This window comes from Ovis aries, chromosome 19, assembly GCF_016772045.2.
Source record: "Ovis aries strain OAR_USU_Benz2616 breed Rambouillet chromosome 19, ARS-UI_Ramb_v3.0, whole genome shotgun sequence".
Taxonomy (NCBI): Eukaryota; Metazoa; Chordata; class Mammalia; order Artiodactyla; family Bovidae; genus Ovis; species Ovis aries.
The window spans coordinates 2,580,541-3,733,973 of NC_056072.1; the positions used below are offsets into that span (position 1 = coordinate 2,580,541).

Below are 1,153,433 nucleotides of genomic sequence, written 5' to 3' on the forward strand. Positions count from 1 at the left end.
ATATCCTGTTTTTTCCATGACTGTTAGGAAACTTAAAACTTGAATTCATGACTGATGTAACTTTTAACTTGGATTTTCTAGTTTATTTTTTCACCATCTCTCCAAAAGTCACTGCCTTTGCTGTCATCAGTTCTCATTTAAATGACTACAGTCATTACTAGCCACTGTCCCAACCTCCTCTACTTCTAATTCTTACTCCACACTGCTCTGGAGTGATTTTTCCAAAACCCAGATGTGGTGATCTAACACGCAAAAATGATCTCTCTGATGGTTCAGAGCTTTCCACAGTCCCCTTCAAGGTCACCTCCAAGCATTCAAGCTACAATTTAAGTTAGGTAAATATGCTTATATAAAATTATAATTTGTAATACTTCAAAAACATTGATAGAAAAAGAAAATGTCTAAAGGGCAGGTAAAGAATATATGGTTCTAGACTCTTATTTATGACTAGATATTTTTTAGTAATGTACATATAGAAGCATATAAAACTGATGTGTATAGAACCTGGAATGCTCTCACTTATTCAACAAATGAGAGATGTCTGGGTATGGACCTTGAATTGGTGACTCACTGGCCAAATTCAGCCATTAGGCAGGCTTACCTTCTTATGGGCAGCATTTTATTTTAAGTTTATTTTTAGATGGACCACTTTTAAAGTCTTTATTGAATATGTTACATTGCTGCCTCCATTTTATGTTTTGGTTTTTTGGTGGTGAGGCATGTGGACACCAGGGCTCAAACCTGCACCCACTACGTTGGAAGTCAGCGTCTTAACCACGGGACCACCCGGAAGTCCCTGGACAGCATTTTAGCATCGCATCTTGAGTCCTTTTACATAGACATCTACTGACAGCTGTACTACACCTGACTACTCACAGTCCACCACATTTATTTCAGTGACTGCAAGACCCCAGGGGGGTTAGAACTTATCATTCTTGGCAGAAAGTTAAAAGGGCCACAGGAGGTGTTCAAATGGGGCCCTTCTCATCATAACTGAGTTTGTCTCCCCAGCACTAGTGCGCTGTCTTCTTCTCATATCCCTTCCAGGTTTCACTCTAAATGTGCCTGAAATTCCAGAGGAAAGGACTGTTTTCCTACCAGCCTAAATAAGAAGTAAACAAAGTAATAAATCCATAGGTAAAGTAGTGAGACAACATTCCTGATCAGGTGGCATTTAAACCGAGACTTGAAGCTGGAGGAGTGAGCCAGGCAAAGCACCAAAGTCTATTCTAAGAGAAGAAACAGCAAGTGCCAAGGGCCTGCAGCAAAGAGGCTGATGCGTTAGATCAGCTTGACGGAGGCTCAGTCAGAAAGAGAAAGAATGACTGTGATGTTGGCAACATTGCCAGCGTTTGGAATATAAAGCACCTCTAGACCCCAGTAAGGAGTCTGGGTTTTATTTAACAAGTCGTAAGACTGGAAGAAACACAAGCTGGAATCCAGATTGCCAGGAGAAATATCAATGACCTCAGATATCCAGATGACACCACCCTTATGGCAGAAAGTGAAGAGGAACTGAAAAGCCTCTTGATGAAAATGAAAGTGGAGAGTGAGAAAGTTGGCTTAAAGCTCAACATTCAGAAAACGAAGATCATGGTATCTAGTCCCATCACTTCATGGGAAATAGATGGGAAATAGTGGAAACAGTATCAGACTTTATTTTTGGGGGATTCCAAAATCACTGCAGATGGTGACTGCAGCCATGAAATTAAAAGATGCTTACTCCTTGGAAGAAAAGTTATGACCAACCTAGACAGCATATTCAAAAGCAGAGACATTACTTTGCTGACTAAGGTCCATCTAGTCAAGGCTATGGTTTTTCCTGTGGTCATGTATGGATGTGAGAGTTGGACTGTGAAGAAGGCTGAGCGCTGAAGAATTGATGCTTTTGATCTGTGGTGTTGGAGAAGACTCTTGCGAGTCCCTTGGACTGCAAGGAGATCCAACCAGTCCATTCTGAAGGAGATCAGCCTTGGGATTTCTTTGGAAGGAATGATGCTAAAGCTGAAACTCCAGTACTTTGGCCAACTCATGCAAAGAGTTGACTCACTGGAAAAGACTGTGATGCTGGGAGGGATTGAGGGCAGGAGGAGAAGGGGACGATGGAGGATGAGATGGCTGGATGGCATCACTGACTCCATGGACGTGAGTCTGAGTGAACTCCGGGAGTTGGTGATGGACAGGGAGGCCTGGCGTGCTGCGATTCATGGGGTCATAAAGAGTTGGACATGACTGAGTGACTCAACTGAACTGAACTGAACTGAAGAACCCTTTCAAAGTTTTGAGTAGGAGATGCTGTATATGATCCTAGTTTTGACCACTGCCCGAGAATAATTACTGGGGAGCCAAGGGAAGAAGCTGAGAGCATTGCTAGGAGGCTGCTGCCTCACACAAGGTGAGGGATGCTGGGTGTTAGACCAGGTGCAGTGGTGGGGGTGGACAAAGTGAGTGGATGAACGTGATACAAGTTTGGAGGATGAACTGACAGGAATTGCTGCTTGGCTGGTGGTGAAGGCACTAGAGAAGGAGTATTCAAGGATGACCCCCAAGTTTAAGGAGTTATTAACTGAGCAGGTGATGGTACCGTTTTCCAGGAAAGGCAGGGGGTGGGGGAGTGGGACATGAATTAAGTCACATGGTGGTAGTGGGGGAAGGGAGAGCCTGACTCCTTCTGCAATTGTCTGCTGTGAAACCCACTGGTCACTCACAGACATGGGATTCAGAGGAGAAGCTCCTCCCTGGAGACAGGTCAGCCTTGGCTAAAGACGAAAGGTCGAGACTCAGGGTGCGGACAGAAAAGAGAAGGAGGAACACAACTGAAGATCAGTGACCTGCAATAAGGAGCTGGAGTCAAGCAGGAAGAGTCAGAGAAAGAGCCCATTTCCTTGGGCTCCAAGATCACTGCGGATGGCGACTGCAGCCATAAAATTAAAAGATGTTTTCTTCTTGGAAGGAAAGTTACAGCAAACCTAGACAGTGTATTGCTTCCCAGGTGGTGCTCGTGGTAAAGAACCTGCCTGCCAATGCAGGAGATGTAAGAGATGCTGTTCGATCCCTGGATTGGGAAGATCCCCTGGAGGAGTGCAGGGCAACCTACTCCAGTAATCTTGCTTGGAGAACCCCATGGACCGAGGAGCCTGGTGGGTTACTGTGCGTAGGGTTGCAAAGAATTGGACATGACTGAGGCAACTTAGAAAACAGAAAGTTTATTAAAAAGCAGAGACATCACTTTGCCAGGAAAGGTCCATATAGTCAAAGCTATTGTTTTTCCAGTAGTTGTGTATGGATGTGAGAATTTGACCATAAAGATGGCTGAGCACTAAAGAACTGATGCTTTTGAATTGTGGTGCTGGAGAAGACTCTTGGGAGTCCCTTGGACTGCAAGGAGATCACACCAGTCAATCCTAAAGGAAATCAACCCTGAATATTCGTTACAAGGACTGATGCTGAAGCTTAAGCTCTAATACTTTGGTCACCTGATACGAAGAACAAGTTCATTGGGAAAAAAAACCCCTGATGCTGGGTAAGATTGAAGGCCAAAGGAGAAGGCAGCAGCAGAGGATGAGATGGTTGGAAAGCATCAATGGATGACTCAATGGATATGAATTTGAGCAAACTCCGGGAGACAGTGAAGGACAGGAAAACCTAGAGTGCTATAGCCCATGGGGTCACAAAGAGTCATACATGACTTAGCAACGGAACAACAACAACAGCCAAGGAAAATGTCTTGAGGAGGAACGGCTGGCCTGGAAGAAAGACCACAGGGAGAGTGTGACATCACCAGAGCCACACAGGAAGAAGGCATCGTCACCCCGGTGAATGATGCTCAGAGGACAAGGAAGGTAAAGGTGGGAAAACAGCCATGGAGCATCACCAAGTGTGGGTCCTCGGTGCCTCGAACAGAACAGCTTTGGTGAGTGGCAGCATGGAAGCCAGACGGAACGAGGCTGAAGAGAACATGTGGGGAGAAGATGCTGACGATGGATGAAGCAAGAACCTGAGCTGCTCGGTAAGCAGCTCTGCACGTCTGCTGTGAGCTCCCCGGATAGCCTAGAGAAGCACGAGGTAGCGCAGCGAGAGTTTATCTACTTTCAGCACCTCTTTCCAGTTGAGAAAGTCACCGTTTTCCCTGGTTGAGTCACTGCTGGTGTTTTTCAACCATCTTACTCTTGCCAGAGACAGTTTTCCAATGTGGCTGTCATTCTGCTCGTCCATGTACTTCAGGGCCCAGGGTTATATCAAGATGGTATGTTGGCGTCTGTATAAGTTTAATTGATTTAAAACTTGGGCTTGGTAAGAGAGTCTCTCGAGATATAACACCTGCCTTCTCCTGGCAGGCTTGAGGCAGGGAAACAAATCATACACAGCAAATATCATTTACACCATCCTAACACGTTCATAGCGCACTCACAAAATCCTAAGAAAGGGATGGAGAATGCACATGGGACAGAGAAGCTCATAAAATGGGAAATATATCATCGTTTTAAGAATGGACAATCTTTGTAATACATCAGCAAGCTAAATGACAAACCCACAGGCACCATGACAGTTCCAAGCCCGGCCACTAAAGACCAAAAAGTAGGCGGTGGCCCAATTTCTGGACATTTCTGCCTCTTCCCCCACACAGTTGGCATAATCCTCCCATTCATCAGCCTATGAAATTACTCGGCCCATAAAAACTAACCACACCGTACTTCCAGGCTGTTCTCAGCTTCTGAGATGGCCCACTCTCTTTCTGTGGAATACGTTTCTCTCTATTGCTCACTTTTAATTTGAAGAGATAACAGTGTTTGGAATTTTAAGATCTAGAACTAAAATGAGTTATGTACCTCTCAACATGAAAAAAAAAATTAATGGTATTTTGTAGTCATCAGTATTTAGGCAGAAGTTCTCTGATAATTATGAAAGAACTGTGTATCTCACCACAGTTGTAGACTTTTAATCATCACTTATGTCCTCATATTAGGAATTCTGGGCCCAACCAGAACACTGCAATTTAACCCCAAGCATAAAGTGTGTGTGTTAGCTACTCAGTCATGTCTGACTCTACGAGACCCCATGGACTGTAGCCCACCAGGCTCCTCCGTCCATTGGATTCTCCAGGCAAGAATACTGGAGTGGGTTGCCATTTCCTTCTCCAGGGGATCTTCCCAAACCAGGGATCAAACCCAGGTCTCCTGCAGACTCATTACCATTTGAGCCACTAAGGAAGCATAAATTAAGTCCATCTTAAGCTAAGAGAAAGACCTTGTGTCTTGAGCCTCTAGTGGTTGCAGTGTAGAATTGTAGAAACTTACACTAGAAGGCTTCCCTGTTGGCTCAGAGGTTAAAAGCATCTGCCTGCAACGCGGGAGACCTGGTGGTGGAGAATCCCATGGACGGAGGAGCCTGGTGGGCTACAGTCCACAGGGTCGCAAAGAGTGAGACACGACTGAGCGACTTCACTTTCACACTAGAAGGAAACCCAGACTTCATGTTCCCACCTAAAGAACAGAGATCCTTTTAATCCTGCTTGAAAACTGCGTTGATGGTGCACTCACCATCAAAGCCAACACCATTTTGAAACAGATCTAACAGAAACTTAACTATGATTTCAATTCTGTTCTCATCACAGATATCACAACACTCAAACATGCAAAGGAAGCAAAAAAAAAGTCTCTCCATTAAAATGCTCTCTCTTCAAGGCAAATAACAATAGCAACTAAGTGTTGTTTTCTTGTTGAATATTCACAATGTGTGCCTGTGATCATTGTTTTACATGTTTTATCCCATTTAATATTCATGGCTCTGGTCTGAGGTGGCCAGCTCTGTGTGTCTTCATCTCTCCTGCCCCAGAGGATAGCAAACCAGATGTTTTTTTTCCCACCCTCTCTTGCAGCGAGAGAATTGTTTTGGCCAAGGAGACACAGGAAAATCTGCCCAGGGGGTCCTTGGAAGATACTTCCTCTTTCTTGAAGGGAGATGGGCAGTTTGGGGGATTTTCTTTCTCTTATTCTCCCACCTGCTCTCACTGCTCCAAGCTTGAAGCTTGAACTGCAAAATGTGAGAATGAGACATCTGGAACCACTGTTGCCATTTCAAGTCAAGGAGGGCCAGAGGACCTGCACACCTCTGGTCAGGAAGCTCCTGGGGTCTACAGCCATACCACCAGGAACGCGGCCAATCTTGTCTGATCTTCGAAGCTAAGCAGGGTCCGGCCTGATCAGTACTGCGGGGTAGCCCAAGAACCACTCACCTTCACCGGCAGGTTTTTCCTGCATGAACAGGCAATACCTCCATGGACTGAGCCCAGGTTAGCTGGCTCTTCAGTCACCTGAAGCACGGTCATCCTGACTGGTGAGTGTACCGGGTTATTAGCCTCAAATTTCACAAATGACTTGAAACAGACAGGAAGATGAAAATCCATCCTGAGAGATATCCCAGAGAGCAGAGGGCAGAACCCTGACTCAGAATGATAGGGAACAAAAACTTCTCCTCTTCCAGTTCCCTGAATCAAAATTTTCAGGTTCTGCCTTATGCTAAACAGAGAGATTATCAGCTTATTCTCTGTTTCTCTCCTTTGAGATTCTTGGGACTTACCTGGTGGTCCAGTGATTAGGACTCTGAGCTTCTACTGCAAGGGTTCCGGTTTGATCCCTGGTTAGAGAACTAAGATCCCACATGCTGCATGATACTACCAAAAAAAAAAAAAAAAAAAAAAACTTTGTCTTTTTGGGATCTTGGAGCAAGTACAGCCTTTCCATAACGTGACTAGTATAGACATCAGTCATCACATTTGGAACACATCCATGAATGCAGGCTGGAATTCCATGAGCTTCTACTTGCTCTCATGTTGACTCGTGTTAAGATTTATTATTTCTCCAACTTTCCTCTGACTTTCCAACATCTAGATAATGACTGATTTTAGACAATTAAAAGAGTCATGGAAGAAGTATCTCCTTTCATCATTTGCTTTCATATGTACACGTGGGATAATGTAGAATTCTTTTTCCAGCTTTATTAAGATACAGTTGACATATAACACTCTATACAGTGTTTATATGTATACAAGTTTAATACGCACATATATATATATATATATTGCAAAATGATTACAGCAATAAGGGTCATTAATTCCTCCATCTAGTCACACAATTACTATTTCTTTTTCGTGGTGAGAACATTTAAGAACACCTCTGAGCAACTTTGAAGTACATAATTCTGTGTGAACTATAGCCATGAGGCAGTACATTAGTTGCCCAGAGCTCATTCATCTCATAACTGAAAGTATCCACCCCTGAGCAACATCTCTCATTTCTCTCACATCCTCATTTCTCCCTCATACCCTTGACAGCCATCATTCTGCTCTTTATTTCTATGATTCAGCTTTTTAGAAAAAAAAATTTAATGTAATTTTGATTTTATATTTGCATATGGGGCTTCCCTGTTGGTTCAGTGGTAAAAAAAAAAGTCTGCTTGTAATGCAGGAGCCACAGGCAACATGGGTTTGATCCTTAGTTTGGGAAGATCCCCTGGAGAAGGGAACAAACCACTCCAGTGTTCTTGTGAGAATCTGTTGGACAGAGGAGCCTTGCAGGCTACAGTCCATGGGGTCGCAGAGTTGGACACGGCAGAGCAACCAACACTTTGACACACTTTTCAGTGCCCTAGGACAGGGCATGGTGGGGTGAGGCATCAAAACTGAAGTGACTTAGCACGCACAGTTGATTTACAATGTGTTAGTTTCAGATGTGCAGCAAATTGATTCAATTATACATATACATGAATCTATTCTTTCTCAGATTCTTTTGCGTAGAAGTTATTACGGAATATTACACACAGTTCCCTGGATGATTCAGGTTCTTTATTTTCCACATATAAATGAGAGCATTTAATATTTGTTTTTCTCTCTCTGACTTTTTCACTTACTGCAGTGCCCTCAAGGATCATCCATGTTGTCACAAAGGGCAACATGGATGCCTTTTGTGTGTGTGTATGAATATAAGGATCTTCCTTGACTTATAATGGGGTTATGTCCTGATCAACCCATAGTAAGTTGAAAATATCTTAAGTGCATATCAAAAATGCACCATTTACCACAACACTCAGTCTAACCAGTTATTTTTGGGCCCCATAACTGCTAATGTGCCCAGAACACATACGACATAGGAATAAATACTGTGATTAGAACTGAGAGCTGTGTTGGAGCCAGTGACCAGGTGGAGGAAGAGAAGAGAAAAATCAAGATCTGTTGTAGTTACAGATTCCCACTGATCAGTCAGTCTTAGCTCCTTCCCAGGAGGGGAGAAAAGAAGGATTTATTTCTAGACAAGCCTTTTGAGTGTTTTCCCAATACCCAAATGTTTTCCTGATTCCCACTGTTCACATAAGAATCAAAATTAGTCTCTAAGGTCTGGATTTTCTGTTTCCCATAACGCATTACTTCTAAAATCTAATCTTAGAGAATTTCTCTAGATCTCCATGCATACCTAATCACCCTGACATTAGCCATGGACTCAGTTCTTTACCTTGGATTTCAGAAGAAACTGTAAGTGTGAAGCCATTTACATTTAAAGCCTATTTATCTCTTTATCTGCAGCTGGCCATAGTTGTGGTGTGTGGCGCATCTTCACCACAGCACGCAGGCTTCTCTCTAATTGTAGCTCAAGGACTCAGAGCTGGTGAGCTCAGTAGTTGCGGCACACGGGCTTAGTTGCCCCGTAGCATGTGGGATCTTAGTTCCCCCATCAGGGATCAGACCCACCTCCCCTCCATTGGAAGTGTGGAGCCTTAACCAATGTACCAGCAGAGAAGTCACTAGGCTTCCTTTTTCAATCTGTCCTCATTAAAAACCTAACAACTTCTGTGCCATTAAAGTCTGGAAGCATCACCAGTGTTTCAAAGGATGACCTGGTGGGAAACAGGAGTTCCAGGGCTTCATGATAATGTTTCTTGATAATTTGGGTTTTTGTATTCCTTCTTAGGCAGTCTCAATGTCCTGGAAAAGAGTGCCCTAAGGATTTTTATATAATCATGACACAATAAATGTGGTCAAGATGTTAGGCTAACTAGTATTGGTGCATTTTTGACAAACTGAACCTGAAAGAGGATTCCTTGTCAGTCAGCTAGGCTATTTTCTGTGCTTACTAATGATTGCAGGAGTCCTTGGTGTGAATTCTGAGGGTAAGATTAGAAATGTGGCTATAGTTGTTTTAACCAGGCACTGTTGTGTTGCGTCAATGATGTCTATGTATTTTATCTTCAAATCCTCACAAAAAAAGGGGGTCCATATACTTATTTATTAGCTTATTTACTTCATACAACTTACACTTTGAAAGTATATAACCGATACTCTTCCCGATTTGAATCCAAAAGTTTGTTATTTGTTTGTTTGCTTATTCTTTAAACAGGGAGTTTGACTTTTTTTAAAAAATTCGATATTAAATAATTTGCAGTTATTTTCTTGGACCGGGTTTTGTTTTGCTTTAAATTTATTTTTTATCATATAGTACATACAAATAATTATAGTTATCAAAGATTTTTGTTCAGCAAAACAAATGAAAATCTCTAAAATGATTGAAGAATAGATCATTTTTCTGATTGATGAGGACTGCTTAAGTTTTATATTAACATTGTCCAATAAAGGTTTTTGAGATGACAGGCATATTATCTTCTGATACCATTCAATAGGGTGACCACCGGCCCCTGTGGATACTAAATACTTGAATATGGCTGAGGAACTTAAGTTTTCATCTTATTTAGTTTAAATTAACTTAAATTTTAATTTAATGCCTACAAGTGGCTAGTGGCCATTGTATTGGGCAGTGCAAATTTAGGCAGTAAATAACTTAAGAAGCCAAACCCAGACTCCAGGCCAGATAGATAGCTGTTTTCAATATGGCAGGAGATTCAGTATTTTCTTACTCATAAATAATTAATGCTACTCCCAAATACTCTCCTCAACATTTCTATGGTGTTGTGGAGATTATTTTTTGCTGGAAGTTCTATATGTCATCTGTCTACAGAAAATGTCAAGAGTGCTCCAATGAAATATCCAGTTTTTTTTAAGAGCTTTCAGGAAAAAAAAAAAAAAAACTACCAGAACGGATGACAAATGGCCCCACCAAAGAATGAATGAATTCTCCTACTGTATAAATACATTAAGTCTTAGAAACAATATGCTAAAAATAACTTTTTAGCTTGAGAATAATTAATATTCAGTCCTCTTACAGCAGTTACTGAAACAAATCTTTGTCCTCTGAGGCCCCTCCATATTCACTGTCATGAAAACGTGTAAACTTGGATACAGAAGAAATGTTGTTTGTTCTAATCTTATTGCTAAGGGGCATTTCCTCTATAGCATCCTAGTCACTGGGACACAGGATGAAAAAAAAGGAAAAACAACACAGCTCCATCACCAGCTTAAAGAAGAGACTGTTTCTATGGAGTCTGAGCCTTATGCTGACGCATCCTGAGCAGGCTTCAGAGTTCAAAGTACCTGGGTGTCACGATGAGTCTTTGCTGAGTAAGCCATCATAATTCCTGTTTCTGGAACAAAGCACTAAGGAAGCCTGGGTGAAAGCTGAGATCCACATGACGTGTATCAGCTCTCTCCATGGGGTTAAGAGCAGAGGGAGTTTTTCCCAGGTTCACTTCTGTGCAAACCGCTGTTGAGAAGTAAACCAGAATGATGTCCGGCTGGGATATCCATCAGATTACGAGCTCCATGCTTGGAGGGGTGTGAAAAATTACTAAAAAAGAGCCATTTCCTATTTGAAATAGGGAAAGTGAATCCTCTGATAAGATTTGTTGTTGGTTAGTCGCTAAGTCATGTCTGACTCTTCTTTGAACCCATGGACTGTAGCCTGCCAGGCTCCTCTGTCCATGGGATTTTCCAGACAGGAATACTGGAGTGGGTCATCATTTCCTTCTCCAGGGACCTTCACAACCCAGGGATTAAACCTGCGTCTCCTGAATTGCAGGTGGATTCTTTACCACTGAGTCACCAGGAAAGCCCCTGATAAGATTACAGCCGTGGAATACAAGCTATGTTTACTATTCTTCAGTAAAAAAAAAAACAAACTGTAATCACACTTGTTTACCATGATCATTTCTGACACAGGGGTAAATAAAATGCCCAGTTTCCCTTTTTGCATTGCCAGTGCTGGTAGAGATTGCTTTGATTTGAGTCTATGTAGTGCATGTGTTTGGAGAAGGAAATGGCAAACCACTCCAATATTCTTGCTTGGAGAATCCCAGGGACAGAGGAGCATGGTGGGCTGCCGTCTATGGGGTCGCACAGAGTCGGAAGCGACTGAAGCGACTTGGCAGCAGCAGTGCATGTGTTAACGCTGAAAAGTGGAATCATTGTTACTTTCTGCAACTGAGAATATGACCAAATACCTAAATGTTGGTTCCATTTTTTTTTAACTATTATTCTATTGTGAAGAATAATGATTGATCTAAAAAAGATTTATGTCTACATCCCAGAAAAATACGGCCTAAGCTTGGTTCCCTTCGCATGTATGCGATGTATAAATCAAACGCTAGTGAGCCCAAGTGTTCTTTATGTACTGAAGGGTACTAATGACTTTAATAAGAGCAAAATGTTGTGCTTAAAGCAAACTGATTAACCTTGACAACAGAAGTGTAGACAAGAGTCTAATGAATATTAATTTTTCTTCTTTCCTGCATTAGCTGTAGCTGTTGACTGATTAGCTCTGACACCTACATGATCAAATTAACAAGCATACTTGTAAGATGTTTTCTATTGTTTATAACAGGAACAATATTCCTGAACTTTCCTGGGTTGTTAGTAGCAAGTTGTCGTGATTCCTTAAGAAATTGATTGGATTACCTTTTAAACAATCCTAGATATTACTCCTATTGTAGAAGATGCCTATTTTGGAAGGAGTGCATCTAGTTCCAGTCATTTATAATGGGATTTCAGAGGCTAAACCTAAATGTAAGAGTGATTCCATTATTAGACTTTCACATGAGCTGGATTACTCACCAGCAGCACTGAGGCAGGGGCGGGCGGGACGGGGCCAGAGCTGCCATATTGAACTAAGTGCCACTTCCCAGTGTGGCCTTGCCATCTGTATCATGACATCAAAGGAGAGAGGCAGGAGCAGATGGCGCCAATGGCACACAAGAGCAAAAGTCACACCCACAGCATGCACTGAGTAATGAAACTGAGGGGACGCAGGGCAGAGAGCAGAAGGAAATTAAGGGAGGGTCGTGGCGGAGGCACTCAGCCCCCACCATCACTGAGAGAGCACCGTCCCAGGGCTCCAACCCCTGTTGGGGGACATGCTCTCCCACCAGCCCCAGCATCCTTAGCTGGTGATTTCAGGGGCATAGCACCTGACCCAATGCAGACCCACCTTGCCCAGAATTTGAACTAAGTAAAAAGAGATCTTCTTTCTCCAAGCATGATGAGAAGCCCAAGGTGAGAAACTGTGAACTGTCAAGAAGTGATGTCTCCAGCCACGGGGAGGAAACTAACCCACAGTCAGGGAGGATGACAAATCCTATAACACGAAGCGAGAAACAAGGAAGAAGATGCTTGAGGTTGAGTCTCAGAGGACAAAAGTCTCTGAAATGGAAGAGAGGACAGTCTGACTTTACTGTCCCTAATTATGCAAGTAAAGGTACAAACTTTGACTTATCATTGTAGAAGTGTATAAAGAGCATGGTACCCAGCCTTGGCAGCAACAGTCAAGACTGACCAGAGCAGCCCTGAGATCATTTGCTTTTTCCAACCGAAAGCTGCGGAAGAAACAGGGCAGTTTTACAGTCAGTCACTTTCTCCATTTGAGAAACCATTTCACTTCGACCCAACAATTCCTGCCCCTCTCTACTTTCACTCCATCCACAAGCATCCTTAAGATGCTCAAAATGTTTCCTTCTCTTAATCCTCTTATCTCTAGTGCGAGCCAGAACTCACTCATAAATTTATCCTTAGAGATCACAGCACTGGGAAGGTTGGGTTCTTTGCTGTGAGTCTAATCTGGGTCATCCCTGCAGAGGGGGTTGGAGCTGGGGAGATGGTGAGCAGGGGGATGTTCAGCGAATCCACGTTGGCTAATGGGTTTTATAGTCATGATGATATTGGTTCCTTACAAATTTTCTAATTGAAGGATAATTGCTTTACAATGTTGCATTGCTTTCTGCCATACAACAATCAGCCATAAATACACATATGTCCCCTCTCTTCTTGGCCTCCCTCCCACCCCTCCCATTCCACCCTTCTAGGTCATCACAGAGGAGTGAACTGAGCTACGCAGCAGTTTTCCGCCAGCTAGCTATTTCACACAGGGTAGGGTATATATGTCAGTGCTACTCTCTCAGTTCACCCCACCCCCCCGGCCCCGGCCCATGTCCACAGATTCATTCTCCATGTCTGTGTCTCTATTCCTGCCCTAGAAATAAATTCAGTTATGATGATATTGCAATGATAATATATCATTTGCTACTAAATACTTTACATATATTCATTTGTCTCCTTCTGGCCACAACCCTAGGAATCAAGCACTGAAATTATCACTATGTTTCAGATGAGGAAGCTGAAGCACAGGAAGATTAATTTACTCACAGTCACACAACTAGTAATTGGCAGATCCTAGATGGTAACCAGGTAATCTTGCCAGGTCTGTGCCATTGATCAATATACCGTACTATGTCTGATAGGAAAAAATGTGGCTCATGTATTGATTGTGCTATGAAAACTAAACTAGTAAATACTTGAAATTTTAAGTTTGGGGAAGTATACATCAAAATATTAAGAGTGAGAGTCAATCTTAAAATATTGGGGACAATTTTCATTGTGTTTATTTAATATTTGATTATTATTTTCAAAAAGACATGCCTTGTTTTTCAATTGAAAAGTCACTAGTTTTCAAGGTTACAGAGTTCAGACTGTTCTGTGGGACTCCCCCGTGGTCACAAGGGAATGTTCCAGAAAGCATGCAGTAGCTTCTTTCCGACTGGTAACTAGGTGGAACCATTCTGTGGCAATCGGCAGCAAGAGTCCACCTTTGCAGAGACGTGTCCATCATGTTTTCCACAGTCCCGACACATGTTGTAACCCAGGTCTCCCGCATTGCTAGCGGACTCTTTACCAGGTGAGCCACAAGGGAAGCCCTGAGCAGATGCGTGCTATACCAAATCAGTGGGACGATGGGTGCAACAGGGCTGATTTGTAAGCGACATCTGAGTGACAGTGCAGAATGAGGGCCAGGAGAAATTCCTCATAGTGTGGTGAGTACAGTACTTGTCATTTTTGTCTGGGCACTGTCATACCCGAGGAGTGCCAGTATGGAAGGGCAGCACTAATACCGATGAAAAGAACGCGAGATGGGGCTGGCCGGCTGGGGCGTGAGAGGAGGGGGCAGTTTACCCCATTAGAAACGATTCTACCTCAACTTCTCTTTTTTCCTGTTATTTGACTGAAGTATAGTTAATTTATCATGTTGTGTTAGTTTGGGGCATACAGCAAAATAATTCATTATATTAATACATATGCACAGATCCATTCCTTTTTAGATTCTTGACCCATATAGGTCATTATAGAATATTGAGTAGAATTCCCTGAGCTATACAGTAGGTCCTTGTTAATTATTTTATAAATAGCAGTGTGTGTATGTTACTCCCAAGCTCCTAATTTTTCCCTTCCCCTGATATTTCCCTTTTCATAACCATAAGTTTATTTTTGAAACCTGTTTCTGTTTTGTAAATAAGTGCATTTATATCATTTTCAAAATTAGATTCCACATATGATTGATATCATACAACATTTGTCTTTCTAACTTCACTTGGTGTGATCATCTCCAGGTCCATCCACGTTGCTGCAAATGGCGTTATTTCACTCTTTTTGATTGCTGAGGAGTACGTGTCTCACATCTTCTTTATCCATCCATCTGTTGATGGATACCTAGCTTGCTTCCATTGTAAGCAGTGCTGCAATGAACATTTGGGATGCATGTATCTTTCTGAATTACAGTTTTCCTCCTGGATATATCCCCAGCAGTATCCCAACTATTCCTTAAAATAGCAGGACCTTGTGCCTGCCATTTCATTTAATTTTGGCTTTTAGTTTTCTTGTACATAGATGACCATTTAAAGTTATAATATTCCATAATTACACACTAGTTTAGTTGGTCAAGTCTATAGGATTTATTTTTATACTTGGATTAAAAGTGACATTTCCTGATCACTCAACAACTGAAATTTCCCACCTTTTGGACAGACATACAACACTCCCACAGGGAAACAGGCATTATAGCTATTTAAGTGTTTCTATATCAAAATGAAAGTCAAATATACACAGGCAAAAAGTCAGGGCTTGTGGTGAGAGTGGCTGCGAAACATGAGACATTTAGGCTTTGTGTCAAGAGCCCAGTAGATGCGTGCCTTCAGCTCCCACAGTGAAAGCAGTTCCAATAGCGACAGCTTCAAGTCCACACTTTCTGACATGGGTTCTAGCAGAAAAGAAGACAGACAGGTACAAAAATTAATTTCTGCCTGGAGATAGTTCATTCGGGAATGAGATGGCCTGTTTCCAAAGAGTTTCTCTCTCTCTCTAAACAGAGCACTTCAAGTAAAAGGAATCAGTTCTCAAAACTTGCAGGATGGGCAAGTGGGCACAAGGAAACTCCTGGGGTTGCTGGAGATGTTCTAGTTCTTGATTATGGTTGTGGTTACATGGGTTCACACATTTGTATATGTTTGTCAAAACACTGAACCATATAATTAAATTTGATACTTTTTACTGTATGTTGAATTTTAAAAAACTTCATGGGGACACATTGTCAGTATACTCAAAAGGATTCTTTCTCACTTTCTTGAGCTAAAGATAACTTTTAAAAAATTACAAAATACTGAATTTAAAATATGCTTACCTCTCAACTTAAAAATTCATTTAGAGAAATGATCCTACAAGAAAATCCTAAATGATGAGAACTAAAACTAATGTTCAGCTTGTTGACCTCAAAGCTGCTGACAACAGGGAACAAGAGGACACAGATAAAGGCTTGGCCTTGGAGGACGGGCCAGCTAAGTGCCTGACTCTGAGCTGAGGATGTTAGCGCAGAGCCCAGCTCTGCTGTTCAGTAGTTGGGATTTCAGAATGCAAGTTTCTTAACCCATCTTGCCTTAGTTTCCCCATTTCCAAAATGAAGTTTATAATGACACTTACCTCATAGGGTAGTCATGAGGATTATTATGTTTTTAATTAATTTTTATTGGAGTATAGTTGCTTTACAATATTTTGTTAGTTTCTGTGTACAGCAAAGGGAATCAGACATTCACTTTGTTTCCATATACATCCTCTTTTTTGGATTTCCTTTCCATTTAGGTCACCGCAGAGCGCTGAGTAGAGCGGCCTGTGCTGAATGAATTGGGATTGACATAGACACACTATTGACACGATGCATAAAATAGACAGGGGCCTCCCTGGTGGCTCATCGGTGAAGAATCCACCTGCAATGCAGGAGACATGGGTTTGATCCCTGGATCAGGAAGATCCCCTGGAGCAGGGCATGGCAACCCACTCAGGTATTCTTGCCTGAAGAACCCCAGGGACAGAGGAGCCTGGCGGGCTACAGTCGACAGAGTCACAAAGAGTCGGATAAAACTGAAGTGACTTAGCACATGTGCACATAAAATAGATAGCTAGTGACGACATCATGAGGTTCATAAAATGGTACCTGGCATATAACACATGCTGAAAATATAATTAACCGAAAGAAGTGCTTCTCTTCAGGTTACCAGAGTTCTAGCCTAACAGTTATGATTTTATACCAAATGTACTGAATTTTAATGATAAAAGTAACTATTTTTATAAGAGTTGCAACTTAAGACCTGGAGGACTTTCTCCTATAGCCTTCTAAGCACAATCCTCTTTAGAATAGTGTTTATACTACGCTACCTTTCTAAAAGATAAGCTATATAAAAGTATGTGTGATCTTTTAAATGGAACAATAAACCAAAATAAAAATAAACAGTTATGTATAAAGGGAAGGAAGACACAAGGTGAAAATGAAAGAGATGGAATCCCCACTTACCTGAGTGCAATCAGTTTCACAGTTTGTCTTTGATTGCATGGAAATCTTTTATGTTAAAAGAAAACCAAATTAGCCCAAAAGTGGTTGTCAATTTTGTGTGCTCATTTTACTGGGCTAAGGGATTCCCCGCTAGATGGTTCAGCATCCCTTCCAGGTGTGTCTGTGACGGTGTTTGTGAATGAGACTAGCATTTGAGTTGGTGGCTGGTCTGAACCAGATTCTTTACCTCCTTGGTGCAGGTGGACGTCAGGCAGTCTACCGAGGGCCGGAGAACAAGAGGCGGAGGGAGGGCGAGTTCACTGTCAGTCTGAGCTGAGCGTCCACTGTCTTCTGCCCCCAGCAGCGATCCTGGTCCACAGGCCTTCAGACTCAGATGGGACTTCTGCCATCTGTCTCTTCAGGACTTTGGACTGAGAATGAGCTACACCTCAGCATTCCTGGTCTCCAGCTTGCAGATGGCATAGCATGAGACTTCTCAGCCTCCCTAATCACGGAGCCAATTCCTATAATAAATCTCTTCTTGAAAAGGAAAGTGTTGGTTGCTCAGTCATGTCCGACTCTTTGCGACCCAGTGGACTGTAGTGCGACCCCCAGACTCCTGTCTGTGGAATTCTCCAGGCAAGAAAACTGGAGTGGGTAGCCATTGCCTTCTCCAGCAGATTTTCCTGACCCAGGGATCAAACCTATAATCTCCCACATTGCAGGGAGATTCTTTACCATCTGAGCCACCAGAGAAGCCCAATAAATCTCCTCATATATCAACAGATATTCTCATGGTTCTGTTTCTCTGGAGAACCCTAATATATCAGATTTCCTTTGAATCCCTAAAAATAAAAGCCAAATGAAACATAATTGTTTCACATAATTCACATAATTATAGCACATCTAAAAGGACCTAAGATAATAACAGATAGACCTTACTTTCTTAAGACCAGTAGTGTAGAGAGAGAACTGTAAACACCTAGGAGATAAATAAACATGTCTCTTAAATCGTGTTTTCCAAACTTCAGATCATGACCTAGTAGGAGCTGTAAAATCAGTGTAGTAGATGAAAAGCAGCACTTTTAAAATGAAACACTAGATTTGAATAGAAAATGGGATATTTGTACTTACCAAGGGCAAGTGCCAGAACACAAAACTTGTGTGCGTATGAGTTTGTGTGTATACAGGGCCCAACACAGTCCATACTGCAGGTCACGATACAAATAGGTTTGAAAAGCTCTTCTTTACACAACCCTCCTGAAGTGACTCATCTCAGTTGTGATTCTGAGATCACTGTAAGGTGGAGAGGAGAAAGATGCTGGGCTGTTGGATAAAAGCAGTGCGTGCTAAGTTGCTTCAGTCATTTCTGACCCTGCGACCCTATAGACTGTAGCCCACCAGGCTCCTCTGTCCATGGCATTCTCCAGGCAAGAATACTAGAGTGGTTTGCCATTTCCTTCTCCAGGGGATCTTTCCAAGCCAGGGATCGAACACATGTCTCCTGCAGCTCCTGCACTGAAAGTGAATTTTTTCTTTACCGCTGAGCCACCAGGGAAGCTCCAAATAAAATCAGAGCTGAATCAACCATCCTTAGGTACGTGATAGGAAACTGATGCCATTCTGGTTCTACCTGAAGTTAATCCCGCTAGCTGGAGAAGGCAATGGTACCCCATTCCAGTACTCTTGCCTGGAAAATCCCATGGACAGAGGAGCCTGGTAGGTTGCAGTGCATGGGGTTGCGAAGAGTCAGACACAACTGAACTACTTCACTTTCACTTTTCACTTTCACTTTTCACTTTTCACTTTCATGCATTGGAGAAGGAAATGGCAACCCACTCCAGTGTTCTTGCCTGGAGAATCCCAGGGACAGGGGAGCCTGGTGGGCTGCCGTCTATAGGGTCGCACAGAGTCAGACACGACTGAAGAGACTTAGCAGTAGCAGCACCAGCCTCTCTTCAAAAAATGCTACCAAGGAGATCAGGCAGCTGAACCGCCATCTGTCTGAAGCTGCACCATGGCCTGGTGAAAGCTGCTGAGTTCTGCTCCTTCAAGCTCAATTTGTCTAAGCCACAAAGCTGGAGTTGGAGTAGGCGTGCCTCTGCAGAATGACATGCCAGAATGTAGTGAGCTGGGTGCTATCCGGACTAACCCTCTGTTGCTTCTTCCTCTGTACTCTCAGAGTGCTCTCCTTACAGAACACCTCAACTCTGGCCACAGATGTGCAGGGACCTGGTGACCTGGCGACCTGGTTCTGACTTTCTAAAGGGGCAGCCAGCACCCAGCTTGGGTTATCTATGGGAATGAGATCCCAGTGTTTTCAGTTCTCCCCAACTGTCAAGAGACCCAGAAATCCAGATTTTTGTGTAAAATGGCTTGTCTTTAAATATTGGCAACACAGTTTTAAAAATTTAATCATGGGCCAAAAATACGGTCCACATTTGCCCTCCTTGCTCCTGGTTTGCCTCTTTTCAACTAAATCAGGTTTTTTGTTTGCTTGTTCTTGTTTTTTGTTTTGTTTTGTCAAGGAATGGGGAAAGATGGGAATTTGCAGTTGGTAGATGCAAACTATTGCATTTAGAATGGATGAACAAGGTCCCACCGTACAGCTGCTGATGCTACTGCTGTTAGTCACTCAGTCGCGTCCAACTCTTTGCCACCTCATAGACTGTACTCTTACCTGGAAAATCCCATGGACAGAGGAGCCTGGTAAGCTGTAATCCATGGGGTCGCTAAAAGTCGGACACGACTGACTTCACTTTCACTTTTCACTTGCATGCATTGGAGAAGGAAATGGCAGCCCACTCCAGTGCTCTTGCCTGCAGATTCCCAGGGACGGGGGAGCCTAGCGGGCTGCCGTCTATGGAGTCGACTGAAGTGACTCAGCAGCAGCAGCAGCAGCAGACTGTAGCCTGCCAGGCTCCTTTGTCCATGGGATTTCCCAGGCAAGAATATTGGAGTGGGTTGCCATTTCCTTCTCCAGGGGATCTTCTCAACCCAGGGATCGAACTCGTGTCTCTTGCTTGTCAGGATTCTTTACCACTGAGTCACCTGGGAAGCCCTCTTTATAGCATTGGTAGCTATATCCTATCTTCTGGGATAAACCATAATGGGAAAGAACATTTTGAAAAACAAATGTATATACGTGTAAAACTGAGTCTCTTTTGCTGTTCAACTGAGATTGACGCAACACTGTAAATCAACTCTATGTCAATAAAAAATAATATAATAAAATGAAAAGCTTTTGTAATATTAAACACAGAGAAATGGGAAAAGAATTTGAGAAACTTCCCTGGTGGTCCAGTGGTTAAGACTTAGTACTCCTGATCCCTGGTGAGGGAACTAGGATCCCACATGCCACATGGGGTGGTAAAGCAAAAAAAAAAAAAAAAAAGGAGAGAGAATTTGAGAAAGCAGAGATATATGTGTATGTAGAACTGAATTACTTTGCTGTATACCTGAAACTAATACAACATTGTAAATCAACTCTACTCCAATATAAAATAAAAATGAAATAAGAAATCCTTATCTTTAAATGAATTTTATGTACAAGTCCAATAAATAAAACTACCACCAGTGAAAATGCTCCTCTTTGAGGGGTGGGCAAGGCCAGAGCTGTTTCTATCTGTCTCTCAGTCTCTCTAGCTCTGCTCTCATGAGCCCCTGGCTCTAGAAAAGAGAGAAACCACACATCTATTAAGTAAACACCAAAAGTATGGTCTTTTTGAGTAGAATTCTTTTTCTTTTTGTTTAAATCAGCAATTTGCCAGCAGGTGCCATTCCTCTTTGTTTGTGTTAGTTGCTCTGTCGTGCCTGACTCTTTGCAACCCATGGACTGCAGCCTGCCAGGCTCCTCTATCCATGGGATTCTCCAGGCAAGAATCCTGGAGTAGATTGCCATTCCCTTCTTCAGGGGATCTTCCTGACCCAGGGATCAAACATGGGTCTCCTGCATTGCAGGCAGACTCTTTACCATCTGAGCCACCTGGGAAGCCCTCATTAGTCCTTGAGGCCATTCTTATATTGTAACATTAAAATTATATCGTTAACATAGAGATATCATTAACATATGGAAAGATGTTTGTCTTTTTAAAATTTTTATCGATGTTGGTGCGTAAGGGAATACATAGATCATTTTTAAGTGAGCAAGATAAAATTATTTAGGTGCAAGTTATAAGTGAAAATTTCTAGATTCAACCCTGTTGCAAGCCATTTTAAGGTAGAACTGACACTTTCAATATCCATTCTTATGTTGCCATTTAGATTGAGAAAACCACTTAAAATCCAAGGGCCACCTCAAAATCCTATAAGCTTCCCATAGAGCAACTTGGAATTTCTTCTGGAATAAGGTGGGTATAAACAAAAGGACCTTTGCCAATAAAGGTCCATCTAGTCAAAGCTATGGTTTTTCCAGTGGTCATGTATGGATGTGAGAGTTGGACTATAAAGAAAGCTGAGCACTGAAGAATTGATGGTTTTGAACTGTGGTGTTGGAGAAAACTCTTGAGAGTCCCTTGGACTGCAAGGAGATCCAACCAGTCCATCCCAAAGGAAATCAGTCCTGAATATTCATTAGAAGGACTGATGCTGAAGCTGAAACTCCAATACTTTGGCCAGCTGATGTGAAGAACTGACTCACTGGAAAAGACCCTGATGCTGGGAAAGATTGAAGGCAGAGAAGAAGGGGATGACAGAGGATGAGATAGCTGGATGTCATCACTGACTCAATGGACATGAGTTTGAGTAAGCTCCGGGAGTTGGTGATGGACAGGGAAGCCTGGCATGCTGCAGTCCATAGGGTCGCAAAGAATCAGACACGACTGAGCAACTGAATTGAACTGAACTGAAACAAAAAGTACAGAGATAGCACCTGACTATGGAAACAAAAGCTGTTAGTAGATCACTTGATATTGAAAAAAGTAAAATTTTTCATAATTAAGTTCCCATTATAGTGAAGGAAGCAGGACACTGAGCTTCACAGTCAAAAGCTCAGTGTTAATTGATCATGAGGTAGGGTTGGAATCCAGCCTTTTCTATTCTGAGGCTCTGTTTTGTATTTTTCCCTTCCACTATGCAAATAACACATGATCTTAAAGGTGTTCATAAAAAACATTTCTGGTATCTGATTTAAGATATGTCAACAAAAGCAATACAGACTGCATATTTTGCTACTGGGGCTTCCCAGGTGGTTCAGTGGGTAAAGAATTCACCTGCAATGCAAGAGACTCAGGAGACACAGGTTCAATCCCTGGGTCAGGAAGATCCCCTGAAGGAGGACATGGCAACCCACTCCAGTATTCTTGCCTGGAGAATCCGCATGGACAGAGGAGCCTGGTGGGCTACAGTCCTTGGGGTCACAAAGAGTAGGACATGACTGAAGCGACTGAGCCCCCCACATTTTGCTACTAAATAGATTTTATTTTAAACATATTTTTCATATTACTTTTGTATAAAATCAGTTGACAGCCTTTGATGGAGGTAGACCAGACTGCTCAATATAAGTATAGTGAACAAAACATTCTAAAATGGGGGTTATTCACTAAATTTCAAATGTTTAACCTGCTTTTCATCCACTCAATAGTGTCAGATGTGGAATTTGATGTACATAGAAATGTTATTTGTATCGATCATTCTATCACATTATATATTCCACACTATTTATTGCAGAACTATTTTTTTTATCTGCTTTCCAGAGTATAAACCCCCTCCAAGAAAAAGCAGATTTTGAACAGAGATAATCTACCCATATTTTCTGTTTCTTTTCTTGCCTCCTGCCCGCAAATCCTTTTTGTGTGTGTGTGCGTGCGCGTGTGTGTGCTAACTTCTATTGAACTTCTGACCTTGGGTAAAGATTCAGCTTTGCATGAATATTTGAAAATGACTTTTGCTGATTTAGCTGCTAAATGCATATGATAGAAGTCCAGCTTACCTTGGGGGCTCTGGGGGGTTTTAACTCACCGGTGCCAGAAAGCAGACCAGTCTGGAGAGATCAGCTAATGTCTCCCAGCTGTGCAGGGAAAGTGTGAACAGCTCTGTCACAAGTGCTGCCTTTTTCTCTTGTCTCCCAGACAGTACTTTCCATGCAAACCATCACTTCTCATTTGCTCTTTGGACATTGGTGCCAGAAATTGCTGCTTTATTGCCCACGGAGAAGCTGAGTGGGGAGTGTGGGGCCAGTCTGGAAGTTTCCCCAGCACAAAGAAAGTTTCAGGCTCAGGCTTGGTCCTGGAGCAGACACACAGGAGGCTGACAGAAAATATATATTCACAACTTTGGCCTAGAGGTTGGTGGTAGACCAGTAGGTAATACAAGGAGAAATGGCCTTTTCTGGAGGGATTCTTTCCAGGTGAGAAAGTGACATGTCCTCGCTTGGCCCAGGAGCAAGCTAGCATTTCTTGGCCAATTCCCAAAGCAGGTTTGTCAGAAGGCAGAAACAATAGGCAACAAAAGCCTCAGCAATAAATAGTACATTTTAGCAACAAGGCAGTGATTCTCAACCTTAAAGTTGTATAGGAAAGCAGGTATTGGGGATTCCCCTGGTGGCCCAGTGGCTCAATCCCCGGTCAGGCAACCAAGATCCCACATGCCTTGCAGCCAAAAAACCGAAACAAAACAATTTTGGAACAAATTCAACGCAATACAAGACTTTAAAAAACAAAGCAAACAAAACAAAACCCTAGAAGCCTGGATTAAAAAAAAAAGAAGCATGTATTGAATGGCTGTCTGCACTCAGCAAATATGCAGCAAACACTGTGTCACTGGCCACCCCGCTCACCCGCTCCCAGCCGTTCCCTCCACCAAGCAGAGCCTTACTATGGTCTTGTCTACCTTCCTGACTGTAAAGACAGAGAAACGGAGACTTTGACCCCTGTGAGCCTAGGTCTCTCTGTTAGTATAATGAGATCATAGTGTTGTATGCTTTTTCAAGCTTTGTTAGGACCGTGATCTTAAAATTTGTTTTCTTGACACATTTCCTTTAAATGCCAGGTCATGGTGGTTTGTGTCTCCATCTGTTTGATCTCAGCAATCCAGGTGCCGACTAGATTCCCTTCCACCTCCTGAGAAGTGCCCAGACCCTCCAGAGATGTTGGTTGTCAGTCAACTTTCTCCCAGACCGCAGACCAGAGACCCATCTATTACTGTTCTCTTCTTGCCAGTTTTGGGCCAGTTTCCTGCGTGCATCTGCACTCCCCTGGACCACAGTATTTTTTTTGAAAGGTTATCCACAGATAAACTTCTTTCTGTTTTTTTTAATTACTGGAGTATAACTGCTTTACAGGGCTTCCCTGTAAAGATAAATGGCCTAGAAGATAAAGCATCTGCCTGCAATTCAGGAGACCCAGTTTCAGTCCCTGGGTAGGAAGATCTCCTGCAGAAGGGAATGGCAACCCACTCCAGTATTCTTGCCTGGAGAATTCCATGGACAGAGGAGCCTGACCAGCTACAGTCCACGGGGTCACAAAGAGTCAGACATGACTGAGCGACTAACACACAATTGCTTTACAATGTTAGCTTCTCCTGTACAAAAAGTGAATCAGCTATATATATACACATATATTCCCTCCTTCTTGGACCTTCCTCCCCCCGCTGCTGAATCCCACCCCCTAGGTCATCATCACAGAGCACCAAGCTGAGCTCCTTCGGCTCCCCACTACCGATTTTACATATGGCAGCGAATATATGTCAATCTCAAGCTCCTAATTCGCCCCACTCTCCACTTCCCCCTCTCCCAGCTCAGATCCACGTGTCCATTCTCTGGGTTTGCATCTCGAGTCCTGTCCTATAAACAGGCTCATCTGCGCCATTTTTCTAGATTCCACAAATGTTTGTTAATATATATTCATTTTTCTCTTTCTGACTTAACTTCATTCTGTATGGCAGACTCTAGGTCCACCCACATCTCTACAAATGACCCAGTTTTGTTCCTTTTATGGCTGAGTAATATTCCATTGTATATATCAATATGTACCAAATCTTCTTTATCCATTTATCTGTCATTGAAAATTTCGGTTGTTTCCAAGCTTAACACTGTAACTTGTAGTGAGAATTTTCTAAGGTCTTGAGGACAGTGCAGTGCCAACTGCTGCAGAATGCCACTGTGATTCTTTCAGTCCCGTGAGTCCCTGAGTCCATGTGTCTCTCCTGATGCCTCTATGTTTAGCAGCTTAGCATCTCGGCTTGCTTTTAATGTGGTCATGATTATGGGACTATTCAAGAGACTGGTTTAGCTGCCCCAAAGTGAGTCTTAAACACACTTAACAGTACCCCATACTTTCATTCTATTTGTTTCCCATGGCAGCTGTAAGAGATTACTGCAAACCTGGTGGTGCAGAACAACAGGGATTTATTCCCTCAGGTTCTGGAGGCCAGAAATCCAGAACAGTATCCCTGGGCAGAAACCAAGGTGCCAGCAGGGCACTGCTCCCTCTGGAGGCTCAGGGGAGAACTGCTCCCAGTGAACACTAGGATCCTTGGCTTGCGGCAACATCCCTCCACTCTGCCTCGGAGGTCACATTGCCTCCTGCTCTTCTGTGTGTCAAATCTCCCTCGATCTCTAAGATTTCCACACTGATTCCAATGTCTGTTTTTATTCCACACTGCTGAGCACCTCTCTGTTACCAGGGGGTCCTGTAATTGAACTCAACTCTGACACCAGCTATCTGGAAGGCGTGTTAGATACTACAGGTCGAGGGCCCAGTCCTGCAGGATGGCTGTTCTCCCCCTTCCCCAAAGTCTTGTTAACTGAAAGTCCAAGTTGCCACCAGCACTTCTGATGAACCCCCTCCTTGGGTCTGATTAACTTGCTAGAGCAGCTCACAGAATTCAAAGAAACATTGTACTTACTGGATAACCCATTTATTGTGGAAAGATAGAGCTCAGAAAGAGACAGATAGAAGACACACCGGTCAGGTCTGTGGGGAGGAGCCCAGAGGCTTATTAAGTCACTCATTAACACAACAAAAGACACCTTGATGGCTCTCATCACAGGAAATTCGCAGAGCTTTAGGAGCTCCCTGCCAGGAACAGGATTAAGATAAAATATTATTTCCTATAATAAATTACAATATCACAACTTCTCCATCTTATTTGAATACTTTTTGTGTCATTTAGGATCTATCTCAGGATCCTCAGCTTAATCCCATCTGCAAAGGTTCTTTTCCAATAAGGTGACTTTCACAGGTTCTAAGTATTAGGACCTTATATCTTCGAGGCCATTATTCTGTCTACCTCAGTAACCTTTGCTGCTATTTGTCCAATAGTTCCAATCTGTCTGGAGAAGGAAATGGCAACCCACTCCAGTATTCTTGCCTGGAAAATCCCATGGACAGAGGAGCCTGGTAGGTTACAGTCCATGGGGTCGCTAAAAGTCAGACACGACTGAGCAACCTCACTTCACTTCACTTCACTTCCAATCTGTAGTCTTCTGCACAATGGCTTGACTTCCTCTGGTTGGGCAGGGGTGTCACCAACGAGTGAGAGTAACTCATGTCACTTCTAGGCTAGACCATTAAACTACTGTGCAAGGCCTCCAGAGCGCCAGGCCCTCTGCTGTGAGCCCAGCAATTTTTGGAATGATGGGTATCAAACCAGGTTACAAGCAGAGAACCTGGCTGAACTGTGATGACAAGGAGGAGCAAGGAATATACCTCTGCTGTTAAAAGTCACCAGATTCAGGTATTTTGGTTTTGATTTTCAGCAATATAACTTTTTAAAATTGGAGTATAGTTATAAACATAAATTCACAATACTGTGCTAGTTTCAGGGATACAACATAGCGATTCCGTTATGTGTGTACATACATATATTTCAGATTAGTTTCCATATAGGCTATTACAAGATGCTGACTATAGTCCCTATGCTCTACAGTAAATCCTTATTGATTATCTACTGTATGTATACTAGTGTGTATCCGTTAATCTGAAATTCCTAATTTATCCTCCACTCCTCCCTGTCCTCTTTGGTAACCATAAGTTTTAGAAAAGGCAGAGGAACCAGAGATCAAATTGCCAACATCCACTGGATCATGGGAAAAGCAAGAGAGTTCCAGAAAAACATCTATTTCTGCTTTATTGACTATGCCAAAGCCTTTGACTGTGTGGATCACAATAAACTGTGGAAAATTCTGAAAGAGATGGGAATACCAGACCACCTGACCTGCCTTATGAGAAACCTATATGCAGGTCAGGAAGCAACAGTTAGAACTGGACATGGAACAACAGACTGGTTCCAAATAGGAAAAGGAGTACATCAAGGCTGTATATTGTCACCCTGCTTATTTAACTTCTGTGCATAGTACATCATGAGAAACGCTGGGCTGGAAGAAGCACAAGCTGGAATCCAGATTGCCAGGAGAAATAGCAATAACCTCAGATATGCAGATGACACCACCCTTATGGCAGAAAGTGAAGAACAACTAAAAAGCCTCTTGATGAAAGTGAAAGAGGAGAGCGAAAAAGTTGGCTTAAAGCTCAACATTCAGAGAACGAAGATCATGGCATCTGGTCCCATCACTTCATGGGAAATAGATGGGGAAACAGTGGAAACAGTGTCAGACCTTATTTTGGGGGGCTCCAAAATCACTGCAGATGGTGATTGGAGCCATGAAATTAAAAGACTCTTACTCCTTGGAAGAAAAGTTATGACCAACCTAGATAGTATATTCAAAAGCAGAGACATTACTTTGCCAACAAAGGTCCATCTAGTCAAGACTATGGTTTTTCCTGTGGTCATGTATGGATGTGAGAGTTGGACTGTGAAGAATGCTGAGCGCTGAAGAATTGATGCTTTTGAACTGTGATGTTGGAGAAGACTCTTGAGAGTCCCTTGGATTGCAAGAAAATCCAACCAGCCTATTCTAAAGGAGATGGGTCCTGGGTGTTCTTTGGAAGGAATGATGCTAAAACTGAAACTCCAGTACTTAGGCCACCTCATGTGAAGAGTTGATTCATTGGAAAAGACTCCGATACTGGGAGGGATTGGGGGCAGGAGGAAAAGGGGACGACAGAGGATGAGATGGCTGGATGGCATCACTGACTCGATGGACTAGAGTTTGAATGAACTCCAGGAGTTGGTGTAGACAGGGGGGCCTGGTGTGCTGCGATTCATGGGGTTGCAAAGAGTGGGACACGACTGAGCCACTGAACTGAACTGAACCATAAGTTTGTTTTCTATGTGAGTCTGATTCTATTTTGTATGTAGATTTATTTGTATTTTTTTTATATTCCACATACAGGTTATATCAAATGATATTTGTCTTTCTGTGTCTGACTTACTTCACTCAGTATAATATGCCTAAGCTCATCTATGTTGCTGCAAAAGGCATTATTTCATTCTTTTATGGCTGAATAGTATTCCATTGAGTGTACATATATATACACTTAAGAAGATGTGTGTATATACACACACATAGCACATCTTCTTAAGGCAGCTGTTTGTTGATGGGCATTTATGTCGTTTCCATGTCTTGGCTATTGTGATTAGTGCTGCCATTGTGTCTTTTCAGATTAGAGCCTTTCCTCTTTTCCAGATACATACCCAGAAGAGAAACTGATACAGAGCAGGACTCTATGGTCCTTCCCTGCCATGCCCTTCACCAGTCTTTTGTATGTAGAAAAACTTCAGCCAAAGAATAAATTTAGTCAGAGAGGTGAGAAAATGCAGAAGCAAAGAAAAACAGTCCCAATAAGACTAAATAGTAATAGTAAATCCCACGGACAGAGGAGCCTGGTAGTTTGCAGTCCATGGGGTGGCAAAGAGTTGGACACGACTGTGCGACTTCACTTTCCCTTTTCACTTTCATGTATTGGAGAAGGAAATGGCAACCCACTCCAGCGTTCTTGCCTGGAGAATCCCAGGGACGGGGGAGACGTCTATGGAGTCGCAAAGAGTCAGACACGGCTAAAGCGACTTAGCAGCAGTCATTAAGCATAGTGAAGGACATTTAGTTCTTTTTCAGAGGCTACAGATAATATTCTGAGCCATATCTTGTGAGCTGTCTTGTAGAGACTAAAACCTTCCCCAGGTGGAAGAAATTAACTCCATGATGATCAGACTGTAGCCATTACATAAGCTCCCACAATTCTGAGAACTGGCCTCAAAAAAATGGGAAAAAACTGACCCTGGTGCTGAACATGGACTGTACTGAAAAGAATCAGAATGACACCGGTCAGATAACTGATGACCAGTTTCACGATGACTGTCAAGCCTACTGTGCTGTGACATGTCACCCCTCCCTCCACTTATAGAAGCTCTTGCCCACTGCTTGCCAGCAGGGGGAGGAAGGAGTTGGCGTTTGGACAGGTGTCCTCCCACCCCCTTGGTTACCAACCTTTGAAAAGAAGCAAACTTTCCTTTCCACCAGCCTTGCCTCTTTGTTGGCTTTTGAGCTGTGAGCACCTGGACCCACTTTCAATAACAGATTTTTGCTCCAAGACGAAGCTGCGTTTCTCGCGGTATCTCGCGGTTCCCGACGTTTTCCCAAGTGGAGCCACCGCCATGATGACCCCTGGAAGCCTGCGAGAAGCATATTGCTCCTGGCTTCCTGGCCGCAAGAGGGGACGTGAGGGCCATTCCTAGCAGCTGCCAAAGCTTTGTTTCTGGGTTCCTCCCTGTTTCTGCCCTGCTCAGCACTGGTGGCCATGGTGTTCTTTTCTTGGGGGAGTGGAAAGACGCCTCTGGACGAGCGGACAGTAAGTCCACCAGTGTGCATCCGGCTAACTCCTCTTGTGAGCATCAAGTGTGCTGTTTGGCCATTTTTGCCAGTTGGTTCTGACGTGTGTCTGCCATCAAGGCCCATTTGTGTTGACAACTGTTTGTCTGGGACTCCATATGGGTCCTCTGGAGGCTTTGTGACAGTTCTGTCTTCGGGTGTGTGAGTGTGTATTCCATTTGTGGGATTGGTATTCTTGCTGCCTTTTGTAAAATGAGGAATTCATGTTCAGCTCAGAAAAAATTAAGCTATGAAACCATGACTAAAAAAAAAGAAGGGTGACTTTTTGCCCCTGTATTATTTAGGCTCTGGAGGAAAATGGCTAAGATGAAACTTTCAAAACTCCAAAACTGATTCCCTCTGCATATGCAATTAAAGAAAGTTAGGTTGATAAAATATTGCTTTTAGAATTCTGACCCTGAGAGAACAGAAATATGACTAAGAGAAAGCTTGAAGTTAACTCTTATCATGTCCTTAAAATGCAAACAACCCACTTTGTGGAGACTTCAGATTTGGGTTAATAAGTAAAACTACAAGCCAAGAAAACAAAAAAGAGGAAAGAGGGCTAGGTTTATTAAACACATCTTGTACCATAAAAGAGATATTGTGTTATGGAAAATATATATTTCTTAGAGTTTATGAAATATGTTCTTAAGTTTGCCAGTCAGAAAGTTCTGGTATAACCATTCTGGAAACCATTCCATTCTGGAAGCCATTACTTATTTCTTGGTTTTGTTAAGGTTTTCAAGTGTTAAAAATTGTAATATGTAAAAATGACAAGGGAAGCATTTCACTGTGTAAAGAAAGTAGGAAATGTGCTGCCAGCAAGAGACGTTATAAAGACTAGAGACTTTTGTTGAGAAAAAAAATAAAGAATAATCTTGTCCTGGGGCTGGTTGCTTATGTGTATGAAAATAAGGGATAAATTAATATGGATCCAAAAAGTGATAAAATATTTGTGAAAAAGGAACTTTGAGAAAAAACTCTGTGCATTGTCAGAATTAAGATTAGATTGAATTTAATTAGGTCAGTAAATGAATTTTGTTATTAACAGAAATGATGCAAGACAATTTTGTTTTCTCTCTCTGATAAGAGAACAAAAGTTCTCCTGGAATATTGAGCTGCTTTTGATAAGACTGTAAGATTGTTTCTCTAGCTAACTTTGAGTTTTCCAGAGGGCCCCTGAGTCATCTCAGAAAAAAAAAAATTAGTAAAAAAATTTTTTTACTCTAATGAAAAGACGTTATTGTTTTCCTTTTGACTCCAATGTTCAGGATAAAGAAATTGTCTAGTGAAATTGTCAGAGTATAACTACTTATAATGTGTATCACTGCTGGCTTTATGTTTATGGCTTAAAGCACATTTCAGAGCTGACCGTGCTTTGCATGTAGCCCCCTCCCTCTGCCTATAAGAGCTCTTGCTCACTGATCATCAGTGGTTGGGGGTTCAGCCTTTGGACAGAACTCCACCCACCACCAGTTGTCAGCCTCTGAAATAAATCTAACTTTCCTTTCCACCATCCTTGCCTCTTTATTGACTTTTGAATGGTGAGCAGCAAGACCCACTTTTGGTGACACAAGTATGTAGTTATTTCTTGGGTGTCCCCTCTTAGTTTGCACTCCACTCAGTTGTGGCACTTGTCAGCTTTAATGAGGAAAGCTAAAATGATGAAAACCTAACTTTGCTTTTCATATTAACACAAAGTATATTTAGCACAACTTTTAGATTCACTCACCTTTCCAGAAATGTATCTATCAGGTAAATCCATGGAAGATTGCCCTTTGTTTTGATCATAATTTTACAAAGACATGTTCTCCATTTTGAAATATCATGCTCCTAACCACAAAGTTGGTTCTGATGTTTCAATACCAGACAGTCAGCTTTGTAGCTCTCAAACTGGTGTGGATTCTAATTGAAGTAAACATGTGGCTCTTTCATCATAAACTACTTTCTTTTTCTCTCTCCTTTATTTATAGGTAGGGTTTCTTGGTTTGTTGTTGTTGTTGTTTGTAACCAATGAGTATCAGGAGCCTGATATTCATCTTTGTGGCACTGCGTCTGGGAGGGTTGTGAACCACTGTTTAGGACAGTGCAGGTTCTCAGGATTGCAATGAGATTGTAATTATAATGATAGTTAGCATTTGTCAGGGCTTCCCTGATTGCTCAGTTGGTAAATAATCACCTGGAGTGCAGGAGACTCTGGTTCGATTCCTGGGTCGGGAAGATCTGCTGGAGAAGGCATAGGCTACCCACTCCAGTATTCTTGGTCTTCCTTCATGGCTCAGCTGGGAAAGAATCTGCCTGCAATGCAGGAGCCCTGGGTTCAGTCCTTGGGTTGGAAAGATATCCTGGAGAAGGGAATAGCTGCCTACTCCAGTGTTCTGGCCTGGAGAATTCCATGGACTGTATAGTCCATGGGGTCACAAAGAGTCAGATACCACTGAGCAACCATTTACTAGATTGTTTTCCATACACCAAAGCAGTATGCTAATCACTTTGCAAATATCTTCTGATTTTATTTTCACAAATATTTCAGATAGGCAAATTTTTTATCTCCAGTTTTACAAATGAGTTAAGTGAGCCTACAAAAGTAGTTTGGCCAGTACCGATAGTAAATGCGGTTGGCACTCCATACCTGCAGATGCAGAATGTGGGGGTGTAGAACCTGCCAGTGCAGAAGGCAGACTTCAGTGAGCCATTTTATATGAGGGGCCTGAACGTCCACTAATTTGGGTATCCACAGGGGTCCTGATTTCAGTATTGACCATCTGGTGATGTCCATGTGTAGAGTCTTCTCTTGTGTTGTTGGAAGAGGGTGTTTGTGGCAAACCACTCAATATCACAGTTATCCAAGTCTATGCCCCAACCAGTAACACTGAAGAAACTGAAGTTGAATGGTTTTATGAAGACCTACAAGACCTTGTAGAACTAACACCCAAAAAAGATATCCTTTTCATTATAGGGGACTGGAATGCAGAAGTAGGAAGTTAAGAAACACCTGGAGTAACAGGCAAATTTGGCCTTGGAATGCAGAATGAAGCAGGGCAAAGACTAATAGAGTTTTGCCAAGAAAATGCACTGGTCATAGCAAACACCCTCTTCCAACAACACAAGAGAAGACTCTACACATGGACATCAGCAGATGGTCAACACCGAAATCAGATTGATTATATTCTTTGCAGCCAAAGATGGAGAAGCTCTATACAGTCAACAAAAACAAGACCAGGAGCTGACTGTGGCTCAGATCATGAACTCTTTATTGCCAAATTCAGACTTAAATTGAAGAAAGTAGGGCAAACCGCTAGACCATTCAGGTATGACCTAAATCAAATCCCTTCTGATTATACAGTGGAAGTGAGAAATAGATTTAAGGGTCTAGATCTGATAGATAGAGTGCCTGATGAACTATGGAATGAGGTTTGTAACACTGTACAGGAGACAGGGATCAAGACCATCCCCATGGAAAAGAAATGCAAAAAAGCAAAATGGCTGTCTGGGGAGGCCTTACAAATAGCTGTGAAAAGAAGAGACACGAAAAGCAAAGGAGAAAAGGAAAGATATAAGCATCTGAATGCAGAGTTCCAAAGAATAGTAAGAAGAGATAAGAAAGCCTCCTTCAGTGATCAATGCAAAGAAATAGAGGAAAACAAAAGAATGGGAAAGACTAGAGATCTCTTCAAGAAAATTAGAGATACCAAGGGAATATTTCATGCAAAGATGGGCTCGATAAAGGACAGAAATGATATGGACCTAACAGAAGCAGAAGATATTAAGAAGAGGTGGCAAGAATACATGGAAGAACTGTACAAAAAAGATCTTCATGACCCAGATAATCATCATGATGTGATCACTAATCTAGAGCCAGACATCTTGGAATGTGAAGTCAAGTGGGCCTTAGAAAGCATCACTACGAACAAAGCTAGTGGAGGTGATGGAATTCCAGTTGAGCTGTTTCAAATCCTGAAAGATGATGCTGTGAAAGTGCTGCACTCAATATGCCAGCAAGTTTGGAAAACTCAGCAGTGGCCACAGGACTGGAAAAGGTCAGTTTTCATTCCAATCCCAAAGTAAGGCAATGCCAAAGAATGCTCAAACTACCACACAATTGCACTCACCTCACATGCTAGTAAAGTAATGCTCAAAATTCTCCAAGCCAGACTTCAGCAATACGTGAACCAATGTTCAAGCTGGTTTTAGAAAAGGCAGAGGAACCAGAGATCAAATTGCCAACATCCACTGGATCATGGAAAAAGCAAGAGAGTTCCAGAAAAACATCTATTTCTGCTTTATTGACTATGCCAAAGCCTTTGACTGTGTGGATCACAATAAACTGTGGAAAATTCTAAAAGAGATGGGAATACCAGACCACCTGACCTGTCTCTTGAGAAATCTGTATGCAAGTCACTCAGCAACAGTTAGAACTGGACATGGAACAACAGACTGGTTCCAAATAGGAAAAGGAGTACATCAAGGCTGTATATTGTCACCCTGCTTATTTAACTTATATGCAGAGTACATTATGAGAAATGCTGGGCTGGAAAAAGCACAAGCTGGAATGAAGATTGCCAGGAGAAATATCAATAACCTCAGATATGCAGATGACACCACCCTTATGGAAGAAAGTGAAGAGGAACTAAAAAGCCTCTTGATGAAAGTGAAAGAGGAGAGTGAAAAAGTTGGCTTAAAGCTCAACATTCAGAAAACGAAGATCATGGCATCTGGTCCCATCACTTCATGGGTAATAGATGGGGAAACAGTGGAAACAGTGTCAGACTTTATTTTTTGGGGCTCCAAAATCACTGCAGATGGTGACTACAGCCATGAAATTAAAAGACCCTTACTCCTTGGAAGAAAAGTTATAACCAACCTAGATAGTATATTCAAAAGCAGAGACATTACTTTGCCGACTAAGGTCCGCCTCATCAAGGCTATGGTTTTTCCTGTGGTCATGTATGGATGTGAGAGTTGGACTGTGAAGAAGGCTGAGCGCCAAAGAATTGATGCGTTTGAACTGTGGTGTTGGAGAAGACTCTTGAGAGTCCCTTGGACTGCAAGGAGATCCAACCAGTCCATTCTGAAGGAGATCAACCCTGGGATTTCTTTGGAAGGAATGATGCTAAAGCTGAAGCTCCAGTACTTTGGCCACCTCATGCGAAGAGTTGACTCATTGGAAAAGACTCTGATGCTGGGAGAGATTGGGGGCAGGAGGAGAAGGGGACGACAGAGGATGAGATGGCTGGATGGCGTCACGGACTCGATGGACGTGAGTCTGAGTGAACTCTGGGAGATGGAGATGGACAGGGAGGCCTGGCATGCTGCGATTCATGGGGTTGCAAAGAGTCGGATACGACTGAGCGACTGAACTGAACTGAACTGAACAGGGGTCCTGCCGATACAGAGGGAGGACAGTAACAGCATCGTTTGAATACCAATCTGCTTGGTCTCAGAGTCGGGCTGCTTCTGCCCAGGTAAACCACTGATTTAGAAAAGATTCCTGCACTGGCTGGGGGAACAACCAAAGGCAGGCAGGTCATATTCTGTATATCTGAATCATTATTGCTTCCAATACAGCAAAACGAGTCTCCCAATTTCCGGAGAGGAGGCAAGGCTCAAACATATCAGAAAAGACAGAACGAAGAGCTTTATAGAGTTAACAACTTCAACTATATCTACCGCTTATTCCATTTGAGCAGTGAAAATGCTACGAAAGTCTCCAAGGTCAACATATCCTCTGTTCAGCTTTTCTTCATGAGCAACTTCATATATTCATGCAAAACCTTTGACCTCTAAGAAGCCAGCAGCATTGATAATTATATCTCAAAAATAATTCTTTATGTGGTACCCACTCTATAATGGATTCAGAGACATGAATAAAACATCTTAATTTTCAAGTATTTCTTTTTAAATTAATATTTGAAAGAAAAAAATGTCTTGTAAAGAAAGGAGATTTTTGTCAGGCGTGCAGCTCTTGCATAGAAGGATAGAGTTTTCATGGCCTGTCTTGTTAAAAATGTTCTAGTACCCATCTGATGCACACTTATTTATGGATTTTAGACTAAAAGCTCTTTTTTGCCAGTTTTCTTCACAAGCACTTATCTCGACATCCTCATTAGGTGATTTTTCTCTTTTCTTTTTTGTTGAGGCCTAGCCATGCCCTTGGTACTCTCTTTTGTTCCTTACTGCAAAAGGAATGGTTTTAAAGCCTCCCTCTCCAACAGTCCCACCTTTTTTTTTCCCCCTTTGTAATTAGCCTTATTTGAGGACCAGAGAAGCAAAAGACTGGAAAGAAATAAAAAAACTGTTGAACAAAAGACGACGTTCTTTGCCCCAACCATATGCTGTATAGTTCGTGTGCAACCTGGGTCAGATGACTCACATGTATGCCTTTAAAATGGAAAGAGAATGAAAAAAGAAAGAACAAGAAAAAGCACTGACTTTCTCAGCAGCCACATTGGCATAAACAGCCTGGGAGTAAATGTCACGGTGAAGGAGAATAATACATCCTTACCTTCGCTGCAGAAGTAACTCACTTTAAAACCAAAGAACGTGATGAAACTACATACCTGGTCACAATGCTTGCAGTCAGTCATTTGAAATCCCTTAATATTAATTTTCTTTACTTGAAAGGAGAGAAACACTTTTCTTTTTTTAAAACTCCTGGCATCTTTTCTCATTCGAGCCCCATGAAAATGGACTTGTTCGCTAGTTCCTTGAAAATAGGTTCATAAAAACAATTTCAATGCAGTGGTGATCAATGAAACATTTTTCCTGCCTTCTCTTTTCTTATATCATTAGTTAAGAGAACCAATGGATGTATGCTTTCTCTGTCTCTAGAAGTAAAACTCTAGCTTTCAAAATATTAAAATTCATAAATGCCACTGGCTGTTGAGCCTGGAATAATGTTATTTCTTAAAACAAAAAGTTTTTTGTACTAATAGATTTCAGAAAAAAGACCATCAAAGGCAGTTTTAATGAGGCAAATGTTACAGTGTATGAAGACTCAGGGTTCCAAAGATGCAGCTCTCAAGAAACCAACTTGTCTTCCTCCCTACTCCACCCTCTACAATAAACACCTTAAGTTCATCAGAATATAGGCTTTGATTTTTTGTTTGTTTGTGTTCCGTTTTCATTGGGCAAGTACCAACAGGAATGCAGAGAACACTCTATCTGACAGTTTTTTTTTTATTGGAATATAATTGCCTTACAATGTCATGTTAGTTTCTGCTGTACAGCAGCACGGATCAGCCATATGTATACGTATATGCCCCTCGTCTTGCACCTCCCTCTCACCCTTTCATTCCACCCATCCGTGTCATCACCGAGCACTGAGCTGAGCTCTGTGTGCTGTACAGCAGCTTCCCCCTAGCTAGCTATTGTACAGTGATAGTGTATAAACATCACAGCTACTCTCTCAGTTCACCTCACCCTCTCCTTCCCACCCTGTGTGCACAAGCCCATTCCCTGTGACCTGTGTCTCTATCCCTGCCCCACAAGTAGGTTCATCAGTACCATTTTCTAGATTCCACGTGTACCCTGATGTTCATATCAGCACTGTCTGCAATAGCCCAGAACATAGAAGCAACTTAGATGTCCATCAACAGCTGAATGGATAAAGAAGTGGTACATATACACAATGGAATATTACTCGGGCATAGAAAGGAATGAAGTTGAGTCCATTGTAGTGATGTAGTTGAATCTAGGCCATGTCATACAGGGTGAAGTAAGTCAGAAAGAAGAAAAAAATATTGTATATTAAATGCATGTATATGGAACCTACCTGAAAATTTAAGGAGAGTTAGGGGAGTACAATACAGTTGACCACCCCCCATCACAGGAGCTGGGGGTGCCAACCCTCCACATAGTCAAAACCTGAGTATAACTTACTATCCTCAGTTCCCTGGTATCCTTGGAGTCTGCACTGTAGTATTTAGTACTGAAAACAATCTGTATGTAAATGGACCCGTGCAGCTCAAATTGTGTTATTCAAGGACCAGCTTTGTTTGTAAAGGTGTGAAAGGGGTTTAGTAAAATCATCAACACACAGTATTGGTAACCACGGTCATCCTTGGGACTGAAACAGCAAATGGAAAAAACCATTATCCAAACCTATGAAATACTCTGGCTTTTTGAAGAGCCTTGCAGCCAGCCCAGAATTGCCTGGCAATGCAGAGGTGAGAGGAGCCCACACCCTGCCCTGCCCACTTCCTGCCCCTGATTTTCCGCAGGGGCTGCCCGTAAGCTACGCCAGTGGGAAACCAGAGTGGGGAGGAAGCTGTCAGTGCCATCTTGGTGCAGAGCCAGGGGACAGTGAGGCAGGAGGGCACAGGGAAGCAATCTCAGATAAGCACCTTTCTCTCTCCACTTTTTGCTGCAAGAGACAGGCATCCCTTCCCCATGAACTTTCTTTTCCTTCTACAAGAAATCAGTTACATGGAATTTTTTTAAATGTGAACCATTTTTTAAAAGTCTTTATCGAATTTGCTACAATATTGCTTCTGTTTTATCTTTTGGTTTTTTGCCTTCAAGGCATGTGGGATCTTAGCGCCCCAACCAGGGATGGAACCAGCACTCCTTGCTTTGGAAGGCAGTGTCTTAATCACTGGACGGCCAGAGAAGTCCTTCGTGGAACTCTTTTAAAGAAACAATTCTAAACAGCAAACTTGGTCCTGTTAATTCTGTTAATAGACCTCAAAGAGTTCTATACCTGAAGAAAGATCACTGTACCTTCTTCACCTGCTGCTGAGCAGAAAGTAATTAATGAATGTGGTCATTTCACTCAGCAAATATTCACTGAGTACTAAGCCAGTGCACAGCAGCCCACCCCATGAGAACCATAGACGACCCCAAGTCAGATGAGGACCCATCACCAGTGCATCTCCGGATCCCTGGCATCCATTTCTGCTTTCTCCTCCAGCACGTACTCAGGCACAAGTGGGTAACCACGACCCAGGCCTTCCATCAGCACATTCTTGTCTTCTACTCTGTGTCACAGTCTCAGGACAGATCAGCTACTGAAGATAGACCAGTAAGAGTCTTGTTTGGGACTGTTTTGCCAGATTTAACAAAAAAGAGATGCTCTTTCAGAAGGAATTTTTCAGTGAAAAGGATGTGAACAAAAGCTTATGAGAAGGAAGAGGCCCTGCTGAGAAAAGCAGAGCTCAGGAGAGAAGCAGGTGGAGTCCCTGGACTGCCATGTCTGAAGCCTTCTGGACTCGGGGTCCTGAGGTAATGCTTGTCTTGTTTTGCTTAAGCTGCGTTTGTATCTCTTACAACAGGATGAGTCTTGACTCATACGTTATCCTCAAGAAGTTTGTGTGTAACAGGGAAGATTGGTGTGTAAATAAAACACTAAATATAAAGTTAGAAATAATATGTTTAAAAGGTAAAGACTTCAGGGGACCCAGGTTTACTTACAGAAGTAATTATCTGAACAATCAAGGAAATTAAGATGCCATTTGAATTGGGCCCTGCGTCACAGATAAAATGGGACTTGTTGGTTTTTAGGGATGAGCACATAGAGAGCCAAACAGAGATATATGAAAGGATATACTCCAGTACACTTCCAAATGTTATCCATGATAATTCCTTGGAGTTGGAATTGGGATTGAGCTTCCCAGACAGCACTATTGGTTAAGAACCTGCCTGCCAATGCAGGAGACATAACAGACTCAGGTTCAATCCCTGGGTCAGGAAGATCCGCTGGAGAAGAGCATAGCAACCCACTCCAGTCTTCCTGCCTGGAGAATCCCATGGACAGCGGAGCCTCATGGGCTACAGTACGTGGGGTCACAAAGAGTCAGACACAACCGAAATGACTTAACATGCAAGCACGGGATTAGAACGGAAAAGGTTTATTTTTAATTGCTTGGTTTGGGCTACAATTTTTATTTTCTCTTTTGTATTCTTTAAATTTGTTACAGCTAATGCGCTACTTCTGTAGTTTTCTTAAAGAGAAAAAGTATTCAGAAATCTCCTTTAGTTCACCGTACAGACCTGTGAGCAGCTGCAATAAACCACCTGTTGACTGTGATCTGCCGAAACAACATGCTGAGGAAGGGGGACAGGTAAGCAGAAATAGATCAGGAATATGAATTATGGCAGGACAATGTATTGTAATGACTTTTTAAATAGCTTTAAATGTGATGAGATACTTTCATCATTTCTTCCTCCACCAAATGCGATTTGTCCTAGGCCAAATGCAAGTGTGATGTTGGTAGTAATTAAAATTTAATCTGTTTTCACACACACACACACACACACACACACACACACACACACACACACACAAGACCTACCAGATGGATGTTTCTCTGCTTTTGTTGACTGAGTAGCAACCAGAATGGAATGATGAGCAAGAAGAGGAGGAGGATGTAGTCCATCATGCATGGGAAACACATCACGTGTTCAGGAGTCCTCCAAATTGTCAAGCAAGGAAACTGACCCTTACCCTGGGTCAGGTTACAAGCATGTGAAAGTGAAAGTCGCTCAGTCATGTCCGACTCTGCAAGTCCATGGAATTTTCTAGGCCAGAATACTGGAGTGGGTAGCCTTTCCCCTCGCCAGGGGATTTCCCCCAGTCCAGGGATCGAATCCAGGTCTCCCGCACTGCAGGCAGTTTCTTTACCAGCTGAGCCACAAGGGAAGCCCCGGAATACTGGAGTAGGTGGCCTATCCCTTCTCCAGTGCATCTTCCCAACCCAGGAATCGAACTGGGGTCTCCTGAAGTACAGGCAGATTCTTTACCAACTGAGCTATCAGGGAAGGCCTGATAACAAGCATGTAGGGGCTGAGATCTGACTCATGCCATCCTGGTCCAGGGCTCCTAATACACGGCTTCTCCACGGGAACCATGATGGACGGTCTCTGTATATACAAACATCCTTAAAGAATTAGAAGCCCTAGCCTGACTACAAATAAGAAAGTGAGAAGTAAAAGTTCCCACTATTTCACACCCATCCTCCACGATCATCTGGTGTACAGCTGGCAGAGGTCAGGGGGTACATGTACGCCCATAATCTTGACTTCAGCATCAGACTAATTCAGAGATACTCAGGACATCTAGCTTGCTTCTGGGACCGTGTTTCTGCTGCCCTGTGCCAGGCAGGACGTGATCTACCAGTATTCTAATGCTGAAATGAGACAGCTCAAGCAACAGCTGATTGCGCTCCATGAGAGCTGCTAAAATCCGACAGCAGATGTAGTCACCAGTTTTGACCATAATGATGGCAATAAGGAGACTTTCTGTTCAAGGGACAAGAGAGCAGATACCTGGCAGCAGGCACTGGAAAAAAGGCAAGACAGTTTTAAACAAGTACCGCATGTGGTGACTCATTAGATGTTGAGAGCTAATAAGAGGCTGCAGGTTTTTAGCTTAGCACTAATGCTGTGGGCAGCAGGATCTCGTAACCTCTAGAAATTGAAGATGAATCAGGAGGTGGTGATAAATCCGGTGCTGATGCCCGGTGTGTAGCACTGTTATATTTTTAGGATAAAGGCAAAGAGGTAAAAATCCAAGAGAGTGTGGCGTGAAGCAGCTATGCTGAGAGATCTGATGCTTGTGTATTCGTCATTCGCTGAGCAAGTGCAGTGCCCCGGGCAGCATCTAGGTACAATTGGCCAGATAAAGATTACCCAGTGTGGTGGGTGCTGGCGTCACAGGAATGCAGGACACGATGAGGCTGTGGCTTAGAGAAATGAAAGAATTCCAGTGGAGTTGCCAGCCCAGGACAAGAAGGAAGGTGTGATAATGAAAGAGGAAGGGGAGTTCCACCAGGAGGGACTATAAGAAGGACTAGAGCTGGCAGGAGCTGGATGGTTAGTGAGGATGGAGAGGCAGATGGGCCCAGATCCTTATGCTCCATCCAAAAGCATCTCTGTTCTTCCAGACAGGAGAGTTATTTGCATAGCTGCCATTTCTAAAAGGCAGCCCACTAAGCAACATGTGTGTTTTGAGAAACTGCTACCAGTCATGCAAGCTTGTCATTGGTGGAGGAATTCGGACAGTGGACCCACAGAAGAAGAAACATGCCAGCTGCTGGGGAGGAGATGAAGGAGGCTGTGATGGAAGTGGGTGAGTGAAGGATGGGGATGCAGAGCCCTGGACATCCACCATGGCCGCTCTTGTGGAGGGAATATTTGAATTGAGGTCTCAGCAGTGGCAGGCTTCCCAGGAGGCACTAGTGGTAAGAACCCACCTGCCAGTGCAGGAGATGTAAGAGACACAGGGTCAGTCCCTGGGTTGGGAAGATCCCCTGGAGTAGGAAATGACAACCCACTCCAATATTCTCCCAGTGTTATCCTGGCGGGCTACAGTCCATGGCGCCACAAAGAGTCAGATGTGACTGAGTGTGCACACACACACTCAGCAGTAAGAAGGGAGGCCTGTGAAGGTCGGGAGAAGCATTCCAAGCAGAAGGACAGCCAACTCCTTGAGACAGAAACCAGCTTGCATGTGTTCACCACCCAGGAACGAGGCCCATGTGGCCAAGTGGAAGGTTGGAGGGAGGTTTGAGGGCTATGATGTGGGAGAGGTGAGGAAGACCAAGGGAAACTTGAAGGAAGAGGACCAGATGTCCAGGTTGGCCCCAAGTAAACCCAGTTACCACTCTGGAGCCCAGTGTACCAGTAGTAACACCCTCCCTCCCTCTCTAAGGCTTATGGAGTAGGGCAGGGAGGCGAGATTTGCCATTCAGATGACTTTGTTTATAGTCCCTTACGATGTGAAAATGCCTCCTACCGTAGTTGGCACTTACAGCTGGCTTCAGTGAAACTCAAACAGAAGACTACTATCAATGGACTTCCCTGGCTGTCCAGGGGTTAAGACTCTGCACTTCCAGTGCAGGGGGTGAGGGTTCAATCCCTGGTGGGGGAACTAAGATCCCACATGCCACAGGGTGCAGCCAGAAAAAAAAAAAAGAAGAAGAAGACTATCAGATAAGGAGGCAGGAGACTGAGATTAAGAACAACACGACTTCAGAGCAAGACAGAGGCAGATATGAGTCCTGACCCTCTATGTGCTTCATGAACTCAGGTAAATTACTTAGCTTTTCTAAGCCTCTGGTTTATCATATGCAAAGTAGAAACAATAATAACCACCTGGGTGCCTTTAAAGCATTATGAGCAAGGAATGCAAAGCATTGCTTGGTGCAGAGTATTTCAATATCATAAACATAAACAATGCATGCATGCTAAGTCGCTCAGTCGTGTCCAACTCTTTGTGACCCTATGGACTGTAGCTCTCCAGGCTCCTCTGTCCATGGGATTCTCCAGGAAGAATACTGAAGCAGGTTGCCATGCCCTCCTCTAGGGGATCTTCCCAACCCCAGGGACTGAACCCATATCTCATACATCTGCATTGGCAGGTAGATTCTTTACCACTAGCACCACCTGGGAAACCCCAATACAGTCTCTTTAACACCATTTCAAAAAACCAATACTACCTGACAGATTTTCAAATCATTGTCAACGTCACTTTTTCTACTTTGCATTGAACCTCTGCTGAAAACAATACATTCTCCCCCCAGAGTCACACACTTGATATGCGCATGAAATTTTGCAGAAACATTTATTGAATGGGGGCGCTGAATAATTTTTGAGAAGCTATTGAAGGATTCCTTTTTTTTTAAGTCACTTCTTCTGTTAAATATGTATTATTTGGTTGTGTCAGGTCTTAGCGGTGGCTTTCGGGCTCTCCAGTTGGGGGCTCGGGCTTCAGAGCGTACTGGGCTTTGTTGCTCGATGGCATGCGGGGGTCTTAGTCCCTCACCAGGGATCAAAGCCGAGTTCCCTATGTTGAAAAATAGATTCTTAACCAGTGTACCACCAGGAAGTCCCAAAGACTCCTTTTAAAACAGAAATTGAGCTGAATCACAGAACTGTAATTCATCTTCTCCCCCACCAACACCCCCAGCCCTGGTATCCCAAATTTCCTGGCAAGGTGCCCTAATCTCCCCTCTGAGGCTCACACGCCTTCTCTAACACTGGTCTAACCAGCCTCACTAAACAAACAGGTCCTAACTGGTCATCAGTCACAGCAAGGGAGGGGTTACACAGCTTCACAAAAGAAAATCACTGAAGAAAATTATTGAAAGTTATTGAACGTGTATGATCTCACAGTTCTGGAGGTTAGAAGTTCTGGATCAAGGTCTGAGTAGGGGTGGTTCTTTCCGAGGGAGAACTTGCTCCCAGCCTGCCTCCCGGCTTCACAAAAGAAAATCACTGAAGAAAATTATTGATAGTTATTGAACGTGTATGATCTCACAGTTCTGGAGGCCAGAAGTTCCGGATCAAGGTCCGAGTAGGGGTGGTTCTTTCCCAGGGAGAACTCGCTCCCAGCCTGCCCCCCGGCTGCCGGCGCCTCTCTGGCATTGCGTGGGTGCCAGATGCAGGCTTACCTCCTGCGCCTTCGTCTCCACGTTTCTGTGGCCTTCCTGCTGTGGGGCTGTCCCTTCACCTCTTACTTTTACAAGAACACCAGTTCTATTGGAGTAGGGGCTCACCCGCTCCAGGATGACCTCATTTTACCCTAACAAGTCCACCACAACAACCGTATTTCCAAGTAAGGTTACATTCTGAGGTGCTGGGGTTAGGAAAGCAACCTATAAATATGGGGGCGACACAATTCAACCCATCACAACACTGAAATGAATCTCCTTGTTTCACAGTTATTTATGCCCTCTCCAGAAGGATATTCCATTTGAGCTTTTCTAGTTTAGAAAAATGTGAAAGAGTAACTTCCTCAACTTGATAAAGAATATCTATTTAAAAATCTATAGCTAATAGCCAGTTCAAAAATATACTTCCTGGTGGAAAAACTCTTAAGTTTTCCCACTAAGATCAGGTACAAGATAAGGATGCTCCCGCTTACCACTCCAACGTTGTATTGAAAATTCTAACCAATGCAATAAGACATAAAACAGTATATATGTGTGTGTATATATAAAGGATATATATAACACACATACATAGACAGAATGAAAAATGAAACTCTTTTGTTTGAAGATGATATGACTGACAGTGTAAAAATCCAAAAGAGTCAACAAAAACCTATAGGAACCAATAAGTGATAATAGGTTGAAGAATACAAGATTAATATGCAAAACCAATCACTTTCCTATATACCAGCAAAAAACAGGTGGAATTGGAAATTAAAAACACAGCACCATTATATTAACATCCCCCAAAATGAAATACTTTGGTATAAATCTAACAACATATGTACATGAGATATATGAGAAAAATTATAAAACTCTGATGAACAAAATCAAAGGAAAGCTGAATAAATGGAAAGATGTTTCAAGTTGGTGGATAAGACGACTTAATGTTATTAAGGTATCAGTTCTTTCCAACTTGATCTATAGAATCAGTGCAATCCTGGTCAAAATCCCAGCTCGTTATTTTGGGAATATTGACAAATTGGTTACAAAATTTATATGGAGAGGCAAAACATTCAGAATAACCAATATAATATTGAAAGACAAAATACTGTGGAAAGGAGAAAATAAAAAAAGGTGAGTCATGACCCAAAGGAAAATAAGAAAGAAAGACAAAAATGTTGGAGTATCAAACCTACCCATCTTCAAGTCTTATTTTAAAGCTACAGTGATCAAGACAGTGTGGTATTGATGAAAGAACAAGACAACTAGATCAATGAAACAGAATAGAGAGCTCAGAAATAGACCCATATAAATATAGCCAAGTAATCTTTGACACCTCAAGGCAAATAGATGGGGGAACAATGGAAACAGTGACAGACTTTATTTTGGGGGGCTCCAAAATCACTGCAGATGGTGACTGCAACAATGAAATTAAAAGACGCTGCTTGGAAGAAAAGCTATGGCCAACTTAGACAGCATGCTAAAAAAAACAAAGACTGCTTTGCCAACAGAGGTCCAACTAGTCAAAGCTATGGTTTTTCCAGTACTCATGTATGGCTATGAGAGTTGGACTATAAAGAAAGCTGAGCACCAAAGAATTGATGCTTTTGAACTGTGGTGTTGGAGAAGACTCTTGAGAGTCCCTTGGACTGCAACCAGTCCATCCTAAAGGAAATCAGTCCTAAATATTCACTGGAAGGACTGATGCTGAAGCTGAAACTCCAATACTCTGACCACCTGATGTGAAGAACTGACTCATTTGAAAAGACCCTGATGCTGGGAAAGATTGAAGGCAGGAGGAAAAGGCGATGACAGAGGATGAGATGGCTGGATGGCATCACCAACGATGGATATGTGTTGAGTAGGCTCCGGGAGTTGGTAATGGACAGGAAAACCTGGTGTGCTGCAGTCCACGGGGTTGCAAAGAGTCGGACATGACTGAGAGACTGAACTGAATCTTTGAGAGGAGAGCAAAGGCAATATACGCTAAAGATACTCTTTCAACAGATAGTGGTGGAACAACTGGACTTCCACAGGTAAAAAATAAACATAAAAAAGTGAAATTAGAAACAGACCTTACCCTTTCACAAAAATTAATTCAAATCAGGGATCATAGACCTAAATGTGAAATGCAAACCTATAAAACTTCTAGATTATATAACAGAAAATCTCGATGACCTTGGGTATGAAAATGACTTTTCAGATAGCAGCAAATAAATAATTGGTAAGTTAGACATCATTACAACTAAAAGATTTGCTCTGTGAAACATGTTTTCAAGAGAACAGAAACACAAGCTACAGACTGGGAGAAAATATTTGCAAAACCCAACTGTCACCCAAAATATACAAACAACTCTCAAGCCTCACAGTAAGAAGAAAACAGCCTGATTTTAAAACTGGACCCATAAACCTTAACAGACTCCTCACCAAAGAAGATATATAGATGACAAGTTAGCATATGAAAAGATGCTCCATATCATATGTTGTCATGGAAATGCAAGTTAAAACTATGAGCTACTACTATACAGTTATTAAAATAGCAAAATCCAGAATACTGACAACACCAAATGCTGGTGAGGATATAGAGCAACAGGAGCTCTCATTCATAGCTGGAAAATGAAAACTGGAAAAGCCATTCTTGAAGACATTTGTACAGTTTCTTACAAGAATAAGTATACTCTGAAACAAGTAAGCAATTATGCTTAGTATTTACCCAAAGGAGTTGAAATTAAAACCTGCACGTGGATATTTATAGTAGCTTAATGCATAATTGTTAAAAACTGGAAACAATCAAGATGTCCTTCAGGGGGTGAATGGATAAACAAACTGTGGTTCACCCATACAATGGAACATCATTCAGGAATAAAAAGAAATGAGCTATCAAACCATGAAAGGCCATGGAGAAACCATAAATGCATGTTACTAAGTGAAAGAAATTTTAAAAGGATATATATTGCATGATTTCAACTGTACAGTGTTCTGGAAAAGGCAAAACTATGGAAATAGTGAAAAGACTGGTGGTTGCCAGAGACTGGTTGAGGATGAAGAGATGAGCAGTAAAAGTACTTTGGGTACCATGATGAATACATCACGGTCCAAACCGGTAGAATGTATAACACAAGAGTGAGTGGTAAGGTAAACTATGGACTTGGGGTGACTATAACATACCACACCCCCCCAACCCCCGCTCTGCCCCAGAGTGGCAGGGTTGGGGCAGGGGGGTGGAACTTGATAATGGGGGAGGTTTTGTTTGTGTGGGGTCAGAGGTATACAGGAAATCTCTACCTTCCCCTAAAATTTGCTGTGAACTTTAAACTGCTCTAAAAGTATCATCTTAATTTTTAAAAACTGAGTCTTTGAAAAAGTTCTTATAGCTACTTGTCATTCCTGTTTAAAAAGATATTTCGTTTGAAACCATTATGCCTTGTTAAAAAAATATATACAGCATTATACAAAAGAATTAAAAATGGAAAAGCATCTGATGCAGGCCTCCCCACAGGCCCACCCCTGCCACCACTTGCTCTCCAAGTTGACATCTGGGTCTCAAGGGTAATCAGGAACACGGAATTCCTTCCAAAAATCTCTGCGGCTCAGTAGGAACAACTGTTCCTGTTTATAAGGCACATGGTTTGATGAAGATTACATTTATTTTAGATTAGACTGGGGGCTGGCCCTGTGGTTCCAAAAGTCTAAGAATGAAATTACAAATTTAAACAGCTAGTGTTAGCGGCGCAGCCAGCCCTGCCCTGGAGCAGATGCTGTCAGCGCCCCTCCCACATCCGGTGGGCACCGGTTCTACCGGAAGCAGCCACAACTCCCAGCCAGAGGGCCTCCCCAGCATAGGCTGGAAGTGGGGGGCAGCAGCGGGGGTGAGCACCCCTTGGAGGAACCCCCAGCACAGCCTGGTGGGGTAACTCTGAGAAGTAACCAAATCCACCCCAGCATCCCTAGCCTGGTGAACTTCACCGCCCATTCTTGTAACTTGACCTACAATGTGCCCTTTATTAGCGACCTGCCCTTCTTTTTCTCACTTCCCTTCTTCCCCAGTGTTTCCTGGTTCCTTCTCCCAACTTATACAGTGCTTTAGGATCTATTGCTGGGGTAACTTAACTAAGACCACTGTTTTCCCAACACTTACTCCCTTCCTGCTTGTTGATGAGAGGTCCATTTTCCTGGAGTTCCCAACTTTAAGTTCAAGTTCAAAGAGTTCAAGGGAGGTGGTCTCTCCCAAGCCCCAAGAAAGGGACTCTGGTTGGTGTAGACCCAGTGCAGGGCTCTGTTTCTCCTACATAAATAGGTGGTTCAGTGAAGACACTGCGGTGGTGGTGGGGAAGTGGGGGGGAGGTCGGGGGAAGAGCCCTTATCAGATCACACCCAGAGCTGCTCTGCCTCTGGAGTTCTTATTCTGGGAAATATTGATAATTCCTGCCATTTAAAGTAATTGAGTCAGGGTTTATTGTTACTCCAGGCAAAAAGCAATCTACTTAGTACATTTTAATGACTAGAGAATACAAAAGCCACAACCCTTAGAGCGTCAAGAAATTAGATGTGTCCGCTAGAACATGAAAAGGCAAAAAGATATGATACTGAAAAATGAATGCCCCAGGTTGATAGGTGCCCAATATGCAACTGGAGAAGAGTGGACAAATAACTCCAGAAACAATGAAGGGATGGAGCCAAAGTGAAAACGATGCCCAATTGTGGATGTGACCAGTGATGGAAGTAAAGAAAAATATTGAATAGGAACCTGGAATGTTAGGTCCATGAATCAAGGTAAATTGGAAGTGATCAAACAGGAGATGGCAAGAGTGAGCATCAACATTTTAGGATTCATTGAACTAAAATAAACTGGAATGGGCGAGTTTAACTCAGATGACAATTATATCTACTACTGTGGGCAAGAATCCCTTAGAAGAAATGGAGTAGCCATCATAATCAACAAAAGAGCCCAAAATGCAGTTCAGTTCAGTTGAGTCACTCAGTCGTGTCTGACTGTTTGCGACCCCATAAATCGCAGCACACCAGGCCTCCCTGTCCATCACCAACTCCCGGAGTTCACTCAAACTCACGTCCATTGAGTTGGTGATGCCATCCAGCCATCTCATCCTCGGTCGTCCCCTTTTCCTCCTGCCCCCAATCCCTCCCAGCATCGGAGTCTTTTCCAATGAATCAACTCTTCACATGAGGTGGCCAAAGTACTGGAGTTTCAGCTTTAGCATCATTCCTTCCAAAGAAATCCCAGGGCTGATCTCCTTTAGAATGGACTGGTTGGATCTCCTTGCAGTCCAAGGGACTCTCAAGAGTCTTCTCCAACACCACAGATCAAAAGCATCAATTCTTCGGCGCTCAGCTTTCTTCGCAGTCCAACTCTCACATCCGTACATGACTGCTAGCAAAACCATAGCCTTGACTAGACGGACCTTTGTTGACAAAGCAATGTCTCTGCTTTTGAATATGCTATCTAGGTTGGTCATAACTTTTCTTCCAAGAAGTAAACATCTTTTAATTTCATGGCTGCCGTCACCATCTGCAGTGATTTTGGAGCCCCAAAAAAATAAAGTCTGATATTGTTTCCACTGTTTCCCCATCTATTTCTTATGAAAGTGATGGGGCCAGAGGCCATGATCTTCGTTTTCTGAATGTTGACCTTTAAGCCAACTTTTTCACTCTCCTCTTTCACTTTCATCAAGAGGCTTTTTAGTTCCTCTTCACTTTCTGCCATAAGGGTGGTGTTTGGATGCAATCTCAAAAATGACAGAATGATATTTGTTCTTTTCCAAGGCAAATCATTCAATATCACAGTAATCCAAGTCTATGCCCCAACCAGTAACGCTGAAGAAGCTGAAGTTAAATGGTTCTATGAAGATCTACAAAACCTTCTAGAACTAAAACCTGAAAAAGTTGTCCTTTCCATCGTAGGGGACTGGAATGCAAAAGTAGGAAGTCAAGAGGTACCTGGAGTAACAGGCAAATTTGGCCTTGGAGTAGAAAATGGAGCAGGATAAAGGCTAACAGAGTTTTGTCAAGAGAATGCACTGGTCATAGCAAACACCCTCTTCCAACAACACAAGAGAAGAAACTACACATGAGCATCACTAGATGGTCAACACCAAAATCAGACTGATCATATTCTTTGCAGCCAAAGATGGAGACGCTCTATACAGTCAGCAAAAAATAAGACCAGGAGCTGACTGTGGCTCAGATCATGAACTTCTTATTGCCAAATTCAGACTCAAATTGAAGAAAGTAAGGAAAACCACTAGACCATTCATGTATGACCTAAATCAAATCCCTTATGATTATACAGTGGAAGTGACAAATAGATTCAAGGCATTAGATCTGATAGACTGCCTGAAGAACTATGGACAGAGGTTTGTGACATTGTACAGGAGGCAGGGATCAAGACCATTCCCAAGAAAAAGAAATGCAAAGAAACAAAATAGTTGTCTGATGAGGGCTTACAAATAGCTGAGAAAAGAAGAGAAGCTAAAGGCAAAGGAGGAAAGGAAAGATATACCAATTTGAGTGCAGAGCTCCAAGAATAGGAAGAAGAGGTAAGAAAGCCTTCTTCAGTGATCAATGCAAAGAAATGGAGGAAAATAGGAGAGTAAAGACTAGAGATGGCTTCAAGAAAATTAGAGATACCAAGGGAATATTTCGTGCAAAGATGGGTACAATAAAGGACAGAAATGGTATGGACCTAATGGAAACAGAAGATATTAAGAAGAGGTGGCAAGAATACACAGAAGAACTGTACAAAAAAGATCTTCACAACCCAGATAACCATGATGGTGTGATCACTCACCTAGAGCCAGACATCCTGGAATGAGAAGTCAAGTGAGCCTTAGGAAGCATCACTAGGAACAAAGCTAGTGGAGGTGATGGAATTCCAGTTGAGCTATTTCAAATCCTGAAAGATGATGCTGTGAAAGTGCTGCACTCAATATGCCAGCAAATTTGGAAAACTCAGCAGTGGCCACAGGACTGGAAAAGGTCAGTTTTCATTCCAATCCCAAAGAAAGGCAGTGCCAAAGAATGTTCAAACTACCACACAATTACACTCATCTCACATGCTAGCAAAGTAATGCTCAAAATTCTCCAAGCCAATCTTCAACAGTACATGAACCATGAACTTCCAGATGTTCAAGCTGGATTTAGAAAAGGCAGAGGAACCAGAGATCAAATTGCCAACATCCATTGGATCATCAAAAAAGCAAGAGAGTTCTAGAAAAGAATCTACTGCTTTATGACTACGCCAAAGCCTTTGACTGTGTGAATCACAACAAACTGTGGAAAATTCTTCAAGAGATGGGAACACCAGACCACCTGACCTGCCTCCTGAGAAATATGTATGCAGGTCAAGAAGCAGCAGTTAGGACCACACATGGGACAACAGACTGGCACCAATGTGGGAGATGAGTACGTCAAGGCTGTATATTGTCACCCTGCTTATTTAACTTCTGTGCAGAGTACATCAGGCGAAATGCCTGGCTGGCTGAAGCATTTCCTTTCCAGAAGTAAAGGAAAATAAGTATAAACATAGAGTACAGTTGTTTTTTCAATGAGCTTTCTGTAAATGGACAGAGCAGAATCAGGCATCAACTAGAGGGAGAAGTGGAGTCACGATGGGAAAATGGCAGGGCATGTTTTTATAATGATGAAAAAACATCGAATTCAGAGGGAAGCTCTGATGACACAGAGGAGAGAGGAGAAAATTGTTAGAGTGATACCTTGGGGTAGATGAGAGAGGTCTTAGTCATTCTGTGTGTGTTTCAGTGTATTTCATAGATACTGAGAGTGTTAAGTTTGAGATCCACACAGCAGGGGCCATATTCTCTGGGTACTTTCTGTCCAGTGGGTGTTTGCAGCTTCTTCCTCAAAGCAGGAGGCTTTTCTCTGGCCAGAAGAGAAGATTCGCCCCCCCTCCAAATGTTGGTCTTCTCTCCCTCAAGCACCCTCAGGCAACAGTGGATGAAAGTCTGTACCCTGGATCCTTCTCCCTCTGGGAGAGGACAGTCCTGGGGAGGTTCTGTGCCATCCAAGAGCTCCACGGGGGCTGGGCCCAGTCCCCCAGCAGAAGTCTGCTCTTTACCTCCTGCAGCCATGAAATTAAAAGACGCTTACTCCTTGGAAAAAAAGTTATGACCAACCTAGATAATATATTCAAAAGCAGAGACATTACTTTGCCAACTAAGGTCCGTCTAGTCAAGACTATGGTTTTCCCAGTGGTCATGTATGGATGTGAGAGTTGGACTGTGAAGAAGGCTGAGTGCCGAAGAATTGATGCTTCTGAACTGTGGTGTTGGAGAAGACTCTTGAGAGTCCCTTGGACTGCAAGGAGATCCAACCAGTCCATTCTGAAGGAGATCAGCCCTGCGATTTCTTTGGAAGGAATGATGCTAAAGCTGAAACTCCAGTACTTTGGCCACCTCATGTGAAGAGTTGACTCACTGGAAAAGACTCTGATGCTGGGAGGGATTGGGGGCAGGAGGAGAAGGGGACGACCGAGGATGAGATGGCTGGATGGCATCACGGACTCGATGGACGTGAGTTTGAGTGAACTCCGGGAGATGGTGATGGACAGGGAGACCTGGCGTGCTGCCATTCATGGGGTCGCAAAGAGTCGGACATGACTGAGCGACTGAACTATAACTATAACTATATACTGGCTGATTGCTCTCCCCGCTTCACTTCACTTCCTGGAATCACTTCCCAGATAAGCTACTTATACCCAAGTCCTTGTTCCAGTGTCTATTCTGGGGAAACTCAACCCAGAATAGTGTAAATTCAATCAGTGTTAGACACCTGGTGGTGGGAAAGACTGAGGGCACGAAGAGAAGGGAGCAACAGAGGATGAGATGGTTGGGTGGCATCACTGACTCAATGGACATGAGTTTGAGCGAATTCCAGGAGATAGTGAAGGACTGGGAAGCCTGGTGTGCTGCAGTCCATGAGGTCGCAGAGTCAAACCTGACTTAGCAACCAGACCACAACAAGCCCCACTTACTAGTCAGTAGTACGCTGCTTCTTACAAGCTGTATAGAAAAGTTGTCATCCTGAAGTAACTTCTAACAATGGCTCTGTGACTTAGCAGATTTCAACTGAGCGCATACTGCAGCCCGGAGGCATGTTGATCTTGACCCAAATGGCCCGTGCCCATGCTTGAGTGCCGCTCTCTGTCACATCGGTGTGACAGCACTAAATGTCTAGCTTGGGTAAGTGGCCCCTGTCCTTTGACAATACTTCCTGGGTCCAGCATTCTGCTCACCACAATTTTCAGCTGCATCAAGGGAAGCCTAAGATGTCTCCGAATTCCCAGAGATTTTCAAACTGTGCTTCATCTGTTCTGTGATGCACTCAGTCTGTCTTGTCCCTTTGAACTGGATTCACCAGGGACATGATTAGATAGCCACTTTGCTTGCTTTTTTGTTGCTTCTGGTGCTTCCTCATCCTCTACCCGCCCCAGCTCAAACTCATCTTTCATGTAAAAAATCCCACAGAGTGCAGTAAATTAGAAAGAGAAAAGCAAATCCTGTATATCTACACATATATGTGGAATATAGGAAAAGGTTATAGAGTATCTTAATTACAAAGCAGAAATAGAGAGCAAACATATGGACACCAAGAGGGGAAGATGGGGTGGGAAAGAACTGGGAATTGGGATTGACACATACATTCTATTATATACAAAATGGGTAACTAATGAGCACAGAGCTTCCCTGGTAGCTCAGTCAGTAAAGAATCTCCCTGCAATGCAGGAGACCAGAGTTCAGTCCCTGGGTCAGAAAGATCCCCAGGAGAAGGAAATGGCAACCACTCCAGTATTCTTGCCTGGAGGATCCTATGGACAGAGCCTGGCGGGCTAAAGTCCGTGGAGTCACAAGAGTCGGCCACGACTGACTAAACCACCACAAAGAGAACCTACTGCACAGCCCAGGGAGCTCTGCTCAGTGCTCTGAGGTACCTGAAAGGGAAGGAAATCCAGAAAAGCGGGATATATGCATATATATATAGCTGACTCACTTTGCTGTTCAGCAGAAAGCAACACAATAGTGTAAAGCAACCATACACCAATAACAAGTTTAAAAAATCCCCCAGAAACAAGTTACTATAGTATAAATCCTTACAGATCCATAAGATTTTACTTTCATTGTTAGAGAATAACTGCTAATATTTACATATTATTTCTTATGTGCCCCAAATTGTTATAAATGAGTTATATGTTTTTTCTTTCTTTCCATCAACTCTGTGTTGCAGATTCTAATATTATCTCCATTTTACCAGATTAAATTATTAAGATTTTTAGTTGGTACATTTGAGTTCCACAGTACTTGAGGGCTAAAAACAACCTTGGAAGTTCATTTAGGTGATCTCTTCTTGGCAAATAGAGATGTTTTCAAGAGTTCCAGGATAATCATAGACCCTGTGAAGCAGTTTACAAATGCTGTGAAGAGATGCTGCTCCCCACCCCCAGATCCATATACTGAAGCCCTCATCTGTGGGGGTGATGGAGTTTGGAGGTGATTAGGTTTGGGTGAGACATGAGGTCCTATAGGAAGAGACAAGAGAACTCGTCTTGTTCTGCCTTCACCACGTGAGGACACAGCAAGAAGATGATCATCTGAAAGCCAGGGAGAGGCCTCCCAGGAGCCAGACTGGCTGACACCTTGACCTTGCCTCCCCAGCCTCCAGGACTCTGAGAAATAAACATCTGTGGTTCCAGCCACCCAGTTTCTGGTATTCTGTTACAAGCATCCTGAGCTGGCTAAGGTGACAGGTGTCTGCAGGGCCCAGTGTGGCCTGTGTCTCCGGTCCAATCTCAAAGCAGGTCCCCGCCCCGCAACTGTGACACTCTGGTCTCAGCACTTCATTCTGTTTCTGCCATGAGACAAGCTCCCTCTATGTCTGGGTTTCCATAAATTCAGCTCTCTCGGTCTCACACTCCCTGGTAGACAAAATGGTGGCCCCAAAGATGTCCATGTCGTAATCCCCAAAGCCTGCCAATACGTTACATGATGTCACAAAGGGACGTTGTAAGTGTGACTAAGGAGGCTGAGACAGGAAGCATATCTGGATTATCTGGGTGGTCCAATGTGATCACAAGTGTCTTTGTAACAAGAATGCAAGGGGTTCTGAGTCAGAGGGAAGGAGAGCTAACCTCAGAAGCAGAGCTCAGAGCAATGTCATTAATCACACTGCCTGGAGAAGTCCAGGAGTCAAGGCCTGTGGTGGCGGCTAGAATCTGGAAGATGCCACCCTTCCCTTAAACAGGTTCTGTCCCAGAGCCTCCAGCAGGAATGAAGTCTTGCCGACCCATTTCAGGCTTCTGAACCCCAAAGCTGTAAGATAATGAATAGTGTTCATTTATGCCACTGCTTGTGGTGATTTGTTACAGCAGCAAGGAGAAACCAATATTGTCTTCCACATACTTCTCTAAGTCTTGCTGATCCTTCAGACTTTCAGTCCATGTTTCTTCCTCAGGGAAGGGAATGTCATTTGCATTACCACCTCAACCGCAAACTCATCAAAGAAATGCCTCTGTTGCATTTTCACAGTATCTCATGCTTTTCCTTCACAACCCTCGGCTCTGTTAGGTTATTGGATTAACAGCTGTGTAACCCCTAGATTCCAACTTCCATGGAGGCAGAATCGATGTTATTTTATTCCCACCATAATGTTCCCAGCATTTCACACCAGAATACCACCAACATTCAAAAAAATAATTGTTTAATGAATGAATAAATGAAGAAACTAATTCATATGGGGCATGAAAATGATTTGATAGCTCTAAAAGAGACATGAACTTGTTAGACCTCCAAATAAAAAAATCAATATTATTTATAAGGCAACCTAATACTCTATGAGTTTTATTCTCATATTAAAAAGCATCAGAAATAGTTGCTGGTTAATGAAAACCTGGAGGCTCATTTTTATCTCATTTTCATTCTTCTGCTTCTAAGTCATGTCTTTTTCTTATTTCCACCAGTTGAGATATAAACTATCTTGAAAAAAAAAGTTGGCTCTCAAGTTGCTTTTATTACTGTATTAGTCAAGATAATCCTTACTGTGGTGTAGGGGCAAACCTCTGAATTTCAGTGGCTTTCAGCACAGATCAAATTATTTCTCATTCTTGCCAAGTCATCTTCCATTTAATGATTCAAGAATTTGGGCTCCCTTCATCATGTGATGCCGCTGCTTCTGCCTGGACCTCCGAGCTTTGTGCAGAACAAAGCAGGGGCCACTCACAAGTCTGTGCTACCTTGGCCCACAGGTGGCACACATCACTTCCATTCATAAGCCACTGATCTAAACTTGTCATGTGGGCCTGACCCAGCAGCAAAGGAGTCTGGGAGATGTAAGGGGCAAGGGCAATATTTGGTGAGTATTATCCACAAGGGCGATCAATGTTTTTGGCAAAGATTCATTATTTTATACACTATAAGTAAATTAAAATATTGATCCCCAAATCATATTTAAGTATACTTAAAAGTTTCAGGCCTTCAACAAAGCAAGCAATACAGTGACTCATTTCATAAAGAGTTTTTTTGTGAATAATTACTTCAAATGGGTCCCTTTCAAATGAAGGCAGGCACGGTTATGTTGACTTTTCCTGAGGGGGTGTCCTCCTAGGTGTGCTGGGCCATCTTGCTCCCAAGTTCACACCCAGTGACATCACAATGGGAGCTTGAATTTGACCACAGTGGGTTTGTCCATACCACAGCAGTTAGCAAATGCTACAACTTAGCACACTTTTGTTTTTCAAAGAAGCAGTTGTTACACATTTACCAGCACACCACTGTACGCACTGGCAATTAAAATGATTGACTGGTTCCAGAAATCAGATTGTAACATAGTTTTAAAACTAATGAGTTAAATAATTTTAAAGGCAAATCATCTTTTTGGCCCAGTGGGTCTGTGCTCAGCCCCCATGCACATGCTCAGGGCTGGTGATGCCATACAGGTAATTGCAAAAGGCTCCAGTGAGTCAGGAAAACAAAGGTCTCCTAGGTTCTGCCACTAATCCCTTATGAGTTCTTAGCCAAGTCACTCAGTCTCTCTCAGTTACAAAAAATAAACTCAGAATGGACTAAAGACCTAAATGTAAGACTGGACTCTATAAAATTCTTGGAGAAAAGCATAGGAAGAGCACTCTTTCACAATAATCACAGCAAAAATCTTTTTTGACCCACCCCCTAGAATAATAGAAATAAAAATAAACAAATGAGACTTAATGAAACTTAAAAGCTTTTGCACAGCAAAGAAAACCATAAACAAGACAAAAAGCCCTCAGGAAAAAATACTTGCAAAAAGATGATTCATCTCCAAAATACACAAACAACTCATACAGCTCAATATAAAAAAAGAAAAAAAACAATCAAAAAACGGGTGGAAGATCTAAATAGATGTTTCTGCAAAGAAGACATATTAATGGCCAAGAGGCACATAAAAAGATGCTCAACATCACTAACTATCAGAGAAATGCAAATCAAAACTACAGTGAGGTATCACCTAACACTGGTCAGAATGGCCACCATCAAAAAAATCTACAAACAATAAATGCTGGAGAGGGTGTGGAGAAAAAGGAACCCTCTTGTACTGTTGGTGGCATGTAAATTAAAGCAGCCACTGTGAACGCAGTATGCTTGCCTGCTAAGTTGCTTCAATCATGTCTGACTCTCTGCGACCCCATGGACTTCCAGTTTGCCAGGCTTCTCTGTCCATGGGATTCTTTCAGCAAGAATACTGTAGTCACTTGCCCTGCCCTCCTCCAGGGGATCTTCCTAGCCCATGGATTGAACCCCCATTTCCTGTAGCTCCCGCACTACAGATAGATTCTTTACTACTGGGGAAGCCCAGAGACCAGTGTGATGATTCCTTAAAAAAACTAGGAATAAATCTATCATATGACCAAGCAATCCCACTACTTCTCATATACTGAGAAAACAAAAAGTTAAAAAACACATGCACCCAGTGTTCACTGCAGCACTGTTTACAATAGCCAGGCTGTGGAAGCAAGCTAAATGCCTATCAGCTAAGGAATGGATAAAACAAGATGTGGTACATATATATGATAGAATATTACTCAGCCATGAAAAGGAAATAAATTGAGCCACTTGTAGAGATGTGGATGGAGCTAGAGTCTGTCATACAGAGTAAAGTAAGTCAGAAAGAGAAAAACAAGTACTGTATATTAATGCATATATGTGGAACCTAGAAAAATGGTACAGATGTTCACAAGGCAGAAACAGAGGCCCAGACATAGAGAATAAACGTGGACACCAAGGTGAGGTGAGGGGGTGAGAAGAATTGGGAGGTTGATGTTGACATATATACTCTATGTGTATAAAAAAGAAAACTAATGACAGACTACCCTGATGGTCCATCGGTAAAGAATCTGTCTACTAATGCAGGGGACACAGGTGCTATCCCTGGTCTGGAAAGATCCTTCATGCTGCTGGTCAGCCAAGCCTGTGCACCACACTGCTAAGCCCACGTGCTGCAAGTGCTTAAGCCTGTGCTTATCCTGGAGCCAATGCTCTGCAACAAGAGAAGCCGCTGCAATGAAAAGCCCACACTCTGCACAACCAGAGTAAGCCAGCCCACAGCAGCGAAGACCCAGCGCGGCCAAAAATAAACAATTAAAAAGATGAAGAGTTTGAAAAAAACTAGCACGAACCTACCGTATAGCACAGGGAACTCTATTCAGTGCTCTGTGGTGACGTAAATGGGAAGAAAATGCAAAACAGAGGAGATATGTGTAAACAGGTAGCTGATTCACTTTGCTATATAACAGAAACTAGCAAAGCATTGTAAAGCAACTATACTTCAATTTAAATAAATAAGCATATGTATGAAAGAATGGTGCTCTGTCGCTATAAAATAAGTAAAAAATTTACATTGCAAGCTTTATGTTGAGACTTAAACTACAGCTGCAGAATTTACTTTCTTTTTAGATCGTACTCTTATATTGGCTTTTGTTCTATAATTTATTGCTGCGTGTGCTGTGCTATGCTAAGTCACTTCAGTCACGTCCGACTCTTTATGACCCCATGGGCGGTAGCCCAACCAGGCTCCTCTGTCCATGGGGCTTTCCAGGCAAGAATACTGGAGTGGGTTGCCATGCCCTCCTCAAGTGGCACCCTAAAACTCAGTAACGGAAAACATAAGCTGGCTTACTATGCATCACAATTTCCTGGGTCAGACATTCAGGCACACGGGATCAGGAGTGCTGCTGGGTGCTATTCAAGATTGCTGAGATTACCCGGAAGCTTCAAGATGGCTTCACTTATCTTGGTGCCTTAGGAGCAGTGGAAAGGCTGGGCTCACCTTGGCTCCTCTCTTGCTCTGCATCAAGGTCATCATGGCGACCGAGGATGTTCAGAAACCAAAGCCAGTCCCTTGAAAGATCCGCAACTGGCAGGGTGTCACTAGTAGCAACCTCTGCTTATCAAAGCAGTCACAGTCCCATCCACATTCAGTGGGGACAGTGTCAGAAATGTGTGGCCACTGATAATTTTCCATGAAAATCAAGAAATATCTTAAATACCCCTAGACCCTCTATAACTTTGGTCTCCTTCAAATACACCACTCCCACCACCAATAGCAGAGAGATCAAATCTCTCTTAAATTCTCATGACATTATGCCTTGCCCCTATGTAAACCTTGCAATATTCAACACAGTCTCAATATAGAATAGTTATACAAAAATATGTTAATTTTATCAATACGTTAAAAACTGTCTCTCTACAAAATAGATAATTTGTATATGTAAACCTTTTCATTTGTTCTTCTAATAAAGAATCTCTTCCCTGATAAATCTTCAAAGATATTTATATATACATATAATTTACATATATATAAAATTTATATATATTATTATATATGTGTAACATTGATGCTTTTGAACTGTGGTGTTGGAGAAGACTTTTGAGAGTCCCTTGGACTGCAAGGAGATCCAACCAGTCCATTCTGAAGGAGATCAGCCCTGGGATTTCTTTTGGAAGGAATGATGCTAAAGCTGAAACTCCAGTACTTTGGCCACCTCATGAGAAGAGTTGACCCATTGGAAAAGACTCTGATGCTGGGAGGGATTGGGGGCAGGAGGAGAAGGGGACGACCAAGGATGAGATGGCTGGATGGCATCACTGACTCGATGGACATGAGTCTGAGTGAACTCCGGGAGTTGGTGATGGACAGGGAGGCCTGGCGTGCTGCGATTCATGGGGTCACAAAGAGTCAGACACGACTGAGCGACTGAACTGAACTGAACTGAACATATAAAATTTTGATTTATATAACTTTCTCTTTTGTGTGTGTGTCTGTGTGTGTGTATATATATATGTATATATAAAGAGAGAGAGATTTATTATAAGATATTGGCTCATGCAATTACGGATGCTGAGAAGTCCCACTATTGGCCATCTACAAGCTAGAGGTCCAGGAAAGCTGTTGATGTAGTTCAAAGATTTGAGAGTCAGACAGCTGGTGGTGTAGACTTCAATCTGGGCCTGAACGTCTGAAATCAAGGGCAAGAGAAGATCAGTGTTGCAGCCCAAGCAAGCCAGCCCAGCTAACTCAAACGTCTTCCACATTTTCACAATTCCCTGGATGATGCCAACTTACTTTGGGGAGGGTTTTCTGCTTTATTTAGATCACCATCAACTGTTAAACTCTTCTAAAAACACTCTCACAGACACACCCAGAAACAGTGTTTAACCAGCTATCTGGGCTCTCTAGGCATTTAATGGGTCCAGTCAGATGACACAAAATTAACCACCAATGCTAGTAAATTTATTACTTTATTTAAGTGATAGTAAAGAAAATTTAAAAGACTATGCCCATTGTCAGGAAGCATTTGACAGGAGGCTTCCTGTGTACTGTTTTGGATCTGTCATGAATCCTCTGTTCCTTATTAATTCCTGAATATTCAGGAATTAAGAGGAGTGGAAAACCACTCCCAGGGTTGAGGAATGCATGCATTTCCTTCGTTAGTTTTTCCATACAGTGATAAGTAACTATTTACGACCCTCTTCCTTTTTAGGAACCATACGGTAAAAGTGATTATTTACAGCCCTCTCTCTTTGATATGGATTGCCTTATGTTTCCTTGATAATTTGTAAGTCTGGACTTTTGATCTTTATCTTTGCTGAATATACCCACACTATGTTGAATAAAACACCCTTGTTCCATCAGAGCTTGGGTCCCCGTGTCTTTCTTTCTTTCTCTCTCTCTCTCTTTCTCGGGCTAATTCTTCACAGCGCAGAAGCCCGCTGAGCTCACTTTCTTGCCCTGGCTTGCAAGACCCTCGAAAGAGGGCGCCCTGTGCCTACGTGAAGCAGTGCAAGCCCCGTGTCAAGGGCTTTATTGGTTTTCTGCATAAACCAAGGAATATCAGCCTCTCTCTCTCTCTCTTTCACTTTCTAATCTTCAACTCCGGACCACCAGGTTCTGGTCCATTAAAGGACTTCAACAAGTGGCACCCAGAGCAGGGGCCTGGTACACGTGGCAGATTCAGACAGAGTGACTCAAGCGCCTATTGAGGTCAGTAAGTGCTAAGACATGGGTCAAAAGGCTACAAAGCCCCATGACTTTTCTACTTTACTTCATCACTTATTTAAAGTTCAGGGACTTTCAGTTTCACGCCAGCAAATAGAAGCTTGCCTTCAGACAGTGGTTGAATGTAACCCTTGGTTCCCTGATGAAGGTAGTTTTGATTTAGAAATTTGGCCCCGGGACAAAGAGAATGTTGAACAAGCCACCAGACAGGGAAAAAATATTCCGATAGATTTCTGGCCCCTTGGGCTCTCATTAAAGCTGTGATTCTGCCATTTCAAGGTAATTCTAGCCCTCCTGATATTCAGCAACAGGCAGAACACTTTTTACATGAATATGAATTAGATGATGAAACCTTACAAATGGCCCAATTAGAACAACATAAAATATTTCAGAATTTTCCTACAAGCCCTGCCCCAGTTGCTCCAAGCGCTCCTCCCCTGCCAGCGGGCACAAATCCCAAAGTCTCTCCCTTGCTAGAACCTAATGATTCTGGCAACGACTCCCCTAAGACACATTTTGACATTAAAACCAACAACACCTTTCTGAATAACACTGATAAGTTTTTACCACATACTCTTAATTGTAAGAATTTGCTACCTACTCACTCTCCTTCATGACAGAGGTTCTCCGAATTGCTGGTTTTGCAATCACAAGTCTCTGAAGCCGATGGTTTCTCTGCCTTTCCAGTTTTTAGAAATCCTGATGCTCAAGGGCACATAATACCTCAATATGAGGGTATTAACTTGTATTGCGTGCAACAAATTTAAAAAGCTATAACTATGAAAGCCCACATTCACCTTTTACTAAAGTACTTCTAAATTCTATAACATCCTCTATTGGTAATTTTATTCCCTATGACTGGCGATCTTTAATAAAAGCTCTCTTTAAACCAGGAGAATATCTTCAGTGGATAATGTGGTTTCATGATATAGCCAGAGATCATGCTAACAGAAATGCTCGAGCTGGCGCTCCCCAAAATCAAATTACTTTTGAGATGCTAACGGGTACAGGACAATTTGACGCTATAGAAGCTCAAACACAGTGCCCTCTTTTGTTACATGAACAATTAAAAACAGTGGCCCCTGAAGCTTGGGATCAAATCACTCCTCAAAGGGAGCCTACAGGTAGCTACCCTAAAATAAAAAACGTATGCTGATTTTTTAGCTAGATTAGAAACTGCTACTTCCTGTACTGTAATTGGAGAAGAAGCCAAAAGGCAACTAGAGAAATTACTTGCTTATGAAAATGCAAATCAGGAATGTCAAAAGACCATAGCTCCAATTCGTGAGACAGGGACTATTATTGATTATTTGAAGGCTTGTTGCAATCTAGGATCAGAAACTCAAAAGATGCAAATGCTAGCTGAAACAATGGTTGCAGCCTTAAGAAAGAGAAATGAAGGATATTTTACATGTGGAGATAAGAACCATTTAAAAAGGGACTGCCCTAAGAGAGCTAATAAAAAACCTCCAAAAATCTGCCTTTGCTGCCGTAGAGGAATGCATTGGGCTGAAGATCGTAAATCTAAATTTGACGTTGAAGGGAAACCTATTTCGGGAAACTCCAAGCAGGGGACCCCTCAGGTCCCCTTCAACAAAAACCAGGGGCAAATTCCATCTTCTCCCTCAAACCCTCAACATCCGGCAATGCTGCTATCGAAACCAGCCCTAAATGAGTTTCTCCTTTACCCTCAAGCAGTCCCCTCTAGAATACCTACCAGACTTTTTGGATCCCTGCCCCCACAAACCTTCGGTCTTTTACTTGGCCAATCTAGTTTGACTTCTAAAGGAATTACTGTTCATCCTGGAGTAATTGATTCAGATTATAAAAGAGAAATTCAAACTATGATGTTATCTCAGATTTTATGGCAATTCAAAAAGGGGGATAAAACTGCTCAATTACATTTTTTACCTTACATTTCTATTAACTCCTCTAATGAATTACGGATGGGCGGATTCGGCAGTACAGATCAAAAACAGTCCTTTTGGACAACATTAGTATCTGAATTTGCCCAACCAACTATAAATATCAAAATTAATGGTAAAAGATTTTCTGGTCTCCTTGACACTGGATCTGATATTACTATTATTTCCAAACATTCATGGCCCAAATCCTGGCCTGTACAAAAAATTTCTTGACAAATTGCAGGGATTTCTCAAACAAAAGTACAAGAGGTTTATCAGAGTACTCAAATTTATCCATGTGAGGAACCAGAAGGCCAACCTGCAACATTAAGACCTTCTGTGATAGATGCACCCCTTAATCTAATAGGAAGGGAGATACTTATGCAATGGAAAACTCAGATATACATTCACATTTTTCCTAGGGGCCACTGCTCATTGAACAAACAATACAATTATTAAAATAACTTGGAAGAATGATGAGCCTACTTGGACAGAGAAGTGACCCCTCACAAAAGAGAAATTACAGACTACTAAGACTGAGCGACTTCGCTTTCACTTTTCACTCTCATGCATTGGAGAAGGAAATGGCAACCCACTCCAGTGTTCTTGCCTGGAGAATCCCAGGGGCGGGGGAGCCTGGTGGGCTGCCATCTATGGGGTCACACAGAGTCAGACACAACTGAAGTGACTTAGCAGCAGCAGCAGCAAGGAACTTATAGACACACAACTAGAATTAAAGCATATTGAGGAGTCTTGTTCTCCTTGGAACTCTCTTGTTTTTGTCATAAAAAAGAAATCTAACAAATGGCATCTCCTGACAGACCTCAGAAAAGTTAATGCATCTATGAAACTTATGGGTGCCTTACAACAAGAAATCCCATCACCTACCACTATTCCTCAAAATTAGTATATTATTAGTATTGATTTACACGATTGCCTTTTTAATATACCTTTACACCACGAGAGATTCATTTTCTCTCTCCCTTACCCTAATCATATCTGACCTCATAAACGGTACCAGTGGGCTGTACTGCCACAGGGGATGATGAATTCTCCCACCATGTGTCAGTCCTATGTAGCTAAAGCCCTTGAGCCTGTGAGAAAGCAATTTCCTAACTTTCTTGTTATTCACTATATGGATGATATATTGTTTTCGGCTCCATCTGTCTTAGAAACTCAACACGTTTAATATAGCTCAACTATGCTTAAAAAACTCTGGATTAATCATTGCCCCTGAAAAAATTCAAACCTCTACACCTTACCATTACTTGGGGTTTGTTGTTAATAGACAATGTATTACTCCCCCAACTAACTCATACTAATAAATTATCAACCTTAAATGATTTTCAAGAGCACTTAGGTGATATAAATTGGATTAGGTCTCCTTTAGGCATTGCTAATTATCAACTGAATAACATATTTAATACTTTAAAAGGAGATCCTGATTTAAATAGCCCTCGTTCACTTTCTCAAGAGGCAAAAGAGGAACTCTATTTTGTGCAAAATAAATTACAAAAACAAGTTCTTACTTGCATCAAACTAGATTTACCTCTAGAATTATTTATACTCCCCTCTCTTCATTCTCCCACAGGACTTCTTGCCCAACAAGAACACCATCCAGTAGAATGGATCTATACAGTTTTAGGGGAATAAAGTCACTTACACCCTACCTTGATTTAATTGCTCTAATCATTATCGATGGAAGAAATAGGATTAAAACTCTAATTGGCTCTGATCCTCATAAAATTGTAATCAGTTCAGTTCAGTTCAGTCACTAAGTCATTCGGACTCTTTGTGACCCCATGAATTGCAGCTCGCCAGGCCTCCCTGTCCATCACCAAATCCCAGAGCTTACTCAAACTCATGTCCATCGAGTCAGTGATGCCATCCAGCCATCTCATCCTCTGCCGTCCCCTTCTCCTCCTGCCCCCAATCCCTCCCAGCATCACAGTCTTTTCCAATGAGTCAACTCTTTGCACGAGGTGGCCAAAGTACTGGAGTTTCAGCTTTAGTATCATTCCTTCCAAAGAAATCCCAGGGCTGATCTCCTTCAGAATGGACTGGTTGGACCTCCTTGCAATCCAAGGGACTCTCAAGAGTCCTCTCCAACACCACAGTTCAAAAGCATCAACTCTTCAGCACTCAGCTTTCTTTATAGTCCAACTCTCACATCCATACACGACTACTGGAAAAACCATAGTCTTGACTGGACGGACCTTTGTTGGCAAAGAAATGTCTCTGCTTTTGAATATGCTGTCTAGGTTGGTCATAACTTTCCTTCCAAGGAGTAAGTGTCTTTTAATTTCATGGCTGCAATCATCATCTGCAGTGATTTTGGAGCCCCCCAAAATAAAGTCTGACACTGTTTCCACTGTTTCCCCATCTATTTCCCATGAAGTGATGGGACCAGATGCCATGATCTTCGTTTTCTGAATGTTGAGCTTTACCTATCAATAAATCTCAATTTGAGAACACATTACAAACTTCTACCGATTTCCCAATAGCTTTTCTGGAATATTTTGGAGAAATTTCATTTCATTATCCTTCTGGTAAGCTGTGAAATTTCTTCAAAAATACTAAATTTATTATTTCTCGAATTATCAGCTCACAGCCTATATCACAAGCTGAAGTTTTTTATATATATAGATGGGACTAAAAGCACCAAAGAATTGATGCGTTTGAACTGTGGTGTTGGAGAAGACTCTTAAGAGTCCCGTGGACTGCAAGGAGGTCCAACCAGTCCATTCTAAAGGAGATCAGTCCTGGGTGGTCTTTGGAACGAATGATGCTAAAGCTGAAACTCCAGTACTTTGGCCACCTCATGTGAAGAGTTGACTCATTGGAAAAGACTGTGATGCTGGGAGGGATTGGGAGCAGGAGGAGAAGGGGACGACAGAGGATGAGATGGCTGGATGGCATCACTGACTAGATGGGTGTGAGTCTGAGTGAACTCTGGGATTTGGTGATGGACAGGGAGGCCTGGTGTGCTGCGATTCATGGGGTCACAAAGAGTTGGACATGACTGAGCGACTGGACTGAACTGAACTGGAAAATGCCAAAGCTTCATTCTAGTCTCTTAAGGAATATAAAGTCTTTTATACTAAATTTCATTCTGCTCAACAAAATGAACTATGTGCTCTTATTCAAGTTATTTGCCTACATCCTTACCCCAATAATATAGTCTCTGACTCTATATATTCAGTTTTTGTATTAAAAATAAATAGAAACGTTCACCATAAACTCCAATCAACCTATTATTCAACAACACTTTTTTGAACTACAATCTGTTGTTAGAAACTGCAATTCTCCCATTTACATTACACATATTCAAGCACATTCTTGCCTTCCCGGCCCCATGACTCATGATAATGAGCAGGCTGATAAACTGGTTTCCTTTGCTACTCCGGAGGAACAGCATGCTCTGTTGCATAACAATGCTGACTCCCTACACCAGCTATGGAAAATCCCATACTGCCAGGCTAAAGAAATTATTAGTAATTGCTCTCCTTGTAGATCCCTACATCTTCGACCCATCACACAAGGTATTAATCCTCGCGGTTTGCAACCTAATGAACTATGGCAAATGGATGTAACTCATTGCCCTGAACTTTCTCCATTTTCTTTCTTGCATGTCTGTATCGACACTAATTCTTCTTTGATTTGGGCCATTCCTCTTCACGGTGAGGCTACACAACATGTTATAACTCACTTATTAGCTTGTTTTGCTGCAATGGGAACTCCTACTTCTATAAAAACAGACAATGGTCCTGCTTATATTTCTAGACAGTTTAAACATTTTTTGCAATCTTTTTCTATTAAACATATTACAGGTATTCCTTATAATCCACAGGCACAAGACATAGTCGAATAAGCGCATCACACACTAAAGTTGCAAATAAAAAAATTTAAAAAGGGGGAATACACAGGAACACTACTGTCTTCCTTATCTAAAGCAGACTTTACTAGATTCCAACATAAGATATTTTCTAAACCTATAACTATTGTTAATACAGCTTTATTTGTTTTAATTTTTTTAAACTTACCACAGGGAGATATCTTAACAAGAGCAGAAAGGCATTTCGAGGAATTGAAGGACACTTCTCTTCCTCTGCCCATATGGCACCAAGACGGGTTAACGAAACAATGGAAATCTGGGAAACTAATCTTACAGGGAAAGGGATATGCTTGTATTTCCCCAGATGGATCCAGCAAACTCACATGGCTTCCTCTTGAGAAGGTTCGACCCAAGGGGGCCCCCGGCCTTCAAAATAGAGATGAAACAATAATAACCCCAGGAGGAAGAAATTCCAATATGGGCCACGGTGGCTCTAAAGATCTCCAGGAAGCACCACCCTCGGCAGCATCAACCTTATGATCTCCCCACTTGGGGACAAATAAAAATCCTTACTGATAAAGCTGAAAATCTAGTCTTTCAACAGGGAATGCCTCGGAGCCCTGAATACATTTTCCTGGCAATGCTCACTTTGCTTGCTTGTGCCTCCCCCATTCGAGCTCTAACTAATCATACTTACTGGGCTTACATACCCAAACCCCCTCTACTACAGGTGGTCGAATGGACGGAGAGAGGACCAATCGTTTCAACTAATGACTCTATACATGTGCTTTTCCCTGAAGCATTAAAGGGCCCTCACACCCTGAAGAAGAAGGAAAACTAATTAATATTTCTCTGGGTTGTGAAGTCCTTCCTTTGCCCATGGGCCCAGCAGAATTATGCATAAACATTAGCCGACAAACTTGGGGTTTTGCCCTGCCTCCCAGAAAGGATTTTTGGACGTTGTTTGGATTATTTACTGCCCTTTCCTTGTCTGTGAACCATGTTGATACTGAGACTTTAGGGAAAGAGTTAGGGAAAGAACAAAGAACATTATGCAAAGGGTTTACTTATAAGAACTTTACGTATACTCCTGTTCACTGGGACAAATGTCAAGCCAAATCAGGAAAATTAATGCCTGTGGCTAATCACACGATTGTCGATTGGGGACCCCATGGTATGTAGTTATCTAACTGCTCAGATGATGTTAACAGCACTGTGTGTGACTATGCTACTCAAGTGGCATGGAAGATTAATGACACTGCGATGGAGCATTACCACGACAAAGGACTTCTTGGGTGGCTTGACAGTGGATTAGCTCCCACCTCATCCTAGGATCATCCTTGATAAACAGAGTGGGCCTGAACAATGGGACATTTGGAAACTTGCTGCGAGCATCCAAGAACTTGGGACTTGTACCGGACATTTCACAGGGACCAGTCGTAGTCATAGTAACTATTTCTTTCGCTATAATCAATCATATTTTATACAGGCCTGTGTCCCACTTCCTTTTGTTATAGCCATAGAAAATTTGCAATTTAATAAAACTTTATGTCCTGCAACTTGTTATTAATTGCAAACTATATAGTTGTCTTAAATCCTCTGTTTCTTTAAGAAATTATTCCCTTTTGATTCTTTGATATCAATGTAATTTGTGGTTACCAATAAGTCACTGTGGTTCCCAACTACCCTGGGAAGACAGTCCCATGGCTGGACTTGCTTCCAGATTACTTACTAAACTGCTCCAATGATCTAAACGATTTGTTGGATGGCTGATTCTTGGCATTTTAGGGTTAATAGCTATTTGCACCACTGCTGCTGTTGCCGGCACTGCTTTACATACCTCAATTCAAATGCATAATTTTATCCAAAATTGCACTGAAGATGCTCATAATATGTGGGCTACTCAGGCTCAGGTAGATGAGGATATTCAAGAGGAAATACAGGAACTAAAAACAGCCATCAATGGATCAGAGATCAATTAATAGATTTGCAAAAACAAATGATACTAAAATGTGATTGGAATTCTACTCCATTTTGTGTTACTCTTGTTCATTTTAATCATAATGCCTACAACTGGGAACAAATCAAATTTCATTTACAAAACATACATGATAATTCCTCTCTGAATGTACAATTACTGCAAAAGGAAATCTTTGAAACCTTTTCTAAATGTCTGCCTTCTTCCACTAACTTGGAAACTTTAGCTCAACAACTAGCTGATCAATTATCTGGGCTAGACCCACGAGGATGGTTTCAAAGTATTACCCACAGCATCGGGTCTGGAACTGTAACTTTGGTGATTGTCTTGGTAATTATATTTGTTGTTTATCATTGCCTTTCTATAAGATTGGTTAATACTAAACAAACTCAATTGGGCAGGACCTTTTATATAAATATGATAAAATAGGGGGGATTGTCAGGAAGCGTTTAACAGGAGGCTTCCTGTGTGCTGTTTTGGATCTGTCATGAATCCTCTGTTCCTTATTAATTCCTGAATATTCAGGAATTAAGAGGAGTGCCAAACCGCTCCCAGGGCTGAGGAATGCATGCATTTCCTTCGTTAGTTTTTCCATACGGTGATAAGTAACTATTTATGACCCTCTTCCTTTTTATGAACCATATGGTAAAAGTGATTATTTACAACCCTCTCTCTTTGATATGGATTGCCTTATGTTTCCTTGGTAATTTGTAAGTCTGGACTTTTGATTTTGTTGAATATACCCACACTATGTTGAATAAAACACCCTTGTTCCATCAGAGCTTGGGTCCCCGTGTCTTTCTTTCTTTCTCTCTCTCTTTCTTTCTCTCTCTCTCAGGCTAATTCTTTGGAGCGCAGAAGCCCGCTGAGCTCACTTTCTTGCCCGGGCTTGCAAGACCCTCGCGAGAGAGTGCCTTGTGCCTACGTGAAGCAGTGCAGGCCCCGTGTCAAGGGCTTTATTGGTTTTCTGCATAAACCTCTTTCTCTCTCTCTCTTTTACATTCTTATCGTTGACTCCGGACCACCAGGTTCCAGTCCATTAAAGGACCTCAACAGCCCATGACCTTGCCAATAAAATTGACAATATTGAACTTTAAATACATCTCTATTACAAAATACCATGAACAAAGTTCAAAGAGAAGTGACAGTTTGGAGAAAACATATATAGACACATATGTAAATACAACATGGATCAATATCCAAACTATACAGAGCATTTCTACAAATCAGTAAAGATAAACCACATGAGGAGAGAATAGGAAAGAAATATAAGCAAGCCTTCTACAGAAATGAAAACACGAATGACTAAGAGAAGATGCTAAGTGAAGAAGTGAAGTCGCTCAGTCGTGTCAGACTCTTGGTGACCCCGTGGACTATAGCCTACCAAGCTCCTCCATCCATGGGATTTTCCAGGCAAGAGTACTGCAGTGGGTTGCCATTTCCTTCTCCAGGGGATCTTCCCAACCCAGGGATCGAATCCATATCTCCCACATTATAGGCAGATGCTTTACCATCTGAGCCTCCAGGGAAGTCCTGTTGGGGAAGTAGGGTTTCTTCTTGTGGTTTTAATGTTCATTTTCCAATATGTTTAAAGTATCTTTTCAAATGCTTATGGATGATTTGTTTATCCTTATTTGAAAAGATGCTAAAGCTCACTAGTAATCAGAGAATTTCAAATTACAATCAATTAAAGAGCATTCTTCACCTATATATCAGATTGATATAATTTTAAAACCTGACAATATCAAGTGTCAGTGATAATGTGAAGAAGGAGAACTGAAATCCCTACAGACATTCTGAGGCCAACTCAGCAGAATATATTGAAATTAAAAAAAAAAAAAACGCATGCCTCTGTGACCCAGTAATTCCACTTTCATTAACCTCCTTTTCTCCCATGCAAAATGAAGCATTTTTTTTCACTTAGTGAAAGAGTATTTTGTAACTCACATAACTGACAAAGATTGCACCCACAATATATAAGTAAACCTTTCAAATCATTAAGAAAAAGAAAGGCAACCCAATAAAAATATGCAGAAGACAACTGAACAGCATTTCACAAATAAGGATAAATAATCCATAAGCATATGAATAGATACTTTAAAGATATTGGAAAATAAACATTAAAACCACAAGAAGATAACCCTATTTCCTCAACAGAAAACCAGAAATAAAACTGACCCAAAATGTAATAATACCAGTGGTTGGAAAGACTGTGGAACAAAAAGTACTCTCATAAACCAAAAGGAATCATTTTGATATCATAAAAATTATTGACAAAGTCACATGTTTTTCCTCATCTTTTATCAGTTAAATAAAATTAAATACTATCACAAATAAAATTTGCCATCAGTTAAATACAATTTTTTGTTAGTTAAATAGTATTTTACCAGTTGAATTCCAGTCATAACCTAAAATATTTGGTAGACAATTATTGCTTTTAATGCATTAATAAATGTATATGTTTTGTGTAATTATTATATAAGGAACTACATTTAAAGTTACAAGAGTTATATACCATTATTGATAAGCATGAAAAAATAGAAACAACCAAAACAGTTATTAATAATGGAGGTGCTAAGCAAAATGTGCATGCGTGTGTGCTGAAGTCACTTCAGACATTTCCACCTCTTTGTGACCCTGTGGACTATAGCCTGTCAGGCTCCTCTGTCTTTGGGATTCTCCAGGCAAGAGCTCTGGAGTGGGTTGCCATGCCCTCCTCCAGGGGATCTTCCTGATTCAGGGATCGAACCTGGACCAATTATGTCTCCTGCACTGGCAGGCAGGTTCCTTACTTTATTAAAAGCATGGGGGTAGATTTGTGTGTATTCACATGAACAGGTCTCCAGATAAAGCTGCAGAGTGAAAAAGAACAAGGTAGAACTTTATCTGCATGGAAGACTAAGTTAAATGAATATGCAAAGCAATAGTATAAGTTGTTATGAATTCATAGGTAATGACACAGAAACACAAAGAATACGGTCTGGAAGCACGTTTTCAGAGCTGCTCACAGGGGCAACCCAGAGAGTGTTGAGGGTGGGACAGAAAGCAAAGCATGATGCAAAGAGCTGCAGTCCCACTTGTAACATTTTAATTTTGATCATGAAAATATATTTTTGTAAAAAGCAAAAACAATTTTTGAAATAAACCACAAAATTTTTTACTTCAAAAACTTTGAAGAGATAAATTACAATGAGTGCGACCTCCTTGGTGACCCAGTGGTTAAGACTTCACGTTTCAATGCAGGGAGCGTGGGTTCTACCCCTGGCTGGGAAGCTAAGATCCCACTACATGCCTAGGGGTCAAAAATCCAAAAGATGAAACAGAAGCAATATTGTAACGAATTCAGTAAAGACTTTTAAAAAAAGATAAATTACCATTATTAATAAGATGAGATACCCACATCATACTTTTAAGTGAACAAAATAAACTTTAGGTCATTATGTCCAGTACAACTTCATGTGGGTAAAGAGAAAAAGAAAACGCACATACATGGAAAATACATGGAAAGGGAAAAACCCCTGTAAATTGACTGTGATTACTTTGTGAGGAAGGGGAGAAACATGTTTCTGCATGGTTTCAGTGTTTGTAATGAGTGTACATTCTTCTCACAATTAAAGATCTAATTTAAAAAGTTAATCAGGGTTGGCCTACATGATTATGAAACATCCTAAATTTCACACCTTAACCATGGCCTATTTCCAATCTCACTTTTGTTTAAAAGGTGGAAACATTTTTATCTAAGAGATTGGCTTAAAGTTCACACATTAAGTCAACAGAGGAAAGCCTCCTTTCATGCAATTACTCTTGTCTAGGGTTAACAAAAATGTCCCAAAAGGGACACATTGTGTTTTATTATCATCATTGGTTTGTGGTTCTTGGGGCAAAGGGTTTTGAACTAAATAATGTGGACCAAATTTTAGGCAAGAATTTGTTGATTCAAACCAAATTATGTATGAGAACTGGAAGACAGTGTACTCATTGTTCAATGACATTTTTTTATTAATGGAGGGATATGTGTATAAGTGGATACTGTTACCGTCCCACACCTTTGTGTACAAAAAACAAAGGTTTTGCAAAAAGTGTCTGCTTTGATGGTGTCAACAGACATGGTAGGGAGAGCTTCCGCCTTCAGTCGCTTCCTGTCTGCCGCTTTTCTGCTAGCTGTCGGGTTTAAATTTGGAACAAGCAAGAAGCAGTGAGTTTATCTCAAGCTAAGGAGGAAAAAAGGGAAGAACGAAGCCAGACTACCCATCACAAAACAAAACATGATTTCATGTACAAGCTAACATAACTTCTCCTAATAATAAAAGCTATTATGCTATAAGGGGAGGTAATTCACACAATGACAGCGAGAGCCATGAGCGATATGGCTCTGGTGGCATGCGAACTGTTAGACTGTGATTCGAAGACGGATTTGGGAACAACTGACCCTGAAAGGCTGTAAAATAAAAATGATGAAAAGTGATGAATTCCAAAATCAGGATAGTTCTGTTCAGTTCAGTCGCTCAGTCGTGTGCGACTCTTTGCCACCCCATGAATCGCAGCACGCCAGGCCTCCCTGTCCACCACCAACTCCCGGAGTTCACTCAGACTCGCATCCATCGAGTCAGTGGTGCCATCCAGCCATCTCATCCTCTGTCATCCCCTTCTCCTCCTGCCCCCAATCCCTCCCAGGATAAGTCAAAGTGAAATGCCAAGAGCAAAATTAATATAAGACCCTCCAGAGAGAAAGATGAAGAATGAAATAATATTCTAACAGAAAACAAGAAGTGCAATAGCACTGATTAGTATAAAGATTCACTGATACTAAAATGAAGTTCCTTCTTCACTAATATTTGAAGGAAAGGAATAAACAGATGCCCTATTAAACCTTACTGATGACTGGCCCAGAGAGCAGTGCGCTGCGAAAAGGACTCTCTCATTGCATGCGTGTTTACTGCCCCTGGTATGCCCCTCCCAGGTATGCTTAGTCACTCAATCGTGTCCACCTCTTTGAGACTCTATGGACTGTAGCCCTCCAGGCTCCACTGTCCATGGAATCCCCTGGCAGGAATACTGGAGTGGGTTGCCATTTCCTCCTCCAGGGGATCTTCCTGACCCAGGGATCAAACCTAGGTCTCCCTCATTGCAAGCAGATTCTTTACCATCTGAGCCACCAGGAAAGCCCAGATCTCCCAGAACAGAACCAATTTACTTAGCTTTAATTGTAATATAATTGCCACAGTAAAAATGCACAAACCTTAATTGTATAGCACAATTTTTACATTTGTATCCAGCCATGTAACCATTACCCAGATCAAGCTTTAGACTATTCCATCACCTTAGAAGATTTTCTCATGACCTTTCCCAGGCAATTCCTCTTTCCCTGGAGGAAGCCAGCCTCTCCTACAACTCCTATCACCATAGCTTAATTTGCATGTTCTTGACCTTAATATGGGCTTCCCAGGTGGCACTAGTGGTAAAGAACCCACCCACCAATGCAGATAGACGTGGAAGACGCAGGTTCAGTCCCTAGATCAGGAAGATCCCCTGGAGGAGGACATGGCAACCCACTCCAGTGTTGTTGCCTGGAGAATCTCGTGGACAGAGGAGATCAGTGGGCTACAGTCCATAGGGTTGCAAAGAGTTGGCCACAGCTGAAGCGACTTGGCATGAACTTAATATATAGAGATGGAATAATACAGTATATAGTTACATAATCAGTAGAAGGAGCCAGTTAGCACTTTCTGCATTCTGCCTAGAAATCTCCATAGTCAAGCCCATGACTATTTCAAGTACCCTTTCTATTTTCCAAGTCTCCATAGGCAACAAAATTGCCCAACTGTGAGCCAATACACAAAAGGATCCCTTCTTCCCCACATTTAAATAGCACTTCCTTTGCGGTCGTAGGAGTCCTCAGCAGTGGCCTCTTGAGGAGTTTGAATTTACATTTATAATACTCTTTTCTTGAATATTTATTTACTTATTTGGCTGCATTGGGTTTTTGTTGTGTCGTGAGAAACTCTAGTTGTGTGGAGAGGGCTCCAGAGCACACAGGCTTCAGGAGTTGTGGCACTTGGGCTTAGTTGCTCTGCAGCATGTGGGATCTTAGTTTCCCAGCCTGGGATCAAACCCGTGTCCCCTGCATTACAAGGAAGATTCTTAACCACTGGACCACAGGGAAGTTCCACATTTATAATATTCTTGAACCACTATCAGCCTCCAGCCACTGCCCATCCTCAAACCAATGTCACATATTTAAGATTTGGTTTATGGAGCACCCCCTTTCCAGGTACTATTTGCACCAAATTGTAATGGCTTCAAACAATAGTCAGTTCAGTTCAGTTCAGTCGCTCAGTCGTGTCCGACTCTTTGCAACCCCATAAATCGCAGCACGCCAAGCCTCCCTGTCCATCATCAACTCCCGGAGTTCACTCAAACTCATGTCGAGTCGGTGATGCCATCCAGCCATCTCATCCTCTGTCAGCTCCTTCTCCTCCTGCCCTCAATCCCTCCCAGCATCAGAGTCTTTTCCAGTGAGTCAACTCTTCGCATGAGGTGGCCAAAGTACTGGAGTTTCAGCTTTAGCATCATTCCTTCCAAAGTACACCCAGGGCTGATCTCCTTCAGAATGGACTCAGTTGGTCGGGCATTGGGCGGGGCTCTCCAGAATGATTCTTCTGCTCCCTGTGACACTGGCTGAGGTCACTCAGTGGTATTCAGTTGTGGCAAGTGGGTTGGTTTGTAGGGTCCAAGACAACCTCACTGGGTGTCTGAAGCATTCTAGTGGAATGGCTGGAAGTCTGGGCTTAACTGCAGGGCCCACACAGGATTTCTCTAGCATGATCTCAGGACATCAAACTTCTGAGACAGCACATCAGCATTCCCAGAAAGTGTGTCCCATTACACTTTGGCTTCAAAACAATAGTCAGTTCAGTTCAGAAGCTTACATTAAGCTTCTTCTGACCTGACCTTGAAGTCACACAATGTGCCATTTCTGCCCATTCTAACAGCTCTGAGTAAGTGATAGGACCTGGGAGTAAACAAGAGGTATGGTTCACTGTGGGATCCTCTTTGGAGACTTGGTAGCATATATGGAACAAAAGTAAGATGTCGCTTGAAGACTAAGGAGAATCGTCATAATGTCACTGTTCCTTATTCAACTAGCAAATAAGCATGCTCTATTTTTTAGCTGTTATGTGTCTTCTCTGTGTTTGTAGTCTTAAGTCATTATTTAACATTTCTGTATTTTATTTGCCATACTTGTTATACTTCATAAATTGTTGTGATGCTTTAATTGAGATTATTAAGTGCTTGGGGCTTCTTTCTGGTGGCTCAGTGGTAAAAGAATCCATCTGCAATGCAGGCGATGCCGGTTCAATCCCTGGGTCGAGAAGATTGCCTAGAGAAGGAAATGGCAGCCCACTTCAGTATTCTTGCCTGGAGAATCCATAGACAGAGGAGTCTGGTGGGCTACAGTCCATGGGGTTGCAAGAATCGGACATGACTTGGCAACTAAACCACCGTAAAATACTTAGCTGAGTGTCGAGTAGATAGTAAATATTAAGCATAATATTATAAATCTTTAATGTTAATAGTCTCTGCTCTTATAAGAATCCTACTGCAAAGGAATTATTTATAACAAATAGTAAACACATACACACAAAAACTAATGATCTATTAGCCACGGTGATTTTATTTTATTGTTGAACCTCAGATATCTATAAATCCTTTTTGTTCCATGCCACACAGCTTGCAGGATATTAGTTCCCTGACTAGGAATTGAATCCAGGCCCTTAGCAGTGAAAACACCCTGTCCTGACAACTGGAGTGCCAGGGAATTCCCTATGCATCCAATTTTTAAATGCCGAGCAGAAAAATGGAAGGGCATTGACACATGTCAATACTGACTTCCACTCCTAAATCTCTAGGTGGCTCTGTTATATCTTAAGATGATTCTGGAGCGTGTCCCCAAAGCTAGGAATGATGAGGCATGTATTGTCTTCCACAAGAAACTCTCTTGCTTAGATTGCTCCAAAGAATGAGAGAGGTCACCTGTTTCACGTCCCAGAGCATCATTCTGTCTCAGAACCAACTCTGAGTTTCAGACAGACTTCAGAGCTATATTTTTTCCCCCAAATTAGAGGGCCTGTAGACATTAAGGCTGGCAAATACATGGCTCTAGTGAACACATTTGGAGTTGGTGAAAACATTCAGAATCCTAAACGTGAAGATCTGAGGTTCCCCATACTCCAAACTCCCCCCGCTTTCAACCTGCTTGTGTTTTCTTTCTGTTAGGTCTGGGCTGCAGCAGGGTTGATATAAGTCCCCGAGGGCCCAGCGCTCTCCCTCTTCGGAAGGCAGGCCCAGCGAAGATGATGCTGACTTTGCTGGAATCTCATTTACAAGAACAGGTTTCTGGCCTTGGTCACATCTCACTTTCTTCTTTTCAACCGATTTTCTCCCAAATATTGCTGTTGGAAGGTTGCCAAATCGTCGGTGATGCTGCCAGAGCTGAACTTAGACGTTGCCTGGTTGACTCAGGCCTCCAAGAAGGTCAAAATCAGCTTGAGAACGAGAGTCTCCTGTATCTAAGTGGGGCCATGGTGATAAATGATGGCCATTCTGATTCACACAATGGCAACTGCATTGGTGTGGGGTTGGGAACTTAGATCAGGGAGGAAGAATGAAATATAAAATTAACCATCCCACTTGTAGTGATGCAACATGGAATGCTACTAGTAGGCTGGTTAGAAATATTGGAATATTATGCTACTTCATCCAAAGCCAACCAATGATATTTGGTTTTTAACTCATTTTCCTGCTACCTCAAACCCTCATGGCTTGACATTTGTTTGCATGGTATCATAAACAAGCCACGAAAGAAGTAATTGGAGCTCTGTATTTGTAGCAAAAGTGAAAGTCACTCAGCCGTGTCCAACTGTTCGTGATCCCATGGACTATGCAGTCCATGGAATTCTCTAGGCCAGAATACTGGAGTGGGTAGCCCTTCCCTTCTCCAGGAGATCTTCCCAACCCAGGGATTGAACCCAGGTCTCCCACATTGCAGGCAGATTCTTTACCAGCTGAGCCACCAGGGAAGCCCCAGAATACTGGAGTGGGTAGCCTATCCCTTCTCCAGCAGATCTTGCAGACCGAGGAGTCGAACGAGGGTCTCCTGCATTGCAGGCAGATTCTTTACCAACTGAGCCACGAGAGAAATGCACAGACACTTGAACAAAGCTGCTGATCCGAGGTCTGCAGGCTCATCTGAGTGTCCACACAGAGCAGGCCTGGGACATGGTTTCGCCCACTCTTTGGAAGAAAGAAGAAAGCACAGGGGATGTAAGAGGCAGCTTCTGAATGAGGAAAGTAATTTTGTGTTCATTTTCAGTGCTTGGGTTTTTATAACGTTTTTAGGTTATTTATGATCAATTGTACCACTTTAGCACAGGGGCTAAAGCTAAGACTGCTCCAGGACTGACGAGCATTCCCTCTCATGATGGGTTAAAATTTGAACATATATTTACTCCATAAAGAATGAGGTGGAGTGTTTCTGGTGTTTCAGTGGTTAAGAATCTACCTTCCAGTGCATAGTACACAGGCTCAGTCCCTGTGTCCACCATGATATCTACAGGTCAAGACTAACAGCTCAATAGGAGAGAAAAATCAAGGCCCCAAAGAGACGGGGAGCCAGACTTTAGGTTGACAGATCTCATGATTAGGGTCAGAAAGCAGCAGTAAAATCAACTATCATAATTATAATCATGGTTATTATTATTAGTTTAAGTTATTCCAATTCCAATTCCAAAAAAAGCAATGCCAAAGAATCCTCAAACTACTGCACAATTGCACTCATCTCACGCGCTAGCTAAATAATGCACAAAATTCTCCAAGCAAGGCTTCAACAATACGTGAACCGTGAACTTCCAGATGTTTAAGCTGGTTTATAGAAAAGGCAGAGGAACCAGAGATCAAATTGCCAACAACCACTGGATCATGGATAAAGTAAGAGAGTTCCAGAAAAACATCTATTTCTGCTTTACTGACTATGCCAAAGCCTTTGACTGTGTGGATGACAACAAACTGGAAAATTCTTCAAGAGATGGGAATACCAGACCGCCTGACCTGTCTCTTGAGAAATCTGTATGCAGGTCAGGAAGCAACAGTTAGAACTGGACATGGAACAACAGACTGATTCCAAATAGGAAAAGGAGTGCGTCAAGGCTGTATATTGTCACCCTGCTTATTTAACTTATATGCAGAGAGAACACCATGAGAAATGTTGGACTGGATGAAGCACACGCTGGAATCAAGTTTGCAAGGAGAAATATCAATAACCTCAGATATGCAGATGACACCACCCTTTTGGCAGAAAGTGAAGAACTAAAGAGTCTCTTGATGAAAGTGAAACAGGAGAGTGAAAAAGTTGGTTTAGGGCTCAACATTCAGAAAACGAAGATCATGGCATCTGGTCCCATCACTTCATGACAAATATATGGGGAAATAGTGGAAACAGTGTCAGACTTTATTTTTCTGGGCTCCAAAATCACTGCAAATGGTGATTGCAGCCATGAAATTAAAAGACATTACTCCTTGGAAGGAAAGTTATGACCAACCTAGACAGCATATTAAAAAACAGAGACATTACTTTGCCGACTAAGGTCCATCTAGTCAAGGCTATGGTTTTTCCAGTGGTCATGTATGGATGTGAGAGTTGGACTGTGAAGAAAGCTGAGTGCCGAAGAATTGATGCTTTTGAACCGTGGTGTTGGAGAAGACTCTTGAGAGTCCCTTGGACTGCAAGGAGATCCAACTAGTCCATTATGAAGGAAATCAGTCCTGACTGTTTATTGGAAGGACTGAAGTTGAAGCTGAAACTCCAGTACTTTGGCCACCTGATGTAGACAGCTGACTCATTTGAAGAGACCCTGATGCTGGGAAAGACTGAAGGCAGGAGGAGAAGGGGATGACAGAGGATGAGATTGCTGGATGGCATCACTGACTCGATGAACATGAGTTGACTGAACTGAACTGAACCAGAGGGCTCAGAAGGCTCAATTTCAGAGGACACATCTAAAATTTCCATTTTTGTCTTACTGAAGTTACAACCATCGTTAAAATCTGATAAACAGTTCTGTTCCCTTTTCTAATTCCACGAAAGACTAATTCATGTATAAAAAGCTCTACTCCATTCACTCCTTTGTAAAGAAATAGATGCATCAATCCACTCTTGTTACACACAGAAGATCGATTGTTTTATGAAACAAAATTAAAAGTGTAAATGCGGTTAACATTTTACAGATATGTCAATTGAAAGTATGTCTTGAACTCATTTGACCAAGTATTTTTTTCCGTTTTTTGAAATCACACCTGTTTCAAGACATGCACTCTCTTCCTCTATCTGGTAAGCACAAGGTGTGGGAACTTGTGCAATAGATAATTAATCTCTATTGCTATCTATAGTTTCATAGTTAACACTGTCTTAGCAGAAGTGTGAAAACACATTCACACCTTTGAAAATGGATGATTAGCTAATCAAATGACAATATGAATGTTAGACAGAATTACAGAAATGACGGCAAGGCAGAGCTATTTATGATTGCAACCTTCTATTTCATTTTGAAGGGTGGATTGTGCAGTATAATCTGTGCTCCTCAAACATCTAAACAGATTCTCAACTTTTTAATTGCATGACTCCTCAAAAAAGAAGGAAGAAAGTTGCAGATTCTTCCCTAATTAGGCATTTTTTCAGTTTTACAGAGAAATAATTGACATATATCACTGTATAAGTTTGGGGTTTCCCTGTAGCTCAGACAGTAAAGATTCTGCCTGCAATGGAGGAGAGCTAGGTTTGATTCCTCGGAGAAGGCAATGGCAACCCACTCCAGTACTCTTGCCTGGAAAATCCCATGGACAGAGGAGCCTGGTAGGCTGCAGTCCATGGGGTTGCTAAGAGTCAGATGTGACGGGGCGACTTCACTTTCAGTTTTCACTTTCATGCACTGGAGAAGGAAATGGCAACCCACTCCAGTGTTCTAGCTTGGAGAATCCCAGGGATAGGGGAGCCTGGTGGGCTGCCGTCTATGGGGTCGCACAGAGTTGGGCACAACTGAAGCGACATAGCAGCAGCAGCAGCAGATTTGATTCCTGGGTCAGGAAGATCTCCTGGAGAAGGGAATGGCAACCCACTCCAGTATTCTTGCCTGGAGAATCCCACGGACAGAGGAGCCTGGTGGGCTACAGACTGTGGGGTCCCAAAGGGTCAGAGACGACTGAGTGACTAACACAACAGGATGGTTTACATATATTGATTTACATATATTGTGATGACCACAATAGGCTCAGCTTAACATCCAACATCCATCTTCTCATATAGATATAATAAAAGAAAGGGAAAAAAATTCTCCTCGTGATGTGAATTCTTAGGATTTACTCTAGACAGTTTTCCCATATGTCATACAGCAGTGTAGCTTAATCATCATGTTGTATATTACGTCCCTAGTACTCACTTATCTTGTAACTGGAGGTTTGCAGATTTGACCACATTTATCCAATTCTCTCTCCTCTCACCCTCCACCTATGAAATCCACAAGTCTGATTCCTTTGCTATAATTTTGTTTCATTGGGTTGTTTTTAGGTTTCCCATATAGGTAAGATCATATAGTACTTGTCTTTTTCTTACTTATTTCACCTAGTCTGATGTCTTCAAGTTCTGTCTGTGTTTCTGTGAATGGTAACATTTCTTCATTTTTAATAAATGAATAAAATTCGATTGCAAATATATGTCTGCTGCTGCTGCTGCTGCTGCTTCTGCTGCTGCTGCTGCTGTTAAGTCGCTTTAGTCGTGTCCAACTCTGTGCGACCCCATAGAAGGCAGCCCACCAGGCTCCTCTGTCCCTGGGATTCTCCAGGCAAGAACACTGGAGTGGGGTGCCATTTCCTTCTCCAATGCATGAAAGTAAAAAGTGAAAGTGAAGTCCCTCAGTCATGTCTGACTCTTAGCCTACCAAGCTCCTCCGTCCATGAGATTTTCCATTGCCTTCTCTGAAATATATGTCACAACATCTTTATCCATTAATCCATCGATAAATACTTGGGTGGCTTCCATGTCTTGGCTATTGTAAATAATGTGGCTATGAATATGGAGATTCAGATATCTTTCTGAGTTATTGCTTTCATTCCTTTTGGATATATTCTCAAGGTAGAATTGCTGATCCTATGGTTCATTTCAGTTCAGTTGCTCAGTCATGTCCGACTCTTTGCGACCCCATGAACCACAGCATCCCAGGCCTCCCTGTCCATCACCAACTCCCAGAGTCCACCCAAACCCATGTCTATCGAGTTGGTGATGCAATCCAACCATCTCATCCTCTGTCATCCCCTTCTCCTCCTGCCCTCAATCTCTCTCGGCATCAGAGTCTTTTCAAATGAGTCAGCTCTTTGCACCAGGTGGCCAAAGTAGCTGAAACTCCATTTCAGCTTCAACATCAGTCCTTTCAAAGAACACCCAAGACTGATCGCCTTTAGGATGGACTGGTTGGATCTCTTTGCAGTCCAAAGGACTCTCAAGAGTCTTCTCCAACACCACAGTACAAATCCATCAATTCTTCAGCGCTCAGATTTCTTCACAGTCCAACTCTCACATCCATACATGACCACTGGGAAAACCATAGCCTTGACTAGACGGACCTTTGTTGGCAAAGTAATGTCTCTGTTTTTTAATATGCTGTCTAGGTTGGTCATAACTTTCCTTCCAAGGAGTATCTTTTAATTTCATGGCTGCAATCACCATTTGCAGTGATTTTGGAGCCCAGAAAAATAAAGTCTGACACTGTTTCCACTGTTTCCCCATATATTTGTCATGAAGTGATGGGACCGGATGCCATGATCTTCGTTTTCTGAATGTTGAGCCTTAAACCAACTTTTTCACACTCTTGTTTCACTTTCATCAAGAGACTCTTTAGTTCTTCACTTTCTGCTATAAGGGTGGTGTCATCTGCATATTTGAGGTTATTGATATTTCTCCTTGCAAACTTGAGTCCAGCTTGTGCTTCTTCCAGCCCAGCATTTCTCATGAAATCCACAAGACTAGTCCGTCTAGTCAAGGCTATGGTTTTTCCAGTGGTGATGTATGCATATAAGTTAAATAAGCAGGGTGACATACTCCTTTTCCTATTTGGAACCAGTCTGTTGTTTCATGTCCAGTTCTAACTCTTGTTTCCTCACCTGCATACAGGTTTCTCAAGAGGCAGGTCAAGTGGGCTGGTATTCCCACCTCTTTCAGAATTTTCCATGGTTTATTGTGATCCACACAGTCAAAGGCTTTGGCATTGTTGATAAAGCAGAAATAGATGTTTTTCTGGAACTCTCTTGCTGTTTCAATAATCCAGTGGATGTTGGCAATTTGATCTCTGGTTCCTCTGCCTTTTCTATAAACTAGCTTGAACACCTGGAAGTTCACAGTTCACGTACTGCTGATTCCTGGCTTGGAGAATTTTGAGCATTACTTTACTAGCATGTGAGATGATTGCAATTGTGTGGTAGTTTGAGCATTCTTTGGCATTGTCTTCCTTTGGGATTGGAATGAAAACTGACCTTTTCCAGTCCTGTGGCCACTGCTGAGTGTTCCAAATTTGTTGGCATATTGAGTGCAGCACTATCACAGCATCATCTTTCAGGATTTAAAAAAGCTCAACTGGAATTCCATCACCTCCACTAGCTTTGTTCATAGTGATGCTTCCTAAGGCCCACTTGACTTCACATTCCAGGATGTCTGGCTCTAGGTGAGTGATCACACCATCATGATTATCTGGGTCATGAAGATCTTCATGCTCAGCATATGACATTGGGGATAATTGAATAATCACATATAAAGTAATAAAATGAAGATTTTATTTTAACAGATTAAACTTAACACCACTCACAAAAATTAGCTTGAAATGCATCAAAGACTTGAGTGTAAGATGTGAAACCATAAAACTCTTGGAAGAAAACAAAGATAAACCCCCTTGACATGGGTTTTGGTTATGAGTTTTTCGATTTGACACCTAAAGAACAAGCAACAAGATAGAAAATAAACAAGTGCAACTACGTCAAAGTAAAAGGCTTCTCAGGCAAAAGAAACCATTGAAAAAATGAAAAAGCAGCTTATAGAATGGGGAAAAGATATCTGCAAAGCATATATCTGATAGTGTTAATATGCAAAATATTAATATATGAAGGACATAGAACTCCACAGCAAAACACCCAAATGACCCAGTTTAAAAAATGGACAAAGAAACTGAATAGACATTTCTCCAAAGAAGATACACAAAAGGTCATCAGGCAATTTATGAAAAGATGTTTAATGTCACTAGTCATTAGAAAAAAAGCAAGTTAAAGCCACAGTGAGATAGTTCCTTATGCCTGTAAGAATGGCTGTCATCAAAAATACAAGTGGTAACAAATGCTGATGTGAAAGTGGAGAGAACCTCGTACACTGTTGTTGGGAATGTAAAGTTGATACAGCCAACATGGCAAAACGTGGAGGATCTTGAAAAAATCAAAAGCAGAGCTACCATAAGCATTTTAAAATACAAGAGATTAAGAAGATTAGCTATAGTTCAGGATCATAAGCAAGAAGAGCCAAGGAAGGAGAAGCACCTTTGAGTGAATAGTCAGTTATTTTTCTCCTGCAGACTTGGTCATTTCTATTTAAAATGCAGACTAATCTGAATAAGCAATTCAACATCCAGTCTACCTCAGCAATTTTTTTTTGATAGTCAGATGAATAGAAATCCAAATTGAGAGATAGGTTTCATGACTTCTTTGTTTTGGTAATTTTCTAAGTGTATCTGTGTGTTCTCTTTAAGAAATGATAATTGGGAAAAGGCTGTAACACTTTAGGAGGAATATGGATCTAATAATTGACACTCTAAGACCAGTGTTTCATGTTCACCATAGTAAAAGCCTCTAGATAAAAAGTATTTATCTATATTTACATTTAAAGCCAAAGTGCATATTTGGGGCACATAACACTTACTGATTCATAGTGTGGTGTTCGAAAGACACATTAACCCTCCGCAAATGCCTTGAAATCCAGCTGCATGACCCCACCCAAATTAGCCAAGTGCTGTATGATAAGTAGACATCCTTTTCTACAGAATCAATGCTAAACAGTAAATGATGAGACAAGAGTTATTATGAAAGTTTCATTTTCATAGAAACACTTCATTTTTTCAATTTATCTTATTGAAGTACAGTTGACTTACAATTTTATGTTAATTTCTGCTGTACAGCAAAGTGACTCAGTTAGTCATATATGTGTTCTGTTTCATCTTCTTTCCCATTATGAGAAAATAGTGAATATAGTTCCCTGTGCTGTGCAGTAGGACCTTGTTATCTATCCATCCTATATTTAATAGTTTGTGTCTGCTCATCACAAATACCCAGTCCTTCTCTCCTGCACCTTAATCTCACATTTAAAATGTCAGTTTCTCTCAGAAACTTTTCTGGGCTGCCCACCTCCAGCTTCACTCCAAGTGGGGCTGGATCAGGCAGCCCTCCTGCGCACGTACAACCCAGTCCCCATAAGGCCCCACCACCTCTCGAGAGCATCGTGATCATTAAAAACTCACTTGCAGACATAAGCATCTTGAAAGCTACAAGCAATGTTTTATTCAGCCTGGATCATCAACACCTGTGTTGATGCCCAGGGTATTAATGAGAGACTCAACAGAAATGAGAGAATTTACACTCACAAGCAAATCCTGACCTTTAACATGATTTCTTTAGCCAACAATCAGCTTACACTGTGGCTACACAAACCAGGAATGCCTGTCATAAATGGACGGTTCTAGGCTGGACTTTCTCCATTGGGCAATCACATAAGATCTACCAACCCCTCTGAAGTCCTGTATTTCTTCCCACTGCTTTGCTGTAAGGACTACAGGAGCCAGACTCATCTATGGGCCATGAACAGAGTTGAGACACCTCATTTGTACAGCGAGGGGCTTCAGTGGGCTGTTCTCCAGTTGTAAATAACTCAGTGAAGTTCTTTCCCTTTCCTTTTTTTTTTTTTTTGATATTTTCAATTTGAGTCCTTGACTATCTTATCAAAATGATGAAAAAATTTGATAGATCTCCATCAGTTTTTTGCTTGTTTTTTAGTAGATCAGGTGTTGAAGAGAAGGTGGACAGTAAAATGAAACTGAAGCTTTCAGATCACTGTGGACTTCATGAAAATTAGTCTTTGTTATCCTCTTTTAAAACAAATAACTATCAGTGTCATACCTATAAGAAATGTGATTGAATTTGTGATGAAAAACTGCATCTTAGAATTCTCTGATGATTTTCTTCAATATGTCACATTAGTATGTTGATGTGTTTTTTTTAATCCCCACATGTTCAATAAATGATTAAATTCATTTTTAAAAAACATGTAAATAAGATGATGAAAAATTAAAAGCACAAAAAGCTGTTAAAGGAGAGGAGAATAACAGATGTATCAGGGACCTGGGAATGAGTTAATTTTTCAGACTTAGCAATTAAAATACTGCAAGTTTCCTGGCAGCTAAGACATGATGGGAAATTCACCAGGCAACTTAACTCTGGTCTCATAAAAGAATACCTACAGACTTGTTCTTTCCTAAACAGACTCTTTTTCCATTCTGACTAAGCCATAGACAAAATTTAACAAAAATATTATGCAAATCTCAATATACTTTGTATCTTCTGAGTCATTGCCACAGTGTTAATTTAGAGTGTTAATATAGAGCTTCAGGTAAACGGTGAGTTTGTGTCACAGGACTCATTAAATCTTATGATCCTGAGACAATAGAAATAAATAGAAATAAATGCAAGTTTATTTTCTTCTTAATCAACAGATTAAACATAATATCCAAACATTAATAGATATCAATGAGCAAGCATTTACTAGTAGAATGTATCACAGTAAAAACCATTTTCTAAACTGACCTGTAATAAATGTCTTTTGACCTTTTTCCGCTTATTAAATATAATATAAAGAAAGTTGAGAACCGAAGAATTGATGCTCCCAAACTGTGCTGTTGGAGAAGACTCTTGAGAGTCCCTTGGACTGCAAGGAGATCCAACCAGTCAATCCTAAAGGAAATCAGTCCTGAATATTCATTGGAAGAAATGATGCTGAAGCTGAAATTCCAATCCTTTGGTTACCTCATGTGAAGAACTGACTCACTGGAAAAGACACTGATGTTGGGAAAGATTGAAGGTGGGAGAAGAAGAGGACAATAGAGGATGAGATGGTTGGATGGCATCACCAACCCGATAGACATGAGTTTGAGTAAACTCTGGGAGTTGATGATGGACAGGGAGACCCGGCGTGCTGCAATCCATGGGTTTGCAAAGAGTCGGATACAACTGAGTGACTGAACTGAATTTATTACATCTGGTGATTGTAAAGGGGTTACATATTGTATTTTCTACTTATAGCATTTTATAATAAAGATAAACGTAAATTGATGAAAATACAAACATTGAAGGATTTTTTTTAATGATCTTTGTATGAATGAAGAAAAAACCGGAAAATTGCCAGTTCTCAATGTTCAAATTACAGGGGAAGTGGCAAAAAGTGTTAATCAGGGGTGATCTCTAGAACACCTGTGGTACTTTGAATCTATGGAGTCAAACTGGGTCTCTAAAGAGGGGGTTTTAATCATAAGAAAGTGTCTTACACAGAAAACAAAGTATCTCAGAATGGTTTAAGACAGAAAATAAATGATCTCAGAATGTTTAACCCTTTCTTTAAAGAGCAACTCCTTTTCTGAAATCCCCTATAAATAAAATAATCTGAGGCCCCAGAGGGACAGAGTTAAGTGGGAAGGAGTCGGTTTATAAACTCAGATCAGGCCAGAGGTAGGCCTAGTGATTTGGAAATTATCCTGTGGAAAATCTAGGGTCATTAAACAGGTTGCAGGAAGCAGTGACGTGATGAGATAGAAGATGGTTTCACAAGGTACCATGTAGTTGCGGTGCACAGAATGACTGAGAAGAAAGCCTCCAGGTCTGAAGTAGCTGGGAGGATACAGAAATAGTGTGGGTAGGAAGGGGCATGGGTCTGCACAAAGACGTTGACTGTGAAGAAAGAAAGACTCATGGTTTTACACAACGTAATTTGGATTTAGGGAGTGAAATGCAGAACACTGGTTCAAAAGGACAGGTTGAGTTCTGAGAACATTGGTTGAAATAGGAATGACAGAAGGTAAGCCTTTCCTAAGGTGCTGAGTTAGTAGTATTTATAAGACATCAAGACTGTTCTGTAGAGAGCTGAGGATGCAAGCCTGAAACTTGAGAAATTAGAACTCAAGTGATGTTTGGGAACCCTCCACAAAAAATGCACCAGTTGCATCCCTTAGAATGGATCAGTTTCCTAAGAGGAAGGCCACAGTGAAGGTTAGAGCTCTCAGATTGAACATAATGGGAAAGCCAAAGATTTAAAAATGGTAGGGGATTAGTCAAAGAACCAAAAAAGAGCAGAATTCATTGGAGAAGTAGGTGAGGATAGTATCAGTCTTATTCTGAGAAAAGCTTTCTAAAAGAACAGATGGGTGTTGGAGTGTGGGCAATAGTGTTGGATGCTTCAGAGAGGTTGAAATTGCCACACATTTTTGTGGAAGCAAAACTCTAATCATTTCCTATTTGTCTCATCCCCTGATGGTGAACCACCTCTTAGGGAACATGATTCTATTGTGCATGGTGGAAAATACACCTCCATCACGGTCAGAACTCCAGGGTCAGAACTCCCCTGCTCCCCTGGAATAGCCTTTCTGGAATACCTGGTGCGGCTAATTGGGTACTTATGAGTTTTGACATTCTTCTCTGACCACTACAAGAGCAACTCACTCTCTTGCAGAGTCAGTTCCTAGGTAGGTTGATAAGAAGTTCAGGGTCCCCAAGGAGGACAAAGGGGTCCAGAGCCCTCAAGAAAGAGAAAGGGGTCGGGGCTCTTAAGGAGAGAAGGACAAGTGCTCTTTCTACATTGCTTTGTCTTAGTCAATGTAACAGTGTGTCTTGCTCGTGGACATGTTTCTCCTTCACAAAACCTTCTGACTAATCTTGTTATCTTAAGACAAATATTGTGGGAGAAGGTCTGGTCAGACCTTTCTGTTGTTAGTTCTAATCTTGTTAATTTGAGAGCTATGTTGTGGGAGTGGGTCTGGTAGAAGTATATAAGGCCTTGATTAAACTAGTGAGTCGGGGCACTCTCTGTCCCCCTTCTCGTGTCTATGTCAGAGCTTTCTCTGTCCCTTTACATACTTAAGAAAAAAACAAAACTCTCCTACACGAAAGCTCTTGAGTGTTTGAGTCTGGTCCCTGGTCCCAAGGCTAAAATCTTTTTCTTTGGAGATCACAAATCAGACACTGTTCAATGTAAGCTATCATTGCCCAGAAAATATGATGACTTATGGCCATTTCTATTTCCTAAGAGTAAACTCTTTTATGCCCAAGGTATTTCTGGGATTCAGAGAGTGTTAAAGTATTATTGTAGGATGCTTCAGTTCAGTTCAGTCACTCAGTTGTATGTGACTCTTAGCAACCCCATAGACTGCAGCATGCCAGGCCTTTCTGTCCATCACCAACTCCTGGAGTTTACTCAAACTCATGTCCATCAAGTCAGTGACACCATCCAACCATCTCATCCTCTGTCATCCCCTCCTCAACTTGCCTTCAATCTTTCCCAGCATCAGGGTCTTTTCCAGTGAGTCAGTTTTTCGCATCAGGTGGCCAAAGTATTGGAGTTTTAGGTTCAGCATCAGTCCTGTCAATGAACACCCAAGACTGATCTCCTTTAGGATAGACTCCTAAAGGTTGGCTCTCCCTGCAGTCCAAGGCACTCTCAGGAGTCTTCTCCAATACCACAGTTCAGAAGCATCAGTTCTTAGACGCTCAGCTTTTATAGTTCACCTCTCACATCCATGCATGACTACTGGAAAAACCATAGAATTGACTTGATGGGCTTTTGTTGGCAAAGTAATGTCTCTGCTTTTTAATAAGCTGTCTAGGTTGGTTATAACTTTTCCTCCAAGCAGCAAGTGTCTTTTAATTTCATGGCTGCAATCACCATCTGCAGTGATTTTTGAGTCCAAAATAAATAAATAAATAAATAAATCATAAAGTCAGGCATTGTTTTCACTCTTTCCCCATCTGTTTGCCATGAAGTAATGGGACCAGATGCTATGATCTCAGTTTTCCAAATATTGAGTTTTAAGCCAACTTTTTCACTCTCCTGTTTCACTTTCATCAAGAGACTCTTAAGTTCTTCTTCACTTTCTGCCATAAGGGTGGTGTTATCTGCATAGCTGAGGTTATTGATATTTCTCCTGGCAAACTTGATTCCAGCTTGTGCTTCATCCAGTCCAGCATTTCTCATGAGGTACTCTCTATATAAGTTAAGTAAGCAGGGTGACAATATACAGCCTTGACATACTCCTTTCCCGATTTGGAACCAGTCTGTTGTTCCATGTCCAGTTCTAACTGTTGCTTCTTGAACTGCATACAGATTTCCCATAAGGCAGGTAAGGTGGTCTGGTATTCTCAGCTCTTGAAGAATTTTCCACAGTTTGTTGTGATCCACATAGTCAAAGGCTTTGGTGTTGTCAATAAAGCAGAAGTAGATGTTTTTCTGGAACTCTCTTGCTTTTTTGATGATCCAGTGGTTATTGGCAATTTGATCTCTGGTTCCTCTGCCTTTATGAAATCCAGCTTGAACATCTAGAAGTTCACAGTTCATGTACTGTTGAAGCCTTGCTTGGAGAATTTTGAGCATTACTTTGCTAGCATGTGAGATGAGTGCAATTGTGCGGTAGTTTGAACATTCTTTGGAGTTGCCTTTCTTTGGGATTGGAATGAAAACTGACCTTTTCCAGTCCTGTGGCCACCGCTGAGTTTTCCAAATTTGCTGGCATATTCAGTGCAACATTTTCACAGCATCATCTTTTAGAATTTGAAAAAGCTCAACTGGAATTCCATCACCTCCACTAGCTTTGTTCGTAGTGATGCTTCCTATAGCCCACTTGACTTCACATTCGAGGATGTCTGGCTCTAGGTGAGTGATCACACCATCATGATTATCTGGGTCATGAAGATCTTTTTTGTTTGATTCTTCTGTGTATTCTTGCCACCTCTTCTTAATATCTTCTGCTTCTGTTAGGTCCATACCATTTCTGTCCTTTACTGTGACCATTTTTGCATGAAAAGTGCCCTTGGTGTCTCTAATTTGTTTGAGGAGATCTCTAATCTCTATTGTAGAACATCTAACATCTACTGACCACCAATTACACACCGCACATTGGCTAGTATTTCCATAATGGTTTCTTTATGTAATGTTGACAATACTGCACATTGGATGCTATTGGGAATTATTGTTTCTCATATTTCAGAGTAGCCTCCCAAGGTTGTTTTATACTCCTTGAAATGCAAGGCATTATCTCCATTTCTTTGAAACTGAAAAAAATGGTCTACTCTTGGCCCAAGAGATCAAAGAATGAAAGTCAGAAAAGCATCAACACTAGAGAATAATGCTAATCAGGCCATATATCACCCATTGTTCTTGTTTGTTACCAATAATTATTTGAAACTACAAATTATATGAAATTTCATCTAGTTGCAATAAAAACTGACCTCTTTATGTAGTACCATAATTTCTGAGAGTAAGGAATGTTTTTTGCTGTTAATTCCGTTGTCCCGGTTAAAACTTTTAATTTGAAATTTGACAGAGTGGCTTAGCTGTCATCTCTTGCATCTAGTTTACAAAAGTTCACAGTTTCCTGTTTTAAACCTATTTAACTTATGGGAGAAATATACGATAATTTATACTTAAACCCAACCTACAAAACAAAACGAATCTACAAATTCAAGAAGTTGTTTTTGATCCTGAGAGTCAACAGGGTATGCACTTTTTCATGATTAATATTTCCTATAATTGGGGTTATATGTACTTCCAGTATAATTAACGAAGAGTTGGGTCATTCACATCTTCTGAAAATCTAGCTTATGTTGCCCTCTTAGTGGTAAATTGAAGAGACTGTCATTAGCAATATTTCATACATAGGTTGTGATTGACTATTTTTTAAAATTTTTCAGCCCAGAGTTGTCCCCCTTTTATGATTTCTGAGTGTAATAAGAACTAGTTTGAAGAAGAAGTATAGTAGATGATGTCAAAGCCTTTGTCCCAGGCAAACTCCTGAGTTAAAGAATGAATAGAACAATGAGTTGCGAAATGGTTAAATAATGACTGAAGATCAGTGGAAAGCATTGACGGGTGAGCACTAGGGCAAAGGGTCGTAGGAGAGGGAGATCAATCAGGATTATAGTCGCTGGAAGCGCCTTTTGTCTAGGACTGTAGCCGGGTTCAAGGAGCCAAAAACCAGATTAAGGAAAGTGAACTCTTCTGGCAGCAAGTAGAGGCAAGCAAGGAGACAGCTGGAGAACCTAGTCTGAACTTCAAGAAGGAAGTGTGTGAGCCAGAGAGACTGCTGGAGGGAGCCCCAGCCACAAGCACGACTTTTATTTTATTTAAAATTTTTAATTTTCATTTCGCTGCTCTGGGTCTTCAATGCTGCAGACAGGCTTTTTCTGACTGCAGTGAGCAAGGGCTGCTGTCTAGCTGCAGGGCCTTTTCTTGTGGAGCACGAGCTCTGAAGAGCAGGCTCAGTGGCTGTGGCACTTGGGCTTAGTTGCCCCACAACAGGTGGAATCTTCCCTGACCAGAGGTTGACCATATGTCCTCTGCACTGGCAGACAGGCTCCCAACCACTGGACCACGAGCAAAGTCCTATAGCCTTCATTTTTAAATGCAAATAATGAGAATCGCCCCCTCATCATTTATTTATTCAGCAATTATTTATTGAGCACATGCCAGCTACTAAACAAAAAATGCTATGCTCAGAGGCTACAATAGATATTAAAAACAGGGTCCTTCACATTTTGGACCTTATGATGCACAGAGGGGTGGGCAATAATGAGTGAATTGCACATATTTGTGTTGACTTGCAATTACGATGAGTGCTTCTGCTTTGCCTTAAAGAAAGATGCCTCACCCCGCCATGCCCTGTCCCAGCGTAGTGAAAAGTGTGTGAAAATGTAAGTCGCTCAGTCATGTCCGACTCTTTGCGATCCCATGGACTGTAGCCTGCCAGGCTCCTCTGTCCACGGAATTGTTGAGGCAAGAAGACTGGAGTGGGTTGCCATTCCCTTTTCCAGGAGGTCTTCCTGACCCAGGGATCGAACCCGTGTCTCCTCATTGCTGGCTGGATTCTTTACTAGCAAAGTTTGGTCCATGCAAAAGGAGCCTGTCCCTCCAATTCAAGACAATCCAGAAGGGCCATCCCAGCTCAGACCTCATGGAGTTGGTTAAGTCCTTGTTATGCCTACACATGCTAGTAAAGTAATGCTCAAAATTCTCCAAGCCAGGCTTCAGCAATATATGAACCATGAACTCCCTGACGTTCAAGCTGGTTTTAGAAAAGGCAGGGGAACCAGAGATCAAATTGCCAACATCTGCTGGATCATGGAAAAAGCAAGAGAGTTCCAGAAAAACATCTATTTCTGCTTTATTGACTATGCCAAAGCCTTTGACTGTGTGGATCACAATAAACTGCGGAAAATTCTGAAAGAGATGGGAATACCAGAACACCTGACCTGCCTCTTGAGAAATCTGTATGCAGGTCAGGAAGCAACAGTTAGAACTGGACATGGAACAACAGACTGGTTCCAAATAGGAAAAGGAGTACGTCAAGCTGTATATTGTCACCCTGCTTATTTAACTTATATGCAGAGTACATCATGAGAAACGCTGGGCTGGAAGAAACACAAGGTGGAATCAAGATTGCCAGGAGAAATATCAATCATCTCAGATATGCAGATGACACCACCCTTATGACAGAAAGTGAAGAGGAACTAAAAAGCCTCTTGATGAAAGTGAAAGAGGAGAGCGAAAAAGTTGGCCTAAAGCTCAACATTCAGAAAACGAAGATCATGGCATCCAGTCCCATCACTTCATGGGAAATAGATGGGGAAACAGTGGAAACAGTGTCAGACTTTATTTTTTTGGCCTCCAAAATCACTGCAGATGGTGACTGCAGCCATGAAATTAAAAGACGCTTACTCCTTGGAAGAAAAGTTATGACCACCTAGATAATATATTCAAAAGCAGAGACATTACTTTGCCAGCTAAGGTCCATCTAGTCAAGGCTATGGTTTTTCCTGTGGTCATGTATGGATGTGAGAGTTGGACTGTGAAGAAGGCTTAGCGCCGAAGAATTGATGCTTTTGAACTGTGATGTTGGAGAAGACTCTTGAGAGTCCCTTAGACTGCAAGGAGATCCAACCAGTCCATTCTGAAGGAGATCAGCCCTGGGATTTTTTTTGGAAGGAATGATGCTAAAGCTGAAGCTCCAGTACTTTGGCCACCTCATGCAAAGAGTTGACTCATTGGAAAAGACTGTGATGCTGGGAGGGATTGGGGGCAGGAGGAGAAGGGGACGACCGAGGATGAGATGAGTGGATGGCATCACGGACTCGATGGACGTGAGTCTCAGTGAACTCTGGGAGATGGTGATGAACAGGGAGGCCTGGCATGCTGCGATTCATGGGGTCGCAAATAGTCGGACACGACTGAGCGACTGAATTGAACTAAACTGAACTGATGCCTACACATCAGCTCAGTTTTCCCCTCTGCCTAAATCTGTTTCTTTCTCTTCTGCTCCCAAAGTAATGACCACCAGAGCACTCCTGTGTGCTAATCTCCACCTCAGAAATTGCTTCCCAGGGACTCCAGCCATAGGAACAGGTTGTATAAGATAAACATAAACATGCTCTGAAAGCTGGGATTCTTTAGCTGAACCCAGAAAGTGGCGATGAGCTCCTCCGCTCACCCGCCTGGTCACACACTAGGAGACAGCGGGCGTAGAACCAGGATGGACGGCTGATGACCCTGCTCACTGACCTGACATGGACCACTCACAGATCTTGTCTTGAGCTTTCAGGAAGTCCAGTGTTCAAAAGTGCTGAGACATGGCCTGAAATTGGAAGAAATGAAAACATCATTTGCCCCTTTCAAGTTACTGATCCAGAGCTTGAGTCTGTTGAAAATAAGAAGACTATGACAGTTTCAGAAATATAGTAACACACAACTTTTAAATGTGAAAGAATATGGATAATTCATAGTAAAAAGCCTATTAAGGATACATGTATTTATTATTGTTAATGAGAGTCAATAAGTTGTAACAGTATACCTGTTTGTAACAATTTAGCAAATATATATATTTAAAATGACTATACCTATTGTTGACAATTTATCCATAGCAATTGGCACAATAATTCCACTTCTTTCTAGAAATTATCCTTCAGAAATAAACAGAGCTAGCGATGAAAGCTGTATTTTTAGAGTGTTTATCTCAGTGTTAATTTTAGAAGAAAAATGAGAAACAACCTAAACCCTTGACACTAGATAAGCAGTGAAGTAAGAGTACTCTTGCCTGGAAAATCCCATGGACGGAGGAGCCTGGTGGGCTGCAGTCCATGGGGTTGCGAAGAGTCGGACATGACATTAGCGACTTCACTTTGACTTTTTCACTTTCATGCATTGGAGAAGGAAATGGCAACCCACTCCAGTGTTCTTGCCTGGAGAATCCCAGGGACGGGGGAGCCTGGTGGGCTGCCGTCTATGGGGTCGCACAGGGTCGGACACGACTGAAGCGACTTAGCAGCAGCAGCAGCAGCAAAGGATGGTCTGCATGCTCAAGAGACAGTGATCAAAAATTCACCTACCAGTGCAGGAGACACATGGGACACTGGGTTCCATCCCTGGGTTGGGAAGATCCCCCAGAGCAGGAAATGGCAAACTACTCTAGTATTCCTGCCTGGAGAATCCCGCGGACAGAGGAGCCAGGTGGGCTATAGTCCATGAGGTCACAAAGAGTTGGACACAACTGAGCGTGCGCACACACACACTCACGCACACACACACATACATTCAGGTCACAACAGGAAGGAGCAGGCAGAGCGGGCTAATGACAGTAGTCTGGTTTATCTGCCTGGATTTTCATGCATTTCTGGTGCATTTTGCAGGGAGGGAGAATTTGATGGTTTGGGAGAGGGTGACAGATGTTCATACCGCAGCAGAGAAGTTAAGAACGTAAACTCAGGGACTTTCCTGATGGTCCACTGGTTAAGAATCTGCCTTGCAACACAGAGGATTTGGGTTTGATCCCTGGTCGGGGAACTAAGATCCCATATGCCTGGGGCAACTAAGCCCACCTGAGACGACTAGAAAGCCCCTGAGCCACATGGAACGACCCCACGCGACATGATGAAAATCCCCTGTGCCACGACCAAGACCTGCTGCAGCCAAGTAAATAAGTATTTAATGAAGAATATTTTCTAAAAGAAGAATATTTAATATTTAGTAAACTCTGGGTCAGATTTCCATGGGTTCCCATTCAGTTCTGCTGCTTTACAATCTTATTCTGTGGGCAGTGAGGGAACCAATGCTGGCTTCTGTATTAATTAGGACGATGAACTTGAATTAGCTTTAAAAAACAGTAGGAAGCAATCAGCAAGTGCTTTTGTAGCCTAGTGAAAAAGTGAAAGTGAAAGGCGCTCAATCATGTCCAACTCTTTGTGACCCCATGGACTACAGAGTCCGAATTCTCTAGGCCAGACTGCTGGAGTGGGTAGCCTATTTTTCCAGTGGATCTTCCCGACCAGGAATCAAACCAGGGTCTCCTGCATTGCAGGTGGAGTCTTTACCAACTGAGCTCTCAGGGAAGCCCTTTCCTAGCCTAGGTCACATGGAAGTGGATTGTCTTGGAGTGTAATCCTAGGAGCAGGAGTGAGAGGGAAGAATGGGGCTGGGAAGGATAATACATGGACCCACACTACAGGTCACCGGGGCTGGATCCTTCAGGGCCTTTAGAACTGTCTGCCCAGGAAATAGAAAGCAGGACGTATTCACACACTAGATCCCACCGCTCTCGATCAAGCTGGCCCCCAAGCACTAACTCCTCCTGCACGTGAGGTGGTGTGCGTGACAGCTGAGGGAGCTCTCGGGTACCCACTCCAAGGTGTCAAAGGAGCACATGAGTCACACCTGGTGCACTTGGGTTGCTCCTACGTGGTGATGGTTGAAACCTACAAAGCACTGGTGGCCGCATGTAGGGGATAGGGCTCAGAGGGACACCAGACATGCCCCATACATGAGACTTTGGTGACTCAAAGAAGAGCGAGGCCCCAGAAAGGCAGGAATAGAGCTGAACCTCAATGAAACTAACCAGAAGTTCCAGTCCACCTGGACCTTCTTATTTTCAAATATCTCATTGGCTGAAGAGACATCACTTTTTCTCTGCATGATAGAAAACTTGTAGACGTCTGTTAATGACGTCTACATTGTGCATCTTACAATTTCATCCTCAGAAAATAAACTGATAGAATTAGACCCACATCTAAAATGTCCCAGGGCAAAGCATCATTGACCTACTTAAGGTCAGGACATGAAAGTGAAAGTGTTAGTTGCTCAGTCGTGTCCAGCTCTTTGCGACCCCATGGGCTGTAGCCCATCAGGCTCCTCCGTCCATGGGATTCTCCAGGCAAGAATACTGGAGTGGGTTGCCGTTTTCTTCTCCAGGGGATCTTCCTAACCCAGGGATCAAACCTGGGTCTCCCACATTGCAGGCAGATTATTTACCACCTGGGCCATAAAGTCCTCAAAATTCAAACGAATTTCTCCCTCCTGCAGGCTCCCACATCATCTTCTCTCATGTTGGACTGTAATAATTTGTTTACGTGTTTGTCTCTCTCCCTCTGGACTTCAGAGTTCCTTGAGGGTAGGGACTTCATCTTCTTTCTGTTTGTTTTCCCAGGACCCAGCACAGTACATGGCACATAGCAGGTCCTCCAGTTTGGGAGAGAAGCAGATAATGAATTCAGCAAGTTTGGCCTCTGAAAGGCTAACAAGGCACAGACATTTGGTGTAGGTCACTAAGGTTCTCACTGCTTATTCCTTGGAAATAAGCCAAGGATCCTAGAGATGTTTCCATGCAACTAACTAGGATGCCACTGATATTTCAGGTTCACAGGACAACAAAAAGCTCTACTCTTTTTTGTTTGTCAAGTTTGTCAGCTCCTGTAAAAATTTCTATGGAGGAGGATAGCATCTGTGGGAGATCGAGGTACGAGATTTCCAGCGTAAGTCAAGTTGTAGTGTTATCTTTATTATGATCTTTATTATCATCATTTCTTTTAGGAAGAAGAGTCTCTGACCCCAGAGAAAATTGTGGTCCGTCTCATAGGAGGCCACCTGAAAACCAGTACGGAGTAAAAACAAAACATAAAACACAGAAAGCCTTCTGCAGAGGTGAGAGGTGATTTTTTCACACTTTTTTTTCTCACCTGATAAGTGATAGGGCACACTGTTAAATCTCCTTTGAAGGGTGTTTCACATAATCTTGATTTAAACATACCATTACCTAGATTTCAGTCTGGAAGGCAGGGTAGCTCTGAGCTACTCTATCAAAACACACACACACACACACACACACACACACACACACACACACACAAACAAAAACCAGAATATAGTGCAATAATAAAGAACAGTTTAAAAAAAACTACTTTTCATAGTAACAACCACTAGAATTTGGGCACAGCCTACTTTGTGCCAGAAAGCATCAGTGACATTTGATACAGGTCATCTAATGCTCACATCAGTCATGTGCAGATGGTGTCACTGAGAAAACTGAGACTCAGGAGAAGAATTATTTATTAAATGGAGATTAGATGTAGGAGGGGAGACAGGTAGGTCTTTTCAGCATATGAATGAGTCTCCCAGCTTTCAAGGTGAACAAGAGCCAGATATGAAAGACTTCACATTGTATTATGTTGTTTATTAAAATTCAAAAGGGTGTCCCTGGTGCTAAATTGGTAAAGAAACTGCCTGTTATGCAGGAGACACGCGTTTGATCCCTGGTCAGGAAGATCCCCTGAAGAAGGAAATGGCAACCCACTCCAGTATTCTTGCCTGGGAAATCCCATGGACAGGGGGAGCCTGGTGGGCTATCTATAGTCCACGGGTCTCAAAGAGTCAGACATGACTTAGTGACTAAGCAACAACAACAGAGTTCAGAAGCAGGCAAAACTAATAAATCCTCTAGAAGTCATGAGAGTAGTTACCTTTGTGGGGTGGGTTTGGATACGAAGGGTTATCAGGGAACCCTCTAGATGACTACAAGTGTTTTATATCTTGACTTGGACGGTAGTTCAAAAGCATGGACACATGTTAAAAAGCCATTCATCTGCACAAATACCTGTGCCCTTTTCTATATATAAGGTGTACCTCTTAAAAAGTTAAAAAGAGAAGGGGAAAGGGATTAGAGTTCAGCTCTGTTTAGTTCCAAAGGCTCTCTTTTTCTACTACACACTATTTCCACAATGTTTCAAAAGTTTATGTTCAACATAGACTGTGGGATATTGCACAGAAAAGTCTCACAGATACTTTAATAAACTATTGCAAATAAGCTTATGCGACAGAAATTGCAGAGTACAGGAGTGGTTGAGATAGGATAATACAGCATCTAGGACTGGTTTATAAAGAGTTTTGTGAGCCTTGTTCAAGGAAAGTGTTTTATTTATACGGGGAACCTCTGAGGTATTTGATATGACAAGCTTTATGATCACATTGCCATTGTTGGTGAGATGGATGAGAGACGATGGATGGAAGGATGCGGGAAAGGTCAGGCAGCAGAGAGTGGGGTGGAAAGCTATTGTCATTGTCTCTGTCATTGGACTGAGAATGGCAATGGAGTGGTTTAGAAGAAACAAACATCTGCTTAGTGGACATGGTGAGCGACTGGATATGGGCAATGAAGTTTCCCGATGGCTCAGCGGTAAAGAATCCTCCTGCAATGCAGGAGACACAGGAGACATGGGTTGGATCTGTGGCTTGGGAACATCCCCTGGAGGAAGGGCATGGCAACCCACTCCAATATTCTTGCCTGGAGAATTCCACGGACAGAGGAGCCTGGTGGGCTACAGTCCCTCGAGTGGCAGAGTCGGTCATGACCGAAGCAACTGAACAAAACACACAACACAAAGATGAAGGGTGGACAGGAGCTCTGATAAGACTTGGAGGGCTAATTCCAAGTAAAGGGGGCTCTACTCACCTAGAGCCAGACATCCTGGGATGTGAAGTCAAGTGGGCCTTAAAAAGCATCAGTACAAACAAAACTAGGGGAGGTGATGGAATTCTAGCTGAGCTATTTCAAATCCTAAAGATGATGCTGTGAAAGTGCTGCACTCAATATGCCAACAAGTTTGGAAAACTCAGCAGTGGCCACAGGACTGGAAAAGGTCAGTTTTCATTCCAATCCCAAAGAAAGGCAAAGCCAAAGAATGTCCAAACTACCACACAACTGCACTCATTTCACATGCCAGCAAAGTAACACTCAAAACCCTTCAAGTTACGCTTCAAAAGGACGTGAACCGAGAACTTCCAGATGTACAAGCTGGATTTAGAAAAGGCAGAGGAACCAGAGATCATATTGCCAATATCTGCTGGATCATAGGAAAAGCTAAAGAATTCCAGTAAAACATCTACTTCTGTTTCATTGACTGTGTAGATCACAACAAACTGTGGAAAATTCTCAAAGAGATGGGAATACCACCTTAACCACCTCCCGTGAAACCTGTATGCAGATCAAGAAGCAACAGTTAGAACTGGACATGGAACAACGGACTGGTTCCAAATTGGGATGGAAGTAGACAAAGCTGTATATTATCATCCTGCTTATTAAATTTATATGCAGAGTACATCATAAGAAACGCTGGGCTGGATGAAGCACAAGCTGGAATCCAGATTGCCAGGAGAAATAGCAATAACCTCAGATATGCAGATGACACCACCCTTATGGCAGAAAGTGAAGAGGAACTAAAGAGCCTCTTGATGAAAGTGAAAGAGGAGAGTGAAAAAGTTGGCTTAAAACTCAGCATTCAAAAAATGAAGATAATGGCATCCAGTCACATCACTGCATGGCAAATAGAGGGGAAAACAGTGGAAACAGTGACAGACTTTATTTTGGGGGGGCTCCAAAATCACTGTGGATGGTGACTGCAGCGATGAAATTAAAAGATGCTTGCTCCTTGGAAGAAAAGGTATAAAAACCTAGAGGGCATATTAAAAAGCAGAGACATCGCTTGGTTGACAAAGGTCTGTATGGTCAAAGCTATGATTTTTCCAGTAGTCATGTATGGATGTGAGAGCTGGACAATAAAAAAGGCTTGAGAATTGATATCTTCGAACTGTGGTATTAGAAAAGACTCTTGGATAGCAAGGAGATCAAACCAGTCAATTCAAAGGAAATCAACCTGAATATTCACTGAAAGGACTTTTGCTGAAACTGAAGCTCCAGTACCTTGGCCACCTCATGCGACGAGCCAACACACTGGAAAAGACTCTGATGCTGGGAAAGACTGAAGGCAGGAGAAGGGGACAACAGTATGAGATGGTAGGATGGCATCACTGATTCAATGGACATGAGTTTGAACAAGTTTCAGGAGATGGTGAAGGTCAGGGAAGCCTGGCATGCTGCAGTCCATGGGGTCACAAAGAGCTGGACACGGCTGAGCCACTGAACACCAACAGTGACAAGTAACCATCAGGGAAACCGGGGCAACGTGCAGTCCTCTGGGCAGAGACCGGCGCGCGACAGCTTGTCGAGGCTCCAGGCGAGTAACGTGGGGTTCAGGGAAGAGCTAGAATGTTGTCATGGGCTTAATAGTGTATCCCCAATTCACATGTTGAAGTCCTGACCCCCAGGACCTCAGAATGTGACTTTATTTGGAGATAGGGTCTTTTAAAAGGTAATTAAGTTAAAGGAAGTTCTGGTCTTCTGATAAGAAAAGGAAACGTGGACACACACACACACACACACACACACACTGCGAGAAGACCGTGCGGAGAGACGGGGGAAGACAGCATCAAGACGCTTGGATGAGCAGCCCGGAAGACCTGCTGAAACCTGGGACGCTGATCCTGCACTTCTTGCTTCCAGTTGTAAGAATACAAGCGTCTGTGGTTTAAGCCACCCCGCATGTGGTACTTTGTAATGGCAACCCTAGCAAACAAGCACAGATGTCATCCTGGACTTCGGGCCATTTAAATCACAGAAGGCACAGCCATGAGCACCGGGGGCTAAATCACAGTTCAGAAAGCAGGCAGGGCTTCTAGCCAAGAAGTGGTTCCAAAGTCCATCTACTGGTAGGGGTGGGGCTGTTAATATTCCCCTGAATTTAATTGTTGTTGGTACAAAGACTGGGCAGAGCAGAGCCACAGGTGGATTAAAGGTACGGTCTTTCATGGAAACAACCTAAATGTCCATCAGCAGATGAATGGAAAAAGAAGTGGTACGTATACACAGTGGAATATTACTCAGCCATTCAAAACAAACAATGCCATTTGCAGCCACATGGATGGACCAAGAGATAGATTATCATATTAAGCGAAGCAAGTCAGAATGTCACACGATATCACTAATATGTGGAGTCTAAAATACGACACAAACAAACATATCTACAAAACAGAACAGACTCACAGAAAGAACAGACTTGTGGGTGCCAAGAGGGAGAGGGTTGGGGGAGGAATAGAGTGGGAGGCTGGGGTTAGCAAATTAGAACTATTATACATAGGGTGGATACACAGCAAGGTCCTGCTGTATCCGTCCATGGGATTCTCCGGGCAAGAATACTGGAGTAGGTTGCCATTCCCTTCTCCAGGCGATCTTCCCGCCCCAGGGATTGAACCTGGGTCTACTGCTTTGCAGGAAGATTCTTTACCATTTGAGCCACCAGGTAAGCCATTATATAGCACAGGAAACTATATTCAATATCCTATGATAAATCATAATGGAAATGAATATAAATAAAGAAAATATGCATATATATGTATAACTGAATCACTTCACTGTACAGCAGAAATCAACACCACATTGTAAATCAACTATACTTCAATAAAAAGTAAATCACACACACAAAAAAGGTTGAGTATTTAATTTCAATGCTAGGCAGAGGTAGAAGCAAGCTGGGACTGACTAAGCATTTCAGTTTCAAAAAATAATGGGATATCAACTCTGAGCAAAAAGGAATGCTAGATCCAGTGAGAACTGACTTGACAAACAAAATATTTCTTTACATTTGCACATTCTTTGGATACTAGACCAAAAAACAAGCATATGGGGGCTTCCCTGGTGGTCCAGTGGTTAAGGATCTGCCTGCCAACACAGGAGATGCGGGTTCAATCCCTGGAACGTGGAGGACTCCATATACTGTGGGGCAACCAAGCCCGGGTGCCACAACCCCTGAGCCCGCCCACCACAGAGCCTGTGCTCTGCAACAAGAGAAGCCACGTGATGAGAAGGCCCTGCACAACCAAGAGAGCAGTCCCCACTAGCTGCAACTAGAGAGAGCTTGCGTAGCAAAAAAGACTCAGCACAGCCAAAAAAACCCCAAAACCCCAAATAAATATGCATAGCATACCTACACACGCATTCCGTCTACATACTACACATCTCACATGCTCTGTCGTGGGTCAGCCTGTCTTTGCTCCCTGGGGTCCTCCATCTTCCTCCTAACTTCCTCTCTGTCTCAGTACTTCTCCCTAAAAATGAGGGTCAAGGGCAGATCACTTGAAGCATAAATCATCATGACTGTCTCACTGGTGCGTACACACCTAGAAATCCTTCTTGACTCCTTTGTGTTAAATACAATGGGAAGTCTCGATCCTCCCTTTATAATTACTCTGACTCACCCTTTCTTGGTACATTTCACATATTCCAGTTTCAGTTATCATCTGATTCTGCCTCAACAGTTGCAATAGCCTCCTGACTCTTCTGCTCACCTCTTGGCTCTCTAAATCTGTCCTACAGAAAATCTTTGAAAAACACTACTTTGACCACAATGCCATTTTCTATTGTACTTGTTAGCCTTCAGCTGCTTATAGCAACACATTCAGCACCCCTCAGACTAATGCTTAAGGCTTTGGGAACCTGTTTTTTTTTTTTCCCCAGTCTTATTTATAACCATCCTTGCTTCCCCACATTCACTGAGGTGGTTTCAGGCATCGCCCACCCCCATGCCCACAGTGCAGTCATGAGCATCCCTGCGCTTCTGCTCCTGCGTGTCTCTCCCTTCCCCCTCTTTCCCATGTCCCACTGTCCTTCAAGAACATCTCGAAACCCAGAGGTGTCTGCTCCTTCTCTTAGCATGACAAGCCTTCTTCTCTGCTTACCTGTGCTACCCATCTTTCAAAGTCAACCTAAATTTATCCTCATCTTTGACATCTTTCCTAACCACCCCGACACTCAGTCCTTGGTGACAGCAACTGTGGGGCCGTTAGGGTCTGATGTCTGAACCCCAGTGATCACTGGGGATGACAGCTGCAGCTCATTCCCAGGACGATGGGCCCTCCTCCCTCTTTTACTCCTGGGGCAGCAAGCCCCTCAGCCCCCAATTGTGTGTTCATAGTGTGATTGCTTATGAAATTTCTTCTGTTTTGAATTGCCAATTACATTTCTATGATTTAACTTAAAAAAAAAAAAAATGACTTCTCTTTCCCAGGCAGATTGTAAAGACTTTGTCCCCAAACGACCTAGTTTCATTTGAGGGAGGAGATGGAATATACTGTCTGGTACCAGGCAGTGAGGTGCTGTTCTTGCCAGTACTTCTCACAGTGTAATGGTCCAGCTGCCTGTCTGTTTTTTTTAAAGTCACTCACAGTCGTGTCCGACTCTTTGTGACTCCATGGACTGTAGCCCACCAGGCTTCTCCGTCCATGGGATTTTCCAAGCAAGAATACTGGAGTGGGTTGCCATTTCCTTCTCCAGGAGATCTTCCCGACCCAGGTGTTGAACCTGGGTCTCCCGCATTGTAGGCAGACACTATACCGTCTGAGGCACCAGGGAAGTCCTACAAGCCTTATATTGTCCAGCTTTAAGACCTAAGAAAGAGCCTGGAGTTGGCAACAGAGACTTCAATGGTTTAATGGACAGGGGGATCTTACACGTCTGAAAAAGGGCCCTGGACCAATGTCCTACTGTCTGGACAGTGGGCAGGATGTGGTGGCAGTCTTCACTCCCCAGAGACAGGGGGATATTGTCAGTTCTAGAAATAATGGATGTCAAGCTGGCACTTGGTTACCATGGAAACTAGCAGAAGGGCATGCCCCTCACCATTCCCTGGATTAGAACAATTACAAGCTGGGGCAGGAGCGAGTACATAGGAAAGTCAGAGTAGCTACAGGTGAAGCTGGTTCTGGTTGGGCAGGGGATATACAGAGCAAGAGAACAGTCACTTTTCATGGCCTGACCATACACTGTTTTATGGGGCACACAAAAACCAGGACTTTACAGATATTCTTGCTTCAGTTCAGTTCAGTTCAGTTCAGTCACTCAGCTGTGTCCGACTCTTTGCGACCCCATGAATTGCAGCACGCCAGACCTCCCTGTCCATCACCAACTCCCGGAGTTCACTCAAACTCACATCCATTGAGTTGGTGATGCCATCCAGCCATCTTATCCTCTGTCGTCCCCTTCTCCTCCTGCCCCCAATCCCTCCCAGCATCAGAGTCTTTTATGAGTCAACTCTTCTCATGAGGTGGCCAAAGTATTGGAGTTTCAGCTTCAGTATCAGTCCTGCCAATGAACACCCAGGACTGATCTCCTTCAGAATGGACTGGTTGGATCTCCTTGCAGTCCAAAGGGACTCTCGAGTCTTCTCCAACACCACAGTTCAAAAGCATCAATTCTTCGGTGCTCAGCCTTCTTCACAGTCCAACTCTCACATCCACACATGACCACTGGAAAACCAGAGCCTTGACTAGTTGGACCTTTGTTGGCAAAGTATAACATCTCTGCTTTTCAATATGCTGTCTAGGTTGGTCATAACTTTCCTTCCAAGGAGTAAGCGTCTTTTAATGTCATGGCTGCAATCACCATCTGTAGTGATTTTGGAGCCCCCCCAAAATAAAGTTTGATACTGTTCTTGCTTAAGATAAGGCTAAAGTAGGGAGTGTCCATTTAAGGTATTTTTCAAATTGTTTATTTAAATAAAAAATTAATAATGGTTCAAGTGATAGTTATGGCAAAAACTATGGAAGTGGTACACGAATGACTGCAAGAGTGTTAGATGGTATATTTATTTCTCACAACAACTTTGCAAATTAGAAGCAAAAGTCCGGAGAAACGTTGGGACTTAGCCAACCTAGAAAGCGAATGGGTCATGAAACAGGATTCGGGTGACAGTACCTACACGTCTCTGACTAATGCTCTCCAAGGTTCCCCCTTTACCAGAATGCATTTTTTTTATATATATAAGGAATTTTTCGTTCAACTGCTGACGTGTTTGACTGACTCATATTTTTTTTACCCCACCTCATCTCCTCAAAAATATTTACTTCCTAAATTAAATCCTTCCCCTCTAGAATGAATTTGGTGTGTTTTAAAACACACTTATAAAACATACAGGGAACAGGGCCCGATTTCCTGCCTGGCTGAGTGAAACAGTAATTCTCCAGCTTGGCACCTCACCCTGCAGCTGTGATAAGGACCGTTATGCCCAAATAGGCCCTTAAACGGAAGACCTGCTGAGCTGAGACCCACTTTCCCAGCCCTGTTCCACCGCGTCAGCTTCTCTGCCAACTGACCAGGCGGAAGCAGCAGCAGGGGAGGAGGGCCTGCAGGTAGGTGGGGAGGGAATCGTTTTTTTTTTTTTGAAAGCCTTAAATCCCTCACAGGGAAGCAGCAGCTGCTCCTTGTTTTTCCAACATCTGTCCCATCTGTCCCCCTCCGCACCTTCGGGGGCTTGAGCTAGTTACACGCAAGCATAAGAAGGGGGCCTTTCTGAAGGCTGCTTGGTGAATGGGTATGGGCATCATTGCTACCGCGAAAGTTTCTACTGGGAAGGGGGCAATTGGGGTTCTTGAGGACGGTGGCTATCACCTTCCTTCATTTTTCTCACACACTTAACAGCTTCAATCGACAGAGTGGGGATTTGTAGCATCATCCAAGGGTATCATTTCACAGGACAGAAGTGTCCCTTGCGCCCATTTCCTACTTGTAACCTCTAGGAGAGGCACAGGCTTCCGATGGGGGCGGGACGGGAGAAAGATGCTGCATATAGCACAAAGTTGCTGCACCGCCTGGAAGAACTGCTCGCCGCATTTAGCAGCGCACTGCTCTCACCGGCTTCTTCACCAACACTGTGCTTTTTCAGAATTAGAGATTTCATTTTTATCCAGTTATTTCCCCCTAGTATTCAGAACCAAGGCTAGAACCTGGCAGGCCTGACACAGACACTTCTGAAGGAACGAACGTTAACGAAGTGCAAACAAAGGAGCAGGCTGGCTTCTCAGGTTCGAAGGCAGGAGAGAGGAGAGAGGCTTGGGATTGAATGGAGTCTTCAGGGCTGTGGATCCGCGCCCGCAACCTCACGGACGCAGGCGGGCAGCCGGCGCACAAGCTCGCGCCCGGTCCAGGCGGCCACGCCCGCTCCCGGGGCTTCCCTCGGGCGAGTCCCTCCGCTCGGGTCACGCGGCTGGGGACGGGTCGGGAGTGCGCAGGCGCGGCGGGCGGCGGAAGTCGCGGCCGGGAAGTAGGAGGCGTCGCAGCCGCCGCGCTTTGCGCCGGGCGCCGCGCTCCTCCTCTCGCCCCCGTGGGCCGCCCCGCCCCGCCTCCCCTGCGGCCCCGCCCCACCCACTCTCGCGGGCGGCCGCGCGGCTGCCGCCTCCCGCGCGTGGACATGGCGCTCGACCCCGCAGGTAAGGCGCGGGAGGCGGGGGCGCGGAGCCGGGGGGCGTGCAGGGGGCGGGGCGGGCTGGGAGGCGCGACGCCGAGGCCGCCCCGCCCTCCCGCGTCCCGGCCCGCGGGCGCCCGGCGCCGGGGCGGGGGCGGCGGTCCGACGGGGCGTGCGGGCGAGCGGCTTCCTAGCGCCTGCCGCCTCGCCGCCTTTCTCTTTGGGCCCTTGGGGTCGCAGGCTCCTTTAAGTAGCTGCGGTCCGAGTTGAACGCGCTGACCGGGGCGGGGGTCGTTCCGCTGGAAAGTGTCCCCAGAGAGCCGGTCGCTCCCCGTGACTTCGCGGTACCCGGCGCGAGGATGCTCGCTGCACGGCGGGGGACGCTGAGGGGCTTTGGGACATGCCCTTCGTATCAATATTATACTCAAGGCGTTGGGAGGAGGACTGGCTTCCAGCCTTTGGAGAGCCAGAAGGGAGACAGCCTCTGTAGGCCCGAGGAGAAAGAAGTGGACGAGTCTCGTGGCTGGGGACTCAGAGACCCCTATGCCCAGGCCTCATGGAGTAAACAGATACTTGTTGCGGATTCACGGTCTCTTCTAGGCCCTGGGAAACTGGTCTATAGGACAGAAAGACCCTTACTCTGTCTAGAGCTTGTATTCTAGGGGTGCAAGAAAAGACATCACCGACCCCCTCACCCCCACCCCCCCCACACGAACTTTTACAGATAGTGGTAAACGTTATAAGGAAGGTAAGCGGTGTCAGAGGTAGATGGTAAAGAGAGGACCACTTTAGGTGGCAGGTTCGTGTGAGTTGGCATCTCCAGGACCAGCGGAGGCTGTCCTGGAAAGAGGGAAGGAACCAGTGTGCTAGGCGCTCCGAGGTGCAAGTACTTCAACTCTTGGGTTGGACTGCGGTCCGGAGCATGGAGGAGGTGCTGGGAAAGTAGATAGAACCTACATGTTGCAGTGCCGAAAGGCCCTGATAAGTGCGCGTTTGGACTTTTCTTGATGTTAACAAAAACCTGTGGAGGCTTTTAAAGACGGCATACCTTTATCGCTCTGGGAGCCTTGTAGAGGGACCAGGAGTGGAAGGTTAAGACACACTGGCAGCGGTTCAGGCCAAATGTGTTGGTATATGTTGGCCTGGGATAGTATTAGGGAAAAAATGGGGAGAAATACAAAGCTTCAGAAGATGTTTTGGAGGAGAAATTGACAGGACTCGCTGTTTCATTGAGCAAAAGGGAGACACAGGGAATTCCTAGGCTCTGCAACTGGATAACTGGTGATGGTCAGATCTAACAACACGCTAACCATTTGAAACTCAGACAAGAGCAGGCTCGGAAGCAAGATTGGAATGGAAAGTTAGAGAGCGGACTCAGCTAGTAGGACTATTTTTGAAAATTTTCTTTGTTTAGACTCCAGAATACAAATATAGTGAGGTCCGCTCTTTTAAAGTTAATTTGTGTTTGGTTCATGGATTGAAGCATAGAGTCTTGTTTTGATATTTGTTTTGCTTCTTACAGTACACAGTGGTATGTTTCTTGCTAAATGAGTAGTATGCCAAATGATGTAGGAACATCTATTTTCCCATTGGTTTATGTTAGATTTTTAAAAATCTTTATACAAGTTTGATCTGCATTTGGCAGCAGCCTTTAAACTGACTTTGTAGGGTCCATTTTTCTCAAAGAACTCTGAACCCAACAATGCATACTTACTCTTAAATGTAGTTTTATTTAAGCAATTTCCCTTTTTGTTAACGTTGAGGTAGTAACACTCTCTGAAGCTTATCAGCCATAATTCTGGCCACTATTTTCTCTTACTATTTGAATGCAGAGAGAAAAAGCTAGAGAGTGCAAAACACTCAGAGAAGGTGACTGAGGAGAGAGGGAAATTAAAAAAAAAATACTAGTAGCCATTTGCACTAGCAGATGTTTACCCTGCCCAAGCCTCTGGTGATTTAAAATAGTCCACGGGGAGTTCTAACCTGCAGAGGATTGCCAGGGCTCTGTACTCACCCGGGCTTATTGACTTGACCTTCAGCTTTGTTTTCTTAGCAGCCAGGGAAGTTTGCCTTGCATCTTTAGCCCTAAGTAGGGCCTTTGATAATGCAGTAATGACTCAAGAAATACGCAGTATAGGTCATTCTCCTATGAAAGGACTTAAGAAGTTGAAGTATACAGTATGTATATTGTATGTACTGTATATATTTAAGAATCCAGTCAAACTGAGGTGATTGAAATTTTAGAGGTTGTTTATTGATCATCTGTAGAAACGGTGTTACAAGTGACACTCGTTTGTTTTTTTTTAAAGATCTTATAAACATTGTATTGAGCAAAAAGGGAAATCACCAAATCAAATCTATAGCACAACACATTTATGTAGATTACAAGCCATGCACACGAACAGCACAATCTGTTTTCTGAGGATGTGTGTGCTTAGTGATGCCTGACCAGATGGACTGTAGCTCAAGTGGTACTTGTTAAAGTAGGGTTTCCAGAAAGATAAAACGATTACTTACGGTAATACAAAGTGGATATCTGTTAAAGATTTTCTCCAACTCAGTAGTGAGGGAGCCAGTAAAATGTAAAAACTACTCGAAAAACATTGAAATGGTAGATACATAGAAAATGTCATAGATGGTTGGCTTAGGTAAAAGCTGATTAATTTCAGTAGGGCTATGAACTTGGGGGGTTATCTTTCCACTGGTTAGAAATTATTTCTGTCTCGACTGGACAGAGTTCTAGAATTTAACCTCTGCCCCTAACAAGTTGTAAACTGGCCCAGTCACGGGAAGCCCAGCCCAATGCTGTCCTGAAAGGACACCCGTGAAGCCTTCGCTGCTTCCAGAGTTCAGAGAAATCATCTGACGTAATTTGTCCAAGGTGGCGACTCTCAGGAACCTGGGCCTGAGAAGTTTCTTACTTTTCCTAATAACTAGGAGAAGAGTTCTTTCTGCCCCATTGTTCTTCTACTCTTTCCCCTTTGAGCTGGGTAGGGGGTTTCCCTTCCCATCTGTTGCCTGGTCCGCAGCGGGCAGCACAGGTGACGTTTCTTTAAGCGCATGCGTGGCCTTTTGTGGCTCCCTCCATGGGTGTTTTCTTCCAGAAACCTACTCGGGAGGAATGGGTAGTGAGCAGGCTCAGGGTGGGAAGTGGGGTCAGGAATTTCATGACATGCCATGAGTACAGGTTTCGAGTGTATGTATCCTGGGAGGATGGCATCTTGGCAACTCTGGGAATACTTAGGTTGCAGGGGTTCTTTCAGTGGTTCCCATGGAGCTGGAGGTAGATGGGCTGTGGGTATACCAGCGCTCGGTCACTGGAAAAGGCCACTCTTGGAGTTAGACAGCTAAACAGGTTGGGAGAATCTGTTTCTGTTTCCTGAGCATTGTGTGATTAATATGTAAAAAAAAAGAAAAAATACTATAATGTAGTTGATTAGAAATTTTTTTATTTTTTAACTGCTTCTGTGTTTTTACAGTATCCTGTTAGATACAAATTATATTCATGGTTCAGGGGTAAACGTCTGACTTCCACGTTTTATAAATTTTTAAGGTCAAAGCATGTTTGCACTACTACAAAATACATTGTTTTTGTTTGCCTCATTTGATTAATTTAACAACCTGAAATTGTTTTCCGAAATTGAAAAGCCCTGGCATGAGCAGGGAGCACAAGGGAGAGAGAAGCTTTGAGGCCACAGCGGTGCGTGTGTGGAGGCCCCGGGGTTTGGGCTGTGGGTCACAAAATGGCTCTTAAACCCATTTGTGGGGGTTGGATTTCATCCAGGAACAGCAGAGAGACACTGTGAGTGCTTAGGGAAGGGAGTGACAGTAGAATTCCTCTTCATTGTGCATTGCTCTGACTTTTGATCAGATGGGGATCGAGATCTCAGCTGAGCCCTCTGCATCGAGGTGTCAGACTTGGAGGCACGGGAGAGGTCTGTTGCTAGTGGGTGGTTCTAACTTTGACCACCCAGCCAGTGTCTTTCCTGTGTCTTCCTCTCCTGAAATCAATAAGCACTCTGTGGGCTTCACAAGTGGCTCAGTGGTCAAGAATCTGCTCACAGTGCAGGAGTCACAGGAGACAAGGGTTCGATCCCAGGGTGGGGAAGATCCCCTGGAGGAGGGCATGGCAACCCACTCCAGTCTTCTTGCCTGGAGAATCCCCATACAGAGGAGCCTGGTGGGCGACAGTCCATGGGGTCGCAGAGCCAGACACGACTGAAGTGACTTAGCATGGCATGGTGCGGGGAGACCACTGACGGCTATGTGGGTGTTCATTCCTCATCAGAAAACTCGTTTTGATGGAGCCTCTGTTGATGATTTTTGCCGGATTCAGTCTTCCTGTGATGGTTGCAGAATGATTTTCTGCCTCCAACATTCTTTCCGCTTAGATGGTTATCTCTCCTTTAGACAGTTGTTGACAGTTTGCTTTAAACGACGAAACACTTTGTTTCTTATTGATATTATTGGCATGGATTCAGGAATTTGTTTTCTCAATGGTGTTATCGTTTGTCACTAAATATTTCAGTGCTCACATTTTCTCAGATTTGGCCACCTAGAGTTCCTTCACCACCTAGAGTTCCTTCACCACCTAGAGTTCCTTCACCACCTAGAGTTCCTTCAGACCTGCTTCTGGGTCCTTGTGACGTGCTCCCATCTTTTTTTGAGCGTTTCCTTCACTTTTCACACAGAAAGTCCTGGCCCCTCTAGGACCTCCCCGGCCCAGCCATAGGATTACTCTTGTTTCGGACAAGCCCTGGTTCCTTTATTTGGGTGGTCTTGGAGCACAATATGTAGGAAAATCCCGTGGATGGAGGAGCCTGGTAGTCTGTAGTCCATGGGGTCGCTAAGAGTCGGACACGACTGAGCGACTTCACTTTCACTTTTCATTTTCATGCACTGGAGAAGGAAATGGCACCCCACTCCAGTGTTCTTGCCTGGAGAATCCCAAGGACGGGGGAGCCCGGTGGGCTGCCGTCCGTGGGGTCGCACAGAGTTGGACACGACTGAAGCCACTTAGCAGCAGCAGCAGCAGGGCATCACCTGAGTTTTTCATGTGCAGGGATTGATTCTTGGAGTGCAGACCTCCGGGAGAGAGAAGGGAGTAGCAGCTGAATGGAGGAGGCTGAGAAAGGGTGTAGTATGGGGGCTTGTCTTTGTCTGAAGCAAAGGAATCGGGCTTTGTGACCCCCTGTCAGCCCTTGTCCACTGCAGGAGGAGGGAGAGGGGCCTGGAGAAGGAAAAATACCAGGTGCTACCACCCTCGGCCCAGGTGGGGTGCTGGGAAGGTTGCAGGCTGGGTGAGCAGGCTCTCTCCCCTCCATCTCGGCTACAGGGAGAGACACCAGAAGTTCAGTTTCGTTCAGTCGCTCAGTCATGTCTGAGTCTTTGCGACCCCATGGACTGCAGCACGCCAGGCCTCCCTGTCCATCGCCAACTCCTGGAGGTTACTCAAACTCATGTCCTTTGAGTCGGTGATGCCATCGAACCATCTCATCCTCTGTCGTCCCCTTCTCCTCCCACCTTCAATCTTTCCCAGCATCAGGGTCTTTTACAGTGAGTCAGTTCTTCGCATCAGGTGGCCAAAGTATTCGAGTTTCAGCTTCAGCATCAGTCCTTCCAATGAATATTCAGGACTGATCTCCTTTAGGATGGATTGGTTGGATCTTCTTGCAGTCTCAGGGAGTCTCACGAGTCTTCTCCAACACCACAGTTCAAAAGCATCAATTGTTCGGTGCTCAGCTTTCTTTATAGTCCAACCCTCACATTCATACATGACTCCTGGAAAAGCCATGGCTCTGACTAGACGAACCTTTGTTGGCAAAGTAATGTTTCTGCTTTTTAATAAGCTGTCTAGGTTGGTCATAACTTTTCTTGCAAGGAGCAAGCATCTTTTAAAATCATGGCTGCAGTCACCATCTTCAGTGATTTTGAAGCCCCCCAAAATAAAGTCTGTCACTGTTTCCACTGTTTCCCCATCTATTTGCCATGAAGTGATAGGATCAGATGCCACAATCTTAGTTTTCTAAATCTTGAGTTTTAAGCCAACTTTTTCACTCTCCTCTTTCACTTTCATCGAGAGGCTCTTTGATTCTTCTTCACTTTCTGCCATAAGAGTGGTGTCATCTGCACATCTGAGGTTATTGGTATTTCTCCTGCAGTCTTGATTCCAGCTTGTGCGTCATCCAGTCCAGCGTTTCTCATGATGTACTCTGCATATAAGTTAAATAAGCAGGGTGACATACAGCCTTGATCTACTCCTTTCCTGATTTGGAACCAGTTTGTTGTTCCAGCCTATAAATAACTGATCTGAGACTGTTAGGAATGTTAGTATGTGCAGTGAATCAGGTGGGCAAGTGAGGTAGGAAGGAGGACCCCTGTGCGTATATGAAAATACACGTGTGTGCTGTGTCCAGGAGTGTCATGGGGTTGTGATAAAGAAATGTAGGGAACACTGGCCTGAGATATACTTTGTTGTTTAGTTGCAAAGTTGTGTCTGACTCTTTGGCAACCCCATGGACAGTGGCTTCTCTATCCGTAGGATAACAGATGCCAAATTGTGCGCGCTCTCTCTTTTTTCCCCTTTTTGCCTCTAGGCCTTTGACATGCTATTCCTTCTCTTTGGACTGTTTCCCTTTCTGTTCCACCCTCACATCTAAGTCTTACTCTTTTTTGAAATCAGTTTCATAGAAGGCCTTCCTTGATGTCACTGCCTCTGGTCTTTATTTTATTTTAATATTGTAACAAAAATAATTTTAATATATGGACTATTAAAAACCACCAAAATGTCAAATAACCAGTGTGTGGAGTTTCTTTCATGCTAGATCTAGAATTTTTTCTTTGAGAAATAAAATGAAAGCTACATGTATCAAATAATTTGAGAGATGAGGGAAGATCGGATGTGAAGGAATATTCACTTCTGTGGTGAAGAGTGTCTTTCATCTGGTTCTGTGTCTTTAGCTTTATTAGCATAGGGGGAGGATGGGCCAGTTAATTACATCTAGATGGTAGGAGATTCTCCACTAGCCCGAGCAGGCTCTGCACTGTTATGCAAACAGCACCGAATTGAATTTGGGAATGAGTAGGACTGAGTGTTTCAGACTTTGCTAGTAACCTCAGGCCCTTCAGGAATTCTGAATGGCATATTCTGAGATTTGAGGATGACAGGGAGGGGGAGTAAGATGTATCAGATGCTAAGGCCGCTTCAAGCCTTAAACTTGGGTGTGCTTCATTTCTTGTGCAGGTGGGCTCAAGGGGTTCTAGACTCAGCACAGAAAGCTCATGTTTCGTTGACTGGATTAGTATGGTTATTTGTCTCTAGGCACGTTATTGATGCTCAAGCTGAAGTTCCAATACTTTGGCCACCTGATGGGAAGAACTGACTCACTGGAAAAGACCCTGATGCTGGAAAAGAGGAGGAGAAGGGGGCGACAGAGAAGAGATAGTTGGATGGCATCACCTACTCGGTGCACATGTGTTTGAGCGAGCTTTGGGAGTTGGTGATGGACAGGGAGGCCTGGCGTGCTGTAGTCCATCGGGTCGCAAAGAGTTGGACATGACTGAGCAACTGAACTGAACTGAGGGGTGTTATTACCTTATTTGTAGAAATCTCCTAGACTTGATATAAGTGGGCCACACAAAATGTGCCCAAATGAAAACATTGATTCCTAAGTTAACCTTATCCCCGCATCAGCCAGCTCCTTTTACACTTTTACATTTTTAAGTAAAGAGATTGAGGGAAAACATTTTTAAGAACAATCCTGTGCTGTGTTTTTGCTGGAGAACTCTTACTGGTTTTCCATATTTTAATTAAGTGTGTGTTCGTCACTCAGTTGTGTCCGACTCTTTGTGACCCCCATGGACTGTGGCCCGCCAGGCTCCTCTGTCCATGGGATTCTCCAGGCAAGAATAATTCTCCAGGCAAAAGGGTAGTGATTTCCTTCTCCAGAGGATCTTCCCGACTTAGGGATTGGACCTGGGTCACCTGTAGTGCAGGCTTTTTTACCATCTGGGCCACCAGGGAAGCCCTAAGCATGACTAATTGAAAGACGATTTTAAATGTTTATGTTGCAGAACAGGGCACATCAATGTATCTGCAATCCCCAGCCTGATAATTGGTAGATAGTGGGCACCTAATAAATGTTTCTTAACAGAATGAATATCACATGAATAAATATATTTTTTCAACTATTTGTTAGTATAATGATTATCAAATAGGAAATTTTATACATACGTGTCATTTATTACATAGTTTACTGAATTTTTACCATATACGAGGAGTAGGAGGGAATTATGGAGGGTAACGAGATGTGGTCTCAGACCTTATTATAGTTGTATTTCTTGCAGTGGTTCTTAATCTAGAATCTAATATAATTATCTGGGAAGCTTTTAAAAATACCAGTTCCTGGATGTTACCCAGCATGTCTGATTTAACTGGTCTGGAGTGGGGCCCAGACATCAGGTGTGGTTGTTAGATGCAGCCAGAATTGACAACTTCTGTTACCAAATCCTATCTCCATCCTCTCGGGTTGCCATAATAACATTCTCTAGACTGGGTGGCTTAAACAATAAACGTTTATTTTCTTGCAGTTTGGAAGACTGGCAGCCTGAGATCAAGGTGCTGGCCGATTCAGCTGCTGTTTTTTCCCATTCTTAGCAGGGCCACCTGTCTGATTAGGGCCCTCCCATGTTGCTAAGACTTCTCTCAAACTTGTGTGCTGAGGAGACTCAGATGTTGGCCTCAGCTCCTAGGCTGAACTCAGTAGATCGGCCCCTGAAAACTTCTGTATTGAGACAAAGGAAAGGATCTGTCAGAAAGCAGCATCTATTATCCTGGCGCGGCAGCAAGGCAGAGGACAGGTAGTGGAAATCCTGCAATCTGAAAAGCAGACTGAGAGATGTCAAAACCTTCCGGTTGGAATGGGGCAGACATTCTATGATGGGCACATTCTAAGCCAGGCTCTTCCCTGGTGACTCAGGTGATGAAGAATCTGCCTGCAGTACAGGATACCTGGGTTCAGTCCCTGGGTCAGGATGATCCTGTGGAGGAGGCACTGGCGACCCGGTCCAGTATTCTTGCCTGGAGAATTCCATGGACAGAGGAGCCTGGCCGCCTACAGTCCATGGGATCACAAAGAGTTGGACACGACGGGGTGACTGACACACTTTCATACTCATAACGTACATACATGTCGACTCATTTACCCGTAATCACCTCCAGCTAGAGTCATTTCGAGCTTAGGGCTTCCTGAATCCTCCGGTGGTGGGAATGCAGTTTGGTCCTTGGCGACCACTGATCAAGAGAAGGCAGTTTCTGCAGGAAGTGTGCTACTCTGGGTTCTAAGTCCCCGTGTGATCAGAGCCACAGTGTCTGGGCGTGAAACGCCTTGGGCTTAGTGGAAGGAGAAACCGCTTTCGGGTGCTGGGCTTAGGGAGCACTTTGGGTGGTGGTGAGTGAGTAAGCCTTGATAAAGGAAATGAAGGGTGGGAGATGGAGGATAAAGGCAGCAGACAGGCGGAGTCTGACTGACGGCTTGCTCGCTGCCCGGCGCTGCAGGATCGATCTGTGCTCTCTGAGCCTCGGGTTCAGAACCCCCGCCCCTGCCTGTGATGGTGTCCGTAAGACGATCCCTTCACCTCCACTTCGTCCTTCTTTCTGTAAGATCTAAGCTGATTGTCTGATGGATTGATTGATTTTTAGCCAAGGAGAAGAATATAACCGCTGGGATGGCAGAATAAGGATTTAAACAATAGAAATTTTAAGTTGAACTTCTGATCCTGGTGGGACTTTGGAATTAATAACAGATTCTGGAAAACATGGGTCAAGTAGATTTGGTGATAGAGAGCAGCACTGAGAACACAGCATAAAAAGTGCCAGTTTAAAGATAGAGTCTGGGGGATCGCCTGGGCAGGAACGGGAGTGGAGCTTGCTTTGGGAGTGTTTATTCGGCTTTTAGCGTTACCATTGTTCAGAGTATTTTCAAGACTTTTAGAATTTGCCTTCAGCCTCTACAGTACATTTATCTTAATATCTTATTATCTTAATATTCTCATTTTGGTCAATTTTTGTTTTGAAGGTGAACTTGAATTTCAGCCGCAGTTAGCCAGAGGCAGTCTGATGAAGGGAGTAGATGACCCTCCTTGGGGAACACTGCTCCCCAAGAAGGTTGCATTGTAATTTTAACTCAGCCTGGCTCTAAAGGCCACCCTGAGAACGATGTCGTGAGTCTCTGCAAATGAACCAATTTCATTGCTTCTTATGGCTGAGTGATACTCCTTTGTATGTGTGTACCACGTCTTCCTTACCCGTTTGTCTTTCAGTAGACATCTAGGTTGCTGCCATGTCCCGGTTGTTGTAAACAGTGTTGCGGTGAAGGACCTAGAGGCTGTCATTCAGAGTGAAGTAAGTCAGAAAGAGAAAAACAAATACCGTTTATTAATGTGTGTGTGTGGAATCTAGAAAAATGGTACAGATGACCCTATTTGCAGGGCAGGAATTGAGATGCAGACATGAGGGATGGATGTGTGGCCCCATTTGTGTGTGTGTGTCTCAGCTGCTCAGTCGTATCTGACTCTTTGCAACCTCATGGACTGTAGCCTTCCATCCAGGCTTCTCTGTCCATGGGTTCTCCAGACAAGAATACTGGAGTGGGTTGCCATTTCCTCCTCCAGGTGATCTTCCCAACCCAGGGATCGAACCCATGTCTCTGGCCTTGGCAGGCATATTCTTTACCTCTGCACCACCTGAGAAGTCACAGGGAGGTGAAGGGTGGGGACAGATTGAGAGATTAGCATTGGCATATATATGGTTAGTGGGAAGCCGCTGTATGGCTCAGCTTGATGCTCTGTGATGACCTAGAGGGGTGGGATGAGGGGTAGCAGGAAGGTTTAGGAAGGAGGGGATGTCTGTATGCTTACGCCTGATTCACGCTCTTGTACAGCAGAAACTGACACAGCATTGTAAAGCACTTATATCCCCATTTTAAAACGTGTGAATGATTCGAGCAAGCACTGAATCTTTGAAATAAGTGAATAAGCTCTCAATATAAAAATAATTTCCCTGCTCTATTATCAAAATGGTCCATGTTTTTTGTTAAATTTTACGAACTGTTGAGAGAAGGAGAAGGACCGGGAGAGCTTGGACAGCCAGAAGCCACCGAGGAGCACTCGTCGGTGTGGGGGTAGCCCGCCGTGTCCGACGGGCGTCGGAGGGAAGGCACGTGAGTGAGGGGTGTGTTGCGGGGAAGTCCAGGCGTGCTGCCGTGTATTCCTCTCTCAAATGTCTGCTTACGTAGACGTGTCTCCTGTAGTAACATGACTGATTTCCTAGTAGCTGTCCATGGGAAATTGTGCCCATAGCAAAACACAGCCTTGAGGTTTTACCAAATAAAGTAACTGTGAAGCCTCATCACTGCAGGCATTACGGTCACAGCGGAGGTCGCAGCGCTTCTTTAAAACGGGCTGGTCGTCTTGCGTAAGCCAATCTCCTAATTCGGTATGCTTTGAGACGGGCTGTCCCTTCCTGGCCTCATCTCGGTTAAAACGACGTGGGTGGCAGAGGAAGTTTTCACACCTCGCAATCTGCAGAATCTGAGGTCCAAGAAATAGGTGCTTTTGGGAACCGGGCACATGTGGTGTAAACGCAGTGGTTACTGCCAGTGGGAGCTGATAGCACAGAGGAGCTCAGATGTGGCGCAGCGATGGTGGCACGCTGGCCTGTGTGACCCAGAAGCTGAGCAGAAACAGGCACTTCTGCCTCATTGATGTGCTTTCCGGGTCTTGTGAGTTCGAGACTGTAAAAAGTTCTTTGGTCACCGACTGACCTAATATTTGATGTTTACTCCCCGCAAAGGTACTTTTTCAGCCAGCTGACAAATCAGTCCTTTTGCCTTTTCTAAAATAGTTTTCTTCATGGTTGGAATCATTGAGCTTCCTTTCTGATCAAGAAATGTGAACTGTGAAGTTTTGAATTTTGCTTGTTCAAAACGATGCTTCTGAAACCAACATTCTTCTTGTCCAAGAGTTCCTGCAGGCTTCACCAGGGCTTTGGAAGCTCTGGGACCTAGTTTACTGAAGTCCCCTGAAATAGACCACTGTCCTAGGGGAGGGGTTGGGTCATGGAAGAACTTTGGAACCTGCCCCTGGGTTATTCCCCTCTGCTAGAGTCTCCACATTTTTCTGTGCAAAATGGAATCCAGGTACTGAACCTGAGGGGCGCTTAGAAGACTGAAGGGCATTCCTGGCCTTTGTCTGGAGGTTTCGTAGCCAGAGGCAGCTGGACTGTTGGGAGGAGAATCTTTCCTACTCTGTAGTTTCCTTTTTGTTTTGTCGATTCAAGTGTTGCTTAAAGGAAAGAGGACGGGACACAGGCCTGCCTGTCTTTGTCTTCCCGGTCTTGGTCCCCGGCCTCCCATGCCTTCCTCATCTTAGGCACTCACTGTAGAAGAGGGTGTGAGTGAGCTGGAGGGGGCAAGGAGGTCTGGTTGGGGCAGGAGTGTCTTGAGCACTGAGACCAGGGTCCTTGCGGGCTCCAGTGTGAAGCGCACAGGGTGAAGGGGCCTTTGGCCAGCCCCGGTCCTGCTGAGTGGTGTGCAGCGCCATCTACCTGGGGCCCTTCCATACAGAAGACGGACCCGAAGGAGAAACTGTTGCTAATAAGAGCACCTTTGCACGTTTCCTACAAGCGATTGTCTGGTTTTTCCTACAGAGTAAACACCGTCATGGTAATGTCTACAGGAACAAATGGGCAACTAGGAGGTTCCAAAAAACAAAAAAGTGTCATTATCTAAATGATAGCAATTACATTAGTTGTGTTAGAACGTTTTCAGTGTTGAAAGGCGCTCCTTGCCCTGCTGGGGTCGCCTTCCTGGGGGAAGCTTCTGTGATGCTGAGTTGTGTCACTGCTGTCTGTGGATTCAGGGCAAGCACTGCTGTCGCTGGTTTTGTGTGATCCCGGGCGGCTGTGTGGCAGGAACACGTGAGCCCCAGAGCAGAGTCTGCACTAACAAAGTTAGCCAGTGAAGAAGGTAGAAACTGACTTGTAGGTGGTGATAGAATGTCGAGGAGTTAGAGCTTTGAAAATTTGCCCTGGTGGTGTTACCCTGATTCTTCATTTCAATATAAATCCATGTGACTGTAGAGTAGCAAATTCTCAAAATTTGATTTTTTTTTTTTTGCCAGCTTTGATGCAGATGTATAACATCTATGTAGCGTATTGACACTGAATCACCCTGTAATTTTGTGAATAAAAAGTGCCATATCTATATTTGTAGTATCAAAGGAAACTTTGAAATATGTACATATGTACAGAATCACAATTAATTGAAAGTTGACTTTTAATGATTAGTATGCTACCAAGTGTTAGCAGAATTTATATATATATATATATATTTTTTTTTAAGCTTTTTTTTTTGTTTGACTGCTCAGCATGCAGGATCATAGTTCCCCAACCAGAGCTAGAACCTGTGTCTCCTGCAGTGTAAGCAGAATCTTAAGCACTGGTCTCCCAGAGATTTAACACCAAGAGTGCGGAAAATCGAAATCAACATTCGCATGATTCATATGATTTTCTTTGCCTTAGGAGGTTTTAGATGAATGATCAGAAGGACTTCTTAACAACACATTTAAAAAATGTTTCAGGAACACTGCAGGTTGTGGAGAGAAAGGGTAGATTCCTGAGGACGCGTTGGAGATAAGCCGTCTGGTTATAGGTGTGTGAGTGAAGGGAGGAGCTCAGATGCTGAAGCCGATTGTGTAGGCTAGGTCGGCACGTCACAGTTTCTCCTCATCTCTTCAGTAGTTGCACTGTTAATTGTGCGTGCGTGTGTGCACGCTCAGTTGTGTCCAACTCTCTCATGACCCCACAGACTGCAGCCCACCAGACTCCTCCGTCCATGGAATTTTCCAGGCAAGAATACTGGAGCAGGTTGCTGTTTCCTCCTCCAGGGGAATCTTCCGTGTAAACCCATGTCTCCTGCATTGCGGGTGGATTCTTTACCCTGATGACTGTGGTTTGCACTACAGACAAGGAGAAAGAAGTGTGTGGAGATGGCTCCAGTTTTATTGATTTTCTTCCAAGTAGTTCCCAGCTCTCCACTCACACGGTGTCTTGTCGTAGGAATCTCATATTCAGTTTGTCGAGTCAGAACTGCCCTCCCCGCTGGACTTCGTCTCCCTGCCTTGGTGAGCGGTCACCTCATTTCACTGTGAGACGAAACCCTGGGAGCCCGCCTTGCCGCATCCTGGCCCCTCTGTCCGCGCAGCCCCGCCACGCCTCCAAGGCTGCCCTCTCAGTCCTCCCCTCTCTCCACCCATACTCGGCAGTTCCTTCTGTGGGCTAGTGTTCTTTCTATCACCTTACAGCGGCTCTGGCGAAACTAAGGAAGATGAGAAGGCATGAATCAGTAGTGTCGGTCAGACTTCGACCGTCTATGGCCTGGGCAGAATCTGGTAAGGCTGGTAGGCTGTGAATGGTTAGTAATATTTTCAAAGGGTTGTTTGGAAAAAAAAAAAACAAGGAGCATGCATGACAGAGGTGGTGTGTAGCCCACACAGCTTGAAATATTTACGTTCTGGTTCTTAGCAGAAAGTTTGTTGACCCGCTGGCAGGCAGTAAAAACTGGGATAAAGGTATAAGTGCAGTAAAGAGGAAAAAGTCACGTGAACATTTCCATATCGTTATTTTGAACTTGTAGATGGAATGGATAGTTACCTTGAAAAATACCAACTTACTGAAAACTGCAGTTGACTCAAGAATGAATAAAAAACCTTCAGAAAATTTGATCAATAGATGAAAGTCTTTCTACGACTACCTAGATAGCATATTGAAAAGCAGAGACATTACTTTGCCAACAAAGGTCCGTCTAGTCAAGGCTATGGTTTTTCCAGTGGTCATGTGTGATATGAGAGTTGGACTGTGAAGAAGGCTGAGTGCCGAAGAATTGATGCTTTTGAACTGTGGTGTTGGAGAAGACTCTTGAGAGTCCCTTGGACTGCAAGGAGGTCCAACCAGTCCATTCTGAAGGAGATCAGCCCTGGGATTGCTTTGGAAGGAATGATGCTGAAGCTGAAGCTCCAGTACTTTGGCCACCTCATGTGAAGAGTTGACTCATTGGAAAAGACTCTGATGCTGGGAGGGATTGGGGGCAGGAGGAGAAGGGGACGACTGAGGATGAGATGGCTGGATGGCATCACGGACTCGATGGACGTGAGTCTGAGTGAACTCCGGGAGTTGGTGATGGACAGGGAGGCCTGGCGTGCTGCGATTCATGGGGTCACAAAGAGTCGGACATGACTGAGCGACTGAACTGAACTGAACTGAACTGATGACTACCTTGGGGCTTTCCTTGGTGGCGTAGAGGGTAAAGAATCTGCCTGCAATGCAGGAGACCTGGGTTCGATCCCTGGGTCAGGAAGATCGGCTGGAGAAGTGAACGGCCACCTACTCCAGTATTCTTGCCTGTAGAATCCCATGGAGAGAGGAGCATGGTGGCCTATGGTCGATGAGGTCACTAAGTGTCAGGCACAACTGAGCGACTAACCCTTTCCAGTGCACACATACTCACAAAACCTGACTAAACCTGGCACACACATATACACACAGTTCAGTTCATTTGCTCAGTTCTGTCCAACGCTTTGCTGCCCCATGGACTGCAGCACACCAGGCTTCCCTGTCCATCACCAACTCCTGGAGCTTGCTCAAGCTCATGTCCTTCGAGTCACTGATGCCATCCAACCATCTCACCCTCTGTTGTCCCTTCTCCTCCTGTCCTCAGTCTTTCCCAGCATCAGGGTCTTTACCAATGAGTTGGCTCTTCGCATCAGGTGGCCAAAGTATTGGAGTTTCAGCTTCAGCATCAGTCCTTCCAATGAATATTCGGGACTGATTTCCTTTAGGATTGACTAGCTTGATTTTCTCAAAGAGTCGGACACAACTGAGTGACTGAACTGAACTGAGCTTGATTTTCTTGCAGTCCAAGAAAGTCAAGAGTCTTTTCCAACACCGCAGTTGGACTTGCAAAGAGTCGGACATGACTGAGAGACTTTTACTTCAGTTTGATCAATGATTTAACTCTAACTGGATCTCAAAAATGTCAAGAGCTACTTCAGCAACTGAGCAACTTTACTTTCTTTTCTTTCTTCTTAAAGTCAACTGATTATAGCCTTCAATCACATCTACAAAATACCTTCACAGCAAGAGCTGGATTAGTGTTTGTTTGAGTAACTGGGGACTAGCACCTAGCCAAATTGGCCATACAGCTGACCATCACAGGTGGTTTCTGTCAGATTTTTCACAGAACTGATAATAATGTTTATCTTGTACAGTGTTTCAGAGAATACAAAGAAAAGTCCCTAATTTATTGTTTAAATCATATAACTTTGATACCAGAACAACACAAAGGTAAGAGAGGAAAGTCATGGGCAGGTCTCAAAATCAAGATAACTGCAAAAAGTCTAAACAGAACTGGATTCCCCAAGGTGCAGGTGCTGCTGGCTGCTGCTCAGTGTTCTTCTGAAAGGTGTTGACAGTAAGAATTAAAAAATGAAAATGCAGAGCTGTCCTTATGCTTGTCTGCATGGAAATCGGAACAGAATCTGTTGGCAGAGGATTAGAGTTAGAGTTCAGTCAAGTTGTGTTGGGTTTCCGTGGTGGCTCCGATGATAATCTGCCTACAGTGTGGGAGACCTGGGTTTGATCTCTGAGTCAGGAAGATCCCCTGGAGAAGGGAATGGCAGTCCACTCCAGTATTCTTTCCTGGAGAATTTGATGGACAGAGGAGCCTGGCAGTGTACAGTCCATGGGGTTGCAAGGAGTCAGACACGACTGAGCCACGAACACTTTTACTTTCAAGGTTGCATTGATTCACTCAAGCCTGTGTGTGTGTGTGTGTGTGTGTGTGTGTGTGTGCTCACTTGTGTCTTTGTGACCCCAAGGACTGTAGCCCAGCAGGCTCCTCTCTGTGTGGGATTTCCCAGGCAGGAATACTGGGGTGGGTTGCTATTTCCTCCTCTAAGGGATCTTCCTGACCTGGGGATCGAATCCGCGCCTCTTACTCCTCCTGCATTGGGCTGGCAGGCAGGTTCTTTACCACTAGCACCACCCGGGAAGCCTACATACCAGCAATAAATAATTACGTTTTTTGTAAACAGATACCTTTACCAACAGAAATGAGTCTAATGAAAGATGGACAGTATCTTGAAGGATTCTTTTTAAACAAATGTTTTTACTTTTGCTATCTGAATAATGCTGTCCTAATAAAATGCAGTGGGTCCAGCCAGCTGCCACTGTGTAATACCATACTACCTGTGTGTTGGGAAAAGTCTCCTTGTGAGTGGACCTTCACAGGGCAAACCCATGCTGTTCACAGGTCAACTGTGTTGGTTTGAGAGTTTAAATATGAACATTTATGGTGTAAACTTCCTTATAAGCCCTGCTTCAGCTTTGTCTTACACGTTTTGATATGTTGTGCTTTCATTTTCATGCAGGTCAGTGTCTTCTTTTAATTCCTCTTCTGCCTTATGAATTATTTAGCAGCAGGGTGTTGTTTAATTTCCAGGTATCAGGAGATTTTCCTGCTATCTTTCTTTTATTACTGTCTGGTTGACTCCATTCCATTTGGTTTTTCTGTAGTGTTTTTGAATGCATTTCTTTGTCTTTTTTTAGTGGTGGTTCTGAAGATTACCTTATGCATACGTAGCTTATCACAGTCTAGTAGGATCAACATTTTATCTTTCAAATAGAACGTAGATATCTTACTGCCAACGTTGCTTTGTCCTGTTCCCTTTACAGTGAAGTCGTCCTTTATAGTGCCTCTCTGTATACTGAGAATGCTATATTTTTTGCTTCTGTCAAAAATAAATCTTAAAACTAAAGAATAAAATAGCTTACTGTGTTTACCCTTTCTGTTGCCCTTTCTTCATTCCTGTTATTCTGAGCTTCCTTTTGTTAGTGTTTCCTTCCTGTATGAATAACTTCCTCCAGCCCTTCTTTTAGAATAGGTCTGCTGGCAGGAAATTACCATAGCTTCTTTTCATGTGAGTTGTCTTTGTCTTCATTCCTGAAGAATATTTTCACTGGTTATAGAATTCTTGATTGACAGTGCTTTTCTTTTAGTACTTGAAAATACTATGCCACTTCCTTCTGGCTTCTTTGGTTTCTGATGAGAAATGCTTTGTCTTTTGAATTTTTGTTCCCCTGTATTTCTGATACTTTGATGATTTTTCTTTCTCGTTTTCAGAAGTATAAGTGTGGTTTGTCTGGGGGGTGTATTTCTTTGGGTTTTCAACTGTTGTATTGGATTGATAGGGTTCTGTCTTTTCACTAATTTGGAAAACTTCCAGTCATTGTTTCTTCAAATATTTTTCCAGCCTTGCAATTGTTCTTTCCTTTTTATGAGACTGTGGTAAAATCAATGTTAATTTTTTTTTTTTTTTGTTCTTCCAGGTTCTTGAGCCTTAGTTCATTTTTTAAAAAGCCATTTTCTATTTTATAGCTTGGGGAATTATTGAATTATCTTCTGGTCCTCTGACTTTTATGTCATTTCCATTAGATTTTTGTATGTTAATGTTGTGTCTGGAAACCTTGCTAAACTCACTTACTAGCTTTAGTAACTTTTTATAGATTCCATTGGATTTTCTATATAGACGATCATATGACCTTCAATTAACTATGGTTTTATTTCTTTCTTTTCAATCTAGAAGCCTTTTATTTTTCTTGCCTAATTACACTGACTAAAACACCCAGTGTAACGCTTAATAGAAGTGGTAAGAGCAGCCTTCTTTGGCTCACTCCATTTTAGGAGAGCCATTCAGTACTTCAGCATTAAATGCAATGTCAGCCGTGTGTTTTTCCTATAAATGCCATTTATCATGTTGAGGAAGTTCCCTTCGTTTCCTACTTTATGGAGGTTTAAATTAGGATTGGATATTGGATTTTTGTCAAATATGTTTTCTGTGTCTGTTGTGATAACCATGTTTTTTAATATGATGAATTACAATTTTTCATTTTTTGAATATTAAATAAATCTTGCAGTCCTGGGATAAACCCCACCTGGTCATGAAGTATTATCCTTCTTATAATTGCTGGATTCAGTTTGCTCATCTTTGTTAAGATTTTTACATTAGTATTCATGATGGCATATTGGGCTGTAGGTTTCTTACAATGTCTTTGTCTGATTTTGGTATCACGGTAATGCTGGCTTCAGAGTAGTTTTCTGAAGGAGTTTATGTGGAATTGATATTATTCTTTAAGTGTTTGATCACATTCACTAGTAAGGGCTCTCTGGATCTGGAATTCTTTTGTGAAAAAACTTTTGATTACAGATTCAATTTCTTTAATAGGTATGGGGCTATACTGATGATATGTCCTTATGAGTTGCTGCTGCTGGTGCTGCTGAGTCGCTTCAGTCGTGTCCGACTCTGTGCGACCCCATAGACGGCAGCCCACCAGGCTCCCCCGTCCCTGGGATTCTCCAGGCAAGAACACTGGAGTGGGTTGCCATTTCCTTCTCCAATGCATGAAAGTGAAAAGTGAAAGTAAAGTCGCTCAGTCGTGCCGACTCTTGGTTTGGTCATTTGTGTTTTTCAAGTGATTTGTCTACTTCATCTTTGTTGTCAAATTTATTGGCCTACATTTACAAGTTAAATACATTATTATTATATAAAAGGTGTATCATTTCTGATGTTTGTGACCTCTCTTTTCCTGGCTAGGTTGTTTATCAATTTTGATAATCTTTTCAAAGAACCAGTTTTGGTTTCATTGCTTTTTCCCATCATTTTGCTTGTTTGATCATTTTATTTTCCATTTCACTGATTTATGGTTTGATCTTTATTATTTCTTTTCTGGTGTTTCTTTGATTCTTTTTCCGATTTCTCAAGGCAGGAGCTTAAGTCATTGATTTAAAGACCATCCTTTTTCCAGTGTAGACTTTCAGTGCAACAAGTTTCTCTATCAGTACTGTTTTAGTGCATCACACAAATTTTGATATGTTACGTTTTCTTTCATTTACAAAAACTTTCTAATTTCCCTTTTCATTTCTGCTTAGACCCATGGATTATTTAGAAGTGTGTTGTTTAGTTTCCAGAGGCTTGGAGATTTTCAAGAGATCTTTCTGTTACTGATTTCTACCTTAATCACACTGGTGTTAGGACACATACTTTGTATGATTTGAATTCTCTTACTTAGATTTGTTTCATAGCCCATTCTGTAGTTTATCTTGCTAAATATTCAGCTGTTATTGAGTGGAATATTCTATAAATGTTACTTGGGTCAAGTTAGTTGTTGATGTTACAGGTTTATTTAACATGTAGATTTAAATGTGTGTTTTCTAATATGCTTCACATTTGTACATCACAGATTCGTTTCTGTTGATCAAAGTATGTTCTCTATTACTTCTTGGGGCCAATTTTGTTTTACGAAGAAGGTTACGCCACTATCTTCCATCTGTCAAGCTCTGTGTGATGTAGCCCTGTCTCTGCTGGGTATAGGCTGAGCTGAAATCCACAGAAGGTAGCAGAAATGTGGCTGACGGCCCCCACGACAGGCTCGGAGAGAAGGCTGCTCTGTTTTCCCTTGGTTTTCTTGGGCTGCTTGCTTCTGCTCATCACCTCCCTGCTGTGTCCTGTGGAGGTGATTTGGTTTCTCTTCCTCATTGAACCTGCCCTCAGTCTTCCTAGCCCACGTGTCAAGATATATATGTGAGGAAAGAAGTCTTGGAGTAAACCCTCCAGGCCCAGCTTTTGTGGGTTTTGAAGTCAAAGCCTGTGGCTGGAGTCTCCCAGGTGAGCGCCATACACAGAGGCAGAGAAGAATCAGTTCTGCTCCACCTACCTGAACGCCTGCCTGCGGGCTCCCTGTGCACCCAGAAGGGTGTTTGTTCTGTATTCACATTGGATTAGCAGCTTGGTGGGTCTCACTGTTACAAAGATCATTTCTTTTTCAGTAAGATTGAAAGAGATAAGCTTTACAGTTCCTACATATCTGAAAATACATATTTTCCTCCCATTTTTAAAGTCTTCATTGAATTTGTTACAGTATTGCTTCTGTTGCATGCTTTGGTATTTTGGTCACACAGCATGTAGGGTCTTAGCTCCCCAACCAGGGATCGAACTCTCATCTTTCACATTGGAAGGCAATGTCTTAACCACTGGACCACCAAAGAGCCTCGAAGTTATTTCACCATCATTTTCTTGCATCCACATCTTGCTTATGAAACATGATGTGAATCTGGTTCTTGTTTCTCTGTGTGTGGGGAGATGTTTTTTTTTCCTTTTGAAGCTTTTAGAATTTTTGAGCTTCAGACTTTCATCAGTTAGGTGATCTATGATTTGTTTTTGTCTGAGGGCTCATATATTTTTATTTGCCTCAGTACATTGATTATATTTATTTGAAAGTCTTATTTCCTGTACTCTTGAACTGTCTTCGGAGTTGTTTACTTCTTGATTCATTGTGGTGGGCTTCTCCCTTTCACTGTGTTGTCCTTATCAAATTTAGGTGATTCTTGGCTGTTTGGTTGTTGCTGATTTTATTTGCTTTTTGAGATGATGCCCCCTTACCGTAACTGCAAATGCTGTATCACTTCATAGCTACATCCAGAGGATGCTGGGGACCAGGAAAGGTTTAGGAGTTCCTGGTCTTAAGTGTCACTGGATACATACTGAGAAACTTCCTCATCTTTTGGAGATAAGTGCCTGTATTTGCTTATTTTACCCAGTCTGAAGGCAGCAAGAGTGACCTACTTTGACTCCTGCTGTGGTTATTTCGACCACTGATACTTTCTCTAGGGACGTCTCCTCTCTGTTTCTGTTGCTTCAGAGTGTGGGGCATGCTTCCCGCTTTTGGCATCCGTTTTTTCCTGGGAAAAAACTCTGAGGATAAGATTGCCTCCTTTAATCTGATCCCATCCACCTTTTGCCTTTTGGAATTTCTGATCATGTGGATGCCGGGAGAATACTTACCTCTTTGGGTTTTAGGGCTCTCTGGGAATTTGAGGAGCATGCTGGGGGGAGTCTGGAGCAGGAGCCCAGGCCTCCGTGTTCATCTGACTATGGTAGTTGTGTTTGAGACACACAGAAACTTCCTGTGCTTGGTTTTCCTTTGCCAAGGTAGTTCTACTTTTTCTTCTTCTGCCAGCTCTTTCTTAAGGTACTCATTGTTAGCTGGAGAAACTACTTATATATGTCTCTTAATCTTGGATCTCTTCATCTATCCTTGAGTCTCAGTGTTGATAAAAATTCTCTTCTTATGGATTATATGAATTAAAAAATGATACTGCTTTAGTCTATGACTTTAATTGTGTCAAGACTACATGGAATATGTCACCAAATAAAAGTGTTACAGTGTAGTTTGCAGAAAGTTTTAGGAAGATGTTACCTATATCCCTCATGTTTTTTTCTGCTGTATTTAAAACAATGTTTAATGATTTTCAGTGACTTAATTACAGCTTCATGAGGTTATAGAAGAGTTACTTTTTAGTACATTTGCATAGGCTTTTATTTTAAATAAACCAGTGCTTATTTTTCACCTAAACAGGTTGTTTACTTGAGACTTTATTAAATGAAGATTTTTTTTTTTTCAGAGCAGCATCTCAGACACGTCGAAAAAGATGTTTTGATCCCTAAAATAATGAGAGAAAAGGCCCGAGAGAGATGTTCTGAACAAGTTCAAGGTAAGATTCAAATATTCATATAAAGATCAAATATGTTTTTTATAATATGATCTGAATTTAATCCTTAGCCTCAGAATGAAATAGTCAGTGAATTAATATGTATGAATTGGTTCTCACCCTTTCACTAAGATACCAGTATTTCAGCTTTCAGAACTTACAGGCGGCATTCATTTACAATTTAAAAATATTCTCCCAAATTCCCAGGAAAGAACATTTTTTTCCCCCAGATGTACAGTTATAGAGAAAAAACTTGCAGTTGTAGTTTGGAGAAACAAGTTATTCTGGTGATTTTAATAGGGAAGGAAGAAATGTCAAATGTAATGTATACCTGTGTCTCCTCTATCAACATATTAATACAGGAATAAATTCTGAGGTGATTTCTTTGGCATCGTTGCTGTTATTGAATTATGAATGGAATCGCAGTGGTAAATACAGTGAATCTTTTTAAAAATTTTTCTAAATTTTGCAATTCTAAGTGGAAGGTATTTATGTAAATGCATGTACTAGGCACCCACATATGCCTGTGTTTGGAAAATAGTTTTTACCATGAAGTATTCCTGTATTCTATAAATCTAGAGATATATTGTTGATTAACATGCAATATTATGGTGAAGAATATAAACAAAGGCATGGAAGGTGGAACCTGAGGCCTTAAATGATGGGTAATTAGAAAAGCAGATGGCAGTATTACTGTGGAAATGTCCTGTAATAGCAGTCTACCTCTTGGAATGGCCACGTCAGAGAAGCAGTGGCAAAATCTTGCAGACGCGGACTTTCCCCCGGCTGCAAGGTTCCCCTCTCCCGCTGGCCTTTGATGAGGGACCATAGTTACGCCAGGGGATGCTGACTGACTGCAGTTCCGCTCACGTGTGTCAGCAGGAAGCCAGGCTGTATGAACTGTCATCTGGGGACTATGTCAGGAGCATTTGGGAGTCAGGCACATTCTTGTCCCTTAGATGCTGTCTCCTTAGAGAATAACCTCTGGGACTGATGGATAAAGACAATGAAAGAGTAGTTCCTCAGAATCAACACTGTGCGATGATCATTTCTTTTTCTTAAATGACTTATTATGAGCTATTCCCATTTTAAATCCATCTATAAACTAGGTTTGAGTTAAATCCATCTGTAAATAAGTGTATTAATAAATTATTAGCAATTTATCAGCATCATTTGGTGGTCTTGCTTTCATTGTGAATTAGTTGTCTAACTGGAGCCCCTTCCCTCCCCCTACCCCCAGATTCAGGAGAAGTTGCTCTGTTGGCACCTGCAGTGCGATTCAGCACACACTTGGCGGTGGGCCGTCATGCCCATGGTCTCAAGAAGTAATCTTCCATCCGCCTCACAGAACTTTTGAAAATACAGATCCTGATTCTGGTGATGGAGGAGAAAACTTAAAAATGGATAGTAAAATTATAGGGTTAATTTTTTACTACCAGGAAAATTATTTACTTATTACTGAATGTATTGGTTCAAAATTATAAACATTAGTTGTACTTATTCTGTTTTGTGGGTCTGCCCTGGTATTCAACTGGTGAAGAGTTTGCCTGCAGTTCAGGAGACCCCGGTTTGATCCCTGGGTCAGGAAGATCCCCTGGAGCAGGGCATGCAACCTACTCTTGTGTTCTTGCCTGGAGAGCCCCATGGACAGAGGAGCCTGGCAGGTCCCACTTCATGGGATTGCAAAGAATCAGACAGGACTGAGTGACTTTATTCTTTTGTAACATTCTTCACGTTATTCTCTTTTGTAACACGTTATTCTGATGCTTAGATGAAAGAAAGCTAAGCAACTCAGTTACAGACTGTTTACTCTCATGATTCAGATGAAAATGCAAAATGGTCGAGTTTGGGTTTCAGAACTACCTTTGCTTTGCTCTTGGACAATGAAACTTTGTTTTTGGACTTTGAAATGAAAGAACTAGAGTATAACTTTAAAAGGTTTATTTGTGTTACGCACCTACTACTTTGTAATGGTACAGAAAAAATATTTAATTTTGCTTCTTTATCAAAACTTAAGTTGCTTACAGTGTTAATGTTAAGGTTTTCTTTCTTTTTTTATTTAATATACTTAAAATCCTTTAAGTATAAGGATTTTAAGACTGAAAGCACCTTGAAATTTGAGGTTCATTTGAGTTATTTCAATGCATTTATCCCTAATAGAACATGTTATAACAAATGATCTCTGAGTATTTGGACTTTTATAATACTATATTGATTTTTTTTTTCCTTTTAGGCCATATGGTCCAAAACGGTATTTTAGAATCTAAAATTGATTATTTTATTAAGAATGATCTTGCTGTTTAACCAGGTGAATTAGGAGAGCACATACACTGGCATTGCTCAGGCAGGAGCAAAACAGCTCTATTTAAACTGAGCAAAAAGGCACAGTGTAGAATCAGGAGACTCCCATTGTGGTTTATTTACTATATATAGCCTTTGTTTTATTGCGTAATTATAGGATTCTGTATAAAAGCACTATGCATCCTAATTGTATAGTTCTCAGATAAAGATACAGGAATTCTAATAAATGATCTGACTTTCTGCTGAATGCCTGAAACATGATTATGTCAGAAAGCTTTTCTGTTTGATATATTTTTTTTTCCCTATGTCATTTCAACCCGGCTGATCATAAGAATTGGGTCAGGCTGCCAGCAACTTAGGTTTGTGAAGGGAATGGAACAGCTTTTCCAGTGACAAAGAGAAATGAAATCACTTTCAATGAAAAAAAAAGAGATGCCTCATTATAGTCAGCAACAGCAGTTATTGACAGCTACACTTCCTATTAACAAGGAGCATTTAACTAAGAGTTTGGCTGTTGGATCTTTGGACTTGATCTAATTTGCCAGCATTAATTAGTTTCTTTTGAGCACAGACACTTGGTGCTCACAGCTATAGATTTGCAGGGCTAATTAGGATAGAAAATTGAACAGAATGGGGTAAGGCATTAACCTTCAACCATTACCAGCTGGGACACTGATAAAGACCACAGGGTCCAAATGCTCCTATTGATGTGAAGAGCACCCTAATGAATATCAATTTCAGCCAGGTTGCTATATTCTTACTAGTTCTCTCTTCGTTATAAGTTTTACCCCGCTTTCCCGACCCTTCATTATCTGTGTCTGCACTACTGGGTTTTACTCTACGCAAGCTCAGTCTGTGTTGCACACTTCACCTTCTGTTTAAACACAATTAAAATCTGTCTTAAGTAGTGGATAATGTTTAGAATGGTCCATGGCTACATCCCCTATTGCTTCTAAAATTTGACTTTTGCCTATAATTACATGATTCTGATTCTACAGTTCATTATTTATAAAGTCATGGTAACTTCACCATTGCCATGTAATGAAAATTATAACCTGAAACAAGAAAATCTCAGCTTTGGGGTAATAATTAAGCAGTATTTGTATTAAACTGGGGTCAACCTGAGAATCTTTATCTTTGTGAAATAGATACACTTCTTTGTTTCTTTTTGAAGAGAAAAAGAATGCACATCACCTTTTCCCTTAGAACTTAGTTTTGATTCGATGAGTAAAGATGGCTTGACTTGATGATTAAATACAGAATTGAGAATCCCAGTCTTACTATTATCATTTCACAAGATGATAGACTCTATTGGTAGAGCATACATCAAAAGAAAGGCATTTGCACAGTTCATTTAAATAGAGAAACTCAGCTTTATAATGTTCTTCTTTTGCCAGTAGCAAAGCATGAGAAGCAGTGAACAGAACCACTGAAATAAATGAACAAAGCAACGGTGAGGGCTAAGTGTGCTGGAGATGAACAGAAGGAAAGCTCCTGAATGGCTAGTCTCTGCCTGTCTCCCCACTGTGCCCCCACCTCCCAAAGGCCAAAACAGAAATCCCCTTCTACCAAGTGTGGTGGTCGAATCACTGCTTTTTCTTGAATCTGCGATGTACCAGCTTGTGGTGTCTTCAGTTCAGTTCAGTTCAGTTCAGTTGCTCAGTCGTGTCCAGCTCTTTGCGACCCTATGAATTGCAGCACCCCAGGCCTCCCTGTCCATCACCATCTCCCGAAGTTCATTCAGACTCACATCCATCAAGTCCGTGATGCCATCCAGCCATCTCATCCTCGGTCGTCCCCTTCTCCTCCTGCCCGTAATCCCTCCCAGCATCAGAGCCTTTTCCAGTGAGTCAACTCTTCGCATGAGGTGGCCAAAGTACTGGAGCTTCAGCTTTAGCATCATTCCTTCCAAAGAAATCCCAGGGCTGATCTCCTTCAGAATGGACTGGTTGGATCTCCTTGCAGTCCAAGGGACTCTCAAGAGTCTCTCCAACACCACAGTTCAAAAACATCAATTCTTCGGCACTCAGCCTTCTTCACAGTCCAACTCTCACATCCATACATGACCACTGGAAAAATCATAGCCTTGACTAGACAGACCTTTGTTGGCAAAGTAATGTCTCTGCTTTTGACTATGCTACCTAGGTTGCTCATAACTTTTCTTCCAAGGAGTAAGCGTCTTTTAATTTAATGGCTGCAGTCACCATCAGTGATTTTGGAGCCCCAAAAAATAAAAAGTCTGACACTGTTTCCACTGTTTCCCCATCTATTTCCCATGAAGTGATGGGGCCAGATGCCATGATCTTTGTTTTCTGAATGTTGAGCTTTAAGCCAACTTTTTCACTCTCCTCTTTCACTTTTGTCAAGAGGCTTTTTAGTTCCTCTTCACTTTCTGCCATAAGGGTGGTGTCATCTGCATATCTGAGGTTATTGATATTTCTCCCGGCAATCTTGATTCCAGCTTGTGCTTCCTCCAGCCCAGCGTTTCTCATGATGAACTCTGCATAGAAGTTAAATAAGCAGGGTGACAAATATACAGCCTTGACATGTCTTAGGAGGATGGTTTGATGACCTCTGGGAGTTACTTTTCCCTGTGTGACTTTTTCCACACATTTGACTCTTCACTAATTTCATGATTTATATTTTCTATGTTAGTAATATTTTTAAGAATATTATTTGTCATATATATTGGTAAAGTATACATTCTGTTATTTTTTTTAGAATAGAGCCTTCATAAGAAGAAGAGTCACTGAATTGCTATGTGTTATAAAAATTCATTGTATTTCTTTGCTCTTTTGAAATGCATAATTAGCATTTTATAATAATGTCTCTGTTGACTAAGGAAGTTTGCCTTAAAAATAGTGTGTGCGTGTGCTAAGTTGCTTCAGTCATGTCTGACTCTTTGTGATTTTGTAGACTGTAGCCCACCAGGCTCCTCTGTCCATGGGATTCTCCAGCAAGAATACTGGAGTGGTAGCCATGCCCTCCTCCAGGGGACCTCCCTACCCAGGGGCCAAGCCTGTGTCTCTTATGTCTCCTGCACTGGCAGGCGGGCTTTTCTAGCGCCACCTGGGAAGCGAGAACCTTGTCTTGCTTTTGCCGTGACAGATCAGGACCAGTAAAGGACCTTGACTCAGTGGTGGCCTGGCGCTCTCGTTACCCTGGATATACTCTCCTCCTCTCTGACTCTCTTCATCCCTTGCACCTTCTGTTCCAGTATTTCAGTGTTTCTTTTGTCAGTGTTTTTTTGTGGCTGTCTTTTTCATCTGTTGGCCAATAGGTAGCATTGGTTCTAAGGGAATTGTAACAAGTTTAAGGGCATGGGTTTTTTATTTGACACATCACAGAACTGTTGTTAAATAACACAGAACCTTGATAAAAATGCCTGTCCTTCTTATCAGTCACATACAACTGAAATATGTTGCATTTTACTAAATTCCAAAGGTAGATGAATTAACAAAAGAAGAACTTCAAATTAAGAATGCTTAGGATATCCTTCAGGGACTTTGCAGGCAGAGAACTATCAAGGCATCATTAAAACTGATCGGAGGGCTACAGACTATAAATGGCCAAAGTAATCAGTCTTTCCAACTCTGTTACTTGAACCTGCCCCAGGTTGCCTACTGGTTGTTGAATTGTACCTGCATTATCGCATGACGTTTCTGCCATGTAACTGGTTCACCAGTGTTGACTCATGCTGAAACGGAGATGCAGCTCACCTTCAGACAGGCTTGGGTCAATTAGGAGGACGAGACATAAAAATCGTCATGTGTGGTGACTGTCTGTCATGTTTGAGAGTATGTTATGTGGTCTAAGGAGCATAAAGGGATTTAAGGCCCAAGTCCTCTCTTTCGGACCTTCCCTGGGGGTGTCAGGTTCCTGAGACCACCCTGGGCTTAGTACTTTCCTGCAAAGACTCATTGTCCTCAGCGCGCAGTCATGCTCACAGCTACGGTTTATTATAGCAAAACCAGCCGAGGGGAAAGGCACGTGGGGTGAAGGTTAGAGGAGACCAGGCGCAAGCTTCCTCGAGGTCTTACTCAGTAGAGTCAGTCAACTTGAGCGTTAACTCTTCTGTGGTCCAGTTGTGGGCACATGTGAAGTGTTGTCTCTGGGGAGACTCACCAGAGGCTCAGGGAGTTGGTGATATGGCAGTTTCTGCATAGCGTGTACTGAACTTTCAGACTCCCAGAAGGAAAGCAGGTGTGGAGCGCAAACCACACGCCTTACCCCGACGGTCAGAGCGCAGGGAGCCGCTCTTACCAGTTAGGGAATAGTGCGAGTGCTCCCCAAATCCAGGTTCTGACCCAACTCAGGGTCAGCCTTGGAAGCACTGCTTTCTAAGCAGCACAGTGTCAGGCCTGCCACGGTAACTCTTTCTTGCACACGGACACAGTAAAGTTATTATGTTTAATAACTGTGTTACGGTTATTTTTTGGTCATACCATGCGGCGTGTGGGATCTTTAGTTCCCTAGCCGTGGATGGAAACCACACCCCCTGCTGTGGAAGCGAAGAGTCTTAACCACTGGGCCACCAGACAAGTCCCTGTATTTAGTGACTTTCTGTGTGTGTGTGTGTGTGTGTGTGTTAGTCGCTCAGTCGTGCCCGACTCTGCGACCCCATGGACTGCAATCCACCAGGTTCCCCTGTCCATGAGATTTTCCAGGCAAGGATACTGGAGTGGGTTGCCATAATACTTAAATAATCATGTTTAACTACAGTTATTATGTGTGCCTGTTGGGCCTGATGCCATGCCAGTGGCTTCATGGGTAGTAGACCTCTGTCAGTCACAAATCCAGCTGAATGCTTTTTAAAACAAGTGAGCACAGTGTTTGATGATCATGACTCATTGACTGAGTGGTTCTTGGTCACACTCATTAATTCACACTTCTCTTGTTGGACTCATGATTGTCTTGACTTATGATGGTTTCTGAATAATGGCAATTTTATAATATAATTATGTATACTTGGAAATCAGTACTGTGGAATAATATGGCCAGTTCTTATTTCACAAAGAAAGGTTCAGTGTATTTGTTTTAGGAGTTAAGCTAAATCTTTGAATGACTCAGTTAGCAGGGAATATTGTTAGGGCAGATGAATTTAGTATTTTTTTCTTTTTCTTTTGGATGCACCCTGCAACATGTAGCATATTAGCTTCCCTACAGGGATCAAACCTGCACCTGCTCAGTGGAAGGGGAGATTCCTAACCACTGGATCACCAGTGAAGTGCTGAATTTAGTATTTTAACAACTGATTATTCAACTTATCTCCAAAAGTTTAAGAGTGAAAAGTCTACATTTTGAACACAAAGCCAAAAAATTACATTGCTTGGAACTTAGAAATATTGTTAAAATGAGTAAATATTATTAATATAAACTATGAGTTATAGCTGTTTCTATCAGTACCTCATTAACAAGTTTGTGGTATTTTCCTAGATTTCTTGGCTGTTCAACTTTCAGATATTTTGCCATAATAGACTTAAATCCTATCATCTTATGTGCAGTTAATCCAGACTTAACTGTAGTCTTTAAACTGTTCCATGCCTTGTTTATAAAATCCGAATATGAGATCACACTTCGTTGAAGCTACCTGATGACTTTGAGTTGTGATTGCGATTCTTTCCAGATAATCAGGGACTGATACTCACAGCCAGTTATATTTTGGCTAGATACATTCTCATAGGAATCTTACATGTCCGTGGAAAAATTTTTGGCTTGTACAAAACTCTGGAATATGTTAAATTGATAGATGTAGAACTATTTAAAATATAACCAGGTTTTTGGGGGGATGGTCTAGAATTTGCAGCCCATCCTAAAGGAAATCAGTCCTGAATATTCAGCTGAAGCTGAAATTCCAATTCTTTGGCCACATGATGCAAAGAACTGGCTCATTTGAAAAGACACTGATGCTGGGAAAGATTGAGGGCAGAGGAGAAGGGGACGACAGAGAATGAGATGGTTGGATGGCATCACTGACTGGAAGGACATGAGTTTGAGTAAACTCCGGGAGTTGGTGATGGACAGGGAGGCCTAGCGTGCTGCAGTCCATGGGGTTGCAAAGAGTTGGACACGACCGAGTGACTGAACTGAACTGAACTGATAATATATAAAACAGATAAACACAGTACTTTTTGGTTTTATTACAAGTTATTAATTTCATTACATTTAAGGAGTCAATATGTGAAAACAGTGTTGTGGTATTTCCATGAAGCAAATCTGAACTCAGATGTTATGGAGTACAGTTGCAGCCTAGTGGGTATTTCCCAGTTCATTTTTATGGTTCACTCTTTTGTGGGATGCAAATGTAGACTAAATCCTAAATCACATAAAGAAGAAGTTCTAAATAGAAATGATTTCTTATAATTTACACAAAGAATTGTTCAATTAAGTAGATATAATAGAAGTTTTGTTCTGAGGCTCAGAAATAAGTTTATCTGGCATCATATTTTAATATATTGTCTCCAAAGTGTTATGTACTATTTGCATATATTTTAGTGTTTGTCAACTTTTACATGACTAAGATATATTTTTACAAAGCAAAACAGAATTTTCAGATGCCCTTTAGCACTTGAATGGGCCCTTAGGTTTATATGGAACATAGTCATTCAAAAGTATTTACTGAGTATTTCCGACGTGCTCCTCACCGTTATATGAACGGTCAATAAAACAGACGAAAATATTTACGCTTATAATTCTTAGATTTCAGTGAAGGAACGTGATGAATACCTTAAGTTATTGTAAGAAAATATAAGTGATCTAGAGAGTAATGAAGTTGGGTTAGAGCAGTGAGGATGCCCATGTTAGATGAGGCTGCAGTTTTTTGTAGGTGGTCCGTTGTAGGTTGCACCAAGAAGGTGACATTTGGACAGAATTCTTGTAGGAGGTAAAAAGGTGAGACATACAGACATCTCTGGAAGGAGCATTGTGAACAGAGCACATGGGAAGAGGCAGACGCAGTGGGTGTGACTGGCATGTTGGTGGGGGTGCTAGAAAGGTCCTTGTGGTTAGGGTGGGAAGTGAGAGTTCAGGAGGGTGACGAGTGAGTGCAGGATCAGGGTCTTGAGAGCACCGAGGAGCCAAATGAAAGGATGTGATGACTTAGAGCAGTGGCGGGAAGGTGGGTCTGATACACGAAGCGCGGCACCGCTCCCTGCTGCATTCGGAGTAGATGGGTCAGGGCGAGGGCTAAGCGGGGGCCGGGTGACGGATGTGCGCGTGATGGTCCAGCTGACGAGGTGGTGGAGCAGCGGGTGGTACCAGTGAGCAGACCTGGGGTGTCTTTGCAGACAGGGTTGAGAGAGACCTGTGGTTAACAGAGATGGGAAACCTGCATGTCGAGAAGTTTTATGATTTTATTTCAGCTTCTGGCGATTTGAAGCCACTATATTGGACAGTGGTGAAAGTTCATCACTCTTCTCAAGGGAAATGAATATTTACCCAGTTGTGGTGGGTCTGGATGTTTCTAATGTTTTGTGTAAGTTCTTTTAGTATATGTTTGACACATGGTGTTGACTTAGTGATAAAAACTGACACTTTTATTGCCTGGTTTTAAGATGCCACCTGGACCACTTTCCTTCCAGAGTGAATCGTGACTGCACGGATGTGTTTACTCAGCACACTGTCTGTAGCACTGCTGGCTGGGTACCTGGACTCATGCCATAGTGAAGAAGCTGAATTGGCCATTCGTGTCACATGACATGTTGCCAAGGGTAGCGATTATGGCTCCTCTGTGCTGACTCTAGTAGTTTGTAAGTGTGCCCAGCATGGTGGTGCTGTGGGTGCCGGGAGTGGTGGGTTTTTTAGGTGATCAAACGCTTTGTCTGGTGCTTGTCCTTTCAGCCTACATGCTAAATCTATTTGTAGTTACTGCTTTTTAGTTCTGGATCGTGTTTGCTATGCTGTATACTGTTTATCTCAGACTTCACCTAGATTGAAAAGTTATTTTCTTCCAAGAGTGTAAGTAATTTTTATTATTCACTTCATTTTGTGCACTTCCAATGCTGTTTTCTGTAACACTCTTTTTGGGGGGTATAGCCCTATGTATGTAAAGTATAGACCATTTATTTACTCATTAAAAATGCAGTCATACTTACATGGTGTAGTAGTTTGGATTATGTGTTGAACTTAAATGTTTTATTTTTATAATTTATAATTAGTATCTACTTTTTGATGTTTAGTTTTTACTAAAATTGAAAGTCTTCTTGATTTTCATTACCCTAGTAATCTTATGAAAAATACACTCAAAATATTATGTGCTAATTAATGGTTGATTTTAGGAAGGATTGTTAGCAAATCTGAACATGTTTATTTATCATGCTAATTTTAAAAAAGCATGATGTAAAATTGTGTACATAGTTAAAGCCTAATTATAACAAAATGATAGATGCATATAGAAAAAAATACATTCAAAGTTTAATAAGTATCTGGAAATGAGGGAAGGAAGAAGGTGGATTGTAAGTTATTTCTTTTCCTATGTGTAGTTTTTTTTCATATTTTCCAAAGCTTTATGTTTTTACATTACTTTCTTGAAATAAACTTATGCCCTGTGTGTGCAAATTATAAGTATGTAGCTTGATGACGTATGATGTAGTAAGCATGCCTGTGTCACCACTGTTGAAGCCAAGAGACAGACGCGACCAGAAGTCACTTTCTCTGTCTTTCCTCCCAGTCACTGTCCTTTTCCTCTTCCCAGAAGGGAGCACAGATCAGGTTGCATGTGTTTTAGTGTAAATGGAGTCGTATGGTAAGTGTTCTTTTGCGCCTCGCTTCTTTCACTAAACTTTGAGAGACTCGCCCGTGTTCTTGCGTGTAGTGACAGTCCTTCGCTTTCGCTGTCATGCGGGACCGTGATGTGAATGTGCTGTTCCTTGATTCTGCTGTGGTAGAGATTTAGGTCGTTCTTGGTTTTATGCAGATAACTCTCCTATAAACATTTTTGTTCACTTTCTTTGGTACTTGTGTACATGTATTTCTATTATTTATATACTTAGTAATGGGATTTCTGGGCCCTATAATGTACATGATAGACTTCCAAATAACTGGGTGCACATACACTAAACTTTTATTTATTTTTTATTTTTATTTTACTTTACTGTATTGGTTTTGCCATACATCAACATGAATCCGCCATGAGTGTACACATGTTCCCCATCCTGAACCCCCCCTCCCACCTCCCTCCCTGTACCATCTCTCTGGGTCATCCCCGTGCACCAGCCCCAAGCATCCTATATCCTGCATCAAACCTAGACTGGCGATTCGTTTCTTATATGATATTATACATGTTTCAGTGCCATTCTCCCAAATCATCCCACCCTCTCCCTCTCCCACAGAGTCCAAAAGACTGTTCTTTACATCTGTGTCTCTTCTGCTGTCTCCCGTACAGGGTTATCGTTACCATCTTTCTACATTCCATATATATGTGTTAGTATACTGTATTGGTGTTTTTCCTTCTGGCTTACTTCACTCTGTATAATCGGCTCCAGTTTCATCCATCTCATTAGAACTGATTCAAATGTATTCTTTTTAATGGCTGAGTAATACTCCACTGTGTATATGTACCACAGCTTTCTTATCCATTCATCTGCTGATGGACATCTAGGTTGCTTCCATGTCCTGGCTATTATAAACAGTGCTATGATGAACATTGGGGTACACGTGTCTCTTTCAGTTCTGGTTTCCTCGGTGTGTATGCCCAACGGTGGGATTTCTGGGTCATAAGGCTGTTCTATTTGCAGTTTTTTAAGGAATCTCCACACTGTTCTCCATAGTGGCTGTACTAGTTTGCATTCCCACCAACAGTGTAAGAGGGTTCCCTTTTCTCCACACCCTCTCCAGCATTTATTGCTTGTAGAGAACAGCTAACACCTATCCTACTCAAACTCTTCCAGAAATTGCAGAGGAAGGTAAACTTCCAAACTCATTCTACGAGGCCACCATCATCCTAATACCAAAACCTGACAAAGGTGCCACAAAAAAAGAAAACTACAGGCCAATATCACTGATGAACATAGATGCAGAAATCCTTAACAAAATTCTAGCAAACAGAATCCAACAACATATTAAAAAGATCATACATCATGACCAAGTGGGCTTTTCCCCAGGGATGCAAGGATTCTTCAGTATCTGCAAATCAATCAGTGTAATTCACCACATTAACAAATTGAAAAATAAAAGCCATATGATTATCTCAATAGATGCAGAGAAAGCCTTTGACAAAATTCAACATCCATTTATGAGAAAAACTCTCCAGAAAGCAGGAATGGAAGGAACATACCTCAACATAATAAAAGCTATATATGACAAACCCACAGCAAACATTATCCTCAATGGTGAAAAATTGAAAGCATTTCCCCTAAAGTTAGGAACAAAACAAGGGTGCCCACTTTCACCACTACTATTCAACATAGTTCTGGAAGTTTTGGCCACAGCAATTAGGGCAGAAAAAGAAATAAAAGGAATCCAAATTGGAAAAGAAGAAGTAAAACTCTCACTGTTTGCAGATGACATGATCCTCTACATAGAAAACCCTAAAGACTCCACCAGAAAATTACTAGTGGTGTTGGAGAAGACTCTTGAGAGTCCCTTGGACTGCAAGGAGATCCAACCAATCCATTCTGAAGGAGATCAGCCCTGGGATTTCTTTGGAAGAAATGATGCTAAAGCTGAAACTCCAGTACTTTGGCCACCTCATGCAAAGAGTTGACTTATTGGGAAAGACTCTGATGCTGGGAGGGATTGGGGGCGGGAGGAGAAGGGAACGACAGAGGATGAGATGGCTGGATGGCATCACGGACGCGATGGATGTGAGTCTGAGTGAACTCTGGGAGTTGGTGATGGACAGGGAGGCCTGGCATGCTGCGATTCATGAGGTCGCAAAGAGTTGGACATGGCTGAGCAACTGAACTGAACTGAATCAATGAATATAGTAAAGTTTCAGGGTATAAAATCAACACACAGAAATCCCTTGCATTCCTGTACACTAATAATGAGAAAGTAGCAAAAGACATTAAGGAAACAATTCCATTCACCATTGCAATGAAAATAATAAAATACTTAGGAATATATCTATCTAAAGAAACTAAAGACCTATATATAGAAAACTATAAAACACTGGTGAAAGAAATCAAAGAGGACACTAATAGATGGAGAAATATACCATGTTCATGGATTGGAAGAATCAATATAGTGAAAATGAGTATACTACCCAAAGCAATCTACAGATTTAATGCAATCCCTATCAAGCTACCAGTGGTATTTTTCATAGAGCTAGAATAAATAATTTCACAATTTGTGTGGAAATAGTAAAAAACCTCGAATAGCCAAAGCAATCTTGAGAAAGAAGAATGGAACTGGAGGAATCAACCTGCCTGACCTCAGGCTCTACTACAAAGCCACAGTCATCAAGACAGTATGGTACTGGCACAAAGACAGAAATATAGATCAATGGAAGAAAATAGAAAACCCAGAGATAAATCCATACACCTATGGACACCTTATCTTTGACAAAGGAGGCAAGAATATACAATGGATTAAAGACAATCTCTTTAAACAAGGGGTGCTGGGAAAACTGGTCAACCACTTGTAAAAGAATGAAACTAGAACACTTTCTAACACCATACACAAAAATAAACTCAAAATGGATTAAAGATCTAAACGTAAGACCATAAACTATAAAACTCCTAGAGGAGAACATAGGCAAAACACTCTCTGACAGAAATCACAGCAGGATCCTCTATGACCCACCTCCCAGAATACTGGAAATATACCCAACTTTTAAAAACAATTTATGAAGAAATATGGGAGGAAGAGGGTGGATTATGGGTGGTTTTTAAGTTTTCATAGGTTGTTCTCCATAATGAACATATATTTCTTAAAAAATAAACCTATAAAAACTTACCATATATTTTATAATACAGTAAAGCTATAAATATATAGAGTTAATTTTTCTTTATGTTCTATAAATGTATAGAAAAACCATAAACTAGGAAAATATTTCTAACATATGTGACAAATATTTGATATCCTTAGTATATAAAGATGTACTGTCCATGAAGAATCAGTGAATATCCAGGTGAAAAAAAGCAAAGGACACAAAGTTTCTTTCTGATAGATATAAATTTCTGATAAAGTACATATTATTAAACATATTCTCACTTTCAGTGGGTTAATTGAAAACTACACCCAGTATGTAATTTGTGAACTTGATATGATTTAAAAATTCACAATGGAGACTTTTTGCTTCTGGCCTGGCCTAGTAGCTCTATCACACACATCCTTCTGTAGAAAACAATATAAACTGTGAACAAAATTTAAAGAGGACCCCCTGAAGGCCTTGAAGGATAAACAAGAACAGATGGAATTCAAAGGGGAGTCACGCGTTGATGTTTGACTGAGGGGAGGCTGCTGCTGCTGCTAAGTCGCTTCAGTCATGTCTGACTCTGTGCGACCCCATAGACGGCAGCCCACCAGGCTCCCCAGTCCCTGGGATTCTCCAGGCAAGAACACTGGAGTGGGTTGCCATTTCCTTCTCCAGTGCATGAAAGTGAAAAGTGAAAGTGAAGTCGCTCAGTCATGTCCGACTCTTAGCGACCCCATGGACTGCAGCCTACCAGGCTCCTCCATCCATGGGATTTTCCAGGCAAGAGTACTGGAGTGGGTTGCCATTGCCTTCTCCGGAGGGGAGGCTGAGACTGACCAAAACAAAAACACATTGGTCTTACTGATTTGAAGAACCAAACACAGGGTTTGGTATACCTGCAAGCCCTGAAAAGTTTGTGTTTGTACGTTGAGGAGAGGGGAGGAGTATAAATCCCAAGGATTGAGCCAGAGAAGAGGAGCTTCATACTCTGCGCATGAGCTACGGTTAGTCCTGAACTTCATGTGGGGGGGGGCATTCCAAGCAGCTCAGTTAAGGCTAAAAGAACTGAGCCAAAATTCGAGCTCTACTCAATGTACATTATTGGGGAGACAGGCTTCTGCAGTTTGAGTTCAGTGAAGAAAATTGATTATTTAAAGGAAAAAGGGAAAAAAAAAATCTTGAGAGAGACAGAACAGGATCCACACTTTTTACATGATATCATTCACAGTATTCATGATCAATGTGAAACTGTTCAGTGTACACAGAAACAGGAAAATATGACGGATTCTTAAAAAAACCAGCAGAGGCGAACTCTAGGATTACTAAAATGTTGGAATTAGCAGACAAGGATAATGGAAAATATGGTTGCAATGAATAAAAAGAAAATCTTAACAGAATCTGAAACAAGAAAGACCCAAATCAAAATTCTAGAATGGAAATATCTGGTATAGAAAACCGTAGAATAAAAGTGGCAGAAGGAGTGATGAATACAGCGGTAGATCAGTAGAAATATTCAATCTTAAGAACAGAGAAAAGAAGATTAAACATGATGAACAGAATCTCAGGGACCTGTAGGAACATAAGGATGATATCCTTTCATAGGAATCGCCTACTTACCAGAATGACTACAGTGAGAACACAGACAGCATTCACTAAACACAGACCTGCCCACTGACGCAGCAATGGTGCCCAGAAGAAATGAAACACCTTTCATCCCTGTACAGTTAATACATGCAGTAGCTCATTCAGATAGCCCCAAACTGAAAACAACCCAGGTAGCTCTCAAAAGGAGAAAGGGTAGACTCTGGAGTACTTATGCAGTGGAGACTGTTCAACAGTAAAATGGAACATACTAGTGTTATGCACAGTAGCATAGACGAATCTCAAACTGTCATTCTGAATGGAATATAAATACGAGAGTACACACTCTTTAAAAATACTGTGTACTAGAACAGGCAGCATTTGTATGCTGTCTGGAACAAGTCCCACTAATATAAAAAAATGAGCAAAGGACACAAAATTTCTTTCCAATTAATCACATATAAATTTCTGATAAAGTACATATTCAGTTCACTCGCTTAGTCGTGTCCGACTCTTTGCGACCCCATGGACTGCAGCATGCCAGGCTTCCCTGTCCATCACTAACTCCTGGAGCTTACTCAAACTCATGTCCATCGAGTTGGTGTTGCCATCCAACCGTCTCATCCTCTGTCATCCCCTTCTCCTTCCGCCTTCAGTCTTTCCCAGCATCAGGGGCTTTTCCAATCAGTCAGTTCTTCACATCAGGTGGCCAAAGTATTGGAGTTTCAGGTTCAGCATCAATGCTTCCAATGAATATTGAGGACTGATTTCCTTTAAGATGGCCTGGTTTGATCTCCTTGCAGTCCAAGGGACTCTCAAGAGTCTTTTCCAATACCACAGTTCAAAAGCATCAGTTCTTCGGTGCTCAGCTTTCTTAATAGTCTAACTCTCACATCCATACATGACTATAGGAAAAACTGTAGCTTTGACTAGATGGACCTTTGTCAGCAAAGTAATGTCTCTACTTTTTAATATGCTGTCTATGTTGGTCATAGCTTTTCTTCCAAGGAGCAAGCATCTTTTAATTTCGTGGCTGCAGTCACCATCTGCAGTGATTTTGGAGCCCGCCAAAATAAAGTCTGTCACTGTTTCCTCTGTTTCCTCATCTGTTTGCCATGAAGTGATGGGACCAGATGCCATGATCTTCGTTTTCTAAATGTGGAGTTTTAAGCCAAGTTTTTTACTCTCCTTTTTCACTTTCATCAACAGGCTCTTTAGTTCTTTGCTTTTTGCCATAAGGGTGGTGTCATCTGCATCTATTTGAGATTATTGCTATTTCTCCCGGTAATCTTGATTCCAGCTTGTGCTTCATCCAGCCCGGCATTTTGCATGATGTAGCCTGCATATAAGTTAAATAAGCAGGGTGACAATATACAGCCTTGATGTACTGCTTTCCCAATTTGGAACCATTCTGTTGTTCCATGTCTCGTTCTAACTGTTGCTTCTTGGCCTGCATACAGATTTCTCAGAGGGCAGATAAGGTGGTCCGGTGTTCCCATCTCTTGAAGAATTTTCTACAGATTGTAGTGATTCACACAGTAAAAGGCTTTGGTGTAGTCAATAAAGCAGAAGTAGATGTTTTTCTGGAACTCTCTTGCTTTTTTTAATGATCCAGTGGATGTTGGCAATTTGATCTCTGGTTCCTCCTTTTCTAAATCCAGCTTGAACATCTGGAAGTACTGTTGAAGCCTTGCTTGGAGAATTTTGAGCATTACTTTGCTAGCATGTGAGATGAGTGCAATTGTGCGGTAGTTTGAGCATTCTTTGGCATTGCCTTTCTTTGGAATTGGAATGAAAACTGACCTTGTCTAGTCCTGTGGCCACTGTTGAGTTTTCCAAATTTGCTGGCATATTGAGTGCAGCACTTTCTCAGCATCATCTTTCAGGATTTGAAAAAGCTCAACTGGAATTCCATCACCTCCACTAGCTTTGTTTGTAGTGATGCTTTCTAAGGCCCATTTGACTTCGGACTCCAGGATGTCTAGCTCTAGGTGAGTGATCACACCATCATGATTATCTGGGTCATGAAGATCTTTTTTGTATAGTTTTTCTGTGTATTTTTGCCACCTTTTCTTCATATCTTCTGCTTCTGTTAGGTCCATACCATTTCTGTCCTTTATCTTGTCCTTTTATACTAATAGCTGAGAAGAGAGAAGCTAAAGGCAAAGGAGATAGCAAAAGATAATACCCATTTGAATGCAGAGTTCTGAAGAATAGCAAGGGGAGAGGGATAAGAAAGCCTTCCTCAGTGACCAGTGCAAAGAAATAGAGGAAAACAATGGAATGCTAAAGACTAGAGATCTCGTCAAGAAAATTAGAGATACCAAGGGAAAACTTCATGCAAAGACGGGCACAGTAAAGTACATATTATTAACCATATTATTAAGTATGCTCTCACTTTGAGTGTGTTAATTGCAAACCACACCCAGTATGTAACTAATAAACTTGATATGACTTCCAAATTCATAACACAGACCTAACTGCTAGGGGACAGGTTCTGATTAGCAAGTGACATTAAAGCAACATTCTGGAGTGATTTTTAATGTTTTGTGCTTTGATTTGTATTGCACAGGTGTGTGCTTTTGTTGAGTACTGTATTTAAGATTTACTTATTTCACTATATATACATGTCATCTACTAAGAAAAATATAGAACTCTGATCATGCTCATCATGAAGTATGTGGTAAGAAAATGTATATGAGATATAACGTCGGTGAGGCTTTGGAGAAGCAGTTTCTACACTGCTGACTTAGAATATAGATCAGCATGATGTCAGCAAAAGAGTTGGTAAATATTTAAAAAAAATTAACAAAGATTCCTAAATATGGCTTCTCCACGTGTGTGAAAGCAATGATCAGAGATGTGCCATAGCGTTGGGTGTAATATGAAAGTCTGTCAAAAAGTTTGACGTCAAGAGTTGATTGGTTATAAAGATTATGTTATCAGAAGTGATGATATACATATTGTGATCTTGTGATCGTGATGATTCATTTTCGATATGAGAGATTGGCATACTATGTAATTTTCATCCAGGGTTGCTGGTCTGCAGTGGTCAGCTCCTGCCCTGTGCCTGTCTCTCTCACTGGAGCACAGCTGTGCCCATTTTCTTAGGTATTACCTGTGGCCCCTGTCACGCTGCTGTAGTAGATTGGAGTAGTTGCAGCAGAGACAGTACTGCTCACAGAGCCTAAAATATTTACCGTAAACTTCTTTGCCGAAAAAATTTCCTGATCCCTTGTTTGCGTGCATGCATGCAATTGTGTCCAGCTCTCTTTGACCTCAGGGACTGTAGCCCGCTAGGCTCCTCTGTCCATGGGATCATCCTCAGCAAGAACAGTGGAGTGGGTTGCCATTTGCTGCTCCAGGAGAGTCTTCCCAACCCAGGGATTGAACCGGCATCTCCTGCACTGAGAGATGGATTCTTTACCACTGTGTCACCTTGGAAGTACAATCCCTAGTTTTATTAGATAAAATTTTAAAAAATATAGAAGGCCTGGCCAAAAGTAACTAATTAATAAGCACAACACTGCGTGCATAAGTGTGACTGAGACCAAGTTGGTCTTTATCCTTACAGAGGTTAAGTATGGAAGGTGGGAGTTAGAAAATAAATGCTTAAACCGAAGTTATGACTAATGGTATGGAGAGAGAGCGCTGTGAAGACATGTTAACAGAAGTTGTTTCTAAGTAGTGGGCATATTGGTGATTTTTAAAATTTGTCCTTTTTCAGAGTTTTCTAGGTTTCTGTTAATTTGTCAATTATTTTTGTTTGGAGGGAAGTAAAGAAGATTGAGTCGATAACCAGACATTTGCTGCTTCAGAAATTTTTTAAACTTCAAGAAAATATTGCTCCTGATTTAAAGAATTTTAACAGCAATCTTATAAAATATTTGTTGAGTGCCTGTCACTTGGGCAGCATAGTGAGACGTGCTGAAGAGACTGGAAGTGAGACTTGCCTTAAGGACCTCTAGCCTGGCTGAGTGGCGGCCCAGGCACATGTTGAATAGAATTCTGCAGTTACAGTTTACAGTGAAATTGTGTGGATTAGTTTGGAAAAGCCCACGAGTACTGCTGTAGTCGGAGGAGCCTCAGTGAAGACTGTGGCCTGGCACTGGTCCGGAGTCACAGCTCCGGACTTAGGTGGGGCAGGACTTGGGTGGGGCAGGCCGGCTGGAAAGGCCCCTCAGGTCCCCATACTCAGGACTGAGGCAGGGAGCTGAGAAAGGCCTGGTGTGTCCCTGAAACAGTAAGGAGACTGACCTTGGGAGAGCAGGGGTACTCTGGGGAGGCTGATGGTAGATCAGAAGTGGGAATTGAGCCGAGCCTGACTTTGTAGCACCTTCAACACCTCAGGCAGAAGTGTAGACTTGGGTTCTAGTAAGAAATCAGAAGCATCCAAAGTGGCTCCTCCCCCTTCCACTGTCTTCCTCTCTCCCTTCCCAGGAGACTTTATCCAACGAGAAGTAGAGGACTAATTCTGCAACAGAATGCAAGACAAGCTGACAGGCTTCTAAAGTTTGCCTTTCTTCATTCTTTTGCAGCAAGAAGCTGTTTTCCATTCAAGTGACCATAGTGTGTGTTGCCAGAGCCTGGGGTCACCCCTGGGCCGCCCTGTTGCCCATCTGCGGTGGCAGGACCCCTTTTTGGTGTGTGTGAGGGGGGCGTTACTACGGCACAGGCTTCTGCACAGTCTCTTCCTCCTTCAGGTGTCCTTAGACTTGTATTATTCGTTATCTTTTCTAGAGAAATCGAGTCATCACATTTGTCAGATTTTAACATCTAATATTTTTAAGTCCCCAGAGCTAAAGAAAAACCTTCTGTGGCCTAAGAATGGCTAAATAGCTAAAGAGTTTATCCTTTTATTGAGTAGCAATTGACTTCTACTTACGTAATCCGAAAGTTCATATTGCCACATTGCCAGTCTGCCTTTCTGTGTGTGTATGTAATCAACATCCATAGTTTTATTCTGTACTGGAATATCATATACAAGTCCTTACTTTCAAAATGCATAAGTGCATAGTCTGTTTATATTGAGTTTTTTAATCCCGTTGATTCTGCATCATAACCTTATAACTGGTTTTAGTGATGACCAGACTCAAAACACAGCACCAGTTTAACCCTGAATTTATGGTGTTAGACACCTTTCCTACTTTCCGTGTTAACTGTGAATGTCTGGGTGCTCTGTGGCTGTAGCTGTTCTTAGTCTTCATGTGTCACATTTCCTGAACCTTAATTTCCTTTGGTTCCGTCATGGAGGCTCAGCCCCAAATTACGTAGACAAGCCTTCCGCTTCTTTTCTAGAGTCTCAAAGATTCTTGGTAAACTCCTCTTAGGAAATGATAAATCCAAGTATTTTTTCGCAGTCTTCATTCTCAACCCCATTTTATCCTGTAGCTTGCACGATTACCCCTCTCCCTCTTTCCCATTAGGAAAATCGCTCCCCTCGTGGCACGCAAACTTCCCCATCCACGGTGGCCTTTCCTCTGTGTTCCATCAGCACGATCTTTGATTTGTCAGATTTCAGATCTTGACTCTGATCTCCGTGAGCAGAGATTGATTTGTGGTCGTCTTAGATCTCTGAGTTCACAGGATGATGTCATGTGAGTGATTAGCTTACAGTTTTAGGGAGGACATTAGCTCTGACATGAAGCTGTGGTCCTTACCCAGCCTGTGCCTAGCTGCTCGGTCCTCCCCACCCTGGTGGTGCTCCCCGTGCACAGAGATGCGGAGACACCCTCGATGCCCTGTTCGAGAGGAAGGCCCTGCATCATGACATGTTTACACTCAAAAACTGTCTACAGATGGAATTACAGTGTTGTTCTAGTTAGCGAGTATGTATTATAGAGTATATATACAAGCATGAGAATTGGTCCTTTAAAATCTTAATTTGGATTAAAGAACATACACATACGTGACTGATCGAGTTACTGCTCTAATCCTGCACATCAGCCAGGGAAATTCTCAGCTCACTTTTGTTATGCTGCTGCTGCTGCTGCTGCTGCTGCTGCTGCTGCTGCTCCTAAGTTGCTTCACTCCTGTCCGACTCTGTGCGACCCCATAGACGGCAGCCCACCAGGCTCCCCCATCCCTGGGATTCTCCAGGCAAGAACACTGGAGTGGGTTGCCATTTCCTTCTCCAGTGCATGAAAGTGAAAAGTCAAAGTGAAGTCGTGTCTGACTCTTTGCGGCCCCATGGACTGTAGCCCACCAGGCTCCTCCGTCCACGGGATTTTCCAGGCAAGAGTGCTGTTTGTTATGTTACTCTCCTCATGTATGTATATTAGACTCATATATGCCCCGTTTTTGTGTTTCACTAAAAAAAAGGCTGAGTCAAAGATACCACTGTTAAGTGTATAGGTTAGTGTCCTTGATAGCTAATACACTTTTCACATTGGTATACAATAACTCTTTTTTTCCGTGCCAGTATCTTGAGTGGGCCTGTTTGAATATCAAGACTTCTGCCTCACTGATGCAGACTCAGCTGAGATGGGCAGGCAGGAAACCCCTTGATGCTTTTGATCTTAAAGGAGCATTGGTTTCCCTGTAGTGGGCTATGCAGGACCTTTTTAGGGCTGTCACTGCTTTGGATTCTTCACCTTTCTTCCCTGTACATTTTAACATACCATCTAATGAATGTGAAGTTATGCAGAGCATTTATATTAAACAGACTTGTTAAGTATGTCTTTCCTATCTGCTGCATGGTTCCTGCTGAGAGTGTTAATATTCAAATATCCATCTATGATGTCAGTTATTCAGGAAGATGCCTAATAAGAATGTACCATATTCTTCATCTTCGAATTATCACTGTTCAAGAATATATTCCATAATGATATTTTTCAGCAGTGGAATAGCTCCATGTTCTTCTGTTTCCTTTCTGTTTTAAAGGAAAAGTTCCAAGGTTTAAGGAAACAGGTCATGGCATCTATAAACTGGTTGGGAACTGAAGTATATTATGAAATAAAAAATGAAGCTGAGTTGCCCTCTAGGGGTTCAGTTTTAACACAGCACATGTGGAAACAAGGTAATGAGATCTTGTGGGGTGGGAAGCTCTGTTCATTTTCTGTGGAGTGTGACCAGTCAAAGCAAGCTGACTTTGTAATTAAAAATGAGAACATCCCAATTTTGTAACCTACAGGCAGTTTAATTGAACCTCCTTTTTGGGATTTCTTGGTTGGTTTTAACAGCTAGAGCATGTGTGCCAGAATAATCCAACCATCAACGTGTTTTCAAGAATCCGACCCACGAATTCTTTTCTGATGCTTCTCTGTGACCTCAGTGTTGCCTCACTAGCTTGCCAGTCAGCTGCCTCCCCTCTGCTGCTCAAGCCAGCAGAGACCTCAGCGAAGCGGGCTCCTCGTGACTCTCAGAGCGCTCAGGCTGCGGTGGTGGGCTTCCAGTGGCGTCTGTGTGGACTGGGTCTTCTGGCCTGGATGGGGTCCAGCTTGGCATCAGTTAAGGCCGAGTTGTTCTCTTCAGACTCTGTCTCTGACACAAAGTGCTCTACCTCGTAATCATAGAATCGGGCTCTTTACCATTCAGTCACCAAGTCACGTCCAGCTCTTCTATGACCCCACAGACTGTAGCCCACCAGGCTCCTTTGTCCATGGATTCTCCAGGCAAGTGTACTGGAGTGGTTGCCGTTCCCTTCTCTGGGGGATCTTCCTGATCCAGGATCGAACCCACATCTCCTGCACGTCTCCTACGTTGCAGGCAGATTCTTACTGCCGAGCTGCAAGGGAAGTCCCTTACTGTTTAGTAAGAGGGAGCAATTTGTTCCCCATTACTGAAAATGTTAACTGAACTTGGGCTTGAAAGTGAAAGTCGCTCAGTCGTGTCCAACTCTTTGTGACTCCATGGACTGTAGCCTGCCAGGCTCCTCGGTCTGTGGAATCCTCCAGGCCAAAATACTGGAGTGTGTAGCTGTTCCCTTTTCCATGGGATCTTCCCAACTCAGGTATCGAACCCAGGTCTCCTGCATCACACGTGGATTCTTTACCTCTGAGCCACTAGGGAAGCCCAGAAATACTGGGGTGGTAGCCTACCCCTTCTCCAGCAGATCGTCCTGACCCAGAAATCGAACTGATGTCTCGTGCATTGCAAGAGGATTTTTTACCAGCTGAGCTACCAGCACTTGAGTAAATGGCAAATATGGGGTTTGTGTGCAGATATTTAAATGTTTTGTGTGTTTCAGCACATTTCTATATCAAATGTAAAAATTCAGATGGTTATTGACATATTTTTAATAGGTTAGTATGTAGTGTATGTATGTGTATATGTTTTAATAATGCTCTTTGTTATTTCCTTTGAGGGGTGCTATAAAACTTTACTCCTTTTAATATATATTTTCATTTCTGGAGTTGTATTGAGCTTTTCCATTCTTTTTCTCATGGTTATGGAAAAACCTTGATTATTAATTGTCAGAACCTGTTTTTTATCATTAGTTTGTACTTTTAAAATTCAGGTTTTACTTAAGCGCTTTAATACCTGAAACTCACTGGATTTTGATATATATGGTGTAGATTTGTGCTGTCTAGCCTGGTAGTCACTAGTCACAGAAGCGACTTCATTCTTCTTAGCACTATCCAAACTCGCAGTGCTCACTGGCTCCATGTGGCCTGTGGCTGCCATGTTGGATAATCCAGTCACTAATCATCTCTGCCACTGCAGAAGGCTTTTTTGGACAGCAGTGGTGTAGACATACGAATCATCCTTGTCAGCGTATTTTTAAAAACATCTTAATACTGGTAGTTTCCTGTGTAAAATGAATTGAAATTTGTAAACATTATATGCTTTTGTATTTTCTTCTCTTTTAGCAAAAGAATATTTTGGAAATAACTGTAATTGAAACTCATCACATATGGAATAGTTTTACATATCTATATATTTAAAGATCAGCCTATATTTCTGATTAGAAGCTAAATGATATCAACTGTTATAGTAAAAAGTATATATTTTTGAAATATGTAAATATATCTCCTTTATCTCCATCTTGTGGTGGAAATATATGTAAATCCTGTTGTTAAGAATGTTGTTAAATGATGTTCATTTACATTGACTTTCTCTGCTCTTTCCCATTACTGTAAATGAAGTGTTTTTTAACAAAATTTTAGGTCTTATTCCAGGAGCCAACTAAAAATAATTTTAGATTTTATAATCACTATAAAGGGGGAAATATAGAACTACAAGCCATTTGAGTATGTTGGAATATTAAAACAAGGAATGCAAACATTTCAGTCATGCTTGAGAGAAAAACACATCTGACAGCTTTAGCTTCTTACTTGGAGATACAGTTTGTTGTTGTTAAAGAGGATTATGGTAAATATGTTTCTGTGATAAATCTATGAAGTTTCATAAATTGTCTCTTGCTGACACAATGTTTTTAGTAAATAATTTTTAGTTTTTATAGTTTCTAGTTTTTGAATGTACTCGCCTTTTTGAAGAGAACTTCAAAAAGTTATAAAGTTATTTTTGGAAGTAAATTTTAAAATGGGCATTAAAATAATTTGTAAACTATCACATTCTACATAAAGGCACAAAATTATCTTCTTAAATTCTAATATGTAATATCAAAGATTTAAGAACATACTTCAAATCAGATTTATTAGAATCAGATTTATTTAAAATTTAAAAAATTAAAATACTTTTTAAAAATTTTCTTAAAGATTTTTAACAGATTGTATTTAACTTAATATTTTGGTTTTTATAATCTTTTAGCTTGGTAAGTTTTTTTTAGTTGACTAATATAATTTACAAAGTAGTATTAATTTAGAGTTTAGTTTTTATATGGAAAAGTCTATGAATGCTGTAGGAATTCTGAAAGAATATTTTAGTTACATTCCAAGAGCTTAGGGAGAATTTTATGCAGCAGATAGACTTTTTAGCTAGGTTAGATTTAGATTAACTTTTTTAAAACATATCCATTTATGTTATCAATAATTAGGGAAGAAATAGCCTAAAAATGGGCAACATCTCAATTACCTATTTAGAAGATATCCTGAATAGGAGTTAGAACATGAAAGCTGTATATAATGTAAGTTATCTGTGGGACAGTGAAGAGAAATCAGCCTAAAAATAAGCCTAATTATAAGACTAGTTTAGGACCCTGTTTTGGTGCTTCTTGAAAGCCTAGCAAAAAAAGCCTAGACCTAATATAATAGAAAACAGAGATTTCCCTGCAGCTAAGTTTTATTTAGGGAAATTCTGGGATCTTAGAAGTTTGCATTAGATGGATGTTTTGAGGTTACTGGTCCCAGTTCAGGAATCTTTCCAACTATATATGAGAGCTTCCATTTTTGATACCTCTGCCCCAGTTCAGACTTTGATTATTTACGCCCTCCTATATCTGATTGTTAGTCTTTTAGAAAACACCATTCTTGAAATAAAAATTATAAATACTATATTAAACTATAAAATTAATATAATTATATAAAATTATGAGTTATATGAATTTATATAAGAAATATAGAAAATATGAAATCTCTTCCACAAAATTATCCTGAATGTCAACATTCACACATACAGATCTCTCTCTGTGATTAAGGTATTACTTAAAATACATCATATTTTAAAACTGAATTTAGTAAACCAGAACTAAACTAAACTGAAAGATTTGCTGACATTCAGGTAAAATATTTTGATTAAAAAGTGTATTACTTCTAAGTTTGCCTCAAATCTTAAGGTTATATTAAAGCCATTAACAAACTTGAGCCATTGGGTCTTTTTTAATTTCGTGATCTAGTTTGGCACAGTATTGAAATGTTACACTCCCCCTGCATCCTGTCTCTTTGGGTCCCAGTCTTCGTCAGTTGTATTTTCACATGGTCACAGTGTATAATACTTCTTTTCTGTAACTGAAAAGTTCAGTGCTCACCACATCTCCTCATTCCGTTTCTTGGTTTCTGTTCATGGGCTAGATTTCATTGTCACGTAGCTTATTTGAGAGGAATCTTTGGATCCTAGAGTCCTTACTGTCCGTCATGTTTGGAAGTGACCGCTTGTTGCCTTACATGAGATAGAGGGTGGGTATAAATGATGGTGTTCTTTTCCTCAGAACTTGGGGCGTGTTGCATTCGTGATGCGTGACCCTGGATGTTGCTGTGGGAAGGCAGAGGCCATCCTGACTTCCATCCCCTCCTCACCTCGCACCCAGCTTGCGCAGATGATCCGATTTTTCTGCTTGGATAGTAGAAACATTCTTCCTTTATCTCTGCGTTTGGCATCTTGGGTGTTGATTAGTCTGTATCAGTTCTTTCTATACCGTGTCCATTAATTTGTAGATTCAATTCTTCATCTCAGAAAACGTTTCTTAAATTGTCATTGAAAATGTCTTTTTTCTTTGCCTTTTTTGAATCCTCTGCTCAAAGATGCCAGTCGTCCTGGGAACTTGGACATGGGATTAACTCTTGGTGTCATTTTGGCTGCGTCACAAATCCCCCAAACAGAGTGGTCCCCCAGCAGCGCACACTGGCCGTCTCACAGTGTCTGCGGGTCAGCACTGCACACGGCTGCCTCAGTCTCTCACGGGTGGCAGGGGTCTCAGCTCACCTGCAGCCTCGACTCGCGGTGGGGGGGGGGGGTCTGCCAACAGCGCCCCAGCTGCTCGCCGCCTTCCTGGTCGCGGGAGCCGCTTCCACGGGCGGTTTTCCTCAAAGCACGCGAGCTGGGAAGGCAGCTGTGTGTGCAGAGGGGAGAAGTCGTGATCCTTTCTCAGGGCGCGCCCTCTACCTGGAAGACGGTGGCTGGTTCAGGCTGCCCTCCAGGCCTGGGCCCCAGGGGGCTGGCATCTGCCAGGCCTCCTTAGAACCTGCCTCCTACAGTAACTGCCCGCCACGCCTTGGCCTTCTCTACCCCTGTGTGACCTTTTTGTTTTCCTCTGAATTTACCATGATTATCCAACTCATTTCTATTAAAATCCCCCACTTGAATTTTAGCTGTGTCTACTCTGTTATTTATTAGCACTATAATGAATTTGTCTTGGTCTTCAGTTTATATTTTTATCTCCTCCTTCATCTCACTCTGTTTTATCAGCCATTCCTCGAAGTCTGGCTTTCTTGAGCTTAGGTTTTTGTGAAGTTCCTATGTAGTTTGACATCCGAGGTGAATCTTCTTTTCCTTCGGGCGAGTCTGCAGAGTTGCCCTGCTGCTTCTCTGAGAAGCTGTGGGTTGATGCTAGCACTCTCGCCACCTTTTTCTGACGTCTCTTGTCCCTTGTGGGGGCCTGGAGGCAGGCCGGGCAGTACCTTGTTCCCGTCTGATAGCTTTCAGGGCCGCGTCCTCTTTCCTGTGGGGTGGCCTTTGGGGGCCACTCTGTTAAGTTTGGAGCTTGGGTGGGGAGCAGCAGCCCTGGGGGTCTTCTTCCCCTGTTGGGTCCTCTGCAGGGGCTGGAGGCTTTTGTTCTAGATGCTCTATTTTGCTTTTGCTTTTTCCTGACGATTTCTGTGTGTGCCTTGTCTGCTTCTCTTGAGGTTAAGGGGCTGGCAGTGGAGATTCCAGGACTTTCTCAGCTCTTTCTCTGTGAAGCAAGAATGGGATCTGAGCTTCGTTTTGCCAGAACCTTCTCTTTCTTTCCTTACTGCTCCTTTGTAAAGTGTGTAAGACCAGAGATACACCTTTTTCTTGTATTGTGAGAGCTAGCCAATGTTTCCTTTTCTTAAACTCCTTTTCGTTTATTTTTCTGAACAAGCAGAGCAGGAGTTCATACTCCTCCTGGTTGAGAACTCCTGGAAGGCAGCAGAGGCAGAATGCACTCACCCAGGGAACAGGTGTTGCTACAGACCAGCTCTCTGGCCTCTTGAGTGAGTTCTCTCAGCACCTTTCTCCTTCCTGTAGATTCAAGAGGTAGATTTAGAGACTTCACGTGAGCTTGAAATATCCTGCCATTTTTACCCAGGACCGTCCTCAGTATCTGTTGCTTGAATTGTTTTCTTAGTCTGTAGACTGGCTTTCCCTGTCTGGAAGATTTCCTTTCCTTCCCCTTTCCTAACTTCACCCTGCGTGTAACTGCTCGGTAGAGCTTGCTGAGGTGCACAGTCTGGTCCATGTCGTTCCCGCTGCCTCTAGGGTCCAGGCTATACTCTTAGGTTCAGCATCTTCCAGGATGTCCCTTGAACTTCCCAGGTGGCTCTAGTGGTAAGGAACCTGTCTGCCAGTGCAGGAGATGTAAGAGATGTGGGTTCGATCCCTGAGTTGGGGAGATCTCCTGGAGGAGGAAATGCAACCCACTCCAGTATTCTTGCCTGGAGTGTCCCATGGATAGAAGAGCCTGGCAGGCTACAGTCCATGGGGTCACAAAGAGTCAGACATGACTGAAGTGACTTAACACACGCAAGGTGTCACTTTACTCTGCCTTGCTAGTCACAGTCTGTCTCTCTTTCTTGAGCTTCAGCTCTGGCTAAATTAAACGTTTTCAGTTTCCCATTGGTTTCCCCAGTGGCTCAGTGTTGAGGAATCCATCTGCAGTGCGGGAGATACAGGAGATATGGGTTCAGTCTCTGTGTCTGGAAGATTCACTGGAGGACGGCATGGCAACCCGCTCCAGTCCTCTTGCCTGGGGAATCCCATGGACAGCGGAGCCTGGCAGGCTACGTCCCAAGGGTTGCAAAGAGTCAGACGCCTGAGACGACTGAGCATGCATACCCCAGGTGGGTTTCCAGGATGTAGCTAGACCATAACATGGCTTGTGCATCGCTTGTGGTTTCTGACATCCAGGTTCCTGCTCCCTTTCTCTAGGAACGCGATGATTTGTCCAGAACCATCTCAGACAAGAGCACAGAGAGACCGTGAGCTGCCGCTGCGATCGTGACACTGACGTCCTGTTGTTTTTTATATTATCAGAGCATATTGACTTTATAGTCAGTCTCTTCTAAAGGTTTTTTTTTTTAATGTAATAAATGCAGAAATTTGCATTTATTCCTGAGAATTTCACCTTTAATCAAAGGAGACTTTAGCAGGACTTGGTGATTGAAGAGGTCACTGAGGAGAAGCATGATGATGCCAGGGAAAGTTTGGTTTTAGATGATTTGCTAGAAGCAGAGAACCTGGATGCCTTAGGTCTGAGGTCAGTGGTTGTGAGAGATCCCGGAAGATACCCGGCGTTCAGCAGAAGGTTTTCAGTCTCAGGTTTCTAATTACATTACAGCAAAACATACATGTTTTCAAAGTATTCTTATTTTTTTAATATATATTTTTAGATTTTTTTTTAATGTGGACCTTTTTTAAAGTCTTTATTGAATTTGTCACAGTATTTCTTCTGTTGTTTGTGTTTTGTGTTTTTTTGGCTATGAGACATGTGGAATCTTAGCTGACCAGGAAGCAAACCCATACCCTCTAAATTGGAAGGTGGAGTCTTAACCATGGGACTGCCAGGGAAGTCCCCAAAGTATTTTTTTTAACTTAAAATCTTGTTTTGAGTTCTGTAAAGTCCTTGTTCATTTTCTTCCTAAGACCTTCCTAAGATATTTTACTGTGTGATTAAATTAGAACTGTATTGATTTCAAATAAAGGAAGAGGATAATTATTTTTTTAAGAACTTATTTTGATAAGGGGTTAAAGTATGTGTATACAAAAGTACTTATTGCCACAGTTTTTAATAGCGAAGATTATGAGCAATCTAAGTGTCCAGACATATGCCCATATGTCTGTATAAGTAGATTAAATAAATGTTTTTATATCTAAAATAACAAAATAATTCCAATTTTCATGAAATGAAATAAAATATTGTTGCCGACATCTTTTTTTAAAAATGGGCTAAAATGTAAGGTTATTATTTTTTTAAACCTTCATGATAGGCATGCACAGTGAGAAAGGGCTGCTCCAGAGCCCTCTGTTTACCATAACATGATGTATGCCTGGAGTGGTTCCTGTCTGTGGGGTAGTTACATAAATGAATTCCATCAACAAAGTTATAGAACTGGCACTACAATTTTGAGAGCCTCATCAAGTATTCCAGTTCCAGTTCAGTTGATCAGTCGCGTCTGACTCTTTGCGACCCCATAAATCACAGCACGCCAGGCCTCCTTGTCCATCACCAACTCCTGAAGTTTACTCAAACTCATGTCCATCAAGTTGGTGATGCCATCAACCATCTCATCCTCTGTCATCCTCTTCTGCTCCCACCTTCAATCTTTGCCAGCATCAGGGTCTTTTCAAGTGAGTCAGTTCTTCGCATCAGGTGGCCAAAGTATTAGAGTTTTCAGCTTGAGCATCAGTCCTTCCAATGAATATTCAGGATTGATTTCCTTTAGAATTGATTGGTTTGATCTCCTTGCAGTCCAAGGGAGTCTCCCGAGTCTTCTCCATACCACAGTTCAAAAGCATCAGTTCTTCGGTGCTCAGCTTGCTTTATAGTCCAGCTGTCACATCCATACATGACTACTGGAAAAACCGTAGCTTTGACTAGACAGACCTTTGTCAGCAAAGTAATGTCTCTGTTTTTTAATATGCTGTCTATGTTGGTCATAGCTTTTCTTCCAAGTGGCAAGCTTCTTTTAATTTCATGGCTGCAGTCGCCATCTGCAGTGATTTTGGAGCCCCCAAAAATAAAGTCTGTCACTATTCTCATTGTTTCCCCATCTATTTGACATGAAGCGGTGGGACCAGATGCCATGATCTTCGTTTTCTAAATGTTGAGTTTTAAGCCAAGTTTTTCACTCTCCTCTTTTACTTTCATCCAGAGGCTCTTCAGTTTTTCTTTGCTTTCTGCCATAAGGGTGGTGTTATCTGCATAGCTGAGGTTATTGATATTTCTCCTGGCAATCTTGATTCCAGCTTGTGCTTCATCCAGTCCAGCATTTCTCATGATGTACTCTGCATAGAAATTAAATAAGCAGGGTGACAATATACAGCCTTGACGTACTCCTTTCCCAATTTGGAACCAGTCTGTTGTTCCGTGTCCAATTCTAATTGTTGCTTCTTGACCTGCATACAGATTTCTCAGGAGGCAGGTCAGGTAGTCAGTCTAGTATTCCCATCAAAAAGTAAAAATTACATTAAAAAAGAAAAAGAAACTAAAGTATTTGTATTATGCTGCCATTGTGTATACAAATAATATTATTGATTCCTTACTTTAAGTTTTCCCTCCAGATTCTCAGCAGGTCCGACCTCAGCAGCCCTGCAAAAAATAGGACCCACTGCATCTACCCTCCCGTAATCCCCTTACCTCTCTCTGCTTTTTTCTTATAATTGTGCCCACGTTCTGACCCACCTTACAATATTGTATTTCTTGTCTGGTTCTTTTGAGGACAGGGAGCCTGGTTTGTTTTACTGTCTTATTCCAAGTGCCTAGAGTAGGTACATATAGAAATGTTAGGTATTTAACAGAAGGATAAAGTTGGAATATATTGTTTCAGTTGTTTTCCTACTGTTGTGGAGGATAAGAATGAGCATGTACTAGGCCAGTGGCTTTCAAAATTTTTTTTCACCAGGCTGAACGTAAGAAATATACTTTAAAGTCAACCTAGTGTCTACATAAATAAATAGGCACTTTTGTATGTATGTATGTGTTTATATGGATGAAGTGTATGATATCTGCTATTTCCTCTTCTCTTTCATTTTAAAAAACAGGTGTTATTTGCCATCTGGTAAATTTTCATGATCCATTAAAGGGTTCAGACTGCAGTTTGTACTGGGCAATAGATAAACCAAGAAACTTTTTTATATAAGTAGTACCTAGTTTTCCCTTTGTTTTATGTGACTGTTTAAAAATGTTTTGTTTTCATCTCAAACTGATCTTTGAGAGTATTTTTCTTGGGTTTCTGCATTAGGTGCTGTTTTGAGAAACTGATTCTTACAAATAACTGGATACATTATTTAGTAAAAATGTACTTAATTTGTAATTTGTGCAGTTCCTCTCAAGTGTGTGTGTTTTTTTAAGTTTGGATTCATTTCTTTTTGAAGGAGGAAGAGAGGCAGTAGTTGGGAGACAGAAATGCAACTGCAGTGGAGTGAAAGGCATCCATTGATTAATTTTGAGATCTGAATCACTCAGTACCAAGTGGATTGGGAACAGATTGTTAGAAATCTGAATTCCTATCTCCCCCAGCTGTTCTAGGATTTAACAGGCCAGGAATTATGCATATATTCAGTTAGCTAGAATGTGACAGATATGCCCCATGAAAAATGTAACGTGGAGACTCCTTTAAATGGTTGATCGATTACGTTTGAAACCATGTAATATTTTACACTAGAACCAGAAGACTCAGGAAATAACTCTGACGTTTAAAAATATGATGATTCTCTAGTTTTAAAGTTTGTACATTTTGAGAAGGCTCTTTTTAGCTTAATGTTAGCAAAGCAGCTGCTGTTTGAATTTACTTTGTAAAACACTGAATTATTCATTTCCATAAACAAAATTTCCTTAGTAATTATTTAGCATTAATTTATTTCTCTTTATTTCAATCAACCCTGTTGACATTCTATTTTAAAATTAAAACTATTCTTTGTGGAGTCTAACGAACATGACTGACAGCTACTTTCTCTGCTTTCTTCTGTTTCCTATGAGAGAAAATTTCCAAATCCTTTTTTATTTTTCTACTTAGAATATTTTATATTTTAATTTAATTTTTATTGTTTATTTTTATTATTTTCATGAAAGTTACTAATAAGGTACAGGTCAGAAGTAAAATTCTTATTTAGCATTGTTTTTTGTAAAGTGGCTTCTTAAGACCAAGCCTGATGTGTTTGACTTGTTAAATTTTACTCATGTTATGCATGAGTATAACAAACAGTATTGTACTGGATTCTGAAAACGTGGATTATTTTAGATAATTATTCACTTCAGCAGTTGTACTCACAGACTGACTAACAGGCAATTCAGCAGGAGAGGAAAGGTCAAGAATGTAGTTTTCATTTCTTGGGACTCCTCCGTCTATCTTTGCAAACGGGGGGCCAGCCCTTTGAATGTCCTGCTTCCTCTGTGGCCGTGGGGAACCCCCTGCACCTTACTGTAGGCTGCACACTTGCCCCCGGGGGGCATTGCCGCCTTGTGATGTTTGCTCTATTTTCCCATAATTGCTATTCAGTTTTCTGTGTCATTGCTCTGCTGCTCCGTTGGAAGCTTCAGGAGGGCAGCAAACACACTACTTTTTAGGTTACTAAACGTCTGATAATGTCACAGAGGTGGGATGAAGTGGTGCAGTGGTAAAGAATCTACCTGTCAAGGCAGGAGATGCAGGAGACATGAATTCGATCGCTGGGTCAGGAAGATCCCCTGGAATAGGAAATGGCTACCTACTCTAGTAATCTTGATTGGGAAATCCCATGGACAGAGAGCCTGGTGGGCTGTAGCCCATGGGCTGCAGAGCTGACATGACTGAGCAGCTGAGCACACACACACGGTGTCACAGAGGAGGAAAAGAGCCTCCTTATTTGTGTTGTAGAGTAGCATCCCTCTCAGGGAAGCACCGCTCTTGACTCGGGTGCATCTCAGAGCTCACGGTCAGGGAGGTTCAGCAGCCCACACGGCATCCCCCCCAGTGAGGACTGGAAGGAAACGCAGACTCAGTGAAGAGTGCACTTTGATTCTCTGTCGTTGATTCCTAGGAGTATTCTCCATCCGTCCCAGCCTTGTAGGACTGTGAAAAGGCTGAGGCCTGTGGAGTAGGAGGTCGAGGAGTTAGAGATGGGAACACCTCCATTGCATTCCTCTGCTTCTAGGGCGGGGATGCTAATTTGGCATCTGTAGGAGGCTTCTGCTTTAGAGGTTGTCTAGTGAGTGATGGTAGGACTCCAGGGGATTGCCGCATGTGTGTGTTTACTCTGACCTGTCCGTGAGAGCCTTTCAAGCCGGTGACACAGACTATCAGCCTTCAGCCAGAAGCCACTGTGCGGGCACAGGTGGTGTGTATTTCGTGTTTCCTCTGCATGGTGTCTTAGAAACAAAGTTAAATGAGCTACTTAAAATTGTGAGATTTTACATAAAACGTAAATTCCAGCTTAAAAAGAAGCATGAATCCGTGGGTCTGGCAATGCTCTTTCCATTCCTGCAAGGCAGACAGTATCTGGGATAAAGCAACAGCTCGACCTTTAAACCTGGGGCACGTACACTGGCTCAGCAGTCTCAGTGCTTGCACTGTGATTCCTATATACATGTGAAATATTTTATATTATAAATACACTATTTTATACATGTATACTGTGTAATATGTATGTACTGCTTATATTAGTTATTTCTCTGAAAATACATTTCAGTTATAAGAAAATCAAACAGATGTCTGTATGGTTCAAGAAAAATAGGAAAGAGTCTTCCATGAAAGTCAAGAATATTCTTTGAGCCTGCCGTGCAAATGGCATGTCGCATAGGTAGCCCCAGCTTCAAAGTCTACAAGTTTCTGGAGAATGGCATATCTTATAAATTCTGGCTTTCATGCCCCTAGTTTGGGTCTCTAAGTAACTTCTTTGGCTGTTTCTCATGGGATATGAATTTTGGAAATCTACATTTCTAGGTTAATTTACTTAATTTTTTGGTTCTTCACATTCTTTTCTGGGACATGATAGGTAAGAAATGAGAAAAGGTGCACCCAAGGTAAGTAACACGTATGAATTATTCAGTATATAGGAATAACCTCTATTGTGAGGCTTAAAAATAATAGATAATAAATAAATGGTTCATATATTTTATGTAAAATACATCTTTATAATAGACTATTTTACATATTATATATAATAATATATATAATGAGCAATATTTGGCATGCATTAAATACTCTAGATTGTATTATTATTTTCAGTTCTAATAACTAGTACATTTAACAGTGATTTTGCTTTCTTAAATGTATTGTTTAAAGTTTGACATTTTTCTGTCATTTTCATATGAGTTGGTTGCATTTGCTAACAAGACAAACAATACTTCTGTTCAGTCGACCCAGTGAGTAATTTGACTTTCCCCTTCTCTGTCTTGGATCTGAAGAGTGCTCAGGAGTGAGAAAGGAGGGAGGTGTGTTTCATCTTCTCTTTAGAAGTGTAGGTTACGAGCGTGTAAGCGTTCTGTCACTTTAGGATTCACTAATTTCTATCCTGCTCAGTACGTCCAGCTCTTTTTGGAAGAGTCAAACAGTGATTTGATTGTTTCTAGGTGTGTGCGTGCTTTGTGGAGTGGTGATCACAGAAGGAGGATGGCTTGAACAAAACTGTTTCTTTTCTTTGGCTACCTCGTAAATACCTGCGCCTGAAACAAGACCCCTCCAAGAGCAGTCAGTCTGTAATAAAGCACATTCCTAACTACTTGAGCTGACAAATAGTGAAGTTTGTTTTAAAAAAGTCACGTTTATTTTATGTCAATTTTCTATTTGCCCTGAATAAGATATATTTAATTACTTTATTCCATCTCCGTGTTCAGATTAATCAGATTCTGACTACATATTGGTGCTCAAATTAGAATAATTCTTTAATCAACTGTGTCATCCCTGCCATGGTAGACTAGAATGGAAAAGCTACTCTAGGCATACTGAAGACGTGTGCATTTTATTTTCTATTGTAATTTAAAAGTAAAATCAGAAATATTGATTTCTACTTGACTGGAGAGATGATTTAGTTTGAATATCAGTCTGATCTTAATCAGGTGAGAATTAATTGAGTTGGAGGTATTAGATATTCAGTGATGTTAAGTGAACCATGGTCAATCTAGAGAGAAGCTTTCTTTTGTACTATGTTAGAATTATCAAATAGCCTATGCACCACCGTGTAAAATCATCTTTTCATGTTCATCTTTCTTGTCTCATTAAATGCACCACTAAATTCATTCTGTACCCTGTCTAATCTTTAAAGTAGCAAGCTAATAAACCACAATTTAATAGAAAATTAAAAGCATAATAATTTTGTCATAAAATGCTATTGTGGTCAGAATTTTCTAGTGATATATTTTCTAGTACCTAATTTTAAAAACCAAGGGATAAAACCTCTGTTTTTCAAGTATACCTGGAACTTAAAAAAATTAGTTTTACTTTTTCTCTAATATTCAACACTGCAAGAATCAAGTGAACAATACAGAATGATTTTAATGTTTATTGCCAGAAATAGAGTATGTAGCATTATATTGGTCCACCACACGGCATGGGCTTTTTATTTATTTTAAGAGTGTGATAGCAATATCATAAGTGTTGTGAAAATATAAATGGTGAGATAACACCTCCATAGGACTTGCCCTTAAGTAGTAAAATTGTAAAGTCTTTAAATAACCTGCAGCCTGAACGGAAAGGATGGATTTGCCTTGTTAACTAGGGACACTACACTTATTAAATGTCTAATTAAATTTAGCATCACATGTCTTCTGTTCTCTTTTTTTTTTTCCCTCTTTAAAACCGAGAATTGGGACCAGTTTATGAGCAAGGGAGCACGCGTTATCAGTGTTGGGTTTCTTCCATTTTGGCAGTTGGTGTGACCGTGTTAAATTAAAAGAAAGCCAGGAGTCTGGGTTTTGACGGTGTCTTTTTACCTTGGGTTAGGGCTCCATGTGGCATTGGTGGGGTGGGAATCGTAGGATCTCTGCAGCTCTGTAATTTGTGAAAAGGAATGCCCAACATTTTTATTTGAGAACAGTCAGCATTTAATGAAATGAAGCCATCCAGGCAGAAGTGTCCATTGACTGTGAAGGTAGGGTGTTCTGTTGCAAGAAAGACAGGTCCCTGCCCTATTGTCACTAACGGGCAGTTCCGAGGAAATGGAAGAGGATTGTTTAAAAAAAAAAAATTGAGAGAGATGACCTCTCACTCTGCTTCAAAGCCGGACCTCCTCTCTCCCCCTCCTCCATACAAAGGTATTACTTTATTCACTTTCCTTTTTTAAAACTGCATTTTGTAAGCTTGGCACAGGGACAGACTGCCACAGCACAATAGAAACCTGCTTCTTCCCCCCGCCGCCCCAGACTCCCAAGTTCTCTCCTGAGGCCGAGACGGCTCCCCGCCCCTTCCTGGCCCCCAGCCCTTCTCTCCTGTCTGCACAGGGGTGTGTGTGTGTCCTTGCTTCTTCTGCCTCCCCCAGACTCCAGGCTTTCTCGTGAGACGCGACGGCCACCCGCCCCTTCCTGGCCCCCAGCCCTTCTCTCCTGTCTGCACAGGGGTGTGTGTGTGTCCTTGCTGTTTCCACTTTGGGTCTTGGAGATCGTCCCCAGCTGTGCACTTTCTTCAGTGGCCGGATAGAGCTTTGTGGTTTAGTATTTCTGCTTAGGCTGTTGGTGTGACTCTGTCAGATTAAAAGAAAGCTGCTAAGTGGCTTTGGACAGTGCCAAGGCTATTTTTTACCTACATAAAGACATTTTTTGCTTCAGCTAAGAGAAGACAGGATGAGGAATAGCTTGTGATACACCATTCTCTTAATGATTCTCTACAAATGACTTCTGTCATAAGAAAGGTGTAGTCATAGTTATTTTTGTATTTGAATTGTCCCGTGTTTGGATATGAAGAACATAACTGTCTTTTTGAATGCTGTCTCTTGAAGGGAAATGCCAAACTGTGTCAACTCCTCTTTTGGAGCAAAGCAAGGTGTCCGATACATAAGAAAAGTTGACAGACCAGTAGATTAGAAAGAGGGTGAGCAGGTTTTGTCCACAGCCTGGAAACCACATCCGGCGAGGAGGGAGCCATGTTCATGCTGGTTCTCACCAGGAGGAGGCGCAGCAGGACTGTTACTGCCAGCGGAGTTTGACGGGGGCTGGCAGGACCCTGAACTCTGGTTTCTTCCAGTCTCAAACCTCCCCCACGCCCCTCAGCACACAGGCACGCACACGCCCAGATGCACACACCTCCCCCTCGCCCACAGTGGAACTGGCTCCCTTGTTCTGTTCCCACAAGGTTTGCACAGTGAGGTGAACCGGGCCTTTCTGAATTGGGGAAGGGTCTAGGGTTTGGGTTAGTGGCGTCTAAGTCCTTCCTTCTCTGGCCGTTTCCACCCGAGGAGTTGAGAACAAGGTCCTTTCCTGGCCCCTCGTGAGTGGTGGTGAGTGGTCTCCGCTGGCCCGCAGAACAGACTGAAGCCACCTGCACGAGCGGGAAGGTGCAGCAGGCTGGCTTGCTGCCTGTGTTGCTTACAGTGTTGACCCTGCCTCTTAACAGGGGATGCTCAGAAACACGGTGCCTTTGTTGGATGCTCTGATGGGCACGCGTTCATGAACGGATCTTTTAACTTTAGAGGCTGGGGCGGGGGGTGGGGGCCGACATGTGCGGCGTGAACCAGGTTGACTCACGTAGCATTTCTCTGGCTTTGTCACTGTCTAAGTCCTCCCCCTCTGTCACTGCTAGTGATACTCACGGATTCTCCTGCTTGGGGAGGCTGATGGCCTCTCTTGTGTGCGTCTCATTTGGGAGATGGGGTGAGTTGGTGCTCTCCTTAGCCACAGCTCAGCTATGCTGACGTCTCCCTTTCCTATTCTGAAGGCTCTTAGAACCCCAGGTACAGAACTTAGCAGTTTCTTGTAAACTGCTTGGAAAAGCCACTTTGTAATGTGTAAAATCTGTATTTTAAATATTTGAATATATTTTATAGGCATTCTGGAAAAGGAGGTATGGAGCCAGAGGGCAAGGTATCTGGCATCATTTTATTGTAGATGACTGCTCAGGAGCAGAGCATCAGAGCGCTAAGCTGTAGCTTTTCTTCCCCAGGAAGTGGGGACCGGAAGGACTGAGCTGTCCCACCAGCTTCCTGGGCCCAGTGGTGACCCTGTGTGTGGTGACGGGCGGGGCTCACGGCTCTGCTGTGACCATGAGGTCTTTTGCCCAGTGTGGAGGAGTCTCCTCTGTTTTCACTGTGAAGAAGAGTCAGTGGGATTCCATAAGAGTTATGGAGTTTTTCAGGAACTAAAGGCCTGGTTCCAGGCTAGTCCTTGCCACACTGTCCGTCTTGGAAATGCATGATGTCACCTACTGAAAGCTCGGTGTCCTTGTCTGGCAAGTGAAGATGATGATAGTGCTTATCTGTTAGGTTTTTGTAAAATTCAAGTGAGCTAATGAAGTGCTCATCGTGTCTGGTACCTAGTAAATACCCAGTATATGTCAGTGGCCATTATTAATTTGATTTTGTTGCTGTTATCATTAATATCTTTAAATACCTTGCAAGAAAAAATTATGAAATCACATAGGAAAATGGAAAAACAAAAACTCCACCTGAAATAAGATAGTTTATTCTAATGGTATAGATCCTGCTGATCAGTTAATGTATTGTTAGCCTTTGTTAGAAATCATCTCTGTTCTAAGAGCTACATGCTAAGGGCTCCTCGTCAGAATCCCAGTTTGTGCCCATTGAGCCTCATTCCAGTACATGGAGAGGAGCAGTCTGAGGCTCTCACCACCAGCCTCCTGTCTACATCTGACCTGAAGTGCAGGGAACGAAACACACTCAGGGCCACCTCTTTCACTATGGAAGCCACTGCACACACGTCACTCTTCACCTTAATTAATTCCAAAGACACGTTCAGCTCCTCAGTGGCATCCAGCCACATTTCGCATGCTCGGTCGTCCTTCATGGCTCCTGGTGGCACTGTCGGAAAGTGCAGAGAACATCTCTATCGCTGCAGAATGTCTCACTGGACCAGAGAAAATAGCATGAACTATATTTATAATTTTAAACTATAGTAAAGTAAAACTCGCTTAGTCGTGTCCAACTCTTTGCGACCCCATGGACTATACAGCCCATGGAATTCTCCAGGCCAGAATACTGGAGTGGTAGCCTTTTCCTTCTCCTTAAACTGTAGTAGCCATGTATTTTTTAATGTGACATTAGTTTTGAAAGGTAAGCTTAATTTTAATGTTATATTTATTTATGTATTAAATAAATAGTATCTATCTTATTAGGGCTTCCCTTATGGCTCAAGCAGTAAAGAATCTGCCTGCAATGTGGGAAACCTGGGTTCAGTCCCTGGGCTGGGAACGTCCCCTGGAGGAGGGCGTGGCAACCGACTCCAGTATTCTTTCCTAGAGAATCCCCATGGACAGAGAAGCCTGTCAGGCTACAGTCCATGGGGTCACAGAGTCAGACACGACTGAGCCACAGCACAGCACAGCACATCTATCTTATTAGCATGCAATCATGTAAAAACTGTGAACAAGATAGTTACATTTTTCATCCTCAGTTCAGTTCAGTTCAGTTGCCCAGCCATGTCCAACTCTTTGCGACCCCATGAACTGCAGCAAGCCAGGCCTCCCTGTCCATCACCAATTCCCGGAATTTACCCAAACTCATGTGCATCAAGACGGTGATGCCATCCAGCCATCTCATCGTCTGTCATCCCCTTCTCCTCCTGCCCCCAGTCCCTCCCAGCATCAGGGTCTTTTCCAGTGAGTCAGCTCTTCACATTAGATGGCCAAGTGTTGGAGTTTCAGCTTCAGCATCAGTCCTTCCAATGAACACCCAGGACTGATCTCCTTTAGGATGGACTGGTTGGACCTCCTTGCAGTCCAAGGGACTCTCAAGAGTCTTCTCCAGCACCACAGTTCAAACGCATCAATTCTTAGGCGCTCAGCTTTCTTCACAGTCCAACTCTCACATCCATACATGACCAGTGGAAAACCATAGCCTTGACTAGACAGGCCTTTGGTGGCAAAGTAATGTCTCTGCTTTTGAATATGCTGTCTAGGTTGGTCATAACTTTCCTTCCAAGGAGTAAGCGTCTTTTAATTTCATGGCTGCAGTCACCATCTGCAGTGATTTTGGAGCCCAAAAATAAAATCTGACACTGTTTCCCCATCTATTTGTCATGAGGTGATGGGACCGGATGCCATAATCTTCCTTTTCTGAATGTTGAGCTTTCAGCCAACTTTTTCACTCTCCTCTTTCACTTTCATCAAGAGGCTTTTTAGTTCCTCTTCACTTCTGCCATAAGGGTGGTGTCATCTGCATATCTGAGGTTATTGATATTTCTCCTGGCAATCTTGATTCCAGCTTGTGCTTCTTCCATGGATGGAGGTTTGTGACATTGTACAGGAGACAGGGATCAAGACCATCCCCATAGATAAGAAAGCAAAATGGCTGTCTGAGGAGGCCTTTCAAATAGCTGTGAAAAGAAGAGAAGCGAAAAGCAAAGGAGAAAAGGAAAGATATATCCATTTGAATGCAGAGTTCCAAAGAATAGCAAGGAGAGATAAGAAAGCCTTCCTCAGGGATCAATGCAAGGAAATAGAGGAAAACAACAGAATGGGAAGGACTAGATATCTCTTCAAGAAAATTAGAGATACAAGGGAACATTTCATGCAAAGATGGGCTCAATAAAGGACAGAAATGGTATGGACCTAACAGAAGCAGAAAATATTAAGAAGAGGTGGCAAAAATACACAGAAGAACTGTACAAAAAGATCTTCACAACCCAGATAATCACGATGGTGTGATCACTCACCTAGAGCCAGACATCCTGGAATGTGAAGTCAAGTGGGCCTTAGAAAGCATCACCACAAACAAAGCTGGTGAAGTTTAGTTGAGCTATTTCAAATCCTGAAAGATGATGCTGTGAAAGTGCTGCACTCAATATGCCAGCAAATTTGGAAAACTCAGCAGTGGCCACAGGACTGGAAAAGGTCAGTTTTCATTCCAATCCCAAAGAAAGGCAATGCCAAAGAATGCTCAAACTACTGCACAATTGCACTCATCTCACATGCTAGTAAAGTAATGCTCAAAATTCTCCAAGCCAGGCTTCAGCAATACATGAACCGTGAACTCCCTGATGTTCAAGCTGGTTTTAGAAAAGGCAGAGGAACCAGAGATCAAATTGCCAACATCTGCTGGATCATGGAAAAAGCAAGAGAGTTCCAGAAAAACATCTATTTCTGCCTTATTGACTATGCTAAACAAAGCCTTTGACTGTGTGGATCACAATAAACTGTGGAAAATTTTGAAAGAGATGGGAATACCTGACCTGCCTCTGAGAAACCTATATGCAGGTCAGGAAGCAACAGTTAGAACTGGACATGGAACAACAGACTGGTTTCAAATAGGAAAAGCAGTACGTCAAGGCTGTATATTGTCACCCTGCTTATTTTTCCTCCTAAGCTCCCACAATTCAGAGTTTTGTTTTTTTTTTTTTTAAGATGCTTTTCAAGTGTCTGTTGAATTTGTTACAATGTTGCTTCTGTGTTTTGGTTCTGGCCACAGGGCATGTGGCATCTTAGCTCCCCAAACCAGCTTAACCCTTGAACCCCCAGGGGAGCCCCTCCAGTGTGCGTTTTGTACTCACAGTACAGGAAAGGGAGAAAGCTGGCCTAAAGCTCAACATTCAGAAAACGAAGATCATGGCGTCTGGTCCCATCACTTCATGACAAATAGATGGGGAAACAGTGGAAACAGTGTCAGACTTTATTTTGGGAGGCTCCAAAATCACCGCAGATGATGATTGCAGCCCTGACATTAAAAGACGCTTACTCCTTGGAAGGAAAGTTATGACCAACCTAGATAGTGTATTCAAAAGCAGAGACATTACTTTGCTGACTAAGGTCCGTCTAGTCAAGGCTATGGTTTTTCCTGTGGTCATGTATGGATGTGAGAGTTGGACTGTGAAGACGGCTAAGCGCTGAAGAATTGATGCTTTTGAACTGTGGTGTTGGAGAAGACTCTTGAGAGTCCCTTGGACTACAAGGAGATCCAACCAGTCCATTCTGAAGGAGATCAGCCCTGGGATTTCTTTGGAAGGAATGATGCTAAAGCTGAAACTCCAGTACTTTGGCCACCTCATGAGAAGAGTTGACTCACTGGAAAAGACTCTGATGCTGGGAGGGATTAGGGGCAGGAGGAGAAGGGGACGACAGAGGATGAGATGGCTGGATGGCATCACTGACTTGATGGACATGAGTCTAAATGAACTCCGGGAGATGCTGATGAACAGGGAGGCCTGGTGTGCTGCGATTCATGGGGTCGCAAAGAGTCGGACACGACTGAGCGACTGAATTGAACTGAATTCCTCCCAAGTCCCCACCTCCTAATATCATCACGTGGTGGGTTAGTGGTGGGGGTGGGGGCAGTAGGGTTTCAACACACAGATTTTGTGGGGATACAGATATCCTGTTATAAGGCACCCTATTATTTTGTTTTGGTCTGGTGTCCTCTTTCCATTGTTCAAGCCGCCAAGGTGACATCTCTCTGTCCCCACTCCCATCATCACCTCTCTCTCTCCATCTGTGCCTCCCTTCTCCCTTTCTCAGGACCCTGGTGATTCCTTTGGGCCCCGCAGGATAATCCAGGATAATCTCCTTATTTGGTTGTAGCTGATTAGTAACTGTAATTCCCCTTTGCCATATAACCTGACACATTCATTGGGTTCTGGGAGGAGGATTTGGAAATCTGTGGGGTCTATTATTCTACCTAACATAATCAGGAAGTGAAAAAAAAAATCTCTGATCTTAACTGTGTTCAAGGAAAGCAAACATCAAAAAGACTCCTTTTCTATATTGATAAATGATGATGTAATATGCCAGATGACCAGTAAGAAAACTGATAACATGGTGGTTATTTCACTGTTGCATCGCTCTTCTAGCTGCTTCCCGGCTTCCCTGGTGGCGCAGAGGTTAAAGCGTCTGCCTGGAATGTGGGAGACCCGAGTTCGATCCCTGGATTGGGAAGATCTCCTGGAGAAGGAAATGGCAACCCACTCCAGTACTCTTGCCTAGAGAATCCATGGATGGAGGAGCCTGGTGGGCTACAGTCCATGGGGTTGCAAAGAGTCAGACACGACCGAGCGATTTTACTTTCTTTCTAGCTGATTCCATCATTGTGTTTTCTTATTTTAGTCAGTTGAAAATAATTGATGAGTCATGATGAAGGAAGTCCTAGGATGATCTAGTAAGACGTTTCGAAACGTAGGAAAAAGATCATTGAGTCTATCTTGTGTCTTATCTTTACTCAGAGTTCTAGTGAGTCTATATGATAATTGCAAGATAGAAATGAGTTTTATTATATTACAAAGTATCTGTTTTCTTTGTTTTTTTTGGAAGGCCTCAGAAAAAATGAAAATCAAAATATCTTTAAAATAGTTAGAACTACTCTAAGAAACTCAGAAATTAAAATTGGGTCCAGTGGACCCTGGTCTCTACTCAGAGGGTCAGCCTCTTGGTCCCCTTACCTTCTGTGAGGCCCCAAGGTCCTCCCGTCTTTCAGGCTCCCCTGTTTCCACTGACCCTTAAATATTGGCCCAATGGTTACGTGGGCCCTCTTTATTTTTCCTTATTTTTCATAAGTGACTGCTGCCACACCAGTGTCTTCGACATGCCTCAGCCCCGTAGAGCTGAGGGTTTTCTGGACAGTCCACTTGGGTGTTTCACGCCTCCTCCCAGCTAGATGTGTCTGAAACATGCGCTGAACTTTTCCCCCGTCATGTGCGTTCCTTTCCTTGTGTCTCTGAGACATCAGACCGCGCCGGCTGCGCCCAGCGGAGGTGTCGGCATCATCCTGGACTCCCCGTCTGTCACCCTGTGGCTTGATGGTGTCCCCCTGTCCGTCACGGCTCCCTGGTAGCTGTCTGCGCCTCTGCAGAGCCACTGCCTGCTTCTTGCCCCCTTGCTGTCTCTCAGTCTGAGTCCTGTGCTCAGTTCTCAGTTCTCCTGTTTCCCTGTTATCCCCACCTCTGCCTGCTTCCAGCTCTTGTAGTTCTCTACAGAAGAAAGTCTGATCGTGCCGTTCCGCTGTGTGGAGCCCTTCTGAGGGCTTCCACTGCCTCAGGAGGAGCCCGATGTGGAACGCCGCCGGTGGTCGTCGCTGGCACACGCCCGTCCCCAAGTGCCATTTTTATGAGCCTGTGTATAAGTACTGAAAGAATACGTGAAAACAAAACTTTAATCAGTTAATACCTGTGAAAGCCTGTGCTAACTCATTGGCTAGTGCCAGGAGCACAGTAAACAGAAGTGTTAGCTATCGCTGTTGTTACTGTTATGAGGCAGGAATGTAAGTGACTTTTTCATTTTCATTCTACTCTGATAATTTAAGAAATAGATGACATAAGATTAACATACACATACTACTGTATGCAAGATAGATAACTAGAAAGGACCTGCTTGCTGTGTTGCACAGGGAACTCTTCTCAGTACTCTGTAATGACATTTGTGGGAGAAGAATGCTGGGGTCCAGCCCCGGTGGATCCAGGGTGATTTGAAGGTGGGGACGGAGTCGGCGTCCTTGGAAATAACTTATTTAATTACAGATAGAGAGGGATTAGAAAATTAGCAGAGAAAAAGCGGCTGAATAACTTGGTTTACATGGGATACCAATAAAATTCCAAGACAAGAAATTTGCACCATCTACGTTGGGCCACTGGCGCCACTTGAATATCGGAAGGTGCCCCTCCTTGGGCTCCTTCTCGCATGGGCCTGAAAGCCGGGACAAGTAAGTAGACATGGCGAGCACCCACGCTCCAGATGGGAATTCAGCCAGAGAAACGGGGAGCAAGAAAGAACTACATGTCTTTCCGGAAGCTGATCTCGATTTCTTTATTTTGGGGTTTGCTTATATACCTTTTGTTACACATAGGGATGAATACAGAGTCACACGGGGTCAGCAGTCCTGACCTTTATCAAAATCAGGTGCTTTACATAAAAAAAAAAGATCTTAGGGGTTTTACATCATCTTCTGGCCATGAGGCCTGCTGACATTTTATGACTCTTTCTTTCTGATAACCAAAAACTTACTTTTTCCAAGGGTGTTTTTTCTTAAACCAGGCACCACCCTCCAAATAAAGTTGCATTCCTATAGGGTGAGGGTGTAGTGAGTTACAGTCAAGAAAGGAATTTATTTAACCCAAGGTTAACATGATTAGTCTTAAAGGTTAATACTTATTTCTCCTATATGCTTAAAGGTTAATACTTATTTCTTCTATATGCTAGTTATTTTCATCATAAGGGCAGGGAATATGGAGATTTAGCAGCAAACATCAGCCCAACAAATGAAAATCCTTTCACCAATGTTCCCTTTAAGATCTGTTTAGTCTTAAGATAGTGATAAAGTTACATTTTTACATAGCAAGGACACAGTGATTTATAACAAAGTACAGTGATCTATTACAGAAGAGAAAATTCATTAACTCAAAAAGTCTAGTATTGCTAACCTTAAAAACTACTATATTTCCTTTTCTATATTCCAAATACATTGGTTAATATATTCTCAGGTGCCTAAGGATATGGAGGCCTGGCGGCAATCATTGACTCAACAATGAGAAAATCCCTATGCTAATTAAGAGTCTCAAAATACTCCAAACTCTCTGTGCTGTTTATGGTTGAGAGGTAGTAAACAATCATGTTGGTAGTGGCAGGAGTATGGATAATTCTGTCACACAAGCTAGTTTGCCAGCAGAGAGGTTTGACCTGAGACACCCTTGTCCCACCCAGGGCAGGGAATTAGCAGCAATTATTGGCACAACAAATGAAAAACCCTTCACCAATATAATTCCTAACTAACCCACTATACTGACAATTTCCCAAAAGAATTTGCCTTTAGTAAGCCTAAAACATCTCGTGCCTCTCAAGTTGGGAGGCTGTAAACAGTCACATGTGGCTGGAGGAACCTTTACAGGTGGGCTAGATAACCTTCAGAGGAATTCATAAGTTGGAACACTCTTGTCACGCCCAGGAATTTTTATTGACTTGGAGCTGCACGTTTACTCCTTCTGAGAGAACCAGTGGGGAACAGCCCCCCGTAAAGTCAGAGGTGTAGGCGAGAGCACGAAACAGTAAAGTAGATAGACTCTGATTTTGGGGGCAGATGCTCGGGAACAGGGGGTTTCCTGAGGCTTGATCACGCCTTTGCGTATGCCAAGCCTCCTTCCTCATGACCTTTGCTGTGGGTGGAGTTCCTCACGCTGGCCCCCAGCATCAGAATCCGGAAGAGAGCGGGTGTGCGTGTACAGATGACTGGCTGCTGCACACCTGAGGCTAACGCAACGCTATTCATCAGCTATACGCCAACATAAAGTAAAAACTAGAAGAGGGACAGATCCATGAAGTGATCTCAGCTGGGTCCTCTCCTAAACGTTGGCGTGATGGCATGCTTTGGTGATTTCCCCGTCTGCACTGCTTTTGACTCACCTTTGGAAACGGAAACGTTTTGAAGGCGTGAGTGCCTTAAGAAGTCACTGTTTCGGTGACTGATGCTCGTGAAAGATGAGGTGGCTTCTGCGTGTTATGTTTTCCACTGAGTGATTAATTTTATGGATCTCTCGAAAAATTGTCTCTGAAATTTTGGTGGTGTCAGAATGTTTTCCGGCAGATCATTTATCCATCGTTTCAAGTACATATCTGTTTTTATTTTTATCTAATTTTCTATAAGGAAGCAGTTTTATGCTTAAGATTTCCTGTTGTGCAGTTGATGAAATGTTTTGAATTGAGGGTGATTTAAAAATCTGCTTGCTACATTTCTTCAGTAAGCAAGACCTCCTAAATGTCTTTCTTTTCGATTAAATTGAAGTTCCAGATTTAAAAGCGAGACCATCAAGATGGTGGTTTAGTCACAGAACTATTACACAGAACTTACATGTTAAAAATTCTAAATTACATTGGTACCTAAACAGAGCTCTGCTTTTTATAATGCTGGAAACAAAATAGGTACTTTATTAAGTACTTCACCGATTGAGGAAATAAAAGTACTAGAAAGTTAGAAATAAGTGGTATTTCTAAAGATCGTTGTGTAAAAATTCATAAGCTCAGGATTGTTTGCTGCTGCTGCTGCTAAGTCACTTCGGTCGTGTCCAACCCTGTGTGACCCCATAGATGGCAACCCACCAGGCTCCCCCGTCCCTGGGATTCTCCAGGCAAGAGTACTGGAGTGGGTTGCCATTTCTCTCCAATGCATGAAAGTGAAAAGTGAAAGTGAAGTCGCTCAGTCGTGTCTGACTCTTGGCGACCCCGTGGACTGCAGCCAGCAGGCTCCCGCGTCCCTGGGAGTCTCCAGGTTTAGGAAACAGAAATTGTTGGAATTATAGAAGGAGTGGTTCTAGCCAGAAATGCGAAGTGCTGGAATTGCTCCTTTTAGTCTGGTGTGTTTTAAATTGTTATCTCGCACTGAATGCTGTAGTCCTACCTGGATGACTGTGTCTGCACAATTGCATGTTGCTTGAAACTGATGAAGTGTGGGTCAGTCTTCCTGCTCCCGTGCACACTTTGTTGCTCATCTTCGGCTTAATCAGGAAATCTAATTGTGGCGGTTATTTAAATATTAACATATATTCCAAAGTTCATAAATTAAATGAGTAAAAAGCAATGAATTCCAAACCATTTCTTTCTCTTACTGCTTTCATATGGAGTTTCCCTAAGTTTTTTCTTATATAAACTGGAAATTATGTATTCTTGTACTTAAATACAGTATGATTATTTTGCCCATTATCTTAGACTGCAGTTGGGAGAAGACTTTATCTCTGTTTTCCCTAGCTTCACTTGGTGAAAATTTTATCATGCTCACAGAATATGTTTACCAATAGTTTATTTTATATGATATTCAGTGGTTTCTTTCAGAGAGAGGAGGGTTTACAAAAGAAAGAATTTCATGTCCTTTATATTTTAAAGAAAAAAAGTCTTGAATGCTGTCTTTAAGCCCAAACTTCTTTAAAGTTTGGGATAACTTTTAATCATCTCTCTACTCTCACTCTGTACTGATATTTATTTGCATTATATTAAGGTATATGTTAGTGAATGACAGTTCATTTTCGTAGTGGTTAAAGGTGAATATTTATTTACAGGTGTACAAACTTTTTAACACTTAATATTGAGAGACAGAAGTGATTTAAATTGGGCTTGTTTCAGAATACCATTGCAGAAATCAGCTGGCGACATCACCATTATATGAATGTTTGCTACTGTGGTTTGAAAGAAGGATCCTCATTAAAATCTTATTGCTAAACAAGTGACAGAAACCTTACAAACAGCTTGAGGCTTCGGGCCAGTCACAGTTACTCCCGAAGAGATCTGGACAAGTGTGAAGATGCAGAGACTGTGCCTTCATGCCCATCAGAATGCCACTTCCCTACTTGAGGACATTTCTAGTCACGTTGGGGAAAACAGAGCTTAACAGAAGTCAGTGCCTGAGCATTCGCTTGTGAATTTGTCACGTGTCAGAGTACTGAGTGTTGAATTCAGAAAGTGTACTGTTGCTAGGAGCCCTTGCGTTCGTGTTTTCTGGAAAGGGACTGGGGTTTGGTCAGCTCGCACGTGCTTATGAGGGGAGGTCCCTGATGCTCATGCGCTTTCTGTGGACGCCATCTTCCGAGGGAGCCAGTCCAGGCCTCTGAATGACAGTGGGGCTGCGAGGAGCCAGCCCCCGGCCCGTCACCACCATTCACCACCTCTGGGTTAACTTTGCGTCCACGCTTCCTTTGAGGGTAGCTCATGCTTTCATTCATGCTTAGGATTGTAGCCCTTGCCTCTGGAAAGGCAAGTCTTCCCATCAGGCGGTGTGGAGAGCAGTTAACGTGTTAGGATGCTAATGACTTCGAGAGTGCAGGCTAGTGGACGTTTCAGTGGGCTTGCTCCCTTCAGGACCTCCGATGAGAATGAACTAATCCTGCATTTGCTTTGCCTTTTTTAAAAAGAGGAATGTTTTTTCCCTTTTTTGAGAAAACAATAGTTTGACTTGTTTATTTTCGGCTGTGCAGGGCCTTCGCTGCGTGCAGGCTTTTCTGTAGCTCTGGTGAGCGGGGGCTCCTGTCTGGTTGCGGTGTGTGGGCTCCTCACTGCGTGGCCTCTCTCGTTGCGGAACACGGGCTCTGGGGCACCCGGGCTTCAGTAGAGGTGGCCCGCAGGCTCTAGAGCACGGGCTCACAGCAGTTGCGTTGCACAAGGCTTAATTGCTCCGCGGCATGTGAGATCCTCCCAGCTCAAGCATCAAAGTCGTGTCTCCTGCGCTGGCAGGCGGTTTCTTTTCCACTGAGTCACCAGGGAAGCCCCTGCTTTGCCTTTTTGCGTCGCAGAGGACACAGGAAGTCCCCTTTGCTCTGATTTGGCCACATGCACAGCTCATCGGCACAGGGATCACAAGAGTGTGTGTTGAGTGTAAAAGATGCCTGATTCAGTTCAGGACTCAGAGGAAACGGTGGCATCCTGAGACTGGTGAACAGCTAGTTCACGGAGCCTGTGACCCGCACTGGAGTATCCCTGCCCCGTGGCTGTGACCAGACGTGCCCTCCGTCTGGAGTCAGGCCCCTCCTGCACCAGCAGGCCTGGTTTCTGCCCGCCCACAGCCTGCAGACTGCGCTGATGCTGCAGACAGACGGACGTCCGTGCCCGAGGCCTCTCGGTCCAGCACAGCCCCTCGAATTTTCTGTGCATTTACAGATGTCAGTCGTTTTCAGTTTGCTTGTGGTTTAAAGCCACTTTTGTTACACATTATGTGTCTTCATGGGGACTCCTGAGGTTACCTGCTTGTTTTAAGATGATTATAAATCATATTCCTTAGTAGCTGGAAGGGTAAGAGAATCCTGATAATTTTATACTAAATGATGATACAAGCTTCTTGGTGAGGGTGGTGTCGTATTTTAAAGTCTGACATGGACATGGCTGGTTACAGATGGGAGGAGTCCGAGGCTGGGCCTAGAGACCCCCGGGGAGGGGAGGGACTGAGACAGCTGGGGAGAGTCGCTGCTAGAGCAGGGGCGCCCCACGCCCGTCCCAAGGAGGACCTGAGGAGCAAGCGGGTCCGCCCCAGCGCAGGCCAGGTAGAGCAGCGGGCTGCTGTGGCTGGACTCCGGCACCAGGGTTCTCTGGGTTGGGGCCCCTGAGAAGGCAGGACCCCGAGGGGGCCAGTATGATTTGAGGGGCACACTAGCAGAATGGAAATGTGATAGAAAGCCATTTGGGTTCTGGGTCACCTCAGAGTTGGCTCAGGAATGAGATGGGAGCCCTGGGATCAAAGTAAAGGGCCATGGCAGGCTCTCTGGAGGAAGCGGGGTTGAAGGATGCCATCAGTAGCCTCAGAGAGCGGACCCCAGGAGGGGCTGTGTCCGATACATCCCCCTTCACTCTCCCTACTTCTCTCTTCCGGAATATACTCTTTCATTTTAAAAAATTGGGAGTATAGTTGACTTACAATGTTGTGTTAATTTCTGCTGTTCAGCAAAGTGACTCCGTTTTATATAAGTTTATGGGTGTATATATATGTGTGTTTGTGTGTGTGTGTGTGTATATATATATATGTTTATGGGTTTCCCTGGTGGCTCAGTGGCAAAGAACCTGCCTGCAATGCAAGAGACACAGGAGACGCGGGTTTGATCCCTGCGTCAGGAAGACCCCCTGGAGGAGGGCATGGCGACCCACTCCAGTGTTACTGCCTAGAGAGTCCCATGCACAGAGGAGCCTGGCAGGCTAGTCCGTGGGGTTGCAAAGAGTCAGACACGACTGAAGTGACTGAGCGCGCACACGTGTATGTGTGTGCTCTTTTTAAAATACTCTCTTCCATGACGGTTTATCACAGGACATTGACCATAGTTCCCCGTGCTGCACAGCGCGACCTTGTTCATCCATGGAGTACATGCTTCCTCTCTCTAGACAGACCTTGGAGATGCTGTGGTTTGGTTCCAGACCAATGCAAAACACTCAGTGTCACAGTAGAGCAAGTCACATGCCGTCTTTGGCTTCCCAGCGCATATAAAAGCTATATCCACACTGCATTGTAGTCTACGAAGTGTGTAATAGCATTATGTCTAAAAAAACCACTGTACATGCTTTCAGTAAGGATACTTTATTGCTGAAAAATGCGAACGCTCCTCTGAGCCCTGATCCTTGAGCGAGTCGTAATCTTTTTGCAGGAAGAGGGTCTTACCTTGATATTGGTGGCTGCTGACTGACCAGGGTGGGGTTGCTGAAGGTTGAGGTGGATTTCTTAGAATAAGAGAGCAATAATAAAGTTTGCTGCATAGGACTCCTCCTTTTAGGAACGATTTCTTTTCTGCCTGCAGTGTGCCAGTTGGTGGCATTTGATTTGGTGGAGAATTTTCAAAACTGGAGTCAGTCCTCTCAAACCCTGCTGCTGCTGCTTTATCAACTAAATTTCTGTAATATTCTAACGCTCTATTGTCATTTCAGCAAGGTTATAGCATCTTCACCAGGAATAGACTCCGTTTCAGGACACCACAGTCATTGTTCATTCTTAAGAAGCGACTTCCCTGGTCAAGTGTGATCAGGAGACGAAGTAGTCCATCCCGTCTTCAGGCTCCACCTCTGATTCTAGCTCGCCTGCTTTGTGTCTGCAGTTACAGCAGTAACTGCAGGGATCAAAGATCCCTGATCACAGGTCACCATAGCAATTGTAATACTGAAAGAGTTTGAAATACTGCGAGAATTACCACAGTATGACACGGAGACGTGGATGCAAAGCAGCGAAGTGAAGCCGGTTAGAAATCCTGCTTCGCCTCCGCGTTCCGTGTATCACGTGAAGCGAGCTCCTTCTTCACCTCAGGGGTCCCCTCCCTCCTTCAGACCTACCACCTTCTGTTCACGTTCACGTCTTCTGTGGAACACGTACTGTGTGTGTGCCAAGCACAATCTAGGCCATAGATGTTAAATGAACGAAGATTTTAGAGCCGCTTAAACTTATAGAGATGTAATTACAGATGAGTTTTTCTCTTCCAAATTTTTTATTTCAGATTTCACTAAGTGTTGCAAGGATTCTGGAGTCCTTATGGTAGTAAAATGCCGGAAAGAAAATTCTGCGCTGAAAGACTGTCTGACCTCTTAGTAAGTAGCTGCCTTGGCGTTTGTGTTCCTGCGTGTATGCGTGTATGTGTGTATGCGTGTATGTGTGTATGATGTGTATGCGTGTATGCGTGTATGATGTGTATGCGTGTATGATGTGTATGCGTGTATGCGTGTATGTGTGTATGCGTGTATGCGTGTATGCGTGTATGATGTGTTGGAGGCGAGAGTGTGTCATCTAACTCGCTTTGTGTCATGTATTCTGGACTTCTCCCCACCAGAGTCGTCCTGTTGTTGGCTGAGTCTGAAATTTTAATTTGGTAAGGATGCTTCTAAGACAAGTGGTACAACATATTTTTGAAGGGTCTTTTCAAGTTATGTGTGTTTGTCAGCATTTTATCTGATTAAAATATTAGTCAGCCATAAAAATACATGATTTTTTATAGGATTAATAAATGCCTTTTCATGAACAGCTTAATCCATCGAATATATTATGCTTATCTTTTAATGAAAAGGTAATTTTACCAGCCTTAGGATCTTTTGGATGAAGATGTTTAACTTCTAGGAGAGTTGTAATAAACAAAGGAAACAAAGGTATATTTAGATTTCTGAAGTTAAATTACTTTAAAAAATAGTTCTTAAATGTGTTCAGTGATCCTTCATTGTAGTTTGTTGAGTCTTAAAGTACAAATGTGTGGAGTTCTTTGAATGCAGGTGCTTTCTGCTCATCTGCCCAGACTTCATCATCACCCACGTTACTGACAGGTGGCGTGGCGGGTGCAGTGCTTTCTTGAGTAGGGAGCTGTCTGTGAGATCAGACAGCTGTGAGGTCAGACAGATCAGTACCTTCTGTACTCGGCTCCCCTGGCCTGCGAGCATCTATGTCAGATACTTCTTAGATGATTACATAAAAAGAAAGTGGTGATTATCTGAATCTTAAATTGTTTTCTTTTTGGATAACGAGTACACATGGACCGCACACATGGACTTAGGCACTCTTTTAGAATACTGATTATCTGCATTCATAGATAAGGAGACATAGTCCAAGTCCACGCCTTTTCTCAAGTTGATAATAAATAAAAATAGTTCTGATAGCTGCTCTTTTTGATGAGCCCAGACCTGCCCTGAGCATGTAACTGTGGAGAAATCAGACTTCGGGTCCCTAGAGCCCCCAGGAGACACTGGTACGTGAGCCTCTTGCACGTCTGTGTGGCTGAGGTTGTTAGCTTCCCCGTGCACCTGGTCCGTGGCTTTCGACACCTCAGTTTCAGGCCCCATTGTGCCTGTTACTCTTAGTTGGGACAGGGTGGCCCTGAAGCTGGGAGCAGGACTGTGGGGAGGGCAGCAGGCTGGTCTCCCGGGCCCCCCAAGGTTTAGCTCTCCTGTGCCCTGGGCAGGGTCCTTGCGCTCCAGCAGGAGATTATTCCTCACAGGGAAACACGTCACTCCAGTGCTGGGCATGTATCGATGCCAGGTACTCAGGAGATGTTGGCTCTTGTTAAAAGTTCGTCTGTGGCCTTTTCATGAAGGTGGCGCCGAAGGCGAAGAAGGAAGCCCCTGCCCCTCCTAAAGCTGAAGCCAAAGCAAAAGCTTTGAAGGCCAAGAAAGCAGTGTTGAAAGGTGTCCACAGCCACAAGAAAAAGAAGATCCGGACGTCACCCACCTTCCGGCGGCCCAAAACGCTGCGGCTCAGGAGGCAGCCCAAATATCCTCGGGAGAGCGCCCCTAGGAGACACAAACTTGACCACTATGCTATCATCAAATCCCCCCTCACCACCGAGTCAGCCATGAAGAAAGTGGAAGACAGCAACACACTGGCGTTCACTGTGGGCGTCAAGGCCAACAAACACCAAATCAAACAGGCTGTGAACAAGCTCTGTGACACTGACGTGGCCAAGGTCAGTACTCTGATCAGGCCTGATGGAGAGAAGAAGGCGTATGTTCGACTGCCTCCTGACTATGATGCTTTGGATGTTGCCAACAAAATTGGGATCATCTAAACTGAGTCCAGCTGGCTAATTTCAAATATAAAAGTTTTCACTATAAAAAAAAGTTCGTCTGTGTTATTTTCAGCTTTTGCTATGTGAATATTAATCATTGGAATATCCCGCCGTCTCTTACCCTTGAGAAGGGGAAGAGAGGTCCTAGACCATCTGGGGGGCTGGGGGTTTGGGGGAGCCTGCTGCTGCTTGGAAGAGAGAGGAGCAGAGGGGAAACCGAGAGGAGGGACGGGAATGTGGGAAGGGAATGAGAGCTGCTGAGGGAGAATTCTGCTTGACAAGTCTCCACCAGGTGGCTCAGTGGTCAAGAACCCGTCTGCCAGTGCAGGCGATCTCAACCTGCCAGTGAGATGCGGGTTTGATCCCTGGGTCGGAAAGATCCCCTGGAGGAGGAAATGGCAACCCACTCGTGTTCTTGCCTGGAGAATCCCTTGGACAGAGGAGCCTGGAAGGCTGTGGTCCCTAGGGTCACAAAGAGTCGGATACGGTTAAAACGACTCAGCACTAGCACAAGTCTCAGCGTACTTGAAGAAATACTGTGTTTTCGTCTTTGCACAAGAGGCACCTTGGCTCTGCCTCCTGTGGACACTTTGTGAGTGGAAGCACTACCTTCTGGCGTCTCTGCCCGGTGACACGGGAAGCAGCGATGGTCGTATTCTTCCATTTCTCCCTATCTCATCTCACTCATCCCTCAGTGACCATGTCTGGCTTCTGCCCTCACCCCCTGGAACTGTTTCCAAAGGTTCCAGCATCTGTCTTTTCCATTCTTTCTCTGTTACTAGACCCCCATTTGATTCTGTCTCCCCGGTGTCTCTGCCTACTTCTTCTCCACCCTTTCCTCCTTAACCTCTTCCTGAAAGCTACTTCCCCAGGGTCTCCTCTCCATCTTCCGTGTGAGAAAGCTCAGTGTGCACCCGTGGAACTCCGTGCTTCCTGTGGGTCACGGCATTCCTCTGCTTCCTCCTGCAGGTCCCTTACTGAACTCAGCTCCTCTGAGTCCTGCCTCGTGTCTTGGGCAGTTCTGATCGTCTGGGATCTAGGATCTTACTGATTGCATTTCCCCAGTCTCTCCCAGCTCCACTGCGTCCTTTTCACCAGAAAGTTGACTCCTTTAGATCACTGGGCCTTGTCATTTCCTGTCTGGATTACTGGAGTAGTTTATTTATTGGGCATTCAGCCTCTAACCTTGCTGGCCCCTGGCCCCCCTTGGCCTGTGTGTGCTCCACAGGCCACACACACTCTACACTGAGATTCATCCGAGGCCCCGAGCTGATCTCCCAGCTGCTGTTAACAGTGCCCGGCAGGACAGATTGGGCTTCTCCACACATCTCCGCTTCCCTCCTCTGTGGATTCTTCCTTGAGGGCCTTCTGTGGGGATTTCTGTTGGTCCTTCAGAATGCAGCTCACACGTCTCCCCGGCGGCTCCCCGTTCTCCTCTTCACCCTGTCTCTCCCTGGTGCCCTGGGCCACGGCATGCTGTGCATGTCATTGTGATGTCTGTGCACACGGGCCCCTGAGCACAGGGGCCCTGCTCCCCACTGTCCTCCCCCGGGACATCGCTATTCAAGAAAGAACCGTTAGTTTTTTTTTTTCCCTTTCATTTGGTAGCCTCACCTTTACAATGAATTTATGACTATGACTAAAAACCCTGCTTGTAAAGATTGTGCTTGATGAACTAACTGGGTGTCTGAATTTATCATTAAAGCAGGCTTATCTTACATGCTTGCAAAGTGATTTGCTTTAAAAGAATTTTTTCCTTCTCGCAGCTATAAAGATCCAGCCTTTTATGAAGAATGCAAAATGGAATACCTGAAGGAAAGGGAGGAATTCAGAAGAACTGGAATTCCTACCAAGAAAAGGCTACAGAAGCTTCCCACAAGTATGTAGGCAGATATTCAAGATGATGCTCAGGAACGCCAGTGTTCATGGACATCAGTCACCTGAAATAATGGACTCAGGGAAGTGTGTTTCCTTTATCCTTAATTATGGAAATAACTTTATCTGAAATAAAGATGTTTTTTTAACCTCAAAGTTATTGACTGATAAGAGCAAGCAGGGGCCTGGGACATGGTTTGCCTGGTCATAATGGATTTTAAATAGATGGTCTCACAACTATAAATCTCTAACAGTGACACTGAATTTTAGGTTTCCACATGAATATTACTCGTCAAGGTATAGACTGATCATGGAGCCAGAAGTAACTAAAGGGGAGCAGGAGTGGACAGTCTCCAGAGGAGTTCGTGACTGGGCAGCGTAGCAGGGCGGTCATGAGCCCAGCTTGACCATTTTATCAGTCACTAAGCAGCTGTGGATGCAAGTAGTCTCCATAGTTACAAAGACTGCGGATGTGAGGATTAACTGTGTGTTGCAGCTGAGCAGAATATGCAGGACGTCGTCTAGGATGAGGTAGATGCACTTCAGTAATTTGGTAGAAGGGTTATTTGGAAACAGGTAAGTGCTTGTACATCAGTCAGTTCCACTTACATCTCTTTTTTTTTTTTACTTGGCTGCATCGGGTCTCGACTGCAGTGTGTGGGCTCCTTCATTGTGGGGCACGCCCTCTAGTTGCGGTGCCCGGGCCCAGCTGCTGCAGCACTCAGGCTTAGCTGCCCTGTGCCGTGTGGGATCTTAGTGCCCCTGTCGCAGGCAGGGAGGGTTCTAACCAGTGACCAGCAGGGAAGTCCCTGCTTACATCTTTAATAGGAAATTTCCTAAAATGTATTAACATTCCGTGACCTGACCTGTTAATTCTGCCACTGAAAATATTTGAATGTTTTTAAAAGTCTTCTTTATAAGGATGAATGACCATTTTGTAACATAGTAATAAGAGTAAAAATTTTCTGTCCCTGTACAGTAATTTGGTTGCAGGCTGAGCTTTTATATTAAAAGTTGCTTTTTTTTCATACAAGCTGTTAACTCTTCATCATAGCCACTGCAACTAGTTTCCAGGTACTTTATATGTATTTACATAATGTATATATTTTTATTTTATATGCACTTACATAGTTCTTATTAAAATCACAAATAGAAATTCCTGCCTAAGATTTAACTTAGGCCCCAGTCCCATGAAACAGAATGAACAAGACTATAATCTTTTTGGTTTTTGGCTAAAATATCTGGTTTGTAATCTGTATATTCCAGATACAAGGAAACTTTTCCCCTACAGCTAATTACAACTTACAGCAGCTTGGTAAGTGACACTTTTGTTAAGTGTAATTGAGACATTTTCCTTTTCTACATGGTCCCTCTAGAAATTGGAAACTCTTAGGTGCCCCGCACCAGCACCTTTATCAGCTAAGGAGCAGGAATCTCTTAAGTATTTTGGGGGCCTCAGAAAGAGGGACTCGCCCACGTGTGTAGGTATCGCACTTGGGTACGGATGGAAGGTGGGAGACCAGGGCGGCAGACAGCAGTGCGGGGGTAAGCGAGCCCACGCGCCGCTGGGGGCCGTTTCTGTTGAGCAGTCGGATGACTTACATGAACAAAGGGAAGATACTTTGATAAGCTACATACAGCCTGTGGCTATTCTGTAGGGGCCAGCTTCATTTTTATGTGGACAGTTCATCTGTGCGGATGTTGCATCCTTTCTGCTACTGGACAGACTGGCTTACAGAGTGTAAACACGTCCCCTGTGGGAAACGCGTGCCCGGCCGCTGGCCCCCCGGCCGCTGGCCGCTGGCCCCTGCCACGCATGCTCCCTGCCTCGGCCCGTCGCGCAATGCCCCCTGACCCTGGCTCTCCTGGGCGGATGCAGGCCGCTGGTCGTGTGAGCTGTCTTCTCCAGAGGGCGCTTCTGGATGAGAACGCTGCTCTGTTCCCTAGGACTCGGCCCTTCGGTGGTTGAGGTCTGAACTCTTCCCCCTCTGCCCCTCTGGTTTTCAGGGAGTCACATCCCTGCTCTGCTTACAAATTAGGTTCCTTTCTAGCAGAACTTCAGTTTCCTTTCAGAGAAGATGTAACTTCTGTTTTAGGTAATGAGGGGATAAAGAGGCTTTTCTGGTTATCAATGTTCTTTTCAGTCTTGAGTTATGGAAGTGCTGAACTGGGTTAGCCTTATAAAAACCTGGAGACTACGGACTTCCCTGGTGGTGCAAAGGTTAAGACTTTGCCTTCCAATGCAGGAGCTGTGATCCAATATGCTTTGAGGCCGAAAAACCCCAGACATAGAACAAACGATGTTGTAACAGACTTTAAAAATGGGAAGAAAAAAAAAAAAACCTGGAGATTAAAGACATTTTCAAGTCTTTGATGCACTTGAATCATCCTAACCATCCCCCAACCCTATTCATGGAATAACTGGCTTCTATGAAACCAGTCCCTGGTGCCAAAAATATTGGGGACCACTGCTGTGGAGTAAGTTCCAGCTAGTGGGACATAAGTCAACAAAATTTTCCATTTCAAATAAGCTACAGATGGGCCATTCTCTCATTTCTCTTTGAATCTTCCCATTAACAGGAATGATCATTAAGGGTGCATTTAAAAAATTATGACTGGGGAAATGTTGGGGGGTTAATTTCCCCTACAGTTTTACATCATTTGTTTAGCACTTTGAAGTGTCAGGAACATCAACCATGGACTTTCTAGCATACCTGTCTGACAGCTACCTTACTGTTCAGATGCAAAAGCACTGTCTCTTTGAAAGTTGATATAACAGGATGTCCTGTTAACAACTAATAATTAGCACCTGACCCTGAAATATTTAGGCAAGGACAGTATTTCACATCTACTTCAAACAAAAATAAGTAAACAATGTCTTGGCATTGTTCAAACCATTAATCAAGCCATTATGTCACATGACTCATTTTAAGCAACATTCCCAATCTTGCTTTTGAAACAGGCAAACCAGTAAGCTACCCCGAGAGATTAGATACAATGTGCAGCCTACGGGAGTTTCTGCTGCTTTGTTATTACACAGGTAGTTGCTTCCCTCAGCTGAAGCCTGGAGCCTCCTATTAGTTTTATGCATATTGGGTTTTGTTCTATTACTTGGCAGGAGACCCTACTCCCCTGAGTCAGCTGTGTTCGTCTTGTTCATTGGTCAGAATAAATTCCAGCATCTGACACCAACTCTATTAATCACAGACAAGCCTGAATAAGTGAGGAAGATAACAGAAATATCTGGCGAATGGGGAACACTGTTTATATATGGATGCTATTCAGTTAGTGTGCAAGAGATCTGAAATATTATTTTTGAGTCCAAGGTGTTTGAAACTGTCAAAAAGGATAAAAGCCTTCTGACATCAAACGCTTAATCTCAGGCAAAAGATGTAGGAACTGAGACAGTTATTACTAACATTCTTAATATTATCACCCTGAAATATACAGAGGAATTTCCAGATGAAGTCATCATTACCATTAGAGATCGAACCCACATCTCCTGTGGATCCTACCTGTGTGGGCAGGTGGACTCTTGGCCACAGAGCCACCTGGGTGGTGGTGGTGGTTCAGTTGCTAAGCCACGTCCAGCTCTTCATGACCCTGTGGACTGCAGCCACGCCCGTCTTCCCTGTCCTTCACTGTCTCCGGAATTTGCTCAGACTCACGCCCACTGGGTGGGTGACATTGTCGTATCCTACCATCTCACCCTCCGTCGCCCCTGCCCCTGCTCTCACCACCTGGGGAGCACCACCGTGACATCAATGCAGCACAGAACTGGGTTTCTAGAATCAAAATTCGTTAATTAAAAACCATGTTCTCAGTAAGCAAATCACTAACACTTCAAAATAAGTTCTAATCAATGAATAGGCTGCTCTGCCTTCATGGTGGGTGTAGACCCTTTGAAGCAAACAGCTTTAGTTACATACCCAGCGGAATTTTCACTATATGCTGAAGGTCAGACGGACGCCGGCATGACGCTGTTCCCACTTCTACCTGGATAATGTACATGACTCTAAGTTTAATTCATACAACATACAGTTTTTCAACTGTTTCATCATTTTTTTCAGTTAAGACTTGAGGGATGTATTAATACCAGGACAGAGTTGGCTGCAATGAGGTAATTTCAAGTCTTAAAATCCAGATGGCAACTTCAAATTTTATCAACACTGTGATTAAAAAATGATTTTAATCTTAAACTTTGAGACACAATAGCACATATAGAGTAAACCAGCTACTATTGTTCCACTGTAATACTTTTCTTATCTGTACACATTAAAAGGTCAGCAGCAATGTAATCTATTCACATTTCCATCTGTTCCTTTATGCAGCTTACTATGACTCTTCTCTGATATAATGGTTTCCTTTTTTATTCCTATGTTAGGCATTTCATACGCTTTGTAAAACCATGTCTGCAAACTTTCAGTTCCATTCTCAATGTGAAAGGCAGAAACTGACAATTATCAAAGGTAGAATTGTGATTTTGAAATACCATAAGTTTATTAATTTATTAAGTACTAACACATATTTGATTCTTAGCCAGAATACGGAGCTGGAGGGTGTTCTTCCACACTGAAAAATCAACTACATAGTATGGTGCATCATGTGCAAATGTAAATACTGAAAACTCCAGAAGTTTAATCACAATCTGCTTTGTCTGCTAATGATTTTCCCAGAAAACCACTGAGGAGAACGCCATGAATCTCTTCAGAATTAATGTTTATAATGGCAGTTTTGATTATGTTGATCCAAGTAATGCAGTGGTGGCAAGTTGGGCAAAGGCAAAGGTTTACTTTTCATTTCCCCAAATGTCGTCTCACTTGATTTAGGAGGGCTTGGGAATACCCAGGAATTATCTTCCAGGGAATTTCTGCTGTAAGAGTTGTGTTCCTGAAAGTTTGTGCCATCGTGAGGAATGGATCGCTCGTGATCTGTCCACGACTGGAGAGCTGCCTTCTCCGATAAAACCTTTGCGTCTCCTGGTAAGGGGGAAGGCGTGGTATGGCAGAGAGTTCTGCCATTTGGTGAGAGGGGGGCATGTCTTCTGTGAGCTGCAGTAAAATTCGACAAGTGCAGTTTTGTGCTGTCTTTACCCAGGTCTTCCATGCATCCCGCTGGGGCGCAAGCTGCAAAGAAAACACAGGCTAAGCATCAGCTGTCTGGCAGTTACAATCATAAAATAGCACACATTGGTTAATCTGGTTGACTCCAGAACTGGAAATGGACGTTGCCAAGTCAGTGCAATTGCTGCGGCCCTGGGACTTGAGGGATGACAGACGCTCTCAGTTCAAATTTACCTCTTGGTAAATAGCTGATCTCTCGTCTGCAAAAATGGACACTGTAATCCTGCCTTGCCTGAATCACAGTGAAGAAATTACTATTTTAAAAAGCTGGAAGGTGGTCCAAAAGTAAATCTTCCCAGGAACGATTATGTTGTGAATTGTTGAGACCTAAGTGAAGTTTATATATGTTAAAAGGCTTTTATGAATAAAAGTTTAAAAGCTATAATAAAATCATCTTTTTTCTTGTAAATGTTAAATTCTGCTATGGTCACAATATAGTTCATGTTTAAAAAAAAGGCAGAAAAAGATGTATTTAGTAACGTGTCATGGCTTAGAACACCGACCACAGATGGCACAGAGCCAGCGGGCGCCCGCTCCCTCTACCTTCACCTGCCCGGGAAGCGGAGACGAAGCTCACCCTGAGCCCAAGAGGGACACCATGTGCAATCAATGCCTGACTCGTTTTAAAGAAGAAAGAAACTGAACCACATGATATGGTAAGCTCGCTACTGCCCTTTCTCATGGGAGGTGGCAGTGCTCAGCTTCTGGACTGTGGTGACATGTGGCTCTAGAGGAAAGGTGACTGCGGCTCATCGTGTCCGCTCTGCAGAACCTGAGCTCTGTGGAGGAGAGTGGTGGCCCCAGGCCTGGCACTGTTCTTGGAAATGCGCTAGAAACTTAACAGTCCAGCTCAGAAGGGACACGACAGTGAGCCATTTCCAAACAAGAGGACAGCACTTCTCCTTTATTACTTTTTGGAAGTTCTACTTAGAAGAGTTACAGGAAAACTCACTGAAAAATTACTCTCTGAGTCTCTCTCAAGAGAAGTGCCATTTCTACCACCAACTTAAAGTCGTCTCCTGTGTGACCCTGGCCGCTGGAAAATCAACACAGAATGAATCAATAGGTTGGGGCCTGCCAAAGCACCCTGTTACTCTGCTGATCTGTAAGTAACTAACCTTAGAAAAGGAAAGGAATTCTGAGCTGCTTTCCTGTCCCATCCTGTCCCGCTGTCCCCCACCCCACAGTAACCATTCCAGAGAACAAGTCATAAAATAATTCTCTTCTGCCCTCTTTAGAACAATCTGAGGTGCAAATGATAGTTTTAAATTAATGATTTTTTAAAAAATATAGTTACTCTCGTGCCTTGAAAGTTTAGGACATTCAAATTTACATCAACAACTACAACTACTACGTAATGAAAGGTACAAACGCACTTCTTCTTCTCTGAGGTAGGAACAGTAGCTTTGGCCAAGCACCCACTACCAGTTAACACAAAACTAAAAGGCTTAGTCAGCTAAGCAGTTAAATATGAAAAAGCAATGAAAATTTTTGTTTGGTTAGAAGGGCTAAATGAAAAGCATCTAGTCTCCATTCGAAATTATCCTTTATGGAGAGAAAAATTAAGTTTACAAAAATGGAAATAACCAAATAAGCAATTAGAGCTATCCTTTTGAAAACAATGTAAAGAGCTAGGTCTTTGGCATATTTTGAAGCACTGGAATGAAAATAGCTTTTGGTGTCTTGCTGTCTGTTTTTTTTTTTTTTAAAATATATGAAGTAGTTGTGGTAAAAGGTCAACTAGAGCAAACTTAACACCTCAGCCTTGAACACATAAGCAACACTTGGCTGAGAAAAAAGCCACAAGGGGAAAAGAATACAGTACTGAAGAAACACATCAGCAACACCTTTATGTGTGAAGCTGACCAGTACGAGGCTGGAGACAGAGCAGAGAATGGGAGGCTGTGAACACACTACATATACTTGGGCTTATCAAACTCATTTGATAAGATTTCGATAAGATACGATCAAGAGCTGCTCTTCGGGTAGTTTGGCTGGAATCCGCGGTTTCCGGCAAACACTGACTTGCCTTTCTTGATTGCAGTTGGGGTTTTCAGCTTTCTCAGTAGTTCGGCTTGTACTTGAGTCACCAGATGCAAGTTAGACATTTCTCTCTTCAGTTCCCAGTATGTACTTTGCATATTGTCACTGAAATACAGGGTTTTATTTTTTAATGGTTGTTATTCTATATGGACAGAAGGGAAAAACTTTAACATATAAATGAACTTACCTGCATTTCTGCTCAAATTAGTTTTGAAATAACAAAACTTCCCCATTAAATATTAGTTGAAATATTTAATTAGAGCATTATAGAACAAATGAAAAAATCTTATTCACAATAATAATGACCTAAATTTTATCAATGAACTGAACTGTGTTAAACAGAATGGTAATATAAAAAGTATTTTAAACAAATTTAATAGTTCTCAGCATTCAGATTTTATGATAGCCTACAAGGTGCAGTGGTGTTAATATATTTAATAGTAAGGACTATGTTCTTCACTTGCAAGTCTGATCAAGAATTCAGTGATGTTCATTCATGTATGGATTTTATTAATATATTTATCTTTTAATTGTTTTGATGTTGTGAATGCTGTTACCAACTGCTGAGTGTATACCCACGCCCACATTAAAATACAGTCTGGGTCTCATGCGTTCCCTTCTCTCATGTCTGACTGGGCTGTCGCAGCCTGCTGGCTCTAAACCAACGTGATGTGACAGGACGAGATACGAGGGGCTGCTGAGTCCTGGCCAGAGAGGAGGAGCTGCAGAGGGTCTTGGGAACGACAAGGGCTGCACAGGCCCCGCTCCTGCCATTGGGAACATTTCCTTCAGTTACCTGGGAGGCCATAAATCAGTTATCTTAAGCCTAATTTTATTGAGTTTTATCTTCCACGATGCATTCTTATTTGGATAGTCATTTTTTTTAGCTTCTTAGTTGCCAACTAAATAAACTGAAATCCTCAACGCATATTCTTGCTTTGCTGCGCGAGAATACATAAAATGTTAACTGTAAGAACAGCTGATCTCATATTGTTCAAACAAGCACTACTGCCTCTTAAAGATATTAGTGTAATTTCAGTAATACAATCAAATTAAACAAACGTCACTTCAGGTGCAATTTTTGTCTAGCTATAAACAAAAACCTCTGAGCAAACTTCAAGGATAACACTCTTGATACCTAAATCTAATATCCTAACTATGAAAACAACAGCTATAATAAAAAAACAGTTATTTTAATTATGTAAGGCTACATACCTTTTTGGTCAAAATATTCCCATTCCATTCAGACTATAATTCTTTCAATAGAAGCAGGAGAATAAACTTTACATTGCTTTTGAGAATAATCTACTTACTTGTTTTAATCTGTTGTAAACATCGTTTGATAACCAGTAGTCTATTTTTGCAGGTTTTTGACAGGTGTGAGAGAATCACAGAAACTAGTGAGCCGCCTCTGCGCCAGCAGTCAGCATCTGAGCTGTGTGCCTGCCGCTCTGCGTGTCTCACACAGGCACTGTCTTAAGTGTGAAGAGTCGTGGGTTCCTGGCTGCAATTCTGGGCATCACTGTGCTTCCCCAAAAGAGTTACTCAAGTTACACAGCAGCTAAGTGTGTGTCAACACTGTACATGTGCTAATCCATGCATCACGACATGAACCATACAGCTTACAAACAGCATTTATTATTGACGTGCGATGGTAAATCAGTATCTGACTTGGAGAAAAGCAAATACAGTACTCAAGACAATGTGTGGATACTGGAGTATCTGATATCTCATCATTCAACACAGCTACTTGAATAAAGTAAAAGAGAAACAGAAATAACAGGTGTTGGGGCAGCTCTAATACACATTTTCCAATTCAATTTAGTGACTGCTTATAAATTAGGTTAAACTAGAAACTAGGTCACCAAGTTTAACATACATCTATTAATCTTTTTCTTTTGCCTTGTATGGCACCTGAACTGAAAACTACAGATAGAAAAATCTAATTGTTACGAAGTGTAAGCTCTCCCTCTTGTGGATAGCAAAGTAATGGCAGTCACTTTACGCTTTACAGTTAATATTAAAGTCTTCAAAGTGTGTTGCAAAATCCTAATGATAGAGTTGTCTATAAAGAACTCATAAAAACGACCTTAACAATGAGATGCAACACCCAAGTATCCCAAACGAGAGCTGTAAATAACAAAGCAGAAGCGACAGGAGGGTAACGGTTGGGCAGGTCCCACATGCTAGACAGGCAGCTCACCCGCCCTCACCCCAGCCTGGTGGCCGGGCTCGCCGGATGGGGCTTGCTGGGCAGGGCGGCCTCGGGGCTCGCTGAAGCGGGGGCGGGAGAGCTTCCCGACTCCAACAAGCTGCTGTGCAAAGGGCCTCTAGTGACCCAGTCCCGTGACTGACTGCCACCATTTTAGGGTCACATTTGCACACCATCCTCAGCTTCAGCTTCATCACACTGACTGCTGACACAACCTTCTTGGTCCCACACCGAGAGGTATGTGATTCCACACCATAATGAAGCCTGCCTTATCCACATCTTAAGGCGGGGGCGGATGTCCAGCTTACATGGTAAAAACTGTAAAAGCTCAGTTTTCTTAACTGACACTGTCCATTCAGCTCTTTAATACTGAAATGAATGTGCCTTCTACAAGAAAAATCTTTTTACTTCGTCCTATTTTTCTTTAGCTTTTGAAAATTTACTGAACTATCAGATTCCCCAGAGGAATTAAAATGAAAGTACGAGACCGCCTCAGCCAAGAACTCAGGACTTAGGAAAGTATGTTTTGACGACTGATTTCCTCCAACGAGCTTCTTTCAAATATTAGTTGTAAGGCACAACAGGCAATCATTTTACCCTGCAACCCACACTCTGGTATGTTCTATTCTGTTTTATTCCCTATTTTTAAAATGCTTAACTCATAAAACTTCACGATCACTAAGGCAACACAGCACAGTGTGAAAAACACCAACATATCCCCTATTCTGGAAACCAAGAATGTGCATTTGAAGTGACCCCACCCCTAGATCTGGCTTCAGAACTGAGGGCGATAACCTAGGTAACCCCAGCCAGCACTCTGGCAGGGCAGTGGCCAAGTTTCTGGCAGGTAGGGCAGCTACTGTCGAATGACACGTGCACAGCGAGGCCCATAAAAAGGCCTCCAGTAATTCAGAGACTCACTCAGGAACAGTACTGGATCACCTCGCTCACCCCACAGCACGATGAGGAAACGCAAAAACAAGAGGCGCTCCAAAAAGGTGTCTTCCAAATGACTGGGAAATAACCCTTAGAAATGCCTGAACTGGTGGCTAATGGCTTTACGGAAACATGCCATGTACTTCTCTCTCCTAATATAGTAGACTTAATTTATCATCTGAATTATTCCATTTAAAAGTGGATGATGTAACTTGCAAAGATTAATAAAACAGGACTATAAACTGGACATAGGTATAAATGATAAATTGAAGGAAAAAACAAGACACAGTTAAGAATGAGACTACATAAAATTTTATGCATGATATTAAGTTTACCAAAGGTAAGTCACAGATCTGGTTATTAATTTTCTAGCTGCTTAACCAGAAGACGGAAAAGTGGTCAGTTCCGCAATCCACACTGCTACGGGTTTGCAAAAAAACACAAACATGCTTGGGCATGGGGAGCCATTAGGACTCGCTTCAATCATACAGTGCTTTAACACAGAAAAACTCTTAGACTGAACTTAATTCTAAAATCTGTTTCTCTCAGTTGATATCCCCGGAGTTACTACTGAGCTTTAGAAAACTCAAAACAGTACTCTGAAGCCACAATTATACAGTTCTATGGCCTCAGAAGTCAGACTCACCTCCTGCGGCTGCCTCCCTCGTCCAAAGCCTGCACAGAGCCTTCTGTCTTGTCAGTGCTACGGTGCCTTCAAACACACATCTTTTTGGTGGGTGGGGGGCAGCTTTTCCCGTTATTCTCAAAAAAGTGACCCCCATTATGTAACACTGCCCATGAACGGATACAGAAGCCTGTTCTATACCATGTGCTTCTAAGAAAGTATTTACATAAGCCCCTTTACTTGACCTACTCTGATTCTAACATGCCTCTTTCCAAAAAATGGTTTAGGAAGGCTTATAAAAATGACAAATACAATAACTTAATAAGGGGAAACCTAGGTTGACAGGAAAAATGGTAAGTTTGACACAGAAGACAAGGACAGTGTACTAGGCGCATGTCTTAGAAAGGAAACGCTTCCTGGCTGTGAGTGTAGGCAGAGGTGGAAGGCATCAAGTGGAGGCATGGCAGGGCTGAGCAGCTTCCAGCCTCCGAGGCCTACAGTACTGCCGGCCCCACACCTGCAGAGGGGCGGCCCTGCATCTGGAGAGGGGCCACATGGGCTTTCATTCAGCTGTTTTCCCAACTGAGCGTTTCTCTCCACTGGGTGTTTGACAGGAGGAATAGGTATGAGATCATTCAGTAAACTTTGGAAGCCAAACTCTCCAACAACGAAGGCAAATGTGTGTGCCTCACTGGGCGGAGTGGCCATGAAGAGAGAGGGGACGCTAACACAGCACAAACATCATCAGGGAAGACAAGGCACTTACGTTACTGGAACGAAAATGACACGTGTACTTAAGAAACAAAGGCCTAAAGTGACATACATACGCCCTGACAGCTACTTTTAGTCTTACCCCAAGAAGATGGCTCTCTTAAAATTCATGTCACATCAAAGACTGAGGCTGTCCAAGTCTGGCCCTAAAACAAAGTGATACTGCCAGATATGGGAATGCAGTCTCCACGTAAAACTCAGAATTTATGACAGAATACTCCTACACAGCTAGCTCCCTGAGACTCTGTCTAAAACAGTGCTGAATGCTCAAAACTTTATCTAAGGCATCATAGTAATATGCATCTTTCTACTGCTCAAGTTCAAGCCCATTGTTAAGGAAGAGTTAAATATTTTCATAAATACACAGTGATCAGAGGTTTCATGCAGCACTCAAACAGTGTCAACCTGTTTTAAGGTTAAATCATAACAAAAGCACCTAACACAGTGGCCAACAGAACAAGAAGGCGTCACTTCTGAATGCTGAAGAACGTTCATACCTTGAAACGCTCACTCTCTGCAGATCTCTGCAGTTCAGATTGTCTTCCAGAGATGGATCCTGTCGTTGTTTAAAAAACAGTTCAAAAGTTGTAATCATTACCTTCTATTTATTCTCAGTACTTTACTACTCTACATATGCTTCAGCTTTTACAGAATACATCTGTAACCGTAGATCTTATATTCAATGTTAATAAAGCAACTCCAAATCTGCCAGGTATTTCTAAATCATTTCTAATTATTTAAAGTCATTAATGCTTTAATTTTCTTTTAAAAATACATCTGCTTTCACATAAAAGACCTTTCAGTCATACAAAATATATTTCTAAAGACACTAACCTGAAATCTATACTCAAAAAATAGTAACATTTATCAAATTACTGTTTGTTCAAGGTATAGCTCAGTGAATTCCATCAGAAAATGGAAGTTTGTTGGTATTTCACTTTTGGTATTATTACAAAAAAGTACTCAAATTTAACAGGTTACTGTTTAAATGATCAGCATAAATGTCCTCTTTCCATAATAAAATGATAGGGAAAGGATTTTATATAAAGTCCTTATATACCTTCAAGTTTTAGCAACTTAGGTTATAGATGACAAAAAGAACCTAGTATTTAAAAGTGTACTCAATACATTTAAGATAATTCTATAACACACTCTTTGCAATGCATTTCAATTTGAGGTCTAGAACAAATAGAAATGACTCGCACAGGCACCCATTCTATTAGCGGAAGTGGCCAGTATAAACAGAGAATAAAACTTCATTTTACCATTTCTTGTATCATTTAATGATATAAGTGGAACACTAAAAAGCACAAAAGGAATTCATGAGTCCTCTGAATCTGGGAGTGTAAATCATCAAACTGTATTATAGAAATTAAAGTATCTTTGGATCTGACTGTTCAGAAAATAGCAACTAAACGCTGCAAATGATTTAGCTGCATCTCAAGGAGCCCTACGGAACAGGGACACAGAACTGGTCCCTGGGTCAGAGGAAGTCTGACCACGAGTAAAGGACAGAACCTTGGACCTTTTCCTTTCCATTTCCTCACAGGAAATGAAGGAATCAGATCAAGTCACTTTTAGTTTCTCTGTATAATTAATTAAATTAATTAAAAATACATGTTTTACTTACAGTATTAATTACAGTATACTTATTTGTTTAGTTGCCAAGTTGTGTCTCTTATACATATACGCATAATGGAAACCTTGTTTTTTAAAACCAATTAAACACCAAACACCAAGCAGTTTGGGTTGGTAAAGTATTTCTCCAGCTATCACCTAACAATTCAGAGAAGTCTATTGTAAAGTAACAAAAAGCACAAAGGAACTGTCTCTAACATGCAAAGACCCTGTCCTGGCCAGTTCTTAGCTGCCGTGTCCTAAAAGCAGTGCGAGATCTGCTTCTCAGCTCCTGCCATCTGACGTTTGAAGCTTCGCATGAACAGGCTCAGAGCTACAAAGTCCTGGGAAGCACTGTTCCCGTTAAACAGGTTCTTGCACTTCAGGGCTGCTCAGAACCTGCAATCCGCACAGCAAACAGGGATTCTGATGTGGTGGTTGTGCCAGCCACCACAGACGTCTGTGCCAACTCCATTCGACCAGGGTTCCCTACACTTTGGCCCTAGTGTCTCCTTCTCAAAGGTCCCACTGTTCTGAATACAAATGGCTTGAAAACCAGAGGATACAAAAAGTAAAAAAGGCCCACAGTGGAACTGACCCTGAAACCCTGACCCCATTAATATCAAACACTATCTACCAAGCTTACGAAGTACTTAAAAAAAGAGCCCACCAAAGCCCCACTATTCTTTCATGGAGGATGTTATTTCATACTTCAGAGATGTTACTGTTTCACAGGAAGTACCACCTTAAAAAATTTTAAGTATGGCTGCAGAAGATTTAAGATTATTCATATGAACATAAATTTCTCTCGTTGGCTTGCTGACTCCCACATTCAAGAGGACTCTGACAGCAACACCTTTGAACAGGACTGAAATGTACACATCCCACAATATCAAGATTTAAACTTGGAACCCTTGATAAATTTCCACTCCATCTCTCCCTGATTCACCTTTGGTTGTGAACACTGTTTACTTTAAACTTCCCTTCCCCTAGCCATTCTAATGAAGGAGGGATCTTAAATTCCTTCTTCAAAACATAAAAATTCCTCCATCATCTCACCTTAAACTCTTAAAGTTTTAGAGTCTGAGATTCAATTTCATCAGCAGTAAGACAAGTGATTTCTAATGTTTCTTCTATGTTTAAAAGACTTTAAAAATCTTTCTATGATTTGTAAAAGAAGAATTAAGCTAAAAGCAAATTTAATCCCCTAGCGCCACCTAGTGGAAAGCATTAAACAGTAAGAATTTAACTGTGTATCACTGGTACACAGACACGCCCCTTACACCGACAGACCCCTCCAGTGTTGCTTTCCTGGATTAACCTAACTGCATTTTTTGGAAACACATTTACTTATTGAATAAACTATGTGCTAGACACCATGCTGCTTTACATACTGCCTAACTTAACTTTCATAAAAAGAGGCTAGTTAGTGTCAAGTTACAACAGTTAACTTTGCTAATGGCACAATTAATAAGCAATACAACGATTAAGAACCAAGTTTTTATGACTCTATGGTACTGCTTTCCACTCTATAAGGAGATATCTATTATTTATTAAAGCTAGTGAATTATTTGAAGTAGAATGTATATGCTGACAATTGTAATTCAGAGCTTCAAGGTGCCAATCTTTTCTTGCAAGCACATCTTTTTAAAAGAAGTAGTGACTGGGCTTGTGGGACAAGATGCCGGAGCTGCTGAAAGGAACTGTGTATGTGGTCACAGGTGCAAAGCTAGGAAAACAATTTCAGATGTCAAGTAGGAAAAAGCTTTCTTTTGGTTCTAACTGGAGTTGAGAGTAATTTTTATAGGGGGTATTTCCCCTTTATCAGGCCTGGGGGCTGCAAATTAGGTTCTCCCTGTCCAGTGCAGAGGAATTCACTGGGTGAAGGCCAAGGCAGGATGCTGTATTATTCTTACTGCCTATCTCCTTCTTAACCAGTGGTCACTTTCAGTAAAGACCACAGTACAGAAGAGGGGCCTGTCAGCTCATCTAAGGACACGTGGGGCTTGGGGCAGAGCGCCGGCGGGCGCCCAGGCAACGTGGGGGAAGCTCTTCTCTCAGGCAGTGGCTGCCCAGGAGAGCCCAGGGTGGGGCCCCAGCTACTCAGGAGTGCTGGGTGCTCTGATGGGCAGAAAGGCTGACCCTGAGGAACAGCTGTCCAAGAGGCTACCTTAGATTGCAATATATGAGAGTACAGAATGCACGTAACTGCCACTGAACTCCAGGGAGCAGCCAACTTCCTGTCTCCCGTAAGAGCTGGTTTAAGCTCGGCGTCTGAAGCACTGCTCTCACCCTGCCTTGCTTCTCTGTCACTCTTCCTTTCTACCCTCAGCCCTTTCTGCCGTGTCGTCTGGAAACACATATCCAAGCTTTTCAAAACTCAGTGCAAAGTCGTCCCTCGGTGTCCATGGCAGCCTGGTTCCAAAATTCGCAGCAGGGACCAAAACGACTTGGACGCTCAAGTCCCACGTTCGCCCCTGCACGTCTTCAGGTCAGTGTCCATGGACTCAACCCACCACCGGCGGCCTGCTCGGCAGCCGCCTCCGGTGGCCTGATCCACACATGCGCAACCTGCAGGCGGACCGAAGACTCACTGCATATTCCTCGGGAAAATCTCTGTGGAAGTGGACCTCCGCTGGTCACACTCACACCGTCCAGGGCTCACTGTAATAGCAGACAGACCCTGAATGATCTGAGAGGCAACCTGTGTTGCAGTGGATGACTTCAGGCTAAACACACCTTAGCAGCTCAGCAGGGTTTTCTGTTTTGCTTTCCCTGCCCCTAATTCTTGAATTCTCAGCTATCTGCTGAAAACTAAAGTTGCTTCGAAAGTATTAGACTTCTGAGAATTAGTGGATGCTCAAAAGTTTTAATAATTCTAAAAATCAAGTCTCTTGTATGTCTAAATTAATCAAAGTATTAAGTTAAATAAAATGGAAAACTTAAAACTTGAGTTCTCTTTGAACTTTACAGAGGAAAAAATGACTTAAGGAGATTGAAAGAAAGGAAGCTGAAAGAACAACTTTAATTAACAAGGTTTTTAAAAAATTAGCTTTTAAACAACAAAAGCATGTAATTCTGGAATTATGATAAAAGTATACAGTTACCAAATTTTAGCAAAAACGATTAAAGGGGAAGATAAAGGTGAATCTTCACAGAATATAATTCTCTAAGTAGCTACAATTTACATTGCCTCTGTGATCTGACACCTAGTTATAAACCCCACACAGGATGCACACAGCACACCAGGTTTCTCGAGTCAGTGACTCGGTAGTACCGTTTGTCTGGCTTTCTGCAGCTCTATTTTGAGATCTCTACATTCTTTCCTCATCAGTTCCAGTTCCTGTTCCAAACCATGGATCTTCAGGTCGTAGCTTAACTTTTCCACCTCCCAGTTTGATGAAGGGGGATTTAAATTTCTTATCACTACAAAAAGGATGGACATTAAAATTGTTATTTCTGACTTCTACATGGGCTGCAGTTCAAAAAAAAAATTATGTTAGTAAAATGGAGGTAAAAGAAAAACCAATATAAAACATCTACAATTAAAATGTTTTTGAAAGACAGTAAGTACTTTCAAGTGTCTATGCTAAGATATTAGCAATCTTATTTTATACAATAGCATGTATTCATCACCCCTATTCCTGATTTTCTGTTTAAACAGCTAATTTGTCAACCTGAAACTTTAAAATATACAGCACATATCAAGCATACGCTGAAATGACAGATCAATTACATATATATGTGAAGGTTAAGACATTGATTAAGAATGAAATGACGTGAGTAAGCTGAGGCTCACTCAGCTAGTCATCCCATCCAGTCCTTGCAGAGAGGATAAAGTTTGACCATCAGGCCTACAGCATGACTTCTGAACAATTTCATTCATAAACATTCTACTGTACAAATGCAACACCACTGGACACGGACTAGCCCTTATCTGTATTAAGGGATGCCCTTAATAAGGAACCCTTACCCTTATTAAGGAACTAAAGACTTAGTTCCTTAGACTCTGTCCATAGAAAAAGGCCTGCTCACTTGCCATGAGAGATCCCCCCTCAACCTCCCGTCAGGCCTCTTAGAGGCCGCGTCTTGAGCTGTCCCCTCAGAGCCTGCTTGCATGGGGGCAGGCTAGTACCCAACCCCAATCCTAACTTCTCAGCATAGCATCTCAGCTGCACATTTTAACAACCTTCAGACACTGGATTAAAACAAACAAAACAGCAGCTGTAACTACTCAATGACAGGGTGCCCAGCGTGGGCAAGAGGCTTTACAGAATATGGGACTGCATTCCTCTCTTCACCTACTTCATCACAAACCAGCCCCAAATCAACCGCCAAATTTTCTCTAGGAAAAGTGCAATTTACACCTCAGGAGAAGTTAAGAAGGATTTGATAGTCGGTAAAAGCAGAACACAGAAATTAACATAAGCCCTCAAATTAAAAAGTCAGTCCTTAGCACACAGACATAGAAAACTGATCATGGATATAACACATGCATGGGAAATCGTATTGATTGCGGTAGAATATTTAAACAAATAAGTGGCCTACCCTGCTGAGTTTCCACCTCTGTCCTCAGCTGGAGGAGTTCTACTTCTTTAGATTGTAGCTGTTCATTCAACACTTTCAAAGATTCAGAGTTGTCTTTATTCTAGTTAAGTAGGGAAAATGCCACATTACAGTCAATAAAATCTAAAGATCGGTATTATGTTATATATTCATTTCCAGGCAGATTTGAAAAAATAGATTCCAGCCTCTTAAAAGCAAGGTGGGAAACTGAATGCAGTTTTCACCAATCTCTTTTCCTAACTTAGGACATTTTTTCACTGGCTTAAAAAAGAAAAGAAAACAATGATAAACTCTGAGTCACAATTTTTCAAAATAAGTTAGTGGTGTTAGATATACTTAAGACCTAAGCATCATTACAAACTGACTACTTATTTTGTAAAGAAGTAAGTAACAAATATTCCTATTAAAAATTTTTCTGCTTTTGCCTTGAGCACACGAATTTTTTGTCTAATAAATGTAAATATCTCTAATTTCTAACTTTAAACCTCCTGAAAGAGAAAACTCATTTGCAACATACAAATTCCACTCTTTACAGGCCAACCTACCATTCTGTCCAGTTTGTTTTTCAGATTATCCCTATCAATGCAGACCTCTCGGTACGCGTGATAGGCTTTGTTTACTTGTTCCCGTCCCACAGAGCTTGTTTCTTCATCCTTTCGAGCTCCTATAAGCTAAAGGCATAAAATCAGAAGGTGAAGCTTAAGAGGATGCTTGACATGAGCGAATAAGTCCGTCTTCTGGTGGCTCTGCAGCTCACTTTAATTACACTAATGCAGGGAAGAAAGCCTGAACCACAACCACAATTAAGTGGCCACCCCACTTCTGCACATTTACGCTTAGTGATCAAGAAAGTCAAAAGCACAGAATAGCTATCTTAAAAATCTTCTTTTATGCTTTTCCTTAATCAGTATCTTATGCTTTGCTGTATCTTTTATAATAATTCATCATACTAAAACAGTACATCATTCTTTCATGGAGCTTCTCTGTTTTCCAAGCTAGAACACACTATTTATTTTCCATCATCGGAAAAGTGAGTATCAATTTAGTGTGTACTTGACACTTTAAGGAATAGAAGTGTTAGTTCATTAAGTGCTGTATTAATGCAGAACAAATTATTAGGACTGTTGATCACAAAGTACAGAAATATTTCCAATATTACTTACCACATTTTTCTATTGACTTTTAAAATAAACCTAACTACAAACTCTAAAATGTTATCTTGTTTCATTCTATCCCAGTATGTCACAAATTTATTTAATAGTCATTAAAGAAAATTCATATGAATACTAAGAAATCAATTATTTTTACAAGCGAGTCCTCCTTTTCTTACTTCCTGCAAATGAGTCCGTCTCTACCAAACTCCACCCTCAAGTCTGTACAGCTAGATCATTCCTTCTCATTCTGTGGAAGCTGCTGTCTGAACACAGTACACGGAAGAGCTGAGGATCATAAAGCATGATCCAAAGAAACAGGAACTCAGTTAAACTTTAGAAGTACATGGATAGCATGAGGAAGACTTCGCAACACATTAGCAAAGCAGATGAGGATTTATAATTGAGTCAGCTACCTGGCTTATGTATTCTGTAACATTTAGGATATACAGTTTCTGCATGAGAAAGGTATAAACAGAGGACACTAATTCATCAGTTAAACACATTCTTATTAACATGTGTTTGAGAATAAAAGAGAATGCTGAGGTAAAGATGTCAGTCCTGGTGAAATTTCAGTCCTGACAAAATCACTACTAAACATATTGGAACAATGTTCCAGGAACTTCTTCCTTTCTTGATCTATAATTTTTTGCACAGGTTTAAACATCCTGAATGAAATACACACAGCTAGGAAGGTAAGGCAATCTGAAAGAGGGAAGAAAAACATTTGAGCTTTAACCCCTTCATGTTGCTAGAGCGTCTTCTGCACACATTCACTAAGCATTACGATGCGTGAGACACGGAAGGCCAAGTAAATGTTCAGGGTTTTGAGATTTGCAGTGACTTATCTTTGGAAATTTGGTACACTCATGCAAGACAGAGCAGACAAATATTAAAATTTCAAATACTTTGAATTATTAAGTCGTAAACACAATGAAGGTGATAGACAAATTACCTTTTCTTCCAAAATTCTGATTCTTTTTTTTAAGAAAGAGTTCTCTTTCTCTGAATCCTTAAGTCTTTTTTTAATGTCTTCATATGCAGTGACGAGGGCAAAATGTGAGGCAACAGATTCATCTCCTGAATATATTGAGACTGGAGTCACTGGGTCTCTCCTGTGGGCTTTTTCATGATTCAGAATACAAATATCATCTTCCACCAGTGCATCCATGACAGCTGTTTAAAAATAAAGACATAAAATAGAAATGTCTGACTGAATAAATAAGCAGAAAAAAGCATATTGAGAGAATAATGCAAACACTGCTGAAACGTTTAAAAACTCCCATTTCTTTTCTCTTACTGAAACACAGGTGATGCATATATAAGTTTCAGGTGTACAACATAGTGATTCCCGATTTTAAAGGTTGTATTCCATCTACAGTCATAATGCATTGGCTGTATTTCCTGTGTTGTATGATATATCCTTTCAGGTCATTTATTTTATATACAGTAGTCTGGATCTCCAGATTCCCCACGTAAGCGACACCATACAGACTGTCTTTCTCTGACTTAATTCACTAAGCATAATACCCTCCTAGTTCATCCATGTTGTTGCAAATGGAAAAATCTCCTTCTTTCCTATGGCTGAGTTGTATCCCATTGTCCACACTCACCATATCTTTTTTCTCCACTGATCAGTCAATGGACACAGGTTACTCCCATATCTTGACTATTGCAAAAAGCGCTGCTATGAACAGTGAGGTGCATGTTATCTTTCTTCATTAGTGTTTTTACCTTTTTTGGATATATACTCAAGAGTGGACTTGCTGGTTCATATGGTAATTCTATTGTTCCTTTTTTGAGAAAGCTTCATACTCTTTCCCACAGTGGTGGCACCGATTTACATTCCGACCAATTTGTGGTCTTTTTGATGACAACCACTCTGACAGATGTCAGAATTATAGTCTCATTCTATCCCACTGTAGTTTGAATTTGCATTTCTCTAATTAACGATGCTGACCACCTTTCCCCATGTCTGTTGGCCATCTGTATATCTTCTTCAGAAAACTGTCTATTCAGGTCTTCTGTCCATTGTAAAATAAGGTTGTTTTTTGATGCTGAGTTGTGTTATTCTGGATGTCATCATTATTGATTTTATCATTTGCAAGTATTTTCTCCCATTCAGTACACTGTCTTTTCATCTTGTGAATGATTTCCCTTGCTGTGAAATTAAGGCCCACGTGTTAACTTTTGCTTTTGTTTCCTTTGCTTTAGGAGACAGATCCAAAAAAAAAAAAACAATTGCTATGATCTATGTCTAAGAGCATCCTGCCTGTTTTCTTCTTTTATAGTTTCAGGTCTTACACTCAGGCCTCTAATCTGCTTTATGTTTTGGATAAGATGTTCCAGAATGTTGTAACTTCACTCTTTTACATGCACTGTCCACTTTTCTTAGCACCGCTGACTGAAGACACTGTCTTTTCTCCACTGTACAGTTTATTAAAATTTTTTTTTACTGAAGGGTTGATTTGCACATGTTCTGTTAGTTTCAGCTATACAACTAAATGATCGAGTTTGTAAAGTTTGTTTTGCTTTATTTCAGACAACATGAAAATTAAGGAAAGGGTGTGTGTGTTTCTGGGTCTGTTCTATCATAATGTATTTGCTTTTCTGATTTTATAACCGAAGGCTTCCAATTACTCCCAAGTAAAGTCAGAGTTTGACATGTCCAGTGATTTGTTTATACCAAGGATTATAGGAAAGTTAGGCAAAAATAAATGTGTTTTACTACAAGTCTGAGTAGGTGAAAGCTACTATTCAATCATTCTTCACCAAGACCAATTTAAAAACTTCTAACCATGTAGGACAACTCCTATTCTTAAGTTAGATTCTTTCTCAGTTTATCGAAAAAGTTAAGGGCTAGGACCTGCTATATCCCCCCAAAGTGGTAGATCCTCATGACCATAATTAACTCCTGCTGTTTCCAGCGCAAACTGCACTTTCTCCTACTGATGGATAAAGAGGTAGTTTTCTTTCCCTGAGGGGTTTACTTTCTCCTCTCTGGATTCAACTCTATTCTGAAATAACAGTAAACATCATTCCGATCACACTGCTAGTAGCTGAAATCCTCATTTCCTGTCCAAAAAGAAATACGATACTGTCCACCTCAAGTGTCCATGTGCACTTCCGTCTAAGACTCTGTCACACGCGCATTCTGCCTTAAAAGAGGAACAGCAGATAAGAGAACCGGCCAGGTAAGTGACGGGCTGAGGTCTAGCGTGAGGAGAGGTGAACTGTGCTCATCTTAGATGTCTGATACACATAATATCTTAAGAGCCAACTAAATGGACAGGATTTATTCAACTGGAGTATTTTTTTCCCCGCTAAAGGAGTAGGTCAAATTGCTCTACAGAGTTGAAACAGATGGTGTCCCAGTTTGTGCACCTTGAAGATCCGAGCCTTTATGCCTTTGCTCTGCACAAAGTTCTAACTAGATCAGTGGTGTGATTTCCTACGCACGCATTTTTATCACGAAATAATCCTTTACTTAGCAAGGAAAACTCAGTGTGGGAGATAGCTGTGTGGTAAAATAGTTATTATGCCATAAAGGGAAGTAATATATTTCCAACAATACAGAATGCCATAGCGACTGAGAGGTGGGGAGGGGGAGGAGTTTCAAAGGTCATAGGAAATATCAAATGACTCTCAACCATGCATTCTAAGGCGAAGAGGGTGGTTATGTTTACTGTACTTACAGTACTTAAACTTTAACCGTTTGCTGCCAGCAGTGGTAACAAGGTCAAAGGCTTGAACCAGTATGGGGAGAAGGGATGATGAGGAGACTAATAGGAGATGAGACTGGAAAAGCAGAATAGAAACCACTGAAAATGGTCCTTTATAATACAGTGACTATAGGATTTGATCCTTATTCCGTGGAATTTAAGAAAAACCTGGGTATGAGTCAAGAATGTGAAAAACACATATACAACCACTATAAAACATATTCACACTCAAACGAACTACTGAGTACTGCACAAAGGAGTTCACAAATGCTATCCCAATTAATTCTCATGATTACCTATGAGGTAGGAAAATCCTGTTGGACCCATTTCACATCTGGGAAAACTGGGGCCCATAAAGATTATGAAATTGAACCAAGATGAGCGAGAAATAGCCAAGCACAGCAAAGAGAAAATTCACTAGTGTCACGCATCAAGCCTACTGTTCCAGTGACTGCCACTCAAATTTATTATGAATGAAAATGAAAGATTCGATTCCTATCCTTGCAAAAATAAATATAAGATCAAGTAAGTATTAGAAACATTAATGCTTATCGTGTGACTCCATACACACCCAATTTCTAGAGAGTAAAAGCTGCAGGGCCAGGGAAAAATGAGATCTTAGAAAGACACCAAATAATACAAGGCAGGTATCCCACTGTATTTATCCCCATACTGAAAGGAAAACTGCTTGCAAAGTAACAAAATAGGCCATGTGTGACCTTTGGCTTTATTGCTTATGCAAGCACCCTTCCTCGACCTCATTGCAACAGAGAAGTAAAAGGGAGCTTCAGCAGTCCACTCACAGTAAAGTCAGATTCAGTTTTATGTTCTTTGTGATGTAAAAAGCATTTGTGATATTCACAAATATCCAAAGTATTGGCCTGGGAAAATCTGATTTTCTGGATAAAGGGTAAAAGCCTAACTGGCTATTATAAACTTAACAAACTAGACTAAGGCAGCTTTAACATTTGTCAAATTTTACCGTATACTGTAATCTAAGTTTATTTACCATAACTTAAATTATCTTAAAATAACAAACCTGTGTTTATTTTCATCTTTAAAAAGTGAGTGCCATGAGCAGGATATCATTATCAAAGATAAGAAAGATCAACCAAAAAGACTGTCTTGTATAAGAATATTCTAAACAAACTGAGCTGACCTAGAGTAGTGTTTGCAAAGTGACGAATGGACAACTACCTTAGAATCATTTGGGGTTCTCTTCAAAATTACTGATCGCCAGCCTCTAATACAGGTCTGTGCAAATCAGAATGTTGGAGTAAAAACCGTTAAGCTGGATTGTCAGTCATCAGTCCTCGTAATTTTAAGTTTCATTCCAATTTAAGGAATATACTCTGTGGTATTAAACAATGAAACTCCCAAGAATGACTAAAAGGAGCTTTGGTCACCCAGTTCGAATGTGGAGGCGGCGGCATCTCCACACCACCAACTGCCAGTGCTCTGGACACCAGCTGGGGGCCCCACAACTCACCTCAGACACTGTTTACTGGACACGGCATCAGATTCCTCAGGGAAAGGGCTCAGCCCCACGGTCCCTGCCCCCACTTCAGAAGCCAATGGCAAGCCCAGGTTGCTACCTGTACTTCTGAGGGACCAGCTGCAAACCAGAGGTTCCAATGGTTCCCTCCAGTTCAGGATGCCAGTCACCAAGTCCAGACTGTTACTTGTGCATCTGACCAACTGGCTATAAAGCAGAGGTTCTCATGACCTTCTTATATTTGATTACTCAAACCCATTTACTCACTTGGTTACTATTAAAAGATATGGCCCAACAGCAGATGTGGAGACAGACAGGGTGAGGTGCTGAACAAAGGAGCCTCTGCCCTTGTAGAGTCGGCGGCCAGCACCGGGCACTGAAAACATTCTGGTTCACCCACCTGGAAGCTCTCTGACCCTCTCGTCTTTAGGTTTTTAATAGAGGCCTCATTACATAAGCACAACTGACTGAAATCACTGGAAATTGACTCAGCCTCTCTGACACCCACCTCAATAGCCCAGGTCAGGGGGACTAAAAGCGCTAATCTGCTAATCAGCTGGTGAGATCCTCTGGCAAACAGCCCCCATCGTTAGATGGTTTCCAAAAGTCACCTCACTAACATAAATCCAGGCAAGGGGGAAGGTCTGCTCTGCTTAAGGAGACGTGGATGAAGACCAAATGTACGTGTGAAATATACTTTGGTCATCTGAGTGACTATACGTGCATTTCTTACAAATCACAGCATCGCCAATGTTAACGGAGAAAGATGGAGACAACCTGCCAGAGGAGGCGGCAGAAAAGAGAGCAGTAGTTTCTAAAGACTACAGGAGAGACATAAAGGGAAAAAATGCAAGCATTACTCTTCAGAATTATTTCAGGAGACCTTGACTTTCAGTCTTGACTACAGTCAACACCAAGAGGATCCTCAGTTGAGATATGCTATATATAATGAGGTGAGAGACTGGAAAAAATAGAATTGTCTCCTGACACCAGATTAGTCTTTTTTCCAGAAAGATATTATTATCCTGTCATATTTAATCACCCTAATATTTACTATTTATTGATCGCTAACCATATGCCACGTACAAGTGTTTCCCCATAGTAGGAAAGCAGAATTTGCCACCAAAATACGTCTCTTTGGTCATTTCCTAAGAAACTGCAGAAGCGGGGGAAGAACTATGAAAACCAAAGAGTAGCTACCCTTTAGTAAGAAGCATCTACATTTCTGTGGGAAATCTCCATCTGTAAGGCTGCTGGCCTCTCTCTTTGCCCGTCCTCTCTCGGTGAGGGCTTTGGGTGCTCTGTCGAGTTACTCAGTTCTCCTGGGTCTCTCCCGTGTATACATGTGTTATTAAATTTTTGTTTGATTTTCTCCTGTTAAACTACCTCGTGTCAATTTAATCCTTAGATCAGCCAGAGAAACCTGGAAGGTGTTAAGGCAAGACGAGAAAAATTTAAACAAGAACGTTTCTTCAGCCTCTCCAGATTGCCTCCCTTCCCTGTGCATGTGTATTAGCCAGGCCTCTTAGGAGAGAACGTCCTTCCTGAATGTTCCTAGGGGCCCCCATGACCCACGACCTACCACTCACTTGGCATCTGCAGATTTAGGCTGTATGCTGCTGCTAAGTCGCTTCAGTCGTGTCCGACTCTGTGCGACCCCATGGACTGCAGCCCACCAGGCTCCTCTGTCCATGGGATTTTCCAGGCAAGAGTACTGGAGTGGGGTGCCACTGCCTTTTCCTTAGACTGTATATAAACTGTCAATAATATATCACTTAAAATATAACCTTTTGTTTCAAAAACGTGATCATACTCTGACCTCTAAAAGGTGGAGCAGTCCTCAAAACGTTCTGAAAGAATGTCTCCCGGTACAAACTCCAAGTTGGCTCAAATAACATTTTCCATTTCTTTCTCAGATAGACTTATTCATCTTTTCATTGACATGCGTATCTTACCACCAGCGAGTCTACCTTGACCCAGTGCTCAGAACCAGCACAGGCTCCCTGAGCCCCACCAGCTCAGGTGTTCTGGTGAGTTCTCCTGATATATGGGTTTCGTTACTTTTAAGTGATGATCTTAAAAATTTTATTCAAGGTGCTTTACCTTATTAAGTCTGAAGGATGACCGTGAATTTCCTAGGCAGGGGACTTACGTTTTTTGTCAGATTTAAATTTTAAAAACAAGTCAAATATGGTCTGACCGAACTTTTGCTAGTGAGAGAATGAATGAATCCCGCTCTGAAGAAGGGTCGCCTGCTCCTAAGAACCTAGTGGAAGTATCTGAGGACCAACCCTCATGACGCTGCAGCCCTATGAGGTAACCCACCACAACCATTAAGTAAGTACAGCTCTTCCAAGGGTGCACCCTGCATAGTCCCTTCGTCTCGTGCTTGATGCCAAAAACTTGGCCTCTGTGAACTGGTGCCAAATCAAATCTCGGAGACAGGGTTCTGGGTGAAGAATGGGGTTAGCCGAAAAGTAAGTTTGGGTTTTTTCCACAGCCTCTTACAGGAAAATCTAAAGGAACCTCTCAGCCAACCCAACAGAGCAGGACAGCTTTACTGCTTTGTCAGGGAAAAGGGCACAGGAGGCTCCTGCCCTGAAAGCTGTCTCCCAACCGAGGATTTAAGGAGGCACTTAGTTCAAGGGCAGAGCTGCTGGTAAGATTAGGGAGTGTGCAGGGCCTGTAGTCCACTAATCTGGTCTCAGGCAATCTTGCTGAGATTCTCTTTAATGTAGCCTCAGGTGGTCTTTCTCTGGTATGAAGAATGCTGCCATCTTAAAGAACTTAAAGACATTGTTACTTGCCCCTGAGGTGGAACCAGGACCCTGCTCCAAGCCTGCACTACTATTTCTTGGTTGCCCATCCCCTGTCTTTAAGTCCATTCCCTTCCGGGACCATTGCATTAGCAACAGTTCAGAATCTGCCCTTTGGGACTCACAACAAAGGCTGGAGTCAAGAAAGCCTTCCTGCCCGGGAGCCCCACAAAGATCTGTTTCACCCTGAGCACTCTCAGAGGAGACACTGCAGGAGGGAAAAACCGAGAAATGTTAAGAGTGGAACTGGTCCAAGGATAAACAGCACACGTCTCATCCACAGTCCCATCCTTACAGAGCTCTTCAGAGCATGTCTCATATCTGCACCAAAGCACCAAACTGATAATGGGGAACCTCACCTTAAAGACCAAACAGCTCCCAGACAGACTGCCATCTATAGGAGTACAGCTGGGTTCAGACAGCTCACAAGGGCTTCCTTAATTAGGGAATAAAGGAATCCTGGCCGTAACAGCCCACATGGGGCTCTTTTCTGGCATTCCAAACCTGATCTTTGCACGCACAGTTAGAGAGGCCAGCAGAAGGTTAATTCTTACCTTGTCAGTTTGTTGCCTGGAACCCTGCCTGCAAGGTCTACTGTAAACAAGGGTGGTAGAGTTATTCTCATTTCGAGAGAGATCAAATTAAGATGGTGCAGCAGAAGCACGTGTGCTCATCTTCTCCTCCAAAAGCACCGAAATCACAACTGGCAGCTGAACAACCATCAACAGACTGACACTGGCACCCACCAACGAACGACACCCCGTGTCCAAAGACAAAGGAGAAGCCACAACAAGACAGTGGCGGGGAGCGGGGGGCACAATCACGATAAAATCAAATTCCACACTTGCCAGATGGGTGACCTACAAACTGGAGAACAATAATAACAAAGACGTTCTCCCACTCTTAGAAAGATCTGGAGCCCTGTGTCAGGCTCCCCAGCCTGGGGATCCAGCAAAGGAACGTCCACCACAACCTGGCACTTGCCAAGAGCATTTTCCAGCGAGTGAGCAACAACAAGGGCATCTGGCATCTGCCTCTGCGGAGGCTGAAGCCTGTGCTGCTGCAGCTGCTGGCCTGCGACACCCCTTGAATTCAGGGTGGAGAGTGGGGCCCTCTGCGCTCCAGGAAAACTGGTCTTTAGATACTTATTTTCAGGAACTTATTTCATGATCCCAAGGGATCCTTATATCTCTTCATATCTAGAAAAGCACTCAATCCCTTTGTGGTGACATTAGCTCCTTATATAAAGTGAGGGCTTGATTGCACTGAACTCCCCTTTCACCAAAATCTTCTATATTGACTTTCCTCCACTGCCTCTAACTTTCTCAGAGCTCCCTGAGGTGCTGTCTCCCGGGCTGTAGTCCTCACTCTGCCCCAATTACAACTTACCTCGGAACTCTCATGCTTTGCATCTTTTTAGTCAACAGGGACTCGGAATCTCAGGGAATTTGACTTTGAAGGCCAGCAGGATTTGATTTCATGACTTCCAAAGGCCAGGTGGAAACAGACACTCCCCTCTTGGAGGGCACAAACAAAATCTTGCATGCACCAGGACCCAGGGGGAAGGAGACTGAACCAGACCTACCTGCTAGTGTTGGAGGGTCTCTTGTGAAGGTGTGAGTCAGCAGTGCCTGCCACAGGGACAGGGGAACTGGCAGCAGCAGTCCCAGGAGGTGCCCCTTGGCAAGTGAGACCTCTTGGAGGTCACCACTGAGCGTATCATAGAGCTCATCACCTCAGGCTGAACAACCAACAGGAGGGAGCACAGCCCCACCCATCAGCAGATCCTGGATTAAGGTTTCACAGAGCATCAGTTCAGTTCAGCCACTCAGTCGTGTCTGACTCTTTGCGACCCCATGAATTGCAGCACACCAGGCCTCCCTGTCCATCACCAACTCCCGGAGTTCACTCACACTCACGTCCATTGCGTCAGTGATGCCATCCAGCCATCTCATCCTCTGCCGTCCCCTTCTCCTCCTGCCCCCAATCCCTCCCAGCATCAGAGTCTTCTCCAATGAGTCAGCTCTTCGCATGAGGGGGCCAAAGTATTGGAGTTTCAGCTTTAGCATCAGTCCTTCCAAAGAACACCCAGGACTGATCTCCTTTAGAATGGACTGGTTGGATCTCCTTGCAGTCCAAGAGACTCTCAAGAGTCTTCTCCAACACCACAGTTTAAAAGCATCAATTTCTCGGCGCTCAGCTTTCTTCACAGTCCAGCTCTCACATCCATACACGACCACTGGAAAACCATAGCCTTGACTAGACAGACCTTTGTTGGCAAAGTAATGTCTCTGCTTTTCAACTTGCTATAAGCGTGCCGAGATTTCCCCAGCAGGCCCTCCCATCAGCCTCATCCACCAGGGGGCAGACAGAAGCAAGAAGACCTGTAGTCCCACAGGTTCCAGACTGAACACTACAACCACAGAACAACTGAAATGAAAAGGCAGAGGGTTAACTCCCAGAAGAAAGAACAGGACAAACTTCCACAAAAAGAACTAAATGAAGTGGAGCTAGGCAACCTTCCAGAAAAAGAATTCTAAAATAACAATAGTGAAGATGACCCAGGGTCTCAGAAAAAGAAAGGAGAAGACGCAAGAAATGTTTACCAAAGACCTAGAAGAACGGAAGAACAAACAGAGATGAACAATACATTAGAAGGGATCAGCAGCAGAACACCTGAGGCAGCGGAACGGTGAGTGACCCGGAAGACAGAATGGTGGAAACCGCTGCTGCGAAACACAATATTGAAAAAAGAATGGGGAAAAAAACCCAATGAAGACAGCCTACGAGTCCTCCGGGACAACATTAAATGCAACAACCTTCACATTATAGGGGTCCCAGAAGGGGAGGAGAGGGAGGGAGAAAGGACCTGAGAACATATATGAAGAGATAATAGCTGAAAACTTCTCTAATATGGGAAAGGAAAAAGTCAACCAAGCTCAGGAAGCGCAGAGAGTTCCAGGCAAGATAAACCCAAGGAGGACCACACATAGTAATCAAACCGACAGAAATTATAGACAAAGATAAAATCTTAGAAGAAACAAGGGAAACAACAAATAGCATACAACGGAACTCTCGTAAGGTTTTCAGCTGATTTCTCAACAGACACTCTTCAAGCCAGAAGGGAATGGCATGATATATTTAAAGTGATAAAAGTGAAGAACTTAAAGCCATGAATACTCTACCCAGCAAGATGCTTGTTCAAATTTGACAGAGAAATGAAAAGATTTTCAGACAAGCAAAAGTTAACGAGAATTCAGCACCACCAAACAACCTTTACAACAAATGCTAAAGGAACTTCTCTAGGCAGGAAACACAAGAGAAGGAAGAGACCTGCGAAGAATAAACTCCAAACAATTAAGAAAATGGTAATAGGATCATATAGGTCAATAATTACCTTAAATGTAAATGGATTAAATGTACCAAAGACACACACTGGGCTGTGTGGATGAAAACATATGCACGTATGTACTTCCACTTACATCACTCTACTTAACCCCTCAAATTGTAATTATTTTATACTCTTAGGTTAATCATGCTTCCCTTATGGTTGGCAATTTTATTTTTTGTGAAAACTGATAAACATCTTTTACTATTGTGATTATATATTGTTCATTTTAATACCACTGTATCATGACTGCTCAACAGAAAATAATAGAATTCTGTATCATAAAGCTACCATTTTAATAGAAAAACCTATAATCACTTTTTAAAATCTGGATGCACATTAGCATAATGTTGGAATTTTTTGAAAAATACAGGTGCCTAGGTATTGTTTTTCCTCCAAAGCTCTAGGTATGACTCTAATGAGCAGCCATGTTTACAAACAACAGGACTATATGATGATCTTTATTTCTAGTTCTTTCCAGTGTGTTTCACTTTTTCTATTTCATATTCAGTGCTCCCATTTCATTTAGTTTATATTTTCCAATTTCTCCATCTTTTTTTGTTATTCTTCTTTCTCAAGCCTTTATCAAGTGTAGCAGAAAAGCTTTTGCATACCTATATACATACCTATATATACAGTATAATATATATACTTCAGAAAACTTATGAATTTCTGCTTAGCTAAAAAATTTATGATATTTTTATTTCACTTGTTTGACCAAGTATGAATAGAATGATAGATTTGTAACTATATTCATTTGAAACTTTGATAATAGTTCCATTTATTCTGGCATCTAGTATTACTGCTAAAAGTCTAGAATGCTTATTATTTTAGTGATTTTTAAAAAAGTATTTGAATGAGGCTTGAAACTTCTAATCCAATTCTGATAATATCAAGAAATACTACGTCATTAAAAAAAAAAAGACTATTAACTAAAGCGCAGATTCTATTCAAACCCCACAAAACTTTATGCTTGTGTCCATTATTGCTTTCCCGCCTTAGTCAAGAGCCCACAATGCACTCAGCTGCACTGAGCACCTTCAGCGGCATGCCACAAACTCCGATAAATTCTCTTTTCCTTTTTATTGTTATAAATATTTTCTAGTTTTCCTTGTTATGGCTTCTTAGATACATCCATCATTTAAAAGTGGACATCTAATTTCCACATACATGAGGTTTTTAAAGTATCTTTCATATCAATTTCTCATTTAAATACTTTATTCTCTGCAATCACCCTCTGTTCAGTCTTTTAACCTTCTCAAGGCTTTCAATGGCTGAGTCAAAGATTTCTCTTGGAAAATGTCACACTGTACTTGAAAACATGTGGGTTATTTTAAAATATCTTTTGATATTCATCTCTAACATAATTCCACGTGATAAGAGAACAGACTCTATGATTTCAAAATCTAGACGACGACATTTTGCACCTTGTTTTATGTCCCTGGCTATGTGCCAGTGTCTCCTGGGAACCTGAACAGAATTTGTATAAAACCTGTATAAATCTTAATTATGCTGAATTGGTTCATAGGGCTTTTTAGGTCTACTATATCCTTGTACTTTTCTGTCTACTCATTCTATTAAGTTTTGAGAGTTTCACACTGAAATTCCAACTAAAAATCTTAGTTTAGTTACTTAAAAAATAATTGTAATATAAAGTGGAACTATATGTAACTTTGTTTTGTATTTTCCAAATCTCCCATAAATGTGTTATCATACTTTCACAATTTAAAAAATAAAAAATGTAAATAAAAGTTTTTCTTATTTCTAAAATTGAATTATAGCAGGAGAAAATATTTGTAGGGCTAGCTCCTGCTGCTGCTGCTAAGTCGCGTCAGTCGTGTCCGACTCTGTGCGACCCCATAGACATCAGCCCACCAGGCTCCACTGTCCCTGGGATTCTCCAGGCAAGAATACTGGAGTGGGTTGCCATTTCCTTCTCCAATGCATGAAAGAGAAAAGCAAAAGTGAAGTCGCTCAGTTGTGTCTGACTCTTAGTGATCCCATGGGCTGCAGCCTACCAGGCTCCTCCGTCCATGGATTTCCCAGGCAAGAGTACTGGAGTGGGGTGCCATCGCCTTCTCCGTAAAGAAGGCTACCATCTACCATCTAAGAGATGCACGAACCTCAGGTATTTTGGGGACCTCAAAGAGGAATTCACCCAAATCTACAGATATCGTAGGAAGAATCCGTGGCAACGTCTTGGTGTAACTTATCTGGCCTTGCTGCTGCTAAGTGGCTTCAGTCGTGTCTGACTCTGTGCAACCCCATAGATGGCAGCCCACCAGGCTCCCCCGTCCCTGGGATTCTCCAGGTAAGAACACTGGAGTGGGTTGCCATTTCCTTCTCCAATGGGTGAAAGTGAAACGTGAAAGTGAAGTCGCTCAGTCGTGCCCGACTCTTCGCGACCCCATGGACTGCAGCCCACCAGGCTCCTCCGTCCATGGGATTCTCCAGGCAAGACTACTGGAGTGGGGTGCCACTGCCTTCTCCTCTCTGACCTTGAGAGGCCTTTCGAAGGTTTAATCTAAGATTCCTTACAAAAGTTCCAATACAGCCTACTTATAAGAGGCTGTGTGGTCAACTGGGCTCCCCAGGTGGCTCGCTGGCAAAGAGTTCACCTGATATTGCAGGAGAGGTGCGTTCGATCCCTGGGTCAGGAAATTCCCTGGCAAATGAAATGGCAATTCACTCGAGTGTTCTTGCCTGGGAAATCCCAAGGACAGAGGAGCCTGGCAGGCTACAGTCCAGGGGGTTACAAAGAGTCAGACACCTCTGAGCAACTGAGCATGTGGTCAATTAACCATACAATAAGTCTTATTAACTACAATAAGTCTTAATTTGGCTATATTTGGTTGTTACAAAGGTAATTTCACAGAGAAAAAGATGCATCAGTAGATATTTAAATTCTAGTTTTGTTATTTGAGGGTGTTTTTTTTTATATTCACTGTCTAAGACTCACTTCTTAAATGGCTTCTCGTTATATTACTGTAAAATTGAATCAAATTATTAAAACAACACTCTATGTTTGTTTCTAAAGCCTATCACAATAATCTATTTTTGAATGAAGATCTCACCATGACTTGCAACCAAGGGATTATGCACACTGGAAAAGACATCAACAAAAGACTCTTTACAGCTATGCAGGACAGGGCCCACAGCAGGCCTCCACTCCTGAATGGACTGTAACTCCTGTTTCTGACACCTGACTTTGACTAACTAGGATCAGCACCACCAGACCAGGATGAAAAAACGACACCTGGAGTAGAGAGCTGACCCACACAGCCAGACCAAGCCTGCATACGATTACTTTGACAACTGCTCACACTTTTGCTTATAAACCCAATGTATTTCTTCCTCGGGCTCAATCATTTGCAAGTTTCAAAAATCAAGCCAAACAAACCATAGGTTTGTGGACTTATGTCCAATATTCCTAGGTTTCCTTCGTGGATTTCTCCTCTCCAAGGCTCTAACTGCTGCTAAGTCACTTCAGTCGTGTCTGACTCTGTGCGACCCCATAGACAGCAGCCCACCAGGCTCCGCCAGAACAAGGCAAGAACACTGGAGTGGGTTGCCATTTCCTTCTCCAATGCATGAAAGTGAAAAGTGAAAGTGAAGTCGCTCAGTTGTGTCCGACTCTTTGCGACTCCATGGACTGCAGCCTACCAGGCTCCTCCGTCTATGGGATTTTCCAGGCAAGAGTACTGGAGTTGGTTGCCATTGCCTTCTCCAAGGCTCTAACTGGATGGCCCTTATTTTATTTTAGAAGTAACTCTAATACTATACATAGTACCCACTACTTCTAATGCCACTACGTGGGACCTTCTTACCTGGCCAGTTAATGACACCTGTTCTGAACCTGGCCATAATCACTCTTTTCCACTAGATGCTAAGTACTGGGTAGCTCCTAATGAACCTAATGGAGTTACAGAACACGTGTATGGCCCCAGCTCTCTCCAGGCTGGTTAGAACGCTCACAATTGGTTTCCTCTGGCCTGAAGGTCGTCTATGGATAGCCTTTGGAAACAAACCTCCCAATTTGCCTTTAATGCTTATATTCTCCAGTACTCTTGCCTGGAAAATCCCATGGACGGAGGAGCCTGGTAGGCTGCAGTCCATGGGGTTGTGAAGAGTCAGACATGACTGAGCGACTTCATGTTCACTTTTCACTTTCATGCGCTGGAGAAGGAAATGGCAACCCAGTCCAGTGTTCTTGCCTGGAGAATCCCAGGGACAGAGGAGCCTGGTGGGCTTGCCATCTATGGGGTAGCACAGAGTCGGACACGACTGAAGTGACTTAGCAGCAGCAGCAGCAGCAGCGGGGTTTCTATCAGTTTTCCAACAGTAAGACCATTTAGCCAAGATATTTGTTAACCCATCTTATAATATATTTGAAGAGTCAAATTTGTTCCCAGTTTAGAAACCATACTATGAAAACGCTTTACTTTAGGAGGATCTTGGCTTAAACATTTACTACTGGTACTGTTACTTCTATTGTCAATTCCCGCCCCTCCAATTTGTCGCCATGTAGCATGGCAGGCAGGACCCTGGTTTCCTGGCCAGGAATCCGACGCTGCAGTGGAAGCTAGGGCACTAACCACTGGACTGCCGGGAAAGTCCTCCTACTGTCCGTTCTGACCACACAGATAGCTGTCTACAGACTAGTGAACACGCAAGATGCAGATGCACGGCAGAACGTCTACAGACTAGTGAACACGCACGATGCAGATGCACGGCAGAACGTCTACAGACTAGTGAACACGCACGATGCAGATGCACGGCAGAACGTCTACAGACTAGTGAACACGCACGATGCAGATGCACGGCAGAACGTCTACAGACTAGTGAACACGCACGATGCAGATGCACGGCAGAACCGGCCAAGTCCTATCAGACACTGGAACTGACCAGCAGTCCTCGCCAGACACCTTACTGGTACAACTCCTTAAAATCAGCTATTAAGACCCACAACCAAAGGACATGATGGACCTAGGGCATGTAAGCAACTGCCCTGGCATCAGGGAACCAAATATTTGATCACCAAATGCTATCAAAAAATTAATGATCGTGGGGGGGGGGAACTGATGAAATAACATTCATATTTTATGACAAGATGAGAAAAATTTAAACATAAAATTTTTTTCTACCCTTTTGAGCCTCCTCCCTTCCTTTAATGTGTGTTGCGGATTTGCATTAACCAGAACTCCTTAGGAAATAACTTCCTTCTTAATCTTGTAAAAGGCCACAATGACCCATGACCACTTATTCACTTTGTACATTTAGATCTGGACTATGTGAACTGTCAGTACTATGTCATTTGACATATAATCCTCTGTCTCAAAAACTTATAGAACTATGCTTTGACCTCTCAGAGCTTTCTGAAAGACTGTCTCTTGGACTGCAATCCCTAGTGGGGTCGAATAATATTAGGACAGAGCAATGTTTCTTCTGTATATACATTTTCCTATTTCTCAAGTAGGTACCATTATTCTAATATATAAACAAATCTTAGAAAAATTAAATACCTTACTTACACCTTCACAAAGAATCAGCAGCAAAGGTCAAATGTGAACCCAAATAAACCATCTTCCAAATGTGTGCTCTTAATACCACATTCTGAGAGGCAACACAAAATGGATTCTTATTTTCCCAGTAAGAATCTGGACAAGGCAGAACTCAGTGGTAGGAAAAACACTGGCCTGAGATTCTGAAGCCCAGACTCAAAGATCTGGCACCTTGATTATTGATTAGTTTATCTATCCAGATCTAAGTTTTCCCACTATTTGTGGGAAAATGCCGGGGTTGAACAGTATCACTCAGATGTTGCCTTTCTGTATTGTGAAAACAAAGTGTTAATGCAAACATGGTATAGCAACCTAAAACAATCCAGTTTTATTATGAATTGAGTAAAAGATATACTACACATAATACGTCATGTCATCACCAAACTTGACCGGAAAGGTATCATCACACAAACGAGCACACAGAGGCTTAAAGAAGTGAGGTAAATTTGTCTATAATCACCTGGCAGTCAGTATAAGAGAGCTAAGGTTTGAGTCAAGGCCTATTTAATAGGCTCTTTCCTCAACTTCGCATTGCCTCCTGAAGTGAATCTTCTCTAGAATTTTCATCATCTTTCTAATTCTCAAAAGCCAGACTATCCCTACTTCATAAAATCCATTCATAAGATCAGTCAATATACTACAAAACAAGAATTAAGTCTTACCGAGGAAAACCAATACTTCTTTTTCTATTTTTAACACAAGAATTAAGGGAAGGAATGGTCTAACTAGCTTATAAAGAAGGGATCATTGAGTGCCTTTTTTCAAGATCCTATCACTCAACCTGAGGATGAGATGATTGGATGGCATCATCGACTCAAGGGACATAAGTTTGAGCAACCTCCCGGAGATGGTGAAGGACAGGGAAGCCTGGCATGCTGCAGTCGATGGGGTGGCAAAGAGTCAGACACGACTGAGCGCCTATAACAATCACCACCACTTAATCTATGCACCTCAGCACTCAAAGACCCTACAATCCAGCGAAAGCCCAAAAACGTTCTCGACATCAGATATACAGTAGGAAAAACCCCATTATCATTTTTTATAACCGCTTTAGTTAAGAAATCAGTTTGTATGGCCAAGGAATCATAAGATTCTTTCTGGGTTAACATAGGTGTGAAAGGCAGTCTACTTCTTTTCTTTCCTTTCATAAAGTATAATACATCTCAACACAACTGAGCATAATGCTCTCGTAGTGATAAGACAACTGTATTTTAATCCAGAATACATGTACAAAAGAAAAAACATTGTTTCACTGATTTCATTACTTCAAGGATTATAAAGTACTTCATAACATCATTTTATTTGATAATCATGACAACATTCTGTGTTGGCATGTCAGGCAGTGTGCTTTGACTTTTAAGGGAACTAGCTCATTTGCTCGGAGAAGGAAATGGCACCCCACTCCAGTACTCCTGCCTGGAAAATCTCATGGACTGAGGAGCCTGGAAGGCTGCAGCCCATGGGGTCACTGAGGGTCGGACAGGACTGAGCGACTTCACTTTTTACTTTCATGCACTGGAGAAGGAAATGGCAACCCACTCCAGTGTTCTTGCCTGGAGAATCCCAGGGATGGCGGAGCCTGGTGGGCTGCCATCTATGGGGTCGCACAGAGTCGGACACGACTGAAGTGACTTAGCAGCAGCAGCAGCAGCAGCAGCAGCCAGTAATGAAAAATGGCTAGCTGACTCTACAGCCAGCAAACTCCAGGAAACTGCTTTGATGCCTTGGAGAGGAAGCATTATTCCCATTTCAGAGATAGGGAAAATGGACAGAGTTGGTTTCTCACCCAGTGTCAAGCGAGTAAGTAGAAAATTCAGCACTCAGATTTTGAGTTAATGTTCTCACTTAATCCGGTGCATTTCCCATTTCACTATGTCTCTTTAACATTAAAACCTTACCTTTGTTTACAACTTCCCATTTTACAAACAACATCGCAATAAAATTTAACAAACCTGGGAAGGATGCACCATTCCCCCACAGGTTGGCGAATTAGATATGACAACTCTAGAAAAATGGAACGTAAACCATGCCTTGAGATCTTGCTCAAGCCAATTTAAAACTCCAAAACATAAAAAGGCAAACGTCTTTTAGGTTTAAGAGGCATGGATCAATTTCAGTACTAGTAGGTCACAGACTTTGATCATCTCAGCGTATCTCTAACACATGCTGGACCAATCAGTTTTCATCTGTATTTCAGTTTCTGTGTTCTCTTTCACTTTCGAATATCTGAGTTCCCTGTCAGTAGGCATGAGGGACTCAATCTACCTGGCATGTGGCAGTCACTCAACAAATGATGGAAAACCATCCTGGGTATATAGGTTAGACACTGGAGAACCAACGACTACGGACTCTTTCTTAGTCCTGAGTAATGTAATGTACATCGCCAAGGCAAGACCATCCAAGCCACACGTCCCCCTCTTTGGTTTCCAATTTAAATGCGGTGTCGCTGGATGGCATAAAACTGAAGGGGCCCCTGTCAGCAGAGAACCGGCAGAAAGACCAATACTCGGGAGAGGCGAGAACCAAGCGGGCCTGGCCCGGCTCGCGCGAGGGGACGAGATTCAGGATGCCAGCATCCCTGGTGGGCACCCGAGATGCCCAGCGGCTGGGTACCCCCGCCAAGGTTTGGAGAAACGACCCGTCTCTTTCCATAAGCGCCGACAGCGGAGGGTGGTCCCACCATCCGCACCCTCTGCAGGACCAAAGCGGCTACTCACCCAGAACACTGGCTCCGTGGGGCCGCCCCCAGGGCCGCCGAGTTTCGATTCCCGTGTTTGGAAACGGACGGAAAACAAACCGGGGGCCAGGGGTCACCGCGGGCTTCCGGTTTCCTCGAAGACACAGCCGCTTCCCTGACGAATGCAGCTGCTCCGGGGACGCCGCGGAGGGACTCCCATTTCTCCTGCCTCGGCGGTGCCGGGGCCGGCGCGGCCGGCTAGTGGGCTGCGGCCCGGAGGCTCTGGAAGGTGGGCCGGGCCGAGGCCGAGGGCCGAGCCGCTGCCGAAGAAGACCGGTTACCCGGCCTCGTCAGCGCCCGCCCGGGCGGCGCGCCGCGCAGGGGAAACGCCGCAAAAGGGCCGGCGGGAGGGCGGGCGCCGCGCGCCGGAAACGCGGCCTCCGGGTTGTCCGCAGCTCGGAGCCAGGGCCAAGCGGGCAAACCGGAAGTGAGGCCCGAGGGAGCACCGAGGGCGTTCGCTAAGCCGGTGCCGGGGCGGGGTCGGAGGGGGCCGTGTACTACGTGTCCCGTGAGCGTCCGCGGCGAGGTGGGCGGGGCCGCCGCGGCCGCGCGTCCCGTGAGCCTCTGCGGCGCGGTGGGCGAGGCGACGCGGGAAGCGGAGGCGCTGTCGGGTAAGACTCCGGCTGCGGCGACCGCGGTTGGGCGGTTGGCCGCCTTCTGCGTCGTGTGTTTCCTTGAGCGTCCGCTTGGGGGTCCCCGAGCGTCGTGTCGTGTGTTGGCTCCGCAGGGTAACGCTCTTTGGGGTTTCCGGCGCTCGCCTGGCCCTGGCCCGGAACGAGGAACCTGTAGCAGTGTGCTCCTGTTGAGGAGTTTTTAACGCCGCGCCTGGTTTCGGGGCGTTGCTCCGGATACCCTAATTGTTGGGCACGCGGCTCTTATTAACAGTGAGGAAGCTGTTAACTTCGGGATGTACTCTGCTGCGCTAGGGTTGTTTGTAGAACATGGACACGTGTGCTCCGTCGCTGAGTCGTGTCCGAGTCTTTGCGACCCCACGGACGGTAGCCCGTCAGACTCCTCTGTCCGTGGAATTTTCCAGGCAAGAATATTGGAGCGGGTCGCTCTATCCTTCTGCAGGGAATCTTGATGACCTAGGGATCGAATACCTAGGAAACGCTACCTCCGAAGCGTTTATAAACATACTTGTTACAAAATGGCCATTTTGAGCTGAGTTCCACACTCTTGACACAAGTCACTTTTTCAAAGGTCTTGTTTACAGGCTGTGGTAAATGAAAACAGATATCCCAAGAGATTCTCCCCCAGCTTTCCCCACCTCTTCCCGTTATCTCGCCAAGGTCCTGATGTTCTCCATCAGGAGTTGCCCTTGAAAGCCCCAGAGTGAGGACTAGCTTCAGCGAGGTTCCGTTTGCCCTGGGGTAAAATAGGTTTCAGAGCCATATCTGAAGAAAGAATACGGCCCTTGGCACAACTCCTGACTGTGGCTCAGCCTACTTCTCTGGTTTTTAAACAATCTTGACTCTTTAGAGATGCTTCAGATCTTCGGTTTAATTAGGCAATATGTTAAAACAGTAAAGAAAATAGTGCTGTTGTGTTTTGTTCTTTTTTAATGGGAGGTATGTATTTCTAAGCTGTGCAGAGTAGATACTGTTAGAGGGAAGCGAATGTGTCTTTTAAGAAAAAAATATTAAGTGTATTTTGGGTTAGTGATTTAAATTTTGTACTATTAAAACCATACCATCCTAGGGATCATGTTTACTGTGTCTCTGTCCTGTGTTTTGTGACTGTTGTGTATGTGTGGCTCTTCAGTGTTAGCAGAATGGAATTAAGATGTCAGAACCTATAAGCTGAAATTGCAGTGTCTCTTCATATATCAGTTTCAGTGTCATTTCATCAGTATTGTCTTAAAACCATTTTTTCTTCCCATCCCCCACATCCATCACATGTTCACGTCTAGAGCCCTAGGGTAAGGGAATGGTTTCAGTGGCAGAGATATAAAGCAGATTCAAAGATACTACCAAAAATGAAAAATCTGCTGTCTGGGCCTACATAGTCTGTTTTGCCTCTTTCTTCCCACACCTCATCACTCACCCTGCGCCGCGCCCCCATCCCCCACCCCAGACCTCCCCTCAGAATCAAAGTTCATGACTTCTGTTACACTGTGTGTATCTGAGACTGTGTGTATCCCTGAAACAGCATTCCTCAGACTGGGCATCATGTAACCCAGACCCTTAACCTTGTAAAGTACATGACGGCTTTCAGGGGGTTATGTGCTTAGTCATTCAGTCATGTCTAACTCTTTGTCACCAGGCTCCTCTGTCCATGGGGATTCTCCAGGCAAGAATACTGAAGAGGGTTGCCATGCCCTCCTCCAGGGGATCTTCCCCAACCCAGGGATCGAACCCATGCCTCCTGCATTCCAGGCAGGTTCTTTACCGTCTGAGCCACCAGGGAAGCCCACATGATAGCTTTAAGGGTATTAATTTTCAGGTTGTTAAATTGCATGTTTCTTCCCGAAAATTGATCTGTGTCCGACTGTGCCTGAGCTCGGACACCTCTCCCCTTTCCTTTTCAGTAACTGTCCCTCTCCCAGTCTACAATTAAAGTAGAACCTTTAATCTGACCTAAATCTGTTTAGAAAGTAAGTGATTCTAATAACTGGATAGCTAATTGTTTCCTAAGAATAGTAATTTCCAGTGGTTTTCAAAAATGTTACCAAAGGGCACAGTTGTCTGCTGATTAAGAATAATTTTATGTGTCTGACGCAGGATGCAGCATGCTTGGGGCTGGTGCATGGGGATGACCCAGAAAGATGTTATGGGAAGGGAGGTGGGAGGGGGGTTCATGTTTGGGAATGCATGTAAGAATTAAAGATTTTAAAATTTAAAAAATAAAAAAAAAAAAAATAAAAAAAATAAAAATAAAACAAAGAATAATTTTATGGCATATTCCTATGTGATTTTTGGTCCATAGTTTAGTAGTTCAGAAGAGTGATTATTGATATAACCAGGAATCCTTCTGCTTCTAAATATTCGGAATGGAAGAATACAAAATGTCAGGCTAGGATCAGCTTGAACCCTGTTTCTCTTTAGCGACAAATAATATGATTCTGAAATGAATGACTTCATTGGAGGGAGGAGGAGCTATCCAATTCTAAACGAGATGCATGTCCAATAAAAGCTGACTTAGGATATTTTATAATGATCATAATTTGAACTGTTTCTCATTTGATAAGTACTGCTCTAGTAAGTTAATATAACAATCCTGATGACAGTCCTTAAATTTATGTTCTCAGGAATTTTTAAATATACTGTTTTATGTAGGGAAATATGACTAATTTAAAGTATTTGCAAGCACTGAAATGTGTTAGGATAAGCTTATGTTGGGGAAGTGATACAAAAATATGAACTCAGGGAGAAAAGGAACAAGATCAATTTCCTAACTGTAGGAGATCTTGTTCATGTGCTTTTCAAATGGGTTGATAATAGATATCAAATTATTATGGCAATTACATTCTACTTATAAAAAAAGATATATCCTTCTGTCTCTAGCAGCTAGCCTTGTTCTGAACAGACAGTGTGTACTTCATAATAACTTTTTGACCTGAAGTGCTTTATAATCAGGAGGAATTAGCTTCTGACAGCTTTCATTTTAAAAAAATAAACATGAATGTCATAATTATAAATGCAGTGATTTTTTCTTGGAAACATATGTAGGTGAAGAAAAATTTAATAATCTTAGGAAGTCTTTGATGTAAGGAGTAGGGAGAAGAAATACGAGAAGAGCTAACAGGAGAACAGCAGCAGAGGCCCCAGGATGGGGTTGGTAGATTGTACAAAGGAGGAAAAAAGATCCAGTAGGGGGAATTCTGTACTTATTAAATGAAGTAAGAGCAACCCTTCTCTGAAGCTTGAGACTTAGACTCTTACTATCTGAGATATGAATTCATTAGTTTATTCAATACTTGGTGTTAGTTACTCAGTCATATCCGACTCTTTGTGACCCATGGACTGTACCCCTCCAGGCTCCTCTGTCCATGGAATTCTCCATGCAGGAACACTGGAGTGAGTAGCCATTTCCTTCTCCAGGGGATCTTCCTGACCCAGGGATTGAACCTGGTCTTCTGAATTGCAGGCAAATTTTTGGAGGCAAGTTCTTTATCATCTGAGCCACCAGGGAAGCCCATTCAATACTTAACAAATATTTATTCACAGCATGCTGTGTGTCATTGTTTTAGGCACTGAGATGAAACAGGCAAAGTAGCTTTTTAATTTATCACAGAGAAATCAGTCACATAGACAAGAGCTATGAGAATTTAACATGACAAGAAATTCCCTCCCATTGAGTTTTGTCATGACAGTTTTTTTAAGTGTCTATGAAGAAAATAATTTTCTTTCCCTTTTTTAAAATGGAAAGAGAGGAAGAAATAATCCTGTTTTGTGACTTGCACATATACACTATGAAAATTAGAAAGATAAAGTGAGTTTTTCAGAGGAAAGATTTTTATAAAACTACCAAATAACAGAGAAAGGATGACATTTTTAAGCTTCAGTAAGATCTATAGAAAGATAGATTTTTCATAATCTATTTTTTTTCAGATAGATTATGCACAAAAAAGAGGGAACATTTCCAAACCCATTTCACAATCCATGATATAAAAGTGAAATCATTGATTTTTTTAATAGTTGCAAAATTAAGAACAGTTTCCTACTGTAGATTTTCAGTTGTCTATGAATAGTTTATTATTAAAAGTCCAAAAACAAAATGATGAGTGTTTTTTCATTCACTTTCATTTTGTCATTTTCTCTTGAGAGCTATTTTATGTCCTTCCCTTTGACTTTTATAGCTCCTTCCCTCTCATCCTATAGTCAGGCTGTTCAGCTGACTTTGTAGATTTTGCCTTTCACCTCATCTTTTGGATCTGTTTCATAGTCTCTACTGTGCCACAGTTTCCCATCTGTTTATTATAATAGTTTCTTCTAATTCTTTCTTTCTTTTTAGCTTCCAGGTCATTCTTTACAGGATAGCTAAATGATCTTTTAAAAATGTAAATCTTACCATTACTTTTCTCCTCTTAAACTCCTGAAATGACTCCTTTGCATGTTTTAAAAGTCCGTTTGTAATGTAGCTCAGCCTGTTTTACCATCAACTTCTATAAGCACTACCAGCTCAGACATTATTGGATATCTTTACTCCTTTATAAAGTTTTCATTCAGTTGACCCTGATTATAATTTTAGAATGTTTTCTTTCTTAGATCATCATTTGACATTCTTGTAAATTTAAAATATCTCTGATGGGAACTCCAGAAAAACTCTTCAACATTAGCTTGAGAATTATGCTTCTACTTTTTACTTGTTCTAAAATGCTATCACATTTAAAAGAGGAACTTGTATCTTCAGATAATGGATATCAGCCTCAGAACATACAAAGCAGAACTGGACAGAACTAGGAGACATGCCCCCAATACTGGAAGATGCTTCCATTTAACATGCTCCCCTCACTAGCAATAAAAAGATACATTAAGGAAATAGACAATTGGAATAAAATTATTAGCATCACACTTATTAGGATGGCTATTATCAGAAATAAAACCAAAATGGAAAATATTCCTCTTAAAATTAATATGGAATCCCAAGGGACCTTAAGTAGCCAAAACAATCTTGAGAAAGAACAAAGCTATTTGCTGACCTCAAAACATATTACAAAGCTGTAGAATTAAAACATTATGGTACTGGCATCAAGACATACATATAGCCCTGTTCAGTTCAGTTCAGTTCAGTCCCTCAGTCGTGTCCAACTCTTTGCGACTCCATGAATCACAGCACGCCAGGCCTCCCTGTCCATCACCAACTACTGGAGTTCACTCAGACTCACATCCATCGAGTCAGTGATGCCATCCAGCCATCTCATCCTCTGTTGTCCCCTTTTCCTCCTGCCCCCAATCCCTCCTAGCATCAGAGTCTTTTCCAATGAGTCAACTCTTCACATGAGGTGGCCCAAGTACTGAAGTTTCAGCATCATTCTCTCCAAAGAAATCCCAGGACTGATCTCCTTCAGAATGGACTGGTTGGATCTCCTTGCAGTCCAAGGGACTCTCAAGAGTCTTCTCCAACACCACAGTTCAAAAGGATCAATTCTTTGGCGCTCAGCTTTCTTCACAGTCCAACTCTCACATCCATACATGACCATAGGAAAAGCCATAGCCTTGACTAAATGGATCTTTGTTGGCAAAGTAATATCTCTGCTTTTCAATATGGTATCTAGGTTGGTCATAACTTTCCTTCTAAGAAGTAAGTGTCTTTTAATTTCATGGCTGCAGTCACCATCTGCAGTGATTTTGGAGCCCAAAAACATAAAGTTTGACACTGTTTCCACTGTTTCCCCATCTATTTCCCATGAAGTGATGGGACCAGATGCCATGATTTTCGTTTTCTGAATGTTGAGCTTTAAGCCAGCTTTTCCACTCTCCTCTTTCACTTTCATCAAGAGGCTTTTTCCTCTTCATTTTCTGCCATAAGGGTGGTATCATCTGGATATCTGAGGTTATTGATATTTCTCCTGGCAATCGTGATTCCAGCTTGTGCTTCCTCCAGCCCAGCGTTTCTCATGATGTACTCTGCATAGAAGTTAAATAAGCAGGGTGACAATATACAGCCTTGACGTACTCCTTTTCCTATTTGGAACCAGTCTGTTGTTCCATGTCCAGTTCTAACTGTTGCTTCCTGACCTGCATATAGGTTTCTCAAGAGGCAGGTCAGGTGGTCTGGTATTCCCATCTCTTTCATAATTTTCCACAGTTTATTGTGATCCACGCAGTCAAAGGCTTTGACATAGTCAATAAAGCAGAAATAGATGTTTTTCTGGAACTTTCTTGCTTTTTCCATGATCCAGTGGATGTTGGCAATTTGATCTCTGGTTTGTCTGCCTTTTCTAAAACCAGCTTGAACATCTGGGAGTTCACTGTTCGCGTATTGCTGAAGCCTAGTTTGGAGAATTTTGAGCATTACTTTACTAGCATTTGAGATGACTGCAATTATGCAGTAGTTTGAGCATTCTTTGGCATTGCATTTCTTTGGGATCCTGTGGAATAGAATAAAGGGTACAAAAAATCCTCACATATATGGCCAGCTGATTTCCAACAGATAAGCAACAAATATCCAACAGATATCCTTCACAGATATGGCCAGCTGATTTTCAACAAATGTTGTTGGAAAGACTGAATATCCATTTACAAAATAATGAAGTTGGACTCTATCTGACAACATAAAAATTAAATCAAAATGGGTCAAAGGCCTAAATTTAACAGCTAAAACTATAACACTCTTAGAAGAAAAACAGGGAAGAGCTTCATGATACTAGATTTGGCAGTTTCTTGGATGTGACACCAAAAACACAGGCAACAAAACAAAAAAATAGGTGAAGTTCTCTAAATCAGTCGCTAATAAAATATTTAAAAATCATTGTCTAATGACTCCAATATTGAATACTATGGTCTTTACTTTGAATTTCATTAGAATTGTCTGTATTCGTAAATAAAGTATAATTTTAAGTTCAAAACTAAAATCATGCCTATGCTTAAATAGTGTAGACATTTAATTATACGGGGAAATGTTCAGAATATATTGTTAAGGAAGCAAATTGTTGAGTTCCGTTTGAGATTACAGATTGACTTATTATATCTTTTCCTTCCATTAAGATTAGAATTAAAGAGTAAAAACTACACACATAACAGAAAGAGTTGGGGAGACATCAGAGGACAAAGTATTTCAACAAATATTCTGAGAAACTTGGTTTGAATCTGTCATGAATTGAAGTGGAGCCCAGGAAGCTTTAGCACAGAATATACTGGACAAGGACCGCCGTGGAAATAGGAATCACTCCTCCCTGAAAGATCATGATGAGGCTCTGAAAGTCCTAAATGAAAGACGGAGGATGAATATAACATTTTTGGAAGTCTTTCGTGAAGCTTCTTTGCTTCCTTATACTTCCTGTTTCATCATGCAGAAAGACAAGCTGTCCAGGCTTTCCTCTCAGGACAAAGAAGGAGAGGACTGATCCTCTCCAAAGAAATTGAAAAGGAAATTAGAGAAAACGATAAAAACCTTTGTGTTTCTTTCCAGAATAATTTCAACTTATTTCTGTTCTCAGTGTTTCATGCTTACTTTGCAGTTTTAGATGTGATATGTGTAGAAGCATAGTCTTAGTTTTGCATTATGCAATTTAAATTTAACACCACATTCTCACTTAAAAACTCTTTATTGATGTATTTGTTAGTATTTGCATAGTGACTTTTGAAACATTATTTATGTAGTTACTCACTAGAACCCTGGGCTTCCCTTGTGGCTCTGCTGGTAAAGAATCCACCTGCAATGTGGGAGACCTCGGTTCTATCTCTGGATTGGGAAGATCCCCTGGAGAAGGAAAAGGATACCCACTCCAGTTTTCTGGCTTGGAGAATTCCAATTGGAATTCCTGTAAATTCCAGTTTACATTGGAGAGAAGATTAAGATTAAACGCATTTTAAAGTCTGGTGGTGGTTTAGTCACTAAGTCGTGTCTGACTCTTGCGACTCCATGGACCCTAGCCTGCTAGGCTCCTCTGTCCATGGAATTATCCAGGCAAGAATACTGGAGTGGGTTGCTGTTTCCTTCTCCAGGGGATCTTCCTGACCCAGGAATCGAACCCAGGTCTCATGCATTGCAGGCAGATTCTTTACCAACTGAGCTATGAGGGAAGCCTGGCATTTTAAAGTCTGTATGCAAACTAAACAATCATTTATTGAGTTGAGTGCTTGAGAAAAATCATGAATGAAAGACAAAACAGAGTGCTCTCATTTCGCATTGGTTTCTGTGCACTTTAATTTTCTTACCTAACTATAAATATTACTCATTTAAAAGCAGTCTAGAAAGAGAGTCAAACATTTATTATATTTAATGTACTAACTCTGAAATGTGTTTTTTCATATGCTGTTTCATTTCAACATTAAAACCATCCTGTGAATTCAGTATTATTATTATCAGCATGTACAAATGATAAAATGATAGCCAAATTATTTAACTGACTTGCCTTGATTTTAAAATCTCATAGAAAATGGAGTCAGAATTTAAATGGAGAGCTACAAATGACATGCAGCTGATACACACAGCCATCCTAGTTTTTAAATAATTTGAATATCAGTACTGTGAAGGGCAGACCTAACTCTAAAGTTCATACTATTTTCTTTATTTTATAATATAAATATGCTTCCAGTGCTTCTCTTTGGTATTTCATTAAATGCTAGGGATACGGTGGTTGACAAGATAGAATGACGGGCCACAGGATTGTCCTTGTCTTGTAGAGCACTTCATTTACCTGTTCAGTGGAGTGTGTTAAGTGGCATGGAGTAGAGCAGAGACTCCTAGGGGCACATAATAGTGGCCTGACTCTACTTGATAATTTTTTCAGATTGGCTTAAAATCACCTCTTTGCAGTATCCTGACACCGCCTACCTGGAAGTCTTAGGTGTGCCCTGTATGCTTCCAAATCATTCAGTATTGGTTTCATGATAGTACTTAATGTTATTTAAGGAGAAGAATCTTATTTTTCCCTTAGCATTATGACTGGCTCATATCAAATCCTCAAGAAGTATTTTAGAAGAAAATAGAATTGAGATCTGAAATGGCAGCAAGGAAGTAAGAAAGCAGTTTTGGATAAGCTTTTAGGTATTCAGGTGAGAAATGGCAAAGATAATCCTTGTAAAGTAAGAGGAAAGTTTATCTTTTGAGAATGAAGAGGTTGGTCTGAGACTGAGAAAAGTTTAGGATAATCACTAAAGAATTGCAAGAGGAAAGAGATAATATGTAAAATGGATAGCCTTAAAGGTGTACTGAGGGCTCATCTGAGACTGGAGTCTGAGTTTGTAGTGTTACCAATATGCATGACTGTGTAATTTCCACCAAGAAGTCACCTCCTCCAACATAATATATATCGCTATCATACCATTCTGTGTTGCTCTTTATCGCTTATCATTATCTGACATTTATTTATTGGTTTGCCTTTATGTGCTGTCTGTGTCCCCTCTTACTGGAATGTTAACGCACGTGTGCTGTATCTGTTTTAATTCACTGGTGTTGCCCAGGCATCTAGAACTTTCGTGCAACACATGACGTGTACACGGTAAATATCTGGTTTAAAAAAATGAGTGAAGGAACAAATTAATACGTAGTAGAAATACTGTCCTTATTGCTATATTTAAATAAAATCAGATTTTTTTCCCCCAAAGGAATATGTCTTTGTAGGTTAAGGGGAATTTTCTTGAACTCGGAATATGGCTTGACACTTCTTACATACATTATAATTACATTCCTAAGGATTAAAATTATTGAATTCTTTATTATCTTCATTTTCTAAGGTTACTCTAAAATAGATGGGGAAACAGTGGAAACAGTTTCAGACTTTATTTTGGGGGGCTCCAAAATCACTGCAGATGGTAACTACAGCCATGAAATTAAAAGATGCTTACTCCTTGGAAGAAAAGTTATGACCAACCTAGATAGCATATTGAAAAACGAGACATTACTTTGCCAACAAAGGTCCGTCTAGTCAAGGCTATGGTTTTGCCAGTGGTCATGTATGGATGTGAGAGTTGGACTGTGAAGAAAGCTGAGTGCTGAAGAATTGATGCTTTTGAACTGTGGTGTTGGACAAGACTCTTGAGAGTCCCTTGGACTGCAAGGAGATCCAATCAGTCCGTTCTAAAAGAGATCACTCCTGGGTGTTCTCTGGAAGGACTGATGCTGAAGCTGAACCTCCAGTACTTTGGCCACCTCATGTGAAGAATTGACTCATTGGAAAAGACTCTGATGCTAGGAGGGATTGGGGGCAGGAGGAAAAGGGGACGACAGAGGATGAGATGGCTGGATGGCATCACTGACTCGATGGACGTGAGTGTGAGTGAACTCCAGGAGTTGGTGATGGACAGGGAGGTCTGTCGTGCTGCAATTCATGGGGTTGCAAAGAGTTGGACACGACTGAGTGACTGAACTGAACTCTAAAATTATCTATTATTGTGAATTCCTTGGTGGTCCAGTGTTTGGGACTCCGCATGTTCACTGCCAAGAGGCGTGGGTTTGATCCCAGGTCAGGGAACTAAGATCCCGCATATCATAGTGGGACCAAAAAATTAATATTTAAAATAAAATAAAATTAGCCATTTTGGGCATATTACCTGATACAGCTTTACAGTTTTAAAACTTACAAGTCTATAAAACATTTTTACAATTAATCTTTGCAACAAGAAGTTACAACTTAGCAAAAACTAAGATTTAGGTACACAAGTGCATAAATAAAGAGTGTAGATTGAAATCATTTTTATTGAAAATTTATATTTGGAAACTTGTTTTCATATTTTAAAAGTTCAGAGTTTTCAATAACTGATTTTAACTGAAAGACTTGTTATTATGAACAGAATATACAGGAAAATATTATTAAACCTGATAAATTAGTAGTATTCAAAATTTTCTGTAGTTAGTCAACATTTCAGAGAAGGCAGTGGCACCCCACTCCAGTACTCTTGCCTGAAAAATCCCATGGATGGAGGAGCCTGGTGGGCTGTAGCCCGTGGGGTCGCTAAGAGTCGAACACAACTGAGTGACTTCATTTTCTCTTTTCACTTGCATGCATTGGAGAAGGAAATGGCAACCCACTCCAGTGTTCTTGCCTGGAGAATCCCAGGGACAGGGGAGCCTGGTGGGCTGCCGTCTGTGGGGTCGCACAGAGTCGGACACGACTGAAGCGACTTAGCAGCAGCAGCAGCAGTCACCATTTTGATATATGTTGATCTGATACCAAGTATGTTTTTAAAAAATGTTTATCTCAAGAATAAATAGTGTTATGTTGCTAAAATATCTTTGAGAAATATCTTTTAAATGTTAATTTTGTTCTTTTACATTATGTTAGCCCTGAATAGACCACAGTGGATACTTGTTTTACAGTATGAGAACTGAAGCAAGAAGTCATTGTTACCTTGCAGAAGCCCAGCAAATATTAATATCAGAGGTTACAAGTGATTTATAATGAGTAGACAGAATTGCAAATATGGTATCTGCAAGTAATGAGGAGTGACCTGTATAGTTACATGAAACTATAATTTTAAAACTTGAATTAAAAATGTTTGGAAGCTAGAGGGAAAAACTGCTCATATTATTATTACCATAATATTTTTATTTTCTATATTTTCTTCCAGTTTTTGTCTCTGGTATATATATTTTCAAATATTGCATGGATACCTACTCTTTTCGTCTTCTACCCAGTTTACCTCTGCAGATCTTCTTCCTCCACTGTCTTTTGTCTGGAGCAGTGTCTACCCCTTGCTCCGGTGGTACGTACGTGACCTCTGCCTGAAAATTAGCACATGATGCTCACCAGCTCTAGTCACGGACGTTGGGAGAGACACATGCCCACGTAGCATCAGTGTGATGCCATGGAGCGTTTGTGGACTTCTGGGGAAGCACACGTGCTGTCACGCTGGCCTTGAACTTGCTGCCCGCTTCCTCACATGGCACCTAATGCTTAACCTAGAGCAGAAGCAGGCAAAGCAGAGAGACTAAGGGAAAACAAATCCTGATGAAATCCGTTAATCCTGAATTTGTTTATTTTTACAAGAATTGTACAGTAAGATGTTTTTGATGTACATACATTGATACATTGTGAAGTGATTACTACAGTCACGTTTATCAACACATCCATCATCTCCCATAGTTGCTGTATGTGTGTGGTAAAAACACTTAAGATTTAATCTCTTAAAAGACAAATATTTTATATTATCATTTATATGCAGAATCTATAAAAATAAAACAAATTAATGTAGCAAAACAGAAGCAAACTCACAGATACAGAGAACAAACTGGTGGTTACCAGTGGGGAGAAGGATCAGGGAGGAGCAAGATAGGCATATTAGATTAACAGGTACAAACTGCTATTTATAAAATAAATCAGCTGCAAGGATATATTGCATAGCACTGGGAATATAGCCAATATTTTATAATAACTCGAAGTGGAGTATATAAAAATATTAAACCACTATGTTGTACACCTGAAACTAATATTGTAAATCAACTGTAATCTAATAAAAGTAAAATTAAAATATAGGAGGATTAAAAAGACAAAAAGAATTCTCTGTAAAAAAAAAAATATATATTTAGCTTCTATCTGGTATTCTGAGATTGTGAACAGTGCTTCTATCTTCGTTTTTTTAGAAAAAGGTTTACTGTCTTTTCAGATCTCAGCAGCAGTATTGTTGACTGTAGTCACCACCCTGTACTGTAAGGTCTAGAACTTAGTCATGCTGCATAACTGAAACTTTGTGCCCTTTGTGGAACAGAACCACGTTTCCTCTCCCCACCCCCACCTCTGGTAACCACAATTCTCTCCGCTTCTGAGTTTGACTCTTTTCAGACTAAGCAAAGGGAGGGATTGGGGGCAGGAGGAGAAGGGGACGACTGAGGATGAGATGGCTGGATGGCATCACAGACTCAATGGACATGAGCCTGAGTGAACTCCGGGAGATGGTGATGGACAGGGAGGCCTGGCGTGCTGCGATTCATGGGGTCGCAAAGAGTCGGACACGACTGAGTGACTGAACTGAACTGAAGATCATATGGTATTTTCTTTCTATACCTGACTGACTTCATTCAGCCCAGTGCCTTTCTGGGTTCACCTATGTTGTCACATAGGACAAGATTTCCTTTTAAGACTGAATAATAATTTGTATATATATATGTGTGTGTATATCACTATTTCTTTATCAATTCATCAATCAGTAGACACCTAGGTTTTCTGTTTCTTGGTTATTGTGAATAATGCTGCGATGAACATGGGAGTGCAGATGCCTCAGTGTTTTTGTTTCCTTTGGATATATATCTAGAAGTGGGATTGTTGGATCATATCATAATTCTATGTTTAAGTTTTTGAAGAACCTTCGTAATGTTTCCACAATGGCTAGACCATGCACATATACGCTGACAGTGTACAAGGATAATCTTTTCCTCCATCCTTGTCCATGCTTGATTTGCATTTCCCTGAGCATTTTTTCACACTCTTGCTGGCTGTTTGTATGTCTTCTTTGAGAAAATGTCTATTTGGTCCTTTGCCCATTTCTTGATTGGATTATTTGGTTTTTTCCTTTTGAGTTTTAGGAATTCCTTATATATTTTGGATATTAACCCCTTATCAGATACGAAAATTTTCTCTTCTTCAGGTTGCCTTTTCACTCTGCTGTTTCCTTTGCTATGCAGAGCCTTTTAGTTGGATGCATTTCTACTTGTCTGTTTTTGCTTTTATTGCCTGTGTTTTTGGTATCAGATCCATGAAATCATTCCCAAGACCAGTGTCATGAAGCTTTCCCCCTGTTTTCTTCTACATTTTAAGCCTTTAATTCATTTTGAGTTAATTTTTGTGTACTTTGTAAGATAATTGATACTGAGTTTCCAAGCCTCACTTATTGAAGAGATTGTCCTTTCCTCATTATCTGTTCTTGATGCCCTTGTTGAAGATTAGTTGACCATATATGTGTGGATTTATTTCTCTGTTCTGTTCAGTTCAGTTGGTCTGTATGTATTTCTTCAATCAAACAGCATAATCTTTTGGTTACTGTAGCTTTGTAACATTGTAATGTATTTTTGAAATCAGAAGCTGTGATGCCTTCAACTTGTTCTTTCTCAAGATTGCTTTCTGTATTTGGGATCTTTTGTGGTTCCATAGAAATTTTATAATTTTTTCCCTGTGTTTGGGAAAAATACTATAGGGATTTGATAGCAATTGCATTGAATCTATAGCTCACTTTGCATAGTATGGACATTTTAACAATATTCTTCCAATCCATGAACACTGGATATCTTTTCATTTACCTGTATCATCTTCAGTTTTTTTCACCAGTGGTTTTTACAGTTTTTTATATTCATTTATTTATTTAAATAAAAAAGTAAATTTGTTTTGGCTTTTAGTTGTGGGTTATTTGATCTTTGTTTCAGCATCCAGCATGTTTGAGTTGTGTTATGCGGGATCTCGCTCCCTGACCAGGGGTCATACCTGGGCCCGCTACGCTAGGAGCACAGAATCTTAGCCACTGGACCACCAGGGAAGTCCCTGCCTCAGGATTTTATAGTTTTCATTTAACTGATCTTTCACCTACTTGGTCAGATTTATCTGTAAGTATTTTATTATTTTTGGTGCTATTATAAATGAGATAGTTTTCTTGATTTCCTTTTGGGGTAGCTCATTGTTGGTGTAAAGAAATGCTGATTTTGCTGTGTTGATTTAGTTCTGAATTTAGCTGTGCCTCGTGTCGTCTGACATACTTCCTCTTTTGACATATGAACCAATAGTTTTTTCTTTCCTTTTTAATTTTAATTTTTTGGCTTAAGCCTTCACTTGCAACAAAATGAATTGGAGCTAATACAATGTAGTTTCAGTCAGCTTTATATGCATTTAGAATATTGCTTTTAACCTTGTAATGTTTTATTTGGATATATAAATATAAAATTCACACTTTAAAAAATATATATCAATCTCAATACAACAATCATCAAAGGTAGGACTGTTTTGTTTTTTTTTTTTTAATTGGTGTTTTGGCTGCACACCATGGCTTGTGGGATCTTTGTAAACTTGGGCCCACGGCAGTGAAAGCACCAAGTCCTGACCAGGACCACCAGGGATTTCCTTGTTGCTGTTCGGTCACTCAGTCATGTCCGGCTCTTTGCGACCCCGTCCTTCACCATCTCCTGCAGCTTGCCCAAACTCACGCCCATTGAATCGGCGGTGCCATCCAGCCACCTTGACCTCTGTCGTTCCTTTCTTTTCGTGCCGTCAATCTTTCCAGCATCAGGGTCTTTTCTAAGTGAGTCAGCTCTTCTCATCAGATAGCCAGAGTATTGAAGCTTTAGCTTCATCAGTAGCCCTTCCAATGAATATTCAGGGTTGACTTCCTTTAGGATTGACTGGTTTGATCTCCTTGCAGTCCAAGGGACTCTCAGGAGTCTCCAGCACCACAGTTTGAAAGTATCAGTTCTTTGGCACTCAGCCTTCTTTATGGTTCAACTCTCACATCCATACATGACTACTGGAAAAACCATAGCTTTGACTGTATGGACCTTTGTTGTCAAAATGATGTCTGTGCTTTTTAATACACTGTCTAGGTTGGTCATAGGTTTTCTTCTAAGGAGCAAGCATTTTTTAATTTCATGGCTGAAGTTACCATCTGCAGTGATTCCCTACACACTTTAATATATTTGTTAATAATTTGCATTTTAAAAAATTAAATGTATCAACTTCAAATATATTTAAGTCTCTGTTTTTTAAAAAAAAATACTTCTTATTTGACTTCGCTGTGTCTTAGTTGTGGCATGCAGGGTCTTCAGTCTTTGCTGCAGCATGCAAGGTCTTTTTGTCGTAGCATGCACACTCTTCAGCTGTGGCATGTGGGACCTAGTGCCCTGACCAGGGATTGAATCCAGGTCCCCCGCATTGGGAGTGTGGAGTCTTAGCCACTGGACCACCAGAGGAGTCCCTAGACCTTTTAGACTCTTACTGCAATATAAGTCTTTTCACAACTGTTCCATTTCATTTTTCAGAGTTCGTTTGCCTACTAGAATGCTCAGTGTTTGAAAATACAAGAAAACTGTCTCTTTAAATCTTTTTTTCTTTGATAATATATCTAGTCAAACTACAAGTAAATGCTTTTGTTGACATGTTTGTGCTGCTCTCTGCTTTCTGAAATTCAGCAACTTTTACTTTAGTCGTGTCAGGATAAAAGCTGTGAGCCTTTTTTATATGTCACATTTTCTTTTTGGCTTACCAAAAATAGTTTATATTAAAAAATCAGTTATGAATTATTGCAGTTCATTATATAATAGTAGGCTGTTGCTACTATAGACTTTGAAATAATTGGTGTCTCATTTTAACAATTTAAGAAAAAGTTATAGTTTTGAACATAAAGACTATTCAGTTCTTATAGAACAATATAATAATTTAAAATGTAGTAACACTAATTATGGCTATAAATAATTAGAATACTAGTTAAATCATACCTAAAATTGTAAAGAAGTATTTTAAAACTGCATATTGTATTGTATTCTTGTTTTATCTATTAATCTTTCTATTTCTCTTAACTTATTCACCATATCTTATGAACATATTAACAAGACATATATTCTAACAATATATTGGCTATGACATTAAGTATTTAAAGTTAAGACTCACAAACATTAAATAGCCACATTACTAGTAAAGTTTCAATTCAGTTCAGTCACTCAGTTGTGTCTGACTCTTTGCAACCCCATGGACTGCAGCATGCCAGGCCTCCCTGTCCATCACCAACTAGTAAGGTCTAGCCCACTGTAACTTTTTATTAGTCAAAACTATTTTAAAATTTGTGTCTTTCATGCCAAGTTTCTATAATTGTACAAAATACTTGATAAGCATATTTCAGGTATATTCTGCATATAAGAGCAGAAGGCTCCATGACAGCTTGACACTGTGACCACGTTACCCAGAGTTTTGAAAAATATAGCTTGGGAAGTATAATTTAAGGCAGATGAACAGTTCCGTTTTCATCAAAAGAGGCTTAAGTTTGGAGACAATAGGTTTGTTCTGGTATATCTTCACATTAACCTCGCCTGTGAGCTAAGCTTAAGTCTTTGTGTATGTTTGTTATGTGCTTGTGATTGATCCTAGATGAAAACAATAATTGAATTCATGGAAACATTTCCAAATTAGGGTCATTAGCTAAGGTGGAGAGGCAGAAGAGTATGTTTTCAATAGAGAAATTGTCTAGATGAACAGGAAAGTATACTTAAAGGCAACTATGGTAGAATTATAGAGAAGTATTGAGTATCCTTTTAAGGTTTGTAATCACAGAATTTAAAATCAAATCCATCTACTCTGATACCAAAATCAAACATGCAAAGAATAGACCATTATTGCTTACAAATGTAGAGACAAAAATCCTTCACAAAATACTAGCAAACCAAGTCCAGCAACATATAAAAAATACCAAACATGATGATTAAAGAAATTTGTCTCGGGAATTTAAAGTTAGTTTAACATCTGAAAATTAATTAGTATAGTGTACCATATCAGTAAAAGAAAACCACATGATCATCTCATCAGTCAGTTCAGTTCAGTCGCTCAGTCGTGTCTGACTCCCCTGTCCATCACCAACTGCCAGAGTCTACCCAAACTCATGTCCATTGAGTCAGTGATGCCATCCAATCATCTCATCCAATAGATGCAGAAAAAGCATTTATGTCAATGTATGGCAAAACCAATACAGTATTGTAAAGTAAAATAAAGTAAAAATTAAAAAAAATTAAATTAAAAAAAAAGCATTTAACAAAATCTAACACATTTTCCTGATTTAAAAACAAATTTCAACAAACTAGGAATAGAAAGGAACTCCCTCAATCAGAAAGGGCATTTGCACAAAACTCATAGACAACACTACACTTTATGATGAAAGAATGGGTGTTTCCTCTGAAATAAGCAACAAAGCAAGATGCTCACTCTTCCCAGTTCTAACATTATAGTCAAGGTTCTAACCAGGGCAGTTAGGCAAGAAAATGAAATTAAAAGCATCCAGGTTGTAAAGGGAAAGGTAAAATTTTCTGTGTTTGTAGATGATTTGATAAATAGAAAATCCTAAGGAATCCAGTAAAAACTATTAGAGCTAATAAGCCAGTTCAACAGGGTTGTCAGATAGAGGATCAATATACAAGGGTATATACTTGATCAATATACAAGTGTACACTAGCAAACAGCAATCCAAATGTGAAATTAAGGAAATTCTATCTACAATAGTATGAAAAGAATATAATACTTAGGAATAATTTCTACAAGAAGTGCAGAGCCTATATTCTGCAAGTTATAAAACATTGTTGAGGAAGACCTAAATAAATGGAAAGATTTCTCATGTTCATCGATTGTAATACTTGATATTGTTAAGATGACAATACTCCCTCAATTGATCTACAGATACAATGCAATCCCTGTCAAACCTTCCATTGACTTCTTTGTAAAAGAAAGCTTCCAGATTTCATATGGAAGTTGAGGGACTCAGAAGAGCCAGACAATCTTGAAAAAGAACAAAGGTGGAAGACTCACACTTCCATTTTCAAAAAAAAAAAAAATTGCTAGAAAATTGTAGTAATCAGGACGGTTCTATTCCATAATGTATTCTTCCGATCATACGGCACTCTGATGGTATATTCTTATGTTAATGCTGTAAGAATGGAATACATCAGTGGACTAGAATGGTGTGTCCAGAAATAAACCCTTAGAGTTAGACTTAACTGATTTTCAACAAGGATGCCAAGACAGTTTAATGGGAAAACAGTTTTCAACATAGGTTATACTGGGACAGATGGATAGCCACATGCAAAGAATCAGGTTGAACATCTTTGTAATATTTTAAAAGATTAAATTAAAATGGATCATAGGGCTTAAATATAAAAGTTAAAACTATTAAATTCTTAGAAGAAAATACAGGAGTAAATTTTCCTGACTTCGACTTGGGCAAAACCTTCTTATGTTGACTTCAAAGTCATAGGTAACAAAAGAAAAAACAGAAAAATTGACTTCATCAAATTTAAAACCTCTTGTGCTGCTATCAAGAACGTGAAAAGACAACACACAGAATAAGAGAAATATTTTCAAATATTTTTGAAAAGATATAACGGTCTTGTATCTAAAATATATCTTAAAAATTAATAATAAAAAGCAAGTAATCCAATTTTAAACATTGGCAGAGGACATTTCCGTAAAGGTGATATAGCAGTGGCCAAAAAGACATGTAGATATTCAACATTAGCTATAAGAAAAACAAAACTGAAATGAGAAAACACTTCTCACCTTCTAGATGGCTGCAATAAAAAAGACAGCAAGTGTTGGTGAGGACGTGAAGTGGGAACCCTCATACAGTCACTGCTGGGAATGTGAAATGGTGCAGCCACTCAAGAAGACACTTGGACAGTGCCTCAGAATGTTCAACGTAGAGTCAGCCTATGAACAGGCTGTTAAAGTGCTGCACTCAATATGCCAGCAAATCTGGAAAACTCAACAGTGGCCACAGGACTGGAAAAGGTCCATTTTTATTCCAATCCCAAAGAAAGGCAATGCCAAAAAATGTTCAAATTACCGTACAATTGCACTCATTTCACATGCTAGCAAGGTTATGCTCAAAATCTGTCAAGCTAGGCTTCAGCAGTATATGAATCAAGAATTTCCAGATGTATAAGCTGGATTTAGAAAAGGTAGAGGAACCAGAGATGAAATTGCCAACATTCACTGGATCATAGAGAAAGCAAGCAATTCCAGAAAAACATATGCTGCTGCTTCACTGACAATGCTAAACCCTTTGACTGTGGATCACAACAAACTGGAAAATTCTTAAAGAGATGGGAATATCCAACCACCTCTCCTGCCTCCTGCAAAACCTGTGTGCAGGACAAGGAGCAACAGTTAGTACTGGACGTGGAACAACAGACTGGTTCACAATTGGGAATGGAGTACATCAAGGCTGTATATTGTCACCCTGCTTATTTAACTTATGTGCAGAGTACATCATGTGAAATGCCGGGCTGAATGAATCACAAGCTGGAATCAAGATTGCCAAAGGAAATATCAACAACCTCAGATATGCAAATACTACTACTTTAATGGCAGAAAGTGAAGAGGAACTAAAGAACCTCTTGGTGACAGTGGAAGGGGAGAGTGAAAAAGTTGGCTTAAAACTTGACATTCAAAAAACTAAGATCATGGCATCTTAGTCATGGCAAACAGATAGAGAAAAAGTAGAAACAGTGACAGTATATCTTCTTGGGCTCCAAAATCACTGTAGACAGTGACTGCAGCCATGAAATTAAAAGATGCTTGCTTCTTGGAAGAAAGCTATGAAAAACCTAGATGGTATTAAAAAGCAGAGACATCACTGTACTGACAGAGGCCTGTATAGTCAAAGTCATGGTTTTTCCAGTAATCGTATATGGATGTGAGAGTTGGACCATAAGGAAGGCTGAGTGCCAAAGAATTGATGCTTTTGAATTGTGCTGGAGAAGACTCTTGAGAGTCCCTTGGACATGAAGGAGATCAAACCAATCAATCCTAAAGGATATCAAGCCTGAATATTCATTAGAAGGACTGATGCTGATGCTGAAGCTCCAATCCTTTGGCCACCTGATTCAAAGAGCTGATTCACTGGAAAAGACCCTGATGCCAGAAAAGACTGAGAACAAGAGGAGAAGGGGGCAACAGAGGATAAGATGGTCGGATGGCATCACTGACTCAATGGACATGAATTTGAGCAAACTCAGGGTGATAGTGAAGGACAGGGAAGCCTGGCATGCTGCAGTTCACTGGGTCCCAGAGAGCTGGACACTTCTTGGCGACTGAACAACAACAATGACCAAGCTATTTCACTTCAAGTACATACCCAGGAGACAGCCACTTCCTTCTGGCTTATCTTGACCAGCCACTTCCTTACTTCATTCCCTTTCTTCTGCTGTAATCTTTCAAATATAATCTTAAAACACCTCCATGCTTTTTCTTCTACAAGGAGTGTTCTCAGCTCCTCCAGGTCTGCCTTGTTAGCTATCTGCTAAAGTTCCCAGGAGCAAATGAAAACTGAGAAATAGAAACTGTGGAGGGGAAGATAACTGTATGTTTAATCTCTGTGTCTTTATATGCATGTCCCGTGGAGTGTTCAGAATGCACTTATATACTAAACGTTCTTTAGCACCTTGCACTGCCAGTTTACGTCCCCCACAGCCATGGATTCTGCCCCTTCCTTGGGGTTTTGGAGCTTTGCTGTGTGCTGCTTCTTTGTTAAAAGAAAAACCAAAAAAGTAGTCTGATGGAGAACTATGGGAGACAGTCATCCTAGATAAGGCGGTTGAGGAGGGAGGGCCTGGATGTGGGCCGGGGGATGGCCTAGTGTACATGTCACACCGCAGGAGTGTTACTGAGGACGGAGATGGAATGGCAGCTTTCGGAAGACTATTTCTAGAAACAAAGATGTTGAAGTTTCACAAGCCAAGGGTGTACTGCACTACAGAAGGCTGCTATGTTTGCAGAGCTAGGTTCTCTGGTTCTCACTTGAGTAGAAGTAAATGCTAAAAGGACTTCTAGAGCTATCTGCAGTTCCAGGAGACTCCTTCAGAGCAGGTTTGCAGTGGTGGAGTGCTGCTTGTGAAAAGACAGGAAAAGCTGCCAGTGGGATGAAAAACCAAACTGTAGAGTCATGTGATAGATATCAGCGCAGGCCGTTCTGAGCTGTGTTGAGGCCAAAGTGTAAGCTCTGTCTAGAAAGGGATGCAGAAGCCATGGGATGACTAAACTGCAAGGAGAATCCCAGTGTCACAATTCTGGTGCCTGCAGTCCCCTCTCAAGTGCTTCTCCAGCCCAGGCTTTTGTTCGTTACCACTCAGATGATGGCCCTCATGCAAAGATGGTTTCTGGTTTTAACAAGACAACTGTCTTTCATTTTTCAGCCTCACATGTTGGGAAAGGCAGGGAATATGTTGTGGGTTTATCTTTAAAGGCATTTGGGAAAGTCCTCCTTAACACACATCTGTTTAAGCCTCACTGCAACAGTGAGAAAGCGGTTTCTGAGAAGCTGGAGGAGCAGGGCCAGACCACCACCCTTTTCCACTGAGGAGCGATGGCTGAGGCTTACAGAAAATGATGAACAAAAAACTGTCTCAGTTTTGGAAAAACAGAAGTGGCTGTGTATGTTTTCTGGGTCTGTCATGACAAAGTACTAAAGATAATGCCTTAAACAACAGAAACGTATTTTCTCATGGTTCTGGAGGCCGGAAGTCTGAAATCAAGGTGTCCCAGGGTTGGCCCCTTCTGAGATCCTTTCGGTCAGGTTCTCTTCCTTGGCTTCTAGCTCTTTGTCTTCTCTCTGTGTCTTAATACGGGTCTGTGCTTGTCTGTGTCCAGCTTGCCTCTTCTGATAGGGATACCAGTCAGACGATTAAGACTCACCCTGATGACTTCTTGTAAATTTAATTACCTCTTTAAGGACCTTATCTCTTTTATTCTGAGATAACTGAAGTTTAGGACTTCAACATATATATTGGGGGTGGGGGGAACAGTTTAGGCCCTAGTAGTGCCTGTCCTGTTTTTGATTTGTATACTTGCTATTCTACCAAAAAATCGTTTCTAGAATGATAATAGATGATTCTTCTTTTTTTCCATTTCCACAAACTCTGAAGCTGGTACCAAGTTTACTAAGAGAAAAAGGTATACATAGTGTTTAAGATAGTATTTCCTAGGAAAGCTGAGTGTAGCTATAAAGCCCTCTTACAACTTTAAATCCCCTCTACTGAATGATATTAGGGACATTTCAGAGATTATGGCTAATTATGGAGTTTTATACTTCTATATTGGAGAAGGCAATGGCACCCAGTCCAGTAGTCTTGCCTGGAAAATCCGATGGACAGAGGAGCCTGGTGGGCTGCAGTCCATGGGGTTGCTAAGAGTCGGACACGACTGAGCGACTTCACTTTCACTTTTCACTTTCATGCATTGGAGAAGGAAATGGCAACCCACTCCAGTGTTCTTGCCTGGAGAATCCCAGGGATGGGGGAGCCCGGTGGGCTGCCGTCTCCGGGGTCGCACAGAGTTGGACACAACTGAAGCGACTTAGCAGCAGCAGCATCCTTCTATATTGAGTAGCAGTGACTGAGGCATTTTTCAAAGATGATTGCTTTCCCTCATAGTAATAAATTTGTAATAATTCCATAGTCATATCACTAGAAATATTTGTTAACAATTTTTGAATTCTAGTTTTGCCAAGGTTCTGATCACTAAAAATTTTACCACTGAAATATTAATCAGGCCACACTAAGCTTTCCAGTGTAAATACCTCGAAGGAGAAAATTATTCCTATATTATGCAAAGAGGTGACTTGACTATCTGTATTGCGTCCTGTGTCGCCTCCCTCTGTGTTAATATTTAATAAGGTGTTTAATTTAGATGAGATTTCTAAAGCAAAACCAAAGCTCCTCTTGGGGATAACTCACATCATTTAAGATAAGGAGTGCTATATGAACAGTATCAAAGCATCATCACCTAGTAGTTAATGTATTCTATTGAAATGTTGCACTATATGAGCAGATAAGATATGCAGGTCTTCACGATGGCACAGAACACAGGCTACTGCTGCGTGGAGTGCGTTCCTCAGAGGGCTCACCATGTATGTCTGTAGTTGCCTTTTGTTTGGATTGTGTGACTTATGATTTCACTGCAAACTTGGACAGTTTAGGTTTACCTCTGGATTTAGTTGACTCTAAGGTATTTATGTGTGTAGGGTGGGCATTTGGCTTGTTTTACCACAATAAACTGTGGAAAATTCTGAAAGAGACGGGAATACCAGACCACCTGACCTGCCTCTTGAGAAATCTGTATGCAGATCAGGAAGCAACAGTTAGAACTGGACATGGAACAACAGACTGGTTCCAAATAGGAAAAGGAGTGCGTCAAGGCTGTATATTGTCACCCTGCTTATTTAACTTATATACAGAGTACATCATGAGAAACGCTGGACTGGAAGAAACACAAGCTGGAATCAAGATTGCTGGGAGAAATATCAATCACCTCAGATATTCAGATGATACCACCCTTATGGCAGAAGTGAAGAGGAACTCAAAAGCCTCTTGATGAAAGTGAAAGTGGTGAGTGAAAAAGTTGGCTTAAAGCTCAACATTCAGAAAACGAAAATCATGGCATCCGGTCCCATCACTTCATGGGAAATAGATGGGGAAACAGTGGAAACATTGCCAGACTTTATTTTTTGGGGCTCCAAAATCCCTGCAGATGGTGATTGCAGCTATGAAATTAAAAGATGCTAACTCCTTGGAAGAAAAGTTATGTCCAACCTAGATAGCATATTCAAAAGCAGAGACATTACTTTGCCAACAAAGGTCCGTCTAGTCAAGGCTATGGTTTTCCATTGGTCATGTATGGATGTGAGAGTTGGACTGTGAAGAAGGCTGAGTGCTGAAGAATTGATGCTTTTGAAGTGTGGTGTTGGAGAAGACTCTTCAGAGTCCCTTGGACTGCAAGGAGATCCAACCAGTCCATTCTGAAGGAGATCAGCCCTGGGATTTCTTTGGAAGGAATGATGCTAAAGCTGAAACTCCAGTACTTGGGCCACCTCATGCAAAGAGTTGACTCATTGGAAAAGACTCTGATGCTGGGAGGGATTGAGGGCAGGAGAAGAAGGGGACGACAGAGGATGAGATGGCTGGATGGCACCACTGACTCGATGGACGTGAGTCTGAGTGAACTCCGGGAGTTGGTGATGGACAAGGAGGCCTGTCTTGCTGCGATTCATGGGGTCGCAAAGAGTCAGACACGACTGAGCGACTGAACTGAACTGAACCTATTAAGATTTTATTTTCATTTTATATTAAAGAAAAATTCTACTAAAAGAAAAAAGATATGCATTAATACCGAGTGGACTGGTTTGGGGATCGATTTTAGTCAGGATTTCTAAACATTCAGATGAATCCTGAAAGTCTAGCTCTTCAATTCTAAAATCTTCATTAAAAGTCTCTCATTTGCGCTCAAGCAAAAGTATCTCACTGCTGCTTTTCTAAAAGTTCAAGGACAAAAAGTCTCCAGTTCAGGCTTTTTCTAATGAGGGAAGAACATTTTGCATACCTTATAAAAATGTGACTCAGTGCTTAATTTTAAAACTGGATTTAAAATTTAGTATAAATAATAATAAGCAGTGAGCCATTTATGGATGTACTATAATTTTATAATTACTAGTCTAAAAATTTGGTACTTATTCCTTCTGGAAAAACCTAGATGCTACATGTCACAATGTACACAAACTACATGGTGAGGTGGATGGACTCTCCCATAACCTTTGAGATATAGTGTACAAATCTCAAGGGATTTCCTGGTGGCTCAGACGGTAAAGAATTTCCCCGCAATGTGGGAGACCTGTATTCGATCCCTGGGTTGGAGAGATCCTCTGGAGAAGGAAATGTCAACCTACTCCAGTGTTCTTGCCTGGAGAATTCCATGAATAGAGGAGCCTGGTGGCCTACAGTTCATGAGGTCACAAAGAGTAGGACTCGACTGAGTGACTAACACCACACTTCCATATACAAATCTTAGCCATTATTCTCTCTCTCTCGAGTCATATTTGAGTTTTATTTTTTATACTTTGGTCTTGGTCTTGGTAGAATATAATTGAATGTGGATCATCTCAAGTTTCATATTTATTATTAGATCCAATCACAGTCTTTTCTCTTTCCCCTTCTTGTAGAATGCACTATATATTATATATGGTCATACAGTTTGTAATATTAGAAATCAAAAATCTGTTTTGTGCTTTTTATGTTGTTAGATCCTGACACTCAAACTTTTACTAGGATATCGAATTAATTTAGTCTTATTACAAAGTTTTAATAATAATATAAACAGAAAAGCAATCTTGAGGCTTCCCTGCTTTCATGAAGCTCTTCTACCAAGTACACTCACTTTTTATTGTGTATAGTCTGAATATTAATCCCTGTGTCTATGTATTGAAAATATTCAACTTTGTCTTTTTCTTGCTTTTCAACTTATTTCATGGTCTTAATTTTTTTTAAAGTTTTATTTACACGGAATATTTAATCTTTACATTTTCAAAAGTCTTTCTTTTATGACTTTTTTGTGTTCTGCATACAAATGCATTCTTATTTCAATTCTGTATGTTTGATACTTTTTACCTTACTGTTTAGTCAGCCCAGAATTTGTTTTAGTAAATGATGCTGGGTTGGGATTGAATTTTATTTTCTGCTGTAAAAATCGTGAATGGATGTTGAATTTCTCACTTGTTTGGGGGAGGTAAATGTGAAGATGATCATAATGGCTTTCCTTTTCTAATCTGTAATGTGACATCTCATGCAAACAATGTGAGTAGCCCAGCAGCCCACGTGTCAGAAGCTGGGTCAGTATTACTAGAGAGCCCTCACAAGGATGGAGTCAGTAATTTAATGGTGAGCCTCTCTTGCCTCATTTCACTCTGAAGCAGAATATAGCACAATCTATTCAGTCCATAGGGCAACTTATCTTTATAGAGCCTTTGACCATTGAACTGGGGAGCTTCTAATGAATAATTAAAGAAACACATGATTTGCCCCGGCATGATCAGGGAGCAGGATACAGTAGTAATAAAATGTGGCAGAACTGTGGTTCTAGCACTGTTCTGACAGCATGGCATTGAGGGTGGTTGGGACATCTAAGACAAGTGGTTACAGTTGTGAGACGCTGCAAGTTCGCAGCAGGACCACCATGCTTGACTCACAGGTGGCCACGCCAGCATACAGGTTGGGCCAGCAGCGTCCCCTTCCCTGGCCCGTGGTGTCCGCATGTTGTGGTTGATCAGGATTGATTGTTTTGGGCTCTTGGCTCTAGCCAGTATCCATGGAGCTTTGTATGATGCCACAGTGAGGGAAGTCAGGTTGGAGGGTAACAGTGTTGGACTAATTAACTATGACTTCTTACTGCCAGTTTAGCCATGATCCCTTTTTCTCTTAATATTCTAATACATCCGACTTACTTTTCAGATCTGATCTGCTTTAGCTAGGATATTTAAAATCTACTTTCCTGAATGAGATTAACATAGATTTTTCTTTTTTATACTCTATCTGACGTTTAAACTTTTCTTTTATGTTAAATATGTACAAGATATCCTCTAGGAACTTTTAAATTTTTCTATAGTTTACAAGTATGTTTCTAATATGGTTTATTTCTGAATTTTCTCCTTTTAAAGACCCAGCTTTTGTTTTACTGATTATTGTGGACAGAATGTTTTTGTGCTCCTAAATTCATATGGTGAAGCCCTAATCTCCAGCTGTGTTTGGAGATCAGGCCTCTAAGGATAGTAGTTAGGGTGAGGGACTTGATCTTATAGGATTGATTGCTTATCAGAAGAGACGCCAGAAAGCTTGCTGTCTCTGGTCATGGGCCAGAGAAAGGCTGTGGGAGAGAAAACACAGTGAGAAGGTAGCCGGTCACAAGCCGGGAGGGCTCTTGCCAGAAACCAGGGAAGCTAGAACCTCGTGTTGGACTTCTAGCCACCAAAGCTGTAAGAAAGTCAGCTTGTCTTCTGTTGTTTTAAGACTGCTGTTTAAGTCACCAGTCTATTCATTGTTTGTTTTAATGGCAGCCTACAGTGATCATAACCAACTCTATTGGTTATTTATGTGCTTCTTTTTCACTTGTTTGTCTCCTAGCTTATTCATTTGTCTTATACATCATTTTTAAACTTTGGGTTGCATTCTGTGAAAAACTCGTGGCTCAATCTTGTAGTTTACTGATTTTTATTTGACCATTTTAATAGTATATCATTTGATTTTTTTAATTTCAGTGGTCAAACTTTAAATTTCCATGATACTCTGTTATCCTTTTAAATAATGAATATCGTTTCATATCTTTCTGAAGTTAGTGGCTATTCTAAAATGCCATCCTATTTAGTTTATTAAACGTGTGTTTTGTACGTAATGAATTATTTGTTTTGTTGGGTTTGTATCCTCTCTTTCAGTTTTGGACTTTCTCTTTGCTCTCATTGAATGCTCGGCTATAGACTTGAGATTCTTTATGAATTCTTGGTTCACTTTAGCTTTTCTCCAAATGTGAAAGAGTGGCTGACACACAGCTCCTGGGTGAGGTGAGCCGGCCGCTGCTTCTGGACGGTGACCTCGTGAAGCTCCTGTTTCCCTCTTCAGTCCTGGGATTGCCTGTCTCCACTCTGCCTGACAGTAGACATCTCTGTTGCTTAAAGCCTAACCTGAGCAGAGGTGACCCTGACTGCTGTACTTGCGTTCATTATCTTAGCACACCCTTGAACCAGCCTACATCTTTGTGGGAGGTTTTTTTTTTCTGTGGGTGTCTTGGGCTGTGGTGTCCTCCTCTTCATTCCGTGTATTTTTTTTTTTTTTCATTCCATGTATTTTCTTTCTTGAAAGGATTTCTTATAGTTTCTGGAGACCTGAAGATAGTGCTTGCTTATTACTATTATTATATCCTTAAGGGGATATGGAGATCAGTTCAGTTCAGTCGCTCCGTCGTGTCTAAGTCTTTGTGACCTCATGGACTTGCAATAGGCCAGGCCTCCCTGTCCATCACCAAATCCCAGAGCTTCCTCAAACTCATGTCCATCAAGTTGGTGATGCCATCAGGTGGCTAAAGTATTGGAGCTTCAGCTTCAGCATCAGTCCTTTCAATGAATATTCAGGACTGATTTCCTTTAGGGTTGTCTGGTTTGATTTCCTTGCAGTCCAAGGGACTCTCAAGAGTCTCCTCCAATACCACAGTTCAAAAGCATCAGTTCTTCAGTGCTTAGCCTTCTTTAGGGTCCAACTCTCGTATCCATACATGACTGTTGGAAAAACTATAGCTTTGACTATATGGACCTTTGTAGGCAGTGTAATGTCTCTGCTTTTTAATATGCTATTCAGGTTGGTCATAGCTTTTCTTCCAAGGAGCAAGTGTCTTTTAATTTCATGGCTGCAGTCACCATCTGCAGTGATTTTGGAGCCAAAGGAAATAAAGCCTGTCACTGTTTCCATTGTTTCTCCACCTATTTGTCATGAAGTGATGAGCCCAGATGCCATGATTTTAGTTTTCTGAATGTTGAGTTTTAAGCCAGCTTTTTCACTCTCTTCTTTCACTATCATCAAGAGGCTTTTTAGTTCCTCTTCACTTTCTGCTATAAAGGTGGTGTCATCTGTATATCTGAGGTTATTGATATTTCTCCTGGCAATTTTGATTCCACCTTGTGCTTCATCCAGCCTGGCATTTTGCATGATGTGCTCTGCATATAATTTAAATAAGCAAGGTGACAAAATACAGCCTTGATGTGCTCCTTTCCCAGTTTGGACCCAATCTGTTGTTCCATATCCGGTTCTAACTATTGCTTCTTGACCTGCATACAGATTTCTCAGGAGGCAGGTAAGGTGATCTGGAGATAAAACCTTCTTTAATTTCCAAGACCTTTGGGGTGGCATGAGAAAGCTTTGGCTTGTATTCAGTTGCCCATCTTGAACCGGTCTCTAAAAAGGCTATATTTTAGAAATTGGTTTATTTTGATTTAATTTCTGACTTACAGAAAAGTTTCAGAAACAGAAGAAAGAATTTCCAGTTGCTTTACACCCAACTTCCTAAATATTCTCAATGTTAACATTTGAAAGTAATGATTCTGGAAAATATATAATTCAACATATATTTGAGAATCATTTAAGTAAGTCATAGTGATATTACTGAAAATTGCAGATTAGGGAACTTTAAAAAGATCTATTCCTCCACTGAAGCAATGATTAAACTGGGGGGAAAATACTGTCAAAATTAGCTCTTTTGGATCTCTGGAGTCTAATTTTGGAATCTGATAAAAACTTGATAATACCCAGAAGATTGCTTACTAAAGAAAGCAGCTGCTATATTTCATTAAGTGAGCTACCTTCCCATGTGTTAGGGTAATTTCTGAGTAATACAACCAACAGAGTGTGTGTGCATGTGTGTATACACAGAGAGAAATTTATTTTTAAGGAACTGGCTCATATGATTGTGGTGTCTTAATAAGTCCAAAATGTGACGGGGTAGGCCAGCAGGCTAGAGACTCAGGAAAGAGTTGCATTTCAAGTCCAAAGGCAGTTAGTTCTGCTACCAAATTCCTTATTGCTTAGGAGAGGTCAGGTTTTTTTTTTCTATTAATGCCTTTGAGTGATTAAATGAGACCTGTCCACATTGTGAAGGGTAATTTGCTTTATTCAGAACCTATCAATTTAAAGGTTAATCTCATCTAGAAAAAAATCACCTTCACACAGCAACATCTAGAATAATACTTGGCCAGATATCTAGGTACCCTGACCCAGCCAAGCTGACACAGAAGACGAACAATGGTTAGTTTCAACACCCACCTGCTATCGCCCATTCAGCTCATAGGTGGCCGTGGGAATGGCAGCTCACATGTGCCGCGTGTTAGTGTCATGCTGTTGACGACACACAGCAGAGAGTACAATCTTTACAAAAACTTGCAGATGCAGTCTTTCAACCACTTGATACTTGAGTATGCTGTTTCCAAAAACGGACCTATTTTTATTCTTACATGACTGTAATGTAGTTACCCAAATCATCAATTTAACTTTGAAGAAATACTATTTCTATGTGGATACATTTTAAAGGCTCTTGTTATAGGTTCAAAATTTCCTTCCCAAGGTTTCTACCGGTTTGTATTTTTGTCAGTAGTATGTGAGCATTTCAAATAATTCTTTACAGTGTTAGAATTGTAGACTTACGTAGTTTTAAGCTTTGTAGACTGATACACAGTGTCTTCAGATTCATCCCAGTAAAATCCTATCTCTTTTGTTACTATAGTCCTCACCTTCCTTATCTATATTTTGGATTTTCTTCATGGAATTTTCCTAAGAATAAAAAAGAAAAAGTTTACAATTCTGGAAGTGTTGGGGGAACTTCCAGACTTGACTGTCCCTGCCACAAAAGCACTTTTATTACTATAACTGTTCTTTATTACATATACTTATTTTTAATTTATCTTTACAACCTCTCATAGAATATAATTTTACAGATAAAATTATGGGGTTAAATGTCTTTCCCAGTTATACAACTGTGTGCACTCCTCTTAGACTGCCTGACTTCAGAGCTGATAACATTGGAATTATATTGGGCTGCTTAGGTGGGAAGGACAGTGAAACACTCTGAACATTTGCCAAAGAGAATTCATATCTGGTATATTTAATTGTCTTGAAGACAGTGATCAAAGCATCTCTCATGAAAGATGACAGAAGGTATCAGACTTCTATCATTAGGCTCCAGATGGGGATTGAAGGTGATAAAGAATGTTGGATGTTAAAATTGGGCAAAAAAAAAATTCAACAGATAAGAGAATAATGCTTGGTGTATTCAGATGTATCTGTAGGAAATCTCTGACCAACAACAACCAGTTTGCTGAATAACCAGTTCTCTCCTTTTCCTGTGAAACTAACAGCTGCCCCATGCAGATGAATTGTTTGCTTATTGTTATTTTAATAAAACTTTTCTGTTCTCTCAAAAAAAAATTGGGCAAGAAATACAGCTTTTAGACTAATATGATTGCCAAATCAAAGGAGATTGTGTGTGAGCTGGAGACAGAATAAACACTGAAAACCAACACATACTGCAAAACTTATAAAGTTTAGCAAGTCTTCAGAGCTGACAAGATTGAACACAGATATGATGAAAGGGGGGCTGCTGAAATTTGACTCTGATATATGGTTAAATACAGGAGAGGAGCTGGTAATTCATCAAGGGGGAATAGAAGACTTTTGAGGAATAACAGCCAGAACGGCTCAATTAAGAAATAAGGGAGACTGGTCCACAGCAGAGGAGCAGAAGCACGTGTGCTCATCTTCTCCTGCAGGAGCACCAAAGTCGCAGCTAGCTGTTGACCAGCCGTGGGCGGCTGGATGCCGGAACCGCCAAAAAGAGAAACCCCATGTCCAGAGAAAACGGAGAAGCTGCAGCAGGACAGGAAGGCGAAATCACGATAGAGTCAGACCCCATACCCGCTGGGATTTCCTGGTGGCTCAGATGGTAAGGTATCTGCTTGCAGCACGGGAAACCTGGGTTTGATCTCTGGATCAGGAAGATCTCCTGGAGAAGGGAACAAATGGTTACCCACTCCAGTATTCTTGCCCAGAGAATCCCATGGACACAGGAGCCTGGCAGGCTACGGTCCATGGGGTTGCTAAGAGCTGGACACGACTGAGCGACTTCAGTTTCATTTTCATACCCACTGATGGGCAACCCACAAACTGGAGAACAATAAGACTAAAGAAGTTCTCCCCCTGTTGTAAAGGTTCTGAGCCTCGCATCAGACTTCCAAGCTTCGGGATCCAACAAAGAGAGGTTAGGAATCCCCAGGGAATGTGACTCTGAAGACTAGTGGCATTTAATTACAGGACTTCCACAGAACTGGGGAAAGCAGAGACTTTACTCTTAGAGAGCACAAATAAAATCTTGTGCACACCAGGACACAGGAGAAAGGAGCACTGACCCCACCATAAACTGAACCAGACCTACCTGCTAGTGTTGGAGGGTCTCCTGTGGAGGTGTGGGTTGGCAATGGCTTGCCACAGGGATGGAGTCACTGGCAGCAGCAGTCTGGGAGCTGCCCCTTAGCATAAGCTGTCTTGGAGGTTGCCATTAGTCCAACCATAGAACGTGTAGACTCCAGGGCTGTGTTCCCTCAGGCCAGACAACTAACAGGGAGGAAGGGAAGCCCCATCCATCAGCAGATAACCAAATTAAAACTTCACTGAGCAAGGCCCTGCCCACTAGAGCAAGACCTAGGTTTTCAACCAGAGGTCCCCTCCATCAGAAAACTTATACAGGCCTCATGCCTCCTCCACCAGAGGGCAGACAGAAGAAGCAGAAGAACCATGATTCCACAGCTGCTAGAATGAAAACCACATCACAGAAAGTTATTCAAAACGAACAGCCAGAAGTGGAGATAAACAACTTTCTAGAAAAAGAATGCAAAATAATGATAGTGAAGATGATCCAGGATCTCAGAAGAATGGAAAAGATGCAAGAAACGTTTGCTAAAGACCTAGAAGAGCAGAAGAACAGAGATGAGCATTTCACTAGAAGGAATCAATAGAATAACTGAGGTGGAAGAATGGATGAGTGACTTGGAAGATAGGATGGAGGAAATCATTGCCACAAAACAGAATACTGAAAAAAGAATGAAAAAAAAATGAAGACAGCCTAAGAGACCTCTGGGACATTAAATGCACTGACATTCACATTATATGGGTCCCAGAAGGAGAAGAGAGAGAAAGGACCCGAGAAAGTATTTGAAGAGATAGTAGCTGAAAACTTCCCTAAATTAGGAAAGGAAATAGTTAACCAAGTCCAGGAAGCACAGCGAGCCCCAGGCAGGATAAACTCAAGGAGGAACACACCAACACACACAGTAAACCAACTGACAAACATAAAATGTTAAAAGCAGCAAGGGAAAAACACAAGGGAACTCCTATCAGGTTATCAACTGATTTCTTAACAGAAACTCTACGAGCCATAAGGGAATGGCACGATATATTCAAAGTGATGAAAGGGAAGAACCTACAACAAGGAATACCCTACCCAGCAAGACTCTCATTCAGATTTGACAGAGAAATCAAAAGCTTTCCAGACAAGCTAAAGTTAAGAGAATTCAGCACCACCAAACCACCTTTACAACTAATGCTAAAGGAACTTCTCTAGGCAGGAAACAGAGAGAAGGGAAAGATTTATAGAAAATAAACCCAAAATGATTAAGAAGATGGTAATAGAATCATACATATTGATATTTGTCTTAAATGTAAAAGGATTAAATCCATCAGCCAAAAGACATAGCCTGGCTAAGTGGATGAAAACATGTGCATGTATGTTACCACATCACTTCTACTTACCATGTCATTCTACCCCTCATTATATATGATTATTTTATGTTGTTAGATTAATCCTGTTCCCGTTACGGCTTACAATTGTAATTATCTTGTTTTTTGGACTGGCTATTGCTTGTTAAAACTGACAACATATTTTACTGTTGTGATAATGTAATTACTATTCATTTGATACCATGTATCATGATTGGTTAACAGAAAATAATGGAATATCACAAAAATTACCATTTAATAGAAAAACTTGTAATCACTTCTCAAAATCCAGATGCATGTTAGAATTATCTTGGAACTTTTTGAAAAATAAAAATGCCCAGATACTGTTTTCTCTCTCCAAAGCTTCAAATATGATCCTTAAGAGCAGCCATGTTTAAAAACAGCTGGGCTGTATGATGATCTTTCAGCTTTATCCAGTTTGCTTTACTTTTTCTATCCATGGTCAGTGCTCCCATTTCATTTAGTTTATGTTTTCTAATTTCTCTGTCTCTTTTCTTTGTTGTTCTTTCTCAAGCCTTTATCAAGTGTAGTAGAAAAGCTTTTATATGCATACGGGGTCGCTAAGAGTCAGACACGACTGAGTGACTTCACTGTCACTTTTCACTTTCATGCATTGGAGAAGGAAATGGCAACCCACTCCAGTGTTCTTGCCTGGAGAGTCCCAGGGACGGGCGAGCCTGGTGGGCTGCCGTCTATGGGGTCGCACAGAGTCAGACACGACTGAAGCGACTTAGCAGCAGCAGCAGCAGCAGCAGCATGTGTTATATATATGTATAGTATGTATAATATACACATTTTAGAAAATATATGAATTTTTGCCTAGATAAAAAATTTGTGACATTTTGATTCCACTTGTTCGACTGAGTGTGAATAGAATGCTAGATTTCTCATTTATATTCACTTAAAACTTTGATATAGGTCCATTTATTCTGGCATCTAATATTACTGCTAAAAATCAAGAAAGCATATAAGCTTAGTGATTTTTTAAAAATTTTGATGAGCCTTGAAACTTTTAATCCAATTCTGAGACTATAAAGAAATACTGTGTTGCAAAAAAAGAAATAAGAAATTAATATGTGATCAGTATGATTAACTAAAGTATACATATTGTTCAAATATCACACAATTTTATGCTAGTACCCATTATTTGTTTCCATGCATTGTATTTAGTTGCTTTATCTTCATGCACCAAGTTCTGATAAATTCTTTTTTTTATTCTGTTGTTAATATTTTCTAATTTTCCTTGTGATGACTTAGATACATCCATCATTTAAAAATGAACATTTAATTTCCAAATACATGAGGTTTTTGAAGTATATCTGATATTAATTTTTCATTTAAATTCATTCTTCTCTGAAATCACCCTCTGTGTTTTTCTAGTCTTCTAACTTTATTGAGGCTTTCAGTGGCTAAGTCAAAGATCTCTCTTGTTGAATGTCACATTGCACTTGAAAATATGTGGGTTATTTTCAGATATCATTTAATATTGATTTCTAATATAATTCTACAGTACTGAGAATAGACTTTGTATGAGTTCAATACCTTTAGACCAAGAAATTTTTGCACCTTGTTTTATGTCCCTGGGTATGTTCCAGAGCTAACACCTACCCCCCTCCAAAAAAAAACAATGTCCTTTTCATTATAGGGGACTGGAATGCAAAAGTAGGAAATGAAGAGATACCTGGAGTAGCAGGCAAATATGGCCTTGTAGTACAGAATGAAGCAAGGCAAAGGCTAACAAGAGTATTGCCAAGAGAACGCACTGGTCAGCAAACACCCTCTTCCAAAAACACAAGGGAAGACTCTAAACATGGACATTGACCAGATGGTCAATACCAAAATCAGATTGATTATATTCTTTGCAGCCAAAGATGGAGAAGCTCTATACAGTCAGCAAAAACAAGACTGGGAGCTGACTGTGGCTCAGATCATGAACACCTTATTGCCAGATTCAGACTTAAAAGTAGGGAAAAAAGTAGGGACTTGAAAAAAGTAGGGAAAGCCACTAGACCATTCAGGTATGACCTAAATCAAATCCCTTACGATTATACAATGAAAGTGACAAATAGATTCAAGGGATTAGATCTGATAGAGTACCTGAAGAACTATGGACAGAGGGTTGTGACGTTGTACAAGAGGCAGTGATCAAGGCCATCCCCAAGAAAAAGAAATGCAAAACACCAAAATGGGTTTCTGCAGAGGCCTTACAAATAGTTGAGAAAAGAAGAGAAGGTAAAGGCAAAGGGGAAAAGGAAAGATATACCCATCTGAATGCAGAGTTCCAGAGAGCAAGGAGAGATAAGAAAGCCTTCCTCAGTGATAAATGCAAAGAGATGGAGGAAGACAATAGAATGGGAAAGACTAGAGATCTCTTCAAGAAAATTGAGATACCAAGGGAACATTTCATGCAAAGATGGACACAATGAAGGACAGAAATGGTATGGACCTAACAGAAGCAGAAGATATTAAGAAGAGGTGGCAAGAATACACAGAAGAACTGTACAAAAATGATCTTCATGACCCAGATAATCACAATGGTGTGATCACTCACCTACAACCAGACATCCTGGAATGTAAAGTCAAGTGGTTAGTGGAGGTGATGGATTTCCAGTTGAGCTATTTCAAATCCTAAAAGATGATGCTGTGAAAGTGCTGCACTCAATATGCCAGCAAATTTGGAAAACTCAGCAGTGGCTACAGGATTGGAAAAGGTCAGTTTTCATTCCAGTCCCAAAGAAAGGCAATGCCAAAGAATGTTCAGACTGCTGCACAATTGCACTCATCTTACACTCTAGTGAAGTAATGCTCAAAATCCTCCAAGCCAGGCTTCAACAGTAAATGAACCGTGAACTTCAAGTGTTCAGCTGGATTTCAAAAAGACAGAGGAACCAGAAATTAAATTGCCAACACTCGTTGGATCATCAAAATAGCAGGAGAGTTCCAAAAAAACGTCTGCTTTATTGACTATGCCAAAGCCTTTGATTGTGTGGGTCACAACAAACTGTGGAAAATTGTTAAGGAAATGGGAATACCAGACCACCTTACCTGCCTCCTGAGAAGTCTGTATGCAGGTCAAGAAGCAACAGTTAGAACCAAACATGGAACAACAGACTAATTCCAAATCAGGAAAGGAGTACATCAAGGTTGTATATTGTCACCCTGCTTATTAACTTATATGCAGAGTACATCATGCAAAATGCTGGGCTGGATGAAGCACAGGCTGGAATCAAGATTGCCGGGAGAAATATCAATAACCTCAGATATGCAGATAACACCACCCTTATGGCAGAAAGCAAAGAAAAACTGAAGAGCCTCGTGATGAAAGTGAAAGAGGAGAGTGAAAAAGTTGGCTTAAAGTTCAACATTCAGAAAACTAAGATCATGGCATCTGGTCCCATTACTTCATGGCAAATAGATGAGGAAACAATGGGAACAGTGACAGACTTTATTTTTTGAACTCCAGAATCACTGCAGATGGTGACTGCAGCCATGAAATTAAAAGACACTTGCTCCTTAGAAGAAACGCTGTGACCAACCCAGACAGCATATTATAAAGCAGAGACATTACTTTGCCTGCAAATGTCCATCTAATAAAAGCTATGGTTTTTCCAATAGTCATGTATGGATGTGAGAGTTGGACTGTAAAGGAAGCTGAGTGCCAAAGAATTGATGCTTTTGAACTGTGGTGTTGGAGAAGACTCTTGAGAGTCCCTTAGACTGCAAGGAGATCAAACCAGTCCATCCTAATGGAAATCAGTCCTGAATATTCATTGGAAGGACTGATGCTGAAGCTGAAGCTCCAGTAGTTGGGCCACCTGATGCAAAGAACTGACTCATTTGAAAAGATCGTGATGCTGGGAAAGATTGAAGGCAGGAGGAGAAGGGGACAACAGAGGATAAGACAGTTGGATGGCATCACCGACTCAATGGATATGAGTTTGAGCAAGCTCTGGGAGTTGGTGATGGACAGGGAAGCCTGGCAATGCTGCAGTCTATGGGGTCACAAAGGGTCAGACTGACTCAGTGACTGAACTGAACTGAACTGAATTTCGAGTATCTCCTGGTTTATAGTCTGTGGGGACTTGAATAGAATTTGTATCCTACTGTTGTGTGAAAATTATATAAATCTTAATTATGTTGAATTGATTCATAATGCTTTTTAAGGTCTACTATATCCTTCTATTTTTCTGTCTATTCTATTACTTTTTGAGAGTTTTATATTGAAACTCCCAACTAAAAATTCATAATTTATCTGCTTAAAAAATAATTATATGGTGAAACTCTGTTTAACTTTGTTCTGTATTTTCCAAATCTCCTCTAAATGTGTTGTCATACTTTCATAGTTTTAAAAATAAAGAAGAAAAAATACGAAAGCCCAACAATTTTGTAGAGATCATCCAGTCCTACTTCTTTCCCTTATAGTTGAAAACACTGAGTGCTCTTGAGATTATAAATGTAGGAAGTTGCATGGTGATAGAAACTGCATTTTTTGACTCCTAAGTTCTGATGTTTTTTTTTACTTTCTCGAATACTATGAAATTTTAATCTATAATATAAAAATTATCTTATTTTCACTTTAAATTCTCTTTGGAAGTAAGCAGATTTGGTATTGTAGTCATACAGTCATTGTTTACAAGCGATATATCAGGACTTCCCTGGTAGTACAATGGAAAAGAGTCACCCTCCCAATGCAGGGGAAACGGGTTTGGTCTCTTATCTGGGAAGATTCCACATGATGCGAAGCAACTAAGCCCGTGCACCGCAACTGCAGAAGCCCTCACACCCTAGAGCCTGTATGCCACACTGATGAGCCCACAAGCTGCAACTCCTGAAGCCCAAGTGCCTAGAGCTTGTGCTCAGCAACGAGATGCTACCACAGCGAAAAGTCTGCACCGCAGCCAAGAGTAGCCCCGCTCACCACAACTAAAGAAATCCCCCGTGAAGCAACGAAACCCATTGCAGCCGTTAATTGATCAAAAGAGGAGGTATCATCTAGAAATGGACATGACGAAAATTGAAATTATAATGTTGAAATACCCCAAGTATAAAGATAGTGGTGTAGGTAGTTACTTTGCTCAAACTCAGAAGAGTTGCATCATCTGGGTTAGTCTGTATTTAAAATGTATGTGCTTTCTATAACAACAGTGTTGGAGAGCAAAATAATAATGACAACTTTTTTGTTTGGAGGAGCAGTCATTTTTCTCAGTCACATACAAACAATAAAAGCAATTTCTATTATAAGTAGCCATTTGTCTTCATTCCTATTCTGTATGTATTTATTCACACTGTCTCATTAAATTCTGAGATTATTCAGAACTCCTTGGATATGTTGTAATTTTACCATCTGGGATACATCAGTCATAAAATACATATACATTGTAATAAAAACTGATGCTTCATAAGAATTCATATTGGCTATACTCCATATCTAAGACCTTTGTTCTGTTGAACAATGAAACTGTAATATTTCAGTTCAAAAAAAAATTGATCTTGTTTTCTAATTTTTTTCAGACTCTGCTTTAACACTAAAGTAACGTTCATGGAATGTAGAAATCTTTGGAGAATTTATGTAAAATCCATGTTATTTATTTAGCTCATGAGTTTCACTTTAATGCTACAAATATCTATAATAACTGTACTATATTAAGTTATTTAGAACAGTTTGGCAGGGTTCTACAGACCTTGGTGGTCTTATTAAATTCTATATAACTAGTAATACGTTGTGGTGTATTGTGATAGATAAAAAATTACTCACTAGCCCCTTTCTCATCTGTTAATATATTTAACTTGTTCCAGATGCTCCACAAATACAGAGAAGAAATAGAGAAAAATTAGGGAAGTTATATGAATGCTTCCTGCATGCAAAATATTATTTGAATATTGGGGGATCAACAGACAGAAAACAATGTTTCCAATATCAAATCATTTTTTACTGAAGATTCAAAATAATATCCCTGTCCTTGGAGAGGATACAATCAAGTGGTGGGAATTAGGTAGTAAACATCATTGTAATATGTCACACAATATTGTAAAACCAGAAGTTAAGAGGATGTGAATGTCAAGCAGGAGAAATTGCAACTGGTTGAGGACTTCCAAGACGACTTCTTGAAAGGCATGGTGTTTGAGGTGGGTCTTGAAAGTAGGCAGTTTACAGGTTATTCTACAGTAAGGAGGATACATGAGCAAAGATAAAGAGAATACATTGGATATTTTGGGGGAATAACATAATGTAAATTGATATTGTTTGGAAGGATGAATAGTGATGCTTGCTAGCTACCATTTAATGAACACCTGCATGCTGTACTTCTTGCCACGTACCCTGCATGCATCATTTTATAGAACTTTCTGAATACTTTATGAGGTACTGCTAGTATTATTCCCACTTTCCGGATGAAAAGATATGAAATGATTCACTGAAGGTCATACAGCTATTAAATTGATGTTTTTATATCTTAGTCTAAGTCTGACTGGTAATAAAATTCATAATCTTAAGTATTTCACTATAGAGTTACATTGTGGAAAATTAAAAGTGGGGACATTATTTCCAACTGTTAGCAGTAGCAAACTATACATCTTCTGGCAAAAGTACCAATTATTGTGAGTTTCTAAGATTAATCTCTTATTGATGAGTTGAAATAATTAATATGGGGAAAGAGAGAGTAGACAAATTGGTTAGTAGGCTATTTCAGTTCAGTTCAGTCACTCAGTCGTGTCCGACTCTTTGCAACCCCATGAATCGCAGCACACCAGGCCTCCCTGTCTATCACCAACTCCCAGAGTTTACCCAAACTCATGTCCATCAAGTCGGTGATGCCATCCGGCCTACTCATCCTCTGTCGTCCCCCTCTCCTCCTGCCCCCAATCCCTCCCAGCTTCAGAGTCTTTTCCAGTGAGTCAACTCTTCGCATGAGGTGGCCAAAGTACTGGAGTTTCAGCTTTAGCATCATTCCTTCCAGTGAACACCCAGGACTGATCTCCTTTAGGATGGGCTGGTTGGATCTCCTTGCAGTCCAAGAGACTCTCAAGGGTCTTCTCCAACACCACAGTTCAGAAGCATCAATTCTGCGGCTCTCAGTTTTCTACACAGTCCAACTCTCACATCCGTACATGACCACTGGAAAACCATAGCCTTGACTATGTGGACCTTTGTTGGCAAAGTAATGCTTCTGCTTTTGAATATGCTATCTAGGTTGGTCATAACTTTCCTTCCAAGGAGTAAGTGTCTTTTAATTTCATGGCTGCAATCACCATCTGCAGTGATTTTGGAACCCCCAAAATAAAGTCTGCCACAGTTTCCACTGTTTCCCCATCTATTTGCCATGAAGTGATGGGACCGGATGCCATGATCTTAGTTTTCTGAATGTTGAGAAAGTTTAAGCCAACTCTTTCACTCTCCTCTTTCACTTTCATCAAGAGGCTTTTATTTCCTCTTCACTTTCTGCCATAAGGTGGTGTCATCTGCATATCTGAGGTTATTGATATTTCTCCTGGCAATCTTGATTTCATCTTGGGCTTCTTCCAGCCCAGTGTTTCTCATGATGCACTGTGCATAGAAGTTAAATAAGCAGGGTGACAATATATAGCCTTGACATATTCCTTTTCCTATTTGGAACCAGTCTGTTGTTCCATGTCCAGTTCTAACTTGCTTTCTGACCTACATACAGGTTTTTCAAGAGGCAGGTCAGGTGGTCTGGTATTCCCATCTCTTTCAGAATTTTGCACAGTTTATTGTGATCCACACAGTCAAAAGGCTTTGTCATAGTCAATAAAGCAGAAATAGATGTTTTTTGGAACTCTCCTGCTTTTTCGATCCAGTGGATGTTGGCAATTTGATCTCTGGTTCCTCTGCCTTTTCTAAAACCAGCTTGAACATCTGGAAGTTCATGGTTCACATATTGCTGAAACTTGGCTTGGAGAATTTTGAGCATTACTTTACTAGCATGTGAGATGAGTGCAGTTGTGTGGTAGTTTGAGCATTCTTTGGCATTGCCTTTCTTTGAGATTGGAATGCCAATGTAGGCTATTTAGAGCACTCTAAATGAATTGGTGAGGAACTGAGCTGTGTTTGTAGCCGTAAGATTAGAAAGGGGGAAACAAAACACACTAACACTTATTTAATGACCAGCCTTGATAGCATATTGAAAAGCAGAGACATTACTTTGCCAACAAAGGTCCGTCTAGTCAAGGCTATGGTTTTTCCTGTGGTCATGCATGGATGTGAGAGTTGGACTGTGAAGAAGGCTGAGCACCGAAGAATTGATGCTTTTGAAGTGTGGTGTTGGAGAAGACTCTTGAGAGTCCCTTGGACTGCAAGGAGATCCAACCAGTCCATTCTGAAGGAGATCAACCCTGGCATTTCTTTGGAAGGAATGATGCTACAGCTGAAACTCCAGTACTTTGGCCACCTCATGAGAAGAGTTGATTCATTGGAAAAGACTCTGATGCTGGGAGGGATTGGGGGCAGAAGAAGAAGGGGACGACAGAGGATGAGATGGCTGGATGGCATCGCTGACTCGATGGACGCGAGTCTGAGTGAACTCTGGGAGTTAGTGATGGACAGGGAGGCCTGTCTTGCTGTGATTCATGGGGTCGCAAAGAGTCAGACACGACTGAGTGACTGAACTGAACTGAGCTTGGTTATTAACTCCACTTTTCATCCATATATCCAAATGGATGTCTAAGATTATGTGCCACTGTCTTCCCTTACCGCTAAGATCCCTCCCCTTGCTTTCAAAACATTTAAAAAAATGTTTGACTGATTATTGCTATAGACTGAATGGTTGTGTCCCCCCCTCCAAAACATGACGATAACAGGAGGTGTTAGCATGGTATTGGGGAGGTGATAATATAGTGAAGGCAGAGCTCTCATGAATGGAATTAATTCACTTGTAAAAAGAGAACCCCCAAAGTACCTTGCCCATTCCTCGAAATGAGGTTACAATAGAAGGCAGCCATTTATGAACCAGCAGTGGGTGCTTTCTAGATACCAGATATATCAGTGCCTTGATCTTGGATTTCTCAGCCTCCATATCTGTGAGAAATAAATTTCTGTTTATAAGTCACCTGGACTGGTAATTTTGTTACAGCAGTCCAAACAAAGACAGAAATGGTACTGAGAAAAGGGTACTGCTGTAATAAATACCTAAAAATGTGGAAATGGCTTTGAAATTGGGTAAAAGGTAGAGGCTGGTAGAGTTTTGAGATTCATTCTAGAAAAAGCCTGTGCTGTGCTAAGTCGCTTCAGTCATGTCTGACTCTTCGTGACCCTATGATCATAATCCACCAGCCTCCTTTGTCCATGGAATTCTCTAGGCAAGAATACTGGAGTGAGTTGCCGTGCCCTCCTCCAGAGAGAAAATGTCTGCATTGCCAGAAATGAATGGATTGTTAAGGGCAACTGTGATGTGAGCCCAGAAAGAAAACTTGAGAACTGTAGAGAAAGCTTCAGTCTTCTTGGAGAATATCCAAGTAATTTTGAACAGAATTTTGGTAGAAACGTGGACAGTAAAGGGGGCATTCTGATGAGGTCTCAGATGGAAATGAGGAGCATGTTATTGTACAATGGAGAAAAGATGGTCCTTGTGATACAGTGGCAAAAACTTGGCTGATTGGTGTTCATATGTAGTGTTTCAGGAAAGGTAGAATTTGTGAGTAATGTAAGTGAATATGTAGCTGAGGAAATATCTAAGCAAGTCTTTGCAGGTACAGCTTAGCCTCGTTTAACTAAGTGAAATAATAAGTTCCTTTATCTCCGTTGCACTGTGGAGCTGTGGGCCAGGGCCACCATCATGAAGCTGACCAGTAAAGCCCAGCTGAGCCACAGGCACTTGACTCTTAACCTGTGAGAGCTACTGTGTGGGCTGCCTTCAAAGCCATATGGGGACAAGACCAGCTATATCCTATAGGGCCCAACCCCTACCTGGCGAAACTATGCAGTTACCTGCCCTAGTAGGTCTGGAAGGGGTCCACAGTCCCGGTGTGCCTGGGGGAGACCATAGAGCCAAATGTTATTCTCCAGAGTTAATGTTCAGGCTTGCTCGGAACCTTTCATTCCTTTCTTTCTTATCTTTCCCTTTGGAAAGGGAATGTCTGTCCTGTGCCTGGCCTGCTACTGTATTTTGGAAGCAGAGAACACATTTAATTTCACAGGTTCACAGATGGAGAGAAATTTGCCTCAAGATGAATCCTGCATTCAGTGTCACCCATGTCTGATTTAGGTGATATTTAGATGAGACTTCGGACTTCAGATTTTTTGGGTTGATGCTGGAAGCAGTTAAAACTTCTGGGAATGGAATAAATGTATTTTTCATGTGAGAGGAATGTGAATTTTGGGGCCAGAGATGGGGTGCTATAGACTGAATATTTGTGTCACTTCAAATTCATATTGAAACCTAATCCTCAACGTGATGTTATTAGAAGGTAGATGCAGTGGGTGGTGATTAAATCATAAAGACAGAGCCTTTGTGAATGGGGATTAGTATCCTTATAAAAGAGGTTCCAGAGTGATAGTACTCTTGTTATCCCTAGAGCAGTGGTTAACTAATTTGAAAATTAAAAAGTGGTAGAGTTGTCTGACTGAAAATTGAGTGTCTGTAACCATTCATAACTATTGCATTAAATGAATGAATGAATAAACTAATAGCCCAAACATGACTGCCTAATTATTTTTTACTCAACTATTATTTTTTTTTAATTTTAATTTTTACTTTATTTTACTTTACAATACTGTATTAGTTTTGCCATACATTGACATGAATCCACCATGGGTGTACATGAGTTCCCAATCCTGAACTCCCCTCCCACCTCCCACCCCATATCATCTCTCCGGATCATCCCCGTGCACCAGCCCCAAGGATCTTGTATCCTGTATTGAACATAGACTGGCGATTCATTTCTTACATGATAGTATACATGTTTCAATGCCATTCTCCCAAATCATCCCACCCTCTCCCTCTCCCTCAGAGTCCAAAAGTCCGTTCTATACATCTGTGTCTCTTTTGCTGTCTCGCATACAGGGTTATCATTACCATCTTTCTAAATTCTGTATATATGTGTTACTATACTGTATTGGTGTTTTTCTTTCTGGCTTACTTCACTCTGTATAATCGGCTCCAGTTTCATCCATCTCATTAGAACTGATTCAACTGTATTCTTTTTAATGGCTGAGTAATACTCCATTCATCTGCTGTACCCCAGTGTTCATTGCAGCACTGTTTATTATAGCCAGGACATGACTGCCTAATTTTGAATAGACATTCAATGTTTTCTATTTTCCAAAATGTAATTTTAAAATTTTCTTTTGAATTATCTAGCATAGTATATTAGCTAAGTTATGAAATAAAAAGTTGAAAACAGAAGTTGAGTAAGGCAAGTATACTCAGCACAGCTCTGCATTTGTCATCATCTCTTTAAACTGAAGTGTGGACGCCTGTCTCTATGACTTTATAGGGCATCCCGCAGACTCCAGCACTCTCACCACAGTTTCTTTCTCCTCTTCATTTGTACCCTCTGTGCACATAGTAATCATGTTCTACTTTCTTTTATATTCTTTATTAGGTTGGTGAAAAAGTAATGTGGTATTGAAACATGAATTTTAAATCATTAAAACTAGGCTCAAACACATCTTAATTCATCAAAATAGGAACCATTACATTCAACATGGTTTTGCCAACAAGAAATGTTTGCTTATTCTTGTAGCATAAAAATCCATGCTTTGGTATTCCATGAACTCTTGGAAAGCATTTTCTGCCTCCTGCTGATTATGGAACATTTCCCCTGCAAAATGTCAAGATGCTTGAAGAAGTGGTAGTCGCTTGGTGAGAGGTGAGGTGAATGTGACAGATGAGGCAAAACTTTGTAGCCCAACTTGTTCAACTTTTGGAGTGTTGGTCGTGCTATGTGTGACTGGGTGTTGTCATGCAGAAAAATTGGGCCCATTCTATCCACCAATGCCAGCTGCAATCATTGCAGTTTTTGATGCATTTCACCAGTTTGCTGAGCATACTTCCCAGATGTAATGGTTTTGCCTGAATTAAGAAAGCTATAGTGGATCAAATCGGCAGATCGCCAAACAGTGACCATGACCTTTGTTTTGGTGCAAGTTTGGCTTTGAAAAGTGCTTTGGAGCTGCTTCTTGGTCCAGCCACTGAGCTAATCATTGCTGATTTTCATATAAAATCCACTTTTCATTACTCGTCACAATCCAATCAAGAAATGGTTCATTGTTGCTACGTGGAGTAAAAGAAGATAACACTTCAAAATGACGAGTTTTCTTTATCATCAGCTCACGAGACACCCACTTATCAAGCTTTTTCACCTTTCCAATTTGCTTCAAATGCTGGATGACCATAGAATGGTTGATGCTGAGTTCTTTGGCAACTTCTCATATAGTTGTAAGAGGATCAGTTTTGATGATCCTCTCAACTGGTCATTGTCAGCTTCCAGTGGCCGGCCCCTGCACTCTTTCATCTTCACGGCTCTCATTTGCTCTGCAAAACTTCTCGAATCACCACTGCAGAGTCTGTTTGTTAGCAGTTCCTAGGCCAGGTGTGTTGTTGATGTTGCAAATTGTCTCTGTAACATATTGTTTATGACCCATTTTGAACTCAATAAGAAAATCACTCGAATTTGCTTTTTGTCTAACATCGTTTCCTTAGTCTAAAATGAACATAAAATAAACATCAAGTAATAAGTCATTATCAAAAAAAAGCAATAAACGAGCATTAAAGTGATGTATAACGTAATCACATTTATTTAAGAATATATTCCAGTATCAAACAGCAAAATTCAGCAATCCAAAACTGCAGATTACTTTTGCATCAGCCTAAATACTTTATTTGTATTTTTAGTATTCTCTTCAATATGCTGTTTCTTTGTAGAAACATATTTTAGTATTCATTTATTTATTTACTTTTGGCTGAGCTGGGTCTTCATTGCTTCGCGTGGGCTTTCTATAGTTTCAGACAGTGGGGGCTGCTCTCTAGTTGCTGTGTGCAGGCTTCTCATTGCAGTGGCTTCTGTTGTTGCAGAGCATGGGCTGTAGGGCACGGGGCTCCAGTAGTTGCTGCATGTGATCTAAGTTGTTGCAGCTTTCAGGCTCCGGAGCACAGGTTTAGTAGTTGTGGCCCAAGGGCTTCGTTGCCCCGCAACATGTGGGATCTTCCCAGACCAGGGATCAAACTGGTGTCATTGCAAGGTGATTCTCAACCACTGGATCACTAGGAAAGCCCTGTAGAAATATTTTAAAGTAACTTCACTTTGTGAGGAAAATTCTGGATAATACAATCTGTATATGTGTTTTAACTAGTTAAATATAGCTGATGTGGCAATAATTTTGAAAACCAACCAAATGCTGGAGAAAAGGTAACAGAAATAATGAGAATCTGGTTTGAAAAGAGTATTTCATAACCTGTATTATACATTCTATTAGCCTGGATAAACTATCAAATCTAAAATACCAAGAGGTTTAAGTTTGACACAATTGAAAATGAGTATCACTACTTAAATAATAATGACATTTTCTTGGTATTAATTTATCTTCTCAGTATTATGCACTGACTTCCTAAGAAAATCTGAAAACTTTATCTACCATTTAAAAGTAATCTTTTAATCCCCTTAACATTTTATAATAGGCTATCATAATGGATTTTCCTAAGCTTTCCACTGATGCAGTGTAGTGAACTTAGAGTGCTTTTTCCAGTGGTTCTAGGATGGACAGAATCCTAGGCAATTGAGTGATAGTAATATCATTCTCTGCTTTCTTTTATACCTCTTAACTTTCGTTATTTGTTACTAGTATTCTCTTCAATATGCTCGCTCTTTGTACGAATATTTTAAAGTGACTTCACTCTGTGAGGAATAATCTAGATGATACAGCCTGTAGATCTGTTTAGCTAGTTAAAAATAACTGCAGTATGGTAAAAGTAAATGGATCACTGAAGGGCACCAGATACTTTACATGTGGTACCTCCCATCTTTCCAGCAGGAGGCCTTACATCCCATTTAGAACATATGACCTGCTTTTATATGGTCTGAGTGAGGGTTCTAGTATCAATTTGATATTAAATACTAAGAAATCCTATTTTTCTTATTAAATAATAAATCGAAGGTTCTTGAATGAACTTGTAATGGATTATCTCACTGTTTGTAGAACTGTTCCCCAACTCCTTACCCTTGGCTTAGTTGTCCCAATACCTGCTTTAGACTTATGAGTCTCCCTCATCTCTCTTCATATTTGAGCTTGGGGTTGGTAGGCCTTTACCCAGTGACCAGTATTATCTCCTCCTACTGTTACCAAATTGCAAGTCCGTGTGCCTGATACACAGTGAGGCCCATCAATACTAAAACATTAGAGTTTGGAACAGAGAAAGATTTATTACAGATTTATACAAAGAGATGGGTGGCTCATGCCCTAAGAACCCCAAAGTTACTGAAAACTTTCAGCAAACCCCTTTAAAAGCAAAAGGTGGGGGAGGGGCATGGTTTGTTGTTGCAAACTTTTTGGTGTCAAATCCTTTGCTATTGAGATCAGGTCATGGTGAGGTAACAGTCAGGTAATGGTATTCTTGTGAGTCTCTACCAGACAACTTTTATTCTCGGTCCTGACAAAAAAGGGCAGGGTCTTAAGGTACAACTTTCATCCTCCAAGGTCCCAATCCTGGCTAAGAGAAGGTGGATCGCAGTTGGCAGCTCCTGTAGGGCCAGGTCCCCACATCCTGCCAAGCTGCCATTGCTGAGGGAGCCAGGTGCCCAACTGAGCTGGTCTCCAATCTCCTCAGGCCACCCAAATGGGGAAGACTGGGTCTCGGAGAGTGCGACCCAGGCAGGAAGTCGCAGAGACAGGAAGGGAGAGTGGTTCACTGCTGCCTCAAGGACTGGGGCAAGGCTAGTGGGGGGCCTTAGTGAGGGCGCTGGAGCCCTGCAGGATGTAGTCTCCAGTCTCTTCCCTGGGCACTCCACCTCACCTGCTGGCCCAAGGCTAGGTGAGCTGGAGGCCTCCAGGAGAAGGGCTGAATCTGCCTCTTACCTCACTCTCCACCTCACGACCCCCCCAACCCTGTTGTCTAAATCCCCTCACTAACTCATTATTTTAACAGTTGGTTGCTTGTGGGCAGGGCGCACCGCTGCACTGTTCAGTGGCTGAGCGAACCCATAACAGTCGCTCATTGACAGTTGTTGAGTGGGTGGAGCCCGCTGAGGCCTTGACTAATAGATGAACAGGACACATTGCCTGGTAACAGGATACGAAGTAAAGGTGCACAGCAGTGGCTGCTGTGCTAAGGACTGAGGTCACTGCACTCTGTTACAACAAGTTAGAGATATTACTATTACTGTTTAAAATTTCCTGGAGCTCATTAAAAGTAAAGAAAACAAAATACAAAGGACGTCACCAAGACAGCAGAGTGAATACAAGGCATCAGACTTTTCTTCCTCCCACAGATGCACTGAATGAGCAGCTCCACACAGATCAGTTCCTTTGGAAGGAAATCTAGAAACTAGTTTAGTTCCTCCTGTGGATTCCCTGGTGGCTTAGAGGTTAAAGCATCCGCCTGGAATGAGGGAGACCCGGGTTCGATCCCTGGGTCAGGAAGATCCCCTAGAGAAGGAAAATGGCAACCCACTCCAGGACTCTTGCCTGGAGAATCCCATGGAGGGAGGAGCCTGGTTGGCTACAGTCCATGGGGGTCGCAAAGAGGCGGACACGACTGAGGGACTTCACTTCACTTCACTTCACTTAGTCCTCCTGCACATTGAGGTGACTGAGGAAATAACTACACTGAAATGAGTAGGAAAAGCTAAGATACATTCATGCCATAAACCTTTGGTTTAACCGCGGAGGAACCCAGCAGTTTCTCCCTGAGAAACAGATGGTTTGGACCACACAGCTAGTTCCTCAGCTTTTATGGCTGCTACCCAAGGGACCAGCTCCTAGATCACCTAGCTCTGAGAGCCAATGGGAATCAGCAATTTTGCATCCACCAGGACCGTGTTAAGCAAACAGGTGGTTTTAAACAAAAGTGCAAACACTTAACTTTGGCTGTACCCTTGGACTCAACACAGAGGGACCAGAATAAAACACAAAATAACCATTTTATCCGTGGAAGGAATTTAACTGCATACTTTTCTAGTTGCTGCCCAAGAATTGGGCTTCTAACCAGCTTGCATCTGGAAGCTGATTGTCCTCTTCCAGGAGCCTGAAAGGGCTTGTGAGCACTTTCCTCTCCCTCTCTCCAGTTATAAAAGTGAGTGTCCAGCTTTTTTCTGAAAGGAGCTCGTCTGTGCATCTAGCACCCCAACTTTTATGACTGCCACTCAAGGGACTGGCTCCCAAGTCACCTAGCTTAGAGAACCAAAAGGGTTTGGCATTCACAGTCCCCTTCCACCATAGAAAACAAGTAAGCAATTTCTAACAGATGTGTAAGCACGTCCTGCCAGGCTTATCACAGAGAGAGCAGGCAAAAACACAAGTCTCAGTTTTCCCTAGAAGGGATTTGACTATATACTTTTTCAGCTGCTGCCTAATGGTTCTGATTAATCTGCATCTGGGAGCTAATGAGGCACATAATTAGTAGTAGTTCTGTGAGATCCTGAATGGACATGTAGAAACTGGGGTGAGGCGAGAGAAGGCAGAAGATCAGACAGAAGAAAGGATCAGTGAGCTTGCAGACAGTTCACTGGAGATCATACAGCCAGGGGAGCGAAAAGAACAGAAAAAGTGAAGACAGGGAGTGGAGTAATATATAGAAAGTTCTAAAAGAACTGATGAAAGAAAGAAAACTGCCAGTCAAAAATAGTGTTTCTGGCAAAGTTGTTCTTCAGAATTGGTGGAGAAATAGAGATATTGTTAAAAGGTGAAGGAATTCATCACCACTAAACCTGCCTTACAAGAAATGCTAAAGGAATTCTTCAAGCTGAAATGAAAGGATGCTAATTAGGAATATGAAAATATAAAAGTGTAAAACTCACTGATACAGGTAAATATAAAGTTGCATTAAAAATAATATATGATAGTATTATGTAAATCACATATAGCTGTGGTATAAAGGTAAAAAGACAAAAGTATTGAAAATCTCTGTAGATACAATAATTTGGGGCCTTCCGTAATAGCTCAGGTGGTAAATAATCTGCCTGCAATGAAAGAGATCCCGGTTAGGCTACCCACTCCAGTATTCTTGGGCTTCCCTGGTGGCTCAGCTGGTGAAGAATCCTCCTGCAATGTGGGAGATCTGGGTTCAATCCCTGGGTTGGGAAGATCCCCTGGGGAAGGGAATAGCTACTCACTCCAGTATTTTAGCCTGGAAAATTCAATTGACTGTATACTCCATGGGGTAGCAAAGAGTCAGACACTTAAATGATTTTTATTGGACACATAATATGCAAAGGTGTAAATTGTGACATCAGAACATAAAAGGTGGGGACAGAGAGTAAACATGAGGAGCTTTTGTATGTTATTGAAGTTATCAGCTTAAAATGAAGTATTATAATTGTGGATGTTTTAGGCAAGTCTCAAAGCAAAACCCTTTGGTAGATATGCAAAAGATAATGCAAAAGAAATCCAGGTATACCACTATAGAAGAAGCAAAAGATCTATAAAACACTTAGGAAAAAATTAACAAAGGGGCAATAATAAGTTTTTACTTGTTAAAAATTACTCCAGATGTAAATGGACTAATTCTCTAATCATAGACTGAAAATGAAGGGAAGGAAAAAGATATTCCACACGAATGAAAACCAAAAGAGACCCAGAAATAGCTATTCTTATATAAAACAGAATAGAAGTAAAAAATATAAAAAGTGTCAGGGTTGCTATACAGTGATAAAGAGGTCAATTCATCAAGAGAATATAATAACTAAAAATATTTATGCACCCAGTATTGGAGCATCTAAATATATAAAGCAAATATCTGAAGAGAGAAATGGACAGCAGTACCACTATAATTAAAATTGAAATTAAAAGATGCATGCTCCTTGAAAGAACAGCTGTGACAAACCTAGACAGTGTATTAAAAAGCACAGATATCACTTTGCTGACAAAGGTCCATATAGCCAAGGCTGTGGTTTTTCCAGTAGTCTTGTCTGGATGTGAGAGCTGGACCATAAGGAAGGCTGAGTGCTGAGGAATTAATATTTTTGAACAACAACAATAATAGGGGATTTCATTACCTGACTTTGAACAATGAATAGATCATCCAGACAGGAAATCAGTAAGAAAACTTTAGACTTATATTATGCTTTAGATGAGACTTCCGCAGATGTATACAGAACATTCTATCTAACAGCAGCAGAATGCACATCCTTCTCAGATGTACATGGAGCATTTTTCAGGATATATCATATTCCAATACTATCAGGCATCTTTTCTGACCATAATGGTGTGAAACTAGAAATCAATAACAGGGGAAAAACTGGAAAATTGACAAATACGTAGAGATTAAACAACATGCTCCTGAAAAACCAGTTGGTCAAAGAAGAAATAAGAAACCTGAAAATGTCATGAGACAAAATGAAATACAACATACTAAAATTATGGGATATTGTAAAAACAATTCTAAGGGGGAAGTTTATAATGATAAATGTTTACATTAAGAAGAAAGACCTCACGCAAACTAACTTTACACTAGAAGGAACTAGAAAAAAGAAGAGCTACTAAGCCTAAATTTAGTTGGAGGAGGAAATAACAGAAATCACAAATAAATGAAAGATTAAAAAAATAATAGAAAAAGATCAGTGAAAGTAAGAGTTGGTTTCTTGATAAAAGACACAAAACTTTAGCTAGACCAGCAGGAAAAAAAAAAAAAAAAGACTCAAAATCATAAGAGAAAGAGAATTTATAGCTGAGCCACAGAAACACAAAGGATCCTAAGAGACTATGACAAAAAATTAGATGCTAACAAATTGAATAATTTAGAAGAATGGATAAATTCCTTGAAGCATATAACCTCCCAAGACTGAATCAGAATGAAATAGATTGGAACAGATAACAACAACAAGTAAGGTGATTGAGTCAGTAATCTAAAATTCTCCCAACAGAAAAGTTCAGAACCAGATGACTTTATTGGTAAGTTCTATCAAAAATTTAAGAGTAATTAGTGGGAATTCCTTCTCAACCTCTTTCAAAAAATTGAAGAGAACAACTCCAAATACATTTTACAAAGCCAGCATTAACTTGATACCAGCATCATAAAAGAACACCACTAGAAAAGAGAACATCAGACTAGTATACCCAATGAACATATGTGCAAAAATCCTCAATTTTCTAGCAGACAATTGAGCACATAGAAAGTATCATACACCAGGAGCAAGTAGAATTTATTCATATGATGCATGGATGGTTTAACACTTTCAAATGAATAATCATGATACACCCCAGTGAAGGGAAAGGTAATCAAATATTGCCATCTGAGTAGATGGAGAGAAAGCATTTGACAAAAGTTAATATCTCTTGATGATGAAAACTCTTGACAGATTGGATGTGGAAGGATTATATTTCAATAAAATGATGACCGTATGTAACAAGCTCACAGGTAACATCATGCTCGCTAGTGAAAAACTTAAAGCTTTCATCTAAGATCAGCAACAAGACCAGGGTGCCCACTCACGCCACTGTTATTCAACGTGGTACTAGAGTTTCTAGCCAGGACAGTCAGGCAAGAAAGAGAAATAAAAAACGTCCATATCTGAAAGGAAGAAGTAAAATTTTCTCTGTTTGTAGAATACATGATCTCATATATAGAAAACCCTGAGGACTCCACTAAAAAATTGTTGAAACTAATAAATGAGCTCAAAGTTGTAAGACACAAAACCAACCAACAGAAGTGAGTTGCATTTCTATACACTGACAACAAAGTAGCTGAAAAAGAAATGAAAATAATTAATTTACAGTTGTGTCCAAAAAACGCTTAGTAATGAAGTTAATCAAAGAGGTAAAAGATCTATAAACTGAAAACTGTAAAACATAGATGAAAGAAACAAGGCAAAAATAAGTGGAAAGATATCCCATATTCATAGATTCAGTTCAGTTCAGTCGCTCAGTCGTGTCCGACTCTTTGCGACCCCATGAATCGCAACACGCCAAGCCTCCCTGTCCATCACCAACTCCCGGAGTTCACTCAGACTCACGTTCATTGAGTTGGTGATGTCATCCAGCCATCTCATCCTCGGTCGTCCCCTTCTCCTCCTACCCCCAGTCTCTCCCAGCATCAGAGTCTTTTCCAATGAGTCAACTCTTCTCATGAGGTGGCCAGAGTACTGGAGTTTCAGCTTTAGCATCATTCCTTCCAAAGAAATCCCAGGGTTGATCTCCTTCGGAATGGACTGGTTGGATCTCCTTGCAGTTCAAGGGACTCTCAAGAGTCTTCTCCAACACCACAGTTCAAAGCATCAATTCTTTGGTGCTCAGCCTTCTTAACAGTCCAACTCTCACATCCATACATAACTACTGGAAAAACCATAGCCTTGACTAGACGGCCCTTAGTCGGCAGAAGAATTTATATTGTTAAAATGTCCATACAACCCAAAGTAATCTACAGATTCCGTTCAATCCCTATCAAAATTCCAGTGATATTTTCACAGAAATAGAAAAAATTCTAAAATTTGTATGTAACCACAAAACTCCAAATAGCTAAGCAATCTTGAACAAGAAGAGAAAACTTGGAGGTTTTCTACTTCCTGATTTCAAACTATTTTACAAAATTGTAGTAATCAAAGGGGTATGGTATCAGCATTAAAAACAGACACAGATCAGTGGAACAGAATACATAGCCCAGAAATAAACCCAGGTATATAGAGGTCAACCAGTTTTAAACAAAGGTACTGAATAGGGAAAAGATAGTCCCTTCATTAAATTGTCTTGGAAAACTAGGTGTTCATATGCAAAAGAATGAAATTGGATCCTTAATTTAAACTGTACACAAAAATAAACTTGAAATTTATTTTTGGATTAAAGACCAAAACCAAACTGTAAAATTCCTAGAAGGAAACTTAGAGGAAAAGTTTCTTGAGATTGATTTTATCAGTGATTCTTTGGATCTGACACCAAAAGCATAGGCAACAAAAGTGAAAATAAAGTGAGTGAGTGAAGTCGCTCAGTCGTGTCCGAGTCTTTGCCACCCCGTGGACTGTAACCTACCAGGCTCCTCCGTCCATGGATTTTCCAGGCAAGAATACTGGAGTGGGTTGCCATTTCCCTCTCCAGGGGATCTTCCCGACCCAGGGATTGAGCCCGGGTCTCCCGCCTTGCAGGCAAACACTTTAACCTCTGAGCCACCAGGGAAGCCCAAAAATAAAGTAGGACTACATTAAATTAAGCTGTTTCTTTGTAGCAAGAGACAATTAGTTAAATGAAAAGTAGCCTACAGAATGGGAGAAAATAAACATTTTACAAAGTGATTAATATCCAAAATATATAAGGAACTCATACAGCTGACACAATCAAAACGTTTAAATCTTAAAATAGGCCATTTTTCTAAAGAAGCAATATGGCCATTGGTTATATGAAAAGATGCTTCACATCAGTAATCATCAGGGAAAAGCAAATCAAAATCACAGTTAGTTAGCACTTGACACCTTTTAGGATGGCTGTTATCAGAAAGTCAAAAGATAATAGAGATTGATGAGGATGTGAATACCCTGGAAACTTGTAGATGGGAATACAAAATGCTGCTGGTGCCATGGAAAACAATAAAGAGGTCTCCTCAAAAAATTAAAAATAGAACTACCATATGATTCAGCTACCCCACTTCTGGGTATTTATCTAAGGTAACTGAAATCAGGATCTCCGAGACATACTAGTACTCCCATGTTTATAGCAGTACTATTTACAGTAGCCGAGATATGGAAACAACCTGCGTGTTAATCGATGGACAAATAAAGAAGACATTCAGTGGAATGCTCTTCAGCCCTAAATGAGGAGAATGTTCTGCAACCTGCAACAACATGGATCAACCTGGGGGACATTCTGCCAAGTGAAATAAGCCAATCACAGAAAGACAAATACTGTATGATTCCACTTATATCTGAAATAATCAAGTTCATATAATCAAAGAGTGGAGTGATTTCCATGGGTGAGGAAAATGGTGAAGTAGGGAGTTCTAAATTAGCAGGCATGAAATTTTAAGTAAGAAAGATGAGTAAATGATAGACGTCTGCTATACAACATTCTACCCATAGTCAGCCATACTCTTTAAATGCACTTTAACATTATTAAAAGGGTAGATCTCGTATTAAGAGTACTTGCCAAAATATAGTAAAATTAATAAAGTTTAAAAAATTTAAAATGAAGCATCAACTCAAAAAGAGAAAGATAAGCTCAACAAAGAATGCCCAAAGAAAATGTAAAGAATAAAGTACAGCTATTAAGGTGCAAGAGGAGAGTGAAAAACATTCAAAAAACCATATCATGGCATCTGGTTCCATCATTTCATGGCAGATAGATGGGGAAACAATGGAAACAGTGACAGACTTTATTTTCTTTGTCTCCAAAATCACTGCAGATGGTGACTGCAGTCGTGAAATTAAAAGATACTTGCTCCTTGAAAGAAAACCTATGACCAACCTAGACAGCATATTAAAAAGCAGAGACATACTTTGCCAATAAGGTCCATCTAGTCAAAACTATGGTTTTTCCAGTAGTCATGTATGGATGTGAGAGTTGAACCATAAAGAAGGCTGAGTGCCAAAGAATAGATGCTTTTGAACTGTGGTGCTGGAGAAGACTCTTGAGAGTCCTTGGACTGAAAGGAGATCAAACCAGACTGTCCTAAAGGAAATCAGTCCTGAATATTCATTGGAAGGACTGATGCTGAACCTGAAACTCCAATACTTTGGCCGCCTGATGGGAAGAACTGACTTACTGGAAAAGACCCTGATTGTGGGAAAGACTGAAGGCAGGAGGAGGAAGGGACGACAGAGGATGAGATGGTTTGATGGCATCACCAACTCAATGGACATGAGTTTTTGCAAGCTCTGGGAGTTGGTGACGGACAGGGAAGACAGGGAAGAGTCTGACACTACTGAACCACTGAACTTGGTTAGTGATGTTGGATAGTGGATAGTGATAGCGGATAGTGATAGATTATCCATACTTGGATAGTGATATTCAGTGTGTGTGTGCTCAGTCATGTCAGACTCTTTGCGACCCTGTAGACTGTAGCCTGCCAGGCTCCTCTGTCCATGGAATTTTCCAAGCAAGAATACTGGAGTGGGTTACCGTTTCCTACTCCAGGGTATCTTCCCAACCCAATGATCGATCCCCCGTCTCTTGCATCTCTTTTGTCTCCTGCATTGGCAGCAGATTCTTTACCACTGAGCCACCTAGGAAGCCCCAGTGGTGGTCTACTAATTTATCAATGTAGTATATGCAAGTCTTTTTCTAAAAATAGGTTTGTATTTCAAAGTAAGTTACTAGTAATTAGTTTTACTTATATTTTACCTGTATTAATTATTAATTATTTTAATATACACATAACTTATTATTAAAGCTGGCAGTTAGAGACTTATATAATTCTAATGTCTTGAATTAATAGTGAATAAAATCACTTGAATTAACAATAAAAGGCAAAATAATAAGCAAAATATTCCTTTAATTTTTTAAAAATTTCACATATTCATATAGTGAAATACCTTGCTACCTTTGGTTTTCTTCAGAGTTAGAAAGGGATCGGGTCTACACTGTACACATCATATACCCAAGAGGCAATACTACCTAGTGGATAAGATCGCAGAATTAGGGAACTGCCTGACTTTAAATCCCAACTATATCATGTACTACTAGCTCTAGGACCTTAAACAAATTACTTGACTTTTCTTAGCTTTCATTTTCTCTCTGAAAATGGTCACACTGAGGTTGTTGGGAAGGCTATATAAGTGGTGTGCATTGGATAGTATCTGGCCCAGAGTAAGATTTTACCTCTTATTATAGAGGCTTAGCAGTAAAGAATCTGTGTGCGATACAGGAGATGCAGGTTCAATCCCTAGGTCAGGAAGATTCCCCTGGAAAAGGAAATAGCAACTCATTCTACTATTCATGCCTGGGAAATCCCATGGGCAGAGGAGCATGGCAGGCTACAGTCCATGGGGTTGCGAAGAGTCAGACACGATTTAGCGGCTAAACCACAACAATAACAACAATGGCAAAAGTACTGGGTATCTATTAGATGTATATTGAGTAGTAGTAGAAAAGATACTGTAGCTAACCTGTACCCCTTTTCTGCTCCATCATACTTTCCTTATTTTTAATTTGGGAGCATATTATGACCAGAATGACTGAGGCTTCTCTTTTCTTCCTTTGTCTCTGGGTGGGTGGAAACACGACATGTTCAACATTTACAGAGAAGAGGCGGGCAAACAAGGTGTAAAAGAGCTACTTCTCGGATTTTGGCCTGGGACTGCTCTCCTTATCCCCTGACATCTTTATTCTGTTACTTTCTAGGTTAAATGCGCTTACGGAAAAAGGAAAATTTGATAGTAAGATAATAGAATGTTGTAATATGGCAATGGATTCCTCAGCGGAGAACAACATGTATATAAACGAAGTGTGGGTTCAATGTGAGAATGAAAGTTGTTTGAAATGGAGACGGTTATCAAATGAGGATAAAGCCAAAGTCAATCACAGTGAACCATGGTACTGCTTCATGAACACTGACTCAAAGTACAATAAGTGCTCTGTTTCTGAAGAAGACTTTCCTGAAGAGTCTCAGCTTTATCAAAGTGGGTATAAGATCATCTACTCACAGCTGCCTCTTGGAAGCCTGGTTTTGGTAAAATTACAGAATTGGCCAAGGTAAGATTTTTGTTGGTGTTTTCTAGTAAACTTTTGAGGTATAGTCTTGCTAAGTTTATTAACTTTTCAAAACTTTTCACACAATCAACTTCCTTGTTGTTGTCTAAGTTATTTATTGTTTTCTGATCTCATTGTTATTCTTGCCCTGACTTGTTTGGGTTTAATTCTTCTTTGTCTAGTTTCTTAAATTGGAGACTTAGATAACTGATTCATATCTGTTTTTCTTCCAGATATGGGCAATTAAAGCTATAAATTTCTCTTTAAGCACTGCTTTAGGTATATCCCACAAATTTTAATATGTTTTGTTTTATTACTATTCAGTTTGTGATTTTTTCTTTGAAGTGAGTTATTAGAATTTGTGTTTTAAAATGACCAAATACGGGATTTAAAAAATATTGTTTTTGAGTTCTAATTTAAATCTCTTGTAGTCTGTTTCATTGAATCTTGTTTTATGGCCCAATGTGGCCTATCTTGAAAAAAATTTACATTCTTTAATTATTGCCTAGATGCTTAAAAGATCTTTTTTCTTTTAATTTTTATACATTTACTATTTTATAGCTCAGTGTTTCCCATTCTGGGTTGATTTCTCTAGTATCCAACACACATTTTCAGTATGCAGTTTCAAGTCTTTTCATCTCGATTATGTTTTTCTTAAATTATAGCCAGTTTATTCTGTTTCATTGCTTTGATTGTATGTTTGGATCCCTGTAGTTCTGATGGTGAATCTTCTCTGGTGAGCTTTGGTATTACTTTTTCTTCAGGAGTTTTCATCTTTAAAATTTACGTATTTTCCCTTTCCATATGTTATTTTTCTGAAGGAGTTTCCAGTTCTTGTGTTTTTCTAGTTCAGTCTTTATTGAAAATTTTAAAATTTCTTTCAAGAGTTTTGCCCCTTCTCTTTTCATATTTTCCTTTTCTCCCATCACCTTGTTTTCATTTATATTCAGCTATTCGCCATGAAAAATATTAGATGTTTGCTTTCCTAGGGAGACTGTGATGGGCAACACAACACAGAACACACACGAGAGGCTTCAAGCCAATCCCGAGATGCGTGCTCTTGCTTTATCACTTCCTGTTACTGGCCGAATTGTGGTTCCCTCAAAGGTTATGTGTTAAATCTCTAACCTCAGAATGAGAGTGTATTTGGAATGAGAGCCTTTAAAGAGATGGTTAAGTTAAAAGAGGCTCTCATCCAGGCTGACTGGTGTTCCTGTAAGAAGAGAAACTTCGAGCACACAGTAGACTACCAGGGCCGTGTGCAGAGCATAGCCCATGAGAAGATAGCATCTGCAACCCCGGGAGAGGCCTCCAGGAAAACCAGCCCAGCTGATACCTTGATCTGTGACTTCTAGCCTTTAAGACTGTGGGAGAATAAATTTCTGTTTGTGAGCTACCCAGTCTGTGATATTTTTCTATAGCAGCCTTAGCAAACCAATATACTTAATATCTTTCCAGATGTGGAAATCTCTCAAATATGTACCTTTTGTTACTGAGAGTTTTTCTAGGGATCAAATGTGAAATATTGTTTAAAAATACATATATGTTAATTGATATGCACATATAGTAGTTGATATATAATTATACATATATAATTGTTGTTGTTGTTTAGTTGCTAAGTCATGTCCAACTCTTTGGGACCCCATGGACTGTAGCCTACCAGGGTCCTATGTCCATGGGATTTTCCAGTCAGCAATACTCAAGTGGGTTGCCATTTCATTCTCCAGGGGATCTTCCTGACCCAGAGACTGAATCTGCATCTCTTGCATTGGCAGGCAAGTTTTTTTACCACTACGTCACAAGGGGGCTTTAAGAGGAACTAGAGTTACTAGAGCAAGAACAAATGTTTTTAAAGGCGTGAATATGAGCACTTATTTTTGAAGTTACTTATGAAGGTATTTGTAGTCCAATGCTATTTTTCATATCTCTAACATTTTGAAAGCAGAGCATTTATATTTACTAATGGAAATTCTGAAGGTTCAGTAATTCTAATTCAAGAAATGGATTTGAATCTTGTCACTGTGTCTGACATATTACATTAGAAATTTGATTAGGAATTTCTTTTGCAGTTTTGTGCTTATAACTGAGGGTTAGAGTTTGAAATACGAATGAAGCATGTTTTACTCCAGTCCCTAAATTACCTCTAATCTGTGATTAAGACCATCAGAATGCTGCAAAATACAGCTGTACCTACCTTCTTGCTTACTGGAAAGAGTGAAATACATTTTGCTATGTAATCACATAAATTCTTCTTTATAAACTAACTACAAATGAACACAGACTTAAAGTACAGACTAAGAAACTCAAATCTATTGCTTTATTGCTTATTCAGTACCACAAATACATAAAAAGATGATAACAGGATAAACTGCAGTAGTAGAATATAAAACTGAATTAACTTACTAAAAACAGCCAACCATCAGTTCTTAATTAAGAAATACACATACTGAAATTTCAAATGGGAAGACCAGTCAACTGGCTACAGAGACACTTGGCAGTGTAGCATTGTGTGTTAATTGTTAGCCTTTGCCCTTACCGTTAACTGAAGGGTCAGAACTCAATCTTATCAATGTCTTGGAGTTATTCTTTCTCAGAAGAGTTCATACTCTCCTATAAAGCTAAGAAAGCTAAAGAGCAATTGATACAGAATCAAGAAATACCTGCTTAATCACTGTATAATAAAAGCAAATAATAGTTAAGAGAACATCACTTTCTTTGTCTGTGGTCAAGCTCCATGAAAAATCTGATTGTAATAGTCCTATTTGTTGCCACATCATAAAATAACACACACTTATAAAAATACTTATGCAGTCTCTTTCCTCTGAGTTATGCCCATTTGAGTTTGAGGATGGGGCTGTTTTCGCTGCTAGGAACAGAAAACCATAATGTTTAAGGAGTCTTAGAGCAAAGAAATTAAAGGTAAAAAAGAACTTCATATCTCAGTATAGGAAAGTACAATGTCAAGCAGAAGCTAGGCATTTTACACAGATATTTTGCAAAGATTTCTCATAAATATGAAAATTAAAGAAAATACATTTGCATTCTAAATACTATGGGCTAAACAGTTCAACTCCGTCTGTAAGTTAGCAAGCCAATCCAGTGTTGCTTTTTAGATATAGTGTATATATTTAGGGCTTCCCAGGTGGCGCTGGTGGTAAAGAACCTGCCTGCCAGTGCAGTAGATGTGAGAAACCTGAGCTTGATCCCTGGGCTGGGAAGATCCCCTGAAGGAGGGCACAGCAGCCCACTCCAGTATTCTTGCCTGGAGAACCCCACGGACAGAGGAGCCTGGTGGGCTGCCTGCAGTCCTCAGAGTCTGACATGACTGAAGTAACCTAGCACACACACACATGTATTCGTTCACAAATCAGATCTCTACTACATCTTTTTATTAATAGTATTATAAAATATTATTTCTTATTTGCATACTTACATACTTTTGTATGTAAATATGTGTATGTATGTGTAGAGATGAGAAACTCCCTTTTCCCATTGGTCCCCGGTGTTAGGTACAGCAAAGAGATTTCTTGGCAAATATAATAGTAATTTAGTGATGAGTCCAACTCATCCATTTTGTTTCCTATAGATTAAGGATGAAGCTCAAGTAAAATTTGCTGTCTCCTTAAACATCCAGACTACAGTTTGAAAAATGTATTTGTTTCTCCTCATTGGTTATAAATATATGGCAGCCGATATCATGCTTAAGCTTCAACTTCTGTTGCAGGCAGTAGCTATCTTAGATCATTTCCACTGGATAAGCAAAGTATAAAACATCAGTTTCTTTGTGATATATTTTCTGTTCTTTTGAAATTTCTTGTGCTGCCTAAGTTTCCCACTTCCTGCTGCAAGTGGATTTCAATGCCCAATGTCTGTTTGACCTTGCTGTGTTTGTATATTTTACCTCCCACCGCCCACAGGCTCTGAGATTGACTGTACATTTTTCCTTGTAATTCTGATATCCTTCCCTTGGGTTGTTGACTCTTCCTTTCCCTGTCCACCTTTCAGCCCCGACACAGCACTTCAGAATTTCTTCTCAATATGAACATGAAAAGTCAGGAAGTAGAATTGCACAGTGCACGATCAGCGTTGACAGTTTTGGAACTCAGATTGAGGTCAGAGTGAGGGTGAAACTGGACATCAGCTTCTTTCTTCAGTTACAGCAAATCAGAGCAGATGATGGATGTAGCAGCTGGAGAGAAGTAATCAGGTTTTCTACATCTATTGCCTCTGCTCAGCTTTCCCTGCCGTTTGGTACATTCTGTTTTAGCTGAGATATGCAAACTTGGAGTCAGATAATTCCTTTGCATCACCTGAAAGTGCCCAAGTTATTTGGGCATTTGATAATGCTTTTCATAATTCATCTTTAAATCAGTGTGCAGTATTTTCTGTAATGTATTTCAAATAATGAGCAGAAGCTTTTCTGTTGGCATCTAATTCTTTTTAAAAGTCATCTCTTTATATTTTATAGAGTAATTAAATTGAATACTCTTGGACCCAATAGGTTTTACTTAAAAAATAGTATCAGAGTTTGTGTCAGAAAAGTAGCAGCTCATCTAATACATAAAAACTACCAAATATTTATTTTTTAATATAAATTTATTTATTTTAATTGGAGGCTAATTACTTTACAATATTGTGTTGGTTTTGACAAACATCAACATGAATCCACCACGGGTGTACACGTGTTCCCCATCCTGAACCCCCCTCCCACCTCCTTCCCCATACATCCCTCTGGGTCATCCCTTCTTTCATGTGTTAAATATCAGAAATCCATTTTCTGAGACTGTTTTAAATTGAATGGAGTAGGTACTGCTTATAATTTGGTATTGGGTTGGTAATAATCCTTTTTAAAATTTCAGTGAGGTGCAAATCACCTAATATTAAACATGAACCCCTTATGTTTTATAAAGAGTTTAAACAAATAGAATGTAACAATCACAGTTGGGTTACTTTTAAAATAGTTATTGATCATGTCGAAGGACCCACTTGTTCCTTGATTACTTGTAAGTTGGGTATCTCCATTGCAGCTACCACTCAGTCATTTGTGTACCTGTTGAAGTCTTCTTTTGAGTGGACTCCTTCAGAAATGTAGATTTCTAAAATAGGTTTAAAATATAAATTGAACTCAAGTTTCTCTCTTAAGCACAGTCCAGTACGAGTTGCCAAATAACAGTAAGATGCTGTGATGTGAGCCTAGTGACAATCAGATGGTCCTCTTCATTTAGGTTCTGAACTCTCACTTGACTTTCCATTATCATTTCCACTTCTTCCCAAGTATTCGACTTTTTTGGATGTCAGGTTGTTGGACTTAGTTTTCCATTCTCTGTCGTCTCCACGTGTTCTCAGTCATGTCCGAATCTTTGCAACCCTGTTGGCTGTAGCCCGCCAGGCTTCTCCGTCCATGGGATTTCCCAGGCAAGAATACTGGAGTCGGTTGCTATTTCCTTCTCCAAGGGATCTTCCCAACCTGGGAATCAAACCCACATCTCCTGCATTGTGGGCAGAAGATTCTTTACCACTTGAGCTATCCAGGCCCTTTCATTCTCTAGCCCTTATTTTCTCACAATTCCAGGGGCTAGAACTCTGAGGTCAGGGTGTCAGCAGGGTGATTTCTTCTGAGGCTTCTCTTGGCTTGTGGAAGAGTCTCTCTTTTTGTCTTCTTGTGGTCTGTCCTCTGTGTGTGTCTAGATCCTAACCTTCTTTTTTATAAGGAAACTAGTCATGTTGGATTAGGGCCTGCCTTTTAACTTGGTTACTAGACCTTATCTCTAAATACAGTCACATTCTGAGATACTGGGAGTCAGGACTTTGACATATGAATTTGGGTTGGTGAAAGGGAAAGTCAGGTCGCTCAGTCATGTCTGACTCTTTGTGACCCCATGGACTGTAGCCCACCAGGCTTCTTCGTCAGTGGGATTTTTCAGGCAAGAATACTGGAGTGGGTTGCCGTTTGGGTTGGTAGGATGACATAATTCAGTCCATAATGATGGTACTTTATAATATTTTAATTTGCCAAAACCCCAAAATGTGTAAAGTGTATGTTCCTTTGAACTTTGAAACAGCGCGGTGAGGACCCAGAGTGACAGTAAGGCCTAGTTACCTGCTAGAGGCCTCATGTCTGGTACAAGGCAGACCAAGATACTGGGCCTTCTAACTTGAACTTCACTGCCTCTCTCTCTCTGCAGTACTGCAGACTGAAGTAGAACTTGATCATCATCCAGATTTTTGTATGCTTGGCTGTATTAGCCATGCATATTTTGAATCTTGATCTGTAAAGTTTAGTCAGATTGCTACTGTGCATCCCTAGTCACAGGCTTCCCCAGTGTCTCAGCAGTGCAGAATCCGCCTGTAATTCAGGAGCCACAGGAGACATGGGTTCGATCCCTGAGTTGGGAAGGTACCTTGAAGGGAAAGGCTACACATTCCAGTATTCTTGCCTAGAGAATTCCTGGGACAGAGGAGCCTGGCGAGCTACAGTCCATGGGGTCGCAAAGAATCAGACACAACTGAAGTGACTGAGCTCACACACGTGCATTCCTTAATCACAGCTTGCTGATCTTCCTTCTTCATTCTCTGAGCAGTAGGTCAGAGTCTTCTGTGATTGTAAGAAGGCTAAAACTTAGTGGATGTATATGCTGTTTTTGCCAAGTGGGAAACTGAAACATATCAAGGAATTTCTGAAGGTTGTGTCATGAAAGAATGCACCCCTAGAGATTTGTTTTTAGTGAAGGATAAATGTTATTCGCAGTCTTCCCTGGTGGTTCAGATGGTAAAGAATCCACCTGCAATGTGGGAGACATCGGTTTGATCCCTGGGTTGGGAAGATCCCCTGGAGAAGGGAATGGCTGCTCACTCTAGTATCTGCAGTATTGAGGATGCTGCGGTTCCATTCGGTCACTGCCAATGGAACATATGTGGTGGGGAGGATAACTGCTGCGGTGGGAGGCTAAAAGCAGAACTGCTGCTCTTGTTTCTGCTTTTCCCAAAGTCACTACAATGTCCAGTGTCAGCACCCGAGTCACCAGTCCCCTTTGGCATCCTGGTTCATGGATTGCCAGCTCTCTCCTACCAAGTCAGTGGGTTACCATTTTAGTAGTTGATCATTACAATTTGTGAGAGTTGATTCAAGCCTGCCGTGAATCTGATGACTCTTTTTCTCTTAACTTTACTGTTAGCAGTGCCAAAATGTCTCTTACAAACCCTGGAAATCATTCTTTTGTCTCATGATTCTTTCTTCTCACATCTTATGAATATCTTCAGTATGTGACTGTTTCAAAACTTTCTATATTTACAGAGATACAACTGATTACTTGTATCAATTGAATATTCTACTTAAAATACTGAAGTATGAATATATTTAAAATTTGTAAAAGTTATTAAAATTCAAAGAAGGAAGTTTGACAGATGATTTTGATAGATGTATTAATGTCTGCCCTTTTTAAAACAAGAAAATAATTAAAAATATTTTATTTTGAAAGTTGGCCAGGGATACTTTGCCCTGACCCTTTTAAAGGGAAGTATGTGACCTATGACCTGGATGGAGATGTTGAACAATATCATGTAGAATTCCTGGGCGATCCACATTCGAGATCATGGATAGATGCGGCATTTGTTGGACATTATAGTATCACATTAAAGGTAGGTACAGTCATGTCAAAACTGTATTCTTCTGCTTGTTTTTAATGATGACTATTTTCTCTCATATCCTAAAAGGTATATAGTTCTTTACTTTTATGTTTATATGAACGAAATAGTATGTACTATTTGTTTAAACTCAAATATTGGTATTTTTAAAACAGCCTTTTCAAAGAAAGTATGAATATAAAAATAGCCATGAGGTAGTTTTAAATTTTATTTCTCTAATGGCTATATAGTATAAATCAACAGAGCGCTCTCCATAATTGCCTTTTGAAACAGTTTTAAGATTATCATTTGATAATTTTTCAGTTCTCCTGAGAAAACTCTTAAGTTATAGCCCTAGCTCACAGGAAGGATTAATTATGGAATGCAACCAGATTTTTTCAAATTTCAAACAGAATATTTCATTATACTAACTCCTTCAGTATTTTTTTATTCTTTTAAAACTGTTTAAATCACAGTCTATAATTAATGAATAGACTGAACTCTCAAGTTGATGAGAGTAAGTGAATTGAACCTATTTTCATGGGTTTGGTTTAGTTGTTATAAATTAATTTAATTATCCATATCTGTATTCTAATACTGAAACTTTTCATCTGTAAACTATGCTTTCATTAGAAATCTGATTAAAAAGTAGATATCAAAAGTGTGAATGCCTTTGACTCAATTTGGATGTTCCTATTATAGAGTGAGAAGTATATATATATTCAGATATGCATAAAAATGTATGTACATTTAAGACATGCCATTTAGTCCACAGTATAAGTAAACCTGTGGAAATTTGAGGTACTTGCTGATGGACTTTACTGAATCTCTGACCATACTGTATCTTTGTTCCATTCAGCTTGAAAGCAGTGGGTAGGGAAGGCTGATTCAGTAGAAATGTTTGTGTGGAATAACACCACGTGCATTCCTTTTTGGTGGCTGTGAGCCAGTCGTGTTGGTATGAGGCACCTCTCGGCTCACTTGTTGCCTGGGCACTTCTGCTGACACCCTCAGGAGACAGAGGGGAATGTTCTCCCTCTCTGCCCCTCCCCTTTTCTAAAAGATACAGAAGCCTTCCAGCTTCTCATGGAGCAGACCTTAGAGTCCCAAATGTTTGACAAGTGTGATAAAGAGCAGAACATTCTTCAAAAATTATATTTAAACATATGTAAAAAATCAAAGTGTAGACAGAAAACAACAAAATTCTGTAAAGCAGCTAACCTTCATTAAAAAATGAATAAATTTTTAAAAATCAATGTGTATTTTTAGTTGTCTAAACTAGTGTTACTCTCAGGATTTGAGTTCTGTCAGGATAAATTAAAGTAGTCTGATTCCAGTGAGCATACCGTTGGCCCCTGGGACAAGGGAAAAATCTGCTACAAAACAAAACTAAACTCAAGAATAAGAACCCATAATAAGGTCTGAAAACATTAAAGCAAACTTAGAAAATTTTGCAAATACCAGGAATTCAGGGTGCTTAAATTAAACAGGTTCCTAGAGCAAGAATGAGGACAGAAAAAACGCAGCATTTGTTCCATGTCTCTGGTGCCTGGGTGAGTAACTGCCTGGGCACCCATGGACTCTGGGGAGGCGCCTGCCTCTGCTGTGACTCACAGTACCTACCTATAGTCTCTTATCTCTTACTCGCTTCTTGTTTGTGTCTTCTTCTTCCTGTCCTTTCTTGGAGCTGATAAAAGGAGAATGCTTTCTTCTGTGAGTCTCTTCTCTCAAGACTGAAAGTTTCGTTTCCCTTTACCTCAGTTGGCACACGCCCGGCTGTCCTGCTGGGCTCAGATCCCCTACTGCTGGCTACCTAAGGATCTCCACTTGCCAGGAAGGAGACTCACAGATGACTGACACTTCATTATTCCAGTGAAAAATCAGGGAGCAGAAGAGAAAGAGGTCAGCTCAGGAAATGGTGACAACCATGAAAGGAAAATGGTCAAAAGTCATCCGTATAAGAAATCATTTCAAAATGAATAATGTTAAACTACGTAATACCCAGGGGTGACTGAGATATCCCTGTCCCTTGGAGATGGAGATAGTACTGACTCCAACCTGCACTTCAGTTGCCTAGACTTTCCAGGAATTTAATGCATTATGTCCTCTCTTCACTGGGGCTCCTTCCTCCCCAGATGGTATCTCTGCACTGCACTACATTGATCCAGATACTAAATTCACACTTGTGCCCCCATAAAAATACCACTTACATGAAAATAACATGTATTCAACAATATAGGCCTTCTTCAGGATTTTTGTAGAAGAGATGGAGAACGGTAGCACATTACACGTAACCATCTCAGCTCCTTTTCTAAAAGCAGACAAACAGTGATAAGCATGAGTAGCTCTCGTTGCCCAAACCGACTACAGCTTGCTTCATATATTATTTCAACATTAGTTTCTCCTTATTTGTATCAGCTTAGTTTAACAAGTGATTAAATACTATTTCAGAGTTTTCACTGACTGCAGATTGTATCTATTTTGTGTTTTATGGTGGGAGAGAAATAAACTCTTCTATAAAGATACTATATGCATTTATGAGAAAATAAAATATTTTTTCATTTTAGATTCTGAAAATGTTAACTATTCTCCTTTACTTCATGTTTGTCTAGGCTTTTGCATTTTTTTTTTTTGGTAGTCACTAGAAAGTTGCTATGTTTATGGGACCACTGACATTAATTCCATTGTTGAAAGCGCAGCAGAGCTCTGTCACTGTGAACGAATATGTGTATGAATGTGTGGCTGGTGAACTTTCCCCACTAAATAAAACTGCTCGTCGATGCACTGCGATATATCTTAGAAGAAAGTTGGGGCCACATTTAGATTCTGTGTTTGTAACTTATGTTAGTTTACTCATATAGTTTATTTTTTCATTTACTAGAAAATCAGTAATCTAAAGATAGGTGAAATCCTCTCCCCCCTTTTAAAAAAAAACAGTGATTCCCTTATGGTATATATTCGGAATACATGTCACTCTGGTAATTACTCAGAGAATATAGACATGACATGTGCTAGATGACTGTCAGAGGTAATGCGTGGAGTACAGTTCATTCCTCAATCAGCACAAACGGTTTTTCTTTTATATTTAGTAGGTCCATGTCTGCAGAACCCATTATTTGCAAACTTATTCTTTTGCTCGACAGACTGCATGCCTTAGTTTAGCATTTCTTAAGCGTGGCTTTGCATTAGAAGGCTTTATAGAGTGATGACAGCAGCCAAACACAGCGGTGCTAGCACTGTATCCTACTGGGTCACTTAACTCAGAAGCTCCTGGGTTAAGGCCAGGGCCCTCAGATGGATCTGATGTGCGTCTCAGAGGGAGACAGAGAGAGAAGCACTGACCAAGTTTTCTCAACGTGAGACAGCAGAGTTTTGTTGGTTTATTTCTGTGTGCACGCTCAGTCATTCAGTCGTGTCTGACTCTGTGACCCCATGGACTATGGCCCTTCAGGCTCCTCTGTCCGTGGGATTTTCCAAGCAAGAATATTAGAGTGGGCTGCCATTTCTTCCTCCAGGAGATCTTCTTGACTTAGGGATCGAACCTGCATCTCCTACTTCTCCGGCATTGGCTGGTTTCTTTACCCCTGAGCCACCTGAGAAGTCCTTGCTAGTGCAGTGATGTAACTGTGGTCAGGGCTCACAGGGCGCCTTTCTCCTACTTCCTTTGTTGGTCTTTCACTGTGGTTTTCCTGGAGGTGATGCTGACTGCATCACCTGTCTAACCCAGAAATGAGAGTTTTTCTGAACAAAGCTTTAAAGTCATACTGGTTACTCAACACTATACATAATTTATAGACATTACTGATAAAACTGATGTATAATTTAAGTGTAATATTTATAGCATGTTTTAGTTGATCATCTATCTTATAGGTTATTACTGGACATAAATAATGTACTCTTACCAATGCCTGCCTGGATTACACTTTTCTGGTTATTTATACTGCCAAGAAAATGTAAGTGTTGCACTGCTGGTGCTGGGAGGCTCTTGTGGTAAAATTTAGCTTTTTTCGTCCATGATGTGAGTGGGTTTTTTGGCCATGTATTTCAACAGTCTGCTGTCTTCTCTGTGGAGGGTATACCTGTAGATGTGCAAGCACTTCTTTGGGTACTAGATGTCATTTGGGTATTTGCCCATTGTAATGTGGGGCTGCCTGTGTTTTGCAGACAGATGAAGAGGGAGCAATGCAGTATTGTTAAACGTGTGCTCTGCAACTCCTAGAATTTTGCTTCCTGATTGGGGTAGTCATTAATACTGTTCACCAAAATGTTCCAGGTTTCTGCCTCCCTGTTATAAAGTAGAGATGCAGTCTGATACTCTTGTGCAGGGTGAGGCCAAAGAGTTATGAGTGAGTGAGGAATATCTGAGCACATGGCTGTGTCCAGTGCAACATCCTATGGACTTCTGTCTTGTGGCTCCATGACTGATAACGTTTGAAAGTTTGGTTTGCTGCTCTCTCAGCCTGGATCCCTGGACTACTCTCAGCAAAGGCCTCCACTGCCAGCAAATAACAGATGTGCAGTGTGAAGAAGAAATAAACTGGCCTTATGTTAAGTCCCTAGGATTATTCCGGCAGATACACTGATGATAGCAGAGAGGGTGTTACAGTTCTTTGTAACCTGTATCTTTAGAAGAAGCATTCCTGAAGCTTCAGTACTCCTCAGAATAGGGCCAGATGACTGAGGTCACATTACTCTTAATTTCTCCCAGTCTGTAAATAGAAATAACACAACCTATAGTAATTTAGGGGGTTCACCAATGACTCAGTGGTAAAGAATCCACCTGCAGTGAAGGAGCTTCAGGAAACGCGAGTTTGATCCCTGGGTTGGGAAGATCCCCAGGTGGAGAGCTTGGCCACCCACTCCATTGTTCTTGCCTGGAGAATCCCATGGACAGAAGAGGCTAGTGGGCTACAGTTCATAGGGTTGCAAAGAGTCAGTCACAGCCGTAACAACTTAGCACATATAGTAATTTATCAAATACTTTGGTTTCTTTTCTGTATTATGATAAACATATGGATAGAAATTACCAACAGTCATGATGCACTGACTGTAAATTTGGTCCAGTAAATATCCTCCAGTGGAGGGCTCTGATGGTCAACATGTACTGCAATGACTCTAAAAATTAAACAGGCCCCTAGATAGCAGTCATGGATTTGAACCCATACCATAGGTCAGGGATTGGGTGGATCCTTTTATAATAATATAATGGAACAATATATAATGTGTATATATAAGACATTTATATATACATATTATAATAAAGTACTACATTTGTTATAATAAATGTAGTATTTAAAGGCTCACGGGAACCCCGTGAAGCAGGCATCATCACTGTTGGTATATGGCAGGAACTGAGTCAGGCTGTGTGTCTAACCCAAGGCCAGACAGCTGCTAGGTGATAGAGCAGTGACTAGTGCCAGTGTGTCTAACCCCAAAGTCCATTCTTCTGGTTTATGCCTTACCAGCAGCTTGCATACGCCTAAGCATCAGCCTAATTTATTGTTGAATGTTTTCCACATTGCACCTAATAAACGAGGAACATTTTCACCTTTTAACCCTAATGTGCATGTTGAATGATGGCAGTTTCTGGTCGACTTATCTTTTTATTTGCTGCTGGATGTTCCCCTTTGCAGGACTAGTGGCCAAGCGGAACTCTGTTTTCAGATTACCGTTGTGATAGTCATTTGACATGTCTAGATTAGCATCTATTTGAGCAAGTGTTGTGCTTCTAAGATGTTATTAGGATTCAAACTCTAAGAATGTAGTCTTTAAAAAGGATTAGCAAATTAGTTTATAACTAGATCATCAGGCAGCATTTTGCTCTTAGAGCAATGAAGTAAAACAGGATACGAACTTATTTAGCTTGCTCTCTGTGGAAAGCCACATTTGCCAGAAAAAGAGGTGTGCATATGTGCGTGTGTTTCTGCACCATGTTCCTGTTGGCAGATGAGCTGTGCAGCCACCAAACTCTCCGCACATTTTTATCATTCTGATTCCATATTTAGTATAAAATATGTTGTAATTTTAGTATTATTGGATTAAGATTTTTGTTTGTTTGCTTGTTTTCTAAGCATCCTTTAGTTTTTGACCTGAAGAAAGTTTAAGGGAATTAGAACATGTTTTTATAACTGTGAATTATTTGTAAATAATCTGCCAAGAAAACTCATAGAAATGTATTAGGAGAATGAAGTTGTCATAGTGATTAAAAGGCAAGCTCTTGAGCCAAGTCCTTTGGGTTTGAAGGTTGGCTGTCTGCTTACTAGATATCTGTCCTGAAGCAAGTCATTTACCTTTTACGAGTCCCACACACCTCACCTTAAAATGGAAGTTATAATAGTAGATGCTTCATAGAGTTGTTATAGGGTTAGCTGAGGTTACATGTGTAAAGCACTTAGCATGGTGCTTGTCATATAGTAGGCTTTTAATAAACATTAGTTCATACTGTCATTGGAAGTACAGGTGAAATACAAGTTACATTATTTATTTCCTCTTCCTGGAAACCCACATCTACAGGAGAAAAATTTACCAAGAACAGTAAGGTGGAGAAAAATATCTTTTCTTCTGACTAAGATTTTATGTAAAAAATAACATGATTTTAGTGTTTTTTATCAGCTAATATGGTCCTCCCCAAAATTGAGGGAGATAGGAAGAGGCCTGGCGTGCTGCAATTCAGGGGGTCGCAAAGAATCAGACACGACTGAGCAACTGAACTGAACTGAACTGAGGGCGAAGTGATCATGTTATTCTTTGATTTTTCAGCACGACTGGAAGTGGTCGTTGCTGTGGTGCTTTTCTACTTTAGTGTGAATAAAAGCGGTGAGACTTCTTGAGAGCTGGAGATAGGTTAGAGCCTTCTTAATCTGACTTCTTGGTGAATGAATTGTCCCCAGTATCAGCAATGCCTCAAGAATACTTTAGTTTTATTTGATGGAATTTGGAAGGAGACTAGAAAATATTATCTCTTATGTTCTTTGCAACTGAATAAAACCCGTTTTTTTTTTTTCCTATATCTCTGTTCTGTCTCTTTGATTCAGTCATATTTGTATATGCTGACTTTGCTGCTCCAAATAAACTCTTGAATTCATTTCTGTCATCTCTCAACTTCATCTCTTATGAATTTAGAGAGCTGTGAACTTGTACTGAAGTTAAAAGTCCAAATCCACATAATATGACCAACTTTACTCAGTTGATAAAGGAAGGAACAGGTGGGCTACCTTTCCCATCATCAAATGCAGGAAAAATGTATTAAGCGACAGCCAGATTTCTCACGTTCCTTAGCAGACAGCAAGAATCTTTCCTAAGGAATTCTCAGCTTTCGAGAAGTGCTTATTTTCTGTTAAAGAAACCAGAGTCAGATTATTGTTTTTAAACCAAAATATAAGGCTCACTGAATTGTCTTCAAGGTAGTTTAATCCCTTATGAGTAATTTAATCCCTTATGAAATAAAGCTGCCGTATAATGAGATGTCTCTGTTGAGGTTGTTAAGTTAGTAAACAGTTGCACAGTAACTTTTTGATGCATTCTTCCATCAAGGAATGGTGATGTCCAAAACTCAAAACCATGTAACTGAAAGTCTACAGTTTATATATTAACTTCTCTTTTCTTTAATTTTTCCACTTTAAAAAAAAGTATCTTCTGACCAATTACTGGGAACAGTTTGTATCTCAGGCAAAACCCCCTAAACAGTACAGATTAAACTAACTTTGAAAATAAATTCCAGAATTACCACTTGCTTCCCATTTTGTTCCGCACACAGTATATGAGCTGATTGTGTCACATATTTAACCATCCTCTTCTCCTGGCTGTCCCACCTGCTTGTGTGATTCTATTTTTAAATAGAATCTGAGCATCTGTCTGTAATAAATACAACATTTGTTTTCCCACAAACACATATTCCCTAAAAAACAAGCAAATGTGGAGTAGAAAACAGCAGCCAAGAATGTTAACTCTTTTAGGCCTAGGTCTTGAGATCCTTTAAGCCAAGCCTGACTGTTTTAGGTATCAGAGCAAATGAACACATGACTGATTTAAACCCTTTCTCCTTCTTGTATTTAACATCCCAGCCTCAGCAGGCAGCCTGGCCAGAACCCTGGGAGATAGTGGCCCTGGAGATTTCACAGACCTTAAAAGTGATCAGTTGACCCAACACTCACTTCCTGTGGTTTGTTTATCGATATATTGCTACTACTTCACTATCATTTTTATTGTTGTAATACTGGAGTGGGTTACTGTTTCCTTCTTCAGGGGATCCTTCTGATCAAGGGATCAAAGCCGCGACTCCTGCTTGGCAGGAGGACCCTACCACTGAGCCACCTGGGGTGCCCCATTATCAGTTTAGCAGTGAAATGTGTATATGCCCACCTGCTATGGACTTAGGGATACATTCAGTTTTGTGGATTAAAAATTCTACAGCTTGAGATAAAAGTATGTGAGATGCTTTAACTTGTACATGATAAATAAAATTAAGGTTTTTATTTTTTAATTGTGATGAAATACATGTAATGTAAAATTTACCGTTTTAACTGTGTATCTAGTGGTGATTTAAGTTTGTAACTACTGATTAATAATCCTAGAAAAAAATTTTCCTAAGCAATGTAAATATGACCCGATACAGAAAATGCCAGATGGTAGTTTCCTATCATTTTCAACACAATTTATTTCTTATGATAATGACCTTCAAGCTCTTCATAACATCATCTTTGAGGTTTGTGCAGTGATATCACCTTCTAGTGAAATATCATTTTATAGTCATTGAGCCCATGAATTCTGGAGCCAGATTGCCTGTGTGTGAATGCCAGCTCTTTCACTCACTGGCTCTATGAACTTGGGCAGTGTCTAAACTCAGTGCCTCAGTTCCCTTATGTGTAAAATGAGAAAAGTACCTACCTTGCAAGCAATTGGGAAGTTTAGGAAAAAAAAAAACAAAACAACAACTTTGTGAAGTGCTTCAGACTACACCTGACACTTGGTACTACATGAGCAGCACTGGCTAAATCAGTGGATAGAAACACCAATGGGCTCATTAACAGTAGAACTGCTCTGGACCTAAAGTACACAGTCAACCCCTCCCTGTTGTCGATAACAGTTTCTGTCTTGTTTTCTTGGACTGCAGAGGCTGTATGATAAATGTTTACATTCTGATCACTTATGACATTGATAACCAACATTTGAAAAATGCTTTACAATTTATAAAGTACCTTTTACGTATGCTGTCTCATGGGATTTTCGTTTATTGTTAAGAAAGTTGGGTCTCAGGTTAGGTGACTTGCCTGAAGTCACAGAGCAGCAGAACTAGGACTCAAGCCCAGGTCTTCCGACTGCAAGTTCCAGATTTTTACATTATATGACAGCCTGCTTGGTTTACTTTGGACCATCTGTTTCTAATCTTTATAAGCATACCAAATTCGTAATAAGCTATCACCTATAAACTGGAAAATCACAAAGCCCTCCTTATTGGTCTCCTGTTGTTAATTCAGCCGACTTGATTAATTAACTTAATCTTTAGCCAGGGCTTTTCAAAGTTGGACAAAGATGTGACAGCTCTCTTCACCTTTAGTGCACTGATTCTTTTGGTCCTCTGCATGGCTGTCACTAAAACTTAGGGTTTATTTCATTCCCTTGTAATCTTAGAAGTAATTTGTTATTATTAATACAAACTTTGGTATCCTGATACCAGGGTATTTTTTTGTTGTTGTGTGTTTGTTTTACTCTAGTTTTGTTTGCCAAACTTGCTCATCATCACATTCTCCTATAGAGTTCTTTAAAAGTATATATTCCTGAGGGATTTCCTTGGTGGTCCAGTGATTAAGAATCAGCCTTCCAATGCTGAGGTCACAGGTTTATTAGTTCCCTCGGTCAGGGAACTAAGACCCCAAAGGCTGTGGAGCTGCTAAGCGTCCATGCTGCAGCTACTGAGCCATGCTGTCTAGATCCTTAGGCGCCTGAACAGGAGAAGCTTGCAAGCTGCAGCGAAGACCCAGTGTAGTCTATATATGTACTCCTGAACCTGCATCCTGGGGAGTGTCTATAGCAGGTTATCCCCCCATACGTTATGCTCTGCTTTACTATAATTAGCTAAAGAAGAGAGATATAAAAGCATGTGTTGTTTTTATCGTGTTTACCTTGTGGAATTTAAGTCTTCTCAGGTGGCATAGTGGTGAAGAGTCTGTCTGCCAATGCAGGAGATGCAAGAGGTGCAGGTTCAATCCCTGGGTCAGAATATCCCCTGGGATAGGAAATGGCAACCCACTCCAGTATTCTTTCCTGGAAAATCCCGTGGAGAGAGGAACCTGGTGTGCTTTATTCATGTGTTTATGAGTCCATGTGCCAAAGAAGCAAGGCAGATCTTTAGCAAAACTGTGATATTGGATCCCCCTGTCCCTTTAAATAGTTTCTCTCTTGGTGGTGACTGATTTTTTCATTGCTGTGGTAGCTGGAGGCCTCTTTCTTTCTCTCTTCTCTCCAAATCTGGTCTACACATTAAATGACAGAAGTATTCACTGTATGAAAAGGGATGTCAGCCCAGGTAACAGACCAGCCTGACATGTTAGTCTGTGTGTGGATGTATGCGCATGCGCTCAGTCAGTCAGCTGTGTCCGACTGTAGCCCGCCAGGCTCCTCTGCCCACAGGATGTCCCAGGCAGGAATGCTGGGGTGGGTTGCCATTTCCTACTGCAGGGCAGCTTCCTGACCTAGGGATTGAACTCACGTCTCTTGTGTCTTCTGCATTGGCTGGTGAATTCTTTACCACTGCGCCACCGGGGAAGCCCCAGAATGTTAGACTAGGGTTCCTTTTAAAACAACACACAGTGGTTGTTTATCCATCTTGTTAGGAAAAAACCTTAGATATTCAAAATACTTAGAAAACACATGTTAAAGTCTAGATGAATGAAGAGCTTAGCTGGTAGCCCGTGGTTTTCCTAATTTGTCCATTGGGGCTATTTTACCTAAAGCTGCTTGACTTCCTTCCCCTCCCCCTCCCCAAAGTTCAGGGCCTGCTCAGGCATGTGTCAAACCAAGTAATGGAATCACCTTAAAGGTTTGACTGTCACATTTTCTTATTCTTTCCTTTCTGCCTAATTTCTCCCCTAATACTCATTGCCTTCTTGGTATTATCTTTGAAGTTGATGTAAGGGATCAGACTAAACAGAGCTGGAACTTTTTTGGGGGAAGGGAGGTCAACTGGCTCATACTTTTAGGTTTTTTTGGATGTGGGAGACCTAAGTTATTTTGATCTTAAAATCTGGCTGAGTTAGAGTAAGCAAATTCCTATTTATGATTTCGAAACCATTATTGCTTCCAGGGCTCAATAATTTGAATGAGCTGTCTAAACCATCCAGAACCTGTATTAAAGATGTCAGGTAAGAGAGGAGGCAGGTGTTACAAAGCCCAGGCATGTGAGGTGGACAAAGGTTCCTGTGACTATCTTCTAGTTGGCATCAGAGGAATGAGAATGTTCTTACTGTTAAGATTGCTGGTTGCTGTTGCAGAAATCCAATTTAAGGAAGACAAGATGTCCTTATGATTAACTTCCTACTGAACTCCTTTAAGTGAAAACAGTAGCTTTGGCCTGATAGGAAATAGATGTTGCACCACGGGTTGAGTCAGTGAGGTACACTGGAGTTTGAGTGTATAAACAGCAACAGTCAACAGAAGTCCTTAGGCAGAGGACTTTACTAGGTGGCGGTGTTGGTCCCCAAACATTTAGGAGAGATGCATGTCAAAGGAAAATTATTTTGTACTTCTTTAGGTTATAAAGTCTATGACTTATCCCCTCATGCTTCTAAAGACATATTATAACTTAAAGTAATAAAATAGTAAGGTAGTGGTCAGTATTTAAAGCTGCTTCAATGAATTTATAAAATCCAATACAACAGTCTCAGTACTTAGGATTCCAGTTTTCCAGATTTTTAATATATTCTCAACACTGTGTCTGAAAGATAAATTTTATAGATTATAAATACTTATATTTACAGCTAACTTTTATTAATATCATCAAAATTTGAATCGACAGTATTGGATAGTAGCTACTATGTGGTATCTATAGGATTTTAGTGAGGCTCTGCTATCCTCTCAAATAGGTCATATTAAGAAGATTTGCTTGAACTTAATTTTAAAATTAGGCACTATGTTTTTGCATAACACTTAAAGTACTTGAAATTAGACACACTGTTTTTTCAAGAAAAAATGATATTAATATCATAGGATAAATCAGTGGTTCATAAAATACTGTACAGATCTGAATTCTTACAAGAAAATGAAGTTTAACATCATCTTAGAAGTAATATCAGGGACTTTCCTAGTAGTACAGTGGTGAAAACTTCGAGCTTTCGATGCAGGAACTGCAGGTTCAATGCTTGGTCAGAGAGCTAAGATCCCACATGCTGGGCAGTGCAACCAATAAATAAATAAATAAACTTTTAAAAAGAAGTAATATCACCATATTATAATGCCAGATAGTCGTCATGTTCATACATTTTTCTTTTACTGTCCTAGGGATAATCACATAATTCAGGATTAAAATGTATCAACCTTTTATTTTCATCCCCAATTTTCTGTGTGGGCTCTGCTCATACCACCATAAACAAAAAATATCTATTTATGATACTCAAAATATTTACTGAGCTCCTATTACTTGCACTGATTCTAGGCTCAGAATTCATCGAAAACAGACAAAATTTAAATGCTGTCATGTGACTTAAATTAGTGGAGTGAGACATGCAGTTAACATATTTTTTAAAGAAAGATACATTGTGTTAGCTGTTGATGAGTGCCATGGGGAGAAATTAAGGGAGGGGAGTAGACAGGCAGAATGAAGGAGCAGGGTGCCCAGCCAGGGGGGAGAGTAAAGACCACCTGGAGAATCCTGCACTAGGAGATCCTTCGCCACAGCCAACCAGATAGCAGGTTGGTGATAATTCTTGTTTCGGTTATATTTTTCCCTTTAATTTATTCCAGAAAGTGGTCATATTTCTTTTATTTTCATCTCTCAGGGATGTTTTCTGTTGGGATCAAAAGCAGAGCTGACCTGTCTTCTTGACCTGAGCTCCCTAAATCGGCATGGGGCAGGCAAGAGCATGCAGGCAGAGAAAATTCTTTCAGACCTGGAAGATGACAAGGGTCCGCCATTGCCCTGGGGAATGGAGTACCTCACAAAAGAAGAGCGCAAGGTGCGCTGGGAGGCTGATTGTTTCCAGCCTCAGAAAGGACCCTTTGGTCTGGGCCTGAAGAAGTTGTGATTACCTGACTTCGAGGGATTTGAATAGAGATGTTATTCATGGAAGCCTTATGGGTTGAGGAGTAATAATCTCTCCTCACTCTTCAGGCACCGTCTTTCCCTCCCAATTTATAGGAACCTAGGGAAAGAAAGCGGTGGCCCCAAAATGAGCAAGATCAAATTTCTTATCCTTGTTGGACAAGGACTGGCACATTCAATTTTATTTAGCAAAAATAAGGTCATGTGACATTGCGCACACATTCAAGTTTGAGAAGTGAGATTTATCCTGCTACAACCCCAAGTGATTATTGAGTTGTCCAGAAAATTCATAGAGTTTTTCCCATAAGAGAGAGTATGGAAAGAGAATATGGAAAAACCCAAATGAACTTTTTGGCCAACCTAATATCTTGATTAATTTTTATGGGGAGAAGCAATCTTAAATACAAAACAACAGAAGATATGAATTTCTGCCTGACTGCAGATTTCTCTTCACTGGCCTTATTGGGTGGACAGACACATAGATATTCTTTGCTTTGGATGTGCTACTTCGTGTTAGTATATAGTGATAGCACGCATCTTTCCCAGAGAGCCAGAAGTTACTTGGAACAAGACCATATGGGCCAGTAGTTAGTTTCAGATGTAACAGCAGAGGGTGATTTTATTATACATGTATCTGTTCTTTTTCAAATTCTTTTCCCATTTAGGTTATTACAGAGTATTGAGCAGAGTTCCCTGTGCTATACAGTAGGTCTTTGTTGATTGTTTTAAATACAGCATTGTGTTCATGTCAATCTCAAACTCCCAACCTGTCCCTCCCCTTTCTCTACCCAGTAACCATAAATTCATTCTCAAAGTCTTTGAGTCAGTTCCTGTTTTGTGAATAAGTTCACACCACTCTTTCTGATTCTTCATATAGGTGGTATCATGTGTGTGTCTGTATTGGACTTACTTCACTTAGTATGATCCTCTCCGGGTCCATCCGTGCTGTTGTGCATGGCATAGCTTTTAATAGCTGAGTAGTGTTCCATTATATGTATGTACTACATCTTCTTTATCATTAAAAAGAACTTAAAAAACCCCCTACAGTTGACCCATGAAAAACTTGAGAGTCAGGGACATCAACCCTCTGCAGTTGAAAATCTACCTGTAATTTCCCAGTGATCATTGACTGAAGTGACTTAGCACACACGCATGCACCATGAGCATCAGAGTTCACCAGTTCTGCACCCACAGACTCAACCAACCTTGGGTCGTGTAGTATAGCAGGACCTATTGAATGAAAACTCTACATAAAAATGCGATTGCAAAGTTCAAACCTGTGCTGTTCAAGGGTCAATTTCTAAAAGTTGTAGGAAAATAAAACGTGGAAGAGGGATCGGATGTGTGTCTCCTGAGTCTCCTGCCTTGCAGGCGGATTCTATACCGCTGAGCCATAAAGAATTTAGGGTAAGCCCAGATATGGGAGAGGGAGTTGGGCCTATGAAATATTGAATTATAATAACTCTCCAGTAGTTAAAGGAGCTTGATTTTAACAGTTACTTGATAGATTAATAGAAAAATATAAAGTTCAAAAGTACTTGAAAATACTTAATGGTAAGGTTGTATTCAAGTAGTTTTTTAAGGTTGTTATTGTTTAATAAATTATATATGTACAGATGGCTAACTACTTGGGAAAAAATGAAGTAGAGGCTATATTTCACACCTTACATTTAAATTAGTTCTAGAAGGATGAAAAATTTAAATGAAAAAAAAAATACAATTATACTAACACATAAACTAAAAATAGGAGAAGATATTTGTAGTACATATAGCAAAGGAATACTTCTTTAACACATAAAAATCTCTTACAAATCAATGAGAAGGCAGCCAATATACATATTAACACAAGATTTGAACAGTTATTCCATAGAAAAGAACTGGCTTTCAGCCTGTAATATGGAATGAAATAAGTCGGAGAAAGACAAATATCAAATATTAACACCTGTCTGTAGGAGTACATCAAGGCTATATATTGTCACCCTGCTTATTTAACTGATATGCAGAGTACATCATAAGAAAAAACGCTGGGCTGGAAGAAACACAAGCTGGAATCAAGATTGCTGGGAGAAATCTCAGTAACCTCAGATATGCAGATGACACCACCCTTATGGTAGAAAGTGAAGAGGAACTCAAAAGCCTCTTGATGAAAGTGAAAGAGGAGAGTGAAAAAGTTGGCTTAAAGCTCAACATTCAGAAAATGAAGATCATGGCATCTGGTCCCATCACTTCATGGGAAATAGATGGGGAAACAGTGGAAACAGTGTCAGGCTTTATTTTTTTGGCCTCCAAAATCACTGCAGATGGTGACTGCAGCCATGAAATTAAAAGACGCTTACTCCTTGGAAGAAAAGGTATGACCAACCTAGATAGCATATTCAAAATCAGAGATATTACTTTGCTGACTAAGGTCCATCTAGTCAAGGCTATGGTTTTTCCTGTGGTCATGTATGGATGTGAGAGTTGGACTGTGAAGAAGGTTGAGCGCTGGAGAATTGATGCCTTTGAACTGTGCTGTTGGAGAGGACTCTTGAGAGTCCCTTGGACTGCAAGGAGATCCAACCAGTCCATTCTGAAGGAGATCAGCCCTGGGATTTCTTTGGAAGGAATGATGCTAAAGCTGAAACTCTAGTACTTTGGCCACCTCATGCGAAGAGTTGACTCATTGGAAAAGACTCTGATGCTGGGAGGGATTGGGGGCAGGAGGAGAAGGGGATGACAGAGGATGAGATGGCTGGATGGCATCACGGACTCAATGGACGTGAGTGTGAGTGAACTCCGGGAGTTGGTGATGGACAGGGAGGCCTGGCGTGCTGCGATTCATGGGATCGCAGAGTCGGACACGACTGAGCCACTGAACTGAACTGATGGAATCTAGAAGGACAGTACTGATGATCCTACTCGTGGGGCAGCAAAGGAGAGAGACATAAAGAACAGACTTTTGAACACAGTGAGAGAAGAAAAGGGTGGGACGGTTTGAGAAAATAGCACTGAAATGCATGCATTACTGTATGTGAAATGGATCGCCAGTGGGAGATTTAGTGTATGATGCAGATAACCCAAAGCCCCTGCCCTGTGACAGCCTCAGGGGGTGGGATGGGCAGGGAGGTGGGAGGGGGATTCAAGAGGGAGGGGACATATGTATACTTATGGTTGATTCATGTTGATGTATGGCAAAACCCATCATAATATTATAAAGTAATTATCCTTCAGTTAAAATTTTAAAAAAGGAAACATATGAAAAACTGATGAATAAGGTCTGAGAGTCTAATGTGTAATGTGGTGACTATCGTTACTAATAACATTGCTGTGTTATATACTTCACAGTTGCTGAGAGCAGATCTTAAATGTTCTCACCATACACACAGATAAAGGCTATTATGTGAGTTGATGATATATGTTAACAAACCCTACATGGTAATATATATATATATATATATATCTCAAATCATTGTGTAGTGCTCCTTAAATTTATACAGTTATTTGTCAATTATGTATCAATAAAACTGGAAAAATGTGAAAAATTACTCAAAGAATTTTAGAAGTGCAAATTCTAATAGAAAGGAAATACCATTTTTTCCTTAAAAATATTGGCAGAGCTCTGAGTTTGGTAACAAGAGTATTCTCCAGAGTGTGACAAAGCATACTGTCCATGGCATTGTAAATTGTGATCACCTCATTCAAGAGTTATTTCACAATAGCTCCAAACTTTAACTTAAGTTCAATGTCTTAGAAATTTATGCTTCAGTACACGTTAACATGGGTAAGGAGACGTATGGACAAAATGTTTCATTGCAGCATTGTTTCATCTTGCAGAATATTGGAAAAAACCTAAATGTCCATCACAAGCGCATTTGTAAAATAAATAATGGTACACGTATGCTGCCTATTTGTGTATGCATGCATCTATTTCCTCATTCCCTTGGTTTTTATTCTAATTTCTTGGCTTTGAATATGGTGTATGTGTATGTTTCCTCCATTTTCTCTGCAGTTCAGTTCTCTCTACTGAATTCCCTTACGAGAGTGCGCCTCAGGTGTTGTAGTGTGTATTCAAAAGGTGTGAACTCTTGATCTCCACACCACCCCTATCTCACTTCTTTGACAGCTCCCGTATCTCAGTGGGTAGCAAATTCCACCCTCTGCTTACCTGGTCCCAGAGCCTTAGAGTCATCCTCTCTATCTCTCATAGCCAATTTCCAGTTGGTTAAGAAGTTAATGATTTTTGGTCTACCTCCAGATTACACCTGGAATCCTACCGCTTTTCAGCACAGTGGCTGCTGTGACCTGGACTGTACCACCATCGTGTCTTGCCTGGATGATTGTAGCAGCCAGTCATCCACTCTACACTTGCTTTTGTGGTCTGTTCTCATTACAGCAAGCAGGATGATGGATTGTTTTGAAGCATTCAGTCAAAACAAATTTTTCTGCTCAGAACTGTGCAGTGACTCCCTTTACACTCAGAGTAAAAGCCAGGAACTCACTGCAGAGTTCCTACAGTGGCCTGCAAGGCCCTCCATGACCTGGTCCCTGTTAATTCTTCAGACATCATACTCAGTTACTCATTTCTTTCTCATTCACTGATAACCAGCTTCCCTTCCTTGGTGCCTCTTGAGTACACTTGTATTCTCCTGTGTTAGAGCGTCTTTTCTCCGCCCGCAGTACTCTTTCTCAGGATATCTCCGGTAGCTGCTCGACCTCCTTCAGATCCTTCCTTAAATGTCACTTTTTCAATGACAGCTATCCTGAACCACTTTATTGCCTCACCTTTTCTTTATTACAGAATATTTGCTGCCTCTTAAAGTAGAGCCTTTATGTATTTGTTAAGCTTAATTCACTGGTTAGATTGTAAGCTTCATCTTTTTTGTTCAGTGATAGATCCTGAGAGTCTGAAATACATAGTATAAATCTATAAATAAAGAAATCTGCAAGATATGAATAGAAAAACTCAAAGTATATAGCTATTAATAGCATTCTGTAAAAATAGCTATTTAAGTGATGTAAACGCTTGTATGTGGATACAGTGTCTCTCGAAGACTGTGAAAGACACTCGTAATTTGGGGTGCCTTCGGGAGAAAAGGTACCAGGGGTGGACAGGGAGGCACATTCTATGCTTTTAGAATCGCTTCTTCAATCAAAGAACGAACTAATTGAAAATACATTGCATATCTGAGCCTTATTCTGAAATTCAAAATTCTTTGTACAGCAAGAGTTTGAGTTCTTTTCAGTTCAGTTCAGTTCAGTTCAGTCGCTCAGTCGTGTCCAACTCTTTGCGACTCCATGAATTGCAGCACGCAAGGCCTCCCTGTCCGTCACCAACTCCCGGAGTTCACTCAGACTCATGTCCATCGAGTCCGTGATGCCATCCAGCCATCTCATCCTCTGTCATCCCTTTCTCCTCCTGCCCCCAATCCCTCCCAGCATCAAAGTCTTTCCAGTGAGTCAACTCTTCGCATGAGGTGGCCAAAGTACTGGAGTTTCAGCTTTAGCATCATTCCTTCCAAAGAAATCCCAGGGCTGATCTCCTTCAGAATGGACTGGTTGGATCTCCTTGAAGTCCAAGGGACTCTCAATCTTCTCCAACACCACAGTACAAAAGCATCAATTCTTCGGCACTCAGCCTTCTTCACAGTCCAACTCTCACATCCATACATGACCAGTGGAAAAACCATAGCCTTGACTAGACGGACCTTAGTCGGCAAAGTAATGTCCCTATTTGAATATGCTATCTAGGTTGGTCATAACTTTTCTTCCAAGGAGTGAGCGTCTTTTAATTTCATGGCTGCAGTCACCATCTGCAGTGATTTTGGAGGCCAAAAAAATGAAGTCTGACACTGTTTCCCCATCTATTTCCCATGAAGTGATGGGACCGGATGCCATGATCTTCATTTTCTGAATGTTGAGCTTTAAGCCAGCTTTTTCACTCACCACTTTCACTTTCATCAAGAGGCTTTTGAGTTCCTCTTCACTTTCTGTCATAAGGGTGGTGTCATCTGCATATCTGAGGTTATTGATATTTCTCCCAGCAATCTGGGTTCCAGGTTGTGTTTCTTCCAGTCCAGCGTTTCTCATGATGTGCTCTGCATATCAGTTAAATAAGCAGGGTGACAATATACAGCCTTGACGTACTCCTTTTCCTATTTGGAACCAGTCAGTTGTTCCATGTCCAGTTCTAACTGTTGCTTCCTGTCCTGCATATAGGTTTCTCAAGAGGCAGGTCAGGTGGTCTGGTATTCCCATTTCTTTCAGAATTTTCCGCAGTTGATTGTGATCCACACAGTCAAAGGCTTTGGCATAGTCAGTACAGCAGAAATAGATGTTTTCCTGGAACTCTCTTGCTCTTTCCATGATCCAGCAGATGTTGGCAATTTGATCTTTGGTTCCTCTGCCTTTTCTAAAACCAGCTTGAACATCAGGAAGTTCACGGTTCACGTATTGCTGAAACCTGGCTTGGAGAATTTTGAGCATTACTTTACTAGCATGTGAGATGAGTGCAATTGTGTGGTAGTTTGAGCATCCTTTGGCATTGCCTTTCTTTGGGATTGGAATGAAAAGTGACCTTTTCCAGTCCTGTGGCCACTGCTGAGTTTTCCAAATTTGCTGGCATATTGAGTGCAGCACTTTCACAGCATCATCTTTCAGAATTTGAAATAGCTCAACTGGATTTCCATCACCTCCACTAGCTTTGTTCGTAGTGATGCTTCCTAAGGCCCACTTGACTTCACATTCCAGGATGTCTGGCTCTAGATGAGTGATCACATCATCGTGATGATCTGGGTCGTGAAGATCTTTTTTGTACAGTTCTTCTGTGTATTCTTGCTACCTCTTCTTAATATCTTCTGCTTCTATTAGGTCCATACCATTTCTGTCCTTTATCGAGCCCATCTTTGCATGAAATGTTCCCTTGGTATCTCTAATTTTCTTGAAGAGATCTTTAGTCTTTCCCATTCTGTTGTTTTCCTCCATTTCTTTGCATTGATCCCTGAAGAAGCCTTTCTTATCTCTTCTTGCTCTTCTGTGGAACTCTGCATTCAGATGCTTATATCTTTCCTTTTCTCCTTTGCTTTTCGCCTCTCTTCTTTTCACAGCTATTTGTAAGGCCTCCCCAGACAGCCATTTTGCTTTTTTTGCATTTCTTTTCCATGGGGATGGTCTTGATCCCTGTCTCCTGTACAATGTCACGAACCTCATTCCGTAGTTCATCAGGCACTCTGTCTATCAGATCTAGGCCCTTAAATCTATTTTTCACTTCCACTGTATAATCATAAGAGGAAGGGATTTCATTTAGGTCATACCTGAATGGTCTAGCGATTTTCCCTACTTTCTTCAATTTGAGTCTGAATTTGGTAATAAGGAGTTCATGATCTGAGCCACAGTCAGCTCCTGGTCTTGTTTTTGCTGATTGTATAGAGCTCCATCTTTGGCTGCAAAGAATATAATCAATCTGATTTTGGTGTTGACCATCTGGTGATGCCCATGCGTAGAGTCTTCTCTTGTGTTGTTGGAAGAGGGTGTTTGCTATGACCAGTGCATTTACTTAGCAAAACTCTATTAGTCTTTGCCCTGCTTCATTCCGCATTCCCAGGCCAAATTTGCCTGTCACCCCAGGTGTTTCTTGACTTCCTACTTTTGCATTCCAGTCCCCTGTAATGAAAAGGACATCTTTTTGGATGTTAGTTCTAAAAGGTCTTGTAGGTCTTCATAGAAGATGTTTAATTGTAATATTACCACTAGGTGGCACATACTTACTGATAAATTCTTAAAGATTCTCAGACACAGGATTAAAAATTTCTTTTTCGCTCTCCAAACTCACCAGGGTTTAATTTTGGAATATTTTGTGTCGGTTTTCCTTAAGAAATTTCCTTAACTTTAGTTGATTAGTGCTGTGACAGCTTCCCAGGTTGTTCAATGGTAAAGAATCCTCCTACAGGATATGGGGGTTCAGTCCTTGGGTCAGGAGATCCCCTGGAGGACGGCGTGGCGACCCACTCTTATATTCTTTGCCCAGATAGTCCCATGGACAGAGGAGCCTGGCGGGCTACAGTGCATGAGGTCCAAAGGGTTGGACATGACTGAGCGACTGAGCACCACACACGTGACAGCTTATAGGTGATTTTTTATTATCTATAAATTATTTTTTAAATCTTTTAAAAATTAATTTTTTGCTGCACTGGGTCTTCCTTGCTTTGCTCCGGCTTTCTATAGTTGTGGTGAGCAAAGGCTACTCTTCGTTGAGTTGTGGGCCTTCTCATTGAGGTGGCTTTTCTTTCTGTGGGGCACAGGCTCTAGGCGCAGGCTTCACTGGTTGTGGCGCACAGGCTCGGTAGTTGCCCTGTATGGGGTTAGTTGCTCTGTGGCAAGTGGAATCCTCCCAAACCAGGGATTGAACCCATTTCCCCTACATTGGCAGGTGGATTCTTATCTACTGCACCCCCAGAAAGTTACCATGATATTGAAAGTCGCCGTCGTGTCCAACTCTTTGAGACCCCATGGACTATACAGTCCATGGAATTCTCTAGGCCAGAATACTCCAGGGAAGCCCAAGAATACTGGAGTGGGTAGCCCATCCCTTCTCCAGCAGATCTTCCAGACCCATAAATTAAACCAGGGTCTCCTGCATTGTCGGCAGATTCTTTACCAACTGAGCTATCAGGGAAGCACCACCAGGGAAGTCCTATAAATGTTGAACTTAGCATCTTTATAACATTTGAGAGGCAAACATGTTTTAAATCTGCAAATGTTATTATAGCTTAGATATTCTTAAATTAGTTTAAATTATCTAATGTTTTTTGAATTGTATCTGTCTTTTCTTTTTTCCTATGAAATAACTTAATAAATGAAATTTAGGTATTCTGTGTACAAAAATCTATTGTTTGATTTACAAAAATAGATTTTTGTTTGATTGTATTTTTTCGCTACTTTTATGCCAAATAGTGTCCAGGACCACATGCAATTTAACACCTGTATTCTTTTTGGTGCTGAAATTTGCAAAAAGAAAATGATGGCATGCATTTTATAAGTTGTAAATTTTTTAAGCATCATAAAAACCTTTTAGGGATAAGCTCTAAAATAACATTGGCAAAATTACTAGGCCATATAATTTTTACAGTCATTTTTAACCTAAAGTTTCTTTTATTCCATTTTTCTTTTCAAATTAAATTTTCCAGCTGTTATTTTTTAAAAAATATTTTGGCTATGCTACATGGCATGTGGGATCTTAGTTCCCAAACCATGATCAAACCCATCCCCCCTGTTTTGGCAGCATGGGGTCTTAACCACTGGACCACCAGGGAAGTCTCTGAAGTTATATTTTTTTAAATTGAATATATATTTAGAAAAAGAACTGTATTCAAGTAAAATAACATGTATTGATCACTTATTATGCCAGAAAACTCTCTCATCTATTATTCCTTTAATACTTACTGAATTTAATACTTATTGTTTCCTTTAATACTTATGGTGATTGCATTAGCCACATTTTATAGGTGAAGAAATTGGGCACAGAAAGTTTCAAAAAATTGTATGAATATGCCAGCTATCTGCTATAACACCAAAACTAGATGTGAGTGGAATTAGTTTTACTACAGTAAGAAACTGTGCCTTTCAATTTTTATTATTACATTACCATTGCCTTGTTACTTAAAGAGGAGTCAAAATTATTCTTATAAAATGTAATAATATTCACTACTTTGTTACACTGGTGGTCTTAACTATCTGTTAACTAAGTCTGAGACAAATCATATTAAAATATCTTAGTGAATTGAGTATCTGACCCTTTTGGCTATTAACATACAAAATTTCTCCAACTTTGCTATATTCTAAAATAAACCAAAAAATAATAATCAAAGTCTAATGTATTATACTGTGGTATTGGAGAAGACTCTTGAGAGTCCCTTGGACTGCCAGGAGATCCAACCAGTCCATTCTGAAGGAGATCAGCCCTGGGATTTCTTTGGAAGGAATGATGCTAAAGCTGAAACTCCAGTACTCTGGCCACGTCATGCGAAGAGTTGACTCATTGGAAAAGACTGTGATGCTGGGAGGGATTGGGGGCAGGAGGAGAAGGGGATAACTGAGGATGAGATGGCTGGATGGCATCACAGACTCGATGGACCTAAGTCTGAGTGAACTCTGGGAGATGGTGACGGACAGGGAGGCCTTGCATGCTGCGATTCATGGGGTCGCAAAGAGTCGGACACGACTGAGCTACTGAACTGAACTGAATGTATTGTACAGTGCTTAGTTTTAGTTCAAACTCAACAGCTGAACCTGTTAAAAAAATACACTTAAAGATGAATCTTACTATTTTTCTGTCTCTCTTTAGCCAGAAAAATGTAAGAAAAATAAGTGGTATAAGAGTGCCCTGCAAGAAGCATACCTCCTCTATGGATGTTCTCATGAGCAACGGCTGGAAAGATGCTACCTATCAAAACAGGGTATGTGCGTTGTTTATTCTTCACCACCACAAAACAAGGATTTATTCAAGAGTGTCTTTCCAAAACATTTTTGCACATTTAAAAATCTCTCTTTCTGTTTCATAGGAAAATAGTATATCTTTGTCCAATGAAAATTTATTCTTATATGGATTAATAGTATTTATTTTTTGCCCTCTGACACTATTTTCCATGACTAAACATGCAGTCCATTTTAAAAAATTAATTTCTGTTGGCGCATAGCTGCTTTACAATGTTGTATTATTTTCTGCTGTGCAGCAGAGTGAATCAGCTGTATATATACATATATTCCTTCTTTTTCAGATTTCTTTCCCATTTAAGTCACCACAGAGGATGGTGAAGAGTCCCCTGTGTTAGGTTCTCATTAGTTGTCTATTTTATGCTCAGTGTCAATAGTGTATATACGTCAGTCCCAATCTCCCAATTCATCCCACTCCAGCATCTCCCCTCGGTAACTATAAATTTGTTTTCTACATCTGTAGTTTCTGTTTCTACTTTGCAAATAAGTTCATCTCTACCGTTTTTCTAAATTCCATGTAAAGTGGTATTATATCAATGTAATATTTGTTTTTCTCTTTCTGACTTACTTCACTCTGTCTTATAATCTCTAGGTCCATCCATGTCTCTGCAAATGTCACTTTTTCATTCCTTTTTGTGGCTGAGTAGTATTCTTTTATCTCTTCTTTATCTATTCCTCTGTTGATGGACATTTAGGTTGTTTCCATGTCTTGGCTCATGTAAATAGTGCTGCAAAGAACACTGAGGCACATGCTTCTTTTCAGATTATAGTTTTCTCTAGATATATGTCCAGGAATGGGATTGCTGGATCATATGGTAGCTCTATTTTTAGTTTTTTAAGGAGCCTCCATCCTGTTCTCCATAGTGGCTGCACCAATTTACATTCCCACCAAAAGTATAGGAGGGTTCCCTTTTTTTTACAACCTCTCCAGCATTTATTATTTGTAAACTTTCTGATGATGGCCATTCTTACCAGTGTGAGGTGATAATTCATGCAATTTGATTTGCATTTCTCTAATAATTAGTTATGTTGAGCATCTTTTCATGTGTTGTTTGGCTTTCTATATATCCTTTTGGAGTAGTGTCTATTTAGTGAGCACTCTATTTAAATGTAGGTGTTTTAATTAATGCTTTTGTCATCTATATTCTTAACCTTTCTACATAGATTCTCTTGTGTATTTCAAAGCATTTATTTCAAAATTAGAAGCTATGGCTTTAAAAATACATTCCTTGAGTGAAACTTTTATTTGGATACGCTATATTATTTTAGAACAAAGTATTTTTCAAAATGTTTAATTTTTAAAAAAATTCAAGGCAGAGATAAAAAGTTATCTTTAACTATTTTAATTAGGTAAAAAAGTATAATATTTCAAAGCATCCTCAAAGTTCTCTTGAATCATAAATATTGTGGTTTATGGGTACCTTTTTAAATGAATTCATAGGGTTTGTAGCAGCTATAATACATTTTTAACTCTAAAAAATTTAATAGTTGCATGGAAATGATTTTTCAATAAATAAATATATTTAAATTTTTTTCTGCTTAGTGATCATAAGGATATATATTTTTTTCTTACAAGGCACCTTCTGATTTTCTCCACCTTAAGTTCTAAAGCAGATTTTTCTAAGGGAGGATCTGGTCTTTTGTGCTTACTGAATTTTAAAGTAAGAGTGATATTTTTTCTCCTGTAGGAAAGTTTAAAACATATATAAAAACATTTTATTTGAGAAAAAGTTTAAATATTAACCTAGCCACCTAAGTTTAGATTTTAAAGCATATAAATAGATTTGAAAAGAATGGAAAAAGAATGATAAGCAAACTCCTGTGGTCAAGACTTTTATTAACACAAATGTGATTTTATTCCTTAAGCTGAAAATATAATGTCTCTGTTTATTAGCAATAAAGGTTGAACTCACTTTATTGTCACAAATACAATTTTGTGCTTTGCATGGGCTATACATTTCTCTGTGTACCCAGAATAAACTGAAATATTTAGTTTTTTCAACATTAATATTTTGTGGTAATGTGGCGTCTTTTACTTTTTGAAAGTTACATTGCAGCCATTCCACGCTGGCAGTAGCCTGGTCTCAGTAAGTTACTCTGCCTTTGCTCTTGCTGTGTGTGCCAGGGAGTCCATGTCTGCATCCTTTGGCATTCTTACGTGTCCAGAGACCTGGAACGGGGTTATTTCTGATTGATTTTGCAGCAGCAAACCATTTTCTTTATGAAAGTCTGATGGTTTTCGCATGCAGAATTTGTATAATTCAGCCTGATTATAGAAAGCCATGTGCCTAAGGACTCTCATTTTGTGCCTGAAGTTTCCCAAATTGACGGGCATGAACAGACTTCTAGGAGTTAAGTCTGTGTCACAGGCTCACTCACTTCATACTCCCTCTTTACTGCCTCCAAAAGAGAATTTAGTCCTGTGCCTGCTTAGCTTCTAGAGTGAATTCGAGGATGTATACAGCTTCTTATGGTAGTCCAAGTAGGTTTGAGAGATAATTAACCATTATTCAAATATTTTACAGAAGGTCAGTTACTTAAAAGGTTAGTTGCTTAGAGGCAAACCGTTTATTTCATTCCAGTAGCTGTGAGGATTTCTCTACTCCCAGTTATATTCCATTGTTTGTGTGTACCACAGTTTATTTATCCACTCACCCACGACTGAGCGACTAAACTGAACTGAACTGACCCATTGAAAACATCCTGGTTGCTTCCAGGTTTTCAGTTCAGTTCAGTCGCTCAGTCGTGTCCGACTCTTTGCGACCCCATGAATCGCAGCACTCCAGGCCTCCCTGTCCATCGCCAGCTCCCAGAGTTTACCCAAACTCATGTCCATCGAGTCCGTGATGCCATCCAGCCATCTCATCCTCTGTCGTCCCCTTCTTCTCCTGCCCCCAGTGCCTCCCAGCATCAAGGTCTTTTCCAGTGAGTGAACTCTTCGCATGAGGTGGCCAAAGTATTTGAGTTTCAGCTTTAGCATCAGTCCTTCCAGTGAACACCCAGGACCTTTAGGATGGACTGGTTGGATCTCCTTGCAGTCCAAGGGACTCTCAAGAGTCTTCTCCAACACCACAGTTCAAAAGCATCAATTCTTTGGCACTCGGCTTTCTTTCTAACCCAAACTTCCCTCTCATATGGTTGTAAATAAAAATGTTAACATCTGTTATAATTCATGATGCATAACCACCTCTACTCATTTGGAACATTTTTATTTTCTACATGAAGCTCCTCTTTTATACTTTAAAAATATGATGTGGATATAGTTCAGAAGAGAAGTAAAGGTCCTTTTAATTATCCAAATCTACATTTCCTGTTAACTGCTTTTCACTCTGTATGTCAGGGTTCTTACATGCAGAGATTTCTGAAGGGAGGAAATTAAACCTTTCTCACTAGGGAGAATTCAGCTCTTAGAAAATAGTAAATGCTGCTGAAGTTGAACACAGACATAGTGTTATTAACAGAGAAATCACTAGTGATTGTTATGTTTTAAAGTGTTACATCAGCGTTTTCCTTTGACATTTGAATTAGAGTGGTTCTGTTGCACTGGGAGACAGTTCTGCAACTTTTGAGTGTAAAAAGTACTTGAACAACAGTTTGGATGTTTCTGTTCCCAATTCATCTCCCTACTGGATGTTTTACTTAAGAATTGCTTACGTTTTGAGAAGAAACGTGAATTCTGTTCTATCATCATTAACTCTCAGTATATGATCAGGGTCTTTTGGATCCAGTTTTAGTCTTTTTGTGCAGTTTAGCTATTTGTACAGATTAGCATTTCATTGTGATTTTTATTATTGTCAGAGGGCTTCAGAAGAACAGGGAAATTTTTTTTTATTCAACAAAGTATGTTCTAAATTGTAACTACTACCAGGTCTCACTGGGCCCTTAAATCTGAAATGCATTGTGGAATTTCAACCATCTTATTTTTCCCTCTCGAAATATTTTGCTATTTTATCATTGCTCATCAATTATTCCCAACTGTTTGAAAGACAAATAATTATTTAAATGGAAGAATGATGAAATTACTTGAAAAGATGAGACAATAGTGAAATATATTACTGACAAACTATTTTTCCTAGTATTACAAGGGTTAAGATCTCTCCCTCACTCTCTAACACACACACACACACACACACACACACACACACACACACACACACACACACCAATTAGCTAAAATGGAAGAGAACATTGTTATCTAAAATCTACCAGACATTGTTTTAGGAACGTTATTTTATGTAGATTATATCATTTAAATCACAGTATGCCAATATATTACTCCTGCTTTATCAGTTAAGAAACTAAAGATCTGAGTGACAGTGTGCAGTATTTTATATTTTACATTGTCTAGTATAGTGACTTATGCCACGTAAATATTCTGTGTGTTTCAGTTAATTATATTAATTTGTTTGGGTACAATGTATATTTCAGATCCATATACTATTTTGCATAAAATCCATATACCTTTATTAAATGTAAAAAAACTGAGCACCTGCTGCATTGAAAAACGGTCCCTGCCTCAAGGCATATCCTGGCCTTGCAGAGTGCTTAGATATGTATCGAAGAAGCTGTTAAGACAAGGAAAAAAATTCTGTGACCTAAGATGACTATGAATTTGCGAAAGAGGTGGGTATTTCTCCTAGCTGAAGAATCATCTGTGGTGGTGGGTCATCTTGTACGTTCATCAGGAGGGAAACATACTCCAGAACGGGTTATTTCAAGCACCAGCTGAACATAGGAAAAAGGGAAATTTACACCTGGCAGCCAGTTGTAGGTATAAATATAATAACCTACTCCTCTAGTTTTCTGTTTTGTGAAAATAATTTTGTACTGCAAAATTTGCTCTTAGATGGCAAGCATTTATTTACTCTTATCCTGTTTGTTTTACATGCTCATTGTGATTATATTCCCATATCGATAAATCTCTTTTGTTCCTTTTTTAATTTTAATTTTAATTGAAGGATAACTGCTTTACCGCTAGTGTTACGTTGGTTTCTACCGTACAGCAACGTGAACCAGCTGTGTGTGTGTGCTTAGTCACTCAGTCGTATTTGACTCTTTGCAACTTCATGGTCTGTAGCCTGCCAGGCTCCTCTGTTCCTGGTATTCTTCAGGCAAGAATACTGGGGTGGGTAGCCATTCCTTTCTCTAGGATGTTTTCCTGACCCAGGGATCGAACCCAGGTCTCCTGCATTGCAGGAGGATTCTTTACTGCTTGAGGCACCAGGGAAGTTCTCAGTTTAGTTCAGTTCTATGTATACACATATCCCCTCCCTTTTGAACCTCCCTCCCACCCCACCTTCTCACCTTTCTAGGTCTTAACAGATCACCAGGCTGAGCTCCCTGTGTCATATAGCACCTTCTCACTGGCTGTGTATTTACCTGTGGTAAAGTATATATTTCAAAGCTACTCTCTCATCTTATCCTTGCCTTCTGCCACTGTGTCCACAAGTCTGTCTCTACATCTCTGTCTCTATTCCTGCCCTGCAAATAGGTTAATCAGTACCATTTTTCTAGATTTCATATGTATGAATTAATATATGACAATTGTTTTTCTCTTTCTGACTTATTTCACACTGTAAAATGGGCTGTAAGTTCATCCACGTCAATTCAACTGACTCAAATTCATTCCTTTTTATGGCTGAGTAATACACCACTGTATATATGTACCACAATTTCTTTATCCGTTCATCTGTTGATGGACATCTAGATTGCTTCCATGTCCTGTCTATTGTTGGTAGTACTGCAATGAACATTGGTACAAGTGCCTTTTTGAATTATTAGTTTTTCAGGGTATATGCCGAGTAGTGGGATTGCTGGGTCATATTGTTGTTGTTGTTGTTGTTGTTCAGGCACTAAGTCCTATTTGACTCTTTGCGACCCCATCGACCACACCACACCAAGCTTCCTTGTCCTTCACTCAGAGCTTGCTCAAACTCATGGCCATTGAGTCGGTGATGCCATCCAACCATCTCATCTTCTGTTGCCCCCTTTTCCTCCTGCCCTCAATCTTTCCTAGCATCAGAGTCTTCACATCAGTTGACCAAAGTATTAGAGGTTCAGCTTCAGCATACGCCCTTCCAATGAATATTCAGGGTTGATTTCTTTTAGGATTGACTGGTTTGTTCTCTTTGAGGTCCATGGGATTCTCATGCGTCTTCTCTAGCACCACAATTCAAAAGCATTATTTCTTTGATGCTCAGCCTTTTTTTATGGTCCAGCTGTCACATTGATACATGACTACTGAAAGAAACATATATTTGACTGTACGGACCTTTGGTAGCAAAGTGATGTCTCTGCTTTTAATACACTGTCTAGGTTTGTCATAGCTTTTCTTCCAAGAAGCAAGTGTCTTTTAATTTCAAAGGTCATATGGTAGCTTCATTCCTAGTTTTCTAAGGAATTTCCATAGTGTTCTCCATAATGGCTGTATCAATTTACATTCCCACCAACAGTGCAAGAAGGTTCTCTTTTCTCCACGTTCTCTCCAGTATTTATTGTTTGTTAGCCATCTGTATGTCTTTTTTGGAGAAATGTCGGTTGAAGTCTTCTGCCCATTTTTTGATTGGGTTGTTTGATTTTCTGATATTGAGCTGCATGAGCTGCTTGTATATTCTGGAATTTAATCCTTTGTCAGTTGCTTCTTTTGCAGTTATTTTCTCCCATTCTGAGGGTTGTCTTTTCATCTTGTTTATAGCTTCTTTACTGTGCAAAAGCTTTTAAGTTTAATTAGGTCCCATTTGTTTATTTCTGTTTTTATTTCCATTATTCTTGGAGGTGAGTCAAAGAGGATCTTTCTGTGATTTATGTCAAAAAGTGTTCTGCCTATGTTTTCTTTTTAAGAGTCTTATAGTTTGTGCTTACATTAGGGTCTTTAATCCATTTTGAGTTTATTTTTGTGTATGGTGTTATGAAGTTTTCTAATTTCATTCTTCTACACATAGCTATCCAGGTTTCCCAGCACCACTTATTGAAAAAGCTATCTTTCCATTGTATATTCTTGCCTGCTTTGTCAAAGATAAGGTGCCCATAGGTGTGTGTTTTATTCTAGGCTTTCTGTCTTGTTCCAGTGATCCATATTTCTGTTTTTGGCCAGTACCATACTATCTTGATTACTATAGCTTTGTTGTGCAGTCTGAAATCAGGAACATCGATTCCTGCAGCTCCATTTTTCTTTCTCAAGATTGCTTTGGCTATTTGGGGTCTTTTGTGTTCTCATACAAATTGTGAAATATTTTATTCTAGTTCTGTGAAAAATGCCATTGGTAATTTGATAGGGGTTGTATTGAGTTTGTAGATTGCTTTGGCTAGTATAGTTATTTTCACAATGTTGATTCTTCCCATCCTAGAATGTGATATATCTCTCCATCTGTTTGTGCCATCTTTAATTTCTTTCATCAGTATCATAGTTTTCTGTATACAGGTCTTTTACAGGTTTTTATCTTAGGAATAAACCTACCTAAGGAGAGAAATTAAGGAAATGATCCCATTCGCCATTGCAACAAACAGAATAAAATACCTGGGAATACTTCTTTAAATTTCAAAGGTAATATGGTAACTTCATTCTTAGTTTTCTAAGGAATTTCCATACTGTTCTCCATAGTGGCTGTATCAGTTTACATTCCCACCAACAGTGCAAGAAGGTTCTCTTTTCTCCACATCCTCTGCAGCATTTATTATTTGTAGATTTTTTGATGATTACCATTCTGACCAATGTGAGGTGATACCTCATCGTAGTTTTGATTTGCGTTTCTCTCATGATGAGTGATGTAGAGCATTTTTTCATGTGTCTTTTAGCCATCTGTCTGTCTTTTTTGGAGAAATGTCAGTTTAGGTCTTCTGCCCATTTTTTGATTGGGTTGTTTGCTTTTCTGATATTGAACTACTTGTGTATACTGGAGATTATTCTTTCATCAGTTGGAATATTCCTGGGTATTTTATTCTGTTTGTTGCAATGACAAATGGGATTGTTTCCTTAATTTCTCTTTCTGATTTTTCATTAGTAGTGTATAGGAATGCAAACAATTTCTGTGTATTAATTTTGTATCCTGAGACTTTACTAAATTCATTGATTAGCTCTAATAATTTTCTGGTGGCAACTTTAGCATTTTCTGTATACATACATTATCTTGTCATCTGTAGACAGAGTTTTACTTCTTTTCCAATCTATATTCCTTTTATTTGTTTTTCTTCTCTGATTGCCATGACTAGGACTTCCAAAACTATGTTGAATAACAGTGGTGAGAGTGCGCCCTCTTACCTTGTTCCTGATCTTAGAGGAAATGCTTTCAGTTTTTCACCATTGGAAATAATGTCTGCTGTGGATTTGTTGTACGTGGCCCTTGTTATGTTGAGGTAGGTTCCTTCTCTGTTCATTTTCTGGAGAGATTTTTTTTTTTTTAACATAAATGGGTATTGAATTTTGTTGAAAGATTTTTCTAAATCTATTAAGACTATCATGTGATTTTTATCTTTTATCAGAAGCCTTTTATCTTTCAAATTGTTAATATGGTATATCCCACTGATTTACATATATTGAAGTATCCTTGCATCCCTTGGATAAACCCCGCTTGATCATGGTGTATGATCCTTTTAACATGTTGTTAGATTCTTTTTGCTACTATATTTTTGGGGATTTTTAGATCTATATTCATTAGTGATATTGGCCTGAAGTTTTCTTTTTTTGTGATTTCCTTGTCTGGTTTTGGTACCAGGGTGATGGTGGCCTTGTAAAATGAGTTTGGGAGTGTTCCATCTGCAGTTTTTGGGAAGAATTTGAACAGGATAGAATTCACCTGTGAAGCCTTCTGGTGCTGGTCTTTTGTTTGTTGGAAGATTTTTGATCAGTTTCATTTTGTGCTTGTCATAGTTTTTGTCATCTCATGCTTTTTTTTTTTTGATGGGTGGGTCTATGTTCCTTTCTTACTAATTGTTTGGCCTGAGGTTTCCAGCAGTGGAGTTTGTGGGCACTGGGGTGAAGTGGGGTCTTGGTGTTCAGATGTGGATCTCTGGGATACCTCATCCTGATTAATATTCCCTGGGGCCTGATACTCTGGGTTAGTCTAGCAGTTTGAAATCAGTGCTCCCACCACAGGAGCTCAGGCCTGTTTCCTGGCCTGTGAGCTAGGATCCTGCAAGATGCAGGGTGCAGCAAAAAAAAAAAAAAAAAAGTAAAAACTAAAGAGCAGATCAATAACAGAGAATAAAATACAAAATAAATTTAAAATACTAACAGATATGTTAGAAAAGATATAAATCTATATGAAACAGGCTCTGGAGGGTAAAAGCAAACTTCAGTAGCAAAGAAGAAAAAAATAATAAAAAATAAAAAGGAGCAGAACAAAACAGAGAATAAAATACAAAATAAATTTAAAATACTAACAGATATGTTAGAAAACATATAAATCTATATGAAACAGGCTCTGGAGGGTAAAAGCAAACTTCAGTAGCAAAGAAGAAAAAAATAAAAAATAAAAAGAAGCAGAACAATAACAGAGAATAAAAATAAAAAGGATTTAGAAAACTAACAGATATATCAGAAAAAATGAGAGTATATATGAAACAACCCCTAGAGGGTAAAACAAGACACCAATGGCAAACAGAGAAAAAAAAAAGTGTGTGTGTGTGTGTGTCTGTGTGTGTGTGTATATATGTTTATGTTTATGTGTATATATATAGTATATATGTTTCAGTTCAGTTCAGTCGCTTAGTCGTGTCTGACTCTTTGCGACCCCATGAATTGCAGCACGCAAGGACCCCCTGTCCATCACCAACTCCCAGAGTTCACTCAGACTCATGTCCATCAAGTCCGTGATGCCATCCAGCCATCTCATCCTCTGTCATCCCCTTCTCCTCCTGCCCCCAATCCCTCCCAACATCAGAGTCTTTTCCAATGAGTCAACTCTTCGCATGAGGTGGCCAAAGTATTGGAGTTTCAGCTTTAGCATCATTCCTTCCAAAGAAATCCCAGGGCTGATCTCCTTCAGAATGGACTGGTTGGATCTCCTTGAAGTCCAAGGGACTCTCAAGAGTCTTCTCCAACACCACAGTTCAAATTCATCAATTCTTCGCACTCAGCTTTCTTCACAGCCCGACCCTCACATCCATACATGACCACTGGAAAAACTATATATAGCCTTGGCTAGACGGACCTTAGTTGGCAAAGTAATGTCTATGCTTCTGAATATGCTATCTAGGTTGGTCATAACTTTTCTTCCAAGGAGTAAGCGTCTTTTAATTTCATGGCTGCCGTCACCATGTGCAGTGATTTTGGAGCCCCCCAAAATAGTCTGACACTGTTTCCACTGTTTCCCATCTATTTCCCATGAAGTGATGGGACCGGATGCCATGATCTTCATTTTCTGAATGCTGAGCTTTAAGCCAACTTTTTCACTCTCTTCTTTCACTTTCATCAAGAGGCTTTTGAGTTCCTCTTCACTTTCTGCCATAAGGGTGGTGTCATCTGTATATCTGAGGTGACTGATATTTCTCCTGGCAATCTTGATTCCAGCTTGTGTTTCTTCCAGTCCAGCATTTCTGATGATGTACTCTGCATATAAGTTAAATAAGCAGGGTGACAATATACCCCTTTGACGTACTCCTTTTCCTATCTGGAACCAGTCTGTTGTTCCATGTCCAGTTCTAACTGTTGCTTCCTGACGTGCATACAGATTTCTCAAGAGGCAGGTCAGGTGGTCTGGTATTCCCATCTCTTGCAGAATTTTCCACACTTTATTGTGATCCACAGAGTCAAAGGCTTTGGCATAGTCAATAAAGCAGAAATAGATGTTTTTCTGGAACGCTCTTGCTTTTCCATGATCCAGCAGATGTTGGCAATTTGATCTTTGGTTCCTCTGCCTTTTCTAAAACCAGCTTGAACATCAGGAAGTTCACGGTTCACGTATTGCTGAAACCTGGCTTGGAGAATTTTGAGCATTACATTACTAGCGTGTGAGATGAGTGCAATTGTGCAGTAGTTTGAGCATTCTTTGGCATTGCCTTTCTTTAGGATTGGAATGAAGACTGAACTTTTCCAGTCCTGTGGCCACTGCTGAGTTTTCCCAATTTGCTGGCATATTGAGTGCAGCACTTTCACAGCATCATCTTTCAGAATTTTAAATAGCTCAACTGGATTTCTATCACCTCCACTAGCTTTGTTCGTAGTGATGCTTTCTAAGGCCCACTTGACTTCACATTCCAGGATGTCTGGCTCTAGATGAGTGATCACACCATCGTGATGATCTGGGTCGTGAAGATCTTTTTTGTGCAATTCCTCTGTATATTCTTGTTACCTCTTCTTAATATCTTCTGCTTCTATTAGGTCCATACCATTTCTGTCCTTTATCGAGCCCATCTTTGCATGAAATGTTCCCTTGGTATCTCTAATTTTCTTGAAGAGATCTCTAGTCTTTCCCATTCTGTTCTTTTCCTCTATTTTTTTGCATTGATCGCTGAGGAAGGCTTTCTTATCTCTTCTTGCTCTTCTCTGGAACTCTGCATTCAGATGCTTATATCTTTCCTTTTCTCCTTTGCTTTTCACCTCTCTTCTTTTCACAGCTATTTGTAAGGCCTCCCCAGACAGCCATTTTGCTTTTTTGCATTTCTTTTCCATGGGGATGGTCTTAATCCCTGTCTCCTATACAATGTCACGAACCTCATTCTATAGTTCATCAGGCACTCTATCAGATCTAGGCCCTTAAATCTATTTCTCACTTCCACTGTATAATCATAGTGATTTGATTTAGGTCATACTTGAATGGTCTAGCGGTTTTCCCTACTTTCTTCAATTTAATCTGAATTTGGTAATAAGGAGTTCGTGATCTGAGCCACAGTCAGCTCCTGGTCTTGTTTTTGCTGACTGTATAGAGCTTCTCCATCTTTGGCTGCAAAGAATATAATCAATCTGATTTTGGTGTTGACCATCTGGTGATGCCCATGTGTAGAGTCTTCTCTTGTGTTGTTGGAAGAGGGTGTTTGCTACGACCAGTGCATTTTCTTGGCAAAACTCTATTAGTCTTTGCCCTGTTTCGTTCCTCATTCCAAGGTGAAATTTGCCTGTTACTCCAGGTGTTTCTTGACTTCCTACTTTTGCATTCCAGTCCCCTGTAATGAAAAGGACATCTTTTTGGGTGTTAGTTCTAGAACGTCTTTTAGGTCTTCATAGAACCGTTCAACTTCAGCTTCTTCAGCATTACTGGTTGGGGCATAGACTTGGATTACTATGATATTGAATGGTTTGCCTTGGAGACGAACAGAGATCATTCTGTCGTTTTTGTGATTGCATCCAAGTACTGCATTTCGGACTCTTTTGTTGACCATGATGGCTACTCCATTTCTTCTGAGGGATTCCTGCCTGCAGTAGTAGATATAATGGTCATCTGAGTTAAATTCACCCATTCCAGTCCATTTTAGTTTGCTGATTCCTAGAATGTCAACGTTCACCCTTGCCATCTCTTGTTTGACCACTTCCAATTTGCCATGATTCATGGACCTGACATTCCAGGTTTTATGCAATATTGCTCTTTACAGCATCGGACCTTGCTTCTATCACCGGTCACATCCACAACTGGGTATTGTTTTTGCTTTGGCTCCATCCCTTTGTTCTTTCTGGAGTTATTTCTCCACTGATCTCCAGTAGCGTGTTTGGCACCTACTGACCTGGGGAGTTCCTCTTTCAGTATCCTATCATTTTGCCTTTTCATTTTTCATTACCACAGTATTAAGGTTTCTAAAACAGATCTATGGATAAATATTTACATAGAATCTATTCAATTATGGAATTCCAGATTGAAAATTTTTTTTAAAAAGATGAGTTTTGCCAATGATTGTTACTAATACACACACATACATATTTTACACATATCAAAATGATCTTTAAATAATTTTCTATACAGTTGACCCTTGAACAACATGAGTTGAAACTGAGCAGGTTCACTTATACACAGATTTCAGCGAATTCACTTAATAAATATATGAAAAATGTGGGGAGATTGGTGACAATTTCAAAAAATTTACAGATGAACTGCATAACCTAAAAAAATTTGAGAAAAGTGTATATCATAAGTGATTAAATTATATGTAGATAGCAGGCTATTTTAATCATTTACTACCATGAAATACACACAAATATGTTATAAAAATTAAAACTTATTAAAATGTACATAGACACAGATTGTATATGGTGCCATTTGTAGCCGGATGAAATGTAAACAAACATAAAAACGCAGTATTAAACCATGATTGCATACAGGTAAGTATTGTGCACACACTGTGCTATGTTAATACTTTCCCAGCTACCTCCTGCTGCTGTCACAGTGAGCACAGATGTAGTGCACACCTGTGCAAATGCTGTGACATGGGTCACCTCTGCACAAGCACTTCATCTCTCCGCTAAAGTTCCGTATCACAATGGAAAGTGTTCTCTTGCAGTTCTCACATATTTTCCATGCAATACCATAAGCCCTGAACAATACCATAGAACCCACGAAGTGCCACTAATGATGCTGAAAGTGCACCCAGGAAATAGGTCATGATGTTCCAAGGAAAAACAGAATTACTTGATACGGACCATAGACTGAGGTCTGCAACTGAAGTTGCCACCATTTCAAGATGGATGAATCCAACCATGGTAAAAAAGTGAAACAAAAGGAAATTTGTGAAGCTATCACTTTAGCTACACTGCTGCTGCTGCTGCTAAGTCACTTCAGTCATGTCCAACTCTGTGCGACCCCATAGACGGCAACCCACCAGGCTCCTCCGTCCATGGGATTCTCCAGGCAGGAGTGCTGGAGCGGAGCGCCATTGCTACACTAGCATGCACCAAAACCTTTCACTTTAGTGCAATGCCCTTTTTACCTTGCATTGAAATTGCAGCCTGAATGTGAGTACAGATTTGCTATCAAAAAGACATACCTTAGACTCTAGTATGATTCAAGAAAAAGTGAGGTTATTAAGTGACAACATAAAGCAAAAGGAAGGTGAGGGATCTGAATTGGAGAATTTACTGCCTGCAAAGGATGATTTGATAATTTTAGAAAGAGATTGGGCTTAAGAAATGTCAAGATAACAAGAGAAGCAGCTTCTGCTGACCAAAAGGCAGGAGATGAGTTTCCAGATGCCATTAAAAAAGTCACTGAGGAGAAGGGATGCCTGCCTAAACAGATTTTTAATGCAGATGAAAGTGTCCTATTTTGGGGAAAAAAAAATACTGCAAAAGATATTTGTTAGTAAAGAAAAGAAGCAAGTACCAGTCAGCACTGAGGGTGTGAAAGTGGTCTGCTTGCCTTCCAAACACGTCTTCTCTTATTCAGTCTCTGAATTGCTGGGAGAAACATCAGTAACCTCAGATATGCAGATGACACCACCCTTATGGCAGAAAATGAAGAGGAACTGAAGAGCCTCATGATGAAGGTGAAAGAGGAGACTGAAAAAGCTGGCTTAAAGCTCAACATTCAGAAAACGAAGATCATGGCATGCAGTCCCATCACTTCATGGCAAATAGATGGGAAAACAGTGGAAACAGTGACAGGCCATATTTGCTTAGGCTCCAAAATCACTACAGATGGTGACTGCAGCCATGAAATTAAAAGATACTTGCTCCTTAGAAGAAAAGCTATGACCAACTGGAACAGAATATTAAGTAGCAGAGACATTACTTTGCCTGCAAAGGTCCTAGTCAAAACTATGGTTTTTCCAGTAGTCTGAATGTGAGAGTTGGACCATAAAGAAAGCTGAGCAGCACTGAATTGATGCTTCTGAACTGTGGTGTTGGAGAAGACTCTTGAGAGTCCCTTGGAAATCAACACTGAATATTCATTGGAAGGACTGATGCTGGAGCTGAAGCTCCATTCCTTTGGCCACATGATGCAAAAACCTGACTCACTGGAAAAGCCCCTGATGCTGGGAAAGATTGAAGGCAGCAGGAGAAGGGGATGACAGAGGATGGCATGGCTGGATGGCATCACCGACTCGATGGACATGAGTTTGAGTAAACTCCAGGAGTTGGTGATGGACAGGGAGGCTTGGTGTGCTGCAGTCCCTGGGGTCACAAAAAGTCGGGCACAACTGGGTGACTGAACTGACCTGAATTCAGTCTGTAGATTAGGGATCATAGGACTTTTAAGGCTCGTTACACATGGAAAGGATTGTCAACACTCTAGAAGAGAACCCTGATAGAACATTGTGAAAGTCTGGAAGGACTGATTACACCATTGAAGATGCCTTTGTTACAGAAAAATCCATGAAGCCCATCAAGCCTGAAATAGTAAATCCCTGCTGGAGAAAACTGAGCAGATGTGTATGACTTCACAGGACTTACAATGGAGCCAGTTGAGGACATCACGAAAGTGGTTGTGGATATGACAAAAAGAGTAGCAGGTAATGAGTTTCCAGACCTTGGAGAAATTCAAGACAGCACACCAGAAGAATTAACAGATAACTGCTTCTGGATCAGGGCCAGATTATGAGGAAGAAGATGTAGAAGAAGCAGTGCCAGAAAACAAACTGGCATCAGACGCTCTGGCAGAAGGCTTCAGATTACTGAAGCCTGGTGTTGGCTTTTTACATCGGGGACTCCTCTATGATACAGGCACTGAAACCGAAGCAAATGGTGGAAGAAGTGTTAGTATCATTTTGGAGAAATGAGAATGCAGAAAAGCCAGACAAAAATGAAGATGCATTTGTATAAAGTGACACCAAGTGAGCCTGTCTATCCTGTCTCCCCTTCCACCTCCTCCACCTCCTCTGCCTCCCATAAGGAAGGCCAACCCTTTCTCTTCCTCCTCCACAGCCTAGTCAAAATGAAGCTAATGAGGATGAAAACCTTTATGATGACCTACTTCTACTCAATGAATAGTGAATAATCCTCATGCCATACAGTCCATAAATGTATTTGTTTTGTATCCTCGTGTGAAAGTCTAATACTTGCAGTGGAGTACTGTATGGCACTCTGTGTCCTCACCATTCATGCCCAGGTATTCATCATGTAGAACATTGTGTGCAAGACCTATATTGAAGTGAATAGACGAGCCTTACATAGGCAAAAGGTGAGTGATAGGTAACACAAATTTAATGATGTGTTAGTTTTCTTACTGTCTTATAACTTTGCTTACAAAGAATTATATTACATACAGTACCTCTCTCTCTAATAATTGGGGAAACTGCATATCAGCCTATCATCACAGGTAAGGGGTTGTAAAAAATATAAGTGTGTCCCATTCTGTCTTATGAATGTGACCATAATATTGTCTGCCATAAAAATGGTATTATGGTTTATCCATTAACGTAGAGGCTGGGCTACCGTGAGCAATCATATCCATTACACTGGGCAGCCATGTTACTGTTTCTTCATGAAACATTAATTTTGTTTTCATATTATCTTTTCATATTTGATGTCTAGTGTTAGTAATACATGTGACATCTACAGTATTTTGTATCATAGAAGACAAAATTGCTATAGGTGGTGACAGACAGATGATTCATCTTAAAAGCAAATCACAAACTTACAGCATTGAGATATATATGCAGTATACTTCTGTGAATATTTTTTCCTTTCATGATTTGCTTAAAGACATTTTCTTTTCTCTGGCTTACTTTGTTGTAAGAATATAGTATATAATACATAATAACATACATGATATGTGTTAGTCAGCTGTTTATATTATCAGTAAGGCTTCCAGTTAACAGTAGGCTACAAGTCATTAAATTTTAGGGGAATCAAAAGTTATATGTGGATTTTTGGCTGCACAAGGGGTTAGCACTCTAAATACCCATGTTGTTCAAGATTAGCTGTACTCTTGTTTGATTAGCCTCTTCACTCTTTCTGCGTCTTTCTTGACGGCACTATTGGCAGCCCCATTCGGGGCTCCGAATGGGGCCCATTGCAAAACCTCAGGCTGTGAAGTGGAGACAGGGCACGCACCTTGATTAAATAAGACGTTGTCTCTTTGAAGTCTTTATTCCTTGTCTGGCATGTAGTAAGATGTGCGTGTAGAAGTAACTGGGATTTAATTCCTGATCCTACATACCCCAGGGCACTCAGGCTGACCGGAGCTTAGAAATGAAATGCACTGGATGCTTGCTGGAGGGCATCCAGCCAGCCAATCAGATTTAGGGGCAGAGGTTTGTCAAATAAGTAGGGGAATCCCTGATGTTACTTTTGGATTACTTTGTTTTATAATCAACTCTGGGAGCTGAGTTTGTTAGCATTTTTATTGAAAGGACCATAGTAGAAAATTCTATGTAATGTTGCATTTACTTGAACAGGAGTGTAGGCACTTTTCTGAAGCAGCCGTTCTTTATTACCTTACAGACAAATCCAAAGCAGCTGGCAAAGTTACTGTGGTGGCCAAGAAAAGGGTAAGATCATGTTTTATTAAATATACAGAAGTTAAATTCAGTCTGATTAATACAATTTTAAAAGAAAATTAATATTCTAAATCAAAATGACATAATTGATTTTTTTATTCTAAGTGTTTGGTTGACACTAGGAATTTAATATTTATATTTAATATTAATGGTTAATATTTTAATTTTTATGGTTAATATTTATGTTGCTTATATCAGTATAATAGAATTTTCAGATATTAGATAATAAAAATTTTAAGTTAAGAAATAAACAATTGCCTTCATTTATACATACTCATATTTTAATATTTCTCATACTGAAATATTTTATGTCGTATGAAATCTTCATAGAAAATTGAAATAATTAAAATTCACAGCTCATTGTGGACTTTACCTTAAAGTTAAGTAGAGAACAACATCAGACATTTGTTTGAATCTTTTTAATGAAAATTTGTAAAGTTAATAGCATTTTAAAGCAATTTTTAAAATTTAATGTCATTCTATACATTGTGTGTGGAGAGATATTTAACTCTACTTACTGTCAAAGCTATGGTTAGAATAGGAGAAGCCTTGACAGTGTTCTAATGTGACAATATTCTCAATAGGACACCACTAAAAAAGAAAAGGAGTCAATGCTTTAAAACAAATTCTTCTGGACAAGTAATGTATTAGTGTCATAAGTAAGTGGACCATGATTAAAAGCAAAGCCTATCCTTGTGGTCCTTCCTGTGTTGAGTGATGGGGCAGGCACAGGGTGAACTCTCAGGAAGTCAAGTGTGACGTGGGGAAATGGGAAAGGCTGATGGGCAGGAGCCTCCACTTGGACAGGCAGTGAGAGGACCATCATTTTCGTGTTCCGTGTATGTATATTTTTATGAGTCCTGTTAAAATCAAATTTTGTTTTTATCCTTTTGCTTTTTGCTCGTAAAAGGAATCTGGACTTTTCACTCTGATAGTGTAGATGCACCTTTGCAAAGAGAAATTCAACATCAGAAGACAAGGTTGCCCTTTAAAAAAGGAATGAACTAGGACTTGTGTGCACGTCTGAAGATTTAGACAGGAGTATGTGAAGTAGTGCAGGGTTGTTTATCGGGATACTATTGTTTGTTTCAGTCTCTACTAGAGGATATTTAGCATAAAAATTTTAAAGGTAATATTAACTACCATTCTTATGTATTGCTTTATTTTTACTAGTGATTTTCAGCAAAGGTGGTATTGTCTCTAGGTCAGTGCTATTCAAAATGTGGCCCACAAACCAGAACTGGTCTGTAAACTATCTATTTATTGGCCTGCAATGAGATAAGAGCAAAAACTGACAGTAACCATTTAGACACTTGCATGGTAATTTTTGTCTGTCAAATGCAATAAAATGGAACTTATATTCTGTATGTTTTAATTTTTTGTTTCATTTTCCCCTAGTGACTTTTTTTTAAATAAATGTATAAATATTGGACAGATTATGGAGTTGGGGAAAGTAACTGGTTTTTTACCACAGGTAGTTTGAGAGACACTGCCCTAAGAGATATTTTAGGAATGTGTGGAGGTGTTTGGGAGAATACAAGACATTCTGCTTCCCTTGTGGCTCAGCTGGTAAAGAATCCACCTGCAATGTGGGAGACCTGGATTCTGTCCCTGGGTTGGGAAGATCCCCTGGAGAAGGGAGAAGTTACCCACTCCAGTATTCTGCGGAGAAGGCAATGGCACCCCACTCCAGTACTCTTGCCTGGAAAATCCCATGGGCGGAGGAGCCTGGTAGGCTGCAGTCCACGGGATCGCAAAGAGTTGGACACGACTAGGTAACTTCACTTTGACTTTTCGCTTTCATGCATTAGAGAAGGAAATGGCAACCCACTCTAGTGTTCTTGCCTGGAGAATCCCAGGGATGGGGGAGCCTGGTGGGCTGCCGTCTATGGGGTGGCACAGAGTCGGACATGACTGAAGTGACTTAGCAGCAGCAGCAGCAGCAGCCAGTATTCTGACCTGGAGAATTTCATGGACTGTATAGTCCAGGGGGTTGCAAAGAGTTGGGCATAACTGAGCAACATTCACTTTCACAAGATGTTCTACTGAGCAAAGATTGAGGGGCAGTAGATATCTTGCAGTGCATCAGACAGGACTGTGTAATGTCTGTCCGACGTTTTGGTGTGACTTTTGAATGTCCTGCTGAACTCAACAAACTACCAATATAATTGCAGAGTGATTTAATATAAAATAATAGTGAAATATTACAAATCAGACCCAAAGCCATGAAATTTCAAAGACTTCTTATGGAGAGGAAAATGGAAATAAACACGTTGTTCTTGAAATTACTGGATAATTTACTTATTTTCTACCATACATACTGAAACATTTTCGGCCGTATATTTACTTGTAAAGGGGATGGAGTCCTGGTCTGTCACCTACCACTGCTATGACCTTCAATTTGGCTGCTTAACTCTCTATGCTCTCAGTTTCCTCCTGTTAAATGGGAAGAATGAAAAAGTCTTATAATATAAAAATTACTCTTGACAATTTATATAAAGTACATAGCACAGCGCTTGGAAAATAGGAAACATTTCATAAATGTTAGCTATTATTGTGGGAATATGGATTTATTTTTACATGTGGTACAATGATAGAATATAAAAAATTGCAGCAGCCTTATAGTGATAAGATTTAGGACGTGCTGCCCCAGAATACAGCACCTTGGTGTATTGAGTGTTCTCAGGTGAAGGAGTTTGTGAAACACCAGGTAGGAAGGACTTTCTGACCTTCCCCTGAAGCAGGTCATAAGGGCCTCATGGGTTGTCTTCCCTGTACGTGGAAGACAGGAGCCTTCTGTCTCCAAAGACAGAGGACACAGAGTCCTCTGAAGCAGGCTCCCCGTGTAGCCCGTGCCCCTTCCTGTCCTGTCACATCCCTGTGACTTTCCACGCCTTATCACACCCAGAGTCACAACCCTGAGGTTGAGTTGCTTCTCTGGGTCTTCATTTCCTGTGGAGGCTCCCCAGTCACATAAAACTTACATTAGATGATTTTGCATGCTTTTCTCTTTTTCTTCTGTCTTTTGTTATAGGGGCCCCAAATGAGAACTTAGAAGGGCGGTGGAAAAAGACATGTTTTCTCCCTGCACTCCTTATCCCAGTACCATTTATACTAATAAATAATCTTTCCCTACTTTCCTGCTTTTCTTTTGTTTTCTTCTCTATAATAGATAGTATGGGGCTTCCCAGGTGGCTCAGTAAAGGATCCGCCTACCAATGCAGGAGACAAGAGTTTGATGCCTGGGTTGAGAAGATCCCCTAGAGAAGGAAATAGCAACCCACTCCAGTATTCTTGCCTGGAGAGTTCCGTGAACCGAGGAGCCTGGTGGACTGTAGTCCACGGGGTTGCAAAGAGCCTGAGGTGACTGAGCAACTGAGCACACATGCTGTGATGTATCGCATACCTTCTTCATGATACAACATGCAGCATTCTGCATGACGGAATATCCATTTCTGTATCTGTTTACATATGTAGTCTTAAAATGAATTCCAAATTGCTGTAATTACTCTCTATCTTTTCTTTAATGTGTGGGTTAGTGATCCTTCATTACTTTACTTTTTCAAAAAGTTTTTTCATAGTTCTTCCTTTCTCAGACTCTATGTATATATGTATATCATGTTGATTTGACATTTAAAAAAGCCTTTTTGTCTGGGGAGGGACTAACCCTCTGAAGGCTAGCCAGTGCTTCAAGATGCACAGGGTACCTCCTTCATATGCACTAACCAATTCCAATTCCACATCTCCCAGCTGTCTTCTTAACATATTCTAAAATACTGAGCCAGCATTGCCCCTGCCCTAAATTATCCCCAGGCCAGGTTCCAGCCAAATGAAGACCCTTCCTCCAGCCCAGAGCATTCTTGAATTATTCAAAGTAGCCAAAGTTCTAAATCCTTTACTCTGTCCTGTCTTGTGGCAAGGGGAAACCCCAATAAAAGCGTAATTTACATCCTGGAATGTGAAGTCAAGTGGGCCTTAGAGAGTATCACAGCGAAAAAAGCTAGTGGAGGTGATGGAATTCCAATCAAGCTATTTCAAATCCTGAAAGATGATGCTGTGAAAGTGCTGCACTCAATATGCCAGCAAATTTGGAAAACTCAGCAGTGGCCACAGGACTGGAAAAGGTCACTTTTCATTCCAAAAGAAAGGCAATGCCAAAGAATGCTCAAACTACCGCATAGTTGCACTCATCTCACATGCTAGTAAAGTAATGCTCAAAATTCTCCAAGCCAGGCTTCAGCAGTACATGAATCGTGAACTTCCAGATGTTCAAGCTGGTCTGAGAAAAGGCAGAGGAACCAGAGATCAAATTGCCAACATCCGCTGGATCATCGAAAAAGCAATAGAGTTCCAGAAAGACATCTATTTCTGCTTTATTGACTATGCCAAAGCCTTTGACTGTGTGGATCACAATAAACTGTGGAAAATTCTGAAAGAGATGGGAATACCAGACCACCTGACCTGCCTCTTGAGAAACCTATATGCACGTCAGGAAGCAACAGTTAGAACTGGACATGGAACAACAGACTGGTTCCAAATAGGAAAAGGAGTATGTCAAGGCTGTATATTGGCATCCTGCTTATTTAACTTATATGCAGAGTACATCATGAGAAACGCTGGGCTGGAAGAAACACAAGCTGGAATCAAGATTGCCGGGAGAAATACCAATCACCTCAGATATGCAGAAGACACCACCCTTATGGCAGAAAGTGAAGAGGAACTCAAAAGCCTCTTGATGAAAGTGAAAGAGGAGAATGAAAAAGTTAGCTTAAAGCTCAACATTGAGAAAATGAAGATCATGGCATCCGGTCCCATCACTTCATGGGAAATAGATGGGGAAACAGTGGAAATAGTGTCAGACTTTATTTTTGGGGGCTCCAAAATCACTGCAAATGGTGATTGCAGCCATGAAATTAAAAGACACTTACTCCTTGAAAGGAAAGTTATGACCAACCTAGATAGCATATTTAAAAGCCAAGACATTACTTTGCCAACAATGGTCTGTCTAGTCAAGGCTATGGTTTTTCCAGTAGTCATGTATGGATGTGAGAGTTGGACTGTGAAGAAGGCTGAGCACCAAAGAATTGATGCTTTTGAGCTGTGGTGTTGGAGAAGACTCTTGAGAGTCCCTTGGACCGCAAGGAGATTCAACCAGTCCATTCTGAAGGAGATCAGCCCTGGGATTTCTTTGGAAGGAATGATACTAAAGCTGAAACTCCAGTACTTCGGCCACCTCATGTAAAGAGTGGAGTCATTGGAAAAGACTCTGATGCTGGGAGGGATTGAGGGCAGAAGGAGAAGGGGACGACCGAGGATGAGATGGCTGGATGGCATCACGGACTCGATGGACACGAGTCTGAGTGAACTCCGGGAGATGGTGACGGACAGGGAGGCCTTGTGTGCTGCGATTCATGGGGTCGCAAAGAGTCGGACACGACTGAGTGACTGAACTGAACTGACTGATAATGAGTGATGTTGAGCATCTTTCATGTTTTTGTTAGCCATCTGTATGTCTTCTTTGGAGAAATGTCTGTTTAGTTCTTTGGCCCATTTTTTGGTTCGGTCGTTTATTTTTCTGGAATTGAGCTACAGGAGTTGCTTGTATAATTTTTAGATTAATTCTTCATCAGTTGCTTCGTTTGCTATTATTTTCTCCCATTCTGAAGGTTATCTTTTCACCTTGCTTATCGTTTCCTTCGTTGTGCAGAAGATTTTAATTTTAATTAGGTCCCATTTGTTTATTTTTGCTTTTATTTTGCTTTTATTTCCTCCTAGAATACTAGGAGGTGGGTCATAGAGAATCCTGCTGTGATTTATGTCAGAGAGTGTTTTGCCTATGTTTTCCTCTAGGAGTTTTATAGTTTCTGGTCTTTCGTTGAGATCTTTAATCCATTTTGAGTTTATTTTTGTGTATGGTGTTAGAAAGTGTTCTAGATTCATTCTTTTACAAGTGGTTGACCAGTTTTCCCAGCACCACTTGTTATAGAGATTGTCTTTAATCCATTATATATTCTTGCCTTCTTCGTCAAGAATAAGGTGTCCATAGGTACATGGATTTATCTCTGGGCTTTCTATTTTGTTCCATTGATCCATATTTCTGTCTTTGTGCCAGTACCATACTGTTACTTGTGTTAATTAATAAGCTTCTTATTAATATAGAATTCATATACAGCACCTCACTGAATTCACTTAGTTTTATATGCATCTTTACACAAGGATAAATATTGTAATTGATCTTTACTGCTGGCTTCTAGCCTCAGGCAAAGAGATATCTCAATAAAGAATGGTAAGAGAGGAATCCCTTGGGAAGAGTCACTGTCAGGCTTCAAAACTCACTTAATTTCCTTTGGATGTTACTTTTTTTCACCTTTCCATAAGCCAGTGTTTCCAAAACTTGAATCAATTCAGATATTCTGTCAAAGTTTGCCATTTTCTATACTGTTAGTTTTTATAGCTTTCTTGCATTTGATTTACCTTTTTTGCAATTTAGTTTTTTTAATTGTTGTAAAACTTAAACACAATGAAATGCACAGACCTTAAGTGTAGAGTTTGATGAATTTTTCTTAAGCATATACACCCATGTAACTACCAGTCCAGATTAAAATAGAAAGCATTTTCATTACTCCCTAAAATTTTCCTAATAAAATTTTGATATAAACATATTCTTTTGATGTTAGTTACATTTTCAAATATAAATAAAATATATATTAATACATAAATTTGTCCATTCATCACTTTAAGTCATCAGTGGAAGTCTTCATAGAGAAAGTTCTTTTTGTGCTAATTTCAGTTTCCCTGAAAAACTCTGAGCCACTCTAAGGCAATGTTATCAAACTTCCTTCCAGGGGAGTGATTTTTAACAAGATATTTTTTAGTAACTTAAAAACTAAGCCTGCCCTTTAGGTTTCAAGCTTTACCTCTTTTATCTTAAATTAAAATCTATAGGAATTCTGTAGGATAACTATTAGTAGAAAGTATTAAAATCAGGCAAAATGGATTAGTCGTTGATATCCAGAACCTTTTATATATTTGTAAGAACAAGGAGTACCCTTGACTTAGTGTACCTCTTTTCTGGTGTGGATGATTCTGTTTGTTTCTTAAATAGAAAAGCCTACTTTCAGACTTGTATATTTGCTTAACCCTTTTTCTGACTTGACTTTCAGTTTATGGATCTGATTTCAGCCAAACTGATCTCCTGGTAGTTTTCTTAAGATGGTTGATGGGAGTGAGAGGAGTGGGGAATAGAGGGTAAGTGGGCATCAGAGTGCATGTAGCAGAGATGAGCACCTCTTTGTTTTTGTTCCCTGGACAGAAGATGACCACTTCCTAGCGGGAGGTACTGTTCTCCAAGAGGGCGGGTTGTCATTTAGCAGGCAGCTTACACAGGGCAGGTTTTCCACCACAGGGCTGTTGGGCGTCTCTTGGTGCCATTTGGGGGTTGCAGGTCCCAGGAGTGCTTTGGGAGGTGGAAGTGGCATGCCCTAAACTAGTGACCTGTCCTGGTGTACTGATTTACCTGAGAAAATTTAAAATCTAGTTATGCAGTAAACAAATTCATCTCTATCAGTAATATCCTCTCAACTTCTAAGAATTGTTTTCATCCTAATTATTTTTTAAAGTCTCATTTTTTAAAATGTCATCATTTATAATAATAGAAGGTTGCCTTAATTTTTCTTTCTCGACATATGATGCCTATTTGAAAATTCACTCAAGATATTAGTTCACTTGGAATTCAGGTTTAGTAATACTTAAAATCCAGTGTCATAGATTCCAGAAATTCAAAACTTTTCAACCATAACTCTCCACATTTTCTATTCTGTAATTTAACTTTGAGCTAGAAAGCAAAAAAAAAAAAAAGAGAGAGAGAGAGAGAGGACTTCTACAAAATGTGATTGCTCTTTTGTTAAGAAACAAAAAGCTGTTCAACTTGAGTCCTACTAATCATATGAAGAACGGGTGTTGTCCTTTGCTATTTGGGACTAAAGGTTGTTATGTAGCTCTCTTCAGTTATATTGATTATATTCATTGCCAGAATAGTTCTTTCTCTTAGCCAGAGACACATCTCCAACATCAAGCTACACACGATGAGTCTGGGTTTCTTCTCACTGTCACCTTCCTCACCCCATTTCATTAAAACCAAAACCAGTATTACTAATCCATAGAAGCATGGTTATTGATATGCAATTGGAGTTTGAATAATGAGTATATTTTATAGATTCTAGCTATTGCCCTAAATATTAAAAATTATCTTTCTATGCCTAATAGAAATAACTACTATTTTCTAATTGGCAAAGGAAAATTGTTATCACTGGAAGAAAATATGCCAGTGAAAATCAGTAAAGTTTACATAGAACTTATTAGAATTAATCTATAATTTGATATAATAATTATAGATTATAATTATAATCTATAATTTGACCTCTGCCCACAGATCTTCAAATTTTACATTTATTTATATGTTGTTTATAGGTCTTTAAAAACCTATAAATGACTACTTTAACATTCTTTAAAATATTACTGATTTGGGGGTGATATTTTTGTTTTTGTTTATGTATTAATGCTTTCCATGCTTAGTCACTCAGTTGTGTCCAACTCTGTGACCCCATGGACTGTAGCCTGAAAGTTCCTCTGTCCATGGGGATTCTCCAGGCAAGAATACTAGAGTGGGTTGCCATGTGCCCCTCCTGGGAATCTTCCCAATTCAGGGATCAAACCCAGGTCTCCCACATTGCAGGCAGATTCTTTACTGTCTGAGCCATCAGGGAAACCAATAAATACTGAAGTGGGTAGCCTGTCCTTTCTCCAGGGGATCTTCCCAACCCAGGGATTGAACCGAAATCTCCTGCATTTACAGGTGGGTTCTTCACCACCTGAGCTACCAGGGAAAGCCCAAATGGAGATGATAATATCAAACTCAAGAAGGTACTGTAATACTGGAATGGGTAACCATTCCCTTCTCCAGGGGATCTTCCCAACCCAGGGATCGAACCCAGGTCTCTCACATTTCAGGCGGATTCTTTACTGTCTGAGCCACCAGGAAAGCCCAAATACTTTCACTTTGCTTCAAAAATAATTTTCTCTGTTATGAAATATGTATTTTAGGTACACATCTTAAATCTGTACTCCCCTACATGCTGGAAGCATGTCACCCAGATCAAACAAAAGGAGTTGTAGCTTCTACATTCTTCTGTGAATCTAGATACAAGAATGTCTTTCATCTCAACCTCTGGAATCCTCAGAGATCTGATGTAAAGACTTGGATGCAGACAAAATATTTTAAAGAATAATCTTTTTTTTAAATTATGCTATTGTACAAAGTCTGTCTGTCCCTGTATAGGAGAAATACAATCTTCTTTTGCATGTTGCTGAGGATAAATGTTCAGAACATTTGACAGTGATCATGGGTCAGAGATTCAGACCAACTATCCTCACTACTCAAGTTGATGGAGGGAAAAATGGTAAAACCACTAATGAAGGTCTCAACATTTGTTCTTTAGTCCAGAAAAAAATGTAATATGGGTCCTGTAATCATTGAATGTTCTCAGAACATCTGCTTTTTAGAATTTAATTGAAATAGGTAAATTCTAGAAAGTATTACTGAGAAACCTTATCTTTTCCCAACATTCCTCTTGCTGAAATTTCTAATGACTTAGAAAAAACTGTATAGAAATAGGAATTGTTTTCAACAGACTTGGATTTTTAGACACTGTCCAATTGCAGGGCAAATAATCTAAGTTACCAGCTTCATTCAGTCAGATTAGCAGCTGACGTAAGTTCTGCTTTCTTCTGATTTCCATAGGACTCTTTCCTCCGTGTTCCTATTAATCCTTCATTTTCTGAAGCTCTCTATAGATATAGTGCAATTTGTTGTTTTTTTTTTTTAAAGAAACTCCCTGAATTGCTATGCTCTACCTGTGGTATAGATAGATGGTCAAAGATTGTTAAAAAAAACAATCAAGTGCAAGACTTGAAAGTTTATCAGTGAAGTATAGAATCATTGGCGTTCCCTGAGGTGTCCGGTACTTCTGTCCTCAACCAGGACTGCGAGGTGTTAACAGCAGACCTTTTCTTGGCTTCTGTCTAAGGTGGTCTAGCAGTCAATTTCTATTTTAGTGGGAAACAGTCTCCCATGAATGCCGAAGAATTGATACTTTTAAACTGTGGTGTTGGAGAAAACTCTTGAGAGTCCCTTGGACTGCAAGGAGATCCAACGAGTCCATCCTAAAGGAAATCAGTCCTGAGCATTCATTGGAAGGACTGATGCTGAAGCTGAAACTCCAATACTTTGGCCACCTGATGCGAAGAACTGACTCATCTGAAAAGACCCTGATGCTGGGAAAGATTGAGGGCAGGAGGAGAAGGGGATGACGGAGGTTGAGATGGTTGGATGGCATCACCGACTCAGTGGACATGAGTTTGAGTAAACTCTGGGAGCTGGCAATGGACAAGGAGACCTGGCATGCTGCAGTCCACGGGGTCTCAAAGAGTCGAACACAACTGAGTGACTGAACTGAACTGAACTGATTCTCCCATGCCTCAGGTCACTGCTTGAGCATACACTCCAGTGTTTTCTCTGGTAAGCTCCTCACGCAAAGAAATCCACAGATCAGTAGTATGAACTTACACATGGCTGAAGAGAGTGCAAGGGACAGCTAGAGGTTGATAAGTCATGTTGCCAGGGACTGGTCTCTGATACTGTCCAAACCTCACAGGAATCTCCTCTGCTGAAGACTGACCTGACTGAAGCATTGGTCATTGGCTGCCATCTATGTAAGAAACACCAGATTTGTAGATGATCTGTTGAAATCATGCTTAAAATAAGGCTAGAAAGTGATCATTTCAACCTTCCCTTCTTTTCAAAGAAGTGTTAAAAACAAATATTCTCTGGGCCCGAAGACTTAACTTTATTATTTGTTCTCCCAAGATACTCAGATTAAGTAATAACCATCATTTACAATGTTTCATGAAACCAGTTTTCATCCTATTCCAAGCATATATTTCCCAGAAGATTTACCAAAGGGGAGTGAGAATATTGGCTTTTCCTTCTATATAATGACTTTTGACAGGAGTTTATGTACATTATTCAAGGTACAGATTCATTCTTCTGTCAAAATAGGCAGCTCTTTAGTGATTATTGACTGACAATTATTCTCAGAAGATTACAAAACATATTTATGTATTCAGTGAACATAAAATGCTGATCAGAATTTTACTCCCTCAGATTTAATACAGCTAACAAACTTGTTCTTCTCACTTAAAGAGATTTTTAATTTTGGGGCTTCCCTGGCCGGCCAGTGGTCACCACTTCATGTTCCCACTGCTCGTTCAATCGCTGATCATGGAACTAAGATCCCACATGCCATGTGGCCAAAAAAAAAAAAAAAAAAGATATTTAATTTAATTTAGATGAGGAAATGGGCAATGTCAAGTCAGTTTTGCAGGTTATATGAATCTGATATAAATACAGTTCTTACAGATTTTCTGACCTTTGCAATTAAAGGCAATTCTATCATTTGCCATTCTAGTTTGCAATCCTAATTATCATTATGTATATATTTTTCTTTTCAATAAATGGCATATATTCTGTATACATACACTTCTTTGTTTCACATCCAAGAAGAAAAGAGTTAATACTTGCTTTGTTTTTGTTAAAATCAATGATCAGTCACTTCCTTCACTCAGTCGTGTCCGACTCTTTGCGACCCCATGAATTGCAGCACGCCAGGCCTCCCGGTCCATCACCAACTCCCGGAGTTCACTCAGACTCACGTCCATCGAGTCCGTGATGCCATCCAGCCATCTCATCCTTATCTAGTAATACATTTGTTTGGAGGGTGCGGGCTAGATCAGTGCCTGGAAAACTTGAGTCACCTGAGAGCTTATTTAAGTACAGATTCTGGGCTCCACTCCAGACTGTCTGATTTGGGATGGGTACACTTGCATTTCTAACAAGCTCTCAGGCATTACTGATTCTGCCGTGTCATGGCTTTAGTTCTGAATAGCATTGGGCTGGACAACATAGGTCAATCAGCTTTGCAACACAGGAGGAGAAGGAGAAGACATGGAGTAGATAAAGTAGATCTTTCATATCTATTTGTAGTGGGCTGGGTGGTAGCCTTCAAAAGATATGTCCCCCGGGAGCCTCAGAATGTGACCTGATTTGGAATAAGGATCTTTGCACATCCTTTGGGTAAGGATTGTGAGATGAACTCATCCTGGTTAATGTGGGCCCTCCATCCAATGACAGGTGTTCTTATAAGAGACACACATCTATCCTTCAGAACAGTAAGAAAATAAATTTTTTGTACTTTACCAAATTTGTGGTAAATTGTTATGGCAGATTTGGAAAATTGATCTATGACCAAAGTCCAACCATATCAAAGTGCCAAGTACCCTCTGTCATATGGTTTAATGAAAAAGGAGAATCCTGACTAGGTGGACAAGTATAACAGTGAAATAGTGACTGCACATCACCTAATTTCTAAGCACTGTTGGACACTTTCTGGCATGTTATTTAATTTAATCTCCCCTCATATGCCTTGAGGTAGTTTTTGGTTTTTAGCATTATTTAACAAAAGAAGACCCTGAAATACAAAAGTCTCATTTAGTTAGAAAATATTTAATAAATATTTTTATTTATTAAAAACAAAGGAAATAAAAATCTCCTTTATGCCAAACTCTTGCTGGATGTTAGAGAGGTCAGTATCTCACTGAAGGTGACCTTGGTGGTAGGTGCCAGGGTCTAGACGAATCCTTCCAGATTCAGTGCCTATCCCCATCCACTGTATGTTGTCAAAGGCAAGAGGAAGAGGCACAGTTCGGTTCAATTTAGTTGCTGTTGTGTCTGACTCTTTGAGACCCCATGGACTGCAGCATGCCAGGCCCCCCGTCCATCACCAGCTCCTGCAGTTTACTCAAACTCATGTCCATCGAGTCAGTGATGCCATCCAACCATCTCATCCTCTGTCGCCCCCTTCTCCTCCTGCCTTCAATCTTTTCCAGCATCAGGTCTTTCCAAATGAGTCAGTTCTTTGCATCGGGTGGCCAAAGTATTGGAGTTTCAGCTTCAGCATCAGTCTTTCCAATGAATGCTCAGGATTACTGTCCTTTAAGATGGACTGGTTCATTCTCCTTGCAGTCCAAGGGACTCTCAAGAGTCTTCTCCAACACCACAGTTCAAAAGCATCAGTTCTTCGGTGCTCAGCTTTCTTTATGGTCCAAATCTCACAGCTATACATGACTACTGGAAAAACCAAAGAGGCACAGGGCATCTGACGAGTGTTAAAGTAGAGAGGAATTTATTATCACCAACACAACTCACCGTCATTTATGGAAGTTGTCTAATAGTATTTCTCTCTACTAATACCTATAAAACACTTTGCACTTTGTTACCTATGATTTTTCCAGTAGTCAATGTGGATGTGACAGTTGGATCATAAAGAAGGTTGAGCACCAATAAACAGATGCTTTTGCATTGTGATGCTGGAGAAGACTCTTGAAAGTCCCTTTGAAAGCAAGGAGATCAAACCAGTCAATCCTAAAGGAAATTAACACTGAATATTCATTGGAAGGACTGATGCTAAAGCTGAAGCTCCAATACTTTGGCTACTTGATGCACAGAACCAATTCATTGGGAAGGACTCTGATGCTGGGAAAGATTGAAGGCAAGATGAGAAGGGGACAACAGGATGAGATGGTTGGATAGCATCACTGACTCAATGGACATGAGTTTGAGCAAACTCTGGGAGATAGCGGAGGACAGAGGAGCCTGGTGTGCTACAGTTCATGAGGTTACAAAGAGTCTGACATGACTTTGCGGCTGAACAACAACCTTGTTACCTGAATTTCATTTCCATTTGTGACCACCCTTTCGCTTCATATTCAAATATGTGTGTAATGTGAGCTGATCTTTAATAGCAAGATAGAAATAAAGTGTTACAATGTCTTTGTGGATGTAGATCACTGATTTAAACAACAGATTTCTATATGCTTTTTTTTTTTTACCATATAAATATGTAAAGCAGTCTTGGAAAAGCTATATGAATATTGTGTGTGAAAGCTGCCCAGTCGTATTGGACTCTGCAGTCACGTGGGCTATATACAGTCCGTGGAATTCTCCAGGCCAGAATACTGGAGTGGGTAGCCATTCCCTTCTCCAGGGGATCTTTCCAACCCAGGAATCGAATCCAGGTCTTCTGCATTGCAGGCAGATTCTTTACTGTCTGAGCCACCAGGGACCTTGAAGTTAAGATCACAAAAAGAAGACCACTTGATCTTTAGTATCATAATAATATGAACTTCCTGAATGTTTCATACAAACTTCTTTTGAGAGATTATTAAGATATAACTTTTTAATGAGAAATAAATTTAATCCCATTTTACCTGTAAATTCTTCATCAGGTTTCTCCTTGTAATTCTGTTTCTCTGTGTATATTTTAAGGCTAAGAGTTTGGTATATACAGGTTAAGGACTGTTATATTTTGATGGTAGATTGTTTCTTTTAGCATTAAGGAATAGCCCTTTTTATCTTTGATTATGCTTTTTGCCTTAACATCTGCTTTTTTCTAACAGTAGTATTGCTACACCAGGTTCCTTTTGTTATTAATCATTAATATATTCTATCTGTCTCCTTTCTTTCAATTTTTCCAAGTCACTGTATTAAAAAATTTTTTTTACCTTCATTCTTGCCAGGAAGGCGTAACTTAATTTTAAACCGTAAAACTCAGTGGTTTTTAATATATTAACAGTTGCACAAGCAATACTACTATCTGATTTTAGAACATTTTTTCATACTACCAAAAGAAAACCTAACATTCGTTAGGAATCACTACTCATTTCCACATCCCCCAGTCCTTGGCTATCACTAATGTACTTCTGTGTTTGTAGGTTTGCCTTTTCTGGGCATTTCAAATAAGTGAAATCATTCAACATGTGGCCTTTTGCGTCTGACTTTTTAAACTTCTTATTTCGCATAATGATCTCAGGATTCATCCGTGTTGTAGTGTGTGTCAGTACTTCATTATTTATAAAAGCTAGATCGTATGTCATTATATGGATAACCAGGCTTCCCCAGTGGCTCACTGGGGAAGAATCTGCCTGCAATTCAGGAGATGCAGGAGATGAAGGTTCAGTCTCTGTCAGGAAGATCCCCTGGAGGAGCACAGGGCAACCCACTCCAGTATTCTTGCCAGGAAGATCCCATGTCCAGAACAGCCTGGAAGGCTGTGGTCCTTGGGGTCACAAAGAGTCAGACGCGACTGAAGTGACTGAGTACACGTGTGGATATACCACATATTAGCTATCCATTAATGGACGCTTAAATCCTTTCTACTTTGGGCTATCATGAATAATGCTGTTATTCACATTTGTAGTTTCATAGTTATGACCAGACACAATCTTTTATGATTCATTTATGTTGGGCATAAACCTAGGAGTGGAATTGCTGGATCATAGGGTAACGCTACACGTAACACACTGAGGAATTATCACACTATTCCACAGTGGCTCTCCCATTCCACATTCCCACCAGCAGTTTATGAGGGTTCCCATTTTCCCACCACCTTCTTGTCCTTGCTGAGACATTAAGGCCCCATCCCAAGCCCCTTTGGCCCTTTTCTGGCACAGATTCCCTGGACGCCTTCCACATGTCAGTTCCTAACATACAGATTTACATTCCACATGTTTCTGGCATTTGAATATTTCTTTCTTTAAAGATCATAAGTGTATTAAAATTTAAAAGTTGTCTTACTTAGTGTTTTTGTATGTTTGTGAAGTGAGGAAGGGAGAGTCTATATAAGGGTAGGCATTTATATAGATCAGTCAGTTGTTCCTGGAAGTTGAGCAGGTGAGTGCAATTACAGCAATTTTTGACTTGGAATTACAGGTGTGTTTACAGCTGGGAGCCAGAGTTTCTCTTCTGGGCTGAATTACTCAGACTGTATGCTGCTGCTGCTGCTGCTGCTGCTGCTGAGTTGCTTCAGTCGTGTCTGACTCTGTGTGACCTCATGGACTGCAGCCTACCAGGCTCCTCCGTCAATGGGATTTTCCAGGCAAAAGTACTGGAGTGGGGTGCCATTGCATTCTCCAACTCAGACTGTACAGGATACATTATTATGCTGAGCTCATCATATCCCATGTGAACTAACACATCTTTTTGTTAACGGTTATTTTACAGGTGCGAATTTCCAAAAATAATGCTGAAAAGAAAAATCCAAAATTTAGAAAAAGGAAAAGGTATGTTTTTTAAATGAAAAATTATTATGATAAAATTAAATTATATATATGGTTTAATTTTTATATGACATTTCCCCTGATTCTTTTTTTTAATATATTTATTTTAATTGGAGGCTAATTACTTTACAATATTGTAGTGGTTTTTGCCATACATTGACATGAACCAGCCATTGGGTGTACAGGTGCTCCCCATCATGAATCCCCCTCCCACCTCCCTTCCCATCCCATCCTTCAGGGATCCTCCTAGTGCACCAGTCCTCAGCACCCTGTCTCATGCATCGAACTTGGACTGGCGATCTGTTTCACGTATGATAATATACATGTTTCAATGCTATTCTCTCAAATCATCCCACCCTCGCCTTCTCTTTGGCTATCTCGCATATAGGGTCATTGTTACCATCTTTCTAAATTCCATATATATGCGTTAATATACAGTATTGGTGTTTTTCTTTCTGACTAACTTCACTCTGTATAATAGGCTGCAGTTTCATCTACCTCATTAGAACTGATTCACATGCATTCTTTTTAACAGCTGAGTAATATTCCATTGTGTATATGTACCACAGCCTTCTTATCTGTTTGTCTGCTGATGGACACTTAGGTTGCTTCCATGTCCTGGCTATTGTAAACAGTGTTGTGATGAACATTGACGTACATGTGTCTCTTTCATTTCTGGTTTCCTCAGGTGTATGCCCAGCAGTGCAATTGCTGGGTCGTGTGGCAGCTCTATTTCCAGTTTTTTGAGGAATCTCCACACTGTTCTCCGTAGTGGCTGTACTAGTTTGCATTCCCATCAACAGTGTAAGAGGGTTCCCTTTTCTCCACACCCTCTCCAGCATTTATTGCTTGTAGACTTTTGGATCACAGGCATTCTGACTGGTGTGAAATGGTACCTCATTGTGGTTCTGGTTTGCATTTCTCTGGTAGTGAGTGATGTTGAGCATCTTTTCATGTGTTTGTTAGCCATCTGTATGTCTCCTTTGAGAACTGTCTGTTTAGTTCTTTGGCCCATTTTTTGATTGGGTCGTTTATTTTTCTGGAATTGAGCTGCAGGAGTTGCTTGTATATTTTTGAGGTTAATTCATTGTCAATTGCTTCATTTGCTATTATTTTCTCCCATTCTAAAGGCCGTCTTTTCACCGTGCTTAGAGTTTCCTTTGTTGTGCAGAAGCTTTTAACTTTAATTAGGCCCCATTTGTTTATTTTTGCTTTTATTTCCAATATTCTGGGAGTTGGGTCACAGAGGATCCTGCTGTGATGTATGTCTGAGAGTGTTTTGCCTAAGTTCTCCTTTAGGAGTTTTATAGTTTCTGGTCTTATGTTTAGATCTTTAATCCATTTTGAGTTTATTTTTGTGTATGGTGTTAGAAAGTGTTCTAGATTCTTTCTTTTACAAGTGGTTGACCAGTTTTCCCAGCACGACTTGTTAAAGAGATTGTCTTTAATCCATTATATATTCTTGCCTCTTTTGTCAAAGATAAGGTGTCCATAGGTGTGTGGATTTAATTGTGGGCTTTCTATTTTGTTCCATTGATCTATTTTTCTGTCTTTATGCCAGTACCGTACTATCTTAGTGACTGTAGCTTTGTAGTATAGTCTGAAGTCAGGCAGGTTAATTCCTCCAGTTCCATTCTTCTTTCTCAAGATTATTTTGGCTATTCTAGTTCAGTTCAGTTGCTCAGTTGTGTCCGACTCTTTGCAACCCCATGAATCGCAGCACGCCAGGCCTCCATGTCCATCACCATCTCCCAGAGTTCACTCAGACTCACGTCCATAGAGTCCGTGATGCCATCCAGCCATCTCATCCTCAGTCGTCCCCTTCTCCTCCTGCCCCCAATCCTGCCCAGCTTCAGAGTCTTTTCCAATGAGTCAACTCTTCACATGAGGTGGCCAAAGTACTGGAGTTTCAGCTTCAGCATCATTCCTTCCAAAGAAATCCCAGGGCTAATCTCCCTTGGAACGGACTGGTTGGATCTCCTTGCAGTCCAAGGGACTCTCAAGAATCTTCTCCAACACCACAGTTCAAAAGCATCAATTCTCTGGCACTCAGCCTTCTTCACAGTCCAACTCTCACATCCATACATGACCACAGGAAAAACCATAGCCTTGACTAGATGGACCTTAGTCGGCAAAGCAATGTCTCTGCTTTTGAATATACTGTCTAGGTTGGTCATAACTTTTCTTCCAAGGAGTAAGCGTCTTTTAATTTCATGGCTGCAGTCACCATCTGCAGTGATGTTGGAGGCCAAAAAAATAAAGTCTGACACTGTTTCTACTGTTTCCCCATCTATTTCCCATGAAGTGATGGGACCAGATACCATGATCTTCGTTTTCTGAATGTTGAGCTTTAAGCCAACTTTTTCGCTCTCCTCTTTCACTTTCATCAAGAGGCTTTTAGCTCCTCTTCACTTTCTGCCATAAGGGTGGTGTCTTCTGCATATCTGAGGTGATTGATATTTCTCCCGGCAATCTTGATTCCAGCTTGTGTTTCTTCCAGTCCAGCGTTTCTCATGATGTACTCTGCATAGAAGTTAAATAAGCAGGGTGACAATATACAGCCTTGACGTACTCCTTTTCCTATTTGGAACCAGTCCATTGTTCCATATCCAGTTCTAACTTTTGCTTCCTGACCTGCATACCGATTTCTCAAGAGGCAGATCAGATGGTCTGGTATTCCCATCTCTTTCAGAATTTTCCACACTTTATTGTGATCCACACAGTCAAAGGCTTTGGCATAGTCAATAAAGCAGAAATAGATGTTTTCTGGAACTCTCTTGCTTTTTCCATGATCCAGTGGATGTTGGCAATTTGATCTCTGGTTCCTCTGTCTTTTCTCAAACCAGCTTGAACATCAGGAAGTTCACGGTTCACATATTGCTGAAGCCTGGCTTGGAGAATTTTGAGCATTACTTTGCTAGCATGTGAGATGAGTGCAATCGTGTGGTAGTTTGAGCATTCTTTGGCATTGCCTTTCTTTTGGAATGAAAAGTGACCTTTTCCAGTCCTGTGGCCACTGCTGAGTTTTCCCAATTTGCTGGCATATTGAGTGCAGCACTTTCACAGCATCATCATTCAGGATTTGAAATAGTTCAACTGGAATTCCATCACCTCCACTAGCTTTGTTCGTAGTGATGCTTTCTAAGGCCCACTTGACTTCACATTCTAAGATGTCTGGCTCTAGATTAGTGATCACATCATCATGATTATCTGGGTCGTGAAGATCTTTTTTGTACAGTTCTTCCGTGTTTTTTATATTTCCATTCAAATTGTGAAATTATTTGTTCTAGTTCTCTGAAAAATACCGTTGGTAGCTTGGTAGGGATTGCATTGAATCTATAGATTGCTTTGAGTAGTATACTCATTTTCACCATATTGATTCTTCCAGTCCATAAATATGGTATATTTCTCCATCTATTTGTGTCCTCTTTGATTCTTTCATCAGTGTTTTATAGTTTTATATATATAGGTCTTTTGTTTCTCTAGGTAGATTTATCCCTAAGTATTCTATTCTTTTCGTTGCAGTGGTGAATGGAATTGTTTCCTTAATTTCTCTTTGTTTTCTCATTGTTAGTGTATAGGAATGCAAGGGATTTCTGTGTGTTGATTTTATATCCTGCAACTTTACTATATTCATTGATTAGCTCTATTAATTTTCTGGTGGAGTATTTAGGGTTTTCTGTGTAGAGGATCATGTCATCTGCAAACAGTGAAAATTTTAGTTCTTCTTTTCCAAACTGGGTTCCTTTTATTTCTTTTTCTTTTCTGATTGCTGTGGCTAAAACTTCCAAAACTACGTTGAATAGTAGTGGTGAGAATGGGCACCCTTGTCTTGTTCCTGACTTTAGGGGAAATGCTTTCAATTTTTCACCATTGAGAATAATGTTTGCTGTGGGTTTATCATATATGGCTTTTATTATGTTGAGGTATGTTCCTTCTATTCCTGCTTTCTGGAGGGTTTTTATCATAAATGGATGTTGAATTTTGTCAAAGTCTTTCTCTGCATCTATTGAGATAATCATATGGTTTTTTTTTTTTTTAGTTTTTTATTTTTTAAATTTTAAAATCTTTAATTCTTACATGCATTCCCAAACATGAACCCCCCTCCCACCTCCCTCCCCATAACATCTTTCTGGGTCATCCCCATGCACCAGCCCCAAGCATGCTGCATCCTGCGTCAGACATAGACTGGCGATTCAATTCACATGATAGTATACATGTTAGAATGTCATTCTCCCAAATCATCCCACCCTCTCCCTCTCCCTCTGAGTCCAAAAGTCCGTTATACACATCTGTGTCTCTTTCCCTGTCTTGCATACAGGGTCGTCATTGCCATCTTCCTAAATTCCATATATATGTGTTAGTATACTGTATTGGTGTTTTTCTTTCTGGCTTACTTCACTCTGTATAATCGGCTCCAGTTACATCCATCTCATCAGAACTGATTCAAATGAATTCTTTTTAACGGCTGAGTAATACTCCATTGTGTATATGTACCACAGCTTGCTTATCCATTCATCTGCTGATGGACATCTAGGTTGTTTCCATGTCCTGGCTATTATAAACAGTGCTGCGATGAACATTGGGGTACATGTGTCTCTTTCAATTCTGGTTTCCTCGGTGTGTATGCCCAGAAGTGGGATTGCTGGGTCATACGGTAGTTTTATTTGCAATTTTTTAAGGAATCTCCACACTGTACTCCATAGTGGCTGTACTAGTTTGCATTCCCACCAACAGTGTAGGAGGGTTCCCTTTTCTCCACACCCTCTCCAGCATTTATTGCTTGCAGATTTTTGGATCGCAGCCATTCTGACTGGTGTGAAGTGATACCTCATTGTGGTTTTGATTTGCATTTCTCTAATAATGAGTGATGTTGAGCATCTTTTCATGTGTTTGTTAGCCATCCGTATGTCTTCTTTGGAGAAATGTCTATTTAGTTCTTTGGCCCATTTTTTGATTGGGTCGTTTATTTTCTGGAGTTGAGCTGCATAAGTTGCTTGTATATTTTTGAGATTAGTTGTTTGTCAGTTGCTTCATTTGCTATTATTTTCTCCCATTCAGAAGGCTGTCTTTTCACCTTGCTTATATTTTCCTTTGTTGTGCAGAAGCTTTTAATTTTAATTAGATCCCATTTGTTTATTTTTGCTTTTATTTCCAGAATTCTGGGAGGTGGATCATAGAGGATCCTGCTGTGATTTATGTCTGAGAGTGTTTTGCCTATGTTCTCCTCTAGGAGTTTTATAGTTTCTGATCTTACATTTAGATCTTTAATCCATTTTGAGTTTATTTTTGTGTGCAGTGTTAGAAAGTGATCTAGTTTCATTCTTTTACAAGTGGTTGACCAGTTTTCCCAGCACCACTTGTTAAAGAGATTATCTTACTCCATTGTATATTCTTGCCTCCTTTGTCAAAGATAAGGTGTCCATATGTGTGTGGATTTATCTCTGGGCTTTCTATTTTGTTCCATTGATCTATATGTCTGTCTTTGTGCCAGTACCACACTGTCTTGATGACTGTGGCTTTGTAGTAGAGCCTAAAGTCAGGCAAGTTGATTCCTCCAGTTCCATTCTTCTTTCTCAAGATTGCTTTGGCTATTCGAGGTTTTTTGTATTTCCATACAAATCTTGAAATTATTTGTTCTAGTTCTGTGAAAAATGTGGCTGGTAGCTTGATAGGGATTGCATTGAATTTGTAAATTGCTTTGGGTAGTATACTCATTTTCACTATATTGATTCTTCCAATCCATGAACATGGTATATTTCTCCATCTATTGGTGTCCTCTTTGATTTCTTTCATCAGTGTTTTATAGTTTTCTATATATAGGTCTTTAGTTTCTTTAGGTAGATATATTCCTAAGTATTTTATTCTTTTTGTTGCAATGGTGAATGGAATTGTTTCCTTAATTTCTTTTCTACTTTCTCATTATTCGTGTATAGGAATGCAAGGGATTTCTGCGTGTTGATTTTATATCCTGCAACTTTACTATATTCATTGATGAGCTCTAGTAATTTTCTGGTGGAGTCTTTAGGGTTTTCCATGTAGAGGATCATGTCATCTGCAAACAGTGAGAGTTTTACTTCTTCTTTTCCAATTTGGATTCCTTTTATTTCTTTTTCTGCTCTGATTGCTGTGGCCAAAACTTCCAGAACTATGTTGAATAGTAGCGGTGAAAGTGGACACCCTTGTCTTGTTCCTGACTTTAGGGAAATGCTTTCAATTTTTCACCATTGAGGATAATGTTTGCTGTGGGTTTGTCATAGATAGCTTTTATTATGTTGAGGTATGTTCCTTCTATTCCTGCTTTCTGGAGAGTTTTTATCATAAATGGATGTTGAATTTTGTCAAAGGCCTTCTCTGCATCTATTGAGATAATCATATGGTTTTTATTTTTCAATTTGTTAATGTGGTGAATTACATTGATTGATTTGCGGGTATTGAAGAATCCTTGCATCCCTGGGATAAAGCCCACTTGGTCATGGTGTATGATCTTTTTAATGTGTTGTTGGATTCTGATTGCTGGAATTTTGTTGAGGATTTTTGCATCTATGTTCATCAGAGATATTGGCCTGTAGTTTTCTTTCTTTGTGACATCTTTGTCAGGTTTTGGTATTAGGGTGATGGTGGCCTCATAGAATGAGTTTGGAAGTTTACCTTCCTCTGCAATTTCTGGAAGAGTTTGAGGAGGATAGGTGTTAGCTCTTCTCGAAATTTTTGGTAGAATTCAGCTGTGAAGCCATCTGGACCTGGGCTTTTGTTTGCTGGAAGATTTCTGATTACAGTATCAATTTCCATGCTTGTGATGGGTCTGTTAAGATTTTCTATTTCTTCCTGGTTCAGTTTTGGAAAATTGTACTTTTCTAAGAATTTGTCCATTTCTTCCACGTTGTCCATTTTATTGGCATACAACTGCTGATAGTAGTCTCTTATGATCCTTTGTATTTCTGTGTTGTCTGTTGTGATCTCTCCATTTTCATTTCTAATTTTATTGATTTGATTTTTCTCTCTTTGCTTCTTGATGAGTCTGGCTAATGGTTTGTCAATTTTATTTATCCTTTCAAAGAACCAGCTTTTGGCTTTGTTGATTTTTGCTATGGTCTCTTTTGTTTCTTTTGCATTTATTTCTGCCCTAATTTTTAAGATTTCTTTCCTTCTACTCACTCTGGGGTTCTCCAACTCTTCCTTTTCTAGTTGCTTTAGTTGTAGAGTTAGGTTATTTATTTGACTTTTTTCTTGTTTCTTGAGGTATGCCTGTATTGCTATGAACTTTCCTCTTAGCACTGCTTTTATAGTGTCCCACAGGTTTTGGGTTGTTGTGTTTTCATTTTCATTAGTTTCTATGCATATTCTGATTTCTTTTTTGATTTATTCTGTGATTTGTTGGTTATTCAGAAGTGTGTTGTTCAACCTCCATATGTTGGAATTTTTAATAGTTTTTCTCCTGTAATTGAGATCTAATCTTAATGCATTATGGTCAGAAAAGATGCTTGGAATGATTTCGATTTTCTTGAATTTATCAAGTTTAGATTTATGGCCCAGGATGTGATCTATCCTGGAGAAGGTTCCATGAGCACTTAAAAAAAAGGTGAAATTCTTTGTTTTGGGGTGAAATGTCTTATAGATATCAATTAGGTCTAACTGATCTAATGTATCATTTAAAGTTTGCGTTTCTTTGTTAATTTTCTGTTTAGTTGATCTGTCCATAGGTGTGAGTGGGGTATTAAAGTCTCCCACTATTATTGTGTTATTGTTGATTTCCCCTTTCATACTTGTTAGCATTTGTCTTACATATTGTGGTGCTCCTATATTGGGTGCATATATATTTATAATTGTTATATCTTCTTCTTGGATTGTTCCTTTGATCATTATGTAGTGGCCTTCTTTGTCTCTTTTCACAGCCTTTGTTTTAAAGTCTATTTTATCGGATATGAGTATTGCCACTCCTGCTTTCTTTTGGTCTCTATTTGCGTGGTATATCTTTTTCCAGCCCTTCACTTTCAGTCTGTATGTGTCCCTTGTTTTGAGGTGGGTCTGTTGTAAGCAGCATATAGAGGGGTCTTGTTTTTGTATCCATTCGGCCAGTCTTTGTCTTTTGGTTGGGGCGTTCAACCCATTTACGTTTAAGGTAATTATTGATAAGTATGATCCCGTTGCCATTTACTTTATTGTTCTGGGTTCGGGTTTATACACCCTTTCGTGTTTCCTGTCTAGAGAATATCCTTTAGAATTTGTTGGAGAGCTGGTTTGGTGTTGCTGAATTCTCTCAGCTTTTGCTTGTCTGTAAAGCTTTTGATTTCTCCTTCGTATTTGAATGAGATCCTTGCTGGGTACAGTAATCTGGGCTGTAGGTTATTGTCTTTCATCACTTTAAGTATGTCTTGCCATTCCCTCCTGGCCTGAAGAGTTTCTATTGACAGATCAGCTGTTATCCTTATGGGAATCCCCTTGTGTGTTATTTGTTGTTTTTCCCTTGCTGCTTTTAATATTTGTTCTTTGTGTTTGATCTTTGTTAATTTGATTAATATGTGTCTTGGGGTGTTTCGCCTTGGGTTTATCCTATTTGGGACTCTCTGTGTTTCTTGGACTTGGGTGATTATTTCCTTCCCCATTTTAGGGAAGTTTTCAACTATTATCTCCTCAAGGATTTTCTCATGATCTTTCTTTCTGTCTTCTTCTTCTGGGACTCCTATAATTCGAATGTTGGAGCGTTTCATATTGTCCTGGAGGTCTCTGAGATTGTCCTCGTTTCTTTTAATTCGTTTTTCTTGTTTCCTCTCTGATTCATTTATTTCTACCATTCTATCTTCTATTTCACTAATCCTATCTTCTGCCTCCGTTATTCTACTATTTGTTGCCTCCAGAGTGTTTCTGATCTCATTTATTGTGTTATTCATTATATTTTGACTCTTTTTATTTCTTCTAGGTCCTTGTTAAACCTTTCTTGCATCTTCTCAATCCTTGTCTCTAGGCTATTTATCTGTGTTTCCATTTTGATTTCAAGATTTTGGATCATTTTCACTATCAATATTCGGAATTCCTTCTCCGGTAGATTCCCTACTTCTTCCTCTTTTGTTTGGTTTGGTGGGCAACTCTCCTGTTCCTTTACCTGCTGAGTATTCCTCTGTCTCTTCATCTTGGTTATATTGCTGCGTTTGGGGTGGCCTTTTTATATTCTGATAATTTGTGGAGTTCTCTTTATTATGGAGCTTCCTCACTTTGGGTGGGGTTCTATCAGTGGCTTGTCAAGGTTTCCTGGTTAGGGAGGCTTGTGTTGGAGTTTTGGTGGGTGGAGCTGGGTTTCTTCTCTCTGGAGTGCAGTGGAGTGACCCGTAATGGGTTATGAGACATCAAAGGTTTTGGGATAATTTTGAGCTGCCTGTATATTGAGGCTCAGGGGAGTGTTCCTGTGTTGCTGGAGAATTTGGGTGGTATGTCTTGTTTTGGAACTTGTTGGCCCTTGGGTGGAGCTTTCAATTTGTTAATGTGGTGCATCACACTGATTGATTTGCAAATGCTGAAGAATCCTTGCATCCCTGGGATAAAGCCCACTTGGTCATGATGTGTGAGCTTTTTAATATGTTGTTGGATTCTGTTTGCTAGAATTTGTTAAGGATTTTTGCATCTATGTTCATCAGTGATATTGGCCTGTAGTTTTCTTTTTTTGTGCTGTCTTTGTCAGGTTTTGGTATTAGGGTGATGGTGGCCTCATAGAATGAGTTTGGAAGTTTACCTTCCTCTTCCCCTGATTCTTGATTCTGTTTCTCTAGAGAACTATGTTTTAAATTTTTAAAAAGAATTAATAATATAAGTAGTAGTCTTAGAAGTATGGAGAAAGTTTTATGTTTGTATAGATATATTGAACTGTTAAGTTTCAAAGATTAATATCATGTGAGCGACCAGAGGAGAAACAGGTTTTAAATTTAAACATAGGTAGTACAAACCAGAAACAAGCTTTTATAATAAGTCACAGATAACAAGTTTCAGTGTTTGTCATTGAACCAACTGTATAGGTTTTTTATTTTTTTTATTGAATGGTAAGCAGTGCTATGTGAAAAGGAGTCCTGCTTAAAGACTGGCTTGATATGATAGTCCTTCTTTTCTTTTTTGTCCTTTTTTTGAAGATGAATAATTGCATTTTATAAAGGACTTTCACTTCCTAATCTCAGTTACCCTTCACAGTAACCCTATCAAATAAATACGAAGTGTATCATAATTATCTCCATTTAAAAGATAAAGAATTTTTGGCTTAAAGAAGTTACGTGACTTTCTTAGGATCTTCTGGTTAGAGAAGATGTGCCTGGAGAAATGTTTTCTGACTGTAAATCAGTAGCACAGTATACCGGGAAAAGCATGGATTTTGCAGTTTGACAGAATTCAGTTCTGTCATGTTCAAGCATTTTCTGATGTTGTCAAATGTTCAATTTCTCAGGGCCTCAGTTTCTTCATAAAATGAGAGTAACAATAACTTAGTAGGTTTTTGGAGGGAGGATTATATGAAATAGGTTATGTAAAGTGCTGGGTAGCTTGTTAGTGCTTCTCACCTAGTGAGAGCTCCAATCAATATTATTATTCTTTGGTTTTTCACTGCCCTGCTTACTGTGTAAAATAACCCCCCAAAAAAGATACTTCAAAGTAAGAAATATATATTCATAATTTACTGTTGCCAGTATTCATGAATGATCATTTAAATATACACGCTTGTTCTTAAAAAGTAAATCTGTCAAATTCTTTTTCCAGGAAAGCTGTTTTAAAATCTTCTTTTGAAAATGTTTGTTCAGATGATGCTTTATCAAAGGAAAACATGGGTATGTGAAGGCCTGTCTTGCTTTTAGTTTTTTTACCTATATTTAATTCCACCAAACGTAATTTTAGTCCTTTGAAGAAAACTAAAGGTACATGTATATGTATATGAGAAACATTAGTGGCATTCTGGTATTAATTTACATACTAGGGCTTTTCCATTGTCTTTATTTTTTTAAATTTTTTAAATTTATTTATGTTTTATTTTTGTTTTTACTTTATTTTACTTTACAATACTGTATTGGTTTTGCCATACATTGACATGAATCCACCACAGGTGTTCATAGTGGGAACTCATGTACATCCATTGTCTTTATATTTCTATCCTCTCAAATTAAATTTTGTCTGGCTTTGTCATATGTTTGATTTCTTTTTTAATAAAGCACTAGCAGTTATAGGAGGAAATACCAACATCAGTACATTTCAGTCTAGAATAATCTATTCCACATTTAGTCAGGGCTGCCAAAGGAGGAGAAGGAAGAAAAGCAGAGCCTGGGGCTCCCAGCTGAACTTGTTGCCGTGGGTGCTAGAGCACTGTAGGGAGAAGGTGGCCTGTAGGGGGAAAGGCTCTTCTTTCAGAAACACTCTACTCTTTCTACATTTTCCTTGGTCTTGAAAAGAGGCACATGCTTGTTTGCAAGGTGGAACTTTGGCAGTCACACAGGGAGGTTTCATAGCAGATTAAACCCAGAGAAGCTGTCAGTCCTCATTTCCTCTCCTGTAGCCACCCCCACATCCTATGGGGCCAAATGTGCCATTTGTACATAGTCTCATAGAATGGAAGGAAGGACAGAGTGGTTATTTTATATCTTCCTTTTCTGTCCTAAACCACTACAGAATTCTGTTGTTCTCTTCTTAGTCTGCTCCTGCTTTCCTGCTGATTAAGGTACCTCCTTTGTTGGCAAGGGAATGCAGCTTTGTTCCTTTGCCTCACATGATCAGCTCACATATTCCTGTAAAAACAAAAGTCATTTTATCCCTAGAGTGAGTTCCCACTAGGTGACCCTGACACCACAGCTGGATCCTCCTCCCCTCCAACTGGCACAGGATCCTTCAGGAGAGATCCTAGGGCACCAGGGATCCGTGGACCAGAAGTGACTGCCTGGTCAGTAGTCTCCCTGCTGCCTGGCTCTGAAAGCCTCAGGAGTTCACTGTCCCAGTGGCTTCACGGGTCTGAGTCTCACTCCTCCAAAGCCACTTGAACTGAAGAGCAGAACCATCTCATCTTCTGTGTTCTCTGTCCACTTCCTGAAAGAGTGGTGCTTTTTCAGTAGTTTGCATCCTCTTCAAATTCTTTATTCACTACTCATATTTCTGTGGCTTCCTTGATCCAGGTCTCTGATGTCTCTCATTTCTTCTTAGCTTAAGTTAGAATCAGTCCTAGATCAAACAACAGAGAAAAATGATAGCATCTGACTCTTGAGTCTCTGCTCCACTTTGAGGCCCTCTTTCTTTACGCTCTGGGTGCTCATGTCTCCCCTGTGTCCTCTGCCCCAGCTGTGATGTGCCCTCCTGGCTTCATGCTCTGCAGTTGCTTCTCTCTCCCTTAGTTCTAGATCCCAGGGAGAGTCAAGTACATGCAACTGCCCTACCTTTTCAGACATCAGTTTCTCCATCTGTAATAAAGAAAATGCAAGAGAAGCTGTCTTATCCAAGAGAGAAAGGACTGTTTCTGGAAAACAACAGAAAAAGTTGAGGAATCGTTAAATAAATGATTAAACTGTATGTTCGTGGGTGTGTAAAGATTTAATCTAATTCTGGGGTGGGAGATAAATTATGAGTTTGGGGTTAACATTTATACACTACGGTATATGAAATAGATAAACAAGGACCTACTGTATAGCACAGGGAACTGTACTCAGTATTTTGTAATTTTTCTAATAATTTATAATGGGAAAGAATCTGAGAAAGAATATGTGTGTGTGTGTGTGTGTGTAACTGAATCACTTTGCTGTACACCTGAAACTAACATAACATTGTAAATTTACTACAATTTTGAAAAATGGTTATAAAAAAGGATTTGATCTAAGAAATAACTATTTGTGGGATATGTCTGTATTTTCTGGGAAATTGCTACCAGGAATATCTTGTATTATGTTTGATTGTCCCTGTAACCCATTTTTTGGTCAGTGTTTAGGGACCAAAAAAATCCATCTATGATGGTGAAATAATAATAGAATAATAATGATGATAATGATAAACGACACCTGTAACAGTTACTGTGTCTTCACTTTTCTAAACATTTCATATGTATTAGTTTAACCCTCACAAGATCTGCATGAGATGAATAGGTATATTTTATTACAATTCCTATGGTATCAGTGGAAAAACAGAGGCAGTTAATAGGTTATATGCCTTTTCTAAGGTCACATAGCTTCTTAAAATTAATCAGTGTTTGCAGCTATTTCCTTGGTTGCTTTAGCAGAAGCTTAAAGCTAAATTTATGGTTTTTCAGTGTGGCTCAGTGGTAAAGAATCCGCCTGCCAATGCAGGAGACGTGATTTGGATCCCTGGGTCAGGAAGATTCCCTGGAGTAGGAAATGGCAACTTACTCCTGTATTCTTGCCTGGAATTTCCCATGGACAGAGGAGGATGACGGGCTGCAGTCCATGGGGTCACAAAGAGTCAGACATGACTGACCACACGTGCAGTCACAGTCACATACAGCACTGCTAGTTGGTCTAAGCATCTTTTTAAAATGTAATCATTGCCCTCCACATCCCCCTTAATGAACAGATTTTTTACTTCTCTTATTTTTAGTCTTTGAGCTTTTGTCACTTGTTTTATTGTATCTGTGTTGTCTGTTGGTAAATACCTCATTTCTCTTTGTGGAGTAGGCAGTCTATAAAAGTTTTAATAAAAGATTAACATATCATCAGTATCAGCTGAGTCACTCAGTTGTGTTTGACTCTTTGCAACCCCATGGACTGCAGCATGCCAGGCTTCCTTATCCATCACCAACTCCTGAAGCTTGCTTAAACTCATGTCAATTGAGTTGGTGATACCATCCAACCATCTCATCCTCTGTCGTTCCCTTCTGCTCCTATATTGACATATAACCCTGGATTAGTTAACAGTCTACTAACATTCATGAGTAATGCAGGGGATGTGTTCATCATCCACCTGGGACAGGTGAGCATGGCAGAGAATGGCTGATACAGAAAAGATCTGGATGCTGTCTGGGTGAGCCAGGCAGGAGGTAAAGGCCTTAGGCCTGGGTTGGGGCAGAAGGCTGATGGAGGAGAAGGCTGCTATCTTGCTGTTGAAGGCAGACTTGGCCTGCCTGGTCTGGGTTGGAAGTTATCTTTATCCTCTGGGCCCTCCTGCCCCCCATGTCTGTTTATTCTAGGTAGGCACTTCTTCTTCATTCACTTGAGCCTGTAGTTCCCTCATCTCTACATTTACATCCTAAGCTGATAGAAGAGGCTTTGTGGTTACTTGAAAACAAATCAAAACCACGTGCTTTTTCCTCCTCTTCACCTTCCCCCTCTAGAAGAATGGCTTCAAAATTTCAACATTGAAATGACCCTGAAAATTTAAGATGCTGTTTTTCAGTGCCAAGTTTGAAGTAACTGAACCAGTGGCCTCTTTATATAAAAGAGGAAATAGCTTCTTTAAACATTAATAGAGAAGTAGAGAATAAAGAAAACTTCGTAAATATATTATACATTGAAGGATTTTTCTAAAATAGTGACTGATTTATTGAGATAAACAGTAAGTTATTTCTTACCAGGAATGAAAAACAGCACTAATTTATTTTATAAAAATTCATTTAAAAAAGCCAGATTCATACTTCAGTGGGAGAGATACCTTTTTTCTTTTTATTTTTTTCTCCCACTTTCTCTGAGTGATAGAGCAGCTGTAATGGTACCACTTTACTCTCGACAACAAATTGAAGCAAGTCAGAAAAACTACCGGATAATCAGGACTGATAGAAGATGATTGGTCATGCAGTCAGCACAGACCTGCATTCTGTCTGTATCTTTGGAGATCATTGACCAATTTTGATAACCTCGTTTGCAGATTACAGTAACTGCAATTTCTGAGAATTATTTTTGGATTCTCTGTGTTTACAGTGTAGGAATACCTTTTAGAAAAGCAACCCTCGTGTTCTGAAAGCAGAATTTGACATCAGTCAAGTTGGTGTTATGAACCCTACTTGATTTACGAAGCCATCCATTACTTTGTCTACCCTTTGATCGAAAGGTAGAATACATGTTTATCCAGGTCACTTGAAAACAGAGAGCCTGCAATGGCACTCGGCAGTGACATTCATTATCATAAATTGACTGTATTTTAGTCTAGCCTTAAAAATATAAGGGCTTCCCTGGTTGCTCAGCTGGTAAAGAATCCAGCTACAATGCGGGAGACCTGGGTTTGATCCCTGGGTTGGGAAGATGCCCTGGAGGAGGGCACAGCAACCCACTCCAGTATCCTTGCCTGGAGAATTTCATGGACAGAGGAGCCTGGCAGGCCACAGTCCATGGAGTCGCAAAGAGCTGGACATGACCAAGCGACTTCAACACACAACTTGGAAATGTAAAGATGTTTGTGTGCCATTTTCCTTCACAGCAGAGCTCAAAATTCGTCTTCTCAACAGTGCATTAAATGTCATTATCAATTTCCATAGACTCAGAATGTAAAATAAGAAAACAACGTCCATGAGTGGGACTGGGGAATTGATGTGAACATAGTCACTGTCTTGTTAAGTGACAAGTTACTAAGTAAGAAATCTGTCACAAAGAGAGCTGACTCTCAACAAAACTGCTTCCATGAAAATGGACTTTCCTGTGGAAAATTCCAATTCAGAAGCCATGGTGTTGCATTCGTGTTTTTTAATCATCTTCAGGTGATTCTTATGCCCCAGATTTGGAATACGGCTGTTCTAGAATGTGACAGCTTATACTCGGTGTTCTTAGGCGTTAGCAGTTACCACAGAGCACAGATCTACATGCTGACAATTCACGTGTCAGTCTTGGTGTTTCGTTTGTGTTGTTTCTGAACACAGGAACTGATTTTGAGGTGTAGAATGGCTTATCAGCAAACCACTTTCAAACTGTTTTGAGAGTTTTCCTCAGAGGAGACCTGAGCCTGGCTGGGTGGAGATGATGACCAGGAAGGCTGGTCTGTGGCTCTTCTCTCAGACCCTTAGCAGGCACAAAATAAACATTTGTCAGTTGAATAAAAGAAAATGATAATAAAAATGGATTTTTTTGAACTGGAATGTTTCACATTAATAATCTCTATTAACCTTATAACATGCCTAATTTATACGGATACCTGTCTGTGTAAACTCACACACAAATGGATGGATGTGTACATCATATTACACAAACCAAAATTAATGTTATTGCTGGGAACACCTTGCTTCCATATTCACTGATAAAATTTTAGCCCTGAAGGGTATGTCCTGCTTGGGTTTCCATGAACTTTCAGCTGCTCTACATCTGTGATGTGGTTTTTGATGACCTGCCAATGTGTAGTGGATGATGGGGTGTATGTCAGATTTGTATAACCAGAGTGGAAGATGATGGGGCGTGTGTCTTTCTCTCTGAGTCATGCTGCCCGTGGAAGACTTTTCAGGGCCCCATCTGTCTGCTGTGCAGGAGCAGGTCACTAGCCTCCTCCCTTGATCTTTACTTCAGAAAGATTCAATATCAATTGAAAATGTTTGTTTTATTTAAATAGGAACTCAGTTGATATTGTTAATCAGCAGTCGGGTCTATAGAGTTATAATAGGTATTTATATCTTTGTTGGGAATATTATCTTGTATCAGCAAGTTCAACAAATTACCAGATATTTTGCTTACTTACATATTTCTGTCACAGTAGCAGAAAAATCGCACAGCCTTTATAAGTATGTGAATTTTTAAAAAAATTAGATTAGGCAGTTAAGATGCATTGATATTTTGATTAAGAATAGACTAGGACTTCCCTGGCAGCTTAGATGGTAAAGAATCTGCCTGCAATGCAGGAGAACTGAATTCAATTCATGCCTGGAGAATTCCATGGACAGAGGAGCCTCGTGAGCTATAGTCCCTGGGGTTGCAAAGAGTCAGACACGACTGAGCAACCAACACTTTCACTTTACATACTCAGCCTGGATTTAGCCTTGACACTTAATTACTTGGCTTCCCCTTTTAAACAGTAGTTTTAATAGTTTATTGCAGGGCTTAACAAATTGTGTGTCACGATTATCAGTTGCTGCTTGTTCTTGTAAATAAAGTTTTATTGGGACACAGCCACTCCCATTTGGTTGAAGGTGGCGCTGTGGTAAAGAATCCGCCTACCAATATAGGAGGCGCAAGAGACACAGGTTCAATCCCTGGGATGGGAAGTTTCCCTGAAGGAGGAAATGGCAATCCACTCCAGTAGCCTTCCCTGGAAAATCCCATGGATAGAGGAGCATGGTGGGCTGCAGTCTGTGGGGTTGCAAAGAGTTGGAAATGACTGAGCATGCACTCACGTACGGTTTGCTTTCTAATAGCAGAGTTGAGTAGTTGTGACGGAGACCATCTGGCCCACAAAGCCTGGAATATTTACTCTCTTGTCCTTCATAGAAAAAAAGTTGCTGACCCCTGGTCTATAAGTAACAACTTAATTTGGTGCCCTTGCCTTCTTATTTTAAAAATACAGATGTACACCCATGGCTGATTCATGTGAATATATGGCAAAAACCACTACAATATTGTAAAGTAATTAGCCTCCACTTAAAATAAATAAGTTAATTTTTTAAATAAATAAAAATAAAAGAATAATTTAGTGTCAGGGATACTTATAGTCTACATATAGCAAGAATGTCACTTACATTTGTCAAGGAATAATTATAAAAGATTCAACTGAAAATCCACAGTAATTTTGTATCAAGCAGAGGCTATAACTGAAAGTTATACAAAATACTTTTTATCTTGTTCAGTTCAGTTCAGTCGCTCAGTCGTGACCCCATGAACTGCAGCATGCCAGGCTTCCCACTCCATCACCAACTCCTGGAGCTTGCTCAAACTCGTGTCCATCAAGTTGGTAATGCCATCCAACCATCTCATCCTCTGTCGTCCCCTTCTCCTCCTACCTCATAACATTTAGAAAATGTCCTCTTTGAGGGTGGTTAAGATTATGAATTAGATAGAATTACTTAAGGTGTAATTTTTTTTTTCACTATATTAACAACATTTCTTTAGTTGTCTCTGAGACAGAATTTTTACTGAAAGAGCTGGAGCAAATGCTTGAGCAAGCCCTGGAGCACACAACCACTCACAAGGAGTCTGAAGAGGAGTGTGGGGAGGAAGTGAAGACAAGAGAAAAGGTAGGATCCATAGTGACCATCAGGCCTGAAGAGCAACCTCAGATCCTTAAATGGCAGAAATTGTTCCCAGATATTCATTTCCATTATATGGGAAGTTCCTTTCACTTCTAAAATGTGAGCCCTTGGTTATCATGAGGTGAACAAGAAACTAGTAGCCTGTGGAGAAATCAGAATGCATCTATCAGTCTTTGAAATATACTTGAGCCAAGGCTGCTGCTGCTGCTGCTAAGTCGCTCCAGTCGTGTCCGACTCTGTGCAACCCCATAGAGGGCAGCCCGCCGGGCTCCCCCGTCCCTGGGATTCTCCAGGCAAGAACACTGGAGTGGGTTGCCGTTTCCTTCTCCAATGCATGAAAGTGAAAAGTGAAAGTGAAGTCGCTCAGTCGTGTCTGACTCTTAGTGACCCCAATGGACTGCAGCCCACCAGGCTCCTCTGTCCATTGGATTTTTCCAGGCAAGAGTACTGGGGCGGGATGCCATTGCCTTCCCTGACTTGAGCCGAGGAGCTGTTTTATTTGGGGTCTTTGGGGCTGGAATGAAGAGGGATAGTGAGACTCACTGACGCCAGGGAGGTACTGATCTTCGCATTCAGGAGAAGCACTAGAGCAAGAGGACCCCTGGAAAGCTGCCCTGCCTGGTCATGCACAGGGCTGACCTCCATGGGGAATTTTTCACCAGATTCTATTTCACCATTCTTAACCAGATTGTCTTTTTTTTTTTCCTTTTGGCCAGCCAAGTTGGGCTGAGAAAGGCCATGTGTGCTTACTGTATTCAATACTTATCAATGACAGCAGAAATTCTAAGTTGGTTGACACATTGCTCAGCACAACAGCAAGCCCAGGTCATTAACACAGAACAGCAGGGTAGCAGGTGTGAAAGAAGTCAGCCGTGAGGCAGACACTTACACACGGTGGTCCAGCTGTTCCCTGTGTAGTTAGGAGGGAAATGGCAGTGAGGAGCCCTGGATCCTTCCAGTTTCATTCCTTTTCTCGTTTCTTGTTTGGCTATCCACTGTGCCTGGAGTCAGGAAGCAGGGGATGGGAGACGGGCTCAGCATACTGTCCTTGTGTCCCCTTCCTGGTCCAGGCAGTGAGGATTCAGGACTGGCTAAGGTTGCCTGTCACTTGCCTCAGAGGGTTGTTAAATGAGGCAAACCAGAAAAAGTGCTTTGCAGAGTGATTGACTCCTAAGACTGGCTATTATTACAGATGAGAATTGGCAGTGGCAGCCTCTGGAGGGAATAGGAGCTAAGAATTCCTCACCTTGTCTCTGTTAGCACATCCTCACTTTGCAAAACTACCCATCCCCAACTCTTCTGTTCTGAGGTGCAGAGAAGGTGGCTTTGTAAATGGACAAGATTGTTCATCCACTTTGGCTGATTTCATTCAGAACTTCAGCAAGAACAAAGATGATTCTTTGGGATTTCTTTGGAAGGAATGATACTGAAGGTGAAACTCCAGTACTTTGGCCACCTTATGTGAAGAGTTGACTCATTGGAAAAGACTGATGCTGGGAGGGATTGGGGGCAGTAGGAGAAAGGGACGACCGAGGATGAGATGGCTGGATGGCATCATGGACTCGATGGACATGAGTCTGAGTGAACTCCGGGACATAGTGATAAACAGGGAGGCCTGGTGTGCTGCGATTCATGGGGTCGCAAAGAGTCGGACACGACTGAGCGACTGAACTGAACTGAAACACTTCCTTGATTAAGTTACAAATCATGAAAATACACAAAATTTGCAGTTGAGATCAAACTGTAAAGGAAAATAAAATTTAAATAAAATTATTGGTAAAAACACTGAGTTGAAAAACATAATTGTTTTCTTGGTCAGCAATCTCAACTTGTTCTTGAATTGCCATGGATTGTGAATAGTATTTCTCTGATTAGAGTCCCTTTTTAAAAAAGCAAAAAAAAAATCTTGTTCTCTCTATAGATCTTACCCCTCATAGAACAAGAGCTATAGATTGGTGACATTTATTGTATACATGTAGTTAATATATAAATTATTCTTTTCTGGCAAATGTGTATTTTGTTTGAGCACCATATGGTTTTGTGCAGTGGTTTTTTTCAGTCTTAGCGGTTTGTCTATTCAAAAATACAGGCAGGTTGATTTTTATAGAAATGTCCTGGAGCTTTTACAGCCACAAAATTGGCTTCTATTTTGCCATTATAACTAGTAACTTGATAGAACAGAAAATTACTTCTGATTTTTATGTCTTAAGGTAAAATACATAGTTTTAATACATCACCAGGCAGGAGCTTGCTCTTTGTTTTAGATTCTTGTAATGTTTTATGCTTTCAAAAGGCATTTAGGAATTATAAAAATTAACTGTTTTAACTTGCTGGCAGGCAGGTGAGTGCTGCCTGCTGACTGGTTCGTAAGCCTCTCTCCACACAGAGCTCTAGAAGCCTGGAATTCATGCCAGGTTGGGGTACTTACTGCCTTGTTCATTTTTAAATGAGGAGAATAGCAATGAGACCAGCTGTCAGAGCTGGAGCAATTTCCAGCTTAAAGGTAAAGAAATGATCACCTAAGGGATTTCTTTTCTCCTTTCTTTTCTTCCTTCCTTCCTTTTTTTTTTTAATTAGTATGAAAAATAAATATGACTTCCAAAGGTAAGATGTATTTTGTTTTTAGAAAGTGGTTAAGTGTTTTGTTAAAGAAAGTGGTCTTTTATAAGCTAACACACCAGAAGAGGATATACCTGATAATTTTGAAGTTTTGAGCGTGTTTATTCTCTGGGCAGATGTTGTTTGAGCTGTTTTCAAAGTTGTGAATGTGATGTTTTCATCATGCATTTCATGTGTGAGGTTTCAAGTTGATTACTCTCAAGCACTTATACCAATGAATTGAGAATAGCAACATGAACAAAAGCATACACACATGGATAATCAAAATCCATTTTTGTTTGTCATTCAAGTACTCAGAGATTGTTTTCCTCAGTAGACTCACCTTTCTAATTATGTTCTTTTTTTTTTTTTTTGGTTTCTTAATCTACTAATTTAATCTTATTAAGGGAAAATTTTTAGGGTACAATTTTATTCAATTGCAAAAGTTAATTTTTTAGTAGTGTTTTCTTTAATTATTTTCATATTTACAAAATTGTACTATTTTTTCTTTTTTAGTTTTTTTATTTTTTAAATTTTAAAATCTTTAATTCTTACATGCATTCCCAAACATGAACCCCCCTCCCACCTCCCTCCCCATAACATCTTTCTGGGTCACCCCCATGCACCAGCCCCAAGCATGCTGCATCCTGCGTCAGACATAGACTGGCGATTCAATTCACATGATAGTATACGTGTTAGAATGTCATTCTCCCAAATCATCCCACCCTCTCCCTCTCCCTCTGAGTCCAAAAGTCTGTTATACACATCTGTGTCTCTTTCCCTGTCTTGCATACAGGGTCGTCATTGCCATCTTCCTAAATTCCATATATATGTGTTAGTATACTGTATTGGTATTTTTCTTTCTGGCTTACTTCACTCTGTATAATCGGCTCCAGTTTCATCCATCTCATCAGAACTGATTCAAATGAATTCTTTTTAACAGCTGAGTAATACTCCATTGTGTATATGTACCACAGCTTTCTTATCCATTCATCTGCTGATGGACGTCTGGGTTGTTTCCATGTCCTGGCTATTCTAATTATGTTCTTAGCTAACATTAACACTGGTTGACATGCCCTGACTTTGAAAAAAATGGAAGGGAATTAATTTCAGACTGTTATAAAATCCACCTAAATAATTCACAAACTAGATAATCCATATACAAATAAGACAGTTTACTGAATACCTCTTTGTATTAAAAGGTACATTTTTGATACATGAAAATAGAAAGTACTTGTATAAATTACATGAGTTTTGTTTTGTTTTGTTTTTTTTCACGTTGTATGCGAAGTTACCTCTGCCTTTAATGAACCTTGAAGTTGTAAATCTCGTGTGTGCGTGTGTATGTTTGCCTTGTTTTCACTTGTGTCCTTTCCAAATAAACCAGCGCATCCACTTACTATCCATAAGGAATGCAGGTGCTTATGAGAAGATGGTCACCGGAAGTGTGACTAAACAGTTTTCACTTGTATTCTCCGTAATGATCAATTTTAAAATAAAAAATTTAGAAAACTTGCAGAATTTTAATTTTAATGATCACATTTTTCCACTTCAAAAAGTTAAAGCTAAAAATGTATGATGTTGAGGGGTAGAGGACTAAGTATTCAGTTACTTTTACACTGACACTTACTGTACGTTATATTTTATGTGGGGATCATTATTTGACCACCAGCATAACAGAACACCTTGTTTAGGAGTTACTGACGGTTTTATGTTTTGTGCAGATAATTAAGCCTTGTCTTCAAGTAAATTTGATGACTTCTGTGGTTATTTTTACAGTTACCTAAATGTGGCCCTGAAGTTCCTGCAGGCAGCTCTCTTGAAAACCACTGTGAAGAGGAATGTCTTATAATTGATGGGCGAAGGTTAAAAGCTGGAGAATGTATTGAAAATATAACTAAGAAGTTTAAAGAAATAGATGCTTTGATGTCTGAATTTTAGGGCATTATAGATATTTCCAAAAGTTAATTATAAAAATCATTTACATCTTTACATTCTCCCAAAGTTTAAACTTAAAAATGTTTTGTGAAACATTTTACCAAAGTTGTTACTTATAATAACTTTCTACTTCGTATTTTGAGAATATCCATTGTTTTGAGAGATAATCAGGTGGTATTTAAATTAATGTAATTTTAGAATCTGAGAACCCTGATATTTATATTTGTAGATTTTTTTCTTGTTTGCCTTAATTTTAAAATAGTTTATGAAACTTACTTCACAAATACATGCTTTATAGTGATTTAATTTAGATCCTTTGTTCAGGTGTGGCTAACTGTTAAAATGACTGCTAATGCTATTATAATTCTTACAAATAATTCAGATCCAGTATTCTTAGAGAATGTATATTTGTAGTAGAAATAAGCTACGGCAAAATAAAAGGAAATAATAAAAAATAATTGTGTAATAGAGTTGGAGCTTTTCTTAAAAAACAAAAATGTTAATTGCCTTATTATTTTGGAAACAGTCATTTCAACCACAGTTCCCAAACTAACTGTTTAGTAGAGTCTGTGAAGGGTCTTTGGAAGATCAGAATCCTGGACCCTTCCCTGCTGAATCAGAATCTCTGGAAGCAAGGATAGGAAATGTAATTTAAAATATAGAGATAAGTTAAACATCTTCACTGTAGAAAAGTCTAAACCATATAGAAAAGTAAAAGGTACATCCTGCAATACCACTCCCCTAACACCCCGCTGGGACTCCTGTTCCTTAGGGGTCCCTGTGAACGCTCTGGTGGGTGTCCTCGACTGGGTCCTTTGCTCATCAGATGGTGTGTGTGCACAGCCACCTCCAGCTCTACACGCTAGCTTTGGCTCCTTCTCCCTGGGGGCAGGGGTGGGAGAAAGGGCATTCCACGCACTTGAAAACCTGGAAACAGAGACCGAAGCTTGAGGAGAGAGGAAGAGGGAGCATCCAGGACTTGCTGGTGATTGAAGTGGCTGGAGTGGCTTGTGATGGGGGAAGGTGAGCATCAGAGCTGAGCCAGGCTTCTCTCCGTCAATAGAGTGGAGGTTGCCATGCAAGGAAAGGTAATAATCTGCAGAGTGCAGGAGACAGTCAATACGTGGAAAATACGCAGCTTATGATGGTGACTGTCGTTGGCTCAGAGCTGCTCTCTTCTGAGCACCCTGCCATCTTCTCCAGTGCCTCAGGGACCAGCATGTCCCTTCCAGCAGAGCCAGTGGTGACACACCTGCTTCTGTGGGCCCTGGGACCAGGGCTTCTGTGTGGTCAGCTGCCTTCTAGGGCAGCCCATACCCTACCTTTAGAGCTAGAGCTTCTTGCTGGGCCAGAGGAAAGCTTTGTAAGGAAATTGTGTCTGCCTCCCAGGGGAAGTTAAACTCTTAAGTACGCTAGTTACACTATACCAAGTTTAATATATGAGATGTAAAGCAATATGGCAGGGCCTTCTGCTCAAGCTTTTGGGTTGGAATAAGAGCCTGTCTTTGTCCAGTTTGAGGAGGCTAACTGCTCCTTTTGGAATGAGTAGGGCCACACCATCCTAGTCTACAGCTTCTGTGAACTTAAGAGAGTCTGCATCCATTGGAAGCTGAGTCCGCAGTTAGATCTGCAGACCCTGGATGGCTGAGCACCAAAGCCAGCTTGTTGCCTGTGTTCCAGGAAGACCTGGCCCATTGGTCCCAAGAAGCTGAATTTATGCAGTGATTTGCATTGGTAAGAGGCTTGCTGCTGTTTAGTTCCTAAGCTAAGTCCTACTCTTTGAGACTCCATGGACTGTAGCCCGCCAGCCTTCTCTGTCCATGGAATTTTCCAGGCACGAATACTGGAGTGGTTTGCCATTTCCTTCTCCAGGGGATCTTCCCAACATAGGAATCAAACCCAAGGCACCTGCTTGGCAGGCAGATTCTTTACTGTGAACCACCTGGGAAGCCCGGTAAGAGGCTTAGCTCTATCTTTATTGGAGACAAACTGTGTACTTTTAATGGATTCATCTCTTTTGCCTCCAGTGCATGTATGTATTTGCAGAAATCTGTAGCGTCTATAGCCTTGGCCTTACTGGCTCTGCAGTGGCAGGCGATGGCCCACAGACAGGTAATGTATCCACTGTAGACCTAGGTGCTGTCATAAACTTTCTAAATCAGTCTAGTTTTTGTAGAAAGAATTGGCAGTTCACTCTTTCTAGAGAAAACTTGCATTCAGGTACCTGAGGTGACCTATGTAAGTGTTCCAGTTAGACCATTCTGCCATCTACTACCTCTATCAAATAGCTGGTAATACTTGTCTCCACCATATACTGGGGCTGACAGGTGGTAGACTTCTGTTCCAGATACTCCCAGACCAGTAGAATTTGCACCTGTGGCCCTTCCAAGGAACAGAGGTAAGATTTTGAAAATTCTCAAAATAATGAAGTCCTGTTCTGTCATTTCTCTCTGTTGGGTCCCAACAGGAGACACAGTACAATTTAAGAATTCTCATATTTCTTTAGGGCTGAACCAATTCTTGATGCCTCTCCATAGAGTTCTAGAAGAGTTGGTCAGTACAGATAAACTTGATCTTAAGGTCCAAGTGGGACGTTTGCCCAAATGGGCAAATCTGAATATTACGATTTTCCCACCTTGTGATTTGTTGCATGGTAAAAACACTCAAAGTGGTGAGCAACATAAAGAGAAAAATTTTGAAAAAATGAGTTGCTTTCAAATTAATATAGGAAGTTACTATAAGCAAGAGACATGCTCAAAACAAAAACCAAACAAAACAGTAAGAGAAAACCAAATGCTGTATACTGATGCATACATGTAGAATCTGAAAAAATTGATGTACATAACCTTACTTACAAAGCAGAAACAGAGACACAGACATAGAGAACAGACATACGGAAAAGAAGGGGCGATGAGCTGGGAGACTGGGTTTGACATATCTACACTATGGATACTATTAATATGGATAAAGCAGATCACTAATGAGAACCTAGTACAGCACAGGGGACTGTATTCACTGGTCTGTGGCGACTAAATGGGGAGGAAATCCAAAAAAGGGGGTGTATATGGATATGTATGGCTGATTCACTTTGCTGCACAGTATAAACTAATGCAACATTGTAAATAACTATACCCCAATAAAAAAAATTGCAAGCAGCAGCCCAGAAGTTGCTACTTAGAAAATAAAACTGTTACCTTCAGCCAATGAAGGCAGGAAAAGATTTTTTTAATTAAGATATAGTGTGGGGAGAAAGGTTTAATCCAGGAAATGGTTGTTGAATTGCATAGCAAGAGAGACAAAGACCAAATTCAGGTGACTTGCCGGAAAACATGGCTTCAGGGCAAAGACCCAAACCGGTGTGGCTGTAACACTGCAAAATATGACAGAGTGACATTTAGTAGATCTTCCAGTTGGACAGAGGCCTGGGTCCACTGCCACAGGATGTACTCAAAGTGCTAGTAATTCAATCTGGACAGAAGCGTGTCTTGGAAAAAAATGTGATTTTCACACATGGAATGAACTGCAGCCGAATACACAGAAAATCCACTAAGTTGTAGAGAAAGTGACGCTATCAAAGTCCTACAAGCCTAAACTAAGAGAAACTGAAATGTTTGAGAGGCAACAAAGACCTCTGAGCCCTCAATTTTTTACAGGTGGGAAGCAAGCAGGGAAAACTTAGCTACCCCAAACAGGTGTAAATTTCAATGTCCTCTTAGGAAGCAACAAGAAACATGAAGACAAAGTATCTCAGAGGACAGAGCATGGACTGGGGGTCTCACCCCTCCCCCTGACCCCACGGTCCCTCCCCTTCCTTGAAACAGAACCAAGAATCAAGAAACATTTCCTGTAATGATGTATCGGGAAACAATCTAAAAGGAATGGCTATATGTACAACTGATTCCTTTTCCTGTACACCTGAAACTAATATAGCGTTGTAAATCAACTGTATTTCAATAAAAAATATATATGTCTGTAAAAAATTTTAAAGCCACTTCCCGCTTCCATGCAGGGAAATTGGCCTACTGTGCCTAGAAGGAGTTCAGGTTTGCTGAAGACCACGTTTCTGCTCTTTGACTGGGAGTGGCTGCTGTGATTATCTGTCCCCATTGCACTGTTGCTTGTTGCATGCGTGAGGGGGGGGGCTGGCCAGTAACTTGCATATTAGTTCCCAGACCCAGTCCACATCTGTGCCGTGTGCTCTTCATGGAGTCCTGATGTCGCGCCTGACGCCACGACTGCGTGAGACTTCTGCGTGCCCTTGGGTGGAGGTGGGGGTGTTTTTCACGTTGAAGGGATATGAATGACGGCCATGGAGGTGGGCAGAAGCTGACTGGGCTATTGGCCCAATTCTTGGTGTCTTCTTGCGTGGCCTCCTTACGGGCAGCATGTACTTCCCTGCCCTGTGACACTAGGCTCGACCTTCTGCTCTTGCTCCATGAAACAGGGCTGAAGGGACGGTGCCAGTTTTTATCAAGGGACAGCCTTTTGAAGCTTTGTGTATTTCTTTTCCTCTTGTGCTTCTGCCATTACCCTGAGAGGAACAGGTCCCCCAGTAAGCCCTCTGGGAGGGGAGAGACCAAAGTGAGGACTCAGACCCAAACATCTGCAGAAGGAAGCAAAGCTGCCCCAGGGGCCCTCGGGAGCCACGGGATAAAGAGTTATTGCTTTCGGCCGCTGAGTTTGGGGTCGTTTGCCACACAGCATTGTTGAGGCCATAGATCTCTGACACTGTTGGCTTCTTGGTCCCAGCAATAATCCCACAGGCCAGCTGTGGTGTCTGCCTCCCAACTGTGCCCACAGCATTTTCTCCTTAGGCGGGAACTACTGTCAAAATAGTCCTGCCTCCTGGGTGGACCCCGGAATCCTGCCCGCGACCTGCTGGCAATGCCCGGACCTGGCCCAGACTGGCCCCTCAACTGGGAGGGCTCAGCCTGCCCCCACACTGCCCATGGTGCTTGTCATAGCCACGCGTTCCGGGAGACAACTCTCTCAGAAGGACAATGCAGATAGTGGAGTGCAGTTTATTACACCACAGGCCCAAGGCAGAGTCTCCTCTTAGCCAAGGACCCCGACCAGTTTTTGTGGAAACCTTATGTACCCTAAGTGTATGCGCCCAAATCCACCTCCCCAAATTCCCTGCAACTAGTCTGAACAAAGGAAAAGAAAGATACAATCAGAGTTAACCTGTGATTTGTATGCCTTAAGCCTAGGTAGTTAACAGTGGACATTTATCAATAGGCCTGTGGTCATACCCCAGTAAGCATAATAGAATGTATGATTCTATTCAGTTACACAGGTTATTAGGGTATTCTTTTAGGCTATGGAGAGTCTAGGTACGAGCCCTAGGGCTTTTCCATCCAGAGGGTCTGGTTTTTCAGGTGGTATGTCTTTTCCATAGATACTGGGCATATAGCTCAAAGTCCACAGTCCGGCCCAAGATGGAGTCCTGCTTTCAACATGAAGCCTGTTCTGTCTGTTTCCTCCTTCATGCTGAATTGTATTGGTTTAATTAAGGAGGCCAGCATAAATATATAGATATTATCAATAAATAGGATACTACCACCACCAACATATCACTAAGGGCTATAAGAGTGAATCACTTATTCCGTGTGAGTAGTTTTAGATGCTACAATAATCCCATAGAGTGGCGATATGCCCATAATGTTGCAGTGTCTCATTTGACAAACATTTCTATGCTTTTTCCCTTGCCTTTGCCCATGTCTTCCTTCTACTTTGGCATTGTGTCACAGGATTGTGAGTAGCAAAATCTGTTTGGGTCCAGATTTTACCTACTAACTTGTCTAAGTCATATAGCCAGTGAGTGGAAAGGGCAGAATTTGAGTACGTTTCTTTCTGGTTCCAGATCCCTTGCCCTAAATTACTGTCTGTATTATTTAATAGCCTGGTTATTAGCTGGGTAGTCGAATGATCATCTAATGTCCTTTTATGTAAAAAGGGGTGGGACTTTCTAAAGCAAAGCATTATTATGAGGAGTAAGTGAAAAATGTTATGTGAAAGTGCTCTGTAAATCAATTTTATCTTTTCTTCTGAAGGAAACCAAATATGTATTTAAGGATATTGCAGTTATAATTATTGAGATTAAATATAACTATACATTTGAAATGATCACTTGTCTTGGTTTTGAATTACTCCATCTGCTAGTCATCAGTATCAGATTTCCTTGTTTCTCTGTTTTAAATTAATCTTTAGCAGCACCGCAATCTTCTCTCTGACGGGTATGTGAACAGTGTCCGTCTTTTAAGAGGCATCTTAACTGTTGAACTTTAGCAATAGGTTTAAATCACCTCGCCTTCCTCACAGACACTCAGCTGAAAACAGAAAAGAGGTGGGGGTGGATCTTAACCCTGAAGGGTAGTAGCAGGATTCTGTGTTCGTGCCTCTCACACAGAGCCCGTGTGTGTTTTATCACATTCCAGCAAGGTGGAATTTGGACTCTGCCTCTGAAATCCTTTTGAGAGCCAGGAGGCTAACCAAAGTATTTGATCAGAATTAGTCTGTTTTAGCAGTGACACTTGCTTATTGTGACAGGTAATTAACATACATACATTTAAATTTTGTGAAACAACCCTCTTGCAATTTACAGAGGAAAAGGAGCCAGCAGGAGAGAAACGTGTGGCTGCGCCCTCCAGTCTGGAGTTTTCCACCTAGGGATGGGGAAGTGGAGACAAATAGAGGAGATCCTTGGAGCAGAAAGTACATGTGAAAACTGAACATCTCAAAGCAGAAAGGAGTTCTCTTCTCAGATAGCTACAAAACCCCTTCTCGTAACGCCTTCCTCCTTCCATGTGTCCCTGAGAAGCTGCACCTCACCGACCCTGAGGTCAGCAGACAGCTTTGGACCTGGGCTGTTCATGGAAGGAGTGTAGCCAAAACTAGGCTACCCTCTTAAACTCCCTTACAAAAAATGGTGTTTTAGTTGCTCAGTCGTGTCTGACTCTTTGCGACCCCATGGTCTGTAGCCTGTCAGGTTCCTCTGTCCATGGGATTTTCCCAGCAAGAATACTCAAGTGGGTTGCCATTTCCTTCTCCAGGGGATCCTCCCCACCCAGGGACTGAACCCGGGTCTTCTGTATTGCAGGCAGATTCTTTACCGTCTGAGCCACAAGGGAAGCCCTTATACCCCATAGGAACTGAATTGCAGAGAAGACCAGTGGCAGTGACACCTCATATTTACACCCACTAGGTCTTGTCCTGAGGGGACTCAGTGCTTTCACCACACAATTGGCTCAGACTCTAGGGCCTCCAGAAGACTACTGTGTCGTCTCTCCACTTCATGCCCAGCTGCCTGCTTGCACCCCATAAGCCCCTGTTCCTGCATAACCTCTGCAGCCGCACTTCCCACTGTGGTTGAAGCTGAGATTGGGGAGGCACAGGAGGGGAGGCTGGCGGGGAATCTGTATCTTGGACAGTGGTTCTAAGTGAGCCGGTGAGCTCTTGGAGCCCTTCACCCCAGGGGCAATGCTGTGCTTCTTCACGGTGGGGGCTGCCCACACCCTCCTGCCCCCCTTGCCCGTGGACTTCCAGGCCTGTCCAGCAGCCGCTGCTGTTGGCTGTGCCAGAGTTGGAGGACACCTGGTCTATGCAAGCCTGACCTTGTCCCGGCAAAGGAGTGCTAGATGGTGAAGGCACAGCAGTGCCTGACGGCAGGTTATATGGAAATCGAGCTCCAGTTTTATGAGGTGGAGCATGTTAAGGCAGAGATTTGAAAGCAAAGGAGGGTGCGATTAATTTTGCCTGCAGGAACAGCCTCCTGGAGAGGGTTCATTCATTCCTCTATTCAGTGCCACAGGCGTTGGTAATGTACTAGAACACGTGGCCCTCTTGCTGGTGCTCGTGCTCCCGACAAGTTGCCTCAGCCTCTCTGAGCCTCACTGTCCTTACCTGAAAACTGGGATACACAATCATGCTAATGATACTAATAGTAATGATGCTAATCTCCTAGATTGTGGAACAGGATAAGATGACCTAAGACCAGCAGAGCACCCAACAAAGTGTCTGGCTTGTTGCATATTATCTAACGATCATTTTTACAGTCTGCTTGGGGGGCAAATCCTAGGAAGTGAAGCCCAATTTGGAAAGTAGAAGGGGGAGAGCTGGAGAGAATGAGAGCCACAGAAAAGGAGAAGAGAGGAGTAGAGCTGAGAAAAGCAGGTGCAGCAGATACTTAACCTGAGTGAGCAGAGGGCAGCAGCAGAGGGGAGAATCCTGGGAGTTAAGGCTGGCCAGGCAGGCTCGCATCTGCTCGAGAAAGGCTTTGTCTGTTACACCAAGGGCAGCACTTTGTTCTACAGGACAACCAGGCTTGGCAACGCCTCCCAGCATCTCCAGGATGAACACAGAAGGGTGCGGGGTGCGGGGTGGGCTTGGGATGTCGACCATTCTGTGATGTGCAGGCATCAGGGGCAGGAAAGGACCCATGGGCGGGCATCGCTGCACCACCCTGTGCTCCGTGTCTGAGCACCTCCCTGCCCCGACGTTCACTCAGGTCGTCAGCTTCCTAAGTGAGTACCTTGGGACTGGCAGCAGGTGGCCTGGGACTGGAAGATTCCGTGTCTCCACTACATCTTGTTAAACTCTCGGCTGCATGGGAATGATGCTCCCCAGCCATGGAGTATTCAGTGACAATGAGTCTCTGGCTGTCAGAAAGGTTACAGGCAGACACAGTTCATTTATCCTCCATGAAAACTTAAGATTGTTTGGTCCCCCACTGTAGTGTATGTTCCAGGAGGGGGATGGTGTGTGTCCTTGGTTACCCTCCCAGACCATGGCACAGTGCCTTGCAGAAGTTAGGACATTGGTTCCTTTTTTATACTGATGTTAAACTTTCTGCCAACCTAGCCTATTCAAAAGTATTCTCTGGCAAGTTCTATACTATACCTTTGGTTTGAACCTGAGCTGGTTGTTGATTTTTCTTCCAACTCCCCTCACGCTCTCCCGGTTGCCTATGGCTACATGAACTCAAGCAGCCAGTGACCTTGAAATGCCAGGAGCAGACTGCAGAGCACGTGGCTGAGTGAGGAAACCTGCAAGGCTAGGGGCGTGGCTGCTTCCTGTTAGTGTCACTGCTGGCCAGAGTTGGCAGGTCTGCCTATGCCAGACTCTGCTGATCTCTCTGGGCTCAGTCAGGATTGGGGGACCAGCTGACCCTCAGGGGAGCTCACACAATCTTGGGGGGAAATGGGGCATCACAGCTCTGCTTCATGCACCAACTTTCATTTGCCAGTGGGCATGGGCTCATGGAGACAGCAGAGGGGCAAGAGCAAGAGTAAGATGGTCATGCCAGAGCTTCCAAACCTCTGTGTGCACCACGCCTGCTAACATCCAGCTGGCCAAGCAAGTCACGCAGACCCGGAGCCACTCAGTGAGCTCAGGGAGGACGCATCTGCTACAGGGGCTCGCGGACAAAGGAGAAAGTCTCAGTAAGGAGATGCAAATCGGGGATTCCCTGGCCGTCCAGAGGTTGGGACGCTGCACTTCCAGGGTACTGAGATCCCGCAAGCCTCATGGCATGGGCAACAAAAAAGAAAAAGCATGTGTAGATGATCTACAGTCCTACCAATTACAGCTACATCATTGCTGACACCTAAAAAATCCTTCCAAGCTCATTTCCAAGTAAGTGTGTACTCTGAAAAGCACATATGTGATAACTATCACACAATTGTTTCCGTTGCTCTTTTATGCTTTTTGTGTACTTAGGTATTTACATGCACACAATGAAATGCTCTCTTGATGGGCATTGAATTTGTTTCCATGTACACAAATATAAGTCATTCTGCCGTGAACATCCTTATCCTCCCATCTTTGGGTCACTTCACACATTTTTATCCTTCCTAGAATAAGAAGTAGTAAGTCAGAGTGTCTGCACTGTTGTTATGCTCTTATGTCTGTGCCTGACTCCACCAAAGGTGTGTGAGAGTCTTTTGCTATGCTGGAGTTTAGTTTTCTTTTTTTTTTTTTCATGTTTTAAAATTTATTTATTTATTATTTTTGAACTTTCAATCCTGTAAGTGTTTGGGGTTTGGTTTCTGCTTGAATTTTATATTACTTGTAATAGTGCATTGGGTTCACGTCTGTCTTAAAGCACATTGACCAAATGACTGTGAGATGGTAGTTTCTCCCTAATTCCTTAGAGAGTGAGGAAAATTTGCGTTAACCTGGGCCTGAAAGTGAGATAAGAATAACAAATCAAGCAATAGACAGGGAGAAGAGAAAACATTAAAAGAATCAGTGGTCGCTTGATTTAGATGTTAATGTCCTTTTGGGCAATCCTTGCTTTGACAAATACCAGTGGAGAACCGTTGGTCTGGAATATGGTTCGATGGCCTAAGAAGTTTAACCCATAAAAACAGGTTACTTTCCCTTGTGGGCAGGGCAAGGGAAGTAGAGGTGCTCTAGAGAACAGGATCAGTTTCTACTGATTCCTTCTCTTAAGACAGTCTTGGGGCTCCCCTTCACATTTTGTAATCATGTTTGGTGGTTTTTTTTATGTTCGATTACTTAACTGATTATGTCCAAAATCCGCCTTTCTTCTGTTAAATTGAAATTGCTTATAAGGAGAGGAAGATGACTATTTTATTCACATGTGAATATGAAACAGAGCAGGACCCTATGGACCTTCGCTGCTATGTCCTCAGCCTACCTTTTGTCTGTGGAAAAGCTTTAGCCAAAGAATAAGTTTAATCAGAGAAACGAGAAAATGCAGAAACAAAGGAAAACAGTCTAAAAAAATTAAATAATAAAAATTCAGTCATTAAGTCAAGGACTTTTAGTTCCTTCTTAAGGACTATAGAAACTCTTCTGAACCATATCCGGGGAGCTGTCTTACAGATACGGAAACGCTCACCAGGTGGAAGAAGTTGACTACATGATGAGCAGACTGTAGCCATTACGGAAGCTGCCACAATTCTGAGAAACGGCCTCAAAAGAAATGGAACAAACTGAGCCTGGAACTGAAGATTAACTGTACTTAAAACAGGTAAGATAACACTGGGCCGTCGACTAATGACCAATTTCAAGATGACTGTCAGAGCTGACTGCTGTTTCTGCACGTGGCTTGCACCCTCACCCTATAAAGACTCTTGGCCACCGATTGATAGCTGGGAGTGGGCCTTTGGACAGGAGTCTGCCCTCCCACCTAGTTTGCCGGCCTTTGAAATAAAGCAAACTTTCTTCCCCAGCAACCTTGCCTCTTTATTGGCGTTTGAGATTTTGCTAACCGATTTGGGCGCCCACGTGAGGCTGAGCTCTCGCGATATCTGGCTCCGCGGGGGGGCAGAGCCGCCACGATGAAGCCTCGCAGGAGAGGCTGTGAGGCGCCGCTGCTCGCGGCTCGCTGGCCAGGAGGGGTTTGAGGCGATATTCCTAACTGCTGCTGAAACCATTTGTTCCGGGGATCCTCCCTGTTTTTTACCCCTGCTTGGCACTGACTGCCAACCTGTGCTTTTCCTTGGTGGAACGGAAAGACACCTCTGGACAAGCTGACCAACTCCAAGACTCAGTAAGTCCGACTGGCGTTGGTGCAGCCGGCTGACTTCTCTTTCTAGCACTAAGTGCCATTTGAGCATTTTTGCCAGTGGGTTCTGATGTGTATCTGCCGTCAAGGCCCATTTGTGCTGGAAAATGTTGGTTTGGGACTCTGCATCCTCTGGTTTTTTGTGACAGGGTTTTGTGACAATTCTGGCTTCTGCTGTGTGTGGTTTCATTTGTATGACTGGTATTTGTGTTGCCTTTTGTAAAGTGGGGAATTCAGGTTCAATTCATTAGAAAAACTTAAGCTGTGACACTATGACTATGAAAAAAGAAAAATGATTTTTTTCAAGCACTGTGTGGCCACCAACATTATTCTTCAGGGCTCCCCTGGTGCTCAGTGGTTAAGAATCTGCCTGGCAGTGTAGGAGACATGGGTTCAGTCCCTGGTCCGGGAAGATCCCATATGGTGTGGGGCAGCTCAGCCGGTGCACCATAGCTACTGAGTGCATGCTGTCTAGAGTCCAGGCTCCACAGGAGAAACCCCTGCAACGAGGAGTCGGTGCTCCACAAGCAGAGAGAGCTCCTGCTCACAGCAGCTAGAGAACAGCCCGGGCACCAGTGAAGAACCAGCACAGCCACTAATAAAGTGAAAGCGTAATTTAAAAATGTTATTCTTCAAGCTCTGGAGAAAACTGGTTAAAGAGAAACTCTTTTGAAAATCCCAAACTGGTTCTTTTTGCATCTGTAGTTAGAGAAAACTAGCTTCATGACATAATACTTCCTTCAAAATTCTAACTCTGAGAGAACAAAAATATACTTACGAGAAAGTCTGAAGTTAACTCTTACCATGTCCTTGAAACAAACAGCCCACTTTGCCTGACACTTCAACCTCAATTAGTAAAACTTCAAGCCAAGGAAGGGAGGAGGGAGAAAAGATTTGAGTTTATTAATAAACACCCATCTTGTTCCACATTAAAGAGAAATTGTGTTACGAGAAAAGTGTAGGTTTTCAGAAGTTACGGAATATGTTCTCAAGTTTGCCAGTCAGAAAATGGTGATATAACAAATAATTCAGTTACTTGTTTTAAGATATTCAGGGGTTAAAAATTGTAATATTAAGAAATGATGAGGGAAGCATTTTAGTGTGTGAAGCAAGTAGGATATGCATTGCTGGCGAGAGAAGAAATAAAGACGAGGTATTTTTGTGGAAAAAAGAACAATACTTTTGTCTTTGGCTGGTTGCTTATGCATAGGGGGAAAAAAGCGACAAATTAATATGGATCCAGAAAATGATTTGTGAAAAAAAAAGAAACTCTGTTAAAAGAATTTTGTATACTCTCAGAATTAAAATGGATTAAATTTAATTAGATAAGTGAATTTTGTCATTAACAGTAAACTGATGCAAGACTGATTTTGGTTTTCTGTCTCTGTTAAGAAAACAGTTTTCCTGGAATATTGAGTTGCTTTTGATAACGGATTGTAGGTTTTTTTCCTCTATGAGTATTCCAGAGGGTCCGTGAGGCATTTCAGAGAAAAATATTAGTAAAAAGTTTTAACTCTAATGAAAAGCTATTGTTTTACTTCTAACTATACTTTTGATTCCAATGTTCAGGATAAAAAAAATTGATAAATCAACTTCTAGTGAACTTGTCATAGAGTGTAATTACTTATGATGTGTATCACTGCTGGCTTTAAGTTTACCAGTTGAAGCACATGTCAGAGCTGACTGTGCTGTCTCTGCATGTAGCTCCCTCCCTCCATCTGTAAAATCTCTTGCCCACATCACACATCGTCACTGTGATGGCATGGCATCAATGCATGTTGTTAGATCACCAGGCCATGTTCTAAAATGCCATGTTAGATCGAGATGTCAAGACCATGGCATGGCTAAGATCTCACATGCCATGGGGCCAAAAGGGTTATGGGAATCAGCCTTTCAACATGAGTCTGTGCACCTACCGCCCCTACCCTCTCTGCCCTGGTTGCTGGCATCCAAAATAAAGCAAGCTTTCCCTTTTTATTAGCTTTCGAGCAGTGAGCAGCCAGACCCCACCTTCAGTAAAAAAATATTTTGTGTATTTGTAATTTCTGTATTTAGTGTCCAGAGAAAAACTGGCTTTCAATGATGATCCTTGCCCTCCTGCATGAAGAATTTAAATTCACTTAAAACCATATGGCTCCAAAGTTTGGACCTTTACACTATGCAGTTTGAGTTCCCTCTTCCCAGAGTCTGGACTCTAGTCATAATCCTGGACCTAGGACAGCCAACAAGGGCTTAATAAATATTATATATAAATATTTAATGAATCATTATTTAATAAATACTTACTGAGTAAGTAAATGGGGTTTATGTTATGAAAACATCTGGAACCTTTGCCCAGATGAGGATTAAACTTGTCATCTAACTAAGCCTTTCCAACTACTAAGTCCAAGCCTTCAAAACAGATCGACTCTAGATGGCTTTCACAGTTCAGTACTCAATCATGCGTGGGCATGGATGCCTCGTTATTGATTCCACATGTGTGTGGTTGCGAGTCTCCAAGGTGATTCTCCCCTCCTGGTATTCGCATGCTTATGTGGATAGGGCTCACCTGTATGACCTTCAGGGAGTCACAAACATGGGGGAAGGTGGCCTCCGAGGCGGGTCAAAAAAGACACTGAGGCTTCCGCTTGGCTCTCTTCTGGGCCACTCGTCTGGGAGAATCCCACCACCGGCCATGAGCCCATTCAGGCAGCTTCCTGGAGAGGTCCACATGGTGAGCAACTGAAGCCTTCTGCCAACAACCAGCTCTTACTTGACAGTGTGTGGCTGAGATCACTTGGAAGTGGCCCTTTAGCCCTAGGCAACCTTCAGATGCCGAGCGCCGGTCAGTGTGTTGGCTGTGACCCCAAGAGACACCATGAACCAGGACCAAGTCACTGACAGATTTGGATCCACAGAAACTGTGTGTGATAATAAATGTTCATTGTTTTAAGTTACTGATATTTGATATGTGACAGGCTTGTCTCACTGAATAGATTATAAGCATCTCAAAGAAAAGAGTAATAGGACTTACCTGGAGTTACAGTGGTTAACACTTCCAATTTCCTGGTCAGGGTGCTAAGATCTCGCATGCCATGGGGCCAAAACAAAACATAATATGGAAGCAATACCATAACAAATTCAATACAGACTTAAAGTGAAAATGGTCCACATCAGAAAAAAAGAGAGAAAAGATCCATGTCTTTTATTTGTCACAGTGACCGGCATGATATTAGGATGATACTAGACAAAGTAAACGATATTACTGCTTCACAATTACCTTCTAGTCAAGTCAACAAGTATTTAATACCCACCAGACACTCTTCTAGGAGCCAAGAAAATCAGTAAACAAAAAGGCATAAATTCTAGTAGATTAAAACATATGTAATAAAACTAAAGTTATGGACCAGGGCAATGAAGATAGGAAGCTAAGAAGAAAAATAGAATGAAGACAAAGGATGCTGTTTTGTATATCTGACTTAGGGTATCAGGAAAGCTTTCTCTGGAGACTTGTGTGTGCATCTGGGAACTACAAGCTCAGATCATCGAGATGGATAGTGGGGCACAGCAAGCATGGCTGAGGCCAAGGTATCTGTTGCAGACTTCGCTAGTCAGTGAGTGAGTGTCTGACGGCCCATCTTCACATTTAAATCTCTCTCTCAGAGGCTTGGACCCCTCTTTCCTTGGTTCTTGAATTTCAACAGGACACTTGATAGTGGTTTATTTTACATAGATCGGCTTATGTAATTGAATCACTATGAAAGCCTGTCAATATGGCTAATGAGTCAAAATAGGCTAATGTTAGTCAGAAGAATAAGAGAGTTCACAGATCACACACTCTTTCATGACTTCTGTAACTTGAAGCTTTCTGACTTCACTGAAGCCATCAGCACCCTCAAATAAGTTATATAGGTAGTAACACAAATATGTCTGTGTGTTTCTGACCCAGAGGGAAATGATCTGCTCAATCAATATACATTTATCAAGACGTAAGTTTTCAGATTGACGTGTAATTAGCTCTCCCAACAGAAGAACAAAATTGTTTTTGAAATGTTCTGTCTGCTGTAGATTTCACCCCTTCTCCCTCTCGCTGGAAGAAACACAGTGACTGGAAGGATCACTGGGTGATGGGTCCTCCCCAGGTAGCAGGGTGATGGTAGTGTCTGTTGTTCAGAGCCAGCTAAGTCAGTCGCTCTCACATCTCAGCTACCTCACTTCAGAGAGACAAGCATGTCCTTATTTAACAAGCTGCCACTCCTCAGAGAGGCGTGATGCCCAACTGCAACTCACATCTGATATTAAAATGTTCAGTCATGGAGCTCCTGCCGTGTAGTGGCGGCAGCTGGCATTCTTCTTTATAAAACTGATTGATTCACTTGCTTTTTACTATTTGCTATCATTGTTTATTATCTGCTCCCTTTTAGCAACATATTCTTGGCAAATTAATTTATTTGTGCTTTAAATTCCTAAATGCCCTTAGAATACCAGAGTGAGTAGCCATTTCCATCTCTTGAGGATCTTCCTGACCCAGGGATCAAACCCGGGTGTCCTGCATTGTGGGTAGATTCTTTACCATCTGAGCCACCAAGGAAGCCTTCACTCTTTGCTTTAATTCTGCAGAGCAAGTTTCACTGAGAGCTTCACATAGAGGAAGTGAGAAGTAGGGTAGAGAGAAAGAATGGAGGAGAGGAAGCCAGAAAGAGACAGAGACAGAAGAACCCCCAAGTGTGTGTGTGCGGTGTGTGGTGTGGTGTTTGGTGTGTGTGGGCGTGTGTGCACTGTGATGTGTGTGGATGTGGTGTGTGGAATGTTTATGTGTCTGTATGTGTGGGGTATGGGCGAGAGACTGGAGAGGTCACCATTGAAATGTAACCAGAAGGAAAAAAGACAACTATTTACAGACTAGGATCTGTTTGTGAAAAGGAAGAAGAGTACTTTTTAAAAATACATATATATATAAAGAAAGTAATTACTGTGTGTTTTTTCTTCTTAAAAATAATAGAGCATTCAAGTTACAAGAGGCAGAATATTAGAGATACATAAGAGGAAATGCTCTTGGTGAATAGGTTATCCAGAAACCCACTACTAAACATCTTTATCAAAGCAAGTTAATTTAAAATATTTGAGGACTAGGCATGAGTTGCATCATGTATAATTAATTTTTCTCATCTCTAAGTGCATCTACTATATATCACAGGTTATAAAAACGAGTTTTTTAGGAATCGCCACAGAATTTTGTATTAGCCTAGTTATACCTAGACAAAAGTATTTTTGAAAAATCTTTCTTTGGTGCATATTTAATTATGATGAAGTATTTATGGAGACATTTGGATATGATAATAATTTACCCCCAAAATTATTTTAAACTTTGATGGAAAGCAAGAAAATAAATTTGGAAATGTAAAGAAATTTCAGTCTTTCTTAAAAATTGTTTTTCATGAGTTATAATATGAATTTGGCATAAATGTAAATATATGCTGAAGTCTGTTCATGTTAGATTGCCCAATCCTAAAAGATATTTGATTTTAGGACATTTTTTCTTTCGGATTGACAGAACCTTTAGAATTTTGTTCAAGTAATAAGAAATTTAAATAGTTATTGCTCATTGAAATGATTGTCTCTTAACAGCAGTTTTAAGAGCATTCAAGGGTACTTTGAAGAAAAAAATTTCAAAAGTCCTTCAAATGTTTAACAAAGTGGTACAACAAACAAACAAAACAAATCTGTAAATCCTTTTAAGTATTTTCTCCCAAGGATTCCTTTCTTTTGAAAACTCTCTATTTCAAAGGAAACTTAATCTGTGTGTTCCTGATTCATTTATACACCTCAGAGTCATTTCAAACACCAACGCATCTTATGAACCTTTCTATAAACCTTTTCAAAGATATTTTTATTTGAACTAGAAAGTCATGTTTTGTTGGCACTAAATGGAGCTTGGGGTACGGGAGAGAAAGTTAGCTCGGAGCCCAAGGGTTCAGGCGACTCTAAACAAGGTCAAGGTCACTCTTCTAGTCTCACATGAGATCGAAGTAAAGAATAGAATGTTCACTGTGTAGAGCATTTGTGAGCCAAAGATTTTTTAAAAGAAATAAAGTTCTCTTGAAGCCTTTAAATATCTAAAGCTCCAAACAAATTCTGCACAAAGTAGAAAATAAGTTGGAGTTGGATTCGATTGGTGTGTGTCTTAGTAATTTTAAAATTTGGAGACAAATATGTTTAAAGCCCATTTTTGCTAGCTTGTGTATTTATGTTGCTGACTGTCTGAGCTGGGGTTTTCCCCAGAATTAGACAAGGTTTGGGCTCGCGTAGTTTATTTGGATGGTGCCTCTAGACAGCACGCCCAGATGGCTGTGGCAGCAGGCCTGTGTGCTGTCAGCGGGTCTCCACAGTGGGCAGCTGGAGCTTGGTTTTGCTGGGGGACTCTGGGAGCCTCTGTGCCCCCAGGGGTGACAAGGCTGGGGCTTTCTGCACCAGTTGTCCTGGCCACTGGTTGAGGACCACTTCTGGGGCTGGTACCCCAGACCCCCGGCCCACCCGGCCCCAGAATGGAATGGATGGTGTGGACCATGGAGATGTGGGCGTGCAGATAGCATCTGTTCCTCTGACACACCTTCTGTTTGTTTCAGAGTAAGTTCACCGTGGGAAATCAAGGAAAGCTTTATTTAGGTCATTTTCCTTCCTTTTTTAAAATTCCATTTGGCCGTGCTCCGCAGTATGTGGGGTCTTAGTTCCCCAATCAGGAATCAAACCCAGGCCCCCTGAATTGGGAGCGCAGAGTCTCAACCACTGAATAATCAGGGAAGTCCCTAAGCCATTTTTCAAGCAGAAGACAGTTTGTGGTTGGTGGAAGTCATTTGAAGGCCTTAATTATGTAGAATTTAAAAACAAAACTCAATGTATATTTACTTTGACACTCCACTGTCCTTTACGTAAGTGATGATGGCTACCGTTTACTATGCTCTTAGTATGTGCTTGGCTCATAGCATAACATGAAATCCTCATGGGCACTCAGCGGGGTGCCTACTTAAAGGTTGTGATGAGGCTTTGCCATGACCTTGTGAAGGGTGCAGAACGCTTGAGATGAGGCTCGAGCACAAGGGAACAGCAGCTGCCTTTCCAGGCAGAATGATCAGCTCCCAGCTTATACCTGGAAGATACCTTTTATAAGAGGATAGAACTGTTCTGTGATCAATGGGTGGTAAACATCTGTGGTAAGGTGAAACAGTGGTTAATAAGAAGTCCCAAGAATGGGTCAATGGGTGCCAGAGATGACAACAGATTCTGGTCTCGTCATCATTTACTTTTCTTGATGCCGACAGTGTATTTGGAACTGAGTGGGTGTTTACTGATCATACAAAGAGGTGGGCTTCTCAGGTGGTACAGTGGCAGAGAATCTGCCTGCCAACGCATGAGATTCAAGAGACGTGGGTCCAATCTGAGTTGGGAAGATCCCCTGGAAAAAGAAATAGCAACCCACTCCATGGATAGAGGAGCTTGGCAGGGTACCATCCATGGGCTGGAAAAAGAGTTGGACACGATCTAATGACTTAAACAACAAGTACACAGAGTTACAGGCTGAAGGAAGATCACTCACTGTGTGTCCCCCAAGGCTCTGCTGCCTGCCCCTGGCTGTTTGTTCCTGATTAGGATGGCTTTATCTGCCCAGAGGAATGGGACTTTCTCTAATTCACACACAGGAGTCACTGAAGTTAACAGTAGCCCTGACTTTCTTAATTCTCCTCTGGCCATAATCCTAATGCTAAGTGCTTTTCTTCAAAATCAGGACAAAATTGGAGATGCCTTTGTGGTTCAAATTATTCAAAGAAACAACTTTAGCTTCTAAGATAGCTTGTAGGCCCCAGCTCTCCTTACGCTTACCTTTTTGTGTTTTTTCTTCTGACTCTCGTGTTTTGGTGCAACCCTGTTTTCCCTCAGAATGTTGCCTCTGCTTATTCCTCAAGTACTTGAGAAATACACTTGAACTTGAGGATACTAATGTATGTTACCTTCAGTTTTACTGTCCATCTCTCACTGTGACCAAGTCTGGTTGCTTACAGCAAAAGGACCTTAACTAATCCATTAGCCTAAGATGTTGTGCAAAGAAACACCAGGATCTCTTTTTGCAGCTCCAGCTGCAAAAGTTTTTTTTTTTTTTTTTTTAAATTTTAAAGAAAACACCAAAGTAGTCTTGGGGTATTAGCAACATGAGGCAATTACAGAATCCGCTGCAATAAATGGCCAAGGTTATGGCACCCGTAAAGTTTAATTTGCATTCTGAATATTGTGATGTGTTCACTGAGAATGCAAAGCAGGCTCCGCAGACGTGAACAGCTAAATTACAGAGCATTTCAGGATGTCTGTGATTCACGCGAAGGAAAGAGGGGGCTTGGTAGTGCAAGGCTGGCCCCCACCTTCAGCTCCTTCAGCAGGACACAAGAGCAGATGGCCCCCGTGGGCTGCTCTTGGGGGAGCCCCGTCACCAGATGGTCGGATGTAAACTGGGCCTGGGTCGCACCACAGCCAAGTGGGTTATCTGGGTCACTTGGGGGGTTTATGTAGAGGGCCAGGAGGCTGATCAGGTTGCTGTGCCTGGAACCCGCTGGCAAGAGGATGGAAATGATTTAGCCAATTGCACCAAGTACGTGTTATTCCAAGTCACCCTCTGAGAAAGCGAGTGGGTGTCACGAAGAGTCTCTGAAATTGGATGAGGGCCTCATTGGCAGAGAAATAAAGCACATAGGATACTGCATTCCCAGATCAACAAGATGTACCGGACTCACGCTCTTACACAGGGGAGGGGGATCTAAGCCCATCGCAATTCCATACGCCTCCCAGAGCATCCCTGGCACATTTGCATTGTTGGGGGCCGTGGAGGGGTGGAGGCCAGGGCCTGACTGATGCTAAGGAGCTTCTCTACCTGACTTTGTGATGGGTTCCTGCTCTTGCCTCCCTACTCCTGGGCACCCTCAATGTGTCAGGGGCCACAGAGCACACTCGAGCGGTGTCCTTCCAAGATGTCTTAGTTCCATGCCTCTTGGCTCTATAATGGCCACAAGCACAGTGGGTATCAGGTTGAGAAAATCAGCCAGAATCATTTTTTAGTGAAACAGGGTGGAGTTTTAGGACTTTAGGGGAGAGCAAGAGTGAGAGTGGCTAGAAGTATTGCAGCCTCCTTTCCTCCCTGGAGACGTGACCCAAGGGCAGCTGAGGCTCCTCAGTTGACTAAGGAGTCCCAAGTGTGGTCCCCGTATCCCTGCATGTAAGTGGGGGCAGGAGAGGGTGGAGAGCAGGGCTCTTCACCTGGGTCTGCAGCTCTGAGCAGCATGACTGGCCATTCACTCCAGAGGGACTGTCCTGGAGCCTTCCACTGATTGCATCACTGAAGGTGAGACCAGGGCACCAGCTTCAGTCCCTAGCAGTTCCTCCATCTCACTGAGACTAAAAATGTCCCCTCACATCTTTAACAAGTGCACTGGCATAACATTATTTTAAAAGAGGATTTTTTAACAGAAAAGAACCAGACTCACAGAGAAGAAACTAGTGGTTACCAGTGGGGAGAGGGAAGTGGGGAGGGGCTAATGTGGGTGGGGACTGGAAGGTGCAAACTAGCATGTGTGGAACCAGCTCTAGGGCTGTGTCCTGCTGCGTGGGGAATACAGCCAGTCTAGGGTTTTGCAGTGGCTGTGGGTAGGGTGTCACCTTTGGGAACTGTGGATCCCTGTGCTGTGTGCCTGCAACTTGTATGGGATTGTGCAGCACCAATACATCAATAATAAATACATACATTAATTAATTATTTTACAAAGAGGACTTTTTTTGGCAGGAATTTTAGTTGTAGGTAACTTCTGTAATAAGGCGGAACACACTGCACTCAAGTCCATACCAACTAGTTGTTCACCCTGTGCTTGAACAAACTGTCACATCATCCCCATTATCTTAGGAAAAGGTTCTAATGTCTTACACCTTAGTTTTCACACCTCAGTGAAGCGGTCACGGGTTGTTCCTTGATCTCTTTCTACCCTGATACGGTTAGGTATTCATGTAGGTTAGGACTGCAGTGGGCTGCACGTAACAGAAGCTGAGCGAAGCTGACCTGAACAAACAGGGCTCTCCTTTCTGTCATGGGTGGAGTGGCTCTGAGATGGGCTGCAGCTCTGAGATGGGCTGCTGCTCTGTCTGGTTTGGGGCCGGGATGGCAGGGGCAGGGATGGGGCAGTGCATGCTGTGCTGTGAAGCTCTTTGTTGTAGCACGTGTCGCATAGTACCAAGGTTACTTTCGAGGCAAGAATAGGGCAGTTACATCTACAACATTTTCTCAGGAAAATAGAGGCTTTTCCAGAAGGTTTCCATCTGCTTTTCAGGTTTTTTGTGTGTTTGTTTTTTATTGGTGGTGTTGCACGCATGCTCAGTCGCTTCAGTCGTCTTCGACTCTTCTGTGACCCTACGGACTGTGGCCCAACAGGCTCCTCTGTCCGTGGGATTCTCCAGGCAAGAACACTGGAGTGGATTGCCACGCCCTTCTCCAGGGGAGCTTCCCCTGGAGACTGAGAGCTTCCCCAGGTTTGGCCCAGGGACTGAACCTGTATCTCCTGAGTCTTCTGCATCGCAAGTAGATCCATTACCTCTGAGCCACTGGGGAAGCCCTTCCATCTGCTTTACACTTATGTCTCGTTGGCTAAGGTGATTGCCCTGTCCCCTTACGGTTCAAGGTTGGCTAGAAAATCTGAAAATGAGACTGTCGTGTTTGACATATTCCAGTAACAGTCCACGTTCTGGGGCTAGGCTTACTCCCCCTCCCCCAAGTATTAGGGTTCTGAATTTTCAGGTAGAACGAAAAAAAAATGAGTGTTGGGGGGCTGCATCACAGGCTATGTTCCTCCAGAGGCTGATCATGAGATAAGGTCACCAGAGCAAAGGGCTTACTTGGGAGGTGATCCTGGGAAGCACTGACAGGAGATGGGCAGGTGAGAAAGTGAAGGCAAGGATGCCAGATGTGCATTAGTGAGCAGGTCAGTACCGCAGGCACTGGGGGCTCAGGACAGCTGAGGATGGCTGTGGACTAGAGTTGCCCCACCCAGGAGTGCAGGGCCACAGAAGCTGGGGCGCTGCTGCTTCCTGTGCCCACACGTCACTGGTGGGGGGCTGCTGACAGGGACAGGGACTGCCTGGCACCTCCAGCCGCCACACGTGCAGACCAAGCACCGCCCTGAGCACACAGATGCTCGTAATCCCAGAAGCCAGGCCCCAGAATGTGGATGGCCAGGGCCAGGGCTGGGGCCTGCCAAAGGACCGCCTGCACCCGCCAGCATGCTCATGAGGCCAAAGGACCGCCCGCAAATGCCACCATGTTCACAAAGCCGAAGGACCGCCCGCGCCCGCCGCCATGCTCACGAGGCCAAAGGACCGCCCACGCCCGCCAGCATGCTCATGAGGTGCTCAAGAACACTTTAATCTGATGAGCATTATTGCGGACCTGCTACTTGCCAAGTACTCTGCAGGATATTTACTAATCGATTTGCTCTCAGATCGACTTCCTTGACACTAACGAAACAAGTGGTGTCTGCACTCAGTTCTTTTATTTTTATTTGATACTGGAGTATAGTTGATTAACAATATTGTGTTAGTTTCAAGTGGACAGCAAAGTGATTCAGGTATTGCTTAGATGTAGAATCTAAAAAAAAAAAATGATACAAATGACTTATTTACAAAACATTGGAAGGACTGATGCTGAAGCTGAAACTCCAATACTTTGGCCACCTGATGCGAAGAGCTGACTCATTGGAAAAGACCCTGATGCTGGGAAAGATTGAAAGCAGGAGGGGAAGGGGACGACAGAGGATGAGATGGTTGGATGGCATCACCGACTCAGTGGACACGGGTTTGAGTGAACTCCGGGAGTTGGTGATGGACAGAGAGGCCTGGAGTGCTGGGGTTCACGGGATCGCAAAGAGTCGGACACGACTGAGCGACTGAACTGAACTGAACTGACTGATTTTAAAACAGAAACAGACTCACAGACTTAGAGAATGAATTTATGGTTACCGGGGTGGGGGGAGCGTGGCAAGAGGGATAGGTTGGGAGATTGGGATGGACAAGCCCACACTGCTGTAGATAAAATAGATTACCAAACCTACTAATAGGACCAAACCTCCCAAATAGGACCTACTGTCCAGCACAGGGAACTCTGCTCCCTACTCGGTCCTCAGATCTTGACACCCTGTAAAGTGCACCTTCCTGGTGGCTGGGACCCTGACCCTCCCTGACTCGACACTGTGTATACTTCCTGTTCCCGTGGTGAAGGACTGGTCTTGGAACACTCTGTCCATGTACATTGTGCAGCTCTTAGGAAACAAGCTGTTTTATTTAATGAAATGTTCAGCGTTTCAGAGTTCTGCTTTGTCCTGAAGAGCAGACATTTACTAAATAGTCCATTAGATGCTTGCAAGGATGAATGCCTCTCTTTCTTATTCTAGAGCAGTGATTTACTGCAGCGAGCTCTCTGGCATTATAACCGTCATTGTTCTTTTCTTAATAATTAAAGTCAGGAAGTGACTATGGTGAATAGAGGTCTTAGCGGCAATCCTCCCTAAGGTGTTGTCCTCAGGCACCCGCATCAGCAGAAGAATGCAGTCAACCCGCCATCCCTGTTGGTTTTACTCTGGGATGAGGGTCTCTGGTGGGCTAACTCTGATGCTGCCGTAGTGACTGTTGTGCTTTCAGGCCCCTTTGCTCCCTCCTCCTGGGTTCACCTCCTGCTCTTGCTCTCAGTGATTGTGGATTCCTGTCCAGCATTCAGCTTGCCCTTCTTCTGCTGTGGCAGGCGTGTGGTTGGGTGGAATGGACCCCCAGCCCAGATCCAGGGCAGGACGGGATTGGCTTACATCACTCAGATTATCACACTTGGTTGGCTGTGGTGATTCATTCCTGGGAGGGTGTGTGACATAATGGAATCTAATCATTGTGGAGCCAGGATGAGGACAGAGATGTTATGGCAGATAAGATGGATCTGGGAGATCAGGAATAAATTAAGCAGTGCCCGCCTGAGTCTGTGCCAGGAAGTTATATTAATGCCAGACATTCTAGTTCCATGGACCAATAAATGCCCTTTGTGTTAAGATAGTGGAGTTGTGTTTTTGTTACTTGCAGCTCAAAACATTTTTACTGAAACTGATAATTCATATTCCTCTCTGGTTTCAGCCCTGAACTGGCTCCACATTTCCCTCCTAATCTTTGTTGTTTCACTGGGTTCCAACTCCAGATTTCCGTCACCTGATACCCACAGCGCAGCCTGCCAAAGGTCTTCTCAAAACGTGACCTATGCTTGACCATGGAAAGGGCTACTCATCCACTCCCTAAGACCTCTTTAAACTCGGCAAATTAAAACATAAGATAATTGTGTCCTGTAATAGTGTCTTTTAATCATATAATTCAAAATGGTTGCCTTATCCTGATTCTGTATACAAACTGTAAGGCCAGAGAATGGTGAAGATAAGTCTTCTATAATTGGTGTTCAGGGTCATTATTTCTCCCACTGCAAACCAAAGTTCATTTATTAATTTATGAATGGCAGATGATTAGATTTGGAACCTGGGAAGCATGATCTTTAGCAAATTATATTTAGTATAGTTCACCTTGCTTTGACCTCCGAGAGAGCAGTTGTCTCCATCCATACAATCCAGCGCATGTCCATGCCTTTGGTACAAGGGCTGTTTTGCCATGCTCTCCACATAACATGAGCGAGGGGCTCCCCTGGCCACAGGAGTGAGTCACCATGATTATGAGCATGGTTTGCATCACGGGAGGGGTTTTAAGAACTGGTGTGCGTTATTCTAGGAGGTTAGGGAACATTTCATTTGGCAATACGGAAAAATAGAACCAATGAATTCCATTGCTTGGACATGGTTAAGTGCAGAGTTGCTTAAAGACAGTGGAAAACAGAGTCTTGGATGTTTGAGGTTTGACACAGAAAATTATACTTAGTTTCATGACAAAGGACTCTAGCCAAGCTTCAGAATGAGCAACACTGTAAACTCAGAGGCAAAAATGTGCCCCATGTTGAAAGTTAGTTGCTCAGTAGTGTGTGACACTTTGTGACCCCATGAACTATAGCCCACCAGGCTCCTCTGTCTGTGGAATTCTCCGTTCAAGAATATTTGAGTGGGTTGCCATTTCCTCCTCTAGGGGATCTCCCCAACCCAGGGATTGAACCCAGGTCTCCTGCTTTGCAGGCAGATTCTTAACCATCTGAGCCACCAGGGAAGCCCCATGTTGAAGGTATGGGTTTTCCTTTTTTCTCCTCAACAGTGAATTTATTGGTTTCCTATATTCAGTGCATAGCTGATGGCACAGCAAGTCAGCTTTGGTTGAAATCTGACAATGGGCACATAGATTTTGCTCCTCCTTTGACCAGCTTTTGAAATCTAGCCTGGTGTCTTCATAGGTGGCCCAAGCGTATTTGTAATTTGCTCAGTGACCTTGAACTCTTAATTTAGAAGAAACAAGTACATCTAATGACTTACCCAGTCCTGTTGGCCATATTTTCTAATTCTGATTTATGATCCAAAGCTTTTCCTTCATTTCTGTGGCCACTTGACTTACTTAGAATCTTGTTTCTGAAACTGCTGTGGTGTGTTAGTTGGTTTCTCTGCCTTTCGGTCTTCCCTTCTCCACAGAGTGGTCATAGAATCTCCTGACTCTTTGAGTTCCAGCGGAAAACACCACCATGCCCCCCGACCGCAGCAGGCATGGCCTAATGTCTGGACGCATTACCTGGCACGGGCGTGCCTTCATGATCTGGATGCAGCCGACCTTGGGGTCCACCCCCTGTCCCTCCTGCGCCTGTGCGGGTGCCTGCATTGTGCCCTGCCACTCTCACCATCCATGCTCGCTGTCCTCTTGGAAAGCACACCCCTCCATGTTATTCTTCCTTGTTAAGGCCTCTCAGCCTTCCTGTGTTGGCCCAGCCGTCACTTCCTCGCTGACCCCCATGTTCCCCCCACATCTTGGGCTGGTGGTCAGCCCCTCAAGTTCCTGGAGGGCTAGACCTGTGCCTTGCATTTTTGTATCTCTGGTATCTTTATTTAGTACCTGGACAGGCCTCAGAAGGTTTTGCAGGATGAATGAATGAAGCCATAAGGTAGATATTACGCTTTGGTCTCCCTCTCAGAGAAGAAGTGAATGAGGCAGGCTCACTGTACTCTCCTGGGGGTTTTGGACTGTGATTGAACAAAAGCGCTGCCCTTGGAAGAAGACTGCTGTTGGCTCTGTAGTGGGTTGCTAATCAAAGTCTAGACTTCTGACTACACAAAAGGCAACACCCTGTGCACTCCTGCCAGTTGGGCACAGTGAGGGTAGGCAGGCCCCTGCAGCTGGCCCAGCCCACACCGACAGGCCACCCAACTTGACACCACATTACACGCACCCTGGACTTTGGGAAGGGCAGGTGGGAGTGGCAGATTGGGGCAGAAGCATCATTTATCGATGGGTCTTAATATCCCTGCACCAGAATCCTCTCTGTGGGATGAAGAGTTTCAAGGGCTCTTTCAAGAATGGGTCCATTAAGATTTTAAATTTTCAATTAAAATGGAGCCTGATTATTCCTCATGTACGTTTATCAATGTGAAAAGTAAGAGCTCGACATATTTTTTTCATTTCACCCCCACAACAACCCAAAGATACAGGAACTATTTTTATGCCCATGTTACAGGTAGGGAAATCAAGGCCCAGAGAAATGTAATAACTGACGTAACTCTCTAAAGGCACACACTTACTGGTGGTGGAGTTAAGATTTGAAATTATATTGTCAGGCGTCAGGGCCTTGTACTCTTAATTAATCACCTCTCTGAAGCTTTGCCACCAGGGAAAGCCATGTGCACGTTTTCAGTTCTTTTTATTGATACTGTGTCAACAAAAGCATATGCAGTTTTAACTATCTAAACAAGCTACTGAGATATGAAGCATCAAATATTTAAAACTGAGAATATGGAATAAAAGTAAATATGTAGGGAAAATATAATTCTTGGAGCTGTACAAAGGCAGGGGTTATGATTCACAATGGTGACAAAACTGAGGTGGGAGAGAAACCAGGCTGAGTTGTCCAAGGTCACAGAGTGGCCAACGTGGAATTGGAGAAGAGCCGTCTCACACTGAAATCCTCCCAGAGCTTCAGCTGCTGGTGGAGCTGAAGTTTGCTGGACGCTGGCAAGTCTCTTATTTAAACTTGTAATGAAAACTAGAGGATCAGTGGGCTTAATGCAGAAATCCTACTTATTACTCAGTATAGGATTAGAGGACAAGGCTGAGTCAATGATTTCTGCCACTGAGAGCCAGTTGCTCTGATATCCAGATGAGCTGCAGAGCACCATGAGATAACTTCGCACACCCGTTATGATGGCTACTCTCCAAAAGACAGAAGACATTAATACCAACTGTTTGCGAGGACGTGGAGAAACTAGAACGCTGTGTGCTGTCCGTGAGGATGTGGCATGGTGCAGCCACCGTGGAAAGCAATCTGGTGGGTCTTCAAAAAATAAGGATTACCATATGATCCGGCAATTCTGCTCCTGGGTGTAGGCCCAGAAGAGCTGAAATCGGGGACTCACGTATTTGTATATGTGTGTTCTGAGCAGCGTTAGCCAAATATCCATCTGCAGATGAATGGAGACACAAAGTGTGGTCTGCACATGCAGCCGAATAGTGTTTATTCTTAAAGTGGTGGGAAATTCAGCACCTGCTACAACACGGATGAAACTTTAGGAAGTTTCAACATGGGTGAAACTTGCACTGCGCTAAGAGAAATACACCATCCGCAGAAGGACACATATTGTGCGGTTCTGCTTACCCGAGGGACCCAGAGTGGCCCGATTCGTACAGAGCAGAGTGGCGACTGTCGGGGCTGGGGAGAGGAGAGCGGGGTCAGTGTTTAGTGGGAACAGAGTTTCAGTTTTGCAAATAAGAGTTCTGGAGATGGATGGGATAAATGTTGGACAGCCATGTGAACGTGCTCAGTGTCAACTGACCTGCGCACATAACTGTGATTCAGGCAGGCAGTTTTGTGGGATGTGCATTGCGCCACAATGGAAAAGGAGCTTTTGAAACCAGCTGGCTCAGTTCCTCAGTCAGGGTCCAGTCGGGAAAGCTGACACCACCCCCGCCTTTCAGATACAAGGGGCTGTGGTAGAAGGTGTCAGCTATGCGGTGGTGACCAGGCTTGCTGAGGCCAGCGGAGGTTGGCAAGGGCAGGAGGCAGGTGCAGTCTGGGCTGCAGGCCCTGGGGGAGGATGTGTTACCTACTCCAGAACTGGGCTACATGGAGGCAGTCAAAGCCCCTGGGAGGAGGTGTGCCCCAGTGGAAGGCTGGGGCTGGGGAGGAGGACAGGCAGAGAGCCCAAAGCCCACCTCCTGCACTGCTTGCTCTCCACAGCCTACCACAGCTTACGCTAAGATGGTGTGTGGGGAGTCCAGACACGTCACCTCCTGTGACGTGGGTAGAGCAGGGGGTATGGCAGACATGGTGAGGAACGCGTGTGAGAGGGAGCCGGCAAAGCTCGAGCACGCACCCCACGTGAAGCATCTTTCCCCATCACTGAAAAAACCCTTCCCATTTCTGTAAAATAAATGTTTAAAATCTCCCTACACTGATTTTCCAACATGACGATGCTCAGAGATGCTGGTTAATCTCAATTACATTAATTCACCTTCTACAGGTTGGACACATTCAAGTAGAGTCCATAGAGAGATATATTTGATCAGAGGGTTGACTTTGGGTGTCATTCAAGGCTTCAGAGACTGTCTCTTGGCAATCAACTTAAAATCATCCTGAGCTGAATGGCAGTCTGTTTCATTTCATTTTGATTTCTGTTTGTAAATGTGAGGCTCACATGGACCACAATTCCTACTATTCCTTCAAACTATTCCTCAAAACTCATACTATTCCATAAGAACTTGATCCCTTTCCCTTTCACTCACCCAAGTCTAGGTCAGTGTGCGTTTTCTTTGCAGCCTCAGCCTCCAAGTTTACTTGGTATCTAACTGTGGAAAATTCTGAAAGAGATGGGAATACAGACCACCTGACCTGCCTCTTGAGAAATCTGTATGCAGGTCAGGAAGCAACAGTTAGAACTGAACATGGAACAACAGACTGGTTCCAAATAGGAAAAGGAGTACGTCAAGGCTGTATATTGTCACCCTGCTTATTTAACTTCTATGCAGAGTACATCATGAGAAACGCTGGACTGGAAGAAACACAAGCTGGAATCAAGATTGCCAGGAGAAATATCAATCACCTCAGATATGCAGATGACACCACCCTTATAGCAGAAAGTGAAGAGGAAGTAAAAAGCCTCTTGATGAAAGTGAAAGAGGAGAGTGAAAAAGTTGGCTTAAAGCTCAACATTCAGAAAATGAAGATCATGGCATCTGTTCCCATCACTCCATGGGAAATAGATGGGGAAACAGTAGAAACAGCATCAGACTTTATTTTGGGGGGCTCCAAAATCCCTGCAGATGATGACTGCAGCCATGAAATTAAAAGACGCTTACTCCTTGGAAGAAAAGTTATGACCAACCTAGATAGTATATTCAAAAGCAGAGACATTACTTTGCCGACTAAGGTCCGTCTAGTCAAGGCTATGGTTTTCCTGTGGTCATGTATGGATGTGAGAGTTGGACTGTGAAGAAGGCTGAGCACCGAAGGATTGATGCTTTTGAACTGTGGTGTTGGAGAAGACTCTTGAGAGTCCCTTGGACTTCAAGGAGATCCAACCAGTCCATTCTGAAGGAGATCAGCCCTGGGATTTCTTTGGAAGGAATGCTGCTAAAGCTGAAACTCTAGTACTTTGGCCACCTGATGCGAAGAGTTGACTCATTGGAAAAGACTCTGATGCTGGGAGGGATTGGGGGCAGGAGGAGAAGGGGACGGCAGAGGATGAGATGGCTGGATGGCATCATGGATTCGATGGACGTGAGTCTGAGTGAACTCCGGGAGATGGGGATGGACTGGGACGCCTGGCGTGCTGCGATTCACGGGGTCGCAAAGAGTTGGACACGACTGAGCGACTGAAATGAACTGAACTGAACTGAATGCGTGTAGTAACTGTGATTTGTCTGTAACTGTAGTAACCGTGTTGATTTGTCTATTTTTTTCTGCATAAGTCTCAAAATTATTTGAGAGCAAAGACAGTATATTATATATGTATCTGGAAGTAAAAGTCAGTCGTGTCTGACTCTTTTCGACCCCATGTACTATACAGTCCATGGAATTCTCCAGGCCAGAATACTTGAGTGGGTAGCCTTTCCCTTCTCCAGGGGATCTTCCCAACCCTTCGGTCCCTGGGTTGGGAAGATTCCCTGGAGGAGGAAATGGCAACCTACTCTGTGTGTGTACCCTATTGAATCTCTACCACTAACTGATGATACCAAGGCAAGGCCAATTCCACATTGTTGAATCCGATCTGACTGTTTGCAACCCCATGGACTATAGCCCACCAGGCTCCTCCGTCCATGGACTTCCCAGGCAAGAATATTGCAGTGGATTGCCGTTTTCTTAATGAAAAGCTCTTTGATAAGTAGGAGAAATACAACCAGGCACCTACCTGTCAGGAGCCAGAAACAGAGGAGGCAAGCTTCAGGTGAGCTGGTCAGTGCTGGTGATGAGGAAGAGCAGAGCTGCTCATGCAAATTATGAAGACCAACTAAGAGCTGGTTTTAACAAAGTGCTTTGTGAATTTTTATTTTGAAAAATTCCAGTAGACAATCAGAACTCTGGAACTGGCTCCAGCAGAGATGTCGGGGCTTAGAGATAAAAGTTTAAATTGATAGGTGGGCTTTGTATAGGAATCCTGAAGCAGCAGCTTGTTTTTCCCACTGACAGCTGCCACAGGGTCTCCACTTGTCCTATAGTCCCTTCTCACATCATTGGCAGCTGGTGTCTCTGCAGCCTCCCCTTGGAGCTGGGGGTGCTTTGTGTTTGCCTGACCAGCGGAACACCACAGGAGTGACACTGTGACCCACTCATAAAGATGCTCTGTGTCCCCCTCCTTCCAGGAGGCTCCTTGCTCTTGGAAGCCGGCCTCCGTGCTGTGAGGAAGCCCAAGCAGCTCCCAGTGAGGTCCCAGTCATGGCCACCGCCCCCGAGCGCCCAGCCAAGCCACGTGACTCATGGTCCGTGGAGCGTCACTGCCGCCTGGCTCTGTGTGCACTGCAGGTGTGAGAGTGACGCAAGCGACTCTTCCCTGTGGGGCACCGAGCTCACTGATCGTGGACATGCACAGGTGTGCGGGAGGACCGTGACGCGAGTCAGGCAGGCCTGGGTGCAAGCTCTTATTCTGCCCCACCTGGGTGCTGCTTTAGTCCTGCTACCCATTCTGTCAGAACCCGAGTTCCCCTGGGCACAACATGAGGCTTATAATGGCTCTGCAGAGAGATGGCAGGGTCATTAAAAGAGATGCCGCCTATTGATGCCTGATGCTCTGCTGGGTCTTTCTGGTGATTGACAGGGATGCCGTTCCCCAAGATAAGGACGTTTTGTGAGCTCTCTGAAGAAAGGTCACATGGAGAACAGGTCTCTTGATGATGGGGAGGGAAAGAAGAGTGAGAAGGACAGTTGTGATGGGACACTCAGAGGACACGGAGGGAACGAAGACCGAGAAGCTTCCTGGGACGTTTGGTGTGAAACACGGGGCAGCTCAGGTCAGAAGCCAGAAAGGCACTGGTTTAGGCAGGGGCCGCACGGGGCCAGTGACCAGTGACATGTAACACAACCGTGCCCACAGAGCAGAGGGCCGGCAGCCTGCGTCCTGAACGAGAAGCCAGAAGCAGCAGTTTGTGCTCATTTAAGGCCTTCATTTCTAAGCTATAGGATATTCTTAAGAGACGTGTGCACTGTGGTAAAGGTGTACATCACCCAGTGAGATTTCAATTTTCTCACTGTGAGTGGTCCTTCTCTTTTCTCTGGAGATACATTAAGCTGAGTATTGCTGGTCATCACCCACACAATACTGGGTTTCCCTGTGAACTCGCTTATTCTGTTTATTGCTGTCTCTGTGGATTGTTTCCCATGTTTCATATTTGCATTTAAATTCCTGATTCCCCAAATGTCTTACCTGATTATTACTGTAGCTGCACATGTTACTTATACTCTGGTTTTGAAACGAAGAGCAACAGTGCAGCTAAAGGACATGATGACTCAGAGACCAACCGCCATGCCTAGAAATGAGGGAAGAGGCTTGCTATTGTAAAAAACTTTTAATTTTATACTGGAGTAGAGTTGATTTACAGCGCTGTGTTAGTTTCAGGTGTGCTGCAAAGTGATTTAGTTATATGAGACTGGCTACTTAATAGGTGAAAATGAACGTGTGTCATTAGAAGCTACAGAGGGATTCCCCATCCCTGGGTTAGTGGATCCAGTCAGTGTGCAGTTAATTGGTCAGAAAATATCTACTGCTGTTATCTCAGAGTCTTTTGGCTGAAAGGGCTTTCCAGTTCCTCAATTCACGAAACATGGAGATGGAGACTCAGACAAGGTCCCTGTGCCAAGTTGCAGTGACTTACCCACTTGCAGTGGTTCAGTGACATTGACACAAACATGACCACGGGAAGTCCACGGTGAAAGCACAGTTTCCAACAGTCTCTTGTCTTACTTTTCTGAAGACTAAATTTTCCAAGATGAGATGCAAAGTCATTCTTAAGCCTTCACGTACAAGGTTTTTAATATTCATTCTCAAACATTTATTTAGTCCTCACCATGTGCAGGGCACTGCATTAGGTGCGTCTTCTAAAATAAGCCATGTGAGGGAATGAAAGATAATTTCTGATTTAAAAAGCCAAATTATGAAAATGTAATATTTATTAGGCACTTGTAAGATAAAAGGCACTTGCTAGAGCATCACCTCTGCCAGCTTTACACCTCCGTGAAATTTCTGGTTTGCTCAAGTTGATATGGGTCTGATGCTAATGCGGACGAGGGCAGGAGTGTAATTCCTGAGAGCCTGGCATGACGAATGTTAATTCTGACCAATCATGTCTAACACTCGGTAAATGAGTTCTACAGTTGAGGGGAGTGGGGCTGGCAGAGCTGATGGTGATCTGGGGACCCCCAGGACCAGTGAGGGACGTAAGAGGCGGGAAGAGGAGCTGTGCAGGGTGGGCTCCCAGAGCTTTCCCACCTGGGCACCTGGCAGTGAGGGGGCCGGGAGACAGGACCTGGAACTGAGAGTGAGGCTGAGTTCATTTAGGGGAATTAACACTTCTTTTCTTCTGAGGGTTCTTTCCAGGCATAGGGAGTTTATAATGCACTCCTGCGGCCTCTACTCTCCTTCTCTCTCTGCTCCAGGAGAGGTGTCTGATTGGGTGGATGTGTCCTGTCTGGTCCAGATATCCGGAAATACTATCAGTTCAGTTCAGTCACTCAGCCATGTCTGACTCCTTGAGACCCCATGGACTGCAGCACGCCAGGCCTCCCTGCCCATCACCAGTTCCTGGAGCTTGCTGAAACTCATATCCATCAAGTCGGTGATGCCATCCAACCATCTCATCCTCTGTCATCCCCTTCTTCTCCTGCCTTCAATCTTTCCCAGGATCAGGGTTTTTTCCAATGAGTCAGTTCTTCGCATCAGGTGGCCAAAGTATTGGAGCTTCAGCTTCTGCATCAGTCTTTCCAATGAATATTCAGGACTGATCTCCTTTAGGATGGACTGGTTGAATCTCCTTGCAGTCCAAGAGACTCTCAAGAGTCTTCTCCAGCACCACAGTTCAAAAGCATCAGTACGATCACCTGCCTACAAACACCAGCTCCCTCCTCCCACCTAGATTCACCAGTAGTAAAGGGGTATTCTGGTGCTGGTCAAGTTTAGAACCAACTCAGCAAAGCTGTCATTCTGTACAAGCGACAGGAAGACACACAGACCCTCTTCTCAGCAGACTTGCCTCCGTATTGCTGGGCCTTTGCTATTAGTTACAATTTTTTTTTTTTTTTTTTTTTCTGCATAGGTCTTCGTTGCAGCATGCAGGCTTTCTCTAGCTGTGGTGTGTGGGTTCTCTAGATGCCGTGCGTGGGCCCTCTGAGTTGCGGTGCATGGCCTGAGTAGTTACCGCACCTGGGTTTCTCTAGTTTCATTGTGGAGGCTTAGTTGCTCTGAAGCATGTGGGGTCTTAGTTCCCCAGTCAGGGATCAAACCTGCATCCCCTGCATCTGAAGGTGGATTCTTAACCACTGGACCAACAGGGAAGTCCCTGGGCCTCTGCTCTTAATACTGCAATCTCCTGGAATGTTTTCAGGTCAAAGTCCCAAATCCCTGGGCTTTCTTATGTTCATAGACGAAACCTGTAAATTTAGCCAAGAAAAATGCGTGTGTTTGGGCAAGTGAAGGATGTAGAATCCTCCGAACATTGCCTAAAACAACAACTGGGGCTTGTGACTTAATTTCAATTCACTATATTGTTAGGCAGGGTCTCTGTGGAGCTATGTGAACACAGGATTTTAGGCCACCAATGAAGGGAGTGAGTATTTTCTTCTTTCATTGTCGCTGTTGCCACTCTCTTCTGAGCTGGATTGATGTGGATAATGAAGAAACTTACCCTCCATTTGTGAAGGCATGGAGAGCCTGGGTGAGGGCAGGGGGCTTATGTGCCTGAATGAGGGTCAGGGTGAGTGCTGAATGGCCAAACTTCCGAAAGCCTGTTGTCTGGAGTCCCCTGGAGTTTCTCTATTTATTGGTTTCGGTTGCTAAGAAGTGACCATCCTCAGCACTGAGGCTGTTGCCCTTGGCTACACGTTTCTTTGTGGCCATAATCTTACATCACATGATACCAGACCAGTAGCTGGCAAGGCAGAGATAATGAAATGTCTTCCTGGTGTTGGCCTCTTGGTATGAGGCAGCTTGTGTTAACTCACTTTCTCAAGCAAAGGGAAGAGCTGACTTTAGTTTAACAACATCCTCCCCCCTGTTAAGTAGGGATTTGCTATTTGTTTTCTGAGATGTGTCAGTTAAAATCATGTCCCCCGAATTATCTCTTTCTTGATCACTGCCCCTTTCATGGGGTTCCTGGGAGCCTGCCTGGAGGTGGTGCTGTTATGAATGTGGGTGGTTGTGCTGATCTTCTCAGCCTGGAGAAAGAAAGGCTGGAGCTGGTGCCTGTTTCAAACTATGTGTATTTTTGTCCCCTCACTGCCCCTCCCATCTCCCTGCCCATTGATTCCACAGATTAGATAGTCACATTCAAGGTAGCTATTGAGTGGATTTGTTTTCCTTTTTTTTAAAAAAAATCTTTTAATGAGTTTGTACAATATTGCTTCTGTCTCATGTCTTGGTTTTTCTGCCTGTGGGGTCTTCGTTTCCTGACTAGATCAAACCCGCACTCCCTGCGTTGGAAAATGAAGTCTTAACCACTGGGCTGCCGGGGACGTCCCTGAGTGCATTTCTAGTTTGAATTTCATTCGCCATCCTCTGGCTCCTTGACTTCTTGAGCCTTCCTTTGTATCTCATCATCCATTGCGAGAGGAATCTTGGTATTTATTTTCAACACAGACACCCTCAGAATTTAAGGAACTTCCTGAGGTGCACCAATAAAATGCTGAGGGAGGGGGTGTCTTTCTGTGTCTTATACCCTGAATCCATTTGCAACTTTTTGTCTCTTTTTCTCAAGGCAGTTCTAAACGCGCCCCATGTCTGCTGCTGTTTGAAAAGGCTGTAAAATTCAAGCTACGTGATTATGAATACTATGAAAAAGGTTTTGACAACTTTTGATGGGATTTAATTCAAGTTAAATTCCTCTCATTCAAAATAATAAGCATAATGTTACTTATTATGCAGATGAGGCAGCGAGGCAGATGTTTGTCATCTCAGCGCATTCACTGGGGATTAATAAGTACACAAGCTGCGGGGTTGGGGGGGAGCCTGGGTTCAACCTGGGAATTTGAAAAAGGGCTGAGGAAGGGTGATGACTCTGGAGCTGCTCTGTCCAGTAAAGGGAGTCGGGACGGGGGGTGGGCAGCAACCACAGGAGGCCATTTACATTTAGAGCAATCAAATGAACTCCAGTGAAAACAGAAAGTTTCCCGGTCACGAGGGCCATCCTGGAGCCACAGTGACCAGTGGCAGCTTATCGAAGAGCACAGACACAGCACATTTCTGTCATTGTTGGAAGTCCTGCTGAACAGCACTGCTGACCACAGGGTTGTTGGAACACCCGGGGATGCTTGCGGATTTCTCTCCTCAACGGGAACTTTACCTGAAAGCTGCTGGGCACATGTGATGATCTGTGAAGAGCCAAGTGGGAAGGAGTTACCATCAGTTTGTAGCTATTGGCGTGCCATCCCCATGGCCCATGGGCTACACTAGAGCTGTGCTTCTCAAACCTGAGATGTGCGGAGGCACCACTTGGAGAGCTCGGAGTGCAGAGACTGACCCGGTTGGGCTGGAGTGGTGCCCGAGAGTCAGCATTCTGATCCATCCCCTGGAGAGATGCTGCCGCCTTGGCCTTGGAAATGGCAGTTGAAGAAGCACAGATCGCCATCACTGATTCCCAGTCCTGGCTGCATGTCATCATCAGCTGGGGTCCAAACACCCCTGAGACCTAGAACTCAACCCCAGAGGTTCTATTTTAACTTGTCTGGAGTGTAATCTAGTCACTGAAGACTTTAAAAAGCTCGCCAACTGATTAAAATTTGAGAACTGTTGATGGAGGCAAAGCAAGTCTATTAGGTCTGAGGACCAGAAACACTGGCCTCATCTGGGAGTTTGTTAGAGATGCAGATTCTTAGGCGCCCATCCTGCTGAGTTCTAATCTGCCTTCCAGGGACATTTGCCTGATAATTTCATGTTCATTACAGGTGAGAACACTGTTCCAGGTAGCCTTTAAAAGTAACCATTTATTGATCTGTGTACATGTGCTTTAAAAAAGTGTTTTTAAAGCAATAAGCTGTTAATTTCTAAAAATATTATGGCATATAATTTAGTCCATTTGCACACCTAATTATTGTAGCTTTGACCGTCATGGCGCAGGCACCAACGGTGGTTTCTGCCTGCATTGTAAAAGAAGGTACCAGTCAATAATACCAGCAGAGTGGACACTGGACTTCCACGTCTGAAGTCAAGAATTAACCAAGTTTTTAAGGACTAAGTTCCACAAGTTTGCATTTAATGGTTATTCAAGGTAAAGTAGAAGTCCCCTTTTAGGTTAGTTCATTTTTTGATTTTAGAAAAGCATACAGTTCTAATTCATTACCAGAGATATACAGCATAGGCTCATTTTTATTTGATGTAATTTTTCATCATGAAACATTCAGGTCTCAGATCCTCGGTGGTGAGGGGAGAGTAAGAAGGGACTGTAATGTCTTGACCAAAACAAAAATGCATCTCATATTGTGTTTTTCTTTCCAAGTGGTATTTTAGAGGAACAGTGCCAAAGAATTATAAAGGAGAAAGGACAGCTATGCTGTGTGTTAGATCAGCGCTTCTCAGACTTGATTGGTAGGGATTGTGGTAAGGATCACTTGAAGAAGTTGTGTTAAAATGTAGACCCTGATGCTGTCAGCCTAGGACCAGGCCCGAGAGCCAGTATTTCAAACAGTACAGGTGGTGGGACGCGGCTTGTCTGTTGATGACATTTTGAGTAACAAAAGACTAGATGACTCTTCAGGACACCTTGTAAATCTCATTTCAGTGATTCAAAAAATCAAGTGGTCTGGTATAAACAATAATAATGGTGATTTTGTTGAAAGTGCTGATTTGCTCACTTGAATCATCCAAAAGAAAGATACCAAAAGGTCAGAATTATTCATAGCTCCATCATTAATGGAAAGCTTGTGGGGAAGTGAAGTCATTTAAGGCAAAAGCAAAATAGTAACATAAATACCTCAGATGACTACCAGGGCAAAATTTTCAAAATGTTGCAAGCTGTCTGCAAGCTTGAAGTAGCAATTTACATGCATAATTAGGTGCAATCAACAGTTTTGAAATGTAATATATTTTCTGAGCCCGTATTTACTTATGACAGACGCAAAAAAAAAAAAAAAAAATCTGTGTCCCCCAAAAAATAGAAGGGCAGAAAAAGGAAAAATATTTACCTTTAACAATGGGAGCCTGTATAAGCACTTGCCTAAATCTGGAACAAATTCAGTCGAAGTATTGTATCTTTGTTTTGATTTGCTCTTCATTGAAGTTCACAAACACATTTTGGAAGTAACAAGCATGGAAGAATAACCACCTTCCAGCCAGTTATTCCAGCTCCTGTTGGAACTGACGTATAAATTTTTATTTCTACAACGTAAAAGGAAAATCTGTCAAATTTAGAACTTTGTTGCACAGAATACCACTGACTTTCTTCCTGCCTTCAGAAGGGGCTTCATTCTTTGAAGATCCTAAATATCTTTTAGAATAATTTATAGAAAAAAGATTAATTAAACTGGCAATTTCTTCTTCCTAAATCAAGATCCTCAGAGGATTGCTCGTGGTGAATTTCTATCAGCTTACTATTTTCAGTAAAACAGGCACTGAGTGTTCCCTATGCCCTAAGGCACTCTGCTAAGCACTTTACACAGATCATCTAATTTACCATTATAAAAATACTATAAGGATTGATTGATTACAATGTACTGGGGAGGAAAGGGAGAGTGACTTCTTTAAAGGCAGAAGCTCTGTATTTTCTTGGCTGGCACATTATCGCATGAGAGGTCATAATGTCACTTACAAAGTATAGCGAATGTCAGACTTAAGCAAGCCCGTGTTATTTTGAACAAACTCCCAATTTAGAAAATGAGCTTGAAATCTAATTTTTCATAATTCTGAAGAAAAAGAATAATTTCACCCCTAAACTTTTCTTTTCAAAAGCACATTCACATTGCATTATCCAGATTGACTGTGTGCACTGATTAAAGGGGCAGTTGGCAACCCACTCCAGTATTCTTGCCTGGAAAATCCCATGGACAGAGGAACATGACAGGCCACAGTCCATGGGGTCGCAAAGAGTCCGACGCGACTGAGCGACTTCACTAGCTTCTATCATATGTAGAGTCAGATGCAGCGGCTGCGCGGAGGGATAAGACATAATATGTCCGTGTGTCACTGCCACTATTTGGACGGTGTGTCTTGAAATTGTCAAAGTTGTCTTTAAGGAATGCAAAGCCGTCACAAACTTTCCAGTTTCAGGAGGCAAGCATAGTCTGTGATACATCATATATGGGGTGGGGGTGGTGGGGGAAGCTAAGCTCCACTTAGAAATGCACGGAGAGTTCATTATCTGCTGATCCATGTGGGGGCATTATGGAACTCAAAGCCCGGAATAATAGCTCTATTTACTATTAAACAGCTTCTTAATAATCCTCTACTTCTCTCCACAGCTTCTGGAAGGTCCCTTCTGCGCATGCAGAGTCGCCTTGGCCTTGGCAGTTCCTGTGGAGTTGTAAACTGCTCCCCAGGACCAGGGAGTGTTAGTGTAGAAGTCCTCCTAATCAGCTGACTGTCGGTGAGCCCCGCTCTAAGAATTCCTAAGAATATCCTTGTCCTCCCCATCCCTCTCTCTAGATTTACAGATGCAGCTCACCGCCCGGCCTGGGGTCCCCGCCCCTCGGCGGATCCCTGCCTGGGGCCGGGCGCCCTTCCAGCGCAGAGGGGTGACTGGAAGCTGGCACCCACGGGGGCACCTGGCGGCCAATGCCCGGCCGCGACCCCTCGCCTCTCTCTCCGCACACCCCCCGCCCCCACTACCCTCCCATCGCCCACCCCTCCGCTGCAGACCTTTACGTGGAACTCAGGCTAGCCGCCAGACTCGCGCCCTCGCCCCGGGCGCGGGACCTCACCCCTTGCGGGTGCCGCCCGCGACCCGGTGGAGGCGAGGGTAGGTGGACTGCCGCCTGGCCTCTGCCACCGCCTGCCTGTCCTCGCCCTCCGGCGCTGAGGGCGGCTTGGGGCCACGGGAGCGCGGGGGTGCTCTGTGCGCGCGGGAGGGGTGACCCTGGGGACAGGCGCGGCCGCGGGAGGGAGCGGGGGAGGGGCCCAGGCCGCTGTGGCGGCGGGGGTCACCCGGGCTTGGGGCGGGGGCCCTGGCCGCCAGCCCCCCGCCGGCTCCCCTCCTCCCAGGGCTCCGCCGTCGCCCGGCACGGGTCGCCAAGCCCTGCCTGCCTCGCCCGGAGAGGGCGGGGTGAGGGGTCGGAGCCTGGGCAGGGCTGGGGGGGGCGGTGGGTTTCACTTACACCTGACCGGCCCCTCTCCCGACAGTTTCGCCAGCGGGTCCCGGAGACGCGATTGTTCTTCCAGTAACTTTGTTCCGAGGCGGAGGGGAGGGGAGACGCCGAGGGGCCCCCGGAGAGGCTGGAAAGCGCCGAGGATCTGGAGGCCGGGCTGGGCGCGCGGCTGGGAGGCGTCGCCACCGCCGGGATGCGCTCGGCTTAGCGGGACTGCCGGGGGCGCCCGAAGGCCACCACTCCGAGGACGCGCAGCCCCCGCTGCTCGCGCTCCCCGGGCCGGCGCTGCCGGTGCCCGAGCCAAGCAGCGAGCAGAGCTGCGGGGCGCGCGGGCGAAGGCTGGCGGGAGGGAGGGCGCGCAAGAGGCGGCCCCTCCTCGGCGAGCCATGCGTGCCGCGGGCAGCTAAGCCGCCGCCGGGCGCCGCTGCCAAGTCTGCGCTCCGCTTTTGTCTTGCCCTCCAGTGAATGGGAAGATGGAGATGGATGTGGAGGGAGTTTCTCCGCGCCCGGAGCCCATCCCCCGCTCCCAGGGGGCTGGAGGAGCCTGCCAGGCGCCGTCACAGCCGCCCCAGCCCCAACCCCAGCCCCCGCCGCTGCCTCCGCAGCATCCGGCTCCGGATGAACCGCTCGGAGAGAGTGCCGGCGGCGCAGAGGACAGCGACGATCCCGAGGCGAGACCCAGCGGCGACAAGGGCGAGAGCAAGGTAGGTCCCCGCGTTGGCGCTGTGACACCTTGTGAACAAAACCAAGACGCTCTGGTAATAGCTGTCACTTTAACCCCTCCACTCCCCACCCCCTCTCTCGTCCAGGTGGGGGTGGCAGTGGGGGTTGCAGATGTGGGGAAGGCGTGAGATGATGTGGGATCGGTGGGTGAGAGTGACTTTCTGACCTGGAAGGCGTGTGCAAAGTCCGTCCTGGTTTCCGTAGTCAAGTGTTTGTGCAGAGAAAAGTCTCCTGGTCCAGGCGATGTGATGCCAGGCAGGGCGCAGCATCCCGGGAGAGCGGGGTTGAGGACCGGTGCTCGCCCACACCGTGTAGCCAAGGCTTGTGCGGATGATCTAGGTCAAAGCGAAGCGTGTTTTCTGGAGCTGCCAAGTGCTTCCGAGACTCCTTGTAGGGAGGTGACATCAACCTAAAGATGACAACGGTGGGAGCAAAGTTTGGCTCTTCTGCAGAAGGGAGAGCTCTGCCTCACCCAGCTCCAAGCTAGAGGTCCTGCTTTGCTCCTCCCCTGGCATCCTCGTGCCTGGGAAGGGCAGGGACCAGGGGCCTGGCGGCAGGTGAGCCCTGGACACCTTTTGTAGCCCTGCTGTGTCATTGTAGACCCGAGGATAGAGGCTACTGACTGTGGAGAGAGGAGATCCTCAGGTAATTGGGTTCCAGGAAGAAATGGCTCAAATGCGTTTCTCTGGTGCTGATGTTTTTTCCTGTTGAAAAAATTGTAAAGGAGAGAAAGTGGCATAGAAAATAATGCCTTGTGGTAACGTTCTTAGAGTGTAGTTCCAGCCTGGTCCCTGAGCAGGGTGTTCTTTCTCCGTGCACACTTGGAGTTGAGTTTTGTGAACGCTGGTGTCGGCCAGTCATGTCTCGGCAAAGTCTGTACATGTGTTTCTTAATACATTTTGAAAGTGGCTGCAAATGTTGGGGGAAAGTTGGTTCAACAAATTAGAATATTGGAACCAAAGAGGAGTCAGTGGAAATACTTTCTAACTGTGGCTCACTTGAGGAAGTGTTCAAGAAAACAGCCCCTGTTCCTGGTGAGAAAAGAACTCAAGTCATAATGTGCTCCTCCTTGGAGATTGCCTGGGCTTCGGTTGCACCTTTCCGAAGGTGTGAGTGGACTAAACAACATCCAAAATATGCTGGGATCACATTGGATGATGCCTCTCTGTACTTGGAGACTGGCTCCCCTTGACAGGGTTTTATTTGCACATCTTCAAAATTTTGTTTTGCATTTGGATTACAGAGCTAAGGCTTGAGATTGTGGTTTATCTAGGAAATTCTATATTGTAACTTAACATGACATTCTCCCAAGGAACTGGCATTTGAACACACTCTAGACTGGGCCAGGGTGATGCGTATAGGAGTTACATTGCTGAACTATGAGGAATTTTAATATTCTAATGTCCTCAGCTTTTCAGTCATATTTGATTCGATGAATATCTAATTCTGTCATGACTGCATATTTACCACATGAAATGACTGTGCTCAGTTTCATGAAATAACGATAACTGAGCAGCGTGTTATCTAATTGAACTGTAAGTCTCTTTTGCAAAATAGATGTGGGCAGTCATTAAAATATACAGCCTGTGTTGCCATTTCCACCTTGCTGGTTCATATGCCCCGAGCATGAGAAATTCCTACCATCAGCAAAAAATCCCTGCTTATTTGTTTCCCTCTGATGCGCCGCGCAAGCTGTATGATGTTCTGCGGGTTGTGGGGAGTGAGGAAGCCCGTGCATGATATATGCTAGAGTAGGTGAAGAGAGGACGGAAAGTGGGTTGATTACATGTCACTAATTAGCATGTGCAGAAATTTGAGTATTCCACTGATGTGACTGACTTTCTGTATGTCTGCAGTTTCTTGTGGTGGAAACAAATACTCTTTTTTTTTTTTTTTTTGCCTCCAGGTGTTTGCCTTAAAAAATCATGTTGCCATCCTTTTCTTTACCCAGAAATCAGCTGAGTTAACCCTTCGCTGTTATCTGCTACCCTCTTTACCAGTCCTTCTAAGATCTGAGGATGGTGGCTGTGTCTCAGACTTTGATAACTAACTCTTTCTGTCTTTGATGTCTACTAAGGCAGGTTATACATTGATTTTTCTTAGCAAATCCTGGTTTCATTAGCGGGAAGCATTTTTGGGTGTCTGATCAAATTATTCTGCTAAGATATAAATGGAAGACAAACTAGGATAAAGTGGAATGTGGTAGCTGCTTGGGGTGAAGCTGGGGAGACAATCACAGTAGGATTTAAACACAGTAATGTACAAATATAATGTATTGGATGGTTATTTTTGCTTCTTGTTTATGAGTGTAATAAATGAATTTTGAATACTGTATTATTTATTTTAAATCTTCCCCCACCCCCAAAGTGCAGGGCATTTATTTCAAGATCCTGGGGCCATGCTTTTATTTTCTCCTGAGTTTACCCCAGTTGTCTTCTTGGAAAAGAAGTCGGAGCTTCATGCCAGACCTGCTTGTCTCCGAAACTGCAGGTTCAGGTCCTGCGTCTTCTGAAAGTCTCTGAAATAGGAAGGAAGGTTAGAAAACTGGATCAGTCAAGGGATTTTTTTGCACCAGAATTCATGACGTGACGGGTGCTTTCTGCTTCTAGAATAACAAGGCCTAATTCCTCTCTAGCAGCTGCTCTTCAGGGAGATGCTGTGGCAGCTGCAGGCTGTGTAGGCTCTGAGTCCATGCATTGGGGAGGACCCTAAATCAGCCAGTCCCCTGGGCTTGAAGGCAGGCTTACCTTGAGCCCTGGAAAAGGCAGTCTCCTCTTCTGGTGATGATGTCCAGAGATAAAGCAGGGGCGCCTGGGGAGAGGTTTCCTCAGTCATCACCTCAAGAACCTCTTCCTCGTGTCTGAAAGGAGTTTCCCTCACCTGGGCAAGCTCTTTTCTTCCAGTCTTGCAGACAAAGATTAAGCAGTCCCTCAGAGTCAGAGACCTCCGGTCTCGACTATGGATGGGACTATTCTCAAAACTTTCTTGCAGAGTTTCCTTAGGCTATCACGTTCCATTCCTTTAGTGGCTTTTAAAACCTTTCTGAAATGCTTTGCTTGTGCTCAGTAACTTTCGGATAGGTATTTCCCAAACTTTGTTTGGAAAAGTTTCTTGAAAATTTCCTTGTATTGAGGACTAACTCCCGGGTTCCTTTCTCTATCCGTGTTACCAAGTTGCTTTCACAAATGTGTGGGTTCTTCCACTGACCCCAGGGGAGTGGTATAAATGATCCTTTCTTGTCTGCTTTGGCTTCATGCATTCCTCTCTCACCTCACTTCTCTCTCTCTCTTCCACACACACAAACCATTTACTGTGATGTTCTGTATAGAAGTGTGTATTTATGGCACTGCTATGAGATATCCTGACCAAACTCTTTTGTGTTCAGCTCTCATTACAGGCTTGGTGTGCAGGAAATGTTATTCTTGTAATTTGGGCTGGAGAGATCCATGCTATTGCTCCCAGTGACACTTCACTGATGGACATAACCCAAGATACTCACCGTCCTGCGTCCCATCAGTGACACTGACCTAAATCGTCAGTCTCACAGCGGATGCTGTGGGGAGTCTGTGATCCAGTCCGTTTTTTAGAGCCTTTTGTTTTGAAATAATTTATAGGAAAGTTGCAAAGATAAGACCAGGAGTTCCCTGTACCAACCTTCCCTAATGTTCATATCCTACTTAATCATGACTTGTATATTACAATAAAGAAATTAACACGACTGCAATACTGTTAACTAATCTCATCCAGTTTTGTTGAACGAAGGTGTAACATGTCGGTGTTTTTCATTCTATCCTCCTAGGACTTGACACTTTTTTTTAACAGTTGAAAGTGTCTTTGAAGGGGTATTTAAGAGCTAGATTTAGCCTCAGGCTAACCGTTTGCCCTGTTCCCGGCAGGGAGGATCAGCTCCTAGAGTCCTAGACTGAGGTCCCTGGGCTCTGCACTGCATTGCCCTGAGCCCTGGGGGAGTTACAACTTTGGCAAAGCTCTTGAGTGATGTGAACTTGTGGGGAGTGATAGTCTGCTTCTCTATTTTGTCCTGAAAAGCATTCCTGCTCCTGGTAAGACAGGGTTTGTCAGTACACAGAGGACAGCAGAGTCTCAAGTGGCAAGTTTAGAAGAGGCAATTGATAAAATCAGGACAGTTCACTCTGATGTTTAACCCCGTGGGTGTTTGCTCCTGGCAAGAAGAGTAGTGGAAGCCTTCTCTTTTCTGCCTTGTGCCCGCCAGGAGAACTCTGATTCCAAGCACAGAAGCAGAAACCTGCCCATATTAGGCAGGATACCACTGTGATCATTGTGGGCTTTCTGATGAAGATTGAAATCACAAAGACCACATTGATCTTGGCTCTGCCTTTCACTAGCTACTAACCTCAGAGAAGATCCTACTTTTTAAACATCTTTTTAAAAAATTTGTATTTATTTTTTTATTTTGGCTGCATTGGGTCTTAAGTTGTGACATGTGGAATCTAGTTCCCTTACCAGGGATGGGACTGTGACCTCTGGCATTGGGAACATGTAGTCTTAGCCACCAGACCACCAGGGAAGCTCTCAATCCTACCCTTTTTAAATCTGTCTCTTCATCTTTAAAATAGGGTAATAATAGTGCCCACACTGATGGTCACTGTATGGGTTAACTGAGATAAAACATGCAAAGTTCTTGATTCAGAGCATCATAGCTACTGATTGCTCAGCAGTTATAATGATGATTATTGTTGCTGTTGTGGTCCATGGATCTGAAGAGAAGGAGTTGGGGCCAAGTCCATCTAGAGTTTTCGGTTTCCCAAAGGGTTGTGGGACTGGAAATGATACAGACACACTGTTCTACAATCACACTAGTTTCTGACTTTGTGGATCTTGAAGTATTCCCCAGTCTTTTCCTGGTGGGCAGGACTCTGGAAAATAATATCCGTTATCCTGTCTTATCAATAGACTGTGAGTCTCTCGTCAGGAAAGCCAAGGAGGACCAGGAGGGATGATCCTGGCTCCAAGCCCAGGTCCCAGGGGTACATGCAAGACAATAATAGAGCAAGTGGGTTGCCTGGCTTTTACTCATTACATTTGTGGTTTCTTAGGAGAAGTAGGTGGCAAATTTTAAGGCTTAAAGAAATAATTGAGATGAAAAGTTGTACCTTTTAGGACTCTTTGATTGCAAGCAACAGAAACTGACTTTAATTTGAGCAAAAAGGTATTTTCTGGTAAGATTGCAAGATAATCAGGGGATCAAAGTAAAATTGATAAAACTGATTTTGGGGAAATCCTGAAGCCAGGGACTCTCAGAAGCTCCGAGTAATAGAGAATGATGAATGGTCTTCTGAGGGCACAGACATAAGAAGAGTAAATTCCAACTTTTTTTGTTCCCTTTCTGTCACTCCGATGAGCAGAATCCATGGAAAGTTGTCTTAACAAGCCTTCCTCAGGTCAGATATCAGCTTCTTGGGGAGAGTGGGTATCCATATAAGAGGTTCTGGCAAATTGTGTCCTTTGGAAGGGGTAGAGTTCATGGGGTAACAATCAAGGTACTGTTACCTGACCCAGAGGAATGGACATGAGGGGCAAGACAACCAGTGTAACTTCTCTTCGGGCAGAGAGTTGTGGGGAGGGAAAGGGGCAGGAAGAGAAGGGAAAAAAAGAGAGAAATAGAGGGAAAGAGAAAAAGAGAGCCAGACAGAGACAGACAGTGAGCTTATCCAAGAACCTGGAATTGTTTTCTGCATTGATTTCCCAAATTCCAATACTTCGGCCAACTGATGCAAAGAACTGACTCATTTTAAAAGACCCTAATGCTGGGAGAGATTGAAGGCAGGAGGAGAAGGGGGGTGACAGAAGATGAGATGGTTGGATGGCACCACCCACTCAATGGACATGAATTTGAGCCAACTCTGGAAGATAGTGAAGGACAGGGAAGCCTGGCCGGCTGCAGTCCATAGGGTCACAAAGAGTTGGACACGACTTAGCGACTGAACAAGAACAATTTGAAAAGAAAATACAGAGAAAATGTTGCAATCTGTTGCTTACATACAGAAAGAGGGGGGCAGAGGACTTGCCCCTTATTCTGATTTGCCATATGAGACCCCCAGAATTAGGAAACTGGATTGCAATGGGTGGCCTCCCATGTTTTTCCAGGTAGAAATTTGAGGCCCATAACAAGTGGCTTGCCCAAGCACAGAGCTGGCACTTGAAGACCCTCTAGTCTAAGACATGGCAATTGCTTCTAAAATTCAGAATCCTCAATTTTCTCCACAAATAAAATGAAATTAATGATGCATTTCCCATCTGCTGAGCAGATAATCTGAGGATGAATGTGATGTAGCCCTGGTGTTTTAAAACGTAGACCTGCCATGGAACTCTCATCTCTACTAGAGTGAATATATTATCGTATTTTCGTCTGCCCTCAAGTTAAAGCAGGTTGGTTTCCTGCTCAAATCCCTACAGCTTTCTCTTTGACTTAGAATCTACGTGTCCCTGTCTCTCTGTCTTCACATCTGGATCTTAGTTCCTGCAGGAGGAGGCACCCTGGACTGTGTGTTTCTCACTCATGTTGGGGAGAGCTGTTCACTCCTGGGCGCACTCTGTTCCAGCACCAGGCCGGGCACACAGTGGGTACCCAGAGAATAGCCGTCTGTGACTCCTGACTGGGCGTGTCCATTCAGCACATCAAGCCCTTCCTTAGATGCTGGGATTGCAAAACTGAAAGAGAGAAAGCCATAGCTGCACGGAGGCAACATACCTGCCCCCAGCCCCTGATGCTCCGAGGAGCTGAGTGTCAGCAGAGAGGCGAGAACAGGACCCTCCGTGACAGGCTGCGTGGAGGGGAGTCTCGGAGAAGCAGCAATGTGGGAGATGTAGGGAGGGTGTCCACTGTCAGAAGGGCTGAGAAAGGGTCAGAAACTCCGCACAGGATCTGCGGAGGCATAGCTAGAGGTGTGTTTCTCATGGAGGCCCGTGATGGCAGCGGAAAGTTGGGATGCCCTCTGGTTAAGAGTGAGTTGAGAGTGCATGCTTGACCCTGTCTCCCTCCCCGAGGCGGGAATTTAATGGATCCATACATTAGAAGGAATCGAGGAGACAGAATTAACTCCAGTTTATTGCTTGACAAGGGCTTCCTTGGTGGCTCAGACGGTAAAGAATCTGCTTGCAGTGTGGGAGGCCTGGATTTGATCCCTGGGTCGGAAAGAATCCCTCTGGAGAAGGGAACAGCTACCACTCCAGTATTCTGGCCTGGAGAATTCCATGGACTCGGACATGACTGAGCAACTTTCACTAAGGAGAGGACATTGCATCGTGGCCTGAATAGAAGACATAGCGCAAGAGCTATTAGTAATAAATGGAATTTATTTTGGAACAGAGTAGCCTTTCTTGGGAAGGAATAGGTAGAGACTTCCCCCAGCGCAGTCCCCAGCCCCCCAGCCTCAGCTCTCAGGTCCGTCCCCTCCTGCCCCGCCCCCTGGCCTTACTGTCTGCACCCTTTGTGGCCCTCTGTGCCCTGGTGCTCGGGGACTGGGCACTGCTGGCATGCACAGGTGGTGGCCTGTGCTCACGGAGGAGGTGCTTTTACTGAGATACCCTTCCTTTTCTCCTGGTGCAGTTTCGGTGCAGTTAAATCGGTGGGAAGGGGGTCCATCTTCTTAGAGTAGGACGTTGTCTTATGCATTTTTAAAGGTTTCTTGAGCCGAGGTAGAAACATTCCTGAGGGCATGGTGGGTGCAGCCACTCTACCGGCTCCTTTTTCACAAGTGAGGCCATTCCACACATCATTAAGATAACGTGTTGCCCTATCTGGGTGGAAGGAGACTGTGAGACACCGACCAGTGAGTGACCTGTTTTCCTGGTTTGCTCTCCCAGTAACTGAAGGCCCAGGTCATGTCCCTTCACCAAAACCGGTGGCAGGTCAGCCCACCCGTCCTTCCCAGGCTTGCATTCTCCCGCCCCAGGTCAGATCCCCTATATTTCACAATCTACTTTTTTTCCTAGAGAAATATGTATTTTTGTAATATTTTTTCTGAAAGTGATCTGGGTTTTGAACATTGGTCTACTTTTGGGTGCCCTGGGTTTGCGTTGCGTGTAGGTTCCCCTAGTTGCCGGAGTCGGCTGTTCTCTGGTTGTGGTGTGCAGGCCTCTCTCGCCATGGAACGCAGTCTCTAGAGCATGCGCGCTTCAGTAGTTGCAGCTCATGGGCTCAGTAGCTGTGGTGCATGAGCTCAGTTGCCACGCAGCCTGTGGAATCTTCCTGGCCCAGCGATCAAACCCATGTCCCTTGCATCGGCAGGCAGATTCTTAACCACTGGACCAGCAGAGAAGTCTTACCTTATAGACAGTAAAATTCACCCTTTTAAAGTGTACAGCTCAATGAGTTTTGACACATTACATCTGTGAGGGGCTTCCCAGGTGGCACTAGTGGTAAAGAACCTACCTGCCAGTGCAGGAGACGCAAGAGACTTGGGTTTGATCCCGGGGTTGGGAAGAGCCCTTGGGGTGGAAAATGCAACCTACTCTAGTATTCTTGCCTAGAAAATTTCATAGACAGAGGAGTCTGGCAGGCTGTAGTCCATGGGGTCAGAAAGAGTCAGACGCGACTGAGCAACTGAGTGCGTATGCATAAACGCACACACACACACACTTATGAAGCCACACACACACACGCACACACACACACACACCCGTGAAGCCACCAACCCCAAACAGGATGTGGAAGGTTTTTGTTGCCCTCAAAGGGTTCCTGTGTGTCTCTCAACAGATAATTCCTTCACGCCACAACATTATGAAAATCATGACATTTTCTGTAATTTCGCATGAAGTCAAATAGTGTGCAGTGTTTTCATCAGGCTTCTTTTGCTTCACAAAACGTATTTGACCGTCACTCACCTTCATGTGTATCAGGGGTTGCTTTTGCTTACCGGGTCTTATTTTGTTGTATGGATGTATATCGTTTATCCATTCACTTGTTGGTGGATATTTGGGTTCTTTACAGAATTTTGGCCTTTATGAATAAAGCTCCTATGATTTTTTTTATGGGCCATTGATTTTCATTTCTCTTGCGTGAATTCCTGGGAGTGAGACTGCTGAGTCGTGCGTTAAGGGTGTTTATAGGAAGCTGCCAATCTCTTCTCACGCGCGGCTGTTCCAAGTGTGCTGAGACCGTGTGTCCCCACCGTCCGGTTGGGATGAGTGAGAGTTCCAGTTGCTTCACATTACTGCCAGCACTTGCCTTTGTCATATCTTCAGTCTCTGCCCTTTCAGTAGCTGTGTAATGACGTCTCGTTGTGGCCTTAGTGGGGATCTCTGTTAACTGATGATGTTGAACAGCTACTGAGCCGATTTGTCATCTGTAGCTTTCTTTGGGGAAAAGTTTGTTCCAATCTTTGGCCTATTTTTTTAAAAAAGTAGGTTGTTTGTATTCTTATTATTGATACAATCTATTGTTTTCACATAGGTTTAGGCTTCAGAAACCCTGGTAGAAATCTGAGGAGCTTACAAAGCAAGGGACATTTTTGAGTTTCTTGAGGGTTGTTGGTGAGCTAACATTTACTGGGCATTTATCCAGTGTCAGTCATAGAGGAGGGTGGGCTCACATCGGGTCATCTCATTCCAGACTCCATAGCAGTCCTGCGAAATAACTGTTATTAGCCCTGAGGTCGCACAGCTAGGACATGGCAGAGGAAGACCTTAAATTTAAGTCTACTGACTCAGTCGTTCCACTTCACCGGGTGTGACTCCAGGCTTTCTCCGCAGTTTTCCGCTAGTTTGCCAGCCCTGTGGGCTTGCACTGCTCTAGATGCTGTAATAGCAGCCCTCGGGTGAAATGACAGTCACCACTGACATGCAAATCAGGACGTTGAGTTGAGGGCAAAAGAGCTCCAGGCTTTCAGTCCTGATAAGTCCTTTCACGTCTGCATCTCCATTGCTGGCCATGTATGGCAGAAATGAAGCCCATATTGTAAAGCAGTTATCCATCAATTAAAAATAAATTTTTAAAAATAGTAAAAAAAAAAAAAAAGTCCTACTCACTTCATAAGGTGGAAGAATGAGTGTTCTCCAGAGATGTGGAAAGTTTGGGATATCCTCTACCTGTCAAGACCCAAGGATGCTTGTCTCTGTCAGCTGTGGACACCCAGGGGGTAGGGCTAACCCCTGGGATATCAGAGCTTATTGCAAACCCCAGTTTTGTTTCTTGGGCAAACCCTGCCAAGGCTCTAGTTTGGATTGTCTTATTAGTAAGGATGATGGAGAAGCCCCCTTACCACACAGCTGAGTGTTGTGAGGATTGAATCAACCAGAACAGACCAACTTGCTCCGTTCCAGGAAACCCTGGGTTCCAACTGAACTGGGATGGTTGGTCACCCCAGTTACACACGCCTTGTAGAGCATGCAGGTCCTGACAGGCTCTTGGAGATGTCACTGTTGAAAGGGCCTTGGGACATCCTCTCCATGGGTATGAAAACGACTAATGGCATTTTGGAAGTAAGGAGGCCTGTGAAGGATTCCAGGTCTCCACATGGGCTGAAACAATAGTTCAAAGCCAGGGTGTGGGTTTGAATTGGATGAACAGCATCACCTTTCTGAGTAAGTGGCTATAGAACTTTTCAGGGCAGCTCCCCAAGGCCTCTAACCAGGAAGTCAATGTGCTTTGGAAAGTGAGCCCAGAGGTCTTCCTGGCTGGAGGACCGAAGGCTCTTTCCAGGTCTGCCTTCTCCAGCAGGAAAGAAAATCACCCCGACAAATGATTTCTAAAAAAACTGCGTGGTTGCAAGGGTTTGTGTCGCAAAGCATCAGACGTGGTGTTTCTCCAAAGGGCCTCAGTAGGAAGGGGCTGCCCTGCTTTGGAAGACCTGGGACTCAGGTGGTGTGCCCCCAGGCCTTGCCTCCGCCCTTCTAGCTGAGCTCTCAGACACTCACGTTTTCTTTGTGCCTCGGGATCCCCAGCTGTGAGGTGGGGATAAGAGTTTTACTTTTCTAAGAACTGTCTGAACTAGAAACTCCAATTTGACAGTACTGGGGCAAAACCTTTTGTAAACTCTTACACAAGTCTGAGTGTGAGTGTGGATGTGTGTGTCTCTGGTTTTGTGGGATAAATGAGTTTCCCCCGTGATTTTCTGGGACCCTATCTATTTAAAGAACTGAGCAAAAAGGTAATCCGTTAGAGTCATAGGTGCTGGGAGTTGGGGTCCCAGGGAGTGTGTGGTCTTCCTCGGGGGGTTCCTCGGGGGGGCATCGGGTGCTCAGGTGACAGGGGTCCTTGGGGCTGGGTTCGGGCTGCAGTGTTCCTCTGGGACATCACCGACTGACCCAGACAGCCTGTCTCCAGACCACTCTGCTTATTCTCTGGATGACGGTAGAGCTGACTGGCCAAGACGCTTCCTGCGGCCGCCTGTCCCCCCACCCCACCCTTCACTTGATTCCTGCTCCTCCTGCAAAGTTCAGCTCAAGGAAGTGCTCTCTTATTACTACCTGTCCTGTTGACCCCATCGGTCAGGTCCCTGCTGATAAGGTATGGACATTCCTTTAGGAAAATTAAAAAAATATATTTATGGAAGTATAGTCGATTGACAATGTTGTGTTAATTCATTATGTGCAGCAGAGTGACTCAGTTATACCTGCTGTGCTTAGTCGCTCAGTTGTATCCAACTCTTTGTGACTCCGTGGACTGTAGCCCGCCAGGCTCCTCTGTCCATGGGATTCTTCAGGCAAGAATGCTGGAGTGGGCTACCATTCCCTTCTCCAGGAGATCTTCCCAACCCAGGGATTGAACCCAGGTCTTCTGCATTGCAGGTGGATTCTGTACTGTCTGAGTCACCAGGTAAGCCCCAGTTATACATATATGTATATATATATATATTTTTTTTTCATAGTCTTCATATTTTTATTATGGCTCATCATAGGATATAAACCATGGCTGGTATACTGTATAGCATAGGGGTATAGTTCCCTGTGCTATACAGTAGGACCTTGTGTATCCGTTTTATATATAACAGTTTGCATCTGCCGATCCCACACTCCAGCGCTCTCTCCCCCTGCCCGCCCCGTCTCCTGGCAGTCACAGTCCACTCTCTGTGTCTGTGACTGTGTGTCTGCTTTGTAGACAGGTTCACCTGAGTTGTATTTTAAACTCCACATTTAAGTGATATGGTACGGTTTTTGTCTTTCTCTGCCTGACTTGCTTCACTCAGGATGGTGGTCTCTAGTTGTGTGCGTAGCTGCCAGGGGCGTCACTTCATTCCTTTTGCTGGCCGAGTATTATTCTATTGTGTAGGCTCCCGCGTCTTCTTTATCCGCTCGTCTGTCAGGCATTTCGTCTGCTTCCATGTCTTGGCTGTTTTGAATAGTGCTGTGAACTTAGGAGGGCATATATCTTTTCAAATCACAGTTTTGTCAGGATATATGCCCCGGAGTGGGATTGCTGGATCACATGGCAACTCTATTTTTAGTTTTTTGAGGAATTGCCATACTGTTGGGTTGGCCAAAAAATTCACTCAGGTTTTCCCGTAACATCTCATGACAATCCTGAATGATTATTATTATTTTTTTTTTTGCCAATCCAGTATTTTGGATGTGCCAGTCCATAGTGGCTATGCCAGTCTGCCTTCCCACCAGTATGTAGGATGGGTCTCTTTACTCCACAAGCCCCTCCAGCTTTCATTATTTGTAGACTTTAAATGGTAGCCATTCTGACTGGTGTGAGGTGGGACCTCATTGTAGGTTTGATTTGTACTTCTAATAATTAGCAATGTTGATCAGACATTCTTAGTTGTATCATTAGCTATTTAATGTAAGCTATGGAGATAGATGAGGCCTGTCTTTTTTATAGCTATTTCTCCAACCCTAACGTAGTATATTCCATAGTACACTTTCTGAATGATGTCAGCCTTGCCTTGGGAGCAGGCACTCAGTAATGGCTAGCTATGGTGGCTGGCAAGATGGAGCTGGTGTGGGCCTTGTCCTGGGCCGACAGCTTTTCTCCAGAAGCCTCCTCATTGTCCCCACCAGACACTCAGTCCTCAACACAGCACCCTCGCCCTTATTTTCTAGGCCTGCATTATCCTATATGGCTGTCATTAGACTACATGTGGCTATTTCCATGTGAATGTAACTAGAATAAAAAATTCAGTTCTTTATCTGTTTAGCACACTTCAAATGCTCAAAAGCACTAAGTCTAATGGCTACACTGTTGGGCAGTGAAGACAGAGGACATTTCTGTCCTTGCAGGAAGATCTACTGAACAGCAGTGTGGTAGAGGATGACTGTGCCTCTTCTGGCCCAGCCTGTTTGACTGAAATCCCTCTGAAATGCCCTGAAAGCACTCTTTCAACAGGGATGCAGATTTTACGTACAACTTCCTGGGGTTTGCTTTAGGTTCTTGGTGAATTGCTTGCAAATTGTTTCTGAGCTACTTATATTGTTGTGTATAGAGGCTGCTCAGAGCCAGATCTCATTCGAAACCTTTGGCTCACGGTTTACAATTTTTACTCAGGTGTTCCAGTAAATCTTGGTATTTGTCCCCGGCCATTATAGAAAACAGTCTCTGGTATGTGGGTCTAAGAGATGGCTTTTCTATTACCCAGGTTCAGAGCCATTATTAGTGGGCACTAACACTTCCTTTTTGCCATTTACTGATGACTGTTCTCACACTGTGGGGTTATTGCAGTGGTACTTGTCAGAATACACAGGCAGAGAAATCCAGTGTCATTACAGAGCTCCTGTGTGCAACAACCATTCAGGGAATAATCTCCAAATTATGTAATGGATTAAGAGTGCTAATCTTTGCTTCCCTTGTGGCTCAGCTGGTAAAGAACCTGCCTGCAATGCGGGAGACCTGGGTTCGATCCCTGGGTTGGGAAGATCCCCTGGAGAAGGGAAAGGCTACCCACTCCAGTATTCTGGCCTGGAGAGTTCCATGAACTGTATAGCTCATGGGGTCGCAAACAGCTGGACATGACTGAGCGACTTTCACTTCACAAGAGTGTGAAGTTCCAAAGTTACACCCTTACAGTGTCCTGTTCTTCTGTCTCACCCAGCAAAATTCCAAGTACATTTTGATTACCAGTGGCTTTAAGGATGGGCAGATAAGGAAAAGAGGACATGAATTTTGAAACTCGGATGAAGGCTACCTTTTTAGCTGCTTTTGCATTGCTGTTTCTTTTTTCATTCTTGAGTGAGAAAAGGGGTCTTTTTGAGGTTGGAGGAAGGACTGGGGAATTGTTTAAAGACTCAAACACGGGGCTTCTGTGCCTTTGTCTAGCACATCCCGGGAATATCAGCAGGAAGTGAGTTGGGAAGTGGCCTCAGAGAGGACTTGGTGCTTCAGCTTCTTGTGAGCTAGGATGACTATTTGAATGAGCCCTGGAAGTGATTTAGAACTCTTCTTTTTTTTAGAACTCTTCTTATTGACACATGCAGTTCGCTGGGAGGCCCCTGGGCTCCACAGTCAGAAGGTGGCAGAGCTAGAAGCAGGGTGAGGATGTGAGTGCTCCCCTCTGTCCAGAGGCCAGTGTGCGAGGACGTAGCTAAGAACAGAAGTGCAGGAAGAAAAAGGCACAGGTCAGTCAGTAATAACAGCACCTTTTTGGAATTTTTAGGTATTACTTAAGCAAGTACTAAAATCACAGAGGTATAGGAGGATTGATACATTTGCCAAAAGTTGGGAGTTGTAGCCAAGGCAACGACAATTGCTTGTTAGCTGTTACCTTCTTCCTCCTGTTTGCACTGACGAAGGGAGACCAGCTCAATCCGGAGGTCTGAGCATTGAGAGGCTCACATCTTACCCCCAGCATGCTGAGGGTGCAAAGATGGGATCGTGGTGGCAGTGATGTCAACAGCTTCAAACCCCTTGGAACCTAACAAGGTGCACAAACGAGGGAAAATCCAGGCACGACTGGGTTTTCAGTGCCTGGAACCTGCTTGCTGTAACCACGGAGACTTCTCGTGCACACCACTCATAGGTATGTAGAATTGCCTGTGCGTTGCTCTAACAAAGGCCCTCAGCTCGGAGTCACAGCCTAAATGCTGGGCTGCCACCTGTCCACTTTTTCTCCTGTTTCCGTTTTCAGACAATTTTGGGATTCCGAGAAACCCCCTCATTCGTGGCGTGGGCCTTGAATTCTGGGATTCCGAGAACCCCCTCATTCGTGGCGTGGGCCTTGAATTCTACAGGGAATGGTCTCTGCATCACTGCCAACATGTCAGATGTCACCTTGCTGGTGTGGATCCCTCTGGTGAGGAGGATAGAGGGAAAGAGAAAAGGAGCTTCCAGAGGGGAAAACGATCCTGAGGACCCAGCATCTCACAGCTGCTGTGATGTTTGAAAATGTCTATGGGATTCTTATTTTGATGCATCAGTTTCCCTGGGGCCTGGAGTGGAGCTCTGTGTCTCTAAGGCATCGAATGTGGAGGCAACAGTGTACTGACCACACAGTTGCCTCTGTTGTTTGGTTGCGTTTTTCCCTTTTCATTTTCTTTTCAGTTGTGTAAGAGACACTGCAAATTATCGAAAGGGCTAACCTTCTGGGCCAGACTAAGTGTCTGTTCAGTGCCAAGTAGGTAAAACAGAGTCGAACAGAAATGATGTTTCAGCTGAGGGTCACGGCGCTCTCTAAAAGACAGCCTGGCTTTCTGCTGATGATTCATCAGAAAAATGAGCCTGGTAATTGAATTGGGGATTTAAAAGGATCGTGAGGAGAACAGCCACATTGGCCTGTTGGCGCTGTCATAAGAAGCTCTGTTAATGTCAGTGTGCAAGGCACCCCTTCTCTGCAGTGGGCTCTCCAGCTAATGCAGGCTGCTAAGTTTTGGCTCTGCTCAGTTACAAGAGACTGTTCCTCACTGCTGCGGAGTCAGGGCAGGCTGGGAAGACCCCGAGCTGAAAGAAGGTCTCTGTAGATGCCTGTGATGCCTTCTCCATGTTGATCAGACTTGGGAGGAAATCTGGGTGCTGCAGTGGAAGATGACAGCCAGAGAAACTAACTTGGAGGAATTTTATGAGCAAAGTGTTCTCCTTTTTAGCACAGTGAGGATGAAAACTGGAGAAGATATGTAGCCACTTTCTCTTAAGAGGGAACAGGTTTGCCGCTCACTGTATGGATAAGTTGGTTTGTATAGGTAAACCAAATCACCATCTTTTGGAAAGTTAAAGGTATAATCTTGGACTTCTCCTGGTGGTCCAGTGGTTAAGAATCTGCCAGTACAGGGGACATGGCTTCAATCCCTGGTCAGGGAAGATTCCACATGCCACTGGGGAACTAGGCTCACAGGCAGCAACTGCTGAAGCCTGTGCACCTAGAGCCCACGCTCCACAACAAGAGAAGCCGCAACAGTGAGCAGCTCAGGCGCCACAGTGAGCAGCTCAGGCGCCACAGTGAGCAGCTCAGGCGCCACAGTGAGCAGCTCAGGCGCCACAATCCCCGCTCACCACAGCTGGAGAAGTCCGAGCCCAGCAATGAAGACCCAGCGTGGCCATCTATCAGTCAGTCACTCAATCATATAAGAATAAGAATAAAGGGCTAACCTTCTCTTAAGGAATGATTCTCAAGCAGGGGCTGTTCTGTCTTCCCTTTGCCCCTGGAATATCCAGCAATACCTGCAGATATTTGTGGTTCTCAGTCAGGGATGGGATGGTCCTGGCATCTTGTGGGTAAAAGCCATGGAGCCTGCTGCGTTTCCTATGACGCCCAGGCCTCCCACAGCTGACAATCATCAGACCTCAAGGGCAGCGGCGCCACGGCTGGAAGCCCTTGGCAGAGAATGTTCTGGATTGGGGGCTGTGCCTTCGCATATGCTTCCTGAGGAGAATGCTTTGAGGGTAAGGTTTAGACAGAGACTGTCTAAGACTTGTCCTTGTTACAGAGTTGTCAGGACCCCCAAATCTGTTAATCCATCCTTTTGTCAGATCTCATTCTAAGCAGCAAGTCTGCTGCAAAGGAGAAAGTTCTTTAAGCCAAAAATTCTAAGCACTGTTTTTGCTGTTAACAAAACTGATACCCATTACGACTCCTTCTGTTGCTTCGAAGGTGGATGATGGGAATTGTCCCCCCTCAAAACAATTTTCTTAGACTGTAACAAAGATCGTCTGTCTCACTGACAACATATATATGCTTCCTGTTTCCAAACCAGTGAATTCAAATCCCATAGCTGTTACACTTGTATTAAATTTTGCTACAAGCATTTTCCTATCTTGTACAGTGTGGATTAATCCATGCTTATGACTTCAAATCAAGAAAAACATTGTATCCCAAATAGTTTACATGGTTTCTTTCTAGAAACACACCAGAAGGCTAAGAACAGTTAACCTTGTAAAGTATTGGTGGTCAGCTAAATAAGTCATGTTGGAAAAAAGACAGTACTTAACCTTATTCAATGGATATGAAAAGTGTTAAAAACTTACAAGCAATCCAGATTCCATTTTTAATTTTGGGAGTGACTGAACTGAACTGAAACACAAGTAAGGAAATTCTTGGTTAACAGGGAAGATTCTGCTGACTTCACTCAAAATCTTGAAAGATTCGATGTATAACATTTGTTACATTGACTTTACTAGGCCAAAAAATTAACTCTCAGTCTGTGTGGGGAAGGGACCCCACCAGTTAATACATTCAGACCCCAGAGTGAGAGGTATGGGGTCGTGCTTTATTTCTGAGGTGGGCAGACTTTTTCTGCAAAGGGCCAGATAGTAAACATCTTTGGCTGGTGAGCTATACAGTCTCTGCCTCAGTCACTCAGTCACACTGTTGTAGTGTGGGAGCTGCTGTAGACAACCTGTAGATAAATGGATGTGGTTGTATTCCAATAAAATTTTGTTCAAAAAAACAAAATTGGCCTCAGACCCTAATGTGCCCACCTTTATGTAACTTACCCCAGGCAGCTTTATCATGGGCAAGTGCAGAGTTCTTGTGATTTTTTAAATTTTTTTTGCAATGATGAGGATTATTTATGGAACAACAGGACCATCTTCAAAGACTCCAGGTGGGGAATCATTGCAGGATGCACTTACGTGCTGGTTTACAGACCATCACCAAGCTAACAGGGAGAGGGTACCCTATATATACTGTGTATTAAGACGTGATGCAGTGTTCATGAAAATGATATCATAGGGTCTGTTAGGTTACTATGAGAATACCAAGTAACTCTTTAATATTTTCTAGATTTCAGGTTTGGTTGGTGAAGAATTTAGATTGGGGAAAAAAAAGAAATCAGCCATTTCAGAGGATTGGTTCCCTGGAATCAGACCAGTGTTGTGTGGTGGCCTGCTGGTCAGAAGGTCATCAGATACTCTGACCTCTGACCCCAGTAGCACCTGATGAGGTCTTGTTCAGCAGGTTCTGGGCCTTCCTGTTGGAGTTTTCCAGTGTAGGGCTCTGTTACTAGGCCTGATATGAGGTCAGAATGAGTGATGGTTCCTGCAAATGGAGAGAGAGAAACGGTTAGGGATCATGCCAGCATGATCAGACTGTGACCCTTCCCACCAGCCTGCCGGTCGCCCGCAGTCAAGAAAGAGAAATCTGCAGGAGATCTGTGGGCAGGCTTGCAGCTGGGATGGGAGAAGGGCCACATGCCGCGAGGAGCTCAAGAATGAAGGTGCCTCGAGCGCATCTCATGGGACATGTGAGGCTCTAAAGACAGAGTCTCAGATTCCCTGCATGAAGTTTCTGCTGTGATCAATTAGCCATGTTTTCTTCAGTTCTAAAAACCAACACACATACACACACATTAACACATACATACACACAAAGAAAGAAGCTTTTACATTTGCCTTTCATACAAACAAGGGTCATATGAAAGAGTTTTACAAGTAAACCCTCTACTGCCCTGATACAAAGTGCCTGTTATATATACAGAACTGATTTCGTCATGGGACTAGGTTGAAGAAAACTCAGTGTAATACTTCTGTGATGTCTGGCATGGCCTACTCCTCTATTTCCAGAAAGCATTAAAAAGAATTAAAGACAGAGAAAGCTTTTCAGCTGCAGTAGAGCCAGCTCTCTATTTATCTGTAAAAGAGGCTAGTGAGCTACTTACCTATTGCTGCATAAAAAAATCACTCGCAAACTTAACAGCTTAACAAACAATACAAACCTCTTATTGCACACAGTTTCCACAGGTCAGGAAGTCAGGCAGCTCATCTGCGTGGTCAGATGTCAACTAGGACTGCAGGGAGAAATGCAGCCGCTGGGTCCGTTTTATCTGGAAGGGGTAGAGGTTGGAGTTGAGGGTGGATTTTGATAGAAAGATAAGCCGCCCTACCCGAGGTCCCAGACTTCAGAACTTGGCTTGCCTATAAACATTCCCATTTTATGAAATCATGCGGATGTGAAATTTTGTGATACAAGTTATTATTGCTTTACTTGATGAGTAAAATTTAAAACAGTGTGAACCCCGTCCCATAGTAAAAATTTTAGCAAGAATGACAATTTCAAGTTTGGGGGCTAAGTGCATTGTAAACTGTTTATGCTGTTGGTAAATGGGATGGGGGTAGGAGGGTACCACTTTGGAAAAACATGAACACCCACTATTCTTTTTCAGGATTATTCTAAAATATGTAAGGTCTTCAAGACACACTTGCTCCTCCCTAGGAAGCAACAAGACACACTCGCCCCTCCCTAGGAAGCAATAAGACACACTCGCCCCTCCCTAGGAAGCAGTCATTCTTGTTTCGCCACCAGTAGTACTCCAACTTGCATACCTAAACCACCTCTTTTGTCCCCAATGTGGACATGGTCATCCTTCAGTTGAGGTACTTCTCAGGCATTGTTGTTGTCATTTCTTCCTATTATACCACTTATCCAGCACTTCCTGGGGCCAGGCATTGACCTGAATGTTTTGCTTCTCTGTTGTCTCATTTAATTATCCTCACAAAATCTTATAAGGTATCACCTCATTTGCCCATTCAGCTAATTGACTTTCAGAGGCTAAGACAGTTTGTGGTGGAACTGAGATTGAAATACATTCTAACCACTATAAAGCCCTCCCCTTTTTTCCGAAGTATGGGGTCCATCAGATTGAGAGCAGTAGAATGAATATCTTTGGCTTTTGGTCTCATATCTCTAGGTTAAATTAAATCATGTGTTTCTTGATTCTTACATCATGCTATGGAGGTGTTTTTCTGCTGCTTTAAAAATCATTCTTAAACCCAGACATGCCTCCTCACTTCTGGACACAGACATTTCCTGTCCTGTAATGCCTTTGCATGCACATAAATGCCCAGCTTTTCTCTGAACATGGGTCTCCTTTGAGATTGAATTCACAAATATTTCAAAGAATGGATCTCTGGACAGTAAGTGACCGTCTTAGTTTTACAGAGGAGAACCCAGTCTCTTGTAACAAAGAGAAGTAGGACTGATAATTCTTGTGAAGGCAGTTTGGAAGGAATGCATCCACGGCCAACTCTATTCTACCCTCCAACACTGACTCCTTGGTCAACTGGTAAATGGGTTCAGCCGATACGGGTTTTCTCATTTGCTGGGCTTACAAACCCACGTCAGTCTTCAACAAGGCCCTCTTCTTGGTCTCGCCTCATTGAATCAGTCTTCAAAAGTGCCAGAAAGAACAAGCTTTTAAATCAGGCCACACTGAGTTGGAATCCTGGCTCAGAAACTCCATGGCTGTGTGCTGGTTGAGAAATTACTTACATTTTCAGTACAGGAGCCTCCACCTCTGCATATAGAAGTGGTGCTACCTAAAGGCTAAATAAAGCAAACAAAAATACTCAGTATAGTGTCAGGAGACTGGTAGATCCCCAGTAGTTATTGCTGCATTAATTTGCTCATAAAAATATCAGTTAGGGATGCAGCAAGCATCAGACAATGTGCAAAATAGCTATTAAGCTAGAGTGGACTTTTCTCGCCTTCTAAGTCTGCAGATTGGTGGCTGTGAGTATTGTTCAGGGGCTCCTGGGGGTCAGGCTGCGGATTCTGTGGTGCTCTGGGCTCTTCCCTCGTGTTGGCGGGATACACTCTGAAGTCCAAGGTGTCACATTCCTGTGCCAGGTGAGAGCAAGAGGAGGTCTCAGCTGCCTCCCGTTACCAGGAAAACAGAAAAATCATGCAGAGTTTCCCCAGCGGTTTTGCCCTGGTGTCTCCTCAGCCAGGGTGTTTCATCCAGCTATTCCTGGCTGTAAGACCAGAGAAGTGACGATCTAGCTTTCCCAGCTGTGACAGAAGACATGGAAAGGACCCACATCGTCTCATTTGGGGACGAGAGCAGCATGGGAGTGAGGGTCTGGGAAGCATAAAGTGGGCGGCGCTGGTGTTGTCGATGCACGGTGGGAGGAAATAACTGCACAGAGCGGGTCTGTGGCTTAGCGATCAGAGGAGACTCAGTGTCTGAGAAAGACGCTGAAGAGCAGCGCTGAGAGCGAAGGGACAGGGGTTTCAGGCAGTAGAAGTGGATGCAGTGAATGATGTTTGGGGCTCGGTGGGCCCCGCGTGGGTTTGTCTGTGGTGGGGCATGATGTCGTTGGTGGCAGTCAAGAGTGTTGAGGCCGGAAAGATCCATTTTAAAGGGCCTTATGCTTGGTAGAAAGCCATTTGGACTTGATCTTGCAGGTGAATCGGTACCAGGTGGCTCTGCTCAGGGAAGAGCGCACTTCGGTGTTGACCTGGAGGGAAGACGTGTCAGCTGCAGGTCACGGATAACGGGGGGTGGGGGTGGGGCCGAGGCCTGGAGGAGGTTAAGAGGAGATGAGAGGCATTCAGGTAGTGAGCCTGGCATCCTGTGTCCTGAGCTGCCTGAAGAGTAACAGACAGGGAAAAGTTTAAAGGAAGCCTGATGTGTCGGCTTGGGTGCTGGTGATGCCGTTGCATAGAGAAGCAGTCCTGGGAAGGAGCAGGCTGGTGGGGAGGGAGTGATGGCTGTGGTTTTAGATACACAGGACTGCATGGGTCAGGACTTCTGGAGGTTGGGTCTCAGTCCGCAGGTCACGAGAGAGTGTGGTGAAGGTACAGGTACAGCGCACTAGCGGAGATCAGCCCAGGGCCACGGACGGAGGTGTGGACCCAGAATGCAGGGGCGGCTTAGACGGGGCAGCCGGGGGGGCGGGGCGTCCCCAGGAGCTTCGGGCTGGGGGACCCACTGGTTCTCCCCCTTCTAACTTCTCATTTGCTCTTTCTCTAATGTGTCCCCCCTTTTGAAAGGTACCCTTATCTAGACCCCTAATTTATTTATTTGTTTGTTTGTATTTATTTTTGATGTGGACCATTTTTAAAGTCTTTATTAAATTTGTCACAACATTATTTCTGTTCTTCTGTTTTGGTTTTCTGGGTGCGAGGCATGTGGGATCTTAGGTCTCTGACCAGGGATCAAACCCACATTCCCTGCACAGGAAGGCAGGGTCCTAACCACTGATCCTCCAGAGGAGTTGCTAGACCCTGATTTATTCATCTAATGTTAATAGATTTATCTAATTTATTCATCTGAACTGTTCTACTTTTCTACTTAGGTTTGTACAAAGTAGCAAGTCATCTTCCTATGAAAGTTTTTCGAATATAAAAGAACTACTAGATTTTTTCTGACTGCTGCTGCTGCTAAGTCACTTCAGTCAGGTCTGACTCTGTGTGACCCCATAGATGGCAGCCTACCAGGTTCCCCCGTCCCTGGGATTCTCCAGGCAAGAACACTGGAGTGGGTTGCCATTTCCTTCTCCAGTGCATGAAAGTGAAAAGTGAAAGGGAAGTCACCCAGTCGTGTCCGACTCTTAGTGACCCCATGGACTGCAGCCCACCAGGCTCCTCTGTCCATGGGATTTTCCCAAAGGCAATATGCTCATTGTAAGAAAAATCAGAACATTCTCATAGGTAAGAACAAGAAGCAAACCCTCATAACCCTACCAACCCAGCAATCACAGCTGCCAGTGTCCTGGGGTGTATTTTTCTAGGCCAGTATTTTTAGACACACACGCACAAACACAGATACAGCGAGACAAACAATGCTCTGCGTGTGCAGTATTGCAGCGTACTTTCTCGAGTAGCGCAGTGTAAAGTATCTCTGTGTTAATGCACGCCCAGCAGCAGCGCTTTTCATGGATGACTGTTCTTCTCAGTGTCCGTCTAAGTGTAAGCAGCTGTTTACTTAATGTTGGACATTGGGTTGCTTCTGGTTTCCCCCTATTATAAACAGGGCTGTGGTGAACTCGCTTGTAGATAAATGTTGGCAGGGAAGTGTTTTTGGTGAAGAATCCACCTGCCAATGTAAGAGATGTGTGTTCAATCCCTCGGTCAGGAAGATTGCCCCAGAAAGGAAATGGCAACCTGCTTCAGTCCTTGCCTCGGAAATCACACACGCACGCACACACGCACGCGTCAGCGTTGGGAAGTGTCTGGGATGAAGGTTAGAAAGGAATGGTTTGTCTCCCCGCACCCTTTGCAGAGCTGTCCTTGACCTCCCCACCCCACAGTGGCATCTTGGAGACCTGACTGTGGATGTCTCCTCCTACATGAAGGACCTCTTTTCTGCACTTGGCCTGTTTTCCTGAGCCAGAGGATTTCCTTGGGAGCCTCCAAGTGGTTTGGAGTGTTGTGAAGGGAGAAACAGAAGCAGAGGTCAAACAGGACAGTGGGGCAAGCTGATGATACGTTTCCAGTAAGGGACCAGTTCATCACTGGAGGAGCATCCATGTCTGCATCAAGGGAAGAGACAGGTGGAATTGCTGAGGTGGGAAAGTTCAGCTCCCTGCCCAAGATCATTTCCTGTTAGTGGAGGCTGTTAAGCTTTGGCTGTGACCCAGCAGTCTTATCTGGAGACCTTCAGCATTTTTAGATTCTCCTTCGGCAGGAGTGGTTAAGTGAGCTCGTGTTAGAATGAGAGGTTCCTCCCAGTGACCTCCAGGCTGTTGATAAGTGTACGAATTCACTCTTCAACCCGAGTGGTCTACTATGAAAGTTTATTGTACGGTGTTCAGGTGATTACCATTTAAAGCCATTTTCTGTGTATATTTGTGTGAATCACTCCATAGAGTAGATTGAAATCTGAAGTTATTTTTCCACTTCAGTTCCTTTGTCCACGAATAGTGCTTCGGTGAGAAAAGACATCAGTGTTGTTGATTGTTGCTACTTTTGTTTTCTTAGAGCTGGGAGCTCTTTCTATCAGTACAAATTCCACTTCTTTATGAAAAATCGGAGAGTCACATGTCACCTGTGTATCCAGGCTTACTCCAAATGACACCGTGGTCTACCTCCTGCAGAAATTGCTTCAGTTCTAATCTATTTCCTCATTTCTTATATTTTGGACTTTCTTTAAATAGATTTTCCTGTTTCCTCTTTCTTTGGGGCTAAATGCCTTAAGGAGAAAGTACAGGCAGACAGCTGAATAATTTTTCCCTCTAAATAAAAGATCACAGAAGATGCCCGAGGAGATCTGGACCCCGGGAAAACTAAAATGAGGGCTTTAATTCAGTCTTCTGGGACTATTTTACATTTTGGGGAGTGGTTTGAGCCTCTTCTTTCTTCCCTTTAAGTATTTTGTCAGTGAGAACTAATTTAATTTTCTAAAGCTACCATAATGGCAGAATGTGATTAATAAATAAAGAATGTAGGGGTTTTGATTCAGGGGAATTTGACTGTATCATATTGGGTTTTTCAGCATGAAGCTTTTATTCAACTGTGGGAAAATATGTAAAAGGAAACCAAGTTCTGCTTTTTGGATTTCATGTGGAAAATATGAACGTATGGAGCTGCCCGCTACCCTCAGTGCTCCCTGATTGTTTTGTAGCCTTGACTGTCTTTCTCCAGCACTGGTATGTGAGTTTGTGGTCATCTCTTCTTGACAGTTAGCAGTAGGCACCAAAGAGCTATACATCCTTCCTTCAAAATATATTGGTTTCACCAGGTAGAGAGCGTTGTGGGCAACACCTAATCAGTTGGAATCAATGCAGAGATGCACAGTGAAGAGAGAAAGCTCCTGGACCCTGGACTTCAGAGACTCATGACTCTGGAACTAGCACAGAGGCTCTGGGCAGCATTTGTCAACCTGGGCTTTGCCCTGCTAGCAGAGGAGCTAGGCTGAGAGGCAAGGCTGCTGACTTTTGATGTACAACCTGCTGCTAATTTAGTGGACTTATTTGTGTAATATAAGCAAAATTTTCTCATATATATGATATAACAGTAGGAATACATGCTCCCTGATTAGACACATTCAAATAAGCGTTTAGTATCGAGCATTATAAATGCTCTGAGTGTAATGAAGTGTCACTTAAAAAAAGATTTGAAATACAGTTGATTTACGATGTTGTGTTATTTTCTGCTGTAGCTCAAAATGACTTATATATATGTACAGGCCTTTTTAAATATTCTTTTTCATTATGGTTTATCATGGAAGTGGAATATAGTTCTCTGTGCTGTACAGTAGGATCTTGTTATTTATCGATTCTATATATAAAGGCTTACGTCTGTTAACCCCGACCTCCTTTTCCACGCATCCCCTAACTACCCCCTGCTTGGCGACCACCGGTGTTCTCTATGTCCCTGGTTCTGTCTCCATTTCATAGGCTCAATTATGTCATGGGTTTTTTAATTGAAGTGTAATTGCTTTACAGTGTTAGTTCTGCAGCCGTATGTATACATATATCCCCTCTCCCTCGTGTCGTGTTTTAGACTCCACATATAAGTGATAGCATGTGGTAACTGTATTTCTCTTTCTGACTTACTCCACTTCGTATGATAATCTCTAGGTCCATCCAGTGTTGCTACAAATGGCCTTGCTTCCTTCTTTATCATGGCTGAGTACTCTCTCACTGTGTACATGCAGCACGTCTTCTTTATCCGTTCCTCTGCTGATGGGCATTTAGGTTGCTTCCGTGTCTTGGCTGTTGTAAACAGTGCTGCAGTGAACACTGGGGTGCATGAAGTTTTTCAAATTTTGGTTTTCTCCAGATATATGCCTATGAGTGGAATTGCAGGATCATATGGTAACTCTATTTGTAATTTTTTTTTTTTAAGAAACCTCCATACTGTTCTCCAAAATGCCTGTACCAGTTTACACTTCCACCAACAGTATTAGAGGGTTCCCTTTTCACTACCCTGTCTCCAGCATTTATTGTTTGTAGATTTCTTGACGATGGCCGTTCTGACTGGTGTGAGGTGATTTCATGTAGTTTTGATTTGAAGCTGCCCTGTTCTTAATAGCTTCCTTGTATCTGAAGGCATCAACTGTTAATCTCGTTTAGTAACTTAGTAAAGGCAAAGGATTAGTAGGATCTCTCTTCTCCATCCCCACCCACACCAGCTAGAGTTAAAGGCTTCGTAACCACCAGTTTCTAACAGGAAAAGTTCCAGGCGTTGCATTGGAGGTAAGTATGACCCTATTAGTAGAAGTGTAGTCTGATAGTCAGAGACTCTAAACTCTCATATGACCAGCTGCTAATTTACTGAATAAGTCTAAGACTTCTCCCTTCATTTTGTAATTTAAAAAATTAATAGGAGTAGATACTTCCAACAGTTCAGTCGCTCAGTCATGTCTGACGTTTTGCAACCCCATGGACTGAAGCACACCAGGTCTCCCTGTCTATCACCAACTCCCGGAACTCATGTCCATCAAGTCAGTGATGCCATCCAACCACCTCATCCCCTGTCATCTCCTTTTCCTCCTGCCCTTAAGCTTTCCCAGCATCAAGGTCTTCATCAATGATTCAGTTCTTCACATCAGGTGGCCAAAGTATTGGAGCTTCAGCATCAGTCCTTCCAATGAATATTCAGGACTGATTTCCTTTAGGATGGACTAGTTGGATCTCCTTGCATTCCAAGGGACTCTCAAGAGTCTTTTCCAACACTGCAGTTCAAAAGCATGAATAGTATGAAAAGGCAAAAAGATACTTCCAAATACAGGCACATTTCAAATAAGCAGCCTGTACTGAGTTATAAAATTTCCCTTTTTCCTGTTCTGACAAGTAAGGAGCTTGGATGTCTTCTCTGCCATCTACATAATAAGAAAAAAGATGGACAAATGGAAAATCAACAACTCCTCTTAGATCCAGCAGAGAACCCAGATCACAGGGCAAACTGCTGCCCCTCAAACAGGAGAGGCAAGCAAACACAGTGTCATAACTTACCTGGAGCAGACGTCTCTGCAGGAACCAGTGCCAGAGTGGGAAAGCCTGACCCATAACTCGGGTGAATCACTGGAGACTCAGTTTGGGCAAGCTTGAGGGTTGAGCCTGGTCTTTGGGGATCCCTGCACTTGCGTTCTACCTCCAGGAGCACCAGGTTCTCACAATGAAGATGGGAGAGAAATCACCATATGCTTCCAACATGGAGAGGGGTAAGGTAACCAGTCTGAAAATATGCCAGAGCGTTCTATTCTTCTTAACAAGGCTGGCTTTCAAGGTAGACTAGCTCACCAGAGCCCAATGGACTGGTGTTTTATCGGAACCTACCTTGAGGAGGCCCCCTCCTGCCATCCTATCTCACCAGAGACAGGTGAGGTGGGGACTGATAAGCATGTGCAAAGGTCACAGCCTGGGGCACAGGCTCAGGGGAGATGCAGTTGCCGGACCCTGTGGACTGCTTCCCCTCCCCCACACTCACCGTCACTAAGGGCCTGCTTACTATACTGGAGTGCCTTTTACCCAGTCCATCATGTCCACCTTTCAACAAAAAAATTACAAGGCATACTATAAGACACTTTGCAGAGCCAGTTTGCAGAGACAGAGTGAGCATCAGAATGAGACTTAAATATGGTGGGGACGTTGGAATGATCAGAGTGAGTAACCCTCTAAGGACTCTAATGAATAACGTAGACAACATGCAAGAACAAATGGGCAATATAAGCAGAAAGATGCAGATTCTAAGAAAGAATTTTAAAAATGCTCTAAATCAGAATCACTGTGACAGAAATACAGAATGACTTTGATGGGCTTATTAGTAAAACTTGCTTAAGCACCTCTAGATGCAGTGAGTGTATTCATATGTCACATTTGAAATTATAAAACAAGCCTGAGCTTTATTGTTTCTATGAAAAATTTTGCTTTTCACCTAAAAATTCCAGTCCTGGCTCTGCTGTACTTTACTCTGACATGTTCAAGGAAGGGGAAAGAGAGTTTGTGGAGAAAGAGAAAGGGAAGAGAACAGTACACAGGGCCTCTGGATGTGGCACACCACTGGAAACTGACCCAGCAAGTTGTCACACAGACATTGTCTGGTGAAAATATTTTCACCTTAATGAAAATGCATTCAGATTTTAGCATGAAGGATGCTGACATTAGCTACAGAATTTGCATACCTAAAATTTGGGAGGTGTGAATATGAAAATTATAGGCAATTAAATGTTTCTAAACACTCACCTGTTTTATTTATGATTTACAGCACTTTTTTGGTCAGCATATTGTATGAGTACTTTATTTTTTCAGAGAAATCTTGCATTTCATGCATTCTTTTTGCTTGATTTTAATTGACAGTAGCCATTAACTGTGGGCCTGGTTTACACAGAGATTGCAAATAAAAAAGGAGAAACAGGGAAAAGAAATACATTAGAAGCATTTTATAATATATCAGGATGTGCAAGGCGCATCTTAAATATCCACTGTTTCATTTTATTATATTGAGATGCATCATCAAAAATACACGTTTGTGCAACTTGCTACTGTTAATCGTATATCCTGGGCATCTTTCTAAGCCATCACGAATAGATTACACTCCTTCTTTACCCATCTTACGGATGTGCGGTCTTGTTCGATCATTGCCCTGTGTATGCCTTCAACTACATATTTGCTTTTGGGTAGAGTGCTTTGGTAAACATAATCCCACAATATATCATTGACAGTCATTCTAGTGTTTCTGTAGAGTAGATTATAAATATGCTATTACAAAAAATCAGGAATTATGGACATTTAATATGTTGATGGTGACTGTCACATTCCCTCCAAGAAGGCTATCCCAGCCTCCTTTGCTCTGCGGGAAATGCGACCATTTCTCACCATTTCTCGCACATTTGCCATCTTGCAGTGTTACCAGCCATTTAAATTTTTGTCAATCCAGTAGGATTTAATTGGTGCCCAGAGGCTTCTGACTCAAAATGGTAGTCTGACGATATGCATCTCACTCTTTTCCCTTCCATTAAAATTACAAAAAAAATTTTTTTGGTTAAAGATTTAAAGTACAAGGAGAACAATGAAGGTACTGTTGGTGGGCAGAACTTTTGCCAAGTGTGTGGAAGGTTGAAAATAGGTGGGGCCGGGGGGGGGGGGTTGGGGATTGGCCTGATGAGGGAAGCTCAGGTAGAAACAGAAATCCAGAGCATCTTCCAGCCTGGAGTCGACATCAGCACCAGGGTGGAGGGGCCATGGAGCAACCACCAGAGCTGTTCACTGTGTAGACAGTGCTGATGGCCCATCCCTTATGAATCCAAACAGCTTGTCGGAGCGGGCTTTGTCCCTGAGCTAAGGCAAAAGGACTTCCCTAAGAAAGTGATCCGTCCTGGGACACACTCCAGTGAGGCTGCTGGAGTCTGTGAGTGAGGTGGGGGTGTGTGTGCAGGAAATCCCCATCTCCACGACAGGCACGATGAGGAAAACAAGACAGGGCCGTGCCCAGGAAGGAAGTGTCTAGCCTGTCTCTGCAGTGGCTGTGCCGTTCCCTGTCTGTGGCATGCCCGTGCCTGGGTGTTTTTGGGGGTGTGTGCCCACTGACACCCTCCATGCTCAACTGTCCCATCTGGAACCTGCACTCAGCCTCTCCTCAAGGCTCAGGTACTGGTAAAAAACTTCTACAGCTTTAAAGAAGATCCACACTGACTCTCCTAAACCATATGCGACTGAAAAATACTGCCTGCCACATAAGTAAACAAAGGATGTGCTGTCACAGTACAGCTGCCCCCAGGGACTCAGGATGGGAGCAGGATGCCTGCCAGCAAGCTATCAGCCACTGCAGCCACCCCCACGGGTGAACCCCAAGGACACTCAGGATGAGAAAGCACAGGACGCTGGTCTGCAGAGCTGAGGTTCATATCGAAGAAATCATTGCAGTGAGTCCAGCCTCTTGCATCTTCCCCCACATAGAGAGGCACTAAGTTCCTTACCTTGTGATGTCTGGTTTTCTTTAATAGTAATCTTTTGATGTTCCAGTTACCTGATCTTTGTTGCAAACACTCCTATATATCCTGGCTCCTTCTTTACCTCTGCGGAGCTGCCCCTTAGAGTAATCTGATATGCTGTGTCCTGGACTTAAGTCCTTAGAATGTCTGCCAAATAAAACATATTTCTCAACTTTTAGGTTGTGCAATTTTTTTTTGTTTTTCAGTCGACATGTAATTCAAAAATAGGAACGGGTAAACAGGTATTTGGTGAAAATCATCAGGAGAAGAACAAGAGCACAAAGATGAACAGAATGACTCATCTAAAGGAAATAGAAATGATTCAAATAACGGAAAACAGTTTACACCAGTGTTCTCAGAGTAAATAGCTTTCATCCAGAAAATGGGCAAGAGTTTCTGAAAATCAAAACATAGATTGCTGATGTTACAGATATCATGGCTAGGTAAGGAGCTGAATGGGACTGAGATGTTTTGAAGACACGGCCTAGGAAACCCCCGACACTGACCAGCGAGGATGACGGGGTTGGGAGACTGGGAAAGAGCACTGAGGCAGGAAGCAGAGGTCTAGACATCCAGCTTGATTCTAACAGAATCCAGAAAAAGAATAAAAGGAAGGGAGAACCTAGCTAAGAAATAATAGACAGAACTTTTCTTTAGTAGAAGAAATACAAGTTCTTAGATGGGGAACGGTTCCAGCAAGTGCCAAGCAGGATGAGGGAAAAGGAAGCCAAACTGCTCGCTTGGTGGACTTGTGTTGTCTGCTCGCTTTTTCCCTCTTGGTAACCAAGAGCTCCTCTGCTGTGTTCTAGAACTGCCCAATTAGTGTTTCTTCAGGGAGCTATGCAGAAACCAAGAGACCGGCTCTTGCCTTTCCTGAGGTTCCCAGCGCTTACAGATTTGTTAATTGTGAAACCAGAAGTGGCTGTTGTGGAGGACCACTTCAACCAGAGAAAATCCAACACATAGGAGACCACCTCTGTGAGATGGGGGGAAAAGACCCAAACTGATAACATTGATAACAGCAGCCCTGTGGCCGTAGCTGATTTTACACTACCCCTTGGGCTTCCTACCAAGTACAGAAGAGTCTGACGAGGGTTTCTGTCTCAAAAGTCATGATAATATAGTTAATATATCCTAAGGGAATTCCGATATTCTGTGGATAGAGAGAGGATCCCAGAAGCTTCTAGAGAGGGGAGGAAGCTAATTATTTACGCAGGCATCTGAATTAGAGTGATATCCTGCCTCTCTCCACAGAAGATAAGGAAGCAGGGTCTTCAGTCTGCAGGGCAAGGGTATCGACTGTGGATGGCAGTTCTCGTTCTCCTGAAGGAAAGAAGTCACTTGAGACACAGAGCGGCTTCAAGCACCAGGAGTTTTATTAAGCAAAGTGAAAGTATGCCCTCGAGAAAAGTAGGCAAGTGGGCTGTCTCAGAACCAGAAGCGGTCCCGCAACTGGGGTAGGGTTGGTTTCTATGAAAACGACAGATACTCTGTTGGTTTTCTGTTCCTGAAATTGATCTAGCAGGCCAAAGCCCAGAAGTCTAACTTTATAGTCTAAAGTCCCTCTCTGTGTTCTACATTATTTGATTGATGAGACTGTTGACAACTGTAAATGTGAATTTATTTTTAAAAAGGCATAGTGAACTCTGGGTTACTCTGAGTCATCTGTTGGGTCCTTGCCTGCCAACTGGTCCTGGCAGTTTGGAAAGCCCATTGGGTTTTTGATATCTGGTTTGGTCCTGATAAGTCTGGAAACTGAGCAGTCCTTAACCACAAAGGGGAGGGTCTCTGGAGGTGTCTGATCACAAGTGTCCAGGTGACAGAGGAAGGATGACCCCTTCCAGGTTGGGGAGGGACCTGCTCATGTCTGACTAGTTACCTAACAAGAGAGTCTTTTGTTGTTGTTATTTTAAATAATTTTCTGCTTTTATTGAGACAATCAAATGATATCTTTTTGGCCACTCCACGAAGCATATGGGATCTTAGTTCCCCAACCAGTGATTGAACCCGCACCTCCTGAGCAGAAGTGTGGAGTCTTAACCAGTGGACCACCAGGGAAGTTCTGAACAGGGGAGGTTTTGAAGCTAGAATTCTATCCTCAGTCACGTTACCAATCTACAAGTATGAAGGCAAAATAAAAATATTGTTGGATGAGTAAAATTTAGTCAGTTCATGAAAAGACTGTAATAAGTATATCAGCAGCATGAATGAGGGCTGAGTCAGGAGAACAGAAGTTGGATAGAAGGCAGAGGCCTGCTGGTGGTGCCTGGAAGCGTCTCCAGTTGGAAGGGATTTATGTTTCACATTTCTTATGTATCGTTCTTGCTTGTTCTGAGTGATACCTGCACATTTATGAAAACGACAGATACTCTGTTGGTTTTCTGTTCCTGAAATTGATCTAGCAGGCCAAAGCCCAGAAGTCTAACTTTATAGTCTAAAGGCAAAATGTGTTTGTTTTATAATGCAGTTGTTGGAACTGGGGGCACAGTGATTGGCTTCAAATAACGATGAGGTGAATATAACTCTTCTGAGCAGAACCTGGCAGAGTTGGCATATGAATGCAACAATGACTGTAAGTGCACTCTAGAAATAGGGTGAAGAATGTAAACTGGTGGGAGTGGAGATTGGTGCAGCCACTATGAAGACCAGAATGGAGGTTCCTCAAAAAATTAAAAAATAGAACTACCATGCAATCCTGGCATATACCCAGACAAAAATTCTAGTTAAAAAAGATATATGCACGCCTGTGTTCACTGGAACACGATTCACAATAGCCAAGACATGGAATCAACCTAAATGTCTATCAATAGATGACTGTATAAAGAAAATTTGGGATATATATATATATGTATATATATATATAATGGAATATTTCTTAGCCATAAAAAGAATGAAATAATGCCCTTTGCAGCAACATGGATGGATGTGGAGATGATCAAACTTAGTGAAACAGATCAGAAGGAGAAAGACAAATACGATATGATACCACTTGTATGTGGAACCTAATCTATGGCGCAGATGAACCTGCCTGTGAAACACAGCCTCAGGGACATGGAGAACAGACTTGTGCTTAACAAAGGGGGAGGGGCTTGGGGAGGGATGGAGTGGGAGCGTAGGGTTATCACGTATAAGCTGTAACATATAGAGTGGATAAACAGCTACTAACTCTATTCAGTGTCCTGTGATAAACCATAATGGAAAAGAATATGAAAAAGAATGTGTATATATATGTGTAACTGAGTCACTTTGCTGTACAACAGAAATTACCACAATGTTGTGAATCAACTCTAGTAAAATTAAGGAAGGGAAATGGGGGAGGAAAGATGGGAGAAGAGCAGTTGGGAGCTTAGTTTTTTCTCAGACAGCACCCTTGGGAGACAGGCTGAGTGGGGCAAGTCGCCTAGCTGCAGCCAGCGTTTGTGCTCCAGGAAAGCGTTCAGTCCATTAGAGCTTCCTTGCTTCTAAGGACAGATGTTACCCAGAACTGAATATGCACTCTCATTGTTGAGGTGGTTCTGGTTAGAAGGTGCATGATTTACTCTCATTTCTGGGAAGGGTAAAAAGATGCCTTTTTAGTGGACTAGTGCTTGTGTCTTACATATTTAAAAAGAAAAGGGAGGGAGAAAACCAAAATGTTCCACTTTTTTATAATTAAAAATCAGTGGGAAAGGCTTGGCCTCATTTCAGAGCAATGAATTTAACTCACAAAATACATAAACAACAGAGGAGAGAAACCAAAAAAAATGCTAATTGATGATTCCAGGATAGAAGTTCAATATCTTTTGGCTATATGGCAAAAGCTTACATTCTCAAGAGTCAACATTTCTAATGAAGTTCAAAGACTACAGGGCAAAAAGAAAATGGACTAGTGAAGACTTTTTAATAATCCACAGTAGCTGGGGAGAAACAAAGATGGTTTTAAGGCTTGACATATGCCATGCTGACTCCACTGGTTGAAGAATGAAAAATTCAGCCTAAATGTTAGATTGTTCTTTCTGCTCCAGAGCAAATAACTTTCTTTAAATGATGTTTTTCTGCTCAACATTCAGTATACAGCTGTAGTTTCAGTTTGGTTCAGTTCAGTCGCTCAGTCGTGTCCTACTTTTTGTGACCCCCTGAATCGTAGCATGCCAGGCCTCCCTGTCCATCACCAACTCCCGGAGTTCACTCAAACTCATGTCCATTGAGTTGGTGATGCCATCCAGCCATCTCATCCTCTGTCATCCCCTTCTTCTCCTGCCCCCAATCCCTCTCAGCATCAGGGTCTTTTCCAATGAGTCGACTCCTCGCATGAGGTGGCCAAAGTATTGGAGTTTCAGCTTCAGCATCAGTCCTTCCAGTGAACACCCAGGACCCATCTCCTTGCAGTCCAAGGGACTCTCAAGAGTCTTCTCCAACACCACAATTCAAAAGCATCAATTCTTCGGCACTCAGCTTTCTTCACAGTCCAACTCTCACATTCATACATGACCACTGGAAAAACCATACCCTTGACTAGACGGACATTTGTTGGCAAAGTAACATCTCTGTTTTTGAATATGTTATCTAAGTTGGTCATAACTTTCCTTCCAAGGAGTAAGCATCTTTTAATTTCATGGTTTCAATTACCATCTGCAGGGATTTTGGAGCCCCCCAAAATAAAGTCTGACACTGTTTCCACTGTTTCCCATCTATTTCCCATGAAGTGATGGCACCAGATGCCATGAGCTTAGTTTTCTGAATGTTGAGCTTTAAGCCAACTTTTTCACTCTCTTTCACTTTCATCAAGAGGCTTTTTAGTTCCTCTTCACTTTCTGCCATAAGGGTGGTGTCATCCGCATATCTGAGGTTATTGCTATTTCTCCTGGCAATCTTGGTTCCAGCTTGTGCTTCATCCAGCTCAGCATTCCTCATGATATACTTTGCATAGAAGTAAAATAAGTAGGGTGACAGTATACGGGCTTGATGTACTCCTTTTCCTATTTGGAACTGTGGTTCCATGTCCAGTTCTAACTGTTGCTTCCTGACCTGCATATAGGTTTCTCAAGAGGCAGGTCAGGTGGTCTGGTATTCCATCTCTTTCAGAATTTTCCACAGTTTATTGTGATCCACACAGTCAAAGGCTTTGCAATAGTCAATACAGCAAAAATAGATGTTTTTCTGGAACTGTCTTGCCTTTTTGATTATCCAGTGGATGTTGGCAATTTGATCTCTGGTTCTTCTGCCTTTTCTAAAACCGGCTTGAACATCAGGAAGTTCACGGTTCATGTATTGCTGAAGCCTGCCTTGGAGAATTTTGAGTATTGCTTTACTAGCATGTGAGAGGAGTGCAATTGTGTGGTAGTGTAAGCATTCTTTGGCATTGCCTTTCTTTGGGATTGGAATGAAAAGTGACCTTTTCCAGTCCTGTGGCCACTGCTGAGTTTTCCCAATTTGCTGGCATATTGAGTGCAGCACTTTCACAGCATCATCTTTCAGGATTTGAAATAGCTCCACTGGAATTCCATCACCTCCACTAGCTTTGTTCATACTTCACATTCCAGGATGTCTGGCTCTAGGTGAGTGATCACACCATCGTGATTATCTGGGTCATGAAGATCTTTTTTGTACAGTTCTTCTGTGTATTCTTGCCACGTCTTCTTAATATCTTCTGCTTCTGTTAGGTCCAGACCATTTCTGTCCTTTATCGAGCCCATCTTTGCATGAAATGTTCCCTTGGTATCTCTAATTGTCTTGAAGAGATCTTTAGTCTTTCCCATTCTGTTATTTTCCTCTATTTCTTTGCGTTGATCCCTGAGGAAAGCTTTCTTATCTCTCCTTGCTAATCTTTGGAACTCTGCATTCAGATGCTTATATCTTTCCTTTTGTCCTTTGCTCTTCACTTCTCTTCTTTTCACAGCTATTTGTAAGCCCTCCCCAGACAGCCATTTTGCTTTTTTGCATTTCTTTTCCATGGGGATGGTCTTGATCCCTGTCTCCTGTACAATGTCACAAACCTCTGTCAGTGTCTGGAAATTCATTATCAGGGAGAGGAAATCTGAAATCTCTAGGACATGAGATGGACTTCACTGCAGGCCACAGTTGGACAAAAGAGAAGGAATGGGGTCCTGTTCGTGTGTGGAACTGGAGATCGTGGAGCTCTGATGCTCAGAGCAGACACTGAGTGTCCCCAGACCCATTGCGGGACCACTGGCTGCCACCTGCAGGTGTGGCTGTGGTTAGATTAATACAGGAGGAAGCAAAACAGAACATGTGCTTGGGGCTGGTGCACGGGGATGACCCAGAGAGGTGTTACGGGGAGGGAGGTGGGAGGGGGTTCATGCTTGGGAACGCATGTACACCCGTGCTGGATTCATGTCAATGTATGGCAAAACCAATACAGTGTTGTAAAATAAAGTAAAGTAAAAATGAAAGAAAAAAAATAAAAAAGAGAATGACTCAGGAACCTACTTCTAGAAAGGAGCTCGTTAAAAAGAAAAAATGCTGAATGGATATAGGAAGGAACATGGGAAGACAGAAAAGCCTTCCTTGCTCCTGTGTGTAATTTTAGTACTGCTGGGGCCGTGATGGTGAATGGGAGCAGAAGCAAAAACATCCTGGAGGTTGGATGAATGATGCCTCCCAGCAGTGCTGGAAACCTGTTAGTGTGTGAGCCCCCAAATGACAGACATATCAACAGGCACATTTGATTTTACACAAGAAGAGTTGGAGTCTATGAGAGAAGGAGCCATCCCCAAAACAATGGCTGACATTTACAGACTCCTTACTCTCTGCCAGGCACTTGTTCAGTGCTTTTTGATGTATCGTCTCGTAATTCTCACTACAGTCTTATGAAGTAGGGGAGGTGGTACAGATGTTACCTTTAAGAGGTTCATCAATTTGCCTGTGATCCCACCAGTAAGAAGCAGACTTGGTGTGTGCTGTCTGCAGACACCACAGACTGAGTAGCGTGAACTATAGACGTTTATGTCTCAGTTCTGGAGCTGAGACGTCCAAGATCAAGGTCCCTAGTGGGGGCTCCATCCTGACTTCTGGACAGCTGCCTTCTTGCTGTGTGCTCACACTACCATCCTCAGTGTGTGCACAAAGGAAGCGGTTTCTCTCTTCCTCTTCATTATAAGGACACTAATCTCCTTACAAGGGCCCCACCCTCATGACCTTGTCCAAATCTAATCACCTCCCACAGGCCCACCACAGTGAGAGTTAGGACTTCAGCACACAGATTTGGGAAACACAAGCACTCAGTCCATTACACTTGGTTTGGAACCCAGACCTTTTGAGCTTAGAGCCATGCCCTGAATGCCTCTGTTACTATTATGTGTTATTGCTGCTGCTGTTATAATAGTATAAGTAAATTTTCCATTCCATAAACAGGAATTTTACCCAGGCAAGGAGGAAGGATCTGTTTCTTTTTCACATCAACAAAATAAACTAATAAATAAAAATTAAAATAAGCCCCGTAATTTCTGAGTACTTAATGAAGCCTAGGTAATGTGCTTTACATGTATCATCTCACTAAATTTTGTTATCCACCTTGGGTTGTATTAAGTAAAATGATTAAGGAGACAAGTCAGCTTCCGACAGGCTGGGTCTCAGTCCCAGCCCTGTTGTTGACTGTCTGGGTGTACTTGGCAAGTCTTTTAATTTCACTGAAACTCAAGTTTCCCATCTGTAAAATGGGAACAGTAAACCACTGTCATTAAGTGGTGATGCTGAAGTTGCGAATCAGGATATGTCTGGAACTACTCACTGCTTAAATGTTAACGTCTAAAATTATTCCAGTTATTCCAGTCTCTAAGTGATTGCTATTACCTCTCTGAGATTCTGGTAACTTCTCTAAGAAGTTAAATAGCTTCAGTATACTAACACATATATATGGAATTTAGGAAGATGGCAATGACGACCCTGTATGCAAGACAGGAAAAAAGACACAGATGTGTATAACTGACTTTTGGACTCAGAGGGAGAGGGAGAGGGTGGGATGATTTGGGAGAATGGCATTCTAACATGTATACTATCATGTAAGAATTGAATCGCCAGTCTATGTCTGACGCAGGATGCAGCATGCTTGGGGCTGGTGCATGGGGATGACCCAGAGAGATGTTATGGGGAGGGAGGTGGGAGGGGGGTTCATGTTTGGGAACGCATGTAAGAATTAAAGATTTTAAAATTTAAAAAATAAAAAACTAAAAAAAAAAAAAAAAAGAAGTTAAATAACTTACCGGGGGAGCAGTACGTCTGTAGTGGAGCTGGGATTTTAATCTCTGTATGTTTCCATCTTTGGTCTTCAGCCTCCACTGTAACACTCTCCCTGGGATTCAGGCTCATGGCTCTGTTTCTAAATGTTCAGGGAGCTTTTCCCCCTAAGTTCAACTTCAGCTTGGACTGTTTGTCAACAGGTTGCCTGGAGTGCCTGGGCAGGTGAAGGTTACGACAATGAATAAATTAGAAAGTTGACACAGTTGCCAGTGACCCATTTTAAAAGACTGAATTCCAAAGCCCTTTGCCTTCAAAGGAAACTGGATTAAGTGGAACTGCCCTGTTTTGCTAAAACAGTCTATTTGAAGGAGCGTGTAGAATATTTTCTTCCTAATGGTGGCTTGTTTGTAAGTGTGTAACTTTAAAGAGGGGAGCAGAGCTTTTAGTTTTATTGACTTTGAAATTAAAGCAGCACAGACAGTGCCATAATCTATATCCAAAGTGCCGAGAAGCATAAAGGCACACATAAGGCGGGTTTTGACTTGGTAGCTTCAGGGGAATCTCTTCGTAAGGTACAATTAAAAGGTGATGTAATGAGCTCATTATAGGTTAACTGTATCACCTTAGGCTTATATTATTTGCACTTAAAAAAATGTTGTGGAAAGCCATGGGCTTTCAGGACCTTGAGCTGTGTAATTGTGTGCATTTAACTCAGAGGAAAAGAATCTAGCTTGTCCAGTAGCAGGGTCCCAGTTTCCAGCCCCAGACCTGCTGAAGAGCTCATTGCAGGAGGGCATGACTTTTGTGAATTTGGCACCTTCTGGACCCACTCCCAGTGGCTCAGCACATCCATTTGTCCGGGCATTGTCTGTTTCTTCTCTGGGCTAGGCTTTCACAGACTCGGACCCTAATATGTAAAACCAGAGCACCAGCTGATGAATGGACGGTGAGCCCCGCCTGTCAGAGGGGTTGAAGCATGCCAACCACCAGCCCACCAAATCCCTGAAGGAGTGGACAGCAAACTGTAGTCAGCTGGTTGCCCAGGAAACTGCACCAGCCAAGATGAATGAACTGCATGATTTAAATATTCAGTTGATTACATCAGTTCCACAAAAGAGTGGGACCTGCCGCCAGGACCGGATACCTTACATGGTGCTTGTGTGGGCGCTGCCTGCTGGGATTGCTCCCTGTGACCCCGCGCTTGCCTCGCTGTACTCCACATTCCCTACAAATGAAAAAGGATGAGTGGATGGCTTAGCAAAGCTGCTGGCCTGTGCGAAGCCCTTGCCATTCGTACTATCCAGGCTTCAGTTGTCCAGGAGCTTGCTTCTTCACAGAAAAGTCATCCTGTTCCTTTAATGTGATCTCACTCATCTCTGGTTTTCAGTTTTACTTGCTGAGGAAAACATTCTCCTCGATTTCTAAGTTCTCGCTGGTTCCAAGTAGAGCAAGCAATGATAATGGGACTTTTTAATTTGTTTTTAAAGATGTCTGTGTAACCCAGTTTCCAATCATTTCAACTCTGTTCATGTTGATAGAGCATACAGCATTTTGCCAATGACTGTAGAAAGGGGCCCTGTGAATGTAAACCATCTGTTTAACTTCCACAACACTGGAGTAGCCTCTGACATTGTGGGGTTGATTTTTCTTTTCCTTAAATATTTGTACGAAGATAAAAACCGTAAACACCGCCTTTCCTTGAGTCTGCCACAAATAGATGTCAGTTTCCTATGGAAGGGAGGATGGGACCAGCTGGCTGCTCCTCCAACGTAAATATCAGGGAACACAGGAGGGGGAGCTTCCCAGGTGGCTCAGTGGTAAAGAATCCTCCTGCCGATGCAGAAGACGCAGGGGACGCAGGTTCGATCACCAGGTCAGGAAGATCCCCTGCAGGAGGGCATGGCAACCCACTCCAGTATCCTTGCCTGGAGAATCCCCGTGGACAGAGGAGCCTGGCTGGCGACAGTCCATGGGGTCGCAGAGAGTCAGACACGACTGAGTCACTGATGAGCAGGCACACACAGTGTGGGGTCAGCTGGCCTTGGTGGCACAGGAACACCGACGCATGGTAACCACACCTGCCTGAGAAGGTCCCCCCATGGGCGCTGTTTAAAGCAGCTGCCTCTTGGCTTTAGCTTTTTATTAGAAAACATCCTTTGCATCTCTCTGTAGAGCTTCTTCCTCTTTTCCCTCGTGGTCTCTGCCTTAGCATCCCTGATCCCCTATTTGGGGTCAGACATTAGCTGGAGAAGCCTGTGATCTCATCTCTTTGAGGAACAGAAAAGCTGTTACCTACCCTGCTGTGGAGTTAGACTCAGAGTTTAGAATTTTAGTTTCCGAACTGTTGGCCATCATTTCCTCGTTTTCATTCAAATCGAGGCGTTTGAGTTTCAAAGGAAATAATTTTCCTGTTATGTGTCTAGACTTCCCAGTGTTTTCCAGGACGTTTCTGGAAACCTGTTATCCTGGATTAGTACAGAGTCAGGCGCCGGTGCCTTGGTATTAAATATCACACAGCTGTATTCCCTTTTTATGAGCTGAAGCTGAGCTGCAAATCATCATGCATGGATTTGGAGAGGATTGTTTCTGATGGGTGGGTTCTGATGACCGGCTTTTTATCTACTTTCCTAGAGTTGGGCTGATCGGATTATGTGTTTTAGGCCTATAAACCTGAATTATAAAGAAGAGAAACGTGTTCTCATTGCCAGCAGTTCTTTGTCGGTGATGGTGTACCTGGGTGAGTTTTTAAGCTATTGAAATATGCCCTGGATGATCAGGAAGGGTGTCTCTTTCTCGAGTCCCTCGGATGCTGATATACATATCTCTAGAAAGAAGTGGAATAGGATGGCCTTGCCAGGGCTGTCTGTAGTCGATGGGACGGCCAGTGCCATCAAATCTCAGCTGCACTGAATGTGATTAGGAGTTGTCACAATACATTTAGCCCTCATCGGTTAGAGAGGGAACTGGGTCAAAGGTCACCTCCACAGCAAAGTGGGCATTTAGTGCTTTGATTGGCACTAATGGTAAATGATAGTTAATGAAAATCATTTATAAACCTTGTCCAAACCAGTGTTTCTCTACTGAAAACGGTGGCCGGCTGCCTCTCGGAAGAGCTGTAATTGCAACACAGTTGGTGCCACAGGGTGGTAATTGGGCTTACAGCTTAATGAACTTCGTGTTGGTGACTCATTTCCCCACAGCTGGACCACCCCCGCCCCGACCCCGCCATGGGCATGCTCCTCCCGCTCAGGTGCCCTCTTCACCTTGCACTTGGAGGTGAAATAGCACCACCTTTGAGATGCTGTCCCCCTTGTGAGGCCTTAGAGTTTTGGATCGTGGTTGACACAGACCCTAATGATGAGAAATAGCCTTTTCAAGTCTACTCGTTGTTTTAAAGGTCATTTAATCTTCACGCAGCAGCTTAATTGAAATTTTACCCTTCTTATACACCTGACATTCATTTTGAGGGGAAAAGATATAGTCATGGTGAATTGATGAGAAATGATTTATTTGGCATTTCTTGTCTTTCCTCAGATTTCCATTTGACTCTTAAATTTTCTACTTAAACACTTCTTTCCCAATAGTGATGGTGAAGTTTCTTCAGGTGAAACCCAGTGTTTGAAGTTTCTTGGGCTGATTCCATGTCATTGGTCAACTGTTGGGAAGCCATGCCTGGCCACTCTTTCTGACTTTCCTTTAAATCATGGTTGACTGAGCTAGACAACTGTTACCTACCTGAAGGATGGTGTTAGAATGAAAACACCTCTGTGGAAGACTCAAAATTCTGAACAATTTATATAGAACAGCCAATAGTAACTAATATTTATTAAATACTTACTATGTGCCAAACCAGGGCCCAGGTCTTGGACATTAATGAACTCATTTAACTTTTGAAAAAATCCTGTAAGGTCCAGAGGGTTGCCCTATGATGCAGATGAGGGAAATGGAAAGTGAATTAACTCACCCAGAGACGGGCATCTGATAAGCTGGGCTGCCCCCACCTGTGTGACTCTGGGCACAAATCAGTGAAAGGCTCCCATTCTTGCGATGGCTTGGCTCCAGGACACAGCATGTATTTCGGCCTCTGCTTGGGTTCCCTGCCAGGAGTCCTTGCATTTCACACAGTCCACGCAGGCTGTGTGGCACCCGGCTGGTGAATGACAGATCTTCTGTGGCAATGGAGCAGTGCTTTCTGAAGGAAATACAATGCAATTTTAACTTTTCTGGTAGCTATGCTTAAAAAGAAACAGGCAAAAACATTTTTAAGAATGCAGTTTATTTAACCTGATAAATCCAAAAATTATTTTAACATGTAATCAGTAGCAACATTATTGAGCTATTTTACATTCTTTGAATTTTTTGTTATCTAATCCTTGAGATCCGCCAAGCATCTGACACTCCTCCTACTTCTAACGTGGACTTGGCCATGGTTTAAGTCCTCAGTGACCACACATGCCTTGTGGTTTGGACAGTGCAGTTCTAGAGTCCCAGTTCATAACCACCTCCCCCTGTATGGGTTCTAAAAGGGTAGACTGAATTCTCTCAGATCATCCTTGATTAAGAAAACCTCACTGGAAACAATCAGGTGGATTAGAAATTCCAAACATGGTTCTGTCTGGCTGCTCTCAGAGTAATTATGAAAGCTTCACTTCTGCATACAAAGGGCACGTCAGCATGATTACTGATATAGCTGCCTTTTGGTGATGCAGAGCCTGAATGTGTATATTAATAGATTATCAAGTTCTGTGGACTATTTAGTTGTCTTTTCACTGTTGTTGCTTCTGTCCTTAGAATTTCAGCCAAGCATGGACAAAGACCTCGAGAGGCAATAAGACCCAAAGAACTTTTAGAAACAGCTTCTTTGTCTGGTTGCGCTGGGTCTTAGCTGCAGCACGTGAGATCTTGGATGCAGCATGCAGACTTCTCAGCACATAAGCTTGGTTGCTCCACGGCATGTGGGATCTTAGTTCCCCTTCTAGGGACCGAATCTATGGCCCCTGTGTTGGAAGGCAGATTCTTAACCACTGGACCGCCAGAGAAGTCCTGCAAACCAAATACATTTTAAACTTCTCATCAGTTCTGGATAAGAGTCATGCAGTCCAGAAGCTTAGAGACATTTGTGGGTGACTGGTTCAAGGCCTTTCAATAATGTTTATGCTCTGCAGAGTTAGACCAAGTTACCAGAGGCACAAAAACACAGGCTGAGCCCAGTTTCTCATCTTCTTATAGTGCCTGCTAGCATGCATTAATGAATTCAATTTAATTTATTTAAGTTTTTCTAAAATAATCCACTTCATTCTTTTTGGTAATAAGGTATGAATCACACTGAATGTCATCAATCTATAACTGGTCGTATCGTTTTGGAGAACATTCAAGGTTCTTTTGAAACTCTCCGGGAAGTGATGACATCACTTGAAAGGGTTTGTAGAGCTTTAATTACCAGCTGATTATGACAATTGCCATCTGGGCAACCTGCCATGTAATTCTGCTTGAGGGGTGTGGTATGGTTTCCTTGGAGCCGGGCAGCAGCTGTGAGTGGTACCGTATTTGGGGAAGAAGACAGGCCCTCTTTAGCTCTGATTTGTCTTAGTTTTCTCATCAGTAACTTCGACGAGTGGCCTCTGCTCTCTGTGATCATCATGGGAACTGCTGACAGCCTGGGTGAAGCAGCCTGCTCTCTCCCTGGCAGAAAGGAGAGGGTCTTTCCTCTCCTCATTTGTCTTTCCTTCTTAGAAGGAAATGGATTAGGTTGGTTGGAGGTTTGGGCTTGAGGTTTTGTGATTATAAAAGTAACTCACACTTGGTCATGGTGTATGATCTTTTTAATGTGTTGTTGGATTCTGATTGCTAGAATTTTGTTAAGGATTTTTGCGTCTATGTTCATCAGTGATACTGGCCTGTAGTTTTCTTTTTTTGTGGCATCTTTGTCAGGTTTTGGTATTAGGGTGATGGTGGCCTCATAGGATGAGTTTGGAAGTTTACCTTCCTCTGCAATTTTCTGGAAGAGTTTGAGTAGGATAGGTGTTAGATCTTCTCTAAATTTTTGGTAGAATTCAGCTGTGAAGCCATCTGGACCTGGGCTTTTGTTTGCTGCAAGAGTTCTGATTACAGTTTCAATTTCTGTGCTTGTGATGGGTCTGTTAAGATTTTCTATTTCTTCCTGGTTCCATTTTGGAAAGTTGTACTTTTCTAAGAATTTGTCCATTTCTTCTAAGTTGTCCATTTTATTGGCATATAATGGCTGATAGTATTCTCTTATGATCCTTTGTATTTCTGTGTTGTCTATTGTAATCTCTCCATTTTCATTTCTAATTTTATTGATTTGATTTTTCTCCCTTTGTTTCTTGATGAGTCTGGCTAATGGTTTGTCAATTTTATTTATCCTCTCAAAGAACCAGCTTTTGGCTTTGTTGATTTTTGCTATCGTCTCTTTTGTTTCTTTTGCATTTATTTCTGCCCTAATTTTTTTTTTAATTTTTATTTTTACTTTATTTTACTTTACAATACTGTATTGGTTTTGCCATACATTGACATGAATCCACCACGGGTGTACATGCATTCCCAAACATGCCCTCCCACCTCCCTCCCCATAACATCTCTCTGGGTCATCCCCGTGCACCAGCCCCAAGCATGCTGTATCCTGCATCAGACATAGACTGTATTTCTGCCCTAATTTTTAAGAGTTATTTCTTTCTACTAACCCTGGGGTTCTCCATTTCTTCCTTTTCTAGTTGCTTTAGGTGTACAGTTAGGTTGTTGATTTGACTTTTTTCTTGTTCTTGAGGTGTGCCTGCATTGCTATGAACCTTCCCCTTAGCACTGCTTTTACAGTGTCCCACAGGTTTTGGGTGGTTATCTTTTCATTTTCATTCATTTCTATGCATATTTTGATTTCTTTTTTGATTTCTTCTGTGATTTGTTGGTTATTCAGCAGCATGTTGTTCATCCACTATATGTTTGAACCATGACCAAATGAGTGGGCTTTATCCCAGGGATGCAAGGATTCTTCAATATCCACAAATCAATCAATGTAATACACCACATTAACAAATTGAAAAATAAAAGCCATATGATTATCTCAATAGATGCAGAGAAAGCCTTTGACAAAATTCAACATTCATTTATGATAAAAACTCTCCAGAAAGCAGGAATAGAAGGAATATTCCTCAACATAATAAAAGCTATATATGACAAACCCACAGAAGACATTATCCTCAACGGTGAAAAATTGTTAAAGCATTTCCCCTAAAGTCAGGAACAAGACAACGGTGCCCATTTTCACCACTACTATTCAACATAGTTTTGGAAGTTCTGGCCACAACAGTCAGAGCAGAAAAAGAAATAAAAGGAATCCAAATTGGAAAAGAAGAAGTAAAACTCTCACTGTTTGCAGATGACATGATCCTCTACATAGAAAACCCTAAAGACTCCACCAGAAAATTACTAGAGCTCATCAATGAATATAGTAAAGGTGCAGGATATAAAATCACCGCACAGAGATTCCTTGCATTCCTGTACACTAATAATGAGAAAATAGAAAGAGAAATTAAAGAAACAATTCCATTCACCATTGCAATGAAAAGAATGAAATACTTAGGAATATATCTACCTAAAGAAACTAAAGACCTATATATAGAAAATTATAAAACACTGGTGAAAGAAATCAAAGAGGACACTAATAGATGGAGAAATATACCATGTTCATGGATCAGAAGAATCAATATAGTGAAAATGAGTATACTACCCAAAGCAATCTATAGATTCAATGCAATCTCTATCAAGCTACCAGCGGTATTTTTCACAGAGCTAGAACAGATAATTTCACAATTTGTATGGAAATACAAAAAACTTCGAATAGCCAAAGCAATCTTGAGAAAGAAGAATGGAACTGGAGGAATCCACCTGCCTGACTTCAGGCTCTACTACAAAGTCACAGTCATCAAGACAGTATGGTGCTGGCACAAAGACAGAAAAATAGATCAGTGGAACAAAATAGAAAGCCCAGAGATAAATCCACATACCTATGGACACCTTATCTTTGACAAAGGAAGCAAGAATATACAATGTAGAAAAGACAATCTCTTTAACAAGTGGTGCTGGGAAAACTGGTCAACCACTTGTAAAAGAATGAAACTAGAATACTTTCTAACACCATACACAAAAATAAACTCAAAATGGATTAAAGATTTAAACATAAGACCAGAAACTATAAAACTCCTAGAGGGGAACATAGGCAAAACACTCTCCGACATAAATCACAGCAGGATCCTCTATGACCCACCTCCCAGAATATTGGAAATAAAAGCAAAAATAAATAAATGGGACCTAATTAAAATCTTCTGCACAACAAAGGAAACTCTAAGCAAGGTGAAAAGACAGCCTTCAGAATGGGAGAAAATAATAGCAAATGAAGCAACTGAGAAAGGACTAATCTCAAAAATATATAAGCAGCTCCTGCAGGTCAAGTCCAGAAAAATAAACGACCCAATCAAAAAATGGGCCAAAGAACTAAACAGACATTTCTCCAAAGAAGACATACAGATGGCTAACAAACACATGAAAAGATGCTCAACATCACTCGTTATCAGAGAAATGCAAATCAAAACCACAATGAGATACCATTTCACGCCAGTCAGAATGACTGCTATCCAAAAGTCTACAAGCAATAAATGCTGGAGAGGGTGTGGAGAAAAGGGAACCCTCTAACACTGTTGGTTGGAATGCAAACTAGTACAGCCACCATGGAGAACAGTGTGGAGATTTCTTAAAAAACTGGGAATAGAACTGCCTATGACCCAGCAATCCTACTGCTGGGCATACACACCAAGGAAACCAGAATTGAAAGAGACACGTGTACCCCAATGTTCATCGCAGCAATGTTTATAATAGCCAGGACATGGAAGCAACCTAGATGTCCATCAGCAGATGAAGGGATAAGAAAGCTGTGGTATATATACACAATGGAGTATTACTCAACCATTAAAAAGAATGCATTTGAATCAGTTCTAATGAGATGGATGAAATTGGAGCCTATTATACAGAGTGAAGTAAGCCAGAAAGAAAAACACCAATACAGTATACTAACACATGTATATGGAGTTGAGAAAGATGGTAATGATAACCCTGTAAGTGAGGCAGCAAAAGAGACACAGATGTATAGAACAGTCTTTTGGACTCTGTGGGAGAGGGAGAGTATGGGATGATTTGGGAGAATGGCATTGAAACATGTATAATATCATATATGAAATGAATCTGCAGACCAGGTTCAATGCATGATACAGGATGCTCGGGGCTGGTGCACTGGGATGACCCAGAGGGATGGTACGGGGAGGGAGGAGGGAGAGGGTTTCAGGATGGGGAACACGTGTACATCTGTGACGGATTCATGTTGATGCATGGCAAAACAAATACAATATTGTAAAGTAATTAACCTCCAATTAAAATAAATAAATTTATATTAAAAAAAGTAACTCACATACATTGCAGCCATCAGCATTAGAGATAGAATGTGTTGGCATATCTCTTTGAGTTGGGTCTACTTGTTTTTTTTTTTCTCTATCAGAATATAGCTATTAACATTTATGGTTTAATGTTAACAAAAATTAACATGACTGCTGGTTGCTCAGTCATGTCTGATTCTTTGCATCCCCATGGAACTGTAGCCTTCCAGGCTCCTCTGTCCGTGGAATTCTCCAGGCAAGAATACTGGAGCAGGTTGCCATGCCCTCCTCCAGAGGATCTTTCTGATCCGGTGATCGAACCTGCCTGACATGTGTCTCCTGCATTGGCAGGAGGATTCTTACCACTGAGCCACCTGGGAAACTGCCAAAACTAGGGCTGCCCTCTTAAACTCCCTGACAAAAAGTGAAAAGTGTTGGTCACTCGGTTGTGTCAGACTCCTTGCGACCCCCTGGACTGTAGCCTGCTAGGCTCCTCTGTCCATGGGATTTTCCAGGCGGGAATACTGGAGTGGGTTTCCATTTCCTTCTCCAGGGGGTCTTCCTGACTCAGGATTGAACGGTGGTCTTCTGCTTTGCAAGCAGATTCTTTACTGTCTGAGCCACCAGGAAAGCCTGTTAGCAAAATCTGTCTTTTAATACTCATGGTCATGATCTTATTATATAGTTTGTGCCATTAGGAACCTAATAGTGTCTTTCCCAGAAAAAAAAAAAAAAAGAATTGAGACGTTACCAGGATAAATGAAGATAAAGGGGACACTAATTAGTAGAATTATTTAGATAAAAAGTAGAACTTTTTGATATCACAGGACTGAGAGATTGCTAAAAATAATCAAGAACAGGTATGCATTGTCTCTGCAAAGTAGTATTAAAAGATACAATGATCCCTTCCTTTCTTCCTTCTTTTGTTTCTTCCCTCCTCCTCTCCCTTTTCTGCTCCTTTTCCCTTCCCTTCCCTCTCTTAACCTTCTTTCATTTGTCTTTCCTTCTTAGAAGGAAATGGGTTAGGTTGGTTGGAGGTTTGGGCTTGAGGTTTTGTGATTATAAAAGTAACTCACAGATCATGGTGATATGTGTGGATCATGGCTATAGGAATATTTTTAGTCAGAAAACCAATTACTCTGAGCCACCATGATCTGGATAATGGGTCCATACCCTACAAATGCCCCTAATTTTGATCATATCTGTTATTGAGCTGGTAGCAACTGTTCGGTTTGGCTACCAATTACCTTTAAAAGAATGCCTCACATCTTAGAGTAAGAGTCAAAGAAATGCAAACACTGAGGTGCAGATGGACACTTCTTCAGTTAAGAAACTTTTCAGTGAGCAACAGATCCCGATCCTGTCCAAGGTAAAGTTTGAAAAGGGCATTTAGGGGCGGGATACTGAATGGACGGCAGAATGGAAGGTAGACTTGAGGGATGATGCTTGGTGACAGGTGAGGAGCAGGCAGGTGCGGGCGTCCAGTGGCAGGGTCTACCTCAATGAGCCGTCATTTACCATTTTGGACCACGTTGCTGAGGTTGAGTCACAGTAAAGTGTGCAGTAGCTCAGCAGTCCCCAGCCTTTCTTGGCACCAGGAGCCAGTTTCGTAGAAGACAGTTTTTCCACGGTTGGAGGTAGGTGATGGTTTGGGAATGATTCAAGTGCAGTAGGGTTTGAGCTCTGTGAGAATCTTAACACTGCTGCTGACCTGACTGGAGGCAGAGCTCAGGCAGGAGTGTGAGCACGATGGGGGGCTGTAAATACAGATGAGGCTTTGCTTGGTCCCTCTCATCCCTGCTGTGCAGGTTGTTTCCTAAAAGGCCGCGTCCCAGGACCGGCTCATGGCCTCAGGGCTGGGAACACCCTGCAATAGCTGAAGCTTGATTACGTGACTGGCTTTTGGGATGAGTTGGGGTGTGCCTGGCTTTGTCATTCTACCAAGATGGAAGAGTACCTCTGGGTGCTCAGTAGCCAAAGTATCTACCGCAGATGCAGTTTTCACTTAGAAACAACAGCTGCTAACAGCTGCTTCCAGTTGTCCTGATTTTCTTTGGATTCTCAATAATCCTGATAGTCTCATTCAGTGTGCTTCCTTCCATGGGGTTGAAACTTCCTCAGTGGCACAGCCAACTGCCAAGTCTCTGGTGCTTTGGTGTTCCAAAGCTTGACCTCCTTATGTTGGGCTATAATCTCAGCAGCTGTTGAACATTTCTCAGTGGAATGGTGATCTTTTTCCTTATAGTGTTTCTGTTCTCTGCCTCTTATATGCCCCCAAAAGCAAGAAGAGAGACAAGAAAGAACAAATTACAGTCATTCCTAGGTATCTGCAGGGCCAGTACTAACCTCCAGGGACCCTGGGTGGGTACTAACATCCAAAGATGCTCAAGTGTCATGTTAAATGGTTAGGTATTTGCATACAACCTATACACATCTGCTTAAATGTGTTAAATCATCTACAGGTTACTTATAACACCTAACATAATGTAAGTGTGATTTAAACAGTTGCTGGTGCACAGCTTAGTCAAGTTTTGCTTTTTGAAACTATCTGGAATTATTCTTTTCAAATATTTTCAATCTGTACTTGGTTGAATCTGCAGATGCAGAACCATTGGGTATGGAGGATGCTGCAGTTTAAGTCTAAATCTGTAAAACAATAAAACATGGTTCATAATGGTCTGTATACACTGTTAATACCTTAATCTTAGCCCTCTTTTCTTATTTTTTGCATTTGACAGTTACCTTTAATACAGACACACATATACATACAGTGACACAATTATAAAACTGGCACTGTTATTCAGTCGCTAAGTCGTGTTCCACTCTTTGAGACCCTATGGACAGCAGCATACCAGGCTTCCCTGTCCTTCACTATCCCCTGGAATTTACCCAAGTTAATGTCTATTGAGTTGGTGATTCTATCCAACCACCTCATCCTCTGTCATCCCCTTCTCCTTCTGCCCTTAATATTTCCCAGCACCAGAGTCTTTTCCAGTCAATCAACTCTTTGCATCAGCTGGCCAAAGTATTGGAGCTTCAGCATCAGTCCTTCCAATGAATATTCAGGGTTGATTTCCTTTAGGATGTACTGGTTGGATCTCCTTGCAGTCTGAGGGACTCCCAAGAGTCCTCTCCAGCACCACAATTTGAAGGCATCAGTTCTTCAGTGCTCAGCTTTATGGTCCAACTCCCACATCCATGCATGACTATTGGAAGAACTATAGCTTTGACTGTAAAGCTGTCATGGAGGTGTTTTTTTTTCTTTCTAGCAACGGAATCTGATTGCTGCCTGTGTAAGTCAGTGCCCATGGCTGGCGTTGCACACGACTGTGCGGTCTGTGGACACGGTGGAGCCCGGCATGGTTTCCCACATGTCATTTTGGCCTGCAGAGATAGCTTTGACATTTCAGTACAGTGTCAATATACTTGATAATTCAGAGAGCACTTTGCATGATGCTAGGCATAAACTAGAAGGTCAGTAAATCTGTGTTGCCAATGGATGGGTAAGGCGCCTTAGAGTATAATTATTCATCCTTCAAGGCAGTGATTGGGCTCCAGTTGGTCACAGGAGCTTTGAAATCCCTTAATGTGGTGAGAGCTGTTCCTTTGTTTCTTTTCCTCTGAAAGAGAGTGCCGTTTTTAGACTCATTTAGCCAGAGCTGTGTGCATAGAAGAGTCTGAGGAGAATATGAGGCAAACCTGTGTCTTCTGACCCTAACCCTAACTCTTCTGACACAGGTTCTGTTACACAGTCAGGTCCAAACAGTACCACCGTCCAAGGGAAACAGGCCAGACCCTCCACTACAGCAGGAATTCTTTTTTTTTTTCTTTTTTTTTTTTAATTTTAGTTTTTTATTTTTTAAATTTTAAAATCTTTAATTCTTACATGCATTCTCAAACATGAACCCCCCTCCCACCTCCCCTCCCCATAACATCTTTCTGGGTCATTCCCATGCACCAGCCCCAAGCATGCTGCATCCTGCGTCAGACATAGACTGGCGATTCAATTCACATGATAGTATACATGTTAGAATGTCATTCTCCCAAATCATCCCACCCTCTCCCTCTCCCTCTGAGTCCAAAAGTCCGTTATACACATCTGTGTCTCTTTCCCTGTCTTGCATACAGGGTCGTCATTGCCATCTTCCTAAATTCCATATATATGTGTTAGTATACTGTATTGGTGTTTTTCTTTCTGGCTTACTTCACTCTGTATAATCGGCTCCAGTTTCATCCATCTCATCAGAACTGATTCAAATGAATTCTTTTTAACGGCTGAGTAATACTCCATTGTGTATATGTACCACAGCTTTCTTATCCATTCATCTGCTGATGGACATCTAGGTTGTTTCCATGTCCTGGCTATTATAAACAGTGCTGCGATGAACATTGGGGTACACGTGTCTCTTTCAATTCTGGTTTCCTCGGTGTGTATGCCCAGCAGTGGGATTGCTGGGTCATAAGGTAGTTCTATTTGCAATTTTTTAAGGAATCTCCACACTGTTCTCCATAGTGGCTGTACTAGTTTGCATTCCCACCAACAGTGTAGGAGGGTTCCCTTTTCTCCACACCCTCTCCAGCATTTATTGCTTGCAGATTTTTGGATCGCAGCCATTCTGACTGGTGTGAAGTGGTACCTCATTGTGGTTTTGACTTGCATTTCTCTAATAATGAGTGATGTTGAGCAACTTTTCATGTGTTTGTTAGCCATCCGTATGTCTTCTTTGGAGAAATGTCTATTTAGTTCTTTGGCCCATTTTTTGATTGGGTCGTTTATTTTTCTGGAATTGAGCTGCATAAGTTGCTTGTATATTTTTGAGATTAGTTGTTTGTCAGTTGCTTCATTTGCTATTATTTTCTCCCATTCAGAAGGCTGTCTTTTCACCTTGCTTATATTTTCCTTTGTTGTGCAGAAGCTTTTAATTTTAATTAGATCCCATTTGTTTATTTTTGCTTTGATTTCCAGAATTCTGGGAGGTGGATCATAGAGGATCCTGCTGTGATTTATGTCTGAGAGTGTTTTGCCTATGTTCTCCTCTAGGAGTTTTATAGTTTCTGATCTTACATTTAGATCTTTAATCCATTTTGAGTTTATTTTTGTGTGCGGTGTTAGAAAGTGATCTAGTTTCATTCTTTTACAAGTGGTTGACCAGTTTTCCCAGCACCACTTGTTAAAGAGATTGTCTTTAATCCATTGTATATTCTTGCCTCCTTTGTCAAAGATAAGGTGTCCATATGTGTGTGGATTTATCTCTGGGCTTTCTATTTTGTTCCATTGATCTATATGTCTGTCTTTGTGCCAGTACCATACTGTCTTGATGACTGTGGCTTTGTAGTAGAGCCTGAAGTCAGGCAAGTTGATTCCTCCAGTTCCATTCTTCTTTCTCAAGATTGCTTTGGCTATTCGAGGTTTTTTGTATTTCCATACAAATCTTGAAATTATTTGTTCTAGTTCTGTGAAAAATGTGGCTGGTAGCTTGATAGGGATTGCATTGAATTTGTAAATTGCTTTGGGTAGTATACTCACTTTCACTATATTGATTCTTCCAATCCATGAACATGGTATATTTCTCCATCTATTAGTGTCCTCTTTGATTTCTTTCATCAGTGTTTTATAGTTTTCTATATATAGGTCTTTAGTTTCTTTAGGTAGATATATTCCTAAGTATTTTATTCTTTTCGTTGCAATGGTGAATGGAATTGTTTCCTTAATTTCTTTTTCTACTTTCTCATTATTCATGTATAGGAATGCAAGGGATTTCTGCGTGTTGATTTTATATCCTGCAACTTTACTATATTCATTGATTAGCTCTAGTAATTTTCTGGTGGAGTCTTTAGGGTTTTCCATGTAGAGGATCATGTCATCTACAGCAGGAATTCTTGCGCACATTCCCAGACTTTGGTTAGGAACTGTGGAGCATTACTGTGGTTTTCTAGTCCATCAGCTGTTTACCTTTCCTCATGATTTTTCTTCAGGAACTCTTGTCCTAATTTTCAGGCAATATTGTGTGAATCCACATCTCCAGAAATGGGTCCCTCATAGGTTCAAGCTAAGAAAATGGAAACTACTAGTGAAAGATACTGATTACTGGAAAACTAACTGCATGGAGGTTATTTTTAATTTTTTAAAATCTATTTTTATTGAAGTGGAGTTGACTTACCATCTTGTGTCAGTTTCAGGTATACAGCAAAGTGATTAATAATTACGATCAATTATTAATATAATTAATATGATAATAAGTGATATAGAATTGTAGTTATATATGATTGTACACATATATAATCTTATATAAATATAATCTTATTAATAGAGAGTCCCTTGGACTGCAAGGAGATCCAGCCAGTCCATCCTAAAGGAGATCAGTCCTGGGTGTTCATTGAAAGGACTGATGCTGAAGCTGAAACTCCGATACTTTGGCCACCTCATGCGAAGAGTTGACTCATTGGCAAAGACCCTGATGCTGGGAGGGATTGGGGGCAGGAGGAGAAGGGGACGACTGAGGATGAGATGGCTGGATGGCATCACCGGCTTGATGGACATGAGTTTGGGTGAACTCCAAGAGTTGGTGATGGACAGGGAGGCCTGGCGTGCTGTTGATTCCTGGGGTCGCAAAGAGTCGGATACGACTGAGCGACTGAACTGAACTGAATCTTTTATATGTATATATAACCTTCTTCAGATTCTTTTCCCATATAGGTTATTATAAGACACTGAGTATAGTTTCCTGTGCTATACAGTAGGACCTTGTTGTTTATCTACTTTATATATAGTGATGTGTATCTGTTAATCCCCAATTCCTAATTTATCCCTCTACCTCACTGTCCCCTTTGGTAATATAGTTTGTTTTTGAAGTCTGTGACTCTGTTTATGTTTTAAAAATAAGTTGATTTTAATCACATTTTTAGATTTCACATATGTGGTATCATACAACATTTGTCTTTCTCTTTCTAACTTCCTTCACTTAGTATGATAATCTCCAAGTCCTGCAAATGGCATTATTTCATTCTTTTTATGGCTGAGTGATATTCCATTGTATATCTGTACCACATCTTTATCCATTCATCTGTTGATGGGCATTTAGGTTGCTTCCATGTCTTGGTTATTGTGAATAGTGCTGCTGTGAACACTGGGGTGAATGTATCTTATCAAATTATGGTTTTATCCACATATATGCCCAGGAGTGGGATTGCTGGATCGTGTGGTAGCTCTATTTTTAGTTTTTAAGGAACATCCAAACTGTTCTCCATAGTGGCTGTTACCAATTTACTTTCCCACCAGCCCTGTAGGAGGGTTCCCTTTTCTTTATGAAGGTTATTTTCATCCCTTGCCCGCAAATGAATCTGGGAGTGCTTTCAGATGCTAATGTTGGAAAACCCAACATGATCAATTCAAGAGGAATGAAGTACATTGGCTCACGTAGGTCAGCACTTCTGGGGCAAGACTGGCTTCAGGCTCGACTGGCTTCAGGCTCAAATTAGAATTGAGTTTCTCCTTATTTCTTGGCTCTGCTTCTAGCGCCTCTGCTCTGTTCTCACAGAGTCTCCCTTCCTGGCCACGGATGGCTGCCAAGTGTGGCCCTGAGCCAGTCAGGAGGAGTGAGCTTCCGTTTTTGGAAGTCCCGGCAGTCTAAGTGGCTGTGCATGGGCCATGTGCCCTTCCCTGGGTGATTCGCTGTGGCCACCGAGCAGATCAGATTAATTGGCTTGGATCTAGGTTGTGTGCCTCATGCCTGGGGTCTGGAGGTGTGTTCACTCCCAGACTACCCAAAGCCTATTCCTATTGGCCCAGTGTACATACAGTATTCTTTTTTTTAAAAAAGATAGTTGTTTTGATTTATTTTTTATTGAAGTATATTTGATATATAATATTGTGCTTGTTTCAGGAAGTATAGCAAAGTGATGTAGCATTTTTTGCAGATTATATTCCATTAAAGGTTATTAGAAGATCATGGGTATAATTCTTTGTGCTATATAGTATATCCTTGTTGCTTATCTATTTTGCATATGGCAGTTTGTACCTCTTAATCTTATACCCTTAATTTGTCCCTCTCTTTTTAATATAAAATATTAAATAGATAAATAAAAGGACATAAGAAAACATGAATGATGGCCATCTCTGGCACTGGTATTGTAAGTGATTTCAGCGTTTTTTCTTTTGTTTTTACTCCTTTTGTGGCTTCTGAATTTTTAGATGTGAGGGTGTAAAATTTTTATAAGTAGAAAAATTATCATAATTGCATTTATACCTGAGTCATAAGAGAACTTTAGAACTACATTCTTTAAGAAAATAATTTAAGATCTTTTTCCTCCTACCTTTTCCTTTGTATATTTTCTTAGAAAATCTTTCTCTGAAATAAGTTAAATATTTGCCTATGCTCTATCATTTATACATTATTTCTTCAGTCTATTTGGAATTTCTTTGGGTCTGTGGTATAAGGTGAGATTCTAATTTGATTTTCTTTTACCAAATTAATGGATTTTTAGACAATGTTGGTTGAAATTTTAATTTCTTCTCCATTGATTTGGAAGGTTTGTTTTCTTGTGCTTCAAAAAAAAAAAAAAAAAAGACATCCTTGCCAAATTTCTGCTAGGCAAATTTTCTGTTCTTAATTTGTCAGCTAACTGCACGTGGGTAATAGAGAGAGAAAGAGAATGTGAAGACTAGGAGAACAGGAAAGAAAGCAAATGCTCCTGTGTGGAGAGCTACATGGTTCTTGGAGGCGCACCATTTGCCAAAGTGAAAGCTCTACAATCATGTGACAGTCCTGCTGTTTTTCTTTCCCAAATCTCGCCTACTGTCACACCTGTTAATGTAGGAAGAGTTGGCTAATCAAGCATGAGAAGTTATTTGCAAGCCCTCTGGAATAATCAGCAAACAGCCCAGCCAAATTCACTTCTTGTCCCACATGGCAAACTTTACAGACAGAGAATATTTCCGAGGGAAATATTCATTATTGTACAAAGTGGCCCTCATTTGTGCATAAACAAGACATTTACTGGAAATGTGTTTTAATCATACATATATTTGCAGAGTACCTGTTTTAATTTTACCAATAAAATTTTATGTTTCAACAACTGTCAGTTGGCACAGGTTTTTATATAGTCTTAAAATGAAAGATTTACATATGATACAGATATGAAATTGTATGAATGATTGAAAAGAAACTTTCCTAGCATCTCCCGTAACAGTGATCCCTGAGAGAAAATTGCAATGAATATATGCTGCTGTTCAGGGAAAATTTTTTAAAGGCATGACTGTCTTTTGGTGAGTTTGTTAAAATCATACATGAATGCATCCCTGAGGTTATTTCAAATTTAGAAGTTCCATGGAAGTCAATGGGAGTCTTGCTTGGGAAAGATTACATTTTCAGAGATAATGATGGATATTTTGCACTCACACAAGTCAAGAATACTGTGATTTTGCCAATAAAAGATTGTAGAATTTTGTATATTTCAAAATCTTATTGCCGCAGCTGCATTCAGACTAGCTTCTAACACAGCTTCCTTTAGCCGCTTCACACGAATATCGGTGCTGCTCCTTTTAAAAGCCCGGCTGCATTCAGTGCCATGTCCCCATCCCTTGGTAGGAGACACAGTTTCCTGAATGGGCTTGAGTTTTCTCTCTTGAGAGTTTTGGACTGAATGAGACCATCTGTGTAGATATGTTTAGCGTTGATTTGGATGTTTTTAGAGTCTCTTTAATTGATAATCTGGTCTCAAGCCTGTTGATTCACAACTTTGTTTCTCTTTTAGGGAACTGTGTTTCCCATGCTAACAAGCAAAATTCCCAATGCCAAATCTCAGAATTCTTTGTAAATTGTATACTTAAAGTCATTTGTCATATTTAGTTTGAGTCTTTGTGATAAAATCAGATGCTGACTCCCCAGAAGAACTGGAAATTTCAGATCTTAGATAAAACACTGGAGTGAATTCATGGTCATGGACTAAGTGGGCTTCATGGTTATGAACCTGAAGATGAGTCAGTGTATAGGGCTGTTAAAATTATTTTATAAATATACCACTCTTCTTTGTTTTGGGGCTTAGCCATGCTACCATGGTTGTTACCTCCATGTTGAATTTTCTTCTTGCTCTCCTATTGTTTCAAGTGGGAACAGTGAAAACACTTTGGATTCTGCTAATTCTCAAATTATTTTTTGTTTGGCATAAGGTGCTATATGCTTATGAAAACAAAGTCACTATATTATAATGAAAGATTGCTTGTTATAAGCACTTAATAAAAATGCCACAAAATGCATTATTTGGGTCAAAATTATTTAATGTATATTAATATATATCTTTTGGAGAAGGAAATGACAACCCACTCCACTATTCTTGCCTGGAGAATCCCATGGACAAAGGAGCTGGGTGGGCTACAGTCCATGGGGTCGCAAAGAGTCAGACACGACTGGGCGACTAACACACACACAATATATATCTCTGCCCGTCAGTAACAACGTTCATTTCTTTGTTTTCTCCTTGTGAGTCAGAATTGTCATAATTTCTGTAACCCCAGTACAATACTCAGGACATTTAAGTACTTGTTATTGGAGCAGCAAGGTGAATAAGAGGGCAATTAAGAGGTGGGACAAAGCACGATAATGAAGGGAGAATCTTTGGGTGGAGAAGGGAAGAAGATGTGATCATTTGGGTGGGAAGATATTTTTCACTCTTAGGATATGTCATGGTTGACTTTGTTTTTAAAGCTATCTGCTACATTTAAAAAGTCTCAAAGGGAGTCATCCATCTGACTGGGTTGATGGGGAAGAGTTGCCACAAATCCAGACTCTTCAGGGGCTGCTGTTATCAGAGACCCCTGAGAGCTGGGGTCAAGGGGCACTGTTTTAGGAAACTCAAGGAGGCAGAGCACTACAGAAAGAAGCTTATTCTAGAACGGAGGCCTGACCTCAGTGACAGGAAGCTTTCCAAAATAATTATACAAGTGAATTTTGCAGAAGCGGTATAAAGAACAAATTCCTATTAATATGGAACTTCAGCTATCTATATATATATTTTTCCTAAATGTCTTAGGCTTGTCATGTTAAGAAGAAACAGGATATGTCCCTAGTACAAAAATGACTATGCCACATTTATTTATATATTAAACTAAATGCAAATCTGCTTTTTTTTTTTTTTTGTTAAAATAAGTATGTATCCTGTACTTGGATCAAGATGGTGGAGTAGGAGGACACAAAGCTCACCTCCCTCCACAAATGCACCAAAAATACATCTACGTGAAGAACAGTTCTCACTGAAAACTAACTGGAGACAGGCAGAGGGACTCCTGCACAACCGAGTCTGTGAAAAGATACACGTGTAATCAGTTAGAAAGGGACAAAGAGCAGTTGGGTCAGGACCTGTGCCCCCAGGAGGGGACTGAGAGGAGAAGGGAGATGATGCAGGTAGAGACCTTCCCTTAGGAGTGAGTGGTTTGAGTCACATATCAGGCATCCCAGTCTTGGGTCTGACACAGGGAAGACGAGCCCCCCTTGGCTGATAGGACTGACAGGAGGGCTGTGGGAAGCCTGAATTCTACTGAGAGGACCCCACAAATGCTGGTTCACTCCTGCAGCAGAATGGAGATGGTGGACTGACCAGAAGGGTGGTTCGCTGGTTTCCTATAGCCACCCTGGTGTGCACCCCGGCCTGAACCAAGTGGGCATTCTTAACTCTGACTCCTTGTCTCACGTCACAGTTCCACACAGGAGCGAGGGCTGCCAGGGAAAGAGTGTGGACATGAGCCGCCATGGTGGCTCAAACCCTCATGGGTGTCTGAGCAGAGAGGGGGCAACCGTTACTGAGGATTTCACGGACAGTGCATCAGAGGTGGATTGCCTCTCTGACTGTGGACACTTTGCCACATCCAGTAGCCTGACCCTCACCCACGCCAGCACCACTCCCCTCTGGGAATGAGAGTAAGGGTGCTGGGAGGGAAAGAGCACACACTTAAAGAGAACTGTGCCAGCTTGCACCCAACCCTCAGGGCTTCTATTCTAGCAATTTGACACCTGCCCCTGCCTTCAGTAGAGTGATGTTGGCTACTGAACACAGGAGATTAAAAGATGCTTGCTCCTTGGAAGAAAAGCTATGACCAACCTAGATAGCATATTTAAAAGCAGAGACATTACTTTGCCAACAAAGGTCCATATAGTCAAACCTGTGGCTTTTCCAGTGGTCATGTACAGATGTGAAAGAAGTGAAAGCTGAGCACTGAAGAATTGATGCTTTTGAATTGTGGTGTTGGAGAAGACTCTTAAGAGTCCCTTGGACTGCAAGGAGATCCAGCCAGTCCATCCTAAAGGAGGTCAGTCCTGAGTATTCATTGGAAGGACTGATGCTGACGCTGAAATGCCAATCCTTTGGCAGCCTGATGTGAAGGACTGACTCATTTGAAAAGACTCTGATCCTGGGAAAGATTGAAAGCAGGAGGAGAAGGAGTTGACAGAGAATGAGATGGTTGGACAGCATCACCAACTTGATGGACATGAGTTTGAGCAAGCTCCAGGTGTTGGTGATAGACAGGGAAGCCTGACTTGCTGCAGTCCGTGGGGTCACAAAGAGTCGGACACAACTGAGTGATTGAACTGAACTGAACACAGAGGAGGCCCTGACTTACACCTGGCTCCAGCCCCTCTGTCTCCAGTTCCACCTGCTACTGAGGTAGGAGCACACCTGATATGACCTGGGTTCACGTTAGATCCAGCCCTCCCACCAAAGTCACTGGGTTCATGCAGACTGCATAGAGATGCTCCCACACAAGGGCATACCTTAACAACCAGAGGCGGTCTGTTTTCCCTCGATTTTATAGAGACAGGGAAAGATAAGCAAATGAGACAGAGGAATTTGCCCCAATTGAAAGGGCAAAAGAAAACTTCTGAATAAACAACTAATGAAACAAAAGCCAACAATTTACTAGCTAAAGAATTCAAAGAATTAATAATAAGGATGCCAACCTAGTTAGGTCAAAGAATAGATGAACACTGTGAGAATATTAGCAAGGAACTAGAAAATATAAAAAAGAGCCAGTCAGAACTGAATAATGCAATAACTAATGAAAAATACACTAGAAGAAGTGAACAGCAAATTAAGTGAAGCAGAAGAATGCATACATGATATGGAAGATAGAATAATGCAAATCACCCAATCAGAACAGCAGAAAGGAAAAAAAAGGAAATTTAAGGATTCTCTAGGGTAGCACTGTATATGCCAACACTCATAGGGAGTCCAGAGGGAGGGGAGAGAGAGAGGAGGTGGAAAATGTATTTAATGAAATTATGACTGAAAAACATCTTAAACCTGAAGAAGGAGATAGACATGCAGTTACAGGAAGTACAGAGAACCCCAGACAAGATGAACCCAAACAGACCCACACCAAGACGCATTATAATTAACACAGCAACAGTTAAAGAGGACTCTAAAGGCAGCAGTAGAAACACAGAGTCGTATACAAGGGAACCCTTACAAAGCTATCAACTGACTTCTTTGCAGAAACCCTGAAGGCCAGAAGGGAGTAGTGATATGATATATTTAAAGTGCTGAAAGGGAAACACTGTCAACCTAGGATACTCTACCCAGCAAGGTTATCACTTAGAATAGAAGGAAAGAGAAAGAACTTCTCAGGCAGGCAAAAAGTGAGAGTTCATCAATGCTAAATAAATCCTAAAAGAAAAACTGAAGGGTCTTCTCTAAGTGGAAAGAAAATGAAAAATCATACCAGTAAAGGAAAAATATATAAACATATATAAAACATTTTATAAATATATATAAAATATTTTATAAATATATAAAAGTATGTAAAGCCTTACTTAAAGAAGCTAATATGAAGTTTAAAAGACAAAAAATATGTAAATCAAGTATAACTAAAATAGTCTGTAAAAGGGTAAACATGAAGATGTAAAACATGACATCAAAAACACAAATTATGTGGGAAGGGAGTAAAAATGTAGATCTTTTGGAATTTGCTTGAACTTAAAGGACTCCCTGTTTAAAACATAGATAAATTTACAGGTCAGCAAACACACAATAGAGATCAAAGAAACCAAGAGCTTTTTTGTTGGAAATATTTTTAAAAGTTGATAAGCCTTTAGCTAGGCTTCTTAAGAGAAAAAAAAAGAGAGACCCAAATAAATAAGAAATAAGAAGAAATTACAATCGATATCACAGAAAGACAATCATCAGAGAATACTGTTAACCATTTTATGCCAACAGATTGTACAGCCCCAAAGAAATGGGAAAATGTCTGGGAAAAAATAACCTTTTAAGACTGAATTAGGAAGAAGTAGGCAACCCGAACAGACCAATCACTAGTAGTGCACTTGTATTATATAATTAAAAAAATAATAATTCTGTCCAAGACCAGTTTCACAGGGGAATTTTACCAAAGATTTAAAGAAGAGCTAATACCTATTCTTCGCAAACTATTCCAAATAATTGAAGAGGGGGGAAAGATTTGTTTTAGGAGACTGCTATCTCCCTGATACCAAAGCCAGACAAAGACACTACAAAAACTAGAGACCAATATCTCTGATGACTATATATGCAAAAATTCCTCAACAAAATATTAGCAAATCAAACTCAACAGTGTATAGAAGGATCATACACCATAATCAAGAAGGATTTTTCTATTCCAGTGATGCAAGGATGGTTCAGTATTCTCAAACCAACCCACATAAGACACCACATCAATAAATGGAAAAATAAAAATCATGTGATTATCTCAAAAGACACAGAAAGAGCGTTTAACAAAATTAAATACTCATCTATGACAAACCCACAGCTAGCGTCATAGTTGGTGGAGAAAAGCTGAAAGCCTTTTTCCTAAAATCTGGAACAAGATGTGGATGCCACAACAGAACAGCATTGCATCGTTAACTTAGGGTCTACAGCTCAGACTTTTCCATCTCTATAGGACAGTGGTGTAACTGGCCAGTGCCATCAGAGGAAAAATCAGGACCTCGAGTGCAGTTTGGAGGAGGCTGTTAGCAGCTTACTGGTCAGACAGGGCTCTGGCATGGACCCACTCAAACAGCCAGCCCTTCTGTGTCAAGTCCTTGTGGGGTCCCAGCAGCATGAAAAAAATGCATGAAAAAAATCAAAAGAATATTGTTATGATATGTGAAAATGACGTGGGACTAACATTTCCGTGTCTGTAGGTAAAGTCTCATTTATATACTTTTGGCCACAGCTGCTTTCTACCCTGAGACAGCAGAACTGAGAGAAACCCTTTGGCCCAAAAAACCTGTAGCATCTACTATCTGACCCATTGTTGAAAAAAAAGACTGATCCCTCACTTTCACCCTAAGATTCCTTGCCCTCTTGTTCTTGTTGAGCATGGCCAATGGGGAGCAGCTGCTGGAGGTCAGGGGCAGAGGAGGGTGGGCTTTGGGGCATTACTCCCTGCCTGTCCCTCCTTGAATCTCTGTGGGTAGGCTGAACCAGCTTCTGAAGGTCACAGCTCCTGCCAGGTGGTCCTCAGAATGCAAAACCCTTTTCTCTTCCAAGAGCCACCATCTGCGCCCCCCTGTCATCCAGGCTTCACACCCTCCTGTCCCTTGGCCTGGGGTCCGTGCCATGCTGCGGTTTCCCACACTCTGCCTCTGCCTGTGGAAGAAGCCCCTTTGGTAACTGACGCTTCAGCTCCCTGATTTGTTTTGTAGTATCTGTCTCCTGCTTGGCCCCAAATGGATAAAACAAAGAAATCAATAGATGGTGAAAATAAAATACTAAAAAGAAAACAGTCAGTTGATAACAGATTGGAGGAGAAGTTTGAATGCTAAGAAGAAGAGAACAAGGAAATGATGCAGGGAAATGCCTTTTTGTGAGGAAGAGTAAGCTGGTGCAAACTTCCTGTGCACCAGTGTTTGCATCACAGAAGGGCCCCTGCAGGCTGACTGGCAGGGATTAAGGTGAGGGGTTTATATGTGGCCTTGTAGACACGTGGTAATGGTTTCATTACAGATGCAACAGGAATGTTTAAACAAGGATGCTGTAATCTAATGTGTGATTTAAAAAAATTACTCTGGCCATTGTTTGGAGAGGGAGTAGTTTGGCAGTGGGTATTGCAGTGATGGGCAGGTCCTCAAACAGAAAACTGTGGCTGAGTGCTGTTCTGGTATCTTCCAGTGGAACTCTGAGGAAGTCACTGGACTCAGGTCTGGTTTGAAGCCATGCTAGAGTTGGCAGGGGAGCCCATGAAGATTGGAATTAGGTTTCATGAAACCTCTGGTGTATCAGCTGGATTTGACACCAAGAGCACATTGCATTTCTTTAGGAGTTAATGTCTCATTTTCTGCATTTTAAACTTTAGAAAGTTTTACAGGTTTAAAAGCTATAATCTACCTTCTCTTCAGACAGTCAAGGATAAACCCTAGTTTGAGGGTATATTTTTCTATCGGGCTTCTAAGAGATTTGAACAGGGAAAATCAGGCATAAGTCTAAGCAGCTTGTGATTGCGCTGTGACTGGCTAATTGCTGTTGACTGTGTTCTCTGTATGGCTCTGGATTGTTCCTTTGGGTTTCTTGGTCCAGGCACCATGGGTAACTTTCATGTTCTATTTGTAGTGTTTCAGCCACATACATTTACGGCCCACATTTTATAAAGGCTGATATTCATTTTCCCTGCCTCCACCTCCCCACCTCTAAACACTCACTCACTCACTCACTCTCTCTCTCTCTCTCTCTCTCTCTCTCAAAACAGTTGTAAAGTCAGATCCTTTCTCCCCTCTTATGATCCCATTCCCAGCGTCCTAGGAGATGTTTTTGGCTGCTCAGAAAATCTTGACAGAACTCTTCAGCCACCTGCCTTTGTGTATTTCGGATTTCCTTTTCTCCCCACTTCTGTGTTTCGTTTAGGTTTGCCTGTTTCCCACGATATATGTGGTTAAGTTCTTTTGGTAGGGGCGGTGCAGAGTTTAAGACAGAACCATAAGCATATGTATGTCATTGATTTATTTAGCAAGCATTTGCTGGCAGGCCCTGTGCAAGTGAGTGGAGAGTCTTTGTCTTCAAGGAACACATGGTGCCCTGGGGAGCTTACGCATCTAAGCCGGTCTTTATAATTCAGTATGGCAAGTGAAATAGAGAGGTGACGGCTATCACAGGAGGAGTGAAGCACAGTGGTTGACAGTCCAGATGCTGGAGCCGGACAGCCTTGGCTCATATCCCAGGCACACTGCTAATTATCTTTGTGTCTCTGGGCAAATTACCTACACAGTTTGTATCTTATTTTCCTTATCAGGGAAAATGAAATGTTGCAAGGGTTAGGAGAGTTAATATGTCCAAACAGCCATAGAGTGCTGGGCATATAGTAAGGGACAACTATTGTATATTGTTATTAAGGGGCTTCCCTGGTGGCTCAGATTGTAAAGAAGCTGCCTGCAATGTGGGAGACCTGGGTTCGATCCCTGGGTTGGGAAGATCCCTTGGAAAAGGGAATGGCTACCGATTCCAGTATTCTTTTCTGGAGAATCCCATGGACAGAGGAGCCCAGCAGGTTGCAGTCCGTGGGGTTGCAGAGAGTTGGGCATGACTGAGTGACTAAGCACACACGCATTGTTAATAATATCCCTCAGAATCCTCAGAGGATTATACTTTGAAAGGAGTATAGAACTTAATTTGGGCTGGTGACCACTTGAAAACTGAAGGATTTTTCAAAGCAGTTAACAGGAAGCCAGTTTCTTGCTCATGAGATTACCTTCAGTAAGTAGAAATACAGCACTTTTAGTTATACTCAGAGATATCCTTGCGAAATGTTTCTACCTTGGCATTCACACTTTCAAGTCAAGCCATCCTTACCTGGCTTGCTGTGTTGCATGAAGACATGAACCGTTTCTGTTTATTAATAGAGCCAGTTGCACTAATTGTAGGGAACATTTTTCATCATGCAAATTTGGACTCTGATGCCTATCACTTTTCTTCTTCTGGGCTTTCTAAGGAAATGGGTGACTGCAAAAGTGGGTCCATTTATTTTAATTCCCATTTTTCAGTGTTGCTCTGTCCAAGGGTAAAATATAGATAGGGCCTGCAGACATGCCTGTGAGTATGAGGTCAAGAATTCATAGGCCTAGCTATCAGTAGCCTTCCCACCCACCAGTAATCTCAACCTTCTGGCATTCTTCTGAAATCATTTCACCTGCTAAGTGCTTGTTGGCACATCCTTCTCCTTGGCACCTTGAGGCACTGTTTTCTGAGATGCCCTTGAATCCTCATTAACTGGCACATATTAACTGCTCAATCATTTTTGAATAAACAAATGAGTAAATGACTTTAGTGTCTGAGTCTGTCATAAAATACATTTAACTTCTACTCACTTAAGCACTGATTTCTCTCTCTGACATAAATTGCACCAATGTTTTCTTAGGTCAGTCTCCCAAAGCAATAAAAATAAAAGCAAAAATAAACAAATGGGACCTAATCAAACTTATAAGCTTTTGCACAGTGAAGAAAACCATAAACAAAATGAAAGGACAACCTATGGACTGGGAGAAAATGTTGCAAATGATACAGCCAACAAGGGCTTAGTCTCCAAAATATACGAACATACAACTCAGTAACAGAAAACCCAACAATCTAGTCAAAAAAGGGGCAGAAGACCTAAATAGACATTTCTCCAAAGAAGACATATAGATGACCAATAAGCATATGAAAAGATATTCAAGATCGCTAATTATTAGAGGAATGCAAATCAAAACTCCAATGAAGTACAACCTCACACTGGTCAGACTGGTCATCATTAAAAAGTCTACAAATCATAAATGTTGGAGAGGGTGTGGAGAAAAGGGAACCTTACCCTGTTGGTGGGAATATAAATTCGTGCAGCCACTCAATAAAACAGTATTGAGGTTCCTCAAAAAACTACAGAGTTACATATGATCCTGCAGTCCCACTCCCAGACAAAACTATAATTCAAAAAGATACATGCAACCCCTATGTGCATAGCAGCACTATTTAGAATTGCCAAGACATGGAAACAACCTAAATGTCAATCAACAGATGAGTGGATAAAGAAGATGTTACAAACATATATACCATGGAATACTACTCAGCCATGAAAAAGAATGAAAGAATGCTATGTGAAGCAAGAAGAATGCAACTGGCGATGGTCGTACTAAGCGAAGTCAGAAAGAGAAAGACAGACACCATATGTGTCACATATGTGTGGAGCCTAAAATAAGACCAAAGTGAACATGTCCACCACACAGAAGCAGACTCACAAACGTAGGGAGCAGACTTGTGACTGCCCAGGGGGAGGAGTGTAGGGGAGGGGTGGATCGGGAGTTCAGGATTAGCGGAGGCAAACTAGTATATATAGGATGGATAAACAACAAGGTCCTACTGTATAGCACAGGGAACTATATTCCACATCCTGTGACTAAACCGTGATGGAAAAGAATATTTATTTGTATAGCTGAGTCACATTGCTGTACAGCAGAAAGAAACACAACTTTGTAAATCAATTTGTACTTCAATGCAATTAAGGAAAAAATTAAGAGGAGCTGACATCTCCCTCTCCTTCCTTTTCCTGTATTTTATTTGTAGACAAGAAACTATAACATCTGATCCCCCGGGCATGACTGCTGAAGACACGGGTGCAGGTTTACTTCTGCGCATCTTGCGTAGATTCGTCCAGACGAGGACGGCTCGGCCCCGAGTTTCAGTCTGACTCACTAAGCCATGGCAGGGAGCTCTGTTTAATCGGAGGTGGGGCTGCCTTTTCTGGCCACTCCCAGTGTCTGTGGCGCTTTTCTCCGCGGTGTGTGAACCCCCAGCAGCCCCTCCCCCCGCCAACAGCTTCCTTGCTCCTCACTTTTCTGCTCAGGGGCCAGTTGTGGGGGGATGCTGTGTCTAACTTGTGAACAGGCACCGCATGGTCTGCTAGTGGCCGTGGTAGTAAATTCAGGATTTCGTCACCCTGTCTGGTGACTACCAACAGCTGACGCAGTGGAAGAAGCACAAATGAGTTCCTTGTCTCATTAGGCCTGTTGTCCCAAATAAGGACCTGTCACAGTACAAATGGCAGCTTCCTCTTCTCACCCACCCCCCAGTGCAGTCTACATTTCAGAGTGGTTGGCTGTTATTTTCAAGTGGCTTCGTAATCATACAGATAACTCATGGCAGTCCTTTCCTCTCTACCAGAATATTAACTTTAAAGCATCTCCTACTAATGATGAATTTATTAGCTCCTACTGTACATAGGTGAGCTGGAAGAAATTGAAAAGTGAAGGCCTCGCATAATCCTGAATTGCCAAGATCTTTCAATTCCTGAGCCATGGAATCTGTTTTGAGAACTGCTGATTAGAAAACACGAAGAGTTTGTTTGTATTTTTTCCCTGTAACTCCGCTTTGGCTTTAGTGACCAATGTCTGGGCTGGAGAGCAGGAGGGTGAACATCGGCCAGGTCCTCGGTCAGCTCCTGCCTCCTCAGGGCCCACCCAGCCTGTGGCCGAGAGCTTCACACAACTATCCTTACTTCTCTTGTGGCTGGTGGTGGGATTTCAAAGCCACTTTTAAAATCCCTTAACACAGGAAGGAAGCTGGCACAATAAAGGATGTGGTGGAGATGAGGACAGGTGGACACTCGCTCCTAAAAGAAGCAATAGCCAGCCCCGCTTGTGGGCTGCTGCTGCTGCTGCTAAGTCGCTTAGTCATGTCCCAACTCTGTGCGACCCCGCAGATGGCAGCCCAGGCTCCTCTGTCCCTGGAATTCTCCAGGAAAGAACACTGGAGTGGGTTGCCATTTCCTTCTCCAATACCTCTGGGGTGTTTCTGGATATTTCAGTATTTTCAGAGGAAACCGGAAGAGCTAGTTTTTGATGTGAAATTTAATGAATTTTTAAATGTTGTCATGTGAAAGTGAAAGTATTAGCTGCTCAGTCGTGTCTGACTCTTTGCAACCCCATGGTCTGAAGCCTACCAGGCTCCTCTGTCCTAGGAATTCCCCAGGCAAGAATGCTGGAGTAGGTAGCCAGGCCCTCCTCCAGGGGAATCTTCCTGACCCAGGAATTGAACTTTTGTCTCCTGCATTGCAGGCAGATTCTTTACTGTCTGAGCCACCAGGGAAGCTCCTAAATGTTGGCTTGAATTCCTTTAAAGAAATATAGGACAAATAAAGCACTTTCACAATGGGATCCAGCTCCCGCTGAGAGTTCCAGACCTCTGGATTACTGGAAGGTGTGCAAGGCAATGACCCAGATCATTGTATCTTACGATAAGTCCCACCAGGCCCTCCACATACGCTCTGTTGGGTGAGTGCAGTCATAGTCCTGGGAGACTGGGAATCATAAGGCTAAGGGTTGATGGAGGGGTCTCTCCCATGAGAAAAGGTGTCATGAGAAAGGACCAGGGATACTTGCTCATAGAACAGAATCCTGGAATCTCTTCCAGGAGCTGGCCCCATGCTGTGCTGTGTGTCACCCCGAACGGCAGAGCAGTGAAGAGTTAACTAGACCCACCCCATGAGGAGGAGGGACCCAGGGTAAGAGGCAGGGTTCTCCAGGGAGACAGGGGCAAGGAGGTGTACATATGTATGCGCATGTGTATGTGTGTGTATACTGAATGTTTTTTATTATTATTTTCTTTTTAAATTTAAATGTATTTATTTTAATTGGAGGCTAATTACTTTACAATATTGTATTTGTTTTGCCATACAGCAACATGAATCTGCCACGGGTGTACACGTGTTCTCCATCCTGAACCGCTCTCCCTCCTCCCTCCCCGTACCGTCCCTCTGGGTCATCTCAGTGCACCAGCCCCGAGCATCCTGTATCATGCATTGAACCTGGACTGGAGATTCATTTCATATATATTATACATGTTTCAATGCCATTCTCCCAAATCATCCCACCCTCTCCCTCTCCCACAGAGTCCAAAGACTGTTCTATACATCTGTGTCTCTTTTGCTGTCTCTCATACAGGGTTATCGTTACCATCTTTCTAAATTCCATATATATGTGTTAGTATACTGTACTGGTGTTTTTCTTTCTGGCTTACTTCGCTCTGTATAATAGGCTCCAGTTTCATCCACCTTATTTAGAACTGACTCAAATGTATTCTTTTTAATGGCTTATACTGAATATTTATGTAACATTTATAAGTACATACATTTGTGCATATGGGAAAGATTATATACACACATGTGTATAAATACACAGATATATGATTTATTTTAAGGAATTGGGTCATGCAGTTGTGGGGCTGGTAAGTGTGAAATTCATAGAGCAGGCCTGCAGGTTGCAAATTCAGGCAGGATTTCTGTGTTACAGTTTTGAGGCAGAATTGATGTCTAGAGAGTCCCCATTTCTGCTCCTAAGTCCTTCAACTGATTGGATGAGGTCCATCTGCATCATGGGGCTTCCCTGGTGGGTCAGATGGTAAAGAATCCACCTACAATGCAGGAGACCCAAGTTCGATCACTGGGTTGGGAAGATCCTCTGGAGAAGGGAATGGCAACCCACTCCAGCATTCTTGCCTGGAGAATTCCTTGGACAAAGGAAGCTGGTGGGCTACAGTTCACGGGGTTGCAAAAAGTTGGACACGACTGGGTGACTAACACATACACATCGAGGGTGATACCCTCTAAGCTCACCACATCTACTTAATACCTCCCCAGCAACACCAAAATACAGTACAGTTTGATTCAATGACTGAGTACGGCGGCTCAGACAAATTGACATATAAAACTGACCATCAGGGCTCCTGGTGCTGGGAGACTGGGGAGCATGAGGGTGGGTGGATATTTCCAGAATTATGGTCTGTAAGCACGGAGCACAGGCCACACACACTTCACAACATGGTATTTGAATGCTGTGTGCTGTGCTCACTCACTCAGTTGTGTCCCACTCTTTTGTGATTCCATGGACTATAGCCCACCACGCTCCTCTGTCCATTGAATTTTCCAGGCAAGAATACTGGAATGGGTTGCCAGGAATCGAACTTGCGTCTCTTGCATCTCCTGCTTTGGCAGGAGCATTCTTTACCACTGTACCACGTGGAAAGCCCTTGAATGCAGTAGGTCACATCTAATCCCAGCCAAAGGAGGAGCAGTCTTACAGGGAATAAAGTTAAAGCTTCAAATCTGCTCACATGCAAGAGTCCTGTCCTTCCAACATACTATACCTCCTTCTGTGTTCGAAACATTGAATTCTTGTTCTTGGTTGTCACTTACTATATGAGCTCCAGATTCCTCAGTACCTGACTTGCTTCAGTCGGCTCTACTACTATTTCTGCGTGCCCTGCAGCCAGCCTCTGTCTTTCTGAGCCTCAGTTGCTCCATTTGTAAGTTGAGCAAAGGAATCCTAACCATCTTCTGGAATCCTTCTCAAGGATAAGAGGCTGTGCCATTGTGAACATACATAAGATTGAAATGCTTTCTCCTAGTTTCTGCTCCTCAAAAATGTTCTAATATTAGTGTCTATTAGCTAAAAACATAGCACCAACTTCCTGTACTTGATAAAACAGGTCATTTAAAGTGTGAGAATGTACAATTCTCCATTTCCAAGGAGCATAAAGAGCTATTTTCATTTCAAACAGCTAGCTTTCCAAATGCCTCATATCGGAAATGCAGGGAACATCGTCTAGCCGTGTCTGCGGTACTCAAAGCCCCTCCCTGGGTGTTGCGGGGCCTGTCCTGGGCTGAGGGTCTCACAGCCTGCATCTCAGCCTGCTCCTTGTGGCAGCAGTGTGGTGCGTGTCAGCATTCCATTTTTCCAGGTGAAGGAACCAAAGCACAGAGAGGTTAGGTTTCACTTACTCCAGGTCACATAAGCAGCACAGTTGAGATTCACACCCTCTGGGGTACTGCTCTGTTAGCTGGGGTCTGGAGGCAGAGAGGAAGCCTGGAACCTTGAGGAGAGTATTTGCTGATGGCAGCAGGGAATTTACCAGGGAGACTCAGGTCCTGAGTCTTCCCTGCTGGGAAGATGAAATCCTCTTCTGCCTCTCAGGGAACCACCTCAGGGCCACTCTGGATGGCTGTGTAGGGTGTGAACTGCCCAAGGCTCTTGATCCTAAGCAAGGGAAGGCTGTTGTCTACAGAGGCCCAGAGAGGAGCCTTTTTTTCCCCACTCACAGGTCATCCTGTAGGGCTGGGGCCCTGGCTGGCCTGCATGGAATTCTCATTCTTTGTAAAAGTCCCTCCCTCACATCATTTAACATGCTCGTCTCTGGTCCTCTCTACACGTTTGAGTCTTGCTGATTTCTTGGGCCATCTGCTTTGTGCAAATCCTTCCAACCTTCGGGCTCACTCTGCAGCTACACTTCATTTGTTCATTCGTCTACACACATGTATGAATTATTTACTGGGCACCCAGAACTGGTCCAGGAGTTAGAGAAATGGGTGAACTCAGAAGTGAGTGAGAAAGAGGCCTCTCCATAGGAAGTTCAAATTCATGGAGGGACGTGAGTGTCAGAAAATGGTCATGATGGTAATAAATTTGTATTGCATGATTTAAGTGTTTGACTTTCATTAATTCATTTGAACCTTCCGGTGATCCTGGAAATGTTGATATGACCATGTCCCCATTATTTATTAAATGTGAGGTTGCTGTAATGATTGCTGTAGGTCAGAGTAGCCATAAACCGGCTGTTTAATAAGGCTCAGTCTAAGAGACATGTGGTAACACACCCAACGCGCTCCATAGTCAATGATGGAGCCAAGGTCCTGCCTAGTGTCGAGCTGTCTGGACGTTCCTGCTCAGAGGAGGGGCTCTGTGTGGAGCATAGGGATGGCTCCACTAAGGTACCCCTGTGCTTATTTCCAGCATCTGACATTTTGAATGAACCTACGTTCCAGGCTTCAGGGCAGAACCTCCGTATCTGCTCACCTCCTGCACCACAGCGCCTGGTATGGGGCTGTGCTCTCAGGATGGACTCCATAAAAAATGTTTGCCTGAGGAGTGCTTTTACTGCGACTGTGTCTAAGTTTTCTGAGAGAGGCGCGTGTGGAAAAAGAGGAGCACAGGGTGTGACGGAACTCCCCTGCAGAGCAGGAATAGAGGCGCAGACACAGAGAGCAGGTTCGTGACTATGGGGGTGGGGGTGAGTTGGGAGAGTGGCACTCACATACACACGCCCGTGTGTAAACTAGAAGCTAGGGGGAGGCAGCTGCCAGCACGGGGGCTCGGCTGAGTGCTCTGCCATGATCTCGAGGGGCGGGATGGGGGCAGTGAGAGGGCACTCCTCCCAAGGGAGGGCATATATGCATACATACAGCTGATTTACATTGTTGTGCAGCCAAAACGGACACAACATTGTCAGTCAGTTATGCTTCCTTTAAAAGATAAGCCGCGCTCTGTGGCCACCTGCAGCGAGGGAGTTGGGAGGGCGGTGGGAGGGGGGTTTCAGGAGGGGAGGACGCAAGTATGCCTGTGGCGGGTTCATGGTGATGTATGGCAGAGGCCATCACAATAGTGTAAAGTAATTATCCTCCGGTTAAAATAAATTACATTTATTACTTTATTAGTTAAATTTATAAATAAATAAAATAAACCCTCCAATTCAATAAATTTTTAAAATAAATGAAAAGATATTAAATTTGAAAAAGTCAAATAAAAGAAGAGTACAGGGTGGGAAATAAAAATTCAGGCTTTAGAAAGAGGGAGAGAAAAAAATTTGACAAGTAACCCAAATAGCTAAAAGTTTCTCTGCTGCTGCTGCTGCTGCGTTGCTTCAGTCGTGTCCGACGCTATGCGACCCCATAGACGGCAGCCCACCAGGCTTCCCCATCCCTGGGATTCTCTAGGCAAGAACACTGGAGTGGGTTGCCATTTCCTTCTCCAATGCATGAAAGTGAAAAGTGAAAGTGAAGTCGCTCAGTTGTGTCCAACTCTTGGCAACCTCATGGACTGCAGCCTACCAGGCTCCTCCGTCCATTGGATTTTCCAGGCAAGAGTACTGGAGTGGGGTGCCATTGCCTTCCCCAAAGTTTCTCTGAATCAATAGTAATTAATAATAACTGATGATGAATATTATAAAAATTTAAACTGAAAGGTTTTGATAGGTGAGGATTAGATGTTTAGCGTATAAAAATCAAGGGAACGTGATTTGTGAAGGAATACAATTTTTTAGCATCTTGAAAAATGCCCCTGAATGATGTAAAGGTCTGAAGGCAAAAGTCTCAGAAGGTGCTTAGGGTCTAAAGTGTATGTTAGAGCTGAAAAAATTATCTAAAAAAAAAAAGAGATGGATAGAGATTAGAGCAAGAGAATCAAGATTTAAATATATTTCCATGGAATAATTTTGGGGCAGTAACCCCTTTATTCACACTTAGTGGCTGTTTTCACCAAACAGAGCACTCTTAGGTGCTTATAATGGAGAATCCATTGATGATATATAGGTACGCTCATTCTAACATAACCTACATCTGCTAATTGTGCAGTGGTTTGTGTTGGTAACAGGATTTTATACTTCTGCCTTCTAGCCTAGTCCTACTTTTCTTGCCAGCTGTGGAAACACAAAGGAATGACTGAAACTTTCTGTAAAATTTATGAGATGGTCTTATTTTTATGATAAAAGACTTACCCTTCAACACACCCTCTGGTAAATTTTACATTTTCCTCAAATTAGGTTAAATCACAGCAGACAACTAAAAAGCATGTCGTTATTCTCTTTAAATTCAATTCTAAGCAAGTTCACTGAGGTTTATGAAGTCCCCAGTGACAGTCTATAATATCCAGACTTTGAAATATCCCATGTGTGGTCAAAATGCTGCAAAATATGTGGTTCTTAAATGTGGGTGGGGTGGTTTGCCCTCGTCCTTGCACGTTTCTGGTGGCCATAGCCGCAGGACTGGAGGCTGCTGGTGGAATGTAGAAGGTAGGGCCTGGGATGCTAGTAAACGTCATATGATGGACAGGAACATTGCCCACAACATGGAGTTAGTGAGCCCAAATGCCACAGTGCCAGGGTGGAGAAGCCTGTCTGTCCTGCTCAGTTCAGTTCAGTTCAGCTCAGTTCAGTCGCTCAGTCGTGTCCAACTCTTTGCGACTCCATGAATCGCAGCACGCCAGGCCTCCCTGTCCATCACCAACTCCCGGAGTTCACTCACACTCACGTCCATCGAGTCCGTGATGCCATCCAGCCATCTCATTCTCTGTCGTCCCCTTTTCCTCCTGTCTCCAGTCCCTCCCAGCATCAGAGTCTTTTCCAATGAGTCAACTCTTCCCATGAGATGGCCAAAATATTGGAGTTTCAGCTTTAGCATCAGTCCTTCCAATGAACACCCAGGGCTGATCTCCATTAGGATGGACTGGTTGGATCTCCTTGCAGTCCAAGGGACTCTCAAGAGTCTTCTCCAACACCACAGTTCGAAAGCGTCAATTCTTCAGTGCTCAGCCTTCTTCACAGTCCAACTCTCACATCCATAACACTGGAACATCTCACAACCACTGGGAAAACCATAGCCTTGACTAGATGGACCTTTGTTGGCAAAATGATATCTCTGCTTTTCAATATGCTGTCTAGGTTAGTCATAACTTTTCTTCCAAGGAATAAGCATCTTTTAATTTCATGGCTGCAATCACCATCTGCAGTGATTTTGGAGCCCCCCAAAATAAAGTCTGACAGTTTCCACTGTTTTCCTATCTATTTCCCATGAAGTGATGGGACTGGATGCCATGATCTTAGTTTTCTGAATGTTGAGCTTTAAGCCAACTTTTTCACTCTCCTCTTTCACTTTCCTCAAGAATCTCTTTAGTTCCTCTTCACTTTCTGCCATAAGAGTGGTGTCATCTACATATTTGAGGTTATTGATATTTCTCCTGGCAATCTTGATTCCAGCTTGTGCTTCTTCCAGCCCAACATTTCTCATGATATATTCTGCATATAAGTTAAATAAGCAGGGTGACAATATACAGCCTTGACGTACTCCTTTTCCTATTTGGAACCGCTCTTTTGTTCCATGTCCAGTTCTAACTGTTGCTTCCTGACGTGCATATAGGTTTCTCAAGAGGCAGTCAGGTGTTCTGATATTCCCATCTCTTTCAGAATTTTCCACAGTTTATTGTGATCCACACAGTCAAAGGCTTTGGCATAGTCAATAAAGCAGAAATGGATGTTTTTCTGGAACTCTCTTGCTTTTTCCATGATCCAGCAGATGTTGGCAATTTGATCTCTGGTTCCTCTGCCTTAACTAAAACCAGCTTGAACATCTGGAAGTTCATGGTTCATGTACTGCTGAAGCCTGGGTTGGAGAATTTTGAGCATTCCTTTACTAGCGTGTGAGATGAGTGCAGTTGTGTGGTAGTTTGAGCATTCTTTGGCATTGCCTTTCTTTGGGATTGGAATGAAAAGTGATCTTTTCTAGTCCTGTGGCCACTGCTGAGTTTTCCAAATTTGCTGGCATATTGAGTGCAGCACTTTCACAGCATCATCTTTCAGGATTTGAAACAGCTCCACTGGAATTCCATCACCTCCACCAGCTTTGTTTGTAGTGATGCTTCCTAAGGCCCACTTGACTTCACATTCCAGGATGTCTGGCTCCAGGTGAGTGATCACACCATCATGATTATCTGGGTTGTGAAGATCTTTTTTGTACAGTTCTTCTGTGTATTCTTGCCACCTCTTCTTAATATCTTCTGCTTCAGTTAGGTCCATACCATTTCTGTCCTTTCTTGAGCCCATCTTTGCATGAAATGTTCCCTTGGTGTCTCTAGTTGTCTTGAAGAGATCTCTAGTCTTTCCCATTCTGTTGTTTTCCTCTATGTCTGTCCTAGATCATTGCAAAAGAAAGTGCTCTGATGGGCAGTGTAAATATATGAGGACTTCAGCATTGAATGGAGGGAGGAATATGTAGAAAAAGGTTAACTTACTGACGCAAGCTGAAACTTGCTTTTGACACGCATGCCTGTGTACCTGTCACCCGGTTGTGTCTCCTTGCGACCCCATGCACTGTGGTTGGTGCGGCTCCTCTGTCCATGCGATTCTCCAGGCAAGAATACTGGAGAGGGTTGCCCTGTCCTCCTCCAGGGGACCTTTCCAACCCAGGGGTCAAACCCACGTCTCCTGCTTGACAGGCAGATTTTTTACCACTGGGTCACCTGTGAAGCTGATAACTGTACATCAGCATGCAAAAAAAAAAAAAAAAAAAACCAAACAAACAAAAAAACCCAATCACTTCCTTTTTATAAACCAAAAAATATAACTCACTTGTTTGAAATCATGTTAGACTTTTGGCCCCAGTTTTTTGATCTCAAGAGTTTCACCTCTATTCTTGGAACGCTATTCTTAGAACTCATGAACAAGAGAGGAACTGGGGACTAGGAAGTTTTAAAGTATGCATATATTTTTTGCCGAGTCAGTAAATGTCTTACGCTTTAGATCTTCATAAAATTCCTAGGAGCCTTTCTGAACAATCCAGTCTGTTTTCTGGACAAGAGGCCTTTGGGAGCAGTTTGCACCTTTTGTTTAAACCTCTCTCTTCATTCTTTCTCACACTGCACTGTCTAGCCTCTAAGAACGCACTTTCTCACGTGTCTCCTCTGCCTGGAGTGCCTTGCTCTCTGTGCGCAGAGAGGCGTGCCCACTGGAAGCATCTTTTTCTTCTCCTGGTAGGTGAGGCTTATACTCTGTAGGGTTCTGGCTCATGATGTATGAGTGTTGAACTTCACCGTGGACGGCCGCGCTCTGCTTTCTGAAGGTGATCAAGGATCATTTGGACATGCCCTTGTTCGGGCCCCTACCACTAGGTTTCTAGCTGTAGTTCTGCCAAGGCCTGCAGCCGGATGCGTGAGTGCAGAAGACACCACCACTGCCCTGCGTCTGGTGCCTGCGTCTGGGGGCCTTGCCCTTCACCATCTTGTCTGTGCTGAGCGTGTTTGGACCAGTGAGGTGGCCCTGGTCAATAGGCTAAGGTGTGGGATGGTCTGCCAAGCCATCCTTCCTGCTGGTTTTTGGAAACTGTTGAATCTGGGATGACTATCACACCCTCTTTCTTTACATTTAATTTTTTATTAGAGTATAACTGATTTACAGTGTTGTGTTAGTCTCAGATATACACCAAGTGAGTCAGTTATATGTATAGATATATCTGTTTTTTTTTAGATTCCTTTGTCCATTAAAACTTCTGCCTGTTAAAAATTTAAGGTCATTTTATGCATATCTGTGCATAGATGGATGTGGATTTTTTTTTTTACCAGAATAAACAGCATAGTGTTATTTAGCTTATTTTACTAAAAATATAGTAATCATTAATTCATATCCTTAGGTGGTTTGGGTAACACTTATTTTGAAACAACAGATCTTTATTAATGTTAATTTTTTAAGCTGTAGCAATGGGTAGGTTCTATTATAATAAAACCTAATGCAGTAGGTTGATTTCATTAATTACTCCAATTCTTCACCTTTGCCTGCATCTACACAATCTTCCATGCAACTTTCTACTTGTCACCCTATCTATACCTAGACTTCTTTTGAAAAAATCAGCTTTATAGAGTTATCATTTATATACAATAAAAGTCACCCATTTAAAAATGAATAGGCTGTTACAGAGTACAGTGTTCTCTGTACGCTGCAGTTCAGTTCAGTTCAGTTGCTCAGTTTTGTCTGTCTCTTTGTGACCCCATGGACTGCAGCATGCCAGGCTTTCCTGTCCATCACCAACTCTTGGAGCTTGCAAAAACTCATGTCCATTGAGTTGGTGATGCCATCCAACCATCTCATCCTCTGTCATCTCCTCCTTCTCCTGCCTTCAGTCTTTCCTAGCATCCCAGGGTCTTTTCAAATGAGTCCTTTGTATTAGAGTTTCAGCTTCAGCATCAGTCCTTCCAATGAATATTCAGGTCTGATTTACTTTGCGATGGACTGGTTGGATCTCCTTGCTGTCCAAGGGACTCTCAAGAGTCTTCTTCAACACCACGGTTCAAAAGCAATTCTTTGGTGCTCAGCTTTCTTTATAGTCCAATTTCACATCCATACATGACTACTGGAAAAGCCATAGCCTTGATTAGATGGACCTTTGTTAACAAAGCAATGTCTCTGATTTTTAATATGCTGTCTCGGTTGGTCATAACTTTTCTTTCAAGAGGCAAGCATCTTTTAATTTCATGGCTGCAGTTACCATCTGCAGGGATTTTGGAGCCCAAAATAAAGTCTGTCACTGTTTCCATTGTTTCCCCATCTATTTGCCATGAGGTGATGGGACCGGATGCCATGATCTTAGTTTTCTGAATGTTGAGCTTTAAGTCAACTTTTTCACACTCCTCTTTCACTTTCATCAAGAGGCTCTTTAGTTCTTCTTCACTTTCTCCCATAAGGGTGGTGTCATCTACATATCTGAGGTTACTGATATTTCTCCCAGCAGTCTAGATTCCAGCTTGCGCTTCATCCACCTCAGCATTTTTCATGATATAGTCTGCATATAAGTTAAATATATGGGGCAATATAGAGCCTTGACGTATATAGAGGATGACAATATACAGCCTTGATGTACTTCTTTCTTGCTGATTATCTCTAATGGTGTGTATACATTAATCCCAACCCACTAATTTATCCCTCCCTCCACTTTCCCCTTTGGTAGCCATAAATTTGTTTCTGTGAGTCTGTTTCCTTTGTCTAAATAAGCTCACTTATTTGATCACTTATGTGATGCTTGTCTTTCTGCCTCACTTACTTCGCGTAGTGTGATCATCTCTAGCTGCATCCGTGTTGCTGCAAATGGCATTGTTTCATTCTTTGTTTATGTCTGGGTAATATTCCACTGTATATATGTACCACATCTTTATCCGTTTATCTGGTGGTGTACTTTCAGGTTGCTTCCCACTCCCTTTTTGATAGATACCGTAACAGTCTTTCTTTGCTGGCAACATGATCTAGCTGTTATTCTGTATTTGCGTCTTTTCCAATGATTCCCTCCTGGTTTATCAAGAATTTCCAAGCACTTGGTCCTCAATACAATCTGATTTTTGCCCCTGTATCAGTTGTGTCACTTGGAGGAAGCCTTTTCATTGACACTTGACCAGATTCTAGCGTGCCTCTTGAGCTTGGGACAGATCCCCTACTGGGACACTTCCAAAACACTTCAAATTTATTATTTCTTTAAAATTTAGGAGGAATATGTGTTTATTCTAGATAAATATTGGACAATACGTATGTAATATAAAGGTTGGAAATTGCTTATAATTTTATACTGCTGCTGCTGCTGCTAAGTCACTTCAGTCATGTCTGACTCTGTGCGACCCCATAGACGGCAGCCCACCAGGCTCCCCCGTCCCTGGGATTCTCCAGGCAAGAACATTGGAGTGGGTTGCCATTTCCTTCTCCAAGGCATGAAAGTGAAAAGTTAGGCACATTGTTTTATGCATGTCTGTGCATAGATGGATTTTTTTTTAAACCAGAATAAACAGCATAGTATTATTCAGTTTATTTTACTTAAAGTATAGTAATCATTAATTCATATCCTTATGTAGTTTGGGTGACATTTATTTTGAAGCAACAGATTATTTATTAATGGCAATTTTTAAAGCTCCAGCAGTGGGTAGGTTCTATTATAATCAAACCTAATACAGTAGGTTGATTTCATTAATTACTCCAATTCTTCACCTTTGCCTGCATCTACAAAATTTTCCATGCAACTTTCCACTTGTCACTCTAATGGGAAGCCCTATCTATACCTAGAGTCCTTTTGAAAAATCAGCTTTATAAAGTTATAATTTATATACAATGAAATTCACTCATTTAAGAATGTATAGCTTATCGGTGTGTTTAATGTACACAGTTGTATAACTACCACCACAGTCAAGATATAGAAATTTTCCATCACTGAAATATACTCTGCCCGTTTGCAGTCAATTTCTTTTGCATTGGGTGGCGTTTTTAATGGCTGCTCACTGTTAACACGTAGCTGGCACACACACATACATTCCCTTACAGTTGCTTTTGTTCTGTGTTCACACCTGTCTCATCTGCCATTTGGATAGGCCCTTAGATGTATGTGCACACCTCTGGTGGCGTATCTCAGAGGATAAAATCTTAGACATGGAAATGTTTAGCAAAAGGCCTTTTGATATGTGTTGCCAACAACCTCCAAAACATGTTTGCCACTTACTTCATTTTCTTATTCTGAACTGCCTAACACTTCTAACCTTCATCTTTCTTTTTTTCCCAATCTTCCTTTCAATCAGGTTTCTTTAAACTCTCAGTATTAAGAAGTAGCAACTATTACAATTTGAAAAGTATTTTAATTGAGAATGACTGCTAAATTTTATCAGGTGCCTTTGGGGCATCTGTTTGTGTTATCATATCATTTCTATCACTTGATTTATGCACCTGAGGGATCCTGTTCATGAGTCATCCTTGCCTTCCTTGCCCTTTGGGTTTCCAAGGCTTCTCCTCATTTGGAGGGTATAGGCCTCCTGTGTGGGAGAAGGGAGGTGCAGCGATGCTCTAGGCTTGGGACTTATGGAAGAGGGACCACGCACTGCATCCTTGCCCCGCTGGCTGTTTGAGAAGCTCATTGTCCCCAGGTTCATTGATGGCACCTGGAGTGTGTTTCCTGATTAAGGATCTATGGCCCGAATGCTGTGGATGGAAGGAGGGATGACTTGATTCCAAGTGGGGTTTCCTGTCTTTCTTGGGACTTCCTTACTCACTTTCTCACTAGAGCCTTGTACTTGAGAGATGCTGGTGATGCATTTTAGCACTTCCTCAAATCCTGGTTACACTGCACCCCTTCCTCAGAAGCTAAGTTCATGGCCAATGTTGCTGTCTTCTTTTAGCTCCAAGGAGATCATTTATGGTACTGGGACTTACCTGTAGCTCAAACGGTAAAGAATCTGCCTGCGAGGCAGGAGACCAGGATTCGATCCCTGGATTGGGACGTTCCTCTGGAGAAGGGAATGGCAACCCACTCCAGTATTCTTGCCTAGAGAATTCCATGGACAGAGGAGCCTGGAGGGCTACAGTCCATGGGCTTGCACAGAGTCACACACGACTGACACACGTGGCTTCAGGCTTATGCTGGAAACGTGGGGCCAGTGCCTGGGTTCAGTGTTGTTGATGATGAGGACGTATCATTCATTGTTGATTTGATTTGATTTTGCTCCTTTTTTGTTGTTGTTGTTATTCATTTATTTTTTATTGAAGTGTAATTGATTCACAGTGTTGTATTAATTGATTTTATTAATTTTCATCAATGATTAGGAGAATGATTTTATAAGCCTATATGTATGTGTGGGACAGCGCAGTACACTTGGATAAAGATATAAGGAAAAAAAATGGTATGTTTCTTGTACAGTCTCAAACATGTATGGGATAATGCAAAAGCCTTAGAAAACTATTTCTGTTGTTAGTGTTTAGAATTCACTGATATGGAGATAAAATTGTAATATATCTGAATGGGGGCTTTCCAGGTGGCACAGTGGTTAAAAATCCACCTTCCAATGCAAGAGATGTGAGTTTGATCCCTGGGGTTGGGGAGATTCCCCTAGGGTAGGAAATGGCAACCCACTGTAGTATTCTTGTCTGAAAAATTCCATGTACAGAAGAGCCTGGGGGGCCATGTTCCATGGGGTCACAGAGTTGGACACGACTGGCCGACTGAGCACCCACACAGTGTATCTGAACAGAGCCATTGGTACATCACAGTGAATGTGCTGTCGTGCTAATCCATACTGGCACTATCTGAAAAAGGTTAATTAAGTTAAATTTAAAAATGATAATTTCTATTTCAATCACTATCTGAGGCTGGATATAATTTTATGAAAACTAGATGTAAATATTACATGATTTACCTTCTTAGAAGTATAAAAAGAATAAAATTGGATGACAGGATTTAGAACTTTCTGTAAACTAGTCTGTGTGCAGTTCTGAATTTTAAGCTGAGTTCATAGTAGAAATTTGGTGTCCATGGTTGACATATATCCAGAGATTTCAATAGTTCTAGGCATCTCCAGAAATCTATGAAAATGTACATGGGAAATCTTGTGAGTGCATGCAGTGAACTTGTAGACACGTGTTCCTTTGTGGTGAAAAAAAATATCATTTGAAACCTATGATGCATTAAACAGTTAAACACAGGAAGCCAAAACCACTGTGATGTAATGAAAAACAAATCTGAGTGTTTGGAACAACTCCCAGCACATCCCAGGCGGTGGAAGTTATCAAACAAGGCGTGATCTGAGGACAGTCTCTGTGGATGTGGGGGAAATAGCTGAATGTTGACAGTGAACACAGGTTTCAACAGTCAGCTTCACTAAAGCCCTTTATTTGCCATAGTCCTCAGGGAATTTGATCACACTTCTGATAATGCTTGTGAATCTGTGTTTCAGAACTGCTCTAAAGGTGAGAAACCATTCACAAAGTACTCATTTTAACTCATAAGCTTTAAGGGGTGTCATAATGGATTGATCGCCTCATTCAAAAAAATACTGAAAAGTGTATATTGATTGAAGTATAAGCAGTGACTGTTTCAAGTTTCTTAAGGTGGTTATCTCACATAATTTCATCCTCTCCAGTGTGATAGTGTGGGAGCCGCAGTTTGAACACCTCCTTTTCTACCTTCGATGAATATATTGCTATAAAGCAGTGTATAAGCCACAAATTGGTTGAATCGGTTTAGATCTATTAGAGGATCTCACTGTGTGAAAGAATCCATTTGGGAAAGACTTCATGGACTGACGTGTCATCTCCTAGTTTATAATGTTTCTGTGTGGATTTCTCAAACTTGTTTAAAATGTGCATTTGTGGTTAACCACTCTGACATCTCTGCATATAAGTTAAATAAGCAGGGTGACAATAAACAGCCTTGACGTACTCCTTTTCCTATTTGGAAGCAGTCTGTTTTTCCATGTCCAGTTCTAATTGTTGCTTCGTGACCTGCATATAGGTTTCTCAAGAGGCAGGTCAGGTGGTCTGGTATTCCCATCTCTTTCAGAATTTTCCACAGTTTATTGTGATCCGCATAGTCAAAGGCTTTGGCATAGTCATAAAGCAGAAATGCTTGTTTAACTTATGCAGAGTACATCATGAAAAACGCTGGGCTGGAAGAAGCACAAGCTGGAGTTAAGATTGCCGGGAGAAATATCAATAACCTCAGATGTGCAGAGGACACCACCCTTATGGCAGAAAGTGAAGAGGAACTAAAGAGCCTTTTGATGAAAGTGAAAGAGGAGAGTGAAAAAGTTGGCTTAAAGCTCAACATTCAGAAAACGAAGATCATGGCATCCGGTCCCATCACTTCATGGGAAATAGATGGGGAAACAGTGGAAACAGTGGCAGGCTTTATTTTGGGGGGCTCCAAAATCACTGCAGATGGTGACTGTAGCCATGAAATTAAAAGATGCTTATTCCTTGGAAGAAAAGTTATGACTAACCTAGATAGCATATTGAAAAGCAGAGATATCACTTTGCCAACAAAGGTCCATCTAGTCAAGGCTATGGTTTTTCCAGTGGTCATGTATGGATGTGAGAGTTGGACTGTAAAGAAAACTGAGCGCCGAAGAATTGATGCTTTTGAACTGTGGTGTTGGAGAAGACTCTTGAGTCCCTTGGACTGCAAGGAGATCCAACCAGTCCATTCTAAAGGAGATCAGTCCTGGGTGTTCATTGGAAGGACTGATGCTGAAGCTGAAACTCCAATACATTGGCCATCTCATGGGAAGAGTTGACTGATTGGAAAAGACTCTGATGCTGGGCAGGATTGGAGACAGGAGGAGAAGGGGACGACAGAGGATGAGATGGCTGGATGGCATCACTGACTCAATGGACATGAGTTTGAGTGAACTCCGGGAGTTGGTGGTGGACAGGGAGGCCTGGCGTGCTGCGATTCAGGGGGTCGCAAAGAGTCGGATATGACTGAGTGACTGAACTGAACTGAACTGAACTGAACTGAACTGAACTCTGACATCATGACATGACTTACCCTTGTAAAGTGAAAGCAAAACTGAACATGGAGTTAGCAGTTTAGGAGAGGGAACAGATTCCTCCCTATGTATTTTATTTTTGTCTGATTTTTTATTTTTTCAAGGTTACATGTAATTTTAAAGTCACTCAGTTGTATAGAACTCATTGTGCAAACAGTAGCCCTCTCCACTCCATTCCCAGACCCCAGAGCAACTGCGTCCATCTTTTGGAGCTGTTTCTTCTGTTTTACCTCTATATTTCCAAAAATCAAGTTTGTACTCCCATTTCTTTTTTAAAATACCACTGAAGTAGAGTTGATTTTCAACATTGTGCTTATTTCAGATAGAACTGAAGCAACTTAGCATGCATGCAAACATGCATATATATATATATATATATACATATATGCGCCTTCTTTTCAAAATATTCTTTTCTGTTATGGCTTATCACAGAATGTTGAATTTAGTTCCCTGTGCTATAGAGTAGGACCTTGTTGTTTATCCATCCTATACATAACAGTTTGCATCTGCTAATCCCAAACTCCCAGTCCTTCCCTTCCCCACTCTCCTCCCCACTGGCGACCACAACTCTGTTCTCTGTGCCTGTGTATCTGTTTCTGGGCACCGATGGGTTTGTGTCACATTCCAGATCCCACATGTAAGTGACATCATACGGTATTTGTCTTTCTCTAACTTACTTCATTTAATATGATCATAGGTCCATCTATGTTGCTGCAAATGGCATTCGTTCTTTCTTTTTATGGCTGAATAGTATTCCATTGTGTGTGTGTGTGTGTGTGTGTGTGTGTGTGTGTGTGTACCACATCTTTATCCATTCATCTTTCGGTATACACTCCCATCTCTTGATATATTTTTTAGTTTTGGGTATTATCGATTGAGGGATTTCCTGTTGGTCCAGTGGCTGAGATTCCGAGCTCCCAATGCAGGGGGCCTGAGTTTGACCCCTGGTCAGGGAACTAGATCCCACATACTGCAACCAAGACCTGTTGCAGCCAAATAAATATATATTTGGACTTCACTGGTGGCTTAGACAATAAAGAATCTTCCGCAATGCAGGAGACTCAGGTTTGCCCTCTGGGGTGGAAAGATCCTCTGGAGAAGGAAATGACAACCCACTCCAGTATTCTTGCCTGGAGAATCCCATGGACAGAGGAGCCTAGAGGGCTACAGTCCATAGGGTCACAAAGAGCCAGGCGTGACTGAGTGACTAACACTTTCATTGTCTGTTGATGTTCTCCCTTGGAAAATAAGGATTTAGCTCTTTCCTTCACGCCAAGTCAGACACTTCCCCTATTACAGGTGTGTCACGATGTTTCTAAGAACCAGTATTTAGCCTTATAATATTTGATTATGTAAGTGTGATAGGATATTAAATTCTGTTTCACCCAAGTTGCTAGGTACCAAAAGACAGAAAATTCTACATCAGCTATAAGACTGAAATGAGTGTCTGCAGACCAGCTGTGCAGGGCAGTGAAGAATAAAATGTTTCCAGGGGATGCTGCAGTGAGAAAGTAAAGATCCAATTAAATGGGAGGATAAAGCCCAGGTTTGATGGCATCTGGACTTCCCTGGTGGCTCAGATGGTATAAAATCTGCTCTCAATGTGGGAGATCTGGGTTTGATCCCTGGGTCAGAAAGATCCCCTGGAGAAGTGAATGGCAACCCACTTCAGTATTCTTGCCTGAAAAATCCCATGGACAGAGGAGCCTGGTGGCCTACAGTCCATGGGGTAGTAAGAAGTTGGACACGACTGGCCGACTTTCACTTTGGTAGGGTTAAGACTGCATAGCTGTGTTCTGTGAACATTTCGGGCTCCAAGAGGTGGGCAGGCCTGGAGCTCTTGTTACTCCTGCCAAGAAAATGCCCTTAGTATATGAGATAAGGTGAAAGCATAAAGGATTTGATGGAGGGAGCCTGGGTGATCTGGTTGTTTTTTGGATTTCAGCCATTTCCTTGTTCTCTGCCTACCAACGTCTTTCATTCATAACCATTGTCCCCCATCCTGAGTCATTTGGGAGCTCATGATAAATCCTCTTGGAGAAGGTTTCCTCACTGCTGAAACATTTCCTCTGGTCTGCTCATTTCTGTTCCTCTCCAGCTTTCAAAATTTAATTATTGTTCTTCTCTTCTTTGGTTTTGTTTGCCTTAAATCTTTTTCTCCTGTTACGATTTGTGGGATTTTGAGCCAGAGTGGGGATTAAAAAACCTATGTGTTCTATAGGCAGTATTAGCTAGAATCTCAAAATTTATTCAAATATAAAAGTGTGTGAAGGCAGTCCATTGGGTGAGAAGGCAAATATGTAATTACTTAACTTTTGTGGAAACAGAAATATTTGAACATTTGTACTTTTCTCTTTTGTTCTGTCTTTGAGCTTGAGCTGGCTGTTTCGTCCTTCCTGAAGGTTGGAGGGAAGCTGAATGATTGTATCCTGAGTGGGCAGCCACCCTCTTCAGTGAAGTCAGTGCTGTCGTAAGCAGTGGTCACCATGAAGTAATATTACATGTTATTCTGGTACAAATTCAGCTGTACCAACTGAGCAGAAGAAGAACTTACAAAAGATGCCCCTTCGCCCCGTGGGGTTCCATGTATGCCCTCCTTCAAAGATTTTTAAAACACAAAGCAAAATGAAACCTAAAAGAATCAATTCTTGGCTTTTGTGCTTTCAAGGAAATAAGTGCAAGAAATTTATAGATGAGTTAAGAGATTCTTCAAGGGTCATTTTGTCTGGGCTTAATTTTTGTTTTAAAATATCATCTTAGGCCTTATTTGTCTACTGTAATCATGTTAGTTTACTACCCAGAACCAAAAGATTGAATGTTTCCTTATTCTGTGGCTGTATGGTATTATGAAAGAAGTTGAGTCTTGTAATTCATACAACCTTGGGTTCAAGTTCTAATTATACCCTAGTGGACAGATGATACAAATTTCCTGAATCTTTGATTTACTTGCCTCTATGGAAATGGCACCCCACTCCAGTATTCCTGCCTGGAGAATCCCAGGGACAGGGGAGCCTGGTGGGCTGCCGTCTATGGGGTCACACGGAGTCAGACACGACTGAAGCAACTTAGCATGCATGCATGCATTGGAAAAGGCAATGGCAACCCCCTCCAGTGTTCTTGCCTGGAGAATCCCAGGGACGGGGAGCCTGGTGGGCTGCTGTCTATGGGATCACACAGAGTCGGATACGACTGAAGCAACTTAGCAGCAGCAGCATGGCATCCTTGGTGGCTCAGGTGGTAAAGAAACCGCCTGCAATGTGGGAGACCTGGGTTTGATCCCTGGGTTGGGGAAGATACCCTGGAGGAGGCCAAGGCAACCCACTCCAGTATTCTTACCTGGAGAATCCTCATGGACAGAGGAGCCTGGCGGGCTCCATGGGATCACAAAGAGTTGGTAACAGCTGAGCGACTAAGCATAGCACAGCACAGGTTGATTACAGTTGGATCTTCCTGACCCAGGGATTGAACCCAGGTCTCCCACATTGCAAGCAGATTCTTTACCATCTGGGCCACCAGGGAAGCCTCTGATTAGAGTCATAAGCCACTTAAGCACTGTGAAGTGCTACAAAAACAGTAGAATCTTAAAAGATTGATTTGTTGGACCTATAGCTGAAAGGTCACTTATTATTTTTCATGGATCATGTATCTCATTATTTTCAGGATTTTGATGTAGGCCCAAGAGTATTAGTTCACGTTTGTTACTTTATATCATTCTAAAGTTTTATAGGTGTTGATTTGTTTAATTCTCAGAAACACTCTGAGTTAGTTACAGTTTATTATCCTTATTTGTTTCAATGAACAACTTTTAAAATATTCATTATTTATTTATTTGGCAGGACTGGGTGGGTCTTAGTTGCAGTATACGGGATTTTTTTTTTTTTTAGTTGCAACATGCAAATTCTTGGTTGGAGCACGTGGGATCTAACTTCCCAACCAGGGATCAAACCCAGGTCCCTTGCATTGGGAGTATAGAGTCTTAGCCACTGGTCCCCTAGGGAAGTCCATGTCATCCTTACTTTATAGATAAGTAAAATGAGGCCCAGAGAGGTTATATAACTTACCCAAGGTCACTACACTGCTAAGATTAGAGCTAGAATTTGAATGCAAAATAATCATGGCATTTCCCAGGCTGATTTAAGGGAAAAGATGAGCTCTACCTTTTTCTTATGGAAAACTGTGGAAAATTTGTACTTACTTCTCATATTAGCATAATGGAAAACTTATAAGAAAGTTCTTCTGGGAAGAATTTGAAATACATAGCTTGCATTCTGGGACTAACTTAAAACTAATTTAGTCAAAGGAGGGATTTATGGGAACTTAAAGAGTGGCTCAGACAGTAAAGAATCTGCCTGCAATGCAGGAGATCTGGGTTTGATCCTGGGGTCGGGAAGATTCCCTGGAGAAGGGAATGACAACCCACTTCAGCATTCCTGCCTGGAGAATCCCATGGACAGAGGAACCTGGCAGACTACAGTCCATGGGGTCCCCAAAAGTTGGATACGACTGAATGACTCTCACTTTCACTTTCGAGGAATGGTTAGCCCCGCAAACTGTCGGAAGGGCAGCCATGCACCTGGGCTCGGGAGCTGCTGGCACCAGGGAACTGGGGCCCACCGGAACTTACCTCCATGCTTCCTTTCTTTGCACATTGACAGTTACGTTTCTGACTGTAGACACGACTCAGTGCAAAAATCACTGCTGTTGGTGACCCAGCTTTAACATTTGTAAGACTTAAGCCATGTGAGAGGACTGATTTTCCTTTCTAGATTCAGTTTTAAAAATCCCAGGAAGGAATTTGAACAGTCATCAGTAGCCTGAGGGTCAAGGCATGAAGAACATAGCTTTTCCTGAGGCATCCTTATAGACTTGGTGTTATGGAGGCAGGTGAGTTAGTTAGGAATGCTTTTGGCTGCAGGTGACAGTAATATAAACTAATGGAGGCTTCGCGCTTACTTTCTATTACAGCAAAAATCTGGAGTTAGGGTTGAAGACAGCGTTAGTGGCCTTCTGTCTTCTCATTCTGTCTTCCCTATATGGGCTTTTCATATTCTTGCTTGTTTTCTCTTCATCATAAGATTGCTGCCAACAAAGTCCAAGGTTCATGTACATATTCAAGACAAGAAGAGATGTGTTTGTGTGATTAGCAGAGTTGCTTCTTTCTCCTATCTCTTTCACCTACTTGGTTAAATTTATTCCTAAATATTTCATTCTATTTGATATTACTATAAATGGGATTGCTTTCTTAATTTCTTTTTCAGATAGCTTGTTTTCAGTGTATAGAAACACAACTGATTTCTATATGTTGATTTTGCATCCTGCAACTTGACTGAGTTTATTAGTTTTAACCAATATTTAGTGGTGTCTTCAGGGTTTTCTATATATGAGATCATGTATTCTACAGCCAAGAGACAATTGTAATTCTTCCTTTCTGAAATGAATACCTTTTTATTTATTTTTCTTGCCTAATTGTTCTGTCTACGACTTTCTCTACCATAGAGAATAGAAATAAAGAGAGCAGGCACCCTGAGATCAAGTTATGATCTTAAAGGAAAAGCTTTGAGCTTTTCACCATTGAGTGTGTTACACGTGGGCCTATCATTACATTTCTTTTATTAAACTGTGGTACAATCCCTTTTTATCTAACTCATTGAGAATTTTTACTACAAAATGATGCTCAATTTTGCCAAACACTTTCTCTGCACCGATTACGATTATGTGATTTTTATCCTTCACTTTGTTAATGTATTGTATCAACATTTATTCATTTGTATATGTTGAAACATCCTTGCATCCCAGGGATAAATCCCATTTGATTATGATATATGATCTTTTGATGTGCTGCTGAAAAGACATTATTAATTAGCTAAAGTAATAGTCATTCCCATCTTTCCATGCTACCCAGACAGGGGTCCATACAGAATTATTCTAGATTCCCCTCGTAACTTAAAGGGGAGGAGTCCTTGATGTCTTGCAAATGAAGGAACAGGATGTCCTCAGATTCCTTGCAGCAGGAACCCACTCATGTGGCACCTACCTTGACTCCCAAAGGGAACAGTGCGTCTACAAAAGGGAGCATGGTGGCATCTCCATCATGAATCCGAAGAGAACCTGGGGGAAGCTTCTGTTGGCAGTTTGTGCCATTTTTGCCGCTGAAGGTCCAGCTGATGCCGGGTCATATCCTCCAGGATGCTGCTGCCGCGGGAGCTACTCCTTTTGCTGGCTGCTTCACTCCCAGAACCTTCACTAACCAGATTCAGACAGCCTACCAGGAGCCAAGACTTCTGGCAGTTACTGATCCCAGGGCTGTCCACCAGCCTCTCACAGAAACCTCCATGTTAGCCTGCCTACCTACTACTGTGTAACTCCGATAGGGAATGCCCTCAGTGGGGCTGATGTGGTGGGTGCTCGCCTGGGAAGTTCTGCACATGTGTGGCACCATCTCTCATGAGCACCCACAGAAGGTCATGCCTGATCTCTGCTTCTACAGAGATCCTGAAGAGATTGAAAGGGAAGAGCAGACGGCAGCTGAGAAGGCAGTGACCGATGAGGAGTTTCAGAGTTAATGCACCGCTCCAGCTCTGAGGTGTACTCAGTCTGAGGTAGCAGATTGGTCTGAAGGCAGGCAGTGCTCTCTGTGCCTGAAGAAAGCAAAATGTTGACAGAAAAACACACACACACACACACAACAAGAAAGCACAAAGAAAGAAAAAGCTATCACATACTCATGGTTTGGAAGAATTAATGTTGTTAAAATGTCCATACTACCCAGAGTGATTTGCAGATTCAACTCAACCCCTATGAAAATTCTAATTGCATTTTTCACAGAAATAGGAAAATGGTTTTAAGATTTATACAGACAGAACCACAAAAATACTCCAAATAGCTAAAGCAATCTTGATTAAGAACAAAGCTGGAGTATCACATGTCCTGATTTCAAACTGTATTAGAGGTCTGTAGTAATCAAGACAGTATGGTACTGTCACAAAAACAGACACATAGATCATGGAAACAGAATCAAGAGCCCAGATGTATACCCATGCAGATACAGTCAACTGACTTTCAACAAAATTATCAGGAGTGCACAATATGAAAAATAATCTCTTCAATAAATAGTGTTGGAAAGCTGAATATCCACAGGTAAAAAAATAAAATTGGACCTTCATTTCACACCATACACAAAAGTCAACTCAAAATGGATTAAAAGACTTAAATGTAGGCTCTGAATTTATAAAACACTTGGAAGAAAACATTGGGGACAATCTCCTCGACATTGGTCTTGGCAATGATTTGTTTAGATGTAACATCCCAAACACAGGCAACAAAAGCAAAAATAAACAAGTGGGACTACATGAAATGGGAATGTTTCTACATAGCAAAAGAATCAGTCAAGATGAAAAGGCAACCTATGGAATGGGTTTGAAACCATGTATCTGATAAAATGTGAATATTACTCTTACACCTAAATAGCAAAAACAAACAAAAACCAAAACTCAATTAAAAAATAGGCAAAGGATGTGATTAGACTTTTCCCAAAGAAGAGATACAGTTGGCTAACAGACACAAAAAAAGGTGCTCAACACCATTACTCATCAAGGAAATACAAATCACACCTTTTAGGATGGCATCTATCAAAAAGACTAGAAATAACAAGTCTTGGCAAGGATAGAAAAAAGAATCCCTTTTGCAGTGTTGATGAGAATGTGAATTGGTACAAGCAGTGTGAATTGGTTACCAATGAGAAACAGTATGGAGGTTCTGCAAAAAAGAATTTTTTTAAAAGAACTGCCATCGGATCAGATCAGTTCAGTCGCTCAGTCATGTCCGATTCTTTGTGACCCCATGAATCGCAGCATGCCAGGCCTCCCTGTCCATCACCAACTCCCGGAGTTCACTCAGACTCACATGCATCGAGTCTGTGATGCCATCCAGCCATCTCGTCCTCAGTCGTCCCCTTCTCCTCCTGCCCCCAATCCCTCCTAGCATCAGAGTCTTTTCCAATGAGTTAGCTCTTCGCATGAGGTGGCCAAAGTACTGGAGCTTCAGCTTTAGCATCATTCCTTCCAAAGAACACCCAGGACTGATCTCCTTAGAATGGACTGGTTGGATCTCCTTGCAGTCCAAGGGACTCTCAATCTTCTCCAACACCGCAGTTCAAAAGCATCAATCCTTCAGTGCTCAGCTTTCTTCGCAGTCCAACTCTCACATCCATACATGACCACTGGAAAACCATAGCCTTGACTAGATGGACCTTAGTTGGCAAAGTAATGTCTCTGATTTTGAATATGCTATCTAGGTTGGTCATAACTTTCCTTCCACGCAGTAAGTGTCTTTTAAATTAAAAGAACTGCCATACAATCTAGCAATTCTACTTCTGGGTCTATATCCAGAGGAAATAAAATCACTACCTCAAAGAAATGTCTGCTCTCACATGTCTATTGCAGCACTGTTGACGGTAGCCAAGATATGGAAACAATGTGTCAGTCGATGGATGAACATATAAAGACAATATGGTATCACACACAGACACACACACAGTGGGATATTGTAGTCTTAGAAGAAAATTTGGAGAAGGAAATGGCAACCTACTCCAGTGTTCTTGCCTGGAGAATCCCATGGACGGGGGAGCCTGGTGGGCTGCCGTCTGTGGGGTCGCACAGAGTTGGACACGACTGAAGTGACTTAGCAGCAGAAGAAAATTGTTCCATTAGTGACAACATGGATGAACCTGGAGGACATTATACCCAGTGAAATAAACCAGCAGAGAAAGACAAACATTGCATGATCTTATAAGTAAAGTTTTACCGAAAAAAGGAAAGAAAGGCCAAAGTCACAGTAACAGAGTAGAATGGTGGTTCCTAGAGGCTGGGGCACAGGGGAGAAATGGTAGACGTTTTGTTGTTATGGAGAAAGAAAGTGGAATGGTGGTTGCCAGTGGCTGGGTGGAGGGGGGTGAGAGTTATTGCTGAATGGGAACAAAATTTCAGTTTTGCAAGATGAAAGGAATCTGGAGATGAATGGTGGTGGTGTTTGTGCAATAATATGAATGTACTTAATACCACTGACATGTACACTTAAAAATGACTGGGAGGGTCCATTGTAAGCAGCAAAAAGAAAAGAAAAAAAAAGGAGAAGAGGTGGGTAAACTTGTCCATTGCCACGAGCCTGAGAAGAAGGGTATTAGGCAGATGTTCCCATAGATGTATAATGTGACCGTAGATATAATCATCCTAATATATAAAAAGTCCTGGGCCTAGACCTGAGCAGCTGTGAACTGGCCTCAGGGAGCTGCCGAGCCCGCTGCTCTTGTCTGCTTCACTGGAGGATTCGAGCCTTTCTGCCTTCAGCCTCCATACCTGTGACTTCTCTGGTTCTTCTGTTCTTTCTTCGGCTGCAAAGATGCAAGAAATTGTATCCTCATGTCAAGGCCCATTTCAGTCTGCCAAGTTCATGGTGCCATCCTGTCCCCTTAAGTTCATACCATGTCTGATTACACAACCATGTTACATCATGTACTACTGGAGACAACTTACATTTTGCTGTTTGACCCTGAAATTTAGCTTTTGACACCAAGGTGTCTGATGACTCTAATCAGACTGTAGCTTTTTGAAATCGAACAACACTTCCTCTATTACTTTGTAAAGATGTAGTAGAAAGCAGGGCACATAATTGGTACTCAATTAACTTATATTGGTTAATTCATCTTTATAAGACTATGTAATTAAAACCCTTTTTTTATCCATGAAGAATAATTTTAATCTCTGGCATGCCTCAACAGTGCTTTAGAAGAAAGAGCAGGGGAAGAATTCCTTTAACGTATAGCTGTCTTGCCAGCTCACTTGTTTTACGGCTTCTATTTAAATGACGTCTTCTTCCTCGAAAACTCTCCTGGTTCATTATTGCACAGGTGATGATAAAGACTATTTTCTCCATTCCACGCTTCTTATAGGTTTGTATTATAGACCAAAGAATGCTATGCTTCTCCTCTGTGCTATTTTGGTCCTGCCTGTTTTTGAAGAATTTTCAGTAATGCCCTGGTTGTCGAATTTTCCTTTCTGTGGAGTCAAGTGGCTATTATGCATGGGCAGAAAGGGAAAGAAAAGAATTTAATGTAAGCACTGCAGCTTTTCAAAAGAAGTCAGGTTCTGCTGCTCGGTGTGAAAGGTGAGACGCTGCAAACAGTGGGACCAGCTAGGGACTCTGTATTTGCTTAGTATTTGATGAATGAAAATGCTGTTTGTACGTGAAGATGATAGAATTTGAAATGGTCCTTTTCTAGCTTCATAATTTTCTTGAGAGTGTGGCTGCATTTTTTGGTCTCAATTTTTCTTCTTTTCATCTTTGATGTCCGGCTGGTATTTTGAGACAAGAGTGTGACTATGGAATTGGATTTGAAGGGCAGCGCTAAATCATTCTCACTTGGTACTTGACCTTCATCCTAAACAGAATAGATTTCATGGGAGAAATCAGGTTGGGAAGATATAATTTAATTCTGCCACGGGTCAAGCAGAAAGGTCAAGTCCCTTTAAGTTCCTCATTGTATGATACTGCCTGGTGAGCTTTCTGAGAAGGCAGTTTTTAGTCCTTGAATCCTTTTGTCCCTGCCCCATAGTTTTTATTTAATTACTTTAATATACAAACGCATTGAAAGTAAGTTTTCCTTCCTAGCATTTCTTTCTGTATCTTTTAGGAAATGGTCAATTTTTCTGTGTTGTGAGTTAACTTGAAAAATGGTATCAATTCTCTATTGGCATGCTGGGAGCAACTACTTAGCATTTCAAACGTAAGGCTGTGATGTCATCATTCAAAACCATTATTGGAAATTGGATTTGTTTGTTTTACTCTCCCTCTGCATCTCAAAACAAGATGACAGGTAGGGACCATTCAGAATTTTCTTCTCTCTCACTCTCCCTAGGGGTTCACAGAACCTCCTGGTGGCGGTTCTACCCAGGAGATCCCAGGTCTGGTCTCTGCCAGCATGTCCCTTCAGGAAGACTGTCTGTTGTCTGGCACTCAGATCTGCCATGTCCACAACACGCTGCTAGTGGTTTGGGTTTTTTTCCCCCCTCTTTTGAAGGAGAAATCTCGTCTCTGATGGGTGGACTTAGTAGCTGTTAAATGAGAATACTGACCTCCTCAAACTCTTGCTTTGCATAGTTTCTCTGTAGACGTAGCCCTCACTGCAGACTCTTCTCATTTCTTTAATTGATGAGTATTATTTTACCCTTTTCTCTGGGCATCATAGCCACATCTTGCACCTTTGCCTTCTGTTGTGCCCCATCTCTGGACGTGTTCATGAGAGAGAGCTCTGAACTACACACCACCTCCTAAGGAGATTTGGGTGTACTGATCTGATCCCTGAGCAGTACCTTTCATGTAAATGGCAGCGTGGTGCTGATCCATTACAGATGTCCAGATGCTGGCCTTGGACTGGGCGATCACTCCGCAAGTTCCGATTTGATGTGTTACCACTCATTTTTCACCCACACTACTCTGTCTGGTTCAAAATGGTTTTTAGCTAACATTTCTCTATCTTGTACGTATTGGTTTGGAATGTTCTAATAACTACTCCCTTCAAATGTGACCTCATTTACTTGGTGGGTAATCTTTTAAAAATATTTATTTATTTGGCTACAACAGTTCTTAGTTACCACCCGTGGGCTCTGCAGCATGCAACTCTTAACTGCTGCATGTGGGATCTGGCTCCTTGACCAGGGATCCAACCTGGGCCCCTGCATCGGGAGCCTGGAGTCTTAGCCCCTGGACTACCAGGGAAGTCATGGTGGGTAGACTTCTTTTGGGGATGATAATGGTCATGGCACCTTCCTTTAAAACTGCAGATTCTGTATCAAGTTCCTTAGTGAATATAAAGATTCACATTTTGGAGGGCTTATGAGCGAGATTTTATTAATTTTCTGGAAGGCCTGGGGTCACAAAAAGCCAGTAAGACTTGATCTGATTCTGGTATACAGTTTTCTTATAACGAAATAATGATGAACTAGGCATCTCTAAAGCATTTCTGGGCATGCGACTATAGATAAAGATTTAAAAAGGACCAGTGAAGGCAGATATGAAAGGCACAGTTCTCTAGTCAGGGCTTCACCATAGATCTCCTGACCCAGATACAACTCAGAGGCTCATACAAGCCAGCAATCTCAACGTTCCACAGACTAACTCAGTTTTTGAGGGCAGGTGCCTGATTCTCTGCTCTCTCCTGTGGCACCTGGCACAATGCTGTGTCCGTGGGAGGCATTCTCAAAAACATGTCAAACGAAGTGATGAGTTCCGAGACAGGGCGGGCAGTAAATGAAGAGCAGTGTGGCTCTTACTGAGCACAGGAGGCAACGTGGCCCACGACACTGAGGTGGGAGGTAGACAGGCTCCAGGCTGGTCAGTTGCAGCTGGTTGACCTCCTGCTGATGCTTTGAGATGGGATACTGACAGGAGCACTGGGACGAGACTGCCTGTGTTCTTGTGGATGTCCCTGCCAGACACGCACAGAGAAGGCCCTCAGCCCAGGGCAAGGGCAAAAGGAGGGAGAGGAGGCCAACTAGGGTCCATGTTGGTTGAGAGATGCACACCCATAGAGATGACTGGCTAGGGGGAAAAACAAACAGAAAATCGCCCCGATATAAACAACCTAAGTTGTCCTTACAGTGCTGAACTCACTCCAAGTTGGCCATGTGATTTTTCACAGGTTCTATGCTTCTAATAAATGATTTTATCTCTTTCACAATCTTGGTGTCTTTGCTGAATTCTTTCTTCAAAGAAGATAAGAGCTGAGGTCCATCTTCCAGCTTTTCACCAGCAGAATCAACGTGGCTTGGACTGAAAGCCAGATCGAGTCCATTCTGACCCTCACTCCCCTGGATTGCAGCTCTACTCTGGCCTCATCCCCACTTGTGGGCCTTGAGCCCTCCCTGTGGTTTCTCTAGGGATGATAGTCTGGTTTGCAAAACTTGAACATCACGTACTGACTTCAAGGTGGAGCAGACTGCTGTCCCATGGTTGTAGGCTACACAGTGTCTTAAATCCATCTTGAAGAAGTAGACGTTTCCAGGTGGTACAGCTATTGCACCTCCCATCTCCATGCTGTTACCTTGCATCACCATGACAACACACATCCCTAATGAGGCAGTTGGTGCCATTGTCAGGGTAGCCCTTAACTACATACTGTGGATATGGATGATTTTACTACTTTTGTCTTGTAACCTTCCTACCAGCTCTATAAGTGGTCGATCTGCTAGTTTTACTTTTGAGATTTGCCTCAAAAATTGAGGTTTGCTTTTACCGATCAGAATTTTTCTTTCATAATTTTCTTACTTTAGTTGTGGTCTTTTCCTTTTCACCTAGATAAATCCGTTTAACATTTCTTATAGAGCTGGCTTAGTTCTGCTGAACTCTTAGCTTTTGCTTTTCTGTAAATTTCTTTATCTGTCCTTCAAATCTGAATGGTAGCCTTACGGAGTATTCTTCTTTTAGTTTATTTTTCCTCTCATCATTTTAAATATATTGTGACATTTCCTTCTGGCCTGCAAAATTTCTGGCAAAGCAACCTGATGATCTTCTAGGAGTTCCCTTGTATGTAACTTGTTGCTTTTCACTTGCTGCTTTTAATATTCTCTTCATCTTTCATTGTGGCTGTTTTAATTATATGCGTCTTCATGTATATCTTTTTTGGTTGATCTTGTTTGGGACTCTCTATGCTTCCTCTATGATTTCTATACCAGATCACCTTACCTGCCTCCTGAGAAATCTGTATGCAGGTAAAGAAGCAATAGTTAGAACCAGACATGGAACAATAGACTGGTTCCAAATAGGAAAAGGAGTATGTCAAGGCTGTATACTGTCACCCTGCTTATTTACCTTATATGCAGAGTACATCATATGAAATGATGGGTTGGATGAATCATTAGCTGGAAGCAAGATTGCCAGGAGAAATACCAATAACCTCAGATATGCAGATGACATCACCCTTATGGCAGAGAGTGAAGAGGAACTAAAGAACCTCTTGATGAAAGTGAAACAGGAGAGTCAAAACACTGGCTTAAAACTCAACATTCATAAAATGAAGATCATGGCATCCAGTCCCATCACTTCATGGCAAATAAATGAGGAAACGATGGAAATAGTGAGAGACTTTAGTTTTTTGGGCTCCAAAATCACTGCAGATGGTGACTGCAGCCATGAAATTAGAAAATGCTTGCTTCTTGTAAGAAAAACTATGATAAACCTAGACAGTATATTCAAAAGCAGAGACATCACTTTGCCGACAAAGGTCTGTCTAATCAAAGCTATGGTTTTTCCAGCAGTCATTTATGGATGTGAGAGTTGGACCATAAAGAAAGCTGAACACTGAAGAATTGATGCTTTTGAACTGTGGTGTTGGAGAAGACTCTTGAGAGTCCCTTGGACACAAGGAGATCCAACCAGTCCATCCTAAAGGAAATCAGTCCTGAATTCATTGGAAGGATTGATGTTGAAGCAGAAGCTCCAATACTTTGGCCACCTGATGCGAAGAGCTGACTCATTTGGAAAAAAAACCCTTATGTTGGGAAAGATTGAAGGCAGGAGGAGAAGGGGATGACAGAGGATGAGATGGTTGGATGGCGTCACCAACTCGATGGATATGAGTTTCAACAAGCTCTGGGAGTTGGTGATGGACAGGGAAGCCTGAGGTGCTACAGTCCGTGGGGTCACAGAGTCGGACATGAGTGAGTGACTGAACTGATACTGATGCTGATGCTTCCTGGACCTGGATGTCTATTTCATTTTCTGAGTTAGGGAAGTTTTCAGCTACTATTGCTTCAAATACATTCTCTGCCCTTTCCTTTCATTTTCTTCTGGGACCCCTATAATACAAAATGTTAGTATGGTTGATGTCTCAGAGATCCTCTTCAACTGTCCTAATTAAAATAAAGAGAGAGAATTTCAATTCAGTTTGGTTAATTTCCATTAGTTTTCTTCTAGTTTGCAGATCCACTCTTCTATTTTATCCAATCTATTATTGTTTTCTTCTAGTGTATTTTTTATTTCAATTTTATTCTTCAGATCTCTTTGCTTCTTCTTTATATTTTATAACCTTTTGTTAAACTTTTGACTGTGTTCATTCATTCTTCTTCCCAAGTTCTTAGAGCATCTCTACAATCTTTACCTTAAATTCTTTATTGGGTAGATTGCTTATCTCCCTTTCACTTAGTTCTTCCTCTAGGGTTTTATGTTGTTTCTTTATTTAGGACATATTCCTTTGTCACCTCATTTTGCCTAATTCTTTGTGTCTAGGTTAGTCACATTTCCCAGTCTTGGAGAAGTAGCCTCATGTAGGATACATTTTGTGGGGATCCAGCAGCAAATGCCCCTCTTGTCATCAGAGTGACGTAATAGAGAGTGACATCTGTGTGGGCTGCACGGGTCCTTCTCTGATGGTGGGCAGCTACTGTAGACATGTGGTAGGTTGCTTGTCCTTGGCTGGTTGGCTGCGAGGCCCTGCCTCCTGTTTTTGCTGTGGAAACTCTTTTCTGCTGGTCTTCAGGTAAGTCCCAACAACAGTTGGCTCTGTAGGTAGGTGTGGTTTTGGGGCCTGAGGGAGGATTCAGGTAAGTCCCAACAACAGTTGCTTTGTAGGTAGGTGTGGTTTTGGGGCCTGAGGGAGGAGGTGAGCTCCGGGACTTCCTGCTCCTCCAATTTTGGCCACTTCTCCTGCATCCCTGATACTGCATTTTAGTCATTCTTCATGTTGGTTGAGATGGGAGAAGGCTGGTGCAGACCCCACATGTGAGGGTGTAAGGCAAAGACCCCAGAGTGACTGAGACACGTGTGGCATTGAGTTGGTGTGAGCACACATTTAAGAATTAATCCCATCATAACATACCCTCACTACCATATGTAAAACAGATAATCAACAAGGACCTCCTGTATAGCACAGGGAACCCTACTCAATATTCTACAATAACCTAAATGAGAAAAGAATCTGGAAAAAGAAAAGATAATGTGTATGTGTAACTGAATCACTTCTCTGTACACCTGAAACTAACAACATTGTAAATCAACTGTACTATAACCTAAAGCAAAAATTAAATTAAAAAAATAAAGTAGCAATAAAGGCTCTGCAAAAGAAAGAGTGAACTCCATTAAACACTGAAGAGGTACAAGAGAGCTGCATGCCAAGTGCATCTACTGACTTCAGTAGAAATTCCAAATGAGAAGGCCTAGGACCTCTGAAATAAGCACAGCCAACACAAACAATGAAAGCAGAGGAAAAGGCGGTCAGGGAAGCACAGGGTAGAGGGAGGGTGGTCCCTCGTGCCTCGAGGCAGAGACTGCTTATGTTCCCTGCACGGCATCTGTGGAACCAGAGCCAGCACCTCACATCCTTTCACGTTGCCCACTTTTGTGGGAAATCCATTTCCGAGAGGAAGCTGTTTTGATCTGTTGAAAAATCACCCTCTAGGCAACTCATCTGGGAATTTTGAGGAGAAAGGCAAAGCTTTCGGGGAGACGTTTTGAAATCCTTTGAGCTGTATATAATTAGTGTGAACTTTCCATGTATATTGACTGTACATTAAGAGCACTCTAAGCAGGAAAGACCTCAAAGACTCAAGTCCATTACAAGAACAAACATGAATTAAGAGTGATATATTTTCCCAGAGAAAAGAACCAGGAGACGCAAAGATGCCAGAGTTGGGACTTTTTTCCTTGTTCATTTGTGGGGGGAAAAGAAAAATGTGCTTTTGGTTGATACCTATTGAAAAGTGTTGAGCATAGCATATTTTTGACATTCATGAATGTTCAGAATAGTGATTGAAAGTGTTTGGGGCGGTGCCTCAGGTCCTACGCCCACTCTCCTCATGGCCTGTTCATCTTTGTTTTTAGCGACAGGGCTGGGGCTTTTTGTGAATGGGGGAAGAATGCGTGAAAGTCGGGAACCATGGTGCAGCCCGGGCGCCTCTGCTTGCGTGGTTTTCTCTGGTGCTCTTCTGGTGTATTTATAGGCATGTGGGATTGCTTTAGTGAAAACCTCAGTTTGTGATTCAAGTCAGTGTACAGAAGGAAATGACTTCCCCCTACGTGTGCACGTGTTTGTTTTCTTCCTGTTTGCACTTGATTTTTATAGCTGCACATTTTGCGTTGGTGGCATTTGGACAAAGGACACAAAGGACATGGCACTGAGAACTATCAGGCCGTGACAACTTAATAACATCTCGGTAGTGTGTCCAGCTTGTATCTACTCAGATTCATTTCAGCATAAATTCATACGTGACTTAGAAAATAAAAATAAGGAACAGCACCATTATACAGCAGACCACTAATTTCAGGCTTCATTTACACACAAGTAATGCTCTACTGTTAAATAAACATTAAAGAGCCTTCTATTATACTCAGTTGTAGTTTAAAAACATTGGTCATATAAAAGCCCAGGCAGTTAATATATTTGTGTTAAATTATATCACTTAATAAAAAGGAGTGTGTGATAAAAGTCAGAATACATTATTGCCCAGTATGGCATTTTGTTACCTTTTTAAAATGTCCCATAGTATTTTGAGATCCTGTACAATGTTTCATGGACATAGTTGCTAAACAGCATGACATTTAAAGCATGTTTGAATCCCGGAAGCCTGCATAGGCTTCTCTCTTACTTTGGTTTCTGTTTTACTATCAGAAACCTGAAGAATAGTGAATACTAATAACAATAAGCTGCCCTTCTTGGAGAGGTATCATTTGCCAGAGTGAGCTGGGGATTTTGTGTGTAATAGCTCTGCTTCTCTTGGCAATATCATTCCCATTGTACAGGTTAGAAGACTGAGGCAGAGAATTTCAGTGATTTAGCGTAGAACTCATAGTGATCGAGAAGGGGCTCATAGTGTAGAACACCTCTAAGCAAACTGTGCTACTAGTGGCATGCCTGACCATTTGAGACCTGGGAGGCTCCTCTTACAGTTGGATAGCTAATTTCCCAAAGATCTACAAAGAGCCATCAAAACCATAAATTGAAGAAGTGGTATCAGTTTGTAAACAGTGATTGAAAAGGGGCTCAAATACAGGCCCATCTGTCTCTAAATTTAAGGCACCTTCTACTCAACCAGTTACATGCGAATCTGGAGTGGGGCCCAGCTATTAATATTCTTTAGAAGATCTTCTTAGAGGTTCTAACATTGGAGCTCTGCACTTATACCATTTTGTCTTTCTTACTTGAGAGCAAGTAAAGAAACCAACTTCGATGCTTTGTTTATTTGAGGATGCAGAGATGCAAACTGGGAAGAGAAAAAGTCATCGTTTCACATTACCTTCAGCTTTCCATTTAAAGTTGCTTTGTTCCTTGTAAGGAGAAGAAGGGTTATATTGCATATGCAGATAAGTCTTTCTGTTTTTGTGTGTACATAGGATGGTTGCCATGCATAATCTCTGTGTCTTTAAGGATAGAAAGTTGTAGAATGGCAGATATATTAATGGAATATTTATATGGAAATGTATGTGTAAATGTTTAGTAAAGCTGTGTCCAGTGATAAAAAAGGGCCAAGGAAAAAGAATTGAAGATACCATTGATGTGATTCACATGTGCTTGTCTGAAATCACTTAGAGTTTGTTATTTTAAAGGCTTAAAATAAGAGTAGTTCAAAAGGGAGGGATTATATGTATACCTATGGCTGATTCATGGTGAGGTTTTACAGAAAACAACAAAATTCTGTAAAGCAATTATCCTTCAATAAAACAATAAATTAATTTTTTAAAACTGGATGAAGATATCACAAGAAAAAAATACCTCATAGGCCAGTAGCTTTTGTGAATAGAAATGTAAAAATCTTCAAGAAAAATACTAGCAAATTGAATCTAGCAATATACCAAAAAAAAAAAAAAAAAAAGACTCTAACACTGTAGCTAAGTAGCATCCCAGTGGAGAAAGGAAGTAGCATCCCTTCTCCAGGGGATCTTCCCAACACAGGGATCGAACCCAGGTCTCCCACATTGCGGGCAGATTCTTTACCAGCCGAGCCACAAGGGAAGCCCAAGAAAACTGGAGTGAGTAGCCTATCCCTTCTCCGGGGGATCTTCCTGACCCAGGAATTGAACCGAGGTCTCCTGCATTGCAGGAAGATTCTTTACCAACTGAGCTATCACGGAAGCACCCCCAGTGGCGCAAGACTGGTTAAATATGTGAAAGCCAATTAATGTGATACACGATATCAGTAGAATAAAGAACAAAAAACGTATGATTGCATCAATAGGGGCAGAAAAAGCATTTGACAAGGTTCAAAAAGTATTTATGATATGAAAAAAAAAAACCCCACTGTTAATTAGGAATAGAAGGGGGATTTTCAACTTGAGCAATATGGTGGAAAAACGTAATCTCCGTAATTACATTAAATGTAAGTGAACCATGCCCTCTAAATAAAAGATAGAGATCATCAGACTAGGGAGAACAGGAGAAGGATAAAGCTATGTATAATCTTTAAGAGATGTGTTTGAAATATAAAACCATAGATAAATTGAAATATGTAAGAACTACAAAAAAATAAACGTCATTGTACTTGACAGTTAAATGTTTAATTTCCAGCTATCTGAGCAGAGATGGTAAAGGCTGTTTTGGAGGGAAATGGGTAAATGGTAGAGACTAAGAAGGAGTTCTTTTCTCATCTTCCGTCTTGCTATTTGAAGTTCAGATCAAATCTTATTGTCTAAGAAACTGGCCTCTCTCAACTGCGTCCAAGATCGTCATTCAAGGTGATTCCCCATCTGGAATGTGTCTCTTCTCTCTGATCCATGTGGTTTTCATAGTAATGGAAAGTCCTTTCCCATTTTTTCCCTGCTGCCCAGCAGGGGAACGCTCTGAATAATGTTGCTTGTATCCCTGCTTAATATTCAATGTGGCTCCATTTCAGAGCCTGTCTACAGATCCCTTCCTCAATTTGTGGTTTTGATGGTTCTTTGCAGATCTTTGGGAAATTAGCCATCCAACTGCAAGAGGAACCTTCCAAGTCTATACAGTCAGTCATGCCACTAGCACAGTTTGCTTCAGTTCAGTTCAGTTCAATCGCTCAGTTGTGTCTGACTCTGCGAACCCCATGGACTGCAGCACGCCAGGCCTCCCTGTCCATCACTGTTACGCCCAGAGTCCGAGTCCCCAAAACTGAGAGAATAAGACGTCTACAGCAATGCAAAAGCATAAAGGGGTTTATTGCTAGCTCGAGTTAGGGCCCAGGTCTCATCCAGCACAGTGGAATCCAACAAGAGCCCCGAGCTCTGAATCACATCTACTTTTATACAGACGGTTCTTTGTTTCTGTAACAGCATAGCTGATTGGTTAAACCGTTTGCGCGTGTGGGACTTTTAAACCTCGCATCCCTATCTGGATTGGCTTGGGTCTGGCGTGGGCGGGGGGGCTACAGGGATTTTTCTGATTGGTCTAGCTACACTGCCTGCCGGAGTTCCCAGTGTCTCAGCTTTCCTAGAGACTAAACCTCAGGCCTAGCCTGCCCCTTAGAGCCTGTCCTGGCTCCAGTTTGGTCCTAACAATCACCAACTCCCAGAGTTTATTCAAACTCATGTCCATTGAGTTGGTGATGCCATCTAACCTTCTCATCCTCTGTCGTCCCCTTTTCCTCCACTTTCAATCTTTCTCAGCATTAGGGTCTTTTCAAATGAGTCAGCTCTTGGCATCAGGTGGCCAAAGTATTGGAGTTTAGCTTCAAAGTCAGTCCTTCCAATGAATATTCAGAACTGATTTCCTTTAGGATTGACTGGTTGGATCTCCTTGCAGTCCTAGGGACTCTCAAGAGTCTTCTCCAACACCACACTTCAAAAGCATCAATTCTTTGGTGCTCAGCTTTCTTCACAGTCCAACTTTCACATCCATACATGACTTCTGGAAAAACCATAACCTTGACTAGACGGACCTTTGTTGTCGAAGTAATGTCTCTGCTTTTTATTGTGCTGTCTAGCTTGGTCATAACTTTTCTTCCCAGGAGTAAGCGTCTTTTAATTTCATGGCTGCAGTCACCACCTGCAGGGACTTTGGAGCCCAAAAAGATAAAGTCTGACACTGTTTCCACTGTTTCCCCATCTATTTCCCATGAAGTGATGGGACCAGATGCCATGATCTTCATTTTCTGAATGTTGAGCTTTCAGCCAACTTTCTCACTCTCCTCTTTCACTTTCATCAAGGGGCTTTTTAGTTCCTCGTCACTTTCTGCCATAGGATGGTGTCATCTGCATGTCTGAGGCTATTGATGTTTCTCCCGGCAATGGTGATTCCAGCTTGTGCTTCTTCCAGTGAGCGTTCCTCATGATGTACTCTGCATGTAAGTTAAATAAGCAGGGTGACAATACACAGCCTTGACGTACTCCTTTTCCTATTTGGAACCAGTCTGTTGTTCCATGTCCAGTTCTAACTTTGCTTCCTGACCTGCATACAGATTTCTCAAGGGGCAGGTCAGGTGGTCTGGTATTCCCATCTCTTTCAGAATTTTCCTCAGTTTATTGTGATCCACACAAAGAGTATAAACATTGACATTTTAGGAATCAGCGAACTAAAATGGACTGGAATGGGTGAATTTAACCCAGATGACCACTATATCTACTACTGTGGGCAAGAATCCCTTAGAAGAAATGGAGTAGCCATAATAGTTAACAGAAGAGTCTGAAATGCAATACTTGAATGCAATCTCAAAAACAACAGAATGATCTCTGTTCATTTCTAAGGGAAACCATTCAATATCACAGTATTCCAAGTCTGTGCCATGATTGGTAATGCTGAAGAAGCTGAAGTTGAACAGTTCTATGAAGACTTATAAGACCTTCTAGAACTAACACCAAAAAGATGTCTTTTTCATTACAAGGGACTGGAATGCAAAACTAGGAAGTCAAGAAACACCTGGAATAGCAGGCAAATTTGACCTTGGAGTACAGGATGAAGCAGGGCAAAGGCTAATAGAGTTTTGCCAAGAGAATGCACTGGTCATAGCAAACACCCTCTTCCAACAACACAAGAGAAGACTCTACACATGGACATCACCAGATGGTCAACACCAAAACCAGATTGATTATATTCTTTGCAGCCAAAGATGGAGAAGCTCTATACAGTCAGCAAAAATAAAACCAGGAACTGGCTGTGGCTCAGATCATGAATTCCATATTGTCAAATTCAGACTTAAATTGAAGAAAGTAGGGAAAAACACTAGACCATTCAGGTATGACCTAAATGAAATCCCTTATGATTATACAATGGAAGTGAGAAATAGATTTAAGGGCCTAGATCTGATAGACAGAGTGCCTGATGAACTATGGAATGAGGTTCATGACATTATACAGGAGACAGGGATCAAGACCATCCCCAAGAAAAAGAAATGCAAAAAAGCAAAATGGCTCTCTGAGGAGGCCTTACAAATAGCTGTGAAAAGAAGAAAAGCAAAAAGCAAAGGAGAAAAGGAAAGATATACCCATTTGAATGCAGAGTTCCAAAGAATAGCAAGGAGGGTTAGGAAAGCCTTCCTCAGTGATCAGTGCAAAGAAATAGAGGAAAACAATAGAATGGGAAAGACTAGAGATCTCTTCAAGAAAATTAGAGATACCAAAGGAACATTTCATGCAATAATGGGCACAATAAAGGACAGAAATGGTATGGACCTAACAGAAGTAGAAGATATTAAGAAGAGGTGGCAAGAATACCCAGAAGAACTGTACAAAAAAGATCTTCATGACCCAGATAACCATGACGGTGTGATCACTCACCTAGAGCCAGACATCCTGGAATGTGAAGTCAAGTGGGCCTTAGGAAGCATCACTATGAACAAAGCTAGTGGAGATGATGCAATTTCAGTTGAGCTATTTCAAATCCTAAAAGACGATGCTGTGAAAGAGCTGCAGTCAATATGCCATCAAATTCGGAAAACTCAGCAGTGGCCTCAGGACTGGAAAAGGTCAGTTTTCATTCCAATCCCAAAGAAAGGCGATGCCAAAGAATGCTCAAACTATCGCACAATTGCACTCATCTCACATGTTAGTAAAGTAATGCTCATAATTCTCCAAGCCAGGCTTCAGCAATACATGAACCATGAAATTCCAGATGTCCAAGCTGGTTTTAGAAAAGGCAGAAGAACCAGAGATCAAATTGCCAACATCTGCTAGATCATCGAAAAATCAAGAGAGTTCCAGAAAAACATCTATTTCTACTTTATTGACTATGCCAAAACCTTTGACTGTGAGGATCAGAGTTTGCTTAGTGGTGCATCAGTTCAGTTCAGTTCAGTTCAGTCCAGTCACTCAGTCGTGTCTGAGTCTTTGCGACCCCATGAATCTCAGCATGCCAGGCCTCCCTGTCCATCACCAACTCCCGGAGTTCACTCAAACTCACGTCCATTGAGTCGGTGATGCTATCCAACCATCTCATCCTCTGTCATACCCTTTTCCTTCTTCCCCCAATCCTTCCCAGCATCAGAGTCTTTTCCAATGAGTCAACTCTTCGCATGAGGTGGCCATTGTATTGGAGTTTCAGCTTTAGCATAATTTCTTCCAAAGAAATCCCAGGGCTGATCTCCTTTAGAACAGACTGGTTGGATCTCCTTGCAGTCCAAGGGACTCTTAAGAGTCTTCTCCAATGCTACAGTTCAAAAGCATCAATTCTTCAGCGCTCAGCTTTCTTCACAGTCCAACTCTCACATCCATACATGACCACTGGAAAAACCATAGCCTTGACTAGATGGCCCTTTGTTGGCAAAGTAATGTCTCTGCTTTTGAATATGCTATCTAGGTTGGTCATAACTTTTCTTCCAAGGAGTAAGTGTCTTTTAATTTCATGGTGGCAATCACCATGTGCAGTGATTTTGAAGCCCCCGAAAATAAAGTCAGACACTATTTCCACTCTTTCCCAATCTATTTCCCATGAAGTGATGGGACCAGATGCATAACTGTATTATAATATTAATCTATTTAGAGTTTAAGGTAGGCTGGTCCTGCAAGTTTCGAGGTAAGGCTAATAGAATTTAATGTGATCATTATCTCTGTTTTCACTATTTTCATTAACTGTTGCTTGTAAGAAGATTCTAAAATGTGTAGTTGTTTTATTGCATATTATTTTTTCTCCATTGAGAAAGGATTAGTGTAATCGTTAATTTGATCTTACAAAGAGTTTCTAAAACTAGGCACAGACACAGATTGGAGTGGATGAACAGGCTTTGTTCTCTGTCCCAGTCCGCTGTAGACTCTACAGAAGTATAAATGTGTGATCATTAGCAGAGCTGGAGCTAGAGACCTGGTAATCAGAGAGGCGTTAGCCTGATGAGTTACAAGCCAATCCAGAGTTGGCATCACTCGCTGAACCAGAACATTCTTTGATTCTCTTAATTTCAGGGTGAATGAAAGTTTCAGGGCTGTGAACAATTTCACATGGTCCTTTATTCACAGCTGAGGATAATACAAAGTATTTGTTTAATCCTCCAAATTGTTTTAGCTTTCTTCTGTAGGTGAGTCTTTTCAATAATTCCAAGGGACCTTTTATATTTTTATTTTTGGTGTCAGAGTTATGGGCTCTTGGAATAAATTTAACCATAATCGAATTGTGAGTTTGACCCATGATGTCCTCGAATGATTTTTTTTTTTTTCTGGCAGGGATATTTCTTCTCTAAACTGTTTAGGAAGAAATAAAGATAAAGCATGAGGGATTCTTATACAAAGAATTTCCAGCAGTATATTTGCAAATATCATTTCTTCTTTCTTAAAGCAAGCATGCTGATATATTGAACAAAAGGGACCATGACGTTTGGCCTTCCCTGCTTAGAATATTCACTATAACATTACTTCCCTGTGGTCCAATAGGAAAGAAAAAGCAATAGAAGAATAATGCTAATGGTTGTTTCCACGTCTTGGCTATTGTAAGTAGTGCTGCAGTGAACACTGGGCTGGATGTATCTTTTGCAATTATGGTTTTCTCCAGATCCATGCCCCATGGTGGAATTGCTGGGTCATATGGTAGTTCTATGTATTTGTTTTTTTTTTTTAAGACTCTCTATGCTGTTCTGATAGTGGCTGTATCAGGTTACATTCTCACCAACAGTGTAGGAGGGTTCCCTTTTCTCCCTACCCTCTCTAGCATTTATTGTTTGTAAACTTTAGGATGATGGCCATTCTGACCATGTAACACGTTATTGTAGTTTTGATTTGCATCTCTGATTAATTAGTGATGCTGGGCGTCTTTTCATGTGCTTGTTGATCACCCGTATGTCTTCTTTAGAGAAACGTCCAGTTACGTCTTCTACCCGTTTTTTGGTTGGGTTATTTATATTTTTTTATATTGAGCTACATGAGCTGTTTGTATGCACAAAGATTAATCCCTTGTTGGAGATTAATTCCTTGTGGGTTGCTTCATTAGCAAATATTTTCTTCCATTCTGAGGGTTGTCTTTTTGTTTTGGTTATTGTTTCCTTTGCTGTACAAAAGCTTATAAGTTTAATTAGATCCTATTTGTTTATTTTTGTTTTTATTTTTATTACTCTAGTAGGTAGATCAGAAAAGATCTTGCTATGATTTATATCAAGGAGAATTTTGCCTATGTTTTCTTCTAAGAGTTTTTTAGTGTCCAGTCTTTAATCCATTTTGCATTTATTTTTGTCTATGGTATTAGAGAGTATTGTAATTTCATTCTTTTACTTGTGGCTGTCCAATTTTCCTAGCAGCTAGTATAATATCTCTTATATGTGGAATCTAGAAAAATGGCACAGGTGAACTTACTGGCACATAAGACATAGAGTCACAGACATAGGGAACAAATTTATATGTGGTTACTGATAGAGGAAGGGTGGTGATGGGACAGACTGGGAGATTGGGGTTGACATATATACATCACCATGTATAAAGCAGATAACTAATGAGAACCTACTGTTTAGCACAGGGAACTCTACTCAATAATTTGTGGTGACCTAAATGGAAAGTAAATCTAAAAAAAAAGTGGCTATGTATATACGTATTCACTTTACTGTAGAGCAGAAAGCGACATTATAAAATAACTGTTCAGTTCAGTGGCTCAGTCCTGTCCGACTCTTTGTGACCCCATGAATGGCAGCATGCCAGGCCTCCCTGTCCATCACCAACTCCCGGAGTTCACTCAGACTCATGTCCATTGAGTCCGTGATGCCATCCAGCCATCTCATCCTCTGCCATCCTCTTCTCCTCCTGCCCCCAATCCCTCCCAGCATCAGAGTCTTTTCCAATGAGTCAACTCTTCACATGAGGTGGCCAAAGTACTGGAGATTCAGCTTTAGCATCATTCCCTCCAAAGAAATCCCAGGGTTGATCTCCTTCAGAATGGACTGGTTGGATCTCCTTGCAGTCCTAGGGACTCTCAAGAGTCTTCTCCAACACCACAGTTCAAATGCATCAATTCTTTGGCGCTCAGCCTTCTTCACAGTCCAACTCTCACATCCATACATGACCACAGGAAAAACCATAGCCTTGACTAGACGGACCTTGGTCGGCAAAGTAATGTCTCTGCTTTTGAATATGCTATCTAGGTTGGTCATAACTTTCCTTCCAAGGAGCAAGCGTCTTTTAATTTCATGGCTGCAGTCACCATCTGCGGTGATTTTGGAGCCCCCCAAAATAAAGTCTGACACCGTTTCCACTGTTTCCCCATCTATTTCCCATGAAATGATGGGACCAGATGCCATGATCTTCGTTTTCTGAATGTTGAGCTTTCAGCCAACTTTCTCACTCTCCTCTTTCACTTTCATCAAGAGGCTTTTAGTTCCTCTTCACTTTCTGCCATAAGGGTGGTGTCATCTGCATATCTGAGGTTATTGATATTTCTCCCAGCAATCTTGATTCCAGCTTGTGTTTCTTCCAGTCCAGTGTTTCTCATGATGTACTTTGCACATAAGTTAAATAAGCAGGGTGACAATATACAGCCTTGACGTACTCCTTTTCCTATTTGGAACCAGTCTGTTGTTCCATGTCCAGTTCTAACTGTTGCTTCCTGACCTGCATATAGGTTTCTCAAGAGGCAGGTCAGGTGGTCTGGTTTTCCCATCTCTTTCAGAATTTTCCACACTTTATTGTGATCCACATAGTCAAAGGCTTTGGCATAGACAATAAAGCAGAAATAGATGTTTTTCTGGAACTCTCTTGCTTTTTCCATGATCCAGCAGGTGTTGGCAATTTGATCTCTGGTTCCTCTGCCTTTTCTAAAACCAGCTTGAACATCAGGGAGTTAGTTCACAGTTCACTTATTGCTGAAGCCTGGCTTGGAGAATTTTGAGCATTACTTTACTAGCATGTGAGATGAGTGCAATTGTGTGGTAGTTTGAGCATTCTTTGGTGTTGCCTTTCTTTGGGATTGGAATGAAAACTGATCTTTTCTAGTCCTGTGGCCACTGCTGAGTTTTCCCAATTTGCTGGCATATTGAGTGCAGCACTTTCACAGCATCATCTTAGCTCTACTGGAATTCCATCATCTCCACTAGCTTTGTTCGTAGTGATGCTTCCTAAGGCCCACTTGACTTCACATTCCAGGATGTCTGGCTCTAGATGAATGATCACATCATCATGATTATCTGGGTCATGAAGATCTTTTTTGTACAGTTCTTCTGGGTATTCTTGCCACCTCTTGTTAATATCTTCTGCTTCTGTTAGGTCCATACCATTTCTATCCTTTATCGAGCCAATCTTTGCATGAAATGTTTCCTTGGTGTCTCTGATTTTCTTGAAGAGATCTCTAGTCTTTCCCATTCTGTTGTTTTCCTTGATTTCTTTGCATTGATCGCTGAAGAAGGCTTTCTTCTCTCTTCTTGCTATTCTTTGAACTCTGCATTCAGATGCTTATATCTTTCCTTTTCTTATTTGCTTTTTGACTCTCTCCTTTTCACAGCTATTTGTAAGGCCTCCGCAGACAGCCATTTTGCTTTTTTGCATTTCTTTTCCATGGGGATGGTCTTGATCCCTGTCTCCTGTACAGTGTCATGAACCTCATTCCATAGTTCATCAGGCACTCCATATATCAGATCTAGGCCCTTAAATCTGTTTCTCACTTCCACTGTATAATCATAAGGAATTTGGTTTAGGTCATACCTGAATGGTCTAGCGGTTTTCCCTACTTTATTCAATTTAATCTGAATTTGGTAATAAGGAGTTCATGATCTGAGCCACAGTCAGCTCCTGGTCTTGTTTTTGTTGACTGTATAGAGCTTCTCCACCTTTGGCTGCAGAGAATATAATCAGTCTGATTTCAGTGTAGACCATCTGGTGATGTCCATGTGTAGTTTTCTCTTGTGTTGTTGGAAGAGGGTGTTTTCTATGACCAGTGTGTTTTCTTGGCAAAACTCTATTAGTCTTTCCCCTGCTTCCTTCTACATTCCAAGGCCAAATTTGCCTGTTACTCCAGGTGTTTCTTGACTTCCTACTTTTGCATTCCAGTCCCCTAGAATGAAAAGGACATCTTTTTGGGGTGTTAGTTCTAAAAGGTCTTGTAGGTCTTCATAAAACCGTTTAACTTCAGCTTCTTCGGCATTACTGGTTGGGGCATAGACTTGGATAACTGTGATATTGAATGGTTTGCCTTGGAGATGAACAGAGATCATTCTGTCGTTTTTTAGATTGCATCCAAGTACTGCATTTTGGACTCTTTTGTTGACCATGATGGCTACTCCATTTCTTCTGAGAGATTCCTGCCTGCAGTAGTAGATATAATGGTCATCTGAGTTCAGTTCACCCACTCCAGTCCATTTTAGTTCGCTGATTCCTAGAACATCGACGTTCACCCTTGCCATCTCTTGTTTGACCACTTCCAATTTGCCTTGATTCATAAACCTGACATTCCAGGTTCCTGTGCAATATTGTTCTTTACAGCATCGGATCTTGCTTCTATCACCAGTCACATGCACAACTGGGTATTGTTTTTGTTTTGGCCCCATCCCTTCATTCTTTCTGGAGTTACTTCTCCACTGATCTCCAGTAGCATATTGGGCACCTAATGACCTGGGGAGTACCTCTTTTGGTACCCTATCATTTTGCCTTTTCATGCTGTTCATGGGGTTCTCAAGGCAAGAATACTGAAGTGGCTTGCCATTCCCTTCTCCAGTGGACCACATTCTGTCAGACCTCTCTACCATGACCCGCCCGTCTTGGGTTGCCCCGCAGGCATGGCTTGGTTTCATTGAGTTAGACAAGGCCGTGGTCCTAGTGTGATTAGATTGACTAGTTTTCTGTGAGTATGGTTTCAGTGTGTATTGTGTAAAATAAGTATACTCCAGTAAAAATTCCCTAAAAACATAGTGCTAAGGAAGTTTCAGGCCCCACGGGCACCAGAGGACGGGGCCATTTGCAGATGAGCCTGGTGGAGGTGAAGGAAAGGTAGTGTGATGGGAGGAAGATGGATCGACCAGAACAGGTAGAAGCAGAAGCTACAGTCAGAGTCTCAGAGACCTACTGGGGACCATTTTATGCTTGGAGACTACTTGACCCCCTGTTCCAGTGTCTTACATTCTCTCACAAGCACAGAGTCTCCAGAAAGCTCATGTGAAACAGAACTTAAGAAGCCAGGTTCATCTTTGAGGTCCCTGTGTCTGCTTTCCATTGGCTTCCCGTGTGCTTCCCACTCGGCCCACTTGATTCCCTTTATATTCTGGGCACGTACAGACATGTGTATTTTTGTAGTGGGCCTGTTCTGTCTATATTTGAGTTTTCAGGAGGGCGTGCCATTTGGAAAAAGTTTTTCTTAGTAATAGCAAAGGGAAAAATGACTTTGTGTTTCAAGTAGGAGACTTGTTTCAGTGACATTTAAAAGACGGATGTTCACCATCGTGGATCTTTCCAGGTTGAAAATCTGGCGTATCTCGAGAAGATGAATGGAATGAAGAGGCTGGTTCATACATTATCTTTGTTTTGCTTCTGGCCAGCAAGGGAGAAATGTTATGATGGCCAGTAGGCTGTCCTGTGCTTGTTTTTAGGTTCATGTAAAGTAGCCAGTATGCAGAACATTAATTGTTGCCTGTGGTCTTTCAGTTCCTGGAGGAAACTAAAAATAGAAGGCAGGGAATGAACAAAACATAGCACAACCCGGCATTTTCTAGCCTTTTCCCCTCATTCTACATCAGAGATCTTTTTTCTGATACCCTAAGACATAAGGATTCCTAGTGTCCTGTTTCTTCCTGATGGATGGGGTTTTCTGGGTACTAGACACCATGTTTCTGCTCAGAGGCTCTCTGAAGTGGGAGCTTAGAGACTGGAAGACAGGACTGATTTGCAAGAGGCAATTCTCTCATGAGGACAGGACTCTGAATTATGATCATTCTTTTCTGATCAGATGAAAGGGTAGGGGACTTCAAGCTAGTCTGTGTTTTGCTTTTGGAAACTGGAAGAAATGAGTTGCTGACAAGTTGGAACCACAGTGACAAGAAGGTGATCATTTGGCTATTGTGTTTAAAAAACAATTTAAAGTTTGGGAAAGTACTTTAGAAGCAGATAAAAGTGTTAGGACCATTTTAAACATTCATTTCATCTCCTTGCCTTAGGCATATTGTAAATACGAATCAGGGAGAGAATATGTAACAGAATGGAATCTTGGAAAATAACAGTGAAATCAGCTCGGACTGGCTCAGACAACAGAGGGGATACCAGCCATGTAACTCTCCCAGGCCAAAGGTAGAGCGGGCTTCAGGTGACACTTGGTCTGGAAGCCGTGGTGTCACGGGGACCTTAACTTTGCTGCATATGGCTATCCTGGGCCGCACACCCACCCTGGTGCTTCCATGCCCTTTGGCCTGGCCTCTCTCAAATGGTTGCAGTGGCTCCAGGCACCCTGTCCTCTCCTGGCCCTGTCCAGAGAGGGCACCTGTGCCCGTGTTTCTTCATTCCTGGATCAGCTTCATTCCCGGATCAGCCCAAGATTCATTCTGATCATCGTGTTCGACTAGCTTAGACCAGATCACAGTTTCCCCAGCAGCAAGAATAAAATCAGCTTTGCTTGCTTTTACTCAGTCCCTTCAGTCATGTCGGGGTCTGCGACCCTATGGACTGTACCCACCAGTTTGCTCTGTCCATGGAATTCTCCAGGCAAGAAAACTGGAGTGGCTTGCCATTTCTTCCTCCAGGAGGTCTTCTTGACCCAGGGGTCAAACTCATGTCCCCTGCACCTCCTGCATTGCAGGCGGATTCTTTACCCACTGAACCACCTAGGAAACCCCAAATCAGCGTCTCCCTATGTAAGGAGAGTGTTGGGGGGCTGAACGGACACTCTGGATGTGTTGCGGATGCGCTGCAGTGAAGGGCCACGTCAGCTTCACAGGCTGAGGAAAGGGGGCTCTGCATTTGCTTCCTTCCATCGGTTCCTGTTTGGACTTGTTTCTACTGATTGTCAACACATCATTATCTATTTAATTCTTGAAGATACACAGGGAAGTCAAATCTTCCACTTCAGAGGACAGCATGGTGTTTCATAGGCAAAATTGTTCATTGTTTTCTTTCTTTCTTCAGTAACTCTTGTTGCAGTTTCATTCCACTTATTTGATAGTCACTGGAAGGGAAGAATGGTTGGCCTCGCCATCCTGTGTGACATCCTTAAGTCTGTTCCTGTTGTTTTACTGACACTTTGAGCAACTTTGCTGTCTGACGTTCACTGAGCGGTAAATGCCCATGTTTTGTTTTTCTGTCTGTGGTCTGTAGCTTACACATTTGAGGCGAGTTTGACTGACTTATCTGAAGTTACACTCTGAGTAACAGGAGAGAGGGGGTATTCATGGTATTAAGGCAGCCCCCAAATTGTAGAAATTGGCAAACTGCAGCTCATGGGCCAAATCCAGCTCACAGCCTGTTTTTGTAAATAAAACTTTATTGGAACACAAGCACATTCATGTATTTGTGTATCGTTGGTGACTTCTTTCACTCCCCTGATTGCAGGACTGAGTTGAGATGGCAGATACTACTTGGCCAGAGAGAGCTAAGACATTCACTCTCTGGCTCTTCAAATAAAAAGTTTCCTGACCCCTGATTTGAATGAGCCACATTCTTCACTTTAAAAACTAGGAACAATTTTCTATCTAGGAGATACATTCACTCTTTCAGTCTTTCGAGGTCTCTAAAAGGGATCAAAGAATGTTGGAGGTAGAAACAGTCGGAACCAATTCATCTCGTTCCAGTCATTCATTCTACAGATGAGAGACCGAGTCTCAGAGACAGCATGTGCCTAAAGCAGACTCCACAGCTCTACAGAGGTGGGCCAGCGTGCCCTTTACTTCCCACACCCAAGTTTGCGTGCTGGGAGAGAATGTAAAACATTGCCTGCCGCAAGAGGGGGACAAGATCTGAAATATTTTGAGGAGAGTTGTTGGAAGGAGTCACGAAGTTCTGCCGCTTACCAGTTTGGGCAAGTTATTTAATTTAGCTAAATCCAGTGAAAGTAACAATAGTACATGCCTCCTGCGGGTGATGTTATGAGTGAGACATCCAGTACAAAGCACACAAGAATAGCTCAATAAATGGAGCCACAGTTACCGTCACCACTGGCATCGTCGTCACCACCACCATCATCATCATTACCATCACCATTCTTACATTATCAAAATCATCATTGCCGTTATCACCCCTGCCATCGCCATCACTACCACCATCGCCATTGTCGTTGCCATCATCAAAGCAGCCACCAGCAGGCTACATTCGTACTCATCCTTGTTTCTTTCTTAGAGGGAGATAGGTCACTCTTTTCTCTAAGGCTCACTGCCTCCGTTGGGAACTGGATCATTTCCTCTCATGCCCCCTCGCGGACTTTGCTCTGCCAGTTACCCCATCTTTCCTGTCTCTTCTATTGTTTTCCTTCCAAAGCACTCGTCTTAAATACTGTCGTAATGACACTGCCGTTCCTACTGCATCTTGACGCAGTATCACATTTCTTTCCATACCTTCAGTGCCCCACGGGTTCTTGTTTCACTGTTTTTACACCTTCAGGTTCTGTTCTCAGTTCAACTCTTCCAAAACTCCTAGCTGGGGTCACAGACAAATCTCTGTACGTTTTTAATCTGTCCCAATCTTACGTAGTCTTAAAACTCTTGACGTTATCCTTCCCGGGAGACTCTATTTCCTTCACTTTTGAACCATGCTCCTAGTTTTGCTTCTCATCCCCTCTCCCAATAAGTCTCTTTTCCAAATTATTCCCTCCCTGTCTGCCTTGTGTCTGCCTTCTTTGTTTCCCAGTTTCTGTACTTAGGAGCTGTCTTTAGTAATTGTATACCGCACTATGACTTCAATAACTGTCTGTTGGCCTGATAACTCTCTGAGTGAAGCACAATTTACAAGCCCAGCCCTCTCCCCTAGCTGCTCTTCTACTCAGTTCTTCCTCCTCTTCCTCAGGCATGTGATGTTCTAATCCCTATACAGAGGATACTTGCTACAAGGGTATCATCCTCCCTGGTGGCTCAGACGGTAAAGAGTCTGCCTGCAATGCAGGAGGCCTGGGTTCGATCCCTGAGTCAGGAAGATCCGGAGAAGAGAATGGCAGCCCACTCCAGTCTTCTTGGCTGGAGAATCTCATGGGACAGAGGAGCCTGACGAGCTACAGTCTATGGGGCTGCAAAGAGTCGAACACAACTGAGCAACTAACGCTTTCAGTTCACTTGTTACAAACCAGGTTCTGTGCTGAGAGCTGTAAAAGCAGGATATCATTTTTTTAAGGACTGATTTCCTTAGTTTTTACCTTTTCCTGTTTTAAGATTTCACCTGGGATACCACATTACATTTGTTAGTCATGTCTCCTTAGGCTCCTCAGAGCTGTGGCGGTTTTTTAGCCCTTCCTTGGTTTGGACACCCTTGAGGAATGCTGGTCAGGTATTCTGTAGAGAGCCCCTCAGGTGGGGCTTGTATGATATTTTCCTCATTTTGGGTTTTGGAGAGGAAGACCACAGAAGCAAATCCCATTCCTCACCTCGCATTGAAGGTGCGTATTATTAGTATGACGTGTTGTTGATGTTAACTTTGGCCACCTGGCTGATGGGGTGTTTGTCAGGATTCTCCACTGTAAAGTCACCCTTTTCCCTCTTTCCATACTGTGCCCTTTGGAAGGAAGTCACTTCTTCATGAGTGGGGTGTTATGCTCCCTCTTCTGGAGCATGAAGTATCTACATAAATTATTTGCAATCTTTCACAAAGGAGATACAGCTTTTCTCTCCTATTTATTATCCAACCATTTAGTTACATCAGTATGGACTCATGGTTACTTATTTTATCTTTGCAACCCCATGGACTATAGCCCACCAGACTACTCTGTCCATGGGATTCTCCAGGCAAAAATACTGGAGTGGGTTGCCATTCTCTTCTCCAGGGGATCTTCCCAACCCAGGGATTGAATCCAGGTCTCCTCCATTGCAGGCAGGCTTTACCGTCTGAGCTACCAGGGAAGCCCCTGGTCATAATCCAATGCTACTTTATTTTGTGCTCAGATTGTTCCAGCTTGCAGTTGGCTCCTGTTGCCCTTTGACACTCGCATGACTGTATGTTTTTAAAAACTCTTTTTGGAGCACCTCCTTAGTTTCTAGTAGTACAAAATGCTCCATGCTCATCTTATATATTTCCTACCACAGTCTTTCATGGCAAATAGATGGGGAAACAGTGGGAACAGTGGCTGACTTTATTTTTTGGAGCCTCCAAAATCACTGCAGATGGTGATTGCAACCATGAAATTAAAAGACACTCTTTGGAAGGAAAATTATGACCAACCTAGACAGCATATTAAAAAGCAGAAACATCACTTTGCCAACAAAGGTCCGTCTAATCAAGGCTATGGTTTTTCCAGTGGTCATGTATGGATGTGAGAGTTGGACTGTGAAGAAAGCTGAGCACTGAAGAATTGATGCTTTTGAACTGTGGTATTGGACAAGGCTCTTGAGAGTCCCTTGGACTACAAGGAGATCCAACCAGTCTATGCTAAAGGAGATCAGTCCTGGGTATTCATTGGAAGGACCGGTGTTGAAGCTGAAACTCCAGTACCTTGGCCACCTGATGTGAAGAGCTGACTCATTTGAAAAGACCCTGATGCTGGGAAAGATTGAGGGCAGGAGGAGAAGGGGATGACAGAGGATGAGATGGCTGGATGGCATCACCGACTCGATGGACATGAGTTTGAGTGAACTCCGGGAGTTGGTGATGGACAGGGAGGCCTGTCTTGCTGCAGTTCATGGGGTCGCAAAGAGTTGGACACAACTGAGCAACCAAACTGAAGTGAACTGAACCACAGTCTTAAAACCAGCCATTTCTCTAAGAAGCAGTGGTTCCTTTTAGTGGAGGATGGTGTTAGAAACCAGTGTCGGGGGGCTGGATGTGATCTTTGCTACTGGGGTCTCATTTCTTTTTTTGTTGGAGTATAGTTGCTTTACAATGTTGCCTTAGTTTCTGCTGAACAGTGAAGTGAATCAGTTGTACGTATGCATATATCCCAGCTGACAGAGCAGGGATGTATGTTTGTATACAAACCCGAGTATACCTAATATTTCTGTGTGTAACTGTTTGTATATAAATTAAACAGAAGTTCACACTGAAGTCTCCGACTGTAATTCCTTCATACGTGGGTCATTTTTGCTTCTCTTGCTGACTAACCTCCTACTTCAACAGTTAGAAACCTGGTCCCACCCTCTGCCCTTCATTTTCTTGATTTTTCAGTGTCCGTAAGGATTCATAGTGCTATCAAAGTTGTTAACCTGTACCCTGTGGGAGCATCATTGTCAGCTCGAGTATAGTGCATATGTGCAGTTGAGTCTTTAGTCTTACAGTTCCCAGCTCTTTCCAAGAAGACTTAGATCAGCACTGCCTTTTCCCGCCTGCAGTGACAATGTTTCAAACATTTGTAAGACAGGTGGATTGCTTCATCACCTTTAGCAGGCCATCCTGGGATCTCCCAACCCACTAAATAGTCTGTTAACGATTTCTATGCGTTAAAGGAACATTATGTGCTGTAAAGTTGTATGGGTTTTGACAAAGGCATAGTGACATGTATCTACTACTACATTCCTGTACAGAGTAGATTTACTAGGATAAAAATTCCTTTGTGCTGTTTCTATTCAATATGCCCTTTCCATCACCCTGGTAACCATATATCTTTTTACTGTCGCCATACTTTTGACTCTTCAAGAATGTCATATAACTTGAGTCTTAGTATGTAGCCTTCTCAGATTGGCTTTTGTTTTTTCATTAATAATACACATTTATCTATGCCTTGATATATATCATTCTATATCTATATATATTCACATATAGATCTATATATATTTCCATCTATGCCTTGAGAGTTTATTTTTTTATTGTTTTATAATATGCCACTGTGTGGATACACCACAGTTTATTCATTCACCTAATAAAGGACATTTTGGTTGCTTGTAGTTCTCTCCAATTCTGAATAAAGATGCTACAAAAATTTTTGTGCAGGTGTTTGTACTTATGGATATAATTTTGAAATCAGGTGAATACCTAGGGGCACAATTGGTGAATCATATAATAAGGCTATATTTAACTTTGTAATGAAATGAAGCAGGGTAAAGGCTAGCAGAGTTTTGCCAAGAGAGCACACTGGTCATAGCAAACACCCTTTTCCAACAACACAAGATATGATTCTACACATGGACATCACCTAATGTTCGATACTGAAATCAGATTGATTACATTCTATGCAGCCAAAGATGGAGAAGCTCTATACAGTTAACAAAAACAAGACCTGAAGCTGACTGTGACTCAGGTCATCAGCTCCTTATTGCAAAATTTAGGCTTAAACTAAAGAAAGTGGGGAAAACCACTGGGCCATCTGTATGACCTAAGTCAAATCCCTTATCATTATGCAGTGGAGGTGATGAATAGATTCAAGGGATTTGATCTGGTAGACAGAGTATTTGAAGAAACTATGGACAGAGGTTTGTTACATTGTACAAGAGGCAGTGACCAAAACCACCACAAAGAAAAAGAAATGCAAGAAGGCAAAGTGGTTGTCTGAGGAGGCTGTGCAAATAGCTGAGGGAAGAAGAGACGGGACAAGCACAGGAGAAAGGAAATGATGTATATACCTGACTGAATGCAGAATTCCAGAGAATAGCAAGGAGAGATAAGAAGGCCTTCTTCAATGAACCATGCAAAGAAATAGAGGAAAACAATAGAATTGTCCAGGGAAAGACTAAAGATCTCCTCAAGAAAATTGGAGATACCAAAGGAATAACTCATGCAAGGACAGGCATGCTAAAAGAGAAATACTATGGACCTAACAGAGGCAGAAGTGATTTAGAAGAGGTGGCAAGAATTCACAGAAGAACTATAATAAAAAAGGTCTTAATGACCAGGGTAACCACAATGATGTGGTCATTCACCTACAGCCAGACATCCTGGAGTGTGAAGTCAAGTGGGCTTTAGAAAACATTACTACCAACAAAGCTAGTGGAGGTGATGGAATTCCAGCTGAGCTATTTCAGATCCTGAAAGACAGTGCTGTTGAAGTGCTGCACTCAGTATGTCAGCAAATTTGGAAAACCCAGCAGTGGCCACAGACTGGAAAAGGTCCGTTTTCATCCTAACCCCAAAGAAGGGCCATGCCAAAGAATGTTCAAACTACTGGGCAATTGTGCTGATTTCCCATGCTAGTAAGGCTATGCTCAAAATCCTTCAAGCTAGGCTTCAGCAGTCCTTGAATTGAGAATTTCCAGATGAATAACTTGGGTTTAGAAAAGGCAGAGGAACCAGAGATCAATTTGCCAACTTTTGACATTTGTTGGATCATAGAGAAAGCAAGTGAATTCCAGTAAAACATCTATTTCTGCTTCATTGACTGTGTGAAAGTCTTTAACTGTGTGGATCATAACAAACTGTGGAAAATTTTTAAACAGACGGGAGTACCAGGCCACCTTACTTGCCTTCTGAGAAACCTGTGTGCAGGTCAAGAAGCAACAGTTAGAACCTTACATGGAACAAATGACTGGTTCAAAACTGCGAAAGGAGTACAAGGCTGTATATTGTCACTCTGCTTATTTAACTTAAATGCAGAGTACATCATGTGAAATGCCAGCTTGGATGAGTTACAGGGTGCAATCAAGATTGCTGGGCAAAATATCAACAACCTCATATAGGCAGATGATACCACTCTAATGACAGAAAATGAAGAGGAACTAAAGAGCCTATTGATGAGGGTAAAGGAGGAGAGTGGAAAAGCTGACTTAAAGCTCAACATCCCCAAAACCAAGATCATGCCATCCGTTCCCATTACTTCCTGGAAAATAGAGGGGAAAAAATGGAAGCAGTGGCAGATACTCTCATCTTGGGCTCCAGAATCACTGCGGATGGTAACTGTAGCCATGAAATTAGAAGACGCTTGCTTCTTGGAAGGAAAGCTAGGAAAAACCAAGACAGGGTGTTAAAAAGGAAAGAAATCACTTTGCCAACAAAGGTCCATGTAGTCAAAGCTATAGCTTTTCCAGTAGTCATGTACGGATGTCAGCGTTATATCAAGGAAGGGCCGAGTGTCAGAGAATTGATGCTTTCAAGCGGTGATGCTGGAGAAGACTCTTGAGAGTCCCTTGGACAGCAAAGAGGTCAAGCCAGTCAACCCTAAGGGAAATCAACCCTGAATACTCATTGGAAGGACTGAGGCTGGAGCTGAAGCTCCAGTACTTTGGCTGCCTGATTCGAAGAGCTGGCTCATTGGCAAAGACCCTGATGCTGGCAAAGACTGAAGGCAAAAGGAGAAGTAGGCAGCAGAGGGTGAGATGGTTGGATAGCATCACCGACTCAATAGAAAAGAACTTCATTTGGCAAACCCCAACAGGGAGAGTGAGCAACAGGGAGACCTGGCATGCTGCAGTCCATGGGGCTGCAGAGTCAGACGTGACTGAACAACTGATCAACAGCAATACATTTGTAAAGAACTGACAAATTGTCAAACTGAGGTTTGACAGAAAAGAACAAAATTCTGTAAAGCAATTACTCTTCAATTGAAAAATAAATTAATTTTTAAAAAGAGATGGAGAAATTGGAGAACAGAAACTAAATGAAATGGGAGTGCTGAATATGAAAAAAAAAATTACTGGCAAACTGTCTTCCAGAGTGGTTGTACCATTTTGCACCCCATCAGCAATGAGAAGAGTTCCTGTTACTCAGCATCCTCACAAGCTATTACTAGTAACAGATTTATGGGTTTTAGTTATTCTGGTAGATATGCAATTGTATCTCAGTTTTTTTAAACCTGTGATCCTTTAAGGATGTGTGATGTGGAGCAACACATTTGCCAACTGTATGTGTTCTTAGGTGAGGTGTCTGTTTAAACCTTTGCCCACTTGTTAAAGTGGGTTGTTCATTTTTAATTGTTGAATTTTAAGAGTTCTTCACATATTTTACATAAAAGACCTTTTCTTTAATATGTATTTTGTAAATAATCTTTCAGTATATAGCTTGTCTTTTCATTCTACTAGCAGCATCTTTGGCAGATAAATTTTTAGTTTTAATAAAGTTAAACTTAGCATTTTTATCTTTCTTGGATCATGCTTTTAAGCTTTCTTCTAAAAGTTTTATAATTTTGCATTTTACACGTAGGTCTAGGATCCATTTTGACTTTATTTTTGGAAACATGTAGGTATGTGTCTGCGTGCCTAGGCCTTTTTTTTTTTTTTTTTTTCTCACACGGATATCCAGTTATCGCAGAGTCGTTTGTTGAAAAGACCACTCTTTCTCCATGTAATCGCCTTTGGCCATTTGCAAAAGCTCAGTGACCGTATTTGTGTGGGTCTTTCTGGACCCTCTGGGCTCTTCCGCGGAACTGTGTCTATACTTTGCTCCCATGCTGTCTCCATTACTGTAGCTTTGTAGTAAACCTTGAAACTGGATGACGTATGAGAGTTTTACAGGGACAGTATCACTCTTAAAATTGTATTTTAAGTAAATTTTTAGTGACGCATAGTATAAATAGAAAAATGCTCAAGTGATACTGTATAGCCTTGTAAATTTTTATAAAATGAATACATTCAGGGTTAGCAGCACCCAAACCAAATCAGCAGCATCTTTTGTGCTTTCTTAGCGCTCCTTCCAGTGACTAACCCTCTGCCCAAGGACGGTCATTATTTTGACTTAACAACATTTGTTAGTTTAGCCTATTTCTCTAGATAATTTAAGTGGAGTCATATAATATGTACTGTTCGGCGTCTGGCGTCCTTTCTCAGTATTATGTTTGTGAGATTCATTCATCTCTTTGTATGTTGTTGTTATTACTTGTGCTTATTACTGTATAGTTTTTCATCATATGAACACCACAATTTATGTATCCATTTTCCTGTGGCTGGAAATCTGTATTATTGAATATTTTCAGTTTTTTGTTATTACACGTAGAAAAACTATGCAGCTCTCCAATGCATCATTCAGAGCCCGTGTGTCCACACTTCTGTTGGATGAATTCCTGAGAGAGAGGCTGCTGCAGCCTAAGACGTATGTGTGTTCAGCACTAACAGATGCTGACAGTCAATTTTCAAAAATGGTGCTGTCAGTTTGTATTCCACACGCAATGTATTGGAGCTCTTGTTCATGCTGTACACATTATAATCCACAAAACAGCTCTCTGACACAGTTACTATTTTATTTTTAGTTTAGAGTTGAATAGATCTGAGTGTTAGATAAGATAAACGACCTGACGAAGATCATGTACCACTGATTTACTCCCAAGGCAGTCTGGCCTTAGAACTCATACGCTTATTAAATTTTGTTTTGTTCTGTTTTTATTGTCTCCTTTATTGTGGTGGACATTGGATTATAACATTATATAAGTTTCATGTGTACAACTTTATATTTCTGATTCTGTATACAGTGTAGAGTCCTCATCACCAAAAATTTTGTTTCCAACCACACCCTGCCCCCAAACTCCTTCCCGTCATAACCGCTACTCTGTTCTTGATATTTACATGTTTGCTTTTATTTGACTTGGTCAGTTCATTTCTGGTGCTTTTGTTTGGTTTCTGGATTCCATGTGTGACTGAAATCACGCAATGCTTGTCTTTGTCTGACGTTCCATCTAGCATGCCACCCTCCCATCCCATCCATGGTGTTGCAGACGGCAAGGTTTCATGTTTGCTGTGGCTGTGTAGTATTCCATTGGGGGTGTGTGTGTGTATACCACATCTTTCCTGTCCATTTCTGTTGGTGGGCACTTAGGTTGCTTCCACATCGTGTGTGTGTGTGTGAGTGTGTGTGTGTGAGTGTGTGTGAGTGTGTGTGTGCGTGTGTGTGAGTGTGCGTGTGTGTGTGTGGGTGCGTGTGTGTGTGTGTGTGTGCACGCACACTCAGGCTTATTTGTGTCCAACTCTTTGTGACCCCATGGGCTGTAGCCAACCAGGTTCCTCTGTCCATGAAATTTTCTAGCAAGAATACTAGAGCAGGTTGCCATTTCCTACTCAAGGGGATCTTCCTGACCCAGGGATTGAACCTGTGACTCCAGTATTTCCTGCATTAGCAGGTGGATTCTTTACCACTAGTGCCACGTGGGAAGTCCAACTGGCTCTTGTGAATAATGTCGCTATGAACATAGGGGTATGCATATCTTTTTCAACCAGTATTGTAGTATTCTTCAGATAAATAACCAGAAGTGGAATAGCTGGAACGTACGGCATTTCTTCTTTTAATTTATCGAGAAATCTTCACACCCTTTTCGAAGGTGGCTGCACCAACTTACATTACCACCAACAGTGCACAAGAGTGCCCTTTGCTCCACATCCTCTCTAACAAGTATTTCTTGCCTTTATGATAATAGCCATTCTAACAGGCATGGTGGTATCTTATTTTGGTTTTGATTTGCACTTTATTGATGATTAGTGATACTGAGCATCTTTTCATGTGACTGTTGGCCATTGTATGTCTTCTTTGGGAAAACATCTGTTCGGTTTCTGTGCTTATTTTTTAAATTGGGTTATTGTCATCATTGTGTTGTATGAGTTCTTCATGTATTTTGAATATTATCCTTTTATCAAGTATATGATTTGAAAATATAGTCTCCCACTCAGTAGGTTGTCTTTTTGTTTGGTTGACTTTCTTTGCTTTGCGGAAGTATTTTAGTTTGATATAGTCCAGATCATTTATTTCTGCTCTTGTTTCCCTTGCCTGGGGAGGTCCAGAAAGGTATTGCTGAGATCGATGTCAAAGAATGTACTGCCTATGTTTTCTTTCAGGAATTTTATGGTTTCAGGTCTTGAACGTAAGACTTTACATTCAAGCCTTTAATCCACTTAGAGTTGGTTTTTGCTGTATGGTGTGAGCCAGTGGTCTGGTCTCATTTTTGGCGTGTGGGTGTCCAGTGTTCTGAACACCATTTATTAAAGAAACTATCATTTCTCCATCATGTGTTCTTTGCTCTTTTGTTGTAAATTAATTGTCCATATATGTGTGGGTTTATTTCTGGGTTCTAGTTGTGTTCCATTGATCCATGTGTCTTTCTACCAATTCCATGCTGTTTTGGTTACTTTATAGTTTTGTAATGTATTTTGAAATCAGGGGAGGTGAAACCTTCAGCTTTGTTATTCTTTGTCAAGATTGCTTTGGCTATTCACGGTCTTTTTGGGTTCCATATAAATTTTAGAATTTTTTGTTCTAATTCTGTGGAAAAGATCTTTTATACTTTGATAGGGATTGCATTGAATCTGTAGATTCTTTTAGGGAACATGGACCTTTTAACAATGTTAATTCTTCCAGTCCATGAGCACAGAGTGTCTTTCCGCTTATTTGTGTTTTCTTCACTTGTTTCGGCATCTTTTCATTTTCTGTGTACAGGTCTCTTACCCCCTTGGTTACATTTATTCTTAGATTTTGTGTGTGTGTGATTATAAATGGGATTGTTCTCTTAATTTCTCTTTCTGTTAGCTCATTGTTAGCCTATAGAAATGCAACAGAATTTTGTGAGTTGGTTTAGTATCCTGTACGTTTATTGTATTCGTTTATCATTTCTAGTAGTTTTCTTTGAGTCTTTAGTGTTTTATACTCATAAAATTGATAAAATTATGTTATTTACAAACAGTGACAGATTTGCTTCTTCCTTTCCAATTTGTATGCCTTTTATTTCTTTTTACAGCCTAATTGCTGAACTCATACATCGTTACTGGATTCGCTTATTTTATTGAAGTATAGTAGCTCAGTGGTAAAGAGACCGTCTGCCAGTGCAGGAGATGTGGGTTTGATCTGGGTTGGGAAGATCCCCTGGGGAAGGAAATGGCAACCCACTCCAGTATTCTTGCCTGGGAAATCCCATGGACAGAAGAGCATGGTGGGTTACAGTCCTTGGGGTCGCAAAGAGTCAGATATGACTTAGCGGCTAAACTACAACAGTAGCTGATTTACAATACTGTGTTAGTTTCAGTGTACAGTAAAGTGATTCAGTTATATAAATATATATGTACACGCATATGTACATTCCTTTTAATATTCTTTTCCATTATGTTTTACCACAGAGTACTGACGGTAGTTCCCTGTGCTGTACAGTAAGATCTTTCTGTTTAATCTATCCTATGTGTAATAATTTGCATCTGCTAACCCTGAACTCCCAGTCCTTCCCTGCCTGCCCCTATTTCCCTCTGGCCACCACAAATCTGTTCTCTATGTCTGTGCAGAGCTTGGATCCTTTTAACCATTGTCCTTTCTCCTCTTCAAGGTTAAGGATGTCGTCATATTCAGATGGTCTTCCACTTTGAAACTTTCAGAGTTTATTAGGTAAAGCTTAATGCCTGCCCACTTCATGCCAGCTTCTACTCTGGCCGATGGGCGGCACTAATAGCAAGGTTAAGACTGTGGGCTTAAAAAAAATGACTTGCGTACAGCTTCCTGGGCTTCCCCAGTGGCTCAGACAGTGCAGAATGTGCCCGCCATGCAAGAGACCCGGGTTCAGTCGCTGGGTGGGCAAGATCCCCTGGAGAAGGGCCTGGCTACCCACTCCAGTATTCTTGCCTGGAGAATTCTATGGATAGAGGAGCCTGGCGGGCTACAGTCCACGGGGTCACAAACTCAGACGCAACTGAGCAGACATGGCAGCTGTTTAGAACGAATCCCTTTATGCTGATCTGAGCTGGTCTGGGAGCTCGCCATCTTTCTCTTCCACCTCACCTGGTTGGACACCCCCTGACCCCGTCCATCCTATTCAAAAATGATTCCCGTATACGCATCCCCTTCTGTTCTCACCGTCCTCTGTGTTCTTGTTATCCTCTCTTTCCATCTCTCTTGTAGCCTAATCTCTAATCACTGGTGGTGATTTATGTATCTACCTTGCCCTGCGGTGTTCTGAACTCCTCAGGGCTGGGACTGGGTCATTCTTACTCTGTATCCTGGAGTCTGACTCAGTATCTGGCCCTGAGAAGGTGCTTCTGGTTTTTTAGTTTGTTTGTTTGGAAGTATTAGATGATATTAAACAAGGAAGTAAGGATAGATGGTAATACGTATTGTAGGGGGTTAGTTTTTGAGCCAGTTGAGCTACAAAGGTAAGATTGAAATGTAGTAAAATATTTTATTGAGGTCTATTACCAAGTCTGTGTTAAAGATTATAGTAAAACCTATATTAAGATAGATGTGAATAAATGATTAATAAGTAAATATATATTTTAAGAGAGAAAAATCAAATCAATGAAATTAGAAATTAAAATGGAGAGATCACAGCAGACAACACAGAAATACAAAGGATCATAAGAGACTACTATCAGCAGTTGTATGCCAATAAAATGGACAACGTGGAAGAAATGGACAAATTCTTAGAAAAGTACAATTTTCCAAAACTGAACCAGGAAGAAATAGAAAATCTTAACAGACCCATCACAAGCACAGAAATTGAAACTGTAATCAGAAATCTTCCAGCAAACAAAAGCCCAGGTCCAGACGGCTTCATAGTTGAATTCTACCAAAAATTTTGAGAAGAGCTAACACCTATCCTACTCAAACTCTTCCAGAAAATTGCAAAGGAAGGTAAACTTCCAAACTCATTCTATGAGGCCACCATCACCCTAATACCAAAACCTGACAAAGATGTCACAAAAAAAGAAAACTACAGGCCAATATCACTGATGAACATAGATGCAAAAATCCTCAACAAAATTCTAGCAATCAGAATCCAACAACACATTAAAAAGATCATACACCATGACCAAGTGGGCTTTATCCCAGGGATGCAAGGATTCTTCAATATCCACAAATCAATCAATGTAATGCACCACATTAACAAATTGAAAAATAAAAACCATATGATTATCTCAATAGATGCAGAGAAGGCCTTTGACAAAATTCAACATCCATTTATGATAAAAAAAAAACTCTCCAGAAAGCAGGAATAGAAGGAACATACCTCAACATAATAAAAGCTATATATGACAAACCCACAGCAAACATTATCCTCAGTGGTGAAAAATTGAAAGCATTTCCCCTAAAGTTAGGAACAAGACAAGGGTGCCCACTTTCACCGCTACTATTCAACATAGTTCTGGAAGTTTTGGCCACAACAGTCAGAGCAGAAAAAGAAATAAAAGGAATCCAAATTGGAAAAGAAGAAGGAAAACTCTCACTGTTTGCAGATGACATGATCCTCTACATGGAAAAGCCTAAGGACTCCACCAGAAAATTACTAGAGCTCATCAATGAATATAGTAAAGTTGCAGGATATAAAATCAACACACAGAAATCCCTTGCATTCCTATACACTAATAATGAGAAAGTAGAAAAAGAAATGAAGGAAACAATTCCATTCACCATTGCAACGAAAAGAATAAAATACCTAGGAATATATCTACCTAAAGAAACTAAAGACCTATATATAGAAAACTATAAAACACTGATGAAAGAAATCAAAGAGGACACTAATAGATGGAGAAATATACCATGTTCATGGATCGGAAGAATCAATATAGTGAAAATGAGTATACTACCCAAAGCAGTTTACGAATTCAATGCAATCCCTATCAAGCTACCAGCCATATTTTTCACAGAACTAGAACAAATAATTTCAAGATTTGTATGGAAATACAAAAAACCTCGAATTGCCAAAGCAGTCTTGAGAAATAAGAATGAAACTGGAGGAATCAACTTGCCTGACTTCAGGCTCTACTACAAAGCCACAGTCATCAAAACAGTATGGTACTGGCACAAAGACAGATATATAGATCAATGGAACAAAATAGAAAGCCCAGAGATAAATCCACACACATATGGTCACCTTATCTTTGACAAAGGAGGCAAGAATATACAATGGAGTAAAGACAATCTCTTTAACAAGTGGTGCTGGGAAAACTGGTCAACCACTTGTAAAGGAATGAAACTAGATCACTTTCTAACACCGCACACAAAAATAAACTCAAAATGGATTAAAGATCTAAATGTAAGATCAGAAACTATAAAACTCCTAGAGGAGAACATAGGCAAAACACTCTCAGACATAAATCACAGCAAGATCCTCTATGATCCACCTCCCAGAATTCTGGAAATAAAAGCAAAAATAAACAAATGGGATCTAATTAAAATTAAAAGCTTCTGCACAACAAAGGAAAATATAAGCAAGGTGAAAAGACAGCCTTCTGAATGGGAGAAAATAATAGCAAATGAAGCAACTGACAAACAACTAATCTCAAAAATATACAAGCAACTTATGCAGCTCAATTCCAGAAAAATAAACGGCCCAATCAAAAAACGGGCCAAAGAACTAAATAGACATTTCTCCAAAGAAGACATATGGATGGCTAACAAACACATGAAAAGTTGCTCAACATCACTCATTATTAGAGAAATGCAAATCAAAACCACAATGAGGTACCACTTCACACCAGTCAGAATGGCTGCGATCCAAAAATCTGCAAGCAATAAATGCTGGAGAGGGTGTGGAGAAAAGGGAACCCTCCTACACTGTTGGTGGGAATGCAAACTAGTACAGCCACTATGGAGAACAGTGTGGAGATTCCTGAAAAAATTGCAAATAGAACTACCTTATGACCCAGGAATCCCACTGCTGGGCATACACACCGAGGAAACCAGAATTGAAAGAGACACATGTACCCCAATGTTCATCGCAGCACTGTTTATAATAGCCAGGACATGGAAACAACCTAGATGTCCATCAGCAGATGAATGGATAAGAAAGCTGTGGTACATATACACAATGGAGTATTACTCAGCCGTTCAAAAGAATTCATTTGAATCAGTTCTGATGAGATGGATGAAACTGGAGCCAATTATACAGAGTGAAGTAAGCCAGAAAGAAAAACACCAATACAGTATACTAACACATATATATGGAATTTAGAAAGATGGCAATGACGACCCTGTATGCAGGACAGCAAAGGAGACACAGATGTGTATAACGGACTTTTGGACTCAGAGGGAGAGGGAGAGGGTGGGATGATTTGGGAGAATGGCATTCTAACATGTATACTATCATGTAAGAATTGAATCGCCAGTCTATGTCTGACGCAGGATACAGCATGCTTGGGGCTGGTGCATAGGGATGACCCAGAGAGATGTTATGGGGAGGGAGGTGGGAGGGGGGTTCATGTTTGGGAACACATGTAAGAATTAAAGATTTTAAAATTATAAAAAAATAAAATAAAATAATAAGTAAATATATATTTTAAAACTTTTATGTTATATTTGAGTATAGCTGATTCGTAATGTTATGATAGTTTCATGTGGATAGCAAAGGGACTCAGCCATACATGTACATGTATCCATTCTCCCCCAAACTCCCCTAAATTAGAAATGTGCTTGTGTTTGAGAAGTGAATGGAGCTTTCCTGGCAGAAACCAGGCAATTCAAAATGACCATGCTTTCCTGTGGTCACATCAGCTCAAAGGACCTCTGATCTGCCCAGTCTGCTCTGAATGGTGGGGCATTGTGCCCTCACCTGTGGGAGAACAGGGCTAGTCTTACAGATCTCTGGCCCAAAGTGTGGCCCGTTGGTGCTTTCTAGCACTCTTTTTCTGTACGATAGGAGATGATCCAAGCTACAAGGTCACTTCCTTTTTCTAGCGTAGTTACCACAGAAGTTTTGGTAGCAGACTGAAGGCATGACTGAAGGCATGTCAATTTACCCTGGTTCAAGTTGAATTGTTGATTGTTGATCATTAAAGATTGGGAATGGGGTAGGTCAGCGTGAGATCAGGCAGAGACAATGTGGACAATGTGAAATACTGTGGACAATGAGAAATAGATTGTTGTGGGCTAGGGTTTTGATTTTAATCACATTGTTTTATATACTTAGAAGTAAAAACATTAAAAATAATAACATTTTAAAAATGCCATTTCCCCTGACCTGGTCTTCCTCCTTCCATATGGTTATGACTTTTCAAGGTTAATGTTGATACTCTCTGTCACCTGGTGGGTCACTGGTTTTGCTTAGGAGCCAGACTGGTGGACTGCTTCTCAGGATTCCCACTTCCTATATCTGGGATTTGAGGTTGAGGTTAGTAACTTAACTACTCAGAGCCTCAGATTTCTCAACATCTATTTCTGCTTTATTGACTATGCCAAAGCCTTTGACTGTGTGGATCACAATAAACTGTGGAAAATTCTGAAAGAGATGGGAATACCAGACCACCTAGCCTGGCTCTTGAGAAATCTGTATGCAGGTCAGGAAGCAACAGTTAGAACTGGACATGGAACAACAGACTGGTTCCAAATAGGAAAAGGAGTCCATCAAGGCTGTCTATTGTCACCCTGATTATTTAACTTACATGCAGAGTACATCATGAGAAATGCTGGACTGGAAGAAACACAAGCTGGAATCAAGATTGCCAGGAGAAATATCAGTAACCTCAGATATGCAGATGACACCACCCTTATGGCAGAAAGTGAAGAGGAACTAAAAAGTCTCTTGATGCAAGTGAAAGAGGAGAGTGAAAAAGTTGGCTTAAAGCTCAACATTCAGAAAACGAAGATCATGGTACCCGGTCCCATCACTCCATGGGAAATAGATGGAGAAACAGTGGAAACAGTGTCAGACTTTATTTTTTTGGCCTCCAAAATCACTGCAGGTGGTGATTGCAGCCATGAAATTAAAAGATGCTTACTCCTTGGAAGAAAAGTTATGACCAACCTAGATAGCATATTCAAAAGTAGAGAGATTACTTTGCTGACTAAGGTGCATCTAGTCAAGGCTATGGCTTTTCCAGTAGTCATGTATGGATGTGAGAGTTGGACTGTGAAGAAGGCTGAGCGCCGAAGAATTGATGCTTTTGAACTGTGGTGTTGGAGAAGACTCTTGAGAGTCCCTAGGACTGCAAGGAGATCCAACCAGTCCATTCTGAAGGAGATCAGTCTTGGGTGTTCTTTGGAAGGAATGATGCTAAAGCTGAAGCTCCAGTACTTTGGCCACCTCATGCGAAGAGTTGACTCATTGGAAAAGACTGTGATGCTGGGAGGGATTGGGGGCAGGAGAAGAAGGGGACGACCGAGGATGAGATGGCTGGATGGCATCACTGACTTGATGGAAGTGAGTCTGAGTGAACTCCGGGAGTTGGTGATGGACAGGGAGGCCTGGCGTGCTATGATTCATGGGGTCGCAAAGAGTCGGACATGACTGAGAGACTGAGCTGAACTGAACTGAAAGTTGATGTAATAAAAGTACCTTCCTCTGATGGTTGTGATGGGGTATAAATGAGTTCATACATATAAAAGCCTTAGAACAGTGGCAGCCCATATTAAGTGTGCTTGGTAAATATTGACATTTTTTAAAAATCATACTGGATGTAGCTATTTTGTAATGCATTGCTACAGTAACTATGAAGAAATTAACTTCTCTGTTTCATGCTGTGGTAGCTTTTATCACTAAGGTGAAAAATGGCTAAATATAAATGGACATATCTAAAACATTTTTTCTACCAGTCTTACTAGATATTTTCTGTGCTGTTTCTGTAATAGACTCCTATACTCCTGATGTGTCATATGATTTCTTATGTTTGTTTTGTATCTTCAAGTTTACAAGTTATTTTAATGTAAAATCTCATTTGAATGAGATATTCTTGCAAGATCCATAGGGCCTGGTTCATATTCATCCTTACATTATTTAAGAGATGAGAAAGTCATGTCTTAAGAGGATTTTCTAGATCTTGAGGCTACTGGGACCACATCCTCCTTGTTAAGTTCCTTGAGTTTGTGGACATTCTGTAAACTGCAACTAGACACATATGTGTCAATTAATAAAATGTGTGTAGATAAAGTAACTTCTATCTAACCACAGAGGTTAGGCATTAAAATTCACATCCCAGGACATCACACTTGAAATAAGGGTAGGCTATAGCAAATCCAAATGAGTTTATGAAAGCTTATAAAATTTTGTGTTCAGTACACTTGGGTAATATTAGTGAGCGTTTACATGTTTTCAGTGGGTAGCCAGGGCAAGCCTCTGTCCTCAATAGTTGTGACAAGTAGCTTGTTTATTTTTGCAGATAGTGTTCATACCCAAGATTGGTTTTCTCCTGTATGTGCTTCACCACCTAAATGTCCAGTGCCTTTTTGGTTTCTGACTCAGAATTATTGATTTCTGCCTTTCTGGGGCCCACATCTGTCAGCCCCCGCAGACACCTTTGTGATTTCTTCCTTTGTTCAGACATGGCCAGAATTCAGTAGAAGGTTCCATTTTACTTCCCCCTCTCTTCCTATAAGAACCCCTTTCCTTTTTTGATATTCCTTTTGCTTCCTATTATCATCCCCAAGCCCTGGGACATCTTTATTAATTTACCTTTGAAAGACTGACTTAGCATATTTTAGAACTAAAACCTTCTCTGTTTCAGAATAAAAGTCTGAGTGCTATGATTTTGTGTAAGATTTCCTTCAGTTCAGTTAAACAAATAGGCATCCAGTTTCTATCTGTGCTCTCGTAGGTCCTCAGGAAAATTCCCATTGAGGGTCTGGACCTTCATGATTGATCTAGATTGATTCTGATTCCATGCCCATCTCATGGGAAGCCTGTGGAAGGAATAAAGTGTAGCTACTGCTTCTTGTTCTCAGTTGAGGTCCCTCCAAGATTTCCGTGTTTCCCCTCTTCACCCAAAGCTGCACACCTGTACTACCACAAGTCTCTTGAGAGAGCTGTGTTTTCATATGAAAAGCACTTTCTAGTTCTTTAGATATATTCTTGTAAGAATGTTGAGAAATCTGTCCTGTCATATTTTCAATTGATTGAAGTCAAGTTGTAGTTTGAGCTGTCCTGAGCCCATGGGTTCTGACCGATGGAAAGTGATGAAACATAAGAACCTCTTTCCCCCTCCTCTAAGATCTAGTGTGGCTTGAATTCAGGCCCTGTTCTCCAGCTGCAGCGAGTGTGGAGAGCTCCCAGATCTCACTCTGTATGCCAACTGCTTACTGCCCAGGGTCGTGATCCATCCCAGCATCCAGTGACTTACCCTCTAGAGCCCAAGTGCCTGGCCCCCTTGCCTCAATTCAGGACAGTCTCTTAAGAGGCATTCAGGCCTCCGCCTCCCCTGGGTATCAGAGGTACATCAGGGGTCAGCCCCTCCCTCTGTCTCATCTTGTTCCTTCCCGTCCCTCCAGGCTGGATCCCGAGAGCACCCACGGTAAGCCTGCACAGACATCTCAGAGTCTGCTTCCCAGGGAACCCAACCTCCCTCCCTCTGTCTCATCTTGTTGCTTCCTGTCCCTCCAGGTGGGATCCCGAGAGCACCCCCGTAAGCCTGCACAGACATCTCAGAGTCTGTTTCCCAGGGAACCCAACCTCAGACAAATAGTCTGCTCATCTGTGCAGTGGGCTAGCTGAAAATTGAGGCAAAATTCCTTAGCACTCATCTGCATTACCAACAAGCCATACTGGCCCAGGGCTGTGCTGAATCTTAAAATCCCACATCTGGCAGTGAGTTGAGGCTGTGCTCACGACCGCAGGGTTGCTTAGCCTGGACCTGCATAAGGAGTCCTGGCAGGATGCGGTTCTTTCACTGATAGCTCTTAGTGAAAATTCCTTTTTGTTATGCTCGAAGGAAATCAAGACTGTTTTGGCCCACAGAGACCCTAAATTGGCAGTCTTGAAACACTGTCCTCCGTGTTGGGAGGTAGGGATATAGCAGTGAGCATGCAAAGTACAACCAGGTCCTGAAGGCAGAGGAAAAGTCCAGACACGCTGTGGGTGGGGTGGCTGCACTGTCCTGTGGGGACACACAGAGAGGAGAGGCTTTAGAGATGTCTGGAGAAGGAAATGGCAACCCACTCCAGTGTTCTTGCCTGGAGAATCCCAGGGATGGCAGAGCCTGGTGGGCTGCCGTCTATGGCGTCGCACAAAGTCGGACACAACTGAAGTGACTTAGCAGCAGCCGCAGCAGCAGCAGCCCTGTGAATGCTGAGACCCAGGGCTTAGACTGGTAAAGGAACCATCGTAAAAGGCAGTGTGGGAACTTGCAGGGAAGGTAGAGGTCTCAAGAAGGGGCTTGGAGAAGAGAGGGGCCCCTGGTGGGTTTGTGTAAATGTCTCTGTGAGGCGGGTGAGGTGAGAGCAAGTGCCAGGAAGGTAAAGCAGGTTGGAGAAACTGACCTGTGCCCTCAGAGAAGTGGAGGGCACCAGTGGGCTTTAGGGAGAGAGTCATGTGACTGCATTTGCTTACTTTGTGGGTTGAATATCTGTAAATTGAATGATGAGCACTTATCATGTAGATTGGGCTTCCCAGGTGGCGCTAGTGGTAAGAACCTGCCTGCCAATGCAGGAGACATGAGAGATGCAGGTTTGATCCCTGGGTTGGAAAGATCCCCTGGAGGAGGGCATGGCAACCCTCTCCAGTATTCTTGCCTGGAGAATCCCACGGACAGAGGATCCTGGTGGGCTACAGTCCGTGGGGTCATAAAGAGTCAGACACGACTGAAGTGACTTAGAATGTATGCACGCTTCATGTAGGTTAGCGTAGTTGTTGACTGATTAACAGAGGAAGTCTGTGCCTCCAAAGTCACCGGAACGAGGGGTTGTTCTCCTCCAGTGTTCCCTGGCTGTGGGAGGCCTGAGTTTAAAGACACAAGTGGATTATGAGAATTCCAAGGTTGGGGCGCGGAGACCACGGAGCTGAAGCAGGTGTGTGTCCACTGCATCTTTGCGCGCCTCTCTCTGTTCTAACTCTGTATGTCCGTTTCTTTACATGATCTTTCACTGCGTCTCTTTGTGTCTCTGGGCAAAGCTGGTACTGAAAGCCTGTGTGTTAAAGAGGTTCCCCTGCAGCCACATTCCCTCAGCCCCCTCAGAGCCGTAGCATAGCCCATCTGGGTCACCTGCCACTCCTGGAGTGACCGAGGTGAGTGACTGTGAGCTCCCCATCTTCATGGGAAGTTGTTTCCCGTCATAGATTATTTTAGGGACTGAATAGAAAGCATCATTTTTTAATTATTATTTTATTCATGTCTAAGGTTCCTTAATTAAAAAGTAATTATATTTTCCCCTAACTAAATATTTGATCTTAAACCCAGCTGAGGTGCTGACATCAATTCTGAACAGAAAGGTTTCCCCAAACTGAAATCTGTGTGGATGCCCTAATCCAAACCCTTCACTGAGTCACTGTTTTTCTGCAGAAACTCATTCCCTTCCAGATTGCTCAATTGTGGGGGAGGAAGTGCAGGCAGCTATTGATCTGTTAAGAACAAATGAGAGAAAATGACCAGAACAAAGAAACTTTAAAGAACAAAATCAAAGAAATCATTTGTCCCCAGCAAACCTCCCACTCTCTCAGGTTTATTTGAGAAAATAATAAAAGGAAAGAACATTGACCGATGGTAAGGTTTGGGGTTTGTTTTTGGATGAAGATATTACTGGAGCTACTGCTTCTTTCCTGATGTTTGCCGTGTGTTTGTTCCATCTCCATTCTATCTGGAGCGAGACGTTGCTTTAACTGGGCAGTTTGGCGTGCCTGATTGATGTTGCTAAGGAGGGGGCCTCTCCTGGTCACTCTGCCCCTCTCCTGCGCTTGGAAGTGTCTCTAATCCCTCTAGTGATTTTGTTCACAGCCTGTGAGCACATCTGCACTGATAGGAGGATTCTGGCTGAGGACATGGAATAGAGTCTTAGCTGGAACGTTTGAGAGCTATTTGAACAGACTGACTCTTAGCTGGGAGATTCTACTACATGCTATTTCACAGTCATTAAATGAAATTTATGTTACATTTTTGTATAAATGAGCAGCACCCAGCATAATGAGTCTTCGGAAAGGGTGTTGGGGGAGAAGAGACCTAGGAGAGGTGGCCGGGCCCCCAGTGTCGGGTGCTGTGGCTGGTGGACCTCAGAGGAGCCCCAGCATCCTCAGCAAAGGTTACATTTGGCGGCCACAGGTGTCCTCGCCACAATGTAACATTCTGCATCCAGGCATCTGGGACCTCCTTTCACAAAATTCTCCCTCTTAACAGTTCAGTTTCCCTCCTAAACTTACCATTAAAGAAGAAAGCACACGCATACGATTGGTGCTTCTTTTGGTGCTTCTTTTTGAATGCAGGCTGTTGGTGCGCTTGGCTGATTTCAGTGGCACAGGAGTTCTGTTTATTCACCTCTGCCAATTTGGCAAGGAACACTCTTTAATACCTAAGAATTTTTCCTGGATACTAACTAGTCTTCATCTCTACCACCACTAGTCTGTTATAAGTCACTGCAGTTTCTTGCCAGGACTATATGGTCACCTCCTAAACTAGTGGTTGCAGGCTTTGATGGAGGACTTGTTAAAACACAGATTGCTGGGCCCCATTGCAGAGTTCCTGGCTTAGTAAGCCTGAATGTGCTAAGCTCCCAGGTGATGCTGGTGACACTGGTCCTCAGACCTCACATTGGGAACCTGTATCCTAAACAGTCTCTTTACCATATCCGGGAGGATGCTGGAGTGGTCTCTTAAAAACTGAGTTAGATGGTGTCACTCCCCTCTTGGTACCAGTTCTCCCCAGACTGGGGGCCCTGCACATTCGGGCTCACAAGGCTGCCGGATGTGGGAGCCTGGCCGTCCCAGCCCCATCCATGCGTCCCTCACCATCCTGCCGTCTCACCTGCCTCCTTCGGTACCTGACCACACTTCCTGTTCTCTCTTGCCTCCGGCTCACACGGTCTCTGCTCGCTCTCCTGGGACCCTTCCTCTTTCTCTTCTATCCTCACCAGCTAGTACCTGTACATCCTTTTGTTTTCAACAACATTGTCACTTCTTCAGAGAAGCCCTGCCTAACTGCACGAGGGTTGTATTCTTGCTTATTCTCTTGCAGAGATTTTTTTTCCCCTTTATAGTATTTAGCAGAATATTTTGTGATACTCATTTGTGTTTCTCGTTTTTGAATGACTGGTATCTTCTCTTTTTGTTTTATTTTAAATTTCTATTTTAATTGAAGGATAATTTCATTTCAGAATGTTGCCTTCTCTTGGTGTGTAAAGTCCATGAAGTAAGGGGCTCTGTCTATTTTGGTATATGCTGAGTCCCTGATACACAGCAGTGCCTGGCAGAGGATAGTCACTTGGTAAACATTTGTTAGATGGATCAGTGGAGGGATGAATGAGTGAAGGAGGTTTTAGAATGCTTGGGGCTTGCTGGGAAAGCTTAGGAGAGCAGGAAAAAGAGTACCTCCCGTGTAGCATTTTTCTAAGGCCTTGTAAACTGGTTTATCTGTCAGTGAACATATTCAAAGTCCATTTTTGAAATTTGTGCTGAGGAGCCAATCAGCACCCCCACCCACTCATCTGCTTGGTGAGATAAGTTCAAGATATGTGTCTGTTAAAACTCCCTTCTCAGGCATTTTGATTCTGGAATTAATAAAGCCATGTCTGTGACATGGGGAGCTGAGCCATACATCCTTGTATTATAGGTCTTTATCCACAGTAAAAGGCTTCCCAGCTGACGCTAGTGGTGAAGAACCCACCTGCCAGTGCAGAAGACATAAGAGACAAGGGTTCAATCCCTGGGTCAGGAAGATCCCCTGGAGGAGGGCATGGCAATGAACTCTAGTATTCTTGCCTCTAGAATCTCATGGACCGAGGAGTCTGGCAGGCTGTGGTCCACAGGGTTGCAATGAATCAGACATGACTGAAGCAACTTAGCACACATTCACAGTAAAGCCAGAGTTTTGAGAATCATGTATTTGGCTCAAAACACCAGGATCCCTTTAGAGATAATTTTGTGGGATGTTAGATGCCTTCCTTTTCGTTTAGCATGACATGTGGGGAAGACAGGAAGCATGGAACCTGAGAAGCCTGTGGGTCTTCCGGAGCTGAACCTGGGTGAGGAAGTTAGGATTTGGCTTTATGTTTATGCCTCCAAATCATCACTCCAAGGCATTCTTTGGCTCTCCCAACAAAGGGTGACCAGGTTAACGCTGGACGATCTTTAGAGTGCTGCTGCAGTTACTCAGTGGAGCAGTGCGGTAGGGTTTAGGGTGACACAGTGAGCCCTGGGAGGTGCAGGATGGCAGGCTCTTTTAGAACCATGTGTGTGTGCCTGTGTGTGCACGCATGCACGTGCGTGAGAGCCTCGAGCGTGTGTATGTAGGTGCTGTGCACACACAGGTACATGAGTGTGAATGTCTGTACATCCGTGTGTATCTAGGTGGTTATCTTTCTGTTTGGGGTGCAGCATCACTCATCATGCCAATATTTCATCACCAATTTCCGTAATTAGCAGTGTTTATTATTACTGATTTTTTAAAAACCTTTCCAGCAATAGCTTCAAGTGGTGACTGGAGAAGGGGCATAGAAAGAGTAGTGGAGAAAACTCATCCAGCACAGTTGTGGGCAGGGATGCTATGAGACGGGAAGAGAGAATCGGAGGCAAGGACCAAAAAGTGAGCAAAGAACTAATTTAAACACTAAGCCTTGGGACTTGCCTGGAGGTCTAGTGGTTAAGACTTTGTTTCCAGTGCAGGGGTTGTGGGTTTGATCCCTGGTTGGGGAGCTAAGATTCCACATGCCTTGCAGCCAAAAAACCGAGACAAAAAACAGAAGCAATATTGTAACAAATTCAGTAAAAACCTTAAAAATGGTCCACATAAAGAAAAAAATAAACACTAGAGCTTTATGAAATGGGCCTATTTGAGGGTGGCTCCAATTCATTCTCCAGGTGTTTTCTGACTTCTTTCATTCATGCAGAGCTCACACCTTTCTAGGGCTCCCCTGGCCCTCCACAGGACTGGACCCCCATCACTACCAAATCGGCACAACCCCACCATCCTCCCAGCAGGTGCCACGGTATTTCCTGTTTGACCCATAGGAACAGAGTCTCACTTTTAGCACTCGTGCATTCGCACGTACACACACACAAGTTATTTTCACGATTAGTTTCTTGAGCCCCCTGGGACATGTCTCCAGGAGGATGGAGACGCAGGAGGACTGTGGAAATGGAGCATTCCTCTCCCCGCCTCTTTTCTAGAGAAGTTTTCACTTGAGAATAAAATTTTAGTTAGACATCCACACTTCCAGGTAAGCTTTTGTTCCCCATTTGTCATTAATTTATAGGGGGAAGGAAAAAAAAATCAATATTCTGCAGTCCTTCTTTCATCCCAAGGAGGTTGAAAGATTTTAGCTGCAAAATGAAGAGATCAGAAGAAAAACAGCTTTATGAAAAAACACCCCCATCTTTACGGTCTCATTTGGAAGAACAGACCCCTCCTGCAAGATTTCTGATCTCCCCTCCAAAGGTGATCACTGTTAATGGGCAACCACGAGGTTGAGAAGCAAGAAGAAGGTTCAAAGAGAAAAGTTCAGACTGCAGTCCTCTGTTCTCTGCAGTCTGGGGGGAAGGAGATCCCAGCTGCCAATGTGGATAATTTGCAAACAATCCATCAGACTTTCTGCTGACCATAAGTGCCTTTTGCCCATCAGACAGCATTGCTACCTGTTGTAATCCAGGCAGCTGGGGGAGGGGGCAAACAGGCCTGCCGTCCCTGGGCTGACTATAAGGGGACTCTCTAGGGGCGCACCTGACTGCTCTGTGTGTGATGATGTAGTCTTAGCACCTTTCCACCAATTGTGGTTTGAGGAACGTGTTTAAAAATTCCTGTTGTTGGAATGCTTGAGCATCAGCCTGAAGTGCTTTTGTTTTGTTCAACAACTGCCACCAATTTGCTCTCTCAAAACCCACTTTCTTATTTCTAATGAAACAATCCCACTTAAAGTTTTTACAAGTCTTGGTGTTATCCCCTTAAACACTTAAAATGTCAATGTCCTATTTAAGTTGTATTTATTCATCCCACCCATCCTTCCTCCTTCTCAACATTCAGCACTCTACAGAGCAGTTGAATACCCACCATCCCGACTGCCAATACTGCTCAGCCCCCAGGAACAGGCTGTCTCCTCCTGTCTCCTGCCCAGTGTCACCAACAAAGGATGAGATGCCTGCATCCGATGCCTGGAGGGTTTGTGGGCTGGGCCCCCGAGGATCAGGTGCTGCTCTGGAGGGGGAAGATTGAGCAGCAGAAGCACTTAGGGAAAACAAGAGACTAATTGAATTGTAAAGCCCTCCTCTCAGCAAGGGTGCAACAGTTTATATAGGAAGGTGTTACTTTGAGTAGCTGAGCATCCATTGTCTTGCTTCTCTTCGTAGTTGGGGGCTCAGTGGGCTCCTGGTGTTAGCTCATCACTGCTCATCCGCAGGACACCAGGTGTGCACAATAGTAAGTTCACTTGTCTTCGGTAGTTTGCTGACTTTCAGTTATCTAAAAACCATGACTTTACACACATTTGAAAACTTTATGAAGTAGTCTTCAAGGTCAGAGAACAGAGTATATTATACTTAACTATGTATTAGCTTTATATCTCACTTTAAGATATTAAACCTAGGGCATATATTCCTCTCCCTGAAAATGTTAGGGTTAGACCTTTAATGTAACTCTCGGGTTGTACAAGCTGCCTGTTAAAACCCAGCTTCCTTCCTCTTCCTTGACCTGTTTGTCTTTCACGGTGGAAGGACAGCTGTGTCTCTGAAACTTTGTCAGCTTTCTACAAAGGAGGGACTTGAAAATGATGGCTACGATTTTTCCAGCGTTAAGCATCTGGTCTTTCCCCATGGAGTTCAAGGCATGTTCTGCATTAAAGAAAAAAAGGAATTTGATTCCTTCAGTGTTCTGTTTTCACTAAGATTGTGTGCTGGTGAGATTGTGTGCTGACAGATTTGGAGATTGTTCCTGTGAATTTAACTCATCTTCTTTTCCCAGCTTAGATGCAAGCTACATGGTTAGGCAAAAATAGGCATTTACCTAATCATTTAAGGATCATTTCTGTCTGTAACAATAGCAGTGACAACAATGGTATTAACTTACTAGGGGGTATATTAACCTTATAATTTTCAGTGTGTGTGTGTGTGTGTGTGTGTGTGTGCACATGTGCTTGTGCGTATTTCACTACTGTGGCTTCTGATATTTTCATAGATTTAGTTGCAAGATGAAGGCTTTTCACTTCTGTGTACTTTGATATTCTATTAACAAACATAAGCCCAAATATTAATTTACATCTGGATTATGCATTTCAGAACATTTAAAATTTTGTTTTCTTTCCATGGAAATGAAAATATAACTGTTAGTCTTCAGAGTATATTTATGCTGTAATGGTTTATTTTTCATCCTAGCAAATAAGTGGCTGGCTTCCTGGGGAAGGCATACTTTGGTGATGAGCATGTTTGACCTGTCATTTTTTAGAAGTCTTTGGGGCATTGCATTTGTTGTTCCTGATGGTGGGTTTGGGGTCTGTGTCCATCCACAGGGAGCTTCCCTGATAGTGCAGTTGGTAAAGAATCTGCCCACAATGCAGGAGACCCGGTTTGATTCCTGGGTCAGGAAGATTCACTGCAGAAGGGATAGGCTACCGCCTCCAGTATTCTAGGACTTCCCCTGTGACTCATCTGGTAAAGAATCCACCTGCAATTTGGGAGACCTGGGTTTGATGCCTGGGTTGGGAAGATCCCTTGGAGAAGGGAAAGGCTACCCACTCCGGTATTCTGGCCTGGAGAATTCCATGGACTGTATAGTCCATGGGATTGCAAAAAGTCAGACACGACTGAGTGACTCACTTTCACTTCCATCACAGAATGAAAGACAGTAGAGATGAGAACATCAGGCTTGGAGCTGGGACACTAGACTCAAGCCCCACAGAATCTTCCTGAGCCTCCCGTCCTCTGCCTGCAGCAATTGTGTGTGTGGTTCTCCCAGGCTCCAGGGTTGCTGTGAGGGACATACTGCGTAACAGATGCAGAAGGGCTGTAAAAGCCAACTGCGCAGTGTGTGCTAATTTGCATCAGTTGCATCCGACTCTTTGCAACCTTGTGGACTGTAGCCCACCGTGCTCCTCTGTCCATGGGGTTCTCTAGACATGAACACTGGAGTGGGTTGCCATTCCCTTTTCCAGGGGATCTTCCAGAATCAGGAATCAAAGTCATGCCTCTTATGTCTCCTGCATTGGTAGGTGGTTCTTTACTGCTAGCACCACCTGGGAAGTCCTTGAAAGCCACTCAGTGGAGCAAAGAAAAGGCAGCAAAAGTAAATGATACTGTGTAGCTCAGGGTAAGCAATTGATGGCCTAAGGGTAAACCAGCTCTCTACTTGCTTTTGTAAATAAAGTTTTGTCAGATGACAGCTGCATTCAGTTATTTATGGATGCTATTCAGTTATTTATCCATGGCTGCTGCTGCTGCTGCTGCTAAGTCACGTCAGTCGTGTCCGACTCTGTGTGACCCCATAGATGGCAGCCCACCAGGCTCCCCTGTCCCTGGGATTCTCCCGGCAAGAACACTGGCGTGGGATGCCATTGCCTTCTCCAGTGCATGAAAGTGCAAAGTGAAAGTGAGGTCGCTCAGTCGTGTCCAACTCTGTGCGACCCCATGGCCTGCAGCACCCCCCAGGCTCCCCCGTCCCTGGGATTCTCCCGGCTAGAGTGCTGGAGTGGGGTCGCCAGTGCCCCCTGCGGATCAGTGGCTGCTTCCATGCGATGGCAGAGCTGACTGTTTGCCACAAAGACCACATGGCCTATAAAGCATAAAATTGTGAACTCTTTCCAGGAAAGTTTGCCAGCCCTTGTTACAGAGCATGCACTGCTTGGTTGGAATTCTCATATACAAGGAGGATGTACACATCCAGTGTGAAGTTTTAGGAGGAAATGTAGTTTATCTGCAGTTGTTGAGGGATGAATTCTTTCATGAAGAATGGCAGCTGATAAAGAAGTAATGACAGAATTAGAAAATCCCCATTTTGACAGTTCCTGTGAAACTACCAACCCAGACAAGGATCATGAATGGATAATAAAGTCTTTATGGAAAGTGTTGGTGGGGAAAAGTATACTCATGCATCGTGAAAACGTGATGCCACAAATTACTTGCTAAATGTAAAAAGAAACATAGTGTTCATAAGGGAGAGATACTGTGATAACTACTTATCCGTGTAGTCAGATTTATCAGTAAAAGTGAGACAGGTGGGTGCGGGGTGCCTCATAAGATGGTGCAAGGCTTTGGAAAACCACCATCTATGAAACCTTCGTGTTGGAGATGCACAAGGTGAAATTAATTATGACATAGATGTGACTTCCAGTTTACAGGAAATACTGAGAATACAGGAACAAGAATGACACAAAGAGTAAGCAACCAGATGAATCTAAAAACCAGCAACATGGCGAGATTCTTCTGGATTATTAGAGATAGGACAACCATATTTAACGTGGGAACCTTGACTGAGTTTGGTGTGAACAAGGAAACCTATAAAAGATGTTAGGAGCAGGTTGGGGCAGTTTGAATCTAGGCTGGACATTGGATATTATGAGATAATTGTTGCTAGTTGGCAATGTGATCATGACATATGATCACATGATGTATGCTAATGTGTTTTGAATTACTTTCAAATGCTTGGGATAAGCACACACACAAACACATACAGAAAACATGGCAATGGGTTAATAATTCAAATCCAGGTGACAGGGCTGTGGGAGTTCATTGTAGTCTTCTTTTAATTTTTCTGCTTCAGTCATGTCCGACTGCTTGCAACCCCAGGTACTAGATCCTGCCAAGCTCCTCTGTCCGTGGGATTCTCTAGGCAAGAACATTGGAGTGGGTCGCCATGCCCTCCTCCAGGGGATCTTCCCAGCCCAGGGATCGAACCCCCATCTTCTGCGTTGCAGGCAGGTTCTTTATTGCTGAGCCACCAGGGAAGCCCTCGTTTCTATGTTTGAGCACTTTCAAAACAAAAACGTGGAAAGCAAGCTTAACAAGCCATTCCTGTTCACGTCCTGGATGGAGTGCAGAGACCAGGGAATTGGTGTCTGGAGGAGGAACAGCCTGGCTTGTGGACATTGGTTGATGATGCTGTGCTGTGTGTGCTCTGGTGCCTCTGCCCAGCCCCTCAGGAGAAAGAATTAGAAAATTCTCTTGTCATGATTTTTTCCCTTCAAATAAATGTTCATTCCTCCTGGTGATTCATCCAGCCAAGGAACCGCATCAAGCCATCTCCTTCCTTTATTAAATTTAATCTGACTTATTGTCAGCCATCATTCTAGCCTGTCCAGATCTTTAGAACTTTGGCTCACTCATTCTGTCTATGAGTTATCTTTTCTAGTTTTGTGACGTCTGAATGGCCCCGAGCTCGCTTTCCGTGTTTCATCTGAGTAGGTGATGCAGGCAAGCCATGGGAAGCCTCTTGGAGCGTGCGTGCCTCCAGGCTGCAGGGGGCCTGCTCCTCAGTCCCCTCTGGGCCCCAGGATTCAGCCAATGACACACACACCCTGCCATGCCTTCCCCAGAACCCTGCGTGCGTGCGTGTCACACCCTCTGGGCTTCAGCTTTTCCTCCAGCTACTGCTGCTGTGACCTCCTCAGTGTGGACTCCCCTGGCTCTACCTGGGTGGCCCCCCACCCGTGTCTGGCCTGTCGCAAGACCTCCTTGTTGACACAGAGGCAGGGGCTGCCCTGAGGACCACATGTTTAGCCTGGGATCGTGGGCGCACCCTGCCCTGTGGGAATAGCTTTCGGCAGAGGGAGACTGAAGCCTGGAGAAGCATTTTTGCTCCGTGCCCAGGCGCAGTCTGAGTGGTATTGATCTGGTGGCACCTGGTGGCTGCTGTGCTGGCTCTGCCTCCTTCCCGCCACGTTCCCTGGGGCTCTCACTCCCAGGTCTCTCTGAACCATGCAAATTCCCGGAAATTCAGGCAAAAACAGGCTCCACTGTCATCTCCCTTCAGGGTGTCCCCAAGAATGTGCTGAAGGGAGCACCCATCTCCTAGACCCCCAGGAGGCTCTGTTCTGAGTCATCCACATAGCACCCTTTCCCTGTGCACCATGCACATCAAGGACACATGGTATGCAGGCCACCAACAGTTTTAACATTTAAATTAATTTTGCCATTAATTATATGAGGTGAAGATTTTCTCAAAAAACAGTATTGTGGTGATATTTTTCCATCTTGAACAACGAAAGTATTCCTTCTAAGTCATGATTCTTCTAGCTCATAACTGTATGTGTACAAGTGCTATTTCAACCTTCTTCTTGCTTCTGCCATTGGCTTTTTTACTTTTTAAAAATCTGTCCTTTTATTCTTTTTTTTTTTTGCTATCATTCTAAATATTTCAACAAGTCACAGAGTGTAATTGATGGACTTATATGTCATTGGTCATAAATTATTTTAAGGCATCATTGTTTTTAACAGCATTTAATTTAATTTTTAACTGTTTCACTCTGACAGTTTACTGTTTTAACCTCTCTGTGCCTCAGTTTATGCATCTGCATAATTAGCACAGTGACAGTAGTGCTTTCCTCATAAGATCATTGTTAAGATTGAGTGAATTAAAATATATAAAGCAATTAGGAAAGTACTTGGCAATTAGTGAGCTCAATAAATATGAATTGATATGATTATGAATTATTATTAAATTTATTAGTACCACTACTACCACTAGACTACTTTTCCAGAGGTGGTTTTCCTTTTAGCAAGCTCCATACAGCACACTTATAAATATGATGGGAGCGGGTACCATGTCCAGAGCAGCTAAATGAGCATAAAATTATAGCCCCAAACACAAGCTACTGACGTCAGTCTTCATTCAAAGCATATATACACAGGCTGCAACTGGTACTAACAGATTTTTGATCTGTTTTTTTGGGTCGGAGGTAATTGGAAGCGTGTTACTGGAAGGATGGGGAGTGGACGTGTTGCTGCTGTTCCTGACTGAACAGCTGGGATGATGGTGGGCCCCTGCTGTGACGAGGAAGGCCGAGTGAGGGCCGGACAGACTGCGGGGAGGAGGACGGCGCCTGGCCCAGAGACCACCAGTCAGCCACACGGGATGGTTGGGAAGGCCCTGGTCATGCGCTCCCACTGAAGGAACGGGAGAGACAGTGTCTCCCATGTCTCCAGTCCCTCGAAACGGGAGAGTGTAGGGGCCCAGTAGGGGTCTGTGCTTTCTGAGATGAATATTGGTGGAAGTGGGTATTGCGGTGCAATTTGAAAACCATCAAGTCCCTAGTTAGGCGGATGGGCTTCCCTGGTGCTCAGATGGTAAAGTATCTGCCTGTAATGCAGGCGACCTGGATTCAGCCTCTGGGTTGGGAAGATCGCGTGGAGGAGGAAATGGCAACCCACTCCAATCTTCTTGCCTGGGGGATTCTGTGGACAGAGGAGCCTGGCCAGCTGTAGTCCCTGGGGTCACAAGAGTTGAACACGACTGAGCGACTAATACTTCCACTTTCTAATTAGGCAGAAGTTCATTTTAATATTTATCAAGGCCTATTAAAGATCTCCCTAATTGAGGAAGGCTCCTTTCATTAAGAAGATGGGGGAAAATCTAATTGGTTTTTTTCTCTGAACACTCTGGTTCACTCCGAGCTCCCTCATAGTTATTAAACTGATCTTTTAAAACTTTCCAAGAGCACCTTTGCAAGTTGTTTCCCATACGTGCCTACCTGTTTTTCTATTTGAAGCACAGAGGCAGATGAACTTGATCATCTCTGAAGGTATAAGATTACACTTTTTCTAGAAATTGCTCTCAGAGCCCCGTTTAGTTAAGGCAGCCACTCTTAAGAGGGGCTCAGAAGGGCTACAACATCTAAGGGGTGGCAAAGCTCTGAGCTGTGTTCTGTACACTTGCCCTTGTGGGTGAGAGCTGGAATGCCAAGGTCATGTGGGCCCAGAGCCTGTGTCTCCCATCACAGCCCAGGCAGAGAAGTCCTCAACCATGTGAACCAGCGGAGCTGCTCCAGCACCTTATCTGTCTGTGAAATTTTTAATCTTGAAGGAAGTTTTGTCTCGTGCTTTTCCCCCTTTTTTAAATTTTACATCATATTAGCTTCTGCGGAAATGCCCTGGGAGGACTGTCTGCAGATGTGTTTTGCTGGTCAGAGCAGGGGTTTTGTTTCCTTTTGCTCTGCCTGGGATGGTTTCACAGTGGTTATGCTAAAGCCCCTTGGTGCGAGAGCCTGCCAAGTCTGTAAAGGTGTCATCATTTACTCTCTTAATATTCTCCAGCAGTGGCGCTTGTGCTGCTTGCTTGAAACAAAGGCATTGAACTCGAGCCCCGGTGAGCTCTCTGCGGGGCACCTGTAGCAGGCAGCACTTGCTAACTGCAGTTTCAGCTTCTCCTTGACTGTTCAGGTCACATGTTCGCCTTTTGCCAAATATCAACAGTTCCTATCAGATGAGACAGGTCACCTTTTGGGCTGACCAGAGGAAACTTGTTGAACTCATCAGACGAGAAAGCAAGGGAAGAGAGCACTTTGCACGATTAAAATAAATCACAAGATCTGGGTTCAAGTCCCTGAAGGCAGGAGAACAGGAGATGATCTGAAGTTGGGCAGCCCTGCTGGGAGGTGACAGATACACTTATTCTACCACACTGTTGAGCTGGGAATGTGAGGCCTGCTTAAAAAAAAAAAAAAAGACTGAGGGCAAGCTGTTTTTGGACCTGGCTAAGTAGGAGGCACCGTCATGGGAGTTGACATCCGCCACAGCAAGGAGTGGAAGGTTTGAGGCAAGAAGCCTAAGAGCCAGGACGTCTACCTAAGGCTGTTGGTCAAGCTGTGTAGGTTTCTGGTCAGACAAACCAACTACACCTTCAGTCAAGTTGTTCTGAAGAGATTGTTCAGGAGTGGCACCAACTGGCTGCCTCTGTCCGTTCCCGGATCATGCTAAAGATGAAGATTCCTGCAGGGGAAGGCAAAACAGCTGCAGTTGTGGGGATGGTAACCAGTGATGCGCATGTGTCCAGAAAATGAAAGTGTTAGTTGCTCAGTCCTGTCTGACTCTTTGCGACCCCAGAGTAGCCCACCAGGCTTCTCTGTCCATGGAATTTTCCAGGTAAGCATACTGGAGTGGGTCGCCATTTCCTTCTCCAGGAAATCTTCCCAATCAGGTATTGAACCTGAGTCTCCTGCATTGAAAGCAGATTCTTTATCATCTGGGCCACCAGGGAGGCCAAGTGTGTGTCCAGGAGGAGCCCAAATTGAAGGTGTGTGCCCTGTGAGTGAGCAGCTGCACCCAGAGTTGCATCCTCAAGGCTGGCGACAAGGTCCTCACCTTCAACCAGCTGTCTCCGGACTTCCCCAAGGACTGTGGCACTGTCCTTTCTGGTCCTCTTGAAGGCTGAGAGGTGTACAGGCATTTTGTACATGAACCCCGAAGAGCCACACCAAATACTGTGTAAGCTCTGAGGGCCAGCAGCTCAAGTTCACCAGATGCCTAGGAGCCAGCTGGGGCTACAAAACTAACCCTAGGTTCTACCTTGCTGTGAAAAAAGATTTTGGATGCTAAAAAAAAAAAAGACAGGCCAAACTTGATTTTGAGGAAACCCATGGGTTACTTGAGCTTCCCAGGTGGCACTTGTGGTAAAGAACCCTCCTGCCAATGCAAGAGATGGAGATGTAAAAGACATGGGTTCGATCCCTGAGTTGGGAAGATTCCCTGGAAAAGGGAATGGCAACCCACTCCTGTATTCTTGCCTGGAGAATCCCATGGAATTCTCCAGGAGGCTGCAGTCCATGGGGTCCCCCAGAGTCGGACACGACTGAAGGGACTTAGCACACAGGCCCAGGTTACTATTTCCCTGGAGGTGGAGATGGTCTCCAGGGAAGATGGAGCTGATAGACCTCATGCAGGCGGCCTGGCTCACCTTCAGTCCTGAATCGTCTTCACTCATGTTCTCTCTCCACCCATCCCCAAGACTGCCTCACATTTTTTGGTTTTTATTTTTGACTTTTTGATGTGAACCATTTTTAAAGTCTTTTTTGGATTTGTTACAATATTGTTTCTGTTTTATGTTTTGGTTTTCTGACCACAAGGCATGTGGGATCTTACTTCCCTGCAAGGATTGAACCCGCATCCCCTGCATTGGAAGGCAAAGTCTTAACCACTGGACCACCAGGAGAGTCCCCCCAATTGCTTTTTTTTTTAAAGAAATAAATGCTGACTTCTACTTCTAGTGTCTGGACACTTGCGTGCATTTTAGACGAAGGGAAACAGTGTGACTGGGTTTTTATACTGTCTCTACCCCAGCATAGATCTTTCTACATTTCCGGTTCCTCACTTGCAAAATGGAGGTGATGATTTCCACCCCAGTGTCAGAATTAAATATGCGTAGGAGGCATGGCACCCTGAAGGATACTGGGGCTTTGGAGGAAAAGCAGACCTGTTTGCGTCCTGCTTTTCTCTTAGCTGTGTGACTCAGGGCAAATGGTTTTACTTCTCTGGGCCTGAGTGGCTCCAGATGTATTACTGAGGGAGTGCCTTTGTTTCGGGATGGTTGTAGATGGCGTGGAGAATCTTGAGCACAGTGCATGGTGCCCCAAAAGCGCTCAGTGCGTGGTAGCTGCTCTCATTGAGGACGTTTTTATATCAGTGCATATCCTGACTCTCAAACTTACCATATTTCAAAATTCAGTATGTGTTGGCCTGGTCTTGCGCTTGTCTAGACAAGGGGAAGCTGTCAGCACTTCATCATACCCTGGCCTCTTAGAGACAGTTCAGGGCGTTGGCCCTGACGGCGGCATTGCGGAGGGCCTGGGAGCCAGAGCCACGGGGCTGGCCTTGCCGGCAGGACCCAGTGAGCCCCAGGCCCTCTGCTTCGGGGGTGGGGGTCTTGCTCGACCTTGGTGTTCCGTGGCTGCCCGTTCTCGGGGCAAGATGGTAATCCAGTGGGGTCCCAGGATCAGGAATTCCAAAGCCAAAGTCAGCTGAGTGTGTCTTGGGTGTTACTCCAGTCCTTTGCACATGTGAGAACGTAGTTATGGATGGTCCGTAGTCGTTGAGGTCCTGGGGTGTCCTGTCATGGAGACAAGAGATACGGGTGCACTGGTGACCCCTGGACTGGACCCAGGTGGGCTCTAAGAGCAGGATGGTGATCATTATTGCATAAAATAGAAAGTAGACAGAAATTTCAGGAATTGAAAGGAGCATATCTTGAGTGCAGAGACAGACACGAATATTCACTCCAGGGGTCCTACCTACTGCCTGTCCTAGGGTGAGCATCACCTTAGAACATTTCATTAAGTTCCCAGCAGATGCCCAGTGCTATGCCTGGCACCGTGTGCACATTACCCTCAATCCCTCCAAGCCCCGCAGAGTCCGTGGTTGAACTTTAGTGTTGTAGGTGGAAAAACTGAGGCTCGGGAGCTTGGCTGCATGATGGCCATGGAACTAGGGGAAGAGCTTTGTTTAAACCCAGCTTTCTCTGAGGCCACGTCCAAGCTTTCTGCACTCTTGAACTGCTATGTATTGCCTTCTCGGGGAGAAAGGAAAGGCGCTGCTTCAAAGGGTGCTTTGGAAACCATCTCTCTGCAGGGCTGATATGGGGATGGGCACTGATGGTTTTTGCCTGGGAAGAAGTAACCCTGAAGTAAACCCTCTTGCTTGAGAACCACAAAGAGAGGAAAGAGGTTGGAGAGATGCTAATATTCACTAAGTGGTAAGGCATGGGGACTACTCGCCCTAACTATCCTGGCCTTAAGCCTGAAGCAGGCTCTTGGAGGCCACAGATGTGGCTGCTGTTAGCAATTATTATTGTTTATTACTTTTTTCACTGTTTTAAATTTTTTATTTATTTTTCTTGCCTGTGCTGGGTCTTCGCTGCTGCACATGCGGCTGCTCTCACTGCGGCGCACAGGCTGGTCTCTCTGACTGCAGAGCACGGGCTCACTAGCTGGGGCACATGGACTCAGCTGCGCTGGGGCACGTGGACTCTTCCTGGACCAGGGATCGAACCCGTGCCCCCTGCCCTGGCAGCGGATTCTCAGCCACTGAGCCACCAGGGAAGTCCTGCTGTTAGCGTCTAGATGCTGGATCGTGGGGAGGTTCCAGAAAGTTCCCAAAGATAGACCACGGACGGTCAGGTTGGGGGCCATGAAGAGAGAGATTCAGGATTATAGCCATTTTCCAACTAGGTTAGGTTTGTTTTGCTTTGAAGTATTCAGACATTAAAGAATCTGCCTGTAGTGCAGGAGACCCAGGTTCGATTCCTGGGTCAGGATGATCCCCTGGAGAAGGGCATGGCAGTTCACTTCAGTTTTCTTGCCAGGAGAACCCCATGAACAGTGGAGTCTGGTGGGCTGCTATTCATAGGGTCACAAAGAGTGGGACATGACTGAATGGCTAACACTTTCACTTTCACATTCTGGTGTCTACTGGGTCGGGGCGATTGTCGATTACCTGAACGTCAGCCTTGTCGGGGGCGGGGGGTAAAGCAGATCTGAGACCTCCGAGGGCCTCCTGATTTCCTGGATGGGGAGCCGCACACCTACCCCTATGACCGACAGCCTTGTTTGGTTTTAGTGGAAGGAGCAGGAATACGAGTGGTTCTGCAGGGAGAATCTTTTGTCTGCCTCAGCCGTTTTCTTGTCTTAAAGCCAGTATTGGTAGAGGGAGTCTTTTCTTTCTTCAGCATTGTTTACTTTCCGGGGTTTATATGGGGCTATCTATCATGCCCCATGTACTGGAGCACTGCTTTATAAAGAATAAGCAAGTTTAGTTTCTTCAGCTTCTCGTAAATATTAAACGTGAGACTAATTCCATGTTCGTTTGGTTTCTCTCTGCAGAGCCAAAGACTTCTCACGTCCCCTCATCATCTTTCCCATGAGTGATTGTTGTTACAGATTCACTGTTTTCTGGAAAATGTTCTGCAAAACACATTGATTTTTGTTGCAACTCAACAAGGCCCCAGTGTGCTGGCTGATGTTAACCTAAATGCTGGGGTGATTTAAGATGCAGGAGGTGCTGGACCTGTTTGATTTGGTTCCCAGATACTGGTTTTGTCCTGATTCCTTTGGGTACCTGCTCATCCATTCTGCTGTTTGCTCTCCTCCACACTTCAGCTGAGGATCCAGGGCCTTTTCTGGACATGTGGTGGGAGTGTGTGTGAGTGGTGGGGTCCCTGGGAGTGTGGAAAGAGAGTGGTTAAGGCTAGGGTCTATTTTCTCTTCAATATAATTTACAGTAGAATGGTAATTGTTTTTTGTTTTTTTTTGTAAGTTAGCCTCTAGGCCTTTCAGCAGAAGGTACACTTTGTGGCTGCTTTACCTAGTTTTCAGAGTAAATCAGTGGCCAAACCAAGTCGTGGTCACTCACCTCAAAGACAATGATTTTTGTCTAATTATGATTTTCTCTTTGAAGATTCCCCTAACCCTCAACTTCCATATTTTGAGACTTCCCATCCCTTTCCTATGGACTTCGCAGGTGGCTCAGGGGTAAAGAATCCACCTGCCAGTGCAGGAGATGTGAGTTTGATTTCTGGATTGGGAAGATCCCTTGGAGAAGGAAATGGCAACCCACTCCATTATTCTTGCTGGGAAATCTCATGGACAGGCTATAGTCTGTCTCTGGAGGGCTATGGTTTCACAAAAAATTGAACATGGCTTAGCAACTGAGCATGCATACATACACATATCCCTTTTCTAATCTAATAGGAAGCTCATTATTTGGCAATTTCCTCTGAAACACTAGTTCTGAAAGGTGACCCCAGGTTGATCCCTACTCTTCCCATCAGCAGGGACCTTGGGACCAGCCTGTCTCCCATTACAGTCCGTCTTCATCTGAACAGCTGTGAAGGACTGGGACTGGGCAGACGGACCGCCCAGTGAGCAGGCAGCTGCTCCTATGCAGTTTGAGTAAGTGCCTGAACTTGGTATGGCACGGAGACCAGAGACAACCAGAGCCAGAGATGCCTCTAACCACTTGGTGACTTCATCTTCGAAACCAGACCTGAGAAGCCTGTCTCATTCGTCATGGGTGACTCAGCAGAAGCAGGGCACAGCGTTTTGTACTCAGAAGGCACTGGTGCTTCTTTGCCAGCAGTGCTTGATAATGGATTTGTGCTGTGGATGTGCTGTTTGCTCCTAGAGAGGATGTTGTCCTGAATAAGGATGAGGATGTATTTACTGCCATCCTTAAGGGGAAGTGGGCCTTGGTCCAGCGGCTGACGGAGCAGGAGCCGGGCTGTCTGCGCCATTGCAGCGCTGGTGATAGGGCAGCGAGTCACTGGCCTGCTCTGAGTCAGGTCTCACGGTGAAGGCAACGGAGGTCTTTCTCCAGCTCTCAGGATGGTAGGATCTGGGTGAAGCTGAGGTGTCTGTTATCTTTCTGGACCAAAGGGTGGGTTAAGCTGGGGCCTGTGAGTCTAAGGGAAGGGCTAGCGCTGAAGGGCCATAAAGTGAGGGTGAGAAGACCAGTCCCAGTGCAGAGGAGGAGCAGCAGTTGTTAGGGGGAGAGTCCTGGGCTTGAGGCCCCCACCCCGAGGAGGGCAAGAAGAGAAGGAGACAGTTTGTAGCCCCAGAGTAAGGAATCTCTGAGAGAGAAGGAGAACGCACTGATGCTGAACCAAGGGAGCCAGTGACAACGCAGCTTCTCATGGGGTGTCCCCGCCTTTGTTTCCACTGAAGTGTCGAGGCCAGACAGAGGGCCACCCACTCAGAGTCTCCGTGACAAAGAAAGCAGGTCCCAGAGCAGCTTGAAGGGTGGCCTAGGGCAAGTTCAGTTGCAGCTCCCAAGTGGTATTCCTTTGTGGTGATTAAGGTACAGGCTTGGGAGGGGAACAACCTCAGACTTGTCTTGGAAGAAAGCCTTTGAAGGAATAAGTGAGAACTGCTTCTGAATATTTATGGAGAATGTTGTTTATCAGTGGATATTCCAGGCGCAGGCGAAATGTCTTCTAGCAGCTGCCTCCCCCGCCAGGCGGAGGGGGGCTCCTTTGTCCCATCTGCTGTCCCGTGGTTGGAGGGACAGCCATCACTCCCCAGATCTGCTCCTCTGGGTTTGCCTAGTGATCGTGCTTCCGTGATGCCCGTATCTCCTGGTTGTTATTCAGTCGCGAAGTCGTGTCTGACTCTCTGCGACCCCTTGGGCTACAGCATATATGCTCCTCTGTCCTTCACCCCCGCCTGGAGTTTTCTCAGATTCATGTCCGTGGAGTCAGTGATGCCGTCTAACCGTCTCATTCTCTGTCACCCTCTTCTCCTTTTGCCCGTCTCCTGGCCACTCCTAAATGACTGGCTTAACCCAGTCAGGTATGAATCATGTATATGATCATATAAAATAGAAATTCTGTAACATAGGAGAAATCCTTTGAAAATATTAAACACCCCTTAATATGAAATGTAACACTATTTTTATCATCTACTCAAAATTACCTGGGCAATTACTTATTTCATCTCCATCCACAGTTCTTCCATAATTCCAGTTTCTTCACCCCAGTGGATGGCACCGTCTTGTACCTCTGAGATTTCAAGTTACAAACTCAAGAGCAATTTTGATTCTTTATTTATTTGAAGGGGCTGTATGTAACCCCCATTCCTTTACCCCAGCTTCTGGTGGGTGACCCAAGGACACTGGAGTCAGATGGCCAGGTTTAAAATCTGCTTTTTCTTTTACTAGCTGTGCAACTTTGGGGACGTTTTTTCTGTCTTTCCATGTCTCTCTTTGTCTTTTGTAAAATTAAAATAATAATAATGGTATCTATCTCCTAAAAATTTTGCAAAGATTTAAGAGGCAGAAAATATCTGGTTTATGAGTGTTCAAAATACATTATAAATATGCTATTATAAATATGAGATTCATAGAATTCCACTAGAACTAACTATTTCTGGGGTTGGATAAACATGATGGGCTGGACACTGAGACAGACCTGGGTTTTAACACTGACTTTAAAAAATTCCTCCCCCCTTTTGCTTGGTAACCATAACTTTATTTTCTATGTCTAGTTCATTTTTTAAATAAGTTCATTTGTATCACTTTTTATTTTATTTTTTTTTAATTTTTATTTTTACTTTATTTTGCTTTACAATATGAATCAGCCACGGGTGTGCATGAGTTCCCAATCCTGAACCCCCTCCCACCTCCCACTCCTATCATCTCTCTGGATAGATTCCACATATAAGTGATATCTTGTGATATTTCTCTTTCTCTGCCTGACTGACTTTTCTAAGTATGCTCATTTCTGGGTCCATCCATGTTGCTGCCAGTGGCATGATTTCATTATTTTTTATGGCTGAGTAATGTTCCATTAATACTGAATTCTTCAGTTAGGTCTGTGACCAGGGACAAGTCACTTAGCTTTTCTGAGTTTCTTTTGTACTCATCTGCAAAATGAGTACTCTCCAATGAATCAAAAGAATGTCTGGAGGTTGTAAAGACCTCACCAGACCTACTCCCATAATTTACATTTTAAGATAACAGGATTAGCAGAAGGTTTAATCCAGAGACTGTCTTCAGGCAGGATATATTATTGTTATATAATCCTAAGGAATGTAGAGTGAAAAAAAGTTTGTCCTTTATTCCTCCTTGAGAATTCCAGACCCCTCTCTCCTTGGGGACCCCTAGACTTCTTATCAACCTGCCTGGGAAATGAGTCTCTCAACAGCACTGGGTTTCACTCTGATTAGCAGCCCCTTTATCTTCTGGGGACCCATAATCCCTATGATGTGCCTTCTGAGTTGGTGTCTAAGGACTCTGTATAGTTACCATTTATTATTGGTCAACCCTTTCCCTGGTGGCTCAGATGGTAAAGTGTCTGCCTACAGTGTAGGAGACCCAGGTTCAAAACCTGGGTTTGGAAGATCTCCTGGAGAAGGAAATGGCAACCCACTCCAGTATTCCTGCCTGGAGAATCCCTTGGATGGAGAAGCCTGATAGGCTACAGTCCATGGGGTCGCAAAGAGTCGGACATGGCTGAGCGACTTCACTTTCTTTCTTTTCTTTCTTTCTTGGGTTGGGGGAGAGAGAACAGGGCAACTGATTATTTGTCTCTCATTGTCCAGTGAACAAAGACTTGAAGTAGAGATGATATCTTTCCTTTGTAAATTTAAAGACTGCTTCTGATCATTTGTCAGTGTGAAGTCTCCTTAGAGTTCTGAGATGAAAAGAATTTAAGACTGTATCTGTGCCTGGCCTGGAAGAGGCTGTGGTCAGTTGGAGGCACTTGCCATGTGAGGTTAGACACTTGGCGGGGTCGGGGGTGGGGGAGGCACCCTCAGGAACTGTGTTTTCCATCCCATGTGTAGAGCCTGGTCTTTTTTTCCAGTGGTGGGTGTTAGCATGCTTTTGACTCTCAGTCTTCCTGGGTGAATTTCTCTGCCCATGCTTTCATCAGATTATCCCTTTTAAGTGTAATTAAGCCATATTACTAGGCTTCCCTGGTAGTCAGATGGTAAAGAGTCTGCCTGCAATGCAGGAGACCCAGGTTTGATACCTGGGTTGGGAAGATCCCCTGAAGAAGAGAATGGCAACCCACTTCAGTATTCTTGCCTGGAGAATCCGATGGACAGAGGAGCCTGGTGGGCTATATCCGTGGAGTTGTAAAGAGTTGGACATGACTGAGCGACTTTCACTTTGGTGGGGTCAAGACTGCATAGGTGTGTCCTGTAAACATTTGGGGGCCTAAGAGGGAGGCAGGCCTGGAGCTCTTGTGGGCTACAGTCCATGGGGTCACAAAGAGTCAGACATGACTGAGCAATTAACGTTTTCACTTTCACTTTCTTTCAAGCCATATTACTAGAATTATTCCTGAGGTCACCTTGATCGCTCCATCTGCAACTTCATCTCCAAGAAACCTTCCATCAAATAACTGAAGAGTTTGTTAGGAGAGTTGGGTCACTTTATGAACATTTGTTTATTGGCTTCCCATTAAATCTGAACTCAAGTTTTGTGAGTGCATCACACTACGGATTATTTGTTTGTCTACCGATTGTTTGGCATCTTACCTGAGGAGCACTGTTTTTCTGCCATCCTTGTCTGCCTTAGATTGTGTAAGCTCTCAGAAGACAAATGCATGTCTTTTTAGATTGCATTGTACAGTGTTATGCACAAATGAGCAATTAATTTTCAAAACACTGACAGTGGGAGAAAGCACTAGGGAACTGATAATATCTTACATGATTAAAATCATGTTTTTAATGTATTGGTTATCCCCATTATTTTTTGCTGATAAAAACTGTCAGAAAAAATGAGATAATGTTCAAAGAATATTGAGTTTCTTTGAACTAAATCATTGGGTAAATCAAAACTATCATCAAAAAAATCAGTCAGGTATTTCTGTGTACATTCATGAGTTGTTACTGTTGGATGCATCTACCAGGCTCTTTAAATTGTCCTTACGAGTCTGAGAGACTGAAGCATAACCATGGTGGCAATGGGAGAGGGAAGGACCCATACTTAAATCTGAGTCAGGGGTTGGCAAACTCTTTCTGTAAAAGGCCATGCAGTAAAAATGTCTTCAATACTGTGAGCCGTATAGTCTCTGTCACAACTGTCACAACTACTCAGCTCAGCCGTTGCAGCAAGGAAGAAGCCATAGATAACACGAAAGTAAATAGTCATGGTGGAGTTTCAATAAAACTTTACTTATAAAAACAAAAGTGAGTCAGATTGGGCCTATGGCCTGTGTTTTGCTAACATGGATCTAAGAGATAAAACTAAATTCCAGTGATGCACTACTCATGAACTGAATCAGGAATATGTTACTAGATTCAAGCCATGGCAAGGGAGACACAATTTCAAAGTCAAGAATGTGAAAATAGTTTTGTGGTGTTTTTTTTGGATTGAAATATAGTCAAAGTTATGGTTTTTCCTGTAGTCAAGTACGGATGTGTGAGCTGAGTGCCAAAAAACTGATGCCTTCAAAATGTGCTGGAGAAGACTCTTGAGGTCCCTTGGACAGCAAGATCAAACCAGTCAATCCTTTAGGAAAATCCTTTAGGAAATGAACCCTAAATATTCATTGGAAGGACTGATGCTGAAGCTGAAGGTCCAATATTTTGGCCACCTGATGAGAAGAACCAACTCATTGGAAAAGACTCTGATGCTGGGAAAGATTGAAGGCAGGAGGAGAAGGGGACGACAGAGGATGAGATGGTTGGATGGCATCAGCGACTCAATGGACATGAGTTTGAGCAAACTGTGAGAGATGGTGAAACAGGGAAGCCTGGCGTGCTGCAGTCCACGGGGTCACAAAGAGCGGACACAACTGAGTGACTGAACAACAGCAATGGTTGATTTACAGTGTTGTGTTAATTTCTACTGTATAGCAGAGTGATTCACTAATGTATATGCTGTGCTGTGCTTAGTTGCCCAGTCGTGTCTTACTCTTTCCGACCCCATGGACTGTAGTCTGCCAGGCTCCTCTGTCCCTGGGGATTCTCCAGCAAGAATACGGGAGTGGATTGCCATGCCCTACTCCAGGGGATCTTCCCAGCCCAGGGATTGAACCCAGGTCTCTCACATTGCAGGCAGATTCTTTACTGTCTGAGCCACCAGGGAAGCCTCTCTCTCTCTGTCTATATATGCTGCTGCTGCTAAGTCGCTTCAGTCATGTCCGACTCCCAGCGACCCCATGGACTGCAGCCCACCAGGCTCCTCCGGCCATGGGATTCTCCAGGCAAGAGTACTGGAGTGGGGTGCCACTGCCTTCTCCCTGTCTATATATAGATGGATACAAATGAATCTACCTACGAAATAGAAATAGAACATGAACACAGATATCAGATTTATGGCTGCCAAATTGGGGCTGAGGGGATGGGTAGATTAGGAGTTTGGGATTACCTGATGCAAACTATTATATATAGGATGGATAAACAACAAGATCCTACTGTATATAACACAGACAACTATATTCAGTATCCTGTAATAAACCATAATGGAAAAGAATATAAAAAAAATATGTGTATATAAACTCTTAATCTATCCCTCCCTAGATCCCCAACTTGGCAGCCACAAATCTGATCTTTGGGTTCATGAATCCATTTCTGTTTCATAGGTAGGTTCATTTGTATGAATTTTTAGATTTCCACATGTAAGTTAGATCATATGATGTTTGTCTTTCATTTAATATGATCATCTCCAGGCCCGTCCATGTTTCTCCAAATGACATTATTTCATTCTTTTTCATAGCTGGGGAGTATTCCATTATGTATATGTACCACAACTTCTTTGACAGATGTGGAAATGGTTTTCACGGTTTACACTCACTCCATTTTTTTCCTTACTTAATTACTCCTGAGTGTGGTGCATAGGAGTGTTCAATGAAGAGAGGGTTCCTGATTTGGAGGGTTTAAGGTACTTTGATTTTTTTAAAAAGTTAATTTAGTTTTTTCAATTGGAGGCTGATTATTTTACAGTGTTGTAGTGGTTTTTGCCATACATTGACATGAATGAGCCATAGGTGTATATCTGTCCCCCATCCTGAACCCCCCTCCAACCTCCCTCCCTATTCCATCCTCTCAGGGTCATCCCAGTACACCGGCCCTGAGCACCTGTCTTATGCGTCCAACCTGGACTGGCAGTCTATTTCACATATGGTCATATACATGTTCCAAAGCTATTCTCTCCAGTCATCCCACCCTCGCCTTCTCCCACAGAGTTCAGCAGTCTGTTCTTATATCTGTGTCTCTTTTGCTGTCTCACGTATAGGGTCATCATTCCCATCTGTCTAAATTCCATATATATGCGTTAATATATTGTGCTGGTGTTTTTCTTTTTGACTTATTTAACTCTGTATAATAGGCTTCAGTTTCATCCACCTCATTAGAACTGATTGAAATGCATTATTTTTAATAGCTGAGTAATATTCCATTGTGTATATGTACCACAGCTTTCTTATCCATTCATTTGCTGATGGACATCTAGGTTGCTTCCATGTCCTGGCTATTATAAATACTGCTGTGATAAACATTGGGGTACACGTGCCTCTTTCAATTCTGGTTTCCTTGGTGTGTGTGCCCAGCAGTGGGATTGCTGGGTCGTATGGCAGTTCTGTTTCCAGTTTTTTAAGGAATCTCCACACTGTTCTCCATAGTCATTGTACTAGTTTGCATTCCCACCAACGGTGTAAGGGGGTTCCCTTTTCTCCACACCCTCTCCAGCATTTATTGTTTATAGATTTTTGGATAGCAGCCATTCTGACTGGCATGAGATGGTACCCCATTGTGGTTTTGATTTGCGTTTCTCTGATAATGAGTGATGTTGAGCATCTTTTCATGTGTTTGTTAGCCATCTGTATGTCTTCTTTGGAGAAATGTCTTGTTTAGTTCTTTGGCCAATTTTTTGATTGGGTCGTTTATTTTTTCTGGAATTGAGCTGCATGAGCTGCTTGTATATTTTTGAGATTAATTCTTTGTCATTTGCTTCATTTGCTATTCGGAGAAGGCAATGGCAACCCACTCCAGTACTCTTGCCTGGAAAGTCCCATGGACGGATGAGCCTGGTGGGCTGCAGTCCATGGGGTCACGAAGAGTCGGACACGACTGAGCGACTTCACTTTCATTTGCTATTACTTTCTCCCATTCTGAAGGCTGTCTTTTCATCTTGCTTATAGTTTTCTTCGTTGTGCAAACGTTTTAAGTTTAATTAGGTCCCATTTGTTTATTTTTGCTTTTATTTCCATTTCTCTGGGAGGTAGGTCATAGAGGATCCTGCTGTGATTTATGTCAGAGAGTGTTTTGCTTATGTTCTCCTCTAGGAGTTTTAAGTTTCTGGTCTTACATTTAGATCTTTAATCCATTTAGAATTTATTTTTGTGTATGGTGTTAGAAAGTGTTCTGGTTTCATTCTTTTACAGGTGGTTGTCCTTGGAAGAAAAATTATGACCAACCTAGATAGTATATTGAAAAGCCAGAGACATTACTTTGCCAACAAAGGTCCATCTAGTCAAGGCTGTGGTTTTTCCAGTGGTCATGTATGAATGTGAGAGTTGGACTGTGAAGAAAGCTGAGCGCCAAAGAATTGATGCTTTTGAACTGTGGTGTTGGAGAAGATTTTTGAGAGTCCCTTGGACTGCAAGGAGATCCAACCAGTCCATTCTGAAGGAGATCAGCCCTGGGTGTTCTTTGGAAGGAATGATGCTAAAGCTGAAGCTCCAGTACTTTGGCCACATCATGCAAAGAGTTGAGTCATTGGAAAAGACTCTGATGCTGGGAGGGATTGGGGGCAGGAGGAGAAGGGGACGACAGAGGATGCGATGGCTGGATGGAATCACAGCCAATCAATGGACATGAGTCTGAGTGAGCTCCAGAAGTTGGTGATGGACAGGGAGGCCTGGCGTGCTGTGATTCATGGGGTCGCAAAGAGTCAGACATGACTGAGCAACTGAACTGAACTGAACTGACCAGTTTTCTCAGCACCACTTGTTAAAGAGATTGTCTTTTCCATTGTATATTCTTGCCTCCTTTGTCAAAGATAAGGTGTCCACAGGTGCGTTGATTTATCTCTAGTCTTTCTATTTTGTTCCATTGATCTGTATTTCTTTCTTTGAAGGCACTTTGATTTTTAAGATCCTGGCCACTAAGTGTTCTCAGGATGGGCTCTTCTCTTACTAACTCTCAGATTGGAAAGTCCACTGAATGTTTCAGCACCTGTCTTCATATCTCTTTCCTATACGAACTAGACTGTTGCTTTTTCCCTACTGATTTACCTGGAGTGTTGTAATGGAATTTTAATTTCCTTGTTCTACTTTTTCTCTCAAGCTGAGCATGGAAATTGGTTGATGTTTTGTCCTGGGCAAGTGTGTGTGTGTGTGTGAGAGAGAGATATACAGAGAGAGAGACTATCCAAACACTGTTGGATAACTGAATGATTCTTAAGGTTTGCTTCACATCTGACCAGCTGCACTCTTAAAAATCCTACTGTCTCAGCAGCATCACAGATTAACCAAACCTGAATCTTTTGGAGGTGGGATCCAGGCATTCGTATTTTTTTTAAACTACCCAGGTCAGTTGTTTTGTATTGTTGCTAAAACAGATTACCACAAATTTATTGGCTTAAAATTAAAAAAAAATTAATATTATACTTTTGTTGATTAAAAGTCTGCCACAGGTGTCACTGGGCTGAAATCAAGAGGTCAGTGAGCAGGGCTGTGTTCCTTTCTGGAGTCTCTGGTGAAAAAGGTGCCTCCTGCCTTTTCCAGCCCCTGGAGCCGCCCACAATCCCTGGGTTATTGCCCCCTCCTTTCTTTTCTAAGCAGCATCTGTGAGCCCCGTCCTCCTTACACTGTATTGCTGCAGCCTCCTTCTGTGGCTCGTCTCTCTCTGGCTCTCCAACGCGTCTTCCCTTTTAAGGACCCCTGTGATTACACTGGGTGCATCCTGATAGTTCAAGATCAATTCCCTATTTTAGTTAGTTTAGTTCAGTTCAGTCCAGTCGCTCAGTCGTGTCTGACTCTTTGCAACCCCATGAACTGCAGCACGCCAGGCCTCCCTGTCCATCACCCGTTCCCGGAGTTCACTCAGACTCACGTCCATCAAGTTGGTGATTCCTTCCAGCCATCTCATCCTCTGTCGTCCCCTTCTCCTCCTGCCCCCAGTCCCTCCCAGCATGAGTCTTTTGCAATGAATCAACTCTATGCATGAGGTGGCCAAAGTACTGGAGTTTCAGCTTCAGCATCATTACTTCCAAAGAACACCCAGGACTGATCTCCTTTAGAATGAACTGGTTGGATCTCCTTGCAGTCCAAGGGACTCTCAAAAGTCTTCTCCAATACTACAGTTCAAAAGCATCAATTCTTCGGCGCTAAGCTTTCTTCACAGTCCAACTCTCGCATTCATACATGACTACAGAAAAAACCATAGCCTTGACTAGATGGACCTTAGTCAGCAAAGTAATGTCTCTGCTTTTCAATATGCTATCTAGGTTGGTCATAACTTTCCTTCCAAGGAGTAAGCGTCTTTTAATTTCATGGCTGCAGTCACCATCTGCAAGGATTTTGGAGCCCCCCAAAATAAAGTGTGACACTGTTTCCACTGTTTCCCCATCTATTTGCCATGAAGTGATGGGACCAGATGCCATGATCTTCGTTTTCTGAATGTTGAGCTTTAAGCCAACTTTTTCACTCTCCTCTTTCACTTTCATCAAGAGGCTTTTTAGTTCCTCTTCACTTTCTGCCATAAGGGTGGTGTCATCTGCATATCTGAGGTTCTTGATATTTCTCCCGGCAGTCTTCATTCCAGCTTGTGTTTCCTCCAGTCCAGCGTTTCTCATGATGTACCCTGCATATAAGTTAAATAAGCAGGGTGACAATATACAGCCTTGACGTACTCCTTTTCCTATTTGGAACCAGTCTATTGTTTCATGTCCAGTTCTAACTGTTGCTTCCTGACCTGGATATAGGTTTCTCAAGAGGCAGGTTAGGTGGTCTGGTATTCCCATCTCTTTCAGAATTTTCCACAGTTTATTGTGATCCACCCAGTCAAAGGTTTTGGCATAGTCATTAAAGCAGAAATAGATGTTTTTCTGGAACTCTCTTGCTTTTTCCATGATCCAGCAGATGTTGGCAATTTGATTTCTGGTTCCTCTGCCTTTTCTAAAACCAGCTTGAACATCTGGAAGTTCACAGTTCACGTATTGCTGAAGCCTGGCTTGGAGAATTTTGAGCATTACTTTACTATCATGTGAGATGAGTGCAAATGTGCGGTAGTTTGAGCATTCTTTGGCATTCCGTATTTTAAGGTCAGCTCATTAGCAAACTTAATTCCATCTCTACCTTGATTCTTCTGTGTAATGTAACCTTATTGATAGGTTTTGGGAATTTTGATGTGAATGGCTTTGACCCAGTTCCTAAATGGACCAGAATGTGAATACTTGCTGGCTGGAACAGATCAGGCCCTCATGACTCACTGATTCACTCATTCATTCCTTGTTTCATGTGTTTATACTGTGTGTCAGGTGTAAATGCTTGGGGTGCAATGGGAAACAGGATATCGAAGATCTAATGAGAGGAAGAAGATATTTAAATTAAGAAAGTGCAAGTGTTTTGGGTCTTCATAGGAAGGATCCTTTCCCAAGTGTTAAGACCAGGTAAAGATTCCTGAATGAAGCAATGTTGGAATTAAGTAGGTATAGAATGCTCCCTGGTTCAAAATTGGGAAAGGAGTGCGACAAAGCTGTATATTGTCATTCTGTTTATTTAACTTATATGCAGACTACATCATATAAAATGCTGGGCTGGATGAATCACAGGCTGGAAGCAAGATTGCTAGGAAAAATACCAAGAATCTCAGATGTGGATGATACTACTCTAATTTCAGAAAGTGAAGAGGAACTAAAGAGCCTGTTGATGAAAATGAAAAAGGAAAGTGAAAAAGCTGGCTTAAAACTCAATATTCAAAAGACTAAGATTATGGCATCCAGTCCTATCACCGCATGGCAAACAGGAGGGGAAAATGTAGAAGTAGTGACAGATTTTATTTCCTTGGGCTCTAAAATCACTGCAGATGGTGACTGCACCCATGAAATTAAAAGACGCTTGCTCCTTGGAAGGAAAGCTGTGACAAACCTAGATAGCATGTCAAAAAGCAAAGACATCACTTTGCTGACAAAAGTCTGTATAGTCAAAACTAAGGTTTTTTCATAGTCATGTATGGATGTAAGATTTAGACCATAAAGAAGACTAGTGCCGAAGAACTGATGCTTTTGAACTGTGGTGTTGAAGACTCTTGAGAGTCCCTTGGAGTGCAATGAGATCAAACCAGTCAATCCTAGAGGAAATCAGTCCTGAATATTAATTGGAAGGACAGGTGCTGAAGCTGAAACTCCAATACTTTGGCCACCAGATGCAAAGAGCTGGCTCATTGGAAAAGACCCTGATGCTGGGAAAGATTGAGGGCAGGAGGAGAAGAGGGCAGCAGAGGATGAGATAGATAGCATCACTGGCTCAATAGACATGAATTTGAGGAGAGTCTGGGAGACAGTGAAAGACAGAGAAGCCTGGCGTGCTGTAGTCCATGGGTTCACAGAGAGTCAGACATGACTTAGTGACTCAACAACAGCAACAATGACCACTTCTCCCACTGTTCAGCAGGTGTGCTCTCTACACTATTCATATTAATGTGGTTTTACTGCTCTGAGAAAAGACGTTGATTCATGAAGGATTCCAGAAGACTGTGGACTCTTTTATTTCATATTCATCAATTTATCGATTATTGTCTCAGTACTGAGGTAATGAGAGATGATGACATTGCTGTTTAATCACCTACTAGGGACCAAGTGCAACCCAAATGTAAGCACCTCAAATGGATCTTAGTTTGCTTATTACCAGGAAACTTGCATCATTTCTCCGTTTCAGTCTGAGCTGAAACTGCGTTGTTATTGATGGACTGTGTAGCAATTCCGGTGTGATAGACGCCAGCAAACACACATGGAGTAAACGGTCTTGCTAGGGTCTTCAAATAGTGATCAATGTCTATTTTGTTTGCTCAGCCCTCCCTCTGGCCTGTGGCTGGGCCTTCGTCATGAGCAAGCTGGGATGATTAATGATCTCTTGGAGGTATTAATGCCTCACATTTTGGTGCTCTAATTATAGAAGCAGATTGGAGCCAAGCTCTAGAGTGAGCTTGAGATTGAAGGATATTTACAAAGCAGGCAATTGGTCCAACACTTCCACTTCTTTCCATTTCACCATAAATCAGTTGTGAATGATTTTTCTACTGTTATTTTTCATAGGTTTTGAACTTGGCTAATGAGCATCCCTGTCTTCGTGAAGCTGTGATTTTCCTGGCTCTTGCTGGAAAGAAGATGAAGATTTATGAAGGGGCTTGGTGGGAAATAGATTGCATTTCTTCTTCCCCTCTGCTTGTTTTTCCCTCCTCTCCTGTCCTCCAGCCCCGATAAGTCTCAGCTTTCATGGCTGGCATAGAGTACGGGGGAAACAGGAGAGCGCCGATGTGTCTTGACCTAGTTTGCAGTGACTGTATGATGACAAATAGGCAGCTGAGACTGGATGAAGTAGTGCTGGATTCCACGCTGAGGGGCGTGTACGAGGGAGCAGAGAGTGCATTAGCTTGGGTGGCCCTGATTCTTATTTGCCGAATATGTTGACTTCGGATCTTTAGAAAAATGTGGGGCAGTCCAAGGTATTGCTCCCACCAAAGGAGCTACCTTGAGGACTGCGAGCAAAGGCCTTAGGAACCCGGATAAAGGGAGGCCCCCAGGGTGGAGGTCACCCCACTACAGGCCACACCCCACACCTGTGCCTGTTAGAAACCTGGCTTTCAAGTCTTGGAAAATCACAGAGTTTTTTGCATTGATATAATTTTTGTTTTTTTTAAGAATTTCACTATCTGGGAAGCAGAATGGCAGCAAAGAGCTTGTCAAATAGACGCTTGACAGACACTCAGATGGAACAGATGCTCACCTTTACCTTTACACCGGAGCAAATAGAAAGATCCACCCACCAGGGCTTTTGAGATGCTCAGTTTTTCTGTCACTGCAAGGTTGTTTGAAGCTGTAGGTATCAGAGCAATGTCTTACACTGATAATCTATTTAAACTAAGAGGGTCATTTATGAACAGATTTGTATTCCAGGTCTATAAATGTTCCAAAAGAATGTTCTCTTCCTTCAGCCCTTCCTGCTTGTCTACTTGTCTGCCTTCCTTCCTAAAATATCAAACCACTCAGCTGGTCCTGGGAGGCAGAAAAGGAAGGTGGTTTTGAGAATAGATGACTCGGTTCTTACCCTCAAAGACCTTACACTCTAAGTTTACATTGTTGTTCAGACAGCAGAGTGTACTCTAAGGAAAAAAAAAAGGTTTATTGAGGGTGTTAGGTAGCTGACAAGGTCTTAGGAAAGCCCTGGGAACCCCATTCGGATGCCCCATAGCCAAGTGTGAGAGCTGGAAGGGGTGGGAACCCATCCATAGCCTTGCTCATGACATCAGCCAAGACCTCTGCCATCATTGCCACAGGAGAGAACCCCGACGCCAAGCTGGGAATGCCCATCTCCTCAAGAGCGTCAGCAGTCTTGTGTTGCTTTCTTCATTCCAAAGGTCTGCAGAGTGCATATTCTTGGTGAAGTCTACACCACAGTGGCCATCTAGCCTGCAAAGTCATCTGGGAAATGTAGTTTTTGGTTTTACGGTTTCTGCCAGGTAGGAAGTTAGACTAGAAAGGCTGACATGTATGTGGAGAAAATGAAACCAAGGTGCAGTAAGCCCCCTACACATGAGCGAGTTCTGTTCTGAGGGCACATGCGTAAGTCCGATTTATTCATAAGTCCAACAAAGTTAGCTTTGGTATCGAGCTAGCACAGTTGGCTGTAGGGTACTGTACTGTGATAAGTTTGTAACACTTTTTGCAAAAAAATACATAAAAAACAAACATAAAAAGGAAGCATTTTAATCTTACAGTACAGTGAGTACTGAAAAGTACAGTAGTACCAGCTACCTCACCATTGTGTTTACACTTGCTTCCAAACATCCTGGCCTAGAAATACAGACCCTGTCCTACTGTTCTCTGTACAGCAAAGTGCACAGAAGCACAGCCACCTGGAGAGGATGCACACGTGTGACAGTGTACACCAGACACATGAACTTACTTACAGGACTGGACAGGCGAGCACGTGTTTGCATCTTTGAAAGTTCACAACTTGAAGGTTCAAATGTAGAAGATGTATTGTCTCCAATAGGTGAAGGCGTCTGTCTAGGAAGGAGAAGGGGCATTTAGGGAACATTGGCTTAGGGTTGTACTTAGAGAGGCTTGAAGTGCTTCATGGTTATGTTAGTCAGTATAGGAGAGGGATATGATGCAAAAATAGCTTCAAAATCTCAGTGCTTCTCTCTCTCTCTCTCTCTCTCTCTCACACACACACACCCACCCCACATCCAACGTCTGCTCCATGAATTATTAATAATAACTAATTGTTAATAATAATTACTTATTATTATTAACAATTATTCAGAATTTCAGAACATTAACAGCAGGACATTAAGCCCAGCACACAGTTTGAGGTTTTCTGTGATAGCCTTGGTGTGCCAGTGAAGCTGGCCCTGGGGACAGAGGGTCCATGGGTCTCTCTAAGAAGCTTTCTTCTCCTGGGTAACCCAGTGATTCAAGCAGCCTTAGTCTGTGGCTCTGCCATCTCTATAAACTTCCTCCATATTTACCAAGACTGGGCAACAAGGCTAGGGGGCCACGCTGGGGCTTTGAGGTGACATGTCTCCCGTCTGCTCATGTTTTGTTGGTGAGAACTGGTCACCTTGATCGGCTACGGGGAGTCTGGAGGGAAGGCTTCTCAGTGCCCAGGAAGTCAGGGAGGCAGACACATCACAGTATGTACCCAGTCACTCAGAGAGAAGGGAAAGGCAAACACAGTAAGTATGGTCTTTGAAAACACGATTGATTTGTATTTTAATTTTATTTAATTTTATTTTTTTTAATTTTTAATTTTTATTTAATTGTATTTTTTTTACTTTACAATACTGTATTGGTTTTGCCCTACATTGAGATGAATCCATCACAGGTGTACATGAGTTCCCAACCCTGAAACCCCCTCCTACCACCCTCCCCATATCATCTCTCTGGGTCATCCCAGTGCACCAGCCCCAAGCATCCTGTATCCTGTATTGAACCTAGACTAGCGATTCATTTCTTACATGATAGTATACACGTTTCAATGCCATTCTCTCAAATCATCCCACCCTCTCCCTCCCCCACAGAGTCCAAAAGTCTGTTCTTTATATCTGTGTCTCTTTTGCTGTCTCGCATACAGGGTTATCATTACCATCTTTCTAAATTCCATATATATGTGTTAGTATACTGTATTGGTGTTTTTCTTTCTGGCTTACTTCACTCTGTATAATCAGCTCTAGTTTCATCCACCTCATTAGAACTGATTCAAATGTATTCTGATAGCTGAGTAATACTCCATTGTGTATGTGTACCACAGCTTTCTTATCCATTCATCTGCTGATGGACATCTAGGTTGCTTCCATGTCCTGGCTATTATAAACAGTGCTGCGATGAACATTGGGGTACATGTGTCTCTTTCAATTCTGGTTTCCTCGGTGTGTATGCCCAGCAGTGGGATTGCTGGGTCATAAGGCAGTTCTATTTGCAGTTTTTTTAGGAATCTCCACACTGTTCTCCATAGTGGCTGTACTAGTTTGCATTCCCACCAACAGTGTAATAGTGTTCCCTTTTCTCCACACCCTCTCCAGCATTTATTGCTTGTGGACTTTTGGATCGTGGCCATTCTGACTGGCATGAAATGGTACCCCATTGTGGTTTTGATTTGCATTTTTCTGATAATGAGTGATGTTGAGCATCTTTTCATGTGTTTGTTAGCCATCTGTATGTCTTCTTTGGAGAAATGTCTATTTAGTTCTTTGGCCCATTTTTTGATTGGGTCGTTTATTTTTCTGGAATTGAGCTGCATAAGTTGCTTGTATATTTTTTAGATTAGTTGTTTGTCAGTTGCTTCATTTGCTATTATTTTCTCCGATTCCGAAGGGTGTCTTTTCATCTTGCTTATAGTTTCCTTTGTTGTGCAGAAGCTTTTAATTTTAATTAGATCCCATTTGTTTATTTTTGCTTTTGTTTCCAGTATTCTAGGAGGTGGATCATAGAGGATCCTGCTGAGATTTTATGAGAGTGTTTTGCCTATGTTCTCCTCTAGGAGTTTTATAGTTTCTGGTCTTACATTTAGATCTTTAATCCATTTTGAGTTTATTTTTGTGAATGGTGTTAGAAAGTGTTCTAGTTTCATTCTTTTACAAGTGGTTGACCAGTTTTCCCAGCACCACTTGTTAAAGAGATTGTCTTTTCTCCATTGTATATTCTTGCCTCCTTTGTTGAAGATAAGGTATCCATAGCTGTGTGGATTTATCTCTGGGCTTTCTATTTTGTTCCATTGATCTATTTTTCTGTCTTTGTGCCAGTACCATACTGTCTTGATGACTGTGGCTTTGTAGTAGAGCCTGAAGTCAGGCAGGTTGATTCTTCCAGTTCCATTCTTCTTTCTCAAGATTGCTTTGGCTATTCTAGGTTTTTTTGTATTTCCATACAAATCTTGAAATTATTTGTTCTAGCCCTGTGAAGAAATACTGCTGGTAGCTTGATAGGGATTGCATTGAATCTATAGATTGCTTTGGGTAGTATTCTCATTTTCACTATATTGATTCTTCCGATCCATGAACATGGTATATTTCTCCATCTATTAGTGTCCTCTTTGATTTCTTTCATCAGTGTTTTATAGTTTTCTATATATAGGTCTTTAGTTTCTTTAGGTAGATATATTCCTAAGTATTTTATTCTTTTTGTTGCAATGGTGAATGGAATTATTTCCTTAATTTCTTTTTCTACTTTCTCATTATTAGTATATACTCTTCCAGAAAATTGCAGAGAAAGATAAACTACCAAACTCATTCTATGAGGCCACCATCACCCTAATACCAAAACCTGAGAAAGATGCCACAAAAAAAGAAAACTACAGGCCAATATCACTGATGAACATAGATGCAAGAATCCTTAACAAAATTCTAACAATCAGAATCCAACAACACATTAAAAGATCATACACCATGACCAAGTGGGCTTTATCCCAGGGATGCAAGGATTCTTCAATATCCACATATCAATCAGTATAATTCACTACATTAACAAATTGAAACATAAAAGCCATATGGTTATCTCAATAGATTCAGAGAAAGCCTTTGACAAAATTCAACATCCATTTATGATAAAAACTCTCCAGAAAGCAGGAATTGAAGGAACATACCTCAACATAATAAAAGCTATATGTGACAAAGCCACAGCAAACATTAGCCTCAATAGTGAAAAATTGAAAGCTTTTCCCCTAAAGTCAGGAACAAGACAAGGGTGCCCACTTTTACCACTGCTATTCAACATAGTTCTGGAAGTTTTGGCCACAGCAATCAGAGCAGAAAAAGAAATAAAAGGAATCTAAACTGGAAAAGAAGAAGTAAAACTCTCACTGTTTGCAGATGACATGATCCTCTACGTAGAAAACCCTGAAGACTCCATCAGAAAATTACTAGAGCTGATCAATATATTTTAATTTTAATCAATCTAACATGTGGCTTAAAAATTCAAGAGGTGTGTTTGCTTTTCACCAATCCATTCACTTTGAACGAAGCAATCTCAAAAGAAACACTATCTTGCTAAATCTAAGTGCTACTAGAATAAATAGTAGTAACTAGTGAAAATTTGAGGGGGTTTGAGTCAAATGCTTTAGAGAAAGAAAAAATATTTCTGTTTAAATCCGCATGTCTTGTCTGATAACACGAATTATTTTTTTTGAACAAATGTCTATGAGAACTGAGGAAAAATATTCTCTTGAACTTGTTATATTTTGTCAATGAACTGACTCAAATATCTGTGCTCAGACAACAAAACAGCATCACTAAAATTATCCTGAATATTTGTACCTGCTTCTGTGAGCTGTTCTTCACCTGCCATGTGCTTAGGTAGACTCATGCATGAAGTCTATGAGTAAACTTGGGAAACAGGTGCTCAAAAGAAGCTGACCCTGTGTGACACTAAGGTTGTATATCCATTACTCTGATACTTCTTTTTTATGGTTTTGGCACTTTATTTCATCATACTTTCAAAATAAGGCTTCAGTTCAGTTCAGTCGCTCAGTCGTGTCTGACTCTTTGCAACCCCATGAATCGCAGCACGCCAGGCCTCTCTGTCCATCACCAACTCCCGGAGTTCACTCAGACTCACATCCATCGAGTCCGTGATGCCATCCAGCCATCTCATTCTCAGTCGTCCCCTTCTCCTCCTGCCCCCAATCCCTCCCAGCATCAGAGCCTTTTCCAGTGAGTCAACTCTTTGCATGAGGTGGCCAAAGTATTGGAGTTCCAGCTTTAGCATCATTCCTTCCAAAGTATACCCAGGGCTGATCTCCTTCAGAATGGACTGGTTGGATCTCCTTGCAGTCCAAGGGACTCTCAAGAGTCTTCTCCAACGCCACAGTTCAAAAGCATCACTTTTTCGGCACTAAGCTTTCTTCACAGTCCAAGTCTCGCATCCTCACATGACCATTGGAAAAACCAGAGCCTTGACTAGACGGACCTTAGTCGGCAAAGTAATGTCTCTGCTTTTGAATATGCTATCTAGGTTGGTCATAACTTTTCTTCCAAGGAGTAAGTATCTTTTAATTTCCTGGCTGCAGTCACCATCTTCAGTGATTTTGGAGCCCAAAAGCATAAAGTCTGACACTGTTTCCCATCTATTTCCCATGAAGTGATGGGATCAGATGCCATGATCTTTGTTTTCTGAATGTTGAGCTTTAAGCCAACTTTTTCACTCTCCACTTTCACTTTCATCAAGAGGCTTTTTAGTTCCTCTTCACTTTCTGCCATAAGGGTAGTGTCATCTGCATATCTGAAGTTATTGATATTTCTCCCGGCAATCTTGATTCCAGCTTGTGTACTGATAATACCTGTGTTGACTCGTCTATAGCATCATTCGAACTTAAGATGTTTAACTTAGTAAATGTAGCATGCTTTTATAATGGGCTTTATTTTTGTTCTATTGTGTATTTGTTTTTTGTATTTCTTTAATGTCTTTATTGAATTTGTTGGGCTTCCCTGATGGCTCAGATGGGAAAGAAACCTCCTGCATTATGGGAGACCTGGGTTTGATCCCTGAGTTGGAAAGATCCCCTGGAGGAGGGCATGGCAACTCACTGCAGTAAACTTGCCTGGAGAATCCCCATGGACAGAGGAGCCTGGTGGGCTATAGTCCATGGGGTTGCAAAGAGTCTTGAATTTGTTATTTTGCTTCTATTGCTCCTATTTTTGTGTTTTGGTTTTTTGTCCGTGAGATATGTGGAGTCTTAGCTCCCTGACCAGGAATCAAAACTGTACCCCCTACATTGGAAGGTGAGGTCTTAACACTAGACTACCAGGAAAGTCCCTGTTTTTTGAATTAATTTTTAATGGAGAATAGTTGCTTTAAAACATTGTGTTAGTTTCTCCTGTAGAGCAAAGTGAATCAGCTGTACGTATACATACATCCCCTCTTTTCCGGATTTCCTCCCCATTTAGGTCTCCACAGAGCACTGAGTAGAGTTCCCTGTGCTGTGCAGTAGGTTCTCATTAGTTATCTATTTTACAATAGTATCAGTAATGTATATATGTCAGTCTCAATCTCCCAGTTCTTCCCCTACCCCTTTCCCCCACCTGGTGTTCTCTAGTCTATGTCTATTTCTGTTTTGAAAATAATATCATCTGTACCATGACAGTTCTAATTATGAACTATAAAACTCTAAAAAGCCAAGTTCATGATGAAGTGCAGACAATGAAAGAAGCTCCAGTAAGAGGTAAATGAATGCGGTCCATAGTTGACAGGTGAGAAATCCTTCTGACAGCTGTGTCTCTTTCCAGTGAACTCCTGTTATTGATGTGCACGATTAATTCACATTCTTTTCATTAAAGTCCTTTAAATCTAGCTTTCCCCCACCACTTTCTTTTGCCATTTCTTCTACTCTGGAACTGAATACTACTACAGTGTTTAGTTTTTTCTTTTATTATTTTTATACTTCATTTAGAATGCTTTATTTTGTGTTATATAGAAAATAAAGTGTGTTCACCTGGAAGGAAAATTAGACCTGAGAACAGGTCATCAAGGTCCCCGTCCAAACACTGTAAGCGGCTTTGTAAGCGTCTCTTTGGCCTTTCCTCATCTATAAAGTGAGAATGAGGATTACAAGGGTTACAATGAGGAATACACTAAGTAGGATGATGATTGAGTGACTGTTTCTCTGTCTGTTTTATACCCTAGAATCTGAACCAGAAACTGTGACCAAGAGATCCAGTCTGGTCTTTCCCCAGTTTCTGTGATCATGTTTTGCTGGCACACAGATTTGGGCTCTCCAGGTGGTGCTAGTGGTAAAGAATCCACCTGCCAGTGCAGAAGATGCAAGAGATGCAGGTTGGATCCCTGGGTGGGGGAAGATCTCCTGGAGTAGGAAATGGCAGCTCACTCCAGTGTTCTTGCCTGGAGAATCCCACGGACAGCGGAGGCTGGTGTGCTGCAGTCCATGGGGTCACAAAGAATCAGACAGGACTGAGCACACACACGGGGCACACCGATGTGCCATTGACTTGTGTCTTGCCTTTGTGCTGCAGTGGCTGGATTGAGTGCTCACAGCAGAAACTGTAGCCTGCAAAGTTTAGAGTGTCTATAATCTACATGGTCTCCAAATGTCTGTTTTGATTTGGGAAAATTTAGTTATATTGCCTGAAGGAGATATAAGGCTGCCTTTAGAAAATTCTGTACTGTCTACTGTACCTAGAAAGTCCCCAAGGAGAGCCTAATCCAGCTTTCAGCATCTAAGAGAGACATATAGAGTTGATCATTTTGTATTCTTTGAAATACTACCTACAGAGCCACTGTTGGTGGAGGTCGTTACGTGAACACAGATTCATCTGTCCATGGTGGTTCACACAAGGCGTTTGTGTACACATTCCTTGCATTAAGACCTGAGTATAATGTATATACTTTAGTTGCTTTATGAAATTGCTCAGTCATCTGGTTGTCTTGCACTGGGTTTACCAGGAAATGTGAAATGGAGAACTGAGCAGTTTTCTCATCAATTTGATCAATGCAGACTGGATGCCTTTTTTTTTTTTTTTAATGCTCCCCCTGTTGCTGGAATTTATTTATTGCTTTTACTGAATTACTCTCAATTACTCCAGTTTTCCAGTCTATCTTACCACTGAAGGTTCAGTCTGTTGGAATTTTGCATGTGGTTTTATGCAGTTGAGGCCTGTTCCTAAAGTGTAAGTGTGTTCAGTGTAGAATTCATGTTTATTTATCCATCTACTTGCTTGGTTCTTTTGACCTCCATCCTAAATTGTTCAAATGTGACCTTTAAATTAATCAAGAACCACTGTTGAAACACACAACACACAAAGGAGGGGAGACTTTGAAACGAAAGACCCAGAACTGAAGAATTGGGAGAAATCATACTCTGTTGACAAAGGGGAGGCTTTAGGAGAAAGAGCCTCTGAGGAGGCAAGCAGATAACAGAAGACCATGAATGGAAAGTTTGGGAGAAGCTGTGTAGGATGTGAAATGATGTGTAAGTGGTCAGCACTTCAGAAGGGACCTTTAATGGGAGAAAGAAAAGAAAGAAAGTGAAGTCCCTCAGTTGTGTCTGACTCTTTGCGACCCCATGGACTGTAGCCTGCCAGGATCCCCCGTCTGTGGGATTTCCCAGGCAAGAGTACTGGAGTGGGTTGCCATTTTCTTCTCCAGGGGATCGTCCCAACCCAGGGATCGAGCCTGGGTCTCCCACACTGTAGGCAGACACTTTACTGTCTGAGCCGCCAGGGAAGTCCTTAATGGGAGAGGAGTGACCATTGAGTTCATGTAGATTCTTGAGTGAGAGAGAATGTTTTCAGAAAGGTTGATGGCCAAAACTCCAATACTTTGGCCACCGGATGTGAGCAGTGAACTTACTGGAAAAGATCCTGATGCAGGGAAAGATTGAGGGCAAAAGGAACAGAGGGCAATAGAGGATAAGATGGTTAGAAAGCGTCACCGACCCAATGGACATGAATTTGAGGAAATGCCAAGAGATGGTGGAGGACAGAGGAGCATGGTAAGCTGCAGTCCATGGGGTTGCAAAGAGTCTGGCACAACTTAGTGACTGAACAACAACAACAATGGCCAATAAAGTTATGTTCAAGAATAACCAGTCTGGGAAAAGAAAACTGGATGTGAATTACAACATGGTCCCGATGGAAGAGGAAATCTTGAACTGGTTCCGTCTGATCCTACTTTGGTTAGATGTGCAGATTTTCTCATCATGCTCCCACCGTCTCCTTCTGTGTTCAAGAATCCTTCAATCTGTAGGGGTTAATGAATGTTCTAATCATTAAACAAGGGGTTATATACGTGGAGTGGGAAGAGGGGGTCAGGAGCAAAGTTACAGGACCAAACGGATGTCATCATTGAGGGACATCAGCAGGCCTCCTGTGTCCTTGGTGGCATCAAGGAAGAGATGGCCAGGTGCTGGCCTCTCAAAGCCCCAGATTCTGGCCACAGGTGCTGCGTGCTTCAGGGAGGATGTTGGCCTCTGAGTCTCATGCCTTCCTGCTCTTCCTCTCCTTCCTGCTCTTCCTCTCCTTCCTCTTATGCTCAGTTCTGCCCGTGGTTTGTAGCTTTTGACTTTGTAGCTTTTGAACGTGCAGTGATGTAGTTTTTCAGTCTGTTTTCAGGTTCCCCCAAAGTGACTCATTCTTATTCTGGAAGGAGGCTCAGAAGTTCTGAGGAGGGAATTCCATGTGAAGAATGCCTTAAAATACTGTGACCTGCCAAACGCAGTCATTAGACTTGATGATGTAGAGTTTATGGATGACTTCTGACGCTGGAGGAAGCTGTGTCTGAGGACCAAGATTCATACAGTGTTCAGAGGGCTTCCTTATTGGTTTGTTGGTTAGCTGTTTCTAGATGGGAAGTTTCAAGTGGCTACGGAAAGGCAGTGGGGCATTGCAGAGTGATGGCAGAAGGCCACGTGCTGGGCTGTCTCAGTCACTCAGCTCAGAAGACATCGTCACAATCAAAGCGGAGAACCCGACACAAACAGGAAGAAGCAGGTCAGGTCCAAAGGAGCGGGATGGAGAGAGGGTTTTGGCTAGTGGGTAGGAAAAGTTCCTGCAGAGAAGTTTTGCAAGTGAGTGACATCTTTTGAAAGCCTTCCTGCGAGTGACCTTTCTCAGTTGCAAGGGACTTTCCATAATTCGATAAGTGGATGCCTGAGGAAGTAGTAGTTAACTCGTGTCTTGAAGGAAATATAGGTTAGCTTGGTAACTTGGAGGCAATATAAGGTCATTCTAATTAAGAGGATTTTCTGAATGATGACAGAAGTGGTCAAAGTCTGGTGTACCCTGAAGACTCTTAGCAAACTGGCATATTCCAGTCAAAGCTTTCCAGGAGCTGGTGTGTGTTTGGAGGGTCTCAGGGCAACTTTTGATTTTGTGTCTTGTGCATTTCTTTAAGTGTAAGTGCATAAGCTGTTTGCCAAGTTAGGTTATCAACTTGAAGGCTTAGCCTCCATCTGTTATCTCAAAGGACAGCCCACATTAGTGAAATTACAGCAACTTTACTACAGTTTTAACAAAATGCTGTAATTCTTTGTCTTCCTTCCCTTACCTTACCATAGGATTTCTTGACCTAGATCTGTACGGATTTTGATGTATACACAAATCACTTGAGGATTATTCAAAATGCAATCTTCTACCACTTATATGTGGCATCTAAAAAATGGTACAAATGTACTTACTTACAAAACAGAAACAGACTCACAGACATAGAACACAAACTTATAGTTAGCAAAGACAAAAATGGGGAGGAATAAATTAGGAATTTGGGATTACAGATGCACACTTCTGTGTATAAAGCAGCTAATGAACTAGGACCTACTGTATAGCACAGGAAACTATATTCAGTATATTGTAATTACCTATAATGGAAAAGAATATAAAAAGAACATAGATATATACCTATATGGAAACTGAAAGAGTTAGTCGCTTGGTTGTGTCTGACTCTTTGCGATCCCATAGGCTGTAGCCCGCCAGGCTCCTCTGCCTATGGAATTTCCCAGGCAAGAATACTGGAGTGGGTTGCCATCCCCTTCTCCAGGGGATCTTCCCAACCCTGGGATTGAACCTGTGCCGGGGTCCAGCCCCAGTGGATCCAGGGTAATTCGAAGCGGGGATGGCATGGGCGAGGAAAAACTTATTTATTTAATTAGAAATATAAAAGAAATTGAGAGGAAATAGTATAGTGGGAAATTTAGTGGAGAAAAGAGGCTGAATAACTTGGTTTACGTGGAAAACCGATAAAACTTCAGGACAAGAAGTTTGCACCATCTAAGTTAGGCCGCCAGCGTCCATTTGAATATCGGAGGGTGCCCCACCTTGGGCTCCCTCTCTCACGGATCTTAGAAGCCAGGGCAAGTAAGTAGACATGGCGAGCCTCCATGCCCCAGATGGGAATTCAGCCAGAAATCAGAGTAAAGGGAAGACATGGGGGAAACCAGTCTTTCCAATGACTGGCCCAACCTCTATTGTTGTAAAGGCTTTTTATACCTCTTTTTGTACATAGAGATCAATGGATAATATAAAATTATGCAGCATCAGCAGCCCTGACTCTTATCGAGACCAGGCTTTTCCTCTGCATACTTAGTTGTATACACAAGTCTTAGGTGATTTACATCATCTTCTGGCCAGAGGGCCAATTAACATTTTACAGCCCTTTTTCTGATACGCGTTTGTCAACCAGAAGACTTATTTGTCTTAGAATGTTGTTCTTCCCAAAGTCTGGTGCCACTCTCAGAAAGCACTAAATAAAGTTACATGCTTACATATCAAGGACACAAGAGGAGTGCAGTGATATATAACAAAGAAAAGTAATTAACTCAAAAGTCTAGTGTTGCTAACATCAAAACTACTATATTCCTATTTCTATATCCCAATTACATTGATTAATATCCTTCAGGTACCTAAAAGATAAAGCATATGGAGGCCTGGCAGCAGTCATTGACTCAACAGTGAAAACCCATCACCAGTATGATTTTTAGCTTTTTAGAAAAGGCTCTGTATCTTTAAGATGCTTTAAGCTTCGTGCCTCTTGAGGTTGGGGGCCGTAAACAATTCACAAGTTTGTAAAAGTCCCCAACTGTTAGGCAAGTTAGAGAGCCATCAAAGGGGTTTAAACTGATGCAGGAGACTGAAGCCCTGAATTAACTTTTTTCCAGAGAATGTCAGAAGAGTGAAAAGGACAGTAATAAAGCAGGCAGACTCTGGTTTTTGGGGGTAGATGTTCAGGAAAACTCAGGGGGAACCCCCAAAGCCAGATCACGCCTTTGCGTTTTGTCGGGCTTCCTTCCTCATGACCTTTGCTATGGGCGGGATTCCTCACGCTGGCTCCTGGCAAACCTGGGTCTCCTGCATTGCAGGCAGATTCTTGACTGACTGAGCCAGCAGGGAAGCCTAAATACATATACATGTATAACCAAATCACTTTGCTGTACCGCCTGAAACTAACATAATGCTGTAAATCAGCTATAGTTGAGTAAAAAGCAAAGTGCAGTTTCTGGTTCAATAGGTCTAGTGGGGGAAAGGCCTGAGAGTCATGCTGGTGATGCTTGTCTGAGGACCATATTTTGAGTAGAAATTGCTCAATGAAGGGGAAGGTGAGTGGTAGCATAAAAGGGTTGAGGCCTAGGTGATTTGGATTCTGCCTCTGAGGCTTATGATGACTTGAAATTTGTGTGATTTGGACAGATTATTTAAGCTCTGTGAGCCTTGTTTCTTTATCTGAAAAGTGAGGATAACTGTCTTAACATGTGTGGTACTAACATATGCACTTCCTCCCACTTCTGTCTTATTTACCCTTTTATCTACAGTGCCAAGCACAGAGCCTGATATATCATAGATAATCCATAAAAATGCAGTGAATGAATGAGTGAATTAATGAATTACCAAAAATAGGCCAGATTGTATATTTTAGGATGTAAATAGAATATACAGCAGAGTGGCTGGCCCTAAGAGACATTTTCATAAATGTTGGTCACTTTCCTATCTGTTCCCTCTCCCTCTGAAACCAAAAGCTGAATCTGGGTGCATCTCTCAAACTGTTGAGGCAACAAAACATAAAACAGGTGCTCTCTTTGTGATCCTTCAGCGAAATAACAGTCACACTTGGATGATGGAAGGTTGATGGATGTTTGAGGGAGCAGTTTTACAATGTTATTGTTACACGTACATGGACCAAGGTACAGTTGGCAGTCTCTTCTCACAAACGGATCATCAGAATCTGTATATGTGTCTTACCTGCTGCTGGAGCCCTGGGAGGAAAGCAATTGTGCAGAAATGCAAAGCTTTTTAGAATTCTGGGGATTCATAAAAGACTGAAACCAGAAATACAGCTGTCTTGGAAATTCGTTTTTGACAGATCTGGCTCACCAATTCATAGGACCCTGGGTCGCAAAGAGTTGGACACAAGTGAGTGACTGAACTGAACTGTGTCTCAAAAATGTTGAAATTTGAGTTTAGCAAGTTTGATCTTTTCAACTTGTATAACAGTTGTTAAAATAATAAGGAGTTAACATTAATTCACATATTACTATGAGTTCTTTAGGCAGTCTGTCTACCAGATCTAATCCCTTGAATCTAAGACATTTGCTCCTTGGAAGGAAAGCTATGACAAACCTAGACAACATATTAAAAAGCAGAGATGTTACTTTGCCAACAAAAGTCTGTATAGTCAATGCTATGGCTTCTCCAATAGTCATGTGTGGATGTGAGATTTGGACCGTGAAGAAGACTGAGCGCTGAAGAACAGATGCTTTCGAATTGTGGTTTTGGAGAAGACTCTTGAGAGTTTGGACAGCAAAGAGATCCAATTAGTCAATCCTAAAGGAAATCAGTCCTGAACATTCATTGAAAGGACTGCTGCTGAAACTAAAGCTCTAATACTTTGGCCACCTGATGTGAAGAGCTGATTTACTGGAAAAGACCCTGATGCTGGGAAAGACTGAGGACCAAGAGGAGAAGGGGGTGACAGGATGAGATGGTTAGATAGCATCACAGACACAACAGCCCTGAATTTGAGCAAATTGGGAGAGGGAGATAGTGAAGGACAGTGAAGTCCATGGGGTCGCAAAGAGTTTGACATGACTTAGCGACTGAACCCCAACAATATGAATAGTTTAATTGGAGTGCTTTCCTCACTTTCAATCAGTCAATGGCTTTTGGTAAGTACCGGCCATGTATAGGGGCTGAAGGAGATGTTGATCAATCTCATCATATCTTAGGCAGGACACCTTGGGCAGTTTCTGAGTTAATAATGAGGAGTGAGCCCATGAGCTGGCTGGGTCATCAGGTAGATGGGACAACCATTGGTTCTAAGAGCAGTCAACCACGCTAGTGGCAACTGGGGTGGTTGGGGGGCAAATTAGTGCTCTGGGATTAAGAGATACATACTGTTATGTATAAAGTAGATAAGCTACAAGGATATATTATACAGCTCAGGGAATTACAGCCATCAGGTCAGTTCAGTTCAGTTGTTCAGTCATGTCCGGCTCTTTGCAACCCCATGGACTGCAGCATGCCAGGCCTCCCTGTCCATCAACTCCACCAACTCCCAGAGTTTACCCAAACTCATGTCCATTGAGTCAGTTATGCCATGCAACCATCTTACAACTGTCGTCCCCTTCTCCTCCCACCTTTTAATTTCATGGGTGCAGTCAGAATTTGCAGTGATTTTGGAGCTCCCAAAAATAAAGTCTGTTACTGCTTCTACTGTTTCCTCATCTGTTTGCCATGAAGTGTTGGGACCAGATGCCATGATCTTAGTTTTCTGATTGTTGAGCTTTAAGCCAGCTTTTTCACTCTCCTCTTTCACTTTCATCAAGAGGCTCTTTAGTTCTTCACTTTCTTCCATAAGGATGGGGTCATCTGCATATCTGAGGTTCTTGATATTTCTCCTAGCAATCTTGATTCCAGCTTGTGCTTCATCCAGCCCAGCATTTCTCATGATGTACTCTGCATATAAGCAGGGTGATAATATACAGCCTTGATGGACTCCTTTCCCTATTTGGAACCAGTCTATTGTTCCGTGTCCAGTTCTAACTGTTGCTTCCTGACTTGCATACAGGTTTCTCAAGAGGCAGAGCAGGTGGTCTGGTATTCCCATCTCTTTCAGAATTATCCACAGCTTGTGGTGATCCACACAGTCAAAGGCTTTGGCATAGTCAACAAAGCAGAAACTGGAACTCTCTTGCTTTTTCAATAATCCAACGGATGTTGGCAATTTGATCTCTAGTTCCTCTGCTTTTTCTAAAACCAGTTTGAACATCTGGAAGTTCATGGTTCACAGTTGAAGCCTGGCTTGGAGAATTTGGAGCATTACTTTGCTAGCATGTGAGATGAGTGCAGTTATACAGTAGTTTCAGCATTCTTTGGCACTGCCTTTGGGATTGGAATGAAAACTGACCTTTTCCAGTCCTGTGACCACTGCTGAGTTTTCCAAATTTGCTGGCATATTGATTCAGCACTTTCACAGCATCATCTTTTAGGATTTTGTAATAACTTATGGAGTGTAATCTGTAAAAATACTGAAAAATCTCTTTGTGTTCCGGGAAAACCCAATTATGACTCCATGTTGGATCTATTTCTTTTTTTTTCACCTTTGCTTCCAATTGCTTTTGTTCACTAAAAGGATACTGTTTATACATAATAGCCTGCCTTGGGGAACCCTGCCCCTTTGCCTGAATGTTAAACAAAAACCCCTTTGTTCAGAACCCAGTCCACCTGTGAATTAGCTACCGGAAGGAAGAAATTAACTAGTCCCCTCTCCAAGGTTGAGCTTCCCTCACAGCTCAGTTTTATGTAAAGAATCTGCCTGCATTGCAGGAGACCCCAGTTCAGTTCCTGGGTCAGGAAGATCTGCTGAAAAAGGGATGGGCTACCTACTCCAGTATTCTTGGGCTTCCCTGTGGCTCAGCTGGTAAAGAATCTGCCTGTAATGTGGGAGACCTGGGTTTGATCCCTGGGTTGGGAAGATCCCCTGGAGAAGGGAAAGGTTACCCACTCAAGTATTCTGGCCTAGAGAATTCCATGGACTATATAGTCCATGGGGTCGCAAAGAGTCAGACACGACTGAGTGACTTTCACTTTCCCCAAAAGGCCATTTTAGGAGATTAATGGCCTTTTTACTTTACTTCCTCACCACCTCCGTCTTGTTAAGAAACTGGCATCCAGACCCTGATAAGATGGTTATTTTAAGACATTAGCCTGCCATCTTCCCTGTCAGCCAGGTTTCCAAATAGTCGTATTCCTTGCCTCCACACCTCATCTCTTGGATTCATAGACCTTTTATGCAGCAAGCAAATTGAGCTTGGACTTGGTAACATATGAACTGAAACTGGTATAATATTGTAAATCAACTACACTTCAGCAAAGAAGTAAAGATAAAAAAATAGTCAGCCATATTAAGATTAGAAGTCCTTAGAAATGCGAGTGGGGCTTCCCAGATATGGCTCAGCTGGTAAAGAATCTGTCTGCAATGTGGGAGTCTTGAGTTCGATCCCTGGGTTGGGAAGATCCCCTGGAGAAGGGAAGGGCCGCCCTCTCCAGTATTCTGGCCTGGAGAATTCCATGGACTATACACAAAAAGTGGGGCACGACTGAATAAGCCACTTTCAGTTTCACTTTTTCCGTAGATGTGAATAGCATCAGTTGAAGTACTGCCACTTTGTATTAGCTGTGAGGGAAATATTGAAAAGTGGTAGTGGGGAGAGGGGAATAAATCAAAAACACTGTCAAAAGAAATTTTCTTGTTGTCCTGAAGCAGTAGTGTTTCTAGAGATCTTGTCCCAGGAAATCAGTCTCTTCTCATTAGAAAAAGTGAAAGTGAGAAATAATTGCTCTTTCTATTTAATAAGTTAGAGCAGAAAGACATCTCAGGGTTATATAAGAAATAAACCATGAATGATACACGATTTTTCTGGAAGGCTAAGGGTGGAGTGGAAGAGGTCAAGTACAGGGAAACTCATTTCCAAATGGGAAAATGTGGTCTTGAGAGTAGGTGCAAGAAACGGGCAAGAAGGCAGGAAACCAGGAGGAAATGAAACATGGCTTGAGGCAAATGGAACTGCTCAGGAAGCAGAGGAAGAGGAGGGGGTGAAAGGAAAGGGAGTGGAGGACAGAGAGAGGGGTCTTCCCTTGTCCTTTGTACATTTTAGGCGTGTGGGAGGGGCCTGCTTAGGGTGTAGGTTTGGTTCAAAGGTGGCTGAAGGCTAATGATCCAGGAGTGATCTCTAGATCTAACAACTTAGGATTTTCTGACTTTTATCATCTCCAGTAGGGAAGGATTGATGACGAAAAGCAAAGCAACACTTCTATTTTATGCTTCCAATTAACTGAGAAACATACTGTATTTGCTTAGGAATCTGTATGTAATGTGATTTGATGACGTGCAGTTAGCACTTGTATCTCCAAATCTTGTTAATCTCATGCACACATTGTGTAGAAGAGGAGTCCTCGAATTCATCTTGACTCACTGAACCACCAGCTTCCTAGAGTGGCATGGAGATGAAATAGGAAATGGACTAAAGTCCTGGGAGGAACTGCTACCTGTGATGTCCCCAGTAAGTCACATGTTGTGTGTAAATGACCGTAATTCAGACAGGTTATGAGCTCAGTGTTGGCATTTGATTTTATTGGATTGGGTAGTGTAGAGACTCACCCTCTGTTAGTTCCAGCAAAGTAAAGATGGTTTAATAGACTGGTACCCATAAGGAGGTACCGAAATGCTTCACAGGGTTTTGGTAAAAATGAAATGAATTCTCTCAGTGGCATATTATGGTCTAGGGAGGACCCTGGGGGGACAAGGGAAGGAAGGGCAGGGTGATGGTGAAGAGCCAGGAAATTCCTTCTGAGCCAGCTGTGGGGTGAGTTACTGACGATGCTGGGCTGGGAAAGGAGGCACACAGAGAGGATCGAGAGGCAGGCGAAAATATGGTGCTGGCCAGAAACTCTTTTCTGTAGCTCAGAATGCTGGTCCCACAGTTTCTTGGAAGTTGGATGGGTCTTCTAGGTAAAATGAGGGAAACAGCATAAACCTCCTCTCAACTTGATGATGAGAGCACTTCTAAGAAGAACTTTCAGTGAAGTTTAGAATGACTAAAATAATCTATTAATGATTCCTATAATTTTATCTTTGTCAATGTTATTTTAATAGAAAGCCCATTTATGAAAACATTTTGGCATTATATTTATTTGTTTAATTGGAGTATAATTGCTTTACAATGTTGTATTATTAATAGTCTCTGCTGATGAGTGTATCAGCTATATGTATACATATATCCCTCCCTCTACAGCCTCCCTCCCACCCCCTCATCTCAGCTCTCTAGGTCATCACAGAGACAGAGCGCCGGGCTGAGCTCCCTGGGCCGTAGCAACTTCCCCTGCCTATTTTACAGGTGGAAGTGTGTATGTTAACACGTCAGGGCTTCTCTCTCAGCTCATCCCACTCTCTCCTTCCCCCACTGCGTTCATAAGTCCGTTCTCTATGTCTGTGTCTCTATTCCCGTCGTGCAAATAGGTTCATCAGTCTTAACAGCAGCAAACAGTTCATGTCTCACCGATGGCTGGCAGTAGCTAACTGTACTGTAGGGTGCTTTTCCTTGAAGGAATGGACAATATTAGAGAAGGAGCACAGAAGCCGTTATGCTGACGTCATAAAGCGTCTTCCACCCCCGGCAGCACCCATGGTCAAGGCTCCACTCACTGCCCCAGTCCTCCAACTCCTTGAATTTGCAGGAGCTGCATCTCACCCTCCTGTTAGTTTCAGGACAGGTTGGTGCTGATAGTATTCTGACAAAGGTCAATAACTATCTCAAATAATGTTGTGTTATATCCAGCACATTAAAAGAAAAAGCCAGAAGCAGTTACTGAATTGTTTTCATCTGGCAAATAATGGAGATTGGTTTTTGACCTGTCGTTATGCCCAGAAATAGTTAATCCCATTATTGTGAAGAAAATGAAGCTATTAGCCTTATTTATAGAAGGGTGTTTTAAAAGACGGAACAACTGGGGCCAGAGAGCACTTTCTCAGGCTTTTAAACACAATTAGATTTTCAGCTAAGAAGCTGAGAATGAAAATTGCTCTTCCAAATGTAACTTGAACATGTTATTTTGTATATCATTATCTGTACGGGAACAATTATAAGAACCATATATTTTGAAGCCAGATGATTTTCCTGAATTGTGTGCCTTTTTTAACCCATTCAACTAGACATTCGGAGACCCCCGAGTCTTATTCTGGTGTCGTTTATCAGAATTATATCAAAATCTTAGTGTGCATGCGCTTATGTGATCACCTGGGGTAATACCTTCAAGCCCTAAAGGAAATAAACACATATCGTAATTTATATGTTCACCTCTTTAGTTTGTATTTTCCCCACTGTTCCTTACCATTCTCAGTAAACAAAGTGGTACTTGTGTGACTTCCAGGACTTTGAACAGGCTAAGAGAATGTTAGAATCAATTTTGACATTTCAGGGCTTGACACACTTGACTAATGATGTCCTTGATAACACAGGATGGGTTTTGCTGCTTGAAAGCTCTAATGTACTTAAAATTGATGGAAAGAACTAATCTCCTTGGGGTGACAAGTCAGTTTATAGTGAGTGAGTTGCACATTCAAACTCTGTTTTCAAGACAAGCCGGGATTTTATTTTCCTGCACAGAATAGTGAATGTATGATTGAATCCCCTAGGTACTGAAGGCTTTCCTCCTGGTGTACAGGGTATTTTGTTTCTGGGTGCATTTCTCAGAGTAACTGCCATTCAGCATCATCTCTCAGCGGGGATGAGGTCACCCGTCACAACCGTGAATGGCCTGGCGTATGCATCAGAGATTCGTTGAAAGGCTATGCAATGCTGATTCTTGACTCTTTCCCTGCTCCCTGATGCTGAGTTACTGTAAGGCCACCATACATATTTTTGGCCTTAACATTCAAGTCCTTTGTCCCATTAACTGAGCCATAGCATCTGTCTCCTCACTTTTCCTGCCGCACTTCAGTCTCTAGAAAATTTGCAGCTGTCTTTGCTGTGATTTTTTTCCCACTGATTCTGACCTCCTGAAATGCTTCTGTCCTCCCGAATCCAGTACACCTACAAGTCCTACCCTTTCTCTGAAGCCTTCCTCGATCAGCTTAGGGACCACCTTGGCTGAACTAAAACTGTGTTCTTAGCACCCGGACTGTCTTTTCCTGTTGTTTTTCTGTTCTGTTGTAATCCAAATTCTCACTTCTGAGCTTCTCAAAGCTCAAAACTCCTACCGCAGTTGTGTACATCACTTCCTTATCCAGTATGTGTTTATATATAGTTGAAGCAGTTGGGCAAATTGAAAATTATTAATCTGAGTCCATCTCTTTACTTTTATGTGCGCCTGATACCCTAAACCGGAAGATTATAAGCTTGTTGAGGACAAAGACCATGGTAAAGTAAAGTGAAGTCGCTCAGTCGTGTCCAACTCTCTGCGATGCCATGGACTGTAGCCTACCAGGCTCCATCCATGGGGTTTTCCAGGCAAGAATACTGGAGTGGGTTGCCATTTCCTTCTCCAGGGGATCTTCCCGACCCAGGGATGGAACCTGGGTCTCCCGCTCTGCAGGCGGACACTTTACCGTCTTCAGCACCTAGATGCTACCATGTTGTAGGCACTCCACACTGTGTGTTGAGCTAAGCTGAATTATCTCTAGTACCTGCATATACATGCCCGTTTTAAAGATATTGAGAAAGAATCATATTTCATATGCCTGTGAAAAGGCTATGGAAAGATATTTCATAGCCTTCCTTAATGACTTGGCTTCTTAACATTATTTGCATGTTACTGAAGCTGTCCTAGCTGAGATGGCTTCTGTTTTGGCATGGGCAAAACCCTAGGCTATTGATGGTGGCTTGACTTAATCACCCATTCTAATGAGAGTTGCATTATTCATGTACACAGCCTCCCAGCTTAATTTAAATATTTTAAAATAAAATGACAACTATCCCAAGATACTTTAAATCCTATGAAAGGGGCAGATCCAACTGAGAGCTGCAAGCATGGCTCTTCTGATGAAATCTTCACATGGAGGTGTGCGCCTGCATTTCCACATTTCCAAGTCTGAATCTCAGCTTTATCTAGAGAATGCTAGACTCATTGGCCAAAAGAGAATAAGTGTGAAGTCATTTGACTGCTCAGCCCGACAGTATTTCTCTACATTGACTGGTGGATACCCAGCCTCCATCACCCCTCTCTGGTGATGGTCCCCACATTTACTGCCAAAGCCTGTTTGGAACATGATGTTGTTGGTGGCTTATGAACAATGTTGTGACATGGTGTTAAAACTCATAAAATGTGATTTTTCATTTGCCCTGCTGTGGTCAGGGACATTCCATACATCTCTGAGAATAAATCCACCAAGAACAGATGCACCCTCAAATATCCAGGTGACAAGAGGCTCATTTCCTTTGTCCTTTAAATGTAAGTATAGATGTAAATACTCAGAAAAATGTACGGTTATTAAAATTCCACGGAGAGGAGAGCAGGGTTGGGGAACACGTAGCCTCTTCCTCCCCATCCCCCCACAGCCATATCCTCACTGGTCTCTATCACCTAAAGAGACACTTCCTTAAGCCTCAGACCTGAGAAATTTGTTGGACCTAGTATGTAGCCTGGATTGTACACTCAAGTAAACACACTCTGTGTGCTCCCCAAAAGGCCAATATTTATATATCATGCTCACCAAGTTAAATTTACTTTCCCGCATTAAGCCTGCATGATGAATGGCTTTATCTTGCCTATTACTGCCTGTTAAATCATAAATCCCCAGGCAGGAGAAAGAGAAAAAAATGACTTCTTTGAAGAAAACCACTGTGGGACAGACTATTACCATTTAAGATGGTTACACAGAACCACATTTGCTAACAATAATATGCAAAAGACCTGGGAAAACCCATTTACTCTTATTTTCCTTCCGTTTCAATTTCTGTTGCTAACAACAACCAAAAAGGAATGTTGATACAGGAAGAGATATTCTAATGACTAACCCAATATTTCCATTTCCTTATTTTATTACCTGCATTATGCAGTATTCCTGGAACCAATTTCACTCATGTTCTTATTTGTTAGATGAGTAAAGGGGTGACTGAATAAACATGAGTGACAGCGCTGCCGTGTTCCAGCACGAAGGCCCTTCTGCTGACAGGAGGCCCTGCCTGCCGCTCAGGGTTGAGGACGCTCCCAGTTTCTCAGAGGCTCCCCGCCGTGGTGGGCGGGGCTCTCTCTAAACCACACTGCCCTACAGGTCTGTATTTTGTTTAGGTAACTATTTTAATCTGCTTTCTACTCAAGGTATTTAAGTAGTGTTAGTGGTCGCTAGAAAGGACCTTGTTCAATTTAAAAACTACCCAGATATGGAAACAACCTAAATGTCCTTTGGCAAATGAATGGATAAAGGTATAGGGAAAGCGAAGTTGCTCAGTTGTGTCCGACTCTCTGCGACCCCATGGACTGTAGTCTACCTGGCTCCTCCATCCATGGGATTCTCCAGGAAAGAGTACTGGAGTGGGTTGCCATTTCCTTCTCCAGGGTACTTCCTGACCCAGGGAAAAGACCTGGGAAAACCCATTTACTCTTATTTTCCTTCCGTGGCTTTACCGTCTGAGCCACCAGGGAAGTCGGATAAAGGTATATCCACCCATAAAAGAGAGTGAGGTGATGCCATTTGCAGCAACATGAACGGACCTAGAGATGATCATGCTAAGTCAGAAAGACAGTTACCATATGATATGAGTTATATGTGAAATTTAAAAGATGGCACAGACGGACTTATCTATGAAACAGAAACAGACTCACAGACACAGAGCAGACTTCTGGTTACCAAGGAGGAGGGGCGTGGGAGAGGGATTGTGGGGGAATTTGAGTTGGCAGATGCAAACTATGACACATAGAATGGACAGACAGCAAGGTCCTGCGGTGTAGCAGAGGGAACTCTCGAATCGCCTGTGATAAACCATAATGGAAAAGAATATGCAAAGGAATGCATAGCTGTATAGCTGCGTCGCTTTGCTGTTATAGTAGAAATTGGCAGAACATTGTAAATCAGCTATACTTTAATACATTTACAAAAAATACCAAGAGGATGTTTTTTATGCTTCTTTGTATTCCACAAAGTGAAGCATATTGCATTTAGAAGGTAGGTTAGCACCAGGTGACCATATAATTTATAGACCAAACCAGACAGATTGAGAGCAAAGGAATAGTATTAGAAATATATGCTGGGACAGCAGGTATAAGCCATGACCCTTCCGGGCAAACCAGATGTCTGGGCTTCTTAGCAAGCATGGATAACTGTGGTTTAAATAAGACTGAAATGTGAGGGACTTCCCTGGTGGCTCAGTGGATAAGAATCCACCTGCCAATGCAGGGGACATGGGTTTGATTCCTGGTCCAGGGAGAGTCCACATGCTGCGGAGCAACTGAGTCTGTGTGCCGCAGCTGTCGAGCCTGCGCTCCAGAGCATGGGCGCTGCGACTACTGAACCTCCCTGCCACAGCCGCCGCAGCCTGTGCACCCTAGGGCCACAGCGAGAGAAGCCACCACAATGCGGAGCCTGCACGCCTCCAAGAAGAGTAGCCCCGCTTGCTGTGGCGAGAGAAAGTCTGTGCCTAACAACAAGGCTCAGTGCAACCAAAAATAAGGAAATAAATAAAAATTGTCTATACATATATAAAGATTGAAATGTGAATGAGATTGTGCAGAGGGCGCTGTGTTTGGTTCTCTTTTCTGATACCTAAGAACAGACTTTACTGGGATATTTCGAATCCATGGTTCTTAGTATTTTTATTAGGGTTACACATTGAAGGACAAGTGAATAAACATGGATAGCAAATTTTTGGGTTGTTCAGACTTCAGTCTGGCAGGTGAGAATACAAATAAGATGTGTGGTTTCTATTGTATTGGTTTGCACTGTATACTGGCTCCCCTCAGGAAATAATTGTTTATGGCTTAACACGATGTCTGTGTGCATGTCTGTCTTTGTAACTAGATGAAGAACAGCTTCCCAGCAGAAAGTGCTTGTTGCTTATGTTTTTTAGAATATTTATTTACTTGTGGATGCACTGGGTCTTCGTTACTGTGCAGGCGTTTCTCTAGCTGCGCTGTGTGGACTCGTCACGGCTGTGGCTCCTCCTGTTGCGGAGCGCAGGCTGGAGGGTGCAGAGGCTTCAGTAGCTGTGGCTTGCCACCTCTGGAGCGTGGGCCTAGTGGTGGTGGCACAGGAGCTTAGTTCCCCCTTGGCATGTGGAACCTTCCCAGACCAGGGGTTGGACCTGTGTCCCCCGCACTGGCAGGTGGATTCTTAATCACTGGGCCACCAGTGACGTCCCTGTTATTTATGTTTGTGTCTCTTGCAACATATGTTGTACAACAGTGAAATGCTGTGCTGGGAAATTGTGTGGAATTTTGGAAGATTTTGCTAGTTCACTCGATGCTCAGTAGAGCTTCTTCTGTAAAATTCTTGACTGGTGGAACTCTCCACTCAGGAGAAACTTACAAAAGAAGCCATCCAATATTTTAATTGCTCTATGTATGGGAAAACATCCCTTGTTATAGCTATAATTTGATCTAACATATTTCTTGAATGCTTGCCAATACAGGGCATGGTGAATCCACCCACTAATCTTCACTTGCCTTTCTGAATCTACCCAGAACAAACCTCATCCCCTTCTTTTCAAGTAGCTGAAGTCTGCTGTCATGGGCTACTGAGTTTGCTCTTATAAAGCCTTGGCTTTACCAGGGCTTCAAATTCTTCTCATGAGACTTACTTTCTAGGCTTAATTGCCAATCTGTTCATCTTTGAAATTATCTCCCTTTGAAAGTCTTTCTTAAAAAAGGATACCCTCACACCAGTCAGAATGGCTGTCATTAAAAAGTCTACAAGCAATAACTTTGGGAGAGAATGTGGAGAAAAGGGAACATTCCTACGCTGGTGGTGGGAATGTAAATTGGTTTAGCCGCTACGGAGAATAGTATGGAGGTTTCTTTAAAAAAAAAAAATCTACAAATAGAGCTACCATATGATCCTGCAATTCCACTTCTGGACATTTATCCAGAGAAAACCATAATTTGAAAATATTCATGCATCCCGGTGTTTTTTGCAGCACTATTTACAATAGCCTGGACGTGGAAGCAGCCTTAGTGACCGTCAGCAGAAGAGTGGATAAAGATGTGGTGCATATACAATGGAATATTACTCAGATGTGAAAAGAGTGAAATAATGCCGTTTGCAGAAACATGAATGGACCTGGAGATTATCACACTAAATAAGTCATAGGAAGACAAACATCATATATCACTTATATGTGGAATCTAAAATATTACACAAGGGAGTTTATTTAGAAAAGAGAAACAGATTCATAGAAATAGAAAGCAAAGAGTTACCAAAGGGGGATGTAGCAGGGAGAGATACATTAGGAGTTTGGGATCAATATATATGTGATTATATATAAAATAGATATAGGACCTGCTGTATAGCACAGAGAACTCCACTTAATGTTTCATAATATTTTATAAAGGGTAAAGAATCTGAAAAAGAATATATATATGTGTGTGTATATATATGTGTGTGTGTGTATATATATATATATATATATATATATATATATATATATAAAAAACGGAATCAATTTGTTGTATACCTGAAACTAACACATTGTAAATCAACTATACTTCAATTAAAAAAAAAATTTAAAGGGTCACGCCATTCAGAGCAAAATCTGCAGAGTGAGGTCTGAGCAGTGCTCTTGATAGCAGTGTATTGCCAAGGCTGCCATCCAACTGTGCAGGCTGCCATCCAGCTGTGCAGTGATGCTACAGAGGTGGTAGGGGGAGGCCCGGTTCCAGCCTGTCTTCCCCCAGCTCAGTCATGTGCTCTGCTGTGGGCTGCATCCTCACAGAGGCAGGACCTCCATTTTCTCATCAGCAGAAAGGCATGGTATGGCATGCCAATACCGACTCTGACCCCTTCTCACCTTGCCCACCTCCTAGACTCTGTACATCTTTAAAACACTGCCTAAAATGTCCTACTGTGTTTGGGCAAGCATATCATTCAAGCATCATTTTGAACTTGTGGCTACTGAAAGTCCCTGGGTCTCTTCATGGGAGTTTCTGTTCAGCCAGATTCCTTCTTTTGTATCTGACACTGATATATGTCATTGAAAAGGATAAAAACTTCCTGCAACTTATACAGACTTTCTTCCACATTGACTTGAAGTCATTAATCAACACTCTTTGGGAATATTGTTTTCAAACAACAGTAATCCATCTCATTCCTAGTCATTTCTCCATTTTTTTTAAAAGGATATCTTGAAATGGTAAAGTTTTTTGCTGAGCTTGTCATTTTATATCCCTGAATCAGCCAGATTTGGTAATCTTATCTAGGTAAACAGATATTAATTCTTGGCAATCATGTGTTCTTTTGAAAGAGCCACAGTTCATTTAATATACACATTAGACCTTTTAAAATTTATTTTTTATTGAAGCATAGTTGATTTCTCCCTTCCTGGTAGCTCAGATGGTAAAGAATCTGCCTGCAGTGAAGGAGACCTGGGTTCAAGCCCCAAGTTGGGATGATCTCCTGGAGAAAGGAATAGCAACCCACTCCAGTATTCTTGCCTGGAGAATTCCATGGACAGACCATGGGGTTGCAAAGAGTCAGACACGACTGAGCAACTAACACTTTCGCTTCACAAAGTGTATTTACACTGTTGTGTTAATTTCTGCTTGCAGGAAAGTGGCTCAGTTATAGAGAAATATACACATTCTTTTTTATACTCTTTTCCATTATGGTTTATTTTAGGGTATTGAATAGAGTTCCCTGTGCTACACAGTAGTACCTTGTTATTTATCCACTTTCTATATGGTAGTTTGAGGTTAGTAGATGCATATTAGAATTTAATTAAGGCTTTATATCAAGCTCACCAATTTCTGGAGTCTGTTTTATCCCCTCATCACTCATCCACTCCTTTTGTAAATCAGGATATTTCTTTCTGGGTACCTGGCATCTCTTCTTTTCCTCTTAATCTTCAGGGTGAAATCCGTGAAGCTGACTGCCCGGTCATTCAATTGCCCACCTGTCCCTGTTAACTCCTCTTCTGGGGCATTACAGCAACCAGAGGAAGAAGACTGGAGGACCCTGAGGGTGATCTGTGACCCCACATCCCCAGAGATTCCCAACAGAACTGTCATGGAGTCTCAGAGTCACTGGGCAGAGGAAAGGGACAAGCAACAGAGAAGGTGCTTTACTTCACCATAAGTGTTGGGGTTGGTCAAGATGCTGACTTCTGGGGTTTGTGGGGAACCCAGCTCTTCCCACCTGTGGCTTCTACTCTTTGAAGGGTCCGCAAAAGCTGACTCCACTTAAACACAGTGTTTTATTCCACGGGGAAGCTGAGCACCTCCCAGTCTCCATAAGTACAAGACAAATGTGAGAACTTGAGATCAGAAAGGACTCGTCACATCTGAGGAGGAGAACCAGCTCATTCAGAGCTGGCCTGTTAGCGTAAGAAACAGCACTTTCTACTCACCCTCACTGCATGAGAACATCCAACATCTTCATCTGCACAAGCTACTTAACTCATTATTGACCACAGGATTTTTTTTAGGAACTAGGACCTGTGGCTGGAGGTTTTTATTTTGGCTGGCAAAAATTAATTCTGGTATTTCACTAACACTTTGCAGATCGTTACTTGGAATAGTTACACCGGACACACCTGTAAAGCCTTCTAATTTTCGTAAAATGTTGTCCTCAATCCACTCGTCTATAGAAGCAAAAGAACATTCGCCAGCACTGTGGTTTCATTCTCACTTTCTGTATAGGAATCAGTCACTAAAGTTTGTTGTCTTTCTGTTGGTCTAATATTCCCATAATCTGAATCAGAACTATATTCTGAAGAACTATCATCTTCTGAGAGACTAGTAAACATGTTGCTTGAACGGTCTGAGAAAGTCTGCATAAAACTCACCAAAAAATTCTTCACTCAAAATTTTGCATTGAATCATTTTTGAAAATTTTATGTTTATAATATGCACAAGGGTTGGAAGGAAGACCTAACAGAGCAAAATGTGAATGATAACAATAATCATAAGTTGTGTAATGAATGCTCAATCAATTTTGAGCCCTACCGACTTTGCACAGGAATGTTTAATTGTATCACTCTCTAAAAACGTATTGATACATCTCTGCTCAATAATGTTTGGGTATAAAAGATACTGATTAATGTGTTATTAGTGACTAGAAAAGCACACTTTATCAGAGAGGAAGACTAAGCAGGCTGTACAGTAGGATATGTGAGACTTTGTGACAATAACAAAAGACCCTCAAACTAAGTGGCTTGGTGGTGGTTGAGTTGCTAAGTCGTGTCTGACTCTTGCAACCCCATGGACTGTAACCTGCCAAGCTTCTCCATTCATGGGATTCTCCAGGCAAGAATACTGGAGTGGGTTGCCATTTCCTTCTCCAGAGGATCTTCCTGACCCAGGAATCAAACCTGGATCTCCAGCATTGCAGACAGATTCTTTAGTGACTGAGGTATGAGGGAAGCCCTTACATGGCTTAAAATAAGCTTAATTTTCTCCCACCTTCTATGTTCACTGAAGCCTGGTTGAAGGGCTCTTCTCCACTGCATCCTTGTTCTTCCTGTGAAACTCAGGTGATAAAAATCTGCTCTCTGGAGTAGCAGTGCGCACTGGTGCAAAGTGTGACTGTCCCTTAAAGCCCTGCTCTGATAAAGTTTGCATCGGTCAATTCCATTACCTCTACATCAGTAGGAAAACCCCTCCAATTGATCACTTGGCCATCCATGCACATTCCAGTCCTCTCTCTTTCCAGACACATCGTGGGTTCTACTTCCTGCCCATGTGAAGGTCCATGGGACTTGCTTTTGCCATTAAATGAGGAACATGAGATGTGTAACTTCAGAGCAGGGCTTTAAGGGACAGTCATATTTCACTTGATGCCAGATTAGAATCTCCAAATTCTAGAATTAAGAAAAAATGCTTTCCAAAAAAATTTTTTTTTGGAAAGAAGAGTCTCTCATGATAATCAAATACAATTCTTAGAACATTGTATAATGATTATTTCACAACACAGAGCAAACATACAAAGAAATGAATATACTGAGTGAAAATATGAGATTTAGAAGGCAGTTCCAAGACATTTAATTTACAAATAAAAATTTTTCTAGGAGGAAGGAATAGATGGAGGAGAAATGATGATTTTTTTTAAAGTTACCTTCAGATAAAGAAAATGTTTAAAAAATATGATCCATGTCCAGCCTAGTTTCGTGAAAAAACTAAAGTATGTGTATACACGTCCATACATCTTTCCACACATGCATATGTTCACACTCACATATCTCTACACCTGTTTATACACACATTAATATATACACTCATGCGAACGCATCCGTGAATACATATGGGTGTGTATTTTATATGCTGAGATTTAGTACTATGTGCAAATAAAGTCTACACATACATAGGGCTGTGTGTAGGTAGAATATATGGAATATATGTACAATCTCTATCTCCTGGTGAAATTCTGGAAGCACAAGGAGACAAAGGCATTTTTCTAAGAGTCAAGAGAGAAAGACTACATTTTCCAGTTGGGGAAGAGATCCAGAGCAGCACTAGTCTGAGACCAGTGAAGCTGGAAGGCAGTGACATGCCAGGAGACCACTGAGATCTCACTTGCCAGCCAGGCAGAAGACATGCACAGTCTCAAGCCGCCACTGTTCTCATACTCTCTGGGTGAACGTGCTGGATGGAGTAGCAGAACCAAATGAGAACTGAGCATTTCAAGATGGAGAAGGACAGTGACCAGCAGTGAATTTCACAGCATATGGCTCAATACTTTCTCATCAACATGCAGTGAATTTCACAGCATATGGCTCAATACTTTCTCATCAACATTTCTCTATGACTGTGTTACTGGCTTTTCTCTCCCCGCTCCGCCCCCCATTTATAATGGGGATGACAGATACTTCGAGCAGATTGGCGTCCAGAGTGGCTGAGTTGGAACCGAGATGAAGGTCTGGGGATAGAGCACGGTCTAGTTACCTGATGATATGACTCTCCTTGAAGCCTGGGTGTCTTGGTCTGTACTGGCTCCTATAACAAAATACCACGGACTGGGTGGTTCATTAGCAGCAGAATTTATTTCTCCTGGTTTTATAGACTTGGTCACTTCCCAAAGGCTCCACCCCCTCAGACCGTCACACTGGGCACTAGGATCTCAACATACAAGCTCTGGGGAAAGCGTGAACTTACAGAACATTGCACCTGGGCGGGGGGAGGCACTGCTTACGTAAAACAACAAACCAAGAGTTACAGAGAAAGGAGAGACACGTGGGTCAACACAAAGCGTTTAACAAAAGATACCAAAGGCAGGACTTGAAGATCAAAAGTAAACTTGGGAAAAAGTATACATAACACAGGGCAGGACAAAAGTTAATATAATTAGTATGATCATACCAACTGATATAAAAAGTGGGCGAAGTCTATGGACAGGCTGGTCATAGAAGAAAGAAAGCAAATTGCCGATAACTTACACAAATGTCACTCACCTCATTTGTAATCTGATGGCGCAAATTAAAATAACACTGAAATAAAATGTTCTAGCCTTTCAGCTGAAAGTGAAAGTGAATCACTCAGTCATGTCCTCTGCTCTTTGGGATCCCTGCCAGGCTGCTCTGTCCATGGAATTCTCCAGGCAAGAGTACTGGAGTGGGTTGCCATTTCCTCCTTTAGGGATTTTCCCAACCCAGGGATTGAACCTGGGCTCAATCTGTCTGTAAAATCTGCCTATAGAAACTCTCAGCCCCTGCTTGTCGGGGTGGTAATCAGCCTTTGGACAGATGTCTGCCCCCCTCCTGCCCACCCCTACAGTTGCCGGCATTACAATACACCCCCAGTAAACCCACTGAGAAACACAGTTCTGTCGAAGTCACAGTGTATTAAGTCAAGACATTGGTGTCCTGGTGAATGTTTAACTACTGGCTCTCAAGAAAAAGAAAGGGAAGAAGGAAAGTGAGGAAAGAAAGAGAAAGAAGGATGAAAATCCCTCATTTGTAGCACTTGCCAGTTTCCATGCTGTCAAAACTCCCACCAAGGCCAAGTTCAAACTGAGAACATGCAGACTTGGGAAAAGACGCACACGCACATATGTCGTGCTCCGGCACACCACACTCTAAGCTGTGTGCACAGGACCTTGAGTGCAAGCTTGCTGTAATCCCACATCTTCGTCTTCTGGATTCTCTCTCTGTATTGTTAGACTTGTTTTAAAATGGTGTTTAATACTTTCAAAGGTTTTAACATTCTTAAAAGCATTAATGGATGAGATTTCCTGAGTGTTCTACGATTATCCTATAAAGCCTTGCAGTATTTTAGGATCTAATTTATTGTTTTCTAGAGTCTCAAGCTCAGTCAGGTGGTTCATGACTATCTCCTCCTCATCTCTTAGACATTGTAAAGCAATCTGATAGCTCCATCAGTAAAGCGAATCTTCCATATTCCTCAGTTGGCAGAGGAGTGATGGATAACTTTCTTGCTAACCTTAGAGGTTCTGTGTGCTTGTATCAAAGAAGCTTCCAGTTTCCTTTCAGTATTCATGTCACCAGCGTGCAGGTTCCGTGCAGGTAAAGACCATGTTGTTGTCTTCCCCAAAGTTTGCAGAAATTCCAGATTGAACAATTCCTGGTATGTGGGAGTGACTTAGTAAATAATCAATCCGCTGGTACAAAACTAAATAAGTAAGTTTTCTCTTTGCCATGCTTGACACTTTTGGTTTGAAAACCATCTTGTTAGAGAAAAGGGCAGCAAAAAATTTGTTCTGCTCCTTGTCTGCTGTGAACATTTGTTCTGCTATAGGTTGCTGGAGTGGCCCTAGCTTTGTTTTCCTTTTTGTCTTGAGTGAATAAGTAGGTCTCCTAGAAGAAAAAGGTGCTCGTGTTTCTTTATATTTTTCTAAATACTGCTTGGTTCTTTCTCAGCCTTTCTAACCCGGTGTGTCCTGCACATCATCCATGCTTCCTTTGTTGATTCTCATCCTACAGAAACGTAAGCTCATCAGAGCTCTTTGGGCAACCACTCAATCAGTTCAGTTTAGTCACTCAGTCATGTCCCACTCTTTGCAACCCCATGGGCTGCAGCATGCCAGGCCTCCCCATCCATTGCCAACTCCTGGAGTTTACTCAAACTCATGCCCGCTGGTTAGATGGCATCACCAACTCATCCTGTCTCATCCCCTTCTCCTTCTGCCTTCAATCTTTCCCAGCATCGGGGTCTTTTCAAAGGAATCAGCTCTCCATATCAGGTGGCCAAAATATTGGAGTTTCAGCTTCAGTATCAGACCTTCCAATGAATATTCAGGACTGATCTCCTTTAGGATGGACAGGTTGGATCTCCTTGCAGTCCAAGGGACTCTCAAGAGTCTTCTCCAACACCCCAGTTCAAAAGCATCAATTCTTTGGCACTCAGCTTTCTTTATAGTCTAAATCTCACATCCATACATGACTACTAGAAAAACCATAGCTTTGACTAGATGGACCTTTGTTGGCAAAGTAATGTCTCTGCTTCTTAATATGCTGTCTAGGTTGGTCATAACTTTTCTTCCAAGGAGTAAGTGTTTTTTAATTTCATGGCTGCAGTCACCATCTGCAGTGATTTTGGAGCCCCCCAAAATAAAGTCTGACACTGTTTCCACTGTTTCCCCATCTATTTCCCATGAAGTGATGGGACCAGATGCCATGATCTTGGTTTTCTGAATGTTGAGCTTTAAGCCAACTTTTTCACTCTCCTCTTTCACTTTCATCAACAGGCTTTTTAGTTCCTCTTCCCTTTCTGTCATAAGGGTGGTGTCATCTGCATATCTGAGGTTATTGATATTTCTCCCAGCAATCTTGATTCCAGCTTGTGCTTCATCCAACCCAGCGTTTCTCATGATGTACTCTGCATAGAAGTTAAATAAGCAGGGTGACAATATATAGCCTTGACAGACTCCTTTTCCTATTTGGAACCAGTCTGTTGTTCCATGTCTAGTTCTAAGTGTTGCTTCCTGATCTGCATACAGATTTCTCAGGAGGCAGGTCAGGTGGTCTGGTATTCTCATTTCTTTAAGAATTTTCCACAGCTTGTGGTGATCCACACAGTCAAAAGCTTTGGCATAGTAGATAAAGCAGAAGTAGATGTTTTTTTGGAACTCTCTTGCTCTTTCGATGATCCAACGGATCTCACTTGGATTTCATGATAGTATTAGTAGAATTTTTCCCTTTAATCATCTCTTGCTTCCTTTGAGCCATTTCCCTTTTCAATTTCTCAAGCCATGATGTTGTGGCTCTGTTTGTTTTGGTCGACAAGCTTAGAACTATGGTTTTGCAGCCTCCTTAGCCGGGTGGAAATGGGTGTCACTAGATGTTCGAACATGTTCCTCAGTTCTACACCTCACTTTGCTCCTCAGCTCAGAAGCCCTGGGGCTGTGGTGTATGAAACAGGCACTTCACTGTCCTAAACAGTCCGGTGATGGAGGTAGTGTGTGCTGCGTGCCCATTGCCTGTCTATCCCTTGCAGTAACACCTATTTTACTGTAATTCTCTAGGAAAAAAAAAGATCATCTAATACAGTGTAGTTCCTCTGGACCCTTAAATACTGTGTGTGCTTGCATGTGGTGTATATGTATAAGAAAATATTTTGTTTACAAGTTTTCTTCCCCAATGGGGAATTATAAATTTTATTTATCTGTTGTTATTGGAGTATGATTGCTTTACAATGTTTGTTCATTTCTGCTGTACAATGAAGTGAAGGAACTGTGTGCATACATACATCCCCTCCCTCTAGGACCTCCCTCCCACGCCTCAGAAAGTTCTGAAATAGGTTGGTATTTAAGTAATTCCAAGTCCTTTTAAAATAGTGTAGTATCTGTGAACAACTGCGGAGGGCTGAAGGATAAACCTTAGAGTAACACAGAGTGACTGCTTAATTTATTTAGAACGATTTTTAAAATTAGAGATAAACTATAAGAGGGTTCACAAAATTGGTCATATCTCTAGGCCGCCTGTTTTATCCTTTTTGCCAAAGCCATGCTAAGAAGAGGAACCAGGAAATCTGGAAAGGGAAAAGGGAGATATTCTGTGCTGAGTTGTGTGGTAGTCAGGAGCATTCTTGCAGAAGGCAGTGACACCCCACTCCAGGACTCTTGCCTGGAAAATCCCATGGATGGAGGAGCCTGGTAGGCTGCAGTCCATGGGGTCGCCAAGAGTCAGACACGACTGAGTGACTTCACTTTCACTTTCACTCTCATGCATTGGAGAAGGAAATGGAAACCCACTCTAGTGTTCTTGCTTGGAGAATCCCAGGGACGGGGGAGCCTGGTGGGCTGCCGTCTATGGGGTCGCACAGAGTCAGACATGACTGAAGCGACTTAGCAGCAGCAGCAGGAGCGTTATATGCTTCTGTTAATTTCAGTGTTAGAGAAAGTGAAGACTTAAATATGAAGAAAGGCCACATGGAGTGAGACTCTCATGATTCTGGGTAGATGATCTTGAGCAAAGAGCTCCACTCAAAACACAGATACATGTAGGTATACACCGACACGCATACACAAGGAGACAAGAAACTTAGGCAGCAGGAGGCCTACTCAGGTTTGCTTGTGATCACACTTAGCGTAAGTAGTGACTCCTAACAGTGTTACATTTGTAAATAGGGCATCCAATGGGACTAAGTGTTTGAATGTCTTTTGCTATTGTTGTGTATATTGTTAGACTCAATGCAAAGAAAGATAGGGATTTCCCTGGTGGTCCAGTGGTTAAGAATCCATCTTGCAATGCAGGGGACTCAGGTTCCATCCTTGGCTGGGAAACTAAGATCCCAGATGCCATAGAGCAGCTAAGCCTGTGTGCTGGAACTATTGAAGCCTGCTCACCACGCCTGGAGAAGCTGAGCGCCACAGTGAGAGATGCTGAGCGCTGCAACTAAGACCAGATGCAGCAAGTAAATAAATAAGTAAATAAATAGATTAAAAAAAAAGAGATAATTATTTAAATAAACATGTCTACTTTAGGAGGGGGAAAAAAGCAAACCTTACCTAAGTGGGTTTGTTGTGCTATTTATATGTGTTTTAGCCTAAGAAATCATTGTTACACCACTACTGAATATCTACATCATAATCTGTATTTAGGAAGACATAAATAGCCTCATTCTGTGAAGCTGTGTCTAGAAAATGACAGTAAGCATCATTGTCATTAGCTCTTACACTGTGATTAGGGACAGATAAACCTGCCAAAGTATATTTATCTTTAAATCTGTGGCCTAAACATTTCATTGTCTAAGCTCAGAGGCAGAGCTTACATCTCTAAGGGATCTGGGATTATCACTGAGTTACTCTGCTTCACCTGCAAAAATGGGCATACTCTTTTCCAGAACTTCAAAGAGGTGTGAAGAATGGAGTCTTTCAAGCTCTCTGTGTGTGCTCAGTTGCACAGTCGTGTCCAACTGTTTGTGACCCGATAGACTGTAGCCCACCAGGCTTCTCTGTCCATGGGATTTCCCAGGCAAGAAAATTGGAGTTGCAGTTTCCTTCTCCAGAGGATCGTCCCAACCCAGAGATTGAACCCATGTCTCTGGCATGGCACGTAGATTCTTTACCCCTGGGCCACCTGGGAAGCTCTTTAAGGTCTACAGAACATGTATAAGTAATTGTTTTAATTGAACCCTGTTTGTGAGCAGACAAATGGGCCCTGTGATGTGACAGGTCCCTTCTCAGCAGTTACCTCAGATGGAAATGTCTACTCCCATCTGCCTGGCTCATGTGTTAACATCCTCACGGGGTCCCGATGAATCTACCCACCTGGATGGATGTGATATCTCATCAGCTTCACGTTCCAGTTGTGTAACAAACTTGGAACACCAGGAGGATCCTGCTTGGCTTCTCATGTTGCCTGGTCTAGTAATGAATTTGTTCCCCCTTTCCCCTTGAGAGCACCGAGAAGAGTCTTCAAAGGGTGAAGTGTTTTCAAGTGATGACCAGACATGAATTCAGGCCTGATTTCATCAGACAGGTTATTACAACAACACCTACTAAACACAGGATATTTTAGTAGGTCTTTACTGGAGAAAAGGTGTCCAAATGCCAACAGTGCTTGATCTCTCGAAGAGCTTAAAATGTAGCTTAGGAGGTAATAATACATATGTAATACTAGTGAAAATAAACTGGAACAAAGGACCATACTACCAAGGAGAGATTAGCTGTCTTTGATAGAATAAGGTTTATGTAGACAGAGAAGATGATTTGAGGTAAGCCTTCAGTACTTAAAGTCATGACTGTTGCTATTTCTGCACTTTTAAAGATAAAACTCTACTTAGAGATGACAGAGGCCACCCAAGATGACCATTTATTGGATGAACGGTCCTGAACAGTTAGTGTCAATGTTTGACCCTGAGAGTATTCATTAAGTCTTTAAGCAAGTGAGAAGCTTGAGGAAGCAGAGGAGGGAACTTCCTGAAAGAAGGATGTTCTCAGAGGTTTGTCCAGTGGTGATGCTGAGCATAGTTCACACAGACGTTCTGAAGAGGCTCATCTCAGTATGGTGCCTTGGAGCTGAGATGGGAACCTGAGAAAGGAGTGGGATTCTAGACCATCAGGTCCTAAAAGGGGGCAAGATATGAAGGACAGACAGGAACAAAGCAGAGGAAGTGCAGATGAAAGAAAGTGGGCAATACACACATAGGGCCCCTTTCCGGCCTACATCGGAGGGAAACTCATGCTTGAGGGCCATCAGTGTTGCTGAGTCATTACAATACTGACTCTTACCTTGGATTCCAAATATTTGCATGCAGCTGTGCTTTTGTGGAAGATAATATTGGTCTCTTGAGTGTTTTACCTTGACAGTGTTGATGTCCTAAGCCCTGTTTACCCACACTGTGACTTTGGATACTTGTGTTTGTCTACCTAAGTAGCATTCTGTCCTTGAAGACATCAGACTGTACTGTTGGTGACCCTGATGACCCTTGATTTCAAGACTGTCACAAGAAAGGAAAATCTAGCTCTAATTTTAGACAGTGAACCAGTGCAGGGCATTTCATGTAGATTTTTTTTGTGTGTTTCTTGTTTGTTTTTACTTTTATCTATTTTATTTATTGATCGCTTGAAACTCAATCTTTTTCCAGAGGCTCAGCATTTTCCCTACTTATATTTTGAGATATTTCCATTCCTGAATTGATAAAAAAGAAAGGGAGCCTCCTCACATTTATTTCCATTTCCTCTTTCTTCAGTACACCATGTACGTTTCTTTTTTTAAATATGTATTTATTTGACTGTGTAGGTCTTAGCTGCTGCACTCAAGATCTTTGTTGCATCATCAGGATCTTTCACTGGCCACATGGACTAGTTGCTCCATGGTATGTGGGGCCTTAGTTCCCTGACCTGATATTGAACCCATGTCCCGTGCATTGCAAGGCAGATTCCTAACCACTGGACACCCCCCCCCCATGTAGGTTTCTTTAAAATAAAAAAGAAAATTAGTTGATCTTTTGGGTTTTGTTGAAAAGTATAAATTATCTTTTGGATTTTATATAAGAGAGAAAGTCTTTTCTTCTTGTCTCTTTCCCTTTTAATCAGTAAATTAAGACAAGGTCATATTAACTTCATCAGTCATTAACAACCACAGAATAGCACCAGGCTACAGGTTAGTTCACTCATCATCTTCTATGAGAACTCCAGAATTACAACTCGCTGCTGAACAGCCATCGATAGAAGAATGTTGAACCCACCAAAGCAAGATACCCCACGTCCAAAGGCAAAGAAGAAGCCCCAGAAGACGGTAGGAGGAGGAAAATTGTGTTTAGAATCAAACCCCATACCCGCCAGAGATGCTCAGAGGGCTTAAACAAACCTTGTGTGCACCAGGAGACCCCACAGAGACTGAGCCAGACCTGCCTTTGAGGGTTTGGGTGAATTTAACTCAGATGACCATTATATCCACTACTGTAGGCAAGAATCCCTTAGAAGAAATGGAGTAGCCTTCATAGTCAACAAAACAGTCCAAAATGCAGTACTTGGGTACAAATTCAAAAATGACAGAATGATCTCTCTTTGGTTCCAAGGCAAACCATTCAGTATCACAGTAATACAAGTCTATGCCCCAACCAGTAATGCTGACGAAGCTGAAGTTGAATGATTCTAGGAAGATCTACCAGGCCTTCTAGAACTAACACCCAAAAAAAAGATATCCTTTTCATTATAGGAGATTGGAATTCAAAAGTAGGAAGTCAAGATATACCTGGAGTAACAGGCAAATTTGGCCTTGGAGTACAAAATGAAGCAGGGCAGAGTGTAACAGAGTTTTGCCAAGAGAACGCAAACAACCTCTTCCAACAGCACAAGAGAAGACTCTACATATGGACGGTCAACACTGAAATCAGATGGATTATATTCTTTGCAGCCAAAGATGGAGAAGCTGTATACAGTCAGCAAAAATAAGACCAGGAACTGACTGGCTCAAATCATGAACTCCTTATTGCCAAAGTCAAATTTAAATTGAAGAAAATAGGGAAAACTACTAGACCACTCAGGTATGACCTAAATCAGATCCCTTACGATTATACAGTGGAAGTGAGAAATAGATTCAAGGGATTAGATATGATAGACAGACTGCCTGAAGAACTATGGACAGAGGTTTGTGACATTGTACAGGAGGCAGTGATCAAGACCATCCCCAAGAAAAAAAGAGAAATGCAAAAAGGCAAAATGGTTGTCTGAGGAGGCCTTACAAATAGCTGAGAAAAGAAGAGAAGTGAAAGGCAAAGGAGAAAAAGAAAGATATACCCATTTGAATGCAGAGTTACAAAGAATAGCAAGGAGAGCTAAGAAAGCCTTCCTCAGTGATCAGTGCAAAGAAATAGAGGAAGACAATAGAATGGGAAAGACTAGAGATCTCTTCAAGAAAATTAGTGATACTAAGGGAACATTTCATGCAAAGATGGGCTCAATAAAGGACAGAGATGGTAGGGACCTAACAGAAGCAGAGGATATTAAGAAGCCGAGGCAAGGATACATAAAAGAACTGTACAAAAAAGTTCTTCATGACCTGATAACCATGATGGTGTTATCACTCACCTAGAGCCAGCCATCCTGGAATGTGAAGTCAAGTGGGCATTAGGAACCATTGCTATGAACAAAGCTAGTGCAGGTGATGGGATTCCAGTTGAGCTATTTCAAATCCTAAAAGATGAACTAGAGCTTCATGGAAAAGTTTCCTGGGCAGGAACCAGGAAACCTCCTTTCGATTTTGACTTTGCTGCCCACCAGCAGGGATGTGACCACACTACCTTTTCCTCTGGGTCTCTGTGTGCACATCAGTAAAATTTAGGGGGTAAAGACTGTTTATTGGTTATAAATATGTTTACACTGAACATTGCAGTTTGACTCTCTACATCTATAATTTTATCTGTAGAGGAAACCTAGGAATTTTGGCAATTTGCAAACCAGAGCTGACCTCTCCTGATGTCTTGTCTGCCTGCATGGGATTAAAATATTTTGTAATGGCCAACATTTTAATTTGAGGAAGCTTCCCATAAGTAATCTAGATTTCTGGCTGCTTTTGAAAAATGAAGCATCTCCTGACCCTAATCCTGCCATGGCCAGTGACCAGTGACCAGTGAAATGGAGGCAGGTGACCCTAGGTTTTACAGGCCCCTCCCACCCCCCCTTTTTTTTTCTTTATCACTTCCAAGGCCTGAGAGTTAACCTGAGTTTGTGGCTTCTGGATTAAATGAAAGGTTTCTTCTTCAGAATCCAGCCATTGACAGGTTTGCTGCATACTGTAGCTCATGGCCTCTTTGACATAGCCTCCTGCTCTGGGCATCCATGGGAATGCCAGGCGTAGTGGTGTGATTCCTCTTCTGTGAAGCTTTTATAGACAGAGCATTTCTCCAGCATCAGTGACATTTCAAAGTCAGGATGATGAGCCCAGTAGTAATTGGCCCTGCCACTCTTTGGGTTTGGTACTGGCACCTTGTGTGTTTACTCTGGTTGAGTAATCTGTTTGCATCTGGGTGGACCACACACAGACAAATGTGAACTGTGTTTGTATTCGTTTCCTGCCTGGCAACTTGATTCCTTTGGGTCACAGCTTTGGAAAGATTGATAGATTGGAAATTTACTGGTGTAGACTTGGAGGCAGAAACTCACTTGAACCCGTTTTGGGAGCTGACCTTAATAACCTTCGTTGGGCAACAGCAAAGAAGCCTTTCTCATTCGTGGATTAGAGCAATTGCATGAACATCACGTCTGGATACAAGGTGTCCTGTGCTGTTAAGACATTCATTATTCCCTTTCAGTATGATGAGGCAATCAAAACAGAGAATGGTCTAAGGTTCCATTATCTAGGTAAGTTCCCGGATGTGTCCCCAGAACCTCAATAATGGGTAGAATTCCCTCTTGCTTCCTGGGTACCTCTCCCAGGCAAGTCAGCTAGCTCCACTTCTAGAATTCCTGAGGAGGCACATCTCCTACCTGTCTTCTGTATCTCGGAAGCCGTGGTGTGCAAGGACCAAGAGGGAAGGGATCTGGCTTAGAAGGCTGAACACTCCTGAGTCTCCTCTCTGCCTTCCCTGGGGGTGGCCACTGACGCTTCCGAGGGCCTCTTTCCCCTTGTGATGCGGTAGAGTCTTTGTAGTATTGACCTCAGGGAGCTGCACACGTGACTTTCTGACACTGACGATCTCCTTTTCAGCCTCTGTCTCTAATCAGTGGATTAGAGGGAGAAGTGGGAGAGATGTAAGTGAGAAAAAATGGGGAGCCCTCTGGGAGGAGGCTTGTTGGGACCATCCTCATTAAGAACACTCCTCTGGGACTACCCTTGGGAGACTGAGGGAAGCCTAACCCAACTCTGGCAGCACTGCAAGATAGCTCTGATTACAGAAGAAACACAGATGGCCAAAAACCACAGGAAAAGATGCTTGATGTTGCTAATCATTAGAGAAATGCACATCAAAACTACAATGAGGTACCACCTCTCACTGGTCAGAATGGCTATCATTAAAAAGCCTACAAACAATAAATACTGGAGAGGATATGGAGAAAGGGGAAGCCTACTGTGCTGTTGATGAGCATGTAAATTGGTGCAGCCACTATGGAGAACAGTATGAAGGTTTCTTAAAAATCTAAGAACAGAGCTACCATATGACCCTGCAGTCGCACTCCTGGTCATATATCCAGAGAAGACCATAATTTAGAAAGATACATGTACTCCAGTGTTCATTGAATCACTATTTACAATAGCCAAGACATGGAAGCAAATTAAATGTCTATCAGCAGAGGTATGGGTAGGAGGTGGTACATACAGACAATGGAATGTTGGAATGTTGTTGTTGTTTAATCACTAAGTCATGTCTGACTCTTTGCGACCCTGTGGACTGTAGCCCACCAGTCTCCCCTGTCCATGGGATTTCCCAGGCAAGAATACTGGAATGGGTTACCATTTCCTTCTCTACGGGATCTTCCTGCCCCAGGGATCAAACCCACATCTCCTGTGTTGCAGGCAGATTCTTTACTGCTGAGCCACTGAGGAAGCCCACAGTGGACTATTACTCAGCCATAAAAAAGAATGAAATAATGCCATTTGCAGCAACATGGATAGACCTAGAGATTGTCATACTGAGTGAAGTAAATCAGACAGAGAAGGAGAAATATAATGTGACATCCCTTATGAGTGGAATCTATAAAGATGATACAAATGAACTTATTTACAAAACAGAAACAGACTCACAGACTTAGAAAATAAACTTATGGCTACCAAAAGGAAGGGTTAGGAGGAAGGATAAATTAGGAGGTTAGGACTGACACATATCACTATACATAAAATAGATAACCAGGACCTACTGTAGAGCATAGGGGAAATAAAAGATATGTCCTATTACATTAATTGTTGAGTTTTTTTTTAAATTAGGAAATAAAATCACCTTAACTCAATGTCCAGCTCCCTACTAGGCCTCAGGAGACAAAAGGAAAATGCATAAGAAGCCTCAGCCTTCAGGAAGTTTATACTCTAGTTGCTTAAGTCAAGACTGTATAAAATGTTCAAATAGTATTTTGGCTTCTTTGAGTCACTGGCCATCAGCATCATAAAAACATTCCACACAATTAATAAAAACACTCCCTGCCCATTCCTGGTTCCTAATACCCAGAGAATGTTGAGGACAGGTGCAGTTGAGGAGTGAAGGCAAAGAACTGCTCTATAACTAGGGTTCAGTCAGTTCAGTTCAGTCGCTCAATCGTGTCTGACTCTTTGTGACCCCATAAATCGCAGCACGCCAGGCCTCCCTGTCCATCACCAACTCCCGGAGTTCACACAGATTCACGTCCATCGAGTCCGTGATGCCATCCAGCCATCTCATCCTCGGTCGTGCCCTTCTCCTCCTGCCCTCTATCCCTCCCAGCATCAAAGTCTTTTCCAATGAGTCACCTCTTCGCATGAGGTGGCCAAAATACTGGACTTTCAGCTTTAGCATCATTCCTTCCAAAGAAATCCCCGGGTTGATCTCCTTTAGGCTGGTTGGCTCTCCTTGCAGTCCAAGGGACTCTCAAGAGTCTTCTCCAACACTACAGTTCAAAAGCATCAATTCTTTGGCGCTCAGCCTTCTTCACAGTCCAACTCTCACATCCATACGTGAACACTGGAAAAACCATAGCCTTGACTAGATGGACCTTAGTCAGCAAAGTAATGTCTCTGCTTTTGAATATGCTATCTAGGTTGGTCATAACTTTTCTTCCAAGGAGTAAGCGTCTTTTAATTTCATGGCTGCAGTCACCATCTGCAGTGATTTTGGAGCTCCAAAAAATAAAGTCTGACACTATTTCCACTGTTTCCTGATCTATTTCTCATGAAGTGATGGGACCAGATGCCATGATCTTCCTTTTCTGAATGTTGAGCTTTAAGCCAACTTTTTCACTCTCCTCTTTCACTTTCATCAAGAGGCTTTTTAGCTCCTCTTCCCTTTCTGCCATAAGGGTGGTGTCATCTGCATATCTGAGGTGACTGATATTTCTCCCGGCAGTCTTGATTCCAGCTTGGGTTTCTTCCAGTCCAGCGTTTCTCATGATGTACTCTGCATATAAGTTAAATAAACAGGGTGACAATATACAGCCTTGACGTACTCCTTTTCCTATTTGGAACTAGTCTGTTGTTCCATGTCCAGTTCTAACTGTTGCTTCCTGGCCTGCATACAGGTTTCTCAAGAGGCATGTTAGGTGGTCTGGTATTCCCATCTCTTTCAGAATTTTGCACACTTTATTGTGATCCACACAGTCAAAGGCTTTGGCATAGTCAATAAAGCAGAAATCGATGTTTTTCTGGAACTCTCTTGCTTTTTCCATGATCCAGCAGATGTTGGCAATTTGATATCTGGTTCCTCTGCCTTTTCTCAAACCAGCTTGAACATCAGGGAGTTCACGGTTCACGTATTGTTGAAGTCTGGCATGGAGAATTTTGAGCATTACTTTGCTAGCATGTGAGATGAGTGCAATTGTGTGGTAGTTTGAGCATTCTCTGTCGTTGCCTTTCTTTGGGATTGGAATAAAAACTGACCTTTTCCAGTCCTGTGGCCACTGCTGAGTTTTCCAAATTTGCTGGCATATTGAGTGCAGCACTTTCACAGCATCATCCTTCAGGATTTGAAATAGTTCAACTGGAATTCCATCACCTCCACTAGCTTTGTTCGTAGTGATGCTTTCTAAGGCCCACTTGACTTCACATTCCAGGATCTCTGGCTCTAGATGAGTGATCACACGATCGTGATTATCCGGGTCGTGAAGATCCTTTTTGTACAATTCTTCCATGTATTCTTTCCATCTCTTCTTAATATCTTCTTGTTCTGTTAGGTCCAGATCATTTATGTCCTTTATTGAACCCATCTTTGCATGAAATGTTCCCTTGGTATCTCTAATTTTCTTGAAGAGCTCTCTAGTCTTTCCCATTCTGTTTTTTTCCTCTATTTCTTTGCATTGATCACTTAAGAAGGCTTTCTTATCTCTTCTTGCTATTCTTTGGAACTCTGCATTCAGATGCTTATATCTTTCCTTTTCTCCTCGGCTTTTCGCTTCTCTTCTTTTCAAAGTTATTTATAAGGCCTCCCCAGACAGCCATTTTGCTTTTTTGCATTTCTTTTCCATGGGGATGGTCTTGATCCCTCTCTCCTGTATAATGTCACGAACCTCATTCCATAGTTCATCAGGCACTCTATCAGATCTAGGCCCTCAAATCTATTTCTCACTTCCACTGTATAATCCTAAGGGATTTGATTTAAGTCATACCTGAATGGTCTAGCAGTTTTCCCTGTTTTCTTCAATTTCAGTCTGAATTTGGTAATAAATAGTTCATGATCTGAGTCACAGTCAGCTCCTGGTCTTATTTTTGTTGGCTGTATAGAGCTTCTCCATCTTTGGCTGCAAAGAATATAATCAATCTGATTTTAGTGTTGACCATCTGGTGATGTCCACGTGTAGAGTCTTCTCTTGTGTTGTTGGAAGAGGGTGTTTGCTATGACCAGTGCATTTTCTTGGCAAAACTCTATTGGTCTTTGCCCTGCTTCATTCCACATTCCCAGGCCAAATTTGCCTGTTACTCCAGGTGTTTCTTGACTTCCTACTTTTGCATTCCAGTCCCCTAGAATGAAAAGGCCATCTTTTTTGGGTGTTAGTTCTAAAAGGTCTTGTAGGTCTTCATAGAACCGTTCAACTTCAGCTTCTTCAGTGTTACTGGTTGGGGCATAGACTTGGATTACTGTGATATTGAATGGTTTGCTATGGAGATGAACAGAGATCATTCTGTTGTTTTTGAGATTGCATCCAAGTACTGCATTTCGGACTCTTCTGTTGACCACGATGGCTACTCCATTTCTTCTGAGGGATTCTTGCCTATAGTAGTAGATATAATGGTCATCTGAGTAAAATTCTCCCAATTCCAGTCCATTTTAGTTCATTGATTCCTAGAATGTCAACGTTCACTCTTGCCATCTCCTGTTTGACCACTTCCAATTTGCCTTGATTCATGGACCTGACATTCCAGGTTCCTATGTAATATTGCTCTTTACAGCATCGGACCTTGTTTCTATCACCAGTCACATCCACAACTGGGTATTGTTTTTGCTTTGGCTCCTACCCTTCATTCTTTCTGGAATTATTTCTCCACTGACCTCCAGTAGCATATTGGGCACCTACTGACCTGGGGAGTACCTCTTTCAGTATCCTATCATTTTGCCTTTTCATACTGTTCATGGGGTTCTCAAGGCAAGAATACTGAAGTGGTTTGCCATTCCCTTCTCCAGTGGACCACAATCTTTCAGACCTCTCCACCATGACCCACCCGTCTTGGGTTGCCCAATGGGCATGGCTTAGTTTCACTGAGTTAGACAAGGCTGTGGTCCTAGTGTGATTAGATTGACTAGATTTCTGTGAGTATGGTTTCAGTGTCTGCCCTCTGATGCCCTCTTGCATCACCTACCATCTTATTTGAATTTCTTACCTTGGGCCTGGGGTATCTCTTCACGGCTGCTCCAGCAAAGCACAGCTGCTGCTCCTTACCTTAGATGAGGGGTATCTCCCGCCGCCCTTCCTGACCTTCAACGTGGGATGGCTCCTCTAGGCCCTCCTGCGCCGGCACAGCCACCACTCCTTGGACGTGGGGTTGCCCCTCCCGGCCGCCACCCCTAGCCTTGGGCGTGGGGTTGCTGCTCCCGGTCGCTGCCCTGGCCTTGGGCATGGGGTTGCTCCTTCCTGCTGCCGCCCTTGGCCTCGGGTACCGCCCGTAGCCTCAGGTGCGTGGTATCTCCTCCCGGCCGTCGCCCCTGACCTCAGACGTGGGGTAGCTCCTCTCGGCCACTGCCCCTGACCTCAGATGCAGGTAGCTCCTCTTGGCCGTTCCTGCGCTGTCGCAGCCTGGCACTCTAGGCCACTGCCCCTGACCTTGGACGTGGGGTAGCTCTCGGCCGCGCTTAGTGCGCTGGCCCACTGCTGACAGATGTTAAACTGTCTCAGTAAGAGGCAGAATTAGAACTGACTTCAAATGAGCCTCTCATTCATGCCCAGTCTCTCAGTCATGTCTGGCTCTGCAACCCCATGGACTGTAGGCTGCCATGCTCGTCCGTCCGTGGGATTTTCCAGGCAAGAATACTGGAGTGGGCTGCCATTTCCTCCGCTGGGGATCTTCCTGGCCCAGGGTTCAAATCTACGTCTCCTACATTGCAGGTGGATTCTTTACAACTGCACCATCTGTGAAGCCCATAGCCAGCTACTTTCAACATTAACAGGACTACCAAGGGCTTCAAATGGTAACTTCCCTACAGTTTAAATGGCCAATGAAAAGTTCAGAGCAAACTTGAGCACAGTTTGGGATAGTATGGCATATTTTTCACATAACTCTTAAGGAAGTGCCCAAGTTTTTCTTCCTTGAGGGTAAAATTGTTGGCAACATGTGATACCATCCTCAGGCTGCGATGGCCGCAAAGCATGCATGCAGAGAACCCAGAGAGTAAATAAGCCCTGTTGGAAATGTGCTTCCTTTTTCCCTTTTGCTGCGGCTCTCGTTCAGCAGATTTGTAGCTCTCGAGGGAATTAAACCTCGCATAGGCACTGTTTCTCAGGCATGAAAAGTTAGCAGTTTTGTCTCATAAAGAGTGTGCAGAATCCTTGTACATTGACCAGCTCATCTAGACCTTCCTTGAGACCCAGTTACTCCGCCTGCTGCGTGTGTCTTTGGTGCATCTCATGGGCATGATGGTTTGTTTGCTACGTGAATTTGTCTGGCTATCAGAGGGAGCCTCTGTCTGCAGAAGGGGCAGCAGATAGAGGAGGCCAGCTGGATGCCTTCACATTTGCTGTGTAGAGGTCTCTGCTTGTCACATGCGTCCCTCCTCACCCTTTATAATTCTGCCTTCTTCCCAGCCATTGTGACGGCTATTTATTGTTCATTCCCGGATGTATTACCCTTGAATTACCTCTCTGCTTGTCACTGTTGCGGTTTCTTCAAGCTCCCAGCAATGGGGTAAACAGAGTAAACCAGTCTGGGCCCTTTAAAGGACCCGACTTTCTGTTCAAAGAGAGTTATTTTTAGAAAGCTGCTATAGAATTTAACTTTCTTCAATCAGCAGGATCTATGTGAAGCCATATGTTGGTGTGATTTCCCCAGATAAAGCCTTAGGAATCGTCTTTCAGGCTCCTGGAGCGGGTGCGCAATACATCCTGTGGGCAGGCTGCCCGCTGCCTACAGGGGTGCAGAACCACTTTGATGGGCTGAGTGTAGGGCTTTCCAGCGGCCTTGGGTCTTGAGGCTCCAGCCTCAGCCAGGAAGGGCTGAAAAGATGTGACAGTGACCTCTGCTAGCAGCCAAGCTGGGAATGTGAGTGATCTGTTTAATCAATACTTTATCTCAATTGTTGGTTGTAAAAGGCTTAGGAAATAATTCAACAGAGTACTCAGTTCTGAAATAACACCGAGTGTCATTTCACCTCTCTTTGATTCAGAAGGTCCTTTAGAATCCTTTCATCCATGGAGAGCTAGTTAATAAAGATTCTGGGTCTAGAATGGCTGAAAAACCAGCCTTTATTTTAGTTAGGAAGGGAAATAGTAGAGCCAGGAGAGGGGTGAGAGCCCCAGGCAAGGGGGTTGTTTGTAGTCGGGGTGTTAGTGCTCAGCTCTGTCTGCCTCTGATCATTGTCCCCCAGTCTTCCCTGGTTCTGGGGTCTAAGGTGGGTCCAGGTAGGGCCTCCTTTCTCTGTTTTGGCCTCTCACTGTTAGCACCCAGTTCTGTAATACACTTTGAAGAAGTAAAGTGAAAGCGTGTCAGTTGTATCAGACTCTTTGTGACACTGTAGACTGTAGCCCACCAGGCTCCTCTGTCCATGGGATTCTCCAGGCAAGAATACTGGAGTGGGTTGCCGTTTCCTCCTCCAGGGGATCTTCCTGACCCAGAGATTGGACCTGGGTCTCCTGGATGGCAGGCAGATTATTTACTGTCTGAGCACTTTGAGGTGCTTAATAAATCAGATGGCTAGTGTTTTCCGGAGAAGGAAATGGCAACCCACTCCAGTATTCTTGCCTAGAGAATCCCACGGACAGAGGAGCTGGTGGCTTACAGTCCATAGGGTCACAAAGAATCGACACAACTGAAGTGGCTTAACACACACACACACAATGATTGCCAGCAAGAAAACACCCAGGATTTTCCTTCTCCTTCCGGGGAAGGAGCTTGGTCCGTCCAGCCCCCCAGTCTCAGTTGGCCTGGATGACTCTCTCAGTCCGAAACAGGTTGAGAGAGCACATTCAAGCCCTCAGCATCTCCCATCCTGCTGGCCTGGAGGGCGTGGTAGGCACCACTTGGCTCTGCTCTCCTGACTCGTGCCCTGTCTCACTGCCAGCTTCCTTTCTGGGCTTTCAGACTCATCCTTCAAAGAGCTGAAAATAGCATCACAGTTCCTTTCTCTGAGGAGCTTTCTCACCCTTGACAAGCCTGGAGGACAAATAGACCTGACCTCTGTGGCCTCCTGTCTGTCGGCCCTGATTAAATATTCACTCTGCAGAGCGTCATGCCAGGAATTGTGAAAAATCATCAAAGAAGGACGTGACGCACTCCTGGCCTTTGCACGTCTTATCAGCTTACAGGAGAGACAGAACCAGCACAATGCAAAATACAGGGGAGCGCAAATGTCAGCCAGATGCTTACCTGCCGTTCTTTATTTACAAATCCGATTAACATAGCCTGGGGGCGCCTGCTTATGTATGCACAGATCTATGTGTTCAATATATGTGTTTATATACATACAGACCTATATGTACATGTGTTTATGCCAGGAGAAATATCAATAACCTTAGATATGCAGATGACACACCAGCCTATGGCAGAAAGTGAAGAGGAGCTAAAAGCCTCTTGATGAAAGTGAAAGAGGAGAGTGAAAAAGTTGGCTTAAAGCTCAACACTGGGAAAACTAAGATCATGGCATCTGGTTCCATCACTTCATGGCAGATAGATGGGGAAACTGTCAAGACTTTATTTTGGGGGGGGGGCTCCAAAATCACTGCAGATGGTGATTGTAGCCATGAAATTAAAAGACGCTTAGTCCTTGGAAGGAAAGTTATGACCAACCTAGATGGCATATTGAAAAGCAGAGACATTACCTTGCCAACAAAGGTCCATCTAGTAAAAGCAGAGATATTACTTTGCCAACAAGGTCCATCCATTCAAGGCTATAGTTTTTCCTGTGGTCATGTATGGATGTGAGAGTTGGACTGTGAAGAAAGCTGAGCGCCGAAGAATTGATGCTTTTGAACTGTGGTGTTGGAGAAGACTCTTGAGAGTCCCTTGGACAGCAAGGAGATCCAACCAGTCCATCCTAAAGGAGATCAGTCCTGGGTGTTCATTGGAGGGACTGAAGCTGAGGCTGAAACTCCAATACTTTTACCACCTCATGCAAAGAGTTGACTCATTGGAAAAGACCCTGATGCTGGGAGGGATTGGGGGCAGAAGGAGAAGGGAACAACCGAGGATGAGATGGCTGGATGGCATCACCAACTCAATGGACATGAGTTGGAGTGAGCTCTGAGAGTTGGTGATGGACAGGGAGGCCTGGCGTGCTGCAATTCATGGGGTCGCAAAGAGTCGGACACAACTGAGTGACTCAGTTGAACTCAACTGATATGTATATATGTGTACATAGATCTATATCTACACATTTATATACACATAGGTCTATATGTACGTTTATACATACACAGATCTATATGTACACATTTATATATACATAGCTTTATAATTATACGTTTCTATATACACGGATCTATATGTACACATGCTTATATATATATAGATTTATAATTGAAGTGAAGTGAAGTAGCTCAGTCATGTCTGACTCTTTGCGACCCCATGGACTTTAGCCCACCAGGCTCCTCCATCCATGGAATTTTCTAAGCAAGAGTTCTGGAGTGGGTTGTCATTTCCTTCTCCAGGGGATCTTCCCGACCCAGGGATTGAACCCAGGTCTCTCGCATTGTGGGCAGACGCTTTACCATCTGAGCCACCAGGAAATGCCCAGGCTTATAATTACGTGTTTACATATACACAGATCTATATGTACACATGCTTATATATACATAGGTTTATAATTACACATGTTTATATATACACAGGTCTATATGTACACATGCTTATATATACATAGGTTTATAATTACACATGTTTATATATACACAGGTCTATATGTACACATGCTTGTATTTACATAGGTTTATAATTACACATGTTTATATATACACATAGCTATATGTACATAGAATTGAAGCATTTGCTAAAGTGGCTGAAGTGACTGGAACGGGAAAAATGAAGTTTCCTACCAAGTTTCACTTTCCCAGGAGTGTCCCTTATGACTTGAGAGCTAGTAGTTGGTTGGGGCCACATTGGAAACACCAGTGGGAGGACAGGGAAGGACAGCAGCCAGTGGAAGGGCGTTGCTGGGCTGGCTGTGTGGGCACAGGCTCTGGGGAGCAGCTGAGAATCACGCACTTCAAAACCACCCTGGGCCCCATCGGTCACTGATTGAGCATGCCCGTCAGGACACCTAGACATTTCTGGACTGCTGTGCCCAAACGAATTTTGGAGAAAACCCTCCTGTGAAGAGAGACAACTAAAGCTAGTTCATTAGCTAAGTTGGAGGTTGGCCTGGGCGAGGCCTGAGGGATGAGGCAGTTTTACAGGTACTGATGCGCGTGGTGGCCTGGAAAGGGGAGGGGAGGGGACACTGAGGAGACTGCCCACGGAGCCGAGTTGACGGGGGTGACACTGGAGCCAGGACTCTCTCTCTGCAGGTTTCTCAAGGGTGTGCGGGGCCCAGCGACTGGCGGAAGGGGTCCAGGCTCCCGGCTGAAGCGGCTGAAGGGTGAGAGGCAGTTTGAGGAGGATGTGGTTGGTGGCTGCTCCATCAGGACTCATTGGCCGCTCTGGGGCTGGTGGGGGGGCTGGCCGCACACGGATCGTAGGATCCCCACTGCCTCTGCCGCATGAAGCCCTGGTTCATCCACAGGCACCATCACAAAAGGGCCAGAGTGGGATGTGGCGGGGGATGGAGCCACGTGTCCTCCTTGCCTCTCAGCCGGGTGGGGAGGCGGGGTGGTCACTGAGCGCTGGGGACGTGGCCCGGGTGTCCTTCTGTGTCCAGAAAGGATGAGACTGAGCTCTGAGGCAGTGGGCCAGGGCGGCTGTGGTCGTGCCTCTGACGTGGATGTGCTGTAGGACAGTTTCCTCTGGCACCCTGTTGTCTCTGTGCGCCCTCCCTGGAGAGTTGGCAGATGGGCAGTGAGGACTGTCCAGGGTCAGGGCACCACAGCGTGACCTGAATTGAAGGGGGTGACGCTGAAGCCAGGACTCTGGTCCCTCGACAAGGTCGCTGTGCCCCAGGCTCCGGCTCACACCCCTGCAAGGAGCCCCCAGTGTGATCTGCACCCATGAAGGTGGGCTTGATTACTTGCTCATCTGTCAAGTTATATGATTTCATGCATTCGACTTCTTTTTCTATCCTGTATTTAGACGCTGGGCAGAGATGATCTAACATAGAAATGCCAAGATATGTAGATCATTTATTGATAGTTTTACGTGGGGAAAAAGTATACATGTCCATACATCCTCGTGTGTGGGGTGACATAGTTTGTCTCTGGAAGAGGGAGAGGAAAGGGTGTCTCAGGCTGGGTTGGGTTAGGAGACAGAAACTGCAAGGTTACTTTAGCAGGAAGACTTGTGCAGGAGAAAAGCATTTCCCCCGACCCACAGAGGGTCCCAGGCTGGACCTGAACATTGAAGTGACAAGAATAGATTAACAAGGAAAAGGCATACATGTTTATGTCATGTATGTTTCATGTGGCATGGAGCCTTCATAAGGAAACAAAGACCCAGACCAACAGAACTGCATATTTGTGTGCTTGGTGTGGTATTTAGAAAATCACATAATGCTAGTACTAATGGACATTTCCCCCTTAAGGGAACTATCATGTACTGAGCACACACATGCCGGGTACCATGCTAAGGACATTACCGGGAGTGTCTTATCTAACCTTCCTCAGAACTGTATGAGGAGCTGCCTGACTATCCCTATTTGACAGAAGCGGCAACTCAGGCACAGAGAGGTGAAGTGACTGGCCTGCAGATGCGCAGCCTGTGAGGACAGAAGGTGTTTACCCCTGATGTTTTCATTTGGGGAGGGTGGGAGGGAGTTTGAAGCAGGAAGGAACATCTTGATAATCTATATCTGGAGTCTTCACGGAGTCAAGGAATTGTTCGTGAACTCACAAGATTATTTTATTTCACATCCATTTCTATTACATCATGTGCCAGATTCTGATCTGAGAGTCTAACAAGTATTTAACTCCGTTTAGCCTCTGAATAGGCCCATACAGTAGGTGTTCTACACCCTCATTCTCAACACCCTCCTCATTTCTATACCTCCCACATGTTATGAAATCTTGGTGAGTCCTGCAGGAGTGGGGAAGGAGGACAAAAGAAAAAGACTGCAAGGAGAGTAGAGAAACTAATAGCTGCAGAGGGTGTATGAGCTCAGGCTCAGTGTTTTCTGTGCATTTTCTAACTGAATGCACAGCCCTCTGAGAGAGGGGCGCGTCTCCCTGTGTATAGACGCGGAGACAAGCTACAGAGGTTTAATAACCAGCCAAGCATCACACAGCTAATTCAGAGTGAGGGCTGGGCTTCTGACCCAGGCCAGATCCCAAATCCCATACGCTTTCCACTGCATCTTGATGGCAATCAGTAGGGAAGATAACACTTTTGCATGTTTAATATAGGGTGCAAGTGAAAGACATAGATACACTGTCCTCAGAGTTCAGAGAGGGAAGGGATGACTCCAGTCATGGGCGTCGTGAGAGTCTTCCTTGAAGAGGCAGCATTTAAATGGAGCTTGGAAGTAGGTGGGATGTGGCAGGTGGGTCTGGGGGCCGCAGAGTCCTGGAGGAGGGAGGGGCACAAGCAAAGATGCTGGCGGGATGAGGCCAAGGGGTGGGGGATCTGTCTGGGTAGGAAGCCGTGTTTTACCAGACATACTGCTTAGAGTTGCCAAGGAGTGCATGGTCACAGCGAAAACTAGACTGGTTCTTAGTTTTATTAATACTTTTTCTGCAGACAGCATGCCCTCCTTATTACGTGTGCCCACTCCCGCCAGCCCCTACCCCCTGACAACTCAGCTTGTGTGGCTGTGTCTCAGGAATGCCTTCCTCTCCTTGCCTTCTTGGAAGCTCTTCAAGTCCCGATGGTTCTCAGCCCTGTCCTTCCTCATGGCTGCGTACCCAGTGTTCTGGGGAGACAGGTGCTGGGCAGGACAAAGGGGTGGCCCTGGGTGCTGGGGAAGGAGGGGGAGACGTGGAGCCAGGCATCCGTCTGGCCCCGGGGCTGGGCTGCGCTGCCCAGACAGGGGGCCTGGCTGCGACAGACATTCCCTTCCGGAGCCGAGGCTGCTTTGCGAGAACCAAAGTGAGGACACGGGCCTGGGGGATGCTCTTAGAGACTTGGCACCTGGTGGGAAGTGGAGATTTGGCAGCTGACTGACCGCGCTAAAGGGCAGCCCGGGTAGCGGCTGATGCCCCTCCTGCCCTGTACCCCACCCTCTCCCGTACTGCTCCTCCAGGGCGGAGGAAGAAGGCGCCCACCCTGCTAATCTGCGCTGCGGTTTGCTCTCTGTTATGTAGTATCTCAGTGGCAGGACCCACTCGGGAGAGCTGGGGCGAGGCTGGCTGAGGTCCTCAAGGAGCTTGGACTCAGGCGCCTGCCTGGCAGTGGGATGATGCTTCCCGACCTCTCAGACCTCTGGGCGCACTTAGAAAGCACTTCACGCCTTCTGTCGGCACACGGCTGCCCAGGGGAACCTCAGGGACAGGGGGCAGGTAGAGTATCCTTTCCGAGTTTCTTGTCTCCTGTCCTCCCCCACACCCCTTCCTTTCCGTGTGTCTGTCTGGCTCTGTTGTGTCTCCTCCTCCTCAAGATTCCGCAGACCAGTGACGCGGGGGAATTGACTCATGTTCTTGTCAACAGAGATCGTGGCCTGTGAGATGATGCGTACCCTGATGCACTCACGACAGTATCTCAAAGATGCCACGCCGCTGGCTGCTCCCAAGAACGAAGCCACCCTCCCAGAGAGGTGGCCGGAAGCCGGGCTGCAGGAGGTGAGGAAAGTCGCTCTTCCTCTGCCCTCGACTCAATCAGCGTTTAGCTGTCAGATGGTTCTGGCCTTGGCCTGACGGATCTTCTCCTGTGTGTCCTTCCACAGGCTCGACTTTTTAGCCGGAGGATGCACCGCCTTCTCAGGTGTCCTGGGAACTGCTGAAGGACCATGATGGGGAGCAAGCTGGTCCCCAGGACAGAGCAGAGCAGCTGGAACCAAGAAGCGCCCGGAGCCAGATGCAAAGCCGGCAGATCGGAGCGCCCTGAGCCGCGGTTGCTGATTGGACGGTCTTTGCTTTGCCATCACCCTATTGGCTCACAGTTCTAGATGATTTTGGATAGTTGGCTGGTCTTTTTTTTTTTTTTTTTTTCCCGTCTGTCTTTCGTTATTTTTTCTTGGCCTTGGGGATTGTGTAAGAAAACAATTGCTTTGGAAAATATAATTCTGTGGCTGAAATTAACCTTGTTTATGAACCAATATTGTCCCTAGGGATTTCTGAATTGTCATCTGGGTTACCTAGTAAATGGGTCTGCATGGTTTGATGTGTGTATTCCTGATCTTTAGATTAAAAATGCATTTTCATATCTGGATCCAGGTAATGGGCCGAGTCCCACTTGCCTTGCTACTGAAGCGATCTCAGTGCGGCATCGCTTGGAGTTGAAATATAATCAAACATATTATACCTGGGGCTCTTGCATGCTCTTTGGGGTTTATGCTACCCCACAAAGAAATACAAACATTGTAGGTGGAAATGTAATTCCTGTCTGATCCCGCAGCTAGAATGGTGGAGAAAGTATAAATATCGAAAGTGGCTTCAAATACTTCAGATGTAAACTAACCAAGAGTAAGTGGCTGATTCTCTAAGGCAGAGCAGGGACTGGAGACCACTCCCCACACCCTGCCCGTTGACCTTGCTCCATCTGGAGGAATCGGAGAAAGAGGCCTGCTTCTGTGTTTGCGTTTGCGGAGACTGTGGTGTTTCTGACTCGTGCTCTGTAACTGTGCCCACCTCGCAATAAAACACCTTCGTTGACTCAGCGACAAGGTCTCTGTCCATTTCCTGCAGTGCTGTGTCCTCATCGGCTTTGTGAGAACGTCCAGGGTAGGTGTGCGAGTGGCCGCCCTGCCTGGGATCTCAGCTGGACGCGGTGCTGGCACTTAGCCAGGATTGTCTACTGGTGGGGCCGCACACATTGGACACATGCCCCCAATAGTGGTAGACATTTCTCTCTCTCTCTTTCTTTATTGGTGGATTATTGCTTTACAATGTCGTGTTAGTTTCTGCTGTACAGCAAAGTGAATTGGCCGTATGTATATATGTATGTATATCCCCTCCCTCTTGAGCCTCTCTTCCCCCACCCTCCCCTCCAGGTCATCACAGAGCGCTGAGCTGAGCTCCTGTGCAGTACAGCAGCCTCCCACTAGCTATCTGTGTTACCCATGGTAGCGTGTAAATGTCCGTGCATCTCAGTCAATCCTTTCCCGATCTGTCCCACCTTCCTCTTCCTCTCCACTCCCCACCCTGTGTCCGTACATCTGTTCTTTATATCGGTGTCTCTATTCCTGCCTTGGAAATCGTCAGTGCTGTTTTTCTAGATTCCACATATATGCGCTAATATACGATATTTATTTTTCTATTTCTGACTTAATTCACGCTCTATGATAGTCTGTAGGTCCATTTGAGTCTCTACAGATGACCCTGTTTCATTCCTTTTAGTGGCTAAGATCTTTTTTGACCCCGTCCCTAGAGTAATGAAAATAAAAACAAAAATAATCCAGTGGGACCTAATTAAACTTAAAAGCTTTTCCACAGCAAAGGAAACCATAAACAAGACGATTTTATTTCTTCATAAAGAATTAAAAGAACATTTCAGTTCCTTAGAGCTGGTCTTGGCTGAGAACACCGAGTAGCCTCTGAATGTCTTCTTGGCCTTCTTGTTGAAAGCCTTTAGAGGAAGAGGTGGAGATTCGTGGGCAGTAGTCAGGAAGGAGACTGTGCCCCTGCCTTGACCTTGTATACAGACATCTGGGTCCCTCCTGCAGGACAGGGCAAGGCTGTACTTCCTCTGAGGGCAACACCACTGCCTTTACATAAAGTGAAATTGACATGCACTTATGTGTGTGAAATGCCTTTTCACCAGCAGGCCCAGGCCATCCCAGAGCCGGCCAGTCCCTCTAACTATGATACGCAGAGGTCTCATTCACTATGGGTAAGAATTCGCCCAGGCCACATCAGATTGGATCTGCCAGTTTAATAGAAAGCACTTTCAAGAAAACCCCAGTGCTCTCTGCCTCCACTCCTGAGGTTTCCAATGTGATGCATGGATCAGAGATATGATAACTTGGTCTGTGTGGGGCGGCAGATGGAGTTTGCTCTGATTGCCGTGGCATGCATTATACTCCCTCAGATATTACCCTGGACTGCAAGCCCTGCAGAGTAGAAAGAGCATTGCCTACTTGCTTCCTGGAAGTCATTAAAGTGACAATAAATAATAAATAAATGGGTCCCAGCACCCATCCGCTTCACTGGCTTTTGACTTCAAACCTCCTCTCGGGAATTTCCGTGTCCTTCCTTATAACTTGGAACCTCCTGACTGCTTCCCGGTATTATTGTCTAAGCTTCACGAATGTTTGCCAACCAACTGCAAGTCAGTATGAAACACTGAAGCTTTATTTTTAAAATTACCCTTTTTAAGTTAAAAAACACATACTTTTGAGTGGAGTCCAGATCAGCCCACCTTGTGCTGAATTTGAGCTCTTTTGAGCCTTCTGAAGTTCCAGAACCCTGCACCCAAGGGAGGGCCTCGCAGGTGGGAGTGTCGGGCCCCGGAGCTGTGTCAAGGGTCAGGGTCAGTGAACAGACACTCTCCACGGCCAGCAACCATGTTAAGATTCTTCAGCAAAATGATGCTGACTCTGACCTTCATTCCTAAAGTCTATCAAACGGACAGCATCAAGTCAGGTGGAAGTCATCTGTTCCTGGTTACCTCCAACAGCTTATCCAGGAGGTGGTGTTATTGTCTGTCTGTTTGAAGGACCACTGGCAAGGAAAACAGTTTATATATTTGTAGGCAGATTTTAACAGATGCAGTTGGCACCTTGTCCCTGTTTCTGAGGGCTTTTTTGGGCAGAGGAGACTCTGTGCATCCCAGGTCAGAGGTTCTGGGGCCTTATTCTCCTCCCCACTTAGTCTAGCCCTCAACCAGGAGGAGTGTTAAGTGTTTAAACACCCCAGCTCCCTCACCTTTTGGATGGATGGACTGAGGTATGTCCTAAGCTGATCTGAGGTCCCCAGTGAGGTGACAGTCTGGTGGCCCACAGTGGGAACTAGCTTTTGAACCCACTTTTAACAAATTTTAATTGAAGGATAACTGTTGTACAATGCTGTGTTAGTTAGCTTCTGCCATACAGTGAAGTACGTGAGCTCTATGTACGCGTGTATGTCCTCCCTCCCTCCCTCCCCTCCCCACCCCACCCCTCTGGGCCATCACAGAGCGCCAAACTGAGCTGCGCAGGGTCCCCACAGCTGCTCTGCCCGTGGTGCTGTGTACATGTCCCTGTTGCTCTCTCAGTCCAGCCCAAACTCTCCTCTCCCCGCTGTGTCCACGTGGCCATTGTCTGTGCCCATGTCCTCTGTTCCCCTGTCGGCTGCCTTGTGCCCCGCCTGACGTCTCAGCCAGCGCTTCCTGGGACTGCCTCCCCAATAAGTAGCTAATTTGTGCACAAGTACAAATCCCGCTGCAAGGTGAGGAACGGAAACCCTACCAATGTAGGTAGGAAACCCTACCTACCTACACTTGCCGGAGGGCGATTTCCTTCCTGTAAAAGGGGCCCTGCCACAGGCTACAGGATATTTTTCCTTTCGGTGCAAGACTCAACCAGGAGACCAGGAGACCAGGCCAGAGTCACGTGACGGCACATAAAATTACAATTCACCGGCTAGAACGAGTAACTAAATACAAGGGAGTGATGGGAAAAGGAACAGGTCACAACCCCCAGGTTTCCCCCACTCCCCGCCCCATCACCCCTCAAGGACTCCTGTTTGCCCTTGAGCCCCTTCTGCTTCCATTAACACTGACGGAGCCTGCCCAGAGTGCCTGGCTCTTGTCAAATCCCATTACAAGGGACTCCAAGACGCGCCGTCCAGGCCTTTGCTGTGCCGGTAACCTTTTTGTGGGAGTATTGAACATTGTGTGGAGTGGCTAATGCATTGATCAGGCCTGTTAGACAAGAGGTCTGCTTTCTTCTGGCACCACAGTTTTGTAAATGGGGTTTCATCTCTGCCTGGATTGTGATCAACTCAAACCAGTTCTCTAAGCTCAAGTTACAAAGCTCTAAAAAGCATGTCAGGCTGACCCGGGACTACTTGTCAGGATAAACATAAAAACAGAGACCCTATACAGTGAGAGAATGTGCTGGAATCTGTTAGAGGCGTCTCACACTTTGTTTAGTTGTTGATGTTGAGCACAGGACACAAAGACCCACGTTTCCTCGCAGAGGCCCCCAACCTTTTAGGCACTGGGGACTACTGTCATGGAAGACAATTTTTTCACGGGGGTGGGTGGGTGGGGTGATTCAGTTGCATTACACTGATTGTGTACTTTCTTTCTATTATTATTACATCAGCCCCACCTCAGATCATCAGGCATTAGATGCCATAGCTGGGGGCCCCTGCTCTGTGGGGTTCCCAGTGAAGACTTGGTGTGTACTGTATCAGGCATTTAAACGGAATTATGGCTGCGCCAGAGTCTGCCTTGTCGCTTCGCTGTCCGCTGAGGGCTGGGAGGGTGGGGCTGTTTTATATGCTTCTTTGTTTTCAGTGTATGCCTAAGGTCAGGGCTCCCTTCATGACTGGTAACTATTCCACCTTTATTCAGAATAACTGAAGTAGATAATGGAAAATAATTAGTTTATAGATTTCCTACTGAATCTGAGTTTAAGCCAATGCGACCCTGTGCTTTTTGCAGGGAGGAAGGAAAATCCAGAGTGTGATTCTTGGGTGTATTATCTGAGGTTGAAAGGCAAAATTTCTGCTAAGAAAAAAATCAGAGAATAACACTGCTCCTAGGATCTTTAGCAACCAAGGATCTTTTATGAAGGGAAAGTACTTGTTAATATTAGTAACTTGTTACTTGCTCATATTTGTTATCTTATTCATTATTAAAAGTTTTCCTCATTGTTCAAATACTACTTTTGCTACTAAATAAATCAAAACAATCTTTCCAGATGCTGGGAAAGATTGAAGGCAGGAGGAGAAGGGAACAACAGAGGGTGAAATGGTTGGACGGCATCACTGATTCGATGGACATGACTCCCAGCAAACTCTAGGAGATACTGAAGGACAGGGAAGCCTGGTGTGCTGTAGTCCATAGGGTCGCACAGAGTTGAACATGACTAGGTGACTGAACAACTAAATCAAAACATACCTTAGGAATCAAATCATCTTAAGTCTTTAATTTCTGATTACAAATTTAAGTGAACGGAGCCTCCTAAATATTTTTATAAAATCTCTCTCAATTTCATTGAAAAACTTCACGAAATTCAAAAACAGACAACATGCCCATACATGCATAAACACACATAAGTAATCACAGTAGGATTCAAAATATATTATATCTACCTTTAAGTGATCAAGAAATATTTATACTATAGTTTTGATTTCTCTTCCTTAAACTTTTAAACTTGTTTTATATTCCCTGTATTTTGTACTTACGCTGTACTTATGCGGTGGTTACACTGTCCTAGAGCTGTGTAATTCAGAAGGCAGTGTCAGACCAGCTGAGTCTACAGATTCTGGGTTATTGGTCACTTATTTTTGGTTGGCATATGGTATCTTAGTGGGTCCCTTCAAAGTTGATGAGCTGATGTTTTCTGGCTTGAGTTTTGTCTTAGAGTCAAGGTTCTATTGCTATGGCAGCAAGACATCAGAAGCCCTTTTGCTAGCAATGTGGAGCCCCCCTCCTCCTCACCAAGAGCTCCCATGTCCATCGGGTTTTTAGTCCTGGGCAGCTAGCTTTTACTTTGTAATGTCTTAGTTTTTCAGTATTTTTGGAACATAAACACCCAGTGGTTTTGTCATCAAAGGGGTGAAAGGGGAGTCTGGGCAGCAGACTCTTTTCGGTGGATGCTGCCTCATGCATCAGCCCCTGTTGCATGGCGGGACTTCCTACTGGCTGTTAAATGTGACCACAGGGAGTGATCCCTCTGGGCAACCAAGAAAAATCTCCAACTTTCCTTGAGTTGTCGGACTTAAATTCAACTCTAGAAAGATCAAATAAAAGAAATAGAACATCTATATTATATCTATTTATCTATATAAATTCTCCAGCCTACTTAATAAACATATTTTTGAAAAATAAATATGCCCTTATTTTTGCTTTCCAATGACCTTTCTGTGCACATCACACATTTTCACTGTTGAGTACTATTATGCATCAAGGCTTTTCATAGTCATATTGTCCCAATGGACTATAATTATCCATGTTGCTCGAATTATTGCAATGTGTACATCCCATTAAACTGCCTCCTTTGTCTTCCTGAGGCATTTTTGAAAGTCTCTTGCTTAAAGGCAACAAGATGTTCCATACCCATATTGATTTTTCTCTACTGTTAGCTAAGCTTTTAGCCTCTGATTCCTATTAATAGAGAGTAGCACTAGGATCGCATCAGTCTTAGCACCATGGATGTGGAGATAGATAAACTAATGCTGCTTTTGGCCACTGTAACAGAAATGCTGGAAAATGCCTATTTTAAGATCATAAGTTTTATTATTATTTTCTAACAAGAGAGTGCTAATATTATTACCTGTTCCACCTTTTAAACTAATATGAGTTGTAAACATTTATTTTCTATACCAGGCCCTCTTGGTCTATCAGCTCAAATTGTAATCATCTTCCTTTTCCAGTTCTTCACCTTGTAAGTTTTATTGATCACTGTCTTGGAATTCTTTTCTTGACAAACGTGAGAGAGAATACAAGTGGAGATAGCTATGAAATACAGTAGAAAGATTAAACTTCTCATCTGTAAATAGAATGTGCTAATGAGGCTGAGAATTGAGATTTTTGTCCTCTGGGCGATGGACTAATCCTTGGAATTTTTATCATTGATTTAAGGTGAAAGTGAAGTCACTCAGTCGTGTTTGACTCTTTGCGACCCCATGGACTGTAGCCCACCAGGTTCCTCCATCCATGGAATTTTCCAGGCAAGAGTACTAGAGTGGATTGCCATTTCCTTCTCCAGGGGAATCGTCCCGACCCAGGGATCAAACCCTCGTCTCCCGCATTGCAGGCAGACGCTTTACCATCTGAGCCACCTGGGAAGTCCTTGATCTAAGATAAAGATCACATTCTGAGGACATAAAGTCTAAGAACATAAAATAAGCTTTGTTGGCCAGGTAGGACTAGTCTTTGGGACCTTGAACTTTGAGGCTATTAATCAAGCTGAAAAACAAGTTAAAAAAAAAAAAAAAACTTCTAGAAAGACAGATTCTTGGGTTATAAAAATTAAATTATCCTTGTGAATCTTGCATAGTCAACCAAGTCTGTCTGCTATTCCTTGGCACTAGTTTCTTCAGGCAACTGACTGCTTATCAGTTGTAGATCTCATATGGAGACTAAAGTGCAGAGAGGTATGCAAACCTCCATAAAGAACAGAATTTTCATAATTCATGTAGAAAATTATTTTCTCCATAAAAACAAAAAACCAATCAACTTTCTCTCCCCAAATTCTTGGGAAGGGGGAAAGAATTCACACAACAAAGGAATTTTGTCTCTAAACCCAGATCCTAAATCCTGATTTCGTTTTGAGGTAAAAGTGTACACCTTGCTTCCTTTTACCTGACATCTATTGTAGCAGGAAGTCTCTCTGCCTAAGTGTTTAAGTGAGTGCCAGGGATCCTGTCACTTTGAAATGAATAATAAACAGCTATGATAAATGGATGTTGTGGGTGACATTAATAAGACATTTGCAATCCTGCAGGAAGAGTCATCCTGGAAGATAAATCGGTGCATAAATTGATGCTATTGTTGGGAACTTGAACTTCTGACACAGGGCAGGTGCTCAGTCTGTTTTGGAACTCCCTGACAGAACTCCTTTGTCTCCCTGTTCCTCTTCCTGACCCCTGAAATAGAGATGTGCCTCAAGGTTCAGTCTTTCAGTTCCTTGACCTCTGTATTTTTCTGTCAGTGAAATTTTCTTCACACTTGAAGTTATCTCTAGCGGAGATGATTTCGCAGTCCAGCCAACCACCACCCCTCATCCAGTCTTCATTTCCAGCTGACTACAAGACGTCTTTATCCAGATGTCATGCCAGAAACTCAGATCACCTGCCTGCAGCAGGACCCAGTGCTTCCTCTTTCAAACCCAGTTTATCTTTATTTTTTTCTTCTCTCTGAAGATGAGCCACGTTATTTGCTTCACTAACCCTCCTTTTATCACCCCAGACATCCACGAGATTCAGCCCTCAGGGTGTCTCTCTGCCATCGATATTTTTATTTCATCTTCTACTGACAAAACTGGACCTCAGGCTCCCAACATTCAACTGATTGTTTAAGCCTCTTAACTGATTTTCAGTCTCTCTCCACTACAATCCATCTCAAATATCACCGCAGCAAAAATCTTGCCGAAGATCACATCACTGATCACAGCGTTGCCCTAATCTGAAATCTTTCATGACTGCAGTTATGTGGTCAGAGCCTTTCACCTGCCTTGCTGGGTTCCTGGGACAGCCCTGACTGGCTTCTCACTTTCACTCTTAGCCTGTGAACCCTCTCACTGCATTGGTGTAATATTAATCTCTAAACACACGCTTACTGTAACCTTTGGTTTGTGTTTTGCCGCTTTCTTTATGCCCTCTTCTCTTTTGTTTACACAGTGGAGCCCAACACATTTTGGAATTTGTTTGTTTTGGCTTCGCCGGGTCTCCGTGCTGGCACGCAGGGTCTTCACTGTGGCTCAGGAGCTTCTCGTTAGTTGTGGTGTGTGCACTCCAGAGCTCATGGCCTGCAGTTTGTGGTTCTCAGTTTTAGTTGCCTTGTAGCATGTGGGGCCTCAGTTCCTTGACCAAGGATTGAACCCTCAGCCCCAGTGCTGAAAGGCAGATTCTTTCTTTTTTTTTTTTTTTTTAGACTTTTTATTTTGTATTGGGGTATAACCAGTCCACAAACAAGGTGATAGTTTCAGGTGAAGAGAGAAGGGATTCAGCCATATGTACACATGTATCCATTCTCCCCCAGACTCCTCTCCCACCCTGGCTGCCAAGTAACATTGAACAGAGTTCCACGTTGGAAAGCGGATTCTTAATTACTGGACCACCAGGGAAGTCCCTCCAATACAGTTTTTAAAGATTCATAAGAAATGCTACTTTTCTGTAAACGGTTGCTTAATTTACCTCAACTGATACCAGTACAACCTTCCCCCCTCCCCACTTTTGCATCACTTTCCAGAGTCTTCCCTTCTGACTTGTGTGTGTACCTGGTGGTTGTGATGATTCTTTGTTATCTCCTAAGCTCTCAAATCTTGCTGTGCACCTATATGGGAAATGTTGAGGTGGACACTCCTGGCGTTGCATGCTGTTACAATCACATACACATTTGAGAGCTTTTTCTTGGCCAGGCACTGTTCCGGGCATTGGAGTTGCGCTCAGTTCAGGCTTTCAGAGGGTTTATGTTCTAGAGGAGAGAGAAAGGTAGGAAATAAATTAACATGGGCTGTGATCTGTACTAAGGAGAAAAGCAACAAAATGATGTTCCAGGGAGTCTTGGGTATGAGATGTATATTGTCAGGGCAAGTTCCTCTGAGCTGTTGAAATTTCGTCTGAGACCAGAAGAATGAGAAAAAGCCAGTGAGGCGGAGGATTGGGGGAAAGGGTTGTAAACTGAGGATCAGCTTGTGAGAGGCCATCAGTCGGGAGTGAGCTTGGTATGCTTAAGGAAGTGCTGGAAGGCCAGTGGGACAGAGGATCGTAGATGAAAGTTGTGTGAAATGAGAGTGAAGTACGAGATGGGAGTCAGATCGTATTGGGCCTTGTAGACTATAGTAGAGCCTTTTGATTTTAATCTAAGCGTGATGAGAAAACATTAATATAAAGTGCACACGTGCTCTGTGGAAGTGGAGTTTCAGTGAAGAAGAAGGAGCAAGCAGATGGTTTATTGCCCTAGCGAGTTAACTCCAAACTGTTGTTTGGAAGCTCTGGGTTGGGTAAGCTGGACTGCGATGAGACCTCAAAGATTCCCTTTACACTGTGATCTAGATCAAGAGTTAGTTACGTTGCCGTCTTGGCTTCTCCCCACATTGGCCCCAAACTTACCTTGGCCCTTTCTATCTTACGGATCCTACGGCAGGAAGAGGAGGGAAAGAATAAACTCAAAGATAAATATCGCGTGGATGCTCAAGAACTGACTACCAGGGACATAGAAAAGCTTTCAGAAAAGGGGAAGTCTGTAAATACAGAAAATCCAACGTGTCTAGGCTCTGTGGATCCTACAGTTTTTAACTTTTTGCCCGTAAGACTGTAGCTTCTATGATCACACCACTGCTTCATGCTCTACCCATAAAGCCAACTAGTGAATCCTGGTCTGTGTCCCATGTCAGCATACCCTCTTACGGATGGACAAAACCCTGTCTTGAACCCTTCATAAAGGCAGTCAATTTTTTTTTATCCCTTTTTAGGAATGGTATGTATATAATATACACAAAACATATAACTGCTAAACTAAGTCAACTATTTTATAAGCCACTATTTTTAATCAAAGACTGAGGTAGTCACACTCTAAAGTTTTTGCACTATTAAATTCTCTGTTGTCTTTTTCTGAGCCCAACGTAGTCTGTACCTTTCATTTTTTTTTCCTAGAAGTGACTAACTCTGCTGTGTCACTCGCTGAAGTAAAGCCCTTTCAAAACTTTAAAGGGTATAAACATTATTCAGAAACTTCTCTGATCTTATCAGAATTTTTCAAACTACTTATTTTGAGTCTCATGAGAGCTCATTCCATTTGACTAAGTAGTGAAGTAAGATTATTGATTTATTGATGGACAGTGATACTTAATATATCATTTTTCCCAGATTAAATAAGTTGTTTTAGCCATCATGGCCTTAAAGTGAGGAGTAGTTAGTGAATCAAAGTATTATCTGACATAGCGTATGTTTACGTACTTCAGCTGTGTTCTATTTCCTGTGCTCAATTCAGAAATGAGTGAGAACAGTCTATGGTTCTATAAGGTCATAGTCTAAACTCCAGTAAAATCTCAGGGGAGGGATTTTAAGGATTATCATCCAAAGCTTAGATTCCCTCTGTAGAGTTGGTGCCACATGGTGATCTAGCTTCCCTTGGAAATCCTCAGTGTCAATGACCTTGTTATCATCCATAGCAATCGATGTATCTCTGGGGAGCTCGTGTTTATTAGCAGGTGAAAATCTGTGTCTCTGTGAGCTTACCCAGGGAATCTCATTCTAACTCAGGAAATCAAATCCAAATACCAACAGAGACATGGAGATGGTACACATGAGTTTAAGCAATTGTAAGGTATTAAAATTAAGGATCTCAACTGGTAAAGTAAGTGGCGCCTGGTATGTGGCTACAATATAGTGAATGTAATAGAGAGTGGTGGTGCCTGTGGTAAACCCAAGGGCATGCCACTCTTTAGCTCTCATTTATTTATTTTTTCTGAGACATGTGGGCAAATATTTTTATGTTTTTTCAAGTAAACCAGAATGTGGGTTTCTTATGTGGCATTGTCTGACTTTTAAATCGGCAACCAACTCAAAACCTTGAAGACAGTCCGTGGGTCAGCCTTCGAGAGGGCAGCCACACATCTACAGCTGGATTTGGCCTGTGGCCATGAAATTTCAGCTCTTGTTTTGAGCCTCAAAGCTGTAAGCAAAAAATACAAGTTTTCTTTCTCTTGACAGCCCACTAGCCAATCACTGTCATTCATTGCCACAGTCTTCTCCATAATTGCTCCTTCGTTTAAGAAGCACTTCAGCCAAACTCGCAGGATATTCTTGATCTAATCCATAAAGCCTACCAGTAAGTAATTGTGGTTAGGTGACATCTGTACAAGAATTATGAAAAAACTCAAATACTATGCTTGGAAAACGTTTGCCAGACTGTTTGTTAACTATATAAAATGTTATTCTCCCTGAAACTTCAGAGCACAGCTATAAATCCAAATCTGGTTGAATAATATCAGGTTGAAAGGGAGAATATTTGGGGAATGGTTTTATCATATCAACCAGCAATTCTACATATGACTTTAATTTTGTTTTTCTGTACTGACAGATACATGCTCTTTCCCTTCCTGCTTAGCTCTTACCATGCCCTCTCTCCATCTCTGAATGATAGGAACTTGTCTCTAAAGAAAGGCTTTTAATTTGTAGTTAGGAGTAGTCTCTTGTTTTACTTTCTTGGTAGGAGTCAAGATCCTCTTGGACAAGTCAGTCTCCAGAGTCCTGTTTCAGAGTACTAAGAACCATCCCATGGACCCATGGGGTGCAAGAATACCTTTTTTTAAATGTTTAATTAAAAAAAAAAACTATTGGAGTACAATTGATTTACAATGTTGTGTTAATTTCACATGTACAGCAAAGTGATTCAGACACACACACACACACACACACACACACACACACACACACGTATATCCATTCTCTTTTAGGTGCTTTTCTCATATAGTTATTGCAGAATATTGAGTAGACCTCCCTGTGTTATACAGTGGTCTTTGTTGGTTACTGATGTTTTGTTTATTAAAAACTGTTTTACTTATTTGACTGCTTTGAGTCTCCATTTCAGCATGAGGGAATCATTAGTTCTGGCATGTGGGATTCTAGTCCCACGACCAGGGATCAGACTCAGGTTCCCTGCCTTGGGAGTGTGGAGTCTTAGCCACTGGCCACCAGGGAAATCCAATTTTCCTGTCTTAACGAATGCGTAAGGTTGCTGTCTCCAGCGCACTCTGTACATACAGAGGCCTTACTTCTTCCTGCTTTGTGAACTGGACCTGACTTCCTGGGATGTATCAGAAGCTTTATTCTCAATAGCAGGATAGGAGTTAATCTTGCTTTTCTGACCCCTGTTACTGGTGAGCTTGCAAAGATGCCCACAAAACCCATACTTCACTGTAATTTCTTCACTTTGGGTCTACTCTTATATTCTCCTTTCACTCCTGGAGATGCTCTCTGAATTGTACAAATTTCCCAGAATCATAGCCCTGCTACCTCGCCCAACCTCACATATAGAGGGTGGCATGGATTCTGGATTCAAACCTCTTAGGGCCCTGGAATTTGGTCCTCTGGCTTCGGCTGCACCCAATCTCTTTCTTCCCTTTCCCTTATGCCCTTCAGTTAAGTCCAGCAATGGTTTGGGGAAAAATCTGAACCAGTTACAACAGTGTAATATAACGGGTCACCTTCTGCAAACAAAAATTTTATGACTACTAAATGTTAGAGACCAATAAAAATAGCATACAGCCAGTCCTGCATCTGTAAAATATACTAACAAGTAATTAGGGAGAAATGAGTAGAGGTTTGTTTTATGTTTAAAAGTTCCAAATATCTCTTAGCAAAATCCATTTTTAAAACAATATATGTTTTAAAAGCGGCACAAATAATTTTAATATGGTCTTATCTTTAAAGCACTTTCTCAGCGCTCATTTCCCCAGTGTGCTTTGAAGTATGTATCATTACCAGAGGTGTGTGTCAGACTGGGTTATTTTTAAAACAAATTAGTATAGTGAATAAGCATTCTGTTTTTACCTTAATAGTTAAATTGAATTTGGGGAGTAACAAGTAAAACTACAGAATCAAGGCAATTAGAGTTCTATTTTTGGGGTTGGGATAGAGTAGGTTTGTACAGACATTTCATGATGGTATGGGCAACGCCCATTTCTTTTCTGTTGTATATTCCTACAGAGTGACCCCCTAGAGCAGAGATGCTCAATCAGCAGAAATTTTGGTTTTCATGGGAGATTGGCAATGTCTGGGGACATATTTTTAGAGTTTATTTATTTATTTGCTTATCTGTTTACTTAGAAGTATAGTTGCTGTAAAATGTTATGTAAGTTACAGGTATACAGTATAGTGATTCACAGTTTTAAAGGTTATACTCCATTTGTGGTTATTATAAAATATTGATTATATTTCTCATGCTATACAATACATACTTGTCACTTATTTTAAACCTAACTGTTTATGCCTCTTAATCACCCATCCCTGTTTTGCCTCCCGCTGGTAGGTAGCCACTAGTTTGTTCTCTGTGTGTGTGAGTCTGCTGCTTTTTTGCTATATCCACTAGCTCATCGTAGTTTTTGTATTCCTATATAAGCAATATCAAACAGTATTTGTCTTTCTAACTTATTCCACTTAGCACCATACCTATCTTTTTGGTTGTCCTGATGGAGAAGAGAGGGAAAAGTAAGGTGCTAGTATCTAGTGGGGAGAGGCCAGGAATGCTTCTAAATATCCTACAGTGCACAATAGTGTCCCCTTCAACAGAGAGCACCCAGTCCGAGATGTCCCAAAACACCAAGGTTGAGAAGCCCTGCCCCAGAGAAAAACGTTGTCATTTGCCATTTCTGCAGGCTGTCTGCCCCCTCCCAACCTCAAGACTAATGTGAACATCTTACTAACTTCAGGTCGTTTCAGTTAAAGGGGATTTTTCTTAGGCTTTCGTCAGCCTCGCTACATATTGGCCATGCGTGTGATGCTATCTCCACAGTGAAACAGAGGTGCTCATTGGGATCCTCAATCAAAACACAGGTAGTCAGTACAGGACATTGTGATTTGAAACCCAACTGACTGTAGCTGCCTTTCCTGCTCACAGAAGGGGGGCCGGAGAATAGAAAATAACTGGTTAACTCTTATCCCTGGGAAAGTAAATCCTGATAAGACGTCTTCCTTTCACAGAAAGACACTGAGGAAAGAACCCAGTGAGCCTGCAGCTGTGAAGCCTGTCAGTCCTAGGTTTCTGAAGGTGAGGACCAGATGGCCCTTTTGTTTATCTGAAGACATCAGCGAGTGTCAGTGAGCGCTGGGGTTTGCACAGGGAGGTCTGGGAGAGGTTACCTTGTTCAGTGGAATAGAATGAGGGGTTGGCTTTCTGGTTGAAGAAACCTAAATCTGAGAGACCAAGAAACTAAGAAAACTAGACAACATGTAGAGTCTAGAGGAAGAGGAAGAGCACCGAGCAAATAGTATGAGATCAGAAAAGGCTGAGAAAAGAGACTTGTGGGAGATTCCTTCCAGAGGTGGGGACTCTACATAGCTTTACAGAGATGATGCATCTAACAGTAAGCCCAGCATATCTGTCTCTTTGTACACTCTCTCTCTCTCTCTCTCTCTCTCTCTCTCTCTGTAAGTAGGTTTTGGCAATGTCAGTGTAAGAGGGATAACTCCCATAGCTGAATCAGTGTAGCATGCCAAGAAACACATCCACCTGGGACCATCAGCCATCACTAGACACAAGCTAAGAACCTAGAGCTAAACGTAGGAAGTAAAACTGTAAGTCCTGGAAAACTTGCAGAAATCTGGGGAAAGTGAAATGAATTACTGTGGAACAGAGGGTAGGAAATACAAGTACATTTTGTTTAAATCTCAAAGGATGAGGTTACTTTAAGTGGATCTGGAGAGCATCATATATTAGAAGATGTCTGGTTTCCAGTAACAGAAATGTGTATCAAACTGGCTTAAGCAACAAAGGGATTTATTGGCCTTGATAAGTGGGATAGCCCAGAGTTGGCCACATGAGGGACTGTGGAGCTGAGAGGTACCACCCACCATGGGGGCTTTGACTGTCTCCATGCTGGGGCTTTACTCTCTGCTATGAAGGCATGCCTCTTAAGATTGTTCTCATGTGGCAGCAGAGATGGCTCCTGCTGACTCCAGGCTTCCAGACACTTTTGGAGTCTCCTGCCTCAGAAGGAGAAGGGCTGTCTTCCTGGGTCAATACCTGTATCTAGAGGGTGGTGCAGTTTGGCCCTGCCATGTCATACACTTACCCTCGTGCCTGGGGAGTCAGTGTTGTGTGATTGGCAGGCCCACCAGGTTTAGGGGGACATTTCTCCACAGGAAAAATCACTAAGTGAAGTCGCTCAGTCATGTCTGACTCTTTGCCACCCCATGGACTGTAGCCCACCAGGCTCCTCCATCCATGGGATTCTCCAGGCAAGAATACTGGAGTGGGTCGCCATTTCCTTCACAATTACTAAGGAGACAAAAATAAAATGAATATACACTGAACACAGAGTCATCTCTGGCAGCAGGAGGGCTGGGCTGAGAAGCACAGGGAGGTGGGGGCATCGTCCCCATCCTTCCCAGCCCAAGCTATGGCTTTCTTAGCCTCTTATCCACTTGAGCAGGAGTGGAGGCCTCTTCTCTGACCTATCCCCCTTTCCCCGTCCCCTGATACACTGTGGGAGAGAAAGGGGAGTGAAGCCCCTGGGGAGCAAAGGCCTCCTCGTTTGGGGGACCCGGCCTGACCCCGGCAGGGGGCAGGGTTTCACCGTCCCTCCCTCCTTTGCTCTCTCCTCTCCTCTCTTCTTCTTTTTGCTTTTCTCCCTCTCCCTTTCTCTCTTTTGAACTGTCTTTGGTTTCAATATCAAGAAAATTATGGCCTCAGAAAATGAGTTGGGAAATGTGTCCTCTCTTTTCTGGAAAAAAGAGATTATGTAAAATTGTTGTTAATTCTTCTTTGTTTAGTAGAATTCTGGCCCTGAAGAGTTCTTATTAAGGAACTTTTAAATGACAGATTCCTTTTCTTTGATGGTTATAGATCCGTTCAGACTGTCTATTGACTATTAGTTGAAGTTTTGTCATTAGTGGTTTTCAAGCAATTGATTCGTTTCTTCTAATTGTCAAACTTATGAGCATAAAGTTGTTTGATCATTCATGTAGTTGCCTAGTCATGTCTGACTCTTTGTGACACCGTGGACTATATAGCTTGCCAGGCTCCTCTGTCCATGGAATTTTCTAGGCAAGAAAATTGGAATGGGTCGCCATCTTTCCAACCCAGGGGTCAAACCTGCATCTCTTGCACCTCCTGCATTGGCAGGCAGATTCTTTACCATTAGCACCACCTGGGAAGTCCAGAGTTGTTTGTAATTTTCATATATTAACTTTTAAATGATGCAGGATCAGCAGCCATATTCCTTAATTCATTCCTGATATTGATAACTTGTGCCTTATCTCTATTTAAAGGAAAGAAAGCTTTTTTATTCTTTGTAAATGTTCATCAGTTTTATTATTTTTTTCTGAAGAGCCAGCTTTTTGTTGTTGTTGATTTTCTTTATTGTTTCACTGTTTTGTTTCACTGAATTTTTTTCTTACCTTCATAATTTTTTTTCTTTCTTCTGGCTTTGAATTTATTTCATATTTCTCTTCCTAATTTTTTGAGGTAGAAGACTTACTTTATTGATTTAAGATTTTTCTTTATGTCTGTTGTAAGTATGTAGCAATATATGTGTCCCTCTCTGCAATGCATTAATTGAAACCCATAAAATACATGTTTTGTCTTGTTTTTATTTAGTTTCTTTTTTTTTTTCACTTTTTGAGACTTTTTCTTTGACTCATGGATTTTTCCATGGTTTATTTTTCATGAATTTAGGGATTTTTACTGTTGTCTTTCTGTATTGATTTCTAGTTTGATTGCATTATGTTCAGCAAACACTTTCTACATAATTTCAATCCTTTAAAAGTTTTTGAGGTTGTTTATGACCCTGGTATGGCTTATCTTAGTGAATGATCTATGTACACTTGAAAAAAAAATATTTTCTCTTACTGTTGGATGGAATGTTCTATTGATTCTGTTAATTGTGTTATTTTGATATTCTATATCCGTGCTGAGTTTCTGCCTAGAAATTCTCTCTTACTAACAGAAGACACTGGACAGTTTTTCCAGTTAAAAAAATACATAAATAAAGATGCATACAAATGATTGCACACCATTTCAAGGGTTCTCTAGATTTATTTCCATTGCTCTTGTAGGAACAATAGTCTCTATTTAAAATCTCTGGTCTCGATAGAGATTTTCACTCTTTTCCATACAATGAATAACAGAGATTGTCTGATAAAATCTTGAACTAGAGCAAGAATTATGAAGGGGAAGAGGACTTAATCACAGATGAGATGATGTTAATAATTTGCATCCTTCACAGTTTTGCCCAGGCTTGAACATGCCTGCTTTAATATTAATAACAGTAGAGGGGTTCCATGTAAATAGGAATTGTGATCATCATAAACACTCCTCTTAATGTCAGGACACCATTTAGGCACCTTAGGTCATGTACCACACATCAATCGTCTATCATAATATAGCAGGCACAGAGTATATGTCCAGAGTCGGTGTGTGTCAACTCCACTGAGGTTAATAAATGTCAGATAGACCAATGAATATGTGGTGAGGAGATGAAGATGAGGCCTGTATCAGTTAGCTATGGCTGCATGACAAACACTCTACACCTTAAGAGCATAAAACCAAAAATATTTATTATTGAGTACAAGTCTTTGGTTCAGCTGACTGGTTCTTCTCGTCTCAGATGAATCAGGCCACGTGTCTCTGAGGTGAGTTCCATGTTGGGTCAGCCATTCTGTGGACATCGACTGGCTTCTGTCCCTTATTTGAGGAGTTGGTTCATGACTGTCTGGTCATTGATAGTGCTCTCGGCCAGGACAATGAAGATCTTTCCATATGGTCTCTCTGTATGACAGTGGTAGAGATCTGAGCTGGAGAGTCTAATATGTGAAGGGCCTAAGGCCTATGCCTGAGATGGACACACCTCTCTTTTGCCATGTTTTACTGTATAAAGCAAGTCCAGACTAAAGGAGTAAGGAAATACATTCCCCTCTCAGTGGGAGGAGCTGCAAAGTCACCTTGCAGTGGGAGAGGACACAGCACGGCCGTGAACTGGGTCATGACTGCAGTCAGTCTCCCCGATTCCTATTGGGAAGCATATTAGGGAGCAATTTGGTTTTCAATAACTGAAGCTTGCTTTAGAAAAATTTCTGCTACTAAAAACTGTAAACGTCTTTGTGAGATTTTTCTCTGTGTCTTAAGTAAATTGGGTGCTATTTTCTTTACTGTAGGTGAATTGCTGTCATTATATACTCCTAGAAATAAGATTGCAAAAGAGAAAGGGAGGGAGGGAGAGAGAAAAGACACAGAGAAAGGGAAGGAATGAGAGAAGGTGGGGGCGAGGGAGAGAAAGAGAGAAAAAGCCTTGTGTTAGAAGATCCAGACTTTCTGGATTTCCAGGGCACTCATAACAGCTGTTAATTCCGTTAGGCAAACTAGACCCCTACTTGTTATTTCCAGATAATCCTTTCAAATGCAGCGGCTTTGTTGGAAGACATTGCAGTTATTATTGAGCATTGATAGACTCCTTTATCTTTGCAAAGTGCTTTATATTCTCCTTTATTTTTATTTTTCTAGGAGTAGTTTGGCATTTTTACTTTTTGTTTCATAGCAGAGTAAGGGTGGTCACACTCTCTTCTTATTATCATACCTTCACTATTATCCTAGAGCCAGAAGGGCCTTTGAGAAGTCATGCGGTAGAAAAAATTGTTGGGGGCTTTCCCTTTGGACTCCCCAGGAGGAAAGGTTCTGGAGACTCTGGAATGTTCTTTAGCATCCCCATTTCAATGTTTTGTCACTGTGGCAGATCATTTCTCTTCCTGTGCAACCCTACCACCTGCCACTTCTTTTTTATATATATTTATTTTATTTATCGGGCTGTGTCTTAGTTGCAGTAGGCAGGATCTTTCATTGTGGCAAGCAGGCTCTCTTGTTGTGGTGTGCAGGCTTAGTTGCTTTGTAACATGTGGGGTCTTTGTTCCCTGACCAGGTATTGAACCCATGTCCCCTGCATTCCATGGCAGATTCTTTACCCCTGGGCCACCAGGAAAGTCCCCCAGCCATTTGTTCTTGTTCAGTCTTACAAGGGTGTAGAAGGCAAGGGCCAGCATCTTCTGAAGACCACCATTTACACAATCAATAGAGTTGAGAGGGGGGCGTTCTCCTTGGGGAAGGAAAATTTTTCTGAAGTTCTTGATTTCTAGGGATAGTTCCTTAATGCAGAAATCAATCTAAGAGGCAGAGCAAAGCAGTGCATCTAGGCCAGATAAATCAGCTTGAAAAACCAGTGTTCATTCAACTATTTACTCAATCAATCAGATATCTGCTGGGTGTCATGTGCTGTTTGGGGCCTTGAGGTGATAAATGGGAAGCATTCCCTGCCCTCAAGAGCTCACGTTCCAGTCTAGGAGAAACAGACTTGTAAATAGATAAATTACTACCTTCTGTCACAAGTAAACAGGTGATTATTATACATCCCATCACCCTTGTTGTTTTTAATGGGACGATTTGAGAACAGAGAGGGGTTTCAGAGACCCTGAGCAATTCCAGCTTGCTGTTTGCTCTGGCAAGACGTCCTGAATCTTCCAGGACATGCGGCTCTTGTCTGCTCTCTCTGCCACATCTGTTGCATTCTAATTCCTCTAGGTTAGGACATAATACTGGATTTTAGAAGTTCTTCCACAGCAAAGTATAAAACTATCACAGTTGTTGTTGTTGTTGTTTTTTTTTTTTTGAAAAAAATCTCATACTATTTTAAGAACATTCAGTTCAGTCGCTCAGTTGTATTCGACTCTGCGACCCCATGAATGCAGCACACCAGGCCTCCCTGTCCATCACCAACTCCCGGAGTTCACTCAAACTCACGTCTATTGAGTCGGTGATGCCATCCAGCCATCTCATCCTCTGTCGTCCCCTTCTCCTCCTGTCCCCAGTCCCTCCCAGCATCAGGGTCTTTTCCAGTGAGTCAGCTCTTCGCATGAGGTGACCAAAGTACTGGAGTTTCAGCCTCAGCATCAGTCCTTCCAATGAACACCCAGGACTGGTCTCCTTTAGGATGGACTGGTTGGATCTCCTTGCAGTCCAAGGAACTCTCAAGAGTCTTCTCCAACACCACAGTTCAAAAGCATCAGTTCTTCAGCACTCAGCTTTCTTCACAGTCCAACTCTCACACCCATACATGACCACTGGAAAAACCATAGCCTTGACTAGATGAACGTTTGTTGGCAAAGTAATGTCTCTGCTTTTGAATATGCTATCCAGGTTGGTCATAACTTTCCTTCCAAGAAGTAAGCATCTTTTAATTTCATGGCTGCAGTCACCATCTGCAGTGATTTTGGAGCTCCAAAAAATAAAGTCTGACACTGTTTCCACTGTTTCCCCATCTATTTGTCATGAAGTGATGGGACCAGATGCCATGATCTTCATTTTCTGAATGTTGAGCTTTAAGCCAATTTCTTCACTCTCCTCTTTCACTTTCATCAAGAGGCTTTTTAGTTCCTCTTCCCTTTCTGCCATAAGGGTGGTGTCATCTGCATATCTTAGGTTATTGATATTTGTCCCAGCGATCTTGATTCCAGCTTGTGCTTCTTCCAGACCAGCGTTTCTCATGATGTACTTTGCATGTAAGTTAAATAAGCAGGGTGACAATATACAGCCTTGACGTACTCCTTTTGCTATTTGGACCCAGTCTGTTGTTCCAAGTCCAGTTCTGACTGTTGGTTCCTGACCTGCATACAGGTTTCTCAGGAGGCAGGTCAGGTGGTCTGGTATTCCCATCTCCTTCAGCATCTTCCACAGTTTATTGTGATCCACACAGTCCTCATACTACTTTAAGAACATACTATTGTACATACTATCACACTATTTTAAGCTTACTGTTGAGGAATGACATCAAAAGTTTGAGAAATCATAAATCAGCTTTCCACTGAGAAAAGAAAATGGACATCTTGGTATTCACTCAGGCAGTTGAGAGGGGAGTCAGGCGATTTATTTGGATAATTGAGATTCAGATGGAGAAGTCTGGATGAATGGCTCAGCTTTCCTGTGAAGGTTTTGTGTTGCTCCGGAGGACCACAGAAAGACTGCCATCAAGACAGTACTTGAAACAACAAAATGATGTTGTCAGAGATGAAGTCAAATCATTCCTCAAATTCCCCAACTGCATAAGAAAACTCTGCACATAAAGTATCACAAGAATAGAAAGTATAGATGGTCCCTGACCATGGTCAGATATACTTGGTATTAGCATCTTTGTCAAACAAAGGGAAGATTTGTCGAGGAAAATTTGTACTTTGGGATGAATCCAGGTGGAAAGCAGGAGCCCTTCAAGGGTAGACTCTCCATCACTTAGCAGAGAAATGTACTTTTTGAGATGCTTAGTCACTGGGACTAAAGTTTGTGCTGATTGGAGACCCTGTTTTGGGAGGGTCTCAGACCCTGTTTAATGTAGAACAGAGAGGCATAGGGTGCATAGAAAGAGTGGCATCTGGGATTTGCATGTTGCGATTAAGAGTTAGATTACTGGAAAGTAAGTCTCTCAGTTGTGTCCAACTCTTTGTGACCCCGTGGGCTGTACAGTCCATGAGATTCTCCAGGCAAGAATACTGGAGTAGGTAGCCGTTCCCTTCTCCAAGGAATCTTCTCAACCCAGGGATCAAACCCAGGTCTCCCACATTGCAGGCAGATTCTTTACCAGCTGAGCTTCCAGGGAAGCCCTAGATTACTGAAGGTCTCTGGTATCCTCATTCTCCTGAGGCAGTGTGGACCTCATGCTTATGGGCCTGTCCTCGAGAGATGGACGTGATGTCTCAGATGAATGGATTAGTCAGGATGGGCCAGGTTGTACACTGTAACAATCATCTTCCAACCTCAAGGATTTAGCGCAAGGAAATGTTATTTTCCTGTTTGCATTTTAAATGACTTTTTATTGGACTATAGTTGCTCTACAAAGTTGTGTTAGTTCCTACTGCACAGCAGACTGAATTATCTGTATGTCTCCATCCTCCTTTTAGGGACTCCCTTCCCATTCAGGTCACTACAGAGCATTAAGTCGAGTTCCCCGTGCTAGACCGTAGGTTTTCATCCACTGTCTGGTTTACACATAGGCTCAACAGTGCATGTCTGTCAACCCCAGTCTCCCAGCTCCTCTCCTCCTCCTCCCTCCTTGGCATCCACACATTTGCTCTCTATGTCTGTGTCTCTATTTCTGTTTTGCAAATAAGATCATCTATACCATTTTCCCGGGCTTCCCTGGTGGTGCAGTGGTAAAGAATCCACCCGCCAATGCAGGAGACACAGGTTCAGTCCCTGGGTCGGGAAGATCCCCTGAAGAAGGGAATGGAAACCTACTTCAGTGCCCTTGCCTGGGAAATCCCGTGAGCAGAGGAGCCTGGTGGGCTACAGCCCGTGGAATTGCAGAGTTGGACACCATTTAGCAACTAAAAACAACAAAAAGTATCATTTTTCTAGATTCCACACATATGTGTTAATATAAAATATTTGTCTTTCTCTTTCTGACTTATTTCACTCTGGATGACAATCTCTGGGTTCATCCACACCTCTGCAAATGACCCAATTTCATTCCTTTTTATGGCTGAGTAATATTCCATTGCCATTCCTTTGCTCTTTGGTCCATTAGGAAAGCAGGTAGTGACTTTAAGGCTGTTTTGTGGGAATCTTTCCAATCCTCTAAAGAGAGTTAACATGAAAAAAATTAAATTTAGCAGAGCTGCAAAAATATGTTTTTGTGCTGGCTTCTGCTTTGGCAGTCTGAGCACTGGATATAGGAAGGTGCTTTTGGTTACCATCCAAAAGAGAAGGCACGTTCATTTTGGCACGTTTTTCCATTCTAGTATTTTAACTGAATGAGGCTGGGAAATAGAAAACTGTTTCATTTATCACATTGAGTGATAATTAAAGAGGATAGTTCATCTTTTTCTGGAAAAAGTTAAAAATAAAATTATGAGAGATTGAAATTCATACACGCAAAGCATGTTACTATAGGAAAATGGCTTGCTTCAAGTAACACTCATTGACTCAGATTCTGCCAAGCATGAATAGTTTGTCATCATTTAAGGATATTGGAAACCCAGAATATTGTAGCTGTGTTGTAGTGGCTAATTTGGACTGGTGCCTGTGACATAAACCACGCAGTACCTTGATTTGTGTCCATTGAAACAATTGAAACGTGTTTTTTATGTTTTTGTATTAGATTGAAGAGCTTATTCTCACTCTCAGCATCTTTGTGAACATTGTTGCCATGCCGTGGAGTGGTGCAGAGTTCCCTGACTTCAGTTCCATTGATGTTGGCCCGTCTCCTTTGCTGTGGCACTGCCCTGTGAATGGCGTCATGTGAAATGCCCTGTGAAAGCTCATCATGGGCTTGACTTACTAGATGCCGGTGACACGCCCTCACTGACCCAGTTTGGCACCCACAATATCTCCAGATTTTCCAAAATTTCCCTTGGGTGTTCTTCACCCCCAAGTTGAGAACCAGGGGTGGTTCTTGATGCTGGGAGAGATTGAAGGCAAGAGGAGAAGGGGGTGGCAGACGGATAGATAGCATCACTGACTCAGTGGGTATGAGTTTGAGCGAACTCCAGGAGGTAGTGAAGGACAGGGAAGCCTGGCATGCTGCAGTCTATGGAGTCGCAAAGAGTCAGACGTGACTTAACAACTGAAACAACAACTTTCCTTTTCAAATTCTTCTCCCCATTTATGTTATTACAGAATAATGAGTCCCCCTGCTATCCAGTGGGTCCTTTTTGATTATCTGTTTTATATATAGCGGTGTATATGTGTTAATAGTAAACTCCTAATTATCCCTCCCCTTCTCTCCCCTTTGGTAACCATGCGTTTGTTCTCTATGTCTGCGAGTCTTCTTCTGTTGTATAAATAAGTTCATTTGTATCATTTTGTTAGACCCCACATGTAAGTGATATCATAGGATATTTGTCTTTCTCTGACTGACTTAGTGTGATCATGTCTAGGTCCAGCCATGTTGGTGCAGATGGCATTACTTCATTCTTTTTATGGCTGAGTATAATATATAAATATATATACTATATATATAAATTAATATATATATATATAAATTAATTAATTTATACATGCCACATCTTCTTTGTCCAGTCCTCTGTTGGTGGACATTCAGGTGTCCATGTCTTTTGTTTCCATGTCCTGGATATGAACATTGGGGTACATATATCTTTTCAAATTAGAATTTTATGCAGACAAATGCCCATGAGTGGGATTGCTGGATTATATGGCAGCTCTATTTTTAGTTTTTTATGGAACCTCCATACTGTTCTCCATAGTGAAGGTAGCCAGTATTTAACCAATTGAAGTTTAAGAAAATGAGATTCTCAATGGTAAAGAATAACTGGAATGGTTAATTATAGCTACACAGACCAGTTGCTTTTTAAAGATTACCTTCAGCTTCCCAATTCCGTGTAACAATTGTTTGCAGAGAAGGTCATGGACTTCATATGACGTCACAGCTGGAAAGGAGCTGAGATGTCATCTGTTGTAACCCCTTTGGACAGATGAGGAAACTGAAGCTCAGGTTGGAGGTGGTCTGTTGAGACCAGCAGCATGAGGTAAATGGTGCTGTCTTTCTAATGCACTTGGGAAGACTGGTTAGACCTAATGACTTTCTCTCCTGTGTAATTTTATGCTGATAATAGTTTCTACAGAAACAAGGCCACAGTGCATTGGGATAATTTGACACCACACTTCAAGAGGCTCCAGACCAGAAGAAACAGGGAAAACCAAGGTAGTTTTCATTAAAGGTCTCTTCTTACCTCTGCTTAATCTGGATCTAAGACCTGTGGTCAGCAGGACAGAATCCCTCCTGCTGAGATTTTGAATTTATTTGCCCCATGCAGGTTTTTCCGAGGAAGCAGGAATGTGGTTCAGGTTACTAATACCACTTTTTATGAAGTGTTTAGCAGACACTATATTATTATGCATTTGCTGTGTACTTTTAAAGTTGAGAGCTACAGTGTTATGATGTTGAGCTGAGGGGAAATGGACCCAGAAAGATGGTTTTTCAGCAGAAATAGAGGTAACATCTCAGAGGTAAATACATGCTTGGTACAGTCACATTAAGGATAAAAGCATAGAATCATACAATCAAGACGTGGAAGTCCCCATTGAAGCATTTGGATCAGGGAGGGCAAAGATACAGCATTCACGTGGTCACTTCCCCTTCTCATGCGGGGACAACTATTAACCAGTCGTGACATACTTGATGGGTACAGGCTTGTCATCTTTCTCAAGACAGCACTCCAGGGACTCACTTCCAATGCATACGATATAGATCTATGATTTAAGCACACTTTTCACCTTAAAGATAAATCTTCCAGTCATCATTTTTTTTTAAAGAAAGTAAAGACCCCAAAGTATGAAACCAGTTATTGAAAGTATTAGGAACCAGATTGTGTATTTTTTGAGTCACTGGTTATTTTTTCATTTTCTTCTACAAGCCTGGGAGGTTGTGCTGGAAATTCTTTCTGGAGGAGACATACGATGGGGGGATAAACATGTGCCAAGGATTGGTCAAGCAAAAATGCAGGATGGGTGCTGCTGCAGGTCAGCGTCACCTTGAGGGCACCTGAGGATAGGGAATGGCCTTGAACTGAGGAACCTGGTGACCGGGGTCACTCTGCAGCCACTTTGCTTTGCCGAATAATGTTAGTGAAGAGCATGTTTCCAAATCTTGGGACTAGCTTGGGGGTTCTACACAGGGTGGATTATTAAAGAATGCCCCCACCTTCCCTCTTGATCAATGGAGTATTTTGATAGGACAGAGACACTCAAGGTTCCGTGTCTACTCTGGGAGGGAAGGTTGAGAGGGTGTCCAGAAGCAGAGAACCTAGGCTCCAAAAGAAGAGAAAGCAGAGTTTTCTCCTTGGTGATGCTGGGTGCCCTGTAGGGAGGTTTTGGGGGTTCTTTTCTGTCCTGTCGTGAAGCCTGCTCAGCACAAGTGTGTTTCGCATGGTTGCTTCTGTCTGTTCTGCCGTCAGCTGCCCCATTCTTTCTTTCTGTTCTGAAAAATTTCTTTGCCCCATTACTGTAACAGATTCTTTTTTTCAGCTGTGCTGGATCTTTTTTGCTGCCCATGGGCTTTCTCTAGCTGCAGGGACCGCTCTCTAGTTGTGGTACATGGGCTTCTCACTGCAGTGGCTGCTCTTGGTGTGGAGCGCGGGCTCTAGAATGAAGGTTCAATAACTCTGGTGCAAGGGCTTAGTTGCCCCTTGACATGTGGAGTCTTCCCCAACCAGGGATCGAACCTGTGTCCCCTGCATTGGCAGGGTTTTTAACCATTGAACCACCAGGGAAGTCCAGCAGAGATGTTGTTTTGACATCATTTATAAGACTGGTTTGCTACAGTTCCTCATGGCTTTGTCATTAATCCTTTCTCTGTGTTTCCTTTCATCTCCCTCCACTACTGCTAAGGCCCTCAGGCTCTCAGAGTGTCCTGGTTCAAATTTTAAAGAAAGGGAGTCCAGTGGGACTTGCTATCGTGTAATTTAGAAGTTCTTAAAGTGTGGTCCCCCAACCCGCAGAATCAGTGGCATCTAGAAACTCATTAGAGGTGCAAACCCTCAGGCCCTACTTCAGCCCTTCTGAGTCAGGAACTCTGGGGTAGGGCCCGACCATCTCTTTTAACGACCTCCAGGTGATTTTGATGTACATGTAAGTTTGGGGACCACCGTCTAAGCCCCGTTGATTACTCTCTGGATCTGTTCCTCACCTCTGGTCTACTGTGTTGTGAAGTGCCGCTGGGATTGGGAAGAGAGATAAGACAGTAAGAAGAGAATGACCTGATATGAAACAGTTTCCCCAGGGCGATCTCTTCCTTGGTGACCGTGAATGGGGCAAGTACAAAAGGTGACATTTCTGGTGCATCTTCTGTCTACTACAGCACCGAATTTGGAACCAAAATTCTAAATCTCAATTTCAATCATATCTCTGTTACTTGGACTTCCCTTCCGGTTCAGTGGGTAAAGAATCTGCCTGCAATGCTGGAGACCTGGGTTCAGTCCCTGGGTTGGGAAGATCCCCTAGAGAAGGGAAAGGCTACCCACTCCAGTATTCTGGCCTAGAGAATCCCATAGACTGTATAGTCCATGGGGTCACAAAGAGTCTGACACAAGTGAGCAAATTTCGCTTCACTCACTGACCATAGTTTCACTTTATTCTTAGGTAAAGGATAGCAATCCTTGGGGATCTGTAAGGATCACGTTATGATGATAACTTAAGTAGATGCTGCAGTTTATAGCACACTTATTCACGTGTGTCTCAATTTGTCCCTCGTGATGGTAGAGTATTTATAAACGTACATCTGCTATGAAACTGCAGCTCTGTGGTTATGATGCGGGTTGTCCCAGGGAAGCCTGAGTAGGAGAGGTGTTTCCTGCGGCCCAGCCTGAGCCGCACACGCGGTGGCCAGGCGCTTGCGTCATGAGTCCAGGGCTGCAGGGTCTGCTCTTGTAGAGACAGCATCCTCGTGTGTGTGCGTGCGCTAAGCCGCTTCAGTCACGCCTGACTCTTTGTGACCCCGTGGTCTGTAGCCCTCCAGGCGCCTCTGTCCATGGATTCTCTAGGCAAGAATACTGGAGTGGGTTGCCAGGCCCTACTCCAGGGGATCTTCCCAATCCAGGGATTGAACCCGCATCTCTTATGTATCCTGTGTTTGCAGGTGGGTTCTTTACCACTAGTGCCACCTGGGACACCCGCAGCATCCTCAGGCCCTGGCTGCTGATGCTTGAGTAGGGCTGAGTCTGGCTGTGCGTGTGACCCATCTTGGAACTTGCTTAGAACTCGACTCTTCTTTTACAAGAAGTACATTAGCCACATGCATTTTTTCAGAGAACATCTAAACTCTTTTTTAAAAAGACGTTTATTTGGTTGCACTGGGTCTTTGTTGCAGCATGTGAGATTTTTAGTTGTAGTGCAAGGGATTTTTTCCTTTCTTTTTTTCAGTTGTGGCATATGGGATCTTCGCTGACCAGGGACTGAACCCAGGCCCCTTACAGAGGGAGTGGGGAGTCTTAGCTGCTAGACCATCAGGGAAGTCCCAACCTAAAAGCCTTAACTCTGGTAACTTATCAAAGGCTTATTCGTGGTACAATTTTAGTCTCTATAAATGACCATCCCTGTAGTCTGAAGTCCCATGGCATCTATAATTAACTGTTTCTCATAAGTCAGTCATCCTCAAAGTGTGGACCAGCAGCATCAGCCTTTTCTGGGAACTTGTTAGAAATGCAAAGTCTCAAGATCCCCTCCAGCCCTCCTGGGACCTCCTGTGTGTGGCCCAGCAATCTAAGTGGGTTTTTGTTTGTTTTATTGAAGTAGAGTTGATTTACAGTGATGTGTTAGTTTCTGCTGTGCGGCAAAGTGATTCAGCTATACCTACGTATACATTCTTTTAAAAAAATACTCTAATGAATCTTCCTGTTAGTGATAAAGAACCCATCTGCCAATGCAGGAAATATAAGAGATGCGAGTTCGATCCCTGGGTCGGGAAGATCCCCTGGAGAAGGGCATGGCAACCCACTCCAGTATTCTTGACTGGTGAATACCATGGACAGAGGAGCCTTCCAGGTTATAGTCCATGGGGTCGCAAAACAATCAGACACAATTGAAGTGACTTGGCAGGATGGCACGATGGCAGAATGAGTCTTCCAGGTGGATCTGATGCTCTAACATTTCTTAGCTCTTCTTTTCTTTTCAAGATTTTTTTTTATATGGACCATTTTAAAGTCCATAGTGAACTTTTTACAGTATTTCTTCTGTTGTTTATGTTCTGGTGTTTTGGCTGTGAGGCACATGGGATCTTAGCCGGGGATCAAACCCATACCCTTTGCATTGAAAGTGAAGTCTTAACCACTGGACTGCCAGAGAAGCCCCTTCTTAGCTCTTCTTAGCCATGCACCATATTTTGGGGGAGCAGGGCTGTGCCCTATTTCTTCCCATTACAGACTTCATGGTTTCTTGCATCTGTAAAGGGCCTGATAACCATGGGCAAATGAGGCGGAGGTGGAGGAAGTGAGGACTGCCAGATGCACAGTCAGCAGACCTCAGTCCACATCTTGGGTTCGTTATTAAGAAAGCACGAGAGTCAATGTCCATGGGGAAATGTGACATCACTGTGGCAGAGGGGAGTGACGATTTTCATTTCCAATGAGTCTCCTGGTTTAGAGGATTCTTAGTCATGGTGGATGGAGGAGCCTGGTAGGCTGCAGTCCATGGGGTTGCCAGGAGTCGAACACAACTGAGCAACTTCACTTTCACTTTTCACTTTCATGCATTGGAGAAGGAAATGGCACCCACTCCAGTGTTCTTGCCTGGAGAATCCCAGGGATGGGGGAGCCTGGTGGGCTGCTGTCTATGGGGTCGCACAGAGTTCGACACAACTGAAGCAACTTAGCAACAGCAGCAGCAGCAGTCATGGAATGAAAAGTCACCTTTCAATCCACTCATGCCCTAAAACCCACTATTTCGTCTCTTTTCCATGTCTTGAGGCTGTGTCCCACTGTGACCAAGTGGCCCTGTATTTTCGCATTTGTCTGAACTACTCTCTGCATCCGTGTGCTTTTCCAGGAACCAACTTCTTGCCTTGCTGCATTTTCCTGGGAACCTCCCATGTTTCCTGGCTCCCAGTTGCCACCTTCACAATACCACACACTAAAGTAAACACAGAAGATGGTATCAACTCCCATCGACACCCCCTCCCCTTCTCAGTCATCTGCTAAGAGCATCCCCCTCACCTGGACACTGTTTACAATCCATGGCTTCACCTTGAATTTTGATACTCCCTGGGATCTTTCCTGGGCTCCCCAGGTGGCTCAGTGATAGAGAATCCACCTGCCGACGAAGGAGACACAGGAGAGCTGGGCTAGATCCCTGGGTCGAGAAGATGTGCTGGAGGAAATGGCTACTCACTCCAGTATTCTTGCCTGGAGAATTCCATGGACAGAGGAGCCTGGCGGGCTACAATTCATGGGGTCACAAAAGGGTTGGACACGACTGAGCGACTCAGCACAGTACACTGTACAGTACAAAGGGAGCTTTCCCACTTGTTATTATTTTTCTGTTTTATGAATCTCAGACCTGGCACAGCCTTGATTCCAGAGAAAGTGCTAGTTTCTTGTTGATTTTGAAGGGAAGCACCCTGTTAAGATAGTATAGGCTCATACACAAGAAGAGTTTCTGGATTCTCAAACATGGTGGTGGTGTCAATTACATTTTAAAACTGGTTTGGACTGTTGACTTAAGGCTGAGTGAGTTTGGTCATTTTTAGTACTGATGCTTTCTGAGGTTCATATATATATGTGTGTGTGTATGTGTACGTGTATAGATCCTTATCACTTTTCTTAGATGAATATTCCAGGCAGATTCTGCAACATAAATATATATATTTATAAATTTTAAAATTTTAATATATATGCTGCTGCTAAGTCGCTTCAGTCATGTCCGACTCTGTGCGACCCCATAGACGGCAGCCCACCAGGCTGCCCCGTCCCTGGGATTCTCCAGGCAAGAACACTGGAGTGGCTTGCCATTTCCTTCTCCAATGCATGAAAGTGAAAAGTGAAAAGTGAAGTTGCTTAGTCGTGTCCGACTCTTTGCGACCCCATGGACTGCCGCCTACCAGGCTCCTCCACCCATGGGATTTTCCAGGCAAGAGTACTGGAGTGGGGTGCTGTTGCCTTCTCCATTAACTATATATAAACATATAAAAATATAATATAGAAACATATATATAATATATATAAAACATATATATAGTATAAAACTCAGATATGGACATCATTTTAAAAGTTCAAAAGTATAAATGCATAATTGGAATGTCTCCATAATTTCAATTATGATGTTGACTACTGTTTTTAGATCTTACTGTTTATCCATTATGACAGTCAACTATTTGTAAATAATTTTCCCCTTTTTAATCAGTTTTTGCTATTTACCAGATGTCCTTTGGCATCCATAAGATGATTATGCAGTTCTTCTTCCTTGGTCTAATGAAGTAATGCATTTTGTTAATAGGTTCTCTAATATTAAACCTCTATTACATCCTTGGGATAGACTCTTGTTGGTCATAAAGGATAAAAAAATTTATTTACATATCAACTCCATTCTACTGTAGTTTTCAGCTCAGGGTTTTGTATCTAAATTTTAAAGAGTTGTTTTTTTTTTTTTTGTAACTGTGCTCTTCACAGAGAACTATCTTTTCAACTTTTCAAAAATTTTTTTAAAAAAACTATATGCATGGTTTTAAAATGCAGATAGTACAGAAGGATACACAATGAAAAGCAGAAGTTCTCCCATCTCAAATATGCCCTAACTTTACCTCTTTATGAAAATAACTTTTAATGAATCTTTCTAGATGTTTTTATGCACACAAAAAGTATATGTATAAATTAATTTAATACAAATGAGCTTATTCATGTTATATGTTGTTATTTTTAATAAATATATTTGGAGATCTTTCTGTATTGCCAAAAATATATTAAGAAGTGCATCATATTTCATCACTATTTTAATGTCTCACTGATGACCATTTAGATTGTCCATATTTCAGTTTTATAAATGGGACCACAGCACACACCTTCGTATTTACTTCCCTGTGTATCTATGTATCTCACAGGCAACATTGTTAAATTGGCTTTGCTAATTCTTTTTACATTCTTTTTAGAAACGTATTATTTTCCATTATGATTTATCCTAGGATATAGAATCGAGTTCCCTGTGTTATACAGTAGGACCTTGTTGTCTATCCGTACTATATACGATAGTTTGCGTCTACTAATCCCAAACTCTCAATCCATTGCTCTCTCAATCCATCCACCCCTTGGCAACCATCAGTCTGTCCTGTATGCCTGTGATTCCGCCTCTGTCTCAGAGGCTCCTTTGTGTCATATTTCAGATTCCACATATAAGTGGATCGTATGATGTTAGTCTTTCTCTTTCTGACTAACTTCACTTAGTATGATCACCTCTAATTTCATCCTCATTGCTGCAAATGGCATGATTTCATTCTTTTTTATGAACAGCTGGAATTGCTAATTCTTAATGTCATGATGGGTATTCCCAAGCTACTCTTCAAAGCAGTGGCACCAATGTGCAGTGAGAAGTAACCAGTCCCTCTCTTTTTTTTTTTTTTAACAGCTGTTCTTTTCATTTGTTTTATTTATCTATTTTTGGCTGTGCTGGGACTTCCTTGCTGCATGTGGCCTTTCTCTAGATGTGGGGAGCAGGGGCTAATCTCTAGCTGGTGGCACGTGGGCTTCAGCAGGGCTCTGGTTCAGCACAGCTCTACCTCAGTAGCTGTGGTGCATGGGTTTAATTGCTCTGAAACATATGGGATCCTCCCAGACCAGGGATTGAACCCTGTCCCCTGCAGTGGCAGGCAGACTCCCAACCCCTGGGCCACCAGTGGAGTCCCAGAAGTGATTGCTTCTCGATGTGGGTGGCAAGTCTACGCGTCCCATAGGGGTCTGATTTAGAGCTGGGACCTTCAGCTCCAACCTCCGCTGAGCAGGCACTTGCAAGGACCATCCTTAAGAGTCTTCTTGGCTCCTTTACCTGTGAGTTCTCTCTACCTTTTCTCTCCAGGGGACACTAAAGAGACTATTTTTGCCCATCTTCTGGGTAGAAATCTATTCTCTTTCTGAGAGATTTTAATTTCAATATTCCCTTCCACTGCCTCTAACCAATTTGAAGCTATTTAGCTTTTAGAAGGAAAAGCATTTCCAGAAACTATTAAGGAAGACCTGGTAACAAAGTTTGCATCCGATTCCCATGCAGTTGTGCTTTCGTTTTATTTAATTGTTTTTGTCTTTTTTGACCTTGTCGTGTGGGATCTTAGTTCCCCCACCAGGGATTGAAGCCATGCCTCAGGCACTGGAAATGCAGAGTCTTCACCACTGTTCCCCCAGGGAAGCCCCCCCTTGTGCTTTCAATGAGCTCTAAGGAAAGGCCCACAGGTGTCCTCCGTGGAGCTGCCCTTCCCGCTCCCGGGGGCACGGTGCCGCCTCCTGGCCTTCACTCTGCTCATTTCTGCCTGTCTTCCTGTCTCTGCGAACGGTTGGGGCGTTTCTTTCCCTTCTCATTTCGCCCCATGTACCCCGCTGCCGTACTGACACACTTCCTGTTCCCGCTTTCATCCCAGCTCTTCCCTATGTCCTATTGGTCCTGCTGTGAATCTCAACTCTTTCTAATCTCCCAAGCCCTAACCCTATGGGGGCCTCAGGGTCTGCATTACCATCATGGAAACCATCGTAGCATGTTCCTTTCATAGCCTTTGTGGAAGCGTCACCTGAGAAATGTATGTCAAGTGGTGAATGGTGCCAGGTCCATAGTTAGAGCTCAGGAAGCTCTGAGAAGGCCTTCCCCTCCTAAAATTATTGTTGTGATGTACAAATGACTTTTTGTCATCTTTTTAGGGTCTCACAAAATGCATGGGGTTCAGAAAACAGACAGTATGCGGGTCCATGTCTATCCACATAGTCATGTATCTTTCCTTTAAAGATTAAACCTTTTCTCGCTTCTGTTAACTTTGGTCTTCAGATGAACTTTAACAAACACACTTGGGTCTAACTGAGATGCAATGTATGCATTTGTGTGTTGTTGTTGTTGTTAACTTTTCGGTACTGGAACTGATTCCTTAAAGGAGACTAAGTCAGCTGTAAAGTCCATTATCACACTGACACTCCTGAAAAGTTTAAACTGCTCAGTGAAATAACCTCCGTATATTTGGCATAGAGATGCCCTTCCATTTCCTTCTAGCTGTTCCTCACCGTGAGCCAGGCACGCACTTGTACCTTCTCCCGTCCAACACCAAGGCCTCCTCCATATTTTCCCTCTGAATTCTCCCTTGTGAATGTCTCCAAAGCTACTTCGCTGCCTCTCAGCACTTAATTCAAGCCTTTGGGCAGAATAAGATGTAAATCTCTTTCTCTTTTGACCTCAAACTGAAACCAGCTTGGCCTCTCCTATGAAGAATACCTGCGTGTGGTTTACATAGAACGGCCCATCTAGTGTCGAGAATTTTTCATGACAACCAATACGGTATTGTAAAGTAAAATAAAGTAAAAATAAAAATAAAAAAAAAAGAATTTTTCATGACAAAGTATAATTCAAACCTCTTTTTTCCCTTTCTGTTTTGATTTTTCCCTCTTATTATTTTGATGGTGCCCATACCAGCAGGTTTGGCTTCTCTCAGAAGTTCCTGGTGAAATGGATTTCTTTTTTTGTTTTGGGTTTTTTTTTTTTTTTCTTTTCTCTTGACTGTGCCTGGAAACTTGTGGGATCTTAGTTCCCTGACAAGGGGCTGAACTCAAGCCCTGGCTGTCAAAGTGCCAAGTCCTAGCCTTTGGGCCATCAGCGAATTACCCCAAAATGGATCTCAAGAGATGTCTTGAACCACATGAGTGTGTGATCTAACTAGTGTGCACTGAGTCTTTCCCTGTGCCGGGTGGCATACCAGGAGACTGTACCCAGAGTTTCCCTTCTTCCTTACATCAGCACCACAAAATAGACATTTTAATGCCTTTTCTCTCCTTTATAGATGAGGCGGCTATGGGAGAAATATGTTTGGAGCAACAAGAGATGGGTAGTTATACTGACTTCATCTGAAATGCAAACCTCTCCACAGGCAAGCAGGTGTGATAGGGGGTCATGAGTTATGAAGGATGTCACCATGTCCCAGCCAGACTCAGGGGCATGGCAGCCTCCCTTCCTCGTACATCAGCCTCAGGAAGGGCTCTTTCTCTCTTCCCCTAGACCCTGCTGTTCTCTTTTGTGCAGAGAAGCTACACGAAAGGTCTTTTGTAATCAAGACATTTCTTTCCTTCTTATGGAAGGACCTCAAACCAGTTTGAGACCTTGATGATGTGGAAATAAGAAAGACACTACCAGCTGAAAGTAGGGTTGGACTGAGGTTCCAGAATCAGGAGGGCATGAAGGGGGCACCAAAGAGAAAGTCATATTGTGAAAAGACCACCTGGTAAGTTAGCACAGCAGGAATTTTCAGAGTTGAACGTGTGGTTCAGAGTTTCTGGTGAAAGCCACAGTTCAGACGAGTGGAAAGCCCCAAGGATGTGGATACTGGGTTGGCCATTGTGCAGTTTTCCATCTGATTAAAAAAAAATTATTGAACTATAGTTGATACATTATTGTCATTGATGTTTAGTTGCTAAATCATGTCCAACTCTATTGTGATACCATGGACCATAGCCCACTGGACTCCTCTGTCCATGGGATTCTCCAGGCGAGAACTCTGAAGTGAGTTGCTGTTTCCTTCTCCAGGGGATCTTCTTGACCCAGGGATCCAACCTGCATCTCTTGCATTGGCAGGCTGATTCTTCACCACTGAGCCACCTGGGAAGCCCATAGCTGGTTTATAGTGTTGTGTTCATTTCTACTGTACGGTGAAGTGACTCAGTTATTGCCAAGGGGTGCGGGTAGGGAAGGGATGAGCTGAGACTTCAGTATCAGCAAATTCAAACTAGTATATATAGGATGAATAAACAACAAGGTCTTATTCTATAGCACAAGGAACTATAGTCAATAGCCTGTGATAAAACATAATGGAGTAGATGCATAATTGACCATTGCATAATTGACCATTGTGAATTTGCTCAGAACATCTGGAGAGTTGGAACTCCATTATGAGTTGTGGAATCTTGCCCCTGTGAGCAGCCTTTTTAACCTTCAGTTCAGCTGCTTGTGAAAAGTTGGCTGCACGTGGGAAAGTCAGCCATGGCTTCTTCTCTGTCAGCTGCTTCAGTGACTCTTGGTATGGACAAGACTAACCACCAGATCCATCTCTCCTGGTAATGGACCCCCAGAGAGGCAGAGATGGGAAGAGTGTGGCCGCAGAGCCCCCAAAGTTGGACTCCCATGATGTCACTTTCCTACCATGTGACCCTAAACCATTTGCTCATGAGTTTTGAGCTCATTTCCCCTTTTACCCAATGAGGGTGACATCTAGCCAAATCCTGTGAGGGTGAAAGCTAACACTCCAGATGGCCATCATCTTGACAAATGTCAACTGTCAGTTAATATGGTAGGTGAGATGCTGGGGGAATCTGGGCAAACATAGGGAGGTGACTTGTTTAAAGGACACAGGAGGAGGTCCCAATACTTAGGAGGCAGGCGAGAGAGGTCAGCACTTCCCAAGTCCAGAAAGAGCTGTTTCTCCTTTACTCCTTTAAAAAATATATTTCTTTATTGTTCTGAGCTGGTCTTAATTGCAGCACACAGGATCTTCAATCTTTTTTGCAACACACATCTCTTTAGTTGCAGCAAGCATGCTCTAGTTCCCTGACCGGGGATTGAACCCTGGCCCCCTTCATTGGGAGCACAGAGTCTTAGCCACTGAACCACCAGGGAAGCCCCTCACTTACTTCTGAATGGCCTCAGCAGAGGGGATGCAGTTTCCGCGTTATGAAGAGAGTGGGGAGGGAACGTGTCCACTGCCCACCCCCATGCCCACGTCCAGCCTGCCTAGGTGTCTAAAGCGGCAGCAGTTCTCCACTCAGGCTCATCAGGACGGGGCCAGGCTCCACGTTCTCTGCCCACCTTGTGCCTCATAGCCCTGCATAGAAGAGGGACCTTCAAAGTGCCCTCAGGCAGCATCATGGCCCTTGTTGATGCGCCTCAGATCTCCAGGCCTGGGCCAGATGCTTTCCTGAACCAGAGGTGCCAAGGAGTGAGGCAGTGACCCACCTGCCTGGGGTGTCATCGCACAGACCCAGGGCTTCCTGTAGGGCCCGTCCTGAGGGACGTGGGGGTCTGTCCCCAAGGAGCACATACCCAGAGTCCATGCCATCACCACCTCCTTGTGGCCACGGGTCTCTCCTCTCGCCGCATGACTGCTCACTTCCTACTGCCCTCACTCATCAGACATTTGATGAGTGTCTACTGCAAGGTCCGCATCATGCCGGGCACTGCGATCCAGAGCTGAACGAGACAGGTGGAGTGCCTGTATTCATGAAAAACACCGTGTGAGTCCATGTAACAACTGTCATAATGGGGGCTGTCGTAATTGGAGGACTTGCAGGAGCTTGAGAGCGCATAAAAGGCCACCAAACCCAGACTTAGAGGATTTGGAGAAAATTTCAAAGGAAAGGAAAGGCAAATGTGGAAACTGGAGATTATTTGGAAACTTCTTTGTTTATTTGATGTTTCTCCTTCACTCATTCAGCAGATAATTATCAGACAGTCCTTTCCAGTAGAAATATCATGGGAGCTGCATGCATCATTTGTAATTTTCTAGGGCTTCCCGAATGACACAGTGGTAAAGAATCCACCTGCCAGCGCAGATGCCAGAGACACCAGTTTGATCCGAGTCGGGAAGATCCCCTGGAGTAGGAATTGGCAACCCATATCAGTATTCTTGCCTGGAAAATCCCATGGACAGAGGAGCCTGACAGTCTACAGTCCATGAGTTGCAAAGTGAGCCATGACTAAGCAACACACTCACAATAAATTCCAATGTGAAACTGACTACCATTAAACGAAATTAAAAACAGAATTGAAATTCATTTTAGTAGAGTTTTAGTTAATTTAATATACTTAGCTAAGATACTTGGATGTGCAATAAATGTAAACATATTGACAGTTTATGCTTCACTGTGCCAAGTCTTTGAAAAGGAAGTATGTGTTTTATACTCACAGCACATTTCAGTGTAGACTCAATGCGTTTCAGTGCTCAGTCATACAGCAAATGGCTTGTGTGTTGGGTGGCACTGGAGTGGTAGGTCCCAGGCCCTGGATGAGGTGCTCAGGGTACATGTCCCTGTCCTAGCTGAGCACAAAGTCTGGTTATGAGCAGCTGTTGGCTAGGCAGGGACAAAGGAACATCATCCTTGTTAGAGAATCAACACATGAGAAAGTCCAGAGGTGAGAGACGAGGTGACCTTTGGAATTCAATAATACAGTTTCAGGGAGAAAGGAGAGGCCGAAGTAAATAGTGAAAGAGGCTGCAGAGGTAACTGGAAGCCAGTAATGAAGGTCCTTAAGTCTGACTAACCCCTAACCCTAACTCTAACCCTAACTACAAATTTCAACTTGATCTCAAAGCCAGTAGGGAGTGCAGAAGGGTTTGCAGAGATGGGAGACTTCCCCAGATTTGAACTTAGATGTGGTGGAGTGGACTGGAGTGGGTTGATCAGGGTCATGGAGGACGTTTGGGAGGTTGCTGCAGAAACGTGGTCGGAGGTGATACTGGGTTGGGCTGGGACGGAAGGAATGGCAGAGCTGTGAGTTGATGTTGGCGCTGTAGTGGGTGAGATGAGAAGTCACTAGGATGCCCAGGCTCCTGCACGGTCCTAGAGGGTGGACGATGGGCTGCAGGAGAGTCAGGTGGTGCGGCAGGCATGAGGGAATGTGCAGGGCGATGAACGCCTAGTCCAGAGATAGTGAATGAGAGCACAGATGCACACCTGGAAGGCATCATGGAAGAGAGTTTAGCAGAGTCTCTTTACAAAGTTGTGATCAGGGTAAAAGAAGTCAACAGTGGCCAGCGTAGTGCTCTATCATCAGTGATGATGGAAAGTCATAGCCACTGTCTGCAGGTCTGAAGCTCAGAGAGGAGCAGTGGTTTTCAGAACTCACTTTCCCAGTAGGAAGGAGTCAACTAACAAGCCTTACGGGCTTGGGTGTTGTGGGCCTGTCACAGTATAGCCTGGAAGGGAGGAAACTGAGGGAGGAGAGATTGCAACCTCTCTCCTCCTCTGACCACTTGCCAGGGACTGACTAAAAGCCCCTAGAATTCAGAAGGCCAAGGAAATAGTTTATGAGGTTCACAGAGACAATCTTCTGGTGCTCAGAGCAGAGTGAAGAGAAGTGGAGAGTGTGTTTATAGTGACAGATGAAAATTGACCAGCACAAAGTGCCTCCAAGACATCCAGGGGAAACATACAGTGAGCTATTGCCTTTGTGTGTCTGGAGCTCAGAGAGATCGTTTGGGTTAAAGTGAGGAGCCAATGGCTTAAAGTAAAAATGCAATCCATCAAAGTGGGCTGCAATCCATCATCTCCCAGGAAGAGCATGTAATGTAAGGACAGAGCCCCGAGGACCTCCAGTGTCCACTGTAGACAGTCTCCTGATTGGGCCCCAACTGCCCCTTGGAGGATGACTAGGAGTTGCTGGCATGTTGATCTGCTAAATTTTTTAAAAGGCTCTTTTATGTTATGAATCAAACTGCTTGCAAGTCATTGATTTCATAAAAGTGGCCAGTCAGTAATTATTTTCAGTGTTTTGCAGTACCGTTTATAGGCTTCCCTTCCTTATGACTTCCGAAAATGCCTAATCACCACTCCTGGGACCGACGCGCTTCCTGCTAATGATGTGTACTTGCTGCTGAGTCAGTCTTTTGTTTTTTCCTAAGATTCCATCATCTAGTTTTCCTCTTCAGGCTGGCAGGTAAGCAGGCAGGTCATGTTTCTTCAGTTGCTGGAACTCCCTAAGAGAAAATGGAGATGGAAAACACAAATCTGGGGAACTAAAACATTATGGGAAATGAATATGTTATAGAAGAGATGGAGAAGACAGAGAAAGAATGAAATGGAAGGAGGGAGAAGAGCAACTGAAAAATTTGTTGTCAACTGAGCAGGATGCTGGAGCCTCAGTGGGAATAAGTAGAGACAAGAAAGCCCTATAAGAAAAGTGGCCTTTGGAGGTGAGGATTCAGGGTTTGCCATGCAAAATCCTGAGTCTGTGGGTGCACAGCAGAGTAGGGGCCCTAGAGTTGCTGCACTGTTTGAATTGTATTTCAGGAAACTACATGGAAAGCAGAGGCCAGTGACCTGGGAATAGAAATGACCATACTTGAGAGTTTAGGGCTCAAGCTAGAATTTTCAGTGAGGCGGTAGTGATGGAAAGGAAACTGGGAACCAGAGGCTGAGAGAAGGCTGATTGATTAAGCTCACTGGCACTGAAAGGTGGGGTTAGAGGTGAGGCTGTTGCCTGCTGCTCACACCCTCATGGCTCCAGTCCTGCCTGGGCACACTGGTGTAAGTCTCCATCCCATCTCTGCACAGTTGAGGGCAGTGTCCTAGAAGCCTTGTTTGGGAGGAAGGAATTTGCCTCTACGCTTCTAGATTCTTCTGGCTTGCCTAAGAATGACATTGACATGGGACAGCTTAATAGGAGAAAATAAAACAAAATTGAATAATATGAGTATATGGGAAAGCCCAGGCAAACTAAGTCACCCAGGTGGCTCAAATTCTCACTTTAAATGCCATCTTCAGCTAAAGACGTAAGAGAATGTAATGGATAAAGAAGAGGTGGTATATATATACAATGGAATACTCAGGAATGAAGAAGAAGGAAGTTGGGTCGTTTATAGAAATGTAGATGAACCTAGAGTCTGTCATTCAGAGTGAAGTAAGAGAGAAAGAGAAAAGCAAATACTGATATTAATGCATAGATGTGAAATCTAGGAAAATGGTACAGGAGAACCTATTTCTAGGGCAGAAATAGAGGTGCGGATGTAGAGAGTAGGCAGGTGCACAGCAGGGGAGGGGGTGGGTGAGAGGGCGGCTTAAGAGGAGGGGATATATGTATGCGTAAAGCTGATTCCCTTCATTGTACAGAAGAAACTAGAACGACATTGCAAAGCAACTATACCCCAGTAAAAAAAAAAAGACAAAAGGAGAATATTGAGAGTGGGGTTTTGGGACTTCAAAGGGGAGGAGGGAAATGCATGTGGAGATGGAAAAGCAAGTGTTTGGAAAGTAAATGCTTTCTGTCTCTGCTGTCTGGACCAGCAAAGACAACGGGGGTTGTGATCTCTAGGGCCGGCCGAATCTGCCCACCACACCCTGCCCGTATTCTCTCCAGACATCTCTGGCGGTAGCTTTATTCCAAGGATGGAGCTTCTGTCTAAATTCTTCCATGCAATGAGGGGGAACAAAACAAGAAACATTTTTTAAGTCTTCTGTTTCTTAAAAATAATCAGCCTGCATTCATCTTCATGTAACAAAGACACAATTTGGGGTGGCAAATTTGGTTCCTTTATAGCCTCTTCTCATTAGCAAATGTAAACAGTCTGTTGTCTTCAGACCATCAATTCTAAAACAGGGTCATTAGAACCCAGGTAAATGCAACTGCGTTGCTCAGGACTCATCAGGTAGCTACTGCCTAAGCCTGGTGGACCCTTGAAAGAGGTGGAGGATTTTGTTTGGCCAGCATAGCAAGGTGACAGGTAGAAGGGACAGCGTATGGAGAAAGCACAGTGGTGTGTGTGGATCTTGATCAGGAAAATCGTTTTCATAATAAACAGATTTTTGTGTCACCTATTCTAGAAGTTAAACTCTCAGATAAACAGTATCGCTTTAATGTAGTCTTTCAGTCATTTAGTAAGCAAAGGCAGTGGCCCCTCTGTATTCATGGGAGGTTAATTTAAGGATAATCGAAAACATCAAAATATGTAGATGCTCAGGTCTGTTATATAAAATGCTATAGTATTTGCATATAACATCCTGTGTACTTGAAACCATCTCTAGATTACTTATAACACCTAATACAGTGAACATGCCACATAAATACTTGCTGTGCATGCCCGCTAAGTCACTTAAGTCAAGCCTGATTCTTGGCAACCCGATAGACTGTAGCCTACCAGGCTCCTCTGTCTGTGGGATTCTCCAGGCAGGAATATTGAAGCGGGTTGCCATGCCCTCCTCAACGGAATCAAAATACTTGCTAGCATGTGACACGTTAAAGTTTTGCTTTTTAGAACTTAGTCACTTCAGTTGCTCAGTTGTGTCCAACTGTTTGTGACCCCATGTACTGCAGCATGCCAGGCTTCCCTGTCTATCACTACCTCCCGGAGCTTGTGCAAACTCATGTCCATCAAGTTGGTGATGCCATCCAACCATCTCATCCTCTGTCGTCCCCTTCTCCTCCTGCCCTCAATCTTTCCCAGCATCATCAGAGTCTTTTCCAGTGAGTCAGTTCTTTGCATCAGGTGGCCAAAGTATTGGAGTTTCAGCAGCTGCCCTTTCAATGAATATTCAGGACTGATTTCCTTTTGGATTGGCTGGTTTGATCTCCTTGCAGTCCAAGGGACTCTCAAGAGTCTTCTCCAACACCACAGTTCAAAAGCCTCAATTCTTTGGCGCTCAGCTTTCTTTATGGTCCAACTGTCACATCCATACGTGACCACTGGAAAAACCATGGCTTGGACTAGATGGACCTTTGTTGGCAACGTAATGTCTCTGCTTCTTAATATGCTGTCTAGGTTGGTCACAGCTTTCCTTCCAAGGAGCAAGCGCCTTTTAATTTCATGGCTGAAGTCACCATCTGCAGTGATTTTGGAGCCCCCTAAAATAAAGTCTCTCACTGTTTCCATTGTTTCCCCATCTATTTCGCATGAAGTGATGGAACCAGATGTCATGATCTTTGTTTTTTGAAAGTTGACTTTTTAGCCAACTTTTGCACTCTCCTCTTTCGCTTTTATCAAGAGACTCTTTAGTTCTTCTTCACTTTCTGCCATAAGGATGGTGTCATCTGCATATCTGCATTTCTCATGATGTACTCTGCATATAAGTTAAAAAAGCAGGGTGACAATATACAGCCTTGATATGCTCTCTTCCCAATTTGGAACCAGTCTGTTGCTCCATGTCCAGCTCTAACTGTTGCTTCTTAACCTGCATACAGATTTCTCAGGAGGCAAGTAATGTGGCCTGGTATTTCTACCTCTTGAATTTTCCAGTTTGTTGTGATCCACACAGTCAAAGGCTTTGGTGTAGTGAATAAAGGAAAAGTAGATGTTTTTCTGGAACTCTCTTGCTTTTTTGATAATCCAGTGGATGTTGGCACAATGATCTCTGGTTCCTCTGCCTTTTCTAAATCCATCTTGAACATCTGGAAGTTCTTGGTTCATATACTGTTGAAGCCTGGCTTGGAGAATTTTGAACATTACTTTGCTAGCGTGTGAGATGAGTGAAATTCTGTGGTAGTTTGAATATTCTTTGGCATTTCCCTTATTTGGGATTGGAATGAAAACTTATCTTTTCTAGTCCTGTGACAACTGCTGAGTTTTCCAAGTTTGCTGGCGTATTGAGTGCAGCACCTTGACAGCATCATATTTTAGGACTGAAATAGCTCCACTGGAATTTCATCACCTCCACTAGCTTTGTTCATAGTGATGCTTCCTAAGGCCCACTTGATTTCACATTCCAGGATGTCTGGCTCTAGGTGTTATCTGGGTCATGAAGATCTTTTTTATATAGTTCTTCTGGGTATTCTTGCCACCTCTTCTTAATATCTTCTGCTTGTGTTAGGTCCATACCATTTTTGTCCTTTATTGAGTCCATCTTTGCATGAAATGTTCCCTTGGTATCTCTAATTTTCTTGAAGAGATCTCTAGTCTTTCCTATTTTATTGTTTTCCTCTATTTCTTTGCATAGATCACCAAGGAAGGCTTTCCTATCCCTCCTTGCTATTCTTTGGAACTCTGCATTCAGATGGGTATATCATTCCTTTTCTCCTTTGCCTTTTGTTTCTCATTTCTCAAATATTTGTAAGGCTTCCTCAGACAACCATTTTGCCTTTCTGCATTTCTTTTTCTCGGGGATGGTCTTGATCACTGCCTCCTGTACGATGTCATGAACCTCTGTCTATAGGTCTTCAGGGACTCTATCATATTTAATATGATATCATATTTAATTTGTCTATCATATTTAATATGTCCATCATATTTAATCCCTTGAATCTATGTGTCAGTACTACTGTACAGTCGTAAGGGGTTTGATTTAGGTCATACCTTAATGGTCTAGTGGTTTTCCCTACTTTCTTCAGTTTAAGTCTGTATTTTGCAGTAATGATCTGAGCTACAGTCAGATCTCGGTCTTGTTTTTGCTGACTATATAGAGCTTCTCCGTCTTTGGCTTCAAAGAATATAATCAATCTGATTTCGGTATTGACCATCTGGTGATGTCCATGTGTAGAGTCTTCTCTTGTGTGGTTGGAAGAGGGTGTTGGCTACAACCAGTGCATTCTCTTGGCAAAACTTTGTTAGACTTTGCCCTGCTTCATTTTATACTCCAAGGCCAAATTTGCCTGTGACTCTAGGTATCTCTTGACTTCCTATTTTTGCATTCCAGTCCCCTATAATGAAAAGGAAAATGGGACTCAGCAGATTAAAAGAATATATATTCTTGACTCACAGTCAGTTGAATCATTGGATGTGGAGCCCATGGATGTGGATGGCCAGCACTGCCACTTGCTTTTCCAAATACATGTCAGCATCTGTCTCAGTCGGCTCTCTTGAATCTGCTGTGTCATGTCCATGTCATAATGGACAGTAATGGGGATCCTGGTGCCCCGAGGGAGCCTCATGAGGCGGGCATCTGAGGAGTCAACGGAGGTTTCCTAAGAAAGTGACCCCTGCGGAACCTCCAGAACGGGAGTTGGAGAGAGCCAGGTGGAAAGGGTGCAGGGGGGCAGGAGTTTCCCGATCGGGGTGAAGCAGACATTTAATGAGACCTCAGCTCTTTCCTTCTGGGGAGAGATGAGTCAGGCCCGTGGCCAAGTCTGCACTGGCCCATCCCCAGGTCTGGCTCAGCCGTGTGACTTGCTCTGGCCAATGAGATTTTAGCGGGCATGGTGCCCACAGGGGCTTGAGTAGGTGATGTTTCGGTCCTGCTGGTGGTCTCCCCGTGCCCTGCCTCAGCATGAGAGCCTGAGTGGTGAGGGTGCCGGAGGCTGAGAGCCAGGGCCACCGGCCCAGCTGCTCTGCTGTTGGCCGTCCAAGGTCAACCACAGCCAGCCAGTCTTCTCTTTGAAACTGATTTTATTGCAGTATAGTGGATTTACAGTGTTCTCTTCATTTCCACTGTACAGCAGAGCAGTTGAGCTCCACATTGTTGTTGTCCAGTCACTAAGTCATATCTGACTCTTTGTGACCCCATGGACTGTAGCCCACCAGGCTTCCCTGTCCCTCAGTTACACATATATATATATATTCTTTCTCATATTCTTTTCTCTTATGGTTCATCATAGAATATTGAATACAGTTTCCTCTGCTATACAGAAGGACTTTGTTGTTTATCCAAACAACAGCTCCTAATTTCAAATTCCCAATCCATCCTCCTCCTCCTCCCTCCTCCTTGGCAAGCATAAGTCTGCCCTTCGTGTCTGTGGATCTATTTCACAGGTATGTTCATTTGTGTTGTGTGTATTGTAGATTCCATATATAAGTGATGTCGTATGGTATTTGGCTTTCTCTTTCTGACTTACTTCCCTTAGTAGGGTCATCTCTACCCATGTTGCTGCAAATGGTATTGTTTCATTCTTCCTCATGGATGAGTAATATTTCACTGAATGTATGTACCACGTCTTCTTTACCCGTCCATCGATGAACATTTAGGTTGCTTCTGTGTCTTGACTGTTGTGAATAGTACTGCTATGAACATAGAGGTGCAGGTATCTTTTTGAATTATTATTTTGTCTGGATACGTGCCCAGGAGTGGGATTGCAGGGTCGTATACAGCCATCCCATCTGTAGACATGTGACGGGTCTAGCCTGGACTGGAAGAGTGGCCTGCCTAAGATGCACAGGCGGTAAGCACACATCATTGCAGTCACTGAGGTTGTGTGCTCGTCTGTTACGCAGCATTGTTTCAGCCGAGAGGAGCCTTGTGGGCAGTGAATGATTAGGGTATTTAAATCACTGAGAGGAATTCAAACAGTACCCATCCCCGTTTCTTATCTTGACATATTGTCTCTGGAACTCTGTGAAGCAGTTCACAGAGGGTCCCCACTGCAGGATCAATACCAACAGAAGGGCGATCGAAAAGTCTGGAGGCAAGTTCTGATGTAGATCTGACTGACCTTCGTCAAGGAGATGGAAGCCAGCTCAGCAGAGTCCGTAGCTAAAGAGCTGGAGCTGGCGATGGAGGAGGATGTCAGTGGATGTGTTACACAGCTTTTCTGGGTAAAGACTTATAAACAATCGATAGTGCTCGCTTCCGTTGTTCCTCTAGCAGGTGTGCCATTTAAGCGTGGAATCTATCAAGTGACTGAAGCCCAGGAACAGAAAGGCAATAATAACCTGCTTCTGTGTTAGTACTTTTCTTTCTGACCTAGACACTAGAACTCAAGCTAGTAGTCTAGTGGTTCCGACCCTGTCATGCACCAGGAGCACTTGAAGGGCTGGTTAGCATCCTCTTGCTGGGCCCCAACCTGAGAGCTTCTGCTTCGGGAAGTCTGGTGAAGGCCCAGGAGCTTGTGTTTCTGTTGGGTTCCCAGGTCCTACGGCTGTGCTGGCTGAGGTCTCACCTTGAGGACCCCTGCTTCCTTGCTTGCGGAGTGTTTCCTCCATCTGTCCACTTGACCAGACCATGGCGCACTGCTGTTTGATTGAGATATTGCTGTGATTGGCACCTAACTCCGTAAACTTTGGACTTCCCAGGTGGCGCTAGTGGTAAAGAACCCACCTGTCCATGCAGGAGACGTAAGAGATGTGGGTTTGAGCCCTGGGTCTGGAAAATCCCCTTGAAGGGCATGGCAACCCACTCCAGTGTTCTTGCCTGGAGAATCCCATAGACAGAGGAGCCTGGTGGGCTACAGTCCATGGGGTTACAAAGAGTCGGACACGACTGAGTAACTTAGCATACAGGCATGCACAATAATCTTTGAATAGAGCAGATTACCCTCCATACTGTGGGTGAGCTTCATCCGATCAGTTGAAGGCCTGGACAGAAAAGACTAGGTTTCTAGAAGGAGGAATTATGTCTCAGGATTGGAACATAGAAATCCTGACTGAATTTACAGACTGTTGGTCTGAAAACTGGATGGAACATCCACTTGTGGGTGAATTTCCAGCCTGCCTGCCTGCTCTACAGATTTCAGACTTGCCAGCCCCCATGGTCATGAGTCAATTCCTTAAAATAAATCTTCTTTCTTTCTCTTCTCTCTCTCTTTCTAGACCCTATTAATGTTTTTTTTTTCTGGAGAACTATGACTAATACAGTAACACTACAACCAAGTTTCCTAAAAAAAAAAAGTAATATTTTTAAAGGCTACAACTCTGCATATGTTGACTCTTCACCCCAAATGCCTTTGCCTACTTTTTCACCCTCCAGGAGCCTCTTGAGCCAAAAGAAGGCACATCTCAAATATCCCATGTTGCATGAAACTTTCTAGACTTCCTCTGGCATCAGTTTCCGTGTTCTGTGGGCCACACTATGTTGCATTAAAAACTGTTTACCACAGATAATGTTCTAGTCATTATTCTAACTTTATCGGCATTATAAAATTGTTTATAAATCCTGGCCTATAGTTAGCGTTTTTTAGTCTTTTAAACAGTATTTATTTATTTGGCTGTGCCAGGCCTTGGTTGCAGCACTTCAGGCTCATTGCAGCATGCAGAATCTTTAGCTGTGGCAGATGGGGTCTAGTTCCCTGGCCAGGGATTGAACCCAAGGCCCCTGCATTGGTAACACAGAGTCTTAGCCACTGGACCACCAGGGAAGCCCCCCATAGTTAGCATTTAGTAAATACTTTAATGAATAAAGGAGTGAAGCATAGTTAGCATTTAGTAAATATTCCGAATGAATAAAGAATGAAATAATGGCTTCTCTTCTTATTGAAATCTATTACTGTATCAAAGAAGTCTAGAAATAAACTTTCCAATTAACCCTAAGAAATACGATGATACAAACATATATTCACTTTACAGGGCTCACCAAAACCTGGGAGGACACAACAGACTAACAGATAGGCAAGCTGCTGTAGTGAAAACAGAACTGGTCTCCTGATTTGTACATACGCAGTGGTCCTATAACTGTAGGCACATTCATCCATTCACCAAGCATTTATTGAGTGCCTGCTGTTTATCTGGCACTGTGTCAGATGGCATATAAATTACTGATCACTCATGATTGCACTTTTCTTCAATGTTCTAGGAAGTTTTCACAAGCAATATTAAGCTAGTGTATTTTCACACATCTAGAAAATTAGACATGTTTTTCTTACATTTAAGAAATTAAAAGAAAATTAAGCAAATGACACTAGAATTAGAAAGAATGAACCATTCATTAGGCAATAAGAATGTTAATAAGAAGTTGGGAATCTCTTTCCTATTTTAATATGCACTTGAGCTTAATTGGCTAAGTTTTGAATATGGGGTGATGAGCTGAGTTGTTAATACAAATCACACACCTTTTATATACTTAATAAAATCCAAGAGTCTGGGATGCATTTGTGTTGCAGACAATTTATCTGCAGGAGTCGGTGAGTCGGGTAATAGAAAGGGATAATAGGAAATCAGTGGCTGAGAAACCAATAAAGTAAATTAACGCGTGCCTTACTTTATTAATTTATAACAATAATGTAATGGATAAATCAATGAGGGGTGCTTTGAGAAAAATGGATAGCGGGAAGAGTTCCTCCTTTTTTGCAATTTGTTGAAATCATTTCCTCTGCAGAGGCAAAGAAATGCCTTGCTCTTGACACCATGTGTGGGAGCCTGCAGTGAGGCACAATCTGTGGTGTTTTGTTCTGCCCTTGGGTCTCAGGTTTTCTGAGAGCTCCCTTTGACATCCAGATGCTTGTATCTACATCTCTTTTCCTGAAGGCTTTTTCTTTTTTTTTTTTTTTAATTTAAAAACACTCTATGTGTGTATGTGTGTATTTGGCTGTGCTGAGTCTTGGTTGCGGCACACAGGATCTTATCTTTGTTACATCGTGCGGAATCTTCAGTTATGGCATGTGAACGGTTAGCTGCAGCCTGTGAGATCTAGCTCCCTGAACAATGACGGAAGCCAGGTCCCCTGCATTGGGAGCGTGCAATGTCAGCCATTGGAGCACCAGCCAGGGAGGTCCCTGGAGACGTTTTTCTAAAGTTTCTGCCTTAGGAGGCTGTCAGCACTTGGAAAATTACTCATTCCCTGCTCCTCAGCAGCCCTTGGCCAGTGATAACTAGCAGTTGGTGTATCAATACCCCAGCTCCTGTGTTTCCTTGGGTGAAGTAACTCCTAGGTATTATTTTACACAGCATCTGAATTTGCACAAAGAATCAAGCTCCATTTCTCTACAAGAAAGCCTGGCTTGATGGGCTGGCTTCTCTTCCTGTGTCACTTTCCCACTTCCTAATGAAAATTCCTGCATCCCCCAAATAAATGCTTGCACTTGAATCTGTACTTAGAGTTGGTTTCTAGGAAAACCCAGACTAAGGCCGGTAAAGAGATGAAAGAGGAGAGTGAAAAAGCTGGCTTAAAACTCAACATTCAAAAAACTAAGATCATGGCCTCAGGTCTGATCACTTCATGGGAAACAGATGGGAAAACAATGGAAACAGTGACAGACTTTATTTTCTTGGGTTCCAAAATCACTGCAGATGGTGGTTGCAGCCATGAAATTAAAAGGCGCTTGCTCCTTGGAAGAAAAGCTATGACCAACCTAGACAGCATATTAAGAAGCAGAGACATTACTTTGCTGACAAAGGTCCAACTAGTCCAAGCTATAGTTTTTCCAGTAGTCATTTATGGATGTGAGAGTTGGACCATAAAGAAAATTGAGTGCCATACAATTGATGCTGTTGAATTATGGTGTTGGAGAAGAGTCTTCAGAGTTCCTTGGACTGCAAGGAGATCAAACCAGTCCATCCTAAAGGAAATCACTCCTGAATATTCATTGTAAGGGCTGATGTTGAAACTGAAGCTCCAATACTTTGGCCACCTGATGTGAAGAACTGACTCACTGGAAAAGACCCTGATGCTGGGAAAGATTGAAGGTGGGAGGAGAAGGGGACGACAGAGGATGAGACGGTTGCATGGCATCACCGACTCGATGGACATGAGTCTGAGTAAGCTCTAGGAGTTGGTGATGGACAGGGAAGTCTGGTGTGCTGCTGCAGTCCATGGGTTCGTGAAGAGTCAGACAGGACTGAGCAACTGAACTGAACTGAACTGAACTGAACTGAACTGAAGGCCGGCACAAAGAATATGTGTCTGTTACTCTCTGTTGATCCTGGGTAGGGCCTGTTTTTTTCAGTTCCTGTCCAGAAGTACTGGTTATATAATCACATTAGGCAGCAGCTCAGGTTTCAAAGTTTTGAGGAGGTGGTTTGGGTAGGACTCACAGAGGGGCATTCTGGACAGATGGGGGGTCTTTTAAAGCCATTTAGACTCCTTGTTGTCCCCTCTTCCCCTTACTTGTGTCTGGCAGCCTTCTCAACAACACATGCTTGGGGAAGACTGATCAGTGCTATCCAGACTGAGCTCTGTTCATTTTCCATTGCCCGTCTTCCCAGGAGACAGTAAACATTTGTCTCGCTGACATTAAGAGCTAGCATTTTTCTCCTTTTACTACTTTTGTTGCTGGCATAATTAGCAGTTTGCTCAAGCTACATCATGCCTCCTGGAGCTGCTCTATCTCTGTTTCCTTCAGGGAGAGAATGTCCCCTTTCAAAAATGTGTGTGTGTCTCTGTGTCTCCATGGAGTCATCAGAAAGAATTTTCCCCTCAGTCGTCATCTTCCATCTGAGCTTCTGTGGGTGGTACCCTCTCTCCTTCCTGTTTCTTTTCTTCAGCTGTGAGGATCTATTTTCTAATTAGCAGCCGGAGTGGTCAGTTAAGGTAGAAGTGCATTTATGATCTTTCTTAGAAATCCTTCCAAGGATTTTCTCACGCACTTCCTGTACACTCCAGACTCTTCCCTCATATGACAAGGTCTCACCCCTCATGCCCATCAGGTCTTTGCTCCAGTGTCATCTTCTTAGAGAGTCCTCATCCGACCCCTCCATTTGCACTTGCAAGTCCAGCTGATATCAGATGGCCTAGCCTGTAATGGCTTGAAGCAGGGTTTCAGTTCTGGGTCGTGGCAGTGAGAGCTGAATCCTAGCTACTAGACTAGTGGTCAGTGACAAGGACCTGTCCTTTCAGCTTTGTAGAAGAGAATTCCCACAAAGAAGGAGAGCAGTGAAACAAGGCGTTTCTTAGGAGGAAAAGAGTCCAGTTCTTGTGGATACACACAAGGGTGGGATCAGAGAGAGTCACACCCTCATGGCGATTTGAATCGCTTTTGTAAGACATTTTTTTCTGGGTTTCCTTTGGCCAATCATTTTGGTTTGTCTGGTTCAGAGTTCATATTTGCTATATTTCAGGATCCTCCCACATGTGTGCATGCATCTCTCAGCCGAGATGGATTCCAGCAAAGAGAGCTTTGGGTAGCTCTGACATCACTCCCTTTAAGGAGCTTTCTAGTCGGAAAGGTTTCCTGACTTTGAGAATGAGATGTGCTCCCTTATCTCTTCTCTGGGCAGGCCCCAGCCTCCTCTCTTGATTGTCCTGCTATTATTTTGAAATTTCTTCCATAAGGAATGAACTTCAGTTGCTTACCCTGGGGGGCCTGTCCTGTCTCATATCTCCCCTGAGAATCATAGATCCCAAGAAAGCTTTATTGGGAAGATGAAGTTCTGTCTTCTGAAGCTTCTTCAGGCTGGCAAGGGACTGGTAGACCTTACCTAGTTGAGGTCACAGAGCTCTTGCCCTGTCTCATTAAGGGGTCCTAAGGCTAATTCTTGCAGATTGGGCTTTTTTGGCCCTTCCAGGAATGCCTTTGCCCCAGACTGAAGGATCCACTCCCTGTAGAATATGGGATTAGGGCCTTGCTCTTCCAACTGGCCCGTCTTAGTCCCATCCTCAGCACTCCCCATCTCGTTCCTCTCCTGTGTTATTTTATATGGTTTATCACTGTGCAGTTTCCTGCATCTTCTGTTTAGTGTTTTCTGACCTTTTCGCGTCACTAGAACAGCACTTTGCTCCTTCAGAAAGTGCATTTGAGATTCCTTCATGTTGTAAAGCAGCAGTTCGTTCCATTTTACTGTTGAGGAGTGTTCCCTTATGGGGAAATACCTGTTTGCTAATCCTTTCACCAGTTGAAGGACCCTCCTGAATTGTTTCTAATTTTTGATAATTATGCATAAAGCTGCTATAAATATTTTGTGCAAATTTTTAGGACAATATAGGTTTCATTTCCCTTGGGCAGATACCTAGGAGTAGAATTGGTGGGTCATAGGTAAGCCTATTTTTAATTTTATAGGAAATTGTCAACCTGTTTTCCAAAGTGGTATACCATCATGTACTCTCAGCAGTGATGCTTAAGGGTTCCATTTGTCTTAGTCTTTCCCAGCACTTGGTATTGTGAGTTTAAAAGCATGGGAAGTATTTTAGCAAAGTACCTGAGACCCATCGTTTATAATCAAATTTCCAAATGGTGCCCGAGAGGAGGTCTTGTTTTTGTTTTTCAATAAGATCTGTTTTTTTTTCCTATTCCGTTGCTCCCCTGAGCTCCTATTTCAACTTGATTGTTTTTATTTTCCTGTATTTGAACCAGGTCCCCCAACAGAACTCTAAGGACCCTAGCAGGAGAGATTGTTTAAATTTCATTTTATTTATTTTTTAAACATCAAAACCCTTTTGCATTGGGGTACAGCCAATTAACAATGTTGTGACAGTTTCAAGTGAACAGTGGAGGGATCAACCAAAAGAGGGAGAGAGTGGGCTGTTGCTCACTGTAGTCCCCTGAGCACCGTGCGTTGTGCCAAGGTTAATAAATATTTGCTCTTTTCTAGTTCAGAGACTGATGAATGATGGGGCTGACGGTGATGTAGCGACACTAGTGTGGGTCCAGGCTGCCAGAGGAGGGGCTCTAGTCAGTTAGCCTCCCCTGGCTTCAGTTTCCTCATCTGCATAATTCATGTTTGTACCAGAGTCTCGAATTTCTCTGTTTGCACCATTCTGTGTTTTGATTATCATAGCAACAATAGGGTAATTGGACAAATGACATAATTGTCCTAAATGGGCATGGCTTCTGTTGGGATGAAGTGTCAGTCTTTGAAAACAACAAATAGGGATAAAGCTGTTAGCTTGAGATTCATTCTGATTTCCATGAAAAATTTCCATGGGTTGTCTTCCTGTCCCTAGCACCCTGTCCCTCCCCTGTAACACTTCCTTTCCCTCTGCGCTTTCCAGCGTTCAGAGGGACTTTCAAGTTCCACCTCATAGAGTCCTTCATGGTTTGTAACTTTTAAATTTGTTTTTCACTTGCTTTTGTATCTTTCCCCTGCTGTCTACCAGCTTCATGAGAGACAAACTATGCAAATTGTTTTTGTCATTATATCAGTGCAATAAATGTCTGTTCAGTAAATGAATGATGTTAATGAATATGTTCCAAAAAAAAAAAGTTTTTATTTCTCTGCAAATAAGTGCTGGAAACACTGTATTGTTTACCTTTCCTACTTGGAATGTCATTGTCCTGCATACAAGACCTGTTGGATTTTGCTTCTCCAGGATTAACCAAATCTATTTAATCATGAGCCTCCCCCACCTTGTAAAACTTTGGTTAGATCATCTGTTTATCCAATAATTATACCCACATTAATAAAACAATAGCTAATCAGTGTTAGACAACCTCCACGCACCTGGGCTATTCCAAACACTTAGTAACTATCCTTTAGGACAATCCTGGTTTTACTATCTTTATTTCAGAATTATGGGTGAGAAAACAGAGGCTTGGAGAGATTCAGTAACTTTCTAAGTCATAGGGTTCCTTGAGAAATCAGTCATCAGATCTCTCAGCATGGGAAATGCTGGTCTAATGGAGTTGAAGGGTTCTGGGTCTGAGACAGACCTATTTTCAATCTAGGATGGAATGGACTATGGAAAGATCGCTACTTTTTAAATGTGAGTCTGAGCCTCATTTCCTTTTACCCATAAATGGTGATAGTCATACTCACTTGAAAAGATAGTTGTAGGAATAAAATGAAAAAAAAAATGTATGTAAAGAAGTTAACATTGAACAGGGCTGGTGATAAATGTTTGAGACATTGTGGTTACTGTCAACAGAGAGGTTTGCACAATACAGTATTTGTTGAACAAAAATTGCATTCTCTGTCCTTCTGCCTTTTACCCTTGGCCTTTGGGACTTCATTTACCTGGAACTTCTAAGAGCAGTATGTTAGCTAGGTGAGGCTAAACGCTGTAACAAGCAGCCTTGGAATATTGTGAAGGCTTGTCTCATTCACAGGAGGTCCACAGAGGATTTCCTTGGATTCCTTGGATTTCCTTGGAAGGACTCAAGTCCTTCACAACATCCTCTGCCTTTGACACAAAGAAGGAGCAAGCAGATCATCTCAGGAAGGTTTGCAAAATATTGTAAAGGCAAAGCTTTGTAAATTGCCTAGTTCTTAAAACATTCACCCTGCATAAAAGTTCAGGAACCCAGTGCACTTTCTGGTTACTTTTAGGTAATTAAAAGTCCAGTAGTCAAAAGGTCCAGTCTTTGTAATCAGCAAAATAGTGAACATGATTTGAAGTTAATTTTTTTTTTCTCATCTAAAACTCAAGCCAGGAACTGGTGATCAGCTTAGCAGGAGAAACTGGAGGTGGTCATTAAAGCTTCACTGTTTATCATCTCCCCTCCTCATTCTGTAGACCTTTTATAAAAATAAATTTTTACTATGTTCAGTATATAGATTGATGAATTTTTCAGAAAGTAAAACACTCAGGTAATACATAAAAATCCACATAATACATAAAAAATGTAAAACATAAAAGCTTGTGTACTTACAGATTCATCAGTTGATATTCACTGTGAAATGTCTTATTTCACCTTCACTGCTTTTCTCTTAAGACTTGAAACATTTCGCTGTGCTGTCTTCTTGTTGGAGGCAAAGTTGGATGGAGTTCTGATTTTTGTTCCTCTGTAGGTAATATGTTTTCCTTCTGGGCTTTTCTGAGGATTTTTTTTCTGTATCATTGTTTTCTGTAGTTGAGGGTAGTATTCGTAGGTATAGATTTTGACATTTATCCTCCTTGGTGTTCTCTGCTATATATAGCAGGGTGCTATATATAGTGTCTGGCATTAATTTAGGGGAAATTCTTAATCTTTATTATTACAAATATTTCTTCTTTGCATTTCTCCCTTTCTTTTCCTCCTGGTAGTCCCATTACACATATATTACACATTTTGTAGTTGTCCATGGTCCCTGGAATTTAGTTCTGTTTTTTTAGTTCTATGTCCCCTTTGCTTTTCAGGTTCTGAGGTTTCTATTGAAATATCCTCTAGCTCAGTGAGTCTCTCCTCAGCCACGTCCAATTTACCAATAAGCCTGTCAAAGACATGCTTTACTTCTCTTACAAAGGTTTTTTTTTTTTTTTAATCTATTGAGTTTTTCGTTTTTTGGTTCTTCCTTAGAATTTCCATTTCTCTGCTAGCCTTGCACATCTGTTCTTGCCTCCTGTCTATCCATTGGAGACCTTAGCATATTAATCATAGTTGCTTAAAACTCCCTGTCTGATATTTCCAGCATCCCTGTTATGTCTGGTTCTTAGTTTGCTCTGTGTCTTCAGATTGTGTTTTTTTTTTTCCTTTTTGTATGTCTTATGATTTTTTTCTTGTTACCTGGCCATGATGTGCTAGGTGAGAGGAACTGCTGTGAGCAGACTTTAGTGATGTAGGGTGAGATGTGGGAGAAGGTAAGGTAAGTTCTCTGAGCTCAGGGACTGTGTCCCTTACCAGGAAGGACAGCATTTGGCATTAAGGGTGTAGCTTCAAATTTCAAACCACAAAAGGAGAAAAAAATTGACTCTTCCTTTTCACTGACACTCTTCAGTTCCAGCTGATTATGTTTATCATATATTTTTTCTTCTTCTTCTTTTTTTTTTTTTTTTGTTTTGGTGATGGGGGGGGGGGAGAAACTCTTTTCTCCAGTGTAGCTCTGAATATTTTGATTACCAGTGTAACCAACAGGCTTCCCTGGTGGCTCAGTAGTAAAGAATCTGCTTGCAATGCAGAAGCTGCAGAAGATGCAGGTTCAACCCCTGGGTCAGGAACATCCCTTGGAGGAGGGTATGACAGCCCACTCCAGTATTCTTGCCTGGAGAATCCCATGGATAGAGGCGCCTGGTGGGCTACTGTCCATGGAGTCTCAAAGAGTCAGACATGACTGAAGCAACTTAGCTCACAATATATCTTTCTTGAATTGGAGATCACTATGGGTGTTCTCTGGAAGGAATGATGCTAAACCTGAAACTCCAGTACTTTGGCCACCTCATGTGAGGAGTTGACTTATTGGAAAAGACTCTGATGCTGGGAGGGATTGGGGGCAGGAGGAAAAGGGGATGACAGAAGAGATGGCTGGATGGCATCACTGACTCCATGGATGTGGGTTTGGGTGAACTCCGGGAGTTGGTGATGGACAGGGAGGCCTGGCGTGCTGCAATTCATGGGGTTGCAAAGAGTTGGACACAACTGAGCGACTGAACTGATAAAGCATAATTAAAATGTTCAGAGGAGCTCCTGTAACTTGGATGAGATGGTAGTCATTTATTTTCTAACTTGATGAAAATTTTATACATTTACACTGTCATGAAACAACTTATTTCCTCATTTTTGTCCTCGATATTGTGTACTTTTGGCTGTTTTTTCCTATTGCTGACAAATGTTTTTTTCCCCTTTTTGAAGTAACAGCGGGGCACACATTTCTGTCTGTGTTTTCACTTTTGCTCTGCTTGTGGTAGAATTTCTCTCTTATACAAAATGTAGTTACCTGTCAATCAGCGTTTACCAAGCACTTAACAATCTCTACATGCTCATCACTACAGTTAAGTCTGACAATTGGAAAATGAGTACAAGAAAAAGGAAGAGATAACAACTGAGGTTGTTGGAATTAAGTTAACATGAGCAAAAGCACTGAAAACAAGTGAGATCTTGCTATTCTTATTATTGTTATTATCTGATGCATTCATTTCCTAGGGCTCCTGTGACACATTTATCACAAACTTGGTGACTTTCAAAGAACAGAAGTATCCCCGCTTAGTTCTGGAAACCAGACGTCCAAGATAGAAGTGTCAGTGGCGCTGGTTCTCCTGGAAACTCTGGGTGAGAACTTGTCCCCATCTCTCTCCTGGCTTCTGGGGTAGCGGATGACCCTCAGCTTATCCTTCACTCCAGCCGCTGCCTCTGTTTCCACATTGCCGTCCTCTCTCTCTCCTTTTCTCTTAGCATCTTCTGCACCGATAAGGACACTTGCATTGGATTTAGGGCCTGTTCAGGTCAACCAGGATGTTCTCATCTCAAGATCTTTAACTTTATTGCATCCCTACAGACCCTGTCTTTTTCAAATAAGATGCATTGAGAAGTCCTGAGTAGATATGTCTTTTGAGGGGCCATCATTCAACTTGTTACATTTGGCCATTTAGCATGTGTTATTTTTCCTTGAATTTAATTTTTTTTTCAAGGTTCCTAGAAATCTCCCTCAAGGACAAGAAACATTTTATATCTCATATGTTCCCTAGAGCCCAGCTGAAGACTCTACCCTGTCAAGTCCTCTTTTCTTTTCCCCAAGATTTTTTGGTGTGGACCAGTTTAAAAGCCCTTGTGGCATTTGTTACAGGATTGCTTGTGTTTTTTGGATATTTGGCCATGTGAGGCATGTGGAATCTTAGGTCCCAGAGATCAAACCCTCACCACTTGCATTGGGAAGCAAAGTCTTAACCACCTGGCTACCAGAGAAGTCCCTGTAAAGCTCTTTTAATGTACAAGATGTATATGTATCTTATGAGGTGTGAAAGGAATTGGTGACAGAGGGAAAAATCCAATATCTTTGCAGCCTACTGATGCCACTGACAAGCAGGAACGTGTGTGATGTGAGAGTGGTGAGTTCTGTGTCACGCTAAGCTAAGTGTACGCAGAAAATCGCCTGACTCTAGTCTAGGGGGACTTGGAAAGGCTTTCTGGGGAAGGAGGCATAGCAAGTGAAATCCAAAGACCCATGTGGACAAGGAGGAAGAGTATTCCAGGCATACAAAACAGCACGTGGGGATTTCCCACGCAAGCTTTCTAGGGCCAGCAAAGGTGTTTGATGTGTCTAGGAGATTTGGCATCCAGCGTGGATGTAGGATGCACCAGATACTTCCTGCTGGCCCCAGAGACCTCATAAAACTCCCACGGTGGGGTGGGAGTTATGAAAGGAATTGGGGGTCGGTGAGGCTGGAGGCAAGGCTGGTCAGTTTTAGGTTGTTGGAGGTGAGTGATGGGAGCCTCAGGTATGATCTAGGCAGAGGGTGGAGGCGTTGTGTTTCAGAGTTATTAAAATGATGAACAGCGGTTTGTCATGGTGGCTGATTGGAGTGAAGCCAATGGAAAAGAGAGGACTCAAGGATGATTTTTGTTTTTATTGTAACATTTTTATTGTAATATAGTTCATTTACAATGTTGCATTAGTTTCTGCTGTACAACAAAGTAAATCAGTTAGACATATACACATATCCACTCTCTTTTAGAGTCTTTTCCCATATAGACCATTACAGAGTATTGAGTAGAATTTCCTGTGCCCTGCACTAGGTCCTTGTTAGTTGCCTATTTTATGTATGAAAGATGAGTTTTACATGTTTGGTTTGTCTCTAGTGGACAAGCAATGGTATTGTTTCTGGCCGCTGAAGACAGAGAAGGAGGAATATGGAACTTCCTGCCCATTTCCCTCCTCTGTACAAAGGAGGAAGCGATCCCTGCTCTCCCCGTCTCACAGCATTCCTAGGACCAAATAAAGTATTTAAAATGCTTTAAAAATTGTAAAGCAATTTCCAAAATGGCTCTTTATGATTGGTTTACATTTTATCAAAAATTATAAAGAATATAACTATATGAAGGCAAATAAGATACATTTTTTAAATAGAAGGAGTTAATCTTTTGAAAAGAAATGTGTATTATAATCTAGGCCCTGCTTTTCCTCTCTCTGCTTTTCTATCCTGCATCCTGATTTCATCATGCCATGTACCACCCCCCCCCCAAAAAAAAAGTCTAAAGTCATTCTCTAAAGCCTGTTGTTTCTCGGTGACTTGCGACTTCACCATGTAATTGCCCCACCTCTGCCTGGGCACAGGTATACTGTCCCGACCTTCATATGAACACACACAAGGAGTGAACTCAGTAACTCTAGGTTAAAGTCTTGGGTGGCATGTCCATCTTCTCATCTGTGAAATGGGTATAATTTTATCTATCTCACAGACTGAGGGCCTAATGAAATTAAACACACACGGCATATGTGTGAATTGTTACTTATTATACCTGGAAAAAAGTAAGAACACAATAACTATGACTTTATTATTATTATTTTATAACATATACTCTGCAAACAGATCTCCTTGTATTTGGAAATCTTTACTTCCTGCTCAGCAACCTTACAAATTCCTGGAGACACCTATGGACTCTGACCTCTGCATTCACTCTTATCTGTATCAACAGACCACCTGGTTTCCGCTACCCATCCCCCCACTACCCCCCCACCCCACTCACCTCTTCCTGAATTTCCATAGCGTTTAGCATCTGCCTCTATTGAACTGTTTCCTCCATGTTCACATTGTCTTTTAAAATAGACCCTAAATCTCATAAATGGATGTATCTGGGAGGGTGCCCAGAAAATATAAGAAAAAGGATGATTCGATAACCGACAAGTCCTTTCTCAGCATCTCTTCTTTAGGAGTCTTGTTCACATTCTTACTTCCCAGTCCTCTTTCTGTCCATCAGAATTAATCTTCATGTTTTAAAGGAAGAAAGAAAGTGAAAAAAAATGAGAAATATGTAACTTTAAAACCTTGGTCTTAAAACAGGGAGAATGTTGGTTTTAGAATATTTTGATCTTCTTAAATGTATTTTCTTTCCTTTTCTGACAACTCAAAAATTGCAATAATAATTGCACGGTTCCCCTAGATGCCCTGCTGCTGCTGCTGCTAAGTCACTTCAGTCATGTGTCCGACTCTGTGCGACCCCACAGACGCCCTAGTTAGAACCAAAGCCAAGATGATTTTATCCCACTATTAGGAGAGGGCTGCAGGAAGAGCCTGTAAGAGTGCAGATGTCTCACAGTGAAGCTGAGCCTCAGGCTGCAGAAGCCTTGGCCAGACTGCACTAGACATTTCCGCAAAGCGCCTGGAGCAACACAGAGCATTGAAGGGCCGCTTCAGACAGAAGTGTGTTTTTGTGGTGACTCCTTAATTTCATTTTCTAATTCTATTCATGGAATCTGAAGGTTGTATAACTTGGGGAAAAGACTCCAGCATCCTTTTGAATACACACTCTGATGCTTTTAATGAGGGCAAATTTACTTCACCTCTTCAAGCTCAATTTTCTTCTTTGTGAAATGGCAATGAAAATATTTTCACCCAAAGAGAACACATTGCATCTCTCCTTGTAGGTATTTGGAGAGCAGTAATAATAGGACAACAATCTGTCTCCTGACTCTGCGCCATTGGAAGCTACACATAAATGTGTTGGCAACTTTTCCAACTTTTTCCCAAAGTATAATTCAAAAAAATTAAAACATGACTATCATGTCAAACATTTATTTAACTCGTTAATGAGGGAACCAGCAGGATGTTAAAGCTGATTCAAAGAGAATTTGAAAATCTCATTATATATAGGCCCAGAAAGAATTACTGCTAGAATAGGTTGCTAAATTTAGATATAAAATCTGTCTACTTCCTACAGGGCAATAAAACTGGTAAAATGGTAAAAATACGAATAATAAAAATGGCCCTTTCGGCAAAACCATTTCCAGTGCTCAGATATTGTTTACGTTTGTATCAGAGAAAATCTAAAGTTAACGTTTAACTTCAAAAATTACAATTCCTAATCAAGAGAAATCATTAATCAAACATAGTTACCTTCTCCTAGAGAATTAAATGATTCTGGGAACAGATAATATTCCTCTGACATTGAAAGGACATGTGGTCATGATTTTATCTTATTCTCAAAGTTTGAATGTATATCTTCATGTTACCTATTTGTTTTCAATAGTTCCTATCATTCCCATTCTGGGTTGGTACCTTCAGTTATTTTTAATTTTTCACTTTTCTTTGTTCCTCTAAGCCCGTCTATTTGGCTCTTTTCCCATTAGTCATTTATTGACCAGTTACGCTGCTGCTGCTGCTGCTAGGTCACTTCAGTCATGTCCGACTCTGTGCGACTCCATGGACTGCAGCGTACCAGGCTCCTCCATCCATGGGATTTTCCAGGCAAGAGTACTGGAGTGGGTTGCCATTGCCTTCTCCTATATCTTCATTCTTTTCCAATTTTATTTTCTCCCTGAGCCATCATTTGAGTCTGCCTTTGTCCTTATGCTAAAAGCTGACTTAAACTTAATTGGCTGTGCACAACTGGCTTCCTTTTAGTATTAGCTGTGGTAAGATTTGCTATTTCCTTCCCCAGATCTCTGTGAGATAGAAGGCAACAAGATTCAGACAGCATTCTTCCATATGTCTAAAATCTAAGGCAAGCAAGCCCAAAGTTCCATAAAGTCAGTGAAATCCTGGTTCTCGGTTCTTTTGTCCACTCCCAAATCACCCTGAATGAGAATTTCACTTAAGGCAAAAATTCTATGGCATACATTTTTTTCCCACCATTTTTCTTTTTAGAATGAAATGATCAAGAATCTTCTAAACCAGTATCCTGGAACCAAATAGGAATTAAAGAGGGTAGAAGGTATGCTAGATTTTAAAAAACTCTCTGTTCATGTAAGAATAAGGATATATCTGCCATATTCTTGCCCACCCTTGTATCTGAAGACCATCATTTTCACCAAGGAAAGCTCATGTCTAATGTCCATCATGCTGATTAACAAGACATTGAGTTCACCAATGACAATCTTCATTATGCTCATTAGCACACTTGTGGGTTGATCAGTGGTCAAGCCAGTGAACCCTTGTGCATGCCATCTCTGGTATGTGTGGTCTTCTGAATAAATGTCAACTACCTCTGGAGGGCTTCTCTTGTGTCTCAGATGGTAAAGAATTTGTCTGCTATGCAGGAAACCTGTGTTCAATCCCTGGGTCAGGAAGATCCCCTGGAGAAAGAATTGGCAACCCACTCCAGTATTCTCGCCTGGAGAATTCCATGGTCAGAGTTGCCTGGCGGGCTGTAAGTCCATGGGGTTGCAAAGACTGGCACACGACTGAGCGACCAGCTTTCACTCTCAACTACTTCCGGAGAGTCCTCGCAGCAGGAACAATCCTCCCCGAGGGTGTCACATTCATTTTTGTTACACAAGCTAGGCTGGAAGGAGTTTGGGATGTAAATGTATGTCTTCACAATCTGGGTGGCTTGTTTCTAAATGGAGATATGGCTCCCTCCACTCTCTGTGGAAGGAGGAGGGGGTGTGTGACAGGGCCCACAGTGGAGAAAGCTTCCTATCTCTGGACTCTGGAAGCTGACGTGGTGGCAACACTTCCTTGAGGACCCAGGTCCCGTTTACCCTGGATGTCAGGAATTGAGCAAGGGAGATTTGTGAGTCTGAACCTCTTCCTCGAGGGTTGGGGTACCCCTACGGTAAGACCTCACTGCACAACCGTTGCCAAGCCTACTGGCTGTTGGGAAAAGATGAGGAAGCAAAGCATCCTGACCTACTGCAAAGAAAGAATACCTTTTTTATATTGCTCATTGCTTATGGGCACTGGCGTCTGTCAGCGCTTCCGGGAAAAACAAAGACCAACGGCAGCTCTGGTTTAAATTCAACTGCAATTGCGTCGGGTTTTATATTGTGATAAAATCTTGGCCTCCTTAGAGGGAGGTTAAATCCCTAGTTGATTCAAAGTGGATTTCATTTCTCCAAAGATGAGCAGGAGGAGACAAACATGACCCATATTTTTTTCTCCTCAGAGTCCACATGCTTGCTCTATTTTTTCCCCCTCTTTCCTCTATCTTAGGAAGTTTCCTCACAGCCAACAGAGCAGAGGCGTGCTCTTGCTGCTTGGGAGTAGAAAAAGTCGTGGCTTCCTTTGACACAAAAGGCCCTGCATTATTTCTGGCAGAGAGAGCAGCCTGGAGTGATTCATTGGGTGGGGTGCTTGCTGTGCCCCAACCAGAGCTTTTACCTATTTACGACAATATAATTCCATTTGCTTTCAGAGATGCACTTTATGCCTCCTCTGTCAGACTAACTCAGAAGTACGTCAGCCAGACAAGCAGCTTCACCCCTCTACACTGCAGGCAGGACACAGAGGCCGAGGGGTGGCTGCCACTCTTCTTTGGATAAGGGATGGGCTTGCAATCGTTGCTGAAATCCCCAAAGTTGGAGGTTATGAAATTTTTGAATACAATGCCATGATCTGCATGAGAGGACTTACTTCCTAAAATTTAGAACACAGTTTAAATGATTGTTTCAATAGATGTTCTAGAGTTAGAATAATTTTTGCTGAGTGGTTGATCATGTACAGTTTGGGTTTTGCTTACTAATCTTATCCCAGGTTTCATCTTATTTTATTCCACTTCTTTTTTCTCTTTATTTCCTAAGTTTTAACATTTTTTGCGTAATTTTTAGAGATTTTACACATATACAAATTACTTTAAGGCAAACATAAGCCCCATGGATCCTCCTTCCACTCATAAATCATGATTTCCCACCCAGATTTGCTGATTCCATCCCTGTGCCTTCCTTTCCAGAAAGAACCATTCTCATGATGTGATGTTTTTGTTCTCATGAATGCATGCTAAGTCTCTTCAGTCGTGTCTGACTCTGTGCAACCCTATGGACGACAGCAGCCCACCAATCTCCTCTGTCCACGGGATTCTCGAGGCAAGAGTGCTGGAGTGGGTTGCCATTTCCTTCTCCAATTCTCATGCATATTGTTATATTTTTAATACACTTATGTCCACTGATTGTACATAGTTTTGGCAGGCATGTTTTAAAATTTTATGAATACTCTATGGTTTTCTTTTGTCTGATTTCGCCACAATCTGTTTGTCCATTTTCTTAGGATGTTTTCAGGTTTTCACAGTCACAGACATTGTCTTACCCGTTTTGCCACATAGAAAGATTCTTCAGAGGCTCAGACTACAGTGGAATTGCTAAATTTCTGGATATGACTATCTCCAACTTTGCTAGATAATGCTGAATTGTTCTCCGAGGAAAAATGTTGGTATTCTCCATAGACTCTGGGTACTGAAACTTGTTGGTGATACACACAGCAAATGCATTTTCCAGTCTGTGGCTTGACTTTTCCTTTTGTTCATGTGGCTTTTATTTCTTAGTTTTTTAAACTTTTAACTGGAGTATAGTTGATTAACAATGTTGTGTTAGTTTCAGGGGTACAGCAATGTGAATCAGTTGCGCATATGCATACGTCCACCCTTTTTTAGATTCTTTTCCAATACGGGTTATTATACAATATTGAGTAGAGTTCTCTGTACTATGTAGTAGGTCCTGGCTAGTTGTCTGTTTCATATATAGTAGTGTGTATATGTCAATCCCAATCTCCCAATTTATCCCTCCCCTGCCCCTGTTCACGTGGATTTTTAAAGTAATTTTAATTTCAATGTATTCAAAGGTATCAAATTTTCTTTTATATTTTTTGCATTTTGTACCTTATTCTAAAAATGCTTTCCTTTCATGTGGCTTCCTTCCTCATTCTCTGGTTCCTTTGTCTACGAGAGCAGGCTGCACATATGGCCCCAAGCACTGGCTTAGTCTCTGCTAATCTACATATAAGATTTAGCACATCTTGATAGTCTGAAAATCACTTAGTGAGCAAGGTAGATTTTACAGGAAGAACCAAGGAGGAGTTCATGTCTATTCCACATTAGATAAAGCAACCCCTCCTGTTAGCTGTTTCTATTCTCTTCCTTGACCTTACTTACCAGCACTTTCTCTACCAGAATTAATCCTGATTTTTTCCTCCCTTTGGGGAACAAAAATAACTCTTTGCTTCATTAGGAACTCCACCCTATTTCACTATAAATCTTAGGTAACAGGTGACTTACAAATTTATAAGCAACAAGTGTGTAAAAGTATCATCTCAATTACAGTGGTTCTCTTAAGTACAGAAATTCTTATAATAATTTATTCATTAATTTATTTAAATTATATTTAATAAGCACTAAGTGTCAAGTATTATCCAAGACACTGAGTGAACCAATGTCCCAGATGGAAAAGACCAAGGAGGGCAATCTGGGAAGGCTTCTCTGAGGAGGTGACATTTAAAGTACGATGTGAAGAATAAGGAACTAGCCATTTCAAACTGGGGGAAACATCTAACAGGAGGTAAATGTCATGTGCAAAAGACAAATGCAAGGAAAAAGAGCTTGGCATGTAGGGGAAACTAAAAGGATGACAATTATCACTGAAGGGAAATGTCAAACAAGGAAAAATGATGTGGGATGTGGATGGAGAGCAATATGGATGAATTAATTTAGTGCCTTTGGGCTTTCACGAGGAGAGGCAAATTTGATTTGATATGTGTGTGTGTGTGTATGTGTGTGTTTTAATTGCATTGGCTGTGGACTGGTGGTAAACAATGCAGAAGGAAACTGATTAGGAAGCTGTTGCTCGGGTTCAGGTGAGGTGCAGTGATGACCAGGATTATTCTGGGAAGAAGAGATGTAGAGAAATATACCTTAGAGGCAGTGAGGACAGGATTTTTAAAGAAAGTACGAATCAAAGGTGATTTCTGGTATTGCAACATGAGGAGGCATGGGACACAAACTGACGTGGTGAGGATCACCCCGGCGGGCTTGAGGTAGGGCGAGAATGGTGGCAGATAAGAGTTTTATCTTTTGCACATCACTTTCGTGCCTGTGGGGCATCCCCTGGTGACATGTAGTATTCAGCTGGATCTAGAGCTCAGAGAAGACATGGATTGGGGAATAACAGCTGGAAGAAGACAACATGTTTCATTCAATGGAGTGATAGATATATAGATAGGAAAGAGAAATGAAGGCAGATCTTGCTTTATATCCAGCCTGAACTTTAGATTCCAGTGACTACCATCCATGGCCTTGAACTTCTGTTCCTGGGTGGGGATTTTGGATGGACTATCTCAGGAAGCCCAGGAAAAGGCCAAAAATGGCAATCCGGCATTTGGTCCCATTTACACATCTCATTATTCCTCTAGGGGTCTGTTGGTTTTTAGAATTTTCAGTTAAGTGCTTGAAACTATCAATGAACTTCTAAAGTAATAAAGTTTCACCCTGTAAAGGAAAATTTGGATTATATCATTGAAGGTTTGTTGAGAGACTTGTCTCATACTGTGTGTATGTCAATAGACAACAAAGCTGACCTACCTGTGTTTGAACAACATTAACAGTTCTAAAACTTTTACTGAGTTTCTGTTGATATTCTCAAAATTAGATTTGTTGATTACTTCTATATAATTCACAAGGAATCTGGCACTTCAATAGATTGTGCTTACTTTCTCTTGTTGCAGTTAAAATGATGAATTGTTGAGCTTTTTTGACAGAGTCATCTGTATGCCCATTGAAAGATTTATTTACAGCTTTTACTTAATATTTTTCCCTCAATGCTGAGTCCAGTTATATTTACCTCCAGCTGCAGCTTGCAGACAGAATTCCAGATTCAGTCATCCTGTCCCACAGGTGACAAGCATACCTATTAGTCAAGAAATACTGGGTGCCTACTGTGAACCGCAGAGAAGGAAATGGCAGCCCACTCCAGTATTCTCGTCTGGAGGATCCCGTGGACAGAGGAGCCTAGCAGGCTACAGTCCATGGGGTTGCAAGAGTTGGACATGACTTAGTGACTAAGCCCCCGCCACTATGAACTGGATGCTGTGGTGCCCACAAGAGTCACCAGAAAACTAGGTCATCTTTCTTGAAGCCATGAAACTTACAGTCTAGAAAAGAAACAGGCTTGTAATTACCTACATGTAGTGCAAAATAGAATGGAAAAATGGTTAGAATAGATTAAAAAAAAAATATGCTGAGTCACTTTCAGGTAATAATATCTGCCTGACATGGGTTTATCTCTAAAAAAATGAACAGAAACTAGTAAAAACTAGCAACTAAACAAAACATAGATCACTAGTAGAATAAAATAAGGAAAGGGAAAATAGTCAAATGCCCTAGATTTCCCCACGTGGCTGCAAGAAAAGAATTAAAACACTGTAGTGTGATATGGCATGTATCTGAACCACAGCTCCAAGATTTAAGGAGCAATACTGGTGAGTAAATTATTCAGGGTAGGGTAATTGTTGAAAATGCAGTGTAACAACCTCAGTGTTTAATGCATTACGTGTTTCCTTCTAACTCATTACACATCAACATGGTTACTCCACGGAAGTTCTCCCAGGCTTTTTCCATCTATGGATCCTTCTTCCTCCAGGTCCTCAGGGTCCTCTCCATGAAGGAGAAGAAAGTTAGAAAATCACAAATAACTTATTGAGTCAGCTTGGACATGGCTGGCTTGGTCAGAAGAGCTCTGAGACAGGGCCTCCTTAACTGCAAGTGAGGCTGGGAGGTGTAGTCACTGTGCTCAGGGGGAAGGGATGTTTGGCAGCTATAGCCTCGCAATCACAGGGAGTCTACAGAAGCCCTAAAATTCCCATTCACCATCCTCAAATTGGAGACAAGTGAAGCACAGGACTTGTTCCTTTCTCTCGCTTTTGACTGGAGTAGTGGAAGAATTACTTAAGAAATGCACAAGCGATGAGGAGCCCCCCAAGGGAGGAAAGGTTCCAGGCTCCCACAGGAATGCAGAGCTCTCGGATTGTCTGCCAAGGCCGCAGGACATGCCACCACTACAGCGCTGCCGCAAGCAGTGTGTAAGCAGCCATCTGTCAAAATCTGGAAACACTGGAGATCCCATCTGAGGAGGGCCGCTCCCAGCCTCAAGGAAGGCCCCTCTGTTCATCTCTTTCAGCTACTCCCCTTGAGCTCGTGAGGTCCACCCAAGCAAAAGCAAAAACAAAATTAAAAAGAAACAACTGGCTAGGACTGGGAATACCCATTTGTTGCTTAGAGAGAAACAAATAGGTCCTAGTGGAAAGGAACTGATTTCTGGACAAGTGTTTCATGATAACCATGAAATGAGAAAGAGAACTCCTTGGCAGCTGCAAATACACCACAGAGGAGAAAACATAAAATGAGAAAGACAAAGAGCCTAGTCTAGGAGAGCACCGTATCTCAGGGAATAAAAGGAAATCCCATGCGTGTGCCTTATCCTATGCTAGGATTGAGATTTTAACTTAAAAAAAATTTCAAAGATGAGATCACAAGGTAACAGGGTGTGGTCACAAGGTCAAGTGATCCTGGGTGTTGACAATCTCATTGTCAGTCCTCAAGGCACAGAGAGAAAGGCGGAAGAAGACAAAGACAGGACTGTATAGATAATAATCACCATGCTAGTCTATGCGGGAGAAAAATCGAGTGTTTCCTAAAACCTAAGGACGGAAATAAAGACAGGCTTCCAGTGGAGAGCAGAACCGAGGCTTAGGAAGCCCCCAGGGCACTCACTGTTTTTTGCTTCTGCTGTTATGATTGCCGGGCTGTGAAAATTCTCATTCTCCAAAGAGTCTTCACAGATTCTCAGTCCACATGGAAGAATATGTTTAATGTTATGCTTCCATAGTACACAGACTCTCTAGCTGACTCTCAATCACAATTCCAATTCCCGGAGCAGTCTGATAGACCCAGCTTATGTTGTATGCATCTTCTTGGTTCAGCTGGTTCCAGAGAGGGATAGAGGCATGCAGCTCCACTAGCTCACAGTCCTGCGTGGGAGCTGGATGCCAGCACCAGGCCAAGTACTCCCCATGGGGCATCTCACACCACCTTTGCACGGGAGACAGAGCACAGATGTTCTTATTTTAAGTGGGCGGGGACCTCACAGCTCAGAGATGTTAAGTTGCTTGCCCAGTGTGACACAGGTATCATGCTTCAGAACGTGAACGTGCATGTGAAGTCGCTCAGTCGTGTCCGACTCTTTGTGACCCCGTGTACTGTAGCCTACCAGGTTCCTCTGTCCATGGGATTTTCCAGGCAATAGTACTGGAATGGATTGCCATTTCCTTCTCCAAGGGATCTTCCCAACCCAGGGATCGAACCCAGGTCACCCACATCGTAGACAGACACTTTACCATCTGAGCCACCAGGGAAGTCTCATGCTTCAGAACCAGATTTCAAATCCAGGTGGGCAGCTCCAAAATCTGCTGTGAACCTGTATGTCACATTACTAGTACACACAGGAACCAGTTACCAAAGAGCAGAGGATACTGGTCTGTGGAATGGACAGATTCCCTAAAAAAAAAAAAAAAAAAGAATATAATTTTCCTAACATTTCTTTTGGATAAAGTCTTAGAAGTAGACTTACTGGGTTAGGGTTAGGATGTACTACATAATAGTTCTGAAATGTTGCTCCCGTTTACATCCCATGAGAAGTATGTGGAAATGTTCCTCTCATCACATGAGTACTAACATTTTATATCATCTTTGCCAATTGAGTAGGGGGACTTTATTCTGGCTGAGGGTAGGGGGGAATCTTCACAGAAGAGGTACACAAGAGCAAAGCAGACAGGTCAGAAGCCCATGGCCACGTGGAAAAGGCAGGAGGGGTCCTCTTCTGGATGGCTTAAAAACAGAATGTGGAGGGCTGTATTGGGGAATGATTCCAGGGAACCATGAAAGTCATGGGGAAGTATTGTGATATTATCATAAGCATTTTAGAAAGGAGTGACATTATTCAGTAGAAATAAAGTAGTCTTAATAATCTGGGTGAGATAGTATTATTTGTCGATGACAGATACTTACCTTACACACATATTTACATAGATACTTTCTTCACCCCCTACTCCTCCTCTCCATGCAATCATTTTTAGACAAGTAACTGTTTTGTTTTTAAAATGCTAATGGGGTTCATATAGGATTGCTTGTATTCGAGTAAAAGCAGTTTACTAATGGCATGACAGGTGTGAGAGCTTTTCAGCTTTGAAATGCATCCGACTAGCGATATTTGCATTCTATGAGAAACTTATGCTGATGTAACACCCACACTCTAAGGAGAAGTTTAAATTGCAAATTTTGAAAAGCTTGAAGTCAGTAAATAATATTTTGGGGAGAGGGGTGGCCATGCCACAGCAATATCAATTGGTGTTGTTCATTTGTTAAGTCCTGCCTGTGACCCCATGGACTGCAGTGCACCAAGCTTCCCTGTCCTTCACTGTCTCCTGACATTTGCTCAGGTTCGTGTCCATTGAGTCAGTGATGCCATGTAACCATCTCATCGTCTGCTGCCCCCTTCTCCTTCTGCCAGTGTCAGGGTGTTTTCCAGTGAGTTGGCTTTTCACACCAGGCGGCCAAAGTATTGAAGCTTCACTTAAGCATCATTCCTTCTAATGAGTATTCAGGATCGATTTCCTTTAGGACTGACTGGTTGATTTCCTTGCTGTCCAAGGGACTCTCAAGAGTCTTCTCCAACACCACAGTTCAAAGCACCCAGTTCTTCATTGCTCAGACTTCTTTATGGTCCAACTCTCAAATCCATACATGACAACTGGAAAAACCATAGCTTTGACTAGATAGACCTTTGTCAGCAAAATGATGTCTCTGCTTTTTAATATGCTGTCTAGCTTATCTTCCAAGGAGCAAGCATCTTAATTTCATGGCTGCAGTCACCATCTGCAATGATTTTGGAGCCCCCCCAAAATAAAGTGTGTCACTGTTTCCATTGTTTCCCCATCTATTTGCCATGCAGTGATGAAACTGGATGCCGTGATCTTTGTTTTTTTGAATGTTGTGTTTTAAGCCAACTTTTTCACTCTCCTCTTTCATCCTCATCAAGAAGCTCTTTAGTTCCTCTTCACTTTCTGCCATAAGTGTGATGTCCTCTGGATATCTGAGGTTATTGATACTTCTTCCAGAAATCTTGATTCCAGTTTGTGCTTCATACAGCCTGGCATTTCTTATGATGTATTCTGCATATACGTTAAATAAGCAGGATGGCAACATACAGCCTTGATGTACTCCTTTCCTGATTTTGAACCAGTCTCTTTCTATGTACAGTTCAAACTGTTTCTTCTTGGCCTGCACACAGATTTCTCAGGAGGCAGGTAAGGTGGTCTGGTACTCCCTTCTCTAAGAATTTTCCACAGTTTGTTGTGATCCACACAGTCAAAGGCTTTAGCGTAGTCAATGAAACAGAAGTAGATGTTTTCTGAAATTCTTTTTCTTTTTCTATGATCCAGCAGACGTTGGCAATTTGATCTCTGGTTCCTCTGCCTTTTCTAAATCCAACTTGAACATCTGGAAATTCTCAGTTCATGTACTGTTGAAGGCTAGCTTGGAGGATTTTGAGCATTACTTTGCTAACATGTGAAGTGAGTTCAATTGTGCAGTAGTTTGAACATTCTTTGGCATCACCCCTCTTTGGGACTGGATTGAAAACTGACCTTTTCTAGTCCTGTGGCCACTGCTGAGTTTTCCAAGTTTGCTGGCATATTGAGTGCAGCACCTTAACAGCATCATCTTTTAGGATGGAATTCCATCACCTCCACTAGCTTTTTTTTTTGTTGTTGTTTTGTTTTGTTTTGTTTTGTTTTTAATTTTTTTTAATTTTAGTTTTTTATTTTTTAAATTTTAAAATCTTTAATTCTTACATGCATTCCCAAACAGTGATGCTTCATAAGGCCCATTTAACTTCACACTCCAAGATAACTGGCTCTAGGTGAGTGATCACATCATCATGATTATCTGGGTCATTAACATCTATTTTGTATAGTTCTTCTGTGTATTCTTGCCACCTCTTCTTAATATCTTCTCCTTCTGTTAGGTCCATACGATTTCTGTCCTTTATTGTGCCCAAATGTTCCCTTGGAATCTCTAATTTTCTTGAAGAGTTCTCTAGGCTTTCTTATTCTATTGTTTTCCTCTGTTTCTTGCACTGATCTCTTTGGAAGGTTTTCTTATCTCTTCTTGCTACTCTTTGAAACTTTGCATTCAAATGGGTATATCTTTCCTTTTCTCCTTTGCCCTTCACTTCTCTTCTTTTCTCAAATATTTGTGAGGCCTCCTCAAACATTTTGACTTTTTGCATTTCTGTTTCTTGAGGATGGCTTTGATCACTGCCTCCTGTACAATGTTATGAACCTCTCTCCATGGTTTTTCAAACACTCTATCTATCAGATCTAATCATCCAATCCCTTGAATCTATTTGTTACTTCCATTGTATAATCATAAGGGATTTTACTTAGGTCATATCTGAATGGACTAGTGGTTTTCCCTACTTTCTTCAGTTTAAGTCTGAATTTGGCAATAAGGAGTTTGTGATCTGTGCCACAGTCATCTCCCAGTCTTGTTTTTGACAATATAGAGCTTTGCAATCTTCAGCTGCAAAGAATATAATCAATCTGATGTCTGTATTGACCATCTGATATCAGTGAAGAAGGCTAAATGGAAGGAATGCATTTGCCAGGTTTGAGCTCTCTTGAAGCTGGTATCACCTGTGATGCCTGGGACTGGAAAGAAATTCCAGTCCTTGCTCACAAATTTTAGAAGGCATTAGAGTCACCTTGGGGTCTTCTAAAAGCAGAGTGCTGAGCCCACCCCCCAGAGCTTCTGACTCAAGAGGTTTGGGTATTGGCTGAGAATATGCATTTCAGAAAAATTCCTTGCTGATTCCTGTCCCAGGAATTATACTTTGAAACCTATTTCTCTAGAAAAATCCCAATAGTACACATGCTTGTCAAAATGAGTGAAAGTGTAGACTGTGGACATATTTTTTTACTTCCCCAAGGAATGAGAAGTCTGAGTGCCGCAATGGGCACCCATTCCAGAGGGCCTGCACTGAGAATACAAGCCTTCAGAATATTTGGCTTTGAAGGTCAACAGGGCTTGCTTTCGGGAGAGCCAAAAGTTTATGAGAAACAGAGACCCCACTCCTAAGATGTTCACATGGACACTTACATATTATAGGGTCCAGATCAGAAGCAATAATTTGAAAGCAGGCCATGTCAGACCCACTTGCTGCTCTTGGAGAGCCTCAGGGGGAGGCAGGGGGCAACTGGGCTTCATGTGGGAGATGCAGACACTGGCGGTCATTTCTGAAGTCTGTTCCACCATGAGGATGACGGTGCTGGCAAGCATCAATTGGAATCCCTCCCCCCCAACCACCAGTGGGTCAGTACCAGAACTAGGACTCCCTAGCCCTTGCAACCAGTCATTCCAGGATCTGGCCGAATCCACCAAAAGCGAGCAGCCTCTGAGCTAGGTAAGGGCTTGCGACCAATTGGGTTGGGAACCAGTCGTGCCTGCCAGCATGCCCTCAGTGGTCAGCACGGCCACAACACAAGGGTACCCGGCCCACATAATGAGCACCCCAGAGCCTATAGCTCTGGTGAACACAGGGCCTTGTGCTGCTGGACCCCATAGGACACCTTATAATACCATTTCTCCAAGAATGGAAAATATAACTGACCTCCTGTTACATGGAAATAAAGCAGAGAATCAAGCAAAGTAAGACAACAGGAGAATATTTTGAAAATTGACTAACAAGATAAAAATTCAAAAGAAGAACTAAGTGAAGTGAAGATAAGCATTCTACCTAATAAAGAATTCAAAATGATAAAGATGCTCCACAAGCTTGGGAGAAGAATCAATCACAGTGAGGATATTAAAAAAGACTTAGAAAATAAAAAGAAGAACCAAACAGAGCTGAAGAATACAATAATGGAAATAAAAAACACACCAGAAGGAATCAACAGTAGTTTAGATGATACAGAGGAACAGATTAGTGAAATGGAAGACAGAGCAGTGGAAATCACTCAAGAGGAAAAATAATTTTCAAAAGTAAGGACAGTTTAGGAGATCACTGGAACAATCGCAAGTATACTATTAAAGGGGTCCTAGAAGGAGAAGAGAGAGAGAAAGGGAAAGAGAACATATTTGAAGACATAATAGCTAAAAACTTCCCTAACCTGGGGAAGGAAACAGACATCTAGGTCCAGGAAGCACCAGTTCAGTTCACTTCAGTCACTCAGTCAGTCATGTCCAGCTCTTTGCAACCCCATGGACTGCAGCATGCCAGGCCTCCCTGTCCATCACCAACTCCTGGAGTCTACTCAAACTCATGTCCATTGAGTCGGTGATACCATTCAAACATCTCATCCTGTCATCCCCTTCTCCTCCCACCCTCAGTCTTTCGCAGCATCAGGGTCTTTTCCAATGAGTCAGTTCTTTGCATCAGGTGGCCAAAGTATAGGAGTTTCAGCTTCAGTAACAATCCTTCCAGTGAATATTCAGCACTGATTTCCTTTACGATTGACTGGTTGGATCTCCTTGCAGTCTCCAAGGGACTCTCAAGAGTCTTTGCCAATAGCACAGTTCAAAAGCATCAATTCTTTGGCGCTCAGCTTTCTTTCTAGTCCAACTCTCACATCAATACATGACTACTGGAAAAACCATAGCCTTGACTAGATGGACCTTTGTTGGCAAAGAAATGTCTCTGCTTTTTAATATGCTGTCTACTGCTGCTGCTGCTGCTAAGTCACTTCAGTATTGTCCGACTCTGTGTGGCCCCATAGATGGCAGCCCACCAGGCTCCCCCATCCCTGGGATTCTCCAGGCAAGAACACTGGAGTGGGTTGCCATTTCCTTCTCCAAATATGCTGTCTAGGTGATCATACCTTTTTTTCCAAGGAGTAACCGTTTTTTGATTTCATGGCTGCAGTCACCATCCACAGTGATTTTGCAGCCCAAGAAAATAAAGTCAGCCACAGTTTCCACTGCTTCCCCATCTATTTGCCATGAAGTGATGGAACCAGATGCCATGATCTTAGTTTTCTGAATGTTGAGTTTTAAGCCATCTTTTTCACTCAGGAAGCACAAAGAGTCCCAAACAAGACCAACCAAAAGAGATACACACCAAGACACACTGTAATAAAAATGGCAAAAATTAAAGATGAAGAGAGAATATTAAAAGCAGCAAGTGGAAAGCAACAAGAACTACAATAAAGCTATCAAGTAACTTTTAAGCAGAAATTCTTCAGGCCAGAAGGTGGTAGCATGATATATCTAAATTAATGAAAGAGAAAAACCAACAACCAAAAATACCCTACTCAGCAATGCTATTATTCAGATTTAAAGGAGAGATACAGAGTTTCACAGATAAATAAAGCTAAAAGAGTTCAGTACTACTAAGCTGGTTCTACAGGAAATGTTAAAGGGACTTCTCTAGGCATAAAAGAAAAGACATACCTATAAATGTGAACATTATGAGAGAAAATGTCTCATTGATAAATGAAGACACACAACAAAGGTAGATCAACCACTTATAAGCTGGTTCAGTTCAGTTCAGTTCAGTTCAGTTGCTCAGTTGTATCTGACTCTTTGCAATCCCATGAATTGCAGCACGCCAGGCCTCCCTGTCCATCACCAACTCCTGGAGTTCACCCAAACTCATGTGCATCGAGTTGGTGATGCCATCCAGCCATCTATCCTCTGTCGTCCCCTTCTCCTCCTGCCCCCAATCCCTCCCAGCATCAGAGTCTTTTCTAATGAGTCAACTCTTCACATGAGGTGGCCAAAGTATTGGAGTTTCAGCCTCAGCATCAGTCCTTCCAAAGAATACCCAGGACTAATCTCCTTTAGAATGGACTGGTTGGATCTCCTTGCAGTCCAAGGGACTCTCAAGAGTCTTCTCCAACACCACAGTTCAAAAGCATCAATTCTTTGGCACTCAGCTTTCTTCACAGTCCAACTGTCACATTCATACATGACTACTGGAAAAACCATAGCCTTGACTGGATGGAAGTTTGTTGGCAAAGTAGTGTCTCTGCTTTTGAATATGCTATCTAGGTTGGTCATAACTTTCCTACTAAGGAGTAAGCGTCTTTTAATTTCATAGCTGCAGTCACCATCTGCAGTGATTTTGGAGGCCAAAAAAATAAAGTCTGACACTGTTTCCACTATTTCCCCATCTATTTCCCATGAAGTGATGGGATCAGATGCCATGATCTTCGTTATCTGAATGTTGAGCTTTAAGCCAACTTTTTCACTCTCCTCTTTCACTTTCATCAACAGGCTTTTTAGTTCCTCTTCCCTTTCTGCCATAAGGGTGGTGTCATCTGCATATCTGAGGTTATTGATATTTCTCCTGGTAATCTTGATTCCAGCTTGTGTTTCTTCCAGCCTAGAGTTTCTCATGATGTACTTTGCATATAAGTTAAATAGGAATGTTAAAATGCAAAAGTAGTAAAATCATCTATATTCACAATAAGCAGTTAAGGGCTACAGAAAATGAAGAGATGTAAAAAAAAAGATGTAAAAAAAAGATGTAAAACAGCAAATGTGGGAGGGAGTAAAATGCAGGATTGTTAAAATGCCTTTGCAATTAAGAGATCAATTTAATATAACCATGTATTTTATGTGTATACGTATATATATTGCTATATATATAAACTTATCTACTATAAGTTTTTGGTTTATGGAATACACACACACATTAAAGATATCCAGATATAACACTAAAGATAGTCATCAAATCAAAAGGGAAGAGAACAAAGAAATAAACAAAAATGAACTATAAAATAACCACAAAATAATTAACAGAAAGGCAGTAATTACATATGTGTTAATTATTTTAAATATAGATGTATTAAATGTTCAAATCAAAAGACATAGAGTGGCTAAATAGAGTCAAGTGTAAGACCCAAGGACAAGATCTATGCCTATAGGAGACTTAGTTCAAATCTAAGAACATACAAACTGAAAGTGATAGGATGGAAAAAGTTACTCCATGCAAATGGAAATGAAAAGAAAGCCTAGGTAAGAATATATATATCAGAAAAAAAATAGAATTTAAACAAAGACTGTAACCAGAGACAAAGGACATCACAAAATGATCAAAGGATAGCTCCAAGAAGAAGATATGATAGTTACAATACATCTGCCTCCTACCTGGGGGCACCTAAATACACGGAACAAGCATGATCAAACAGAAAGAGCAGTCGACAGCAACACAGTCGTGGTTGTGGACTCTACCCTCTTACGTCAAGGGACAGCTCATCCAGACAGAGCTTCAGTAAGGAAACACTTAGTGACACACTAGTGAGATATATTTTGAGGTATCCATTGCTTTCAGGAGAGCCATTAGGCTGGTGCAAAGTAATTGTGACATTTGTGATTTCATTTTTTGCAATTTTTGCATTATTGACATTTGTCATTCGATATTATAATACATTCTAAATGAATGTGGTTATGTTGTACTTCATTTTAAAGTTCATTTCTCACTTTATGGTTTCTGCTACGGACATGTTACTAGCTGTTTGTTTTACTTGTATTTTACACTATGGAAATGATGTTAGACAAAAAGCAAATCTGAGTGATTTTCCTATTCTAGTTCAAAACGGGTTGTAAAGCAGTGGAGAGAACTCACAACATCAACAATACATTTGGCCCAGGAACTGCTAACAAACGTACAGTGCAGTGCTGGCTCAAGACATTTTGCAAAGGAGGTGCCAGTCTTGAAGATGAAGAGCATCGTAGCCAGCCATTGGAAGTTGGCAACGACCAACTGAGAGCAATCTTAAAATCTGATCCTCTTAAAGCTGCAAGTTGCTGAAGAACTCCACATCAGCCATTCTACGGTCATTTGCATTTGAAGCAAATTGGAAAGGTGAAAAAACTTGCTAAGGGGGTGCCTCATAAGATGACCAAAAATTTAAAAAAAGATAGTTTTTTGAAGTTGTCTTCTCTTATTTTATGCAAAAACAATGGATCAGTTCTCGATCAGATTGTGATGTGTGATGAAAAGTGGATTTTATACAATAGCCAGCAATGACTGGCTCAGTGGTTGTACCAAGAAGAATTTCCAAATCACTTCTCAAAGCCAAACTTGGGCCAAAAAATGGTCATGGTGACTATTTGGTCGTCTGCTGCTGGTTTGATGCACTACAGCCTTCTGAATCCCAGGGAAACTGTTACATCTGAGAAGTATGTTCAGCAAATCAATGAGATGCTCCCAAAACTGCAGTGCCTGCTGATGGCATTGGTCCATAGAAAGGGCCCAATTCTTCTCCACAGTGATGCTGACTGCACATCACACAACCAGTGCTTCAAAAGTTGGACAAACGGGGTTACAAAGCTTTGCCTCATCTCCCATATTCACCTGACCACTTCTTCAAGCATCTCCACAACTTTTTGTAGGGAAAATGCTTCCACAACCAGTAGGAGAGAAAAAAATGCTTTCCAAGAGTTTGTTGAATCCTGAAGCACAGATTTTTTTTTTTCCTAAGAACCTTCCCTTTCTGTTTTTTAAAATATTTATTTATTTTTAATTGGTTGATGATTGGTTTACAATATTGGTTTGCTTTCTGTCACACATCAGCATGAGCTAATCATAGGTGTACATATGTCCCCTCCCTCTTGAGTTTCCCTCCCACCTCCTGCCCATTCCCACCCCTCTAGGTTATTACAGAGCCCCCACTCGAGTTCCCTGAGTCATACAGCAAATTCCCATTGGCTGTTTACGTTTGCTACTGTATATGTATCCAGGCTGCTCTCTCCATGTATCTCACCCTCTCTCTCTTCTTCCCCAGCCTTGTCCAGAAGTCTCTTCCCTATGTTTGTGTCCCCTTTGCTGCTCCATGCACAGACTTGATTCCATATATATGCATTAATAGATGGTATTTGTTTTTCTCTTTCTGACTTACTTCCCTCTGTATAACAGGCTCTAGGTTCATCCACCTCATTAGAACTGACACAAATGCATTCCTTTTTATGGCTGTGTAGTGTTTTATTGTATATCTGTCCCACAGTTTCTTTATCCATTCATCTGTCGATGGACATCTCAGCTGCTTCCGTGTCTTGGCTGCTGTAAATAGTGCTGCAATGAACATTGGGACACATGTGTCTTTTTCCGTTTGGGTTCTTCAGGGTATATGCCTGGAAGTGGTATTGCTGGGTCATATGGTGGTTTTATTCCTGGATTTTTAAGGAATCTCCATACTGTCAGAAGCACAGATTTTTATGCTATGTGTGCTTAGTTGCTCAGTTGTGTCCAATTCTTTGTGATCCAATGGACTGCAGCCCACCAGGCTCCTCTGTCCATGGGGATTCTCCAGGCAAGAATACTGGAGTGGGTTGTCATGCCCTTCTTCAGGGGATCTTTCCAACCCAGGGATCAAACCCAGGTCACCTGTACTGCAGGCGGATTCTTTACCGTCTGAGCTACCAGGGAAGCCCTTTTATGCTATAGGAATTAAAAAAATTATTTCTCATTGGCAAAAATGTGTTGATTGTAATGGTTCATATTTTAGTTAATAAAGATGTGTTTGAGCCTAGTTATAGTGATTTAAAATTCATGGTCTAAAACTGCAATTGCTGCTGCTGCTGCTAAGTCGCTTCAGTCGTGTCCAACTCTGTGTGACCCCGGAGACGGCCGCCCATCAGGCTCCCCCGTCCCTGGGATTCTCAAGGCAAGAATACTACTTTTGTGCCAGAAGTTTGTAAGAAACAGAGACTCCATTCCTAAAGGCTGTACACTACAACCCACACATTCTAGGACCCAGGTCAGAAGCAGTAATTTGAAAGTAGCCTGTGTCAGACCCCCTTGCTCATCTTGGAGAGCCTCATGGAGGGGCAGGAGGGAATTGAAGGTAGGCGGGAATTTCATAAACATTCCATCCCAAAGCAGCAGAATATTTCCAAGTTTCCAAAATGTTTCCAAGCAGCAGAATCTTTCCAAGTGCAATGAAACATTCTCCAGAATAGATCACATACTTGCCTGCAAAACAAGTCTTAGTAAGTTTAAGAAGACTGAACTCATATCAAGAGTCTTTTCTAGCTAGAATGCTATGGGACTAGAAATCAACTGTCAGAAAAAACCTGCAAAAAACACCAACACATGGAGACTGAATAATGTGCTAATAAACAAGCAGTGGGTCACTGAAAATATGTGGATGAAAATAACTTAAAAAACCCTGAAGATTCTACCTGATTAAGTCTGGCTTCCTCATAGCTTTGAAAGATTCTTTCATTTCTTGGAGGGACCTTTTGGAGGAAAGCAGCAAGGTCAGTGGGTACATATAGGAATGCCCAGGGAACAGCCCTGACCCTTAACTCCTTCCTTTTTTTCTCTGAGCTGCCAGGTTAGAGGAGAGAAACCCACTGTCGCCTGGGCAGCTGCAGCCGCTGCTGAGAGCAGCATCTTCTGCCCGTTCTCCCTGGCGGCCTCGGAACCAGCCAGCCACTCACCCTGGGTGATGATTCAGTGCTTTTTGCTCCATCACACCTGGCTCAAAAAAACCAGATAACCTTCCAGGGAAGAGGCCTAGGAAGGGCACAGGCTTGACAGGTGAACCAAAGACCCTTTTGTTTTCTGGGCTGGAGCTGACAGCCAGGTTTGTGGATTTCTGTCCTCGGTGAGCTGCCTTACTTCTCTGTTTCTCTATCCCCCCACCTCCAAAAAAAAAAAAACCCTAATCAGTGACTTGCAAAGTTGCCCCAGAGCACAGGAGGCTTTAATGTGAGACTACAATTAGGACAGAGTCACCATTTCCATACCTCAGCAGGAAGCCACCTAGGGGAGTGGGGCTGATAAATGACATAGCCCAAGGAGCTGTTCAGGGAGACAGGTGCTGACTCAGGGACAGTGAGCCCTGTCTGTATCTTTGGCCGGAATTCTAAAGCAGCGCTTTCCAGGTGTACTGGGGCCAGACAGCACCTCTACGTCCTGGTCCTTCCAGGCAGGTAGCTCAGCTGGATCACTGTCCTGTCTGATGTCTCTTCACCTGGCACACCAGTGATTTTACTCTGACCGTGGATCCTGCTCTGTGCTTCTGGTGAAACTCATGGTGATATCTTTGAGAGTTAGATCCTTTAAAGAAAATGTTCTTTGTGCCTAGAGAATTTTGAGCCAATCCTACTCATTTTTGGATCAGCCAAGGTGGCAATGGGCTAACCTCCTCATCCAGTTTTCCCTCGCACCTTGTGGGTTCTTTAGGTGTGTGGAGATGGGGAGCAGTGTGGGGGCAGGCGGCTTCCTCTTTGGATAGGATGGTTCAGATGGTAAAGAATCTGCCTGCCAAAGCAGGAGACCTGAGTTCGATCCCTGGGTTGGGAAGATCCCCTGGAGGAGGACATGACAATTTACTCCAATATTTCTTGCCTGGAAAAATCCATGGACAGAGGAGCCTGCCGGGCTACAGTCCTTAGGGTCACAGAGTCAGACACGACTAAGCGACTAACACACTTACTTGTGTTTTTATGTTATTGCAGGTCTAGAGAAGGTTCTTAAGAATATTCCCTTTAGAAAGAAATGATAGGGGGCAAGCTAGTACCTTCTTTCTGTGGTACAAGAGTGAAAAATGACCCCAGGGACACTGTCTTCATTGCCTAGACAAGTATTATTCAGACCAGAATTTGTCCTCTCCCAGCCAGGGGCCACCTCAGCTCAGCTTCCCATGGGAAGTCTGGTCCCTTCTTTCCAGGGCTCCAGGGCTGCAGGTGCTGGCCAGATGGCCTCCTGCAAATGGCTGACCCCCACACCTAGTCTGGCACACAAATGGTCTGATTGCTTGCCAGGGACAGAGCTGTTCTCATGCTTGCTTTTGTGACAAGAGTTCTCAACCTCTTCACTGACATTTTGCCACACATAATCCTTTGTTATAGGAAGCTGTCCTGTGCCTCTGCAGCCTCCGGGCCTCCATGCACTAGTTGCTGGTAGCAGTGCTCATCTTCAGCTGTGACGAGCAACATCATCTTCAAATTTAACCAAATGTCCCAGGGCTGAAAAGTGGCCCTAGTAGGGTACCGCTGGCCTGTAAGAAGGGACACTCAGCATGGATGGGAGTCAAACTCCACAGCCCCATGACAGGTGGCCTCCCAGGACCTGGCAGATATGTCCCAGGGAGAGTGGGCGCCTGGGGGCACTACCAGGTGTGCCTGCCCCTCTTTCATGGGCCCCAGACCTCCATTCTTATTTTTCCAATGGCAGAGCCCAAGGTGTGGGTTCAGACAACAAGCAAACACAAGTGAAAAGGTGAGACTGGAAACAGAGAAAAGTTAATAAGATGTATCAGTTCAGTTTAGTTCAGTTGCTCAGTCGTGTCCGACTTTTTGCAACCCCATGAATTGCAGCACGCCAGGCCTCCCTGTCCGTCACCAACTCCCAGAGTTCACTCAAACTCATGTGCATTGAGTCGCTGATGCCATCCAGCCATCTCATCCTCTGTCGTCCTCTTCTCCTCCTGCCCCCAATCCCTCCCAGCATCAGGGTCTTTTCCAATGAGTCAACTCTTCACATGAGGTGGCAAAAGTATTGGAGTTTCAGCTTTAGCATCATTCCTTCCAAAGAACACCTAGGACTGATCTTCTTTAGGATGGACTGGTTGGATCTCCTTGCAGTCCAAGGGACCCTCAAGAGTCTTCTCCAACACCACAGTTCAAAAGCATCAATTCTTCGGCACTCAGCCTTCTTCACAGTCCAACTCTCACATCCATACATGAGCACTGGAAAAACCATAGCCTTGGCTAGATGGACCTTTCTTGGCAAAGTAATGTCTCTGCTTTTTAATATGCTACCTAGGTTGGTCATAACTTTCCTTCCAAGGAGTAAGCGTCTTTTAATTTCATGGCTGCAGTCACCATCTGCAGTGATTATGGAGCCCTCAAAAATAAAAATCTGACACTGTTTCCACTGTTTCCCCATCTATTTCCCATGAAGTGATGGGACCAGATGCGATGATCTTAGTTTTCTGAATGTTGAGCATTAACCAACTTTTTCACTCTCCTCTTTCACTTTCATTAAGAGGCTTTTTAGCTCCTCTTCACTTTCTGCCATAAGGGTGGTGTCATCTGCATATCTGAGGTTATTGGTATTTCTCCCGGCAATCTTGATTCCAGCTTGTGCGTCTTCCAGCCCATTGTTTCTCATGGTGTACTCTGCATACAAGTTAAATAAGCAGGGTGACAATATACAGCCTTGATGCACTCCTTTTCCTATTTGGAACCAGTCTGTTGTTCCATGTCCAGTTCTAACTGTTGCTTCCTGACCTGCATACAGATTTCTCAAGAGGTAGGTCAGGTGGTCTGGTATTCCCATCTCTTTCAGAATTTTCCAGTTTCTTGTGATCCACACAGTCAAATCAGATGTATAGAGAGTCGATTTCTGCTGTGGATGAATGAGGCTCAGTGCCTCTGGGACCTTCTGCGGAGTGATGTGAATGTCCCCCCACCCAAGAACAGAAGCGAGCATTCTCCACTTACTCCTCCTCCAATCCACTGAGGCTGCCCCTGGGGACATGGACTGCCCTGCACTTGCTGCTTGTATCTCTTGGCTACCCAGCATGCTCAAGGCACTGGGGAGGCAAGCCTCAGCAGAGTTGGGAGATGGCAGGGGGGTAACCCTTAGCAGCTGAAAACTGTCTGCCCCAGCTCGGGGCGCATGCAGGTGCCAAGAGGGCTACTAAGGTGCGACGCCAACAGCGTCTGCCTCTGTGAGTCTCCTCCGTTCTCAGTAAAGTCTGTTCCTCAAGGGTGAGACACCACCACTATCTCTTATAGCCTGTCTGAGACTCCTGTGTCCTCAGTTCATAGCCTGTGATGTTGAGGAATGGGTCCCCTATCCTGGTGCATGATAAGTAGGACACACAAAAGGGCCCGACTTATAGGACAGTCTCTGACCAGCGTCCTTCTCCAAGTAGAAGGAGGAGAGAGGAGCTGTCAGTCTCTCTGAAAACACCAGGAGGACTAAGGACCTGTTCTCTGAGAGCCCTGAAAGGGTGACGATGAAATGTGCACCCTTTCCATGTTGGCTGTTTTCACAAGGCTTGTATGATTTATCGGGGATGCGTGTGTGTGAGAAAGGAGCAGGCGGAGCGTCCCTGGAACTTAGTATGCAGACAGCATGCTTACTAGATGCTCTGTAATTCCAGCAAGTCTGATGAAAGATGGGAGTGAGAGTTATCGCTGTCTTCTGTGAATAAGGACATTGAGATGCAATGTGGAGGGTCTGTAGGGATTTCAGGGACCTTGGTTGGTGTTATGAGAGGCCACAAAAGCCCAGGATTATTGCTCTTGCTTATGGGTGGACAGGTTTGAATGCTGAGCTGAAGGCTTTGATTAGATACAAAAAGCCACAGGAAGCTTTGAAGGCTTGCCTAATAAGGAAGTGAGAAATGAAAACGGTGATGGGCGGCTTCCTTCTCACAGCTGTTGGAGGACAGTTATTCTGGTGGCCAGCTAGCTACAGAAAGGACTGAAGAAGGTTGAGACTAGGGTGGTAGAGACTAGGCAGAACCTGTTAACGATAATTCAAAGATAAGGCGGTGGAGATTGTAGTGTCAAATCTGAATCCAGATAAGACGTTCAATCTTCTAGCAGCCCTTTCTAGATCTGAACACAGTGAGGCAATATCAGCCTATCCTGGTATTAGCATAGTAAGTGTCCTCTGAGAAGTCCCCCGTAAGCCTTGGAATTATCTAGAGCTGTAGCTGGAAAGATTCAGAAGTATCTCCTCTCATGGTGGTTGGTGTGGATGCCCGCAGAGCCTAGGTGGGTAACAGTGTGTGAAACAGGTCTAATTTTAATTCATGTACCACCTTACCTGGGCATGGAGTGTCAGGTACTGAATAGGGTATTCTGGAAACATTGTTGCATATGATTATACCAGCTGATCAGTGCCAGGTATTCAATTATAGGAAATGTGTAAGCTGGCTGCCCATATTGACATCAATATGGTGGGGGTATTTATGCCATTGAAACTGGCACATGACACAGTTGGGGGTCCTTCTCTCCCAGCAGTCCCTACCGGCCCTGCTACAGACTAGAGCGCACATCCCAGGAGGGTCAAGTGCAGCTGCTGCTCATCACCCACCTCAGTGGCCCAGGTAGCCTGGAGGCTCACTGTTTCCAGATGTTCTGATTTTGTGAGTTAAAACCTTCATTTTATATGTGACATAATGCACATTTCAGTGGGTGTGATGTGTTTGAGGGAAAGCAGGGAACCCAGACTAGAGGGGCTGAGGGAATAGATCCCTCTGAAAAACAGCATGTTATTAGATCCCATTAATGCTCCAACAGACGCGTGCAAATGACCCTCCCTCCCCAACAGGTAGGGAGAGCCTGGGCATGGCCTTCCTCCTCAGCCTGGGCACATGTTTGTTTCATCTTGTTGCTGGGTTGGGTGTGCGCTGATAAAGAACTGATGAGAAGTGGTCAGCAACCCAGGTAACTGAGGGAGTTATTTCCTACTTCAAAGATTCACTCACTTGCACTGAAGAGCAATTATAAGTGCAAATATAAGCAAAATCAGACATTCTGGGATTTGACTTTGGGGTGGATAGTCACAGTTCTTGAATTTCTCCTCTATCTGTGCAAGCACCTAGGCAATTTATGTGGTCCCTTTTAATTGATTGATTAATTTTTGAAATTGTATTGACATATATTTGATTCACAATATTGTGTTAATTTATTTGTATAGCAAAGTGACTCAATTATACATACATATATTTTTTCATATTTTCCATTAGGATTTGTCACAAAGTATTGAATATTATTCCCTGTGCTGTACAGTAGGACATTGTTGTTTATCCACCCTACACAGTTTGCCTCTGCTAATCCCAAACTCTCACTCCTTACCTCCCTCGCCCCCATCTCCCATGGCAACAAGTCTGTTCCCTATACCTGTGAGTCTATTTTTGTTTCATAGATAAGTTGATTTGTGTTGTATTTTAGATTCCACATGTGAGTGGCATCATATCACGTTTGCCTTTCTCTTTCGATTCATTAATGCTTTGCCTAGCACGGTAACCTCTAGGCCCATCTCTGCTGCTGCACCTGGCATTAGCTCACTCTTTTTGATGGCTGAGTAGTATTCCACCATCTATATGTACCACACCTTTCTCGTCCATGCCTCTATCAAAGGACACTTAGGTTGTTTCTCTGTCTTGGCTTTTGTAAATGGTGCTGTGATGAACATATATGTTCATGTATCTTTTCCAATTATAGTTTTATCTGGGTATATGCCTAAGAGTGGGATTGCTGGACTATATGGTAACTCTATTTTTAGTTTTTTGAAGAATCTTCATACTGTTTATAGTGGCTGCACCAATTACATTCCCACCAACACTGTAGGAGGATTCCCTTTTCTCCATACCCTCTAGCATTTGTTATTTGTAGGCTTTTTGATGATGGCCATTCTGACTGGGGTGAGGTGGTACCTCATTTAATTTTGATTTGAGTTTCTTTAATAATTAGCAATGCTGAGCATCTTTTCATGTGCCTGTTGGCCACCTGTAGACTTCTTTGGAGAAATGTCTTTTTGGGTCTTCTGCATAAATAGATGATTTTCTTCTACATAAAAATTGTGATTTTTCAAGCGAGCTGATTCCTCTTAATTTAAACCTTTGGGACAATTTTGTGTGGCTGACACGTACACTCCCTCAGTTCTCTGCCACAGACCATGATCTCTTACGTCTCCTTCCCCTCCCACCCAATATTTAGAATTTATTGTCTTTCTAGGCAACTCACAGGCAAGTAGGGAAGTGTCCTAAATTTAGCTAATTTCAAGAGAAAGTCTCTAAAGTACACTGCAGCAGTTACCCACACGCTGAATAGAAAAAAGACGGCTCTCCTAATTGCCTGTTGTATGTGGAAGGTCCTGGGGAAAAATAACAATTAAGTTAAAAGCTACCTTTGCATCATCAATCTAAGTTCCTTGAAAAAGATGACTTATTTTAAGTTAATTGCAAAGACTTTTTTTTTCCTTGATACAGAAGTTTGAAAGACTTTCTTTACACAGAGAATAATATAAGCACATAGTTAAATTCTTTCCCTTTGCTTGGGAACTTTAATTAAGGCTTTGTGCTCCATAACCCTGTCAGATCACTGTCCTGGTTTGGTCTTAAAATAAGTTTTATAGCCTCTTGACCTTCAGTGACCTTAGCAATAGAAGCAAGCCAACATTCTCTTCCTCAAAGTAAACGTAGAAAAGCTCTGAGCATTTTGAAATAGTGCAGACTTCCTTGGCCGGTCACTTGGGATTGAGCTAGTGTTCTCTTGGAAGGGTTTGCTAGCTCATTAACCACTGCTCATGGTCAACTTAATTACTCTTTATCTCCACACCACTGGAGGTTCTATTCTTTTCAAACCTAGTTTAATATGGGAGGCCATCAGGAAAGGAGTTACTTTCTTGACAGGAAACAGTGATCAGAACCATGCTGTTCATCATCAGATGAAGTCAAGCCTTAAAGGAAGGCCACACACGCCTCCACTGGCCTCTGAGTTCATGGGGATAGCACTTCTCAGGCCCTGTGGGCAGCTCTAACAGTGAGTCCCCGAGTATATGTGCCACTTCTGGGCTGGTGCGTGTATTTACTACTGCTAGAGTCTCGGGAACTCTTTCCCTGTGGTTTGGCCATTAGTGACTAGAAGCCCTCAGACTGACGGCTGATCCCCTGGGGGCTCTGAGTGTACTCTGAAGGTACTCACAGCGTAGTACCTTCATTCCCCCACACATACCTGCCACCTGGGCTGGTCCCCAGCGGATGTGTAGTACCAGCAAGAAATATTGGATTGGCCCCAAAGTTCACTTCCGTAAGAGATTCCCAAACTTTTTGGCCAACCCAATAGCTCATCTTTGTTTTCAGCCACTGAGATCTGGGGGCTGTTTGTTACTACAGCACTCCCAGTCCTGGCCTGTCCTGATACATATGCTCCTGAGGCCTGCACTCCTGGGGAAACTGAGGTAAAGCAGAAGGATGTGCCTCCTTGGTGACGCGCTCTGCTGTTTTCTTGGTCATGTGATGTTGGGAGTGTAAGAGTCCAGAGCAGCCTTAAATTGTGTAGAGGATGTATAACCAGTTTTGATGACCACAATCACCCTTTCTTTTTCAGGTTTTTTTTTTTTTTCATATTGACATTTGAACTAATACCCACTCAAGGGATGAGAAGAAGCCAGTGTGCTTTTTGTTTGTGTCAGGGTAAGACCCTCAAATTAGAACAGTAAGTGCAAAACCCCAGAGGTGCAGAAGAGCTTGGTGGGTCAGCTTCTAGGAGAGGGTGAGATGCTTCCTGTAATGGGTGTTGTGGGCACCTTCCTAAGGTGCTGCTGCAAGGGCTGTGCACTCAGTGAGCTGGTTGCTGAGGCTCCCAGTAGCCACCGCTCTGGACCATTGCTCTCTACCACCTGGAGACACCAAGGAGAGAAGGTCATAGCCCCCCTCCTCTCCCCTGACCCAAGCATAGTGGCAGCCCACAGTCAATGACCCACTGACTTGAGGAACCCTGGGCAAGACTACTCTGTTCTTCAACTTATGGTCCAGTGCTTGTTCTGAGCTCCAGTAAGGTGAAAGATGAGCTCTTCCTGAAGCTTCATTCTTGAGTCCCTCTTTCCTTTCTAGCCTGCTTCTCTAGTTCCATGACACATTTGTTTCTGCAGCAAGTCATCTCTGCCCTTCCTTGTCTCAGGCTCTGCTGCTAGGGAGTTCAGAGGAAGACATATACTTTGATGAGCAAGTGTCCAGGGGACAGAAGGTATGGGAAAACACCGCATGTTATTAACTCCTCTTGAAAGTTCCATAGAATGACCAGGGTCTTGCATCCTCTTAAGTCCTATGGCAGGGACATTTGTTTAACCTCAAATAATCTATGCAAATTTGAGAAGTTTAGAAACAAGGATAGCCAAGAGTCAGGCATTCAGCTTCAGACCCCTGCGCTGTGGTTACTGGCTGTGCAGTCTTGGGGAATACCTAACTGATCCTCCCTTGGCCTCCCTGGTGGCTGGGACAGGAAAGCGTGTGCCTGCAATGCGGGAGACCTGGGTTCAAGCCTTGGGTTGGGAAGATCCCCTGGAGAAGGAAATGGCACCCCACTCCAGTACTCTTGCCTGGAAAATCCCATGGACAGAGGAGCCTGGTAGGCTACAGTCCATGGGGTCTCAAAGAGTCGGATACGACTGAGCGATTTCACTTTCTTCCAGGAAAATGGTATTTTATTCATTGCTGGTGGAAAGGTGAATATGTAAAATGGTGCAGCCACTTTGGAAAATAGATTGGCAGCAGTTCCCCACAAAGTTAAATCCAGACTTATCTTATGAATCACCAGTTCTCCTAGGTTTAGCAGCCTTAGTTATAATGGCATAAAACTGGAGGCAAGCCAAATGTCCATCAATTGTAGTATAACCATACAAGGGAACACTATTCTGTAATAAAAAGGGCTACTAATAGATGCTACAACATGGACCTCAAAAATCCTACACTATGTGAAAGAAGGCAAGTGCAAAAGACACATAGTATATGATCCCCTTTCTATGAAATTCTCAGATCAGAGGTGGCTTGGGGCTTTGGGGTAGTAATGGGGATTGACTGCAGACTAGATGCACATAAGGGAACTTTTCAGGGTAATGGAAATATTCTGGTATTGGACTGTGGAGATGGTGGTATAAGCATACAATTATGACATGCTATTTGAATTGTGTATGTTGAATTGTGTATTTGAATTCATAGTGCCTGAATTTTATGGTATGTATGTTATACCTCATTAGAGCTGCAAAGAAACCCTTTGAGAATGTATGTGTTTGTGTTGTATTTTCTTACTCTGATATCCCCTTAAAATGTTTTTCTGTAGATATGGTAATCTATTCCCAATAAAGAAAAACAAGTTCTATATGATAGTAAGAGGGAGAGGGGCTGTAACTGTTACCTCTGGGAGTTGCTATAAGGGTGACAAGAGATTAATACCTAGTGTTCAATACATGTTGGCTGTTATTACTATTTTTGGTATAACTGAGTCAGCATTTTCCCACTTATTTTTAAGAGCAAATCTTTTTTTCTCAGACTACCTGATAGTAGGATATTTTGAGATCTGTTATGTGAGACATCTTGTCTATTGGCTGTTTTTCTTCTTAACTTTCTTTAGTTAAGTTACTTTACTCTTTTACTTTTTCTTGTAACAGGACAAGGGCATATTTACTTTGAAAAAAAGGTATTTTAAAACAACAAGTTTCTACTGTAGAGCACAGGTAACTATATTCAATATCCTGTGATAAACCGCAATGGAAACGAATATAAAATGGAAGTGTGTATATGTGTAACTTATTGCTTGGCTCTACAGCAATAATTGGCTATACTAGAAGACCAAACCAGTCAATCTTAAGGGAGACCAACTCTGAATATCCACTGGAAGGACTGATGCTGAAGCTGAAGCTCCAGTATTTTGATCATCTGATGTGAACAGATGACTCATTGGAAAAGTTCCTGATGCTGGGAAAGATTGAGGGCAGAAGGAGAAGAGGGCATCAGCGGATGAGATAGCTGGATGGCATCACCAATGCAATGAATGTGAACTTGGGCAAACTTTGGGACATAGTGAGGGACAGGGAGGCCTGGCGTGCTGCAGTCCATGGGGTCACAAAAAGTTGGACACGACTTGGAGACAGAACAACAGCAGCAATAATTAATACAGCATTGTAATTCAACTATACTTCAATAACAAAAAATTTTTTAAAGATATTTTATTCCCTGTGTACAGTCAGGTAATTAAACCTTGTGCCTTAGTATTTCCAATGCAATAAAATGTTAAGTTGTAGGTTCTAGCAAGGACACAGAATTCTACAAAAATTTTACCTTCAGATAAAATTCATATTATTTTTGAGAAATCAAATATCTTATATTGGTCCAAGTGTCTCTGAAAAACCAATACATATATTCCCTTTGTAACTTTTCTGACATTTGCCACACAGAAAAATCCCACCTACATGACCTTGTATTTTTGAAAGGCAAATACGTCTTCTAGAGTCCTGTTTTTGCCTTAGCTGAAATGATTGTTAATTTTGCCCCCCAAAAGGTAGATTACCAAAATACATTAGCTTTTTCAGCATGTGTGGTATAGGCTAATTTGGCCCAATTTAAGCCATCAGAGCAAGACTGCACCCAAACAGAAGTACTTGTAGAAATGAATTGACGACTCCAGTAGTTTTAAATCAATGCATGCTGGGCAATCAGACTCCCTTATCGCTCTCCAAAATGACCTGCTTAAAGAAAATTGAAGCACTGTTATAGTTGAGATAGCTGTGCAATCCACATGCTCAGAGTGGTGATCACCTTCAAATTTAAGCACTTAATTTAAGAGCTCCTATAATTTTAAATTGCTATGTGCCGCAAAGACTGACAGACGGTTACCGGAGTGCACCAGTATTTTTAAAACACCTCAGTGTTCAGTGTAATATATTTCTGTGCAAAGGTTCACACCAGGTTGAAGCTAATTTCCAAATTAACACTGAAAAATGGAGAGCGACACTGCAACAAACTTCAGGTTGGTTTTTTTTTTTTTTTTTTTTCCTTTTCCGTCCCCTTGCCCCAGTCTCTGAAACCGAAAGAAGCCTAGTCACTCATCTTTCCTCTGTACTGAAAAACCCTAGTGATTTTTCGGGAGCTAAAAATAAGTCCTTTTTTTTTTTTTTTTTTTTTTGAGTATGGAACCTCTTGGTGCAGACACACTTGGCAGTTGAATATCTCTGTAAAGGGAATCAGGGAGAATGGCTCCCAGCAGAGCCAAAGAAAGAGGGACAGCTTGCATATTCAGGGACCTGAAACCTCTGCTAGAGTTTGGCAGCACTAATGGGGGCAACTGGAACCTGGCCTATGGAGGTGACATTTAGAGTCTATTACCTGCATAGCTTGTGGAACCAGAGGCTCCCCTGCCCTCAAAGTCTTCTGCCAAGCTCCCTGCTAGCCCCGCCCCCGACGCGCTCCGCCCCGCCCCGCCCCGCGCGTTTCACCTCTTTCTGGTCCTTCTGCCAGCACCTGACAGTTTCTTTCTCTGACCTGCTAGTCTCTCTTACCCTAGATGTAAAGTTCCTTTGTACTTTCCTTGAATATCTAAGTCGCTAATTATGGCTCAGCACTGGTGCCACCTACCCACCAGTTTATCTGTATTCCTCTCATCCCCGTAATGTTCTTCTACTGTCTAATGGGGTCTATTTTTTTTCCCTGCAATTGGATTCAGAGTCAACAGCCTTCTCAATTAAAAACTGAAGGCTTAAAAAAAAATCAATTCTAATTTGCTATCCACACAGTAAACTATACCTATTTAAATTGTAGAGTTTGTTTTTTGGACAAATGTGTGCAGGTATATGTAACCACCACTGCTATCAAGGTAGAATATTTGTCACCCCAGAATGTTCCTTCATGCCCTTTTGTGGTCAGTTCCTCTGATCTTGGACCTAGGAAATCACCAACCTATCTTCTGTCACTGCAGATTAATTGTGCCTGATTCCTCACCAATCAAATGGCAATAATAACACCCACTCTTGCTGTTGTCTTGAGCTTGAATGGGGACTGGGTGTTTCCCAACCACTCAAAGGGCAAAGCAGAAAGCCTGCCTAATCCCTGCTCCCAATCTAAGACCCTGAAATACCAGTCTCCTGAATTTCTCTTGAAGTTATATACTTTAAGTTAAAAATCTTACCCTCCCCCCAACTTTTACTTTATTTATATCCATATTCGTTGTAATTTTAAGATGACATTTTAAGTTCTAACCATCCAGGAAGAGGTGCTATTTTTGCTTTGTGTTTTCCAGTAAATTCTAACATACAGAGACTCTCCCCTGAGTGAGGAGCTGGCTTGACTACTTGGCGAGCTACCTAAGATGTGTCTCCTAGCCAGCCCCTCAGAGAACTCTGACTCAGGCACCTCAAGCTCAAGTTCAGTCATGACCAAAGCCTAGTCTAGCAGTGGGGGGGGGGGGCTTCCTCCAAATGTCCTTGGGAAGGAATATAGTCTAAGAAAACTTTCCTTTGGCAACATGGTTGGAAGGCAGGATGGACTCATCTGTAATCCTCGCCTGGTTAGGGCTACCTCTGCGTGTGCATTCACAAGACTTACTCAAACGTTATTGGTATTTCTGTGGTTATGATTAAGCCACATTTATTGAACTTCTTGTATGTACCAAACACTATTCGAGGTGCACAGCTGCATTTTGCATTTAGTTTATGAGACAGTTTTGCAAAGGAGGAACTAACATCTTAATTTTGGTGATGAAGAGCCAAGTCCATCAGAAGTAGTCAACCAAGCTGCATAGCCATGCACAAGGTCCCACAACAAGTAAGGGGTCAAATTCTGGAATCATAGCATGTTGCACCCCAAACTTACTTTTTAAATTAATATTTATTGCAGTATAGTTAATTTACAGTGTTGTATTGGTTTCTGCTGCTGCTGCTAAGTCGCTTCAGTCGTGTCCAACTCTGTGTGATCCCATGGATGGTAGCCTACCAGGCTCTTCCGTCCATGGGATTTTCCAGGCAACAACACTGGAGTGGGTTGCCATTGCCTTCTCTGGCATTGGTTTCTGCTGTACAGCAAAGTGAATCAGCTATACTTATACCTGAATCCCCTCTTTTTTGTATTTCCTTCCCAATCAGGTCAGAGCACTCTGTAAAGTTCCCTATGCTATACAATAGGTTCTCAGTAGTTATCTCATTTATAATAGTACCAATAGTATATACATATGTGTCAATCCCAATATCCCAATTCCTCCCACCCCACTCCTCCCTTGATAACCATAAGTTCGTTCTCTACATCTGTAACTCTATTTCTGCTTTGCAAATAAGTTTATTTGTACCATTTTTCTTGATTCCACATATATGCATTATTGCATATTTTTCTCTTTCTGACTTACGTCATTCTGTATGACAGACTCGAAGTCCATTGACCCAATTTCAATTTTTATGGTTAAGTAATATTCTCTTGCATATATATACCATATCTTCTTTGTCATTCCTCTGTTTATGGACACTTAGGTTGCCATGTCCTAGCTATTGTGAATAGTACTGTAGTTACCATTGGGTTGCATGTGTCTTTTGGAATTAGGGTTTTCTCTGGGTGCATGCCCAGTGGTGTGATTGCTCTGTCATATGGCAGTTCTGTGTTTAGTATTTGAAGGAACCTCCGTACTGTTCTCTATAGTGGCTGTATCATCCCACCAACAGTGCGAAAGGATTGCTTTTTCTTCACAACCTCTCCAGCATTTATTATTTGCATACTTTTAAACGCAAACTTAACCATTGGCAGCACTTCTGGATTAAAAAATATCTGGTGCTCAAAATGTGAAAGTCCAACGGTCTCATTGCAGATTTAGTAGGTCTTTACATTGTTAAAGGAGGTGTTTTTGCCTGGAGTGACGCTGTGTGTGTATATGTGTGTAATACCCCCACCTTCCCCTCCAGCATTCTCCTCCCCACTTCAGCTCTCTTCCCTTCTCTCATTTAGAGCTGGAAAGGATGGTTTTCTCTGGGTAGTCAGATCTCTGGGGAGGACATGTGGCTTCGATCATCCTCAAGAAAAGGATCCCAGAAGGGAAATCATGTGAGTGATAAACCGCAAGGCTGGGCTGAGGGGATCCATCACAATGGGCTGCCTGGCCCTCGCTGATGTGGGCTGAACGGGCTGATGGCTTCTGGAGAGAGCCGGGAGTGGGGAGGTGCCTCTTGGCTGGAGAAGCTCTTGTGCTCTTGCAGGCAAGGAGCGCAGCAATGACAAGGGCTGGCTTTTGTGGGAGGCAGGGGTCAGGGCATACATGTCCTTCGTGGTCAGGGAGGGTCTGGTTCCAAATGGAAGCTGAACATCTCGGTGCCTCTTGTCTCCCCACAGCACCCCCACTCTCCGACTCCCCATCCAGGGAGGGTGACTTTTCCTTGGAATGATGCTAATGGAGTCATTCGGGTCAGTGTCTCGAAGATAAAATCTGTCACTCCCTTCTGCAGGCTCATTATTTCTACCTTCAGGCTGCAAGGAGACAACAGAACAGTAGAGGAGGGGGCTGCTTCCTCTCAAGGCTGACTCAAATATATAGCTGTGTGTGTGTGTGTGTGTGTGTGTGTGTGTGTGTGTGTGTGTGCACGCGCGTGCGCACCCACACGCTCACATGTGGCTATGGTCTTAAAGGTCTAATGAATTACGGGCAAACCTTTTGTCTTCAACAGAGCAAGTGTCAGTGTTTAAATTCCTTGCAGAAATTTGATTTCCCTGAAACTGCCCCAATCTACTTCTGGATATGCTTTCTTGTTGCCCTTTGATAACAAGAAATACAGGCTGTATACAGAGTGCTTACTCACACCCCACGTAGTCCTAATTGACCTGTAATTTCAACAGAAGTGTGGCATTATGTTGACTCTGAGATTTGGTGATTTGAAATCATGCTAAAGCAAGGTTTTGCCAGCTGGATCCTCGGTCTCCTTCAGAAACATCTTTGGCTGTGTGCAGCAGGGACCACTAATCCATGAGGGGAGAGAAAATGTTATTATTTTTTTTTTAAGGCAGAGTTTTTCAGAAATCAGCAAACTATCACCAACCAAGAGCCACCTTGCTGCTACAGCAGGGGCAGGGACATGCATTCCTGGGTTTATTTTCTGGCACTTGAATAGATGCAATCATTTCCTAGTGAGACGACTCAAACCAGCTCCTTCCTGTCTACTATCCCAGTGAACTGCCCTGGACCAGGAATCTCCAGTTTTTTTTGCAGTCATCTGAACCCAGATGGTTCAGGGTGTCCTGACTGCAGGATGATGGGGTTAGGGGCACAGTGGGCACTGAAGACCCAGGCTCAGTGTGTGTCTCAGGAGTCCATAGGTGGGGAATGTGGCTACTTGAATGACCGCCAGACCCTATGTTCCTCCCCTCACAGCCAGAGCTGATTCTTGGAAGGTGTGAACTGGGGCTCTGTGTTGTTGAAATTTCAATATTTCCATTCTGGATGATAGTGTACGTTTTCCCAATATTTAAACATGCAGCTGAGTAAACAGCCAACACACCGGACTCTCTGCAGGCCAGAGAAGATCCACGGTGGGCCAGGTGGGCCAGTGGACCACTGGTTTTGCTGTCTGGCCTCTAGGGCCGGCGTCCCCCTGTCTCTTGTTTTAGAGGAAGGATGTGTCTTGCCTTCTCGAGAGGGGGCTGTCTTAGGTAGTGGGAGCATGACGCTTGGCATTCAGTCAGGCTTTGGCATCTTTTAACTGAGTGAGTGGTTTGTTCACTCAGATCTCAGTTGCCTGCCCCACCAGTGACATGTGACAAGATGCTGGCCTGGCTGTTTACTTCATTTTTTTTTTAATTTTTACTATTTTTTGCTTTACAATACTGTATTGGTTTTGCCATACATTGACATGAATCTGCCACAGGTGTACATGAGTTCCCAATCCTGAGCCCCCCTCCTACCTCCCACCCCATATCATCTCTCTGGATCATCTCCGTGCACCAGCCCCAAGCATCCTGTATCCTGTATCAAACATAGACTGGCGATTCGTTTCTTACATGATAGTATACATGTTTCAATGCCATTCTCCCAAATCATCCCACCCTCTCCCTCTCCCGCACAGTCCAAAAGTCCATTCTATACATCTGTGTCTCTTTTGCTGTCTCGCATACAGGGTCATCATTACCATCTTTCTAAATTCCATATATATGTGTTAGTATACTGTATTGGTGTTTTTCTTTCTGGCTTACTTCACTCTGTATAATAGGCTCCAGTTTCATCCACCTTATTAGAACTGATTCAGATGAATTCTTTTTAATGGCTGAATAATACTCCATTGTGTATATGTACCACAGCTTTCTTATCCATTCATCTGCTGATGGACATCTAGGTTGTTTCCATGTTCTGGCTATTATTATTTTTTTTTTAAATCAGAGTTTCATGCAGAATTTACTTCATGGTCACTGGAGCACCTCCACCCCCCCAAGCACCCTGGGAGGTTGCGTCCTGCTGACCATTTAACTAACCAGTCATAACAGCTGCTCCTTCTAGGTTTCAGTATCCTCCCCTGTAGAGACCAGGCTTTCTTCCAGAAGGCAAGAGTGAATAAGAGCAGACAAAAGCCCAAAGTCAAGTCCAGCCTGGGGCAGTGACTGCCTATGCCATCTGGGACAGCCATGTAATGCTCATTGCTCAGGGTAGTCTGGCAGCAGCAGCTGCACCGGAAGCAATGGGAAATGCAGAGTCACAGGCCCTGCCTCAGCCCTGCTGAGTCGGAGTCTGCTCCCCACGTGGTCTCTAGGCACGTTAGAGTCTGAGAATATGGACTGAGTCTGGTGCTCCAAATGTGCCCCTGGCCAGCCACACCATCCTCCCAGATGCTTGTTAAGAAAGTGACCCCCTGGGCCCCTCTCAGACTCACTGAATCAGCACTCAGGTCCTGGTCTGATTTTTCAAGGCCTCAGAGTATCCCAAAGCATGGCTGATTTAACTTACTTGAACCCGGTTATTGCCTCATCCTCAGTGTAGTTGCAGTATTAATATGTATATCATAAGGGCATTTTAAGGGTGAGAAAAAGATGGCATAGTATGTGAGTGTATTATAGTAAGATATACTGTTATATATTATATCTAGAGAGAAAATGGTATATTTATGATGAACAGAACTTGATAACTTGTTGCTGTTCAGTCACTCAGTCATGTCTAACTCTGCAACCCGTGGACTGCAGCATGCCAGGCTTCCCTATCCTTCACTATCTCTTGAAGTTTGCTCAGACTCATGTCCATTGGTAAGGCCATCCAACCATCTTCTGTCATCCCCTTCCCTGCCTTCAGTCTTTCCCAGCATCAGGGTCTTTTCCAGCCAAAGTAATGGAGCTTCCACTTCAGCATCAGTCCTTCCAATGAATATTCAGGGTTGATTTCCTTTAGGATTGATTGGTTTGATCTCCTGACTGTCCAAGGGACTCCCAAGAGTCTTTTCCAGCACCACAGTTGGAAGGCATTAATTCTTCAGCATTCAGCCTTTTTTATTGTCCAGCTCTCACATGTACATGACTACTAGAAAAACCATAGCTTTGACTATATGGACCTTTGTAGGCAAAGTAATGTCTCTGCTTTTTAATATGCTGTCAAAGTTTGTCATAGTTTTTCTTCCAAGGAGCAAGTGGCTTCAGTCCCCATCCTCAGTGATTTTTGGAGTCCAAGAAAATAAAATCTGTCAGCTAGATGTAGTGCAAAGCAGAAAAGAACTTGAAAACAAGGTCACTGGCAGGGGTCTCTATCAGTTATGGTATTTTGGTTTCAAGCCAACAGAAACGAACCCTGGCTAATTTAAGCAAAAAAAGAATTTATTGGCAGGATAGAGTATAGATCATAAATTTAAAAAAGGGAAAATTGAGTCTATGGGACTTAGAAAAGGTAACAAGGAGGGAAGGCCCAGGGATCCGGGACAGTTATAGAAACTAATAAAAGGTCTCTCCAGGGCTTCTCCATCCAAGAAAGTGCTTCTCAGTTGCCCTTGAGCCATTTCACTCAAGAACCAAATTCTGGGTAAAGAAACTTCTGGAAGACTTGGGTCACCTGGAGGCCGAGACCCCTGGAGGCCTGCAGAGGGAGTGGGGGAGTTCTCAAAGGAATAGACTGTTGTTATTTATTTTTTTTTAAAGAAAAGGGTGCCCCTGGTGGCTCAGTTGGTAAAGAATCCACCTGCCAATGCAGAAGCCACAGATTCGATCCCCGGGTCGGGAAGACCCCCTGGAGAAAGAAATGGCAACCCACTCCGGTATTCTTGCCGGGTAAATCCCGTAGACAGAGGAGCCTGGTGGACTACAGGCCATGGAGTTGCAAAAGAGAAAGGACTTGGCACCTGAACCACAACAATGTATAAAAGATACTGTGGGAAAGGGACCAGGGCCAGCACATGGACAGATGCTCTTTTCAGAGGTGAGAGATTCCCAGCCCCCACCCTTCCTGCAGCAGGCGGGGACCCTGCACCGTGCGGTGATGAAGAGTCTGGTGCTAGGAGGCTGGGGGCAAGGGTGGTCCCTCCACCACCACCACAGCTGCAGGGCGCTCCTTCAGGTCCAGACCTGAGCAGTTTGCCAAATGATCTCGGGTGTCCCTTTCAGAGCCGCTGTGGCTCCCAGACCAGGAGCTGCGAGGTTTCTGTCGAGAGAGGGCAGCTTGTCCCAGGCCATGCTGGGGGAGGGGGAGCGGAGCATGGGGCGGTGACACACTGGGCAGCTTTTCCTTCCAACCCCAGTTTTAGGAGTGATTGTTTATGATGCATGAGCAGATCTGCCATGTACCAAGTGTGCTCCATACCCATTGGGTCATATGCATATTTTGTTTGTGGGGACAAGTGTCTGACGGCAGTCTGTCCCCTTTGACCCCATCTGTTAACCACAGGAGGACTCCTCTGTGCAGGGCTTTCACCTGGCCTGTGTCTGGGCCATGGCAATGGACCCGGTGATGCTACATCTAAACGGAATTGATGTCACTGCTGGTGTGTTTCATGTGTGTGTCGGGGAGGTAGCGGATTCCAAAGCCCTTTAAATGACTGTGCTGATACATGGAACATCATGTTTGCTAAGCAAAGCATGGAGGCTGGAAGGCTGCACCTCCTTCCAGGCTACAGACCTGCCCATTCAGCCATCTTGGCCCAACACTGGCCGCAAACTCACCTTTTCACAAATCCTGGGGAACTTGATGTTTCTTTCACTACAGTGAAGATACCAAGATCATTCTGCAGAGCTGTGCTTAAGGTGGTTGTATTTAAAATAGCCAGCTGACCAAAGCCAGGCTAGCCAACACCAACTCAGAAAATGAATTGGTTTTAGATCTGAAATTGGATAGCATCCATGAACTTTATGAGACTCTAAATATTGAAGATGCCTGTGTCTGTAGAGGGAGGAAAGCTTATGAAGTGCTCTGTTGGGAACAGATACAGTGGTGAATCAGATGGTGCAGAGTCTGCCTGCAGTGCAGGAGACCCAGGTTCGATGCCTGGGTCAGGATAATCCCCTGGAGAAGGGAATGGCTGCCCACTCCTGTATTCTTGCCAGGAGAATCCCATGGACAGAGGAGCCTGGTGGGCTAGAGTCCATGGGGTCACAAAGAGTTGCACACAACTGAGTGACTGACACTTTGATAGTGGTGTCTTCTCTGTGAAGGGTTATTTTCTTCTAAACTCTGTAGAAGTTAGAACTTGCATACACTTAAGAGTACCCTTGAAAATGTATTAAATTTCGAAGTAAGTTCAGTATCTATAGTTTTATAGACACATTTATGCAAAAATACCATATACAGTGTACAAAATATGTAATATCACTTTTGCTGTTGTTGTTGTTCAGTCGCTAAATCGCATCCAACTCTTTGCAACCCCATGGACTGCAGCACACCAGTTTCCCCTGTTCTTCACTATCTCCTGGAGTTTGCTCAAATTCATGTCCGTTGAGTTAGTTGGTGATGCTATCTAACCATCTCATCCTCTGCTGCCCCCTTCTTCTGCCTTCAGTCTTACCCAGCATCAGGATCTTTTCCAGTGAGTTGGCTCTTTGCATCATGTGACCAAAGTATTGGAAATATATATTTTATGTGTGCCTGATAAGTTGCTTCAATCATATCCGACTCTTTGAGACCCCATGGACTGTTGCCTGCCAGGCTCCTCTGTCCATAGGGATTCTCCAGGCAAGAATACTGGAGTGGGTTGCCATGCCCTCCTCCAGGGGATCGTCCAGCCCAGGGACTGCACCGGCATCTCTTGCATCTCCTGCATTGGCGGCAGTTTCTTTACCATTAGCACCACCTGGGAAGCCCATATATTATATAACTTGTGCATATAATGTGCCATATATAATCTTTATATTTAACATTAGCATATTATATATAATTTATTTCTCATGTTATATATCTCACAATATATAACACATGCATACTATATATTATATTATGTAATATACCTCATCTATATAAAATGTACTGTATAATTCATTGTAAATAGTATTAGTATATTGCATATACTTATGTAGTAACATACAAGGTGATGTGCATATATTTATAATATACAAAGTAAAATAATCAATATATAAATAATGCACATGAACACATTTATAATATACAACAGATACTGTATTACCCAGAATACATAATGCCTACATTGTGCATACACATGAACTGTGCAAGTTTAAAAATGTATCTACGTGTCCATCCATATTGGATGCACAGTCAAGTGTAATTTTCCTTGACTAGGTTGAGTCTCAGTGCAGTACATGGCATCTTCTTCCTACCACGCAGGATCTTTTGCTGTGGCAACATGGACTCTCTAGTTGTGGCACATGGGCTCGGTAGCTGTGGTGTGTGGGCTTAGTTGCTGTACAGCATGTGGGATCTTGGTTCCCTGACCAAGGATTGAACCTGCGTCCCTTGTATTGCAAGGCAAATGCTTAACCACTGGGCTACCAGGGAAGTCCCTCAAAATGTAATTTTACAGAATTTTAGTTACATAAGCATATATACCTATGTTTTAAATCCCAGACATTATGGCAGGTGTGACTAGGTTTTCTTGACTTCAAGGCTTTGCTCTTGAGTAGAAAGTGCCTTCTGATGGTTCCATTAGGAATTTCCTCACTTTATCCCTGAAAATAGGTATAATCTGAGCTCAGAATTTAGCGTGATGCTGGCTTCCCTGCCCAAATGCTAAGAATTTAAGCTCTGCATAAATATGAGGCCTCGGTCTTGTCTGTAGTCTGGTTGTCTACCAGTCTTAATTTTGGACCCAAGTAATTTGGGAACCAAGAAGTCAAAGAAATGCTGATCTGCTAGAAATGCTGTCAGGAATGGCAGCTGCTGAGTGTCCATTCAAAGAAAACCTGAGTATTCCTAGCTAATGGATGATATTTTAAATTCTCATAATTTATTTACTCTTATTTTACTCCTCATAAGAATGGTAATATATCAATTATACATGAAACTGAGTACTCAAACCGGAGGAGAAGCAAACCGACCCACGTTTCCTTTCTGCCAGTCACCTCCCATTATAAACAAGTTAGTTCTGTGTTTATGCTCTTCTGCAAATATGGACGTGTATATTACACATGTCAGATCTTATGTAAATGACAACTTATCACTGCCGTGCACACCATTTTCCTACAGACTCCAATTCAATTTCTGTAAAGCACTGTTGCTTGAAAAGGTTTTGAATGACCTCTGTTTAACTGAGTATATAACATGCCTTCTCTTTTCATCGTAGTTACGAAGCAAAAGAGGCCACCTTGCGAACTAGATTCCTTCCTGTCCTTCTCATGGAAGGTGATACATGGGGTATTTTCTGATTCATTGGTAATATTTTTTTTGCTCTGATTTCTTCTGGACTGAACATAAGGAATTGAATTGATTTTTGAGTATGGTTCTTGGACTCCTCATTATATGAGACTCATATTTTACATCTGATCATTGAAAAAGTAAATACTGGGGGACAAAAGATCCATGTCAGGAAATGTAGAAAAATAAGTTGAGTTTGAAATGAAAGTTTCCACTTGGTTCTCCCTAAGACCCGTCTGTAGAGTTTCCTAAAGAAACTGCTGACAACCAGGTGAGTGCCTTCCTAGGGCCCCAGATATGCACAATGCCTTCCCTTGGGACAGGACTCTCTTCATTGTCTTTTCCACTTGTTCACAATGACAGGAATAAAGCAGAAGACAAGAGTTGGGTGTGAAAAGAGTAGAGTTCATCATGGCTATTAACAATTCTAATGACGTGAGAGCCAATTATTGTGATTTGAGGTGGTTATTCTGAATGCACTGAGATATGTGACATTCGAGGTAAACATTTCAGCCGTGACAGGTGCATTAGCTAATGACTGCTCAGGATTCTAAAGCTTGCTTATTAGATGCTTCAAGAGCCATGTGGAATACTTATATATTCTAGGCAAGTCCAGTCAGGCAAACTAGGTACTAAACATTTTCCCCATGTCCTTCTATGACATTTATTTCTTAGAGCAAAGCTCTGATTTATAACTGTTTTATCCCATTCTCCATTTTCCCCTGGAGAAGCTTATAGAGAAAAAAACTATAGCAACTTAAAAAGAAAAAGTACTGTGTCTGAAGAGGGCAGCGTTTCCACAGTTTCTTAGAATTTACTGCACTTAAGTATACATTGCATGGGGTAGTTAATTTCTTTTGTAATTTAATACTTGTGAGTGCTTTTACCCATGCTGACCCTAAATCTCACTCTCTTAAAATTAGGCTCAATTCTCCACCTTACCTCTCTCCTCCTATATATTTTTTTACTAAGTTTCAAATAATGCAGATGGTAACAAAACTATTCTAAATAGATGGTTGTATATAGAGGAATTAACATAATCCTCAATTTATGAGCATTTTCATAGGATACAGTTGCTTCTTTTTGCATAAGGTTTTAGACTTCATAGTTTATTCCTTATTTTAAGAATTGTGAAGTCTTTAGTTTCCTAGAGGAAAAAAAAAACACTAAAATGTAGTTTTCTACTTTAAGGCCTACAAGGAGGATCAGCCACATGATAATTTTCAGAAAGTGTCATAAACGCATTCTCTCTGACATATTCTGTTTGGTCACAGAGCAGAGACTTCAGATATTTTCCACTTGTAAAACACACTCATCCTAGAAAGAGCGCCTGCCAAGGGCACTTGGTGTATGGTGATTAGCACCAAGGAGAAACGATGAGAGCTGTGGCCCGGCTCGACCCACTGTCCATAGTCACACGGTCACGAGTGTCCACGGCTGACAGGCCCATACAGCTGCGGCCTCTAGTGATAGTTTTGTAGTGAGCATGGCCCTCCCACTCTGGTCCACAATGAAAATAAAGAGAGAGAGAGAGAGGAGAGGAAAGCCCAGGATGAAAATGAGGACAGGGCCATGTCCCAAGACACGTTTTTACGAGGGAGAATTTCTGAGAGTCACTCGTGTCTCTGGGATGAAGGAAAGTCTGGGAGATAGAAAGGGGTCTCTAATTTGATGAGGTGAGGGGGCAGTTTAACCTCTCCTGAAATTCAGAAGCTGCTAACACTCTTCTCAGATTTTGGAAAGTTCAAACTCTGGAAGGGCTGGTGGATTATGGTGCCTTGGTGGGGCCTAAGCTCAGGGCATCCCTGGTGGTTCCGCTGGTGAAGAATCCCCTGCCGATGAAGCAGACATGGCTTTGATCCCTGGGTCAGGGAGATCCCCTGGAGAAGGAAATGGCAACCCATCCCAGTGCTGTTGCCTGGAGAATCCCATGGACAGAGGAGCCTGGTGGGCTACAGTCTGTGGGGTCACAAAGAGTCAGACACGACTGAGCGACGAGACGAAAGAACAACGAGCTCAAGGAAGCCTGACTCTCCCGGGGATCCTCAGAGCTTTGATGAAGAAATAATTAGGTTGGAAGCCCAGTTCGAGGCAGCCTCGTTCGGGAACATTGGCTTCTAGCCAGCCTTCTCCCCGCCTTCTCCCTCAGCATTGTCTACCATGTGGTATCATTGACATGAAAATGCATTGAAAATGTAGTAAATAATGTATTCATATTCATGGACATATTTTTACTGAAAGCCTGCTTTTAGTTCAGTCTCCTCAATTTATAGATTAGCAGAAATGACTTAGATAATGCTGCAGATTTGGTATCAGATTCAGGAGATAAAAAATTCACTTCCCAGTTTTTTTCCCCACAGACCTTACATGGCAGACCACCTCCAAAACACCTCCAGGGATCCCACTCTCCTGGAATTCACACGCTGTCCACTCCCACACTGAGCCAGGATTGGCTTGTTTGGTCAATAATCATAAGGCCAATAAAGAGGAAATTCAAGGTTTCTTTCATTTGAAAGAACTCTGACCATTGTGTTCTCAATTTCTAACGTCTTTTGCCAGAAAATCTTCAGTTTGCAAATTTGGCCAGTGAAGTCAACTTTGAGTTTTAAGTTCTAGGTCTAGAGGTAATAACCAAATCCATATCTTCCTAATAGGAAGATTTCACACTCTAAGTTCCAAAAATAACCGTCACTTCTGGGGTGGTGTTGGCGAATGTAGGGATGCAGAAGAATGTGGCATGACATCAATAGAGCAAGTTTCACAAAACACACACACACGGAAACCAAGCACTTAAAAAAAAAATTGAGGTGTGGTTGATTTACAATATTAGTTTCCATTAGTTGCATGTGTGCAGCATAATAATTCAATATTTTTATAGCATATACTCCATTTATGTGGGCATACTAAGTCACTTCATTCATCTCTGACTCTTTGCAACTCCCTGGACCATAGCCTGCCAGGCTCCTCCGTCCATAGCATTCTCCAGGCAAGAATACTGGAGAGGGTTGCCATGCCCTCCTCTGGGGGATCTTCCCAAACCAGGGGTCGAACCCAGGTCTTCCACATTGCAGGCAGTTTCTTTACCATCTAAGCCACCAGGGAAACCCTTCCATATATATGTATTTGTTTTCCTCTTTCTGACTTCACTCTATATGACACATTACTATTCACATCCCTACAAATGACCCAAACTTTTGTCCTTGTCTGTGTCTAATATTTCATTGTATATCTGTACCACAACTTCTTTATCCATTCATCTGTTGATGGACATTTAGATTGCTTGCATGTCCTGGCTGTTGTAAATAGTGCTGCAACAAACATTTGGATACGTTTGTCTTTTTGAATTAATATCATGGTGAAGTGAAGTGAAGTGAAGTGAAAGTCACTCAGTCATATCTGATTCTTTGCAAGCCCATAGACTGTAGCCCACCAGGCTCCTCTGTCCATGGCATTCTCCAGGGAAGAATACTGGAGTGGGTTGCCATTCCCTCTCCAGGGGGTCTTCCGGATGCAGGGATCAAATCCAAGTCTCCTGCATTGCAGGCAGACTCTTTACCATCTGAGCCACCAGGGAAGCCCAATATCATGGCATCTTAATTATTCATTCTAATTTTCTTTTCTTTATTTAGCTGTCCTGGGTCTTAGTTGAAGCATGCTGTATCTTTTTAACTGTGGCATGCATACTCTTAGTAGGAGTTTATGTTAGTAGGGTTAGTAGGAGTTTTGTGGGAACAGTTAGTTCCCTAATCAAGGATTGAACCTGGGTCCTATCTGCACTGAGAGTGCAGGGTCTTTGCCACTGGACCACCGGGAAAGTCTCAGTATCTTAAATATTTTATCCACAGTAGTATGTACTGCTTAAGCCCCTACCACATTAGGCCCTTTCTCACTTCCCTTTCCCAACTGGCAACTACTAGGTCATCTACATATCTTCTTTGGGAAAATGTCTATTTACATCTTCTTCCTTTTTTAAATTGGGATATATGTTTTGTCTATGTTGATTTGTATGAGCTGTTTATATATTTTGCATATTAACCCCTTACCAGTTAGTTCAGTTCAGTTCAGTCGCTCAGTTGTGTATGACTCTTTGTGACTCTATGGACTGCAGCATGCCAGGCTTCCCTGTCCATCACGATCTCCCAGAGTCTACTCAAACTCATGTCCATTGAGTCAGTGATGCCATCCAACCATCTCATCCTGTTGTCCCCTTCTCCTTCTGCCCTCAATCTTTTCTGGCATCAGGGTCTTTTCAAATAGGTCAGTTCTTTGCATTGGATAGCCAAAGTATTGGAGTTTCAGCTTCAGCACCAGTCCTTCCGATGAATATTCAGGACTGATTTCCTTTAGGATGGACTGGTTGGATCTCCTTGTAGTCCAAGGGACTCTCAACACCACAGTTTTCAAAAGCATCAGTTTTTTGGTCTCAGCTTTCTTTATAGTCCAACTCTCACATCCATACATGACTCCTGGAAAAACCATATCTTTGACTAGATGGACCTTTGTTGGCAAAGGACTGTCTCTGCTTTTTAATATGCTATCTAAGTTGGTCATAACTTCTCTTCCAAGGAGCAAGAGTCTTTTCATTTCATGGCTGCAGTCACCACCTGCAGTGATTTTGGAGCCCACCAAAATAAAGTCTGCCACTGTTTCTACTGTTTCCCCATCTATTTTCCATGAAGTGATGGGACCAGATGCCATGATCTTAGTTTTCCGAATGTTGAGTTTCATCAAGAGGCTCTTTAGTTTTTCCTCACTTTCTGCCATAAGGGTGGTGTCATCTGCATATCTGAGGTTATTGATATTTCTCCCAGAAATCTTGATTCCAGCTTGTGCTTCATCCAGCCCAGTGTTTCTCATGATGTACTCTGCATATAAGTTAAATAAGCAGGGTGACAATATACAGCCTTGACATACTCCTTTCCTGATTTGGAACCAGTCTATTATTCCATGTCCAACTGTTGCTTCCTGACCTGCATATAAATTCCTCAAGAGGCAGGTCAGGTGGTCTGGTATTCCCATCTCTTTCAGAATTTTCCGGAGTTTATTGTGATCCATACAGTCAAAGGTTTTGGCATAGTCAATAAAGCAGAAGTAGATGTTTTTCTGGAACTCTCTTGCTTTTCAGTGATCCAACAGATGTTGGCACTTTGATCTCTCTGCCTTTTCTAAAACCAGCTTGTACATCTGGAAGTTTGTGGCTCCTTATCAGTCACATGGTTTGCTATTATTTTCTCCCATTCAGTAGGTTGTCTTCTCATTTTGTCAGTGCTTTCCTTTGCCACTAAAAGCTTTTAAGTTTTATCAGTCTCTTTTGTTTATTTTTGCTTTCTTTCATTAGCTTTAAGACAGATCCAAAAAATATTGCTGCAATTTATATCAAAGAGTGTTCTGCCTAAGTTTTCCTCTAGAAGTTTTAGAGTATCTGGACTTAGACTTAGGTCTTTAATCCATTTAGTGTTTGTTTCCATATATGGTGTGAGTAAATATTCTAATTTTATTGTTTTACATGTAACTGTCCAGTTTTCCCAACACCACTTATTAAAGAGACTGTCGTTTCTCCATTGTATATTCTTTCCTCCTTTGTCATAGATTAATTGACCATAAGTGTGTGGGTTTCCTTCTGGGCTCTCTTTTCTGTTCCATTCATTTATGTGTCTGCTTTTGTGCTGGTACCATACTGTTCTGATTACTGTGGCTTTGTAGTATAGTCTTAATTCAGATAATGTGTCTGGTAGGTCATTACATTTTTAAACCTTGGTGATGTGGCCTTTTGTAGACAATGTCCCATGCTTCCCAGCAGCATACTCCCCTCAGGTCAGTAGAGCTGTATGCTTTAGGGGTGTCCCCTATGTGGGCTGCATGGGTCCTTTAGTCGTGGTGGGTGGGACTCTTTGCATGTCCAACTCTTTGCAACCCCATGGACTACATAGTCCATGGAATTCTCCAGGCCAGAATACTGGAGTGGGTAACCTTCCCCTTCTCCATGGGATCTTTCCAACCCAGAGAATAAACCAGGGTCTCCTGCATTGCAGGTGGATTCTTTACCAACTGAGCTATTAGGGATGAGCTCTGGGAAGACTGACAGGGACTACTGGCTCCACGGTCATTTGGTGGCCAGGCCCTGCCTTGTGCAGAAGATACAAGTCTTGGGTTGGCTAGACTGGCTCATGAGACAGCTGTCTGCTGTTCTCTGGGTGGCCATGGGGCTAGTGTTGGCTCCCTGGTGGGCAGTCAGGGGCTATGGGGTCCTGGGGCTGGTGCCTGCTGACCAGTTTGTGCAGCCAGGTCCTGGGGCTGGTGCTGGCCCACTGGCAGGCAGAGCCATGTCCTGGCATTTGACTGCAGTGCCTGGGGTCCCAGAGCTAATGTTGACCCACTAGTGGGCCTGGCCTGTGCCTGACACAGCTGAATGTAGGGTTCTGGGTATTCTGAAGCTTGTGCTGGCATGCTTTGGGGCAGGGATAGGACACAGCTGATCCCTGGGTTGATGATGGCTGCCGGGGGATGGCTGGGTCCTGACACGGCAGGCTGCAGCCTGTCTTCGTCCTGGGACTGATGTCATCATGTGGGTGATTGAAGCTTTGTCCCAAGCAGGCTTGCAGGCATGTGGAGCTGGTCCTGGAATCACTGAAAGCAGATCTCTGGGAATCCTAGGTCTAGCATGTATGCATGGTTGTGTAAGTGTGAGTTGTTGAGTCTCATGGTGGTCAGAGCTGTGTCCACGGGTGCTTGTGGGCTCAGAAGGTCTCATGGCCGTCTGTCCCCTGGTAGTCACTTCTGTGTCCTCACCCAGCTAGTTGCCTGACCTGAGATGTCCCAGTACTGGTGCCGGTGGGATAGTGGGAAAGGGTGGGATGGCCCTCAGGCTAATAAGCCAGGGGGAGGATTCCACAGAGGTTTCTTCAGCACAAGGAGAAGGAGATTTCAAACATGGTGCCACCAGCGTCTGTGTCTCCAGGGTGACCCCTAGTCGCCTCCTGCCTCTCTGGGAGACTCTCCAAGATCAGCTTGTGGGTCTATTTTCAAATTACTTCTTCCCTGAGGCCCAGAGTGTGTGAGATTTTGTGTGCCTCCTTTAAGAATAGGATCTTAAAGAAAGAGAAGTACTGTATGGCATCCCTTATATGCAGAATCTAAAACGAAATGCTACGAATGAAATTGATGAAGGTGAAACAGGAGAGGGAAAGAGCTGGCTTAAAACTCAACATCCAAAAAACAAAGATCATGGCATCCAGTCCCATCACTTCATGGCAAAAAATGAGGAAACAATGGGAACAGTGACAGACTTTACTTTCTTGGGCTCCATAATCATTGCAGATGGTGACTGCAGCCATGAAATTAAAAGATTCTCCTTGGAAGAAAAGCTGTGACAAACCTGGACAGCATATTAAAAAACAGACATTCCTTTGCTGACAAAGGTCCATCTAGTCAAGGCTATGGTTTTTCCAGTAGTTATGTATGGATGTGAGCGTTGGACCATAAAGAAGGCTGAGCACTGAAGAATTGATGCTTTTGAACTGTGGTGTTGGAGAAGACTCTTGAGAGTCCCTTGGACTGCAAGGAAATCAAACCAGTCAATCCTAAAGGAAATCAGTCCTGAATATTCATTGGAAGTTGTGATGCTGAGGCTGAAGCTCCATTACTTTGGCCACCTGATGTGAAGAGCTGACTTATTAGAAAAGCCCCTGATGCTGGGAAAGATTGAAGGCAGGAGGAAAAGGGGATGACAGAGGATGAGATGGTTGGATGGCATCACTGACTCAATGGACATGAGTTTGAACAAGCTCCAGCAGGTGGTGAAGGACAGGGAAGCCTGGTGTGCTGCAGTCCATGGGGTCGAAAAGAGTTGGACAGGACTGAGCAACTGAACAACAACAACAATAAGTGAACTTATGTACGAAACAGAAACAGACTCATAGACTTAGAGAAGGGACTTATGGTTACCAGGGGAGAGAGAGGTGAGGGAAAAGGATGGTTAGGGAGTTTAAAATCAACATGCCACGTACTGCTATATTGGGCAGGAATAGAGACGCAAACATAGGGAACAGACTTTGGATACAGCAGGGAAAGAGGATGGGACAAACTGAGAGAGTAGCGTTGAAACATACACATTACCATATGTAAAATACATAGCTAATGAGCCGTTGCTGTAAAACAGGGAGCCCAACCCAGGGCTCTGTGATGGCCTGTAGGCGTGGGATGGGGTGGGGGATAGGAGGGGAGGTTCAAGAGAGAGGAGACATATGTATGCTTATGGCTGATGTGTGTTGCTGTATGGCAGAGGCCAACCCAACATTGTAAAGCAATTATCCTCCAATTAAAAATAAACTAAAAAACAAAATAAAGTGACTTGAAATTTTTTTTAAAAAAGTGAATAACCACCAAGGACCTGTGTAGCACAGGGAACTCTGCTAAGTGTTACATGGCAGCCCAGATGGGAAGGGAGTTTGGGGAAGAATGGATATATGTATGTGTACGATGGAGTTACTCTGCTGTTCACTGAAGCTATCACAATATCGTTAATTGGCTATACTCTGATATAAAATAGAAAAGTTTTTTTTTTTAAGAGAGTAAATTCATTAATCAGTGAAAAGAAAATGAGTCTTTATTTTTCCCAGTTCTGTGAGACTCCTCACCATTCACCTCAGCAGCCTTCATAGACAAAAGTTCTGGGGGCTCATCGTCCCAGTGCAGGACCTTCACGCTGGGGAGCCCAGCGTGGGTCTCAGACCCCTTGCTCCTTGGTGAGACCCTCTGCAGCTGTAACGATCCTCCCACTTCTGGGTCCCCTTCTCTTGGGTGTGGGTCTTGACTCCACCATGACTCTGCCCCTCCTACCAGTCTTGTGGTCCCTTCTTTATGTCTTTAGTCATGGAAGGGCATTTCTGGTAGGTTCCAGTATTTTTTCACTGACAGTTATCCCATAAAACAGCTGTAATTTTGATGTGCCTGTGAGAGGAAGCAAGCCCAGCACCTTGCTATGCTGCCATCTTGGGAACGGAACCAAACGCGTCTGCACGTTTCTGGCTTTGGGGCTCTCCTGTGTACCAAAGCCAAGGCGTTGCTCGAAGCGTTCACTGACAGTCCACATTCCAAGCCAGAACTCAGCAGTTGGTCAAATTGTTCACTCAGGCTGATATACCGTGCAAATTAGGTAACTCTTTATTTCCTTAGGGACGTTCTGTGGAAGACTAGATCCCTGGGTTATTCATAGGTATTCAATTAGAAGACAAGTTGAAAGATGTAAGCTATTACATATATATATATATATGTATATATGTGTGTGTGTGTGTATGTGTGTGTATATATATATATATATATATATATATATATATATATAAAGTAACACAGAAGTCCGTCCTACCATATAGCACAGGAAAATATATTTAATATCCTGTGATAAACAATAATGGAAAAGAATGTGTGTGTGTGTGTGTGTGTGTGTGTGTGTATAACTTAATCACTTTGCTGTACAGCAGAAATTAATGGAACATTTAAATCAACTATACTTCCATTAAAAACATAAATAAAAGAATAAAATGAGAGAGAGGAGAGAAGGGACGAGGGAGAGTGTAGGAGAGAACGAGTTAAGTAAATAAATAGGTTCATAGCTGTCTTTTTTCTTTACTGTTTTTGGCCGCATCACATAGCATGTAGGATCTTAGTTCCCAGACCAGGGATGGAACCTACGACCTCTGCCCCCGAAGTAGAAGGAGAAGTCCTAACCACTGGATGGCCAAGGAAGTCCCAGTGAACAGGTTCTTTGGACAAATAATTGTTGGTAAATGGGATTGAACAAATTGACCCACAGGTAAGCCTTTGGAGCAGAAATTCTTCTTGTAATATCTTTTGCGTGTCAAAATGTGCAGTGATTCTTCAAGAGAGAGATTGGAGCGATGTCCTCGGTGCTTACCTTCCTGCTTTCCTGGTTTTTAGACAGTCTAGCAGGGACAGGAACTCTATACAAATCCCAGCCTATGGACCAAGTCTAACTGAAGCCTGTTTTTGCAAATAAAGTTTTATTGGAACCCAGTTGCAACCATTGTATTATTTATGGCTGCTGTCACAGTCCACAACAGTTGAGTGGTTGTATAATACTTTCTGTACAACCCATTATCAAAAAACCTATGCTGACCCCTGGGCTGGATCAGTTTGGTAAGAAAACTCTTCACCAAACTGACCAAAGAACCAGTTTTCAGTAGGTTGCTTTGCAGGTCTGGTTTCTGCCAGTCACACACTCTGTGGAACACGGAGTCTGTGCATGCCTCTCCTCCCCTTAGTACCTTGAAAGAATGACTCCCTGCCCCGTCCTGTTAGGCAGCTGTGAGTACAGCGTTTCTGTGTCTCTGAGACATGGAGTGGCAGATGAGCCCAGGAGCTCGAGTGAATCTGTTCTTTTTTTAAAGATACAGTGAGATCAAGTTGAGCTACAGACAAAGCTGCCTGACAATAGGAAGCTTATCATTTATTTACTGAGCATCCTGTTTGCTGTTTTTAGTCTTGTGCAGGATGGGAACTGGAGGTTACCTTGTGTTCCTGTCTTTGGGGAATTAGCAGTTCTCTCTCCTTGAAGAAAGTGACTGCAAGACATGTTAAATCACAGTGTGAAAATTCAGGGACTTACATTTTTAAAAAAGCCTAACGGGGAAAACAAATTCCTGAAACTTCTTTTTTCCATTAGTCACAAGAGTAATGTTTTCTTCCCCCTTAGCTATGATTCATAGGTTATTTAATGCTTTCTACACACTTTTATGTGTAAGAGGTGAATAGTCTCTCTGCTAATAAGGTAAATTAGTTACCTATTGCTGTGTAACAAATTACCCCCAAATTTAGCAGCTCAGTAACAAACATGGATTACCTTGTACAGTTTCTGATGGAGGGGTATGTGATCTGACTAGCTGGGTGGGTGTGGGTCAGTCTCTATTTATTTTTAAATTGGAGTATAATTGCTTGACGATGTGTTAATTTCTGTTGTACAACAATGTGATATATGCATATATCCCTTCCCTTCTGAGCTTGCCTCCTGTCCTGCCCACCTCTCACCCCCACATCCCAGCCCTCTGGGTCATCACAGAGAGCAAAGCCAAGCTCCCTGTGCTGTATAGCAGCTTCCCACTAACTAGCTATTTTACACAGGGCGGTATATATAGATCAGTGCTCCTAACACCATTCATCCTACCCTCCCATATCCCTCACCCCACGTACCCACACATCCATTCTCTGTGTCTGTATTTCTTCCCGGGAACTAGGTTCATCAGTACCATCTTTCTAGATTCCATATATATGCATTAGTACCCAATATTTGTTTTTTTCTTTCTGACTCACTTCACTCTGTATGATAGACTCTGGGTTCATCCACGTCTCTACAGAGTCTCTCTTGAAGTTACAGTCAAGTCTTTAGCCAGGGCTGCAGCCTCTGCAGACTTGCCTGGGATTGCAGGGTTGGCCTTCGAGTTCACCCGCATGGCTGTCTGTGGCTGTTTTGACTTCTCATCAGGTGGGACTCAGAGAAGACAATGAGAACCCACTCCAGTACTCATGCCTGGAGAATCTCATGGACAGAGGAGCCTGGTAGGCTGCAGTCCATGGGGTTGCGAAGAGTTGGACACAACTGAAGTGACTTAGCAGCAGCAGGTAGGACTCTCCATAGAATGGCGTGTGATCTGGCTCCTCCCTCGGGAAGTGATCCAAGAGTGAGGAAGCAGCCGGGTTAGAACCTAACCTGGTGGGGGACCACCCTCATCTCTTCCATGGTCTGTGTGTTAAACATACCAGCCCTGCTACATTGTGGAGGGAGCTTCAAAATAGTGTGGCTACCAGGACCCAGGGGTCATCTGAGGCCACCTGGAGCCTGGAGACCACGCTCTGGTCACTTAAAGCAGCATCTCTTGGTGAAAAAACTTTTCCATCCTCAGTCCCTCCCTCTGGCCTGGGACTCAAAACCCAAGGCCAGGGACTTGCCAGTAGGAGACCATTGTAACCTACAGGGTGCGTTTTTGTAGCTGAGAATTAAGTACCTAAGATAAATAAAATTCCTAAGATATTTTACTTTGACTTGTTGGGAAATTGTCCTCAATTTGTTCAGTAAGACACTTTACTATTTCTGCCAGAAAAGCTGTTGTACTTAGTTGTCCAGTCGTGTCTAACTCTTTGCAACCCCAGAGTCTATAGCTGCCAGGCTGCTCTGTCCATGGGGAGTCTCCAGCAAGAATACTGGAGTGGGATGCAATGCCCTTCTGCAGGGGATCTTCCCAATGCAGGGATAAAGAGTGACAGTGTGTGAGCTTGCGTCTGGTCCTTTGGGCTGGATTAGGAAGAAGAAAAGCATCTCTGGGGAGAATCTCCTCCATCTTCGTAAGCCCTGTTACTAATAGAATGCTCTGCATATACTAGGTGTGCAAAAAATTGCTTGTCAGGTTAAAGTATGTGGGTGAGTAGGGGTAGGAAGGATGAACAAACAGAAATCCTGGGAGCATCATTTTGATTTCAGGAAATCACATGGTGTTTTAAATCTTAGAGAATGATGGAATCTGCATTATTTTTACATCTACTTTGGGTAAGCAAATGCAAAGACCTGGTTAGGTTTCTTTAAACCAGACTCAGCTATTTCCCTTCCATTCCTCAAAAGTAAATAGAAGTAAGAGGCAAACCTTATTGAATACAGTTAATAAAGCCATCTTTAGTGCTTAATTGTATTGAGATTTTCTCTCAGTTTTTGCACTGAAGCTACCTAGTGTGTTAGTCGCTCAGTCATGTCGGACTATTTGAGACCCCATAGACTGTAGCCTGGCAGGCTCCTCTGTCCATGGGATTCTCCAGGCAAGAATACTGGAGTGGGTTGCCATTTCCTTCTCCAGGGGATCTTCCCAACCCAGAGATCAAACCCACACCTCCTGAATTGCAGGCAGATTCTTTACTGTCTGAACCACCAGAGACGACAGGGAGGCTAGCTTAGATTTATTTTATTTTGCATGTTGTCGTGGAATGAGGACCCAAGGAGTAATATCTCATCCAATTTCAGGTTTCACAGCTTCAGAAGGAGGAGTTTGGAGGAGCTGGGGGTGGCTAAGGAGGACAATAACATGACTGAAAGCCTGGATAGAGGGCACACAGAGAAATGTTAAAGAAAATTGATCACTGTAATGGAAAAAAGAATTTCAAAGGATGGTTGGCACGAAGACGAAAGGGAGAATCTGGGAGCTGCTTGTCATATACCTTAATGATCAGAGGTTTATTGAAACTGGAAAGATTTAGGTCAGCTCTTAGGTAGCATCCCTTACCCAACTCAGGATTCCTCGGTAGCATTAGGAATGCGCTGATGCTCCTTGACTGAGTTAGAGGCAGAGTTCTGTGATTCCCTGTTTGAGCCCAACACTTCCTTGTTAAAGTGAGGGTGATCAGTTTGTGATTGTGTTTATAAAGAACAAGTTGTTTAGAGACTGTCTCTTAACCATCTCATGGACACTGGCTGTATAGGCGTTTAGTAAATGATGAGCCAGTGTAGCAGGACATATTGGAATGTGTGTTCTAGAACATCACAACTGTAATGAGGAAACTACGTGGCCCTTTCAATAGCAAAATTGTTAGATTTCAGAGCTTCAGTTCATGCATTTTTTTCTGTTAAATCATTCTCATTATACACTGCCATATGTAAAATAGATAGCCAACGGAAACTTGCTGTGTGACTCAGGGAATTCAAATTGGGGCCCTGTAATAACCTAGAGGGAAGGGAAAGAGTGGGAGGCGGGAGGGAGATTCAAGAAGGAGGGGACATATGTACACCTATGGTTAATTCATGTTGATGTATGGCAGAAATCAAACCAATATTGTAAAGCAATTATCCTTCAATTAAAAATAAATTTTAAAAATGTTATTGGAACAAAGCTGTAAAAAACAAAACAAAAATCAATTCTCTTTTCTTGGCTTGCCTGCTCTGTGTCCTTATTTGTGAATTGGTGGGTTTTCTTTTGTTTTTTTTTGTTTTTTTTTTTGTTATTGTTGTTGCTACTTGTTGCGTGTCTGGGTAGAGGCTTTGCCATTTGTACTTTACAAAGTTTCTTGCTCCGGAAGAAGGCTTTTTGAGTCAGCTTTCTATACCGTGCTTATTAAAAACGTTACTGTTGTCTAGGTTATTTGGTTTTTCAGTCTTGTTTCTTGCATGAGTCATCTTGTTGAAGCTGGAAATATTGTTTTTCCATCCAAAATGAAAATCCCAGAAGTTTTGTCTGTTATCCAGAGTTCAGTCTGTCTAAGTAACCCATGTGGATTCCTGGATCCTATTTGTCAATGACTTTTTGTGTTAAGATGTTGAATTCACACATCCAATTGGCATCTTCCAACACTATCTATTGGTTTTTCATTTCTTCATGCTTCATAGAGACTCAAAGCTTAATGCAGGAATACTCCAGCTACTGGAAAATGCCCATGTTCCTAGGTTCCTTGTCTTCTGGTGATGGGCAATTAGCCTTGGAGGCAGTTGTAGGATGGAGCAACGTGGCTGTCTGGCTGGCTGGCTCTCTTGTTGCGGCATCTGGCAGCTTTCCTCAATTATGAGCTGCCCTTGAACTTGGTCTGCGTTCCAGGTTTCTGCATAGCACTCCTTTTGCTTGGTTTAATGGAACACTGTTAAAAAGGAAGCCTCTTAGTAGCATTGTCTGATGCTTTTGTCACTAAAATGTTCTACATTCTTTTCCTCCTGAATACTTCTGTGATGTGAGTAACCTACATTCTGGTGAGCCTCACCAGCCTGGGGAAGGGAGAAAGAAAAGATATGAAAAAGAATAAATATGTGAGTCTCAATGTCTTCTGGACTTCTAACTTCAGCCTGCTAATTCTTTCAAAGTGTGCCTCACAGTATGCGTTCCTGAGACTTTTCATGTGGGTTAACCCACACCCAGGACTCTCAAGTTCAAAGTGGTGTCTACCAGTCTCCTTATTTCTTGCCCTAGTTACTTGAGGGATGTTTTCTTTGAAACCATATTAAGAAAAGTCTCCATCCTAATATCTTGAAGTCTAAGGCGACAGTGGTATGTTTTTAAGAAGTTCAAGTACTGCTGGGGCTCTTAAATCCTTTTTTTTTTTTTTTTTTTTTTAATATGTTTATTTGGCTGCACTGGGTCTCAGCTGCAGTATGCAGGATCTTTAGTTGGGGCATGTGGCATCTAGTTTCCTGACCAGGGATCAAAGACAGCCCCCACTTTTCCTCCCCCCACCCCAGCTCCCCACATTAGGAGTATGGAGTCTCAGCTGCTGGACCACCTGGGAAGTCCTGAATCATACCTATTTCTATGGATATTTGCCCTTAAAAACATCACTTTCACCACCGGTGTCTCCATACAGGTGGTAGGGTTAAGTTTGACTTCATGTTTACTGAGCACTTATTATCTGCTAGGTACAGGCATTCCTGGTTATGTAAGTGAATAAGATCTAGCCCCAACTTACTCCCCCTGCCCATCCCTTTAACCTTGTGGGATGTACAGTCTATAAGAGAAAGCTGTGTTTAAATACTTACTTATTCATTCATTTGACTGCACTGGATCTTAGTTGGAGCATGTGGGATCTAGTTCCCTGACCAGGAATTGAACCCAGGCCCCTTGCATTGGAGCATGAAGTCTTAGCCACTGGACAACCAGGGAAGAGAAAGCTGCGTTGAGAAGGCAATTACAAGATAAGGAGTAGGTCAGAAACATATCCAAAGGGCAGAGTCTATTCTTGGTTATTTAGGAAAGGTTTTCCAAGGGCAGGGTGTGTGGGGTGGGAGTGGATATCCAAACTGAAACCCTTGCCTGCCCATTTAATTCAATGTTTGGTGGGTCAAAGTTTAATCCATATCTGTAGATTAAAAATTAGATTCTTTTCCCCCAAACGTCTGCCCACAGTTTCCAGAAATATTTCTCTGGAGTCTGAGGGATTGTTTTATCTGTTGAGAGAAAACTGCTCAATAATATCCTTGGGTCTTCTTGCCTCTACTGTTCATAGTTCTTGTCTTTCAGTGGACGCCTGCAGCAGGAGAAGGGCATGCTAGGATTATTCTGCATTCTTTTTTTTTTTTTTTTTTGCTTGTAATGTCTAATGTGAATCCATTGAAGAGCCTCTTAAAAATGCAAATTGCTGGATCCCACTCTCAGAGACTTGTGAATTCCCTGGATCAGAGAATTTGCATTGACACCAACAAGCTTCTTTATTCTCATCTGGGACTGGTTGCTCAGGGCTCTAACAGGAGCAGGGTGAGGGTATGAACGGTTAGTTATCTGGTTTGTCAGGTGAGTTTATTTTCATCTAAGCTGAAATCCAAACCACACATTATGGCTGCTTTATTTAAAAGCACATGAAGGAAGCCCAACCAGATTTCATGTTTTTTGCTGAGACTGATTTTCAACTACAGCCACATCCGTCAGAAGCTATTTGTGATTATGAATGTTATTATGATTTTTTTATTTTTGGTCTGTGCTGGGTGCTCAGGCTTCTCTAGTTGTGGCATGCAGGCTGAGTTTCCCCGAGGCATGTGGAATATTAAGTTTCCTGACTAGGGATCAAAACCCACACCCACTGCACTGGAAGACAAGATTCTTTACCCCTGGACCATCAGGGAAGTCCCGAATGTTGTTATGACTTTTAAATTTGTACTTAATGTTGCCCAGGTTACCCAGGTGCTTTGTTGTCTCTCTTGCCTTTTACATTTATTCTGAGCATCTTAGCACCGGAAGGATGTGAAGCATGTAAATCACAAGACCGCAGTCACCAATATGAAGTTAATCATGCTTATGTCAGCGCTGACGTGCGGTGTGCCCTTTAGAGAAAAGCACAGCGTGGGCGTGGAAGCATTGCGATACCTACCCGGAGGAGGCAGAGGCCACTTCATAGTGCATTCAGCTCCACAAGTGCCCACCTTCGGCCCTTGCTGCTTCAAGGTTCCTTAAGAATCTGAGTCATATGCTGCAGGTCACTCATTACACTTTTCTTTAAAATGTATTTTGAATGTCAGTGCTTATCGTTTGAGTATCACAATTTAAATTTTATTTGTAAAAACTGAAGATTTCAGGAAGATAAGCGCTGACCAAAATGTAGAGAAAAGGAAATCTTCCTACACTATTGGTAGGAAGATAAATGGCTGTGGGGTTGGAGAAGACTCCTGAGAGTCCCTTGGACTGCAAGGAGATCCAGCCAGTCCATTCTGAAGGAGATCAGCCCTGGGATTTCTTTGGAAGGACTGATGCTAAAGCTGAAGCTCCAGTACTTTGGTCACCTCATGCGAAGAGTTGATTCATTGGAAAAGACTGATGCTGGGAGGGATTGGGGGAAGGAGAAGAGGATGGCAGAGGATGAGATGGCTGGATGGCATCACTGACTTGATGGACATGAGTCTGGGTGAACTCCGGGAGTTGGTGATGGACAGGGAGGCCTGGCGTACTGCGATTCATGGGGTCGCAAAGAGTCAGACACGACTGAGCGACTGAACTGAACTACAGAGAAGAGTATGGGAGCTACTCAAAAGATTAAAACTAGAAGCACTGTGTGATCAGCACTCCTGCTGCTGGGTGTGTATACAAAGAGAATGGAAACAGGATATTGCCTAGATGTCTGTGCTGTCAAGCCTAAGGCGTGTTTATTCACAAGAGCCAAGACATGGAAGCAACCTAGTAAGTGTTCATCAGCCCTTACGATATAAAAGATGTATACACAACAGAATGCTATTCAACCACAAGAAAGGAAATCCTGCCACTTGTGACTACACGGCTGGACTTGGAAGGCATTATGCTAATGTGTCCAGTTTTGGTCCAGTGGCTAGGACTCTGTGCTCCCAATGTAGGGCCCAGGTTCAATCCCTGGTTGGGGAACTAGATCCCACATGCCCCGACTAGAAGTTCGCATGCCACAACTAAAAATCCCACATGTTGAGACAAGGATCAAAGATCCCACATGCTGTAGCTGGGACCTGGTACAGCCAAATCAATAAATATTTTAAAAAGTCAAGATCATAATAACAGAGAGTAGAATGGTAGTTAGCAAGAGCCGGGGGGAGGAAGGCATTGTTTAAGGATACCAACTTGCAACTAGTAGATAAAAAAGTTTCAGATATCTAATGCACAGCACAGTGATCACAGTCAATAACACTCTGTAATAAACGTCAAAGTTACTCATAGACTAGATCTTAATTGTTCTAACCACAAAAAAGAAAGGGTAACTGTGTAATCTGACAGAGGTGTTGCACTACAGTTATCATCATATGGCAGTATATAAATGTATCAAATCAACAAGCTATAGACCTTAAACTTAATGTTATGTGTCAATTATATCTCAATCAAAAAATTCAAAGATCAATTTTTTGATAATAAATATAAAATTCTTTGTTACAATTTTAGAAACCCATATTGTGACTTTAAACAATGATGAATTGTGTTCTTAAGACATGATACTTCCAAAATTAGTCTCATGGTGAATTCTAAAATCTATCATTTAAAGAGGCATAAAGGAGCTTCACTGAAGCCCAAACTGTTGGGCTGGAAAATGAGCTGACAGCTTGTTCCTAAAAGTGTAGAGAAGATGGACTCTGTTAAAATATCCAGGCAAAAAGTTATTTTAGATTATGAACCTTATCTAGTTAATTGAGATTTGAGAAGTTTAAGCTCATAGTATTGAAAGGAATCAGATCTTTTCATGGAAAGCCGGTGTTGCCACTATAATAGATAATCATTTATATCCTCTAAATGTGAATATATTAGAATCATTGAATTGCGTGGATTTGGGGCTAGAGGGGAAGGCAGCATGGAGACCTTATTTCACAATTAGGAAAGTGAACATCAGAGAATACACATGGTCCTTCAGTGGTAAGATCATTCCTGTTACTTCTCCCTGAGGAAATATAATGAAGATTTTGGTTCAACTTCTAGCTCCTCCTTGACGCTCTCCTTCCATCTAAGCTGAAAACAGAGACGCTTCTCTCGCACTTGCTCTTGGGTCTGATCTCATGAACCTCAATGGGCCAGGAGAGACTGGAAGGGCCTGAGAACTGGTCCTAGCCCTGTGCCCACAGAGAGGCAGGTGCAGAGGGAAGCTGATCAGAGCAGGCAGGACACAGCAGCAGCCAGCACTCCAGGCTCGCCATTGCAGAGAGGCAGGGCAGCTGTTGTAATCAGCAAAGATTGGCCCAGCATCACACAGTGGTCCTGAAAAGCAGATGGAATACAGAAATGGCGGAAGCAGGAGTTGGCCATACTGTATTGATCTATTGATCATTTTTCAAGTGTATCAATCACTTTCACATCTTCATGCCTCTGTCTATTTGTTCTTTCTGCCTGAAACATCCACAAACTTCTGCAGAATTAAAATCGTATAATTTGACTCTTCACCTGAATGAGCTAATAGAGCATTGCCTTACACCTTGCAGTTAGCAGACAAAGCATGATTATTGTCAACAACACAAGGAGGGTTTAGGCAAAAGTAGTACTGGAATGGAGGAGAAAACGGCAGTGCACTCCAGTATCCTTGCCTGGACATTTCCATGGACAGAGGAGCCTGGAGGGCTACAGTCTGTTGGGTCACAAAGAAGGCCACAACCGAGCGACTGAGCACGTCACAGTAGCCGTAAGTCATGGTTCAGCTGCTTAACAAGATCAAAGATAGCGGTTCAGCCTTTGCTTCTTGGTTACAAAATGGTTGCTGCAGCCCCCATGTAGCATATCTGCATGTAGTGAGAAAGAAGAGGGATGCAGAAGGCATAAGCCTTATCTTTCCCCTTTTGTCAGAAAAGCAAAACGTTTCCCAGAACTCCCATATCACCCTGCCCACAGCAGAATCACGGTCACGTCTCATGGGCCAGTATTGATGAGAAGAATTACTCAGAGTGAGCTTGTAGCTTTCTAGCCTCCATGGTAGAAGTAAGCAAAGGAAGCGGTGATGAGAATGGGTTTTGCATGAGCTTCTCTATGGTGAGCTTGGGTCATTTTTGTGAGCCCAGGTTGACCAGCAGTGGTGTGGTCATCTTGTAAGATAAAGGGCCTTTTTATAACAAGGATAACTGAATTGAGAGAGCAGAATTGTCATACATGCACTGGCATGTGGGAAGCTGCTGTGGAGTGCAGGGAGCTCAGCTCGGTGCTCTGTGATGATCTAGAGGGGTGGGATGGAGGGCTGTGAGGGAAGCTCAAGAGGGAGGGGATGTACGTATAGCTGATTCACATTGCTGTACAGTAGAAACTAATATACCACTGTAAAGCAATTATCTTCCAATTAAACTTTTTTAATTTAAAAAAGAATAAACAACTGTCCCATGACCTCATTTATTAGCTTGGGTGTTTGTAAACCAGTTTTGCTTCAGAGAGAAACGGATAGCAAAGTCTTATTTTCCGCTTGTTGAATGGATGCCTTATATTTTCATATTTCTTTACTATACAAAGTGCTTCACAACTGTTATCATATGTGACCCTCACGGGAAGCCTGCAAAACAAAAATGATCATTCTGGGTTCATAGAAGAGAAAGTCAAGCCAGAGAGCAGGTAGGTAACTTGTACCAAGTTAAACAACTGGTACCAGCTCCTCCAGATAACTTGACTTCAATGTCCATATAATTATACTTGTTGAGGAGACTATGTTTTAGAAGAAATGGAACAGACTTAGTTCAGATAGACTCTCTGCTGTTGCTCCATCACTCAGTTGTGTCCGACTCTTTGTGCCCCCATGGACTGCAGCACGCCAGGCTTCTCTGACCTTCACCATCTCCCAGAATTTGCTCAAACTCAAGGCGATGATGCCATCCACCGTTTCAGCCTCTGTCCCTCCCTTATGCTCCTGCCTTCCCTTTCCCCAGCATGAGGATCTAACACAGTGAGGCAGCTCTTCACATCACGCAGCCAAAACATTGGAGCTTCAGTTTCAGCTTTAGTCCTTCCAATAAATCTTTAGGATAGACTCTAAGATGTGCTAATTTTGGGAACTGTCAGTCAGTCAGTCAGTTCAGTCGCTCAGTCGTGTCCGAATCTTTGCAACGCCATGAATCGCAGCACGCCAGGCCTCCCTGTCCATCACCAACTCCTGGAGTTCATTCAGACTCACGTCCATCGAGTCCATGATGCCATCCAGCCATCTATCCTCTGTCGCCCCCTTCTCTTCCTGCCCCCAATCCCTCCCAGCATCAGAGTCTTTTCCAATGAATCAGCTCTTCGCATGAGGTGGCCAAAGTACTGGAGTTTCAGCTTCAGCATCATTCCTTCCAAAGAAATCCCAGGACTGATCTCCTTTAGGATGGACTGGTTGGATCTCCTTGCAGTCCAAGGGACTCTCAAGAGTCTTCTCCAACACCACAGTTCAAAAGCATCAATTCTTCGGTGCTAAACTTTCTTCACAGTCCAACTCACATCCATACGTGACCACAGGAAAAACCATAGCCTTGATTAGATGGACATTTGTTAGAAAAGCAATGTCTCTGCTTTTGAATATGCTATCTAGGTTGGTCATAACTTTTCTTCCAAGGAGTAAGCGTCTTTTACTTTCATGGCTGCAATCACCATCTACAGTGATTTGGGAGCCCCAAAAAATAAAGTCTGACACTATTTCCACTGTTTCCCGATCTATTTCCCATGAAGTGATGGGACCAGATGCCATAATCTTTGTTTTCTGAATGTTGAGCTGTAAGCCAACTTTTTCACTCTCCTCTTTCAATTTCATCAAGAGGCTTTTTTGCTCCTCTTCACTTTCTGCCATAAGGGTGGTGTCATCTGCATAGCTGAGGTTATTGATATTTCTCCCAGAAATCTTGATTCCAGCTTGTGCTTCTTACAGCCCAGCATTTCTCATGATGTACTCTGCATATAAATTAAATGAGCAAGGTGACAATATACAGCCTTGACGTACTCCTTTTCCTATTTGGAACCAGTCTGTTGTTCCATGTCCAGTTCTAACTGTTGCTTCCTGACCTGCATACAGATTTCTCAAGAGGCAGTTTAGGTAGTCTGGTATTCCTATCTCTTTCAGAATTTCCCACAGTTTATTGGGATCTACACAGTCAAAGGCTTTGGCATAGTCAATAAAGCAGAAATAGATGTCTTTCTGGAACTCTATTGCTTTTTCCATGATCCAGCGGATGTTGGCAATTTGATCTCTGGTTCCTCTGCCTTTTCTAAAACCAGCTTGAACATCAGGAAGTTCACGGTTCACGTATTGCTGAAGCCTGGCTTGGAGAATTTTGAGCATTACTTAACTAGCATGTGAGATGAGTGCAATTGTGTGGTAGTTTGAGCATTCTTTGGCAGTGCCTTTCTTTGGGATTGGAATGAAAACTGATATTTTCCAGTCCTGTGGCCACTGCTGAGTTTTCCAAACCTGTTGGCATATTGAGTGCAGCACTTTCACAGCATCATCTTTCAGGATTTCAGATAGCTCATCTGGAATTCCATCACCTCCACTAGCTTTGTTCATAGTGATGCTTTCTTTCTAAGGCCCACTTGATTTCACATTCCAGGATGTCTGGCTCTAGGTGAATGATCACATCATCATGATTATCTGGGTCATGAAGATCTTTTTTGTACAGTTCTTCTGTGTATTCTTGCCACCTCTTCTTAATATCTTCTGCTTCTGTTAGGTCCATACCATTTCTGTCCTTTATTGAGCCCATCTTTGCATGAAATGTTCCCTTGGTATCTCTAATTTTCTTGAAGGGATCTCCAGTCTTTCCCATGGTGTTCTTTTCCTCTATTTCTTTGCACTGATCGCTGCGGAAGGCTTTCTTATCTCTTCTTGCTATTCTTTGGAACTCTGCATTCGGATGCTTATATCTTTCCTTTTCTCCTTTGCTTTTCGCTTCTCTTCTTTTCACAGCTATTTGTAAGGCCTCCCCAGACAGCCATTTTGCTTTTTTGCATTCCTTTTCCATGGGGATGATCTTGATCCCTGTCTCCTGTACAATATCACGAACCTCATTCTATAGTTCATCAGGCACTCTATCTATCAGATCTAGGCCCTTAAATCTATTTCTCACTTCCACTGTATAATCATAAGGGATTTGTTTTATGTCATACCTGAATGATCTAGCTGTTTGCCCTACTTTCTTCAATTTAAGTCTGAATTTGGTAGTAAGGAGTTAATGATCTGAGCCACAGTCAGCTCCTAGTCTTGTTTTTGTTGACTGTATAGAGCTTCTCCATCTTTGGCTGCAAAGAATATAATCAGTCTGATTTTGGTGTTGACCATCTGGTGATGTCCATGTGTAGAGTCTTCTCTTGTGTTGTTGGAAGAGGGTGTTTGCTATGACCAGTGCATTTTCTTGGCAAAACTCTATTGGTCTTTGCCCTGCTTCATTCCGTATTCCAAGGCCAAATTTGCCTGTTACTCCAGGTGTTTCTTGACTTCCTACTTTTGCATTCCAGTCCCCTAGAATGAAAAGGACATCTTTTTTTGGGTGTTAGTTCTAAAAGGTCTTGTAGGTCTTCATAGAACCATTCAACTTCAGCTTCTTCAGCATTACTGGTTGGGGTATAGACTTGGATTACTGTGATATTGAATGGTTTGCCTTGGAAATGAACAGAGATCATTCTGTCATTTTTGAGATTGCATCCAAGTACTGCCTTTCAGACTCTTTTGTTGACGATGATGGCTACTCCATTTCTTCTGAGGGATTCCTGCCCGCAGTAGTAGATATAATGGTCATCTGAGTTCAGTTCACCCATTCCAGTCCATTTTAGTTTGCTGATTCCTAGAATGTCAACGTTCACCCTTGCCATCTCTTGTTTGACCACTTCCAATTTGCCAAGATTCATGGACCTGACGTCCCAGGTTCCTATGTAATATTACTCTTTAGAGCATTGGACCTTGCTTCTATCACCAGTCACATCCACAGCTGGGTATTGTTTTTGCTTTGGCTCCATCCCTTCATTCTTTCTGGAGTTATTTCTCCACTGATCTCCAGTAGCATATTGGGCACCTACTGACCTGGGGAGTTCCTCTTTTGGTATCCTATCATTTTGCCTTTTCATACTATTCATGGGGTTCTCAAGGCAAGAATACAGAAGTGGTTTGCCATCCCCCTCTCCAGTGGACCACATTCTGTCAGACCTCTCCACCATGATCCGCCCATCTTGGGTTGCCCCGCAGGCATGGCTTAGTTTCATTGTTTAGACAAGGCTGTGGTCCTAGTGTGATTAGACTGATTAGTTTTCTGTGAGTATGGTTTCAGTGTGTCTGCCTTCTGATGCCCTCTTGCAACACCTACCATCTTACTTGGGTTTCTCTTACTTTGGGCGTGGGGTATCTCTTCACAGCTGTTCCAGCAAAACGCATACCTTGGACAAGGGGTATCTCCTCACCGCCGCTCCTCCTGACCTTAAACATGGGATAGCTCCTCTAGGCCCTCCTGGGCCCATGCAGCCACCACTCCTTGGTCGTGGGGTGGCTCCTCCCAGCTGCTGCCCCTGGCCTCGGACGTGGGGTAGCTCCTCCCAGCCAGCCGCCGCCCCTGACCTCGGACTTGGGTAGCTCCCCTCTGCCGTTCCTGCACCGTCACAGCCTGGCACTCTCGGCCACTGCCTCTGACCTCAGACGTGGGGTAGCCACGCACTAAGTGCGGAACTGTAAACCATTCATTTCATTTAAAGAAATATAAATATAAAGTGTATGCAGTCTGTGTGACAGCGTGACATTTTTTTTCTCTTTCCCCCTTTAGAGAACCGCAGCCAGCAAGCCGTCCAGTGTCCCTTCCTATAGCAGATGGTCCAGCTCACAGCCGCATCAGGTAAGATGCTCTTTTTAAGAACCTTAACACATTGGTTTCCCTGGAGGTGTGCTCAGACTTGCAGTTGTGCTGTCTCTGGGCAAGCGTGGATGGTTCAGGCTGTTGTCCCGGAGCACCTTGCAGGTGGCTTCCTCGAAAAAGGGCTGTGTGGTTCCCCACTGGTCAGTTTTCTAGACTTCAAGTTTGGGGTCGGGGCTCTGACAGTGACAGAAAAGTATTGCAAAGCTCTTCTCAGTGGAAGCTGATGAAATCAATCTAGGAACCGTTGGAAGTGAATTGTGCCTTTTTTCTTCAACCCAAGATTTATCCCTTCTGCCCTTTTATTCCAGGAAATTGGGTACACTCCCTGTGTGTGTACCTGGACGCAGGACTCTGAGCATGTAGCTTGCCATGTCAGAGGATGCATAATACTGCAAAGAATCACTTTGTTGTTGTAGTTTTTGCCTCCTTACTCAGGGTGATAACCAACCCCGCTTCAGGCCAAGCAGTACTGAGCACCATTTAACCTCTCTGAGGCGATGAAGCCAGCAGGTGCTGTCACGGCCCTGTGTGTAAACAAAGCAGGACCTTTGCTGTTGGCGACACCCTGTGACCACATGGGCTTCTTTTTGAAGCCACTCTGAGCAGGACTTGCATTTAAATTACCTATTAGTTAAGAAGCCAAAGATAAATAAACCCCCACTTGTCTTTTACTTTATTGATCAGAGTTCTCTGTAAGACTTTTCAGGTCACTTGAGTTTGTTGCAGTGATTATATGAGGGTCATGTTATGAATGGTTTATATTCATGCTACCCCATCCCACCCCATTTTGTTAATTTTCTGTAGAAATTTAGTATTGGTGATAATTTAATCCAGCATCAGCATAATAAGATAACTCTTTATGTCTTTTTCTTTTCATCTTTTGTTTTCTTTGCAATTACAGATTGACGTTTGTCAATAAAATGATTAAACTTAATAAGAGAAGAATGAAATCTTCTATTAGGCTATCTTTTATCACCATGCCATTTTTATATTAAACTAGTTGGTGGAAAGAAAAATGGTGAGGTGCTGGCTCCACCCTCATGAGCATCATGGGTGGATGAGATCTTTTCTGGTCAGTTTGGAGGATATATTGCTTCGTGAATGTGAGTGAGAAAAATGGTGGCACAGAGAGAGAGGGCTGAAGGACTGTCAGGGGAGCTGCTTTGAGTGCTCAGGGGTCCTCTACCACCCATTTGGTGGGTAAGACCTGAGCATGCACACTGGGTCAGGAACTGGGTTTGGTGGTTCCCTTCTTCTTACACTTCAGTGAGACTGAGCTGAGCAAGTCGGCACTTACATCTCTGTGCTCGCCCTGAGGATAGAGAGCTGGTCTAACCTAATTTTCACAGCCTAGGGGAAGTGGGACCCAGAGATGACATTGACCAAGCTTGTACAGATTTAGTTGGTCCAGGATTCTGTGTTTTCCCCTGCAGAGCTCATTCAGTTTTACAAGTCAATATGATCCTTTTGGGAACCTCCCTTTGAGATAAGGTAGCGTTGTCCTTCTGTGATTCTGTACAGGATCTGAACACTTTTCAGAGGCTGCAACAAAATGAGAAAAGTAAAGACAAGGCAGTCAGGATAGGACTTAGTATTTTTGGTATTACAATATCCTTATTTTATAAAATTAGGAAATTGGTAGATGGTATTTGTATAAGTTATAATATCTTAGAAAAATTAAAGTTGAGACCATTCTGCACACATTTCCCTGTTTTTTCCTTGAATTCTTTGAGAGCTGTAAGAGCTAAGAATAGATTAACAACTAAAAACGGATTTCCTTTGACCCTCTTGCATGGAGAAAGAAGTCTGATTATGTGGGAGACTTCCAATATTTATGGTGCCTTTTTGATGAGGGACATAACCCACCCTTATTTCCAAATGGTACTCGGGAAAACTAATGTTGATGTCATCTCTTTGGAGTTGAGGGTTCCCTTTAATTTTAAGTGAAAGGAGTGGTCTCTTTTTCTCTATTTCATAGGTGTCCTTGGTGATTGATTGTTGTGCTGGTCATCTGATCATTTGCTTTCAAGTCTACTCCATGCCTTTGCCTTGATACCTATTCTCCCAGGCTCCCTTGCTAACTAACTGCTATATAGGTTCTCCCAATGGCAGGCATTTTGGTGAACTAGAAAGAGACAGGATTTGTGTTTGCTTCAGGCAGTTTCTCTCCATATCTGAGCCCTTGTGTGGATTTGACTCCCATTTTTGCTTCAGACATACCCCCAATCATCTGCAGCCCTAGAGGGCTAGCAGCTCTCTCACCTTCCCCTGTTTGATTTGCTCTGTTTTAGTTCTACCAACACCCTTATAAGTAGTGCTCTGTATTTAAATACCTTCTGTTGGACTGCCTCATTCGAGTCCTGGTTTCCAGCAGTTTTTCTGACTGTTTTCTGACAGATACACCTACATGCCCGACCCATTTCATTCTTTTGTTTCTCTAACAGCAGCATTTCATTTTAGAAATATTATGTGAATATTTACAGGATCACCTGCTGAAAGCTGTGAGATTTATTCTCTTGAGTTGGCCTGGTGGGTGGTAATCCTTTTACACCCTTAGCCCACTCAGGATAATTACTTCTCTTCTTTGTTACTCATCCTCTAATCCTTTCCTTTCAACCTGTGTTTATTACAAAAACCTTTGTCTTTTCTGTTTGCATTATAATAAGCTTATTGGCTTCTGTCTTTGAAAGTCCCTCTGGCTCAGAGATTAAAGCGTCTGCCTCCAATGCGGGAGACCCCGGTTCGATCCCTGGGTCGGGAAGATCCCCTGGAAAAGGAAATGGCAACCCACTCCAGTACTCTTGCCTGGAGAATCCCATGGACAGAGGAGCCTGGCGGGCTACAGTCCATCGGGTCGCAAAGAGTCGGACACGACTGAGCGACTTCACTTCACTTCCACCAGTTCCCAGCCTGATGTAGAGGATACAATTGCAGCTCACTCCTGGACTCCAGCCTTGTATCTTTCTCTGATGTTTGGTGTCAGCAGAACACTCAGAAAAAATACTGAGTCATGTATTTATATTAAAATTTGCTCTGAATCCAATGGATCATTTCCTATTTGTTCTCAAAACACTATTTGCAAACCTGAGATAGACACACACATAGATACAGTAATGGGTAAATCAGTACACATGACAAGACACCTACTCATTTGAAAATTAATATCATCACCTTTCCTTCATAATTGTTATCATCACACTCAACATTTATTGAGCACTCACTATGTGGTGTCTGCTAATTTATTTACATGTACTGTTTCATTAAAACTTTCACTGTCTGTAGGATAGAATGCAGTATTTTACAAATGAGGGGACAGACAGCCTGAAACTTTAATTAACTTATCCAGTAACATAGGGCTAGTTTCATCAGATTCCAGGATCCTAGTACTGGTGGGCAGTACTATTTCTAATGTATTTAAACTAATTTAAGGCAATTGAAAAGCATTTTAACAATAGTTCCATTTTGAGCTGAGCTGAACACAACTTTTCGGCCTCTAGGTACTATTTCTCCTTTGAAATGATTTTGCATGGTTAAGGGCTTTTTGTTGTTGTTGTTGTTGTTTAAATAGGATCTTATGTCCACTATTTGCAAATAGGTAACATATAAAGCATAGACTATAAAATATGTGTTGTTTTAGTTAAAAATGCACCATTTCATCTTTCATTTGGAATAATCTGAAAACATATTTATAAGAAGGAAGTGAATTTTCCCATTGCTTTGCAGTTTGTAAGGAACACACATAAAGTTTTACATGCTTTGAAAATATCTACCAAATAAAAATCATTGTATATTGCACTTTGAATAAAGGAAACAGACAAATGAGAATGGTGACTGTCTTCAAATCTGGAATACGAAGTGATAAACTGAAAGTGTGATCATTTTTTAAATGTATATTGTGAACTTCTCTTTAGAAAAATTTCAACCCTCCCATTTAATTTTCCCTCTCGCATTCAGAACATTTCTTCTAAATATCAAACAGCTATCTGCCTATGATTTAGAAATAGAAAGTTTTTTTCTTTGGGTAATTGTCACAAATCCAAGCATTCTGCCTTAAAAAACGTCAGTGTAAAGTTTTGGGAAGAATGATCAGTTGATGAATTGATGATACTTTAGCCCTTTCATTAGTATTCTGTGTTTGCGGTTTTCATCCTGTCTGTCCTCTGATGGATAAGGATAAGAGGCTTAAGGAAGCTTCCTGACGGAAGAGACTGACTGTGGGGGAAACTGGGTCTTGTTCTGATGGGCTGGATATGCTCAGTTCAGTACAGTCACTCAGTCCTGTCTGATTCTTTGTGACCCCATGGACTGCAGCAAGACAGGCTTCCCTGTCCATCACCAATACCTGGAGCTTGCTCAAACTCATGTTCCTTGAGTCGGTGATGCCATCCAACCATCTCATCCTCTGTCGTCTCCCTCTCCTCCTGCCTTCAATCTTTCCCACCATCAGGGTCTTTTCCAGTGAGTCAGTTCTTCACATCAGGTGGCCAGAGTAGTGGAGTTTCAGCTTCAGCATCAGTCCTTCCAATGAATATGCAGGACTGATTTCCTTTAGGATTGACTGGTTTGATCTCCTTGCAGTACAAGAGACTTTCAAGAGTCTTTTCCAACACCACAGTTCAAAAATATCAATTCTTCAGTGCTCAGCTTTATTTATAGTCCCAACTCTCATATCCATACATAACTGCTGGAAAAACTGCTTTGACTAGATGGACCTTTGTGAGCAAAGTAATGTCTTTGCATTTTAATATGCTGTCTAGGTTGATCACAGCTTTTTTTCCAAGGAGTATGTGTCTTTGAATTTCATGGCTGCAGTCACCATCTGCAGTGATTTCAGAGCCCCCCAAATACAGTCTCTCTCTGTTTCCATTGTTTCCCCCATCTATTTGCCATGAAGTGATGGGACCAGAAGTCATGATGTTCATTTTTAGAATGTTGAGTTTTAAGCCAGCTTTTTCACTCTCCTCTTTCACTTTCAGCAAGAGGCTCTTTAGTTCCTCTTCAGTTTCTGCCATAATGTTGGTGTCATCTGTGTATCTGAGGTTATTGATATTTCTCCTGGCAGCCCTGATTCCAGCTTGTGCTTCATCCAGCTCAGCATTTCACATGATGTACTCTGCATATAAGGTAAATAAGCAGGGTGACAACATACCGCCTTGATGTACTCCATTCCCAATTTGGAACTAGTCTGTTGTTCCATGTCCAGCTATAACTGTTGCTTCTTGACCTGCATACCGATTTCTCAGGAGGCAGGTAAGATAGTCTGGCATTCCCATCTATTAAAGAATTTTCCATAGTTTGTTGTGATCCACAAAGTCAAAGGTTTGGTGTAATCAAGAAAGCACAAGTAGATGTTGTTCTGGAATTCTCTTGCTTTTTCAATGATCCAATGGATGCTGGCAATTTGATTTCTGCTTCTTCTGCATTTTCTAAATCCAAATTGAACATCTGGAAGTTCATGGTTTCCTGTATGCTAAAGCCTGGCTTGGAGAATTTTGAGCATTACTTCGCTAGCATGTGAGATGAGTGCAATTGTGTGGTAGTTTGAATATTCTTTGGCACTGCCTTTCTTTGAAGTTGGAATGAAAACTGACCTTTTCCAGTCCTGTAGCTGCTGCTGAGTTTTCCAAATTTGCTAGCATATTGAGTGCAGCACCTTAACAGTATCATCTTTTACGACTTAAAATAAGTCAACCGGAATTCCATCGCCTCCACTAGCTTTGTTCATAGTCATGCTTCCTAAGGCCCGCTTGACTTCACATTTCCAGGATGTCTGGCCCTAGGTGAGCGATCATACCACTGTGGTTATCTCAGTCATGGAGACCTTCTTTGTATAGCTCTTCTGTGTATTCTTTCCACCTTTTCTTAACGTCTTCTGCTTCTGTAAAGTCCATACCATTTCTGTGCTTTATTGTGCCCACCTTTGCATAAAATGTTCCCTTGGTATCTAATTTTCTTGAGGAGCTCTCTAGTCTTCCCCATTCTATTGTTTTCCTTCATTTCTTTACATTGATCACTGAGGAAGGCTTTCTTATCTCTCCTTGCTACTCTTTGGAATTCTGCATTCAAATGGGTATATCTTTTCGTTTGTCATTTGTCTTTAGCTCCTCTTCATTGCTCAGCTATTGTAAGACCTCCTCAGACAACCATTTTGCCTTTATTCATTTCTTTTTCTCTGGGATGGTCTTGATCACTGCCTCTTGTACATTGTCACGAACCTCCATCCATAGTTCTTCAGGCACTCTATCAGATCTAATCCCTTGAAGCTATTTGTCACTTCCACTGTATCATCACAAGGGACTTGATTTAGGTCATACCTGAATGGTCTAGTGGTTTTCCCTATTTTCTTCAATTTCAGTCTGAATTTGGCTATAAGGAGTTCATGATCTGAGACACAATCATCTCCTGGTCTTGTTTTTGCTGGCTTTGTAGAGCTTCTCCATCTTTGGCTGCAAAGAATATAATCAATCTATTTTTGGTATTGACCATCTGGTGATGTCCATGTATAGAGTCTTCTCTTGTGTTGTTGGAAGAAGGTATTTGCTATGACCAGTGCATTCTCTTGACAAAACTCTGTTAGCCTTTGCCCTGCTTCAGTTTGAACTCCAAGGCCACATTTGCCTGCTACTGCACATGTCTATTGACTTCCTACTTTTGTCTCCTAGTCCCCTATGATGAGAAAGACATCTCTTTTGGGTGTTAGTTCTAGAAGGTCTTATAGGTCTTCATAAAACTGTTCAACTTCAGCTTCTTCTGCATCAGTGGTTGCGGCATCGAGTTGGATTACTGTGATATTGAATGGTTTGCCTTGGAAACGAGCAGAGATCATTCTGTCATTTTTGAGATTGCACCCAAGTACTGCATTTTGGACTCTCTTGTTGACTATGAGGACTACTCCATTTCTTCTAAAGGATTTTGCCCACAGTAGTAGATAAAATGGCCATCTGAATTACATTCACCCATTCCAGTCCATTTTAATTCACTGATTCTTAAAATGTCAATGTTCACTCTTGCCATCTCCTGTTCGGCCACTTCCAATTTACCTTGATTCATGGACCTATTAATCCAGGTTCCTATGCAGTGTTACTCTTTACAGCATCAGATTTTACTTCCTTCACCAGTCACATCCACAAATGAGTGTTGTTTTTGCTTTGGCTCCATCTCTTCATTCTTTCTGGAGTTATTTCTCCCCTTTTCTCCAGTAGCATATTGGGCACTTACTGACCTGGGGAATTCATCTTTCAGTGTCATATGTTTTTGCCTCTTCATACTATTCATGGGGTTCTCAAGGCAAGAATACAGAAGTGTTTTCCCATTCCCTTCTCCACTAGATGGACCATATTTCGGCAGAACTCTCCACAGTGACTCGTCCACCTTGGGTGGCCCTACATGGCATTGCTCATAGTTCCATTGAGTGAGACAAGGCTGTGGTCCATGTGATCAGTTTGGTTGGTTTTCTGTGATTGTGGTTTTCATTCTGTCTGCCCTCTAATGGAGAAGGATAAGAGGCTTATGGAAGCTTCCTGATGGGAGAGACAGACTGTGGGGGAAACTGGGTCTTGTTCTGATGGACAGGGCCATGCTCAGTAAATCTTTAATCCAATTTTCTGTTGATGGGTGGGGCTGTGTTCCCTCCCTGTTGTTTGACCTGAGACCAAACTATGGTGGAGGTGATGAAGATAAGGCGGCCTCCTTCACTAGACCACATTCCCTGGCAGCTTAGACAGTGAAGCGTCTGCCTACAATGCAGGAGACCTGGTTTAGATCCCTGGGTCGGGAAGATCACCTGGAGAAGGAAATGGCAACCCACTCCAGTACCCTTGCCTAGAAAATTCCATGGATGGAGAAGCCTGGTGGGCTGTAGTCCATGGGGTCGCAAAGAGTCGAACACGACTGAGCGACTTCACTCTTCACTAGACCATTCAAGTATGACCTAAATCAAATCCCTTAGGATTATACAGTGGAAGTGACAGATAGATTCAAGGGATTAGATCTGATAGAAAGAGTGCCTGAAGAAGTATGGACAGAGGTTCATGACATTGTACAGGAGACAGGGATCAAGACCATCCCCAAGAAAAAGAAATACAAAAAGGCAAAATGGTTGTCTGAGGAGGCCTTGCAAATAGCTGAGAAAGGAACAGAAGCTAAAGGCAAAGGAGAAGAGAAAAGATATACTCATTTGAATGCAGAGTTCCAAAGAATAGCAAGGAGAGATAAGAAAGCCTTCCTCAGGGATCAGTGTAAAGAAATAGAGGAAAACAATAGAATGGGGAAAGATTAGAGATCTCTTCAAGAAAATTAGAGATAGCAAGGGAACATTTCATGCAAAGGTGGGCACAATAAAGGACAGAAATGGTATGGACCTATAGAAGCAGAAGATATTGAGAAGAGGTAGCAAGAGTACACAGAAGAACTGTACAAAAAAGATCTTCATGACCTAGATAACCACGACTCTGTGATCAATCATCTAGAGCCAGACATCCTGGAATATCAAGTGGGCCTTAGGAAGCATCACTATGAACAAAGCTAGTGGAGGTGATAGAATTCCAGATGAGCTATTTCAAACCCTAAAAGATGATGCTGTGAAAGTGCTACACTCAATATGCCAGCAAATTTGGAAAACTCAGCAGTGGTCACAGGACTGGAAGAGATCAGTTTTCATTCCAATTTCAAAGAAAGGCAATACCAAAGAATATTCAAACTACCACACAATTGCACTCATCTCACATGCTAGTAAAGTAATGCTCAAAATTCTCCAAGCCAGGCTTTAGCATACAGGAAACCATGAATTTCCAGATGTTCAATTTGGATTTAGAAAAGACAGAGGACAGAGATCAAATTGCCAACATCCACTGGATCATCAAAAAAGCAAGAGAATCCCAAAAAAACATCTACTTCCGCTTTCCTGATTACGCCAAACCTTTGACTGTATAGATCACAACAAACTATGGAAAATTATTCAAGAGATGAGTATGCCAGACTATCTTACCTGCCTCCTGAGAAATCTGTATGCAGGTCAAGAAGCAACGGTTAGAACTGGACATGGAACAGCAGACTGGTTCCAAATTGGGAAAGGAGTACATCAAGGCTGTATGTTGTCACCTGGCTTATTTACCTTATATGCAGAGTACATCATGTGAAATGCTGGGCTGGATTAAGCACAAGCTGGAATCAAGACTGCCAGGAGAAATATCAGTAACCTCAGATATGCAGATAGCATCATCCTTATGGCAGAAAGGAAAGAAGAAGTAAAGAGCCTCTTGCTGAAAGTGAAAGAGGAGAATGAAAAAGCTGGCTTAAAACTCAACATTCAGAAAATGAATATCATGGCAACCAGTCCCATCGTTCATGGCAAATACATGTGGAAGCAATGAAAACAGTTGGAAACTATGTTTTTAGCTCCAAAATAACTGCAGATAGTGACTTCAGCCATGAAATTAAAAGACACTTGCTCCTTGTAAGAAAAGTTATGACAACCTAGATGGCATATTTTAAAGCAGAGACATATCTCTGCCTCTGTGTTGGACTTTTGCAGTTCTGTGGAGTTTTGCTTTTGTTTTTCCTATTTTATTTCTCCTCCTTTTTTTTTTTTCTTTTCTATAATTTTAATTGTTTTAAACCCATTATATTTTTTTCCTGTGTTTATTCCTTTCTTTCCCTTTCCTACTGTTCTTTCCCCTTTGCAGTTAATCTTTAGTGTATACAAATCTTCATGTAGCTCTCTTTGACTTTGCATATCTATTCTTTCCTTTCTGTCCTTTCCTCTCAACATATTTGTTAGTTTGGTTTTCATTGCTTTACTCCCTGCTTGGCCCCTTGCTTTAGTGTTGTTTTCCAGTTTGAGCTTTAATTAGTTTTGTTCTTAACTTGTAAATACAATTTTTTATATACTTTGCTTGTTGGATCAGTTACTGTACTTTATTTTTGTTGGACTGTTTTCACGTTGCCCATGGATGTATATGTAGTTGTGTATATTCCATTATTTTAATTATTATTTATCTGATTTTGTAACGGCCATTTCTGTGGTGTTCATCTTTGGTTTCTCATTTTTGGATATTTGTTTTAGTATCACTTAATGACATAACAAACCACTTGTGGATTCCTTGTTCCTGACCTGAGATCAAGCCTTGAGCCTTTGGAGTGGGAACACTGACTCCAAGACCATAGACTACCAGAGAACTAACCCTAGGGGGTATCAAATAGTGAGAACTCACCTAAAGGAAACCACTTGAATACAAGACCCAGCATCACCAAACCACCAGTAGCACCCTGTGCAGAGTGCATCATCTAAACACCAATTAATTAAAAAGACGAACTCAGTCTTCAGCAGACAGGATTACCACCTCACTCAGCCTTGCCCAGCAGAGCAAAAACAAACAAACGAGCAAACAGAAACTCAGCACAAGTCTTACCCTGTACAAGCTTAAACAAACCACCGGACCCACCTTAGGAGGGCAGAAACCAAAAGGAAGAAAGAATTCAACCCTAAAGCCTGAGAAAAGGAGACCTCAAACACAGTAAGTTAAAACAAAGTAATGAAAAGGCAGAGAAATACTACACAAATGAAGAAACAAACTAGAAACACAGAGGCTCAAATAAATGAAGAGGAAATAGGCAAACTACCTGGAAAAGAATTTAGAATAATGATAGTAACGATCATCAAAAACCTTGAAAACAAAATGGAGACTATGCAATAGTCCATTAACAAAGACCTAGAAGAATTAAAGATAGACATACAGAAACAAACAACACAATCACTGGAATTAAAAATACTCTAGAAGGAATCGATAGCAGAATATCTGAAGCAGAAGAATACAGTGAGCTGGAAGATAAACTGGTGGAAGTAACTTCTGAAGAGCAAAATAAAGTGCAGAATAAAAAGAACTGAGGATAGTCTCAGGGACATCTAGGACAATATCAGACACACCAACATTCAAGTTATAGGGGTCCCAGAAGAAGAAGAGAAAAAGAAGGGGTATGAGAAGGTTTTTTAAGAGATTATAGTCGAATTTTCCCCAACATGGGAAAGGAAATAGTCAATCAAGTCCAAGAGGCACAAAAAGTCCTATCGAGGATAAACCCAAGGAGAAACACACCAAGACACATACTAATCAAACTAACTAAGACTAAACACAAAGAAAGAATATTAAAAGCAGCAAAAGAAAAGCAGCAAGTAACATACAAGGGAAACCCCATAGTTTGACAGCTGATCTTTCAGCAGAAACTCTGCAGGCCAGAAGGGAATGGCAGGATATATTTAAAGTACTGAAAGGGGGAAAATATACAACCAAGATTTCTGTACCTGGCAAGGATCTCATTCAAAACTGATGGAGAAATAAAAAGCTTTTCAGACAAGCAAAAGCTAAGAGAATTCAGTTCCACCAAACCAGCTTTACAACAAATGTTGTAACATTTATGTTATGTAATCAAGAAATACAAGATAAGAAAAAAAGATTTACAAAATCAACCTCAAACAATTAGGAAAATGGCAATGGGAACATATATATCAATAATTACTTTAAAATAAATGGATTAAATGCTTCAACCAAAAGACACTGACTGTCTGAGTGGATACAAAAACAAGACCCATATATATGCTGTCTACAAGAAACCCACTTCAGATCTAAAGACACAGATAGACTGAAAGCGAGAGGATGGAAAAATATATCCCATGCAAATGGGAAGCAAAAGAAAGATGGAGTAGCAATCTTCATATCAGACAAAATAAACCTTAAAATAAAGAGTATTACAAGAGGTAAAGAAGGACACTACATAATGATCAAGGGATCCATCCAAGAGGAAGACATAACAATTGTAAATAACTATGCATCCAACATAGGAGCACCTCAATACATAAGACAAACACTAACAGGCATAAAAGGAGAAATTAACAGTAACACAATAATAGTAGGAGACTTTAACACCCCACTCACAGCAATCGATAGATCATCAAAACAGAAAATTATAAGGAAACACAAGTCTTAAATGATGCATTAGATGAGATGGATTTCACTGATATCTTCAGGACATTCCATCCAAATGCAGAAGAATACACCTTCTTCTCAAGTGCACATGGAACATTCTCCAGGGTAGACCCTATCTTGGGTCACAGATCAAACCTCAGAAAATTTAAGAAAATTGAAATCATATCAAGCATCTTCTCTGACCACAACACTATGAGACTAGGTATCAGTTACAAGAAAAAAAACGATAAGAAACACAAACACATGGAGATTAAACAACACGTTTCTAAGTAACCAACAGGTTGCTGAAGAAATCAAAAGGGAAATCAAAAAATTTCTAGAAACAAATGACTATGAAAACACAACAACTCAAAACCTTTGGGATGCAGTGAAAGCCATTCTAAGAGGGAAGTTTATAGAGATACAGTCCTACCTCAAGAAACAAGAAAAACATTGAATAAACAACCTAACTTTATACCTAAAACAACTGGAAAAAGAAAAACAAAAAAAAAAACCCCAAAGTTAGTACAAAGAAAGAAATCATAAATATCTGAGCAGAAATAAATGCAAAGGAAATGAAAGAAACAATAGTAAAGCTTAATAAAACTAAAAGCTGGTTCTTTGAGAAGATAAACAAAATTGACAGGTCTTTAGCCAGACTTGTCAAGAAAAAAAGAGAAAAGAATCAAATCAACAAAATTAGAAATGAAAAAGGAGAGGTGACAACAGACAATGAAGAAACACGAAGGATAATAAGAGACCATTATGAACAACTATATGGTAATAAAATGGATAACTTGGAAGAAATGGACATAGTCTTAGAAAAGTTCAGTCTTCCAAGAGTGAACTAGGAAGAAATAGAAATTATGAACAATCCAGTTACACACAGTGAAATTGAAGCTGTGATCAAAAATCTCCTAAAAAACAGAAGGCCAGGACCAGATGGTTTTACTGGAGAATTCTATCAAACGTTTAGAGAAGAGCTAATGCCTATTCTTCTAAAGCTCTTTCAAAAAATTACAGAGGAAGGAACACTTCCAAACTCATTCTATGAGTCCATCATCATCCTGATACCAAAACCAGACAAAGACAACACAAAAGAAAACTACAGGCCAGTGTCACTGATGAACATAGATGTAAAAGTCCTCAGCAGAATTTTAGCAAACAGAATTCAGCAACACATCAAAAAGCTCATACACTATGATCAAGTTGGGTTTAATCCAGGAATGCAAGGATTTTTCAGTATACACAAATCAATCAATGTGATACACTATATTAACAAATTGAAACTTAAAAAGCATATGATCGTCTCAATAGATGCAGAAAAAGTCTTGGACAAAATGCAGCACCCATTTGTGATTAAAACTCTTCAATAGTGGGCATAGAAGGAACCTACTGCAACACAGTAAAGGCCATATATGATAAGCCTAAAGCAAACATTATTCTCAATGGCAAGAAACTGAAAGCATGCCCCCTAAGACCAGGAATTAGACTTGGGTGTCCACTTTCACCTCTATTATTCAACATAATTCTGGAAGTCCTAGCTGTAGCAATCAGAGAAGAAAAATAAATAAAAGGAATCCATATCGAAAAAAAAAGATGTAAATCTGTCTCTGTTTGCAGATGACATAATACTGTACATAGAAAACTCTAAAGATAGTATCAGAAAATTACTAGAGCTAATCAGAGAATTTTGCAAACTTGCAGGATACAAAATCAACACGCAGAAATCACTTGAATTTCTATACACTAAGAATGAAAAATCAGAAAGAGAAATTAAGGAATCAATCCCATTCACCATTGCAGCAAAAAGAATGAAATATCTAGGAATAAACTTACCTAGGGAGACAAAAGAACTGTGTACAAAAAATTATAAGACACTATGAAAGAAGTCAAAGACGACATAAACAGATGGAGAGATATTCCATGTTCCTGGGTAGGAAGAATCAATATTGTGAAAATGACTATACTACCAAATGCAATCTACAGATTCAGTGTGATCCCTGCTGCTAAGTCACTTCAGTCATATCCGACTCTGTGCGACCCCATAGACGGCAGCCCACCAGGCTCCCGTCCCTGGGATTCTCCAGGCAAGAGTACTGGAGTGGGTTGCCATTGCCTTCTCCAATGCATGAAAGTGAAAAGTGAAAGTGAAGTCGCTCAGTCATGTCTGACTCTTCGCGACCCCATGGACTGCAGCCCACCAGGCTCCTCCGTCCATGGGATTTTCCAAGCAAGCTATCAGATTACTAACTGCATTTTTCACCAAACTAGAACAAAAAAAATTTCTCAATTCATATGGAAACAAAAGAGACCCTAAACAGCCAAAACAATCTTGAAAAAGAAGAATGGAGCTGGAGGAATCAACCTTCCTGACTTCAGATTGTAGTACGAAGCTACAGTCCTTAAGACAGTATGGTGCTGGCACAAAAACAGAAATATACACCAATGGAACTTTCTGTCCAAAGATAGAAAGTCCAGAAATAAGCCCAGGCACCTATGCGTACCTTATTTTTGACACAGGAGGCAGGAATATATGATGGGGCAAAGACAGCCTCTTCAATAAATGGTGCTGGGAAAACTGGACAGCTACATGTAAAAGAAGGAAATTAGAACACTTCCTAATGCCATACACAAAGACAAACTCAAAATGGATTAAAGACCTAAATGTAAGACCTGAAACTATAAAACTCTTAGAGAAAAACATAGGCAGAACACTCGATAACATAAATCAAAGCAAGATCCTCTATGACCCACCTCCTAGAGTAATGGAAATAAAAACTAAAGTACGCAAGTGGGACTTGATTAAACTTAAAAGCTTTTGCACAGCAAAGGAAACTGTAAGCAAGGTGAAAAGACAACCCTCAGAATGGGAGAAAATAATAGCAAATGAAACAACTGACAAAGGATTAATTTCCAAAATACATAAGCAGCTCATACAACTCAATGTCAGAAAAACAAACAACCCAGTCAAAAAGTGGGAAAAAAGACTTAAACAGACGTTTCTCCAAAGAAGACATACAGATGGCTAACAAATACATGAAAAGATGTTCAACATTGCTCCTTATTAGAGAAATGCAAATATAAATTACAATGAGATATCAGCTCACACCTGTAAGAATGGCCATTATCAAAAAGTCTACAAACAATAAATGCTGGAAAGGATGTGGAGAAAAGGGAACACTCTTGTACTATTGGTGGAAATGTAAATTGATACAGTCACTGTGGAAGACGGTATGGAGATTCCTTAAAAAAAAACTATGAATAAAACTACCATATGCCCAACAATCCCACTCCTAGGCATATACCCTGAGGGAACCAGGGTTGAAAAAGACACATGTATCCCATTGTTCATTGCAGCACTATTTACAACAGCTAGAACATGGAAACAACCTAGATGTCCATTGACGGATGAATGGATAAAGCAGCTGTGGTACGTATATACAATGGAATATTAAACCATAAAAAGAAATGCATTTAAGTCAGTTCTGATGAGGTAGATGAACCTGGAACCTATTATACAGAATGAAGAGAATCAGAAAGAGAAAGATACATATTTTATTTTAACACATATATATGGGATCTAGAAAAATGGTACTGAAGAATCTATTTACAAGACAGCAGTAGAGAAATAGAGAATAGACTTATGGACATGGAGAGTGGGGAGCAGAGGGTGAGATGTATGGAAAGAGTAACATGGAAACTTACATTACCATATGTAAAACAGATAGCCAACAGGAATTTGCTATATGGACCAGGAAACTCAAACAAGGGCTTTGTATCAACCTAGAGGGGTGGGATGGGGAGGAAGATGGGAGGGAGGTTCAGAAGGGAGGGGATATATGTATACCTATGTTTGATTCATGCTGAGGTTTGATAGAAAACAATAAAATTTTATAAAGCAATTATCCTTCAATAAAAAAATGACTTTAAAAAAGCAGAGATATTACTTTGCCGACAAAGGTCCGTCTAGTCAAAGCTGTGGATTTTCCAGCAATCATGTATGGATGTGAGAGTTAAAGAAAGCTGAGCACTGAAGAATTGATGCTTTTGTACTGTGGTGTTGGAGAAGACTCTTGAAAGTCCCTTGGACTGCAAGGAGATCAAACCTGTCAATCCTAAAGGAAACCAGTCCTGAATATTCATTGGAAGGACTGATGCTGAAGTTGAAACTCCAATGCTTTGGCCACCTGATGTGAAGAGTTGACTCATTGGAAAAGACCCTGATGCTGGGAGAGATTGAAGGCAGGAGGAGAGGGAGACAACAGAGGATAAGATGGTTTGATGGCTTCACCAACTTGATGGACATGAGCTTGAGCAAGCTCCGGGAGTTGGTGATGGACAGGGAAGCCTGTCTTGCTACAGTCCATGGGGTCACAAGGAGTCAGTTATGACTGAGCAACTATTCAGAACTAGCCCTTTCATGGACTTCCTCAGTGGCTCGACAGTAAAGAATCAGCCTGCCATGCAGGAGTTTGAGGAGACACAGTTTCGATCTCTGGGTCAGGAAGATCCCCTGGAGGAGGGCATGGCAACTCACTCCAGTATCCTTGCCTGGATAATCCCATGGACAGAGGAGCCTGGTGGGCTACTGTCCATGGGTTCACAAAGAGTCAGATACGAATGAAGCAATTTAGGATGCACACAGATAACCCTTTCATAAACTCGGTCTTTAGTAAACCGTGGTAGGTGAGAACCTTACAGTTAATCTCCTTAATATGGAAAACCAGTGAATCAAAACAAAAAGATAGGTTAGGAAGTAACAGTTGAGAATTCAACCAGGTATCCCAGGCTTGTCATTTTTAGTGGCAGATAAAACTGACAGCATTTAAGGGTGAGAGCAGACTCTGAATGATCTGAAGAGACTGGTGTTACAGGAAGGAGAAAAGAAGCATTTCTTTTACTGTGTTTTGTCGTAAGAGAAGGAAGAGGTCTGCTGATAAATGGCTACAGTGAGTGTTTTTCCTGGATTATGTATTGTTTTCATACCTGCCTACAAAATGCCCTGTGCTCAGTTTGTGGTTGAAATCAGTCCTCAGCTCCTGAAATGTCTACGGCATGAATGAATGGACGCAGTATACGAAATGCTGGAAGGAAGCTCTCAGTCATTAGTTTCCACCTTCTCCTTCCCTGAGGCTCATCAGAGCTGATAAATGGGGTAAAACACGTTTCTCTTCACCCCTGGTGTTGGATTTTATCACTGTGGTGGGAGGAGAGATGGCCAGGGGCCAGGAGAACCCACAGTCCCATCCTGGTCATTCTGATGTTGTATGCTGATGTTACCCTCAGGATGGACCAGGAAACCCATGATGTAGGGGATGAGGTGCTGGGGTAAAAGGAGCTTGCTCTTGGGTGGGGCTCACAGTGAGCTGTGGCGTTGCGTTGGGAGGTTTTGGTCAGAGACGAGGAGGTCGGTTTGCTCTGGATTGAGTGCTGCTGGGAGGTGAGGTTATGTTGTCTGGGGAATGTTTGGTCCGTTTTCTGATGTGGATAATGGTTTTTATTTTCCTCTATGCTTAGATTTAATTATGGAGTCATCTTGTTTTTGTCGTATTCAGTAATGGTTACAGAGGAGCCTTGTCTAATCTGAGTTGTTTTTGCTAAGTAAGGAGCTCATTGGCCTTGCAGCTAATGCTGAGCTGTGAACGTTAGATGGTTGTGTTATATGTACCTACAGACAGACGCATACTCACACACACACATACGCATATACCCCCTACATTCACACACACTCCCCTGTACACACCCACTTCCATATTCACACACACACCCAACCACCCCCACCCACCCCAACCCCATTATTTGTTTGATTGTGCATGTGAGGTAGAAACCTTGAGCTACCCTCTCTGATCCTTCCATTCATCCTGATACTTGCATTCAGATATTTGACTATCTGGCCAGAATAGCAAAGTGATGTTCTTAATTAGAGTTGACATCCTAGCATTTTAAATCCAGAGATCAGGGAACCTGATACCAGTTCTTATGTATTTGCAAACTGTCACAGTCATTCACAGTTTCTTTAAAGGATAAGGACAAAACTGTGGGAAAACAAACTTGACTAATATAAACCTTACAAACGTGGACTTGCATTTGAAAATGAACTATTTAGAGTATGGGAAGTTAGGGTCTGATTAGTTAAAAGGTCTGGTGAATGATAGCTTGTCTCTCAACATGGCCCCCAGTGAATCAAGCCTCCCAGCCCTCACACCTCTGCCTTCCTTCCTCTCTTGAGCTCAGCTGGCCCTCTCTTGCACCTTTGACCAGTGGGGTGCCATGCAGTGACACTGGGGCTTGCAAGCCGAGGTGCTAAGAAACCTTGCAGTCTGGGCGTTTTGGAATGCTTACTCTAGAAGAAGCTGTCTGCCACGCAGAGGCCCCATTGCCCTAAGATTACAGACTCTGTGGAGCCTGGATTCACCTTGTGAAGAGGCATGAAAAGATAGAGATGGCCAGGCAATCGCCACCTGATCCCAGTGTCCTGCAGAAGTAGTGAACCTGGGAGAAAAGATGCCCTCAGATGATCTAACTCTTGCCACCATCTAATCGCAGGAAAAGACCCTGCCTGAAACCACCCAGCTGAGCCAGGCAGGTAGTTAGCTGTGCAGGCAAAGGTAGCTAATGCTTCCCGGGTGGCTCAGTGGTAAATAATCCACCTGCCAATGCAGAAGATGCCTGGGTCATCTTCTGGCTCGATCCCTGGGTCAGAAGACGTGTATGTTCGATCCCTGGGAGAAGGAATTGGCAACCCCCTTCAATATCCTTGCCGGGGAAATCCCATAGACGGAGGAGCCTGGCTGGCTAAGCACATGGAGGGTTGCAAAGAGCTGGACTTGACAGCGACTGAGCACGCACGCATGCAAAAGGTAGCTGAAGTCATCACTGCTGTTACAACAAACATGACTATTGTCTGTGGAATGGCTGGGAAAGTGTTGGCAGTTACAAAAACCAGCTCTGCTGGTTTGAATGAGTTCTGTTAACATTCATTTGATTAATCATGCCTCTTATATGAAAATAAAACACTAAAAGGTAAAATCACTGAAGTGATTTACAAAGTTAAAATTTCACCCTGCAATCTTCTTTTTATTATTCATTGGCGAACAAATATGTCCCAAACTGATCAATGCCATTTTAATTCTCATTTGGCGCTCAGCTCAGACTCTTAGGACTTAAGACCCCCAAAATCACGAGCCTTACTTTTTTGCAGTATTGTCCATAGGGTATGTTTGGGAGACAGTGATACTAACCAAATATTCCGCTTGCTTCCCTGCATTGCTCTTCCCTGCGCCATTGGATGGTACCACAAGACAGATTTCAGTTGAGATACTGGTGGAAATGGCATGTCACTTATATTTGGAGGCTGTGTGACCTTGCAGCTTCCATCTCCCCACACAGGACACAGGGACCACATGTCTCAGTTACAAGGTAGTGGGGTCCCCATGGTCTGGATCTTTCAGTGAGAGGGGCAGAGCACCTTGTTAACTCTCAATAGACAGTAGCGCAAGCTAGAAACAAACCCTTAATTATTCTTAAGCCATTGTGATTTGAGGTTTCTTTGAATCTGCAGTACAGTCTCATCTCTTGGGAGTAATATAGGAGGCTTTAATGTCCCATAAGCTCTCCATCACAACCATCCAAGCCTTCAAAATCAACTTCAAATCTAAATAAAAATAATGTGATTTCTATGTAAACAGATCTTCAAGACAGACTTTTTGATTATTTCTCCAATTAGATTCATATCCCTAAAGCCCTCAATTTAGAAATTCTGGCAACAACACTGTTTATTTACTTGGGTGATTGGAGAACACTTGACAGGCAAATCATTCTCAAATCAAGTTGTTATCCTTTTTATTTTTCAGAGTAATTTTATGGCAGATTATTAATAAAATAATATTCTAAAGGACTTAAGTATTTATTCAATTAATATAATGCCAACAAAAATATCTAAGTTTTTTTTTTCCTTTTACAAATGGTTATTACAAAATTTCCAAATGCATGAGAGTAGAGAGAACAGTGAAATAAACTCCATGTACCTTAGTAGTGATCAACATGTGGGCAGTTTTTCAAAGAGAGTTTTTGGCTACACAAAATTTTATTCTGATTGATTGCCCTTTCAAATATCAGAAACTAACTACTTTTTCCCTCTACCTCCAAAAATAGACCTGAATTTTCTTTGAACACATGTGCTTTGTAGTCATCTTCCTCATTTATTTCCAGCTTTGCCCTTGAAGAATAACTTTACACTATTTTGCTAGAATGGCTTATTTAGAGGGGGACCTTTTCTCCCAGTCTGACCAGGAGAGTCACAGCTCACCCCTGTTGTGATGTATCTTACTATTAGCACCCACTTGCCTTCTCATTCATAACTGCTGGAGAGAAAATTATATAGTTATCACTGTTATTAAACAGATGGGCCCATTCCTCTGTCAAATTTGTCTCTTTTTTTACTGTTTTCCAACAGGTCTAAACCAATCCTAATCAATGGAGCCTTACCCCAACATCTTCAGTGTTCAAAATGTCTTTGGCATCCATAATGGCCAACACATAATGGCCACATAATTCCTGGGACCCGGTGAAAAATGTTAAAATATGATTGAGAATTTCAAGATGGTGACAGCAAATCATTAAGCCAAGTGTGGTGCCCTTGATTCAATGGTAGCAGCAAAGGAGACTCAGCTGCGAAGCCAGCCCTGGGCCCGCTACCCCCGCCCCCTTACCCAAGTCCCCAGGTTGACAGTTTCAGGATGGGTTCCTGTACTTGACCCTCTGCTGTACGTATGGTCAATTTATCCTCAGTCTTTCTCAATAGGGACTTCCCTGGTGGTCCAGTGGTTAGGAATCCACCTTCCAATTCAGGGGGTGTGGGTTTGATCCCTGCTTGGGGAACTAGATAGGACCCAACATGCCGCAGGGTAGTTAAGCCTGCATGCCACAACTGCTGAGCCTTCACACACCGCAACTAGAGAGGAGCCTGTGCATTACGACAAACAATCCCAGATGTCCAACTAAGACCTGGTGCAGTCAAATAAATGCTTTAAAAAAATCCTTCTGAATGCTGGCCTGTCTGGTTAGTGTTACCATTGTGATCATTTGCTATTACTTATGAGCAGCAGAACCAGAATCCAACACAAATGTGCTTGTTTTCAGAACGAGGAATTAGAATTTCTCCTGTTCTGACACTTAACCCTCACGGCTTAGCTTACTCTTGGCAGGGTTCCCACCAAGACTCCTGTCTGGATTCCCAGGAATAGACGCTGGTCATTTATAAACATATGTCCAGGGACTACGGTGCACTCTCGCTGCTCTCTGCATTCCCATCTGTCACCTTGGACTTCTCTCTGATGGGTGCACTGGCTCAACTGTACCTTCTCCCCTAATTACTATACCTACCAAGATAAACCTGAGCTTGAACTCTGAGGAGCTCTTGGGCTTACCTCTGGATCTAGCTTAGTTTCATCCACTCTAAAACTTCCTTCCTGGTCTCACATTCAAGGTGTTGAATGTATTGAGAAATATGTATTGATATCCAATGTGATGATTTCCAAAGGGAATTTCAAGGGTAGTTTTGATGACGTTCAGTTTTGCCTTCTACTGTCTATGGAACTGTTAAGGGAAGTCTCCACTCACTTCAGTATAAACATATTCAATTAAAAGAACCCACATGGGCCAAAACTCCTGTGAATTCTTTGAAAATAGTTACTGTGGAAGACAGAAGTTATTGAGGGAGCTGTATTCCTGTAGCAGTCAAATAATCAACTATTTTGTTTTAAGGAGTAAGCTTAGATTCCTTCTTGATCATTTTGTGTCAAAGAAAGGAATAAGATTCCTGTACAAGTTTTATGATGCATCATTAATACAGAAATGAAAAAAGAGGCTTGAAAACAATGAGGCTCTCATATCCTTTCTATATTATTATTGTTCATTTCCTCACAAAAACAGATCCTACAGCGTCTGTTACTAGATCAGCTGTGAATGGGACTGTTACTGGAGCATGAGTGGGTGTTAGAGACCATGTGATATAAATTAAAAACGTTTATTCTTTTATGAATAAATGTTTGCTGTGGGAAAAAGCCATGAGCAGAGCGAGAAGAGATTCTGTGTCCATCAGATGTTGACACGCCCACATTAGTGTGATGGACTCTCCCCTGGAGCACATAACTTCTTCACTTACACCTCAAGGGAAGCGTGGCTACCTCAGTGGTGCATTTCAGCCTTGGGGGAATTCTCCATGGAATAAATGGAGAGACATCTTGATGTTTTGGGGACTGTGGAATATGAAATAAGTTGGTGATCTTACTTCTCTACAGATCCACTCATCAGTATTGTTGAGCCCATTGTTGCTGATATTCAGTCGCTCAGTCGTGTCCTGCTCTTTGTGACCCCATGAGCTGCAGCACGCCAGGCTTCCCTGTCCTTCATCATCTCCCACAGCTTGCTCAAACTTATGTCCATTGAGGCAGTGATGCCATCCAACCATCTCATCCTCTGTCATCCCCTTCTCCTCCTCCTTCAATCTTTCCCAGCATCAGGGTCTTTTCCAGTGAGTCAGCTCTTCGCATCAGGTGGCAAAGTACTGGAGCCTCAGCTTTTGTCTCAGCAAATTAAATGCCCATTAGCAAATTAGATATGAATTCCTGAAGGACAGAAGCCTCTGCCTGATGTTAGCAGGGAAAAAGCTGGAAAATAAGACACTAAAACCCAGGTAGTTGTTCTTAGTGACATGTGGTTCAGTGGAGATGGACTGAGTGTCTTTCTTTTCTGGTTACTGATTGCTGTGTGGAAGCCCGACAGTGCCTTCACTGGCTTTGCTGTGCCGCACTGCAGTCTCTGCTCCGTCACTGAAATTGCTTCCTTTTTTCTTTTTGTCTTTAATTTCTGTCATCAGTGTTGTTCTGGATTTTGGCAGGATGATATGGGAGAATGGCACTGAAACATGTAAATTATCACATGTGAAATGAATCGCCAGTCCAGGTTCGATGCATGAGACAGGGTGCTCAGGGCTGGTGCACTGGGATGACCCTGAGGGATGGGATGGGGAGGGAGGTGGGAGGGGGTTCAGGATGGGGAACACATGTATACCCATGGCAGATTCATGTCAATGTATGACAAAACCAATACAAGATTGTAAAGTAATAAATAAATACAACTGAAAAAAACCCCACTATATTTATTTATTTATTTGGCTGCACGGGGTCTTACTTGTGTCATGCAAACTCTTAATTGTGGCGTGTGGAATACAATTTCCTGATGAGGGGTTGAACCCAGGCATCTTGCATTGGGAATGCAAAGTCTTAGCCAACTGGACCACCAGGGAAGTCCCTGCTGTTGCCTTCTTAATGGAGCACGATACCCTGTTGATCTCTTTTAGGACTGCAGACTCTCAGAGTGTGTCTCTTTGGAATTTGGGGGAAAAGACGCAAGACTTGACCTCAGAATGATATGATTAGTATGAAACGCCTTTGGTTCCATAGTGAGATATGGTTCCATAAGATGAGAGAGCTTTTTGTTTTATAGGGTGTGTGTATATTTAACATCTTGCATACTGGGGGGAGAAAGAAAATGATGAGACGGTTGGGCTTGTTGTTTTGGGTGGTAAAGGCAAGGAGTTCTCACAACAATAATGGTGAAGAAGTGGGACCCTGAGACATGCAAAGCTAGATTCCTATCCCAAATCTGTCACTAGCTTGATCTTGGGATGTCTCTGAATCTCTTGGCACTTGCTTTTGTATCTGTAAAATGGAGGAAATGATTGCAGTTAACTCATAGAGGGTTATGAGTATTAAATGTTCAGTCAGCAAAACCCTTAGAATTTCAGTTTTCTATGTGAAGCTTGCCATAATGATAGCTAAGCCACTTCCACAATTTGGCAATGAATGGTATTTCCGTGTTTAAGGGTTGTTGTATGAGCCATTGCTCATGCCTGTAGAACTAGTGTTTCTGCATAGACCATCTGAGACTTAGCCACACATTCACTTGTTACTATTTGAGATTGGGTTGGAATCAGTTTATTAATCCAAGTGATAAATTCTTTTGAGCCACAGGTCAGCTTAACTAGACACTTAGTATGACAGTCACTTTCCAGAGTGTGTCTTCTGACTGGTGAATGTCTGGTGATGCTCATCTCTGAAACTGAGGACAGAAAAATGCAGAATGTTAAGGAGACTAAAAGATTTAGTTGATGCTGAGCATACCTAGAGAAGAACTCTCCACATCAATATTTATCATCTTCTTTCAAGCTAATATTGACAGAGTTGACACTTTTCTTTGTGGCCAACATGAACATTATGACTATTATCAGTTCTAATTTATAATATAAAATATGTTAAATTGGATTTCCATCTCATACTAACCATACTCTTTTTCTATAAACATTTGGAAGAATTTTCATTACTTTGTTTTGAAATCATTTCACTACAAGAACAAATACAATTTCTAAGGGTCTCTCATTTCTCAATGACTGTGCATGCGTGAGCATTCTTGCAAAGTGAGAAAAATGGAATCTAAATTATTTTCAAATACAAGGATATTTCATGAATACTAAATTTAACCAGTGATGAAACAGCTTGTTTTAAGTTTTATTGATATTTGTGGTCTACATTTTGTAGATTTGGTATTATTGGAGGTTACAGCAGTTTGAACCATGAAAAAAATACATCTAGGCATTACTCCTCCCCCACTCCTCACTGGTAACCACTAGTCTGTTCTCTATATCTGTGGGTCTGCTTCTTTTTTTTTAAATATTCACTAGCCATGGTGATGGACAGGGAGGCCTGGCGTGCTGCGATTCACGGGGTCGCAAAGAGTCAGACACGACTGAGCGACTGAACTGAATTGAAGTGAACTGAGTGTGTTGTACTTTTTAGATTCCACACATAAATAACATCATACAGTATTTGTTCTTTGTCTGTCTGGCTTACCTTCATAGAAGTCCATCCATGTTGCTACAAATGGCAAAATTTCTGTTTTTATGGGTTAGTAGTACTCCATTGTATCTGTCTGTCTGTCTACCTGTCTCTCTAGCTATGCCACTGCTTTACCCCTTCATCTATTGAAGGACACTGAAGTTGTTTCCATATGTTGGCAATTGTAAATAATGCTGCTATGAACGCTGGGCTACATACATCCTTTTAGTAGTGTGTTTGTTTGTTTGTTTGTTTGTTTTTTCAGATAGATGCCCAGGAATGGAATTGCTAGGTCATATGGTAGTTCTGTTTTAGTTTTTGAGAAACCTCCATACAGTCCTTCACAGTGACTGTACCAACTGGCACTCCCACCGACAGTGTGGGAGGAGTCCCTTCTCTGCACACCCTCTCCAGCATATGTTATTTGTGTTCTTTTTGATGATTTTGACCATTTTAACAGGTGTGAGGTGATATGTCATTGTGATTTTGAGTTGATGTGCATTTCTTTGATCATTACTGATGTTGAGCATCTTTTCACGTGCCTGTTGGCCATCTAGATTTCCTCTATGGAAAAATATTTTTTCAGATCTTCTGCCCATTTTTAATTTTTTTTGATGTTGAGTTGTAAGAGCTATTTATATTTGTTGAATATTAATCCCTATGACCAGATGTATTGATACTTTAAAATTCAAACTTTTTTTTACTTTTAGAACATTAAAACAGCTTATATTCCATATACTTTATAACAGTCCTAAAAGAGCCTTGAACAATGTCCTTAATCAATCGCATTAGCATGGGGCTAAATAAATAAAAAGCTTCAGATTATGTCAGGTCAGTTTTCACCACTAAATCTGTTCATGTCAGATACATTCTTGCTGTAAAATGCCTTATGAAAAAAAAAAGTTTTCCCAGCATTTTGAATTTTAAAATACCTTTGAGGAATTATTGACCTATGACCTCTAGCCTATTACTGGAATTAGATAATTTTATATGGCTTATAGATTAAAAAGGAATATCATCGTCATTTTATGGCTGGCTAAATTGAGATACAGAGTAAATGGATAACTTTTTCTAGGTGACAGAGCAAGAATGTTATCAAAATAGAGATGGCATCAAAATGTTCTGAGGTACCCCCACCCCCAGGGATCCTCTTAATTTTTAACATGAGCCTTAGTTACTCAAACGGCTGTTTCATTACAGCTTGCTTGAGCCTTAATGACACTAGTTTCTACAGACAGGTGAGGACCTCAGCCCTTCCCAGCATCACTGTTCCACACCGTTTCACTGAGTTTTGCTGCACTGGGGCCCTGGTTGTGTAATTATGCTCTACACAACCCCTAGGGCTTAAGCACCAAAATATACATGCGTGACATTGTTGAAGTGGAGTGAAACTCACTCAGTCATGTCCGACTCTTTGCGATTGCGTGGACTGTAGCCACTAGGCTCCTCTGCCCATGGAATTCTCCAGGCAAGAATACTGGAGTGGATTGCCATTCCCTTCTCCAGGGGATCTTCTGGACCCAGGGATCAAATTGGGGTCTCCTGCACTGCAGGCAGATTCTTTACCCTCTGAGCCAGGGGAGCCGCTGTGACATTGTTGGGATGGGCTAAATGAGGTGTTATCTGTGCCTTGCAAGGTTCGTTTGGTAGTGTTTTCCTGGCCTCTCTTTGCTGAAGTCAAGAGGATTGAAGCTAGCTTCCTGCTGTACCTCCTCCCAGCTGTTAAAACTTCCTGCTCTGTTCCACAGGCACAACCCATGTCAGGATCCAGGGCGTGTTTCATTGCTGCTGCTTTACTCACTTATTTTCGTCAGCACAGAGCTTAGTCTCAGAAGTGACAGCTTAAAATAATTCATTTGATGTCTTCGTGGACATGTGAACTCTGAATGACTTCACAATACCTGGTATGCGGAGAAGCCTATTGTGACACTTGTGGTATCTTTAGCAGAAGCTAATATTAGCATTCAGGTTTTTTTCTTTGCATGTAGGCATTCATTCATTCCTATGTTTTTCAGTTTATCCAGGAAGCATATATTAAAACCCTAGGAGGGAGCTAGCGCTAGGAAGGTCACATGAAGATCACTGTACAGCTGTCTCTCTGGAAATACAGTGAGGAGAGAATGCTTTTCCTCCCTGGCACAGCTAGGTCATAAATTAGCCGAAGCACTCACAACTTTCCAGTGGAGTGAGCCAAGGCTTCATTCGTTTTTTACAACCACACGTAAGAAGCCAGGCAGGGCAGTTTAATGTCATGGGTTCACAGCACTGGTCTTTGGTGACATATGGCTGGGATTCAAAATCTGACAGACCATTTACCTTTACTTTTTTTGTTTGTTTGGTTGGTTTTTGGATCCTGCTACCTTGCTGAGTCTGTTTATCAGCTCTTAGTTTGTGTGTGGAGTCTTTAGGGCTCAAGTCATCTGACAGTTTACCTCTTCCATTGAAACTTGGATACATTTTCTTTCTTTCTTGTCTAATTGCTGTGTGTGAGTCTGAGTGAATTCTGGAAGTTGGTGATGGACAGGGAGGCCTGGAGTGCTGCAATTCATGGGGTTGCAAAGAGCGACTGAACTGAACTGAACTGAACTTTCAATACTATTTTGAACAGAAGTGGTGTGAATGGGCATCCTTGTCTTGTTCTAGATTTAGAAAGAAAGCAAAGTGCTTTTCACTGTTAAGTATCATATTGGCTGTGGGTTTGTCATAAATAGCTTTTAGTATGCTGAGATATGTTCCCTCTGTAGTCACTTTAGTAACAGTTTTTATCACGAGTGGATGTTGAAATTTATTAAATGGTTTTTCTGCATCTATTGAGATGGTCATGTCATTTTTGTCCTTTTCGTTGTTGATGTCGTGTATCACAGTGATTGATTTGCATGTACCGAAACATCTTTATGACCCTGAGATAAACTCAACATGGTCATGGTGTATGATCTCTTTTATGTGTTGTTGTATTTGGTTTGTCAACAACTTGTTAAGAATTTTTGCATCTATATTCATCAAAGGCAATGGCCTGTAATTTTCTCTATTGGTGATACCTTTCTTGGTGGTGTTATCTTTGTCTGATTTTGGTTATCAGAGTGATGGTGGCTGCATAGCATGTCTTGGGGGGTATTTCCCTTTCCTTCAGTCTTTTGGAAAAGCATCAGAAAGAATATGTGGATCCACCTGAGAATGCCCTGATTTTGGTTCTGTGGGCTGTGAAATGAGGGAGCTTAATGAAGCCGCTGGTGGGCGTGAATTCAGCCGATGCTGACGTGAGCAGTAGATAGTGTCCTTTCCCTTCGTTGCTGCCCTGTAACCTGTTTTCTGATCTCTCTCTCAGCTGTCTCTTGATGAGAAATTTTCTCACTGCTTACTGCCTTTTACAATAAGAATAGTATTAATTTCAGGCATTGAAATTTACATAAACAAAAGAGTGAGATGAGCTATTTCAAATATATATAATTATATATTAATTTATATGTAATAGTGTTAGTTTATATATATAATTATAGAATAAATTAGCATATTGTATATGCAAATATGTATTATATATTGTGTTGACCAAGGTGTTCATTTGGGCTTTTCCATAAGATGTTATGTAATATAAATTATATTACTTATTTTCTATATTTCATAAATATAAATTTATTATGTATAAATATATATTTGTATATTATATACATTACTGTTATGTAACTATAATATATGAATCTATTATATATTAACCATAATTATGTTTGTTAAAATAAATACATTTAATATCAATATATTATTTACTTATATATTAATATATTAATGCACTTATACATTATATGTTTATATTAATATATTTATATATAACAAATCTGTATTTATGAAATTTCTTAAAATTATTATAATTTATATTATATAATATAGTGATATATATTGCTATAATATAAATTATCTATTATATACATTTATAAATAAAAATGTATTATATATAAACACATTAATATAAATATATAATATATTCATATATATGTATAATATCTATGCTATATTAATGTGATTGTCACTCAAAGTATCTGACTCCTTGCAACCCATAGACTATAGTCCATCAGGCTGCTCTGTCCATAGGATTTCCCAGGCTAGAGTACTGGAGTGGGTTGCTATTCCCTTCTCCAGGGGATCTTCCTGACCCAGGGATCAAACCTGCATTGCAGGCAGATTCTTTACTGTGTGAGCCACCAGAAGCTAACACAACATTGTAAATAAACTATACTTCATTAAAAAAAATTTTTTTTTAAGGGTTTTTAAAACAAAGGAGAGAATTCTGCTAGGAGAAACCTTTAGACTCAGAATGAAGCATCAGCTCCTCCGTGGGTTTGCAGGCTAGAAATGGCAGCCCACTCCAGTGTTGTTGCCTGGAGAATCCCAGGGATGGGGGAGCCTGATGGGCTGCCGTCTATGGGATCACACAGAGTTGGACATGACTGAAGCGACTTAGCAGCAGCAGCAGCCCTCCTTTGCACATTTTGAACTTGCTACATTCCACAATCACATGAACTAAAACTGCTACTGTAAGCTAGGAGCTAGGAAATGGACTTAACGCCAAAAATGCAAAAATATACAAGCTGTGAACTTGAGCTTCAAGTATCTTCCTTTTGAGGATGGATAGGGACCGCTCACTTCTTTCTTTATCACTATTACCTGAAAGCAGAAGGTCTTCTCCCTGGAACACATATTAAACATATATCGACTCCTGTAGTTGCTTTGAGGCAATTGGTTGTCTAAGGAATACATCTGAAAGTCAATATATTTATGTTAAAAGGGCATAACGTTGCTGCCAGGAGGGGCACACATAGAATATTAAAAGTGAACATAAATAAAGATCACAAGTTTAACCCCATGTCATGTTATCTGGAGTCTCCTAGTTCTTAAAATCTAGAGGAGATTGACCCCAACACCTAAGTTCGTGGTTTTTAAAACGTTCAAAGTTCTTTTCCTTTCACATTGAAATTTTTTTTTTTAATTTCAAAGAATACTTTTTTTTTGATATAGGATCCTTTCTTAATAAATTTTTTTTTCTTTTGGGAATTTACATCTGTCATCGCACTAAAGCTCTTCTTAAGCGTTCTCTCTTGCTGCTGCTGCTTCGTCGCTCAGTCGTACCTGACTCTCTGTGACCGCATGAACCGCAGCCCACCAGGCTTCTCTGTCCAGGGTATTCCCCAGGCAAGAATACTGGAGTGGGTTCCCATCTCCTCCTCCAGGGGATCTCTCCGACACAGGGAGGGAAGCTGCCTCTCTTACGTCTCCTGCATTGGCAGCTGGATTCTTTACTTCTCGTGCCACCCAGGAAGCCCAGGTGTTCTCTCTTATTCTATTTCTATTATGTGGAAATGGGAATTTTTCATCTTCCATGTGGCATATCTCCTAATCCTCCCTCCAAAGTAACTACAAATCAAGAATTTTATTGGATGTTGTAGGTTTATGGGGAAGGGCTACATTAGATGATATAGAAGAAATAACTAGAGTATTAAAAATGAACAAACGAAAAACCTCTATCAAAACACTTTTTTTTTTTCCCCCAGCACCACTTTATCCTATAGCACTTGGAGCAGGAACCTCAGCATCTTCCTGGGTCCTCTGTGGGCTGTATTAAAATCCTCCTTGTCTCTTGGTGAGGATTTTATCACTCAGCTTTTGTGGTCTCTGTTCCTGCCAGCCACAGGCCCACAGCCATCTTCTACACCAGTAGCGATAATTTCTCAAGTAAAGAGGTCTCCTCCTTACATCTAGCCCTGCACTCACTCTGGTGAGAAATTGTTTACAGTCCTCACCTAGGAGAATGGCCAAATCTCCAGCCTTGGGGACCATTTTCTTCATTCTAGCTTGTTTCCATTCCCCAAAACATCTTTTCAGCAAAGCAGAAAAGCTGAGTTTGATTCAAGAAGGCCTGGCCACAGTTTCTCAGTGATTATTAGAACAAGAGGAGTAAGGGGTAAAATATTAAGAATTTGTTGGGACTTGAGAGACAAGGTAGCCTTCTTTTGTACTCTAAGGAGGGACTTTACATCTTTACATCTCAAGTTTGTTCTCCCTGAAATGCATTCCCAGACTCCTTTCTACCTAGAAACCCATTTCTTCAGCTCCTCCCCTTCCTCCTCCTCCTTTTTTTGGTGTTTCTTCTGTTACAAACAACTTGAGAAACCTCTCAAAATTAGCACCAGAAATTTCATCACTTCTAGCCCCTCCTTCTCTAATAAAGTCATTACTTTAAGACAGTACAATTTAACTGTGTCTACCTTTCCTACTAAACTGCGAATTATTTGCAATTTGGGACAGGATTTGTTCTGAAGCAATGTGTGTTTCTTAAAGTGGTTGGTAAATTAAGGAAAGATAGCATTTAAGAGGAATTTCTGTTGATTCCTATGTGAGCTGGCCCAGAATGTTCATGTTTTGAAGTGATCAGATATAAGCTTTCTTATAATTAAAGAACAAAATTTAGCTGCATGTAAGAAAAACACCCAAAACTTTGGCCAATGTACCTTTCTTTACCAAGAAACAGATGATTGAGTGGCTTCAGGAACTGCTAACTTTCTGCTCTGTTAAGTTATTAAGAGATCCATACATTTGTTCTCTACATCTGTGTTTTTCTGGGGTGGGATGAATTTGGAGATTGACTATGACATATATATACTACTATGTATAATGTAAAATAGATAACTAATGAGCATCTATCGTACAGCACAAGGAGCTCTACTGAGTGATCTGTGGTGACCTAAATAGGAAGGAAATCTAAAACACAGGGGTTAATATGTGTAGGTATTGCTGATTCACTTTGCTGTTCAGTAGAAACTAACAATGTTGTAAAGTAGCTATACTCCAGTAAAAAATTTTAAAAAGAGAACAAAAAAACAATCAAGGGAAGTATCTGTTTGGGTCTTCCTCCCACTTCTTGGTTGGGTTGTTTGTTTTTCTGATATTGAGCTGCATAAGCTGCTTGTATATTTTGGAGATTAATCCTTTGTCAGTTGTTTCATTGGCAATTATTGTTCTCTAAATTTAATTTTATTTTTGTTTGGAGGATAATTACTTTACAATATTGTGTTGTTTTCTACCATACACCAACATCCCTCTTGAGTCTCTCTCCCACCTCCCACCCCTTCCTACGCCACTGCATTGTCAGAGAGCCCCGGATTTGGGTTCCCTGCATGATACAGCATATTCCTGCTGGCTGTCTGCTTTGCATATGGTAATGTGCATGCTTCAATGCTATTCTTTCTCTCGCTCCTTCCCCTACTGTGACCAGAGTCTGCTATGTTTGTGTCTCCTTTGCTGCCCTGCAAATAGGATCATCAGTACCATCTTTACCGATTCCATATATACATGCGGTAATATATGATGTTTTTCTCTCTTTCGGCCTTACTTCACTCTGTATAACAGATTCTGGTTTCATCCACCTCATCAGAACTACTCAAACGCGTTCCTTTCTCATTTGCAATTATTTTCTCCCATTCTGAGGGTTGTGTTTTCATCTTGTTTATAGTTTCCTTTGCTGTGCAAAAGCTCTTAGTTTAATTAGGTCCCACTTGTATATTTTTGTTTTAATTTCCATGACTCTAGGAGGTGAGTCAAAGAAGATATTTCTGTGACTTATATCAAAGACTATTTTGCCTATGAGAAGCTGCAACACATATCTACAATGGAATATTACTCAGCCATAAAAATGATATGAGTCAGTTCCAGTGAGAGGGATGAACCCAGAACCTGTTACACAGAGTGAAGTAAGTCAGAAAGAGAGAAACAAATTTCGTATATTAGCACATATATACAGAATGTAGAATAATGGTACTGAGGAACCTATTTGCAGGGCGGGAATAGAGATGCAGACGTAGAGAACAGACTTTGGACACAGTTGGGGAAGGAAAGGGTGGAATGAATTGAGAGGATAGCATTGACATATATACACTGTCCTGTGTAAACTGGATGGCCAGTGGGAAGCTGCTGATTGAGCAGAGGGAGCTCAGCCGGGTGCTCTGTGACAACCTAGAGGGGTGGGATGGGGTGGAGAGTCGGGGGAGGTTCAGGAAGGAGGAGACATATGTGTAATTGTGGTTGATTTATGTTGTATGGAATAAGCCAACACAATATTATAAAGCAATTATCCTCTAATTAAAAGCAAATTTTAAAAATCAAGTGAAGAATCTATCTATTGCTTGAGAACAAAGCAATCTCTCTATCTTTATCTTTATTCAAAGGAGAGATTTCAAGTGTAGATAAAGATGTTACAAAGATATTTTCCCATATTTTAAAAAAAATTGTGAGTGCAGAATTTCTGATACTATTCGGTTTTTAGTGAAGCTTAAGACTTTTCATTTATCCTATAGATTGTGTGCAGAGGCCTGCAAATTAAACCTACAAAAGACAGATCAACAGGAGAAATACATGCACATTTAACTTGATGTTAATATTTTATGTAGCCTGAAAGCCTTCATAGAGAAGAAAAATAGTGTAGGAATGGGATAGACCTGGGAACTTCCATGCCATGTTAACAAAGAACAGTTCACTGTGGAGATCATACATGATGAAGGGACTGGGCTGGGGATGCTAAATTTTGGGAAAGTTAGGAAATATGTGGGGTTCAGTTCAGTTCAGTCGCTCAGTTGTGTCTGACTCTTTGTGACCCCATGAATCGCAGCACGCCAGGCCTCCCTGTCCATCACCAACTCTGGAGTTCAATCAGACTCACGTCCATCGAGTCCGTGATGCCATCTAGCCATCTCATCCTCTGCTGTCCTCTTCTCCTCCTGCCCCCAATCCCTCCCAGCATCAGAGTCTTTTCCAATGAGTCAACTTTTCGCATGAGGTAGCCAAAGTATTGGAGTTTCAGCTTCAGCATCATTCCTTCCAAAGAAATCCCAGGGCTGATCTCCTTCAGAATGGACTGGTTGGATCTCCTGGCAGTCCAAGGGACTCTCAAGAGTCTTCTCCAACACCACAGTTCAAAAGCATCAATCCTTCGGTGCTCAGCCTTCTTCACAGTCCAACTCTCACATCCATACATGACCACAGGAAAAACCATAGCCTTGATTAGATGGACCTTAGTCGGCAAAGTCATGTCTCTGCTTTTGAATATACTATCTAGGTTGGTCATAACTTTTCTTCCAAGGTGTAAGCGTCTTTTAATTTCATGGCTACAGTCACCATCTGCAGTGATTCTGGAACCCCAAAAAATAAAGTCTGACACTGTTTCCACTGTTTCCCCATCTATTTCCCATGAAGTGATGGGACCAGATGCCATGATCTTCATTTTCTGAATGTTGAGCTTTAGGCCAACTTTTTCACTCTCCACTTTCACTTTCATCAAGAGGCTCTTTAGCTCCTCTTCACTTCCTGCCATGAGGGTGGTGTCCTCTGCACATCTGAGGTCATGTGGGGCTAATGAGAGGCGAGGTTTATTTTAGCAGGTTTCTTTGCACAGGTTCATTGTGGCATTCACATCTCATGTCTGGACAGAAGAATATTCTCTTCTTTTTAGTGCATGGTGGGCACTTTGCTCACAGGAAATCCTATGTCCTATTTTTAGGTAGAATGAGGTTGATCAGAGAGCCCTTCCCACATCTGCTGTTTGTCAAGTACTTGCAGGTCAAAATCATCCACATGGCAGGGTGGCAATTTGGGGCTGGCATGTTCTGATCCCATTTAGAGTGTAAGGATTTTTTCCCCCCAAATCAACACCACTACAGTTATTTGAGGGAGAAAAGATCAAAATCTTATTAGGAACTTTTAAATTGGGTAGGACCAGAGAGCTTGATCTGCCTAATATCTGGGTATTTACAGCTGCATGGGAGACCAAATCCTGCACGTGAGGTGTCATCATTAAAACAATGAATGGAGGATGTTCTGAGCATTCACATGATGTCCCATTCAGAAAGTGCTGCATTTTTCTTATCAGAAAAGTAGTGTTGAGAAAAATGCAGGCAGAATCTGACCAGAACTTCAGCACAAGCCCGGACATGATGGTAGCTCTTAAAAGGGGGTCATGCGCTATTTACAAAGCAGGAGAGCAACATTCCCAGCCAAGCTGTAGGATGAGAGCCAGGACTGGCTGGAGGGGTTTGAATGGGATCATGGCACCTGATCTCATGAGTTTTTGCCTGACCAGACCTGCCCCCACACAAGGCAGACTCGGTAAATCTTCAAATAAGGGGAAAGTGAAAGTGTTAGTCATTCAGTTGTGTCTGACTCTTTGTGACTCCATGGACTGTAGACTGCTGGGCTCCTCAATTCAGGGAATTCTCCAAGCAGGAATACTGGAATGGGTAGCCATTGCCTGCAGGGGGTCTTCCCAACCCAGGAATCAAACCTGGGTCTCCCACATTGCAGGCAGATTATTTTTTTAACCATCAGATAAGTAGAAAACTCAGCAGTGGCCACAGGACTGGAAAAGGTCAGTTTTCATTCCAATCCCAAAGAAATGCAATGTCAAAGAATGTTCAAATTACTGCACAATTGCACTCATCTCACACGCTAGCAAAGTAATGCTTAAAATTCTCCAAGCCAGGCTTCAACACTATGTGAACAGAGAACTGCCAGATGTTCAAACTGGATTTAGAAAAGGCAGAAGAACTAGAGATGAAATTGCCAAAATTTGTTGGATCAAAAAGAAAAAGCAAGAGAATTCCAGAAAAAAATCTGCTTTATTGACTACGCTAAAGCCTTTGACTGTGTGGATCACAACAAACTGTGTAAAGTTCTGAGAGAGATGGGAATACCAGACCACCTGACCTGCCTCCTGAGAAATCTGTATGCAGGTCAGGAAGCAACAGTTAGCACCAGAAAAGGAACAACAGACTAGTTCCAAGCTGGAAAAGGAGTCCATCAAGACTGTATATTGTCATCTTGTTTATTTAACTTATATGCAGAGTACATCATGCAAAATGCTGGGCTGGATGAAGCACAGCTGGAATCAAGATTTCCAGGAGAAATATTAATAACCTTAGATATGCTGATGAATGCCACCCTTATGGCAGAAAGCAAAGAGGAACTAAAGAGCCTCTTTATGAGGATGAAAGAGGAGAGTGAAAAAAGCTGGCTTAAAACTCAACATTCAAAAAACAAAGATCATGGCATCTGGTCCCAGGGCAAATAAACGGGGAAACAATGGAAACAGTGAGTGACTTTATTTTCTTGGGCTCCAAAATCTCTGCAGATGGTGACTGCAGTCATGAAATTAAAAGACACTTGCTCCTTGGAAGAAAAGCTATGACCAACTTGGACAGCATATTAAAAATCAGAGACTTGACTTTACCAACAAAGGTCTGTATAGTCAAAGCTATGGTTTTTCTAGTAGTCATGTACAAATATAAGGGTTGAACCATAAAGAAAGCTGAGCACTGAAGAATTGATGCTTTTGTACTGTGGTGTTGGAGAAGACTCTTCAGAGTCCCTTGGACTGCAAGAAAATCAAACCTGTCAATCCTAAAGGAAATCAGTCCTGAATATTCATTGGAAGAACTGATCCTGAAATTGAAACTCCACTACTTTGGCCACCTGATGCAAAGAATTGACTCACTGGAAAAAACCCTGATGCTGGGAAAGATTGAAGGCAGAAGAAGAAGGGGATGACAGAGGATGAGATGATTGGATGACATTGTCAACTCAATGGTCATGAATTTGAGCAAGCTCTGGGAGTTGGTGATGGACAGGGTAGCCTGGCGCGCTGCAGTCCACGTGGTCGTAAAGAGTTGGACAAGACTGAGCAACTGAACTGAACTGAAGGGGATTCTGCCCCAGCTCCCCAGCCCTACTCGCTTCCCCAGGTGTAATGGTGGCCAAGGCACTTGAGCTCAGGTTAACCGCCACCCCGCCCCTGTTTCTGTGCAGGCACAGGGCAAGTGTGGAACCTGGAGACCAATTGGGCTGGAGGTCTTACAGGTGCTCAGAGATGATCAGACCTCATCCGTGGCGGCCAGGCTGAGACAGTGTGGGTTTGTCTGTATGTGTATTTAAAAACAAACAAACAAACAAACAAAGACATGAAATAGAGTCAATTTACAATGTTACGTTTCAAGTGTATAGCAAAGTGGTTTGATTATATCTATGTTTGTATTCTTTTTCAGACTGTTTTCCATTATAGTTTATTACAAGATATTGAATTAGTTCCCTGCGCTTTACTGGAGGTCATTACTGTTTAGGGGCTGCAGTGTTTTTTCAGGTGGTTCACGTTATTCTGGGCAAAGCAGGATTCTGATGACACTTGGTGGTAGAAAGGTGTGGGGGAGGGGGGTGCTGCAAAAATGCTGGCCCCACCCCTCAGGTCCTTCCAGCCGTGGATCCAGACTTGAACCCTGTGGAGTGAGAGGGGAGGCCCTGCCTATGGCTCACAGTTGTTCACAGCCATGAGATCCACCTACCAGCAAGAAGAGAGAAGTCAGCATGCTCACTGGCATCCCCATCACAAATTTGGGTTGGCTCCCGACGGTTAGTCCCACTGGAGCGATCATCCACCAGGGATGGTGGATGGGGAGGGGCTCTGAGGGAGGGGCCAGCAGGTTATAGTCTCGCAGGAAAACCGAGTCTCCCAGGAGGTGAGGGACAAAGCTGACAGAGAATCTCAGCAGCCTTCTTTGAAAATATTGCCAATGGAGCTCAACTCTCTGCTGTACTTGGCCTCTAGCTCCATGAAATGGACCAAGCAGCTGTTGAGATGATACCCAGGGGGTGGGACGACACACAGGACATGGTCTGTATCAGTATCGTCTAGGAGGTCTCCTCTCCCCTCTTCAGAGAAGTCCCCGAGTCATCCTTGTTGGGCACCTTCTCCATCTCAGCTGGAGGAAAATCCTTCATGCTGCCCAGGTCAGTGGAGAGGCTGGTAGATGTCTCAGCAAAAGACTCAGGCCTTGGAAGAGCCTATCTTCCCGTCTACTTGCAGTGTCCTCGGCATAGGTGAAGAAGTTTGGAGGGCAGAGGACCTTCCTCCCCAGCACACTGGTCCCAGTGGTGGGGAGGTCACGACCCATCTGATGAACAGCTTGACGCAGAGCAGCAGGGGACTGATCACCACCATGCTGGTGCGCAGCACCATGAAAAGACCTCGGTGGTTAGGTCAGGGATGGTCCCCAAAGCCCAGGTCCTCAACACAGGGTGCATCCTGCAGGCTGAGGGTGGGGGTGTGCAAGGCTGCGCCGGGATGCATGGATGTGGGTTGAGAGCAGGCCTGAACCCCACCGCGGCTCCTGCTCTTGCTCCCACCACCCTTGGGTAGCCCTGGGCACCACTGCAAGCCCAGGGCCCAAACTCTAGTTTTAATTTTGATTAAACTGTCCTCTTAAATGTTTTTAGGCCCTACATCTCTGAAGAGGATGTGGGGGAGGAGAACAAACTCCAAGGTACAGGGCTTGTGAGAGAGGATAAGTTCAAGTGATGCTGGGGATTTACTTCCACTAATAGCTTTTATTAAGATTATTAGTGTGTGTGTTAGAGTTCTATTCTAAAATTTCTTAAGTTTTGATTGAATTTCCCCCACTCCTATTTTTTTCCCATAATAGAGGATGCAAAGTTTTTTAGTAAACTGTGTTTAATGTTAGAGCAGAAATGCACGTATCTGCAGTTCTTAGCAAAAAGAAAGTTCTCAAAAATATTTGCTAATTGGGCAGGAAATATAACCATGAGGATATTCCCAGAACATTTTACCTGAGTGTCTCTTATTTATAGCTGAGCTCACCTTATCTCAGATTCCTAAAAAATTATCTACCTCAACAGCCCCAATTCCTCTGTGAAATAAACCATTTCTGTTTCTCGTTATGCCTTATTTATTCTCCTCCCAACACAAACTCTTAATTACCTGTGTGTCTGTGTTCCCCATTAGACTATGAGTTCTACCAGACTGGGTGCCCAATAGGCACTCCACAAACGCAAATTGTTGAATGCATGAATCAGTGTCGGGCAATGTTTGTATCAATTGTCAACTTAGAATCTTAATTTCTCTTGGGAGAGATAGAAAAATGACAAAGTGTATCCATCAACAGCAGGAAAGCTATTTCTAATAATGTCTTACATTTATTAAGTAATACATATGGACGAATGATTTAATATAATCCTCATAACTATCATATCAGGGCTTCCCTGGTGGCGCAGACAGTGGTAAGGAATCTGCCTCAATGTGAAAGATTCAGGTTTGATCCTGGGTCAAGAAGATCCCCTGGAGAAGGAGCTGGCAACCCGCTCTAGTATTCTTGCCTGGAGAATCGCATAGACAGAGGAGCCTGTCTATACAGTCCATGAGGTTGCAAAGAGTTGGACATGACTGGCAACTAACACACACACACACACATACATCATATCAAAGAGTACTGTTTTGCCCTCACTTCATAGATGAGGCTTACTCCTTGGAAGAAAAGCCATGAAAAATATAGACAGTGAATTAAAAAGCAGAGACATCATTTTGCCCAACAGGTCCATTTGGTCAATGCTATGGTTTTGCCAGTAGTCATATGTGACAGCTGGACCATAAAGTAGGCTGAGCACCAAAGAAATGATGCTTTCAAACTGTGGTCCTAAAGAAAACTCTTGAGAGTCTCTTGGACAGCAAGGAGATCAAACCAGCCAATGCTAAAGGAAATCAACCCTGAATACTCATTGGAAGGACTGATGCTGAGGCTGAAGCTCCAGGGCTTTGGCCACCTGATGTGAAGAGCTGACTTGTTGGAAAAGACCTTGATGCTGGGAAAGATTGAGGGCAGGAGGAGAAGGGAGCAAAACAGGACGAGATGGTTGGATGACATCATCGACCCAATGGACATGAGTTTGAGAAAACTCCAGGAGATAGTTAAGGACAGGGAAGCCTGGCATGCTGCAGTCCATAGGGTTGCAAAAAGTTGGACAAGACTAAGCGACTGAACTGAATTGAATTGAACTGAACTGAACTTTGCTTCTGAAATATCATAATCTCATGTAGATTGAGACATGGAGAAAATTTAGTCAAAGAGAGACAAAATGACATAAGGTAATGCTTTATAAATGCAGAGTCCAGGGACTTCCCTGGTGACCCAGCGGTTAAGAAGGACTCTGTGCTTCCACTGCAAGGCTGTGAGTTCAAACCCCAGTCAGGAAGCTTAACATCCCACATGCCTCGGTGCCAAAAACACAGAATACAGAACAGAAGCACCACTGTAACCAATTCAATAAATAAAGACTTTAAAAATGGTGCACATGAAAAATAATGCAGGGGCCAAGTTCTGTACAGGAGTGTACAGTCATCAGAAGCAGGTCAGCAAAATGTTGCCTCATGAAGGCCCTTTGAGAGCCTGTCCTAAAGGAAGGACTCAGAATTAACCAATTCACCGATAACTTATAAACACTTTCTACTCCAGGGTGTAGTGGTACTGAAAAAATTAGAACACTAAAAAAAAAAAAAATTGAAAACAGGTTATACTGTTAAGTAAAGTAAAATAGGCCCATACCTCAAATTATCCCCTAGGTCATAACCTCAAAATTATCTGCATTATTTCATTTATTTTCAGAGCCAAGTTTTTATCCATCAGTTTCCATTTCATTCTTTCCCAAGTAATTTAAAATTCAGTATTTGAGAGCCTGTGGTCTTCGGGTTTACTCTATCTGTTATACAGAAAGCAGAGTTTGTGTGTATGTGTTTGTCAGTGAGAGCAGGCGTAGGAACGCATATGTATGCATTCTCATGTGTATGTCATGTAGATTGCCACATTCCATACAAAAGTATTCTTATTAAAAAGAGGAAAACTGGAGAAACACATTTATGTAACTCCCCTATGCATAAAGAGTTTTTTTTTTAATTTGTCAGTTTGCATATTTGTTTTCTCTGTATATCTGAATTGTTTTGTGATAGCTATTCAAAGTTTATTTGAACAGTTTGGCTGAATAAATGAGGAAAGAAGAGTGAGAATAAAGACAAGTGGATATAGCTTGAATTTGTGAGAAACCAGAAGGCAACTTTAAAAGATTTTTCTCAATTCGGGATGTATAGGCAAATGGTGCCCTTTACAATTTGCTATTCTTTGAAGCTGGTATTTCAGAGAATATTTTTTTGTGCGTTAAATTGGATAATTTATAAATGAATGCTCCCAAAGGAACTCTTAAAATCAAAGAAAAAAATATGCTGCTGGAAAATTGATTTGTCATCAGTACATTTTAGCCTAAATGTTTTTCAACTTTGATAATGACTTGATTTAAAATTTCATTTGTGGAACATCAGGAATATGCAAATAATGTAGATGGGAGGGATGGATGTGGTGAAGGTGTCTCCTGGGGAAATGTTTCAGCCGCATCTCTCATAACATCTCATGGAAATAGATCATTACTTGCAGTTGTACTTATATACCTCAAATTTAATACGTGATTCCAGTTGGAAAAGGAGGAAAACAACATTCATGCTGAGGCTTCTGATCATCAGGTGCTGTATTTGGTGTTTTCTGGATGTCTGGGCAGATCTGATTTAGTTCTCAAGGCAATCTTGAGAGCAAGGTGATACCCTGATTCTACTGATGGGAAAGGTGAGGCAGAGAGGCTGAAGGGAGTCTTTCACAATGAAGGTCTTTTAATAACCATTTTAAAATTGAAGTATGGTCAATTTGCAATTGCTGTTACTTTGCCAACAAAGGTCTGTATAGTCAGAGCTATGGTTTTTCTAGTAGTCATGTATGGATATGAGAACTGGACTGTGAAGAAGGCTGAGTGGTGAAGAATTGATGTTTTTGAACTGTGGTGTTAGAGAAGACTCTTGAGAGTCCCTTGGACTGCAAGAAGATCAAACCTGTCAATCCTAAAGGAAATCAACCCTGAATATTCATTTGAGGCACTAATGCTGAGGCTGAAGCTCCAATACTCTGGCCTCCTGATGTGAAGAGTTGATTCACTGGAAAAGGCTCTGATGCTGGGAAAGATGGAAGGCAGGAGGAAAAGTGGAGAGCAGAGGATAAGATGGTTGGATGGCATCACTGATGCAATGGACATGAGTTTGGGCAAGCTACAGGAGGTGGGGAAGGAGAAGGAAGCCTGGTGTGCTGCAGTCCATGGAGTCACAAAGAGTCAGACGTGACTGAGTGACTGAACAACAACAATTTGCAATGTTGTGTTGGTTTCAGGTGTATAGCAGTGTGATTCAGATATATCTATATCTATATCTTCCCTGGTGGCTCAAATGGTAAAGAATCTGCCTGCAATGCAGGAGACCTAGGTTTGATCCCTGTGTTGGGAAGATCCCCTGGAGAAGGGAATGGCAACCCACTCTAGTATGCTTGCCTGGAGAATCCCATGGACAGAGGAGCCTGGTGGACTACAGTCTACTGGGTTGCAGAGTCGGACACAACTGGACATGCACGCACACAAATACATAACAGTTTTTGTTGTTATTATAGTTGCTAAGTTGTGTCCATCTCTTTTACAATCCCATGCGTCTTGAGAGTCCCGTGGACTGCAAGGAGATTCAACCAGTCCATCCTAAAGGAGATCAGCCCTGGGTGTTCATTGGAAGGACTGAAGCTAAAGCTGAAACTCCAATACTCTGGCAACCTGATGTGAAGAACTGACTCATTTGAAAAGCCCCTGATGCTGGGAAAGTTTGAGGGCAGGAGAAGAAGGGGACGACGAAGGATGAGATGGTTGGATGACATCAACGATTGAATGGACATGAGTTTGGGTAAACTCTGGGAGCTGGTGATGGACAGGGAGGCCTGGTGTGCCGCAGTTTATGGGGTCACAAAGAATCGGACACTACTGAGCAGCTGAACTGAACTGACTGAGCTGTAGCCCGCCAGGCTCTGCTGTTCATAGGATTTCCCAGGAAAGAATACTGGAGAAGATTGCCATTTCCTTCTGCAGGGGATCTTCCTGAGCCAGGGATTGAAGCTGAACCTTCTGCATTGGTAGGCGTATTCTTTACCACTGGGCCACCAGGGTACATATGTATGTATATATGTGTGTGTGTGTACGCGTGCATATATACACACACACTTTTTCAGATTCTTTTCCATTGTATCTTATTACAAGGTATTAAATATAGTTCCTTGGGCTATACACCAAGTCCTTGTCACTTATCTATTTTGTATATAGTACTGTGTATCTAATAATCCCATACTCCTAATTTATCTAACATCCTCCTTGGCTGTCCCCTTTGGTTACCATAAGTTTGTTTGTTTTCTTTGTCTATGAGTCTGTTTCTGTTTTGTAAGGAGCTCTGCTTACACCATCCTTTAGATTCCACATGTAAGTGGTATCAATATGATTTCTCTTTCTCTGACTAGCTTCACTGAGTATGATCATGTCTAGGTCCATCTATGTTGCTGCAGATGGAACATTTTCCTTGTTTTTTGTGGCTGAGTGGTGAAGTAATGAAATTTTAAAAGGTTTTTATGGCTCTTTCCAACTTCTTCCACTGCAGAAGCAGTCCTCAGGCTTGAAGGGGCATCACAGGCCCCTGGAGGGGGGTGCTGGATCTAGGGGTCCTGTGGAGCAGTCGAGACTGCATTTCCATTGAACCAACGTCTCTTAAGTCTCCAGGTGATGCTGCAGCTGATCCTGGGGCCAGGCTTCGAGAACCAGTGTCCTGTCCCAGAGGATGGGGTCTCGAAACCCACATCAGTCATGCTCTGTTAATAAAAACTGAGTCTCCAGGGCCTGACTGAAATCTGCAGCCTGATGTGCTTTATTGCACCTCAGATACAGGGTGTGTGCCCTTGGGGAATACTTGGAGAATAAGGTGGTTTGCCGGGGGGTCCTGAAAGCTACAGGGTAAACACCATGCATCTTCCAGGAGCACTGGTTTTCTTTGATGGTAAACAGTTTAACATGCAATTTTTATATTAAAACACACACACACAGCTAAGCTCTGGAGGGGAATACAAATTGATATGCATTCCTAAATAAAGCTGTAGATTTCAAAGCAAGTCTGCCCTTGCGGTAAGCAGCTTTAAGCTGTGCTTCCAGTCTCAGAGGGTGCACGTTGGCTGTCCTCTGGCAATGACAGGATGTAGCCGAGGAAGAAAAAGAGGTCACTTTATGTCGATATTAAATACTTTCTTGAGCTGTGAGTTTTTGTTTCTGGGTTCACATTCTAGTTTCTCCCTGACCTGATATTCCTTCAGGACCGGGTACATCGGCCTTTTTCTGAGGATATATAGAAACTTGACCTTACTGTTTTTTAGAACTGGATGGTATAAACTTCAAATTAAAAAAAAAATATATATATATATATATACACACACACACATATAATAGTGGCACAGCGAAATGTATTCAATATCCTATGACAAACCGTAATAGAAAAGAATATGAAAAAGAATGTATGTAACTATGTAACTGACTCACTTTGCTGTACAGAAGAAATTGACACAACATTGTATATCAATTATGCATGTGTGCTAAGTCATTGAGTCGTGTCTGAGTCCTTGCCGACCCATGGATTATAGCCTGCCAGGCTCCTCTGTTCATGGGATTCTCCAGGCAAGAATACTGGAGTGGGTTGCCATGCCTTCCTCCAGGGAATGTTCCAGACCCAAGGATTGAACTGATGTCTCTTAAGTCTCCTGCATTGGCAGGTGGGTTCTTTACCGCTAGCACCACCTCAGAAGCCCAATATCAAGTACAGTTCACTAAAATCTAAAATAAATTAAGGAAATTAAATATACTTTAAACCTGTTGTCTTCCTGGAGGAAAATAATTCAAAGTCAGCCTGGGTGATGTTTCCCTTCACTGGGGGTCTTAGTAAAACCTGGGGTTCATGGCATGGGCCTCTGGATGATACCCAGCCCCCAGCATAGACACAAGTACCCAAGTCGGGGCCCTGTCCCAGGCTCCCCTGTCCATCTGGAGTGAGCATCCTGCTCCATGCCAGGCATGAGCAAGAGGCCCTATCTTTGGTCCCCAGTTTGCAGCTTGGCTAAGGGTAGTGACACGTACTTCCTCCTGAAAGTTCTCTCACTACCAGTTTTATTTGGCCCGCAAGTAGAGAGTGGTTTTGGTTTTAAATGGCTGAAACAGATCAAAACAGGAATAATGTTTCATGGCAGATGAAAATGATAAGAAATTAAAATCTCCATGCTAGGAAAGGCAGTTTCCATAAATAAAGTTTTATTGGAACACAGCCATGCTCATTCCATTTTGTTGTCTACAGCAGCTTTTGGCTGCCTTCCCACTCCAAGGACAGACATGAGTAGTTGTGACAGAGACTTTGTGGCCCACAAAGTCAAAACGAAGAAACTGTTCTGCAGAAAATGTATATAGATTCCTGCTCTAGACTCTGCAGGAGGTGAGTGCATTCTGCATGTCTTAGCTCCAGAATCAGACAGGCCCCTTCCCCTAGTCCTCCCTGGAATAGATTCTATCTTCCATCTGTACTTTCCCTAAGGAAAACTTTGGTAACTGGTGGTTGAATGCCTGAGAACTCTGCAACAGAAAAGTAATGTATCCTTAAAATGGGGTACGTTACTCAGGCTCAGAACTCAAGACTTGTAGAGATGAGGAAGGGAAAAGTATCTCTTATTTATTCCTATCCCAGGATTAAAAAAAAGAAAAACAAACAAACAAACTCTAAATTAATGTCAGTACATTTTCTTACCCTAATTCTTTTTTATTTTTAATTTTATTAAAGGGCTTCCCAGGTGGTACTAGTGGTAAAGAACTCACCTGCCCCTGCAGAGGAGTAAGAGACGAGGGTTCGATCCTTGGGTTGGAAAGATCCCCTGGAGAAGGAAATAGCAACCCACTCCAGTATTCTTGCCTGGAGAGTCCCATGGAGAGAGGAACCTGGTGGGCTACAGTCTACAGGGACGCAAAGGGTCAGACACAACTGAAGCGACATAGCACATAGTTGATTTGCAATGCTGTGTTAATTTCTGCCGTATAGCAAAGTAATTCAGTTATATATATATATGTGAGTATATATATATATATATATATATATATATATATATATGTTCATTTTCATATTTTCTGTTATGGTTTCTCATGGGATATTGAATATAGTCCCCTGTGCTATACAGTATGGAGAAGGCAATGGCATCCCACTCCAGTACTCTTGCCTGGAAAATCCCATGGATGGAGGAGCCTGGAAGGGGGGTCGCTGAGGGTTGGACACGACTGAATAGCTTCACTTTCACTTTTCACTTTCATGCATTGGAGAAGGAAGTGGCAACCCACTCCAGTGTTCTTGCCTGGAGAATCCCAGGGACGGGGAGCCCCATGGGCTGCTGTCTATGAGGTCACACAGAGTCAGACACGACTGAAGCGACTTAGCAGCAGCAGCAGCTATACAGTAGGACCTTGTTGTTTAGCCATCCTGTATATACTGGTTGGCATCTGCTAATCCCAAACTCCCAGTCCATCCCTCCCTCACCTCCTGCTCCCCTTTGGTAAGCACAACTCTCTTCTCTATGATCTAAGTCTGGTTTATTTATTTATTTTTTTGGTAGATAAGTTAATTTGTGTCATATTTTAGACTGCACATATAAGTGATATTGTATTTGCCTGGGTTCATAAAGTCTTCTAGAGGAAAGGCTGTGAGAAAATAGGAATGGATATGAGGTTTGCTCTTTATCCCATTGATACAAGAAAGTAAAACAAGCAAAAACCTTGAGTGTCTCCCTAGGTGACTATGTTGGTAGTGGGACCACCTATTCACTTTTTTCTCCAAGGAGAAATGTACTCGCTCACAGACACCTATGTCCATCCTGCCTTCTTCCCAGAAAGCAACATTTGAATCAGGGCTTGCATGCAGGTAGTTCATTATGAAGTCTCTCCAGGGAATAGATGAGAGAGAGAGAGAGAGAGAGAGAGAGAGAGAGAGAGAGAGAGAGAGAGAAACAGTATTAGAGGAAAAACCAAGACAAGGGTACAATTCTTTAGTGTCTTCATTCTTACAATAAAAAATGCCTTTTTTTGGAGATATAATCCACATAACATAAAGTTCCTCCATTGGAAATGTATAATTTCATTGTTTTTGTGTCGAAGTTGTTGTTTGGCAGAAAGTTTTCACTTTCATCTCAGGTTCAAAGGATTTGTTAACAAAATAAGCCACTTGTTATATACAAGTGATACCAATATTTATTAGAGAATTATCTGGCTTACTGTCAATATATGAACATTAAAAGAAAAGAGAAATAGAAACAGCAGAGGATACATCACCAAATTGGGTTTTGACCAACATCCAGACTCAAACAGTGCTGGGAAGTCCTGCGTCACAGCATATCTGGAGTCGGCAATTTTGGAAAGGTCCCAGGCAGCCCATCCGCTCCGTGGGTGAGACTTTTAGAACTGCAGTTCAGGGTCCCTGCGTACCCTCCCAGGGTGCAATGTGATATCATCATCAATCTGTGAGCAAACTGGCACTCTGGTTTCATGTTAATGCAGTTTGTTCTGTCCTGTAAAATTTGGAATGTGAATCCTGGGGCTTGGTTGGCCAGACCCCCTCCAGGATCTCAACAGTCTCAAGATTCCTCCCCTATCTTATCCATGGTGCTCTCACAGCAGGCAGGCAGGGCACTCACAGTGCAGTCTCCAGGCAGGTTAGAGGCGAGGTCGGAGGCCTGCTCTGCTTTGTCTCTGCTGCCTAAATAGGACTATTTATTTAATTTCCCTAACAGGTGTGCAGCCTTCGCCACAGTCAGATTTTAGAACATTTTCAGTGTCCCAACAGAAGCCTTGTTTCCCTTACTAATCCCTTCTCCCGGGTCCTGGTAACCACCCATCTACTTTCTGTCTCCATGCGTTGGCCTGTTCCATGTAGGGGGAAGCACATGAGACCTGCCTTTCACTGAGCACGTTTTCAAGGTTCAGCCATGTTTTAGAATGTGTCAGCCCTGCACATCTTTTAATTGTCAAATAACATTCCTTTGTATGAACAAACCACATTTTAATTAGTCATTCACCAGTTGGTGGGCATTAGTGTTGTGCCTACTTTTTGGCTATTATAAGGATGCCAGGAACTTGGGTACAGTATACAAGGTTTTGTGTGAACCTGTGTTTTCAATTTTCTTGGGTGTATTCCTAGGAGTGGCCTTACTGGGTCATGTGGTAACTCTATGTTTAACCTTCTGAGGAACTTCTGGCCTGCTTTCCAAAACAGGTATACCATTTTACATCCTAACATGCGATGAATGAGGGTTTCCATTTCCCCACATTCTCAGCAATGCTTGTTATCGTCTGTTTTTTTTTTTTAATTTTGTCTGTTGTAGGAGGTGTGAATTGATATCACATTGAGGCTTTGGTTTTCCTTTCCTGGCTAATGATGGTGAACATCTTTTGTGTGCTTATTGACCATTAGTATATCTTTGGAGAAAATACCCATTCAGACCCTTCCTCTATTTTTCAATTATTTGTCTTTTGATCACTGAATCATCAGAACCTGATGATACCATGGAAGTGTGCATTCTTCAGTCTATCAGCGATGAAAGCTGCCGCATCCCTCTGAAGGATCAGCTGTTTCAGAATTGTCCACCAAAGGACAGAGAGAGGAGTATTCTTCTAGCCACACTTCCCATCCCCCGCCTCTCATGTTTCCTCATAAAGCGTTAGCTCCCCTGCACTTTCAGGATTTCCATGTGCAAGTCCCAAGTGAGTTCTTGCAGCTGGTCTGTACTGCATTCCGGGGAGCATCTGGGCAGCTGAAGTGACGTGCAGTTATGTGTCTGGCAGGTAAAGCTTCCAGGTAGAAGCCTGTTGTTGCATCAATGGCTGGGGTAAATGGTTTGATGGAAGATGTGAATTAGGGTACAAAGCTACTCAATATAGTGTGTCCACAGAAGTACCTCAATCTCCTCATGCTTTCCACCGTCTTTAACATTCACAGAGATTTCAAAGCTGTGGTCACCCCTCCAAGTCTACAAAATGCTTAAACCTGAGGATCTGTGGAATCAGCTCCAGCTGTTATTTCTGCAGCTCCTTCTGGGGCCGCAATTAACATTCATTGCCTCCCCCCCCCCACCTCTCTCTCTCTCTCTCTCTCTCTCTCTCTCTCTCTCTCTCTCGCTCATCATTTATTTCCTTCACCTTTAGTCAGCACTTCAGTGCAGACAAGTTGCTTGCTTGGTAGGGTAGCTCAGAGCTTCATCTCTGAGGGATGTTAAGTCCTCAATTGTTTTACCTTTCCTGAACTGTGGTTTCTGCAGTTTCCCATTTACAGTTATTACGGAGCACAAAAGCACTGAACGATGCCCCAGGGGAGCCCCGAGGTATCGTGCTGTGCTCCTTCCTGCCCGTCACTGTGTAACAACATCCTTCCCCTACGTGGTAATGGGATCAGTTAGGACTGCCAACATAATAATGCCTTTTCTCGCTTGATGTTCTGCTATAATGAGGAGCCCCCAAATGGCAAGCCATAGGTTAAGGTTATGTGGACTCCTACCCAGCAAGAAGAACACATTTCAGAAACTAGAAACGGGGCGTGGGAAGTGTTCTCTACCTGGCTTGCGCCCCTTGGTGCCATCCAGGCCACTGACCCTGGCTTTTGGGGGCATAGCATCATGAGTATCAGCCACGGCTTCAGCACCAAGCCTCAGAGCACGGTGGCCAAGACTCCCAGGCTGTTGTCCCTGAGGCGGGCCTTATGGGAGACTTCAGAGAGCCACTCCAGTGCTGTCAGGCCGATTGCTTCTGAGTGATGTGATATATGGTGGATCAAGTGATCAAATGCCCATCACCATAAAAAGTGTCTTTTAGTTGGCGATGATAGGTATCATAGGCAGCTGTAAAGCTGTTCTGTAAGTCTGTGCATGGTTCCAACAGAGGGACTGTAGGCCAGGAAGGCAATCCTGTGTCTGGAAGTGGTATTGATTCCAGGAAGTAATATTTTAAATGTGCTGTGTGTGCACTAAGTCACTTCAGTTGTATCTGACTCTTTGTGACCCTAAGGACCATAGCCCACCAGGCCCCGTTGTCCATGGGACTCTCTAGGCAAAAAAAGTGGAGCAGGTTGCCATGCCCTCCTCTATGGAATCTTCCTGACCCATGGGTCAAAGCCATGTCTCTCTGTCTCCTGTAATGGCAGGCGGGCTGTTTACCACCTGCACCACCTGGCAAGCCCAAAGGCTGACTTGTCAGGTTCCAGCAGAGGGACCAGGCCAGGAAGACGATTTCGTGTCTGGAGTAGGTATCAATTCCAGTAAGTAAAATTCTAGGTAGGAGTCGTCTAATAAATCAGTCTACCAGGAAGTGGCTGGCAGCTCTCGTCAGGAGCCAGTGCATCAGACCCTGCTCGCGGCAGGCTGAGTATTCGATGGTGACCGTGGTCAGAGGGGCTCCTTGCTGTGGGACCCACACACCACCTCCCCTGCTCTTACCATCACATAACAACTCTCTTCCTGGGCCCTCTGCCCAGGCTCTGCGGCAATGGTCACGTTAGAGTGAGCTCCAGCACGAAATCCAAATGAGCTTGTTTTGCATCCTTTGCAACAAGTTCACCCCCGTGTCTGTTTCTGCTCTTCTAGTCTCACTCTTCCCTGGCAGCTGACCAATAAGAAGAGACATTCAGCAATGCTCAGAATTGGATATTATTGTACATTTCAACTCGGGTCATTTCTTTCTCCATACAAAGCAAAGACCACATTTCCTGTTCTTACTTTTGTCCACTGGGAGGATTTCCCTCACCTCAGGCCAGCCTTCTGTAGGGCAGCAGCATCAGCACCAATACTCAGAGCCCATCTGTCAGGGACCTGATCCACATGTCTCCTTCTAGGATCAGTGTCCCCCTGAGGACGTAACATATGAGTTGAGAGATGGGCCACCTCCTCTGTAAGTTCTTTGTGCCTCCAAGACCCATCTGTGCCTGATCCTGGAGGCACCGTTTTATTATATGAAGGACTGCCACAGCCACTCTACATTACGGTTTGATGGATCTGATAGCATCAGTTCATAATGAGCAACCCAGACACATGCTTTCTTGGTGTTCTCCGGTCAGGCTGTCAAGATTCTCCCAGGGCTTCAGAATCTGCCTTCAATACAGGAGCCCTGGGTTCAATCCCTGGGTTGGGAAGATCCCCTGGAGTAGGAAATGGCAACCCACTCTAGTATTCTTGCCTGGAGAATCCCATGGACAGAGGAGCCTTGGGGGCTACAGTTCATGGGATCACAAAGAGTCAGGCATGACTGAGTGACTCACACTTTCCCTTTCAGGGCTTCTTAGCACTCTAGGAACTGTTTTCCAACAGTTTCTCCTAAAACCATGGCCTTATTCTAGAATCCAAGGTATACGCACTCGACTCTTCTATCGAGGCTTGTCAGGGATGATACACTGCATTCTTATTAAGCAAGCGTGTCCCTAACACCATGACATCTGTTAGTCTTATGGCCTCAGTGGCAGGACAGCTCGCCCTACACCCTGGAACGGCTGCACAATCTTCTCTTGCTCTGAGCACCCCTTTCTGCATCACCTGATAAATGGCTCAGAGCAATATTCCCAAGTGTGGTATGAGTTGCCTGTAAAATTCACAGAGACTCACCAAATGCTGTACATCATTTTTAGAGCTAAGGAATAAGGGCAGTGATGTCTTCTCTGCTTAAGGGAGGCTGTCCTGCCGTGCCAGACCCTGTTCCTGAGATACTGTGGTCTGTGCTCTGTAGTCACGGGTCAAGACTCCCTGGTTGCTACTTTGGCTTTGTTTTTCCTCACAGTAATTTCATCCATCTTGCCTCTGTCTGTTAAGTAATGCCACATGGCCTCTGCAATCATGGATCCCACTGTCCTTATTGAAGCTATAAATCCCAGCCCTTGTCAGCATCTTCTACTGTTAATGTTGTCCTGCAGGACCCAGCACCAGGGAGCCTGGAAAACACACTAGAGTTTCCCTCATGAATGGAGTGTCCACCTGCTTACTCTGTCCTGAGCTTATTTTTATGTTCTGTCTTGGGGTGTTACTGATTTTTGAATGTTCTACTTCAGTCTTCTACCCAAATCCCTGTAAGCGCCTGGAGATCAGTTCCTCATATGCCCTGGTGTGGCTTCCTCATGTCCTGATCATGCCTGGGACCTTGGGAAAGTCCTGTGTTCAAAGACCTCAGAGTATATTCACAATCAAGCCATCTATTTTCAGAAGTACCCACAATTTCCAGACTCATTTCACATACTTCCTGTACCTGGGGTCTAAATCCAAGAGGATTGGAAGTGACCCAAAGTCCTTACGGGTTCCTGCTCTTTCTTATTTTCCTGAAATCCTGTTTGTTTTCTCCCCCGCTCAGAGCCAGTTTGGGGCTCACTGAGGAGTGTGTGGAGGTGTGGGAGGCCCTCTCAGTGCTCACTGATACTTGCTCCCCTTTCCCTTTTGGGTGAATGAGCAACACAACTTCTGGCCTCAGTGCAGTGAGGCAGAGCCAGATCACTAGTTCCCATGAATGGTCTGGGGTCAGATACATTGTCTGTCATCCTAGAGCTGAGGCAGTTGTGTTATCAGTTAGCTCAGGCCACCAGGACAAAATACCACAGCCTTCTGAAACTTCCCTGGTGGTCCAGTGGGTAAGACGCCACCTACCACTGCAGGGGTGAGGGTTCAATCCCTGGCTGGGGAGCTGAGATCCCGCATACCTTGTGGCCAATAATAATAATAATAATAAAAGAAAACCTAAAGCAGAAGAGATATTGTAGCACATTAAGTAAAGACTGTGTAAATCATCCACATTAAAAAAAAAGTGTGGAACATTAAAAATAATACAAAACAAAGCAATAAACGTCTGTTTTCTCACAGTCATGGTAAAAGGAGCTGGCAAACTGGGTTTTGGAAGAGAGCTGTCCTCCTGGCTGTAGCTGGTCACCTGCTTGCTGTGGCCTCACTGTGCCCACAGGTGGGCAGAGCAGGAGAGCCAGCAAGAATCCTCATGCTGTTTCTGCTCCTTATCAGGGCACCATCTTCATCAGAGGTGGGCCCATCCTTAGGACTTCGTTTCATATTAGTCAAAATAAAGGTCCTGCCTCCAGGTACAGTCACAGGGATGCTAGGGCTTCAACATGTGAATTTTGAGGAGACACAGTTGGATCTGTAAAGCAGGGCACATCTTCTGGGTCATCGTCCAACTTGCCTGATCAACCCCGGAAGCTCTGTGCCCGGGTGGAACAGCTGTTCCAGATGAAAGGGATATGAGTGCTGAACCGTGGCTCTTGGAAGGCACTACCTTGGCAGACAATGGGACTGGAGAGGACTTGGGTTAAGGAACAATGTCTGTGTGGTCAGAGCTACAGGCGCTGTTTTGTTACTGCAGCACAACCTATCCTATACTGGAGGATAAAAAGGTGTCAGCTTGTGATTAAAAAGGGAAACTGTAGCTCCTGGCGTCCAAATGCTCCCTCATGGCTAGTGTCAGTCAGTCAGTCATGCGGTTCAGTCGCTCAATCGTGTCCGACTCTTTGTGACCCCATGGACTGCAGCACGCCAGGCCTCCCTGACCGCCACCAACTTCCGGAGTCTACTCAAACTCATGTCCATTGAGTCGTGATGCCATCCAACCATGTCATCCTCTGTCGTCCCCTTCTCCTCCCACCCTCACTCTTTCCCAGCATCAGGGTCTTTTCAAATGAGTTAATTCTTCACATCAGGTTGCCAAAGTAGTAAAGTTTCAGAGTCAGCATCACTCCTTCAGTGAACACCCAGAACTGATCTCCCTTCGGATAGACTGGTTGGATCTCCTTGCAGTCCAAGGGACTCTCAGGAATCTTCTCCAACACCACAGTTCAAAAGCATCAATTCTTCGGTGCTCAGATTTCTTTATGTCCAACTCTCACATCCATACATGACTATTGGAAAAACCATAACCTTGACTAGACAGACTTTTGTTGGCAAAGTAATGTCTCTGTTTTTTAATGTGCTGTTTAGGTTGGTCACAACTTTCCTTCCAAGGAGTAAGCGTCTTTTAATTTCATGGCTGCAGTCACCATCTGCAGTGATTTTGGAGCCCCAAAAATAAAGTCTGTCACTGTTTCCACTGTTTCCCCATCTATTTCCCATGAAGTGATGGGACCAGATGCCATGATCTTCGTTTTCTGAATGTTGAGCTTTAGGCCAACTTTTTCACTTCACCGTGAAGTGAAGTGAAGTGAAGAACTCAAAACCTGCATATGTGAGGTTATTGATATTTCTCCCAGCAATCTTGATTCCAGCTTGTGTTTCTTCCAGTCCAGTGTTTCTCCTGATGTACTCTGCATACAAGTTAAATAAGCAGGGTGACAATATGCAGCCTTGACGTACTCCTTTTCCTATTTGGAACCAGTCTGTTGTTCCATGTTCAATTCTAACCATTGCTTCTTGAGCTGTATACAGATTTCTCAAGAGGCAGGTCAGGTGGTCTGGTATTCCTGTCTCTTGAAGAATTTTCCACAGTTTATTGTGATCCACACAGTCAAAGGCTTTGGCATAGTCAATAAAGCAGAAATAGATGTTTCCAAATTTGCTGGCATATTGAGTACAGCACTTTCACAGCATCATTTTTTAGGATTTGAAATAGCTCCACTGGAATTCCATCACCTCCACTAGCTTTGATCATAGTGATGCTTCCTGAGACCCACTTGACTTTACATTCCAGCATGTCTGGCTCTAGATGAGTGATTACACCATCATAATTATCTGGGTCATGAAGATATTTTTTGTACAGTTCTTCTGTGTATTCTTGCTACCTCTTCTTAATATCTTCTGCTTCTGTTAGGTCCATACTGTTTCTGTCCTTTATTGTGCCCATCTTTGCATCAAATGTTCCCTTGGTATCTCTAATTGTCTTGAAGAGATCTCTAGTCTTCCCCATTCTATTGTTTTCCTCTATTTCTTTGCACTGATCACTGAGGAAGGCTTTCTTATCTCTCCTTGCTATTCTTTGGAACTCTGCATTCAAATGGGTATACCTTTCCTTTTCTCCTTTACTTTTTGCTTCTCTTGTTTTCACAGCTATTTGGAAGTCCTCCTCTGACAGCCATTTTGCCTTTTTGCATTTCTTTTTTCTTGGGGATGCTCTTGATCCCTGTCTCCTGTACAATGTCACGAACCTCCGTCCATAGTTCTTCAGGCACTCTGTCTATCAGATCTAGCCCTTAAATCTATTTATCATTTCCACTGTATAATCATAAGGGATTTGATTTAGGTCATACCTGAATGGTCTAGTGGTTTTCCCTGTTTTCTTCAATTTCAGTCTGACTTTGGCAATAAGGAGTTCTTGATCTGAACCACAGTCAGCTCCCGGTCTTGTTTTTGGTGACTGAATAGAGCTTCTCCATCTTTGGCCTGCAAAGAATATAATCCATCTGAATTCAGTGTTGACACTCTGGAGATGTCCATGTGTAGAGTCTTCTCTTGTGTTGTTGGAAGGGAGTGTTTGCTATGACCAGTGCATTCTCTTGGCAAAACTGTATTAGCCTTTGCCCTGCTTCATTCTGTATTCCAAGGCCAAATTTACCTGTTCTCTAGGTGTTTCTTGACTTCCTACTTTTGCATTCCAGTCCCCTATAATGAAAAGGACATCTTATTTGAGTATTAGTTCTAAAAAGTCTTGTAGATCTTCATAGAAGTGTTCAACTTCAGCTTCTTCAGCATTGTGGTTGGGGCATCAAGTTGGATTACTGTGATATTGAATGGTTTGCCTTGGAAATGAACAGAGATCATTCTGTCATTTTTGAGATTGCATCCAAGTACTGCATTTTGGACTCTTGATGACTATGATGGCTATTCCATTTCTTCTAAAGAATTATTTCCCACAGTAATAGATATAATGGTCATCTGAGTTAAAATCACCCATTCCAGTCCATTTTATCTTGTTGATTCCTAAAATGTCAACATTCACTCTTGCCATCTCCTGTTTGACCACTCCCAATTTGCCTTGATTCATGGACTTAACATTCCAGGTTCCTAGGCAATATTGCTTTTTACAGCATCGGACCTTGCTTCCATCACCAATCACATCCACAGCTGGGTGTCGCTTTTGCTTTGGCTCTGTCTCTTCATTCTTTCTGGAGTTGTTTCTCCACTGATTCCAGTAGCATGTTGGGCACCTGCTGACCTTGTGAGTTCATCTTTCGGTGTCCTGTCCTCTTGCCTTTTCATATAGTTCATGGGGTTCTCAAGGCAAGAATACTGAAGTGATTTACCATTTCCTTTTCCAGTGGACCACATTCTGTCAGAACTCTCCACCATGACACGTCTGTCTTGGGTGGCCCTGCACGGCATGGCTGATAGTTTCACTGAGTTGGACAAGGCTGCGGTCCATGTGATTAGATTGGTTAGTTTTCTGTGATTGTGGTTTCAGTCTGTCTGCCCTCTGATGCCCTCTCTCAGCACCTACTGTCTTACTGGGGTTTCTCTGACCTTGGACATGGGGTATCTCCTCACAGCTGCTGCTCCTGACCTTGGACGTGGGGTATCTCCTCACGGCTGCTGCTCCTGACCTTGGACGTGGGGTATCTCCTCACAGCTGCTCCAGCACTGTGCAGCTGCTGCTTCCACTCCACATGGTTAGTGTAAGGTCCTTTAAATCTAGGAAATCTTATTTGCATTTTTCTATAAAGAGTGGCCATAATTTCAAGAACAGGTAATATTTTATGTACTGCTTTCTGCCCCATGTCATTATATAGTTTCCATAAGGATCATTTTATTGCTCCCCAGTACCTCCATTCAAAAGCTGAGCACTCTAATTTTGAAGACATTCTTTTCATGTAAGTTATTATTTCACATCTAGTTTTGTTTGTCAATGCAAAGCTTTTTTTCCAGTGCCTTTCCTGGAGTGCATTATCAGAGTTTAAAAATATGGTTTATTTGCTACACTAATTTTTATTTGAGTATAGTTGCTTCATAGCGTTGTCTTGGTTTCGCGTGTACCGGAGAGTGAGTCAGCCGTGGGTATGCATTTATCCCCTCCTTTTTGGACTTCCTTCCCATTCATGTCGCCAGGGAGCATTGAGCAGAGTTCCCTGTGCTATACAGCATATAATTCTGTTTACAGAATTAACACACAGCTAATTCTCATTAGTTACCTATTTTTTACATAGTATCAATAGTGGATCCGTGTCAATCCCAATCTCCCGACTTTTCCCCTCCCTATTTCCCCCTTGGCATCCATATATTTGTTCTCTATGTCTGCATCTCTATTTCTGATTTGCGAATAAGATCATCTATATCCTTTTTCTAGATTCCACATATATGCCTTAGTATGCAATCTCTGTGTTTTGCTTTCTGACTTACTTCACTCTGTATGATAATATTCCTTTGTTTTAATTTAAAATGAATGTGATGTTCAGATTCATGAAGCCATGGTATCATTCACTTCTCAAAACATGACATTTTTCTCTACTCTCTTTTATTTTACCTCCCAAGTAGTTTTATTTATGTGCTACTCTCGAGGTACACAGAGCTTTCTCAGATAATGAAGTGTGTCGTGCAAAGAACAGAAAGTTCCTCCCCTAAGGAGCTTGGAGTCAGCAGGCACGTTACCTAATCCAGAATGCAGAATAAAGAACAAGCGCTGTGTGAGGGGTAGAGCTGTTTCTGGAAAGATCAGCAGCACGGTATTTTTTTTTAGCCTCGCACACAATTGATGCTATGGTTCAATAATTTATCAGGTAAAAGGAGACATTTAACAATGAAACAGGTCATTAGGAAGCCACCAGTGGGTCATTGCAGGAGGCATTTCCATTTTAAGGATGGTCTCAGCCTTGTTGCAGGGAATGACACAGAAATGCTTACTCTGGTGGAGATCTCAGCATGGCTAAGTTATTTTTTAACTGTATTTCTGTGGTCTCTGAAGGGAACACAAGAGGATGGAGCAGCAAATACAGTCAGCCCTCCATCAGCACCAGTGACAATCCCATCTCCAGTTATAGCCCTGTCTGAGATCGCTGAAATTGTGTTTCTGAAGTGGTCATTTATTAAAGGCTTAGGGCTCTTCTGATAAATAAACTGGGAGGGTCTGTCATTCTCTTCTCAGAGCCGAGGGGGCCTGTGCTGGGGCTCAGTGTACTATCAGGACCGTGTGGGCAGAGGAGGGGGTGAGGTGAGGCTCAGGCCTGTGATTGAGCACCTGCGTAATGCAGTGACAGGCTGGAGGTGACTTCATGCTCTGCAACACGGTGGCCCCATCCATCCAGAAGTGAGAACCTGGTGAGGGGGCAGGAAGCGTGTGATGGGAAAGGAAGTAGCAGGAGCCACAGGGCAGGAGGTCTCGGGAGTGAAGAGAGGTGCGTGTGGATCCTGGATGAACAGGGAGATTCGGGACAGGCTATTCAACTTCTCTGAGCCTCGACTACCCTGTCAGTAAAATGGGAATGAGAACAGTGCCTTACGTAAAACCTGTGGTATGTAATCAACAAAATAATGTGTAACTGAATCACTTAGCTGTCCAGCAGAAATTTACTCAACATTGTAAATCAACTAAAATTCAGTGAAATATTGGTGCTTCCTGGTGGTCCAGTGCTTAAGATCCATGCTTCCGCTGCAGGCAGCATGGGTTCTATCCTTGGTTGGGGAACTAAGATCTCACATGCTGTGCAGTACAGCAAAAAATAAAATAAACATTTTTATAAAAGTAATGTGGATTAAAATACTGAGCCTAGTACCTGAAAACAACCACAGTAATAATAACAACATTCACTTCTGTGACCACTTGCTGGGTGCCTATAGGTATAAAATCATATACAATCTTCCACTTAAGTTTAACAAACCTCTGCAAGGTACCACACTCATCTTTGTAGGAAACTGATAGCATATTCAAAAGCAGGGGCATTACTTTGCCGACTAAGGTCCGTCTAGTCAAGGCTATGGTTTTTCCTGTGGTCATGTATGGATGTGAGAGTTGGACTGTGAAGAAGGCTGAGTGCCGAAGAATTGATGCTTTTGAACCATGGTGTTGGAGAAGACTGTTGAGAGTCCCTTGGACTGCAAGGAGATCCAACCAGTCCATTTTGAAGGAGATCAACCCTGGGATTTCTTTGGAGGGAATGATGCTGAAGCTGAAACTCCAGTACTTTGGCCACCTCATGCGAAGAGTTGATTCACTGGAAAAGACTCTGATGCTGGGAGGGATTGGGGGCAGGAAGAGAAGGGAGCGACAGAGGATAGATGGCTGGATGGCATCACGGACTCGATGGACATGAGTCTGAGTGAACTCCAGGAGATGGTGATGGACAGGGAGGCCTGGCGTGCTGTGGTTCATGGGGTCGCAAAGAGTCGGACACGACTGAGTGACTGAACTGAACTGAACTGAGGGGAAGTGAAATTTGTAACTTTCCCAGGGACTAAGGGGGGTAGCCTAGATTCAAACCTAGATTTTTTTTAGCAGCAAAAGTGGCCCTCCACTGGGCCACCATACAGACAGGCTGAATAAACATGTAAGACAGCTGGGCAGACACTATTAGCTCAAGAGAGATATAGAATAAAAAATTATGTTCCTTGTAATCCCTATAGAACAACTTGAGTATCTCGACTACTTGAAAGGCCAATTGGTCTTAGGAGTATGGTTTAAGGGGGAGATTGTAGTGGATGTTTCAATGTGTGCGTTGGGATGATAGAAATTTTTATTATTTTCTTCAAGTATGTGGACAACATAATTTAAATGATAGCTACGCATGCTATAAAATACTAGGCATAATTAACTAGAATTATTTGATACAGATTCTATGCATGCTAGAATTTCAACTGATTTTTCTAAAATTAGATATTCTAAGCTTCCTTCACCCCCTGGGGCCTGTTTGGTTACATCAAGGAGCTGAAACAAATGTTTCATATGAGGATTGTTTGTGTGCCAATAGGCCAAATGGGTGATATAAACATAACTTAAAAAAGAATGGACTTCCATTCTAGGTGTAATGTTGCTTCAGAGCATTGAAGGTGGCTGGGGCAAGAGCCGGTAGATATAACTCCTCACCATGGCGCTATGCTTCCTTAGCTATGTCCCTATTCACCAGTAATCTATTCATGGGTTACTGGATCCAAATTTGACTAAGACTCAGTCTTTGCACCAAAGCTAATCATCTAGTAAAGAAGACAAATTCATAAGCACATAAGAAAATCTCTCCCAGAATAGGCATGAAAGAGTATACGGTCATTTCAGTTTCGAAGGGTGAGGTGAATTACCTACCTGGGAAACAATAAAAGGATTTTAATGGCACCATTCACTTCTGCACACATTTTGAAGTGCCTGCTATATGTGAGGAACTGTGCTATTGACTGAAGTTATGGGTAGAAAAAAATCAAAGAGATGCCTACCCTCAAGGACTTCACAGGAAAGAATCAGGTATATAAAATATGAATCGCCATAGTATGAGGTGGACACAATAATAGAAGCCCAGACATTAGCATTAGGGAGGAGAATCATTGATAAGACCATTATGTTAATGAGGTTCTTGGTGGTAAGCAACAGAAATCATTTGTGGGTCCTTTAAACTGAAGAGGAACTTTGTAAGACCCCATTAGGTAGATTACTGAAATGCTTGGAGGAATAGAAAACTAGTTGGCAAAACAGCAGAAAATGGAAGTGAAAAACGCCAGACCAAATCCTTCCACAGAGTCCATCTGCTGAGGACGGCGTGGCTGTCCCCACTGAATATCAGCACTGTCCTCAGCTGTTACAACCACCAGCCCTGGGTGCTGCCCATCGATCCACTCTGGACTCAAAGCCTCTGCCACCTGCGCTGGTTTGATAGAATGTAGGTCTCATCCTTTCTCTCTTACTGCAAAGGGAGCTGGAGAGTGAGTCTTGGGCAGCTCCTAAAATTGGAGTAGGTCTCTTTTTCCCATATATATATATATATATATATATATATATATATATATATATATATATATAATTTATAAAGTGAGGTGAATTCTCCAAAGGTAGCAAGGGATTTCAGACACTGGCCAGCCAAGACCACTTGTTGCAGATAGTGGAAGGTATCATCTTCATCTTTGCCGATTTTCTTATGAAAGTGTTAGTCACTCAATCATGTCCAACTCTTTGTGACCCCATGGACTGCAGCCCACCAGGCTCCTCTGTCCATGGAATTCTCCAGGCAAGAATACTAGAATGGGTTTCCATTTCCTTCTCCAGGGGGTCTTCCCCACCCAGGGATTGAACCTGGGTCTCCCACAATGCAGGCAGACTCCTCACCAACTGAATCATCAGGGAAATTTGCTATGCCTATCAGTTAAAAAAACAGACAAAAAAGAATCAGACACATCTTCATGACTGAACAGCAACAACATCAGTAAAAAGCAAGTTGATATAGTATCATTTCATATTTATGGATGGATATATGTAAGGCTAGGAGAAGGCAATGGCACGCCACTCCAGTACTGTTGCCTGGAAAATCCCATGGACGGAGGAGCCTGGTAGGCCACAGTCCATGGGGTTGCGAAGAGTCAGACACGACTGAGCGTCTTCACTTTCACTTTTCACTTTCATGCATTGGAGAAGGAAATGGCAACCCACTCCAGTGTTCTTGCCTGGAGAATCCCAGGGACGGCGGAGCCTGGTGGGCTGCCGTCTATGGGGTCGCACAGAGTCGGACACGACTGAAGTGACTTCAGCAGCAGCAGCAGCAGCAGCATGTGTAAGGCTACCATAATATGTGCAGTAATTGATCATCAAATCTCCTGTGCCTATACCTCCATAAGCTGTGCATTTGTTCCTTATTTATTTCCAAGCCAAGCATAAGATGTGCACTTACACAAGCCCCCGCCTCGAATCATGGCTCTGTGCCAGAGAACTAATAAGCAAGACCAGGGTTCTTTTGTTTTCTGTGTTTTTTTGAATAATTACTTTCCCTATTTCTTTCTCACCAATCCAGGCAATATACTTTATCTCAAGGAAATTGCATTTGCTCATGTAGGTGTGTGAATAAGCAGAAGGACGAGAGCTTGTTTCAGCTAGAATTAGATAGATATTGTAATTATTTGCAGAAAGAACGTTTCCCTAAATTCAGCTATGAATCCTCTACAGATCAAAAACAAAGACCACTTGAAAGACGGTTCTTTTGCCTTAGTACATATTATATTTTGTGAGCATATAACAACCTCTTATGATGTGCTAAAATACTCTTTTTGGCATTGAGGGAAACAAATATATTCTGAATTTCATCATAATAGGGAGAACAGATAAGGTGAGTTTTCTGGGTCAAAAAACAGAGGATTATGAGCTTTTCAAGTGTGCATGATAAAGACTGAAAAGGAACTGTCATGGATGTTTTTGCAGCTCTGAAGAGTATTAAACCTGGCGTCTCCATTTAGGATTATCACTAGAGTTTCCTTTCCTGGCCATTTTCTGCCAGGCCCTGTTACTAATGGATCTGGACCCTATGGTCCTTCCATGTCCTTAGCCTTCCTTTTGTCTGTGGAGAAACTTTAGCCAAACAATAACTTTAATCAGAGAAGCAAGAAAATGCGGAGACACAGGAAACCAGTCCAACATGACCAAATAGTAACAGTTTAGTTACAAAGCAAAGTCAAGGACTTTTAGTTCTACAAGGGCTATAGATAATATTCAGAGACATGTCCTGTGAGCTATCTTATAGATACTGAAACCTCTGCAGGTGGAAGAAGTTAACTACATGATGACCACACTGGACCCCATGGACTGTAGCCTACCAGGCTCCTCTGTCCATGGGATTTTCCAGGCAAGAGTACTGGGGTGGGCTGCTATTTCCTTCTCCAGGGGATCTTCCCAACCCAGGGATCGATCCCGGCTCTCCTTCATTGCAGACAGGCACTTTATTGTCTGAGCCACCGGGGAAATCAGTAACCATGACAAGCTGTCACAGTTCTGGGAACTGGCTCCGAAGAAATGGGAACAGACTGACCCTGGAACTGAAGGCTGTACTTAAAACAGTCAAGATGACACTGATCAGACCACTGATGACCAATTTCAGGATGACCATCAGAGCTGACTGTGAAGTTTCTGCATGCAACCCCCTTCCCTCATCCTGAAAAGCTCTTGCTTACTGATTGGTGGGGGTGGAGTCAGCCTTTGGACGGAAGTTCCTCTCTCGGTTGCAGGCCTTGGAAATAAAGCAAACCCTCCTTTCCACTAACTTTGCCTTATTAGCTTTGGAGCCTCAAGCTCCTGAGCCCACTGTCGCGAACAGATTGTGGCGCCCACGTGAGGCTGTGCTCTCGCGATGACTGGCTGAGGGCGGGGCTACCCAGTGGAGCTGTCGCCGTGATGGTGCAGCTGGGAGGCTGGGAGGAACCGCAGTTCGTGGCTTACTGGCCCTGAGGGGGGCTTTGGGGGTCGTTCCCAGCAGCTGCCAAAACCATTTATTTTGGAGATCCTCCCTGTTTCTCCCCTGCTCAGCACTGAGTGCCAGCCTGCGTTTAACCTTGGTCAAACGGACAGATTCCTCTGGACAAGGTGACGAGGTCCAAGACCCAGTAAATCCTCCGGTGCACATCCAGCTAACCTCTAAGGCGAAGTGCTCTATGGGCATTTTTGCCAATTGGTTCTGATGTGTCCCTGCTATTAAGGACCCTTTATGAGCACTGAGTGTCATTTGCGTGTCTTTGCTGGTCGGTCCTGACGTGTATCTGACATCGAAGCCCATTTCTGTTGGGAATTGTTTGTTTGCAACTCCATATCCTCTGGGCTGCTGCTGCTGCTGCTGCTAAGTCGCTTCAGTCGTGTCCGACTCTGTGTGACCCCATGGACGGCAGCCCACCAGGCTGCGCGATCCCTGGGATTCTCTTGCCCTTTCCTTCTCCAATGCATGAAAGTGAAAAGTGAAAGTGAAGTCGCTCAGTCGTGTTCGACTCTTAGCAACACCATGGACTGCAGCCCACCAGGCTCCTCCAAACATGGGATGTTCCAGGCAAGGGGACTGGAGTGGGGTGCCATCGCCTTCTCCGCCATATCCTCTGGGCGTTTGTGACAGTTCTGTCTTCTGGTTTGTGATTGTGTATTCTATTTGTATGACTGGTATTCTTGCTGCCTTCTGCAAAATGGGAACAATATATGGCAACAGTATTATTTAGACTGGAGAAAATTCATTAAGATGAAACTATTTTGAAACTCCAAAAGTTGATTCTTTTTGCGTATGCAGTTAGAGAAATCTGACTTAATAAAATAATTTTTTCAGAATCCTTACCCCCAGAGAGCAATGTTTCTTTCAGTTTCTTTCTTCAATGCTACTTTCAGTAACATTAAAGTGAAGCTGCTTAATCGTGTCTGACTCTTTGCAACCCCATGGACTGTAGCCCGCCAGGCTCCTCCATCCATGGGGTTTTCTAGACAAGAATACTGGAGTGGATTGTTGTTTCCTTCCAGGGGATCTTCCCGACCCGGGGATTGAACCCAGGTCTCCCACAATGCAGGCAGACGCTTTACCATCTGAGCCACCAGGGAAGTGGGTTTCTGTTACCAGCACATGATCTACGCTGCTCCAGCATCTTTCTCAATTTTTAGTTTGCTTGTTTGTTTCCCTCCTTTTTGAGGGAAGAAACTGTATTCTTCCCCTCTAGAACTCTTACCTCTTTCCATGGCTCTACCAGAATGTAATGACTTGAGCGTAATCAGCTGACTGGTGTCATGGCATTAAAGTAGATATTTATGTTTTATTCAGAGTAAGATTCCAGTCAAACAGTAGATTCTGAGCATGAACTATGAGCCCAGTGGTGTGCTAGATAAGGCTACTAGATGTGACATGTAACAGACATGATCTATCTTCCTTGGATCTTGGAATGTGCTTCTGTGGACAAATAATGTAAAATTATATATGTCTCAAGGGGTAGAGAAGAAGTGCCAAAATGCATTTCTGGCCAGATGATTTGTGAATTATCTAAATGAGCAAAGGTATTGATGTGCTATGTAGAGATGCTGCTGATACAGGTTTTAAAATCATTATGCAGTTTTTATTTAATATCTTGTCTAGTTAGCAAACAGTGATGACACTATCTCTCTGCTTCTCTATCTATACATGAAAAATTACATGTATTAAGTTAAGGATAAGGAAAATCACATCCTCTAATACGCTAGAGCAAAGAGGGATGGATAAAATACAAAGGTGAAAATGTCACAAATAGTGCTATAAATATTATGAGTTTTCCTAAGATATTTTTTTCATGAGGAATAATCAAGGACTTTTTGATGATGGCTGTTCTGATCTGTGTGAGGTGACACCTCATTGTAGTTTTGATTTGCATTTCTCTAATGAAAGTTACTCAGTTGTGTCCAACTCTTTGTGACCCCAAGGGCTATACAGTCCATGGATTTCTCCAGGCCAGAATACTGGAGTGGGTAGCCATTCTCCAGGGGATCTTCCCAACCCAGGGATTGAACCCAGGTGTCCCGCATTGCTGGCAGATTCTTTACCAGCTGAGCCGCTGTGGAAGCCTAAGAATACTGGAGTGGGTAGCCTATCCCTTCTGTAGTGGATCTTTCCACCCCTGGAATCGAACTGGGGTCTCCTGCATTGCAGGCAGATTCTTTACCAGCTGAGCCACCAGGGGAATCTCATTTCTTTAGTAATGAGTGACAATGAACATCTTTTCGTGTACGTATTGTCCATCTGTATGTCTTCTTTGGAAAAATGTCTGTTTAGGTCTGCTGACAATGTTTTGATTGGGTTGTTTTGATGTTGTTGTTGATGGTGTGCATCAACTGCGTATTTTGGAAATTAAGCCCTGGCTGGTCACACTGTTTGCAGATATTTTCTCCCCTTCTATAGGCTGTCCTTTTGCTTTATTTATGGTGTCCTTTGCTGTCCAAAAACATATAAGTTGATTAAATAAGTTGATTGAAGAACAAATAAGTTGGTTAAATCCCATTTGTTTATTTTTGCTTTTATTTCTGTTGCCTTGGGAGACTGAACCAATAAAACATTGGTACAAGTTATGTCAGAGAATGTTTTGCTTGTGTCCTCTTCTAGGAGTTTTATGGTATCATGCCTTATATTTAGGTCTTTAGGCCATGCATAAAAATTACTATTGATTTCTTTTTTGATAGACTTCTAGATCAGGTGATTTAAAAAAAAAATCAAGGTCTTCATTAATTTCAGCAAGACATTTAACAGTTTTCACTGCTTTCCTGTTGACAAATTGCTACACTGTCAGTAAAGAATGTGGTCATGAGGCATTTCTCTGAGGGTGGCCAAGGGATGCCCAGCCTCCATGCCCTACGCTAGTCCCTGACCCTTTTGTAAAGGCAAATTTGGATTGAAAAGGTGTGCAAATGACTGAAAACCAAGGATCACATAGCATAGCAGATGTGGAGCTCAAGATGGTTTAGGCAGGTTGGAACAAACAGCCCAAACCAAGACAACGCCACTTATCATGATTAAATTCAGGTACAATTGTTAGGGTTAGAAAACAAGGAAGAACAGAGGTGAGGTGACCTATCTGGGCTGCTGTCAGCATATACATGAACAGATTTTTATGCAAATCAAGTCTCCTGTAAGGGAACAGAAGGATGTAGCTGCTAATAATTCTGATTACTCTTTGGATGGCATCAGTAGCAGGTTAACATGAAGTCCAAGGGATGATCCTTTCCTGCATGCTGGGCTTCCCAGTTCACACCAGAGAATGGTATTAATATCTAGTTGTTGCTTCAGTGATAAGCCAAGAGGAGAGTGATGAGAGACTTTCCCTGAAATTAAAACAAAAACCAAAACTTCTCTGATGGTACTCTGGTTATTTGGCTTAAGGGAGAAAGATTTAGGGCTGCTCTGATAACAATTTTTATTTATAAAGGGCTTTTATATAGAGCAAAGAATAATTTTGCATTATTCTAGTAGATGGTGGAAATCATAATAAGAGTGTGGAATGCAATTCATCACAAAGAACTTATTAATTATTAGAACTGTGAAACTGGGGTAGAAAGCCTTAGGAGGCCCTGAGCTCCCACGATTGCTAGTATTCAGATGTGTAACTGACAGCTTTCCAGGTGGGGATTTTTATTTGGAGTGAAAGTTAAATGGTAATCTAAAGACTTCTAACTTGGAGGTGGTTGGAGCTTATAATTCTGTTTACTCTTTAACTCCAGAGGCTAACTTACTATCTTAAAATCACCCTTATATTACAAGATGCCTCACTAAAGATAGTGAACAGAATCCATTGGGAAGAGACACACTGCGTTTGGCTTGCTGTTCTTTGATAGGCCTTAGCTGAGACTGACGGTAACCATGGCATGTATATGTGCCGGGTTCTGTCTCTACTCTGGGTTGTTACTTTTTGCTTGTATTCAGTACTGTCACTCTTTGCATATTCCGATCTTTCCTTTAACTCCCCTCAGAGTTAGCTCTAGCAATAAATAAAAACTTTAAATCGTTACATTTCAGTATGTTTTTAAAGAACTGGAACAAGAGTTCTGTATTTGAATTGAATTGTAATTCTAAGTGGCACACGATTGTTAGTGTAAACTTTCGTAGCCTAGGCACATAGGCAACATTGTTAGGCACGGTTATACTCTACATTAACGCTGTAGTTATTGCCATGTTTGCTGTGTATTTTATCCTTAGCTGGACATACTTATGGTCACTTTATATGCTTTATTTTGTTTAATCCTTACAAAAATTCTGATAAGTAACACTCCTATCTTATGGATGGGGAGACTACTATTTAGAGATTGTAAGCTATATTTTATGGTGACTGAGAGCTGGTTTTGACCATGTTATCACCATAGTATAGCAAGATTTATTTTGCATACACAAGAATTTGCAGTTTCATTCCACTCACCCGCTTCAGCCACTCAGGATCAAACACTTCTGAAATTTTCTTTAAACTGACCCCCCCCTACTTTTTGATATGCATGAAAAAAATAAACAGGCTTTGGCTTCTTGTCTAATTATTTCTTATACCCAGCCTATTTACACATTTTAGTTCTAAACATTCAGGCCTGCTTCCAAAGTGTAGTTTGTGAGATTTTTGCACTCAGGTCATTTTAAACTATGCGGTATTCCCAGTCATCATCTTCCCTAAAAATGTCTCCAAGTTTCACCTGCAACAGTCAATCTGGATGGAGTCTACAACGGGTAGAGTCATGACCTAGTTGCCATGGAGAGTAACCCAGGGAAGAGAAGATTTTCAGCTTACTGAAACACAAAGTCGTGCAAGCACACATTCAGAAGGATATACATGGATCAGGGATACATTGATCACACTGTAGGGGTCAACTAGCTAATCTGTTGTATTTCTATGGAACCTTGATGACCATGGCTGAGTGTGTTATTTAAAGGTTTTCAATGCAGATATTATAAAAGGCATTATTCAGTCAGAGCAGACTCCCTACATTTTTCATTCGTTCCAGCCATGCAAGATTAGTCATTGATTTCAGCAACAAGGGCCACATACAATATCATCACCTGCTGTTGATTGCCTTTCTCTTGTTCACTGAGCAGGCGACAGGAGATAGCAAGGTTGCTTAGTGGGGTATATTAATTCAGCCAAGTATCTGAATACACAGCCAAGCTACTAAGATAAGGCTGTGACGTATCTGTAGCAATTTTCTTCTCTTTTCTTGTTTATATGACTGATTTGCTTTCCTCATGGATAAACCCTTTGAGAGTCTAATTGGGTACCCTATTACAAAGGGGCCAGAGATATATCTAAGTCATTAGTTCTTTTCTTTTTGTTTAAGGGTCAACTCAACTTTATTCTCCCAATAATTGCAAGGCTTTCCTCACCAGCAGAGTGAATTTTCTTAGGGGGAGGAGAACAGCTTAAGATAGCAAATGGCAAATCCAGAATTTTAATTTTTTTATACTTTTTAAAAAAACCTTAAGTAAAATATGTTGTTGATATATATATAATATATAAAATAAAAAGATATAAAATATCTTTTTTCATAACTGGTATGTTTGTTATTGTTATTTAGTCACTGAGATGTGTCCAACTCTTTGTGACCTCATGGACTGTAGCCCGCCACGCTCCTCCGTCCGTGGGATTTCCCAGGCACGAGTACCGGAGTGGTTGCCATTTCCTTCTCCATAAGTCATTAGTTCTTTATTAGCTTGGGGACCATAGGAAAAATACTTCAGTGAAAACCTGTCCCTCTTCTTCTCTTTCTCTTTATCTCCCCCTCCCTCTCTTCCTGTTTCTTACATATTCACTCTTATATCCCTTTCTCAGTTAAAATAGAATTTGGTGTCATTAATTGGCTCCTAAAATCACAGAATAAGAGAAGTTCTTTCTATGCTATAATTCTTTAGGGAGATGGATTGTGAAAAATAAACAAATAGTAATTTTGCTGTGTGGGTGCTCCAGATTTCCATTGGAAAGTCTCTAGCCGAAAGTCTCATGCTTATTCAGAGACACAATTATCTGATTGGATGCAGGACTTGGCAGAAGTCATGTTTTAGCTCAGACATGGGATGGCGACAGAGTTTCATTACGTTAATTTTATTTACAGGGCAGCCTGGTTTCCTGTGCTGTGTGCTGGGTGCTTATTCAGCTGCCTCGGCTTAGGTGGGTTTGCGGTACAGCATATTTTTGTTTCCAAACCATTTTGGCCCTGGAAAGATGTCTGGCCTCGTTTCACTGTCATAAACTCTGATGAAAGCCACAGAAGATTCCAGGGAGTCAGAGCAGGCCACTTGTGGGGCCCACCCATGTTCTGTGTGAGTGGCTGCTGGATGGTGGGTTCTCATCATAAGAATCCCCTGTTTCCTGAGGTTTGTATCTCTGCATAAGAAAGGAATGTTGTCACCAAACGATGTGCAGACCTCTCTGTGCCACACTTCCCAAGCTGGGCTGAAAGCCATTGGATCTGCTCCTTTTCTAAGTAGATATGGGGTCTTATTACACCCCTTGCCCTCACCCAGGATGTTCTGTGTTCATACTTACTACACAGGATATGGAAAAATGAGGAAAAAAAGAGTCTGGATATGGTTCTGAGGCTGCTACTGCTGCTTTTGTTCCGTTTGTTTCTCCAAGTATTAATGTTTTCACACATTACCAAGTACCTACACATATACTTTCTCATGTAAGCATCACAACGCGTGGATGAAGGATGTGGAAACAGTGATGTTATTTCATAGAATAGGCTCAAAGGGGCCATTGATACAGGTCACCCAGCTTGAAAGTGCTGGAGCTGGAATTTAAAGTCTTGGACAAGCAGTCAATGATTTCTTTCTCAGGGATGGTCCTCATCTGCAGAAATCATTAGATTTATTGGGATAGACATTGTATCACATTTAGGAAACAATAAATCAGATAATTCAGATCATAAGAAGATATTGATGGTTGCTGAGGAATCAAATCAGACCTAAATTCACACTTCAATTCACACTTTAGACAATAAAAATTCAATTGTTTCAAAATACACAAAAGCGTATTTTGTGTTGGGTGTGGCTACATTGATTCAGCTGTAAATATAAGGGAATGAGGTTTCTTTGTGTAGGAGTGCTGACAGAGGGGCTTCAACCAGCCCTGTTTTTATGATACAGGCTTACTTGGTCCTGAAACTGAGGTATTTGCCCTTTAGGACCATGAAAATGCACTTAGTTATGCATATTAGGACAAGAACTGTTAAGAGTTCATCGCAAATTAATTGAGACCAATAGCTCCTGTTTACGAAGCCCCTGCTATCTCTGGGTCCTGTGCTGGGTGCTTGTCACTACCACGTAGGAGGTTAGAGACCACTGGCATGGTGAACACAGGGGTTCCCGAATGTAAGGCACGTTGCTAGTACCTGCATCTCCCATAGCTGCTGCCCCAGGCGCCTGGCAAGGTCTCCTGCTGTGGCCTTCCTGGGACATCTTAGCCTAGAGCTTCAGTGACAAGAAAGCAAGAGAGAGAGAGCCCCTGTTCTCCTGATCTGCCCCTTCCCACAGAAAGCAAGAAATAGGGGCTTTCAACAATTATTTTTGTCTTTCACAAAAAAGCAAGCATTTGCTTCAGTGAGTGAATGTAAAAGGTTAAGATGCTTCTCTTATCCTGAAAGCTCTTAGTAATTGTCTCAACTTTCTACTTCTCTTTTTGTGTGCAGGCATCGCCTTGGTTTTTTTTAGAGATTTTGCAACCAATAAGGTTCCAATATATTTGAAGTTTCAATTATCTCATAGAATGTAATAAGATCTTTTTCCTTGGGGTCTCTTGTAAAAATACTGGGTTAGCCAAAAAAGTTCATTTGGGTTTTGTAAGATGTTATGAAATATTTTAAATATTTTAAAAAGATTTTTAAAATGTGCATACTTGGCTTAGCACTGTTAGCAAACGTTCACATCCCTTCAATGGCAGCCATTTTTAGGAATGATAGAAACTGTGCAGAAATTAGAATGACAATAAACCATTAACACTAAACATTAAATATAAATGTCATTGTTCTGCCTCCTTCCCACCTCTTAAAAAAATTAAGCTGAATTTTGTATAACATCTCAGTTGTTATTTTAAGAAGTAATTATCTTGATTCTTCTCAGAGACTCAAAATTAAGTTTCTGGTTTTCTAGATTTTTAAGGTTAACAGATTAAAACAGGATATTTTAGAACTGACTTCTTCAGCAGCTGAGACTGTTTTCTGTAACATTTTGTTCCATAGTAGAATCATCAACCAGAAAATCAGGACTGATGCGGAGAAAGCTATAGCCAGATGGGGACCACAGCCGGGTGGCAAAGTGTTTGGAATATAAAGAAGAAATAGTCTGTAAATTTCATAATGGGGAAATTGGATGAGCAGTTCAAATTTATGATCTCAGTCCTGTGATGGAGCCAAAGGCAACTCTTGATATTTGAGCCCCGGTGCATCTTACCCGTTCTACTAGATTTCCTGACTTCAGGGAACCCAGCTGGTGGATGTGAAAAGTGATGGAAACAGTCACGGTTCAAATCTGCAACTGTGTCCACCCACCTTCGACTTTACTCTCATTTTATTATCTCAAATGACTGTCTTAATCTACCTCAGCAGGTTGATTATATGATGATAACCCTAACATTCAGAAAATAATATGATTATATTACTGCATATTCTTATATGCATAATATACTGAAATATTTCATCTATACTAAATGTGCACAGATTTTAGCAGATAGAGCTGCAATGTAGCCAAGAAAATAAAGTCTTTTTACAGCCCAGGTTGATGCCCCTTCAGAGAATTAGCAAGAAGTACTCTTGTATCTTTTGTTTCCCTTATTGCTCAAAAAATCTTAAGCAAGACTGGGGCATGTGATGCAGAGGAGGAGTTTGGGAGTTTACTGCAGAGGTAATAACTAGTTTTCAGTGAGGAGTGAGGCTCAGTGAGAGATGGCTATAACATAACCGCTCCTCAATCCTGAAAGAAACATGGGATCCTGGGCCCGTGAGCAGGTGAATAAATGGTAGACCTGTCTTGCCCTTTCATTTCTCTCACATTATTGTTCATTCATTCATCCCTGCATGCATTTCAGTAATGTGACAGTTGAGTGCCATTTTTCAGGCATAGTGCTATTTGCTGGGGACAAAACAGTGAACAAGATTGAAATAGTCTATTTTCCATGGAGTTTAGTGGAGGATATAAAGTTGTTAGACAAGGGAAGACAGTCTTCATTTATCGAAAATACGGGATGAAGGAGGCACTTCCCAGGTGGTGCTTGTGGTAAAGAATCCAGCTGCTAATGCAAGAGATGCAGGTTGGGTCCTGGGTTGGGAAGATCCCCTGGAGTAGGAAATGGTACCCCATTCCAGTATTCTTGCCTGGGAAATCCCATGAGCAGAGGAGCCTGGTGGGCTACATTCCATGGGGTTGCAAAGAGTCAGACACGACTGAAGTGACTGAGGACGCACACACACACTTGGGATGCAGGGAGAAGAAGGATGCTCCAGAAGAATCTCCTTCTGTGACAGTCACTTTATATCTACCAGCAGACAAACTGTCACCTCAAGGCATTTGTTTTTAAGTAAATGTGGACGTAGAGATGGCTGCGTTAAATCTCAAAAGTCTCCCTGCTAAGTTTAGAGTGATCTTTAATTGGATCTCTTTCTACTTGGAAATGCTCAACTCATCTATTTTTGTCTGGATTGACTCCTTAAGAACTGAGCTGACAGGTCCATGGATAAAGGCTGAGGTCACCCTGACCTTTGGTCATGAGTTCAGGACAGCACAAATTTATTCATTCCAGTTTCTGTGATCATCCTAAAAATCACTGAAAAAATCAGGGCATTTATTAATAAAAGTTTAATGAAAGGCATGGAGAAAAACGAAGTTTCCTTGGACTTGACATAGGTTAACAATTAAAAAGTATTTTTTACAGTGTTTATGCTCAAGTGGGTTGGGAAGTTTAGATGGAAACACAAATTCTGAAAATGCCTACTATTTTCTATCCTTTGCCTACATTAAAAAAAAAAACTCGATAGGAAAGTATTACATAGCAGTAAAGAAATCAGCATGAAAAGCTGATTATCCCATGTTTTAAAATTTGTAGTTCTGTGTCACCTACAAAGTTGTGAATTCTCATTTTACATTTGTGTTTACTGTTCAGGTTTCCATGACCAATAAGTTCAATCTTCTGCCCAAACAAGCTGAATGACTAACAGCACCTTTTCTGTTGAATATCACATCAGCTTGTAAGCCATACACAAAGATAAATACATTTACTTGAATTATTAAATGTGAATTTTACTTGAATTATTACTTGAACTATTAAATGTGAAAAAAACACTTAATATTCCCTTAGCTTTTGCTGAAATATTGTTGAACATGTTGTCAATAGTAGCAATTTTTAAAATTTGCCCTAAACTTTAACATGCTTTTAAATTAGTTGATTAAAATACTACTGAATGGTTTCATGGAAAATGTGTTTGCTTTGGTCCAATTTAATAATCATGTATTAAGCTCCCTGTGAGGCTTCCCTGATGGCATGGTGGGTAAAGAATTCGCCTGCAATGCAGGAGACACAGGAGACACAGCTTGATCCTTGGGTCAGGAAGATCCCCTGGGGGAGGGTATGGCAACTCACTCCAGTATTGTTGCCTGGGAAATCCCATAGACAGAGGAGCCTGGAGGGCTACACTCCCATGGGTTGCAAAGAGTCAGACACAACTGAGCACGCACATGCACACACGCACACACACACACACACACACGCACACATACACAAGTTCCCTGTATACACAGTTTAATGTAACTGTCCCACTCCTCTGGGGCAGGGAGAGCTTTAAATACTCAGGTAGGACACCTCTTTGTTTAACTGTGGTAGTGGCATTCCTCTATCATATTTTATGCTTTTCTGGTACATTTCCCCTGGTTTATTACATTCTATCAAAAGAGTACAAAGTGATCATAGAAAACTAGAAAAACAAATTATCTGTATTTCCATTATCTAGTTACCATTTTACTCTTGTTCTTTTTTAAACCCATCTTTTTCTTTATCTCTAAATTATGATTCTGATATGCTTATTACCTCTGTTATTTACTCATATGCTTTTTCCAGATTGGTAAATAATCTCCATGTCATGAACATTTCCCTATTTCTTACATTGTTTTTTCAAGACAGATTTTCAGTAGCTGAACAGTGTTGCACCAAATGAACAATATGGTACGATACACGTAGGCAGTTCTGTATTGTTAGGTATTGAATTAACCAGGGTAGAGGCTAAGCAGATGTGACAGAGACCCGAGCTTTGGCCGATCAGTCTGAGCATCGACAGCTGAGAGAGAGGCAGGTGTTCTCACTGCGATGGGCACTTGGTTCTGGGAGCCCCTGGAAATCCAGATTTCTCCTGTGCTGTCGCTCTATCTTGGCCAAGGCTGTCCTCCTCTTCTGTGTGCCTGGAATTACTTCATGAGCTCCATGTCCTTGCCGTTTATACTTTCTTATAACAGTACGGTCTGATAAAACCTGGGGAGGAGAGTGGGGGTGTTTTACAAAGTGGAGCATGGGAGGAATTAATGATATCTGCTGTAGGCATATAGAGTCTCAGTCTTTTCTATTGTAAACATCATAGAAAGCCTTCTTGTCTATTAGTGTTAATGTGCATGTTTGACAACTGATTAGAGATAAATATGGAATATTAGGTAAACATATACTGTGCGTTCACGATCTTTTCATCTGTACTCTCTGGTTGCCTTTTAGAAAGGTTCCATCTTGGCTATTAGCTTTTAGTTTAATCATTGAGATTCTTCAGTTTAAAATGGCATTTCATCACACTATTCATTTGTATTCACTTCATTACTAGTAAGCTCGAGTATTTTTCAGGATTATTGATCATTTATTTGTATTTTGTGATTTGACTATGCTATTCTTGGCCAGTTTTTCTTAGAATTACTTTTCCTTCTGATTTGTCAAATTCTAATCACCTTTTGTGATCTGTATGGCATACATTTCCCCATGTTACCATTTTTCTTTATTTGTATTTATTCTTTCAAATAGAGTTTTTCCTATGGCTAGTGTAGGTGATAGAATTCCAGCTGAACTATTTCAAATCTTAAAAGATACTCAGCAGTGGCCACAGGACTGGTAAAGGTCAGTTTTCATTCCAATCCCAAAGAAGAGCAGTGCCAAAGTATGTACAAATTACTCTGGTGTTGTGCTCATTTAGCATGCTAGTAAGGTTATGCTCAAAATCCTCCAAGCTAGGCTTCAAGCTGCTTCTGCATGAACCTAAAAATTATGTACAAGCTGGGCTTAGAAAAGGCAAAGGAACCAGAGATCAAATTGCCATCATTTGTTGGATCCTAGAGAAAGCAAGGGAATTCTGGAAAAATACCTACTTTTGCTTCACTGACTATGCTAAAACCTTTGACTATGTGGATCACAAGAAACTGGAAAATTCTTCCAGAGATGAGAATACCAGATCACCTTGAGAAACATGTATGTGGGTCAAGAAGTAACAGTTAGAACCTTACATGGAACAACTGACTGGTTTAAAATTGGGAAAGGAGTATGACAAGGCTGTATATTGTCACCCTGTCTATTTAACTCACATGCAGAGTACATCATGTGAAATGCTGGGTTGAATAAATCACAAGCTGGAGTCAAGACTGCTAGGGGAAATATTAACAATTTCAGATACACAGATAATATTACTCTAACAGCAGAAAGTGAAGAGGAACTAAAGGGCATCTTGATGAGGGTGAAGGAGGAGAGTGAAAAAGTTGGCTTAAAACTCAACATTCAAAAAACGAAGACCGTGGCATTTGGTCCCATCATGTCGTGGCAACTAGACGGGGAAAAAGTGGAAGCAGTGACAGATTTTATTTTCCTGGGCTCTAAAATCACTGTAGACGGTGACTGAAGCCAGGGAATTAAAAGATACTTGCTCCTTAGAAGGAAGGCTAAGACAAACCTAGACAGCATATTAAAACACAGAGACATCACTTTGCCAAAAAAGGTCTGGATAGTCAAAGCTATGGCTTTTCCAGTAGTCATATACAGATGTGAGAATTGGATCATAAAGAAGGCTGAGTGCCAAAGAATTGATGCTTTCAAATTGTGGTGTTGGAGAAGACTCTTGAGAGTCCCTTGGACTGCAAGGAAATCAACGCAGCCAATCCTACAGGAAAACAACCCTGAGTATTCACTGGAAGGACTGATGCTGAAGCTTAAGCCACAGTATTTTGGCCATGTGATGCAAATAACTGACTTATTGGAAAAGACCCTGATTCTGGGAAAGATTGAAGGCACAAGAATAGGGTGACTGAGGAGATGAGATGAGGTAGGTAGAGAGCATCACCGACTCCATGGACGTTAATCTGAGCAAACTCCAGGAGACAGTGAAGGACAAGGAGGCTTGGCATGCGGCTGTCCATGTGGTCACAAAGAGTCAGCCATGACTTAGGGACTGAGCAACACCAAGAGTTTTTATTGTTATGTTTGTGAGTCTATCCATCTTTCCCATGATGTCTTCTTTCTCCTTGTGTTTTTGTTTCGTTTTGTTTTGCTTAGTATGGCTTACACAAAACTGAATTGAGATAATTGCCGTTTTAAAATATTTTTTCTTTTTTTCCCTTATAACAACATCTTAAATATCTATGTGGGTGAAAACCAATAAATATTTTTAAAATTTCTTTTCACTGAATTACTCAACAAAATTTTTATTGATTGTTGAGTACATGGCAGGCATTCTTCTAAATAGATACCATGAACATCAGTTAGAGCTTGTGCATTGAGCAGACTGTTATATTGATGAATTCCATCTCTCTGTAAGAGTTTAAATGCCATTTATTCCTTGAATAAATTCTTACATGTTTTGGATATGTTTCTTTCCATTAGAGTTTGTTATTTTATTTTTTTAACTCTAGTATCCATCTTGGTTGTGATTGGGAGTAAATATGTCCTAATTATGACAAAAACTCAACAAAATTAAGACAATTAAAAATATCTCATCTAAATTCCTAGTGTGAGGGTGATAATGGTGATATTATTTTCTTACATAGTTTTGAGGGAGCTATTAAAGTTAAAAATAAGAAAATATATTTCGGTGTTATATACATTTTGATAATTATTAGGATTGCCATTTTTAAATTGAAAGGATCAGGTTTGGCAAGCAGTCCTCTGACTGTCATTAAAATATGATAGGATCCCATATAACTGGGTATAATTATAAGTATAATAATTATTTATAAGCAGAAATTCCAGTAATTGGCGCAACTGCCGTTGTCCACATGTATTTTTTTCTGCTTTCATCTTTATTTTTATTATTATTTTTTTTTACTTTATTTTACTTTACAATGCTGTATTGGTTTTGCCATACATTGACGTGAATCCACCATGGGTGTTTTTTTATATTATGTAAAATTGTTACATACAAATTCGGATGCATTATGCATATTTTGATTAAGTATTTGCCTTCATTAATTGTTTTATTCTCGTGTCATATGTAGTTATTCTTTTCAATGTTTTTAGACATGTGCATCTCTATATTATACACATATACAGACTATTGACAAATATGTGCTTACTCTTTAAAATTATTTTTATACATAATTTTATCATCATAATTATACCTGGGGCCAAAGTAGTTGAATGTTTCTTTGTTGTTTGTCCAAGTATTTTAACTTGTCAGATTTCATTTACTATCATGACTATATTCAGTTATGCTGCATTGCAATCATCCTATTTTCAATCAAAGACTGTTTTAAAAATTTTGTCTCATAAAAATGAACAATTACATTTTGAGCTACATAACCTTGGCTGGATAGAGAGTGTATGAAGCTCTTTTTTGCATCCATCTTAGTTGTCTGTATCTTGGTGATAGATTCTCTGATGGCTAATCTCTTAACTTTCAAAATATTAGTCATTTAAAGCCAAGCCATTTTTCATGACTTAACCTGTATTGGTTATGATATACACCACAAACTTATCCATGGAACTCATTTCTTGCACTTGGCCATATGTAAGTAGTACAAGTGAATCATATTAGTCTCACACTTCGTGCCACGATTCTATCAGTTATTTGGCTTGTTGGATGATAGGTTGAGAGATGTTTTCAATTCCCTCATTAAAAAATTTACAGGTTTTTTTTCTTTTTAAACAACAACAGCAACAACTGTGATTTGCCATTAGCAATTACAGATGACTGTGCCAGAAGCAGATTCCACCTCATTAAATGAATGCAGTTGTCTTTACACAGTCTTACACAAGGTGCCAGAATTCTATCATTTCATCATGGGAGTCCTGTGACGTGAGATGCATTATGACGCTGTGTAGTATGTAGACAATGGGAGTTTCTGAGATGTGAAGGGACAGCCCCAAATCATACACTTGGAAAATGTCAGACCCATTCTTGAGTTCCAGTGTCTGATTTTAAGTTCAGGACACTTTTCATTATGTACTAAAAACAAAACAAAAAACCCCAGAAAACCAAAAAAATACCTGTGTAGTATAATATTGACTGCTTGACTGATTTAACCTTATGAGGTATTCTTGTTTATAAAAAATATTCACTTGAATTGAGAATTGAATAATTCTGTAGTGAAAGCTTTACTTAGCACATGAAATTGGTTACAGTAAATGCTGAAAATGTCTTCATTTTGTATTGAACATTGACTTGCCTTTAGGTTCTGTTTTCTCTGCTTTTGAATTTATAATTCTAATCTATTACAAGTAAAACAAATTTGTCTCTTCATTTTTTGTTGACTATGTTAAGGTTTTTAATTTAACATATCACTTTGTATTTATTAAAAGGTGCTGATTATAGGAAACTTTCAACAGATGAAAGAAAATGAATTATAGGTAATTTCAGTATCTAGAGATTATGAATATTAGAAATATCTTTTGTCAATCTGTGTGTGGATTAACCTGGAACCTATTATACAGAGTGAAATGAGTCAGAAAAAAAAGATAAATATCATGTGTATATATACACACACATATACATAAATACACACGTATACAAGCAAACTTACATGAAAATACACATGAACATTTTCTTCTGATTTAAACAAAATTGAGGGTGTACTGTTTGAGTATTATAAATTTCCCATACTCTTTGATGACATGATCTCAACATTCACATCATATCGATTTAAACAAGCCATGTCCATTCTTCCCTTTACCTCTATTTTCACTGAATTACTCAAAGTATATTTTTATTATTGCTAATGAATTTTCCCATAATATAATAATAAAATTTAGTATCTCTCTCTCTTTTTTTTTTTTACTGATTTACTATTACAGGAAAGGAAAAGTGACAACTTTTTTGTATTTTTTAAAGTTTATTAATTTTTTATTGACAGATAATTGCTTTACAGAATTTTGGTGTTTTCTTTCAAACCTCAACATGAATCAGCCGTAGGTATACATATATCCCCTGCCTTTTGAAACTCACTCCCTCCCCATCCCATCCCTCTAGGTTGATACAGAGCCCCTGTTTGAGTTTCCTGAGCCATACAGCAAATTCCCATTGGCTATCTATTTTACATACGATAATGTAAATTTCCATGTTACTCTTTCCATACATCTCACCCTCTCCTCCCCTCTCCCCATGTCCATAAGTCTATCCTCTATGTCTGTTTCTTACCAGAAAAACAAACAACCCAATCAAAAAGTGGGGAAAAGACCTAAACAGACATTTCTCCAAAGAAGACATACAGATGGCTAACAAACACATGAAAAGATGCTCAGCATCACTCATTATTAGAGAAATGCAAATCAAAACCACCATGAGGTATCACCTCACACTGGTCATAATATCATCAAACAATAAACACTACAAACAACAAATGCTGGAAAGTGTGTGGAGAAACGGGAACACTCTTACATGGTTAGTGGGAATGTAAAGTGATACAGCCACTGTAGAAGACAGTATGGAGATTCCTTAAACCACTAGGAATAAAACCGCCATATGACCCACCAATCCCACTCCTAGGCAAATACCCTGAGGAAACCAAAATTGGAAGAGACATATGTATCACATTGTTCATTGCAGCATTATTTACAATAGCTAGAACATGGAAGCAACCTAGATATCCGTTGCCAGGTGAATGGATAAAGAAGTCATGGTATATATACACAATGGAATATTACTCAGCCATAAAAAGGAACACATTTGAGTCAGTTCTGATGAGGTGGATTAACCTAGAACCTATTATACAGAGTGAAATGAGTCAGAAAGAGAAAGATAAATATCGTATTCTAACACATATATATGGAATCTAGAAAAATGGTACTGAAGAAAAGGGACAACTTTTAATGAGAGAAAATTTAGTTAGTAATATTATATACTTTGTCTTATTAAGCATGATAAAGCAGTGATGGGAATAATGATAGACATTTTATGCCCATGTAGATCATTAAGAAATAAGATGATGGAGACCTTTAGAAGACACAGACTGCCAATGAATACAACTTGGCAATTCTCTGTAAGGCTGAGCCTTGGCATGCAGTGGAACATCTGTAATGTTCTGAGGATGTTTTGAGAACATAATCTTGTGGCTTTCCAGGAATAAGCGTCTTTAGATAGCCAGACACCATGGACCAGAATGTTCACTGGCATTACATCCATCACCCACTCATCCTCCTGGTGAATGCAGGTTTGTGAGAATTTGGGGGACTAGAGGTAGCAGGCTGGAGGAGGAACCACTTCTGTCTTCTGTTTTGGCCACACACAGTACTTAAGACTGTGGGACAAGGCTCAGGCACTGAGCCTTGAATGTTCAGTTCAGTTGCCTTTCATGTGTAGGTTAAGGAACGTTGTGAGAACATTTTGCTTTTGGCTCTTAATTTCTCTAAATACTTCCATGCCTGGCCATCCAGAAAATCCTAATGGTCATCTTTAAATTTTTTTAAAAAGAGTTTAAATCAGAACTGAACAAAGAAATTGATGCCTCTCTTGTAAGATGAGAAAGTAAATTGTAAACTGAGAAATTTGTTTTCTCTCTTGTAAATTGAAAAAAATTTTGTGTCTTTTCTTCCTGGAGGGGAAAAGGGAAGACAAACTCCAGGTTTTGTTTGGAATTGTCTGTGATTTCTCAGGTGTAAATTTATTGTCCTGTTTCTTTGCTCAATCTAGTCTCCTTTGTACTGGATCTTACTGCTAGTTACTTAAAATGTCTGGCTTTTAGATAACACCTTTGCTTGATTTCTAAGGAGAGCATAAGGTTTCCCAGTTCTTAATTGCAGCTCTTCATATCTGTAGGAATTGATGGTGGAGGACACTTAAAAATAGAGATTTAACTTAGTGTATTGAATTAGGCCTTGGAAACATGACTTTGCAGCATTTTCTGATGTGGGAGTAGAACTTAACTTCTTTAAATATTTTTACTTTTGATGTTTAGTTTCTGAATTTTGCTTTACTATACCACTATAACAAATTTCTTTGTATCTCTAACTTTATCCATATACCTCAGAGGTTTTCTTTGAGTGTATGCTCAGTCGCTCAGTTGGGTACAACTCTTTGCAGCCCCATGAACTGTAGCCCACCAGGCTCCTCTGTCCATGGGATTCTCCGGGCAAGAACACTGGAGTGGGTTGCCATGTCCTCCTCCAGGGAATTTTCCCAACTCAGGGGTTGAACCTGCATCTCTTGTGTCTCCTGCATTGGCAGGCAGATTCTTTACCCCCGCACCACCTGGAAAGCCCATACCTAGGGAGGCCACCTCAAAGTTTACTTTGTCATCCTTATTCTGCCTCCACTCTAGAAGACTCAGTAATGCACTATTTTGAGACAGTTTTTAAAGTGACACAGGCCACAGCACATAAAGAGAACAGTGTTGGTCAGTTACAGACCAAAAAACCTGCCTGTGAAAGTGAGCTTCTCCCTCGTCCTTCCTAGTCCTGAGATCCACGGAGCAAAGGATGTACATTAGAGAAGGTGTTAGTGTCCCCGTATGTCTCTAGCCTCTATCCTTTTAAACATTTACAGCAATCACATTTTTAGCTTAAAAAAGGAGATTTAGAGTGAAATTCAACTCATATTTCTCAAATATTTATTATGTGCTAAACAATTAACTGGACAGTAGGAAGGCAGGAAATAAAAATCTATGTATTAGTGTTTATGTATCTGTGTATATATCAGTGTATCTATGTATCTTTGGATTTATCTATGAGACAAGATTCTTGCCTTCAGTAACTTTCTTGTTTCATTGGGGAGCAAAGATATGCAATTTCAAACTTTAGAATAAGTGTCAAGATGTGTTGCATAGATTGTGGAGTAGAAGAGGAAGAAGTATTGGTCGCTGATTTGAATGGACACTGATCAGTTGTTCAGATGATGCATTGTAATCATTACTGTGCCAAGGACATTGGTTCTAGGATGGTTTTGTAGAGTGTCTTTTGTTCTTGATATGTTAATGTATTTACTTTTAATTACTTAAGTAACTGCATGTATTTTTCACAAAGTAAAACAATGAATAATTTGCACTTAGAATATTGACTTGAATCAATAATTACTAACAAAACACTTTCTAGGTTAAGGAAAAAGTAAAAAAAAAGCTAACTGCAGAACAATATATACAGAATGCTTTAATTTCTAGAAGGACAAAAGTATAAAACACAAAATAAAACTATATATATATATGTTATATATATATATAACATCGTTGTATATCACTATAACTATATATTATATGTGTGTGTGTGAGTCTCTCAGTTGTGTCCAACTCTTTGTGATCCCATGGACTGTATTCCACAAGGCTCTGCTGTCCCTGGAATTCTCCAGGCAACGATCCTGGAGTGGGTTGCCATTCCCTTCTCCAGGGGCTCTTCCTGACCCAGGGGTCTAAGCCGGGTCTCTTGCATTGCAGGCAGATTCTTTATTGTTCGAGCCACAGGGGTGTGAGGAACCATAAGTTTTTCCTCTACTGCATCGTTCATTTTCCCATATAGACTGAATATGCATCTGATGAGAGTGAGATTTGAGACCCTGAGCTATGATCTGGGCACAGTATCACCCCTGCCACAGGTGGTGTGTTTGTCAGGTCCTGCCCATTCCTGAAAGGCAGGGCACACAGCTCAGGTGGTTGCAGAAGGTTAGGAGACATTGTTCCCAATGATTGGTAGCCATCTTGACCTCCTTTCCTTTGCCTAGTGTATAAAAATAAATCTCTTTTCAACTTCATCTTTCTTCTCTCAAGCTTTCTCACTTAAACCTGCAACAGTTCACTGTGGTCCATCAGTCCGGCTCTACTCCAGATGGAAAGGATGAGCCTGGCTAACGTGATTTCTCCTTGTGTCTCAGCATCACTTCATAACTTTTGGGGGTATGTTTACAACCGAATTCCAGTCATACTTATGAGTTAAAACTTAGCTTCCCTAAAAAGAGAATCATCAAGGACCAGACATGCTTGGTTACTTAGCAGGTTCTCAGGGGAGCCCTGGTGGTGAGAGATGTGCAGTGATTCTGAGGAGGTTTTGTACCAAGCTTCTAGTACCTGGAGGTTCATTTTACAGTTAAGCCTTTGCCCCGTGGAGAATCAATAAAGTTTTCCTTCATGGACACATTTCCACCCTGCCCCCTCCCTTAGGGTGTAACAGTCAGAAGGGGAAGCCCTGCCTTCCTGGGAGCACAATAAATGCACATTCTCCTTTCACAGAAAACACGGAACACTTGCCTGGTGCCCTTATGAGCAAATAGTCCTTGAGCCATGATTTAAAGACTGTAGCTGGATACATGTTTAAATTAGTGAGTATTCAACTATTTTACTCAGAAAGACTGAAAGAAAACAAAAATGAAGGACTTACTCGTATCATAAAAGAAACTTCCAGGTAGTGGGTGGGGAGCTGGGGAAAGAGAAGCGACAGCAAGAGTCCACGGAAAGAACTGGGGACTGCGTGTTCCTTTAACCGCACTGAGAATGGGAAGGCGGGGCTCAGTCTGCGGTGTCTCACACCCACCCACTCAGTTCCTCCTGTTCCTTCTCTCACGGTTGCATCACCTCCTTCGTAATTCCAGGCTATATGCTTCTTTGCTGTTGTGCAGTCTCTAAGTTGTGTCTGACGCTGTGGCACCATGAACTGCAGCATGCCACGCTTCCCTGTCTTTCACTGTCTTACAGAGTTTGCTCAAACTCATGTCCTTTGAGTTGGGGATGTCATCCAACCATCTCATCCTCTGTTGCCCCTTTCTCCTGCCTTCAGTCTTTCCCAACATCAGGGCCTTTTCCAGTGAGTCAGCTCTTCACATCTGGTGGCCAAATTTGGAGCTTCAGCTTCAGCATCAGTCCTTCCAATAAATATTTAGGATTGATTTCCATTAGGATTGACTGGTTTGATCTCTTTGCAGTCCAAGGGACTCTCAGGAGTCTTCAGCACCACAGTTGAAAAGCATCAGTTCTTCAGCATTCAGACTTCTTTATGGTCTAGCTCTCACATCCATACATGACTACAGGAAAAACCATAACTTTGACTATTCAGATCTTTGTTGGCAAAGTGATGTCTCTGCTTTTAATACGCTGTCTAGGTTTGTCATAGCTTTTCTTCCAAAGAGCAAGCATCTTTTAGTTTCCTGGCTACACTCACCATCTGCAGTGATTTTGGAACCCAAGAAAATAAAGTCTGTCACTATTACAACTTTTCCCCATCTATCTGCCATGAAATGATGGGGCCAGGTATCCTCTACATATCTGAGGTTGTTGATATTTCTCCTGGCAACTTTGATTCCAGCTTGTGATTCATTCAGCTCAGCATTTCTCATGATGTACTCTGCATATAAATTAAATGAGCAGGGTGACAGTATACAACCTTGATGTACTCCTTTATCAATTTGAACCAGTCCATTTTTCCATGTGTGCTTCTAACTGTTGCTTCTTGACCCATATACAGGTTTCTCAAGCAGCAGGTAAAGTCGTCTGGTATTTCCATTTGTTTTAATTTTCCACAGTTTGTTGTGATCTACACGGCCAAAGGCTTTAGCATAGTCAATGAAACAGAAGTTTATGTTTTTTTTGGAATTGTCTTGCCTTTTCTGTGATCCAACAGATGTTGGCAGTTTGATCTCTGGTTCCTCTGCCTTTTCTAAATCCAGCTTGTACATGTGGAAGTTCTCGATTCACATGTTGTTGAAGCCTAGCTTGAAGGATTTTGAGTATTACCTTGCTAGCATATGAAATGAGTGCAGTTGTACGGTAGTGTAAACATTCTTTGGCACTGGAATGAAAACAGACCTTTTTCAGTCCTGTGGCCATTGCTTAGTTTTCCAGATCTGCTGGCATATTGAGTGGAGCACTTTCACAGCATCATCTTTTAGAATTTGAAGTAGCTCAACTGGAATTCCATCACCTCCACTAGCTCTGTTCCTAGTAATGCTTCCTAAGACTCACTTGACTTCACACTCAAGATGTTTGGCTCTAGGTGAGCAGCCACACCATTGTAGTTATCTGGGTCATTGAGGCCTTTTTCGTATAGTTCTGTATATGCTTGCCACCTCCTCTTAATGGCTGCTGCTTCTGTTAGGTCCTCGCCATTTCTGTCCTTTATTGTGCACATCTTTGCATGAAATGTTCCCTTGATATATCCTGGGGAAGTTTTATTTTGTTCTTTGTAGGATGGGCATGCCTGGGCACTGTCGCTACACCACTCTTGGCATCTGAAGCCAACCTTGAAATGGGTGGCATTGACCTTGGAGGGCCGTCCACTGCTCCTCATCACCTCCCATGAAATATACCTGACTACTGACACTTTGCCCAGTTTCCAGCGATGCCCACCACTTCCAAGGTTGATTCTGGGGGCACAACAGGTTCACTGCGTGGATCCTCTGTGAACCAAGAATTAGGGTGGCTGCTTGGCATGGTGGGCAAGTCTGTGGGTGTCAGCACGTGGTAGTTACTTTCAACTAATCACCATGGGAACCAGTGACTGTACAAAGCATTAGAACTGGGTAACAGTTAAGTACTCAGAAATTTCTCAGGAGGAAGTTGATCTTTCTGTACCCTTGTATGTAGTGGATGGCTAAGAAAGAGGAAATGTTGTGGAAGGAGAAAATGGCAAGAAAAGAAAATTTCAGAGAAGAGTAACTTCTTTTATCTTTGGAAAAATTCACAAAAGCAGCAATTTACCTTTGGAATGGAAACTTTTTGTTAATTGTTCTAGACTCATTAAAATTCATGATTTTTAAGTATGTCAGATTCTGTAATGATATTTTATTATTTTTAAAGAAAACAGAAGACTTTAATAACTTCATTCTGAAGAAAACCAGACAAATAGTTCTTAAAACAACTTTTGATTCTTATAATTGAAGAGGAATTAAGTGAAATCTGTTAACCCCAGCCTCTCTCCCTGTCTTTTCAAGGAATTTACTCCCAGTTGTAGGTTTATTTCTCTTCTCTACTTTCTGAGCTAGTTCTCTTTGAAGGATGGAGCTCTGCGTTCAGTCCCTGCATTCTGGTGAAAGAGGCGCATTGGGCTCCTTTTCCAGGTACACTGTCCTGGGAATGAGGGTCCTAGGGCTCACCAGGCCTCTTTGCATACCATGTGTTTCTCACTGTACGGCTACAGCCCAGTTTCATGGGATTCTACAGCACATGAGTGCTTTGTTAGCTGACCTCCACAGAACTGACCTTCTTTCTGGTCCATGTCCTGAGTTTCTTTGTAAAGACCGTGGTGTGCAGTCTCCTTTCTGTAACTCCAGTCTGACTCCCTTCCTCACAGAGTCCATTACTAGCATATGCTCCCTGGTTGGATCTCTGGGGGTTAGTCATTTCCTCTGCTCCCAGGTGTTGAACTTGTTATGCCTACCAGGACATTATCTTAGGTCAGAGGTTGCAAACTCATATGGCTTCTGAAAAGAGAGCTGGGTAAGGATTGAGATGGACTGGAAGTGCATGCCCCATTTAAAAAGGGTGACTGCAAGTATATCCTGCTGATTAACACAATTTCAGGAGAAGAAAAAAAAAATCTGAACTTAGGTGTGAAATTTCCTGATTTGAAAATGTTAGCAACTAATTCAATTAAAAAAAATGACATGTGAGCCAAATACATTCCATCTGCTTCCTGTCCTGTGACGCAGCGACGCATGTGTGACTTCTGTCCTAGACAATGTTCTTGAATGGTGCAAATCCTGGTATCTGTACCCTTGTAGGAGGGGGAGCCTGTGCTGTCACACCTAAGGCTGCGATATCTCACTGTCTTCTAGCCAAGCAGATGGTGGACCTCCAGGAGTAGCTTATTTCCTGTGCATTTTCCATCTTGCTGCATGTCAGGTGTCAACATATTCCTGAGAAATAATTCCTTGGAAATATGATTTTCTAACCCAGGAAACTGTTATTATGCAGCTCTTGTGTGCTAATCGCAGTGGTGTTTATTAAGAGCATAAACATCAAATATTAGTAGGACATAGACTTTGTTCTTGAACAGCATGGAGGACCTACCCAAGGTGAACCTCCAATGACTAATGTCCTTGTGTGACCCCTTCCCCTTGGGACAGTTGGAATCCATGACCTAGAAAAGGTGATGAAATGACAGGTCCTTGATGAGGTTATGCTGGATGTCAGGGGAGATGGGGTGCTGTGCCCACGAGTGCATTTTGCTTTATGAGGCTTCTTTGTAGCAGTCTGAGCATGAGCATATCCTGCTGGCCCTGAAGAAGCCGACAGCCATGCTCTGACCTGCTTATGGGGAATGTTACGTATGAGGGAACCATGGGGGCCTCACGGACTAGAGGACAGCCTCCCTATAGCTGCCAGTAACAAGCTGGGTCCCCCAGCCACAATGCTGTGGAGACATGGATTTTTCCATCCACCTGGGTAAAGCTGGAAGTGGATTCCTCTCTATCAAGCCTGTAGCCCTGGGCAACACTTTGATTATAGCACGTGAGATCCTAAGCAGAGGACCCAGCTAAGTTCTCCCTGGATACTTGTCCTAGGAAAACTGTAAGAAGGTATAAATATGTTTTTTTAAGCCATTAAATATGGGGCATTTTTTTATGCAGAACTAATAACAGCCGTTTCTAGCTCACGGTGCAAAATGCCAGTCCTTGTGCCACATAAATAAGGGAAGAGAGACATTGACTTGCTCAGATCCCTTTTAGGGAGAGGACTGTTGCACTGTCCAACATACTAGAGTCTAGAGCTCATTAGTATTTTGAGTTCCTCCCTCCTAGGAACATGCTCCCTTGAAGCTGGCACCTCTTTTCGTGCTCTGCCTGTGTCCCACAGGGAAGCTGGCTCCTCAGATCTGCTGCTTGCTAGATCCCACCAATAGGAAGCCTTGGCAAGAAATTGGAGAGGGGAGAGTGATGGTGAAGATGAGAGATGTCAGGGACCACCTCCTGGTCCTTTTCTAGCTCTGGTAGCATCTTAGGAGGCATCTGCATGTCCTTCAAAGCTCCACGTCCCAAGGGAATGGCCTATTGTGGTTTCAGCTTCTAGAGCATCACTGTGCAACATGATGGCCACCACCGTGTATCCAGCTATATACATTTCAATTCATCAACTTTAAATAAAATCTTAAAAAAATTTCAATTGCATTAGCCACATTTCAAGGGCTAAATAGCCACATGTCTCTGGTGGCTACCATATTGGATGGTGCAATTTACAGGCCATTTCCTTTATCTCAGAAGGTCCTATTCAATAGTACTGCACTGTAGAGTGATCTGCCCCATGGCCTCTGGCAACACCACCCCCTCTCTTTGCCATTCTGGTCAGGGGGTGGTAGCGACTGCTTGATGCTGTCAACCTCTGGATTGTCTCACTGTTGTCTCTGAGTACTCAGCATTTCTGAAACCTATATAACCAGCTCTCTGCATTGAGATTCCCTTTGTTCAAAATAACTGAGTGATTTCTTTCATAATAAGGCTTTTAAAGAGATACGAGAAGAGACCAGAAGAGGAAAGGATAGGACAGTCAACAGTGCTGTATTAGTTGCCAATTATTATGTAATGAATTGCCCTGAAACTTAGGGGCATCAAACAACAAAAATGTATTTGATGGTTTCTGAGTCAGGAATCTGGTTTAATCTTTCATAAGAGTGCAGTCATAATGTTAGCAGGAGCTGAAGGCTCATCTGAAGGCTCAGCTGGAGGAGGATCTGCTCTCAGGCTCATCCATGTGCTTGCTGGACAGGTGATGGGTGAGACTCCCTGCCGCCTGGGCTTCTCTGTGGGCTACCTGTGTGCTGCATGGCACAAAGGAATTCTCCCAGGCCAGGTGTGCAGAGGAGAGAGCGGGAGAGAGCATCCACGATAGGTGATGTCATAATTTACAGCTGAAGTCTGCAATTGACTGGACTGTATCAAACTGACCATCCAACCTGGCACCATGCAGGAGCGGGTACCCAGGATGGGAAGGCCAAGAGGCAGACATCACTGACACCACCTTGGAAGCTGCCTATACAAGTGCTCCAAGGAGGTGGAGTGGGTGTTTTATGTGGGAGATTGTTCCTCCTCCTTGAGACTTACATTGGAAAGGGCAGAGGTCACACAGCCAAGGTAAAAGACTGTCCTGGTGTAGAGACTTTTGATAGGAAAAGGCCAGGACCTCAGTGATGCCATGTCCCCTTTAAATTGTGTGTAACACTCAGATGTTAGCAGTCAGTGCTTCCTGTTTTAACTTAAATCCATGAACGGATGGAACCTTATAAAGATATAAGTACTCTCTGGAAAGCAATTTGAAAGCATCAGACTATTAAAATCAAGAATTGGGGCTAATGTCGTAACATTCAGATGTAATGTTTTGTGCAGAAGAACAAAATATGCCTGACTGGAGTGAAATGTCAAGTCTGCTGGTTCTCGTCTAATATTCTTGACTGAACATTTAGCAGCAGCAGCTCAGTGGGCTTGGCAGTGGAGGGGTTTCTAGAAGGGAAGGTTTAGGAAGCACAGCTGACAGACGGTTCAGTTGGGAGCTGCATGCAGGGCTGGGGCGGAGCAGAGAGCACCTCCACCCGGACATCAGTCTGTGGGAACAAGGTGGGGCGGCTGCTACAGGTCAGCCTGTTCTTCGCCACACCGTGAGCCTGAGGGTTTAGAGATACTGAAACCCTCCAAGGTCAGTGGTGACATCCTCTGATGGAAGAGATCTCATCTCATCTCCAGTCGCTTGTGATTACTTTGAGTCAAACACAATCTGCCAGGGAAAATGGCCTGTTCAAGAAAGTGCCACTTCCGAGAGAAATCAGAATAAAGAAGGGAGTTTCCAAGGAGCATTTTGTTTTCCTGAAAAGAGAAAGAGACGATGAATGGGAGCAGGAAAGAAAGAGACTAAAGGTGGGAGTAAGCCTAGGAGCTAAAGTACATTTCTTTTCCTAGTGAAATAGTGAATAGTTTCCCCAGTGAATAGTTTCTTTTTTTAAAATTTAAATTGAAAGGCATTTCTGTGTTTGAAAGTTCTAAGCTATAAAAATAAACGCTGGAAGTAGATTGCTTGGGGTAAAGATTTAATTAATCATTGTACAGTAAATTAGCATAATTTGATGAGGATCAGCTTTTGTTCGGAGAAACTGCAACAGGCAGAATTCTTAATTTTGTAATATCTCTTAAAAGTCTACCATCTCATCTCCAAAGTGTAGTTTTAGGGGGAAAAAAAACTCAACAAGGTATTACCAAGCAGGCGATTTCTTAAGAGATATTGTCTTGGCAGCTGGCAGTGAGGAGGGTCTTAAGGCAGATACTGAATTGAAAGAGGAATGGTCCTTTGTTAAATGGAATGTACAGAAAAAGGACTTCAGTTCCTCAACTTGAAGCAGAGAGGCCATCTCTCAATTTTATGTTAAGACTTGTTGGGCTGTGATTTAACCAACCTTTCCGGCAGAAGCTGGCCCTTCCTTCCTCTTTCTTTCTTTCTCTCCCCCTCCCTCTCTCTCTTTCTCCCCTCCTTCCTTTTCTCTTGACCTTTCTAAATAGAAAGGCTACTATGGATCATAGATAAGAGAGAAAGAGAGGGGAAAGGGGAGAGGGAAGGACGGAGAAGAAGGAGAAAGGAAGGAAGGAAGAAGAAGAAAAGCAGACACAATGAAACATGCATCGGAGAACTCTTTCTTCCTGGATGCAACTACGTCTTTGTTGCTGTTTTGCTCCCAGCTGTAATTCACTGGCGTGCTCCTCAGACTTATTCAGTGTCCAAAGCTTGTTTGATAGCTAAGGGATCCAAGAGGCACAACAGGCTAGAGTTTGCTCTTGGCTGGAAAAAAAATATAGGGAAGTTTCCCAGACAACTATCCTCCAAAAAAGTCTCACCTATGTGAGTGTGGAATAGTGAAATGAAACAGCTTTTTAAAAGTATGAATCATTTTTGAGATTAATTCTTTGTCAGTTGCTTCATTTGCTTTTATCTTCTCCCATTCTGAAGGCTGTATTTTCACCTTGCTTAGTGTTTCCTTCATTGTGCAAAAGCTTTTAAGTTTAATTAGGTCTCATTTGTTTATTTTTACTTTTATTAGAATTAATTTCAAAAATATACAAGCAGCTCATGTAGCTCAATACCACGAAAATAAATGACCCAATCAAAAAATGGGCTGAAGAACTAAACGGACATTTCTCCAAAGAAGATGTACAGATGGCTAACAAACACATGAAAAGATGCTCAACATCACTCATCATCAGAGAAATGCAAATGAAAACCACGGTGAGGTGCCATCTCACGCCAGTCAGAATGGCTGCTATCAGAAAGACTACAAACAATAAATGCTGGAGAGGGTGTGGAGAAAAGGGAACTCTCTTACACTGTTGGTGGGAATGCAAACTAGTACAGCCACTATGGAGAACAGTGTGGAGATTCCTTTAAAAACTGGACATAGAACTGCATTATGACCCAGCAATCCCACTGCTGGGCATACACACCGAGGAAACCAGAATCGAAAGAGACACGTGTACCCCAATCGCAGCACCGTTTACAACAGCCAGGACATGGAAGCAACCTAGGTGTCCATCAGCAGACGAATGAATAAGAAAGTTGTACATATACACAACAGAATGTTGCTGCTGCTGCTGCTAGGTCGCTTCAGTCGTGTCCGACTCTGTGTGACCCCATAGATGGCAGCCCATGAGGCTCCCCCGTCCCTGGGATTCTCCAGGCAAGAACACTGGAGTGGGTTGCCATTTCCTTCTCCAATGCATGAAAGTGAAAAGTGAAAGTGAAGTCGCTCAGTCGTATCCGACTCTTAGCCACCCCATGGACTGCAGCCCACCAGGCTCCTCCATCCATGGGATTTTCCAGGCAAGAGTACTGGAGTGGGGTGCCATTTCTTTCTTCAGGGGATCTTCCCAACCTAGGGATCGAACCCAGGTCTCCTGCATTGGAGGCAGATGCTTTACCCACTGAGCCACCAGGGAAGCCCACAATAGAATGTTACTCAGCTATTAAAAAGAATGCATTTGAATTTGGTTCTAATGAGGTGGATGAAACTGGAGTCTATTATACAGCGTGAAGTAAGTCAGAAAGAAAAACACCAATATAGTATATTAATGCATATATATGGAATTTAGAAAGACGGTAACAATGGCCCTATATAGGAGACAACAAAAGAGACACAGATATGAAGAATAGACTTTTGGACTCTGGAAGAAGGCAAGGGTGGGATGACTTGAGAGATTAGCATTGAAACATGTGTATTACCATATGTGAAATATATCGCCAGTCCAGGTTTGAAGCATGAAACTGGGCACTCAAAGCCGGTGCACTGGGATGACCCAGAGAAACAGGATGGGGAGGGAGGCAGAAAGGGGGTTTGGGATGGGCACACAGGTACATCCGTGGCTGATCCATGTCAGTGTACGGCAAAAACCACCAGAATATTGTGATTAGCCTCCAATTAAAGTAAACAAACTAATTAAAAAAACAAAAGTATAAACCATTCTAAACAGGACACAATGTGACAGGACTGGTTGCTGATCTGTGGGTTCTGACTGGGGAGTCGTAGGCAGGCCATTGTCCTGGGTGCCTGCTCAGCCCCATGTAAGTGGCTCAGTGTGACTAAAGGTCAATAGGTGCTCAGAGGTTTTTACTCACCCACAACAATGCATTTGAGATATAGTAACCTGTCTTTCCAACTCTAAAGCTTAGAGTCTTAAAAATACCATAGTGGGTGTAAGGTATAGATGGGGCTGAGGCAGAAAAGGAAAGACGACCTCAACAGAAGTAGATTACCTTTATTCAGGCAAGGAGGGGTGACAGTCGGCCTAATGACCAGGCTGAGCACGGAGAGGGATCAGGGAGGCTCCATATTTATAGGGAGGTTTGTGGAAGCGATAAGTAAAGTCAAGTCGCTCAGTCGTGTCCGACTCTGCGACCCCATGGACTGTAGCCTACCATGCTCCACCCTCCATGTATTCTCCAGGCAAGAGTACTGGAGTGGGTTGCCATTTCCTTCTCCAGGGGATCTTCCCAACCCAGGGGTCGAACCCGGGTCTCCTGCATTCCAGGCAGACGCTTTAACCTCTGAGCCACCAGGGAAACGATAAGGGAAATGTTAATCAGGCGGGATGTTTTGTCTCATCTTTAGCTGAGATGGCATTTGCAGTTGGGCAGGGGGTGATAAGTCTTCTGGGCAGCTGTAGAGGGTGGGAGGTTTCTGGACAGGGGGTGATAAGTCCCAGATAGATGCAACCGGCCTGGAGCATCAGGGCAGGACCTAAAGTTCTGTTTTCTCCTAAGTTAGATGATTGAACAAGGGCCTTTGAGACTGTTGTTTTCTTTTCTAGGCCCAAAGACTCCTTCAGTGGGAAAAGTAATGGTTGAGAAACTTTAACAAAAAATGAGAATTTCCTTGAAAACATATTGTTTTCTGTATTATAAATGAATTGTAATCGGTATATTCTTCATTTCCATTTTGCAGCTCTCATTTACTGATACAATTTCATGATCTCCCATCATGTGGTTTCAATGCCATGTTGACAGATTGGTCTGCCATCAGACAGACTGGGCTCACCATTTAGGGTGGGCGCTGCTCTCAGCCTGTCTAGGTGCTGTTCAGTCACCAAGTTGAGTCCGACTCTTTGTAACCTGTTCTTCACTATCTCCTTGAGTTTGCTCAAATTCATGTTCACTGAGACAGTGATGCTATCTAACCATCTCATCCTCTGCCACCCTCTTTTCCTTTTGCCTTTAATCTTTCCAAGCAGCTGGGTCTTTTCCAGTGAGTCAACTCTTTGCATCAGGTGGCCACGGTTTTGGAGCTTCAGCTTCAGCATCAGTCCTTCCAATGAATATTCAAGGTTGATCCTTTCAGATTGGCTGGTTTGATCTCCTTGCAGTCCAGGGCACTCTAAAGCATCCTTTCGATGTACCACAATTCAAAAGCATCAATTCTTCAGCGCTCAGCCTTCCTTATGGTCCAACACTCACACCCATACATGACTGCTGGAAAAACCATAGCTTTGACTATACAGACCTTTTGTTAGTATAGGTGTTAATCCTTTAGTTACTGTGTCCTGGGAATCCTGTGATTCCTGGGGAGGGATGGAGGAGCCAAGGTTGCTGAGGACAACGGCCATTTAACAACCGGGAAGGTGTGTTTCAGTGGTTTAACAGTGAGTATCGTGAAACCACCCTGTGCTGATGTGCTCAGTCTTGGCTGACTCTGTGCGACCCCATGGACGGTAGCCCGCCAGGTTCCTTTGTCCATGGGATTTTCCAGGCAAGAATACTGGAGTGGGTTGCCATTTCCTCCTCCAAAAAACTACCCTGTTCCAGATGAATTTGGTTGTGTCTGTAGAGTTGCTCCGGAGAAGGCAACAGCAACCCACTCCAGTACTCTCGCCTGGAAAATCCCATGGACGGAGGAGCTTGGTAGGCTGCAGTCCATGGGGTCGCGAACAGTCGGACATGACTGAGCAACTTCACTTTCGCTTTTCACTCTCATGCATTGGAGAAGGAAATGGCAACCCACTCCAGTGTTCTTGCCTGGAGAATCCCAGGGACAGTGGAGCCTGGTGGGCTGCTGTCTCTGGGGTTGCACAGAGTCGGACACGACTGAAGCGACTTAGCAGCAGCAGCAGCAGCAGCAGCAGAGTTGCTTTACTTTGTTGTCAATAATGAGCACACCTCAAGATATTTCTCTCCCCTCTGAGTAGGATTTCTCCTAAACATTCAATGCCATAGAGAGTGTTGGAATTTTTAGCACAAAAATATTGCCGCCATCTACCTATATCCCATCTCTAGCATTCACCCTTGGCCTCCAAAATGCAGAAACATCTAGGCATTCAGATTTGTTTCTATCCATTATGACAAACTTAGACATTAGCAACTACTACACAAATCACAGTTTCCTTCTTCCCAATAAGCACAAGAATTTAGTTTTTAAGACCTAGGTTTCACTTTACCTCATGCTGTTTTGTCAACAAGTGTCTTAAGAGGCTGGCCAAGCAAAGGTTCCAAAGATAGGAGGAGTCCTGCTGCTAAGGACTTCTCCAGAAGTTTTTAATTAAAACAAACAAACAAAACCTAGGAGAAACTGGTTTAATTTTGGCATAAGTGTAAAGTGGCATAAGACTGTATACAGTCTAAAACTTTATGTTGAATCACATATATAGAGAGAAACAATTTTTTTTCACCAAGGATAAATGCCTAAAAGTCTTCATCTGGCCCTGAGTTAACCTTGTTTTCCCTCTCTTTCTCTTTCTGGGTTTTATTGTCAAATTTCCTACTCTGATTCTGCCTTCTGAGTTACCGCCTTCTTCCTCTGAAAACCTTGGTTTCTATTTTTTCTAATTATGCCTAACTGGAGTAATTGGCAAATCACTTACACTGGAACTCAAAAATTCTTGTGGGTTTGCTAAAAAGGGTTATGCAGAAGTAAAACCACAGATACTTATATTTTGCAAACAAGGAACTCAAGGCCAGGGAAAGGTTGTGGTTTTGTAGGATGATCACTCTAACCCTCAAAAAGCCAAGGGCATCCTTTCTTTAAAGGCATCCCCACATTGTTTATGTGGGAAGTGGTCCAGGGCACAGTAAGTCTCTGGCAGGACACTGCTGGCCTTTTCCTTTCTCACTGGTTGCTGTAACCATAACAGCCCTCCTGAGGCTCTGTGTTGAGGGCATATGTGTCTCTCGGGAATGAGAAAAGAATAGGCTCTTGTAACTCTTTTTCTGGGTTCTTACAGCTGGTTTGGGGTTTCACAAGCCAGGAGTCATGAACCCAAAGTATAGGATAGCAGCTGCTATGGATCCTTCACCTGATTTTCCTTGCTATTCAGTTGCTCAGTCATGTCTGACTCTTTACAACCCTGTGGACTGCAGCACACGAGGCTTCCCTGTCCTCCGCTAATCTCCCAGAGTTTGCTCAAACTTATGTCCATTTAGTAATTGATGCCATCCAACCATCTCATGCGTTGTCAACCCCTTCTCCTCCTGCCTTCAATCTTTCCCAGCATTAGGGTCTTTTCCAATGAGTTGGCTCTTCGCATCAGGTAGCCAAAGTATTGGAGCTTCAGTATTCATTTTTCTTAAATTAGTCTACAATACAGAAGGAATCTGGATTTTGACTCTGTGTGACCTGAGCTTTACTAAAGAGGAGGTGATAGGGCCCCTTCCTCTCAATGGTGTCCCCGACACCCTACTAATCAGTAGCTGGCCTATTTGTATTTTCAGGCCTCAATTCTTCACACTTTCTTTAGATCCCAGGGCCAAAATAGCTGATTAAAGATATTTTTTCGTTCATTTAATATATATATATTTATTTATTTTTAATTGAAGAATAATTGCTTTACAGTATTGCATTAGTTTCTACCAAACATGAGCATGAATCAGCCGTAGTTCTACCCTTGTCCCCTCCCACTTGAACATCCCTCCTACCTGCCCCCAAATCTCATCCCTCTAGGGAGAAGGCAGTGGCACCCCACTCCAGTACTCTTGCCTGGAAAATCCCATGGATGGAGGAGCCTGGTAGGCTGCAGTCCATGGGGTCACAAAGAGTCGGACAGGACTGAGCAACTTAGCAGCAGCAAAAGCAGCAGGTTGTCAAAGATACATTTTTGAGTTCTGAAGATAAGAAACTTTATAACAAATGGGTTGATTTTAATGTATCAATGACTAAAGATGTATCAGTATGTTTTTAGAGAGTGATACATGAACATCACCAGGGAAGCTGTTAGAACTTAAAATTGATTGAGTTCATTATCATCCATATTTTGTTCCATTGAATTTTTGTTCCAACCTCGTGTATATTATAAATATAAAATTTTCAAAAATGATGCATCACAAAATTTTGAGTGAATAATTTTTTGCTGAATTTCATTCAGGTTCTTCAGAATATAGTTTTGATTCAGATGATGTGACTCTTAGATTAAAAAGAAGACAAAACACTCTCAGTGACTGATTCTGATAGGGAAAGTGAAAGTGAAGCTTATGGTGCTGGAGATGCTTCTGTGCTCCTACAGAAGAGTGGGTTGGAGACAACATCTCACAAAAATTAGAAGATTTTGCAGCTGCGTCAGGTGTAACTACTAAGTGTAATAACCCTCAGAGTATTAGGGAAATAACAATTAATGTTTGGCTGGCCAAAGTAAAAATCACTGGCCACAGCATTAGTTTGTGCAAAAATTTCCTAGTTGGGAATGAGTTAAGAATTTTGTGATTGTAAAATAGATTAGGAGTGAGAGTAACTGCCTGGGATTCACCTTTTACTGGCTATGTAACCTTGGGCAAGTATTTTTAACCCCTCCAAAACTTTCCTTCTACCAAATGAGGATATTAACAGTACTTACCTCATGGATTTTTGTGAGGCTTAAAAGAGATGACTTATTCAGTAAAACCCTTAAAACAGTGCCTGACTATAGCAAACACTCAGAATATGAAAGTTTCTGTTGTGTTTGCAGTTATTGATAATGTCACCAGTGCCATCACCATTATAATTTTTTATTGGGGTTAGCTTAGATCAGACTGTCTACAAAGCAGAAACCCAAGAAAGGGATTCTGGCACAAGTTTTTCTAGAGGGATTACTCACAGGTAAAACCTGTAAGGAAGTGAGAGAATGTGAATAGGACAAGTAAGAATTTAGTCAATGTTGTGGTTTCAGCTGAGGTCTGACTTCAGCCTGATGCCATGGGGAGCTCCGGAAGATAAATCACTAAAAGTTGTCCTGCTCTAAGAGAAGGGAACCAACAATGGTACCCGTGAACCGGTCATCAGCTTTGGGCTGCCCCCAGAAGAGAAAACATAATTCCCAGGAATTTCAAGAGGAGGTGGCCCTGGGGAAAGGATCTGGTGAATTAGCCAGAAACTGTAGTTAATTTGGAACTAGAGCAAGATTCTATGGATCCATCTCATTTAGAGAAATCTTCCCATTGAAATGTTCAAATGCAGCCCAGACTAGAGCATCACAAATGCTCAGCGAATATATTCAAGGAGAACTTTTACAGACTTGCTTGGGGTTTCCTGATTGGAGACCAAGATCAAGAGCATTGAGTTGGGTTTTTCATTAGTATTTAGAATTTCCAGCTTCCCAAAGCTCCCGAGCAGCGTCACTGGGCCGGATTGGTAGTAGCTTTTAGCAGGTAATGCGGGAGTGAACCGTGTCCCTGTATCCCTTTGCTACTTGTTGCTGTTGCTCTGAAATCGTGCACAGTAGGTTGCCATAAGGTGTTGTATGCATCATGATTCTCAGCATTTGAAACTTGCTGTTTTGAGGCCTGAAGCTGTTTTCTTTTGCTTTGTTTGTTCTCTTTAGGAATGGAAAAAAAATTAATAGTGAGGAGGTAGGAACCTTCATGGTTCTTACAGTGACTGGAATATAAAGTGTAGTTTTCAAGTCCCTCCCTCCCTACTGCTGTGGCATCTCCCTCCCCCTCCCCCTTATTCCATTCATGAGAGAGACTCAGTTTGCGCCATGCTGGGTTCAGCTTGTCCATTATATTGACTCTCTGTGCTGCTTAGAATTGAAGTAGAAAAGAAAATAAAGCTTCCCAGGTCTTCTGAATTTTTGACCAAGTTGAGAGAAGCCCTCTAATTAGTGCTTTAATTTTCTGTTAAGGTACTCTATCTAAAAGACCAGTTTCACTTTGGATTCTTGAGTCTAGAATTAATGAAAACTTCAAGCATCTGACTAACTCCTCCTTATCCACACATGGCTTGTCCACTTTGCAAGCCTATCTTCTGTAAATACTTGAGTCTTAGACTCCCCTACCCATTGTGTCAAACCACTGCCAACTGCTAACTACAACATGCTGAATAACATTAGTATAAGCCCAAGAAAAATCTCATAAAGAAGAGAAATCAGGTAAGAGAAGAAAGAGATTGCCTGTTTCTTTCAAAGCAAATATAAAGATAATTTTAAATATCTTGTGTCTTGGAATATTCATGGCATTGCTTTTCCCTTCACTTGGTAAAGGTTTTAATGATATTCAGGAATAGGAAGCACAGAGGGTCCCAAACAAGGTAAACTCAAACAGACACAAGGCAAGATATACAATAATTAAAATGGCAAAAGTTAGAGATTATTCTAAAGGTAGCAAGAGAAAAACAAAATGTTATATACAAGGGAACTGCCATAAAGTTATCAGCTGATTTAGCTGCAGAAGCTTTGCAGGCCAGAATAGAGTGACATGATATATTTAAACTGCGAAAAGGGGGAAACATGCAACCTAGGATACTCTACCTTGCAAGATTATTATTTAAAATAGAAGGGGAGATAAGAACTCAGACAAGCAAAAACTAGGATTAAGCAACACTAAACCTACCCTAAAACAAATGCTTAAGAGTCTTTGCTAAGTAGAAGAAAGAATTTGTAGTAAAGGGAAATCACAGTAGAAAAGTTGGATATATAGTAAAGATTGAAGATTTTTAAATAAGTTAGTATACAGATTAAAAGACAAAAAATTATAAAAGCAACAACAGCTATAATAAACAGCTAAAGGATAAGCATGAAGATGTAAAATATGACATCAAAAACACAAAATGTGGGAGAAGGGAGTAAAGAACAAAGATCTTTCAGAATGCATTTAAACTTAAATGACATGTCCGTTTAAAACACGTAAATATAATTATGGATCAGCATATATGAACTCTGTGGTAACCACAAATCAAAAACATACCATAGATACACTATTGTATAAGTAAAAAAGTAAAAAGATATACAAAATTGATAAGCCTTTAGCTAGGCTCACCAAATAGGAAAAGGAGTACGTCAAGGCTGTATATTGTCACCCTGCTTATTTAACTTATATGCAGAGTACATCATGAGAAACGCTGGACTGGAAGAAACACAAGCTAGAATCAAGACTGCCAGGAGAAATATCAATAACCTCAGCTAGGCAGATGACACCACCCTTATGGCAGAAAGTGAAGAGGAACTAAAAAGCCTCTTGATGAAAGTGAAAGAGGAAAGTGAAAAAGTTGGTTTAAAGCTCAACATTCAGAAAATGAAGATCATGGCATCCGGTTCCATCACTTCATGGGAAATAGATGGGGAAACAGTGGAAACAGTGACAGACTTTATTTTGGGGGGCTCCAAAATCATTGCAGATGGTGACTGCAGCCATGAAATTAAAAGACACTTACTCCTTGGAAGAAAAGTTATGACCAACCTAGATAGCATTTTCAAAAGCAGAGACATTACTTTGCTGACTAAGGTCTGTCTAGTCAAGGCTATGGTTTTTCCTGTGGTTGTGTATGGATGTGAGAGTTGGACTGTGAAGAAGGCTGAGTGTCGAAGAATTGATGCTTTTGAGCTGTGGTGTTGGAGAAGACTCTTGAGAGTCCCTTGGACTGCAAGGAGATCCAACCAGTCCATTCTGAAGGAGATCAGCCCTGGGATTTCTTTGGAAGGAATGATGCTAAAGCTGAAGCTCCAGTACTTTGGCCACCTGATGCGAAGAGTTGACTCATTGGAAAAGACTGTGATGCTGGGAGGGATTGGGGGCAGGAGGAGAAGGGGAGGACAGAGGATGAGATGGCTGGATGGCATCACAGACTCGATGGACGTGAGTCTGAGTGAACTCCAGTAGATGGTGATGGACAGGGAAGACTGGCGTGCTGCAGTTCATGGGGTCACAAAGAGTCAGGCACGACTGAGTGACTGTACTAGACTGAGGCTCACCAAGAAGAAAAGAGAGAGGACTCAAATGAACTAAAAGGAAAGAACAAATAATACTACTAAAGAAAACTGTCAAACCACAATGAGAGGAACAAAAAGAAGAGATGAATAGAGAACTACAAAAATAACTGGAAAACAAGTAACAAAATGGCCAAAATACATATTTGTCAATAATTACTTTAAATGTTAGTGGACTAAATGCTCCAATCAGATCAGTGGCTAATGGGAAACAGAGTAAGACTCTTCAATGTGCCATCTACAGGAGACTCTTTTCAAGGCCAAAGGCACAGAGATTAAAAGTGAAGGAATATTTCATGCAAGTAGAAATGGCTAGAAAGTGGGGATAGCAATACTTACATCAAACAAAATGGACTTTAAAAGAAATACTGTAACAAAAGACTAAGAAGGACATTCTATAAAGACAAAGGGATCAGTACAAGAAGAGGGCATTACACTTGTTGACATGTTCACTCAATACAGGAGTATTGATAGTATTAAGTATGAAAGAAGAAGCTGACAATAATACAGTAATAGTAGTGGACTTTAAAACCCACAGACATCAGTGGACAGATAATCCAGGCAGAAAATCAGTAAAGCAACAGAGGTCCAAATGACACACTAGACAAGTTGGACTTATTTGAGATCTACGGGACACTACATCAAAAAAAAACAAAAACAAAAAAAACCACCCAGAATACACATTCTTTCCAAGTGTGCTTGGAATGTTCTTCAAGATCAATCACATATTAGACCACAAGACAAGCCTCAACAAATTTAAGGGGGTAGAAATTATGTCAAGCATTGTTTCCAACCACAGTGGTATAAAACTCGAAATTAACTACAAAAAGAAAAATGGGAAAAGAAAACCCACATGGAGACTAAACAGCATGCTACTAAAAGATCAATTGGTTGGCACTTCCCTGGTGGCCCAGTAGCCAACACTCTGCACTCCCAGTGAAGGAGGCCTGGCTTTGATCCCTGGTTGGAAACTATTATAGATGCTACATGCCTCAGCTAAGACTTTGCATGCTACAGCTAACGACCACATGTGCTGCAGTGAGGGTCAAAGATGCTGCATGCAGAAACCACAAAGAATGAAGATCCTGCCTGCTGTTACTAAACCCAGTGCATCCAAGTAAATAAGTGAATAAATACCTTTAAGAAATGGATTAGTGACAAAACCAAAGAAGGTATCAGAAAATACCTCAAGACAAATAAAAATGAAAGCACAACTTTCCAAAATCTATGGGATTCATCAAAGGCAGTCTAAGAGGGAGGTTTATAGTGATATGTATGAACCTTCCTCAAGAAACAAGAGAAGTAGCAAATAAACAATCTAAATATATGACCTAAAAGAAATGGAAAAGGAAGAGGAAACAAATCCCAAAACAGCAGAAGAAGGAAATAATAAAGCTGAGAGAGAAAAAATAAATAAAATAGGTATCAACAACAGCAAAGAATAGAAAAGATCAATGAAACTAAGAGCTGGTTCTTTAAAAAGGATAAACAGAATCAATAAGCCCTTAGCTAGGTTCACCAGGAAGAAAAGAGGATTCAAATGAACAAAACAAGAAATGAAAGAGGAGAAGTAATAACTGATAACACAGTGACACATAAAATTGTAAGAGAATACTCTGAGCAACAAACTGGACAGCCTAGAAGAGAATATTAGAAATATACAGCCTGCCAGAACCGAGTCAAGAGGAAACACAGTTTGAGCAGACTGCTCACTAGAAGTGAAATTGAATTTGTAATAAAAAAGTAGCTCCCAGAAAAGAATAGTCCAAGATTAGATAACTTCAAGGGGGAATCCTATGTACAAATAGAGAAGAACCAATTCCTATCATACCTATTCCCCCAAATCATACTATGAGGCCATTACTCTGATAGCAAAAGCATACCAAGACAATATAAAGCAAAGTCTTTAATGGCCAATACCTTTGATGAATATAGATGTAAAAATATTCACAAATCAATTTCAACCATATATAAAAAGGTCCATACACTATGATCAAGTTGGATTTATACCAGGATTGTGATGGAGATTTAACATTTGTAAATCAACAAATGTGACACACTGCATTAACAAAAGGAAGGATAAAAATCATCATCATCTCAATAGATGCAGAAAAATAAATAACATTTGACAGAATTTAAAATGGCAACCCACTGCAGTGTTCTTGCCTAGAGAATCCCAGGGACGGGGGAGCCTGGTGGGCTGCCGTCTATGGGGTCGCACAGAGTTGGACACGACTGAAGCGACTTAGCAGCAGCAGCAGCAACAGCAGCAGCAGCAATATCCATTCATGGTAAAAACTTTCATCAAAGTGGGTACCCAGGGAACATATATCAACATAATAAAGGACGTTTGTGGCAAACCCACAGCCAACATCATACTTAATGATAAAAAGCTGAAAGCGTTCTTGCTAAATTCAAAAAGAAGACAAAGATGTCCACTCTCCCTGCTTCTATTTAGCATAGAACTGAAAGGCCTAGCGACAGCATTCAGACAAGAAAAGGAAATAAATGTACTCAGATTGGGAGAGAAGAGGTAAAACTGTCCTATTTGCAAATGAATCGAATGACTTTACATAGAAAACCCTAAGGTTTCTGCCCCCAAAATGTTAAAACTAATAAATGAATTCAGTAAGGTTAAAAGATATAAGATTAGTACACAGAAATCTGTTACATTTATGTACATTAATAATGAAATATCAGAAGAAAATGAAAAACTCCATTAAAAATTGAATCAACAAGAATAAAATACCTAGGAATAAAGTTGTCCAAGGAGACAAAAGGCCTGTGTTCTGATAACTATAAAACACTGATGAAGGAAATTAAAGATTATACAAAGAAATGGAAAGATATTTAATGCTCTTGGATTTAAAGACTTAGTATTGTTAAAACGGCCATACTCCCCAAAGCAATCTACAGATTAAATGCAGTACCTATCAAAGTACCCATGACATTTATTTTCATAGAACTAGAAAGAATATCAAAATTCAACTAGAACCACAAAAGACCTCAAACTGACAAGGCAATCGAGAAAGAAGAAGAAAGCTGGAAGTATTGCCCTCCCAGATTTCTGACTGTACTATAAAGCTATAATAATCAGAACTATAAGGTAATGGCACAAAAACACTCAGATGAATGAAACAAACCTGAGAACCCAGAAATAAATCAATGTACCTATGGTCAATTAATCTATGCCAAAGGAGGCAAGAATATACCATGGATAAAAAATATTCATAAGTGGTCCTGGGAAAACTGGACAAGTATAAGTAAAACAATGACATCAGAACACTCCCTCCTATCATATACAAAAATAAAGTCAAAACAGTTTAAAGACCTAACTGTAAGAATGGAAACTAAAATTCTTAGAAAAGTACATAGGCGTATGTACATAGGTACTTGTTTGACATAAATTGTAGCAGTGTATTTTGAATCAGTCTCCTAAAGGAAAAGAAATATGAGCAAAAATAAAGAAATGAAGCATAATTAAACTTAAAAAGTTTTACACAGCAAAGGAAACAATTGACAAAATGAAAATACAATTTACAGAATGGCTAAAAATATTTACAAAGATGTAACTTACATGAGTTACGTGAGAACAAGGAGTTCATATCCAGACTACATACACAACCATTTAAACAACTCACATAATTCAGTATTAAAACAAACAACCTACTCAACCAATGGACAGAAAACCTGCATTGGCATTTTTCCAAGGAGGCATGCAGATGGCTAACATGAGCATGAAAAGATACTCAGCATCGCTAATCATTCAGTTCAGTTCAGTTCAGTTGCTCAGTCGTGTCCGACTCTTTGCGACCCCATGAACTGCAGCATGCCAGGCCTCCCTGTCCATCACCAACTCCCAGAGTTCACCCAAACTCATGTCCATTGAGTTGGTGATGCCATCCAGCCATCTCATCTTCTGTCGTCCCCTTCTCCTCCTGCCCCCAATCCCTCCCAGCATCAGAGTCTTTTCCAATGAGTCAACTCTTCGCATGAGGTGGCCAAAGTATTGGAGTTTCAGCTTCAGCATCATTCCTTCCAATGAACACCCAGGACTGATCTCCTTTAGAATGGACTGGCTAATCATTAGAGAAATGCAAATCAAAACTACAATGAAATGTTACCTCAGAATGCTGCTGCTGCTGCTGCTGCTAAGTCGCTTCAGTCGTGTCCGACTCTGTGCAACCCCAGAGACAGCAGCCCACCAGGCTCCCCCATCCCTGGGATTCTCCAGGCAAGAACACTGGAGTGGGTCACCATTTCCTTCTCCAATTCAGGACAGTGAAAAGTGAAAGTGAAATTGCTCAGTCATGTCCCAACTCCTAGCGACCCCATGGACTGCAGCCTACCAGGCTCCTTTGTCCATGGGATTTGCCAGGCAAGAGTACTGGAGCGGGTTGCCATTGCCTTCTCCTACCTCAGAATGGCCATCATCAAAAAGTCTGTAAATAACAAATGTTGGAGAGGTCATGTACAATTGTGAGAGTAGGACAATAAAGAAGGCAGAGTGTGAAGAACTGATGCTTTTCGACTGTGGTGATGGAGAAGACTCTTGAGAGGCCCTTGGAAAGCAAGGAGATCAAACCAGTCAATCTTAAAGGAAATCAACCCTGAATACTCTTTGAAAGGACTGATGTGAAGCTGAAGCTCCAGTACTTTTGCCACCTGGTGCGAATGGCTGACTCATTGGAAAACACCCTGATGTTGGGAAAGATTGAAGGCAGAAGGAGAAGAGGGCAACAGAAGATGAGATGGTTGGATGGCATCAACAGTTCAATGGACATGAATTTGGGAAAACTCCAGGAGATAGCGAGTGACAGAGCCCTGCTCTGCTACAGTCCATGGGGTCCCCCAAAATTGGACATACCTTGGTGACTCAACACCAACAACATGTGGAGAAATGGGACCCTCATACACTATTGGTAGGAATGTAAATTGGTGCAGCCATTATAGAAAATAGCATGACTTTCCTTAAAAAAACTAAACAGAACCATTATGAAAGTGAGTGAATGTCATTCAGTCGTGTCCGACTCTTTGTGATCCCATGGACTGTGGTCCATGGAATTCTCCAGGCTAGAATATTGGAGTGGGTAGTCTCCAGAGGATCTTCCCAACCCAAGGATTGAACCCAGGTCTCCTGCACTGCAGGCGGATTTTTTACCAGCTGAGCCACAAGGGAAGCCCAGAGCCATTGTATGATACAGTAATTTCACTCCTGGGTATAAATCCAGGAAAAAAGTGAAAATACTAATTTGAAAAGATACCTTGGATATGCACCATAGTGTTCAAAACAGCACTACTGACAACTATCTACCAAGACACGGAAACAGCCAAGTGTCTGTCAGTACATGACTGGATTAATAAGAAGTGGCATATATACAATGGAATATTACTCAGCTTAAAAAAAGAATGAGATTCTGCCACTTATAGCAACATACATGGGCCTAGCAGATCCAGTACTCTTGCCTGGAGAATCCCATGGACGGAGGAGCCTGGTGGGCTTCAGTCCATGGGGTCGCTGAGAGTCAGACACGATTGAGCGACTTTACTTTCACTTTTCACTTTCATGCATTGGAGAAGGAAATGGCAACCCGCTCCAGTGTTCTTGCCTGGAGAATCCCAGGTACAGGGGAGCCTGGCGGGCTGCCGTCTATGGGGTCGCACAGAGTCAGACACGACTGAAGCGACTTAGCAGCAGCAGCAGCAGCATATGAGCCTAGAGAATATTATGCTTAGTAAAACAAGTCATAGAGAAAGACAGTATTATTTATATGTGGAATCTAAAAAGTAGTGCAAGTGAATGTATATGCGCAACAGAAACAGACTCAGGGACAGAGAACAGCTTTGTAGTTACCAAAGAGGAGAGGGAGTGGTGAAGGGGCAAATTTAGGATGTAGGACTAACAGAGGCAAACTACTATATATAAAACAGATAAGCGACAAAGATGTACTGCATCCCACAGGAAATGACACCCAGTGTTTTCAAAAATACTGAATCACTATACTATACACTTGAAACTAAAAGGATACTGTAAATTCACTATACTTTGATTAAAAAAAAAAGAGTACATGCTATCAACAGGACTCTTTGCCAGTGAGGTTAAACTCGTGATCATGTGGTTGAAATAGTTTTCACGCTGTAAAGTTACTCCTCCCCTCCCTTTCTGTACTGTGCTCTTTAAAAGGAAGTTACTATGTGGTGCCCGCACTTGGGATGAGGGGCATGCTATGCTTTACTCATGAGTGGGAGGACATACACAAATTATTTGGAGTTCTTCTGTATAGGAGATTGGCCTGTTCTTCCTTATTTATTTATGTGTTTAATAACGTTTAATATCAGCACGGATTCATTGATATATACTCTATATATTAGGCGATAGCCCAGTAGGATGTCATTTATTTTGCTGCTCTAATTGTTCCAGCTTTGGTCACTGAACACCTCAGTTGACTCTTGTGCCCCTCTGGCATGCTCATCATTTTGTTTTCTGAGCATTTCCTTACTTTCTGGCGTTGTGGCATACAGGCTCACTGTGTATTCTCTGCCTTCGCCCTAGAGTCAGCCATTTTTCCTTGTATTGGAGAATTGTGTTGTAAACCAAGATCTGGGTGCTAGATGTTTCATTGCTACTGGGATGTCATTGCTTAAAGCAAACTGAATTTAGAAATATATACACACCCATATATATATATTTACTAACCTATGTATATATACATGTCAGCAAGCATTTCTATGTTTTATCCATCTGTGTCTCTATTAAGTTAAATGTGAGTTAATCCTGATGTCTCCAAGTCTAGCCTGTATCACATTATTCATTCTAACCTCCTTGCTTGTTTATCTGTAACTTCTCAGTGTAATAATGAGAAACCTAGTTCCTACTGCCCACTATCTATTTACCTATATGTTTAGTTCCAGTATACACACAAAGTGGTTTCAAAATTGGTAGCCTCTACTCTTATGAGATGGGGAAGGCGATGGCACCCCACTCCAGTACTCTTGCCTGGAAAATCCCATGGATGGAGGAGCCTGGTGGGCTACAGTCTGTGGGGTTGCAAAGAGTCGGACAGGACTGAGCGACCTCACTTTCACTTTCACTCTAATGAGAAGGGCTTTGTTGGTGGCTCAGTGGTAAAGAGTCTGCCTACCAATTCAGGAGATGTGGGCTTGATCCCTGGATCAGGAAGATGACTTGGAGAAAGAGATGGCAACCCACTCCAGTATTTTTGCCTGGGAAATCCCATGGACAGAGGAGCCTAGTGGGCTACAGTCCATGAGGTCACAAAGAGGCAGACACAACTTACTGACTAAACAGCAACTCCCACAAGAAACACCTTTATCAACTACAATGCTATGCCTGTGCTCAGTTCATTTTATCTTTAACTTCATAGTCTCCTCTCGTTTCCAGAGTTACTTAGGTCAGTGCCTGTGTCTCCTACCACTGCAGTGCTGTTTCATCCGTTATATATAGAGATTCTTTTTTCCTGGTCTGAATTTAGTCTTGGAAACCCTGATTTTTCTTGTTACCTTCCTGTAATGATCTCAGATAACTCTGAGAGTTACCTGAAGTGCCATAAAATTGAATACAGAAATGGTGCAAGGGAACAGGAGAGATATAAATGGAGAATCAATCATTAGAGAAAGAGCAGTTAATAGTTAAAAAAGAAAATAAAAATGTTTCAAGTCCCAACCTTTTTTTGCCTCTCCCCTAAGTAGCTGTGTCACTAGAAACTCACCGAAGCCTATTGTCCTTGGGTTTCTTGTATAACTGGGTCCAGTTTCTCTGGATTGTCAAGAGAATTAAATTGGAAAAAGAGCATGGGAGTGTAAATGCTATAATAAGCTTTCAAGTACAATTATTACATGAAAAAAGGTAAATTCAAAACTCTGGCAAGGAGCGCTCAGGTCAAAGGTGTGAACTTTTGACTTTCATGGGACTGGCTTATTTATAGAGGTTTTGCAAAAGTTTAAATGGAAGGAAGCTTTCCTGCAACGAATTCTTGTAACCCTATGCCCACAGCTGTGATTCTGTGTGTGTGTATGAATTTGTTAATATTTCTTCTTCCAAGAGAACCTAAGATATCTCTTGAGTACGTTGGTCTTTTCAAATAACTTCTCAGTCTCTCTAACAAACATTTGGGAAGACATCCTGAGTCAGCATTTTAAGAACGCGCATGTTGCGCAAAGTCATTTGGACGGTTTCGCTTACTTTGCTTCTACTCTTACACACCTGTAATTAAGTTACTTTTTCCCACTTGATGACAACCTAGATCTATTTACCATATCCTTAGGGTGTTAATTCTCTTGTTCAGGTGTAACTACAAACCTTAACGGGACTTAAAATCAGAGGGACTAGGTATACGCTTTGGGCGGGCCACTGTTGCTTGGAAGGATATATGAACGTGAAGAACTCGTTTGCTATATGGAAATGGTCAGGTCCAGCAACCTGCCAGCAGAGCCAGTGGAGAGGAGAGAGGTAGGCAGAGCCTCTCTCTAGGGCCCGTGTCTGTCCTGTCCATTTCCAGGGGTGCCATTTCTATATATTTCAATGAGAATAAAACCCCTAGAACAGGGCCATGTGTGTTCTTCAGAGATGGAGCCTGTTTCATTGTTAGTAGAGGTGAGACAAGACATTTAAAATACAGAGACACACTCACCAAAAACTCTTTGATTACTGTCCTTCCTGAGGTTTGATGGCTGTTGATTTTGTAGTATATTTCATTCTGCTTCATCTAATATGTTTTTCTCTTCTTTAAAATATAGGATAACAGTGGTATGTGAACATTTTTGAAACGGTGCTACTTTTGGAGGACATGCCACTGCCCACACCCAGGGCAGGTGAGGGCTTTTTTCTAAGCTGGAGTCTCCTCTTTGCAAAATGAACTAGATAAAATGAAACAAGAGCGTTTTGTGAAGAGCGACTCCTTCTGCGTTAGTGGCTTATGCTGAGCTGACCCAGCTTTCCATTCATTAATATCTTCAAGCTTCACAAATAAAATAGCAAGATCACAAATTCTTCTTACCAACATCTCTCTTGGTTGATTTCTGTGTTTGCCTTCTCTCTATGCAGTGTTTCATCGTAAATACCTGTTGTACTTTGATAACTACATTAAAATAAAGATGTTTGTAGCAATTTATGTATACAGCTGCTTACTTTCTTTCATCTCAGTGGAATCCATAAATAAAAATGTCTTTTCCTTCAAGCAGTTGACTTTAAAAACACTCATATTTAAGAAAACCTGCAAAAGAATATGCTATCTTTATGATTTATTTAAAGTAGATAAATGAGAAGTTAAAAAATATCTTTCCACCTACTATCATGAACTAAAGAGGGAAAATATGTCAACTGGTATATAGATGTCAAGAAATGGTAGAGAATTACAGATTTTATGACTTGAGATCTTTTTCAGACAAATGGGTGGAGACAAATATTCCTTGTACTTCATGATTTATTTTACTAGTAAAGTCCTATCTATATAGCACAGCTTAAAGTGCAGATCTGAATTAGATTGTCTGCTGTGGACAAGCTGTGTAATTTAAACTGTGAGGTGAAACTTTGAGTTGAAATCTCTAGCTTGTGTTAAGATAGAAGGCGTCTTAACTGAGAACTTTCTATTAACAATAAAGACTTTGCTTCAGATGTTTTGCATCCCAGGTCCCCTGGAATAGATCTCAAACAATCAATTCGTCTCAGTTTCAAATATTCCCTCCCATTCTCTCTGTGTGTATTCTTCTTCATTAGAACATATATCCCTATTTGTTCAGAGAGCATAGTTACCATATATGTTGTGCAATCTAAATAACATTTCTACATCTTAATTCGCTCTTAGAGTCCACCATTTTATTAACATCAGGATTTGTCATTTTATTTGTTTTGATGGAACATAGCTTGGAATGGTGCAAGGTTTCCTAAACTGAGCTTTCCTAGATGCTGTTTCCCAAAATGTTAGTTAGTTTTATACAGAATGAATTATGTGACTATTTAAGAAACATGGGGTTGAATAAAATTAAATCCTTTTTTCTTGCATATTTCCAGAACTGTTGATATGACACCGTGAATGTCCAAGAGGAAAATATAATTTCAATGTTTCCCAAATATTTATGTGGAACTTCCTTTTTTAATGCCATAAATTATGCTTCTCCATCCTCTGTTGGATCCATCTGCAAAGCAGGAGATCCCAGTTCAATTCCTGGGTCTGGAAGACCTGCTGGAGAAGTGAAAGGCTGCCCACTCCAGTCTTCTTGGGCTTCCCTTGTGGCTCAGCTAATGAAGAATCCACCTGCAATGTGGGAGACCTGGATTTGATCCCTGGATTGGGAAGATGCCCTGGAGAAGGGAACGGCTACCCACTCCAGTATTCTGACCTAGAGGATTCCATGGACGGTATGGTCCATGGGGTCGCAGAGTCAGACATGACTGAGCGACTTTCACTTCACTTCACTTCACTTTCAGTTGTCTACGGCTGTATGATGTGCAAGCCCCTGATGCAGAGCAATTTATGACTGTCTCTCGCAGCTTGTGCTTGACTGAGCTGGGTGATTCTTGGCTTAAGGTCTCTCGTGCAGGTTCTGTCAGAAGAGACTGGGGTTCTGAGTACCTGCAGGGTTACCTGACTGGACATTTATGATTGGTAGTTGCTGGCTGGGAACTCAGCGGTAAGTGCCAACAAGAGTTCTTGCCCACGTCCTGGCTGCATGTCTTGGGGTTCTCATCAGAATTCTGTGACAGTGTTCCCACAGGGAGGAAATGAACATCACAAGAGACCTAGAAGGAAGTGCCAAGGCTTCTAATATTCAGGCTTAGTATCATGACATCACTCTGCTAAACCTTCTGGGTTGGGCAAGGTACCAGACCAGTCATCCAAGGAGAGAGGGGTTAGACCCTGATATTAAAGTCTGTTAGGTTTGCAGTGTTGTGCTGGTTCCACGTGTACAGGAAAGTGATTCAGGATATGTGTATATATCCCCTTCATGGATCACAGCCTTGTTGTGGTGAAGGGGCATGGCTAACTCAATGAAGCCATGAGTTAAGCCATGCAGGGCCACCCTGCAAGGAGATGAAACCAGTCCATCCTAAGAAACCAACCCTGAATGTTCATTGGGAGGACTGATGCTGAAGCTGAAGCTCCGATGCTTAGGCCACCTGATATGAAGAGCCATCTCACTGGAAAAGACCCTGATGTTGGGAAAGATGGAGGGCAAAGAAGAAGGGCCTGGCAGAGAATGAGATGGTTAGATAGCGTCAATGACTAAATGGACATGAATTTGAGCAAACTCTGGGAGATAGTGAAGGACAGGGAAGCCTGGAATGCTACAGTCCATGGGTCACAAAGAGTCGGACATGACTTAGAAAATGAACAACTGTATAGTTGTGTGTGTGTGTGTATCATTTACCGGGTTCTTTTCCCATTTAGGTTATTACAAAATATTCATATAGTTTCCCGTGCTATACAGTAGATCTTTCTTGGTTATTTATTTTATATGGTGCATGTATACCAACCCTTAATTCATCATTTTCTACATCTCTGTGTCTATTTCTGTTTAGTACATAAGTTCACTTGTATCATTTTTAAAAGATTCCACATACAAGCAATAGATCATGTGGTACTTGTCTTTCTCTTTCTGACTTATTTCACTCAGTATGATGTTCTCTAGGTCCATCTATGTTTCTACAGATAACATTTTTCTTTATTTTTTATGATTGAATAATATTCCATCATATGTGTGTACCACATCTTTATCCATTCATCTGTTGATGGACATTTTGGTTGCCTCCGTATCTTTGCTATTGTAAGTAATGCTGCAATGGAATCGGCCACATGTATCTTTTTGAATTATAGTTTTTTACAGATACATGCTCAGGAGTGGGATTTCTAGATTATACGTTGCTCTTTATCTTATGGAGGTACCTCCATAAGATAGTTTTAGATAGTTTTATTGTTGTTTTAAAATTACAAATAGATTTACCAGGTGAAATACAGGATGCCTAAATAAATTTGAATTTCAGTTAAATATCAAACAATTATTTTTTAGTGTGGATAGGTCCCAAATATTACATGGGGGTGTGCTTTTAAAAAAAGGGTTATTGCAAATTCAGATTTAATGTTCTGTATTTTTATATGCTAAATCTGACAGCACCGTCTACAGATAATATTCTCCTTCACTGCCAGTATTATCACTGGACTCCTGCCCTTCCCGCCCCACCTTTCATATTATTACCCCATTGAGCCATTGAGTTTGGGGGAAAAATTGATATAACAAAATCTTAGGTTTCAGAACAAGAGTGATTTGATTTCAGATCCTGGCTCTTCCATGTATGAGCCTTGTAATTGTAAGTCATTTAACTTCAGTGAGCCTCATTCTCATCCCCTGTTGGGACTGGTCATAATTACCTGGCGGGTTTGCTAGGTGCTTAGGGTGGACTTCCCTGGTGGCTCAGACGGTAAAGCATCTGCCTACAATGCGGGAGATCTCGGTTCAGTCCCTGGGTCGGGAAGATCTCCTGGAGAAGGAAATGGTAACCCACTCCAGTATTCTTGCCTGGAAAATCCCATGGATGGAGGAGCCTGGTGGGCTACAGTTCATGGGGTCGCAGAGAGTCGGACACGACTGAGCAACTTTACTCACTCATTAGGGGAGACGAAGTGTGTGAAGCATGTAATCTGGTCATTTGAACATAACAAGCGTGAAATAAAAGGTAACCCTGCCTACTGTTCTCCCAGAGAAAGGAGAGCAAGAGGGGAGTGCCCTGTGCTTTGCGGATGCTGTGCGTTTGCTGAGGAATGTCAACAGGTGAGGGTTTTGTTCTAATTCTTGCAAAAGAATGGGGTAGTCAGTGTGGTATCTTCTCGGGAGTTGTAAGACTGGTTTAGTCTTGATGTGGAAGAGAAATTTTAAATGGTGACAACTGTGCTGTCAACACTGTAAGTGATCCATGTAATAGACCTCCGTTATACAATCCTTCTGAAGTCCCTACTAATGATCTTTTAACTTTGGTTTTGTTTGCTTACACGTTTATACTTCTATGTAGATTGTTACCTGAAAATTGTCAATTATAGCATATTTGACTGTAGGAGTCAATTTCATAATAGTTATTCTGATTAACCTCACCAAGACAAATTTGAAGGTGTGTTAAATCTGAATTAGTGCCATGAAAAATTTTCTTGCATGAATCTTGTACATACAGGGGAATATTTTGTGACCATGTACTCTGTCAAATACTGTGGTATTCTCTCTAAATGAGATATGGTTAGCTCCATTATTTTTTCACAGCTGGGGAAGTTGAGACTCAAACTGGCCACAAGACTTGCTGACAGTCACCAGGCTAAAAGAGGTAGAGATGGCCCTGCCTCCTCACTCGTTGTCACCAGGCTCATATGGATCAACCACGGGCTGCCTCTTGAGAGACCTGTTCTGGTCTCAGCAATGTTAATATCCCGAAGTCCTCCTTTCTCTCCTTCCCTTTATTTGTCTTGGAGGCTTGTCCTCCTTGATTATTTAATTCTAGTTTGCAATTCCTCAAGGCCAGGCCCAGAATCTTCTCTTCCAAATTCCAAACCTTTTATTTTCATCACATGAACAACTCAGCTCCTATCATAGTTCTGGTGGCACACATCTTTTCTCTGGCCACCCTTTATGTTTATTGGTTTAAATATATTTTCACAGCTTTCTATTTGTTTTTACTCACCGGAAGATCCTTAGTGCTTTATGCCTGGTAAGCATATAGTAAAGACTAGGTGAATGGATGAGCCCAGATTGTAAGACCTAAAATCTGTTTTTTCCACTTTCTATTCTCCTCACAAAAGACTTCATTTTGCTCATGGGGGGACTGAAATTCAGAGAGGTTAAAGAGTTTCTCCAAAGTCACACAGCACTCAGAAGCTGGGTCTACTCACTCAAAGGCTAGGCTCTGCCATTTCAGCTCAGCTATATGACAGAACGTGGCCACAGGGATGCTGATTTTCCTTGCTGATAATGGAAAGAAGGTTTTGAAGAACTGGATCTTCCTATGTTAGTTCAAGTCATCTCTGCCCTTTAGAACCAGTCAGAATCCAAGGTTTTTATCTGTACTAATTCCTCTGTACTTTTCTCTTTTTCCTTCTGTTTCTACAATGACTCAGCATTTTCATCACCTTTTTTCTCTATAGTTTATCTAAAAATATACCTTTAACAATAAAATATTACAGTCCATTCACATGTAATAGACTTCCTAGAGATTCCATATGCTTAAGATTTGAAGTCGTATGTTGAAATGCCAAAAATATTAGTGAAATGCTATAAAGCTAATAGCTTGTCTAAAATTCCACAGAAAAGAGTCCTCTTTCTGTGCTAGAGTCTGCACATATGCTGTGGTGGTGGTGGTGTGTTGAGTGGTACCTTTTTTTACTGACTGACAGAATAAATAGAGTCTAAAGCCAAAATAACCCACCACAGGTGACTAAATGCATGTTAAACTTAGCCAAGAGTAAAGGCACTTGCCATTTTAAAACTTGCATTTCACTTCCTCTCTTTTTGGTGGTGGTGGTAGGGGTGTAGTAGGGTAGTGTGGGTTGGCAAGGCAAGCAGAAGGGAAAGGAAAAACACAGCATGCATGAGAGATGATGGGGGAAAGACATATTTCCATTCTGTTACTAATTCATACAATTCTTGACTGATGGAACTAAAAGAATGCTTAAAAACTCTCATCTTCCTCTGTCATTTTTTAGATGAAACGTTGCCAAGTCCAGAGAAGTTATATAACTTACTTAGGCTCACACAGTTAGTTAATAGAAGAGTTAACTAACTCTTCTATAGAACAGTTAAGGTCTTTGATGTCCATTCATTTTTAAGGCTCTTCCCCTTATAAGAGGCTTCCCTCATAGCTCAGTTGGTAAAGAATCCGCCTGCCGTGCAGGAGACCCCGGTTCCATTCTTGGGTCAGGAAGATTGCCTGGAGAAGGGATAGGCTACCCACTCCAGTATTCTTGGGCCTTCCTTGTGGCTCAGCTAGTAAAGAATCCGTCAGCAATGTGGGAGACCTGGATTCGATCCCTGGATTGGGAGGATCCCCTGGAGAACCCACTCCAGTATTCTGGCCTGGAGAATCCCATGGACTGTATAGTCCGTGGGGTCGCAAAGAGTTGGACAGGACGGAGTGATCTTGCTTTCAGTTTCACTTCTTCCCTTCATGTGAAGCCTTCTGTGAGTCACCCAGGTAAGGCATACCCCCAACACTTCAGGGCACCCCTGTCTACACCTGCCGTGTTGCAGATACCTTTTTTCCTACCTGTCTGCTTCTCCCTCTGTCCTTGGGCTCCATGTGCCCCAGTGTCCCTCTCTCCATGAATCAAGTAGCAGAGAGGGAAGAGGGTGATTTGCTTGTTTGCTACTATGGTGCAGACTCACTTCCTTTTATCTTAATCCAGGCCCCTTTCGCCAAAGGGATTTCCCAAATGGCTCCTCTGTTGTCGCTCAGGAGCTTCCTTCTTGCTATTTCTAAGACCCAGGGTGCTTCCATGGTTACTGCTTTGCTATCACGCTTGGCATCATTTCCTGGTCTGTTACTCAAGCACTGGTTGTTCCAAAGCAGGTTATGTCGTCTTTTGAGTATTGATTTTCTCTGTTCTGTGAAATGGGTATATAAACGGCTATATTTCAAGATCTTCATTCAGACTCTCGGGTAAAGGAGAAAGAAAGCCCCTCAGTTCTGGCCTTGCCTTTGGCCCTTTTCCTGTTTGTTCCTGGTAGGACAAGACTGAACTGGTATGGCAGTGAGCAGAAAGGGCGCTTCTTTAAGGACTCAGTCAGTGATTTCACTTGTTGTTCTGTTGCTATGATTATTGTTATTTTGCTTCTGATCCTTTAAGTTTTATCTTTTGTTTATTTTAAGTTATCTAGAATTTTCTGTTAATAAGATCGATTACATTGATGGATTTTTGAATGTTGAACCAAACTTGCATGCCTAGAATAAATCCTGCTTGGCTGTGCTATAGAATTCTTTTTACTCAGTTTTTGAGTCGTTTGCTAATATTCATAAGGAAGTTCACATATATGTTCATGATCTTAATTATTTGGATACTAGTCATTTGTTTCCTTGTAATATTTATCCGGTTTCAGTTTTAGGATAATGTTGACCTCATAGAATTACTTCTTATGTCTATCTTTTGAGAAAGAATTGGTATAATTTCTTTTTAAGTGTTTGGTAGAATTTGCCAGTGAAACCATTTAAGCCTGATACTTTTTTTTTTTTTTTGAAAGCTATTAAATATTGATTCAGATAAAAAGTACATATAGGGCTATTCAGCTTATTTATTTCTCCTTATATGAGTTCATCTGTTTTATCTAAATGGCCAAAGTTGTGATCATAGGGTTTTTTGTAGTAACTATTCCCCTGTTACCATTTTAATATCTATGGGATCAGTTGTGATGGCATGTCATCCATTTTTGGCATTAGCAATTTGTGTTGTCTTTTATTCTTGGTTAGCCTGGCTAGAGGTGACTTTGGTTGGTGTTTCCATGCAGACTTTTGGTATCATCTTAACCAGAAGATTTTGATACACACTTTTTTTTTCATTTGGTTTTTACAACAGTTTTCTTGCTCAGATATTCTTATTACTATTTTAAAATGAAGAAACAGGGAGCCAAATCCTTTTTTATAAGAAGGGAGAGGAATATCATAGGTGTTGTAGGGATTTTTCTGTGCCTTGAAGTAGTCTTTGGTTGCCTTCCCACCTAATCTCTTCTTGTAGCATTGGAGACCTCTACTGTGTTGGCTGTACCATCCTAGAGAAGGAGATAGAAATGAAACAGAGTGGCTTAGTGCTGGCAGAGCATTGTCTTTCAGTTCCACTGAAATTAAAATAATGGTGGTGACCCTAGTTGTATTACTCTTAAGTAATTTTTAATCAAGGGTTCATTCCATGCACAGCTGGTTGCATCACCCAGACATGCTCTATGCTCCCTCTTGGTGGTGCTTCTCAGTGAGGGTAAGGGGCATTTTCTTGCTCAGCAGTGCAGCCACGGTGGGGCAAGAGACATCTTTGTTCTTAGTTTTACTTCCTCAGCTGAATTACATGGATAGCATTCTGCTGAGAGGGCATTTTGCTGTCACTTGCTAAACAGAAAAGCCCAGGTAAGTATGCGAACCTTGTTTGACATTTATGAGCAGCGTGGGCAATTTCAAGAAATGCAGTAGGTAGTAAAGACAGTTCCATAAAAGGTGACTGGCTGATAGTTTAACCAAAATACGATGCCTTGTGGTTTATGACAATTTTCTGTAACAGGAACAGATATTGAATTTATTTCAAAGTGGCTCGAGTGTCCTCCTTTCGCTTCCAAGGCATTGCCACTTTTTGAAAAGCACACAGTAGAATAGAAAAATACTTCTGGCCATAAAATGAGGATATTGCATATGTGTGTGTACATGCTGAAGGTATGGGGCTTAGTTCAATGTGCTATTGACTTCCTCTAGGCAGGTTGACAGGCTGCATTTTATCACTGTGATGACTGCAAACTCATTGCCAGTGCAGACTTTGTTAATGAAAAGAAAAAGACAGTGATTTAAGGAAATTTATTTGATTTCAATAAGCAGCTCATGGGCAATTCCCTCTACAATATTTTAAGCAAATATGCCATTAAAGACTTGCAGCCCATTCTCAGCACAACTTCTTTCATTCCTCTTTTTAAATTAAGTTATGGAACAGCAAAATCTCATCACCTACTTTAAAATTCTCTCAGGCATTTTAACTAAAGTCAGAACAATTTCACTTGCTGCTTCAATGGGCTGTTTGTATGATGAGAGGAAAGAATCAGGGTATGTTTTCATACTGTTTCTGCCACAAATTAACTGTATAGCCTCTGCAAATAATGTATCTTCCTGACATCTAAGTCCTTATTTTTTAAGAGGAGATTAAAATACCTGTTAGTATTTATATCACACGGTTGCAATGGAGATAAAGTGAGATAGTACATTTGCAGAATAGTCCCTTCTGATTCTGCAAGGCTCTCTGGCCCAATTTGCATGTATGGGGCATATTTTGTGAGTATAAATTTTGTTTTTAAAATGTTATGGAAATCCTACATTTGGATAGATGTGGGCATGTTGTTGACACAGCATTAAGTTCTGTGAATATCATTACTTGGCCCTTATCTATTGCATTTCCTCCATTTTAGCATGTAGAATTGAGACATAAAAATATGCTAGGGTGTGTGGGTACATGTGTGTACACAGAGGTGACGTATGATTCAGTGTTTTCTTCAAAACACTCAGATCCCCAAACAATAGAAACTTTAAAAGAGAAGGAAGAACAAATAATACCTTAGAATATTGTGGTGTCTCACTGTGGGTTTGATTTACATGTAGTCAGATCATGGTTTTTTTTAAAAATCCATTCTACCAAGCAGTGCCTTTTAATTGGAGTGTTTATTCCATTTACATTTAATGGAGTTGCTATGTGGTGATACTTATGTTTTCCTTTTTTCTATTTATTTTCTCTGTGCCTCATGTCTTTTTTGTTCTTGTTGTTCTGCGTTGCCTCTTCTACTGCCTTCTTTTGTGTTCTGATTTTCTAGTGTATCACTTTAATTCTTTTATCATTTATTTTATTGTATATATCATTTTCCTAGTGACTGCCCTAGGAATTATGATCAATTAATTTATACAGTCTAATTATATTAACACAAACTTAATGTCAGTAGTTTAAAAACCTTTGTTCCTAAATGGCCCTAGTTTCTCCATCATCCTTGCTGCTATTATTGTCATGCAAATTGCATCTTCTTTCTTTATAGGCTCATCTACACAGATTTATAATTATTGCTTTATGCAGTTTTCTTTTCATCAGTTAGGAAGAAAAAGTACTATAAATAATACATACATTATAGAATCTTTTATATTTATCTATTTAGCTGTCTCTACTGCTGTAGTTTATGACCAAGCTAGACAGCATATTCAAAAGCAGAGACGTTACTTTGCCGACTAAGGTCCGTCTAGTCAAGGCTATGGTTTTTCCAGTGGTCATGTGTGGATGTGAGAATTGGACTCTGAAGAGGGCTGAGCACCGAAGAATTGATGCTTTTGAACTGTGGTGTTGGAGAAGACTCTTGAGAGTCTCTTGGACTGCAAGGAGATCCAACCAGTCCATTCTAAAGGAGATCAGCATCAGCCCTGGGATTTCTTTGGAAGGAATGATGCTAAAGCTGAAGCTCCAGTACTTTGGCCACCTCATGCGAAGAGTTGACTCATTGGAAAAGACTCTGATGCTGGGAGGGATTAGGGGCAGGAGGAAAAGGGGACGACCGAGGATGAGATGGCTGGATGGCATCACCGACTCAATGGACGTGAGTCTGAGTGAACTCCGGGAGATGGTGATGGACAGGGAGGCCTGGCGTGCTGCGATTCATGGGGTCACAAAGAGTCGGACACGACTGAGCGACTGAACTAAACTGAACTGAACTGCTGTAATTTATTTATTTATGTGGATTTAAGTTACTGTCTAGTGTTCCTTCATTTGTTCCTTTAGTATTTATTGTAGAGCAGGTATTTTAATGACCACTTCTCTCCATTTTTGTTTATACAGAAATACCTTAATTTCTCCTTAGCTTTCAAAGGATAATTTTACTGAATGTAAAAGTCTTGGTTCTATAGAGTTGCTGCTTCAGCTCTTGGTTGATAGTGTTTTTATTTCAGCACTTTGAATGTATCAGTTCACTACCTATGGTCTTTATGATTTCTGATGAGAAATTAGTTATTAATCTTATTGAGGAGCCCTTGTATGTAATGAGTACATCTTTCTTGCAGCTTTCAAGAATCTCTTGTTGCTTTCACATTTGATAGTTTGATTACAGTGTATTGAAAAGCTGTTTTCCCTGGAAGAATTCTGAATTAGGTCAAATGAAAGCTGATTCTGTGAGAGTTTCTTTCCAGGGAATGGACAGGCAGGTCAGATAATGGCAGTTCTCTGGGACTTGGGCACTGGAATAGCTTCATCCTTGTTATGACACTTTCAGAGGCTGCTAGAATGTTAGTTTTCACTGATTGTGAGGGTGTTGGTTTTTCAAGGCTACTGCAGTGCTGGAAAAGGGGGATAGAAGTAGATAAGTTGAAATCCTGCAAGTTATCTGTTCCTACTGAGATTCAGCCATTTTTCTTGGATGTGTGTTTTCTAGAGTGTTGCAAGCCTTTTGTTGATTTCCAGAGCTCTGAAGAGGTGATTTCTGACAACGTCCCCTGTGTCCTCAATGCTTCTGTAGAGGAGAGGGTTTTCAGAGTCCTCAGTTCTCTGTCTCACTGGCAGCACTTCCTGATGCTTTACAGAGGATAAAGCTGCCTATTCTCTTGAAGCTTTTTCTGTTGGAATACCAACTGAGCAAAGGAAGGTGTATTATTCAGGATAATCTAATGGTTCAGCTTTCCAGGAAGCAGAGCCAGAGATGAGAATTCCTGTTCAAGTAATTTGTTAAGGAAGGGCTCCCAGGAGAAACCACTGAAATGCTGAGTGGAACTGGCCAAACAAGGGCAAGAAACTCAGAAAAGAGTATGATTTTAGACCATGTCCCAGCCTCAGCTTCATCTTTCAGAGCCTCTCTGGACTATACCATGTCTCACTGTTTATATCTCCTTGAGACAAGGGAAGTCATTGATATAAGCTGAATTGTGTTCCCCTGAAAATTCAGATATTGAAGTCTTAACTTCTCAGTACCTCAGAATGTGACTCTATTTGGAGTTAATGTCTTTACTTACCATGTGCTGTGCATGTGTGCCTGCTAAACTGCTTCAGTTGTGTCCAACTCTTTGTGACCCCATGGACTGTAGCCCACCAGTTCTCTCTGTCCATGGGATTCTCCAGTCAAGAATATTGGTGTGGGTTGCCATGCTGTCTTCCAGGGGACCTTCCTGACCCAGAGATCAAATCCATGTCTCTTACGTCTCGTGCATTGGCGGGTGGGTTCTTTACCACTAGCACCACCTGCGAAGCCCATTAGGACCCAGCAATCCTGCTACTGGGCATATACCCTGAGAAAACCATAATTTAATAAGATACATATACCCTGCCCCCCATGTTCATCACAGCCCTATTTATACTGGCCAGGACATGGAATCAACCTGGATATCCATTGATAGATGAGTGGGTAAGGAAGTTATGGTACATATATACCATGGAATATTGTTGTTGTTTAGTCACTTAGTCGTGTCTGGCTCTTTGTGACCCCATGGACTGTAGCCCGCCAGGCTTCTCTGTCCATGGAATTTCCCAGGCAAGAATACTGGAGTGGGTTGCCATATTCTCCTCCAGGGGATCTTCCCAACCCAGGGATCAAACCCATGTCTCTTGCACTGCAGGTGGATTCTTTACCACTGAGCCACAGTGTAATATTACCCAGCCATAACAAGGAATGAGTTTGAATCAGTTGTAATGTGGTGAATGAACCTAGAACCTGTTATACAGCGTGAAATGTCAGAGAGAGAAAACCAAATTAATGGGTGTGTATGGATTCTAGAAAAATGGTACTGGTGAACCTATGGATAGGGCAGGAATAGTTACACCACCGTAGAGGATGGACACAATGGGGTAAGGAGAGGGTGGGACGAACTGGAAGACTAGCATTGACTTATACACACCACCATGTATAAAGGAGACAGCGGGAGGCTGCTGTATGCAGGGGTCTCTACCCAGCACTCTGTGGTGACCTGGAGTGGTGCACTGTTGGTTAGAGAGGGAGAGAGTCTCAAGAGGGAAGGCATGTCTGTGTACTTATGACTGGTTTGTGCTGTTGTGCAGCAGAAACCAACACAACAGTTTAAAGGAATTACCCTCCAATTAAAAAGAAAAAAAAAGTTAAGATGAGGTCACATGGGCGGGCCCCAATCCGATATGACCAGTGTCCTCCTAAGAAGAGATCAGAACACACACACACACACACAAAACGAAGACCACGTGAAGAAGACACAGGAAGAAGGGAACCAAGGAGATCAGCCTCAGAAGAACCAGCTCTAATGACATTTTGATTTTTGGCTCCTAGCCTCCAGGGTTGTGAGAAAATACATTTCTATTGTTGATGGCATCCAGGCTGTGGTACTTTGTTATAGCAGCCCTAGCCAGCTGATACAGGAGTTTTCGTATTCCTAACCTGTTGATCATTTGTCAAATACTGCCTAAGGAGGGTGTCAGTTTTCAAGCATTTGCAGCTCTGTGGGCTTGTGTACAAAACACTTTTATTATCCGAGGGTAGTCCTTTCAAAGAAAGTTGCAAGAGTTATCTTTACAACCAAGAGTACACAGTGGGGAGATCTGGCGGGGGGGGGGGGGACCTCACAGCACTGAAGAGTGGAATCAGAGGATCTGAGCAGAGGATGGAAAATGTCCACTCCAGGGATATGGTTACAAACAGGAGAAATCAACCATTAGTGGTTTAAGCGGAAAATAAGCAAATTAAAACATATTGACTAGGTCCCAGTTTCTAGAAAGCTAGAGAAATAGGTGCCACAATCACAGAGTGATGGCCTGTGTCCTGTATCACCGATCAGAATGGGTCAAGTGAAGATACCATGGCAGACACTACTAATACTGGACATCAGGTTAGGGGTAGTGTTAGGGTTGTTGACGTATGACAGTGGGCTAAAATTGTTGACCAAGAGCCAGTAAGTTGCGAATGAAGCGGGTGAGGTGCATGCCCTTTGCTGTTGGTGTTCTGAGCCACTGCACAGTCCTTAAGTGGCTGAGCTCCTCCTCACTCACGGTTGGGCATGGTTTGGGCATATTCTTGTGTTTTCTTGACACTTCTTTCAGCTTTGCCTTCTCCTCCCATTTTTCTCTCTGGATAAAAGCTTCCAGTCCTTCAGGCAATTCTCTGTATATCTTCAAAGATAATCTCTTTTCGGTGTCTCTTAATAGCGAAGCAGGTGTCCTTTGCAGGTGCTTATCTCTGGTTTAGGTTGTTTCTTGTTGCTGCAAATATTCTCACTCTTTTTCCCCCATGTAGTGGTTTTCCTCTTGAGAAAAGGAAAATAAGACGATAAATATGTGTCTGTCTTCAGATATTTGGAGGCTTTACTGACTTGGTCATTCCTGCCAGTTTCAGAGGAGCAGGCTAGTCTCAAATTCCTCTCTTCTCAATTCATCATTTCAAGGTCTCCTCCAAAATCATGCCCTTTCCCTCTCCATCACTGTTGCAACTGTCTCATATCATATCAGAAAGCTAGGAGAAATGTTTCCAACATTCAACTCAATTGAAGGGAATCCTCTCCTTAGAAGTTTCATGAGATCTTTACATTCCCATAATAGGGGAAAGATTTAGATATATCTGCTGTTGTTGACTTTTTGTTGTTAATGGAATCACTCATGTCTACCAACATAGATAAGGTGAATAATATATTTATCTAAAACTACTCATCAAGGGAAAAGGTAAAAGTGAAAAAGTGTTATTTTCTGGTAGTCCTATCTAACCAACAAATGTGAAGGGTGTTTTTGGCCATATGTTGTGCTGTACTGGGCTTAGTCACTTAGTCGTGTCCACGTCTTTGCAACCCCATGAACTGTAGCCCTCCAGGTTCCTCTGTCCCTGGAACTGTCCAGGTAAGAATACTGGAGTGGGTTGCCATGCCCTCCTCCAGGGGATCTTCCCAACCCAGGGATCAAACCCAGGTCTCCTGTATCACAGGTGGATTCTTTACCATCTGAGCCACCAGGGAAGCCCTTGTTAACTATAACGGTGCCTAAACCTGGAGAAGAAATAGAAAGATATACCATCTAAAGGATATTTGATTCCACATCCTTATCATATATGCAGGGATACCAGCCATAGTCTGTGTTTGTAACAGACCCTAATAAGTTAGAGATACTAACCTGAGTAGATGTCGACATGGATTGAATCAGTTATGTAAAAATGAACCCAGTGAATAAAACGAATCAGATACCAAAGATGTGGAGCCTGAAATTGTTAGAGTGTTGACATGGAGAAGGCTGACCCAGTAGTGTGGAGCTGGCAAGCCTGGTGTTGGCATCTCAGGGATATGGACTGATCCCCAGAGTAGGTGGACAATGAGAAACAGAAGTGAGAGGCCCAAAGAGAGAGAAAATAGAGCCAGCTGTATTATTACTTTCTTTTAGATTTTTGATTTGCTATCAACACCATCAAGACATGGAAAGCTGTGTGCATGTGTTCAGGATGCTCTCAGTTCTGAATAAGCACGATTGTAGGAGTGGTCGTTACAGAGAGCTCTTGCCTATGATAGTCAGGAGGGGTTAGGTGATGCGTGGTAACAAGCACATCTTGAATCCTCTGTGCTGCAAGAGAATGATTATTTGTCAGCCATACTGTAGTACAGTGGAGGTCGGGCAGCTCTCCTGGGTGGCTTTCTTTCAAGTCATGACCCAGGAACCTGGGATGTTTCCATGCTGAGGTCATGTCATGTGGAACAAAAGACTACCAGTGCCACCATGCAAGGAGAAGAGAGGCTGGGGGATGTGAAGCATGTTTTAAAATAATTTCCTCTCCCAGCTATGTATCATGGACCAGAACTCAGTGAAGTCACCCTCCTCACTGTCGTTGTGGCTGATACTCTGCCCACATGCTCTGGAAGGATGGAGTCAAATCTGCCTCACCGTTCAAGATTATGAGGGGAAAATGCTGCGCTGGCGTGTGGCCCACGTGTGAGAAGGTTCTTGTGAAAATGAAATACCTTACTGGTGATAAGTCAGCTTTAGAAAATACATGAGCACTGGATGTTCTTAACAGAGTTACAAACTGAACTAATAAACCTGTCAGACCTCACCTCCAGAAGAATACACAGAGAAGAAAGAATACTTTGGACATACACTCTTATGATTCCCACATTAGCAATGAATGCATTTTGGCCATAGGATTTCCATCTACAGTTGTTACAAACTTTAAACTCTCTGTGCTGAGGTTTCAACCTCTGTGTGAGGGTTACACATAGTCTCTAAGGCCATTTCCAATTCTGTCATTTAACACCACCATGATTTCTCTTTGCTTTGAACACTTGTGGTGGATTTGATATAAACTCTATAGCTGACAGGAGAATTTTTATTTGGGAAGAGAATTGTTGAAGGTAGAAACAAAAGGCTATTTTCCAATCTCATGTGTCTGATTCACCGATATTGGATTTTTAAAGGTTCCACTTGCCATCTGTTACTCCTTTACTCCAGTGATCATCTGTACGCACTTTTTCCTCTTCTGAAATACTAATTTGTATTCTGGAGTGATTTATTCAACAAATGGAATTCACATTCTGAGGGATCTGTAAACCCTGCTCTCTGTAGTTTTTATAGTATTTTCTTTTCTTAGAGTAGTGTTACTCTCTTAGACTAGACTTTGTAAAAATGAAGGGAGGATTTTTGCATAACTGTGAATCAAAGGCTATTATTATTTCATGAGATTCAGAGGTGAATTTTTACCCAAAGTTCTTGTTTTTTTCTTTCTGTTTAAATTTTTTGGCCAGTCCACTCAGTGTGTGAGATACCAGTTCCTTGATCCAGGAATCAAGCACTTCTCCTCTCATGTTCCCCACTGGAAGCTTGGAATCCTAACCCGTGGATCACCAAGGAAGTCCCTTTACTCAGAGTTTCACCTAGTTAGTGGATGTGCTATTTAGAAAGTGAATGTCCTTTGCTGCTTTTGTCAGTTCTTGAAACAGACAATCATGGTTTTGCAATGTAACTGCACTTTTTATTACATCTGTGACCTAATAAGTATGTTATTTGCTCCTCTATGTATGGGTTTATTCATCTTCAAAGTGAGGTAGTACTATAGTACCTACCCAATAAAGAGGTTGAAAAGATCAAAGAAGAGAGTGCTTGACAATTTTGAGCATAGTGATACTGGTAAGCAAAGATTAGGCATTGCTACCATGAGAATCGCTAATAATCTCATTTGATTCAATCACCTTAATTGAACAATAAAGCTTGTTAATACTATTTATTAAGCCCAACAAAAATATCTCTATTTTAATGGAGAATATACCAAGTTCTTCCATGATAGTATCAAACTTAGCTCAAGCTTTCCAAGGAGGGGTGGGGACTCCTTTTTTCCTGGCTCCACCCAGAGTGTTTAGGAAACTATTGTCATTCTTTTGCCAGATCTACTTATAATGGCATCTCAGTTTAATTGTGTTTCATGAATGATCCTCTGTCTCATACTGTACCAGGCACATAATAAGTACTTCATAAATATATGCTGAATATCCTAGGACATTTATGCAATGAAATTACAGGCCCTCACTTAGAAAGAAGGAACTTGCTCCCTGAAATTATTTTTCCACAGTACACAATCATATTACTTGAACCCTCATTATGTAAATTTATAAATTCAGCACTTTTGTAACCATAGTTCATTCATCTAGGAAGTAGAACCCATAAGCTTCCATGTCAGATCCTCCAAGAGAAGCCTTGTTAAAGAAAACAATATTTGAAGTGACTGATTCCAGGTAAGCAGAAGAAAATTGGCTTCTGGAGGTCTCAGATATTCCCTGGCTTGATTCATACTGTCTCTTTGCCGTCTCCTCACATCATCTTCCTTCTGAGCCTATCTGTGTCTAACTTTCCTCTTTTTAATAAAGATACTGCCATATTGGAGTGGGGTCTACCTTAATGACCTCATTTTAACCTGACTTTTTCCAAGTAAGTCACATTCTGAGGTACCGAAGTTTAGGATTTCAATATCTCTTTTTGGTGGAACATTGACAATTAAATCAATGTGCAAATTTTATGGATGTTTATTGAAATTAAAAGTGGTTCTCTTCATATTGAAAGTGTTTAAAAGTATAAAACATGCAGCATGTTATTATTGTTATTAGCAGGGATAGGCATTTATTTACAAATGAACTCAGACATTGAATAGATTATATGCTACTTTAATTTAAACAAAATGCACTCAGTAAATGAATTTTTAGTCTTTAGGCTACTAATAAGACTTTGTGTCAGTTTTTCTGCTCAGAAAAATTTTGTAATTCCTTTTTCAGTAAAGAATAATCAGACCTGAAAACAGGATTAACTTAGAGTTAATGAAATCTAAGTGGCATGAGGACACTCAGCCATGTCTACACATTCTACCCAAGGCCCACTCTGAGTCACTGTATTATTTTTCCTGTCTTCACAAAGAGATGACCATTTTTACATAAACCTCAAAAATCAGAAACCCCACAAAAATAAACATCTTACTCTTGTTAGATAGTTTCAGGTATATAGAGTTCTTGATTCTCATGCTGTGACATGATGAACTCAAGGATTAACTCTGCAGGCATTTTTTTGTTTTTTCTCTAATCAAATCAGAGTAGGGGAATAGAGAAGTCTGTACATGGGAATGAAAGCTCTAGAGTGGTTATAGCTGTTTTGCAGCAGTGGGTAACCTACAACTTTAGAAGAACACCCTTCAAACAAAAATTAAGAGAGATTGGAGTCTATGTGTGGCCATCCCAGTGCTGGCTATATCCCATCAGCATAGTGGTCACTTGGGATGAGAGACTGAGAGGTGGTGATAAGCTATCAGATCTCGGAAAATCCCAATAGGAAGCTCCATAGGTACCTGACTTGAGCTAACCCACAGGACCAAGGTCTTAGCTCAGACCCCTCCTGAATGGCTGCCTTGCAGTTAATCTTCACAGCCCTCCCACATCATGTCAGTTGAGCAATACTGGAGACATACGTGACAGAAGCAGTGATCGTTAAGTAGGTCCATGCTAGCCTTCATTTCCAGTCTTGTGATGCTAGCACACTGACCCACTAGCAGATGTGTCGATTCTCTGAGAATGTACTGCAGTATAGCTTCCATGACAATACCACCAACAGTATATTGAAACCATCTTTTCACCTAGCAACTGTGCAATTCAGTGTCACTTCCACTTTGCTCCCCAGGAATGAGGGTAACTTGGCTCCCAGCTAGGGATAAAACCAACAGTGCATTTCTCCTTCCTACACCCTAGTCAGAACCAGAAGTGTGAGGTTACGGTGCTGTACTAATGTGGTGGTACTGATTTTTAGAGTCCACTCTTTTGAACTGTAGTTTGAAAAGAATGGGAAAAGTAATATGTGGGTGGTCCTTGAGCTCTGTGCATGACTTTTCTGTGCATCCTTTCTGCAAGAGCTGAGAGATTTTAATAGATAATAGGGAATTAAATAGAAACATCATCTAATAAACAGGATGTGTCCTGTCACTGTTAATTCAAACATAATGAACATGACTGAATAGTTAGTGATGGTTGCTTATGGAGGTCTGCCATATGCTCATTCTGGGTGATGTTGCAGAAGGCTTCCTTAAGTGTTAATACTATGAGCTGGCCTACAGGACTCCAAATAACCAGGCTTTCTGCTGCTCTCAGACCCTCACAAGCATTTTAGCTTTTTCAGTTAGTTCCCTCATGAAAAGTGGAACCAGATCCTTAAGGGTTCTGTAGAGATGTATGCTGTGACAGAGAAGGAAGGAGGAGGGTAGAGAAAGAGAGGAAAGGAAGACAAAAGTGGAAAGAGAACCAAGCCCTTATTCTGTTTTCCTCTGGACTGGGACCAGTGTCTACTGAATTAGTAAGTCTGTTTATCACTCATCCTTCCCCCATCTGAATATTAACTAACCTCTGCTTTATTGAAAGCTGGCATGTTAATGACACACAATGTATGTAAAGGGACATTCCTCTCTGTATACCATTCTAATGTCTGCTGCTGCTGCTAAGTCGCTTCAGTCGTGTCCGACTCTGTGCGACCCCATAGACAGCAGCCCACCAGGCTCCCCAGGCCCTGGGATTCTCCAGGCAACACTGGAGTGGGTCGCCATTTCCTTCTCCAATGCATGAAAGTGAAAAGTGAAAGGGAAGTCGCTCAGTTGTGCCCAACTCTTAGTGACCCCATGGACTGCAGCCTACCAGGCTCCGCCGTCCATAGGATTTTCCAGGCAAGAGTACTGGAGTGGGGTGCCATTGCCTTCTCCAATTCTAATGTCTAATTGAAGTCAAAATGACAGTGCATTCTGATATATAAATAATGCCAAATAAATCCTTCTATTGTAGACTGAATTGTAGTCTGGAGTTGACTTATTTTGCTCGTACATTGGCTACTGTAGCCTGCCAGGCTTCTCTGTCCACGGGATTTTCCAGGCAGGAATACTGGAGTAGATTGCCATTTCCTTCTCCAGGGGATCTCCCCAACTCAGAGATGGAACCTAGATCTCCTGCATTGCAGGCAGATTCTTTACTGACTGAGCCGCCAGGGAAGCCCAGAGAATTATACAGTCTAAATGAACTCACAGACTGCAGGACTTGTTCTGATTTTATCCAAAGGACTGGGTGTCTATCCTGGCAGAGGTGCAGGGGAAAGCCCTCTTCTGAAGTAGAAAGAAAATTAGATTTGTGTCTGTTTATGTGGGTTGGAGGGTTGTATTGTGTATGGTCTTGAAAAGACCCCTAAGTTCTCAGCAACTTAAATTTTCTTAGGCATTGATATGGTGGGGGGAGGGTGAGAATTATAGGAGAATCACATGAATGAATGCACTTTGTGAAGAATAAGATGCAAGGCCCTACTGCCAAAAGAATTGTGTGGGAACCCACAGTGCCAGGTTCACCTTGTGAGAAATACAGAGTCTCAGGCCCAGCACCAGATCTACTGAATTTGAGACTGCATTTCAGTAAGACCCCAGGTGATTCCCATGCACATTGGGGTCTGAGAATTATTTTGTTAAGTATACATTAAATTTGAATACATATACTGTAAAAATATATTTAAAAATAATAAAACTTTGGAAACCCAAATTATTTCTTGGGCATAATCTTGTAATCTTTTTGAGAGAAGAGATTAATGACAAACAAGTCCCCTGCAAAAGTAAAAAAAAAGTCTGAGCCAAAACCAAATGATTAAAAAAAAAAACATCCAGAAACAATTGCCATATATATCTCCAAGGTATGTTCTAGGATACAGTAAGTTCAAGCAATTCATCTTTCATTTTAACCTTTCCATAATTTGAACAGCATTGATTTCTGTGAGATCCATGGAAGTTCACAATGATCTAAAGATTTATTATGTTACTGTTATAGGAAATGCATTTATAGATTTATAACAGATTTTCATTCACAAGTGTTTAAATTTAGTCTTTCATCATACTCAATAATGAGAAGATTTAAATCCTAATCCCTGCAAATTCTGGTAATTCATACCTTTTACTGCACTTTCTTTCTGTTGTAACAGAAGTGGCCGCAGCCCTGGCTTATAGTGGTAGGGTGTGATAGAAGTGTCATGGAACATTTCAATTCCATACAGAAATAGATGCTGAAATTTCCATTTTTCTTCCAAACAAGACTTTGTTGATTCAGAGAAAAGGAAAGAAAATGGGAGAGAATACTCTTTGATTAAATTTTTTTTAGTCATGAGAAGTTCAGGGAAAATATAACCTGTTTACTTCTTATATCACTTTGAAATTTACTCCCTATGGACTGAAATTCTATATTTCAGCAGATTTGAGGAGGTACACAGTGAATGTGTAGCAACAATACGCATTATGCAATAATAAGGTTTAAAAGTAACCTAGTTAACAAAAAAGTAGCAAAGCTTGTCATTTTTCAAAATTTATTTTATTCAAGTAGAGTTGATTTACAGTGTTGGGCTAATTTCTGCTGTAAAAAGCTTGTCAATTTTAATCACTGACTTTCATAAATAGTTTTTAATAGAATACTGAAATTCAAATGTTATTCACATTCTATGTCTATAAAGAAAATTCACTTGAATTACAGACTTACCAGCTATCAGTTTTTATGGGAAAAAAACACTAAGACACACAACTCTTTGAGATGTAAATAACTGAATTAATCAAGTCTACAATATGACTAAAAATTTATGAGTCCTTCAGAGATTTTTTTTGTGCCCCCTACATATGAACTTTCTTTCTACATATGGAATAGATAATTCTCTCTTTCTCTTTTCTTCTCACTCTGCTGACCCTAATGAATATTAGAAATGCTCTCAGATGCAAGTAATAGAACAGTGACAACACAATGCCAAACTTAAAACTGGTGAGCAACAAGTACCCACTCTACAGCACAGGAAATTATGCTTGATGTTGTGTGGCAAACGGGGTGGAAGGGGAGCTTGGGGGAGAATGGATGCATGCATATGTATGGCTGAGTCCCTCTGCTGTCCCTGTGAAACTAACGGCACTGGGAATCAAATATACTCCAGTATGAAATTCAAAATTTTTTAAAAGCCCTGAGAAAAGAACAGTGACTTAGACAAAGGGACATGTCATTATCTCACAAAACACAAGAAGTTCAAAGGTGGACAGTGCAGTTGGTTCAGTGGCTCAGTGATATCATAAGACTCTTTTTAACCCCATATATTGGAGAAGGCAATGGCACCCCACTCCAGTACTCTTTCTGGAAAATCCCATGGACGGAGGAGCCTGGTGGGCTACAGTCCATGGGGTCGCTAAGAGTCGGACACAACTGAGCAACTTCACTTTCACTTTTCACTTTCATGCATTGGAGAAGGAAATGGCAACCCACTCTAGTGTTCTTGCCTGGAGAATCCCAGGGATGGGGGAGCCTGGTGTGCTGCCATCTATGGGGTCGCATGGAGTCAGACACGACTGAAGCGACTTAGCAGCAGCAACCCCATATATGTGTTCTTAGTATCTATGTTAGTGATGTCTGCTCTTATTAGCAAGGAAATAGCTGTCCCAGTTATGAACACTGTAACTTTACAATAGGAATCTTAGAAGAAAGAAAATTGGAATGTAGCAAAAAAAAGAAAAAAAAAATCTTACCGTACCATCTCTACTTTGCTCAAATGGGAAACTCTTTACCAGAAGCTGCCCAGTAAACATTTCGTCATGTCTCATTGTCCCTCTGGGTGGTCATTGCTACTCTTAGGGGAAGAGAGGCAGAGAAGCTGCTGGCTGATTTAGTGTTGTTATTGAAAGGCAGGCAATAGAGAAGGATTTGAGAATGGCTGATGGGTAGGTCACTGGCAGTGTCTGATGCCATCTCAGTTCAGTTCAGTCACTCAAGTTGTGTCCACCTCTTTGCGACCTCACGAATCGCAGCACGCCAGGCCTCCCTGTCCATCCCCAACTCCCGGATTTCACTCAAACTCACGTCCATCAAGTCAGTGATGCCATCCAGCCATCTCATCCTCTGTCGTCCCCTTCTCCTCCTGCCCCCAAATCCCTCCCAGCATCAGGGAGCGATTTTTCAACAAGTCAGCTCTTCACATGAGGTGGCCAAAGTATTGGAGTTTCAGCTTTAGCATCAGTCCTTCCAATGAACACCCAGGACTGATCGCCTTTAAAATGGGCTGGTTGGATCTCCTTGCAGTTCAAGGGACTCTCAAGAGTCTTCTCCAACACCACAGTTCAAAACCATCAATTCTTTGGTGCTCAGCTTTCTTCACAGTCCAACTCTCACATCCATACATGACCACTGGAAAACCATAGCCTTGACTAGATGGACCTTTGTTGGCAAAGTAATAGCTCTGCTTTTGAATATGCTATCTAGGTTGGTCATAACTTTTCTTGCAAGGAGTAAGCTTCTTTTAATTTCATGGCTGCAGTCACCATCTGCAGTGATTTTGGAGCCCCCCCCCCAATAAAGTCTGACACTGTTTCCACTGTTTCCCATCTATTTCCCATGAAGTGATGACCAGATGCCATGATCTTCGTTTTCTGAATGTTGAGCTTTAAGCCAACTTTTTCACTCTCCACTTTCACTTTCATCAAGATGCTTTTTAGTTCCTCTTCACTTTCTGCCATAAGGGTGATGTCATCTGCATATCTGATGTTACTGATATTTCTCCTGGCAATCTTGATTCCAGTTGTGCTTCATCCAGCTCAGTGTTTCTCACGATGTACTCTGCATATAAGTTAAATAAGCAGGGTGACAATATACAGCCTTGATGTGCTCCTTTTCCTATTTGGAACCAGTCTGTTTTTCCATGTCCAGTTCTAACTGTTGCTTCCTGACCTGCATATAGGTTTCTCAAGAGGCAGGTCAGGTGGGCCGGTATTCGCATCTCTTTAAGAATTTTCCACAGTTTATTGTGACCTACACAGTCAAAGGCTTTGGCATAGTCAATAAAGCAGAAGTAGATGTTTTTGTGGAACTCTTGCTTTTTCCATGATCCAGCAGATGTTGGCAATTTAATCTCTGGTTCCTCTGCCTTTTCTAAAACCAGCTTGAACATTTGGAATTTCACGGTTCACATATTGCTGAAGCCTGGCTTGGAGAATTTTGAGCATTACTTTACTAGTGTGTGAGATGAGTGCAATTGTGCAGCAGTTTGAATATTCTTTGGTATTGCCTTTCTTTGGGATTGGAATGAAAACTGACCTTTTCCAGTCCTGTGGCCACTGCTGAGTTTTCCAGATTTGCTGGCATATTGAGTGCAGCACTTTCACAGCATCATATTTTAGGATTTGAAATAGCGCAACTGGAATTCCATCACCTCCACTAGCTTTGTTCGTAGTGATGCTTTCTAAGGCCCACTTGACTTCACATACCAGGATGTCTGGTTCTAGGTGAGTGATCACACCATCATGATTATCTGGGTCATGAAGCTCTTTTTTGTACAGTTCTTCTGTGTATTCTTGCCGCCTCTTCTTAATATCTTGTGCTTCTGTTAGGTCCAGACCATTTCTGTCCTTTATTGAGCCCATCTTTGCATGAAGTGTTCCCTTGGTATCTCTGATTTTCTTGAAGAGATCGCTAATCTTTCCCATTCTGTTGTTCTCCTCTATTTCTTTGCACTGATCGCTGAGGAAGGCTTCCTTATCTCTTCTTGCTATTCTTTGGAAGTCTGCATTGAGATGCTTATATCTTTCCTTTTCTCCTTTGCTTTTTGCTCCTTTTTCTTTTCACAGCTATTTGTAAGGCTTCCCAGACAGCCATTTTGCTTTTTTGCTTTTCTTTTCCATGGGGATGGTCTTGATCCCTGTCTCCTGTACAATGTCATGAACCTCCGTCCATAGTTCATCAGGCACTCTATCTATCAGATCTAGTCCCTTAAATCTGTTTCTCACTTCTACTGTATAATCATAAGGGATTTGTTTTAAGTCATACTTGAATGGACTAGTGGTTTTCCCTACTTTCTTCCCTGATGCCACCTAGGGAACGACTGAATTGACCTCCTTCAGAGGTTTCCTCTGTTCTGCCCTCTCATCAAACATTAATGTGTGTATCTTGCTGAAACACAGATTCTGAAATGGTAGCTCTAAACCCTTAAGTGATGCCAGTGCTGCTGGACGCAGACCACACTTTGAGTAGCTAAGTATTATGTCTGTTCTATCACATATTTTTCCCGGTCTCAATATAATTATGTAGTGTCTGTGTGTATGTTCAGTCACGCGGTCATGTCCTATTCTTTGTGATCCCATAGGCTGTAGCCCACCAGGCTCTTCTGTCCTTGGGATTCTCCAGACAAAAATACTGGAGAAGGCTGCCATTTCCTTCTTCCAGTCTCTGGGATTCTTCCAACCCAGTGATTGAACCCACATCTCCTGAACTGTCAGGTGGTATCTTCACCACTGAGCCAACTGGGAAGTCTTCAGTGTAATTATATCTACCTGTAATCTCTTAATTTCTTTCTGCTGTCATTTTCTTTCTTTTTTTAGTGAAGTGTAGTTGATTTACAAGGTGGTGTTAATTTCTGGTGCAATCTTCTGATCTTCTGTGTGCAGTTCAGTTTGTTTTGAGTCTCTGTATTTTCTCAGTTGTGTCTGCAAGCACTTTAATGAGATGATGTATATAAAGTGTTTAGCACAAACAAATATTACCTGCAAACCTCTACTCTTACTTAATTGAAAGATTGTTTACGTTCCCTATCCCCTTTCTCTTTAAAAATTTTATTTATGAAGGCAAAATATAAATACCTAGACTGATCACTGTAAATTTAGTGACAGTGATATCCTCATGTCAAGGAAAAGAAAAAGCTCCATGGTGTGATTTTTAAATCAAATTGTAATATAGAATGACTTACTAGCCACCTCCGATGTGGATGGAAAAGCTGAGAAGATGTTTAATGAATTGTCACAGAATTCCCTGCTCAGATGGATACCTCCTTCTCTAATTAAGCTTGTTATTCCTTAACTCCAGCATTCCTAGGAAGTCAAGCACTATTTTTCAGCAGTGCAATTGTTTACCTGTATGTTCGATTACAAGTGTATAATAGAATTATTTACAACTGTGTTGCATCGTTAATTTGCAGGATTCCAGTGACATTAACTTCTAAATATATTTTATTTTTAGTGTTTACATTGGTCAGTCTTTCACTGAGTACTTTTTAAGGGTATTTTTAGTGTGGTAAAGCAAATATAATGCAAAATATTTCATTTTAACCATTTTAAGTGTACAGTTAGTGGCATAAACTATTCACAATGTTTTGTAAACACTACTCCTGTTTTCAAAACTTTTCCATCACCCAGACACATACTCTGTGCTTATCAAGCAGTGACTTCCATTATGCCTCCCTGGAGCCCCTGGTAAACACTGATCTACTTCTTGCTCCTGTGAACTTGCCTACTCTAGATATTTTATATTCTTTGTTTTCAGTCACTAAGTCATGCCCCACTCCTTGTGACCCCATGGACTGCAGCACAGTAGGCTTCCCTGTCCTTCACTGTCTCTCAGAGTTTGCTCAAACTCGTGTCCATTGAGTCGGTGAAGCCATCCAACTATCTCATCCTCTGTCGCCCTCTTCTCCTCCTGCCCTCAATCTTTCCCAACATCAGGATCTTTTCTAATGAGTCAGTTCTTTGCATCAGGTGGCCCAAATATTAGAGCCTTAGCATCAGTCCTTCCAATGAATATTCAGGATTGATTTCCAGTAGAATTGACTGTTTTGATCTCCTTGCTATCCAAGGGACTCTCAAGAGTCTTCTCCAACACCACAGTTCAAAATAAATTCTTCAGCACTTAGCTTTCTTGATAGTCCAGCTGTCACATGCATACATGAGTAATGGAAAACCATAGCTCTGACTATACAGACCTTTGTCAGGAAAGTGATGTCTCTACTTTTTAACACACCTTTTAAATTTGTCATAGCTTTCCTTCCAGGAGCAAGTGTCTTAATTTCATGGCTGTGGCCACCATCCACAGTGATTTTGGAGCCCAAGAAAATCAAATCTGTCACTGTTTTCAGTTTTTCCCCATCTATTTGCCATGGAGTGATGGAACCAGATGCTCTGATCTTCATTTTTTCAGTGTTGAGTCTTTAGCTTTGTCACTGTCCTCTTTCAAGGACATCTTTCAAGCCTCATCAAGAGGCTCTTTAGTTCCTCTTTGCTTTCTGTCATTAGAGTGGTATCATCTGCATATCTGAGATTGTTGATATTTCTCCAGGCAATCTTGATTCCAGCTTGTGATTCATCTAGCCTGGCATCTTGCATGTTATACTCTTCATATAAGTTAAATAAGCAAGGTGACAGTATATAGCCTTGATGTACTCCTTTCCCAATTTTGAACCAGTCCATTGTTCCGTGTCTGGTCCTGTTACTTCTTGACTTGCATATGGGTTTCTCAGGAGACAAGTAAGGTGGTCTGATATTCCCCTTTCCTTTAAAAATTTTCCGGTTTGTTGTGATCCACACAGTCAAAGCTTTAGTGTAGTCAGTGAAGCAGAAGTTGATGCTTTTCTGGGATTCTCTTGCTTTTTCTGTGATCTAACAAATGTTGGCAATTTGATCACTGGTTCCTCTGCCTTTCCTAAATGCAGCTTGTGCTTCTGAGGTTTATAAACTGTTGAAGCCTAGCTTGAAGGATTGTGAGCATTACTGTGATAGCATGCAAAATGGCCTTCTCTGGTAGCTAAGATTGTAAAGAGCCTGCCTGCAATGGAAGAAACCCAGGCTTGACCCCTGAGTCAGGAAGATCACCTGGAGAGGGCATGGCTACCCACTCCAGTGTCCTTGCCTGGAGAATCCCATGGACAAAGGAGCCTGGCGGGCTACAGTGTATGGGGGTAGTAAAGAGTCAGACCCTACTGAGCAACTAACACTTTCACTTTCCAATATTGTATATGTTCATATATTTCCTACAGCATTCATCTCGCTGTATTTTAGGGTTCATCCATGTTTTGTAGCATCTATTAGATCTTTGCTTCTTTTAATGGCTGAATATTATTATATTGAATGTGTGAGCCACATTTTGTTTATCCATTCATCTGCTGATGGTCACTTGGGTTGTTTCCATTTTCTGGCCACTGTGAATAATGCTACAGTGAACCCTGGCACTCAGGTATCTATTTAAATCCTTCTTTTAAATTCCCTTGATATAAACTACAAGTGGCGTTGCTGGCTCATATGGTAAGTCTTAATTTTTTGAGGAACCTCCAGACTATTTTCCATAGGGATTGCACCATTTTACATGCCTACCAGGAATGGAGGTGAGTTCCAGCTTCTCCACACCTTTGCCAATGCTTGTTATTTATCAAGGAGACTTTTACAGACTCACCTAGAAATAATCAGTACTCATGATTTTATTGGAAAATACATTTTGACCTCTAGTCAGTCAGCTTATATATACACCTTTAAGCGTGCTATCTTTTTATTGATCAAAGACACTTTATATTCTGCAAGTAGTACTACCCAATAGCACTTTCTGCGATGATAAGAATATTCTATATCTGTACTATCCGTATATGTACTGTCCAGACTGGTTGCCACCAGCCATATATGGCTACTGAGCATTTGAAGCTTGGTAGTCAGGCTGAAGAATTGACTTTTAAAATTTTACCTAATGTTAATTAATTTTCATTTAAATTTTACTAGACATTTGTGTCTAGGGGCTAGCATATTGGACAGACATCTCTAGAAGCACTGAATGGTTCCTGGTTTCGTTGGTTTGTTTTTACCATTGTTAATGATTGGTTCTGGAGGTTACCTCCTCATTTTTCTATAGAAGTATTGTCTAAAAGTCTGCTAATTTTTTAAAGAAATAGTATTGTGCAGTATAAACAAGACTAAGTTCATCACTTTTGGATGCATAGTGAATATTTGGGTAAAGGAGGACATGGATATTGATTAAAATCTTCTGACAGGAAAGAAAAAAGAAATAGGAGATTTTAACAATTATTTGAATAATAAATCTCCTTTTTGGATTGAAGACTTCATTGGACTTTATAGTTTCATGTCCATCTGAGTGAAAATTATTTTTATTTTACTAATACAATCATCACCTAATTATTCATATCTGTCTCATGGACTATCGACATGACTTTTTATTACTGTCATTAACTCAGTCATTTATTATGCATACTATGCCAACTTTCAAAAGAAATTGGAAGTGATTCATTCAGTCATCACCTTGCTTAATCAAGTATTTGTCTGGATATTTATAAAGCTTGAATATAGTTTCTTACTCAAAGTGCTCAGCTGCAAAGAATCTCAGAGCATTTACATGTTAATGTCACACCTGTCCTCATCTTATTTTTTCTTATCCTTAGTTTCCATTTGATCATATTTTTAATCTTGTATATATCTTTAAAAGCTGCCTGAAACTCTTTTGTAATAAGGTGGGATGAAACCCACAATGAAAACCAAATAAATATACTAAGATATATACATATTGGAGTTTACTTGAGGGCTAGAAATGTGTATATTTATAATTTTCTAGAATGAGTTTTGGAAATATGTGTTCAAAATAATTTAAAATGTACCTATTTTTAATTCATCTATTCTGCTTCTAGGTATTTTCCCAAGGGAAATAATGAAGTAATATAGAAAGATAGAGATGAAAGCATGGGCAATATATATTTTAAAAAGCTATTTTGTATTAGAATATGGTTGCTTTACAATGTTGCATCAGTTTCGAGTGTACAGCGAAGGGATTCCGTTATACACATATGTATACTGTATATATACTCTTTTTCAAGTTCTTTTCCTATTTGGTTATTACAGAATATTGAGCAGAGTTCCCTGTGCTATATGCATGCTGAGGCATTTCAGTTGAGTCTGATTCTTTGTGACCCCATGCACTGTAGCCCACCAGGGTCCTCTATCCATGGGATTCTCCAGCAAGAATACTGGAGTGGGTTGCCATTTCCTCCTCCAAGGAATCTTTCCGACACAGGGATCGAACCCGGCCTCGTATGTCTCCTACGTTGGCAGCAAGTCACTTACCACTTGCGCCACCTGGGAAGCCCCTGTGCTATTCAGTAGGTCCTTATTGGTTATCTGTTCTATTTTAAATATAGTAGTGCGTATATATTCCTAGCAACGAACACTGAGGTGCATGCATCCTTTCAAACTACGATTTCCTTCAGATATATGCCCAGGAATGGGATTGCTAGATCATATGGTAACCCTACTTTTAGTTTTTTATGGAACTTCCTCACTCTTCTCCATAGCGGCTGTTTCCAGTTTACATTCCGAACAACAGTGTAGGAAGTTTCCCTTTTCTCCACATCCTCTAAAGAATTTATTGTTTGTAGATTTTTGATGATGGCCATTCTGATCAGTATGAAGTAATATCTCACTGTAGTTTTCATTTGCATTTCTCTAGTAATTAGCAATGTTGAGCTTCTTTTCATGTGCCTTTTGGCCATCTGTATGTCTTCTTTGGAGAAATGTCTATTTAGGTCTTCTGGCCATTTTTTATTTGGGTTTTTTGTTTTCTTGATATTCACCTGCCTGATTTGTTTTGTAGATTTTTGAGATTAATCCCTTATCAGTCACATCATCTGCAGATATTTTCCTCCTATTCTGTGAGGTTGTCTTTTCATTTTGTTTATGGTTTCCTTTGCTGTGCAAAAGCTTTTGAGTTTAGTTAAGTCTTACTTGTTTCTTTTTGGTTTTATTTCCATTATTCTGTTTTTTAACTGTTTGATTCCATTTAATTAAGTTTCAAGGTCATAAATTCTATCTATGGTATTGGAAGTCAGGACAGTGTTTATCTTGTGCTGATGAGAAGACAAGAATGAGGTATGAGGATCCTGTTTCTTGAACTGGGTGATGGTAATTTACTATTTTAGTTTCCATGTCAAATTACTACAAACTTGATGGCTTAATGCAACACAAACTTATTCTCTCATAGTTCTGGATGCCAGAAGTCATTTGAAAATACAACTGTTCTCCAGTTACATTTAGATAAATAATTATGCTTGCAAAAACTGAATATTCTATATTATTAAAATAACAGCTTAGATCTATATTTATTGATACTGAGAGATAATGTATTAATGAAAAAGCAGGCTACAAGATAGTATGTAAAGAATAATCTTGTTTGGTTCAAAATAATGTGTATATTATATTTTATATTAAATATATGACAGTATTTTAATGCTGGCTATCCCTGTGTTGTAGGGTTAAGCATGGTTGAACATTTCTTTTTGTCTTTCCCTTAAGGATTAACAATATTTCAATATAAGGCTGATCTTTAGCATGTATGTTTTCTTAAAAGCATCTGTTCAGTTCAGTCACTCAGTCGTGTCCAACTCTTTGCAACCCTGTGGACTGCTGCACACCAGGCTTCCCTGTCCATCATCAACTCCCAGAGCCTAGTCAAACTCATGTCCATTGTGTCAGTGATGCCATCCAGCCATCTCATCCTCTGTCATCTCCTTCCCCTCCCACATTCAATCTTCCCCAGCATCAGGGTCTTTTCCACTGAATCAGATCTTTGCATCAGGTGGCCAAAGTACTGGAGCTTCAGCTTTAGCATCTGTCCTTCCAGTGAATATTCAGGATTGATTTCCTTCAGGATTGACTGGTTGGATCTCCTTGCAGTCCAAGGAACTCTCAAGAGTCTTCTCCAACACCACAGTTCAAAATAATTAATTCTTTGGCACTCAGCTTTCTTGATAGTCCAACTCTCATATCCATACATGATTACTGGAAAAACCATAGCTTTGACTATGCAGACCTTTGTTGGTAAAGTAATGTCTCTGCTTTTTAATATGTTGTCTAGGTTGGTCATAGCTTTTCTTGCAAGGAGCAAGCATTTTTAAATCCCATGGCTGCAGTCACCATCTGCAGGGATTTTGGAGCCCCGCAAAATAAAGTCAGTCACTGTTTCCATTGTTTCCTGTCTATTTGCCATGAAATGATGGGACCAGATATCATGATCTTAGTTTTCTGAACGTTGAGCTTTAAGCCAACTTTCTCCACTCTCCTCTTTCACTTTCATCAAGGAGCTATTTTTCTTCTTCACTTTCTGCCGTAAGGGCGGTGTCATCTGCGTATCTGAGTTTATTGATATTTCTCCCGGCAATCTTGATTCCAGCTTGTGCTTCATCCAGCCCAGCATTTCCCATGATGTACTCTGCATATAAATTAAATAAGCAGGATGACAGTATACAGCCATGACAAACTACTTTCCTGATTTAGAACCAGTCTGTTGTTCCATGTCGAGTTCTAAGTGTTGCTTCTTGACCTGCATACAGATTTCTCAGGAGGCAGGTCAGGTAGTCTGGTATTCTCATCTCAAAGAATTTTCCACAGTTTGTTTTGATCCATACAGACAAAGGCTTGGGTGTAGTCAATAAAGCAAAAGTAGATGTTTTTCTGGAACTCTCCTACTGTTTTGATGATCCAGCGGATGTTGGCATTTTGATCTCTGGTCCTCTGCCTTTTCTAAATCCAGCTTGAGCATCTGGAAGTTCACAATTCCTGTATGTTGAAACCTGGCTTGGAGAATTTTGAGCATTATTTAAAACCACACTAGTGGCTAAAGCATGGAAAAGCTTACATATTATTTGAAAAATATCCTCAGTCCCTACAGTTCAGTTCAGTCACTGAGTCGCATCTGACTCTTTTGACCCCCAAAACCGCAGCAAGCCAGGCCACCCTGTCCATCACCAACTCCCGGAGTCCCCCCAGACCCATGTCCATCAAATAGGTGATGCCATCCATCCATCTCATCCTCTGTTGTCCCCTTCTCCTCCTACCCTCAACCTTTCCCAGCATCTGGATCTTTTTCATTGAGTCAGCTCCTCGCATCAGGTAGCCAAAGTATTGGAGTTTCAGCTTCAACATCAGTCCTTCCAATGAACACCAAGGACTGATCTCCTTTAGAATGGACTGGTTGGATCTCCTTGCAGTCCAAGGGACTCTCAAGAGTCTTCTCCAACACTACAGTTCAAAAGCATCAATTCTTTGGCACTCAGCTTTCTTCACAGTCCAACTCTCACATCCATACATGACCACAGGAAAAACCATAGCCTTGACTAGACAGAACTTTGTTGGCAAAGTACTGTCTCTGCTTTTTTAATATGCTATCTAGGTTGGACATAACTTTTCTTCCAAGGAGTAAGCGTCTTTTAATTTCATGGCTTCAATTACCATCTGTAGTGATTTGGGAGCCCCCTAAAATAGGGTCAGCCACTGTTTCCACTGTTTCCCCGTCTATTTGCCATGAAGCGATAGAACCAGATGCCATGATCTTACTTTTCTGAATGTTGAGCTTTACGCCAACTTTCTCAGCCTCCTCTTTCACTTTCATCAAGAGGCTCTTTAGTTCTTTATTTTCTGCCATAAGGGTGGTATCATCTGCATATCTGAGGATATTGATATTTCTCCCAGCAACCTTGATTCCAGCTTGTGCTTCATCCAGCCCAACATTTCTCATGATGTACTCTGCATATAAATTAAAGAAGCAGGGTGACAATATATAGCCTTGACGTACTCCTTTCCCAATTTAGAACCAGTCTATTGTTCCATGCCCAGTTCTAACTGTTGCTTCCTGACCTGCATACAGGTTTCTCAAGAGGCAGGTCAGGTGGTCTGGTATTCCCATCTCTTTCAGAATTTTCCACAGTTTCTTGTGATCCACACAGTCAAAGCTTTTGGCATAGTCAAAAAAGCAGAAATAGATGTTTTTCTAGAACTCTCTTGCATTTTTGATGATCCAGAGAATGTTGGCAATTTGATCTCTGGTTCCTCTGCCTTTTCTAAAACCAGCTTGAACATCTGAAATTTCACAGTTTTTTTTGAAACAACAACAAAGGACTATTTTTATTACTTATGTAGAACTATGTCTTTAAACAGAAACAAAGAACTCGGTTTATGAATTACAATGGGAGGATGCATTGCATGGTAAAGAAATAATTTTTCTACCTCTTTCAACCTACCCAGCACACTTTGTTCCTGGACAGTTGGGAAAAGACAACATTAAAATGAAATCCTAGCTTCACTTCAGTCCCTTTTCACGAAAAGATGAGATAGTGGAGATACATCAAAGATGGGAGAACAGTCAGGAAAAGACAGGCTAGAGTTTTCCCACCATCTCCAGAGATGGCTTTTGCAGAGTAGAGATTTAATATTATTTTTAGAATGAGTTTGAAATTCCAAAATATCTTCAACATTTTATTTAAATCTAGATACAATAGCACCTCACTTCTCTAGATCACACTCTTTCAATTTAAACTCCAGGAAAGAGCAAAAACTGGGAAGAAGCACAAAACCTTGTGGACAGTCTGAAGGGGGGTTTTGAAATCAGGATGCTACACCAAGGACACCAGTCAACTGCTCCCTAAGACCCTGTATTTTGAGAGAGTTCTAATAAGCCTGGTAACCTGGTTTTGTAATTAGCTGCAGGTTTGAGGCAGGTAGGGTTTACAGGCAACCAGGGAGTAGGGTAGCTGTGGTGCTGGCCTAGCTCTTTTCTGCTTTGAAGAAGGAATTCAGCAGAGAGATGAAAAGTGTTGAAGCAAATAAATTGTCTGTTATGACAAAAGGTGCAAGGTAGAGAAAGCATCGGTGGGCTGAGAGAGAGAGAAAGCGTGAGCTGCAGCCTTTGGGATGGAGTTAATCACTCATTATGGGGGCAGGTCTTCTGGGTCTTTTTTCCTCTGGCCAGTTACTTTTCTTCATTTCTCACCTCTGATTGAACCCAGAGCCCTCCTCGGTATGCATGCACATCTTTTTGCCAAGACGGATCCTAGTGTAAGGCTTCTCTGGGAGACTGACGTCACCTATGATGGGATAATTCCCCCACTTTGACCCCCAAGGAGCCTTTCTCCTCGTGTGCAGTCAAAGCCTACTTGCCTCCAAGGATAAGAAATATGTGCCCTCCTTATTTTTTGCCTAAGCAGTGCTTTGGCCCCTCCCTGCCCCAGCGTTACTGTCTTCTTAAAGTGTCCACAGGAGACAGAGTCCAGCTATTCATCCTATTCCTGTTATTATTTCTATCTTGAACTATAAACAGGACGCTGGTTGTAAGCCCGTTTATCTCCTGCCTCAGAATAGCATGCATGACCATGCCAATTATTTAGAGCTGGACCCATTCTGATAAGCCAGGGCCTGTATCCTACCAGATCTTTATTTTCAGTATATCAGTCTAATGTAGGAAGTTGCCACACAGAAGTTGGAGAAAGTACACAATCACTTGATTTTTATATAATTTTTTTTGTTTAAAATTGTGTGTGTGTATGCATATGTCTGCCCTTGTGTATCTTATTAGAGTATTAAGAAGTGATTTCTGAAAAAAAAAAATAAATTACTTCTAATGGAAAAGAAAATAATTCTAACAGTTTTTTTTCAATTTGAGGGAAAACCCAGTCAGAGCTGCCTGTGACCATAGTGTGCTTCCAGAGAGCCACTGATGTATCACATCTTGGTCATTTAATTTTGTCGTGCTCATTTTCCCTCACTTAGGAAAGAAAGACTTGTCTAGGTCAGTGACTCTAAACTGTGTTCTAAACTGCATTAGAGTTCAGTTCAGTTCAGTTGCGTAGTCACGTCCAACTCTTTGCGACCCCATGAACCGCAGCACACCAGGCCTCCCTGTCCATCACCAACTCCTGGAGTTTACCCAATCTCATGTCCATTGAATCGGTGATGCCATCCAACCATCTCATCCTCTGTTGTCCCCTTCTCCTCCTGCCCTCAATCTTTCCCAGCATTCAGGGTCTTTTCAGGTGAGTCAGTTCTTTGCATCAGGTGGCCAACGTATTGGAGTTTCAGCTTCAACATCAGTCCTTCCAATGAACACCCAGAACTGATCTCCTTTAGGATGGACTGGATCTCCTTGCAGTCCAGAGGACTCTCAAGAGTCTTCTCCAACACCACAGTTCAAAAGCATCAATTCTTCGGCACTCAGCTTTCTTTACAGTCCCACTCTCACATACATACATAACTACTGGAAATACCATAGCTTTGACTAGACGGAACTTTGTTGGCAAAGTACTGTCTCTGCTTTTTAATATGCTGTCTAGGTTGGTCATAACTTTCCTTCGAAGGAGTAAGTGTCTTTTAATATCATGGCTGCAATCACCATCTGCAGTGATTTTGGAGCCCCCCCAAATAAAGTCAGCCACTGTTTCCACTGTTTCCCCATCTATATGCCATGAAGTGATGGGACCAGATGCCATGATCTTCGTTTTCTGAATGTTGAGCTTTAAGCCAACATTTTCACTCTCCTCTTTCACTTTCATCAAGAGGCTTTTTAGTTCCTCTTCACTTTCTGCCATAAGGGTGGTGTCATCTGCATATCTGAGGTTATTGATATTTCTCCCGGCAATCTTGATTCCCACTTGTGCTTCATCCAGCCCAGCATTTCTCATGATGTACTCTGCATATAAGCTAAATAAGCAGGGTGACAATATACACCCTTGCTGCTACTACTGCTGCTAATTTGCTTCAGTTGTGTCCAACTCTGCGCAATCCTGTAGACAGCAGCCCTTGATGTACTCCTTTTCCTATTTGGAACCAGTCTGTTGTTCCATGTCCAGTTCTAACTGTTGCCTCCTGACCTGCATACAGATTTCTCAAGAGGCAGGTCAGGTGGTCTGGTATTCCCATCTCTCTCAGAATTTTCCACAGTTTATTGGGATCCACACAGTCAAAGGCTTTGGCATAGTCAATAAAGCAGAAGTAGATGGTTTTCTGGAACTCTCTTGCTTTTTTGATGATCTGGTGGATGTTGGTAATTTGATCTCTGGTTCCTCTGCCTTTTCTAAAACCAGCTTGAACATCTGGATGTTCACAGTTCACATATTGCTGGCTTGGAGAATTTTGAGCATTACTTTACTAGTGTGTGAGATGAGTACAATTGTGTGGTAGTTTGAGCATTCTTTGGCATTGTCTTTCTTTGGGATTGGAATGAAAATTGAACTTTTCCAATCCTGTAGCCACTCCTGAGTTTTCCAAATTTGCTGGCATATTGAGTTTCATAGTTTCACAGCATCATCTTTCAGGATTTGAAATAGCTACACTGGAATTCCATCACCTCCACTAGCTTTGTTCATAGTGATGCTTCCTAAGGCCCACTTGACTTCACATTCCAGGATGTCTGACTCTAGGTGAGTGATCACACCATCGTGATTATCTGGGTCATGAAGATCTTTTTTTGTATAGTTCTTCTGTGTATTCTTGCCACCTCTTCTTAATATCTTCTGCTTCTGTTAGGTCCATACCATTTCTGTCCTTTATTGAGCTTGTCTTTGCATGAAATGTTCCCTTGGTATCTCTAATTTTCTTGAAGAGATCTCTAATCTTTCCCATTCTGTTGTTTTCCTCTATTTCTTTGCATTGATGGCTGAGGAAGCCTTTCTTATCTTTCCTTGCTATTATTTACAACTCTGCATTCATTGTTCAAATCCAGATTTGTGGGCTCTCAGGCCAAAATTTCTGATTCAGTAGGTCTGGGATTGGATGAGGAATATGTGTTTCTAGCATGGTCCCAGCTGATGCTGATATTTCTAGTCTTGGGACCACACTTTGGCAGTCACTATGGTTGGTGCCCTCTATCTGTCGTGTCTTCTGGCTTTAAAATGTAGTGTTTATTTATTCATTATATATATATATATATATATATATATATATCTGTGAGATTACATATGTATGTATGATAGTTATTTGCATTTCACTAATGAGGAAACTAAAGCACAAAGAAGTTAAGAAGCTTGCTCAAGGCTGTGTAGCTGGTGTTTGACACAAGGAGAATTCAACCTCCGGGTATGATGCTTGGGCCACACTGTACCATTGGAATTAGAATCTTTTTCTCAGTGACACTGTTTTATGGTCTTAGATTATTGAAAAGGGCCTTATTACCATTGTTTTCCCTTTCTTGTATGTCATACTAGGCCTTGGGGCAAATGTCATACCGCCCTCTGGAATAGGCCACCTTTTACGGAGTCTATGTCTTTTATGACCCCATGTTAACATTGAATTAGAATTTTCATTAATTGATAACCTTTAAAGGACAGCATTTCTTTGAGCTAATGCAACTGGGAAATTAATTTCAAATGGTTGCAACCCTGTGTCACCAAGGCCACAGAGTCCTAGCAAAGGTTAGAAAGTGCAAACAGCAACTCTCAGCATGACTCTTCTTGCACAGTAAACATGAAGATTTAGAGACCCAGTCAAGCACATGCTGTTTATTTCTGCTTGAATATACATTCTCCTCCGAACAAGCTGGGTGCCTGGGAACAGATGCCTTATTTTACTGTGGTACATTTTTTTCTTGACACTTCAATATTGCTTTTGGTATTGTTGTTTAATATACTTCATTACCTTAAATTGTACTATTTCCTGAATTTGACAGCATATTTGGCACTGCACGGTGTGAGGAGAAAGCGCCATGCTGTGTGCCTGGGTTGTCACCTGCCAGCTCTCTTTGGGGCTGCTGAGAGTCAGCCCTGCTGACTGGGAGGGTGCATGCATAGGTTCCAGGAGGAGGCGGAGGAGGCCTCACTATTCTGTGTATTACTCAGTTGCATCTTCACCAGTGTTCGCTTTGAACATCACGGAAGTCTTGGGGAAAAGCTGTCCTTCCCTTCTCTGCAGTATAGAGAGAGTCATCAAAAGTGTGGGCTCTATATGCAAACGGCTTGTGTGCAAATCCTCAGTTTTGCACACATATTTTCCTTTTTCTTTCTTATGAAGGTGCGTGTGCTAGAGCTGGCTGGCAGTTTTTCTCAAGAGCTGATTTTACATATCTCTTTCAGTTTCATATTCAGTGGTATCCTGTTAGTAGCTTGAAATTACCCATTGTTAGAATATGTACCTCACATGGAAATGGGCAGATTCTACAGACCAGGAATACTTCTCTTCGCTGGAAAGCCAGCTTATCAGCACAGTACAAGATATAACATACATTACATTAAATTGCCCCGCAGGGCACAATTAAACATACAACTTGATAGTTTTTACTTACGTATACCCCACTCCCAGGTCAAGATACGGAGTATTGCTCCAAAAACATTCCCTCATGCCACATCCTGTCGAAGCCATTCTCACATGATGTAATTACTATTTTGACTTCTGTGATCATCTGTTAGTTTTGCCTTTACTTGAAATTTGTATAAGGGATCATTAACATGATCTTCTGTTAAATCTGACTTCTTTTGCTGCTTTTGTTCAGCAATGTATGTCAAAGAGAGTAATGCATATTTCTATTCACACCTATGCCTTTCTCTCTTTCTTTCAGCTATCTGTCCATCATCCATCCATCCATTCATCCAACAATCCATCTATCTATCCATCCATCCATCCATCCGTCTATCCATCTATTTATCTATCTATGCTTCCATCCATCTATCTATCCATCCATCCAACAATACATCTATCCATCCATCCATCCATTCACCTATCCATCTATCTATCCATCCATCCATCCATCCATCTATTTATCTGTTTATGCTTCCATCCATCCTGTCATCCATCCATCCAACAATACATATATCTACCTACCTCTGTAGAGAGAATTATATTGTCCAATATGCTATATGTCAAAAGCCACATGTGCTTATTGACTGTTTTAAATATGGCTAATACTAGACTGAACATCTGAATTTTTAATTGAATTGAGATGTACTATAACTGCAAAATACATATCTGACTCTGAAGCCTTGTGAAAAGGATGTCTCCTATCTCATAGTTGTTGGAAATCCTTGGCGTTACTTGACTGGTAGATGCCTCTCTATTTTATTTTCCATGTTTAGGATTTCTGCTTGTTTCTTTTTGCCAGATTTCAGTTCTATAGTGAAATTTTTGCAGTCATGAGTATTGATTTTCTTGACACTTTCATAAGTTATTTTGACATCATATATCTTTCCTGGCATTCATATCTCAATCTGATGTCTTTTTTTTTTCCCTTTCTGAATCTATTGTTTAATCCTTAGCAGTGGTTTTTTGATGTTTAGCACATGTAAGGGACAGTGTGGGGAGGGGCTCAGGACGATATTGTCCATTGGTTGATGCTTGGATTTGGGCAGAGAGACATTCCCTTAGCCAGGGGCTGAGGAAAGCCGGGTTGCAGGTTTACCTACTTAATTTACCTTAGCTTCAGTTCCTCCCATCTCTTAGTGTTTCAAATATGCCGTTGGAGCACCTGGGATATTTAGGAGTGCTTTTCCCATCAGTAGTTTTAGTTTCTATTAGGTTCCTTGTACTGGATGAATATTAATAACTCCTTGTGCTTTTCAGTTCTTTTCTTTCTTCTTAAGTGGCTTCTTAGTGTTTTGTCCAGTGTAATTTAAGAATCGGTACACATCTCAAGTCGAAACTCGTGCTGAGTGTTGAAGTCCCTTCTGTTTCCGTCCTTGGCCCCTTGGCATCTTCTCATTTGGCAGCGCCTCAGGCTGTTTTTCGGAGAAGGCCATGGCACCCCACTCCAGTCCTCTTGCCTGGAAAATCCCGTGGACGGAGAAGCCTGGTGGGCTGCAGTCCATGGGGTCGCTAAGAGTCGGACATGACTGAGCGACTTCCCTTTCACTTTTCACTCTCATGCATTGGAGAAGGAAATGGCAACCCACTCCAGTGTTGTTGCCTGGAGAATCCCAGGGACGTGGGAACCTGGTGGGCTGCCGTCCATGGGGTCGCGCGGAGTTGGACACGACTGAAGTGACTTAGCAGCAGCAGCAGCAGGCCGTTTTTGTTTCGGCAGCACCATGAGTGGCAGGGCCCTGCTGGCTCCTCTGCTGGGTCAGGGTTGGCATTTGCCAGGCCTCTTAGTGTCTCCTTCTGTACCAGGAATGAAAGTGACCTGGGAAAGCAGTGTGCATGGTGCTGGGCCTGGCTTAAGGAGCTTGCTTTCTCTTTTCTTGGCCTCTGTGGTCCCGCTTCCCTTGGCAGGTCCCACTAACTTCATCCAGATGTTCTGTTTCGTTATCTGCCTTTGCTAGATCTCCCTGGGAGTTTTGTGCTTCACTGGACTTCATCAGAAGCAGGAGTTGCGAGTGAGCATTTTAAGCAGAACTGAGAGACATGGAGTTCTATTGCAATTTAATTTCAGTCAAAAGCATCACATCCTGTTCTTTTCCTCGCTGAAACCCCTAAATGATACGCTTTGAAATATAAATAGGAAACTCCCCTCTTTCCCTGGGCCATCAGCCCAACAATAACCATGAAAGAACGCAGTATAATGTGTAAGGGAAACGTTTTTCTAATGCCAGCTTTGCAGGAAACTAAAGCTGAGATCCAGGTAAATCACATCACTTTGACTGACCCTCTGATGCCTGCTTTCATACACAGACTGTACTTTCTATCTCAGACTCCCTCTGTTTCCTTTGAATTTCTTGTCCCTAATCTCAATTTTAGAAGAAGGCAATGGCACCCCACTCCTGTACTCTTGCCTGGAAAATCCCATGGACGGAGGAGCCTGGTAGGCTGCAGTCCATGGGGTCGCTAAGAGTCGGACACGACTGAGCGAGTTCCCTTTCCCTTTTCACTTTCATGCATTGGAGAAGGAAACGGCAACCCACTCCAGTGTTCTTGCCTGGAGAATCCCAGGGACTCGGGAGCCTGGTGGACTGCCGTCTATGGGGTCACAAAGAGGTGGACACGACTGAAGTGACTTAGCAGCAGCAGCAATCTCAATTTTATTCTTTTTCAATGGCAGTATAGTTGCTTTACAATGTTATATTCGTTTCTGCTGTACAGTGAAGTGAATCAGCTGTATGTACACATACACTCCCTCCCTCTTGAGCCTCCCTTGCCCCCATCCCACCTCTGTAGCCAGGTCATCACAGAGCACCAAGCTGAGCTCTCCGTGCCATGCTATCCTGCAGAACTCACTATATGCTTTACGTGATAGTGTATATATGACAGTCTTATTCTCCCAATTCATCTCGCCCTCCCCTTCCTCCCTCCTTGTCCACATGTCCACTGTGTATATCTGCTCTGCAAATGGGCTCATCTGTTCCTTTTTTCCAGATACAGTATATATACACACACACACACACATATATATATATATATATATATTCACACACATTTATATGCAATAATTTTTTTCTTTCTGACTTACTTCACTCTGACAGACTCTAGGTATATCCACATCATTTCAAAAGACCCAGTTTTGTTCCTTTTCATGGCCGAGTAATATTCCATTGTATGAATGTACCACATCTTCCTTATCCCTTCATCTTCCAGGGGACAGATGAAGGGTGTTCCCATGTCCTGGCTATTGTAGTGCTGCTATGAATATTAGGGTGCATGTGTCTTTTTGAATTATGGTTTTCTTAGGGTATATGCCCAGGAGTGGGATTGCTAGATCATATGGTAGTATTATTTTTAGTTTTTAAAGGAGCCTCCATACTGTTCTCCATAGTGGCTGTATCAATTTCCGTTCCACCAACAGTGCAAAGGGGCTTCCCTGGTGGCTCAGAGATTAAAGCGTCTGCCTCCAATGCGAGAGACCCGGGTTCGATCCCTAGGTCGGGAAGATCCCCTGGAGAAGGAAATGGCAATCCACTCCAGTATTCTTGCCTGGAGAATCCCATGGATGGAGAAGCCTAGTAGGCCACAGTCCATGGGGTCTCAAAGAATCAGACACGACTGAGCGACTTTACCCTTCAACAGTGCAAAAGTGTTCCCTTTTCTCCACAGCCTCTCCAGTGTTTATGGTTTGTAGATTTTTCAACTTTATTCTTGACATCACCCTACTCCCTCCCACTCTGTCACCTCTACTTTTGCCAGGCTAACTGGCCAGGTTAGGGTGTATAGCTTTATCTTATCCCAGGATTCCTCCTGTAGCTCTCTACTAACTGTCCTAGTCTAGGTTCAAGTTCTCACTTTGACCAGAACTATCGTACTCTGCACAGCCCAGTTTATACCAGTAATGTAAGCTTTTGAGAGCTATGTTTCATACTTTGGGGCAGGTGTCATATAAGTTTCAAGCTTTATGTGGACTCAAGTCCATTGCAAGTAGCTGCTAGGTTTGCTGAAAGAATGCTACAGCTAGTAGGTCATGGGTGTCTATGGTTTCCATTATGGTTTATCACAGTAACAGTTTTTAAATGTTTATTTCTAAGAAAATCAGAATACCACACCCCAAAAGTGAATGCAGGCCAGATTATCATCTTTGTTTGACCGTAAAGTGAAACCAGTTCCAAAGGGTAGGTGTAGACAAGAACCTGGGTCCTGACATTCTTCTGTTCTCTCCACTGTGTGTGTGCCATGCAGCCTGTCTGTGGAACACAGGTCTTCTGAACCCAGTCAGTTAGCAGCCCTGGGTGGCACAGGGGGGCCCTGCTATGCAGGTTAAATCTGAGCTATGTGATGTGGAGAACTAGGAACAGAGTTGTCTGAAAGAAAAGCCTGCCTCTCTCTTGAGGAGACAAGGTCAGTAATATGTTCACAGGACCAGCTCTGGGTATAATTTGGGCTTCTGCTCGTGAAGGCCCCTTCTACACATTGTCTTTCTCACCTTTGTGGCATTTAGTTGGAACAAACTTAAAGTGGAATGGATGAGTTAGAACCTCATTAGAATTTGAGCATGTAGTTCTCAGAGTGCTAAAACTGCCTGCTGAAATCATTATTTTTTTTTTAATAAAGGCATCAATTTGGTGGTCATGAAAGGAACTTTGTGTTTTCATTGATAATTGATTCCAATAAATTGTTTATGCAAAATAATACAGTTCTATGAAATCAGAATATAAATGCTGTTATGAATTCCATGTAATTGAATTTTTGCACCTAAATTTAAAATCACATTAAAATAGCAAATGCCATGAAATACTCTTGGACTGAACTTTCTGTTCTTTGCTGGACTGGTGACATGTTTGTTAAATCAATTACACATGTATTATTTTATAAAATTATCTTTGTCTTCAGACTTGGCTTAAAAAGGCCTGATTTGCATTGATTGAGGAATTTAGTTAGGGACACAGTAGTTCTTAGGTAGTTGAAACCACAAATGATTAGAATTCCGATGGCTGATCATATAACTTTTGATATACTGAATAGAGTTTTATTAGCCAAACAAAGGTTTATCCAGTAAGTCCCAATCACTATGTTCAGACCTTTGGAGGATGATCTGAGGTTCTGCTCTATAAGGTGCTGCCCAAACTACTTTTCAGAACATCAAGTTAGAAATAATCCTTATGGGACTAAAAATGGGTAGCGTGGAAGCGAGGTCCTTGAAGTTAATGGGGACCTTAGAGATCAAAGCCTTCTTTCTTCACCTATACATCTGGGAAATAGTTAGAGATGGAAATCAACATGAGTAAGCCATGCATATACACAGCATAAACTCTAACACTCCTGGTTACATGTGTGCCCCCAATAAATCGTCATCACAATCAGAATAACGAATGTGCCTGTTACTCTTGAAATCCCCCTGAACAGTACTGTAGGAACTTGGAATGTTAGGTCCATGAACTGAGCCAAATTGGAAGTGGTCAAACAGGAGATGGCAAGAGTAAACATTGACAGTTTAGGAACCAACAAACTGAAATGGACTGGAATGGGTGAATTTAACTCAGATGACCATTATATCTACTACTGTGGGCAAGAATCCCTTAGAAGAAATGGAGTAGCCATCATAGTCAACAGAAGAGTCCGAAATGCAGTACTTGGATGCAGTCTCAAAAATGATAAATGATCTCTGTTCATTTCCAAGGCAAACCACTCAATATCACAGAAATCCAAGTCTGTGTCCCGACCACGAAGGCTGAAGAAGCCGAAATTGAACAGTTGTATGAAGACCTACAAGACCTTCTAGAACTAACACCCAGAAAAGATGACATTTTCATTATAGGGGACTGGAATGCAAAAGTAGGAAGTCAAGAGATACCTGCAGTAACAGGCAAATCTGGCCTTGGATTACAGAATGAAGCAGGGCAAAGGCTAATACGGTTTTGCCAAGAGACCAAACTGGTCATAGCAAACACCCTCTTCCAACCACACAAGAGAAGACTCTACATATTGATGTCACCAGATGGTCAATACCAATATCAGATTGATTATATTCTTTGCAGGTCAAAGATGAAGAAGCTCTATACAGTCAGCAAAAACAAGACTGGGAGCTGACTGTGGCTCAGATCATGAACTCCTTATTGCCAAATTCAGACTTAAATTGAAGAAAGTAGGGAAAACCACTAGATCATTCAGGTATGACCTAAATCAAATCCCTTATGATTATACAGTGGAAGTCGCAAATAGATTCAAGGGATTAGATTTGATAGACAAAGTGCCTGAAGAACTATGGATGGAAGTTCCTGACATTGTACAGGAAGCAATGATCAAGACCATCCCCCAGAAAAAGAAATGCAAAAAGGCAAAATGGCTGTCTGAGGAGGCCTTACAATTAGCTATGAAAAGAAGAGAAGCAAAAGGCAAAGGAGAAAAGGAAAGATATACCCATTTGAATGCAGATTGCCAAAGAATAACAAGGAGAGATAAAAATGCCTTCTTCAGTGATCAGTGCAAAAAATAGAGGAAAACAATAAAATGGGAAAGACTAGAGATCTCTCCAAGAAAATTGGAGATACCAAGGGAAATTTTCATGGAAAGATGAGCACAGTAAAAAACAGAAATGGTATGGATCTAACAGAAGCAGAAGATATTAAGAGGTGGCAAGAATACACAGAAGAACTATACAAAAAAAGATCTTCATGACCCAGATAATCACGATGATGTTATCACTCACCTAGAGCCAAACATCCTCAAATGCAAAGTCAAATGGGCCTTAAGAAGCATCACTATGAATAACGCTTATGGAGATGATGGATTTCCAATTGAGTTATTTCAAATCCTAAAAGATGATGCTGTGAAAGTGCTGCATTCAATATGCCAGCAAATTTGGAAAATTCAGCAGCGGCCACAGGACTGAAAAAGGTCAGTTTTCATTCCAATTCCAAAGAAAGGCAATGCCAAAGAATGCTCAAACTACCACAAAATTGCATTCATCTTACACACTAGTAAAGTGATGCTCAAAATTCTCCAAGTGAGGCTTCAACAGTACATGAACCATGAAATTCCAGATGTTCAAGCTCAATTTAGAAAAGGAAGAGGAACCAGAGATCAAATTGCCAACATCTATTGGATCATCAAAAAAGCAAGAGAGTTCCAGAAAAACATCACTTTCTGCTTTATTGATAATGCCAAAGCCTTTGACTGCATGGATCACAATAAGCCGTGGAAAATTCTGAAAGAGATGGGAATGCCAGAGCATCTTACCTGCCTCTTGAGACACAGGTCAGGTCAGGAAGCAACAGTTAGAACTGGACATGAAACAACAGACTGGTTCCAAATAGGAAAAGGAGTATATCAAGGCTGTATATTGTCACCCTGCTTATTTAATTTATATCATGAGAAAGGCTGGGCTGGAAGAAGCACATTAGAATCAAGATTGCCAGGAGAAATATCAATAACCTCAGATATGCAGATGACACCACACTTATGGCCGAAAGTGAAGAAGAGCTAAGAAGCCTTTTGACGAAGGTGAAAGAGGAGAGTGAAAACTTGGCTTAAAGCTCAACATTCAGAAAAGTAAGATCATGGCATCTGGTCCCATCACTTCATGGCAAATAGATGGGAAACAGTGGAAAAAGTGACAGGCTGTTTTTCTTTTTTTGGGGGGGGGGATTCCAAAATCCCTGAAGATGGTTTCTGTAGCCATGAAATTAAAAGACGGTTGCTTCTTGGAAGATAAACTATGACCAATCTAAACAGCATATTAAAAAGCAAATATATTACTTTGTCAACAAAGTCCATCTAGTCAAAGCTATGATTTTTCCAGTAGTTATGTATGAATGTGAGAGTTGGACCATAAAGAAGACTGAGAGCTGAAAAATTGATGCTTTTGAACTGTGGTGTTGGAGAAGACTCTTGAGAGTCCCTTGGACTGCAAGAAGATCCAATTAGTCAATCCTAAAGGAAATCAGTCCTGAATATTCATTGGAAAGACTGCTACTGAAGCTGAATCTCCAATACTTTGACCACCTGATGCAAAGAACTGACTGATTTGAAAAGACTCTGATGCTGGGAGGGATTGGGGGCAGGAGGAGAAGGGGACGACAGAGGATGAGATGGATGGCATCACCAACTCAATGGACATGAGTCTGAGTGAACTCCAGGCGTTGGTGACGGACAGGGAGGCTGGCGTGCTGCAGTCCATGGGTTCACAAACAGTTGGACACGACTGAGTGACTGAACTGACTTCTCCTCCTCCTCATCTTTTGCAACCATTGATCCTCTGCTGTCATATAAGGTATTTTGATGTTCTAGAATTTTATATAAATGTAATCATAGAATGTGTACTTTAAAAAAATCCATAGACTTTCTGAGCAGTTTTCAGTTTATAGAAAAACTTGGGCAAAAAGTATAAAGATTTCCATACCCATCCACTCACCCAGCCTCACCCAGTGTCCAGTATTTTTGTCATCAAACATTATTGTGGTACATTTGCTACAGGGAGTGAGCAGATATTAAGATTTGATTATTAATTAAAGCTTCACAGTTTGCATTACTGCTCAGTATTTATGCAGTGCATCATATGGATTTTAACAAAATCTATATGGATCCATAGTGACATGTATCCACCATTGGGCTTCCCTGGTGGCTCAGACAGTAAAAAATCTGCCTGCAATGTGGGAGATCTGGGTTCAGTCCCTGGGTTGGGAAGATCCCCTGGAAGTGGGCAAGGCAACACACTCCAGTATTCTTGCCTGGAGAATCTCCATGGACAGAGGAGCCTGGCAGGATTCAGTCTATGATGTCTCAAAGAGTTGCCATTACAATATCATCATTTAGAATCAGTTTTTGTCGCAGGGGGAAGTATGATTGCTTTCAATATTGTGTTAGTTTCTGCTGTACAAGTAGCTGAATCAGCTGGTTAAGTGAATCAGCTATATGTACACTTATATCCCCGCTCTCTTGGACCTCCCTGCTACCCTCTAGGATATCACAGAGCAAGGAGCTGAGGGCCCTTTAGAATCACAGTTTTACTGCCCTAAAAAGAAGAAAAAAACAAACCCTGAACCCAACCTCCTTCCTTTCCTGCCTTCTCCCTGGAAACCATTTATCTTTTTACTGTCCTCATGGTTCCGCCTTTTCCAGAAGGTCCCCTATTTGGAATTATATGGTTTGTAGGCTTTTCAGATTGGCTTCGTTCACTTAGAATGATGCATTTACGTTTCCTCCATGTCTTTTCAGGGCTTGATAGCTCGTTTCTTTTTATTTCTATGTGTAGATGTACCACAGTTTGATTATTCATTCATAATAATACTGAAAATCATCTTGATTGCTTCCAAGTTTCATCAGTTATGAATAAAGCTGATATAAACACTATGTTTATATAGATGTTTATGTAGACATATGCTTTCATCTCCTTTGGGTAAATGCCGAGAATCCTGATTGTTGGATCATATGGTTAAGTGTATGTGTGGTTTTGTCTTCCAGACAGACTCTGCCATTCTGCATTCCCATCAGCAATGAGTAGGAGTTCCTGTTTCTCCACATCTTCTCCAGTATTTGGTGTTGTCAGTGTTTTGGATTTTGGCCCTCTAATACATATATAGTGGTAGTTGTATTTTAATTTGTTTTTCCCTAATAATATTGATGTTGATCAAGCTTTCCTGGTGGCTCAGAAAGTAAAGATTCTGCCTGGAACACAGGAGACCCAGGTTCACTCCTTGGGTCAGGAAGATCTCCTGGAGAAGGGAATGGCAACCCACCACAGTATTTTTGCCTGAAGCATCCCATTGTGGAGCCTGGTAGACTACAGTCCATGGGGTCGCAAAGAGTCAGACATGACTGAACAACTAATACTTTTACCATCTTTCTTTCATATTTTCATATACTCATTTTCCATCTGTATATCTTCTTTCGTGAGGTATCTGTTCATATTTTGCCTACTTTTTAGTGGAGTTGTATTTTTCCTTATTATTGAATTTAAAATTTTTCTGTATATTTTGTATGCAAATATTTTATCTAAACTGTGTTTTGCAAAGATTTTATTGAGGTGTGAGATTTGTCTTTTCAGTCCCTTAGTATCATACTATTTTGGACTTACTTCCTTCCCTAAGCAAATTTAGTTTGACACTGAATCGTGGTGTTGCTTATGTCAGTAGTTCATCAATCCTTATTGTTGAGTAGCGTGCAGCTGTATGCATGTACCATAATTTGCTTATCAGCTTACTTGTTGACGGGGTTTGGTTATTTTCAGTTTTTGAATATTGCAACTGAAAGTGCCATAGAGGTCATGACAAGGTTCTGTGTGGACGTTTGCTCTTATTTTTCTTGTGTAAAGACCTAGCAGTACAATAGCCATATTGCGTGGTCGGTATGTGTGTAGTTTTTTAAGGAAACTGCCAGCTCTTTGCCTGTTGGTCATGTTATGTTCTTACTAGGACTGTGAGCACTCCAGTTCCTTCACATATGTGCCAACAGTTTTTATGATTCTCCTCTTCATTTTAGTCTTCTAATATATCTAAACACTGCCTGGTCTGGAGTACCAGCGCACTATAATTCATGAAGTCAAATAGTGTAAGTTCGACTGTTCAACATTGTTCTTCTTTTAACATTTAAAGGAAGAGTAGAAATTGATAAGAAAAAGATAAGAATGAGTCTAATTGTTGGCTTGCTATTTATCTTAAGCAGGAGGGTTTTGTTTCCTGGTCACACGGCATGGCATGCAGGATCTTAGTTCCCTGACCAGGGATCGAACCCTGTGCCCTCTGCAGGGGAAGTGCAGAATCTTAACCACTGCACTAGCAGGGAAGTCCCTTGAACAGCAGTATTTAATTTGCTATCCAGGGATCCCCTAGAGGTCTCCTGGTCCACAAGTTGCAGACTCTTCATGATAAAACCCCATTTTTTTTCCACTTTCTTCATTCTCTCATAAGTGTGCAGTTAAGCTTTCCATGGTTACATAACATGTGAGGTCATTGCTCTGTTGGCTAGTCGAGTATGTGCTTGTGCATACTCGTGTTTTTAAAAAATTCTCAACTTTAATTTTGAATACTAACTGTTGGTACATTGTAACCCACATGGGCTTTAGCTCTGAGATCCTCAGTGATTTTGAAAAGAAAAAAAATGTAAAGCAGTTCTGAGACCTAAGCCCTAGACAAAACTTAAAAGTAGTATAATGAAATGTAGGAAAAGTACAGAAATTGAAGATAAAGAAAAGGAGTATTTTAAAGTGTAAGGAATAGAATACCTTGAACATTAGAAGTTTACTATATATTTTCCTTCCAACTGGGAAGGGAAAGGCATATAAACACATCTCTACATGGTGTTATTGGCCCTGGAGACCTGGCCTTTCTTTTGTTGTTGGCAGAACTTTGAGTTCTATAGTGCTAGGCTCGCTGTCTCTCTGCTGTATCCCAGGGTCATATTGAATCCGCAGCCTCTTTTCACTGTGCCTGGTCAAAGGGAACATTTTTCAGCACGTATGAGAAGCTGCCACTGTTTAACTTGCTTCCAGTATGAAAATAGCACTGCAGGGATAGAGAGAAGCTGGGGTTTCGTATTGAAGGCTGCACTGCATCTCAGGGCTCCAGGAGAATGTAGGTGTTGATGGAAGACAGAGCAAGAATGATTGTCAAAAATGGTGCAAGGGCTTTTGTTTCTCCGTATCTGTTGGTGATATTTATTATTTGTTAATATGTAAATGGTTTAACATAAATGAAGGGGGGTTTCTAGAATAAATTTTACAAATTTTCTTGTCTAGATTAGTATCTTGAATACTTGTGTGGTTAGTGGACACTGCTTCTTATCCTATATCAGTACCGTTAGACTCATGCACATCCCCTTGTAAGTCTGTTACAAAAGAGGTTTACAAAGCTATGTTTGTGTGTGGTGGGGCACTGAACATGGTTTTAAAATTCTCCTACCACAAGTCACAATAATGGATTTTTTAGATAAAGAATGCTACTTTAATGCTTTTTGTGAATATCCACCTCAGTTTCTTTTGCTTTTCATATATTAACTATTTTAATGTTAAAAATATCTCTAGAGCACAAATCTAAAATAGAAAACATCCAGTTAAATGAAATTGTCACATTGCTTGAGACCATGGCGAATGGTTTCTTACACTTTCTGTAGACTGCTAACTGGCTTTTACTCTGAGTTACAATGTTCATTCTCCATATTTATAAGTAAAATATACTGTTTTCTCCTGAGGTTAACTTAAGCATTCAAATTAAAATAAGTGAATGAGTTGTATTGGAGTTTCAGCTTCAGCATCAGTCCTTCCAAAGAACACCCAGGACTGATCTCCTCTAGAATGGATTGGTTGGATCTCCTTGCAGTCCAAGGGACTTTCAAGAGTCTTCTCCAACACCACAGTTCAAAAGCATCAATTCTTTGGTGCTCAGCTTTCTTTATAGTCCAATTCTACCATCCATACATGACCACTGGAAAAAACATACCTTCACTAGACGGACCTTTGTTGGCAAAGTAATGTCTCTGCTTTTTAATATGCTATCTATGTTGGTCTTCAAGGAGATCCAACCAGTCCATTCTAGAGAAGATCAGCCCTGGGTGTTCTTTGGAGGACTGATGCTAAAGCTGAAACTCCAATACTTTGGCTACCTCATGTGAAGAGTTGATTCATTGGAAAAGACCCTGATACTGAGAGGGATTGGGGGCAGGAGGAGAAGGGGACGACAGAGAATGAGATGGCTGGATGGCATCACTGACTCGATGGACATGAGTTTGAGTGAACTCCTGGAGTTGGTAATGGACAGGGAGGCCTGGCGTGCTGCAATTTATGGGATCACAAAGAGTTGGACACGACTGAGTGACTGAACTGAACTGAACAGAGGTTGGTCATAACTTTCCTTCGAAGGAATAAGCATCTTTTAATTTCGTGGCTGCACTAACCATCTGCAGTGATTTTGGAGCCCTCCAAAATAAAGTTTGACACTGTTTCCACTGTTTCCCCATCTATTTCCCATGAAGTGATGGGACCAGATGCCATGATCTTAGTTTTGTTTTCTGCTTGTTGAGCTTTAAGCCAACTTTTTCACTCTCCTCTTTCTCTTTCATCCAGAGGCTTTTTAGTTCCTCTTTACTTCTACCATAAGGGTGATGTATCTACATATCTGAGGTTAGTGACATTTCTCCCGGCAATCTTGATTCCAGCTTGTGCTTCATCCAGCCCAGCGTTTCTCATGATGTACTCTGCATATAAGTTAAATAAGCAGGGTGACAATATACAGCCTTGACGTACTCCTTTTCCTATTTGGAACCAGTCTGTTGTTCCATGTCTAGTTCTAACTGTTGCTTCCTGACCTACATATAGATTTCTCGAGAGGCAGGTCAGGTGGTCTGGTATTCCCATCTCTTTCAGAATTTTCCACAGTTTATTGTGATCCACACAGTCAAAGGCTTTGGCATAGTCAATAAAGCAGAAATATAAGTTTTTCTAGAACTCTCTTGCTTTTTCGATAATCGAGTGGATGTTGGCAATTTGATCTCTGGTTCCTCTGCCTTTTCTAAAACCAGAAGTTCATGATTCATGTATTGCTGAAGCCTGGCTTGGAGAATTTTGAGCATTACTTTACTAGTGTGTGAGATGAGTGCAATTGTGTGGTAGTTTGAGCATTATTTGGTATTGCCTTTCTTTGGGATTGGAATGAAAACTGACCTTTTCCAGTCCTGTGGCCACTGCTGAGTTTTCCAAATTTGCTGGCATATTGAGTGCAGCACTTTCACAGCATCATCTTTCAGGATTTGAAATAACTCCACTGGAATTGCATCACCTCCCCTAGCTTTGTTCATAGTGATGCTTTCTAAGGCCCACTTGACTTCACATTCCAGGATGACTGGCTCTAGGTGAGTGATCACACCATCCTGATTATCTGGGTCATGAAGATCTTTTTTTGTACAGTTCTTCTGTGTATTCTTGCCACCTCTTCTTAAATATCTTCTGCTTCTGTTAGGTCCATACCATTTCTGTCCTTTATCGAACCCATGTTTGCATGAATTATTCCCTTGGTATCTCTACTTTTGAAGAGATCTCTTGTATTCTGTTTTCCTCTATTTCTTTGCATTGATCACTGAGGAAGGCTTTCTTATCTCACTTTGCTATTCTTTGGAACTCTACATTCAACTGGGTATATCTTTCCTTTTCTCCTTTGCTTTTCACTTCTCTTCTTTTCACAGCTATTTGTAAGGCCTCCACAGACAGCCATTTTCTTTTTTGCATTTCTTTTCCATGGGGATAGTCTTGAAACCTGTCTCCTATACAATGTCATGCACCTCCATCCATAGTTCATCAGGCACTCTGTCTATCAGATCTAGTCCCTTAAATCTATTTCTCACTTCCACTGTATAATCATAAGATCGGAGTTAATAGTATATTTTACTCAGAGAATACACAAATTTGCTAGTTGCATGTTCTTACTTATTTTTACAAAATAAACAAAATTGATGAATTTTAAAGACTCAACATCAACATTTTCTTTTATTTTTCATAAATAGAAACTGTAAACAGAAGACAGTATCAGTATGCAATAAAGCATGAACATGTGTGTGGTTGCTGTTACTATAGTTGCCGTTGCTGTATAGAGTATACTTATTCCCTGAAAAGAAATTGAGGAGGGTAAAGCAAAATGAAAAGTGACTGTAGGCTACTCTGATCAAATACATGAAACCTTCAGTTTGAGCCTGGTGTCATTAGCCTGCAAAGATTTCTGTGTCTTGTATCAAATTTCATCTCCTGAGGCTAACAGCTGTTCATGTCTATGTCTTGAGCACCTAAGAATGCATTCCCAGGGTTTCTCACTGTGAGAAAACATTTGTGGGAGGCAAGGGTGATAGTGAAGTCCAGGCACCCCATTTGCACCCTTATTGTCAGGGTCTGCCCTCAGGCCACATCTACCTACTATGAGCCATGCTAAAGCCATCACAAACCCCAGGGCTGGTTTCTCTTTGATTGGCTCCATCATTGTAGAGGAGGGATTTTAAGAAAATGGGATTGAAATCAGCTTCAGGAACTTTGTCCCCTGATGGTTCCAAGCGTGAGGAAGGGGCCTGGGGTAGGGAACTTCTTTCCTTCATGTGGAACGAAGAACAGGAAACCTGGGATACAGAGCTGAGAGCCCTGGCTTCCTCCCAGTGCATCCCTGCATGAGTGAAACCCAGCAGTCAAACAGCATCCTAGCAGTTTTCCAGCCTCTCTTCTCCTTCTTTTAAAGCCGTGCTAGCAATAGAGGGTTTGCTGGATATTTGTAGAATGGATTTGGAATAGAACTTTCAATTACTTTAATATATACAGAAAAGGAAGTCATTTGTGAACCTGTTCACTTTATCAGTGGTTAAAAAATGAGGAGCCCTTTAGATGCTGACTGTGGCCAGTAGCTCAGAGCCACTGGTGTAGAATTGAGCCCATCAGAAGGACGCCAGCATCAGGATGGGGATCGAGGCAAAGAGTCCCAGGACAAGCCAGGCAAGGTAAGCAGGACAAGTGTTAGAACCAAAGAAAGGAGTTACAAGTGGTAAACAAAAGCCAGTTCTGCTTGGTTGCTTTGGTTCTCCTGCTTTTTACTGAAGCAGTTATGCACATGGCTTCTGAAGCCTCGAAGTTCTAGGGAGAGCTGAGAGGCCAGGGGTGTGTGTGTGTGTGTGTGTGTGTGTGTGTGTGTAAGCCAGAGCTGCCTCCTACCGGCCAGTGAGAGCTAACTGTGCACATTATCTGGGTTCCGACCTCTTTTCTGACTTTAACTTGGCCGTAGCTAGACTTTTCATACCAGAGATCACTGAATACTTCCGCCCAGAGCTGTCCCCTCTCCTGGACAGAGATTTGTTACCCTTGTACCAAGATACCACTTGGTAAAGTTCCAAACAATCTCTCAAGAAAAAGTTATGTTGTGGATAAAGAAAATGTGGTACATTTACACAATATAATGTTACTCAGCTGTAAAAAGGGAATGAAATAGTACTAATTGCAGAGATGTGGATAGACCTAGAGACTGTCATACAGGGTAAAGCCAGTCAGAAAAAGAAAAACAAATACTGTGCAATACTGCTTACATGTGGAATCTAGAAAAATGATACAGGTAGACCTGTTTGCAAATCAGAAACAGAGACACAGATGTAGAGAACAGCCTTATGGGGAAGGAAGATTGGGATGAATTGGGAGGTTGAAGTTGACATATATACACTTCTATGTATAAAATAACTAATGAAAACCAACTGTAACTCAGAAAACTCTACTTAATGCACTGTGGTGACCTAAATCGGAAGGAAATCCATAGAAGAGGTGGTATATGTATATGTATAGCGGATTCACTTTTCTGTACAGAAGAGACTAGTACAACTATATTCCAATTGTATTACACCAGTTGTAATACACTATATTACAATTAATACTAACACTTTAATAGTGAAACAACTATACTGCAATGAAAAAAATTTAAAAAGTGAAAGATTTTTTAAAATCTGCCTATATTCTTAAATTAAAAAAAAATTACTTCTAACAACAAAAAGTGGCCAAAGGACATTCGCTCATGAGTTACCTAATTTTTGGTTTATTATTACAATTTTGCAAGAAGTTAACAATCAAATACGTCTGTCGTGAAGTGTGTTCACATTTAATTAGCAACCATAAGAGTAAAGTCAGAGAGATTTAAGGCGCTTATAAAAACTCAGAGTGTTTGTCAAAGAACCGAAAAGACTCATGTTACCTACTGTGAAGTAGAAAATTGTGCCTGTCTTTTTCTTCATTGATTTCATGTGGGTATTTGTTTAGTCAGTCTGTTTCACTTTACTGTGCATACAGATCTTCTAGGGGTCTTGTTAAATGAAGATTCTGACCTGTAGGTGTGGAGAAGGCCTAAGAGTCTGCATTTCTTTGCGTTCCCAGATGAGGCTGATGACGTGTGGACTATATTTTTACTAGCAAAAATTTAGCAATTGTGGTTCAGTTCAGTTCAGTCGCTCAGTCATATCCAACTCTTTGCTGCCCAGCCGCAGCATGCCAGGCCTCCCTGTCCATCACCAACTCCCAGAGTTCACCCAAACTCATGTTCATTGAGTCAGTGATGCCATCCAACCATCTCATCCTCTGTCGTCCCCTTCTCCTCTTGCCCTCAATCTTTCCCAGCATCAGGGTCTTTTTAAATGAGTCAACTCTTTGCATCAGGTGGCCAAAGTATTGGAGTTTTCAGCTTCAGCATCAGTCCTTCCAATGAACACCTAGAACTGATCTCCTTTAGGATGGACTGGTTGGATCTTATTGCAGTCCAAGGGACTCTCAAGAGTCTTCTCCAACACCACAGTTCAAAAGCCTCAATTCTTCGGCACTCAGCTTTCTTTATATTCCAGCTTTCACATCCATACATGACTACTGGAAAAATCATAGCTTTGACTATACAAACCTTTGTTGGAAAAGTGATGTCTCTGCCTTTTAATATGCTGTCTAGCAATTGTGGTGGGTGGATAAAAATAAAAAGGCAAACAAATGTATTTTTTAAAAACCTAGTTTCTGAGAACTTTGTAAGTTCTGCATGGAAGAAACATTATCTTTTATTTTTGCATTGGGGATCTTTGCTTTTGAGCTGTTGCACTGTTTTGTTTTTTTTGTTTTGTTTTGTTTTTTGCAGATGTTGAGTTCACACAATATATAGTAAAAGACTAAATGAGCTGAAGACACAAGAGATCCCAATTATACAACTCACTGACTATCCACAAGCCCAAACAATGAAAAGCATTTTGCGTGCTTTACTCACTTAACTTCCTTTAAACCCTCCTTGGCACCTTAGCTGCATTAATGTGATAACTCTTGTGTCACAATTAACAAACTGTGGGGATTGTGAGCATTTCTGGAGTTTGTCATATTGAACGGGAGCAGGATCTGGACATCTGATTCTCGGTTCACGTAGATAGATAATCTCTAAATTTAAAAAATGTTTGCTCTGCCACAGGAATAACAAGTGAGTTCTGGGTATATCTTTCCACCAAACATTTACTTTTGGAAGTCATTTCTCATGGGTGACTTCTTTCAAGGATTTTCTTCTTTTTTGTTCCCTTCATTAGGAAACTCACTGAATCTTCAAGAAGCTAATCACGTGATACTCACACAAATGCACATCCAACACTTCCAGAAAGGTCACAATAGTTGAGTGTTCTCCACTGCCCTGAGCATATTGAAAGGCAAATGCTGAGTCGTGCTCTGTATGATACAGTATCCTATACTAATAATACTGGATATCGTGGCTATTCCAGAGTCTCAGAGTTAAGTGTGTGGCTGCATAAAGGCTCAAGGAAGAGAAAATAGCTCCTTTTCTGAAATTAGAGGGCAGGGAGTGTAACCCAGAGAAGCAACAGATGGTTTTCCGGCACTGAATTGCAGCATTGTTTTCGTAACAACCCAACTGGTGTTTGGAAGTCTGACTTAAAGGAATTAACTTATCACTTCCAGCCTTTGGAAAATGCTCATAGATTTATTATTTCCTGTCTCTAGGAAAGCAGAGGTAGAAGGCAGGGCTTTTTCCTTCCTTCGTGCACATGACGGCTCTCTGCACAGATTAAAGCTCTCCTGTGACAGAGAAATGAGGTTAAGACCATTCTAATTTTTGACTTAATGTGTAAAAGGGCCTAGAATAGGGATGCGAGAATGATTAATTCTTACAAAGTAACTTGACTTTACGTTGCAAATGGGTTGGCTCTGATGGTTTCTCAAATCAAGTATCCTTTTATTATAGCAAAAAAAAAAGTCTTTATCCTAAGCTCTGATCTATTTATTTATTCATGGCTGAGATGTTCCTGTTTACCCTCTTACCATTTTCATCATAATATATTAAAACTTTTCAGCATATTATTATTTTTAACATAACTTTTAAAAGGATAAATTATTAGCCTATGTATAATCAGAGGAATTTTGAGCAAAATGCATTTTCTAAAGTAAGCATAGTGAAGTCACAAAAACATTCCTTAAGAAAACAGAAAAACAGTGAGAGATGAAAGAAGGGAGGGAAGGCAGGACAAATAGAAGTAAAAACATGATAAAAAAAAAAAAGAAAATGTATATTGTGTTACATGCAACATGAAATAAGTTTTCAAAGCTTTCAAGAAATGTCTGGAACCTCAGAACTTACTTTTATATTTAACACAGGCACTTTGCTGATATGTTCCAAAGTTCAGTTTTATAATTTAGTAAGTGACCAGCCCCGTATATCAGGCACCTTGTAAGTTGCATATTAAGTATGTCGAAGTATCACATCCTTATACTTCAGGTTCAGCCTGTTTTTTTTTTAATTTTAAAGATGATTTGTAAAGTTTGTAGAAACACATAAGAAATCAGTTGATTCCCCAGAAAGCTCTGAAGATTGTCTATCTCTGAACCAATTTGTTGTTCACAGAGCAGGGTATCCCTGTTCATGGACCACTCCAATAGTCCTCGTGGTAAATTTCAGCTCAGCAGCCTGTGTTGTAATCCTTTGTGCATCAAGAGCCACTGTTCCTCCAAGAATGAGAAAAAATAAAATTACTCTTCTTACTGTAAATACGGGTGAAAATAAACATACTTCTTGATGGCATTTGAGGGTATTCCAAAGAAACTTACTGGTTGGTTGATAACTGAGAATAATAGATGGGGTTGATGGCTCAGGGTAGTCTGAGCATTGGCTCTTGGGACCCATCTAGGTCTTAAGTTAAGCTTGTGTCTTAAGTTCTGAGTGGCTCTTCCTATGTCATGGGCTTCTCAATGTTCTAGCAAAAAGAATGTGTTCACTAGTGTAGGTAGCTGGTTGTGGCACAGTTTATGAACTTGAACTTATAGAAAGGCCTTGATTGACTGTAAATATTGGTTATAAAGATTGGTACTTTGGTAACATTGGTACTCTTAAGTATTGTGTCCTTGTAGCCTGTTTGCAGTGCTTGCCTTGACCTAACACTTGTCACCTCAGGAAAATCGCTTTTTCTTTTTCCTCTTTCTCAGTAATTTTCATTGTAATTTTTTTCCCCCTGTGACTGAGGTAATTATGATGGATTCTTTATTATTAAGCTTAGGAAAAAGAAAAGACTTCTCCTGAGGTCTTTTCATTAAACCAGAAATCTTAGTTTCCTCTGGTGACATTTTTGGATATGTTCTGGTGTCATCTCTGTTACAAGAATTTAGTCAAGTTACATTTAACCATTTAAAATTAAAAATTTTGCATATAAATTCTTGTTTTAGTGATAAAAAAAGTCATTTTTTGTCTTTCATTATCTGTATCTTCAAAGGAACACAAACTAGGGTAACTGGCCTTTGTTTCCTTAACAGAAATAAAATGTAAATTGAGTTCTCAATTCTGGTTGAGAAAAAGCCTTGTTAATGCATTAGCTTGAGTCCTTCCGTTGGCTGTTACCAAAGGAACAGCCAGCTGGTACATCCCCAAATCATCCAGGTTCTTCCTTATAGCCAAAGGCAAGTTTTCTTAAAATGAATTTTTAATTTTAGAATAGTTTTATTATTATTATTTATTACACAAGTATTTATTGCTACTAAACTACTTAGTTTTCTGGCTTTTCTTTATTTGCTTTGCCGTGCTGCATGGCTTGTGGGATCATAGTTCCCTCACCAAGCTGAACCCATGTCCTGTGACAATGGACCTCCTGGGGATTCTCTATTTTGTTTTTTTAATAATTTACTTACTTGTGTAGTTTAATTAGAATTCTCAAAAATAATTGATTGAAGCATCTTGTCATGTGTAAAGTTATATGTATTTATCTTTGGATTGCTGATTAACTTTTTTACCTATTTTCTTTGATTTCTGTTTATTTCCATACTGATTTTTATGACCAATCATAGAGTGAGGAAATAATCTTTTAAAAATTATTATTTATTTACTTAGTTTCCTGGCTTGTGATTGATTTTGACTTTCTTACGCTATTTAGAATTCTTTTTTGGCTATATAGATTTTTTGTTATTTACCTAATCAGGTTTATAAATATTTTATTTGGTTTTTGTGTTATTTTAAAATATTTTGCCCATTTCCCCTTAACTGTAATGTTTTTCCTTTTTTTAGAAATTAATATTTTAGCACTTTTGTGTTTTTATATTTTGTATGAAAGTTTTGATCCATCAGGTGTTTATTTTTCTATATAGGGAGTTAAGGGGCTTCCCTTATGGCTCAGCAGTAAAGAAGCTGCCAGCAGTGAGGGGACATAGGTTCAATCCCTGGGTTGGGAAGATCCCTGGAGGAGGGCATGGCAACTCACTCCAGTATTCTTGCCTGGAGAATCCCATGGACAGAGAAGCCTGGTGGGCTACAATCCATTGGGTTGCAAAGAGTCGAAAAGCAACTGAGCATGAACACGCATAGGGAGTTAGACAGAGATTGCATTAGATAGTTTTAGATACACAGAAGAGTTGTGAAGCTTTCTTTAATGCTTTTCTATTGATTATCTTATCTTTTTACAAAGCAAATATGATGCTGGCAATATATTATGTAAATTTAGTGAAGGTTTTCCTTTTAACTACTTTTTTATGATAAAAAGTACAAGTGTACACATGTGGAAAACACTAGAATATTGGACTATCATGGGTTGGGTTGACATCTCTATTTGTCACACAGAAGGTTGTGAACAGAACAACGCTCTTGGACCATCAACCCAAAGGGGGCATTTCTATGAATATGTCAGCCAGAGGACTAACCTTCCTATGTTGAATAGTTTCCATAGATTTTACTTAGAAAATTATGAGAATACTTATTTCAAAATGCATTAGCAGGAAATATTTGCTACATTTTAGCTTTTTTAAAATTTATTTGTTAATTTTTGGCGACACTGAGTCTTCATCGCTTCACACTGACTTTCTCTAGGTGCGGTGGGTGGGAGTTACTCGTTGTTGTGGCTCTCAGGCTTCTCGATGCCATGGCTTCTGATGCAGAGCATGGGCTCTAGAGCACATGTGGGCTTCAGCAGTTGTATCACGTGGGTTCAGTAGCTGTGGCATGTGGCTTAGTTGCCCTGAGGCATATGGGTTCTTTCAGAAGCAGAGATTGAACCTTTGTCCCTGCATTGGCAGGCAGATTCTTAACCACTGGACCGCCAGGGGAGTCCCTAAATTTTAGCTTTTACTGTATCTTTATTAAATAATTGCAAGCAATCTTGCCTGGAAAACTCCATGGACAGAGGAGCCTCATGGGCTACAGTCCATAGGGTCACAAGAGTCAGACATGACTTAGCTACTAAACCATTTAAAAAATAAAATTCTCAAAATTCTTCCCTTGATAAAGTATAATTTATAGATTAACTTTTATAGTATAAAAAGTAAACCTGACTTTTCATCTGGATAACACAGCTCCTGATCCTTCTCATGGATTATAAATTCTGGGTTGCAAGAGGCGACCCAAGGAGCGGACTGAGAAGTGGAAAGAGAAACTGATGAGGGAATCTAGGGTTGGGCAGAAACAGAGCACCTGGGACAGGCTATCACCCTCTACCCGACAGCACAAAGCCTGTGCCCTGTGTCTTCCCATCTCTGCCTGAGCAGCAGAAGGTGGTCCACTCGACTCACTACCCCACCCCCACCCTGGGCTGCAGAAGGGAGCCCCAGCGACAGCACAGGTGAGCTCAGGGTCTGCTGGGGACTCTCTTGACAATGAGCGACCAGAGGTAATCCTCTCTTTGCCCACTAGACCTGAGACTCCCTTCCCCACCTAGACACGGGGCAGCCAGGGGTCATCCATGGAGGGAACCTACCAGCAAGCAGCTGGCCTGGAGTCGTTCTCAGCCTTCTCTGGGCTGGAGAACCCTTCAACAGCAGCTGACACTGATGAGAGGCCCACCCCAGGGCCCAGTCCAGGAAGAACTTTGTCCTCTCTTTCAGCACCTACAGGCACTGAGATTCCTGGGCCATGTGAGCACCTTTGGCCTCTCAGGACGTATCAGAAGCAATCATTAAGAGCCCCAGAAGTACCCAGTCAGACCAAGAGAGCATCACAAAGTCTCTGAAAATGCAATTGGCATTGGATTCACAGCCCACAAAAATAAGTCAAGTGTAAACAAAGTGACTGCCTGCTAAAATAAGATTTAAATAGGACCCCACATGTCTCTAAATAATAGCCAAAATATTCAAGATAATAGAAAATAGCCTGACACGTAGTGATTTCAAGGTGAATGAGAAAACACAATCAGTCGATGCCAGTACCAAGATGAATTAGATATTCCAATTACCTAAGCAGCATCACAAACATCAACCAGGAATGGTAGATGTTCTTAAACGATAGGAAGAAACTAAAAGGAAGACGTAGAAAAATCACAGCAAGAAACACAAGTCATTTTTAAAAATTAGGGAACTGAAAAACATAATAACAAAGATTAAGAACTCAAAATAAGGAGTAAGTTGAACTTGAGGACAAATCAACAATATTTACTCAACCTGAAAAGCAGAGATAAGTGGACTAAAAGGAAATAAACAGAGCCTCAAGGACCTGCAGGATGATAAAAACAGACCCAACATTCATACTGATGCCCTAGAAGGAGAGGAGAGAGAGGGGCTGAAAGAGTAGATGAAATAACTTCCACACTTGACCAAAGACATCAGATTATAGAGTCAAGAAGTTGAGAGCAAATCCAATGAGATAAACCCAGAGAAACTCATGCCAAGACACATGATCACTAGGCTTCTAAAATCTAAGGGGAAAAAATGTCTTGAAAGCAGTGAGAAAAAAGCAGCAGGTTCCCTATGGGAGAGACCAATTCAAAGGACAGTGCATTTCTCCTGAAGCCGTGGAGACCAGAGGACCCAACACAACAGTTCCAAGTGCTGGCAGTGAGGAGTGTACACAGCACATTCTGTAGCTCGTGACACTGTCCTTCAGGAGGGAAGGGGGTAGAGGCCCCAAATGAAAGGAAAGGGAGAGGATTCTCCACTGGCATATCTACCCTCAGAGAATGACTAAAGCAAATTTTTCAAAAAGAAAGGAGAAGGTGGATGAAGAAATCTTGGAGCATTAAGAAGTAACAAAGAATAATGAAAGGAGCAGAAATATGGGTAAATACAATGATTTTCTCTTCATGAATTTTGTAAATCATATTTGATTATTGAAACAAAGATGATGACCCATTACTCCAGACAATATGATCTTTAATAGTGAGACAAGGAACTTCCCTGGAAGTCCAGAGGTTGAGTCCATGCTTCCCATGCAGGGGGTATGGGTTCAATTCCTGCTCAGGGAACTAAGATCCTTTCTGTGGTGCAGCCAAAAAGTGAAAAAAAAAAAAATTATAAAAAGAAAAGGATTTCATCTCCTTAAAAAAAAGAAAAAGTGGGGCAGGTAAGGGAATCTATGTGGAAAGTTTCCCATAGTAAAATGTTATCAGTAGATTGTGATTATGTGTATGTATGTGTGTGTGTGTGTGTTAAGTCACTTCAGTTGTGTCTGACTCTTTTGTGACCCCGTGGACTATAACCTGCTGGGCTCCTCTGTCCATAGGATTCTCCAGGCAAGCATACTGGAGTCGGTTGCCAGGCCCTTCTCCAAGGGATCCTTCTGATCCAGGGATGTGATTATGTGTGAAAGTGAAAGTGAAGTTGCTCAGTCTTGTCTGACTCTTTGCAGCCCCTTGGACTGCACACCCCTCTGTCCGTGAGGTTTTCCAGGCAAGAGTACTGGAGTGGGTTGCCATTTCCTTCTCCAGGGGATCTTCCCAACTCAGGGATTGAACCCCGGCCTCCCGCATTGTAGTCAGACACTTTACCATCTGAGCCACCAGGGAAGTTGATTATGTGTATCTATCCGAAAGAAAACATTGAGGAACTACACCAAGTAACACATTCAACAATATAATAAACAAACATATAAATAAATAAGGGGTTAGAAAATGTCCAAGAAATCCATAGGAAGGCAAACTGAATGACAAAAATCCAATCCGAGAGGCTATAAATTGTACGATCCCATTTATGTAACATTCTTGAGATGATAAAGCTATAGAAACGGAGAACAGTGGGGATAGTTGCAGGGCTTAGAGACCAGAGTATTCGTGCAGAGAAAGGAAGGTTTGTTACAAAGGGACAATGCAAGGTATCCTTATGGTGATAGAACAAGATGTGTTTGTATTATTTGGGACAAGCCTAATTGAATTTATGGTTATCTCAAAGTTAAAAGTTGAATTAAAAAAAATGTATCATACACCTAACTCTTGAAAAAATACACAGAATATAATTCTTAAAATAATTCATAATAGTTTTCAAGAATTTTTAATTATTTGTAAAAGCAAGATTTAATGAATACTGTATACATTAAGATACCATTTATGTCTAAATAAATAAATGTCATATATTGTGGATAGAGATGTAACTAGTGAAAGTATAGAGATGTAGGTATAGATATTATATACCAGTTTGGGTATAATGCCTACTTTGAAGGAAAGAAGAGAATAGAAGTAAAAGCGTATAATGAAGCCTTAGTTGCATTTATATTATTTTCTTTCACAAAGAATAATGCTGAAACAAAAAATAGCAAAATACTGTTAGCTCTCATGTATCTCCTATGTTATATTTTTTTTCCTCAGAAATATTTCAAAATAAAACATGCTTTCAAGGGACACAAATGAATAAATTTGATAAATTATAGTGTTAGTGTTACTTTGGTTAGACAGTCTGCATAATTGAACCATTCTGTTTTTCAAAAAGTGACTTTAGTTTCAAAATAAATTTCATTTCTACTACATGAACTAACTTCAATGAAAAAGCCTTTCAATGAGAGCTACATGAAGCCCCTTGAGGGTATAACATTTTTTCTATATTATAATAGGATTAGAATAGTTAAAGAAAATTAATTCTAAAGAAACATGAAGCTAAGGAGCTTGAAGCAATCCTTCATTTAGCGTGTGCATTCAGCTTTCTAGCAGGATTTGAGGCAAATTATAAAGTGAACAAAACAATCCACAAAATAGTACAATTCAGGATAAAAAGCAAACAAATGTGTAAGGGAAACCAAGAGATTAAGTACAGAAAGCACCACAAATCTGAAAAAAGTAATTACTTTTATTGAGTAATGTATTTGGATCTAAGTCTCTGGATGGCTAAGCTAAAAATCTGTTTGATTGCATAGTTTTTATGTGTTTCCAAATGAGATTAGATTACTGCATCGTTGGTACAAATCATGCATGAAACTTAGCTCATTTGGGTTTCAAAGAGTACAGAGTCATAGTTCTAGCCCGGGACATTCCTCTTCTCTTTTTCTTTCCTAAATCATACCTACTCTGCTCCACGGTACCCCCTGCCAATCTAGTAGAGAAAGTCAGCCTCAACCATTTGGGGGCTTCCCTCCAAAGCTCTTGAAGATGTTGACTTCTGCCCATGGTTGTCAAGTGGGAGTGGAATGTGGGAGGGATGGGCTGGGGAATTTGGAATTAGCAGAGGCAAACTAGTATGTGTGTGTGTGTATATATATATATATATATACACACACATATATATATATACACATATATATATACCTGCTATATATACTTGGGTAAACAGCAAGATCCTATGACGTGGCACAGCAAACTATATCCAATCTCCTGGGATAAACCATAATGGAAAAGGATATTAAGAAGTGTGTATATGTGTATAACTGAGTCACTTTGCTGATGCATCAGAGCTACAACATTGTAAATCAACTATGAAAAAGAGAAAGTTGCCCAGTCATGTCCAACTCTTTGCTACCCTTTGGACTCTACAGCCTATGGAATTCTCCAGGCCAGAGTACTGGAGAATTTCCCTTCTCCAGGGGATCCTCCCAACCCAGGGATCCAACTCAGGTCTCCCTCATTGCAGGCAGATTCTTTACCAGCTGAACCACTAGGGAAGCCCAAGAACACTGGAGTGGGTAGCCTATCCCTTCTTCATGGGATCGTCCCAACCCAGGAATCAACTATACTCCAACAAAAAAGAAAAAAGATTGTGTCTTCTGGCTTGGGTGCTGAAAAAGGTGGGGAGGGATTAGTTCTTTAGTCAGGTTTGTCCCTGTGCTTTGGAGCTTGACAGTTTCTGTCACTTGTCTCCTGAGCCCTGGGGCCCCAGGAGACCCCTCTCATTCTCCTCCCCAAATCTGCAGCTTAAGATACAGTGCCACACCCTACATCTCTGTCCTGTGTGCAGGAGATACAAGGCCAGCTTCCCTCTGCCACGTTTCACATCTCCTCTGCCAACACCTCACCCGGTGGGCCTTGGTGAGTCTATCTCTTCTGCAAAGTGGCCCGATGATATTCCAGAAACTTTTTTCTTAATGCGATTACAAAAAATAAATTTCCAAACCAAAGTTTAAGAGAGCGCCATAGAACCTGTCTTAAACCTTGCATAGCGCCTAGTATAACTGAACATGTTTTGTTTTTCTCCCATTCAAGTTTTTTTTTTAACTTTTTGTACTGAGATTATGTAGCCTTCTACATATTTGTGCTGTTCAAAATGTTTTTTGTTTATTCAAGAGTGTTTTTAATTTTTTATTGACTTCTCAGTTCAGTTCAGTTGCTCAGTTGTGTCTGACTCTTTGCAAACCCATGGACTGCAGCATGCCAGGCTTTCCTGTCCATCACCAGCTCCTGGAGTTTACTCAAACTCATGTCCATTGAGTTGGTGATGCCATCCAACCATCTCATCCTCTGTTGTCCCTTCTCCTCCTGCCTTCAATTTTTCCCAGTGTCAAGGTCTTTTCCAGTGAGTCAGTTCTTCGCATCAGATGGCCAAAGTACTGGAGTTTCAGCTTTAGCATCAGTCCTTTCAATGAATATTGAGGACTGATTTCCTTTAGAGCAGACTGGTTGGATCTCCTTATAATCCAAGAGACTCTCAAGAGCCTTCCCCAACACCACAGTTCTCAAAAGCATCATTTTTTGGCACTCAGTTTTCTTTATAGTCTCAGCTCTCCTTACACGACTACTGGAAAAACTGTAGCTTTGACTAGATGGACCTTTGTTGGCAAAGTAATGTCTCTGCTTTTAATATGCTGTCTGGGTTGATCATAGCTTTTCTTCCAAGGAGTAAGCATCTTTTAATTTCATGGCAGCAATCACCATCTGCAATGATTTTGGAGCCCCCCAAAATAAAGTCTGTCACAGTTTCCATTGTTTTCCCATTTATTTTCCATGAGGTGATGGGACCAGATGCCATGATCTTAGTTTTCTGAATGTTGAGTTGTAAGCCAACTTTTTCACACTCCTCTTTCACTTTCATCAAGAGGCTCTTTAGCTCTTCTTCACTTTCTGCCATAAGGGTGGTGTCATATCTGCTTATCTGAGGTTACTGATACTTCTCGCGGCAGTCTTGATTCCAGCTTGTCCTTCATCCAGCCTGGCATTTCACATGACATACTCTACATAGAAGTTAAATAAGCAGGGTGCCAATATACAGCCTGGACATACTCCTCTCCCGATTTGGAACCATTGAAGTGTAGTTGATTTAAAATGTTGTGTTAACATTTTAAAATTTCAAGTGTGTTAATTTCAAGTGTATAAGAAAGTGATTCATTTACATTTATATACATTTTCTTTTTCAAATTGTTTTCCCTTAGAGGTTATTATAAGATACTGTGTATATAAATCCTTTTTTTAACCTATTTTGTATATAGTAATGTGTATCTATTAATCCCAAACTTCTATTTATCTGTACCCCCTCCACTGATTACAGTTCTATTAAAATGAAGACAATCAATTTTGCAGTTATCTGTGGATGAACGAATCACAAGCTGATACATGAAGCCTGAAATGAAAGATTATTTGAGGGCGGTTGACTGGATTAATTGTTAATCTTATGGCTTTAAAAAGGGTAAAAACAAATCTTTTTGTCTCAATGTGTAGGAGGAAAAACAGGCCAGGAGAAAGCCATTCTCATTAATAAAGAAATAAGAGACAAAGTTAATTTTAATTCTGAAGTGGATAGATGAGAACACTTTATAAGAAAAATGAGGACAGTTGGTATTGACACCTAGAAAGTAATAAAGAGGAAACTGAAAGAATAGAGGGAAGAGAAGACATAGGCAAGAGATCCCTACTCTGATTTCCAGCCTCACGTGGGGTGAAATAAATCCGTTGTCCTAAGACTTTTTGTAATATTTATTTTTATTTATTTGTTTGATTTTATCAAGTCTTGGCTGTAGCATGTGGGATCTAATTCCCCAACCAGGGTTGAACCAGGGCCCCCTGCAGTGTCACTGTGGAGTCTTAGCCACTGGACACCACGGAAGTCCTAAGACGTCCTTGAATAATGATACTTCTGTTTGCAATGAGAACATAGATGTGGCTGTCCAAGGCAAGCATGTTTCTAAGAAGGATTCTTTTGAGTGGAACCAGAGACCTCTAATAAAGTTGTATTTTGCCTTTGTAGGAACTTAATTCCTTCTTCCAAAAGGCAGCTAAAGCAAGCTGCAGCCAACAGTGGTGCCACTTCACCGGTTTCATAAAAACTGATTTTTGCAGGCCTATATATGGTCAAGCAAAACAAATACTTAAACAAAATCATTTGGTGATTGCATTTGTCTATAAAGACAAAAAATGAAGTCAGGTCAGTACATCTGCTATTGTTTATAGCAGAAGTTGGCAAACTTCTTCTGCAAACGGCCAGATAATATATATTTTGGGGCTTTACAGGCCACAGGGTTTGTCACAAACACAGTAAATCCCCTGCATACAAATATTCAGTTTACTACCTTTCAAAGACAAGAATGTGCACTCCAACAACATCAGGTGTGAGTGAAACTACAGCTTGCCCTCAGTCTCCTATTGCTGACGATCCTTAAGCTTTATCATCTCTCTCCTCCGCTCCCTCCTCTAGTCAGTAACTCTTGCCTGTTCACTTGATGACAGCCCCTGTGTGACAGCTGTTGTACTGTACTTCTGTACTTTTCATTTTTGTTGTTGCTGTTCATTTGCTCAGTCGTGTCTGACTTTTTGCAACCCCATGGACTGCAGCACACTAGGCTTCCCTGTCCTTCACCATCTCCTGGATCCTGCTCAAACTCATGCATTGAGTTGGTGATGCTATCCAACCATCTCATCTTCTCTCATCCCCTTTTCATCCTGCCTTCAATCTCTTCCAGCATAAGGGTCATTTCTAATGAGTTGGCTCTTTGCATCAGGTGGCCAAAGTATTGGAGCTTCAACTTCAGAGTCAGTCCTTCCAATGAATATTCAGGGTTGATTTCCTTTAGGATGGACTGGTTGGATCTCCTTGCAGTCCAAGGGACTCTCAAGAGTCTTCTCCAATACCACAGTTCAAAAGCATCAATTCTTTGGTGCTCAACTTTCTTTATAGTCCAACTCTCACATCCAGGACATGACTACTGGAGAAACCATAGCTTTGACTCTATGGACCTTTGTTGACAAACTAATGTCTCTGCTTTTTAATATGCTGTCTAGGTTTGTCATAGCTTTTCTTCCAGGGAGCAAGCCTCTTTTAATTTCATGGCTGCAGTCTCCACCCACAGTGATTTTAGAGCTCTCAAAAATAAAGTCTGTCACTGTTTCCATTGTTTTCCTGTCTATTTGCCATGAAGTAATGGGACCAGATGCCATGATGTTAGTTTTTTGAATGTTGAGTTTTAACCCAACTTTTTCAATCTATTCTTTGACCTTCATCAAGAGGCTCTTTAATTCCATATCCGGTTCTAACTGTTGCTTCTTGATCTGGAAACAGGTTTCTCAGGAGGCAGAAAAGGTAGTCTGGAATTCCCATCCCTTTGAGAATTTTCCACAGTTTGTTATGATTCACACAGTCAAAGGCTTTAGCATAGTCAATGGAGCAGAAGTAGATGTTTCTCTAATTCCCTTGCTTTTTCTGTGATCCAATGGATGTTGGCAATATGATCTCTGATTTCTCTGCCTTTTCCAGCTTGTACATCTGGAAGTTCTTGGTTCACATACTGTTGAAGCCTCAGTTGAAGGAATTTGAGCATTACCTTGCTAGCATGTGAAATGAGCACAATTGTATGGTAGTTTGGACCTCTTTTTTTGGCATTTCTCTTCTTTGGGATTGGAATAAAACTGACCTTTTCCAGTCCTGTGGCCACTGCTGAGTTTTCCAAATTTGCTGGCATATGGAGTGCAGCACTTTCACAGCATCATCTTTTAGGATTTGAAATAGCTGAGCTGGAATTCCATCATCTCCACTAGCTTTGTAATAATGCTTTCTATGGAGAAGGAAATGGCAACAACCCACTCCAGTATTCTTGCCTGGAGAATCCCATGGACAGTGGAGTTGGCAGGGTGCTGGGTTCCAGCCCCGGTGGATCCAGGGAATTCGAAGGGTGGATGGAGTCGGCGAGGAAAAAACTTATTTATTACGTGGAAGACCAATAAAATTCCAGACAAGGAATTTGCACCATCTACGTTGGGCCATCGGCATTCGCTTGAATATCTAAAGGTGCCTCGCCTTAGGCTCCCTTTCGCACGGGTCTTAACAGCCACAACAAGTAAGTAGACTTGGCGAGCCTCCGTGCCCCAGATGGGAATTCAGCCTGAAATCAAAGTAAAGAGGAGAGGGAGGGAAAGGGAGAAAAGGAGAGAGAGAGAGAAACACGGGGGGTGGGGGGGGGGGGGGGGTGGGAGGGGGGGAGAAACCAGTCCAGCGACTGGCTCCATCCTCTGTTGTCTAGAAAGGCCTTTTATACCTTTTTTTGTACATAGAGATCAATGGGTAATACAAAATTATGCAGCATTAGCAGTCCAGACTCTCATCAAAACCAGGCTTTTCTCTCTGCATACCTAATTGTATACACAAGTCTTAGGTGATTTACATCATCTTCTGGCCAAAAAGGGCCAATGAACAATTTACAGCCTTTTTTCTGATAAGGGTTTGTCAACCAGAAGACTTATTTGTGTTGATCTTCCCAAAGTCTGGTGCCATTCTCAGAAAGCACTAAATAAAGTTACATTCTTACATAGCAAGGACACAAGAGGAGTGCAAAGAGAAGTAATTAACTCAAAAGTCTAGTGTTGCTAACATCAGAACTACTATATATCTTTTTCCATATCCCATTTACATTGATTAACATCCTCCCAGGTGCCTAAAAGATAAAGAATATGGAGGCCTGGCAGCAGTCATTGAACCAACAGTGAAAACCCTCTACCAATATAATTTTTAACTCTTTAGAAAAGGCTCTGTATCTTTAAGATGCTTTTAAGCTTTGTGCCTCTCGCAGTTGGGGGGCTGTAAGCAATTCACAAGCTGTAAGAGGTCCGGGGGACCTGTTAGGCAAGCTAGAGAGCTATCAGAGGGGTTTAACTGAAACATCCCTTTCAAATGCAGAAGACTAAAGCCCTGAGTTGACTTTTTTCCAGAGAATATCAGAAAAGTGGAAAAGCAGAGTACAAAAGCCAGCAGATTTTTGTTTTTTTTTGTTGGGGTACATGCTCAGGAAATTCCAGGGGGACCCCTGAAGTCTGATCACGACCTTGCATATGTCAGCTTCCTTCCTCATGACCTTGTCATGGGCGGGATTCCTCACACTGGCTTCCGGCATTAGGGAACAGTCCATGAGGTCACAAAGAATGGGACACAACTGAGCGACTAAGCACCAGCACAATGCTTCCTGAGGCCCACTTGCGTTCACACTCCAGGATGTCTGGCTCTAGGACACACCGTTGTGGTTATCTGGGTCATTAAGACCTTTTTTTTATAGTTCTTCAGTGTGTTCTTGCCACCTCTTCTTAATATCTCTCGATTCTATAAGGTCCATACTGTTTCTGTCCTTTATTGTGCCCGTCTTTGCATGAAATGTTCTCTTGCTATCTCTTGAAGAGATCTCTATTGTTTTCCATTCCATTGTTTTCCTCTATTTCTTTGCATTGTTCACTTACTCTTATCTGTTTTTGCTATTCTTTGAAACTCTGAATTCAGATGGATATCTTTTCTTTTCTCCTTTGCCTTTCCCTTCTCTTCTTTGCTCAGCTATTTGTAAGGCCTCCTTTTGCCTTGCTGCATTTTCCCCCCCTTGGGGATTGTTTTGGTCACCTCCTCCTGTTCAATGTTATGAACCTCCGTTCATAGTTTGATACCTAGGCTAACTTTGTTGGACTTAACAAACAAATCAGACTATGAACATGCTCTTGGAACAGTACTCATTTATATGTGAGAGACTTACTGTACTAACTGCTGTTGTAGCACAAAGCAGCCATAGGGAATCGATAAACAGATAGGTATGTCACTTTCCAGTCCAAGTTTATTGACAAAAAAAAAAAGCAGCTGCTGAATTTGGCCTACAGATCATAGTTTGCTGACACCTGGCCTAGAATATCTGGGAGCCTGGGATGTAGGCCCAAGATTATTGTTCCAGAAACAGTTTACCAAAGATGCTATGAAAAAGATTCAGAGGCTTAGAAAGTAGAAGTTGTTAGTTGAATTAAATTTACGGTAAAGAATGTTAGCTGATCTGTTTACCAGCATGCTTCTACATAATTGTGGTTCTTCAAGACTGCAAGGATTGTGTTCAGCCCTGCACTTTTAACAATTAATGTACTTAATGATATGCACTTTCCCCACTACACGCAGATATGTATTTTTGGGAAGTAGTACATTAAAAATGAGACCTCCCTTACTTACGCCTTGTCCTTTTCTGCTCTTGAATTCTAAAATCTGTTTTGTTAGTTTTTCCTCTTCACAAAAAGAAGACATGGTGAAAATTGAATTGGGAAAGAGAGGAAATAAATCATATCAGAAGTAGAACTAATTAGGAGATTCAAGCCTAAAGAATTAGAATGAGGAAGGGGCAAAATTTTAAATGATAGGAAACTTATTCATGCATATATATGTTTATTTAAGTGATCAATTAAAGCCCTACTGTGTGCTAGACTTCAAGACAGGCACTGTAAAGGGCAAAGAAAGTATAAAAATGTGTCAGGATTTTCTTCTTCAACAAGGAACACAGGAAAAATTGCATCCCTTATGGATGAAACTGAGAGCTGTAACACAATTTGGAAAAATTAGTTTCTCTTTTTATAAATACTGGGCATTCAGCTTTTGGCCTAGGGGAGTTTAGCCTAAAATGATTTAACCAAGCTTCATTTTTCAAGCAGAAGCTGAAAGGTGAGCATCTTTTTTAATCCCAGTGAAACCTATTGGTGAATATTGCAAAAAACCCTCAGTCTTCTTAATTCTTTATATTTTCTTTTTTTCCCCAGTGATAACCAACAGTAGTGGAAATCAAGGCCCAAAGAAAGTTGTTGGTCTTTTATAGCATTTTAAATGTCTTTGATGAAGGAAGGTGGAAATACAAGCCTGACAACCTTAACAGTATGAAGACTCAAAATCTACCTGTGTTTAACTTTTAAATGATCATCAGGTGGCAGGAAATGGTATCCTGTGCAAACTAGTATACATAAGATGGATAAACAACAAGGTCCTACTATAAAGCACAGGGAACTATATTCAACGTCCTGTGTTAAACCAGAATGGAAAACAAGATTTATGTGTGTATCTGTGAGTGTGTGTGTGTGTGTTTGTATGTGTGTGTGTGTGTGTGTGTGTAGCAACTGAGTCACTTTGTAGTACAATAGAAATTAACACAACATTGTATTGGGTTGGCCAAAAAGTTCATTCAGGTTTTTGCATATGATGGTCTAGAAAAGCCTAAATGAACTTGAACTTTTTTGCCATCCCAAAAAACCAATCATACTTTAATAAAATTAAAAATAAGATTAAATCCTGGGTCACGGGCCAAGTGTTGGCATGTCAGCAGACTTTGTCTTATCTTACACTTGGCTCAGGTAAAAAAATAAAATAAAATAAAATAAAAATGAGATAAAAATGCAAGTCACAACAGTGGCCTGCAGTGTAGCACAGAGAACTGTACTCAATATTTTGTAATAACGTATGACTCAGACATTAAACAATCTGCCTGCAATGCAGGAGACTCAGGCTCAATCCTGGGTTAGGAAGATCTCCTGGAGAAGGGCATGGCCACCCACTGCAGTATTCTTGCCTGGAGAATCCCATGGACAGAGGGGCCTGGCAGGCTACAGTCCATGGGATCACAAAAGTCGGACAGGAGTGAGCAACTTTCACTTTCATAAGGGAAAAGAATCTGGGAAAGAATGGATGTACACCTTGCTGTATACCTGAATCTAAAACAATGCTGAAAATCAACTATAGTTGAATTAAAAAAATTTTTTAAAGAAATGGTATCATAGAATATTACAGTCCTTGTCTTGTCTCCATCACATAGTTCAGTTCAGTCGCTGTAGTGTCCAACTCTTTGCAATCCCATGGACTGCAAGCCAGGCTTCCCTATCCACTACCAACTCCTGAAGCTTGCTCAAGCTCAAATTTATGTCCATTGAGTCGGTGATGCCATCCAGCCATCTCATCCTCAGTCATCCCCTTCTCCTCCTGACTTCAATCATTCCCAGCATCAGGGTCTTTTCAAATGAGTCAGTTCTTTGTATCAGGTGGCCAGGGTATTGGGGTTTCAGCTTCAGCATCAGTCTTTCCAATGAATATTCAAGACTAATTTCCTTTAAGACAGACTGGTTGGACCTCCTTGCAGTCCAAGGGACTCTCAAGAGTCTTCTCCAACACCACAGTTCAAAAGCATCAATTCTTTGGTGCTCAGCTTTCTTTATAGTCCAACTCTTCTCATCCATACATGACTACTGGAAAAACTATAGCTTTGACTAGATGGACCTTTGTTGGCAAAGGACTGTCTCTGCTTTTTAATATGCTATCTAGGTTGGTCATAACTTTTCTTCCAAGGAGCAAGTGTCTTAATTTCATGGCCACAGTCACCATCTGCAGTGATTTTGAAGCTCAAGAAAATAAAGTCTGTCACTGTTTCCATTGTTTCACCATCTATTTGCCATGAAGTGGTAGGACCAGATGCCATGATTAAGCTTTTTTCTTTTAATTTAAAAAGAACTTTAAAATTTCAGTTTTTCTGTTATTACAGAACATGTCAAATTGATGACATGCCCCGCTTCTGGTGTGGAGACCAGCAATGGGGTGTAGTGGGGTAAGGGTAACAGTGAAGCCTGATAGATGTTATGGATTGAGTTTTGAGCTGATAAAGTGATGAAAGTCCTAACTCCCCAGGACCTCAGAATGTGGCATTATCTGGAAAAAGGTCTTTCCATTGAGTTAAAATGAGGGCATCAGAGTGGGCTCTAATGCAGTATGACTGGTGTCCTTCCTTACTAAAAGGGGAAATGTAGACACAGAGGCAGAAAGACAGACATGGACGCAGGGTGCATGCCGTGTGGAAATGGAGGCAGAGATCAGATCAGGATGACGAATCTAAAACCAGTGCACCCCAGAGACGGCCAGCAGATCAGCAGAAGCTAGGTGACCCCTCACAGCCTCAGAAAGAAAAGCAACACCTGATCACGTCTGCATTTCGAGCTTCCGTCCTGGGTGCAAAACCTGCCTGTTGTTTAAGCGACTCTGTCTGTGGTACTTTGTCGTAGCCCAGGCATTTGGGATAAGGCAGGTCAAGCCAAGGAGGTATGTTGACATGCACAGTTCTCTACAATTTTGAAAGATCATCATTTTACATTTTACAAGACCACCTATTTTATTTCCAATTTTTGAGGGATTATTTAGTATGTTGACAGCATGGAGGAAGGGGTGAATCTTATTTTAGGTTAACATCTGTCCCTTTTGGCATGGCTGAAATGAACATGGTTTCATCTGTTCCTTGGTCATCAATCCCTACAGACCACTGTCTTTTTATTTCTTTATTCTAATGGGGCTTCTGCAAGTCTAGATCTCTGCCATCAACTTTCTTTACTGTCTGGGTTACAGGAAATAATTCATATTTTTTTCAAGTTGCTTAGGGTGATGGGCAACTGATTAGGGCTGTTCAAAATCTTTTACCACCTGTTTAGAATATGAGGGTGTATAGACCTCATCTAACTGCCAAGGCTAGGGTTTCACTTGGGAACTCTGGGGGGCTGTTTCGGGCTTTTGCCTATACTCATTACCTGAACATTTCTACACTGTCTCCTTCTAAGTGCATTTTGCCTTTGTATTTAATGGTGAGAATTACTGCCTTCTTGCGCTGTACTTGGTTGTAAACCAATATGAGTTTCCTGGCTTCTTTATATCAGTTTCTTGTTCTTGGAATTTGGGCATTTGATTAATGCCAGTGGGGAGATTTCCCAGGTTCCCACAACAGATTCATCATTCTTTTTAAGTACATGTGGAACTTTTATGAAAATTGACAGTAAATGGATCCAAACACAAGTCTCATAAAGTATCAAATGGCTGTTGGACTTCCCTCGTGGTCCAGTGGCTAAGATTCTGTGCTACCAATGTACGGGGCTCAGGTTTGATCCCTGGTCAGGGAACTAGATCCTACATGCTGCAACTAAGAGTTCATATGCCGAAATGAAGACTAAAGATCCCACACGCTGCATCTGAGACCTGCTACAGCCAAAGAAATAAATATGTATTTTTGAAAAATTAGTTTAAAAATTTGTGAATGACATTACTTTGCCGACTAAGGTCCGTCTAGTCAAGGCTATGGTTTTTCCAGTGGTCATGTATGGATGTGAGAGTTGGACTGTGAAGAAGGCTGAGTGTGGAAGAATTGATGCTTTTGAAGTGTGGTGTTGGAGAAGACTCTTGAGAGTCCCTTGGACTGCAAGGAGATCCAACCAGTCCATTCTGAAGGAGATCAACCCTAGGATTTCTTGGGAAGGAATGATGCTAAAGCTGAAGCTCCAGTCCTTTGGCTACCTCATGAGAAGAGTTGACTCATTGGAAAAGACTCTGATGCTGGGAGGGATTAGAGGCAGGAGGAGAAGGGGACGACCGAGGATGAGATGGCTGGATGGCATCACTGACTCGATGGACGTGAGTCTGAGTGAACTCTGGGAGATGGTGATGGACAGGGAGGCCTGGTGTGCTGCGATTCATGGGGTCGCAAAGAGTCAGACACGACTGAGCGACTGAACTGAACTGAACTGATGGTCATTCAGAATATTTTTCTCTGATGAAGATAACATTTTTGCTAGAAATCAAATAGCATAAAATTATAAGAAAGCCCACATGTTTGAAAATTTTAAAAAGATACTTCATATTTGTATTATAATTTTCATATCTTTTCCTTTCTCTTTCCCCAGAATTTCTAATTGCCTTTGGTTTTTGTTGGTATTGATAAAAAAGAATAATTGTCTTTTGCATACTCTCAAGTTAACTGGGAACTTTGGTCATATTTTATGTTATTTCTCCTTTTTTCCCCCAGAGACATTTCTTCTAAAACACTTCAGACCCTACCTCATTCAGGATGGGGTATTCTCTAAGTCTCCTGCCTAGCTCCCATCCTAGGTTGGACCTTTATTTCCTGAAACTTAATTTTTTTTTCTCTTTCTTATGTTCTTAGTTGCTTTGCTAACAATAACTTCAATAATTCCCCCAAAAGCAAGACATAAATTTTCTGAGTTTCTATATGTTTAGCTGAGACTTCATTCCACTGTCACATTTGATTGATATTTTGGTAAATTACAGAATTCTGGAATTAAAATGTTTTCTAACTTTGACAGCATTGATCCATTTTCTTCTAGCATGAAGAAAGACAGGTGAAAAAATTCTACTGTGTTTGATGCTTTTATAGGTAACATATTTACTTACCTGGAATTTTTCTTTCTTTATAGACATTTTAAGAATCCTCTTGTTCTACTTGAAGTTTCAAGTTAATGAGAATTTTTCTGAGTCTAGGACTTTTTATATCATCTTCTTAGCTGTTCTTATGCCCTTTAAGCCCCCAAACACATTTTATTTTATACCTCAAGGACATTATTTTATTTCTTTGATAATTTCGTTTCTTTCAAATTTTGTTTTTCTGTTCTTCTTAAATAAGTTCCTGGTGTTTTGATTTTAGGCTCCTGATTATTTCTCCATGTCTCACATATTCTCTGTCCTGTATTTTTCCTTTGAGTACAGTGTTGCTGTTGTTGAGTTGCTAAGTCATGTCTGACTCTTTGTGACCTCATGGCCTGTAGCATGGCCTGACTCATAGCTTCATTGAGTTATGCAAGCGCCTTAGCCATGAAAAGGCTGTGATCCATGAAGGAGATTGAGTGTAGTGATTAAGAGCAAGGCATGGGAGACAGACTCACGCAGTTTGGCCCTAGTTGGGTCTTCCTCTATCAGTTCTGGTTTAAAGTGGGTCGCTGGTTTACCGCTTCACCTATTTTACAACTCCCAGGTGGTGCTAGTGGTAAAGAACCTGCCTGCCCGTGCTTAAATGTGTTAACATTTCTTATCTGATGATCCCTTTATGTTGTATGTGCTTTTTCTTACATACTGTGTAAACATATACATATTGTATACATATGTACATCTCAGTGTGTGGCATGAAGCACAGTGTTGGTAGGTTTTCAGTCTGCCAGCTTGAACTAGAAGCTTCTTTTCTTTAATTTTGAGTTCATTGAGTTTACATTGAGTACATATTTTTAATCATTTCTACCTTCTAATTCTATAAATTTGTTAAATCATTACTTGTTTTTCTCTGTTATGCTCTGATGGTTCTTGTTTTTTAAGTTACTATATTTTTGGCTGTGCTGGGCCTTTTGCTGCTGTCTGCTTGCTTTCTCTAGTTGCAGTGAGCAGGGTTCCTTTTCTTTGTGATGCATGGGCTTCCTATGGCAGGGCTTCTCTTGCTGTGGAGCATGTGGTCCAGAGCACATGGGCTCAGTAGTTGTGGCACAAGGGCTTAGTTGCTCTACAGCATGGGGGACTGTCCCAGACCAGGGGTCAAACCTGTGTCCCCTGTGTTGTCAAGCAAATTCTTTACCACTGGACCACCAGAGAAGTATCCTGCACCAGAGTTCTTATTGTTATTTGTTCTCTCTCTATGCTTTTACTGATAACTCACTTTTGGTTTTTTGTTTTTGTTCTTCTTCATTTTCTCCTGTGGAGCCATGACTTTGTTGTTGCTATTCAGTCACTAAGTGATGACCCATTTTTTGCACCCTCATAGACTGTAGCACCCCAGGTTCCTCCGTCCTCCACTATTGATAGCATGTTGGATTCATGATCTCCAAAGAAGATTTAGCATCAGGATCAGGGACCATGCTTGATCACTCAAGAGCTTTAGTTTGTTTTATTAAAGTAAGAAAAAGGACAGAGAAAGTGTCAACTAAAAAAAATGTACAACTTGAGAGGTGTGAGTTAAGTTTTATTTGGGGCACAATGAGGCCTGCAGCCCGGGAGGCAGCATCTCAGAGAGCTCTGAGAGCCTGCTCCAAGGTTTTGGTGAAGGGAGAGTGCAATGCCATGAAGCGCTCATTTTACAAAAGGATCTGATGTCACTATGAAGGGATTTAGTGCTTCTCTAAATATAAGAAGATGAAAGGATTGAGATCATAAAATCTGTTCTTAAAAAGATCCAACTATCTAAAGAGCTGTCCCACCAGATTCTCTGGAGCACAGAGTGCCTCCCTCCACCCTGAACTCCCTCTGGGGCTGCTGAAGGCCAACAGCTGTAGCAGCATGGGGCTCAACCTCGGTAGAGGCAGATGGCAAACACCTTTCTTGTTCCGTCATTGGCAATGGTCTTGGTATGTGCCAGTTTGTAGTTGACACGGCCCCCTCACAGTCATAAATCCAACCATACTTTGTGGAGCATTTCGTGACCATTTTGTCCCACGTTGCTGGGAAGGCTCGTTCCCAGTTAGGTCTAGTAGTCAAAAGATCTCTAATAGTCAAAGATCTCTGGACACCTGTCATCTAGTTATGGTCCAGGAAGGTATTCCCTCTTGTTGCATCTTTTCATACCTGCTGCTGCTGCTGCTAAGTCACTTCAGTCGTGTCCAACTCTGTGCAACCCCATAGATGGCAGCCCACCCGGCTCTCCCGTCCCTGGGATTCTCCAGGCAACAACACTGGAGTGGGTTGCCATTTCCTTCTCCAATGCATGAAAGTGAAAAGTGAAAGTGAAGTCATGTCCGACTCCTAGCTATCCCGTGGACTGCAGCCTACCAGGCTGCTCCATCCATGGGACCTTCCCAGCAAGAGTACTGGAGTGGGTTGCCATTGCCTTCTCCACTTTTTACACCTAGAGGTACACTATTATAATCATTGATCATATATCAAGCTATACATTTGATCAACTGCTTCAAGTCTAGTCATCATTTCCATTGGAGGCTCAGTCATACACTTTGGTAATACAAGAAATAATAATCTTGTCAAACAAGCAAAATACAAAAGGTATAGTTAATAACATTAATGGAATTAAAGGTAAATATTTTAGCCATGAACCTCCCACCCCAAACCAGTGTTTTTTTTTTTGTTTTTTTTGTTTTTTTTAAAGATCATCAAGACTGGGGAATGGGTTACTTAAAGCAGAAATCTAATTTTTCTTGTGGTTCAAATGTGTTACATTAAAGGATTTATCAGCTATAAAAATATAGCATTCAGTTTGAATTATTTCACAGATATCTCCCTGAGATGTTGTAAGGTGTCAAGGCCTTGCAGTTGTATAGCACTGAATTTCTCATCATAGAGATCTCAGAATTCAACAGGCTAATAGTCACGTTACTGTCATTTAAAGATTATGAGAGTTAAGGCTTCGATGCAGCCCAGTTACATTCTCTAACCTCAACGAAGGTGCACGCACGCACGCACGCACGCGCACACACACACACACACACACACACACGCACACACAGATAACTGCTAAATGGTCATGCCAGTAGAATACAGATCTTTGACCTGTTGGGATCATACCAATGGTAGATTGGTTAGGGTTACCTCTAATTTGTTAACATGTATGACCTTAAATTCATGGGGATCCAGGCTATAACTTTGTATCCATCCCTGTAGATGTGAAGGCCATAAATTAGTACCACAAACCCACTGAGTTCCATACCAATCACTCTCTCTAAGGGTAAAAATAGACATAGTTCATAAAGTACCCAGCCTTGTCTCATAATTACCAGGCTGATCATTTTTAGTATGACTTAACCCTTTCCAACGTTGAGGAGCTTTTAAACTTAATTGACCATAGTCTTGTGTTAACCATGTAGATCCACCCCATAATTATGGTAGTTTTCCTTTTAATAGATGAAAGGTTAATTTTTTTACTGAGACTTGGCTCATCACTCTGAGTTTGAATGACCCTAAGAGAAAACTTAAATCTATGGCCAGCAACAGAGCAGGTATTATGAATTGGCCAGGTGACAGGATCCCATCTAGTAATATCATGAATAGATAGAACAGGACTGAACACCCATCTAAAATAAATTTCCTAGGGGGTATCCAATCAGAGCCCTAGACGACAGAAATCCACCAAGGTAACCCAGAAGTACTAGACAAAGGTAATTGGCCAGAACTCAACAATTGGATTGCATTTTAAACTAGCATAGAATCATGTCCATTATGGAAAATATTTGATTGAAAGGCATATGTACAAAGAATCAAGAAAACATTATAAATTATCATACAAATCTGATCAGCATCTTGGGCAAGCTATCGACTTCTGATGCTGTCTTCTTCTCCTCCTCTGTTTAAGCATGCTTTAAGGTAAGTCTGAGGTCAGCAGGCCTCTCTATGGACCAGTCCAGCTTAGAGGCCTTTGGAAGTGGGAGTTAACCCAAGAGTCAGTTTATCTTCAGTTTCACTGGGTATGAGCTAGTTTAGAGTACCTGATAGAAAGGTCCTTCCATCCAGGTTGGAGACAGTTCTTTAAATTATGTCTTCTTCCAGTCTTGATTGCAAGTCATGTGTGAGACATCTGACCTTCATCCAAAGACAGATTACTGAGATAAGCTTCAGAAACAACCCTAGAGTGTCCTTTAATAATTCAATTAAAGTTTACATTAATATGCCCTAATAGCAAAGAATGATCCAGGAAATGATTCTTAGTAGATACATACCTCCATTAACAAATTGGGATTTAACATTCATTGAAACATCTCTTTCTCCCTAAAATCAATATCATATTTTACCAAATATAACCTAATTAAGACATGTTTGTAATACAGGTCTGGTCTCAATAAACTTGGCCTGATGATTTATATAACCGTAAAGCAAAGGAGAAAAGGAAAGATATAAGCATCTGAATGCAGAGTTCCAAAGAATAGCAAGAGATAAGAAAGCCTTCCTCAGTGATCAAAGCAAAGAAATAGAGGAAAACAAAAGAATGGGAAAGACTAGAGATCTCGTCAAAAAAATTCGAGATACCAAGGGAACATTTCATGCAAAGATAGGTTCCATAAAGGACAGAAATTGTATGGACCTAACAGAAGCAGAAGATATTAAGAAGAGGTGGCAAGAATACACAGAAGAACTATACAAAAAAGATCTTCAAGACCAAGATAATCATGATGGTATGACAACTCACCTAGAGCCAGACATCCTGAAATGTGAAGTCAAGTGGGTCTTAGAAAGCATCACTACAAACAAAGATAGTGGAGGTGATGGAAATCCAGTTGAGCTATTTCAAACCCTGAAAGATGATGCTGTGAAAGTGGTGCACTCAATATGCCAGCAAATTTGGAAAACTCAGCAGTGACCACAGGACTAGGAAAGGTCAGTTTTCATTCCAATCCCAAAGAAAGGCACTGCCAAAGAATGCTCTAACTACCGCACAGTTGCACTCATCTCACATGCTAGTAAAGTAATGCTCAAAATTCTCCAAGCCAGGCTTCAGCAGTACGTGAACCGTGAACTTCCAGATGTTCAAGCTGGTTTTAGAAAAGGCAGAGGAACCAGAGATCAAATTGCCAACATCTGCTGGATCATGGAAAAAGCAAGAGAGTTCCCTCAAATCATCTATTTCTGCTTTATTGACTATGCCAAAGCCTTTGACTGTGTGGATCCCAATAAACTGTGGAAAATTCTGAAAGTGGTGGGAATACCAGACCACCTGACCTGCCTCTCGAGAAACCTATATGCAGGTCAGGAAGCAACAGTTAGAACTGGACATGGAACAACAGACTGGTTCCAAATAGGAAAAGGAGTATGTCAAGGCTCTATATTGTCACCCTGCTTATTTAACTTATATGCAGAGTACATCATGAGAAATGCTGGGCTGGATGAAGCACAAGCTGGAATCAAGATTGCCAGGAGAAATGTCAAGACACGCAGATGACACCACCCTTATGGCAGAAAGTGAAGAGGAACTAAAAAGCCTCTTGATGAAAATGAAAGAGGAGAGTGAAAAAGTTGGCTTAAAGCTCAACATTCAGAAAACGAAGATCATGGCATCTGGTCCCATCACTTCACACGAAATAGATGGGGAAACAGTGGAAACAGTGTCAGACTTCATTTTTGGGGGCTCCAAAATCACTTCAGATGGTGATTGCAGCCATGAAATTAAAAGACACTTACTCCTTGGAAGAAAAGTTATGACCAACCTAGATAGCATATTCAAAAGTAGAGACATTACTTTGCTGACTAAGGTCCGTCTAGTCAAGGCTATGGTTTTTCCTGTGGTCATGTATGGATGTGAGAGTTGGACTGTGAAAAAGCTGAGCACTGAAGAATTGATGCTTTTGAACTGTGGTGTTGGAGAAGACTCTTGAGAGTCTCTTGGACTGCAAGGAGATCAGACCAGTCTATCCTAAAGGAGACCAGTCCTGAGTGTTCATTGGCAGGACTGATGCTGAAGCTGAAACTCCAGTACTTTGGCCACCTCATGTGAAGAGTTGACTCATTGGAAAAGACCCTGATCCTGGGAGGGATTGGGGTCAGGAGGAGAAGTGGACGACAGAGGATGAGATGGCTGGATGACATCACCTACTTGATGGACATGAGTTTGGGTAAACTCTGGGAGTTGGTGATGGACAGGGAGGCCTGGTATGCTGCGATTCATGGGGTTGCAAAGAGTTGGACACGACTGAGCAACTGAACTGAATTGAACTGAATTAATCATAGACATTTTTCCTTTGCTGAGTCTCAGACTGAACTTTTAAAATAAAACCTTTCATGGCTAGGAAAGTCATGCCAAAGGCTTATCGCAGATTTTGCCTAACAGATCTAAGTAAATTCCTCCTTTCTCAAGGTCTCCAAAATTCCTTGAGATTTCTGTACCTGTTATTGAGATAACCTTCCTAATTTATCTGATAAAGCAACTGGAAACTAAAAGCTTCCAGTCTCTGGAGGGTTCAGATAGAGAGAAGAGATAAATGTTTCAATTTGTTTATAAAATACAATTTTAACAAATTATTGTAATAATTAGTTTGAAGGGAATGTTTTTGTTTTTTCTTACACTTGGAAAACACAGATTCAAATCAGTAATTTTCCAGATAGAAACCGTAAAAGTTATAAGCATATTCACCAGGTCATTCAGTCCTTTTATTAACCTTTGTGAAGTCATCCAGTTTTCTATTAGAATCCTTACCCAGTTCAGAAACTGATATTTATCCAAAAGTTCTTTTTAGAAATCTTTTTGAAGAGGCAAAACATGGTTAGTGCTATGACAGTATTTTGAGATAGTAACTAGAATTATACCTGATAACATTTTACTCAAACATATCAGAATTTTAGGAACTCCATATAGTTTCTAGGATATCTATATTAGTAACATTTACCATACAATATAACCCAAGACATATTACTCGCTTGACAATACCCATCCCCCTCCCCACCGTGTAATTCTGTCTACAAAATGAACCTAATTAGTGTAGTATGTCTCTTTGGGATGTTTCAGGGGCCCTCTGAAGCATCCCAAAGTTAGCTAGAAATCTTCATTAGAATGAGTTAGGAAGCTTTGTCAACAAATATCAAAAGTTTTATAATAGATAGGATTATAGGTCATTGTGAAACAATAACTATTCACTTAGCCAAAGTAACAATAAAGGATTTCAGAACAGATCATTTAAGAGATAAAGAAACTTATTATCAAAGGCAGTCAATATCTGAAGAAAAGGTGTCCCCTTAACAGAGAGAAAAGCTAATTTCAAGTTTTTGCACCAGCTTCCCTGGTGGCTCAGAGGTTAAAGTGTCTGCCTGCAAGGTGGGAGACCCAGGTTCAATCCCTGGGTCAGGAAGATCCCCTGGAGAAGGAAATGGCAACCCACTCCAGTATTCTTACCTGGAGAATCCCATGGACGGAGGAGCCTGGTAGGTTACAGTCCACGGGGTCGCAAAGAGTCGGACACGACTGAGCGACTTCACTTTCACTTTACTTAAATGGTAAATTTAATTAAATTTATTTTAAAATTAGTCCTAACCATATACAAGACTCTTTCCTCATGGTTCATTTTTCACAAACCCTATCACTTTCTGTCCCCACGACTGTGTACTTCTATCCTAAAAAGCCACATGTAAGTCAGGCTTACTTTCTTTTTCCTTCACAAAATGCAGTTCCATTCCTCATACCTTCTTTACTGAAAACACACTTCCTACTTCCCTTAAGCAACCAAGAACTGACTTTTATATTAGCATTTTATAGATTGGTGAGCATAAATACCAGTGATAATTTCTAAAACCTTTGTTTCTTAGAACAATTTAGGATCAAACCAAACATATTTTTAATCCCAAATCTCTTTAGTTTCTCTGTAAGATGTAATTAGTGTTTAGTAGTAAATGTTCCAAAATCTGATTTTATTTGGAAATGACTTAGCTATTCAATAGACTTCCAACACAGTTTAGCACAACCCTTAGAAGTTCATGTTACCCCAATCTGCAGAGACTATTTTAGATAGACATTCCTAAAGCATAATTATGCTTAATAGAGTTTATCTAAAGGCTGATATCTCATTTACATGGTTTTTGTTTTTTTGGAAGTTTCTTCACTTGAGGTAATTTCCTTGCTGACAAACTTGTAACAGGTATAATAATATTTAACTTATATTAAACCTAGGTATGATGAAAATATTCTGCTTAATATTAATTACTCTTAGACATGTCTACATTGTTTAGAACAAATAAATGTTAATATCAGGTCTTTAACACTGAGTTTTTCCCAGTTCACGTGAACCTGAAAGTCATTTAGGTTAATTTCTCTTGTACTTAGAAATATTTGATTTGTAAGTGCTTCCTTTTTTTTTTTTTTTAAGGCCAGTTAGCTTATTTGCAAACTGATTCAGCAATCAGCAATATTATCAAAAAACAAAGACACACACTGAGACATACATATATCCAGATAGACACAAGAGATCCTGTAGCTTTGTTTTCCTAACTTAGTTATGAATAAAAAATTGTTGGAATAAGATTTTAAAAGGCTTTGTTCCCCATTTTTCCCTTTTGATTTCAAGAATTAGATATAGATAAATGATCTATCTTAGGTCTAGATAAGTGATCCAGAGAGCTCTGTTCTAAAGGTATAGAAGGAGTTATTTTTCAGGGCAAGAATTCTTAAAGAGATAATTTTTTTCTTCGAGCTTCCTCTGGAGTCTAAAGAATATTGTGACCACATAGTCAAAAATCGTATTTTTTGTGTGTGTGTGACCATAGTTTATAGCCAAAATTTAGACCAGACAGAATGTGATCCACTGGAGAAGGGAATGGCAAACCACTTCACTATTCTTGCCTTGAAAACCCCATGAACAGTATGAAAAGGCAAAATGATAGGATACTGAGAGAAACTCCCCAGGTCACTAGGTGCCCAATATGCTACTGGAGATCAGTGGAGATATAACTCCAGAAAGAATGAAGGGATGGAGCCAAAGCAAAAACAATACCCAGCTGTGGATGTGACTGGTGATAGAAGCAATGTCCAATGCTGTAAAGAGCAATATTGCATAGGAACCTGGAATGCCAGGTCCATGAATCAAGGCAAATTGGAAGTGGTCAAACAAGAGATGGCAAGAGTGAACGTCGACATTCTAGGAATCAGCGAACTAAAATGGACTGGAATGGGTGAATTTAACTCAGATGACCATTATATCTATTACTGCGGGCAAGAATCCCTCAGAAGAAATGGAGTAGCCATCATGGTCAAAAAAGAGTTTGAAATGCAGTACTTGGATGCACTCTCAAAAAGGAAAGAATGATCTCTGTTCGTTTCCAAGGCAAACCATTCAATATCACAGTAATCTGAGTCTATACCCCAACCAGTAATGCTGAAGAAGCTGAAGTTGAACAGTTCTATGAATACCTACAAGACCTTTTAGAACTAACACCCCAAAAAGATGGCCTTTTCATTCTAGGGGACTGGAATGCTAAAGCAGGAAGTCAAGAAACACCTGGAGTAACAGGCAAATTTGGCTTTGGAATGTGGAATGAAGTAGGGCAAAGACTAATAGAGTTTTGCCAAGAAAATGCACTGGTCATAGCAAACACCCTCTTCCAACAACACAGAAGAAGACACTATACATGGATATCACGAGATGGTCAACACTGAAATCAGATTGATTATGTTCTTTGCAGCCAAAGATGGAGAATCTCTGTACAGTCACCAAAAACAAGACCAGGAGCTGACTGTGGCTCAGATCATGAACTCCTTATTACCAAATTCAGACTTAAATTGAAGAAAGTAGGGAAAACTGCTAGACCATTCAGGTATGACCTAAGTCAAATCCCTTATGATTATACAGTGGAAGTGAGAAATAGATTTAAGGGATCTGATAAATAGAGGGCCTGATGAACTATGGAATGAGGGCCTAGATCTGATAGATAGAGGACCTGATGAACTATGGAATGAGGTTCGTGACATTGTCCAGGGGACAGGGATCAAGAACATCCCCATGGAAAAGAAATGCAAAAAAGCAAAATGGCTGTCTGGGGAGGCCTTACAAATAGCTGTGAAAGGAAGAGAAGTGAAAAGCAAAGGAGAAAAGGAAAGATATAAGCATCTGAATGCAGAGTTCCAAACAATAACAAGAGATAAGAAAGCCTTCTTCAGCGATCAATGTATAGAAATAGAGGAAAAGAACAGAATGGGAAAGACTAGAGATCTCTTCAAGAAAATTAGAGATACCAAGGGAACATTTCATGCAAAGATGGGCTCAATAAAGGACAGAAATGGTATGGACCTAACAGAAGCACAAGATATTAAGAAGAGGTGGCAAGAATACACAGAAGAACTGTGTAAAAAAGATCTTCACACCCGGATAATCACAATGCTGTGATCATTCATCTAGAGCCAGACATCCTGGAATGTGAAGTCAAGTGGGCCTTAGAAAGCATCACTAAGAACAAAGCTAGTGGAGGTGATGGAATTCCAGTTGAGCTATTTCAAACCCTGAAAGATGATGCTGTGAAAGTGCTGCACTCAATATGCCAGCAAATTTGGAAAACTCAGCAGTGGCCACAGGCCTGGAAAAGGTCAGTTTTCATTCCAATCCCAAAGAAAGGCACTGCCAAAGAATGCTCAAACTACTGCACAATTGCACTCATCTCACATGCTAGTAAAGTAATGCTCAAAATTCTCCAAGCCAGGCTTCAACAAGACCTGAACCGTGAACTTCCAGATGTTCAAGCTGGTTTTAGAAAAGGCAGAGGAACCAGAGATCAAATTGCCAACATCTGCTGGATCATGAAAAAAGCAAGAGAATTCCAGAAAAACATCTATTTCTGCTTTATTGACTATGCCAAAGCCTTTGACTGTGTGGATCACAATAAACTGTGGAAGATTCTGAGAGAGATGGGGATAACAGATCACCTGACCTGCCTCTCGAGAAACCTATATGCAGATCAGGAAGCAACAGTTAGAACTGGACATGGAACAACAGACTGGTTCCAAATAGGAAAAGGAGTACGTCAAGGCTGTATATTGTCACCCTTCTTCTTTAACTTATATGCAGAGTACATCATGAGAAACGCTGGGCTGGAAGAAGCACAAGCTGGAATCAAGATTGCTGGGAGAAATATCAATAACCTGAGATATGCAGATGACACCACCCTTATGGCAGAAAGTGAAGAGGAAGTAAAAAGCCTCTGGATGAAAGTGAAAGAGGAGAGTGAAAAAGTTGGCTTAAAGCTCAACATTCAGAAAACAAAGATCATGGCATCTGGTCCCATCACTTCATGGGAAATAGATGGGGAAACAGTGGAAACAGTGTCAGACTTTATTTTTTGGGCTCCAAAATCACTGCAGATGGTGACTGCAGCCAAGAAATTAAAAGACACCTATTCCTTGGAAGAAAAGTTTTGACCAACCTAGATAGCATATTCAAAAGCCAAGACATCACTTTGCTGACTAAGGTCCGTCTAGTCAAGGCTATGGTTTTTCCTGTGGTCGTGTATGGATGTGAGAGTTGGACTGTGAAGAAGGCTGAGCACTGAAGAATTGATGTTTTTGAACTGTGGTGTTGGAGAAGACTCTTGAGAGTCCCTTGGACTGCAAGGAGATCCAAACAGTCCATTCTGAAGGAGATCAGCCCTGGGATTTCTTTGGAAGGACTGATGCTGAAGCTGAAACTCCAGTACTTTGGCCACCTCATGAGAAGAGTTGACTCATTAAAAAAGGCTCTGTTGCTGGGAGGGATTGGGGCCAGGAGGAGAAGGTGCCGACAGAGGATGAGATGGCTGGATGGCATCACTGACTTGATGGTCGTGAGTCTGAGTGAACTCCGGGAGTTGGTGATGGACAGGGAGGCCTGGCGTGCTGCGATTCATGGGGTCACAAAGAGTCAGACACGACTGAGCGACTGAACTGAACTGAGTGCTTAACTTGGTCCTGATAACAAGAGCAGATTGGTCCCAGCAGGGATTGTGCCTCTGGGGAAGTAGGGGTTTTAGTTTGATCGGCCCCAGGCTGTGGATTACAGTAGAAAGTCCTAGACATAAGGGTAGTCCATAAGACATAATGGACTAAGTTCATTTTCCTATTCTATGTCGGTAAAGATGCAATGTTTTAGGCCATTTTTCTTGTCATTGAATCATAGCTATAGATTGACCAGTTAAAAAAAAATTTTATTTTTTCCCAAGGGATCCCAGGTGGAGTGTGGAACCGTACAGTGAGCAATTCCCACACTAGCTTGAGCACTCAAACCAAACCAACAAAACCAAACCAGAAATTCACCAGCCAGGAGTCACACTCCAAATGAAACAAAAGGCAAAGAGATGCCCAGAAATCAAAAGCCAAGTGGCAAGAGTGCCCCCCAAAGATGGTAAACTGATGCTCAGAAATAAAAAACCAAATGGCATAAATGTCAAACGTGACTTCCCAGTTCAACTAGACCTGTGACCTGGCAAAGTCAATGCTAGCAGCCTTTTTTTAGTTTTGATATAGTTTCAAGCAATTTCTTGTTGATTTTCTGAGACGAGGTTACTCTTTCATTTCCTGTTTTAGAAGCTTCAAGATACCAGTCAAAGCACAGCCACTTTTTCTAATTGTCTGCACAAAAATATCAATTTTACAATATCAAAATAACCCCAATTTGGTCATTTTTTGTTGAGATCTCTTTTGGTGTAATTTCTCCAATTAACTAGGCGCTTGCAAGAATGAGCTCTGTACGTATTGTGCACAAATCTGGCTAGAGTGTTAGTCAGAGGTTGGCCTTCTGACACCCCTTTGTTTCTGTTTTTGAGAAATTCTGTTTCCCATTGTAAGTTGAATTTGTCAGGGATAAAAATCACTAGTGAACTTGCGTAGTGGACCCATGTGCTGCTTATTAGCTTAACTTCTCCAGAAGTCACCTCAGAGTCATTTCAGCTTGTCTTAACGTGTCTCAGATTCTGCCTCCGGCAATCTAAGGCCACCGTGGCTGCTCAGGTTGCTGAATGGCCAGTTCTTATGTGCAACCCTCGAATGAGCAAGTATTTTAATCAATGAGTGGGTTTGCCTATGGGACCACTGTACCGTATGAGGACTAGGCTTCTACCACTCCTGTAAATTTCTCAGTCTCCTGAGAAAATTGAAACCAGCTTGGAGGAGTCTTATCCCTTTTCTTCAGAGCAAAGATCTCATGCATTTTCCTCACTTTTATTCTGACAAATTCTGTAATGGGCAGTCAAATTAAGGAAAAGTGTCATATCAGCCTCTTACTTAACCACTTAGCCAAGACCATTTGGTCCCCTATGACGGAGCAACCTTGGCATCTTTCAGCCGAGACCCAGGTATTCCTCAGTTTTTTCCCAATCGAGCCCTCTACCCAGGACTTTTCCACTGGGGATACAATTCTCCTTGCATCTTTCAGCCAGCTGCTACCCAGTATCTTTTGCCTGGGTGGGAATTTCTCTGTATCTTTCAACTGAGTCCCACTCATTGTCTAGACTGTAAGTGGGTATGCCCTGGATGTTTCACCCAGCCTCCCCCCCATGCCCCTTGCCAGTACCTTTTCTACTAGGAGCGGGCAGGTAACCTGCTCCACAGCCAAATAAAATTCAGAATTTCAACCAACATGGGAGATTGAAGAACTAGGAGAGACTTACCCAAATTCGCCTGCACTCCTGAAGGAGGTGGATGGGCACAAGGGGCCACTGCTGGTACCAACAGCTCTGGTTCCTCCTGGAGTCCAGTCAGAGGAAGGAAGTCCCCCTGGGTCCCTTTGTGGTTGCCATAACTGTCAACTGAAAAAAGATGTACAACTTGAGAGTTGTGAGTTAAGCTTTATTTGGGGCACAATGAGGCCTGCAGTCTGGGAGGCAGCATCTAAGATAGCTCTGAGAGACTGCTCCAAAGTGGCAGTGGGGGAAAGCCGATATATAAGGTTTTGGTGAAGGGGGAGTTCAGTGCCATGAAGCACTCACTTTACAAAAGGTTTTTATGAGTCATGAGGATCTGATGTCACAATGAAAGGATTTAGTGCTTCTCAAGATATGAGAACATGCAAGGATTGAGATCCTAAAATCTGTTCCTAAAAAGATCCAGCTACCTAAAGAGCTGTCCCACCAGATTCCCTGGAGCACAGAGTGCCTCATTCCACCCCGAACTCCATCAAGGGGTTGTTGAAGGTCAACAGCTATGGCAGCGTGGGGTTCAGTCTTGGTAGAGGCAGATGACAAACGCCTTTGTTGCTCTTGGTGAGTGCCAATTTGTAGTTGACAAAAGCTGCTGACAAAGACATCAGAAGGGGGACAGAGAATGCCCCCCTTGCTAGTGTTAGCAAAGTTACTACAATAAATCAAAAGACTGTCTCAAGGTTGTAAAGATCTTACTAGACCCACTCCTACAATTTACATTTTTAGGGTAACAGGATTAGAACTTAACAATAGAAAGATCCTGCCAGACCCACTCCCATAATATACATTCTAAGATATCAGGATTAGTCAGAAGGTTTTCAGGAAGGAGAAACTGTCCTCAAGCAGGATACATTGTTGTTATATAACCCCTAGTACAGGGTTTAAACTGAGTTGTTTGCTGTGTAATCATCAGTTCCCGGCAAAAAAAAAAAAAAAAAAAACAAAAAAAAACAAAAAAAACACAAAAAACATTTTATGTGACTAAGACTAAGGAATGTAGAGGAAAAAAAAAATTGTCCTTTCATCCTCCTCAAGAACCCCCAACCACTTCTCTCTTTGAGGACCCCTGGACTTCGTATCAACCTGCCTAGGAATTTACTCTCTCACTGTCTCACAGAGTTTGCTCAAATTCGTGTCCACTCAGTTGGTGATGGAATTCAACCATCTCATCCTCTGCCACCTTCTTTATTCTCCTTTTGTTTTCAGTGTTTCCCACCATCAGGGTTATTTCCAGAGAGTGAGCTCTTTGCATCAGGTGACCAAAGTACTGGAGCTTCAGCAATAGTCCTTCCAATGAATATTTAGGGTCAATCCCTTTAGGATTGACTGGCTTGATCTCCTTGTAGTCCAAAGGGTTCTCAAGCATCTTCTAAAGCACCACAATTCAAAGGCATCAGTCCTTCAGCTCTCAGCCTTCTTTTTGGTCCAGCTCTCACTCATGTACATGCCTGCTAGAAAAGCCATAACTTTGTCAGCAAAGTGCTGCTTTTGCTTTTTAACATGGTGTTTAAGTTTGCCATAGCTTTCCTTCCAAGGAGCAAGCATCTTTTAATTTCATGGCTGCAGTCACCATCTGCAGTGATTTTGGAGCCCCAGAAAATAAAATCTGTCACTGCTTCCTCTTTTCCCTCTTCTATTTACCATGAAGTGATGGGATCAGAATGAATGTTGAGTTTCAAGCCAGCTTTTTCACTCTCTTCTTTTACCCTCATCAAGAGGCTCTTTAGTTCCTCTTCACTTTCTGCAGTTAGAGTGGTATTATATGCATATCTGAGGTCCTTAATATTTCTTCCAGCAGTCTTGATTCCAGCTTGTGATTCATCCACCCTGACATTTTGCATCATGGACTCTGTATATGAGTTAAATAAATAGGGTGACAATATACAGTAGCACTGCCATACTCCTTTCCCAATTTTGAGCCAGTCACTTGTCTCATGTCCAGTTTGAACTGTTCCTTCTTGACCTGCATACAGATTTCTCAGGAGACAGGTAATGTGGCCTGGTATATCCCTCTCTTTAGGAATATTCCACAATTTGTTGTGATTCACACAGTCAGAGGCTTTAGTATAGTCAGTTACTTTACCTAGAGATTAATTAGTTTCAAGGCTACTTACATCCTTTGTTTTCACATACTGTTCATTTGAGACATTCTAGCAACTTTTACAAAATTAAGAGCAGAGGAAGAGGTATATAGCTCATGCTTTCCTATCTGCCTTTACTTTATAGAGAATATGGAGGTTTCATCAAGTAACTTAACTATTTTTAGATAAATCATGTAATCTTACTAAGTAGTCATAGCTAGCTGTTTAGGAAATAACTTTCTATTGGAATAATATTAAATTAGTCATTTCTTCTTTTCCTAACCACCAGGTCTGTACGTATGAGATTCATACATCAACCAACTTTGTTCGCTGCTATTTGTTATTGAAGAAAAGCTTTCATGGGGGCAGTTATTGAATGTATTGGCTGTATAAGGCTTTGGGATTATTGGTAGACTTTGGCATTCCGCCTTGTCTCGCATTCCTGTCACTGAGTAATTAGGAACCTTTGTACTTACTATCTTCATATCACAAGGATGGTTAATGATGGATGAGACAGATGTTTGCAACATGTTTCTGGGATGTCAAAAATATGTCTTTTGTTAATAGAGACACGTCTTAAGAGGCATGAGGGTAGAGCCGTTTCAACTTAGGACAAGCTGTGAAGAATGCCTGGTTGACTTGGGATGCAAGAAACCAGAAATAAGCTTACATCGTGACTGTAATAATCAAAGTTAAACTAAAAATTTTTATATAAATTGATCATTTCTTATAATAAAAAGACCATTACATACATCAGGGACCATCAGTTCCTTAGAGAAGGAAATGAAGGTGAATGAGAAGTAGGAACCCTGGCTTACCAGCTCCATCCTTATTATAATTTAGACTTGGATCTCTTGCAGGGATTGAAGTGCTGGGCCATCCTGCTATATACCTCTTGTGAGATGTGCTCAGCAATGATTCTTTACATCCTAATTTGCAAAAATGTAATTCCCCTTCCACTTGTAAAGATTTCTGTGTGAGTCTCTTCACATATGGTATATGTGGTCAGATATAATTAACTCAAGTGCTGAGAAAAACTAGAGGCACAAAAAAGTTTTAATCGTTTGATCACTATGTAGATATTCCATAATTTAATCACATAAACTAATTAAATGTCAGGCCATTTGTAACACAGAAATCAAGCTATGACCATAGGTCATCAGATGTAGTAATTAGATATGCATGTATAATTGCATTAGACTCATATTAAAAAAAAAAAAGCAACATCAAGACAGGTCATTTCTTTGTCCCTAATTACTTTTTTATAGTTTTGAGTTGATTTATTGGCACCATTAGAAGCTGCACAAATGTGCAAGTGTGTGCGTGTGTTTTAATTGGTTTATTATATTTCAAGTCATAGTTTTCAAATGGATCTTCTTGATGTTTATGGCAGAGTTAGTTCAGAAATTAATGAGAAGGATAAACAAATAGCATATTTGTACCCTATGCTGAGCATACTTCCTTTTTTTTATAATGAGGTACAGTTGATTTCCAATGTTGTGTTAGTTTCTGGTGTAAATGTGTGTGTGTGTGTGTATATACACACACATATATATTTATACATATATTTATACTGCTTTTTGATTCTGCTATGACTCAAGAGAGCTAGGAAATTTTGTTTTCATCCATTGCCCAGATTTGAACAAACATAAGAAGTAAGCTTCACAGTAAATACTGTAAAACTTTTGCTTTTCATTAATTCACCTTTTAAAGTAACCTTAAGTAAAATACATTTGCATCAAATCCTTTTTAGGTTAAGAATATAGATAAAATAATCATTAATTAGATAAACTAAAATATTTATCTTGTAAGATCAGGCAAAAACATCACAATATCTTATTAACAGTAATCTTTTCTAATGGCAGTTTAGCTCTTATATCTCTTATAAAAAATAAATACATGCAATCCTTTTTATTTGCAAAACATAACACTTCTTTTTGATTTATGAAAAGGTTTGCTTTTTAGTTTATTAATTTGTGTGAAGGAAAACAGCCAAAGGTAATGAAACTCTCAAGGAGACAGCTGACTCCAAGCTGGTTGTGTTCTGCAATAGTAGGAGACTGTTATTAACCTGGCTTTGTGGAGCAAGAATGACACCTTCATTTTAAGCTTTTCACAACACAGAGGAAGGGCCTCTCTTCATCACAGCAGATGAATTTGATGGGTAGGCACTTTATAAATACGCTTACATTATAGTGACATGTATCATAAAGATTTTCTAAGAAATTTAGACAGATGATTTTTTTAAAGCCTGAAAGAAAAGTCAGAAATGGGTAATAGGTTTTGAAAGCAAGTATATTTTTTGACTTAACGATTAAAAAGTAGAAATATGTACCTGTAAATTTAGTTGTATAAAAATTAAGCATGCATCACATGTCAGAACTTCATGTAAAATGGAAGCATACAAAAATAATCAAGAAATATAAGAGAAAATTATGAAAAGCAGCATAGTGAGTAAAGAACCATAACAGATATTCAAACATATTTTAAAACTACAATATTAAGAGTAATTTTTTCCCAGGTGTGGATAGATAATGCAATGTAAATAGAAGAAATAAAGCATTTTCTAGGAATATATCCACATATTTATGAAAATTTAGTGTATCTTAAAGTTGCATTTAGCTCAATGGGAAACAAATTTTTAAACTTTTTTGGTAAGATCTACCGGACATCCAAAGAAGGAATAAAACTGAACATCTACTTAAAACTGTATGCTAAAATCATTTTAAGATCACCATATTATGTATAAACTGAACTGTAACATTTTAGAATAAAAAAATTTAGGTTACCATAGTGTAGGTGAAGTCTTTCTAAGAAAAATGCAAAGTTAAGAAGCCATAAAACAGAAGAATAAATTCAGTTATTTAAATATACACATGTATTTATATATTTACATATGAGATTTATGTTAATAACTTATAAATGATCTGTTAGATTTTTGTCCCTGTATTCACCTTTGAAATAAGGCCCATGAAATACCATCTTTCTGCTTCAGTCCTGCCATCAGCTCTGGGACTACTCTTGGTTCATTTCAGGGCATTTAATGGAATTGTAGAGATTCAATTCTGCACCTTATCTCCCAGCAAAATTTGCTGTTGATTCATGACCAACAACGCTTGCTGGTTCCAGGAGGCATTGGGCTCTGGATTTTGCAAGTAACATCTGCTCTTTTGTAAGTACTTTTTATTTTTTTCTGAAAGAGCTGTGAGTTGGGGCTACCCTGAATGTTCAGAGAAGAAGAACAGCCCTATGTTTCTCTTTCAAAAAATTAGAGGGGTGTGTGCCTTTCTCAAAGTAGTACTTTAGATACTGTAAAGACCAGAAGCTGTGTAGAGAATAACATGAATCTCTAGCCATAGCCAAAATAGAAAATACAGAGTTGGAAAGAAAGATCCACAGAAGCTGGAAAGATCTCAACTTTTGCTAAGAAAAAATACTGAGAAAATCCTTACTCTTTGTTTCTGAATCCCTATTCACAGGCAGATCCAGATTTTGGGGGGATGGAAATTTATGCTGTTTGAAGGGATTTTTACAGAAAAAAAACGATTTTAAATTACATATATAAAATTAAAGGAGTGGATATTTATTTAGAGGGTCATGTCTAAGTGAGGGGCCTTATAGTTTAAACTTCATTACTTTTGTGCTAAATTAACTTTTGCAATTACTATATTAATAATATAGTAATTATTGTCAGTTTTACTGTATACCATTCATGTGACAGTTAATCATACACTGCCTAATTTTTTTATTCTACTCACCACGCTTAAAACTTTAAATCTTGGAGTGTATTTCTCAAAATTCACTCTGATCTACTATACCTTCCCTGTTTCAGTCTTCCACCCATTGGGGCTCATCCTAAACCAGATATCTGGTGCTCAGAGTGGGTGCTTAGTAGATATTAATGGAATAACTTTAAGCAACTGGTTCATGAGCAACTACTTCTAAATGGATAATTTTCCTTTCCAATAGGTAAAATAGAAATGACCAGGTTAAATATTTCTTTAGAAGATGTTTTAACCTGACTAATAAATTGGGAATGGTTGAATAATTATTACTGGTAGGGAATCATTACTGATTTCAAAGAGGGGTTACTTCCTTTTTATTTATTTTCACTTTATGATTTTTTTTTATTGTGGTACAAGTCACATAATATAAAAAATACTATTTTAACCATATTTAATTGGACAGTTCAGTGGCACTAAGTACTTTCATATTGTGCAACTTCCATGTTTATTCATCTCCCAAATGTTTCACCTTCCTAAACTGAAACTGGAGACAGGGATCAAGACCAACCCCACGAGAAAGAAATGCAAAAAGGCAAAACGGCTATCCGAGGAGGCTTACAAATAGCTGTGAAAAGAAGAGAAGAGAAACGAAAAGGAGAAAAGGAAAGATATACCCATTTGAATGCAGAGTTTCAAAGAATAGCAAGGACAGATAAGAAAGCCTTCTTAGAGATCAGTGTAAAGAAACAGAGGAAAACAATAGAATGGGAAAGACTAGAGATCTCTTCAAGAAAATTAGGGATACCAAGGGAACATTTCATGCAAAGATGGTCTCAATAAAGGACAGAAATTGTATGGACCTAACAGAAGCAGAAGATATTAAGAATAGGTGGCAAGAATACACAGGAGAACTGTACAAAAAAGATCTTCACGACCCAGATAATCACGATGGTGTGATCACTCACCTAGAACCAGACATCCTGAAATGTGAAGTCAAGTGGGCCTTAGGAAGCATCACTACGAACAAAGCTATTGAAGGTGATAGAATTACAGTTGAGCTATTTCAGATCCTGAAAGATGATGCTGTGAAAGTGCTGCACTCAATATGCCAGCAAATTTGGAAAACTCAGCAGTGGCCACAGGACTGGAAAAGGTCAGCTTTCATTCCAATCCCAAAGAAAGGCAGTGCCAAAGAATGCTCAAACTACCACCCAATTGCACTCATCTCACATGCTAGTAAAGTAATGCTCAAAATTCTCCAAGCCAGGCTTCAGCAATACGTGAACCGTGAAATTCCAGATGTTCAAGCTGGTTTTAGAAAAGGCAGAGGAACCAGAGATCAAATTGCCAACATCTGCTGGAGCATGGAAAAAGCAAGAGAGTTCCAGAAATACATCTATTCTGCTTTATTGACTATGCCAAAGCCTTTGACTGTGTGGATCCCAATAAACTGTGGACAATTTTGAAAGAGATAGGAATACCTAGACCACCTGTCCTGCCTCTTGAGAAATCTGTATGCAGGTCAGGAAGCAACAGTTAGAACTGGACATGGAACAACAGACTGGTTCCAAATAGGAAAAGGAGTACGTCAAGGCTGTATATTGTCACCCTGCTTCTTTAACTTATATGCAGAGTACATCATGAGAAACACTGGGCTAGAAGATGCACAAGCTGGAATCAAGATTGCTGGGAGAAATATCAATAACCTCAGATATGCAGATGACCCCACCCTTATGGCAGAAAGTGAAGAGGAACTAAAAAGCCTCTTGATGAAAGTGAAAGAGGAGAGTGAAAAAGTTGGCTTAAAGCTCAACATTCGGAAAATGAAGATCATGGCATCTGGTCCCATCACTTCATGGCAAATAGATGGGGAAACAATGGAAACAGTAGCTGACTTTATTTTTTTGGGCTCCAGAATCACTGCAGATGGTGATTGCAACCATGAAATTAAAAGACGCTTACTCCTTGGAAGGAACGTTATGACCAACCTAGATAGCATATTCAAAAGCAGAGACATTACTTTGCCAACAAATGTTCCATCTAGTCAAAGCTATGGTTTTTCCAGCAGCCATATATGGATGTGAGAGTTAGAATATAAAGAAAGCTGAGCATGGAAGAATAGATGCTTTTGAACTGTGGTGTTGGAGAAGACTCTTGAGAGTGCCTTGGACTGCAAGGCGGTCCAACCAGTCCATCCTAAAGGAGACCAGTCCTGGGTGTTCACTGGAAGGACTGATGTTGAAGCTGAAACTCCAATACTTTGGCCACCTGATGTGAAGAACTGACTCATTTGCTGTGAAAGATTGAGGGCAGGAGGAAAAGGGGATGACAGAGGATGAGATGGTTGGATGGTATCATCGACTCAATGGACCTTGGTTTGGGTAAACTCCGGGAGTTGGTGATGGCCAGGGAGGCCTGGCATGCTGCAATTCACGGAGTCGCAAAAAGTCGGACACAACTGAGCAACTGAATGAACTGAAATTCAAATTGTTCCCATTTAACACTCACTAACTCCTCATCCCCTCAACCCCCTGGCCCCTGGCATCTACCAGTGTTTTTTCTGACTCTGTGAATCTGACTATTCTAGGGATCTTTTATGATCGGAGTCAAACAGTGTTTGTCTATAAAAATGAGTTACTCCTTAATACAATTAGTTAATGCCGAATATCTTTTCGAGGACAGTTGGATTAATTCAACAGGGTAATGTCCCCTAGAAAACATGTCTTCCTCCGCAGTGCAAGCGAATGCCAAGTTTTTATCATTGCCTTTGTCTGCCATTGGCTTGGTGACCATCATGCTTGTGTCGTCACTGACACATTTCCACACCATCCTCACGTCTCAGATGTAAATGAAGATGTGGGTGCACAGTCTAGCTTTCTTCATCTGTCCTTGCCTCTTGCTTATTAAAAAATTACCCATGCGGAAAATTAAAAAGAAAGCAGAACTAACTATAGAATCGCAACTCGTCAGCATGCCCATGAATTGTAATTTTCATAACTATTAGCAGCGCACTCCCTATGGACTGCAGCAGAGATGACACAGAATAGCGGTTGTGTGGGAGCTCCAACATAATCCTCCCTTCCCACTCCAGAAGATGTAATAACAGCACACAAGAAAAATGACTTGGGGATAACCTTGGGTTAATTCGGTTTTTTTTTTTTTTTTTTTTAAGGAAAAGATGAACAAATCTTTTTATTTTCTTTTGGTTGTAATTAGTCCCAACACCAGGACACATATTTATCAGATCAGGAAAATACAAACCTGGAATTGTTACTTCTTTGCTATAAACATGTTGGGAATTTGTGCCTTTTTATTATCATTGCCCAACTAGATTCCATTAGTATTTGTGACACCACAAATGAAGGGAACAATGATAAGTATGAAAATACTGTAAAGAAGGGCAGTGGCCTTATGTTGATATGCATTCAGTGGTACAACTAGGGCACAAGAAACATTACCAGAAGATTTCAAGCGATATTATTTAGGGCCAACTCCTGAAGCATAGTAGCCAAGTTCATATTCTAGAGCCTTTTTATCTAAATGAATCCAGTCCCAGTCCTGAAACCTCACTTTGCTGTATTTCTTTTTCTTTTAATATTTATACTTATTTATTTAGCTCTCCTAGGTCTTATGTGTTGCATGTGAACTCTTAGTTGTGGTATGTGACATCTCTTAATACTTCCCTGGCCAAGGATCAAACCTGGACTCCCCTGCATTGTGAATGTGGAGTTTTAGCCACTGGACCAACAGGGAAGTTCCACCACATTTCTGATTAGAGATAATAGAGTGACTTAATGAAATAAATGTTGCTTAATGACCAAGTGAGGAATAAAAATTATCTGGTATATTCTGAATCACTTTCTGGTTTGTGATTACAGTGGTTATATATGACCTAATATCAAACAGAGTTCAAAGTAAAATCTGAATGAAGAAAAATTCATCATCAGAGTGAGATGAAAATGGAGCTAGAATGAGGTTCAGGATGGATGAGACCTTGGACTGGGGGTCTCAGTGTCCTGAGTGTGAATCCTCGCTCCACCAAACACTTGTTTGGTTTCCTTTCTCCTTAAACTTTATTTATTGCAGGTTTTTGATGTGCGGTTACAGTATCAACATAAAACTACATTTACTTCTTTTAAGTTGCGTGTAGGTTAAGTTGAGATACATTCTGAAAGCTCTACATTTTGTTACTCCCCTACGATTTTTTATTTTTTCTGTCCTATTTTACATCTTCATGCCTATCCCTTAATTGTTCATTGTAGTTATAGTTGATTTTACAGTTTTTGTCTTTTAAGCTTTGTTTTTGTTGTTGAGTCCTAAAGTTGTGTCCAACTGTTTGCGACCCCTTGGGCTGCAGCATGTCAGACTCCTCTGTCCTGCAGTATCTGCCATAGTTTGCTCAAATTCATGTCCATTGAATCAGTAATTTTTATCAAACTATGTCATCATATGCTGCGACCATCTCCTTTTCCCTTCAATCTTTCCCAGAATCAGGATCTTTTCCAAAGAATTGGCTCCTTGTATCATGTGGCCAAAGCATTGGGGCTTCAGCTTCAGCATCAGTCCTGCTAATGAATATTCAGGACTGATCTCCTTTAGGGTTGACTAGTTTGATCTCCTTGCAGTCCAAGGGACTCTCAAGAGTCTTCTCCAGCACCACAGTTCAAAAGCAGTGATTCTTCAGCTCTCAGTCTTCTTTATGGTCAAACTCTCACATCCATACATGACTACTGAAGAAAAACAGCTTCGACTGGACAGACCTTTGTTGGCAATGTACTATCTCTGCTTTTTAATATGCTATCTAGGATGGTTATAGTTTTTCTTCCAAGGAGCAAGCATCTTTTAATTTTATGGCTGCAGTCACCATCTACAGGGATTTTGGAGCCCCCCAAAATAAAGTCTGTCACTGTTTCCATTGTTTCCCCATCTGTTTGCCATGAAGTGATGGGACCAGATGCCATGATCTTAGTTTTTTGAATGTTGAGTTGTAAGCCAGCTTTTTCACTCTCATACTTCACTTTCATCAAGAGGCTCTTTAGTTCTTTGTTTTCTGCCATAAGGGTGATGTCATCTACATATCTGAGGTTATTGATATTTCTCCTGGTAATCTTGATTCCAGCTTGTGCTTCATCCAGCCTGGCATTTCTCGTGATGTACTATGCATATAAGTTAAATAGGCAGGGTGCCAATATACAGCCTTGACATACTCCTTAACCAATTTGGAACCAGTCAGTTGTTTCATGTCCAATTCTAACTATTGCTTCTTGACCTGCATACAGGTTTCTCAGGAGGCAGGTAAGGTGGTCTGGTATTCGCATCTGTTTAAGAATTTTCCAGTTTTTTTGTGATTACTGTGATGTTGGATAATTTGCCATGAAAACAAACATATAATTCTGTTATTTTTGAGGTTGCACTTAAGTAATGCATTTTGGACTCTTGTGTTGACTCTGAAAACTACTCCATCTCTTCTAAGGGATTCTTGTCCACAGTAGTAGATATAATGGTCATCTGAACTAAATTCTCCCACTCATGTCTATTTTATTTCATTGATTCTTAAATTGTCAATGTTCAATCTTCCCATCTCCTGTGTGACCATGTCCAATTTACCTTTGTTTATAGATATATGCATTCATTCAGGTTCTGATACATTATTGGTCTTTACAGCATTTGACTTGACTTTCACCACCAGACACATCCATAACTGAGGATTATTTTTACTTTGGCCCAACCACTTTATTCTTTCTAGAGCTATTGGCAGTTGCCCTCTGTTCTTCCCATGTAGTATATTGGGCACCTTCTAACCTGGGGGGCTTATCTTCCAGTGTGACATCATTTTGCCATTTCATCCTGTTAATGGGGTTCTCATGGAAAGAATATTGGGGTGCATTGCCACTTCCCCCTCCAGTGGACCATGTTTTGTCAGAACTCTTCACCAGGACCCTCCCTCTTGGGTAGCCCTGCACAGGATGGCTCATTGCTTCATTGAGTTATCCAATCCCCTTCACAACAACAGAGCTATGATCTTTAAAGTGGTTAACCATTGCACTACCTTATTTACGTGGTTTGTCCATTGCCTTTACTATGTATTTGCCTTAACTAGTAAGATTTTCTTGCCCTAAATATTCTTATTTCTTGTTAAAGTCTTTTGTTTTTGACCTTAAGAAGACTTTAACCATTCTTGTACAGTAGATTTAATGGTGATGAACTCTTCATGTTTTTGCTTGTCTGGAAAACTCTTTGAAAGTGTTGTCACTCAGTCATGTCCAACTCTTTGTGATCCCATGTACTGTAGCCTGCCAGGCTCCTCTGTCCATGGAATTCTCCAGGCAAGAGTGCTGGCGTGGGTAGCATTTCCTACTCCAGGGGAGCTTCTGAACCCAAGGACTGAACCCGGTTCTCCTGCATTGCACAGATTCTTTGAGCCACCAAGGAAGCCACTATATCTGTCCTTTTATTCTAAACGATAGCCTTACTAGGTAGAATATCCTAGGTTTTTTAAGTTTTTTTCCTTTCTGCTCTTTTTTTTTTTTTTTGGTCATCCTCAGGGAGAGCTGCTGTTTATGTATTTGTGATTTTGATGTGATCCTTGGGGAGGTGAGCTTAGAGTCTTCCTACTTTAATTGATCCTACTTGTTCTTTTTATTTCTTTATCATTTTTTTCCCCTACTTTCCTGTGTTTGTGAGTTTCTGGCTCCTTCAGTCCCAGGTCTCTGTTATATGAACAGAAATTAACTTTAGAGAACTCACCTCTGTGTCATTCCTAAAGTCCCAACATCACTGCTTGGTTTGCAATCTTATGATTTTTTTTTTAATATCCCGTTAAGGTTTTTGGTTCAAAATTGGGAATATGACAAGACTATACATTATCACCCTGCTTATTAAAATTATATACAGAGTTGTTGTTATTCAGTCACCAAGTCATGTCTGACTTTTCATGACCCCATGGACTGCAACACGCCAGTCTTCCCTGTCCCTCACTATCTCCAAGAGTTTGCTCAAATTCAAATCCATTGAGTGGGTGATGCCACCCAACAATGTCATCCTCTGTTGCCCTTTTCTCTTTCTGCCGTCAATCTTCCCAGCATCAGGGTCTTTTCTAATGAGTCAGCTGTTTGCATCAGGTGTCCAAAGTATTGGAGCTTCAGCTTCAGCATTAGTCTGTCCAAAGAGCATTCAGGGTTGATTTCCTTTAAGATTGACTAGTTTGATCTCCTTGCTTTCCAATGGACTCTCAAGAGCCTTCTCTAGGACCAGTTCCAAAGCATCAATTCTTTGGTGTTCTGCCTTCTTCACTGTCCAGCACTGATATCAGTGCATGACTACTGGAAAGACCCTTGCCTTGGCTATATGGATCTTTGTTGAAAAAGTGATACCTTTGCTTTTCCACTCATTGTCTAGGTTTGTCATATGCAAAGTACGTCATGTGAAATACTGGGTTGGATGAATGACAATCTGAAATCAAGATTGCCGAGAGAAATGCTAATGATCTTACATACATAGATGATACTACTCTAATGGCAGAAAGTGAAGAGGAACTAAAGAGCTTCTTCTTGTAAGTGAACAAAGAGAGTGAAAAAGCAGGCTTGAAACTCAACATTCAAACAACTAAGGTCATGGCGTCTGGTCCCATCAGTTCATGGTAAATGGAAGGGGCAAAAGTGACAGATTTTTTCTTAGGCTTCAAAATCACTGGGGATGGTGACTGCAGCCATGAAATTAAAAGACAGTTGCTCCTTGGAAGAAAAGCTATGACAGTATATTATAAAGCAAAGATATCACTTTACTGACAAAGGCCCATATAGTCAAATCTATCATTTTCCATTAATCATGTATGGATGTGAGAGTTGGACCTTAAAGAGGCTAAGCACCAAAGAACTGATGGTTTCGAATTGTGGTGCTTGAAAAGACTCTTGATAGTCCCTTGGATAGCAATAAGATCAAACCAGTCAATGCTAAAGGAAATAAACTCTGAATATTTATTTAAAGGACTGATGTGAAGTAAAACTCCAATACCTTGGCCACCTGATACAAAGAGCCAACTCATTGGCAAAGATCCTGATGCTGGGAAAGATAGAGAGCAGGAGGGGAAGGGGGTGCAAAGGGTGAGATGGCTAGATAGCATCACCAACTCATTGAACATGAATTTGAACAAACTCCTGAGACAGAGGAAGACAGAGGAGCCTGGTATGCACAGTCTATGGGGACACAATGAGTCAGACATGACCTGGAGTCCGAACAGCAACAAAGGTTTTTGGTTATACCTAACAGGAAGTTTCGGAGAAGGCAATGGCACCCCACTCCAGTACTCTTTCCTGGAAAATCCCATGGATGGAGGAGCCTGGTAGGCTACAGTCCATGGGGTTGCTAAGAGTAACACACAACTGAGCGACTTCACTTTCACTTTTCACTTTCATGCATTGGAGAAGGAAATGGCAACCCACTCCAGTGTTCTTGTCTGGAGAATCCCAGGGACGGGGAAGCCGGGTGGGCTGCCGTCTATGGGGTCGCACAGTCAGACATGACTGAAGCGACTTAGCAGCAGCAACAGGAAGAATAGGGGAATATGCCTACTGTATCCCCCAGGAAAGAGAAATATATATACATTTTTGTCAACATTTAAAAATTATCTTATGAGAGAACTGAGCAGATTTGTTTTCTACCAAGTTCATTGTCATTCCTTTCCTCCTCTTTCCACTGATACTAAAGATAGTTTGGATCTAAGTCATGTTTTTTTATCATGTTGAATTCTGATCATTGTAATAAAACATTAAAAGAGGCTGTTCAACGTTTCCAAATGGATGGTCTCCTGTAATTTAAGGAATACTTTACAATATTGACAAGATTCAATTAGTATGCTGAGCTATAAGTTATTACTCAATACAAAAAAGATATAAAGAAGAAATACCAGGACAATTTAGAAAATGAGTATATAAAGCTAGCTTGAGTCCTAAATATTGGTATACATTCAGCTAGTTCTATCATTGTGCTTAATGAGCAAACTTATGCTCTTGAAATAAATCTATAATATTTATATTGGAAAAGACCCTGATGCTTGGAAAGATTGAAGGCAAAAGAGAAAGGGGCAGCAGAGGATGAGATGGTTAGATAGCATCACCAACTCAATGGACATGAATTTGAGCAAGCTCTGGGAGACAGTAAAAAACAGGGAAGCCTGGTGTGCTACAGTCCCTGGGGTTGCAAAGAGTTAGGCATGACTTACCAACTGAACACATTCATATCAATTTTCTGGAATGTTGCTTTCAAACTAGTTAGACATCTTAAAAATAAAAGATAATTGTTTCATATTATTATTTTACTTCCTTTTACCCAACAATTGAAATATTGTAAAATGGGGTGATGCTACTCAAAGTGTGATCCGTAGGCCACAGCATCAGCATCACCAGGGAACCTGTTAGACATGTGAATTCTTGGGCCCCTGCCCTCAACTTAATGAAGCAAAATTCCTAGAGGTGGGTCTCAAGAGTCTGTTTTAAACAGTTCCTGGGATTCACAGGTTGTTATCACGTGCCTTTGGTAAAGTGAGTGAGGAGTCTTTGGTCTCTAGAGCTTCATTGCCCACTCCAACTCTATGATTTCTTAGCTGTGTCACCGTTATTCACTGGTTGCTTCAATTTCATTACTTATAAAATCAGATAATAATATGATATACCTCTGAAGATCATTTGAAAATTAAATAAAGGAATAGATAAAAGGTAGACCCAGGTTCAATCCCTGGGTCAGGAAGATCCCCTGGAGAAGGGAATGGCTACCTACTCAGTATTTTTGCCTGGAGAATTCCATGGACAAGGGAGCCTCGTGGACTGGGCTACAGGCCATAGTTGCAAAGAGTTGGACATGACTGAGCAGCTAACACTGTTACTTTTTTTTAACTTTACTTGCAATCATGCCTAACACCTACTTAACTCTTGATAAATATTAGCTATTCTTAAGTAAAATGTATAGTATGATCATAATAGCTAAAATAAGAGAACTTCTACTGATATTTTTCCTCTTTGACATTTTCATTTTTATGAGAATCCACATGGTGAGAAAATAAGACTTGTACAGGTGAAGTCAGTTGTCAGAATAGCATCTCTTTCCAGCCATGCAGACATCAGCTATCGTATATTAATTCTATATTCTTTAGAGTGTAGAGGAGAAAAGATTCTGGTCCACAGAACAGGCATATCTGGGAGCATACATTGTATGCACACACATACTCACACACACACACACACGTTGGTTGCCTTAGATCATATTTACAGAAGATAGTGAATTGAATGTAAGCAAGTTGGAGCACTTGGGTCGTTTCATAATTGTTCCCCTGTCCCTGGGACCTGTCTATCCTTCGTATATCCCTGCCCAGTTAATGATTCTAGTATACCACATTGAATCCTTTCTTTTTCCTCCTTTCTGCCCTCCTGAGCCTCTAAAGTTAAAATCTGGTCCTTTCTAGCTTCCTGAAACCCACTTTCTACTATCGAACTGTACCAATATTCCCGTTCATCCATCCAGTCTACAAACCTCAGAACTTGCCCGTGTGTATTCCCGCCTCAGTGTCATCTGACCTTCTGCAACATGAATTTGTCAGAAGTACAGATTTGACCTGTGATCTGTACTTGGGTCTTGATATTTACTTTAATATATCCTGTCTCATCATCAGATTAAGCATTATTTTTTGAGCAGGGACAAGACTATGTCTTTTATCCCTTTATATGTCTAGTATTTGAATGTTTCATATCTCCCATAATATCTAAATAGAACTAAAATTGTGATGGTGCTTTCATTTCATAAAGTATTTTATGAGTAATCTACTACTACTAATGCTTCCCTGGTAGCTCAGTTGGTAAAGAATCCACCTGCAATGCAGGAGACCCCGGTTTGATTCCTGGGTTAGGAAGATCCACTGGAGAAGGGATAGGTTACCCACTCCAATATTTTTGCGCTTCCCTCATGGCTCAGATGGTAAAGAATCTGCCCAGATGGTAAAGAATGTGGAAGACCTGGGTTTGATCTCTGGGTTGGGAAGATGCCCCTGGAGAAGGGAAGAGCTACCCAAACCAGTATTCTGGCCTGGAGAATTCATGGACTGTATAGTCCATGGGATCACAAAGAGTTGGACATGACCAAGCGACTTTCACTTCCCTTCACTGCTACTACTAACACAATCAATTGAGTTCTTCCTTGATGTGAGGCACTGTGATTTGTGTAACCTGACTCATTTAATGTTTGTAATTCCATAAAGCTGGACTATTAGCATCCTTTGTTTCTAGAGGATGAAATTGATACCAGTGTCTTCTCAAGGTCACATGATAGTACTTAGTGGTAAACGGTTTGTAACTCAGGCAACTTGACTTCAAGAGTTCTTCCTCAGCCACCTTGTTCAATGACCTCTTTTTTCCCTTTAGAGTCTCTGATTTTCTTTGCCCTTTTTAGTTTTAATTTTTAACTGAAGGATAATTGCTTTACAGTGTTGTGTTGGTTTCTGCCAACAGTGCAAGTCAACCGTACCCTCTCCCTCTTGAGCGTCCCTCTCCCCCCATCCCACCCCTCTAAGTCATCACAGAGCACTGAGCTGAGCCCCCTGTGCTATGCAGCAGCTTCCTACAGCAGCTTCCCACTAGCTATCAATTTCACACATGGCAGTGTATGCACGTCAGAGCTACTCTCAATCCATTCCACCTTCTCCTCCCCCTGTTGTGCCCAACCTCTTATCTAATATTATCAAAGAAGGTGCAGCCATTCATAGAGGCTAAGTAAACTTGGCCTGTGGTAAATATGTAGGTTCTCTAGCTTCAAATTCTGTGTCTTTTCGATTATACCACAGGATTACTGTGCAAGTAAGCTCTAATGAAAATAAGACTTGGGAGGACATCTATGGATTTTATTTTTTCTACCTCTCCATTTCTAGAGTGATGTAGGTTGCTTGCTCCGCATATCAGAGGAAGAGACAGAAAGTAAGAAAGAAAGAGAGAGGGTGAGAGGGAGGGAGGAATTAAGGGAAAAAGAGATGTCTGCATGGAGGCAGGAAGAAGGTGTGTTTCAGAGACTGGGTGTTTGTGATTTCCTGTGTGTTGTTGATGCTTTGTTTCTGTTTTACTAACTGACATATGAATGTCTTCATATTTGTCAGCATTCAATCATAAATGAATGTATACCTAAGAAAAGCTTTATAACAATACCTCCTCCTATTCCTCCTTGTTTGTACAGAGGAGTAAGAAGAAAACAAACACCAATAAAACCAGAAAGTCACACCTGTGGTCTTGTCAATTACCAGCCACTAAATATAGCTTCAAATTCTATTAATGAGACCAAAATAGGGAGGAAAAAATCTGTACATATTGTGGGAGTAACAGAACATTAGCAATAATGAACTTGGTTTATAGAGCGCAAATTGGGCTAGACAAGTTTGGTCACACTTTTCTAATTGAATCAGTGAGTTAGTAAGTGAAGAGAAAGAAGTAGGTGCAACATTTTGGCCCATGAGCTGGAAACACACAGCTGTGTCTTTCTGTACTTAGAGTTCAACTCAGGAGAAAGATGAGGAAAATCTGCCAAATCAACTATGGAAATTATTGATTGGCTACTTAGAAAATGAGCAACACCAGAAAGCAAGAAAGCAGAACCATGTCATTGCAGTGGTGCAAGGCAAGAAATTGTCATTCTGTATGTGACTCTTGTGGTCTCCTACCACCCTAGAAACACAACACAGTCGTACGGTCTGCTGCTGTTGCTGCTAAGTCGCTTCAGTCGTATCCAACTCTGTGCAACCCCGTAGACGGCACCCCACCAGGCTTCCACGTCCCTGGGATTCTCCAGGCAAGAACACTGGAGTGGGTTGCCATTTCCTTCTCCAGTGCATGAAAATGAAAAGTGAAAGTGAAGTCACTCAGTCGTGTCTGACTCCCAGCGACCCCATGGACTGCAGCCCACCAGGCTCCTCCATCCATGGGATTTTCCAGGCAAGAGTACTGGAGTGGGTTGCCATTGCCTTCTCCGGTCGTATGGTCTAGCTGTCCTCAAAAGCCAGGTGCCTGTCACCCTGTGCCTGGACTGCTGGATCCTGGTGGCTGTCATAGGTCACTTTCCTTTGTGACCCTCTGGATTCCAGGCCCACATTGCCACACACAGGGACCTTGCTTTCCATGTATTAGATGTTAAATGCTCATCATCTCAGGGAAGCCATGTGTGCTGCAGTCCATGGCATTGCAGAGTTGGGCATGACTTAGTGCCTGAATAACAACAAAAGCAGGGCAAATTGTATTTCTAGCTTTTTCTATTCTCCAGTGGTTTCTCGTGTGGGCTAACTGAATGAGGGCAGAAAGTCACAGAGGGAGTCATATTTGTTGTTTATCAACTATGTACCAAGAATAATTCTTGGTACTTTACCAGACATTTTCCTTTTCTCGTTTGATATTTCTAATAAAGTTTCAAGGCATTTCCAAGTTACAAATGAGACAATCAGATGTTAGAGAGTTCCGATTACTAGTCCAAGAACACAGATCATGAGAAACTGGGGAAACATGGGCATAGAGGGCTACCCATTTTCTGGTAGGAAGTGTGCCCTTGGCCAGCTTTTCTAGAACTGGTGCTAACATCACCTCTGTTTATCTATTCAGGTACCCTCTTTTATAGGAATCTCCCTGCTGTTGTCTCTCATTGTTTAATGAACACTGTATTCCATCTGCTTATGACATTTATTGATAGTTTTTTCATCATTTTTTTTTTGAAATTTGGTGAAGAGTAACAACTATTAAAAAATGAACAACTGCTGATTCTGTAGCCAATACATTTTCACAAAGTAGACACAGCTATATGAGGTCACACCCAAAGTCTAGAAGGACGTCCTTAGCACCAGAAGCCCTCCTCATCTTCCTTAGCCCTTTTCCAATAAGTAACCAACCACAAAGGAAATCCTGATCTTGACTGCTAACAATATAGATTTTTCTGCTTATGTTTAATCTTTAGACAAGTAGAATCATAGGGAATGTACTCCCTTGTGTTTGCCTTTTTTGAATACTCTGTTCATGAAATTCATGCAAGTTTTTCCATTAAGCATCAGCCTGTTTTCATTACTATATAATATTTTATTGTGTGCTACATTTATTTTTTTCAAAGGGCAATTATTTTTTCATTTTTTACTATTACAAAGAATGCTGCCTTTAGCATTTTTGAACACATTTCCTGACACAAATGAAGTTCAGTTGGTTATACATTTAGGAGTGGTTGTTATTATTGTTCAGTTGATCAGTTGTGTCCAATTCTTTGTGACCCCATGGACTGTAGCACACCAGGCTTCCCTGTCCTGCACCATCTCCTAGAGCTTGCTCAAACTCATGTCCATTGAATCAATGATGCCATCCAACCATTTTGTCCTCTGTTGTCCCCATCTCATCTTGCCTTTAATCATTCCGAGAACCAGAGTCTTTTCTGATGAGTTGACTCTTCACATCGGGTGGCCAAAGTATTGGAATTTCAGCTTCAGCATCAGTCCTTCCAATGAATATTCAGGATTGATTTCCTTTATGATTGACTGGTTTGATCTCTTTGCAGTCCAAGGAACTCTCAAGTGTCTTCTTCAACACCGCAGTTCAAAAGCATCAATTCTTCAAGGCTCATCTTCTTTATGGTCCAACTATCACATTCATACACAACTACCAGAAAAACCATAGCTTTAAGTATGTGGACTTTTGTTGGCAAAATGATGTCTCTGCTTTTTAATAAGCTTTCTAGGTTGGTCATAGTTTTTCTTCCAAGGAGCAAACATCTTTTGATTTCATGGCTATAGTCACCATCTACAGTGATTTTGGAGCCAAAGAAAATTAAGTCTGTCACTGTATCCATTGTTTCCCCAAATATTTGCCATGAAGTGATGGGACTGGATGCCATGATCTTCATTTTTTGAATGTTGAGTTGTAAGCCAGCTCTTTCACTCTCCTATTTCATCTTCATCAAGAGGCTCTTTAGTTCCCCTTCACATTCTGCCGTAAGGGTGGTGCCATCTGCATATCTGAGGTTATTGATATTTCTCCTGGCCATCTTAATTCCAGCTTGTGCTTCATCCAGCCCGGCATTTCACATGATGTACTCTGCATATAAGTAAACTAATAAGTAAACTAAACAGGGTGACAATATACAGCCTTGACATACTCCTTTCCCAATTTGGAACCAGTCTGTTGTTCCATGTCTGGTTCTGTTGCCTCTTGACCTGCATACAGGTTTCTCAGGAGGCAGGTAAGGTGGTCTGGTATTCCCATCACTTTAATAATTTTCCACAGTTTGTTGTGATCCTCACAGTCAAAGGTTTTACCGTTGTCAATGAAGCAGAAGCAGATGTTTTTCTGGAATGTTCTTGCTTTTTCTATGATCCAATGAATGTTAGGAATTTGATCTCTGGTTCCTCTGCCTTTTTTCTAAATCCAGCTTGAACATCTGAAAGTTCATGTACTGCTGTAGCCTGGCTTGGAGAATTTTGAGCGTTACTTTTCTAGCATGTGAAATGAGTGCAATTCTGTAGTAGTTTGAACATTCATGGCATTAACTTTCTTTGAGACTGGAATGAAAACTAACTTTTTCCAGTCCTGTGGCCATTGCTGAGTTTTCCATATTTGCTGGCATATTGAGTGCAGCACTTTAAAACCACCATCTTTTAGCATTTGAAATAGCTCAGCTAGAATTCCATTCCCTCCACTAGTTTTGTTTGTAGTGATGCTTCCTAAGATCCACTTGACTTTGCACTCCAGGATGTCTGGTTCTAGGTGAGTGATCACACCATCATGGTTATCTGGGTCATTAAGATCTCTTTTGTATAGTTCTTCTGTGTATTCTTGCTACCTCTCAATATCTTTTGCATCTGTTAATTCCATACCATTTCTGTTCCTTAGTGTGCTCATCTTTGCATGAAATATTCCCTTGTGTTTAGTTGCTCAATCATGTCCAACTCTTTATGACCCCATGGACTGTAGCCTACCAGGCTCCTTTGTCCACGGGAATTCTCCAGGCAAGAATACTGGAGCGAGTTGCCATTTCCTCCTCCAGGAATGTTCCTTTGGTAGTGCTACTTTTATTGAAGATATCTCTAGTCTTTCCCATTCTGTTGTTTTCCTCTATTTCTTTGTACTGATCATTTAGGAAGGCTTTCTTATCTCTCCTTGCTATTCTTTGAAACTCTGCATTCAGATAGGTATATCTTTCCTTTTCTCCTTTGCCTTTCACTTCTCTTTTTGTAGGTATTTGTAAGGCTCCCTCAGACAACCATTTTGCCTTTTTGCATTTCTTTTTCTTGTGGATGGTTTTGATTACCACTTCCTGTACAGTGTTATAAACCTCTGTCCAAAGAACTTCAGGCACCCTATCAAATCTAGTCCCTTAAATCTATTTGTCACTTCCACTGTATGATTGTAAAGGATTTGATTTAGGTCATGCCTGAATGGTCTAGTGGTTTTCCCTACTTTCTTCAGTGTGAATCTGCATTTTGCAATAATGAGTTCATGATCTGAGCCACAGTCAGCTCCTAGTCTTGTTTTTGCTGACTGTGTAGAGCTTCTCCATCTTTGGCTGCAAAAAATATAATCAATCTGATTTTGGTACTGACCATCTGGTGATGTCCATGTGTAAAGTCATCTCTTGTGTTGTTGGAAGAGGGTGTTTGCTGTCACCAGTGCGTTCTCTTGGCCAAACTCTCTTACCCTTTTCCCTGCTTCATTTTGTGCTCCAAGGCCAAACTTGCCTGTTACTCCAGGTATCTCTTGACTTCCTACTTTTTGCATTCCAGTCCCCTATGATGGAAAGGAAATCTTTTTTGTGTGTTAGGTCTAGAAGGTCATGTAGGTCTTCATAGGTTATTCAACTTCAGCTTCTTCCTATTAGTGATTGGGGTCATAGTCTTGGATTACTGTGATATTGAATGATTTGCCTTGGAAACAAACAGAGATCATTCTATCTTTTGAGATTGCACCCAAGTACTACGTTTTGGACTCTTTCGTTGACTATGAGGGCTACGCTGTTTCTTCTAAAAGTTTCTTGCTCACAGTAATATATATAATAGTTATCTGAATTAAATTCACCCATTCTGGTTCATTTTAGTTCACTGATTCCTAAAATGTCAGTGTTCACTCTTGTCATCTCCTGTTTGACCACTTTCAATTTACCTTGATTCATGTACCTACATTCCAGATTCATATGCAATGTTTTCCTTTACAGCATCAGACTTTACTTTCACCACCAGACACATCTATACCTGGGTGTTGTTTCCACTTCCGCTGAGCCTCTTCATTCTTTCTGGCGCTTTTTCTCCGCCCTTCTTCAGTAGCATATTGGGCACCTCCTGACCTGGGGAGTTCATCTTTCAGTGTCATATCTTTTTGTCTTTTCAGACTTTTCATGGGGTTCTCAAGGCAAGAATGCTAAAGTGCATCATTGGGTTATAGGGATGCATACATTCAGCTGTAATAAGTATTGCCAAGCACTGTTTACAGGTGGTTTTCAGCAACATGAAATGTATGAGAGATCCATTTCTTCAAGATCCTTGGCAGTACTGGGTTGTCAGTCTTTTTCATTTTAGCAACTTTGTTGGTGCGTTGAGATATATTATTTTAATTTTGCCTTTTTCCAATGACTCATGAGATTAATCACCTTTTCAAATGTGCATTAAATTGATAGTGTTTTGATTTCACATCTCTCGTCTCCAGGAGCCCTGGACAGTCTTCTAGAATACACACGTTGATGTTAGCCCTGTGACTCAAGGCAGCTCAGATGTAGGAAGGAATTGCCCATGTTTGGGGTTTCGTCTGCGCTGTTGTACAACCCCCATTCCAGCTGAGGGAATGTCCTGGGCGCTGTAGCAGTTACTTTGTGACCATCTGCCTGTTTCCCATTCCCTTAATCCCATAATGTCATTCCTGCTGCTCTGCTTACTCTCTAATCTGTAAATCAACCTGTTGAATGTACAGAGTTTTTGAGCCGGAATAAGTCAAGTTTACCCTGCTATGTGATGAGATCTGCCCCCAAGTGAAAGACTCCAGTGCTTTTCTCCATTTCTTGTACTTGCTTTTATTTCTAGGTCTTGTGACAACCATTCCCCTGTTTGTCCACGTTTGTCCTGCCTTTAAGCTACCTCTGAATTCACAGTTCATTCCAGACCTGTCCACGTGGAAGTGAGGCAAATTTGGCATCAGGGTCAGCTTCCAGAATCAGTGTGTTGAGAGGGGTCTATAGTAGTTTTAAAAATGACCCTATTCAGTAGGAACTTCAATATAAATCTCCACTTCTTTGCAACTATGAACTTTTAACCCCTCTCATCTTGACCAAAGGGAAAAGCAAAGGGGCAGTTTTCTTGCCCAAGTATATTAATTCAGGGGGAAAAATGTTTTGGTTTATGCTCAGTAACTTAACATCAAACAAAATCATTGCTTTCCTAATCTAAATCATAGTTTTGCTATCTTGAAAAACTGACTCAAAAAAATTCCACCCTTCGGTATAAAAGTACTTCTATAGTATGATAACACGTCTGATGTGGAGGCCTTTGTGTTTCATTCTGATGAATAAAAAAGTATACTTATAGTATGGTATTAAGGATATCAGACAAAATCAGGGCTTTCCTTCAGCATTTACTTGAGTGGTCTTTAATCCATCTAATTCTTTGAGTCTCTGCTGTTAAGCATGGAGACACACTTTTTCACCACACTGCTCACTGGGCTGCCTTGCCTCACAAACTAAATCAGTCAGATATCTAAATGAGAATACACAGAAGACCCTCAGAGGTGTACACGCAGAAACAAGGACCTGCAGCTTGGGTCTGTCTGGCACAGCACACAGAGGTTCTTGTCACACTCAGTGTGTGGTGCAATGCAATTCTGCCAATGTCCGCATGCTGACAGACAAGATAACACTAGGTTATCTTAACAGGATTTATTTTTTAAATGATTGGTTGCTTACCTTTCAAAATAAACACAACTTCAAAACTTTCTTTAAATTGAAACTTTCCTTTAGATACTCTTCCCCTTTTGCTTATTTATCCATTTTTCGCATGCATGTGGGCTTTCTCTAGTCCTGGAGAGCAGGAGCTACTCTCTAGCCATGGTGCACAGGCGTCTCATTGCAGTGGCTTCTCTTGTTGCAGAGCACAGGTTCTAGTCGCAAGGCCTTCAGCAGTCACAGCATGGGGGCTCGTGGACCTTAGAGCATGCGGGCTCAGTAGCTGCAGCTTGCAGGCTCTGGAGCACAGCCTCAGTAGTTGTGGTACACAGGCTTAGTTGCTCTGCGGCTTGTGTAGTCTTCTTGGACCAAAGATGGAACCTGTGTCCCCTGAATTGGCAGGCAGATTTTTATTTTGTATTTTCCCTAGCATACCTTTAAACTAATTTCATAAGCTTTTTACTTGCAAATCTTTTAATCAAAGGAATGTGAAAGAGTGATGTGTTAGTGGAGATTGGAAAGCACATTGCTCCTTTCATCTGTGAGAAATTATTAGTCATAGCTCTTGTTGAACATTCTTGCCTTCATTCCCGCTGAAAATATTGCCAAAACATTGCAGGAGTATGTGTAGAGGGTGAGGGAAGTTTTAGCTCAACTTTTAAACAAGTTTATCAAGATGTCTTTGTGAGAATTCTGAAAGATTGATGTACCATAAATGTGTTGTAGTTCAATACAATCAGAGTTGTCTCACAGCATGAGGACTCACTTTCTTATTCGCTAATAAAAACCCAACTCTCCTATATTTCAGAGCATTCCCTTTGCCTTAAAATAAAAATTCATTTTAATTGATTTCCTTTCAATCAAAATCAATGAATTGATTTTCATTCAGGCATTGCATTGCCATTAATGAGATGGTGAAATTTCATCTTAATTACTGTTAGTTTCCATGGTCACACACATGTGGTATCTCTTTCTGCGGGTTACAGCGGAGATGCTTTGGGTAAATTACTTTTGTCTAGACAGACTTCTGCCTTTTGCTCTGTTGCTCATCAGGCAAGGGGATCAGGAAATCGACTGGACAGCTGATGTTGCTGACATGTGGACCACAAGCTGATGTGAATGGTGTCAGCATGATGCTCGTCAACTTGAATGACTGAATAGTTTCTTGGCAATTTCAGCAGGTCCTGTTTCTCTAGTGACAAAAGGACCATGTAAAATCCAGGCATGTTTGGTCACTGACACTAAATTTTGGTACGTTTGCAATTATTCTGGAGTAAGATGTTGCAGTGTTTCCCAAACTTGGAAAACAAAGCCTCAGCTTAAACCTTAAGTGAACTGCTTTAGGTTAGCTTGTTGAGGTAACACAGAAACTCATGTGGCAATATGTCTAAGAGAGTGTGTTTTTAGGGGAGAGAGGAAAAGAGTTCACAGTTGTCAAGTTATCTCTCTGAGTTAGTTGGTCATGCATAGACGCCACCAGCCTTTGAAAAGTCTACACCAGTTTCATAAGAAACAGAAAGGAAAGTTTCCTCTTCTGTGGATTTTTTTCTCTCACGTTTTTTCTTTCTCTTTGATGGCTTGTTTGCACCATCATCATTCCAATAATCTGAATCACAGAGATGCTTTCCTACATATTGTTTATATGCATATCTTTATGCTGGGAATAAAAGCATATATTGATAGAAACTCTGATTTTATTATGAGCATTTGGCTTACAGAGGTCCACTTTCCAAATAAATGTTAATCGATTTATGTATACATAGCATGTAAGTTTCTGATGTTCTTTTAGGGTATTCTGAAGGACTTATGACTTTCCTGCATGTATCATTTCAGTACCAGTCCAGTTGCTCAGTCATGTCCAACTCTTTGTGATCCCATGAACCACAGCATACCAGGCCTCCCTATCCATCACCAACTCCCGGAGTTCACCCAAACTCATGTCCATTGAGTCGGTGATGCCATCTAACCATCTCATCCTCATCTCATCCTTCTCCTCTTGCCTTCAATCTTTCCCAACATCAGGGTCTTTTCAAGTGAGTCAGCTCTTCTCATCAGGTGGTCAAAATATTGAAGTTTCAGCTTCAACATCAGTCCTTCCAATGAATACCCAGGACTGATTTCCTTTAGGATGGACTGGTTGGATTTCCTTGCAGTCCAAGGGACTCTCAAGAGTCTTCTCCAATACCACAGTTCAAAAGCATCAATCCTTCTGTGCTCAGCTTTCTTCACAGTCCAATTCTCACATCCATACATGACTACTGGAAAATCCATAGCTTTGACTAGACAGACCTTTGTTGACAAAGTATTGTCTCTGCTTTTGAATATGCTGTCTAGGTTGGTCATAACCTTCCTTCCAAGGAGTAAGCGTCTTTTAATTTCATGGCTGCAGTCACCATCTGCAGTGATTTTGGAGCGCCCCCAAAATAAAGTCAGCCACTGTTTCCCCATCTATTTGCCATGAAGTGATAGCAATTCAGACATCCTTCAGAATTTTCTCATCACTTTTGACAAAATACCTTGAGTCAAAGGATGTAGTGTGAAGTGCTTTAAACACCATATATTGGATAAAATCTGAGGCTGTGAAGACTGCTAATGATAATCTTCATTCACTATTCTTCCAAAATTAAAACCAAACCTTCAAAGTCTTATGTTCCTTTTACAGTTTTTATGTGCAGGTAAAAATTGCTGGATTGTTTTTCATAATATTTAATTTGACAAAATCACATTTGTTTTCACCAAAAGAAGAATGCACTTTTCATTTACTGTATCATTTCACTTTTCTTTCTTATGATTCTTTTTTTCCCAAGCAAACAGATTTGCCATCTGATGCCCATTAGCTGGCTGTTCTTGAGCTGTGATAGATTACTTTCATAGGTACTATTTCTTACTTAGTTAACTGGTCTTAGCTGGTGTTGTTTTTTAGGGCAAGTTAGAAAAGAAACAATGGTTAAACCATTTACCCAAACAAGTGATGACACCACGTGTTTTTTTTTTTTAAAGTTCATTATGTACACACAAGGTTGTATTTTGGGAGCATGAATGTGTGTGAGCTTGTTTGTTTCTTTCCACTTGAAACTCTCCCTCTCTCTTCCTGGCTGACTGCCATCTTCATGCCAGTCTCCATGGCAACTTTCTCAAGGATAAAGTAACAGAAATGTGAGGAGGCCGCCTGCCCACAGACAAGGCTACCAGAACTCTGCCAAAACCCTGACTAGACGGAACCCTCCCTGTTCATGAGGGTAAGGCAGGTTACTCCAGCTGGATCCTCCAGACCTGGGAGGAAAGTGAAAGAATGTCTTCTGACCGGTCCTCCCACAGACTGGAATGTACGTGCAGAACCCACATGTCTCCACATTATTTTGTCCTTCCTAACTGCTTCAAATAATGGGAGTATTTTATATCTAACATTTACTTTTGGTTGATATTTGAAACTTTGCCCTCACAGAGACAAGTATCTGATACAGTATGTTTAAAACCCAATCAAGACATGATTTAAGTATCTTTAAATCACTTTCATAAAAAGTTGACTAAGTAATGCATTTCTTAACACTTTGTCCCATCCTGTTTTCATGAAAAGAATGCATCAGCTTGCCTTTTTAATGAATTATGATGGATTCATGCATGTTTCCCCAAGAAATTGAGATTATTTGTTGAAAGATATTGCTATGGACTCAATTTTTGTGCCATCCTTCCCTTCCCCAGTTCATGTATTGAAATCCTAACCCCCAGAATAATGATGTCAGGAGGTGGGCATTTGGGAGGTACTTGGGTCACCAGGGTGAAGTACTGATTGGGATTAGTACCCTTGAAAAAGATGCTCCAGACAGATTCTCTCAGCCCCTCCCCAACAAGAGGGGCACAATGAGAAGGCTGTGAGCCAAGGCCCTCATGGAAAACGTGACTATGCTGGCACCTTGAGCTTGGTCTCTGGCCTTGAGAACTATAAGAAATAAATTTCTATTCTTTATAAGATATTCTATCATGATATTTTGTTGTAACAGTGTGAATAGCTTAAAACAGATATGTACATAGTATATATCACTGATTCTCAACCAGGGACAACTTTTCCCCCATGATGCACTTGGCAGTATCCAAAGATGTTTTTGATTGTCAGAACTGGGGCCATGTTACTAGTATCTAGTGGGTAGAGTCCATGGATGCTTCTAAACATCTTATAATGGGGATTTATCTGTGGTCCAGTGGTTAAATCTGTGTTTCCAATGCAGGGAGTGCAGGTTCAATCCCTGGTTGGGGAACTAATCCTGCATGCTTCACATCACAGCCCAAATAATAATAATCAATAAACATTCTGTCATGCACAGAAGAGTTCCCACAACATGGTTTACTGGCCTACATTGTTATGTAATTCAGTGCCATGGTTGAGAAACAATGGTGTATACACAGATGTAATATTTGTGTGTTGTGTATGTATATACATACAGACGGGTTTTAAATAAAAATTCTAATGTGTAGCATGCTCAGATAGGAGTAAACTATGTGAAGGCACCTTTTTAATCTAATTTGTTTTTGCTCCATCTGCTCAGACTGGTAACTAGAATTCTCATAAGAGTTATCAGTCTTGGATCCAGATTTATCTATTCAAGTGTTTTAAGCTATCCAATACTGCAATTTTTTTTTTTTCAACTACAAAAAGATTACCTGAGAACACCGGACCTTCTCTAGGGAGTAGAAACTATATATAGTTTACTCTGTCTCTAGGAATGATTTCTATGCAATGAACTATAATATACAAAATGTCTTGGTATTAACAATCAACTCTTTTCCATTAGGAACTTGTAGAACACTTAGTAAGTTTTGCTGAGGAAATGTTTCTGATCCACAGAACCCAGATTGCTCATTTCTTCATCAAAGTCCTGCTAATGCTCTTCACATTGTGCATCTTATTTCTACCCAATATTATCCAGCACGGTTTCCTTAGGTCAGGTTTGTTTTTTTTTTTTAACAATTATGGAAAATTCTGAATTTCTGGTTGTACAAATGTAAAGTTCACTTTAAACACAAATCAAAGAAATTTTGTTATGTTAAGCAGTGCTACTAAGAGCACGGTTACCTGAACTGCCAAAGTAACACTGGTCTGAGATGACTTAGGTATAGAAATTGAAAGTGAGCTTTTAGAAACTTCTAGAGAAGTTTAACCATGTACATGTCACAATATAATTTGCAGGTTCACAAAGAGGATCACAGGAGTTCAGTAGCTAAAAAATAGTGGAATCGTATGAACTCACATGGTGAGATCACATATTGGTCTATGATAAATTAGAGATTTTTTTTAAACCGACAGCTTCACTATTAATATTTTTAAAGTACTATAAAATATCTTATAGTGGAGGCTTCCCTGCAATTCAGTGGTTAAGACTCGGCATTTTAAAAAAATATATACTTCTTTTATTACTTGGAAATGACCTCTTATTTCATTTATGCATAGGTCAGTTCTGTTCATATCTGGTTAAGTTAGCCCTGTGTTTTGTTTTGTTTTGTTTTTAATTTATTTATTTTAATTGGAGGCTAACTACTTTACAACATTGTAGTGGTTTTTGCCATACATTGACATGAATCAGCCATGGGTGTACATGTGTTCCCATCTTGAACCACCCTCCCACCTCCCTCCCCATCCCATCCCTCAGGGTCATCCCAGTGCACCAGCCCTGAGCACCCTGTCTCATGCATCGAACCTGTACTGGTGATCTGTTTCACACATGATAACATACATGTTTTAATGCTATTCTCTCAAATCATCCCACCATCACCTTCTCTCAGAGTCCAAAAGTGTATTCTTTATATCTGTGTCTCTTTTGCTATCTCACATCAGGGTCATCATTACCATCTTTCTAAATTCCATATATATGTGTTAATACACTGAATTGGTGTTTTTCTTTCTCACTTACTTAACTCTGTATAATAGGCTCTGGTTTCATCCACCTCATTAGAACTGATTCAAATGCATTCTTTTTAATAGCTGAGTAATATTCCAGGAGACAGGGATCAAGATCATCCCCATGGAAAAGAAATGCAAAACAGAAACATGGCTGTCTTGGGAGGCCTTACAAATAGCTGTGAAAAGAAGAGAAGTGAAAAGCAAAGAAGAAAAGGAAAGATATAAGCATCTGAATGTAGAGTTCCAAAGAATAGCAAGAAGAGATAAGAAAGCCTTCTTCAGCGATCAATGCAACAAAATAGAAGAAAAGAACAGAATGGGAAAGACTAGAGATGTCTTCAAGAAAATTAGAGACACCAAGGGAACATTTCATGCAAAGATGGGCTCAATAAAGGAAAGAAATAGCTCGATAAAGGACAGCCTCCAAGCCAGGCTTCAGCGATACGTGAACCGTGAACTTCCTGATGTTCAAGCTGGTTTTAGAAAAGGCAGAGGAACCAGAGATCAAATTGCCAACATCCGCTGGATCATGGAAAAAGCAGGAGAGTTCCAGAAAAACATCTATTTCTGCTTTATTGACCATGCCAAAGCCTTTGACTGTGTGGATCACAATAAACTGTGGAAAGTTCTGAAAGAGATGGGAATACTGGAATATGGACCTAAAAGAAGCAGAAGATATTAAGAAGAGGTGGTAGGAATACACAGAGGAACTGTACAAAAAAGATCTTCATGACCAAGATAATCACGATGATGTGATCACTCACCTAGAACCAGACATCTTGGAATGTGAAGTCAAGTGGGCCTTAGAAACCGTCACTACGAACGAAGATAGTGGAGGTGATGGAATTCCAGTGGAGCTATTTCAAATCCTGAAAGATGATGCTGTGAAAGTGCTGCACTCAATATGCCAGCAAATTTGGAAAACTCAGCAGTGGCCACAGGACTGGAAAAGGTCAGTTTTCATTCCAATCCCAAAGAAAGACAATGTCAAAGAATGCTCAAACTACTGCACAATTGCACTCATCTTACATGCTAGTAAAGTAATGCTCAAAATTCTCCAAGCCAGGCTTCAGCAATACGTGAACCGTGAACTTCCTGATGTTCAAGCTGGTTTTAGAAAAGGCAGAGGAACCAGAGATTAAATTGCCAACATCCGCTGGATCATGAGAAAAGCAAGAGAGTTCCAGAAAAACATCTATTTCTGCTTTATTGAGTATGCCAAAGCCTTTGACTGTGTGGATCACAATCAACTGTGGAAAATTCTGAAAAAGATAGGAATACTGGACCACCTGACCTGTCTCTTGAGAAATCCGTATGCAAGTCAGGAAGCAACAATTAGAACTGGACATGGAACAACAGACTGGTTCCAAATAGGAAAAGGAGGACGTCAAGGCTGTATATTGTCACCCTGCTTATTTAACTTATATGCAGAGTACATCATGAGAAATGCTGGACTAGAAGAAGCACAAGCTGAATCAAGGTTGCTGGGAGAAATATCAATAACCTCAGATATGCAGATGACACTACCCTTATGGCAGAAAGTGAAGAGGAAGTAAAAAGCCTCTTGATGAAAGTGAAAGAGTAGAGTGAAAAAGTTGGCTTAAAGCTCAACATTCAGAAAACTAAGATCATGGCAACTGGTCCCATCACTTCATGGGAAATAGTTGGGGAAACAGTGGAAACAGTGTCAGACTTTATTTTTTGGGGCTCCAAAATCACTGCAGATGGTGATTGCAGCCATGAAATTAAAAGACACTTACTCCTTGGAAGAAAAGTTATGACCAACCTAGATAGCATATTCAAAAGCAGAGACGTTACTTTGCTGACTAACATCTGTCGAGTCAAGGCTATGGTTTTTCCTGTGGTCATGTATGGATGTGAGAGTTGGACTGTGAAGAAAGCTGAGTACCGAAGAATTGATGCATTTGAACTGTGGTGTTGGAGAAGACTCTTGAGAGTGCCTTGAACTGCAAGGAGATCCAACCAATCCATTCTGAAGGAGATCAGCCCTGGGATTTCTTTGGAAGGAATGATGCTAAAGCTGAAACTCCAGTACTTTGGCCACCTCATGCGAAGAGTTGACTCATTGGAAAAGACTGTGATGCTGGGAGGGATTGGGGGCAGGAGGAGAAGGGGACGACAAAGGATAAGATGGCTGGACGTAATCACTGACTCGATGGACGTGAGTCTGAGTGAACTCCGGGGGCTGGAGCAATGGACAGGGAGGCCTGGCATGCTGCGATTCATGAGGTCGCAAAAAGTCGCACACAACTGAGCGACCAAATTGAACTGAATATTCCATTGTGTATATGTACCCAGCTTTCTTATCCATTCTTCTGCTGATGGACACCTAGTTTGCTTCCATGTCCTGGCTGTTGTAAACAGTGCTGCGATGAACATTGGGATACATGTGTCTCTTTCAGTTCAGGTTTCCCTCGCTTTGTATGCCCAGCATGGGATTGCTGGGTCATATGGCAGTTCTATTTCCACTTTTTTAAGGAATCTCCACACTGTTCTCCATAGTGGCCATACTTGTTTGCATTCCTACCAACAATGTAAGAGGGTTCCCTTTTCTCCACACCCTCTCTAGCATATATTGTTTGTAGAGTTTTGGATAGCAGCCATTCTGACTGGCGTGAAATGGTACCTCATTGTGGTTTTGATTTGCATTTTTCTGATAATGAGTGATATTGAGCATCTTGTCATGTGTTTGTTAGCCATCTGTATGTCTTCTTTGGAGAAATGTCTATTTAGTTCTTTGGACCATTTTTTGATTGTATCGTTTATTTTTCCAGAATTGACCTGCAGGAGCTGCTTGTGTATTTTTGAGATTAATTCTTTGTTACTTGCTTCATTTGCTATTATTTTCTCCCATTCTGAAGGCTGTCTTTTCACCTTGCTTATAGTTTCCTTCATTGTACAAAAGCTTTTAATTTTAATTACATCCCTTTTGTTTATTTTTGCTTTTATTTCCATTACTCTGGGAGGTGGGTCATAGAGGATCTTGCTGTGATTTATGTTAGAGAGTGTTTTGTCTATGTTTTCTTCTAGGAGTTTTATAGTTTCTGGTCTTACATTTAGATCTTTAATCCATTTTGAGTTTATTTTTGTGAATGGTGTTAGAAAGTGTTCTATTTTCATTCTTTTGCAAGTAGTTGACCTGTTTTCCCATCACCACTTGTTAAAGAGATTGTCTTTTCTCCATTGTATATTCTTGCCTCCTTTGTCAAAGATTAGGTGTCCATAGGTGCATGGATTTATCCTTGGGCTATCTATTTTGTTCCATTGGTCTATATTTCTGTCTTTGTGCCAGTACCATACAGTCTTGATGACTGCGGCTTTGTAGTATAGTCTGCAGTCAGGGAGGTTGATTCCTCCAGTTCCATCCTTCTTTCTCAAGATTACTTTGGCTATTCAAGGTTTTTTGTATTTCCATACAAATTGTTAAATTATTTGTTCTAGTTCTCTGAAAAATACCATTGGTAGCTTGATAGGGATTGCCTTGAATCTATAGATTGCTTTGGGTAGTATACTCATTTTCACTATATTGATTCTTCTGATCCATGAACATGGTATATTTCTCCATCTATTTCTGTCATCTTTGATTTCTTTCATCTCTGTGTTATAGTTTTCTATATATAGATCTTTTGTTTCTTTAGGTAGATTTATTGTTAAGTATTTTATTCTTCTCATTGCAGTGGTAAAGGGAATTGTTTCCTTAATTTCTCTTTCTGTTCTCTCATTGTTAGTGTGTAGGAATGCAAAGGATTTCTGTGTGTTGATTTTATATCCTGCAGTTTTACTATATTCATTGATTAGTTCTAGCAATTTTCTGGTGGAGTCTTTAGGGTTTTCTATGTAGAGGGTCACGTCATCTGCAAGCAGTGAGAGTTTTACTTCTTTTCCAAATGGATTCCTTTTATTTCTTTTTCTTCTCTGATTGCCATGGCTAAAACTTCCAAAACTATGTTGAACAGTAGTGGTGAGAGTGGGCACCCTTGTCTTGTTTCTGACTTTAGGGGAAATGCTTTCAATTTTTCACCATAGAGGATAATGTTTGCTGTGGGTTTAACATATATGGCTTTTATTATGTTGTGGTATGTTCCTTCTATTCCTGCTTTCTGGAAGGTTTTTATCATAAATGGATGTTGAATTTTGTCAGTGGCTTTCTCTGCATCTATTGAGATAATCATATGGTTTTTATCTTTCAATTTGTTAACGTGGTGTATCACACTGATTGATTTGCAAATGTTGAAGAATCCTTGCATCCCGGGGATGAAGCCCACTTGGTCATGGTGTATGATCTTTTTAATATGTTGTTGGATTCTGTTTGCTAGAATTTTGTTAAAGATTTTTTCATCTATGTTCATTAGTGATATTGGCCTGTAGTTTTCTTTTTTTGTGGCATCTTTGTCAGGTTTTGGTATTAGGGTGATGGTGGCCTCATAGAATGAGTTTGGAGGTTTACCTTCCTCTGCAGTTTTCTGGAAGAGTTTGAGTAGGACAGATGTTAGCTCTTCTCTTAATTTTTGGTAGAATTTAGCTGTGAATCTTTCTGGTCCTGGGCTTTTGTTCTTTGGAAGATTTCTGATTACAGTTTCAATTTCTGTGCTTGCGATGGGTCTGTTAAGATTTTCTATTTCTTCCTGATTCAGTTTTCGAAAGTTATACTTTCCTAAGAATTTTTCCATTTCTTTCAAGTTGTCCATTTTATTGGCATATAGTTGCTGATAGTAGTCTCTTATGATCCTTTGTATTTCTGTGTTGTCCGTTGTGATCTCTCCATTCTCATTTCTAATTTTATTGATTTGATTTTTCTCCCCTTTTTTCTTGATGAATCTCACTAATGGCTTGTCTATTTTATTTATCTTCTCAAAGAACCAGCTTTTAGCTTTGTGGATTTTTGCTATGGTCTCCTTTGTTTCTTTCTTTTTTTTTTTTTTTTTTTTAGTATTAGAGAAGATCTTACCTGCTGTTGATTTTATTTATTTTTTTTTTTACTGAAACATCTTTAATTTTTTGTTTGTTTGTTTGTTTTTGTTTTTTTTTTTAAATTTTAAAATCTTTAATTCTTACATGCATTCCCAAACATGAACCCCCCTCCCACATCCCTCCCCATCCTTTGTTTCTTTTTCATTCATTTCTGCCCTAATTTTTATGATTTCTTTCCTTCTACCAACTCTGGGGTTCTTAATTTCTTCTTTATCTAGTTTCTTTAGGTGTAGTTAGGTTATTTATTTGATTTTTTTCTTATTTCTTGAGGTAAGCTTGTATTGCTAGGAACCTTCCCCTTAGCACTGTTTTTACTGAATCCCATAGGTTTGGGGTTATTGTGTTTTCATTTTCATTCATTTCTATGCATATTTTGATTTCTTTTTTTATTTCTTCTGTGATTTGTTGGCTATTCATAAGATATTGTTTAGCCTCCATGTGTTTGTGTTTTTAATATTTTTTTTTTCCTGTAGTTGACATCTGATCTTACTGCATTGTGATCAGAAAAGATGCTTGGAATGATTTTTTTTTTTTTTTAATTTACCAAGGCTAGAGTTATAGCCCAGGATGTGATCTGTCCCAGAGAAGGTTCTGTGTGCACTTGAGAAAAAAGTGAAATTCATTGTTTTGGGGTGAAATGGCCTATAGATATAAATCAGATATAACTGTTCCACTGTATCATTTAAAGTTTGTGTTTCCTTGCTAATGTTCTGTTTAGTTGATCTATCCATAGGTGTGAGTGGCATATTAAACTCTCTCACTATTATTGTGTTACTGTCTCCCCTTTCGTGCTTGTTAATATTTTCCTTACACATTGCAGTGCTCCTATATGGGGTGCATAATATATTTATAATTGTTATATCTTCTTCTTGGATTGATCCTTTGATCATTATGTAATGTCCTTCTTTGTCTCTTTTTACAGCCTTTATTTCAATGTCTATTTTATCTGTTTTGAGTATTGCTACTCCTACTTTCTTTTAGTCTCCATTTGCATGAAATATCTTTTCCAGCCCTTCACTTTCAGTCTCTATGTGTCCCTTGTTTTGAGGTGGGTCTCTTGTAAACAGCATATATAGGGGTCTTGTCTTCATATCCATTCAGCCAGACTTTGTCTTTTGGTTGGGGCATTCAAGCCGTTTACATTTAAGTTAATTATTGATAAGTATGTTCCCATTGCCATTTACTTTGTTGTTTTGGGTTCAAATTTATAAACCTTTTCTGCATTTCCTATCTAGAGATCCTTTAGCATTTGTTGAAGAGCTGGTTTGGTGGTGCTGAATTCTCTCAGCTTTTGCTTGTCTGTAAAGCTTTTGATTTCTCCATATTTGAATGGGCTCCTTGCTGGGGACAGTAATCTGGGCTGTAGGTTTTTCTCTTTCATCACTTTAAGTATGTCCTGCCATTCCCTTCTGGCCTGAGGAGTTTCTATTGAACGATCAGCTGTTACCCTTATGAGAATCCCCTGTGTGTCATTTGTTGTTTTTCCCTTGCTGCTTTTAATATTTGTTCTTTCTGTTTGATCTTTGTTAATTTGAGTAATATGTATCTTGGGGTGTTTCGCCTTGGGTTTATCTTCTTTGGGACTCTCTAGGTGTCTTGGACTTGGGCGGCTATTTCCTTCCCCATTTTAGTGAAGTTTTCAACTATTATCTCCTCAAGTATTTATCATGGCCTTTCTTTTTGTCTTCTTCTGGAACTCGTATGATTCGAATGTTGGGGCTTTTGATATTGTCCCTGAGGTCTCTGAGGTTGTCCTCATTTCTTTTAATTCTTTTTTCTTTTTTCCTCTCTGCTTCATTTATTTCCACCATTCTATCTTCCACCCGACTTATCGTATCTTCTGCCTCAGTTATTCTACTGTTGGTTTCCTCCAGAGTGTTTTGGATCTAAGTTATTGCATTATTCATTACTGATTGACTCTTTTTTATTTCTTCCAAGTCCTTATTAAACTTTTCTTGCATCTTTTCAGTCCTTGTCTCCAGACTATTTATTTATAACTCTATTTTGTTTTCAAGATTTTGTATCATTTTTACTATCAGTATTCTGAATTCTTTTTCAGGTAGACTTCCTATCTCCTCCTCTTTGGTTTGGTTTGGTTTGGTGGGTGTTTATCATATTCCTTTATCTTGTTTAGGTTGCTGTGTTTAGGGTGGCCTTTCTGTATGCTGGTAGTTTGTGGTTCCTCTTTATTGTGGAGGTTTCTCCCTGTGGGTGGGGTTGGATGACTGGCTTGTCAAGGTTTCCTGGTGAGGGAAGCTTGAGTCAGTTCTTATGTGTGGAGCTGGATCTCCTCTCTCTAGAGTGCAATGGATTGTCCAGTAGTGAGTTTTGAGGTGTCTATGGGTTTGGTGTGACTTTTGGCCACCTGTATTTTAATGCTCAGGGTTATGTTCCTGTGTTGTTGGAGAATTAGCTTGGTATATCTTGCTCTGAAACTTGTTGGCTCTTGGGTGGAGCTTGGTTTCAGTGTAGGAATGGAGGCTTTGGGATGAGCTCTTGCCAGTTAATGTTCCCTGGAGTCAGGAGTTTTCTGGAGTTCTCAAGTTTTGGATTTAAGCCTCCTGCCTCTAGCTTTCAGTCTGTTCTTACAGTAGTCTCAAGACTTCTCCATCCATACAGCACCAATGATAAAATATCTATGTTAATGGTGAAAAGATTCTCCACAGTGAGGGACACCCAGAGAGGTTCACAGAGTTACATGGACAAGAGAAGAGGGAGGAGGGAGATAGAGATGACCAAGAGGAGAAGAGGGGGAATCAAAGAGGAGAGAACAATCTAGCCAGTAATCAATTCCCTATGTGCTCTCCACAGTCTGGAACCCTCAGAGAGGTTCACAGTGTTACATAGAGAAGAGAAGAGGGAGGAAGGAGATAGAGGTGACCAGGAGGAGAATAGGGGGAGTCAAAAGGAGAGAGACCAATCTAGCCAGTAATCAGTTCCCTAAGTTTTCTCCACAGCTTGGAACACCCAAAAAAATTCACAGAGTTGGGTAGAGAAGAGAAGGGGGAGGAAGGAGATAGAGGTGACCTGGGGGAGAAAAAGGAGAGTCAAAAAGGGGAACGGGCAATCAAGCCAGTAATCACACTCCTAAGTAAAAATGGGTACTGAAGATTGGATTCTTAAAGGTACAAAATTGATTAAAAAAAAAAAAAAACAAAAAGCAAAGATTAAAAATCTAGAGTAGAGGTTAGACTCTCAAAAATACGATATTAAAAAAACAAAATCACAAAAATATTTTTAAAAATACATATGTAATTTGCTTTTAAAATAGGGTCTTTTTTTTTTTTTTTTGGCAAGGTAATAGTAGGTTATAAAGGAGAAGGAAATGGCAACCCACTCCAGTATTCTTTCCTAGAGAATCCTGTGGACAGAGGAGCCTGGTGGGCTGCTGTGCATAGAGTCGCACAGAATCGAACACAACTGAAGCGACTTAGCATGCATGCATGCATTGGAAAAGGAAATGACAACCCACTCCAGTATTCTTGCCTGGGGAATCCCAGGACGTAGGAGCCTGGTGGGCTGCCGTCTGTGGGGTCACACAGAGTCAGACACAACTGAAGCAACTTAGCAGCAGCAGGTTATAAAAATGAAAATTAAAGGAGTAATAAAGAACTTTTTATATAATAAAGAACAAATTTAAAAATGATAATAGTAAAATATACTATTGTTCTCTCCTCTTTGATTCCGCCTCTTTTCCTCTTGGTCATCTCTATCTCCCTCCTCCCTCTTCTCTTGTCCATGGAGCTGTTGAGGGCAGTGTGGGGTCAGTTCAGTTTCAGATAGTTCCTTGCTCCGGCTTATACTTCTTCTCAAGGTCTACAGGCCCCTTCCAGTGTAGTCGGTGCTAACTACAGGGTTTTAATCTGTGCACCTGTCACTTCCAGAGCAGTCCCTCTTCTTTATTTTGGCTGCCTCTGTTTGCAAGTCTCTTCAGTGTCTAATTTCTACCCTGACAACAAGGGGGTGAAGGTGGTCACTTATTTAAGCTAACTTGTTCAGTTGTGCTGTGGGGAGGGAGGAACACTGCAAACAAATATCACTGGCATGTGTGGGGAGTGCTCACAGTGTCTCGGCCACACTGGGTTTGCCCCGTTCATGGCGTGTGTGCTTTCCCGGTCCATACTGCTCAGGCTCCAGGTTGCTCTGCAGGGGCTCTTTCCAAAGCAGGCCCTGGCTTATGTGCACTTCTCAGGTCTAAGCCACTCCGGTTCAGGTTCTCAGGTACTTAACAAAGGCACAAACTCAGTTGGGCCTGTGTTTTGTGCCCTTCCCAGGTCCGAGTAGCTCAGGTGACCAGGTGTTTGGTGAGCGCTCTCTCCTTAGATGGGTGGTGCGTCTTATCACTTCCCCGGTCCCAGCCCCTCTGTTTCCTGGGTGCACAGTGGGAGTGCCTTCTCAGGTGTGCCGTATGTCTCCTCTGGGGAGCTGATCTCTGACTATGACCTTCCTGGTGGATGTCAACCATCCAGGACTGGAGGAAGAATTCGTTAGTAACTGGGAGTCTGCTCACAGTTTGATAGAGGATGCCATCTCTGGGGTCGAGATTGCCCCTCACCTTCTGGCTCTGGCTGTCACCCGCCTGCCTCTATGCCTCCAGTGGGCAGAGGGGCTGGTCTGCAGCCAGCTAGCTCTCCTCTGGTGTTCACTCAATCCTTTGTTCTGTGATCAAGCCATGCTGTCGCAGGAAATTTCTCTCTCTCTCTCTTGTTTTTCCTCTGGCTATCACACAGTTGGGGTTGCTGTGTCATCTTAGCTCCCTCAGATTGTCCTCAGGGCATTCAGGCCCAGTCCCCATACTAAGCACGCATCCTGCACATTCCTATTCAGCCCCCATTGCTGCTGGCAGGCTGGAGCATCCGGGTTACCTCTCCACTGGAAGTCGCGGCTAGGCACTTAATCTGTTGGTTCTTTTTCTTTATTTCCCTCCTAGTTATCTTGCCCACCAAGATTCAAAAACTCCCCACAGACCCGCCAGTGAGAGAGTTTCCTATTGTTTGGAAACTTCTCCTCCTTCACGACTCCTTCCCCAGGACGGGTCTCAGTCCCTAACTCTTGTCTCTCTTTTTATCTTTTATATTTTGTCCTACCTCCCTTTGAAGACAATGGGCTGCCTTTCTGGGTGCCTGGTGTCCTCTGCCAGCATTCAGAAGTTGTTTTGTGAAATTTGCTCCACGTTCAAATCATCTTTTGATGATTTTGTGGGGGAGAAAGTGGTCTCCCCATCCTATTCCTCCACCATCTTCTGAACTCCTCCCCCCCCAGCCCTGTGTTTTGTTGTGATGTTGAAGTTAGTTGGTTACTCTTAGCAAGTAGATTAGTATATGCATTTGGTGCAAGCCACAGAGCACCTTCTCTTGGGGAGCATGAGCATCACATGTAGCAGTGAGTTTGTGCTAGACTGTACTGCTGTAGCCAACAGCCCTCATGTATCAGAGGCTTAGATCAGCAAAGCTTGGGTCCTGGCTCCCAGGGTCCACCTGTCCCAGGCAACAGGACTCCCTCACTGCTCTCCTGGCCTCACTTGAGACCCCAGGCATGTTCAACATAACTGACACATGGTCCAGAGACAAAGGAAGAGTTGGTTGCTTCTTGGCCAGGTGTGCCTCAGATGTGACTCACCTTTCACTTCTCTCATGTCAGGAACCAGATCTAGGCACTTGATCCCATCCACTCACAAGTGGAAAAGGGTGCAAATCTTCTACATGCGAGAGGTAGGGATCCAGTGAGATCTGGTAAACCCTGTTAATGACTGTGACCTGGAATACGTCTGAGTATCACCACTGAGTACACACTTTCGCCTTTAGTATCCCAGGCTTACTCTTTAGCCTATCACTCTCACTTTCACATAGGAAGTCATAGGAGGCAAGAAGAGCAGCAACAGGATTGCTTCCTTTGATTTCAGGTCAAATTCCAACCTTACAGCTTGGTTGTGGCATAGCCTTGCATAAGCTGTTGAATCACTTTGAATGGGACCCTCATAGGGTGGTAATGAAGACTCAATTGCATGGCTTTTATGAAGATACTTTACATATATGACATGCTTGTCCAATGCTGGCAAAGGAAAGTGTTTATATTATTAGTCTAAAATAGCTTAGGCTCAGCTTCCAAACATTTTTTTAAAAGTGAGTTACTTTTTAAATGTATTTGGCTGTGCCGGGTCTTAGTAGTGGCAGGCAGGGTCTCTGTTGCTGTGTATGGGTCTTCATCTCAGCACGTGTGATCATTAGTTGCAGAATGTAAACTCTTAGTTGTGGTATGTGGTGATCTAGTTCCCTGACAAGTGTTTGAACCCCAGCCCCCTGAACTGGGAGTGCAGAGTCTTAACCACTAGACTACTAGGGAAGTTTCAAATATCTTTTTTTCTTTTTCTTTTTTTTTTAATCTAGAAAAATCTTAAAAAATACTGGAATCAATTTAGGTAGAACTCAGCAATCATACTACGATTGACCTAAGCATCTTTATAATATTGTCTATTTATGTTGATCTAGCCAACACGTCTTGAGTTATTCTTTATGAATTCCTCATGGGAGTAGGGGATATGAGTCATCAAACTGTTTCTTTGGGTAAAAATACCTCTGATTTCACATGTTTCCATATTAAACATCTTGTGGTACCAGTCAGCTCTTTATTGTTCTAGATAACTGGGCAATATTGTTTCTAAGGAATTAAAAATGTAATGTGATGGGCCTTATTTTCAATCTTTGCTCTGTTTTGGCTGACTTTCAGGTTAATTGCATACTTTTTTTTTTCTGTTTAAGAGTTGATTATGTAGGTTCAGTCTTTTTAAAAGAAAGATTCTTTAATAGATTCAGAGTAAACCTAAGAATGATAACCAATATGTCAGAAGATGATTTCTGCAAATCTGAGGTTGTTGACGATCAGGATGATTCTGTGCTTGTGACACTGCAGGAAAAGCCATCCCAGTGGTAGTAAACCACGTCTCAGTTCATCCCCACTGGAGAGGGAAGCCACACTTTGTAGTCTCTTTTCTGGCTCTGCCATCAAAGGGTATACCACTGAGTCAGTTTTTGGTTCTTTTCTCTTTCCCTCTATCTTCAGGCTTCATGCCATGCTATTAGTTGAATGATTTAAGAAACTGAAGTTTTGCAGGTCCATCTAGGTTCCTGGGACTAACTCCCATTTGAAGAATCTATCATGAACACAGAATTACACTGATGTACAAATATGTCCGTTTTTTTTCACCCATCCCTGTAACCTATGTCAGCAGGGCTTTGCAGTGCCTCCATTTCAGAGGCAGAGTCTGTCTGTTTCCATACCTTTTGCTCTGGGCTGACTGTGGGGCTTCCTTTGGGAAACAGAAGGGATGGTGTGTTTGTTTGGAGTCTTGGCCCCAAGTGGCCTTGCATGCTCTTGGGTTCTTTTCTGGAGCGCTGCCACTGCCATGAGAACAAGCCAGGCCAGCCTCCAGGAGAGGGAGAGTGTGGAGATGAGCCAAGTCATCTCAGCTGAGGTCAGATGAGACCAGCCAGAACCCAGCAGACTTCCTAGCTGACTGCATCCCAGAGGTGAGCCCATCAGAGGTGCCAGGTGACCCTTAGACTTGTGACAGATTATATATTGGGGTGTGTAGGTCACCACATTTGGGGCTGTTTTGTTCATGCCGCAATTTTCACAGACCCCACAGAAGCAAATGAAATGGGGCAACAGGAAGCATCAGTGTCCGTGAGAGTCGCCAGCTGAGTCCTGCCTCTCAGATGTTTTCCCTGCCAATAACTGTGTTCTTTATCCACTGGGGCCTTCTCATTTTGAATACTGCGTTAGCTTCTTTTTGCCAGTGTAACAAATGCTGAAAACTTAGTGGCTTAAAATGACATAAATTTATTCTCTTATAGTTCTAGAGTTGAGAAGTCCTAAAATCACGAGTTTTGAAACATCTGGATTGGTTGAGGATTTCTAAAATCATCAAGTCCTGGGTTTTTGTTTTCTTCATTTGCTTAACACTTCTTTCCTCAAATCTTTTCTTTCCTATTACACTTTATTAAAAACAGCAAAAAGAAACTAGGCCATACCTTCAACAGTTTGCTTGGGAATCTCTTGTTAAGTATCCTAAGTTACCACTTAGAGCGACCACTTTCCACATGTTTGAAAGACCCGTGTCAATTAAGCTTTATGCCATTATGTATAAGAGTCCTCTTTCCTCCAATTTCAGTCACATTCCTCCTGTCCTGACCCCTTGCTTGCAATGCCTCTAAAGCCCACATTTCCACCAGCAGTCTGCTTATTCTTTGTTTTTTTTAAGTTTTTTTTTAATGGAAGGATAATTGTTTTCTGGAATTTTGTAGTTTTCTGTCATCCACCAACAAGAATCAGCCTACTTAACTATTCTTTAAGAAAATGTAGGTTTTCTTCACTGCACTCCTCATTTTCATTTAAGTCCTCCCTAACAAAGTTGTCAATATCCACATTTTTACCTACAGTCTTTTTAAGGTGATCTAGACTTTTCCTGTCCTGGTCAGCAGCATTTTTCCATCCCATTGCCCAGTTCCAAAGCTACTTCCACATTTTCATTTGCTTTTAATAGCAGCAGCCCACTTGCAGTGCCTGCGTCTGTGTCTGTTTCCTATTGCTACTGTAAAAATTTGCCATGTATTTTGGGGTTTAAAACAACAAAGTGTCTAGTGTTAGCAGGACAGTACTCCTCCTGGAGCCTCTAGGGGAGAATTCACTCTTTTGCCCTTGCCAGCCTGGAGAGGCTACATGCCTTCCTGACACATGGCCCTTTCCTCTATCTTCAAAGCCAGGTGCTCAGCATCTTCAAATCTCCTCCTCTCTCCCCCTCTTGCCTTTACTTCTGTCGCATCTCCTTCTCTGACACTGACACTACTGCCTCCCTCTTATAAGGACCCCTGTGGTCACACAGCCTCACCCAGATCATCTAGGATAATCTTCCCATCTCAGCGCCCTTAATCCTGTCTGCAAAGTCCCCTTTGCTATTTGAGATAATAATATACTCATAGATGTTGAGAATTAGGACATGGGCATCTTTGAGGGGGGAATGGGGCATGAGTCTACCCACCTTTCTAGATGTCTTCTTGTAATAATAAAACCCAAATATGTAGCAAATAGTATTCTTTCATGGTACTAAAAATAGAATTATGTATAAAAAATTATGTTTCTAAAAGAGGAAAGATTAACTGATCAGAAGTCAATATACAGTGAAAAGCAGATAGATAGATAGATAGATAGATATGGATGGATAGATGATAGATAGATAGATAGATAGATAGATAGATAGATAGATAGATAGAGTGGAATACTCCATATATTTCCCTAAAAAGATTTCTTTGAATTCTAAATTTCTCCTGAACAATTTATGTTATAAATGGCTTTAACTAGTATTAAATGTTTACAAGTAAGACCACTGTTTGTAGAAGTATGTCAGCAATAAGGAAAGAACATGTTTGGATTAGTGGGAAGGTGAGAATGCCCCTGCTTTGTCATTTCTCTGAGGTTGAAGGTGATGCTATAAAGAATCATAAAGAAGCTGCTCATAAAGGCAGGGGAGGCAGGGCTTGGCCCAGTCAGATTTCTAGTTCAAGGTTGATGCAAGTCTAATTGAAACCTTTTAACACTAATAAGGTTATTCATTCATATCTTGGCCTGGGGTCTGATCACACCTCATTCAGCTACCCCACTGTCATCATTCCTGTGGATCTTAAAATTTCCAACTTCTTTTAACTCCAACCACAGCATTTAACACTGTTACCTTCAGTGATCATGAATGCCATAGCTAGTTATGTCCTGTGCAGAAGATAGATTTCTTTTCATATATTTTGTCTACTTGCTATCTCCTCCCAGTGACTCTACTTCTTGCTTTGTAAAATTGCATGAGGAAGCAAAAGACAATCGCACAGAAAACAGACCTTCTCTCTCCCCAGCTCATTGTAGCATTAAAACAGTACTTCTCAGGCTCATCTATCAAAACAAATTAAAATATTAATTATATTTGCCACTTCATAAAATTTAAATGTATGACTGCATTTTCCTATGCTCTGCTTCATGGCCCTTGTGTTCTGGTCCAAATATTACTCTTTATGTAGAGAGATGATTTCTTTCCTGACTAGTGCAGTTTCATCCCTGGTTCTAAGGCCCAGGCAGTGTATCAAGACTCTCTTCTTAACGTTCTGCCTAGCATCCTGTTTGCTTTCTGGAAATTGGTTTTTCACAGTGAAGAACATCATCAAAGTAACTCCAGAATAACTGCAAAGTATCTTCTCTGTAGAATCTTTGGTCACTTAACAGCCCAGCTGTTGACTGATACAAATTACAAGGAAAAAGTTATCATCCTGTGATATTGACTCTTGCAGTCACAAGCTCTGCTTCTGTGACAGGGAAATCTGTGAGATGACTTTTTATATCAAGGTTAAAAGAAATTCACAAGGTGGCACTGAAAGTTGATCTGACGCTTTTGCCCATGTGTTATTAGTTCTCCATTTCCAGAGTTAATTTCACTTGCCATCAGTCTGCCTCCTGAACCCAAATATTGGCGTCCACCTGAGTTCCTTTACAAAATCTGTGTGGAGGATTCAGAGCCCCTCCCATCAAATTGAAGCAAGTTAGCCTCATCAGAAACCTTCCCAGTTCCTGTCTTCCACCTGACTTTAGATTTTGTGGTGCCCGTATAATTCGAAAGTTCTGAAAATAGTCATGGTTGCCTCTGTGTTGAAATTGGTAGTGTTATCATGATGTATTGATTAATTATCTAGCATTTTTATTTGCATATGTATGCATATGTGAGGGTGTAGTTTTATGCACAACAAGGTTGACCTTAAACAAGTTTTTAATTGCAAACTGGGGAATATTATAGAAGGCAGCACAACTTAGTGGTTAAATGTAGGATTTTGGGATGAGAACACGTACATGTAAATTATGACTTTCCCATTTACTAATTGTTCCTACTTCAGTTCAGTCCAGTTCAGTCACTCAGCTGTGTCCAACTCTTTGCGACCCCATCAATTGCAACACGCCAGGCCTCCCTGTCCATCACCAACTCCCAGAGTTCACTCAGACTCGTCCATCGAGTCAGTGATACCATCCAGCCATCGCATCCTCTGTCATCCCCTTCTCCTCCTGCCCCCAATCCCTCCCAGGATCAGAGTCTTTTCCAATGAGTCAACTCTTTGCATGAGGTGGCCAAAGTACTGGAGTTTCAGCTTTAGCATCATTCCTTCCAAAGAAATCCCAGGGCTGATCTCTTTCAGAATGGACTGGTTGGATCTCCTTGCAGTCCAAGGGACTCTCAAGAGTCTTCTCCAACACCACAGTTCAAAAGCATCAATTCTCTGGCACTCAGCCTTCTTCACAGTCCAACTCTCACATCCATACATGACTACTGGAGAAAGCATAGCCTTGACTAGACAGATCTTAGTCGGCAAAGTAATATCTCTGCTTTTGAATATGCTGTGTTGGTCATAACTTTCCTTCCAAGGAGTAAGTGTCTTTTAATTTCATGGCTGCAGTCACCATCTATAGTGATTTTGGGGCCCCCTAAAATCAAGTCTGACACTGTTTCCACTGTTTCCCCATCTATTTCCCATGAAGTGATGGGACCGGATGCCATGATCTTCGTTTTCTGAATGTTGAGCTTTAAGCCAACTTTTTCACTCTCCTCTTTCACTTTCATCAAGAGGCTTTTTAGTTCCTCTTTACTTTCTGCCATAAGGGTGGTGTCATCTGCATATCTGAGGTTATTGATATTTCTCCCAGCAATCTTGATTCCAGCTTGTGCTTCTTCCAGTCCAGCATTTCTCATGATGTACTCTGCATATAAGTTAAATAAGCAGGGTGACAATATATAGCCTTGACATCCTCCTTTTCCTATTTGGAACCACTCTGTTGCTCTATGTCCAGTTCTAACTGTTGCTTCCTGACCTGCATACAGATTTCTCAAGAGGCATGTCAGGTGGTTTGGTATTCTCATCTCTTTCAGAATTTTCCACAGTTTATTGGGATCCACACAGTCAAAGGCTTTGACATCATCAATAAAGCAGAAATAGAAGTTTTTCTGGAACTCTTGCTTTTTCGATGATGGATGTTGGCAATTTGATCTCTGGTTCCTCTGCCTTTTCTAAAACCAGCTTGAACATCAGGAAGTTCACGGTACACGTATTGCTGAAGCCTGGCTTGGAGAATTTTGAGCATTACTTTATTAGCGTGTGAGATGAGTGCAATTGTGTGGTAGTTTGAGCATTCTTTGGCATTGCCTTTCTTTGGGATTGGAATGAAAACTGACCTTTTCCAGTCCTGTGGCCACTGCTGAGTGTTCCTACTTAGGCAAATTGCTTTTCTCTCTGAGGCTCAAATTATCCTTTAAAATAGGGATCATGATTTAATATTTTCTATAGAGTTTTTGAGAGGATTTAGTGGGATTCCATACATAAATTCCTTAGCATACGTTGGCAAGAATTAAGGGCTCAGTTGATTTCACCTCTTTATTGAACTTGTTACACCATTGTTTCTATCCGATGTCTTTTGGTTTTTTGGCTGTGAGGCTTTTGAGATCTTAATTCCCCAGCCAGGGATTGGACCTGCATCCCTGGTTTTGGAAGGTGAAGTCTTAATCACTGGACCACCAAGGAAGTCCCATAGGATTTACCTTTTATTCTTTATTTTTATAAAGATACTAAGCAAATGTTCAAAAAAGCTTCTCCTTCAGTAGAAATATGATTATATTGTTTAAAATAAAATTGGCACTCAGTATACATTTATTAAACATGTATGGTACTTTGGATATAAATTCCAGGTCTTTGCCTTTAAGGAATCCAGAATAGAGGGAGAAAACAGTAAAACAAAGGATGATAACAGAACAAGGTTAGATATTGTGATTGTATTATGGCCAAGATGATGAGAATGATGGGAAGAGGATGACAAGGAGCAGCTTCCTGGAAGAAATGAGGTCTAGGCTGAGTTGTGGATCATGGACAGGTAGAAGTTAACCAAATGAATGAACAGTTATTCCAGGCACAGAGATCAGAAGAGGAATGATACTATCTTAGAAGAATAATTAAGCCATACCATTAGATTATGAAAAAGAAACTGGATTTAATTTCTACATGAATCTGTATGAACCAAAACCTAGTTAAAGACATAGACACTCATCAGGCAACTCTGTAAAGACCCGGCTTCACTTCTGCCCTTGCATGAAAGTTCATAAAATGAAAGGGACTACTAATATTTATTTGATATCTACTGTCAGCCAAACTCTGAAGTTGGTTGCCTTATAACTAACGTCTTCACAAAACATGATATTTTATTGACTTTAAATCATATTACAGTGGTCCATGCCACCAATGCAGAAACCCTCCTGCAGAAAATAAAAGGAAGACAGAGTTCAAAATCTCCTCCCTGCTGTTATCAAACACTTAGTTTTTTAATGTGGTAATAGTCAATAGTTTTAGGATTCAAAATACAATTATTAAGTGCCTGTGATTTTTCCTGAATATAAAGAACCAAATTTGCAACTTATTAAGAGCTCATGATTTTAAAGCATGGTGTTGTCATGTTACAAAATTTGAGATTTTATGTACCTTTCCCCTCAGCTTTCATTCCTTCCTTCCTTGAGAACAGCGTGGAGTTAGGGAACAGTACCAAGTTAAGTGTAGGGTAAACAGCTAACCTTCTTTAAGAGTTTCTGGACATGGGTGGCCTTCGGAGGAAGCTGTAAAGGGTTGGCGCTCTTCTATATTACAGACCCTGTGGAGCATTCGAGAAGGAGACCAGGCAGCCAAGGGGCCCCTCCTTTTTTTCTGTGGGACATAACCCCCCAGGCAGCGAAAGGCTGGCCCCTTGAAGTCCTTCTCTTTTGTTCCCCCATATAAAAAATATTTATTGAATTTGTTACAATATTGCTTCTGTGAGATTTTAGCTCCCTGACCAGGGATTGAACCAGCACCAACTATATTGGAAGGTGAAGTCCTAACCATCAGCTCACCAGGGAAGTCTTGAAGTTGCGCTCTTTAGTGAGAGTGTATGCGCCTTAGGAAATATACACAGGCCAACTATGCCTGACCTGTTTTAAGAGATGCTCCTTTTCGATGATAAAAGGCCTGTCAGGCTTGGAGATGGTGCCTGGATTCATCATCTGTGTGGAAAAAGAAAGTGTAACTTCTTCCTTAAGCTATGTTACTTGTTACCTGTGATCACAGTGGGTTTGCCAGTGCTAAATGTGTGGGTGGGTGTGTTTAGTCGTTGCCATGTTTGATTCTTTTGTGACTCCATGCCAGGCTTCTCTGTCCATGGCATTAACCAGGCAAGAACATTGGAGTGGGTTGCCATTTCCTTCTTCAGGAGATCTTCTCAACCCAGGGATTGAACCTATGTCTCCTGCATCTCTTGCACTGGCAGGCAGATTCTTTATCACTGAGCCATCTGGGAAGCCTGCCAATGCTAAGTACTTGTGTCTTATGCAGAAATTTCAGTTCAGATCAGTTCAGTTGCTCAGTCATGTCTGACTCTTTGCGACCCCATGAACTGCAGCACGCCAAGCCTCCATGTCCATCTCCAACTCCCAGAGTCCACCCAAACCCATGTCCATTGAGTTGGTGATGCCATCCAACCGTCTCATCCTCTGTCATCCTCTTCTCTTCCTGCCCTCAATCTTTTCCAGCATCAGGGTCTTTTCAAATGAGTCAGATTTTCCATCAGGTGGCCAAAGTATTGGAGTTTTCAGCTTCAACATCAGTCCTTCCAATGAACACCTAGGACTGGTCTCCTTTAGGATGGACTGGTTGGATCTCCTTGCAGTCCAAGGGACTCTCAAGAGTCTTCTCCAACACCACAGTTCAAAAGCATCACTTCTTTGGTGCTCAGCTTGCTTTATAGTCCACCTCTCACATCCATACATGACCACTGGAAAAACCATAGCCTTGAATAGGCAGACCTTTGTTGGCAAAGTGATATCTCTGTTTTTGAATATGCTATCTAGGTTGGTCATAACTTTCCTTCCAAGGAGTAAGCTTCTTTCAATTTCATGCCTGCAATCACCATCTGCAATGATTTTGGAGCCCCCCAAAATTAAGTCTGACATTGTTTCCACTGTTTCCCAATCTATTTCCCATGAAGTGATGGGACCATATGCCATGACCTTAGTTTTCTGAATGTTGAACTTTAAGCCAAGTTTTTCACTCTACTCTTTCACTTTCATCAAGAGGCTTTTTAGTTCCTCTTCACTTTCTGCCATGAGGGTGGTGTCATCTGCATATCTGAGGTTATTGATATTTCTCCCGGCAATCTTGATTCCAGCTTGTGCTTTTTCCAGCCCAGCATTTCTCATGATGTACTCTGCTTATAAGTTAAATAAGCAGGGTGATAATATACAGTCTTGACACACTCCTTTTCCTTTAGGAACCAGTCTGTTGTTCCATGTCCAGTTCGGACTGTTGCTTCCTGACCTGCATACAGGTTTCTCAAGAGGCATGTCAGGTGGTCTGGCATTCCCATCCCTTTCAGAATTTTCCACAGTTTATTGTGATCCACACAGTCAAAGGCTTTGGCATAGTCAATAAAGCAGAATAGATGTTTTTCTGGAACTCTCTTGCTTTTTGGATGATCCAGCAGATGTTGGCAATTTAATCTCTGGTTCCTCTGCCTTTCCTAAAACCAGCTTGAGCATCTGGAAGTTCGTGGTTCACGTATTGCTGAAGCCTGGCTTGGAGAATTTTGAGCATTACTTTACTAGCGTGTGAGATGAGTGCAATTGTGTGGTAGTTGCAGAGGTTTATTTGTGATGAATTGAGCTAATAAATATGTAACTGAATGATGCTGCTTTATACTGACTGTCTCAGCAGTACATACCTGCTTCTCCACACCCCTCTACACTTGTGCACCTAATATACCCACCGACTGAACAGCCATTGGTTTGGTAGCTGCTAGTTTTGTCTTCTGAAGTCTGTATTGCTATGTCTTTTAAAGCAAACAATATTTAGAGAGAGAGATCTGAAACAAAGCCACAATATGTGGCTTCCCACCCCTTCCCAGAGAGGCCAGTTGATTATCCTTTTTGGCTGAACTTAGATTTGGCCTTAGAATCTTTCTCAACTGCTCACTCTGGACAGCCACTAGCAATGGAAGAGAGTTGGCAGACAGGATGAAGCCTGTTAGTCCTCTGTGCCAATGTCATATTTTTACACGTTTAAAATTGGAGAGTCAGGTGAAATTGGGTAAGAAGGCTTGCATTCTTCTGAGGTTATAAGAAGAAAAAAATCTCTTTTTAATGTTATAAGAAGAAAACAATTTCTTTTATGTTTGTATGAGTGTGTGTGTGTGTGTGTATGTATTTGTTCATGTGTGTGTTTATTTATTCATATACATTTGAGACACAGAGAGAAATAGTAGTTGGTTATAGTCAGGCAAACAAAAAGAACTGGGTGTAGAATTTTCATAGCCTATAATACATTCAGTGAGTAAACTGTTAAAAGTAATGAGTATGTAATATCTTCCCCATTATCCTTTTTTATCATATGTAGCTAAATGTGCTCTTTAAAATGGTCTTTCTTGCAAAGGGAAAGGAGCAGTTTCTGTCTCCATGAAAAACTGTCCCTGGCAGTACCTGTCCAGGCTTGTAGCTAGGAACTATAACCTTTGTTTATGGAATTTAAACACAGGGAATGTTTCACATTGATTTCACTGCCACACCAAACCTAGGCAACATTCTGCTCTTTTCATCACTCTATGAGAAATGAAGAAATGGGTTAAAGAGGATGGTCCTTATAGTCACAGCATCTGAAACTTAGTGGAAGTGAATATTTCTCCCTCCTTTTTTAACCCATTTCTTCTAGAAAGTACGGGTAGAAAGTGTTGTGATCTCTTCAGGTCATTTCAGTTTGCACAGAATTTACAGAATGTGTTTCTGCACAGTCCTAGGTGAATTTTACATCTTATTTCAGGCACAGTACCTCTGTATTTGTCATTAGATTTATTCACCAACTACTCAGCTTTCATGCAACAGCATTTAAACTCTCAGTCTGAAGTTGGAGTTAATTCAACCGAAGTGTATCAGGTTTAAAAAAAAAAGAAAAATATTTTCTCTTTTCTGAAGGGAAGACCATTTTATTGCCTTGAGAACACCCCTATGACATTATTTTAATGTTTCTGTTCTAAAAAAAATTGTAGCAGTTCCAGCAATTTCCACTTCCCTCCTAAAACACTTTGTAAAATGAGTTGAGAATGGTGCAATAGGTCATCCTACGACTTTTGCTTTATCTCGCATTGTTCAAACTGTATCATGTTTACAAATAATATTAAACAAAAGATGATTTTCCTTAATGTTTAGTAGGCAGATGAATTTCAGTGGCTTTTTGTAAAGCTCCCAGGGAAAAACAGATTGTTTTGGAAAAATGATACTTGCCAGTATCTTGCACTGAAAAGTGATTTTTCATCTGACCCATTGTCACACCCATTGATGAAAATTAAAGCCATTTTGAAAAACATTTTCTGTTGTTTGACTTCCTAGACATTTTTGGTTGAGTTTATTCTGATTCCATATGAATTCTTACACATCAGAAGTGCTAGCTTGCAAGTTGAAGGCTAAGAGGCAACCATTAATATCGTCTTGTCAAATTATGAAGGCAGGTTCCTTAGTTAAGCCAGTCTGAAAGCTGTCACACATTCATGTCCTTCCAGCCAATTTGAATAGTCTTGGAACAGATTTAAGGTCCCTCCTTGCCCTACATCATCCAGAAAGCTGACAATGGCATTGATTTTTAGAGATAAAAAGGAGGAAGCATTTGGGAAAACTTGTATTCTTACTTCTTTTTTACATCACATAATTGAGAAGATGCAAAGCTAGTGGTTGGAAGGAAGATGAACTGGATGGAAGAAATGGAAAAATAAGAATCTTGCTGCATCTCTGATTATGGGAATCTAGGGAGTCAAACGCAGACTTGCCTTCAGTTCAGTTCAGTCTCTCAGTCGTGTCTGACTCTTTGCGACCCCATTAATTGCAGCACGCCAGGCCTCCCTGTCCATCACCAACTCCCAGAGTTCACTCAAACTCATGTCCATCGAGTCGGTGATGCCATCCAGCCATCTCATCCTCTGTCATCCCCTTCTCCTCCTGACCCCAATCCCTCCCAGCATCAAGGTCTTTTCCAATGAGTCAGCTCTTTGCGTGAGGTGGCGAAGGCATTGGAATTTCAGCTTTTTTCACATCAGTCTTTCCAATGAACACCCAAGATTGATCTCCTTTAGGATGGACTGGTTGGACCTCCTTGCAGTCCAAGGGACTCTCAGTCTCCAACACCACAGTTCAAAAACATCAATTCTTCAGTGCTCAGCTTTCTTCACAGTCCAACTCTCACACCCATACATGACCACTGGAAAAACCATAGCCTTGAATAGACAGACCTTTGTTGGCAAAGTAATATCTCTGCTTTTGAATATGCTATCTAGGCTGGTCATAACTTTCCTTCCAAGGAGTAAGCATCTTTCAATTTCATGGCTGCAATCACCATCTGCCATGATTTTGGAGCCCAAAAAATAAAGTCTGACACTGTTTCCACTGTTTCCCATCTATTTCCCATGAAGTGATGGGACTGGATGCCATGATCTTAGTTTTCTGAATGTTGAGCTTTAAGCCAACTTTTTCACTCTCCTCTTTCACTTTCATCAAGAGGCTTTTTAGTTCCTCTTTACTTTCTGCCATAAGGGTGGGGTCATCTGCATATCTGAGGTTATTGATATTTCTCCCGGCAATCTTGATTTCAGCTTGTGCTTCATCCAGCCCAACGTTTCTCATGATGTATTCTGCATATAAGTTAAATAAGCAGGGTGATAATATACAGCCTTGACATCCTCCTTTTCCTCTTTGGAACCAGTCTTTTGTTCCATGTCCAGTTCTAACTGTTGCTTCCTGACCTGCATACAGGTTTCTCAAGATGCAGGTCAGGTGGTCTGGTATTCCCATCTCTTTCAGAATTTTCCACAGTTTATTGTGATCCACACAGTCAAAGGCTTTGGCATAGTCAATAAAGCAGAAAGATAAGTTTTTCTAGAACTCCCTTGCTTTTTGGATGATCCAGCAGATGTTGGCAATTTGATCTCTGGTTTCTCTGCCTTTCCTAAAACCAGCTTGAACATCTGGAAGTTCACATATTGCTGAAGCCTGGCTTGGAGAATTTTGAGCATTACTTTACTAGCGTGTGAGATGAGTGCAATTGTGCGATAGTTTAAGCATTTTTTGTCATTGCCTTTCTTTGGGATTGGAATGAAACTGACTTTTTCCAGTCCTGTGGCCACTGCTGAGCTTCCCAAATTTGCTGGCATATTGAGTGCAGTACTTTTACAGCATCATCTTTCAGGATTTGAAATAGCTCAACAAGACTTGCCTTAGGGACTAAATATTAGCTTTTGTGTCAGATATACAGGATGTTACTTTTTTTATATGATAAAGAATTTGTATGTGGCCCTTCCCTGCATTTTCAGCATTTTAACCTAACTCCAAGAAGCTTAGCAGCAACATGCTTTATCCATGTTAATCTTTATATTTCCATTTCTTCTCCCCCAGCAAAATGTAATATTTTGTTTTGTGAGGTAAAATTAGTGGAAGCAATGGTACCATCATCGGGCTGCTAGTGAATCCCTTCATAGAGCATCAGATGGAATATTTAGGAAAGATAGAGTTTTCATTCTGAGTGAAGTCAAGTGGAGCTTTAGAACACTTGGTGGTAACTAAATGTCAGAGCTTGTTTTCACATTGGACTTCCATTTTATTTAGGCATCCTAATCCTAAAGTTAGTGAATAAGCAACACACACACACAGACACACACACACACACACACACTAAAATCTCTTACAAAACAAAACAAAAAATCCTCACATCAACAAATTTCCTTTTTAAAAAACTCTAAATTCCGTGACTTTCCTGCTGTGATGGGCACTTGCACCCTCACAGGAGCTGAGTCCCCTCCTGACGAGTAGGTAAGATTACTTCGTAACATTTGGCCCCAGTCAGGTTGCCAGCTGAGGACAGCCACAGGAGCCAAGGCACGGCCAGCCAAATGACTGCCACGGCTGCTGCTGCTGCTGCTGAGGTGCTTCTGTTGTGTCCAACTCTGTGCGACCCTAGAGACGGCAGCCCACCAGGCTCCCCCGTCCCTGGGATTCTCTAGGCAAGAACACTGGAGTGGGGTGCCATTGCCTTCTCTGACCGCCAGGGAGACCAGCCTAAACTGCCGGTCCTGAAGCAACAGGTGGTACTCTTCTGTAAACCCCAGGTTTTAGGGTGATTTGTTGCACAAATATAGATTGCTGATATAACGAATTCTCATGGATTTTATCAAACAAGCTCCCTTCCTTCCTAGAAAAGGAACCGGATAAAGCTGGATTTCTATCTATTCACCACTTAAGTAACACTAATCAAGCCCCAGTTTTCTTATCTGTAAATTGTGAAACAATGCTTTGTACTTCAAAATGTATTTTGAATACTGAATTATAATGTGAATAATCCTATAGAGAAGTGATATTCAGAATAATGTCTGAGTTTTAGGTAAATTTTCTACTTGTCAGTATTCTGATATATTGGGTAATATGACCTTCAAACAGGTAAAAACTAGCTTTTATTTCATCTTGTCTTTCTAGTTAATTAGAATCAAAATATCTCTGATAAACAAGTTTGACTAGATGCTGAACTTTTCCTAGATTTCTGTAGAAATGGTTTATGCATGGAAATAATGAAGGATGGTTTTTTAATTCTATTTGGTATGTAAATTTAGGAATTCGACATAAAGCACGAAAAACATGGACAACTTGAAATGCTAAATTATAAGGTAAAGTTGTGAGGCATGATAGAATCAGAAACCCCTCAGATAAGCAGCTGTTTCTCTCGCTAAACTTTGTTTCAACCCCGCACAGAATTTGGCCAGTTGATATTCCTGGACTTCTTTGGCATTAGAGATGACATATCACCAATGTCAACTAAAAAAAAAAAAGTACAATATGATAGTTGTGAGTTAGCTTTTTATTTGGGGCAAAATGAGGACTATAGCCTGGAGACAGCATTTAAGATAGCTCCAAGAAACTGTTCCAACGAGGGGTGGGGAGGTCAATAATATATGTGATTTTGGTGAAGAAGGGTACATGCAATTAAGCACACGTTTTTGCAGAAGGCTACTACTAGTCTTGTAAAGGTTACTGCTAGTTACAAGGAGTAGACATTACCCTGAAAGTTTTTAATACTTTTCTAAACATGAGGAGATGCTCATAAAATCATAAAACTCATAAAATCTTCTCCTAAAAATATCTATCTGAATTTCTGTTCTGCCAGTTTTTACATAAAACAGAGTGCCTTATTCCTGATCTCCACACTGAACTCCTTTCAGGGATGTTGAAGATCAGTGGTCATAAGGGCTTGTGACTTAATCCTTGTAGAGCCATATGGCAAGTGCCAATCTTTAGTTGGCACCAGTGAGATCCTAGAGGATTCATGAGCCAAAGAAGTTCTATCTTAATTTACATTAACTCAGAATCTTAAGGATCATAATTAAGAAGAGGGAAGGTATATTAGTCAGGGTTTCCTGAGGGGACAAACACAAATCTCAGCAACTTAACATAATGCATGATTTTTCTTGCTCAAGCAAGTTGCAGAGAAGTTCTGTTCATTTCCCCAAGGATGCTGTCTCCCATTTAGTGACTCAGGGCTCCAGGCAGCTTCTGTCTTTTGTATCAGAACTGTCTGAGGATGTGTTCCTCATGGGCACACGTAAACAGGTGATTAGAGATGTAGGAGGCACATCAGCTTTAATGGTTTTGGTCTGAAGGGACACTTGTTACTTCTTATCTCCATCTGTTGTTTAAAATTGTCACACAGTGAAATTAAAACACATCTACAAGGGGATGGGGATGGGGGAGCTGGAAAACATAGGCAAATGTGGATATTTAGTGCATGGCATGTTGTCTTTGCCACAAAGGAAACTAATTTCTTGGTAATCAAAACTTAGAGGTTTAAATTAAGAGAGGTAATATTCATAAAATACCTAGTAGAAAATCTGGCTCCATGAAGGCTGAGACCATATCTATTTGGTCTACAATGATTTCTAGATGCTAGACACTGGACACAGTGTTTGGCAAATATCAGGACTATGAAATTAATGTATAAAGGGCGAAATGAATAAATGGATAAACAGACAAGTGCTGACTCATTTTCTTTCAATCATATTTTAACATCTTTGAGTATAGATAAGAAAACTTGTCTTTTTAGATTAGCACAATGTCCAGCACATAACATATAATCATTATGCATTTGTTAATGACGAGTCAAATGATGGACAAACAAGGCTCACATTTCATGCTCTAACTGTGATGGCACTGAGTGATTTTCTTTTCCTTCCACAACAAAGGGTAACATTTTCAGTAGGATGGATTGTATCTCCCTCTGGAAGTATACTTTAGAAGTATAATATTGGAAACAATAGAAAACAATTCTGTTCAACTTCAAAATACCAGGACAAATGTTCTCTACATGCTATATGGAGTTGAAGGGATTTAACATAACTGTACCATCCAGAACACATTGATTTTCATTCTTAAACAAACATAAATTTGCTGAGCTAGTCCTTTGAGAACTATGATTTGTTGATATAAATTCAATATGATCCCAACTTGCATAGTAAAAATGTTTTGATTCCTTTGCCAAGTTTTGTGGAACATTCTTTTGATCTTGGCAATCTCTAGTATATTAGCTATTCTCTTTCTTCTAATTTCTAGAGACAGACATTAATTATTTTTCCCTACACATCTGGGAGTCATACACGTGATATTATTACTAGACAGCGACAGTAGATTCTCTCCCTAAGACATTTAAGTTGGAGTAGTACCAAGGGCTTTTGCAAGCTGGAAACTGGATCTTAGTGGCTGACTCTCACCTTGAGTTTGTTAGAGTTTGTTGTTTCACCTAATTACAGCAAGCAAATAGAATGAAGTGCTTATTTGTCCATGAAGACATGAAGAACATCTTTTCATTTTTATTTACAAGATGTACTTTCTTATTGAAAATTCTAAGTGGATGGGAAACTTGCATTTTTCCCCAGGGGGAGAAACAGAAATACTTGAAATACTGAGAAACGTGAATTGGAGAAAAATCTTAGTGTGTAAGCATTTGGTACTGATGCTATGATCTATCCGTTTGGCAAATGAAGAAATAATGTAAGTTTTATCAACAGACAACTCTCACTTTGGCCACAAACTTGTTGGTAAAGTTTGAGACTTGCTTGTTGGCTTTTAAAAAGCATATTCATTTATATCGATGAAATTATTTGCAAAGCAAAAATAGAGACACAGATGCAGAAAGCGGATACTAGGAGGGGTGGAGGAGGTATAATGGATTGTGAGATTGGGATCGACAGATATACAGTGAGAAAGAAAGTGAAGTGAAAGTGATAGTCGCTCAGTCGTGTCTGACTCTTTGCAACCCCATGCAATGTAGCCTGCCAGATTCCTCTGTCCATGGAATTCTCCAGGCAACAATACTGAAGTGAATTGCAGGGATCCTCCCAATCCAAAATTGAACCTGGGTTTCCTGCATTGCAAGCAGATTCTTTAACTGTCTGAGCCAGTTATATATTTCATGTAACTAATGAGAATCTACTGTGTAAGGAACTCTCATAAATGCTCTGTAGTTACCTAAATGGGAAGGAAAAGCAAAAAAAGAGGGACTATATGTATGCCTATAGCTGATTCACTTTGCTCTACAGCAGAAATCAACACAACATTATAAATTAAATATACTCCAATAAAAATTAATTTTTAAAAGTACCTTCATTTATTTAGTAGTTATTGAGTCCATACTACATGCCAGGCATTGTTCTAGGGGCTGTGGGTACAGACCAAAACATTAAAACAAAATAAAATTAAGCAAACAGAAACATTTATCCCCTTAGAGAGTTTAAGGAACTTGCCCCAAATGACACAGCTATTAGGTAACAGCAGTGGAACTGAAACTAAATAGGGTGACTTCTAGCCCATGCGTTTTACCACCAAGCTGTGGTCCCATCCTCTTTTTCTTAATTAATAACCTTTATTTTTAGAACACTTTTGGATTTATAGAAAAATTGAGCTACAGTATACAACTGGTAAAGAATCTGCCTGCAATGCAGAAGACCTGGGTTCAATCCCTGGGTTGTGAAGACCCTCTGGAGAAGGTAAAGGCTACCCACTCCAGTATTCTGGCCTGGAGAATTCCATGGACTGCATAGTCCATGGGATCACAAAGAATCAGATGCGACTGACTTTCACTATGATATGATACAACTTTCTCACACACATGTTGACCTTGATGCAGAAAACAGCAAAATGAATCAAACATGAATATACCCAGTGTTGTTACCATCTCCTTACTCTGAAATCATGTTACAATAGAGGTAACTGAAAATTGTCCTAGTCCTAGGTTATTCATTCATTTATCCAACAGTTAATTATAGAGCCTCATTCCTGTGTTAGGATGCTCAAGCAATGAATAGACAGATGTGGCCCCAACACTTACAAAGATTATGATAGAGTGTAAGCCCTGACATAAATAATATCAAAGTGAGTATAAAATTTTAAAAGGTAGAGATTTTAAAATACAATGTGGTATATATATAGCATGGGGAATTCTACTCAGTCGTCTGTAATAATCTGTATGGGAAAAAAAAATCTGGGAAAAAAAAGTGAATGTATGTGTATGTATTACTGAACCACTTTGCCATAAACCTGAAACTAATGTGACATTGTAAACCAACTATATTCTAATATAGAATAAAAATTTAAAAATAACAATGCGGCACGCAATTTTAGATGAGATTTATATAAGTCCTGTGTGAGATAATAATATATAATTGGCATCTGAAGGATGGGTAAGAGTTTGCCTTGCAAAGTGAAGAGGGTATTTCAGGCAAGAGGGTCAAGAAAACAAAGTTACTGATGAGGCTGAGAATGTGGGTTTTTCTAATATAAAGGAGCTGAACTGGTAAAGGAAATGGAACATGGCTGGCCTGGGAGGAAGGAGGAAAGCCAGGAGAATTTGTTTTCCCCAAATCAAGAGCAAGTGTGATGCCATAAGGTCAAGTAAGTTTGAGATTAAAAAATTGGAGGCTGTTGGTGACCTTGCATTATTCTGTGATATCAGCATTAGCACAAGAGTTGTTTTAAATGAGTGTGTGTGTGTGTGTGTGTATGTGTGTGTGTGTGTGTGTGTGTTTCCTAATTCAAGTGCATGTTTTCTTATCAAGAGCAGGATCCTCAGGTTTAGGGTAAAGAAGTGTTTTTGAAGTGGGCTGATTAATTAATGGAAGATGATAGAGTGCCCAGAGTGTGCAAAGATAACACTTAGGAGCAGCTTGCATGTAGAGGAAGACAGCACAGTGGCCAGAAAGGAGGAAGCAGGGATGGAGCTCTTTCTAAGTTGGCACCAGTTTGAGCAAGTTAAAATGCTGATTTTAGAGAACTGAGAATGATATTGCATACAGGAGGATAAGAGGACTGAAAATGAAAGTTGGAAGATGACTAAGAAGCCAGGAAGGTAGGACTGAGCATGTGGAGTGCCTGGCAGGAGCCTCCAAGTTTATTGGAGGGAAAAAGTAAAAATAAAGATTTAAGTTAGTAGATTTGATGAAAATATTAATTAGGGTCTTAAAGAAGTATGAAGTAAGAAATTGGTGTGGTGTTGAGAGAGAAAGGGTGGGAAGTGGGGAGGAGACAGTCCAGGTATCTGAAGCAGTGAGGGTGGCAGACCCTCACTCATTCGGGAAATGGTGTGAAGAATGCCAAGTAGTACCCAGTAGCCTCTTGAACAGGTAACCAAGAAACTTAATGATGTCAGCAAATTGGAGTCAGATTTCAGTGGACCTAGACACAAAATGTTAGTAACTTGCATAAAGTTTCTCTCTCGGATTACTTGGTATTAAGCCCAGGATGGTACAGAGGAATCTGGATTCCTCTGTTCGATGCTCTGTTTTCTCCATCATTTCACTTCCACTTCTTGGTCCAAAAGGGTGTTCCTATCCAACCATCAGGAAGCAACAAGGAACACACATCCAATCAAAGCACACATCCATTCCTTGTTTAAGTTTGTTATCAGAGAGTAGATGATAGAATGGATGCCTTCAGGGACTGAGGAATTTCCAGTGTTAAAAGTTGAGAATCTGACTGTGGGAAAAATGGAATAGCTGAAGTGATATGAGGAAGAATCCCTGGAGACAAGGAATCCAAGGATCAAAGAAGCCACATGAGATCGATGATTCCTAAGGACTATGAGGTCTCTATCAATGGCAGATGTTGAGGAAGAGAGAAAGGGAACTCAGAACCCAAGTCTTTGCTAAATTAAGGGGGAAAACCGTGAAGGTGGTAGACAGACAGAGGGGGACTGGGAGTATTTACCAGAGAGTGAACGTAACAGTGATGAATGTATTCTAAACTGGAAAGTGAAAGTTGCTCAGTTGTGTCTGACTCTTTGCAACCCTATTCTAAATTTAGTCAGGAGATAAACACAGGGAGGAGCAGCCTGAGAGTTGGGAAGAAGGATGTGGTATTAGCGTCTGCCTACAATGTGGGAGACCTGGGTTCAATCCCTGGGCCAGGAAGATCTCCTGGAGAAGGAAATGGCAACCCATTCCAGTATTCCTGCCTGGAAAATCCCACTGATGGAGGATCCTGGTAGGCTACAGTCCATGGGGTCGGAAAGAGTTGGACATGACTTCACTTTCACTTTCTATGTGGTATAAATGTGCTGAGGACATTGATGAGGTAGGGCTACTTGGGCAGATGATCTAGAAAATAGGAAGCTACCATGTTTTCTAAATGAAACTTAAATAATATTGTGAAGATACTGGGCATAGTTGTTATCTAAGGAAACACTCAAGTGCATGAGCCTGAGAATAAAATATTATTTTGAAATTTGTCATCATACATGTTAATATGAATGAGGGTTTCCCTGGTGGCTCAGAAGGTAAAGAATCTGCCTGCAATGCAGGAGACCCAGGTTTGATCCCTAGGTCAGGAAGATCCCCTGGAGAAGGATATGGTTACCCACTCCAGTATTCTTTTTTTTTTTTTTTTTTTTTTACTTTATTTTACTTTACAATACTTTATTGGTTTTGCTATACATCAACATGAATCCGCCACAGGTGTACATGAGTTCCCAGTCCTGAACCCCCCTCCCACCTCCCTCCCCATACTATCTCCCTGGGTCATCCCAGTGTACCAGCCCCAAGCATCCTGTATCCTACATTAAACCTAGACTGGCGATTCGTTCCTTACATATTATACATGTTTCAATGCCATCCTCCCAAATCATCCCACCCTCTCCTGCTCCCACAGAGTCCAAAAGTCTGTTCTATACATCTGTGTCTCTTTTGCTGTCTCACATGCAGGGGGTTATCGTTACCATCTTTCTAAATTCCATATATATGTGTTAGTATACTGTACTGGTGTTTTTCTTTCTGGCTTACTTCACTCTGTATAATCAGCTCCAGCTTCATCCGCCTCATTAGAATTGATTCAAATGTATTCTTTTTAATGGCTAATATTCCATTGTGTATATGTACCACAGCTTTCTTATCCATTCATCTGCTGATGGACATCTAGGTTGCTTCCATGTCCTGGCTATTATAAATAGTGCTGTGATGAACATTGGGGTACACGTGTCTCTTTCAATTCTGGTTTCCTCGGTGTGTATGCCCAACAGTGGGATTGCTGGGTCATAAGGCAGTTCTATTTGCAGTTTTTTAAGGAATCTCCACACTGTTCTCCATAGTGGCTGTAAGTTTGCATTCCCACCAACAGTGTAATAGGGTTTCCTTTTCTCCACACCCTCTCCAGCATTTATTGCTTGTAGACTTTTGGATCACAGCCATTCTGACTGGTGTGAAGTAGTACCTCATTGTAGTCTTGATTTGCATTTCTCTGATAATGAGTGATGTTGAGCATCTTTTCATGTGTTTGTTAGCCATCCGTATGTCTTCTTTGGAGAAATGTCTATTTAGTTCTTTGGCCCATTTTTTGATTGAGTCGTTTATTTTTCTGGAATTGAGCTGCAGAAGTTGCTTGTATATTTTTGAGATTAGTTGTTTGTCAGTTGCTTCATTTGCTATTATTTTCTCCCATTCAGAAGGCTGTCTTTTCACCTTGCTTATAGTTTCCTTTGTTATGCAGAAGCTTTTAATTTTAATTAGATCCCACTTCTTTATTTTTGCTTTTATTTCCATTACTCTGGGAGGTGGGTCATAGAGGATCCTGCTGTGATTTATGTTGGAGAGTGTTTTGCCTATGTTTTCCTCTAGGAGTTTTATAGTTTCTGGTCTTACATTTAGATCTTTAATCCATTTTGAGTTTATTTTTGTGAATGGTGTTAGAAAGTGATCTAGTTTCATTCTTTTACAAGTGATTGACCAGTTTTCCCAGCACCACTTGTTAAAGAGATTGTTTTTTCTCTGTTGTATATTCTTGCCTCATTTGTCGAAGATAAGGTGTCCATAGGTGTATGGATTTATCTCTGGGCTTTCTATTTTGTTCCATTAATCTATATTTCTGTCTTTGTGCCAGTACCATACTGTCTTGATGACTGTGGCTTTGTAGTAGAGCCTGAAGTCAGGCAGGTGGATTCCTCCAGTTCCATTCTTCTTTCTCAAGATTGCTTTGGCTATTCGAGATTTTTTGTATTTCCATACAAAATGTGAAATTATTTCTTCTAGCTCTGTGAAAAATACCATTGGTAGCTTGATAGGGATTGCATTGAATCTGTAGATTGCTTTGGGCAGTATACTCATTTTCACTATATTGATTCTTCCGATCCATGAACATGGTATATTTCTCCATCTATTAGTGTCCTCTTTGATTTCTTTCACCAGTGTTTTATAGTTTTCTATAGACAGGTCTTTAGTTTCTTTAGGTATATATATTCCTAAGTATTTTATTCTTTTCGTTGCAATGTTGAATGGAATTGTTTCCTTAATGTCTTTTTCTACTTTCTCATTATTAGTGTATAGGAATGCAAGGGATTTCTGTGTGTTGATTTTGTATCCTGAAACTTTACTATGCTCATTGATTAGCTCTAGAATTATTATTCTAGAGCTAATAGTGCTAATTTTCTGGTGGAGTCTTTAGGGTTTTCTATGTAGAGGATCATGTCATCTGCAAACAGTGAGAGTTTTACTTCTTTTCCAAATGGATTCCTTTTATTTCTTTTTCTGCTCTGATTGCTGTGGCCAAAACTTCCAGAACTATGTTGAATAGTAGTGGTGAAAGTGGAAACCCTTGTCTTGTTCCTGACTTCAGGGGAAATGCTTTCAATTTTTCACCATTGAGGATAATGTTTGCTGTGGGCATGTCATAGATAGCTTTTATTATGTTGAGGTATGTTCCTTCTATTCCTGCTTTCTGGAGAGTTTCTATCATAACTGGATGTTGAATTTTGTCAAAGGCTTTCTCTGCATCTATTGATATAATCATATGGCTTTTATTTTTCAATTTGTTAATGTGGTGAATTACACTGATTGATTTGTGGATATTGAAGAATCCTTGCATCCCTGGGATAAAGCCCACTTGGTCATGGTGTATGATCTTTTTAATGTGTTGTTGGCTTCTGATTGCTAGAGTTTTGTCAGGAATTTTGCATCTATGTTCATCAGTGATATTGCTCTGTAGTTTTCTGTTTCTGTGACATCTTTGTCAGGTTTTGGTATTAGGGTGATGGTGGCCTAATAGAATGAGTTTGGAAGTTTACCTTCCTCTGCAATTTTCTGGAAGAGTTTGAGTTGGATAGGTGTTAGCTCTTCCCTAAATTTTTGGTAGAATTCAGCTGTGAAGCCATCTGGACCTGGGCTTTTGTTTGCTGGAAGATTTCTGATTACAGTTTCAATTTCTGTGCTTGTGATGGGTCTGCTAAGGTTTTCTATTTCTTCCTGGTTCCATTTTGGAAAGTTGTACTTTTCTAAGAATTTGTCCATTTCTTCCACGTTGTCCATTTTATTGGCATATAATTGCTGATAGTAGTCTCTTATGATCCTTTGTATTTCTGTGTTGTCTGTTGTGATCTCTCCATTCTCATTTCTAATTTTATTGATTTGATTTTTCTCCCTTTGTTTCTTGGTGAGTCTGGCTAATGGTTTGTCAATTTTATTTATCCTTTCAAAGAACCAGCTTTTGGTTTTGTTGATTTTTGCTATGGTCTCTTTTGTTTCTTTTGCATTTATTTCTGCCCTAATTTTTAAGATTTCTTTCCTTCTACTAAACCTGGGGTTCTCCATTTCTTCCTTTTCTAGTTGCTTTAGGTGTAGAGTTAGGTTATTTATTTGACTTTTTTTCTTGTTTATTGAGGTATGCCTGTATTGCTATGAACTTTCCCCTTAGCACTGCTTTTATAGTGTCCCACAGGATTTGGGTTGTTGTGTTTTCATTTTCATTCATTTCTATGCATATTTTGATTTCTTTTTTGGTTTCTTCTGTGATTTGTTGGTTATTCAGAAGCGTGTTGTTCAGCCTCCATATGTTGGAATTTTTAATAGTTTTTTTTTCCTGTAATTGAGATCTAATCTTAGTGCATTATGGTCAGAAAAGATGCTTGGAATGATTTCAACTTTTTTGGATTTATCAAGGTTAGATTTATGGCCCAGGATGTGATCTATCCTGGAGAAGTTTCCATGAGCACTTGAGAAAAAGGTGAAATTCTTTGTTTTGGGGTGAAATGTCCTATAGATATCAATAAAGTCTAACTGGTCTATTGTATCATTTAAAGTTTGTGTTTCTCTGTTAATTTTCTGTTTAGTTGATCTGTCCATAGGTGTGAGTGAGTTATTAAAGTCTCCCACTATTATTGTGTTATTGTTAATTTCCCCTTTCATACTTGTTAGCATTTGTCTTACATATTGTGGTGCTCCTATATTGGGTGCATATATATTTATAATTGTTATATCTTCTTCTTGGATTGATCCTTTGATCATTATGTAGTGTCCTTCTTTGTCTCTTTTCACAGCCTTTGTTTTAAAGTTTATTTTATCTGATATGAGTATTGCTAATCCTGCTTTGTTTTGGTCTCTATTTGTGTGGAATATCTTTTCCAGCCCTTCACTTTCAGTCTGTATGTGTCCCTTTTTTTGAGGTGGGTCTCTTGTAGACAACATATATAGGGTTCTTGTTTTTGTATCCACTCAGCCAGTCTTTGTCTTTTGGTTGGGGCATTCAACCCATTTAAGTTTAAGGTAATTATTGATAAGTATGATCCCATTGCCATTTACTTTATTGTTTTGGGTTCGAGTTTATATGCCCTTTTTGTGTTTCCTGTCTAGAGAATATCCTTTAGCATTTGTTGGAGAGCTGGTTTGGTGGTGCTGAATTCTCTCAGCTTTTGCTTGTCTATAAAGCTTTTGATTTCTGCTTCATATTTGAATGAGATACTTGCTGGGTACAGTCATCTGGGCTGTAGGTTATTTTCTTTCATCACTTTAAGTGTGTCTTGCCATTTCCTCCTGGCCTGAAGAGTTTCTATTGAAAGATCAGCTGTTATCCTTATGGGAATCCCCTTGTGTGTTATTTGTTGTTTTTCCCCTTGCTGCTTTTAATATTTGTTCTTTGTGTTTGATCTTTGTTAATTTGATTAATATGTGTCTTGGGGTGTTTCGCCTTGGGTTTATCCTGTTTGGGACTCTCTGGGTTTCTTGGACTTGGGTGATTATTTCCTTCCCCATTTTAGGGAAGTTTTCAACTCTTATCTCCTCAAGGATTTTCTCATGATCTTTCTTTTTGTCTTCTTCTGGGACCCTATAATTTGAATGTTGGAGTGTTTCATATTGTCCTGGAGGTCTCTGAGATTGTCCTCATTTCTTTTAATTCATTTTTCTTTTTTCCTCTCTGGTTCATTTATTTCTACCATTCTATCTTCTGTTTCACTAGTCCTATCTTCTGCCTCCATTATTCTACTATTTATTGCCTCCAGAATGTTTCTGATACCATTTATTGCATTATTCATTATATACTGACTCTTTTTTATTTTTTCTAGGTCCTTGTTAAGCCTTTCTTGCATCTTCTCAATCCTTGTCTCCAGGCTATTTATCTGTGATTCCATTTTGATTTCAAAATTTTGGATCATTTTCACTGTCATTCGGAATTCTTTATCAGGTAGATTCCCTATCTCTTCCTCTTTTGTTTGGTTTGATGGGCATTTATGCTGTTCCTTTACCTGCTGGGTATTCCTCTGTCTCTTCATCTTGGTTATATTGCTGCGTTTGGGGTGGCCTTTCTGTATTCTGGCAGTTTGTGGAGTTCTCTTTATTATGGAGTTTCCTCATTGTGGGTGGGGTTGTATCAGTGGCTTGTCAAGGTTTCTTGGTTAGGGAAGCTTGTGTCGGAGTTCTGCTGGGTGAGCTGGATTTCTTCTCTCTGGAGTGCAATGAAGTGTCCAGTAATGGGTTATGAGATGTCAATGATTTTGGAGTAACTTTGAGCTGCCTGTATATTGAAGCTCAGGGGTGTGTTCCTGTGTTGCTGGAGAATTTGCGTGGTATGTCTTGCTCTGGAACTTGTTGGCCCTTGGGTGGTGCTTGGTTTCAGTATAGGTATGGAGGCGTTTGATGGGCTCCTATCGATTAATGTTCCCTGGAGTCAGGAGTTCTCTGATGTTCTCAGGATTTGGACTTAAGCTTCCTGCTTCTGGTTTTCAGTTTTATTTTTACAGTAGTCTCAAGACTTCTCCTTCTATACCACACTGTTGATAAAAAACATCTAGGTTAAAGATGAAAAGTTTCCACATTGAGGGACACCCAGAGAGGTTCTCAGAGTTACATGGAGGAGAGAAGAGGGAGGGGGGAGTTAGAGGTGACCCGAATGAGATGAGGTGGAATCAAAAGAGGAGAGAGCAAGCTAGCCAGTAATCACTTCCTTATGTGCACTCCACAGTCTGGACTGCTCAGAGATGTTCACGGAGTTATACAGAGAAGAGGAGAGGGAGGAAGGAGACAGAGGTGGTCAGGAGGATAAGAGAGGGGAATGAATAACAGAGAGACAGATCCAGCCAGTAATCAGTTCCCTAAGTGTTCTCCACCGTCTGGAACACACAGAGATTCAGAGTTGGGTAGAGAAGAGAAGGGGGAGGGAGGAGACAGAGGCGACCTGGTGGAGAGGAGAGTCCAAAGGAGGAGAGAGCAGTCAAGCCAGTAATCTCGCTCTCATGTAAAAATGGGTACTGAAGATTGGGTTTTTGAAGATACAAAATTGATAACAAATATCAAAAAGCAAAGATTAAAAATCTAGAGTAGAGGTTGGATTTTCAAAAATACAATATTAAAAAAAAGCAGAAGAAGAAGAAAAAGTCACAAGAATTATTAAAAAGAAAAAATATATATGAAGTTTGCTTTAAAAATAGGGCCTTTTAAAAAAAGTAATAGTAGATTATAAAAATAAAAATTAAAGGAGAAATAGAGAACTTAAAAATTTAAAAATGTTAGGAAAAAAAGAAGAAGAGAAAAAACAATCCCCCCAAAAAATGATCGTAAAAATAGTAAAGATATATCTAGGACTTTTTCTGGTGGTGGTGTGGGCAGTGTGGGGTCAGTTCATTTTTCGGTAGTTCCTTGGTCCGGCTTATATTTCTCAAGATCTATAGGCCCCTTCCTATGTACTCGGTACTAACGACAGGGTTTTAATCTATTGCACCTGTCACTTCCAAGGCAGTTCCCTCTGTTTCAGCATCTTCTGTTTGCTGGTCTCCTCAGTGTCTGATTTCCACCCTGACACAAGGGGGCGGTGGTGGACACTTTTTTTAGGCTCACTTGTTCAGTCGCGCTGTGAGGAGGGAGGGACACTGCAAACAAATAACACTGGTTGTGCTTGTAGTGTCTCAGCCACACTGGGCCTGCCCCCGCTCACGGTGCACAGAGCTCAGGCTCTAGGTTGCTCCGCCGGGAACCATCTGAGGCCGGCCCTGGGCCGCATGCACCTCCCAGGTCTAAGCCACTCAGGCTCAGGTGCTCAGGTGGTCCTCAGAGCCACAGACTCAGTTGGGCCTGCGTTTTGTGCTCTTCCCAGGTCCGAGTAGCTCAGCTGTTTGGCAACCGCAGTTGCTGCGGCTTATCGCCTCTCCCGTCCCTGCTGCTCAGTTTTCTGGGTGTACAACTGGTGCACCTTCTCATGCGGATGATGACTGTCCAGAACCCCAAGAAGTCTTAGTTAGCAAAGAAGCCTGTTTGCAGTTTGGTAGTTAATGTCTCTCGGGGGCTGCTATTGCCCCCTTCCGGCCCTTCTGGCTCTGGCTGCCTGTCACTGGAGAGGGATGGTCTGCAGCTGGCTAATCCTGTTCTGTCCTTTGTTCTGTGCACGGTCCTGGTGGTGTCTTATGTTAGAGCTTTTCACATGGTACCTATCCCACAGTCTGGTTTGCTAGCCCAAGTTAGCTCACTCTGGTTACACTCGGGGCATTTGGGCCCGATCCTTAAAATGCAATGCAGCCCGCAACTCCCTGCCCAGCCCCCGCTTGCTAGTGGCAGATGCAGGCGTCTGTGCTGCTTCTCCGCTGGGGGAGTTACCGTTGGGCTTGTAATCTGTGGGTTTTAATTATTTATTTATTTTTCCTCCCTGTTATGTTGCCCTCTCTGCTTCCAAGGCTCGCCACAGACTCGGCAGTGAGAGTGTTTCCTGGTGTTTGGAAACTTCTCTCTTTTAAGACTCCCTTCCCGGCATGGAGCTCCCTCCCTACCCCTTTTGTCTCTTTTTTTGTCTTTTATATTTTTTCCTACCTGTTTTCAAAAACAATGAGCTGCTTCTCTGGGTGCCTGATGTCCTCTGCCGGCATTCAGAAGTTGTTTTGTGGAATTTACTCAGCGTTGAAATGTTCTTTTGATGAATTTGTGGGGGAGAAAGTGGTCTCCCAGTCCTATTCCTCTGCCATCTTAGGACCACCCCTCCCCACTCCAGTATTCTTGCCTGGAAAATTCTGTGGACAGAGGAGCTTGGCGAACTACATTCTATGGGGTCACAAGAGTTGGACACGACTGAGTGACTAACACACATGTATTAATATGTATTTGTCTGTTGCCCAAGCATAACAAAAGTAAATTTTTGATTTGTAGCATACATCCTAACCATGCTATTTTTGATAATTCTTAAAAATTGGAGTATCTAAATCCTCACAGAAAGCAAAGAAGAACTAAAGAGCTTCTTGATGAAAGTGAAAGAGGAGTGTGAAAAAGTTGACTTAAAACTCAGCATTTAAAAAACAAAGATCATGGCATCTGGCCCCATCACTTCATGGAAAATAGACAGGGAAACAATGGAAACAGTGACAAACTTTATTTTTTTGGCTCCATAATCACTGCAGATGGTGACTGCAGCCATGAAATTAAGCGTCTTGCCCTTGGAAGAAAAGCTATGACCAACTTAGACAGCATATTAAAAAGCAGAGACATTACTAACAAAGGTCTGTCTAGTCAAAGCTATGGTTTTTCCAATAGTCATGTGTGGATATGAGTGTTGGACTCTAAAGAAAGCTGAGCACCAAAGAATTGATGCTTTTGAACTGTGGTGTTGGAGAAGACTATTAAGAATCCCGTTGACTGCAGGGAGATCAAACCAGTCCATCCTAAAGAAGATCAGTCCTAAATATTCATTGGAAGGACTGATGCTAAAGCTGAAACTCCAATACTTTGGTCACCTGAAGCAAAGAATTGACTGATTTGAAAAGACCCTGATACTGGGAAAGATTGAAGGCAGGAGGAGAAGAGGACGACAGAGGATGAGATGGTTAGATGGCATCACTGACTCAATGGACATGAGTCTGAGCAAGTTCCAGAAGATGTTGATGGACAGGGAAGCCTGAGGTGATGCAGTCCATGGGGTCACAAAGAGTCGGACATGACTGAGTGAGTGAACTAAAATGAAATCCTCACAAATTTGCTTAAAAGCAAATTTAAATTTTAAAAATTATTTAAATTATAAAATCTAATGTTAAAATATTCCAACAAAATAGAAAGTTATAAAATTAAAAGCCAAAATGTCTTCCTAGTTTGAGTTCTCCACTTTTAATGCCACTTCTTAGAGACAGTTGGCTTTTACTCTTTCCAGATACCCCTTGATTGTTAACTCAATTAATTAAAATAATGCACTAATTTGTAAATTTTTAAATGAACCTTTTCTTTATGTAGTTTATGGACTAAGTGCTTGTTTCCTCTCAAAATTCATTTGTTGAGATTCTAACCTATAGTGTAATGGCAGTTGGAGGTGGGACTTTTGGGAGATAATTAGCTTCAGATGAAGTCATGAGGATCGAGTCCCCATGATGTGATTAGTGTCCATTTAAGAGGAGGAAGAGACACAGCTTCCCTCTCTTTGTCATGTGAGGGTGCAGTAAAAAGGTGGCTGTCTGTAAGCCAGGAGAAAGCCCTCACCAAGATGAGAAGGAATTGTGCCATTTAGGTCACTTAGTGTATGATAATTTGTTATAGCAGCTTGAAATAAGACATACAGTTTCTGCTGACCTCCTGTTATGAAAAACTAGGAGCTTTGCAGTTTTGATTCTGATATATTCTCTACTTCTTGATTTTGTTAGTGATATTATTGTATAATAATTTTAGCACATTACTGACAGGGGGAATTTTTGCAGAAAGTAATGCCTGTTGCCAACAGTTTGTTATGTAAGCAAATATTGAAATAATCCAATCCCAATGTTCACGTAACAAAAGATGTATTAACACCATTCTGGTCAATAAGTTGCTAATTAACATACTTATCCCTCTATTTCCTGATCTTAAACTTTGAAGAGTCCTACTAAGTAATATGAGGATATTGTTAAAGGCAATGCCAAAGAATGCTCAAACTACAGCACAATTGCACTCGTCTCACATGCTAGTAAAGTAATGCTCAAAATTCTCCAAGCCAAGCTTCAGCAATACGTGAACCGTGAACTTCCAGATGCTCAAGCTGGTTTTAGAAAAGGCAGAGGAACCAGAGATCAAATTGCCAACATCTGCTGGATCATCGAAAAAGCAGGAGAGTTCCAGAAAAACATCTATTTCTGCTTTATTGACTATGCCAAAGCCTTTGATTGTGTGGGTCATAATAAACTGGAAAGTTCTGAAAGAGATGGGCATACCAGACCACCTGACCTACCTCTTGAGAAACCTATATGCATGTCAGGAAGCAACAGTCCAAAGTGAACATGGAACAACAGAGTGGTTCCAAATAGGAAAAGGAAGAAGTTAAGGCTGTATATTATCACCCTGCTTATTTAACTTATATGCAGAGTGCATCATGAGAAATGCTGGGCTGGAAGAAGCACAAGCTGGAATCAAGATTGCCAAGAGAAATGTCAATAACCTCAGATACGCAGATGACACCACCCTTATGGCACCACCCTTATGGCAGAAAGTGAAGAGGAACTAAAAGCCTCTTGATGAAAGTGAAAGAGGAGAGTGAAAAAGTTGGCTTAAAGCTCAACATTCAGAAAATGAAGATTGTGGCACCTAGTCCCATTACTTCATGGGAAATAGATGGGGAAACAGTGGAAACAATGTCAGACTTCATGTTTTGAGGCTCCAAAATCACTGCAGATGGTGATTGCAGCCATGGAATTAAAAGACGCTTACACCTTGGAAGGAAAGTTATGACCAACCTAGATAGCATATTGAAAAGTGGAAACATTATTTTGCCAACAAAGGTCCGTCTAGTCAAGGCTATGGTTTTCCCAGTGGTCATGTATGGATGTGAGAGTGGGACTGTGGAGAAAGCTGAGCGCTGAAGAACTGATGCTTTTGAACTGTGGTATTGGAGAAGACACTTGAGAGTCCCTTGGACTGCAAGGAGATCCAACCAGTCCATCCTAAAGGAGATAAGTCCGGGGTGTTCATTTGAAGGACTGATACTGAAGCTGAAACTCCAGTGCTTAGTCCACCTCAGGCAAAGAGCTGACTCATTGGAAAAGTCTCTGATGCTGAGAGGGATTGGGGACAGGAGGCAATGGGGATGACAGAGGATGAGATGGCTGGATGACATCACCGACTTGATAGACATGAGTTTGGATGAACTCTGGGAGTTGGTGATGGATAGGTAGGCCTGGCGTGCTACGATTCATGGGGTCGCAAAGAGTTGGACATAACTGAGCGACTGAACTGAACTGAACCCTATATTACGTCTCTCTGACCTTCTTCTCTCCTCCTTTTCCTTTGCCTACCTCTAGGCTTAGCATTTCAAGCTTGTGTCTTTTACATTTTGTCCTATGACTATAATTAAATTCTTCAATGCTTTATCCATAAGTTCGTATTATACTTTACATTTTTATCAATATAGTTAAAACTGTACTTGATTAATATTATTTACTTCATAGTCAAAGTGGAAAATAGAATGTCTGATTCTAAGAGTATATGATAAATATGTTTTTTATTCTTATACTGTATCACTTACTCAAAATGACACTTAATTTTTGTTTAAAATTTCACTTGTCTTTCAAGCTTTTTGTCCAGTTTCTAATAGTCATGGAATTGTGGTTCCTAGAGAACATGTGCCTTCACCTTATTGTCACATACTTGGAATGGACTCTATGTCCTTCTTAAAGACTTCCTTCCCACACATCCTAACTACCATTTTCTGATTATTGCTTTTTCTTTAATTTTACTCCCAAAGTCATCCATTGTTTCTAAGATATTGTGATTTTTTTTCCTCTTGGATTTCTCTCACAATTTGCTAGAATAGATTTTCAATATTTTTTTTTTGTTTTGCTTTGCTTTATTTCGTTTAAAGAAAAGGTCATTTCCAGAGTTCTTCTATATCATCCTTAATTGATACTTTTTAATGTTCTATTTGAAATGTTGATCATGAGAAAGCATTTTCGTGCCATTTTGATTCTTATTCCTTTGTAGATGTTATGCTTTTCTCTTGGGGAAGATTAATGATGTGCTCCCAGTGGAATGCCAGAATCTCTTCAAAATGTGTATGCCTGAAACCTTTTTTAATTGGCTCTGAAGACTGAAGATAAATTTCCTTCTACCTTTTTAATCCTCCCCTCCTTTTTTTTTGTTCTCTTTGTACAATTTTTGGATTAGGTTTGGGCATTCTTCAATCTATCTTCCATGTCTCTTAATGTTCTTTTAATATTTTCCATCTCTATCTTTTTGGACTATGTTCTAGAGGTTTTCTTTGAATTTATTTTACTGATTATTATTATTGTTATTCAGTCACTTAAGTCATGACCAACTCTTTTAAATGCCATGGACTGCAGCACGCCAGGCTTCCCTGTCCTTCACTATCTCCCAGAGTTTGCTCAAACCCATGTCCATCGAGTCGCTGATGCCATCCCACCATCCCATCCTCTGTCACCCCCTTCTCCTCCTGCCCCCAGTCTTTCCCAGCATCAGAAACTTTTCCAGTGCGTTTGTTCTTCGCATCAGATGGCCAAAGGACTGGAGCTTCCGCATTAGCATCGGTGCTCCCAGGATCCGTTTCCATTCTGTTATTTAGTTCAGTAGTGCATAGTCTTTTTGGCACCAGGGACTGGTTTTGTGGAAAACAGTTTTTCCACGGACCAGGGGTTGGGGTGGGGGACAGCTTCAGGATGACTCACGCGCATTGCATTTACTGTGCACTTTATTTCTGTTACTATTATGTCACCTCTGCCTCAGGTCATCAGGCGTTAGATCCTGAGGACTGGGGACCCCTAATTTAGTCTCTGTAGTCATAGTCTCTTCTATTTTTCAATCATTTATTTCTAGGATCTCTTTTTTGCCATTTAATTGATCCTTTTTAAAAAATAGTTGTTTGTCTTGTTATGAATGCCTATTTCTTCAAATTTTCAGAGGACAAGAAATAGTATTTTTACAAAGTGAGAATGTATATTATGCCTATGTCCTCTGGGTCAGTGTTTTTATTGTCTATTTTGATCTTTTTCTTTGAAGTTGTGAATTTTCTTCAAAAACCAAGTGAACATTAATCAGTGATTCATATTTACAAATGAAGAACCACATTGATCAGTGTAGATGGGTGCTCTGCATCTCTTTTACGGTTGTTGAACTTTTGTCCCAAAATTGTTATGCTTTGAAAGGGGAAATTGATTCTATACAAAGATAAGGCCCCTGTCTTGGTATATATTTCCCTTTAAGGTATATGGACAGGAAATGTATAGGCAGACCTAGGTTCACCACGAAGCTAAAGAACATTTTATTTTGACATTTTATTGGTTAGAATTTTAAGGTGCAAAACAAAGAATCCACTTTAGTTAGTTTAATCAAGAAGGTATTTATTGAAACATTAAATAACTCACTCAACTGTTGAAAGAATTTCTGGAAGAAATGGCTGGTGGAAAAAAAAGCAAAAAACAGTTTCCAGAAGCTCATTGAAGAACTGGCCTAATTAGGGAGTTGCTTGGCTCAAGGGCACTATCCCTGTGCTTTCGCCTCAGCAGCTGGATGGACGCCCCCTGTGCCCTGCTGGCTGCCTCATGGAGGTCACACCCAGCAGAAGTCTTGTGTAGATACAGCTGATTAGGGGACCTGTCATATGTCTACATTCTGGTTGCAACAATAGGGCTTTAAAAAGTGTACCTCATGTTAGAATTCCCATTCTCCCAAATCATCCCACCCTCTCCCTCTCCCTCTGAGTCCAAAAGAATTCTGACATGTATACTATCATGTAAGAATTGAATCGCCAGTCTATGTCTGACGCAGGGTGCAGCATGCTTGGGGCTGGTGCATGGGGATGACCCAGAGAGATGTTGTGGGGAGGGAGGTGGGAGGGGGTTCATGTTTGGGAACGCATGTAAGAATTAAAGATTTTAAAATTTAAAAAATAAAAAAACTAAAATAAATAAATAAATAAAATTTTAAAAAAAAGTGTACCTCAAGAAACAGTATTCACAATGTGGTGTCCGTGTTAATAGGTTCCATCATGTCTGACTTTTGAGACCTCTTAGACTGTAGCCTCTTCTGTTCGTGGGATTCTCCAGGCAAGAACACTGGAGAGGGTTGCTGTGCCCTCCTCTAGGAGATCTTCCCAACCCAGGGATCAAACCTGCGTCTCTTAGGTCTCCTGCATTGGCAGGCGGATTCTTTACTACTAGTGCAGACTGGGAAACCTCACGATATGGGGAACCATCCAAAGCAGAGTGCTCAGGAAGAAGCAGTCTTCAGTGTCCCAGATCCTCCACGTGGGAAAGCATACCTGAGTTCACTGCTGTCTCTTGGTCCCTTCCTTTTTCACCTCACTGATCCCATGGCACAGTACTTGCTGCGTATCTTTCTCTAGGCCTAAAATACACACTAGCGGACTCTTTACAAACAAATCTTTCTCATTAGAAAGCCCTGACTGAGGCTTCATTTGGTCTTCATTGCTGCGATCAGCTGAACAACGATGAAAATGAAGGAGCTCCCCAACCCACCTGGGCACAGCGCACTCTGTAACTAATTATTATTTCCGCCTCAGTTTACCTGCACTCCTATACCTGCTCGGCCTTTGGGGCTTCCACCAGGGGGCGCTGTGCCCACCTCCAGTGCCTCTTCCTCTGACTTAACCAATGCATCGACCCATTGAACTGTTTTCTTGCAGACATTTGTCAACACTTCTTGCTTTCTGGTTGCATTCTTCCTTTTTTATGCTATTGTGGGTAAATTTTGCCCATCTTCATTCTAATTTTATTAGAATTTTGGGAGGAACTGAAGATAAATGAGGATGTTGAGTCACTGCCTTTTACAAAGTTTAGCCCATATTTTAGAAATAGGCAAAACAAAACCTCATGGCTACTTACCCCCTTTGCACTCCGCCCCATTTTCCCGTCTACATTGCCCATCAGGGACTGGCAGACACTCTCTATAGAGAGGGTCACAAGGAAATGTTTCAGGCCTTATTGGCACAATGGTCTCTGTTGCAACTGCTCAAATCTCTGTTGAGGGGCAAAAGCTGCTCAGATGATCCATGAAGAAATAGGTGTGACTGTGTCCCAGTGACCCTTGATTTACAAGGATGAGTGGCAGGCTGGGTTTGGCCAGCAGACCACAGTTTTTGCCCCCTCTGGTCCACATACAGAATCCTGAGGGCAGCCTCTGTCTTTCCTGATCATTCGTGTTTGAATGTTTGAACTTTCAGTTTCTGACCATCCATAGACAGGAAAGATATGTTAATTGGGAAAACGTAGGTTTAATAACATGTCATCCTATTGATAAACAACTCTGTGTTACCACTTCTTAGCACCATGAATGAATTTCCAACAGGGCTTTTTGTGACTTCGCTTTTTCTAATATAAAAGCAGCCTTTGAAAGGGATTTTCTTGTGTATATTGCCTTGATAACAGAAGCAATTTCCTCAAAATTAACAAATTTACATGTTAAAAAGGAGAAAGGTACAATCTCCAAAATTACCTTTAGGGAGCCAAGTAGTGATGTGGCATCCATACCCAGTAAATCGGCTGATGAGGAGAGCAAGCTGAGTTTTCAGTTAAACGGAAACCATATTAAAATTTGGAAGCCAGAAACAGGCAGAAGTGTGGAGAGCAGGTATAATCTAGAGTATTTTGAAGTTTAAATGGATCAGAAAGTTGCTGAAAACATTTTCCCACACATTTCCTAAGGTGGATTTGTGACAGAAGCAGATTCTATTTCACTCTTTCATTTAATCCACGCAGTGCTTCAACACCAATCAAAAATCCCTTTAACTCAGATGTTCAGCTAGACATTTGTCTTTGCAGTGTGGGGAGAGGAAACTCAGCTCTGAAGTTGTCTTGGAAAGAGCATGAACCAGAGGGGCACCTATTTCCTGTAGGTACAGGAAATATCCACCTACCTCTGTCAGACAGGAGCCGCTTCCCATCTTGCCAGTGTAGACATCTTATGGTTTGGATCAGAGTCTATTTAGTATTTGTGTTGTTTTGACAGCTTTAGCCTATACTGTTTACTTTGTAGGTACAATCATTTACTTTTCCTAGAGTTAATAATTATGGAGTTTTCTTCACTACTTGCTTAATCATTTGTATACCAGTGATTCAGCTCCCCAAAGACATTAGTTGGGAGGTCTCTCCTTGGTATATGTTATTTACGTCAACTGGGCTCTGTGTTAATTTCATCTTGTTTAAGATGTCTCCCAGAGTTTTTCTACTTCTTCATTCTATGCTGCGTGCTCTTTACTGAAAACTCCCCAATACCATCATTGTTAGAATTTCCTTTATGTTTCTGTAGTTACGAATCTCTTGTTTCTGAGGTTCTGGACCTTTGCCATTGTGAATTTATCTCTTTATTTTTAAGGAATATGGCTTTCATTATCTTTGTGGCAGAGAGCACATGTGAAGTAAACTTTTTGCAGTGAGGTATATCTGAAATTATCTTTTTCTACATCATACTTGTTTGATAGTTTAGTTGAACAAAAAAATTCTAAGTGGCAAATAAAGTATCTGTAGGATTTGAAGCTATGACTCCATTGTATTTGGGCTTCTGTGCTTCTGTTTAAAAATCTGATGCTATTTTGATTCTTGATCACTCTTTGCTGACTTTTTTTTTCCTTGTGGAAAATATTAGGATCTTTACCTTTCTTTTTTTCACATTATAATTTGTTTGTGCTGCAAAATTGGTGTTCCTTTAAATCTGGAATGCTAAATTCTTGGTTTCTGAAAATATTTTTATATTTTTTGGTTGATATTTTCTTCCCATTCTGCTTTAACTCAGGTTTTGCTTTTGTAACTACTCTTATTCAGATATTCAATCTTCTGGATTCCTCCTTTAAACATCTTATATTTTCTTTCATATTTTGCGTTTCCCATCTTTTTTCTGTATTCTGGGAGATATGTTTGTCTTTTACCTTGTCTTTGAGGTCTTAATTTCTTTTAGCATATCTTTTAATTTTTAAAAGTTCAGTTTTGTTCTTTGAGTTTTTTTTATATCATACAGTTCTTGATTCATGAATAAAATATTTACTATCCATTCTCTAAAAATATTAACAATATTTCTGAAATTTTCTTCTCATGCATCATCTCTACTTAACCTAGATTTCTTTCTTTTTTTTCCTGTCTTTAAGTTTCTGTTTTGCATGTTAATGGCTCTCTCCCCCTGAAATATCTGACTATCCTTCCTTATCTGCTTAAAGGTAACAGTGTGGTATCAGAGATGGTTGAAAATTCTTATATGCAGATTATAGTTTTCAAGTGTGTGTTGGCTCGGCTGTTTTATTACAGCATCCCTAAGATCAGTGACTCAGACTGGAAGGAACCCACCTATAATGAGGAGACACAGGTTCAATCCCTGGGTCAGGAAGATTCCCCCAGAGAAGGGAAAGATAACCCACTCCAGTATTCTTGCCTGGAGAATCCCATGGACAGAGGAGCATGGCGGGTTAAGGTCTAAAGTGTCACAAAGAGTTGGACACGGCTGAGCGACTGACAGTTTCACTTTTTCAATATCATTACCTTTTAGTCAGGTTGGTTAGAATCACTCAAGAAGAGTTGTCCAGCCTTTAGTAATCTTAGCTTTCATACGTAAACTTTTGTTTCCAGAATATCTCTGCTGTTAGCTCTGCCTCATTGCTCATTCAGTTCGGTTCAGTCACTCAGTCTGTCCGACTCTTTGCGACCCCATGAATCATAGCACTTCAGGCCTCCCTGTCCATCACCAACTCCCGGAGTTCACTCAAACTCACATCCATCGAGTCGGTGATGCCATCCAGCCATCTCATCCTCTGTCGTCCCCTTCTCCTCCTGCCCCCAGCTTCAGAGTCTTTTCCAATGAGTCAACTCTTCGCATGAGGTGGCCAAAGTACTGGAGTTTCAGCTTCAGCATCAGTCCTTCCATTTATTTACTCTTTTTCGATTGGAATTCTCCTAACTGCCGGGGTGAGGCAGTTGCCTGGCTATGCAAAGTGTAAGAAAAAAATCTGGGCATCAAAGTTCTTCTTGGGCAAAATTGCAGAACACTCTTCAATTTTATATTTTTCCCACTGTCACTCCCTCTTCTAGAAGTTTCCATACTACCTACTTTTCACTAGTGGGAGTTCTGTGGTGGAAAGGGGGTTGTTTTCTCTCTTCCTTCAGGTTTTCCAGGACCAGGTAAACGTGTTTCCCCTAGTCATTCTGATTTCACACCATCAATTACATTGCTTTTATCTCCTCTTCACTTCCTTTTGTCCTTGTTGGTTTATTCTTTTAAAACTTTTTTTATTTGCTACTATTTCATTGGAGTTTTGGAAAGGAGTGCATCTAAATGAACTTGTCTAATTCCCCTGAGCCATTTTCTAAAAACTTACCAATTCACTTTCATTTTGTTTTAAGCAATATTTGTGAAATAGTATTTTTTCTGTGTAACTATGTTTTCCTTATGCATAGAAAATAAGCACACAACATAATTTTAAAATATATACAGTATAACACCATTTATATGTTTTTAAATAATGCAAAATAACTCCTACATTGTCTAAGGAGACATAAATATAGCATAAATTATAAAATACACGTGCATGCAGTGATAAATGCAATCACACACAAGATATTTTTAATTGTGCACATAAAGCTCAAGATTATTTTGTGAATTTCTAATTTTAAGCATAGCATACTTTGAGAAAAGCTATGCAATATTGCCCAGCATGGAGCTGACATTCCTAAGACATTTGTTGATTTGAAGAATTAATGGTCCCTGAGCATTCTTTAGAATAATTGTTTTTAATAGTGTATTTTACCCAGTGTGTTCTGATGTAAGTTGTGTGTGTGTGTTTAGCAGCTGATCACTCAGCCACATAATGGAAGCAGCACTACAGATTGTATACCCCCAGGAACAATTTCCCACTGCTGAGTTACCATATCACTCAGCAGGGTCAAGTCCCTGGCAGTGGCATAAGTGTCATCATTATTTTCCAGAATATCGCCATCTGCTCACTTGATCCATTAACCTCCTATTGTACCTCATAAAAGAAGTGTCCAACTATAGCAGCAGAAACACTGTGGAGCTAAGCAGAAGAAAATATGTTCCATACACACTTTGATTTGGGAACAGGGGTCAATGTGTCTCTTATTTTCTTTCTCTTTCCTAAATAGTTCATTAACTTTCCTGAAGGAAAATTGTAGCTTATCGAGATAAATGAAATGATTCTGGTCTTGCTTTTGCTGGTAACAGGTTAAAATAAATGAATCAATATTCAAATTTGTTACTTCTTGATGTCCACCAAGACACCAAGAGTAGAAAAAAACAAATAAACTCATAGCTGCTTAAATCCATGTATGGTTTCTTTTCCCACACACACAAGTTGGCACTTCAGCCCATCATAGTAATACCTTGAAGTTACTTTTGGTATTGGTCCTACTGACATTCACATGCAGTGGTAGCGTCTGATAACTTATGTGACTTAGTTGTTTCACCTGAATTATTTATGCAGGTACTTTTCTGCATTTCTCATCACTTTATAGTAGTATTGATACTCTTCTGTTTATTTTAAAATTTTGATTTTTTGACGATAAAAAGCATTGTCATTGCTTTTTATTTCTTCGTTCCAGCATGTGGGTTTCTCTAGTTCTGGTACGTGGGCTCTAGACTGTGCAGACTCAGTGGCTGCCTCACAGCATGTGGGATCTTGGGCTTTCCTGGTGGCTCAGTAGGTAAAGAGTCTCCTGAAATGTAGGAGACCCAGGTTTGATCTCTGAGTTGGGAAGATCCCCTGGAGAAGGGAATGGCTACCCACTGCAGTATTCTTGGCTGGAGAATTCGGTGCACAGAGGAACCTGGTGACCTATAGTCCATTGGGTCGCAAAGAGTCGGACACAGATGATTAACTAACTCTTCACTTCCTGTGGGATCTTTGATCACCAGGTGTTAAACCTGCATCCACTGCATTGGAAGACAGATTCTTAACCACTGGGCTACCAGGGAAGTCCCACTAGCAATCCTCTTATAATATATGCTATGTTACAGACTTTGTTTTGAGAACTGTGTGTATCGATTAATTTAATCTTGATAATGACCTTTTCAAATTGATATTACCCCACTTAACAAATAACAAGATGAGGCACTCAGAGAACTAAATAACTTTCCTAGAGTTACACAGCTAGTAAGAGCTGGGTTGAAGTCTGAAACTATACCCACTGGCTCTAGAGTCAGCCTTTTAGCATCACACTCCAGACCTCTTTAATTTCTAAGATAGCATAGATAAGTGAAGAGGAACTAAAAGCCTCTTGATGAAAGTGATAGAGGAGAGTGAAAAAGTTGGCTTAAAGCTCAACATTCAGAAAACTAAGAACATGGTATCTGGTCCCACCACTTCACAGGAAATAGATGGGGAAACAGTGGGAACAGTGGCAGACTTTATTTTTGGGGCTCCAAAATCACTGCAGATGGTGACTGCAGCCATGAAATTAAAAGACACTTATTCCTTGTAAGGAAAGTTATGACCAACCTAGAGAGTATATTCAAAAGCAGAGCTATTACTTTGCCAACAAAGGTCCATCTAGTCAAGGCTATGGTTTTCCTGTGGTCATGTATGGATATGAGGGTTGGACTGTGAAGAAAGCTGAATGCTGAAGAATTGATGCTTTGAAGTGTGGTGTTGGAGAAGACTCTTGAGAGTCCCTTGGGCTGCAAGGAGATCCAACCAGTACATCCTAAAGGAGATCAGTCCTGGGTGTTCATTGGAAGGACTGATGCTAAAGCTGAAACTCCAGTACTTTGGCCACCTCATGCGAAGAGTTGACTCATTGGCAAAGATTCTGATGCTGGGAGGGATTGGGGACAGGAGGAGAAGGGGATGACAGAGGATGAGATGGCTGGATGGCATCACCGACTCGATGGGCATGAGTCTGAGTGAACTCCGGGAGTTGTTGATGGAGAGGGAGGCCTGGCGTGCTGCGATTCATGGGGTTGCAAAGAGTCGGACACGACTGAGTGACTGAATTGAACTGAACTGATTTGGATTGTAGTAGGTGAATGTCTTTGACAGAAGAGTGAATAAAAAGCTTTTTTTTTTTTTCTTCCCTAACTTGAGTTTCTTCTTATAATACAGATTAGACAGGGGTCCAGTTTCTATAGTATAAGCCCATTGCTTTCTCTAGATTAAATAATGACTTTTCTTAGTTTATTTAATTTTAATCTTGTTTAAGTATATCCTCAAAATAATGCAAATTCAGCAGAATTCTAAATTAAGGAAATCATATTAAATTAACTTAAAAATTCAAACAGTATGAATTTTGGGCTCTTAAATTTTTAAAATCTTTCATAGGCCAAAAAAAGTAAAGGTAAAAACGAAACTTCTTTCATGTAGACTAGATCATTACTTTACTTTTAAGAAGATTAAAAATGGAACTCTGAAATTGATAAAGTGTATTTACAGAAAGCCTCCTGCTGATATCATGTTAAATGTTGAGAAACTGGAAGCTTTCCCACTAAGATTAGATACAAGGCAAGGACATTCCCTCTCATCTCTGCTTTTTGATATTGTGCTGGAACCCCTGGTGCTAATGCAGTAAGACTAGTAAAGGAAGTTAAAGACATACAGACTGGGGAGGAAAACATAGAACTGCCTTTGTTCATAGATGACATGATCGTCCATGTAGAAAATCTGAGAAATCAACACTAACAATAAAAACTGCTGGAACTTATAAACAGTGATAGCAAAGTTGCAGGATACAAGATTAATGTGTACAAGTCAGTCACTTTACTATATACCACTAATGAACAAATGCAACTTGAAATTAAAAACACATTATCATTTACATTGCTGTTATTTAGTTGCTAAGTTATGTCCAAGTCTTTTCAACCCCATGGACTGTATCCCACCAGGCACCTCTATCCATGGGATTTCCCAGGCAAGAATACCAGAGTAGATTGCCATTTCCTCCTCCAGAGAGTCTTTCAGACCCAGTGACTGAACCCACATCTCCTACATTTGGCAGGCAGATTCTTTACCACTGAGCCACCAGGGAAGCTCACCATTTACGTTAGCATCCTCCAAATTTCATTTAAGTATTCTTAAGTATTTCTACTTAAGATATAAATCTAACAAATATGTTTGAGCCACATGAAGAAAATGTTGAAACTCTGATGAAACAAATCTAAGAACTGAATAAATGGAGACATATTCCAGGTTCATGGATCAAGAATAATATTGTCAAGATGTCAGTTCTTCCCAACTTGTCTGCAGAGGCAATGCAATCCGAGTAAAAATCCAGTAATTTTTTTTTGTGGATATCGATAAACTGATTTTAAGTTTATGTGGAGGCAAAAGGCCCAGAGTAGTCAACACAATATGGAATAAGAACAAAGTTAGAGTACTGATCCTACCTGAGTCAAGATTCACTATAAAGTTACAGTAACACAGACAGTGTGGTGTTGGTGAAAGAATAGACAAATTGATCCATGGCAATAATATATAGCCCAGAAATAAACCTGCAAACATATAGTCAACTGATCTTTAACAGAGGTATCACAGTGGAATAAAGTAGACTTTTAAACAAACAGCACCAGAGCAACTGGACATCTTCATGCAAAACAATGAATTTAGACACACACCTTATACCCTTCACAAAAATTAACTCAAAATGGATCACAGGCTTAAATGTAAAATGCAAAATTGTAAAACTTCTAGAAGATAACATAAGCAAATCTTGGATGACCTTGATGATGGCAATGACTATTGAGATACAACACTAAAGGCAGTATCTATGAAAGGTAGAATTGATAAGCTGGATTTCACTAAAATTAAAAACTTCTACTCTGTGTCAGACACTGTCAAGAGAGTGAGAAGATAAGCCACGGGCTGGGAGAAGATATTTGCAGGAGACACATAAAGGACTACTATCTAAAATTCACGTTGAACTCTTAAAACTCAGCAGTAAGAAAGCAACCAATGCAGTGAGACCAAAGACCTTAATATACAGCTCACCAAAGAAGGTGCCCAGGTGGCAGGCTGAATATGAAGATATGTTCCGCATGACATATCGTCAGGCAAATGAAAATTGGAACAATAATGAGACATCACTACAGCCCACTAGAATGCTACGTAGAATGGCAAAATCCAGAATACTGACATCACCACATGCTGGTGTGAATGTAGAGCAACAAGAACTCATAGTGATAGCCACTTTGGAAGACAGTTTGGCAGTTCCTTACAAAACAGAACAGTCTTACTGTAAGCTCTAACAGTTGGAGTCCTTTGTGTTTACCCAAATGAGTCGAAAACTTATGTCCACATAAAAACCTGCACATGAACATTAATAGCAGCTCTGTTCACTTTTGTCAAAACTTGGGAGTGGCCGTGATGCCCTTCTGAAAGTGAGTGGATAAATAGACTGTCGTGCATTCAGACAGTTGAATATTGTTGCTGTTGTTTTAGTCACTGTGTCATGTCTGACTGTGTTGTGACCCTGTGGACTAGGCTACTAGGCTCCTCTGTCCATGGGCTTTCCCGGGCAAAAATACTGGAGTTGGTTGCCATTTCCTTCGCCATGGGATCATCTTGACCCAGGGGTTAAGCCCGTATCTCCTGCGTTGCAGGCGGATTCTTTACTGTTGAGCCACCAGGGTTCAGTGCTAAAAGGAAATGAGCTACCCTGTGTGATGACCTAGAGAGGTGGGATGGGGTGTGGGAGGGAGGCTCAGGAGGAAGGAGATATGTGTATACTTAGAGCTGAGTCATGTGTACAGCAGAAACTAAGAGAACACTGTAAAACAATTATCCTCCAATTAAAAATTATATAAATCAGACCATGTCATTTTCCTAATTCAACCCACTGATGACTTCCCTACCTCATTTAAATAAATCTCAAGTTCTTACCTTGAGGGAAAAAAATGAGCTACCAAGTCTTGAAAAGACAAGGAAGAACTTTAAATGCACATTACTAGGTGAAAGAAACCAATCTGAAAAGGCAGCTTGCTGTATGATTACAAGTGTCTGACATTCCAGAAAAGGCAAAACTTTGGAGACAGTATAAACTTTGATGGCTGCCAGCAGTTGGGGGTAGGAGAGGGATGAATAGGTAGAGCACAGATTTTTAGGACAGTGAAATACTCTGTATGATACCGTAATGATGGTACATGTCATTATTCATTTATCTAAATACATAGAATATACAATACCAAGAGTGAACCCTAAGGTAAGCTATGGAGTTTGGGTGATTATAATGTGTCCACGTAGAGTCATCAGTTGTAAAACAAATGTACCACTGTGTGGGTTGCGGTGGGGGGTGGGGCAGGCGGGGGTAGGGGGGGTGGATATGGATAATGGGGGAGCTGTATATGTGTGGGGTGGAGTGTAGGGGAAATATCTATACTTTCCCCTCAGTTTTGATGTGAACCTAGTGCTGGTCTAAAATAAATTGTCTTATTTTTTAAAAAAATGAAGCTTTATGCTCAGTGCTCATAATCTTAACTTTGCATTGTTAAATATACTAAGTGTTTGAAATTTGCAGTTGTTTCCAAATGTATCAGCCTTGTTGAAAATATTATTGCATTAATAAAAATTGAGAAAGTCATTGACCCTCCCTGATTCCCCTTTGAGAGGTAAAGCCCTCAACAGAAAATGAAAAGCAATTCAAAAATAAAATTGATTCATTCCTTTCCATCCACCTCCACTTCTGTGACAATTTTAAAATATTTTATTTTCTGCACTTTTATAAGTTCATTTTTACCTTGTTCGAAAAGCTATCCCCATTGTCTGAGTTAAAATTCTTCCCGTTATTTTATAGTTAGTTGATGAGGTAATCTTTTTATTCTTGACAAAGGACTCTTTTACATCTCTGTTGGGCCTCAGAGCTGAAACTGTTCTCACAGAAAATTAAAAATTTGGGTTTCAGTAGGAAGCTCAAATGGCTTGATGTATTAGCAGAAATGCTGAAATCATCTAGTTTTCCAATTTTCTAGAAAAATGCACAGGTTTTGGATTCATTCAATAAAGAAAGAAAAAAAGAAAAGATCACATAAGATTTTCCCTTAAAGTCAAATATTATCTTTCCTTTTTAAGGAGAGTTGATGTAAAAATTTAAAAGAAAATAGGAAAATATTTAAACAATATGGTAAATATTTAAACACAGATAACAGATAATACATATACCATGCATGTAAAATATAGACGTACAGATATGTGCATACATACATTTAAAGATACGCATATTATTTGGGTCCACATTGCAGTAGAGTTGACTTTACTAAATATAGATTGTGTCTAGTGAATCTAGAAAATAATAAGTCACTGTTCTTCATTTAAACCTGTCTTTTCGATACAGGAAGATCAGATTAATGTTGAATGTGAGGCAAATTTTGCTTAACACTAGAACAGCTTACTCTCACACTATTTCAGACCAAAGTGATCATGACAGATGCTGACTAGGGTACATTAGAGGTTTTCAAAGGTACAAGGAAGCTCTATCAGGGAGTGTCCTTAGAAACTCCACAGGTGTTTTCATCAACAAGAAAACATACAGGTAATGATAACAAAAGAGGAAGAAGGGCAAAAGACCAAAACCCAGAAAGGGTTCACTACTGTAACAACTAAGAATCACTATTTTTTGTGGAAGAGATAAAGGAAAAGTGTGCCCGCAGTACCCATTTGCTACTGAGGTGGCCCTTGTGAAGGTGCAAGCCGCTGTCCCTAACATTTTGCAGAAGGCTGCACTCCCATTGTATTGCTGGTGTTTGTATATATTGACTCAAAGTTTATTCCCTGTTTATTGTTGGTGTAGAGAAATGCAAGAAGAATTGAGGATTTTTCTGTTTTTTCAGCTCTTTACTTGTTAGAATAAAGTGGTGACTTTTAAGACCCTATCATGTGGAACTGGACACCAGAAGTCTAAGATGCTCATTTTCCTTTACATTTTTATTTTGGAAAATGTTTTAAATATTTCAAGGATGAAAGGATGTTTTTCCAGAAAGGAAGTTTTTATGGTTCCTCTCATTTCCCTGGGAGAACTGAACATGTCTGGCCAATTAATTTTTATAAACAAGGGTATGCCCTTTAGGTTCCTGAGTTTACTTAGTGTCTTCTGTTAGATTCTTACCTAGAGAAAGCCCAAGAGTTTGTCTTTCAAAGATGCTCAAATTCATAGTTTGAAATTTTTTTTTTCTGAAGATATAGGCAGACTGTCTTAGCTCAGGCTGCTGTAACAAAAATACCACCTACCAGGTGACTTAAACAACAGAAATTTATTTCTCGTGGTTCTGGAGTCTGGGAAGACAGAATCAAGGTCCTGCTTAAGTTCCCAGTGAGCGCCCTCTGCTTGGTCTGGACATGGACACATCCCACTGTGTCCTTGGGCCACTGCTTCAAGGGCACTAACCCCATTCATGAGGGTTCCATCCTTACAACCTAGTTACCTCCCAGAGGTCCACCTCCGAACGCCATTCCATTAGGAATAGTGGATTTCAGTGTATGAATTCTGGGGGGACCCTAACACTCAGTCCATGGCACCAGGTTAAACTCTATTTCTGGCCTTAGTGTGATGTTTCATACTTTATTAGCAGAAGATTGATATCTTTAAGTGAAGTGGCTCAGTCGTGTCCGACTCTTTGCAACCCCATGGACTATAGCCTACCAGGCTCCTCTGTCCATGGGATTCTCCAGGCAAGAGTACTGGAGTGGGTTGCCATTTCCTTCTCCAGGAGATCTTCCCAACCCAGGGATCAAACCCGGGTCTTCCGCATTGCAGGCAGATGCTTTAACCTCTGAGCCACCACATTAACATGTAATCAAATATTTTTAATTATTTTCACTGGAATATTGTTTGTATCCTAATGTTGGGAGATGGAGTGCACAGTAATAAAATAATTGTTCATGACAATTAAAATTAGGAAATAAACTACTTCTCAATCAGTAGACAAACAGACAAATATGGGGACATTCATACTAATGAGGCACCAGGGACTCAACACCTTACAAACAGATTTATCTGAATTGCTAATTATTTTATTTTTTTGAGACAAAAGCAGTTTACAGAATAACATGAGAGAGAGAAAAAAACATACAGATACTGATATATACAATGTAGATACTTTCAAGAGTCCTGCAAGGCTACATTCAAACTGCCACTGGTGGTTACTTGGAGATAAGATAGGTCAGCACAGGGACAGGGAGGTGAAAAAGAAATGTTATTTTTGAACATGTAGATTTTTGAGATGCTTGCATTTTAGGGAGCATATATTCATGTGTCACATTTTGAATAAAATTTTCAAGAGTATTTAGAGAGGACAGTCTAATCACCAATAAGTTCTTTGTATATATGAGCTTAGTCCTCTAAATACAAGAGTTCACCTTGTGATACTTATTGACATCTTTAAAATATTTTGCTGGAGCAAAAAGTTTCCATAAAAATAAATTTTATAGCTTAAAATCTAAATGCAAAAGGAAAGTATATTAAATCAAAATAATACCTTTTTTATGTAGTTTTCTTTTGAGATGTAGCCTGCACTTGACCTTGATTTGGCATTGTTTGACTCATCAGCACATTTCACAATTTCCATCAGTTCAACTGCTGGAATTTATATTCTATTAACGCTAACTCTAGCAAATGTTATATCCTAGATTTGTTATTTAAATAAATTTACATTAGTTTTAATTCAGAGCAGGAACTTTGTTCCACAGACACACGGGTAAGATTTGTTAATAAATAAATCACCAAACAACACATTAAAAAAAAAAGATTATTCTTGTCATAAAATAATTATGATAACTATTTTATCAATCCCAAAGATAGTTTTTTTTTCTTCTTAAAGCATTCATTCCATCAATAATGATCTCTAGGAGAATAAATTTTTCTTTGATAGTTTAAAAAAATTTTACGATGTATTTTTCACCATTTGAATTACTGGCCTGGAAATACATATGGGGAGCTATTTACAAATGTTTGCTTTCTCTACAGTGATGAAGATCCCAAGCTAAAGTTTAAAAAATATTCCATCAGAATGGCAAAACCAGAGCTCAAGTCTTTAGAAAATACATACACATGTTTCTTTATTGGAACCTAATTGCCTTACAATGCTGTGTTAGTTTCTGCTGTAGCACAGCACAGATCAGTCATGTGGATACACATACCCCCTCCCCACTGATCCCCTAGTGATCAGTTTTGTTTTCTAACGCAGTCACCTCTCTAATGTCTGAGCAAACAGAACTGAACACTTTTGCTCACGTGATAGCTCTCCCATCCCAGTGGCTCCAAGGTAATGCATCACCCACTGGGGATTTCTTTTATCAGTGAGTGAAGTTTGACGGATGGTGAGGTGCTAGGCAGCTATCAAGGAGGCATTCCAAGTAGAGAGGAGCATAGTAAAAACTTCATGCTCTGAAACTGCAGCTACATGTGTGGGAGGCAAGTAGTTCCAAATGCTCCAAGTGAGGCTGCTGTGTGGCTGGAGTCCAGGGTACGAGAAGCCACAGAGCATCACCATCTGAAGTGGGCATGAGTGTGGCCCCATCATGGACAAGCTTTAACTCCATTGTGTGATTTACATGCAATGAGAGACAGGTGAGTAAATGGCTGTGGGGATACACAGTGACCCTTTATTTTGCAGAAAGTTTTCACTTTGTCTCAGGTTCAAAGGATTTGTTCACAAAATAAGCCACTTGTTATATACAAATAAATAGTACCAATATTTGTTAGAGAATTATCTAGCTTACTTTCAATATACTAACATTAAAAGAAAAGAGAAATAGAAAGAGCAGGAGATGCATCACCAAATTGGGTTTTGACCAACATCCAGACTTAAACAGCACTGGAAAGTCCCATGTCACAGCACATCTGGAGCCCCACATGGGAAAAGGTCCCAGGAAGCCCGCTGCTCCATGGGTGAGACTTCAAAAATTTCGGTTTGGGATTCCCGGGTTCCCGTTTATAATTCCAGAACGGAAACTGATATCATCACCAATCTGTGAGAAAATTGCAGTTCTGATTTCATGTTAATGCTCTTTGTTTGTCCTCTAAAACTTGGACTGTTGTTAAGCCTCTGCCTTGACTGGCCAGACCCTGGAAGGGTTCAGCAGTCTCTCAAGATTCCTCCTGCCTTTTATCTATGGCACTTCAAGTCTTGCCCTCACAGCAGGCGGTCACTCACAGTCAGGGCAGTGTCCAGGGAGGTTAGAACCAAGGTCAGGGGCCTGCTCTGCTTTGTCTCTGAAGCCTAAACAAGATTAATTTCCCTAACACTCTTGAACAGCATGGAGCTTCATTCACATGTCCACTTACACGTGGATTTTTCCAATAAATATACAGTTGGCTTTCCACTGGCGCTGGGAATACAGAGGGCTGTCTAGGAACTTTAGCATCCACAGATTTTGGTGGATTGGTCCTGGCACCAATCCCCTGTGGCTCCTGAGGGATGATTGTACCTGAAAAGACAAGGCTCTATGTTCTATGTTACAGAAATAAGATTGTGTATAATAGTGCACATACTGACCTAAGAAAATTTAATATACTTCAACATATGATGCCACATTCCCATGTTTGTCAGCTCCCTTTGTTTGTTAGCTGTCTTACGTCTCCACATTTGAAAATCTTTTGAAATACTAAGCATTCTTTGCTGGGAAAAAATGATAGTTCCACAAAATCCCTATCAGTTCAGAAAACACTTGAATGAATTTTTCATGAGGGTTTGGGTTATTCATTAGGCACGTTCGCTAACATTTACTAAGGAGAGCTGATAACTCGGCTCCCAATTTAAATTCATCTTTCTGACCTCATCCTTCATTTACTCCTGCACATACCCATTATGGTCCTGCAAAGTTAATATGATGGACGGTATCATTAAGTGTTAATTATGTGTCACATATTATCAGTGATGTTGGAATTTAAAAGTGATAGAGCTGCCGCCCTTGAGATAGTTTAGAGGTTCTAAACATGTGAAAACCTCTGTGTTCTATCATCTACTTAGGACATATGCCAGAGGAGTACTGCTGGTCAGCAAAAAAACAGATTAGAATCCAGTTTGGCCATATACTCTTCTTTGCGCTTTGGAACTGAAACACAGGATGGGTCCCTAAAGTGCATTATGAACAACTCTCCAGTGTGCCTCTTTTAAATTGCCCCGTTGTTCCAAATGAATGTATTTCCTTCTATAAATTCTCTAATGTGTTGCTCAGCAATGGGTGTTTCTTCGTAGAAAGTTGAAAAGGAGGGAAATATCTGTTTCACAGAAATTTGGCCAAAAAAGCAGCAAACCTCTCTGCCCCAAAGTCCTTGCTTAATTCATGTTTATTGACTTTCCAATTCCAAATTTCTCAATATTTTTATTGGTCCAGCATGGGGAGAGACAGATTTTCTTTCTTTCCTACATCTATTTTATGTGTCTTTAATCATGTCAGTGTATGGCAAAACCAATACAATATTGTAAAGTAATTAGCCTCCAATTAAAATAAATAAATTTATATTAAAAATATAAACTTTTATTTTAGTCAAGTCAGTTATTCTTTATATTATTAATAATTACCATATTGATCACTTAGAAAAAGCACCATTGTTAAGACAGCTAATTAACCTTAAAAGCTTTTGCACAGCAAAGGAAACGATGAACAAAATGAAAAGACAACCTATAGACTGGGAGAAAATATTTGCAAATAATTCAGCTGATAAAGGATTAATTTTCAAAATATACTAATGGCATATTCAGCTCAATATCAAAACAAACTACACAATCAAAAAATGAGCAGAAGAGCTAAACAGACATTTCTTCAAAGAAGACATGCAGGTAGCCAACTGGCACATGAGAAAATGTCCAACATCACTAACTGTTAGAGAAATCAAAAGTAGAGTGACCTCACACCAGTCAGAATGACCGCCACCAAAAAGTCTGCAAATTATAAATACTAAAGAGTGTGTGGAGAAAAGGAAACCCTCCTACACTGTTGATAGGAGCGCAAACTGGTACAGCCACTATGGAGAACGGTGCAGAGGTTGCTCAGAAAACTACAGAGCTACCATGAGATCCAGCAATCCTAGTCCTTGGCATATATCCAGAGAAAACCGCACTTGGAAAGGATACACACGAACCAACATTCATTGCAATGCTGTTTACGATAGCCAAGAAGTGAAAGCATGAATAAAGAAGGTGTGGTACAGACATACAATGAAATATTACTCAGCATTTAAAAAGAGTGGAATAATGCCACTTGCAGCAACATGGATAGACCTAGAGATGATCATACTGAGTGAAGTACGTCAGAGAAAGACAAATATCACATGATATCACATATGTGAAATCTGAAAAAATGAGACAAATGAACTTATTTACGAAACCGACAGACCCACAGACATAGAAAACAAACATGGTTCCCAAAGAGGAAAGAGGGAGAGGGATAAATTAGGATTATTAGATTAATAGATGCACTCCTATATATAAATCAGAAAAACAACAAAGTCCTAATATATAGCACAGGGAACTCTATTCAGTATTCTGTAATAACCTGTAAGGGAAAGAATCTGAAAATAATATGTATAACTGAATCATTTTGGTGTATACCTGAAACTGAAGAACACTGTGAATCAATTATATTTCAATTTAAAAAATACATCACTGTTGCTCTTTCTATCATAACAAAGCCTAGGGGCTTCCCAGGTGAATCAGTGGTAAAGAATCCCCCTGCCAATTCAAGAGACATGGGATTGATACCTGTATTGGGAAGATCCCCTGGAGGAGGAAATGGCAATCTACTCCAGTATTCTTGCCTGGGATATCCTATAGACAGAGGAGCCTGGTGGTTATAGTCCATGGGTTGCAAAGAGTTGGATACAACTTAGCAACTAAACAACAGCAACAAAGCCTAGAAATCCAGATTTTTCTAACATTATAGAAAGTATCTGGTGATACATTATTGTGTTATAATTGATCTTTAATTTCATACATAAAAGTATTTTAGTATATAGTGTATATTATACTGCTTCCCAGGTGTCACTAATGGTAAACAACCTGCCTGCCAATACAGGAGACTAAGAGAGGCAGGTTAGATCCCTGGGTCAGGAAGATCCCCCTGGACGAGGGCATGGCAACCAACTCCAGTCTTCTTGCCTGGAGAGTCTCATGAACAGAGTAGCCTGGAGGGCTACAGTCTATTGGGTCACAAAGAGTTGGACACGACTGAGCGACTTCACTTTCGCTTTTCACTTTCATGCATTGGAGAAGGAAATGGCAGCCCGCTCCAGAGTTCTTGCCTGGAGAATCCCAGGGACGGGGGAGCCTGGTGGGCTGTGGTCTATGGGGTCGCACAGAGTCGGACACGACTGAAGTGACTTAGCAGTAGCAGCAATGAGTATGTTGGAGAAGTGTGCTCTCCTGAATGGTTTAATGTGGGGATCCCTGTGTTTAGCTCATTTTAGGATGCGTGCTTTCACATCCTAACATTCCTGAACTTGGGCTGTGTGTCACAGACTGTGACACCTACACCTTCTCTGGTCAGACAGCCATCTGGGCACCATGGGCACAGCCTACTCCTGAGCCGACTTGGTTTGCTCCACGGTGGTACTTTCGGGCACCTTCAGCTCTCAGCTTTCATTCATTCACCCTTCAGCGATTACTGGAGGAGACGGTGGAGGACATGAAGCCTGCTGTTTTCCTAAAACCATCGAAAAACACTGTTGAGATTTAGAAAGAGTCCGTATCAAGGGTGGCAGAATTGGGATCTGAAATTCAAAAGAAAAATACGGATAGACAGACATGTTGTTAAGAAAATCTGCGTTGCTGATCCTTTGTTGGTTTGGAAGATATTTGTGCAGAAAACATGGGTTGTGACATCTCTGGGTTGAAAAGTGATACGGAAAATTCGGAATGTGATTAAACTCAGAATGTGATAGAATATTATGAGTCCTTTTATTTCACTTATATTTTCCTTTTTATGATCTCACAAAAGTGATAAAGTTACATGTCTAAGTAAATCTAACTGAGCTCTTTCAATAAGTAGAACAAAGATTCTATGTGATAATAAGACCTTTTGTCATTTTTTTTAATTGGCAACTTTTAAAGTATTTGATATAATGTATAAAATAATGATGTGTCATGCAGTTAATGGCATTTAGAACTAACTGGTGAGAAACTGTAATTGGCTTTTTTTTTTCATGATAAGTACAGGGAACACTATTAAAATTTTGTTTTTTGGGGGAGGTTATGGGATCTTCCCTAAAACGGTCAATTCTAGCTGTGCATATTGCTTGTTTACTTGCAAAGATTAGAGAGCATGGGGCTGAATGTAAAGTAACGTGAAGCCCAGAACTGTTTCTTTTTATTTCCCCTACACCAACTTTTAATTTGGCGGGGCTTGGCATTTAATTGCAGGAGAAAACTCAACCTAGCCAATGCAAAAGCATTTATATTATCTTTTATTTTATTATTTTATATTATATTATTATCTTATATTATCTTATATTTTATTATCTTTTATTTATTTATGACCTTTATACAGTCATATAAATGGCCTTTGTTTTATATTTATATGACCTTTATTTTAATCAGAATTTCATTATTTTATTTTTAATAAATACTTACATTTCATAAACAGAGATGTACCATAGACCGTATTTGACCTAATATGATTTGATCCTCTAACAATTTACAGGAAATCTATGGTTCTGAGAACAACTGTTTAATGTAGGTCAACAGTTGATATGCGATATCTAAGTCTTATTACCTTACCATTTTATTCCCATAGCCTAATTTGTTATTTTTACCAACATAAACACATGTAATGGAAAATAACACTTTTTGATGACAGCTTTGGTTTGCTCATTTATTATATGCATTTTAAAATGCATTTTTCCATCAGAACAGGGAAGAGAAAATGTAGACATTATGTTCTAATATAATGATGTCTGATGCTTTCTTTGTTTAAAAATGATTGATGTTGGTTTACCAGAGTATCTGTTTCACTAGCTCATAAATGCAACAGCTGTCTGGGACCTAACAAATGCAATTTTTCTTAAAATATTAGAAATGTGGGAGGGATCATGGCACTGTTTGCATTATCTTGATGGTGAGGAAGCACTTTGTACAAAGAACTCTTAGTGTTTATCTCATGGTGGGGTTATTATTAAGTCTGCAGACTGAACCTGACCATGTACCTCTTGGCAGCTGGAATCTCTTGTTCTGTCTGTAAATCTCTAGGACCTAACACCCCATCTAGCTGGCGACTCCTGTAAGTGCCCAATAAAGCATCGTGAGCGGACGTCAGCTGCATGAGTGAGAGCACCCAATGTGCTCTGCTTTTTCTGCCCCATAGATGTAGTGATTATCTGTTATCTCCAAGTTATGAAGACACAAACAGCAACAGAAAGGAGCCAACATTTCACCTGCATTAGTGCACTTGCCCTGTGAGGAGCGGCCAGATTACCCCTCCACCAGAGACCTCCCTCCCCAGCCTCTTCTCCCCTCTCCCCACCCTGCAAACAGGAAGGGGGTGTGTCACCCTGACACCCTAACTCTCATCCCATATACTCCAGGCCAGCTGTGGTCCTGGACAGTCCTGGTCCTCCTCTGTCAAGGAGGTTTAGATGACTTCAATGAATGTTTATCTTTGTTATCATTTTTAAAAAGGCTCTAATCCAATCTTTCACAGTATTTTCTCTCTGACTGACTCCTCTGTGAAGTTTGGGTTCCGGACTATGATGATCTATAAGTGAAAAGCACTCTTGTGTTGATTATTCACACCCTTAAGGCTGACTGCTTCCCAGGCTGCCTCCCAATACAGGAGACATAAGAGACATGGGTTAGGAAGATCCCTGGAGGAGGGCATGGCCACCCACTCCAGTATTCTTGCCTGGAGAATCCCATGGAAAGAGAAGCCTGGCGGGCCATAGTCTATGGGGTCTCAAATAGTCAGACACGACTTGAAGCAGCTTAACATGCATACATACGTACTAGGCTGACTGCGCATTTTACTGTCTGGCCATTGCTGTTTAGAACCGGATGATAAGTATGTTTAAAATTCTACCAAAATGATGAATTAAGAGCTGAATAAAAATCGTGTGTCTGTGACGTTAGAGACTCAGAGTTGAACATAAAGATTTGACTCACTTAGAACAAGATATTGTTTCATAGAGGGTGAAGTTTATTTTTTAAACTTCAGTCCCTGATGCTGCACTCCTATTCTTCTTTAATTTGGCCTCTTTTATTTCGGGTTCTTTGACCTACCCCCCTCCCCCACTTTTCACACACGTCCTTCTCTCTCCTTGAGCCCTAAGATATCTCTTTCATCCCTATAGCTCAATACTGTAAATTTTAAAATGATTTGTAGTCCAAAGGTTTGGGGAGCTGATTATTTTAAGGAAGAAGGAGGTTGGAAAATTTAATCATTTCTGTGCCACACACTTATGCAAAATGACTACAACTTTAAGTTTTTTTTTAAAAAAATGCTATTTTTTGGTAATCTTTGGGTGGCATTCTCCTGTCAATAGCATGACTAGAGTTGGTTATCCTAACAGATCTTTCTAGAGAGTATTGTCAGAGAAAAATCATTCACTCTTCTCAATGTATACCTCAGATAGTAACATAGACTCTAACAACAGAATAAGCAGAATTTATCTTAAGCAACAATAGAAGAGACAAGATTGAAATAAAAGGAAAAACTGTTGTGACAACGAAACTGTTCACTCTTTGTTTTTTCCCCTTCCCTCCCTTTTCCTCTTTAAAGACTCAGAGAACTGTAGAAAAACACTCAGTGGTGAAATTTAGAAAGTCAAAACTGAAGAAGCAGGAGGAGGTTTTCTGAGGCCTTGAAAAAAGGCAAGTGAAGAAAAAAAAAAGATGGAGCTGAAGAATGATGAAGCCATTAAATTTAAACCTTCATGCCAAGGAAGCAAGGAAAAGTCATTTAAGGCTTAAATACTTGTTGTCCTAGGCAACGAGGTAGATATTTCACCTAGGTTTAATACTCAAGACAACTTTATGGACTGGACATTATTATGTCTGCTTTCAAAGATGAGGAAACTTGTGCTTGGATAGTTAGGTAGCTCATCCAAGTCTTTACAGCTTGTAAGTGGCATTAATGAGCTGAGAACTCATGTGTTAAACTACAAACAGAGCTAACAATAGTTGGAGAATGTGTAGAGAATTTTAGAGGCTGAACTACAAACAAGAAACGTGAAGATATTGATGGCAATGATGATAGCAACTTACACAGCAGTAAGAGAACAGGGATGAAGAAACGTGACCGAGGGATTTGATGCCAAAAAAGAAGCCACGTTAATGTCCTTATATATATTTCACCTTTCAAAGGTTTCTCACTTTGTTCTAAAGTGGAAAAATGTACTTTAAACCGGAAATGTATCTATTGTCCAACATACTTACTTTGTAATCCCACCTGATCGACCTATTGATCAGAAGGAAGATTTCTAGGACCCATGAGCTGGAGTAGTGGGTGGGAAACTCCTTTCATAGGTGTTTGGGTATCTGGGTGTCTAGATACAGAGTTTAACTCTGTGTCACTTCAACTCTTGGTGACTAGGGTTCCTCATTTATAGTAAAGGCAGTGGGACAAAACTGACTTATATTTTCTTTCTCCAATATGACTCTGACTCTGTGATGTCTTACCAATGGCTTAACATCAAAATCCTGAGATGATTGTACCTGTCAGTATGACTTTTTAGTCTTTCCATTGTTCTTCCCTAATTTACTTAGATGCAAGATTTTTGTTGTTAGTTTGCACTTGATTACAGACTCGTCTTTCAGTCTTTAAATGACAGCTTGCATACGAGCTGTGGATTATTAATTAATGTGTGGCCTTACATATTGTTTGGCTTCCTTGGTGGCTCAGAGAGTAAGGAATCTGCCTGTAGTGCAGGAGAAATTTGTTCAATCCCTGGGTTGGGAAGATCCCATAGAGCAGGGAATGGCAACCCACTCCAGTATTCTTACCTGGAGAATCCCATTGACAGAGGAGCCTGACTGGCTACAGTCCGTGGGTCTCAAAGAGTCAGACACGACTGAGGGACTAAGACTGAGGGACTGATGGATTAAATACTATGTAATCTTTATGTGCCTGTATTTATCTTCAAATGGGATAATACAGTGATATTATATATCTCTTGAATTTGATAGATAATTGAACAAGGTTCTTGTTATACTACTTGTCACATGGTAAATACTCAGTAAATGATAGGCCCTTTTACTTTTCAAAAAATAAATATTGATTACTTGCTTTTTAGGACCTGGAGACTGTCTTCCTAGAAATTAAATGTGACATCACCTATTTCATTTCCAAGAAAAGTCATACTCCTTTGAATGGCTTCAAAGACTGTGACTCCAGACATCTCACTTCAACATACCTCATTCCCTTTATGCTAACTTGACCAAACACCTTTATTTTTTTGTGCCCTGATTCAGCCATTGATTGGGCTTCCCAGGTGGCTCAGTGGTAAAGAATCTGCCTGCCAACGCAGGAAATGCAGGAGGAAAAGGGGATGACAGAGGATGAGACGGTTGGATGGAATCACCGACTCAGTGGACATGCATTTGAGCACACTGGGAGCTGGTGATGGACAGGGAAGTCTGGCATGCTGCAGTCCATGGGGTTGCAAATAGTCGGATATGACTGATGACTGGACTGAGCTCCACCCTAGTCATGATTCCACACAATTTAATCATCACTCACTCTGTTTTTCTAGAGAGAATTTGTAACAAGAAAGAGATTAATGAAACTTATATGTATTGACATTATATATCCCAACCTCATAGAATTGGCTTTGAATGATATAATTATATTGTATTCATTTCCTGTGGGGCTTCCCAGGTGCTGATGGTGGTGAAGAACCCACCTGCCAATACAGGAGATGTAGAGACGCAGATTCAATCCCTGGTTCAGGAAGTACCCCTGGAGGAAGGCATGACAAGCCACTCCAGTATTCTTGCCTAGAGAATCTCATGGACAAGGAGCCTGGTGGGCTAGAGACCATAGGGTCACAAAGAGTCGGAAGGGCTGAAGCGAGAGCACAGGCTCACACACAGTTTTCCTGTATCTTGGTGACAAAGCTCAGAATGAGTGGATACAGCTCAGTACTGAATTGTTAGGACTATATATTAAAATGGTTGTAGAATGTTAAAAGAACAACCTCAAATTATGAAATTGAGCAATTGGTAGCAGTTGGTTAAAAATAAAAAGAGGACCCAATCATTCTTTTGCATATAAGCAAAAACTTTACTTTGAGTTCTGTTTTAGAAATTTATTATTTTTCTTCTGATTCTAACAATTTTTTATTAGAAAATTTGGAGGAAATTTTAAAATGCATAATGAATTACATTATCCACAATCCCATCGCTTAGCTATAACACCAATGCATTTTTTGGTGTAATATCTGTTACTCTCAGAAACTTAAATGTATTTCAAGCGTATGTTTTGTTTCTCTTTTTTCACTTACTATTCTGTCTTTAACAACTTTTTCATTAAAGGTTAAGAGAAAACATTCCAGTTGCTGTCATACAAATGCACCAAATTTTATTTAGTTGTTCTCTATTGTTATGTAGGATACTGACTGATAGGATACTGAAAGAGGAACTCCCCAGGTCAGTAGGTGCCCAATATCCTACTGGAGGTCAGTGGAGAAATAACTCCAGAAAGAATGAAGGGGTGGAGCCAGAGCAAAAACAATACCAAGTTGTGGATGTGACTGGTGATAGAAGCAACGTCCAATGCTGTAAAGAGCAATATTGCATAGGAACCTGGAATGTCAGGTCCATGAATCAAGGCAAATTGGAAGTGGTCATACACAAGATGGCAAGAGTGAACGTCGACATTCTAGGAATCAGCAAACTAAAATGGACTGGAATGGGTGAATTTAATTCAGATGACCATTATATCTACTACTGCGGGCAGGAATCCCTCAGAAGAAATGGAGTAGCCATCATGGTCAACAAAAGAGTGCGAAATGCAGTACTTGGATGCAGTCTCAAAAACGACAGAATGACCTCTGTTCATTTCCAAGGCAAACCATTCAATATCACAGTAATCCAAGTCTATGCCCCAACCAGTAATGCTGAAGAAGCTGAAGTTGAACGGTTCTATGAAGACCTACAAGACCTTTTAGAACTAACACCCAAAAAAGATGTCCTTTTCATTATAGGGGACTGGAATGCAAAAGTAGGAAGTCAAGAAACCCCTGGAGAAACAGGCAAATTTGGCCTTGGAATGCAGAATGAAGCAGGGCAAAGGCTAATAGAGTTTTGCCAAGAGAATGCACTGGTGATAGCAAACACCCTCTTCCAACAACACATGGACATCACCAGATGGTCAACACTGAAATCAGATTGATTATATTCTCTGCAGCCAAAGATGGAGAAGCTCTATACAGTGAACAAAAACAAGACCAGGAGCTGACTGTGGCTCAGATTATGAACTCCTTATTACCAAATTCAGACTTAAATTGAAGAAAGTAGGGAAAACCACTAGACCATTCAGGTGTGACCTAAATCAAATCCCTTATGATTATACAGTGGAAGTGAGAAATAGATTTAAGGGACTAGATCTGATAGATAGAGTGCCTGATGAACTATGGACGGAGGTTCGTGACATTGTACAGGAGACAGGGATCAAGACCATCTCCATGGAAAAGAAATGCAAAAAAGCAAAATGGCTGTCTGGGGAGGCCTTACAAATAGCTGTGAAAAGAAGAGAAGTGAAAAGCAAAGGAGAAAAGGAAAGATACAAGGATCTGAATGCAGAGTTCCAAAGAATAGCAAGAAGAGATAAGGAAGCCTTCCTCAGGGATCAATGCAAAGAAATAGAGGAAAAGAACAGAATGGGAAAGACTAGAGATCTCTTCAAGAAAATTAGAGACACCAAGGGAACATTTCATGCAAAGATGGGCTCAATAAAGGACAGAAATGGTATGGACCTAACAGAAGCACAAGATATTAAGAGGTGGCAAGAATACACAGAAGAACTGTACAAAAAAGATCTTCACGACCAAGATAATCACAATGGTGTGATTACTCACCTAGAGCCAGACATCCTGGAATGTGAAGTCAAGTGGGCCTTAGAAACCATCACTACGAACAAAGCTAGTGGAGGTGATGGAATTCCAGTAGAGCTATTTCAAATCCTGAAAGATGATGCTTTGAAAGTGCTGCACTCAATATGCCAGCAAATTTGGAAAACTCAGCAGTGGCCACAGGACTGGAAAAGCTCAGTTTTCATTCCAGTCCAAAGAAAGGCAATGCCAATGAATGCTCATACTACTGCCTAATTGCACTCATCTCACATGCTAGTAAAGTAATGCTCAAAATTCTCCAAGGCAGGCTTCAGCAATACGTGAACCATGAACTTCCAGATGTTCAAGCTAGTTTTAGAAAAGGCAGAGGAACCAGAGATCAAACTGCTGACATCTGCTGGATCATGGAAAAAGCAAGAGAATTCCAGAAAAACATCTATTTCTGTTTTATTGACTATGCCAAAGCTTTTGACTGTGTGGATCCCAATAAACTGTGGAAAATTCTGAAAGGGATGGGAATACCAGACCACCTGACCAGCTTCTTGAGAAACCTATATGCAGATCAGGAAGCAACAGTTAGAACTGGACATGGAACAAAAGACTGGTTCCAAATAGGAAAAGGAGTACATCAAGGCTGTATATTGGCACCCTGCTTCTTTAACTTATATGCAGAGTACATCATGAGAAATGCGGGGCTGGATGAAGCACAGGCTGGAATCAAGATTGCCGGGAGAAATATCAATAAGCTCAGATATGCAGATGACATCTTCTTATGGCAGAAAGTGAAGGGGAACTAAAGAGCCTCTTGATGAAAGTGAAAGAGGAGAGTGAAGAAGTTGGCTTAAGGCTCAACATTCAGAAAATGAAGTTCATGGCATCTGGTCCCATCACTTCATGGGAAATACATGGGGAAACAGTGGAAACAGTGTCAGACTTGATTTTTGGGGGGCTCCAAAATCACTTCAGATGGTGACTGCAGCCATGAAATTAAAAGATGCGCTTACTCCTTGGAAGAAAAGTTATGACCAACCTAGACAGCATATTCAAAAGCAGAGACATTACTTTGCCAACAAAGGTCCATCTAGTCAAGGCTATGGTTTTCCTGTGGTCATGTATGGATGTGAGAGTTGGACTGTGAAGAAAGCTGAGAGCCGAAGAATTGCTGCTTTTGAACTGTGGTGTTGGTAAAGACTCTTGAGAGTCCCTTGGACTGCAAGGAGGTCCAACCAGTCCATTCTAAAGGAGATCAGCCCTGGGATTTCTTTGGAAGGACTGATGCTAAAGCTGAAACTCCAGTACTTTGGCCACCTCATGCGAAGAGTTGACTCATTGGAAAAGACCCTGATGCTGGGAGGGATTGGGGGCAGGAGGAGAAGGGGACGACAGAGGATGAGATGGCTGGATGGCATCACGGACGTGATGGAAGCGAGTCTGAGTGAACTCCGGGAGTTGATGATGGACAGGGAGGCCTGGCATGCTGCGATTCATGGGGTCGCAAAGAGTCAGAGACGACTGAGCGACTGAACTGAACGGATTGTTACGTATATAGGCTATTTTCTTCTCTGCTCCCCCCAATACAAAGACAGATATCCTCATACGTAAGTTATTGGATGCATCTCTGATTATTTAATTATAGCTAGTTTTAAGAAGCAGAATTCCTGGGTTATATTGTATAATTCTTCTACAAGACTTACCAATTTGTACTCTTGACAGTATTGATTGAAAGCACTCTTTTCCCATAACATCATCAACTTAGGACAGGTACAAAATAGCATTTCATTGATTTGTTTTCTTTTTGATTAGTAATAAGGTTGAATCAAATCCACAGTTTAATTTCCCCTTTAATGGAGTTTTAAATATTTATCTATTTATTTGGCTGGGTCAGTTCTTAGTTGCAGCACTTGGGATCTTCAGTCTTCATTGTAGCATGCAGGGTCTTTAGCATGCAGGGTCTAGTTTCCTGACCAGAGATAGAATCCAGGCCCCTGCACAGGAAGCACAGAGTTTTTTTAGCCATTGGACTACCAAGGAAGTGCCCTGCACCTTCAATATATTATTATGAGTTGGAAAGGATAGGGGAACATAAAGAACTTAGTGGAAAAATCTAACCCAAATAAGCTTTCCAGGGAGTATAAAAGTGACTAGATCAACTGAAAAACTTAAGGTGTCCAATGCAATGAATCCCCTTATCCATAGATACTGACCAGAGAAAGATGAGCAAAACAAACTAGAAATGATGGAGAAAAGAATCAGTCTATCCACTGAATAGCTGGAAAGTTGCATCAGTTCGAGATCACCAGAAAGCAGGCCATAATCGTTCAGACCACTGGCCTTAGAATGCCAGAGCTTTGAGCTAAAAATCCCAAACTGCCCAACAGAATCCATGCCGTTTGTTGGGTGGTTGTAACCAGCTTATATTTCTTCACTATCAAGTGAGAGTAGCAAGGCAATTCCATAGAATTATTGTGAACATGAAATAATAATGTAAAGATTCATATCCCAAGCCTAGAGAAAGGGCACTTAGTAAGTGATTTGTTGTTCTTGTTGTTCAGTCGCTCAGCTGTGTCCAGCTCTTTGTGACCCCATAGGCTGCAGCCCGCCAGGCCTCCCTGTCCTTCACCATCTCCTGGAGCTTGCTCAAGTTCATGTCCTTTGAGTTTGTGATGCCACGCAACTAACTTGTCCTCTGTTGTCTCCTTCTCTACCTGCCTTCAGTTTTTTCAGCATCAGGGTCTTTTCTAATGGCTTTTCGCATCAGGCTAAACTATTGGAACTTCAGTTTCAGCCTCAGTCCTTCCAATGAATATTCAGGGTTGATTTCCTTTTGGATGGACTGGTTGGATCTCCTTGCAGTCCAAGGGACTCTCAAGAGTCTTCTCCAATGCCACAGTTCAAAAGCATCAATTCTTTGGCGTTCAGCCTTCTTTGTGGTCCAGCTCTCACATCCACACGTGACTAGTGGAAAAACCGTAGCTTTAATAACAGTGAACACTGTTACTAACATGTTACGACTGCTCTTGTTATGACACAGGGCTGGCTGACACAGAGGCAGGGTAAGCAGGGACCTTCCTGAGTCTGTGTCCTAGGACTGATGAAATTCTAGGAATGTTTCCTCTAAAAAAAACCCCACTCCCTCTTCTAGAACACACCACCTACCACTATTGCTGAAATTCTACCTTGAGAGCTTTTTTCAATTTAAGCATTTTATATTTTAGAATAGAAAAATCTAGAAAGACAGGATCCATTTTTTTAACCAACCATATATAATTCAAGGTGAATTAGCTGATAAGATTCTGAGAGCAGATTGTAATAACAGGAGACTTGAGAGCTTTGCATCTGAGGAGGGCACTGAAGAATTATGTAGCTTGGTATATTCCTGATGCTGGTAGCAATGTGTTAGAATAGTTAGGGAAACCCTCATTGTACCAGAACAGAGAATCTTATAGCTCAGAGCTGAGTATAGTGAGTGTATTTATTAAAATGATTTACAGAGAAATCATTGTGTTGTTTGTTCAGTTAGTAGAAATAAATAGGTTCTTTAAATTGCTGAATTCAAGAGAACAAGTATTGTGTGAAAACAGATGAGATGCCAGGGCTGAGATGGGAACACCACTGCAGCTCCAATCAGTAGATCAGAGGTTCTGGTTGCACCTGGGCACACTCTGCTCCTGTCCTTGCGCCTGGGGCTTCTTCCTCTTGATAATGTTATTTAATAATAAAAGCTACATGGAACCATCTATATCAGTCTCGGTTTCCCATTTATGTGCAACTGTGCAACCACCTTGCAAGTAGCAACACACCCCATAGGATAGGATATTCAGAAGTGGGGGCCACAGTGAGGACAGCTTCAGAAGGATGGCGGAGACTTGCTTTCACTTTCGCCAGCCTCTCCTGCAGATGCTGAGGGTACCATTTTTCTGTCTTAGGGTACCCTATCCAACGATTGCTAAAGCTGAACTTAGACAATTGCATTTGGTGGCTATTCAAACACCTTATTAGGTTCACTGTGTCTATTTATAGTAGGAGATTGAGAAAAATAGAAATAGCAAGTAAAAAATGATGCTTTGAGGAATCAGGTCACAATTTGATCTTCTGTAAAACTGATTCTAGTCTACTGGCTTTCTTCTGCACAATGAATAATGATGACCCCCATTAATCCAAATACTATTATTCAGCTTTCTTTCTCTAGTGATAAATTTTAGAAGTCTGAAACTAAAATATCAAGATTTGTCATTAGTGAGAAAGCCCAGGCTTAAAACTTAGTCACCTCTCCATAATCCAGGAACTCATTATTGCCGTTTCATAGTGGCTTTTTCCACCCTGTTTCTCTCCTGTCCTTCAGCCTGCTTGCCTCAAGCTATTTCATTCCTGATTTGCACTTTCACTAGAAGATGGATCTGTTGAGAAATTGAATTCAAATGATTCATTTTTATTGCTTATGGAGGAGAGTTGATAGGAAGCATGTAATGACAGAAATGAGATTTTAAATCTCTTCTATAGGTTTCATTTATCCCATCCATGTTTATTGATCGTCCACTGCGTAACAGGTACAGTAGGGGATAGAGGAAACATAAAGCATGGCCCCTGCCCTCCGAGAAACTTTAATCTCCAAAAAGGAAAGTGCTGTGCACAAATCGTGCTCTCTTAAATAGCTTTGGGAATAAGGCTGGTGTAAAGAAAATACGTACACTCACCTCACCACCAGGATGTTGTAAGTGTCGCATATAGATGGCACAGAAAATAAATGGTGGAGAAATTCAGTTTAAAGCGAGGTAAGTTTAGAGGGTATGTGATCAGAGAAAGATTTACTGAAGAACTAGCATTGGTCATAAGTCAGATTTGTAAGAACATAATACCTGTAGTTATTTCGTTTTCAGAAAGTATTATATATTGATTGGATAAAATTGGAAAGTACAGAAAAGCAATAAGGAGAATAAAATCAAACTTGTTCATAGTCTCACTACCTAGTAAGATACGCGTTGTTGGGTTTTGAGGTATTTCGTTGTAAGGTTTTTTCCCCCGTTTATGAGTGAGTCTGTTTGCGTTTGTATTGCGTTAGTATTGTTTGTGTTTGTATTTGCGTTGCCTTAGTCAAGGTTGTAGCAGAAAGCAGTAGAGTTCAATTCTCTGAGAGGGTAAAACATAAGGGGAGCATGGATATGGTGCAATAACCCATGACTAGTCGTAGTAAATGAGCTGTTGCCAACCCCAGGCTGTTACTGAAGGGATCAGGAATGGATGCAGTTACTAAAACTGGGAAGGAGAATGAGTAGAGAAAAATGACCTTGAGAGGAGCAGCATCCTTCATTTAATAGACTCAGCCGGCCCAAGCAATTTCACCAGGAGAGAGTACAGAGAACACTCTGATCTCCTCCCCCTGTGCTCAGATCTCGCACTGGGACTTCTCATTGACTGATCCCAGCTGGAAAACAGAGACCAGGAGGGCCCAGGCGGGTAGAGCTTACAAATCAGAAAGCAAGATGAAGAAGGATCCTGAGCAAACCCAGAAGGGCCAGTTAGAGTGTTCTCCATGATTGGGTCAATCTGTACCTGTAGTTTGGCAACCTGTCCATTATGACTTTGATAGAGTCGTTAGCTAATCCCCTATATTTTTTAAAATATGTGTTATTTGTATTTGGCTGCACCAGGTCTTGGTTGTGTCACTCAGGGTCCACTATCTTCTTTACGGCCTGCAGGATATTTTAGTGGTGACGTGTGGGATCTAGTTCTCTGACCAGGGATCAAACTCAGGTTCCCTGTATTGGAATCACAGAGTCTCATCCACTGGACAACCAGGAAAGGTCTTTGTGATGTTATTTTTAATCACTGTATACTATGAAATAGATGACTATAAGTTATTCAGTGAGTTTCCCACCATATAATCATTAGGATGTTTCCATCTTTTGCCTTTAAAATTAACATGCCAATATATGAGTGCATATGTGTGTGTTTGTTTATTTAATTCCATACAGCCATCTCTATTTTCCCCAGGTTAATTCTAAGAAGTGGGATTGTTGGATCAAAGAGTATGCTCAAGTCTAAGACTTTTGATGTAGGTTGTGTTGTACAGTTACATTCCAGAAGACTGTGCCAGTGAGTTAAAGTAGACCTTTAATGGGTGAGATTTTGATTCATGGAGAAGAGACAGATGAGCTAGAGATAGATGGCATTTGGAGGGACTTCCAAGTGAGCGCATGAAGAAGGGAATGGAAATGAAAGGGCACATATTATATTAAGCAATGGAAAATTCATCTAATTTGACTTGAGAGAGTTAGCAATGGGTCACATAGTTTATTCACACTCACCAGGTTGAAAAGCCCCAGCTTAAGTCACCTGAAATTTTACTGAAGGCAGCCTGGCATGGCAAAGCACAGCTTTAGGGAAAATGCTCTATACACTTGCAGGTAGGTTCAAGATTGAAACCAGGAAAATGTGAACATGTTTAAACTCCAAGGACAAAAGAAGATGTACCTAGAAAAAGCCATTTGACAAATTTTGGTCCTAATCATGGCTCCACCATTTGCCAACTATGTGACTTTGGGCAGATGATATAAAGTCTGTTGGTTTGAGGGTTAAAAACTTTATGCTGAGAGTACATAACATAGCATCTGGGGCATTGTAGGGACTGCACACCCAGTTTCCACCAAGGAGTGAGTCCAGGCAGGAACGGTGAATGCGTCTCCCACCTTTGTGTCATTGGATGTTGGCTGGCTGGAGACTGGGGGGCAGCACCTGGACAGCCCCCTGTAGGACCTGAGCACCTCCTTCTAACAGAATAGAGGGGGTAAGCCACAAAAACAAACAGATTTCTCTAATAAAAACCTACAGAAAAATAAAATTTTATCAACTTTAAACTTGATCTCCAACTTTCTTTTTAAAATGCTTTGTAGTCTGTTACCACCTGCTTGCCTTTGCGTACAGCTAGAGGAATGGTACTCCCATGTTAGCAGCAAATCCCGGAAATATTCTGTCATGCATTAGTGCTCATCTTTTGTTGTGCCTGCCCAGATTCCATATACCCTTCTCTGGATAAAATCAGCAGAATTTCCCTCTGAAAAACTCTGTGTTCAGTTCATGGGTTTGCATGGACCTCAAAGAAGCTAACTTGTAATCCATGCCTGCCTGTGCAGAGCTCAGTTTGTCCCTAAGCTCAGACATTAGTTCAGGGGTGATGGGACAAAGGTCAGTTTAATCAGAGGGAAACCTAGGAGGCTTTTGCTAGGAGCTCACTCTTTTCTTCCATCCATTGGACTTAGGTTTCTAAGGGTGAGCCAGAATTTACTGGTTATCATTAGGCTGATTGATAGAGCAGCCAGTGTAGAGATGGGTTGCAGTGGGCTTAGTTAAGAGACGGAGAGAGAAACCAGCTCTTGTCTCACCCTTAATGCTCTGGATCAAACTGTACCTGAAGTTAGTTTCCCCTTGGACTTTATAGTTGCAAGAGGCATTGATTTCTCTTTTGCAGTTTCAGTTAGTTGGATTTGGAGTTTTCTGTCATTTTTCACTAAAATAGAGCTGGCTTATACATCCACTTGGTTCAGTAGTTTATTTTTCATGGAATGTGAGGTCATGAGGATGTTAATTCTTCTCAGTTCCCATGATAGGACTGAAAATTAAATTTCATGCTATTCAACAGGGTTTAAGAGCTAATAAGCTAGAACATGGGGAAAGTCAACCCAGTATTTCTCTGGATTTGATAAATAATTTTGTATCTTTCATGCAGTAGAAACTTCAGCCAAAATTGCCCTCATCACTGGAATACTGCACTTTTTAAATAAATACATACAGAGGGCAAACATGTGAGAGAGCTGATGGAATCTGCCCATTTCATCAAAACAGACTCTTTTGAGAAAAACGTGCATTTACTGAGCTTCTCTCTCTGAAGTCAGGACTGTCTGGCTCAGTGTACAATGAGCCCTTTGTATCTTTCGCTGTGGTCTTCTCGTTTGGGATAAAAGACAGAACTGCCAACCCCGTTCCCCTCCCTGCAGACTGATTTCCCCAGGGCTTTCATCTCCTCAATAGCTAATGTCACCAACAGGCAAGCTTTGAAGTCAGAGGGAGGGGACCCCATCACTGGGCTGCAGCCAGGACACTTCTTGGGAACCACAGTTTCAGCATCCAGTCCAGGTCACTGGCTCTGGCTTGAGACATAGGGGCAGTTAATTCCTGACAGGTGACTCAGGAAACTCTTTTGTTCCTCTCCTTCTTAGTTCTGGGTGTGAGGAGACACCTTGTCCCTGTGTATTCCTGGGGAGAAGCTGTTCCCTCTGGAGAGAGCTGGGCTTGTCAGTGCCTTCGGCTGCTGCAACTGTGGCATGTGAGGGGTGCAAAGGCCAGGTGGCACTGGGTCAGAGCCTCACTGCTTCTTCCTGCCTGATACGCCCACTTTTCCATTCCTGCCCTGCTTTAGACGTTGGGGCAGGAACAGGCTCTTGAGTGACGTATAGGTTGCTTTGAACTCTGGGTGAAAGTGCTTGGTGAAAGTTGCTCAGTTGTGTCTGACTCTTTGTAACCACATGGACTGTAGCCCTCCAGGCTCCTCTGTCCATGGGATCCTCCAGGCAAGAATACTGGAGTGGGTTGCCATGCCCGCCTCCAAGGGATCTTCTGGACCCAGGGATCAAACCTGGAGTTTCCTGCGTTGCAGGCAGATTCTTTACTGTCTGGGCAATCAGGGAAGCCCACGCCTTGCTTGCCTGTGTCTATTTCCCTCACCCTGGGGAGCTGCAAGTAAACTATAAGCCCTGTGCAGTGGGTGGGGGGCAGGGAAACTGAGGCCTCCCCACCCTCTCTCTACCCCTCACCCTTCATCCACACTTCATTAGACTTTCCAGCCCAGAGAAGGAAGAGGTGTGGAGAATTTCTTCTGAAAAGTGCCATTGTCCACACACGCCGAGGACTCTGGTGTGAAATCCCTTTCCCCAGTTCACGATTTGCCTCCTTATTTCCTGTCTCAGCTCTGTTTATGTTTTCCTTCTCCCTTCCTTGCTTCTCTGTGTTTCTCTCATTCTCGGTCTTCCTTGTTTTCAAGAAGCCCTTTCAGGTTCATCTCCAGACAATTTTCTAAAATCACTTTTCTTTCCTCCTATCTCTTAACGTATACTTATTTCTATTTTCCCTGTTTCGAAACCTTTCTATTTCAAATTTCTTCTGAGTCCCCGGGTTCTGAGCCAGGCCTGCCCAGAATGCCTGTAAAGCTTCTTAGGGGAAAGGCCTTGGAAACTTTAATGGGACAGTAACATTCCAAGCTCGGCATGAATGGCTGACAATCCACAGTTCTCCCTGGCAAGAGGTTTTTCCAGAGGCTGGTCCATAATTCCTGCATGCCAGAACTTGGGATTTCCAGATGTGATATTAGGGCCATGGGCAGTCAGTTTGCCTACAAAAACAAATCTGATCTTAGTTTCTCATAATTACTAGGAAAAAAAGCTATTTCCATGGCTTTCTCTGCCTTTTTATTTTTCGCTTTTATTCTAGTACATGGCTTAGAGTGCTCACATTTAGACCAGACATTTCAAAGATGTTGATAGTATAATTCACAATAATTACATTTCTATTGTGAGATCATAAAATAATTTTACTTGTAAGGTGATGGATACCACGAACTGGTATCCAGCATCCAGCATCCATTCTGTCTTAGACAGAGGTTCACATTTCTTCCTAATGCCTGTTTTAAATATGTAGATGTTATTTAAAGTTTCTTTGCATATTCATGAGAAAAGCTATTTCTCTTCCTATCTTTTAATTCCCAACATGGTTAAGTGTGATTTAATGATTTCTCAGTCTTGGTGAAGGGTCTGGCCAGTTTTTAAAAGCGAGAAGCATTCAGGGAAAGTAATTCTTAAGAACAGAGACCCCACAGTAGAGAATGGGGGGCTTCTGTAATGAGACTATGGGCGTGGTGCCCCCGGCTTCTGCCAGGGGGGCTTCTGTAATGAGACTATGGGCGTGGTGCCCCCGGCTTCTGCCAGGGGGGCTTCTGTAAGGAGACTATGGGCGTGGTGCCCCTGGCTTCTGCCAGGGGGGCTTCTGTAATGAGACTGTACGCAGTTCCCTGAAGCTGGTTGTGGTGGGATGTGGATACAGTAGAGATGGGTGGGACTCCTTCTTTGGCCCTGCCAGCTCTCAGCCATGCGACCCTTAGGTAGGATCTGAATCTCAGTTTCTTATCTATGAAGTGTCATCTGGAAATAATGCTGCACTGCACAGTGGCTGGTAGGACGTGATAAAGTAATGTTTGTTAAGTACCCAGTACATCTAAATTTAAACTTACACGTGAAACTTACTGAGTCCAAGCTTGGTCTGCTTTAGTTCAGTTCAGTTCAGTCTCTCTGTCATGTCTGACTCTTTGAGACCCCATGAACTGCAGCACACCAGGTTTCCTTATCCATCACCATCTCCTGAAGTTTGCTCAAACTCATGTCCATCGAGTCGATGATGCCATCCAACCATCTCACCCTCTGTCATCCCCTTCTCCTCCTGCCTTCAATCTTTCCCAGCATCAGGGTCTTTTCCAATGAGTCAGCTCTTCGCATCCGGTGGCCAGAGTATTGGAGTTTCAGGTTTAGTATCAATCCTTCCAATGAATATTTAGGACTGATTTCCTTTAGGATGGACTGATTGGATCTGCTTGCAGTCCAAGGGTCGCTCAAGACTCTTCTCCAACACACAGTTCCAAAGCATCAATTCTTTGGCGCTCAGCTTTCTTTATAGTCCAACTCTCACATCCATACATGATGACTAGAAAAACCATAGCTTTCATTGGATGGACCTTTGTTGGCAAAGTAATGTCTCTGCTTTTTAATATGCTGTCTAGGTTGGTCATAGCTTTTCTTCCAAGGAGCAGGTGTCATTTAATTTCTTGGTTGTGATCACAATCTGCAGTGATTTTGGAGCCCAAGAAATTAAGTCTCTCACTGTTCCCACTATTTCCCCATCTATTCGCCATGAAGTGATGGGAGCGGATGCCATTATCTTAGTCTTTTGAATGTTGAGGTTTAAGCCTACTTTTTCACTCTCCTTTTTCACTTTCATGCAGAGGCTCTTTAGTTCTTTGCTTTCTACCATAAGCGTGATGTCATCTGCATATATGGAGTTATTGATGTTTCTCCCGGCAATCTTGATTCCAGCTTGTGCTTCATCCACCCCAGCATTTCTCCTGATGTACTCTGCATAGTAGTTAAATAAGCAGGGTGACAGTATACAGCCTTGATATACTACTTTCCCTACTTGGAATCAGTCTGTTGTTGTGAAAGTGAAGTCATTCAGTCATGTCTGACTCTTTGCAACCCCATGGACTATAGCCTACCAGGCTCCTCTGTCCATGGGATTCTCCAGGCAAGAGTACTGGAGTGGGTTGCCATTTCCTTCTCCAGAGGATCTTCCCAACCCAGAGACTGAACCCAGCTTTCCCAAATTGTAGGCAGATGCTTTACCATCTGAACCACAAGAAAAGTCCTAATCTGTTGCTACATGTCTGGTTCTAGGTTGCTTCCTGACCTGCATACAGATTTCTTAGAAGACAGGTCAGGTGGTCTGGTCTTCCCATCTCTTGAAGAATTTTCCACAGTTTATTGTGATCCACACAGTCAAAGGCTTTGGCATAGTCAATAAGGCAGAAATAGATGTTTTTCTGGAACTCTCTTGCCTTTTTGATGATCCATCAGATGTTGGCAATTTGATCTCTGGTTTCTCTGACTTTTCTAAAACCAGCTTGAACATCTGGAAGTTCACTGTTCACCTACTGTTGAAGTGTGCCTTGGAGAATTTTGAGCATTACTTTACGAGCATGTGAGATGAGTGCAATTATGCAGTAGTTTGGACATTCTTTGGCATTGCCTTTCTTTGCAATTGGAATGAAAACTGACTTTTTCCAGTCCTGTGGCCACTGCTGAGTTTTCCAAATTTGCTGGCATATTGAGTGCAGCACTTTCACAGCATCATCTTTCAGGATTTGAAATAGCTCAACTGGAATTCTATCACCTCCACTAGCTTTGTTTGTAGTGATGCTTCCTAAGCCCCACTTGACTTCACCTTCCAGGATGTCTGGCTCTAGATTAATGATCACACCATCATGATTATCTGGGACATGAAGATCTTTTCTGTACAGTTCTTCTGTGTATTCTTGCCACCTCTTCTCAATATCTTCTGCTTCTGTTCTTCCATAACATTTCTGTCCTTTCTTGAGCCCATCTTTGCATGAAGTGTTCCCTTGGTATCTCTAATTTTCCTGAAGAGATCTCTAGTCTTTCCCATTCTGTTGTTTTCCTCTATTTCTTCGCACTGATCACTGAGGAAGTCTTTCTTATCTCTCCTTGCTATTTTTTGGCACTCTGCATTGAAATGGGTATATCTTTCCTTTTCTCCTTTGCCTTTTGCTTCTCTTCTTTTCAAAGTATTTGTAAGGCCTCCTCAGATAACCATTTTGCCTTTTTGCGTTTCTTTTTCTTGGGGATGGTCTTGATCCCTGGCTCCTGTACAGTGTCACAAACCTCATCCACAGGTCTTCAGGCACTCTGTCTATCAGATCTAATCCCTTGAATCTATTTCTCATTTCCACTGTATGATGCTAAGGTATTTGATTTAGGTCATACTTGAATGGTCTAGTGGTTTTCCCTACTTTCTTCTATTTAAGTCTGAATTTTGCAGTAAAGAGTTCATGATCTGAACCACAGTCAACTCCTGGTCTTATTTTTGCTGACTGTTTAGAGCTTCTCCATCTTTAGCTGCAAAGAATATAATCAGTCTGATTTTGGCATTGGCCATTTGGTGGTATCCACATACAGAGTCTTCTCTTGCATTTTCTTGGTCTGCTTACCATGCAACAATCCAGGAGATGAGGTGTTGAGACAAGGAGAAGCAACTTTATTTGGAATGCTAGGCGTCAGAGAAGATGGCAAACTAGAGTCCTAGAGTACCATGTTAATGGGGGTCTGGATGCCAGTTTCTTTTATAAAATAAAGAGTAGGGGGTGGTCAGGAAGTGAAGTATAAAGGCCATTAAGTCTTGCAAAATATGTCTTGGCTTGGCCAGCCTTGGGGAGAATGTAGTTAATTTCTTCCTTCGTGGAGCCATTCACAGGTTGGCAGGGTCAGGGTATTTCCTGGTAGCTGAACAAAGGCACTTTAGTTTAACATTCAGGCAGAGGGACCAGATTCCAGGAGGCAGGTGATTATGTCTGCTTACAACTATACACAGCATCATTGTAGTGATTGTAGCAACATAGGCGATGAAAAGGGATGTTAAAATGAAAGGAATTGATCCAGCGTGGGGTCAGGTTTGTTCTTCCCTGCTCACCGCTACCTGCTAGATAGGTTCTGAGTGCTCCTCAGTGCCTCCTGACAGCCCTGTGAGAGGTCCCCACTTTTAGTATCATCTCTGTTTTCCAGAGGAGAAAAGTGAGCTACAGAGAGGTTGACTGACTTGGTTAGGGTCTCACAGCTAGCGATGTCATTGGGATTCCAAGCCTGGCCTCTGATCATCGGAGCCCTGCAGGAGCCCAGGACACCCTCTGTGTACTGGTTATTCTGTGGACGTTCACACTCAGCCCTGCTTGCTGCCCATTCTGTTTCATGACGCCCTGTTGTATCTTCTAGTTTTGTGACATGGACATCGCTATTTTACCTGTAAGCTGACCTTCACCCAAACTGTTAACCCTTTTCCTGCGTGCTCCCACTCTGCTTGTCAGCACTTCCATTCCCCAGCGCTCCAGCAACTGTTCACCCTTCTGGGTTAGCACGTATTTTATAATGCTGCATGGTTCATCTTCAAAGCTCCTATTCCTGAGTTTAAAGATCTTAAGTCCAACTCAATAAATTGATAGAGCATAAATGAGAGGCCACATCAAGTACAGGCAAGTGCGTATTTTGTTGTAAATGCCTTGTTTTCTATAGCTGCACTTTTGGTTGATAAATAAATGACCTGATGTGCTGTAGAGTTTCCCTTGGCTTGATCTCCAAGCAGGTAACTCCAGTCCACCAGATCTCTTTCTGACCTCTGGTCTTCCTAGCTTCTTCACTTACCTCAGTGAAGGTAAGTGAGACACAGCTTGGTAGGTCAACTCAGCGGTCAGCATGTAACAGCAGCCACCTCTTTCTCTAGGGCTGACCAGGGCGTCCCCTCCCCACTCCCTTGAGTCTTACTCTCCACCACCAGATTTCCCTGTCCATGTTATCAGCCTGACCCTGCAGTCGTCTGAGTTTGTGGTGAGTGCTTGAGTGTTTAATTTATGGGTACCCTCCCTTGTTTCTAGCTTAAGTTTCCTTACATCCTGCCTTGTTTTGACTTTAGCATCAATCTCAGTCTCAGGCCCTAAGTGGCCCTGGTTTCTCCCCTTCTTCTGTGATCCCTGTTCATCTTGGTTGTTTTCTTTCTCATTGGCTACGTGACCCTCATGTGGGCCACATGTTTCTTTTCTATTTTTTTTTTTTTAGAAAGTATTTATTTATTTGGCTGCACTAAGTCTTAGCTGCAGCATGTGGGATCTTCTATGCTCGCCGTGGCATGCAGCAGAATCCTTAGTTGGGGCATGTGAACTCTTTGGTGCAACATGTGGAATCTAATTCCCTGACCAGGGGTCGAACCTGGACCCCTTGTCTTGGAAGCGTGGAGAAGTAGCCACTGGACCACCAGGGAAATTGCTGAGCTGCTTGTTTCTTGCACCACTGCTTGGTTCAGGGCTGGACCCACGTGCAGCCGTGTGGCTCCTGCTTCTTCAGCCCACTTGCTGACTCAGGGCCTGCGTAGCACTCAGTCTTTGCACTCCTAGTACCTGGGGAACTGTGTCTCCTTTTCAACCTCGTCAGCTTATCGTGACATTTGAGTCATTCTTCAGAAACTGCTCAAGCAAAACTATCACAAGTTCCGTCCTGAATGCCACTCGCTCTTCGGGCATTGGGATAAGGGTATGTGCTTATCCCCTCTCACCAACCACTAACTGACTTCCTGCTATTTCCAGAATACGATTAGGGTGTCATGGCAGAAGCTTAATTATTTCCTCCTTTTGGCTCAGCTGTGATCATGCAACTTATACAAAAGAAATTCTTAGTCAAGGGCCAGGCTCACATACCAAAATTCCCCAGGAGCTAGATGTAAATTCAAGAGGAATTCAAGGTTATATGCTAATGCTATAATTTTGACTATTAATTCTGACAAATGCTGGCCTCTAAGTCTGTTAATTCTCTAGTATCTTCCCTGACATATGTCATACAATTGCAAAACATCAACTCCTGGTAAATGTAGGATGTTCTCAGTTGACTATGCACTGTGCTTAGAAAGGAGTTTTACCCCCGTATTCAGAAGACAGCTCTTTTGTGACCACCGCTTCTGTTTCACACTGCAGACAGCAGGGGTAGATAGAAGAACACATCTGAGAGGCAGCTGAAGGTTTTCCTCTCACATTAGAGGCTTCACTGCTGGAACAAGGCCAGACCAGGCTGTCTGGATTCCTTGTGAGCCTGCTCCAAATGAACATATTTATTATCAAGGAAGAAGCTTTGCCTGATGTTAGATCACTCAGATTTGCCTTGCGGTGTTCCCTTGCAGAAAATTACAAGAAAGTGATTGAAATGAGTTCCTTGAGACAATACAAAATAATCTACCTTTTTTAAGGTCAAAATTCTGAAAATATGCTTGCAGATGGAGAAAACTGGCTATTTGCTTATTACTTTATTTTCATAAAATGAGCAATGCATCTGAAAGATAAACAGTGACCCGTGATATCAATGGCTGATGATATTTTGTTGAAGGTTGGAGCAATTTTACTGTTTTAATTTTTTTTTTTTTTTTGGTTATAAGGATAGGGATTTATTTAAAAATGGTTATCTAGTCCAATGCTTATAAACTGTTTGCATTCTGTTGGTACAACACGCAAATCTTTTGCGGTGGTTTCGAGAAAACCCCCAGACTTTTAATGTCTGGGAACAGATGGAGATCTAAAGTAACTGCATTTCACAACAGGATGTGTTACTATCTGCCAGTCTGTTTTCACTGTATGTGAAATATTCTCAGTGCTAGTCAGCAGATTTATTAAACTTCTATGTGTATGCGAGCATTTGAAGTGGCTGTGCTATAGAGTTATAAAAATTAGAAAAAGTCAGACCTAGCTCTGCTTTTTAAAAGTTCTTAGTAATTCTTAATTCCCTTTGGAAAGTATAGTCATTTAAATATGTTTTATGAGCTGGGCTCTGGAGCATTTTGGTCACAAAGTATTCACATGGATAAATCTATAAGAACTTGAAGTCAGATGCTTTGAAAACATCAAGATGAAACAGTTCATTTAAATCCTAATATTTCCCCTTCTCATGTCGCTGGCTGAAATCCATTGAACGGGAACTGGTTGGTTGTACCTACAGGGCACTGCAGATACTGTGCATGTTTCAGAACCTTAGCTGGGATCCACCAGCTTCTCGGCATTTTATTACGCGGTTATTTATGCTGACCCTTCAAAGAGCAATCTCAAAGCGTGGAGCTTAAAATCTCCTCCCTTTAAAAGACAAAAGATGTATTCCGTCTCTCTCCTCCACTTTTCTCTCTTCTCTCCACCCCCTTTCTTTCATCTCCTCTGTCTCTTTTTTATTCTTTTTTCATTCAAGTTAGATATAAAATAAGAGGTCAAATTTCATGAAAGTAAGGGTTGCCCTTCACCAAAGAGCATAAAATTGTTGTGTCACAGCTTCTAGCATGCCATTTGCGACATCAAAACTAAAACTTACCAGTGCTAACTAAAGAGTCAATTATTTAACTTAAAATTATTAACTTGATCAAATTATTTGTTTTTGTTTACTTTGACTAAGATCCTTACTATATGTAAAATGATTCAACTTATGTATGCACAATTAACTCAAAATATTTTTAGAAAGTATCTTTGCTATAAAGTTATGCTTATATAAAAAAGTATATTAAAAAGCTGAGATATCACTTTGCCAACCTGAATCTGTATAGTCAAAGTTATGGTTTTTGCAGTAGTCATGTATGGATGTGAGAGTTGAACCATAAAGAAGGCTGAGCACCAAAGAATTAATGCTTTCGAACTGTGGTGCTGGAAAAGACTCTTGAAAGTCCCTTGGACTTCAAGGAGATTAAACCAATCAATCCTAAAGAAAATCAACCTGAATATTCATTGGAAGGACTGATGCTGAACCTGACACTCCCAGTACTTTGGCCACCTGATGCGAAGAGCCAGCTCATTAGAAGAGACGCTGATACTGGAAAAGACTGAAAGTAAAAGGAGGATGGGGGCGGCAGAGGATGAGATGGTTAGGTGCATCACTAACCCAATGGACATAAATTTGAGCAAACTCTGGGAGGTAGCAGAGGACAGGAAAGGATGGCGTGCTGCAGTCCACAGGGTTGCAAAAAGTCAGACATGACTTAGCAGCTGAAGAGCAATAAATGCTTCTTAGCCAGTCCTTGGATATTGACTGGATAAAGCAATCAGCCTTAGATATGGTCCTTTGTATAGGTTTAACAACAGCATTAAAAATCAGTCATTATTAGCGTAGTGTAAACTTAAGGATATTTGTTGTTGGGTATATATGAACCCTGGGGAAAATAGTATTTGAAAGTCACATATTGGCATAAATACTTGGTTCAAAGTCCTAATGAGTTTCTTACATTTCACATTCCTGAGACTAAAGTCTCTAAATCAAGCTTCCTGATTGTTTGTGTGATTACATCTCTGCTCTCCTTTGCATTGCCTATGGAAGACTAAATGTCAGCTGCAATCTGAACAAGCTTTTTAATTTTATTCCATTTTTATTGACTTTGTGACACTAAGTATTGGGGGACCTAGACAGAATCTTAGCTTTTAGCTCTTAATCAACCAAATAAATATTTTTCTTCCTATATGTTTGTTTCCCAGGACCTGGACAAATTGGCTGCTTTAAATGTTTTTTTAGTAGAATGAGCTATGACTGAATGTGATTGTACAGTCCATAACTAATTAGATATGAATCCTATACAAAGTGCCAATTGATCCTAATATAAAAGTGTTTGTGTTTGGGTGTAAAGCTAGGAGCTAGCCAGAGAGCTGGGTCTTTGGTGTCTTCCCTCTGAGTGATGTTGAATGAAACATAGATGACTTCAGACTAGTGCCTCTCCTAGTGTGGTCCTCCTCCCAGCAGTAAGAACATCATGTTGGAACTTGGTAGAAATACAGATCCTGATGATAGCGGGTCAGAAGCTTGAAGGAGATATCTTCATGCAGGAGCCTTTCAACAATCCATGAGTCATAGAGACAGGCAGCCACCTGTCCCAGCTTTGTTGTCTGGGGCTTGTTCCACAGGTTGTTTGGGACTGGAAGAAATCTGTCACACTCGGTAGCTCTTTCTCTTGCTTTTGGAAGGACTATACTCCCACACAGCCTCCCATGCACATATACTCCAAGAAAATACGATCCTATTTTATTTTTACTTTATTGAAGTATTGTTTGATCTACAATATATTAAATCATGCTGTACAACAGTGATGGAGTTTATTATGTATATATGTTATATATATGTATCTATGCATTCTTTTTCATATTCTTTTCCGTTATAATTTCTCACATGGCACTGAATCTGTTTCCTTGTGCTTTGCAGTAGGACCTTGTTTATCCATTCTATGTGAAATAGTTTGTATTTACTTAACCCAAACTCTCCGACTATTCCTCTCACACCCAACTCCCCTTGACAGAACATAAGTCTGTTCTCTTATGTCTGTGGGTCCGTTTTTGTTTTTCAGACAGATCCATTTGTTTCTTAGGAAATAATCCTACTTTAAAAGAGTCTACAGTTTTAAAAATAATTTATTCCAAATGTAACAGTCCTCTTCATCTGTCAGTTTATCCTATGGCTTATTTAAGGCAAACCATTCTCTTATCCTGATTTTAGAGCACACAAAATGGAAACTGACAGCTTAATATCTTTTCCCTTTCCTTTGGACACTTGAATAAAGCTTTGGAAAGAGGCTATTTGCCTTTTACCCTTCATGCTTCCTCACATAATCCTTTTTTCCCTAAGTTTATCTTTTCAGGACCTATTTCCCAACACATGTAACTCTATAGTAATTAACCTAGTTCTCCAACTGGAAACGTGTTGAAGCAGAGTCTCCCTTTTGCATAAAGATAGAAAATGACAGTCCTTTGGGTCCAAAATTAGTTCCTCTTAATCCTCCCCCAAGGTGTACCATTTTGTGCTCCAACTTGTATGGCCTGTAAACCTTGAGGAATTTTATTGTCTTTGAACATTATCCAGCAAATCTCCTCTAATTAATTTAATCCCTACAGACATATGCTTGTTGATCAGTATAAATCAAGGCCAAAAATATCAGTACTGCTTGGAAAGCTTTGCTTTTGGCAAGAAGAATCTTGACCTGAGTTGTTTTGAGCTCATGCAGCAAAGACTCATAGGGAGACTTTTACTCTATCCACCCCTATTTTATAGGGACAACTAGCAGACATAGTAATCGGTATGTATGTGCTTATCACTTCTCACTGCTTTCCCCCAACTGCTGTTGAAAATTATTAACATTTTTAGGGATTTCTCTGGTAGTCCAGTGGTTAAGGCTCTGTGTTTCCAATGCAGGGGGCTTGGATTTGCTCCCAGGTCAGGGAACTAAGATCCCACATGTGGGTGAAATGGCCAATAACAACAATAATAATAAATTTGTAAATAAAAATAAATAAATGAGAAAGAAAAGTATTAACATTTTTAGATTTGAAGAAATAGTTTTCGAATACTCAGAAAGACAAGTATCCTAAGAGGTCATTCTACACCACCTATGTACGTAAACCAGTTTTTATGTACATAAACCAGTATCTCTAAAAGATAGCATGAGTGAGTGTCAGCTTTGTGTTTTCAGAGCTTCCAGGCTGGAAGAACCAATTGTCTTTCTAGATAACACAGTTTCATGATTAACAACACACTTATCAGAAACCTCCCTCATGAGAAAGCTCAGCACCTTCAACTATAGCTCAAGATCATTGCCTCTGCCTTTAAAGTCTAGTAGTAAATCACTAGTCTCCCCACTAAATTATTCTGATTTCTTTCATCTTTGTCCTTCGACTTTAATTGCTAGCCTTCTATACTTCCTTATTTCTCTCTTAATTCTTCCTGAACTCTTTATTTAAACCAGACTTAGTATTTTAGTAGGATCAAGGCAGTGCTGACTTGAACGGGTAGATGGATTTTTATTCTTAGATCCTAGAATCACTGCAAAACCATAGGCTACTGTGATTCCTTTATTGTTCCTTCACATACTTACATATGGATTTAGATAGAACATCTATTTTTTCCAGGCTACTTTATATGTTAATTTGTATTAACAAATTAACATAAAGTTGTTGTTTAGTTGCTAAGTCCTGTCTGACTCTTTTGCGACCTCATGGACTCTAGCCCACCAGGCTTCCCTGTCCATGGAATTCCCCAGGCAAGAATACTGGAGTGGGTTGCCATTTCCTTCTCCAGGGATCTTCCCGACTCAGGGATCGAACCCACGTCTCCTGTTTGGCAGATGAATTCTTTAGTACTGAGCCACCAGGGAAGTCCTTATATATTAATATATAATAGATAAATAGATAACTCTTTCATTGACTTTTCTATATTGTTTTAGATTTTTTTAATTTACTTATTTTTTGGCTGCACTGTGTCTTTGTTGCTGTGCGCAGGCTTTCTCTAGTTGTGCAGGCAGTGGCTACTCTTCATTGTGGTGCATGGGCTTCTCGTTGCAGTGGCTTCTCTTCTTGCAGAGCCTAGACTCTAGGTGCACAGGCTCAATAGTGTGGCTCATGGGCTTAGTTGCCCCATGGCCTGTGAAATCTTTCTGGACCAAGGATCAAACCCATGTCCCCTGCATTGGCAGGCAGATTCCTATCGATTGAACCGGTAGGGAAGTTCTGATTATTTTTAATATAATAGAATTTGAAGTTGCAGCGTCGGCACACAATGCTTTTCTCAGACCAATGACGTCTGAAGTTCATAAGCCTTTTCTTTAAAGGGCCAGAGAGTAAACGTGTTAGTTTTTGTGGGCTATAAAGTCTCCACTATGATTGAGTTCTGTTATAACACCAAAGTAGCTGTAGACATTATATCAACTAATGGGGGCGGACATGTTCCAATGAAACTCTTTTTGTGAAACTGGAATTCATATAATTTTCACATCACAAAGTAGTATTTTTGTTTTGATTTTTTCCCAGCCTCTTGAAAAAAGAGACATTCTTAGCCTGTGAGTAGTCCAAAGAAAGAAAATTGACTGGATTTTGATCCATGAGCAATATATAGTTTGTTGACCTCTGAAATATATGAAAAGGGTAGTTTTAATGAAGTACTGAAAACGTTAAGTTTAAGCATAGCTTCTTTCCAAGAGTTGGTTTTTTTTAGGCTCCTCTCCTTTATATTTACTTCTATAAGCTCTCATTTTTTTAAATTAATTCTTATTTATTTATTTATTTATTTATTTTTTAGTTTTCTGAACGTTCAGTTTTTTTTTTTCCACAGTGATTTTAGTTTTTATTTTTTAAATTTTAAAATCTTTAATTCTTACATGCATTCCCAAACATGAACCCCCCTCCCACCTCCCTCCCCATAACATCTTTCTGGGTCATCCCCATGCACCAGCCCCAAGCATGCTGCATCCTGCGTCAGACATAGACTGGCGATTCAATTCACATGATAGTATACATGTTAGAATGTCATTCTCCCAAATCACCCCACCCTCTCCCTCTCCCTCTGAGTCCAAAAGTCCGTTATACACATCTGTGTCTCTTTCCCTGTCTTGCATACAGGGTCGTCATTGCCATCTTCCTAAATTCCATATATATGTGTTAGTATACTGTATTGGTGTTTTTCTTTCTGGCTTACTTCACTCTGTATAATCGGCTCCAGTTTCATCCATCTCATCAGAACTGATTCAAATGAATTCTTTTTAACAGCTGAGTAATACTCCATTGTGTATATGTACCACAGCTTGCTTATCCATTCATCTGCTGATGGACATCTAGGTTGTTTCCATGTCCTGGCTATTATAAACAGTGCTGCGATGAACATTGGGGTACATGTGTCTCTTTCAATTCTGGTTTCCTCGGTGTGTATGCCCAGAAGTGGGATTGCTGGGTCATAAGGTAGTTCTATTTGCAATTTTTTAAGGAATCTCCACACTGTTCTCCATAGTGGCTGTACTAGTTTGCATTCCCACCAACAGTGTAGGAGGGTTCCCTTTTCTCCACACCCTCTCCAGCATTTATTGCTTGCAGATTTTTGGATCGCAGCCATTCTGACTGGTGTGAAGTGGTACCTCATTGTGGTTTTGATTTGCATTTCTCTAATAATGAGTGATGTTGAGCATCTTTTCATGTGTTTGTTAGCCATCCGTATGTCTTCTTTGGAGAAATGTCTATTTAGTTCTTTGGCCCATTTTTTGATTGGGTCGTTTATTTTTCTGGAATTGAGCTGCATAAGTTGCTTGTATATTTTTGAGATTAGTTGTTTGTCAGTTGCTTCATTTGCTATTATTTTCTCCCATTCAGAAGGCTGTCTTTTCACCTTGCTTATAGTTTCCTTTGTTGTGCAGAAGCTTTTAATTTTAATTAGATCCCATTTGTTTATTTTTGCTTTTATTTCCAGAATTCTGGGAGGTGGATCATAGAGGATCCTGCTGTGATTTATGTCTGAGAGTGTTTTGCCTATGTTCTCCTCTAGGAGTTTTATAGTTTCTGATCTTACATTTAGATCTTTAATCCATTTTGAGTTTATTTTTCTGTGCGGTGTTAGAAAGTGATCTAGTTTCATTCTTTTACAAGTGGTTGACCAGTTTTCCCAGCACCACTTGTTAAAGAGATTGTCTTTACTCCATTGTATATTCTTGCCTCCTTTGTCAAAGATAAGGTGTCCATATGTGTGTGGATTTATCTCTGGGCTTTCTATTTTGTTCCATTGATCTATATGTCTGTCTTTGTGCCAGTACCATACTGTCTTGATGACTGTGGCTTTGTAGTAGAGCCTGAAGTCAGGCAAGTTGATTCCTCCAGTTCCATTCTTCTTTCTCAAGATTGCTTTGGCTATTCGAGGTTTTTTGTATTTCCATACAAATCTTGAAATTATTTGTTCTAGTTCTGTGAAAAATGTGGCTGGTAGCTTGATAGGGATTGCATTGAATTTGTAAATTGCTTTGGGTAGTATACTCATCTTCACTATATTGATTCTTCCAATCCATGAACATGGTATATTTCTCCATCTATTAGTGTCCTCTTTGATTTCTTTCATCAGTGTTTTATAGTTTTGTATATATAGGTCTTTAGTTTCTTTAGGTAGATATATTCCTAAGTATTTTATTCTTTTCGTTGCAATGGTGAATGGAATTGTTTCCTTAACTTCTTTTTCTACTTTCTCATTATTCGTGTATAGGAATGCAAGGGATTTCTGTGTGTTGATTTTATATCCTGCAACTTTACTATATTCATTGATTAGCTCTAGTAATTTTCTGGTGGAGTCTTTAGGGTTTTCCATGTAGAGGATCATGTCATCTGCAAACAGTGAGAGTTTTACTTCTTCTTTTCCAATTTGGATTCCTTTTATTTCTTTTTCTGCTCTGATTGCTGTGGCCAAAACTTCCAGAACTATGTTGAATAGTAGCGGTGAAAGTGGACACCCTTGTCTTGTTCCTGACTTTAGGGGAAATGCTTTCAATTTTTCACCATTGAGGATAATGTTTGCTGTGGGTTTGTCATAGATAGCTTTTATTATGTTGAGGTATGTTCCTTCTATTCCTGCTTTCTGGAGAGTTTTTATCATAAATGGATGTTGAATTTTGTCAAAGGCCTTCTCTGCATCTATTGAGATAATCATATGGTTTTTATTTTTCAATTTGTTAATGTGGTGAATTACATTGATTGATTTGCGGATATTGAAGAATCCTTGCATCCCTGGGATAAAGCCCACTTGGTCATGGTGTATGATCTTTTTAATGTGTTGTTGGATTCTGATTGCTAGAATTTTGTTGAGGATTTTTGCATCTATGTTCATCAGAGATATTGGCCTGTAGTTTTCTTTTTTTGTGACATCTTTGTCAGGTTTTGGTATTAGGGTGATAGTGGCCTCATAGAATGAGTTTGGAAGTTTACCTTCCTCTGCAATTTTCTGGGAGAGTTTGAGGAGGATAGGTGTTAGCTCTTCTCTAAATTTTTGGTAGAATTCAGCTGTGAAGCCGTCTGGACCTGGGCTTTTGTTTGCTGGAAGATTTCTGATTACAGTATCAATGTCCGTGCTTGTGATGGGTCTGTTAAGATTTTCTATTTCTTCCTGGTTCAGTTTTGGAAAATTGTACTTTTCTAAGAATTTGTCCATTTCTTCCACGTTGTCCATTTTATTGGCATACAACTGCTGATAGTAGTCTCTTATGATCCTTTGTATTTCTGTGTTGTCTGTTGTGATCTCTCCATTTTCATTTCTAATTTTATTGATTTGATTTTTCTCTCTGCTTCTTGATGAGTCTGGCTAATGGTTTGTCAATTTTATTTATCCTTTCAAAGAACCAGCTTTTGGCTTTGTTGATTTTTGCTATGGTCTCTTTTGTTTCTTTTGCATTTATTTCTGCCCTAATTTTTAAGATTTCTTTCCTTCTACTAACTCTGGGGTTCTCCAACTCTTCCTTTTCTAGTTGCTTTAGTTGTAGAGTTAGGTTATTTGTTTGACTTTTTCTTGTTTCTTGAGGTATGCCTGTATTGCTATGAACTTTCCTCTTAGCACTGCTTTTATAGTGTCCCACAGGTTTGGGGTTGTTGTGTTTTCATTTTCATTCATTTCTATGCATATTTTGATTTCTTTTTTTGATTTCTTCTGTGATTTGTTGGTTATTCAGAAGTGCCGGGTCATTGTTGTAGCATGTGAGATCCAGTCCCCTAACTAGGGGTGAACCCAGGTATTGGGAGCCCAGAGTCCTTAACCACGGGACCACCAGGGAGGTACCCATAATCTCTTATGAATCAGACCTGATACCACTCTTTTCTAATGTCTTTTCTGGCCTGGTTTTCCAAGTGGCACTAGTGGTAAAGAACAGGCCTGCCAATGCAGGAGACAAAAAATGCGGAATTGATCCCTGGGTCAGGAAGCTAGCCCTGGAGGAGGGCATGGCAACCCACTCCAGTGTTCTTGCCTGGAGAGTCCCATGGACAGAGGAGCCTGGCGGGCCACAGTCCATGAGTCTCAAAGATATAGACCAGACTGAAGTGACTAAGCACGCACACACACTCCTCCTAATAGAATGCCTGGCGGGGTTTCAAGCAACAGTGACTGAGTGAATGAATGAGTGACGTGAAAGAACGCTGGAGAGAAAGAAAGAGTCAGTCCACTTAAAATGGAGATAATTTTATAATTAGTAAAGAGGAAAAATAAATAAAGTGAGCTCTTTGAAAAAATCGTCTATTTGTCCCCATTGGAGAAGGCAATGGCAACCCACTCCAGTGTTCTTGCCTGGAGAGTCCCAGGGACGGGGGAGCCTGGTGGGCTGCCGTCTATGGGGTCGCACAGAGTCGGGCACGACTGAAGTGACTTAGCAGCAGCAGCAGCAGATACTTTAAAAAATATTTGTTTATTATGCAGCATCTTTTTTTTCTTTTTTTGCAGCATGCTAGCTCTTTGGTTGAGGCATGTGAACTCTTAGTCGCAGCATGTGGGATCTAGTTCCCTGAGCAGGGTTCGAACCCTGGCCCCCTGAACTGGGAGTGTAGAATCTTGCCACTGGACCACCAGGGAAGTGCCATTACTTTTATATTTTGAACAACAACAAAAACGTTGAATTGAACGTTATTCAATTATGTTGCTCCTCTCCTTTTTCTTTGGTATTGCCTCAGATTTGTGGGCACATTTTAGTTTCTAAATATGTACCCATATTAGGGTACAAACACATACACTTTGTAAAAAACGATGTTGTTCAGTATAATGAAGTTGTATCCCTATATGTGACTGATCCACTCAGTCAGTAAAAATCTCGTGTTAAAGAAAATGAGGTTGTTGTTTAAAATTTACCGTGGACTGGCTACTCTGACAGCAATAGACGTAACACTGAAATGTGAACAGCAGCCCAGCAAACACTTACTCTTCATAAGAAGACCCAGGAAAGATAATAGTGACAAATCAAAATAAATCCTTCCCTGCAACTGAAAATGGGCCCTATACCTTGTATCCTTTGGATGTGGATAAATGATGATGTAGAGTAGGTGAAGGACAAGTCACTCAGAAATATTCATGATTTACTCAATATGATATAGGATACAAAATCCATCCCAATCAATGAAAACTGCTTTTTGAGCCCTGCAAATCTGCATCATTATTGCACCGACATTTGTACATCTCTATGTATGTAGATATTTACACAGACAACCCTGGTCATTTCAACTTAGAAAAGCAACACCATTTTGAAAGCAATGATAACGTGCATCCCTGTTCTTTCTGTGGCTTCATTGCTTTAAATATATATTGAGCAATACATGGGCAGTGTTTCTTTAAATAAGGAAGAAAACAGAAAATCCACCGGTTCAGAGATGCCTAGGGTGCTTTGTATTCTATAGAACGAGACCAGATACTCTGGAAGGCTTTAGGGTCTTAAAGAGAGAACAATCCAATCTGTATCCATTAGGACAGGCTAATGAACTGCATTTCTAAGGCTTGACTTGGTTCAATTAAATGAGAGACAAGCTAGCTAATAAAACCATCAGATAAGCTGAACAGTTTATTCCATATGCAGAGAGATTCCTTGGGGTGGAGCCAGGTTTACCATTCCACACTTTCCAAATATACTCTATGGAATGCCAGTCCCATAAAATGCAACCAAATAAAGGGTTATATTTAAAAGTAGTGAGCATGGTTTAGGAGACTGTGTGAGACATTGGTCTGGCACTGGAGATTCATGGGGCACGTTCACGTTCCCAGTCTCCGAGAGGTCCTGCCGGAGGCCTGACATTAGGACACGTTCTTGGTCCTTTGCTCTGCTCTCTGCTTTATGAGGCTAAAATTAAGCAGCACTTTGTTAGCCTAATACATTGCTTCAACCCTAGAATTTTCAATGTGGAAAATTCCCCAGGAAGATAAAATCAAAAGTTTAAGAAACTTTCACCTTTATAAAATGTTCTTTCCCTCCTTCGAGATGAAAAACTATTTTTTTCTGATTTAAGTGATTATGAGCGTGAATATTCTAAACTTTTTAAAAAGGCTTTTGAGGAATTGGCAATGAAATGGGAGATAAAATGCCATCCTTCCTTACTTTTGAGAAGTGCCAAAATGCCTGCTTTTAACTGGGTCAGCTCTGAGCGAGGATCAGGAGTCAAGTGGGCAATACCAGGTGGAGTCTCGGGTCGTGTTAAGGAGTGCTGCAAAAACGGTACAAAGAAAATTAACTTTTGTTGACTTTCATTTGTAGGATGAATATATGTCACATGGCGAGAAGCATGTTTTGAAAAGACATGTGTGGCAGGTCCTAAAAGGCTGTGGACCACTGGGGAGGCACAGAAGTCCTTAGCCTGGGCTCTGTTCACCTGTTAGGGCAGGCAGGTCTCGGTGGTGGGCCACCCTGTGCGTAGCAGGACGCCCAGCAGCATCCCTGGCCTCTCTCTGCTGACTGCGAGCAGCAGCCCCCTCCGCAGTGGCCATCACAAACGCTTCAGACACTGCCAGACGCCCCCTGGGAGGTGGGGACCCCTGGGCTGGCTGGCTGCTGTTGAGTCTCTGTGTTAGTTGCTTTTGCATTCCTTGACTTTCTGTTCCAACTCAGTTATCTGGAAATGAACTCCAAAATATGGCATGTTAGCTATAACCAACCTGGTAATATTACTACATTCTTTTAAAATAAATTAATATTTCATAGAGAGTCATTTCATTCTTATAAGATCTGAACTGCCAATAAGGCTTCAGTTTCTATTGTTGGCTGAGGCAGAGCTTGAAATCAGAACAATTTACGTGTTATAAATCCTAAAATAGTATTTGAATTATAGTATACTATCTTTTAGAATTTCAGATATATAAGACCAGTGGGAGGAAATATGAAGAATGTTTTTGAACGGTGCCTTTGTTTAATTAATTTGTTTAAACCTGTGAGTTTTATGAGTGAATATTTGGGTGAGAAAAGCAAATATAATTCACTTTTTTCATAAAGCTAATTCTTGGTCAGGTTAAATAAAGTCAGTCTCTAAGAATACTAAGAGCAGTGACAAATAAGATAGTTTCCACCCTAAACTTTTCACCCCAGGATTCTTATTTCTTTATCTTCATTTCTACTGAAAGGGATTCAGATGATTAAAAATAAATCTTAATGTTCACTAGCAAGAAGTTATAAAATTAATGCTGTGAATTCATAAACTTGGAAGAATCATGTATGTGACCTGCAGGTACTCCTTGGTATATTTTTAAAGGTTTATCAAATTCCTGTTATACTGGTAAGAACTGACATAATGTTTAAATCAGCTTTGTTTATGTTTAATACATTGCATTCTGTTACTCTTCTCCTTTCAATAGTATCTCTTATTATTCAGATAAGGACACTAAGAAGTGGTACTGTTCAGTGTAAATTCTCAGGGCTAGCACTGATCTTGTTTTGTTTCTTTTTTTGGCTCTGTCAGGTCTTAGCTGTAGCACGAGGGGTCTTTGTTGCCTCGTGGGGATCTTTTGTTGTGGCACACGGCCTCTTTAGTTGCGGCACACAGATTTACATTCTCTGCCACTTGTGAGGGCTTAGTTACCTGACCAGGGATTGGACCTGTGTCCCTTGCATTGCAAGGCAGATTCTTAACCACTGGACCACTAGGGAAGTCCCCAAAATTTATTTCTTTAAAAAAAAAAAGTACATGTGCACATACAATAAGATAAAGAGAGAGGGCGGAAGAAAGGGAGAGAGAAAAGCTAAAGGAGTTGCTAAAAATATTCAAAGATGCAAGTGTATGTTATAGTACAATTCTGTGTACCTATTTTATTAAAACAACATAATAAAAGAGAACCTTGAGCTTTTATTATGGTTGCTTTTTCATTGAAGTATAATTGACTTAGAAGATTATATTAGCTTCAGACATGCAATATACTGATTCAGTAGCTGTATGCATTATACAATGATTACCACAGTAAATCTCATTACCATCTGTCACCATGCAAAGTTATAATAGATGAGTGGATAAAGAATATGTGGTATGAAATGGAATATTACTCGGCCATAAAAAAAGAATGAAAACTTGTCACTGTGACGACATGAATGGGCTTGGGGATATTAGTGAAATAAGTCGGGGAAAACAGACACCACATGATTCCGCTTATATGTGCAATCCAAAAATCAAAACAAATGAACGTGATAAAGCAGGAATGGAGTCAGGGCTTCAGAGAACAAAGGGGTGGGTGCCAGAGGGGAGGGGATTAGGGCAGGAGGGAGAGAAACCGTTGAAGAAAGTTGAGAGGCATAAACTTCCAGTTATGAAATAAATTATTGTGGGTATGAAGTGTACAGCCTGGGGTATATCATCAATAATTATGTAATTACTTTGTATGGTGACAGATGGTAACTAGACTTATCCTGGTGATCATTTTGAGATGTATAAAAATATCAAATCACTGTTGTGTACTAGGAACTAATGTCGAGTTTTAGGTCGGTTATACTTCAATAACAATAACCACAAAACCCTCATAGGGAAAGAGATCAGATCTGTGGTTATTAAGGCAGGGAGTGGGGAAGGGGACTTGGATGAAGGCTCTGAAAAATTATAAATTTTCAACTGTCCTAGGAATGTAAAATACAGTGTGACAAATACAGTTAACACCACTGTATGTTATATATGAATGTTATCGCAGTAAATCCCAAGTTCTCATCACAAGGACAACATTTTTTTCTATCTCCTTAATGTTGTATAAACATTCATAAACTTGTGTAATAGGACTTCCCTGGTGGACCAGCAGCTGAGAATCTGTCCTTCTAATGCACGGGGCTCACGTTCGATCCCTGGTCAGAGAACTAGATCCCACATGATGCCGCTTTGAGTTTGTATGCAGCAGCTAAGACCTAGCGCAGCCAAATTAATAAATTGAAATTAAATATTCTTCAAGAAATAAAATAGCTCCTGTGATAATCATTTCATGGCACATGCAAGTTCAGTCATCGCGCTGCACACCTTAAACTTATACACGTCTGAATGTGAATTATAGCTCAAAAAATTGGTTAAAAGCTAAATAAAGAAGTAAATAAATAAAAAGACCAAAGATAAATCAAATCCACTGCAGTGGACAGTATGAGGCACTGGAATGATCTGTAGTGAGAAGCTCTTGGTTTCCTGCAGGGCTGGGTGGTAGCGACGCATAGACCATTCCTTCCTCTTACAGGAGAAGCTGAGCAAAACCAAGCATAGCAGCTCTAGGGGTAGGAGCTGTCAGCTGCCTGGGTTGCCCACCCTCTGGAACTGGAGGTCTGTCCTGAATCATCAGGACTGGCCCTAAGTGTGGTGGAGATTAAAGGCACAGTCTTGAGAAGCAGCCCCACATTTTGCGATGTGTTCACTCTGGGACCTTGGGCATCTCCTTGTGTTCACCTCACACTAAGAAGGATGCTGTGAAAAGCGCTAAGATCCCCAGCATAGAGTCCTTGCTCTTTAGGAACTTTGAATCCATGAAGTCGTCTAGGATGCAATGTCAAGAGGGAACCATTTTCCTGGAAAGCTGTGTTCAGGAGGCACCAGGGAATATTTATTCCTCTTTGCATTTAGAGTTTTTGGTCTTGCCAATGTTCATGGTGAGAACAAATAATGACTAAAAGCATTATTTGAATGCATATCTTTAGTTCATTTATTTTGTGTACCTGTTTCCTGGTTAGGGAGCAACATCATTAAAGGCAGGAATATAAATTTTTAAACCTGTTCTCAGGTCTTAAATTATTTTGAAATGATCTGAGAAATGTATGTTTAACATATTGAATAATCTGTTGAATATATATTCAATATATTGGGATATCTCTATCCTCCGCTAAACTATTAATGTATGAATGGTAGGGTATGCATTTTATTCATCTTTGGAATCATAGTATCCTGTTATATAGTAAGAAATGGATAAATGTCAAACTGAGTCAGATTTAGAAATGTGATATGTGATCTTAAGATCAATGGAAAGCACAATTTTGGTTTGTGATTAAAGGAAAGCAGGGTCAGGTTAAATAAGTTTACTGTTTATAAAGAGTCACATTCCCACTGCCCAGGAGATGATCAAGGTGGCTTTTGTCAGATTATCTAAGAAGTTAGCTCTCCAGAGAAGAAAGAGAACAAATACCATTTTGTTTCCTTGATCAGTTTTTCCTTGCTTATCCGCTTGCCTGATTAGTCATTCATCTGCCACAGAAGAGAAGATCCATACATACAGTGAGGCTCAGTGTCCCAGTGTATTTATTTCTACCTAATGTATTTTTCCTCCAAGATTTGAGTTGAAAAACCCCGGAATTATGTACCCAGTCACCATGCTGGCCTGAGTTTTCTGGTCTCCTTGCCTGGTGTTTTCCTAAGAATCTGTACTCTTAGCTGGTTTCCAACTCCAGTTGCTAACAACATGTCAGGTAAATAAATGAAGCAACATATGTATTTCTTATGTGCCATGGAAGACTTACTTTGAATAAATAATAAAGCATTCAGAAGACAGCAAAAATTTATGAAGGATTGTTTCCGTGAAGCTTTCCAGCCCATCTGCTATATAACAAAGTTCACCCAAGCCAGTTCTTTAGTCACCATGAATTGTTCTTCCCCACCCTCCTCAGGTGAGAGGAACCATGAGAGTTAAATGTGGTTTCCACCAGTAAGTTCAGAAAAATGCTGACAAATGGCAGGAAATTCAAGAAGACAGGATAGAAAACACTGTTACTCAGGGATGGTTTTGTTGTAACGCTCACTTTCTGCTGTTGTGTCTTTTCAGAAGAAACAGCTTGTAAGAAGTTTCACTCCCCTGGATTCCCTTAAGTCTTGAATCATCAATTTCACATTCCTAATAGTGTATGTATATGTGTGTGAGTTAGACAAGGCTGTGGTCCATGTGATGAGATTGCTTAGTTTCCGTGACTGTGGTTTTTCAGTCTGTCTGCCCTCTGATGGAGAAGGATAAGAGGCTTAGGGAAGCTTCCTGATGGGAGAGACTGACTGAGGGGGAAACTGGGTCTTGCTCTGATAGGTGGGGCCATGCTCAGTAAATCTTTAATCCAATTTTCTATTGATGGGCCAGGCTGTGTTCCCTCCCTGTTATTTCACCTGAGGCCAAACTATGGTGGAGGTAATGAAGATAATGGTGACCTCCTTCAAAAGGTTCCATGCACACACTGCTAAAGCTGTGGCAGGCCACTGCCGAGCCAGGCGTCTCCTGGAGACTCCTGGACACTCACGGGCAAGTTCTGGGGCAGTCTCTTGTGAGGCCACTGCTCCTTTCTCCTGGGTCCTGGTGCGCACAAGATTCTGTTTGTGCCCTCCAAGAGTCTGTTTCCCCTAGTCCTGCGTAAGTTCTGGCGGCTCTACGGTGTGGTTAATGGCAACCTCCTCCAAGAGGGCTCATGCCACCAGGCCTGCTGCACCCAGAGCCCCTGCCCCTGTGGCAGGCCACTGCTGACCCGTACCTCCTCAGGAGACACTCAAACACAGTTCCATCTCAGTCTCTGTGGGGTCTCTGGGTCCTGGTGCGCACAGTTTGTTTGAGCCCTCTGAGCATCTCTGGCAGGTATGGGATTTGATTTTGCCCCCCTACGATCTTGCTGAGGCTTCTCCTTTGCCCTTGGATGTGGGATGTCTCTTCACAGTCACTCCAGCACCACGCAGACACCACTCCAGTGCCTGTTGTCTTGCTGGGGCTTCTTTGCCCTTGTCCATGGGAAGTCTTCAGTTGATGAGAAGGAGAGACTCAGCAATTAGACCTATTGTGGAATACACCCTAGGAATGAGTCCAGGACAGGAAGGAGGTGTCTTGAGGGTCAAACAGCAGACTCAGGACTTTTGGAGTCAGCAGAAGCAAGCCCACCTAGATTCTCAGGCGCATCTCAATTCCTGGCTCAAACAGTAGCTTGTTTGACTGAAAGGCTGGGTCAGGAGTTAACCTCCCAGTAAAGTCTGTTGAAAAGCTAAAAGCTTGTCCTGAAGATCCTGGATGAGCCCCAAGATGATAGCTTATGTTGAACAGTGTCGGATTCGTGATTTTAGAAGAAGATTTAACTTTGGGACTGGGGACCAGCTTAATCACTCAAGAGCTGTTGTATAGCAGAGTTTTATTAAAGTAAGAAAAGGGTCAGAGAAAGCTTCTGACACAGACATCTGAAGGGGGATGGAGAGTGCCCCCCTCGATAGTGTTAGCAAGGGAGTTATATACTTTTTAAATTACTTTTACAATAAATGAGCCATGAACTATGAGCAATGCCATCTAGGGCCGCTCAAGATGGACAGGTCATAGTGGAAAGTTCTGACAAAACGTGACCCACTGGAAGAGGGAATGGCAAACCACTTAAGTATTCTTGCCTTGAGAGTCCTATGAACAGTATGAAAAGGTAAAAAGATAGGACACTGAATGATGAAATCCACAGGTCAGTAGATGCCCAATATGCTACTGGAGATCAGTAGAGAAATAACTCCAGAAAGAATGAAGAGATGGAGCAAAAGCAAAAACCACACCCAGTTGTGGATGTGACTGGTGATGGAAGTAAAGTCTGATGCTGTAAAGAGTAATATCGCATAGGAACCTAGAATGTTAAGTCCATGAATCAAGGTAAATTGGAAGTGCTCAAACAGGAGATGGCAAGAGTGAACATTGAAATTTTAGGAATCAGTGAACTAAAATAGACTGGAATGGGTGAATTTAACTCAGATGAGCATTATATCTACTACTGTGGGTGAGAATCCCTTAGAAAGAATGGTCAAACTACCCCACGATTGCACTTATCTTACACACTAGTAAAGTAGTGCTCAAAGTTCTCCAAGCCAGGCTTCAACAGTGTGTGAACTGTGAACTTCCAGATGTTCAAGCTGGTTTTAGAAAAGGCAGAGGAACTGGTGATCAAATTGCCAACATCTGTTAGATCATCCAAAAAGCAAGAAATTTCCAGAAAACATCTTTCTGCTTGATTGACTATGCCAAAGCCTTTGACTGTGTGGATCACAACAAACTATGAAAATTTCTTAAAGAGATGGAAATGCCAGACCACCTCACCTGCCTCTTGAGAAACCTGTGTGTAGGTCAAGAAGCAACAGTTAAAATTGGACATGGAACGACAGACTGGTTACAAATCAGGAGACTGGTTACAAATCAGGAAAGGAGTACGTCAAGGCTGTATATTGTCACCCTGCTTATTTAGCTGCTATGCTGAGTATATCATATGAAATGCTAGGATAGATGAAGTACAAGCTGGAAATAAGATTGCCAGGAGAAATATCAATAACCTCAGGTATGCAAATAACACCACCTTTATGGCCAAAAGCGCAGAGGAACTAAAGAGCCTCTTAATGAAGGTTAAAAAGAGGAGAGTGAAAAAGCTGGCTTAAAACTCAATATTCTTAAAACTAAGATCATGGCATCTGGTCCCATCACTTCATGGCAAATAGATGGGGAAACAGTGGAAACAGTGACAGACTATATTTTGGGGGGCTCCAAAATCACTGAAGATGGTGACTCAGCCATGAAATTAAAAGATGCTTACTCTTTGGAGGAAAAGTTATGACCAACCTACGTAGCATATTACAAAGCAGAGACATTAGCAACAAAGGTCCATCTAGTCACGGCTATGGTTTTTCCAGTGGTCATGTATGGATGTGAAAGTTGGACTACAAAGAAAGCTGAGCGCTGAACAGTTGATGCTTTTAAACTATGGTGTTGGAGAAGACTCTTGAGAGTCCCTTGGACAGCTGGGAGATCCAACCAGTCCATCCTAAAGGAGATCAGTCCTGGGTGTTCATTGGAAGAACTGATGCTGAAGCTGAAATCCAATACTTTCGCCACCTGATGTGAAGAACTGACTCATTTGAAAAAACCCTGATGCTGTGCAAGATTGAAGGCGGGAGGAGAAGGGGACAGCAGAGGATGAGATGGTTGGATGTCATCACTGACTCAGTGGACCTGTGTTGAGTAAACTCCGGGAGTTGGTAGTGGACAGGGAGGCCTGGAGTGCTGCAGTCCATGGGGTTGCAAAGAGTCAGACACAATTGAGCGACTGAACTGAGCTGATGTGTGTGTGTATACATGGATGTTTAATTAATATAGTTAAATACAGTAAAGTCCCTTGAGGGTTAATTGAAGTACAGATTTTAACTTTGTTTATAACACTGGTATCTTTCTAAATCAGAGGTTCACAATTTTTTTCTGTAAAAGATCAAATAGTAAATATTTTGTCTGGTTGGGTTGTACTGTCATCTCTGTTGCAACCACTCCAGAATACACTCGACCGTGTGAAAACAAACAGACATAGTTGTATTCTGATTAACTTTTTTTTATTACTATTACAAAACCAGGTGGCAGCCTGAAAGGGCCCACAAGCCTAATCTACTAATTTACTAATCTCTAGTCTAATGAAAGGCAAAGTGAATAAATATGCGAAAGAAGCCACATGTCTGCCCCACAACCAGTCCTCTCTATATAAACACATTTACAAGCTAGTCCAACTTAAAGAAATATTTAAATTCCTAGAGTACGAGATGTTTTTCTCTCCGGGCCACGTATGCTTCAGTTGCCATTATTAAATAAGAAAATAATGTCTTTGTCACAGTGAAACGTCACCCCACACACACGCTACCCGCCCTAGCATGTGCTGCTCTTTTACTCAGCTGCTCAGTGATAAACCTCACCAGGGAGAAGGGCCAGAGCAGTGCCGCCGGGATGACTTAGCATCCTCAAGCCTCCGCCTGCAGCTCATGAAAGAGCTCCAGGCTCAGCTGGCCTCCTGTTACTGTAGGTTAGCGTGGGTATCACATTTCTAATGGATTAGCTGACTACTGGGAATGCAGAAGGGGTTTTAAAGTCTCTTAACTTCTAAATGCAGCACATAAATGGAGTTCTATGAATATTTAATTTCAGTGCAAGACCTGAAGTTCTTTGCAATTAGTTTAACTGTTGCTTTCAGGAGAGAGAGAGAGAATGAATTTTCTTTGAGTGTTTTCAGATTCACCATGGACTCTCTTTTCTCAGTTTCATGAGCTGGATCATGACCACTTTTATATAATAATCAGAATCCATTTCTTTTGGGGTACATCTAGCACCTGTCTTTTCTCAATCATTAGGGAAGAGATGGAGTTTTCAGGTACAATATCGCTTACATCTTTTGTTAGCAAGGTGCATCTTGCCAGGGCCCAGGGACTCCAATTTGCCTAATGGACTAGTGGTTCTGCAGCAAAATCCAGTTGCGTATCTTTCCAGTCAAATAAGTAGCTTATTAGAAACACAATCTGGCCTGAAATTCACACGATCATTTTTTTGTCTTTTTGAGAATAATGCCCTGGTCCATAGTAGGTTCTCGAAAAATGCTTGACTGAATAAATTCATTCTTTCTCTAACAATGTAATCTTGAGTAGGACTCTTAATATTTCTGAGTAAGAGTTTCTTCATATATAATAGGATAGATTTTATAAGGTGATTTTAGGTCCCTTAAGACTCTTAAATTTGATGCTTCTCTGGGCTCAACATTTTCCTAGGTACTGAAATGCAGATTATGAGAACACCCCAAAGTCTAGGAAGCCTAACAGTAGTTAGGAAGGCAAGGAGCACATGTAAATAGCCAGGAAGACAAAAGTGCATCATGTAATCCAGGATGCCTGCTATTGTTTGCAGTAGAGACAGGTTATTGTGATTGTGGGACGAGCTCCTATAAAAGGAGAATCTGAAGTGGGCAAGAATATAGAAAGCAGGCTACTGAAAGGAAGACATTTCCAGGACAGGCATTAAGGGGAAACAGCTATTAAAACAGCATCTGGAAACCAGGAGAAAAGATGGTGTGTACTGAGAAAACTGGGAACTTGTTCAGTTGCAACATTGAACACTTTACTGACATGGAAATCCCGTGCTGCAGACAGGCTCTGCTTTTCTACCTGTTTCCTCCCTCCTCTCTCTCCTCTTCTCTTTCCTTTATTTCAGTATGTGAAGGGTGGAAGAATCCTTCAGATTATTTTTATTTAGCAAATACCTTTAAGTACCGAGTGGACGCATGAACATAAGCCTTAATCGTTTCTTGCCTCGACTATTGAACTGTCTTCTCAGTTCATCCCCATCATTCATCCCTAGTTTGCCCCTCCGGGCCCTCTACCCAGCTTGTGCCAAAGTAAGGAGCATAGCTAAAATTTTTGAAGTACAATCTAGGCACGTCGTTGCATTTGCATTCAAACATCTGAGGACATGGGGTAGGCACTTTCCGTTGGCATGAGCAGCCCTGCCAGCCTGGCTCTGTTGCTAACAGACTCTGGCCACACTGTAGCCTTTCCCCCGAGCGCATCAGGAAAGGCTGACCTCACTCAGCTCCCCAAGTTGTCCCATTGCTCCCCACACTACCTGGCCAAGTCCTACATCACCACTTCTTTATTTCCTCCTTTCCCCAGCTAAGCTAATGATTCCTTGTCCTGGCCACTCTCTACGTTGCTTGGTTAGTGATATTCTATTTATCACACTCTGACATTATTTGGTTGCAACAACTAGAAGGTAATTCCATAAGAGAAAAGTTGCACCTTCCATTTTTTAATTTCAAGTATCCAGCACAGTCTTTGCACATAACAGACAAGCAGTGAATGTTGAATCCAATCCTCCATATTGACTTGCAGAGTTTAAGAGAGAGCTCACATTGTTTCTCCTGTAAATTGAATTTTTCTGTGTTTTAACAGTGATTTATCATTGGAGTTGGTTTTTTTTTTTAATCCCATTTGAGTCTGATTTTGAACATGTCTTTTCCTCTTGTCTATCAGCTAGTGTCTGTCTTGCCCCGTTATTAATTTTGAAAATAAATGTGCTAATGTATTCAACATACGATGCCTTTTAACAATTTTCTGTAATTGGTACCATTACCATCTGCCACCTTGTGGTGGTGGATTCCGGAAAATGTGTGTTACCATCTGTGGGAGAGTCTTCACACATTAAAGCTGTTCTGTCCTCCTTCAACACACTTGCCACGAGCACAGGGCAACATCAGGCCTCTCATGGCAACTCCTGATGAGAAATGCATCCTTCCGTGTGTGGAACTGTGTGTTTCCCATGCGTGTATAAATGGTTAGAACATGTCTTTCCCGGTATCTTTGACTGTTTAGTACAGATAAATCTATTTTCCACAGGAGAGCTGAAGATACATGACTATATCTTTTATACCCCTGACAGGCTTCAAATGTGAGTAGAGACTGAAAGCACTTTGCATCCATGATTTATTCCAAGTTTGTGACCATTTGATGCACTTTGGCAACGGTCTTTGACAGTGCGTATGTTGCCTCTTTACTACTTTTCATTTTAATATTTTGTCTCACTTTTTATTCATTTAGTTGGCGTAGGACTCGCGTGCTGCAGACAGGTTCTTCTCCTTTTGTGCCTCTTTCTTCCCTCCTCTCTCTCCTTTTCTCTTCCCTTTATTGCAGTATGTGAAGGGTGGAAGAATCCTTCAGATTATTTTTATTCAGCAAATATCTTTGAGCACCTAGTGGATATGTGAACACAAGCCCTACTCTTTTCTTGCCTCGACTATTAAAATATCTTCTCAACTCGTACCCACCGTCCATCTCCAGTTTACCCCTCCGGTCCCTCTACCCAGCCTGTACCAAAGTCGTGTACGGATGTGAGAGCTGGACCATAAAGAAGGCGGAGTGCTGAAGAATTGATACTTTTGAACTGTGGTGCTGGAGAAGTCTCTTGGACAGCAAGGAGATCAAACCAGTCAATCCTAAAGGAAATCAACCCTGAATATTCAATGAAAGGACTGATGCTAAAGCTGAAGCTCTAATACTTTGGCCACCTGATGCAAAGAGCCAACTCATTGTAAAAGACCCTGATGCTAGGAAGGATTAAGGGCAGGAGGAGAAGGGGATGACAGAGAATGAGATGGTTGGGTGGCATCACCAGCTCAGTTGGCATGAGTTTGAGCAAATTCTCCGAGTAGTGAAAGAGAGGGAAACCTGGCATGCTGCAGTCCATGGATCGCAAAGAGTCAGACATGATTGAGTGACTGAACAACAACAAATATATATTTGATAGCTTACTTTTCACAATTAACATATTTTTGAATACAGATTAATATGATTTTCTTTAAAACTATCAAATAATATTCCATGGTATGTTTAACAGAGGCATCTGGCTGAGAGTACTGAAAACAAAACTCCTCTAACTGGATTCAATCATATAGACACATTCAATTTCACTTATAAGAATACTGAAGGTTGCTGTTTTTAGAGCTGATTCAAGGGCTCTGCAGCATCACCCTGGGACCCAGGGACTCTTCCTCTTCTTACTCATCCTCACGCATCAGCTCTTTCCCTCATGCTTGTGACTGCTTCAGTCTTGGCATCTGCTCACGCTGCATTTAAGAGCAAGAGCAAAGGGCCAGGACAAAGTAGTTTCTCCTTCTATCAGGAAGCCGGGACCCTTACATCTTATTTACCAGAACTGGGTCAGTTCTATACCAGCTGCAAAGGATGTGGGAACAGGAATGTCGAGCAAATGGGAGCCACGTGGTTTTGCTGGGTTAGATCTACAACGATAGATCATTGAGTCTCCACATATCACTGCAAATATAGCAGTTCTGGTTGTAAGGAAGAAGAAAGTGCTGACTGGTGGATGGGCAGCTTGGACAGTCTGCCGTAGAATGTGGTTATTTGAGTTTCCAGGTTCATTAACAGATGACATCTAATCTTTGCTATCAAAAATAGGGCAAGAGTGAAAACTACTGTGCCTCCTTCCGTGTTCATTTGTGGGTTTGTGTCTTTTATGGAAATACAAAGAAGGGAAATTGATGCAATAATAGCATGTGATATATTTCAGTTTGATTTTACCTGCCATGGTGTTTCTTAAATGGTTGTAAGAGTTCATCTTCCTTCCAGCAGCATATCACAATGTCTGTTTCACATATCAAACCGAACTTCCTAGGAGATGTTCAAGCCTCCGTCCTTGTTCACAGGGTTCCCAGTAGTGGAGCGTGTGCCAAGCCCCAGTTCAAGGTGTGTATGTTGTCCTTTACCTGATGTGTAGGACGCACACACTAGTTCTAAATGTCTTTCGGAGGCAATTACTCTGTGTGTAGCTATAGATTCGGTGTGTCCAAGGGAGGAGATAAATTCAAGCCGCCTCTGTCACGTCCTGATCAGAGCTCAAGGATTTTCAAGGTCACGGAGGCTGAGCACTATCATGTCACAGTTGGCTATTCTTCCCCGTCCTTGGAAGGACAGAAGCCCCTTCTTCAATTGTTGTTGTTATTGTTTGTGTGTGTGTGTGCGTGTTTACATACAAAATTTTTTTCTTTAATTCACCAGGATATTTTTAATGGTAAAATATAATCTTATTTTTACTTTTTTCACAAAATAGGCACTTGTTTACACACTAGTTATTCAATGTTAAATTATTTTCATTAAATTTTTAAATGGCATCTTTGCCATAATCTTAATATTTGTGTACACATCTGCTTCTTCAAACTCTTGTCTGAGCCTATAACCTGTTTTCCTACTTTTGTGACTATGTCATATAGTTTTAAAAATTAATCACCCTTTAAATTAAATTGGTGCAAAACTAATTTCAATTTTGCATTGTTGAATTTTGCTATTTGGCATTGGAATGCATTCTTAAATAATTGTGGTTATGTTGTACATCATTTTAATGCAAATTTCTCACTTTATGATTTCACTAATGACTTATTACTTGCTGTTTATTTTATATTTATTTTTAGACTATAGAAATGATGTTAGACAAAAAGCAAATTAGAGCATATTTTTTATTTGAGTTCAAAATGGATTGTAAAGCAGCGGAGACAACACACAACATCAACAATGCGTTCGGCCCGGAAACTGCTGATGAACACATAGGTGCAAAATGCAAAAGTTTGGGGAAGGAGAAGAGAGCCTTGAGAATGAGTGTAGCAGCCGACCACCGATTGAGAGCAGTCGTCAAAGCTGATCCTCTTACAATGACGGGAGAAGTTGCCAAAGCACTCAGCGCCAAACATTCTACAGTCATTCAGCATTTGAAGCAAATTGGAAAGGTGAAAAAGCTCAGCAAGTGGGTGTCTCGTGAACTGACCACAAATCCAAAAAAAAATTGTCATTTTGAAGTGTCATCTTCTCTTATTGTATGCAACAGCAACATGGACGTTGCCATGAAATGTAGCCATGGCGAAAGTGTGTTGACTGTAATTGTTCCTATTTTGTTTAATAAAGATGTGTTTGAGTAGCCTTATAATGATTTAAAATTTGCAGTCTGAAACCGCAATTACTTTTGCACCAATCTTATAGCATGTTCTATTTAGTAGAAACAATTTCCGCTCATTATTTCTTTTAAATATTGCTCAAACGTTCTTGCATCTTTTCCCTTCTATCTGAATATTGTAATTACTTTGTCAAAATCTATTGAAAATAAAACATTTTGAAAAATGTGTGGCCATTATTTCTTCCATTTTCTTCTTAGAGTTTTGCGGCTTCTTAAAACGTATTTGCTTATTTTTCTGTTTGTTTTTGGCTGTACTGGGCCTGCACTGCCGCTGTGACCTCTCTCTAGTTGCAGTGAGCAGCAGCTGCTCTCTAGCCGCAGTACATGGGCTTCTGATCGTGGCGGCTTCTTTTCTTCCCTTCTCTTGTCGCAGAGCATGGGCTCTCGGCTTGCGGGCTTCAGTAGTTATACAGAATTTGTTGCTTCGCAACATGTGGAATCTTCTGGGACCATGGATCCATCTCCCATTCCCCACAATGGCAGGCAGATTCCCAACCCCAGGACCACCAGAGAAGTCCAAAATAAAGCATTTTAATTTGCCTTTTTAAGGTATTACATACTTCCTGATGGATTTATTCCCTGAGATTTTCTGCTTTTTCTTATAAAAGATTGTTTTTCTCAAGAAGCTTTCTAATTGAATATGGTAAGTACATGGGGGCTTCCCAGGTGGCAAATTGGTAAAGAATCCATCCACTATTTCAGGAGACACAAGAGAGGCAGGTTCAATCTCTGGTTAGGGAAGATTCCCCTGGAGTAGGAAATGGAGCCTGGTAGATTACAGTTCATGAGGTCCCAAAAGTCCAACACAACTGAGCAATTGAGCACGCATGGTGAGTATATATGAAAACTAGTAATTTATGTAACTTGAGTCTGAATCCATTCATCTTGCTGAAATCTATTCATACATCTATAATTTTCAAGTTAATTCTATGGGCATGGATATGTTATCCTTACATAGAGGTTGATCTGTTTTATAACTTTTTTCTTGTCTTATTGGAATTTCTGGGATATCCAATTCAGTGATGAATAAGTAGCAGAATTCTTATCTAGGTCTAGAATAAAATGGGATCACTTGTATTATTTAGCCATAATATTGTTGTTGTTCAATCTTTAAGGCGTGTCTGACACTTTGCAACACCATGGACTGTAGCATGCCAGGTTCCTCTATCTTCCACTACCTCCTGGAGTTTGCTCAAATTCATATCCGTTGAGTCAGGGATGCTATCTAACATCTGATCCTCTGCCACCCCTTTCTCCTTTTGCCTTCAGTCTTTCCCAGCATCAAGGTCTTTTCCAATGAGTCATCTCTTTGCCTAAGGTGGCCAGAGTACTGGAGCTTCAATTTCAGCAGCAGTCCTTTCAATGAATATTCAGGGTTGGTTTCCTTTAGGATTGACTAGTTTGATTTCCTTGGTGTCCAAGGGGCTCTTGAGAGCCTTCTCCAGGACCACAAATTGAAAGCAGCCATCTTTGGCACTCAGCCTTCTTTATGGTCCAACTCTCACATCTGTACATGACTACTGGAAAAATCATAGCTTTGACTATATGGACCTTTGCCGGCAAAGTAATGTCTCTGCTTTTTAACATAGTACCTAGGTTTGTCATAGCTTGTCTTCCAAGCGACAAGCATCTTTTAATTTCATGGCTGCAGTCTCTGCCTGCAGTGATTCGGGAGCCCAAGAAGAAATCTGTCCCTGCTTCTACTTTTTCCCCTTCTGTTTGCAATGAAGTGATGTGACTAGATGCCCTGATCATAGATTTTTGAATGTTGAGTTTTAAGCCAGCTTTTTCACTCTCTTTCACCCTCATCAAGAGACTCCTTAGTTCCTCTTCACTTTCTGCCATTAGAGTGGTATCATGTGCATATCTGAGGTTGATATTTCTCCTGGCAGTCTTGATTTCAGCCTTTGAGTCGTCCAGATTCATCTTTAGTTTTCCGGTAGATGTCATTGATTAGATACGGTATGTTTCCTACCCATATCAATTTGCTGAGAGTGTCTCATCAGTAAGGGTATTACATATTCTTCAGCTATTGATGTATCGCCAGTAATGAACAAAGACTAACATGTATTGAGTTCTTTATGCCAGAGACTATTCTAAGTAATTTACATGTAATCTCATTTATTTCTCAATTGTCTCACCCATGAATAAACTAGGACACAAAATTGTCATATGACTTGCTCAAATTTACATAGTTGGTTAGTGCTGCTGCTGCTGGTGCTAAGTCGCTTCAGTCGTGTCCGACTCTGTGCGACCCCATGGACTGTAGCTCACCAGGCTCCTCTGTCCCTGGAATTCTCCAGGCAAGAACACTGGAGTGGGTTGCCATTTCTGTCTCCAAGTTGGTTAGTAACAATGGGTGGATTATATTAGTTAAATTTCAATTATTCTGAAACTCCTATTTTATCTCGAAGTGCTCTTCTTTTAGAATACAGCTGGACTAAATTGTTAATATTTCATTTAGTAGTTTTGAATTTATGTTCATAAATGAATTGAATTTCAGTTGCCTATGCAACCAATCTATGTAATCTGTTGTGTAGTTTTCTTTCTACTCTTTTTTATAAGATTATGTATATGTGGATATAATGATATATATGTGAAACAGATACTATGATCACTCAAGTTTTGGTGAAAATAGTATCTAAATCTATGTGGGTCTATTGACCTTGAAAGGTAGAGTTTTGCTTCTTTTTATTGTTTTTTGCAAGCCAATAATAGTATGCATAGTATATAATACATATTTCTCATGTAATATTGTTTGTTTAATATACTGGCTTAAAATTAAAAATACTTTTTCTTTTCCTCCTTTCTTTCTTTATAAAAAGTTTTATTCAAATAATCCTCTACAAGTTGTTTGCTTCTTTCCCCCTTTAAACTTGGCTTCATTATGTCTTTTTTCTTTTTTCCTCAAGTTGATGTCTTTCATCCTTATTTCTTCTTCAGGAAATCATAATTTCAAGTTTTCTTTTGCCTCTCTTTTAGTGAACTTTTAAGAAAACGGACTTTCAACTTTAATAAATTTCACTTTTTATTGAGTGTGAGTGTCACAACTTTCTCTCATTAATTCCTTTCTTCTATTTTATTTAGTTTGTTACCTTGATTTTTAGGGACAGAGGAGAGATCTTTATACATGAATTTCCATTTTCTTTCCACTGTGACATTTGAGAATAACTTATAAGCCCTCTTCTTTTTGGTGATCTAAGACAAAGTCCATTTTAGTCAATAAAATATATGTCTTATGAAAAAATGTATATTCTATTTTGGGAGCATAAATTATTATACATGCCTTTGTTAGTCTAGCCTCCTTATTATATTTAAGTAGTCTATAGCACTCCCTTTTTTTGGCTTGTTTGATCTGTTGATTTCTTAGGTAGCAAGTTAAAATTTTCTGGTCTAGCTGTGCATTTGCCCACTTTCCCTTTCATCTTACTTATTTTTGTTCTTAAAATACATGTCAATATATACTTAAAGTTTTTAAGGTTCCATCTGTTAGGTAGGTTATGCCTTGATCTATAGGAAATATCTATCCAGTTTTCCCCATTTTGCTGATTTTAGCCTTGAATTCCCTACAGCATTGCTTCTCTGGGGATGTATTTTGTTTGTTTTTAAGTTTCAAGCATCAATCACTATATATATATAGTGATTTTTCCAAAATCACTGCAGATGGTGATTGCAGCCATGAAATTATAAGATGTTTACTCCTTGGAAGGAAAGTTACGGCTAACTTAGATAGCATATTAAAAAGCAGAGACGTTACTTTGTCAGCAAAGATCTGTCTAGTCAAGACTATGGTTTTTCCAGTAGTCATGTATGGATGTGAGAGTTGGACTGTGAAGAAAGCTGAGTGCCGAAGAATTGATGCTTTTGAACTGTGGTGTTGGAGAAGACTCTTGAGAGTCCCTTGGACTGCAAGGAGATCCAACCAGTCCATTCTAAAGGAAATCAGTCCTGGGTGTTCTTTGGAAGGAATGATGATAAAGCTGAAACTCGAATACTTTGGCCACCTCATGTGAAGAGTTGACTCATTGGAAAAGACCCTGATGCTGGGAGGGATTGAGGCAGGAGGAGAAGGGGACGAGAGAGGAGGAGATGGCTGGATGGCATCACTAACTCGATGGACAGGAGTTTGAGTGAGCTTTGGGAGTAGATGATGGACGGGGAGGCCTGGCGTGCTGTGAGTCATGGGGTCACAAAGAGTTGGACACGACTGAGCAACTGAAGTGAACTGAAGTGAACTGAAGGGTCCTTTTCATCTGTATGTGGTACTGCACATATAAATAAAGTTTACCATCTTTAAACAGTATTCGATGCATTTGTATTGTTGTGTAATGTCCTCAAAGTCCATGCATATTTAGCAGATATCAGAGTTTCCTTCCTTTTGAAAGCTGAGTAATATTCTGTGTTTATGTTTAAACCATATTTTGCATATTCATTCATCTGTCCATAGACACTTGGGCGGCTTCTATGTTTTGCTATTGTGAATGATGCTGCCGTAAACATGGACGTGAAAATATTTCTTTGACAGCCTGCTTTCAGTTATTTTGAGTATGTACTCTCAAGTGAAATTGCTGGATCCTATGGAAATTCTATTTTTAATTTTTTGAGAACCCACCTATTGTTTTCCATAGCAATTGTACCATTTTAGACTTCTACCAGTAGCACACAAGAGTTTCAATTTCTTCACAACCTTAGCAGCCCTTGCTACTTTCTGGTTTTGTTTGTTTGTTTGTTTTGGGTTTTTTGATAGTAACCATCCTAGTGGGTGTGAAGTAGTAGCTTCACATGGTTTTGATTTGCATTTTGGTTGGGGGTTCATTTCGGTTCTGGGGATTTCCTGTGCTCCTTCAGCTTGAGAGTCTCGTTCCTGGGAGGGGTGTGCTCTACCTTATTTCCAAAGAGAGGAGAAAGGAGGGATGCCAAAAGGCCTGTTGGGACAATCGCCAGCTCCTAGAAAGGGACCCTTCCTCTTTTTCCTAGTGCCATCACACACTACTTTGCCTTGCCTCTTTTGAAGGAAGCATCCACTCTCTTCAAATGCAGTTTTCTTCATCTATTCAATAAATAGTCAGTAAGAGCCCACCATGTTGCAGACATTGTTTAGGACGTGAGGATGCCATAGTGAAGAAAGCTAACAAGATCTGCGCCTTCACGGACTCCATATTCTAGAGAAGGGAGAGAGATAATACATAAAAAAAAAGTCAATGGATATTTCACCAGGTGGAAATAGGTGCTCTGGAGAAAACTTTTAAAGGTTGTATTCATTCTCTGTGGCTGTGTAAGAAATTATCACTAACCTAGCATCTTGAAATAAGACAACTTTATCACCTTTCCTTTGGTCAGGAGTCGAGCATGGCAAATCAAGGTGTCTGCTCTGGAATCGGAGGGGTGGGAGCCTCTTCTAAGCTCATTCAGGTTGTTGGCTAACTAAATTCAGTTCATTTCATGTATAGGACTAAGATTAGTGTTTCTTCACTGTATGCCTACCATGGGTTGTCATCAGCTCCTAGAAGCCACTCACCCTTTCCTGCCATGTAGTCCCATTTACAAACTGGCAGTTGCTTCTTTAAGATCAGCAGGAGAAAATTCCCTTGCAGTCCAGTGGTTAGAACTCTGAGCTCCCAAAGCAGGGGGACAGAGATTCGATCCCTGCTCAGGGAACTAAGATCTCACAAGGCGCATGGTGAAAAAACTAGTCAGCAGGAGAAGCTCTGTGCTGCTGTGAAGCTTTTTCTTTCTCTGTCTTAAACGTGTTAGACTCAGATTTAAAGGACTCACATGGAGAGGTCAGGTCCACCCAGATAATCTTCCTTCAGTTACAATCCTCTGTGCTATAGAACAACCTAATCAAAGAAGTGAGATCCATCATTTGCACAGCTCTGGGAGGCACACAGGCACGTACACCAAGACATGGGGATCGTGAAGACCATCTTAGCATAATGCCCACCACACAGAATAAGGCAGTGGAGAGAGCATTGTGTCATTTTATACAGGCTGGCAAGTGACATTTGAACACAACTGTAAGATTTCTGGAGGAAGAGTTTTTTCTAGGATAAAGGGACAGCCAGCGCCAACTCTCTGAAGCAAGAACATACTGAGGATACTTTAGAGACAGCGGGGAGGCCAGTATGGCTGGAGCAGAGTGGCTAAGAGGGAGAGTTGGGGGAGAGGAGGTCAGCCCGGGAGGTCGAGATCAAGGAGGGCCTTGGAGGGCATCAAAAGATCTGTGGCTATTACTCCACACCGTTGGTTGTTTCCTTGTGTAATACCATAACTAAATGTATGTCTTTGAAAAAACAATTTGAAGTTGAGATACATTTAGAAAACATTTGTGAACCCTAAACCTGAGTACGAGTGGATGAGCAGAAAGGACAAAGATTCATAGCCTTTGGTGGAAGCAGTTACATATGTCGGTGTGGAGTGAGGAAGTTTACAAGCTCAGTGTTTTACAACAATTGACCGAAATTGTACGTTTTCCTGTACTGAAGCTTCTAGAAGGAATAAAAATGTCAGGGCACATACACACACATACACCCATAATATTCACAATACTTAATGACATTTTCAATTAGACTAAATATATGCCACTTTTACCCACTCCAGTACTCTTGCCTGGAAAATCCCATGGATGGAGGAGCCTGGTAGGCTGTAGTCCATGGGGTTGCTAAGAGTCGGACATGACTGAGCGACTTCACTTTCACTTTTTCACTTTCATGCATTAGAGAAGGAAATGGCAACCCACTCCAGTATTCTTGCCTGGAGAATCCCAGGGACAGAGGAGACTGGTGGGCTGTCGTCTATGGGGTCACACAGAGTCAGACATGACTGAAGTGACTTAGTAGTAGCAGTAGCAATTTCGATTCATGCAGACAAAATTCATGCCTTACTTAATTTTAACCATGATTTACTGAAGATTATTTTGATTTTTTTAAAATTTATGGATTTGATCCTACAATGTTGGGGCTTACAATATGACAGGAGATGTGAGAACAGCTTCTTTAATTGAGTGACATAAATTCCCTTTTATGATGTAAATATCTTCAGTACCTGCTTGTCTTCTGTACCTGCTTAGCCATCCCCGAGAAGAATAAAAAACAAAAATCTTCAAAATAAAATTAGCAAATCAAAGGTTCTGCCTGAAAGTGTTGCTAATGTATAACCTGCAGATCATTTTATAGTCCTGGCAGTTCTCAGACTATGCAGATACAGATAGTTCCCATTTATCTTTCCTACTCACACAGCAACTTTCGAAGTGATGTGCTGAATTTTCAGGCATTTCTCAGACACTTACCTGGGTGTTTCAGGGCTGCTCTAAGATCTGACCATTTCTCCTTCTCTTCGAGTCTCTTGCCTGCCAGGTCCCCTTCTTGCTGACAGAGTCACCATCTGCTGCAGGTGCAGCAAACAGGAGCTTTGCTGAAACTCTTCTGTCAGTTTTATTCCAGCTCTCCAATGTTTGCCAGTTCACTTTTGAAGCAATCTCCTCCTTGAAAGCTCCTCCTGGAAGCTCCAGCCTTCCCTTATGTTAATATCTGCCAACAAGGACCTACTGTACAACACAGGGAACTGTACTTAATATCTTATAATAACCTGTAATGGGAGAGAAGGTAATATACATACAGGTATATGTGTGTGTGTGTGTGTGTGTGTGTATGTATATATATATTTATATATACAGATGCTCAGTTGCTTCAGTCACGTCCAACTCTTTGCGACTCTGTGGACTATAGCTCACCAGGCTCCTCAGTCCACGGGATTCTGCAGGCAAGAAACTGAAATGGGTTGCCAGGCACTCCTCCAGGGGATCTTCCAGACCGAGGGACTGAACCCACATCTCCTGAAACTCCTACATTGCAGGCAGATTCCTTGCGGCTGAGCCACTGGGGAAACTCCAAAAACATATATACACATATATAATACCTATAACTGAAATGCACTGCTGTAAACCCCAAACCAATACAGCATTGTAAATCAACTGTATTTCAATAAAATTCTTAAAACTATGCCTGCAACCTCCAGGCAGCCATTCTGGAAGCAGCTTTGGCTACTTGCCTCCCATCGGCCATGAATGTGCCAGCAGAGGGTGAATGGCCTTCCCTTGTCAAGTACAATGCCTTCCCCATTATTTCAGTAGGAATGTTGGGACTGGGGGTGGAGATAGACTGGCAAAGGGTCAGAGAGTTAGAAAATGATAGTTCCCGCCCCAGTGAGCACAGAGCATCCCCAAGAAGCTGCTGTCACAGGATAAGTAGGATTGATAGGCCCTGTCCAGTCACAGGCAGCCACCAGCTCCCTTACAGTAAATCCTCAGATGGGAGCTTGGTTCATGAGGGCCCTTTCCTATCGATTTTTCCTTTTCTCTCTCTCACTTTCTCTCATTTGTTCAGTATTTCTTGGTGCTTCCGGTTACTTCTCCTACTTCTGATTTGGAGATTTCTCCATTGAGCTGGGGGTAATACAGCAAAGAGCGTGAAGAACATGTGTGATGGGGGTGGAGATAACCCACACATAGAACTATGTATAACATGGATAACAAGGACCTACGGTATAGCACAGGGGACTATATGCAGTATTCTGTGATAACTTATGCGAGAAAAGAATCTGGACGAAAATGGATACATATAGGGACAACTGAAATACTTCTGCTGTACACCTGAAAGTAACACAGTTTTGTAAATCTACTCTGCTGCTGCTGCTAAGTCACTTCAGTCGTGTCCGACTCTGTGTGACCCCATAGATGGCAGCCCTCCAGATTCCACTGTCCCTGGGACTCTCCAGGCAGGAACACTGGAGTGGGTTTGCCATTTCCTTCTCCAATGCATGAAAGTGAAAAATGAAAGTGAAGTCAGTGAGTCGTGTCCAACTCTCAGCAACCTCACGGACTGTAGCCCACCAGGCTCCTCTGTCCATGGGATTTTCCAGGCAAGAGTACTGGAGTGGGGTGCCACTGCCTTCTCCAGTAAATCAATTCTACTCCAATACAATTTTTAAAACTTGTTGAAAAACAAAACTTGGTTTCACTACTTGCTAGCTGTAGCCTCAGAGTCCTCAACAAAGACCTCGAAAACAGTTGTCATAGAGATGAATTTAACAATGTTTACAGAATGTTAGACAATGACGATATGTTCACTTTCGCCATCTCTTTTTCCTCTGTGCGTATTTTTGTAAGTGTGTCTATGTATGTGATATGCATGTATGTGTAAACACACATATAAACTGAACGGTGCTTCTTTGCGAGCTTACTTACTTCTTTTTCTTATATTCTTGTCTTCCAAGAGCCTACTCACTTCTTTCTTATTCCCTGGAGACTATGAGGATTCCTAAGCAAGCTCTCACTATATTACACCTGAAGGGACAGAAGAGATGAAGGAAACTGTCCCATGCATAACTCTGGGTTTGTTGTACAGTTGCTCAGTTGTGTCTGACTCCTTATTGACCCATGGACTGCAGCATGCCAGGCTTCCCTGAGTTCACTCAAACTCATGTCCACTGAGTTGATGATGCCATCCAGCCATCTCACCCTCGGTCACCCCCTTCTCCTCCTGCCTTCAATCTTTCCCAGCATTAGAGTCTTTTCTAACATGTCGGCTCTTCACATCAGATGGCCAAAGGATTGGAGCTTCAGCATTAGTCCTTCCAGTGAATATTCAGGGTTGATTTCCTTTAGGATTGATTGGATTGACCTCCTTGCTATCCAAGGGACTCTCAAGAGTCTTCTCTAGCACCACAGTTTGAAAGTATTAATTCTTAGATGCTCAGCCTTCAACTCTGCATGAATCAGACCTAATTTGCAGTCACAATAATAAAATTGTATCAGTTCAGTTCAGTCCCCAGTTGTGTCTGACTCTTTGCAGCTCCATATATACATACATAGTATACTGCGTACCTACACATGCAGGTGACTTTACAGGCATACACCTAAACCTTACACTCCATTTCTCATATTTGTAAGCATTGTCTCTAGTGTGAATTGGATTTGTGGCAGTACTAAAGAAAGAAAACAAGAAACTCGAATTTTTTTTTCCCTTTGTTGAGGACTAGTTGTGAAACACCTATAAAAATTTTAATTATACTTACATAGTGAGATTCCTTTAAAGGTGAATTTACTAGTTCATATTAACTTTCTCCTCTATCCCTATATTAGTCTGCTCAGGCTACCATTACAAGACTTCTTGGCCTGGGTGGCTTAAACAACAGGAATTTATTTCCCGCAGTGCTGGAGGCTGAGAAGTCCAAGATCAGGATGCAGGCAAATTCTGTTCCCTGATGAGGATCCTCTTCCTGGCTTGCAGACAGCTGCCTTTTTGTGGTTTCCTCACTTGGTACAGATAAAAAGAGGAAGTAAGCTCTCTGGCATCTCATATTGTGAAGATACTCATATCATCATGGGGAACACACCCTCCTGACCTCCTCTGAATCTGATTATCTCTCAAAGGCCCCATCTCTAAATACAATGGTTAGTGGGGACTGGGGCTTCAGCATATACATTTGGGATGGAAACAATTCAATCCAGAGCAGTCCCATAGTTGATAATTGACTTTTCCCTAAAAATGACCCCAGGTTCTCAGCCTTCTGATCCTTTTTTATTTCTATCATGTTCATTTATTTATTGACTTAGTTTCTCAGGAATATGATCTTATAAAATAATCTCAAATATTTTGCTTTTGCACCAGGGTCACAGATATACCACTCTAGCCTACAATTCCCCAACTTTATGTTTAGACCTATTCATCTTTGTTTCAGTAGGATAGATGTATGGAGCAAAATGGGCTTCCCTGGTGACTCAGTGGTAAAGAATCCACCAGCAATGCAAGAGACCTGGGTTTGAACTCTGGGTCAGGAAGATCCCCTGGAGAAGGAATGGCAACCCACTCCAGTATTCTTGTCTGGAGAGTCCCATGGACAGAAGATCCTGGTGCGCTACAGTCCACGGGGACACAAAAGAGCCAGACATGACTGAGTGACTCAATCACCACCAAATCGTGATATATTATTTTTTCCACAAAAGCACTGTTTTCTTTTTCTCTGTCAAGCTCATCAATACCACTGTTTTTACAGATACATCATCTTGGTGATTGTTTCCTCCCTGTGAATTTAAAAATCATTTGCTTTGTATAATTACTCAAAGAAATATGTTATATAGGATGGACAGACAACAAAGTCCTACTGTAGAGCACAAGGAACTGTACTCAATATCATGTGATAAACCACGAAGGAAAAGGATGTAAGAAAGAGTACATATGTATTCCTGAATCACTTTGCTGTATAGCAGAGAGTAACACAACATTGTAAATCAACTATACTTCAATGAAATTTTTTTAATATATTAATTGCTTCAAAGCCCTTTCTTTCAGTGCTGTCTGTTTCACACCATTATGCTAGTTGTTAGGGAAAGTACAGAAATAATGAAAACAATTGACTATCTGAGGTTCAGCAGATTATAGCAAGCCACATCCTGCCCACTGCCTGACTTTGCAAATAAAGTTTTATTGGCACATACCTCTGTCCATTCTTTTCCAGATTGCCTATGGCTGCTTTTATCTTACAATGGCAGAGTCGAATGATGATTGCTACCAAGACTGTATGGCCCTAAAGACTATAATATTTACTATCTGGCCTGTAACAGAAAACAAAACAAAAAACAGCTTTGCCTGCTCCCAACCTAAAAGATGATGGAATGTGTAGTGTGTGTGTGTGTGTGTGTGTGTGTGTGTGTGTGTGTCTGTAATAGGGTAAGATATAAATGTTTAAATAAGCATATATTCTAATACTTTCGAGACATACATGCCACCAACCCACCCCCCGAAAAAAACAGCTTTTAGTTCCAAAATGATGTGATGATAAAGATGTAAGAGCAATTAATATTTGCTGCTAGGCTACACACTGAGAAACATTTCCTAGAACAGCTCACATTTCAGTGGAAAATTTGAAAATTAGTGTAAGTTTAATGACAAGAGATTAGCAGAGGCAGTTTGTTTTCCAATAAACATTGACTGAATATCTACTGATATGGCTTGCCAGGTGGCACAGTGGGAAAGAACCCACCTGCCAATGCAGGAGGCATGAGATACAGGTTCGATCTCTGGGTTGGGAATATCCTCTGGCGGATGGCAACCTACTCCAGTATTCTTGCCTGGAAAGTTTCTGTGGACAGAGGAGCCTGGCAGGCTACAGTCCTTGTGGTCACAAAGAGGTGAATAGGACTGAGTGACTGAGCACACACGTCTACTGATATATTCAAACGGATAAGACCATAACTCGCTAACTAGCATGAGAATCAGTCACTTCCTCGTGACTTGTACAGGACCTAGCACAGTGCCTTGCTCATGGTACATTAACAATAAATACCTGTTATTTCAATAGCTGATGGAAGAGGGTGTAAGAAATGCATAATAACATTCTACAGCACACTCGGTAAAAGTGCTGAGGCGGCAGCAAGTCTGGCGGGATTTCTTGGGAAGTATGCATTGAAGGGTCATTGCCACTGAAGTGATGTTCCTCGGTGAGGATTACAGCTCTTTACTAAGATTCGTTTGTTACTGCAGCCTTCATTCTCTGACAGTTAAGCCCAGCTTTTCCATCTGTGATGACTTTCATGGCTGGTAAGAGAGTCCACTGTTTTCCTTAGAATGAAAACTACCGATCATCTGTGTCCTTTGAAGTGGGAACTCAATGAGTGGTATTAATATTAGAACGAGCTTGATGCCAACGATAAATGACTCTTGGTACTTTGCCATACTTTGCAGCATGGAAGCAGTAATTTTGTAGAATTTTCCACTAATAAACTACTCCTTATGTCTTTGGCTGATGAGAATTCTTTCTGTTTTTTTTTTTTTGGTGGGGGGGATACTGGATCTAATTGAATTAGCTCATCACCTTAAGCTTATCCTAATAACTTTGATGATAGCTTTAAGATTTATGCCTTTGCAAAGCAGTCCATTTGCATGCTGTTAGTTACTCATGACTTCTGAGTCTCCAGTCCAGAATTTTCTACTGAATGCCAAACCCACAGTTCTCCATATGGTAGACATATAGACATCTCAGCTTCAAATTGCTAAAAACTTTTTTCTCATTTTTTCACTGAAATAGAGTTGATTTGAAATTTTATACTGATTTCAGGTGTACAGCATATCAACTCAGTATTTTTATAGCTTGTACTCTATTATAAAGTTATTATAAGATAATGGCAATATTTCCCTGTGCTCTCTGATGTAATAGCCTTGTTATCTATTTTATGCATGATTGTTTATATGTCTTAATCCCACTCCCCAAATATGCTTCTTCTCCCTTTTCTCTCTACTTTGGTAACCAGCAGTGTGTGTGTTTTGTTTTGTTTTTAATTTAGTTTAATTGGAGGGTGATTACAGTATTGTGATGGATTTTTCCATACATCAGTATGAATCAGCCATAGGTATACATGTATCCCCTTCATCCTGAACCACCCCCCCCCCCCCAACCTACCTCCCCACCCTGTCCCTCTAGGTTGTCACGGAACACCTTTTGCCTTTATCTGTGAGTCTGTTTCTCTTTTGCATTGACATTTCTTTGTGTTTTTTTTTTTTTCCGATTCCCCAAATAAGTGATATAATACAATGTATTTCTATGACTTATGTCCCTAAACATTGCACTCTCTAGGTTCACCTATGATGCTGGAATGGCAGTATTTTATACTTTTTTAATGGCTGAGTAACCTTTCATTGTATACACAAGCCACATATTCTTTATCTGTTCATTTGTTGATGAACACTTAGGTGGCTTCCATATCTTGGCAATTGTAAATGATGCTGCAATGAATGAGGGGTTGCTTGTATCTCTTTGAATGAGTGAGAGGTTTTTTTTGGATGTATACATAGGAGTGAAATTGCTGAGTCATATTGTAATTCTGCTTTTAATTTGTTGAGAAACCTTCAGACTTTTTTCACATAGTCGCTCAAATTAGTCCGACTCTTTGTGACCCCATATACTGCAGAACACTAGGCCTCCCTGTCCATCACCAACTCCCAGAGTTTACTCAAACTCATGCCCACTGAGTCGGTGATGCCATCCAACTATATCATCCTCTGTCATCCCCTTCTTCTCCTGCCTTCAATCTTTCCCAGCATCAGGGTCTTTTCAAATGAGTCAGCTCTCCGCATCTGGTGGCCAAAGTATTGGAGTTTCAGCTTCGACATCAGTCCTTCCAGTGAACACTCAGGACTGATCTCCTTTAGGATGGACTGGTTAGATCTCCTTGCAGGCCAGGGACTCTAAAGAGTCTTCTCCAACACCACAGTTCAAAAGCATCAATTCTTCAGTGCTGAGCTTTCCATATAGTCCAATTCTCACATCTGTACATGACCACTAGAAAAACCATAGCCTTCAATAGATGAAACTTTTTTGGCAAAGTAATGTCTCCACTTTTTAATATGCTGTCTGCATTGGTCATAAACTTCCTGCCAAGGAGTAAGCATCTTTTAAATTCATGGCTGCAGTCACCATCTGCAGTGATTTTGGAGCCCAAGAAAATAAAGTCTGCCACTGTTTTCACTGTTTCCCATCTATTTCCCATGAAGTGATGGGACTGGATGCCATGATCTTAGTTTTCTGAATATTGAGCTTTAAGTCAACTTTTTCACTCTCCTCTTTTGCTTTCATCAAGGGGCTCTTTAGTTCCTCTTCACTTTTGCCATATGGGTGGTCTCATCTGTATATCTGAGGTTATTTATATTTCTCCCAGAAATCTTGATTCCAGCTTGTGCTTCATCCAGTCCAGCATTTCTCTTGAAGTATTTTGCCTATAAGTTAAATAAGCATGGTGACAATACACAGCCTTGACGTATTCCTTTCCCAATTTGGAACCAGTCTGTTGTTCCATGTCCAGTTCTAACTTTTGATTCTTGTCCTGCATACAGATTTCTCAGGAGGCAGGTCAGGTGGTCTGGTATTCCCATCTCGAAGAATTTTCCACAGTTTGTTGTGATCCGTACAGTCAAAGGCTTTGTCGTAGTCAATAAAGCAGAAGTAGATGTTTTTCTGGAACTCACTAGCTTTTTCGATAATCCAATGGATGCTGGCAATTTGATCTCTGATTTCTCTGCCTTTTCTAAATCCAACTTGAACATCTATAAGTTCACGATTCACATACTGTTGAAGCCTGGCTTGAAGGGTTTTGAGCATTACTTTGCTAGCATGTGAAATGAGTGCAATCGTGCAATAGTTGGAGCATTCTTTGGCATTGCCTTTCTTTGGGACTGAAATAAAAACTGACCTTTACTGGTCCTGTGGCCACTGCTGAGTTTTCCAAATTTGCTGGCATATTGAGTGCAGCACTTTCACAGCATCATCTTTTAGAATTTGAAACAGCTCAACTGGAATTCCATCATCTCCACTAGCTTTGTTCGTAGTGATGCTTCCTAAGGCCCACTTGACTTCACATTCCAGGATGTCTGGCTCTAGGTAACTGATCAGATCATCGTGATTATCTGGGTTTTGAAGGTCTTTTTTGTATAGTTATTCTGTGTATTCTTGCCACCTCTTCTTAATATCTTCTGCTTCTGTTAGGTCCGTATCATTTCTGTCCTTTAGCGTGACTTGGATTACCGTGATATTGAATGGTTTGCCTTGGAAGCAGAGGTCATTCTGTCATTTTTGAGACTGCATCCAAGTGCTGCCTCAGACTTTCTTGTTGATTATGATGGCGACTCCATTCCTTCTAAGGGATTCCTGCCCACAGTAGTAGATGTAATGGTCATCTGATTCAAATTCACCCATTCCAGTCCATTTTAATTAACCGATTCCTAACATGTCAATATTCACTCTTGCCATCTCCTATTTGACCACTTCCAGTTTGCCTTGATTCATGGACCTAACATTCCAGGCTCCTGTGCAATATTATTCTTTACAGCATCAGACCTTGCTTCCATCACCAATCGCATCTCCAGCTGGGTGTTGTTTTTGCTTTGGCTCCGTCTCTTCATTCTTTCTGGAGCTATTTCTCTACTGATCTCCAGTAGCTTATCGGGCACCTACCGACCTGGGGAGTTCCTCTTTCTGTGTCCTATCTTTTTGCCTTTTCATACTGTTCATGTGGTTCTCGGGGAAAGGACACTGAAGTGGTTTGCCACTCCCTTCTCCAGTGGACCACATCTTGTTAGAACTTTCCACCATGACTGGTCCATCTTGGGTCATTTTTCACACTGGCTGCATCAATTGGCATTGCCACTAACAGTGTAGAAGGCTTCCTTTTTCTCCACACATCTTCACCAACATTTGTTGTTTGTGTTCTTTTTAATGGTGACCATTCTGACAGATGTGAGGTGATGCCTCATTGCGGTTTTAATTTGAATGTCTCTGACAGTTAACAATTGAGCATATTTTCATGTGCCCATTGGTCATCTGTTTTCCTCTTAGGAAAAATACATGTTTAGATCTTCTGCCCAATTTTTAATTGTGTTGCTTTTTTGATATTGAGTTATACGAACTGTTTATATATTTGTCAGTCGTATCCTTTTAAAATATTTTCTTCAATTCAGTAGGTTATCTTTTCATTTTTTTCGATGGTTTCCTTTTCTGGGCAAAAGGTTTTAGGTTTAGTTAGATTCCGCTCATGTATTTTTGCTTTTATTTTCTTTGTTTTAGGAGACAGATCAAAAAATAATATTGCTAGGATTTTTGTCAAGGAGTGTTCTGCCTGTGTTTTCCTCTAGGAGTTTTATGGTTTCTGGTCTTACCTTTAGATCTTTAGTCCATTTTAGTTTATTTTCATATATGGTGTCACACGAAATGTCCCACCTAAGATGCCCTGTTGCACATGCTGAGGGCCATTCTTCCAGTGTCTCCATCTTCTCTTCATCTCAGGCGTTACTTTCTGTCTTCCAGATTTTATCTTAAAGTCAGTTCATCCAATTTAAAGCCAACAGTTTCCTCTGCTTCCTCCAAGTCATGATAAAGCCCCTGCTGTATATTCTTATTTTATTATGTCTTCCCCCTTTAAAACAATCAGTAATTTATGTGTTTATTCAAATGCTTATATCCCTTGCTAATTATTAATCTCTATTAATTGTTTTCTCATTGTTATGGCTCCAGCCTCTACAGAGTACCTGGCCCTCATTAAATAAGTGTAATGAATGGATGGATGGATGGATGATTCATGATGGGCAGTTACTGTGAGCTCGATGTGGTTCCAGTTGCAGAGATAAAGAGATGGTTAATTCCTGCCCTGGCATCACTCACTCTCTGGCATGGAAATTCCTCTTCAAACAGACAAACTAGCTTCCCTTTTGATGTTCATCTATTAGAAGAGTTGTAAGAATCTTTTCCACTCGTCTTATTGTCACTTTGATGGGCTAATTTCATTTTGGGGAATCAGCCCATTGCAGGCTCAGTCACTCTGGGGCTGTGGACAGTCCTCCAGGGATGTTCTATGTGATTCCAGCCTCCAGCCCACTCATGCAGGAGCAATAGTAGGGGTGGGCTCATTGGCTGTGTGCTGAGCCAAGAATGAGCTGTAAAGTGACTTTTAGTGGAGAAGAAAGATAAGTGTGAGACACAGTTACTCAGATATAAAGAAAATCAGGTTTTGTTAGGTGGACTTTTTTTCATTTAGGAGAAAAGAGGGAAAAAGATGAAGGGGGAGAAGAAAGAAGGGAGAGGAGGAGGGCGAAAAGGGAAGGAAAGAGGGAAAGAAAGAAGGCTTTCATAATTTCCATTCCCTGAATCTATATGCTTATATTATTTTAAAAATAAAGTAAATAGTAGGATTATTTTTTTCTTTTTTTTAAATTTTTTGGTCATGTGGCTTGCTGATCTCAGTTCCTTGACCAAGAATTGAACATTGGCCACAGCAGAAAAAGCATGGAAACCTAACCACTGAGCTACTTAGGGAACTCCCAATAGTAGGATTTTAACTCAATAATAATTACTAGTAACATCTAATGTGCATGGCACTCTGTTGGATGTTTTATTAACTTAATTGTTTATTTTTTGCATTTTTTAATGTGGACCATTTTTAAAGTCTTTTTAATTTGTTACAATATTGCTTCTGTTTAGCGTTTTGGTTTTCTGGCTGCAAGCAATCTGATGCTCTTAGCTCCCAGACTCTTAGTCCCAGGGACTGAACCCGCAACCCCTCCATTGGGAGATGAAGTTTTAATCACTGGACCACCAGGAAAGTCCCTATTAACTTATTTAATACCAATAACAATTTTATGAGGTGGTTTCTGTTACAAGTTCAACTTGACCTCGGAGGATGCTGAGGCACAGGAAGGGCAAACATGCTCCCCTACCTGTCCCTTCTTGACCACTCACACAGGACACTTTACCTGGGACACTTCAGGTCACCAAATGTGTGACAATTTTTCCCAATCCAAGCAATTTGGTGACACCCGCTGGATGTCCTATATTTAACTCAGTTCTGATACTGTGTCCCTGTAAATAATGTCAGATTCCACAGGGTTAAAAGCTCAGTCTTGTAAGCCCGTCCCCCACCCCATCACACACTTAGGATACCAGTCACAAATCCATATTGTCACCTGTTCTTCTCACCCACTGCTGCAGGTCAGAGGAGCCCGTGGCCCCTCGAGTTCCATTCATTTGATAGAGACGCTTGTAGAACTCAGGAAAAGAGTTTACATACTAGGTTAGTGATTCATTATAAAAGGATTTAGTTTAGAAATACAAATGAACATCTGGATGGAAGAGATGTACAGGGCGCAGTCTGTGGCGAGAGGCATAAAGTCTCCATGCCCTCTCCTGGCATCTGCACGTGTTCACCCACCCAGAAGCTTCCTGGTCTGGATTTGTGGGATTTGTCATGGAGGTTTCATCACACACACATGGTCCACCATTAACTCCATTTCCAGCCCCTCTCTGGAGAATGGGGGTAGAGCTGAAAGTTCCAAGGCTCTCATCACACGTTGGTCTTTCTGGTGACCCACCCTCATCTAGGAGCCCACCCAGAGTCACCTCATTAGAACAAGAGACACTGCTGTCACCTGGGAAATTCCAAGGGGTTTAGGAGTCCTGGTCAGGAATTGGGAGCAGAAACTAACATATATTTTCTATTATTCAGCAAGCCCTCCCCTAGCCCCACCCGTCCAGGCTCTGGCCATGGACCCCTCACAGCAAAATGATCTACAACTCACAAGATCCTGCCATGTTGTAGACCCTCATTTGGTCATTAATAATTGGTGCAATCCGTCATCATATTGCATGAAAACTGTCTCCCTGGAGGAGGCCACTATTTGAGCTTGTCAGGTTCCAGAGAACACAAGTAGTCTCAGCTAACTTCACAATTTGAGACATTTTGTGTCCTTGATCTAAGAGATAGTATCTTCCCTTGCTTTGAGCCTCTTCTGCCATATTAATGTAGTATTAGATTCATTCTTCTGCCCTTAGCTGCTACGCTTTCTACTCTATTTATGCCGAAGTTTTTCCGCTTTTGGAAGGGACAGTGTGCTCAGCCACCTTGCTGGACTAGTTTGAAGACAGCAGTGCGAGTCTGTCAGCTTATTCTTATCAGTGCACTCCCGTTCAGACAGGGTGAGTTCCCAGAGATGCAGAGAGGGTGGGCCACTTTCGCCATCGGACATTACTACTGCTATTGCCCCAAATGTGCCCAATGAGGGGGAGGCACATCCCACCCCATCAGGCCCTTAGAAATTCCTACATAAAGGTTAAAAGACATAGTCACAGTTTCTTTTTTTTTTTGGACTCTGTGGGAGAGGGAGAGGGTGGGATGATTTGGGAGAATGGCATTGAAACATGTATAATATCATATAAGAAATGAATTGCCAGTCTAGGTTTGATGCAGGATACTGGATGCTTGGGGCTGGTGCACTGGGATGACCCAGAGAGATGGTATGTGGAGGGAGGTGGGAGGGGGGTTCAGGATTGGGAACACGTGTACACCCGTGGAAGATTCATGTTGATGTATGGCAAAACCAATACAGTATTAAAAAAAAAAAAAGACATAGTTGCAGTTTCTAAGGGCTTCCTAGGTGGCGCTAATGGTAAAGAATCCGCTTAATAATTAGGAGACATAAGAGACATTGATCTGATCCCTGGATCAGAAAGATCCCCTGGAGGAGGAAATGGCAACCCACGCCAGTACGTTTGCCTGGGAAATCCCGTGGACAGAGGATCCTGGCAGGCTCTGTAGTCCATGGAGCCGCGAAGAGTCAGACACAGCTAAGCATGCACACATGCCACCAGTTACCTGCTTAGAAGTCATCCATGTTTCTAGCACTTTGAGCTGCAGCCCTGGTCCTATGGCCACCCCATCAAGTAGCGGGATCTCTAAAAGCTGAGGTGATGTGAGCAAGAAAGAAACAAAAGCACAGTCTTTGTAGCAGCAGTCTCTCCTCTGGGCAGGAGTTGCACCAACATACCAGTATCCTAAGAGTAAAAAGTTAGAAAGCTGGGAGAGAGCTGAGCACAGCTCCGGCTTACCTGCTCCTTTCCCAAATAAGTGTGTGAAAACGAGTGAGAGAATGTGGAAGTTTCTCTGTTCACATTCATGCTAACCTCAGGTGGCCTTGGCCTGCAGCAACCTGAAGTGGAGCTTTGGTTTCTAGTCAGAGATTGAGGTTGGGTCGCGTCAGTGAGAGCACCAAATCCTAACCATTAGACGAGTGATCAGTGACGAGGCCCTGGCTGTTCGGTTTTGCAGAAAAAGAAATCCCACAAAGACAGAAAGTAGTGGGAAAAAGTAAAGAGTTTATTAGGAGGGAAGAAAAAGTACATGTGAGTAGACACACTGGCAGACTCAGAGAGAAAGTTGTGCCCTCGTGATAGCTTAAATCACTTAATGGGACATTTCTTCCATATTTCCTTTGGCCAATCATCTTGCTTTTCCTGGTTCTGAGTCTGTATTTGGTTTATCTCAGGATCCTCCCATGTGTGCACACTTATCTCTCAGCCAAGATGGATTCTGTCACAAAGACCTATGGGTAGCAAGCATCATTTAGCATCACTCCCTTTCTGACCTCCAAGGAAGCTTTCTGTGCACCTGTAGTTGGGAGGTCTCCTGACTTCAAAAATGAGAAATATGTGGTCTGGGCAGGGCCCAGCCTCCTCTCTCAATCATCGTGCTATTCTTTTCTTGGAGTATCTACCCTGGATGAGGTGGCAGGGGCAGGCATCTACCTCCTGGCTCAATGACGAAAACCCTCTTTCCAGTCATCAAGGTGCTGAGTCATTGTAAGTAGTACTTTGTCATGGACGGGGCTTCTTCTTATATTCTCCTAAGGGGCTTCCTCCTCATCATGAAGCGGTGATTCTCAGTGTCTGTGAGAGAGCCTCTGATCAGGGTGGGTCCCAGAACAGAAGTGAGCCAAGAGGCACTGGTACATCCTTGCTGGTGTTGTTACCAAATGCATCTTTGTGTGCTTGCATTGCACAGTGAGGCCAAACAAATCAAAACACGGCAGTGTGGAGCAGAGAAAGGTTTACTGCAGGGCCAAGCAAGGGGAATGTGTGGCTTGTGTTCAAAAACCTGGAACTCTCCGCCGGGTTTCAGCGAAGCATCTGGAAAGGCCAGGTGAGGCAGGGGGCTGCAGGATATGTGATTAGCCTGTGCACAGTTCTCTGACTGGTTGATGGTGAGGTCACAGGGGTTAATATATCAATCCTTAGGCTTCTGCAGGTCTAGGACTGCATGTTCACGATCATCAAGGAGTTCATTTCTTCCAAGTGGCATTTTTTAGCATCCAAAACACTCGGGAAATATGCATGAGATACTATCATCTGGGTACTTCACAGAGGAGCTAAAGCAGAGTGTATAGGGGAGGGGTCTGCCCCAGGAAGGCCCCCTTGGGTCCTTCTGACTTACAGTCTGGGAACGGCCCTCAGTTGGAACTGGGAAAGCCCCGGCGTGGCTGGCAAGGGCCCTAATGCAAGCCTGTAGAGCACACAGGACGTTCTGTCAGATCCCACCGTTTGAAGGCTTGCAGCTTGACACTAACAGTGGAATGAAGCACTAGAAAGCACTATGTTTTACGATCATTTTATAAAAGGGCCTCTGATAGGCAAAGCTCCCTCAGATACTTGATATTGACAAGTCTGAAAAAAGAAGTGTTGGAAAAGTAAAGACAGTCCCCATGTCAGGGGAGCAACAGTAACAAAACCACCAAAAAAAGCTCAGTTTCCTCAGAGTAGCAAGTCTGTCGAGTCTGAGCAAGAGATGCCAGAGGCATCTTTGAGGAATGGTACAAAAGCCAAATACATACTCTTGTATCATCTTTTCAGATTCCACATATGAAGCAGAAACAGACTCAGAATTCAAAAGCAAATTTATGGTTACCAAAGGGGATAGGTACGGGGGAAGGATACATTAGGAGATATACACAGTACTGTATATAAAATAGATAAACAATAGGGACTTACCGTATGGCACAGGGAACTCTACTCAGCATATAACAACCTATATGAGAGAAGAATCTGGAAAAGTGTAGACACATGTACACATACAACTGCATCACCTTGCTGTCCACCTGAAACTAACACAGCTTTTTAAATCAACTGTACTCTAATATATAACCTGTGGCAGATTCATGTTGCTGTATGGCAATACAGCAATACAATACAATATTGTAAACTAATTAACCTCCAATTGAATCAATTTATATTAAAAAATAAAGTATCTTCACATGGACAAAAAAATTAAAAAAATAAATATTATTTGTACATCTCCATGTTAAAAAAGAACTTCTCTGATAGCTCAGTTGGTAAAGAATCTGCCTGCAATGCAAGAGAGCCTGGTTCGATTCCTGGGTCTGGAAGATCTGCTAGAGAAAGGGACAAGCTACCCACTCAAGTATTCTTGGGCTTCCCTTGAGGTTCAGTTGGTAAAGAATCCATCTGCAATGCAGGAGACCTGAGTTTGATCCCTAGGTTGGAAAGACTTCCTGGAGAAGGGAAAGGCTACCCAGTCCAGTACACTGTCTTGGAAAACTCCATGTCCTTGGGGTTACAGAGTTGGGCATGACTGAGCAAATTTCACTTCACTTCATGTTAAAAAACAAACAAACAAACAGACAAAAGCCAAGATATCAGAGAAGAGGACATTTTCTGTTCCTTTGGGGTAGCAGGGTGTGGGAAGGACTTAAAAGTTTCTCCCCACATCTTTGGGCAGCCTCCTTTCTTTGAGTGTCATAATTGAGATCCACTTAAAAGGATTGATGTGAAAGCAGCTTTTTAGACCGCAGGGCAGTTTGTCTCTCTGTCTCAGCCTTTGTAAATGAACAAAGTCACCACTTGTCCCACACAGGGAGCAGAGAGGGCCTTGGGCTGGGTTTGCTATCCATTCAGGCTCTGTTTTCTGCAACTTGTAAGTGGAATCTTTAGAACCACACAGCAGGAATCCTTTGTTTGGAGCCTGGGGTGGGGAAAGGACTTTGAAAAACCTATTGAAACCCTGAGAGCTGTTGGGGAGAAACTGTTCTTTTTAGACTTCCTCATGGGTTGTAAGGGAAATAAACATGCACAGGAAGTCATTTAGCCTTTCTGTGAACTCCATATTGACATTTGCTCACCAATAAGTTCATTGTGGTACTTAGGAAATGTGTGTGTGTGGGTGTATATACATCTGTGTGTGTGTTTATGCACAGATAGGTCTACGTGTGCGAACATTTCCTAATCCTCCTGGACCACAGTGTTTATGATGTGATGCTAAAAATATTAACAATGGGGGGGGAAATAGCACAAAAAATATAGGTGTGGATACCTTTGGGAGTAGAAACTGGATATAGGTAATGTGTCTCTTTTTAATATTTATTTTACTTATTATTTATTTGGCAGAGCCTGGTGTTAGTTGCAGCACTCAGGATCTCCAGTCTTAACTGTAGCATGTGGAATTTTTAGTTGCATCAACTTAAGTGTGGCATGTGGGATCTAGTTCCCTGACCAGGGATCCCGGGCACTGTTTTGGGAACACACAGTTCCAGCCATTGAACTACCAGGGATGTCCCTTAATGAAACGAGTCTTGAACAGTGTGCTGAAGGGTCTTTCTCATGTGCAGTTTGTAGCGTTTTACGTTAATTGCTTGACCTGGAATGTCATTATTATGTGTAATTTTCAGTTCACACTTTTTATTTGTATTTGTATGTTTCTTGCTTTACGGTTTGAAGCAACTTTAAAGTCTTCAGTGAAGGGTCACTGAATCTCTGAAGTCAACTGGAAATACTGACTTAAAAAGCCAGAGGAGACAAACAATAAATGCATTTTATAGGAGAAAATGAAGGTGCACTGATGAAAGGAAAGCATGCCCACGCACTCAAAGTAACCATGTGGTTGTTAGAGAAATTGCCCAGACGAGTGAAGGCAGAGGTGCTATCAGTGGATTCCTGGGGAACACGTTATTGGCATTTTGGCCCAGACAGCTCTTGGTTTCTCGCTCCATCTGGCTCAGGTGGTCACTCAACTCTCCTTCTTTCCGCACATCTGCTTCTTTCACTTTGTGTGGTCAGTGAACATGTAATAGCAGTTTCTTCTCAAAATCACCGAAACAGGAAAGAAGGATTTACTATCTGGACCCAGGGACACAGGATCAGAGTGCAGCCAGGTTCTGAGAGAATGGCACCAAAAGCTATGAAGGTCACTCAGACCTGAAACAATCCCTCCACCTCCCTGAAGCAAGAGTGTCTCTGGTCTCTTTTCCCCATCACTCTGGAAACTGTCATCCCCCTAGCCCTGCACGCACTTTCTCAGTTGCTCCCCTCGCTCTTCCCAGATGGGCTTTGACTGTTTTTGTATCCATACAACCAAACTCCTGTTCTTCTTCACATCGCTTAGTTCAACTGCCTGATGGAGATTCACAAGTCACTGGATGGGAATTCCTCATTTCCAGAAGTCTTCTGATTGACCCAGATTGGGTCAAGTAACAGCTGGTTCAGTTGGACCCTGGCTGGGGAGGTCACCGGTGATGACCATGTCTACACAGGCATACGCTGTGTTCAGCAGGACCCATGGGAAGACCAGCTGGGCTGCCATGCTGCTGAAACACATCTGCTGCAGTCATTATTATAGGCCTCTCTGATCCGTGAGTTCATGCAGTATATTCCAGATAGTCTAGTAGTATTCATTATAAAGGACGCATTCTCCTTCAGACTAACTTGAGCTATATTTTAGGTTACCATGGGAATATACCAAAAGTAATTTCCGGGTAAATTTATTGATGGAATTCCTAGAGTGACCTTGCAGTTTCTTCCAGTTGAGAAGCGCATTCATTGATGGAGACTGTGCAGCTTTTACATGTGGGCAGTTTGAGTTGGCTATTGTGTCACCATGGTAACTGAGCCTTGAGTTAACATGATGATGATGTCACCAACAGAGAGAGATGCTATTATTCCAGAGTGGGTAGTGCTCATGCCTGTATCTTATACAATTTCATGCTCTTTTGAATTATTGACGGTCTATGTATATTTTAATTAACCTAAGTTATGACCAACCTAGATAGTATATTAAAAAGCAGAGACATCACTTTTGCTGACTAAGGTCCGTCTAGACAAGGCTATGGTTTTTCCTGTGGTCATGTATGGATGTGAGAGTTGGACTGTGAAGAGGACTGAGCACTGAAGAATTGATGCTTTTGAACTGTGGTGTTGGAGAAGACTCTTGAGAGTCCCTCGGACTGCAAGGAGATCCAACCAGTCCATTGTAAAGGAGATCAGTCCTGGGATTTCTTTGGAGGGAATGATGCTAAAGCTGAAACTCCAGTACTTTGGCCACCTCATGAGAAGAGTTAACTCATTGGAAAAGACTCTGATGCTGGGAGGGGTTGGGGGCAGGAGGAAAAGGGGACGACGGAGGATGAGATGGCTGGATGGCATCACCGACTCGATGGATGTGAGTTTGAGTGAACTGCGGGAGTTGGTGATGGACAGGGAGGCCTGGCGTGCTGCTATTCATGGGGTCGCAAAGAGTTGGACACGACTGAACTGAACTGATACCTATGATGATTTATCTTAATCTTGCTTTCAGATGGAGTAAGTGGTTCATCCCTAAGCCTTATTCTTTGGAGATGACAAGTTGTTAATCACATAACCAACCCTAATTCTGCAATCTTCAAACTTTTCACCCATAGCTCTGTATCCTTCCCAGCAGTGTGTCCTTAGGGAAGTTGTCTAACCACTGTATATCCCAGTTTCTTCATCAGTAAAATGGGGATAACAACACCTTTGTCACTGGATTGTGCTGAGAGTGCATCAAAGACACACAACAGCAGGTGTCAATAAACATAGCTATTGTGATCATTTCCCTTGTACTTACAATTCTTAGAGATGTGGTTATAGCAGCTTCCTCTGATGACCAATCAGATCCCCACAAACCCATCCCTGGCTCATCTCTGATTTCAGCTGCAATTGTGATGGACAGTTTTACTCACCAAACACTGACAGCATCTTATCTGTCTTATTTACCTTATTTATTTTATTTATCTTATTTACCTGTGTATCTCTCCACCTTCTGCCCCAGGCCCTTCTCTGCTGCCAAGAGAGCTCAGCCTCCTATGCCCAGACACAGCTTGAAGATGCTGGGTGTGATGATTTCCAGTGTAGCACAGAGGCCAATTCACAAACACTCCAGCATCTTTCTCTGTGTAGTTCTCAGGAGCATTTTGAACCCTTCCCAGTAGTTTCAGCAGAATCCAGTGCCTTTTACTTTATAATATGCATCCCAGCAACACACATTCACGCAGGTTTTTTATTCTCATTTTCTGCCTCAATCTCACTTCTTCTTTCCTCCCAATTCTGCAAACAATCCTTGCCTTAGAATCTGTTTCAGAGAAAATCCAAACTAAGACAGTGTAAGGGTCAAGGAGTTGAGATCATGGGTTATGGAGTCGCTTGTCTGGATTTGAATCTCAACCCGATTGCTTAGTAGTTCTGGTGCCTTATGTTTTTAACTTACTTATTTCTTTCTGCCTCAGTTTCCTCACCTATAAAATGCAGATAATAGTAGGAACTATCTCCTAACATTATCAGTAATACATGAGCCATAGCAGCATAAATGCTAAACACTGAAAATGTGTCTCATGGGAGAGACATTGCATGTAAACATTGAGTCTTACTATCTCCACACAGCACTCATTCAATTATGCCTATAAATCTTAGTATTGCTTATCCCCTACTTTCTCATTGCCTGTTTTCTTAGTGCAACCTCCTTCTCCTTTCTTTCTCTTCCTTTTGTTTGCTAGTGCTGAATACATAGAAGAGCAAGTGTTCCCCAGAGTTCTGCACTTTCTGGAAGCATGTCAGAGAGCCCTTCTTTTGTGCCAAGCCCCCTGATCTGCCGCAGACACCAGATGATTCTGCCAGCTCCCGGTTAGTCAGAGTCTCTTCATCCAGACTCTTTGCTCCTCTTTCTGGCTGCCTGCCTTTTGGCTGTCAGGCGTTCCCTGGCATTGCTCTCAAAGGGCGCGCCAAGGAGGGAAAAGATAGCAGAACTCAGATTAGCCAATTATGGGATCTAGAGAATTAGGATTTGGGGATCACTGGGCTTTAGTTTTCTGGGCCATTTCTGCCTTCCATTACCATAGAAAATTCAGAATGAGCCTTCTGCAATGGCAGTGTATTTGTCATTGATTAAGACCTAATTGGGACATAATAAAATGCACAGATATCAAGTGTTCAATTTGATGAGTTTTGGCAAATGTATGCATTCATATAATGACCCTCCAAAATAAGATGGCAAGGCTTTCTTATCACCCTAGAAAATTACTTTATTCCCCTTTTTAATCAATTCCCCGCCACTCCCCAAGTAGCCACTTTCTTATTTATTTTTTTAAATCACAGATCATTGCTTTGCAATCTTGTGTTAATTTCTGCTGTACAGCAAAGTGACCCAGTCGTACCCTTATATGCATTATTTTTTAATATTCTTTTCCATTATGGATTATCACAGGATATTGAATGTAGTTCCAGGTACTAAACTGTAGGGCCTTATTGTTTATACATCCTGTATATACTAGTTTGTGTCTGCTAATTCCAAACTCCCAATCCATTTCTACCCTGCGCCCCTCCCCCACCCTTGGCAGCCACAAGTCTGTTCTGTATGTCTGTGAGTCTGTTTCTGTTTTGTAGATAAGTTCATTTGTGCCATATTTTAGATTCCATATGTATATTATATGGTATTTGTCTTTCTCTTTCTAACTTACTTCTCTTAGTATGGTAATCTCTAGTTGCATCCATGTTGCTGCAGACGGCAATATGTTATTCTTTTTAAGGCTGAGTAGTATTCCATTGTATATATGTACCATCCATCTACCAGTGGACATTTAGGTTGCTTCCATGTCTTGGCTATTGTGAATAGTGATACTATGAACATAAGTGTGCAAGGACTTTTTTGAATTACAGTTTTGTCTGGACACATGCCCAGGAGTGGGACTGTTGGATCATAAGGTAATTCTGAGTTCTCCATAGTGGCTGTACCAACTTACATCCCCACCAGTGTAGGATGGTTCCCTTTTCTCCACACCCTCCCCAGCATTTGTTACTTGAGACTTTTGATGATGGCTACTCTGACCTGTGTGAGATGGTACTCCACTGTTCTTTTAAGCCAATCCCTGTTACTATATATATTTTCCTTATCTTGAACTTCACATACAGGAAGTCACAAGTACCTTTTATTTAGCATGATCTTGAGAATCATTCATGTAGTTGTGTGGATTGGAAGATTATTCTTTTTTACCACTGGGTAGTCTCCACTATATGACTATGCCATTAAAAAGTCCATTTACCTGTGGACAGACACTTGAGTAAATTCCACCTCAGGGCTATTTTGAATATAGTTGCCATGGTCACTCTTCTTTTTTTTTGGCCATGCTGTGCAGCATGGCATGCAGAATCTTAGTTCCTGACCAAGTGTCTAACCTGCACCATCTGTTGTAGTGAAAGCCTGAAATCTTAACCACTGGACCTCCAGGGAAGTCCCCAGGGTCACCCTTATAAAAGCATTTTGTGTGTAAAAATATTTTCTTGGGAGTAAATAACTAGGTGTTGATTTCTGGGCCCTAAAGTATTAGAAGTACATTTAATTGTATTAAGGAGAAATTAACAATCAATAGCTATACCATTTTACCCTGCCACTGACAAAGTATGAAAGTTCTAGACCATCCATAACCTCACCAACACTTAGAGTTGTCAGTCTTGTTAGTTTCAGCTACTCTAGTAGATATGAACTGGTATCATAATGCAGCTTTATTTATATATTTTCCTGATGATTAATGATTCGGAGCATCTTCTACCATGCCCACTCATTACCCCAACATATGTTTGTGCATTGTCCTTTCAAGCATTTAATACTAGTTTCAGTTCAGTTCAGTTCAGTTGCTTAGTCGTGTCCGACTCTTTGCAACCCCATGAATCACAGCACGCCAAGCCTCCCTGTCCATCACCAACTCCCTGAGTTCACCCAAACCCATGTCCATCAAGTCGGTGATGCCATCCAGCCATTTCATCCTCCATCGTCCCCTTCTCCTCCTGCCCCCAATCCCTCTCAGCATCAGAATCTTTTCCAATGAGTCAACTCTTCGCATGAGGTGGCCAAAGTGTTAGAGTTTCAGCCTGAGCATCAGTCCTTCCAATGAACACTCAGGACTGATCTCCTTTAAGATGGACTGGTTGGATCTCCTTGCAGTCCGAGGGACTCTCAAGAGTCTTCTCCAACATCAAAGTTCAAAAGCATCAATTCTTCAGTGCTCAGCTTTCTTCACATTCCAACTCTCACATCCATACATGACCAGTGGAAAAACCATAGCCTGGACTAGATGGACCTTTGTCGGCAAAGTAATGTCTCTGCTTTTGAATATGCTATCTAGGTTGGTCATAACTTTCATGTCAAGGGGTAAGTGTCTTTTAATTTCATGGCTGCAATCACCATCTGCAGTGATTTTGGAGCCCCCCAAAATCAAGTCTGACACTGTTTCCACTGTTTCCCCATCTATTTCCCATGAAGTGATGGGACCAGATGCCATGATCTTCGTTTTCTGAATGTTGAGCTTTAAGCCAACTTTTTCACTCTCCTCTTTCACTTTCATCAAGAGGCTTTTTAGTTCCTCTTCACTCTCTGCCATCAGGGTGGTGTCATCTGCATATCTGAGGTTATTGATATTTCTCCCGGCAATCTTAATTCCAGCTTGTGATTCTTCCAGCACAGCGTTTCTCATAATGTACTCTGCATAGAAGTTAAATAAGCAGGGTGACAATATACAGCCTTGACGTACTCCTTTTCCTATCTGGAACCAGTCTGTTGTTCCATGTCCAGTTCTAACTGTTGCTTCCTGACCTGCATATAGGTTTCTCAAGAGGTAGGTCAGGTGGTCTGGTATTCCCATCTCTTTCAGAATTTTCCACACTTTATTGTGATCCACACAGTCAAGGCTTTGGCATAGTCAATAAAGCAGAAATAGATATTTTTTCTGGAACTCTCTTGCTTTTTCCATGATCCAGCAGATGTTGGCAATTTTATCTCTCATTCCTCTGGCTTTTCTAAAACCAGCTTGGACATCTGGATGTTCACAGTTCACATACTGCTGAAGCCTGGCTTGGGGAATTTTGAGCATTACTTTACTAGCATGTGAGATGAGTGCAATTGTGCGGTAGTTTGAACATTCTTTGGCATTGCCTTTCTTTGGGATTGGAATGAAAACTGACCTTTTCCAGTCCTGTGGCCACTGCTGAGTGTTCCAAATTTGTTGGCATATTGAGTGCAGCACTTTCACAGCATCATCTTTCAGGATTTGAAACAGCTCAACTGGAATTCCATCACCTCCACTAGCTTTGTTCATAGTGATGGTTTCTAAGGCCCACTTGACTTCACATTCCAGGATGTTTGGCTCTAGGTGAGTAATCACACCATTGTGATTATCTGGGTTCTGAAGCCCTTTTTTGTACAGTTCTTCTGTGTATTCCTGCCACTTCTTCTTAATATCTTCTGCTCTGTTAGGTCCATACTATTTCTGTCCTTTATCAAGCCCATCTTTGCATGAAATATTACATTGGTATCCCTAATTTTCTTGAAGAGATCTCTAGTCTTTCCCATTCTGTTCTTTTCCTCTATTTCTTTGCACTGATCACTGAGGAAGCCTTTCTTATCTCTCCTTGCTATTCTTTGGAATTCTGCATTCAGATGCTTATATCTTTCCTTTTCTCCTGTGTTTTTCACTTCTCTTTTTTCAACTATTTGTAAGGCATCCTCAGACAGCCATTTTGCTTTTTTGAAGTTTTTCCATGGAGATGGTCTTGATCCCTGTCTCCTGTACAATGTCACAAACCTCCGTCCATAGTTCATCAGGCACTCTACCTATCAGATCTAGTCCCTTAAATCTGTTTCTCACTTCCACTGTATAATCATAAGGGATTTGATTTAGGTCATATCTGAATGGTCTAGTGGTTTTCCCCACTTTCTTCAATCTAAATCTGAATTTGGCAGTGAGGAGTTCATGATCTGAGCCACAGTCAGCTCCCGGTGTTGTTATTGCTGACTGTATAGAGCTTCTCCATCTTTGGCTGCAAATGTTATAACAATCTGATTTCGGTGTGGACCATCTGGTGATGTCCATGTGGAGAGTCTTCTTAGTCTAACCAATTTGACCAATATTTTTGATGTCCTGCCCTCAGTTGTTTGAGAGGAAAATGAGCATCTGGGCTTCTCAGGCAGATAGAGAGGAACTCATGGAGTGCTGTACTCAGCAGCCAGTGTGCTTTCTTGTCACTTACTTTCCAAAAGCATGTCTACAACATCCTGGAACTCTATACATGAGAGCTTTCTTTTGGCCTATGTGTGGGTCAGGCCTGAAATGCCAGGGGATTAATGTTTCTGAGAACAGCCCTCACTCAATGACAAATTGGAACTATAGGTTACATATATCATCTTTCTTGCACTTTGGGTAAAATAACTCTGAAGTGTGCTCTACACTGGTTCCTAGGGCCTGTCAATGAAATTGAGCCTTAGTTCTCTACAGCAATCACTTAGGCAATGGCGATAATTTATCAGCTCCTCCTTTTTCAGTCACATTTCCCATTCTCTGACTTAGTTTCTCTAGGATCGCTTCCAAAATGAACTACTTGTACTCAAGTTCTTGCACTGTGATTGCTTCTAGGGAAACACAGCTGAGACAAATTTCCCCAAAGATGCATATTAGGATGTAAGAATTATATGTCAGACTAAAGGGTTGATGATGTGCTTAAGAAGTTATATCACTAACTTAATGGGTAGCCACTCAAATGAAACGACCAGATAAATATGACAGAAAGTCAGTCATGTCAGTGCCTGGTAGAAGCAAAAGTCCCTATAGGCTGGTGACTGAGGGTTGGAATAGGTTTTCTAGAAAAGGTAGAATCTGCTAGGGTCATGGAAATGTGAGCTGAAAGGAGAGGAGGACATTCTAGGACAGAGGTGTGTTACAACAATGGCATGGTTGTACAAATCATATTTGGATTTATAATGTACTTGGAGCCTAAGAATGATCTCTGTCCGTCTCCAAGGCAAACCATTCAATATCACAGTAATCCAAGTCTATGCCCCAACCAGTAATGCTGAAGAAGCTGAAGTTGAACGGTTCTATGAAGACCTACAAGACCTTTTAGAACTAACACCCCAAAAAGATGTCCTTTTCATTATAGGGGACTGGAATGCAAAAGTGGGAAGTCAAGAAACACCTGGAGTAACAGGCAAATATGGCCTTGAAATGCAGAATGAAGCAGGGCAAAGACTAATAGAGTTTTGCCAAGAAAGTGCACTGGTCATAGCAAACACCCTCTTCCAACAACACAAGAGAAGACTCTACACATGGATATCACCAAATGGTCAACACCGAAATCAGATTGATTATATTCTTGGCAGCCAAAGATGGAGAAACTCTATACAGTCAACAAAAACAAGTCCAGGAGCTGACTGTGGCTCAGATCATGAACTCCTTATTACCAAATTCAGACTCAAATTGAAGAAAGTAGGGAAAACTGCTAGACCATCCAGGTTTGACCTTAATCAACCCCCTTATGACTATACAGTGGAAGTGAAAAATAGATTTAAGGGACTAAATCTGATAGATAGAGTGCCTGATGAACTATGGACGGAGGTTCGTGACATTTTACAGGAGACAGGGATCAAGACCATCCCCATGGAAAAGGAATGCAAAAAAGCAAAATGGCTGTCTGAGGAGGCCTTACAAATAGCTGTGGAAAGAAGAGAAGTGAAAAGAAGAGAAGTGAAAAGCAAAGGAGAAAAGGAAAGATACAAGGATCTGAATGCAGAGTTCCAAAGAATAGCAAGAAGAGATACAAAAAAGCCTTCTTTAGTGATCAATGCAAAGAAATAGAGGAAAACAACAGAATGGGAAAGACTAGAGATCTCTTCAAGAAAATAGAGATACCAAGGGAACGTTTCATGCAAAGATGGGCTCAATAAAAGACAGAAATGGTATGGACCTAACAGAAGCAGAAAATATTAAGAAGAGGTGGCAAGAATACACAGAAGAATTGTACAATAAAGGGCTTCATGACCCGGATAAGCACGATGGTGTGATCACTCACCTAGAGCCAGACATCCTGGAATGTGAAGTCAAGTGGGCCTTAGAAAGCATGACAACGAACAAAACTAGTGGAGGTGATGGAATTCCAGATGAGCTGTTTCAAATCCTGAAAGGTGATGCTGTGAAAGTGCTGCACTCAATATGCAAGCAAATTTGGAACACTCAGCAGTGGCCACAGGACTGGAAAAGGTCAGTTTTCATTCCAATCCCAAAGAAAGGCAATGCCAAAGAATGCTCAAACTACCGCACAATTGCACTCATCTCACATGCTAGTAAAGTAATGCTCAAAATTCTCCAAGCCAGGCTTCAACAATACATGAACCATGAACTTTCTGATGTTTAAGCTGGTTTTAGAAAAGGCAGAGGAACCAGAGATCAAATTGCCCACATCTGCTGGATCATGGAAAAAGCAAGAGAGTTCCAGAAAAACATCTATTTCTCCTTTATTGACTATGTCAAAGCCTTTGACTGTATGGATCACAATAAACTGTGGAAAATTCTGAGAGCAATGGGAATACCAGACCATCTGACCTGCCTCTTGAGAAATCTGTATGCAGGTCAGGCAGCAACAGTTAGAACTGGACATGGAACAACATACTGCTTCCAAATAGGAAAAGGAGTACGTCAAGGCTGTATATTGTCACCCTGCTTATTTAACTTATATGCAGAATACATCATGAGAAACGCTGGACTGGAAGAAACACAAGCTGGAATTAAGATTGCCGGGAGAAATATCAATAACCTCAGATATGCAGATGACACCCCCCTGATGGCAGAGAGTGAAGAGGAACTCAAAAGCCTCTTGATGAAAGTGAAAGAGGAGAGTGAAAATGTTGGCTTAAAGCTCAACACTCAGAAAACAAACGTCATGGCATCTGGTCCCATCACTTCATGGGAAATAGATGGGGAAACAGTGCAAACAGTGTCAGACTTGATTTTTTTGAGCTCCAAAATCACTGCAGATGGTGACTGCAGCCGTGAAATTAAACGATGCTTACTCCTTGTAAGAAAAGTTATGACCAACCTAGATAGCATATTCAAAAGCAGAGACATTACTTTGCCGACAAAGGTTCATCTAGTCAAGGCTATGGTTTTTCCACTGGTCGTGTGTGGATGTGAGAGTTGGACTGTGAAGAAGGCTGAGCGCCGAAGAATTGATGCTTTTGAACTGTGGTTTTGGAGAAGACTCTTGAGAGTCCCTTGGACTGCAAGGAGATCCAACCAGTCCATTCTGAAGGAGATTAGCCCTGGGATTTCTTTGGAAGGAATGCTGCTAAAGCTGAAGCTCCAGTACTTTGTCCACCTCATGTGCAAAGTTGACTCATTAAAAAAGGCTCTGTTGCTGGGAGGGATTGGGGGCAGGAGGAGAAGGGGATGACCGAGGATGAGATGGCTGGGTGGCATCACTGACTCAATCAACGTGAATCTGAGTGAACTCCGGGAGTTGGTGATGGACAGGGAGGCCTGGCGTGCTGCTATTCATGTGGTCGCAGAGTTGGACACGACTAAGCAACTGAACTGAACTGAACTGAATTGGAGCCTAAGTGTGTATAAAAAGGGACAAAAATAAGATTTGCAGTGTTGATTATGATCAAATTAGAAAGAGTCTTAAAGGAAACACTAGTAATTTTGGACTTTGTCTCACAGATAATAGAGAGTCATTGAACACATTTTTCAGCAGAAAGTAACACAATAAAATAGGTTTGTAGGTGAAAAAAAAAACAGTGCTGCTGTGAACAGTTAATCAAAGCTAAAAGTAGAAGGTTCTTGATGTAGTTTTAGTGATTCAGATGTAAACTGATAAAACCCCCAAAATGTGTAATGCTTATGGGAATGAATAAGGCAATATCAGTTCAAGAACTACTGTAGAGATTCAATAGGATTTGGTGACACTGATGATGGAACTTGTGAAACAGATAAATGAGTCAATGTTGTTTTAAATCTTCAAGGCAGTTGGTTTCAAAATATTGCCAGAATATTAACAAAATTTAAGAAATTATAAAAGATCTTAGAGTAAAACAATAAGTTCATTTAAACCCTGTAATTTCAACTTTTAAGTCCCTTTGTGGTGATTTTCAAATAGTTATACCTTTATATCTAACAAATATTTTAAGATCTGGAGCTAGAATGTAGTAGAGAGTTGGTACTGTTAAACGATATCTGAGAATCATCTTTTTAAACTGTTGACCATATACAAGATCACAAAGGAAGGAAGCTAAGAGAGTGAAGAATTGAGCCCCAGCAAAAGACCACATTTAGGGCAAAGAGAAAGAGAAGCGAGGTTGAGATGAGGTACAGTTAGAAGGGCTGTGAAGGGTTGTGAAGTCAAAAGGAAAGATGATGCGATGATGAGGGGATAAACGTGATTAGAGGCTTCAAAGATCAAATGGGTTAGAGGTTCCAAGGAGGATGGAAAGTCCTTAGAGCTATAGAAAAGGTAACACATGATCTTGACCTCATTAGGCTGTCAGCCAGGTTGGAGAGCTGAAGTTTAGAGAAAGGAAACAATAAAAAACAGCATAACCACCTTACAGTGTTTGACCACACTGTGATCACTACGTGAGAGCAGGAAAACAAGGCGTCAGCAAAAGACACAGGCATGAGCAATTTGACCAAGTCCAGGTGTAACTTGAGCTTGAGCTTTGCAAAAGAGAGAAATGAATATGCAGGAGGAAGACCCCATGCATAAAAATCACTGGGTAGAGACTTACGCTATTTGGGAGTTTAATTAAACCGAGAGATGAGGGTATTTACACACTTACATAGGCATATATTGCCTGCTTCTCTTAATTTAAAAATCCCAGAACTAATCTAAATGTGAAAACTGATAAAGTAACTAAACATGTCTAGTCTTGAAGGAGCTACCTATAGAATCAAATGAGCCAGTGAAAGTGATTAATTCTAGTGTCCACAGACATGGAGCCAAAACCGAGACATTTTCAGATCAAAGGTAGTTTTGTTGGTGGGCTCATTTAGTCATTGAAGTGGCTGTGTATGTGGTAAAAATAACAGGGAATTTTTATGTAAATATGGAGCATCTGTACCTAGAACCAAGCACAACTACCTTAATTTTATAAACGTCAGGACTATTGCTCCTGTAAGGGTTTGTCCTAAGGAGGTGTGCGTTAGACTATGCTTTTGTGCTTCTGCACCCAGCTCGTTGAGCTATCTGTTACTGAATGCAAGGTGGTATGCCCCTTGCATAGTGAGGCCCAACCAAACCTGCCCCACTTGCTTTCCTCCTTTTCCCTTCTTTCTTTTGGTCTACCTAGTGATGCATGGATCTCTATAATCTTTTCTGCTGGTCTAGCAGCCAGTGTTCTGTGAGAACTGTTGCATCTGGAGATGTGTTCTTTTTTTTCTTAATATAAATTTATTTATTTTAATTGGAGGTTAATTACTTTACAATATTGTATTGGTTTCATTCTTGATGCATCCATGGAGAGAGATGTACTCCACATCCAGCTACTTCTCTGCCATCTTTCAAGGCCAAACAAACCAAAAAGCCAGAAGTTGGAGCAGAGAAATTTTATTGCAGGGCCATGCAAGATGACAGATGGTTCATACTTCAAAAGCCCCAAACCCTCAAAGGTTTTCAGCAAGACACTTTTAAAAGCAAGATGAGGGAGGGGCATGGCTAGCTGTGCAAATTTCTTGGTGTGCCAATCCTTTGTCCCTACAGATGTCCACAAAGGCCAGGCCGTGATTCTCCAGTAAATCTGCAAGAAGGCAAATGTTGTTCTCTATTCTGTAACTTTTTAGTCTCTACATGAATGAAATCTTAAAGACTGGAGCCCTGAGAATGGGCTCTCCAGTTTATTTCAGGCTGTGGGCAACATTCTTTCACAAAATGTACAGGGTCAGTATGACTAAGCACAGGAAAAGGAACAGATCTAATAGGGAGTCAAGTCTGTTCTTCCCTATTACATTTTGAACACTTGGGTAGCGCACATGGTTAGGCTGATGGTTAGAATGAGACTGGGGACAGAGAGGTAAATATATGTCTATCTTAAAAAAGCTAACTGGTTCTCCAATTTTTGCTTTAGGTATTTTAAATCATCTAGAAATAAATTATTTATTTAGGTTTTCTTTTCCTTGCCAGATATTTTGAAGCCATTGTGAAATAGTTATGACCACTGTCCTTAAATTGCTGAGGTCCTTATTTATTTATTTTTTTTTTATTTTAAGATGCTCAAGCCTGTCTTCAAAAATGTTACTCCTCTAAGTATCTAATAACATAAGAACCTCATCCAATGGGAAATACAGTCTTGGGTAAAAATGTCTTCCCCACTAGGTTTCCTGAATATAATGGCAATGAGATTAGCACATTTCCCAGTGACTGAGTTGGCATGTGCCCATAGATTTATAAATAGAATTTATTGTGAAAGTTACTGTGCTACTTGGGTAAGTAGCTATTTCAATTTGATGATAGAAAGTGTTCTGTGAAAAGGAACTATTATATGCTTTATATGCCTTGGCCATCTGAGGACGAAGAAGGACAGAAGACACAAGTGAGTCCATTCTATCCCATATACAATTATGAACAATTGGATATGTTTAATGTGGCAATTTGATTGATATTTTCCTGTTCCTTTACTTTTAATTACTTTGGACCAGTTGGGGGTAAATGATGATTTCAAATCCTTAATCATTTTGCTGTCATTAGGTAGTATAATAGCAACGTGCTGGAATGTGTCCTGATTTCTGCTGACATCTCCCACAGGACAGCAATAGACTCATGGAATTTAAAGACCATTTGGAGTCAGGAACCACCCTGCGCCCTGTTCCTACCTTTGTAAACTAAGATATTTGTTTACCACGTTCAGATAAAACTAATGGTGAATTTCTAAGGTGAACCTTGAGATGAAAGGGCATTTATGTAATTGAAGATATTATCATTGCTGTCACCAGTAGAGTGTATCTTATTTTTGAAAGATGGAGTTACATGTTACGACTAGGAAAAACTGTTTTCTATAAGATTAATTTCGATGAGCCTTTGTGCTTTGTAGTCCAGTCAAAATTCTAATAGTGAGAAAATACCTCTATCCCAGTCAGAATACTATTTTATGCCTCTCCTTAAGAAATCAGGCATTTCCTTTAAGCAGCCAAATCCTGTGCCATGATTATGCATGGGAGTGCACAGTGCTATACACTGCTGGCTTAGGTTCTATACAGAGCTGTCTTTACATTGCATTTCTTTCTTTTTGATAGTCTAGCTCCACAGTGAGAGCCTATCAAACCAGTAAATCTCGAGTGACCATGAGCCCTGGCTTCAGCTCCCAATGGAACAGCAGCCAACCAGCCTGGAATACATACTCCTTTCCAAGAGCAAGCTTGCACTATCAATCCCATGCCAGCTATTCCTACTGCACTGGACACCCTGCTGTAAGTACTCCATTTTTCTGTACTTAGTAGATTGGATGCTTAAGCAGGTACATTTTGAATCCAGAGTTGGTATCGCTCGATTAAGTGAGCACTATTTCCAATGGTATAATTCTTCTACAACAAGAATATGCTATTATTGAGTAAAAGTGATGAGAAATGGAGAATGTCTTAAGCATTTAAATGACACACTTGGATGATTGTTGCTGAAAATTTGTGTCTTATTTAAAGTTATTTCTAGGTGAAATTGGTTGGCAGAGTTTTCAGAATGGTGTTGGTGTGAAGGCTGAATGTACATAGGTCTCTGGCTTTATTTTCTGACTTCCTCCTGGCTTTTCTTAGGAATTTAGTTTGTTGTTTTTGTACTGGAGAGGGTGTCTTTCAAAGTGACAATCCCATCACTTGCCTGGTTAGTATAAACAAATACTAACAGTTATAAATTCATTAGGAGGATATTTTCTAGTTACTTGTACACAGAACTCTGAGGTTCTTGGCATAAATGACTCAAAGGGCAAGAGAAAGAAACATTTAGTGAAGAGAAATAAGCTCATGGAATTTGAGAACCTTTTAGAACAGAATACTTGTTTTTGCCATTGTTTTCTGTGTCTCAATCCAGTTCTCATACACTGAGATCTTTGTTGTTGTAAATTATCCTTACATGCTTGGAAAAATTATGATGAATGCTGATTAGGAAGACATCTGTTTTCTGCTAAAAATATGAGTACAAGACTCTTGGTGAATGAGAGACCTTTAAAAATAAGTCATATCTGTTTAAAACAAGCATACTTATATGCCAATATATATGAACTTTATGTTAACTACAAGTCAAAAATATATGATAAATGCATATAAAACTAAATAAAGAGAAAAGAACCCAAACTAAAACTGAAGAAAATCATCAAATCAGAAGGGGAGAAACTAAAAGAAGAAAAGAACAGGAAAGAACTACAAAACCACCAGAAAATAAGTGATAATATTGCAATAAACACATACCTCTCAATAATCACTTTAAATTTCAATGTACTAAATAATCCAAAAAAAAGACATGAGTGGCTTATTGGATACAAACAAACAAACCCAGAAAAGACCCCATCTGTATGCTGCCTACAAGAAAAAAAGAAAGAGAAAAAAAGCTCACTTCAGAGCTAAAGACACAAAGAGACTAAAAATGAAGGTATGAAAAAGATATTCCATAAAATGGAAAAGAAAATAAAGTTAGGGTAACAACACTCATATCAGGCCAAGTACAATTTAAAGCAAAGTGTGTAAGAAGAGACAAAAAGGGCATTGTATAATGAAAAGTTGGGGGTCAATCCAAGAAGAGTCTATCACGTTCACAAACATGTATGCCCCTGATACAGGAGAAACAGAATATATAAAGCAAATATTACCAGACACAAAGGGGAAAATTGACTGTAACACAATAATAGTAAGGAACTTTAACACTCAGCCTACATGAATGGATAGGTGAAGTTGCGCAGTCGTGTCCAACTCTTTGTGACCCCATGGACTGTAGCCTACCAGGCTCCTCCATCCATGGGATTCTCCAGCAAGAATACTGGAGTGGATTGCCATTTCCTTCTCCAGGGGATCTTCCTGACCCAGGGATCGAACCCAGGTCTCCCGCATTGGAGGCAGACGCTTTAACCTCTGAGCCACCAGGGATAGACCATCTAAACACAAAGTCAACAAGGAAATGATGGCTTTCAGTAACACATTAGACAAGGCAAACTTAATAGATATCTACGGGATATTCTATCCCCAAACAGCAGAATATACATTCTTTCCAAGTGTAAGTGGAATGTTCTTCAGGATAGATTACATGCTAAAACACAATAATCCACAATAAATTTAAGATCGAAATTATGTCAAGCATTGTTTCCAAAAACAAGGGTAGGAAACTAGAAATCAAATACAGGAAGAAAGTGGGGGAAAAAAAAACACACAGACATGTGGAGGCTAAAAATCTTGCAATTAAGAACAATGGAGCCATGAAGAAATCAAAGACGAAATCAAAATGTACCTTGAGATGAATGACAATAACAGCATAACTTCCTAAAATCTATGGGATGCAAAAGAGCAATTTTAAGACATAAAGGTTATAACAGAACAGATCTATTCCCAAGAAATCAGGAAAATTCAAAGCAAACAACTGAACTTTCCATCTAAAGGAATTAGCAAAAAAAGAGCAGTCAGAGCACAAATTCAAAAGAAACAAGAAGATAATAAAGATCAGAGAGGAAACAAATAAAATAATGACAAAAATAATAAGCAAAGATCAATTAAACTAATAGCTGTCTTTTGAAAAAATAAACAGAATTGATGATCCAGGTTCATTAAGAAAAAAATGTGTGAGTGCCCAAATAAAATTAAATATGAAAGAAGAGAATTTACAGGCAATATTGTTGTTGTTCAGTTGCTCAGCTGTGTCCAACTTGGCAACCCCATGGACTATAGCATGGCAGGCCTCCATGTCCTCCACCATCTCCCGAAACCCGCTCACACTCATGTCCATTTAGTAAGTAATCCCATCCAAACATCTTGTTGGATTGTCCCTTTCTCTTACTGCCTTCAGTCTTTCCCAGAATCAGGCTCTTTCTAATGAATCAGCTCTTTGCATCAGCTGGACAAAGTATTGGAACTTCAGCTTCAGCTTCAGTCCTTCCAATGAGTATTCATGATTAATTTCCTTTGGGATTGACTGGTTTGATATCCTTGCAGTCCAAGGGATTCTCAAGAGTCTTCAACACCGCAGTTCAAAAATATAAATTCCTGGACTCTCAGTCTTCTTTATGGTCCAGCTCTCACAACCATACATGACTATCGAAAAAAAGCAGAGCTTTAACTATATAGACCTTTATTGGCAAAGTGATGTCTCTGCTTTTTAATATGCTGTCTAGGTTGGTCATAGCTTTTCTTCCAAAAGGCAAGCATCTTTTAATTTCATGGCTGCAGTCACCATCTGCAGTGATTTTGGAGCCCCCAAAAATAAAGTCTGTCATCTACTTGCATGAAGTGATGGGGCTGGATGCCATGATTTTAGTTTTTTGAATGTTGAGTTTTAAGCCAGCTTTTTCACTCTCCTCTTTCACCTTTATCAAAAGGTTCTTTAGTTCCTCTTTGCTTTTGCCAAAAAGGTGGTGTCATCTGCATACCTGAGGTTATTGATATTTCTTCTGGCAATGTTGTTTCCAGCTTGTGCTTCATCCATCCTGGCATTCCATATGATGTACTCTGGACAGTAGTTAAATAAGCAGGGTGACAATATTACAGCCTTAATATACTCTTTTCCCAATTTGGAACCAGTCTATTGTTCCATGTCCGGTTTTAACTGTTGCTTCTTGACCTGCATACAGGTTTCTCAAGGTGCAGGTGAGGTGGTCTGATATTCCCATCTCTTGAAGAATTTTTCATAGTTGTGATCCACACAGTCAAAGGCTTTAGCGTAGTCAATCAGGCAGAAGTAGATATTTTTCTGGAATTCTCTTACTTTTTCTATGATCCAGTGGATGTTGGCAATTTAATCTCTGGTTCCTCTGTCTTTTCTAAATCCAGCTTGAACATCTGGAAGTTCACAGTTCACATATTGTTGACGCCTTGCTTGGAGAATTTTGAGTGTTACTTTGCTAGTATGTGAAATGAAAGCAGTTGTGTGATAGTTTTAACATACTTACAGAAATACAAACAATCATAAGAGAATATTATAAACAATTATATTCCACCATATTGGACAACCTGGGAAAATGGATA

The 1,153,433-nt window shown here is 41.7% G+C and overlaps 4 protein-coding genes, 1 long non-coding RNA gene, 2 other non-coding genes and 1 pseudogene across 16 annotated transcripts; 4 read left to right on the forward strand and 4 right to left on the reverse strand.

Moving 5' to 3' along the window:
- Positions 1-13,805: 13,805 nt before the first annotated feature.
- Positions 13,806-104,037, reverse strand: LOC121817195 (uncharacterized). 2 transcript variants are annotated; one of them, XR_006056975.2, is made up of 5 exons: positions 103,906-104,037; positions 95,327-95,399; positions 18,159-18,320; positions 16,178-16,369; positions 13,806-15,461 (listed from the first exon to the last, which is right to left on the reverse strand). It is a non-coding gene; the product is annotated as an uncharacterized LOC121817195 (long non-coding RNA). The 2 variants fall into 2 exon arrangements; XR_009597333.1 differs by having other exon boundaries at positions 16,178-18,320.
- Positions 104,038-107,070: 3,033 nt separating this feature from the next.
- Positions 107,071-188,152, forward strand: CMC1 (C-X9-C motif containing 1). Of its 8 annotated transcripts, none has more exons than XM_060402072.1 (5): positions 108,102-108,181; positions 118,480-118,558; positions 130,731-130,820; positions 184,073-184,163; positions 187,888-188,152. In XM_060402072.1, the coding sequence occupies exons 3-5, from the start codon at positions 130,778-130,780 to the stop codon at positions 188,006-188,008; spliced, it is 255 nt and encodes an 84-aa protein (XP_060258055.1). In that variant the 5' UTR covers positions 108,102-108,181; positions 118,480-118,558; positions 130,731-130,777; the 3' UTR covers positions 188,009-188,152. The 8 variants fall into 8 exon arrangements, with proteins under 8 accessions (XP_060258056.1, XP_014957696.1, XP_042091700.1 ...); XM_015102208.4 differs by lacking the exons at positions 108,102-108,181; positions 118,480-118,558 and adding exons at positions 122,278-122,337; positions 122,518-122,604; XM_060402073.1 differs by lacking the exons at positions 108,102-108,181; positions 118,480-118,558 and adding an exon at positions 107,071-107,104.
- A 4,319-nt stretch (positions 188,153-192,471) lies between these two features.
- AZI2 (5-azacytidine induced 2) lies at positions 192,472-227,101 on the reverse strand. Of its 2 annotated transcripts, none has more exons than XM_004018197.5 (8): positions 226,740-227,101; positions 207,996-208,216; positions 206,435-206,560; positions 205,872-205,971; positions 204,601-204,749; positions 200,204-200,262; positions 195,149-195,267; positions 192,472-193,122 (listed from the first exon to the last, which is right to left on the reverse strand). In XM_004018197.5, exons 2-8 carry the CDS (start codon positions 208,209-208,211, stop codon positions 192,710-192,712), a joined length of 1,182 nt encoding a protein of 393 aa, XP_004018246.1. In that variant the 5' UTR covers positions 208,212-208,216; positions 226,740-227,101; the 3' UTR covers positions 192,472-192,709. The 2 variants fall into 2 exon arrangements, with proteins under 2 accessions (XP_004018246.1, XP_011954685.1); XM_012099295.4 differs by having other exon boundaries at positions 195,145-195,267.
- ZCWPW2 (zinc finger CW-type and PWWP domain containing 2) lies at positions 220,575-374,017 on the forward strand. The gene is made up of 12 exons (XM_027958145.2): positions 220,575-220,589; positions 223,105-223,337; positions 226,411-227,186; positions 227,286-227,370; positions 285,615-285,965; positions 293,441-293,600; positions 317,159-317,270; positions 334,613-334,659; positions 350,843-350,901; positions 361,633-361,700; positions 368,874-368,998; positions 373,391-374,017. The coding sequence occupies exons 1-12, from the start codon at positions 220,575-220,577 to the stop codon at positions 373,550-373,552; spliced, it is 2,193 nt and encodes a 730-aa protein (XP_027813946.1). The 3' UTR covers positions 373,553-374,017.
- A 10,801-nt stretch (positions 374,018-384,818) lies between these two features.
- LOC132658165 (procyclic form-specific polypeptide B-alpha-like) lies at positions 384,819-765,821 on the forward strand. The gene is made up of 4 exons (XM_060402075.1): positions 384,819-385,067; positions 413,398-413,522; positions 414,703-414,944; positions 765,644-765,821. Exons 3-4 carry the CDS (start codon positions 414,714-414,716, stop codon positions 765,728-765,730), a joined length of 318 nt encoding a protein of 105 aa, XP_060258058.1. The 5' UTR covers positions 384,819-385,067; positions 413,398-413,522; positions 414,703-414,713; the 3' UTR covers positions 765,731-765,821.
- LOC106991755 (small ribosomal subunit protein uS2-like) lies at positions 505,385-506,912 on the forward strand (annotated as a pseudogene).
- Positions 765,822-857,975: 92,154 nt separating the features above from the next.
- On the reverse strand, positions 857,976-858,047 carry TRNAW-CCA (transfer RNA tryptophan (anticodon CCA)). The gene has a single exon. It is a non-coding gene; the product is annotated as a tRNA-Trp (tRNA).
- Positions 858,048-859,095: 1,048 nt separating this feature from the next.
- TRNAS-GGA (transfer RNA serine (anticodon GGA)) lies at positions 859,096-859,167 on the reverse strand. The gene has a single exon. It is a non-coding gene; the product is annotated as a tRNA-Ser (tRNA).
- Positions 859,168-1,153,433: the final 294,266 nt, after the last annotated feature.

Bases quoted from the DNA above. Each gene is read 5' to 3' on its own strand.
- CMC1 (XM_027957938.3), top strand. From the start codon at position 184,119: ATGCCGGAAAGAAAATTCTGCGCTGAAAGACTGTCTGACCTCTTA. The intron at 184,164-185,650 runs GTAAGTAGCTGC...CTTTTCATGAAG, and splicing joins AAAGACTGTCTGACCTCTTA to GTGGCGCCGAAGGCGAAGAA.
- AZI2 (XM_004018197.5), bottom strand. From the start codon at position 208,211: ATGGATGCACTGGTGGAAGATGATATTTGTATTCTGAATCATGAAAAA. The intron at 205,972-206,434 runs GTAGGTTGGCCT...CTACTTAACTAG, and splicing joins AAAACAAACTGGACAGAATG to AATAAAGACAACTCTGAATC. The intron at 200,263-204,600 runs GTACTACCGAGT...AAACAACGACAG, and splicing joins TGCAGAAAGCCAGACAAACG to GATCCATCTCTGGAAGACAA.
- ZCWPW2 (XM_027958145.2), top strand. The intron at 350,902-361,632 runs GTATGTTTTTTA...TTCTTTTTCCAG, and splicing joins AAATTTAGAAAAAGGAAAAG to GAAAGCTGTTTTAAAATCTT. The intron at 368,999-373,390 runs GTAGGATCCATA...TTATTTTTACAG, and splicing joins AAGTGAAGACAAGAGAAAAG to TTACCTAAATGTGGCCCTGA.
- LOC132658165 (XM_060402075.1), top strand. From the start codon at position 414,714: ATGGAGATGGATGTGGAGGGAGTTTCTCCGCGCCCGGAGCCCATCCCC. The intron at 414,945-765,643 runs GTAGGTCCCCGC...TTCCCCCTTTAG, and splicing joins GCGACAAGGGCGAGAGCAAG to AGAACCGCAGCCAGCAAGCC.